This window comes from Talpa occidentalis, unplaced genomic scaffold (assembly GCF_014898055.3).
Source record: "Talpa occidentalis isolate TD23 unplaced genomic scaffold, MPIMG_talOcc4v2.1 talOcc4.4, whole genome shotgun sequence".
In the NCBI taxonomy this organism is placed as follows: domain Eukaryota; kingdom Metazoa; phylum Chordata; class Mammalia; order Eulipotyphla; family Talpidae; genus Talpa; species Talpa occidentalis.
The window spans coordinates 104,152,613-105,306,045 of NW_023604295.1; the positions used below are offsets into that span (position 1 = coordinate 104,152,613).

Here is a 1,153,433-nt window from a genome sequence, read left to right on the forward strand (position 1 = left end):
CCAGATCTTAATGGAATTGCTTTCAGCTTTTCACCATTGAGAATGATACTGGCTGTTGGCTTGTCATAGATGGCCTTTATGATGTTGAGGTATGTTCCTTGTATCCCAAGAATTTCAAGGGCTTTTATCATGAATGGGTGTTGCACTTTGTCGAAAGCTTTCTCAGCATCTATTGACATTATCATATGGTTTTTATATTTATTTTTGTTGATGTGTTGGATAACGTTGATTGATTTTCGGATGTTAAACCATCCTTGTGTCCCTGGAATGAATCCTACTTGGTCGTGGTGAATTATCTTTTGGATACATTGTTGGATTCTGATAGCTAAAATTTTATTGAGGATTTTTGCATCAGTGTTCATTAGGGAGATTGGCCTGTAGTTTTCCTTTTTTGTGTTGTCCTTGTTCGGTTTTGGTATTAGTGTAATGTTGGCTTCATAGAACGTGTTTGGTATTGTCCCTTCCTTCTCAATTTTTTGGAAGAGTTTGTGAAGGATAGGCACTAATTTGTCTCTGAATGTTTGGTAGAATTCATTTGTAAATCCATCAGGTCCTGGGCTTTTGTTTTTGGGGAGGTTTTTGATTACCATTTCAATTTCGCTGCTTGTAATTGGTCTGTTTAGGTGTTCTATTTCTTCTTTATCTAGCTTTGGGTGATTGTAGATTTGTAGGAATTTGTCCATCTCCTCTAGATTGTTGAACTTGTTTCCATATAACTGTTCATAGTAATTACTGATTATTCTTTTGATTTCTGCTGTGTCCGTTGTGATTTCTCCTCTTGTATTCTTTCCTTTTGAAAAGTTCTAGCCCATGTGCTCTATGTTTCAGCTCCCTTATTTTCTCTTAGCAAACTATTTTATGAGTTACTTTCTTCAACTCTTTTCAAAAATACATTTCTTTTCACATTATACTATTTTAATATATATTTCATTTTATATATCTTACCTCTGCTTGCACACATAGGTATACAGTTCTCCCCTCTCTTAAAACAATGTGTCCCTTAACTTATTCTTTACCTCTTTTCTTTCCTGCTACACATCTTGAAAAAGTAGTTTACACTTGCATCAACACCTTTCTGACTCTGGACATTTAAATTCTTAGTTCTCTACCAAAATGTTCCCTTACTTATTCTATTCTAACTCTCCAAGTTTTCCTCCTCCTTCTGTGTATATGGTGACCACCTCCACCTTCCTTTTCAGCTCATTTTTCCACTTATTTTAAACCTTTTCTCTTTTGTGTTTATTCTTCTTACTTTCCCCCATTCACTGTATTTTTCTTGTTTGCTTAATTTTTACTGATATCATCATTATCATCATCATCATCATCATCTCCTTTTTTCCAGTATTCACAATCTGTTCTTCCTCAAGGTCTCCCCTTTCCAGACTTGTTCTCTACAGAGTGCTTATCTTGTATTTCCTGCTGCCAGATCTATTTTGATAGTCTGCTGTATTTTTTTACTAGTACCTTAAACTTAATAGATATAAAAGTGAACTCATTCTATTTTCCCCAAGCCAGCTCTTTCACCAGACTTTGAAATTTTGATTTATGAAAGCATCATTCTTTTAGTCACTTGAGCCAGAAACTGTCAGAGAAATAGCTGTGTGTTTGCTGTTACTCATACTTCCCAAAAGTAGCCACCTTTCTTGATATAGAATCCTTTCCATTTTACCTCTGGATTTCATCTTTCCTGTTTTGACTACTCGTTTAGCTTAAACTGGTACACAACTCTGTAGATATCTTTAATATTCATATTTCTTCCAGTGTCACTTCCATATTCATCATTTAATTCTCCAAAACAGAATTATTTTACATTGTCTTAAAAGATTAACTTTTTAGGGCCTCCCCAGTGGCGCAGCAGTTGAGCACTGGGTTGCGAAGCTGCCCGCAGCCCCTGCAGCACCAGTTCGATCCCCGGCTGCTCCTCGGCCACCGGAGGAGGGTCCCACATGGCGCGCAGACCTCTCCTGCCACCTGCTGCTCCCCTCAGCAGTGTACTTCGGTCCTTCTGCCTGTTCTGCTCCCCGCTCTGTCTCTGGTGAATTCTCTCACCCTCCCACGCTTCTGACTGTACCCAGTGCTTGTATAAATAAATAAATAAACAAATCTTAAAAAAAATTAAAAAAAAGATTAATCTTTTATGTGAACATTTCCTAACTTCTGAAATTTAAAGTGATTGCCTTTGAAAAACTCACATCTTAATTAAAGACAAGATATAAACCAGAGAACTGCCCACTGGTAAACTGGGTGGGTAAACCTGGAAGGGTCATGGCAAAGTTAAATACTGGGTTTCTTAAAGACAGGACACTAAACACTAAGTGGTGTCAGTTAATTCTACTGCTTTAGAATATGAGAAAATAGTAAACTGAATAGTATAGTAGATGTGATGGTCTTATCTTGAATTCTAGTTAACTGTGCCTTTCTTGTTTTCATTCCCCACTCCCTTTACACTAACACATTCAACAATTTTGATATCCCCATCCATTATATTGACTAATTATGGTAGGGATTCTCATTGATTGAGACAGGAGTGGGTCAGTAGTACTGTCACTGTAGGGACTATATTAGAATCTCAGTGGAGGTGTCATGCTTAGATTTAAATAAATGCCTTAGAGATCATGAATCACTATTTCCATATGTAACTTTACTCCCTGACCAAGATAATCACTAATATATACAATTGCCTACATATTCTATCCCCTAGATTATGTAATATAGTGCATGGTACAAAACTGGGACTAAATCAGTCTTTGTTATGATTGAATGAGTAGGCAGTTTAGATTTTAAAAATTCCACATAGTTTTCTAATAACAGAATTAGGGTAATTTTTCCTACTTGAATATAATGTAATATCCTCTTCATTTATAAGCCTTGAGGGCAGATATTATGATTTCATACTTCCTTCTGAGAATTATTTAACAAAATATCTGATTCTACTCTCTTACAAATTAGAATATTGATGCCTGGAAAATCATAATTTTAATCACTGACAATGGAATGTAGTTTTAATCCAGACCCCAGAGTCTTCTAATCCTGAAATTACTTTTTGTGTGTGTGAATATAATTAGACCTTAAAGAGGGAACAAAAAAAATATGAATGAGTAAAACTGATTGCTTAAAATTCTTATTAAAGGGTGAAGGGAAATTTATACCCCATACAGATTATTATGTTAAGAGATAAAATGTAATATTTCACAAAATATCTCAACCAATATTTCATTTTCTTTTCAAAAACAAGTTGACACCCCTCAAATGATAAGTGTAGGGAATATATAAAATGATCTTAGAGTAAATGACATTTTAAGAAAATACTAATTTTTAAAAGTCTATGAATTTATATCAAGTAAAATTTCATATTATTTCTAATTTCATTTTGGATGTATGTTAAAGAGTAATAGTAAAGAGAATTTATAATAACTATTGAGAGTCTACTCTGTAGCAGACATTTTTAGTATATCATATACGCTGTATTTGTTGCTATAAGATTAATGCTACCAAATGTTTTGCATATATTATCTCAATAACCTTGCAAAGAAAGCATTGCTATTTTCAAAAGACATAATGAGAAACTACAAATTGATGCCAGACTAAATATAGATGAAGGTGAGCCTCCTCCAAAGATTTTATGTAGTCACACAAAGAATACTGTCCAATCATACTGCAATATTTGATGTCTAATGCCATGAGAAGTTTTGTATAGTTTATCTCCTCTTGATTTCCTCTGTGATTAGCTATGTGAAGTAAAACTAGGGTAAACTAGAAATGACCCATTATCCACCAATGAGGAGAGTTTCTGTGTGAATAATTCTCTTGCTGTACCATTACATACCACTTTGGATAGACTAATTTTAACAAAATGCTTTATGCAGAAGAATTGGTATGCTCTCTCTCAGACTCCCACCCTCTACACACACACAAATTATTTGTTCTGTATAAGTTAGAATCCTAAGAATAGGGACAATTAAAATGGAAATTAGTTTTTCTTAAAGAGTCATAAGTAAAATACAGACATTATTTTCTTAATATTGGGGGGGTGGAAAGAAGTAGAACTCTTCTATAAAAAAAAAAAACCCTCAAGATCAAAAAAAATCAAAAAGCTTCTAATCCCTCTAACCTCCTCTATGAAAGCACTTGCTATTTATTGTTGCTGCATGCACTGTGTCTGAGTGAGTCCATCTGTTATTAACAGATGCTTAGATGCCAATGAGAGGAATTTTGTTTCATGCTTTATGGTAAAATGATATTAAATAATGTAGTCCTTTATGTCATCATTTCTGAACTGATAGTAGATAACCACAGGATATATTGTGACTCCTCAGGAGATTTCATTATGAATCAATAATGCAGATGTTTATAGGGTCTGTCAAAAGAAAACAAGGTTTTTTTTTTTTTTTTAGGTGTTCAGGTCAAGAGAAGTCATTTAAGTAGAAATAGGTTGTTAATTAAATGTCTGTTAACCAGTGATTTTATGGTGGCCTCATAAAAAATGAAATGAAATATTGGGGTTCTTTTATTAGACCCCTCTCTTTGGTAGAGACCTAAAATTAGAGGACCCACTGCTCATATATTGTAGGATGGTCCTGGGGGGATCAGCTCACAAGAATGGATCTTGCAACCCTATTTTCCTTCATTAGATTTTAGCACTAAATCTGTCACTATGTCCCTATCTTAGACAACTTGGGATGTTGTAAAAAAAAATTACTATAAATTCAGTGGCTTACAAGCAACAAGAAATTTATTTCTCACAGTTCTGGAGAATGAGAAGTTCAAGGCAACAGATTTGGTATGTGGTGAGGACCTCCTTCTCACTATAATTTCACATGGCAGAAGAGGTAAGGGATCTTTCTGGGTATGTTTTAAATGGGCACTAATTCCATTCATTTGGGATCTCCAAATCCAGAAACAACACAAATGTTCTTCAACAGGTAAATGCATAAACATTGTGGTATATTCATACAATAGAATCAACTATAAAAAGAACTAACTATTGAGATGTACAATTTGGATACATTCTAAAGTCTATAAGAGTGAAACAAGTTAGTTCCCAAAGGTTCCATGTAATATGTTTCCCACTATATAGCATTCTTGAAAATATGGAATTGTAAAGACGGTAAACAGTGGTTGCCAGGATTTAGGGTATAGGGATGATTTGTGTTTAACTCTAAAGTTTGGGAGATAAAACTCTGAAATAAGAACACTCAGGTCAAAGTCCATCTTGGTCCCTTCTTAGCTATGTAACCTCAGGAAGTGAACTAACTTCTGCATCTTTTCCCAGTTGTGAAATGAGGATGATAGCAATAAATGTTTCAGAGGATGCCAATGAAACTTTAATGTAAAATGCCATTGAAATTTAAATGGGGTTTCTAAAACCAGTAGAAGAAAAGAAATAATAAAAACCAAAGCAGAAATAAATGAAATTGAAACTAAAAAAATAAAAATCCAAAAGATCAAGGAAACCAAGAGCTGGTTCTTCAAAAAAATCAATAAAATAGACAAACCCCTAGCCAGGCTCACAAAGGAAAAAAGGGAGAAAGCACAAATAAACAGGATCATCAATGAAAGAGGAGAAATCACAATGGACACAGCAGAAATCAAAAGAATAATCAGTAACTACTATGAACAGTTATATGGAAACAAGTTCAACAATCTAGAGGAGATGGACAAATTCCTACAAATCTACAATCACCCAAAGCTAGATAAAGAAGAAGTAGAACACCTAAACAGACCAATTACGAGCAGCAAAATTGAAATGGTCATCAAAAACATCCCCTGATGGATTTACAAATGAATTCTACCAAACATTCAGAGATGAATTAGTGCCTATCCTTCACAAAATCTTCCAAAAAATTGAGGAGGAAGGGACAATACCAAACACGTTCTATGAAGCCAACATTACACTAATACCAAAACTGAACAAGGACAACACAAAAAAGGAAAACTACAGGCCAATCTCTCTAATGAACACTGATGCAAAAATCCTCAATAAAATTTTAGCTATCAGAATCCAACAATGTATCCATAAGATAATTCACCACGACCAAGTAGGATTCATTCCAGGGACCCAAGGATGGTTCAACATCCAAAAATCAATCAACGTTATCCAACACATCAACAAAAATAAATATAAAAACCATATGATAATATCAATAGATGCTGAGAAAGCTTTCAACAAAGTGCAACACCCATTCATGATAAAAGCCCTTGAAATTCTTGGGATACAAGGAACATACCTCAACATCATAAAGGCCATCTATGACAAGCCAACAGCCAGTATCATTCTCAATGGTGAAAAGCTGAAAGCAATTCCATTAAGATCTGGAACAAGACAAGGATGTCCACTCTCACCACTGCTTTTCAATATAATACTGGAAGACCTAGCCAGAGCAATAAGACAAGAGAAAGACATACAAGGAATCCAAATAGGAAAAGAAGAAGTCAAACTATCACTATTTGCAGATGATATGATGATATACATAGAGAACCCCAAAAACTCCACAGAAAAACTAATTCAACTCATCAATCAGTTAAGTGGCAGATACAAAATCAACACGCAAAAGTCAGTAGCCTTCCTATACACAAATAATAAATCTGAAGAAGAATAAAAAAAAACATCACTTTTATTATCAAAACAAAAAAAATCAAATATTTGGGAATAAATCTTACAAAAGAGGTAAAGGACCTATACAAAGAAAACTATAAAACACTGTTAAAAGAAATAGAAGAAGACACAAAGAAAGGGAAAGACATCACCTGCTCATGGATTGGAAGAATAAACATTATTAAAATGGCCATCCTCCCAAAAGCAATATACAGATTCAATGCTATTCCAATCAAAATTTCAATGTCATTCTTCAAAGAAATAGAACAATTATTGATGAAATTCATATGGAATCACAAAAAATCCCGAATAGCCAAAGTTCTCCTGAAAAAAAAGAAGGGAACGGAGGCATCACACTCCCAGACTTCAAACTATACTACAAAGCCATAATCATCAAAACTGCATGGTATTGGAACAAGAAAAGACATACAGACCAATGGAATTGAAAAGAAAATCCAGAAATAAACCCACAGATTTATGGTCAACTAATCTTTGACAAAGGAGCAAAGACTATGCATTGGAGCAAAGAAACTTTGTTCAATAAATGGTGGTGGGAAAACTGGGTCGCTACATACAAAAGAAAGAAGCTTGTCCACTACCTCACACCATACCCAAAAATCAACTCAAAATGGATTAAAGAACTAGACATAAGACCTGAAACCATAAAATACATAGAAGGAAATATAGGTGAAACACTACGTGATATGCACATCAAAGACATCTTTACAGACACATCACCCAAAGCAGTGATAGTGAAGGCAAAGATCAACAGCTGGGACTACATCAAATTAAAGAGCTTCTGCACAGCAAAAGAGACAATAACAAAAACAAAGAGAAACCCCACCAACTGGGAGAACATTTTTGCATACAACACTAATGATAAAGGACTGATCACAAAAATCTGCAAAGAACTGATGAGACTCAACAACAACAAAGAAAATAATCTAGTGAAAAAATGGGCAGAAGAGCTAAAAAGAAACTTCTCTGAAGAGGAAATGCAAATGGCCAACAGGCATATGAAAAAATGTTCAACATCACTTGTCATCAGGGAAATGCAAATCAAAACTACCATGAGATACCATCTTACACCAGTGAGAATGGCACATATTAAAAAAACTAGCAACAACAAATGTTGGTGAGGGTGTGGAGAAAAAGGAACCCTTCTGCGCTGTTGGTGGGAGTGCAAACTGGTCCAACCACTATGGAGAGCTGTGTGGAGATTTCTGGACCTACTAAACATAGAGTTTGCATATGATCCAGCAATTCCACTCCTAGGTATTTACCCAAAGGACACAGAAACATCAATTCCAAAGAACACCTGCACCCTTATATTTATAGAAGCTCTATTTACAATAGCTAAGCTTTGGAAACAGCCCAAATGCCCAAAAATAGATGACTGGATCAAGAAGATGTGGTACATATATAGCATGGAATATTACTCAGCATTCAAAAAAGATAAACACATGCAATTTGCAGCAACATGGATGGCGCTGGAAGGGATCATGCTCAGCAAAATAAGCCAGAAAGAAAAAGAAAAATACCGGATGGTCTCACTCATAGCAGGAATCTAGAAAACTTAAATAAGGGACCAGGAAAATGAATAACTATAAGAAAGTGAAAATCAAAATCAACAAAAAACTATGAACCAGAGACACTTTTTGGGGGTGGGGGGCGGGAGGGGAGGGATTGCTGTCAGAATGGGGGGGTTGCAATTGTATAGGGAATAGAAAAATAAAATCTATTATATTTAAAAAAATTAAATGGGGTTTATTGAACAAAATTTCTTTGCTCCAATAAAAACTACCATGAGATACCATTTTACACCAGTGAGAATGGCACATATTAAAAAACTAGCAACAACAAATGTTGGCGAGGGTCTGGACAAAAAGGAATTCTCCTGCACTGTTGGTGGGAGTGCAAACTGGTCCAACCACTATGGAGAGCTGTGTGGAGATTTCTGGACCTACTAAACATAGAGCTTGCATATGATCCAGCAATTCCACTCCTAGGTATTTACTCAACAGACACAAAAACATCAATTTGAAAGAGCACCTGCACCCCTATGTTTATAGCAGCACTATTTACAATAACTAAGCTTTGGAAACAACCCACATGCCCAAAAATAGATGACTGGATCAAGAAGATGTGGTACATATATACCATGAAATATTACTCAGCATTCAAAAAAGATAAACACATGCAATTTGTAGCAACATGGATGGCGCTGGAAGGGATCATGCTCAGCAAAATAAGCCAGAAAGAAAAAGAAAAATACCGGATGGTCTCACTCATAGCAGGAATCTAGAAAACTTAAATAAGGGACCAGGAAAATGAATAACTATGAGAAAGTGAAAATCAAAATCAACAAAAAACTATGAACCAGAGACACTCTATGGGGGTAGGGAGCAGGGAGGGGAGGGATTGGAGTCAAAATAAGGGGGTTGCAATTGTATGGGCAATATAAAAATAATTTTTTTTTAAAAGAAGATATTCTGAGTATCAAAACACAACACTCACATATAACTTTTTAATTCAAAATAAAAGATTTATCTTTAAAAAAAAAAGAAATTTAAATGGGGTTTAAATAGTACCTGACAGAGGAACTGTTGTGTGTCCTATTTGGAGGTAGTTAAAGGAATGCATACACTAATTAAAATTTATGGTATAGTGCACACAAAAAATTCTCTTTTATTGTATGTTACCTTAGGACAAAAAATAAAGCAAATGCTAATTTGGGTTATCAACCTCTCAGAATGTGGTATACAGAGTTTCACACAGGTATTTGGTCGCTAAATTTATCTTTGTTTTTACTAAGCATATGGAAATACTACAAAATAAGCACTTTTGGAAATACCTCTAGAGAAAATATTGTAAACTTTCATGAATAGTCTGAAAACTCATCAATTAATTTAAATACTTGAAAAGTAAAATGAATCCAAAGAGTTACTTAAAAAATGGCATTACTGCAAGTGTTAAAACATGATTAAAGATAACAAGTTAGGTGTTACAAACTTTAACACTTCATGAAATGGTCAATCTCCTGCAAAATCAGATGAAAGGCAGGAAACTTTTGTAGGATAAAAAATAGAGGACAAGGAAGAGATAGAAATAGCGACCATCTAGGAGGCTGGTGCCACTCAGCAGTGAAAAAGCCCAGGGTGTGCTCAATTCTTTGAAACTTTTATCCTTGAAACTTTTCCTTAGCTAAGACTTGGGTCTTACAAAGTCTTAGTAATCCCCAAGACGAATGTGACTCTGGGCTGGGAGTTTCATGTTACTTTATAATATACCTCATGGCCTGGTAATTTTCCTGCAATTGGTGGGTATCCTAGTCAATTTAACCTGTTCAATGGCCAACTTATCCTACACCAAATCTTATAATTAGGTGGCATGTACTCTAGCAGCTTTTAAACTCTCCACTATGCCCATCAATTTTGTAGTTTTAACTTCAAGATTTCCATTTTCAAGACATCTGTTATTCCCTTAATGAGATTTCTTTATAATGATGGATGCCTGATAGTTTTTAGTAGTTTGAATTGTGCCTAGTTAGATTTTTATTTTGCTGCTCAGAACAGTCTTAGTTCATGTCTTATTTTCTCACGTTCCCCTAGCGATTTATACTCTAAACTTAACTTCCAGGCTTTTGAGTCCCCTAATGGCTGCAAATCATTGTGAACTCCCAGAAACTTTCCAGGACTCCAGAAACTTTCTGGGAATTCTAACAACTCCCTTTACATATATAAAGTTTGTTTGGATTGGAACACTATATGCAAGGGAAGAAAGCTCAAATCTGAGAGTGACCAATGACTTAACTTCAGCCTCCTAACCACAAGAGGCTCTAAATTCACAAGCTTCATGGGATGCCTTGCTTGTCTATCCATCTTGATTGTCCATATTCTCTTAGCAGTGACAAGAAATAAGAAACAGAATAGAATTATTTTAGTCTGAGTAGCTCAAACAGAGTCAGAAGGCTACTGAGAATCAGGTCTAACATACATGTCCACAGGGAAGTACTGGGGCAAAGACAACCAGCCACTTTCTGGATCAAAGAACTGCAACCTGCCCAGAGGCTAATACTGTAACTAATTGCCACTTGAAAAACATCACTCTGATACCCATGCCAATCATAATATTTGACCAACATTTCACCTAATTTACATATCACAAATTTTCATCTAATATGCACCAGCTTTGAATTCTATTTCTCCTTGCAAGAAACCAAATAATGAAAACAAGTTTTATTTAATACTTACTTAAACTGGATATAAACATATTTTCTTATTTTATTTATTTATTTATTTATTTATTTAAAGATTTATTCATGCATACAAGAACCAGAGTACAGGTCAGATGCACTGGAGGGTGAGAGGATTCACCAGAGACAGAGCGGGGAACAGAACAGGCAGACTGAAGAAATACACTGTTGAGAGGAGTGGTGGGCAAGACAGGAGTGGTCTGCTGCACCATTTGGGATTCTCACCAGCCTGCCTGGGATAGAACCGGCTTCACAACATTGAGCTCAACTTCCTGCACCACCAGGGGAAGCTCTACTTTATTATTTAATACTTCCAAAAGTGGATAGTCTCCTGTGAAGAACTGCCCAATGGTTGTGAAGGCAGAAAGGTTTGAGGGGAGAAGACCAGGACTTGGATTGGCATTTGGGGATGGACTGACTACATATACTGCACTTCTAGTCACCTGGAGAATTTACAAGGACACAGTGTTATCTAAGTTTCAGTTTGCTGGGGAGGGACCCTGGGCAGGAATGGCTCCATTGTGGGCCTAGAAGTTTATTTCAAGTGAAGTAAATTGTCATAATCTCATCTGAAATGTGTGCTGAAGCTGTCAGATAACTTGGTCATCTGTTATTCTAGGTGAATAAGGGTTAAAAGTGGAATTCAGCATTTCTTTGGGCATTAGTTTTACTGTCCATAAATAACAGAAAGACAATTTAGAAAAGGGAGGCCATGAGTGAGAAATAAATCTCAAGTTGGCTTTTTGCCTAGGACTAATGAAGGAAAAGAAAGTGGGCCAAAATGAACAATAATTCAAAAGAGGCAACTGTATATCCTTTAATTGATTTTATTTATAGAGTTCATAACCCTGAGATATCAGAACTTGTGACCAAAATTGGGATTTGTCAAGTCCACAGAGAGGTGTCACCTTGGGCGCTCTGCACATCAGAAATTCAGGTAGCAAATAAATTACACAAACTCACAAAGGCAGTAACTTCTTGACAGTAGCACTGGCTTATTGCAGCAGTGCACTTGTCTTTTACTAGCACATTGGCCCAAGAGTGACACTTTAAGGCTAATTGTACTTTGCTTTTTGGTATATGAGTCACAGCAGGGAAAAAAAAAAAGCCATTTGGATAACTATAGAATTTTTCTTGATATTTATACATAGCTACTTCTATTAAATTCTGAAAAATTTCAAAAAGCAGTGGCAACTAATTGTATTTACCAATTTAATTAATTTTCTTCACTTTTAATTCAAGAAATGTCATTCTTAGTAACTTCCATAATCTCCTAAAATGTGAATATGTTAAAGAAATACAAAAAACCTAGAGGTATATTTCTAAGAGCAGAATGCAATTAGGTGCCATAATGGTAGTTTTGTGAAAGACATTATGAGCATATTTTCACTAAGAAAGACATTTAAATATTTTAACATTTTTTTTCTTTTGTTTATGGGAAAATTTTTAAATGTTTTTCCTAAATTCATCACATATGCCACTTTGTGCTTATTTTCTTTCACAGTACTCCACTCCACAGATGCTTCCTTCTATTTAGATAACATTGCATAAAAGCAGGCATCTAGGGGATTCAGGCTTCATCCCTGGTGTGTATGCTAATAAATGCTTTATCCTTTCAGAACATCAGTTTCCTTACCTACATAGTAGGCATAATACTTGTCCATAATACCAACATCAACAATTTATTTTAAATAGTCAATGAAATTATAGCCCTGGGTCGACTGAGGTACTATGAAAGTATTAATTCATATTGTTTGGCAGTTAGGGCAGGGAGGGCAATACCTAAAGAAATTTAATTACTAACTATATCCAGGAAACACTTGCTAAAACAGATAAACCCAGGGGAGAGCCAAGAAATGCTCTGAGAGAGAAGGAGGTCCCCCACCCTGACTTATAGGCAGGCAGGGACCATAAAGTGTAAAAGCAGGAAGTGCCTAGAGGGAGAGAGGCAGACCCCTTGCCCCAACCTGCTACTGGAGCTAATGAAGCTATATCCTGGAAGCACAGAAGAGGGAGCACTTAGAAAGTTCTCTTGGGACTGATGAGCTAACACCCCAGGAACACTTGCACAATAAAACCCAGAAAGGGACAGAGTGAACATCCCCTTGAACCCCATTTAATCCAGGAGGCCCCCGCCATTCCATGTAGTTTTTCTTACTTGGAATCTGCCCACTCAGAAGTCTCCTGAGTGTACTCTTACTAAATAAACTTTGCTTGTTTTGTCTAGATGTAGTTTTGAATTCTTTCATGGCCATAGGCAAGAACTGAGGAACCCAAAAATGGAGAAACAATATCATTTTCTTGATTGTTATCTTTTTCATATTCTCCACCAATCATGCCTGTCAAAATGCCATCTAAATACTATCAACAAATAGGCACTAATTGAATTTTATAGAACACTTTACCCAACATCAACAGAAAACAAATTCTTCTCAAGATTAAATAGAAATGAAAAAAAGTGGAAAGGGAAAAATAATAGAGAAATCAATGAAACAAAGATGGTTCTTTGAAAATATCGATAAAATTGTCAAAACTCTAACAAGACTGATAAAGAAAAAAGAGATAAATTACCAGCATTGGGAATGTGTCATTCTGATAGGGCATCACTGCAGATACCAAAGACATTAAAAGGAGAATAAGAACAATATACAATGCTGGCCACATACATTTGAAAACTTAGAAAAAAATGGAATATCTTGAAAAAATGAAAATTCCCATTACTCACCCAACATATTGATAAAATAAAGAATTGAATACCCATGTAACTATTAAGGAAAATGAATTCATTATTTTAAAAACACACCAGTAAACAAAAAAAAAATCTTCAAGGCTATATGGTTTCACTAGGAAAATTGTATCAAATGTTTAAAGAATAATTAACACCAATTTTATACAATATCATCCAAAGCACAAAGGGAGAACACTTTGCAATTCATTTTATGAGGACAATATTTTCCATCTACCCAAAGAAAACAAAACCGGGGTCTCCCTGGGTGGCACAAGGGGTAAGAACCAGTCTGTAAAGCTGTCTGCAGCATGAGTTCCAACACCCCGGCCAGGGAGTAACCCACATGGCGCAGCAGAGCTCTCCTGACTCACCTGCTGCTCCCCTTAGCATTGTACTTTGGTCAATATGACTGTTCTGTTCCCCACTCTGTCTCTGGTGAATCCTCTCACCCACCACACCTCAGGCCTATACCCCAGCTCTTGTATGCATTAAGTTAAAAAAAAAATAAACAACTTTCATTTGTTTTTGCTGCCTCAGTGTAGTTAGGAGACAGGCCCTAGAGCAAAACTACCTGGTAATACATTGCAATATGGTCATTTCCTAGGTATGTAGCTTTGAACAAGGCACTTGACCTTCTCTGCATCTCTATCTTGTCAGCTATAAAATTAGAATGATATCAGCATCTACTTTATAAGATTATTGTGAAATTTAAAGCATGTGAAATGCTTAAAAGACAATGTAAGGACTTGATAAGCATTTGTTGCTGTTATGTGGATTATGAAAACACATAGCACGATTGTGCATAATTTGGCCACTATTTCCTTAATTGTTATTATTACACAACTTCTACTCCTCCAAACCTTTATACACACATACATACATGCATGAACACACATATTTTGTTAGTTCAACCATATCTGCCATCATTAAATTTTTACAGCATGGAATTTGGCTGATTTTATCCTATCTTAAAGCATTCATTTGTGCTTTCTCCTCTACTTGGAATGGTCTTCCCACTTCTAATTCCTATTTTTCTTTTAGAGCTCAAGTAAAATAGCACTTTCCTAAGAGTGTCTTCTTTAATCTATAAAATTGGGTCAAATCTCCTTGTTAATCATTAGCATAACTCCCTGTGCTTCTTTGTTCAGAGTGCTTATCACAATCATGAAATAATTTTGCTATTCATCACTTACTGTCTGTTGTATTAAAACTCTATCTTCTTTACTTCTCTATTCCTAGAAAGTATCAGTGTCCAAAAATATTTGTGGATTGATTACGTAAATAGAAGACTCATATTACTTCAGTAATCTCAAAGACTCAACATTAAATGATAAAAGAGGCACACATTACAATATATCAGAGAACTGTAGAGTATATTTAAATTGCAAATACATGAAAAAGTACTTTGTACCTAGTTAGTACTACATGAAGTTGAACATTATATGGTTATTAATACCTAGTACCATTCAATTCCTTTAGAAAAAAAATATTTAAATCCACAACTTGTAAAATTTCCTGTAAAATGTGTGACCCCCCTCCCCCGCTCCGGAATTACTGAAGTTAGGGAAAAGACTACCATGACGGTTATCCATGTACAAGCATAGTTTCAAAAAATGAACAGGTTGCTCAGAATATTTCTATAGCAGATTTTGGAACAAGGCATATTGCATAAATATTAAATACCCTGTCTTTAGTCTAAATTAGACTTGAATAAACTGATCAACTTCCCATTCAAGGCAGGACTTTGAACAGGTTTTCATTAACATCTGGTATTTCCCAACTCACTTTTCTCATTATTAAAGCCAATAAATGACTTGAGCTGAAATTATTCTCAAAGGGTCTTTAGAGAAAGTTGACCAGATCTGTTTATTACTTTGCTTTCCAAATGTTGCCCAAAATATCCTTTGGTAATCAATGCATGACTAGCATTCTAGAACCTATTAAGAACAAAGAATTTGGAATCTGCTATGCTCTAGGCTTTACTCCTAGTGGAAACTCTGTTAATTAATTTACTAAGAAACCTTTTATATAAGGGACCTATTTAAAATATTCATCCCTCCTTGAAATTCAGTTCAAATAAAAAGTTTGCCCTTGAAGATAAACTTGTGTATTTTCTCTGATTAATCATGAATTCTATATAATTCAAAAATATTTCCATTTGTTCTTTTTTCTTTTGATATATTCTTGATTGACTGCAGCAAATAATTTGCTCTCATTTTCCATGAGCATCCATATATTTATCATTTACTCATATTTCTGTTTTATGCACAATGTAATTTAATTGCCCTGTATAATATACTGTCAAATCTTGTAAAAGGCTTTAAAATCAAACCAACTTATGAAAATTCTAATTTAAAAACAAGGAAAAAAAGAAGATGATATTTACTCTGTACAATGTCATTTCAACATGGGTGATTACTCCAAGCTCTAGATATTCTGCAGTGTTACTTGATGCTTATAAAGTTTTAAGGAACCAGATTAGTTATTTCCTTTTCCCCTCTTTAATTAACTGTTTAGATAAAATATGTATGTTGTTTTTTGAAGTATGAAGAAAAGGACATCATGGTGATATGTTAGTTCTTAATTCTAGTACGGTACCACTTTGTCCTTTTTTACATTGATTTGTTTTGAAGAACATGACCCATTTCCAAATTGCATTGAATACAACCAACCAACCAGCTAGCAAATGACACAGCAGAGCCAGGTAGATGCTGTCTTAAGGGGGACCAGTGCTGTTTACTCTTTTCATTTCTTAGTTATCAAAAAAGGTTGTATGAGTTCCTGGTAGAACAGTATGATACCAGTCAGCTAGTGGTAGGTTTGCACCCTAATTACTCCATCAACTACCTTGAAGTCTGCCAGGTTATTTAATGTCTCTGTGCCTCAACATTTTCTTCTCATGTTAAGTCTTTGTAATGCTTTAATGTGCATTGCATGAATTCATATATATATATATATATATATGAAAAGTCAGAGAGTGTTTCCAAGCATTGCTGCTAGTGCTATTGCCACTAATAAGAGCATTGATCATTTCTGCATGACCACTCCTTCCTTAGGTGAAATGGATAAATGGGTGATTTTGAGGATCCAAGAAAGAACTAACTAAAATAAAATCCTAATTCAAACTAACCAATAAACCAACCAGTGAGAAACCTAATACTTTTAATTTATATACATGCAATAAATTCATTAGTCATGTTGATAATGTATGGAAGCTCCTTTCAACAGAGTAATCTTCAACAGAGTAATCTCAAGTCTCTCTTCCCTCAGGTCAGTGTCCTCATTGTGCTCCCTGAATCCTTAGAATCTTCCCTGAATTCTTTCCTCTACTGTTTCTGCCTCCTAAGGCTAGTTCCCATAATCTTCCTCTACTACCCATTCTCTCTACACAAGTCTCTGTTAAGTTTACAAACTCACTTTTAATATAGCATTAATGGCTGACAATAACTTTCTGGAGTAACCCTTCTAGGTGACATTTGTATTTAAGTAGGAATTGTGTCAGTTGGCATGGGCAGCATATTGCAATATGGGTTCTTTTTGGTTTCACTTTGGCAGCAGTTATCAAAAAACTTTAAAAGTTGAGTACTAATTATAAAAGATGCTGATACAATCAGGAAAGAAAGTGATTCAAGTATATTGTGGAAATACTAGGTTAAACAAAACTCCGCAGATTCATTTATTATACTACTACTTAGAGCCCTGAATAGGTAGTGTGTATTGTACAGAAGGAGACACTGGGATTATGGAATATCATTCATTCAACAAGCATTTATTAAGCACTTCCTATGTACCAGGAACTGTTTTAAATGTTGATGAAAGAGGGCTCAGTAAGACAGATAAGGTTCTTGTTATGAAACTGATAATTCATTGCCAAACCTTATGAAGATGGGAGAGGTGAGACATAAAGAGAAAAGCAAATACTAAGTTACTTTGATTTGTTAAATTTTAAGAAAAAAATACAATATGTTAACTGGGATTAATGAGATTAACTGGGGAGAAAAAGCTACATTTGCTCTAGCATTTGTGGTATGTCTTTCAGTCTATTTCTAGTTTTTATGGATTTTAATAGGGATAGACTTTTATGATCACCTGTTGGAGTGATTATAGAACTGATACCAGCAAGGGGCAACAGGTAAAAGGGGAACCGGGGCAGGGGGCACCAAAAGGTCATGTCTAGTAAGTGTTGGGGATTCAAGTTTCCAACACAGAGCTGCGTGTTGGGGATCCACAGCGATCCCATCTCTAGGCCAGCAACTTGGCTAAGATCTCATACAGTCTCTTGCCAGCATCCACCTCTAGGCTTATTTGTGAGCACTAGATGAGGTGTTGGGCACCAATGTTGTTGAAAGGAGTTCACAAGTCAGGTGTTGTTTCCTTTCCTTTCTAGCATAAAGCCTTATCCTGGGGTGTTTGCACCTATTGTTAAAAGTTACTTGAAATCTGGTGAAAGAAAGTATGCTTTTGTTATCTTGATATTATTTCTGAGTTGGAGGATGGCAGGTGCTTTGCATATCCCAGTCTCAGGCTGCAAGTAGCAGCCTCCTCTATGAGGAGACACAGGTGATCTGACCTGGTTCTCCTGCCAGGGCTCCAGAGGATCTATATTGGAAGCCTCAGGCTCATACATCATTGTCATACTGCACCCCTGCTCCTATAGTTCTCCAGTAATGTATCCTCTGTCGCTGAATGTCAACTCTGTGTACCTCCTTATTCAGTATAGTGCCAGTTCTCCAGGGTCACCAATGGAGATTTCTGATTCAGCAATTGAGGGGGATTTCCATACAGCAGTGGGCCCTCCCTCTTGCAATTACACTGCTGTAGGGTAAGTGATTATCAGGATTTTCTGCCCTCCCACCATTAGCGTTAATGATGGATCCCTGCAGTCCTGGTCCTAATGCCTTATGGCGGGCACCTGGAGTGGGGTGTGTGCCTATATAGGTGGGTACACCTGGGCTGAGACTGGGCTTATAAGGGCAGTGTCACAGGGACCAGAATGAGCAGGAGAATAAGAAGAATGAAGGAAACAGAAGAGAGAGAATGAGACCACGAGAGAACGCCGGAGAGCCCTGCCAGCCTCCTGGAGCCCCAGCACCACTGCCTGCTGTGTACCTGGTAAAATGGCAATAAAAGCCTGAAAATCCACTGAGGGCTCCAGGACCCTCCTTTACCTATCTGCTGGGATCATAGAGATCCTGCTCTGTGCCCTTCCTGCCCCTACAACCGCCCAGATATCAACGTAAACAGAGTTCAATTAAAGTTTTTCCTACCTCTTTCCGTTGCCCTGAGGCTCCAGGTATGTAATGTAGTTATCTATTTTTCCTTCAGGGTATGTTGTCTTTGCTCCATTGCAATCTGCTTGTGAGTACATGGAGGAGGTGATCCTGGTGTCTTCACTCTGCCACCATCATGCTGGACTCCTAGAGAAAAGGCTAACTTAGAAAAGGTGTTCTGGAAACTTTCCTGAGAAGAAGAGCCCTACAAAGTTCTGACATAAATAGGAAATTGCCAGAAGAGGAAGAGGGGCTTAAGAAGAGTGTTAAGAAGACAGTGATGAGCTTGGCATTGTTCACTATCACACAAGTTATTTTCTTTCCCTGACCTTCTGTAGGGGCAGGATGGGCCAGAGCAGGATCTCTATGATCTGAGCAGATGGGTGAAGGAGGAGTCCTGGAGTCCTCAGTGGCTTTTTCAGGATTTTATTGAGTTTACCAGGTTCATGGCAGGCAGGGGTGTCGGGGGGCCAGGAGGCTGGCCGGCTTCCCAGCCCCAGGCAAGCCTTGACTATTTCTGGGCTCTCCGGCGTTCTCGCATGGCCTCTGCTTCTCTGCTGGTTCTCCTCGGCTCTCTCGCTTGTTCTCCTTCTCTCTTTTGCTCTGCTGGTGTCCCGTGATGCTGCCCTTATATGCTCAGTCTCAGCGCAGTTGTACCCACCTACCTATACACACACCCTACTCCAGGTGCCCGCTGTTAGGCATGGATTCAGGACCACAGGGATCCATCATAAATCCTAATGGCAGGAGGGCAGAAAGTTTGACAATTATTTACCCTATACCTTCCCAAAAGAATAGTGTTCCACAGAGCCTTTCTTGAAAAAAGTGTGCAGGGTTTACATCACTGGCATCTGTGGTTATCACCTGTGGCTATCACCAGCAACCTTGAATGCAGAAGATGTCTGAGAGCATGGGCTGCATGCCTGATGGTGGACACCTAGAATGGTGTGGGCATGCATAAGTGGACACACATGAGTCTGGAGGCTGAGGCTATATGGTCAGCATCACTCAGTGACAGAATGGCTGTGAGAGGACAAGACCACAAGACAATGCCAGAGAGAGCTCAAAGAGAGTAAAGATTCATTCCAGGCTGGGAGACCTGCCAGCCTCCTGACCCCCAGCCTCTCTGCTTTGCCAGCCTGTGGCCTTGCCCTATAACATTTGGCATAGAAAGAACATTAAAGCCTGAAAAGCCACTGAGGGCTCCTTGACTCTCCTTTATCCCTCTTGAATCAATAGAGAACCTGCCCCATGCCTTGCTGGAATTACAAGTGCTTATATTTTCAACACTTTTCTGCTAATGTCAGGCCCTTTCTGCTCTTGCCATCATCTGTGAGATGGGCTAAAACACCTATCTCACAGAATAATTTAAGAAATAACTAAATGGAATTCATCTGATCTATAGAGATGCTTAACAAGTTAACTATCAATTTCTTTTTACTCTCAGACTAAACACCGTCCAAGGATAAAATAATTTATTATTTAATGTATGTTTGCACTGTTTACCAGTTTTTATGTTGTTAACACTTATTTTTTAAAGATTTATTTATGCATACAAGAACTGGGGTATAGGCCAGAGGTGTGGGGGTTTAAGAGGATTCACCAGAGGCAGAGTGGGGAGCAGAACAGGCAGATCCACTGAAATTCACTGCTGAGGGGAGCAGCAGGTGAGACAGGGAAGGTCTGCTGTGCCATGTGGGTATCTCCCTGTCTGGCAGGGAATCAAACTCCTGTTGCAGAGGTTGCAGGCTGCAGACAGCTTCACATTGCTGTGTTTAACTACTTGAGCCACCAGGGAAGTCTGGACACTTACTCTTATTAAGTAAACCTTATTTCTTACTAACAATATCAGAAAAATAAAAATAAATACAAGCCTTATACAATGTATACATAATTTCACTTCCCATGATGGGATAAATTGTTTTATCCCAACCAAATTGTGCCTTCAGAAACCTACCATTGGGTTCAAATAAAATCTAGAATAACTATGCATGTTTTGTTTTGTTTTCCTAAAACATAAGATTTAAGAATAAAGACATGTGCCAGTAAGTTCAGAAGGCATCCTAAATATAATTGTAGATAATTATTTGGCCTATTAATTTCATAGAAAGAAACAAAATTCCAAGTTATCTAAATTAAATTGAGTCTTTTTATAAGGAAAGAGAATTAATCTTCCAATTTGTTCAAGACAAAAATGTTAAGGGAACTTTCTTAGTGACTCATTTCCCACAATTTTAGTGAGGAAAAGTTAGAAATGGAGTCAATTTTTTTAAAATGTGAACAGAAAATTATCTGTCAAAACAAATACTTTCATATGACTTAGAAAGGACCTATTTAAAGGAATTATAAAATTTTCTGTCTAAAAGATTTTAATCTTCAATGTACAGTATTAACACGTTTCACATCTTTTATTTCCATTATTATAGGTAACCTAGAGGTAAGATTACGCTTAAGTAATTTGTTTTCATCTTTGCTGCCACGTGGGGATTTTTGACAGGCAAATTAGTCAAATACAGGATGAATGAGTAAAATGGAAATTGAAGGGCTAGTGCATTAAAGCAAAATTTTAAAATTACTTGGGTTTTAAAAAAATAATATATGTCTATCATTCAAACTCAAAACAATACAGAGTATAACAGTAAAGATCTTCCACTATTCCTAACTCAGTCCCATTTTGCAAGGACAATCATTTTTAAAAGCATACTTTGAATAGTACAATATATTTGACATATAAGCAAGGATGTAAACTTTTTTTATATAAATGGATGTACAGATACCATCTACTTTTTGAAAAGTTGTGGCAACTTACTTTTATGGTCACTATATAGGAAATTAATCAGTAAAATTAAACCTGTTACCCTTTGAGAGCTTGCAGTATAATAATGGGGGTGGGGGAGGATAAGGACTAAAGAAGATGATTAAGCAAATCAAGTACAGAATTTATTGAAATATAGGAAAAGAAAGTGAAAATTTACAAATTTACAAATTTACAAATTTCCAGAAAAATTTGGTAGGGATACACAGGAGAGAACATTTCTTCTTGTTGCTAGAGTTAGAAATTAAAGATTGATGAAGATTGTGGCATTTTTTTTTCTAGGTCTTGAATGATGGCTAACACTACTTTAAGAAAAGTCATTGTCAAAAATGGTTTCAGGGAGGGCCTCCCTGGTAGTGCAAGGGGTTATGAACTGCACTATGAAGCAATCCACAACCTCTGCAAGCATGAGTTCGATCCCCCGTTGGCCAGGGAGATACCCACATGGTGCCTGCTGCTCCCCTCAGCGGTATATTTCAGTCAGTCTGCCTGTTCTGTTCCCCACTCTGTCTCTGGTGAGTCCTCTCACCCCCCACATCTCTGGCCTGTACCCCAGCTCTTGTATGCACAAATAAATAAATCTTTTAAAAAATTGTTTCAGGGAGTTCAATGAGTAGGGAACAATTCCTATGAGAATGCAGGATGCAAAACAGTAGTATAAGATTTTGTAGTGGGAATTTCATGCCCAAGGAAAGATCTAACCATTGTCCTGCCTCCTGAGGATAAACTCTAAACCTTTGAAATGGATCATATTTGTTATTTATTGCAGGCCTGCAGATGACTTCTGTTAGTCTACTCTCAGAGGTGATTCATGGTAGGCCCTTGGAAAGTGGGTGCTAACAAGATGATTTAGAATTTGGGCTGGCCACACCCAAAAGACAAATCATGTGATTAGAGGATTGGGACTTTCAGCCATATGATATTAGTATTAATTATTCACAATAATTCAGTCAAGTGTTCCAGCATAATGACGCTTCAATAAAAAAAAAAACAAATAAACAAAAACTCTGAACATTTTAACTCCAATAAGATTCCTGGGTTGCCAGTTCTCTGCATGTACTGTCATATATCAGTGCCTGAGGATAACCCATCTCGAGGGTGACTGAAGCTTTATATTTGGAATCTTCCCAGATTCTCCCCTTTACATCTCTTGCTTTAGCTGGTTCTAATTTGTAACTTTGGCAGAGAGAAACATAGAGTTGACATCATAGAGCTGCATCAGATGGATGCAGCTGTGAAATAATTCCTAATATAGGCAATAAAAATATTTAAGGTTTTTAGCAGAGTTGTGACATGTTCATAAGATGTGTGTGCATGTGCATTTACTTTTGAACTGATGGGAAGAAAGAACTTGGGGCAAAGGAGAATGAAGCTAAGAATAGTTGGAAAATTGTATTAGTTTACTTTTGCTGCTGTGATGAAACACTGCAAATTTAGCAGCCTAGAAAAATATGTTTACTGTCTCACAAATTGTAAATCAGAACTTCTCGAGCTACAGTTGGCCACTTTGCTTCAGATGTCAGCAGTCAAAATCAAGATGTTGATAGGGTTGCATGCTTTTCTGGAGGCAATAGGTCAAATCTGAACTCTTACTCCATGCCAAAACTATGATCCAAATTTTTTTTTTAAAAAAACATGAATTAAACGATTTCAAATTGTGGCTTAAAATTCACCACTGGTTTCCATGACCCTTGAACAAAAAGCACACTTTTTGCATTGCCTAGGAAGTCCAGTATGATCTGTACATTGCTACCTACAAACTGCATTTATCATTCTTCCTTCCCTGATGATCCATTCCACTGCCTCTAATTGACTCCTTCAGCATACTAAAATCATTCCACTTTGGGACTTTTGTGCTATTTTTCCTTTCTACCTTTATATGACTGACCCTTTTTCTCACAATTCAGGCATCAGCTTAAATATCACTGTATCACAGAGGCTCCAATCTATAATAGCCGGCCATCACCTTTGATCAATCACTTTATATCTATGCCATTATTCACTTTATGTCTAAAAATATATATTTACCTTTAGGTATAAAACTACCCTTAATTAATATACTATATTTTCTTCAATTAGCATCTGCATAGTTGGTCTTTTTTTCTCATTTTATTATACCCTATATTCTAGATTATTTTGTTTAGGGTTTTTTTATTGAAAGCAGAAGGTGACAAGTTGAATTTATTTTTCTCTTTCAATTTGATAATCTCTAGCTTTTTAAAATGGAGAATAAGCAAATTGCACTTGTGATTATGGATATATTTGCATTTATTTCATGCAACTTGCATTCAATTATTTATAATCATTTATCCTTGATTTGCTTTCACCTTTTCCTTATGTTCTATTGAAATGTTAATATTTTGTATATATACATTTTCCCTTTCTGTCAATTTTGATGTTCTGAATTGAATTTCTAGTTCTTTAATAATTTTTCTTGATTTAAAAAACTCTCCAGTTAGTCACACATTGTATTATTCCATTCTGTTATTATTTATTATTTCTATTTTCTTCCTAAATATAAAAAAGTTCTTAGAATGCCTGAAGCCCCCCCATTAAAAATCTTTGCAAAACTATTTCTTAGAGATTTACTTTGATCAAAAAATTTATTAGTTATTCTATCAACTATTACTTAAATTTCATAACAAAATTGTATCAATTTTTTCACTTACTAATGTTGTTTTAGTCTCATTTATGTCTCTGGGCTTAATTATGGGGGACAAAAAACACACACATTAGGATCCATGGACTGTAAACTGTCTTACTTAGCCTTTGTGTACTTGAAATGTATTTTGGCTTTGCTCTGAATGTTATAACTATTTAGATAAATTTAATATTGTGTCCTTTTCCATTAGGACTTTGAAGATATTCTTCTATTATTTTTTAGTTTTTATTATGGCTGCTGAGAAGTAAACTTCAAGCCAATTTGCAACACTTTGTAGGTCACCTGCCTTTTTTCTCTGGTGAATTTTAAGAATAAAAAAGAAAAAAAATATCTTTGATGATATGTAGTTTCCAACATGCACTTAAGTCCATATTTACATGCTACTTTGTTCCTGGGGGAAATATTTGATCTGAATTTTTTTAAAAGATTTATTCATTTATGCATACAAGAGCTGGAGTACAGGGCAGGGGTGTGGGGGTGAGAGGATTCACCAGAGACAGTGGGGAACAGAACAGGCAGACTGACTGAGATACACTGCTGGGGAAGCAGTGGGCGAGCCAGCAGAGGTCTGCTGGCCATGTGGGTTTCTCCCTGGCAGAGGATTGAACTTGTGTTGCAGAGGCTGCTGACAGCTTCATAGGTTGCATTATAACACTGGCGCCACCAGGGAGGCCCTTTTTTATTTTTAATTTTGGTAAACTATTCGGGTTTTGTCAAATACAGTTTCTCTACCATTGTTCTCTTTTCTTCTGAAGCTGTAGTTGAACATACCTTGCAATCTTTTAATCTTTTGCCCACATCTCTTAATTGAACTTTTCCTATATTTTACCTCTTTTTCTATGAATTGATTTTTGAGTACAATATCATAGCTGTGCTTATTCTCTGTCCAGATCAGTCTGATTTAGAGTTTATCTTTTATGTAGTTCTGTAATTCACTGGCAAGATTTGTAAATTTCGATATCCAATTTTTATATTTCCTCACTACATGCTGATTTTAAAGGATTTTATTTTTATATTTTTGAGCTTATGTACATAATTATTTTAAGATCCTTCTCACACTATTCCATAAATTACCTTCAGATGAGCTGATTTCATTTTCTGATTTTCATATTTTGTCATCCATCTTTATTAAATTGCAATTATTTAATGTTCAGAGTTTTTTAGTCTGTGGACTAATTTTGAGGGTTAATGTTCTTTTCTCCTTAGCCAGCTAGCTGTTTTGATTTTTAAGTGTTGTATGTGCTTATTGTCTTCCTTTATCCCATTGATCCTGAGGCCAGAGTCACACTGTACAATGACAGTTTTATGGTTCTGAGGATATCATCAGATTCTCAGCTCACTTGGCTAAATTTCTGGTCAACAGGCCATGCTTTGTCTACAGTTTTCTTTAAAGTCTGAAACAGAACAAACCCAGGAGACCCCAACTGATCAATTGGTCAACTCACAGATGGAATACTACAAGACATCAATCAAAAGACACACAAAGGTTTTATTTACATAGGGAGTAAGAAAAGGGAAAGCTGAGAGAGAGAGAGAGAGAGAGAGAGAGAGAGAGAGAGAGAGAGAGAGAGAGAGAGAGAGAGAATTGAGAGGATGGCATATGACCAGATGCTATCTGTCTTATCCCAGATAATATTCTCTGGGCAGAGACCAAGTTCCAACCAAAGCTTTAAGTTGCAAAGCGACAGCTTCTCCACAAACATCCCTCCTTGTCAGTGGCTTAACTGTTGAAGCCCCAGCCATACAGTTGCCAAAGCAACAACAGTTTTAACTGCTAAAAGCCCCAAAAGCTTAACTGCCAAAAGCCTCAAATTCACCTCTACTTCCTATCAGCACCTCCTCAGGGGATGAAGTTTGTAAAGCTCTACCTTCTACCATGGAGTTGGCAAGGAGCACTACCCACTGGCTGGTGGATTGCTTCTCACTGTCCCTCTTGCAGTTACAATGTGTTATTTTCTGGGGTTGCTGCAATAAAGTACCACAAATTGGGTAGATTAAATAATTAAATTTATTGCTTCAGCGTTCTCAGTTGAAGTCTGAGATCAAGGTTTTGGAAGTGTTGGTTCCTTCTGAGAGCTGTGAGGAACAATCTGGTTCATGCCTTTCTCCTAGCTTCTGGTGTTTTCCTGGCAATCTTTCACATTCCTTGGATTGTATAATTAATACCTCATCACTGCCTTTATCTCCGTGTGGTATACTCCCTCTGTGTGTGTGTGTGTGTGTCTAAATTTCTCCTTTTTTAAAAGTACACCAGTCATACTTGATTAGGGCCCACTTCATCTTTATGACCACATTTTAACTTGATTTTCTGTGTAAATATTCTATCTCCAAATAAGACATTTGTGGATAAGACTTAAACTTAATAGTTTTGAGGAGAAATGATTCAATCCAAAACACAGCTATAGGAAATTTGCTTCAAGGCACTCCATTTTGTATTGGAATTTTATCTATTGTTATTATTTGTTTGGTACAAAGAAGATATGCTGAATTATGAACCAGAAGCCATGTTGATCTACTTTCCTGTTCAATTGCAGTAAGAATACTAATGAATTATATTTTGAAACTAAAATTTGTGTGAAATAACATTGGACAAATAAAAATAATAGGAGAATGAGGATAACATGAACAGCTAAATATTAAAATGTATCACACATCTATTTATTAAAATAACTTGACATTTACAAGAGACAACTCAGTAGAATAAAACACAAAACTCAAAAATTGACCCATATCCATTAAAGCATTTTGGAGATATTTTATACTTGCAATTAAAGTTAGCAGAACAAATATGGGTTACTCAGCAGTGAATATATGTGTTTCACTCTTTGGAAAAGGGAAGTTAGAACTCCATGTCTCTTAATACAATGAAAATTTGAACATTAAAAAAGAATAAGACTACTTGAAGAAAATATAATTGAATATTAATTAGAGCATAGATACAGAGACAACATTTTAAAGGAATGGAAAAGAGAAGGGAGTCATAAAGAGAAAAAAAATAACATTAAAATGACCAATAAGTGAAAGAAAAAATAAATCAGAAATGAGGGAACTCTAGATACATGACAATTTCTTAGAATGAGACCACTGCATTCAATGGAAAAATGGAAGAGTAGTTCATTAAGGAATGCTTAAACAAGGGCCTCCCCTGGTGGCGCAAGTGGTTGAGAGCAGCGCTGTGAAGCTGTCTGCAGCCTCTGCAGTGCAGGTTGTTGGATCCCTGCCAGCCAGTGAGGGTCCCACATGGAGTGGCAGACCTCTCCTGTCGCACCCGCTGCTCCCCTCAGCAGTGTATTTCAGTCAGTCTGCCTGTTCTGTTCCCTGCTCTGTCTCTGGTGAATCCTCTCACCCTCCCGCTCATCTGGCCTGTACCCTGGTTCTTGTATAAATAAATAAATCTTTTTTTTAAAAAAAGGAATGTTTAAACAATAGTGAAAATAATACAAAGGAAATAAAGATGAAAGAAACAACACTCAAACATTTGTTATTTAAGTTAAATTGAAGCAATCATTGTGGAGAGTAAATTTAGAACATAAAACAATACTCATAGCTTCCAATATTATCTATGCTATGAATTTATGCTAAGGCAAAAATCAAACATGTGCACAGAAATTGCTGTATACGGATTATTTATTGTAGTATTAAATATACTAACAAAATTACGAATAGTCCATGTGAAGTATGTGAATTATTATATAACTTAGAGCACATCCATGAGGTCTGATAATTAAAAGTGTGTTAAGGAAGAAAACTGATTTTAAGGTATGTCATTTAAAATATCTAAAAGAAAAATATGTGTGTATGGATGTGTGTGTGTGCATCTGTATAAATACATACCAGCATTTCATGTGGAGGTTATCCTTGGGTAATAGTTATGTGTAGTTTTTCCTTGCTTTTATTTTTCTATGTAAAAACCTTTTTGCATAAACTATATATTTCTGTTGAAATGAGAGAAAAACAACAACAGTTTTACAAAATCACTGTCAAGAAAATTTTCCTTATTTTTAAGCCAAACCTCTCATGTTACTGTCAAGATATTTTTTTTTTTCCTTTTTCTGTCTTCAGTTGTGATCCAGAAGAGCTAATTACTACTTTTGTGCAGGATATCACCTATTCATTAAAAACTTCAGGTAGTTTAGGACTGTCCCTAAAATTGCCTTTTTGAGTAAACTAATCAGTTTTTTTTTTCCCCAGCATTTTATCTTACTTCTTATTTTCAAGTATTTTTGATCACTACAAAATTTTCACTGATTTTTCTGAACTCTTAGAAAACCAAAGGTCTTTATTCCAGAAGCAGAACGCATGAAAAACTGTCAACATGGTTAATTGGAAATCTGCTTCAGAGAAATGCCATAATGGAAAGTCAGTGGTTAATGGTAAGAATCAATGTGTCCCCTAGCACTTTTGTATTTGCAAGCCATCCTGTATTGATATCTCCTGGCAACAAATGGGACTCTTGTGTGCATAAAGAGTTAATGTAGCTTTCCAGTGCACCTAATTTATTTCTAGAGACTGTTTTATACACTTGGAGTATTTGGCTCACCATAGTACAGGTCCCTTTGCAAATAGTAAAAAGAATAAAAAATCCATTTTCCTTTTTTTATAGTTTACTTTCATAGTCATTTACTTTTCTATACTCACGTATTAAGTCAGTTTAGTGCAGAAATTCTCATTTTTTGAGATTTTGAGCACTGTCAATTTGGGCACGTTATAGACTGTTCTATGAACGCAGCTTGGTTAAACTAACAATTCTGGTAGCCCAGATAATTTGAATGATGTTATAGATATAGAGAAAAACAGGCTAGTTTATATAAAAAAATATTGAACTTGATATATGCAACTGATAAATTTATAGAGTTAGGACTAATCTATTTTTGGATTATGGAACTATAGTTAGAATAGGCTAATTATAATGCATGTTGTACTAAACACTGATATATTTTTGAGAAATACAATGGATTTGGAATCTATCCAATTTTTTCATTTTATGCCTTATTTCCTGTTGTATTCATTAGAAAATATAAGAATGTGTGCTTATTGTGACATATTGCAGTGATATGAAGGATTATGAGATTTTGTTTATATAAGAATATCATAACACATATTTAGACAAAATAGCTGTTATTACTCAGGATTCAGGTTCTTCAACTAGTTAACAGCTTACACAAAAATATCTCAATTAACCTTATCTTTCATGCTAATCTATGATGCTTTATATTTTTGAAACAGATTCTTACAAACCAGAAAATAATCCCTGATTATAAATTAAGCCCCTTTCAAAGCTGCATGCAATTTTTGAGAGCAAGATATTTCTATTTAAGAAACTGAAATAGCAGTTTAGATTGTGTGACTAAACCTGCAACCCTCATTTTGATGAGATAGATAAAATACATAAAATACATTTTTCCTATGTATTCATAAGCTCCAAGTATGCTGTTTATTGATTTTTCAAATATTTAAGTCATAAATTCAAAATTTGCTGATTAATATAACATGAAAATTTTGGTGCTGCAATATTGCACAAAAAATTAGTTGATAGTTTTTAGTCCTTTGGTAACTGGATACTAAGCTTCAACATATGTGTTCTGCTGTAACTTTATGTCATTGTGCTAGTTAAAGACAACCTAAGGTTGATGTTTCTTGTCATAGAAATGTTCATAAGATTTTTATATAATCACAAATGCTCTTAATATTATGCCTTATATAATCTTGAGTAAGGACATTGAAGATTATATTCTTGTCCTTCAAGAAATGGGATCATCATATAATAAAATTTTGATAAAAATTTGAAATATTCTGAATAGCTTTAAGTTTCATAGTTTCTTACTGCCTAGAAGTTTTGGATGTAAAGTTGCGTGTTTTGGGGCCTCCCTGGTGGTACAAGGGATTAAGTTGCAGCTCTATGAAGTTATCTGCAACCACTGCAGCACAAGTCAATCCCCAGCCAGGGTGGTGACATACATGGCTCAGCAGACCTCCCCTGTCTCACCCACTGCTCCCCTCAGCAATGTATATCAGTAGATCTGCCTGTTCTGCTCCCCACTCTGTCTCTGGTGAATCCTTTCACCCCCTGAATCTCTGGCCTGTACCCCTAGTCTTGTATGCATAAATAAATACATCTTTAAAAAATAAAATAAATAAACTTGCCTGTTTTAAAAATTTACTACTTTATGAGTCTTACCTTCCCCTGGAGAAGCCAGAAAACGTGCTTCCCATCTTCCGTTGCATCCTAATCCCTACCTTTCAAGCATGTCAGCAGGAGAATTCAACTTAGAGGTAAGAGGTTTGAGGGAGGAAGCACTGTGTAGAATCCATTTATGTGAGGAGGAGGAGAATGGCAGATGCATCTGGTTTGGTTGATGACAGGGGGATGTCTGGGCTGGGTCTTCGCGGAGAAATGGCATTCTGACTAGAGCCAGGAGAAGTTGCAATTAAATCAGATTTCTAGCAACAAATTCTTAAAAAGTGTGTTATCTTCACCTAGTCGGCAGGGATGTTCCATAGCAGTAGTTTTTTTCATGATCCCTTCTGTGGCGTGGTTCAGAGCTTTTTTTTGGAAGATTAGTCTCAAACCTGGTTCTTCAGGATTCCCATCTAATATCTATCCAATAAACTCCTGTTTGCTTGACTAACCAGTCATCTTGGCTTGTGGTTTGCAGCTAAGAATCCTGTCACAGACCTTTTCTAATTGCTTACTTACTATAATTTTTTTCATAAACATTTGATTTTACCTCATCTCTTAGCATACTGATTATACATCTTTTCAAATATTTTTTGATTATCCTAGAGCTTTCTTTATGCCTCTAAAATAATTTTATATTGAGCCTCCCTGGTGACACAAGAGGTTAAGCATCAGCACTATGAAGCTATCCAGCAGCCACTGCAACACAAGTTTGATCCCTAGCCAAGGAGCTCCCTACATGGTGCAGCAGACCTCTCCTGTCTCGCCTGCTGCTCCCCTCAGCAGTGTATTTCAGTCAGTCTGCCTGTTCTGTTCCCCACTTTGTCTCTGGTGAATCCTCTCACCCCACACATTTCTGGTCTGTACCCCAGTTCTTGTATGCATAAATAATCTTCAAAACAAAAATAAAATAAAATAATTCTATCTTAAAAATACCCTGCTTCATAGGTAGTTGAGTACCTGATACTTATAAATGAATATTCCCAACTCCTTCATCCAGTTTCTTATAACATTTCTACCATTTATACATTTTTATATGCTATTATCACATAATTCATTGTTTTTCACTACTTTAAATAAAGTTATATTTTAGATCAATTAAGAATAAGAAAAACAAAAATTTTGTTATTTTAATCCTTTTCTGCACTTTCTCTTTTCTTTGTCTAGACTTAAGTTACTGAACAGTGTTTTGTTTTGTCTTTTCTTTCTGCCTGAAGAATTTCTTTTAACATTTCTTGAAGGAAGTTCTGGTAACAGTGAATTCCTCAGCTTTTGTTTGGCAGAGATAGGTTTATTTTTCTCTCCTTTTTGAGGAGAATTTTGTTGCATCCAGAATTCTAGGTTGGTGTTTTGCTTTCAACAATTTAAATATTTTATGCCACTTTCTACTAGAGCCCTTAGCAATTTATTCATTGTTATTTTAAAGTCTCTGCTTTGTAATCCCAACATCTGTGTCATATCTAAGTCTCAGTATGGTGATTTCTTTGTCTCCTCAAGACATTTTTTTTAACTTTTTGGCATACATTGCAGTTTTTGTTGGTAGCCAGATATGTCTCATGGAATGATGGGAACTAAGATAAATAGGTCTTTGTTGTGAGGATTTACATTAATCTGGCTAAAAGTTTGGCTCTGCTTAATGTTTACTGTTGCTGTAGGTAGAAAAGCCTGAAAATTCCACTAGTGTCTTTACTTTTGTTTCCCCTCTTGACCTTGGACTTCCCCTAAGTATTCTGTCTTGGACAGAATCTGAGTCTTTCGTCTGTAACCCACTGTAATAAAAATTGGAGCTCTATGTATGTTGGTAAGGTGTGGATTATGGGAAGCACTGAAAAGCTTTTGATTAAGTATCAGTCTTTTAGTGTGTCTGTTTCCCTGGGTTTCACCTTCATAAGTGTTGTTCCAATAATACAGTGTTTTTCTGCTTTCTGTGGGAAAGGAAAGATAAAGGGGACTGGATTGGGAGAATTCCAGGTGGAATAAGGCTTTGGCAAACTCTTCTCCTGGATAATAAACTTTTGTTACAGAGAACTTTCTGGACATATTCATTATTATCATTTTCCTCCACCTGCTGTAGTCAAGAAAGATTCTTTACCATATGATCTTTAGAAGTTTCTATTGGTAAAGGTAACAAAAATATGAATGAGTTCTGCCCCCCAAGACTGATATTTTGTGCTTTCAAGCTGGTTTACAATTGCCTTCCAGCAGTTTGTTAAAATTGCTCTCTTCTATGGTTTCCTTGGATTCTCTTCCATATAAACAGATATTGGTTGTGTTTCTCCAGAGTCTCCTGATTTAGGTGTGGCTATTTGCCAGCAACCACAGGTCCCCAATGAGTCCAAAAATAGTAATCTATTTTTAATTCATTACAGTTATCTTGTTTTAAGTGTGGGAGCAACAGCTTCTAAGCGCTTACCTTGTAACTGAAGTCATACATCTTTGGATTTATTTCTCTCTATATAGAGAATAATGTTTTGGAAAAAACATATTGTAGAGTGCTCATTTATCTAATGTTGTTTATAACTTCAGAAAAATAACATCTAGAGATATGTTGGGAGATATCAGATTAAATATTAGTTTAGAAACATAGTAGAAAGCAGAGCTTACTGTTCCCACTTATTTTCTTATCTTGTAATCACCTCATTTGCTGCCTGCCTAGGGCAAAGGAGGTTACCCAAAGACTTTGCAAAGTGATCAGGTACAACTACTACTCAAATATATTGCCTTACAGAGTAGTAGGTCAACTCCCTCCATCCTCAAATTTGAAGATTCCCACCAAAATCAAAGTTTTCCAAGCCAAGGAATTAAAACTAGATCGTTAGGACCTCCTGGCCAAATCAGACTTCAAAGATAGTTTCTAAAATAATGTGCCACTTTTCTCTAGTTAATTGTGAATGGTTGCTTCACTTTCAAGAATCAACCTTTTGCATTCACATTTGACTTATAGTAGCAGTTTTAAAATTCTGTATTCTGCTAGAATTAGTGTTTCTTATGGAGGTTATCAGTGCTTATTGCTGCTTTTATTTCTGGATTATTAGGAACATTTTCATATTCTTAGTTGCTCAAGGAGACTTGAACAATTTTGCTCAGTGCACTCCAGTGTCAGAAACATATCTATAGTCAGCTTTCAAATTGATGCAATTAAATATGTTGTTGGTATTATTTGACTAATCAACTTTAGAAGATGTAGGAAATTAATCCAACATTATTTGTTAAACTAAGTTTATCTCAGGAATGTCTCAGGCAGAGGAATCATGTACACAAACTCTAAGGCATGAAATGTACTGGCACAATGGAGTTGGTTTTATAGAGTAGACTATAAGGCTAAACAATTAAACTTTGTAAGAAATGGGAGACTACTTTTAGATTTAAAGCTAAAAAATGAATTAGATTCGTATTTTACAAAGAGGGCTCTGGGTGTTGATCTGAATGGATCAATTTTTATGGGAAGGGCAGAAGGAGATGAACCTACAAAGATACTGAGCAGGATCATCAGTGTGGAGAAGGCACATGGAATACAGATGTCAATGAAAGAGAGAGATCCAATTAAAAAGTACAGAAATGTTAAGTAGAAAACAAAAAGTTAGCTACTGGATTTTGTGTCTTTGTTCTGTCTTTAGAGAACTTAAACCAATGAATAAGAAATTGAAGAGCAAAAGGGAATTGAGCAAAAGGAGAAGCAAGTTTCCAAATTTATTTCCAAATGCTTGGATGTGGACCCAGAAAAATTATAGGATTTAAAATGTATTTTATATCCGAATGAAGAAAGAGTATCTTTATATAACCAATGGAGAGAAACAGCTTGAAAACACAGTTGAGGAGAATAAACAAATTCTATTTGAAAATGGAAACGAAATAAGAACATAGGTGGAAGAATTAATTAATCCTAGGTAGTGGGAGGAACACCCAACTATCATGGAAGGGAAGTAAGTAATAATGGTTGTAGGGATAAATGAATTTGAAGATGGAGTTAAGAAGTAGACTACTGAAACAGAAAGGTTATTGTTGGCCAAAAATGCAGAAATGCATTAGTAAAACTCATTAAGCAATTTGCAATTACTGAAGCAATGGTCAAGAGCTTACTCTTTAAATTGGACTAAACTGTACCATTGAGGCCCATAACACAAGAGTGGGACTACGAGCAGATTTATAAAATAATGATGCTGCCCTCTCCTTGATTATTGACTCTTATTTGCATTTTACTTATTAAAATTATACCTGCTGGGCAAGAGGATTGTGTAGAGTGCTTATTTTCTTGAAGATGAATCAATAAATAAAAAATTTAAAAACCATATCTATAGCTGCTCTCTAATTTCTCCCTCCTCGAAAATTCTTTTTACTTGTTCATAATATTATCATTTTTAAAAATTGTCTTTGCAATTACCTTACAGCAACAAAATTATTATTGTCTTTAAGAAAGGACAGTGTTGTCACATTTAATGCATTTTAAAAACTATGTAATTTATCACCTTGTAATAGCCAGTCTATAAGTAATTATGAAATACAAAAAATTACCAAAAATATCATGATTTGTTTAAAAATGAAAGTGTAGGAAAATGCCTCACATAGGAGTCACTGAATAAATGTTCAAGTAATTCAAACATTTGTTGGAAGCCAGATCAAATTAAGACCCAGTCTCTGGCAGTCACACTTCTCTCTGACGCTGGACAGTGCCCTTGATGCCTCAGCAGTCTTGACTGAGGACACTGCGGCCTCAGTGCAGATGTTTGCAGGCATTGGCAGAGCAGACTTGACACTGGCTAGGACTGTGAATAGTGGAGCATCTTGGGGAGGCTCAGTGGCGATGCTGTAGGAGGGCCAATCTTCTGATGCTGGTACCACAGATCCCTCCAGGGAGGCTCAAAAGAAGAAAGGGCAGCTACCACACCAATCACAGGGAACTCAACTGTAAAGACTGGTGAGATATCCCATGGCATCCCCAGAGGCATGGGGGAGAAGTAAGGTGAAAGATGTAGGGTATTCAAAAATCAGATGCAGAGAAATATTGTTCCAGAGCTGATGTTAAGATGCTCATTTCAGTCCTCAATGGAATGCCAGGCAGACAGAGGTTTCATATTTCCAGGCCTTGTATTATCCTTTTATTCTCTCCCATTCCTAGTCCATACCACCACCACTACTATTACTAACAATATTACTAATACCACCAGTAAAATGATGGAAACAGTAATGACAGAAATATTTTACAACATGCAATATTTTATAGCAGCAAGATTTTACAACATGTTTACCTACTATGTGCTAGTACTTCATTAGTAGCTTTATCTGAATCATCTCATTTCATTAGCAAAAATATAGACTCTGAAGATATGTTATAGCCTTACTTTACAGGTTGAGGGTTTTGTAAAATGAAAAAAAGGGTTGGCTATCAGTAGACAACGTTCATAGAATGTGGAACTCTATTCAATGAAAAACAGGTTGTTCTCTTATTGTTTTGGAAATATGTCTTATTTTCCTTTATTATTGTGAGGAAACCTGTGTTCATATATAAACTATTCAAAATAGATAGATATATCCCTTCACTTTTTAATATGTTGGCTATTAAAAAAATGTAGGGGTGAAGACTTTGAGTCTTTGGTTTATTTTTTTAAATGCCAAAAGTGAAATTGTCAGATCACTATTTTTAATTTTTAACTTTTTGAGACACTTCCATACTGTTTTTGATGATGGCTGTATCAATATACATTCCCACCAAGAGTACACGATGTTTCCCTTTCTCCACATTCTTGCTTTCTTATTACAGTTATGTGATTTCACGCCGTATGTTAGCGTTTTTATCTGTTTTGGGTTGATTTTTATGTATGTTGTAAGAAAGTGATCAAATTTCATTCTTTTGTATTTTATGTCTGGTTTCCCCAAAATTATTTATTGAAGGCACAATACTTCCTAATTCTATAGTGCTGACTCCTTTGTCATAAATTAATTGACCACCCACATGTGGGTTTATTTCTGGGTTCTCTATTCTATTCCGTTCATCTATGTGTCTGATTTTTGTGCTTATACCATATTATGTTGCCTAATGTAGCTTTGCTTTTCTTATTTTTAAGTTAATATGGTTCAGTTTTCATTTTAGATAACTTTAAAAAATTTTACCCTATAAAAAGTTCTTCTTCTGGTATAAGTAATTTATTACTAGAACTAGAAATAAGAGTGCATTCCCATGGAAAAATAGAGGTAATAATATAATAACAAAGATAATAAAATATAACTTGATTTCACTTTAATTAAAAGTTATTCCTTCTGAATATTAATATTTATTATACATGTAAAGTTTAAGGAAAAAGAATTGCCAAAAATTATAGCCATGTCATGATAAATAGCATCATCTGCATTTCCTATATAATGAATTGTGTGGACATAAAAACATTGCTTTTTTTTTTTGTTAAGATTTATTTATTTATTTATTTATTTATACAAGCACTGGGTACAGTCAGAAGCGCGGGAGGGTGAGAGAACTCACCAGAGCCAGAGCAGGGAGCAGAGCAGGCAGAAGGACCGAAGTACACTGCTGAGGGGAGCAGCGGGCGGCAGGAGAGGTCTGCGGTTCATGTGGGACCCTCCTCTGGTGGCCGGGGAGCAGCCAGGGATCGAACCGGTGCTGCAGAGGCTGCGGGCAGCTTTGCAACCCAGCGCTCAACTGCTGCACCACCGGGGAGGCCCAACATTGCTATTTTTAATTGCCTTCTTAAAGAAAATGCAAAGATTCTAACAATTATTAAAATTTTACAACAAGGAATACTAATTAAATTTCCTTTGGAAGCTATTTATCTTTGATAAATCAAAAAAGCAAAGTAAGATTTTTTTTTTCTCAGTTATTACATAAAAGAAAATTATCCATTGTCTGGAGAGATTGGCTTGACCAAGAAAGATGCATCACCAAAAAATTGAATCAGTTTGTATAATAGAAATCCTTATGACACTATCAGCGAAAGAATGCAAATAAATCTGCATAATAATATAAACTGATGAACCTCTAAGGCATTGCTGCTAGCCCAAAGAGAAAGGGTCAACTCATAAGAACTAAAGAACAGCAACAAATAGAACTTTCCTTACTTGTCCTGATATGCTGTCCAATAAAAAGTGTATCCCTACCACATCTGTATCATGTTTTCTGCCTAATGTCTGATTCAGTTCCATTTATGATAAAGCTATTCAGTCAACCACATGGTCTTCTCCTCTAGGATTTATTTTTAACTTCTGTACCTGCAGTATCCATGATAACAATAATGATGGTAAACAATGGTTCACATTTATCTAGTACTTACCATGTGCCAGCCATTGTTCTAAGCACTTAGAATATATTAACTAATTTAGTTTTTATCACTCCCTCAACCCCCCCCTCCATTTACAGATTAGCAAATTGTGCCACAAAGAAGTTAAATAATTTGTCTGAAGTACACAGTTATGATGAAGAACCTGTGATCTAAAGCCTGCATATCCACTTATTATGCCATACTTCCAGGATTTGGCTTTCACTTTACTGGCTCAGCCTCAGGCTCCATTCTCATGAACCATTATCTGGGTAAGATCTTACTGAAGCTGCTAGTTTTCTGACATTTCTGGAACAACTTACCTCATTCCTTCATGCTGCCTTATAGGAGAATATGTGAAACTAGTAAAGTGTGCAGTCACTCTGCCCTTTCCAAGCCAATTGCCTGATTGACCAAGTTGCCTTAATGTTAGCTTTTTAAATTATTATGTACAATTTGCAAAATGGAGCCCCCAAATCACACTGTGATAGCTAATAATAAACATTTTGAATAGTATAATGAAATTTGCTCTTTTTGTCACCAAAAGATAACTATGACTGTATCTGCACTCCCAAAGACAGACCAAGGAATATAAACTTTAAAGACTTTAAGTCAATAACCAGTTATTAAATAGTATACAGCAATTGTTGTTTTGTATGTATAGCTGTGTGTATGAGACCTGTTTGTGTATGTTATATGTGTGTATGAGAGAAAGAGACAGTGAGAGAGAGAGATTGAGATTGTACATGTTTACAAATTCATTTATCCTAAAAATATAGGACTTTTACCCTGTGAAAGACACTACACTTGAAAAATAAATGAGGAACTGTTAAACAGTTTAAAATCTGGCAGACAAATGAATATACAAAAAGTGCTGCTTAAGGATTTAGAAAGATAGCTCAAAAAGGTGTACTTATTCAATAATCTTGGAACAGTATTCATTCCATAATAGAAGAAAATATTTTACAACTTCCCTAACAATTGAGTTTATAAGTTGAGTAATGATCAACTATTAGTAGTATGAAAATTGAATAACATTCAATTTATAGTTGCAGCAAGGAAATGATGTAAGTTGAAAATAAGTAAGTAAGGACTACTTTAAATAAAAAAACCATAGATCCAAACATTAGAGGGTGGAAAAATGAAAAAATCAACAACACTATTACCTATAGTGGGTATGATTTTATTACCGGTATGTGGAAAATCTCCACGGATAATTATATAAAGCAATCATGCTTAGCAAACTATTATTAATTGTATTTATTATTTTGTTGCCATAACACAAACACATTGTCATCTTTTGAGATGACTCCTCATTTTAGAATTTCTCATTTTATCCCTAGAGAGGTTTTAGTGTAAGCTCTAAAATCATCTACCATATTAAAAAAATATGTTTCCCTCTTTATTTTATTTTACTATGTAGATATGGGGATATTTTTCTGAAAAAGTGTCACCATTTTATGCTTATTATTTTATTTTTATATGTGTATAATTAAATATCTGATAATAACCCAGTTGACAAAAATCTTGTTCAACTTTAGTGGCATATAATAGTTTAGAATAATCAAAAATGATCAGTAATGTTATATAGAACATATCAGGCTTTTAAGTAGGTCTACATAATTTTAGACCATCCACATTCGTATTGGTATATCTACTAGGAAAGCTGAACATTTTTCCTTATGTGACAATGTTTGTCGCGAAATTTTAACATACCAAATACTGTTTAATATTTTAATTTCCTAAAGAACATATTTATGGGGCCTCCCCGGTGGCGCAGCAGTTGAGTGCTGGGTTGCAAAGCTGCCAGCAGCTTCTGCAGCTCAGGTTCAATCTCCGGCTGCTCCCCGGCCACCAGAGGAGGGTCCAACATGGCGAACAGACCTCTCCTGCCGCCCGCTGCTCCCCTCAGCAGTGTGCTTTGGTCCTTCTGCCTGCTCTGCTCCCCACTCTGGCTCTGGTGAATTTTCTCACCCTTCTGACTGTACCCAATGCTTGTATAAATAAATAAATAAATAAATCTTAAAATACATAAATAAATAAACAAGTATAAAACATTTAAAAAAAGAACATATTTATGGGGCTTCTCAGGAGTTTTAAGACTCCCCATATTTTTTATTTTCTTTTAATTAATCAAAGAAAGACTTTCAGAATTTTGGTTTGGAGGAAGTATTATCATATCTATTAAACATCTGCTTAAATTACTATGAGACAATATTTAATTATCCCATTTCACCAAAGTGATAATGATTTTAAAAGCAAATCCTATCTATATATCATCTGTTTAATTTTTTCTATCAAATGAGAGTGTCTCTACATTATCTTTATGGTATCTTTCCAATTTTACAGAATTCTGATTCCATAAGATGATACATATAAACGTCAAAGGAGAAACTGCATTTGTGTTTTACCAGGATCTGCTGGAACACCCAGTGTCTGGAAATGAATGTTTGGAACAATTTGTGTTTTGCCTGTCTCGGCCATTATACTGCTGACCTAATGGGTTTATAACTATTAAGCCGTGCTCCCATTAGAAGCTTTTACTTTGGCAAAGGACTTTTTGGTTTTTTGCTAATAATTGCAGGGCTTTTTTTTTTTTTTTTACTAGAGAAAGACAATGAAGAGCTCAGTGCTTGAGATATAGAAGGTTCTCAATGAATATGTGTGAATGAATAACACCAGTAAGTGGGTGGGTTGATGTAATGTGATAAGCATAGGAGGGAATAAATTATGTCAGCTGTACCAGTCTCCCAAACCTTTGAATTTCTTTATATTTTTTGCAACATATGTCTATATAATTAAATGTTGTTAACCATATTAAGATTTTACTTAGTTTCATTTGTTTCTACCCTTAAGTATATGAAATCCAGCTCTATGTATTCAGAGTGTATCTATTTCAGTGTTAATGTACTTTTAAGTTGCTTTGCATTTTTCTTGCCAAAGCTGACAAAAATACTCTAACATCTTGTGTGAGAGAATGCCAGTGTGTACACATGTCTATGCTCTCTTCTTTCCAGCCACACACCAATACTGCATTTCCCAGACTCCTTTGCAATTGGTGGGGCTATGTGACCAACTTATGGCCAAGTAATGTGAGCAAGGGTGATGTATCCTCCTTACTGGCTTATTCTCAGAAATCTCCATACTCTGCTAGCCAGTAATAAACACCTAAACACTGGCATTGGATTAATGGTCATCCATGGCATGTGGCTGATGTCACAGAGTAAAAGGCTGGTTTTAACAAAATTCTATTAAAACCATTGCCAGTGAAAACTTGGAAGATGTCTTTCACCTTCTAAGCTTTGGGTTCATGGGGATAAAACTGGAAAGAAGGTTTGTACTGTGTATTCTCTACAGTTAGCTTCCTTTGGTAAGGTATCATAAGAAAGAGATGTAAGGGAAAATAGAAGAGAATAAAAACAGCCCAAAAGTCTGGGCCATCAAAAGAATTAAAATGTCAACTGCTTTTAGATCCCATGAAGACAAAAATTTTAAGAAGCTTTGCATGGGGATAAAGTCACTTTTACTGTGGCAAAATTCAAATTAAGGTGTTTTCTGCCCAACTTAACTATCTGTCTCCTTCCGTTCTCACTTATTAGTTTAACAAAGGGGACATTCAAGAGGAAGCAAAGAAATAAAGCAGATTTAAAAATTTTATCTAGGAGACAAATTTGAATGTGATTATAGATACATGAAATTAAAAGAACCAAGTAGATCTTAAGCCTACTAATATTATGAGGGGATTTCAGTATCAAATAAACTACTTTTAGTATTGATTGCTTCACTGCAAAACAATTTTTGAGGTCCTGTTATCAGTTGAATTGTGTCCCCTCTAAGACACATATTTTGAAGTTCTGTTTCCCCAGTACTTCATAGTGTGAGTGCATTTGGAACAGAAATGATTGGGTTAATAATAAGTTCTTTGGTTGACACTATTACAATCTGATGGAGGTCTTATAAGACAAGAACATTTGGATGAACTAAAGACATGAGGGATGTACACATACTAAAGAAAAACCATGCAAACGTACAGTGAGAAGTCAGCCATTTGCAAGTAAATCTGAAACAGAACCTCCCTTTACATCTCAGATGAAACCCAATAGAGTTATAACCACTTTTCTTTTAAAGCTTGTTTTATAACTCTTTGCTCTTAAAAAAGACCTGTACTGGTACTTGTTTTCACTCTCTGAAAGCTATCCCAAAATAATTTTTGCTTTTATGATAAAAGGCAAAATGTGAAAATAATGTTCAGTATTTCTTTTTGCAGCAACTCTTATAGAAGCTGAATGCACCCTGAGCAACACAAGAGGCTCCACCAAGCTCCTTCCTGGGAACTATGTTCAGGATCTTAACATCAAGCTACCAGAGCTACTTTGCTTTAGGCCATTTCAGCTTATGATAGCTTTCCTAGGAAAGCTCTGCTTTCTGATCTGGAGAAAACTTATGCCAATATGCCAACGTGTTAATGCCACTTATGCCAAGGTGTTAATATCTTGTTCTTGGACTTCTAACCCTCAAAAGTATGAGAATATTAATTTCTGTTGTTTATCGAGTGTGTGATAGGTTGTTATGGATACCTTAACAACTAGTACAATTTCCAAACCAAATTTAGCAGGAAGTGACTTGTAAAAGTATACCAGCCCCTAAGGAGAGTTTTTTTCACCAACATTCATGTCAGATGTGGACAAGAAAGGTGATAAGTACAAAATAAACTTATAGAGTATGGGGGTAAGGAAGCGTTGGGCCAGGGAGTTCCTCCTAGTAATATAGGGTCTAATTAAAGAACATTGTCTACTCCCGGGATAAAATGTCTATGTAGTTAGTGTTTGCAAGGTGTCTTCATAATTACTGTGTTCATCCTCCTTCTGAATGATATGATTTCTTAGGGCTATTGTGTCTTTGTTGCACATTTGCTTATGGGAGCTTGGAGATAGTTGATTGTCTTTTTAATTCATAGGTGACTTGATGAGAAACTCCATCTGGAAACTAAACATAAACAGAGATGCTAGTCACTGAGCTGGATAAAATGTTTGGAGGGTGAGTCTTTCTTGGGAAAAGGGCAATGTATTTTATGTGTGATAATAAGGGAACAAGGGATATATGGTGACTAAAAGGAACAATAGTGACAGAAATTGCTCATCAGTCTATGCAATCTTTTCCTTTCTCTCTGTAAGACCAGTATCCCCTATCATTAGATTATTCAATTTCCTCTACAGTAAAATAAGGCTATGTGACTGAGTTTAGATGTGAGAAAATGTTGTCATCCACTTCTCTGTCTATCCCATATAAGATACCACTCCACATTTATTTTCTTGTCTCCTGACTGGTTAAAGTTAATCCAATATAGGAGTTACAACTCTCAAATTAAAAATAGTCACTAGATTAAATAATTATGTGGCTCAGGGCTCTTACACTGATTTACATCAGTATTTGATTTGAGCATGAAATAAGACTTTGATGTAATAAACCACTGAGATTTGAGTGTTATCATACCTAGCATTATGTATGATCACTGGATCAGTCTATGTGCATGTTCAAATTTACTAGAAAATGCCAATTTCCTCAATACTTAAGCATATATCTATTTATCTTTGTTACTAATTCCTTCTCAACTATGTTTTGTGAATATCTTCACCCCTTCCCATTGATGTGTATTTTTTATGGAATCTGGTTTCAATCAGTTATTATTTAATCCACTACTTAATAAGTGTAGATTGTAGGAAATTTGGAAAATAAAAATAGGTTAAAATCCCACTTGTAAAGAAACAACTTTTAGTAGTTATATTTTATTTAACTAATGCCCATAGGAAATGGAAATATAACATAGATTTTTAGAACTACATGTGGCTTTAAAGAAAATGTACTAACATCTTTGAGAATCTATACACCAGGCTTTCAGGAGATGCTTTTTGCATGTGTTGCTTTACTTATCTCCATATCATTTTTTAAAAAGTATTATATAAAAGTTATAGCTTTTCAAATAGTAGCTCATTATTTTATAAAGACTTGAGGCCTGAATAAATAAAAGACGTGTCAAAAGGTCATGATTTAATGAGTCAAGTCAAGACTATTTCTAGTTTAATCTCTATCCATCACATTGCACATTAAATTTTCTGAGGAGGTAAAAAATATAAACACATTTTTCTATACTTGAAATCCTAAGGAAAAGGTCTCTGAGTCAAGTCCTAACGGTAAACTTAAGAGAGGATATGGTACTAGGTAGGCATATGTTTTTTACAATTATCTAAAAGACATCTTTGAATTTGCATCTGCTATTGATTATCTTATAAAATCTATATGTTCAGGGTTTCACTGCTGCTTTTGTGGTTTCAAATAAACTACATTTTAAAAAAATATTTAATCGATTAATATATATGTTTAACTTATTTATATATATATATATATTTATATTATTTTTCTTTTTTTTTTCCCAATGTTTGTGTCTTTTCTCATGTATAGTCCCCATAGAATTTCCACGACCAGTTCACCTGTGTTCCACCAGTCCCTTGTCCTCTTCCCGCTCTTGTTTTGATCCCTCTCCACTCCTTGCAGAATGTCTCTGATATAGTTGTCTGTTTATTTGTGTTTTGTTTTGCTATTTTTTTGTTATTATTTTTCCCTAACACCTTATTTGGTTCCCCTATATTCCTCCAATAGGTGAAACCATCCGATATTTATCTTTTTCCTTCCGACTTATTTCACTGAGCATAATCCCCTCTAGCTCCATCCATGTTGCTACGAATGGCATTAGTCAAATAAACTAACTTTTTTTTAAAGATTTATTTATTTATGCATCCTAGAGCTGGGGTATAGGCCAGAGGTGCAAGGGGTGAGAGGATTCACCAGAGGCAGAGTTGGGAACAGAACAGGCAGACTGACTGAAATACATTGCTGAAGGGAGCAATGTGCGAGTCAGGAGAGGTCTGCTGTGCCATGTGGGTAGCTCCTTGGCCAGAGATTGAACTCATGCTGCAGTGGCTGTGGATAGCTTCATAGGTTGCTTCTTAACCCCTTGAGCCACCAGGGAGGCTCTAAACTAACTTTTATTTTGTAAGATTTATTTATTTTATACAAGAACTGGGGTGCAGGCCTAGGCAGAGGGGGTGAGAGGATTCACCAGAGACAGAGCAGGGAGCAGAGCAGACAGAAGGCAGAAATACACTGCTGAGGGATGCAGCAGGCAAGACAGGCGTGGTCTGCTGCACTATGGGGGATTCTTGCCATCAGGTGGAGATCTAACTGGCACTGCAGAGGCTGCGGACAGTGTCACAACACCAGGCTCAACCAGCTGCACCACCCGGGAGGCCCTAAACTAACTTTATTTTTTAATAATTTATTTTATATAATTCTTACATCATTTTTCATCTTTGCACAAAGTATGCATTTTCATTTTGGTTATATTCCCCATACAATTGCACCCCCCCTTATTTTGACCATAATCCTTCCTCTCCCCACCCCCCACCCCCAGTGTGTCTCTGGTTTATAGTTGCTTGTTGATTTTCACTTTGTATTAATTAGTCTTTTTTCTGGTCCCTTATTTAGGTTTTCTAAATTCCTGCTATGAGTGAGACCATCCGGTATTTTTCTTTATCTTTCTGGCTTATTTCGCTGAGCATGATGCCTTCTAGCTCCATCCATGTTGCTGCAAACTGCATGTGTTTATCTTTTTTTATTGCTGAGTAATATTCCATTGTGTTTATGTACCAAAAAAAACCACACCAACTGGGAGAAAATTTTTGCAAACAACACTAATGATAAGGGACTGATCACAAAAATCTACAAAGAGCTGATGAGACTCAACAAAAACAAAGACAATAATCCAGTCAATAAATGGGCAGAAGAGCTAAAATGAAACTTCTCCAAAAAGGAAATGCAAATGGCCAATAGGCATAAGAAAAACTGTTCAACATCTCTTGTAATCAGGGAAATGCAAATCAAAACTACAATGAAATACCATCTTACACCAGTGAGAAAGGTATATATTAAAAAAACTAGCAACAACATGGGCCTCCCCGGTGGCACAACAGTTGAGCGCTGGGTTGCAAAGCTGCCCGCAGCCTCTGAGGCGCCTGTTCCATCCCCGGCTGCTCCCTGGTCACTGGAGGAGGGTCCCGCATGGCGCACAGACCTCTCCTGTCGCCCGCTGCTCCCTTCAGTAGTGTACTTCGGTCCTTCTGCCTGCTCTGCTCTCCGCTCTGGCTCTGGTGAATTCTCTCACCCTCCCGCGCTTCTGACTGTACCCAGTGCTTGTATAAATAAATAAATAAATCTTAAAAAAAAAAAAAAAAAAACTAGCAACAACAAATGTTGGTGAGGTTGTAGAGAAAAAGGAACTCTCCTGCATTGCTGGTGGGAGTGCAAACTGGTCCAACCACTATGGAGAGTGGTGCGGTGATTTCTTGACCTACTAAAGATAGAGCTTCCATATGATCCAGCAATTCCACTCCTAGGTATTTACCCAAAGGACACAGAAACATTAATTCCAAAGGGCACTTGCACCCTTATGTTTATAGCAGCACTATTTACAATAGCTAAGCTATGGAAACAAACTAAACTAACTTTTAATGAATATTACTGATAGATATAAGTTGCAGAGTTGTTACAAAGATATGCTCTATTACTGTTCCTAACATTCATAATATCACTGAGCCAAAATTTTACCATATTCATTTTTTACAGAACATTAATTTTATAAGCTTAAGAAATCATTTTTTTATCACAAAATAAAAATAAAATTTTTGATTACCACAATTATAGAATTTTTTTGAGTTAATGTTTTATGTTACACAGCAGTGGAGGTTGATTGATATATAATAATTGACAGATATTTGCTTTTTGTAATTCAAGTTTATGTTGAATACAGTCAGAAAATAATTTAGTTCTTCATTTTCATAGGTAATCAATGCATAAGCATTTATAAAGTACAGTTGAAAATTTTATCATCAAATTGTTTTTAATAAAAACACAAAAATTTATTAATTTTGCTTACAAATCAGAAAAGTATGGGTAGAAAATAAAATGTCCAATATTACATGAAGAAAGAGCAATGCAGTAGCAAAGACTTATGAAGGTGGGTATATTTTTTTAAGATTTGTTTATTTATGCATACAAGAGCTGGGGTACAGGCCAAAGGCGCAGGGGGTGAGAGGATTCACCAGAGACCAAGTAAGGAACAGAACAGGCAGATTTTATAATATAAGCTACAATTTGCTGTTTTCTGATATTGCTTCTAAATGGATTATTGAAAGAAAAATCTATTAAGATGTTTCATTGTTTCTAATGTTCAGAACTCCAATAACATGCACTTTACATGTATGTGTGTTGCGGATCAAAACAAAATACTTAATCACATATAAATTATATCTCTATTCTATAGATCAAGGAAATTCACATGTCCAGTTATGTTTTTAAAAAAAAAAAACTTTACCCTTTCAAACATGCATTTTCAAATGCATCATCTGTAGATAAAAAGTTTGTAGCCTTTATTACAGATTCATTCTGAAGAGCACCAGGTAAACAAGTAAAATTCCTAAAGCTCACGATGGAGATGACAGCATTAGAGCAAGAAAATAGTTTAGTAATAAAGGAAAGAAGTTAAGGACCCCACTTTTCAAAAGAAATGGCTTCTTGCCTAAAGCTATTGCCAAACACATGATCTTAATTAGGACAAAGATAGATATTCCTGGTTGTTGTTGGGTTTTTGTTTGTTTGTTTGTTTTTTTTTTTTTTTTTAGGAAACACTTGCCTTGCTGAACTATGGCATTAGAATGCAATTTATGGGGAATGTAGTCTTAGCTCAGTATCAAGAGTAAATCAGTGTATGTAACACTATTTTTATGCATAATTAGGCATTAAAAAACTCATATACATGCTCCCTAACTTGGTCCTCTCAACAGCCACAAACGGGTAAACTATGAAATGAACCCAGGCGATGTCATGCTGCCTGGGCTTTGCTGTTGCTCTGCTTGATAAAGCACTTTGTGACTACTGGTTGTAAAGATAGTTTCTCAGGCAGGATGGATGGTCCGCACTTGCTCACAGCTCCCTAAGCCTCCATTTTGTGTTCTGCTCTTTTTTAAGCTAGTTAATGACAGTTTTTAACACTATAGTATTGTGTTTTCTCTTGAGTTTTCATTCTAGATTCTTGGAAAACGTGAAGACCTTCATATAAAATAAAGAGTATCAATGATCCAAAATTTCATTATTATTACTCAGGCATATTGTATGTATATTAGAATTCAATTTTATATTTAGGTGCAACTTAATATACCTAAGCAACTTAAGGTGCATCATATGATTTTAGTTTATTAAAGGTAATTTTATTCATTTGATACTTATTTTATTTATATAAATAAATACAATAAACATAGACTCATAGAATAGAATAAAAAGAGAAGAAATTTCATAATAACTAATTTTGCAAAAACAAGTTTCAGACAACAATCATTTCCCAATGAACAGGTAAGAAAAAAAGGTAATGTATTTTGTGATATCTTTTCTTATTTTTTTTGTCACTCTCAGAATAGGAAAAGTTCCAACCTAAAAGTTAATTGAAAGTAAGTGACCTGTTTTAGAATTTAATAACTTTAAGTTTTGTCTTCCAGATTCCTTACTTTGTTTTTTGTTTGTTTGTTTTTCCTGCTCAAAAAGTACTCCAAGGCCAATACTTCTTTCAGTTCTTCCTGGCTATTCAAGCCTTTTAGAATCAATTATTCTTTTACCCATCTCCTTTCATTCTGTGGCCTTGTCCCTCACATTTCTCCATTTCTTGGTAAAGTGATGCTAGTAGAACACACTGAAAGATTGGCAGTTCATAAAGTGTTTTATTGTTGTTGGTTTTATATTGGCTTATCACTCTGAGTACAGAGGACTAGCATAGAAAATATTTCCAGAAAAGTTCCTTTCTTCCAAAAGTGTTAGTTTAAAAATTGATATTGAATCTGTTTATAATGATTGATTTTGCTAGAGAATTGAGCTCTTGGATGTAAATGAAACAATTTGTACAGTTAACATGAATAATGAAGCCAAGGGCTTTCCTTTTTTCCTAATTGCTAAGATTGTTCCACTGAGAGTGAAGATTGCAATTTTAAAAGTTCTTCAGAGTTGTATTTTATTTGGTGTATGGCTATAATTTTAGGGTTTACTATTTCTGATCTTTTAATCCATCTAGCTAAGTTGATAATCATTGTTGATGGAAAAGTGTACTAAGAATCACTGTGCTTTTCAACAACAAATGTTGGCGAGGGTGTGGAGAAAAAGGAACTCTTCTGCACTGTTGGTGGGAGTGCAAACTGGTCCAACCACTGTGGAGAGCTGTGTGGAGATTTCTGGACCTACTAAACATAGAGCTTCCATATGATCCAGCCATTCCACTCCTAGGTATTTACCCAAAGGACACAGAAACATCAATTCCAAAGAGCACCTGCACCCCTATGTTTATAGCAGCACTGTTTACAATAGCTAAGCTTTGGAAACAACCCAAATGCCCAAAAATAGATGACTGGATCAAGAAGATGTGGTACATATATACCATGGAATATTACTCAGCATTCAAGAAAGATAAACACATGCAATTTGCAGCAACATGGATGGCGCTGGAAGGGATCATGCTCAGCGAAATAAGCCAAAAAGAAAAAGAAAAATACCGGATGGTCTCACTCATAGCAGGAATCTAGAAAACTTAAATAAGGGACCAGGAAAATGAATAACTATAAGAAAGTGAAAATCAAAATCAACAAAAAACTATGAACCAGAGACACTTTTAGGGGGGCGGGGGCGGGAGGGGAGGGATTGGGGTCAGAATGGGGGGGCTGCAATTGTATGGGAAATATAAAAATAAAATTTATTATTTAAAAAAAAAAGAATCACTGTGCTTTTGATTGAAAATGTTTGACATTTCTTTCCCATTAATTTGTGCTTATATGATTGTAATATGATGCCCTTTGACATATGCTGGCATGCTTCTTTTTTGTTTTAATTGTTGCTGTGCTATAGCTTTAGCTTCTATGCATTAGTTGTGAGCTTTAATTGAAATTTTGATCAGGGTTTTTTTGGTGACTTTGTTGTATTTTTATCTCTGATACTTCACAGGAAGTTTGGCATATTAAAGTGGGTTGTTTTTGAAACTTTATAATTATCAATGTTTGTGACTCAGATGTAATAAATAATGGCTTTTAGGATGCTTTTTGAATCATTGGTATCCTCCACTATCTTTTATACACCCGTAATACTATCATTTGTGATATAAAATGTATATGTATCTTCGTGACTGAGGTACTTTTAAAAACATATGGATAAATAACTGAATGTCATTTTTAAACTAAAGTTATACATTTGCCAATATTTTTCTCCCTTAAATCAAAAAGGAAAGGGAAATATACTCCAAGTTTTGATTTTTTATATAGCTTTAATCCTATATTCTGGCTTCTTTTCAACTCTGAGCAGATAAGACTTTGTCTTCTTATTCTCGTTAACCTTTATTCTTATTCTTCTTATTTAACCTTTATTCTAATTCTTTTTGACCTTTGTTTTCTCTTGTCTTTCCTTTATTTTCTTGAGGAAGTTTTGGAATAGGAACATGATCTGGGTTGAAATTGAGCAGAAATTATTTTAAAATTTTAGCTTAATTTCAACATTGATTTATTTTACAAAAAAGTGTATATCTATGCTATAGCAGGTGACATTTTGAGAAAGAGCTTAAGGATATCCTTTCGATATATCACAATGTTAATAACTCATTAAACGTACTATTCCTCATCTCTTTACATGTAAACAATTACACCTGTCACTCATATAAAATAAAAAGAGCATAGTATTTTATATTTCAGGACTTTCTAGCTCATATTTTTTTAAAAAATCATGGAATGAAAAATAACATTTTTGAAAAATAAAGCTTCTGTGATAAGTGCTTATATGAATATAAATGCTAACCACTAGAAACAAATTGGGGCAACTATGTAAATAAGTTATTTATTACTCTTTTGATGAAGGTAATGCATTGCATATCCTTTAATAGTTTCAGGAAATTGAATAAAATATGCTTTTACTATATGGTAGTAATAAACTAAGAAAATCAAAACAAAAGCATTAATTGTAAGTTTGACAAGAGAGTTGGAAGAGGGTAGTATAAAGACCTAAAGAATTAAAAATTTCATAAGCACTTTTAAACCAAAGAAGATGAACATTATGTTCTCTACTGAAAGAACGGAATATTTCTCCATTTCTGTAAATCAGTTAAAATAGATACACTCATAATGGAGTGTGTACATTTGCTTTAATACCTTATGGCAGAGGTGACATTGATGAATGTATCTATGGACGAATGATCCTGAAATGAAACATCTCATGACCTGCAGGTGTTTCCACACTGCCTTACACTTGCTTGGGGTTGTAATTGCTATTTTCAGTTTGTCTGTGAATTATACACCTTTGCTAAAATTGAATCTTGCTCCTTTCACATCGCTGCTATGTGCCAACATGATCTTCCAGGGCATTCATGGGTAGCTGTCTTTGTCTTGAAATTGTAATTCAGGATATCTAGATAATATTTGTTTCTTCAATTCACTACCCCAAACCTCCATTGCCTTATTTCAAATTTATTTAAAATGCTGAGTTTTCTGATAATGTTTTAGTCACATTTCAGTTGAAGTGGAATTGAGTTTTTGATTGTCATGAAAGCTGTATGAATATAATTTTTGCAAATCATATTTTTGCTATCAAATCTCATTTTTTTTTACTTTAGTAATATTTAGCCCAATGAATTTGCATGGGAATTCACAAGACAGCGAGCAAAAGACTTGCAAGTCTCTTGCTCTGGAGACATTTAATTAGACCCAAATTTGGAAATGATTTGAAAAGCATCTATCATTTCTGTTGATTATGTAATGCCATTCTGGTCAACATCAAATATTGGATAATTTCATACTGAACAAAGAGAAATTGATGTCATTTTATATTTATGACTATATATTAATTTTTAAAAATATTGTTAAGCATCCCCTTTATTATCAAGTACAATATAATTTATTCTTTCAACTCTAATTTTATGGCATACTAAGAGTCTGCCCTTTCTGACTAGTATTTAAGTATTATTATTAATTTTTGCAAATGTCTTTCTTGATTTGTGCTTTCGTAGTTGCAAATTCAAAAGTATCTCAGATTATCACTTTGTTAATATGGTCTAAATAAATTTATTTATTATGTTCAATGTTGTGACATTAGGCAATAGCACTTGATAGGAAATGTTAAATCACTTCACATGGAAAAAGTTAACTTTAAAAAAAATTAATTATGTTTATTTATGTTGGAATATTGATAATTTCTAGTAAAGGAGCTTTCTTTGGTATATATCTTATGCTAGTCCATAGACCCTCAATCTGCAGCTTTATTATTTTCCCTTTATATAATATATAAAATAATTACGCTAAATGAACAAGTAAAATTTACTTTGAAAATCTGATGTTCAGCCCTAATAATAAAGATTACAGGTTTTTCCCACTACATGAAAGTAGACCATTCCCATAAATTCTTTAATATGCCCAAATGGTGTAAAGTGAAGAAACAATTACTGTTGATTTATATGAGAAAAAATCTGAGCATTTGCAGATTCAAAAATTGACCTATCAGATCATACCAAATAACATGTATAAACCTAAAACAGAGCTAGTAATAAAATCGTATAGAGTAAAAGTTGGAATATGCTAAATATACAGCTTATATAATATGGTTTCTGGGGAGAGGGCATAGCGTATACTCTTCCTGCTCTGGGGTCATGTACTCCCTCTAGACAGCTGCAAAACAGATGCTGAATGGTATTTTCAATTTGTGTCTTTCACTGTAAAAGCAAAGATTCTTTTTAGATTTCTTTCAGTTGGTGAAAACAAGTACTAATATAGGTCATTAAAAGTAAAATAGTATCAAATAAATTTGAAAATTGGGGAATAACTACATTGACTAAATAACTGCAAGTTTGCTCATAGAGCTGAGTCCTCTAGCTTAGCTGCATACCCGAAGGGGGAAAAAAATGGCATTTACATGTTGAGGGGAAAGGGAAAGATGGCAGTTATACACATTAGAATGATGTGTACTCTATACAAGGGATACTCCCCACATACATTTTCCATTTCAGGCACATTTGTGTACTTATTATATGCTACACTCTTGGGATATATTGGTGAATAAGAAAGGTATAGAACTGGCTGTCTAGAGTTTAGAGTCCACTGGAAGAATCAGACAAACATATAATAAATAATGTTAAATAATGATAAATAATGACAAATCACAGTGACTGCTGTCAGGAGATGACAGAGGAGAATGTACAAGTGACTAACCTGAAGGAAAATCCTCTCTGAATAGGTGACTTTAGTCTGAAGGGTAATGGTTAAATTTGCAAAGAGGGAGAGAGAGCTGTTTGGATTGAAGACAAAAGCTGGTATTAAAGAGTGGAAGAAATGGGGGATGGGCCAGTAGACCTTATAGCTAGAGCACATTGAGGGAGGAGGACATAAGTGAGGTAAGAGAGGGAGGCCAGGAGATTAGCTGGTGCACATCTAAACATATCTATATCTATATGTATCTGTACACATACGCACATGTGACTTTAGAAACAATGTAATTATTCAACTATTTTTATGATTCTGAAAACACCTTTAAGTGTCATTATTTTACATGTTATATGAATGTATGGTTTAAATCCCTTTAAAAGTCAATATTTACACTAACACGTATGAATGAAACCTTTTCCACAATACTATACCCTCCACCTTACATGCACCAACCTGTCAAGGTCTATTTAAAGAATTATTTTCCAATAAAAGATTGCTTCATTATGAGAAGCAGCAGTGCAAGAAATTTCCTTTAATGTCTCTATTTTTCACTTTCTTTAAAAGCCTTTCTTAAGTTAAAGAAAATTCCCTGACACTGAAAGCAGAACTGTAACATGAGCACATGTGAACACATACGTATAATACACATTCATTTTTCCTCCCAGATCTGCAAGAAGGAAATGAAGCAACCTGTGAAATGAATTAAAATGCTTGTCACCTACTAGATTGTGGGCAGAGGGCAGTCTTTAAGACCCAGCAGCATAGTATTTGTCTAGAGAGGAAATGTTGCTTTTTGACAGATGAGAGAAATCCCCTTAGTGTTGGCTGTGGGAAGACAGAAGTGAAGTCAGTCACCTGGTGGTGAAGGCCAGTAAAACAGCAAAGCCTGAGGAAAATTTTTCTCTCTCTCACTGGTGCTCTCTCTCTCTTTTTTCTCTCCTCTGTAGGATCCACCTCCTATTCTCTCAACTCTTTTTAGCATAACCTTCAAAGGAGAACGTTCCCTTCAGACTTTATTATCTTCTTTTCCCCACTGAGAGAATACCTCTTAGCTGCAAGACATTTTTTAAGTCTATGCAGGACTTTGGGGATTTGGTTATCTTGCCAGGGAAATTGATCATTGCTAATGCTGGGGACTCACAGTGTGCTAAATTAGCTAGCAGAGTAAGCCTGGCGGAGGAAGGCTTTTATCATATACTCTTCTCTTCAGTTTGAACACATTTGCTTGAAATTTGCCGCATGATGCTGTCCAGGGAAGCAGCTTTTTTCCTTGGGATGCAGCAATTCGCTGGTTTCTAAGCTTATTGCAGAAGAAAAAAATAATCTTAAATAGAGTGGATTTCCCCCTCTGCTTCATTCGACCGAGCTGTGTTGCACCGCGGTAAAGATCACCTGTCAAAAATCTTTGAAGAAGTAAAACAAAGTGAATTATAATTATTATTTATTTATTTTTATTATTTTTAACCGGTGGAGGCGGCGTGATCACGAAGAATGAGACTGAGAGAGGCTGCCAGGGCTTGGAGGAGGATAAAGCTGAGTTTAGGTTGGAAACTAAAAGACTAGATTGTTTTTTGGTACAACTTGCCCGGTTCCTCTCCACTTCCTTCAGTTTCGCTCCATGGACAGATCAACAAACCTGGACGTTGAGGAGCTCAAGGTACGTGATCCTTCGCGGCGGGTGTCTTCTTTTCTCGCTCTCGCCTGCTCTCTTCCTCTGCTCTTTATTTCGCTGCCTTTTCCTTGCGCTGTTAGAATAGTTGGTGGCCCCGTGGGACGGCGAGTGGGCATTTGGGGTGAAGTGTACCCGAGCGCAGGCGCCCCTCCTAGGGCCGAGGACAGGCAAGGAAGCTTTCTGGAGCTCGGCTCGTGCTCTCAGGCTGGGCTCCCCTCCCTGCCTGCTCCTCCTGACAACAGTCACCCTCTCCTCCTCCTCCCCAGTTACTGGAGCACTTTGGGTACCACACCAGGCGCCCGGAGCCCGCTAGCCTCAGCCTGGGAAGCGGTGGCGGCAGCCGTCTCTGCTCGCTGTGTCCTGGTTACCCCGCAAAGTTGCCGGGGCTGCGCGGCCACTTTGCCACCGCTCCCGAGCTCGGGGTCCGCTTCTCCCCCCGCCCCCACCCCGCCCCGGGCACAGCCTATTTCCACTAGGTGATTTGCGTTACAGAGGCAACTGGGGCGACTGCTGCTTTTTATTTCTGCACTTAAGGAGACCCGTGTCTCCCACGACCGCTAACACGGTCTCACCCGCAGCTGCATTGTCCCTGGGCGCGAACTCGCGTGGCCCGGGGGCCCGGCTGCAAGTGAAGGGACTGGAGAGGCTGCCCGCCGGCCGGGCCACGGCGGCGCCGCGCACGCCAGGCTTGAGCACCACCGCGCCGAAAGGGTCTGGGGAAGTGCAGAGCCGAGCCGACTGGGAGCGGGTTCGGGCTGCTCACGGCCGGGTGGGGGTGGAGTGGGATGGGGGCGGGGCGGCACCTCCCCCACCTCCCCCAACGTGCCCGCGGGGCGGCGCGTGGTCTGGGACCCGCGCGGCGCCCGGCGTCCCCCTGCAGCTTGTTGGGGAATCCTCGCCTCGCCTTTTTTCCCCCCCAGTCTCTGGCTCAGCCGCAAGGGTAGGAGCGTCCAAGCTGACAGTTTGCCCCAGTGCCTGTGGGCAGTGCCATCTGCAGTCCTTAAAAGAAAAAAAAGAAAAGAAAGAAAACTTAAGAAAAAACCAAACCATAAAATAATTTAAATGTCCCGCTCACTGTACATGAAAAAGCGGTGAAGGGGGCGAGGCTGGGCACATCCTGTCCTTTGATTTTCCACCCCTTTTTACTCCTGGACATATGCTACTTTCATATTTTTCAGAGGTGGTGGTGGTTATTATTATTATTATAGATATTCAATTCAGATGGACTCTGTTCAACCTGGAGGACTTCTAGGCACCTTTTACCCACTGAGAAAACTTGGCTACTAAAGGTTTGTTCTGATATGTCAGGGAAATGGGTTTGCCCAGTAAGTTTACAAGGCTACTGAAGTCCCCTGTAGAGGGCAAAAGCTGACTTGCAGACTGTCCTCTGCCCTGACCACAGTGTACCCAGCTGAGCCCAGTGCTCTTGGAATGTGGTCTCCAGATCTGCTGGTTTTCTAAATTGCATAAAATAAAGGAGAGAGAGTAGAGAACTGTGGCATATGTTGGAATGGCCTTTGCTATGGACTGTAAATGAAAGTGGAGTCCAGGGAAGATGATCTGAAGAACTTAGTCACCACTACATTTGAGACTGGTTTGAAGAAGTGGTGTTTGGAGGAGGCATATTTGGTGCTCCAGTTAGAGTTGGGAATAACAAGTATCTGTGTTATGGCCAATGTCAGAATTAGTAGACCTTGGCCTGGATAGAGGTATCCAATATCTCCTATTGTCTGTCTAAGATGTCAAATTAGGATGCATTATCTGTGTACTTGAAAGTATCCCTGGCTGCCTTTTCCCAAGCAATCCAATCTGTGGGGGGAGAGTAGTAGGTTATTTGAGATGCAAAGAAGAATACTTGAACAATGTTTGTGATATATGTATCATGCAGAGACAGTTTCCAGATTATTATTATTATTATTATTATTATTATTATTATTAAAGCTTAGGGTATGGCACAGTAGAAAGTTCTTTCTTTGGAGAAATGGAGAAGAAAATGATTTGAAGTGATCGTTTCCCCTGATCCCACTAGTTTTCTATTAGCTTATTCCCCTCTGAACCCTGACACTATTAAATTTTTTAAATCAGTAAAAGAGCAAAACCATTGTGGAAACTTCAGTTTTGTTTAGTAGAAGATCTCAGCTTAACCCTCAAACAACTACACATTAATTCAGAGATTCTCACAGCCAGGGTGTGCTAGACTTTGCGTGGAGAAGTAGCACAGGGTGGAAACTGGAAAGGCTTAGCATGAGAGAGTGGATTGGCAATGACTGACTGGAAGAAAAGAAGGAATATTAGAAGCAAAGATCTTTTGAGGTTGCTGAAAAATTTTGTCAGGGGTAGCGACTGTTGACAGTCAAAACTGACAAGACCAGAGAGGTAGTCAAACTTTATTAGAAAATGTTTGAGATCCTCCAATTTGAGAAGTAAATTTGTATTGTCAGGTTTGATTACACTTCTGGAACATAGAGGCTTTGAAATACTTACACTTTGGAATAAATACACTTCATAGACACAGGTGTACTCCAAGTGGAATAACTTGTCAGTATTTCCTCTCATCAGCAGAATCCTTTACCTTAGATTTTCTAGATAATTGAACAGACCCCGATATGGTCAATGGGTAGAGGAGGAAAAATGGGGGATACTTATTTTTGGTATTGTTTGCCTATTGATTTTTCATCCTGTGAGTCAAGGATCCTTAAGCTAAGGCAAATCTAAATAAAAATTTTAGTTGCTATGATGTTTTAAATACATGGAAAGAAAAATAATGCTTACTGCCATTTGATATATAAATGCATATAATAATGTTCAAGAATACTGTGGTAACTTAGTTTTACATCATATCTGTTATTATTAGGTATAGTTGCTTACTCCAGTTTTCAAGGAGGAAAATTCTGCTCATTCTCTTAGTTTGCAGGAAATTATTTTCCTTTTATGGGATTCTAGCAAAGAATTTCTTTTTTGCTATGCTGGATGTGTTGACATTGATTTTTATATGTTGTTCAGTAAATAGTGTTGTCTTTTGTAAGTTTTTAAACTAATGATAAGTTTCAAGAATGACATGTTAATCCATTGTTAACATAATGCGAAACATAATATACATATTAAAAGATTCTGGTGGAAGCTAAGATATAGTTATATATATAGTTATATATATATAGTTATATATATATATATATATAACTTACTAATGAAGGCAAGCATGTTTCATCTTCCTTTCTGCACACAAGCCCCTGATGAAACAGATCAGTCTTGAAAAGGAAGAGAGCTCTCATCCAAAAAATTTTGGTCTGTTTTTTTTCCCTTTGATCTCTATTGGTTTCTTTCTTCAATAAATGTATAAACTTTACTCTGAATTTTTCCCCGGTGTTTGTTTAAAGAAGAAACAACATCAAACAACCCAAAATATGGGTTAGTGCTTTGGCAATGTGGGTGTTAATGAATATTGATGTTAGAGAAAGCACCCTCTATCCTCGAACATCTGAGTTATAGAGCACATTGAGTAGTTGATATTTAAAATAATAACTTTAGCTCTGTAGTTGTCCTTTTAAAACTACGTATCTTATACACTAGAACAGAAAATGCCACTAATTTTTAGAACTGACACTTAATTTTGCTTTTGTAGCTTTTATAAAAGATATCGAATCTGAATAAATGGTAATTTTTAGTAGTATATATGACTTAATGCATATGACTCCATGATTCTTTTTCTCAACTTTTTGAAATATGGCTCTTAATTGCCTGTATTAATTTTGCAATCAAGAAATCATGCTTTCGGTTGTTAACCATATATTTGTGTATAATTGTAGTTTGCTTGGGAATCAAAAACATAAAATTCATTAAGAGTATAGTAAGTACAGCTTTTTCAGTACTATACAATTCCAGCCTTTATTTATTCATTTGTCAGGATTGGTTCTTTAATGACATAAATGGCTAGAAGTAAAAATGGAATTTTTCCATTGGTTGCAGAAATAAATAATATATTATGGAAATATTTTCTGAATTTGCAAAAATGTGATAAACTACATAGTTAACACTGGGATGCATGAAAAGCTTTTTGATAACTATAACTGAACTTGTTTAAGTTAACTACTAGCAGTCCAGTCACGTTGTGTAATTTTATCTCTTTAATTTAAATAAAATTTTATCTGCAAAGAACTTGAAACATGCCCCAGATCAGCCAGGAGAAAGCTTCCTTGAATAATACAATTAGGTCATTAAGTTAGTATTGCATGGGTGATAAATGATATTCAAGCAAAAAAAAATGCATAGGTGTTTAAACAACTGTTGATTAAAAAATGTTGAGGTCTGAAACCAAGTTTACAGTACATTCATCTACAATTTCCAACAAATAAGAGAGTTGGTGCTTAGAATGAGTTCTAAAAATGTTTTTACCTATTTCATCAATAAGGCACAACTCATGAAAGTCAGGCTTACTGAAGTGAGGAGGCTTGTGATGAGTTTAAGTAGGTACTTTTTTTTTTTTATGTTAGTCATTCTGTAGTGAAAAATAGTACTCTCTAACAAATGTCATATTTTTAGCAACCTGCCTTATACACTCATTTCTTGGCTTCGAATAAGAAACATATTTGTGACTACTGAATTATTTGACCTCTTTCACATCTAAGGAAATTATAACTTCTTTCCATCCAGATCAGGTTCCAATTCTCTCGATAACAGGAGCCAGTCATCAAGATGTAGAATTAACCTTGATTTCTTAATATTCAGAATACAGACTTATTTAATTAAACTTGAAATAAACAGTAGCGAGACATTCTTTTTTATATAAAGACAGGAGAGATAAAGAACATGTTTGACCTAAGTGGCAAGAAAATTAAGAAGCACATATTTAAGGGTAGTAGAACAAATGAATATTTTAGAAATCGTCAATGTCCTGCTATCATCACTATGCATATATTCCAGTCTTTGTATTGGATATTACAGCTTCACTGATCTCCAAATATATCAAATTTCTTAGGTCCAGTAAGAAAGAGTATTCCAAGATATATGGGCTCAAATCAGAACTACACAAGATGGCTTAATGCTATAGGACAATAATCAGCATATGTCTTTTGGGACATTCCTTTTGTATAATATTTAGTGAGGTGTTTCTCACGCTGTGTCAGTATTTCAGCTAAACAATGATTTGGCAGAAATTACAACCTTAAGTTTCTCAGGAAAATAATCATGTAATTTTCAAATGTCTATGAAGTTTTTGAGTACATACATTTAAATTGGTAGCTGTATTAATGAGTGTTTTCATGTCAAAATAAAAGTTTACAGTTTTAAACATTGGGGACTGTCCTTGATCTGTGATAAAATCCTTAGCTTCTAAAACTATGTGACTATAAATTATCTTTCTTATTTTATATAAATTTAGATTTTAATATAATAATACTTTTTGGACTAATGTTTAGAAGCATGAAGTGATGCTACATTCTCAGTGAAACTTACTAGAGACTTCAAGGCCAACCACAGAATGAACAAATTTAAGGATCAGCATGCCTCCAAGAGAATTACAGACTCACACCCTAAAAATTAAAAATTGCTCCAAGTGCCTTGAAATTTTCTTGATGCTCCTAAACAATATTTCTGTCGATTCACTCTGAATAAATATTGTCAGCCCTGAATAGATTTTAGAACACTGACACTACTTTGTTAGTATTAAATAGGTTATCTAGAGTGTTCTACACCAACTTGACATCAGAAACCTTTAAAAATAAAGGATTTCATTATCCAGTCAGAGGCTTTAATTGTCATGGCAATGCCCATCAGGAAAACAAGAGCTGAAGGTTCAGCCTTAGATGTTAATCGAAACAATCAACCCACTCCAAAATGGAGTTCAGCAGCAGTTAGAAATCACAGGCACCCCAAATTATTAAAGCTCTCACTCCAGATCTAACCTGTAAGGACATTCACTTGTGTGGTGGAAAGGGCCCTAATTTGGTTGGCAAAGTAGATGGAGACATTATTTAAACCGAGGCTTTGCTGTCAACTGGAGATGACATCTTGGGCTGTCAACTGGAGATGACATCTTGGGCATGGGTCATAATTGTTTGCCCCAGTTTTCTCTGGTGATGGTGGTATTGCAGAGTGGGAATTGGATTTGATTAGCTGGTTTTGCTGTAATCATTTTTAACCACAGCAGAATTATTTGTTCAAACAATGCCTTCTAAACAACCATAATATCCAATGCCAACAAAAGAGGGGCAGCTCTGGTTTGATAGAGACTGGGGACTCTCTAGTCTACTTTCCCGTGGTCTCTGCAGGACTCTCTTTAGAAATGTAACCCTAAGAAAATAAGGTAAAACCTTAGGAAACAGTTGGTCTCCAGGTCTGAGAGTCTACAATTCGAAGTATTTTTTTTTTTTTTTGAGAAGGACATTTTTGTGCCCTCCTGCAAGAAAATCATTTTCAAGCTGATAAAGTTAATATAGCTCGTTTTATTCTCCAAATATTGCCTTGTTTGACATAATAGGTTTGTCTACTGAATATTGTAATACCATTTTAGGGATAGTGAAATGGAGACTACAAAAGATCAGATGAAATGCCTAGAATCACAAAGTTAATAAGCATGGGAATAAGAATTCAAATATATGTCCTTTATTTCCAGATCCTATGCTCTTATCTAGGCCCAAATTCTAGGAAATTTATAGAATTGCTGATGGTAGATATAGATATTTCTCACTAAATTTCTCCAATTACAGAATAGTTGTTCACATCCCTCTTTTTTTGTTTTGCTACTATAATAATTCCTAATTCATTTCTTTGGGCAATGGGTTGATATTTGTGAATAAAACCTAAGAGAAAGTGATGGTAAATCATGTATTTAGGGCACTGGACAATATTTTTACAAATATTAGATGATTCTTTTGACTTAACATGTTTTAATGTTACTATAACATAAATTTTATTTTGAATCTTGCAAGATTATTTTATATAACTTCTATCAAATTTTATTTATATCAGGAACCGCAAAAAAAGGACTACAGATATTTCAATATTATATTTGAAGGGATATTTCTTTTACAGTATAAGGAAGTCCATATTGAATATACCTTTTTTGAGGAATGCTTTTCAAAACCATAGCAAGTCTCAGCATTTCTGGATTTAAATAGACATGTCTTAGTTGATGACATGTGTTTTCTGCCTAAGAACCATCATTTTCTCGGGGCCTCCCTGGAGGTGCAAGGGGTTAAGTCACAGCACTATGAAGCTATCCATCTGCAGCACGAGTTCTATCCTCAGCCAGATAGGTGATGTACATAGCACAGCAGACCTCTTTTGTCTCTCCTACTGCTCCCTTCAGCAGTGTATTTCAGTCAGTCTGCCTGTTCTGTTCCCCACTCTGTCCCTGGTGAATCCTCTCACCCCCCACATCTCTAACTTGTACCCCAGTTCTTGCATGAATAAATTAATAAATCTTTTAAAAAAGAACCATAATTTCCTTATGTTTCCCCCATTTTTCATCAGAATTACATTTTGGCATTCTTTTTTTATAATTGAGATAATATTGATTTACAACACAGATTTGATTCAGAACTATAGATTTACACCCCTTCAGGTGTGTTTTAACACACCATCCTCATCAAGGCACCCACAGTCCTCTACCACAGTCCATTGGGCCCCCAATTCCCTTTGTCTTCTGCCATCCCTCTCTCCCTCTCGCAACCTCAATTCTACAGTCAGATTTCTAGGGTTTGTTTTGTTTTGTTCTTCTCTGTCACTTTCTTTTGTTTCCACATATGAAAATTCATCTGGTATTTGTCTTTCTCATTCTGACTTATTTCATTTAGCATAATGGACTTCAGTTCCATTACACGTTGCCATGAATTGCAAGAGTTCATTCTTTGTGCAGCTGAGCAGTAAAGATTCCATTGTATACATTACATCTTCATAATCCACTCATCTATCCTTGGATACTTGGGCTGTTTCCATAATTTAGCTATTGTAAATAGTGCTGCAATGAACATAGGAGTGCACATAGCCCTTCAAATTAATGTTTTTGCATTCTGCAGGTAGGCACCTAAAAGTAAAATTACTGGATCAAATCACATTTCTATTTTTAATATTTTGATAAACATGATAAACATCCATACTGTTTTCCGTAGGATTGAGGCGATCTACATTCCCACCAACAGTGTATGAAAGTTCCTTTTTCTCCACATCCTCACCAACACTTGTTTCTTATTTTTTTTTTATATGGGTCACTCTTACAAGTGTGAGGTGGTATCTCATTGTCATTTTTATTTGCATTACCCTGGTGAGCATTTTTTTTTTTCATGTGTCTGTCAGCCTTCTGTATCTCTTTGAATTTATTTAGTTCTTTGCCCGTTTTTTGATTAGGTTATTGGTTTTCTTTTTGCTGAGTTGTATGGATTCATTGTAGATCTTGGCTATTAACCCCTTGTCTGATGTATGATTTTGACATTCTTCTGGAGATTATCCTCAAAGAGGCACAGTTTCTATCCTTCACCAGAATGACTACTTCAGTGACATGGGAAAAGAGGGCACACCAAACAGATTGACTCTGGGTGATGGAGCAGACAAACTTTAGCAGTGCCTTGCATGTGTGTGTACACACACGCATGCTCACACACACACACACACACACACACACACTTTGTTGATGTCTCAGCTGAATTATTAAGGCTGTAAACTGTGTACATGCTGAATTACTCCTAAATAGTTAAAAATTCAAACCTCAAATCTATGAAATCCAAGGGCCTTCTATATTCGTTGCTGGAGGCATGTCATGCTTCACTTACTAACCCACATATTATTGTTATCTACTCTTCACATTGGTTTTTAAACTCATATCTTTCTTTAGAATGCCTATGAAAATACATATTATCTAACTAAGATAAAAGGATCTTTGATTCGTTGTTGGGTAGAAACAACCAGATGCCATAAGCAAGAGCATTTTTATGAAACATTATATAATAAATCAATGTCATGAATGGGAAAATACTATTATCATGGTGTATTTATATATAATTAAAATATTTGAACATATTTAAAGTACAAATCAGAAGATGTGAACTACTCAAGGAGGAAAACTGTTTATCTAAAAATTTATTGAATTATAGGTTTCTACCTGCCTCTGAATATGAGACTCATGAAAAATAATTTCTATCTAATCTAGGTACTAGGATTAGGATGTACTTCTAAGTAAATGATTTGAATGTAATCTCATAAATATTTTCTACATAAAATGGATTCTGTTTTCCCTTTTGTCTTAGTGACCCACTTTTAAAAAGTATAATTGTATTTTAAACTAATTCCTGGCCTCATAATATATTTTTCCATCATTATTAAAAGCTTTCACAAAGAACTAGTAGTTATAAATGCACATAATATTCAGAGATTATTAATACCTTTTGCAAAGCATCAATTATTTTCATAATGTTTTAGTCAACATGCTTCAATATTTCAAATCTCTACAAACAGTTTATGTGTCTCTGTGCAGTTTCTTTAATTTTTCTCAGGCTTCAAGGTTGAGAAAGTTTGAATTATCATGCTCTATATATATCCAGTTATGCTCTACACATGACTTTTACTTCATGAACTTGTGAACATTCTTGCCACAAAATGAAATCCACTATACTCTTAAAGTAAAAGACTGCTATTTTGCACCTGTTATCATAATCTTACTTGTTCAAAGATAGTCTTTCTTTAACCACTATTACTTTTTTGTTGTTCTCAAATTTGGCCTTCGTAGCATATGATCACCTGTGTTTCTAAATCTTTACATCCTAATACCTATTACTTTTGTCTGGCATGGAGACACTATTGGAAGAAAAAAAAATAATGAGTTCATCTTCATAAGCATTTGGTTTAATTTTTCGGATTCCTTTGTAAAACCAATGTTTCGATCTGTTTTTCTAGGCAACAGAGGCAGTCAAACATTTAGGTATCATAGCTCATCAAGTTTCTTAAAGTTCATGCTTGAGTCATGGTTCAGAGTAAACGGTTGCATGCACAGTGTTGTGTTATAATGATAAAAGTTCTCATTACTAAAGCATATCAGGGAGAAATTATGTGTAGTTCATAATTATGAATGTGAAATATACAGCTGGCTTAGGTTAAACATTTTTGGCACATGGCAAATCCAAGAGAGGATCTTTCATTTGTTTCTAAGTCCAATTACTATACAAAATTTTTTTGTTATATAAATACTATTATCTTGTTACATGTATATTTGTTTCAGTCTTTTCTAAAACACTAGCAACTCAAAATATAATTTTTTAAAGATTTCTTTTATTTATTTATGCACACAAGAACTGGGGTGTTGGCCAGAGGTGCAGGGGGTGATAAGATTCATCAGAGACAGAGTGTGGAGCTGTTTACTACTGTTTACTTTTCCCAAAGCAAAATTCTTTGGTATACCTCATCCAGCATAGGAAAACAGGTGGATCTACTGAAGTATACTGCTGAAGGAAGCAGGAGAGGAGACAGGAGAGATCTGCTGCACCATGTGGGTTAGCTCCCTGGCCTGTGATCAAACTCATGCCACAGTGGCTGGTGATAGCTTAATAGCACTGAGACTTTAACCCCTGTACCAGCAGAGATGCCTAGAACTCTTAATATATAATTTTTAAAAATCATCTTTAATTTAACATTTGCTACTAGTAACATTTTGTTTTTTCTATATCTGTTTCATATTTACATCCACCTAAAGTGAACCCCAGTTACTTTTGAAAAGATATCATTTAGGCATAATATAAATGTTATATGGTGAATATACTATCTCAAGTTAAATTGTTATTGTTATACTTTAACTTGACTCATAGACTTGCATTAACTCTAAAAATTTTCTGTGTATGTTCTGAGTATGATGTTTTTTGTCTTCTCTGTCCCAATTTATCTTTTGTGAGATGTACTACCATTCTTATTTTAAACTCTGAGCTCATTCAAAGTTGTAGAACTGTACTTTAGTGTTTTCCACTATGCACAATGCAATCAAAATCCCAAACACTGAAATCTTATTTTTCTCACTTCTTGTTTTATGATGAATAGTATTGAAACACAAATGAACAAAGATAACAAAAAAACATCAACTAAAATTTGAAAGTAAGCAGCACTTTAAAGCTTAATGGAAAATAAATGTATGACTCCAAGTAAATACAAATATAAACAGAATAAACATTATGCTCCTACTCCAAAGGAATATTTGACATTGTCCTACTCTTTGAGTTAAATAATCCAGTGTCTAAATTTTACATTATAAAACCTGTTATTAAATATGGTATTAACAGAAGTAATCTTTATAGCTCTCTGGTTTATACACTGTTGCATTCTTAGCAAGAATTTGACTTTTTAATATTTTCAATGTAACACAGTATAGAAACTCTTTAACTATTTGATCTTTCACGCTCAGAATCTTTAAATAGCTCTTCTATGTATGCCCTTTCCAAAGTTTCTCTTTCCTGGAATTTTGTCCATGGTATTTTTCTGTTCCCTTTTTACACATATTTCCTACTTCAGCTTACCTACTCACATAGCTTCTGTTATCACTTATGAGGTGATGATGCACACTAATGTAAATCCAAGTTACACCTCTCACTCGAGCTACATCCGATCTCCCTAGTTTTCGACAATCAACTAGGAATTTTTATTTGTAATGTTTCACAGTCATTTGAATCTATAGAACTTATGTTCTGTTTTATCACACCCACTTTCAGAATAATTTTCAACTTATCCAATCTCATCATACCACTCAGCTAATTGATCAGCAATTATATAATGCCATGTAGTCTGTGTTCTTGCCTCTATACCGATTGTTAAAACCCTGAATCAAGTTCTCATCTTATCTGATCTCAATTTCTGTTGAATGATCTCTGACTTATTCCAATTATATTATAGTTTTCTTGCAATGATTCTGGTCATATTACAGTGAATTCTTATGTGGTGTCCCAGTTCAGGCCCTAGAGTTAGAATGGGGTTGGAATCACAATGAAGATTTATACATTTCTCTTATTCTTAAATCATGTCAGAGTAAATTATGAAAAACTGGGAACTGGGTACCCAAGCTAGGCCTAGTACTTGATGGAGAAGGATATAGAAGTTTATAGAACTGCCTACATATATCCTTAAATATGAAAAAAAAAATGATTTCTGGAAACTAGCTCTGATAGCAGACTCTGTTAAAGCATGCCTCAGCTATTTAAACTGGGCAACAGGGAACCACAGATTGTTTGGGATAATAATGATAAATTTTGGTTTTCTGCTTTGATGAAATCTTAGTTTTACCCTGTCCCAGAACCATGAATTATATTTGACAATTTCCTTAGCTAATTTTCTTTATTTTTGACAGTTTGGTCAGATTTTGTATTTTCAAAAATATTATTTGCTTCTGAGAGATGATAACTCTGTCTCTGTGAGGTGACTGAAAGACAGTATACTAGCAGAATAAACTAACTAGGTAGAGAGTCAGGCCTTAAGGAAATTCAGTAAAGTTAGGTCAAGATGTTTGTAGCATGAAATGCTCATCATAGCTAATGAATTTGGTTTGTTAGTGACTTGTAAATCTCAGATGTTGGTTTTGTAATGATTTTACCCCGGCTAGTCTTAGTTTTTCGGTGAAAGTTAATCATCATAGCTGTGTTTTAGCTGTTTTGTGAGAACTATAATATGGGATAATTGAGAGATAATGTAGATAAGCTTAAATGGAAGCAGAAATGGGGAACTAAAATATAAATATTGTTGATTCCCTATTGCTTATTTTTATAATCTATACTACTCTACATGATACAACAGGATATTGTTTGCTCATTCCCAGATTATGACCACTGTCTTACTTATCTTCCAATACACACGTACTTTATTATACCTTCACTGACTGACTAACTTTTCCTTAATCATACCATTTTTCCCTTATCAAGTAAAATTTTATTTGTGCTTGTCTGGTATACCCACCTAACTCTTTCCTGAGGGAACTCCCTTTTATTGACCAGTAACTAATTCCAGGAAGTGAAGATTTTTTTCTTCACTTGGTGTCCTACATACTTCGTACATTTTACTCCACTATATATTCTTAACAAATTGTATGTAATAGAGAAGATGGTCTGACATCAGTCTTCAAACTTGGTTAAAATTGCTTAAGTGTCAATATAATGTCAATATTTGTAAATATTGTGTTTCCTTGAAAATAATGTATACTTTTCACTACTAGAGACCAAATCCTGGTAGATTAGTGTTTATTTTTATCTTCCATAATCTTTCTATTTTTCTTGTTTAAGCTATAAATTTTGAAAGATATATTAAAATTTCTTATCATGATGGTGTTTTACAGATCTTCAAATTTTTATCTTATATTTTGAGACATAGTAATCAGACACATGTAAGTTTAGAATTATTATATTTTTCCAGTGAATTGAGATCTTTATTATTATTTAATGATGCTTTGTCTCTAGTAATGATTTCTGTCTTAAATTTGAATTTTTCTAATTTTAATATAACTGTACCAACTTTAATGATTATCACTATAATGTTCCCCAACTTTATTTTGATTAGTGTTAATGATATATACTTCTTTCATCCTTTTATTTTCAAGCTCTTTATATAAGTTTTATATTGATCTCTGCAAACAGCTGATCAGTACATTTTAGAAATCTATTTTGATAATATTTTACCTTTTACTTATCCATCTTAGCTGATTTATAGTTACTGTACTTTCTAGTACATTTGGATTTATTTCCATGTATTGCTTCATGATCTCTTTTTATTCCAAAAATCTCTTTCCCAATGTCTGAAGTACACATGGTGGTAGGAAACTTGGTTCTTCTGATAGTTTGAAAAGTGTCTGTTTCATCCTCATGTTTGAAATATTTTTTCTGGTATACAATTCTAGATTAATAGGTTTTTCTCTCTGTTGAAAGTATTATATAACTATCTTCTTACTTCCAGTGTTGTCAAAGAGAAGTATGATCTTAGGACAAATTAACTATAGGAGTGGTGTGTTTTTAACTACATTGTAGACCATTTGATCTCTAGTGTTCTTGAATTTTACTATGATGTGCCTCTATTTGATTTTATTTTTGTTTGTCCAGCTTGGTATTTTACAACTTTCCTGAATTTTTGTGAAAGGAGAAAAATGGAATCTTGTTATTAGAGTTTATTTAAGAACTACATCTCTTTTAAGAAGTCTTCTAGCAACTGCAGCCCATGGTGGTTATGCTCTACCTTTTTAGATCATAAATATGTTTACACACATGCATTCTGCACTGATTCTACACTATACGAACTCTACAAAATATAACAGATAAATATAAAACAGGATTGTTTGTGAATTTTATATTTCCCATACCTAATGTTATCACACCTCTGATACATATTAGGTAGTTATTATGTTCTTGTTGATGTATATTTGGTAATGCTTGTTGATTGATAAGAACTTTATATTGGGGGAAATAGTGTCATCTTTTTCAAATTTCTGTTTTGTTGTCATTTGGTCCAAAATTGAATAAAAATACGAGTTAAATGATGAATTAGTGGCACCCAGTTTCTGTAGCTAATAATTAGCCACATGTTCTTATAGGTTTACCACCACCCTGTGGTACTGGCATAACCCATCATTCAGTCAGATGGGAAAATTTTCCCTTTGTAATTCTGGGGCCAGCTGCTAATATTTATATAGCAGAACACTATAGAACTATAGTTTATAGCTGACTCTTACTGCATGCTTTCCATCATACAATTGATTTTGAGTTTTTTATTGGTTAATGCTAAACCAAGGTGCAAATTTCTTTCTAGTTCCCTGTCCTTACTGTCTGGATACAGAGAGTAATGACTGTAACTTTAGTTCAACTCAATTTCATATTAGCAATAGACTAGGAGATTGTTAAGCATTCTAAGGTATGCTTTTAGTGTTATTGAAATAGAAAGTAATCTATCTGGTATGATTTAAGATTCTCATTTTCCCTGCTTCCTGGAAAAAAAAAATATTTCCTAAATTGTCTATGTTGTCATCAGTTAAATAATTCCTTTGGATTAAAAGAGTGATCCTCAAACTATATCCTTATCAAATCCTAGTCATCTGCAACTAAAATTGAATATTGGCAAATGCCAATTTTATGTTTTATTTCCTTAATTGTCCTGAGTTGTTGGTATACTGCTGTATCTCTGTGCTAGAATTTATTATCAGATTTTTTTGAAATATAGTAAAATGGACTTGGGTTCCAAGTACACAACCCTACACATTGCTAGGTTTTTAGAGCTCTTCTAGTCTCTGGGGAAACAAATGTTTTAATAAATTTCAAATATCATCTTTGGGATCAGAATTGCTCTTGTTGAAATTTATTGGATTAGCTGAAAAATGGACCTATTTTTTTTAGTGTTGCTGGAATTTTAAGTGGTTGGAAAGTAGGATTCTAGTCTGCCAAATGTAGTATATAGCTGTGGACCTCTGCTACTAAAAAAGAAGAATGAAGCTGAACAGAGAGAAGAATGTCATTGTTTCCAGAATCCTATATTTCCCTGAAAATAAATTTTGTTTCTTACTCCTCTTTAATCCCTCTACCTCTAAATACATTAACTTAGGTTGATTTCTTTCATTTGCAATTAAAATGATCATTCTCTCTTCTTAAATGTGGAAGAACTTTAAAATTTTTCATATTGACTTCTACTTCTTGGATCAAATAATGTTATTTCCATGTACTATAGTTTATGTACTTTTCTAAGAGCGTATGTCCCAGTTGAGTCTAAATGGTCCAGAAATTTGATGTTTAGGGCTTGACTTATCTTTGGTTAAGAGTAAAAGTCAGAGTAGTAAAGGGGGCACATGGTGGGCAGGGTTCATCTGCCAAGAGCCTGCAGCTTATGTGAGGCTGCATTCTCTCTTTTCAATACCAAACCAATGCGGCAGATATTTGATTTTAAGAAAACATGTTTGCTACTAAATCTGTGATTCTCACACTTCATGGAATAAGGCTAACAGGAATTAGAGCTATATTTATATACACATTGGTTTATCCACGAAGGTGACTTAAAATACCAATTCCACATATATCGATTAACTCACAAACTTCTGGATTTTATTTTTTTTTTTTTTTTTTTTTTTTTTTTTTTTTTTAATTTTCTAGAGGCATGTCTTATTTATCTATTTGTTTGTTTGTTTGGTTTATACATGCACTGGGTACAGTCAGAAGCGCGGGAGGGTGAAAGAATTCACCAGAGCCAGAGTGGGGAGCAGAGCAGGCAGAAGGACCGAAGTACACTGCTGAGGGGAGCAGCGGGCGGCAGGAGAGGTCTGCGCGCCATGTGGGACCCTCCTCCGGTGGCCGGGGAGCAGCCGGGGATCGAACCGGTGCCGCAGAGGCCGCGGGCTGCTTCGCAACCCAGCGCTCAACCGCTGCGCCACCTGGGAGGCCCACAAACTTCTGGATTTTAGTATGTAGTTTAGACTATATTGAGAAAAGTGATTTTCTTTTTTTTTTTTAATTTCATTTCTAAGTATGTTTGGAGGCTTTGATGTTTTCTGCTTTTGAAAATATTTTAAGATCCATATTTGTCACTTACAAATTTCTATTGTGGATATTTACATTTCAAACATATTGCTTGAAACTGAGTGGTACTTGTAACAGTCGCTTTTAACAAAATGATTTTATATTGTTTCTAAGCTTCTTTTTACAACTTTATCAAGTTACCTTTATATTTTAAAATTGTTTTAAAAATGGGCAGACAAAACCAAAACTGGCTTTCCCATATAATGCAATGGCTTAAACTATAGTTAATTAAATTTTTTTCTCAATTTGCTTCATTGTCTTCTCTATGAAAGTCTTTGCCCTAACCCCTGTTGGTGAATTCTAACCATTGCTAGTTGCCATATTTGAATTTATTCTACCTTGAATAAACTTTTAAAAATTAAAAAAAGAAAACAATCTAGAAATCTGACTGTAAAATGCAGGCTACTATGGAGAGAGAGGCCTACAGTGGATTATGGTCAAGGAACTTGGGTACCATGGTGGTAGGTGTGTTGTGGTAACATAGATCTTCAGAGTGTGAGCCAACCATATATAGTGTTATAAACCAATGCAACCTCAATAAAAGTTTAGTTCCCAACATCTAGAAAAGTGGGTTGCACATATAGTCACTTAATGACTGTTTCTCAAATTAATTAATCTTTGAATGAAACTTGTTTTCCAATTCTTACCTTACTCCTTTCCTCACTGCAAATTCATTATGAGACAAAAGTGAGTACATGATTTGAAATAATCCATATGTATAGGATAGACTGAGTAATAGGAAATACATGACAATATGTGAAGATAGAAGCTATAGTTGAATGTTTGCACCTGATACATCAGAGTTTATAGATTACATTGATTTAGCAATGTATTTTTAACTTACACAGTCTTATACAAAATTACTGAATCACAACTGTTGAACAAAGTTTTGTGTACTTCACTTTCCTAAAAGATCTTTACTTTCCTAATCATAGAAACTTGGAGTAAAATGAGTCGCACTCTGCTCATTGAAGGAGAAAGCTAAAGTAATTTAATAATCTGTAGATGCCCATTAAAGCACATGTTTTCTTTTTGCTCATCTTGAGTTGCATAGACATGGACTCATTCCTAGCTCCTCTTGTGAGTTGTGTGAAGGTGGCCAAGTTGTTTACTTTAATAAATGTCTATCCCTCAAATTGCAAAATGGAATTATATTTGTACATACCTTGTATAGATTGTGAGACTGTAATGAGATAGTTATGTGGGTACAGCTATCAATGCTTGGAACAGAACTATCAATCCACGTATAAATTATTTCATTATGGTTAATATGATATTCATAAAAGCTGGCGACAATGAGTGAAACATAATCAGGATGTAAAAAAAAAAAAAATGTGTGAAGTGGTTTGTTCACCATGAAAGAGAAGTTGATGAGCTGGCTGTTTGGGACAGTCATGATAGATGACCCCATAAAAATATATCCTTGGATAAGACTTAAGTGTTGGTTTTTGCATGACTCTATGGTAGAACTAAATGTAAGTGCTTGAGTTAATAATATCAAAAGCTCTCCAAAGGTTCTTAACTGCCTAAAGGCAGCTTTTAATTTTAAACACTGAGAAAAGTCAATCAGCCTACACCTAAAAATATGCTTTGGAATGTGTTTTGCATGCATTAAAACCTAATTTCACATCTCACCAAGTTTAACTACTTTTTTGCTCAACTAGTCTCAGATTCTGGGTATTTTATTTATTTATAATAGAGCACATAGGTTGCTTAAACTTAACACAGGCCTGCATTAAATAACTGTTCTACATATTTGTAAATATACTTTCAATAATCCTGTTTTTAAGTTATTTTGTACTGTAAAGACTTTCATCAGAAACTTAAGAAAAGTCATGTATACTATAAATAAGTTATCCTCCAACCCCTTGGGAAAAGCAAACTACAATTGAATGTAAAAGCAAAAGACATTTTAAAAGATTTATATTACATAACGAATGGTCTTTATTTTACATAGAATTGATAACCTGTTACTTACCAAAGTAAAATTAAAATCACACTTTCCTTTGTTCTGACATGCAGACCACTTCATATGCAGAGTCCTTGTTTTATGAGCCTTATTGCTATCACTTCATGTTATCCCAATACTTTATACAAGATTATGTTTATGTTGTCCAATATTTTAAAAATTGCTAAGTAGAAATATTAGTCTTGCAAATAAGAAAAAAATAAGAAAGAAGGTTTTGCTGGTGATCTTCCTCTTCACACATTTTAGTGTGTGGTTCAGGTCAACAGGAGGAAGAAAAGTTGGATTGGTGTAATTCATCATCAATGAGAGTCTAGTCTTCTGGTTATAGGACTCAAATCTAAACTGCCATTGAAATTTGCAAGTTAATTCAGTGATTCAATTCTTAACCTTACTTTGTAGGTTAACATTAGTTGTTACAACACTCACTTTTTTGATCCTACCAATTTTGTGAGAGAATACAAGCATATAAGCAGAATATGATGCTTGAAGGGAAATGAGAGTCTCTTTTCAGTCCTCCCAGGAGATTGTCTTCAACATGATGGTAGAAATCTTGACTCTTTTATCTTCCTTCTTGGCCAAAAATCTTTGCACAATTTTCTTTTAGCCTCTATAAAAGGGAGTAGTTCAAGAAAACGTGGGTTTTATTCTCTTCTAATTCTAGTTTTCTATCTTTCTCTAACTCTCCATTATCACTGCAATTACTATAACCATATTTTATCTTTCTGCTTCTTTAAAATACTTGATATTTCAAAGATACAATTCCAGGAAACTAACTAAGTCAGAAGGAAAAAGAAATAATATTGAATGGTTTCACTTATAGTTGGAACATAGGAAAACCAAACAAAGGGTCAGGAAAAAGATAAAATTTACAAGCTGACCATAGATCTGAGGCAAACAGCAAGGAAGGGAGAAAGAGAGGGGTTATAGGAGAGAAAGAGCACAAGGGACTGTGGTGATGGGTCAGGAGTGCTGTGGTGGTGGGAGAACTGTGGGGACTATACCTTAAAGGAGAAAAATGATATAAGAAAATAAAATTTAAAAAAAATAACAATTCCAGAAAACTAAAGTAACAAAAATTTTTCTATAGTTTCTTCAATAGTGAGTTGATAACAATTGTTATGTCTGTGTATTTCGCTTGACAGTTTGCTGGGAATTCTGTATACACACACACAGAACTTGTAGAGAGTCTTTGCTATGTCCATGTCCTTTAGAAAGTTTTTGGAATAAGAGAAAATCGTCCATAAAAACTTTATTTCTTTACACTGGAAATGCCTTTACTTTCAACCTTATCTCCAGAGAATGAAATTACTAGCTCTGGGCAGATGTTACTAGTAAGGATATCAAAGCAGATGGGGCCATACATGAGAAATTCGGGACTCTGCTGTGCTACATTAGTTCCATTTTCTTCCTCCTAAACATAAGGGGATATTAAAGGTGTGTGGTTGACAACAGCAAGTTCAGGTCAAGGGCAAGCATGTGGCATTCTTGAGGACACAAATTGATATTTATATCTTTGGGTTAACATTTGTATTTCTTATCACTATTCCAGTTTGCTCATAACCCAACCCCCCATCACAAGGGTATTTTGGGGGGAGGAATAAAGGTGTTTCATCAATGACTTATTAATAAAAGTGCATACTAGTCAATAAAATTAAACAGATCTTTTAGTGGAGCACTTTTAGTGGTTTGTTACTATTCCAGATCTCACTAATTTTTATCAGAGTTTGGCAGGTCTCACTGCCATAGCAAATGGTTCAGTTCAGCTTATATCTGGGTGAGGACACATGGAAATTTAAACCAAGAAAGCTTACATTTACTGCTCTTGTGCTTTACAAAACACTCTTAGCAGCCTTCAGTATAGTCTCACATGCAGTTGGTCCTGTTCATACTGAATAACCATTAAATAGCTAAGTGCAACTGCATACTCCTATAGGCATCATTAGACCGATAGATGTGGGTGTATGGGTGCATGTGTGCTCCATACAGAAATCTAGAAATGAAGTCTACGCTTCCCCTGAAGCAAGTTAAACAATGTCTCTAAAAATAACAAGTTCAGCAAGATTTCGATTGTTTGTGTTATATTCTGAAGAGTGGAATTTTCCTGAAACTTGAAGCAAGTTTCTTCTTGGGAATACCAAATACCATGAATTTCAGGAAAAATATTTTATAGGTAGTTTACATAAAACTACTTTATGAAGTGGAAAGCCTAATACAAACTCAAAATATATTACTCTCTTGAAGAGTAAAGGATTGTCTTAATTATAATTCTGATATATCTAGTTTAATGCCACAGTATGCTGCAATCTACTTCAGTTAACTAAGAGACTTATAAACTAATTTCTTACAGTGTTTTACATATTCAGCAGTCTACACTGTCATTACTTAAAGATGAAAAGAAGGAGTTGTTTCAAGACTAAATGTTAAAAGATGCAAACTAACATGCTCATTTAATTAAGGAAGCGTGCAGTTGAGTTTGTGGGAAGAATATCAACCTTAACATTGTGTTTTATATATTGTATCCTTCACTAGTTTTCATCATAGTCTCATTATCTGAAACTTCTCCTTTCTTTCTAATTGAAAGAACACCTGCTCTTCATTTCTTATTGAGTTTGCTGTTTTCATTTGCTCTTAGTAACATCTCTAAAGACCAATTGCTAGATTATATCCTTAAAATTGCTCCTTCAGCAGCCTGGGTAGGCAATTATCTTGGAAAGGAGAAGTTAAGTTAAAGTGCTCAAATTTGTGTCTCAAGTTTCTTAAATATGACCTCTATAAGGAATAGACCTCCCTTAGGAAGATAAATTATAACCTGAGTTCCTCACTATTGAGGAAACTGGCATAGATTGCACAGGAAGATGTGCATGTCTAGCATGACAAAACAGTCTGATAAAAACTAAGAAGCAATTAGAACTGTGCGGACGTTTTGGATTTCAAATCTAATTTTGATTATTTGATATACTGGATATTATGTAAAAGATTATATGCACAAACATATCAAGATTGGATGAGGTAAAATTAAAACAATCAAATCAACCTCAATGAGTGTTCATAACTTCCAAACATTAATTTAAAGAATCATGTTGGGTTTTAGAGTTTCATACAAATTAAACCACTGTTTAAAATGATTTAAAACGTAAAAATTTTTACCCAAATTCTGTTTTTTGAACTAAGTATTACTTGGCCTATTTCTTTGTGGTAACAAATGTGAGCATCAAAATATCTGTTTATTTACATTGATAACACTTTATAACTCAAAAAGGAAAAGAAGTGAATAATTTTACTTTGTTACTTTGTAACTCATTCTAATTATAATTGATGTCTTTAATTCCTCTGGTGCATAACTTTTTATTGTACATAAAAATAGACAGCGTTTTCTTTTACTAGCATAAAAATTATGAAAGACTGAAATGAATATGCAAACAATTCTTAGTCAATAGAATTAAATGGGGATAACTTCTGAAACAAAATGTTGGTAATTTATGCACATTTAAACTATGTATATTTTTAAAGATCATAGAATATAAGCTGAACAACAACAACCTGCATAATTTCATTTAGTTAACCATTCAGAGCTTCAGTGCTTAGAATTTTTCTTTATTTCACTTCCAGAAAATTTCTTCCCTTGGGAAAGATGGGGAACAATTTTCTACTTGTAAAGATTATTCCAATTATTGCAAATTTTGAGTTTACCCATTTTCTCAAGACATAATAAATTACTTTTTGATGGGGTTCACGTTAAGTATCTACAGTAATTAAATATGCCATAGGAATCCTATAAAATCACTTATCACCTGTATGGAGATTCCAGTTTCTCTGTAAAATTTATAAATCTATGTAGGGATCTAGCATTTAGGATTTGATACTATTAATGTTAATTTGTAGGCTGATACTGTGTAACAAATGGAAAAGTACTGGAGAGAATTTTAACTGATATTTAGCATAATTGTTATTGATACTAATAAGCCTATGTTAGGAAATCATCATTTATTTCCTACAAACATTAATCTTTTTTCTTTCACACTTCATATGTTTTCATGTAGAAACATTGAATTGTTTTTAATTTAAGTTTTTATGTATTTTTTACATCTTTTTTCATTTTTTTACAATGTATGCATTTTCATCTCGGTTATAGTCCCCATACAATTCCCACCACCCTTGTTTTGATCCTACTCCCTTCTCCCCCTCCACCCCACCATAGTGTGTTTCTGGTTCATAGTTGCTTGTTATGATTTGTACTTTATTATAATTAACCTTTTCCTGGTCGCTTATTTAGGTTTTCTAAATTCCTCCTAGGAGTGAGACCATCCAGTATTTTTCTTTTTCTTTCTGGCTTATTTCACTGAGCATGATCCCTTCCAGCTCCATCCATGTTGCTGCAAATTGCATGAGTTTATCTTTTTCGATTGCTGAGTAATCAATTGTGTATATGTACATTGTGTACATTGTGTATATGTACCACATCTTCTTGATCCAGTCATCTATTTTTGGGCATTTGGGTTGTTTCCACAGCCTAGGTATTGTAAGTAGTGCTGCTATAAACAGAGGGGTGCAGGTGCCCTTTTGAATTAATGTTGCTGTGTCATTGGGGTAAATACCTAGGAGTGGAATTGCTGGATCATATGGAAGCTCCATCTTTAGCAGATTGAGGAATCTCTACACAGCTCTCCATAGTGGTTGGACCATTTTGCACTCCCATCAGCAGTGCAGGAGAGTTCCTTTTTCTCCACATCCTCGCCAACATTGTTGTTGCTAGTTTTTTTAATATGTGCATTCTCACTGGTTTAAGATGGTATCTCATTGTAGTTTTGATTTGCATTTCCCTGGTTACAAGTGATGTTGAACATTTTTTTCATATGCCTCTTTGCATTTCCTCTTTGGAGAAGTTTCTTTTTAGCTCTTCTGCCCATTTTTTGACTGGGTTGTTTAATTTGTTTTTGTTTACCCTAGTCAGCTCTTTGTAGATTTTGGTGATCAGTCCTTTATCATTAGTGTTTTGTACAAAAATTTTCTCCCAAATTGGTGGGATGTCTCTTTGTTTAGGTTGCTGTCTCTTTTGCTGTACAGAAGCTCTTTAATTTGATGTAGTCCCAGCTGTTTATTTTTGCCTTCACTATCATTGCTTTAGATGATGTGTCTTTAAAGATGTTACTGAGGTATATGTCATGCAGTGTTTTGCCTATATTTCCTTCTATATATTTTATGGTTTCAGGTCTTATGTCTAGCTCTTTAATCCATTTTGAGTTGGCTTTTGTGGATGGTATGAGGTAGTAGTCAAGCTTCATTCTTTTGCATGCAGCAACCCAGTTTTCCCAGCACCATTTATTGATTGAACAAATTTTCTTTGCTCCATTGCATATTCTTTGCTCCTTTGACAAAGATTAGTTGATCATAAATCTGTGGGTTTATTTCTGGATTTTCTATTCAGTTCCATAGGTCTGTGTATCTGTTTTTTCCCAATATCATGAAGTTTTGATTATTATGACTGTGTAAAATAGCTTGAAGTCTGGGAGTGTGATACTTCCATTCCCCCCTTTTTTTTTCAGGAGAGCTTTGGCTATTTGGGGTTTTTGATGGCTCATATGAATTTCATCAATATTTATTCTACTTCTTTGAAGAATGTCATTGAAATTTTTATTGGAATAGCATAGAATCTGTAAATTGCTTTTTGTAGAATGACCATTTTGATAATGTTAATTCTTCCAATCCATAAGCAGGGGATGTCTTTACACTTCTTTCTGCTTTCTTCTATATCTTTTAACAGTGTTTCATAGTTTTCCTTGTATAGGTTCTTTACCTCTTTTGTTAGGTTTATTCCCAAGTATTTGCTTTTTTTTTTGTTTCAGTAATAAAAAGATGGTTTTATTGATTTGTTCTTCTTCAGAATTATTGTTTGTGTATAGGAAGGTTACTGATTTTCATGTCTTGATTTTGTATCCTGCTACTTTACTAAACTGATTGATTAGTTTGATTAGTTTTTCTGTGGAGTTTTGGGGGTTCTCTATGTATATTATCATATCCTTTGTGAATAGTGATAGTTTTACTTCTTCCTTCCCAATTTGGATTCCTTGTATGTCTTTCTCTTGTCTTATTGCTCTGGCTAGGGATTCCAGTATTATATTGAAAAGCAGTGGTGAGAGTGATATCCTTGTCTTGTTCCAGATTTTTTTTTAAGATTTATTTATTTATTTATAAAAGCACTGGGTACAGTCAGAAGTGCGGGTGGGTGAGAGAATTCACCAGAGAAAGGAGCAGAACAGGCAAACTGATGAAATACACTGCTGAGGTGAGCAGCGGGCGCAGCAGGAGAGGTCTGAGTACCATGTGGGACCCTTGCTGGTGGCCAGGGATCGAATCTGCATTGCAGAGGCTGTGGGCAGCTTCGCAACCCAGTGCTCAACCGCTGTGCCACCAGGGAGGCCCTTGTTCCAGATCTTAATGGAAATGCTTTCAACTTTTCACGACTGAGAATGATATTGGTTATGGGCTTATCATATATGGCTTTTATGATGTTGAGGTATGTTCCTTGTATCCCCAGATTTTCAAGGGCCTTTATCATAAGTGGATGTTGTACTTTGTCAAAGGCTTTCTCAGTATCTATTGATATTATCATATTTTTTTATATTTCTTTTTGTTGATGTGCTGGATTATATTGATTGATTTTCAGATGTTGAACCATCCTTGTATCCCTGGAATAAATCCTACTTGGTCATGGTGAATTTTCTTATGGATACATTGTTGGATTTTGATAGCTAAAATTTTATTGAGGATTTTGGCATCAGTGTTCATTAGAGAGACTGGCCTGTATTTTTCTTTTTTTGTGTTGTCCTTGTTTGTTTTTGGTATTGGTGTAATGTTGGCTTCATAGAACGTGTTTGGTATCATCCCTTTCTTCTCAATTTTTTGGAAGAGTTTATGAAGGACAGGCACTAGTTCATTTATGAATGTTTGATAGAATTCATTTGTAAATCCATCTGGTCCTGGGCTTTTGTTTTTGGGAGGGTTTTGATTACCATTTCAATTTCACTTCTTGTAATTTTGCTATTTAGGTGTTCTATTTTTTCTTTATCTAGCTTGGGGTGATTGTAAAGTTGTAGGAATTTGTCAATCCCTTCTAGATTGTTGAACTTGTTTGCATATAACTGTTTATAGTAGTTTATGATTATTATTTTGATTTCTGCTGTGTCTGTTGTGATTGCTCCTCTTTCATTGGTGATCCTATTTATTGGTGCTTTCTCCCATTTTTCCTTTGTGAGCCTGGCTAGGGGTTTATCTATTTTATTTATTTTTTCAAGGAACAAACTTTTGGTTTTGTTGATCTTTTGGATTTCTTTTAGTTTAGTTTTCATTTATTTCTGCTTTGATTTTTATTATTTCCTTTCTTCTACTGGTTTTAGGGTTTGTATGTTGTTCTTTTTCTAGTTCTTTGAAATGTGAGATGAGGTTGTTTCCTTGAGTTCTTTCTTGTTTTGTTTTGTTTTTCTTAAATGCAAATAATGTTTGTTTTTTTTTTTAAGATTTATTTATACAAGCACTGGGTACAATCAGAAGCATGGGAGGGTGAGAGAGAATTCACCAGAGCCAGAGCAGGGAGCAGAACAGACAGACCAAAGAAACATGCTGCTGAGGGGAGCAGCGGGCATGGCAGGAGAGGTCTGCATGCCATGTGGGACCCTTGCCGGTGGCCGGGGATCTATCCAGTGCTGTAGAGGCTGCAGGCAGCCTCGCAGCCCAGCGCTCAACTGCTGCACCACCGGGGAGGTCAATCTTTCTTGTTTTTTATATGAGCCTGTATTGCTGTATATTTTCCTCTTATTACTGCTTTTGCTACATCCTATACATTTAGGAAATCGGTGTTCTCATTTTCAGCTCAAAAATTTTTTAATTTCTTCTTTGATCTTGTTAGTCCAGTGGTCTTCCAGTAGTGTGGGTTTCAATCTCCATAGGGTGGGAGGGTTCCTTGCCTTCTTTTTATGGTTTATTTATATTTTGATGCCTTCATGGTCAGAGAAGATGGTTGGTATGATTTTAATGTTAGTGTATCTGTTGATGTTTGTCTTGTGTCCCAGTATGTTATCGATCCTGGAGAATGATCCGTGTGCACTCGAGAAAAATGTGTGGGCTTTCAGCTCACCTCTGACTGTGAGGTCAGCCTTTTCTCAGTTCCACACAGCTTTGGTGAGGTCTGGAGGCAGAGCTCCCTGTCTTAAATATGGCACTTCTGGAGGAACTCAAAACATTGAATTTTTAATAATAAATTTATGTATATTTTCTAACATACATAACATATATGATTTTTCAAAAAAAGTGTATGTTTACTTTTGTGTTTGTTCTACCTCAATATGGTATAATGCTGAAAATATCCAAACCCCTAGAAGATACTTAACAGATATTTTTAAGGGTTTTTTGACTCTTGTTTTAATCCTATGGCTAAAAATTTAAAAATTAATAAACATTAATTTCCCTTAAATTTTACATCAGCTTATTTCTAATTAAAAAGAATTACTTTTAAATTTATATGATGTTTCCCTGATAGTTTCTGTTTTCCAACTTCTCTCTCTTTATGTGATGACTCAACAGTGAAAAAAAGGTATTAAAAGCTTTTGTGCATTTAAATAGTTAATTTTATTCTATTCTATTCATTAGAATTCTTATTTTTTATCATGTTATTTTAAACACAAACAAGAGGCACATGCTTTTATATTCCAACAAATCAATTATGAACTGTTGCCTAAAAGAAGGAAGGTAAATACAGCTTTATTTTTTGGTAACCGTATTGAATTATTTTAGCATATCATAATTCCTCCATCTAGCCATAGGTGGTTCTTTAGTCCAGTGGGGAAATCTAAAGTCAACACTTTTAATATTTCAGTAGATTTACCAGCTAAATCTTCACATCACATTAAGGAAATGTATGTCTATTGCTTGAGATAATGAGGTCGCTTTGTTCTCTTACATCTGGGGCCATGAATTCTTCTTAGGTGAAATCTAAATATATAGTTATATTAAAATATAACATTTTTGAGCTTTAGCTAAGGCTTTCAAACAATATATGTCATGTATTGATATGGTGAGAAGCTGGGAAGTCATACCTAAAAAGAGAGCATTTCCCTTTAAGTTTAATTAAAAATTAAAAAAAAAAAAAACTAAATGATCCTAAGATATTCTATAAAACTCTTTGAAAGAGATAACATATGGATACTGAGTTCATTTCTTAAGATCTTCTTTTCATGTTGCCCTAATTACAAAATAAAAATGATTAAATAGAGTTAATCCATTAAGATGTGGCTTCAAAAGGGTTTTCCTTCTGTCTAGTTCTGTGCAACTGTGCAACATCCTTCTCTTCTTGAAGTAAGTTAGTTAGTGTTGATGTCAGTATAGAGTAGCTAAATTTTTATAAGAGCAACTCTAATTAAGAATGATGGATCTAAGATATTTAAGAAGCCCCTTGAGAACAGGAAACCTAGAACTAATCTTGAACATACTGTTTAGCTTTCCATAGTAATTTATTAAGACTTAATAAACAGCATAGGAGAAACCTTAAAGTTTTTTGGAAACTCTTCTGTGCTTGGAAATGTGGCTATTACGAGCAAGATATAAAAATATGACCACCACACATACTCAAAATCTCATTTAATAACATTTCCATTTGTTTATTTTCCTAACTGTCTGCCTTTTGCTCACTGTTCAAATTAAAGCTTGACTACTCACATCACTAAAAACTTATTCCCAAAGCAGAATTAATCAAAAATACTTCCATTAAAGGTAACAGTATTAGTTATGTACAGAAATGGAATCTGAATGTTTATATATTCCATCATAGCTAATAATTCTGTTCTGTGATAGGTTGGTCCAGCCTTGGGTAGTGGTAGCAGTTAAAAAATTATGGAAAAAACTATAACTCAAATTCCCCAGAATGTCAATATACATTTTTCAATTACTAATTTTTTTAAACTGGAATATGACATATAAAGAATCAAATACAAGTATTAAGGTCTTCTAACCTTTTTTAACATAGCCTGTCAATCACTACTACTACTATTATTTTTACTGTTATTATGTTTACATGAAATCTGGTCTTGATGGAATATCACTTAGCGTTTTGGAAATCAAAAATCAGAAATGATTTTTCAGTGTTAAGATGAAGGTGTCAATAGGAGGAGTTTCTTCTGAAGTCACTAAAAGAGAATCCATTTATAGCATTTCTTGGCTTATGAAATCCAGTCATCTTTTCTTCCCCTGCTTCTCTTCTCACATCACCTCCTTCCTCTTCTGCCATCAAATCTCCCCCACCTAAATCTTTTGAGGGCCTGTTCAGATCATCAAGGATAATTTCTCAATCTCAGGGTCCTTAATTTAATCACACTTGCAAAGTCTTTTCTATCATATAAGGTAATAATCACAGAACCCATGGATGAGGACCAGGTTATCTTTAGAGACCATTAAACAGTCTTCCAGAGACGATTTCACTTTTTGCCAGTTAAAAAGGGAAAATATGGGCATTTCCTTTGTGCTGATGAAAAGGAGTGAGTAGAGGGGCATAGTTAAAAATGTGAGAAAGTCAGGAAATAACTAGCACCAGTCTCTTTAGCAGTCAGAGAAAATGTGATCTATAGTTCATTTGTGACAGCATGGATAGAATCGGAGAACATAATGCCAAATGAGATAAGCCAAAGGGAGAAAGACAGAAACCGGATAGTTTCACTTATATGTGGATTATAGAGAAACAAAGTCACTGACAGAACTAAACCAAAACCATGTCTAGGAATGACTGCAGAATTGAGGCCACAGAGTGGGAGGGGAAGTAGGAAAATATGGGGAGGGGAGGCAATGGTATATAGGTGTTCTGTGGTGGGTGGGGTGTGATAATACATATCTGAGGAGGTGTGAACATGTTTCTTTGCATCCCATATAAAAAGAAAGGAAGGAAGGAAGGAAGGAAGGAAGGAAGGAAGGAAGGAAGGAAGGAAGGAAGGAAGGAAGGAAGGAAGGAAGGAAGGAAGGAAGGAAGGAAGGACTTAAAATCAACCAAAAAATTAACAACTATACATGTGAATTTGTGTCTTTTTTCTATTGATAATTGTATAGTCTCATGCAATTCACTATCTCCTCACCTGTAGAATTGTGATTTAACTTATGCAAAATATCTAGTCCACAAATAATACTAAGCATTAACTGCTTATTCTTTTTATATTCATTATTTTCTTTTTCTTTTTTTTGAAGATCTATTTATTTATGCATACAAGAGCTGGGGCACAGGCCAGAGGTGCAGGGGGTGAGAGGATTCACCAGAGACAGAGCAGGGAAAAGAACAGGCAGACTGACTGAATAACACTGCTGAGGGGAGCAGTGAGGAAGATAGGAAAGGTCTATTGCACCACATGGGCCGCTTCCTGGCCGGGGATCAAACTCCTGCTACAATGGTTGCGGACAGCTTCACTGTGCCGTGCTCAACCCCTTGTGCTACCAGGGAGGCCCTATTTCTTCTTTTGATGCTGTGATAGTTTTTTGAAGAGAAACTAGTGGTCACTACTTTTACTTTTATGCCAATGTCTAACTTTTCAATAATTGTTTCTGAAATAAAAATAAGTGAAAGATGAGAGTATGGGAATAAAAAGTGTAGATTGAATTTGGATCTCTCTAATTCCAGAGGCATTAATTTTTAACATTCCTTTCAACTAATCTCGAAAAAAAATTTCTTCACACTGTATTTTGTATGAAAGTGAGGTAAATTTATAGACTGCATTATATAAGGATTTTTTTTTATCTCTTGTAAATCTAGCTAAGTACATAAAATAATACAACAAAATGATCAGAAAAACATAATTTTGATTATGAAATGTATCTTAGAAATCACTTAATCGAAAAGATTAATTTTCAGATGCAGAAAATTAGGTTATTTGTGATGTACTCAAATTCATGAGTGAGTGTGGAGGTTGGAACTTCAAGTAGTTTCTTAGATCTTAAGTCTCGGTCTCCTTAATACTCCACCATACCACACTGAAGCAATCGGTTTTTTGCCAGTAAAAATATTTTTACGAAAAAAGTTGTGTCACCTTAGGTCTTATTAAGAATTCTTTCCTGGCCTCCCCAGTGGCACAGCAGGTTGAGTGAGTGCAGTGCTGTGAAGCTGTCCACAGCCTCTGCAACATGGGTTCAAATCCCAGCTGGCCAGGGAGATACCCACATGGTGCAGCAGACCTCTCCTGTCTCTCCCAGTGCTCCCCTCAGCAGTGTTTTCAGTCCATCTGCCTATTCTGCTCCCACTCCGTCTTTGGTTAATTCTCTCACCCTCCCGCACCTCTAGCCTGCACCCCAGTTCTTGTATAAATAAAATAAATCTTTTTTTCTTGTAAGATTTAATTATTTATTTATTTACTTATTTATTTATACAAGCAGTTGGTACAGTCAGAAGTGCGGGAGGGTGAGAGAATTCATCAGAGCCAGAGCGGGGAACAGAACAGGCAGATGGACTGAAGTACACTGCTGAGGGGTGCAGTAGGCGGCAGGAGAGGTCTGCGTGCCATGTGGGACCCTCACTGGCGGCTGGGGATCAAACCACCGCTGCAGAGGCTGTGGGCAGCTTCGCAGCCCAGCGCTCAACCGCTGCGCCACCAGGGGAGGCCCAAATAAAATAAATCTTAAAAAAAAAAAAATTGTTCCCACATGCTTTGCATGCCACATTTTATGTTTTATATGATGTATGCATGGAAGGATTATTAATATATGACATTTGCATTGTGTCATTACATTAAGGCATTAGAGATAAGTAACTTATTCAAGATTCCATATAGCTGTAATAAAATACAAGTAAGATACTAATACTCCCTACTTTATACAATTTTTAACCAAGTAACTATAACTAAGAATGCATTTAATTTCTGATACAATATAGAACAAACATTGTAGTGTTGAAAAGCAAAATTTATTCAAATAAATTTAGAGATCTAATTGTCTGTATTAGATGATTCATGACAGGGCAGCACTCCGTGTAGCCTGCAGAAAGATACTGTCAAGTAGTTGTGCAAAATGGAAGGTTTTCATAATCAGAAAGAGGGGAGGACAGGTTTTAAGCAAAAGACAGATTATTTCAGGTAAAGTCACATTCCCTAGGGGGATGCAGGGGGTTCTTATCATGCCGATTACTGCAGTAGTACTGACCAGTAAATTCCACATTGATTGGTTTAAAATTCCACTTTTAAACCAGGCTGAAACTGCTACTAGTTTAGGTATTAAGTTTTGGAGTAGTTTGGTACAAATGACTCCGCTTTGGGCCTGCTACTGCTTCTTTTTAACAATAGATTACTGTGGCCCCCAGGAAGGGGTAGGTTCCAGGTTTCCTGTCCCACCCAAGGAAAGGTGGAGCTAAGCAGGGAGGAGGAAAAGGGGGCATGAAAACTGGGAGAAGGAAGTGTTAGGGGGAAAGGATGCCTCCAGATGTTTTCTTTCGACTTGGACTGATAAACTGTTTTTCCAGGAATGGAGGACTTTTGCTTTCCACGATGAACAATACCTGGAGGGACTGGTTTTCTTTCACACTGGAACCCTGGAAATTTTTCATCTGAGACTATATCCCAGCATCCATATATTTGATCTTCATCACCATGGAAATGGTGGCAAAAAGGGAAAGGGGGGAATTGTTAGGGGGAAAGGATGTCCTGCGCTAATCCCATACAGGCTTTGTGGACTCTACCTCCACTCCAGACCAAAGCCATCAGGACATTGGGAAAGACAAATCCCGTCACCACCAAAGGGAAGGTGGCTGGGATCTGAGGGTGGAGTTAAGCAGCCAGGGTTGGTATAAAAACCAGACACATGGGCCTTGGGCTTTCTTGGTCTGTCGCTCACCTCCTGGCTTCACGGCTCCTGGCTCGCAGCCAGCTCTCAGTGTGCCATTTTGGGATTCCTGATCAGCGGATTGGGTAGGACACATTTAAAACTTTGTCTCCCACTTTTCTCTCTGAGTTGTGCATTTACTCATTTGCCCTTACCTTGTAAATAAACCTTTTATTAACTTTTCGCGTGTGCCTGCAGTAGAGCATTAATAAGTCCTTTTAAGCACGCGGGTGAGGACCCACAGTCAGGCACCCCATTTTGTATTCGGGCTGCCCTATAACAGTTGGAAGAAGGATAGAGAGCAAGACCTAGAGCAGGCACAGGGAGCACAGAGACATGTAAAGAAGCTGTCTGGGCTTTTTAGCCTTGGATTAGTACCAGGGACTTGGGGGAACCTGGAAGGAGACACTTGAACCAGAAGCGGGTCAAATTGCTGAGAGCCATGAAGATGTTAGCAATGGCAGGGTTTATCTTTATTTTGATTTTGCTCTCTTCCTCCCAGACTTTTCTGGCCCTTTCTGCCCCCTTCCTATGGGTTCTCAGCAGAAGGTGAGTTATAGTAAGGTAAAGGGCAAGTGGAGAACCCTTAGGGTCAGAATAGAGCAGGAAAAGTCTTGGAGGAATAAGGAGGGCTCCAGAGATAAGGGCAACAAATTCCAAAGGGACTAATCAAAACACCCTAGGACTAGGGGCAACAGGACATTCCTGGACAAGGACTCTAATTGTATGGGGAATATAAAAATAAAATTTAAATTAAAAAAAAAAAAAAGGACTCTAAGATAAGGGCTGGGATACAGAGACTTAGATCTAGGCACCAAGACATTTAGGCAGTGAGTGACACAATGGAGAACTAACCAATCACAAAGAGACTGGTGGGGCTTCAGAATAATTAGGGAAGAAAGTATATATTCCCTGAGGCAAAACTCTACTTTGGCTTCCTTGCCCCTCCCTTGCCTGGTTTCCCTAGCCTGGGAGTCACACTTTATTTCTGTTCCTTTCTTCCCTAATAAACTTTTTCTTTCTCTAAACAAATCTGCCTCTTTTCCCTCGGGTACCTGAACTTCAACAAGTTTCCTGCTGTGGCTTCAAAAGACACCAACCTGTGGTGGCCTAGTGTCTGGAACTCAGCTTTGCCAGCAGTAGGGATCCATTCCTGGCTGGGAGAGTAGGCCTGAAAACCTGAAATTAGGGTATCATTAGATCGAGCAGATAGCTTTTAAGGTCAAAAAAGAATAGGAAAATGCCTTGGAGGAAAAAGGAAGGCTCTGGAGATTAGGGCAACAAGCTCCAAAGGGGACTAATCGAACACACACCCCCACCCTCTCCCACCTCTGACTAGGGGCAATAGGACCTTCCAGGATAGGGAAGATAAAGAAAAAGGACTCTATGATAAGGACTGAGATGCAACATGTAATCTGGGCACAGAGACTTTTAAGACTGTGAGTGAGACCACTGAGAACTAACCAATCACAGTAAGACTGATGGGCTTTAGAATAATTAGGGAAAGAAGGTATATAGATTCATTGAGGCACAACTCCACAGCAGCTTCCTTGCTCCTTCCTGGCCTTGTCCACCAGCCTGGGAGTCCCACTTTATCTCTATTCCTTTTCTCCTTAATAAACTTTGTCGTACTAAATAAATTTGCCTCTTTTCGCTTGCTTGCCTGAGCATCAGCAAAGTTCCTGTGGTGACTTCCTGATACACCAACCCGTGGTGGTCTCATGGCGAGGACTCAGCACTGCCGCTGCAGCTACGATTGATTTCCAGCTTAGTAACTAGACCTGAAATTATGTTATCAAAGTTACCTTAGATTTGTGGCAAGCTTTGAGGCCTCAGTGGTCTCAATTTGGTCCAACCCTCTTTGGGCATTTACCCATGAGGGGAATGGGTGGCTGGGTATTTTATGTGGAAACTATTTTATCTTTCTATCCCTTTTATTCTCTTTATTACACATTGATTGTATTAACATTCTTTTTCATTTTTTTAAGATTTATTTATTTGTTTGTTTGTTTGTTTGTTTATATAAGCACTGGGTACAATAAGAAAGCGGGAGGGTGAGAGAATTCACCAGACCAGAGCGGGTTGCAGAGCAGGCAGAAGGACCAAAGTACACTGCTGAGGGGAGCAGCGGGCGGCAGGAGAGGTCTGCACACCATGCAGGACCCTCCTCCGGTGGCTGGGGAGCATCCAGGGATTGAACTGGTGCCATAGAGGCTACGGGCAGCTTCGCAACTCAGCGCTCAACCACTGCACCACCGCGGAGGCCCAACATTCTTTTTCATTTAAAGTCTTACTGTTACAGGGCAGGGAGAGGGGCACCCCAGACCCTGGAACCCTGCCTGCTCTAAATAGGTTCTGCCATCCACCCCATCAACGCAAAACATATGAGACTTTAATGAAAAGGAACTTAAATACAATGAGTAAACAATACAGGGAAGGCAAAGAACATAGTTTCTAAATCAAGCACCCAAAGTTACCTGCCCCTCGTGGGTAACAGTGCACCCAAACAGGATTGGCCGAGAGCAAGGCCTGAAAGCCTGCCACAAGCCTAAAGCACCTTTCAGTGGGGACCCACAAAAAAGGGTCAGAAACAACCACACAAGTCTGGGAGGAATAGAGCAAAATCAAAAGCAAGATAAAAGCTGCCATTGTTATCCTCCCCATGGGTCTCTCACCCACATCTGTGTCACCCAGTCCAGGACCAAAAGGCAAGCATAGTTTCTTCATGTGTCTCTTGGCTCCATGTGCCTCCTCCAGGTCTCCTTCTGGATACCCATCCTGCTTCTCTCCTTCAGTCTCCTCTCCAGCTTATTCTTCTCTTTAGCTCCACCCTCCTTTGGGTGGGGCAGGGAACCTGGAACTTACCATTTTCCTGGGGACCACCCTGTTACATTACCACTAAAGTATATTCTGTCTTGATACAGTGGATGGTAGAACAGGCAGAACGGGAAGGTTTGGGGGTGCTGGGATCCCCCTCACTCTGCCCAGTAACCACAACAGAATCACCTTATTCTATATTTCCCTTGGGAAAATATCTGTGAGAAATACATTTGGAGTTTCTGACAACTGATTTATAAACTCAGTTTTGGAAAGCACTATATTTATGACATGGAAATTATTAGTAATTCAAAATGAAAAAAAATGTACACAGAGTAAAAGTAAATTATTTGGATGAATTAGTTAGAAATTATCTCTTGAGTCATACCTGTCACTGGTGATAATTATTTTTTTTTTTACTATAATGTGCTATATTTTGTTTTGGGAATAATCATTAGATAACATTAGTGGCTTTCTCTGGTGAGTATGTCTCCAACCCCTTCCCTTACAAACCAAGAGGAGCACTTTCTTTGATGTCCACACACTCCCAAGGAACTCCTTTGGGTCTTGAAAGTTCTTTTTCACTATATATATATATATATATATACATATATATATATATATATATATATATATATTCCAATATCTTTGGTGTTTTCTGACTCTTTAACAGAGATAAAAATTATTTAGTAGACATAGATATTTAATAGGTTAAGGAATTTAAGCTAAGATTTCCTAAGATTTTGGAGAAACATGAAAGCACAATAGGCAACCAAAGGAAATGCAAGGTTTGCATTAGTCTATGTTTCTTAAAGCCTGTAGAGTTGGGAAAACATTACATTTAAACTTTCAAAATATGAACGAAATTTCCCTTAGGATGAGTGTGTTTTCTACATGACAAAGTGACACATTTTGGGAACATCTATTATGAAAATCTTGGAGACTCCTGTTGTTAACAACTTGGGAAGACCTGTCCTTCATGTTCATCCTGCAAAATGATTCTTGCTAAATTTCTAGCCCTCTCTTTTCTCAAAGGTCCACTTTTCTAATCACTTGTCCAGCATTTCTACTTGATTAGCCTGTCATCAGTTCAAACTTTACTGTGTCTGGAATGAAACAGCCTTTTGCCCTATAAGACTCCTTATCCTCTTGAATTCCCTGTACATTTTAGTGACTCCAAATTCTCACTTTACAGAGGCTGAAACCTAAAAACCATTTTTTCATTCTGTCTGAACTCTCACCTTTATATTCCTTCAGTCTTTATTTTCTGTGAATTATTTTTTTTAATCACTAGCATTTATTTCTTCTTTCCTTTTTCTGCAAGTTACCTCACTAATGGTTCTTATTAGATAACATTTGCCTTTTTGTAACAATCTTTTAGATTATATCCTCCATCCCAGCTTTTACTCCAATTCTTACCCTTTCTACAATCAAAAAGCAAATTTATCTTTCTAAAATATCACTCTGCTTATGGTGTTATAAACAAAATCTTAGATGACGTCTATAATGGAAAAAAAAATCTCATTAGACACTCATTAAAGACTTTTTTACATTTCCAACATAAAAGCAGCACATCTCCCTATCATTAGCTTTCTTCTCGAAAGGACCCTCTGCTCCAGCTAATTGGATCAGTCACTGCTTTTAGGAAAGGCTGATATTCTTGTTGGCCTCTTTCCCAGAAGTCTCTTTATACTACTCACAACCAACTTGGTTTATAACATGGGCCTTAGTATTCACCTTGTTTATAAGTCTTCCTTGATCACTAGCACAAAATAATCTTTGTTTCCATAAATTTGATGGCATTTACTAACCAAACAATTTATCTTGCAGAAAGACATGTTCTGGCAGAACAACCTGTTTCATGGTTTCCTTGAACTGTTTTTGGAAATGTATTTTCAAGAATGAGGGACACTGAGGGACCCCAAACTCTTAAGGTGTGCACATTCTAAAAGGGTCTGACCATGTGTGCACATAAAGGTAAAGAAAGCAAAGAAAGATATTTTTAATGAAAGATAAAGATATTTTTAATATGTGTGCATAATGAGTGAGAGAAAATAAAGAATATTCATAATGAATCTCTGAAAATTATCCATCCCCTCATAGGTAAATGTCCTGCCAAACAGGGAAACTAAAATCCAAAAGCTTGGCACAAGTCTAAGTCACTTTCTGGTGGGGAACACAGGAAAAGGTTACGTAGGTAACAGAACTGGAACAGATGTAGAAACCTGAAATTCAAAATGTATCATATAATCCACGTAAGTTCAAGAAAATGGCTTCCACTGTCTCAGCCAAGTACCAGGAGCAATTTCTCCATCTGTCTCTCATCCAAGATTTTCTTCTCCAAGTGTCTCCTTGAAGTATCTCTACCCCATGTGTCTCTCCTCCATGTGTTTGCTCCAAATGTCCTCCCCTTCATTCCGCCTTTAATATATATTCACCTTGCTCCTAACCAATTGCTCCTCATTCGTTCATTTTCTAAGCCATATATTTCAGCTTAGAGTCCCATGTGTCTGGAACCTACCCAGACAGTCCAGAGCATAAGGTGGGGCATGGACAGGATGTCTTCCCATCATAGAGTAATATCCATCACACTTATACTCACTTGTACTCCGACCTGAACAAATGAGACACTCCAAGGAATCTATTGTGCACATCTTTGGACTTCAGGAGGAAACTGGAGTAACCAGAGAAAATCCACACAGACAGTGGCAACCAGGCTGGCAACTGATTTTTTTCTCACCAACACTACTATGAAATGTTATTTGATGACCTTTTGTACTTTCAATTTGTGCTTTATACAAATGTTAAATTTTTAAATTATTTTCCCTGCCACATTCTGAAAGGAAACTTTCTTTTTTGTGAAGTAATTACAGCTTCTTTCTTTTCTTCAGAACATGTCTATTAAGAAAATTTAAAAAAAATACCATTCAATACAGACACAAACTCGTATGTTTAAGTGGAGGTTTGTCTTTTACCATATGCTCTTGTAGAAGAGCTCTTGTAAAATAGCACTGTTGTGTGGGTAGCCTTGTAAACATATTTTCTAGCTCTCCCATTAAGATGTGGAATATATTTTCTCACCCTTGATTTACAGTTGATCCTGTGACTTGTGTTAATTGGCAGAATGTGGCAGAAACCATGCTGTGTCAATTCTGAATCTTGGCTTTAAGAGAACTTGTAGCTTCTCTCTTGGTCCTCTCAGAACAAAAGAGTTCTGAGCTCACCCTGTGGACAATCTAGTGTGTCCTACTACAAGGAGGAGAGGGCACATGGAGGAAAATCACAGTGCTGCCCACCAGGACACTGCCAAGTGTGGACCTGCTAGAATATCTGAACTTCACAGCTGTTTGCTGTAACACGGGTGAGCCCATGCAACTATACTAGAGCAGCCATTGGGCCAAGTGTCACTTGTTTGTAGTCATTAAATTTGGGAGTGATTTGTTATGCAGTAATAGTTAAGTGAAAAACTTTGTCCTAGAATTAATGTTTAATTGTTGACTGGCACCTATGTCAAACACATCAAGTAACATCATATATATAACATCAGTGAAACACACCAGCTTCACAATCTGAAGTTCTGTGATGTTTTCCAATTCTGGAATTGTACATTTCTTAAAATTATAATTTCCATTCAAGTCTTCTGCTCACTTAATTTAAATTTTTTTAATGATTTATTTATTTATACAAGAACTGGGGTACAGGCCAGATGCTCGGGAAGGTGAGAGGATTCACCAGAGACAGAGCAGGGAACAGAACAGGAAGACTGATGAAATACACTGCTAAGGGGAGCAGCGAGCAAGACAGGAGAGGTCTGCTTTGCCATGTGGGATTTTTGCAGGCCAGCCGGGATCGAACCCACACTGCAGAGGCTGCAGACAGCTTCACAGTGCAGTGTTCAACCGCCGGCACCACCAGGGAGGCCCAAATTTAAAATTTTTATTTAAAAAAGATGGAATAATCATTTCACAAGGTATATGTATATTAAATCATACTGTACATCTTTAAAAATGGTGTTGTACAACTAAATTTGTACAATTTTTATTTGGCCATCATCATAAAGTTGGAATAAAAAGAAAATAAAACAATGCAGAAAATGAATAGCACTAAATTGTCACTTTCATCACTCATTTACAAGATGATGGCATCTCAAATATCAAACCTTCATACAGTGATTCCTAAACTTATTAGATATTTGATACCTGCACAGTTCCACTGGGATATATCGATACATGTCTGCTTTCCTCACTCATAGTGGTATATAATGTATATTTATGTCTTAAATATTTAAATGATTTAATATTTAACAATAATTTAATATTTAAGGTAATTTATAACAAGTTAAAATATTTGGAGGCATATGGAGCTACATGGAACTAATATAATATTCTCAAAACTTATTTTGAACTAAGTAAGATTTTCATTAGGAACATAACTAGAACTTTGTATTTAGAACAAAAACATCTAATTTATATTTTTTATTATAAGTTATATTTTATTTTTTATATGTTTTTTATTTTTTACATCATTGTTCATTTTGAAACAATATTTGCTTCCCCCCACCCCCTCAGGTGTAGTCCCCATAGAGTTTCCTTCACCAATGCACCCATTCACCATCACCTCAGTCCCCTGTGCTCCTCCCTATCTCCCCCTGATCCCTCTCCTGCCTCCTCCCCTGCAGTATGTCTCTGATTTATAATTGTCTGGTTTTGCTTCGTTGTGTTTTATACTGTTATTATTTTTTTCACTGATGTCTTATTTGGTTTCCCTGTATTCCTGTTATAAGTGAAACCATCTGATATTTTTCTTTTTCCTTCTGGCTTATTTCACTGAGCATAATTCCTTCTAGTTCCATCCACATTGCTCTGAATGGCATGAGTTTATCTTTTTGATTGATGAATAACATTCTGTTATGTATACACCACATCTTCTTGATCCAGTCATCTATTTTTGGGTATTTGGGTTGCTTCCAGGTTTTGCCTATTATAAATAGTGCTGCAATAAACATAGGTGTACAGGTGTTCTTTTGAATCAATATTTTTGTGTCCTTTGAGTAGATACCTAGGAGTGGAATTGCTGGGTCATATGGTAGCTCCATTTTTAGCAGGTTGAGGAATCTCCACACAGCTTTCCATAGTGGTTGGACCAGTTTGCACTCCCACCAACAGTGCAGGAGAGTTCCTTTTTCTCCACATCCTCGCCAGCGTTTGTTGTTGCTGTTTTTTTTTTTTTTGATATGTGCCATTCTTACTGGTGTAAGGTGGTATCTCAATGTAGTTTTAATTTGCATTTCCCTGATTATCAGGGAAATTTTTTCATATGCCTGTTGGCCATTTGCATTTCCTCTTTGGAGAAATGTCTTTTAAGTTCTTCTGCCCATTTCTTGACTGGATTGTTTATTTTGTTTTTGTTGAGTCCTATTAGTTCCTTGTATATCTTTGTGATCAGTCTAATTTATAATTGAGAGAGAGCTCCTGATTTAAAAAAAAAAAATCTAAACCTAAGAAAATATAATTGTATAAAATCCATTATAAATATGTAAATGAATATCTGAGTTTGTGTTGATCATTTAATGTAAACCTCAAATCGTTTATCATAAATTTGAATGAAATGTGAGAGGTAAATTTTTGCTATAAAGATGGATTGCAGTCATGGGGTTTACATTGTTATCCTTGAGCATATATTATAGGACTAATTTTGCCTTACAGCAGACTTTTCCTGGATTAACACATTCATGGAATCTGAGCCCCAATGAGGCACAGTGTTGTCACCAAAAGGATAAAAATACAACCTTTCCACTATTTTAGCATTGTCAGAGAGAAGGCTGATCACTGCAAGAAGCAAAGATGCAGGAGACACAAAGATGCTTATGTTAGAGAGAGCCCAGAAATGGTGTGAGAGTGAGTGTGCCATGGGCCAAGACTGCAAACACAAATCAGCCTGTGTCAACACAGCCAGCAGCAAACACTTTGCAAAGAGGTGAGCCTTCTGAGAAATCAATTGTCAGACACTCTGAATGAGTAATCACCTACACAGATCCTGCGCATAATCTTCAAAAGTTAATAGGACTCTGGCAGGGGGACACAGCTCTCCCAGTACAGGATACCCTGGGGCAAGAAAACTGTGGGCACTCAGAAAATGATTAGTAGGACAGCATAAGTGGAATCTAGATCAGAATCAGACTCGTAGAATAACTAAATTCTTTTTTATTTTCCACAGTGCAAACATTCCTATTAGTTCCTTCACTAGGAAAAGCTGAATGTTGGTAAGTGGGCCTCACTATGCAGCATTTATAGTTTATTGAAAGGGCATGGATATGTGAGATCATAGGGGAATTTTATTCTAAAGAAATTGTCAGTTATTTTTGAAATTTCCCTTTCGTATTCTTTCAAAAATCATGTTCCAGGTTATAGATATTTTCCAGGCATATTAGTTTCCTATTGCTGCCATAATAAATTATCACAAACTCACTGCTTAAAACCACTCAACTTCTTTTCTCACAATCTGGGAGGTCAGAAGTTCAAAAATGGATAAAATCAAGTTGTCAGTAGGTTATATGATTCTGAGTTTTAAAGAAGATTCTTTTTACAATTGTTTTCCAGATTCTAAAGATTTAGTGTTTAATTCATGACTGCCTTCTGTCTTCAAGGCAGCACATTCTCTCTCTCTCTCTCTCTCTCTCTCTCTCTCTCTCTCTCTCTCTCTCCCCCCCCCAACCCCCCCATCACTGCATCATTACATCTTCTCTATCTGTTTCTGATCCTCCTGCATCCCTTTTACAAGGAAACTTGTGATTACATTAAACCTATTCTGATGGTCTAGGATAACTCCTTATGTCAATACCACTAAGTAAATGTCAATGTCCCTTTTTGCCAAGTATGGTGACATATTTACAGGGTCCCAAAATTAGGATGTAGACACCTTTTATGGCATGTATATGCATGTTATTATACCTACCCATGCTAAGTTGTATATTAATATCCACTTAATCTTAGAACTTATCAGTGTTTTGATATAGTATACTGATGTTCACCTTGAGAAAACATAGGTAGGCATAGAACACCTCTTAGGCAATGCTTTACTAACAAGGCTAACCTCATTCTTAATGAGTTATATTAAGGAAGGGCAGGACAGGGTGTGTGTGTGTGTGTGTGTATTGGGCATGGGGAATATTTCTAGTTAAAATCTTAAAGGTAAGTACTCAAACTGGAAGGAAATTGTTTGAACAAGGTGAAAAATGATCTTTGTATAAGGATTAGCTCAAGGCCTCCCCAGGGATACAGTGGTTGAGCGCTGGGTTGAGAAGCTGCCCGCAGACTCTGCAGCACCGGTTCAATCCCTGGCCACTGGGCGAGGGTCCCACATGGCGCACAGACCTCTCCTGTCTCACCTGCTGCTCCCTCAGCAGTGTACTTCGGTCCTTCTGCCTGTTCTGCTCCCCGCTCTGGCTCTGGTGAATTCTCTCACCCTCCCGCGCTTCTGACTATACCCAGTGCTTGTATAAATAAATAAATAAATAAATAAACCTAAAAAAAAAAAAAAAAGAAGATTAGCTCAGAAGACATTAACAGGCCTGATTTTATTTCAGGTAATGTGCAAAACAGCTTTATTAAGTCTGTAAGTAGAAGAATGTATAGCTTAAGGAGTTATATTGCCTAGTTATAGAGTTGATAAATACCATTGAGATTTTTAGTTCAATTTTATTTTCAGCTTACTGGATGTTAAAATAGGAACATATTTGAAAACTGAAAATTTAAGGTAACTGCTTATATTTTCTTATAATTAGGTCCATGTCTTTAATGTCTTATAATTGTATATAATGTCTTATAATTGTCTTACAATTGACATTGTAAATGTTGAAGCTAACCAGGTCTTGATTTGCTTTTCTCTATTTAGATGTTGATTATATGTGACCAAATATTGTCACAAAAGAAAATTACATTTTTACATAGAAATTTTCCATTATATTTGTCACAGTTCTGTACTAGTTAGCATTATTTCATTTGAGATAAGATTATAGAGGATCCTAAGAAATAGCACTAAGAAGAGACTAATGCTTGAAAATGCATGTGCTGTCTAAATTAAAAGACATCACTTTGCCATTTCTTGGATATGGGAGTTGGGGAAGTTATTTGACTACTTTGTGGCTGTTTTATTTTGTCTGTTCCTTTTAGTTTTTTTTTTTTATTAAGATTTATTTATTTATGCATAAAAGAACTGGAGTACAGACCAGAGGTGCAGGGGGTAAGAGGATTCACCAGAGACAGAGTAGGGAACACAACAGGGATACTAATGGAAATACAATGCCTAGGGGAGCAGCGAGTGAGACAGGAGAGGTCTCCTGCGCCATGTAGGTAGCTCCCAGTCCTGCTGGGTGGGGATTAAACTCATGCTGCAGAGGCTGTGGATAGCTTCACAGTGTGGTGCTTAACCCTTTGTGCATCCAGGGAGGCTCTGTTCCTTTTAGTTTTATTTTCAAAATACCATTTGATAGTACCTGCTATATAGGATTGTTATAAAAATTAAATAAGTTAATAAATGGCAAGTATTCAAAGCTGTGCTTAATAAGTGGGCATATTCAATAGACATTAAAATAAATAATATTTAGTCCAGATTTATCAGCAATACAAAGTGTGACAGTTATGAAGTTCATCACTAGTGAGTATTTTTTTTAATTGAGGTAATATTGAGACAGCATTGTGTATGTTTTAGGATTACAGGTTCATATCTCCTCATGTGTGTATTACCATACCACTCCCACCAACAAATGACCAGTAACCCTCCACCATTGTCCACAGGACCCCCTCCATCCTTTATTTTCTACCCCCCACTTTCTTTTGACAACCTCAGTTCTGCAGTCAGAGTCCAGTGGTTTCTTTAGATTTTTTTTTTCTGTTCCTATGTTTTCCTTCTATGATATCATTTAATATCTGTCTATTTCCTCCTGACATATCTTACTTAGCATAATCCCCTCCTGTTCCATCAGTGTTGTTGGAAATGACAAGATTTCACTTTTTCTTTAATATTTGAATAATAATACATTTGTATGTGTGTGTATGTGTGTGTGTATATACCCATACCACATTTTCTTTATCCATTCATCTGCCACTGGGCACTTAGGTTGTTCCTATACCTTAGCTTTTATAAATAACATTATTAGTGTTTTGAAATTAAGTGTCTCAGCATGCTGGGCTTAGCATAAAAATACATTAGACAACATATTAAAATAATTTTCCGTATTTCTGATAAAAATCCTACTTTTGAAATCTTCTATGAGTACTGTTATTATTTCTATTTTCAAACGCATTGGAAACTTGAGAGAAAAAAATGCTTTTTATTATTGGCATCAGGGAGACTCACCAAAAGGATATTAGCCTTTCTAGCCAAATGCTTGTATTTGCCTATGTGTCAAATTTCATTTCCAGACAACTATGCCCTTCCTCCCCTCTTTTCATCTCCACTCCAAGTATTTACCATTTTAAGAGGCAGGCATTACATAATCATCACTAAGTGGGAAAACTGCCAATTGTAATGTCACTTTTTGGTATAAATCTATTTCTCTATCTGGGAGTTCTCATTTCAATACATGTTTTGAAAGTTATCTTTCCTCTATATAGCCGGCTTAAAATAAATCCACTTCAGGCTGCTTTTGTTTTGCTTTTCTTTTGGAATGAGAAACTACAAGGACATGGGATCCAGCAGAAATTTCTCAAAGCAGCTCAACATTCTCTCTAATGTCACTGCAAGTGAGTAGAAGACTTGAACGGAAAAGATAATTTTAAGAACTGTACAATTTCAGAACTGGAAGACATCACAAAACTTGAGGTTGTGAAACTGGTGTGTTTTACTGATAGTATATGGTGTTCCTTGATATGTTTGATGTAGGTGCCAGTCAACCATTAAACATTAATTCTAAGACTCTGGATTATATTTAAAAACTCCCCTTCCAAAATAAAGATTTGGAAATCCAGATTTCAAAGTTGTACAGCAGGGCAAGGAAAGAATACTTTCAATTGTTGCTTCATCACAGCAACTAGAAGATATTTAAAGGGAATGATGAGATTCTTCAAAATATTTTCTAGCGTATTTGATTTACTGTAAACTACACTGTTATGTTTCAGCCTTTTTCAGGTTGATTTTGAAATTCAGGTATATTGTAAGAGATATTAATGAACATATTTCAAATCTCTTCACATTTATTAAAACAGTGTTCTGAAAAGTCTGTTTATATCATCTCTTAGGAGTTTAGTCATTGAAAGGAGTAGAAATCATTCCCACTATGTCACGATGTCACTATTGCAATTACCTATATAAACAAAGGGATTCAGGAACACAATTTTTCAAGGATGAATAAATAGTCCCCAAAAAGTGCATTTTGGCTTAGGAATATTGCCATTTTTTGGAAAAGGGGTTTCGTGACAAAATTAAAAACACTGAACTATAATAATAGCTCCAACTACAGAGCTTTTTATAAAGTTCCAAGTGCTTTATTCATATTAATTTTTTTAAGCTTCACAATCCTTTGATACAGGTACTACTTCTTGCCATTTTCTAGATAAGAAAACAGAAAATTTTGCCCCATATTGTATATTTAGAGCTAAAATCCAAAGTCAGCAGTGTGAACCCTTTACCATCCTGCTATAAGGTTGGGGAAGATGGGAACTATATTATTTTTTTTCTAGGTTCTTTTATCTTTAATAATTCGGAAACTTTTTTTTTTTTTTATTACATAAGTAGGCCAACAATAGAGAGAATGTTGAGCTGCTTTGGGGAATTTCTGCTGGGTCCTATCCTTGTAGTTTCTCATTCCGAAAGAAAAACAAAACCAAAGCAGACTTTGCATAATTACAAAGTAGGACAAAGACTTTATTCCTCCTCTGAAATATTTATTCTAATGTTATTTGTGCAAAAGCTTTATCACTACAGATAAAATTTATGTGAAGCATTTATTAAATGTTACCATTTTTTTTTTTGCTTTTCCTAAAGCACAATTCTCTACTTTCATACTTAGTAGAGAATTAAATAAATATTAAGAAAATAACATAAATGAAGAGACATGTTATCTACGAGAGCTTAGTGACCTCATATGTCTGATTTAAAAATATTAAGGAAGGTCTTAAGAAAAAAACCTTAAAAATCTTAAGTTGTTTTCAAGTTTAAATAGAATTCACATTCTCAAATTTATAGTTTAGCTTAAATCCCTTAAACGGTGACATTCAACTTGGTCAAACATATTTCCTACATCATTTGTTATGATAAGTTTACCTGCATAGGCTAGGTATATTTGCAAATATGAAATGAATGCAAAATACTTATTTTCGGAAAATGAATGAATTGAAGACAGACTAGATTACAGGAAAATTTAGAATTTTTGTTCTTAAACAATGAATATATTTATGTTTAGATCCCTTTTAATTGATCAGATAAAGTATATGCCAGTATAATGAAATGAAACTAGAAGCTTTCAGATGTATTGTTTACATATATTGCACAGTTATTAAACTTTTATTTAGATTTAAGTTATAATTATTATTATAATTAATATATAGTAGTGAATTTTCATTTTTGTAATTACTATATTCTTGATTTTCATAATAGAAATTTACAAATAAGTAAAGATATAGACATCAGAGTATGTCATAGGTCACCTAAATCCACTATAGTCTATTATTAGAAAATAAGTCATTTTCTTTTCTTTTTTTAAGATTTATTTATTTATGTATACAGAGCTGGGGTACAGGCCTGATATACCGGGGGTAAGAGGATTCACCAGAGACAGAGTGGGGAACAGAACAGGCAGACTGACTGAAATACGCTGCTGAGGGGAGCAGCAGGCAAGATAGGAGAGGTCTGCTGTGCCATGTGGGTTGCTCCCTGGCCAGCCGGGGATTGAACTCGTGCTGCAGAGGCTGTGGATTGCTTCGCAGTGTGATGCTTAACCCCTTGCTCCAACAGGGAGGCCCCAAGAAAATAAGTCATTTTCCAAGCACTGAAATCTTGAAATGAATCCTTATACACCTTTTCCAAGTAACACTGAATTATAGAGGCAATGGAGTCATCTAGCTGCTACAAAATTACTTTGGAAACACTATTTGTCATGCCAAAAAAGAGGATTTTTTTTTTTAATAAAATTGCCAGGCTTTGTTGATAGTTTTTATTACTGACAGCCCAGAACACACACACACACACACGTGCACATGCACATGCACACACATTATTTTAATAATAAATAAGAGTTATGAGAAACACTTTGAATGCTTTTAAGCAGTCTGAAAAGTATCTGAATTTTATCAACATGTATTTTTGTACCATGCTTCAGGGTAAGAGGACTCAGACAAACTGTGCCCCTCTTTCAGGAAAGTCTTATTTTAATTATTTCCTTGTTTATTTCTCTGATGAGATTCAACTCAAGATAGAGCTGCATGTTTCACTATCTATTCTGAGCCTGGACATGGCTAGCACACACTGGGTGCCTAATAGGAAAGGTATGGATGAGTGAGTGAGTGAGTTATCCTTTCATTTCTCCTTTCCTGATTTTCCTACAAGTACTATGCATTGGTTGCTGTGAACAAAATGCACAGCATAAGAGATACAAAAACAAGTGAGCCAACAATCTGGCTCCTAGTGATGTGATTGGTGGGGAGTGGGAACTGAATTAGAGAAGAGAATTTCAGGTAGAGTAGGCATCCTATTAGGGGTTTCTGAAAGGGCTTGGTGTGTGCAGACTTGAATGAGAAAGTCAGGTGGGCAGTATCACAAACAGTTCTGGAGACAGTGCCAGAAAATGAAGGTAGGTAAGGCTTTAACTAGGTATGTTGTTAAGGGCCTAAAATGCCAAGATAAAGCTTTTAGATTGTAGAAGAGAAGAAGTCAGTAGAGAGGAGAGGAAGAGATGAAATAAAGAATATTTTGAAAGTAGTAGGTGATATTACTTTGGAAAATGCATTGCTATCCTTGTGAAATATTTTGAAATGACAACTGCACATGAAGAGTCCTTTAAGGTTAACAGCCAATTAATGTATCAAGACTGGTTTTGGCATCTATTTTGTATTCTGCTTTTTTTAATTTTTTAATTTTATATATTTTTTGCATATTTTTTTGTTTTTGCACAATGTATGCATTTTCATCTTGGTTATAGAAAGGAATTTATATACTTTAAGACAAAATAGTATTATAATCAATCTGGGCTGCATGGGACAGTGCTAAATGGAAGGGAGGAGGGTTAGAGAAGAAGAGAGAATGTACATGCATGTGCATCACAATATATGTGAACACGTGTATACAACTGTATATAATACCATGGATATATAACTGTCAAAAAAACAAAGACTTTGGCTATAGTGAATTCGGTCATGGATAAGCCTTTGGATGGAATGCATTCATTACAAAACCAAGAATGACCATTTGAAGCAGGCATTTCTAGAAAACATTGCTTCAGCAGATACAAATTCACTGGTGAAACATTTGTTTGCTTTCAAACTTTACAAACATGACAATTCCATGAATGACATGACAATTCAAAGGATACATAAATGTCATTGTGTAGACCTAGGTCAAATTCTTCACTCTTAGTTATGTTCAGTACCTCACAAAGTTATATTCCAAATTCTTATTTACTTTAAAAATGTATCTTACAATATTTTACTTATACAATTTTTACTTCTAAACTGAAGGATATATGTATTAATTTATATAAAAGCAAAAAGAAACTAAAAGAAAGCATGGGCTACTTGAACTTCTTTCAATAAACAAATAAGTGTTATTGTCTACTATGTGCTATGCTCTTAACAATTTTGTTTCATCCCTCTCCAAAACATGCTATTTTATGGATATGTAATAAAGTTTTGAGCTAATGGAGAATGAAAGTCAAAATGATAAGATTGCAAGAGAGAAGGGAAGATTTTACTATATTGTGTTGTTTCTTTCATTCATTGACCTCTCTCTTTCCCTCCCTTGCTGTTTCTTTCTTCCTTCCAACCTTTCCTTTTGAAATTAACACCTCCTGATATAATATGTCAAAGATATCTTTTCTTTTTATGAAATTTTTATTTTATCAAGGTAACATTGGCTAGTGACACTGTATATGATTTAGTGGTTAAGTATCACACACTTCAGGTGTATGTTACCACACCATGCCCACCACTGAGGCAGGCATAGTCTCCTAATATGGTCTATTGTATACTCTTCCCATTTTACTCTCCTCTTTCTGGTAGCTTCAATTCTATAGTCAGATTTCTAGGGTTTGTTTTTGGTTTGGTTTCATTTGACCTTTTGTGTTGTTCCTCTATATCCACTTATAAGTGACACCATCTGACATTTGTCTTTCACCTTCTAACTTACTTTGTTTAGCATAATCCCCATTAGTTCCATCCATCTTGTTGCAAAGGTAAGCATTTATCGGTTTTATACAGCTGAGTAGTATTTCATTGTATATATATTACATCTTTCTAATCTACTCACCTGTCTTTGGGCACTTAAGTTGTTTCCATAGCTTGATTATTGTAAATAGTGCTGAAATGACCATAGGTGTGCACCTATCCCTTTGAATTAAGTGTTTTTGTATTCTTCGGGTAGATAGATACCTTGTGGAATTGCTGCATCATATGGTAGATCTATTTTTCATATTTTGAAAAATATACATACTGTTTTCCATAAGGGTTCAACCAGTCTGCATTCCCACCAAAAGTGTATCTTCAAGGGAACAAACAGTAGTGACAATGCACTTGCAGAATGTATATTTATTATTCCTCCTCTGAATATGGCAGACTGAAAATTTGAACACATTATTTATATACAAATCAATCCTGCTAAGTATAAATGATTCTTATCTGTTTATTAAAACAAGCACAACAGGACTTTTACTTGGGAAGATGTTTTTAGTACTTAGAGCTATTCTTTGTAGGAAATGCTAAATGAGTCATGCCAGTGAATGAAAACAAAACAAAACAATCTCAATACATTTCACTACTACCAAGCAGAAAGACAAAGACAAACGTTTTCCCCAGTGAAAATGATTTTGTACACTGGCATATGCCAAATCTATGTTTACATTTTCAGCTAATTTAGATCTACAGCTACATGAAGGAGGATATTTTAAAATATACTAGAGAATGTGTCTGTACAGTACAATTCCTTGAGTAACAGATGCCCTGAGAGCTAATTCAATTTACAAGCTAATAAGGATAGAAAAGAAGATGTAATCCACTGATCACACTAGTTCTCTCTGGGGTTATTCTTCTTGATTTTATTTGACCTGTAGACATTCCACTTTATTTAATATTCAGATTAGCAAATCATGATTTGGGGGGAGATATGCTACTGTCATGAAGATATTTGAATCAATGGAAAATATTATTATGTGAATATGGTGAAATATATATACATATATATATACGTGTGTGATTTACATGTATTCATAAGTGGAATAATATACAAAACGCTATGTGAAATTTAAATACATAATTATTATATATGCATGCCCCACACAAGTTATCTCCTATTATTTAATCATTTTCATGAATAATGTTTGGTAAATTTACTTTTGTTTCAGATAATGAAGAAATGAAATTACATAGTTTTCTTTCTTAAATGTTTTGCTATTAAGTCAGGAAGTATTGCTTCTTAACATGAACAGGAAGAGCTGGCAGAAGAAATAATGTGCCTAATAATTACTATGAAAAGTTCTTTCAGTGATTTTGGCTCTGTTTTTCCATATGAAACACTGTAATAAATAGTGTTTTAAAGAAATTAATTCATGTAAGGAATGAGTTACCCTAAAATGTGACCCTCCCCCGATCAAAACAAATTTTGTTTCTTGTTATAACTGTTTATCTTAATTTTGTTATCTATTATTTTTATAACTATGCCCTTCTGAAAATATCTTTATCTAAAATGTGTTTTAACTATATGTGTGCTCATTTTCTGGGAAATAGATGAAAAAGTACCAATTCTTAAAACATATAATTTGTGTAATATAATGATTTTATATTAGAACTATTATCTTAGTTGACTTGGAATACTATTTTGAAACAGGAGAAAAAGGCTGAAAGGAAATATTTTAGAGTAAACATGAGTGGAATCATTTGTTAAAACGAGTAATAAAGATTAATTGGATTTAATTCAATTCAAGAATCAGGTAATAGAACTAAATAATGAAAATTACACTTCATTTTTTCACATAAATTTTAAACTTCTTATTGGTTGATGTTTGCCACTTATTGGAAATCAATGTGAACAGTATTTCATATCAGGGTAATTTCAGCAATAAGTAATAGGGAAATCTATATTCAATTGACATTAATCCATGAAAAAAATATTTATTCATATAAAAAAGCAGTTGAGACACTGTCTTTTCAAGCTTGGTTAATTCAGTGTTTTAAATATGTGCTCATCTTCTCAGATGTCCACTTTTCATGGTATCCTCTCTCTTTGTATGGTCACAGAAAGTCTGTGTTTATTCTTTTCTCTGGGTTTTATGTTTATTGAATGAAAAAAGTCTTCCTTTCATCTGTCTTTTCAAAAGTGAGGAAATCTTACCCATATGTCATTCCTGCCCTGAACCTTCTTTTAAGGTTCAGTTTTAGTATTTAGTCATGCCTTTCTTGCTATCTCAGACCTTTTCAGAATGCACTTCTAACTGAAGAAACTTGAACAAAATTGGGATTCTACCAAATGAGAAAAAGGTGAAATGCAAATGGCTACAGAGTAGGCAATAAAGTGTGTCTGCTACATGCTTCGTGAAAAAAATCAAAAGAGAAATAGAAAAGCACATTTTATTATTATTCAATTTCAGACTAAGTTGTCAAAAAGTAAATTTTGGGCATCCACAATATATCAAAAATGTTTATATATCCTTTGAATGTTAATTTTGTGCAAACAGCACAGCAATATGACTATTAACTAAGCAAACAGTTCTTGAATAAGGAAATAAATGAATGAATAAACAAACTCAAAACATGCCAAGTTGAAAGAAAATAATTTTTTGTATAAAAATTATCTTTCAGTTTGAAAATTTTCTCCTTTATTAGTAATTTAAAATACTTCATCAATTAATATTTTCACTGTGAGATATTACATGTGCTTAAAGAATAGATGACTAATGCTTAGAAAATGGAGAAAAACAAGAGGAGAAAACATTAAAAAATAATGATGGTGGGGCCTCCCTGGTGGCACAGCGGTTGAGCGCTGGGTTGCGAAGCTGCCCGCAGCCTCTGCAGCGCCAGTTCGATCCGCGGCTGCTTCCCGGCCACCGGAGGAGGGTCCCACATGGCGCGCAGACCTCTCCTGCTGCCCGCTGCGCCCCTCAGCAGTGTGCTTCGGTCCTTCTGCCTGCTCTGCTCTCCGCTCTGGCTCTGGTGAATTCTCTCACCCTCCCACGCTTCTGACTGTACCCAGTGCTTGTATAAATAAACAAATAATAAATAAATAAATAAATAAATAAATAAATAAATAAATAAATCTTAAAAAAAAAAATAATGATGGTAACTAAAGTGGCCTAATGATGTGCCTCAAAAGTAGAAAACTATACCAGAAGGATAATGAAGTACATTATTTTATAGTACATTATATTTCTACCCAATTATTGAATAGATCGCTGTACTTTTTTTTCCAATCCAAACTATGTATCTATAAACATATTATTTCCTTTTTTTTTTTTGTGTGTGGGAGGAGGTTATTTTTCTTTTCAAGTGACATTGGTTTGCAAAGCTTTTGTGTGTTTTAGAAGTATAAACAAATATTTTAACTGTCATATGAATAAAGTCAGCTTTCTCTTACCCAACTAGTAAGTTCTTACTTACTACTAATTAAATTAAAGAAATGACTATGCTTTTGATTTCTGCAAATATCACTGACAATTGTTTTAAAGAGTATACATTTAGAAAAAAGGTTGTGGGACCTCCCTGGTGGTTAAATCTTAGTATTATCACCTCCACAGCCTGAGTTCCATCTCAGACCAGGGAGTTAACCCACATGGTACAGCAGACCTTTCCTATTTTGCCCGCTGCTCCTCTTAATGTATTTCATTAAATCTGCCAACTGTGCTCACCACTCTATCTCTGGCCAATCTTCTCACAACCCCCCCACACCCTGCACCTCTGACCTACACCCCAATTTTTTTATGCAAAAAATAAAAAAAATTGTGCTTCTGATTCTAATTTTATTTACTGAGTCCTTTCTTAAAAACATAATAAATAATTAATCAATTATTTTTAGCTGCCTTCTCTTACTATGAGTCATTATATTTCCTTAAGCAGCTCTCTAAAGTTTAGTAGTTAATCATTAACACAAAGAGAAGAAATATTGATGAATCCAACAGAGGCCATTGCAGTTATTTTAATTTTATATATGTTTATTGAAAAATCAGAATGAGGTCAATGGTTTATGCAACTAACAGATGGAGAATAGTCATTAGTGGAAAGGATAGTTTAAGTGGGAATTGCATCAATAGGGACAGAACATTGAGGCAACATTCCCAACATTCCCAATTGTCTCCCCAGTATCTCTCTCTTATTAAAAATTATTGGTTAAGTATCTTCCTCCTCTAAATTTTTGTTTTTTTTTTTTAGTATTGTGTTAACACTGGCTTATACAGTTTGTGTTTTAGAAGTATAGGCTATCCTCCTTCAGGTGTTGTTACCACATTACACCCACCACTGTTTTTCTTGTGTTGGTAGAAGAATATAAGTTGGATCTATGTTTAACCAACTAAAGGATAAATTCCTTAGTCTTCCTGGCAGCAGCTAATTTTAGTGATGCAATTGGCTCTATACAATAGACTATTAAGTGAAGTGATAAATACAACTGCCCAAAGTTTGCTTGCTGCTACTTTCTCTTTTTCCTTCTTGTTGTAGCAGCTAGGATTGTTTGACTCTGCTCATAATCCTACTTTTATTGTAAACAACAGCTTGATTTGAGGGTGGAAGAAGAATAAAATAGAAAGATACTCATTTCTGGCTAGAGTCACCATATTAGCCCTTGGAGACAATTTCCATTTGAATTATTTTTTTTGTTAGAGAAATTTATTTCCATGCTGCCTAAATCAAAATTATTTTTGCCATTGTCTTATATTAACTGAAAGAAAAGTTTAGTGGTTTTCAATTAATTTATAGATACATATTTATATATAAAATTATTGTACTCAAAAACTATCATTAATCAAGTTGCATATGTTAATGATTTAAATTATTTCATTTGATCATAAACTTTATGCATAATAGTTCTGAGTATATAATTAAACTTTTATGTGACACACGTATTCAGCAGAATGTCTCAACTGGTGTAGTCCAATAGAAATTTACTTTGATCATTAAAAGTGATCTCTTGTGTACCTGTCCATGATGATAACCAGTGGCCCTTGAAATGTGACTAAGGAAGTGAACTTCTAATTTTATTTAGTGTTATAGTGCACATATGGATAATGGCTATCACATAAAATAAAAAGGTAGAGAAATGGCAAAGTTTCACAAAAACGGTGTCCTGAGAAAGTCTGTGAGCAGCATAGTCTTGATGCCTTCTCTTGCCTTCTTCTGCCCAATTTACTTCTATCTCTCTTGTTCTTTTTCATGTGCCCTTTTTTGAGAAGACAGAGGATTAGATAGAGAGCTATAGTTATAGTTAATAGATAGAATCTTGTATTTCAAATGAGTAAATACATAAAAAGTTTACTTTAAACAAGTGGGAATGTGTAAACATATCAAATTGGAAATGTGGTAATACTCTAATGAATACTTAAAGCTCTTTGATAAATATGATGCATTTTTCTTAATTATTTTGATAGACAAGTATATCATTTCATTCTCGTACATTTATAGTGAGACCCGAGAATTTGGTTTGGCACTTTGCTCTATGTATTTCTATTGCCATTGCTAATTCTTCGTAGAAATATTTAGGAGTGATGCGCAGAAGGCAGACTTCAAGCCTTTACCTTTCTCCCTATTTCTTCCTCTTAACCCTGATTTTTCAAATACATGATTTGTTTCAGTGAGTGCATTGTGAAGATTATCTAGTACCTAATTAAAAATGCTATTATGATTATATTGCTTCTAAATTCTGAGTTCAGTTTTCTGTTTTGTATGTAGCAGAATAACATTTGCATCTAGAATTAAAAGGGACTTTGGGAGAAATGTGCAAGAATAGGGTTATTTTACATCTAATTGCCCTAAATTCTCCAGTTTTAAGTTTCCATTTGTTAGTTAGGGGCCAGTCAGAAAAAAGTAGACACACTTATCTGCCTTTTGTTGAGAATTCAGTATAAAGACTAGAGGGAAATGTTGGGGGTTATTGAGGCATCCAAGCATTAATAACTAGAGACAAAAACAAGGCCAGGGAGGAGAGGAGAACCAACATTATCTAAGTCTGGAGATAACCAGACTGGAGATAACTGCTGCTTCCAGAACACCAAAGCAGAAATCGAGTGGTTGAGGTAATAGCCTTCCCTCTTTCTTCCCACACCAGTCTTTTATGGTGACTCCCTGTTGCCTACATCGAGCAAAGCCAGAGTGCAGGAGTAGGGTAGTAAAATCCTGAGGTTCAGCTTCTTGTGGTATGGAGCAGGACAACAATTTTAGAATACAGAAGATGAATGGAGGTGGCAAATGAATAATCAGGGACTGAGTTCCCAGTGTAACTCCGCAACTTTGATCAGCCACTAAGAACCAAGTGTTTTTTTTTTCCCTGCTTTTTTTGGGGGGCGTGTGTAGATGCACCTGTTTAAGCTTTTCAAATCAGTGAGAGTTAGATTGTATGACACATATATATGTTCTATGACATCTAGTCATGACCTGACTAGAAATAACATGTGTTTTGTTTGGTTTTGTTTTAAAAATGATTGAAACATTTTGAACATCAGATAATCTCTATCACAAAATGTGTTTTGATTTCCTACCAAAAGTCTTTCAAATGAAGCTATATATAACAGTTGAGTGTGTCATTAAATGACAAAGGATTTATTATAATTATGAGCAAGCAAGTTAAGAATTAAATATTTTGAGCAGAATTTTCCCCAGAAAATATTGAAAATGCATAATTGAAATGTTCTGTTAAAATTGAATATGAAAATAAAATAAAATACATATATTATCAACACTAAAAACAATTTACTGGCTATCATCTCTACTGTTAAGCATCTAGAAAACATTTTTGATCATTCTTCCTTATAACAATTGTCCATTCTATTTACCTTACATGAATTTTTCTTGCTCTGTGAAGTATGCATTTGTTAAACTTGAACCCAGGTAATATTTTTAGCTAGCAAAGTTAATTTTTGTGAAGCATAAGTAGATTATTTTAAAAGGAGACTGTATTTTGTAACTAAGTATAATTTTATGATCCATCAGAGTAAGTTCTCATTTACTTAGAATCAAAATAACTAGTTAATCTAACAAGGGAAACCACTTTGGTATATAAGATACTATATTTACACCATAAGTCGAGATGACAAATAGAAAAGCAGATATTAGTGATTTTTTCATCCCAAAATAGTAATTTAAAGAATATGTCATAAACTATTTTGGATTAAGCCCAAATCCCTGAAATTTTCATATTTAGAGTCCTCTAATCACTAACAGACTTAATGACCCATAGTATATTCAAAATCATGTGTCACTTCTGAGTCCTTAAAAGTTCAATATATTGCATTTAGTGTACTGTTCATTTCTCTTATAGTGTATTTTTTTATAGTTTGATGATGTAGGTTTGATGTTTTTTGTCAATTAATCTAAAAATTAAGTTGAGAGTATTATCCAAATCTAGATAAATATTTATATCAGGTACTCATATCTACTTTTATTTGCTGTAGAAAATTTATTTGCTCTTTCGTCATTTTAGAGTGAACAAAATGGTTTTCTCGTTATTTCTAATAATGTATTCAGAATAGAGAATCAATGAGTATATCACACTGTGGTTTACCTACTATCCTTTGAGGACTATTTGCTGCAACATGGGATGCACCAGAGGTTAAAATACTGAAAGTTAAAAAATTGGAAGCTTTAGAAGTTATTGAAGGAGTCAAGAAACAAAGTATAGCTCTTCAATTTGTCTCTTTTATTTTTTCTTCTAGATGTGAATAGAACTTTTTCTCTTACAGATGTTTATCCATCATTTACTCAATGAGGTGCAAATTATATACAGAGATACAAAAATGCATCTATATAGATATTTATCTCATTTAACAGCTCTTTCATTTTTGTCCTAACAATTTTTTTTTTTGTTGTTGTTTGTATCAACACCGCTTTACAGCATTATTCATGTTTTAGAACTATAGGATCTCCTCCTTCAGATATTATTACTAAATGACACCCACCTAACAACTCTTCAAAAGTTATCTGCTTTTTGATTGAAATTTGTCTTCAGTATCAAAATATTTTACTGCAATAAACATTAAATAAGTTTATTTTAAGAGTTATAGGTCAACTTTGTAGTTGTAAGCAAAGATATACTCACCAATTGACTCAAAAGTTTAGTTTCTAATCAAAACATATGGAATGAATTTGAACTTCACACTTGTATGAATCAATGCAATTTGCTTTGTCAACTGAATGTTGAGAAACTTCTCCCAAGGCACACACTATTTTCTTTGGATATCTAGTCACTCTTTGGTTTTTCTCTGTTGTTTCTTTATTCTTGAGAAGAATATGATTACAACAAATTATACCCTCTAAAGTTTTAAAATTGGTGAATAAGTTCAGAACATAAAATGAATAAATACAAATAACTTCCTTCTAGTTTACATGAAAACTATTTAATTTCATATTGATATTCATCACTTATGTAACTTGTTTTCATTAGTCAATAGACTGTTTTTTTTCTGTGAAAATTGTTTGGGTATTTTTCGAGTGAAAGGAAACACATCTTAATTTTCTCCCATAAAGTTAGTGGAAAAAATCTTTTTTCACTTTATAACTTTTTATTAAGTGGCATGACTTTAAGGAATAAATTAATGTTATTATGAGAAGATAGATGCATATGAAAATACAAATATTTCTTTATTTTAATATGCATATTACTTATTCTTTTATTATTTAGTTTACTATATATAAGCCATGTTTTATATATTGTCATGCTCTTTTGTTCTCTTTGTCAGTTGTCCTTTGCAACTATGCTAAATTTGTGACAACTTTACTCCCTGGAACAGAATGAATTTTGCTTGTGATCAAAGGTAACAGTTGCATAGAACAAGGCAAAATTAAAAAGTATATGCTGGGTAATTTTGGGATCAAGTCTTACTTTGGATACATGTTTCTGAGCTTTAAAATGGCAATATTTTTAATATTATTTCACAAAAGGGCTTAACAAGACAATTTGTAAGCATGTAGATTTAACTAAAGCATATGAGATAGCTTTACATCAATCAGTTTTGAAATAGCCAGTGAGGAAACCATGACTTCAAGTCCATGTCTTGTGCTCTTAACTTGTTCATCTCTACACATCTGTTTTGATATTACCAATGTTTGAGAAGGGATTTCTAAAAATATTATAAGTGGTTCAAAAATTTCAGTTAATACTTTTTTATTAGGTTTAGTTTTATATCATATTCAGAAAAATTGACTAAATATAGTCTACTTTCAAGAACTTATCATGGTTTATTTTAAGGTACAATATTTGGTCAATTTATATGTTTATTTCACAGAAATTTGCACATTTTATCAAGTATAAATGACAACACAAATTAAAAGGCAGATGTTGGGGGGCGGAGCAACATGGCCGCGAGGAGACGCTGCGAGTAAGATCTCCCATTAAAAAAAGTTAATAGGGAGGAAAAGCGGCAGGTCCCAGTGAGAACCGGGACACGGAAGATAAACGGGTGAAGCCAGCGAACTGCCCGAAGAAGAAAGTGGCCATAAAAGAGGACCAGAAGGGAGGGAAGCGCAGAACCCTGCTCCCCTCCCCCGCCCACAGAGGCGGCACTCTCCGACCGGCAAGCGGGACTGTGAGTGGAAAGGAACTATTGCAGCCACCACACCCCGTGAACAGGAGCTGTGGAGAACCCCGCAGGATCGCTGCGGAGGTGAGCTAATGGCTCCGGGCGCCATTGAAGAGAGACCCCGCCCCCGCCCCCGGGGAGGAGACCAGCACCAGCACACAGCCCCCAGCTGCCCAGTAAGCTTGCACGGAAAGGCGGTGTGCTGGAAAAACAGGCGCGGATCGCGGTCAGGATTCGCGGAACAGCTGCGCGCTGGAAAACCAAGGGCGGATGGGAATCGGGATCGCGCGCAGAAAAGCAGTGCAGTTGAAAAGCAAACGCGGATCCAGATCGCAGCTGCCCAGGTCCCTGCGCCTGCGACCTAGGCTTGCGGGGAGACGCGCGGAGGCCCTCAATGAGTGAGCAGGAACCAGGCGACCAGGCACTGGAGCGGGATTCAAAAGGCGCCATTCCCGCGCCACTGAACTGGGCTACAGCCTGAGTCCTGGAACTGAGGGCTTTGGAACTGACACCCGGGGCACGAAACTAGGGGTGTGGGTTCCCCACGACGGTGGGGCACAAGGCAGACACAGCACCCCAAAGCCGTTGAGGCTTACCCTACCATTCCCGCTCTATTCCCTGTCCCACGGGGTGGAAAATCAGCTCCCCAAGGGCTCCAGGAGAGATCTCTGGCGCCACCTAGCGACTTGAAGCCAGCAGAGGCGCCTAGAGGAGCCAGTGGCCAGCTGGGGAGTTAGCCCACGCCGGGCCCCTTCCGACCAGTAGTCTGAGCCCACAGGGGGAGCGAGCACCCACAGCCGGGGCAGACCAGGCGCGCAGAAGAGTGTGCCTGAGACCGGACACACAGGGAGTGTGTCCCACATCACCATCTTAGAACAGGGACATTTCTTCAGTAAAGACTACCTGCAGAAGGCTTCCTCAGGAGCCAGAGGTGAGCGGGGGAAGTTCGCCCACGCCAGACCCCCTCTGGCCTGCAGTCCAAGCCCAGAGGGGGAGCAGGAACCCACCGCCGGGGCAGACCAGGCGCACAGGGGAGTGTGTCCCCACATCGGCATTTTAGAACAGGGACCTTTCTCCAGTAAAGACTGCTTGAAACTGACAGATGACTCCTGGAGGAACCAGAGGAGAGCAGAGAAGCTCACCCAAGATGCCGGCCAGTCCCAACTACACAGTGTCCCAACGCATACGGCAAATTAGAAAACAGACAGTAGGGAGGAGAAGAACCACACGCAACCTAGCAACTCCCAGGGAAAAAGCACACCACAAAAAAGAAAAGCAGCCCCCAGATTGCAACGACAGTAACTTGGAAGAACTTCTGAGCCTTCCAGAAAGAGAATTTAAAATTGCCGTGATTGAAAAACTGACAGAAGTCATAAAGGAAAACAATGATAAGGGAAAAATAATCAACGATCAGAAGAATGCAATTGAGTCCCTAGAGAGGGAAAACAATGGTCAGAAGAATGAAATTGAGTCCCTAAAGAGGGAAGTAAAAGAAATGCAGGAGATCAAAGAATTAATGGAAGAACTAAAGAATTCTGGGAAAAGCAATGAAAGCAGAATAGACGAAATGGAAGAACGAATAAGTAATCTTGAAGACACAGAAATAAAAAGAACCAAAACAGAAAAGGAAAGAGAAGTACGAAGGAAAAAGAACGAAGAAAGACTTTGGGAACTATCTGACTCCATGAGGAAAGGAAATATAAGAGTTATAGGAATACCAGAAGGAGAGGAGAGAGATGTAGGAACAGAGAAAATATTCAAAGAGATAATTGAAGAGAACTTCCCAAATGTGAAGAAGGAGCTGAAAATTGATATACAAGAAGCAAGAAGAACACCAAACTTCCACGACGAAAGGAAAAATACAGCAAGACACATAATAGTAAAGCTCCCAAGAATCCAGGACAAGGAAAAAATAATGAAGCTGGCAAGAGGGAAGAAACTGATAACATTCAAAGGAAAGCCAATCAGGCTGACATCAGACTTCTCCGAAGAAACACTACGGGCAAGGAGAGAATGGAGGGACATAGTCAACAGACTCCAAGAAAACAGATGCCAACCAAGAATTCTCTATCCTGCAAAGCTCTCCTTTCTCTTTGAAGAAAGAATATGGACCTTCCCAGACAAACAGAAACTCCGGAATTTCATTGCAACTAAACCCCCACTCCAAAAAATACTACAAGGAGTCCTAAAGCCAGAACCTCAGAGGGACGAATAACAATGAAAGAAGGCCAAAAAAAAAAAAGTTATTAAAAGAATAAATAAATAAAATCAAAGGAAAGACAAACACAATGGCAAATACAGATGCTAACATATCAATATTAACTCTAAATGTAAATGGACTAAACTCTTCAATAAAAAGACACAGAGTTGCAGCCTGGATTAAGAAACAAAACCCAACCGTTTGCTGTCTCCAGGAAACACATTTAGCTACAAAAGATAAAAATAGGCTCAAAGTTAAAGGATGGAAAACAATCCTACAAACAAATGGACCAAAAAAGAAAGCAGGAACAGCTATACTTATATCAGATAAAACAGATTTCAAACTCAAAAAGATAAAAAGAGACCCCAATGGTCACTACATTATGATCAAGGGGACAATACTTCAAGAAGAAATAACACTCATTAACATATACTCACCAAACGAAGGAGCACCAAAATATATCAGACAACTGTTATCCTCTCTGAAAACAGACATCAGAGAAAACACATACGTAGTGGGAGACTTCAACATACCACTATCAACAATGGATAGATCAACAAGACAAAAAATAAGTAAAGAAACCAAAGCTCTAAATAAGGACCTAGAGCAATTGGGCTTAACAGACATCTATAGAACACTAAACCCCAAAAAAACGGAGTACACATTTTTCTCAAGCGCACACGGAACATTCTCCAGGATCGATCACATACTGGGGCACAAGACAAACATCAACAGATACACCAAGATTGAAATCATATCAACCATCTTTTCTGACCATGAAGGCATCAAACTAGAAATAAACCATAAAAAGAAGGCAAGGAACTTTCCTACCTCATGGAGATTAAAAACCACACTACTGGAAGACAACTGGACTAATGAGGAGATCAAAGAAGAAATTAAAAAATTCTTTGAATTGAACGACAAGGAGGACACCAATATCCTAAATGTATGGGATGCAGCAAAAGCAGTAATAAGAGGAAAATATATAGCAATAGAAGCTCACATCAAGAAACAAGAAAGAACTCAAAGAAACAACCTAATCTCGAAACTCAAAGATCTAGAAAAAGAACAACAAAAAAACCCCAAAACCAGTAGAAGAAAAGAAATAATAAAAACAAAAGCAGAAATAAATGAAATTGAAACTAAAAAAACAATCCAAAAGATCAATGAAACCAAGAGCTGGTTCTTTGAAAAAATCAATAAAATAGACAAACCCTAGCCAGGCTCACAAAGGAAAAAAGGGAGAAAGCACAAATAAACAGGATCATCAATGAAAGAGGAGAAATCACAACGGACACAGCAGAAATCAAAAGAATAATCAGTAACTACTATGAACAGTTATATGGAAACAAGTTTAACAATCTAGAGGAGATGGACAAATTCCTACAACTCTACAATCACCCAAAGCTAGATAAAGAAGAAATAGAACACCTAAACAGACCAATTACAAGCAGCGAAATTGAAATGGTAATCAAAAACCTCCCCAAAAACAAAAGCCCGGGACCTGATGGATTTACAAATGAATTCTACCAAACATTCAGAGACGAATTAGTGCCTATCCTTCACAAACTCTTCCAAAAAATTGAGAAGGAAGGGACAATACCAAACACGTTCTATGAAGCCAACATTACACTAATACCAAAACCAAACAAGGACAACACAAAAAAGGAAAACTACAGGCCAATCTCCCTAATGAACACTGATGCAAAAATCCTCAATAAAATTTAGCTATCAGAATCCAACAATGCATCCATAAGATAATTCACCACGACCAAGTAGGATTCATTCCAGGGACACAAGGATGGTTTAACATCCGAAAATCAATCAACGTTATCCAACACATCAACAAAAAGAAATATAAAAACCATATGATAATATCAATAGATGCTGAGAAAGCTTTCGACAAAGTGCAACACCCATTCATGATAAAAGCCCTTGAAATTCTTGGGATACAAGGAACATACCTCAACATCATAAAGGCCATCTATGACAAGCCAACAGCCAGTATCATTCTCAATGGTGAAAAGCTGAAAGCAATTCCATTAAGATCTGGAACAAGACAAGGATGTCCACTCTCACCACTGCTTTTCAATATAATACTGGAAGTCCTAGCCAGAGTAATAAGACAAGAGGAAGACATCCAAGGAATCCAAATAGGAAAAGAAGAAGTCAAACTATCACTATTTGCAGATGATATGATAATATACATAGAGAACCCCAAAATCTCCACAGAAAAACTAATTCAACTCATCAATCAGTTCAGTAAAGTGGCAGGATACAAAATCAACACGCAAAAGTCAGTAGCCTTCCTATACACAAACAATAAATCTGAAGAAGAAGAAATCAAAAAAAAATCCCTTTTTTTATTGAAACAAAAAAAAATCAAATATTTGGGAATAAATCTAACAAAAGAGGTAAAGGACCTATACAAAGAAAACTATAAAACACTGTTAAAAGAAATAGAAGAAGACACAAAGAAATGGAAAGACATCCCCTGCTCATGGATTGGAAGAATAAACATTATTAAAATGGCCATCCTTCCAAAAGCAATATACAGATTCAATGCTATTCCAATCAAAATTTCAATGTCATTCTTCAAAGAAATAGAACAATTATTGATGAAATTCATATGGAATCACAAAAAACCCAAATAGCCAAAGCTCTCCTGAAAAAAAAGAAGGGAATGGAGGCATCACACTCCCAGACTTCAAACTCTACTACAAAGCCATAATCATCAAAACTGCATGGTATTGGAACAAGAACAGACATACAGACCAATGGAATCGAATAGAAAATCCAGAAATAAACCACAGATTTATGGTCAACTAATCTTTGACAAAGGAGCAAAGACTATGCATTGGAGCAAAGAATGTTTGTTCAATAAATGGTGCTGGGAAAACTGGATCGCTACATGCAAAAGAATGAAGCTTGACCACTACCTCACACCATACACAAAAATCAACTCAAAATGGATTAAAGAACTAGACATAAGACCTGAAACCATAAAATACATAGAAGGAAATATAGGGGAAACACTACGTGATTTGCACATCAAAGACATCTTTACAGACACATCACCCAAAGCAGCGATAGTGAAGGCGAAGATAAACAGCTGGGACTACATCAAATTAAAGAGCTTCTGCACAGCAAAAGAGACAATAGCAAAAACAAAGAGAAACCCCACCAACTGGGAGAACATTTTTGCACCCAACACTAATGATAAAGGACTGATCACAAAAATCTGCAAAGAGCTGATGAGACTCAACAACAACAAAGAAAAGAATCCAGTCAAAAAATGGGCAGAAGAGCTAAAAAGAAACTTCTCTGAAGAGGAAATGCAAATGGCCAACAGGCATATGAAAAAATGTTCAACATCGCTTGTCATCAGGGAAATGCAAATCAAAACTACCATGAGATACCATCTTACACCAGTGAGAATGGCACATATTAAAAAAACTAGCAACAACCAATGTTGGCGAGGGTGTGGAGAAAAAGGAACTCTTCTGCACTGTTGGTGGGAGTGCAAACTGGTCCAACCACTGTGGAGAGCTGTGTGGAGATTTCTGGACCTACTAAACATAGAGCTTCCATATGATCCAGCAATTCCACTCCTAGGTATTTACCCAAATGACACAGAAACATCAATTCCAAAGAACACCTGCACCCTATGTTTTATAGCAGCACTGTTTACAATAGCTAAGCTTTGAAACAACCCAAATGCCCAAAAATAGATGACTGGATCAAGAAGATGTGGTACATATATAGCATGGAATATTACTCAGCATTCAAAAAAGATAAACACATGCAATTTGCAGCAACATGGATGGCACTGAAGGGATCATGCTCAGCGAAATAAGCCAAAAAGAAAAAGAAAAATACCGGATGGTCTCACTCATAGCAGGAATCTAGAAAACTTAAATAAGGGACCAGGAAAACGAATAACTATAAGAAAGTGAAAATCAAAATCAACAAAAAACTACGAACCAGAGACACTTTTAGGGGCGGGGTGGGAGGGGAGGGATTGGGGTCAGAATGGGGGGGCTGCAATTGTATGGGGAATATAAAAATAAAATTTATTATTAAAAAAAAATAAAAGGCAGATGTCATCAGACAATAAAAGAAAGACTCAACTACATCCTGTCAACAACAAGCTGTCTATTCTTAGTGTAAAGAAAGAGATAGGCTGAAATTTAAGGGATTGTGTGAAAGTAAAATCTTCTGTAGTGTTTATTATGTGTTAAGAACTGTTCTAAGTACTCTACGTGTATTAGCTTTACCTGTGTAGGATACTTACATCCTATAATGGAGCTATTTTTACTATACCAATTTTCTAGAGGAGAAAACTGATCCAAATAACTTACCTAATATCACACAATGGTCACATGAAATTTGTGTTTTCATATTTTGCACAGTATTCAGTTGCTGGGGATTTAGTGTGAAAAATGGTACAATAAAGCAAAAAGTGTACAAAATTGCTGTTTATCTTTGTGAAAAAATAGCTTTGTATATCTTTAAAATACTAAAATCAATTGGGGAAGTGTAAGTTTGTACTATCTCCCTGTTTTTATTGACTTCATAATTTTCATTCAGCTAGACTAGAGTCAAAGGGTCCCCTTGCAATCATGACCAGGGTCATTTTCCTTGAAATAACTGATGTGTCGATTTGCCTGATCATAGAAATGATAAAATGCATCTGGAAAAGTGATCTTCTGTAATTAATTAATTTTTATCACATAGAAAAAATGTATATAACTACAGCCAACCTATTAAGCAGACGATTTTGATTTAAATTTCAGTGGAAATTGGCATATCCAATGGCCTGTACCATACGATATGAAAACATTTAGTTGTTTTGGAGCCTTGTAGGGCTGTTAGGTAGGACACAGTTTAAATCGTATCTTCTTCCTACCTTTTCTCATTCTGTTTGACAAAGGAATCTTGGCATGCTCCTGCTAATGATCAAAATATGTGCTTTCCAATCCTGTTTTTATTTTGCCACTCATTTTTGATTTCTTGTCATTCTCCTTCAATTAATTTTCAGATTTATGTTGTTGAGGCTGTCATTTTTTATTTTCATTAAAGTTGCATTCAAACAGTGTTTATCTTCTTTTTCGGTTATAACTTACTTCTGAAATGTAAGACTGTATATACACTTGTACCATTTGGAAGGTGGGATAATGTATTTGCCAGCATGTATTGCAAACTGTTCATATTACTGAAACAATGATAATTACTTGTTATTTTTAATTTCCTGGTTTACAGATATCAGAACATTTTGGGATCATGAGAATCCTTTAATACTTGCTTTGGGGTGATTGCTTATCACATATCATACACATTATTATATCAAAACTGTGAGTCATTGTGAAATATTACTAGAAGATATAAAATCTGTCATCTTATTTTTTTCTTTTCCTTCAGAATTTTGTTTTCAGTTGAAGGAAATAGGACAATGAGATTTAATGAGAGATAATTCACTATTCATACACTCTTCTCATTTCTCTACCTTTTAAAAGGAAGTCAACAAGGATTACCTTTCATTATTTTTTATTTGGCATTCTTTAGAAAAATAAATTAAAAAATTATCTTTCCTTAACAGGTTTATTATTATTGTTCAAATTATATCACCTGTATATAGAATATTAGGTGGGAAATAAATATATAACAGTTCATGATTTTAAAAGGAATTAAATCTCTCTCTCTCTCTCTCTCTCTCTCTCTCTCTCTCTCTCTCTCACACACACACACACACACACACACACGCACAATCTCATATTGTAAGCAAACCAGTACAACAGCCTTAATATTTGCCTTCGTCATAAAGGAAGATGATCCAAGGCTCACACAGCAACAAGATTAAGAGGCAAAAAAATATTCAAAATGATATCAGAAGAACATATAACTTGTAGGAAAAAATATTATTGCCAAAGAGAAATCTGAACTTAATTGAACTTTTACATGACCCCTAATTGGATATCCAGCTAAAAAGAGAAATAGCTTTTTGACTTTGAAAGATTATCAGAGCACAGAAGCCCTAAAGGGCTTGTGTCCTTTTCAGCAGGTGTTCTCTCCATTATATGGAGAGGAACATGCCATGTCATGTGTCTGGCAAAATTAAGCAAAATGCAGCAAAACATTTTAAATAGAAAGAATGTCTGTTTCTAGATCTGTTTTCAGCTACTCAAGCATGAGGTGCTTTTTCCCAAAGCTGAGTCACTCCTATGAGAATTGATACTAGTTCTTTTAACCTGCAAAATCTTTACTTTAAGCTTTATTTTATTTTTTTGACTATTATTATGCAGGAAAACTAATTACCTTAAAGACTACTTATCTTTTTTCAATTAAAAAGTAGGTAGCAGATAATATCTATATTACAGAGAGTAAGGAAAGTCATTCTCCTTATCTTTTCTCTAAGCAAAATTAGTTTCTATTTTTTTTTTTTTTTTTTTTTATATTTATTTATTTTATTTTTTTTAAATATTAAATTTTATTTTTAATTCCCCCATACAATTGCAAATGCCCCATTCTGACCCCAATCCTTCCCCTCCCGCCCCCCATCCCCAAAAAGTGTCTCTGGTTCATAGTTTTTTGTTGATTTTGATTTTCACTTCTTATATTCATTTTCCTGGTCCCTTATTTAAGTTTTCTAGATTCCTGCTATGAGTGAGACCATCCGGTATTTTTCTTTTTCTTTTTGGCTTATTTCGCTGAGCATGATCCCTTCCAGTGCCATCCATGTTGCTGCAAATTGCATGTGTTTATCTTTTTTGAATGCTGAGTAATATTCCATGGTATATATGTACCACATCTTCTTGATCCAGTCATCTATTTTTGGGCATTTGGGTTGTTTCCAAAGCTTAGCTATTGTAAACAGTGCTGCTATAAACATAGGAGTGCAGGTGCTCTTTGGAATTGATGTTTCTGTGTCCTTTGGGTAAATACCTAGGAGTGGAATTGCTGGATCATATGGAAGCTCTATGTTTAGTAGGTCCAGAAATCTCCACACAGCTCTCCATAGTGGTTGGACCAGTTTGCACTCCCACCAACAGTGCACAAAGATTCCTTTTTCTCCACATCCTCGCCAACATTTGTTGTTGCTAGTTTTTTTAATATGTGCCATTCTCACTGGTGTGAGATGGTATCTCATGGTAGTTTTGATTTGCATTTCCCTGATTACAAGTGATGTTGAACATTTTTTCATATGTCTGTTGGCCATTTGCATTTCCTCTTCAGAGAAGTTTCTTTTAGCTCTTCTGCCCATTTTTTGACTGGATTATATTCTTTGTTGTTGCTGAGTCTCATCAGCTCTTTGCAGATTTTTGTGATCAGTCCTTTATCATTAGTGTGGGTGCAAAATGTTCTCCCAGTTGGTGGGTTTCTCTGTTTTTTTATTGTCTCTTTTGCTGTGCAGAAGCTCTTTAATTTGATGTAGTCCCAGCTGTTGATCTTTCTCTTCACTATCACTGCTTTGGGTGATGTGTCTGTAAAGATGTGTCTTTGATGTGCAAATCCCGTAGTGTTTCGCCTATTTCCTTCTATGTATTTTATTGGTTTCAGGTCTTATGTCTAGTTCTTTAATCCATTTTGAGTTGATTTTTGTGTATGGTGTGAGGTAGTGGTCAAGCTTCATTCTTTTGCATGTAGCCCAGTTTTCCCAGCACCATTTATCGAACAAACTTTCTTTGCTCCAATGCATAGTCTTTGCTCCTTTGTCAAAGATTAGTTGACCATAAATCTGTGGGTTTATTTCTGGATTTCTATTCGATTCCATTGGTCTGTATGTCTGTTCTTGTTCCAATACCATGCAGTTTTGATGATATGGCTTTGTAGTATAGTTTGAAGTCTGGGAGTGTGATGCCTCCATTTCTTTTTTTTTTCAGTAGAGCTTTGGCTATTCGGGGTTTTTGGTGATTCCATATGAATTTCATCAATAATTGTTCTATTTCTTTGAAGAATGCCATTGAGATTTTGATTGGAATAGCATTGAATCTGTATATTGCTTTTTAGGATGGCCATTTTAATAATGTTTTATTCTTCCAATCCATGAGCAGGATGTCTTTCCATTTCTTTGTGTCTTCTTCTATTTCTTTTACAGTGTTTTTATAGTTCTTTGTATAGGTCCTTTACCTCTTTTGTTAGATTTATTCCCATATATTTGATTTTTTGTTTCGATAATAAAAGGGGTGTTTTTTTGATTTCTTCTTCTTCAGATTTATTGTTTGTGTATAGGAAGGCTACTGACTTTTGCGTGTTGATTTTGTATCCTGCCACTTTACTGAATTGATTGATGAGTTGAATTAGTTTTTCTGTGGAGATTTTGGGGTTCTCTATGTATATTATCATATCATCTGCAAATAGTGTTGACTTTTATTCTTTTCCTATTTGGATTCCTTGGATGTCTTTTCTTGTCTTATTGCTCTGGCTAGGACTTCCAGTATTATATTGAAAAGCAGTGGTGAGAGTGGACATCCTTGTCTTGTTCCAGATCTTAATGGAATTGCTTTCAGCTTTTCACCATTGAGAATGATACTGGCTGTTGGCTTGTCATAGATGGCCTTTATGATGTTGAGGTATGTTCCTTGTATCCCCAGAATTTCAAGGGCTTTTATCATGAATGGGTGTTGCACTTTGTCGAAAGCTTTCTCAGCATCTATTGATATTATCATATGGTTTTATATTTCTTTTTTTGATGTGTTGGATAACGTTGATTGATTTTCGGATGTTAAACCATCCTTGTGCCCCTGGAATGAATCCAACTTGGTCGTGGTGAATTATCTTATGGATACATTCTTGGATTCTGATAGCTAAAATTTTATTGAGGATTTTGCATCAGTGTTCATTAGGAGATTGGCCTATAGTTTTCCTTTTTTTGTGTTGTCCTTATTCGGTTTTGGTATTAGGTAAATATTGGCTTCATAGAACGTGTTTGGTATTGTCCCTTCCTCTCAATTTTTTGGAAGAGTTTGTGAAGGATAGGCACTAATTCGTCTCTGAATGTTTGGTAGATTCATTTGTAAATCCATCAGGTCCTGGGCTTTTGTTTTTGGGAGTTTTTAATTACCATTCAATTTCGCTCCTTGTAATTGGTCTGTTTAGGTGTTCTATTTCTTCTTTATCTAGCTTTGGGTGATTGTAGAGTTGTAGGAATTTGTCCATCTCCTAGATTGTTGAACTTGTTTCCATATAACTGGTCATAGTAGTTACTGATTATTCTTTTGATTTCTGCTGTGTCCGTTGTGATTTCTCCTCTTTCATTTATGATTCTGTGTATTTGTGCTTTCTCCCTTTTTTCCTTTGTGAGCCTGGCTAGGGGTTTGTCTATTTTATTTATTTTTTCAAAGAACCAGCTCTTGGTTTCATTGATCTTTTGGATTTTTTAGTTTCAATTTCATTTATTTCTGCCTTTGTTTTTATTATTTCTTTTCTTCTACTGGTTCTGGGGTTTTTTTGTTGTTCTTTTTCTAGATCTTTGAGCTTCGAGATTAGGTTGTTTCTTTGAGTTCTTTCTTGTTTTTTGATGTGAGCTTCTATTGCTATATATTTTCCTCTTATTACTGCTTTTGCTGCATCCCATACATTTAGGATATTGGTGTCCTCCTTGTCATTCAATTCAAAGAATTTTTTAATTTCTTCTTTGATCTCCTCGTTAGTCCAGTGGTCTTCCAGTAGTGTGGCTTTTAATCTCCATGAGGTAGGATAGTTCCTTGCCTTCTTTTTATGATTATTTCTAGTTTGATGCCTTCGTGGTCAGAAAAGATGGTTGGTATGATTTCAATCTTGGTGTATCTGTTGATGTTTGTCTTGTGCCCCAGTATGTGATCGATCCTGGAGAATGATCCATGTGCGCTTGAGAAAAATGTGTACTCCGTTTTTTTTGGGTTTAGTGTTCTATAGATGTCTGTTAAGCCCAAATGCTCTAGGTCCTTATTTAGAGCTTTAGTTTCTTTACTTATTTTTTGTCTTGTTGATCTATCCATTGTTGATAGTGGTGTGTTGAAGTCTCCCACTACATATGTGTTTTCTCTGATGTCTGTTTTCAGAGAGGACAACAGTTGTCTGATATATTTTGGTGCTCTTTCGTTTGGTGAGTATATGTTAATGAGTGTTATTTCTTCTTGAAGTATTGTCCCCTAATCATAATGTAGTGACCATTGGGGTCTCTTTTTATTTTTTTGAGTTTGAAGTCTGTTTTATCTGATATAAGTATAGCTGTTCCTGCTTTCTTTTTTGGCCCATTTGCTTGCAGGATTGTTTTCCATCCTTTGACTTTGAGCCTATTTTTATCTTTTGTAGCTAAATGTGTTTTCCTGGAGACAGCAAAGGTTGGGTTTTGTTCTTAATCCAGGCTGCAACTCTGTGTCTTTTTATTGAAGAGTTTAGTCCATTTACATTTAGAGTTAATATTGATATGTTAGCATCTGTATTTGCCATTATGTTTGTCTTTCCTTTGATTTTATTTATTTATTTCTTTTAATATTTTTTTTTTGGTCTTCTTTCGTTGTTATTCGTCCCTCTGAGGTTCTGGCTTTAGGATTCCTTGTAGTATTTTTTGGAGTGGGGTTTAGTCGCAATGAAATTCCGGAGTTTCTCTTTGTCTGGGAAGGTCCATATTCTTTCTTCATGGAGGAAGAGAGCTTTGCGGGATAGAGTATTCTTGGTTGGCATCTGTTTTCTTGGAGTCTGTTGACTATGTTTTCTTGGAGTCTGTTGACTATGTCCCTCCACTCTCTCCTTGCCCGTAGTGTTTCTTCAGAGAAGTCTGATGTCAGCCTGATTGGTTTTCCTTTGAATGTTATCTGTTTCTTCCCTCTTGTCAGCTTCATATTTTTCCTTGTCCTGGATTCTTGGGAGCTTTACTATTATGTGTCTTGCTGTGTTTTTCCTTTCGTCGTGGAAGTTTGGTGTTCTTCTTGCTTCTTGTATATCAATTTTCAGCTCCTTCTTCTCATTTGGGAAGTTCTCTTCAATTATATCCATGAATATTTTCTCTGTTCCTACATCTCTCTCCTCTCCTTCTGGAATTCCTATAACTCTTATATTTCCTTTCCTCATGGAGTCAGATAGTTCCCGAAGTCTTTCTTCATTCTTTTCCTTCGTACTTCTCTTTCCTTTTCTGTTTTGGTTCTTTTATTTCTGTGTCTTCAAGATTACTTATTCGTTCTTCCATTTCATCTATTCTGCTTTCATTGCTTTTCCCAGAGTTCTTTAGTTCCTCCATTAATTCTTTGATCTCCTGCATTTCTCTTACTTCCCTCTTTAGGGACTCAATTTCCTTCTTCTGATCTATCACTTTTTTAATCATGGCAATTTTAAATTCTCTTTCTGGAAGGCTCAGAAGTTCTTCCAAGTTGCTGTCGTTGCAATCTGGGGAGTGGTTTTCTTTTTGGTGTGCTTCTTTCCTGAGGAGTTTTTAGGTTGCGTGTGGTTCTTCTACTCCCTACTGTCTGTTTTCTAATTGTCGTATGCGTTGGGACACTGTGTTGCTCGGACTGACTGACATCTTGGGTGAACTTCTCCGCTCCCCTCTGGCTCTTCCAGGAGCCATCTCTGTCTTCTGGGGGAGCTTTCTGCTGGATTTAGGCAGTTTTTACTGAAGAAATGTCCCTGTTCTCAAATGGCGAAGCGGGATGCAGTCCCTGCGCCTCCGGTTTCAGGCACACTCTTCTGCGCACCCTGTCTGCCCCGGACGTGGGTGCCTGCTCCCTCTGTGGGCTCAGACTGGGTCGGAAGGGCCTGGCGTGGAATAACTTCCTGGCTGGCCACTGGGTCCTCCAGAAACCTGCCCTTTTCAAGCAGTCTTAAGATATGTCCTGTTTATAGGGTGTTAGTGACTTTTTTTTTTCCTGGTCGCTAGGTGGCGCCAGAGATCTCTCCTATTGTCCTTGGGGGGCTGTTTTTCGCCTCCCCCCAACACGTGGGACAGAGAACAGAGCAGGAATGGTAGGGTACACCTCAACAGCTTTGGGTGCTGTGTCTGCCTTGTGCCCACACGTCGTGGAGAAACCACGCCCCGAATTTTCGTGCCCCGGGTCTCAGTTCAAAGCCCTCAGTTCCAGGACGCGGGCTGTAGCCCAGTTCAGTGGCGCGGGAATGGCGCCTTTTGCACCGCTCCCGTGCCTGGGCGCCTGGTTCCTGCTCACTCAGGGAGGGACCTTCACCTCAGTGAGGACCTCCGCGCGTCTCCCCGCAAGCCTAGGTCGTCTCCCCGCAAGCCTAGGTCGCAGGCGCGGGGACCTGGGCAGCCGCGATCCGGTCTGCACTTGCTTTTCAAGCGCGCCGAGCGCGCCGCGTTTCCGCGCAGGCTTACCGGCAGCCCGGGCTGTGTGCGCGTCTCCCGGGGTCTTTGTTCTTCTCTAATGGTGCCTGGAGCCGTTCGCTCACCACCGTGGTGGATCCTGCAGGGTTCGCCTCAGCTCCCGTTCACGGGGTGTGGTGGCTGCAATAGTTCCTTTCCACTCACAGTCCCGCTTGCTGCGTCGTTTGTTCTTGTGGGTCGTTTTGGTTTGTTGTTTCCTCCTCTCTGCCGGTCAGAGAGTGCCGCCTCTGTGGCGGGGAGGGGAGCAGGGTTCTGCGCTTCCCTCCCTTCTAGTCTTCTTTTATGGCCAGTTTCTTCTTCGGGCAGTTCGCTGGCGTCACCCGTTTATCTTCCATGTCCCAGTTCTCACTGGGACCTGCCGCTTTTCCTCCCTATTAACTTTTTTTAATGGGAGATCTTACTCGCAGCGTCTCCTCACCGCCATGTTGCCTTAGTTTCTATTGTTTTAAGATATTGTTTTCACTTTTATTTGTATTTTAGAGAATCCTATCATATTTATTTGTTAGTATAAATGACAGTTTTATAATCAATTCAATTTAGAATACAGACAGTGCCAAATAAAATAATCTAGATTTTTTCATTTTCATTTCTCCAAATCATTTCATAGGATAACATAACAGTACAACTCCTTTTGAACTGATTTATTCACCGATGTTTTATAATTTCTTACACTTTCTCCATTTTGGAAGATTTCTATAAAAAACTCTGGTTGATTTTTTATGGCAATCTTAAATATGTTAAGTCAATATAGTAATATATGTGAAAGGTGTATTGTTCACATTAAAGAATATTTATTTTGTATAGAACATTTTCCAGAGACTTTTGGGAAATGGTGGCTAGAATGGGCATCTGGATGTAAGGAAACATGATGTGGTGAACTCTTTATTCAAAATGGATTGTCACATTCTCCTGTCTCTTCATTAAGAAAACAGTTTAGAGGCTGGGGTGCAAAGAAGGAATTTTATCTATAGTAACAGAATAGTTTCCAAGAACTGCCTTGACTAAGCAGGTGTAGACAACTGTCCATTTTTTTGTTTTATTTTGTTTTCCTATTAGACATGACTTCCTCAAGATTAGGACATCTTACTTTTCCCTTTTGTTTCTGTACCTCTGGGGAAAAAGGACATGCTCCATAGTATTTGTTGTATAAGTGACTGACAGTCAGACAGAATAAACAAAATTAAAGTTCAGGATCCAAGGTGTCATTACGCAGGAGTGGACCAACCGTGGTTTTATGATTTTCAAGTAAGTGTAAATATCTAAGTGTCTAGCTGTAGGGGTCAGGAAGACCACAAAGCAGGTTTTCTATGATCCAGCAGGCTGGGTAAAGGAGGAGTCAGAGTCCTGGGTGGCTTTTATAGGTTTTTATTTAGATTACCAGGTACACGGCAGGCAGCGGCGCTGGGGGGCTGGGAGGCCTGCCAGCCCCCAGCAAGTCTTCACTCTGGGCTCTCTGACCTTCTCTCACATTCTCTCTGCTCTTCCCATGGCTCTGAAGACTCTGCTTCTCTCTCGTCTTCTGCTGGCATCCCTGTGATGCCGCCCTTAAAAGCCTAGTCTTAGCCCAGGTGAATCCCATCTACCTATGCCCACACCCTACTCCAGGTGCCCGCCATCAGGCATGCATTCAGGACTGCAAGGATCCATCATCTCTCCTGATGGCGGGAGGGCAGAAAAGCCTGACATTTTTTTCCTTACCCTACTCTAGCAAACTGCAGATGTCAGGCATGTATGGAAAACATAGGTCAGATGGCAGCATAATGTTATTTGTGGCTAAATGACTTTGGTCTACAGCTGAAGAAACTTAATTACTGACCTTCAACTATTTGTATTAGCAGAAGATTCTTCAGTTGCCATCTAAATTGAATGATTGCTTTCTTAGTTACCCAAGTGAATGGTATCATTTAGTTGCTTCTTTTAACCACAGTGGTTTGAATACTGATACATTATGTTTTTTTTATTGGAAATTAATATCTTTGATTGAATTAAATAGCTTATTCCATACTAAGATAATGCCAAATAAGATATTTGAACCATAGAGAACTATGCTGTTAGAAATTAAATTTTTCCCTGGAAGATGAAACTTAGTTTGCCACATTTGGCATTTGTCTTGTTCAATAAATGACAAATTGCTCTAAGTAAGAGAGAGATTTTAAGGGTTAAAAGAGGTCCTCAAGCTCTATATAATAAGAACATGAATCTAAAGCTAACTGTAACCAACCAAGTAAATCAACATTAATTAAATTTAAATTACTTTAGATTCTCTGTTTAAGCAATCATTACTAGACCTTTTTTCCTTAAGAAATAACATAAGGAATATTACCTAGTTTTATTATAACTTCAAGAGTGAATGAATGAAAAAATAGACAATACAGTAAAAGAAAATAGAATGACGTTTATTTGGTGTTATAATTTCTAGCTTAAGAGCATATATAAATGTAGCATATATAAACGCGACTTCTGATAGTCTTGAGACATAACCTTGGATCTGACATTTAGTAGCTGTGCCTCAGTTTCCTCAGTTCTGAAATAAGGTTATTAATGGTGTCATATAGGATATGAGGATTAATGTATTAATGCTTAAAGGTGTTTATAACAGGGCCTCACACATGGTAAACATATAAGTCAATAAATAAGATGGATGCATCTCAAAAGGATGTACCTGAGCAAGATATATTATGTCTAGAAGTATATGTTAACACAACAAATATAATGAAAGACTTCCAGTTCCTTGGTAATCTTCCTGGAGTGCATGAAAACCCCAGTCACAGAATGCTTAGGAGATATAAGTAAGCATGAGGTGATTATAGAATAGTTAATTAAAGAAGTTAATTTATTATGCAAATGTATTGCTACCTACTCTTACCACATTTCTTTTGTTCTCTACTTTCATCTTCATTTTCTCCTTCTGAGTTGTTTGGGCTTTTTCTGTGGTTTTATTATTGCTTTACTACTGTAGCATAATGCTTAGTAATTGTTTATGCAATTTTACTGTTCAAAACTCTCCATATAGTGTTTGAACCAGTTAGAGGTAAGATGCTATAAAAATCTAATAAATAATTAAAAGATTACAGAAAAAATAAGAGAAGAAATGCATATTAGCAGTATGTTTAGAGAATGACAATAAGGAGTCCTGGATATAATCCATTTCACAGAGCCACGATTATCTAACGTTCATAAAAAATATAAAGCAATTCTAGGCTGTGATTTCAAAGGTTGCCTTTTTTAGGACATGGTTGCGAAACTTGGAGAGAGGTGGTTCTTTTCTTGAATTAATATCTGATTATCAAAATATCTATAAAAACAAAACTAATTCAGAAAAAATTAATCCTTTGTTCTTGAAATTGAAGAAAATATGGTTATCCTTTAAAGTAACTTCCATGTAGCTTGCAGTAAAGACACAAAAGATAATTCAATAAAACGTCAATGACATTTCCCCAATGATCTAATTTAAAATGTTCCTTTTGGTGGGGGCTGGGCAGATATTAACTCAAGAGGAAGTAAAAAATTAGCTAGTTTGAAAAATTCCTGGGGGGCCTCCCTGGTGGCACAGGGGTTAAAGACACAGGGCTATCATGCTATCACCAGCCACTAAGGCATGAGTTAGATTCCGGCTGGCCAGGGGGATAGCACACATGGCACAGCAGACCTCTCCTGTCTCACCCTCTGCTCCCCTCAGCAGTGTATTTCAGTAAATTTGCCTGTTCTGCTCTCACTCTGTATCTGGTGAATCCTCTAACCCCCTGCACCTCTGGCCTATACCCCAGTTCTTGTATCCATAAATAAATGAATCTTTTTAAAAAAGAAAAGAAAAATTCCCAGGTATTCATCTCTTTTTACTAATCCACTAATCTCTTTTTTACTAATCTCTTTTTACTTTCTACTAATGTAATGTTATTTGCATGTCTTCCCTTATTTGTCCACCATCTTAACAAGGCTGAGAAAACTTTGGTTTTGTGATTTGATGAAATGTCCTATATATTGTATCTTTATTTGATGCAAGTTTTGCACAGAAGGTAAAATTAAATTAATTAAAAAAAACATTCTATTACAGCAAAACTCTACAGTTATATAGTCGAAGCACTTTACCTCATTTCTTTCATAATTTCTTAATTGTCAAATATTTGGCATGGCATATTTATATATTGTCAATTAAATGCAAGATCCTTAGTTGACACTTCTTGATTTAATTTTGCATTTTTATCTTTCTTCTTTCCTAAAACTTTATTATTTGCTTTCATTCACACATTAATTTTTGCATAGTTAATGCATTTGACAAAAATCTGTTAAGCATCTAATAGGTGCCAGGTGCTGTTTTCTTCTGCTAAGAATACAGTCAGAGGCAAACAGATGAAATGCTGATTCTGGTGATGGAAGATAGACATGTCTAAAAAACTAAGTAAAATCAATAGTATATTGAGTGGTAAATGGAGAAAAATAAAGGAAGGAGGGAAATGTGGAGTGTTTCAGGGAATGAGGAAATCACAATATTAAATATAGTTCATGGGAAGGGTGTTTCGGGAAAGGTGACACTAAGGGAAGTTAAGAATGGAAACAAAACACTTGCACATGTAATTCACATATATAGTTGTCCCATTTTCAAAGCTGACCCTCTGGGAAAATAGGGTTATGTTTTTATGTCAATCTAGGCTAGTGGACTGATGAGCTGACTCTCATTCATCTCACAACTATGTTCATGGTAGTGTTATTTACAATAATCAAAAAGTGGAAGGAAGAAGCAACTCATATGTCCTTCAGTAGGTAAGTTGATAAATGAATTGTGGTATATATAGACCATAGAAATTGTGATTCATGCTATAACATGGATGAAGCATGAGGTATTATGCCAAGTGAAATATGACATCACAAAATGACAAATCCTCTTTGATTCCACTCACTCACATGAGTACTTGCATAGTCAAATTCAGAGACAGGAGATTTAATAGGTTAGAGTTTCAGTTGTGCAAAATGAAAAAAAAAAAGTTCTGGAGATTGGCTTTACAGCAGTGTTAATGTACTAAAAATTATAGAACTGTATGCTTAAAAACGTTGAAGATGGCAAATTTTATGTTATGTGTATTTAACCACAATTAAAAACATAAAAAGATTTCATATCTTGATAATGTTTTTTTCTCTTTCTGGTCCACCTGGACACAGTCTCTCTTACTTCATCACCCTAAATTCCCATCAGCAGAAGATTGTAGCAAATTTATAGGTAATAGACTACAAGATTTGTGGGTCCAGAAAGGCAGGAATCATCGGGCAGGAATTAACTTGAAATTTAATGTCACATATCCCTAGGCTACAAAGTTTTCTGCCAACATAGAAACTGTGTCGCCAAACACAGTCTGTGTTGCCATTCCCCAAACACAGACAAATCATAGCCTCCTTAGGCTCAGACTTCACCTCATATTTCTAAGGTCTTCCTTCCCCCAGATCTTTGTTCATTATTCTTGATCTCCCTATCTCTATGACCCTCACCTTTTATATCAAAACAAAACTGCTTGGGAAATTCTAAACTCATCTATCATTATTTGGGAGACCGGGTCCTTCAGGCCTCACCATTTATATTCAAAGAGCTTATCAAGGCATTTTCCACATGAACTATGAATTCCAAATGAATTATAAGTTCCAAATGAATTTCTAAATGAAAAGAATTATTACCCTTCCTTAGTATTCTGAATATGCTCCAGTAAGTTTTAGCATAAAATAGTCATATTTTTCCTTCATACTACTCATGTAAAATATTAAATCACACTATGAAACATGAAGATTAAATACTGAAGGAGTCTCTTTAAACCAAGTATATATCAAATACTACCACTTCATTTTGGATTTACACACACACACTCACACACACACCCCAGTTATGGGGAGAACAACCTTCTTGGAATCTCAGATGCCATAAAAAATAACCAGAAGGGGAAGATTTATGGTTCGGGTTATGACCTTTAGGACCTGAAAGAAAGGATGACAGGCGATGAACAGGGAGAAATGAGGATCCTGGTATCTGGTGATGTGAGGGAGGAAAAGGATGCCCTCATGAGTGAAGACTCTAAATTGTCATCACTTTTATTTGTGGAAAAGTAGGAAAGTTGTGATAAGAGATGGAGAGGAGAGGAAATAAAAGACACCGAGAGAGGAAGATATAGAAAGTGACAGGGGTTAGAGATGCTAATATCTATGAAGTGGGTGACAAACAGCAAGTCTTATATAAAGACAGGAAAAGAGAACCAGTAACAGCGAAAAAGTTAAGATAGCTGTGTGAGTTGCTGGGCAGGAGCAAGCCTGGAATGAACGTGGGAAGCAAAGGTCCCTGGGAAGAAGCAACGTTGAGAAGTTCTCAATGTTCTTTTTATAGGAAGGTCCAGGAGTTATCTTTCTTGTAATACGGTTTTGTTTGTAGAGAAGGAATGGAATGAATGGCTTATTCCAGAGGGTGGGTCCTTCTTTAGCACAGCTCTCTCAGCGAAAGAATAAAGTGCTTCCTATAAAGTGTTAGAAGACAGTGATCTAGCATTTTAGGATTTCAGTCAGGGCGTGGTGTGTCTGTGTGTGTGTGTGCAGTAAATCTGTGTGTGCTATTTTAAAGTAAAGGGCAACAAATGGTGATGTGTTCCAGGATTAAAAGCCTAGGATACCCAGGACTTCCTTCTGAAATGGCAGCCTCCTTGACCTATGCACCGTAAGCCAAAAAGACAAGAGGCATGAGTTATAAAACCTATATATTTTTTATCAATCACACAAGTCTTCTATGTTTGTTTTTTCATTTTCCTTTCTTGGCAAAAAACAAAGGGAAAAAATGCAGTGCTATTCTTATAAGCAAAAAATCAAATTGTGAGCAGAAGGAAAAATATTCATGAATAAGAATAAAATTAAATCATCTACCTACATGCGGGTTCAGTTGACAGAAATGTTTGTTTTTGTTTTTGCTTTTTTCTGCTTTTGTATTATCTCAAGGGATAAAAAGCAGCAACTCTATGTGCTTCCAACATTTTAGGTTCTCTGCTCATGTTCTTCATGAATGATTCTCAGAGAACAGATAATATTTGAGAGGACATTTCTTTAAATTATTACCTATAGCAAGGTCAAAGGGTCTTGAGAAAAGGCCTTTCGCTATGATATGAATATTTTGAAAACCATGGCATTGTCATTTCTTGCTTGGAAAGTGATATTAGTGAAAAATAGCAAATTAAGACAAGAATTTCGTAGCTTTTTTACATATATTCTCTATATAGCATATACAACATTTAATATGTAGTATATTCTAAATCAAGAACGATTTCACTATGCAGATACAATGAATTTTTACTATGACAACCTTGTTGAATTCTCATGTGGGAATTCATAAATCAAAGGTGACAGCAGATCAAATCCCACAAGGTTAGGGTGATCATTTTCATAGGCTTTAATGTAAAACCACCGAGAACGAAGGCCTCAGTCTTTCAGGAATTATCCAGTCTGAGCTTTGGAAATGAACCATTTTAAAGTAATTATTTTCCCTGAAAAATGGAATAAAACATGGTAAAAAATCATAGCTACCCACAAACATATCATCTAGTCATTGTTAGCATTTTGGCTTTTATCTTCACAGTATTTTTGTGCATAAAAACATACTTAATTTTTTCCCAAACCAGGTTTGTGCTACATATTACAAGCCAATCTTACAACTCAATTATGAAATTATTTCCAGTTGGTTGTTTTTATATGTGTTGCTGGGCTGAACATACTCATGATTGTGTCTTTTATATTACTTTATGAATGTCTAATGAGGGAACATCCCCAAAATTGGAACTTCTAGGTAAAAATAAGAATATGTTTATGCCTCTCCATGCTAGCTATAGAATGGTCCATACAACATGTCCTGGATTCCTGCTGTAACCTAAAGGGAAACTTCAGCAATTTTAGGAGTCCTGATGGCCTGAGAGTGAAACAGCAGGAAAATTCCTTGCAGCAGAAACCCACTTAGGAGGCACCATGACTTTCAAATGGAACAGTACATCTAAAATGGAAAAATGTTGGCATCTATATTATAAATGAAGAAAACCTGGGAAAAATGCTGTAGCAGCTGTGGCATTGTTGATACTGAAAACCTGACAGATGTCAGAGTCATAACCTCCAGGAATACTGGCCAGCAAGCCATGCTGAGGTTTGCTGCTGTCACCAGGTTTGCTGCTTCACTCCAGGAATCTTCACTAACCAGGTCCAAGCCTTCCAGGAGCTGCAGTTCCTATTACTAATGCCGGTACTGACCACCCGCTTCTCCCAGAGGTGTCTTCTGTTAACCTGCCTATCCTTGCTGTGCATGGTGAGGATGCTCCTCTGCTTCACGTGGGCATCCTCACCCCATGCAACCACAGGGAGCTCACTCAGCAGCACAGGTGGAGGCTGGCCGGGCATTCTGCGCATGCGCGGCAGCATCTCCCATGAGCCCCCGCGGGAGGGCCTATCTGGTCCCGGCTTCCACAGAGCCCCTGAGGCGATTAGAGGGCAAGAGCAGGCGCTGGTGAAAAGACAGTGACCAAGGAGGAAATTCAGGGTGAATGGACTGCGACTGCCACACAGCCAGAGGTTGCAGACTGGCAGGACGTCGTGCGTGTGTCTTCCTTGCCCATTCAGCCGTTCCGCTGAGGCCAGAATTGCCCCCGTTCCACAGAAGATACTTAGCATCTCTCACTTCAGGCCACTAAGAGGGTAAGAAACGGCACAGAATGCCCGTAACTTGTTCTGCCACAGACTCTTAAACAGAAAGTAGAAATAAGGTTGCTCGAGAATAAAGTTCCTAAAAAATAATGACAGAAAACATTTTTGGCTTTTGACAACCTTTACCAAAATTTCCTCAAATGATGCACTTAGATGAATGCTGGCAGGGTCTGAACGTTGGACATTAGAGTCTTGACTGAGATTCTCAGTGGATTTATAAGATGTTCCCAACTTTTGTTTATAATTGCTTAAAATTTGGCTTTAAATGGAAAGCTTTCTTCAGTCATTTCTGGAGGATGGCTGTTCCCTCTACTTTTTCTTTCTTATTTTAAAATTGGTTTATTTTCTTCCTTTGGTGTCAATTTTTGGTCAGTACTTCATTTCTCCCCTCTACTTTTTCTGCATGAATTGCTGACTGCCTTTTTGGTTGTAACTCAGACAGGCCATGGTGCCACAGTGTTCCTTTCTCTTACTATGGCAGCTTATACTACTCGTCATTTCTTAATTGTATTATTTCTTATTGAGATAACATTGGCTTACAACACCCATATATGATTCAGAGTCAGGCTTACACCTTTCCGATATATGTCACCACACCACCCCCACCACCAAAGCACCCACAGTCCTCCACCAAAGTCCCTTGGGCCCCCTCCTCACTTTGTTCCCCATACCCACCCTCCCCATCTAGTACTATTTGCTCAGTGTATTTGCTACCCTCTGTACTAGAATCTATCTGCATGTCCTCTCTTGGTAGCCCTTTCCATGGGATTCTTAGACTTCCACACCCCTCATGTGAGCCTGGTGCATGTGACACTCTGGTTGATGGGAGTGATGCATGCTGAGGCAGAGCAAAAGTTGCATAGTCCCATCTTTGCTCCTTCTCTCCAGACAACGACATATTCCTGATGAGGGAACCTTCTTTAGCATGACTCTCCCAATGAAGGGACACATGGAACCAAGAAGCAGCTGACCACAGCCAACAGGTACTGTGAATGAGAAATACACCTCTGTCCTTTTGAGCCATTGGAATTTTAGTAGCAAAACTACTGAAAAATAACTAATACAGACTCTGGGTTCTGTTGTATCTGGCAAACTGCTCTGGCATTTTCCCATTAGTGAGGTGATAGAGTTAGTTTTATAACGCTCTGCTTTTAAATATGAGGTGCAAATTCCACTTTGGCTGCAATATGCTTTCAGTATATTTTTTATGAAGTTATATGTGAGGCATTGATTTTGGTGGCAAAAGCTCAAAAGTTAAATCTTGGTATTTAGTCAGTCTATCCATCCAAGTGGGTTTGTGAGAAAATTAGTCGCTGATGGCCTGCACCATCCACTATGTATATTATAGGTCTACTTGTCTCCTGTAGATCTGGAATAGTTTAAGTTATATACCATTCCTGGGAGTATATAGTGTCTCAAATAATTTTCTATGTTCTTTGATTAAGATAAAAATAAATTGATTAAGTTTTTTGTGACCACCGTACAAGATATCTATACTAGACTACAACTTCATACATTGATTTATTTGAGGCTTACAGAGTACAGGAAGGACTCCAAACTTATGCAGTCCCTTTTCTACCAGGTCATCTAGGGGAAGTAGGGTTTTCTACCAGGTCATCTACTTTTGCTAAGAACTGCCTTTGCCTGGAAATCACTATAGTAATCAGGAGACCAGACAAATATATATTTGTTCAGGTACTTTTGCTCCAGACAATATACTAACATTCCTAATTGAGACATTAAAATAAAATGATTTTTTTTTTGTGTGTGTAACATATATACATACCCTAGCATATCTTTAATAAAATTCTTCAGCTGATAAGTTAAATACCTTTTTAAAAAACTATTTATCCCAAATGACTATGATTTATATCTTCTCAATTCCTCTCAATGTCTTTTCATTTTCTCAAATTGATGATAAGATAACTGTTTTCATTGCTCTTCTGTCATGTTTCCGATCTTCCTAATATCTGTTTTGACATCTGTGGCTTGGAGCTTGCAAAGATCTGCTTTTATAGTGTCTGGATATTCTACCACAAGTCATGGCTGTTCAAACTCTTTTGCCAGGATAGTTGTTTATTTCCTATTGATTGCCTTCCATCCACCGTGCTCCAGGATTGCTGCTGATATTTTTCTAAGTCTGAAATTTCCATTTACTCTTTCTTTTTTTAACATATATGTTGTTTAACTGTTCTTATTTTGTGTTGTTCTTCCAGTCTTAGTAAAGCAACGTGTTTCCTGCGATTTAGCAATTCTAAACTGCATTCTTAACTCTTTAACATTCTTCATTGTTAGAAATCAAATAGCTTTCATTATTTCAGGACACCCTGATTTTTAACTCAAAACAAGCAAACAAACAAATAAACAATATAAATTTAATTCTCTCAGAAGGAAATTCAAATAATAATAAAAAAGTTATGACTTTATGATAATTTCTTGTTTTCACTTTAAATTTCTCCTTTACCACAGGTCTGAAGACCATTGAGTTCAGTTTAATGTTGCTTTGGTATTTTGGATTTTTCAAGCCTTTCCTCTTATAATAGGTCGTCTACTCACAGATTAATATAAGTATTAAGCTACAAATGATATTTTATTCCCAGAGAGCTAAAAATGATAAAAATTGCTATTTAGACCTTTAATGCTCAACATAATTTTCAGTATATTTCTAGTTTTTTCCTGATGTTATTTAATATTGTCCATTTCCCCCATAATAGAGCATAGAGAGGTTTCAATAATATATTACACATTTTTAATCTTTCACAACATATCAAATTATCCCATAATTGAGTGACCTAAATGACAAATATTTATCATCTCACAATTTATGTTGGTCAGGTTCCTGGGAGCAGTTTATTTGAATGGATCTGGTCCAGGATCTCTCCCACAGTCATGCTTTAGCTGGGGCTGCTTATCAGGACTTATTCAATTCCTCAAGACTTGAATAGGGTTAGAATTTCCAATTCCAAGAAGCTCACTCACATAGTTGGCAGGTGTGGTGAAGTGCCTCTATACTCAGCAAGGACTCTTACCCTCCAATTCTCCTCCATCAGGATGGGATGGACTTCTCTACACTGTGGCTGGACTCCCATGACAGAGAAAGAGATAGAGATATAGGACAGACACAGATAGAGAATAAATATAGAAATTGAAATAGATAGAAGGAGAGGTAATCTAATAATCTAAAATTGAAGCCAAATACAGTCCATCATGTAGGGCCCATCGTATTGACCGTATTCTATAAATTAGAAACAAGTCAGTAAGTCCAATGCATACTCCAGGAGAGTAGATTACACAGGGTGTGGATACCAGAAATTACATATTATTGGATAGATGCTGCCCACCAGAGATTAGAGAGTTCCAAATAGTAACAGGCCACACAAATGTAGTTTAAGTGGAAACACTGACATCAAACACCAACAGGAACCAACTTTATTTACTTTGTTCTGATCCAAATCTCTGGCAGAGTCTTGTTCCACTCAACTCTATGAGTGAGTGGGTGAGTGTGAGACAGTGGTGGAGGTGTGGGGGTTGAGGATTAGATCACATGACTTTACCTATGCTTAGCAGGCATTATGGTTCCCAGTTTTTGAGAAGGGAACCTTCTCAAAAGGGAAGTTCCGGGTCAGTTAATATACTTATTAAAACAACTGGCTGATTTAAACCCAGTATAAGTTTGAGATTTTACATTTTATATATTTGGCATGGCAAACATTTTTTCCTTCAATTTTAGCTTTTTCTAAAAATTACCTATCTTATCAACATTATTAGTATGTTATTTTCAGATTCCTCTAAGTTTTAGAAATGACAGAAAACATACAAACAAACACTGCTGTTGAGGCAGGCCATATATTGCTTTATAATTAGTTGTGTCAATAGGATTAGTTGTTCAGTGGGATTTTAAAAATATTTGTTTTTCAGATGATTTATAAAAATTAGATTTTGATGTACAAAAGTAGTTTGGGTGTGTCAATGAAGGTAAGTACAGATTATCTAAAAACTATGTATGAAGTGTGAGTATTATATATATTTTTAATTATAAAAACAATGCATCTTATAAAATATTCAGCCAATACATAATTTTGTAAGAAATATTACTCGTTAATACACAAGCCTGAATAACTACTGCATACATTTTGGTCTCGAGTCTCAGACATTTTCTCAATGAATATTTTCTACAGGCGGCTGTTTGTAGTTTGCTTCTATGACTTGCCAACACATCACAGATTTTTCCCATATAACTAAATATAGACATATACTATTATTTTTAATGACTACACTGTATTCCTTTGTATGGTGTTCCATAATGTTTCCAGATCCCTATTGATGTACTTTTTTTTTGTTTGTTTCTAATTATTCTCTATTATCAATGGAATATCCTTGTACTATATCTTTGAACACTTGTCTGATTATTAGCGTGTATTTTTAGAAGTTGAATTGCTGGGTCAGTGAATATGCGTTTGAATTTTGAAACAGATTGCCAAATTACCCTCCAGGAAAATTTCTTGCAGTTGATAATTCTAGCAGCAGTCTTTAAGAGTGCCAATTTTCCTCAAACTCATTAAAGCTGGTTTTATCAATGATTTTCATCTTAGCATGATGTAAGTGAAAAGTAATATTTCATTATTGTTTTAATTTGCATTCAAAATCTTATGCTTAAAGCAGGAGGGCTGGCTAGAACATAACAAATTTAGTTTGACCATTCAGTGCCTGGGAAAATGTGGAAAAAAAAAAAAAGAAGAACAAAAAACAACAACCCAGAACTATAGGAGATTTTTTGATGCTTTTTATTGAAGAAGTAATTTACAACCACTCAATGAGTCCTTGTTCAAAAATTGTATTGACTGTCCTGTTGGGCACGTTAGTGAGAAGTTAGACTATCTGTCTTGTGTACCTTTCATCTTGTACTCATATACTTGGCTCTTAGGCTTGTTCTAAACTGGTGTCTAGTTGGTAAATTTGGGCTGTCTCTAGAATCCACTGTCCCTTGCAGAACTCATCTCATACCAGAACAGGATTATCCTTCAAACATCACTATAATCATAATTAGTTATTTAGTTAACACTGAGAAACAAAATAATGATTACTCTTCCTCATTTCAGTTGCAAAGTTGAGAGAGTCCCACATCAATAGCGCTCATTTTTTCAAAGTGCGAATATTAACAGCTATTCACAGAATTCCCTCCATTTTGTTTCTGCAGCTCTTAAGCCCACTTTCTCAGGAAGGTAAATTCTGTGCAGTGTCCTTTGATTTTCTTTGCTTTGATTCACACAACAGTGTATATGTGATACATGTTTGGTAGTACTCCTGCTTTCCATGCTGGTGCAGTTTTATTCCCTGTTCTTGCATCTTTTTGGCCTTTTTTCAGTGAGATTTCTGATGACTTTGACATGTGCAGAACAAGTGGCAATTAAGATTATTTCACCTTTGCTGGAAGATAACATGTTGCAATTTAATATTCTTTTGGCCTCCAACATATGATTTCCATATTAGCTTGAATCTGAAATTCAATCCTAAGTCAAGGATCCAGGTTTGTTTGGAAATAGTGCTAGTATCACCTGACACACTCTTGAAATGGTGATGCATCTTCTATCTCCACAAATATTAACCATAGTGTGAGACTCAAAATACTGTAAATTCAAAGGTTATAGTCAAGCAAAAATAATTGATAGTAACTATACAGAGGATAGTGCAAACAACAGAGAACATGCCTCCTTATAATTCTTAGCACTCTGGAGAAGACCGTTTTAACCTTTGATTTGCACGCTTAACTCCCTTTAATGTGATGGAAGCAAATGAACGAAAATGAAGCAGACATCAAGGTAGCTGTTTTTGAAAAATATAAATCATTAACTATCAATAAGCTTTTCAATCAAATGCCCTATATCAACTTAATGCTCATCAAATTCTCAGCATATTCCAAGAGTTCTTGCCTATTTATTGACTTGAGTCTTCAAGAACAGGGTGAATTATTTTTGTTCATTTTATTAAGAAAGCACCAATATGTACATTTTATCTTAGTGAAGTTCTTATTGTAAAATATTAACTAAATAAAAAATATTTTTTTCACTTAGTCTTTTTGGGCCTGTCTCTTTTCTGCAATAGCAGAGATCTTTAGAGTAAATAACTTTATAATTATCATCCAATTCAAGACTTCTGAGCATGAAAAGCAGTCCTGTTCACACTCAAATCAGGAGTAGATGTAATTTTGGACAGCAGGATCAAAATGGTAGTTTTAGTTATCCTACTTAGGAGGCTAGGCTCATATTTTGCCACAATACCACAAAAGGTAGCCCAACTTCATGAATAATGTACATTTTATAAACATGGTTCAGAAAATTCAGAAACAAGTTTTTACATTGCATATCACATACAAAAAATTAACAATCAGCTTTTTTGTCATCATCATATCTGTCCCGCCTTCACTACAGTGCCTCTACAAAGGCATGACCTCTCTCTCCCAAAGAATCTTTAAATACTCCAAGGATCCACTTTGATGGACTCTAGCTCTCAACTTTGTCAAACATGGCAATAAGAAGTTTTCCTCCAGTGGAAATTTCTCCTCAAGCATTTTCCTTGAGGAGACTGTCACAAAATAATCCAATAAAACAGATCTTTCTTTTTTCCTTTTTTATTGTGAAAGGTTGGGGGTAAGGAAAACAATGTATGTGGGGGCTGAATTCTGGTTTTCAAGGGTCTTAGATAATTCAGGTTTTATACTGTTTGTTGTTCAGTTGGCAATATTAATACATTATGCATAGTCTTCCAGTTTTCAATGCTTAAAAAGTAAATTATATTATATTATTATGCATGGTCTTCCAGTTTTCAATGCTTAAAAAGTAAATTATACATTGAAAGATACTTGGCATTTAATTTTCATGAGTTTCTGTGTTTGGACTTCAGTTGAGTGATGACTATATGTATTTCTGTCATATTGCAACACAGTTTTAATTTAATTATATTAACTTAATAGTAACCTAGCCAAATGATATTTATTATGATGACAATAAATAGATATTTAGGAATAACTCATATAAAATATCATGCATCTTTTATGATATGTATATGTCAAAATCATTCAAACATGGTTAATAGAAATCAGTCCTAAAAGGATTTAGTACAAATGAACAATTACTCTCCCCACCCCAGAGATTACTTTCAATTCTATTAAATATTTCTTTTAATATTATCTTCATATCTAAAAAACAAAAAAGCAAACAAAACAAATATATCTCCTATACTATAAGCAAACTATATTACCTAACTACTAGTTTTTTGATTTTTAAAAAAATTGGCTTCCCGAAATAGTTGATTATAATTTACCCCTCTCACATTCCTAACCTCCACACATATATACCATTCATGTAAAACTCTGTAGTAAGCATCTACCTCATTATATCTTTGTAAACATTGAATAAAATTGCATTGGTTTAGTTTATAACTCTTTAAAAAACATTTGTCTTGATTTTTATTGGCCTAATAGTCTAGATTGTTATTGATTAGGTTCAGATTGTTCAAAATTATTAATCTTCTTTCCTTTTCACTCTCTCCTTTTTTCTCCCCCATCATCTGACACCACCTCAACTGATATTCTCCTGTCCCATTTTCTTTGCTCTTGTGGGATTTATATAACTTTGTGCCCTGATTGTCATTCTATTTGGGCTTTGGGAAGGCACCTCACTTAGAAATAAAGTATGTGTTGCATTAGCTATTATTAACAGAAATTTCTGTAACACAATTTTTAAATGTTTTACCTACTCTGTATATCAATCTAAATGTTTGCTGCTACTAACCCTATTCTATATATAAGAAGGTAGAAATTCAGAAATATTAAGTGATTTGATTATTCAAATTTGTCCACATAGATCTGGAATTGCAAAGAGTTATTAATCTCCAAAGCCCAATCATTCCTCACTCCACCATCACAGACATCTTAATATGATGGTACTGACAATCCTTAAGCTTCTAAAAAACATTCTTATAAAAATAATATTTTAGTTTTTTGGTGTTTCACATTTGTTTAATTACTGGTCCACCTAATTTAATTGTTGATCAGTTATTGTCAGAAAATGGATATATAAGGAAAACATCTGAATATCAGAATATTGAGGAGTTAGTTCAAACCTTCATGGAGCGGTCAGCAGAACTGAGTGTTGTAGCAGGACTTAGGGAATAGTTAGCTCTGATCAAATGATAGTAACCCTGTACAGTCATTTGAAAATAAAAGGAAAAAAAAATCTACAAGTGCTCAGAGAACAATTTAAATGTCTAAAATCATAGATGTTTATTATGCTTTACAGACTTGATTGTTTTGTAAAATTGTATTGTGGACATAGTGGATGAAGAGAATGTTAGCAGCAATGGAATATATCAAACTCTAGTACAATACTTGATACAGTATGATGGTTAAGAAGGTAGTTAAGATCAGTTTCCTTCTAAGCATTGTTGCTTTCACTGAAAATTAAATATATTTTTTTAAAGATGACTGTCAGCCTGCTATCATGAAGAACATTTCTAAAAACAAGTTGTAGCACCACTTTTTAAAATGTGAAGTATATAACAAAGAGATATATGATCAGACAAATTTCACAAATGCTGATGTCATGGTTTAAAAAAAGAAGCTTAGACTTAAAATACTCCAAATATCTATTTGGTCATATATATTATCATTCATTATACCAACTTTATATGTTAACAACTAATGTACTGATGTTTCATTTTACTCAGAAAGCAAGGATGAAATATTCTGGTAAGTCATTTGCATATATATGTTTGTATTACGTATATGTGTAAGATATGAGTCACACACACATATGTAATGACAATAGCCAAATTATAAGGAAATGCTACCTTACTTTAAAGATGTAAAACAACCCCAATGAGATGGATTAATCCTTCTTAATATATTAATATATTAACCAACATTTTAATCCTCAAATATATTGGCTGTTATAAAATAAAGCATTAGAGGTTTTTTTTTATGTTCACATTTTAATAAAGGATGATTTTTAGATGGAATCATTTATCAGAAACAAATTTAAAATGCTAACTAATTTCCAAATATTTGGCTGTTGTCAATACACTTTGAACAACTGGAGAATAAATATAGAATTTCCCTTAGTAAATCTCTTAAAGTCATTCTATTTCTTTTCCTAATAGAATTACCTAGCTTGAACCTAATAGAATATCTTCTGCTTTTGAGTACCAGTGAGAAAAACCAACTTATCCTTTCAACAGGCATTTTTGTATTCCTAGTAGAGTTGTGTTAGGCTAGGGAGGTAGAATAGAAACTAACAAACAAGCTTTATCTCATGATGGAATATTCATGTCAGTGGCAGACTAGACTTTACATTATGGTTAAAGAAGGTAATCTAATTAAATTTTCTTCTTATTTTTAATGTCCATGATTTATGACTTTCACAATTGCTCTTATATAATTATTCTGACATTACACACATAATGGTGTTGTTAATAGTCATGACTATGATATGTGGTTCCTTAGCAACTGCAGATGTACCTTGGTAAGGCAAATAAATTGTTCCAAAAAACCTAGGACAACAAATCCTTATCAGGTATCATAGGGTAACATTATATAATAGGATATGCAGTGAAAAATGCATATATATTTAGATATTGGATATGCAGTGAAAATATTTCATGCAAAAAGCAAAATTTAAAATGGCATTTTTCTGATCATTTCTTAATGTTGGAAATCATTGTTTTTGCTTAAACAAGAGAAGATGATTTGCCTTAAATCTCTTTTCCAGGCTTTACTCTTTGCAGTGTGCTATGAGCAGTGTGGGATAAAGGCCATTTTCTAAACTCTCTGACTTCTACTCTAGCCTCCATTCTGAATCAAAGTGATTTCAAAGGAAAATTCTTTGGACTCTAGTTGATCCCAATTTTAAAGGATCCATCCCATAATATACCAAATTATACATATGTACCATATCCCATGATGAACAGAATTGATATATAATTGTTCATACATCAAACATTGAGTATAATTATACAAGAGCAGAACTTCTCAGAGTGCTATCATAAGCAACATCTCTGCTCTACTGCCTATTTAAGAACACGTTTGGATAAATTCTTTCCTTACCCTGGATAAAATCTTAGATACCAGAACCCACCTACTCACTCTTTTTTTTTTTTTTAGATTTACTTTTACTTAGGCATACAAGACATGGGGTGTAGGCTGGAGGTGTGGGGGGTGAGAGGGTTCACCAGAGACAGAGTGGGGAGCAGAACAGGCTGAATTACTGAAATATACTGCTGAGGGAAGCAGCAGGTGAGACAGGAGAGGTCTGCTGTGCCATGTGGCTCCCTGGCCGGGGATCGAACTCATGCTGCAGTGGCTGGTGATAGCTTGGTAGCACTGTCTTTAACCCCTACACCACCAGGGAGGCCCCCTATTCACTCTTTCATGGTCAAAAGTCCTCTAGTTACTTGATCAAAAGAATTATCTCATATAATTGTAATAAATATGTGATGTTCAACCCTAATTTCAGAGATGGAGGATGTCTTATCTTCCAGATTTGACAGAAATTCCAAATTCTCTTGTTCCCATCGGAGAATTTCTGAGTCCCTGAGAAATGTCATTGTCAGGACCTTCTAACTGTGCTTCCTTGATGCAATCAGTGCGTCTCCTGGAGGCTGTTGCTACTCTGTCCCACAGCTCTGTATACGACGTTTTCACAGTAACCAAAACCTTACCTTTTATGAAATGTCCCAGACAGGTATCTAACCACACAAATCACAGTTTCATCTGTCATTCTGGGGACTATGGTTACTTCTTAATATCTGTCCCAGTTCTGCAACTATAGGAAACAAATTAGCCATGGGCATAATAGACTTCTTTTTCAAGTATAATCATTGTAAGTACTCTGTGCTCCTAAAACTTGAGGTGATTTGTGTAATATAGCCCAGACCCTAAGAATTTAAATCATCAGGATTCATATAAATACAAATTTCGTGTGGAAGGCTAAAGGGTGGAATCAAACCCTCACCCCCAATCCCTGGCAGTGTGTGGGTAGTGGGGGAAAGACTGGTTACTCATCTACTTTAGGTCTAAAATTAGTTAATTGACAGTTCCTCAATTTTTGAGATGAAATGTATATAAGAGAAATTTTTTATATGTAAGACTATAAGTGAAAGTTAAGTAAATCAAGTATTAAGGCCAAAAGGGAAATAGGAATAGAAACTTAAGATATAGCCAGAGAAAACTTGAGCATACAAACTATATGTTATCGCAATTTTGTTATTGCATAAGTGGAACTATGAGTTCTGACAAATAACAGTTATCCATTAATCAGACAGTGTTTATTATTGCAGGTTTTACAGTTTGTTACTGAAAATTTGCAAGGACATATTTATTCCATTTTATATCTAGTTTTCAATTTTACTGAGGTTCACCTGAGAAGATAGAAATGAATGGATTTTGAAATAAGGAGGAATTGAGCAGGATGAGTAAGCTGTCTTGATAGATAATAAAGTACATTCTGAGCTGGAAAAAGCTCCCTGAGCTCAGTATACAAACAAACAATATAGATGAAGAAGTAAATTATGTGATTACTTATTTAAAATGTGAATATTCATCAAATCATAGTAGGAGAGGAAGGAGGCATTTAGGGTAAACAATTTTGATAATTTTTTTTTTTTTTTGGTGTTAACTGGCAGATAACTTTTGTTGAAGTGTTACTATAGGATAAAATATTAATGTGTATATCTCACTAATTTTAAGGGTGAAACATATATTTTCTAGGTTAAATTTTCCAAGATAACACAGTATTCAAGTCTGAAACTGATTTTGAAATTCCTCTTAACCATTACACTATTTAAATAAGCTCTAAATAGACTCTGCAACCAGTGCCCACACACCCATGTTTAATGCATAGGCTAGAGGTACAAACACTTTATAATATAACCTACTCTACCATAGATTTAGATATAAAGTAGTAATGACTTGATGTCACATAGAGGTGACATGATATCGGACCTTTAGGACTCACACATCATTTATGGACTAATAGTATAATAACTATGATTAATAACATCTTTAGGAAACTTTATTATGTGTATTTATCCCTTATATACAATCTAGAAAACCCAAGTGTTTGATGGGTAAATATCCCTTCAATAGAACTTCCTTCGACATACCCCTCTCTCTCCCACTTTTTGTAAATGATGTCCATTACCCCTTCTTCAGAGAATTTTGGAAACCTTAAGATATGAACTATGTTCAAGAAATTTTATTACTGAGATTACGAGGAATTTGTTTTTGATGCTTACTCTCTAACAGTAAGTACTGGAGAGCAGCCAATTCCTCAGCAAAGGCCCTGTGTTCCAGGCTGTTTATATTGATGTTAATTTATCCTATTAGGAAGAAAGAGACAATTTAGAAAAATATATATAAAGAAAAATGCTTAATTTATGTCATTTATATTCAACATTAAGTATCTGCCTATTTAAAATAGATTTATCAATAGAACTAATTAAATACAATTTAAAAAATTTGCATTTATTTATTTATGCATACAACATCTAGGGTGCATGCTAGAGATGTGATGAGTGAGAGGATTCACCAGAGACAGAGTGGGGAGCAGAACAGATAGATCCACTGAAATACACTGCTGAGGGGAGGAGCGAGCAAGACAGGAAAGGTCTTCTGCACCATGTGGGTCATCTCCCTGGCTTGGAATCGAACTCTGTCTGCTGTGGCTGTGGATAGCTTTAGAGTGCTTCGTCTTAACCCCCTGCACTACCAGGGAGGCTCCTGAAATACTATTTGATAATCTAATTCTCATTTTCTCTTTATATAATTAAACTTCCATTTTCTCTCTCTCTTTTTTTTTAAGATTTATTTATTTATGCATACAAGAGCTGGGGTACAGGCCATTGATGTGGAGGGGGGTTGAGAGGATCCACCAGAGACAGAGTGGGGAACAGAACAGGCAGACCAACTGAAATACACTGCTGAGGGGAGCAGTGGGTGAGACAGGAGTGGTCTGCTGCACCATGTGGGTTGCTCCCTGGTTGCTTCCGGGGATTGAATTCATGCTGCAGAGGCTGCAGATTGCTTCATAGTGCGGTGCTTAACCCTTTGCGCCACCAGGGAAGCCCCATTTACTCTTTTGAACTCCATCCTCTATGCTTTCAGTTTAACATTTCTAAGTGGGAATCTTCACTAATCAGCACTCCACTCCACCCCACAAATAAATCATCTCTGTGATGGTACTCATTGCCAAATATGCTAGCATGACATTTGATATTCAAAGAGTACCCCAGTCACCATGATATACTCTCAAATGACTGAAAGCATCCAACCATGCAGTCAACTCATTGTTGCTTAGAAGCAGTCAATTGAGGCAAAGAATGTTTAAATAACCATGGACCATGATAATGGTCTTGAACATGACATTGTACACAATCTAAAAGTTATTTGACATGTTAGCACACACTAAAGAAAATAGAAGCAATATTTTGTAAGAACCACCAGAATATGTAGAAGTTCTCCAGTTATACTATAAAGACAAAAATGCATTTCTTGCCCAAAATTTAGTTCCATCATTTAGTTAGTAAATATTTAGAAAGTAGTATTTACAGCTTTCTACACATATTAATAAGATAAGGAATATTTCCTCACTATGTTTTGCTGGTAAAATGTAAATGGAATATTATAAAATGTATTTTTTTAATTTAACCTCATTCTGTAACTCTTTTCAAATGAAAAGCTAGATTAAAACATAAAATCAGCTATACTGATCCCATTTAAGTAACTGCTTTTTTCTCACTTATTTTTATGAATATATTGAGCAACATTTTAATTGAAAAATATTATCAGAAATAGAAAACCTGTCTTTAGGAACATATATTTATCCACTTAATAGCACCGTAAAATGGTAAGTTGAATGCTCAGAATCATAATTCACCTACAATTTGGAAAGGGTCAAAAATCATGAAATAATCTTGGAAAAAATGTTTTTCCCTGCTTGCAACCTGTGGGAAACCAGATGTAGGACAGTGTTTGGGATAACAGGATGCCTAAATGAACTGTTACCCCAATTTGGCAATTGAAGGACAAAACTGCTAGCAAATCAGTAGCAAATTCTTACAATAACATTTTTTTAAGGATTTATTTATTTATGCATGTAAGAACTGGGGTACAGGTCAGAGATGCAGGGGATGAGAGGATTCACCAGAGACAGAGTGGGGCACAGAACAGGCAGATTGACCATAATACACTGCTGAGGGGAGCAGCGGGTGAGACAGGAGAGGTCTGCTGCGCCATGTGGGTTGCTCCCTGGCCTGCCGGGGATCGAGCTTGTGCTGCAGAGACTGTGGATTGCTTTGTAGTGCGGGCTTAACCCCTTGTGCCACCAGTGAAGCCCTGACAATAACATTTCAAAACAACATTCTTGAAAAACTATAGCCTTCCAAAACCAAAAATATTCAGAATTAATATTTTTTTTTTAAAGAGGCACGTATTTTATTCATTTATTTATTTATTTATTTGTTTGTTTGTTTTTGTTTATACATGCACTGGGTACAGTCAGAAGCACGGGAGGGTGAGAGAATTCACCAGAGCCAGAGCGGGGAGCAGAGCAGGCAGAAGGACCAAAGTACACTGCTGAGGGGAGCAGCAGGCGGCAGGAGAGGTCTGCGCGCCATGTGGGACCCTCCTCCGGTGGCCGGGGAGCAGCCGGGGATCGAACTGGCGCCGCAGAGGCCGTGGGCAGCTTCGCAACCCAGCGCTCAACCGCTGCGCCACCGGGGAGGCCCGCAGAATTAATATTTTATATTCAAATGTGTTTGCAGCATTGTATAAACTGTCCCCCAAGTAGAGATTTAAAAAATATAGTTATATTTTCCAAATTTGTTCATTATATCCTTTTTGTAATATCATCTATAAAATGTTGTCAAGCACAAATGTTTAATATAAAATAATTTGAGAAGTTTGAATTGCATTTTTTGGTGATTCTAACTATATAATTTATAATTAGCCACATGAACTTAAATCAAATCTTGCATGTTTATATAGGGAGTTTTTGCTACTTTGAGAATTCTGCTAAGCTTCTTGTAGGCTCTTTCTTAGAGTTGAGAGACTTTCTTAGACTTAAAATTGAGAGAATTTCACTTACACAAATGTTCAAGATCCTGATTTTTAATATAGTTACAGAGACCCTTTCTCTGCTTGGCAATTATAATTATTTATGAACATGCCTTAGGATATATATCTTTTTTTTTTAAAAAAAAAAGATTTATTTATTTATTTATTTATACAAGCACTGGATACAGTCAGAAGCGTGGGAGGGTGAGAGAATTCACCAGAGCCAGAGCAGGGAACAGAACAGGCAGACCAATGAAATACACTGCTGAGGGGAGCAGTGGGTGCAGCAGGAGAGGTCTGCGCACCATGTGGGGACCCTCGCTGGTGGCCCGGGATGGAACCAGCGCTGCAGAGGCTGCAGGCAGCTTCACAGCCCAGCGCTCAACCGCTGTGCCACAAGGGAAAGCCCAGGGTATATATCTTAAGTTAGATTTTCTGGTAGTTTCTTGATCAACACTTAATTTGTGCTTGAAGTTTTAAAGTCAACAAATTATTAGAAGTATTGGAAGTAAAAAAAAAAAATGGAACCCTATAATCCTACCATACAGCTGATTTTAAATGCTATATGCCTGTTTAAAAGTTCACATTACCCATGAAGTGAAGCTTTTGCAATGGATATCAGAAAATTGTTTATTATTATTTTTAATTGTAAAGGGAAAGATACTATAAACCCAGATAATAAAGATTGATAAAAAAGTTTGCTTAAATATTTATGGAACAGTTTTACAAAAAAAATACAGAATTAATTGGTCTCAGTCATCTGCTTTAATCAAGTGTATTATAGTTACAATCAGCATATATTTAACAGATATACTGACAAATCTGATATTATTAATATTACTAATTTTCTAGAATATTTTTATCATTGGTAATTTTAAGTAACAGAAACTGAAATAGTAGGCTTACTAAGAAAAATAAACTCCCCTGGAAAACTAGAAAAGGGGAATTATTAAGTGGTTTCTACACCTTGATGTTAACATATCTGAAATAAGACTGACTAGGTTCTTTTCCTGTTCAGAACAAATATAAACTTCAGTTATCAACCTCTTTGTGTAGGATCTGATCTTATTATCTTTGCTGTTAAAGCTGATATGATGTTTTGCTGTTGTTAAAATGAATAACACTGCTCATAAGTAAGGACAAAGTGAGAAAGATGTTCTGTTGTGGTTATGTTGCATTTTCCCCCCTGCAAGTGAGATCTTCAAATGGTTCTCATTGCTGGGTATGAGATAAGACTGAACTAGAATAAGTCCAGAGAAGAGTGCCTAAAAAGAGTTGAGAGGAAGAACAGCAAAAAAAGGAGAGTCTAAAAATAAGTAGATTTTATTCAACCTTTTGAGATCAAACTTTTGAGAAGGGATTTTACCCATCGCTATAAAATCATCAGGGCATGGTTTGTTTATTAAATTCGTTGAATTTTAAAGAGAATTGTGCATAGATACGAAAAGAGTTTAGAAAGAAAATATAAATATCATATATATATATATCATACACATATAAATATCAGCATATTAATAGAAAGTAAGGGACATGGGGAATATATCTTACTTTTTTTTTTTTTGAGTCAGAGCTTTATGAAGGATTTAGCAATAGTATGCTAGTAAACAGGCTGTCAGAAAAAAATCCTGATATATAGCTATGTTAATTTCCAGGTATAAAATCCACCATAATTGATTTCAGTATACAAATAATTGTTTAACAACTGACTTCTAATATTTGGAATATTTAGCAGTTGGTTCTCACAACTCATTAAATATACCACTTAATCATATTTGCAATGCCACTGTCAGAGAGAAAACTTGTCTGGTTAGACTATTAGTTTAAGCCACCAATGGTGAACATAGACACAACTCTTCCATAAATTAACATAATTGCATTTAAATTATCATTTATATTCTAATTTCTTATTTCTATAAACTATATATTTATATTTATATGAACTAATCATTTAGTTTTTAGTCACTCACTTATTCAGTCCCTATTCACCATATGGCATGTGATAGGGGCTTTAAGAAAAGGAAGACTTAGTGGGAAAAACGTTTGAGGATCAGGACTCCATAGTCTGGTAGGATATGTCTTATTGAGAAATACAAAGCATTGTACCATGGATGGTGGACATTGCAAACACATGTCTATAGACAACTAAAATATGATAGTGTTGTGGGCATGAGGATCTTGGGACACCCCTACCGTGCCATTTCCCAACTAGTTATTCTTGAGTCTCTTCCTTTCTTTTAATTCTGCCCAACTGTGCATGATTCTTGTTAAATAAATGACTGTGTTGAAAGAATCTGTAAGAAAAAAATAATAGCAAGACAATGACTTGTAATTAACTTAGTTAACAGCTTCATGTAAGTAAAATGAACAATTTCTAGCAGCGTTTATGAACTTCCACCAATGAATTGAAAGAATTATGATTATATATTTGTTCTAGGAAGTGCCTGGAAGGTGTTAGGGGTTGCAATTGTATGGGAAATATAAAAATAAAAAAAAAGAGAAAAAAAATAAATTGCTTAGCTTAATTACAAATAAAAAGTTGTTTAGGAATTAACATCAAGGCATTCATTTCATAAAAAGGGTATTTGTTAATGTCTAGAGAAAAGATTAAAAATGAAAAAGATGAAGACCCAGTAGTTTTCATGCTGAGAAATATCATTCTCTCCTACCAAAAAGATATAATCTCCAGATGTTTTTAGCCATTCACTATGTAGGTTTCATAGCTGGCGTGGGATAAGCAGGGATTTTGGCCTTTGGTAATGTACATGATGAATAGAACTGGTTACAATTACAGTGTTTGGTAGATGTCATTTAACTAGCAAGAAACTGTTCATTGATGAAAAATTTTCTTTCAGTTAAATACTTTTTCTGTGTTCATTCAGCTTGGCAATAAAAATTGAAGTGAGTGTAATGCTTATATAAATACTTATGAGTGTGAAGGAGCAAAAACCTGCTACCCCAAAATATGTCTTTTTGGCAAAATGTTTTTTTTAATGGGAGGGACTCTGAAGGCTACATGGATGTTGCCTTTGAAAACGGTATTTACATGTATACTCTCTCCATAAGACTGTCTCCCTCACTGAACTGGGAAAATGTGATCTTCCCTGGGAAGTCTCTTTGGGCAAAGAAGACTAAATTTATATCTATATGCCTTTGTTTACTGTGTTTTCCTAGGTGAACTCCCCAACTGACCTTCTCTTTTCTCCCCTCACAATCTCCCATGTTGTAGCTAAGCATTTTGAGATGGTGTCTGTGCTAAGTTACTCATGCTCAGTGTCTCCTCTGCATATAGGAGGTATATATATCATTATTAGATTTTTTTAATTGACTTTTTCTCTTACCTGGCTGATGCTTATTTGATTATTTGTCAGTCTAGAAGAACCCAGAGGGATGTGAGATGATTTCTTTTGTATGCAGACACTGGTCTCACAGAAAACGGCATTTCCTTTGGTTAAAATGTTGAGAAAAAAACAAGAACAACAGAACACCTGGGCTAGTTCATTTTCTTTAGCTATATAAGTAAAATATCTGGCTGTATGCATAAGACATATTTGGAACTTCCTAAGGAACATTATTTAAGTCATTAGGTAATAACCCTAATGCATCACTATAATTTATCATTAGCAATTTTCAATACTTGGATATAAATTTTGAAGCTTCCGAGGCTTGGTTACAGATCACATTTTAAGAAAGAATTGGTAGCTGTTTTGGTAAAACTGTAAGCTGCTCAATTCATTATCTGGATAAAACCCATTCTTACATAATGCTTCACACATAGCGAGTGCTCAATAAATGATGTAAAATAGAATCAATTAACAAATACTAAGTAATAAAACAGGGTCTTTAGTTTGATGAATTTAATAGTGCTGTATCATTTAGATCTCTTCATAGTCCCAAGTAATGAATATTCAGAAAACATAAGAAATGTAATCCTAGGCAGTATACATAATTTTGGAATATAATGACTGCTTACAGTTATTTACAATATTTGATAGTCATGGAAAATATTTTCATCACATATCCATACATATCATTTATTATAAAGTAACAGGCATTGAAAAGGCCTAAAGCATATTAATCAGTGATATTATTTATGTGGTAAGTTTATTTAAGGTAAATAAACAGGTTCTTTTAGGCTGGCAAATAATCAGAGTGCTAAGAGAAAAAGCCATATAGAAGATTAATAATATATGTTAGGAGAGACCAAGCATGGCTGATGATTCACCCAAGTGTCGTTACATGGCTTCTTAAATGTGTTAGCTTAGCTAACACAAGGGAGGTTGGCTGAAGAAAGGGGAGATATTACTGGGGAAAACAGGTCCTTCAAAAAGAGATAAGGGAAAGCTTTTTCCTTCAAAAAGAGATAAGGAGACAAGGTTTTTTTGGAGCAGATCCGTACAGAGAAAAGTATGTTTATAAACATCAAAAGCAACTTCTATCCAGTCATAGTTCCTCCCTAAAATCAAGCTTTGACAAAAATGACATATTTTGTTGTGGTAGATATTTTGCTCTTCTATATTTCCCAAAACTTCTTAGTTCCGTACAGTTTAGCTTACTTTAGTATTTATTTACTGTTGATACAGAAAATTTCCTTTTAGTGTTTGATACAAAATTAAAACATCTCTTAGTAATTAAGTATTTAGTATTTTTTTCTATTTGCATATTTTTGTTTATTTTGTGATAATATCTTTTGCTCAAAATTGAGCACTCTGTTCATGTGGAGCTTTGTGCAAAGTGTGTAACCTACAGTTCTGGTCACTTGGTTTACCTCAACCTATAGTCCTTATGATGATAACACCACTGTTCACAGTAATTCTGCTGCTGGGCTTAGTGATCTTTACTTTTCAGGGCCTAGAGGATGATAAGAACAAAGGTATAGATCCAGCACATTCCTTCAGGAATTGTCAACACTTCCTGGTAAAGAAAGACCTCAAATTTCATTTCAGATAATACCAAAACAACTAAAATGTGATTTCTCGTAAAGATTAGAAAGAAAGGAAAGAATAACTCATACTTTTGGCCTATTTAATAATACAGGTTACATTAACATTGACATTTTTAAAATACTTATGTTTATATATATATATATATAAACATAAGTATTATATATATATATATATATATATATATATATGCAAGGGTTTATGTATCCAACCTCATAAAACAGGCCCTTGTGTGGCTGCTGAGGACAAAGTGGGTCCTCCTTGTGTGGGGGGCTATTCTCTGTGACCAGGTGCTTTTCCATGCCACTAGAAGAATAACAACTTACTGAAAAGGGAGCGACACTAAATTTATATGTTCTTATAAGGAAACTGAAGAAAGAACTGTGATATTTTTTAAATGCATCTCTGACTTTACCTGAGCTGAATACAATGACCTTTATGGTTTACAGCTTACATTTTAATGAAGCTGTCCCTTTGTATGACTTGTGATCAAATGCCTTTTTCAAGTTATAAGACATTTTTAATATATATAATACTCTTTCTTTTCTGCTTGTGCATTTCTGACAATTTTCCTTACATCTTTCATCTTTACATCCTTCTGAGTATATGGAGAGGAAAGGACACTAGGCAGGAATGATATTTGAGGATCTAGGAAAAGCATTATGTATGAAAAGACATTATGAATTGTATGACTTAATAAAGACAATGTGATATGGGAAGCAAAAACTGTAAATTTGAAAGAAAGGTTACAAGGGCCTAGGGAATACTACTTGGGTGGTAGTGTCCTTAATAGTTGTCCTTAATGGAAAGGGGAAAAAAATTTACTCCAGCTATGAGGAGGAGGTCCAACCATATATATGGGACATGGTTATTAGCAAAATAAAAGAGATATTATTTCAGACAAAACCACATTCCCTAGGGGATGTGTGTGTGGAGGGTAGGGGGTGCAGGGTAGGGGGAGTCTTATCATGTAGATTCCCTCATTAGTACTGACAAGGAAACTCGAGATTGATCAGTTTAAATTTTGCCTTTTGGGAGAAGCTGAAACTGTAATTAAGTTATATGTTAGGTCTTAGTGGGGTTTGATGTGTATGACTCTCTTTGGGGTGTATTTCTTTTTCTTTTTCTTTTAACAATAGGGAGGAATAGATGAGCCTAGAATGAACCAGATTTGGAGAAGTGAATGATAGCAGTGAGGGTTGATGGGGCAGCAGATTAGAGAATTGTTTACTCTGAGATCAGGCCTGCTCTCTAGAGGGACGGTGAGGGAAGGTTTGATGCTTTGGTGATTTAGACTGACGGTGGGCCAAAATTTAGGATTCAGAGAAAGGAGAGAAACTTAGGAAAGTTTTGTTTAGCAAGCATTTTCTTCTGATCGGTTTGCTTGTCATTCATGAGGTAAAGAATGAGCAATTGGAGGGTATGTGCCTGGTCTTGCCACAGGTAATAAGGGCATCCAGGAGTCTTAGCTAAGTTAGCTGGGAAAGGGAGTTTCTCTGCTTTGTGGGAAATACAAGGTCTGGGAGGAATTTTTTAACCTTCAATGTTTTCTAGGTTTATAAGAGTCCAGTAAAATTTAGCATTGTCTCTAGCAATGAGAGAAAGCACTGAAGAGCAGTTGGTGCCAGAGCACCAAGGACTAATGTCTGTAGAGGCAGAGAGTAGTGACGGGGAGTCCCAGGAAAGTTGGTATGCTGAAAAACCTGGTAGAGTTTAGAGGCAAAATTTCATTCCCAAGAGGTAGGGTGTTGAGAGTAAGATGAGGCCTCAAATTTCAAAGTATATGAATCAGCTCCTGGTTTATAGAATAGGAAAGCATTTCGATTTAGAGTAACCAGACATCATCAGCAATGGATTAAGTCAGAGGAAACCAATGGATTTAAATCAGTCTCACCAAAGTCTTGAGATTGGTTCCAAACTCTGAAATTACTAGTTTAGCTCTTGTGGGATAAGAGGAAAGAGAACAGGAACAACTTGTCCTACAATTATCTTTAAAAAAGGGCTTCTTCTTAAAGAAAACCAATTTATTTTCTGCCTGAATAATGGCCTACTGCATCATGAATCTCTACCATTTCCATGCTATATACTTAGGGATCTCTTTTTGTTTTGTAGGTCAACATTCTGAGTCTCATATGGGAAAAACATAGTTAAATTTAGAAAGGAAATAGAATATAAATAGCTATGTTAAAGGATTGTAAGATTTGAAAAATTGCAGTCAAAATTGAAAATGTAAAAGTTAGGTTCTTTTGGATTTCTCTATTTTTAAATTTCTCCTCTGTTGATAGCATTAATGTTGACTATTGAAATATTTTTATTCCAATGTGTATACAGTTTCTATATGCGATTTGTGAAGCTTTTATAAATGAATTGCAGGTATTATAGTTTACCATTAGTTTCCTTAGGTTTTCTTCAATTCATGTTAAGTATATAAAAAGTATTGATGGCATATAAATATGAATGCTATGTTAGAAAATTCTGTAATATTTTATTAATTCATGAGAATATTTGCAACAGCTTTATGTATGGGAAGAAAACATGTCATTTTACTGACCCCCATATAATACCATTCCCAAGAATGAATTCAAATACAGCAGTCACATCAGAAATGCTTTCTGTATCTGGTCTAGTAAGCCCTGGGTTATTCTATTTAAATTCCATGTTTATTTAGGATATACAGTGCTTAACACGATTTCTCTACTGAATGCTCATACAACTTAGTTTTAACTTTGCTGTAAACCCTATCCTGGCATGGCATTTATTTATATTATTTTTTTCTTTTCCTCTTCTTCCTCCTTTTCTTCCTCCTCATTCTTCTTTCCTCCCAGTATAAGGTATGAGAGTATTAAAGGGTGATGTTTGTATTTTTTCTATCTTTGATGATCCTTTATTTCTTAAAGTAGTGTCTCATTATGGTCAGCCTGAAATATACATTTGGTAATTAAAAGCTTACATATTAAAATGGAGTGTTATCTTTTTTAATTCCATGCCTTTCAATAAATCTTTAACACTAATTAATACAATGCATTGAATGTACTAGAGATAAGTATTAGATATTAGAGAAATGCTCTTTTTTCTGTCTGTGGATCAAAACCCACTCTCTAATCTATGCTCCCTGTCTCAGTCCATACTCTTCCCTACGAAATACAGTTCAGTGTTTTCCTAGGATATGGATCACTCCAGAGATCTGTCTTCTGTCTATACTTCTAACTTATGAACTGATTTGCTTCCACATTTGCACTAAGCTTTAAATCATGCTCAACTACTGACAATTTCTTGAATGAGTTACAGTTTTCAAATCTCTATGCCTTCATACACACTTTCCTCTACTGTCGGGTTCTGCTCATTTCATCTTCCTCCTGAACTTCCACACAACACTGAGCATTTCCCAACTTCCCCAGGTAGACTTTGCCATTGTCATCTCTGCACACTTACCATACCTGTAATTACCTCCATATCAGATAGTTACCTAATGTCAGCTCTTCAATGTTGGATGTCTCAGTTCTTGTCCTTTGTCTACCTCACTGCACCAACAACCTGTTTGAGGACTGGGGTTTTGATTCAGGGCAGCAGAGGGACACTAAAGTTGTCCAAGGACACTGCCCACATAGTTTGTTGGTCACTGTCTGAGTTCTTCACCCATGCATGCAATTGCAAGACTGCTCAGATTCAGAGAACAACAATAACGGGATTTATTTAATAAGTCAGGGAAAAACAAAGTGTTACTGAGGCCAAAAATGGCAGTTTACCTCAACCAAAGCAGTGTCCAGTGTTTTAAAGTCCTAAATGCTAACGCTCCCAAGATGGCCTCTTCCTGCCACTGCAGACCTGGAATACAAAGCAGCCAAAATATAGGTTGGGTTTCAACTCATGCAAATAGCAGATGAGACGATAAGAGATGATCACTGGAGGTGCCCTGATGTGCCAGCACAGCACCAGACAAGAGACATTCAAAATAGCAGTTGCAGTGGCCAAACTACCCAACAGATGACCACACTCACATAGCACAGTGAGGCTCCTGGCTCCGGGTCTTTGCCTTCCCTGCTAGGCTGTAACAGCAGAAAAACCAGAATATTTTCAGTTGCTTGGCTAGTTCTGGAGCCTCCGAACTTTTCCTCTCTGAGGTTGGCTGCTGGAAGTCTCTCCATGTCCTTCAGAGGCCTGCAATAGCCTTCTGGAAGATTGGCATGGTGGGGGTAGAAATAGTTGACCCAAGAATCCCTGTAGATCTGAAGATGCTGGAATGCTGAACACTGAGTGGTGGGGGTGCTTCTGCAGTATCTAATATTTCTTATCAGAATCCCCGCACCCACTGATACTTTGTTAGCACTTTCCTTGGGGCTACCTATCCTCACCAGCACCCCCCTCCAGGGGGCGCCATCTATAACAGTATTTGGCTTCACACACCAGTTACAGTTTCAGTCTAATTTCTTTTTGTATTCCTAGTGCTTTGCCTTCATAATACCTTGCTGGTAGATATCAAAAGAGTTTTTATTAAATTAATTGAAGAAAAGTTTGTTTTTCAATATATGTTTTCCTTCTATGGAATAACAGGTGTAGATTTTACTAAATCTATGCTCTTGGAAATTATTACTGCATATCATCAGATCTATGTAGATGGAAAGGTTCTATAAATTTTATCTTTTAGAAATGTAAAACTGTAAGGTATCATTTTGAAACCCTTAGTAGTATATTAATTCATATATTTTAGTAAATCACATATCATTTTTTAGTGTAAGATTATTGTACAAACACTGTGGACATGGCACATCAGGTGATGGGCAATGATTTATCACTATGAATTAAATGAGTTTATGTTTTTTTTTTATCTCTTCATGTATATGTGTGTGTGTATATATATATATATATATATATATATATATATATATGGAGATAAGGAAGTTTGCACAAAAGAAGTAATTTTAATCTAGGTCTTTGATGATAAGTAATATTTTTGCAAATGGAAGACACCATTCCACAGAAAATAGCAAGAACAACAGAAGAATTTTCTAAACATACTGGTTGTATGGACCCTGAAACTTAATTCAGAGAGGTTATGGTCCCATGTAGGTAAGGGAAGATGAGTATGGAAAGGTAGAGAGAAACTAGTTGTTTGAGAATCTTACAACAAAACCCATCGTGATTATGTGCAAATATCTTTCCTACTCAGTCTAATAAAATGTTATTTCTCTTTTGTAATTAGATCTCCATTTTATTGATGGGAAAGTATAAAGTAGTTAATGAGTTACTAAAAAAGTACTGGACAAGTAAGAAAGTGTTACAATAAAATATCAACATCCATAGAATGAATATTAATTCTTGCATATTTTTCTTATTTTAACATTGTAATCATTTTTCATAATTTGCATAAAATACAAGATTGAATGTACATAGCACCTATTGCTATGTATGACAACTAAATATTTTTTTTTCTGATTTTAGAGCTATTTTTTTCTCAGAATTCATGGTCATAATGTATTACTGCGTGAATAAAAAATTGTACTGATTTTTTTGAAGTGAAATTTTGGAATTTTTCACCTAAGTACTTACTTAAAAAAAATAAATAGGGGGCCTCCCTGATGGCACAACATGTTAAGCACAGCACTGTGAAGCTATCCACAGCCTCTGCAGCACGAGTTCAATCCCCAGCCAGGGAGCTACCCATATGGCACAGCAGACCTCTCCTGTCTCACCTGCTGCTCCTCTCAGCAGTGCTTTCGGTCTGTCTGCCTGTTTTGCTCCCCATTCTGTCTTTGGTGAATACTCTCACCCCTAGCACCTCTGACCTGTACCCTACTTCTTGTATGTATAAATAAATAAATCTTAAAAAAGAAATAATAGCATTCTCTTGCTTGGTAATGAACAAATTTGAATTAGCATGCAATTGTATTGTACCATCTTAGTTAACCTCTTTGGCATTCCCAGTGTTCCGACCTCATAATAATTTAAAAAAAAAAAAATAGTTTGGCACAGGAGCAACTGCACAACCACAAAACTTGTCAGTATTGGCTTGAAGAATCAAGAACTTGGCTGGTATTTTGGCACTTATTTATGAATTGAGTGGGGGACTCTTTAAGTAAATAGACTATTCTGGTATTGTGGAATACTGAGCATGCTTATTTTAAAATTCTTTGCCATTTTGAAATAAGCAATGTCTATCCATGGTTGGCAAAGCAGCCCTAACATTGAGGTCATGATCTTGTTTAGTACTGAAGTCTTTTGAGCTGAAACAATGTTGCCCCATCAGTGGACTGCCACCAGTTGTTTCAATAATTAAGGTTTATAGCCTTAATGTCACAATATGAAATTGTTGCTTGCCAAGGTTTATTTATTTTTAACAGTCAAATGCATTTTTCTTTCTCATCCTGGTAATATAAATGCAATAAGGAAGATCTACTTTCTAATACTAGGCAGCCTCACTGCTTTTCAAATTTAAATCAAAACTATCACTGTATGTGGCATAGATTACTATAATAGTTCAACTAGTTTTCTGGTTTTATGACTTTGACTCCTCTGCCCCACTCATTTCCCATTTCATAGTCAGATTTATCATTCTGTAAGACAAATTTAATAAAGCCTTCCTACTTATGCTCTCATAATGGATTTCAGAAGATTATAAATGCACTAGTAAATTTTCAAGGTCATTCATAATTTGTACACACCTACCAGTCTAGTCTCTCTGCCTCTCACTCAATCCACCCTTTTCCTTTTTGGTGGACTGTCTTCTATATCTCAGACTTAAGTTTGTTAACTTGCTCTTCTATTTTCAAACGACACATATCTCCCCCCAACAAAATTTTGTTTGACTCTCTGAGTCTAGGAGAGATGTTGCCCCATTGTACTTAAATAATATTAAGCTTATTTTACCACATTTTATTTTCTATTTCTATACATTAGGCTGACACTCTGAGAGTAGGTGACCTATTCACCTTTTTCCTTGTATCATTCTTATGTCTTAGAAGGTACTTAGTTAAACATTTATTTGATGACATAATAAATATGAAAATCTTGAGATACCAAAATTCTTGCCATCAATGAGGTGAGAAATCTTGATTAGCTTTTCTTAATCTCTCTGAGTCTGTCCCCATATTTTTAGCTATAAAATGAAGGTGCCTTGATCACATAAATGCTATATCCCATCTAAAATTCTGATCCTATTACTCATTAAGCCAAAAACTACTGAATGCTGTCTTTCCAGCAAAGTATTATAGGTAAAAGCAAAGGCAAAAATTATGAAAGTAAAGAAACTGATTATCTAGTTGGAGAAAGAAAACTTGAAAGATGATAAATAACAAGAAAAAAACATAAATCTTTTAAAATTAATGTCATTATAGTTGTCAAGGATAAGAAGCTATAAAGAGTAGTAACATGAATTGGTTTTATTTTAAGAAATGTTCTTGGATAAATCTTAGATGCTACATAAACTTAGAAAATAAGGTAAGAAGGTAGTGTGAAAACTGTAATCAGTGTCATGACCCTGAGCCCTTTATAAGAGCATTAAAGCTTCACAAAATGGGACTTTCTAGTTACAGAGCAGTACCAGAGTGTTAATAGGTAATAGATACTTGCAAGTATTTATTTGATTGATAGATAGTAAACAAAGTTTTTTTGAACTTTGTTTAGTCTATTTATAGTGTAACTATCAGCATTGACAATGCTACTCTCATTGAAAGCTTTAAGTTTCCAAATAATAATAACATTTTCCATGACATAAAATTGTAAGTGAGTGCATTTTGGTTTTTCCTATCTTAGGTGGGTAGACTTAGTTTTTCTTGTCTACCTGGACCCTGCTGATACCTTCACAGATAAAATTTAAGAAATAGGAATTGTTGGTTATGGACTTGTTTTTTTGTTTTTTTTGTTTGTTTGTTTTTTTTGTTTTTACCTTAGCTTACTTGTAGGAGTTTAGGTTTATAGTAGTGTAAAGGATAAAGAGAGGTAATCTGGAAAACATTTACAATTGGCCTTGATTGTTAAATCAAAATGGACAAAAGTGCATGCTAGCTAATCCATGTATTCCCATCACTTCTTGTTCACTGCCCGAACAGTGTGGGAATTTATGAATCAGGAAATAAATGCATAGAGTTAGAGATGATCTCATGCTGGAAAAATCGATCATTAAAATACATGTATCTTCAACTCTCAACTATTTGTGCTTATTCTTTCCTATCCAGAAAAATGTCCTGTAAAAAGTAGATATTTCAGTTTCCAGGATAAGATATTTGAATCCACTTTCTATTACATGTGACTAAAATATGATTTTCTGGTAGGAAGGGAAAATGAAAAGCTTTAGCAAAGTCTCACTATTTCTAAATCTCAAAAGATTCTGTTCATCTGTATATCACAATGCATCTTCTAGAAAGTTTCACTATTTCTAAATCTCAAATGTCCTTATTTTCCATTTCAATTTTCTAAATTTCCCTCACACATTAAGATGTTTTCAAAGTGCCTCAGTTCCCATTAAGAATTTTTTGTCTTCTTCACTTGAAAGAAATGGATTTTTCCCCCCTCCATACCCATTGCATATTATCTTGCATTTTTTTTTTTTGGTTAAGTATGTCCTTAAATTGTTAGAGCTATGAAGAAATTAAGAGATTTTGTCCAATCTCAAAATTTAAAAGTTAAATAATAATGCCAAAAAGGATATTAGTCATTGTCTATTTTATATATAATTTACCTAATTTCTGCCTTATGCTTATGTTATTATATCCCTGCACAATAATATGTCTGCACCTTCCAGTAATTCAATCTGATTTGAAATACTTTCTAAAATCTTTCCATATCTAACCCACTTTTATTTTTTTCAACTGTTTAAAAATCTGGATTTTTTTTCACTTCCACAATATGCTTTTTTCTCTCTACCATTTCCAGAACTTTTCTTATTGTCTTTGTCCTCTTGATTGAAATAATTTCAATTCATTTATCCTACTTACCTACCTATTATTAGGTCCCAAAGCCCTCCTGATATTGGCTTTAGGGAAACTTTCTTAATTATTCCAGCATGAGATTATCTATAACCTTTGTGCATTTATATCCTAGTCCATAAATTCCCACACTGGTATGTGTGTATAGATTAGATGATTGTTTTTTTCATGCACATATCCCATACTTAAACAATTGGATTTATATAATCATTTTATGGGTGGAATTTTTGTCCAGTGCTGTTGCATTGATTGTGTTGAGCGAGTGTTTAGAATTATTTTGGGTATAATTGTTTGCTATGTGCCACACTTGTAACCTTTGAGGATTAGATGAGAATTTTTCCAGAATATATTTAAAGTCCTGTGCCTACAACCTCTACACAACATGGGTCTAAAAGAACTGTCATTTGTTTTAGATTTTTATTTTTTTTTATTTTATTTATTTTTTTTTTTTTAGGAGGGTCAAGCCAATGAGCCATGAAATTGGAAAGACTTGGGAGGGAGAATGATTGGAAAGAATGGGGATCTTATTCTGAACAATACTCGTTTGTAAAGCTACAAAATATAATTTCAAATAAGACTTTGAGAAGATGGTTCATAGTGACCAAATAAGGGCAAGATGAAATTACATCATATATCCCATGTATATACTTGATAACTGGTTTGTTTTCCCATTACAAAATAATTTTGGAAACCCAATGAAAAAGAAGAGAAAATGGTTAGTTGAAACCACTTACCCATTGACTTTCTTATCCAATGTGTTCAGATAAATGAAATCTGACAGGATTCCCAGCAGGGTTGCTGTCACGGCATTGATGCTTTTGATTAGATACTAAAGAAAGCCATCTTCAGAGACTGTTATTTGGATTAATTCCCAGGGATGATAACTACCACAGTATCTTTAAAAAGAAATACTGTTGTAAGGTATTCATATGCAAATAGGACAGTGATTTAATATTGCAAAGTTTGAGAGAATTGGGAAAATCAACAAAACCGTTCTTTGAAAATTTTGTTACTATCTAGTTGAAATGAAAGAGATAACAGTTTTGTGATGTAAACCAAAAACTGGGGTGATGGGACTAGCATGTCAATTTATTTTTTCAGAGTGAATAATGGAGTCTTTATAAAAGTCCCTATCACATCATAAAATGAGATTTCTAAATCTTAATACCAGATTGCTAACATCATCACTCTAGTGACTGTAACATCTGGAAAATTGAAAAGGAAAAAGAAAAGCTTTTTTTTTTTTTCTTTTAAATCTGAAAGTTAGCACTACTTTAAAAGAAAGATCTTTGATAACAGTAGGCATTAAACTACTTAGATTGATCAATACATCTAGTTGAAATAGTGAGGATAATGTAACCACAAGCTGATATATATTAATAGTGTTAGGGTTAAATACTATACATACACAGTTTTGACAGAAAACACCTGAATAAAGTGATGTGGAAGAAAGCTCAATTCCAGTTACATGAAATTTTCTCAAAATTTAAATGTGCTTAAATACATCATTTTTCAAGCGTGATAATACCCTCCAAAACTTTAGGATTTAAAAAAAAAATCTACAAGAGTTTATTTCTTTCTCTGTTATTTGATAACTCTTATAGAATCAGTAAAACATTGTTAGAAAAATATAAAAGCAGAATTGAGAGGTGTTAAAAACAGACTAAAGAATGTGGCAATGATGGGGAAGTGAAGGAACAAAAATTTAGGGTAGGGGACAAATTTCTGCAGCTAAAATACATGTTAGCAACAAAAATGAAAATGAACTATATCAGTAAAGACAGAGCTTACAGGGAGGGAGAGTAAGCTGTTGTTTAACTTGAAAATACTCTGACCCAATTTTATCATGTATAAGCATTTTATAATAAGTGGATATTTAAAGGAATTACTTGCTATTTTAAGCTGTTTGTTACCATATGAATATTGTTAATGTTCATTGCTATTTCTATAGCACATTGTGCTACATTTAAATTGCTAGCAAATGTTTCATTACACCCTTAAAAGAAGGCAAGGACCAGAGCATAAATAAGAAAATATACTTGTAAAAATATCAAATTACAATTTATTGTATAGTATAATTTACCAACAGAATGGCTGTTTCTCAAATATCAGCAAATTCAGAAAAAATGTCTACTTTGTAATTGAGGAAACACATGCTAAGAGTAAAATCTGAGAGATCTTCTCTGTATAATATATATGATTTTACCTGAACATATCTGTGTTCCTTAAAAACCAGTACCACAGCAGTAGACATGGTGTTACTTAAAGGCATGCATTTATAACTATTTGGAACTGATCTGCAGGGTTACCACATTGGAAAAATAATCTGTCATTATATGGAAACCATATGGTGCATTTAATTTTTTTTTTTAAATATGGCTCAGATTGGACAGACTAGGGATTGTAGTGCCATTACAGTTTAAGATATTCTTGATCAAGGATCGTCAACCATATTTTTTATTGACCCATTTAACTACATTAGTAGAAACATAAAGGTCCTTTGAGCCACCCATTCAAATGGCTTATATTTGACGTTTCTCTTACAAACACATGTGCGCAGAGTAGAGAGGTTTGCATAAACTAGTTCTCTGAAGTGATGGGGAAAGAAATAACAGGCCAAGGGAGTGCTTACAGAGAGCTAAAAGGATGCCAAGAGGCCAATCCTGGGGAGCCCCAGTGTGTCTTGACTTTTTCTTCCTTTGCTGCCTGGGAGCCACATTTAGAAACTTCAGGGCATCCTTCTGGTCAGGGCGAGCTTGAAGCCTCAAGATTTTCTGGCCTTTTAAAAAATATAGGGATTCTCTTGAAGACCTTTCCCTATTTTCTTTATTCAAATGTAGGACATCTCTAAGAAGGGTTGACTATATTGAATGAACATAAAGTCTTTAGTGCTTTTTTGGATTTAGTTGTTGAATTCTATAAATAAAATCCGGTATGTGATTTATAAAACTTAATGTATATTGGATTTGAAGACTCCCTTTTCCTATTTACATATGTAAGTAGTATATGAAAGTCTACTGAAGTGAGGAGATAAACTGAGGTGGGCTTCTTATCTTTCATGATAATTAAGCAGAGATTTACTCATTCTATTTTAGCTCTATGCATACTAGGAATAAACAAACATTTCTGTAGGGATAAAATGCACATTTATTATGTTGAACATAGCAATTAATACCTAAGGTGTATCTGAGTAATATATATTGAGTTATTACACTTATTTCTTCTGATATATGGAGATTTTGGCCTTTGAGCACAACTGACTGGTTACAAGTTATTGCTTATGAATGTAATAAAGCAGTCATTATTTTCTGAGTGGTTAAATTGTCAATTTAGCAAATGGCTTTTTTTTTTTTTTGGTCAAAAGGAATATTAGAGAAATAATAGCAACAACTCACATTTGTACAATTTTCAGCATGTAAATTGTTGTCAAGTATTCTATCTTATGAGATCCTCTCAACATAATCAGAATTTGGAACAAAAAATACATTTGCTTTTACAAATGAAATAATGTTAATGAATTATCACTGAGTAATGATTTGAAGAAATAGCATTTTAGTACTGATATAACTGCTTATTGTACTGAATAGTTTGAGTGATGGCATACAAATAAATTATCATGACCATCTTAATACAACCAATTTAGAATAAAAAAATAAAAATTGTGCCCTTAAGATTATACTCAGATAGCATAATATCTATGATTGCAACTGCATTTCTAGAACAATGAGTTCTAACATTAGTTGTAGACAATTACTTTCTCTTTTAAAGCTACCATATAATGAATTGCTGACATTTAAGAAATGAGAAAAATGATAAAGTGTCAAACAAAAATATTTTGAGTAGTAAGCAAGAGGTTCCCACTGACTTTTGTGTGAGGTTTAGTGCTTTTCCTTTACACTTCACTTTTTTGTGCGTGCTTTATTATATATATATATATATATATATATATATATATATATTTCATTTCTTGTGATATACTTTTTCTTACCATCAGTATTGAAAAGCAATAGTTGAACATACTTTAATAAAGTCAGACTTGTCACTGAGTCAAAACACCCTTTACAAAACCTTTTCTATAATTTAAAGTTAAGAATTATTTTTAGCCAATAAACTAATATTTTTATCTATTTTTTGTTGGGCTGTACTGTGAATGTAACGATAATGTTTTAATTTAAAGTTACAATTTAATGATTTTTATCCAAAGATATTACTGGACTGTTTTATGCACTAAGATATAGGGCAAAAAGTAAATAATAACCTATTTGATTTCAACTAATTGTCAGATTTAGTATGGCTAAACATTACTGATAACAAACATATATATTTTGACTCCAATTAATTTGTTTGTATTTTTGCCAGTAGATTACATTTATAAATAATTAGATACAGAGTATCTGGTGCCATTTCAGGATTGTAGATCAGAGGTTGATAAACTATTGCCTGAAGATCAAATCTGGACACACAATTTTTTTTTTTGTTCTTGTTAGTAAACTTTTGTTGAAACATTGCAACTTTTATCACTTGTTATTTATGGCTGCTTTGGTGCTATTAGGGCCAAATTGAGAAGTTGATGCAAAGACCTATATTCTACAAAGCATAAAATATTATCTGGTCTATTATAGAAAAAGTTTTCTGACCACTGTTATAGAGATTCCAATTTGTAGTTTAACTGGTAGACTTTTCTACACAATTTAAAAAATTTAATTTTCTTTACTATTTTTCACCTTTTGAAAATATAACTGCATTTTAGCAGGGAAAAACAGCTGTTCATCTGTGAATAAATCTTACACTTTTTAAATGTGTGGGGAAGCTCTGTGTTTTAAGTAGCTTAATTTTCTTAAAAAAAAAAAAGGAAAGGTTCTGTTGCAGTGACCTAAAAGATTTTTAACAATAGAACTGTTAAATCTAGAACACTTAAAACTGAGTTATTTTATGCAAATTAGTATTTCTGAGTATCCTAGTAATAAGAACTGCAAATATTTCCTTCTGTAAACCCATGTGGCATAGCCAGTATCTGTTTTGAGAGGAAAACTTTGGCATATATTTGTAAATTTAACAGTAATTTGGAACTAATGTATACTTTGCAACATGCAAGTAGCAATTTATGAAGACATTGTTAGTAAATATGCATGTGCTAAAATCCTAGACTCCCTTCAGGGTGAATAGTCTTAACTATTTCTGGTAGAGATTGCTAGTGCTTTCACATAATTAGTTTTCCATTAGCTATGACTTCACAGGAAGACTCCTCTTCCAAGATCCTTTGCAGTTAGGTGGGGCTCCATGACTAGTTCTAGCCAATGAAATGTGCCAGAAATTAATGTGTGTGTCTCTTATTGACAGGGTATTTAAATACCAGTGTGCCTGTTTTCCATGTTCTGATTTGTCTTGCATCTGATATCCCAGAAGCCATGGGTAGAGATGGCAGTACAATATATGGGGAAAGCCTGGGTCCCTAAATCAGTGGAAGTAAATAAATGGGTCCTTCAAAAAAATGGAGGTAAAGCCTTGCTGGTAATTCTGACTTTGTAGAAGCCAAAAATAATCTCTGTATATGTTTTTTTTTAAGCTTGTCAAATAATTCTATTTGGGAGAGATATTTAACATGGCCTTTTTTGTCACAAATAAAGTATTGTTGTGTTATGGTCCTGCTTGCAACTACTTCTTAATGTAAATATATTATCTCTAATGATGGTTGTGGTATAAAAATTTTTCCCTTTTTATTGTTGAGTTAAGAAAACAATTAGTGGGTTTAGAAGTAAAAAATTCAGTGTTCAAATTCACTTCTCACACTTTCAACTAGGTAACAATGATTTGCACCTTGGCAAATTGAGATATTTGAGAAATAGAACACATCCTTCCTGTATCCTTATTCTAGATTGAGAATCAGGGTTGCTACACTGCCTGTGAATAACTAACTCATATCTCAATAACTGTGTAATATTTATTTATTTATTTATTTGCAAAGAAGAACTGGGGTGTAGGCCAGAGGTGTAGGAGCTAGAGGATTCACCAGAGACAGAGTGGGGAGCAGAACAAACAGATTTTTACTGAAATACACTGCTAAGGGGAGCAATGGGAAAGACAGACAAGGTCTGCTGTACAATATATGAGTTAGCTCCCTGGCCGGGAATGGAACTCAGGCCATAGCGGTGATATTGCTGAAACTTAACCCATAGGCCACCAGGGAGGGCGTGTGTAATTTAAATAATGATTCTTCACGTGCCATAAAGATTATTTTGCTTTCCCAGTAACAGGCACAGCTTTCTATAGATAAATTTCTAAAAAGTAATTACATTTTTATTTTTTGTTACTCGAGTAATGATTTAATATGGGAGGACTTGTTATTGAAGGAATTTCCTTTTTTATCATTCTATGAATAAAGATACATTTATAAAGAGAGAATGCCATCTAACTTTTTATGTGACTTTTATTTTGCATTATGATATTACTAATCATAGATTGGGAAAAATCTGAAACTATTTAATGCAATAGAGCAAACAAAAGATCTTGGATGGAAAATTATTTGAGGTTATGCAACCATTGAGTTGCTGTACAGAAGCTTTTTAGTTTGATGTAACCTCAGTTGTTTATCTTTTCCTGCACTTTCCAGAAGATGCATTGTGATATACAGAAGATGCATTGTGATATACAGAGGAACAGAATCAATTGAAATGGAATTTAATGAGTTTTCACATGTAAGAAATCATTTTATTTATGTTTTGCTGTTTATGAAACTACTGCAAAATTTATAGTAGCAAGGACCTCCCTGGTGGTGCAAGGGGTTAAGACGCAGCACTATGAAGCTATCCGCAGCCACTGCAGCATGAGTTCAATCCCTGGCCAGGGAGATGACCCACATGGCACAGCAGACCTCTCCTGACTCACCCACTGCTCCCCTCAGCAGTGTATTTCAGTCAGTCTGCCGGTTCTGTTCCTGACTCTGTCTCTGGTGAATCCTCTCAACCCCACACCTCTGCCCTGTATCCCAGTTCTGGTATACATAAATAAATAAATCTTAAAAAAAAAAACAAAAAAAAAACTTAGTGTCAAATTACAACAATGCTCTATTTTGCTCATTGAACTTGTCATTTTCTGCTGTACACAGCATCAGCTAATGCAGCTGGCCTGGAAAGTGGAGGATCCATCCCTACACGTGGCTGATACTAGGTTCTGGATATCACTTGGGAGTTCAGTTAAGTCTGTGGACCAGGAACCTTATATCTTCCCCAAGGGACTGCTTGGAATTCTTCATAGCGTGGTGGCAGAGTTTCAAGTTTCAAGTTTACATTTTATAATGTAAACCCCCAAATCAGATATAGTATCTTTTCTGCTAATTGTATTTGTTAGCAATCACAGAACCCAGATTCAGGGTGAGAGGATGTTGACTCTATATCTCAATGGGAAGAATGTCAAATATTGGGAAGTGTGTTTTTAAACTATCACAAACTGGAATACAAGTATTAGGTCAAAGCTGATTTGGCCAGGTTATTATTGCAGAGGGAAGATCAGAAGCAAGAAGAATGGGTAAATTCTTTGGAGAGATTTCAGCAAGGAAAGAGCAGAAGGAACCCAACAAAATACCATTGTGTCCACATTTAATATTTAAAGAAATACATGATGGCAATAAAACAATGAGGAAACATTTGCATTTGGGAAGATCTAAGGGCAGTGTTTGTTGTGTATTATTATTATTATTTTTTATCTAGGTGTATGTTTGTTTAGTCTTCAGTCATGCTCCTTGTGTTAAGATAAAAAGCCATTTCAGGGCCTCCCTGGTGGCGCAGCAGTTGATTGCTGGGTTGCAAAGCTGCCTGGAGCCTCTGCAGCACCGGTTTGATCCCCAGCCACTGGGCGAGGGTCCCACGTGGTGTGCAGACCTCTCCTGCCGCCCACTGCTCCCCTCAGCAGTGTACTTCGTCAGTCTGCCTGCTCTGCTGTCCCCTCTGACTCTGGTGAATTCTCTCACCCTCCCGCACTTCTGACCGTGCCCAGTGCTTGTATAAATACATAAAATAAATCTTTTTTTTTTTTAAAAGATAAGCCATTTCATATAATTGATATTGTAAAGTAATTGTGCACTATTTGATTTTTCTCTGAAAAGCTCAAACCTAATCTCACTAACAGCAACAACAAATGGATTTAAAAAAGTGAGAAAAAAGAAAAGCAATCATAGAACTAGTTTTAATAACTTGCAAAATTTTCTCACCGACTTGATGGCTAGTGCAATACTGCTCTGCCTACTATATTCTAGGAACAGAAGAAGCAGACTGGTGTCCTGTGAAGTGTGACATAAATAACTGCTTTGCTTTAATTTCACTTCGGTGAAATCTTTTGCTTACACTGTTTGGAACGGAGGGCCATAATTCTGTGTTGAAAAGTAACTTAAGATTCTGGCTATCTTACTAGAAAACCATGTACTTTAAATAATGAATTTCATGCTGCATTTAGCTGTGTCAGCCCTATCTACGGATCTTATAGGAACAACCAGATGATCATCTTGAATATAAATTTATAAGCCTACAATTTCTACTGAAATCTCTAGAGCCTAATGTATCTTCCTAATAGTCTTCAGATAATACTGACACTTTACAAGTCTTTTTGAAGCAACTCTGGAGTCCCCAGGTAACTCAAGGTTCATCTAATTGGCCTGCTTCTTACCTCCCTCCCCAAAGACCTAAATAACTAGAATACATACTTGCATGTCAAAGCAGTAATTTAATGACATCCAGTATTTTCACAAATGTGCTGTTTGTTTTATGAATTCAATCTCTAGATTTCTTAGCTTTTGCTAGATTTTTCTTAAACCATAAAATGATTCTAAATAATTAATTCAGGAAAATGTCACTGTGGCCTCAAGAGAGATGGAGACAGAAAGAAAAGAGCACTCACAAGACCCTTAATATATTTGTAAAACGCAACATGCACTAATATAATATCTATTTTCTAGATTATTTATTTGATAAGATTATTTAATAGTAAGAGTTTCTTTAATATATATTTGAACTATTTGTTTCTATGATCTCATTTATATTATAACAATAAATCTCTACAAAGAGATTTATTGCTTTTATGGGCTAGTTAAATTATAAAGTTGTTATAAGAACAATCATAACTATTACCAAAATGTCACAATTTTAACAATAATAATAATAATAGCTAACTGTTCACAGCACTTCCTATATGTCCCAGGTGTTTCATATATATATATATATATAAACTTAGCAAATCAACCAACAATGCACCATTGTACTTAGTGTGTGATAAATTGGAATTTTGCCTTCGTGTTACTATTTTACTACACCATGCTCAATTGACTTCTACCTGTTTCATTTATATTTGATATCACAGGACTGCATGTGATACAGACATTCTACAATATTACTCAAATTTGCTGCTAAATCTCTTGTGCTTCATTACAAATAAATAGCCACACTCACCAATGCCTTATTATTCTGTGATCATTTCTCATATGCAGATTTTTCCCCATATCCTCAACTATAGACAAAATGATTCCCTATTGTCTATATGGCAAATATTTATTCTCAAATTTTAAAACTTATCCCCAGCATCATATACAAAATGAACATTTTAATTGGTTTCTAAGTTGATTGTGAATTATATCTCATGGTTATTAGCAGAGAATAAAAAGAAATTCTGAACACAATGGCTTTACATATCCATAAATTTTGGAAGGGAGGAGACATCCTCTTCATGGTGCTTTCTACATGATGATCCACATTGACATAAAAAATAGCTACAATATTTCACTAGCTATGAGTTTAAGGCCTCTATTACCTTTGTGGGGTTTTTATTTGATATTTTTATCCTTTCCAATAATGAGTAATTTTAGCCAGGTTTTGCTCAATTTTCTTGTTAAAAATTGCTATAGAACCATCAAACCTTATAATGGAGAAAATCGAAGTCCAATTTTATCCTTTTGTTACAATAGTTTGCTCAATATAATGACTTATGGTTCTTTCATTCAAACTGAGGACAGGCTGTGAATGTGACTACATAACCAATAACAATAACCAGTTGGCTTACTTTTTCTTCCATCAAGATGGGGAATATATTCCCTTAAGTATTTATTTAATGAGCACACACCAGAGACCATGGAAAGGCATATGGTATTACCAGAGATATTTAAATGTAATTTAATTATGATAATTTGCATTTTTCATTTGAATTTTCAAATACTGACTATACAATGAAAGTTGAAGATACCAAGGCACAGATATGAGTCATGCATACAATATGCTACTAAAAACCAAGCCACCTAATCAATCCTGTGCACTTCCAAAAAACTGGTGAGGTCTCACTCACTTTAAATATAAAATTATTGGAAACCTTTTATCACCTGTTTTGTATTCTGAATTCCTAATGCGTTTAATCATTTGTTGTTTATTACACATTTGAGTACATGCAACATAGCATTGAAGATCCACTTGCTTTTATAATAGATGTATTGATATTTTAATAAGAGTATTTTAGTAATACAGTAATGAGTTATATTAATGCAAAGATCTTTAGTCTCTAGTCATCAGGACTTCCTATTAGTGCTTCTCATAGCAAGTATAGCACTGGACACTGAACAGTTTTTGTGTTTAAACTACGTCCAATAAACATTTTTCACACCATAAAAACTTAAGAAACACATGTTTACTATATAGATTACTAATTAAAAATGAATTGAAATATTGATTAAAATTAAGAGTGACTAAGTGAATGAAACCAAGGAACATAGAAAGAATATGAAGACAATAGGAAAAACTTACTGAATTATCAAATATACAAAGTAGTCGAATTGTTAATTAAAGCAAAAGCCTGTTGCTTACATGGGAGTAGGAAGAATAGAAAAAATACTAGTAAATCTAATTTAAAAGGAAGACTACATAAATTAGAAACAAGAAAGGCAGAATAATCACAGGTATAACAGGAGTAAGATAGTTTGTTAGAGAATAATTTGTTCACATTTATTCCAGTAAATTTATATCCTGAATGAAATGATGGCTTCTTAGAAAATATAAATCTCCAAAATTGATCTCAGAAGAGATTCATGTTCACAAAAGATGTGCAAAAATGATTTCAAATAGTAAGCCTTAGAAAAATACTAGGCCACTATGGTAACTACACCTGATGGGAAGGCGGAATAATATCCTATACTTTCAAAAGCAACGGCAATATAAGTAAATGTTGCCTCAATTAAAAAAAAAAGTTTAAAAAGGTAAGTGTTAGATTAAAAAAATAGAGTGTAGGCCAATAGGTTTGAAGCGAACTCCCTAAATACTTGAAACAGAAAACTTACCCAGGTGGTTTTTGGCAACTAAGAACTTAAAAGTATTAAGACAGTTTTACAAGTCAGCAGACCGTGATAAAAACTTTAAAAACTGCACCTAAAATTAAGTAAACTAATTTCATTGCTGAATATCTATAAAATGAGATTATGAATCAGAATTAGCAGTGCACTAACAAATAATATACCGTGATCATGTGATGAAATAGGGTTCATGTTAGGAATGTACCTGTCTCTCATTGTTGATGTCGCCAAATTGTAGAAAATAACTTCAGTGAAATTTGCATCTGTGTGAGTGCTATTGCTTTCCCATTTGTGAGGATACATTTTGAGGCCATAATTAAAAATTAGTGATTCTTGGCCATAATTAGAAACATCTGCAAAAATGAACAATAAAACAGGAAACATACTTGATTTTCTTAATAAGCAAGGAACACTTACAAATAGCAAAAAGAAAATAATGTATGTGCAAGGTCACAAATGGATGGTGCATTTTAAGAGGAATTCAAGTTACCAATAACTTAAAATGTTTAATTTTATTAAAAAAGTGAAAAAATGTTTTATTTTTCAGGCTAGGGAAGATTTTGACAAATAACAGGATTCTGTTAGCAATAGTTTACTAAAATACATTCTCATATTAATGAGGTATAGAAGAGCAAATTATATAAACTCAGTGACAGTTTTTGACAGTATTTCAAAACAACAGTAAAAATTGCTCTTATTATTCAGAAACTTTACAATGAGTGACCAAAGGATTTAAAATGTTTATCAAGTTTTATTTGTAACAGCAAAAATGAACTAATTGAAGTGGGTGCTAATTGAATAACATAGTATATCAATGAAATGGAGTATCCCATAATGATTTATGAAATGTGGTATGTTTGTGCTCCCCAGGAAAGGTATCTAAGTCCAAATTAAAAGGTTACCAGAAAAAAGAAGTCTTACATATGGTTGTGCAGTTGCTATTTAAGTTAATATATGATATATACATATTATAAAATAGTTTATACATATAAACATGTTTATGACATATAGGAAGCTGTTTACATGGCTCTTTCTGTTGATTGAAAATACAAGTGAGACTAGAATAAAATTTTAATATTTACTTTGAAACTTTTTTGTAAGAGATGCATTATTTAGTTTTTTTTTTAAGATCTATTTATTTTTATACACAAATTGGGGTATAGGCCAGAGGTGTGGGAGTGTGAGAGGATTCATCAGAGACAGAGTGGGGAACAGAACAGGCAGACAGACTGAAACACACTGCTGAGGGGAGCAGCGGGAGAGACAGGAAAGGTTTGCTGCGCCATGTGGGTATCTTCCTGTCTGGTGGGAATTGAACCCGCACTGTAGAGGCTGTGGACAGCTTCAAGCTTTATTTATTTATACAAGCACTGGGTACAGTCAGAAGCGTGGGAGGGTGAGAGAATTAACCAGAGCCAGAGTGGGGAACAGAACAGGCAGACTGACGAAATACACCACTGAGGGGAGCAGTGGGTGCGGCTGAGGGGAACAGCGGGCGTGTGACATGTGGGACCCTGGCGGCCGGGGATCGAACGGGCACTGTGGAGGCTGCGGGCAGCTTCGAAGCTCAGTGCTCAACTGCTGCGCCACTAGAGGAAACCCTTTAATAGTGTTTTTTTAAACTAGGTACACATGAACATATCCCTCTTTAGATATCATAATATGTCCTTGACTTTAGAAGTTCCTTTGCAGTGTTCATCTAATACTTTGTATCCATGACTAGGCACAAATTTTCACCTTACTTGATCTCTGCATGAGGCTTTCTTACATAACTGACCTCTGGTTGGCTTAGATGCAAAGGGTCAGAATATTGGAATTATATCAAGTATGTCTTTAAAAAATAGAGCATTGTAACCAGAAAATTTTAGCAGGTTAGGGCAGACCCAAATTTCATCCCTCACAATTTACAAACTGAGAAATGTGAGTACTGATTCACATTGTACAACCCATTTAATTTTGTAAGAAAGATCAGTTTATTTATTTTTAAAAGATTTATTTATTTATACAAGAACTGGGGTACAGGTCAGAGGTGCGGGAGGGTGAGGGAATTCACCAGACACAGAGCAGGGAGCAGAACAGGCAGACGGACTGAAGACTCTACTGAGGGGAGCAGCAGGCGAGACAGGAGAGGTCTGCCGCGCCATGTGGGTCTCTTCCTGGCCAACCGGGAATCGAACCCACACTGCAGAGGCTGCGGACAGCTTGATAGTGAGCGCTCAACCCGCTGCGCCACTGGGGAGGCCCAAGAAAGATCATTTTAGACTTGAACTAAGTTGTCCTGAGATTGGGGATTGTGTAAAAGGGTATTATTTCTTATCCAGAGTACTGCAGCTTGAAAAGTTATTTTCATTATTTTTATTATTTTATAAAATAGGGTTCCAGGCAGCTAATGCTTTCTTTTCATGGCTTTGGATTTTTTTCCTATTTGCTTCAAATTTGTATGTTTTATTGTCCCAATTAGATTTAATTTTTTTTTTTTAATTTGAGAGCTGTTTTTGTTCATGTTTTTTTCTTTTTTTATTACATTAGGAATTCAGTGAGTGTTTCATTGTACCATACTGTCTTTAGTTCATGTCTTTATTAGCTTCAGAGTACATTTATTTTAACCTTTGATCTGTGATTTCTCTTTCTTAATTTTAACTCTACTATACCGATTGTACCCTTATATTCATACACCAATTAGATTAATCTTCCTATCATTTCTTTTGGCTTAGACTCCTGTACTTAGAAAAATAAAATCCAAAGCAAAATCCTATTTTTTCTAGTGTCTAACTTTATAGGTCTAGCTTATACTTGTATATAAAACAAGTACAGCATTTATAAAATGATAAATCCAGAACTTTAAGAAAAACTCCAATTTGATGCAATTTGATGCAAATAAAGCACTGAATTCAAGAGTTAGGAAACTATGGTTTTGGAACTAGTTTTGCCACTGACCAGCCCTATGATGGATGCTGGGCAGATCACAATTTGTTTGGATCAGAAGTACTTTAGATGATCTGCATGGATTTAAATTCTTTAAAATTCTGATTGCATTTGACATAGACTGACTACCAAAAAGGGAGAAATAGTGTAAAATGTGGGGAATCGTAGGAAACTCTTCAGTTTCAAACTTGTTTAAGTTTTCTTTTTGGAATTCCTCATTTTCTCTCTTTCTTAAAAACAACTACCTCCCCTCCCCTCTATTTCTTCTTCCTCCCTATTGGTTTACTTTCCTCTACAACACGTCTTTTCCTATCACTTTTCTCCATTCTGCTCAGTTTTTAATAGGGTGCAGTTAATTATACATAAGGAATCAGTAGTTAACACTCCAGACTAGACAGATCACCAAACAAGTTAAAATTAGTGTTAACAAGGCCTGTACCAATTTACTTCCCCAGGGTAGTCATATATTTATCTGCTACAATTCCCAGTTTTTGCTCTTCCAATAATGTGAACTTTTTCATACTTGGTGATAAATGAATTAAGTGGGCTTACACTGTGTCTATTGTTGCATTTAGATTAGCTTCTACATGTCACAACTCCAGTGTTTCCATGCTCAAACTACTGCAGCTGAAGAGCTTGTCATTTTTCTCCAGGATGCTCAGTCTCCTTAGCTTGTATGCACTAACAAGTCAGGGAAACTAAAGCTAAACTCTAAGGCTTGAAAGTTTTAGATAATAATGGCCCAACTCGTCTTTTCCATCATCAAAAATGTTTACAATTTATTATGCTTCATGTTTCTTTTTGAGGAGATAAGGTGTAATTTTCTAAAGGCTTCCCAGCCTGTGCTTTGTAGATAGGGAGGCCGACCACATGTCCCAGTTTTCCTGGGATAGTCTTGGTCAATGCCTATGGTCCCCCTGCTATTGTTAATAAAGCCTTTTAATCTTGCAAGTGTCCCAGTTTGGAAGATAAATTATATGCCCCAATATTCACTGGCCATCATAAAGCCAATGGAGCTATTTCTTGTGTGCATTAGATAAGGCACTGTTCATTTTTTTTTTTTTTTTCCTCCCAGCAAAGACCCTGCTGGTGAGTCCACACAGCTGAAAGAGCACTGAGTCTTTTCTGTTTCTGGAGGCATTTTTGATTGGTTCAAAATACTGAATTGCTCACTTTCGTGAAAACCAGTTCATCAGTTTGAGAATTAGTTGACAAAGTAAATTGCTTCTTGAAAAGGCTGATCCTTGTTGAAAATCAGTCTGATTTAAGGAGGGGTGGAATTTTCAGCTGAGTTTTCCTGGGAACATAAAATTGTTGAATTTGCAGAAATAAAGACACATTTTGTTTGATTTGTCAACTCTTCAATTACAATTCATTGAAAATCATTAAATTCTAAAACTATGAACTGTGACTGCATTTACCCTGCTGTAGCCTAGTGCATGCTTCTATCAGATGGGATGGAAAAGAAACTTTGAATTACCACAAGTGGTGCTTTTTGGCTGAATGGATTATGCTTGATAACAGAAAATGTTTGGGAGAACATGCAGAATGTATATTTCTTTTCCAGAAATCTGAACTACTCAATCATTTTTGTGGATTTCTTTTCATTTTAAAGGAAAATTGCTAACTGAACTGCACACAAATGATTAGGGGATCATTTATCAGTATGAGGAAAGTAGAAAAATGAAAACCTGAAAAGAAACAAATAGTAATCAACAATTGACAAGAATAGATCAAATATGATCATATGATTAAACTGCTTTGTCAAAGTTTTCCTGACTCTACAAGATAGAGTCCATTGATTTTGAATAAAATGATGGTGAGATTGTGGCTCATCTCATGCCCCTCTTCATCTTACTCATTATATTCCAGTCACACTGCCATCACCTGTGCTGTGTCTCAATAACTCTGGGGTTTTGTATTGCTTTTCTCTATTTTGGGACTGTATCCCTAGGGATAGGCCCTTTCTGTCATTTAATTCTCAGATCAAATGTCTCCTCTAAACCTGTTGAATCTAAAGGAGTAACCCAGTCATTTTCCACCCCAGTATCCTGCTTTATTTCAGTCATGCAATTCTATTTAGATTCAACAATTTATTTTCTTTCTTTTTCCTTCCACTAGCAGTTAAGAGCCACAAAACAGAGGTCCTCTTATCTTGTGAATTGTTATGTACCAAGTACCCACAAAAGGAGAGGGCATGCTAAATAAAATACTTGTGAGAAAATGACACTTCTGTATTTCTGTAAGTTGACATAGCATTGTATTCAGCTTGCATATAGACTATTTAATGAGCAGATTGTTGGGTGGTTTGTTGCAACTTATGGCCTCAATTTTATATTTAAATTTTGCCTAACATATCAAATTATCACAGATCAATTAACCTTGAAGGCAAAATAAAACAGTAAGACACATATTTTCCCTTTGAGGCATAATAAGCAAGTGCTAATGTTCTATTATTTCTTAATAAAGAGGTATAGCTATCTATTGTTTTACTCAAATACAAAATTGGAAAATTTTGTTCCTCAGTTTAGACAACATATACTTGTTTTTCCTAAATGAATATTATTCATTTGACATAAATGAGAGGGGAAGACAGAAAACACTTTTCTAAGCAGTCATTTTGCTGATTACAGTGCAAAAATATTGGAAATGAAACAACAATTAATCATGGTGGGTATCAGGATGGGGTTAAAAGAAAAATTTTTAATTTGTGTGTCAAGATACTACTGTTTTGAGTTGGGCTAACTCAGCCTCAAATACTGATGAGAAATAAGAATAACTAAGAAGCTGAGAGAATGGCTAATAAGTAACTATATGTACATTTGTTACCTTATGTGGGAGTCAGTAGGAGTCAGACCTTCTGTGGGCATCCAGCTTATCTATTCTTAAAAGGTATGCAAACATTCTTTGTCACTTATGACTGGAAAAACCTAACATTACATTTTTAAAGGCAAAGAGATGTTATTTTGTTGATCTATTATTATTCTGAGCTGATGAACTGCTAAAGAACAGACCAGGATTGAATTTCATGGTTTTACAACAATGGTCAAGTTACCTTCAGAAAAATTCTAACAACAACCCTGAGGAATATGATATTTAGGAAATGTATTTGACATCTGTGGCTTTCTAAATAACACTGTATATATCCTGCTTTACTTGGATAATTTACACATTTACTCTCCTGTTACCAGTATTATGAAATAGCTTTAAGTGGATTTACTCTAAATATTTGAAAACTTTTCCATTAGTAGAAGCCCTGGTAATTCAATTGATGATGATCTCAATTCTTTTCTATCAGGATAAATTTTACAGACTTGACCAGTATGTAATACAGAGATGTTAAATTTTGTTTTTTCTGTTTTTTTGGAAATGCAGAATTTTAAAAATTGTACTAAGAAAATCACCAAGGAAATTTTACAGTTAGCAAATTTCTTTTACATTTTAGGTATCTACCTGTTAATATAAAAACAACAACTTTTTAAGGATTACATTTCCTTTTCTCCTAGTGCAAAGCAATGGCTATTTAATATATGTAAGTAAGAAATTTGCCCCTATCACTCTACTATTCAGGCCAGCTATACTTGTTAAGCTTCCAAATTATTGTAAACACAAAGTGAGCATTTAAAAATAGATGGTGGAGTAGCTATAAATATATATTTATAAGTAACTATTAAAAATTAAATCACATGTCTATATCCAATGTTAATTATAGTATTCTAAGAATTTATAGTACATGTGCATCAATAAAATACCAATTCTAGAAGAATAGCATGTTAGACTGAGAGACAAAAGTCCTTAACCACTTAATGAAGTAGTTAAATTGGAGATTAAAGAGCTTGCAGATTTATCTGCAGTTATAGAGCTACCAAGTCATAGGATTTATATTCTATAATTTTAAGTCAATGTCCTCACTGACCATACATGCCCCTTTTCATGTAGAAAAGGGCCTCCCCTGGTGGCACAGCGGTTGAGCGCTGGGCTGAGAAGCTGCCCGCTGCCTCTGCAGTGCTGGTTCGACCCCCAGGCCGCTGGCGAGGGTCCCACATGGTGCCACAGACCTTTCCTGCCGCACCCGCTGCTCCCCTCAACAGTGTATTTCTTCATCAGTCTGCCTGTTCTGTACCCTGCTCTGGCTCTGGTGAATTCTCTCACCCTCCTGTGCTTCCGACTGTACCCAGTGCTTGTATAAATAAATAAATCGATCTTTAAAAATAAATAAATAAAAGTAGTGTGTAGAACAGCAATGATTTAAAATTAGATACCCTTTTAATAAGGATTTGCTATAATAGCTATAGCAGTGGTTTTCAGACATTAAAGGTAGCAAAAGAATTATATCAGATGGTTATTTTAAATGAAGATGTTTGAGTCCCATTTTCAACATGTTCGTATGACAATCTGTACTAGAGTTTGGATTGCATTTTTAACAAGATTTTGTGAAGATTTATATTTCATTGGTAAGCGTTTTAATTATTATAATCTTTATATTCAAGCATAAGGTATGTATATAGAATATAAGGTAGAACATGGATATCAAAAGTATAGGCCCTCTATAGTGGGTGAATAAGTCTTCCAGATGATAAGAATGTCTAAAGATACTAGTGAGTGTCAAAAGTGTGGAAAAATGTGCATATATTGTATTCTTAAGATTTAGAAGTCTTGTTTAATTGAATTATCTTAGTCAAAAGTTGTTGAAGCGTATGCCCATTCACCATTCTTCCTGGCTAAAAGGGTAAAGAAAAAATGTGCTATTGGAAAAGAGTGATTACCCTATCGTTTCAAACCTTTCTATGAAAATAAATCAAAATATTTATTTTAATATGAAAACAGATTATTAAATGACTTCATTTTCTATTCTAAATATGTATATAACTGTCAGTCAAATAGTTGCCGCAAAATTAATGTGCAGAATCAAAGTAATCAGTTTTTATTATTCAAGGAAAAATTCAGGTCACTTATCAACCTAGATGAAGGACTATGTCCAGATTTTATTGTGCTATTCAGCTAAATGTTATTTATTTAGCATTTCCCATGGTAATTTATTATTTAATTTTTCAGCTTTGTAAATTAACTATTCAGCATTTCACTATGCAGTTTTACACACACCTGTTTGGCAGGAAGATAAAAAATGTAAGAAGAAAGAGTGTTTTTGAGATTAGTCCTAAGCTAGCCTTTTTATCGACCCACAGTCATAAGCCAATGTTAGCTTCCTGGAAGCCCTGACTGGAACTTCCCTCCAGTCCACCTGCTAAAATCCTTTCAGGTAACTCCTGATTAATCAGTTTCTCTGGCTCTTAATTGTTCACTTAATTTCTAAGATAAGTGTACATCTTGCTTCTGGATGTAGACCTTTGATTTAGATTTAAGAGTATATACTGCCCCATAACAGATTCATTGGAAGTAACACAGATCCTTTTTTGTTATCTATCGATGTGATCTTAATTAGAGAAAATGTATAAATTTTGGTCTTGGGAACCATACTAAACAGTATGTAACGTGCCAAACCTCAAGTACTAATTTTGAAGACTAAGCAAAATGTTTCATCCAAATCATAAGGCTTTTTTTTTCAGCTATACTGGATTTCTTTTAATTTCAAGGTTTAAACTTTTAGATCATAGTATGTGAATCAATAGAAAATCCTGATTGATCAAATTTATTTCTTAAGGATATTATGACCTTTATCTTAAAACTATAGAATTCAACCATTTCTAATCTGAAAAATAGATTTCCATTTAATTTTTTAATTAAGGTAACATTGGTTTAAAACACTATATATGATTCATAAATAAATGGCCTTACTTTTTCAGGTATATATTACCACAACACATCCACCACCAAGGTATCCATATATATTTTTAAAGATTTATTTATTCATTTACACTAGAACTGGGGTACAGGCCAGATGCATGGGAGGGTGAGAGTGGGGAACAAAACAGGCAGACTGACGAAATACACTGCTGAGGGGAGCAGCGGGCGAGACAGGAGAGGTCTGCTGCGCCATGTGGCACCCTCGCCAGCTGGCTGGGATCAAACTGGTGCTGCAGAGGTTGTGGACAGCTTCACAGCATGGCGCTCAACCGCCTGCGCCACTGGGGGAGGCCCTATCCATAGTTTTTTAATGTACTTGTCAGTAACTGAAAAGTTGGCAAAAAGCATGTTGATTGATTACATGAAACAATCCTGTACTTTGATTAAGCCACAGACTTTGATTTGAGATGATCTGACAACTATATTGTGTTAAACATAATGTATGATTCACATGTAGAACAATGCCTACTTACTTGCTTATTTTCTTATTTGTCCTTCTATGAACACAATATTTACTCACTCAGCAATAATTTCATCCATAAATTAGACTTGCATTGTTGTATTTTGACAGCTATGTTAATAATAAATGATCCACAACTATAGCTAAGATTTATTGAGTGCTTAGTGTGTGCATGACACTGTTGTAAGCACTTTCTGTTTATGTCCTCAGCCCCACAATACACTTTTAAGATTGTAAAACTGTGACAGAAAGAAGTTAACTAACTCATTTAAGTTCAAGAAAGTGACAGAGCTGAGTTTATGAATGGCCTGGAGATGATGTCTGATTAAATAGATTTTAATTTTCAACTTGAATATAAACTTGAGAAAGTTGGTTTTCCATCTAGATTCTTTATATGAGGACTATTACTGTACTATGAAAATTAAGTTTTCAGTAAGTCTCAAAAAGGGAAAGAAGATAAAAACCTATTGCCTATGTCAGTCTTTCAATATTAAGAGGCAGATGTTTTAAGAAATTTACATTAATATAAACACAAGAAAAATTTTAGTTATCTAAGTCCCATACAAGTTGGAAAAATGTCAAAATTAGTATCATGCTCATTTATACATCTTAAAATCTACTCCTTTTTATTCAACTTAATGCAACTGAAACAAAGAAGATAAAAACATTAAGGAATTGACTAATCAATTGTGATTAGTCAAAATTGGTGATATTTTATATTAAATTTTTATATTAAAATTTAATATATTTTTATTATTTTTTCAATATTAAATTAAAAAGGGTGATTTAATATTAAATCATAAGGGTGATTATCTGTGCATGACGGCATACAATCAAAGAAGCTGATGTGTGGGTAGAGGATTCTTACCTGCAAGGACAATAGCTTTCTCAGGTCAGAGCTCTACTTCTTTAGAGAGGTACTCATATTTTTCCTAGATTTATGTTTAGTTGTGCTGCTATTTAATCCATGAAATTATCATTATTGTAGCTAAAAAATTTTAGACTTTGCAGTTTACTCCAATTATTAACATTTCCATTTAGGTCAATAAATGCATTGTAACTCTGTGAATATGTTTTTCAAAGGTGGGGAAAGGTGGGGTAAAGTCATTTTTATAATAGAGAAAAAGAGTGATTAATTTTTTTGAATTTGTGAGAGAAAAAAGTATTAATCCTATAAGATACAGTAAATTTAAACAGAATTAATTTAACTTTGTAGTGAAAAAGTAACTAATCTTCCTTTAAAAGACAAATTATTGCCAAGTAAAATTCTCAACTTCAACACAGATTATAGATGCAAATTTAGTCACAGTCCTAATTGCAGTTACCTTATGCAAAATATGGATCATCAGTAATATGTTAAAAGACTAACATATAATGTAGTGTTGGTCATATTGCATGAATACTAAGAAAATGGTAGTTTTAACTTTCAGATTATTTTTCTATTCAATGAGAGTGGTGATATGAATTGTACTTTTTTTTCCAAAGATTTTTTTATTATTATTTATTTATGCAAGCACTGGGTACAGTCAGAAATGCAGTAAGGTGAGAGAATTCACCAGAGCCAGAGCGGGGAACAGAACAGGTAGACTGACGAAATGCACTGCTGAGTGGAGCAATGGGTGGCAGGAGAGGTCTGCGTGCCATGTGGGACCCTCACCGGTGGCCAGAGATCAAACCAGCGCTGCAGAGGCTGCAGGCGGCTTCGCAGCCCAGCACTCAACCGCTGTGCCACCAGGGGAGGCCCATGAATTGTACTTTTAGTACTGGACATTTGAATTCTATTGTTGCTGCCTTAACATCAGGAATGATAGAAAAATGACATATGAGACATGCAAACATTTTTAGTTAGATGCTCAAAATAACATTTTTAATTGGACTTCACAAACAACATAAACTCTCATTTTAATTTACATGGGAACCAGTAGGAAACTTGGTTAGTAAATCCATCCAGTGCATTGCATTTTCTTGGCTGAATGTTATTTTAAATACAGTAGCTTCTTTGCAGAAAATACTTAATATTCTGAGTAAACTGAAGATAGAGACCTTTTAAATTGTGTCTCTATACCTCTGAAGCTGTAATATGTTAATACTGACTTAGCTGAAGCTACAGGAAACTATTTACATTAATGAATAATTAAAGTATCTGAAATTATAAACAAACTCATTAAACAAATACTGTCAACTTTTCTGGCAATTTATTTAGTATACCCTTGTGTATTAGATTTATTCCACTTGATAATTCACTGATCATAGTGGTATCAGGAAATACTTTGAAATCAATCCAACAATTGTCAGGTGAAATTTGTAAGGCACTCAAACTTTCAAGTGTGTCATGAACAGTGTGGGGAGTAAAATCAATCTTTGAGTTGTGGAGAATTTTTCTCATTTCTGCCTTTAAGGAGGAATGTTAAGAATGACATCACATATGTAGATATCCTAATATGTTATGTAAGTATATATTGAGAAGCATACAGGAAAACTGGAAAATTACACTCTGTCTTCCCTACTGAATAGAAAAATCTGATTCTCTTGATATATATAATAGATTCTAGTGAAAATTTACTAGATCGAGGAGAAGACCATGAGTTAATAATTTTGGAGCACTGAATATGTCTTAGATACTTTTAATCTCAACAATAATGCTACAACTATATTTCAGATAGAGAAGCAGCTTTACTCAACTTTACAGTCATAGTGGAAAGCTTAATACAATATGAATTAACCCTGTTTGATTTCCAGTATCATGTCTTTCCATGCTGTGTTTTCTTCTGACAGGATTAGCTAATTATTCATTTCCTATTTGATAAAAATAGATTCCTTTTTCTTAGGACAAATACAAGGTAAGAAATTCAGAAATTTACTTACATAGTTAAAATTCTACTCAACTAAAGTTTTCATCTGGCTAGAAAAAATGGGTCAAGATTACTTGTGAAAGAAAATATAGAGGAAAAAAAAAATCTTTCTTATTTTTTTCTGCTTCAGTGAGCTCTAAAGAATCATCTTATTTGAAAATATTCAAGGTCCACAAACTAATTGAGATATAGTACATGTATTTTTTAAAAATCCTAGTATTATTGGATTGTGGAAAAGAAAAAGTAATGATTAATTAAAAGTAATATGATTAAAACACTACGGTACCCTGATGGTGCAGGGGTTAAAGACAGTGCTATCAAGCTGTTGCCAGCCATTGCAGCACAGAGTTCCATCCCCAGCTGGCCAGGGAGCTAACTCACATGGTGCAGTAGACCTCTCTTGTCTCACCTGCTGCTCCCCTCAGCAGTGCATTACAGTAGATCTACCAGTTCTGTCTCTGGTGAATCCTCTCACCCCACCCCCCACATCTTATATGCATTAATAAATAAATCTTTAAAATAAAACACTATGGTACATATGTTCAGAGTAGTTAAATATTCTCCATTAGGTATTGAATTTACTTAAGGACAAACTGTAAAAACATAAATCTAAGATGAGATGATTGAACTAAGGAATATGAATGATCCTTTCCGTACCTAAACTTGTAAGTATCTTAGCAACTACAGAATAGTTTTAGGATTATGGAAAATGTTTTCCTGATGTCTGAGGGCAAAGATTTTTAAGGAGATCTTCTATATCAGTTGAACATTGTTGTAGTAAAGAGACTTTCAATTTCATCTAGGATTTTCATATTTTGTTTATTAAAACATGTCCTTTAAAATAGTGATAAACAATGTTCTTATGTGAAGAATGATAAAGCTTAGATTTTATTATTTAACATCCATGGAAACTTATTAAATTTTGCAAAATCCCCAGGTTTTAACTCAATAAGCAAGTGTGAGTGTGAGTGTGAGTGTGTGTGTGTGTATGTGTGTGTGTTTAACCACAGAAGAGTCAAATCTCATTCCAGAACTTTAAGTAAGTGGAATATCAAACACCCACACTATGGACCATTTGCAGGTGCTAAGTGGAAGAATAGGTAAGCCTGGGTTGGAGAAATACTCACAGGAGCATGCAAACAAGACTAAAAAGTTGATACTGAGTGGAAGCAACACAAGAAACTGTTTTGACTTGTTGGCAAAATGTAGAGATAAATTGCAGGAGAATGGTTAATTTATAACTAGAGGAGATATGTGTGCAGGAGTGAAAAGGGAATAACAAATTGGTGGATAGGATAGTTACAAAACTTGAAGCAAATACAATATACATGATATTTCAGGTTGGTAGAGAACTTATCTTTTTTAATTATTATTTTTTTAATTTTATATATTTTACATCATTTTTCATTTTTGCACAATGTATGTGTTTTCATTTGGTTATAGTCCCCATACAATTTCCACTCCCCCTTGTTTTGATCCTACTCCCTCCTCCCACCCTATAGTGTGTCTCTGGTTTATAGTTGCCTGTTGATTTTGATTTTGATTTTATTGTAATTAGTCTTTTTCCCGACAGATTGTGTCAGGTGTTTTTTGTTGTTTTTTTTTTTTTTTTTTTTTTTTTTTTGCCATGGCCAAGGTCTTAGGTTTCTTAAAAGTACTGCTTAGACTGAACAGATTTTGACAAATCACATTCCACATCTTCCCATTTAGAAAAGTTGAAAGTTTCCACTCCTGAGAAATTGCCTTATCTTGTTTAGAAGTGGAAATGTTTTTCTTTTTGTAATAAATGAAACCTACATGCACTTAGAGTCTTAGGTTTCAGCAGTGTATCTATAGGTTTATATGATCTTTTTTTTTAAAGATTTATTTTTTATTTATTTTTATTTTTATTATTTTTTTTAAAGATTTATCTATCCATGCATACAAGAGCTGGGGTACAAGCCAGGATGTGGGATGGAGGAGAGGATTCACCAGAGACAAAGTGAGGAACAGAACAGGCAGACTGACTGAAATACACTGCTGAGGGGAGCAGTGGGTAAGACAGGAGAGATCTGCTGCGTTATGTGGGTTTCTCCCTGGCCAGCCAGGGATCAAACTCATGCTGCAGAGGCTGTGGATTGCTTCACAGTGTGGTGCTTAACCCCTTGTGCCACCAGGGAGGCCCGATTTATTTTTTATTTACATAATAGCTGGGGTACAGGCCAGAGGTGCGGGAGGGTGAGAGGATTCACCAGAGACAGAGTGGGAAGCAGAATAGGCAGACTGACCAAAAGTACTGCTGAGGGGAGCAGCAGGTACGACAGGAGAGGTCTGCCATGTCATGTGGGAATCTCCCTGGCCGGCAGGGAATCAAACCTGCACTGTGGAGGCTGCACTCAACTGCTGCACTACTGGGGAGGCTCTAGGTTTAGATGATCTTTACTGATCATTACCCCTTTTTGTGAAACAAAAATAATTTGCTCATATAAAGCTCTAGAAATTATGGGTAATAAAAAGAAATATAAAAGAGATTTATAGCTCAAGAAACTCTAAATCACAATACAAAGATGTATGATCATGAAAATTAAATCTGGATGCAGTTTGAACTTTGGAGTATAGATGTGAGTCTAAGACTAGCCCTACTTCATATTAACTTTCTCTGTTTGCCTAAGTTACTTAACCTTTTGAAGCCTCATTTCCTTCATAAAAACCTGATAATTGATTGCCTAGATCTCCTAGGGTTATTTTGAGGATAATATTAGATAATGTGCATCTATCAAATTACTTGGTCACTTGGCAGATAGTAGATTAAGACATAATCTTAATTATCATAACTGAATTATACTGACTATTGCTAATGGAGATTAGGAAAGAGGACATGCATTTGGTGTGGGTTTATAAGATAAAATTTATCTTTACTTTATAAATGTCAGATATCGGTGTGTCCATTAAGTGAAATTTATATATTAAATAGTAATAGAAAAATATATTACAGTAGACATCAGGACATATTAAGATCCTAGTTTCTTTGAAAAATCTAATATTCTCAGATTCATTGTTTTGAACAACTTATTAAATGTTTTCATATATATTTTTGCTCATCTTCATTAGCAGTGGCATGTAATAACTCCTTTGGATGCCTATTTATAATTCATAACAGACGTTAGATGATTAATATAGAGTGGATATCTTTGTTGTCTTTAAAAGCATAATAAACAGTGATCAAAAGAAGGTGTCTGTGGTATCTATGAAGAACATGGGACAGTAGCCATGGGTACTGTTGACCTAAAGAACATTATTGGCCACATGCTAGTCAGAGTCCCACATTCCTTTTGAAAACACACTTCCTCATTTAGAGATTTCTCATAATGTCAGGCAATCACTTCTAAAAAATTTCAAATTATTTGTTAGATAATTTCAAAAGTATCTCACTGCTTTGAGAATGTATCATGATTATTTAATTGAGCTTTTTTGGCAAGATGGTTATTGAATATAAAGGATTGCAGCATAGCAATTTAAAAGTCAAGGGCCATGAAAACATTAGGAAGAATTTAACTCTTTAAATATTCAGCTCCCATAGGGAGAAACTTATTGAGGATTTAATTAAGTAATAAATCCATTTATTAACAAGAAATCCATGTTTTTAAAGGACCATTTTGGGACAGTGGGAAGTAAATGAAAATTTTAATATGTCAGATAATTTACCTAAGATAATTACTTTTTTAATGAGGAAAGTTTAGGTTGTATTAATTATACATGTAAAAATTAGTGGCACTATTTCTGAGGAAAGATGATCAGTTATATGCTGATTCCCAAGTGATTACAAAGCTTATTTGATTTAGCTTTGATGACAACATGGGAAATTAATAGATTTGTAAATGATGAAAGAAATGTGGGAAATCAATATGACTCATTATAATCTGTGGTTTCTTTGCTTAAAGCTTATAGTTCCAGTTTTCTCAAGGCATGTATGCAATCCAGCTTCTATTATTTATACTAAGATATCTACCTACCTACCTACCTACCTACCTACCTACCTACTTTTAAGGGTATGTATGTATTTCATCTGAACATGACTATTGGTTCATAAGCTGCAGTTTTAAGATAACATTCCTATTCTCAAATAGAAATCTGTTGAAGTAGGGCCTCTGTGGTGGTGCAAGGGGTTAAGACGCAACCTATGAAGCTATCCACAGCCACTGAAGCACGAGTTTGATCCCCGGCCAGCCAGGGAGCAACCCACATGGCACAGCAGACCTTTCCTGACTTGCCCACTGTTCCCGTCAGCAGTGTATTTTGGTCAGTCCACCTGTTCTGTTCCCCACTCTGTCTCTGGTAAATCGTTTCACCCCCCATATCTCTGGCCTGTACCCCAGTTCTTTTATGCATAAATACAAATCTTTAAAAAAATCCGTTGAAGTAAATCAAATAAATAAATGAGGTAGAATTTTACTGTAAAATCCAGTGCTTTGACCCCAATCCCTCAAAATAAAGGGGGTGCAATTGTATGGGGAATATAAAAATAAAAATAAAAAAATAACAAAAAAATAAAACGTGTGTGTATAAAATATGTTTCCATGTTCCAATAAAATTATGGAGGCTTTAAAAAATATCCAGTGCTTTGATCTTCAGTTTAGGGGAAAAAAAGGCAGGAATTAAGCACTGTCTGATTAAGCCTTTTGAACATAAATGATCATAAAAGTCAGCCTTTCAGAGTAAGGTCATTTTCAGAAATGACAAAGTCAGCTGAAGAATAATGAAAGAATTGTTGTTTTATTCAATTAGAGACCCATTAGTGGTTCTTTAAGTCATAGTGAGTTGGTTAGAAGGTGGAAAGGGAAATAACCTCAAATAACAAAGGTCTGCTTAGGGATAATAGATGTAAATTATAGATAAATAAGTATTGAAATGTCATTCCTACTTCTACATTACTTGATGATGACTTTGTACTGGACATTTACATATTCTATGCCATATGTCCCAGCTTATAAGAGTGAAGAAAAAAAAATCTTACTCTTTTTGATCTTAGTATAAATTTAGTAATTTTTGTAAATCACAGTATTATCTTTCCCCTCCAATCCCTCCACCTTTTCTCCCTATTTTCTTTCTATCTTTCTTTCTATATCTTCATCTATCTTTGTGTGTGTATGTGTGTGTGTGTGTGTGTGTCTATTGGTCTGTAAATTCTATTATGTATTTATAGACTACTTAATATAAACTAAACTCCATGTTATGGAGGGGGGGGTGAGTGAGAGGGAGAATTAACAAAGAATTTAAACCAAAACACTTTTTCTTCATAAAATAGATATAGGTAGGTAGGTAGATAGATACCAATATAGAAATAGATATAGATGTATAGATATATAACATCATACATGGTTCTTATCCTTAATAAAATCATATTATTGCTAATGAACAAGTAATAAAAGCAACAACTCTAAAGAACTATACGAAATAGTATAGAGACTCAGTCTTCAAGCAACTTTGGTATTTATATTTTTCTCATTCAACTTCAATTTCCTTTTCTTTCATTACAATCAGTTCCTTATGAAAAGTCAAATTCTGGGACACTGGGATTTAGGACTTCAACATATGGATTTTGAGAGGACACAATTCAGTCCACATTTCTTTAAGAAAGAAAGTAGAATGATCAGGCTGAAAAACTTATCCTATTTGACATTAATTAAATACAAAGTCCTACGATGATGTAGGATGGATGGGGGAGCGTGATTAGGTATTTTGGGTAATTATGCATTGTGAACAGAACCCGAGGTTATAAGAAACTGATTATATAAACTAATGGCTAAAAGAACATATCCCTATTCAAAGTGTTATGTCAAAAAGATTTAATTGAAGTCGTGAACATGACCATGGAGCCACCCCCATCACTCCCCCATAAATACCTAGTCCGTGACTCAAAAATGAGACAGTATAGGAAGTGAATAGCATGAAATATTTTTTTAATTAATTAATTAATTATTTTTTTTTTATTTATACAAGCACTGGGTACTGTCAGACGCGCGGGAGGGTGAGAGAGAATTCACCAGAGCCAGAGCAGGGAGCAGAGCAGGCAGAAGGACCGAAGTAGACTGCTGAGGGGAGCAGCGGGTGGCAGGAGAGGTCTGCGAACCATGTGGGATCCTCTGCTGGTGGCCGGGAAGCAGCTGGGGATCGAACTGGCACTGCAGAGGCTGCGGGCAACTTCGCAACCCAGCGCTCAACCGCTGCGCCACCGGGGAGGCCCAATAGCATGAAATCTTTATAGAGATCCCAAAAGAAATATTTTCCTAATATTTTCCCACAAGAAATATTAGAAAAAGAATCAGAAAACAATGGCAGATGAAAAAAAAATACACCATTAGGCTAGAGAAGAAAAGAGACAGAATTACAAAATTGAAGAGGATTAGAGAAAGTGGTGGGAAATCTAAAATGCACTTTGTTGGTATCTCTGAATAAAATAACCCAAATAATTAAACATCTGTACAATACAACTGAAGAATGTTCACAGAAATAAAAAAGGCTCAAATCTATAGAATGAATGGACAAAACCATATCCTAGAAGAAATTAATAGAGAATAATTTCATTTGAGGCGTATCTAGTAAAATTACAAATTCTTAAGACAAAGATATTCGCCTAAGTAGATATGTATAATTCAAGTCATCTGTAAGGCAAAAAAAAAAAAAAAAAACTTATTTAGTATAATTACAATAACTGTCAGGATCTAAAGAAAATTTCATGTTTTGAAATGATTTTTTGATTGTTCTTTGAAGTTTCCAAAAAAATTATAAGCCTTTGAGTTTAGAGGAAGCCTAGCCAAATGTCTATTGAATAAATGGCAGCAGATAAACATGTAAGAAATGAGTGAATACACTTTCCATGGTCTGATTAAATCACAGTGATAAAATCCAGTTAATAATAAATTTAATAAAGACTGGCAGTAAATATTGACTCCAATTAAATGTAGGATAAAAGCCTAAACTAAATGTGAATGAGCCTCCCCGGTGGCACAGCGGGTTGAGTGCAGTGCTATGAAGCTGTCTGCAGCCTCTGCTGCACGGGTTCGATCCCTGCCTGCCAGCCAGCAAGAATCCCACATGGCACGGCAGAACTCTCCTGTGTCTCCCACTGCTCCCCTCAGCAGTATATTTCAGTCTGCCCATTCTGCTCCCCACTCTATCTCTGGTGATTTCTCTCACCCTCCCGCGCCTCTGACTGTACCCCAGTTCTTGTATAAATAAATAAATCTTAAAAAAATAAAACTAATAAAATAAATGTGAAGATTGTGGTTTCAAAGCAGAATTGATGATGTAAATGTTACATATTTTTACAAGGCTAATTTGGAAGAGGAAAATTGGGAGACTGTGGAAGGCTATGCATTTATAAGCTTTGTGTTGAAATATATAGCTTAAAACTCATAAATCAGGTAAATGTAAAGATTAGTAAAATTGAAATAGCATAAAAATAAATAATAAGAATTAGTTTATTCAATAAAACTGAAAGGGAAAGAAATCTATATTCCTTAAATTCTTGCTTAGAGTAGAAGACAAAGAGAAAAGAAAATTAGGATATTATATATAATTATGATTCATAGTGTAACTATAGGAACAAAATGAATACAAAGAAAACAAAGATCTTACCTTAAAATATATGAATATATGCATATAAATGTGTGTATGTATATGCACACATACATCAAATATGTCACATCAAAAGTGTACATTATTGTAAATGACCAACATCCTATTAAGTTAAAGGACTCACCAACTGAATTAACAGGCAAAAATCAAAACATATAGTGTATATAAGAGATAACAGACATTTCTGATGACTTTGTGTGTGGGTGAAATTTATTTATTTATGCATACAAGAGCTGGGGTACAGGCCAGAGGTGTAGGGGGTGAGAGGATTCACCAGAGACAGAGACCAAAGTACACTGCTGAGGGGAGCAGGCGAGTCAGAAGAGGTCTGCTGCGCCATGTGGGTTTCTCCTTGGCCGGCCAGGGATTGATCTCTTGCTGCGGCAGCTGCAGACAGCTTCATAGGTTGAGTCTTAACCCCTTGCACCACCAGGGAGGCTCCAGGTGGGTGAATTTTAAAGAACAAGTTTGGAAATGGGGAGACCTGTCAACAAGCTACCCAGCTTTCACAAGTGATGATTGAGGCTTGATCTGCGACAAAGAGTAATTTAAAGAGTCAGGAGTATCTGGAAGCAGAAACATTTGTTCTTGACAATGTGATATTAAGAGAGATGAAAAACCTCTAGTAGGTTTCTTATGAGAGTTCTCATGAACTGAAAAAGAGAAAATTGGAGGGAGAAGGGTTTTGAAGGGAAAGATAGTCCATTTAACTTATACATCTTGAGTATGGGCTACTGAGTAGATCAGTTGGATGTCTAGTTTCAACATCTAATTTCAGTGGACAGTTTCAGGAGGAAGATACTAATTTACAACTTTTCCCAGCAGCATAAGCACAACAGTTTTATCTAATCTGTGGCATATATGTTAAAGCCAAAAATGGAATTTAGGACTGTTCCAGGTGCTCAGCATAGAAGGACAGTGACATTAAAATTGAGATGGCAAATGGGTAGAGTAAGTGACATTCTTCCTTGTATAGTAGAATTTAGTTTCTATCAGTGGTTATCATATCTGGAATGCTCATTAAGTTTTTGAATATTCTAAAAATTAGGAATATTTTAATGCCTAATTTAATTGTTATAGCAAACTCTTATTCTAATATTTTGTAGTAGAAAATCTGTTAAACATAGCACTCCAATTTACTGCCTTAACTGTTATGAATACATGAAATGCAATTGTGTTCTACTGCATGAATTTATTTAATGTTAATAGCTCAATTTCTTTATTTCTTGTCTGATTTATATTTTGAAATGATTTTGTAATTGATGACACTGAAGTCATCATAACACTGCTTAAGGGTAAGGCATACTCAAAATTCTCTGACTGAACTTCCCAATTTTCCAATTATTAATGCAAAAAATTCCATTTCTTTACAACAGTGTATCTCCATAAGGAACATTCTACACAAGTAATTTAACATTTCAAATTGTTAAGATCATTTTGCTTTTGGCTTCATAATTTAAAACACTACCCAAGGCATGCTGCAATTATGTAGGAATGCATGACTTGTCAAATACCATAGATTTTAAACTCCTAAATAATTGAAATGAAGCATATTCCATGAAAGTCTTTGCCGAAATAATGTTTCTTGAGAAGTGGCACTCTAAGGAAATAGCCGCCCCCCTTCTTTTTTTTCCCTCTGTGAGTCAGAAGAGAATCATGATAGAGGAGATGAAGAGGGGGAGGCAAAGAAAGGGTGGTTGGACCTCTGAAGTAAAAGGCAGCTAAGAAGAATGAAAAGACAAGTTTTTGGTTTCCTTATTGTATTTAAGTATTTCCAAGAATACAGAAGTTTGAAAACAGTTCTGGAGTAAGTTATAACTTCTGGCTTAAATGTGACTGCAGTGAGGATGGAGATGGCTGGGAACAAAGAGAGAAGTGCAAATTCTAAAGAGCAGTTACAAAAAAAAAAATAAATAAAGAGCAGTTACAGTACAGCATATAATAAATGTTAGGAAATACAATTAATAGTCTCATTACTAAAACAATAGGAAATGAAGGCATGTTTACAGTCAAGTGTGATAATGCAAGGAAAGCAGATTCTGAGTGAAATGTAAGAATAATGAAGAGATCCATCTCCTTGTCCTTTTTCTTTTTTGGAGGATAATTTTTTCCATTAACCTTTCTTTTCCTGAAATCACAAACCTCTTGTTCATTTCTTTCCCTCTCTAACTCTCTCTGTTTTGCCTCCTTTCTTCTTCCAATTGTTCTCTGGCTTCCATAGTTACCCAGATTACCACTAGTATATATACTTTCTACTTTCCTTCTTATAATCAGCCTCTTTTTTTCTTTTTTCTTTTTTTTTTTTAATTTAGCTGTTTATTTTTTTTATTTTTTTTTAAATAATGAATTTTTTTTTTATATTCCCCCATACAACTGCACATGCCCCATTCTGACCCCAATCCCTCCCCTCCCGGCCCCTACCCCCCAAAAAGTGTCTCTCTGGTTCATAGTTTTTTGTTGATTTTGATTTTCACTTTCTTATAGTTATTCATTTTCCTGATCCCTTATTTAAGTTTTCTAGATTCCTGCTATGAGTGAGACCATCCGGTATTTTTCTTTTTCTTTTTGGCTTATTTCGCTGAGCATGATCCCTTCCAGCGCCATCCATGTTGCTGCAAATTGCATGTGTTTATCTTTTTTGAATGCTGAGTAATATTCCATGGTATATATGTACCACATCTTCTTGATCCAGTCATCTATTTTTGGGCATTTGGGCTGTTTCCAAAGCTTAGCTATTGTAAATAGTGCTGCTATAAACATAGGGGTGCAGGTGTTCTTTGGAATTGATGTTTCTGTGTCCTTTGGGTAAATACCTAGGAGTGGAATTGCTGGATCATATGGAAGCTCTATGTTTAGTAGGTCCAAAATCTCCACACAGCTCTCCATAGTGGTTGGACCAGTTTGCATTCCCACCAACAGTGCAGGAGAGTTCCTTTTTCTCCACAACCTCGCCAACATTTGTTGTTGCCTCTTTTTTAGAAGACCTGACCATTTTTTGTGAAAACTTGAAAAGAGTAAAAAAATCAAAATACCCAAATAGAATGGACATACTTGAGTTTGCTTCACCTTGCTGGACTTTGGGAAGGAAACGAAAAATACCTACTATTAGATGTTCTGGCTTCATCTTTTAAGTATTGATTAGAAGTCATAATTTTACAGCAAAAAGAACCGTTCCTTTTAATTTTATCTATGTATGATATTAGTTCCATGAAAATCCAATACTTGCAAATTTTATAAAATGCTGATTTTCTTTGAGGGATCTGGTATGCAATAATAAATGATTTAAATTTATACCCAGTACTTAACAGTGATTCATTCATGCTTAAATAGCGTTAGAAAAATATGACTGTCAAGGACACATTTCTTTTGGTGAATTAGATTTTATAGCAGGAAAATATTGTCTTGAACTACCGATATCTGCAAAATGTAAAATTATTTGTCTATTTTGCATGCAATACTAAAGTCATTTTCTGTAATTCCTTCTTTAACTATAAGTAGCTTGTGCTAGTTCCTGGAGAAAATACTGGATAAGTGATCTGACAATCTCCAGGGCAGCAATGTAGTCTGAGATCTGTCAGTAACAGCTTTGTGCCTTTTGTCTCATCACTCAAAATGCTTGAGCTTCAACTTCTACATTTGCTAAAAACTGAGAGTGCTATGCTAGGACTGCAGTGCCCCTTTTAGCTCTACACTACTATGTCTCTTGTAAATGATACTTTTAAAGTTATCATCATGCTCATTTCCTTCTTAAAGTTCAGTGTGCTTTTAAAAGAAAATGACCCTATAAAATGTCAGGGCATTTTAAAAAATGAATGCATTTTGGAATTTAAATACGTTCTATGTCTGAATTATTTAGATATACTCTCAATCTGGAGGTACATTGCCTAGTCTAGATACATCTATCCCTAAAGTAGAAATGCTATTCCATATTTTTCTCTGAATACTATAAATTGTAGCTATTTGTATTTTATAGAATAAATACAAAATCATATCTTTACATAATTTCCATTCTGAAGACAAGCAATAGCTAAATATGTTAATTTAAATGTTGGTTGTCATATATATGTGTGTGTATATATATATATATATACACATACATATACATATACACACACATATATATAGTAAAACTTAAATTCAACACAGTTGGATCATCCAGTCATCCAATGCAGTCTTACTTAGCTTATGCTCTGTGGCAGCTTGCGTGTTAGGTACTGAGAGTATAGAGAAGAGTGTGACAGTTCCGAAGTCTTGCCCAGGAGACAAAAGATGCAGTGATAAGTGATATACAGTTACATATGCATATTCGGAGGTGTTTTAAAAGGTGAAGTTGATGTACTACATAAGGTGATATCTCAATTCAGTTAGGAAAGATATAAAAGTACATTCCAAGTGGAAATAAATAGAGTAAGCAGTAAGTTCATGGTAGGTAATGCAATAGATAACAGAGCATGGACAGATGCTTAGATGTGAAAGCAGTACCATGAGTTAAGAGAAAGAAATGCTTTTACATGCCTGAGGAATAAAAAGCAGAGAAAGTTTCAGTGGAAGGAAGGAGGAAAAGGATGGTGTGATTCATTCTTTCTCTGTCCTCCCTTTCTCTTTTTCTGTCTATAGTATGAGGACAGTACCAAGAAATTGTAAAATGAATTTATTGTCATGCTATAATTTTATCAGCAGTCATGAAATCAGTCCTACCATTTTTCTGAATGAAAAACTAGAAAGATTCCCACAATGATACAATTTTTTTTTTCTTTTTTAAAAAAAGTTTTATTTATTTTATACAAGTACCGGGGTGCAGGCCAGATGCACCGGAGGTTGAGAGGAGTCACCAGAGACAGAGTAGGGAACAGAACAGGCAGACTGACGAAATACACTGCTGAGGGGAGCAGCAGGTGAGACAGGAGAGGTTTGTCCCATCATGTGGAACCCTTGCTGGCCGGCTGGGATCGAACTGGCGCTACAGAGGCTGCGGACAGCTTCACAGCGTGGCGCTCAACCACCTGTGCCACCAGGGGAGGCCCCCCACAATGGTAAAATATACTTGCAGTCACCTTCCTCTTCTGTCCTCTCAGCTCAGCAGCACTGGCCTTTAGAACCCTGTGATATCTGCATGGATTCCATATTGGCATGGGGTATGATCAGTTTACAGGAAACTGAACATGTCTCTACCTTTTTTATGAGGCTTTTGTTGAGCAACTGTTAATATAATGTTTGTAACTCTTGAAATTCTCAGAAAATCATCCCCGACATCAGAAAATCCACAATGTGAACAATCTCTTCAAGCCTGAATATGTGACTTTTTCGGCCCTTCGAAGGAACATCATTCTAAGTATCATATGTTGCTCTTTATAGATTTGTTTTTCACTCATGTTTTTATTTGGATTAAAAGAATGTCATTTAACATATTAAATTATTTCAGAAAAGCTATTAGTAAATTTATTAAATGTTGTAAAGTCTCTTGCTTTTTTTTTTAAGATTTATTTATTTATACAAGTACTGGGTACAGTCAGAAGCGCGGGAGTGTGAAAGAATTCACCAGAGCCAAAGCGGGGAACAGAACAGGCAGACTGATAAAGTACACTGCTGAGGGGAGCAGCAGGTGAGGCAGGAGAGGTCTGCGCGCCACGTGGGGCCCTCGCCGGTGGCCGGGGATTGAACCATTGAACCGGCACTGCAGAGGCTGCAGGCAGCCTCGCAGCCCAGCGCTCAACTGCTGCGCCACCAAGGAGGCCCCTCTTCTTACTTTTTGAGGGTCTGTTTTGCTTTTCTTTAAACCTCCCCACTGTGATCCCTTACTCTTGACCTTCTTTGTTATATCCCTGTACCAAACTTCTGGCCTCCATCCCAAATTTAATGTTTTATATTCAATTTCACAGTTTAGTTAAAAGAGCAACAGAATTAATATGTGACAATAGATTATGAAGTAGGTCAGAACGGGTTGGGGTTCATATATTTCATATATTTAAGGCAGTGCTTCAGCCTTTTTAACCTGGTATCTTTGTAGATAAAATGCTTTAACCATTGAGGTAAAATTAATTGGAGAAGTTTGGAATTTCAAAGAAATCTAATGACAATCGATACATTTTATTGTTGTTATTGTTATTTTGGTACCCTTCAAACCATACTATAGATGTATAACTTGTTGTAATCATACATTTCAGTTTCATTAGGATTTAGTTTCTGTTTGGTGAACTTTGAGTTTCACAAGTTTCATATGTGAAGGCATGCTTATAAATGGACAGGCTCTGGACTCATTCTGAATTCCTTTCATATACCTAGGTATGAAACACCGAAAAAGCTGCCCAGAAAATATAGTACAGGTAGATGAAGAGAGTGTCTCATCTGAAAATACATCAGTTACTGGGAAATGAAAGAGATGAGTGTCTTACCAAAATTGAGAACAAAGTAGATTTTACAAGCTTCAGTCTGTGGCAAGAGACTGGGCATTTGTGGAGATGTACACAAGTCCATCTCTAGTTGTTGAGGGTAACCTGGAGCAATTTCCTAAATACATGTTGTCTGCCTGTGATTATGAGAGTTCATCCTTCTGTGCCTGTGGGAGGTCCAGGTGAGTTACAGTCTTTAGTGAATTCACCTTTATTTCATTCATTCCCCTTTCTTCATAGTTACTTTTGAACTATCTCCTCAGTTTCTGTCTTGTGACTGTCAGAATGAAGAATTAAAATGTTTGTATGTGTTGGGCAATCTACCCATCCAAATTCATACTTGGGAATCACAGTCTTTGTTTTGATTTTGATGTTGAGACCAAAACACAAATTACTGTTTCATTTTAGAAGTAATGTATATATTGTGAATGTTGAATTCTGATTTTCCTGAATTCAAAGACATAAAATGACAATAGTTGCAAAGCTCTTTCAGACTACTATAAAGATATTTACACTATTTTAAATGATACTTATACAGGTGTGAAATATAGATGGCAAGTCTTCTAATCCACTTATACTGAAATTCTTTAAGATTGTTGCTGAAGTTCACAGGATAATAAATAGAAGAGATAAAAGTAGAACTTGGGTTTTCTGATGTCTAATATTGCTTTAAGGAATTCTCAATGAAATGTGTTATCCTTCAAAAGAATTCATGGAATTATATGTTAATTATTGAAATAACAGAAAAAACTCATTGTTAGAAACTAGAAGGAAGAATATGCTCATTTCTTATTTTATGGTAACTCATTTTCACATGCTGCCTCTCTAAATAATCAAAGATTATAAATTATAAACCGTATTACTGAGTACTATAAATTAAAGAAGGAACTTTTTTAAGTAAATGATTATTATTTTAAAAAGTAAGTTTTTCTAAAAAGTTTTCCTTCTTTTGATAAAAAAGTATTTATGGGAAATAGGAAAATTCTTAGGTATTTCCTAGGATGGGAAGCTATGTAGCAATTATTGAGCATCCACTATGTACATGTTATCTCAGCCTTACAAAAGAGATGCATTATTATCCTTTACATCTTACTGAGCAGTGTAGTGACTGAGTGGTCTGAGAAACCTTGTCTAAGTGATAGATTTAAGCTGGAAATGTCATTGGTTTGACAGCAAATTCTATGCTTTTTTCTTCTATACTCTACTTGATTGGTCTCTAAAACCAGAAAAGAATAAATTGGCTAATGCACGTATTCAGCCTGAAGACTATGCCTGTTTGCATTTCCAAGGAGTTAAAAGAATGTAACTATAATACTTGTAAAATATTAAATCTAAATATCACACTGAGCCTTGAATTACTCTTTAAGTAACATCCCTGTGCTGTAAAAATCCATTTGCAATAAATTTTCATATGCAAGCTAAAGGATTTCAGAGTCTTTCTGGAAAGCCCATGGGCCCTATGCAATTTGTACTCCTTACATTCTTTCCTCTGAGTGCTTAGAAATTCATTGTTAGAGGGATTTAGTCTATTACCTAAAGTCAAGTCCCAGTCAATTACAACATGTTCATTTTCATTTTATGCGTATGAATGCCTTACTGTTACAAAAAGAAAAAAAAAGCTGTACAAACTGAAAGTGTCAGCTGATTATTGCCATCAGTAGAAGAACAATTAAATAAAATATGTATATATGTGGAGATTTTCTAAAGCTTTCAGAGATTATGACCCTTAAAACTGAGCTCTTATGATAATATGCAAATGACTAGTAATCGTAATTTCAGAATGCAATTGTTTATATATTACAGTTCTCTCAAAATTGCAATTATGTTGATCAGAGGGATACTCTGAAATTGCTGAGAGTAACTAATATAATCATCAAAATGTAAGGGGTCTTTCTTTGGACAAATAAGTATAGAAATGCCATATAACACAGGAAAAAAATACTACACATTTTACAGTAGAAGGCCTTTTATGCTGATAATTTAACTCATTGATGACAGGAAGATAATCTTGAAATTCATGTATTTCTTTGTCCCAATTATCAATATATCTTCCCATCTCTTGTCATTGTTGTGTGTTTTTATATCTATACCTGACAAAGAAGCACACAAAAAGAAGCACATGGTACATACACATGCCTATGGCTTATAAATATAGGGCATAGATTTATAAGGATATGAATAAAAAGGTAGAGAATTTTAAAATTATGCATATTGTTTAATACTGGGATGAGTAATCTGGAAAAGGGTGTGAGAAATATATTCTCTGGCTTTAATATTAACTTTTTAGGCTAATGATATGCCAAGATAACTAAAAATAAATGACTGATATTTAGAAAAGACCAAGTGTTTGAGGTAGAGTAGTATATGAATTTCATGGTGAACAAAAGTAAGGCATTAATATAGGATGACAGTGAACAGAGCTATACTAATAATATGTCAGGAGAAGAATTAATAGTAGAACTTGGGAAAAGAACTTGTAGGTTACTGTTCCCATTGATTTAGTGTACTGCAAGTGACCTTAACCAGAAAGAACCTTAAAAAGCAAAATTATAATGTGTATGAGGTACATAGACATGAAAAATACTAAAACTTGCATGAATTTCTATGAGATTAATAAACAAAAATATTTTGTTTGTAAATAACAAAATTCTAGATTACAAACATTTTTGAAACTCTGCATTGTCATAAATTGTGGGGTAAAATCAATATGACGGTGTTGTGGTATTCAGAGTATGGACTTTGATCATCAAATAAAGAAAACCTTTTTAGAATACTGTGTAATGATGTTGCCTATGAGACTATTTTGACTTCATCAATAGTTCTTTTTTTTGTCCAGTAAAGTTTAATATTTTGCATTTTGCTTTTATTATTTCATAAAAGTCAATGTAAAACAGAAACATAGAAATGCTGACACTAATACTAGAAACACAGGATCTGTAAATCTCATATAATAGATAAAGATTGGACCTAAAGAAATCCACAGATATTTAAACTCAGTCTGTGCCTTGTTGGGTTTAGCTGAATAAACTAGTAAGAGTACAATGACAAAGAAATGATTTTTCAAAAAAGAATATCAAATTGGGGAAGCATATTATGTACATATTTGAAGAGTTTAGCAAATAGAGACTTTCTGCTTTACAAATGCACCTGTTGTTTTCAAGTTTTACATATTGGATTTCCAGTATTCTTGCAAGTATATTTATATTTGAAAGATATATTGGATAAAAAGCTCATAGATATAAAACTGACATTACAAGTTTACTAGTAATGTGATTTTTGACAAATGACTCAACTTGTCTGAATGTCAATTACCTTATCTGTAATTTGGTGACCAAAATGATTGTATTATAGATTCATCTAGTAATAAGATAACAAATATAAAACACTTTAATACAGTCCCTGACCCTGTTGGGCACTCTGCAAATTATAATTAGTATGTGTTCTAACACTAAATCCTAGCACTTTGCCAGAGTGGACAGACCAGGTGATTATGGTAAAGATAAGTTTCTTTAGAATGAGAATTAGGCTAGAAACCAAGAATGAGCACTACCATGATATTGAATAGTTTACTCACCATACAGTGGGAGATAGAAATGAGATGTTAACTTTGTATACCTTATTGCCTTTAGCGCAAATATCTAGCTTGTTTTGTAAGGTTTTCAAATTTCATGTTGATTTTATCCCTGTTCACATCTCAGTTGAATCTTGCTTTGTAATTACAACATATTATATTTTATGACCTGGACATTATAAACTAATTGTAGTCATAGCTTTTGTGTGTGGTACTTTCTATGCCTAGAACATGATTTTCAGATCAATTAGCAATTCCAAGTCTTTCATTAGATCTTATTGGTCATTTTTCTTCTCCCCATCCCATTGCTGTTAGATGTCTCGCCAATGCAAGCTGATATATCAGCATGAGATAAGAGGCAAGGGAATGTTTTTCAAACTGCATTGCTTATTCATTTGTATCTTTCATTAGAGTATGAGCTTATGATGATGGCTCATGTTTTACTTTTTAGACTTTGCATATGCATGGTATAGAATAGGAAACTAGTAAATATTTGTGCATGAGAAGAAGCATATGAGCCTGAGGTTGGTAATGATAAATATAAGAATAATCTAACACATATGAAATTATTTTATTACGATCAGAAAACTAAGAAGTGGTACAAATTAAGTAGCGAATATTTCCAAAGAAGGTTTGACAAAGTGGATTGACAGTTATTAAAACTACTTACATAAACATTGTCCAAGGTGCAAGTGCTTAGGATTAATAGCCCTTATTCGCCAAACATTAACCCTAATCATTCTCCAAACATTAACCCTAATACTCACTACATGACTTTTATAAAGTCATTTAACTTCTTTTGGCTGCAGTAGATTTATCTAGAAAGTAGGGAGAATCAGAATCTATATATATAAATACAATAAATAGAATAATTTCTTGAGATTGCTATATTTCTGAGACACATGACTTATTACATCAATTGTAAGATTAAAGACTAGATTTTGTTACATAGAGATTTCAGCATTCATACCTTAAAAATAATTATTGCTAGGATATTCTTCTTGTGTGTTATGCTTATAAATAGCATATATTATGCAATAAAATAGAAATTATATGTGGAAATAAATGACTGAAAATTATACGAAGTTAGGAATTTTAAACAGGAATATGTCATTCCAGTTTAGAAAAAATATTGCTATTTGTGCACAATCAACATACATATTTTAAAAGATATAAAATATAAAACCACATATGCAGATTTATGTTTATTTCAGTACTGTGAGAGAGCTTTATATCTCTAGTTATTGATTATTTATGTTTTATAAGAAAATTCAGTGAATAGAGATGATTTATATAAAGATAGTACTTTTGAGTAAGATTGTATTTGATTGTCAATTTAGGCTATTTTTCATATACAGAGAAATCCTCTTGCTTCCCAAGTACAATGATGTATTGGGCTTCATGTCAAAAGCTCTCTGTGAATAAAAATCTTATAGTGAGAGAATGGGTGGCAGAATTTGAGAATTATGAAATGGAAATTAGAAAAAAGATAAAAGTAATATATTAAATAAGCAGGGATTATTAAAAAAATATAAGTGGAATTAATTGAATGCACTGATATAATATTTTGAGTTACAGCAAATGTGTCAGAAGGTACATAGAACAGAAAAAATAATGAAAGCTGATTCTGAATCTACAAAAAAGTAAGTGAAAATTCAGAAGAGAAAAATACAAAGTTTAGACATGGATTATATTATCTAGACAGATCTAAAAATAAAGCATTAGCTGTTTGGGAGATTAAAATATTTACCATATTATACCTCATTACGAAGAACCTAAAAATAACCCCCAAATGACAGAAGGAAAAAAATATTATGATAAGCCCCTACGCACATGCATACAAATACTAGAATAAAAATGCTAAGAGTAATTGATTAAGGTGGGAGTAGGAAAAGAACAGAAAATTGTAAGTCATGTGTCCCAGCACATGCTATAAATAAACATTATAACTTCAAAGAATGCATGGCTTATTTGGAGAATTGAAAGGAACTCAACAGTTATAGTACTATGAGATAAATGGTGCCATAAAATGAATAGCAGTAAGCACAGAGACCTTAAAAGTTCTCCTGGGTCAAGAGAAAGAAGTTTTACCAGCAAGGAATGTTTGACTGTTGCCCAGAACATGAGGAATTAATATGAAAATGATAGGTACAAAGTGTGTAGGGGAAAGAGTAGAGCAAAATGCAACAGAAGGCAGGAAAAATAAGGCACAGAAAAGTGCATAACATTTGGAGCAAGTAGTTCTAGAGGGTGGGAGGATACATGCACATGGGCAAGAGGTTTGGCAGGATTCAGATTGTGAAGGGCTCACATAATTAAATGTGTGCATTAGAAAGTCCTCTTTGTTGGTTTGCATGGAACTAATTCAGGAAAGTTAAGTCTGTAGATAATGGAGTCAGTGATGACCTTTGCAATAGAACATGGAAAAAATGATGATTCAGACTGAAGTTGAGTGAACAAAATGATGAAAATGAGCAAAAGAGCATCCATAAGATGTTGTTATATAATTTATGTGAAGGACAGTAGAAAGGCTAAGTTTTTGTGTTTAGTGATAATGACAGTATCAGGGAATGATAAAGGACTAAATGGTAAGAGATGTAATTTATTCATTTGTGGCTTATAGATAGACAGACGCAGCAAGCATTTGAATACATTCTTTTGGAGCACAGAAGTGTAGTATGGGTGATGCCATGGCAACAAATAAAATTAAACAGGAATAAAATTCAGAAAGAGAAAAGGATTTCTTTCTAGACTTGGAAATTTGGAGAACACTGACATTGAAAAATAGGTAGATATATGACAGAAACTCAAATGGGTGTCCTAAAATGTGGTTTGAGTCCTAGCATAAGGTTTATGTTATTATATGAGGACCAAAATAAAATAGAAAAATGAAAAATAAAATAATTTCAAGGAATCAAATATTTTTTCTTATAAAGAAAAATACAAATAGTGAATCAAGGCAACTCTCAACTCTAAGCCTTAGGTATGAAATGAAATAAGATAGATGAGGTAGTGAAAATCCTTCTTAGAAAGAAACTAGTTAGACAAATTTAAATAATAATAATGGGCCTCCCTGGTGTTCTCTCCCCCTGCATCTCTGGCCTGTACTCCAGTTCTTGTGTGCATAAATAGATAGATCTTTAAAATAAATAAATAAATAAACAAACAAACAAATAAATAAATACTAATTCCTCTATTTCAAGTAGAAATGTCTTAAGTCTTGTTCCAGATATCTTTCTTAAGTCTTGTTCCAGAGATATTTCAAATTATGACAGTATTAACCAGTCAGGCATACTGGGTCACCAAGTTTCTGCAAAGCACTGTGGGTTTAAATTTTTAGAAAAGCAATATACAAAGTCACTTCAGTATAATGAAGTATAGCCATGGCAAAAGTTTATGTGCCTTAAAGAGATCTGCACTTTAAGAGAGATTCTAAAAGATCATTGATGGTCACTAGGAATAAATTGGGCTATTTTTAACACTGTGATACAATTTAAATTATTACCAAATAATTTGTCAGTAGGGTTTCTGAATTATTTTTCAATCTAATGTTTTTTTTCCTCATAAATGCAATGAAATTTTTTTTTCTACATGATGAAAATGTTTATGTAGGCCACCTTTTAAAAGCTATGCAAAATTTATTCCAACAAAAGAAACACTTTATAAGCAATCAAATAACCAATCATATTCCTTAATGGAGATTAATGTTACATATTAAATGTGTCTTTATTAGTTGGCACATCATGATTTTGATTGTTTATGTATTACTAATTTTTGCCAGATTCTTATTTTATAAAGAAAATGAAATTTATTAATTTAGTGGAAAGTCATATACAGGCAATGGAACTATATTAGTATTAGGCCAGAGGAAATTTACTTTTGAATTATTCTTTAAAGAAAGGATTTTCTAGGCAAACCCAAGAGTTATATGAGAAAGAGATTAAATGCCTTCAAATCATCTTCAAGTACATTGAAAATGCCATTCTAAACAATTGATATGCTTTCTGCCATGTTCCTTAAGGACTCCCAGGAGGCAGTGCTATGTTATGATTTTTTCATTGAGTACTCTTAAAAAAATGAAAACTCAATGTCTTTGAATACATTTCCTAGTTCTATATCTTTACTAACTCAAACTGGTCAAATCAATCATAAGTAGTGATATTATACTGCATATGGGATTATAAAGTAAAAAACTCTCTTTAGAAGATTAAATGGGAGCCTCCCTGGTGGCACAAAGGTTAAGACGCAACCTATGAAGCAATCACAGCCACTGCAGCATGAGTTTGATTCCTGGCCAGCCAGGAAGCAACCCTCATGGCAGCAGACCTCTCTTGACTCGCTGCTCCCCTCAGCAGTGTTCTTCGGTCAATCTCCTGTTCTGTTCCCCACTATGTCTCTGGTGAATCCTCTCACCCCCTGCACCTCTGGCCTGTACCCCACCTCTTATATGCATAAATAAATAAATCTTTAAAAAAAGAAGATTAAATGGCATCATCTTCCAGTATTATTTTATGAAATAAATAATTTGTATTTTCAGTTTATTATCAGAATTAACTATTTTACATGATGTTCTCTTTTAAGTCATATGGAAGTTATAGTTCAAAAATGTTGCATTTTGAAATCAAAGTGTTAAGTTTCAAACTAGGATATCATCAAGTGTGCTGTTTTTTCTAAGAAAATATGTGCTTATTTACGTAATAGATATTGATCTATTCAGATCATTACTAAGCCATCCAAAGTCACCATAACTACATAGAAATAGTGAGATAGGAGTATAAAATTGTGAAATTTTTAAATTTTAAAATTGTGAAATCTGAAAACTTGATTTAATCAGAAGTTTGTTACAAGTCATGAATGTGAATTTTAAGAAGTATGTAATATTGTTCTCATAGAAGTTATTTTCTTTTCATGTGTTATTTACAAATTAAGTCTCATAATTTGCATTGTTATTGGATGATCAGCAACTTCTATTTTATAAGGTTACCTTTATATTGAAGGTCATAGAAGTAAAACAATACACTTTCAAAGATATAATTGGTCCTTATAAAGTAGAGCACATATGGAAGGCAAAGATATGGGACAATTAAGTATAGTTTTTCTTTAACAATTTTCTTTAACATTTTTACTTTCTCCGTTAAAGTAGAACAGATTTTTCAATTCTGATAAAACAGTATCTTCTATTGGTCTAATCCATTCACAGATTAAGAAAAAAAAATCTGGACAAAATATGGAAAGCAAATATCTAATACATTGGGGACATACACACACACACACACATACACACAGAGACAATAAACAAACAAACAAATAAACGAAAAATAGATCAATACTGGATAGCAGTTTGGCCCTTGGCAGAAGGGAATAGCATTCAGAGAATTTTTCATTTTAGTGACTTTCAGCTTGAGCACTTTGGGGGTAGAAATAACTCATCTTTGTTAACTCAAATAGCTAGAGGACAGAGTTTGGGTCAATCATAGTGAAGGAAAAGGTAAGTGGAATCCCCAAAAGGAGAGATCTACAGAGAGAGAAAAGACTCTGCATTTTATGTATGAACCTTGTTAAATTTGTCAGGCTAATCCCTGAACCATACACATATTGTGGAGAACCTAAGCAATCCAGCTAAAGCTAAAAGCTAAACTGAAACTTGAGCTCACACCTTTGCTGGGGAGACAGATTTTTCCTTTTGAGTTTAACTGTGTTTGGTATACACTAAAGTAATAGCATTCAAAAACAACATTTCAGAGGAATATAAGAATGCAGTGTCTCTGCAACACATGGATCACAAAGTCAAGGGGATAGCCAATGCTTTGTTCCCTAGGGAGACATTATCTCATTACTCAGGGTTGCTTTGCTACAAACATAGCCCAGAGTAGAGGAGATAAAAAGTAGTCATGGCCTTGAATTCTTGGCATACCCTGTAAGAACTCTTGTGTAGGGTTTCCAAGAACTGAGATAAATGATTTCCCTCAACACTCATTTCTCTATTCTCCTATATTCAACTGGTATGAAGGTAAATATACAAAATTCTGAGACTACAGAATGACAAGACTTTGGTAAGAAATGAGGACACTAAATAGTTTTTGGCCTATAGGAAAGGGAGGTAAATTCTCCTAAACTTAGTATACCTGTTTCACCTACTTTTGCTAGTGACTCTGTATGTTCAGAGAAACAACCCAAACAAATAAATAAAAATTTAAAGGTAGCATTAATTTTAGAAAATAGTATTTCACATAATTGAAACTTATATGGTTTTCTCTTAGGGTAACTTACTTCCATAGCTTGGAAATATTTAATTAGTTTATTGTTTTGTAAATGTAATATACTTTCAAGTTCTGCTATCAATTTGTTAAAAGGTTTTTATATGTGATACATTCTTTCATGGAAGATCTGAAAAAATGTGTATTGGTGTAAATAGTCTGGTAATTGTTTTACTTTGCAGTTATTCAGTAAAAAACAAATTCATTTTAATAGAAACAGTAACTCCTTTAGCAAGTATCAACTTGGAATCATCTGTTCTTTGGCTATATATGAACTTTGACTACTATGCATGATAGTTATATTAGAACTAATAGTAACTATTTTTATTAGTCTTGAATTATTAATAATCACTTAAATAAGGCTGTACATATATTTATGGTATATATTTTAATTAAACATTTTATTTTGAGAGAGCATAATTATATTTTTTCATGGCAAAACACCTTATCTCCATGCTTTACATAGGAAATGCAAAAAATAACTATGCAATATTAATTTAATTAACAATGCTTCCAAATTTAGCAAGAAATATATAGTTTAATAAAATAATTAAATATAAAAAACATTAAAATATGTAACTCAAAAAGACATCCTAAATAAGTCATTAGTTAAGAAACCACTTTTGACTTAATGATTTTTTTACCAAACTTCTGTTTTCAATTATTTGAAATTCCCTGCTCTACTCCCACATACAGTTTTCTGTGTTCTGTGTACCATGAGCATAGACACCTTATTGTGGATATACTAAAGATTTTTCAATTATTCTTGAGTTGGAGTAGTGAATATGAAATGTAACATATCTTATAATCTATATAGTGAATTTTTGAAACATATTTTCTTCAAGAGAAGACATAGAATCCAGGAAACATAATCCAACATAGATATCTTTAGAAAGTCCTATGATTACCCCTGTGCCACAGGTTCAGTAAACAATCTGGACTGAAGCAGACATATGGAAATATTTGGAGGATGATCTCCAGGAGAAAACCAAATGTATTTAATAAACTATTTGATAAATTTTACCATTTAGTATTATATTTAACAGTATTTGACAAATCACCTGAAATGGTAGCAAAATTTCATTAGGTACACACATGTATGATATTTTTTAAAAATTGAAAGTTGTGGTAGAATTTATTATTTTATACAAATATTTGCTTCACATCCCCCCTCCAAAGGGAGATAAATAATGATTGGTTTGGTTTGACCAACAGAACAGAATATTTAAATGAAAGAGCAAAAAATTTAAATGAAAGAATGTGTCAGCTAAATGTCCCATTTTTACCTCACAAATAGAGTGACTGAGAGTGGACCTTCTCTTTCAGTATAAACCATGGTATGGAAAAGATATGTGGGACATGCTTGAAACCAAGCTACAAATTACATATGAGTGAAAAACAAAAATTTGTTATTGAGGTTAGTAGGGTTATAGGGTTGTTATGGGGCCTGTTATGGGCTTAATTATATTTACCTAAATTTCATGTTGAAACCCCAAACCTCAATATCTCAAGATATAATAGTATTTGGAGATAAGGTTTTTTTTTTAATATTTATTTGTTTATTCATACAAGAACTGAGGTATAAGCCATAGGTGTGAGCAGTGGGGTGAGAGGATTCACCAGAGACAGAATGGGGAACAGAACAGGCAGATTGACTGAAATACAGTGCAGAAGGGAACAGTGGGGAAGGCAGGAGAGTCTCTGTGACATGTAGGTGCTCTCTGGCTGGCTTCATGCTGAGAGGCTTGTGATAACTTGATAGCACTGTCTTTAACCCCTGCACCACCAGCGGAGCCCCCTGGAGATAAGGTTTTAAAAGGTGGTTAGGACAAAATGAGGCCTCAAGGATGGGAGCCCAGACCAGTGTGACTGGTGTGTGTGTTTATGTGTGTGTGTGTGTGTGTGTGTGTATAATATGTTTTTTTTTTTTCAGCAAACTGAAAAATACAAATACATAGGGAAAATTACGGAAAAGAAATGAGAGCTAAACTTTTGATCATCATAAAAGGAAGTCCAAAGCAATTTAAGAGGTAATTCTGGGCCTCCCCAGTGGTGCAGCGGTTGAGCTCTGGGTTGCAAAGCTGCCCACAGCCTTTGCAGCACCAGTTCCATCCCCGGCCACCAGTGAGGTTCCCACATGGCTCAACAGACCCCTCCTGTCTGGCCCGCTGCTTCCCTCAGCAGTGTATTTCATCAGTCTGCCTGTTCTGTTCCCCACTCTGGCTCTGGTGAATTCTCTCACCCTCCCACGTCTCTGACTATACCCAGTGCTTGTATAAATAAATAAATAAATAAATAAATCTTTTTTTTTTTTTAAAAAAAAGAGGTGATTCCTACAGTTGATAAATCAAAAAAAAAAAAAATAGACATGTAGTCATATATACCTGTTAGTCTACATGTTTTTGTGTGTATACCCTGCTAACTCTGTAGCAACTAGATGTTTCAGCTTGTTAGCTAATTAACTATTCAAAATCAGGGCCTCCCTGATGGTACAAGGGATTACATCTCAGCACTGTGAAGCTAATCACAGCCACTGCAGTAACAGTTTGATCCCTGGCCAGGGAGCTAACCCACATGGCACAATGCAGCAGGCCTCTCCTGTCTCACCTAATGCTTCCCGCAGCAGCGTATTTTAGTAGATCTGCCTGTTCTGCTCCCTACTCTATCTCTGGTGAATCCTCTCACCCCCTGCATCTCTGGCCTACAGCTCAGTTCTTGTATGCATAAATAAATACATCTTTAAAAAATACTCAAAATCATATATATAAATATAAACTTATAATTAGAACAATTCATGCATGTGTTTAATCATATGTATGTATTTGTCCTTGTTTGCATGTTTGTGCCCTGCTAACTCACTAGTGGTTTGATTCTTCTAACTCTCAGCTAGCTCTTCAGTATTATAATTAAGATAATTTAGTGAACACTTATGAACCAAACACTATGCATGGTGCTTTACATGCATAACTCTAACCTTGATGCAATCTGACAAACTGGCTATTATTGTCTTAATTGTGTTTATAATCAGATATTAAGTTAGCATACAGTCATTGATTAAAACAAAAAAGTTATTTCCAGTGTTAATGTTTTGTTCACTAGAATATGCTCATTATTGTCAGAGAAAATGAATAAATTTATTATAAACCATAAAGCAAATTATTAACTCAAAACCTCAGTAAAAATTAAGTATCTGTATATTTTCTTTTTCATATAGGAAACTGAGGCTTGCCTAATGTCACATAGAAAGTCAGAAAGAACCAGAGATATTAAAACTTACATCTTTTCTATTATGTCACCTTCTCTACTTCAATATGAAATAAAATTACACAGAAAAGAATAAAATAGTTCTAGATGTTCTTGCAGATTTTATTACTATTGGAAGAGAAAATAAGAGTTCAGTGATATTCATTGAAATGGTGAGGCATGGTAGCTTGAATAAGCAAGATTAACTTTTCACACTTAAGAAAAATAGAAAGAATGCTTCTTAAATAATATAAGTAGAAAATTATAAAGCTTATAACCTACATGATTATTATCCAGCCATGACTTTTTGTATGCCTACTATGAGTGAACGCTGGTTAAAACCCCTGGGCTAGAAAGGGCTTGATATCAGACAATTCACTTTCTTCTTTTTTTTAAAGATTTATTTATTTATGCACACAAGAACTGGGGTACAGGCCAGATGTGTGGGGAGGGGGGCGGTGAGAGGATTTTCCAGAGACAGAGTGAGGAGCAGAACAGGCAGACGGACCAAAGACACTGCTGAGGGGAGCAGTGGGCGAGACAGGAGAGGCCTGCTGCACCATGTCGGAATCTCCCTGGCCTGCCGAGAGAATCGAACCCGCACTGCAGAGGTTTCGACAGCTTCAGAGTATGGCGTTCAACCTGCTGCGCCACTGGGGAGGCCAATATCTCAGTTCTTTTTGTTGCTCAAGTGAAAAATAGGATTTATCGGTAAATTCTCTCTATTTCTCACTCTCACATTCCATCCATCATGAACTTATCTTCTTCACCATATTTCCACTGCTTTTATCCTAGTGCTGGCTCTTACCTGGTCTTCTGCAGTATTGCTTATGGTCTTCATGCTTCTACATGTATCCCTCTTTTAAGATACTATTTAAAGACAACAGCTAGAATACATTTTTTATAGTGTAAAATTAATGCTTGTCAATTCCTTATGTGAAAACATACCCATGGAATTTGAAATTATAAATGATAATTTTAACATCCCAAAATGGCCTTTAATTACAGCAGACTTCTCCTGTCTTACCTGCTGCTCCCCTTCACAGTATTTATTTAAGTAAATCCACCTGATCTATTCCCCACTTTGTCTCTGGTGAATCCTCCCACACCCCTCACCTCTGGCCTACACCCCAGTTCTCCTAAGCAAAAAAAAAAAAATTAAAGTACAACATGCTCTATAATCCCACTGTTTTCACTCACTATCATTTTACTCTTTTAAAAGAACATCATTATCTAAATGTATCTTGTTGATTGGTGTATATACGTGCTGTTGGTATCTTATCTCTACAATGTAATAGACACTTCTACTTTGTCTGTTCTAACTAAATCACCTGCTGCTCCCTATTTTATTTCTTGTTTTATTTATTTTTCCTTCATATTCCTAATGATCCCATAACATTGTTTATATACTTACATGCTGTCGGGGCAGGAAGCAATGGAGCAAGATATCTATGATCCGAGCAAAGGGCTGAGGGAAGAGTCCTGGAGCTCTTGGTGGCTCTTCAGGTTTTTATTCAATTTACCAGGTACATGGCAGGCAGGGGTACTGGAGGCCAGGAGGCTGGCAAATCTCTCTTTTCTTGGCTCTCCGACGTTTTCTACTGTCAGCTCTCTTTCACTCTGCTGTTCGACTGGCGTCCCCATGACGCTGCCCTTATAAGCCTAGTCTCTCAGCCCAGAGTGCCCACTTACCTATGCCCACACCCTACTCCAGGTCTCCGCCATCAGGCATACATTCAGGACCGCAGATCCATCATCAATCCTAATGACGGGAGGGCAGGAAAGCCTGATACTTTTTAACCTTATCCTACACATGCTAATTTGTTGATCCACAACAAAATGTAAACTTAGGTATCTTATAGCCAGAGTATTTTCACCACCTGCAACTATGTCTGGAACAAAGTAGACTCTTGAGATTATTGAATGGATTAATAAATTATCAACATGAGAAGGATAATAAATAAAAGATAAAAATTCATAACATTTTAGCTCTGAAAGGGACATTTGTAATCATTTAGTTGAACATGACTAGCTCTGAGTGAGAAAACTGAGGCCTCAGGGTTCACAGTTAATTATTGAAAGACTGGGGAATAATTACTTAGCTGTCATCTAATTTGCATTTCACCATGACACACTGTGTCCTTTATAAGTAAATGAATTCCTTATTTTGGCCTTCATTTTTCTGCATGCCTAGGTCTGTTATCCCTTCAACATTTCTAGTCTATTGTAGGTGTTCCTTAATCTTGCTCAATTAATAAATGAATAAATAATGAATATTGTAATATGTATGGTGCTAAATTATTTGAACTGCTAACATTTGGATTACTTCAATTCTACTTGCCATGTGAAAATCTGTTTTTTTCGGATATACCATATTATTGATATCTCACAGTCAGTCATAGAAAAGAGGGAGGTCGTGACTTTATGCTTCAAAGACACATATTTTAAAGTCATGGTGACTGGTAGGACGACTAAGTGGGGAGTCTTTGAATAGGAAATTATCAGACTCTCTCAGAGAGCACTTTGTTGTGGATCCTTCCTGCATTTACTTGCTCAAGTTATTATAATTCTTCAAAGAGTGTTGCTGGTTGCACATGAGGTAAAATCACCCCTTGAACATCTGCACTTCCCATATGCTCTTCCCCTGAAAGTGCTGTGCTCCCACCTAGTATCATCGGCCCACACAGTGCTAATCAGGGCACAGTGATGCCAAAGCATGTGCACCCAATTAAGGGCACCACAGCCCACATTTCTATCATGGCTGTTAGCAGTGTGACCACACATACTTAGAGCCTCTCACAAGCAATCTGGCAAAAGTGAGTGCTCGGCTATGCCCCACTGTTTATACACCCATCCCATTCACCTTCAGCTTGCCTGTCATAAACCTTGCTTGTCAGAATGCTGAGCAATAGCTTTGAGAGGTGAACTGGGTCCGTGATGACTAACAGGTGCTGCATTGCTGACATGGGCACAATTTGGGAACTTAAAAAAAAAATAAATTTTACACTGTCCAAGTCACTAGGAAGGTGGAATTAATGAAGTGGAGCTGTATGAATATTGACATTTTAGCTTACATAAACCTGCATCTACAGAGTTCTGCAATCTTTTTTAGCCAGCTTTGAATATGACAGAAAATTTTTATTTAGGAAAGAAAGAATTTTGTTCAAGATACGATTACAAAGAAAGAAGTGTAGATATTTCATATTTACCTTTAGATGCTATCAGTTTTAATATTTGGCTTTTTTCCCCCACAGACATTAAAGCAAAAAAAGCTTAGAAAACCAACTTTCATTTATTCATTTGTTTACCCATTTATTTATTAAATGATAATTTTATGGTCCGTCTTACAATGGACCTGGTTTTGTGTTTGGATGTCACAGAAAATATGAGAGTTACAATATGAATTATATATTTTATTTCTAATTAATGTTCATAAAAATAGGGGAATGCTAGCATATTCTTTTCAGATCTGTTCATATTGTCCTATTTATGCAATGAAAAGAATAAGGAGAGTTCTATGCCTATAACTCCAAAGAATACTTAGACTTGAAATTCTGTAAAGAAAGCATTTTTGTGATTAGTTTATAAAGAAGAATATTTCATCTGGAGCTGGGGACCTGGAGCAGGCGCAGGAAAGTCTGTTTCACAGGACACTCTGCATTAAGCCCCTCAGAGAGGAAATGGATAATCCAGGGACAAAAAAAGGTTAAGTGCATTTGTAAAATGAATAGGAGGGTATTTTATTCTGCATATCTTTATCCAGTTTTATGACTGGTGTATTTTACTGAAGTTAAACATTTAGTTTAGTTATTGGAAAATAATGAATGACTGGAATTTAGCTCCAAAGGACAGGTCAAGGGAGATAAGACTTTCAGACAAGTGGAGCAACAAGGCATGAAGAGTATATCCAAGGCCTAAGACTGTGTGTGTGTATGGAAATTCAACTCAAGGACAGTGATCTCTTCTGCTCACAAGCTTCACAGAGCATCACAAGAATGTGATTGAGTTTGGATAGCTGAGCAAGCACTGTTTCAAGGTCTCTATCAAGGCCTTCTTAGGTTAGTGTGGTATCCAGCAGTCCAAAACCAGTAAGAAAAAAATCTACAGGGTGCAAGAAGCCTTGGACAATGGGGCTTTTAGATGCTGACCCTCTCAGTCCCACAAGGGGCATATATCTACCTGGAAATGGATTACACTTTCATGTAAACCAATAATGCTGCTTCTCATGGGGCCATGTTTCCAAACCTAGTTTTCATGTTTTTTCTGGAATTCTTGTACAGTCATCTATTATCTGTTTCTACAGTGTAGGAACTATAAATTTCCCATTATGTATTTCTAGAGGCATGTTTCACCATGGGTTACCTCAAATATGAATGGGTAACAAACATCGTAAAACTTTTACAATACTAATTAATAGTTAATAGTTCTTAAAAATGTGTATGAGTCAAACTACTTTGAGTATAATGCCCATATGAAGTATATATTATTAGAATATTTGTTTTCTGTATGTGGAACCTGGAGCCCAGAGACACCAGAAATTTCCTCAAAAGTTACACAGAAAATCATTAGCTGTGATTAGGTCTAGTAGGAGCATAAGCATAGGATGGAAGGGTGGGAGTCATGTTGTAATGAGCCCTGAATGTTCTGTCACAGGCACTGAATTTTACCTGCAGGGGTAAGCAGAGAAGTGACATGATCATATACAAACTAAGTTTGTAATTATTGCAAAATTTAGTATTGAATAGCCTTGCTATTCTGGTGGGAACATAGGGTCCACCCATTAAACCATTTTATTTTACTTCTTTTTACTCAGGACTTGGTGCAAAGGATCGCAGTGGCAGATTGATCTTCAAATGGAGTGTAAAGTTAGTGTCGTTTGTATAACACTCCAGGGGTTAGTCATTTCCAGGTACTTTAACTGTGTGATAAGATGATGAGACTAATATGGACCCTGGAATGTAAGCTATTGATAGCCTCCAAGCTATATTTGCCTGAGAAGTGGGGGTCAGCACATACTTATGTGAAAATTGAGAACCACATGGGTAAGGTTGAGATTTAGTTGAACTGACCCAGATGAATAAATATTAGAAAGGAACTTGGGAGAAATAAAAATTTAATGGCTATTTAAAAATTTTAATTAATGTTGAATGATTTTCAGCAGAAATGATTACCAAGGATAATTGGTATTTGCATATGATTTTATTATAAAATTAAAATTCACTTATAAACAGATCGTTAACAATATTTGGAGAATATATGGTCAATCTCATTTTGTTTAGTTATTGTTAAGCCACCAGATATGCTGCTAAATCTTAGTCTGTTCGCATTACATATACTTTGCAAAGGTTAAAATATGTCATGTTGATTTATTACCTTATATGCAAAATTTGTTTCTTGCTTTCAGTTTTATCAAGGCATATAGCAGTCATGATATAAGAATGGAAACTTTTAGGTCTGGGTGTCAGAATTCTGACATTTACAGTTCAGTGTGACATGCCAGTTTACGTAAAACTCGTAATAAATATATATATACAAATGGTAAGAAATGCCTTCTTTAGAATCTCTGTTCAGAAATATCCACATTGGATGAAGGTAAACCAAGTAGATATCATTGAGAAAATAAACGTTTGTGAAAGTAACACATCTCTTATGAAATGAGTTCTCTGACATATTCACTAACAAAGAAAGAGACAGAGAGAAGAGAGACAGAAAGAGAAAGAAAAGAAAAAAAACAAATTTACCACACTACCCAACTTTTCTATGGTTATTAAATTTTGTTAAATACAAAACCATTTTCCATTTAATTGCTGTTATTGACCTTTGCTTAATTATTTGTGACTCTAATAATGGAGTAGCAGCACTAAGCTGCCTTTGCAATTGGATGCACAGGACCTGCAGTGCAGGTCAGTACAGGAAATAATATAGACCAGACATACATACTGTAGAAGCATATGGAATCAAGTACAGAGGATGAGATTAGACACAGCGATGCAGAGAAGGCTACATGAAGAGAGTAGACATTCTCCATGCAACAAAAGATAAATCAATTACTATTGTTTAAGAAAACAAAAGCTAGGAAAATTCACAATTATGAGAGCAGTAGGAAAGAGAATTCCCATTAAACTTGTAAAGTTTGTGTGTTCATTTTCTGGAAAGACTGGCAAGAACATGATAGGGTCTTAGACTTAGGCGGGACATGAGATCTTCTGTTAAAGACTCAAAGAGGGAATAAAGAATACATAATTCTGCAAATGAGACACAAGCACAAAGAAGGAGCTTAGCTAATAAACCTGGGTAAGAATATAGATTTAAAATTACTACTGAAGCAGGTTTGATTCAGAAGTAATGTTCCTTAGTTCTTTGGTTTGAGCTGTGTGGTCAGAGACTTTAGCTATGCAAATGCAAATTAGAATAATGTGGATAAATTCACTATTTATTAAGATATGATTTTTTAATGCCCAGAATAAATATGTTAGGGCAATGTTCTCCATGCACATTCAATGGAAGAATTATGCTTCAGCATAATTTTGATTACATGTTTTGTAATCAAATATTTTGGAAAACGTTGGTGTAAGCATAGTAAAAACTGATTACTTTTTAACCACGTGACTTCTCAAAGAATATTTAGGAGGGAAATTTAGGTACATATCATTTACAAAATTTATTTCAAATCTCTGTCATATCTCCTACATATTTCAGGGCACAACACACACAATTAGGAAAGACCCAGGCACCGAATCACTGGAATAGGATAGCAGTCAGAAGGAGAAAAATAAATACCATATGATATCACTCACATGTGGAACATAAAGAATTAAAGCAAAATTTAAAAAAGCATAAACAGACTCTTAGATATAAAGAACAGGTTGGAGGTTACCAAAGGGGAAGGGAGAGGGGGAAATGGATAAAAGGCGATCAGGTGTATAGTGATGGATGGAAAAAAGATTTTGGCAGATGTTGAATTAAAATCCTGTACACCTGAAACTTATAAACCAATTTTACCTCAATACAAATTTATTAATAAAACTCATACATAAACTCTGTAGTTCAAAAAAAGACAAATCAAACTCATAATAGGATATTTCTCACACTCATCATGATAGCAAAAATGAAAAGGAATGACAATACCAAGTTTGGTAAAACTGTGCAGAATCAAGACTCACATATCCCTAGAATTGGAACTATTACTTTGGAGAACTGTCAGTATGTTCTAAATTTTCACATATACCTACCCTAACACCCAACAGTTCCAACCCTAGACAGGTACAAAAGAGAAATAAATTTGTATGCCCATCAAAAATGCATGTGAATATGTCAATAGCATCATTATTCTTTTATTTATTTATTTATCTATCTATCTATCTATTTTGTTTATTTATTTTTGAAGATTTATTTATTTATTTATTTATTTATACAAGCACTGGGTACAGTCAGAAGCGCGGGAGGGTGAGAGGATTCACCAGAGCCAGAGTGGGGAACAGAACAGGCAGACTGACAAAATACACTGCTGAGGGGAGCAGCGGGCGTGGCAGGAGAGGTCTGCGCGCCATGTGGGACCCTTGCCGGCCATTGGGGTTTGAACCTGTGCTGCAGAGGCTGTGGGCAGCTTTGTAGCCCAGTGCTAAACCACTGAGCCACTGGGGAGGCCCCTTATTCTTTTTTAAAATATTTATGTATTGATGCATACTAGAGCTGAGCTGTCGGACAGTGGTATGGGGCTGAGGGGAAGGTGAGAGGATTTACCAGAGACAGAGTGGGGGGCGGAACAGGTGGATCTACTGAAATACACTGCTGAGATGAGCAACAGGTGAGACAGGAGAGGTCTACTGCACCATGTGGTTCAGCTCCTTGGCCGGTATTGAATTCATGCTGCAGTGGCTGTGGATTACTTCATAGTGCTGAGACTTAACCCCTTGTGCTGCCAGAGGGACCCCAGCATCATTATTCTTAGTGGAGCCCTAATTGAAACAACTATCAACAGAATGGCTAAAAAAATTTGTTGCATACTACTCAGTTGAAGAGAAAAAAAAAGTACAGATGAATAGTAATGATAATAAATATGAAGTCTTCATGTTGAGTGAGTAAACCAAATGTTTCTTTTCCTCTTCAGTTTCCTCCCCAAGTTATTTCCCCCATTTTGCTCTTGTCCTTTTTATACACTTTTCACCTAGATGGTGACATCATTTACTTTTGGCTTGGATGCATCTGAAGAGTCTTTGAACCATTATGGGTGAAGGAGAGTTGGAAAGAAAAGAGCAACTGTTAGCATTATGGTCTCAGAATAAATCAGCTATATGTCTATCAAATATGTTATACCTCCAAGACTGAAATCTCTTAACTGAATTTCAGTGAGTTATTGTACTAAAAATGTATCATTTTCCTTAACTTTGTAACACATTGCAAATGGTACTCTATCCATTCAAGGAAGGCTTGTAACAAACTTGAAGAGGATTCACTGGATAAATATGCGGCAATTTTACTATCAAAAAAAATAATACTAATAATGGATAATAGCTCTTTGAATAAAGTAAGAATATATAAGTAAATATATAAATTGTTTTAAAAATTATTGAATTAACTTGACTGCCCATTGGTTTGCTTTTTAATTTTAGCTAATACACTTATTTTACTAGTAACTTTAGTATTTGTTTATCCAGACTTACACATTCTTCAGTGATGCATGGTATATGTGGCAAGTATTAAGCATGAATGATGTTAAAGATCCTTATGCTGTAGATTTTTTTTTAAGTATGTAGTATATTGTATTAAAAGTTTTCTTCACTGGGTAATATGGTAACTCCATTTTTAGTAATCTGAGGAATGTCCACACAGCTTTTCATATCAAAAAAGATAAACTCATGCCATTTGCAACAACATGGATGGAGCTAGAAGGGATTATGCTCAGTGAAATAAGCCAGAAGGAAAAAGAAAAATATTGGAAGGGTTCACGTATGGGGGGAATATAAGGGAACCAAATAAGGGACAGGAAAAAAAAATAAATAAAAAGACAAAACTAGCAGACAACTATAAATCAGAGACATTCTGCAAGGGAGGAGGGAGACAGATTAAAACACGGGGCAGGAAGAACACAAAGGACTATGGTCATAGTTCACAGATGACTTGGTGGGAATTTTTATGGGGACTACAGCTGAGAGGAGAAATCAAACATTTTACAAAAATTAACAATGATGTAGTGTGTGTGTACATGTATATATAATAAATGTAAATAATATGTATGCACATACACACATATAATTAAATGCATGCTCTTCCCTATAGAATGAAAATCAGTATGAAAGGAAGTAGCCAAAATAGATATTGGTCAATGTAAATAAATGCACTAAAAACATGATAGAACGTAGTCTGTATAATATTAGTTTATAAATGGAATTTAAAGACTATGACTATCTGCTTTCATGTTAGGACATTCATATATGTGGAAGAAATCTATTGACCAGTATCTGAATGTTAGTTCAAGTCATTAAAAAGTGTGCTGTAGCGTATTCCTGGTCCTTTTCTTCTAATTTGGTCTCCCTTGGCCAGTGAGGGTCAGCCTGATTGGATAGTGTCTGCACCAAAGGGAGCTGACAACTGCTCTGATTAGCCACTTTGTCAAATGTCACTTGCAACCAATTTGTCTGATGGAAGGAGCCTTCAACTCTGATCAGAACATCTGTTTTGTCAGGGTAGCAGAGCACTGGGGTGCAGATCAATGTAGTCATATGTGTTCCATATCTATAAGGGAAGCTTGTAAACATAAATAAACATAAATTTACTTTGCAAGTTTAGTAAATTGTTAGTGATAAGTACATATCCACTAAAATAATCTTAATTTTAAAACCCAAATGACTATCTCTTAGTCCCAGGGAAAAACAACTGAATGTTAATGTTTTAAACTACACATATACCAAGCATGTTTTAATTGAGGTCTAAAAATATGAAGATTGTTGAAGCCAAATACATTTGCCCTTGTATCTGTCTTTCAAATATTATTATTTACTTCTCACAGGAAATGTGCAATGTGCACAAGACAAAGTCATTTTTGTTCATTCCAATCCACCTGTCATTTAAGGTCCAGATCGGCTGCCAACAGCTCTACAAAGGATCTCTGATGCCCCAGACAATCTGTGTTATATCTTCTATTCTCCGTTTGCCTCTCTATAATACTATTTATTACATGCTCTTCCTTGGATGATAATTTCTTTCTGTGTGTATTTCTTCCATTAGTTAATATTTAATAGTGCTTATGAAGCCAAGTACAATGTTTATTAATCATGTCAATAAAAGAATATAAAAAAACTCATAATATTTCTGTGCATATGGGCTTTATAGCTCATTTCCAAGATGTATAAATCCAAAAACCATGAGTAAGGGAGGTTTTGTTGAGTTTTACTTTCTGTAGTTTAACCATATGCAAGCAAACAAAAATCATCATAATTTGAAATTATATCATTCTATAGTCACACTGTTATAGCTATTATTTTTACTATAATGAAATAATGTAATTTCCTTTGCAAAACTACCCGTAGTATTTCTTGACTTCACTCTAGTGTGTTCTTGGTAGGAAGTAATTCTCCCTAATCTTATCCAATCCTCTGCAGGCCATATGGAGATTAATTAACTCCTAATTAATCTTAATTTTTATCTATGTTTGCAGTTCTCACATCACCTAGCTGAATAATCTTTACAGAGCAAACTTTGAAAAGAAAACTTTTCAAATTGAACACAATTATGAATATTAATGTGTCTTAAACACAATCCAAGTAAAAATCTTTCGTCAACAGTAGATGTTGAATGGCTTAGAAATTGTACTTTTGTTTTTATAATCATTCCTGATTTTATATCTGTATATATAAATATATTACATATATGTTCTATATATATTTTTTGGGGGGGAATTAATTTCATCTACTTCACTGTGTAATATTTTCACTGAAAGTCATAGGCATACCCTGTCAAGAGTATTGCCGAAAACTACATCAGCTTGTCTGTCAGATGTCTGCCAAAGAGTTTCAACATTCCCAGTGAGCAATTAATAAACTGATGAGCCCAAATGTAAGGTGCTTTTTCTAATTGATTTCATAAAAGTGTGGGCAGAATTAGAAGGGTTTACTTAATGGAAAACCAAGTTTTGCAGTATAACCCTGCCAAATAGACATGTGGCAAGAAGAAATAATGTTAAGTGTCTAGTTTTGTAGCTCATAATATTTAGAATCATTCAATATAGTATCAGAACTGTTCACATTATAAACGCTGTATATATAGTAATGCATTTATAAGAAATATAAATATATATTTATATACATAAAATATGGATGAGGGAATAATGCAGTTAGAATCAATGTTTTATCCACAAATAAATCAGCATCCAAATAATAAGTTCAGCAATGGCAATAAAAGTTTTATTTTGCAGTAAAGCATGAGTATGTGAGCAGAGTTTGTCTGGAGTGCTCTGCAGTAAAGGGGGTGGAGGGCTGCCAGTGGTGTTCAAATTGATTTCCACAGGGAACCTTGTGGGGCTAGTTGGGGAAGGGTGTCATAAACCAGTCAAGGCTGCCAATTCTCCCATTTTATTTAAGCCAAAGCAATATTCTGTTTACTCTTTCATATGTGTGTTTTTGATTTGAAGAAAATGTCTTATCATGGATGGATCAAAAACACGGAGTCACAATGTATTGAAACAGGTATTTTCTAAACTTTTTTGATGCATACTTTTGTAATAAAATATAATCTTACAATTCTAAGAAATTATAAAGCAGTGTCTTTATATTTATGTTATATATGCTTGATAAATTATTTTAAGGTGCTATTTTTAAATATCAGAAGCATCATTATGTTTTAATTTATACTTTAATTTCCTTTTATACTATTTTAATATTTTTAAATATTTAGAAAAATGTCCCCTACTTTTACTTTTTTAGCTATCAAGAGTGTAATTTCATTTACATATAATGTTTCATATGATTTATTTATATGGTGGGCCATCTAAAATGAACTCGTGTAAGTTTATACCATTATAAGCATAAAAAAGAATAAAGAATAAAACAAAGAATATTCTTTTATTCTTAACAAACAATAAAAATAAAATTATGTAAGTGTCAGGAACACCAAAAAATTTAGTCAATGTCAAGCCAACTTTGTGCTAACTTTTCTAACATCCTTGAAATGCATTTGGAAGATTTCACACTGTTCTGCTGAAAGAGAAATAAAATATAGTTCCTTTGTTTACTGATTTTTTAAAAAACGGAATCAAAACAGTATCCTTGTCTTCTTTAATGTGATGAATTCTTATCTATGGCCAAACATTCCATTTACTCATTCTAGAAAAAAGTATGTTACCATGACAGCAGTGCTCAATGAGTGATTAAAGAAATAGACAAAAAAGAACAAAGTCTAGTCAGGTATTTTGAATATGTCTATTGAGAAATTCTTAATAATTTCCTTTATTGAAGTAGCTTGCAGTTGAAGAACTAATGAAATGGGCAATATATGTCCCAATACAAAGAAATCATAGTTCTTCCTTTTCCTCAGGTGGGAGAACTGGATTTGACTGAGTAAAAATTTTACTCTTATTTGATGGATGGAGGAGGGAAATGCTGTAATAACAAAAACATCCACTCAATTATGTTTTATGTAATTTCTTAAAAGCTTATTAAATATGTTTATATCTAGACATGTACCTAGATGGTTTTATACCAATAGTTTATTAGATGGAAATAGTATATAGACTTTCAGTAAAGAAGAAAACTGTATAAATGTGTCAATATGTTAACTCATGGCAGGTGATAATCTGGTTGTGAATTGGATACTGTTTCTAAAGGACATACTTGCTAGTTTGTTTTAGGTCACCTTTAAATCTTGCTAATTTAGAGGAAATGTAATGAGCTATTCAGAAATAAATTTATTTTGTGACTCAGTGGGGTATATTACCAGCTAGTTTTGCAGCTGACTTGGCAACTCCCCTCACTGTGGTCTGAATTAAAACCTTGTTTACTCTATAAGAAAAGTGCAACGAGATGGCAAAAGACTGGATAGCTGAAACAGGAGGTCATGGATCCCCAGCAGAGAGACATCCATGTCAGAAAAAACTGAGCATTAATGGATTAGCCTTCTGATCCATGGTGAGATTGATTAGAGAAGCAAAGGTTTATTGAAGACATATGGCTCTTCTGTAGGTAAATGTAGGTTTTATTAAAAGAAGTTTTTCATCATTTTAACTCAGTGCCAGATTGTGGTGTTAACTTCTGTATTATCTTATTATGGACATAAATAATTTTTCCACAAAAAAAAAGACCAATTTCCACAATAAAAACAGTAAGAAAAGAATGTAGCCAGAAATAAACAAAACATCCATACTAATTATTCTTATTTTCTTTCTTTAGCCTTTCTCATGTTTTCACTTTCAGCATTACATTTTATATCAATTAATTCATGAATGAAAATGAAATGGAAATAATGAGAGCCTTCTGAATTTTTTTTTTTAAGATTCATTTATTTATACAAGAACAGGGGTACAGGCTAGATGCGCAGGAGGGTGAGAGGATTCACCAGAGACGGAGCTGGGAACAGAATAGGCAGACTGATGAAATACACTGTTGAGGGGAGCTGTGGGTGCAATAGGAGAGGCCTGCCGAGCCATGTGGACCCTCACCGGCCAGCCTGGATCAAACCGGTCCTGCAGAGGCTGCGGACAGCTTCACAGCGCTGCGCTCAACCCGTTGCAACACCAGGGGAGGCCTGAGCCTTCTAAAAATTAACAGAATATTTTGAAAATAGATTAATACTTTGATATGTTCTCAATAGTAAATCAGTAAGTTCTATTTCCTTGAATTTCAGATACTTGGTTTATATATTTCGTTGATGTATAATTGTTGACATCAATTTGTTCTTCATATCAGGATTCAAGTCTACCCATACAAAGTTATTTGTGTGCATCTTTATATATCATGGTAGAATTGGTTTATTTTTTGAAAACATTATTTAGTGTATTAAAATCAATATATGAATTTCTATGCAAACACTCTAAATTTGAGTAGGAATTACTTTGGGGGATTGTTTGATTGATGACTTATCTATACCATTTCATGTATACCAATTAAAGAAAACTATTATATTCCTCATTATTTGAAGATTCATTCCTTGGTATTTGATGAAACAAAAGAATTATTATTTATATTTAAAATGTATTTATCTTATGACTTATAATTACTAAAATTTATTTTGAGTTATATTTTAAATACTAAACCAAAATGAATATATTGGTTTAAATATTACTTTTAAAACATTATTTTTAAAACAAAATGATACCTCAAACATTCATAAATATACTTATTTTACTTAAAACGTTTAAACCAATCCTGCATAGATACTTTTTTGCCCCTGTGGTAGTAGAGCATGATGAAATATCTATTTAGTATAAACCCATTTGACTGAATTCTTCAGAAGAAAATGATATCATTTGTAAGATTTAAATTATGTAATCTGCCTCATTACTTTGAACAACAGTCAGAGGTTTTTTAATGTATATTATATTGCTAAATAATATTTACCAATCAAATTAATTCAATTTTGTTTATTTTTTTAAATATGGAATTTACTTCATGAGGTATTTATTACTATGTTTTCCCACAAAAATATATATAAACATCACAAAGGTAAACATTTTTTTTTTCACTGAAGTATTTCAAATATCTGAAGTATTACCTGACACTGAATAATAGTTATTGAACATATGAACAATTGATTTATAGAGACTTGTTTATTAAAAAAAAAAAAAAAACTACAGGGGTCTCCCCAGTGGCGCAGCGGATGAGCACTGGGTTGCTAAGCTGCCCGCAGCCTCTGCAGCACTAGTTCCATCTCCAGCCGCTGGGCAAAGGTCCCCACATGGTGCACAGACCTCTCCTGCCGCCCGCTGCTCCCCTCAGCAGTGTACTTCGTCACTCTGCCTGTTCTGCTCTCCACTCTGGCTCTGGTGAATTCTCTCACCCTCCCGCGCTTCTGACTGTGCCCAGTGCTTGTATAAATAAATAAATAAATCCTAAAAAAAAAAAAAAAGATGCAAAAAATATATTTAAAAAAAAGGACAAAATTAGTATTACTTGATATTAAAATTTATAAACATTATTAAAGACTAATTCCAATTAAGAAATTAAATTATAATATAAATATATTAAGCTAAAACAATGTGATCCTGTTTCACATTTTATTCATTATTTTGAGCCCTTAATCTTTATTGCAACTACAAGTTCTGGTTTTGGTTGAATCATGCTCTTGCCTTCATTTGGTCATTTTGCAGTATGTTTTCTGCACATGGGTTTTAACACAGTTTTGAAGAACTTGGGTATACATTTGACTCTTTTTTCCAAAACAATTTGCTATAGCTTTTTTGCTCAGAGAACAAATTTGGTATAGTGCATTCTTGAGGAACTGTAAATACACCTGATAGCTGGTCACTAGTTACGTAACAGTGTTATCTGGTTCTCAAAGAGATATAAACTTAAGCAATGTTATTGTCTCTATAGTTTGTAATTTTTTTTTTTAGAGATTCATTTATTTTTATACAAGAGCTAGGGCACAGGCCAGAGGCGCCGGAGGGTGAGAGGATTCACGAGAGACAGAGCGGTGAGCAGAACAGGCAGACTGAAGAAATACACTGCTGAGGGGAGCAGCGGGCATAATCTCCCTGGTCGGCCAGGTATTGAAGCAGTGTTGCAAAGGCTGCAGACAGCTTCACAGCACTGAGCTCAACCCGCTGCACCACCAGGATCATTATTTTAAATTAGGTTACAAATTACCAGTTTGAACTGATATTTTTTGTCATAATTCCTCCAATCTATCATTCCCTATAAAATATAATGTCCTACTTATAAATTGAAATAGCAGCTCTACTTTAATTCATTGGAAAATAATTATCACAGATGAAATCATTTTTTATATATGCAAATAGTTAAAAATAGAAATTCTGTATTATATACTCATACATTCAGTTAATTAAAACAAATTTGGTATTTAAAATAGTAGCCTAATTTATTTAGTCATGTATGCAATGATATGTAAGAATTGATAGAAATTTACATTTGGAAGATATACTTACTGTATGTCAGACATTACGCTAGGTGTTTGAGAGTATCACCTCATTTACTTTACTTAGGGAAATAGATATTATTTTATATATTCCCATTTTAGGCTTGAGAAATTAGAAGCCTAGCCAAACTAGGCAGTTTTCCCTCTTTCACATGTGGTGTACAATAAAACGAGATTAAAGGACTGCAGAAGTGAAGGCACCTTTGGCTGGACCCAAAGTAGAGCTGCCAACAGAGGTTACATCTATCTTATTGACTGTTTATTTGCATACTATTTGGGTATGCATTACTGCTCTTTAGTAATATTCATTACTGATAAAAGTAGTATTGAATATGAATTATTTAGCATGAATGATTGACAGTGAGGTTCTTCTGTATTACTAGAACTCGTAAAAGTGTGTCCCTTAGAGTTTACTGCCAGGGTTGGAAGGCTCACCAGCTGCCAACCGTGTACACATTCTTTGACCTTCTTGTGACTTAGTTTCCACTTCACAAGGTTGTTCTAAGGGTTAAATGAATTAATACATGTAAAGTCCTTTAGTAGTGGAAAGCACATTTTAAGTGCTTAATAAATGTTAACCGTCATTGATATTATGGATTTTGTTTCCTTGGATCTTAGCCTAATACAAAATAAATAGCTTCTTAAGGGATTAGATTAAGATTCAACACTCCTTATTCCCTGATGAGTGGCAGACCCCACTAATCAAACATTGCACTCTTTACTCTCTAGATTAGACAAAGCCTTAGGATGTTTACACCCAGTGCTTGAACTGAATGCCTGGGAAGTGATTGGATTTGGCATGTAGTGTAGACCTATTTTGCCATACTGGACAATATGACTTTTTTTAATGAATAACTTTTCGAAGTAAGAATATGACCTACCACATCCTAGCTAGAATAAAGCTACTTCAATACAATTAGCTTTATGTCTCATTTATTTATTTTTAAAGATTTATTTATTTATGCTTACAAGAACTGGGGTAGAGGCCAGAAGTGCAGGTGTTGAGAGGATTCACCAGAGACAGAGTGGGTAACAGAACAGACAGTTTGACTGAAATGCACTACTGAGGGGAGGAGCCATGGGCAAGACAGGAGAGGTCTGCTGCTGCGCGGTGTGGGTCAGCTCCCTGGCCAGGGATTGAACTCAGACTGCTATGATGTGGGAGGGCCATTGCAGTGGTAGTGCTGAGACTTATCCCCTAGGCCACCAGGGGGACCTAAAATTAAAACTATTTTTGCTCTCATCATAAAACAGAAATATTTTCACTGTGCTATTTATCTGAAGATGGAAATTAAGTCACAGTTTAAGGAAGAATAAGATCTTTGGTATTATGAAAATTCTTACTCATCCCTCAGAGTCCATCTTAGATGTCATCTTATGCACCATTTCTTGTCTGCTCCTTCCACAGGGATTCTTTCCAATTTATATGATGTTTCCAAGTCTTGTACACATAATTACTGCACATTCCACTCTATTATCATTATAGTATTATCATAGTATTATAGTAGATTTTATTTATCTTTGAAAGATTTATTATTTATTTATTTATGCATACAAGAACTGGGGTACAGGCCAGAGGTGTAGGGGTTAGAGGATTTACCAGAGACAGAGTGGGGAGCAGAATAGGCAGATCTACTGAAATACACTGCTGAGGGGAGCAGTGGGTGAGACAGGAGAGGTCTGCTGTGCTATGTGGTTTGCTCCCTGGCTGTCTGGGGATGGAACTCCTGCTGCCATGGTTGGTGATAGCTTGATAGCACTGTCTTTAACCCCTGCGCCACCAGGGATGCCCCCTAGTGGATTTTATTTTTTTAGGCAGTTTTCAGGTCACAAAAAATTTGAGAAGATACACAGATTTCCTATATATTTATTGCCTTCACCCATGTTTAGCCTTCCCCGGCATGAATATCCCCTTCCAGAAAAACATATCTTTCAATGGATTTATCTACATGAGCACATCATGATCACCAATGTCTATAGTTAATATTAGCTCCCACTATTACTATTGTACATTCTGTGTGTTTGGACAGATATAAAATGCCATATAGTCACCTTATAGTATCAGACAGAGTAGTTTAACCTAAAAATTCTCTATGCTCTACCTATCCATTCTTCCTTTCATTTAACCTCTAGTAACTGCTGACCTTTTTATTATTCATAATTTTATCTTTTTCCCAAGCACCAGCACCAGATAGCTGGAAACATATAGCATGTAGCTTTTTCATATTGGCTTCTTTCACTTCATGATATGCATTGAAAGTTGATGTGTTGATGTTTCTTTTTGGCCTTATAGCTTATTTTTTTTTTATTATAGCACTGAATAATATTCCATTATTTGGATGTGCCACAGTTTGTTTACCCAATTATCTACCAAAGCATATCTTGGTTTCTTACAGGTTTTGGCAATCAGAAATAAAGCTGCTACAAGCATCCAAGTGCTGGTTTCTGTGTGGATATAATTATTTTTCATATTCATCTTCTTAACAAAAGTGTGAGATCTGTGAAGGCAGCTTTCATCTTTTCGTCCCTTGTACTAAGAACAGTGCTTGGCACAGAGTAGGTACTCTGGAAATTTTTGTTGACTTGAAAATGTGTGGCACAGTGAATGAAACAAAAAAGATACACATTACATTTTGGATCACTTTCTTGCTTTGAAAGAGACTACATAAAGGATTTCTAATTCAGGAGGATCTATTATAACCATCTCATGGAAGCCATTATTTTCAGAAGGCTTGATGATAGCTTTGCTGTGTTGAAATAGATTATAAAGGCTTTGGCTAGAAACCCTGCTACTCAAAACAGTGAAAGCATCATCAAAAATTGATAAACTTACAGGGAAACAAAAATGGAATTCAGTATTTTTTCTCATTCTGCAATGGACAAGGGATTTCTGTATCAGTCTTTAAATCATCAACTAACATTTTCTCTCACGACTAAAAGAAAAAAATATGTATATTTTTATCTACTGGGGAATTGTTTCAAAATTGTTGTCATCCTATGATTCTTTGATGCAATTTGAGAGCCAAAGATAATTTATCTTTATGCATTTTATGTAGATATGAACACACACATAGACATACATACACAGAATATCCAGTAAAAACTACACAGAAAAAGAGGAACTATACACACACACACATACATATTTGGAATATGGCCTAAATGCAGTATTACATAAAGCTGTCCTAAATACATATGCATATGTGCATACGTTTTATTTATAGAAATAAAATCTTACTGTTCAATTCTAATTCTGAGTTGCTTGAACTCTAATTTTCTAAGGCAAGTTTATTAAAATCTTGAAAATTATTAAGTAAGATACAAAAGCAGAATGAATTTTCCTTTCTGTTATATTGTTAGCTTGTTGGTTTTGTTAGTATGTATGTTAAATATAATCTACAATCAAAATTTATTCCATAAAAATAGTTAATTTAAGACGATACTCTTTGTATCATTCAGTCATCTCTTCTTAGGCACTGGTGTTAAAAGATTATAATAATGCATCGTATGCATCATATGGATAGTGACTTTTAGTTCATCAAAATGCAGGAAAATGTTTTTCTCTGTTTACACATACATATAAAATCTGACCTGGTCTTTAAATTTTCTTGAAAATGTTCCAAATGAATAGAATTTGGAGTATTCAAATACCATAAAATACCCTTGAACTACACCATTTTATTTTAATAATATGGTGCAGTCTTTGAATTAGATTTGCAGACCTATTCTTATAAATAAAAGTATCTGTTCCTTGCATTCAGAAAAGGAATAATTGAAGCTACTTGTAAAAAGAAGCTTCATTTCTGAGTTAGACATACTTAGCATTTATACCATGAGCATTTCAAGGTTTATATCTCATGCACTGGAATCAACATGACTGAATAAACCAGGAAGCCACAAGCAAGTGTATTTGACAAATGTGTTATGAAACTGACTCCTACTACTAGATACTTCAAGAGAACCGTAGAGTACACATGGCTTTTAACCTTTATTAAAGTTATAGAACTGTTATTGTCCAAAAATTGGAAATCAAACTCTAATTTAGTGATACCTAATTTTAAATGCTGATGGAATTCAATGTTCATATAATTATAATTTAAAGTATTATTATTTAACAACAAAAGAGGTATATTTAGTAAAATCATATGATCACGAAGGAATCATTTTACATTGAGTAGTGGTTGAAATAATGAGTCCCTTTCACCTTCATTTACTAGTTGTGTTTCCTTGTCAAGATCTTTAACCTATGAGAGTCTTTATTTCTTCACTTTACCATGAAAGTGTTAAGAATTCATACCTTGTAAGTTTCTTGTGAGGAATAAATATGTTAGCGGAGAATATACACTTCAATCAGTGCCAGACGCAGAATAAGCTAAATAAATGTATACTATAAATAGATCTTCACTTTAAATAATAATTTTAAGACTTGTTTTTTACTTAAGTGGTATTTTTTCATTTTTTAACAATTATAAAAGTGTTGTTGTTCTATACTCTTTTACTTCTTTACCAAATATGGTCACAAATTGAAACTAGTATGCAAACAAAATCAGGTATGCTGATTTACTAGAATAAGGGACTTACTATATTTTTGAATTTTTGAATATATCTGAAGTCCCAACTTAATCTCTTGCAATATTGTCAGATTAATTGATTAATTTCTTCTCCCTATATTTTTATGTATAAATATTTTATATAATATTTATATATATATATACTATATACAGAAGATGGTAAATTTACCTATAAATATTCTTGAAAGGTAGAAATTTACTCAGAATGTGTCAAGTTCAGTATATCTTGTGCTATAAAAAGTTCAGGGCCTCCCCGGTGGCACAGCGGGCTCTGGTGAATTCTCTCACCCTCCCGCGCTTCTGACTGTACCCAGGGCTTGTATAAATAAATAAACAAACAAATAAATAAATAAATCTTAAAAAAAAAAAAAGTTCAAAAACTCCCAGTAGTATAATGCCATGTATGTGGTAGTTTCTTAAAAGTTATTACATTTTAAATTTGATCAAAGGAAAATTTGGATTACAACATAGTATTCTATTTTAAATTAACAAATCCTAAAATAACATTCTTATTTGTGATTATTACATAAAACACAGGGCTATTATTAGTATTAATAGGAAGAAAGATTTTATGAACTAACTACCTTACATTGAACAGACAGGAATATACTTCTTTGTTCTGGGACATCTTAGAATCTTTAAAAAAATCAGCACATATTGTTTTTTTTTGTAAAGGGAGAAAAAAACATACTTGACCAAAGATGTTTTTAGGAAGGGTAACATTTCATGAGCCTAGGGTTCCATACAGATATTTTTTGGAAGGGTAACATTTCTTGAACCTAGAGTTCCATACAGATATAATAGATGGGGAAAGTTGTCAAATTTGTGCCATATACATATTACGTAGTAGGCAAGTGAGATTTTATTTCAGGCCCAAAACAATAATAATAGAATTTTTCTCTTCTGTGATTTTGTCAATGATGTAAACTTCGTCCTTTAAGACCATTTTCAAAAAGGGTTAAAAAGGCCTCCCCAGTGGCTCAGGAGGTTAAGCACCACACTGTGAGGCAATCTGCAGCCTCTGCAGTGAGTTCCATCCCCAGCCCGCCAGGGAGCAACCCACATGGAGCAGCAGACCTCTTCTGTCTCGCCCACTACTCCCTCAGCAGTGTATTTCAATCAGTCTGCCTATTCTGTTCCCCACTCTAACTCTGGTGAATCCTCTCACCGCCCCCCACCCCACTAGCCCCTCATCTCTGGCCTGTGCCCCAGCTCTTGTATGCATAAATAAATAAATCTTTAAAAAAAAGGGTTTAAAAATTATTAACTAAAAATAAACCTGACGATAAGCATAAATAACTTAAGTTGTGACTCTGATACTTTACATCTGTGTCTCCTCAAAAAAGAGAACTGTAGAGTGCTAAGAGAAATTCACTATTAAACTTTATTTCAAACCTCAAGTTCCTTTTAATAAATAACTACGTATAATAGAGAAATTCTGTAAAGTCTTTAGTTGCACTATACAGAGTTGTTCATGGAGATAACTACCTAAGCAGACACAGAGTTCCAGAAGCTTTATTAGGGAATGGCTTGGACAATGAATCTCTCCAGCCAAGCCCTGATTGGCAATCTAATCCCTTTTATAATGTCACAGCTGTGCACCAAGTGCTAGTGGTATCTGAACACAGCTGGGATCTGGTGTTGACAATATGTATAAATGGGAATTACTGCACTTTTGTTTGAACTTCTTCATGTCTTACTTTGAGGCACAACAGCAAAACTTTTTGTCTACAATTTTTATCTTAATCTGTGATTTGTGTTCCTTTTCTTTCTGGAAAAATTCACCATGCAGTCATGACAAAATCCCTTGGTGATTTTAAAAATATTAGGGCTCTTACTTCATCTAGGAAATGCCAGTGATTGAAATAAACAGAAAAATGTTTCATATTCAAACAGCAAGTTTTTAGGTATTTTCTTGCAGAAAAGAGTTCAATCTTTTTTTTTTTTTTTTTTTTTTTAAGATGTGGAAAGGAAAAATCAGATCGTCTAAGAGTTTTCCTTTCTTTAGATGAAGAATATTTTGGTCATTTAAATTAGACTTGGATATTAGCATTGATAGTACAAACTTTAGGATATGAACCCCAGGAGTACTGTGGAAGCTAAAATTTTGTTTTACAGGGTAATCTAAAAAGTGCTAGAATATGACCCTTGACATTTAAATTTTATTTAATTTTTTAGTATTTCATTTAAAGAGACAAATTTTTAATCTGTGATAGTATGTAACATACATGGTGAAGTTTACACATCTTAAACAAAAGACTAGCAGATAAAAGCACATATTAAATAATTTTATGTAAGCATTTCTAAACATTATAGCTTAGAATTCCTTCACATGCATAGATGATATACAGGGATCAAGACTTAAAGAAATAAATGCTATAAATTGCTCCAAGACTAGTTTTTCTCTGCTTACCAAACAAATTTTTAAAATTTGAATCTAAATCCTTGCTTGGATGTAAGATCACACATCCTGTGTAAGATAACACAGCCTACTAGAGGCTCTGAAAATTTCAGGTTTGGGTTTTCATCAAAAACACCTTGGCTTCTCACAGATGGGATTTCAAACTAGGAAGTCTTTGACCACTCTCTGCTTTCTTTCTCAACCTGCGTTTTCTTGGCATTGGGTTTTATCATTTTTTTAGTCTCTGTATCTCACAACTAACATAAGAAAGGACTGCCTGAGGGGAAATAGTTTTATTTTCTGCCCTTTACATCTACAGTAGAAAGACAAAAAGAAGCAAAGATCCAATTATATGTCTTGAAAATGGCACCCTGAAACTCATGTGTCTTCCTTGTCTCAATTAGGAAAAATAGAGTATTTTTCCCTTAAAGTTTGGAGAGAAATGTGTAGCATAAAATTGAGTTTCTCATCTGTGTGCACATATGAAGCTCACATTGTTTTCTTCAACTTGCTCATACTCTTATTGGCTTCGAAACTCAAACCTGTTAGAAAATAATACTAAAAATAATATTTGGAAATTTCCATTTCATTCTAGTAATTTAGTCAAGTTTAATAAGGTTAAAATAAATGTAGTAATTAAAGGACCTCCCCAGTGGCGCAGCGGTTGAGCACTGGGTTGTGAAGCTGCCCGCAGCCTCTGCAGCACCGGTTCGATCCCTGGCCGCCAGGCGAGGGTCCCACATGGCGTGCAGAACTCTCCTGCCGCCTGCTGCTCCCCTCAACAGTGTACCTCGTCAGTCTGCCTGTTCTGTACCCCGCTCTGGCTCTGGTGAATTCTCTCACCCTCCCGTGCTTCTGACTGTACCCAGTGCTTGTATAAATAATAAGTAAATCTTTAAAAATATATGTAGAGAGAGTAATTAAAATGTGAGTGTTAGGAAAGTATTCCATTAAATCTAGAAATTATTATTATTGTTATTATTGGTCACTTTTTAAATTCAATTTATTTTCTTACACCTTTGTTAACTTTTGCATAGCATTTGATGTCTCCTCTCAGGTTTAGTCCCCATAGTTCTTCCACCACCAGAGCACCCATGATCCATGACCGCATTTCCTTGTACTCTTCCCCATTTTGACCCCTCTTGTTGCTCCTCTCTTGCTGTATACCTCAAATCTATGGTTAGTTTGCAAGTTTTGTTTTTTCCTTGTTGGTTACCATTTTTTTCCCAGTGTTCAAATTTTGTTGAAGATTTGGCTTGGTGATCACATTTCATAGGTTTGTCTCAACCACTCTGTTGTTTTTGCTTCTGGTCCTTAGAAAAAGGTTTTGGTTACCTTGTTTTTGATCTGCGGTATTTATCTCCTCTTAACATGCTATATAAATAGCTTATTTAATATGTCTCTTGTTTATTTTCTCTCCCTTTGCTAGTGAGTTAACTCCACAGAGCCAGAGAATTTTCTCAATGTTATGATTCATCCCAGGCATCTAAAAAATCTAGTCACAGTCTATGCAAAATATTTATACAATGAAAATCTTTGTCTCAGAAATGTCTCTTCAAATATATACTTCTCTAAACAATTGATATAGTTATTTTTCCTATTTAAGCTTATAGAGACAAAAGAAAACCTTCATTTTATTATTTTACTTAAAGTCATTTTTCTTACCATCCTATTTGTTCATATTTTATATGTGTGTATGCATATATACATATATATTACATATATATTTAGAGAGTATATATATATTTAGAGTATATGTATTTAGAGAGGGTATATATATATATATATATAGTACATATATTGGGGTGGGGGAGAGAGAGAGAGAGAAAGAGAATGTGATTCAGAAATATAGGAGCCAACCTCTTCAAGTGTATGGTATCATACCACACCCACCACCAAGGAACCCACGGGCTTCAACAATAGTCCATTATATTTAGCACCATCAAAAGAATAATTTATTGAATATTTACTGAATAATTATTTGTTTATTGCTCATAGTTACCTGCAAATTTCATAGTAGTTGAAACAATAGTCACACATACACAAACAAATATATAACATGACCTAGTACACAAACTAAAATCCTCTGAGAATTAATGAATTTAGTGCTGTGGATATGTAAAAGCCCCTGAAATTAAGGTGTGATATTCAAGGTACTATCTTAATTGCTCTTTCTGATATTCTTTTTTTTTTTTAAGATCTGTTTATTTATTTATACAAGTATTGGGTACAGTCAGAAGTGCGGGAGGGTGAGAGAACTCACCAGAGCCAGAGTGGGGAACAGAACAGGCAGACTGATGAAATACACTGCTGAGGGGAGCAGCGGGCCAGACAGGAGAGGTCTGTTGAGCCATGTGGGACCCTCACTGGTGGCCAGGGATCGAACCAGCACTGCAGAGGCTGCGGGCAGCTTCGCGGCCCAGTGCTCAACCACTGCGCCACCAGGGGAGGCCCTCTTTCTGATATTCTTAATAGCTTAAATATGATTTATCTCTTTTCCTATATTGCAGAAGTCTACATTTAACTTGGGTCTCAATGACCCAATCAAAGCAGTGTGGAGAAAGTTTCCCAATGCCAGTATTTGTGAAAAAAAGTATAGAGAAATTAGTGCCTTGTATTCTGGCAGCGTCACAGGACAGATGAGATTCTCATGTAACTTTTTTTGGTATACTGTTTAGTACTATTTAGTCTAGTTGTGGACATACCAAAGTTTTTCCTGTTCTATGGGATATGACCATCTTTTTAAATTCTAATCTGTTGTATCAGTGCTTTTTGAAAATATAATAAAAATGTTTCATTAGTATCAAATTGCTATAAATGTTTCTAAATGTTTACTCTTAATTTCTGCACTTATTTTGTTGAATGACAAGAGTTCAGATACTGGCATTTGGTTGAGTCCCATTATTTGAGTGATATGAGCAACCACCCGTTTAGAAGTAATCCATGTGTCTATTAATGGCCCATATTAGAATCCTGGAACAAATATGAATGTCAAGCAGAAGAGGCTGGTGTGGTAGCATCTTATCATCTCCCAGCTGTCAAAATGAGAATCCAGTCACGGTTCTCCCGCCCAGGGAGCAGGTATGGCAGAAACCCCTTCTATCTAAAATCTAGTAACAAACCAATAGCTCCTGGAGAAAGGTCATGAGCTACCTTGACAGTAGTTCTGTGTCTTATGCACCAAAGCCATGATCTCGATTGACTATAAAAGAAGCGCAGAAGAAGCCTTATTTTATCTGTTTCATGTTCAATTTTCAGCAAGCTTGATTATCTGATTTTCTAGTTCATAAACTAGAAACAGATAATGACAGTTGGCAGCAGGAAGAAATAACTGTTACATTTTCTGGCAATAGCAAGAGTCGATAGCTGACTGAATAATCAGACAAAAGGATGAAAAAATGCCCATTGTTTTCCAGGACCATTTAGTGTAGAGCTGTCAAATACTACCCACCTGTCCATGGCTTATTTTTCAAACATTTGGCCTTGCTATGTGTGTACTGTGAACCTTAACTTAAACATAATTTAATTGACCTCTCTAAGACTCACCTTATCTATGAAATTTGGAAAATATCTCTTTAAAAAAACTATTTAAATGTCAATTAATATAAAATATATTAAGAAATTTCACAATAGCTAAAATAGTATGTTTATGAAAGCTGTTATAATAATGATGACTTCCATGTTTCAGTTTAGAATTGTTATATAACTACTGATCCTATTATGTCAAGATAAACTACATTTTGTTCTGTTTAAGAAATTACTTAATTCGTATTCAAAATTACTTGATCTGAATTACTTAGCATATCATTCTTAAAAGCATATTTTACAAATTGATACATTCATTTATTTCATCACTTAAAAAATTTGATATTTTATTATGTATTTTTTGAATAATATAGAAGTATAACAGAAGAATGTAGAATTTCCAATGTTACCTTGATTGGGTCACCTTACATTTTTGAATATGTCTTAGTATGAATGCATGTACCATGCCACAGTGCCAGTACATGGGATTATTTTTTTAAGATTTATTTATTTATAATTTTATTTATTTATTTATAAATTCATTCATTCATTCATTCATTCATTCATTCATTCATTTATTTGTATGGGGGTACAGGCCAGAGGTGTGGGGAGTAAGAGGATTCACCAGAGACAGTGGGGCACAGAACAGGCAGACTGACTGAAATACACCACTGAGGGGAGCAGCGGGAAAGTCAGGAGAGGTCTGCTGTGCCATGTATGTAGCTCCCTGGCCAGGGATCGAACTCGTACGGCAGTGGCTGCAGATACCTTCATAGATTGCGTCTTAACCCCTTGAGCCACCAGGGAGGCCTCTTGGAATTATTATAAAGATCAAAATATTAAAGACATGTTTTAATTGGTACATTGCTACTATGAAATGGGATCATTCACATATTTCCTAGAAAAGTGTTAATGTGAATTGGATCCGAAAGAGATCCAATTAATGCTTCAGTAATTCCAGAGAGTCACGGAGGGCATTCCAGGCAGTGGTCAAGACATGGGTAATGGGTCAAAGGCTCTGGTAATTCTCATTTGCAAGTTTCAACAGCAACAACTTCAAAAATTATAGATCATTTGGACAGAAGGAATAAGGCTTTATCAGTAAAAGAAGGGTATGGAGACAAATCCTAATTAATGGAAGTCAGTGGAAAAGTGTGAGTCTTGTGGTAGGAAACCAGACACAGATGAACAGTTCACATCACACAGAGAATGGAAGGTGTTCTCTATAATCCACTGTTTCTTTCTTCTTTTAAATCACCATGTAAAGTTTTTCATTATGTTGGTTGAGAGTTCTCAATTTCCAGCCAGCTGCTCTGAATTTAATAAACCTTATTTGTTCACATTTTGACTTATAAATTGGAAGTCAGAAGGGTATGCAACCTCCGATAAGCCAGGAGATTCTGATCTGTGTGCAATGATTGAGGTTCTTAAACACAAGTCTGAACAGGCCTTTTCCCACATATCTACAAGCTTGTGTAACATCCAAGAGATTCAAGGCAATATTTTATCCAATTGTAGATAGTGCCAAGAGACCTGAATTCATCATCCTCTTCAGATATAATCAAGTTAATTTGCAGCAAAACATGAATTGCAATTCTGTTGCTTTATTTCACAACTTAGAGTTGGTATCAGTTCTAAATCTATCAGACTTAAAAGCACAGCAGTATTTTAACTTAACACCACTTCTGTTTAATATGGCTAATTTTTGGTACTATTTTATTAATCTTACTAACATTTCAATGCAGCATTTTAAAGCTAGATGAACTTTCTGGATTGAAATACTGTCAAAGTTTCATGCATCCTCTATGCAAATCCTGAAATATATTTGTTTTAATTTTTTTCTTTAAATGAAAAAATCAACAACTCTGAATTTTTAGACTATGATTTTATTTTAAGAAACCAAACTTTTAAAAATATACTCTGCCCAAATCCTCTAAATTCATCAATTTCATTGAATTTTAAAAATCTACCTTAAAATGATACAAATAATAATCTCATCTTTGTCCGTAGTAAGACTGAGGGAAAAAAAGAAAGCAAGTGTGAATATTTTCTTTTTTTTTCTTTTCTTTTATATAATTCTTACATCATTTTTCATTTTTGCACAATGTATGCATTTTCATTTTGGTTATATTCCCCATACAAATCCCACCCCTCTTATTTTGACCCTAATCTCTCCTCTCCTTCCCCCAATCTCTATAGTGTGTCTCTGGTTTATAGTTGCTTGTTGATTTTGATTTGTACTTTATTATAATTAGTCTTTTTCCTGGTCCCTTATTTAGGTTTTCTACATTCCTGCTATGAGTGAGATCATCCGTTATTTTTCTTTTTCTTTCTGGCTTATTCCGCTGAGCATGATCCCTTCCAGCTCCATCCATGTTGCTGCAAATTGCATGAGTTTATCTTTTTTGATTGCTGAGTAATATTCCATTGTGTATATATACCACATCTTCTTGATCCAGTCATCTATTTTTGGGCATTTGGGTTGTTTCCATAGCTTAGCTATTGTAAGTAATGCTGCTATAAACAGAGGGGTGCAGGTGCCTTTTTTAATTAATGTTGCTGTGTCATTGGGGTAAATACCTAGGAGTGGAATTGTTGGATCATATGGAAGCTCTATCTTTAGTAGGTTGAGGAATCTGTAAACAGCTCTCCATAGTGGTTGGACCAGTTTGCACTCCCACCAGCAGTGCAGGAGAGTTCCATTTTCTCCACATCCTTGCCAATATTTGTTGTTGCTAGTTTTTTTAATATGTGCCATTCTCACTGGTGTAAGATGGTATCTCATTGTAGTTTTGATTTGCATTCCCCTGATTACAAGTGATGTTGAACATTTTTTCATATGCCTATTGGCTATTTGCATTTCCTCTTTGGAGAAGTTTCTTTTTAGTTCTTCTGCCTATTTTTTGACTGGATTATTTACTTTGATTTTGTTGAGTCTCATCATCTCTTTGTAGATTTTTGTGATCAGTCCTTTATCATTCGTGTTGTGTGCAAAAATTTTCTCCCATTTGGTAAGGTTTCCCTTTGTTTTGGTTATTGTCTCTTTTGCTGTGCATACGCTCTTTAATTTGATGTAGTGCCAGATGTTTATCTTTGCTTTCACTGTCACTGCTTTGGGTGATGTATATGTAAAGATGTTTTTGAGGTCCATGTCATGTAGTGTTTCACCTATATTTCCTTCTATGTATTTTATGGTTTCAGGCCTTATGTCTAGTTCTTTTGCATGTAGTGACCCAGTTTTCCCAGCACCATTTATTGAACAAACGTTCTTTGCTCCATTGCATATTCTTTGCTCCCTTGTCAAAGATTAGTTGACTGTAAATCTGTGGGTTTATTTCTGGATTTTCTATTCAGTTCCATTGGTCCGTATGTCTGTCCTTGTTCAAATACCATGCAGTTTTGATTATTATGGCTTTGTAGTATAGTTTGAAATCTGAGTGTGTGATGCCTCCATTCCCTTCTATTATTTTTCAGGAGAGCTTTGGCTATTTGGGGTTTTTGGTGGCTCCATATGAATTTCATCAGTATTTGTTGTATTTCTTTGAAGAATGTCAATGAAATTTTTATTGCAATAACATTGAATCTCTAAATTGTTTTTGGTAGGATGGCCATTTTGATAATGTTAATTCTTCCAATTTGTGAGTAGGGGATGTCTTTCCATTTCTTTGTGTCTTCTTCTATTTCTTTTAACAGTGTTTTATAGTTTTCTTTGTGTAGGTCCTGTACGTCTTTTGTTAGGTTATTCCCAAGTATTTGATTTTTTTTTGTTGTTTCAATAATAAAATAGATTTTTTTTTTTATTTCTTCTTCTTCAGATTTATTGTTTGTGTATAGGAAGTCTACTGATTTTTATGTGTTGATTTTCTATCCTGCCACTTTACTAACCTGATTGATTAGTTTAATTAGTTTTTCCATGGAGTTTTTGGGGTTCTCCATGTATATTATCATATCAGCTAATAGTGATAATTTGACTTCTTCCTTCCCTTTTTGGATTCCTTGTATGTCTTTCTCTTGTCTTATTGCTCTGGCTAGGACTTCCAGTATTATATTGAAAGCTGTGGTGAGAGTGGAAATCCTTGTCTTCTTCCAGATCTTAATGGAATTGCTTTCAGCTTTTCACCATTGAGAATGATATTGGCTATGGGCTTGTCATATATGGCCTTTATGATGTTGAGTTATGTTCCTTGTATCCCCAGATTTTAAAGGGCCTTTATCATAAATGAGTGTTGTACTTTGTTGAAAGCTTTCTCAACATCTATTGATATTATCATATTGCTTTTATATTTCTTTTTGTTGATGTATTGGATTACACTGATTGATTTTCAGATGTTGAACCAACCTTGTGTCCCTGGAATAAATCCTACTTGGTCATGGTGAATTATCTTATGGATACATTGTTGGATTCTGATAGCTAAAATTTTATTGAGGATTTTTGCATCCATGTTCATTAGAGAGATTGGCCTGTAGTTTTCTTTTTTTGTGTTGTCCTTGTTCAGTTTTGGTATTTGTAATGTTGGCTTCATCGAATGTGTTTGGTTTTATCCCTTATCAATTTTTTGAAAGATTTTGTGAAGGATAGGCACTAATTTGTTTCTGAATGTTTGGTAGAATTCATTTGTAAATCCATCTGGTCCTGGGCTTTTGTTTTTGGGGAGAGTTTTGATTACCAATTCAATCTCACTGCTTGTAAATTGGTCTGTTTTGGTGTTCCATTTCTTCCTTATCTAGCTTTGGGTGATTGTAGAGTTGTTGGAATTTGTTCATCTCTTCTAGATTGTTGAGCTTGTTTGCATATAACTGTTCATAGTAGTTTCTGATTATTCTTTTGACTTCTGCTGTTTCTGTTGTGATTTCTCTTCTTTCATTTGTGATCCTATTTATTTGTGTTGTCTCCCATTTGTGAGCCTGGCTAGAGTTTTGTCTTGTATTTATTTTTTTGTGGAACCATCTTTTGGTTTCATTGATCTTTTGGATTGTGTTTTTAGTTTCAATTTCATTTATTTCTGCTTTGATTTTAATTATTTCCTTTCTTCTACTTTTTTTTGGGGGGTTTTTGTTGTTATTTTTCTAGTTCTTTGAGTTGTGAGATTACGTTATTTCTTTGAGTTCTTATTTCTTAATGTGAGCCTGTATTGTTATATGTTTTCCTCTTATTACTGCTTTTGCTGCATCCCATACATTTAGCAAATTGGTGTCCTCCTTGTCATTCAACTCAAAGTATTTTTTTAATTACTTCTTTGATCTCACATTAGTCCAGTGGTCTTCCAGTAGTTGGGTTTCAATCACTATGAGGTAGGAGAGTTGATTGCCTTCTTTTTATGGTTTATTTCTGGTTTGATGCCTTCATGGTCAGAGAAGATGGTTGTTATGATTTCAATCTTGGTGTATCTGTTGATGTTTGTCTTGTGTCCCAGTATGTGATCAATCCTGGAGAATGAACCATGTGAGCTTGAGAAAAATATGTACTCAGATTTTTTTGGGTTTAGTGTTTCTATAGTTGTCTGTGAAGCTCATGAGCTCTAGATCCTTATTTAGAGTTTCAGTGTCCTTACTTATTTTTTGTCTCATTGATCTACCCATTGTTGATAGTGGTGTGTTGAAGTCTCCTACTATATGTGTATTTTCTCTGATGTCTTTTTTCAGAGACATAGACAACAATAGTTGTCTCATATATTTTGGTTCTCCTTCATTTAGTGATTATATGTTAATGAGTGTTATTTATTCTTGAAGTATTTTCCCCTTGATCATAATGTAGTGACCATCTGGGTCTCTTTTTACCTTTTTGAGTTTGAAATCTGTTTTATCTGATATAGGTATAGGTGTTCCTGCCTTCTTTTTTGGTCCATTTGCTTATAGGATTATTTTCCATCCTTTTACTTTCAGTCTATTTTTATCTTTTGTAGTTAAATGTGTTTCCTGGATACAGCATAAGGTTGGATTTTGTTTCTTAATCCAGCCTATGACTCTGTGTCTTTTTATTGAAGAATTTAGTCTGTTTACATTTAGAGTTAATATTGATATGTTAATGTCTGTATTTGCCATTTTGTTTGTCTTTTATCTTTTTTTTTTTTTGTCTTGTTTAGTTCTTGTTCATCCCTCTGTTGGTTCTAGCTTTAGGACTCCTTGTAGTATTTTTTGGAGTGGGGGTTTTGTCGTGATGAAATTCTGGAATTTCTGTTTGTTTGGGAATGTCTTTATTCTTTCTTCATAGAGGAAGGAAAGCTTTGCAAAATAGAGTGTTCTTGGTTGGCATTTGTTGTCTTGGAGTTTGTTGACTGTGTCCCTCCACTCTTTCCTTGCCTGTGGTGTTTCTTTGGAGAAGTCTGATGTCAGCCTGATTGGTTTTCCTTTGTACGTTATCTGTTTTTTCTCTCTTGTCAGCTTCATTATTTTTTCCTTGTCTTGGATTCTTGGGAGCCTTACTATTATGTATCTTGCTGTATTTTTCCTTTCATCATGGAAGCTTGGTGTTCTTGCTTCTTGTATGTCTATTTTCACCTCCATCTTCATGCTTGGGAAGTTCTCTTCATTTATTTCCTTAAATATTTTCTCTGTGCCTATGTCTCTCTCTTCTTCTGGAATTCCTATAACACTTATATTTCCTTTCCTCATGGAGTCCAATAGTTCCTGAAGTCTTTCTTCATTCTTTTTCCTTTGTACTTCACTTTCCTTTTCTGTTTTGGTTCTTTTTATTTCTGTGTCTTTGAGAGTGCTTATTCGTTCTTCCATTTTGTCTATTCTGCTTTCACTGCTTTTCGTGGAATTCTTTACCTCCTCCATTAATCCTTTGATCTCCTGCATTTCTTTCACTTTCCTCTTTAGGGACTCAATTTCATTCTTCTGATTGTTGATTATCTTTCCCTTATCATTGATTTCCTTTATGGCTTCTTTCAGTTTTTTAATCATGGCAATTTTTAATTCTTTATCTGGAAGGCTTAGAAGTTCTTCCAAGTCACTGTTGTTGCATTCTGGTGGGTGTTTTTCTTTTTGTGGTGTGTCTTTTCCTTGAGGACTTTTTCTGTTGCTTGTAGTTTTTCTTCTCCCTGCTGCTTGTTTTCTAATTTGTCCTATGTGTTGGGACACTGTGTCACTGGTACTTGCCGGCATCTTTTTAGTGTGCTCTTTCTGGGATGTTGGAAACTGGTGGTCCAATCGAGTCAAAAACTCTTATGCCAGAAGTCCAGTAGGGCAGTGGTACTATGAATATGTTAGTGGTCACTGTCATAGAGAATCTCCTCCTTCTGTATTTGTTTAATTCTAAGGCAGGTCTTGCTGTCCCACAGACTGCCCTGCCATGGCAGGATTGCCCGCTGGGCTCCAAATCACTGGATCCCTCTCTGGGCTCCGACTGGTGGCCAGATGGGTCCTGGCTTGTGAGGGCTTTTCAGCTCACCTCTGGCTGTGGGGGCGGCCCTTTCCCAGCTCCAGGCAGTCTTGGTGTGTTCAGGAGGGACACAAAAGGTCCCTTATATAAAATGCAATTTGGGAGGGCATTTCCTTGCACCTGCAGTCTGCCCCAGCGGTGACTGGGTCCCCCTCTGGGCTCCAACTGGTGGCCAGATGGGACCTGGCTTGGGGCGGGGGGCGGTTTCAGCTCACCTCTGGTTATGAGGGCAGCCTTTTCCCAGCTTCACACAGTCTAGGTGTGTTCCGGATGGACACAAAGGGTCCCTGGTCTAAAATCAAGTGTGAGTATTTTCAATAAGCACTCTTGTATTACTACTTTTGACATGCGGAATACTGACCATAATGAAAAGAAGTATTTTGAATTTAAGATAAAGTGTATTTCATTTTGTTGATTATCAGTGATGTTAATCATATTGATTACTATTATTCATTCATATACAATAATAGAATTGTGTCTTTGAAGGAAGTGACTATCAGTTAGCACTAATGTTTTCTGGTTTTGTACTAAAAATGGATACATTTTAATTAAGAATAATAATAAGAGCCAGTAACTTTGATAGTTCGCATGCAGATATACACCTTTGCTCTAGTCTTTATTCTCAGCTCAGATATAGATGAGGTAATCATTTAATCAGTGTGGGAGATTCAGCTGCAGTAACCTCATCCTGTATTGTTCAGCAGGATAGATGTCTCCGATTACTATGGCAATGTGCACCTTGGATGAGTCAGAGGTGAAGTGTGTGGGATTTTTAATTGAATTTTATTTGCATCAAATCATTTACACTGAGCCTACCTACCAAGACTAAATTGCTGATGGTTGATCTATAAGAAGTACACAGGGAAGGCCTTCTGGGGTAGCATGACTCAGCAGATAAGATCCTCTCAGGCAGTTGGCATGGTGAGACCCTATCTGATTTACAGAGTCTGATCTCTTCTAAAATAGCACAGTATTGATGACTGGTCCTACTCCATTTTGGCTCCTGGTATGTGCCCATAATCACTTGCCAAGAAAATCACATGTATTTTTATAATATATAAACCAATGACTCTTAAGGTCTGTACCTCTGCTTCTGAAATTGAAAGCAAATCTGCACAAATCTACTTGAAATATTCAACTGTTTCCAAACCCTAATATGTCTCAAGGAGAATTGTTGCTTCCTGATTCCCCAAATATGCTACTCTCCTAGTATTTCCTTAAAGCCTTGTCATCTAATATTATTAATCAAAATCAGGATGGAGAACATGCTTAGTAGAGTCACAATGAGATTTCTATGACTCTATCCACTCCCAGACTGAGTAGGGACCCATAACCCTCACCAACTGTCTATCTCCATAAAATACATATGCTAAAGGAGCAGAACGTGTAAGCCTTTTGAAGCCAAACAGACACCAAGAACAGAAAGAAAGGGCCTGGCTCTTCCCAATTTACCATCTTCTTCCAAATTTACCAATCAGGTAAGTTAAACCATCTCCTGTAAATAAAAGTCATGAAAAAAGGCAGAGTGCTGCTTCCATGAAAGGTCCTTGATTTGGAAATATGATTCTGTGAGAAATTAGGCCCCTCACTGTATCCTAGCAAAGGACTATAATTCTGTTTTTTTAAACATCTATTTATTTATGCATACAAAATCTAGGGTACTGGCCAGAGGCGCAGGAAGGTGAGAGGATTCACCAGAGACAGAGTGGGGAACAGGCAAACTGACTGAAATACACTGCTGAGGGGAGCAGCGGGTGAGACAGGAGAGGTCTGCTTCATCATGTGTTTTCTCCCTGGCCACCCGGGAATCGAAGTCGTGCTGCAGAGGCTGCGGATTGCTTCATAGTGTGAAGCTTAAACCCTTGAGCCACCAGGGAGGCCAGGGCAATAATAATTCTAAACTGTTCTTAATCCTTTCTTTTTTTTTTTTTCCTGATCTGCTCACATCAAGTACTGTTCACTTTGCCTTTAAAACATATGTGAATTCCTATACTTCTCTGCACATGGAAAACTGTCTCATACTGACTTCCAACTTCTACTCTTCCAACTTCTACTCTTTCATCACTGCCATCCAGTCTCAGTATTGTTTATCCTATCACTCATGTTTAAGTCCACCAATAGGTTCAAAGATCATAACTCAGTAACCTCTGTAGATCTTCACTTTTGTTGTCTTCTCTTTCCTTCATCCCAGCTTTCATTGAATTCAAACATTCCAGTCCTCTCTTAATTTCTCAAGTTCAGCAAAATGTTCTTGCACAAGGGTCTTTACACTAGCTTTCCCCTGTGCCTACATTGCTTTACTATGGCATCATCCTGTAGCTGGTTCCCTTGCATTATTCAGATACCAGTGTAAATTACACATTAGAAAGGCATTCATTGACTATTAAACATAAAGTATCTGGCTGGTCATTTCTTATTAAGATGTATCCATTCCATCTTAATAGTGATTTCTCCCTGGTATTTTCTTATTCCTTTATTTTCAGTCATTGTTTAAACCCATTCATTCATCACTTTTTTATTTCTTCCCATCAAAAAACAATCTGTCTTATTTACTTACGTAACTGAAGATATCTCTGAGAGTAGGACAGCATCTGTGATATAATGAAAGTTTAATAACATGCATAGAATGAGTAAATATGTGTGTATAAGATAAAAATACTCCTGAAAGCTATAGATTTTGTGATGGGAGGCTTAAGATAGAAAAGTAAAATTAAAGATTAACTTGTGCTTAGGTTTTGATAGCATTTCAGTAACAGTATCTTAAACAGAATTCTTTACCATGAAGTTTTGAGTTTTATAGAGGTGAGAGTACATATGACAAATAATTTTAATTTCTGGATATATTAGTGAATAAATTTGCTCGCTGCCTCTGGATAGGAATTAAATTGAACAGTTTGGTGGGGATGTCAATTTGAACTTGGATTTGAGAGGAATGTTGACAAAAGACCTCAACCTGTGTCCACATAGACCAGGCAGAGTTGTACACATGGGGTGTACTGGTTCATAGTGACTACCAGCTACCACTCTTAACTGTGCACCTGGCAACATGTTATACTCCTCTCATATATTATCTTATTGAATCTTATACAAAAGTTCTCTGATTTAGGAATAATTATTACTCCCACTTGCTGATGAGGCAATTAAGTTTTAGGAAGGTTAAAAAAAAACTTGTTAGGTGACTAATGTTTCTATGAAAGAACTCAGATCTAAGTTTAAATCCAGAAATTGATTTTTAAAATATTTTTTCCGGATAATTTTACAGAGTGCTGGAGAAGGCTCATGAGGAAACTTTTGGGGTACTATAATTTGACCTAGTGCTAAGCCTGGGGTATGTGGATATAGAAAAGATAATCTATTATAACAGAGCTTCCTAGATCTAACCATGTGTAGAAGGTTGCCTTATTCTTTCCCTCCTTTCCTCTCTCCTCTATTGCTTCTGTCCTTTACACAAGACACATTACTTTGTGATCTTGCCATCAAAGTGTGAGACAAAAGTCGAGAAAACTGTTTACCAGCACATCACAACTCATCCACTCATCACCACTATCATGTAATTCCCTTGGTGAAGCAATCCAACTTGTGGCTTATCATCGACTTACTGGTTGGATCAGCAGCTGTCAGAGGCAGTTGCTGCTCTGACTGGTGTAATCATGAAGAATGAATCTGGTGGAATGGAGAGTTTGTGAGTCCATATAAGACACTAAAAGAGGAATACCAGCAATATTTGGGGGGTGAATTTTCAGATGGATGGAATCCCTGTATAAATTTCTAGGAAAAATGAAACCTATATATTTTAGTTTTTATGGTTATTTTGCATAATAAAATGGAGGAAAGTTATTTTTTATTTTTTAATTTTGTTTAGTAATAAATCTATGACATGAATGAAACTTCTATAACTGGATATATTAAAATAAGAATTTATTATTATTCCCCACATACCAAAAAGATAAAAATAAGAAGAAATAAGAAGAAAAGGGAGATGCAGAAGTGAAAGGAAGCAGCAGAAAAGCAGGATGAGGCTCTCAAAAAAATAGATGAATGTTACAAACAGTAATGTTAATAATAACTAGAATAGAGGGTTTTGTTCTGAACGTTTGTGTTCTACCAGAATTCACATCTTAGCATTCCAGTGCTTAATGTGACTATTTGAGAAGGTAGGACCTTTGAGAGATGATTAGGTCATGAAGGTAGAGCCTTCCCAAATGGGATTAATACTCCTCTGGAAGAAAACCCACAGAGTTCTGTCTGTGAGGATACAACAAAAAAAAATGTGACCTGGAAGAGGGCCTTTAGCTAGCCATTCTGGGAATCTGATCTTGAGTTTAATCTGAAGATTCAGAATTCCAGGCTCTAGAATGTGAGAAATAAATCTCAGTTGTTTATAAACCATTTAGCTTGTGGTATTTTGTTATAGTAGACCCAAAGGACTAAGACAGAAGAGACTGAAAACTAATATCCGAGCCACACTATTTATTATTTATTGCTCGTTCAATGAATTTATGTTTTAGGTAGCAATAAAATAAATTGTATTTGGCTATATTTTATAGTGTAATTCAGATATTCAGATATTCCTATCATCTATGTTTGTCAATTTACTTTAAGGAAATCTATGTTTTACCATAAACACTCATTCCAGTAGACTTTTTCAGATTTTTCACAGTTTCAAAGTTCATAATGAGCACACATACCATTTCTTACAGAAGGCTGCTTGACTGACTCATTTTCTCCTAGAGCTATCAGCTCTGTAGCAGTAATTGAGAAATCATGAACCACTCACTTGTATAAAGCTGTAATTGTGCTGACAGAATCGTGACTTATCACAATGCTTATAACTACTCTGAGGTAATCAATCCTATTACTAGCCTGTTTGGACTTCTGGTTATGGAACCATCTCTGGTTTGGGTAATTAGTGTCCACTGAAGGATTAACCATATGAAGTTGATATAAAATGGGGTATTTTAGGGAAGAGAACCACATGCTGAGTGGCCAAATGTTGAGGACACCTAACCGTTGGTACAGGTGTATGATGAGCAGAGCCTCTTGTTTCTGTTTTTCACTATTTCTACTTTCTTATTAATAATCTTTGTATAAACAGAAAATCCAGGACTTTTGATAAACACACATATTCTTATTAATATAACTGCCTGTCCTTGTCAACAATAAGAATGCAAATTATTATAAACCAAGTTCAACCAGATACTTTTGAAGAGAAAGAAATGAAAACACAAATGAACAAACATAGATAACAAATAAAATTAACTGCGATAATATATAACATAATTTAAGTGCACAAAGTGTACATGGGAATAACAATCTATAACATACGGCATCACAGAAAAAACATTAATGTCCATATGTGCTGAGGCAGTCAATGCTGTACTGAGATCAAGCAGGACATTCATTTTTCTACATTAGATTATTTTATTAAAGTTTCATTGGTTTACAACACTGTGTTTTAAGAGTATAGGTTCACAGCTCTTCAAATGTATCTATATAATTGTGGAATTTATGACTTCTAATGACTTATTTATTGTAGTGTAATTGACATGTCACACACTAGTTTCAGATATACAACATTATATTATATTTGCATATATTGAGAATTTGCCACATTATGTTTAGTTACAATCTATCACTAAATAGTTACTAGAATTTCTTTGCTTGTGATGATAACTTTTAAGATTAGTCTTAGCAACTTTCAAATATACAATATGGTATTAAATATAGTGCAGTACCTTATATCCCTATGGCTTACAAATTTTAGAGCTGAAATTTTGTACCTTTTGACCCCCTTAACTAATTTCTCCCACCTTTTAACCCTGGGTTTCTGGCATCTACCAATCTTCTCTTTGTATCTATGAGTTTGTTTTTGTTTTCTTTTGCTCTAGATTCTAAATATCAGTGTGATCATATAGTATTTGTCTGGCTTATATCATTAAGCATGATGCCCTCAAGACCCATATATTCCATATCTTAATATTGTAAATAACGATGCAGTGAACATGGGCGTTCATTGTCTTTTCAAATTAGCATTTTAGCTTTCTTTAGATAATTCCAGAAGTGGAAATATGTAATTGCTGTATCATATAGATCTATTTTTATTCTGAGGATTAGCCTTTGTACTGATTTCCATACTGGGTACACAAATTTATAGTCCTCCCATCAGTGTGCAAGTGTTCTCTTTTTTCCATATCATCACCAACAATTACTTTTCCTGTTTTTTTTTTTTTTTGTTTGTTTGTTTGTTTTTTTTTTGCCACAGGTGTGAGGTGACATTTTCATTGTGGTTTTGATTTGCATTTCTCTCATGATTACTGCTGTTAATGTACTTGTTGGCCATCTGTATGTTTTCTTTGGAAAAATGTGTACTCAGATATTGTGCTCATTTTTAAATCAGTGGGTTTTTTTTTGATATTGCATTATTTGAGTTCTTCATATATTTTGGATACATCTGTGAAAATATATATATATATATATATATATATATATGAGATATACCAAATATTTTCTCCCATTCAAGTGGAATGTTTTATTGTTAGTGATTTTCTTTACTGTGCAGAAACAATTCAGTTTCCTCTAGTCTATGGTTAATTTGATTTTGCTATATTGGGTGATTTTGGTGTCAGATTCAAAAAAAAAAAACATTGCTGAGACCAATGTCAAATAATTTATTACCAATTTTTTTTTTCCTAGAAGTTTGATGGTTTCAGGACTTACATTAATGTATTTTGTTCATTCTTTGGTTAATTTTGTCTATGGTGTAAGATAGGTGTACATTCATTCTTTTTTTGTTGTCCAGTTTTTCCAACACTATTTGTTCAAGTTACAGTCCATTCTCCATTTTATATTCTTCATTCCCTAGTCATAAATGTACTGACTATATTTTCAATAGCTCCATATAGAAGGTGTGCCAAAACCTGTCCCAAAGGGGAGGAACTCAGTCACCAACTAGATTCATTATGATTGGATGCCAGACCTTCAGAGAGCAGCTTATTTTTTTTTTTAAGATTTATTTATTTATTTATTTATTTATTTGTTTGTTTGTTTGTTTGTTTGTTTGTTTGTTTGTTTATATAAGCACTGGGTACAGTCAGAAGCTTGGGAGGGTGAGAGGATTTACCAGAGACAGAGCGGGGAACAGAACAGACAGACGAAATACACTGCTGAGGGGAGCAGCGGGCACGGCAGGAGAGGTCTGCGTGCCACGTGGGACCCTCGCCAGCAGCTGGGGATCGAACTGGCACTGCAGAGGCTGCGGGCAGCTTCGCAGCCCAGTGCTCAATCTCTTTTAAAGTATGTGAATATATACAGTTCTGTGGGAACACAATTATAAGCCCCACTGGTCCCCAGATCCAGATAATCATAGAGCATCCCCTGAGCTTTAACCACAAAATCCTGGGCACCAGGCATAATAATCAGGGTAGCAGATGCATATAAAATCATTTCTCTGGAGATACTAATATAATAATGCATAGTAAAGGGGAAACACAAAGGTGACACTTACTAAATAAATGGCACAAAAGAAAAAAATGTGCTCATAGGTTTTAGCATGACATTAGAGGAGCAGGAAGATGGCTTTTGTCAATATCTCAATAGGCTGCTGCCCCTCTGTACTATTCTTAGCAAAAATAACCATGTAGTACCTCAAACTGAAATGCTTCTGCACAGAAAGCAAATAACCAACCAATATGTATATCAGATATACCTTGTTAGCTGTATCATTTTATTTAATATATATTATATATAATAGGCAATATATGATATATACGTGATATATATCTATGTATAATATCTATGTGTAATATATATGATATGCCATATGCGGGCATATATATCCAAAATATATGAAGAATTCAAATGACTGAATACAAAAAAAATATGATTTAAAAATGAGCAGAGTGTCTGAATATACACCTTTCCAAATAAAGTTTGAGTGATTTTCAAATGGATGCTTTTATCCTGGGTCCTGAGGTTGAGTAAGTCTCTGTTCACCAAACCCCATAGGTTTTATGTTGTGGCCCCATTGATTTTCAAAGCTAGGTTTTTGTAGGACTCAGCTCTTAGGTGCAGATCTTTAATGATGAGATGCTTGGTGTGGTGTACAAACCTTTTACTCCTTGGAGGTATTCAGTTCTGAGTTTCCTCCTGATAAAGGGATTATTCCAAAAGGCATTGGCATTTAAGGCCAGATGTATCTCATTCTTTCCTACTTTGTTATTTATTTTTCCCATGTCTGATAGGAAAGAGTCACTTTACTATTTTTAGATTTTTGGGGGGTGGCGGGGGATTGTTCCTCATAGCTATAAATTTGGTGGGTCTGTTGGAAGAAGAGGTGAGTTCATGATGTCCTTGCTTTGCCTTCATGGACCTAACTCCCCTCAAATCTAAGTTTCTTGAGTAGAAAGATACTGGAACTTAAAACCTGAATCCCATTCCAAATACAACCTTTGGTCTCCATGGAATTGGTTTGTTTATGGGATGGTTGAAGAATTTCTTTTGATCCTGTCAGCTGTGGTGTTTCCCAACTCTCTTCCTAATTGTTACAGTGCCTCAAGTTTGTTTTCTTTTCTTTCTTTTCTTTTTTTTTCTTTTTAAAGATTTATTTATTTATTTATACAAGCACTGGGTACAGTCAGAAGCGTGGGAAGGTGAGAGGATTCACCAGAGCCAGAGCGGGGAACAGAATAGGCAGACTGACTAAGTATACTGCTGAGGGGAGCAGCAGGCGGCAGGAGAGGTCTGCGCGCCATGTGGGACCCTTGCCTGCTGTCAGGGCTCCAGCCGGCACTGCAGAGGCTGTGGGCTGCTTCGCAACCCAGCGCTCAACCGCTGCGCTACTGGGGAGGCCCTGAGGTTTGTTTTCTTTGATTTTTTTTTAGTGCTTCTTGAGACCACTAACCCTTTGCCTATTTACCCTCTATCATTTTGCCTATTTACCCTCTATCTAGGGGGGATAGTTTTTATTATTCTTACTAGCCCTGAGAAACTGAGTAGATTTTACCTGTCTTGGATCTAGTTTCCATAGCAATTCATTTTAGGTTTTGATGTGACTAAAAAGCATTAGTAAAAGAGTATCATTTAACTGGGAAAATGAGCTCCGTGACTATACCAAATAGAAGTAACTGTTTCCTCTCTACATATTATGCAATTTTTTTTTGTCTTTTGTTATAGTCTGCCAATTTAGCTTTGAAAAAGTGCATAGGTATCTCTTCAATCAAAATAACTATTATTGAACATATAATATATGACAGATGCTGTTTACATATTACCTATTCTGAAAATGTCTCAGCAGTGAGGAAAGTTGGAATCATAAATGTAAAGTAATTGGTCCAAGTACATAGTGTTTGCAAGTGCTAGAATGAAAATTTGAAACCATCGTTGTCTATTCTGATTCTGGGTTATTTCTACAGTCTCATGCTGCCCTGTGTATATAGTGTTTTCTTCTTCCCAGTCACTAATTATCTCAACAGTTTCTTGTAAATTTGTAGACTCAGAAAGGGATAAAGGAAGTAATGGAGAAAGGAGTTTATTAAGAAAAGGAAGTACGAATTACTTAAGTGATTTCAAGTATTTTTGGAGTATCTATTTGAAGTTTTAGATTCCTTCCTATTACATATGGTAAGAGAAAGATGAATACTTCCTACATCAATCTGTGGAATAAAATACATGTTCAAAGAAACTCTTTCCATCCATAACAACTTCATCATTCCATTATTCAGGTCATTTTATTTTCAATTGGCTAGCTTATTCATGAGGGTTTATAGATATGAATTTTATTTCAATACAACCACAGAGAAATGTATGGACACAACCCAGTCCATCCAGATTTTCATTTAAGTAAAGGGATCTATATATATCCCTTATATATATATGTATATGTATATATATATATGTGTATATATATATTTCTGCATCAAATAGTCATATATGGGATATATCTACTATATTTTTACTTAATGAGTCACCATATGAAACATGTATTTTTCTCTAATGCACACTAGATACTATTTTTGAAATTACCATATTTTCATTCCTTTAGTATTCACTTATTTACCGTTAAGATGTTGGCATTAAGATGTTGGCATTAAGATGCCATTCTATGGAATAGTTTTTCAAAATATAAACATAAGAACAAGATAACTTCTAAAATTTAAATGTGCTTTATTTACTTTGCAGTACATGAGAAAACAAAACCAAGTATCATCTTTTTACCTTGTAAGTGAATAGAAAAAAAATCACTAAAATACTGAGCAATGATAAAAAATAAATATTTCATTTATACCATCCTTTTTGGATTAATAAGTAGATAGAGAATATAATGTATATAGAGGATATAATTGAAATAATCTCTATATACCTAATTAATATATTAATATAGAGGATGGATTTCAATAGCTTCTTTGATAATCCAATATTATAGATACATAGTTTTATATGTAGGTTCAAATAAGATGCAGACAGAACCTAGTAATTGTTATTTCTCTATTTTGATAGAACTGTTTAGTTAATTATGCCAAGACTAGATGATATATGTCTGCTGTTAAATAAGAAAGATTGACTTTATATATGTACTCAAAATTTTGTGATATTTTTCACCAACACCCATATAATTAATGGTATTTAGTAATATTGCATTTTATTGCATTTTATGTACAATAGATATTCAAAATGATTATTTCCTGAAGCAATACATATTTTGGGGAAATACCATTAAATGATATTTTAGACAGGGACAAATTTTGTTTCTGTAAAAGTAAATTAATCGTGTTTGACAACTGTACACTTCGGGAAAAACATTTATTACCAATTGGAAGGTACTACGATATAAAAGAATTCATTTAAAACAGAAAGTTTAGGATTAAAGTATTAAAATCTGGTATGTAGAATTTAAGTTACTATAATCAAAATGATATTTTTAATTGGTGGTACTTAATGTGCTCTTACAAATTAGATCATGTTAAATATTTATGTAAGCAATTTTAGATCGTATCTTAATTTTTAGTAAAATATCCATAGGTTTCTATGATTAGGGCCTCCTCTCTTGGCGCAGCGTTTAAGCGCTGGGCTGCGAAGCTGCCCGCAGCCTCTGCAGCGCCAATTCAATCCCAGGCCTCTGGCGAGGGTCCCACATGGCATGCAGACCTCTCCTGCTGCTCCCACTGCTCCCCTTAGCAGTGTGTTTTGACAGTCTGCCTGTTCTGTTCCCTGCTTTGGCTCTGGTGGATTCTCTCACCCTCCCACGCTTCTGACTGTACCCAGTGCTTGTATAAATAAATAAATAAATCTTTGTTAAAAAAAAAAATCTATGATTAAAATGTTTTTTGAACCTACATATAAAACTCTGTGTATCTACAATATTGGGTTATTGAAGAAGCTATTGAAATCCATCCTATCCATATTAATAGATTAATTGGGTATGTAGAGATTATTTCAATTATACCCTCTATATACATTATATTCTCTACCTACTTATTAATCCAAAAAGGGACAGTGTAAACGAAATATTTATTTTTTTAATCAGTGCTCCGTATTTAGTGATTTTTTCTAATCATAGGTTAAAATATCATAGGTTAAAGCCAAATTTAACAGCTTTATTTAGATTTTTTATTTGATTAGTTAGAAAAGCACTGCTTAATTGAATTAATGAACAAACAAAACCATGAGTTTACTTCTAAGTGGATTCTGTAATTGCCAGTCATTTCCATTGAAGTTAAAAAAGATAAAGATTATGGTTAATAGGCTTATAACTCATGGGAGATTCTAGATAAACTTCAAAAATCATATTAAATATTCAGTTACAAAAATTATGTAATCAGAGTTCAATTTCATTGCATATAAAAGAGTAAATGAAATTTTTTTCTAGATATTTAAGTGAAATTTTTACCTTTACATTCTTTTTTTTCAAAGAATTATTTATTTATACAAGAGCTGGGGTATGGGCCAGAGGCACGGGCGGACGAGAGAATTCACCAGAGACAGAGCAGGGAACAGAACAGGCAGACAGTCTGAAAACACTGCTGAGGGGAGCAGCAGGTGTGACAGGAGAGATCTGCCTTGCTATGTGTGTATCTCCTTGGCCGGCTGGGAATCGAACCCACGCTGCAGAGGCTGTGGACAGCTTCACAGCGCTGCACTCAACCCGCTGTGCCTCCAGGGAGGCCCTACCTTTGCATTCTTACTGACTTCAATGCATGAAATGATACGCAAATTAAAAGAAAGTAAATAGATAAGATTGGTTTTTTTTTTTTTTTTTTTTTTGGGACCCTCGCCAGCAGCCTCGCAGCCCAGCGCTCAACCTCTCAACCGCTGCACCACCAGGGGAGGACCGGTAAGATTGGTTTTGAGAAATTTTGCAATTCAAATTAAAAATTGCAGATGCAAATTCTGGTTTATTTTCTGATTTATCAATCGATAAAATAGCTGTATAACAGAAAAAACAATATATAGTGACTACATTTTAGAAGTCAGGGCAGAAATTTAAGTTCGTCTGGTTTGTTTAATTGCTAAATTTTGAATAAATAAATGTGCAGGGAGTGGCATCTATGCAAATTATTGTTTGGTACAGAGCATTTCTAGCTTGAGTGTTAACATTATGGCCATGAGTGACATGTTCCTTGGGAGATCTGGAGGATTACTACAGTCCCTGTTATGTACTACTCCAACCACATATATAACATTCTGTAATGACAACTAGTGTGTCATTATCAGACTCTCAGGAAAACTTTCATTCCTGTCATGCCTCACACAATTGTGGCAGTTATCAAAGTGCTAATTTAAGGAGACTTGCTTTCTGATCAGTATTTATTTATTTATAAAGATTTATTGATCGTCTTTAAATGATTTTATCTTTACTAGAAAGGAATTTGAATTTTATTTTTATTAATTCTCAGAAATTAATAGAAATAAAATTTATATAAAAATAAAACAAATGCTGTTGGTTTCTCACTACACCTGAAGGTGTGGCGGGGAAGAAAATATTGTTTAAAAATGAACAATGATGTAAAAAATAAAATAAATAAAAATAGATAATCCATTAAATATGGATTTAAAATGGATGCAATAAAAGTAACACAATGTAGCTGAATGTCTTGAAATATTTTCTATTGGTATACCGATGCATATAAGATATGTTAGCATTCTATATTTTAGTGAACTTGCAAAAACTAATAATCCTGATTAAATTATTTCCTGATTTAATAGATAAAACATAAAAATCAAAATTAAGAAATTTCTTATTTAAAAAATTTTCCATCAATTATTTGCATTGAAAGAACTCTTTGTTCTTTATAGAACCAATATTTGGGTATTTTCTTTCATGTAAATTTTTGAATTTCAAGGCTAATTTTTTTTTACATTTTACTAAAATAGACTAATATTATTCCTGTACTCAGAGATAATTATTCATTTCTCACTAAAAGCATATGTCTTTTTATTAAAGATAGTAGAAATATATATATATATGTTCTGTTAAAGCTTATAGCAAATTTTCCTTTATTAAAAACTTATTATTGACAGTATTGATCATAGTAGGGTTTATCAATAAAGGACAATTTATGTAGTTAATATTATTAATAATAATTATAGCATTACCACATAGTCATATTTAAGTTTGAGTGAGAAAAACAGAAGGGAAGGCTTTTTAAAATTTGTTATGGATTAGATCCGTTAATCAACTCATATAGAGGAAATTATTTTAGAATACCATATTAAAATTATTTTAAGAATTACTAAAGAAAACAGATGGACAAAGGTCCATCCATATTAGAGATGTCAACTTATTTAAATTTCGAATTTACCAAATATGCATGTGTATCATAAATAATTATGAAGTTTGATGGACATTCACTAGGAAAAAACTTACAGGAGCCTCAGAGTTAGCCACTGACCCAGAACCATTTTAAGGCTTATTATCTATGTCATCGGCAATTAGCTTCTAGAAAAATAGTTAACTGTGCCTCCCCTGGTGGCGCAATGGTTAAGCGCTGGGCTGCAAAGCTGCCTGCAGCCTCTGCACCCATGGTTCAATCCCCTGCCGCCAGAGAGGGTCCCACATGGTGTGCAGACCTCTCCTGCCACCCGCTGCTCCCCTCAGCAGTGTATTTCATAGATCTGCCTGTTCTGTTCCCCGCTCTGGCTCTGGTGAATTATCTCACCCTCCCGTGCTTCTGACTGTACCCAATACTTGTATAAATAAATAAATAAATAAATATTTTATATATATATATATATATATATATATATAGTTAACTGGTTTTTTTAAATCTTCACAAAATGGTTTTGTGATATTGAATAGAAGTTTGTTACATCTTAGTGGACATATTTTCCTAATTCTGTTTTAATAATGTTTCCTTGAATCTTCCTCTAAAATTTCTTATTGAAATAGACTCCTAAAACTATAATATAGATGTCAAAGGAAATTTGTATTAGTTTCATATATAGGAGGGACAATTGGGATAAATTGGCCAAGATACATGAAATACAGGAAATAAGTATTGTTTTATTACTTTAATATTATATGTGGATGTATTTGTTGTTGCCAAAGAATTTACTATGAGGACAGTTTTTCATGTAAGAAAAATTTTGATTATTGAGATACTGTAATTTTTCATTTTTATCTTCAATCCCCTTTTAAACCAACTGGTTACTGTTTTTCAGTTTCTTGATTTTACAGTGGAAGATACTGAATCAGCACAGTAAAGTTTGGTGGTCTTTGAATTATTTCAAAATTCAAAATTATTTCAAAATTAGCTGTGGTTTTATCTACTATACTTCCATTATAATTCCATAGATACTTAAATATGAAATAAAAAGGAAATATCTGTATCACTGGCAATGCCACACAAATTAATGAGACTTGCCAGAAATTTAATGAAATAAGTTGACAAAGAAAACCACCCATGCCCCCCACTGCATGAGTGAATACCCATGCAGATAAGAGAAGGTGAAAAGCAATTTCAAGAGGACATGCCACTTTGAATGAGTTGGATGATACACAAGGAGGTAGAAAATGAGATAATATACTATCTTAGGGTCATTCTGATAAGGAAAGTTAGAATTCAGCACCTTGTAATTTCATTTTTTCTGCTTAGATATCTTTATGAAAATTTGGAAAATTTATAAAGTTAGAATTGATTTATTTAGACTCAAGAGTATGAACTTAATAGTTGTGGGGAAATACTAAATAGATCAAATGGTTAATGTGAACTATAATAAATGCATATCTGAACTGATTTTGAAATTTCATTTTTAACATGTTATGATTATGTCTGACATATTTCTCATATGTAAATTTTGAATGAGTTTATATCATCTAAGTAATTCAATAAAAAAAGTGCTATCTAGTCTAAACAGGAGTTATACTTAAATTAGTGTTTTAATATGATACTTAAGCCTGATTTTTTTAGTTATTTCGATATTAGCATACATGTATATTAAGGATATTCTTTTACTTAAAGGTATTATTTTTTCTATTTCATAGAATTAAAGCTGATACTTGAAATCTTAAATAAGTGAGATATATTAACCTGCATTTTATAGATGTGGAAATTGTGGAACAGAGGTGTACCCAAAATCCCATAGCGAGCAAATGAGATTACTGAAACATGTCTCCAACCATAGGGCTTGCGAGATCATGACTTTGTCATTACCATCTGTTATAACTCACACTATACTGTTAGTGGGTAGAAAGAGGGACACCCCAGGATCCCAAAACCTGCACACTCTAAATAAGTTCTGCTATCTGCTGCATAAAAACAAACATACTCTTAGTGCTTAAGACCTTCTATAGAAAAGAATTTTAATATAATTAGTGTGCAATAGAGAGAAGAGAAAATATATAGTTAAAATAGTTTCCCCATGAAACACCCAATGTAACCCATCCTCTCATTGTTTGCCCAGCCAAACAATGTTGACCCAAAGCCGCACCATTGAGGCCTGGAAGACAGCAGCAAGTCTTTTCCTAAGGTGGGTAACCATAGGAAAGGGGCAGAAATGCCAGGCAAATCTGGAAGGAAAAGGCAAAGTCAAGATAAAGGCTGTCATTGTCAACCTTCCCATATTTCTCTCACTCTCATCCCTTTCAAGTGTCTCCTATCAGCATGTCCCCCAAGTATCTAATATCAGTCAAAGGCCAAGAAGCAAGCGTGGCTGCTTCTTCACATTTCTCTGGTCCATATGCCTCCTCTAGGTCTTCTTCTCTTCTTCCTTATTCTCTCAGTCTTTTTCTCCCTTCTCCTTGCTGCTCAGCTACATCCTTCTTTGGGACAGAGAAACTAGAACCTTCCCTTTCTATGGATTTCACACTGTTACAATACCACTATTTGTAAAAATTAAGGATCATAATTTTGCAAAACTATATTGCCAAATTTAAGAGATTAAGATACATTTTGTAAGATCTTCTCTAATTGAAAGCCAGAATTTTTCAAAAGATATAGGTAAATGTGGGGTTTAGTTGGATTTTATTCTATACATTCTTTTTACAACATAATACCACATATGGCATAGGATACAGTTGATATCTAAATATATTTTGTATTCAAAGTTGAAAATACACATTAGAGCACTTTGGTATTATGGTTAACTATCAAATGGAACATTTCCATTTTTCCAAGTTGTCCTTTGACCAGATATATTTTCCCCCTTTGGAAAACAAATTGCCTGTCTTCTGAGGGCAGAATGTCTTTAACTTAGTCCTTGAATTTTGATACTAATGTTGTTGTAACAATTAAATGTACCAACCAAAATGCTAACTTAGCATACTACATTTTCCTCAAGTTATTTACAAGAGTTATTATTTCCTTTCTTTGAAAAATAACTAATAATTTGTTCCTTCAAATGTTTGACACAGCACTTTGCTCCTTGATATTTTAATATGCAAAAGTCAACATTTTTGCTAGCTTTCTTTGCATTGCAGAAGTGTCTAAAGAGGCACATTTAGAATTACCTGATAGGACCTCCCTGGTGGCGCAGCGGTTGAGAACTGGGTTGCGAAGCTGCCCGCAGCCTCTGCAGCAAAGGCTCGATCCCAGGCTGCTCCCGGAGGAGGGTCCCACATGGTGCGCAGACCTCTCCTGCCGCCCGCTGCTCCCCTCAGCAGTGTACTTCGCTCCTTCTGCCTGCTCTGCTCCCCGCTCTGGCTCTGGTGAATTCTCTCACCCTCCCATGCTTCTGACTGTACCCAGTGCTTGTATAAATAAATAAATAAATCTTTAAAAAAATAAAATAAAATAAAATAAAATTACCTGATGGTATAATTTCCAATATTAACAGTCTTGTGAAAACCCTATGAATATTTCAGTATAGGTTTTTAAAATCTATCTATGAAAAAATAAGTGGGTTAAATTATTATCCTATCACATAAATTTTAAATTTCTAATTAATCTTTTAACACATTCTGCAATAGGTAGATCATTGCTAGCAGTAGAAATGTTTTAAAGTATGATATTTATTTATTTATTTTTTTCACATCTCCTCATCTGTTCCTTCTCCCTCTTCTCTCCTGGATGCCTCGTCTGTGTGCTCAGCTTTCAAGGTTTCTCTTTGTCTGACCTTTCATTTGATTTTTCTGCATTCCACATATAAGTGAAACCATCTGATACTTATCTTTATCCTTTTGACTTATTTTGCTTAGTATTAACTCTTCTAGCTCCATCCATGTTGCCACAAAAATGTAGAAATTTTAATGTGGGTCTCCTAGTGTCCCAAATTCTTGAATGCAAAACAATTTTTGTCATTTCAGGGGACTTTTACACAACATAAAATGTTTCATTACTGGTTATCTTTTTCTTACTGGACAAGAATGGGCTAATGATTGGACTTTCTTTTAACATCAATGGATTCAATATTTAAAACAAAATTGATCTGAGTCTCTTGACTTAATGTTCTTCAATGTTGGAGGTCAAATCAGTATTTACTTTTCTGTAAGTCATACCATTGGATAGCAGAGTTCTCACAATTTCTTATTCCACTTCAGCACCATTAGTTTTTTTTTTCAATATTGCCAAATGCTGGCAAATATTAATACTAATTATAATGACAGCAATGATATTATCGAACTCTTAATACATGACAGACATTGTTCTCAATTATTTATACAATTTTATTTAATTCTAAGCCCATATGTAGTTGAAGTTATGTCACTTTCCCAAGGTCACAACTAGTAAATAAAGAATTCAGTCTTAAAACCCAGTCTGTCCTCAGAACCCATAGACTTTACCATAGACTGTCTAAATGATTCAGCCCCAGAATGTGACTTCATTTCCTGCATTATTAATTAAAAAACTTCATAAGAAGCAAATTGAACCTTAGCTGATGTTTAACCTTATTATAAAAAGACTTTTAGTCCTTATTATGCTGACACCAGTCTCCTGAAATAAAATAGTTCTGACCTTATAAGGTTTGAATGTTTCATTGTAATATGACATTTCAGATTTCTGGGAATAATTTCTGTGCTATTTTATTTTAATTGCCATGCATAACATACAATGGAATGGGAAATTCTTCAATCAAACTTGAACTATCAGATACTCCATTAATAATGAACTTAGAATTTTAAATATTTGGTTCTGTTTTATTTTTTTTTAATTTTTAATACTTTTTTCTTTCCAATGAAATTCTTTTCCAACATTCTTTTCTGTAAGAACTTTGATACAGAGATTTGGGGACAGGGAAAAAATGGAAAAAATAAGGGAAAATGTGCTAATACTGTGTATGTTAGCACAGTTTAGTTGACTCCAGAGTTATCATCTTAAACATTATTGTTTTCATATATTTAATTCATGTATAGTGGGGGAAACATGTAAGCTAGTTTTATTTTATTTTTAGGAATTCTACAATATGACAGAGCATTCTAAATATAACATTAAACATTTTCATGACTATAGTTCAGTCCCCAGAATGGTATAATCTAACAAACCCTCCAGCTACTCATTTGTATTTCTTTAGAACTATGTACCTATTTAAGTAGACCTTCAACTCCCTGATATTTGTCATACTGTAAACTTATGGAATGTTCCAGGAACGTTGTATCTTTCTTTAGTGCTCTCTTGTTCTTATCCAAGCTTCTTGCATTTTGTTAGCTGTAACTTGTGATTCTGTACTATGGGGTCAGTACCTCAGCAGTAAAACCATAAAACACACGTGCTAGTCAAAATGTAGTGATGATACTGTAACTCAGAATGTGATAACTCAGCCTTTAGGATGTATCATATATTCAGAGATTCTTTGGGTGTATTCAGAGATTCTTATAGTATGATGATTCTTATAGTGATGCCATGGATTTAAAGTGAATTAAGAGGTTATGAAATCAAAATGGCTCTTTTACTTAGAAAAATGAGTGACTGGTATAAGATTTCACAATTATCTATAAATACCAGAAGTTACTTGCAATTTGGAATCTTCATTTGAATGATTGTATCAGTATTTGGAGGGTTATGCAGAGTAAGAGTCAGGGACTCAATTACTTTATATGAAAAGAATGTAAATGATCTCTACCTGGGTAATTTACCAAGGAGTATGGTGCTTCTTTTCCCTTAGCAATCTATATCACTCAGAACACCATCTAAAGCTAACTAGAGAGAAGAACACAACATAGAACAGCAGTTCTTAGTCTGACTAGGATCAACATGAGAACTTATTTATAAACACGTATATTGTCTCACATATACAGGATCAAAACTTGGGGGTGCAGGTGGGATAATGGTGAACATATACATTTCAACTGTACACCAAAATACATTCAAGAATTCTCCTGTTAATTCAGGTGGCCACTTGGGAATCCTGCTGTAAACTAGCGTTCAGAGTCTCACATCCTGTTTTCAGCTCCAGCCTCACTATTATACACACTTCAATACTTCAGTCCTTCCTCTAAAATATTACATTGAAGAATCCTTGGGGATAATGAGACATATTGCACTTTAGCTGCCTGGCATAGTACCCACACCCTATAAGGATTTCTAAATAGCAAGTAATTACTGTAATTGTCATCATTGATGACACGTCTGGGGTAGATATTACAAGTAGTACCTCTTGGGCCAGGATATGAAGAGGTTATATTCTTACAGAAAAATAGTCCTCTGTAAACACTCTGGAAATTTAAATTGTTGTCATAAATCTTGATTTCTTGATTTCAATATATATCTTCCATAGCCTAGTCTTCCAAAAGCTAAAGGTTGATTTTTTTTTTCAGAGTTCTATTTGATAGTCTACTTTTGCAGTGTGCTTCTATTTGTTCAAGATGAACTATTCCATTTTCTGCATTTTCATCATTTGGTTTTACAAACTTGTCCTGCAGTGTTGTAAGCCAGTAACTTATTATAGCAACAACATTTCAGTTTTGTATCAATATAACTTATAGTGCACTCCTAAAATTCCCTGCCTAGTCATTGGTTATTTTTTGTGAACTCTCCAAAAGTGGTTTACTCTGGGGCCAAATTATCTGGTTTGGAATCCCTGCCTGACCAAACCAGGAACAAGGTCTGACCTTTACGGTACTTTATTTTCTACATAGATAAAATGAAGGTAATAAAGGTATGTATCCTATCAAAGGTATGTATCCTATCAAATATAATTATCATTATTACACTCAATGTCTTAATTCATACTAACATGTACATGACCAATCCAGATACCTTGTGATATTGTAGTGAATTTGTATAACATTTATGCAAAGCACAATTCCCTTCCTGTCTGCCTAAAGACAGTATTTGGTGCAGGAATAAGAGTTGGGTGATAAGATGTGTTATTCCCCAAATCTCTGACCTCGAATCTTAGAAATGTGGTCATAATATTTCATCTTTATATTAGCAACCATCTCTATCTTGTCAGATTATGTTGAATTATTACTGATGTGACTACATCTTGAAACTCAGAGAACCATTTCCTTCCCATAATATTTAGTAGTGATGTCGATTACGAAGACTTGAATTGGTCTTATGTTATTGAACTGCTCCTGCAGCATCACTCAGGTCTTTATTTCTTCCCTCTGCAATACTGAGCCAGTCTTCAAACTGGTTCATACCTGAACGACTGTATCCCCTCTGTATTTGTTTGTTCAAACTGCCTGACAAGAGACTACAGACTAGAAGACTTATACAATAGAGATTTATTTTTTCACAGTTCTGGAACCTGGAAGTACAAGATCAGTGTGCCAGTGTGGCTGGTTTCCTCTGAGACTTCTGTAGGGTAAGGAAAAACATCAGGCTTTTCTGCCCTCCCGCCATCAGGATAGATGATGGATCCTTGCGGTCCTGAATGCATGCCTGATGGTGGGTACCTGGAATAGGGTATGGGCATAGGTAGATGGGATTCACCTAGGCTAAGACTGTGCTTTTAAGGGCGGCATCACGGGGATGCCAGCAGCAGAAGCCGAGAGAGAAGCAAGATCAGCAGAAGCCAGCCTCCCGGCCCCCCAACATCCCTGCCTGCTGTATATCAGGTAAATCCCAATAAAAGCCTGCAAAAAAGCCACTGGAGACTCTGACTCCTCCTTTACCCGACCTGCTAGATTATAGAAAACCTGCACTGTGTCCATTCCTGCCTTTAAAATTGGCGTAAGTCGGCATGATGGTCCATGCAGGCGGGTATTGGAGCCCTCTGAAGACCTGGAGGGACTGAGGAGTAACAGACTGTGTGTGCCTGTGACGACACTGGAGGCATCATGGTGGCACAGGAGATGGACGAGGTCCGGGAGCTACAGGATGAGACCTTGCATGAAAGAGACTCCTGAGAGGACCAGCCAATGACCCCTGAGGCAACAAGAATCATCGGCGAAGAGAGGACCACAATTTGGAGCTCGCCAGGGAGAGGCCTAATAGACTTGGAGCGAGAGGCCTAATAGACTTGGACTAATGGACTTGGACTGACAATTCTGCCAGAAGGCGGAGGACCTTGACAAGTTATGTTTTTTTGAGAATCTGGGGGTGGCCAGTGGGCCTTGATGGCCAAAAGCAGCCTGTGTATGCCCAGCAGCTAGAGAAGGCAAAAGCTGGTGCTGATGCTGAGTTTGGGAAGACCTGAGTGGCTGCTAAGCATTAAGTAAGCTGAGGAAGGCCAGTGAGTCTTGTAAAATCACCTGTGGGCGATGCCCTGCTCATTGTCGAGTGAGGGTGAGGAGCTGAGGAACCCGTCCTTGGGGGACAGGTGGGGACTGTGGCTTGGGGTGGAGCCCAAGCTGAATGTAGAGTTTGTATCCAAGGATCCCCAACCCATGTGCTTGTGCAGTGGGTTGGCCTGAGTGCAGGAGTATGAGAGTCGCATTGGTGGCTACAAAAGCCGAGTGTTGGAGCGACTGCAGACAGAAACCCTGAGGGTTGGCGATTACCCCCAACAAAGTAGAATCGCCAATCCCAGAGCTAGTGCATCCTGGGGGTGGATGCTGTGTGTGGCTTGTAGCCGAAACTACAGCCAGAGAAGGCCAGGAAGCCCGACAGCTCCTGGTGTGTTACAGTAGATGCCGTGAGTGGTTCCCCTCCCTCGTATGAGCAGTGCCTTTGGCAGCAGAAGTGGTGGATCATCTGTTGGTACCAATAATTGTCTTTTGCACTAGGTTGGGGCCCTGCCTGGACTTATTTGTGTTCTGTTGTATTTTGTTATATTGTGGTGTATTTGCTTTTGTGGGCCATGACTGCATTGTTTATGTTTGCTAAGAAACTTGTATATATATGTAGATTATATGGCAGAAAACCCTGAGGCGGTGGACTGTAGGGTAAGGAAAAATGTCAGTCTTTTCTGCCCTCCCACCATCAGGATAGATGATGGATCCTTGCGGTCCTGAATGCATGCCTGATGGCGGGAATAGGGTGTGAGCATAGGTAGATGGGATTCACCTGGGCTGAGGCTGTGCTTTTAAGGGTGGCGTCATGGGGATGCCAGCAGCAGCAGCCGAAAGAGAAGCCAAGAAGCCGAAGAGAAGCCAAGAGAGAAGCAAAGAAGCAGAAACAGGGAGCCCAGAGAGAGTGCGGATTTGCTGGGGGCTGGGAGGACTGCCAGCCTCCTGGCCCCCCAGCACCCCTGCCTGCTGTGTACCTGGTAACTCCAATAAAATACCTGCTAAAACCACTGAGGACTCTGACTCCTCCTTTACCTGGTCTGCTGGATCAGAAAACCTGCACTGTGCCCTTTCCTGCCCCTTTACACATGCTCTCTATCATAGTTTTCCCCCTTTACTGTCGAGAAGTGATGGGTGAGCTCCCTTTTACCAGCTTTGTTGAAGAAACTGCCAGGAGGGGCCCCCAGACCTCTGATAGGAGTGTCACTCTTGACGGTGACATACATCTGGCTCTTCCTTCCCACCTCAAAAAAAAATCAATAATCCCATGGATGCCATCTGTCCTTGACAGCTCTTTTAGCTGTCCTTTCAGTATTTTCTTCTTTTTTCATATTGTGGCATCTTTTTCAGACTGTTTTTTTTTTTTTTTTTTTATAGAGGCATGTTTTTATTTATTTATTTATTTGTTTTGTTTATACATGCACTGGGTACAGTCAGAAGCGCGGGAGGGTGAGAGAATTCACCAGAGCCAGAGCGGGAAGCAGAGCAGGCAGAGGGACTGAGGTACACTGCTGAGGGGAGCAGCGGGCGGCAGGAGAGGTCTGCGCGCCATGTGGGACCCTCGCTGGTGGCCGGGGAGCAGCCGGGGATCGAACCGGCACCGCCGAGGCCGCCGGCAGCTTCGCAACCCAGCGCTCAACCGCTGCGCCACCGGGGAGGCCCCTTTTTCAGACTGTTATCTGAAGTCTTTGTATTTGCTCCAGCTCATGAGCTTTCCTCATTTTCCCATCTGCTCAGTAGCTTCAATTGCCCTCTGTACCCAGGAAGGTCTGTTCTTCCCAGAGAGGTATGCGCTTGATAGGGCATCATCATTTTTGCTGTTAGAAATATGCCATAAGGCACTGAATGTGCATGTAAACTAGATCAGATTGTTTTCCTACTGCAAAGTTGTAACCCAGCAATTTATTTAAAGATTACTTTCTACCAAGAAGTATTTGTATTTTTCACAAGAAAGATGTCTTAATCTGAGTTAAACAGCTCCTTTCTTTTCTTAAAGATATATTTATTTATACATATATGAGCTGGGGTGCAGGCCAGAGGTATGGGAGGGTGGGAGGATTTACCAGAGGCAGAGTGGGGAGCAGAACAGGTGGATCCACTGAAATACACTGCTGAGGGGAGCAGCAGGTGAGATAGAAGAGGTCTGCTGCACCAGTGGATTACCTCCCTGGCCAGGGATTGAACTGGAGCTGCAGTGGCTGCAGATTGCTTCGCAGTGCTGAGACTTAACCCCTTGTGACACCAGGGAGGCCCCAAATGTCTCCTTTTTTTTCTGAGTAGATTTTCATTGTCATCACTATGGAACTGGGGGAAAAAATGTTTATGTACAGAAGTTGATTTCTCTTTCCCATTATAGGTTAGTGCTTCTGGGCCTTTGAGTATTGATGATTTTACACTAGTTACACTCTTTTTTCTGTTATAGGTTTGAAAAAGGCACAGCACTTCAAAACTTGTTTTACTCTTTAGCTGAAAATACTTAATTTTTCTGTCAAAAGAGAAGAATGCAATTGAGAAGTCAAATTTCTTTGCTTCATATGGTGAAAGCAGATACATGAACAGTACTATTTTCAGTAGCACACATTTTAAGTATAATGATGCCTTATGTTTTAAGTGATGCAGAAAATAATGGAAAGTGGATGTTCTTGATTAATATCATCACATATTAATAACAGCTACTTAAATTTCAGTTGAAGCATTATAAGATCTTTGAATAAGTTTTGCAGTAATAGGAAGGACCTGCGTGCTAACATATTTTGGCTTTAATCTTTATTAATAATTAAGTCACTTACAGAAATAATGCTGCTGATTAACAGAAACTCTGTCAATAGGATTTTCCTGATTGCATTGATAGAATTTTTCTCCAGATGGGATAATGTGTGCACTGTCATAAAAGCATATAATAGACAATATTCAGACTTTTACTAGAATAATCCATAAGGACATGTATGTTTTATAGTGAAAAATAATTATTTTTCCATATATTAAAATCCTAGTAATTTTAAAGGAACCTGGTAGAATTGATTATTATCCTATTAATTATGCAGGTATAATACTAATAAAAAGAAACGAGGTGACTATGAATGTGAGAAAGGAAAAGAGAACAATAAATATATGACTAAGAAATAAATCCTTAAGTTCAAATATCAGAAATTTAAAGAGATATATTTTTCTAACAAGAAAGCTAAACTTAAGTATCCTTAAGAAAGGAGACATTTCTAACTTTTCATCCATTTTTTAAAATTTAATACAAATCCTTCCCACTGGCTGGTTGATGGCAAAATTATGAGATTATGAGTGTTTTTATTTAAGTCAGCTGGGCATGACAATAGTAACAATGCATCTCACAGTGGTCCCAATGCCTCCTATGATCCTCTCTTTATTAACTTCTGCATCCATTACTTCCTGGAATCCTTACTTCAAACAGCATATTCTAGTGATATTAACCTTCTTATGATCCCATGTCACCCAGAAAATGCCCTTTTTTTCTTGCTATTTTTCTCCATTAGAAAAATATAAGATTAAGGGTATCTTACTGGACAAAATATTTTCTAAGCACATGGATATGCATATGCATGATACTTGGGAATATTCCAGTTATATTGGTAGGGACCATTTCAGAGAGGGAAAATACTACTTGCCTAATGTCTTATGGTAAATGTGTACTGTATTTAAGAAATGAAACTGGAGATGTAGGGCCTCCCCTGGTGGCGCAGCGGTTGAGCGCTGGGTTGCAAAGCTGCCCGCAGCCTCTGCGGCGCCGGTTCGATCCCCGGCTGCTCCCCGGCCACTGGAGGAGGGTCCCACATGGCGCACAGACCTCTCTTGCAGCCCGATGCTCCCCTCAGCAGTGTACTTCAGTCCTACTGCCTGCTCTGCTCCCTGCTCTGTCTCTGGTGAATTCTCTCACCCTCCCGCGCTTCTGACTAATCCCAATGCTTGTATAAATGAATGAATAACTTAAAAAAAATAATAAAAAAGCTAAGTGGGTCATGCCATGCACTACCTATAAAAAGTTCTCTGTTGGCTTTTCATGTAATATGCAGAAGCCAAAACCCTACCAATCCTCTAATGCCCACTTTACCTTGCCCCTGTTACCATGGGCATATCCCTGTACTTGCACCAACACTTCCTATTCATTGCTCCAGGTATATAGATCTGCTTGATTTATCTCAGACTTGCCCTGCACCTCTTCACCACAGAGTCACTCTTACTGTTCTATCTAGTATAAGTATGCCCTCCTTTACCTTTACCTACTTCAGGACTTTGCTCAAATTATTTTTTCTCAGTGAGCACTATTTTCTATGAAATTGTGAGCATATACTTCTATTTGGTTCAGGCTTTTCGTATCTGTTCCTTCTCCTTTTTTCCTTCTGAAAATACTTTCCTTCTCAAAATGTGAATATGTGTAGAAAATACATGTATCTTTTGTTTATATGTGGCCTGTCTCCATATTACCAATACATAAACTTCATGATTTTCATTTATTATTTTAACTAGAGATTTTCAACTATTATTTTGCTGTTCAACCTTCATTCCTAGAGCCTAAGAACAGTGGAAATACCTTATATTTTGGGACATGTGACATGATCAACTTTGAGTTGATGCAAGAGTTTTTCAGGACCCTCTTTTTTGAAGGTTGTAATAGTACCTTGAATAAGATAAGAGATAAAAGTTAAGTGACTCATGTAAGATTTAAGGGTATATTGGGTGTGGAAGGTGAGGAAATTGTAGATTTCAAGGTAGTTTTCTTGAACTAAAGTAAGAAACCCTAGATGAAGGTCTCATCTGGGGAATAGGAGCTCATGAGTTAGCTGTAGACATATGTGGTCTAAGTGCTTTTAGTGGCATCAAAGGGGGGGAGCGGTTCAAAAGGCCAGGTGATGCAGAGATCTGGAACCAGGTTGAAGGTGTATACTTATGAGTTACTTGAAACCATAGAATTTAGTTATGCACAGTCTCTGAGTCCAGGGCCTCTCAAACTTAATGTTCACATAAATCACAGGTTTTGTTACAATGCAGACTGTGCTAGAATAGGTCAGGAGTCTCATAGTTTGCATTTCTACCAGCTCTCCAGCTGTGTTGATCCTGTTGGTCCTTCCATCAATTTTCTTTTTTTTTTTTTTTTGATATTTATTTATTTATTTATACAAGCATTGGGTACAGTCAGAAGCGCGGGAGGGTGAGAGAATTCACCAGAGCCAGAGCGGAGCAGAGCAGGCAGAAGAATCGAAGTACACTGCTGAGGGGAGCAGCGGGCGGCAGGAGAGGTCTGCGCGCCATGTGGGACCCTCCTCCAGTGGCCGGGGAGCAGCCGGGGATCGAACTGGCGCCGCAGAGGCTGCGGGCAGCTTCGCAACCCAGCACTCAACCGCTGCGCCACCGGGGAGGCCCATCAAAATTTCACTAGTGAAGTACCTACTACTATTTAGCTCATTTAGTTTTTTTTTTTTTTAAGATTTATTTTTTATTTATACAATAGCTAGGGTACAGGCCAGAGGCGCGGGAGGGTGAGAGGATTCACCAGAGACAGAGTGGGGAGCAGAACAGGCAGGCAGACTGAAACAGGCACTGCTGAGGGGAGCAGCTGGCAAGACAGGAGAGGTCTGCCGCACCATGTGGGAATTGCCCTGGCCGGCCAGGAATCGAACCCGCAGTGCAGAGGCTGCGAACAGCTTCACAGCTCTGTGCTTAAGCCGCTGTGACACTGGGGAGGCCCCTCATTTAGTTTTTGAATGAAATTAGTATAATGACTTCCAGCAGAATGATTAAGCAGTTATTAACTTTACTGTTTGAAAAACATACACATACAGGATTTAAAGCAATAAAAACAGGTAATTGCTTGCCAAGGTGTTAATGTTTTGGTATCATTGTGAGTGGCATAAATTCATTAGAATTGTTGTCTTTGTATTTTCCAATTCAAAATATGATCCTATGTAACCATGGTTTAGCAAAGAATTGTTTTTTAATATAACCCACTTTTACTTAGATGTGACTAAATCATAATCTAGGTTGGGTTAGGAGTTACAGTATTTAAGATTTAAATAAATTTGAATAACAATTTAATTTGAGGGCCTCCCTGGTGGCGCAGATGGTTGAGCACAGCACTGTGAAGCTGTCTGCAGCCTCTGTAGCACCGGGGTTTAATCCTGGCCAGCCAGGCAATGGTCCCACATGGTGAAGCAGACCTCTCCTGTCTCACCCGCTGTTCCCCTCAGCAGTGTATTTCATGAGTCTGCCTATTCTGTTCCCTATTCTGTCTCTGGTTAATCCTCTCACCCTCCCACGTATTTAGCCTGTACCCCAGTTCTTGTATAAATAAATCTTAAAAAAAATCAACTGGGGAAAAAAAAAACAATTTAACTTGAGTTGGGAGGTGCAGGTTATTTACCTCAAGCTTTAAAATCCCACTGTTTTCCATTTATACTCTGGTTTTACACACTAAGCATAATGCTGTTTTTGCAGTATGCTGCACCAATTGCCATTTTTTTGATTCCTTCACTTTGTAAAGTACCAAAAACATGACTGTGTGTAGAGCAACATTTAACAGAAGGTTTTGGAATTGTGAGAGGAGGACATTGGTTTAAACAACAAATGGAAATTAAAGTAGAGATGAGACTTCCTTTTCACTATGGTATATCACTTATTCCTGCACTATTCAGTCTCTAGCTCTGTTAAGTTGTCCATCCAGAATGGTAAATTACTACTTATTTGTATGATAGTTATGTATGTCTTTTTTTTTTTTTTTTTAAAGCCACTCTTTTCTCTTTTTTTTTTTTTTTTTTTTTTTTTTATATAGAGGCATGCTTTATTTATTTGTTTGCTGGTTTCTTTGTTTGTTTTGTTTATACATGCACTGGGTACAGTCAGAAGCGCGGGAGGGCGAGAGAATTCACGAGAGCCAGAGCGGGGAGCAGAGCAGGCAGAAGGACCGAAGTACACTGCTGAGGGGAGCAGCGGGCGGCAGGAGAGGTCTGCGCGTCATGTGGGACCCTCCTCCGGTGGCCGGGGAGCAGCCGGGGATCGAACCGGCGCCGCAGAGGCCAAGCGCAGCTTCGCAACCCAGCGCTCAACTGCTGCGCCACCGGGGAGGCCCAGTTATGTATGTCTTGACAAGAGATACACATTATAGAAAAGAATCTTTCTCTTCATTTTTCCTTTAATTCTGCTTTTTTAAGGGGAACTCATTTCTGCTTATTATGAAAAACATGACCCTAATGTTACAGGGTAATTAGATCATTCTGGATGGACAAATACTCAGTATAGATTTTTCTTCCTTTTATCCAAGGTTTTCAAATGATCTATTCCTTCTAATGGTTACCCAAAGGCCCTTCTTTTGTCTGGGCCCTGTTTACCCACCTCCACACTCCTCATGGTGTACAGAAAGCTATCTTCTTTCTTTTACCCTGTTGGAGAGCCCAGGACATGATACAGGTGCCCTTGGGGCTGTCCTCACATGGACAACATCAACTATTACTAAAGTTCTAGTCAAACACAATTTTTAGGCTTGTGTCCCATAATAGTTTTGGATCTTTCAAGTTATCATTCTAAAAAGAAGCTATAGACTCCTTTGCTCTGGGAGTCCCCTAACTAATACGCAATTTCCATTGCCTGGTTACTACCCTGGGAATAAACCCTAGACAGTTTCACTCTCTAATCTAATGTACAGAGCACAAACTCTGTGTCATGAGTTTTCAATGAAAATTCATACTGAGAATGTCACAAAAGAACATTTAATTCTTAAGAGGCTCTGAAATAAAAAATAATTTTTGAAACTGTGTTGAGCAATTATTATTTTTTCTAGCCTTCATAATCTCCAAACCCCCAAATGTCATTGATTCAATTAGTGAAAGATGATAGAAAGTTTAAATATCAGGGAATAAATAAAGATTAAAAATTATTTTTCAACATTCTAAAAATATTTTCTTTTACATTTATAAAGAAAAAAAGGTACATACCTCCCTTCCTTATCACAGTGTGTTATATTCACTGTGATTTATTTCTCTTAAGTTGGGTTTTAACACACAGAAAATATTTCTCTGCAATTCTGTAACCACTATTAGCATGAAATCCTTGTGATTTGTTTTGTCATGATGCATTAAAACTGTTAAAAAAAAAGATTTGTCGACTTCATAGAATGTACAAAATGATCTGAAATGAAATCAGTTATACCCCTATAGTGAAGAGAGAGACACTATTCCTGATCCATAATTAGGCTAATAATGAACCCTATAGGGGAAATCAAGTTTATCAAAATGTTAATGTAAGTACAAATATTCACAGGAACTGTAAAAGATGTAGATGTTCTTAATTTTATCAATGTACTATTGACTCTCAAAAGTATATCTTATGTCATGGGAAAGTAAGTGATTTTGTTAGCAAGTCTGTTATGTAGTCTTTAAACATTTTAAGAAAATGAAATGTTGGTTTACTTTATAGTTCACACGTACTTAATTTGTATCAATATTACTAGATAAGCTAGTTATTTTCTTCAGATACTAAAGAGTGTATTTTTCAAAAGAAAGATTTTTTTACATATTTCCCAAGAAAACACATTTAAATCCATTTACGCATGCCTAGAAAAATCAGTGGCATACAGAAGGTTTATCAGGTTATGCTATAACAATGAGAATAGTAGGCTCAAGTAAGAAAGTTAAAATAGAATCATAATTACACACTTAGTGATTATTGAAATTAAAATCACCCTGTGGTGTTTTTTTTTTTTTTTTTTTTTTTTTTTTTGTGAATTGCTTGACATTGAGACTACATTGACAAAATTTCTACTGCTCTGGAAGTTTACTAGCAAATTAATTTTTCAAAACACTACTGGCAATTTAATACAATGCTAATTGATATTTAACATTATGCAGTGAAAGTTTCTTGAAAAAATAATTATCATTTGGGTTAATTTTAAAGCAATACAACGTCAAATTAAAAGTGTAAATTGTTTTGATTTAGTTACATTGTGATCATTAATGATGTAGGTGAATTTCTTTCACTTAAAATACCTATGATCTAAGGAACTTTTCCTAAAAGATTCTTAAAATATGTTTTGCTGTATTTTGAAGAGGTCTCCTGGATACGTAACAGAAGATGAAGTTCTATTAAGAGTTACCAGTGGAGAGTCAGAATAAAACTATTAGAGTATTTGCTTAATACAATGAGTACAAGATAATCAAATTACCCCGTGCATGTCAATTATTGGCTGAGATAATGACACAGTGATTCCATAAAATGTTTCACACACAGCAAGTGGAATTTGTAAAAGGGAGATATTTTTTTCTTGTCTGTAAGATTGGTATTTTGAAATTTAAAATGCTTTCATTTTGGGGCTTCCCTGGTGGGGCAAGGTGTTAGAGTCTCAGCACTATCAAGTTATTGCCAGCCACTGCGGCATGAGTTTGAACCCCAGCCAGGGAGCTAACCCTTATGGTACAGCAGATCTCTCCTTCCTCACCTACTGCTCCCCTCAGCAGTGTATTTCGGTAGGTCTGCCTATTCTGCTCCCCACTCTGTCTCTGGTGAATCCTCTCACCCTCTGCATTTCTGGCCTACAACCCAGTTCTTGTATGCATAAATAAATAAAAATAATCTTTAAAAAAGAACAAATAAAATGCTTTCATTTCTCTTTTGGATATTTTCTCTTATGAGGTAGCTCAGTTTAGAAATTTTCAGTGTTTTGAAATGTAGCATGTACAGTTTCCATTTTAAAAGAGTATATTTCAATTTAATCTAAAGAAAAATTTCTTGCTTGCTATTTAGTCAAAAATCTTTACCTAGAAAGTGAATTGAACAAATCAAACACTGTGACTCACCACTTTCTGATCATGGTCATTTTCAGTAATCATTCTTTAGTTTATTGTCTGTGTGTGAAACAAGAGACTTACATATGGCTGACAGGTATCAAAACATGCAAAATTTAATTTAAAATGTTTTAAAACTCATTTAAGATGAATCAGTTAAAGATTATAAAGTCTAAATTCTATTTTGATTTTTCCACAATTATATAATCTAAAACAATCAGACTTAAATTTTCACAAAATAGTGATGACCGAATTATTATCCATGATCCCACATACAAAAATAAAGCAGCAATTTATTAACAACTCAAATAGATGACTTAAACATTTGTTATTAAATTGACAGGCATGAAAGTTTTCCTTGGGTTTCTGCAACTTAATCTTAAAAGGAGAAGAATCAGTTCAGACAGAGTACCCTGTATTTAAAACATTTCCTCACCTAGATTTCTTTTCCTTAAAAAAAAAAAAATATATATATATATATATTTATGCACACAAGAACTGGGGTATAGGCCAGAGGTGCTGGAGTGTGAAAGGATTCACCAGAGACAGAGTAGGGAGCAGAACAGGCATATTGACTGAAAACACTGCTGAGGGGAGCAGCGGGCGAGACAAGAGAGGTCTGCTGCCATGTGGATATCTCCCTGGCCTGCCGGGAATAGAACTTGTGCTGCAGAGGCTTCCGGTAGCTTCATAGTGCTGTGCTTAACCCCTTGCACCACCAGGGAGATCCCACACCTAGATTTCATGATAGCAATCGCATAAAAAGTTTGCAGTGAAGTTGAAAAACATTGAATGATCTGGCACTTTGGCTAAATGTATAATTGGCAAATATATAAAATTAATCAGCAAAATACGATTACAAATTTCTATGTATTCAGCAAGAAAATATAATTTACCTGAGGCTGAGTGCTGCACCAAGAGCTAAGCACTTCAGATTTATGCAATTACTGCTAAGAATTTAAAGTAATAACCAAAAGTCTCAAAGTAATTTATTCTATCACAATCTGTGTTGACAGTACTGCACGTATCACAACATAATTGTGTTTTTAGAGATATTTTTTATATGAGAGAAAAATATCTTTTCTGCAATTACTATAAGAACATCAGCAATACTTATGCTTATCAACTTACTGTGTCAATAATACCCATTTACTATAATTTACAATATATAATATTTATACTTTATAATTCTGTATATTTTTTATGTTTTTTATAAGTAGTTTCTAATTCAACAACCTTACATGTGATTATTGCAGATTTTGCTATTAATTGGGACCCCACCAAAGACTAAAATATCTGAATGTTGTTATTTATTTTCTGTTACGTTTATTTCCTTTTAAATAAGACATTTGCTATTAGACTTAATGTTTTATTGTTCCATAAAATCCTAGTCCTAACATAATTTTCACTACTCAATGAGTAAGTTTATGCTTTCCTTGAAGTTTCATGAGATTCTTCAATTACCTGTCCTTTCAGATGTAGCCTGTGTTTCTGATGCTCTAAATGAACCACTGTGATGCCCTCTGCTTGTGCCCATTCTTGCTTCACTCCTGGATGCTTTGACTTGCGCACAATGCAACAATTCATTTCTGGCAGTGAACTGAATAGAATACATTAAGCACACATCCTGCATTCTGAACTGCTTTCTGTTTACTTTGAATTGTAATTCAAGGCATTGAGGTCAGGCACTAAATCTCTGGACATTTAGCCCTTAGTTTTCTCATAATATTTTAACCCCATTTGCTCTATCCTACATTATAAAGTGGCCTGAGATAAGGCAACCTCCTGAGTGTTATTTGGGCGTTAAAAAAAAGGAGTGATGCTCTCCTTTTTCCCTTCCTCAGAGAACCACAACAGTGTGCCTTCTCACACACAACAGGGCATAAGATCATGCCAAAACTTAGACAGCTTCAGTGCAATTATGTGATTTCTGAAGCTTTTTTCTCTTCATTTGAAGGGAAAATATAAAAAGACACCTTGATGTAATTTTCTTCAATTGTAGTATACTGGCTTGTTTAGTTTGAGAGGGGTGAGGCAAAATAAAAATCCAAATGTATTCAGTTCTAACTCAAAATCCTTTAAGAATGCCTATCTCATTTATTTCATACTTGAATGTTGCATATTTATTAGCCTTAAAGTAAAAGCGCTTGGAACTAAAGAAAGGAGTTGTCATTTTCTTTTATTTTTTAAAGATTTATTTTGTTTATTTATGCATACAAGAGCTGAAGTGCAGGCCAGAGGTGTGGAGGGGGTGTGAGAGAATTCACCAGAGAGGGTGGGGAGCAAAACAGGCAGATCTATTGAATTACACTGCTGAGGGGAGAAGAGGGCAAGACAGGAGAGGTCTGCTGTGCCATGTGGGTTACCTCCCTGGCCAGGGACGGAATTTGCCTTGCAGTGCCCACAAATAGCTTCATAGTGCTGAGACTTAACTCCTTGAGCCACAAGGGAGGCCCTTAATTGCCATTTTAATAAAGGATTCTGCATTTTGAAAAGAAAAGGATATTGTGTTCTTACTGTAAACCAATATACCATATGTAAGACAATCCACAAATGGATCATGAATATGACACAGGTATCCATAATATCAAAATTTCTGTGTTAAGTTAGTAAAAAGTAATAATGCTATTGATAATAACCCTAACTCAGAATGCTAAACTACTCCAAACAGAATGCTACATATATATGTGTATACACACACACACACACACACACACACACGCACTCTGCCAAAAGTAATTTAATTTTAGTTCAAGCATTTAAAACTATTCCAGAAGCATATTACATAAATATGTACACTCTGTTTTATAATGTTATTATTGAAAATATATTTAATGCCAAAATTTAATCTGAATTTGATCATGCATCTAGAACAAACATTCTGCTTATAGGATACATAATGATCAATAAAAAAATTACAAAATTTGACAGGATTATGTCAACAAAATCTACACTAAAGAATACTCCATAGAACAAAGAAAAACTTGATTTTTAACCAAAAAAGTCAGAAAAATAAAAATGTAGGGTGAAAATCTATAGACTAAAGGGAACTTAAGAGACATGAGAAAAAAATGTTGTAATGAAATGGTACTTCACTAAAAAATAAATATATAATAAATAAAACAAAAAAAGGAAATGAAACAAACAAGTATCAAAAGAATACTTAAATGTGTACTTTATTTGCATTTAGCTTAAAAGACATAAATACTTTTTAAGAACCAGAAGACAATCAGACAAATGGAGATGTTGTCTTGCAATTTCTTATATAATACAGGGTCTGTTGCCTTATGCTTAATAATGGAATTGCAGTTATATGTTGTAAAAACACCATTATTTCATACTGAAATAGGTATAGATTAAATGCTATGCTTCTTGGAAATTGTTTCAAAATAATTCAAAGGATTGGAAGTATGGATGAAACAGTATTGGCCATTAGTTGATAATTGTATATTGAGGTCTCCTTTACTATCCCCTACATTTGTGTATATGATTAAATTTTTTCTAATGAAAAGAAAAAAAAAGATTCTTACAACTAATTTTTATAAGAGTAACATTGCCATTAGGTTAAATATTCATTTATGACTTTACTCTGGTACATCATTATGAGGTTAGCCGCTAATCTAGTTTAAGTATTAATCGAAAAAGAATATTGGTTGAAAGAAACTGAGATAAAGAGCTTCTGGTATATGTATAGTAAAATATAATTTCATATAATTATGTATAATTATATATATATTAAGTAGAGAATATAAAGGTATAATAGATATGAGGTATAGTTGGGGCATTATTATAACACAGTAAAATATAGATGAGTTTAGAAGATAGAAACCCCAGGGTCCAATCCCTTGTTTGCTATTTAGCTTGTTAAGAAAGCTATTAAAGATTCTGAGCCTCAACTTCCTCATCTATAGAAATGGTAATACATGTACTTACCTCAAAGAAATATTGTGGATATTTTAGAAATTATGATGACATTATTAAATAAAACCTGGCATATACAAAGCAGGCACTATATTCTAAATATAACATATTATCTCATTTAATCCACACAATACTGTGTGATAATAGTTTATTATCAGGAGACAAAAACACTTGGATTAAATAAGTCATTCATCAATACTTAGTAGGTATCCAAGCTAGATCCAGACTATGTCTCTGTCTCTGAATCTGTGTTTTTATCCAGATATGTGACAAATAGCAAAATGACATGTAGATACTTAATAAATGTATTAAGGATAAGTGTAAATTGTTGCTTTTATCAATAGAATATGCATCAAGTAAATGAATTTTTATGTTTTATTTATTAGTATCTCCCCTCCCAACATTATCTCTTGAATTTTGAAAGGTCAAGATTAAATAAATGTTCAGTAATTTAGTTTCTCTATAGAAAACTAATAAATTGGGCACTTACAATCACTATTTAACACTGCAAATGTCAACTTAATTTACAACAACCACAATAGTCAAATAAGATAGAAAATATTATTCCTATTGAACAATGAGGAAAATGAAGTTAAACAATGAAGATGAATTACTTATCAGGCATCACACAGCTTGTCAATGCTGGAAACTTATACATGAAATGTGTATAAAATCCATTTGGATAATTATATTATCCAAGTATCCTAAGAAAGGATGAAAATTTAGCAATTAATTTTCACAAACTAAAATGTTTAATAAATAATATATTCTGATTAATATCCTGCTCTCTCAGGGAGTCATAGGAGTTCACCTAAAAAAAATTGAAATTGTGCTTCCTTCATTTTGGCAGCATCTAAATACAGGAGGAAAGATAAGAATAAAGTTATAATATTCTGATTATAATAAGATGTATGAAAGATTAAGAAATCAATTAATTTGGGCCTGAGTTAGTTGGGCAAAATTTGATAAGAGGTGAGGTTTGAACTCTTTAGCTAAGGGAGAATCTCAGTAAAAAAAGGATTGTGGTAAAATGAGATTAGAGTGTTTTTAATGTAAGACAAAGAATGTCCTTGATCCCAAAGCAAATAATAAATGTTAGTAGACTTCTGGGTAAAGGAAACAGTTTTATACAAGCCATGCTCAAGTGTGATTTAAATAGGTAAGATTTACCGTAGTGATCTTAGTTTTAGCTAATTATATAAGGAAAACAATGAGCAACTAGAATGCTATAGTAGCCACCCAGATGTCAAATAATGAGGTATGATGTGGAGTAACTGGTGAAATTGAGAAAGAAAATGGAGTAAAAATGAGAATGGATGGAGAATACATTTATGGTGGTAGATGATAGCTAAATAGCTAGATGGATAGACAGATAACAAATAGAGGCCTATTTCTGTACTCATTAAGGCAAACATAAAAATAATTTATAATAAATCATTTATAGTAAATTATTTAAGCCCTAAAAATACATAAAATAGGACATTTCTGGTTTTATGTCACTAGTCTGGGTTTTCCAGGCTCTCTGATTAATTAGTAGGTTTTTTTTTTTTTTTTTCCTTCTTAATCTGCCTTTGTTTTTGAGGTTGTTTTCCATGACTGCATGATCAAATCGAGATAACTCCCATTACTTAGAATGGGGGAAAGAGACACTAGGCCAAAAAGTTTTCTTTTAAGTCAGTGGCACAGTTTCCTTCAAAATGTCTATCAAAGTCTATAAATGGGGATACTGTCACATGCCCATGCTAGGGGACAGAAAGCCCAGATCTTTCACTTTGGCACATATGTAACCTTCACCATTTATTTCTCTAATTCTTGATATCTCTATTTGAAAATCAGTGTTTGCCTATTTCCTAAGTTTGTTTTAAGAAATATTTGCAGTATTTTAGAGAGAATTATTGTTTAAGGTATACAGATCTTTATATTACTAGTATTTAACACACAAGAGAAAATAAAATATAAAGCAATAAATTAGTGGGCCATTAATTATGAAACTTGTAATTCCCAAAAGGAAAAAAAAAATGTAACTCCCTTTTTGGTTATATTTAAAAAAAAATATTTATTATCACCACAAAAAACTATCACTTCTAATTGGTATCCTAATAATTAGTCCAACATGGTAAAGAAAAAGTAAATCAAGAACTTCTTTGACACAGAATATTGGTTGATTTAAAAGGCAAGACTTTGAATTTTAGGGACTGGTATTAATAACATTGCCTTCAATTCAAGTGCACTTAGTAAAGATCTTCTAAAATGCAGTTTATGCCCAGTTTGCCTCAATCACTTTTTTTTTTTTTTAGATTTATTTATTTATACAAGCATTTGGGTACAGGCCAGAGGCACGGGAGGATGAGAGAATTCACCAGATACAGAGCAGGGAGCAGAACAGGCAAAATGACTGAAATACATTGCTGAGGGAAGCAGTGGGTGAGACAGGAGAGGTCCTCCGCTGTGTCATGTGGGAATCTCCCTGGATGGCCAGGAATTGAACTGGCGCTGCAGAGGCTGCAGACAGCTTCACAGCGCTGCACTCAACCCACTGCATCACTGGGGAGGCCCTCATTCTCTTCTTTAAGGAAGTTTTCTCAGGGGAGATAATCAGGTAGCAGCTAACATTAAAAAGCACTGAGCAAAACTCTAACAAAAAAACATAAAAAAGGCATATCTATTTGAAATTCTAAAAGGGATTATGTAAGCATCTTGTGTTCCTTTCCCCATCTTTGTAGATCATTTAATTTTTAATGGCTACAAATTTTCTAGATACTGGTTTTTGAATTATAGATGCAGATATCTGAATATAAATTTGTTGAAAAGGAAATTTAGCAATTCTGAAGTATTATCTATTGGAATTAAATGTGTATGTGGAATTAAATTAAATGTGTATGTGTTATAATCATACAAAGTTACTGTTTCTATGACAAGAATAAGTCCTAATTAAATTTTAATTTTGAGATTACTTGGGATAACACACTTGATTATATATTCAAGACAGTGTATTTTTAGTATATTCATCATTTTGAGTATTTTTCCATTGTCTTGTATGTATGTCTTAACTCCATAAGAAACTAGTAAATTCTTTGATAGTAGGAAATGGGTAATCCATGTTTTGGTTTCTTCTTAGGAAATAGTAGGTGCTCTATAAAGTTTATGTTATTGAAGAATAATATATAATGGCATGGAATGTAAAGGATATTGAGATTTGAAGACAAATTTAAGTTTTAAATTTTAATCAAATTTTAAGTTTTACCATGTTTCAGGTCTACTGGACCAGTTGTAGGCAGCAAAACCCAATAAAATGTAGATACTGGTCAAAGCAAATATTAAAAATTAAGCAAAAGCCACTGTTAAAGGATATAAAAAGTAAGCAGACATAATTTATGTAAAATAAGTTTCAGAAACTAAAGCATAATTTTAAATATATAGAGAAGGAGCTGAGATGACATTTGAGGAGCTAGTACAACTCATCTAATAACTAAGAATCAGGAAGTCAGCTATAAATGTACAGCAATGTATCTATCTATCTATCTATATATACACACACACATTTATGTAGCTATAAGTGTTGTGTCAACACAAATGAAGAAGCTGGTAGTCTGAGATAATCTCCAAGTTTTGTAAAGAAAAGATAAGTAAGAAAATTGATGATTTTGAAATTGTTATTAATATATAACTATATATTTCCCTAATTTTAAATGTTGAGAATTAGTTTAAGATATAATTAATATTCTTCAAACAAATGCATCTCTTCATCATTAGAGAGGCTTTTCACTTTCCCAATGTGAGGAGAAAATTTCAGCCATAGGGCTGACCTTGGTTCAAATTTAAGTTTTATCATTATATGCTATTTGTATATTTTAGACAAATTTTTTCATCTCTCTCTGTCTTTACTTTTCTGTACTATAAATGAAAATGATAATGTTGTTATGTTCACATGAGATGACATGTAAAGTACTTTACAATGTGCCTGGTATATAATAAACTCTGTTAAAATTTTAGAAAATACTAATATGATGATATGGATGAATATACTTTAACTTGTTTAAATTGCATCTTTTACAGAGAAAAGAAAACTGCAAATAATGTTAGGTAAGCCTGAACTTAAATTCTGCAATATATTTCAGCCAAATTTTAAAGGAAATTATGTTCCAAAATTAAAAACGCTACATATAGTAGATCAGGTGCCGATATTGGCTTATCTACACTTATTTGATTGCTAGTATTAGAGAATCATAGAAATGGAAGGATTACTAGTGTTCCATAATTCATGATTTTAGTGTAGGATTAACATTTATCTTGAAACTAACACTGGTATGTGATAGTGTAAGTTCATCTTTGTCATATTTTTGCACTATATATCTATTCTATACCCAGTATTGAGTGCTCCAAGTATTTTTAGTGGGGAGAAATATTGGGATAAAGCTAGAGTTGCAGAGGTGAAAAAATTCACCAGAGACAGAGTGGAGAATGGGAAAAGTGGATTTATTGAAATACACTGCTAAGAGAAGCAGCAGGCGAAATGGGAGACGTATACACGAAGGAGTATTTGAGGCTCTGTCTTTGTTTTTGCGAGCTTTCTCATATGGGGATGCCAGTTTGCACCAGTTGTCTGCTGGGATATCTGGTCTCCAGCACTGGACTTTGAAACAGAAACATGTCCAGGCCTTTGCTTCCGCATTCCTAGAGCTGGGCCAGTTTTTCTTATCATAGTGGCTAGTCTTTTGGTCTTGTCCACAAGGCAACTTTACCAGTTCCCTTATCTATCCCAAGCCTGCCTGCTGGGCAAGGAGTTGGAGCTTAGTTTTTAACCTTATTAAATTATACCCTAACAGTATTCTCCCTCTAACTTGAGAGTAACACTGTAAATGTGTTCTAATCTTATGTGATGTTATCAGAAACTTCACTGTTAGAGGTAGATATGTTACAAGGGATAAAAGAATAAATATCTATAAATATGTTTAGAAGATACAAGGTAGCTTATAGCACACATATATGTGATAAATACATACTTATAAATACTATAAATTCAATATTATAAATTAAAATTAAGAAATCAGGGATAGTAAAAGCAATTAAAGGAAGCATTATATCAGAGGTAATATTAATATGTGGAATTTTATATATCTGGATATTTTTGAGTATGAAATAGGACATAATTTCAATCCAGATTTCCTGGTAAAAACACAGCAAAAAAGCAGTTACAAAAATTATATTACAGGTAAGGTTTTTGTGGGTTTTTTTTAAAGATTTATTTATTTATTTATGCAAGCACTGGGTACAGTCAGAAGCACAGGAGGGTGAGAGAATTCACCAGAGCCAGAATGGGGAACAGAATAGGCAGACTGATGAAATATACTGCTGAGGGGAGCAGCGGGTGCGACAGGAGAGGTCTGCATGCCATATGGGACACTCGCCGGTGGCTGGTGGTTGAACCGTTGCTGCAGAGGCTGCGGGCAGCTTCACAGCCCAGCACTCAACTGCTGTGCCACCGGGGAGGCCCTAGGTAAGGTTTAAACATCATTTCCTGTGAGAATGTACTGTATTTCCTGATCCCTGAACGGGGGAGAAATAGCTTCTGTAGATTTTCCCTGAAGGTTCCATTTTAAAATACAGTCCAGTAAAAAACAGTTTATTTTACATGATATGTAAAATACCATGTAAAATACCAGTGTGTAAGGGGGATAGCTCTCTTCACTGAGGGAAATATATAGACTCACTGGATGCATCCTACATAGTGTTCAGACCATTGACTATGAATTTTATTTTGTGTATCCAGGAGGAGATGAGACTCAGGCCTAGATTTTCTCTTCAGTATGTTTTGATACTATATAATTCCCCTTTAGATGAGACTGCCATCTTTTGGTATTGTTTCTCTTTGGACATTGCTTATATTTAAATCTTAGAAACCTGACAGGAAGGTAACCTCAAGTCTTTTCCCCACTTCAGATGACAGAGAATTAGAGAGGAAGTGATACCATTCAATTCTGTCTAACTTATTTTTACACCCAATTGAATTTGATAAAAGTAATTGTTGCCAAATATTTTCTTAATTGTGATATGATGAACTCCATATTATAATAGGATATGCACCTCATAGGTAATTTTGAGAATTACTATGAACTCGAGCATGCAAAATACTCAACAGAGAGCTCAGCACAGAGGTTCCCATGTTTGTCTACATTTAGAATACCTGGAGAGCTTTGAAAAAGAGTGAGATTGCCTTTCACCTCCAGAAAATGTAGTTTAATTGAGCTGTGGTGTGGTCTAGAGTTTGCAAGTTTCAAAAGATCTCTAAGTAATTCCAACATGTACAAGGATATGAAGTCACTGATTTAGTCCATTGTCCCCGGCTAGTCCTATTTTCAAGTATGCTTTGATGTAAACTGTGGTGCTGTATGTATCACATACTAATTTCATTTTCCCTGGTGTATATTCAATATTGCAATAATTGCCATATTGTATAGTATTTTTGTGTTTTTGTTTCAGATAAGACATTACATCTTATACTTTTTAAAAGTACCATAAAATGTATTGTGCAACTTAAACTACTAATCACATCTTTTTTTTTTTTTTTACATTAAGATTAAAAAAAAAAAAGTACATTGTGAGTCCAACGATTATGGGCAGTTCAAGAGCTGACTTTGCACAATGTCAACAAGTAAAAAGATGTGCTGAAGCATTCAGTAATGATTTGCAAGTCAGCAAATAGTGATAGCAGCTGCTTTATAAGTTGAGTGAAATTGTACCTTGTTTCACCCTCAGGGAATCTGTGTTTAATACACTTCCTCTGTAAATGTGAAAATGTTCCTTGGACTTAAAAAAGCATAATCTCTATGCCATCTACATAAAGTTGGTGTGATTAGCTGATTAAAAACATGGATGTGCTGGGCTAGTCTAAGACTCCAGCATGAATAGAATCTAAGAAGTCAGAAATCAAAGGCAAATTAAGAGATCTCCTTACATAAACCTCTCATCTTGAAGAGGAGGAAACCTTTTGTCAATGTATCGGTAACTTTTCCAAGGTCATAAGATCTAGTAGAAGTATGAAGTGTGGAAATAATTCCATCTTGCAAACCATTGAGTTTAACTTATGTGATGCTGACTTCTGGAAAATGAGCCACAGTAGATTCTAAATCTGTAAGGCTAGATTTCTTTAGATCAGAGAAGAAAGCAGATTCATTAAGGTGATGTCAAAGCAAAAACTGCACTTACAAAATTAAACAGGCAAGAAAAATTTTACTCAAAGCAACTGCTGCAGGAGAGAGACCAGAACTCAGTCTAAGACTGATTCTGCAGAAACAGAGGGTTGGTAGGGGAGGGTCGGGTGGTTAAGTACTGGGAGAGGGGGTGAACACAGACTGCCTTTGCTGATTGTTTTTACTGAAAGGAAGAGTAAACCTTCTCTGGTAGCTTTACAACTCCATTTATGCTTCTGCTCTCCCGCAGAGACTAAGATGGGAATAATAACTTCCTTGAGGGTTACATTTAAAGGAAGGATTTCTACTTCCTTGACAAAGATATTCCTGAATTGAGTAATGGGCAAGAGTTTAAAAATATATATATATTTACATCTCAAAGGGGGAAAGGAAGAATGGACACTTACTGGTTTTCTAGAGAAGATCCTTGAAGAAAAAGGCGGATATATAGCCTGAATTATGAATAAGACTATTTAAAGTTTAATTAAGCCTAGGGTAAAGTTAATGTGAATGATGGTATCAAGTTTATATGGGTATAAAGTTAAAGCTTTCTTGATAAGTGGCTATTCACCCATGAAATTTTGTATTTTATAGCTAGATGTTTTCTTACAATTTTTAATTCTCTTTATTCACATACATTTTATTTTCACAACAAAAAAAATGCTTATTATTGTGTTAGGGTATTGAGCTACAATGACATCAATAATTTTAGCAAGTCTCAAAATTAAAAAGTGGTAGATTCTGGATCACAGTTTTTTGAAGTTTTTAAGACAACCAAATACACTGTTGGTAATTTCAGTCTTTTACTATCATTATTATATGAAGAAATATGGCTTATTAACATGCCAAACATATCAAATCCTAACATTGATTTACTGCAGTGGCTAAAAATGACCTTAAAAAGTATTATCCATACCTGCCTTATCTAATATGGTGACCACTAGCCATATGTAACTACTGAGTACTTGCAAAGGTGTTAGTCTGATTGAGATGTGCTATACGTATTAAATTTTTTTAAGATTTATTTTTATTTATTATGCATACAAGAAGTGGGGTGTAGGCTAGAGGTGCGGGGTGAGGGTGAGAGGATTCATCAAAGACAGAGGGGGGGAGCAGAACAGGAGGATCTACTGAAATACACTAATAAGGGGAGCAGCAGGCAAGACAGAAGTCTGCAGCACCATGTGGGTCAACTTCCTGGCCAGGGATCAAACTCATGCTGCAGTGGCTGGCAATAGCTTAATGGTGCTGAGACTTTAATCCCCGTGCCACTAGGGAGGCCCTAAATATAAAAATGTTTGCATTTTAAATTTTCTACTAGAAAATGTTCATGTGTAGCCCAAACAATATTTCTGTTGAACAACATTGATTTAGTTAAATAAGTAAATATTAAAAAATAGGGTTTGTCATATATAATTACTTATAATTTGGATAAGAAAGTAAGTGATCTTGTGAAAGTTTTAGAGGCAATGAAAGTGCTTTTGTAGTTAAAGAAGATCCATGAAGAAAGTAAAACTAACTTGAAGTGATTAGGTATTTTGAAACCATATTGTTAATCATAGCATTTGGATGACATTATTAAAAAAAATATATTTCACATGTGAAAAAACACGTCAGGCCAAGTAGCTGGGAAGGTAAGGTGCATTATCACACAAAACTATGTAGATCAAGAAGTCATTATAAAAAGAATATAGCTGCTGTAAGTGTCCCTGGGATTTTAAGGCTGAGTGTGAGTAAGCTGCTTTGCAAAATCATAGGAGCGAGGCCAAGATGGAAAATACATATACCCTATAACTCTAAAGTTTTAGATTATTGTTTCAGACAGGCAGTTTTAAATGGTACCTTCACAGGAAGGCCAAAGCTTGTGCATATTAAATAATTTGGTACCTAATATATCACTTCAACAGCTATTATACATGATACTTTCATTCCTTTATGAGAAATAAAAGATGTCTATAAAATTGACAGTTTTTTACTAACTCTGATTGACTTGACTCCATCTTCAGCTTATGGGCAGAAGAGTGAGATTCACCAGATTGGTTTTGTCTTGACACAAGAATAATGAAAAATACAAAACAATACTTTTCAAGTTACTGTACAGCAGCTATGGAATATCAATGATCAATGGAAAATGAGAAACCAGAGATAAGCCTTATAATTGACTCAGCTAAGTGGTTGAGTGTTTTCTCAGGTCATAGACTGGGCAGACATTAGAAGTTAAGGGACCTGGTGGACTTTCTGAATTGAGGAGGTAGAAGCTAGAGGGCAGGAAAAACAATGTGACTGATATTGCAAAATTAGTTCTAGAAGGGAAAGAATTACACTCAGATGAACTCGAGAACTATGTTGAGAATCCTTCTTAGATTTCTGCTAATCACTACACACCTCTGAAAAAAAAAAAATAGAAATGATGAGAACTAACAGTGCCAGCACTCATCTGAGCTAGGGATTATGTTTGTTCTCAGAAACTGGAATGAGCAGCTTCATGGGACATGTCTTTGGATAGAATGCACAGTGTTCTTGCCTCAGTGGCAAGAAATAAATTATTCCTAGTCTGAGCATTGTCTTAGACTCAACTAATAAAGCTTTAAAGTGACTCAAAGGGATTAAAGTATTTTCAAGTTTACTTGTATCTCAAAGAAAGGTCAAGATTGCTTATGGGTATATTCAAATATCTAGCACACAAGAAAGATAACATTCATAATATTTGGTATCCAATAAAAATTAGTAGACGTGCAAAGAAGCAGGAAGAAGGATAAGTCCAGATGGAAATATATATATATGTATAAATATGTATATATTTACATCTACTCCACCTCTTGTTTTTTTTTAACATTCATCATTATTTTTTTTACATTTTTTAGACAATGTTTGCTTCCCCCCACCCCCTCAGATTGAGCCCCCATAGAATTTCCTTCCCCAAGGCACACATGTACCATCTCCACAGTCTCCTGTACCCCTCCCTCCCTCCCCTCACCCCTCTCCCTCCTCCTCCCCTGCAGTATGTCTCTGGTTTATAATTGTCTGTTTTTGCTTTATTGTGTTTTGTACTGTTATTATTATTTTTTTACACTGATGTCTTATTTGGTTTCCCTATATTCCTGTTATAAGTGAAACCATCCGATATTTTTCTTTTTCCTTTTGACTTTTTTCACTGAGCATAATTCCTTCTAGCTCCATCCACATTGCTGCGAATGGCACAAGTTTATCTTTTTTGATTGCTGAAGAAATATATATTTTAATGTAATGGGATGGCCATTAGAAACAATAACCATGAGAGTAAATGCATAAGGATTTTTTTCTTTTTATTATATGTCTCTAAAAGATAATTGATTATTAAGAGACGTTTTAGTGATATACCATAAAGTTCAAAACATGTAAAACTAAAAAAAAAAAAAATGACTATAGTAAAAAGTCAGGGGCAGAGATATGAATATATAGTTGTGTAAGATTCAAACTGTATTTGAAGTGGTATAGTAGCTCTCAAAAGGAACTATGTTAAGGTAAAGATGAATAATTGAAGCAGCCTCTAATATAAAAAGTTATAGCAAATAAAGCAATTGGAAATATAAAAAAATTCACTTAGTCCAAAATAAACCAGAAAAGTAGGAATAGTAGCAAAATAGAAAAGAAATGTAAAGATAGATTTAATTCTGATTGTATCAGTAATCACATTGTACACATGTTTTCTAAATACCTAAATGAAACAGAATTCCCAAATTTAAAAGTCAAGACTGTTATCTCTCTTTATTTTAAATAACTTTATTTTGTAGAGCACTTATAAGTTCACAGCAATATTGAGCAGAAGGTAGAGAGATTTCTCTCACACCTTCTCTTCATACATTCATTACTTCCACCATTATCAACATCCTCTAGAGTGATATATTAAAACTGATGAGCCTGCATTTGCACATAATCACTCATTGTCTATAGTATATTTTAGGGTTCACTCTATGGTTTGAAAAAGAAACATTCTAAAGGTTTAAATAAATTTCTAACATATATTTGTTGTTAATGCATTATTTAGAATAGTTTTGTTGCCCTAAACATGCCCTGTGCTCTGCCTGTTCATACCTTCTCACTAATCCTGGGAAATACTGATTTTTTTTTTTTATATTCTTTTCCTGAATGTCATACAGTATCTAGCCTTTTCAGATTGATTTTTTTCACTTAGTAATATGCACTTAAGTTTTCTCCATGTCCTTCATGATAACTCTAAAAAGAAATTTCATTTCTTTTTAAACTGAATAATATTCAATTGTCTGGATGTATCACAATCTATGTATCTATCCACCTACTATTATTAGCATCACAGTTTCCCCACCAAATGATCTTTACTTTCAGTGCAATGCTAAATTAAATGTTAGCAAACCTTTTGTGTGTGAAAACTGATAAAAATTCAGTGGAAAGGTAAATAAACTGATGTGCACAGAAGTTACTTTGAAAAAGAACCACAAAATTGGAGGGTTAATACTATATGATTTTGAAACTTATAAAGCTGCAATAATGAAGCTAGTGTTGTATTGGCATAAAGATAGAAGATTTGTCAATGGAACAAAGTAGAAGTACAGAAATAGGAGTTGCACATTTGAACAGCTGATTCAACATAAATACCAAGGTAATTTTATGAAGAAATCTTTTCAAGAAAAGATGCTAGAACTATTAGATCTTAATAGGCAAATAAATTATTTTCAAACCATATTTCACATCATATAAAATTAATTCACACTTTATCATAGACCTAACTGTGAAGTCTAGAAATACAAAACTTCTTAAAGAAAAGATAGGTAATAAATATAAACATTTTTTGTCTCAAGAAGCTTTTTTTTTTCCAAAATTTTTTTAAATATTTATTTTTATTTATACAAGAGCTGGGGTACAGGCCAGAGTCATGGGAGGGTAAGAGGATTCCCCAGAGACAGAACAGGGAGCAGAGCAGGCAGACGGACTGAAAGCACTGCTGAGGGGAGCTGCGGGAGAGACAGGAGAGGTCTGCCTTGCCATGTGGGATTCTCCCTGGCCCGCCAGGAATTGAACCAGCGCTGCAGAGGCTGTGCACAGCTTCACAGCGCTGCACTCAACCCGCTGCGCCACCAGGGAGGCCCTCAAGAAGTTTTTTTGTTTTTTGTTTTTTGTTTTTTAAATACCAGTGCACAGTCCATCAAAGAAAAACTTGATAATTTGGAACTTCATCATATTTGAAAGAATTCTCTCTTTTCAAGGACTATGTGAAGAAATTAAAAACCAAGCCAGAGTAAGTGACATTTACAAATAATAAAGAACTTGCAACAGAATTTAGAAAGTTTTCTTAGAACTTAATCAAAACAAGCAACCCAATTAAAAATGTTTGTATACAAAGAATGTATAAAGATGAGAAGCAAGCTCATGAATAGATACTTAACATACTTAATCATTAGGAAATATGAATTTAAACTGCAATGAGATGTGACAGTATATGTATTGGTTTGGCTAATACTAAAATTACTGCTTTTACCAAGTGTTGGAGAAGATATAGAGAAATAGGAGTGTTCATTCAACAGGAAAAATAAAAAGTTTCAACCACTTTGAATTGTAATTTGACAGTTTCTTTATAAAATCGAAACATAAATCTATCATATCAGTCCTGAGTGTTTAACCAATATATATGAGAAGCATGTGTTCATACAAAATCCTGTAAACAAATGCATACCAGCTTTATTTATAATAGCAAAAAACTGGAAATAACCTAAATATCCATCAACAGATTATTGGGAAAAGAAAACAAAATAGCGTATCATCTAAAGAAGTACTACTCAGCAATAAAAATTGAACAATTGGTGGATGTCACAACATGAATAAATATCAAATTAATTATGCTGAATGAAAGAAGACACATTCAAAAGAAGAGAACCTGGGGAAAAGAAAGCTAATTTAAAGTATCATAAAATAGATGAGTAGTTGCATGGAGATAAGGGTTGTGACAAAAAGAGAGAGACAAGAGAAAATATTTTGGGATTATTGATATGTTTATTATCTAGATTGTGGTAGCATTATTGTTCTACAAATATTTCTAAATTATAAAATTATATGCTTTGAATATATGCTTTTATTTATCATAACTCAATAAAAATTTCCAAAATGGGAGCGAATTTTTGATATGCAGTTGTGGGCACCAGGTAGGGCAGGGTATCTCAAGACAATTAGTGTGGTGACCTAGGCATTTAATATTTTATAGACAACTAAATTGTTTCTCAGTAGTTTTACATCTTTCTCAATTCAGTCACACAACTGCCAAAAATTGTAGTATTAGCACAAAGACTTTAATGTACTACCAAGGCTGATAAAGATTGGGTAGTTAAGAGACCTGTTATTTGCTCTTAAAAATTCCACCTTTTATTTGCAGAGGAAATTATTTGTTAGAAAAAGAAAGCCCATGTGAAAAGACATCTAGGTGATAAAAATGGTTTACTCACAACTTCATAGAATTTGAAAATCTTAGCCTCCAAGTATTACCAGTAGTCTATATACAAGAAAAATCAGGGTCTCCCTGATAGCCTATGGGTTTAGTCTTACTGCTATATTGCTACTATCATCTGAGTTCAATCTATGGCCAGGGAGCTGACCTCTCCTGTTTTGCAATGCTGCTTCTGCCCTCTACTCTGCTGCTGGTGAATCACCTGACCCCTCTACCCCTCTACACCTCTGGCCTATACCCCAGTTCTTCTACCCAAAAATGAAAAAAAAAAAAAAACAAAAAAAAAAGAGGAAATCACACAAAAATATGCATTCTTCCCAAATTGCCTTCTTATATTCCACAACTAGGGAGATATTTTCTTCTAACTTTTGAATACTAATACTAGGAGTTACTTTTATAAGTCAATCATATTAAACCTTCTCACATCAATGTCATGCATCTGTACAAGCATCCTCTATAGCAATGAGATCCTTAATTTTAATATACATTGACTGGTATATCTTTCTTATTAGTCATTTAACATCTTAAAAGAATGTAATATATTTTATATCATTCTAATCTTAAATATGCTATATTATAAAAAAATAATAAAACAACTAGATTGATCAGTCTGGGAAGATATTCTCACTTATAGCCAAGTTTGACGAATCCTTTTTCCCAATATGTTACCTTTATAAATTTAAGTTAGTAAGCTTACATAAAATGCTGATGTTACAAATGTTCTCAGCAGATATAGTGAAGTGATTTTAATCAATCTGTCGCACAAATCATAATAGAAACTGCAATTATGCTGTGTACTAAATGTTTGATATCAAGAAAAGATACCACAAATTGCTTGAAAAAATAAAATGTGAGAGCCATATGGAGTGTGGAGTCTGATAGTAATTCAGTCACTAAACTGGAGTCACACATTCATTTTATCCAAGCTGATGAGACACCAAAATTGTTATGCTTTATTCTTATGCTTATTATACAGACCTACCCAGATTGAACTCAATAAATTCTCGTTGAATTAAATTCTGTACAAGATAACTATATTGCATTTATTCCTTTAATTCAAACAAATGCTTACTGTACACTTTTTATTTGAAAATAAATTTCCTCTTGGAAAGTTGTATAATAGGATTGACTATTTCTGGGGTGGGGTGCAGAACTCAGTTGTGTTGCTCAGTTATCTGACTGTGAACACTCAGCTTTAGACATGTATCAAGTTTTAATCAACTCTTTTTGTAAGTGTTTCTTTAATATTTACTTTGTTCTATTTAGAGCAGGTGCACTTTCATTAATACCACATTTCATTTTTTCTTATTTTGCATTTTTTTACACAAACAAATCAGTGATAATAGTATGCACAGCATTCCTCATTAGAAACTGATAAATATTGTGTTATTAAAATCAGACTTCAGAGAGCCTCCCTGGTGGCACAAGAAGTTAAGTCTCAGCAGTATGAAGCTGTCCACAGTCACTGCAGCACGAGTTTGATCCCTGGCCAGGGAGCGAACCCACATGGAGGCAGCAAACCTCTTGTCTCTCCCACTGTAACCCTCAGCAGTGTATTTCAGTAAATCCACCTGTTCTGCTTCCCACTCTCTTTCTGTGAATCCTCTCATGCCCCACACACTCTGGCCTACACCCCAGCTTTTGTATGCATAAATAAATCTTTAAATTTTTTTAAAAAGACTTTAGAATATTTTCTTATTTTCCTCTAATATTGAATATATTTTAATGCAATTAATACTTGCACTATGTAAACATTTGTGATGATAAACAGAATCCATTATAATCTTGTATTCCTCTGGAATTAATCATTTTTAACAATTTGTATGTATCCTAAGTATTTAATAAACAGAATATTATGATGGGATGATAAAGATAGACCATCATTATAGAACAGCATAACAGTATATAGTTAAATACAGATTTTTATAATTTTTTTAACTTAATAGTATATTTCTCCTCTTCACAATGATTTAAGCCAATAGGAGATCATCTTCTCTTCATAATTATTTCCCTTTTCTCATCTCTGATGATACAAACCCATTTCCAACTCTTCATTTGCTTTTTAAAAGACATTCTTGCTCTAGATTTGTCTATATTTTTGGTTATCTGTGTTTCAGTATATTTTTGTTTTCTAACTTATTTATTTTGCATTCAAGCCTTCCTTTTGGTTTTCAGGTGTTTCTTCATTTTCCAATCTCGTTGAGAGAAATAAATTAGTTATTTTGATCACTAAATATAAAAAAAAGATGATATTTAAGTGCTTTTGGGGCAGTGTTTTAAAGTTTTTTTAAATCTAAACAGTTTCCATCATAAATTTTGTTTCTTTTTTATTCCACAAATTAGGTAGCATGTCTTCTTTTCATTCCAATTTTCAATACTATCATACTTGATTTTCTGTTTTATAGTTGTTGTTTTTTTTTTTGCTATTTTTTCTATTAATTTTATTTTTTCTTGAGGTAACACTGGTTTACAACATTGTATGTGATTTAGAGATATAGGATTACACCTTTCAGATGTATGTTATCACATCACACCCACCATTAAGACACCCACACTTTTCTACCATAATCCATTCTACTCCCTTCACACTCACTCTGCTCTTCTCCTCATACTTCTCCTCTGATAGCCTCGATTCTACAGTCAGATTTCTAGGTTTTGTTACTGGTTTGTTTTTAATGTGACTGTTTTGTTTCTCAATGTTCCACATATAAGTCACTTTCTGGTAATTGTCTTTCTCCTGATTTATTTCATTTAGCATTAAGGCCCTCCACCTCTTTTCCATATGTTGCCACAAATGGAAAGAATTTAACTTTTTTGATAGATGAGGAGTATTCAGTTAGGTGTAGATACCATATCTTCCCTAGTCGCTCATCTGTCTTTGGGTACTTAAGTTGTCTTCATAGCTTGGTTATTTTGCATAGTGCTGCAGTGACCATAGGAGTGCATGTAACCCTTCAAATTAGTGTTTTTGAATTATTTGTGTGGATAGCTATGAATAAAATTGCTGATGAAATGGTAGATTAAATTATGATATGACATATGGTGAATTTTGACATACCTATTCTATGAACATTAAACACTTTCACTGATTTAAAAGTAAAACATAAATAGTATGTTTATTAGTACAGAATATCTAAATAGTTTGTTACATAATTCAAACATTCTATATAATTTCTTCTCTACTTAATCTATTGCTTTATCTCTGATTAAGACTGTGGTACTTTAACTCCTCCTTGTATTACTGCAACTTTTCATTCCTATTATATTGCATTACCTTTGCTAGGTATGTAAAGGCTCTTGATATCTCTCTCATTTCTATTCTTAGTCTGGCCTAAAATTTTACATTTTCAAATAATTATACATCACCACCCATCCTTTTTGTTGTTGTTGTTGTTGAGTCATTTTTGTTTCCTCCTTAATTTTTTTACCTTTGGTGTCATTTTTCTCTGGTGTGTGCCTCTCAAGCCCTAGTCAAAAATGGTATGTGGCTCTGGGAATTTTACCCCAAATATGGTGAGTAACTAGAGTTAAACATCTTACCTACCATTTTATTGGAGGAGGAGGTATCAAAGTAGTTAGATTCATAATCAAGTCAGCTTTTGATATCAATAGACTCTACCTTGAACTGTGGCATGGATAGTTGTCCTCAAAGAATCTATTCCTGAATTTACAGATCATCAAGACAAGTTGTTATCTCCCCCTCCCAATAAGCAAACTTTGTGACTTTCTGCATATAAAAGAATTACTCCATTATAGATAGAGGGTAGTTCCTCCTGAATTGATTAAATGTAAGTGGGTAAAAGGTACATCCCTGAGCAAAAATACCCCAGTTCAGCCGCCTTAAAGTTCACAAACTTCCTTCAGTTTGAGAAACACTGAATAGTGGTGACAGTAGAAGTGTTCACACAGCTTTTATTTTTTTTTATATGTTCATCAGTAGTGGGTACTGTGGAACACCCCCAAAGAGCCCTCTCCATGACTGGAACAATCATTCCTCTAGGTCTGGGAATATTACAGGCTTACAGCATCTGAATATTTCTCTGACAATTCCCCTGGACTGAAAGAAGCCACTTTTTCTGGGGTCAGATCACATTCAATAACTACTCAAAACAAAATTAAAAAGAACTGTCCTCCTTGCTTTAATTTAGGACAGTGCTTCAGAGCCATCTCATCAATCTTACTATCATGACAATGGCTGAATTTGGATTTTTCTTCTGCCAAATCCTATTTTCTATACTCCCCATTCCCTGAAAATGACCAAACCCCTTTCAAATATCATATATATATATATATATAAATATATATATATATATATATATGATTTACTCTGTTCAGGTCTTGAATTATAAGATAAATGTATTTATTTCTCTAACTTTTATATAGAAATATAGGTAGAACATTCCATTTACTCATAATTTTTATTTGTTTCATACTGTATCATTTTAGGGACTCTATTGAAGAACTTAGAAAAAATTTTTTTTTCCTGGGGTAAAAAGGATGCTAGGTAGGAATTTTAACTTAAGCACCAAAAATAACTTTGAAGAAAAGTTTGAAAATTAAGAAGCAACGAGTGATTTCTCCTATAGTGGAATGAACAGTGTATTAAATACTGTGCTTTGAGAAAGGTGGCAAAGGAGAACTGCCTGAAGTATTTCCATCTACATTTCTTTTAATGTTAATTAATAATTTCATTAAGTTTACTTGTATCCCAAAACAATACATTTAAAAAAAAAAATAGAAAATAGGGCCTCCCCTGGTGGCACAGCTGTTGAGCACTGGGCTGTGAAGCTGCCCACAGCCTCTACAGCGCCGGTTCAATCCCTGCCTACTAGGAGAGGGTCCCACATGGCGAGCAGACCACTCCTGCTGTGCCCACTGCTCCCCTTAGCAGTGTAGTCCATCAGTTTGCCTGTTCCGCTCCCCACTCTGGTGAATTCTCTCACCCTCCCACACTTCTGACTGTACCCAATGCTTGTATGCATAAATAAATAAATAAATAATAAATAGATAGATAAATAAATAAATAAATCTTAAAAAATTAGAAAATAAATTGATTTCTCACAGGGTAGCTACCATTTTTTGGATATTTTTTTTATTTTATTATTTTTTAAAAAGATTTATTTATTTATTTACTTACTTATTCAAGCACTGGGTACAGTCAGAAGCACAGGAGGGTGAGAGAATGCACCAGAGCCAGAGCGGGGAGCAGAGCAGGCAGGCTGACCAAGTACTCTGCTGAGGGGAGCAGCGGGCGGCAGGAGAGGTCTGCGCACCATGCCGGACCCTCCTCCAGTGGCCAGGGAGCAGCCGGGGATCGAACCAGCACTGCAGAGGCTGTGGGCAGCTTCGCAACTCAGTGCTCAACCGCTGTACCACTGGGGAGACCCATTTTTTGGAGAATTATTAATTTGCCAATCTAGTTCCATTTTGTCACATGTATATTTTTGTTCATTCAAACCATGTATGCTGAATACCTTATATAAGCTCTATACTGATCACAATTTTAAAAATTAGAAAATAAATTGATATCTCACAGTGTAGCTACCATTTTTGGGAAAATATTAATTTGCCAATCTATTCCATTTTGTCACATGTATATTTTTGTTCATTCAAACCATATATACTGAATACCTTATCTAAGCTCCATACTGATAAGCTTACCTACTTTTCAACTTCCCTAGAAATATTAATTGTGATGGCAACAAAACAAATTTGTGAGCTTTGGCTTTAGTGAAGGATTTTAAGAAATAAGATGCTTTCATGTCAATGACAGATTATGCAACATACTTGGAATTATGGATTGGAAAATTGTAGTGAGTAGTTCTGAGCAGTCACTGTACAGCAAAAGACCTTGGAGACTGGTACCTGGATATTACAAAAAGGGGTCAGCTTGTTAGCATGTAGGAGGAGGGGCTATGTGGGTGAGATGGAATCCAAACATGATATACTAATAGACTATTTTTTTGTTGTTTTTGTTAGAAGAGGATTCAGAGATATTTACCTTTATAGATAATCAAACAACAGATAAGTTAAGAAACTTGGACAAACTTATGTTGCCATTTAGATCATAAATTGAGTAAGGTGTCGGAATCAAACTTGAATCCATGAATTTTCCCCCTGTGTTAACATGTTACTCCTCCCATTTCACAATTTTGCCTGGAGCAAGCCCTGAGGAGACCTACTTTTTATTAGAACAGAGCTAATCCTCTATTGCCAGTGACATTTTATATGTATTTTCTTTTCTGCAATGGAAAAGAACAAACTGTTCCCACAATATGTGGCAAAAATTATTCTGTATATCTTTTCTCTGATGAATTTTTTGATGAGGGGCACTAACCCAAGTTCAAACATCATTTGTGACATAGTTCTTCAATTAGGTTTAAAAATACTCTTTAAAAAATTATTTTGTGTCAACTATTGATATAAAATTCAATCTAACTAGCATTTATTTAAATGACTAGTGATCTTGTTTCTCATATTTATATTCAGTTACTATGGTAAATTTACCAAAATAAGTTTTCCATATTCCCAAATTGGAAAATACTTTCATATTTTACTAATAATGTACAGAGAGCACCAAACCAATAACTATTCAAGTTGGATAATGGTGTGTATTTTAAAATTAGTATTGAGAAACTAGTCTGTGACATTAATTGTATCTGTAAATAAATATAGAGAACTAATTAATTTTTCTTACGTGTGTGATAGATTATAAACTGAACAGACATATTTTTGAGGACCTTGATATGATTTTTTTCCTTCTTAGTATTTCTTATTAGTAATGACTAATAACATTGAGGCAGTATGTCTTTTTTTTTAAAGATTTATATAATAAATCTTTAATAACAGTTGAGGCAGTATGTCTTTTTTTTAAAGATTTATTTATTTATGCATACAAGAGCTGGGCTACAGGCCAGAGGTGCAGGGGTGAGAGGATTTACCAGAGACAGTGGGAAATAGAACAGGCAGACTGACTGAAATACACTGCTGAAGGGAGCACCTGGCAAGACAGGAGAGGTCTGCTGTGCCATGTACCCACATGTACCCACTCCCTGGCTGGCTAGGGATTGAACTCATGCTGCAGAGACTGAGATAGCTTTAAAGTGCTATGTTTAACCCCTTGCACCACCAGGGAGGCCCAGTGTATCTTTTGTAATACTCATGCTGTAATATCTTTAAAAAAATAAACTGTTGTTTATATAGGACTCCTTATCCTTTGAGGGGAGGAGCACCTGAGTAAAATAAATCAGAAACTCATAGACAGGAATTCAACGACACTTTTAATATTGAAGGAAGTGAAGAAATAAACTTTTCTTCCCTGTCCTTTCTGTGTATTTACAAATACATTGTAAATAGATTAAATGTATTTACAAATACATTGTAAATAGATTATTTTACTCCCTGTAACTATGATGTGGGTGTTATTTGGGACATTATTGTCAACACATTGAGGGCCAGGTCCCACGTTCTCCATTGGGCAATATTATGCTATTCTTCTACTTCTAGTACTTGTTAGATTCTGATGAATCCCTGCATTAGCTATTTTCTTTCTTTTTTTTTTTTAAGATTTATTTATTTATTTATACAAGCACTGGGTACAGTCAGAAGCATGTGAGGGTGAGAGAATTCACCAGAGCCAGAGCGGGGAGCAGAGCAGGCAGAAGGACCGAAGTATACTGCTGAGGGGAGCAGCGGGCGGCAGGAAAGGTCTGCAAGCCATGTGGGCCTCCTCCGGTGGTTGGGGAGCAGCTGGGGCTCGAACCAGCACTGCAGACGCTGCAGAGGCTGCGGGCAGCTTCGTAACCCAGCACTCAACCGCTGCGCCACTGGGGAGGCCCAACATTAGCTATTTTCTTTGTGCTGTTGCTTCTGGTACATATTTTGTTCCTCTGAAGTCACTTTTCAGGTTCCATCATTTGAATTTAGAAGCCAACATGTTTTCCAAAATGATTCAGAGTTCATTTGTCCTATTGTCAACAACTGGTTAGTGGGTAGTCCATTTGAATCTAGATTGGCACTTGGGTTGGAAGGGATACACTAACTGATAATAATATTGATGGAACGGAAATAGTGGAGCATTCAACATCAGCAGATTGTTTAAGCTCATTAGTAACAAAAAGTACCCATAGATTAAAAGGCATAATTTAGTGCACTTTAGGCACCAGCGAAACATTGATTCAGGCCCCGCTGCCAAGGAGCAAACAGTTAAAATGGTAAGCATATAAAAGAACTTCTACAGATAGACAATAATTCACTCTCTTGCAAAATCTAAAATTGGCTTTATAATTTCTGCTTCAAATTTGTGTGTATGTGGGTGTGCACCATTTCTTTGGAATAGGAAGATAATATTGCTTGTTCTTTTCTAACTGTAAATGATTCTTCTTTCAGTGGTAATGTAGCTCTGAATTCATGGCACTAAATCACCTGCCATAGGTATAAAACATTACTATTATTATTAATTTATTTAATTGACATGGTGGACAACAACTATGGGTTGATGCTATATAAATAGGATTCTTTAGTTATTTCTTTTGAAATTGGAAATTGTTTAGGATTTAGGGCCACTGATGTATTATGTAATATATTAGGAATTGACTATTACATTGGTATTTCAGTAATATTCAAGTACATAAGACAGAGGTGGGTTATTCCTTGTCATATTTCTGGTGCTGCACAATCTGTAACCCAGAAATGTGACTACTGCAGCTGCTGAAGAAAAAATGAAGCTGCTCAAGATATAAAATGAAGATTATGTTCTTCAATACTTGTGATGGAATTAAAGAGAGAGTCATACTTTGTGGAACTTCTAGGGTACAAAAATCTGACAGCCAACCTTTTCTTAAAATCATTACAAATTATGTATTAGTTCTTGCTCTCAGAAATGTCCCTTTGGGACAATTTCCAATGACATAGAAGAAAAATGGGAGAAGTGACTTATGTTCCATGGTATCTTAAGTCAGGACTAAAAATAAAATATATCAGGTCAACAATCCATAGAATTGTATTATAACAGCAACTGGTCATAGTGCTGCTTACAGAAATAATAGTCATATTTTCTGTCCCCAGAATCTCTAGTAAAATGGTTACTTATGGAGATATAAGTTAATATTGTAAAAAAAGTGTATGAAAAAATATTCACATATTAGCATATGTATTTTACTCTTTACCTTTATAACATTAACAATCTCTGTTTCTTGGTTGTTCTGTGACTGAATTGGCAGCAGAGTAAAACTAAAGGATATCGAAGTGGCAGAACAAGCTATGTAATAAGAAAATTTTGGAAAACTTGCTTGCTTGCTAAGCTCTATAGTAATTACTTAAAACTGGCATTCCCTTTAAGACATGATGTAAGATCATGAAAAGCTAATTACATGCTCCTTGTATTACTTCTCTACTTTCTTCTTTTGGTTAACAGGGTTGTGACTCTTCTTTTTTTATTTGTAATAAAGAGTATTTGTAAAAATCACTAGATAGATGATGATAATATATATCAACCAGTAGAATAAAAAGAAGAATGATCACGGAATTTTAAAAGTGTAAAGTTAAGAACAGGTTGCTGTGAATGAGCCCATGTTCTGTTCTAGAACATCTGCGTATATTATATACATATATACATTGAACATTAAACCTATATGTTGATACAATTTTTAAGGAAATAGACATTCAGCTTTAGGTAATATTAAGTAATTTATTTTACTCTTTTGTGTTTTGTAATGCAAACTCTTCCTATGCTATTAAGAAAAGATAATGGCACAAACATTGCATGCAACAGTGGATATACCCACTAATTTGGAAGATAACATGTATAATATCCTTTGGTGATTTATCATAACCTGTTAATTTTGAGTCTATCTTGGTCCGGCCAAACCAACACTGGTCAACAAAACAAAGGAAACAATATTATCACCAGTTATATAGGAATCACAAATATTTAATCTAAATTCAGTTGCACTTTCATAGATATGATGATTTCCCAATGAAATATTATCCCCATAGACCTCTAGTTATATAACCTCTGATACCGATCTGAAACATTTAGTACACTGTACTGTTATTTCTTCATTCTGTTGTTGAGAAAATAAAAATCTTTGCAATCGACTATTTAATATATATATATATATATATATATATATATATAGTGACAATAGTGTTGGCACATTAGGTTGATGTTGATGTTTGTATATTCTAATGAAAAAGAAAATATGTGTGCCTCCCTGGTGGTGCAGCGGTTCAGCTCTGGGTTGTGAAGTTGCCCGCAGCCTTTGCAGCACCAGTTCCATCTCCGGCTGCGGGGGAGAGTCCCACATGGTGCGCAGACCTCTCCTGCCACCCGGTGCTCCCCTCAGCAGTGTACTTCGTAGGTCTGCCTGTTCTGTTCCATGCTCTGGCTCTGGTGAATTCTCTCACCCTCCCGCGCTTCTGACTGTACCCAGTGCTTGTATAAATAAATGAAAATAAATCTTTAAATAAACAAATAAATAAATAAAATACGCGTTCTACATAAATAGTAGATTTTTATGGATAGCATTTTCTCTGTTTTCAAACATATTTGAAAGCTTTTCAAACATAAGGATAGACTAAAGGAATTTTATAGTGAACCTGCATAGATGTAAACACCTGATTCTAAGATTAATATTTTGCTATCATTGTCTTAGCACTTACGTGACTATTTATTCCCATCTATTTCTCTATCAAAAAACCTTGGATTTTGGCTTATTAAGCCAAAAAGAAAAAGAAAAATACCGATGGTCTCACTCATAGCAGGAATCTAGAAAACTTAAATAAGGGACCAGGAAAATGAATAACTATAAGAAAGTGAAAATCAAAATCAACAAAAACTATGAACCAGAGACACTTTTTGGGGGGTGGGGGGCGGGAGGGGAGGGATCGGGGTCAGAATGGGGGGGTTGCAATTGTATGGGGAATATAAAAATAAAATTTATTATAAAAAAATCCTTGGATTTTTATGCATTTCAAAATAAGTTGCAGATGTCAGTTTGTTTTCTTCCAAATATTTTAGCATGTACATCATAGAGTTCACTATTTTCTTTTCATATTTTCATATTAAAATGTACAAATCTCAAATATAAATTTTCTGATTTTGTGCATACACTCAAGTGCAGACAGCTTTGTCTATCTCTAATCCATATCGAGACAGAGATATAGTCATCCAGGATGCTCTTACATGCTCCATCCCAGTCAGTTTCCACCTCCATAAACTTTTCTTTTTTTCTACAATAGATAAGTTTTGCCTGTTATATACATGACATCATACTAAATGTACTTTCATGCAAATATTTATTTGATACTGTTTTTGAGTTTTTTCAATTTACTTCCTTTTTATTGCTGACTGTACCATTCTATGAAAATACCACCAACTTTATACTCAGTCATCAAGACCATTATATTTGTTTCCAGTTTGGGGATTTTTTTTTTTTTTTATGGTTATATATTTTTATTTACCTTGGGCAGAAACAAATGAGTGAAGTTTCTGAGTTTTTTTTTTTTTTTCAATTTCTACTCAACAGAATAAATAAAATAATATTATTCCTTTTATTGAAAACCTATAAAAAGGAAAGAAAAAAAATTCAAATAAAGTAGTCCAAATGGGAGGCCTCCCTGGTGGCTCAAGAGGTTAAGTCTCAGCACTATGAAGCTATCTGCAGCCACTGCAGCACGAGTTTGATTCCTGTCGAGAGAGCTAACCCACATGGCACAGCAGACCTCTCCTGTTTTGCCAGCTGCTCCTCTCAGCAGTGTATTTCAGTCAATCTGCCTGTTCTGCTCCCCACTCTGTCTCTGGTGAATACTCTCACCCTCCCAGCATCTCTGGCCTACACCCAGCTCTTGTATGCATAAATAAATAATCTTTTAAAAATAAAAAAAAAATAAAATAATTCAAACGAACCCTATGGACTCCATCCATCTTTATACAAGTTGATATGAGTCATATATGACTTTTTAATGTATTATTGTTTATTTTCTTAAAACACTGTAAGATTTGGACCTCCCTGGTGGTGCAGAGGTTAAACACCACACTATCAAGCTATCACCATTCCTCTGAGTTCAATCCTGGCCAACCAGGGAGCAATCCACATGGCACAGCAGACCTCTCCTGCCATGCCCACTACTCCCCTCAGCAGTGTATTTCAGTGGATCTGCCTGTTCTGCTCCCCACTCTCTTTGGTGAATCCTCTCACCCCCCACGCATCTGGCTTATACCCAGTTCTTATATGCATAAATAAATAAATATTTTTTAAAAAGAAAACACTGTAAGATTCAGTGGGTTAAAGTATTTTTTAGTTATAATTTTTAATTCATGCTTTGAAATGGTATATTTTATAGTGTATCATATAATAAGCATTTCCTTATCACATAAAAATCCTTTGTAAGTTCATTTTTAATAAATGCCTAACATCCCATTAAGGGACATACCATTTTTACTCAATCAATCCCCTAGTATTGGACAGGTCCATTTTTCTTTATTTTTTAAACTTATTTATTTATATTTTTTAAAGATTTGATTTTTGATTTATTTTTTTAAGATTTATTTTTTATTTATACAATAGCTGGGGTACAGGTCAGAGACGCAGGAGGGTGAGAGGATTCACCAGAGACAGACCGGGGAGTGGAACAGGCAGACAGGCCAGAAGCACTGCTGAGGGGAGTAGTGGGCAGGACAGGAGAGGTCTACCGCTTCATGTGGGAATCTCCCCAGCCCAGCTGGCCAGGAATTGCACCGCACTGCAGAGGCTGCGGACAGCTTCACAGTGCTGCGCCCAATCCATTGCGCCACCCGGGAGGCCCAAACTTATTTATTTTTTAATAAATAAGTTTTTTTTTAATAAGTAAGTTTTTTTAATAAGTTTTTTTTTTAATAAATAAGTTTGGACCTCCCCGGTGGCGCAGTGGGTTGGGTGCAGCTCTGTGAGGCTGTCCGCAGCCTCTGCAGTGCGTGCAATTCCTGGCCAGCTGGGCTGGGAAAATTCCCACATGAAGCGGCAGACCTCTCCTGTCCTGCCCACTACTCCCCTCAGCAGTGCTAGTTTTTACACCGTTGTTCATTTTTAAACATTTGCTTCCCCCCCCCCCTCAGGTGTAGTCCCCATAGAATTTCCTTCACCAGTGCACCTATGCACCCTCACCTCAGTCCCCTGTGCTCCTCGCTCCCTCCCTTGGATCCCTCTCCCTCCTCCTCCCCCACAGGATGTCTCTGATTTATAATTGTCCGCTTTTGTTTTGTATTTTTTTTTTTTGTAAGTTTGTTTCAGACTTTAGGTTCCCACAAAAGTGTTTTTGGTTAAGTCTTGTTATTATCTATTATTAAATGAATAAACATGTATTACATAAGACATCTTAGACTCTCAAGGCAGGAGAAGCTAGCGTTCTTTTGACTTGTTTATGTGTTTTCCATTATAGCTTCTAACACAAGAAGAGAACATGAATTCACAATACAGAAGTATACACACACACATTTTGTAAAATTGAATTTGCAGTGTATAACATTACTTACTATTACAATTAAGACATTAATACAATATATAATACCCTGAACTTTATGGGTTCCCTAAAGGGAACCCATTTAAAAAATGTATCTGAACATGATGTATATAAGAGAGCTTAACAGTTACTTCAACTAAAACATCTCAAGTAAGATAGTTTTATTTCACTGCAAATTATGTGAATGGTTTGTAAAATTCAGGTTTATGAACTAAATGTGTACATAAAAATAAAATATTTTAGTGACAAAATAAATCTATTTTTGAAAGTCAACAATAATGTCAAGTGATTAGAATTGGACCACTTAATATATTTCACCATAGCTTCCATGAAAAATGCATCTAAATAATGTAAATAGATATAAATTTTTCAGAAACATACTCAAGCTATTCCAAATATATCTAGTTTACCACTAAAATTTTATGCTAACCACTAAATATAAAAAGATGAAAATTTATATTTACCAAATAAATTTGGATGCATATGTTAATACATATTCATAATCTTATTGCCATCTGTTTCCATATTTATATGGTTATTTGCATAAGAAAGATAAAAGGGAAATTATACATTTTTAAATAATTTATTTAATGACAATAATTGTAATTAAGTTCAATTTTTATGTGGAAGTAGCTTTTCTTGGAGACTAAGAAATAATTTTTCCATGTCTTTCAAGTTAAACATAAAAGATGATGAAAATGATAATAGTCTGCCTTTACATTATATCCACAAAGTTTCAAGGTTTTTTTTTCCTTCACACTAGGTAACATATACATGTGTATGTCTATGTCCATGTATGTGTCAACAGAATCAATTTTTTTCTCCTCAATTAGAAAGGTTTGGCAATTTACCAAAACTGACAGATGGTAAAACACATTACCCTTCCAAAAGAAAAGTACTAGAAATATATTCTTATTTTCTTAACAATTTAGCAACATGGAGAAAAATTCTACTCTAAGCATAAGTTCTAGAAATACTTTATAACAAATATCTGAGGATTAATGACATGCAAACTTATTTAATGATAACTTTTACATTCGCCAATGTAGTTTCATGATCAAAGGGGGAAAAAAAAAAGTTATACTTGAGTGTTGCATTATTTTTCTTACTATCTTAAAATATATTTATGTATGAAATATGAAAATTTGAGTTTTCTAGTTTTGCAGTGTTCACTTCTGTTGTTGTCATCATATTTAGGTGACTATCCTTTCCTCAGCATTGTTTTTAATCTAAAGTAATATGGGCTAAACAGCTTGCATGAGATATTTCCTCTAAAAAGTATTGTTAAGAAGAATTCCAATGTGCTAAAATCTCTGTCTTTAATGTCCTGATAATGTTAATTACTTTGAAAATTTTGCATTCAAGGTAAATCAGTATTCTTGTCCTTTTTTTGGTACTTGTTCAGAACCTCATTTTAATGAAGTCAAACTCATGAAGACTATCATCTGTATACCCACAAAATACCCTAATCCTAGTCATAGTTCCCTTAACCAAGCAAGATTGCAAATCAATATCTAAGTTGTGGAGGGCAAGGATGAAAACTATGGAAAAATTAAAGCAAATGCCAACCTAATTATATTAATCTGTCTGATGATGAATCCAGAGTTAACTTTGCCGTAAAAATTCAGTGTTACATTAAATCAGCATTAGCTGGATACAATTAAAAATGCTGAAATTCAAATTAAATATAACTTCAAGTACCATTTTAAAATAAATAATTCAGAGTGATATTACTTGACCTATGGTTGTGTCTATAATTCCTTGATGAAATGATAGAAAATAATAATAATAATTCAGATTATGCTTAAAGATAGCTTGTATGTTGACAATTATTAAGTATTACTGTTTATATAAATTTAAGAATATAATTTGTCTTAGACTTTCTCCTTGTATGTTAGATAAAATGCTAATAGTAAGAAAATATTTTCTTGAAATATAGGGTGAATATGAGTTGAAAATAAATAATACAAACATGTTAGTTGGTAAACATCATATCAAATGAATGCTTGAATATAGAACAGCAGGTTCATCAGCTTTTTACAAATATCTGCTAGGCAAGTAAGAATTGCTTGTATGAAATAAGAGATAGGTATGTCTTTATTTTATTTTAAAGATTTATTTATTTATTTATACAAACACTGGATACAGTCAGAAGCGCGGGAGGGTGAGAGAATGCACCAGAGCCAGAGCAAAGAGCAGAGCAGGCAGAAGGACCCAAGTACACTGCTGTGGGGAGCAGCAGGCAGCAGGAGAGGTCTGTGTGCCATGTGGGACCCTCCTCCGGTAGCCGGGGAGCAGCCAGGAATTGAACCAGCGCTGCAGAGGTTGTGGGCAGTTTCCCAACCCAGCACACAACCACTGCGCCACCAGGGAGGCCTGATAGGTATGTCTTTAGAAAAAAATACTGATAATGTTATTTTAGAAAGGAAGATTGGCTTGACAACATGCAAATAACCAAATTGAGAAGTTTTGTTATGTACATGTATACAGAACTTGAGATACTGCGTTCTTGAAATAACCATATGAGTTTGGAGATATTTTTAAAGCATATGACTGACTTTTTGCCATTCCACAAGGCCACTTATCACTTAATTTTGCCATTTTTACATTGGTGATTAGTTCCAATTTTTAAATGTTGAACCAGGTATAATGTCAGCTTAACTTCTATAAATTACTATTTTTAGATAAAATGATATGGTATAGGCATATGTAAGATTTATTTTGTGGCAAATATACCTGAAGTCTTACCATATAATCTTATAGAAGTGCTTAGTTGTAATTTATAATAGTCAAAAATAAAGTCTCCTTTTTTTCTTTAAAGACAATGGGTTTTATAAGTATAGAATTTTAAACTCTCTAGAAATTTTGAGTTTTGTGATATGAATAAAATAAAGATTTGTTTTAAATATTATTAATATAATACTAATTTTAAAGCTTATATCTTGAATAATTTTGCTGAGTTTAATATAAAATTAATAATTATATGTTTTAATTCAGTACAACAAATAGGACTGAGGTATAAGTATGAAATGAAAACTGTTTAGTCCAACTTTTGTCAATAGGATTACTCTTTAAAAGCATTAGGGGGCCTCCCTGGTGGCACAAGGAGTTAATAATCACAGCACTGTGAAGCTATCTGAAGCCTCTGCTCCATTCCAGGCCAAGCCAGGGAGCTCTTCACATGGCACAGTAGACCTCTCCTGTCTCCCTTGCTGCTCCCTTCAGTAGTGTATTTCAGTCGGTCTGCCTGTGCTGTTCCCTACTCTGTCTCTGGTGAATCCTCTCACCACCCCCCTACATCTGTGGCCTGTAACCCAGTACTTGTATGCATAAATAAATAAATCTTAAAAAAAAACAAAAACTAAAATAAAAACATTAGGGCCATATGTTTAAATAATGCCCTCACTATATGAAAACACCCAGAAGAAAATAATGTCAGCTCTTCAGTTCATGTTATCTACAAATTTGATGCTAGGAGTCTCAATGTTCATTTACACATGGGCATTCATTTTTTAATCCCTAATTTTGACTTATTTAATCTATACTTGAAGCTTTTAATTTTAACCCAGAGTCTTCATTAATTTTTGTTATTTACATTTAAATTTCGGAATTTTAATTATTAAATTATCAACAGTATGATTTTTTTTTATATTTTACTAGAAAACATCTAATCCAATTGAATTATGGTTAATATCAATAATACAGATTTAATTTAAAATTGGTTCAGAATATATACTATCATATTTTCACTCTTATTTATTGTAAATAGTTTAGTTTTGCTCCACACATCCATAGATCTCAAGTAATATTCTTTCTCCATGGAGGCTTGTGTCTCTAGAAATTTTCTCTGAGATATAACTTCTTTGCCATCAAAATAACTTTTATTTCTTTTAAATCTGTAGGCAAGTATTTCATATCATCATTTTTCTCCTTCTTTCCCACTTATTCTCCATCCCTCCCTCCCTTTCTTTCTCCCTTCTTCCCTTCTTACTTTCCCCCTTCCTTCCTTTCTTTTAATTGTATTATTTTTTATTGCGTTAGCACTGGCCTAGGGGTATAGGTTTATGATTTAGGGGTATAATGCTCCTCTTCAGATGTTGTTACTCCACCACACCCACCACCAACCATCCTTAATCTTCCGCATAGATCACTGCATCCTCTCCTCTTTGACTCCACCACTGCCCTCTCCCTCTGGCAGCCTCAGTTCTATAGTCAGACATCTGGGGTTTATTTCAGTTTAGTTTTCTCTGTTCCTTTGTTTTGTTTCTTTATGTGTCACTATGTCAGTGAAATCATAGCATTTCTCTTTCTCCTGCTGACTTAATTTGCTGAGCATAATCCTTTCCAGGCCCATCCATGCTGTACAAATAATATTTCATGTTATATATACATGTAATATTCCACTGTTTATATAAATCACAACTTCTCACCTTTTTTTTTAATCTATTTACCTGTCTTTGGGCACTTGGGTTGCTACTGTAAATAGCACTACAATGAACATAAAACATAGACTCCTTAAAATGAGTGTTTTTGTATTATTTGAATAGATACCTTAGAGTACAATTGCAGGATCATATGACAGGTCTATTTTTAATATTTTGCAAAACCTCCTCACTGTTTCCTATAAGTCTGGTTCAGCTTACATTCCTACCAAAAGTGTATGAGGGCTACTGTTTTCATCAACTGCTTGCCAACTCTTGTTGCCTTTGGTGTTCTTGCTTTGTGTGAAGTATGAGGTTGTATTTCCTTATAGTTTTGATTTACATTTTCCTGATGATAAGTGATAGTGAACATTTTTCATGTGTCTGTTTACTATCTTTATATCTTCTGTAAAAAAGTGTCTATTTAGCTCTTCTGCCAGTTTTTTGATTGAGTTATTTGTTTTATACTTGTTGAGTTGTATGAATTATTTTTAAATTTTGGATATTAGCCTCTGACTAGATATGTGATGTACAAATATTTTCCCACTCTGTACAGTGTTTTTTTTTTTTTGAATGAATGGTAGTTTATTTCCCTCTGCAAAAGTTTATTGGTCTAATGTAGTTCCATTTATTTATTTTTGCTTTTGTTTGCATTGCTGTTGTAGTTCAAGTCCCCAGAGACATCACTGAAGCCAAAGTCATGGAGTAGTTTCCCTATTTTCTTCTATGTGTTTTATGGCTTCAGGTCTTACATCTAATTTTCAATCCATTTTTACATATTTTTGTATGCATATTAACTTTAAATTTCTGATTCTATTAAGATGAAAACAGAAATCCACTTGGATATATTCAGTATTGTTTCCATCAATGTTCATTGTTAAAAGTATTATGTTAAAATTGATTGTTAACAAATTAAGTTATTTTATTCTTGACTTTCTTGGTAATTACAAAAAAGGAGAGAGATAATAGAGGAGAGAGTGTGGGGAAAGGAGAATAAAGGAGTGAGGAAAAGAGTATAGAGGGAGGGAGGAGGAGAGGAAAGGAAAAATTTTGGCCTTTGGTTTGTCTCCAGTTATCATTTCCCATAAAGATATTCTAGCCCATTTATCATTTTCTCTATAAAATTCTAAGCGTGACCATTCATTAATTGAATATTCCACAATACGGGATTCATCTTACAAAAGATTTTTGACTACTCTGAGAGGGAGGATAGATTCAGTAGCTTTGCAATGGTTCAGAATCACTTGGATACCAATTTTTTTAAAATCTGCCTTTAATAGGGAGCCACATACATTATTTGGGAAGGATGAAATCTAGGAAAGAATTAGCCTACTGTTGTCATTTACTCTGAAAGTTAGTCTAGTTCGCTGTTATTTACATTTAAAACATAGTTTTAAATATGGATCAGCTTTACTTTTCATCTTTGGTCAATACCTTTATACTTCTTTGGATGAAATGCTTTTATTCTAAAATTATTCCATTGGCTATAAACCTTAATTCATTTCTCATCTGCCATGGCTTTATTAATTGATTTATTTTTTATTTATTTATGCATACAAGAGCTGGGGTGTAGGCCAGAGGTGCAGGATGGTGAGAGGATTCACCAGAGACAGATTGGGGAGCAGTACAGGTGGATCTAGAGAAATACACTGCTGAGGGGAGCAGTGGGCAAGACAGAAGTCTGCTGTGCCATACATGGGTTAGCTCCCTGGCCATGGATCGAACTCATGCCACAGTGGCTGGTGGTAGTTCGATAGTACTGAGACTTTAACCCCTGAGCCACCACGGAGGCCCTGCCATGGCTTTATTGATTATAGTTATAGAGCAAAACAAAAATATAATCAGATGTAGATTAGCATGTGTTGTTAAAACATTCAGCTGAGATAATCCAGAAAGATAATTTATTTTCCTTGGTTTAGGCTCAAATGAAATGAGGAATGTCAGTAAAATAACCTCCATAGTTCCCAAAATATAAATGCCCCAATGCCCCAATATAATATCCTGCTGTCAGTGCTCAATTCATGCCAAGATTTAATGATCTCCAAAGTATCGATTTTATCTTCAGTTTCCCAAAATAATAACTTCTTATGATAATAAATCTTCATACTCTAGACAAATCAGTCATGTGTAGTGAAATCAATCTCCTTTTCACACAGTAACTTTTTGGTCTATGTATTGAAGGCTTTTCTTTTTAAAGGAATAGGTGCCCATTTTATCCTCAATATCTTCCCTTTTATTCAATTTGCATAAAAGTCGAAAGTCAAGAGTAAAGCAGTATTTCTAGTCATCATTTTCTCAATAGAATATAATTAGTCTCTTCTTTATAAGGTGAAAATATCTCATCAGTATTATTATTTTCATCTTAAGTTATTATTACATAAACTACCATCCTTTCAGAGTTTAAAAAGAAATATGGAAACACAGTCTCCACCTTAAAATTCTTAACACATACACTAATTTTTTAGTTATCTTTCCAAGTTGATGTTTGGGTTTCTTGTTGGGAGTTAAAGAGGCCATATTATGAGGCCCATTCAAGTTTCAGAAGCACTAAAATGTATTTTGAACTTGTGTGTGTGTGAAATGGGGATGAGGGGCATTAGAGGTAGGTATTAGGAATCTTTGTAGTTATATATGTTCATAAGATTTACCAAGGCAAATAAGGAGGAAAAGTGAGACACAAATGAGGTCAAAAGCTGAAAAAATTCTAGCTTACTGATGATGAGGCAGAGAATAAATGAATGTGCAGGAAGATAGATATGAAAAATAAAAAGTGTGTGTGTTCCTCGTTGTGCAAGTGAGAAGAGTAAGGAGTTCACACAGGAAAGATGGGTTAACTGTGTGAAATATTGCAGATGATGGATGTAAAATTAAAATTGAACTCATCCATTAATTTTGCAAAACAGGAAGTTGTTTTATGAAATGGTGGGGCCAGTTCATTAAGAAGTAGAAATGAAAACTACTTTGAGTAGTGTAGTAAGTTCTGCTATTAAAAAGTTTAACTATGTAGGGAAGGTATGTAGCGATAGCTAGAACTAGAGGATAGTTTTTTTTTTGTTTTTACGTGTTTTATTATGTGTTCCAAAATATCTTTCCATTTAAACAGAGTCCATTCTTTCTCCATTTCTTTCTTAGTGCTATGAGTGAAATTTAGGGCTATTTTAAAATATCCAATAACCAGTATAAAAGGAGGGAAGAATAATCATTTTTATTTCTTTTTTTTTTAAGATTTATCCATCCATGCATACAAGAACTGGGGCACAGGCCAGAGGTGCGGGGGGGGGTGAGAGGATTCACCAGAGACAGAGTGGGAAGCAGAACAGGCGGATCTACAGAAATACACTGCTGAGGGGAGCAGCGGGCGAGACAGGAGAGGTCTGCTACGCCATGTGGGTCAGCTCCCCGGCCAGGGATCAAACTCATGATGCAGTGGCTACAGATAGCTTCATAGGTTGCGTCTTAAACCCTTGCACCACCAGGGAGGCCCAATTTTATTTCTTTTATCATAATTCAAAGACCTGTTACAGTTTCTCAACCAACTACAAAATACTAACTATGGTATTTTCCCATATATCTCCTTTCTCAGTAATTTAAATCTTTTTAAAAAAATATTTATTTATGCATACAAGAACTGAAATACAGGCCAGAGGTGTGGTGGGTGAGAGGATTCACCAGAGGCAGAGTGGGGAACAGAACAGGCAGATCTGCTGAAATACATTGCTAAAGGGAGCAGCAGGCGAGTCAGGAGAGGTCTGCTGCACCATGCGGGTAGCTCCGTGTCTGGGGATAGAATTCGTGCTTCGGTGGCTGTGGATAGCTTCATAGGTTTCGTCTTAACCCCTTGTGCCACCAGGGAGGCCCAGTAATTTAAATCTTGATACATCCTAGGATTATTCCTAGTGAAAAAATAAATGGGAACATACAATTTAGAGAAAAAGAGAAAAATGTTGCTGTTCCTCTACAAACCTTTAGCCTTGGGTGGCCCGTGGCAACTCTTTTACCTTCACAGTGGAACAGTCTCAGAAGACTCACCCTCCTCAGTTAATTCAAAAATTCATTTTAAAAATCTTTGTTATCATTAGCTACAGACTTGGTGGAGAGAGGTAGGAAACATAATTAGATTAACTCACATCATCAGATTTTAAAATTCACTCTAGGGCCTCTCCTGGTGGAGCAGGTGGTTGAGCGCTGCACTGTGAAGCTCTCTGCAGCCTGTGCAGCGCGGGTTCCATCCCTGCCGGCCGGCAAGAATCCCACATGGCACAGCAGACCTCTCCTGACTCACCCGCTGCTCCCCTCAGCAGTGCATTTCAGTCAGTCTGCCTGTTCTGTTCCCCACGCTGTCTCTGGTGAATCCTCTCAACCTCCCACACATTTGGCTTGTACCTCAGTTCTTGTATGCATGAATAAATAAATCTTTAAAAAATTGACTCTAATAAATTTTATAAAGAGGTTCTTGTTCCTCAGTAGCTGCCTACAAGGCAAATCCAATGGTTTATTAAAACATTAATGCCGTCAGCGGTTGAGCGCTGGGCTGCGAAGCTGCCCACAGCCTCTGCAGCACCGGTTCGGTTCGATCCCCAGCCACCGGCGAGGGTCCCGCATGGCGTGCAGACCTCTCATGCCGCCCGCTGCTCCCCTCAGCAGTGTACTTCGTCACTCTGCCTGTTCTACTCTCCGCTCTGGCTCTGGTGAATTCTCTCACCCTCCTGCACTTCTGACTGTACCCAGAATAAAATAAAATAAAATAATAATAAATAAATAATTAAAAAAAAAACATTAATGCCGTGCTTGCAGTCAAAGTTTTGCAGAATAAGATGGCTTGATGGCCAATACATTAAAATTACAGGATCCTTGTGAGGTGGCATCAAATTTAATGCTTTTCTTCCAAATGGCATCTATAATGGATTAAACCAGTATAAAATAGTTAATGATATTTACTTTCACTTACCTCATAAAATGGATTATTTATATTGAAGAGGCATGTTCTTTTGTTAACAAAAACATGAACACTTTATATTCTGGGCAGTTATAGAGTTATTGTGGTATCATGCTGCCCTCCCATCCCAATAACATGACACTTTTCCAGTAGAAAAAGCATCTTTTTAAAAGGAGCAGACACCTGGGAATTATTAAATATTACAGAAGTTTTCCCCATCAGCACAAGGACACAGTTGTATGTGAAAAAATAAAATAAAAAAAGATCCAATCAATTTGCTCAGGGCACTGTAATGCCTGGATCGATCTCACTGTTTGATTTCAGCCACTGATCAAAACAGTACCATCCACCCAAATCTGGAGTTCTGCTTTACTGAGTGTTTGCTAATGGTCCATTAAATAACTTGAATTGCTTCCAGAATAGTTTGTTTTTTTCCCTTGCTCTCATTCTCTTTTCTTCTGGTAGAATCAACTTATTTTTTCCTCTAACTTTCATACCCATCCTCACTTGCATGATAGATGGGAGTGCTACTACTCAAAATTGAATAAACTGTATTGTAGCTGGGCTTACTTCTTATTGAGGGGAAGGGATAAGTAGATACAGAGGTCTTTATTTTGTTTCAAAGTTCATTTTATATTTTAAACTCAATGTAGAAAAGAGGCAAAATATTCTATAGAAATAATCATATTTTTTATAAATCTAATTTATGTGTGAAGTGAGTTTGAGCCTGCTCTTCAGTAATATATTATACACAAGGTATATATACAGACATTATGTCATATATGCAGCTAAGTAAAAAAGAAAAAGAAATTCAATCTGTGAGTGGTATTTTATAACTTAGGTGGAGAACCCAGTTACACTAGTGGAAATACCTGAAGCACATTCATGGAAGAACACAATAATGTAAACAGAAACTACCCCAGGAATGACCAAGGTACCACAAGAAATGGAACGCAATGTATAAATGTGCCTGGATGTGCCTGGTGATGAGTGGATGTTGCCATCCCCAGGCTTGTAGCATATGAGACAATGAATCTTGCCTTAGATTCTTGACTTTTCTATTCTGAGTCTACACGTTCTTTGGGCTCTTCACCTCTGTGAGGAACTAGGGAACCTTCCAAGATCACATATAATTATTGTGAGCAAGATATCAATAACTTTTGCTTTGTTTGCTCTTGATTTAGTAGTAAAGCAACATAAAAGTAGTCTTGAACCAAAATTAAATTGGCATTATTGCCTGTCTTTGGTATTCAACCAACTCTCAGTGACGTTATCTAGAATGACTGCCAAACATGAAGCTTTATAGTTATCATTGACTGTCAGACTCAAAATCCTTACAGCTATCACTGAATGCCTACTATAAATGTTGCATGAGGTGTAAGAGAATTAATTAGGGAAGAGTACTTTGTGGCAGAGATTTTGAAAGAAATGCAGAAAATATAAAATACATTTAATCTGTGTAGATTTTTCTTGTATCATAGTTTGTCCTGTTTATATTTGTGCTTCTCCATAAATTCAGTTGGTAAATGTACTAAAATGATTTCTCTGTTTGCTCTCTCTGCAATGTGACCTTTCAGTGTCAGATCTTATTGTAACTGACTTATTTTCCTGGGGTTTCCTTGTTCATATCTTACTTGGTTACGTGCTTCTTTCTACCAGTAGCTTTCACAGAGTGAAAGTGGGAAAGATAAGGCTCATGTAATTCAAAAGATGATGGTTGTGCCTCATAATGATGATAACATGTTATGCAGTCTGCTATCATGTAATGCAGCACAAATCAAAAACCTTGACTTTTATGTGTCAAAATATTATAGTATGCATATATATTATATATTCCTATAATTAGGTGATTATCCTTACTAACTTATTTTAAGGTTAGTAATTGTTACCTATGTAATCAATTAATGTATTATTTTTCTAGTAAATATGTCCCATGGTATTTTATCTGCATATTCCACCTCTATTCTTATTAACTTAATTTGACATAACTAGCTAAAGTTCATTTTCAGTATCTATAACATAGTTTTAAATTTTCTGATACACTCATAACTTAAGTATTATGTCTATTGTTATCAATACCATACCCCTACCAGCAGGCCATGCTATATGATTACTGCCAAGAAAATCTGATTAATTCATCCATGTTGAACATCTTGAAATGAAAGATGCTGATAAAATACCATGGAACAAGGTTTACTGGAAAAATAATATAAGAGTAGTTTCCTTTCCCCCCACCCATGGCCACCTAGTGGTATGCCATCACTGGTTTGCACGGAAATATACTTTTTCACTGCGAGGAATTATAAGACTTGACTTAGTTATATGAAAATGTTTCTTGTTTTATTAACCCCCAATTGGCACTGTGTGAGAAAATTGAAGACTAAAACATAACTAAGAGAGCTGCCAAAAACTGCAACAACATTCCCTAAAATTTACCAAGTGGTGGAATATTCAGTGAGTACCTCCCACCTATTTGTCTGCATATATGAATAGAATAAAGAAGAAAGGGGAAGACTGAATCAGAGTCACAAATTCTCAGTTCAACAGGAAATGCAATGTTTTTTTCTCTCCCATTCTCAAAGTGGAGAGTAGGAGAGTGTTAATTTGTTTCCACTGGAGCTCAGTAAGTCTTACAGTGGGGGCCAACAGGCATCCAAAGACTCAAAATCCTCCTTATTTTTAATGTAAATGGTTTTACTTGTGAGGTGCTTAGTAACTTTTTGATCCATTTGACAGTTTTGAAGGAACAAAATGTTTCAGTCAACATCCTATTATATGTTTAAAGTGGGAGAGTAAAATAATTACTTTTTTAATTGTTCAAAGTATATAGCTACATTTTTTTAAAATGCTGCTTGTATCACCACTCAGACTCTGTATTATATCTTTGAAAATGGATCCTTTGCTGACACTTAAATAGTCTAGATTTAGTGAGTCAAGGGAGCAGTACAAGTATTTTGAATGCAATATTGTGAATCACTTTTTGTGTATTCTATGAATGCTAGTGAAATATTACTGCACTATTATGATTTTTCATTGTAAATAATGTTTTATTTCTCACAGTTAGAAGATATAAGAGCTGTAAGTGTCTGAATAAGACTGGCATGATTCAGCAATCAATCTGAAAATATGGGTGCATATGTTAAGCAACACTCTCTGAAGAGTGGTAATATAGCCTATTGTCAGAACTTAGGGAACTGAAACGTGAGAGATATAAAATTACTTTAAAAAGTAGTTGCATTGTAAGATAAATACCTAATGAATCATTGTGTGGATATGAAATTGCTTAGAAGGAACAAAATTATTCTTACCATAGCAACAGTAAGGCTATAATGTGATTGAATGTATTAGCATATCCAATAGGGAAAATGTGGCTGTGAATTTTGTCAGCCATGGAAACACAGGAAAATGGGTATTACAGAGGGAAAATTCAAATGCTGCAAACAGAAGGGACTTATATATGGACAATCTTGCCTTGATACAATTTAATATTTAGTATCTTAACTGGTCTTAAATATCTGGTCATTTGATATTAAGTAATCTTTCGATTATGATTTGACTTCCCATTGATGTATATCTATAGCAAATCTATGAATAGTAGTTTCTCTACTCCACGTTACTCTTATTTCTCATAGTAAATAAATATATTAATATTTTGATATTATTCTGATTAAAATTATGCTTTAGGGCCTCCCCTGTGGTGCAGCAGGTTAAGCACAGCACTGTGAAGCAGTCTGCAGCCTCTGCAGCGCAGGTTCAATTTCCGGCCGGCCAGGGAGATACCCACATGGCACGGCAGACCTCTTCTGTCTTGCCCACTGCTCCCCTCAGCAGTATTTTTGGTCTGTCTGCCTGTTCTGCTCCCCACTCTGTCTCTGGTGAATTCTCTAACCCTCCCATGTCTCTGGGCTGTACCCCAGTTCTGAAAGAAAGAAAGGAAAGAGAGAGAGAGTGAGAGAGAAAGGAAGGGGCAGAGGGAAGGGAGGAGGGAAGGGAAAGAATTTTTAAAAATTATGCTTTAAATAAATATACTAGCAATCTGATTTTATAGCTCTCTGTTGGTTGAAGCAGGAGTCCATCCATGTGAGAGGGTGCTTATGTATAGCAACAGAGTGGGGTTTAGGTAAACTTAAGAGGAGGACAGAAACTGAACATAGACTGCTCATCAGCCTAAAATGCTTATATGGAAACAGCCTGACTCCAAGGCATGACTCTGCTGGCGTTTTTAATGATGCCCTGACTCTCTTGTGAGGATTTAAGTCAGTTCTTCAATGAATATTGCAGTTTCAATATAGTATAATATAGTACATATATTAAAATCATTTAATTATCACATTGGACTTATGCATTTTATATTTTAACTTAAAAATGGACTATTTGATGTGGTTATTATATTTAACATATATTAAAATTATAGATCACAGATAGATCTTCCATACCTCAAAATTTCATACATATGATGTTGGGGTTTTAGCAGTTGTTATTAAAATACAAACATACATGCTTCCTGGTAACTTGTACTAATTGTCTTATTAATTATACAAAATGTTTTGTAAAAACTTTTCAAATAGCTGTGTGCTATTTAATTGTATGCTTGTATCATTAGTATGTTCATTTGATACCCTATTGATAAACTTTCAGAAAATTGGAGAGGTTACATTCTATGTTTATTAGAAATTTGTATTCTTTTCTATAAATTGTTCATTTCTTCTATTAGAATTTTTTTTCTTCTAAATTGCTAGAAGCCCCTTTTTTATTATTAATGTAGCTCCCTTTTGGTTCATATGTATTGCAAAACTCCCCACTTCCCTTTGTATGGTTTCTCTTTTGGCTACATTTACAGTGTCTTATTTCGTCTGTAAATATATACATTTTGTTCAGATGTGTTTGTCAGTACATTTTTGGTCTCAGGCTTTACTCTTTACTAAAAATATCTCCTGACTACTTACACTTTTGTGTATTTACCAATATTTTTACAAAATCTTGTAACAGTATATTATTTTACTTATATTTTTAAGCCCTTAGGTCTTCTATAATATCTTATATATATGTTTCAATATAGGATTCCAACTTTGTTTTCTTCTAGCACATATATTGGAAAACATTACTAGTAGGATCGCTATGTACAATTTTTGCTTTATGTTGGCAGGGTTTTAAGATATTATCTTAAAACTGTGGGATATTATCAAGAAATGAACTTAGTATGTTCATTAATCCATTGACAGTATTGACCATTAAATTTGAGGTCATTTTTAAGTTGTTTCAATGACGCACAATGCATCAGGCAAGATGACACTGTTTGAAAGTTGCCTATATTATCAGCCCTATACTGATGGTAATGTTGCTGTTTCCCAGTTTAAAAAATCTTAGAAAGTCCAGATATATTTTTATATATATCAGATATATTTATATATAATATAAATATATATATTTATACATGTAAATATATTTTATATTTATACATATGCATATATATTTACATTGTGTAGTAATGGACATACACACATATGTATATTGTGTATTTATATATATTTATATATTACATTATTGTTCATTTTTACAATGTTTGATTTCTCCTCTCAGGTATAATCCCCATAAAATTCTCACCACCAAGTCACCTGTGAACTATCACTATAGTCTCTTGTGCTCATCCCTCCCCCAGTTTGAGCCCTCTCCCTCCCCTGCTGTATGTCTCTGATTCATAGTTTGCCTGCTAGTCTTCTCTTCTTTTTCTGAACTCCTATGTGGTTTACCTATATTCCTCCTATAAGTGAAACTACCTTATATTTCTCTTTTTCCTTCTTCTTTTTCCTTCTTTTTTTACTGCACGTAATCCAGTCCAGCTCTATCCATGTTGCAGCAAATGGCATGAGTTTATCATTTTTGATTGCTCAATAGTATTCCATTTTGTACATATACTGCATTTTCTTGATCCATTCGTATGTTTTTGGACATTTAGATTGTTCCCATGTTACCTACTATAAATAGTGCTGCAGTAAACAAGTAAACATAGAATAGCATATTTCCTTTCAACTTAGTCTTTGTTTTGTCCTTTGGGTTGATTCCTAGGAGTGGAATTGCTGAGTCATTTGTTAGCTCCATTTTCAATAGTTTGAGGGTCCTCCACATCCATAGTGGTTAGACCAGTTTGCATTACCACCAGCAGTGTAAGAGAGTTAAGCCTTTTACTTTGCTTTAGTTTTAATAATTCAGGTTTTTTGTTTGTTTGTTTGTTTGTTTTTATTCCTTCTGCATACATAACTGCAAAGACAACACTGAAGTCAATGCTATGGAATGTTTTGCCTATATTTTCCTCTATATATTTTATGGTTTCAGATCTTATATTCAAGTCATTCATGTATTTTGAGTTAATTTCTGTGTGTGATGTGGTATCATGATCTATTTTCATTCTTGCATGTTGTTGTCCAGACTTTCCTTTATCCAGAGTATACTCTTGGCTTCTTTGTCATAGATTAAGTGTCCATGTAATTGTGGATTTATTTCTGGACTCTCAATCTATCGCCTTAGTCTGTGTTTCTGTTTTTGCCCCAGTATCATGCTGTTTTAATTTTTATAGTTTTCTAGTATAGTGTGAAGTCCAGTATTCTAATACTACTATTCTTCCTCTATTTTTGTAAGAATTCCTTTGACTATTTGGCATCTTTTGTGGTTTCATATGCATTTCAGCATTGTTTGATCTGTTATTTGAAGAATACCATTGAAAATTTGTTAAGGATTACAGTGAATCTGTATATGATTTCAATTAAGGTGGCTGTTTTTAACATTTATTTTTCCAAACCATGAGCAGGGATGTTTATTTGTGTCTTTTATTACTTTCATCATATCTTACAGCTTTTACTTTATAGATTTATTTTTTCAATTAATTTTTAGTGAACTTTTCTATGTCTGCAAATAATTAGATTAATATCCTCTTCCCAGTTTGTATTCCTTTAATATCTCTTTCCTAATCACACTTGCCTAGGACTTTCAATACTATGTTAAATAGTAGTGGTGGAATGAACATACTTGTCTTGGACCAGATATTATTGGAAATGTTTTCCATTTTTCTACATTGAGAACAATCAACTCTATACAACAAAAGATGGATAAAGAGAGGCAGTTAGAAACTGACCAGGGAATAAGCAGGTGGCACAAACCTATGCTTCCATCTTTGGCTGATGACCTGGGGAAGAGGCAGCCTTTGTAAACAGGAGGCACAAACTAACTGATGGGAGATAGAAGCAGAGGATTTCCCAGATGGGCCTTGTCTCTGGTGGCCCACAGCATGCAGAACTGCACTCTCCCTTCCCTGCACCCTTGCAATAAAAGTTTATGCTGTGAAGCATGACAGTGTGATCCACTGAATGCAGAAATATGGATCTGGAAACAGAGAGGAGTGCTATTAGAAATACCACATGCATGATCCATTCTCACACTCAAACATGAATTTCACCAGTGACTCTATGCTTACCCACACTGACTCAGCTGCTCCAAATCTGTTCTCCCTGACATATAGTGTACTGAAACCCCTAGCCAGGATAAACTTTTATAAAACCCCATGGTGCCATCTGCTGGAAAACTGGAAATATGTACCCTTAGGCCACTTAACAAACAAAACGAACTGGAAATCTTCAAAATGGACAGATTGGAAATTAAAAGAAATGGCACCTTGAGTCTTCAAGGAATTATTTCACCACAGAGTAAGACTGAGTCTCCAAACTCAAATCACAAAGACACGGAAGATTTTCTCTGCCTATTAGATCAAGTTAAAAATTTCCATGATAGAGAAATTCAAAGAAATGGAAGAAGCAGTGCTAATCAAAACTATTCCAGAAATATCAGAAAACTATGACTTTTAGAAATACAATTAATGGATATAAGATATAAAATAAAGATTTAAATAAGAAAATAAAGGAGATGGAGCACCTAAGAAATTCAATAGAGAAGATAAACAATTCTGGAGAAAGCTATGGAAGTAGAACAGACCAAGTAAAAGACTGAATTAATCACTTCAAAAATAATAATGCAGAAAGAATCCAGATGAGAGAAGAAAGAAATACAAAAAAAAAAAAAGAAGAAGAAGAAGAAGAATCACTTTGAGACTAATCCAACTCCTTGAAGAAAAGTAACATATAGAGTAATAAGTATTCCAGAAGAGAAAAGAGAAAGGAACAGACAACGTTACCAAAGAAATAACAGAGGAAAACTTGCCAAACCTGGAGGAGTCAAATATACATGTCCATGAAGCTAAAATCACACCCATTTAACTAAACATAAGGATGCCTATACCAAGACACATAGTTATGAAACTTCAAGAATTCAAGACAAAGGAAAAAACTTGAAGGTGACCAGTGGGAGAAGTAGTTAACCTATAAAGTTGCCTCTATCAAACTTACATCTGAATTCTCTGAAGAAACACTATTGGCAAGGAGATAATCTATAACTGACATAAAATACTTGAAGGTAAAAACTTCCATCAATAAATACTGGATCCTGCAAGAATCTCTTTCAGAGATGAGGAAGAAATAAAAGGTTTCTAAGACAAGCAGAAATGGAAGGAAATTGAAAACACTAGACTTCTCAACAAGAATTGTGAAATAAGCTCTTGCACCTAAATTGAAGAGAAGAACATCCACAAATATCTGAACAATGAAATAGGTATAAACAGAAAACTAAGGACAAAATGGCAGTAGCAGATTCTCATATTTTGATAACCATTCTTAATGTAAATGTACTGAAGTTACCAATCAAAAGGTGCAAAAAATCAATACCCAAGTTTCTGTTGTCTCTAGGAATGCATCTGAACTCCAAAGATATGTATACACTCTAAAGACTTGAAAAACAAGCCTACAATCAAATGGGGTAAAAACAAAGGCATAAACAGCCATACTTATTCATATAAAGTATATTTCCAGATAAATATGGTAATAGAAGACAGGGATCAATTCTATAAAGATTAAGGCGTAAACTTCAACTGTTAATTTAACACTTTTAATTACTTTTGTTTTTAATTACAGAAGTTCTCTGTTTTTTTTTTTTAATTTATTTATTTATTTGTACAAGCACTGGGTACAGTCAGAAGTGCAGGAGGGTGAGAGAATTCACTAGAGCCAGAGCGGGGAGCAGAACAGGCAGACTGGCAAAGTACACTGCTGAGGGGAGCAGCGGGCATGGTAGGAGAGTTCTGCACAGCATGTGGGACCCTCGCCAGTGGCCGGGGATTGAACTGGCACTGCAGAGGCTGCGGGCAGCTTCACAGCCCAGCGCTCAACTGCTGCGCCACCAGGGAGGCCCAGTTCTCTGTTTTTTGTTAAATAATTTAGTTTATTTTATAGTCTCTTCTTATTAACCTGTTTATTCTTGACATATATATATATATATATATATATGACATATATATGTCTAATTTATATATACACATACACTGACATATAGTATTATCAGTAGCTGATATTTATGCAGAATTTCTTCTTACATTTTTCATGGCTTTTATGCAGTGGTGCCTGTTCCATTTTGTATTTTGTGTTTGGTGACTTTTGATTGTGAATTTATGACCATTACAACAGTATAGGAATTCTTTCATTTAAAGTACTGTTCTGAGCAAAGGATGTGTTTTGGAAGTGCTAAGCATTTGGGAAGACTTAATATGATTTATTGACTATTAGGTTTTATAAAACTAATGACAGTGGTGAAATCCTATTGCATCCCATTTTTTCCACAGAGGTCTTTTCTCAGACTTTTCATATAGAATGATTCCTATGTTCTGAATCTTTTTTCTATGCATGGGACATCTTCAAAAGGGGGACTCAAAGATCCCAGATTTTTACTGGTTTTCTTGAAGTGAGTGCTATCCTGAGTACTTTCTCATCTCTTGATGAGAAATTTCAGTTTACTTTTTATATGTAACATATACCCTTTTTATATGTAACATGTACTTTTATATGTAACATTTATTTTAAGCTCTGTAATGCATTCAGAAATAACTGGTTTAAAGTGCCTGTTCTATCCAAAGTGATCTATAGATTCACTGTAATCCAAATCAAAATCCTGGCATGTTTTTGAGAGTGTGTGTGTGTGTGTGTGTGTGTGTATGTTTGTGTGTGTGTGTATCAACGAACTGACTCTACAGTTTACATGCACAGGCTAAAGATCCAGAATGACTAATAACATTGAAGGAGAAGCACAAAATTGGAGGACTGACTAATTAACTTCAAGTCTTACAGTAAGACTATAGTAATCAAGATAGTGTGGGGTTGGCAAAACAACAGATAAATGGATCAATGAAACTGAGTAAAGAACTCAAATAAATCCACATGAATGTAGTCAACTGATATTTGACAAGGAGGAAAGAAAGAACAGTGAGCAAAGACTGTCTCTTCAACAAGTAATTCTGAAATAATATGATATTCACATGCAAAAAATTAATCTAGAAAATTAATCAAAGACCTAACTATATAATACAAAGCTATGAAATGTCTAAAAAAATAGATGAAAATCTTCATAATGTTGGGTATTGTGAAGCTTTTTCAGATATAACACTCCCAATGAGAAAAATATTGATAATCTGGGCTTCATTAAAATTATAAACTCTGCTTTGCAAAAGACAATGTCATGAGAAGTAAAAGACATGTCACAGGATGGGAAAAACATATTTTCAAAAGTTTTATTTGATAAAAAAACTGCTTACTAATATATGTGTAGAAGTGGGTGAGAGACCTTAACAAATATCTTACCAAAGAAGATACACAGGTGGCAAAAATGAATATGAAAAGATGTCCCTTATCTTTTGATTTTCAGGAAAATGCAAATCAAAACAATAAGATACCTTTAAACACCAAAATTTTGAATACTGATAACACCAATGTGATGAAGGTTGTGACACAATAGAAACTCACATTTATTAATGCTGGGAATGCAAAATGGTCCAAACACTTTGAATTTTTAAAGGGTATTTGGTAAATACCCTTACAAAACTAAACACACTCTTTCTGTGAGATTTAGCAGTTTCATTCCTTGTTATTACCCAAAAGACTTAAAAACTATGTCAGCACAAAAACATATTGACAATAGTCAATATGTGTTTATAGCTTTGTTCATAATTGCCCAAATTTTCAATATTATGCCCTTTAGTGGATGAATGGATAAATAAACTGTGGTACATACAGACAATGGAATACTATTCAACACTGAAAAGAAATAAGCTATCAAGCCATGTAAATACAGGAAGAAAACAAAGGTATATTAAACTACAAGAAAAATGCTAATCTGGAAAGACTACAGATTTATGATTACAACTCTGTGACATTTTGGAAAAAACAAAATTAACAAAATTATCTAGACAATAAATTTAGTGGTTTCTAAGGGTAGAAGGCAAGAGAGATGACTAAGTAGAGCACAGAGGATTTTTTTAGTGCAAGTAAAATGGTCTGTATGGTATACACTGGTCTAAATCCTTAAAAAATATAGTACCGAGGGCCTCCCTAGTGGCGCAGTGGGTTGAGCACAGCACTGTGAAGCTGTCCACAGCCTCTGCGGTGCTGTACCACCCAGGGAGATTCCCACATGGCGTGGCAGACCTCTCCTGTCGTGCCCGCTGCTCCCCTCAGCAGTGCTTTTGGTCTATCTGCCTGTTCTGCTCCCCACTCTGTCTTTGGTGAATACTCTCACCCTCCCGTGCCTCTGGCGTGTACCCCATCTATTGTATAAATAAAGAAATAATAAATCTTAAAAAAAAATACAGCACCAAGATATAACCCCTAGGTATATTATGGACTTTGGGTCATATGCTGTGTTACTTAAGTTCATATTTGTTAGAAACTACCATTCTGACTAGTGACATTGACAACGAGGGAGGCTATGCAAATGTAGAGATAAAATAATCCATCAAAGAAGTCAATGTGAAACTATGGTAAATATTTAAAGAAATAATGCAGCCAGCATTGTGTCTGAGACACCTACCTAAAACCTGAGGCTAGATTTTGTATTTGAAAGAACGTAAAATATTTGAGAAAAGTAAGCAAATGTTTCATCCAAGCAAATCACATCTAATTCACCATCTTCTTAAATTCATAAAACATTTTTAGTTTAATAACATCTTTAAACTTTCTAAATAAATACTAGGATTCCAAAACAACCTTCTCTCAAAGTACCAAGATTTACCCATAATACTGAGTATTTGTATTGAAATTCTGAATTTAAAAAAAAGTAAAAGCTACAATAGCATTAAAAAGTCAGTAATTAGGTTCCTGGCTAAAATTATTTCATGAATGATAGACAGCAACTTTAAGTCCTAGCCATGCCATCATTCTGTCGAAATATTCACACACAGTTGCTTCTGCCAAATTCCATAACCTCATAATATTTAAAGCAATCTATCATTTAGCATGAAGACATTAAAGATGAAAACCTGGGCCTCCCTGGTGGCGCAGCGGATGAGCGCTGGGTTGCAAAGCTGCCCGCAGCCTCTGCAGCACCGGTTCGATCCCCGGCCACTGGGCGAGGGGCCCACATGGCCCGCAGACCTGTATGGTCAGTCTGCCTGCTCTGCTCCCCGCTCTGGCTCTGGTGAATTCTCTCACCCTCCCGTGCTTCTGACTGTACCCAGTGCTTGTATAAGTAAATAAATAAATCTTAAAAAAATAATAAAATAAAGATGAAAACCTAAATTCAAACCCTCAGTTTCAAGTTTGGATTCCATCCATGTATTATTTCAGAGGTATCAAAGAACCTTATAAAAGATGATCCCAAAATGTTGTTTCAAAGATTATGGTGTGTGTGTTGGGATGCGGGAGGGGGATTGGTATGCAGGCCACTTTCATCTTTTGTAATACTAAAAATAGTTGAAAAAAATTAATTTCCTTATGATTTTGCTGACTCAGACCCCATGAAACCATAGGTCAGTGATCAGTATGTTGGATTTCTTTAGTCTCAGATTCAACTAACACTTATAGAGCATTTATTTTACATGCTTCATGTTCAGCACTTCCATAGCAATGTTTTGGGTGAGAATATAAGCTTGGCACTTAAAACTTGCACAGCATAATAGCAATTTGGGATCCTCCTCACATCTAAAGCATATGCCTCTCGGGGCCTCCCCGGTGGCGCAGCGGTTGAGCCCTGGATTGCAGAGCTGCCGGCGACCTCTGCGGCGCCGGTTCGATCCCCGGCTGCTCCCCGGCCACCAGAGGAGGGTCCCACATGGCGCGCAGACCTCTCCTGCCGCCCGCTGCTCCCCTCAGCAGTGTACTTCGGTCCTTCTGCCTGCTCTGCTCCCCGCTCTGGTTCTGGTGAATTCTCTCACCCTCCCGCGCTTCTGACTGTACCCAGTGCATGTATAAACAAAACGAACGAACAAACAAACAAATAAAAACATGCCTCTAAAAAAAAAAATAAATAAAAAATAAAGCATATGCCTCTCATCCAATACAGCAGCACAGTGTCTATATTAGGGGTACTTTGCAGAAAGGAATCATGAATTTAATCACGCTCCTGTCAAAGAAAGGCATTTATTTGAAGAAATTTAATATTTGAGAGATGGTATATAAGCTTTTTAACCAGTATTTTCCCATATTAAAATAGCACATTTTGTTAATATATGGAATTAGATTTTTAGGAATAAAAATACATAGACAAAGTTGTCATAAGTTCTAGAAGTAGAAGTATCTTCAACGTTCTTATACCTTTTTCATTTATAATAATTTGATATTTTAAAATGTTGATTTGAATAACAATTCTGTCTTAAAAAGGTTATAGTAAAATACTTTTCTGTCAGAGAGGACAAAAACAATGGGATTTCCAACAAACTAAATTTAGTAGAAAGAAAATGTAAACCATTTAAAAAAATTATGCAGTTCAAAATTTAAAATAACCTTAATTAGTAAACTCAAATCCATAGATAAAATTACAGTAATCAATGCAATCTTATTTCTGGTTTTATATATATATATATATATATGTATTTTTTATTTTTTATTTTCTCTTTTAGTTTTATTTTGTCTCATTTTATATTTTCAACTTCATGCCATCATTTATTTTTTAGCTCTATTCAATATGAGAAAAGTTATCACATTTTCTCTTTGAGTATAAGCATATTTATGGGAGCATAAGGTCTGAATACTTATCTCAGCGAATTGGTTAATTCAGACATTTGCTCATTATCACTGAAAGTCATGTGTCAATATTCAGTTTTAAATATTTGATGTGGTCATCCTTCAATTTTGAATGATGTCATTTATATTAATTTCCTTATATCTTGAAAACTTCCTGCCAAGAAATAAATTTACCTTAAATATCTTGGCTTTGATAAAATGTTCTCACATAGCATGGATGGCAGTGTGACAAGGTAGTCAGGAGGGACAAGGCCTGAAACTGCATAACGGCATCTGTCAAAAGTTGGACACAATCAAGTCTTGGACCACAATTCACTATAATCATTGGTTAATAAAGTACAAATTCTTGTTAAGCGCAAGCAAGGAGTTCACTATAATAGCGACTGTATGCATGGTTAATAAAGTACAAATAAAGTACAAATTCTTGAAATGATCCCAAGCCATTAAATGTATACTAATGAAAGTTCTGAAACTCCATGGCAATGTTCCTCTCCATTCTGTTATAGGGAAATGTTGGTATTGTTTTGTTTTAATTGTTGACAGAAGAAACATAGAGTCGGGGTAGATATTAACCTCTTAATGAAACTCTACCATGCTAAGTTAACATATTTGTTTTTTAAGTCTTAGATTTCTTTTCCCTTTTCTTAGTATGCTGATGTATTGAAAAGACAAACACCCTAACAAAATTATTTAAAGACTTAATGCTGATGAAAACTGTAAGGCACATGGCAATATTCAGTTTTAATTACTTGATGTAATAAGTCTTTAATTTTGGATGATATCATTGATACTAATTCCTTAATTCTTAAAATATTCCTCATATAAATATTGGGATTTTTTTTCCTTCCAGAGATTTGCCTTCTTCCTTCTTATAATGCTCTTTCTTCTGCCTTTCTCAATGTTTTTGTGTTCTTTCGGAAGATCCCTTGGAGTGGAATTGCTTGGGTTATATTACAGTTTTTTAACTTAATTATCTGTATTGCTGAAATATGAAATATTTTCACTGGAATCAGTTTGAATGCAATGACTAGTGTTCTTTTTAGTGATAGTTCTTTTCACTAACTTTGCTATATATTTTCCTTTTGGTGAATTCGTCTACATTTTTTAAAAGCCACTGAAATAAATTGCACTTTAGTTATCTACTCGCAAATCATATTCTTACCATTCAACAGTGTAAAAATAAAATCCTCTCTAATCTGTTTACAAATATCCTATCTGTTAAATATATTCTAAATTGATGTGCTTCCTTTTATGTACTTTTTGCTAACTTCCTGATACTGAGATTGGTAATGCCAGAGTTCCTTAAGAGTTGCCTGCTTTTTCAAAAAAATCCCATCTATTCACAGATGTGCTTTTTTCTTCAGAAGAAAAAGAGAAATCCTGAGAAGCATCATTTGTAAATTGCCCTATCTGCTACCTCAATTTTTTTTTAAAGATGAAGCATTTTATATATTTATTTATTTATTCATTCATCTATTTATTTATTTTAATTATTTATTTATACAAGCACTGGGTACAGTCAGAAGTGCGGGAGGGTGAGAGAATTCACCAGTGCCAGAGCAGGAAGCAGAGCAGGCAGAAGGACCGAAGTACACTGCTGAGGGGAGCAGCGGGCTGCAGGAGAGGTCTGTGCACCATGTGGGACCCTCCTCCAGTGGCCGGGAGCAGCCAGGGATCAAACCGGCGCCGCAGAGGCTGCTGGCAGCTTTGCAACCCAGCACTCAACCGCTGTGCCACTGGGGAGGCCCCAGCTACATTAGTTCTTAAAACATTTTGATTCTTGGTACATGAATGTAAAGGACAAGACTAGAAATAAACCCACAGATTTATGGTCACCTAATCTTTGACAAAGGAGCAAAGAATATGCATTGGAACAAAGAAATTTTATTCAATAAATGGTGCTGGGAAAACTGGGTCGCTACATGCAAAAGAATGAAGCTTGACCACTACGTCACACCATATACAAAAATCAACTGAAAATGGATTAAAGAACTAGACATAAGACCTGAAACCATAAAATACATAGAAGGAAATATAGGCGAAACACTTCGTGATATGCACATCAAAGATATCTTAGCAGACACATCACCCAAAGCAGTGATAGTGAAGGCAAAGATAAACAGCTGGGACTACATCAAATTAAAGAGCTTCTGCACAGCAAAAGAGACAATAACAAAAACAAAGAGAAACCCCACCGACTGGGAGAACATTTTTGCACACAACACTAATGATAAAGGACTGATCACAAAAATCTGCAAAGAGCTGATGAGACTCAACAGCAACAAAGAAAATAATCCTGTCAAAAAATGGGCAGAAGAACTAAAAGAAACTTCTCTGAAGAGGAAATGCAAATGGCCAACAGGCACATGAAAAAATGTTCAACATCACTTGTCATCAGGGAAATGCAAATCAAAACTACCATGAGATACCATCTTACACCAGTGAGAATGGCACATATTAAAAAAAAAACTAGCAACAACAAATGTTGGTGAGGTTGTGGAGAAAAAGGAACTCTCCTGCACCGCACCGTTGGTGGGAGTGCAAACTGGTCCAACCACTATGGAGAGCTGTGTGGAGATTTCTGGACCTACTAAACATAGAGCTCCCATATGATCCAGCAATTCAACTCCTAGGTATTTACCCAAAGGACACAGAAACATCAATTCCAAAGAGCACCTGCACCCCTATGTTTATAGCAGCACTGTTTACAATAGCTAAGCTTTGGAAACAACCCACATGCCCAAAAATAGATGACTGGATCAAGAAGATGTGGTACATATACACCATGGAATATTACTCAGCATTCAAAAGATAAACACATGCAATTTACAGCAACATGGATGGCACTGGAAGGGATCATGCTCAGCAAAATAAGCCAGAAAGAAAAAGAAAAATACCGGATGATCTCACTCATAGCAGGAATCTAGAAAACTTAAATAAGGGACCAGGAAAATGAATAACTATAAGAAAGTGGAAATCAAAATCAACAAACAACTATGAACCAGAGACACTCTATGGGGGATGGGGAGCGGGGAGGGGAGGGATTGGGGCCAAAATAAGGGGATTGCAATTGTATGGGGAATATAAAATAAAATTTATTTTTAAAAAAAAGGACAAGACTCAACATACAATTTTCTTTCGTAGTTGAGATTCTCATGCCATAAAATGAGTGATATTAAGAAACTGGAAAAACAGAACATGAAATGTAATTATAGTAATGTTTTGTTGGAAAGAGATTTGGAATTTTTCAATGATAGTCAGATACCATATTATTATTTTGTATGCATGAATACACACCACGTAAGAGAATCAACATCTAAATTTTAGTGCTGTAGTTCAGAAAATATCGTAACTTCTTAGATAAATATGTAATAATATTCTTGAAATAAACATATATGATAATTAATAAAATGAATTAACAAATTAGGTTTTAACATTCAAGATCTAAGCTTCAAATTCTATTAGCAATGTTGAAAAAGACATGATGGACTTATTACCTTTGATTATTATGTTTCTGAAGATTATATAGAAAACAGATAGAAAATAAATAGTGTCACTAACAAACATGTCCCTAACATGCACACTAAATTTTTCTTCTTTAGAACATCTAGAAATACATGGATAAACCTTTGTTTCATGTAAATTGGAAACATATTCTGATTTTTGAACCTCACTTGATTATTCCAATTATTTTCCCTGAAAAATACCACACTATTTGAAACCCATTAATGCCTTTTAATTTAAAAAAGGTGTTATTTTTAATAATGTCCTTTAGATCAGATACTTGAGATGTTACTTAAGTGCCTAGACTGCTATTAAAAAGGACAGAAGCTTTTCCTTCATCCCAAAAGCTAGTGAATATGGGGGTATGAATTAAACTGACAAACTATATTGGAGGCCTTCCTGATGGCGCAAGGGGTTAAGCACTGCAGTCTGAAGCAATCCTCAGCCTCTGCAGCACGAGTTCGATTCCCGGCCAGCCAGAGCGCTACCCACATGGTGAGGCAAACCTCTCCTGTCTCACTCACTTCTCCCCTCAGCAGTGTATTTCAGTAGATCTGCCTTTTCTGCTCCCCACTCTTTCTCTGGTGAATCCTCTCACCTCTTGCACCTTTGGCCTGTACCTCAGCTCTTGTATACATAAATGAATAAATCTTGAAAAAAAAATAAACAGTCAAACTATAGATTGACATGGAAAGGAAAGATTTTTCTTATGCATAAATAATAAAAGATGTAGTTAGCTCTCTAAAAGATTGTAATTAAAGGTTTATATTATCTAACTTAGGGGACAGGAAAGAAAAGAATTCTTTGAGAAGAGCAAATAGATTTCTTCAGGAAAGTAACGGAGATTTTAGGAAAACAAAGGGGAATTTAAAATGTTTGTGTGAGATTTGTTTCTGTAGGAACTTACTGTTGGTTTCTGTTTCTGAAGATCTTTCCCTCTAGAGGATATTTATGTTAAGTTTACTCCTTGGTCTGTCTCCTGGCAGTAATTTAAGATGTCTCATTTTCTACAAGTTGTTGTTTTTAGTCAGATTAGGGGAGCTCCAAAATCTTTCTTTCTGTATCAGTTGAATCTCAAGTATCTTCAGTTTAAAATAATCCTCATGCCTTTCTGGGGTTCCAAGTAGATCTCCACACCCTTGTAGCAAAATCATTGGCTGTACACAGGATTATACAAAAAATTTGAAAACCTGAATTTTAAAACATCTATAATAGTCTGTAGGCCTCTGGCAGTCACTGAACTTTTGCTTAAGTAGAAATTGTTCTCTTGTGGCATAATTTACCATGCAACTCTTTCTGTCTAATGAATTTGAAATTGTTAATAACCTTTGACACCCAATCCATATATAGTGAAATGGAGACATGTCTTGAAGTTGATTTTTAGTACATTGAATAGATACGAGTATAATATTGCCTAGTAGGAGTTTTATACTGTATCATAAAAGAAATAACTTCTTTCACTCAATTTAAAACTTACCATTTTGTAGTTATAAAAAAAAATTCCATATGAAGAGTGAACACGGTAGAAACAATTTTAGCTTGTTTACCTGCTATCATTTCTATATTCTGTCTCTGCACGTCAAATTTCTGTTATCTCAGTAATTCTGGACACACATCCAGAGAAGTTCAGTTCCTCTAAAATTTAAGAACATAAATGTACAAATTTTTGATAAAAATATTCTGAACAGAGAAAATTTCAACCAAGTCAAGACAGACTCAGGCTCCATCTAGTTTAGTCAGTCTTCTAGGAACAAACCTATTTTACTCGCGGAAATACATTTTACCCAAACCACTGCTCAGAAGTTACAGAGCAATTTTACCTGAGTCATAGTTTTCTGTCAGTAAATGACTTTTTGATGGTTCATTTCCATTTTAGAAAAAGGAGTGGCATTTCCTTTTTTAAAGACTTCAAATCCATTTGAAAGTAAAAGGTATAGCCTCATGTGTAGTAGTTCAAATTGTTATTGTAAAAATTTGATTTTTAAAGTTGATGATGGAAATTCAGATCAAAATTGAGTTCAAAATATATATCTGTGTACAAAGAAAACCTCCTGTAGAAATCTTTCCTTGATCTCCCTAGATATTACAAATAAGACTTTTTTCCTCTTCTGACATATTTTATCTTTCATTGTATATACTGACTTAAATTGTTTTTTATAATAAATATATGAAAAAATAAATTGTGCTTTAAAAGATATGAATCATATCTTAAATTGTTTTGTTTCTAGTGCTAATGGACTATTCCAAATTCTTCCATGTATATAATATTTTCTATTCATTATTCTAAATAGGAGGTTGTCAACATCTATTTTAGGGAGTCTAGAAGTATCATTTAGTATTAGATAACCTATATCTTTTTGTATCACTGCACCCCCAAATAATATTAATTTGGTGAAAATAATTTTTGTTTTGTAAACACATTTGATGGAATAAATGATATTTTAAAAAATTAAGGCATCAGTGTTTAAAAGACTACCTTCATTGAATCCTTCAATTAAATAAATCAAATTATATATATTTTATTCATTCATTCATTCATTTATTTATACAAGCACTGGGTACAGTCAGAAGCGTGGGTGAGTGAGAGAATTCACCAGAGCCAGAGTGGGAAACAGAACAGGCAGACTGACGAAGAAATGCACTACTGAGCGGAACAGCGGGCGTGGCAGGAGAGGTCTGCACGCCATGTGGGACCCTCGCCAGTGGCTGGGGATCGAACTGGCGCTGCAGAGGCTGCAGGCGGCTTCTCAGCCCAACGCTCAAACACTGCGCCACCAGGGGAGGCCCTGTGGTCATGTCTTTTTGATGACCTCCTCCAACTAATGGAGATTTGAAAGCAGGGACACTTTGGAGAGTGCTCTCAGAAACTTTTTTAAAGGAATGAAGAAAGTTGCAAATTGGGCAGAAGAAGAGTTTGAACTTTGATGCACTTACTACAGGTTTCTCAGTCAACATCTAGAAGCTCTGAAACTGGATAAGCCCAAAGTTTACATTTTTTTTGGAACTCTCTGCCTGTCTGTCTTTGTTCTCTGTTCAGAGATGTTAATAGCCTCCTCCACACTACCTGTTATTTGTTATCATCTTCTTCTTCCTTGAGTTTCTTTGATCCATCCTTCAGACTAAAATGGTGCTTTTCTGCTTTTTTCTTTGATTTTTTTCAAATTGGAGGTATATTTAGTTCATTCCTATGTATTTATAGTCCTGCCTCCACTGAATGTTTCTTCTTTTAATACAGTCTTCATGACTGCCATCAAAACAGTGAACTAGAAGGCAAATGTAATTGACATAGTTACCAAGTCGGCCCAGAAAACTCAGAAGGCTTAATGAATGTTATCCCCAATATCTGCTACCTAAGTATTAATAAGTGGTGGGAAAAGGGTCTCAGAACAGTTTGTCTCAATTGGCCATTTAAATTTAATATTATAAGACTGGTTAATTATAACAATACATCATAAAATCCTTCAGATGGAAAGGAAGATGCTTTGTGAACCATTTTTTATGGTGTGTGTGAGAGACAATTTTAAGTACTTTTTTTTTTAAAGATTCATTTATTTATACAAGAACCAGGGCACAGGCCAGATGTGCAGGAGGACGAGAGGATTCACCAGAGACAGAACAGGGAACATAACAGGCAGACTGATGAAATACACTGCTGAGGGGAGCAGCAGGCAAAACCGGAGGGGTCTGCTGCTCCATGTGGGTATCTCCCCAGCCAGCCTGGATGGAACCTGTGCTGCAGAGGCTGCAGACAGCTTCACAGTGCTGCTCTCACCCGCCTGAGCCACCAGGGAGTCCCTTAAGAACTTTTTTTAATGGAAACAACTTGACTGAAAATCTATCATAGAATTTTGAGACACATTAAAAAAAGATTTAATGATAAAAATAAAATGAAATAAATATAGCTTTCATAAGTCGTTCGGAAATTCTTTATAGAAAGAATTCTTGAACAAGGTTGTCTGCTTTATAATGAAGACAGTAATATCTGAAGTGAGATTTTCTGGCATGTGATCCAAGAGTCATTACCATATTTTTTATAGCACTAGTTCAGTTTGGGTTATTAATTAACTTCCAAGTCTACACCTGAATGTCTGATAGCTCAGTCCGGCAGAATGTCATCCCAACCCTACAAATGGCATAAAACATACTCCTAGTTGTTACTTAGTTCATTCAGCTTTCAAACAATAATGATTTGTCCAAAGCAGTCCAAATAAATGGCTTATCGCTGTCATATGCTGGCATTAGTTTCTTCATCTTTAAAATGGGAAAATAAGTTCTGCTAAAAATGATTATTGTAATACTAAGAAAAAATATGTAGGGAAATATAGTAAATGTTATTAGTAGATGGTTGATAAATTGTAGATATTACTGTTAAAAATTACCATGGAAATAATATTTATACTAATTGGTGATAATTGCCCCCTCTTCTGTGTTTTCATTTTATCATTTTTTTTCTTGGTTTACTCTTAAACAATGTTTTATTGAAGTGACACTAGTTTACAACTATGTAATGGTTTGAAGCCAATGACATAATAGTTCAATAACTATATATGCTACATTATGATCTCCATCTTTCTAATTTTATTTACTTGCTCTCCAAGATAACTATAAAGAAGAATATGATCAAATTGACATCTGAAATCTCCACTTTAATTTTATTTGACAAACTCAACTATTATGATTATTTAGATCACACATTAATCTAAATATTTTTTAAATATTTGCACATTGGACCTTCCTAACAATTTTAAAGTTTGTTGTTATTACTGTCTTACTGATATATGGAAGGGTAAAAATCTTATCCAAGGTCAAAGAGCTAGACACTTAGAAGTTTTGAAATCATTTACTCTGCCTTCAGAGTCTATGCCTCTAACCATATGCTGCCTTCAGGTCAATTAATCCTATTTCTTACCAATTTTCAGTTTTCAAAATATTTTCATGAAATTCATTAACTAGTTCTTGGTAGAAATTCTGTAATGTGTGTTGGTGAGTGGTATTGTTAATACAATAATACAGTGAGGAAAATTGATACTCTGAAGATAACTGGACATTCTTAAGTCTCCACACAGAGTCGTAGGGTAGGGATAGAACCCCATCTATGGCCTTTTGACAACAATGTTTTCTCCAGGAAGGTAACGAAGCCTTTTCCAAATGTGTTGAGAAGCCGAATTACTGATTGTCTGTCATAGGAAATAATGTTACAGAAAATTTCAGTGAGACTATAAAATGCAGAGTTGCTTCCATTATAACTAATTACTTCATTTAGGTAATCACTTTATTATCATTTGTTTATATGTGAATATCTCTAGAATTCAAATGAGTATTGTACATTTCTAAGAAGCAGGAATATTCTTATTTTTTATTTTTATTTTTTAATTTCTTGATACATCTGCCTACTAGAGGATTGTTGGGTTTATGAAAGTTACATAAAATTTGCTTGAAAGAGAAATGATAACTTTTATCTAAAATTATATTGTAACAAAAATATTACCCACAGAAGTATGTTAACTCCATGCAGTTATTAATGAATTAAAAAGGCTTCTTTTCTTCTACCACCCAGATATTGTAGCCTTAGTTCAGAGAACTAGTGGGATGAAGTCTACAGGTGTAACCATAGATACACTGCTGCTACACTTACTTCAAATGTAGCAATCTAGTCACATACCTTCTCCCTTATAAGGAAGGATGAGTATAGAAATTGGGGGAAATGAAATATGAACTCACGTCAAGAAGGTGAAGGTGTCCCTTAAGAAGACTATGTTTTATCTTGAATTTCAGGTACAAAATTAGACAATTACATTAATAGAAAAGCAGACTTTCCTACTATGTGATTTACCAAGAGGGAAAAACTTTTTAGATTTCTTTTTATGGATATGTTTTTCATATGTATGTGAAATAATAATGGGTGTAATAATAACTGTCTGATTTCCCTCACGAATGTAGTAAAGGTAACATGAGGTAAAAGCAGTGAAAGTACACTACATTGTTAAAAGTCAAAGAAATATGATGAATTATCATCATACATTGTTTACTCACATTTTCATTACTCTAATGATGTGAGAACTGTATAGATGGTACAAAATGGAAAAGAAAACAACAATCATTTAGTTTGCTCTCTTCAAATGCAGCCAGAATTCATGCACATAGAGAAAAAATGCACACTTATAAATACATAATCTCACCTTGACTTCTTTTTCAGTTCAGCCCCATTGTGAGTTTTATGGAGTCTTATGTGTGGAAAATAGGATGAAAAGTTAGTGATCTATTAACACAGAGTTCAGAACTGACAGACTCTGCATTTGGTTGGTCAATTTATAATAAAAGATGTTTACCGTGGATCAATAGATCACCATGAAATGTCTAAACCAATGCAAGAATAGAAAATTCAAATAAAGAATCTAATCTTAGTGTTATATTACTGGAAATGATCTGGACAGTCTTTCTTGCCAGGTAGTTTTATTGATTGAATTTTGTAAGAAACTTTGAGTTAGGAATAAAATTGGCATTCAGGATCTTCTCAATAAATTTTCCATCTACTTTAGTTGAAAGTTACAGATGGGGTGGGGAACGCATAATCATAGGTCAGGAAAAATATACATAAAGAAGAAATCTCATGTTAGTCTGATATTGGAATTTTCAACATTTGATTTATTTTAAATTACTTTTATCAATAAAGCATTGAAAAAAAAAGAAAACTAAGAATAAGATTGAAATGTACCCTTCTGTCCTGATAAAGCAGATAAATTTTGGCTGATTTATTTGGCAGTATACATCTTGATAAATTTATAGCTGTTCCTATGGAGAATACCAGGGCATATTTTATTGAATGAAACAGATGTATATGAAGTCATATGCATTTGAAATTATGTAACTACTTCAATAATTGTATTGTTTAATGGAAGGTGATAAATATATTATGATATGAGTATAACTACTTTCTCTAATACTGAGTAAAGATATCATGTAAAAACCTAGTAGTGTTAATACAAAGTAAAAATCAAAATCAACAAACGACTATAAACCAGAGACACACTATGGGGTGGGGGGAGGGAAGGGGAGAGGAACGATTAGGGTCAAAATAAGGGGGGTGCAATTGTATGGGGAATATAACCAAAATGATAAAGCATACATTGTGCAAAAATGAAAAGTGATGTAAAAATTATATAAAATAAAATAATAATTAAAAAAAGAAAACCTGAGGGGAAACAAAAACGAAAAAAAAACCTAGTAGTCGAAAAATTTAGAAAAATAAAACTCATAAGTAATTCACACACTAGGTATTGTTCTTTTGAAAATAACCATGCCTCAGTTGTTATATGCACCTACCCAAATTTTCTACTATGTACATTTGTGAGTGTAGATTGACATCACTTATATGTGTAGGAACTAGTCCTGATAAAGGAGCTTTACTCATGCCTGGATGGACAAAGTAAAACCATTATAAAGAATCCTCTCACAGAATAGTATCTTTGTTACAAAACTACAAAAAAAAATGATTTCAAGTTGCTTTTTTGCTTAAAACAGTGTGTTAACTTTTATGTGAAGTCTGCGGATATTGTCTTCTACAAATACTAGCTTATATACAATATACGACTTATACAAGATATGGCTCACAGAATGGGAGGTCACTGGTAAATGTTGAACATACTTTAAAAATTACGCTGGCACAATAATTGCACAGTTTTTTCTAACATTTGGTTGAGGGAAACCTCATATAACTTCTTGAGCTTACTCTTGACTCTTTCCCTTCTTTCCTCCATTGGGTGGGGCTTCTATCAAATATTCAGTACAAGTTAGTGCTTGTTATGTTCATTCCTAAACATTTTGGCTTTCTAAAACATGCAATGTTGTTTAGATTCTCTGTGCTATTCTTATATTACGTAAACAGCAGGACTCTGTCATATTTTTAGTTAAAATTATTTTATAAATCTGAAAGTAGCAGACTAGAAATCAAACTGCTTTAGTAGAAATATACTACATTACTTTGTTGTTTATTAATAGCTTATTGAATACATTTTTAAAATCATTCAAGAAACTTAACTATCATGCAAAATAGATTTTAATACTTGTAGATATATGCACAGTAATACGAGTAACTTATTCCCTACATTTATATGTATAATATATTAATATATTGTGTATTTAGTTTCTACTTTACAAAAATTAGTAGTGATTTTCTTTTTCTTTTTTTAAGATTTATTTATTTATTTATACAAGCACTGGGTATACAGTCAGAAGCGCGAGAGGGTGAGAGAATTCACCAGAGCCAGAGGGGGGAACAGAACAGGCAGACCTACGAAGTACACTGCTGAGGGGAGCAGCGGGCACAGCAGGAGAGGTCTGTGCACCATGTGGGACCCTTGCCAGTGGCCGGGGATCAAACCGGCGCTGCAGAAGCTGTGGGCAGCTTCACAGCCCTGCGCTCAACCGCTGCACCCCCAGGGGAGGCCCTAGTTTTGATTTTCTTAATCCCAAAAATTTATTTACCTATGTAATGGAAAATATGCTATATAATGTCTAACATTTATTAGAACATACAACTAGATGTATTTTATTTACAGAGTACTATTTCTAGTTTTCAAGCAAAAATTGACATAATAACTGATACATTCAAATAGATTTTTTTTTCCCAAATGAAGGCTTGATTTGAATTTGCAAATACTTTTGTATAGTGTTATTTATTTATATGCTGAAAATTTTGTAAGCTTTGTACACATTTAAACTTTAGGACGAATCATTGGTTTCCTTTCTTCGTCATTTTTTTTTTTAATCCTCAAAGTATCCTCAAAAGTATGATTGTGGATGTAGTAAAATAATATACAATTGTAAAGGTACAAACGTATACTTCTAACACATATACTGTGATGTAAATCAACATTAACTGAATAAATATAACTTAAAGAAAAACAGTAGGAAAAGAAGTAGGAGAGATTTGAAAGAGTTTTTATTCATGGAAAATTATTTTTCCTCCAATAACAAACACAAAGGAGATACAGCCTATGTGTCACAATCAATTCCAAATGAAGCCACCTTCCAATTCTTTTTTTTTTTTAATTTTTTAAAGATTTGTTTTTATTTATACAATATAATAGCTGAGGTACAGGCCAGAGACATGGGAGGGTGAGAGGATTCACCAGAGACAGAGTGGGGAGCAGAACAGGCAGACGGATTGAAAGCACTGCTGAGGGGACCAGCGGGCGATACAGGAGAGGTCTGCTTCACCATGTGGGAATCTCCCTGGTCAGCCGGGAATCGAACCCATGCTGCAGAGGCTGCAGACAGCTTCACAGTGCTATGCTCAACCCGCTGCACCACTGGGGAGGCCCTTCCTGCCAATTCTTGTGCTTGCAAAGTCTTTTCAATGTTAGCAACCTAATAGAAATGATCTGGGGGGCTGTTGGACTGATTCCCAGAAATTCTCCTAAAATGTGAGACCTTCTGAATTTTCTGTATTTTCCAAAAATAGCTCCGTGGTCTGCCAAAAGGAATAATGTGTTTTCCAAAAGTATACAAAGAAATTACTAATATTTGAGGAGAGGCTGGCTACCCATGCCTTTGTCTACTTGTTTGATACGATTTTTGAAAAAAAAAAAAATGAAAGAGAATTGTACTAAGTATTTTAAATATCTGTTATTTTATGGGATTCCTAATTTAGACTTTTTTAAAGATTTATTTTATTTATTTATGCATAGAAAAACTGGGTATAGGTCAAAGGTGCGGGGGTCGAGAGAATTAACCAGAGATAGTGGGGAGCAGAACAGGCAGATCTATTGAAATAGAATGCTAATGGTAGCGGTGGGCAAGACAGGAGAGGCAGAGGTCTGTTGTGCCATATGTGGGTTAGCTCCCTGGCAGGGGAACAAACTCAGGCCACAGCAGTGCTGGTGTGATAGTGCTGAGACTTAACCCATATGCCACCAGAGAGGCCCCTCATTTCGATTTTAAAAATTATTCCGGTAGCTATTATTTTTAGAATTTATGTACTATGGCTAGAGGAACACTCTTGATACAGCTCTGTAGACATTTTTCACTGGATCTCACATGATTCCAAACAACCTTTTGCCAAATAGCACTTACTGTTGGCCAGTAATGCCAGCGTACAGAGGAAATTTTCCTGACAAAAGAGGCTTCAAATATAATCAGGGACATGGATGCAGAATGATCAGAGGAAGCTACAGTTGCCATTATGACTGGGAATTAGAAATAACTGAGGGATATATAGAAATAGGAACTGAGATATTCATGTCCCTGATAACTTCTTATTTTGCTTTGCTTTTGACATCAGTGCCTTCGTGATACATGCATATGTTCTCACAGTGTGTGTATGTAAACATACATACACACTTGCATGCATACACACCTTACATACAAAAGTTTGCTTATATGTAGGTAAATAGGTTACATAATTTTTCTGAGCTTGTTTCCTTTAGAACTATTTCTGAATAATGTCTCATACTCTTTAAAAAGAATGCATGCTTATCTCACTGAGCGTGATGCCTTCCAGCTCCATCCATGTTGCTGCAAATTACATGAGTTTATCTTTTTTTAATTGCTGAGTAATATTCCATTGTGTATATGTACCATAGCTCCTTGATCCAGTCATCTATTTTGGGGCATTTGGGTTGTTTCCATAACAAAATAAGCCAGAAAGAAAAAGAAAAATATCAGATGGTCTCACTCATAGCAGGAATTTAGAAAACCTAAATAGGGGCCAGAAAAAAGACTAATTATAATAAAGTAAAAATCAAAATCAACAAGAAACTATAAACCAGAGACACACTACTGGGGGGGTGGGGGGAGGAGGGAGTAGGATCAAAGCGAGGGGGTGAGAATCATATGGGGACTATAACCAAGATGAAAATGCATATATTGTGCAAAAATGAAAAATGATGTAAAAATATATAAAATAACAAAAAAGAATGCATGCTTATAAATTTAACAGTGATTATTCATCTGTTTTTCTACTTTATATACTCATGATTAAAAATGTAGGAAAAAAAGATGGAACTATGTGATATGTTGGATAATTTTTTTTTTTTTAATTTATTTATTGGGCCGTCCTGGTGGCACAGCAGTTTCAGCACAGCACTATGAAGCTGTTCGCATCTCTGATTCCCCATCGGCCAGGGAGCTACCCATATAGCATGGCAGACCTCTTCTGTCTCGCCAGCTGCTCCCCTCAGCAGTGTTTTCAGGCTGTCTGCCTGTTCTGCTCCCCGCTCTGTCTCTGGTGAATACTCTCACCCTCCCATGCCTCTGGCCTGTACCCAAGTTCTTGTATAAATGAATAAATAAATCTTTAAAAAATATTTATTTATTTATGCATATATGAAACTGGGGTAGAGGCCAGAGGTGCAGGGTGGTGAGAGACTGTTGGGGAACAGAACAGGTGGATCTACTGAAGCACACTGCTGAGGGGAGCAGCAGGCAAGACAGGAGAGGTCTACTGGGCCATGTGGGATATAAACCTGGCTGGGGATCAAATTTATGCTGCAATGGCTGTAGATAGCTTCATAGTGCTGAGACTTAACCCCTTGTGCCATCAGGGAGGCCCCAATGGTTAAATTAATGAGCTTGATTGTGACGATTGTTTTACAATGTAATATATATATAAATTTATAGAGTTGTATAACTTAAATATATACAGTTTTTTTATTATCTAGAAAATAAAATGTGATTCATAAATGATTTTTAAGATAGAACATTTTTGTTTATTTTTCCAGAGATGGGTTCCTTTTCTCTCTAATATTTTGGAACATCAGCTGTGGTTGGGATTGCTCTTGAAATGAAATGGCTGTAATTTGGTCATATTAATGGCCAGAGAGCCATATTGATTTTCCTTTTAAACAACTTCATTTGGAAACCTATTACCAAAGAAATCTGTGTTGTTCTTCCTGCCTGGTGCCATTTTCAGACATTGGTTCCTGACTATATTTTTCTGAAACCTACTATTTACATATACATATTTTTATTAGCATAGTACTGCCACTTATTAAGTATGTCACACAAAACTTGCTATGATTGGCATATAAGTAGAATTTATTTATGTTTTATGACAATAAATAAATAAATCTGAAGCACTATTGTGGTGCAAAGTCTATCTGAAGGACAGATTTGATGCAAAATTCTGTTATGGTGATATCTTAGTATATTTTTCTAGGGAAACAATCTAACTTTTCAGTCTTCTATGATGAAAGTTTGTCATGCCAATGTTGTTATGAGATAAACAAAACTAAACTAGTATTGTTACATTTTGCTCAAAATTTTAAAACTTTATCAAGCACAAATCTAGTTTACCCAAATTTATTTAACTCAAGACTCTCTTTTCAAAGACTATTGTTATCAACACAGAGTTTAGGAAATATTGGTCTGGATATTGTGTTTTCTACACATTTTCTGTAATTATTAAATACTAACATTTTGCTTTTAAATTCATGCAAATATATATTTTAACATTGCAAATTGATATCAAAGTCCAGTTTTTCAAGGATACAGTGAATTAGGATGAAATTTTTCTCTACTTTTAATTAAATGAAAATGAGTCATAGATATTTGCTGACATATATTTTCATATTATTTATCTTTCTATTTCTCTACTATTTCAGACATATTTATGATAGCATGTATTATTAAAATTTATTTCAATATTTTTATTTAATAGACCAAAAATAAATCATCAACCTAAAGCAAACAAGAATAATCAAGTGCATAGCTGCAGAATTTATTATACTGTGGGGTGTTAGTCTTTTTCCTTTTGGAAACCCAATTAAGAATTGGAAGCAGATCTGATGCAAGGGGACATTGTTGGTAGTCCTCCAAGGAGATTGAAAGATATATTTAATTTCCTGTTGAGATCACATTCAACTCAAAACTTCATTTTTAATTAATTCTGGAAGCTTCTGGGTTCTGGCAAAAGAGTGACGTTTGAAATTGCAGCCAAGATCTGTATATATGCCATGGTTTTTGACATTTTTATCTTGGTCTCCTCAGGTGAATGGTGACTTTCAGAGTTTTGCTATGCTATTCTATCGCTGACAGTCTTGGTGATAGTTTAGAAACATTATTTGACAAGCAAGTAGCCATGACAACTTGGAAACATCATTGCTATATTCTGTTCTATTCTGTCCTTATTTGAGTTATACAATTATTTATAGTGTTTTATTGAAATGACACATTAGATGGAATCTATATTTTAAATAAATGCAGTTTAAACATATAGTTTAAAGTTACATTTAATCATTCCAATGCTAAAGTTCAATGAAATTAATTTTCCTACGAGATGGACATTTTATGAATTATAATCATCTGAAGACTTAATTTTTGTTATGTTTCATGCATATAAAAAGATCTGTAAACCTATGTTGGTTTAAGGTAATTAAGTAGAGCAAGAAGATGGGACAGGCTGTTGTGTGTAATCTTCAGAGAAAGACTTCGCAAGGGAAAGTTTCATTGTTATATCTCATTTATTACTTTACTGATTTATTATTTTAAAACATCATTTTATCATTTTAATTGTTTCTTGTACTGAAATGTCTATTAGTTAGAAAAAAAGATGCAGCTAAAATATATATATATAAATTACATAATATTAAAACATTCACTATTCACTTAGACATGAAGGTAAAGAAACAGGAATAGCTTAAGTGATAGTTTGATGGCATGATATCAATTTAAGTTTTTTGACCTATGAAGAATCCTTTTTATCATTTTGATATAGAAATAAATTTTTACTTCACATTAACTTTTATTATTTATCCTTATGCAATTTTATTTAAATTTCCATGTCAGATATAAAAAATATTCAGTTTCTGAATCTAATTAGTTCTTTAGGAAATAGATGAAAAATAAAGATTGAGAGATACAAATAAAAATGAATACATATATATATATATAAATGCTTCAAAAATCAATACTGTATTATCCTAAATTATACATTTCCCTCATTGTAAAAAAATAAAGAATTAAAGCATTTCTGCAACCAAGTTTTGTTATGAGAACTGAAGCTAAATTTTTCCATAAAAGTATTCATCATTTCTGAAATTGTATTTTTATCAATATTGTTATATATGATTCTTAAATTAATAAATAATTGGTAGTTCAGGTTTAGGGTCAGGGATTATATTACTGAAAACATATCTGTGGAGTTGTTCTTTATTTAATAGATATCTAGTGTCCAGGATTTGATTCGATGCTATTTTTTCATAGTAAGTGGTCAGTGTGTCATTGCCCGTATCCCAAGGAGAAGTGGGGAGCAGTAAATCAGTCAGAAGCTACTATTTTTTTAAAGATTTATTTTACTTATACAAGAACTGGGGTACAGGCCAGAGGCGCGGGAGGGTGAGAGGATTCACCAGAGACAGAGCAGAGGGGAGCAGAATAGGCAGATGGACCGAAAGCACTGCTGAGGGGAGCAGCGGGCAAGACAGGCGAGGTCTGCTGCGCGCCGTATGGGAATCTCCCTGGCCGGGGATAGAACCCGAGTTGCAGAGGCTGCAGACAGCTTCACAGCGCTATGCTCAACCTGCTGCGCCACCGGGGAGGCCCAGGAGCTACTGATGTTGTTAGTACTTAGTAGTTTGTGGTATATTAGAAATGTGAGATATTAGGATCTAACTAATCCAGATCTGAAAACTGTAGTGATCATTCTGACTGACAGGTCGAATTAGACCCACTGCCACAACCATTTTATGTTCACTGTGTTGCCTCTCAGAACAGAATAATAGACTGCAAATGTGACAAAGGATTCAGAATGCTTCTAGTCTGATGAATACAGAAAAAATCTTTATCTGTGGCATCACTCCAAAATAAAAAAAAAACATATTAAGCAAAACATATGCAAAAGCATCATATAGAATATGGCATTATAATGAAATTAAGAATATCATTTATGAACAAATTAGATATCTGATTGTTAGAACTTCTGAGATGATTGTTCTAGTATAGATTGCTGAATGTATTTGTTATAGCTACATTAAATCTTTTGTCCAAAGTAATATATCTTCTAATATATTCTTCCATTTTAATTTCTGAAAAACACCCATTTGTTTTTTAATAAGAACATAAAGTTCAATATACTAACTTAATTTTAAAATAACCTATCAGACACTATGTAGTTATTATCCTCTTTCCATGGTATATGTTGTAATAGAAATAATATAAATTTGAAGAAATTGTGGGCCAGGCGGTCTAAAGGAATCAGTAACTCAGTGTATTTTCACTTTAGAAGTGCTTTTGTCTTAATGCCTATCTTAAATTATATGTCAAAAGACTCCTAAAAAGATAGTCCAAACCCTGTATTAAGCTATTAAGAAAAAAATATAATGTCAGCAATATTTTGAGAATATTATTAAACAAAAAATTCACATGCCCTCACAAAAGAGAGCAATAAGACAGTGAATTTACTGAAAATAAGTTTTGAGCATATGACACAAATACAGTCAACTAAATCATTTTGCAATTTGTTTCTGAAATATAAATTGTGGTGTGATGAATGTATAATGGTTTTAATTAACTATATGGATATGTCCCAGTATGTGTTGATAAAAATTATTATAAAATGAAGAAATTCTGTCTAACCAATTAAGAGTTGTGCTTCACTTTTCATTATTGATTAAGTGAGTATATGGGAGACATAGCATTGTTTTTGATGATGATAAAAACTTAGAATGACTAAAAAGGGTGTTAAGTTTAATAGGCTACCCTAACAAATAAGATGGCATGTAATTAAAATAAGTATAGCATTTTATATTCAGATAATATTGTCCATTATTAAATCACAGTAAGATAGCTATCTTGATAAAAGTTCATTTATTATAAATAGAGGAATTAACTGAGCACAAGCTGTAGTATGGCAAATAAAGCCAAATGGCTATTAAAAGTATTGTTCATTTTTTGTCTATTTATAGAAATATACTATCCAAAATATGAAGTTTTACTTTATATATCTACACTGATCAAAGAACACATGGGAATTATTAATTTCTAGGAGACAGAACTGAGGAATCATTTTAGCACTTAGGAGGACAAACTTGCTAATTTTGTGTTTCTTATTAATTGTGTCTTCTAATAGAGTGAACACATGGAACTTTGCCATGCCCTTAGTCAGTACCAACTAAACAATGGCTACTAGGTAAATATTTGCTGAATAAATGAATGTTTTCCCCCTTCATTTTCAAAATAAATACCATTTTTATCTTTTTAAACTCATTAAACATTCGAGTATCCATTGAGGCAACTTAGATAATATTTATATAAACAAAGTTACCATGATGTGTAACTATATTACATAATTACTACAAAATATTCCTGTAAGCTCATCAAAAAGTTAAAACATTCTGGCCTCCCTGGTGGCGGTGGCGCAGGTGGTTGAGCGCTGCACTGTGAAGCTGTCCACAGCCTCTGCAGAGCAGGTTTGATCCCGGCCAGCTGGGGAGAAACCTACATGGCGTGGCACACCTCTCCTGTCTTGCCCGCTGCTCCCCTCAGCAGTGTATTTCGTCTCTCTGCCTGTTCTGTTCCCAGCTCTGTCTCTGGTGGATCCTTTCACCCCATGCACATCTGGCCTGTACCCCGGTTCTTGTATAAATAAATCAATCTTAAAAAAAAAAAAAAAAAAAAAACTTGGGTTCAAAAAAAAAAGTTAAAGATTCGATTAACAAACTCTTTTGCTTTCATGTAGTGTATACCGCAACAAGATTCTAATATTTCCTATTTGACTATCTTTGACAAAATAATAAAACTGTGTCAGTTTTATATGCTTTAAACTGATACATATTGTTCTAATTCAAATTGTTCTTTCCATAAAGCATTAATTTATTATATGCTATCATTAATAAAAAAGTTCTTATCCCCTAAATTATTAGTATTTACCTCTGGCTTTACACAAAATGAATCTTATTTTAACAATTATTTAGTGTTTCTGATAATAAGGGTTGGAGTTAGTAGAATTAGCCCTCTTATTCTAGAAATGTTTATAAATTGTGGTCCTTTTATCTTTGCATTGTTTTTGTGTCACCCAGCACACAGGGAGAGACGGAAGAATTATAACTAATGGGCTCAAGCACTTTTCATTCTTCACTAAGAACAAAATTACTTGTAGAAACAAGTTAATTACTGAAGACATCTAGTTTTGGATGATGCAATACTTTTAAATAGTTAACTGGAAGCCAAAAAAGGAACTCTGGGAAACAGCAGATCCCATATCTTAAAGATCTGGAGAAAGTAAATTGCCATAATTTTATAGACAAATGATTTACATTTCAGTGATCTAACATAGCATATTTTCAGGAAGGATAAAAATAAAGTGTTATGATGCCAGTTTGCATTGTTTATGAGACACAATTTAAGGCTATTGAGTTGCTATAAATTCTCTGGGGATTTCAGAAATACCCCTTATTTTCTTTAAAGCACATATATTTGAACATACTTTAACTGTATAATGATAGCGTAGACTAGTAATTGCTTTATTAACTGTATTTGTGACTACTGCTTATGAGAAAATGATTTCTCTCATAAAACCCAGGTTAAGTAAAAGACAGTTTCCTAATTCAGTGAAACTAAATACACACCAGGGATAGTTTTTCCTTGATATCACAGGGTTGTGTGTGTGTATGTGTGTGCATCACAGAATTCTGTGACTTTACCTTCATTTTTATAACTTGTACTTAGTTGATTTCCTTACTGATGAGGGATGTAAGGTGATGCTAGATTTAGAACATGTACGCCAATAAGTAGATTTCTAGAATAGTTAATTTACATTTTAGAAGACACGGTCTTTCTTTAAATTAAATTTTATATTTTTACAAATGTGATTTTTATTGTTTAGTGAAAATTTTCAAGAGTATGGTTAAGAGCCAAAAGTTTCATAGACATATATTGTCATTCTGAATACTTTTTTATAAATGTTGTAGGCATTTTATAAAGTATTCTGTATTTAAGAGTTTCAAAAAGTCTCAAAAATGTTATAAAATATTCAACTATTTTCAGATGTTATTTGAACACCTATGTATTTGTGATTCTATTAGTTTTTATTTTGCTGATCTAATTTAATAGTGCAATATCAGTCTTTGAAAAGTTTTTCTTTGTGTTTTCAAAATTCTATTTTTATATTTCAACCAAACTCTAGTACTATCTTTTCCTCAGATATATTCCTTATTATATTTATAAATATTATTCCAAAGTACTTTCTTACATTTAGTAATATATGTACATTTATAATCTATGTGTACATAGAAATATACATTATTTTATTTGTGTGTTTAGCTATACAAGCTGTTTTGAACTTTAAATTTCATATTTTTTTTTTTCCACTCAGTGTTTCACTTAGTAGAACCTGTCCATTCTGCTCTCCATCTGACCTATACCTTCTGATGACTTCTCTCCCTATAGATCTTCGGTATTTCCCTAGATGGATTCCTAGGTTTGTTCTGAAAATTTGATACCATGTTTAACACTGTGATTAATTTAATCGTATCACTTTTCTTAATAATTGTTATTGTGTGTGCATGAGTATCTCTGGTATAGTTTGAGAAGTTTCTAGGTAATCAATTATGTACATACATATTTTCACCAAATAGTCACCAGTTTTTTAACTCCTAACCACCTGGGTATCCTTAGTTCCTTTTCTCAACAGGATTTAATATTATATGACTTTATTATTTTTCTAAAATGTGCCATGTCCTATTACAATATTTTTCATATGCTTTCAATGAACTAATCTTATTGAGGAGAAAATATCTTTCATTAACGCCCTCGACAAATTATACTATTGACTGGTTTAAGAACTCATCAGGGGTTTTAATTTGCTATGAATATATCATTTCACAGAGAACTTTTAAATCTTTTCTGCTGAAATTATTTTGTGATGATTTTTGGATATCAATAAAAGATGAAGTGTTCTTCTAATTCACAGAAAGTATGTGTGTGATCTAACATAGCATATTTTCAGGAAGGATAAAAATAAAGTGTTATGATGCTAGTTTGCATTGTTTATGAGACACAATTTAAGGATTTTGAGTTGTTATAAATTCTGAGATATTTTGCATGACATTTTGTTTTGTTTTGTTTTTTTTTTGTAGAGGCATGTTTTTTATTTATTTGTTTATTTGTTTGTTTGTTTGTTTGTTTGTTTTGTTTATACATGCACTGGGTAGTCAGAAGCACGGGAGGATGAGAGAATTCACCAGAGCCAGAGCGGGGAGCAGAGCAGGCAGAAGGACCGAAGTACACTGCAGAGGGGAGCAGTGGGCAGCAGGAGAGGTCTGCACGCCATGCCATGCAGGACCCTCCTCCAGTGGCCAGGGAGCATCTGGGGATCGAACCGGCGCCGCAGAGGCTGCCCAGCGCTCAACCACTGCGCCACCAGGGAGGCCCTTTGCATGACATTTTGAACTGTATTTTTTATAAAGGATTAAGACATTTAGGAATAGCATTTACAATTATATCAAAACATTATATTAAATTTTCTGTACTTGGAAGAATTGTTGTCTTCAGGGAATACCACAAGGGATAGACATATCAAGTATGTTTTCCCAGAGAAACAAAGCCAGTGGAAAGAATTTGCAAAAGGACTGAGGGCAGCAATTCCCTCAGTCAAAAAGACTGACCCTCACCCGGTGGCCGGGGATCGAAACAGCGCTGCAGAGTCTGCGGGCAACCTCGCAACCCAGCGCTCAACTGCTGGGCCACCAGGGAAGCCCTGTGTGCTAACTCTTAATATAAATACTTCCTGTAGTTTCCTTACATTTCTATTGCTTCTATCTGAACCTAGTCATTATGCACCCATTCGGAAATGCATTCTTTTCCTTTCTAATGTATCTTAATAATTGCATGGGTTATTGGCATAATCATTCATACTTGGTCTAATAAACAATAAACTTCACTGGTCCTATACATGACTATTAGAGTCTATACATAGATAATATAACAGCTGTCCTTCCAAATCCTGAGTTCCTAACAATTTTCCTATTTTGGAAAATTGATTGAAACTTTTCTAATTTGTATCACCCTAATAGCTATACTCATCTATCTACCTTCTTATCTGTCTATCCTCTCTCTCTCTCTCTCCCCTCTCTGTCTCTTTTATCTCTCTATTGTGTCTATCCATCCTTCACAAATAGATTCATTACATTGGGACATCTTAATTGTTGTCCTAATCACCATCCCACTGGCATATACTTATTTATGTTTTGTTAGAATTTCAATGTTTATCTTCTATATAGACTAGCCTAAATCAATATATCATTTACAATTATGTGGTTCTTTTGTTAATTATTGGTAACCATCAGTGGTGAAAGTTGCGGGTCATAAGTTTTCTCTGCTCCTATGTCACTCTTAGATATGGTAATAAGCTTTAGAAAGCTTTTTTGTCATTTATTTGACAGTAGTCATGAGACGGTTTTGAAATCTATTTCTTAATGAAATCTCAGCCCTTGTGATTTTAGATTTTCTGAACATATATACATGAAAGCACTATGAAACAAATGCTATATTATTCTAGAAACAGGATTTTTAATTAACTTTCTGTGTACATAAGGGAACCGGAAACATTTGCCTCCATGGAAAATATAGGACATTTTTGAAATCAAGATTTAGAACTATCTGAGGATCATGTATGATGGACTTGAGCTATTTATCTGTTTATCTAAGAATGGTAATTCTTTGTGTATATTTCTAGTCAATTCACATCTTGAATATCCCTGGATTTGCCAAAAAAAAAAAAAAATCAGCATCCATTATGTCAATTAAGGAATGAAGTTTTTGGACTTTTAAGTAAATGCTGGTTTGATGACTGTGGAGTATGCATAATTGATCTTCTGAGTAAATTAGAATATCTGCCTATTTTTAACAATTGTAGGCTAGAACAGAAGAAGACTTTTAGTTGTAAATTTAATGTGTATGAATACATTGATTCTTAATGATGCAATTTTCCAACTAATATATTTCTAAATAACATAATGCATTGTTACTTTAATTTTTAAAAATACTTGAAAAATATAGTGTTTATTATATATGGAGCAGCAGGTGAGATATATATATATATATATATATATATATATATATATATATATATATATAGCTCCAATCAGTTTAAATGTCAGGAATAGTCAGAAACCAAATTGCAACAGGAAACTTTCTGAAGAGACATGAATGTGTGAAACACAAAGAGATTCACTAAAACTGAAGAAGTGTTTGTGACATTTTTGGTGAGCTTGGTGAGAGGGTAGTATATCAATGTCTGTATCAGAAAAGAAAGTAAGAGGAAAAAGAGGATTTATAGTTATGTTTAGCTCAAAGTCCTAAAAACAAATGTCTGACATTTGACATCCTAAGCCAGGAAAATTCAGGCCCCGGGAATTCTTGGATATGACCTTTAGAGTTTACAGAGAGGACAAAAATGCCTGAAAATCATCCAAGCAATGTCAGATTACCAGAGAAGAGTTCAACCATGGAAACATAATTAAGAGAAACAAGAGATTAGATCTTCTAACAGAACTGTGAACTGAGTGAGTCATATATACCACCAAGTGCTGCCCAAGGTATTTTCTAAATAAAATAGTTATAAATACATAAGATTCCTATGTCAATATGTTGATTTAGATTTTAAATCAATTAATTATTGATAGTTTTTTTTTTAATTAGGGAGTGATTTCTGACCCATCCAAAAAAAAGATTTTCAACTTTTGTTTCTGCTACTAGATGTAAACAAAGATAATTCCCCCATGATTTATTTCATGTATTATTTTCACTTGGTTTAGATAACACACCTTCTTTTTTTGCTTAGTTGGCATATACTAATATGATAATTTCTGCACAGGAAAAAGAAAAATATCTGTTATTTTCAATATGCACAATTTTTTAAGACCCATTTATTTATATATTTACTGCAGTGCTTGGCAGAATTATATGTACTTTTCCCAAATACCTGCTGTCCCTTCTGCATTGAATATGTACATTCTCCTTTAAATACAATTATGACTTAGTAAAGTTTTCAGTGTGAAATGAGGTGCACTTTTAGTAATAACTAAAAAATCTCTACTGTCATAGGGAAAATTTGTATGTATCTAAATTTTATTCTCTTAATATCCTTGTCCTTCTATCACCACAGGACAATATTCAGGTCCAAATTGACCAATAACCTTGTGTATAGTGACTAATTTGACATGGTTATGAAGTACAGACATGGATAATGGACAGGTTGAATTTTGTTCCTTCAGCACATCATAAAACTGCTGCTACAGGTGAGACATCACAGGTGAATTTTATTGGCCAATTATTTCTTAAGTGTGCTTATCTAATTTAGGATTCATTAAGGATTACAGAAGAGTCTCCCAGCTAGAATTTTTAACTTGGTCCAAGATTTTATAGCCCATATGTATAGTAGGACTAATATTTATGCTGGGAATATACCAAATCTAGGAGTAACAGAAATTGAAACTCTTCCTTTGAATAAGCCTTCTGTCATACATAATTTACATATTATTTAAAATTTTTGATTTTAATAACTTTGAGTTATCAAGTATTTGAGGTTGAGCTACTTAAAGTAAAACAATCTATAGGGGAAAGTTCATACTTTATAGATAAAGTTTCAAATCAGGGTTAAATTGATAAATCTGAGCACAAATTATCACAACATTTTAATTTTCAGCATTTCTGCATGTTTTTTGAATGGATCCTGAATTTTTGCTTATAGAACTTGGAAATGTAGATAGTAGCCAATGATATTTGCATATATTAAGTGAATTCAATCGTATAATATCTTTATCTGACTTCTGTGATTAAAAAAAATCCAGATTTCCTATTGTAATCTAAAAATGAGATTCAATATGAGTTTCACTGAAATCTGTATTAAAATCAGACTTGTGAAACAGGTCATCAGTGATTTCAACATTGATGATTAAACTGATTTTTTAAAATTTATTTCTGTTTATGCATACAAGAACTGGGGTATAGGCCATAGGTGCAAGTGTTAAGAGGATTCACCAGAGACATAGTGGGGAGCAGAATAGTCAGACCTTCTAAATTACACTGCTGACGGGAGCAGCAGGTGAGATAGAAGAGGTCTGTTGCGCCATGTGTGTTAGCTCCCTGGCCTGGGATCAAACTCGTGCTGCAATGGCTGCTAGCACTGATTATAACCCCTGCACCACCAGGGAGGCCCTAAACTGATTTTTTTCTGTGGGTTGATAGGTACAATTAGGGCTACCATTCAGCCAGCACACAGCAATAGTTGAGTTGGTTGTTTAGGAACCAGAGTAACTGTGCTGTGTTGATGTGTTGATTTTGGCTGTTTGGTTTCTGTGTGATACAGGTTACTGAATATCACTATTAGCTGTAAGTTTTGGACCTCTTGTTATTAACTGTAGCATCCAGGTAAATGAAGAAATGGTAGAAACTAGAATGTCTGGAGGTTTACCAAGTCATCAGTAAGGAAGCTTAAATCATAAGATGTTTAAATTTTACTTTCTATTTATGACCTTTCCTATCTAGGATATACTTAGTGTTTATCATTGTTATTTATTTGGTTTTTTAAAAAGACTCTAATGTAATATCAAGTAGGTATTATTTATGCTGATAAAACTTTTATGGCATGATTTCAAAAATCACTATAATGGTTTGAATGAGTTTATGGTATGCATAAAATATCGAACTTCTAGGGAGTAACTAAAGAAAAATCTATTTCATCAAGCGATCTTCTCTCCAAGAACAAAATATTCCATGTTATAAATTTTCACCCATAGGAACCCTGTGCTATAACTACTTACAAGCAACAAATAAACATTTTCCTCTTCTCCACAATCATTTTCTCTTCCTTTTCTTTTCTGTTCTTCCTTACTTCCTTTTTCTATCACAAACACCTTTCTCTGGTTTTCCTTTCCTCTCTCCCTTTCTTCCTTACTTTCTTCACTCTCCCTTCTTTCTTTTCTGAATTGAGGTATAGGCTTGTTTAGATTTACTCTTAACCTTCCATCTTCCTCTCTGCTATTTCCCCAGACTGTAAAAAAACCTCCTTGTGTCACTAACCCAATATATTCTATGTCAAATACTGACCCTTGGAGTGACTTAAAGCAAGGAGTCTCAGAATACATAACTCCTTTCCTCTTCAGGTAAGTGTGAGTGACAGGTTTTCTCTAGCCTGTCCAGTAAATTTCTCTTGTCTGTTGAAGAAAGGACTACTTTTTTCCCAAAGGTTTGCATTTTGTAGAGTCTTTTTCAAGTTGTACTCTGGGCTTCTTTATTATAGCAAATAAATAAATCTCCTAGTTAGACTAAAAAATCTTTAAGGGTAAGTAACCATTTATTTATTTTGTATGCCTTCAAATTATAGTAGTTGTAGAAATAATTGATGGATGGACAGAGAAAGGAATGGAAGGGAGGAAGGACTATAGGCAGAAAGTATGCAAGTTGTATGGTGGTATGAGAACTGTATCACATTTTTATCTGTAATTTTTAATATATGTTCATTGCACTGGATAGCATTTAAATAAACTATGATCAAGGAAGCTATTATGTCATTAACCTTCACACCAGTAATAAAATTACATTTCCTTCTTAATATGGTAAATGTCCACTTATTAAAACAGACCCATTCATCTTGTCAACCTTCTCTTATTATTCTACGTTATCTTAATTCTTATTGATCTGTTTATTGATAAACCACAATATCTAAATTTTATTTTCCCAGAATGAATTTTTTAACCTCTTGGCTCAATTATATACATAACCAAAACATCCTCACTTTGAAGACAGACATCTTCAACAGTAAGTGTCACACACTGGATTATTCCTTTATATAGCCACATCTAGTCCTCAACAGTTGTTTTTTATCTTACAGACGGCATCCATCCTTGTTCATTCTTTCAAACTAGACATCAGGCAATTATTCTTAAACTTCACTCCTTCATCTTTCATATATAATCCATTATCAAATCCTATTGTTTCTACCCATACATATTCCTAGTTCTATTCATGTCTGCTCCTATTATCTAAGTCCAATAATCTTTCATATTATTCTTGCTTTATCCAAAGTACTGTTTACACTGAAACAAATATTTTAAGAACATGGAACTAAGTATACCTATTCTCCTGCTCAATATCTCCTCATTATTCCAGAATAAAATGTCAAATCCTAACTGAGCATACATGGATATGTAAAGTCTAAAGCCCCAAACCTTCATAGCCCTTCCTTGTGCCACATTTTTTTATTGCTTTCTGGCTCAAGTACAATCTCAGCTTCTGTTTCCCCTTCAGTACCTTGGCACAAGCTGTCCCATTGCAAAGATGTTTCTGTCCTTTATTTGCCTTAATCATTTCTCCACTACGTTGTAGTCTTCTGAAAACATACTCACGGTGCTTTATTAGAAAACCTACTCTATACACCCTGTGCGCATCTTTTTTTTTTTCTTTTAATTGTCATTCTGATTTAATAATGCTATATTTGCATTATTAACAAAACTCAGTTTCCTTTACCTTATTTGAGAAACTTATTTCATTTTATCTGGAAATTTAAGTGAGATCAATAATCACTCTCTTAGGGAATGTAAAAAATGTTTCACCAATATGAAAGTCCCAGCAAACATCAGAAACAAAAACACAGTCATGTTCATTGGGTCCTGAGGAAATACCCTTAGGGAGCAAATTTAAGAATCCCTGCCTATGTTTGTCTGGGGTCATCAGCAAGGGGACACTGAAAAGCTTTTTTTTTAAAGCAATACAAAAGCAAAGTCAATCGTTCCTTTTACGTCTGCACATTGACATTCAATTATCTTTGCCAGATGGAAATGGATTTTCTAATGATGAATGCATGTACTTCTGAAGTATGCTTTTCAAAAGACAACTGCAGAAGGTTATTTGAAACATTCATTTATTTAATTGTTGCTTAATTTAATATCTCAAAGCAGTTCTTTATTTGAAGATTAATACTGAATTCAACATAATAAGGTCTAATGTGGGACAGTTATGCATATTTTATATTTACTGAACGTTTTATATTTTAATTATTTCTAGTATCTAAACCATAGATATATGTCATAAATTTACTCTATATCACCATGTTTATTAAGCATTACTTAATCTTCTGTGGAGGGTACTTGAGTCTTATTCAAAGGAAACTCAATCTAATCTCCAATCCTGTTAATATAGTTATCACTTCTGCTCTGTGTTTAAGAGTGTTGCAAAAAGCATTGAAGAAAAAGTCAGGGGAACTGTCATGATAGACTTAAAAAGCTGAATAAGAAAAGCATGAATAAAATCAAAGTTATTAACTAAAATTGGCATGTTAGACTTTTGACATCTTATAAAAATGCCAGTCTTATGAAGAGATGATTATTAATGATTTTTTCAAATTAGCAAAAATGGGAATATCAAATTACTTAATACATTGTTTAAAACAATGTGACATTGTCATGTATGTTATCTATCATAGTTAAATAATTTCATGGACATTTATCAGCATAGTTTTTAATATCTCTTGCTGGGACTTAATAAATATTGGATCCTTGGTAAATGACACAAGTCCCAAACAAGAGATCTTTTAAACTATGCCATATATTAACTTATAATATATATTATTATAAACTAAACTATATATATAAGGTAGTTACTGGCCTAATCTTCTACCCCTTAACTGCTTTCTCATTTCACTATTACTTACTGAAATAAAGCAATGTAATAAATTAATATAAGAGAAATAACTTGAGCTCCTCATTCTGTCTTGGAATTTCCTTTTTAGGATTTTTTTTTCTCCATACAAAATTAAGATTAAGGGAATATTGTTTGAAAATACTCAGCAACAGTGAGAAGTGCCTCCAGACGCACCATATTTAAGACAGGGAGCTCTGCCTCCGGACCTCACCAAAGCACCAAAGCTGTGTCGAACTGAGAAAGGGCCGACCCCACAATCAGAGGTGAGCTGAAATCCCACACAGGCCAGGCCCTGTGACTGGCTGCCTGTAGGAGCTCAGTGCGGGACCCAGCTGCCTTGGCAACCAATAGCACAGGGAAGTGCCTCCCACAGTGAGAGGTGTCCCCACAGTCAGAGGTGAGCTGAAATAATCCCTGCACAAGCCAAGCCCCACAACTAGCTGCCTGTTGGAGCCCAGTGTGGGACCCAGCTGCCAGGGCAGACCAAAAGCGCAGGGAAGTACCTCCCAGTAGCGCTATATCTAAGAAAGAGAGGTTTGCTTCTGGACCTCACCAAAACTGTGTGGAACTCAGAAAGGGCTATCCCCACAGTCAGAGGTGAGCCGAAAAGCATATACAAGCCAGGCCCCACTTCTGGCTTTGAGTCAAAACCCAAAAGGCAATTAGGTGCCCAGGGGTGATCCAGCCACTGCCAGGGCAGTCTGAGGGACCTCAAGACCCACCTCTGGTATTAAATAAATACAGAGGGAATGGATTTTCAGGGATGCGCCCATCAACTTATCCTTAGTACCACTGCCCTACTGGAATTCTGGCATAACATTATTGGACTTGATTGGGCCACCAGTTTGTGACATTCCAAAAGGAGTGCACCAAAGAGATGCCAGCCAATACTAATGACAGTGTCCCACTGAATAGGACAAATTAGAAAACAAGCAGCAGGGAGAAAAACTACAAGCAACCAAGCAAGTCCTCAGGAAAAAGACACACCACAAAAAAAAATCAACCACCAGATTGCAACAACAGTGACCGGGAAGAACTTCTGAGCCTTCCAGATCGAGCATATAAAATTGCCGTGATTAAAAAACTAAAAGAAGCCATAAAGGAAAAAAATGATAAGGGAAAAATAATCAATAATCAGAAGAATGAAGTTGAGTCACTAAAGAGGGAAATGAAAGAAATGCAAGGGACCAAAGGATTCATGGAGGAGCTAAAGAACTCCAGGAAAAGCAGTGAAAGCAGAATAGATGAAATGGAAGAACAAATAAGTACTCTCGAAGACACAGAAATAAAAGAACCACAACAGAAACGGAAAGAGAAATACTAAGGAAAAAGAATGAAGAAAGAATTTGGGAACATTCAGACTCCACGAGGAAAGGAAATATAAGAGTTATAGGAATCCCAGAAGGAGAGGAGAGAGACATACGAACAGAGAAAATATTCAAGGAGATAATCGAAGAGAACTTCCCAAGCATGAAGAAGAAGCTGAAAATAGACACACAAGAAGCCAGAATAACACCAAACTTCCATGATGAAAGGAAAAATACAGCAAGACATATAATAGTAAGGCTCCCAAGAATACAAGACAAGGGAAAAATAATGAAGCTGACAAGAGGGAAGAAACAAGTAACATGCAAAGGAAACCAATCAGGCTGACATCAGACTTCTCCAAAGAAACACTACAGGCAAGGAGAGAGTGGAGGGACATAGTCAACAAACTCCAAGACAACAAATGCCAACCAAGAATACTTTATGCCACAAAGCTTTCCTTCCTCTATGAAGAAAGAATAAGGACCTTCCAGACGAATAGAAACTACAGAATTTCATTATGACTAAACCCCCACTCCAAAAAGTACTGCAAGGAGTCCTAAAGCCAGGACCAACAGGAGAATGAATAAGAACAAAACAAAACAAAAAAAATAAAACCACAGAAAAGACAAACAAAATGGCAAACACAGACATGAACATATCTCTATTAACTCTAAATGTAAACAGACTAAATTATTCAATAAAAAGACACAGAGTTGCAGGCTGGATTAAGAAACAAAACCCAATCATTCACTGACTTCACACATTTAACTACAAAAGATAAAAATAGATTGAAAGTAAAAGGATGTAAAACAATACTACTAGCAAATGGACCAAAAAAGAAGGCAGGAACAGCTATACTTATATCAGATAAAACAGATTTCAAACTCAAAAAGGTAAAAAGAGACCCAGATGGTCACTGCATTATGATAAAGGGGACAATACATCAAGAAGAAATAACACTCATTACATATACTCACCAAATGAAGGAGAACCAAAATATATCAGATAACTATTATCATCTCTTAAAACAGACATCAGAGAAAGCGCATATGTAGTAGGAGACTTCAACACACTGCTATCAACAATGGATAGATCAATGAGACAAAAAATAAGTAAGGATGCTAACGCTCTAAATAAGAATCTAGAGCTCATGGGCTTAACAGACATCTATAGAACACTACACCCAAAAAAATCTGAGTACACATTTTAATCAAGCACACATAGATCATTCTCCAGGATCGATCATGTACTGGGACACAAGACAAACATCAGCAGATACACTGAGATTGAAATCATACCAACCATCTTCTCTGACAATGAAGGCATCAAACTAGAAATAAACCATAAAAAGAAGGCAAGGAACACTCCTGCCTCATGAAGATTGAAACCCACACTATTGGAAGACCACTAGATTTATGAGGAGATCAAAAAAAAAATGCAAAAAAATACTTTGAGTTAAATGAAAAGGAGGACACCAATTTCCTAAATGTATGGGATACAGCAGAAGCAGTAATAAGAGGAAAATATATAGCAATACAGGCTCATATCAAGAAACAAAGAACTCAAAGAAACAACCTAATCTCACATCACAAAGAACTAGAAAAATAACAGAACAAAAACCCATAGAAGAAAAGAAATAATAAAAACCAAAGCAGAAATAAATGAAATCGAAACTGAAAAAAAAAAAATCCAAAAGATCAACAAAACCAAAAGTTGAGAAACCCCAAGCCAGGCTCACAAAGGAAAAATGGGAGAAAGCACCAATAAATAGGATCACCAATGAAAGAAGAGAAATCACAACAGACACAGCAGAATCAAAAGAATAATCAGAAACTACTATGAACAGTTGTATGCAAAAAAATAGTTAACAATCTAGAAGAGATGGACAAATTCCTATAACTTTACAATCACCCCAAACTAGATAAAGAAGAAACAGAACACCTAAACAGCCCAGTTACAAGCAATGAAATTGAAATAGTAATCAAAACCCTCCCCAAAAACAAAAGCACTGGACCAGATGGATTTACAAATGAATTCTACCAAACATTCAGAAATGAACTAGTACCTATCCTTCACAAACTCTTTCAAAAAAATTGATAAGGAAGGGATAATACCAAACACATTCTATGAAGCCAACATTACACTAATACCGAAACTGAACAAGGACAACACTAAAAAAGAAAACTACAGGCCAATCTTTCTAATGAAAACAGATGCAAAAATCCTCAATAAAATTTTAGCTAACAAAATCCAACAATGTATCCATAAGATAATTCACCATGACCAAGTAAGATTTATTCCAGGGACACAAGGATGGTTCAACATCTGAAAATCAATCAGTGTAATCCAATACATCAACAAAAATATATAAAAACCATATGATAATATCAATAGATGCTGAGAAACCTTTTGACAAAGTACAATACCCATTTATGATAAAGGCCGTTGAAAATCTGGGGATACAAGGAACATACCTCAACATCATAAAGGCCATATATGACAAGCACATAGCCAATATCATTCTCAATGGTGAAAAGCTGAAAGCATTTCCATTAAAATCTGGAACAAGACAAGGATGTCCACTCTCATCACTGCTTTTCAATATAATACTGGAAGTCCTAGCCAGAGCAATAAGACAAGGGAAAGAAATACAAGAAATCTAAATAGGGAAGGAAGAAGTAAAACCATCCATATTCACAAATGATATGATAATATACATAGAGAACCCCGAAAACACTACAGAAAAACTAACTAAACTAATCAATCAGTTCAGTAAAGTAGCAGGATACAAAATCAACACACAAAAATCAGTGGCCTTCCTATACACAAACAATAAATCTGAAGAAGAAGAAATTAAGAAAACCATCCCTTTTATTAGTGAAACAAAAAAAAAATCAAATACTTGGGAATAAACCTAACAAAAGAGGTAAAGGACCTATACAAAGAAAACTATAAAACATTGTTAAAAGAAGAAGACACAAAGAAATGGAAAGACATCCCTATTTATGGATTGGAAGAATTAACATTATCAAAATGGCCATCCTACCAAAAGCAATTTAAAGATTCAGTGCTATTCCAATAAAAAATTTCAATGACATTCTTCAAACAAATAGAACAAATATTGATGAAATTCATATGGAGCCACCAAAAACCCCAAATAGCCAAAGCTCTCCTGGAAAAAAAAAAAAAAGGGAATGGAGGTATCACACTCCCAGACTTCAAGCTATACTACAAAGCCACAATAATCAAAACTGTACGGTACTGGAACAAGAACAGACACACGGACCTATGGAACTGAATAGAAAATCCAGAAATAAACCCACAGATTTATGGTCAACTAATCTTTGACAAATGAGCAAAGAATATGCAATGGAGCAAAAAAAGTTTGTTCAATAAATGGTGCTGGGAAAACTGGACCGCTACATGCAAAAGAATGAAGCTTGACTATTACCTCACACCATGCACAAAAGCCAACTCAAAATGGATTAAAGAACTAGACATAAGGCCTGAAACTCTAAAATATATAGAAGGAAATGTAGGCAAAAGTAGGCAAAACACTACATGACATACACCTCAGTAACGTCTTTAAAGACACATCACCCAAAGCAGTGATAGTGAAGGCAAAGATAAACCACTGGGACTACATCAAATTAAAGAGCTTCTGAACAGCAAAAGAGACAGTAACCAAAACAAAGAGACAACCCACAGATTGGGAGAAAATTTTGCACACAACACTAATGAAAAAGGACTGATCACAAAAATCTACAGAGAGCTGACGACTCAACAAAAACAAAGTTAACAACCCAGTCAAAAAATGGGCAGAAGAGCTAAAAAGAAACTTCTCCAAAGAGAAAATGCAAATGGCCAACAGGCATATGAAAAAATATTCAACATCACTTGTAATCAGGGAAGTGCATATCAATACTACGAGATACCATCTTACACCAGTGAAAATGGCACACATTAAAAAAGTTTTTTTTTTTTTTTTTAATAAATCTTGGCGAGGATGTGGAGAAAAAGGATCTCTCCTTCATTGCTTGGTGGAGTGCAAACTGCTCCAACAACTAGGAAGTGCTGTGTGGAGATTGCTCAATCTGCTAAAGATGGAGCTTCCATATGATCTAACAATTCCACTCCTAGGTATTTATGCAAAAGACACAGAAACATTAATTCAAAAGGGCACCTGCACCCCTATGTTTATAGCACCACTATTTATACTAGCTAAGCTATGGAAACAGCCCAAATGCTGAAAAATAGATGACTGGATCAAGAAGATGTGGTACATATATACAATGGGATATTACTCAGCAATCAAAAAAGATAAACTCATGCAATTTGTAACAACATGGATGGAGCTGGAAGGGATCATGCTCAGTGAAATAAGCCAAAAAGAAAAAGAAAAATACCGGATGGTCTCACTCATAGAAGGAATTTAGAAAACCTAAATAAGGGACCAGGAAAAAGACTATAATAAAGTGAAAATCAAATTCAACAAGCAACTATAAACCAGAGACACACTTTGGGGGTGGGGGGTGTGTGGAGGGGAGAAGGGAGTAGGATCAAAACAAGGGTGGCGGGAATTGTATGGGGACTATAACCAAGATGAAAATGCATACATAGTGCAAAAATGAAAAATGATGTAAAATATATGTAAAATAAAAAAATATATTTTTCTAGAAAAAAAAAAAGAAAACTAAAACCACTGTCAATAAAATGATGAATAACCATACACACAAAAATGTCACCCAAGGACTCTCAGAGGCATGTCCTAGTTCCTTGTTGTGGGGTCCCCAGGTCCAGGAGGTGTTCTTTCCAGAAGCACTGATGAGCTTCCAAAGTGGGCCTTTGATTTGATCTAATGGATGCGAAAAATTTCATTTGGACTTTTGAGTGAGGGCAAGGTGCATGATGGAATCTAAACTAGACAAGGTTGGGCCTCCCCTGGTGGCTCAGGCGGTTGAGCGCCACGCTGTGAAGCTGTCCTCAGTCTGCAGTGCTGGTTCAATCCTGGCCTGCCAGGCGAGGGTCCCACATGGCGCGGCAGACCTCTCCTGTCTCGCCCACTGCTCCCCTCAGCAGTGTGTTTCGTCAGTCTGCCTGTTCTGTTCCCTGCTCTGTCTCTGGTGAATCCTCTCACCGTCCAGTGCATCTGGTCTGTACCCTTGTTCTTGTATAAATAAATAAATAAATCTTTAAAAATAAAAAATAAGCTAGACAAGGTCATGGCCGCATTCGTGGCCACTTCCTGATAACAAGGTGGAGAAAAGCTCTTTCTCATTTGGATTTTACCCATTCTTCCTATACTATGCCCACATTCTTAAGTTTTTCTGCTCCCTTTTCCTATGGTGCCCCCTAAATATTTCCACAGAAGACTTTTATAATTTGTAATAAGGAAATTGTATTGCCAGCTGACAATAAAATATTTGAAGAAAGAAAGAAAATACTCAGCAACAAAGTAATTTTTACAGAATTTTCATCTATTCACATTTTTTAAAAAGATTTATTTATTTATTTATACAAGCACTGGGTATAGTCAGAATCATGGGAGGGTGAGAGAATTCCCCAGAGCCAGAGCGGGGAGCAGAACAGGCAGACTGACAAATACACTGCTGAGGGGAGCAGTGGGCTCGGCAGGAGAGGTCTGAATGCCATGTGGGACCCTCTCTGGTGGCTGGGTATCGAACCGGTGCTGCAGAGGCTGTGGGCAGCTTCGCAGCCCAGCGCTCAACCACTGCGCCACCAGGGGAGGCCCTATTCACATTTTTTGTTAATTCTTTCTAAATAGAGAGGAGTTGCTCTTGAAGAAAGAAAACTGAAGGAGTGGAATCAAATACAGTTTCTTGCCACAGATATCACACATCCATATTATGATGATCTATTGTACTGCTAGCATTTTTCTTTTAGTCAGAGAGGGTATGAAATTAATAGGTTTTAAATTGAAGCAAAAGAATCTACAATAGATTCTAGGAGTATAATGCTTATTATAAACAATATAAGAAAAATTGTTGGAGGAGGGGAATGGGACTGAGGAAATCAAGAGTAATGTGAATTTGAGTACACCTTGAACATAAACTAAAATATTAAATACTATTAGATGATCATTTAATAGTACCCTTAAATTTATTTTAAAAAGGTCATGTGCCTGTGTACCACAACATTGAGAGTAGTATTTTGAGTCATTACCCATCACAACATGTTAAAATGCAACTATAAGGTAAACTGATTCTTAATACATTGTTACATGAGCATTGCATTAGACATATAATTTGACATAAACAAATAAGAATATTGACAATGGGTTAAGTAGCAGATGAAAAGTATTATGCTCTATAAAGTGGGATGATATTGATATTTTAATAATCTTTTGCTTCATACAATCAGGCAGTTTAATATGTACTCAATGATTAAATTTGAAAGAAATACTTTTCTTTGGCTCTTTAATGATTTAAATTAATTTTTCTCAAAACCCTAAGTCTTTTAAAAACACATTAAGCAATTTTATTGCTGTTTTCCTTATGCTTTTTTAATTTTTTTTAAGATTTATTTATTTTTTTATAGAGGCATTTTTTTTAATTTGTTTGTTTGTTTGTTTGTTTATACATGCACTGGGTACAGTCAGAAGCGTGGGAGGGTGAGAGAATTCACCAGAGCCAGAGCGGGAGGCAGAGCAGGCAGAAGGACCGAAGTACACTGCTGAGGGGAGCAGCGGGCGGGAGGAGAGGTCTGCGCGCCATGCGGGACCCTCCTCCAGTGGCCGGGGAGAGGCAGGGGAGAAGCAGGGGATCGAACCGGGGCCGCAAAGGCCCGGGCAGCTTTGCAACCCAGCGCTCAACCACTGCGCCACCGGGAAGGCCCCCAAGATTTATTTTTTTATACAAGCCCTGGGGTACAGGCCAGTGGCACAGGAGGGTGAGAGGAATCACCAGAGGCAGAGTGGGGAACAGAACAGGCAGAAGGACTGAAATGCACTACTGAGGGGAGCAAGGAGCGACAGAAGAGGTCTGCCACATCAAGTGGGAATCTCCCTGGAGGGCCAGGAATTTCATCCCCTCTGCAGAGGCTGCAGACAGCTTCACAGCACTTTGGTCAAACCACTGTGCCACCGGGGAGGCCCTGTTTTCCTTATGCTTTTAACTATTAAGTGATCATGCTAAGTGATCATGTATACTTTTTATATTCATTCTTTTACTTATGTCCCTTCATCCTTTAAAATTGATCAGACAACTATTTATAGAGTCATAGAGTCACTGAATAAGTACAAGAATGGTTAATTAAAAAATGATGAAATTATCCAGATATGAGCATATTTTCTATGGCGAATAGAGCTAGAAATTGTGATGAAATCATATTTGAGAAAAAATACCTTCTATTAATTATCTCAGCCATTTGCCCCACCCACAAGACAGTGCCCTGCAAACTTACCAATTAGCCCCTTTCTCACAGAAATCCCTATTATATATATTGATCATTTACTTTTTAAAAACATTGTAATTACCAGTTTGTTATTTTTTATTTGCTGGTCTTTGCTGTTGTTGAGGAAACATTGTACAATACTGTATATAATTAAGTGGAATAAGTTCACCACCTTTCAGATGTATGCCACCACACCATCCCCACCACCAAGCCCTCATATCCCTTTACTATATACCATTGGGTCCCTCCCCTCTGCTCCCATTCTCTTCCTCCCCCTCTGATAGCTTCAGTTCTACTGAGGCTAGTCAGTATTCATATTTCTAGGTTTTATTTTGGTTTAATCTTGTCAGTTCCTTTGCTTTGTTCCTCTGTATTCCATGTATGAGTGAAATCATCCAGTATTTGTCTCTCTCTTTCTGGCTTACTTTCCAGTTCTTTTTTTAATGAGGAAGATAACAGTCATATTTATATTTTATATTATTTCTTGAATTATATATATATTTTTTTTCTTTTTATTTTTTTTTTTTTATAGAGGCATGCTTTATTTATTTGTTTGCTGGTTTGTTTGTTTGTTTTGTTTATACATGCACTGGGTACAGTCAGAAGCGCGGGAGGGCGAGAGAATTCACCAGAGCCAGAGCGGGGAGCAGAGCAGGCAGAAGGACCGAAGTACACTGCTGAGGGGAGCAGCGGGCGGCAGGAGAGGTCTGCGCGCCATGTGGGACCCTCCTCTGGTGGCCGGGGAGCAGCCGGGGATCGAACCGGCGCCGCAGAGGCCGCGCGCAGCTTCGCAACCCAGCGCTCAACCGCTGCGCCACCGGGGAGGCCCGAATTATATTTTTATTGCAGTTATAGTGGTTTATAACACTGTATATGAGTTAGGGGTATGGGTTCATAGCTATTAAGATGTATATCACACCATATTCACCACAGAAGTACCCATAATCATCCACAAGATAGATTGGGGCCCTCCCCACTTTGCTTCCCACCCTCCCACTTTTAGCCTCATTTCTGCTGTCAGATTTCTAAGGATTAGTTTTATTTAGTTTTGTCTGTTCCTTTGTTTTGATTTCCTGTTTTCTACACATGAGTGAATCATCTCATATTCGTTTTCCTTCTTCTGACTGATTTAGCTTTGCAGAATCCCCTCCAGTTCTAGCCATATTGTCACAAATGGCAAGATTTCATCTTTTTTTAATATCTGAGTAGTATTGCTCTGTGTTCTTTTAAGAGCTTTAATGCTTTCCTAATGAATTTATATGAAATATAGGTATTAAAATTATTAACTTTTTCATATTTATTATAGTTATTGGTTAATTATTTAATATTATTTACATACATGCAGGGCTAATTTTAATCTTTTGATAATTTTTTCATTTAAGTCTAGAAACTAATTTTCCTGTATAGAAATAAGAAAATAGCCCCCAAATTTATTAGTTTGTTTAAAAAGTGTGGCTAGATGTTCATATAAATAAAGTATGTATGTGTTTTTTGTTTTATTCAGCAGGAGACAAAAAGTTAAATTATTTTTTCCAAAGTGAATAGTACTGTATATTATATTATTATATCTTAATGGTCTCCTGTTTTACCCCAGTTTGTGACACCTTTGTCATGTACTAATTTAAATAAATATGGTGGTCTGTCTACAAATTTGGTGGTCTATCTACAAATTTGTTTTGATAACCTATATTATACTAATTTAACTATGTTAGCTTCTAAATGTGATTACTTCTCTTCAATGATTTTTAATCACTTGTTCTTTCATACAAATTCTAAATAAATGTTTTAAATATTGCAGATAATATTGTGTGATGGTGTACATGTATAATACATTTGTAGATTTTTTTCTGTTCTATATTAAATCTTGCTCCCAACTTAGTTTTTGGCTGAAGATTATCATTAGCAATAATCAAAATGATGCAAACTAACTAAAGGTACAAAGATTCATATATGAATGTAGATTTTGTTATTTAAATTAGCATGTCCAAAGACAAAATGACAATGTAGGCAGAAAACTTAGATTGTCATAGTGTTTGGGGAAAATAATTTATTTGAATTTGTCAAGAAATTCCATCTCCAATATCCCAGGCATACTTTTCTATGGAATATAGAAGGTGAATAAAGATTTTTGCTTGAGAATATTTTATTATAAATGTATATTATTTGCTGGAATATCTCCATTCATGAATTCTTTGAAGTCCATATTTGTATATTCAACTTCTTACTTGACGTCTCCACTTAGATATCAAACTTAAGGATGTGGAAAATGGACATGGTCTTCACTTTTTGCCTTTCCGCTAGCAGTCCATTTCATCTCTCTGATGTCGGTTTTCTTACAGCTGCTCAAGCCAAAAAACTGACCTCAACCTTGAGTTCTTTTATTTTCTTATATCCACATCTTATCAGATGATATATTGGGAATTTGAATCTGCCTTCATTCCTTCATTACACATTCTGGCCCAAGACAGTGTGCCCTTCCTCCCTCTTTCATTGCAGCAGCTTCTCAGCCTGCATCCCTGCCTCTGATCTGTCCCCTTAGGTCTATTACCACTTAGAAGACAGAGTAATCTTGTTAAAATGCCAGTTGCATCATGCTGCTCTTCTGCTCAAAACCTTCTGGTGACTTCCCAATTCATATAGAATAGAAGCTGAAAGTAGAACATGTGCGCATCTGGAAGAATGAAAATGTAACCCCCAAATTATAATAGTAGACTATTCTTTTCAAAAAGCCAAGTCATTTCAATGCCCTGAAGGACCGACAAAACTGATCCTCTGTGTTGTCTCTTACTTTATTTCTTATTTTCCTTCTCATTTGTCCATGTGCCCTCCTGTTGCGTTTAAACAAGCCAACCATCTTCTTTCTCAGTGTTTTGCTTGTGCTTTCCTCTAGAATAATCTTCATCCCTCCCCCAGCTACATCCCATTTCAGGATAATTTTGGTCCCTCATTTCTTTGAGGTCTTTACTCTAATTTCTTTTCAGTGATGCCTTCCATGTTTACCTCAACCTGACCATGTGAAGACCCACTGACACTTTATTTCTACTTCCCTTCTTTACTTTTCCTCAGCATTCATTTGTATCTAACAAACCATGTTATTTTGCCATGTTTATTTTTGACTCCTCTGCTAGTATATACTTTCTACACAGGTAGAGATTGCTACTAGTTTCTTTTCTGCAATACTCCAACTTGTAAAATAATACTTACATAGCTAGCCCTCAATAACAATTTATTGATACAATAAAAATTATTGATAATTATTAGAAATTATAAAGATCCTTCAGCACTGTTCAATATGGAGGAAATGCCTTAAACAGCTTTGAACCTGCATGCAGTAGAATGTTAGGTGGTCAAAAAATTGTAATGACAGAAAGCAAGGTCCTATTACAATAAGTACAAAGGCTAACTAAAAAAAAATGACTATGCCTGAAGAACCTAAACTGGGTAGAAGTGTGCTAAAATTCTAGTACAGATTGATGTTGGGTGCAAGGGCAGATTTTGTTTTTCTTGTTCAATTTTTTTTTTCTGTTATTTTCAAATTTTCTACAATGGTAACACACTTTTTAAAATTAGAAAAAAATTCAAAATGATAACAGCAATACCCCCCACCCAAAGAGTCTACAATCATTTTTAAAAGATTAATTAAAATAAAAACCTGACATTGTTGTGACTTTTGTTTAATTGTGTACCAAGTCAGCCCTGCAAGTATTGTGTCTGTTCCTTGTGCTAGTACTGTGGGGAAGAAAAGAATGAAAAAGTCCCTTCTTGCCTTCAAAGCCTAAGGTAGGAGAGCAAGGACATGTTTCGTCAACTACAAGGGGCCATAATGCAGGCTGTGGTACAGGTTTAAGCAAGTGTCAAAGAGAGCAGGGAGATACTGAAAATGAAATCATTCTTATTTTGAAAATTTTTCAAAGAGAGGGCCAACCCAAGTAATTAAACATGTCATTTGAGATCATGCTTATTATACCATAGTCAATAATCACACTAAGCAATCCTGAAATTACAAGTTAAAATTTGTGATAGCATGTATGTATAAAAAATAGTAGTATGCTCTATCTACAGTATTATATATATATATATATATATATATATATACACACACACACACACACATACACACACGCACACACAGTATAGGCAGGATTTACACATGGTGTATACAGATAATATTTCTGTATCCACAGCCATAGGGACATTCATTAATCCTACAACACCAAGCATTCACTATAAATCACAAATTCTCCCAGCTATGCTGTATGTCAAGGATATGGTGCTGGGCAAAGGTTAGATCCTGTTTTCAAGGGGCTTAATGAATTGATTTGTAAACAAATAAGCAAATGAGGACCTCCCTGGTGGCGCAAGGATTCAAGTCTCAGCACTATCAAGCTGTCACTTGCCACTGCAGCACAAGTTCAATCCCTGGCCAGGAGCTAAGCCACATCGCCAACGACCTCCCCTGTCTCACCCGCTGCTCCATCAGCAATGTATTTCAGTAGATCTGATTGTTCTGCTCCCCACTCTGTCTCTGGTGAATCCTCTCACCCCCCATACCTCTGTCCTACACTCCAGTTCTTTTTTTTTTTTTTTTGTATTTACACAATAGCTGGGGTATAGGCCAGAGGTGCGGGAGGGTGAGAGGATTCACCAGAGACAGAGTGGGGAGCAGAACAGGCAGACAGACCGAAAGCACTGCTGAGGGGAGCAGTGGGAGCAACAGGAGAGGTCTGCTGGGCCATGTGGGATTCTCCCAGGCGGCCGAGAATCCAACCGGTGTTGCAAAGGCTGCGGACAGCTTCACATCGCTGTGCTCAACCCGCTGCACCACCAGGGAGGCCCCATCCCACTTCTTGTATGCATAAATAAGTAAAAATAAATCTTAAAAAAAGACACATGATCATATTAAATAGAGTGAGAAAAGTGATACAAATGGATATATTTAGGGAGATCTTGGTTATGAAAGTCCACTGGAACATTTAACTTTCTGGAAGAAAGATCATGCCAAAGTCATAGCAGATAGAGAGTAAAATTGGGATTGTGAGACCTTACAACATGTTCCTGGGTACATATGGAACCACAGTGACTTCAGTGTGACTGAAACCAAGAGGACTAGGATAATGAGAGAAGGAGAGAGGAGGGACAAGTAGGAAGAGATAGTGGGAGCTTTCCTTAGTACTAGATGTGTTTTTTATTTTGACAATTCACTGCATAAAATAAAATGTGAAAATATAATCTAAAAATGGATGAATTCTTATGCAACATAGTAAATATCAAGTGATCTTTTTTTTAAATAAGTGTAATCCAAATATTTATCCCTTTGGTATTACACTTAGGAGATCCCTATCACTTTTTTTCATTTAAGCAGAGAGACTTAAAAAATTATGAACATAATATTGTTTCTAATTTTGATTTAGATTTACTTTGTAGGAAACTTAAATATATGCAAAATTTGTAGTCCAAAATAGACAAGTACATGTTACTTTTTTGTCATTCACCCACTAAGAAGGAATGTGCATTAGATTCTATTTTTTTCTAGTTTACTATGTAAAATAATAGCCGGTGCCTTCAATTTATACTGATGTTGAAATAATTTGTGAATTTATTACTACAGATTATATGACATTGGTCATTAGCTCTATGTCTTCATAAATCTTACAATAGACTCAATCCAATAAGGTGCTTCAAAAACATGACAGGTTTCAAAGCTCTTTCACATCAGAGGAAGGATGTGCATTGAATATATCCAGTGCAATGCATTCTAAACAAGACATTTATATTTAGAATTAATCAGACTCTTAGAGAAACATAGTGATTGTTTATTCAACCTGATGCTTCAAATTACGTCTTTTCATAGACTTTGAAATCAATCTGTCAAATAACCATCAAGAGTAATTAGTTTATGCTAAACTCCCCATATGAAATTTAAGGATGACAAAACAAATGGTTGGCTCCATTGCAATCCAATTTATTATTACTTGATTGCTATTCTAAATATACAGTAAGAAGATAACGTTTCCATCACCATACCTATTTCATGTTGCTTTCAAATAATTACCTTCCTAAATATAAAAGAGAACCTGTAATGCTATTATTGTAAAATTATGTGGCATTCAAAGGAGGTCAGAAGCAGAAGAGGAAAAGACTACTATTAGGAAAAATGGAAAGCTAAACCAGACACAAGAAATAGTAGTAATAAGGAAAATGCCTGTGCTTCAGGTAGGTGCAAAGCCATAATTTTCCTTAGAAGGAGCTGGAGTCTAGAAATTGGGCCTGGGTATGACTTAAGAGACACCTGACTACTAAAACCATTAACTAGACAGCTATTTGTGAGTGGTTTTCTTTTTTTTTTTTTTTTTAAAGATTGATTTATTTATACAAGAATCAGGGTATAGGCCAGATGCACAGGAGGGTGAGAGGATTCACCAGAGCAGAGTGGGGAACAGAGCAGGCATACTGACGAAATACACTGCTGAGTGGAGCAGTGGGTGAGACAGGAGAGGTCTGCTTCTCCATTTTTTCACACTTGCTTTTCATCATATATTTCGTTGCATTCAAGAGTAAGATAATTTATAAAATTATACCTGACTCCAAATGATGTTGATAATGTAGTGATTAAGGCAGGAAGGAAAGGAGGAAAAGCCAAATAGAGTTGAGCTGGAAATATGAAACATGGAAATAGATTGAAGAAGGCTTTGAAAGGAGTTGTGCTACTGTCAAGAATCAAGTTAATCAGAGAGTGGTCTTAGAGAAAGAAACTTAGATACTGGAAAATACTGACAATAAACTGGAGTGATGGATTGAATGATTGGTTAATTGGTTCAAGAACTTAACCAGTGTGTACGCAGTAGAAGAATCTATTTTATTTCAGTAGTATCTTTTCTACACGGCAATGATAAATGAATGATAAATGTGGTGAAATTGTGTCTATGCAACAATATTCATTTTATTAAATAGAAGAAAATATGAAAGGTAATTTTATATTAACCAGATCTACAATGATCAGCATGGATAAATATAAAAAATATAACTTTAAGGCAAAATTGAAAAAGAACAAAATATACAAGACCATTTACATATTTAAGAGTATTACATATTTTATACTTAAAATGTGGGGCTTTTGGTAACACTGTAATATGCTGTACAATTATCTCCTTAGGGAAGTATATTGCTGTAGCTTCTGGAGATATTGTGAGCAGAAGGATTACAGCTATCAATCCATTGAGGGATTGCCCCAGTTATAGAGAGCCATCTTGCCCAAGGTTTCACATTCATTGATTACACATAGAGTCCAGGCCATTTGTCAGTTAAAGACAACTGAGAGGGACCACTAACTGGTGAGCTTCTTTTGAGCTTGGCTAACATAGGTATGTATCACAGCTGGATTTCCCCTTCTGCTCAAATCTCCTTCCTTTTGCTCTTTTCCGTGGGACACCCCCTAATAAATATTTCATCTATTAAATTCTTAAGTGTCTAATTCCTGGAAAATTGAACCAGTGACAGAATTTGTGGAGGAGGGAGAAAATGGTGTTCGGAACAGAACAAAGGGTGGCATCTTTTAAGGAAAATACAAAGAAAAGGCCTTATGCACTATTGGTAAGGATTCTATTCCTCTAACTAATGACTAGCCTTTTTAAAGACTCCTAAAACAGAATAAATACTATGTGTGGGATAATATCTGAACATGTATTTTCATTTCAGTTTTGTTATATAAAGTTGAAGTCATTATTACTTCTATTCAATACAATGAGGAAACAAACTTAACAAGGTTAAGCAATATACCAAGGTCACACAGTAAATAACAACTTGAATTAAGCATCTGATTCCATAATTTGTGCTCTTACATAAGTCATCTGTGAGATATTCTCATATTAATAAGTAGGGCAGGGCTACTATACAAGTGCAATGTAATAGCTTAGCTCAGTGCAGTTTTGATCTGAATGAATGTGTCTATAGCTTAAATAAGAATCTAACTGGTTGTCCTGAGGGATTGTTATTCCCTGTGCTCAGTACACTGGACCTTTTGGAACAGCTAAGAAAATGGAATGTGTTTTCAACTAGGAGCTATTTAAACAGTATGTATATATCACCTACTGATATGTGATCATTTGATATTTAGGACACTCTTAGACCAAAGCAATGGGTTATAATTAGGCAAGACCTCCAAGGGTGTGCCTAACCTTTTGAAATAAGAAAGAACTCTTAGTAAGTTATATATATATATATATATATATATATATATATATATATATATACAATGATCTCCATTATTCATTGTTTTTTAATTCTATGATTTGTTTTCAAATAATGCATTCACTTTTAACCTTGTAATACTTTAACTTAATGCAGGTGTAAGTACTTTAAAACCCAACCTATTGCCTTTTGAAAATACACAAAACTGTGAAAATAGGGTCAATTTTCCATAATACTGGTTTGCTAATGTATTCATATTAGCTGTCCAAATTTTTCTTGAAACTATTTTCCTTTTCACTGAAGTAGAATCACACTCGTTTTCTTGTTACTGCTATTTTCTCCTTAAGCTGGGGTGATTTGTGTTTCATTGCCTTTGCCATTCTTTATTTAGTGCTTGCCTCTTAGACGCCACGGGAATCATTCTCATTATAGACTTCGTTTGCTCTGTTCCCCTTATAGATCTTGACATAAGCTCTTCTGAAAGTCATTCCATATGCATAAGTTTCTTAAGTCAACAGTATCCTTAACACTACTGCATCATTTTGGAAGATATTAACATTCAACTTCAGTACTGTATATAGGCCACCTACTCTCATTTCCCACCAAATCAGACATCAGAGAATAAAGGCCAAGGGCAAACTGTATCAGAACCACCATACTAATTTTTAACCACCATGCTTAATTTTTCCCTTTTAGGTAAAAAACTTATGTACTTTCTGTGTTTTGTTTTGTTTTTTAAAACAGCTTCATCTTTCTTTACAGTTGTTAATCTTATTTTAACCTGAATAAAATTTCTGCAAAAATGTGGAAAAAGTATTGAAGGCATTTGTCTAAAACATGACAGATTCTTAAAATAAGAAATATAAAAAAAGTGATTCTGAATAGTCAGCATCAACTTATGTCTTTTAATGTTAGCATTGGAAAAAGGAAAGTGGAAAAAAAAATAGTGAAGACAGTCATGCTTTAGCATTCAAGTAGACACCTATGTCTGCTTTTAATGTTTCATCTTCTCAGTTGCTCTCAGGTGAAGAGGGTACTAAAAGCACCTGCAGCACTTTACTTAGAATATGGACAATCCAAGTTATTCACATGGGAAAAAGGGGGATCCATGCTCTGTTCCCTTAGATTTTGATAAAATAATATTCAATTCCAGTATAGCATAATTCTGAACAGCACCAAATCACCAAAAGTCAATGATTCTATATTCACTTTGGAAAAAAAAAAAAGTGCATAACTGCAAAGATAACAGAAAAAGATGTAGAGATGCCTGGAACTATTGAAAGTTACCAGAATTATCAAATGTTCCATATCACTTATTCCATAAAAATAATTATCTTTATATACAAGAAAATGAATACTTTGGAAGCTTTCAACTAATTTGATCTTATCTTAAAAACCATGGTGACCACACCTGAGGAAGGTGTGAAAAAATAAACAAGGTTATATAAAACAAACAAAAAAACCTCATAGATTAGTTAAAAAGGAGCCAGTACATTTGTTTGCAACAGAAAAAAGGCATAAAAAAAACATAATAGAGAAATATTATAATCTTTAAAATATGAATCTGTTATTTCAGAGAAATGGCTTTGTGTAGGTAATAAATGTCAGAAATTTATCCAAAACACGTAATGTATGATGAAATGCAAATCAACTAACCTTTTACCTTTAATCTACCTGGAAATAAAGTCTAAGTAATAATTAGGTCTTAAAAGCAATTTTATTTTTAATAAATGCTTGGTTCATGTTCACATATTAAATAAGACATTATAGATTCTAAAATACAAATCATAAAACTAATTTCTTTCTAATGATATCAGACATAGGGTAACCAAGTCTTTAACCTACTCAAATGGGTACACTGCAAATGAGGGCTCTCAGACATGACAGGTGCACCTCTACTCTGAGAAGCATCAGCAGAACCTCTCTGCTGGTTTGGAGTAGAAGAAATAACTATTATCTGCTAGCTTTTCTTACTTTCCTTTGGCTCTTTATAGTTTCTCTTTCCTATTTTTTTAATATTTCCCTCTAACTCTTCTTATACCATATACCTTTTCATATACCACAAAATTCACCCATGTAAAGTATATAGTTAAATGGTTTTTAGTATGTTCAAAAAGTTGTGCCTAAAATCTAATTTGTTTTTTGTCTCAATGGATTTGACTATTTTGGACACTTCATGTAAGTGGACTACTACAATATGTGGTCTATTGTGACTGCCTTCTCTCATTCAGCAAAACATATTCAAAGTTCTTCTCTTGTAGCATGTATCAACGGTACCTTGAGTCTACAGTCCAATAAAATTCTATTGTATCAATATACATTTTTTATCTGTTTAGGTGATATTTGAATTGTTTCTGATTTTATTATGAATAACACTATTATTATTTATAATTATGAAATTATTTTAATTATTTTAAATTATTTTTTAAAAAAACTTAAAAAAATATTTTTTACTTATTTATGCATACAAGAACTGGGGTACAGGCCACAGGTGCAGAGGGTGAGAGGATTCACCAGAGACAGAGTGGGGAACAGAACAGGCAGACTGACGAAATATACTGCTGAGGGGAGCAGTGGGTAAGTCAGGAGAGGTCTGCTGCGCCATGTGGGTAGCTCTCTGGCTGCCCAGGGATAGAACTCGCACTGCAGTGGCTGTGGATAGCTTCATAGCTTGTATCTTAACCCCTTAATTATTTAATTCTTGCTTCAGTTTCTTTGATGGCCCTAAGTTTTCAATTTCTTTGGATATATAGCTAGGAGTGGAAATTGTGGGTCATGTGGTAACTCTATATTTAACATTTTGAGGAACTGACAAATTTTTTTTCAAGTGGTTGCATCATTTTACATTCCCACAATCAATGTAGGAGGGTTTTGGTTTCTACTGGTTGTCATCAATATTTATGCCTCTCTATGATATTTTAACCATCCTAGCAGGCATGAAATTGTACATCATTGTGTTTTGATTTGTATTTCACTAACGTCTCATACTGTTGAATTTATTTTCATTTGTTCATTTTCTTTGTATTTATTCTGCTTAGAAATATCTATTCATAACCTTTGTCAATTTTTTTTCATGGGATTACTTGTCTTTATTGTTTCATTGTGAGAGTTTTATATGTTCTAGATACAAGTCCTTTCTAACATGTATGATTTACAAATAGTTTATCTTATTAGGTGACTTGTCTTTTCATCTCATCAGTGATGTTCTTTGAAACAAGTTTATCTTTTTATTTTGCAGCTTCTCTTGTGTCATAACTAAGAAATTATTGCATAATTTACAGCCATAAAATTTACTTCTTTTCTTTTTTTCCCCATGGGTTATATATGGTTATAGTTCTTATAATAATTTAGGATCCATTTAAATTTGTTTGTGTATGATGTGAGGTGGGGTTCAAGTTTATTCTTGTACATGTGGATATCCAATAATGCCCGCAACATTTTCATTTTGAATTCTCCTGGCACCCTTCTCCAAATCAATTGACTGTAAATATAAGTGTTTATTTTTGAGTTTTATTCAGGACAGATAGATGGACAGACAGACAGATAGATTTCATACACACACTCACGTATATATATGTATATCTTCTTTTGCTACTGCCACATTGACTTGATTACAAGATTTTTTATTTTGGGAAGTGTTAGTCCTCCAAATTTATTCCTATTTTTCAAGTCAGTTTTGGCTATTTTGAAACCCTGCAATATCATATGAATTTTTGATTGTATTACAAATGTCCATTGAAAAATTAGGTGGGATAGTGAAAGTGATGATGTTGATGTTGTAGATCAATTTGCAGTTTTTCCATCTTTTTTTAGTGTGAGTATGAAATTAATGTATTTATTTTATTTATTTATTTATTGTTGTTTAAATTTTATATATTTTTTACATCATTTTTCATTTTTGCACAATGTATGCATTTTCATCTTGGTTGTAGTCCCCATATGATTCCCACCCTCTCCCCCTTTGTTTTGATCCTACTCCTTCCTCTCGGCCCTGTAGTGTGTTTCTGGTTTATATTTGCTTGTTGATTTTGATTTTTGCTTTATTATATAATCTTTTTCTTGGTCCCTTATTTAGGTTTTGTAAATCCCTGCTATGAGTGAGGCCATCTGGTATTTTTCTTTTTCTTTCTGGGTTATTTCGCTGAGCATGATCCCTTCCAGCTCCATCCATGTTGCTGCAAATTGCATGAGCTTATCTTTTGATTGCTGAATAATATTCCATTGTGTATATGTATCATATCTTAACAATGGTCTCTTCTGTTCAAGAACATCATGTGTATTTCCATGCATTTAGGCTGTCTTTAATTTCTTTCAATACTGTTTTATAGTTTTTAGTGTGCTGAAAGATTTGCACTTTCAGAAATCTTGCATTTCTTTTGTAAATTTATTATTAGATATTTTTTCTTCTACTTGTCATTATTTTGGTGTGTTTCATAAATTTAATTTTTATTGTTTGCTGCTATTATTTAGAAATTCTTAGTTTTTTTAAAGAAACAACATCTTGTTGATATTCTCTATTGTTTTCCTTTTCATGATTTTATTTATATTAATCTACCCTTTATTCCTCCTTTATGCTTATTTGATTTTGCTGTTTTGTGTTTTCTTTTTTTAAAGATTTATTTATTTATGCATACAAGAACTGGGGTACAGGCCAGAGATGCAGGGGGTGAGAGGATTAACCAGAGACAAAGTAGGGAGCAGAACAGGCAGATTGACTGAAGTACACGGCTGAGGGGGGTAGTGGATGATCCAGGAGAGGTCTGCTGCACCATGTGGGTAGCTCTCTAGCCTGCCAGGATTGAACTGGTGCTGCAGTGGCTGAAGATAGCTTCACAGTGCTTAACCCCTTGCACCACCAGGGAGGCCCTGTTTTGTTTTTTCTTAAGGGGCAGATAAGGTGCAATATTATGTTATTGATTTGAAATTTTTCCTTTTTCCTTATAACTATAACTATTGATTTGAAATGTTTCCTTTTTCCTTATAACTATAACTATCCATTTAAATACAGAAACTACATAATAAGAATGACACATGCATTCCATAAGTTTTGGAATTCCAAACTTGTTTATATTTATCTCAATATATATTATTTTTTCCTGTGATTTTTTTCACTGACATTGGTTATTTAGAAATGTGTTGCTTAATTTCTACATATTTGTGTATTTCATAGGCACCTAAATGTTTGAATAAGTATGTAATGTGTTCTGGGGAAAATGCTTTTAACAGTTCCATAGGTAGTAAGATATCTCCATTGTCTGCAGTGCTTCCAGACTTTGACAACCAAGTCACTGAATGGGGAAGAGATGAGCAGAATAGTCCCTATTTGAAATGTCACAGATCATTTCTGCTATAGAGGCTCTCTAGTATCTAGATAGTTGGCTTTTCATTTTTTCTGTAGTTTTGTTATTTAACACAGTTCTGAAATGGTTCATGTTAGTTGTTTTGCATATATCTCCATTCTTTTTGAGAGTGACTGATTTCACCATATTCCTCACTACCATTTTAGATATTAGCTCTTTAGAATAATTCTTTAAGTATTCACAAGTGTTTTGAGTCATGGTTGTGTTGTCCCTATTTTCACCCAAGTGAATCATGATCCAGAAATCAAAGGGTATATTCAGTTCATACTGCTTGTTTACAGAATATATTTTAACCCAAGTATTATCCTGTTCCATTATGTGATGTTTTCTCCACATATAATTCCTCATTCATTTTATTATAAGTTACTGAAATTTAGATGCCTTAACTGAAACGAATCACAGAGATGGACAGGTTCTAGTCATTCATTTTCCAACTGAAGAAATTGTGCTTCAAATTGTTAAAGTGCTTTGCTAAAGATTTTATTGGTATACACTCTTAACATGTCTTCTTTGTATCTTATGTCTATGTACCCCAAGTAAATTAATATATTTGCTTGGGCCTATTGACATAAAAAGAGTTTTTATTTGACTTGAGTCTTAGTACAACTCCACAAATATCCTTAATCCAAAATTGTGATGGTGTATATTAAGCTACATCATAAATGTATTACTTTCTATTGCTGTGTAAGAAATAGTTAAGCAACTTAAAGCAACGCTCATTTATTAATTCATAGTTCTGTAGTGAGAAATAGAGTGTGATGATGGAGTTATCTTTTTCAGAATCCTACATGACCCAAATTAAAGTGTTGAAGGGATGCATTTTCCTCTGTATCTTGGTGTACTCTTCTAAGTTCATTCAGGTGCTGGAGGGACTTAGTTTCGTGTGATTAGGAATGACGTCACTGTGCTCTTGCTGGCTTTTCAGTTGTGTGCTCTTTTCAGCTACCTGAGGCTGCTCTCACAAGAAGACTTAAATCCAGGAGCTGAAAAAAAAAAAATCCTTTCATTGACTCCCTCTTATATTTTAAATCTCTCCAGAGGTAGCTGGATCTCTTTTAAGGATTGGTTAACCTGATTAAGTCAAGCTCACCCAGGATTAGATACTTTTTTGAAAAAAAACAACATTTGATTTGGTATATTAATTATATCTGCAAAGTCTTTTCACATTTTAATGTAGATTGAATGGATTATATCCAAGGAAGTGAATATTGGGAGTCAGCTCAGAATTCTAACACAATGTATTCCTTCTTTTCTTTTAGAAAAATATGATTCTGTTTTCAGAGTGCAATATGTAAACTCAAATAACTCAAATGCAATCACTGAAGATAGTACATCACTTGAGTTGAAGGAGAGTTTAAGATTAAATGATTTGATGTCAGTAGGGACAGAAACTACGTAACAAGAATGACATGTGTAAATGATAAAGAATATTATAGTATTATAACATAAATATTTATTGTATTTTTCCTAGCTCAATAAAATCTAGTCAAATTTAAATCAGTAACTTATGTTGACTTGTTAATGAGTAAATAAAGTTGATGAGTTGATGAGTAAGTAAAGATTTCAACACCCATACTCAAGGATCCATATTTAATACATTTTGTTCATAAATTATAATTAAACTTGTCTACAAATATATGATTTTAGAAGAACTAAGATAATTAATTATGATCCACATTACATTTAGCAAAGAAGTTTATAGCAATAGGCTTTCAAACAATCCAAGGTAAATTATTATGTGTAATTAAACAATATAGCATCATAGTCAGGTTTCTTATAATAATACCGCTTTCTCTTGAAAGATGTTAAAATACATGAATTATTTCCAGGAAACATTGAAAGTCACATAAGAAAGGACGTTTTTCTTTGTCACTGGAAAACAATTAAGTAAAGAGTTCTCAAATTACTGAATAGTAGTTTAGTGTTACACTCAGTACACTTTAAACTTTTTTCTTAAGTTCCAAAATTTAATCATAAATTTCCTCTACTTTTAGCATTTGCTGTATTTATTTTTTCCCTGTAATGTTTCTAAATTTCATGACAATGGCACAAAGACAAATGTCTGTAATTCATACCAATCTTTCCAAACATTGTAAATTTTTACCACTTCTAAGAAGGAACCTAAGAAAATTGCCAGAGTATTAGAGAGTACCCTCTGAAATTTAATTTCCATCTTTATTTTTATTTTTTTAAACTTATTTTTAAAAAAATATTTGTTTTATCTATTTATGCATACAAGAGCTGGGGAGTAGGCCAGAGGTGCAGGGGGGTGGGGTTAGAGGATTCAGTTCACTAGAGACAGAGTGGGGAGCAAGCAGATCTACTGAAATGCATTGCTGAGGGGAGCAGTGAGCAAGACAGGGGAGGTCTGCTGTGCCATGTGTGTCACCTCCCTGGTTGGGGATCAAACTCATGCTGCAGTTGCTGCTGATAGCTTCATAGTGCTGAGACTTAACCCCTTGTGCCACCAGGGAGACCCCTAATTTCCATTTTTAAAGGTTGATTTTCCTAATTAGTTATGCACCTGGTCAGGGGTTGAAAAAATAAAATGGTTTTATTCAAATAGTATCTAAATATTGGTTGACAAATATTGAGTGAAGGAGCCAATTTTCTTTATGGGATTCCAGTGAAAAGTTATCTCAACTTTATCCTTGTTAGGGACTGCATTCAAACCTTGGTTGTTTTCAAAAAAATTCTTCTATTGATGAATTATGCCCATGAATTTATCTAAGTATTTTACTTCCAAAAAATGCATGATCCTTTGGAGTTTATGTAATGATAATATTTGTATTCCAGCCAGAGAAATTTTTCATTACTCCAGTAAGCCCACTTTCCGAGGAAAGGGATCACTTTTAGTGTAGATTATGACCAGTCACAGGGTCTACAGGACTGTAGAGTCTCAAAAGTTGTTTAGAGGTAATCTACAACTAAACAGCATGGAGAGAATATACCTATAAAAACATATGGTACCATTCTATTAAGATAATTGGATAAAAAACAATTCATACATTTAATAGTCTCATCTCTGCACTTTTTACTTTTAGCATTTGACAGTGGTTAACCTCATAGGATTTCAGTTCTTCTATATCAACCTACCCAACCCAACCTAGTCTTCTACTACCCTCCAGACATAAATTGGCACAAAGTCCACCAGTGAGAAGCACTTTATATGAAATCCATTTATTATAGAAAACTGCTGTAGTTAAAAGTTTCAATTAAATTCAACAAAAATATTTTTCCTTCTTACTTATGGCATAAATATATTTGGTTATCTGGAAACATACATAGTTTCAAACATTTGCAAACAGGTCTCATATTAAACATTTGCCCTCTATTCTATTTCTAACCTCCCAAATAAATGAAGCTTATACTGGTTTCTTTTGGTAATAGTAGTAAACCCCCACAATTAACTCATTAATAATCTATTATGATCAAGTCTCTGTGCTGCGAAATAAAGTAGATAAAACAATCAATAAAATAATATAGCCATATTTGAAGAGCTCACAATTAAATCAATAAAGTATCCTAAAATTATTGCTACTCTTTTCTGTTATTTTAAAAAGGCATTTCCAAGAAGGACAATAAAATTTAGTTGATGACATGTTATAGAATCTACCTTGCTTATGGGTTACACTGTAATTTAATATATTTGCATAGATGTTGTGTGTTTTAAAGAGCAATCTACAAATTTCTAAACTACATTTTGTTCATAAAAAATTAGGAGGCTTCCTTTTTCCAGGCCAACATTTTAACTTTCATAAAAGATGATAATTATATCCATTGTGAATATTAATTAAATAGCATATTTTTTTCTGAAGAGTTCAATCCCTCTAAATATTAATAGTAACCACCTTTGTAATAAAAATACTCACATATACAGAAAGAACTGCATAATAATTATCATTATTTTGGCAAACAATAGAAGCTGCATATCATAATCCTTGTATTTCAAGTAACAAAATTAAGAAATCCTGAGCTGTATCACAAAAAGTATCATATTCATGTAACAGATTACATTAATTGCAGTTTCTATAACTTTGCATTTTAAAATCCTGTGCTAATTATCTTGTTCATATCAATATGTTATTTGCAAAGACTTGAATTAGTACATGTAAAATAATATTCAGATTGAAATTCAACTTACTCTCTCCAGAAAATTCAGTTGCTCAATTTAGTCATTCTATTAATAAATCCATTCATGTACTAAACACTATTTTAATACAAAATGAAAGTAATATAGCAAGTTCATTGTTTCATAAAGGGTACAGGTAGGTAAATAACTAAATGAAAAGGCATTTTGGTTAAGACTGTGACAAAATTATATAAAAACTGCACCAGTGACTCAAAGGAAGAATTGCAAGTCTGCCTGGCATGGTCAAGGAACATATTCCAGAGAAAGAAAGGATGTGAACAAAAGTTTCTAGGGAGGAAGGACACCAACTTATATATTAACAGTAACTTCTAATCTTCCTATATTCCCATGTCTAGCACCATTATTCACACTGAGTAGATTTCATTAAAATATTCAATGAACGTATGATTTCCAGGCAATGAAAATGGCAAATGTAATGTCATGGAAGTGTGAGACAGTTTGACAGGTCCTGACTGAAATTAGCCAAATAAGTAAATAATAGAGATAATGTTAAGCAAGGGTGCAGGTGCTCAAAGATGAGTAGTTTCACATGTTACATGGGATTTTCTCAAAAAGATTTTCACTGCATGCAAGATATTTCAAAATAATATTTTAAATATGGTTCATTCACAATTTTTAGAAAAATATCTCTTTGCTTTACCAAGGGAGAAAGAAAGGAAAGAAGGGAGGAAGGTGGTGAGAAAATAAAATAAATTGCTTGTGTCATAGGCATTACCTGAACATTGGAAAGCAGAGTTGAAACCAAGAAATGGTTTGTAGAAATATTAGCTTGTCCAGAACTTCAGTCATTTCCACCACAAAATTTATGCTTCTGTCTTAAGGTGAAACAAAAAATAAAATAAAGTGCTTACCTAGAAACTCCAACTTTGGGGCAATATTCTGGTGTTGCTTTTGCTTAATCCCACACTGGGCAGATTCCCACCACCACCATCTCAAATACAGAAATTTTGTGGCCGGCATATTATGAAATAAAGGGCCCGATAAAGAAGTATAGATGTGTCTGTGATGCTTTTCTTTCCAAGATTCATTATACCAAAATAATAGCCATATTTGTTTTCAAAGCTTTTGAAAGTTGATAATAAAATACTTGAAATGAAACTAGAGCTTTTGGGCCTCCCTGGTGGTGCAGGCAGTTGAACACAGGGCTGTGAAGCTGTCCACAGCTTCTGAAGTGCCAGTTTGATCCCTGCCGGCCGAGGAGATACCTCGCCAATGTATTTCAGTCAGTCAGGCTGTTCTGTTCCCCATTCTGTCTCTGGTGAATCCTCTCACCCTCCCACACATCTGACCTGTACCCTGATTCTTTTACAAATAAATTAAAAAAACAAACAAAACAAAACAAAAACCCTGGATCTTTTACTTTTCATCCATTTTAATGACTCAATTCATCTATACATCGGAAGATAAGTATTTAATAAACAACAAAAAAGTAGAATTTTTAAGAATTATCATTACTTAGACTCAGAGATGTACTAAAATTTTACTTCATATCAAAAATATACAAAAAAGTCAGGACACTTTTAATCATATTAAAATCTTTTTATTACTTTTTGCCTGTAACAAAAGAATTTAATGTTAGAATGTTACCTGTGGAGACTCTTTTATCTAGTCTGTGCTTTAAAGCTTAAGTGGGAAAGCAAATATAGCCTTATTAACATTTTCTGTGGAACATCAAAATTAACAGTTTAAATCATCTACAACCCAGTTTTCTCCAAAATCATTCGGATTCCTTCAGTTAGATGCTTGCAGAGGCAAATTAATGATGAGGGGTCCCTAAAGTGCCATTTGGTGAGACTGTAAGCACCTAACACCTTAAGTACTTTATAAATTAAATGTTGATTATTTGCTTTTCCAAAGAATTCTCCCCATTACAAGAAGTTCACCAGAGGAATTCTTAATTAGCTTGCTCCCCAAGTGCATGCAAAATAAGGAGAGACTGACTCCAGGCCTCTTAGCTCCTTTTAGAAGATTATCTTGTTTCTGTTTTTAACTTTTTGAATTAAGTATTGTCATTATGAAGATCTTTTACTCTGATCTGATGCATAATTCACATGCACAGAGTACCCCTGAACATCATGCTAGAGTCTGAGGTAGATCATAAAATATGCAAAGTTCATTGATGCTTGTACCTCCAGTCAAAGAAGAAACAGATACACCATCCCCCCCTCCTTTTATCAGGTGATCTCAGAGAACTCCTTGTCACCAGAATAATGCAGAGACTGAGCTATTGAAGGGGGTTTATTGTGTTCTACTTCTGTTGGCAGAGGCAGAAGCAGTTAGTTCACAGAGGTGCAATCTTTGGTTATTATGGTAGACTTCATACAGAAGGGAAATAGAAAGTTTTCTATATGTTAAATATGCTAAAATATGTTAAAAAGTATAAATGTGTTTTAAAAAGTATAATATCAATTGTGGGGTATCGTTCTATGGGGTTTCTGAATTGTGGGGGGTTTTGACTGAGAATAGTTTATTGGGAGTAAGGATAGAAGAGACTGAGAAGTGGGACAAAGAGTTGTGATGAGGATCACAAAGGAATGACAGCATAGCTTAGGGTCCAATAATAAAAGTCCTTGAAGTTAATGCTAGGGAGATTTTATTTTGTACATAGCAGGGACCCTTAAACATTTTCTTTTTTTTTTTCTTAAACATTTTCAATAATTAAATGGCATAGTTATTTTGTATTTTTTCTCACTAAAACTTGCAACACTGTCCAAGAGGGGTTTGAGGACAGAGAGAACATAACTACAAAGGATAGACAGAAAGTTTCATAAAAGTTCATCTGAAAGAGAATAAAGACTTGATCTGTGGTTCTAGTGTTATAGGACAGGGAGAGGGGCAGCCCAAACCCCACAAACCTGCCCATTCTAAATGGGTTCTGCCATCCGCCGCATCAACACAAAACATATGAGACTTTAATGGGAAGGAATTTTAATGAAACTAGGAAACAATACAGGTAAGTTAAAGAGTCTAGTTTCTAAATGAAGCACCCAAAGTTACCCATCCCCTCGTGGGTAAAAGTCCATCCAAATGGGATTGGCCCAGAGCAAAGCCCCAAAGCCTGCCACAAGTCTAAAGCATCTTCCAGTGTGGACCCACAGAAAAGGGTCAGAAACAACCAGAAAAGCCCAGAAGGAAAAGAGCAAAATCAACATCAAAATAAAAGCTGCCATTGTCACCTCCCCATGGGTCTCACCCACATTTGTGTCACCTAGTCCACGACCAAAAGACAGCGCAGTTTCTTCACGTGTCTCTAGGCTCCATGCGCCTCCTCCAGGTCTCCTGGCTCCATCCTGCTTCCTTCCTCAGTCTCTTCTGCAGCTTCTCCTCTTCCTGCTCAGCTCCACCCTCCCTTGGGTGGGGCAGGGAACCTCCCCCTTTCCTGGGGACAACCCTGTTACACTAGCATTGAAAGAAAAGAGAGGAAGCAGATTGTATTTTAAGGATATTTGTAGATAAACTAGTTGAGGATGATTTTCAGAGGGAAGAGACACCTTTGTCCCATAATCCTGATCAGAAGATGACTGAAAATGCCATAAACCAGAAAACAAATTAGAGCAGAAGAATTTAATTTTTCTGCATTTATCAAAACAATTTTTCTTTTGACCTTTTGTTAAAATGCCCTTTGTAGTTTATATTATAATGGTATAAAGAATGGTAGCGATATTTTGTTAAGAATTGTGATTTTGAAATAAAGTATAAAATATTCTTTTGACTGTTTCAAAATCTAGAGCACTAAGTTAAGTACTGGAACTTTCATTACTTGTTTTCCATTGTCTTGACTGTATAAATTAGATTTCTCTTCCCCTAGTAAATAAATAACATCTTACAAAAGACAAATCACCTCCTATTAATTTAATTGGGTTTTAAATTTGGAAAACTCTTCATATTAATTCACTTGTTGATCAATAAAGTCATCTAAACACTGGATTCTGTGGGCTCTGCCAATAATATGTTCTAAGAAGTTATTTTTAAGGTAGAATGTTTTAAATTATAGACTAGTAGATATATGAGTGAATCTTCAATCATATTTTACTAAATTATGACAGTTTTAAAGACATACAAATCTAGGTCTTTATAAGAAGGTTGATTCTCCTATTTAGTGATTTTGTCTTGCAATTTCAAATTTTTAGAGAAGTCACAAATAAGAGATTGAGTGACATAGTCTTTATGAAAAAGGGCATGGGAAAACAAACAAACAAACAAACAAACAAAAAAACAAAAAAACCCAGAAACATTGAAATTTAGGTAGTAATAATGGAAATTGAGGCTATCCTTTATTTCATTAGAGCATGTGATAAATATTGTCAAAGATCTAAAATGTTTTGTCCTTACCTTCTAGATGATCTTCTGGTTGAAGAATGTTTCAAAATAATAAATTAGGTCCTTAATGTGGGAATTAGTGAGGTCAAAGAGAAGGTTGAGTTCTCTCTCACACCTGTTAAAGCCATTCTATAGGTAGTTCATAAGTTCTTGAACATTTTTGGAAGTATTTTGTATTGAACTGAGTGCCACCTATTTCTTTCACCCAACAAGTAGTATATTTTCACAAAGAAACAGAGGAATACTATCTTCATTCTAAAATAAAACACTACTTGCCTCTTGTGTATAATAGTGTATTTTTAGAATTTGTAACCATCTACTTAATCATGTCAGTGAGGTGAATGGACAGAATTTTTACTTTTCAATAACCACCCATGCTTTTTTTCATCAGCAGCACTTTATTATAAAACAAGAAAAAAATGCAATCTGTGGTTTAGAAAAAAAATTTCCTCATAGATTTACTGAATTCCCAGGAATGACTCTTTCAGTTTCATTTTTAAATTTTTTTTAAGATTTATTTATGCCTATAAGAACTGGTGTGTAAGCCAGAGGTGAGGGGGGTTGGGAGGATTCACCAGAGAGAGTGGGGAGCAGAACAGGCAGATCTACTGAAATATACTGCTGAGGGGAGCAGCAGGGCAAGGCCAGAGAGGTCTGTTGTGCCATGTGGATTAGCTCCCAAATGGGGATTGAACTCATGCTGCAGTAGCTGGTGATAGCTTGATAGTGCTGACTTTAACCCCTGTGCCACTAGGGAAGCCCTGGACTGACTCTTTTATAATTGACATAATAAAGTTGTGTAAATTTAAGATACACAACTTGTTGTTTTGCTATATTAATATATATTGTAACATGATTACCACCACAGTATTCACATTGCATAATTACCATTTCTTTTTTATGTTGAGAATTGTTATAAGCTAGACTTTGAAGTATATAATACCATATTGCTGACTAAAGCAGCAAAAGTGTTAGCAATTGATAGGACTGCAGGGCAAATTATTTTCTTTCTAGTTAACTCAGTCAATTATTTAAAATGAAAGCAATAGAAACCTTATTATTTAGATTGTAGGGGTAGATATAAATCCTTACTGAGGAAAATCATACCACCATTGTAGGCAGCAAGAATATTTATATGAGTGACTGCATAGAGTAATGCAAAATATAAAGAATTTGGACTAGGGCCTCCCCGGTGGCGCAGCGGTTGAGCACTGGGTTGCGAAGCTGCCCACAGCCTCTGCAGTGCCAGTTTGATCCCCGGCTGCTCCCCGGCCACCGGAGGAGGGTCCCACATGGTGCGCAGACCTCTCCTGCCGCCGGCTGCTCCCCTCAGCAGTGTACCTCGGTCCTTCTGCCTGCTCTGCTTCTGGCTCTGATGGATTCTCTCACCCTCCCGTGCTTCTGACTGTACCCAGTGCTTGTATAAATAAACAAACAAATAAATAAATAAATAAATAAATAAATCTTAAAAAAAAAAAAAAAAAGAAAAGAATTTGGAATAAGGCCAAACTGGATTTCCTCCCTCTACCCATTCCTAGCCATGTAAATAAAGGGAAGTCAATATTTCTTTCCTCTTAATGTGTGAGAAAAATGACTGTGATTTATCTCATAATTTTTCAGTAATCTTAATAATCAATGTGATTTTCAAACATCAATTGATTCTCGTTTTTTCTCTTTAACTTGGAGTGACAAGCTAACTCTGAAGCATAAAAGCTCTGTGGCAGACTGAATGATCTTCTTTTTGAAAGTAGAAGCTGTATTCACTTTGAAGGTTAAAGCATAATTTCCTCAGGTCTGATTTCTTGGGTTGATGGACTGTTGTCTTCAGTGGCTATACTAATTCTGGGAGAGAAAATAAATCCTTGAGGGGAAAATAGAGTTACTCTCTGTTAATATATTACCTGTTCCCTTAACAAAGGGAAAGAAAGGTCATTTTGTTCTTGCTTATAATTACTAAGCTATTTTGGCCATGGCCATTTCACATTGAGATCAAACAGACCAGTATGTATCAGAAATGTTTTAAAATTTGTATATATACTACTTTAATAAAAATGCAATATGATGTCATTATAGCAAATATTTTGGCTTTTTAAAAGAACTGATCTGATCCTTGGCATCAGTTCTTGATGTATTTTTAAATTATAATCCATAAAATTTAGAGCCCAGAAATAAACTCACACTTTTATAAATAGTTAAATTATGATAAGGAGCCAAGTGTATACTTTGGAGAAAGGAAAAGTCTCTTCAATAAATAGTGTTGGGAAAATGGGTCAGCCACATATGAAAGAATGAAATTAGAACACTATTTTATACCATACACAAAAATTAACTCAAAATGAATAAAATACTTGGATACAAGAATAGAACCATAAAATACATAACGAAAACAGGCAAACATAGGCAAAACACTTCAGGGATATCTTTGGGTTCATTTCCAAAGGCAGCTGAAACAAAAGCAAAAATAAGCAAATAGGACACATCAAATTGTAAGGCTTCTGCTGAGTAAAAGAAACTATCATTAAAATAAACACACCCCACTGAACAAGAGATAATGCTTGCACATGGTGCATCTGGCAATGGACTGGTTTTCATGATCTACAAAGCCTTTATGCAAATCAACAAAAAGGAAACAACCCAATCAAAAAATAGGTGGGAGACTAAATAGACACTTCTCTAAAGAAGACAAACATATGATCAATAGGCACATCAAAAAATTCATCATCAGGGAAATGGGAATTGATACCAATATGAGATACCGTTTCACATCTGTGAGAATAACCCATATCAAAGGGACCAGTAATAAGTGTTGGCGAGGATTTGGAGAGAAAGGGATCCTTGTACATTGTTGGCAGAAATGTAGACTGATTTAACCCCTATGGTGAAGAGTATGGAGGACTCAAAATATTTAAAATGCATTGATCATATGATCCAGCAATTCTACTCCTATATATCTACCTGAACAATTCAAAAACACTAATTCAAAAGGATATTTGCACTCCAATGTTCATCACAGCACTATTTTCAATAGCCAAGTTATGGAAACAGCCTACCTGCCCAATGCCAGAAAAATGGATTAAGATATAGTATATATACACAATGGAATATTATTCAGCTATAAAAAGGACTAACTCTTGTCATTTGCTTATCTTATGTTTTTTTATGGATGGAACTGGAAGGGATAATGGTAAGTGAAATAAGCCAGAAGGAAAAACACATTTTGGATTCACACATAGATGAAATATAGAGAAACAAAACAAAGGATCAGACAAAACCAAACCAAAAACATACTCTAGGAATCTTATTACAAAACTGAGACTACAGGACTTCCCTGCTGGCTCAAGGGGTTAAGAAATAGCCCTTGAAGCTGTCCGCAGCCTCTGCGGCACAAGTTCAATTCCCAATCAGCCAGGGAGCAACCCACATGGCGCAGCAGACCTCTCCTGACTCACCCGTTGCTCCCCTCAGCTGTGTACTTCGGTTGATCTGCCTGTTCTGTTCCCCACTTTGTCTCTGGTGAATCCTCTTACCCCCATGCTTCTGGCCTGTACCCCGGTTCCTTTATTCATGAATAAATAAATCTTAAAAAAAATTGAGTCTACAAAAGGGGGAAGGAGAGAGTGCAGAGCACTTGGTGGTTGGAGGGTGTGGTGTGGTAATATACATCTGAAGAGGTGTGATCTTATACCTTTAGATCATAAACAGCATTGTAAACCAACATTACCTTAATAAAAAAGTAAAAAACAAACAAACAAAAAACTGTGTTTCGTTTTGCAATATTCACAAAAATTTTATGATTAAAAAAACTCTGCCTGTGATGACTAAGTCTATAGATAGCATTCTGCATTTTCTGCATTGTTATAACAACAACCTAAAGATGCACTGTTGTGTTACTATGAAGAGGGCATCTGTATTGTGCTGCAGACCAATGTAGAAATCCCTCAAGAAGAGGAAATGGAGGCAAGGTGTGTACCCAGAGGGAGGTGATTGTCAGCGAAGTCTCAGATACTCAGAAAACTGTTTTCCAATTTCAATAATAGGGAACAACTTAAATGCTCTCCTAATTACCTAAACGTATCAGTGTCTCTTTAAAACTTTACCAAATGTAACAAGGCAGTCCGGGCACTGAAAATTATTTAACAGCAATTATGAATAGGGGATATCTGTCCTGTTAAAAGAAAATTGTGTCTTCATTGTTCTATTCCAGTTAAAGACCAAATTCTCATTTTGAAAGGTGAAACAAATGCAGTTTCCTTTTTTTCTAAATATGTCTTTACAGAGGAGACAATGATTCTCTGAATATAAATAAAAAGTAAATGTTTTACTTGATATTTGATATATCTCTTATCACACTTTGATAGGAAGAGACGGCTCTAAGTGAGGGCACAAGGGATTATTGCCATCACTGAGGAAAAGATCACATTTTTATAGCCTGACTCTCCCCAAGCAATATTTCAAGTGGTCAGAGAGGGCTAACATCATTGCCAATAAGTGTGAAAAGCATAATTTGTGGAGTCCAGTACAAAATTTGAGGCTTCTTTTTCAAAAAGCAGGAAAAATGTACCATCAAAGTGTCTAATATATAAGCTGTTTTTCTTTCTTCCAGGAATTTTTGACTTGTCAAGATGTTTTTATTTTCTACTTAAAATTATTCCATGTAAAGACAGAATATCTTAGATTATTAATGTACATTTTATTATTTATGTTGTGTAATGCCAGTTTTAAATGCAACTATGAGAGCATTTAACGAGTATGCATTCATTGATACCAGAACTGAAAATTCTGCACAAAACAACTTCTATTCTTTGTATTTCACTAAGTTAATGTAACTAATATATGTATTTCTGCCAACACTTTATTTTTAACTTACTGATAAACAAGGAAAGACTGAAAGAAAATGGGGCTATAGTTTGTCTTTTTTCCATGTCCTTCCATGTCATTTTCAGCATAAGTAGTTGACTAATCAAAGGAAATGTATAAGAATAGATGTACTAGAGTTCCTTGTCATGTTTCTTAGAAACATGTTTTCTCCATTTGAAATAAGTTCCATATCTAAATGGAAAATTGGTCTTTTACTCCAACAGAGATGGAATATGTCTAACTTGTATTCACTTTCAGTATATCTAAACTCCCAGATGTCATTGGCCCACTGGAAGTCTGTGCTCACAGGACGCTGAGTAGACTGTATTTGAATTGGAAGGCAGAAACCAGAAACCATGAACCTTGCATGTAGTTAAAGTGCATGTGTATTTTATAAGTGTTATGAGTACAGTTTCACCCCTCTTCAAATGTAAGATGCCAAACATGACCACAAGCAAAATTCTAATAGTCTCCACCTACTTCCAATTGAACTCCTCTACCAGTTTTTCCTACTCCCCACCCCCTTCCCTTTTGTTAACCACCATTTTGTTGTCAGTCTAAAGACTAGTTTTATTTGTTTGACTGTTTGCTTTGATATATCTTTTTGAATTAGTGTTTTTATATTCTTCATACAGATACCTAGAAGTGGAAAGAATGAATCCAATAATTCAAAATAGTGACTGAGTCTAAATTCAAATACTGCTTAATAAACAGTATAAAACATCCTACATTTGGAGAACTAACTTATTTAGCAAAAGAGTGATTTTCTTTCTTTTTTTTTTTTAATGGCTTATTTATTTATGCATTCAAGAGCTGTCCAGAGATGGGAGTGGGTGAGAGGATCCACCAGAGACAGAGTGGGGAACAGAATAGGCAGACTGAGTGAAATACACTGCTAAGGGGAACAGTGGGTGAGACAGGAGAGGTCCGCCTCGCCATGTGGGTTTCTCCCTGGCTGGCCAAGGATCAAACTCGTGCAGCAGAGGCTGTGGATTGCCTCAGAGTGGTGGATGAGACAGGAAAGGTCCGCCTCGCCATGTGGGTTTCTCCCTGGCCGGCTGTGGATCAATCTTGTGCTGCAGAGGCTGTGGATTGCCTCACAGTGCAGTGTTTAACCCCTTGCGCTACCAGGGATGCCCAAAAGGGTGATTTTCAAAGGGACTTAATAACGTTATAATATGGAAAATGCTTGAGAAGACCCAGAAAGAATTTCTTAAGAGAGTTCTTAGAAAACACATCCTCCTACTTCTTCACCCCTAGCCCCATTCTTCCTCTGCCCTGCCTCCCATCTGTCTGTTGCCTTATCTGCCCAGACTGCCTCCACCCTAATGACCTGTTTCTAGCACAGCCTGAATGAGCCTGTTTTGGACTGAATCTTAACTTACTAACTATAGAAGGAAATTGTTAAGAACTGGAAATAGCTAAGGAGCTTCTTCCTTGGGAATATATATCCTGACAGTGGTTGACATTGTAAATATAAAATTTCTTCTAATGGTAGAATTTCACAATTCTGAGACAGACTGATGGAGAAGGTTCTTTCAAGAATAAATATATCAGTTGGATTTCTTTAAATTTCATTAGGTTGGCAGGCAAGCAACATTTCCCCTCCTAGAGTCACCAAGACCAGCAGGTGCTTTTTTGAGTCTTTACATTCACTTTGCTACAATAAGACAACTATATATAGCTCTGAGATTTATGCTGCAGTAGTGGAGTTACCTCCCTCTCTATCATCCATACCTTTAGCTAGAATGTGCAAGTTAGGTCAACCTTGCCATGCACCCCCATTCTCCTATTTTTGTGGAGCAAATCTCTATAGAAATATCACAAAACAAGTCAGCACTCTGAAAAGATAAACACTATCAGAAGATAGGGCACAATTTTAAAACATCATATATATCAATATACTTAACATGCCTTTGTGTGTTAAGTCTCAAAATTTTATAAGTTGAAGGTGCTATTTGAAAAGGGAAAATTCTGAATTTATCAAAGGAGATTACAGAACTTTTGTTTTTGACTTCATTACATTTGTTCCTCCCCCCTCCTCCATTGTGCCCTCCCTCCCAACGCTCTCTGTCTGTCTCTGTCTCTGTCTGTCTGTCTGTCTCTCTCTTTCTCCCCTCCCTCACCCCCTAAGAAACGTTTTAATAAGTCAAGGTCAAAGGTCGGTGGAGAAAATTCAGCAGTTACCATTTTTTGACACTAGATGGGGTGATGCACCAGAAAGATGAAAGTTTCTTAGCATCAGTTGGCCCTTGGGTATTACAATAGGTATTTTTTAACTGCTGGTATTGTGGTCACGTCACCAATATCTAATTCAATTTTTAAGTGAAGTATATCATCAAACTATAAATTAGAAAAAAAGTACACTTTCAGTGGAAGTTTTAATTTGTTAGCAATGAGGGTAAATTCTCCTTAATTTTATATATAAATCACACTTTAGAGTATTCTCCAGGGTTTGTTTTTTAAATTGTACTCTAATTATTTTATTAATTTATTTAATATTTAATTGAGGTGATATTAAGATACCCCTATCAGGTATTGCCGCCATAGTTTACCCACACCTAAATCACCCACAGTCCTCCACCATAGTCCATGGTGCTACCTTCCCTCTTTGTTGGGGCTACCCTTGGCCCAGCCCACTGGATGCTTCAGTACACTATGATTTCTAAATTCTGTTTTTTAGAGAGTGAACATAAAGTCATGAAACCACAGAATTCTAGATTTCTATTGGTTCTTTCCATATTTTTTAGTGTATTGCCAGCATGTAATTTGACTTTTAAAAGTTGCGGAGACATTCAAAACATTCACCTTATTTTCATAGGAAAGGAAAAGATCAATTATTAAATAAACATTTATTAAGTTTCTACTATATGCTAGGTAGCGTTTAAGGTGTTGGGGCTATAGATGTAAATTCAAAAATAAAAACCCCTCCTTTTATGAACCTTATATTCCAGTACCAGTTCCCTGTGTTTTGCAGTCATATTTCATTAGCTTATATAATATTTCATTAATTTGTACAATAATGGCAACTGGTATATTACGTGCCAAAATAGATTTGGGGATTTTTCCTGGAGGCACTAGGTAGCATAAAACTGAACTGTTGGGAGCAAAGTGTTGGGCTATATTATTGCTGAAAGTTTGTCACACTGAGGCCATAGGCATTGTTTTCAATCAAGGAAGGAGGGAGTTTCTACCTAGTCTTGTCTGTGAATCAGGACTAGCGTTCTGAAAGTACCTGTAGATACCAGTGAGTTCCAGAGATTCCTTTGAGGGTGTTCAGAGTTAAATTTATTATTATGATAGTAAGCAATATTATTTGCTTTTTAACTCTGCTGACACTTTCACCAATGGTACAATAGTAAAAATAGATAAAACTATAAGCTTCTTAATGTGAGTCAAGGGAACAGCATCAAAATGTACAAGTGATTGTTATATTCTTTACCACTATGTACTCTCACTTAAAATACCCTTGATGAAACATTTGTAGCGATTAATTTTATTAAAGACTCTTAACAATCTGTGTGATGAAGTAGAAAGCATGTATTGAACACTTTTGCTGTCTTTAGCAAAATAATTTACATATTGTTTGGCCAGTGATCTGGAATTGCTGCCTTTTTCATGGAATGCCATTTTACTTAAAATAACATACACAGAGCAATCATTTGGACATGGATATTAGGACATTTTCTCAAAAATGAACAAAGTCTGTCACTTCAAGGAATACTGAGAGTATTTATTTACAGAGATAATTTTTGAGTTTTCTTACACAAATTGCAATGTTGGAAATCCTACTATCATGAGCTTCACAGTTACCTCAAACTTTCTGATAAGATGAGTAAAGATTTAATAAACTGATGTTTCAATATTATGAGTAAAATGTATAGGGATTTAGAAAATTAGCTTAATTCAATGAACCAGTGTTTTCCAGATGACCAATATATGATATTTCAAAATCAGATGTGGGTGAAAATTTCACTCAAATTGTAAAACAAACCAAGGGTTTTCCTGTAACATTATAGGAAATGTTTATTGATAAGTTTCGGATTTCACATTACAAATGATCTTTAAGAAATGACCACTTGGGCCTCCCCGGTGGCGCAGCGGTTGAGCGCTGGGTTGCGAAGCTGCCCGCGGCCTCTGCGGTGCCGGTTCGATCCCCGGCTGCTCCCCGGCCACCGGAGGAGGGTCCCACATGGCGTGCAGACTTCTCCTGCCGCCCGCTGCTCCCCTCAGCAGTGTACTTCGGTCCTTCTGCCTGCTCTGCTCCCCGCTCTGGCTCTGGTGAATTCTCTCACCCTCCCGCGCTTCTGACTGTACCCAGTGCATGTATAAACAAAACAAACAAACCAGCAAAACAAATAAATAAAGCATGCCTCTATAAAAAAAAAAAAAAAAAAAAAAAAAAAAAAAAAAAATGACCACTTGTTGAGTTTTGTTGTAGTTCAAAGAATAACCCAAATTAGCTAAAAAGGCCGGTTTTTTCTTCCTTTTTCCTTCTGACTAACACCAGCTCACATCTATAGGAGTCCAGATCATCTTCATATTTCAACAAAAACAACATATTGCAACAGATTGGAAGCAGAGACATATATGATACTACAGCTTTATCCTACTAAGGTAGAACTTACAGCAATTTGCAAAAATGTAAAACTGCCACTTTTCTTACCTACTCAAATTTTATTTTGAAGAATATTTTAATAAAACATTTCATGTAATGAGTTTATTTTCATTTTAAATAACTCAGTAATTTATTTAAACAATTTCTTAGTTTCATTTCTACTTTTAACTCAATAGATATGCATAAATAAAAGCTTGCTGGAATCCTTAATAAGTTTATGAATGTAAAGATTTCTGGGAATTGAAATCTTTGAGACTCACTGGAATATGTTACAGAGAAGATAACTAATAATGTTTGTCTCCTATTAACAGGGATTGGAGTTAATGTAAAGTACTGATTACAGACGATTCACATACTATTTTCTTTATATAAATGACCTAGAATTTTGTTCAGAATAAGTATTTTGGAGTCTCAACTCTCAGACATTCAGGACAAATGAATCTATCATTTAAAAAACATTCTTCAAATAAACTAAGAGTCAAAATTAAGTTCTTATGAATCAGCATTATAAGATTTTAAGTTTTCTTGAAACATTTTTAAAATTTTAATATTAATTTGACAGTTCTTTTCATCTCTTTATACCTTTGGGCATACATTTTCACACCTCATATGTGTACATTTCACCCATTCGCCATTAATGTTCCTATGCCAGTGACCTATTTCTTACCTCCTCCCTCACCCCATTCCTTCTGGTATCTAGCATATTTTTCACAGAGTCTTAGAATTGTTTTTGCTCTGCTTCACCAGTATGTGATCTTTAGTTATTTATATTCCATAAATAAGTGAAACTAGCAGTATCTGTCCTTAATTCTGACTTACTTCACTTAGGATAATCACCTCAAGATCCATCCGATTTGTCCCAAAAGACACAATTTCATTTTTTCTGATAGATAAATAGTCTTCTGTGGACAATACATTCAATTTCTTATCTAGTCCACCATATTATCTCTTAGCCTCTTGGCTAAGATCAAGTGAAATAATGGGTTTTTAGCATTGATCTTGAAAAAGTATTTTTTATTAATTTAAAAGCAATAAATGTATGTCCACTATATAACATTTGGAAAATATGAATAAACTAAAATAATAATAATAAAAATACCATGCCTATAATCTCATTACCTAGAAACAACTACAGTTTAATACATGCCTGTAATCTCAAGAAATGTATATATCTGTATGTTTTCAAAAATAATGATGTGTCATTTGCTGTTAATCACCTGACAACATTCAATGAACATCTTTTCTGACATTAACTAACTGTGTACATCTGTGGTACCCAAACCTGCCTATTTCTTAATTACCTGGGGGGATTTAGAAATATCACTGCCTGGGCCTCATGCCCAGAGGTTCTGATTTAATTTTTCAAATTATTTTCTATCAAAGTAATCAGCAGAAACTGTGGAATCAAAAGTTTTATCCTGGACAGGTCGTTAATATTGTTAAATTGATCTCCAGAAAAAAATCTTCTTCATTATATTCTCTTCAGTAGGACCTAAGGGTGCCAGGCTTCTTCTCAATAGTGTACATTTACCATCTTTAAAAAAAAACAAACAAAAAAAACTCTACCAGTTGATAGTAGAGAAATGTTGCCCATGCTTATTAAAGAACCCCTTCTTCTTAAACCTGAACCTTGAGAGGTTATTGTTAAATAGCACTAGGAAGTTCTCATCAAAATCTCTCCTGGAGTCACTTACTGCCAGATGAAGGGATTGTGGCTATATGTGTGTTCTCTGTACCAGTATGATGAATCTGTGTTTTCATTTAATTATACCTTTGTAGTCTTTATCTCTTAAAAAGAAATATATTAAGAAATGAACTTATATCTTGACCCTAGTCACCATTCTTAATCCTGCATTCAATTTAAATATTTAACAATTTGATTTATTTTTATCAATTCAAAAAGTACTAGCTATAGATTTAAACATGTCAAATAAAAATTTTCAAGAAATTTTATGTGTTACAAACAGGAATTGAATTGTCAGTAACTATATTATAGCATTGTTTGTTATCACTGGAAAATGTCTTACAAAATTCAGGTAGACGCTTAGTGAAAAGTTGAGTCTGTTACTTTATGGCCTAATCTCAAATCACCAACAGTATTAGTTGTAAGAATTGAGAGCCTTAGAATTCTACCAAGTGAATTATGTGCTGGCAAAGCTATCACAGGAATACCTTTAGAATTTGACATTACTATTATGTTACTGGGCATGCTTTGCTTTCAAAGTCATGAAAATGAAAAGAGAAATATTTCTTGGAAAAATTCCTCAGGCCCATGCCTCTATGGGCCTTTACAATAATAGAAACACGATTGAACCATATGTTTCCTTTCACTATGTTTGATAACTGTTTAGAACTGGCCTCAGCTAATCCTGTTGATAAGTGCTACCTTTTAGCTGACAGGAGTCCTTGAGATGAGACGCAAGGAGAGATGAGTCATGGCTGGTTTTAAATGGAAGCCATGACTATAATCTACTGTCCAAACTGGAAACTATTGAAGTAAAATGATTTACAATTTTTACATGGGAATACCATGGGTAAACCAGATGAGGTTAGATATAATGCGAGCACAAGTACAGATATTTGATATTCAAACTGGGGAAAGAAGGAATGGAGATTCTTAGGAAGTTATATCAAAACTGAATTGTAAGGATTATTGGGGTGCCAGAGGTAGGCAAGTTGTGTTAATGTGCATTTGTGGAGTTGTGAACATATGCCCCTAAAATATATACTGTTAAGTAACATTACCTCAATAAACTTTAAAAAAAAACAAACAAACAAACAAAATAAACAAAGCTTAATCCTGAAGAAAGAATGAGTTGGCCAGGTAGAGTGAGAGGAGGGATCTCAGGCAAGCAAAACTGCTCAGATTTCAATAAACTTGCAACATATCTGTGTGAATAAGAGTGGTGGACCTTTGATGGATGGGGTTGGGATGAATGGATAGGACCACACTCTAAAGGTCCAGCTGGCAAGGCTGGTATCAGTTGATCTACTCTTACCTACCTACTTATGGAAAAAAATAATAAAAGCAAACAAAAGTTTCCTGAGAAAATTCACAAAAATATAAACATTCATCTTTCTCCTGGGTAATGTAGAAATCTATATATTTAAAAACTATTTTACATTTATCTTAATCATGATATCTAGAAAGACTGGAAACAACTGGTTTCCTATGATGAATACAAAATGAATGTCTATTGAACTTAATATATGAATTTAAGACGTACATTAGTATTTACTAGCTTATTTACACTTAGTATATATTGCTAAAATAAATGTGTACTTTATGTTTTCTTACTGTTTTAAATTCATTATGGGACAATGTAGAATCTAACAAAGTAGAAGTTATATATATATTTTTTAAATTCCCACATATTAACTTATATAATACAAGTTAACTTTCTGTTTTGTAAACTTTGAATGAAGTGGTATGGGATATCATTTTTTTCTATAATTTTGGAAGCATCAGGTCTTTTTAATAGGCCAACATATTTAAAGGCTTTCATGTTTTTTGAGAATTAGTAGTTAAGAAGATTGTATGAGCACAAAACAGCAAATAAATTATATATTTCAATTACATTTGTGATTGCACTGGAAAAGATATTATAAGTTCAGGTAGTGTGTATACAATTGTCAGAGGACTCATGGAAATTGGTGCAGTTACAAAATGGATAACTATGAAGCAGATAACATTTCCTTTGATGTGTGCCATAAAAGATGCTGGAAAGGTAGATGTACTTGTATTGACAAGGAGGAAGGAAGGCTTAGGATAAGATGTAGTGGTGGAAAGATATTGATTATTGTGAATAAATTAATCTGGTTCACTGACAGAAAAATGGAAAAAGTAAAATTTCACACGTAATTGAAATAACCTTGTATATTTTTCTCCCTTCCTCTCTCCTTTTCCAAACATTTCATTGGGAAAGTAAATCACTTTGCTATGGTACCCATGTAATATGAATTTCTTAGCATTGTCGTGCTAGGAGTTATCAATGATTGATGATGAGCAATTTAGATTCAGCTATTAAAAGAAAAAAGTAAAATCACTTTAGTGACTGAATTTTTTTGACCAGCTATGTGTATTTTTTCTTTGATATGTCTGCATAATTTATCAAGAAACTTCAGAATCTCCAAGTCACCTGCTCCTCAGATCAGAAGGTGATTGTGGCTTTGGGTGGATTTTAATCAGCCACAGCACTGCCTGGTCAGAAAGAGCAAGTGTCCTAGCCTTTTACCTCATGAGACCTTGTGGGTCCATCCAGCGTAGGTCCCAAGGGAACTGCATTTGGTGGACTGGAGTGGCCGGCATGTCTCAGGTGAGCTTTGAAGTACAATGTTTGACATGTGTTTAGAAGCTTCTCTTTCTCATCAAATACCTAATTGTTACTCACATGAGTACTTTTATTGTTACTTCCTCTTTCCCATTCTTTAAATTTTTTGTACTATAAAGAGAAAATTTGAGATTTTATGCAGGAGTTTCTTAGATCCATGAGTGACAATTTTAAACTACAAATAGCACGAATTTGCATATGAATACTTTCATTTTACTTCTTGTAAACACGAATCCTGATTTAATTCATGAATGATCAGGTTATTATTAGAAGATACTTTCTATGCACCCTCAGAAACAGAGATGGCTTTTTGATGATGTATGTGACCAATGTCATGAATAGGGCATATCTGGAATTCTCCACAGTGGTTCCCATTATCAGGAGAGCACAAGCTCTGTGGAAACATTAACATATGTTTTTAGGAGTTAACCTCTCAAATTCAAAGAGAATATGAGAACAATACCCCAGGAATCCAGTTAAGGCACTGATGGAGAAAAATTCTATTACTTCACAAAACACTGGAGGTGGGAGTTGAGCCAAAGAAAAATTTTTGTACTTCACAATTTTTCCTAAATTTGGTCCTGCTCCAACATAATTACACAAGCTACAGTTGCCAAAAGCTAAATATGGACAAAAATGGAAAAGACAAGCTGTTTGAAGGGAAGATTACAGGACTCTAGTAATAAGAGGAAAAGTCAATAAAATGTTCAGTTGGTATGAAGAATAACTGATTCTAGAAATGTTTTCAGGATATTGTTGACAAGGTGATCCTCAGGTTATTATTAGACTATGTGCACCCAATAGTACACCTGTTGAATCAAGTTTTACTTTAATAGTTTTTCATTCAGTTACATAGAAAAATTGAAGCTTCCCTTGTTAATATTTTTCTATATTTGAAAATATAAGAATTTTTCTAGGCCTGTATTGACTAGAGATAATTATGAATATTTTATATTCTATCAACCATTTAAAAATAATCGGGGCCTCCCCGGTGGCGCAGCGGTTGAGCTCTGGGTTGCGAGGCTGCCTGCGGCCTCTGCGGCGCTGGTTCGATCCCTGGCTGCTCCCCGGCCTCCGGAGGAGGGTCCCACATGGTGTGCAGACCTCTCCTGCCGCCCGCTGCTCCCCTCAGCAGTGTATTTCAGTCCTTCTGCCTGCTCTGCTCCCCGCTCTGGCTCTGGTGAATTCTCTCACCCTCCCGCGCTTCTGACCGTACCCAGTGCATGTGTAAACAAAACAAACAAATAAATAAATAAAACATGCTTCTATTAAAAAAAAATTAAAAAAAAAATAATCAAAGTTTTATGAAATACATTTTGTCTTGATGCAAATATTTTATGTTTCAAGTGATTCTCAGACCTGAAGCTTAATGCCATTCTGTACATGCTTCAAATATTTAGAAATATTATTGTGTACCTTTGAAAAATATTGTACTTGAGTTTCTGTGCTTTTATTTCCCAAGATGATTTTACCAGAGAACTTTTAAGGTATGGTTTCTTTCACAAATTTGATCATGGAAGTTTTGAGATCAAAAACATCCTTACCCAAAAACAAAAAAAACAAAAAACTAAGACAAAGGAATCTTTCACCTGAGGGGACAAGTAGAGTGCTGATTGTTATTTCCTTAGGAGAAGAAATGACAAAGATTGGCTTAATAAACTTTTCTGTGTCAAATGCTTTTATTCTATGATTTTAGATTATTACATCTATCATTTTCCTTTATTATAGCTGTTTATTCTGTGCATAATCCTACCGTTATTTTGAGAGGAAAAGTCATGAAATTGAAGAAAAATGCACAGTGGAAAACAATACTCCATACATAGATTACCTCTAAGATGAAAAAATATTTAACTATATTTTCTATGTAAAATTTATGCCTTTTGTAGTTGGTAGTTTGACAGGACTATAACATGAAGAAAGCATTTGGGTTTCAAAGCCATCAAAAATGTATTACTTTAAAATATTTGGATAAGCCATTGATATTCTTTTGGTGCAGGTGCTATTTTGCTGTGAGAAATCAAGTTTTAATATCAATGTATTAATTTCTTTGCCACATAGATGTGATTATACATATTATCTTGCATAAATTCTTTAAAAATTTTTCTCTACTTTCTGGATAAGATTATACTCTGTAGCAATGGCATGTTACTCATCAGCCATTATCATTGAATTTTATCTCTTTTACTTAGTTACTTTCGTTCCAGTTCGCTAATCCATCTTCATCCCTTGTGTGCAATCTTTTTCTCTTCTTATTTATCTGCTTCATCAATTCTTATTTACCCTTCAAAACTCTGTTCATTTGGTTCTTATTTTATGAGAACTTCCATGAAACATACCCTCCACATTGCCAGCACCCCACCAACTCTCTAGTCAAAACTAGCCATTTGTTTTCTCATAATTGAATTTTTACAATCTTTGATTATCATATTTGTAGTAATATTAGTTATTTGTTAATAATCTCTCCTTTAAAATACTCTGAAACCTTGAGAACAAGGACCAATTCATTTTTTATTATTATAAATCTCAGAACCCAGTGCAATGACTGCATATTTTGGTTGCTCAGTAAATGGTTTTAGAATTAATATTTGAATGCAAATCTTTTCTTTTTTTTTAAATAATAAATTTTATTTTTATATTCCCCCATACAATTGCAAACGCCCCATTCTGACCCCAATCCTTCCCCTCCCGCCCCCCACCCCCCAAAAAGTGTCTCTGTTTCATAGTTTTTTGTTGATTTTGATTTTCACTTTCTTATATTCATTTTCCTGGTCCCTTATTTAAGTTTTCTAGATTCCTGCTATGAGTGAGACCATCCGGTATTTTTCTTTTTCTTTTTGGCTTATTTTGCTGAGCATGATCCCTTCCAGCGCCATCCATGTTGCTGCAAATTGCATGTGTTTATCTTTTTTGAATGCTGAGTAATATTCCATGGTATATATGTACCACATCTTCTTGATCCAGTCATCTATTTTTGGGCATTTGGGTTGTTTCCAAAGCTTAGCTATTGTACATGAATATTATACACTGAAATTTAGTAGTGAGACGATATGAAGTCATTTTAAATAAAACAAAATTCAGTATCTAATTTTAAATGTGTTCCTAATATATTGTTTCTCTGAACATGAGAGATAATATTTTAATATTTATGTAGAAGTCAGCAAAATTCATATCTGGACTGGTTAGTAAAATATGCTTTTCTCAATGCCTATATGAAAAGAAGTTAAAAAAAGACCTATAATTTTCTGCTTTAAGGTAAATTGGAAATGGTAAAGAAATAAGATACTTGGCTTTTTAATGTACTGAATTTTATCTTTTATTGTATTTTTTATTAAGGTAATGTTGATTTGCAACACTTTATATAAATTAGGGCATTAGGTTTATGTGTCTTCAGATAGATGTTAGACTATCACACCTACCACTAAATCACCCACAGTACTCCACCATTGTCCATTGGGCCCCCTCCCACTTCTTTCCTCCACCTTTCACTCAGCCCTTCTTGTAGTTTCAATTTTGCAGTAAGATTTTTAGGGCTTTTTGGTTTCATATTGTTTGATACTTTGTTTTGTTCTTTTATAGTTTTCTGTGCTGAACTTTAAAATGTTTTTATCCTAGATAGTGTTGTAAGCTATAAATTTCCAATTTCAACCTCGATTTTCCCCTTTTAACTTTACTGAAGAATACTTGCATGTTTAAAATGTAGCAATTGATAATTTTGTCATAAATGTACACCCATCACACATGATAGCTTTATAAATAGTGAACCTATCATCACCCACAGAGATTCCTTGTGCCCTGACTTTTCCCCCATTAACTGGAGCGACCACTAGTCTATTTCTTGTCATGAATGATTAGTTTGCACTTTCTATCAATAGATTAGTTTGCATTTCACATAAGAAAAATCATATAGTATTTACTTGTTATTGCCCAGCTTCTCTCACTTAACATAGATCTTTTAAGATTAATCCAGGTTGTATTATAATCACTAGTTTTTATTTATAGATGAGTAATATTTCATTGTATACACTACAACTTGGCTCTCCACTTACCTATTGTTTCTAGGATATAACATTACAGACAAATCTATGATAATTTGAACAAAAATATCTTTATTGACTTATATTTTTATTTTCCCTTAGATAAATACCTAAAAGTAGGATGTCTAAATTATGTATTAGGTGTATATTTTACTTCTGAGAAGCTGACAACTTACATTCATAATAGATTTATCATTTTGCATGCCCACCAAGTTCCACTGCAAATTAAACATTGATTATCATGATCAGTCTTTTTAATTAATTATTTTTAAAGCTTTATTTTTATTTATGAGTACAAGAACTGGGGTGTAGGGTAGAGGTGCAGGGGATGAGAGGATTCACCAGAGAAAGTGGGGAGCAGGACAGGTGGATTTACTGAAATACACTGCTGAGAGGAATCAGTGGAAAAGAGAGGAGAGGTCTCTTGCGACATGTGGATTGGCTCCCTAGCCCAGGGATAGAACTTATGCTGCAGTGGCTGGTAATAGCTTGATAGTGCTGAGACTTTAACACCTGTGCCACCTGGGAGGCCCAGTCCTTTTAATTCAGATATTCTGCTATGTGTGTAGTAGTATCTAATTGTGACTAATTATGTTAAACATCTTTGTGTTATTTTCTATTCAAATACCTTCCTTGAAACAAATACCTTCTTTGGTGAACTCTCTATTGAACCAGATTTCTTGTTTTCTTATTATTTATTTTTAAAAGTTCCTAATATGTTCTGACACAATTCCTTTGTGTGATATAATGATTTGCAAACACTCCTTTCTCTCCTTTGCCTCTTTAGATTTTCTTAACAGTGTTCTCCAAAGAGCAGACCTTTCAAATTCTGTGATGTTCATTTTATCAAGTTGATCTTTGAAAGATCATGCTTTTGGAATGGTACCTAAAAAAATATTTGCCCAATCCATTGTGACAAAGTTTTAACCAAGTTTTCTTTTAGAACTTTTACAGATTTAATGTTCATATATAGTTATAAAGATCATGGCACATTTTTTTCTGCATTGTGAGAGTGATGACAGTTCATATTCTGGCATAACAACTTCTTCATAGGTAGATCATAGTATTGCAAATAGAGACAATTTTACTTCTTCTTATACAATATGGATATTTCTGTTTGTGTCAATGAAGTCACTACCTGTCACCTCAAATACAGAAATATAGAAATAATAAAAGCAGACATCTCTGACTTGCTTTAATTTTAGAAAGAAACAGCTGGTTATTTTATATTTGAGTATGATATTTTGTTTAGGTTTAAAAGTTGATAAAATAATATGAGAGGGACAATGCGATAAATATCTGTAAATATCACTGAAATTCCTGTGAGGTATTTCTTGAATAACACACAAATTTGTCTCTTTGTTAGTTTATTTTCAGTGTATTTTTTTCTTCCAGAACTATATTGGATATTGTATGTGTGTTCAAATGTCTTTATCTCTGAGCAAAGACAAATATATAACTTATACATATAACTTTTTGTTGTTTTTACTAAAATAATGTTGATATATTTATTCTATTCTTGAAGAAACAAGAATATTTAAATTAATGTTTACTTACCATAACATATGGATTGACAATTATGAAAGGGCATTTAGTAAGCACTTAACCATGTGCCAAACACTGAGTTACCTTTAAAGTTATTAAATCATCTTCACAGAATAGAGAAGTAGAATTCTCATTAGTCTATCTTCAATTCACCACTTCTAAACAGTAAATCAGAAATAATTAAGCAATAGCTTTGTGAATGCACTTATAGATCTTATTTTAAAGTCTCAGATATTTTTTAATAAACAAACTGCTTTTCTTAATGTTAATATTGATGCACAGAGGAAGTGAATATCCTGATAAACTGAAAGAAAACGGCTATCTTTGATGCTGGCAAAAAAGCATGATCCAGGTGAATCTGAGTTTCCTTGGGAAATTCTTTTTCCAAACCGCCATTGCCACTAATCTGAACTTAGGAAATAGACTTTCCTGACATGTTTCACTTATCCTATTTAGGCATTTTCAAATCAGCTGTACAAATTTCACGCATAAAATTTTTTGCAAAATGTCAATGTGATGATGTTCCTTCTCTGGCTTAAACATTCTTTGCATAAAGATTTTTTTTTTAATGATTCTTAAATCAGTGTATAGGAACTAATAAGAAAACATGCTCTCTCTCCCTCTCTTTCTCTGTGTGTGAGTGTGTGTGTAAAGACATTTAGTATAAGGAATTGCTTCAGGATTATGGAGACTGAGAAGGTCAGACTCAGGAGAGCTGATGGTGTAACTTTAGTATAAATCTGAGTCCAAGAGCCACAAGGGTCCCTGGTAGAGATTTCAGTCTTAGTCAAAATCTTAAGTCAAGAAAATAAATAAATAAATAAATAAACATGTTCCAGCATGGAGAAAAGTCAGGAACAGAGAACAAATTCCCTTCAAAAATATCAGATGAGATCTACTCATCCTGGGAACCTTGGTCTGCTTTACTCTGCCTAACAATTCAAATGTTAATGTCATCTAGAAACATACTCACAGACACATTCAGAATAAAGTTTAGCCAAACATATGGGCACCATATATTCTGAAAACCATGGCCTAGTCAACTTCCAACATAAAATTAACCACTTTAATAGTCTAAAAAAATGGAGAAACATTACTTATAACTGTAGATATTTTATATATGCATCATTGAAAATAAAAGTATGTATATATCGGAATAAATTTACCACTGAAAGTCCAATCATATTTTTCACATTCATTGTCCTCTTCCCTTCCTCTGCCTTCTGGTAACCACTAATTTGACTTATACTTAAAAAGTTTTGTTTTATTTTCTCTAGCCCTTCCTTGACTTTCCACCTCCTTTTAAATGATTTTTCCCTCTGTGTAAGTGTCCCTGCTAAGTAGACTTCTTTTTTGCCTTCCTTCCTTCATTCCTTCTGTTCTATTTTATAAATCTTTTTTTAAGATTTATTTATTTAGGCATACAAGAACTGGGGTACAGGCCACAGGTGTGGGAGGTGAGAGGATTCTCCAGAGACAGAGTGGGGAACAGAACAGGCAGGTAGACCAAAGTACACTGCAGAGGGGAGCAGTGGGTGAGTCAGGAGAGGTCTGCTGCACCATGTGGGTAGCTCCCTGGCCTGGGATCAAACTCATGCTGCAGTGGCTGCGGATAGCTTCATAGGTTGCATCTTAACCTCTTGTATTACCAGGGAGGTCCTATTTTATAAATTGTTTAAGCATGGCATTTGCTCATATTTTCCCTTTAAAAATCATCATCCCCAGGCCTCCCTGGTGATGGTGACACAGCCATTGAGCGCTGGGTTGTGAAGCTGCCTGCAGCCTCTGCAGCGCCTGTTGGATCCCTGGCCACCAGGTGAGGGTCCCACATGGATCACAGACCTCTCCTGCCGCCCGCTGCTCCCCTCACCAGTGTACTTTGTCATTCTGCCTGCTCTGCTCCCTGCTCTGGCTCTGATAAATTCTCTCACCCTCCCGCACTTCCGACTGTACCCAGTGCTTATATAAATAAATAAATAAATAAATAAATAAATAAATAAATAAATAAATAAAAATAATCATCCCCTTGTGGTTCCACCACATTATTGCTGCAGTGTAAACCATAAGAATCTTTAGATATATATATATATATATATATATATATATATATATATATATATTAAAAATAATGCAAGGAATCAGACAGTGCTCTTAACTGTCACAGGACCTCTAGCTGGCCTGTGACATATTGCTTGACAGTGATTCAGTGATATTCATTGGAATGGAGGAAGAGGCTGTTTTCTTTTAGCACTAGCTGAAGCTTTATCCCACTCCTCAGTAAAGTAATCACAAATCCCTGCTTGTTTAGCAGCCTTGAAGCTTGAGAGGGGAAGAAGACAGATAATTACTGAGAATATTCATAATGCCATAGAGTGAACTATAGGTATACCTATATATTGAAAAGGAATTTTCAAAAATGAATGTTTGATGTATTTACATGATTGATTTGAAAAGAAAGCAGATGTTAGGACAGCTGTCAATGGCAAGATGGCAGACAAAGATAATCAGGAAGAGATAGAAAACTTGACTGAGAAGCCTAATTTGTGAGATTGTCAAGCAACATTGCAAGAAATAGAAGAAAATATGGAGTAGGATTTACCCCATTTTAAAGTATAGCATGAATTATTATGTGGTTGGTGATGTTGATGTAGCATGTGAAACTATAATGACTGGAGGACTATCTCTAAGTTGACTGGAGGATGTAATTCATTGGAAACTGAAAATACACGAAATTTTGAATTCTGCATGACCCCATGACACAGGATTAATATTTTTATGATTATATAAGCCATTATAAATCAGCAAGAATATTAACTTTTCAATGTTTATACTTTAAGATGTTTCTGGTTTGTAGTATTATATAATCAACTTGTTTAAATGTGTCTATGTTTATAAATTTAATTTTCATGGTTCGTTAGACATTATGGCAGAGATGGAGTAGTTTCTTGAAGTCTCCTTACGAGTAGTTAATTTTCTACATTATCAGTTTCAAGGAAAGGTGTTAGGATTGATAGCACACTGAAGTATTAAAGAATAAAATAAGACAAACCTGAACTGGCAAAACAAAGCTGGTTCAGACACTAGTAACATGTCATTCATTTCACCAAAAATAAGGCTTTTATTTATTAAGTCAATAAAAAATTCTAGACTTACGGTCCTAGCTAACCCTTGCAGCCTAGAGGAAATTGATAATATTGAAGCACTCAATATATATGATCAGTAGTGATCATTAACATAAATGATCAATGGAAACTGTATTCTACACATCCCTTCCTTTAACTTGTTAAGACATCAATGACTCAAATGCTTTATTCTTCTTTTTTTAAGATTTATTTATTTATTTATACAAGCACTGGGTACAGTCGGAAGCACGGGAGGGTGGGAGAATTCACCAGAGCCAGAGCGGGGAGCAGAGCAGGCAGAAGGACCGAAGTACACTGCTGAGGGGAGCAGCGGGCAGGAGGAGAGGTCTGCGTGCCATGCGGGACCCTCCTCCAGTGGCCGGGGAGAGGCAGGGGAGAAGCAGGGGATCGAACCGGGGCCGCAAAGGCCCGGGCAGCTTTGCAACCCAGCGCTCAACCACTGCGCCACTGGGAAGGCCCCAAATGCTTTATTCTTTTCAACCCTTTTCAGGTTGGTGAGGGCAAGTAAATAGGAAGAATGAATGAATTTATAAGGAATGGATACCAAGTTGAGAGAGCTTAAGTCAAAGGGGACTCTTAGATATTATTAGGATAATTTAAAATATCTCAAGAACAGTTAAAAAAGTAAATGCTTAAGAGGGATGGAAATCAGAGTATATCAGGGAAGATTATCTTCAAGTCACACCTTGTGATACGGAAGAATGGCACAAGAGAAGTGTTTATTAAACTGCAATGAATGAAAGACGGAAATGATGAATGAAATAAATATATTGTATAATAGACATATATTCCATGGTTATAAATAAACAGATACTATAGTGGCTCTCAAATTTGTATCTTTATGTACTCTCTTGAAGTCTCAATTTAGAAATTCACTGGTTTACTTGACAGATGTACCTGGATGTCTAATAGTTATCTCAAAACTTTATTTCCCAAGAAAGGTCCTAATATATGCCACAAATGGGCCTCTACCAAAGTTCAGCCTCACAGTAAGTGGTGCCTCTGGTACCCAATTACTCATTTAAAAATTTGTAGTCATCACTGACATTTCTTTTTCACAACCAAATGTCAATTTTTTTTTCTCTATCGTCAAAATATCACAGGAATATCACTTCTCCAAGCCTTAATCTTTACTGTGTTAATCTAAACTAACATCAGTTCTTAGATCACTACATTGATCTATTGGTTCTTCCTGAAGTCAGTCTTCCCCCATCCTTTGATAGTGAATCCTCTTCAGGATTATTCTTATACAACTAAATCAGATTCTTTAATTATTTTCCTAACTCCACCAAAGTCTTTGTTTCTTTCTAAGCCCTAAAGTTTTGCCTTGTCCTGCATAACCTTTCTTTGTATTCCTACTAGCTGGCTGCCTTTTGGAGTCTTATTCTACCTCTGTCCCTTAGTTTACCTTGTTCCAGCAGTGTTGATGTAATTAACTTAATTAACTGGTGTAATGCTCTGGCACACATCCTAGGTACTATGTTGTGTTCTTTCATGTGATAGTCTGTCAGGTGTTGCCACAATTGGAGACACTAGAGAGCTCAAGAAAAGAAAGTTTGTTATGTTCACAGCTCCTGGGATTGGATTCATTTCATCCCACGTAAAGTCACAGGACAAGTACTATGTTTTGATCAGGTGGTGGAAGACAGGAATGAGTAGAAAGCTAAGGCAAGAAGCTTCTTTGTGGTTTGATGAAGACAAGGCAGAGAAGGGCAAATGGTTTAAGACTGGTTAGTTTGATTAATTTTGAAGTGCTCTAACCTATAGGGAAGGTCCTTAGAAACCTAGTGCCCAGCCCTGGGATGGTTAAGGCAGAGGAGTATTGCCTCCTTGAGTGCAAGGACCAACGTGAAGAGGTACAGATCTGAACTTTCTAGTTTGTGTATGGGGTTCTTTATCCTGCTGAGTTCTTTATCTACATTAAGGATTGAACAGCCCCAGGAGGAACAGTCCTTTCCATCCAGAAAGATTTTTTTTTAGTTGTTAAGACATAATATGTATAAATTAAATATATATATATATATATATATGTACAATATATGAATGGAGAATCTTCTACGTTCTAACCAGGGCAGAAGGGACAGCTTAGAGCCATCTGTTTCTTCACCAGTTTGGCCTGGATGTACCATTTATCAGTTTTGCTCGTATTTTATTTTAAAAACTAACCAGATGTGCACAGCTACATGTTAAAAAAGGTTAGAGAATGTAGTTCATGGATGAGCAATGAATTTCTGGAAAACCTTTATATTCCTGATGGGGGAGCCTAATCTTAGAATCTTGGATATTGCTGTCCATGTTTCATTAGTTTACCTGCTGTTTGAAAATCTGAAGTTGTCCTCTTGTTGGGTAATTTTTTGATATTCCCTTTTCTTATAATATCTATGTCAGACTGCTTTATGGCTCATTTCTTCACTTCATTTTGTTTATTGTTCAAACCTTTACCTATTCACAGTGTTTTTCCTGACCACCCACTGTTAAGATATAGCACTATCTTAATAGTGTTGACTCTTATTGTTGTCATAGGACATATTTTTCTGTTTATTTTCTGTCCCCACTAGAAAGTAAGTTCCATGATGAAAGAAATGACCTGTTTTATTTCTTGCTTAGTGCTGTAAACAATACCTGGTAAATTCTTCCTTTTTTTAAAAGATTTATTTATTTATGCATACAAGAACCAGAGTACATGCGGGAGGGTGAACAGATTCACCAGAGACAGAGCAGGGAACAGAACAGGCAGACTAACTGAAATACACTGCTGAGAGAAGCAGCGGGAGAGACAGGAGAAGTCCACCTCTCCATGTGGGATTCTCACCGGTTGGCCGGGATGGAACCCATGCTGCAGAGGCTGTGGACAGCTTCACAGCGCTGCGCTCAACCACCTGTGCCACCAGGGGAGGCCCTACCTGGTAAATTCTAAGCATGTTTAAGCCATATTTAAACAACCTAAGCATATTTAAACTTAGAACTTTGGAAATTAAGAAAGGAATGATTATTTCCAAATGGGAAAGGGAGTATCAATCCTTTGAACAAATATGCAAGTGTTGATATACTCTTGGGAAGTGGGCAAGTTATATTCTAATATAATATTGTATTAATGGTTTTATACCAGATGCTATTTCAGACTGTGGATACTATTTTTCGTGAAAGAAGTAGCCATGAAATATATTCACGCAGGAAGTTACATACTTTATTTCCTTGTTGATAGAGATAATTGTGATTGTGGTATGAATGAGGAGAAGGAGAAAAGAGAGACTGATAAAGATACCAGATAATGGTATGGAAAAAGGAAGTAAAATGTAATTAATACCTAAATTTTCCAAAGAAAATACTGAGGATTTAATAAGGTCCTGTTCTTAAAATGGTCTCAAAATAATCCTTGACATAGGAAATATTTCTTACTTTATTTCACAGAGTGTTGAATTTAAGACCATAAATAAATTACTCAATATTGTAGCTTTAGTAATTGATTCAAGTGCATTTACATGCCTGCAAATTTAGTTTTTAAGAACTCACAGAAAGCTGTATGATAGACACAATGAGGTTAAGAGGGTCCTATTTTTCAGTTTCACTGATATGAGTATGAGGTAGTATATAGAAAGCAGTGGAAAGGGTGGAGTGGTGAGTGAATAGCTCTTGATGGCTTTCGTCAAAATGGAAGGCTTCTTCGGGGAAAGAACAAATTTACCAAGGGAGAAAATGATGGTTTCAGCTGCTTTGCTTTGGGTCTAAATGCTGGGCAACTTACTTTGTGTTAATGATAGCAAATCATTGAAAATTTTATTTCATTTATTAATTTACAGGAGACAATTTTTCAACAGCTTTTATTCTGAAACTTTCATTTATAGTTGATATATTTTACATTTATTTTTAATAAAATATATTTTAATGTTATTTTAAAGACACTGTGATTGATATTTACTCAGAAAACACTTCCCAGCAATGGGCACATAAAGATATTCCCCATGGAACTGCAAATCAATGGTTTTTGGCCTCAGCAATGTAAATACTTTCACACATTGAGTTTTATGAAAAATCACAGAGATTATGTTATGAGGCCAACCACAGATTGGCTGAAGAACAGAAACACAAGTAATGATAAATGGTGGAATATCAAATTAGAACAGGTGTGTAGCAGGAGGCCTCAAGGATTGGTTCTGGGCCAGCCTTACTTAACACTCTCATTAATGATCTGGAAAAGTAGGTAAGCAATATGTCAAACTTGGAGAGATGCTATAAAAAGGCAGAGGGAAATGCAATAACCTACATAGACTTTGAATTTTAAAACAGTCTAGTTTCAAGTGAATGAAAATAAAACAGTTATGTAGTTTGGAACTATATTTAATTAACTAATATAACTGGAAAGTATGTGACATATCATACAGGTTGTCATTTGGATTTTCCAAATTTTAAATTCTTAAACCACATTAAAATAATCAAATTTATTTGTAACTCTGGTGTAAAATGAACTGTCTACAGAGATAGGAAACGACAGCTCTCAGCTGCCATGGTCTTTGTTTACTGCTGAAGCACAGAGTGATAAATATTTCATACCTATAGCTCATTCAAGAATGAACGTTTTAATAAAACCTATTTTTTGGGGGGGTAAATTCTTAGCAGACTTATTCCATTGATTAGATATGGCAATACAAATATTTAGATAAGGCAATAAAATTATTTGAATTTCTCAACATTACATTAATTTTAGAAAAAGGTTGTTACGGAATCTTCTGTAGAGGTGCCTGAGATGTCTCATAGGTCAACTGGAAAGGACAGTTGGTAGGGGAATTTATTTTTATATGTTGATTACTGTAGTTCTTTTGAAGCTCTTGTTAAAAAAAAACAAGAAAGGGAAGAGGTATTTTTTGTGGTTGGCCCAATTGTGAATACTGGGAGACAAAATAAGTTACTCAAGATTCTGTGTTTTGTGACTGGCAGAGTTGCGATCAGAATCCACATTTCTTGAGCACTCAATTCTGTGGTCTTTCTACTTAGCAAGGAAGGTATGATCTATAAATATTCTATTTGCTCCCTATTTTTCCTGACTCCTTCACAGTTAGTTGGGGCTATGGAACAAAAGTTGAGTCAGTGAGATTTGAACAGAAATGATACATTTTATTTATAGATTGAAGCCTTAAAAATCCATATAATAGTTTCCAGGTATCCTCTGCAACAAGGAATAGCACCTTTACAGTTGGGGAATTCGTTGATAGGCTGAATACCTGAGTCACTATGTGCAGGAAATGTGTAATGAAGATATAGTTTAGGTACTCATTTGTTAGTACTGTATTATTAACTGACACTAAATGTGAGTAACCTAAATAATTTTTTTCAAAGGGAGAAGTAAAATATCTCTTAATAATATGAATAGAATGACTAAACTCAAAAATCCTAAAAATTTCACAAAACTTAAATGCATGGGATCTTTACTGGTAAGTATTATCAAATAGATTAAAGATTTAGATTTAAGACCTGCAAAAATAAATCACATAGAAGAAAACATTGGTATATTCAATGATATCAATAGTATATTTCATGATATCATGAAATCAATAGTATAGTATATCAGGAATATAATATACTCCATGATATCAACAGTAAATATATTTTTGGTGACTCAACCCTCTGGCAAGAAAATTAAAAACAAAAATAAACAATTGGGATTACCTCAAATTAAAAAGCTGCTATATGGTGAATGAAAATATAAGATGATTAAACACACACCCTGATGAATGGAAGATGATATTTACACAATATAAAACTGATTTATAACTTTTTAAACTGATTTATATTTATACACTATATAATTGAACTATATCACCACTTCTAATGAGAGAGATACAAATTAAAACTACAATGATATACCAATTCACACCTGCAAGAATTGAAAAGATATCCAAAAACAAGTGTTGGAGAGGATTCTAATAAAAAAGGAATCATCAGGCCTCCCCCGTGGCGCAGTGGTTGAGCGCTGGGTTGCTTCTGCAGCGCCAGTTCGATCCCCGGCTGCTCCCTGGCCACCGGAGGAGGGTCCCACATGGCGTGCAGACCTCTCCTGCCGCCCGCTGCTCCCCTCAGCAGTGTACTTCGGTTCTTCTGCCTGTTCTGCTCCCCGCTCTGGCTCTGGTGAATTCTCTCACCCTCCCGCGCTTCTGACTGTACCCAGTGCTTGTATAAATAAATAAATAAAATAAATCTTAAAAAAAAAAAAAGGAATCATATTACACTGTTGGGGATGTGAAGTGGTGCAATGATTCTGGAAAGCAGTCTGGATTTACCTTAACAAACCAAAAATGGAAATTTTCTGTGACATAGAAATATAACTTGGGTATAGATCCATCCACAGAATTTGAAGCCATAAACAAAAATACCCATCTGTTCTACAGCATTCATTGTAGTATTATTTACAATAGCTAGGACATAGAAGCAGCCTACATGTCCATTGATGGGGCTTAGATCAAGAAGGTATGGTACTTACCTATTGTGGAGTATTGCATACCATAAAATGGATGAAATGCAGCAATATTCAATAAAATGGAGGGGGTTTTCAGAGAATTATAGGAAGTAAAGTAAGTCAGAATGACAACAGCAAATACCGGACATTTAAATAGCAGATAATTCAATAACATGAAACACTTCATAAACCAATGGAAATTAGTAAGTATCCTGGAGGCTCTGAGATTGAAAATGAGGGGAGTGAGAAGGGACAAGAGGACACAAGGGATGGTGTTGGGGGGACAAAAAAATTTAGCTGTTTAAAAAAAGGTTATTGGGATTCCTTGATGGTGCAGGCAGTTGGGCACAGCACTGTGAAGCTGTCCGCAGTCTCTGCAGTGTGGGTTCAATCCAACCGGCTGAAGAGATACCCAGATGGTGTGGCAGACCTCTCCTGTCTTGCCCGCTGTTCCCCTCAACAGTGTATTTCAGCAGATTTGCCTGTTCTGTTCTCCACTCTGTCTCTGGTGAATCCTCTCACCCTCCCTCACATGTGGCCTGAACCCTGGTTCTTGTATGCATAAATTAACAAATCTTAAAAAATAAAAATAAAAAAAGATTATTTACATCATGATTTTCTTTTTTTTAAAAAAAGATCTATTTATGCAAACAAAAGTTGGGGTACAGGCCAGAAATGTGGGGCAGGAGGTAAGAGGATTCATCAGTGACAGAGTGGGGAACAGAATAGGTAGACTGACTGATATACACTGCTGAGGGGAGCAATAGGAGAGACAGGAGAGGTCTGCTGCACCATGTGTGTTAGCTCTCTGGCCAGGGATGAACTTGTGCTGCAGTGGCTGCAGAATTTCTTTAAAGAAGAATTTCTTTAAGGAAGGACACAGTTATTCTATAACACAATCTTGTAATACTAATAATTATTTACATTACTGTGTTAGAATTATGAGTCATGAAAAAAATCCAAACTCTTTCTCAGTTTATTTATATTTTTAGTCTTACTGCTGGTAGTCTTCTTCCTTTTATTTGTTCTATTACCAAATAGGATGCAATTCTACCGTTTTGCCAAGTGTTGAATAACCCTGTGCTCATTTTCAAAGTAACTTTCTCGGCATTTTTAGGTAAGGCTAAAAATGTATTTTCTTCAGCTCTTTTTTCTCATATGCTGACTTTAAAATTTGTATAGACATTCTTTAAGAATCCACTCATTTTAGATGATTTAATTTAATGCATTTTTTTCCCAATCTACCTACATTCCATCTTTTCTTCCTAGACTTTAAAAATCCTACTTTCATTTCCTTTTGGAGTTTATTCCACTAATTTAGCCGCTTTTGGCATTTCTTCCTATTCTAGAAAAATGGAATGTGGTTGCTGAATTAATGTCTTCTTTTCCTCCATGTAAAAACATACTCACTCCCTGCAGTTAATTTATAATAATTGAAAATCAACTGAAAACTTAAGGCATCAAGGTTATTCTCCCTTTAAATTCACGTACTAAAATGTTAAGTAAGATCAATTTTGGCAAGGATGTAAATTCACAGAAGTGTTTTGAAATTTCTACCTCCTATTTCCTTTACATGCGCCAACTGGTTAGAAACATTCCCTTAAACTAGGTCACAAATAGTTACCAAGAGCAGAGGTGCAACCATAGATTTGTATTGTCTGAAATTTCAGGGTTTTAATAAAATGTGAATCTTTCACCCTTAGACATCTTTTTATTTCTCTCTCTCTAGTTGACTTCAGATTCCATTGCTATATCTCACCTTAGTGACCACTATCTTACTCTGAAGTGATGTCTGTTAGGTACCTGGATTTGTGATCTCTACCTACATTTACACTGTTGCTTTTTATTTAATTATCATTTAAATGAGCTTGTGATGATGTCAAGGTATAGCAGTCAGTCACACTAATAATGCCTTTGTCATAGATTAGTTATTGATGCAAGTATGGGTTTATTTCTGGACTCATGACTTATTCCATTGATCTGTGTGTCTATTTTTAGTTTAGTTTAGAATCATACTTTTAATTACTATAGCTTTTCACTATAGTTTGAAGTCTGGTACTGTGATGTTTTAATTTATTTTAAAGTTGCTTTAATTATAAGTACTCTTCACCAATTTTTTAAATATTTATCATTTTTTAAAATGAAATGATATGCTTGCTGCCTCCTGGGAGCACAGGAGCAAGTAGAAATATATTAAACAGGCATTATAGAACTCGGTTGTCCAGCTCAATATTCATCAGTCATATAAAGATTTTGAGCATTCGAAATGAAATATGGCTAGACTGAGTTGAGATATACTGAAAATATGAAATTTTACCTCTTTTTAAAGTCTTTATATGAAAAAAATGAATGTAAATTATCTTATAAACAACTTTGAAAGTATTGCTTACACATTGAATTATATGAAATTTTACCAGTCTTTAAAGTCTTTATATGAAAAAAAAGGAATGTAAAGTATCTTCTAAATAACTTTGAAAGTATTGCTTACACATTGAATTGTGCTTGGCATATTACATTAAATGAAATATATCATCAAAATTAATTTCACCATCCTCTTTATTTCTTAAATGTGACTACTGAAAAATTAAAAATTATGTATATGACTCACATTATATTTTTATTGGGCAGTGCTAGCAGATAGGGAGGGACAAACCCATATATGCTCTGTAGAATATATTTTGTATACAGCAACTTCAAGTAAAGTCTTGTGACTGTCCTAAATTCTTAAACATGTAATTCCAGTTTTCCTCTATAATATCCATGTATCACCTATTGTCATCCAATATCCTAGATCACCCTCAATTGTAAGAGTTTGTTTACTTTTCAGTCTCCTTCATCGGCCTGGGAGCCTCACGGTGAATGGAATCATTTCTCTGCAATATTACTGATATGATTGGGAAGAGTTATCTCAAATGTTTGTATCTATACTCATGTGGTGCTAACAGTAATTGTTGACTAGGTAGTAATAACTGGGAAATGCTTTATTGGGGTCTAATGTCACTATGATCAATAAACATAAAGTTTTGAGTTGACTCCAACAGTATTTTAAAAATCAACAGCAATTTATTCCTGTCAAGTATGTGCCCAGAGGCAATATTTTCTTCACAAAGATCTTGTTCTTATCCTTGCTCTCCTATCCCTGAAAACAACTAATCCTATCTTTGTGTTTTATTTATTTATTTTTTTAAAGATTTATTTATTTATGCATACAGGAACTGGGGTGTAGGCCAGAGGTACAGGGGATGAGAGGATTCACCAGAGACAAAGTGGGGAGCAGAACAGGTGAATCTACTGAAATACACTGTTGAGGGGAACAGTGGTTGAGGGCAGGAGAGGTCTGCTGTGCCATATGAGTTAGTTACCTGGCCAGGGATAGAATGCTTAATAGTGCTGATACCGAGCCCCTTGTACCACCAGGGAGGTCCCTATCTTTGTGTTTTAAAGTATGGAGTTTTGTGGCCTCCCCAATGGCGCAGCAGGTTGAGCACAGCACTGTGAAGCTGTCCACAGCCTCTGCAGTGTGGGTTTGATTCATGGCCAGCCAGGGTGATTCCCATATGGCATGGCAGACCTCTTCTGTCACTCCATCTGCTCCCCTCAACAGTGCTTTCTGTCCGTCTGCCAGTTTTACTCCCCCTGTCTGTTCTGCTCCCCATTCTGTCTCTGCGAATCCTCTCACCCTCCCACGCCTCTGGCCTGTACTCCAGCTATTCTATAAATAAAAAATAAAAAAATAAAAAAGTACTTAGTTTTGCTAAGTGAAATAAATCAGAAGGAGAAAGATAAATATTGTTGCTATCACTGGTATGTGGAATATAGAGAAACCAAACTAAGAACAAGGAAAAATAACCTGAAAATCAGACCCTTGAAAACTGACTATAGAACTAAAGCATCAAAAGTAGAGAGGAAGAGAGGACTAGGGATAGAGAGGGAAGGAAGCACAATGGACTATGGTGATAGACTAGGGGTGGTTTGATGGTGGGTACCCTATGGTGGCAATAGCTAATGGGGAGAATCCTAATGTAAATTATTATTTAAAAAGTAAATATTATTTAGCAAAGTAAAGTACTCATTTATTAAGCATATGCAAATAATACCATATAAGGTAGCATGAAAAATTGTCAATCTTTTTAGTAACAAACTAACAAAAGTTATATTTACTATTTCTCACTAAAGACAAGTGTTATAATATAGATTGTTATTTTCCATCTTTTTTGTTTCCAAAATTAAAAGATTCTGAAAAAATAAACATATTTAATCCATTCAATAAGTAGATTATTCTGCAGAACAATGGAAGCAATCTACAAATAGATCAGCATTTTTTCCCCAATATACAGTAGGTAATGAAACCATAAACAGAATTAGCTTTTGACAGGATGTCATGTTGGGACGAATTGCTCCAATTAATAAAGTGAATTACCACACCTCAGAGGATCTCACCTTTAAAATCAAACGCATCAGAAGCAAGAAAGAGGAGGAGAAGGAAGTAGCCAAGTTAGAAACAGTAGTTTCTACTGCAGTGACACAAGCAATGAACTTAATTAGGGTAAGATTACAAATATAGCTAATAAAATTGTAACTATTCCTACTGTATTATACTTACAAATTGCTGTCTCTGTAGAATTACAAAGGTTCAGTTAAGACTGCTGTTTTCAAAATGATAATATTTCTCAAATAAAAAGGAAATAAAACCTTAATTCAACTCTCCAAGGACATAGTGCTTTGGGTGAGTTAGAAGGACAGGCTTAGTCAAGGCAAAATGGTGAGGTCAAGTATTTTTAGAGAAGAGCCAGCACACGTCACTTCTTAGGACATCTTTTTTTTTTTTCTGTTGGCAGGTTCATTCTTCATTCTCAGGAAACAGTGTGTTTCTGTTGCCTTCACAATATCCAGAACACTGTCCTATCTATGTCTAATACCTGAATATTAGTGGGCAAAAGGGCAAATAAACGAACAAAAAAAGTAATTCCCACCTGCTTAACTGGGAAAAAAATACAGTCCCAGCTTGTGCTCTCTGTACTCTGGATCCTGGGAAGATTCCTGTACTTAGTCGAGCTGGTCAACAGGATAGATATGAGATAATTAGTTCTTTGGTTACATGATGCTGCACTGCAGATTGTTTCCTGCCTTCAATGATTGGGGCACTTCTGGAGTGGTATTTCATTCACTATAGACTGGAGAGTCACATCTGTTCTTCTCTCTTTCAGCTCTGAGTAAGTGAAAATGTAGTTTTTTTGATTTTCTGTCTTTCCCTCTCATACCTCCTCCTCATGATCAGAAGAAACTCAAATTTGTACTTGTTCTACAATTTTAGCCTCTCCTAACTCCTCTTTATTCAGCTTACCATTGGAGTAGGTGGGATACTAAAACTTTAAAAAGTAAAGCAAATATACCAATAGTTTCTTTGTTCTGAGATATGAGAGGTTAACATCAGTCATTTATTTCTTAACTCTCTCTATTAAATTACTATTTCAGTCTCAAAGTGAAATTTTTTACTGTTCAGTTCTCAATAATGTCTCAAGTTATTTAACATGTATCACATATAAGAACTAGTAAGTACTGGATACTGTGCTATGGGTTACACAGACTTAACCTAATTAGCCTTCTCAATACATGTGGGTATTCAATATGATTATAGAGCCTCATGGTGGAGCTAAAGTTTCAGAGCAGACCTTTCTCAATCCAGAGTTTTTTACTGTGATGCTATATTTCCCCTTTACTTCATCTTACTTGACATCATTATTAAACAAATTAATGTTTTGTTTTGTTTTTTTTCCCAAAGGATAACTGTGCAACTAAAACTTCAGAATTAGTCCCTCTTACTATAAAGGATTAACTGCTCACTCTGCTTGCATATACCTTCTCTTGTATTTGTTTTCTCTTACCAAGGTTGGGCAAATTAAGATTCATAATTCTTTTCCTCATTTTTCAAATATAGATTATATGAGACCAGTGGAATTTCAATGAAATGAATACAAAGTAGTTTAGAGGGGAAAACTTTCATATGACTGTTAAGTCCTCAGTACCTCAGGGTATTTATGTGGATTTAAGACAAATCATCGTATCTTAACTCTTGAGGGGTCACTGATTATGGGGTATCTCCTAATATTTAACAAAGGCACCGATTTTCCATAGCCAGCAAAATACCTCAGGCATCTTATGTTTTGTGACTTAAGAATATATAACATTTCAGTTACTATAATGTCCTTTAGGCTTTCTTCAGACTTACTACGGCATGGTAGGCAGGGCATTGGAAAGACATTTCTTGAGTTATATAATTCTATAGGTCTGACATATTACTTAAGGACACTAGGGAATAACCTCAAAGGAGTTTTCAGAGTGTTAGTGTCAGAGAGTTTGCAAGATGCAATACACTTTTCAGAGTTCAATAAGCATGCCTGATAATTGTGGAAGCTCATACATTAACTAAATGAGACTCTCAGCAATAACTATAAAAATACTGCTAAATTAAATCTCCTGGAAGATAGATAGGAGAGTGAATATGGAATAGTCATTTAAACGATTTAATTATCTCCAGAATCATCTTAGCTCTTCATTAATTGCAATGCATATGAATCATATGATATTTCTGATCACATATAGCTTTGTGTTGTCTATATTATATAGTATTTGGAAGTCATTTAGATTATTATTTTATCAAAACAAAATGTTCACTTTCAAATTATGGAAAGATTTCAAATGAATCAAGCTGTTGAGCAGACAACCATTCAAATGAGATGTGTATTCATGGCTGATCTTTCACATTAATGACAAAAAAATACACAATAATAAATATATTAAAAGATGAATATGTAGCTGTATGATATATGTAGCAATGCACAGACATTTAAATTTCAAATGTCAAATGTTACCCTTGTTATTTTTATTAAGTCAGAGTCTATCTTCTTTCAAAACTAAATTTTTTACACCAGAAGTGTTGTAAGTTATGTTCAAAATTTTCACTCTTTCAGTGGATTTAAGAAAAGTTTTGGGCCTCCCCGGTGGCACAGCGGTTGAGTGTTGGGTTGTGAAGCTGCCCGCAGCTTCTGCAGCGCCGGTTTGATCCCCGACCACCAGGTGAGGGTGAGGATCCCCCACATGGCGCACAGACCTCTCCTGCCACCCACTGCTCTCCTCAGCAGTGTACTTTGTCAGTCTGCCTGCTCTGCTTTCCGCTCTGACTCTGGTGAATTCTCTTACCCCGCGCTTCTGACTGCGCCCAGTGCTTGTATAAATAAATAAATAAATTTAAAAAAGAGAGAGAGAGAGAGAAAGAAAAGTATTATTTGCTGATCCTCATCTATAAACTGGACCCACTTTTTATCCTTATAATGAATTTCTTAACTCCTGAAGTTCACGCCATCATCCTTGTGGTACACCTAAGGACTACAGATCATTAACCCAGCAGTGCACGTGCTAATAAAAAAGGGTATCTACCTTAATTCCCTTTGGGATTATATAAAATAAAACAAATAACAGTGGAAGCCACCCTCGTATCTGAATATAGGTCTGATGCAATTTCATGCCGCTGCTTTCTACTGGAATCAGTTGATGAAGGGAAGGAGAAAAAAGTTAAAATTATTTTAAAATCCAAAGCTTATATACAAGTGCAAGGCAAACACTATTCTCTTTGTAGTTCTACTTAAAACATTCACTCTTCCAATTTTCTCTTTCATGTGAAAGAGAATTAAGATACAGCTTTGAAAATGAGTAGCTTTATACGTACTTTCACACACTTTTTTTTTTTTTTTTTTTTAAATCATGGACTGTGCTTCTAAAAGCGAGGAGCTGTGCTTTAGGGAATTTCACTTGCTTTCCTATAACCTATTCTGTGCAATTTCTGTGAAAAAAGTCTAATTCAAACAAAAGCTTTTCCCTGATCTCCTACTATTAGTATGAAGTTTGAAACTTCAGTGTGGTCCAAGGTAAAAAAAAAAAAAAAATGTCTATTAGTATGTAATGATAGGCAAGTCCCATTAAATGGCTTGTTATGTTTTGTTTATGTTTGTTTTATTTTTAATCCATAATCAAGGTAATTGGATTAGACAGCTATTTTCAAACATATATATATCGTAAGTATATATGGTATATATTTATATACACAATAAATACTTTAGTCAAATGAATTCTTTTTTTTAAGATTTATTTGTGCATACAAGAACTGGGGTACAGGCCAGTGGTGCGGGGGGTGAGAGGATTCACCAGAGACAGAGTGGGGAACAGAACAGGCAGACTGCCTGAAATACACTGCTGAGGGGAGCAGCTGGTGATGCCATGTGGGTTGCTCTCTGGCTGGCTGGGATTGAACTCATGCTGCAGATGCTGTGGATTGCTTCATAGTGCTGTGCTTAACCCCTTGCGCCACAGGTATGTCCATCAAATCAGTTCTTTACTATGATTCGCTATATATAAAATACATGTAAATGACATTTTATTGGAATAGTTTTTCTTATAAATTCCAATTCATTATTTTTTGTAGAGACACTAAATAGAACACTGAACCCATTTAATGAACACACAGAAAAAAGAAATCTAAGTTTATGCTTAACAAATTTTTCTATTAACAGATTCTGGGTTGTGTCTTACTCAATTTCTAGAAAACTGCTTGTTTGTCTATTTCTAGACACTAATCAACCTATTATTGGATTTTGTGGTTCCTCAATATTCTTGGGTTTTGGGGTTTCTCAGCCCTTGGCTATGGCAAGAAATAATTCAAAGCCACATCTAGGTAAAGCAAAGAAAAGTTTATTAGAAATAGGAAGAAAGTTGCCAGGAAGGAGGTCCAGGTGGGCAAGGTTCTGGGAAGAACAACTGCAAGGGAACATAAGGGCTCCTGTCCTGTAAGGGTGCAGGCACTGCTCACTTGTTTCCATTCTGGAGTGTATTGTGTGGATGCTCCCTGGGTGTTGGTTTATCAGTCCAGGCAATAGTTTCTAAGTCACTCCCCCCTCTTTTTTTTTTAAGTTTATTTATTCATCCAAGAGCTGGGTACAGGCCAGAGATGATGGGGTGAGAGGATTCACCAGAGACAGAGTGGGAAACAGAACAGCCAGACGGACTGAAACACACTGCTGAGAGGAGTGGTGGGCAAGAAAGGATTGATCTGCTTCACCATGTGGGTTGCTCCCTGGCCAACTGGGAATGGAACTTGTGCTGCAGAGGCTGTGGATTTCTTCATAGTGTGGTGCTTAATCCCTTGTGCCACCAGGGAGGTAACTCTCCCTTTTGCTGTGTCCCCAGGGTATAGTTTTATCAGCCTCTGCAGCAGATAGGGAGAACATTTGGAGTTGTCACCATGTCTATCAGTTTTGCCCTTCCCTTACGAGAGGGGAGACTTACCAGGAAGGAGACCATTTGGTATTTTGGGGGGAATTGCTTCACCTATTTAGAGGTGCCAGAATTTGGGCCTCTCTGGTGGCTAGTGGTTAAGTCTCAGTGCTTTCACTGCAACAACCCACCTCAACTGCCTGCGTTCCATTCCCTAACACACATGGCATGGCAGACCTCTCCTGTTCTGCAGCCTGTTCCCCTGCAGTGTATTTCAGTAGATCCCCCAGTTTTGCTCCCCACTCTGTCTCTAGAGAATCCTCTTATCCCCCACCACCATCTCTGGTCTACCCCCAGTTCTTCTACCAAAAATAAAATCTTTAAAAAAAAATGTAAACCAATATTAACTCAATAAAAAATACTATTACTAATTTTAAAAATGCCAAAAGATGTCCAGAAACTGGCCAATTTCAAGCAATTCTCCCTCTCTGGGTGCTTCTTGCTCTCATCACTTTATCTGCCTGCCAATAGATTATGGTAGGGAACTGCCTTTCTCCTCTCTGGACATTTATTGGCTATCCCAGTGCTTTATCAGCTCAGGTATGTGTTTCCTGTGGTCTGAGGTATAGCTGGCCTTTAATTTTTCTTTAGACATTAGATTCCCTACACTAAATATCTAACAAAATTAATCTAGATATTTATAAAGAAGCACTAAGAAATTTTTTATGTCAAAATGTGAGTACTAACATTATAAACTGCTCCACTTTCCTCTGGAAATTTTTCTTACAGGAGTTAATATTTGTTTTCAAGATGGTTTAATCCTTCATGTTACGGAGAAAAGAACTTAAAATATTTTATACTATAGTCAGTAGTGTGTTGGTACATGTTTGATGACACTAAACAAGCAGAACCTTGATTTGTGGTATTTGACAATTTCTGTAGTGTAAAAACTCTCAGCAGTGTTGATTTAAGATACCAGTGGAAAGTCATTGAACTGCAAGGTTGGGAAGAGATGTACACAGTTGGTGGCCCCATGCTGATTTTTTCTGGCTAAGCACACTGATGAACTAATATTGTTTAAGTATATAATATTTAAAAACAAATCAAGGATCTATTTCATAATGAACAAAGGTTTCAGAAGTTTTCTTTTTTACCTGTTCCATTTAAGCTTGAACCATCTAAACCAATGTTACTCAATAAAGAGAAAAAAAAAAAAAAAAAACCTTGAAACATCAAAACTTATTCTTTGCATTTTAACATGGTCATAGTGCATTTTAAATTTTGATTTGTTAGACTAATATCAACTATATATACACAATCATGCACTCATGCTTAAGAAGTATTGATATGAAAGATACATGGTCTTTATTATCACTTCAAATATTTGTAGTATTACCTTATTTGAGAACAACACATGCAAAACAGAATTAAGAAAAAGGTAAGGTGTCCAACAAGATGACAACAGAGTGAAGACACTAGGCTCACTTCCTACATATGCTCACGACCACAGTGCAGCAGAACGTCAGTAATCCCTGAAGGATAAATGGATGACTGCAGTAATCCCTGGGAGCAAAGGGCTGCCCAAAAGGTGTAGCAGATACTTTAACAGAAGTAGATTTACAGTGATCCCAAGGTCACTGAAACCATGAGAGGGAAGGACAGTTCTAACCTCCCTTCAGTTGCTGAATTGGAGGCTGAGTTTGGCTCTGAGACTCAGCACTGCACTGAATAAGGGAGTGCTCAGAGTTGTTGCCCCAAGCAGAGGATGCATTTTTCAAGATCACAGGAGCAGTTGTACTAAGCATGAAGCTCCCAATAGTGCATCTGGAGCCTGATCAGCTGGGGAGAAGCACGTCTGATCATCTGTTACTACATGAGGCTGGACTACCCCACATCTCAGTGCTAAAATGAAGACAATAAATGGAAACTTGCAAAAATAGAATTTAAGCACCAGTTAATAGCAGTCAGGATAAGTTAAAACAACCCAGGATAAGGTTCTGTGCTGGAAAAGAAAACAACTCCCAGCAGTGACTCTGCATCAACTATAGTCCTTGCTCAGAAGCTGTATCTACAGCTCTGACATAGCCTAGAGGTGGAAACTGACTATTTTGCAAACATCCCAAGCTTGGTAGGTTCATCTTTAGTTCTCACAGATGAAAAGGAAATGTTTGGAGTCTTCAGTAGATATTTACAGGTATAGGGTAAGGAAAAATATCAGGCTTTTCTGCCCTCCCGCCATCAGGATAGATGAGGGAACCCTGTGATCCTGAATGCATGCCTGATGGCGGGCACCTGAAGTGGGTACACCTGGGCTAAGACTGTGCTTTTAAGGGCGGCGTCACGGGGACGCCAGGAGAAGCTGAAGCAGAGTGAAAGAGAAGCCGAGAAGCAGCAGAACCCAGATAGAGTGAAGACTTGCTACCAGCCTCCCAGCCCCCCAGCCAGCACCCCTGCCTGCCATATGCCTGGTGAACCCCAATAAAAGACCTGCAAAAAACCACTGAGGACTCTGATTCCTCCTGTACCCCGTCTGCATGGGATCAGAAAACCTGCACTGTGACCTGTCCTGCCCCTTACAACAGGCCTTTAATGCTGAATCAGGGGACAGACCAGCTTTCTCTCTATTTGTCTGCCTCCTCTGCTCTGTCCTCTTGTGTAGGTACTCCACTAGTCTTGGTGTCCCCTGGCCCCTCACCACAGGTGTCTCCATTTCCATATGCACATGTCCCATGCCCCCAGGCCCAGGTGACCATAATTACAGGCACTCAAAGACCCCACCCCACCCCACAGGTGCTGGTCATAGATGCTAATATTGGGAGGGGTAAAAAACCTGATAATCTTCATTATCCTACACTCACTGTAAACTAAGTGCTCTAAGACCAGGGAGCTGGCATAGGGGAGGGGACTGTGGATCCTCAGCACATTCAAGGAAACTTGAATTCTGAACTTCCTGTCGGTGATCTTTCGGTGAATCCGTGCCCTGGTCCTTTACACCTTGCAGGCACCAGCTCTCCAGTTACTTCAACAGGTACAAAGACAACAGGCTGAGAAAGTCTGTCACTATTACAACCCATAAAAACTAAAGATGAAGAGACAAAGAATACACTACAAATGTAAGCAGGAATAAAATGACACTGAGAGGCGCCTCAATCAAGCAGAACTGCAGATCGTGACTGACGAGCTCAAGGTAAGAGTGAAAGTTAATTTTGGAGCTTCTTGCCTGTTTGATTATAGACAACTAAAAAATTTCTTTCTAAACACATTTTTTTAAATTTACTAAAATTCCTCATTTGCGTGGCATTTTGAAAGAGACTAGTGTTTCCTGAAACTGGTGCTATTTACCCAGGTATAAGGGACAGGAATAGACACTGAGCATGTTTTCTAGGATCCAGCAGACCCGGTAAAGGAGTCAGAGTCCTCAGTGCTTTTTGCAGGCCTTTTATTGGGATTTACCAGGTACACAGCAGGCAGGGGTGCTGGGGGGCTGGGGGCCGGGAGGCTGGCAGGCCTCCCAGCCCCCAGCAAGTCTTCACTCTATCTGGGTTCTCCGGCCTTCTCTCAGCTTCTGCTCGTTCTTGGCTTCTTGGCTTCTGCTGGCATCCCCGTGACGCCGCCCTTAAAAGCACAATCTTAGCCCAGGTGAATCCCATCTACCTATGCCCACACCCTACTCCAGGTGCCCGCCATCAGGCATGCATTCAGGACCGCAAGGATCCATCATCTGTCCTGATGGCGGGAGGGCAGAAAAGACTGACATTTTTCCTTACTCTACACCAGGCTACATGCCATGATGGCATCAACTAATTTTTAGTCACAATTCATGAAATTTTCTGGCTATTACTTTTAAAGGCCCAGGAATTCAGTTGCTTTTTTTTTTTTTTTTTTCTGAAATTAGATGAGGGTCTGTTAAAACTGACATAAAAGCTATACTTTCTTTTGATTTGTATATCAACTCAAATAAGTAAGCAAACTAACCACAGGGAAACAGCTATTTTGAACCTCTAAATGCTTCACTCAATCAGTTATAAACACCTTCTAACATTTTAGTCGTTTAACAAATCAAAACCATTTATTTCACTTTGTATATTTAATCCACTGAATAAGTCACACATTTGCAGTGTGTTGCTAAAGTTAACCTGTTTGTTGTAGTATCAGTAGCGTAGGAGAAAATTTCTTCGTGATGATGAGTGATGCTTCCTCACGTGTGTTGTAGTCACTGTCACCCATGTTTTATAACCATGTAAATGGCCTCTTTGAGAGCGTATATGTTTAATTCTCTATGATTACAGAAAACAATATATGTCTATATTCTGCAATGTGGCAAAAATCAATTAATGTTTGATTCACCTGCGAGTATAACCCATAAGTCTGAAGTTTTGCGAAATTCTAAGTATTTGTGTTTTTAGAGTCTTATACTCATGCTGATACCCCCCCCCCCGAACTCTTCATTTCTTTTTTAATTTTCTGGTTGTGTTAGGGGGAAAGGATGTCCTGAGCTAATTCCATACAGGCTTTGTGGACTCCACCCCCACTCCAGACCAAAGTCATCAAGACACTGGGAAAGACAAATCCCATCACCACCAAAGGGAAGGTGACTGGGACCTGAGGGTGGAGTTAAGCAGCCAGGTTTGGTATAAAAACCAAACACATGGGCCTTGGGGTTTCTCTCTCACTTGCCTCCTGGCTTCAGGGCTCCGGCGGGTCGGGTTAGGAAACATTTAAGACTTTATCTCCCACTTTTCTCCCTGAGTTGTACATTTCCTCATTTGCCCTTCCCTTGTAAATAAACCTTTTATTAACCTTTGTGTGTGCCTGCAGTAGAGTATTAATATGTCTGTTTAAGCGCGAGGGTGAGGACCCACAGTCAGGCAACCTGTTTTGTATCGGGGCTGCCCTGTGACAGTTGTAATGGGTGGAAGGACACTGAGCATGTTTTCTATGATCCCATGCAGATGGGGTAAAGGAGGAGAGAGTCCTAGAGCTCTCAGTGGCTTTTGCAGGCTTTTATTGGGATTTTCCAGGCACACGGCAGGCAGGGTTGCTGGGGGGCCCGGAGGCTGGTAGGCTCCGAGCCCCCAGCAAGTCTTCACTCTTTCTGGGCTTTCTGGCGTTCTCTCATATTCTCTCTGCTTCTCTAGTGGTTCTGCTTTCTCCATTCCTTCAGCTTCTGCTGGCGTCCCTGTGACACCACCCTTAAAAGCCTAGTCTTAGCCCAGGTGAATCCCATCTACATTGCCCACGCCCTATTGCAGGTGCCCACCATCAGGCATGCATTCAGGACCGCAGGGTTCCATCATCTATCCTAATGGCAGGAGGGCAGAAAAGCCTGATACTTTTTACCTTCCCCTACACTGGTTTATTACATGATTCCAGCACATCATGGGCCAAAAAAGCCTCTCTTGCTTACACAGGATTTTTTTTTGCTGTTTCCATGCCATATGCTGCAGGCAAAATTGTCAGCATTGTCATAATCCATTTCTATGCAATTTTCAGTCAGACAAGTTCAGGTTATTACTCCTTTGTTGTGATAGATGTGACCTCACTTGGTTAAAAAACCCAGGCTCTACTTGGATATACTGTCCAGGTTTGCTTTTGATGTCTTGCATTCTCCCAGAGACTCTTAATTCCCAGACCTACTAGATAGCCAGGTATTTCTTTTTCCCTACCCCCAGTTTTCCCCCTGCCAGTCCCCCAATGTGGGAGGGCTTTTTTTTTTTTTTTTTAAATCAAAGACCTTCTGAATTTGTGCATTCCTTCTTTCACCTCTTCCACTTACCTAAAACTCCTAATCTTCACCTTTCCTCTTGGTAGGAAGTCTTGTTCTAACTTGCTACATATTCATATTCCCTGAGTCCCTGTAGATATTTACATTTCCAGAAACATGTCCTTTTTAAACTCCATACCATTTTGTATGTTTGTTTGTTTGCATTCTTATGTAAATATGTATGTGTTTATTTATTTTTAGTGCTACATTTCTTCCCTGAGGCACTGAATGACTTAAAGAGGCTTAAAATAACTTAAGTGTATGAATTGCAAGGGAAATAGCACCCAAATCATTGGTTAGTATTTTAAAACTACTTCATGGCACTCATAGCATCCTTTTCATGCATCTTATACCATGGTACTTAAAACAGAACCATGCTGAAATATGATCATTTCTGAAGTTTTATAAAAAATTATATACAAAATAAATATGGCATTTTCTGGGAAACTGTCATTCAACTAAAACACCATGGGATATACACAATTGTTTTGCGTAATACAGTTGTGTTCAGAATGATGTATTTTCAGAACTTAAATATAATTTCTTATGGATATGTTTTACTAAAATCTGCTGTTGAACTTTGAATTTGAAGATACTGAATGTTTAGAGGAAAATTTAAGAGCATTATATATTGTCTGCTAATCTTATAAGCATGGTTTAAAAATGCCCCTTATACTGAAAATGTTTAAAAACATAAACTTTTCTAGCTAACGTCCATTGTCAGGTAAAATCTATCAAAAGTAAGTTTGGAAATAATGGATATTTCTATGGACCTGGGGTAGATAAAGAAAATTTGAGAACTTACAATAACAACCTCATTTTATTTTTGTGTAATAATTATTATTTGATAATTTTGGAAATTAGGAAAATCATCTTAAAAGTATAGGAATGTATCTCTAGATAGAAATTTTCTTTCATTTTTATATTAATTATTTTTCAGTTGTAAAGCACTTTTTATGGAGATGATGTTTTGAAAGGAGCTGAGTTCTGGTCCATGGATGTTTTTTGGTGGGTGTGATGTGGTAACAACACCTGAGGGGGAGATCATATACTACTAAAACACAAACAATGTAAACCATGTTACCTCAATTAAAAAAAAAAAAAGAAAAGTAAAAGGACATAAAACAAGTATACAGTGATTTGAATTGAGCAGCAACATTGAAAGTGGTTAGGAATGTTCTACCAAGAGGAGCTGGGGGAAGAATTTTATAGAGAAGATATAGAAACAAAGCAAGAAAATGGTTTGATTAGCTATATCGTAAGTGGTTTGCTTATTTGAAAAGGCTAGTTAGCTGTTTGATTGGTCGCTCTTAATGTTAATTTTCTCAAATTTGAGTGCATTGACTCCAGGTTATATTTTGGTGTGCTAACATAAACCCTGTACCGACTTCCTTGTTTAATTATTTAAATATATCCAATTTTTGATAAAACACAATTGTAGTATGCCTAATTAATGAATGCTTACCATGGTAATAATTTTTCACTTTTACAAACATTGCATTGTACATATATCTTAACTTTCTGTCCAATAATCTTTCTGGGATAAATTTCTGGTAGTAGAAATACTGTGTGAGTGAGTCCTTGTGAACTTTGTAAATACATTTTCAAGTAGAAATCAAGATAAAGTACTTGGATCATCATCTTATTTACTTGCTGCCAAAATGCTATGCAAAAATCACAATCATTTTAACATGGCTTTTTTTTTGCATTTTCATGTATACTGAGTATTATTTCATATATCTATTAACTAAATGCATTTATTTTGTTACCTATTTATGTCTTTACCTACTTTTATTTGATAATAATCTTTTCCTTTCATAAATGGGCATGTTAAAAGTAATGATATTAACCCTTTTTGTGTAAGTATTTTGTCATAAGTACCAGATGCTCCTCAATTTGCCATTTTGTGTCTTTATTGCGTGTGTTTGTGTGTATACATGGACATTGGCATGCAGTTTCTTTCTACATTATAAATTTTAACTTCCTTTTACTTTATGATATCAATTCTTGGTGTCCTGATTAAAAAGCAGCTCTACCTCTAGAGATAAGGAAAAAATAATGTTTTCTATAATGTGGCATACTTTAATATTTTTAAATAAGTTTCATTTATTAATAATCATATTTTAATGTATTATTACAGAAAATTATATAGGTTTTATTTCATATTAACAACCAAGTTTTCTTCATTTGAAAATATTTTTATATTTAATCCAAAATTAGCTAAAACTTCTTTTATCTCAATGGAATTTGGGAAATTTGGGAAATTGAATGAAATAGGAATTAAAGAAAGAACAATGAACAACCTCTTTGCCCTGTGACTGAGAACTTTATTACCTTAAAAATAAAAAAAATCTAAACTCAGAACTGAAATTTAGTAACTGAATTGGAAAAATGAACTAGCATATGTCAGGCACCTTTTAGCCCACAATGGGAACTAGCAGGAATCACAATCGTCAGTATTTGAAGAAAATACCAAGAGCTCTATATTATGGCTATATTTCAATTGACATTTATGTTTTTAGAAATGCTTGAAGTAAGAGTTTGTAGGATTCAAATTTCTTTTTCATCTCTACTCCAAGTTTCTAATAATCACTTATAAATTCATTTATTTTAATTTCAATTATTTATTTATTTATTTATTTTTCAGTTTTCAAGTCTATTCATAATATTCATCTTTTTTTTTCTCTTTTTTTTTAATAAATTTTATTGTTATATTCCCCATACAATTGCAGCCCCCCCATTCTGACCCCAATCCCTCCCCTCCCACCCCCGCCCCCCTAAAAGTGTCTCTGGTTCATAGTTTTTTGTTGATTTTGATTTTCACTTTCTTATAGTTATTCATTTTCCTGGTCCCTTATTTAAGTTTTCTAGATTCCTGCTATGAGTGAGACCATCCGGTATTTTTCTTTTTCTTTTTGGCTTATTTCGCTGAGCATGATCCCTTCCAGCGCCATCCATGTTGCTGCAAATTGCATGTGTTTATCTTTTTTGAATGCTGAGTAATATTCCATGGTATATATGTACCACATCTTCTTGATCCAGTCATCTATTTTTGGGCATTTGGGTTGTTTCCAAAGCTTAGCTATTGTAAACAGTGCTGCTATAAACATAGGGGTGCAGGTGTTCTTTGGAATTGATGTTTCTGTGTCCTTTGGGTAAATACCTAGGAGTGGAATTGCTGGATCATATGGAAGCTCTATGTTTAGTATGTCCAGAAATCTCCATACAGTTTTCCACAGTGGTTGGACCAGTTTGCACTCCCACCAACAGTGCAGAAGAGTTCCTTTTTCTCCACACCCTCGCCAACATTTGTTGTTGCTAGTTTTTTTAATATGTGCCATTCTCACTGGTGTAAGATGGTATCTCATGGTAGTTTTGATTTGCATTTCCCTGATGACAAGTGATGTTGAACATTTTTTCATATGCCTGTTGGCCATTTGCATTTCCTCTTCAGAGAAGTTTCTTTTAGCTCTTCTGCCCATTTTTTGACTGGATTATTTTCTTTGTTGTTGTTGAGTCTCATCAGCTCTTTGCAGATTTTTGTGATCAGTCCTTTATCATTAGTGTTGGGTGCAAAAATGTTCTCCCAGTTGGTGGGGTTTCTCTTTGTTTTTGTTATTGTCTCTTTGCTGTGCAAAAGCTCTTTAATTTGATGTAGTCCCAGCTGTTTATCTTTGCCTTCACTATCACTGCTTTGGGTGATGTGTCTGTAAAGATGTCTTTGATGTGCAAATCACGTAGTGTTTCGCCTATATTTCCTTCTATATATTTTATGGTTTCAGGTCTTATGTCTAGTTCTTTAATCCATTTTGAGTTGATTTTTGTGTATGGTGTGAGGTGGTGGTCAAGCTTCATTCTTTTGCATGTAGCGACCCAGTTTTCCCAGCACCATTTATTGAACAAACTTTCTTTGCTCCAATGCATATTCTTTGCTCCTTTGTCAAAGATTAGTTGACCATAAATCTGTGGGTTTATTTCTGGATTTTCTATTCGATTCCATTGGTCTGTATGTCTGTTCTTGTTCCAATACCATGCAGTTTTGATGATTATGGCTTTGTAGTATAGTTTGAAGTCTGGGAGTCTGATGCCTCCATTCCTTCTTTTTTTTCAGGAGAGCTTTGGCTATTCGGGGTTTTTGGTGATTCCATATGAATTTCATCAATAATTGTTCTATTTCTTTGAAGAATGACATTGAAATTTTGATTGGAATAGCATTGAATCTGTATATTGCTTTTGGTAGGATGGCCATTTTAATAATGTTTATTCTTCCAATCCATGAGCAGGGGATGTCTCTCCATTTCTTTGTGTCTTCTTCTATTTCTTTTAACAGTGTTTTATAGTTTTCTTTGTATAGGTCCTTTACCTCTTTTGTTAGATTTATTCCCAAATATTTGATTTTTTTTGTTTCAATAACAAAAGGGATGGTCTTTTGATTTCTTCTTCTTCAGATTTATTGTTTGTGTATAGGAAGGCTACTGACTTTTGCGTGTTGATTTTGTATCCTGCCACTTTACTGAACTGATTGATGAGTTGAATTAGCTTTTCTGTGGAGTTTTTGGGGTTCTCTATGTATAATATCATATCGTCTGCAAATAGTGATAGTTTGACTTCTTCTTTTCCTATTTGGATTCCTTGGATGTCTTTCTCTTGTCTTATTGCCCTGGCTAGGACTTCCAGTATTATATTGAAAAGCAATGGTGAGAGTGGACATCCTTGTCTTGTTCCAGATCTTAATGGAATTGCTTTCAGCTTTTCACCATTGAGAATGATACTGGCTGTTGGCTTGTCATAGATGGCCTTTATGATGTTGAGGTATGTTCCTTGTATCCCCAGAATTTCAAGGGCTTTTATCATGAATGGGTGTTGCACTTTGTCGAAAGCTTTCTCAGCATCTATTGATATTATCATATGGTTTTTATATTTCTTTTTGTTGATGTGTTGGATAACGTTGATTGATTTTCGGATGTTAAACCATCCTTGTGCCCCTGGAATGAATCCAACTTGGTCGTGGTGAATTATCTTATGGATACATTGTTGGATTCTGATAGCTAAAATTTTATTGAGGATTTTTGCGTCAGTGTTCATTAGGGAGATTGGCCTGTAGTTTTCCTTTTTTGTGTTGTCCTTGTTCGGTTTTGGTATTAGTGTAATGTTGGCTTCATAAAACGTGTTTGGTATTGTCCCTTCCTTCTCAATTTTTTGGAAGAGTTTGTGAAGGATAGGCACTAATTCGTCTCTGAATGTTTGGTAGAATTCATTTGTAAATCCATCAGGTCCTGGGCTTTTGTTTTTGGGAGGTTTTTTATTACCATTTCAATTTCGCTAATTGTAATTGGTCTGTTTAGGTGTTCTATTTCTTCTTTATCTAGCTTTGGGTGATTGTAGAGTTGTAGGAATTTGTCCATCTCCTCTAGATTGTTAAACTTGTTTCCATATAACTGTTCATAGTAGTTACTGATTATTCTTTTGATTTCTGCTGTGTCCGTTGTGATTTCTCCTCTTTCATTGATGATCCTGTTTATTTGTGCTTTCTCCCTTTTTTCCTTTGTGAGCCTGGCTAGGGGTTTGTCTATTTTATTGATTTTTTCAAAAAACCAGCTCTTGGTTTCATTGATCTTTTGGATTGTTTTTTTAGTTTCAATTTCATTTATTTCTGCTTTGGTTTTTATTATTTCTTTTCTTCTACTGGTTTTGGGGTTTTTTTGTTGTTCTTTTTCTAGATCTTTGAGCTTCGAGATGAGGTTGTTTCTTTGCGTTCTTTCTTGTTTCTTGATGTGAGCTTCTATTGCTATATATTTTCCTCTTATTACTGCTTTTGCTGCATCCCATACATTTAGGATATTAGTGTCCTCCTTGTCATTCAATTCAAAAAATTTTTTAATTTCTTCTTTGATCTCCTCATTAGTCCAATGGTCTTCCAGTAGTGTGGTTTTTAATCTCCATGAGGTAGGAAAGTTCCTTGCCTTCTTTTTATGGTTTATTTCTAGTTTGATGCCTTCATGGTCAGAAAAGATGGTTGATATGATTTCAATCTTGGTGTATCTGTTGATGTTTGTCTTGTGCCCCAGTATGTGATCGATCCTGGAGAATGATCCGTGTGCGCTTGAGAAAAATGTGTACTTCCGTTTTTTTGGGGTTTAGTGTTCTATAGATGTCTGTTAAGCCTAATTGCTCTAGGTCCTTATTTAGAGCTTTGGTTTCTTTACTTATTTTTTGTCTTGTTGATCTATCCATTGTTGATAGTGGTGTGTTGAAGTCTCCCACTACGTATGTGTTTTCTCTGATGTCTGTTTTCAGAGAGGACAACAGTTGTCTGATATATTTTGGTGCTCCTTCGTTTGGTGAGCATATGTTAATGAGTGTTATTTCTTCTTGAATTATTGTCCCCTTGATCATAATGTAGTGACCATTGGGGTCTCTTTTTATCTTTTTGAGTTTGAAATCTGTTTATCTGATATAAGTATAGCTGTTCCTGCTTTCTTTTTTGGTCCATTTGCTTGTAGGATTGTTTTCCATCCTTTAACTTTGAGCCTATTTTTATCTTTTGTAGCTAAATGTGTTTCCTGGAGACAGCAAAAGGTTGGGTTTTGTTTCTTAATCCAGGCTGCCACTCTGTGTCTTTTTATTGAAGAGTTTAGTCCATTTACATTTAGAGTTAATATTGATATGTTAACATCTGTATTTGCCATTGTGTTTGTGTTTCCTTTGATTTTATTTATTTATTCTTTTAATAACTTTTTTTTTTTTTGGCCTTCTTTCATTGTTATTCGTCCCTCTGAGGTTCTGGCTTTAGGACTCCTTGTAGTATTTTTGGAGTGGGGGTTTAGTTGCAATGAATTCCGGAGTTTCTGTTTGTCTGGGAAGGTCCATATTCTTTCTTCAAAGAGGAAGGAGAGCTTTGCGGGATAGAGTATTCTTGGTTGGCATCTGTTTTCTTGGAGTCTGTTGACTATGTCCCTCCACTCTCTCCTTGCCCGTAGTGTTTCTTCGGAGAAGTCTGATGTCAGCCTGATTGGTTTTCCTTTGAATGTTATCTGTTTCTTCCCTCTTGCCAGCTTCATTATTTTTTCCTTGTCCTGGATTCTTGGGAGCTTTACTATTATGTGTCTTGCTGTATTTTTCCTTTCGTCGTGGAAGTTTGGTGTTCTTCTTGCTTCTTGTATATCAATTTTCAGCTCCTTCTTCACATTTGGGAAGTTCTCTTCAATTATCTCTTTGAATATTTTCTCTGTTCCTACATCTCTCTCCTCTCCTTCTGGTATTCCTATAACTCTTATATTTCCTTCCTCATGGAGTCAGATAGTTCCCGAAGTCTTTCTTCGTTCTTTGTCCTTCGTACTTCTCTTTCCTTTTCTGTTTTGGTTCTTTTTATTTCTGTGTCTTCAAGATTACTTATTCGTTCTTCCATTTCATCTATTCTGCTTTCATTGCTTTTCCCAGAATTCTTTAGTTCTTCCATTAATTCTTTGATCTCCTGCATTTCTTTTACTTCCCTCTTTAGGGACTCAATTTCTTTCTTCTGACCATTGTTTTCCCTCTCTAGGGACTCAATTGCATTCTTCTGATCGTTGATTATTTTTCCCTTATCATTGTTTTCCTTTATGACTTCTGTCAGTTTTTTAATCACGGCAATTTTAAATTGTCTTTCTGGAAGGCTCAGAAATTCTTCCAAGTTATTGTCTTTGCAATCTGGGGGCTGGCTTTCTTTTTGTGGTGTGCTTTTTCTCTGGAGAGTTGCTAGGTTGCGTGTGGTTCTTCTCCTCCTACTGTCTGTTTTCTAATTTGCCGTATGCGTTGGGACACTGTGTTGTTGGGACTGGCCGGCATCTTGGGTGGGCTTCTCTGTTCCCCTCTGGTTCTTCCAGGAGTCATCTGTCAGTTTCAAGCAGCCTTTAATGGAGAAAGGTCCCTGTTCTAAAATGCCGATGTGGGGACACACTCCCCTGTGCACCTGGTCTGCCCCGGCGGTGGGTTCCTGCTCCCCTCTGGGCTTGGACTGCAGGCCAGAGGGGGTCTGGTGTGGGCGAACTTCCCCCGCTCACCTCTGGCTCCTGAGGAAGCCTTCTGCAGGTAGTCTTTACTGAAGAAATGTCCCTGTTCTAAAATGGTGATGTGGGACACACTCCCTGCGCGTCTGGTCTCAGGCACACTCTTCTGCGCGCCTGGTCTGCCCCGGCTGTGGGTGCTCGCTCTCCCTGTGGGCTCAGACTACTTGTTCGGAAGGAGCCAGGTGTGGGCTAACTCCCCAGCTGGCCACTAGCTCCTTCAGTAGCCTGTGCTGGGGTCAAGTCGCTAGGTGGCGCCAGAGATCTCTCCTAGAGCCCTTGGGGAGCTGATTTTCCACCCCGTGGGACAGGGAGCAGAGCGGGGATGGTAGGGTACACCTCAAAGGCTTTGGGGTGCTGTGTCTGCCTTGTGCCCCACCGTCGTGGGGAACCCACGCCTCTAATTTCGTGCCCCGGGTCTCAGTTCCAAAGCCCTCAGTTCCAGGACGCGGGCTGTAGCCCAGATCAGTGGCGCGGGAATGGCGCCTTTTGAATCCCGCTCCCCTGCCTGGGCGCCTTGTTCCTGCTCACTCAGGGAGGGCCTCCGCCATCTCCCCGCAAGCCTAGGTCGCAGGCGCGGGGACCTGGGCAGCTGCGATCCGGTCTGGATCCGCGCCACTTTCTGCGCAAGCTTACCGGGCGGCCGGGGCTGTGTGCTGGTGCTGGTCTCCTAATTTCAATTATTTATAACTACAAGCCCTGGCTTTGTTATGATTTTATAAGCTATTTAAATTAAAATTTAACCCAAGTAAATAGCCCAGTTATTCTGTGGAAATAAAATGTAGAATATTCTTAGCAGATACTTTTATCTTTTGCCAGTATTATAAGTATCTAAATAACAAACATTAATAAATACAAATCTTGGCCTTCCCTGGTGGCACAAGGGGTTAAGCACTGCACTATGAAGCAATCTACAGCCTCTGCAGCATGAGTTCGATCCCCGGCCGGCCAACCAGGGAGCATCCCACATGGTGAGGCAGACCTCTCCTGTCTCCCTGCTGCTCCCCCCAGCAGTGTATTTCAGTCTGCCTGTCTGTTCTGTTCCCCACTCTGCTGAATCCTCTCACCCCTTGTACCTCTGGCCTGTACCCCAGCTCTTGAATGCATAAATAAATAAATCTTAAAAAAAAAAAAAAAGGCACAAGGACAGCTAATTGTCTTTGGACTCTTGAGTTGGGGCTTATAGCTTCCTTTTTTGGATCAGAACTCCTGGTTTGGGTTTTCAGATTTACCCCAAGAGCCACTCTCCCTAGCACAAGGGCTTTTACAAAACTCTAAATAGGGGTTGTAGTATCAGCTGCCCTGGTTCTCAGGCTAGTTCTGACAAGGACTGAATTATCCCCCCCAGCTTCCCTGGTTCTCCAGCCTGCAGACAACATATGCCAGCATATTTCATTCTCTGTTATTGCTGGGGCCAATTTCCATAATAAATCTCATATCTATATGTATCCTACCGTTTCTGTTCTATGGAAGATTTTGAATAATACAGATGCCATTTGACTATGAAGCATTTTGGTGATTTGTTCAATGGCATGTGATTCTCAGGTCTGCAATAATTTGTGTTCTAGAAATACATCATATTAAGTTGATGATAAACACTGGAAAATATAGGGCATGATTTGTGGGTAGTTTCCTTGGAGTGAAAGGTTCTTTGTTGTTTGTTTCTATTCATTGTTATTGCATCTGCTAATATATATATATATATATATATATATATATATAACTATTTCAGTAATTCATCTCAAAATCATATCTTTTCTCAGTTTGGATCACAATTGGATTCGTTATTCATGTTTATAGCAGATTGTTAATGCTGGAATGGGTATTGTTTAGGTAGTTCCAGATGGTTAATTCCTTTATATGTGCAAAATGTTGTGACAATTGTGTGAGATGTATTTTTTTTGGAAGTTTATGTTCTGAAATGTTGAAGAAAGAGACATTAGTATTTTGAGGGATATTAAATGACAAGCAAACAAACAAAAAAAGAAGATACAAGACACCCTCGTTATAATTTTAGCGTGTGTGTGTGTGTGTGTGTGTGAACATTTTTTATTTACATTTTCTACATGCGTATAAAGGTCAGCTTAATAAAAAAGTAATAATAATTTTCTTAATAATTAATAATTTTTAATAATTTTCTTCATTAAAAATGACAGATATTTTATTCCCCAAATTCCAGAACATTACTTAATAGTAAAAAGTATTCAATAAGGTCTAACCTAAATCATAAATAACAAAATTTTGTTCTAACTGGATTGTCAGTTATCATTTGAACCAACTTCTTTATTTTACCAATTAGGGAATTGGGTCCAGATGGTTGAAGTTGTTTGCAGCGCTATTGCATTATAATGACATTGTTAAAAGCTAAGTCTCTCAGCAACAGTCAAGTATGTGTCAACTAGTCACTGTGTTTATGTGTGTGTGTGCACATATACATATCATTATTAAAAATGATGAATAAAAATAACACCATTAATGCGTATAAAAGAAGTTTCACAGAATTAAAAATAAAATTATATTTTAAAGAAGAGACTCTTTATTTGTGTTTCAGACTTCTTTGGGCATTACATCTTAGATAGAGGGCCAGGGAATTCAATGAATTCTCTTTGTAGTTATGTAGTATGGAAGTAACTTGTCAAAGACTGGTTTCATTTTTTTTTTTTTAAAGATTTATTTATACAAGAACCGAGGTACAGGCCAGATGCACGGGATGGGGAGAGGATTCACCAGAGACAGAGTGGGGAACAGAACAGGAGGACTGACCGAAATAAACTGCTAAGAGGAGCAGTGGGCTAGACAGGAGAGGTCTGCTTCGCCATGTGGGATTCTCTCCAGCTGGCCGGGATCCAATAGGAGCTGCAGAGAGCTTCAAAAAACGCTGTGCTCAACAGCCTGCGCCACCAGGGGAGGCTTTTTTTTTTTTTTTTTTCTTTAAGATTTGTTTAGTTATACAAGAACTGGGGTACAGACCAAAGGTGCAGGAGGGTGAGAGAATTCACCACGGACAGAGCAGGGAGCAGAACAGGCAGATGGACCGAGGGCACTGCTGAGGGGAGCAGAAGGCACAGGAGGGTTTCTCCGTGACCGGCCGGGAATCGGACCCATGCTGCAGAGGCTGCGGACAGCTTCACAGTGCGGAGCTCAATACGCTGCGCCAGCCACTGGGGAGGCCCCAAGACTGATTTCATTTTTAACTCTTATGTACTAATTTAATTTAGTTCCATGTGAAATATCCATATGATGATTAAGAAATTCTGTTGGTTTAAATCAGTTGCTTTATTTATTAGTTTCAACGTAACGTCCTGTTTTCTTATTTTCTGTTTTTGAAAATAGAAAAATTATGGACTCATTTTCTTTAATTTTGAAAAATTTCCCTTTTTAATGAATGCTTTTTCTTTACATTATGTTGCAGAATTCTTCAGTCCAAAAAAAAATTCAACTAATGTAATTTACTGAAAATAAACTACTAATCTCAATATGAAACAGTGATTGGATGAAAATATTAAAGACAGTGAAATCAAAGCTATAAATACTAAAATGTCAAGTCTCCTATTCTATATTCATGTTTTTAATTAAATGCAATTATTAATAATGTAATGACCATCTTTAAAAACACTAACCAACCCAGCATTAGAACATTGAAAATAATTTTTATCTCCTTATGTGTTCCTCTATTATTCATTCCCTTTTCTTATGTCTGCACAAAGTAAACACTATCCTTAATTTTTCATGGTTCATTATATTACTTTTTAAAATTTTATAGAATATTAGACTTGCATTTATCAATATTTTATGTAGTTTCAGTTTATTTTGAATTTTATGAAATTTACTGTAATTTATTTTATATTAATGCAACTTTTTGTTAAAGACCTCTAAAACAATTACTCTTTGTATCCTGATTATATGGCTAAGAACTTGGAAACTGTTCAGTTGGAAAACTAGCCTCAGGGTCTTTATAAGCTTTAGAGTCTGATGCCAGCTGGGCTGTAATCATCGGAAAGCCTGGCTGGAATTGGTTGGTTCACTTCCAACATGACTTAGTTACATGTTTGATAAGTTCGTGCTGGCAAGTTGATTCCTCTCCGTGCAAACCACATGGTAGTTTCTATCTTAGAGCAAGTTGTGTATGAAGCCAAGCCAAAAGTACAGTATCTTTATTTATTTATAAATATTTATTTATACAAACACTGGGTACAGTCAGAGGCGCGGGAAGGTGAAAGAATTCACCAGAGTGGGGAACAGAACAGGCAGAATGACGAAATACACTGCTGAGGGGAGCAGTGGGCTCCAGGAGAGGTCTGCGTGCCATGTGGGACCCTCGCCTGGTGGCCGGGGATTGAACCAGCTCTGTAGAGGCTGCGGGCAGTTTTGCAACCCAGCGTTCAACTGCTGCTCCACTGGGGAGGCCCAAGTACAGTATCTTTAATGTCCTTATATTGGAAATTAAGGGATGTATCATCACTTCAGTTGTTATATAGATGATTTTGATTCAATATGTATGGGGACCCAACAACATGGATACTAGGAAACAAGGATCATAGGGGTCATTTTTAAAGTGGTATATTACAAATCTTTTAAAAATTGGCATGTATAGGAAAAACACACTCTTCCCTGTGCATTTCTTTTACTCCTGTACTACTCACTACACTTTACTTCTGACTCCAAATGTATAGGTTTTCCACACATCAGGCAATTCTGTGCTACCAGCTACATGTCTTACAATGAAAATCAACTTTGACACTATCTACCTGGAGATTTTTTTAGATCCCACATGTTAGTGGCCCAGTCACACAGAACTATCTTCTCACCCCCACATCAGATGGCAGTCTTAATTCCAGGTTGTTATCTGTACTTTTGATCAAGTGGCTTAAATCAGAAGTTTTATGGTTTCTAAGATTTAATTTTAGAATGGCTCACACAACTCAGAAAATCACCTGTCTTACTAGATTTCCAGTTTATAATAAAATAATATAACACAGGGACAGCCATTTGGAAGGTATTTGGGGAGAGGAGAGAACTTTTTTTTTTAAGATTTATTTATTTATGCATACAAGAGCTGGGGTACAGGCCAGAGGTGTGGGGGTGAGAGAATTCACTAGAGACAGAGCAGGGAACGGAACAGGCATATCAACCAAAGTACACTGCTGAAGGGAGCAGTGGGCAAGACAGGAGAGGTCTGCTGTGCCATGTGTGTTGCTCCCTGGCTGGGCAGGGATTGAACTCCTTGTGCTGCAGAGACTACAGACAGTCTTAACCCCTTGCACCATTAGGGAGACCCAAGAGAAGGAAACTTCTAAGCTTTCTGTAAAGTTGCTACTCTCACATCTTCTCCCATGTTCACCAACCTGGAAGTGCTCAGAACCCCATACCTGTGGGATTTTTATGGAGGCATCATCATGTAAGCATCATCAATCATTAATTCATTCTCCAGCCCCTCTCTCATTCTCTGATGACAAACTGTCCAGGGCTCTCGTAAGACTTGCCTCATTAAAATAAGAGACATTTCTTTTCCAAGGGATTCAGGAGATTCGTGTCAGGAACTACGGGCAAAAGCCAATATATAATTATATTTTCTGTTATTGCATATTCAATGATATTCAGAGTTTATGTTTTTTGCTGTTATTGACAGTATTGACGTGGACAGTCTTGTATTCCATTTCTCCTTATATATGCCTAGGTATGTGATTCCTTGATTAAGGGTGTGTGACTATTTAACTTTTTAAGATAATACTAATGTGCTTTCAAAAATGGTTATTCAACTTCATTCTCCCAGCATTCTATAAAATACTGTTTATCGGGGCCTCACCAGTGGCGCAGCGGTTGAGTGCTGGGTTGCGAAGCTGTCCGCAACCTCTGCAGCGCCAGTTCAATCCCGGCCACCGGGTGAGGGTCCCACATGGCACGTAGACCTCTTCTGCCGCCCGCTGCTCCCATCAGCAGTGTATTTCATCAGTCTGCCTACTCTGCTCTCCCCTCTGGCTCTGGTGAATTCTCTCACCCTCCCATGCTTCTGACTGTACCCAGTGCTTGTATAAATGAATAAGTAAATCTTTAAAAAAAAATAAAATACTGTTTATCCATATCCACTTCAACACTTAGTATTATATGTCTGTTTACTTAAATGTGCATTAGTTATAGCCTGTAGTGATCTTGATCTGTACTTCTCTATCAATGAGGTTAAACAGCTCTTTAAATGATATTGGCCATGTGCTTGCTCTTTTTTTGAAATATTAATGCATGTTGCCCATTTTATTAGATATCCACTTACTAACAGAAATGTTTTCTATATCCCTAATATTTCAGCCTTTTGTTATTTACATGTCTTAAATTTCTCCTCCTAATTTGTTTCCTGAATTTTGTGTTTCTTTAAGGTGCCTTTTCATGATAAGAAATTAATGTAGTAATACCAAACCTTTTGGGACCATAAATATGTATGTCTGATGAAAACTGCATAGACTTTTTAAAAATTCTTTTCTTTATGATAATATTAGGAGTCTCCCTACCCAGTATCACCACTGCAGGGTACTTACCCAAAATCACCCATAGACCCCCCCACCTGAAGTCCTTTGTGTGCCCTTCCCTCTTTTTTCCTATTCCACGCCCCTCCCCCCACCACTTTGAATGCTTCAGTTCTATATTCAATTTGTAATAGTTGGTGTTTGATGTTTCTCTCTCGGTTTCTTAGTTTGGTGACTCTCTGTTACAAATATTGTGATGCAGTCCCGTATATATCTTTCTTCTCCTGAATGACTAAAACAGAGACATCCTATGGAATGTGAGAAAATAGTTGCAAACCATACATCTGACAAAGGACTGATATTCACATACCTTTAAGGAGTTCATGGGTTCACTAAAATGTATTCAGACTCTTCAGTGACCTCCAACTTCCCTTGAAAGTCTTGCTGTAGAATCTAGACAACTGTCTCAACTTTTATTCTGTTTCTGAAATACCTAGATAAGAGTACATGCCACCTAATATGATTTATAAATATTTATAAACAATGTTCCCTTTTAAATTTTTATTTTTAAATAATTTCAACTTAAGAAATATTATATGATGAGTACAAAGACCATCTGTATATCTTTCACTCAACTTCAGTCAACATTTTGTCACATTGCATTATTATTCAGTTTCATTACTTCATTCTCTTATTCAGTTTCATTACTTCATTCTCTTGTTCTTGCACTCTCTCTCTGTCTCTCTGTCTCTCTCTTTCACACACACACACACATATTTTTCCCTTAAAACATTTGAGAGTAAGATGCAGACAGCATTCTCTCTAAATACTTCAGTGTTTATTTTCTGTGAATATACATATGCATGTGTCTTAATTACATCATTGTGATGATTAAAAAATGAAGTATTTCAGAATATATAAGATTTAAACATACATGAAGACTAAATGCAGTATACATTGCAAACACTTGACTGTATTTTCAACAGAAGAGTTAAACTTTTCTAAGATATTAAGGAAAGGAATTTTAATATTTTTAAATATAGCTGTAGTAAATTGTTAAATTGTTTGTATTAGTCATTTACAATAAAGCTATTTTCCCCTCTTCTGAACTGTGTAGATAGTACTGACACATTTTTTTTGTTACCTCAGTGTTGCTTAAATAAATATGTCATTAATCTTATCAACTTAGATCTGTAATTATAATATTGGTTAATATCATGGCTTTTATTTTTTTTAAGATTTATTTATTTATGCATACAAGAGCTGGGGTACAGGCCAGAGATGCAGGGGGTGAGAGGACTCACCAGAAACAGAGTGGGGAACAGATCAGGCAGACTGACTGAAATACACTGGTGAGGGGAGCAGCAGGTAAGACAGGAGAGGTCTGCTGCGCCATGTGGGTTTCTCCCTAGCCAGCGGGGGATTAAACTCATATTGCAGAGGCTGTGGATTGCTCCGTAGTGTGGTAGTGTGGTGCTTAACCCCTTGCACCACCAGGGAGGCCCTATATCATGGCTTTTGAATAACATAGGTCATATTTCTTATTTTACTGTTGTGATTCATGTTATAGTGTGGAAAGTTTTAGTGATATGCTCTAGATTCTTGTAGGCAGATTAATTGTAGATAAATTTTTATATTTCAAATGGTACATTCTTTTTTCTTAAGGATTTATTTATTTATGCATACAAGAACTGGGATGTAGACCAGAGGTTCTGGGGGGTGAGAGGATTCACCAGAGAGAGTGGGGAGCAGAAGAGGCAGAATGACTGAAATATACTGCTGTGGGGAGCAGCAGGAGGGACAGGAAAGGTCTGCTGTGTGATATGGACAGCTCACTGGCCAGCCAGGTATCGAACTTGTGCTGCAGTGGCTAGTGATGGCTTGATAACACTGTGTCTTTAACCCCTGTGCCACCAGGGAGGTCCCTCAATTGGTACATTCTTAAGCCTTTCCTAGATTTAAGTCACAATGACTTAATCTGATATATGTATTCACTGATGAGACTCACCCACACTCAGGGCACATAGTTCCTTCCTCACAGATTTATTATGTGTTGGACACTAGCTCCTTCCAAATCTGTCTAAATATTTGAGTACCACTTAGTAACCTGAAAATTGTATTTTATTACATTATCTTTTCTCCAGTGTGCACATAAGGTCATGATTACCTATGGCTAATCTGCTAGTTACTCTCAACATATTTAATTAATTTCAGTGTTTTAGGAAATGAACAGTATAGTATTTTCACTTTTTATATATTTCCTTTGAAAAGTAAACTAAGAGAAATGGGCCTTAATCCACCACATTAAAAGTTCATCAAGTAAGAGTTCACTTTTTTCATGTTCACTATTCTGATCTTTGTTGCATGCACACTCATATACACTCAGACCCACTACCTCTAATGCAGTTCTGTACAGAGAAGGAGCATAGGAAAATAATTACATTAGTGAATGATTCCATGTGAAAAGTAGTAAGTGCTTTTTCTTCTTGACATTACTACTTAGAAGCAGAAGACAGCTTAATGATTTTTGTTCTGGACTCGAGAGTTTTATCCCTTGCTATTCAAAATAATGGGCATAGAACTGTGCAAGGTATCACAAAGGAGCTTGTTATAAACATCAAATATTAGACAACAGAATCTTCATTTTTTTAAAAGATTCATTTATTTAAGCATACAAGATCTGGGGTGTAGACCAGAGAGACGGAGAAGTAAGAGGATTCACCAGGACATAGTGGGAGCAGAACAGGCAGATGGACTGAAATACACTGCTGAGGGGAGCAGTGGGCAAGACAGGAGAGGTCTGCAGTGCCACGAGTGTTAACTCCTTGGGTGGGGATTGAACTCATGCTGCAGTGGCTGCTGACAGCTTCATGGTGCTTAGACTTAACCCCTTGTGCCACCTGGGATGCCCAGTATCTGCATTTTAACAAGATCTTCAGGTGATTTCTGTATAGTCATGTTTGAGAAGCCCTAGATACTACTGAAGTTGTAACAAGCTGAAGTCTATTATACCTATTTGCACATTTGTGCATATATTTGTCTACACTACCACACTATAAATGTTAATATTCATTACATATTAGAATGTTTGCTTATAAGTTTTTTTTTCTCATATGGTGACTGATTCAAAATCACTACAATGATAATTTTCTTAGACTGTCAAATAACATCTTCAAAGATGCTTAGTATAACTAGTACCTATATGTAAGATAATTAAATGAATATTTAATAGATAATCAGTTGATTGATGAAGTAATTAGTGAACAAAATAGCAAGGATAATAAGAAATTAAGGGACCTTTTCAAAGTATAATAATACTTGTTTTTGTTGGATAACTTATATTACCTTAGTGCTGAGGGGGATCCTTGGTTCAATTAATGGCATTTTAAGCTAGTGATTTAGTGTAATACTTTGCACAAAGTCAGAGCCAGAGTTATTGAAAATACCTGGAACTGATGAGGACTTTGAAGACAAAGGGAAATTATCACATATTATCCAGTTAAATACAAGTCCCAAGTTGGGTGTTTAGTAACCATGTGTATTGATTTAGTTATTAAACACTAAGTTCCTGCCATGTACCAGATAATTTTGTGAAGTAAGCGTAAACATAACAAAAATGTAGTTCCATTTCTACTAGGTTTATCATTTACTAGAGGAAGGAAGCAGTGACAACCCTTAACCTTAAATGAAGGAAATTTGAACTAAATTTTGGATGGTGATAACCTGTGTTATGCATTAGTCAGGGTTCTCCAAAGGAGAAAATAAAACAGTAAGGTGTTTCTATATATTCACACATTAATCTCAATTATACAGTGTGTGTGTGTGTGTGTGTATATATACATCAACATATACATACACCATATATATATATATATATCTCATTTTTTTAAAGAAATTGTCTCATACAGTACAGTGGCTGGCAAATTCAAAATCTGCAGACTTGCCTAGTAAGAGACTCAGAAATGGGCCAATGCTGGAGTCAAATTCATAGGACGAGGCTGCAGAATTCTCTCTTGCTGAGGGAAACCATAAATCCTTAAATCTATTCAGGCTTTCAAGTGATAACACCCATAGTAAGAGCAGTCTGCTTATTCAGAGTTGACAGACTGACACGTTTATGTCAACCCAAAACACCCTCATAGAAACATTTAGAATAATTTCTGACCATATATCTGCATACTGTGACCCATCAAATTTGGCACATACTAGGTATCACATGGATTACAGAACAAGATGTTCTATTTACTGACAAGATTGTAAATTGATTTGTAAAGATTGTGGCATTTCAATTCAGAGTTTATTAATAAGAGGAATTAGAAAACAAAGATGTAGGCATTAGTCAAGAGCTGTTATCTAACTAATAAAAGCAGAATCAGAGAAGCTCTCATAGGTTGTTAGTGACCACAACAGGAAGTTTGGAGAGAAATTCATTAGAAAGTAAATCTAGAGAAAAAAATTTATAGGCTGATTACCAGGATCTGTGGAAGTTATGCTAGAGAGAATGGACTACAGTGAAATTTCTAGGAAGAGAAGTGATTCCACCTGAGTTTTAGAAAAAATCAGTCCGTATAATGGGAGGTAGGGGTTGAAGTAGATAAGAAAGGGTGGGGAATATACAAGTTAGAATAGAATGGCGAGAGTGAAGGTAAAATAAATTGAGGGTCTGAACTGGAGCAATAGCAAGGGGGCATGGAGGAGGATAGTAAGGTTATGGAAGGAAATGGCAATAGACAAATGTTAGACTTTGATGAGATATGTTGTCATGGTGAAGTATGAGGAAATTCCATGCCAGGATCATGCAAGCCTGATTAAAAATGAAAAGTGGTTTTCAATGTGTTCTCCCTTTCAATTTGTATTAAATATATAAAAAGCAAAACTAAAACTAAGTAAAAACAAATTCTTTTAAGAAAAACCACTAAATTTAGCAAAAATATTGAACCAGCTATTTGTTAACTTGCGAAATGTATTTTTTTTTCCTGCAAACTAGAAATATTCTTATTTTTGTAGATTGCTATGAAGATTATTTGCTCATGAGGTTCTGCAATTATTAATTTTGACAATAAAAGTGACAGTAATATAGAAAACAGTGAGATCAGCCTTCATTTGCTCATTTTAATTAAGACATTTATTTGAAATTAATATTAAATCCCACTTTTTTCCAAATATAACACCTCATTTCCCTCCATGCCTTTGTTTCAATTTTGCCAAATTGAAGCAGTTGAGTATGGGGTGTATTCTCTTTTCTTTGTTTAAGGGGCTATTGCTGATTTCAACTTTAAGGATAGAAAGAGAATCATCACTCCCATATTAGTCTTATAACAGCTTTATGGTGCATGTTGGTTTTCTCTTTTTGCTCAGGGACCAAATGGATGCATTTTAGGGGTGGCAGTATTGAAGATAATTAGAAGTAATTTGTTTTTTTTTCTTTTTTATTTTTGTGTCTATTCTAAAAAATGCTTGCATTACAATGGAGGGTATGACCTTTTCTAATAAGAAAGTGCACTCCTCTGCATTTCCCCCCAGTGTAAGGAAGTAGGCTACCAGGAGAGTTTGATTGTTGATCATATGGCTTAGCTTCTTCCATCTGGCTACATAATGGTATCATTAATCTTGATAGAAAACCAAAAGGAATAACAAAGGGGTTTTCTTGTTTCCCTTTATTTGCTTTATTTTCATGGCTGGGCATAGAGGGCAAATATGAATCAACATTATGTTTGAAAACTTGTGAGGGGAAATGTGCAAGAATTTAAGCTACAGAAGAAACAAGGCACACTGAAAAGTCTGTATGTTCTTTGAAATATTAGAAGTTAGGTGCTACTTTGTTTCAGAAGAATGGAGGTGATATCTGCACATGTATATATGTTCCATAAAACTTTTTAAACAATGTTTATAGTATATCACATACAGTCAAATTATGACATATCTTAAATGTTAAAATATTGCCAGTTATGACATGTTGATTTAATGGAAACCACTTGCATAAAAATTTCCCTAGAAAAATACTTTTCACTGTGTAGTATTCTACAAATAATCTATCAATAATGTATCTTGGTTTTAAATAATGGGACTTAGGCCTCCCCTGGTGGCGCAGGTGGTTGAGCGCTGCTCTGTGAAGCTGTCCGCAGCCTCTGCAGAGCCGGTTCAATCTCAGCCGGCCGGAAGGGTCCCACATGGCACGGCAGACCTCTCGTGTCTCGCCCGCTGCTCCCCTCAGCAGTGTATTTCATCAGTCTGCCTGTTCTGTTCCCCGCTCTGTCTCTGGTGAATCCTCTCACCCTCCCGCGCATCTGGCCTGTACCCTGGTTCTTGTATACATAAATAAATAAAACTTTAAAAAAAATAAAATAATGGGACTTGGGCCTCCCTAGTGGCACAAGTTGTTAATTCTCAGCAGCCACTGCAGCATTGGCTGGATCCCTGGTCAGGGAGCTATCCCACATGGTGCAGCAGACCTTTCCTGTCTTGCCCAATGTGTATTTCAGTCAATCTGCCTGTACTGCTCCCCACTCTGTCTCTGGTGAATCCTCTCTCAGACCCTGCACCTCTGGCCTACACCTCAGCTCTTGTATGCATAAATAAATAAAATAAATCTTTAAAAAAATAAAAGAATGGGACTCCTTTCCTCCCGATGTAATGAAATATGAAGCATATTTTTATCCTGTTTTTGCAAAAAGAATAGAACATTTCACTTATTCATAAATTCATTTTATTGCAAACATTTAGGCATCTTGATGAATAGAAATGTAAGTAATGATAGATGTTTCCTAATTATACTTTACAATGCATTTTAACTATGTATACAGCGATGAAAAATCAATTTTCTATTATGTGCTACAGGAATAAAAGTTACGTTTAACTCAGGTACTTAGATTGAATTGACATAGTCAAGGTGATGCGAAAAATTGAAACTTTAGTAAGGTAATTATAAAAAAACAAAAGTCAGACTTTTGACATATTTAATTGGATGTGCAGGTAAGACCTGTATTTTGAGACACAAGAAGTTGCTTTACTCCATGATAGAAACTTGCATGGTTTAATTTTCAGATTTCCTAACTTTATGATGTTATGCTCATTATTCTAAGTTTTGAAAGTAGCATCTCAATAACCCAAATGTAAATCGTATTTGTTTATCATATATTTTGATAATTTATATTACATCAGTGCATAATCATATATATGGGATATATAGTATTGTATTATATATCACATATAGTATATATATTAAATTATTATTTTATTAAGTTATCTATCAATATGTTATATAATTGTACATATAAAATAGTGGTAATGCTCTGAGTTGATATTTCCATTTAGATATATTTTCTATTTTCTCAGTGTTGCTGAGAAAAAAATGTTATTAAGCACTAACATACATTTTTGTCTATAGTATTTCATTGAAAATTATATTGACCCCTTTCCATGTCTATTTTTTTAATTTCTCAAGTTCTTTAGTGTGTAATCGTGAATATCTTAAACCAAGAACCCTGCGTTAAACTACATTATGTCTAGATTGTAGTGATTTCCAGTTGAATTGGTTGTCAGTCTGTTCTGAATGTTTATTTTTAACAGAGACCAATGAGATGGTTTTGATTTTTAGAAATACATATTTTTATATATGTTGATCATTTGTTGCTCCCTAAATTGAAGTTCTTTTTTAATTGTTTTAATTAAATTATTTTATTGCAGTAACAGTTCATAACACTGTATATTACTAAATATATGTTTTTACCACTTCAGATATTTTTAATTGTACTACACTTACCACCAGAGTCTAGGAATTGATTTAGTTGTCTTTGGTTAGTTTATTTGATTTATGTATTTGTATGCCACCTATGAGTGAAAACATCCAGTAATTGTCTTTCACTTTCTGATTTATTTGGCTTAACATAATCACCTCAAGTTCATTCCATGTTGTAGAGACAGGAAGGGCACAGAGCAGGTTTTCTATGATCTGGCAGACCGGTAAAGGAGAGTCCTGGAGCCCTCAATGCCTTTCTCAGGCTTTTATTGAGCTTTACATGTAGTATGGCAAACAGGTACATGGCAGGCAGAGGTGCTGGGGGTGGGGCAGGAGGCCAGCAGGCCTCCAAACTTCCAGCAAGTCTTCACTCTGGGCTTCTCTGGCTTCTTTCTCCACTTCTCTCTCCTGCCTCTCTCCTTCTTCTGCTTCTCTTGGTGACTACCTCAATACCCCTCCCATGGCCCACAGAAGTAACTAAGACAGCTTGCAACAATGTAAATATTTTTGGTGCCCCATCAGGCAGGGCAACCTAATGGTGGGAGGGCAGAGAAGCCTGAAAACCATTTACCCTACACATGTTACCAGAAAAGGTGAGTTCATCTTTTGTGATAGTTGATTAATATCCCATGGAGCATATATATCACAACTTCTCTGTCTATTGATGGACATTTACATTGTTTCCATGTCTTGACTATTGGGATAATGCTGCTATGAACATAGATATGCAGATATATTTTTTGACTTAGTGTTTTTATGTTCTTTGTATAAATACCTGGAAGTGATATTGCTGAATCATGTGGTATTTATAATTTTAGTTTTTAAGGAATTTCCATTTTGTCTGCCATGGAGGCTTCACCATTTTACATTCTCACTAACAGTGTATGAGTTGCCTTTCTTTTAATATCCTCACCAATATTTATTTCTACTATTTTGATTGATATAAACCATTCTCACTGTTTTGAGGTAATACCTTATTATGGTTTTGAGTTACATGTTCCTAAATATAAGTGCTTAAAAGCAATTTTTCATATGTCTATTGTATCTTTAAATCTTCTGCCCATTTTTGATTAGACTGTTTTTTGATTATTCAGTTGCATGGGATCTTTATATAGTTGGATGATAGTACATGTTGAACATGTGATGTGCAAATATCTCTTCCCATTCAGTAGGTTGCCCTTTTGTTTTTGTAGTGGTTTCTTTTGCTATACAAAATATTTTTAGTCTAATGTAGTTCCATTTGACTATTTTTGCTTGTATTTCACTTGCTGATGGAATCAAATCCCCAAAGACACTTCTAAAGTTGATTCCTTCCTTCCTGCCTCCCCCCACCCCCCTCCTCCCTCCCTCCCTCTCTCTCTCTCTTTTTCTTTCTTTCTTTCCTCTTCCCTTTATTACACTGCCTTCTTCTTTGAAGGATAATTATCAATTGGTCTATGTGCCTTCTGAAAGTGATGTGGCAAAAAGTATTACTGTGATGATTAAGAAGGATTTAAATACCAAACTTCCAGGTTAGAAATTTGTGTCTCAATGATTTTTTGTAGAATAATTATTGATTTTTTTAGAAGAGGCGTGATTCAGTGATCTTCAGAGGTCACTGTGACATTCATGTTCAAACACTTCATGAATCTCCTAAGATTAAAGACATTCTCCAACAAAACCTTTAAAATTATTGCATCCAATAATTTTAAAATTGATACTGTAAAGTTACCTAATATACATATCTAAATGCTCTGATTTTGTTACCAAACTGTAGTTGCTACTGTCATTTATATATATATTTTTTTACCTCATTTTTCATTTTTGCACAATGTATGCATTTTCATCTTGGTTATAGTCCACATACAATTCCCACCCCGCCTTATTTTCACCCTAATCCCTCCTCCACGTAGTGTGTCTCTAGTTTATAGTTGCTTGTTGATTTTGATGTTTTACTTTATTATAATTAGTCTTTTTCTTGGTCCCTAATTTAGGTTTTCTAAATTCCTGCTATCAGTGATATCATCTGTTTTTTTTTTTTTTTTTTTTTTTTTTCTTTTTCTTTCTGGCTTATTTCACTAAGCATGATCCCTTCCAGCTCCATCCATGTTCCTGCAGATTGCATGAATTTATCTTTTTTGATTGCTGAATAATATTCCATTGTTATATGTACCACATCTTCTTGATCCAGTCATCCAATTTTGGTCATTTGGGTTGTATTTCCTGTGCATTCTTTTATGTATTTTATGATTTCAGGTTATATCTGAATCTTTACTCCATTTTGAGTTCATGTGAGTTGTGCGTGGTGTGTGAGTGTATTTGTGGTGTGTGATGCTTAATATGCTGTAATATTTCTCACCCCAATATGAGTATGAACTCTTTATAGGTGCAAGCTGCACCTTGACTTTATTTTTGTGACACCCATAGCACAAATATGGACAGGATAATAAGAATTGAAAATTATTTCTGTGAGAGGCACTGCACCAGTTATTTTATAGACACCATCTCATTTAATTTATAATAGTTCTATAAAGCAGGTATAATCTTTTTTTCTGGAATATATAATTACAGATAATGCCTACTTCATAATAAACTCAAAATAAATTCAGTCCCAGAGAGGATCACGACAGCCTAAGTCACATAGCAATAAAGTTTGGTGTCCTGCCTCCAGAGTGTTTACTTCTTTTTCATTTATATTAAAATTATTTTGTGATTCAACTTAATTTAGAAGTAATTATTAAATCAATATGAAATAGTCTTGTGTGTAAACTATGTTATGTTTAAGAGATTCACTAGGTATATGTTTTTTATATATCCTAAGGTCATTTAATTTTAACAGTTTTGTTAAATACCTTCACCCTTTCTAATTCATTGTTATTTTTTCCCCCATCTATCCCTTATCTTTTACTAGTTCCAGGAAAGAAATGTTGCTCTTCTTTTTGAGGTTTACTCTCTTTGCTTCCTCTGCTTTTGCATTGAGTCTATTCTCTTAAGTATCACTTAATTACCTTAGGTCCTTCCCCTTATATGCTCCTAAATCTGTTCCTTTTCTAAAATCCCTTATGATTACTTCCTTATCATGTCATATCATACATTCCCTGACCAGAACATCTAAATTTCTGCTGCATCTTAGTATTTTCCTCCCATTCTGTTTGCTGTTTTTATCTGAGAAAGCTAGCCTATTGAATATACTTATGTTCCTGTAAAAGTGTCTCCTGCTCCTGTAAAATTTTCCTGTCTGTCTCAAGACTTAATTATTTGCTTAACAATTAAAACAATCTTTATTTAATGAATGTTCTTGATAGCCTCAGTAAATCAGCCACATAGTCACTTCCTTGTATCTTTACTATGACCCTTTTTGCATTTTTTAAAGATTTATTTTATTTTATTTATACAATCACTGGGTACAGTCAGAAGTGCAGGAGGGTGAGAGGATTCACCAGAGCCAGAGTGGGGAGCAGAACAGGCAGACTGATGAAGTACACTGCTGATGGGAGCAGCGGGCAGCAGGAGAGGTCTGTGTGCCATGTGGGATCCTCGCCCAGTGGCCGGGGATCGAACTGGCGCTGCAGAGGCTGTGGGCAGCTTCGCAACCCAGCGCTCAACTGCTGCGCCACCAGGGAGGCCCACCTTTTTGCATTTTTTGAAACCTTTAGTATATCTAACTCAACTGTAGCACTATGAACTTTTTGGTAACAGATACCGCGTATTTCTTGACATAGGATAGAGTTCAGTGTAAGTTTCCTGAAAAAGCAAATAAATAATGGATATCTGTGCTCACTCAAAAAAAAAATTGTGAGAATATAAAATACTTTATGTATACTAAGAAATATTTATTTTTAATATTTACTTAGTGTTAAATTTAAATTTAATTTTAGTATGTAAATTGTATATTGCTTTACCCTTCCACCCACTCCCATCCCACATATATGACCACTATAGGAAAAATATAAAATAATTGTATTTACATTTAAAAACCATTTATTCAACACAAAGAGTACTTATTGAGCAGAAGTTCTGTATCAGTTCTATATTAGACTAACTGAAAATAAAATTTGCGTAATATTTTTCAAAAGAGTCTCTCTTGCCATAACCAATTTGTTAGAACTCATCAAATCTACAGTAGTGTAGGTTTAAAATTTTATAAGCTAGATAAATTTAAAATTTTATAAGCATCCTTCAAAACAATTCTGGTTAGGCACTATTATTCTCTTTTTTTTTTTTTTTTTAACCTGAGGCCAGGGAGCATAAGTGTTTTAAAAGTTCATAACATTGTCAGAGCATTGGGCTTGTATTCTAATCTATTAAGGCTGGCTCCAGAATCTGTTCTTAAGTTAACTATTACATATTTCCCATAGTTGATGTTTATAAGGAGTTCACACTTTGAAAGAAATGGTAGATTTGAAGATACATATATGTAAATAATCACATGTTCTGAAAGAAGACAATGAAGGGCCTGCTCAGGGTGTATATTAGGGACAATTCCACAAAACAGTGACATTTGTTTTGGATCAGGGATTAGCAAACTACAACTCATAGGGCAAATTCAGCTCTATTCTGCTTTGGTATTACTGTCTTTCTAAGAAAGTTTTTTTTTTTTGACATTTTTCAAGTGGTTATTGGAAAAATGAAAAAAAAAAGATATTTTATGAAATGTGAATTTATATGAAATTTAAATTTAGCTTCCATAAATAAAGTCTTGTTGGAACACAGTGAAACTTAATTTGAGTATACGTTGTATGCAGTCATCTTTAAGCTAAAACAGACTTGAGTAGTTGTAACAGAGATCACTTGATCTGAAAAGCCTAGATTATTAACCAGCTGACACTTTATAAAAAGGTATTATTGATTTTGGTCTAGTGCCATGGTTATTCACCAAGTAACTTGGAGGGGAAGACCATGAACACTTCAAAACCATGAAGACACTCATGAGTATAGAATGTATAGGAAACTATGGGTTGTTGAGTATGACTAATTTGATCTTGTCAATCCAGTTGCACCTTATGGAAGGAAAGTTCATTTTTTACTATAGGAAATGGGAGCTATTAAACTGTTTTAATGGGCTATTCTCCTTTTTCTAAGCACTGATAGATAATCTGCTCCCAAGTGCAACAATCCATGTTGGTTTTCTACCTTCCTAAAAAGAGTTCTCCCTTTTTTTTTTTTTACTTTAAAGATTTATTTATTTTTATAGAAGAGCTGGGGGTACAGGTCAGAGGCTCAGGAGGATGAGAGGATTCACCAGAGACAGAGCAGGGAGCAGAAAAGGCAGATGACAGAAATACACTGCTAAAGGGAGCAGCAGGTGAGACGGGAGGTCTGCCGCACCATGTGGTATTCTCATGGCTAGCAGGGATCGAACCGGCACTACAGAGGCTGCAGACAGCTTCACATTACTGTGCTCAACCGTCTGCGCTTAACCTCCTGTGCCACCAGGGGAGGCTCACAGTTCTCCCTTTCTTCGCACCTTTCTGCCCTGTAAGCTGTGCTGCTTTTCACCGTTATACGCAAAGTTTCTCTCTTTTGGAATTGTTTATTTGCAATGGGTTTTTCAGATAAGCCACATGTCAGTCCCTTGAGTGAGATATAATACACAAAAGAACATTCATTATTATTCTCATTATTTTTTATTCACATCATTGTCATTTTTATTACTATCATCATTTGTCTTTCTCCATCTGTTTTTGTATGTTCACTAAGGTTTTTCTGCTACACTTCATCATTTATTAGGAATTTTTTTTTATTGTATAGATTTGTCTTTATTGCTCTCTTATAGCTTTGTTTTCACCTAGAAGTGATAGAGGTATGTGTTTGTATGTATGCATGAGTATATGTGTGTTTGTATCAGATAGCCCATCCCTATTAAAAATTTAAGCTAGTATCAAATTTAAAAAAAGCAATGGTTATAACTTAAAAAAAAAGCAATGGTTAAAAAAATCAATGGTCATAACTTAAGATCCAATGATGCCAATCAAGTTTCTGAATTTTCATCTGATTTATGAGAAATATTATTTTGCCTTTGTTCTGCTATATGAACATTTTAGTAGTGATTGACTCATTGGTACCATTAACAGTGGCCAAGACTGATGGGCAAAGACTCATTTCCTTAGAACTATGATTTGTCAGCAAATCACAAGGAAAGGTGCTATTCCCTTCCTTCCCAAGAATTCTGTGATGCCATACTACAAATATAGTAAATCATACTCAAGGATCTCCTCAGATGAGAAAGATGTGTGTTTGATGAGAAGTGGTGACTGCCTACAACTTGGTTGTGGATCCTGCTGGTGATAGAGGCCATAGCTAAGACATTGACAGTAATGATTACTATTATTTGAATAAATATTTTAAGTAATCAAAAATAAAATTTTAAGTTATATTGATAAAACATTGATTTTTCTTTCAGTTCTCCACAAGGCTTAAGTCATTTTTTGATGTTAAGAAAGCTGTGGAAAGGAAGAACTATTTCACTTTGTAATTACTGTAGAGCAAAACTTAGAAAAATATTGTACCTTATATATAAAGTCTTTAAGTTAATGATATTGAATATCTTAATTATAAAATAATATAGACTCTTGTTCACTGACTATTTTCCTTTAGAGAAAATTAAAAGATCACACTTTGAAAGGGTTTTATAAGCTGAAATTTTGTACACCATAAATCCTTAAAATGCAGAAAGCATAGTTAAATATCATTCTCTCTACATGTGTTTTTGTATGTGTATAGGTTTTGATACTTAATGAATTACTCTGTCCATTAGACTAAAATAACATTTTATATATATATATATATATATATATATATCTCACAATAAAAAAGCAAATGTGTATTCCTCATATCGTACATAATATTAGGATTCCACTATTTCAATTTTGTTAGTTACTAGCATGTTGTTCTCTATGTCATTCCTGTTTACTCATTCACTTACCAGAGAGTAACCAAGGCACTGTGGCATACAAAGCACTTTCTATTAATGAAGAAGAATCAAAATATGAATTAGATTTTTTGCTCTGAAGTCTTTAGTGTTTTAGAAGTGTCTTGAACAAGATTTGAAAGGACTACAGAATTGTCTCAGAAACAGTTTGTGACTTTGAGATGTGCTTCTGGGTTTTCTCTTTCTTCGATTTTGACTGTAAAAGCTTCATTTATGCATAGCTTCTATATTTAGATACTAATTATTTTTTTAAAGATTCATTTATTTATGCATACAAGAACTGGGTTAAAGGCCAGTGGTGTGGGAGGGTGAGAGGATTTACCAGAGACAGAGTGGGGAGCAGAACAAGCAGATTGACTGAAAACACTGTGAGGGAAGCAGTGGGTGAGACAGGAGAGGTCTGCTGTGCCATGTGGGTATCTTCCTGCCCGGCCAGGGATCAAACTAGTGTAACAGAGGCTGTGGATTGCTTCATAGTGCTGTGCTTAACCCCTTGTGCCACCAAGGGAGGCCATAGATACTAATTATTATTTAAAAGTTTTCTTCTATAAAGAAGAAATATTTGAGATTTGCTTTCATCCTTTTGGAACTAGGGAGCTCATTATAACTTGCATGATGAATCACATTCCTCCATTTTACTAAACTATTCAATTCCCTCAAATAGCTAAAGTACAATTTATGAAGGTTGATTGTGAAATTAAGAAAACATGTTGTTAATCTTCTGGTAATGGTGGTTTTCTGTTTTTCTGTCCACTAAAACTACTTTTGGGATTGATAAACAATAGCTATCTTATTATCTAATTTTCTTTTGGTCTAGAAATAAGTGAACTATGTAGAAACAAAAATACACGCATTCTATGACTCAGTAGCCAAGCCTCGACTTCCTTATGTTGCTCCCTTATGTAGCTTCAGGGGAATTCTAAGAGGGTAAAGGAAAATGATATGGCTAGGCTTTGCAGACCTAGGCTCTAGGACCTATGCAGTGTTACTTCTGCCATTTCCCATCATTGCATCAGGCAGAGAAATTCAAAACCTAGCCTATATTCAAGGGTATGGAAATAGTTTTAACATACTTGTAGGAAGAACTACTAAGTATTTTGAAGAATGATTAAGCGCTATAATAGAATTTATATAATTGTGCACTTTTCTAGTGTCATGCACAAGGGATTTTCAAATATATCCTCTGAAAGAATTTATACTTTTCAAAATACTTGTTTTATATTGTGCTTCTCTATAAAACTTCCCTTGATTTTAAACCAATTTGAGCTTACTGAAATTCTATTACTTAAAATTAATCAATTATTATTTTCTTATTAAATACTTATTGAATTTGGATAAGCCAGGAATTTTCTTATGCCAGCTAAAATTTTGAAGTTATTATCCAAACCCTAAGAAGTTTATCATTCAGAAAATGATCCAATGCTTTGAATAAGAAAGTATATATTTTTGAATTACAACATTCCTCTAGATTATATACAACCCTGTTAAACTATACCACAGCAAGCCTTATAACTATTCTTATTTTTCCATACTAATGGGATTTTAACAAAATATGAATAAGAGTTGATTAATAATTAATTGGTGACTATGATGATGATGATGAGACTACCCAACATCCTATCTGCTCCAAGTTTAAATACCTCCATTAAATGATTTTTTTTTTTATTTGATACTTTGAGTTCACTTTTTGCAGATTAGGTCATGCAGAATTTCCACAATTTCTGAGCTAATGTATTCAGTGACTCATCTATACCAGGATTCACCTTTATCATTTTTGTTTTTGTCATGCCATAAAATGCACTTGTTTACCAAGGCTTTTTTTTTTTTTTTAATAGAGGCATGTTTTATTTATTTATTTATTTGTTTGTTTGTTTGTTTATTTTTTTTATATTCCCCATACAATTGCAACCCCCCCATTCTGACCCCAATCCCTCCCCTCCCGCCCCCCACCCCCCAAAAAGTGTCTCTGGTTCATAGTTTTTTGTTGATTTTGATTTTCACTTTCTTATAATTATCCATTTTCCTGGTCCCTTATTTAAGTTTTCTAGATTCCTGCTATGAGTGAGACCATCCGGTATTTTTCTTTTTCTTTTTGGCTTATTTCGCTGAGCATGATCCCTTCCAGCGCCATCCATGTTGCTGCAAATTGCATGTGTTTATCTTTTTTGAATGTTGAGTAATATTCCATGGTATATATGTACCACATCTTCTTGATCCAGTCATCTATTTTTGGGCATTTGGGCTGTTTCCAAAGCTTAGCTATTGTAAATAGTGCTGCTATAAACATAGGGGTGCAGGTGTTCTTTGGAATTGATGTTTCTGTGTCCTTTGGGTAAATACCTAGGAGTGGAATTGCTGGATCATATGGAAGCTCTATGTTTAGTATGTCCAGAAATCTCCACACAGCTCTCCATAGTGGTTGGACCAGTTTGCACTCCCACCAACAGTGCAGAAGAGTTCCTTTTTCTCCACACCCTCGCCAACATTTGTTGTTGCTAGTTTTTTTAATATGTGCCATTCTCACTGGTGTAAGATGGTATCTCATGGTAGTTTTGATTTGCATTTCCCTGATGACAAGTGATGTTGAACATTTTTTCATATGCCTGTTGGCCATTTGCATTTCCTCTTCAGAGAAGTTTCTTTTTAGCTCTTCTGCCCATTTTTGGACTGGATTATTTTCTTTGTTGTTGCTGAGTCTCATCAGCTCTTTGCAGATTTGTTTATACATGCACTGGGTACAGTCAGAAGCGCGGGAGGGTGAGAGAATTCATCAGAGCCAGAGCGGGGAGCAGAGCAGGCAGAAGGACCGAAGTACACTGCTGAGGGGAGCAGCGGGCGGCAGGAGAGGTGTGCGTGCCATGTGGGACCCTCCTCTGGTGGCCGGGGAGCAGCCGGGGATGGAACCGGCGCCACAGAGGCCGCGGGCAGCTTTGCAACCAGGTGCTCAACCGCTGAGCCACCGGGGAGGCCCTACCAAGGCTTTTTGATCATTGTAATTTTATGTCTCCTACTTAATTGTTTTATGTGTAACTGACACTTTATTATTACCCAACAATCTTCCTGTAGGATATATGAAAGGTTAATATATTCATCTTGCCTACTCATCTCCGTCCCCATTCTATGGGTGTCTCTGCTAGACGATAGTGTGCACTTATGTATAAATGGATAAAGGGTAGAATTTATTTAGTTTCTTAGCAATAGAATTAAATTATATTTGAGGTCTCCAGTTATGAGTCTGTTTTGCCACTCTATAATGTATGAGAATATACATTTTTCATTTATTAATATTTCATATAACAGACTTGCCCTTTCAAAAAATTTCAAAATGTAATCACTTAATGGAAATTTTATTTATATTTCTGTCATGGAAAAAAGTGACAAGTATATATCAGCCTTTTTTGATGACTGGGAGAGAATAGGGAATCAACTTTAGGTCTCTAAAATAAGTGAGGGCATTATTTATTGGGGGCTGATTCTTAGAAACTTATATGAATCTAAGAGGCCTGAGTTATCATACTAGGGATAAAAACTTTGAGTCCCTGAAGTGTGCATACCACTTTGCTAGGTATTTTACATATTCTTTTTACTACAACCTTATCCAGTGTTGTAAACTGATGTTACATTAATAAAAAAATAAATGAAACTAAATAAGTGCATAAATCCGTTAAAGTTCTAGGAAAGTTAAAAGAATAATAAAGTTGTCACCCTTCACTAGTTGTCAATATTCTGACTTTTTTTCTCTTGTTAAATGATATGAAAGTAAACCATATACATCATAACTCTTCATCCCTAAATATCTCCATATGTGTTTCCTAAGAAAAAGATATTTTTCTACACATCAGCCACATAATAATCATTCCCCACCCGATATGTAGTGTTGTCTCAATACTATACAGTTTTCACACACTTACATTTTTCTTATCATTCTCAGCTGTTCTTGATTTGGTCCAGGATCAGTTGAAGGGGAAAACAGCCAATAAGTTAGAAGAGAAAATATTTGTACCAAAAATACTTAAGGCAAAAATGCTTGTTGTGAAGTTCTTATTGGCCAAATTGACCAGACATAAATCCAATGTAAGAACTTTTTTGTGGAAGTTATATAGAAATAAGTTTATATGGAACTAACAAATAATTCTTTCCTTTAGTGGTTCAGTTCTTATTTATTGTGGGGTGGTATTAAGCCATCACTGGGTTTTCTTTTTAACTGTTCTGTGGTATTGGAACACTTCTAGGTATTCACCAATGGTTTTCCTACTGACATATTTGGTGAGCAAATATTAACTGGCATTGTATTGTAGATTATTCTTGAAAATTCTTTGATCTATGACAATGTTTCCTTTTCAGTTATTTAGAGAGCAAAGAACAAAATGTTCTTACCAGCTATTTAGGTACTGAGAGCATATGAAAGAAATCAGTGTAGGGTAATAGAGTTGGAAGTTAAGAAGGTCTGAGTGAGTGACAGTTGCCTCAATTATTCCTATAAGTGAATAGATATGAGGAATTTTGATGTTCTATGGCTGGTTTCAGCATTCCTACTCACTGGTGTTTGCCAACATTATTAGAATGGAAAGACACTGAGCTAGCTGCAAAGATGCATCTAGAAGACCAAAACACTTGAATTTCCTCAGAACTTAGCAAGCAAAACAATCTCAAGTTATTCTAATAAATAGCTCACTACAGTGGGAATCTAGATATAGAAACCATATTTTGAGCAGTTTAGAGAATACCAGTAGTTAAATAATCCTCCTTTATTAATGAGAACGCTGATCATTAAAGAGGTTTAGTAATGTTTACAAGGTCACACAGCTGATAATGGCACACATGGACTCTAAATGCTAATCCCAAAACTTATGACCTCTCCACGATACATAATCAGCAATACTATCAAAGGCAGATATTTCTGTGTAGTGCCCACTAATGTTTTTTGCTCAATAATGATTTATTCATGTAGTTTGTTACTAATGAAAGGACCATCGTAAACTGAATATCCATTTACCCAATAAATAAGCATGATGGACTTGAGAAGACAGACTACACAGAATTAAGCATGTCCCGGGGTAGGACATTCCTGTAGATTTTTTTTTTTTAAATTTTATTTATTTATGCAAGATCTGGGGTACAGGGCAGAGGTGCAGGATGGTGAGAGAATTTACCAGAGACAGAGTGGGGAGCAGAATAGGCAGATGGACCTAAGGCACTGCTGAGGGAGCAGCAGGCTAGACAGGTGAGGTCTGCTGTGCCTTGTGGATATTTCCCTGTGCGGCCGGGAATCGAACCCATGCTGCAGAGGCTGTGGACAGCTTCACAGTGCTGCACTCAACCAGCTGCGCCACCTGGGAGACCCAATTTTTTTTTTTCAATATATTTTTATTTGCCTTGAATTTATCATGATATTAACAACTAGTTGTGGTACCTGGTTTTAGTTGTTTCATGTTAAGAAAGCTCTCATATTTTGTATAGCATTCCTCCTTACTCATTCAGCACATTTAATATTCCAGGCATTTTAAATAAATTAACTCATTTAACACACAACAGACCTCTAAGATTGATTATTATTTCCACTTTACATATGAAGAAACTGAGTTTCAGTAAGTTAAATGACTTTCAAAAACACAGGGCTAAAAGAATTGTGAAAGAGTAAGTAGCTGACCTGACACTTTTTCTCTCATTTTACACTAGCCTCCTCTGTGAGATTTTACTGTTTTCTGGTCAATACAAGTTTAAAAAACTGCTTTTATTTAAAAAATATGATAACTCACAATCACTAATTAGTGGTTAGTTCAAATTACTATTTTCCAAATATGGACCTGAATACAGAATTATTATCATAACTTATTTGGAAAAAAAGAGGCAAAACATTTGTTTCTGAACAATAAATACCTCATTAGCATGTGTTCTGGTATCTTGTATAACATACATACATACACACAAAAAAAAATCTTGGGTGTTAAATAGATATATATGACTTGACCTTGGTGAATTTTGGGGTTAGGACCTTTGATATTACAGAATATTGATCTAAAGAAAAAAACAAGTTCTTGAGAATAACTGACCTCTAAAGAAGACTATTTATTTATACTTATTAGGAAAGTACTATTTTTTGAGTATCTAACACCCCTTGGAGTAGATTGATAAACTCTGACAGTAGTTCCTATGATCATATGTAGGGTGTAATGATTATGAAAATCCAAGATTCTTGCCTTCTTGCAATTTAAAATGTTAGTCTTGCAATCTAAAAGTTACCAGATTCATACCTCCTGGCAGAAGAACAAAAATCCTGGATTAGTGACAAGGTATTTTATTTACTGAAATATAGCAAGTAGGCTGACCTTCATATAACCTTCATATCCACGTCTGTTCCCCTGATACCTAAGTTTCATGGAGTTTACATTAAAACATGCCCTAGGGTTTGCTACTTACACAGTAGATTTGCATTAGATCTTGGGAATTCTGAGCTTAAAAACCTCTAATCTTTTATAAAATATTGCAATTTACCTTCATTCCAGAAAGGAAACACCTTTTTTTTTTTTTTTTTTTTTTGTACTAGACAGCAAAACATCCTGCCTTGAAGGGAGATACTATCTCTGTCTTCCAAAGTTGATCTGTATACAGTTGCTTTCTAATACTTAATACAGAATAGAGGACATCAGTGTCTCTGTTTACAAAACAGAAATGTGAGAGATCCATAGACAATTATCTTCTAATACCCTGTACTCTACACTATCAGTTTTTCTGGTTTGCAAATGAACTATCACTAAAAATTATTAATTGCTATGTGTATTACAAATGGAGGAGTATGGCACATTTAGATCAGATATATGATGGCATTGGTTATAATGTCTCCTGCCTATAGGGGAGGAATGTGAGATTCACAGCGATGTATTTATGACTTTATATTCTGTAGCTAATTTCAGTGCCAGGTTTTACTCCCAGATGTTGTCAATAATCAAAATATTCTAGTATTCAGTATGTAAATATATGTATGCAATCTCTAGCATAAATAGAACTCTTTTATGCAGAAAAACAATGACTTTCAGAATTCACGTCAATATGACATCCACATCTATTTGGCATTCACCCACATCATCAGTTTTCACATGAGAAAAACTTTCCATTATGCAGTTCAGTCTACTGAAAAATGTGCTGGCATGAACTTCCTATCACGGGATAGAGAAATTGGTGGAGTTCTTGCTCTATGTGGTTGGAAAAGTGGTCTCTTCAGGGCAACTTGCTAATGTTCATCCTAGCTCTAGTGAGTTCTAAAGGTCAGTAGTTTAGAATCTTCTACAGTTGATTCATGAGTTACTGTAGAAAAATCAAAGCAGGACATAATAGCATTCTATGTTTTTTTTTTTTTTTAGTTTAGTTTTTTCAAAATAAAGTTTGTTTTTTAGAGGTTATTAGCAAATACTTTAGTGTCTTTAGTAAACAGGTCATCATTATTTTAAATATAAGATTTATCAATGGGGATCCATTTGATAAGAGTATGTAAGATTCTCACATACATACTTTTCAGAAATTTACTTTGTTAGAGAGATTTTTTCTTTGTGAATTCTTAAGCCCCCCCCCCACTTTTCCAGCTGACCAAATTTCATGCAATTATATATTTGAATTAATGAAGACCATGAAAGCACGGTGACAGAATAATTATCTTTAATTATACTAATTATATAAATGGATAAAAATTGATGATTAGGGCATTACCCTGTGAAAATAATAGCTCTATATTAATGATTGGATTGTCTTGCAACTTATCTGCACCACCCCCTCTACTTCTTCTGTCCTCCATTTGACATTAAAAGTTTAAGAAAATTTTTGGACTCAAATTCTCCCATAGATACCTGAATATCTATGCTTTCTTACATTAAATAATATAATTTAGTTTTCCAGATACAGTGAATAAGACTACTGAGTAAAAGACTTTAGTGTAGTATAAGTAAGTTTTAGTGTAAGTCTCAAATGTTATGAAATTAGAGATGATCCCTACAAAGAAATCAGTTAGTTGGATGTATTTTAAAGGATAGATAGCCAGCATCATGTTCATTATTTCCACAAAATGTAGGAAAAGTTAAAAGGATTTTATTAAAATTTAAATTAGCACCAGAAATAAAATTTTAATGTTTAAATCTGCAAAGTAAGTTTCCAATTGTGTATACTACAATACTAAATGAGGTTTATTTACAATCCTTTCTTATAAAAGCTAAACTACATTGAACATTTTGTTAAATTATATTTATCAATATCTGTATATCTGCTATACCATCAGTGTATCTGTTATTAAGACCAGTGAATAAATTTGAAGATCTGTTTTTCCCCAATCTAGTTTTAAGAGCAAAATGTATGTTTTCATTGATAATGACTTATTTCTGAAATTAGTAGTTTTTCTATAATACTGTTCTCTGACATCCATGAATTATTTATGAAATAATGCAATGATTCTCTACTTTGTTTATATGGTATAAATGTGTCAGAGATCACGGTTTTGCTATAGTATTTTCGTTATTTTCTGAAAGTGAAAAAGCCACAAGTATCATTATTTCTGGGCACAAGAATCATTCCTCTGTATACTATTGTAGCAAATGTTGAAACAGAACTACACAACCCTCCTTAAATTTCAGAGTAGTTGTGCTTATAGCAGACAAAGAAGTAAACTTTGATGTATTGTATAATTAGAATATACTTGACTCAGTTGCTAACTTTAAAGGGCTAATCAACTTAGTCATTTTATTAGAAAAATATTTGTATTAGCAAGTTTTTAAATAAAAATGTTTGTCTAGGAGACAAGTATACTAACTGCTTTTCAACTGATCCTAGCACCTGGCCCACCATGGAGCTCTAACCCATCTTTTAAAATAATCCCTGTAGCATTTGTGTTTAGGTGCCTTTGCAGAGACCTACTAATGTGAGTTTAAATACTGTGATGTCCTTTATCAAGGAGAGCTGACATACTTCCAAAGCTGTCACAACTGGCTAACTCTGGTCCAATTCATAAGGGATTAATTGGCCATGGGTGCTTGTGAGCTGAAATACTGTCATAGCTGCTGTAGATCTGTCACTTTGATACACAAGGTAATCAAGTTCAGTAATAGACTCTCCATGAATGTTAATAGCTTACCTCAGCAAGAAATCATTAGAGTCGTTTACTTGATGTCATGTGGAAGCGCATAGGCTGGACTTTTAGTGTTCATTTGATACTCTGTGGAATAAACTTTCTTTCCTTTACATTCCTCTCTCCTGCTCTAGAATATAAACTCTTCAAAGATCAAGGTCATGAGTCTAATCCATCTTTTCTGTTCTTAAACCCAACCTCATTGTACATTCCTCTGGATTTACTGGGAGAATTAACACATTTAAAGCATTGGAAACAGATTCAAAGCAATTAGCTACAGAGTTTAAATTGTAGTCGCTTAATAAATTGTGCTTCCATCCAACACTTCCACCACTCAGTTAATAGACTGTAAAAATATAGGCACATATTGTCATTAAATAATAATAAATACATTATATAAGCATTCCATAGGATTCTAAATGTTTAATAACAATATTATATTTATCCTATCAATTTTCTTTACTGAAGTAATATTGGTTTATAAAGTTATATATGTTTCAGATGTATACTCTTTTATATCAATATCTGTATATTCTACCTTATGCTTGCCACGGAATTCTTGTTTCCATTCATTACCACTTAGTTGACTGCTTAAAATCAATATATACAACCTCCTGACCTCTGATAACCATGATTTTATTCTTATAGTCTAAACATTTGTTTTTGTTGTGTTTAGTTCATTTATATGTTTTGTTCCTCTACATGACACACATGAGTGAATTTATATAATAGTTGTCTCTCTCTGTCTGATTAATTTCAGTAAATATAATACTCTGTAGTCCTATACATGTTGATGAAGATGGCAGAATTTCATCTTTTTCATAGCTAATTATGAGTGTGTGTGTATACTTTTCCACTCATCTATTAATTAGTACATATTCATATCTACTCATCTGTTAATTGGTACTTAGGTTATTTCTAAAGTCTTGGCCAATATGAATAATGCAATGATAAGCATGGATGTGCATATATCTCTGTTTTTGTATTCTTTGGATAAATACCCAGAACAGGTGGTATTTCCATTCCAAATACTTTCAGGACACTCCATATTGTTTTTCAAAATGGCTGCACCAATTTACCTTCCCACAAATAGTGTGCAAGGGTTTCCTTCTTTCCATATTCACACCAACACTTGTTTCCCCTCTTTTTGGCTATACTAATTTTCACATGTATGTTGAAATATCTCATTGTTGTTTTGATTTGCATTTCCCTAAAAATAAAAGATGAAGAACATCTTGTGTGTCTTCTGGCAATTTATATGTTTTCTTTACCAAAGTGTCTATTCAGATATTCTGTCAATATATTATTGTTTTATTTTAATTGTTATTGTTGAATTTTATAAATTCTTTGTATGTTTTGGGTATTAACCCTTGGTCTGCTGTGTGATTTGCAAATATCTATTCCCAATAGTAGGTGGCCTTTTTCTTTCAATGACTGGATATTTTTGTTGTTGTTATGCAGAAGCCATTTAATTTGATAGAGTCCCATTTGTTTACTTTCATTTTTCTTTATTTTGCTGTTGGAAATTCATTTAAGCTGATGTTAAATCTTATATCCTGTTTTTTCTTATGTGTGTTATTGTTTCAGGACTTACATTGAAATCCATATCCATTTTGAATTAATTTTTTTATGTATGGCATTACAATGTGGTCTAGTTTCATTCTTGTGCATGAAGCTATCTACTTTTCCCAACATAGTTTATTAAAGAGAATTTCCTTTCTCTATTTTATGTTCTTAGCTTTTTTGTCATAATTTAGTTGTGCATGTATGCTCAGAATTATTTATGGGCTCTAAATTTAATTCCATTGATGTGTGTCTGTTTTTAGTTCAGTGCCATGCTTTTTTGACTATTGTCTCTTTGTAGTATAATTGAAGTCATTGATTATGATACTTCATTTTTCCCCTCTTTTTTATAAATTATTTTTATCTTATTAAATTTGGAATGGACAATTCTTTATTATGTGGCTGGTTAGTATTGTTATAGAATCAACAGAGTTCTTTTTCTCTTTTATAATACCCTATGTTAAAGCTGGGCTTGGTTTGGCAAATAATTTTTGCCAGACTTTTATGTAACAGGCAATTATTTGATTTCATAGAAAGATTTATATTTCAGTGTTTCACACTGCACTGAGATTCTACTCTGTAGAACTCTCAGGTGTAAGTGAAGAGGAAGATGGAACATCTATACTGGTTCCATTTGTACTTCTATTTCAGAAAGCCAGGGGGCCCTGGGAGTACCATAAAAATGGTTGCACCTAGCTAGAAAGAGCTATGGTTGAAAAGAAACAAAACATAATTGATTGAACAATGAGGTAAATACAACTAAAGAGAAATATTTTGTCGTGCTCGTGACGTGAAATTAGCAGAAGTTACTCCAATGTTGTTTCAAACAAACAAATATTCTACAATTTTATATTTATAATAATGCTATTATACTTAAGTATAAAGAGTATGTAATAATTTTTCTTGACTTTTCACATTTTGCATGATTTTATGATATACTATTTACATCAGAAAATTACAGATACATCTGAGTATTTGACAATGTATTTGTTATGATTTCACCCATTTACATCAGTAGCTATTTTTTTAATAAAGTATATATTTCTTTCCATTGCTATTTACTAATCATCTAGTATATGTAGACAAAGAATTAGTCTCTCAGAATAGAGAAAATGAAAGAGACCCATACCCTTATGTTTGAGGAACTTATATGTTAGAACAGGAGAGAGAACTGTAAACATATAGTAATGATTTAGTTTGAACAATACTAAAGAAGCGGTGCAGATAGAATATTGTGGAAAGAGAAAGGATAAAGTAATTCATGGAGTGCCTGAAAAATTAGTGCTTTTGTTAGAATCCTGCATACTTCTCATAATCTAAAGTCTCATTCTCTCATAGCATTGCTAACCCTCTACTAATAAATACTGAATTCTGACTGTAAGAAACTCCTTCCTAAATTCTTAGGTCAAAGTTATTTTTATAACTCTTCTTAGTAATATATCTTTCAATTTATGCAATAATTTTCTTTGAACTACCCATTTATGCATTTATCTTGAGCCTGGTCTTAATGAGCAAATTGGAGTTATCCTGGATTTGCCCTGAAAGCATTTTTCATTTTCTTTGTTCTTGCTTATTTCTGTCCTATACACTGCAGAGTACCTTCTTTACATGTCTGTAGAGGTCACAGCTGCATCTATAGTTTAATTTTTAGAACAGTCATTCCAGTTATGAGAAGTAAGGGCACTTGGTAGAGCTTTATTGGCGATGAAATTTGCAAATAGAAATTATGGACCAGATGTAGAAGTTTATGTGAATCTTATTCTATACCAAATTACCTCTTTGTATAAATTTTCTTGTATGGTCATATTATTATGAATAAATACTTGTCAGGAATCATTACTCATAGAAATTGAGGGCTTAAAACTATTGAGACTGTGAAAAAGAAGACTATCATAGGCAATTATAAAATAATGTTACTTTTTACTTCCAGTTTGTAAGTAGGTAAGTGAGCCTTCCCTAGAATTTTATGAAAAAAAAAAATAGCTGATACTTAAAAAAGCCATTTGATAGGGCCACTCGATTGTTCATTTGGATTTATGTCCCTTTAAGTTAGTTTGTTTGCTAATGTTTTCAATAGCAACAAATAGAAAGTGCAGTTTAATGTGAAAATCAATATTCAGTAGAGATCAACAAACCCATAACTACAAAAGACAAACTAGCAAACTAGCAGTGCCTAAAAAAAAAAATTAAACAGCAGTTTAAATTATATTTATTGAATCTATCCATAGAAGGAGGATAAAACAAAAAGAGTGAGCAAATAGTTAATACAAATGAGACAAGATTAAAAAAATACAAGTAATAAATTTATTCAGAAACATATTTTTAATATACAATTTGAATAAAGCATTGAAACCATAAATAATATTTGGAGATCCAACAAAATATTAAGGTTTATAAAAGCAGATTTCTTTATTATTTTTCCAGGTAATAATTGATTTTTAATACTGTACATGATTTAGAGTATAGGGTCACATCCTTTACCAATATGTGACCCTACCACATCCACCACCAAAATACACATAAGCCTCCGTCATAGTGCATTGTGACCCTTACTTGCTTTGTTCTCATTTTTTTCAACTGTAGCATCAATTCTGCAGTCAGATTTCCAGAATTTGTTTTTCATTTAGTTTTGTCTGACCTTTTGTTTGGTTTCTCTACATTCCACATGTAAGTGAAACCATCAGTGTTTGTCTTTCACCTTTCAGCTCATTTTTCTTAGTATTATCCCTTCCAGTTCTAACCATGTTGTCACAAATGGCAAGAAATTTTCTTTCTTTCTTTTTTCTTTTTTAACAGCTGATAAGTATACCATTGTAAATATATACCAGGTCTTCCTAATCTATCCTTGGGGACTTAGGTTGTTTCTACAACTTGACTATTGCAAATAAGTTTCCAATGGACATAGTAATGCATACAGTGCATTCAAATTAGTGGTTTTTGTATTTTTTGATACCTAGGAGTAAATTGATGGATTATATGGTATATCTATTTTTAATAATTTGAGAAAATCCATATTGTTTCCCATAGGATCTGGATCATACTACATCCCAACAGGAGTGTACAAGGGCTTCTTTTTTCTCCCACATCCTTGCTAACAAGTTGTTTCTGTTGATATGGGCCATTCTCACTGATATGAACTTTTATCTCTTTGTGGTTTTGATTTTCATTTCCCTGATTATAAGTAATGATGAACCTTTTTCTTGTGCCTGTTGATAGTTTATTTTGCTGTCCAGAAACTTTTTAATTTGATGTGATCAGTTGTTTATATCCTCTTTTGTTTCTGGTGCTGTTGGAGATGAATCTACAAAAACATAACTGAAACCTGTGTCATGGAGTGCTTAACCTAAGCTTTCTTCTATATATTTTATCTCTTCTGAGCTTACATCTCAACCTTTAATTAATTTTCAGTTGATTTATATGTATGATATGAGATAGTGGTCTAATTTAAACCATTATTTTGCATGCGACTGTCCAGTTTTCCCAAAACTATTTATTTTAGAGACTTTCTCCAGTGTATACTCTTGGCTCCTTTGACATAGATTACCTCTCCATGAGGTTAATTTCTGTGTTCTCAATTCCATTCCTTTGTCCCGGTGTCTGTTTTTATTCCAGCACCATGCTTTTTAAATTTCTATAGCCTTATAATATTGTTTTATGTCTGGGATTGTGATTTGTAGTAGATGAAGAACCATTCTTTTTCTTCTTTTTATTTTTGTTTTTTTGGTCAGAAATGTTATGGGTCTAAACAGTCTTTTTTTTTTTTTTTTTTAATGCTTTCCTAAAGATCTCTCTCTTTTTTTTTTTTAAGATTTATTTATTTATTTATACAAACACTGGATACAGTCAGAGCACGGGAGGGTGAGAGAATTCACCAGAGCCAGAGCAGGGAGCAGAACAGGCAGAAGGACTGAAGTACACTGCTGAGGGGAGCAGCGGGTGGCAGGAGAGGTCTGCGCGGCTTGTAGGACCCTTGCTTAGGGCCAGGGATAGAACCGGTGCTGCAGAAGCTGTAGGCAGCTTCAAACCCAACGCTCAACCGCTGCGCCACCATGAGGCCCTTAACAGTCTTTTATGATTCCATATGAATTTCAATAATGTTCACTTTATTTTAAGAATTTCATTGAAACTTTGATAGGGATTGCATTGAATTTGTAAATTGCTTCATGTAAGATGGTCATATTAGCAATGTTAATTCTTCTAATACAAGAGCAGGGACTATTTTTGTTTCTTTGTGTGTCTTCTGTTTCTTTAAATGAGATCCCACTTGTCAATATAGTCAATCAATGTTTGTTACAACAAAGGCTATTATTAATTCCATTTTTTATGATCTATTTCAGGAAGTCAGTGACTCAGTTTTTCTTCCACAAAAATACATGGCATTTGTTAATTCACTAAATTTTCTAGGGAGGAAAAAAAATACCCCTATCTGTCATGAATTTGCTCAAATTTCATGTTCATGATTTAAAGCAGAAAGAAAAATGACATTAAGACTAATAAATTTTGTATTTAGCAAATAAATTTAATATTAATTTAACTCATGATACTGGTTCAGTGCAAATGCTTGTTATTAGCTATGTCAACATAATTGCTTTCAAAGTGTGTTTTTCAATTAGGCATCATCTGTTCATTTCATATAGGATGGGAAAGAAAATAATTCAGTTATCAAAGCACAGACTTGAATAGGCAGGTGTCCACTTGAAAAGCTATTTGAATTTGTATGGAAGTGATTTTTCTAGCTATAAATACATTTAACTTACTCAATTAAAGGTGTGTTCCTGAATATAGCATTTTCCATAGTGCATTCTGTATTTTAGTTTGTCACCAGAGGAAGGAACATTTACTCGTGTTGCATAGTAATGCCACTGAATTCCCTGTCTTCTTGCATGTTTAATGTCCTTCAAATTCTTTTAAAAATAAAGCTCATGAGATACTTGTAGTCCCATGTTTAGTAGAATTCTACAGTACTAAGAAAATGAATATTTGAGATCTTCCATGACAATAGGAGTGAAAAATAAGAGAGCTCTCTTCTGAATTTTGTAGACATAACATATTTCTTACCAGTGAGGTAGTAGTGGGAGGAAAATTGTCTCTATATTCTTAGGCAAGTTAAAACTTACTGAGTTCTCCTACTAGGTAGGAGATTTTAGATTCTAAGTGATATTTTGTTTTCATCTGTCTTCATTATAGAAAATGTTTCTATGGATTTTTAAATATGTAATAACTGTTATGTAACAGTATGATATTAAACATTATTTTCTCACCTGGTCTACGTAGCAGCACTGCTTGGGTCCTGAGTCTCAGGAAAGGAAGAGTAGTAGAGCAACATTCTAGATGATCTTATTTAGTTATTTATTTTTATTTATTTATTTTGTTATTACACCTCTGCCTATTCTTCTTTAATCCAAATATTATTCTTTGATCATACATCAAATGGCATTACATATCAATGTAGTTTAGTTAATTACTCAATTTTCCTTGCTCAATTTAATTAACTTGGATAAATAATTTCAACAATTGAAACAAATAATATTAAAGTTGTCTGTCTTCATATAGTAATTCTTCTGATTTGATATTTTGAACTCTTTTATCATTAGTAATATCATTTTCCATATTTAAATTTTATAAATATATTGATTGAACAGTGCTATACCTATATTTGAATTTTTTTGCATGTGATATATTCCATTCATTTTGCCATTCTAAATTTAATAAATATATATTTATTTAGATAATATTGCTTTACAGCATTGTATGTTATTTAGAGATTAAGAATCAACCCTTTCAGATATTTGTTACAACATTATACCCACCACCAAGGGATCCATAGTCCTCCACCATAGTTCATTTTGCTCCCTCCCCAACTTACTACCTTCCCTTTTTCCCTTTGGCAGCCTTAAATCTACAGTCAGATTTCTAGGGTTTGTTATTGGAATGGAATACACAATGGAATATTATTCATCTATAAAAAGATAAACTCTTGCCATTTGTGACAATATGGATGGGGACTGTGCCATGCAAAATGATACAGAAGGAGAAAGAGAAATATAGGATGATGTACTTTTTAATATGTGTAGAATATAGAGAAACAAAACAATTAACTTAAGTGATATTATGCTAAGGTTCAACTATCAAAATGTATAGGTAATCTTTAAAAAAATATTTCTTTCATTGGAAGCAGAAACATAGACTTTGGACAAAGAAACTAAAAATCTCTGTTTTTCATTTGAGACCTTGGCTTAGATTTTTTAAAATACACTTGTTTGAGTTCTTATTTCTGTTATTTCTTTGTTCTGGTAACAATTTTCTGAGTGTAGGTGAGTTACTTACCCATTAAATTATTTGAAATGGGACAAATGATTTTTTCAAAATCTGTCCTACAGTAGATCAACAAGAGCCACAAAAATCTAAGAAACAAAAAAAACAAAACTATAATAATACAGAATGGATTCACAAATGCAATACTTCTACAAAGACAGTACTCTGCTAGAAGAACACTAAATTTGTTATCTTATGTAATGCACTTTGACTAAAGGCTACTCCCATGCTGTATACACCTGTCAGTGGAATGCTTATCCCACAACTTGTGGTGATTAATTTGGGAGTATTTCCACTTGCAATTTAAAAAGTGACTTTCCTTGCTATTTAACAGTATATTGCAAACTATAGTAGTCAAAATAATATTATAATGTTATGGTATTTAAAAATAACATCAGTAAAATATCTGTTTTCTCTAATTGATGAAGCTTTCTGTTCTTATTGAGAGCCAATTTGTGTGAATTATGTACAGGACCATTGGAAGAACCTCATTATAGTGAACATTCACTGCCAGGGAAACAGGACAGAAAATATCGACATTCTAACCCAATTTCAGGATGATTCATCTTGATTTTAACATCACAACTTGGATGATAATATAAAAGACATCTTTAAAAATCAGGAAAGAATTATCTTGCTTATTTTGTAATTATAGGTTTTATTATTCCAGGTTTATTGGCAAATTGGATATAATTGAATATTATAAATATAAGATACATTCAATGAGCTGAAATATTAGAATAATTTGGATGAAAATAAGTCATTATTGTGTATTAAATCCTACCAAATTTTTATACATTTTAACATATAAAATGTGAATGTATTTGTATATCTATCTATCTATCATCTATCATCTTTAATGAAATTTAGGAAAAGTATTTGACCTTTCCAAATTTCTATTAAATAATTTGAAAATTGGGAAAATAGCATTTCCTACTTCATAACTGCCTTGAAGTTTACATAAAACAAAGCATGTCAGGTTCATAACATAGTTTCTGGCACCTAATGAATGTTCAATAATCAAATAAATAATAGAAAATAAACATTATCATCTATTTTGTTCCTGAGATTAAATGAGTACCACTTTCAAATATAGCCATATTGATAGGTGATTCTTTGTCTGAAACAACTATCCTTTTCCCTGTTTAGCTTTCACTAAAGATCTCTTGAGAGGTCTCTATATATTCCCAGATAGAGTAATATATATATATATATATATATATATATATATATATATATTTGAATATGTTTTTGGAGGATGTATTATAATAGCTGACTCATATTTTCCTAAGGAGTCCTAGGGTATCATAATAACAAAGTCTGGGAGCATATCTAAGTGGGAATTCTTACTGTGATATTTATAGATTTTTAGCCATTTACTACCATCTAAAGAGTAAGATCAGGATGAACTTCCCAATCTGTTCGCCTGCCAATGTAAACCACCATGTTTCTTCCTTCTCATTCACAAAATAAAGAATTTTGAGATTGTTAAAAAAATAAAAAAGTAGAGATTGTATAATATAAAGGTAAAGGCATGGGAATTGACTTCAATTAAACCTGGGTTTAAATTTTGCGTGTTTCTTTTACTTAAAATGCAATCAAATATAAGATGAATATAATTATTACTATCTCAAAAATCTATCGTGGGAACTAAATAATGTAATACATGTAAAGATCCTGTAAGAACAGAAGATCTTACAATTCTTAGAGTTTGGACAAATGGAAAGGTCTTGAAAAGTTCATGTAATTCTTTCATGCCATATATTGTTTGGAGACTAGTGTCAAGGAGTTGATCACATTTTTAAATGTGATTATAATATAATTATAATATTTGTATATCAAAAAGTTTCATACACCCTCTCCCCCATCATGAACAACATGCAAATAATTCAAGTTTTTAGCTTTTTTAATTTAGAAAATCTATAAAATATACAGTATACAATCAAATATACTTTGAAATTGGATTTTTCTTGTTAATCACAAGTTCTATAAACATCAAAATATATAGTTATAGTGTTAAGGAGTTAGAATATATTGTTAGAATTGTGTGTGTGTGTGTGCATGCCTTACTCTGCTCTGTTTTTGTCATGAATATTGTTGCAGCCTGCTGGAGTGGAAAAATATAACCAAAGCTCCAAGGCTTTACTGAGTCTCTGGGTCAGGATTGCCTGTGAAGTCTAGGGGCAGGGTACAGTCATTAACTTAGAACTAAACAATTCTGACAGAGTTGAATGCACAGGTTGTAACATGGTGGCTCTGTGACCATTTGAGTGGAGAGAGTAGTTCCCAGATGGAGTATCTTCAAATAACCAGAAGGTATTCTAAACTAAAATACAAGCCAGCTCTTACCCTTGAAAGAGCACTCATGAAAGACACATCTCAAAATAAAAATTAACATCTGTCAAATTCCGTGCATAACCTGTTTCCAGGAGAAGAGCTTGGGTCTATACAGAAAGAACTGTATCAACTCTGACTCTCTCAAATCTTTGAACTCATTCCATAATCCTGTAAATAAATCACACTGAACATTGGAATCAATAGTGTAGGATATTCAGTTGAAAGATAATTATATTGAGAAAAAATGTCTGGATACATATATATTCATAAAAGGCAGGCTTTCTTTAAAAAATTACCATGTGGTATATATGTATATGAATACATATAAATTCTATGTATCGTATTAAATTTTAATATTTTACGTTTGAGAAGTTAACTTAAATTTCAACAGATAAAGTTGATACATTTTGTAATTATTGAGATTGGAACATTTTTTGGCAATTGTAATATCTTTTCCCTTTATGGCATAATAAATCAAATGTCTGTCCTTTATGTTGGATGTGTTTCTATACTCTCCAGAATTATTTTGAAATGCATGCTATTTACCCTATTTGTATTCACATACAAAGAATATGAATAGAGTTGAGGAATGGGAGGCTAAGGAGGGAAGAGTGAATGAGAAAATATGAATACAGATATTTGTTTTTGTCTCATTTTTTTAACATGAGTATTAAGTAACTTTAGTACTATTTTGTTATGTACTACTAATGCAATCCTATACATGTCTGTTATTGGTTAAACTTATTCAGCTATTTTTATTTTATCCAAATGATAAAAGTTAGATATATATAAAAAATTAAGGAAAAGTGAGAAATATACTTCATGACACTTTAAAATGTATATAAAAATAAACTTGAAATATAGGTCAGGACTATGGATATTTAATGCCTTCTCTTCTACTTATTAGGATTGAGAAAGTGATATTGCCATAAAAATTATGCTTCCAGGGCCTCCCTGGTGGCACAGGTAGTTGAGCACCATGCTGTGAAGCTGTCCACAGCCTCTGCAGCGCGGGTTCGATCCCTGCCGGCCAGGGAGAAACCCACATGGTGAAGCAGACCTCTCCTGTCTCGCCTGCTGCTCCCCTCAGCAGTGTATTCCAGTCAGTCTGCCTGTTCTGTTCCCTGCTCTCTCTCTGGTGAAGCCTCTCATCCTCCAGCACATCTGGTCTGTACCCCGGTTCTTGTATACATGCATAAATCTCTAAAAAAAAAAAAAAGGATGCTTCCATATTCACTCCATAATAATCATTGGCTTTAGCAGACATATATAAATGTTTTTTTAAGACTACAGTATTTTTCTATCTGCATATATTCTATAAAATTTTGATTATAATTACAAGGAAAATTTTGATTATAGTATTTCTGAGAAGCAAACAAAATATGAGAATAGAAAGGAGATGTTAAGTGCCACTGACACAGTATTCTCATTGCTTTTGAAATCTGTAAATTTAATGCCTCATTCATTTTATCCTCATTACACTGATGACATTTTGGAGTTTGATCCTATAGAAACACTATAGAAATGATGCACATGGAAAATTGTTAAAAATGAATTCAAACATAAGTAACTTCTAAATATGCAATCATGTTGTATTATGTAATTTCCGTAATTTCCATTGTTTATATAATAGAAAACAAGAGACTAATTGCTGCTAGGTTTATATATTAATTATTACCAGAGAAGTGAATGAAAATGATGAAATAAAAACTTTCAGTATAAAGTCATTTTTTTTAGGGCCTCCCCGGTGGCGCAGCGATTGAGCGCTGGGCTGAGAAGCTGCACGTGGCCTCTGCAGCGCCGGTTCAATCCCTGGCTGCTCTCTGGCCACCGGAGGAGGGTCCCACATGGCACACAGACCTCTCTTGCCTCCCGCTGCTCCCCTCAGCAGTGTACTTCGGTCCTTCTGCCTGCTCTGCTCCGCTCTGGCTCTGGTGAATTCTCTCACCCTCCCGCGCTTCTGACTGTACCCAGTGCTTAAATAAATAAATAAATAAATAAATCTTTAACCAAAAAAAAAAAAAAAAAAAAGAGCAAACTGTTAAAAAGTCATTTTTTTTTTTTAAATCTGGGGTGTTATTACTTAAAGAATTCAGACTTCTGAATGTTTGAAAATCTAATATTGTTATATAACAATGAGATACTAAATCCCTTATTTGTAGTTATCAAAATCCACAAAGACTCTAATGGGCAGATTGTTCCACTGCTTCAAACCCCTTTATCTGGGCCATTATTTCTTTTTTTTTTCCCCCAGACTTATTGAGGTGTAGTTGTCCTATTATATTATATAAGTTTGAGCTGTAAATGTGTTACTGTCATACATACATATTGTAAATAATTGTCACCATAGGTAGCTAATACCTTCAGCATGTCACATGATTACCGTTACATTTTTGTGGTGAAATAATTTAAGATACACTGTCTGTAACTTTCAATTTTGTAGTATAATATTATAAAATATAATCACTATGTTGTACATTAGATTCTCAAGAACTTATCTTGCTGCTGGAAGCTTATAGTATTTGATCAACATTTCACCATTCCTCCCCCTTCCAACCTTTTGTAGTCCCAATTTTACTCTAGTTCTACAATTTTTTTTAAATTTATTTATTTATTTATACAAGATCTGGGGTATAGGCCAGATGCGCTGGAGGGTGAGAGATTCACCAGAGCCAGAGCAGGGAGCAGAACAGGCAGACTGACAAAATACACTGCTGAGGAGAGCAGCGAGCGAGACAGGAGAGGTCTTCTGCGCCATGTGGGACCCTCGCCGGCTGGCGGGGATCGAACACGCACTGCAGAGGCTTCAGACAGCTTCACAACTCTGCGCTCAACTGCCTGTGCCACCGAGGGAGGTCCTACAAGTTGTTTTTTTTTTTTTTTTTTTAATACTGGCATATGAGATCATAGAAGATTTGTCTTTCTCAGTCTAACTTACCTCACTTATTAATACCTATTAATATAAGATCCATCCATGGAGAACATTTAGGTTATTTCCACTTCTTGATTTTTTTTTGAATAATGCTTCAAAGGACATGGGAGTGTAGATACCTCTTTAAAATCCCATTTTAATTTCCTGTGAATATATACCTAGAAATTGAATTAATGGATCAGATGGTAATTCTATTTTTTCTTTTTTTGAGAAACTTCCATACTGTTTTCTGTAGTGGATACACCAGCTTACATTCCCAAAAATACACACTAACAATTTTTCTTTTCATCCTCTCATGTCTTTCTGATGATAGTGTAACATATATGCAATGGAATCCTGTAGTTTTGATATTACACAGTAAAAAAAAAAAATCAAAATGAAAGGGTAGCCTACAGAAGAGGAAAACAAAATGGCAAAGCATGTATCTGATAAGGGGTTAATATAAAAAATATAAAGAATACTTAATATAACAGAAAGACAAATGATCCTATTAAAGACAAATGGCCCCATGGACACAATACCTGAATAGACATTTTTCTATAGATTTACAAATGACCAATAAGTAAAAAAAGACAATATTCTTAGCATCACTGAGATATTACATCTATTCCTTTGGCCAAAATTTTATGCTCTTTGGGAATAGATACACCTGTGATTTTCTGTTCATTTTTAAGCTTAAGTCACACACACACACAAATTCTGAATTCATAACATCTCTGTGGAACCTCCACCTCCATGCCCTTGGCAAATTGACACTATCTACTCTATAGAGTAGATATTACTAAATCAATCTACTGATTCCTGAGCAATGACTGCTACATATTTTGCCTCTTAGAGCTCACAATGGTAGTGTGAGGGGACTGACATAGGTTTCTACTGATTAAAAACACAGACACACACACACAGAGTATCAAAATCACCAATGTAAAACCAAAGCTAACATTCTGGACAGGGGAACATGAAAGGAGAGGGTAAAAGATTGTTGATGAAATTATTCATTCCCCGGGTTAGTATACAGTACTGAAAACTGTAGTTGTAGAACCAGGTACAAGGTGACAATGATAATAAAGAAAAACAGTGCCTTCCAGATTTCTGTCTGGTGGCTATTAATGATATGAACACAATTTCTTAATACAATATGATCATATATGATTAAAGGGAAAGTCAGGTGGATATTATAGTGTTCAAAGAGGTTTTTTCTATTGTGTCTTTTTCTTGTACCCTGCTGGTGTATATGAGACTGGTATATGTTTTGTTTATGAATGTTGAAATAATTAACAGATGTTATTTCTTTAGTAATATGCTCTCATTGAAAACTCTGCATTGGAGAGGAAAAATCATTTTCCCTTTATTCACTACTTCTTCAAGCATTGTCACTAAGTTTTCTCTTAACCAGTAGCCTCATATTTATGTCATATTTGGTGGAGACAAATAGACAACTCCTCTATACAGATTCTCTAATCAGATATTCTGCTTGCTTTCTCTATTTATAATAGGTTTTCCACAAAGGTACTGATTTTATTCCCAAATAAATCCAATTACTTTCCCAGAACAGAGAGTTGGAGAGGGGATCATTGTAAAAGTTGGTATAAATGAATTCCACTTACTGATAATCATGATTCAGAACAAGCTCTACCAAGTAAAGATACCATCTTGGTGTGGACAGACATCTTCAAGGAAAAGTAAAATAAAAACATTGGAATATGTTTTGTTCTATAGACCTTTCAACCCAAACAGGCATACCAGATATATATACTCTTGGGAGTAATACATTTGATATTTTCAACAAAAATCAGTACAGAAAATATTTTTTTGTGCACATAGGTAGCTTTGCAGGCTTAGTCTGCAGAACACAGTACAGGCTTCTGTGTTCCTTTCCATTTTCTTATCTCCCTATGGAGGTTTTGGAATTGTTTTTACATTCTTTTTTGAGGAGACTTAAAAGGATAAAACTCTTGCCAATATCTAAGCCCTTGGCTGTTCAACAGCCTGTGACTGTGGGCTCAGCCTCATCTCTAGGCATGCAAAACCTGGAGCAAAGAATTCAAGAGGCAAAATTTGCTGGAGGAAATATTATAAAACAACAGGCAAAGGAAAGCTGTCCTTCCTGATCCCCAGTACAAAGTACATAGGGGATTCTCTGCTGGAGTTAATCCATCACTGAATTTCATTGTGTAATTATTTCCTATCCTCAGAGTTCTCACTTTTAAATCAGCACAAACTAACTTTGGCTTTTTATTCCTTTTTTTTTTTTTTTTAAACAACCAGGAAACAAGAATAAGATTTGTCCAAGGTATGGCTGAATAAACTTAGTGGGTGTGTGGAATAGATTTTAAAGTGAAGTTGTGTATCTTATTTTTCTCATATTCTACAAATAAATAAACCAAAAAAGCTTGCTATGTGTTAACAAGTCATAAAATGGGAAAATATACATGAATTTGTAATTTTACAATATATTATTATGGGAGACAATACATGAAAAGGTGTTTCATATCAAAATAACAAATTAAGAACTTAAGATTTTAAATGTGTTTGCTAAACTTATGAAAAGTCTTAAGAAATATGACTATAAATGAACTTTGAAATATGTGTATCTTTCTTGTTTAGTTCAGTAATATATTAATATAAGTCATATTCAATAGGACTACTCCAAATCATCGTATTTTATGCTGTCTATAAAATAGGGCTTTTCTATACAACATGAAAGAATGAGATTTTGGAGATTGCATTAAAATTATCATATTGCTAATCAGTTTTTTAATTTTTTTTGTGTGTGTGGGACCCTCACCGGCGGCCAGGGAATGAACCGGCGCTGCAGAGGCTGTGGGCAACCTTGCAGCCCAGCGCTGAACCGCTGCACCACCAGGGGAGGCCCTAAAAAAATATTCTTAAGGGAAGAAAATAGTGATTTCTAAAGATTTATTTTATTTATACATATAAGAACTGGGGTGCAGGCCAAGGGTGTGGGGTAGGGAGTGAGAAGACTCACTAGAGACAGAATGAAGAGCAGACAGGCGGATTGACTGAAATATACTTCTGAGGGGAGCAGCGTGCAAGATAGAAGAGGTCTGCTACACCATGTGGGTGACCTAACTTGTGATGCTGATAGCTTCAAGTGCTGAGACTTAAGCCCTTGTGCCACCAGGGAGGCCCAAGAAAATAGTGGTATTTTAAGCTTTTTCTATCTCAAAGAAAATCCACAGTCTTCTATAATATTTAAGTTAACTTGGCAGATCAGTGCAGTCATAGTAGATCCATAAGGAAATTGAAGTATCCTGGTACAAACATTCTTGCAATGTATTTTCCTATTTGACATATACATGATCTCAAGTTTTTAAGTAATTGGTCCTTGGAAAATAAGCATAAAGTATTTATTAATAAGCAGATTTAGGCAGAAACTCAACCTTGTGATTCAAAGAAAGATAGGGCAAGTATATATTTACCTTGCATTGTTTGATAACTGAGTTGTAAATGCTTTGTTACCTCCTTCCCTATCTTTCTAAATTAAAGATAATGGGTTAGTTTTACTTTGCATTCTCAGGAGTATTTGTTAAAGTAAATGTCTTCACTTTCATTAATTAACCTGAAATTTATTGTTTTTGCCAAGGATAAATGATATCCAGGTATGTGTATACGTGAAATATTAGTGAAATAGAGATTTAAGTGAATTGAATATTTAACTTTCCTACTCTTCATTCCCCTTTATTTCCTATATTGTAAAGAGGGAGTTTAACTTGATTTTTCTGGATTATTCTTGTTCACTTAGTGGATGGATAGCTGCTTAAATTTTTCCCTTACTCTATTTAGGTGAATATAAGAAAAGGTAACATGCGCAATTAGAGTTAGTGATTGTTCAGTTTTGAAGTTTGATAATTTTGCAAATCCAATGTCAGTTCCTAGTATCTGTGTGTGTGTGTGTGTATGTGTGTCGGTGTGCATGCCCTTGTGTATTTTAAGAGATTTATTGTGACTGTTTACCTGGGCTGTCAGTGTTTAAATAGCCCCATAGATGAATCCCCAGGACTGCTACAGATGGTTTATTTGAATTGCGTGTTTAGATTGTCATTGTAGTGTATAAACTTTGGGCCCATTTTCCTTTTTTGTTTTAATAATATACTCATTTATACAGGAAGTGGGGTACAGGCCAGAGGCGTGGGCAGGTGAGAGAATTCACCAGAGACAGAGCGGGGAGCAGAACAGGCAGACTGAAATACACTGCTCAGGGGAGCAGCTGGCAAGACAGGAGTGGTCTGTCGTGCCATGTGGGTATCTCCCTGGCCAGCCAGAAATCGAACCTGTGCTGCAGAGGCTGTGGATAGCTCTACAGCACGGGGCTCAGCCCACTGCGCCACTGGGGAGGCCCTTTAGGCCCATTTTTCTTCCCTAGAATATATATGAATATTTATATAGTTAAAATCTAGTTCTTCCTCTAAATGCTGTATTCCAGTTACCATTTTAATACTGTTGTGATCAGAGATCAATAAGTAGTCATTCTTTATGTATTTCAAATATATAAGACTAGGCAGATGGAGATATTTAACTTGTTTAAATTTTGAAACAAGTGTATATAGGAGTTGGAACAGCTTCAGAAGAACCTTTTTTTAAAATGAGTTGTCAAAAGAGAAGCTGATATTGATATTATTCAAGTTCTAAGATCATTTAATTAAGCTTTACCAATATAATTAAATTTCCTCTATCTTTTGGAGGCTTTGAATTTATTTAATGATTCATGTTCAAAGACCACATTTAATTTTCTTTTCAGACATGCTTTTTGTAAAAGCAATTTAGGAAAATATATTTTATATCTTCACATGAATGTTTCTAGCATAGTTTATTGCCACCCAATTTTGGCAATACTATAAGTAACATTTATTTAGGTTAATACAATTTAATCTGAGTATACATTTAGCAGTTCTATGAAATTTAAGCATATTAATATTTGAATGTAAATGTTTATTGTTATCCATTAAATGTTATATAATGGGGAAGTAAAATTGCTTAAAATATTTTTAAAAAATTAATGCTTATTCATTATAAAATATAAAAATATATAGTATATGTTAATTTTTTAAAGATTTATTTATTTCTGCATACAAGAACTGGGGCACAGGCCAGAGATGCAGGGAGTGAGAGGATTCACCAGAGACAGAGTAGGGAACAGGACAGACAAACTGACTGAAATACACTGCTGAGGGGAACAGTGGGTGAGACAGGAGAGGTCTGCTGAGCTATATGGGTAGCACCCTGGCTGGCCAGAAAAATGAACTCGTGCTGCAGAGGCTGTGGATAGCTACACAGTGCTGTGCTTAACCCCTTGCACCACAAGGGAGGCCCTATAGTATAGGTTTAAAAGTGAATTTAGAAAGACAATGTTTACAAGGGCCTTACCTTATAGGGATCTACTACAAATGCAAAAACTTGCAATTAAATCAGTTAATTATTTCTCAGCTAAATTTAGTAGATGATTATTTTAGTAGATGTCAGTTAGTAAATGTTAGTAAATTTCACTGGTTACTTCTCCAAATATAGTATGAGTTAAAGGAAGGGTGGCAGTACATAAGATGAAAGTATGTCTTTACTTCTGTCTGGAAAGGAAGAAAACAATTATGGCCCAGCATTGTTTAATAGTGATATACACAAACTTTCAACTTACACAGATGATTTTAACTTTCTCTGAATCATATATAGCATTGTTACCTCAATATAAAAGTATAAAAATTAATTTCTATTTTGCTTGTTACTATTAATTATTAATAAAATTTGTTACCCTATCCATTGCTGATGTCAAAGATTTTAAGGCAAAATAGTAAGTAAATAATTGAAAGTATCACTATGTTTATGATCAATTTATGGAGGGATGACAATCATTGTAATCTTAACAGTCTTAGTACTTTATCCTGAATTATTCATGTCATCTGGAGATTACTAGAGAAGAAATGGTATATAGTAAGAGAATTAATGCTTCTCTGACTTGGAATAAATCCTTACAATGACCTGTTACTCTTGCAAAGATGATTAAAAAATAATTCTACTAAGAAAGACCTCAGATCAACCCAGGGAAAAGAAGGAGATAATAATGCTCAAATGAAAGATAAAATTTTATTCCCCCAGGTGATTCAAAGTATGGTGTAACTGCTCCAATAACCCCGAACGACTGAGAAAGCACAGAGTTGACTAATATTAACTGTGTAGCACCTCAGGAACCCGAATTGTGCCTATGTCAGCTCTCAATTAGTGCAGCTCCACACTGAGAAAGAGATTTAAAAACAATGGGACATCATTAGTGGACATTCATAGTACAATATTTTGCCAACCTACCAAATGTCTGTTTATGAGCGATCCACAGGGTCTCACTGAAAAAGAAAGCAATTTCTTAACTCCTTTAGTAATCTATGAAGTAAAACTTGGGGCACAAGGATAAAGTTATAAAGGAAAAGGAAGGGGAAAACCACAAAACCACCACCTACCCAGTGGTGGATCTGTGCTGTTCGTAAAATTGTGCATGGGCCGTGCAATCAAAGTTGATGTTAAGTCACTTAAGGATCCCTGTCTGGAATTAGCAATTTGAAGAATCCCAACTATATTGGTTTAAAGGTAAGCATTTTGATATACCCAAATCATTATTTTAAAATCAATTTATAATATCTTTTAGGAAATGTTTTAAAGTTAATGACTCTAGAATCAAAGATGAAGAAACTAAAAGTAGCCTCTAGAAGTTGTGTAATGCCTGATAGCTTTAATCACTTATCCTTATTACTCTATGTTCTTCAAGTTACTATTTACTGCCAATTTTAATCATACTGACAACAGATACAAAAAAGGTACCCAAGATTGTAATGGGGCCCAAGAATGTGATTATAAATGGAGCCATAGATGCCATTTCCACAAGCAGATGTTGTTTTTACATGTTTTACATGAAAACTTAGGTGTGTGTCCTCTTTTCTGTGGTACAAAAATGTTATAGTAGAATCAAATGTGAAATTTTGATAGCACTTTTACTGAATAAAATAGAAGTTTTTAATGACCTAGCATAAGTATTCCCTCTAAAATATGCATACTGATCACATCCTAGTGTCCCCTTGTCTTTTCTTTTTAGATAGAAATTCTTTGTTAGTAGGGGATTAAGTTTAAGTGATATCATCAATATTATCTTGGAAGATTTTGTTACTCATTATGTGTATTGTTGTGCAGAAATGGCAGAGTTTTCTAAGAGGAAACTAACACAAGGAAAAGGAGCATTTGTATTAAAAATGAATACTATGGCCAGTTGGAAAGAATAAACAATATAGTATTAGAGCTCTGTGATAAATGGTTTCTAGCAATTGGATAACTTTTAGTTTTACTAACAAAGAGAAATAAAATTATGAAATATCCATTTCCCTAAATGGTAATCTAGTTTATCAGTTTTCCAACCTCCTTTCTGTGTGTGTGTGTGTGTGTGTGTGTGTGTAACCTAAAGGAGGTGCTTTTAAATCATATCAAATATCAGGATTGTTAACTTCAACTTTATTTTCCTATCTAGGTAAACTTTGGGAGTGGGATTAAGTGCAACTAATACTATAAAAATCATCATTGGATAGCATACTCGACATCATTTGTTTTTATGTTTTTATTTTTCTATTTTATTCTGTGACAGTTTTGAAGATGCTGTACTAATTCATTTTTAGCTAACTTCTTATTATCATGGATCTTAAATCCTATTACCTTCCTTGAAATTTAAAACCTCTAAATTACCCTAAAACAGGTACTCACAATTATAGCTCTTAAATATTTTCCAGGGAAAAAAAAAAGATATGATACATTGTATAATCCACACCTAAAACTTTAAAGACACTCACAATACATATATGTCTTCCAGGGCCCCTTCTCAGCACTTTGCATATCAGTGTTTATGTTTACATTTATTGTTTATATTTATATATTTTGATTTTTCTTCCTAGAAATATTTTGTCTACCTTGTGGAATATCTTATATACATTAGTTTAAGCAAATCAGCCCAGTGTGACTTCTGCCTGTGTCCTACCCCCACTTTCTTTTTTTGTTAGTGGGACCATCTCCTTTAGAACAGGCAACTTTTATTATTCTTGTATGTCCTTGGAATACCTTCACTCCTCTGAATTTTGTCTCTGCACTGAAGGAAGGAATATTAATGAATGAAATATTCTCAGTCTATTAAACCCAAATGGGCCTCAGAAAGTTATGTAAACTCATTGAAAACCATCAACTATGGCAGAGGAAAATAAAGAATTGCGTATCAGAGTAGTATGTGAAAAGTACATTTTATGAATTAGGTACACTGCTCTTAAGGAGAACATTGAGAAAGTGCTATTAGTTAAATGATTTGAGTTTCTATGAGTGAAGAAAAAGAAACAGTTATTGTAGTTAGGTATAGTGAGTAGCTAACATCATTTATTGTTTTGAAGGAAATTTGATAGTAAATAGAAGAGGAAAAATAATATTTTTTTAAGATTTATTTATTTATGGAAGAACCGGGGTACAGGCCAGATGCGCAGGAGGGTGAGAGGATTTACCAGAGACAGAGAGGGGAACAGAACAGGCAGACTGATGAAATATACTGCTGAGGGGAGCAGCAGATGAGACAGGAGAGGTCTGCTGCGCCATGTGGGACCCTCACTGGCTGGCTGGGATCGAACCGGCGCTGCAGAGGCTGCAGATAGCTTCACAGCATGGTGTTCAACCGCCTGCGCCACCAGGGGAGGCCCAGAAAAGATAATCTTTGACAGTGGTTTAAATTACACAGTATGGGAGAAAAGGGAGGCCATGAAAATCTGGTAAAAAGGAAAATATTGAATCTGTATAAAGGGGGACATTGTACTCCAAAGTTAAAAATCTATATTAAAGGTAAGATCCTTCTACATTACAAAAAGATGGATAATTCAAATTAATGTTGAAGATGGAGGGAATTTTGAGATATAAAGGAGGAATCATGAAAAATTCTTGCAGAAGATCATAATGGGTGTTTAATAGCATGGATACTGCTATTACCACTAGATGGACTCAGACTAGTTTTACACCATTCTGCTTAATTTCCTCCTCTCTTAAACTCATATACAATATTGCCTTATTTTTTTTTAAGATCAAATAAATCCAGGTATATAAAGGACTGAGAAGACTATTTGAGTTGTGAAGAAGGAACTCACTTTTGTTCCCAAAAAATTCATACTTATAGATTTCTATATTATAGTACTTCAGAAAATGGCTGCATTTTGAGATAGGATCTTTAAAGTTGTAAGGAATTTAAAATGAGGTCATATAATAGAGGATATTTAATTCATTATAAATGATATCCTTAGAGGAAGAGGAAATTTGTACACAGGTTCTGAGAGAAATCTATATGAAGACTCAGGGAGATGATCATAATTTATTAGCCAAGGAAAGAAACCTCCAAAGAAACCAACTTTGTAGACACCTTTATCTTGGCCTTCCAGTCCATAAAATTATGAGAAAATAAATTCTGGATGTTTAATTATCCCAGACTGTGTATGGTGCTTTGTGGCAACTCTAGCAGATGAATACAGTGTCTGAATCATGGAACACAAAATGTATATTAGCTGCTGGGGAAGGACTGATTGGGATAATGAAACGCAGAGTCATAGCTGCAATGGAAAATGTATAAATCAACGGGGCTTCTATCAAGAGGTGTCCATTACATTGCTTCCAGTGAACTGTCTGTAATTCTGAAATTCTGAGTTTTGTTAGAATGTCTAGGGATTACTTTATTCAAACTAACATTATTATTTTCCATTACTGAACAATAATACAGGGCTGAGAAACCATTTATCATTGAATAAAAATATCACAAATTCATTTTGCGCTCATAACCACTTTGCTTTTGGAACATTTTGAGATAAGTTACTTCGTTGAATTTACTGTAGAATGCATCAACTAGAATTGACAAAAATGTAACAAACTATTTAAAGAGAATTTGTATTTTAGTTATAATGATGACTAAGTTACATAAATTTGCACTGTGTTGCATCTGAGAGCTTCAGACCAGAAGAATAAACATTTGTTTACTTGAATTTCAATAAACCATGGCATATACTTACACATTTCTTGCATGAGATGAGTTCAGAGGATCAAGGTTTGGAAACATGTTAGCCAAAGTCACTTCCAATTATAATCCAAGATGTGGAGATATTTAGATAAAGGGTTTAGTGCAGAATAGATATCACCTCTTGGTATGGGATACTCTTCAGCTTCCTGTCAGCTTTCGATATCTGTATTCATCTACATTTGTCAAAAGTTAGAGTATCTGACAGACTTTCACACAAGCTGTGACACCTTAATTTATGGTGCTCACCCAGTCTGAGGTGACTTTACCCATCCTGTGGCTTCTGTCACTGATAAACTCCTACTCAAGCTAATGATTGTGAGCTCATTAGACCCCTTTAACAACACAAAATAAAATTTTCTATCATTTGTGTTTCTATGACATGTTATATTAATAAAATTATATTACTCAATAATTCAGAAAAAAAGTTGCTCATTTTCCTTCGGTCAGGTACTCGTTAAGCATTACTCTGAGAAAGCAACAAATTCAATGTTTTACCTTCATTTCTGCTCATATGTTTTTGTGAGTTCCTTCAGAGTAGAAAATTTATAGCCTTGCCCTCAGTCTTTATAGACCCTTTGCCTAAGTCTTATTTAGATAAACTATAATTATTATCTTTCTATTCTGAAGTTGATACTTTATCATATATATGTAGTAAGATATTATTAAATATTTGATAATTCAGAACTCCATTTTCATACCAATTTGAATAAAATAATTGCAAATTTTTGTATAATTTTACATACTTTAGAGTTTTAATTTATCATGGTAAAACACACAAAATATAAAATTTTTGTTATATTTATGAGTGATTAAAATACCTTAAGTAGTTCTACTTATTGTCACTAAAAAGAATAGTAGGCAGGTTTCTTATAAAATTCTATATATTCCTGAAAGTTTGTGTTGTGTAGGAGGGTGTTCAGAGAACGCGGTGATATCAACACAGCACATTTGAATTGTCTCTTTACTTCAAACATCAATGTAAGCAGATGTGATAATTGTTCTTTCAATATTCCTTCAATGGTCTACCTATACATGAAGCATTTAGAAAAATAATGTTAAGTAAACACATATTGAATGTGACAACAAAACAAAATTCCCTAGGCTGTCAGATTGTTATTACACCTTTTGGCTGATATAAAAAATATTGGTATAAAAGTTTTCAGGCAGATGCCTGTGTATTTTCTTATTCCAACATTTCTTTATATTCTGTTTAAATTTAGAGATTCAAACACTCTGATTTCTTATTGCTAAAATTGCCTAGCCATTTATTATTCAGTGGTTGATTCCTGTTATTTTATTTTTATTTATGCCCTGTCCTTTGTCCCTATCATTTTCTGCTTTAACTCACATTCTTGGGAATTTATTCTTGATAACAAAACAACTTTGTCATACCCTTTTTAAACCAGATACCATAGTCACAGGACATTTCAGCATTTGTTGTTTTATTCCATAAATTTATGTCAGGGCTCTGCAATGCTCTTCTCTGACTTTTTGATCTGTAACAGCTTCCCTGATTGCTGCTTCTGTTACTATGTCAAAGTCTTTTCAAGGTACATAAATGCTAAACACAATGGTTTAGAAAACTAGTTCAGCTTCTCCATTAACTGATTTATAGACTGAAGATAGAGAGGATTTAAAAAAAAAAACTTTTTCAACATGGGTTTATTCTCTGCTTTGATTCACTATCCAGACAAATGTCGAGTGAAAGGAGGAGAAAACAAGAAATTCATGGTTATGTGATTAACAAAAGTGATTACAATGCCTTGAAATTGCTTTTATTCATTCTATTTTATAGCAAGTTTTTACAACTGAGTTAAAATTAACCCTGAATTCTATGGCTTCTTATGGAAATATTTGAAAGGTATAATTAATATTTAAATTCTTAATTTCCCCTTGCGTTAGCACATCTAAATTCATATAAATGCATTTAAAAGGTTTTTGTAAACACATTGTAATTGTAATAGGTGCAATATTGCCTATTTTAAGAATTAAAATCTTACAAAATGAAAAATATATGACAAAATGTTCGTTTGGGACATTTAAACATTAAAAATTATAATTAGCAGATTATTTTTTTTTAATTTTAGGATACCCCACATTTGTTTTAATCAGGCTTGGTAAAACATGTAGACACAGAGGTAACTCTGAAGGAAAAGGTTTTTATAATACAAATTCCTAGAAACCGGAGGCTTGGCATACCTTTCAGGGTCATGCAGGAAAGCACCAGGGTCAGTGGGAAGGCTGGGAGGACATTGGGAGGTGAAGGGAAATCATTGGATAAAGTCTTTATTGAGAGTTCCATGAGATGGAATGGATGAGACAAGGTAAGCAGATGAAAGCAGATTGAGAATTGGACAGTCTGAATAATTTTGGTAGGGTCTGGGCTTAGAAACTGTCTCTACTTGACTAATATCCATCCCTGGAATAATTTTCACAGGTAGATAGTGATGCAGAGTATGAGACTCTGTGAGAATAAGATCAACAGGCTTTTGGGATATGATATCAGGGTTGATTGGTTTATATATCATAGGCAAGCCTACAGGTGATTTTTTTCTTTTTTTTAATATCTCTAGGAATTAGCTGGTCCCAGAAGGGATAGTCTCTCCAGAATCAGCAAGGCCTCAAATATCAAAGTATCAGAAACAAAGAGCTAACACAATTCTTAAATTGTAAACCCATATACAACAAATGGAAATCATAACTGTAGATAAAGTGTTTAGAATGTGTTTTAGATGAAGATATCCTAGGTATCATTGCTAGACCATTAATTACGCTACAAGGGGCGGGGTAAAAATATGGTACTTAGTTTCTGGTGTCTGAACTATGAAAAAGACCACTATGTTTAGAATGAGTTGTAGTGTATAATGACTTTTACACAAAGTTTTCTGGTTGTCTTGTCCATAGTCTTGCATGTGTGGTGTTTTTCCACTAAAGAGAGGAAGAGACAAGTTTAAACAGATTAAATAACTTGTTATAATCATTCTATCAATAAATGGAAATATAAGCCTCATCTTACACTTTTAGTTCTCATTTTCTGCTATGCCCCAGCTGCCCCCACCATGGTGTTTTCTCCTCCTGTGAAGTGTGAGGGGCTCAGTGAGCAGGCTTCTTATTGCTACTATTATGAAAATTTACAAAATCCCTGATCATAGAGAGGGCATGGAGCAGTTGAGACCATCTTAAACCCTTTTCTTACAAATCTTCTGTCTCTTCCATACAGCATCAGTTATCCATTGTTTTTTTCTTAGCTACTATAACAATGTGAAAATGATGGCAACGGGGTGTCTACACTTGGATATTATTGCTCCTCAGCAGAGTTGGTTATATTCTCTCTTCTTGATTAGGGTTAAGGTAGTGGACAAGGTTCTGAGGATGGGGTTACAGACAGAAGACAGTGATAAAAATGATTTCATTAACTTTAAGCAATTGTTCCTTAAACCAAGAGTATAAATAAATGAATAAAACATTCACTGAAGTAAGCTATTAATTTTTCTTAAGTATGAGTTCATTAATACACTTAGAATTTGTCCCTATCAAATTATGATTCAGTGACCTATGTGTTGGTATAAAGGCAATGAAAACTTTCAAATGAGAGAGGCAGTAAGCACTAATAGATTATTAATATGTTTTTTTCCCCAAGTTATTTATTTATTTATATAAGCACTGGGTACAGTCAGAAGTGTGAGAGGGTGAAAGGATTCACCAGAGCCAGAGCGGGGAACAGAACAGGCAGAATGATGAAATACACTGCTGAGGGGAGCAGCAGGCGGCAGGATAGGTCTGCGCGCCATGTGGGACCCTCACCGGCGGCCCGGGAACGAACCTGCGCTACAGAGGCTGTGGGTAGCTTCGCAGCCCAGCGCTCAACCGCTGAACCACCAGGGGAGGCCCAGTTATTAGTATGTTTTGAGGAGCTTTTGTTTACTAAAGGTGTTTTATTTTAAAATGAAATATATATATAATGTACAAGAAGTGCATACATGTAATATACATATATAAAAATGCATACATGCATATGCATACTACCATAGAGGCACTGTTTATAAATACATGTGTTGTAAATATAAAATTTTATGTTTATATGATCTAAATTCATTTCCTATTTTAAATCATTTAACATAAATGAATAAACGTTGGGTTTAAGTTTATAGTTTTGCGCCTTCTTTTTATAGGTATTAAGAATATACAGTTTTGTGACTCAGAAGTTTAAAGGTTTCAGCTATGTGTTTTGACAATTTCAGTAAAGCACTTTTGGAATCAATGTAGTATTTTTAGCAGTTTCTAGTTTTGTTTGACAATAGCAAAATTAGAAATACTTTATTTTTTTATGGGAAAATGTGTTTGTAATATATTAGATGTCATCAGTTTCAGAATTGTTATCCTTTCTGCTAAGTTGACTATTGTAACAGCATTTGTTGAAATCTTTAACTTTACCAAATGTTTGTTCATGCCAACTTGCACTGATAATGACTCATTTCCTGATGTTTTGTGATTAAAAAAAAATGTTAGCTTAGCCGTGATTAGATTTTTCCTATGAGGATACTTTGAGTATAAACTTACTGAATGAATTTATATTTGCTTTTGCCAATACTCATGGCACTACCAAAACACATGATATTAACCTATTTTTTCTGCTTAAGACTTTTCTTATAGATATAGTTGATGTATAATATTGTATAATTTATAATATTGTGTGTGTAAGGTATTGATTTGAGACATTTATATATTGCAATGTGTTCATTAAAGTAGCAGGGTTAGTTAACAACTTTATCATGACACACGATTGTCATTTTCTGTTGGTCTCTTAGTAACTTTGATATTTATAATATAGTAATCTTGCCTACAGTCATTATGTTATCATTAGATCTCCACAATTTTTCTACAAGCAAGTTTGTACCCTTCAATTCCTCCACTTCCCAGTCATTTAGTACTTTGTTAAATTACCTAAGTTGGCTTATTTTCAGCAATTATCAGGAAGGACATTTTACTTTTTCCATCACACCCACTATTGATCATGTTCTCCTACAGAGTACTGTGGTTTTTACAGTGGTAGATTTCTTTCTGTTTTATTTTTTTTTCTTTTTTAAATAAAATGATTTATTTAAGCCCTAGTTTTTGTTAGTATTTTATTCTGGCTTGAAAGCAAAGATATAAAAGCAGGTAACTTAGTGCCTTAGTGCATTTATGTACTTCACTCCTCGCTTAGATAAGGTCTTTCTTATTCTTTCTCAAATTGTGGAGTTTCCTTACTCTTTTTTCAGCAGATCCAGACATTAACAGATATTGAGGGTGTGTGTGTGTGTGTGTGTGTATCTGAGTGAGAGAGAGAGAGAGAGAGAGAGAGAGGGAGAGGGAGAAGGAGAGGGAGAGAGAGAGCGAGAAAGAGTTCTGTAGAATGTTTCCAAATACACTAATGAAAGAAGGCGTCTCCGAACATTTTGAGAAGAATCAAACCACGTGTTGATTGGGTTTCTATTCTTATGAATTTACCCTCAGCCAAATGCTGAAACATTTGTGAGCCTGTAAGCTGTCAAACTTTATTGTCTAGATTGGTTGAATATACAACATGGGAAAGTGCTGTTTGTTTTTTTTTTTTTAATGATTTATTTATGCTTATCAGAGCTGGGTGTAGGCCAAAGGTGTGGGAGTGGCTGGTGTTTGGGGTTGAGAGGGTTTACCAGAGTAAGAGTGGGGAGCAGATCCTGCAGATTGACTAAAAAACACCGCTGAGGGGAGCAGGGGCAGGATGGGAGAGGTCTGCTGTGCCATGTTCATCAGCTCCCTGGCCCGGCATCGATCTTATGCTGCAGTGGTCCCTGAGAGCTTCATACTAATGAGACTAAACCCCTTCCACCATGAGGGAGGCCCGAGAAGTACTTTTTTCTTTGTCTTTTTTATTTAAATAAAACAAGCATATTTTCAAAAAATAAAACATTGTTCTCAAATGTTATCCTTTGGCCACACAGACTATTGAATGCTACCAGCTAGAAACATATTTCAACAGTCCCTTGAAAAATAATAATCTTATATCTCTGGCTTTATAGCAGGAAGCTGCATGGCTCAGCCACATTAAACTACTATGTTTGTTATGGTAATATCATTGAGAATATTTGTCACTTGTATCAGTCTTTCACTTCTTTAATATAACACCTCGCATTGATTTAATTTTAAATTTTAGCACTTAGGAAATACTCTGCATTCCATGGTGAGTTTTGTAATTTCTGACAGTGAGAATTATAAAAGTATTTTGCCTGTTTAATTCTGATTTCAACTGTTCTGAAATATATAAGTTCCATAATTAGTTTAGTATTTTTTTATCTTTATCCTAGTGTTTCACTTTTTTTCCTAGATTCAATTTTCTGATATCAATGCCTTATTTTTAATCATAATTTTATTTTAGGTCATTTAAACTCTTCATTTAAACTCTTTTCTAATGATATGCAAATTGACCCACATTACAAAATAAAAAATGTGTGCTTTGAGAAATTGAATTTATTGGCTAAAACAAATGGAGTAGATAAGAAAATGTTTTAGAAAATTTTTCTGAATGTAGAAATTTATGCACTGGAAGGAGCATACTACTAATTTTTTGGTGATTCACCTAGTTTTTAATATCAGTTTATAATGTATGGGAATAAATCATGCTATTAAATCTATTAAATCTTTGACTAGAAGTGATTATGAGCTTGAAATGAATATTGCATTCCAGTTGTACTATGACAAGCTTTCACAAACTCTTAAAAAGTGTTTTTCATCAAACTTCAGCAAATGGAAACAAAATTTCAGTTGTTTTACCTAAATCATAGGAGTAAGCAATCAAAATAAATTGGATGCACCAGTTAAAAGAATATTTTCCTTGAAAAACCTCAAAAGTATACTTAACAAACTAACACAAATAACATTATTAATGAAAGAGGTGACTATTTTTGAATAGATTTTACTGTCCTTCTATGGAACTCTTTTTTAAAATCTCTATATATTTCAAGTGTTGGTTGGATTTTTATCCTCTTATTTTCTAGTCAAATCTGCAGAGTATTATTGATCATAATGGGTAGAATTCTTTTTAATCACAATTAAAATACTTATGCCAGCAGATTAGTTTAACTCTCATTTGCTTTTAGACAAATGCACTTGTACTTTAAAATGTACCAGTCAGTCTGATTTATAACAGTATTTTCAAATTTTGATTTGCTGTAAGTCAATAATTGCTTTTCTTTCTGATTTCATACATATTTCCCATCTACTTTTGGCTATGACCTCTAATTCCAGTAGTTATGATATTATCTACTACTGTAACATTTTATTTTAAACAAATGACTCAAATGTTTGAAAATCCAAGTCAATTTCAAAGTTACTTTTTAAAAAAATTTAACTTAATCTGACTTTGATACATTTACACATTTATGTAATTTCCTTGCGATTTCATATAGAAATTATTAGGCATATTAACTGAACAACTTTTGCAATTAAATCTGTTACTATTAGAGATTTCATTAGTTCTAATCATAGCTAATTTATTGAATTCCCAGTAAACTTTCCAAATAGAGTTGGGACTTATATTGTACTTAGTTAATTACTTTTTTAGTGAAAATGAACAACTAGGGACTCACAGAATAGTTTAGCAAATGAATACATTTGTCATCCAGATGTCCTAGTCTTGAGAAAAAGTGTTTTATGTCTTGGCAATGCTGGTCTATATCCTAATTGACTTATTTTTAAAGAAGTGGGTCATAATTTGCAACAGTCAATCTTATATATACTTTATTGGCAACACAGTAGAGAACCCAATGACTCATTCTCATGACAAAAGTAAAAATAAGGTCATGTCTAAATATAGTGACACTCTATAGGAAGAAACTGTGAGTCTAAGCTTAAAATATTTGTAAAATATAAAAAAGTATATGCAAAGTAATACATAATATGATAAATGAAAATATCAGTGAACCTCAAAGTTTTACAGTGGGTGTTCTGTTCAGAGATCTAAGGGCATGAGTGGAGGTTAAAATCCAGGGGATGCCTGCTTTGCCTAATCATGAACTTGCTTTTATTCCAGAGGTTCCATTTGTCTCCCTAGAAGGAGCACATTTTTCTAATTTCTGCTCAAATAAGGCACTTTTAAATATTGGTGCATAGATTCTATAAGGTCATGGAAATACTGCATAAAATTATATACTGCATAATTTAAACTTGTACAAACAACTTGGAAATAAAATATATGGCTCAAAAGATGCTGTGAGATTTAAGTGAAAGAACATTAACTGTAATGTCTTTAATAAATGTCTGATTTTCTGTCCATCTTCTTTTTTCTTACTATTCTTTCATTTTTTTGTGTAGAACTGGGATGTAGACCAGTGGTGCAGTGGGTTAGAGGATTCACTAGAGACAGAGTGGGGAACAGAACAGTCGGTTTTACTGACATACACTGCTAAGGAGACTAGTGGGTGAGACAGGAGAGGTCTGCCGCACCATATGTGGGTTAGCTCCCTGGCTGGGAATTAAACCCAGGGTGATAGTGCCGAGATGTAACTCCTAGGCCACCAGGGAGGGCCTATTTTCTGTCCATCTTCTAATAAACCAAATAAGATAGACTAGTGTTAATGTGTATTGTTTACTGACTTAGTTAACTGAAGTCAATATGACAAAGAAATACTAGCATTAATATTTATGGTGACTGTTACTATATGCATTCCCATTGTTTTCCAATGGGAAACATATAACATAAGTGCTTCTTTAATGTTACATATATCATATAACATAACACATATATAAATTTATTTATTTATTTATTTATTTATTCATTCATTTATTTATTTATTTATTTATTTATTTATTTGTACAAGCACTGGGTACAGTCAGAAGTGCAGGAGGGTGAGAGAATTCACCAGAGCCAGAGTGGGGAACAGAACAGGCAGGCTGACGAAATACACTGGTGAGGGGAGCAGCAGGCGTGGCAGGAGATGTCTGCGTGCCATGTGGGACCCTAGCCGGTGGCCGGGGATCGAACTGGCGCTGCAGAGGCTGTGGGCAGCTTCGCAGCCCAGTGTTCAACTGCTGTGCCACCAGGGAAGCCCACATATGTACTAATTTAATGACAATGGAAGATTAAATGTTGGTTAATTAAAGGATAATTCTAAGGTGAAAACAATGAATTTAAGGAAAATTAATTTTCATGATCATATTATTTTATATATAATTTGTGCTGTTTTACTATTTAATCTTTAAATAACTGTAGAAATTATTGTTTATTAGCAAATTCTAAGCATATGGGAACTTTAAAATCATCCCTCATTTAATGAAAGTATGTGTGATTTTTTAAAAGTAAAAAAAAAATGAGAGGCTTTAAAATATCTTGCTGGAATAATTGCTATTATGTATTTTAAATATTGAAATTTAAAATTATTTAAATTTAAAGCTACATTTGAAGGAATTAAATATAAATTGCAATTAATATTGTTTTAGTTGTGAAGAAATAGATGATCATGGTTTTTAAAATATTTAATAATAGCTAATCGTCTTTTTGATGGAAACTCTAATATATTTTACTTATATTTTTTTAATTTTGAGATTTGACCATAAATAATACATACAATATGTCAAACATTTAATTAATTTGCTAACTGAAAATTATTTTATCAACTTATTAAAATACCACAAACTTTGTAAAGATAATGATTTCTAAAATCTTGACTATGGGCCAAGGATTTTTGCATGAAAGTCACTGGGAGATTTTCTTAAAATAAGAACTAAATTTCCTAATGAATTCTAAGTTCTATTCCAAAGTTAGGCCCATTAACTTACCTTTAAAGGAACACTTCAGGTTTACTGGCTGTGACAAATGGAAGCAGAAGTAGAACAGCATTCTAGAGAAAATACTCAGCATATTACCTGGTTTTATCCCTAATTCCTCTGTTATTTGGCTATATAGACTTCAAGTAATTAATATTAAAAAAATATGGGAATTGGCCATTTATAAATAAGAACAGTATCTACTTCATAAAGTCTTGTTTTGATTTCATCAGACACTCATGAGGAAATTCCTTGACATAGTAGGTCATCAATAAATGTTAGTGACATTTGAATATAATCCAATATATTCATTTCTGATCCACCACATAGTTAAGAACAAATTAGTTCCAAATAGTATCTTTCTTCTTTCTGCAAACCTAGTTCACAGTTAATGATTTTTTTTATATCATTGAAAATATTACTTTTAAAATCACCATGGAAGGCTCATTCTAACATAAAGTGCATTCCTGCTTATGTGGGAAGGCCATGAATTAGCAAAATTGTTTATGAACGTTTACACAATTAAAAGGGCATATTCCCACAAAGAGTTGATTTTTGTCAGTAATGTTCCTCCATTACTAACTTCAATTCATACTCTAGGGACAGTTGAACTGTTCCACATTAAATGATTAATTACATGTTTGTTGTGATATTAAACAGAAATGATATGCATTTAATTCATAATTAATCATTTAATCTAAGGCAATAAGTATGGCTTATAGTTTTCACTTATTCAAAGAGACTAGCCATGTATTTTTCAGGACACTCAACATTTCCTGAGGTTCAAATTTCTTATCTGAGAGTTTGATTTATAAGTTAGATTAGTTCAAATTGGTATAAGGATAATCTCTGCAGCTGATTGGTAACAGATAAATATACTCTTGGGTAAAGTGTTTTTTTTTTTTTAAGATTTATTTATTTATGTATATAGAACTGGGGTATAGGCCAGAGGTGTGGAGGGTGAGAGGATTCACCAGAGACAGAGTGGGGAACAGAACAGGCAGATTGACTGAAATACACTGCTGAGGGGAGCAGCGGGTAAGTCAGGAGAGGTCTGCTGTGCCATGTGGCTAGTTCCCTGGCCCGGGAAGGAACTCGTGCTGCAGTGACTGAGGACAGCTTCATAGGTTGCGTCTTAACCACTTGTGTCACCAGGGAGGCCGGATAAAGTGTTTTTAGATTATCAAAAAAATCTTTATATCTTTAGTGTGGTGAAAGCACACTAAAAATATAAAAATAAAATTCAACTTCTTCTGTACAGTTAACCTTGATTTAAATATTTGGCTTGAATCTGTTGGCCTTTGAAATCTGAGAATTTAATCACTTAAGGATTTTTAAATCAGGTCAAGATTTATAATATTTTGGATATAAAATTTCTTTTCTTAGAAACTTTATTTTAGGCCCCAAATGGGAAGCATCTGAGAGTCTTAGATGTGAACAAATATTGTAGGGCTATAAAGGTGATGGGGAAAATAAAACAAACATCATTTCAAGCTTACTCTTAAAGAAGTCAGATTCTTGAAGGATTATGTTCCTTAAAAAAAAAAGTTACTTTAATATTCATCTATTCTAAAAACTAACATATTTTTAAGAGTTAAGGCATTTATAAATATCTGCACTTAAGATGTTTCTGTGATGTTTCTGGTTTCCTAACAGTCTCATTGATAAAATGTCAAATTGCTATATTTTTGAGTGCCCTTTGCAAGAAGTTGTTTAGTCACAAAATCAGGAATGTCTGAAATCTAACATGTATATACAGAACAATCAGCAATGAATATCAAATAACTACAATTTAAATATTTATTTCTGTGCATTGAAACCCAAGGCATAAATCCAAAGGATACAAAGCAGATGAGAAATATCAAGATGGTTGTTTATAAAATATCTTCACCTAGTGTTAAGTGGTTAAATCTACTAATATATGTGCAAACATTTACACTTATCAAACTTATAGTTTTAATTCCCCATGATATTTCTGTTGCCAAATTAATATTCTATGATATCGTCACTATTGTGTAACTTTTAGAGAAGTTAAATCACATAAAATGAAGTTCAATATAATATATAATTTAATTATTTCAATTACATTTAAACTTATTGAAAAACTTAATTTAGGAATATATTTTGGAAAATTTATACACTTAGATTTTTTTAAAGTGCTTATATTCCCACAAAGACACTACATTATTTTGTTGTGCTTCCTTTTCTTTTTCTTACCTCTCTCTTTTTAGCATTATTGGTGGTAATTATAGCATATGTATTTGTGCATCAAAATATCTTCCATTCACATTATTTTAAATGGCTGGTTACTACTGTTTAAATTAGAATATTTTAAATTAGAATTTATAAAATTTGGGGCCTCCCTAGTTGCTCAAAAGGTTAAATCTCAGCACTATGAAGCTATCAGCAGTCACTGCAGCTTGAGTTTGATCCCTGGTCAGGCAGCTGACCCACATGGCACAGCAGACCTCTTCTCTCTTGCCAACTGCTCCCCTCAGCAGTGTATTTCAGTAGATCCTCCTGTTTTGCTTCCCACTCTGTCTCTGGTGAATCCTCTCCTCCCTTTGCACCTCTAGCCTGCACCCCAGTTCCTGTATGTATAAATAAATAAAAATAAATATTTTAAAAAAGAATTAATAAAAGTTTAGGTAATATCCAGTTAAAACAAAAATTTATTGTGATTTTATTTGCCTCAGGCAAATGGCAAGGGGTATAAAACATGGTGGGCATGTTCTTTATGGTCCAATGCTAGCAGATAGATTGGTTGATTACTTTAGCAATCATTCTGTTAATTATTTATCTTAGTTTGCTGTCAAATAAATGCAGTGCTAAAGGTTAGAATTTTATAAATGTAGCTATCATTTGAAATAAGAACAGAGTAACAGAATAAGAGCAATCTTTTTAGGGAATGTTTTGAGGTTCTCTAATTTCTTATTCTGATAGTCTGCTAAACAGTAATTGGAGCTGAAAAGGGATATTTGAAAGCTAGTTTTGTTGAACATCCTCTTTATTCTGGAGTATTTTAATTTTATCTATATAGTTATCTCTCACTGTTCCAGGGTATCGATTCCAAACCCAAAGATGCTTGAGTTCCTTATGTAAAATGGATTAGTATTTTTCAAATTACACATTCACATCCCCCTATATATTTCAAATTATCTCTATAATAATTATAGTAACTCTTACATGTGAATGTTATATCGTCATTTGTAGTGGCAGGATGGCCACTGAGCAGTTATCTGTGATTCGGCAGACAGGGTAAAGGAGAGTCCTGGAGCCCTCAGTGGCTTTCTCAGGCTTTTATTGAGCTTTGCATGTAGTATGACAAACAGGTACATGGCAGACAAAGGTGCAGGGGGGCCAGGAGGCCAGTAGGCCTCCAGACCCCCAGCAAGTCTTCACTCTGGGCTTCTCTGGCTTCTTTCTCCCCTTCTTTCTCCTGCCTCTGCTTCTCTTGGTAACTATCTCAATACTCCTTCCATGGCCCACAGAAGTAAACAACACAACAATGTAACAACTGCCGGTGCCCCGTCAGGCAGGGCAATTCTAATGGTGGCAGGGCAGAAAAGCCTGAAAACCATTTACCAAACCATTTACCCTACATCATTATACTGTGCTGTTCAGGAAATAATGGCAAAGAAAAAGACTGCGTACCTCTTCAGTACATAGGTGACCATGGTAGCTTAGTTACATATGTAATTTTAACTCATTGTTTAATCCATGGATGTATAATCCATGGATATGGAGGGTTAACTGTATGCCCTACAACTGTTTCTAAAATATTTTCCATTGTTAATCTTATTATTAATTCTAATCACCAAAAGCATACATGAATAAATCACAATTCATTACTTAAATCTAAACTGACCAAGTGATAAGATAAACTTTTATGAATAATCTTGAAAAATTTCTTTACATGATAGGGATTTGTTTATATTTTAGATTTATATTAAAACATTTTATAAACTTAGGAAAAGATTTGAATCAAACAGACTCTTCCACATGACATGAAAGTTACTTGATGATATAAAAGTATAATATGACATTAATAATTCCATAACAAATATTTTAAGTAATTTACAGATTCTCAATATTTTTGTATTAGTAATATAAAAGTAATTTATCAGATTTACTTTTTGCATTGTATTCTGAATCTAAGCTATACATTCAATTAAAAAAAAGAGGCTATTAGAGTGATAAGAGAACACATGTCCTTAAAGAACTCATTCTGTTTGTAAAGGGAAACAGTCTATAATAATGGTAACCAAGATTTCAGAAAGCCACAATTTGCTCAAAATTCTGTGAAATAAAGAATGCATAGTAAAAGATTGGTCTCATGCCAAATGAATCATTTAGAAATACTGTTTCCCCAAGCTACTTTTGCTATCTTCTATTTGAGAACCCCTACTTCCCAGAACTTCATGTAGTCTAAAGACAGCAGTGACTCTTCAATATACTCTTCAGCACCTAAGCCATTAAAATAGAGTATTCATTTAGAAAGAAAAGGATAATGCTTTTCTAAGAAATTGGGAACATTTCCATCCATTAGAGTACTTAACTGCTATAATGAAAGAAATGAAGAAAATAATTCAAGACAATATTTGGGAAAATTTGATACTGTTTTTATCATATGGCAGGCATATTTTTTATCACTTTTAATGTTCAAGACATACTGTAAGGTGAAACTGGAGTTCAGAGAGATTAAACTATTTAATTAGTTACGATGATGGTCGATGTGTCAATTCTCATCTGATAGACTGGGATCAGAAATCATGACTCAGACTTTAAAATGAATGTTCTTCATGGTGCAGCTAGAGACAAAATGTAAACAAAAACGAACACAAAACACAAAACCCACTTTATACTTGTAATAAATAATCTTAAAAGTCATATATTCTGTACTCTTAATGAAAGTCACAAATTGACTAGTGGTGTTATGCATCCTGACCATTAGAATTTGCTAGTGTTCTTGTGATAAGGACCATAAAGTTCTAAAAAATTGCTTTTAAATGAGTCAACATTGTCTTTTTTCCTGAAATGCTTATTTTTATTGAACTCTTCTTTCACAACTTTGAACTTTAGAACTAGGAGAAAGATCAGCATTTTAATTAAATATAACAATAAAACCATGTTTTTGGTGGTCATTAAGCCATATCAACACTTTCTACTAAGTGTGTATTTTGGATATGTAAAGGTAACCAGGCTTTTGGGAAACTTTTTTTTTTTTTTTAATACTAGTAGCAATGAATAAAAATTTGACTAGTTAATCAACAAATGCCTCTGTTTTTAAGTTGTCCTTGAATGAAGTTTGCTTGCTCATCATTATATTTGCAATGACTGGCACTTAGTTTATGCCTAAGTAATATTTTTTGGAATGAATCAGTTAATATTTTAAGGTGGTAGAGTAGAAAGGAATACTTATTAGTGACTACTATGAGTCAGTATTTTATAGATATGTATGTGTTTTAAGTCACAGAACAATTCTCTATATGGGATTTAGCCTTATTTTAAAGATGGAGAAATTGAGCCTTTGAGAGATTAAACTAACTGCCCACGGTCACAGCTGCTAAATGACTTATCTGGTATTAAATTTAGTTCTATATGACTTCAAAGCATATTTTGGGAAACATACTTTTCTCTGCCATAATCTTTATGAAGGTGACTTCCTAAATTGTTTATGAAATTTGACTATATTTGAAAAAGTTTTGGGCATATAAAAAGCTTATCAAGATTTAATTTTAGGTGTAAAAGCAGCATGATTTTAAAAGAGCATTGTTACCTGAACACCTATGTGTTAATTAGTTATAATTACCAAAAAATTAAAGGTTAAATGATTTTGGCCTTCACATCTAGATGGTGATAAAAGGAGGTATGTTAAAGAGAATCAATGAAAGTATTTCTAGTGCTCACTACAGGACTTGGCAACTGTTACTGCTATTCTTATTAGCTTACTTTCTTAGACAAACATATTAGAAACACATCTGTGAATATGCATTCCTGTATTACCATGAACCTAGTTACCACAAGGCTAAAAACAGGGAGATGAGTTATGTGCTGTGTGATATATTTTAACACAATAAATTATATGGTTTTTGATTTCTCATACTGGTGAAACTGATATATGTGTGTGTGAGTGGGGATAAGTGGGCTAATTTCTCATGATGAAGAAAGTAAAGAAGAAATCACTTTTATTTAAGCATCAATTCAGTTCACTGCCATTTCACTGCTACAGAGAAATTAGAGGGAAAATTTCTACTCATTAAACTTCAGAGCCACCATGACAAATTCTAATGAGTTGCTTATTAAATTAGCAATTTGCTATAACTGGTATGATTCATCAACTTCTTTTTCATTCTCAGTTTTCAGATTAATAGCTAAAAGCCCAGATTGTTTGACATGGCTCTTCAATCAAAGTTAGTTTATTAAGAGACTGCAGTCACTAAAGCCATTTTATCCAGTCAGGTGAAGAACAGTCGTTCAGGAAATATTTTTTTTCATTTACTGTCTATAAACCTTTTAGAAATATATATGAATTTATGACTATAATGAATGTCATATGATATATTTATTTATTTAACATTGTGTGTCTTCCATATATCAGAACTGAGTTTCCATCTTCTTAGAGCATAGGTAACATAAAATAAAGATTGTCATAAGCCTTATGAGGAAAACAAAGCAGCATTCAGAGACAGGGAATGTTGAGGTGATACATTAGATTTTAAAAATAGGGAGACATCTCAGATGACATATTTCAGCAAAAATCCTAATGAAAAGAGTAAGCCATGCAAACATTTAGAATAAGACCAGCAGGCTAAGAGAGATGCAAATGGAAAGACCTTAAGAAAAGAGTGTGAGGCAGGTATGCTTTTTTTTTTTTTTTTTGACATTGTGCAGATAGGAAAACTGAGGCTTAGGGAGATTTGCTAAAACTGAGGCATAGAGATTTGCTAAGGAATAGTAAATCCAGAAATTGATCATAACATTCTAGCTCCAGACCTCTTTCTCCTTACCATAGGGGCCTGGCATCTCTAAAGACTTAGTACAATAATTCCATATTTATTTTTATCCTTATCATATAATGCTTTGCTCTGCAAGAGATGGGGGCCTATTTTTCTGAATTTTAATCTGTGGTACCGGTTATAAAACTTTAGGCAATTTTCTGAGATCCTGTGGGTCTTTATTTTGTATATCTATTGTGAAATCACACTAAGCTCGTTTACAGCTAACGTAGTATGATTTTTTTTTCTTAGTTTACCAATAATAAACCTCCAAATTATTTTCCACTATAACCACTTGGGAAAATATTTCATATTTATTTTTTGATATGCTCTCTTTTGGCAAACAATCATCTGTGAATTCCATGTAAAGAAAATACATAATATGCAAGCAAAAATGGGACAACATGACAATTCAGCAAAGCAAATTCACAGTACAAAAGAGGAAAGTCAAAATAGCAAGAGAGATTAACAAAGAGAGGGTCATGATGATAAACCTTAAAAATAAAAGACCATGAAAACAGAAACTGTTAGAAATAAGTATTTTTAGAAATAATTTTGAATTTAATATACAGTAATTTTTTTTGCCTCCTATTATAAATGCAAAATGGCATTCTTTTTGCTCTGTGATTATTTTTCCATGGCTGTGTGAGAAAGGAGGCTTTGACATCCTTTAAACTCAGGGAGGCTAATGCTTTAATGAACAGCTTGTTATCAGCGGGCTCTTTCTCTGCCTTGCGTGCAATTCCCAGACTCATTCAGTCAGGGGAGAATCTTTGTGTTATGTGTAAACATCTTTCATCCTGATACAGCCTCCATGTCTTAGTCCCTAAAGTTCTCATACTTAGTATTTAATTATCTGTTAATTAAATCAGAGTTTAGAGAGGTTTTAGATTAAAGGAATATTAAACGTCTGATTCACTTTTACAAATGTGATACAATGTCAACCCATATACAGGGACAGCATTAATGGAAAACACATCTTAGAAAAACACAGTTTTATAGAATCTGAAAAAGGCAAACAAAATACAGCTGTATAAATATAAATATCCTATTTCTGTAATACCTCTTAATTGTCATATACACTTAATTCTCTGGAAAATTGAGGTGAAATAGACATTTCATATTTATTTTATATACATATATATATTCTTTGTATCAAATACTTGAGGTACTCATGATCCTCATTTCATTAGCTGTTTCCTTTATTTGTCTAGCAATTTTTTCATCTTGTTTTATACCATGTTGCCACCCTTTCTAGGTCTCCCCTTCTGATCACCTTTGTAGGGAACTGTGTCAATGATTTTATGTCCTTACATATACATGCAGTATAGAAAACTATACAGCATTTGGTTTGTGCATGTCTCACACATGCACAAATGATACTCTACTATGTAGATTTCATACCATGTCTCTTATCTTTATCCTTTAAATATAATCAAAATATTTACTTGTCACTATATGTAAATTAAGATAATTAAATATGACATTTGCATGGTAACATCCAATTATATACCACATCTACTTATTTATTTTAAAGATTTATCTTTCATTTATGCATGTAAGAACTGGGGTGTAGGCCAAAGGTGAGGGAGGGGGTGGTGAGAGGATTCACCAGAGACAGAGGGGGAACAGAACAGGCAGGCAGATCAGCTGGCGAGACAGGAAAGGTCTGCTGTGCCATGTGGGTTAGCTCCCTGGTTGAATTTATGATGCAGTGGTTGGTGATAACTTGAAAGCACTGAGGCTTCAACCCTGCGCTACCAGGGAGGTCTCCCCCCATCTACTTATTTAATATGAGAGTGAGACATACCACATTATGCTGCCATAACAAATGTCAAGATACATATTATTTTACATGCTGCTCTTAGAAATGAGAGTTTTGGAATATTGTTAGTGATTTTTTCCCATGTGCCTTTACTATCATTCCTTTCACTCTTACACAGTTGTGATAAATGTAACAAAGTGTGTACAGATTTAAGGATTTGTTTATATTCCTTCTGGCTTATTATTGTTCTGGGAAAAGATCTCTTTCCAAAGAATTATACATACTCTCTAATTGCAAAATATCATTACTTCTATCAGACCAAAAATATCAAAACTCTACTCACTTGCAATTACCTCATTTTAGTACCCAAACCAACTCTGATTGAATGTTTCCATTCCTGAAACCATCTGTGGACATCAGTTTTCCTTGGGCATTAGCCACTTTTTTTCCGGCAAAACAAAGCATTTGTATTTCAAAGCACTGCAAATATTTTGCCTTTATTTCTTGTCTTAGTTCATGTTGATGTGTATAATAAGTCCCTTTTGTAGGGAATTTTTTGATATTGCCTTTTTCTCTTCCCTTTGTATTAAATACTGCATTTGAACGTAAGATTTGAAAGATATTTGGAGGAAAAGTTACTAAACAAATTTGTTCCTAATGTAACAATCTTCTTAAATATTTTACATGCAAAAACCTGTAAAACAAGTGTGAGATCTTTTATTTAAGTAACCATGACTTTATAAAAAATTCTTTATTGAAATGCCAATAAGGTTTATTCAACTAAAATGTGTTGAGCCTAGCACTCTGGCAAATACTGGAAGGTTAGTGTGAACAAAAACATCACACCAACTGTACCATAGAAATTAGAATTTGTCAGGGCAGGCAGCAGGTAGGCAAATCTTCAATAAGTTTGTTGGGTTTTAGAATTAGATTTTCCATTTTGAAGAACCAAATAACTATTCTTACTACAATTAAAGGGTGATCAAGCCCTGAGGCACTAATTCATGACAATTATAATAGACAAAGATCAAAGTAAACTCTAGAATGCTAATTAATTTGCAATTAAAATTAATTATAACAAGAATCTGAATATGCAGATATCCCAGATCAATGTATCCTTTTCGTATATTATAGGACTGTCAGCATTTATTAAAGAATAGAATAAAAGAAAGCTTAATTTATTTTTATTTTTTAACTTGTGTTTCACATATTTATTTTTTATTTTAACATTTATCATTTTTTAAATTTTTAAAACAATATTTACTACTCTTCACCCCCTCAGATTGAGTCCCCATAGAATTTCCTTCCCAAAGGCACCCAGTGCACCACAAAGCTTAATTTATAGCACATTTTCAGTTAAAATAGGTTCATTTAGATTGCCTTGCCCATGGGACCAAGATCAAGGATAATGTACAAATTTCTATTTGGCCCTCACAGTGCTTAATATGCACTAAGGAAAACATTTACCTTCTATTTTTAATATTTAACATATTCCATAACTTTGAAACACATTTCTCCAAATATTAGTTTATCTGTGGATTTGATCTACATTTTATAATTGATGGCATGTTATAATTGCTGTTAGTCAGGCAGAAGTCACAATATATTAATAGTTGTAATTGCCTGCTAAATACAAATTTTGTCATAACTGTTCAATTTTATGATATATGTTAAAGGTGCTTTCAAATAATATTAAACATATACACTGTGATTTAACATTAAAACAGAAAATAATAGTACATAAAAAGAAGTTGTGCTGCATAAGATAAAAATTGTCTAGGGCCTCCCCGGTGGCACAGCAGTTGAGCGCTGGGCTGCAAAGCTGCTTGTGGCCTCTGCAGCGCCGGTTTGATCCCCGGCCAACGGCGAGGGTCCCACATGGTATGCAGACCACGCCTGTTGCGCCCGCTGCTCCCCTCAGCAGTGTACTTCATCAGTCTGCCTGTTCTGCTCCCCACTCTGGCTCTGGTGAATTCTCTCACCCTCCCGTGCTTCTGACTGTACCCAGTGCTTGTATAAATACATAAATAAATCTTTAAAAAAATTGTCTAAATTTGTCTGCAAGAGGGATTTCAGCATGAGTAAAAGAAAGAATCAGAGCAATAAGAAAGCATTGTGTCAGAGATGAATTGGCTGCACTTTTACTTTCTTAGTGAGACATCAAATAATGTAGTGTACTATAGTATACTGGCTAAGATTGGTTGAAGATGCTCCTAACTTAATCAGTTGTAGATCCTGGATTTGCCTATACTATGTTTGAACTAAGACTGTAGGGAAGGATTTCTTGATGCATGTGGAAATGGAAGTAAAACTGCATATGTAACAGTGTAATCCCCACAGTGAGCCTGCTAAGATATATTTGCTTATGTACCACAGGATTTAGGTGGTCAGAGGTTTTTTTTTTTTTTTTTTTTAGATTTATTGTTATTTGTTTATGCATACAAGAGGTGTGGGGGTGAGAGGGTTCACCAGAGACAGAATGGGGAGCAAAACAGGCGGACTGACTGAGATACACAGCTGAGTGGAGCAGTGGGCAAGAAAGGAGAGATCTGCTATGCCATATGTGGGTCAGCTCCCTGGCTGGGGATCGAATTCAGGCCAGAGAAGTGATAGTATGATAGCACTGACACATAAACCCTACAGGGAGGCCCCTAGGTGGTCAGCGTTTTCATGAATTTCTCAAAGTTAAGAATTTTTGACCTATAGTTGTATACTGACTGCTATAATGGACAACTTCCTTAAGCCAGTTTTTTACAAGTTGTTATTTAGTATGTTGGTTTAATGCTTACAACTCATCTTCTCACTCTTATAAACCCCTTCCCCCTTTTACAAATATTTAGGGAACATCCCACTTTATACTCGTATATACTGACAGTAAGTATCCTCCAAAATATTAAGATATTCAATTAATGTTGTTTTGTAATGAAAGTGCAATTATTAACAAGTGAGATATATTGTAGTTACTTTAACATATTTGAATATTCTATCAGTGGATAAATATTAGCATTTAATTAACATTCAAGTCAGCATTCAAAGAATATGTGTTTACACATGTAACCTGCAACTAACAAGTTATTCAATCTAAGTAACCATTACTACAATACCTATGGCTGCTTAATTATTTATAATTAACATGAACATCCCTCCTCCAAGACTCCAGATAGAAACTAACATCCTTTGTTTTCTAACCATGAAATGGATTGGAAATCCCAATTGAACGTCACCACTGAAATGGTTAACCAATCTCTTAAGCCTATTATATTTACTCACTATGTCTAAATAATACTGAATAAAAAGCAGATACTCAATAAATAACATTAGAATTACACACACAGAGACATATATACACTAGGTATAGTCAGATATAGATACTGGTATAAAGGTAGATATGGAATCCATTTCACTCTGCCTGACTGTATGAATAGAGCAAATCCATTTTAGAGCTAGGTTAAAACATACCTGTAGGTTTTCCAGGTAATTTTTCATTAAGGAATGAAATATTTGCCATGATTTACCAACTCTAAACTCTAAAAGAACTTTTTTTTTTTTTATCAAGACAGATATAAAAGAATTCCAATAATTTAGGTATTGTTGTTAAACAAGCTATTTTATGCTTGTCCCATGTGGCAGTAAACAAAGTTCCAATTCACTGTATTAGATAGAAAAGTATATTCTTCCCAAAAGTGGTTATCATATTTGTATATAATATAGACACTTGGTAAGAATCAGATGAAAATCATCCTGAAAAATTTACTGAATGTGTGTGTCAAGAATTTAGTAATATTAAAAAAAAAATAAATTAAAATTACTCTTCTATGTAGCTATTATCAGTGTATATATGTGTGTGTAGTATTACCATAATTTTTATTGACAATAGTCTTATTCATATGAGTGGGACATTTATTAACAAATATTTTAATTTAAATCACCTTTTTTTTTTTTCATGGATGTGTCCTGAGCATTCTATAATTATGCTTCCCTCCTGGTTCATTTGAACATTCTATCCATAGTCTTAATTCTAAGACATATCATTAATCTTAATAATTTAAGTTTTTGAAATTCATAAAAATTAGTCATTCTGCTATAACATTGATTTAATTATGTAATTTAGGTATTAAGCCAATGTCAAATGCAACCATTATTATATTGTTCTTAATTACACTTTGTCACAGGAAATTTCTGAGTTAGAATAAGGTGCAGTGTTAATATTTTAAGATATTTTAAAATAATATTGGAGTGAATTTTAAACAATGATAAAATTATGGATGAAATATATTACTAATATTTTATTTCTAAACTATGAATATTGAATAACTATCAATTTAATAAAATAGGCTGTATATGCATACATATATGAACTAAATTTGTTATTTCTTTTCTCCAAAAAAACTTTAAAGGCATATCTAAGATAACATTTTTGTTTTCTTATATTAACTTGGACTTAGAATTTTCCTTCCAATAATATTATATTAAAAATTGTTTGCAGCCATATTTTGACTTGTCCACTATTGTTCTTTTGTTCTTCCATATGCGGTCATGTTTTTTATGAACAGTGCTTAAATTTGATTTAAATAATCATAAGTTATATCTATGTACTTATAAAACTATTTTGCTATATTCCTTCATTTGGTGATACAATATATATATGTTATGTTTAGGATTAGTCCATCCTTTATTTATTTTTAAAGATTTATTTATGCATACAAGAGCTGGGGTGTAATCCAGTGGTGTGGGGTAGTGAGAGGATTCATCATGACAGAGTGGGAAACAGAACAGGTGTATTGACTGATACATTGCTGAGGGGAGCAGTGGTTGCGACAGAGGAGGTCTTAGTCCATCCTTTCCAACAAGTATCTGTGCCTATAAATATTTTGGTTCTATTTGGAATGTTTATCTTACACAATTATTTAAATTGGATTACTTAACAGGAATTAAGCACCCCTTCCAATTCATAATATTTGTCCACACTGGATCTTCCTTTTGTACCTGTTTTTTTTTGTGTGTGTGTTTTTTAATCTTGCAACTCATTTGTTCACGTATTAGTTGACATATTTTCAGACTCTCTTTAATGTAAATGTATTTATGAAGATTTTTAGCTTTTATTAAATATCTAGTATAAATACTACTGTAATTAAGATATGGAGAACCACATGAGCATATTTTCTTTTGTATTTTTATATCACTCATTTATACAACAAATATTGAGTGTCTTAGCCAAATATTATGTATGCATTTTGATAGGGTTCTAACTTCACTGAAGAAAAAGACATCTATCCAATCATGTAGGTGTTTAGGGTTAATGCAGAGACAGACAATAAAAATGATAGTTAAATTTATAGTATATTAGGGCCTCACCAGTGGCGCAGCGGTTGAGCGCTGGCGCGCAGACCTCTCCTGCCGCCCGCTGCTCCCCTCAGCAGTGTACTTCGGTCCTTCTGCCTGCTCTGCTCCCTACTCTGGCTCTGGTGAATTCTCTCACCCTCCCGCGCTTCTGACTGTACCCAGTGCTTGTATAAATAAATAAATAAATAAATGATTAAATAAATAAATAAATAAATAAATCTTAAAAAATATATAGTATATTAGAAAGAAGTGCATATTAAAATTGATTTTTTCATAATTTTACATATTTCATAAAATGTAAGTTGAATGCTAAGCTTATATTTTCCTGGGTGTTTTGTTCATAATGGCTTAATAATCTGAGCTAATTTTAGTGTAATGCTTACACATGTGCAAATGTATTTTTTTTATTTTTTTAATTATTTATTTATGCATACAAGAACTGAATATAGGCCAGAGGCACGGGGGGCCGAGAGGATCCACCAGAGACAGAGTGGGGAGCAGAACAGGCAGACTGACCGAAATACACCACATGCACAACTTCAAACCCTGCAACAATAGCATTGTCTATTGTGCATCTCATGTACTTGATCATGAATGCACAAATCCATATTCCATGAATATAGAAAACATTTTGGTTGACTTTTGAAATTGTGGGGCTACTCAAAGAAGGAGAAATTACTTACTTCAAGATAATTGAATCATTTCAGATCTTAAGGTAATCCCTTTGAGATTATCCATGTGCTTGCTGTTCCATCTAATATACACATTAGGTGCTCCAACATCACTGTTCTAGAGATCCACAGTGTTTTTTAAAAAAGATTATATGACTGACTTAGAAATGTTTGTGTGGACTTTTGTTTCCTTCTCAAAGTGCATTTCTATTCAACATTTTTTTTTTAAAAAAGGATTCATTATAATCTAGTTTATTAAACTTTTTTCTAACTAAATTCTTTATCAGTTTATCACTGAAATTTCATAGATAATGCCTTTGGTTTCCTGTGTAGGAAATAAGTGACATTGTTACAAACACCCAGTCTCCTGCCATCGTTCTTGGTGTCTATTGCACCCATGAAGCTCACTCTTTAACAAAGTCAGGGTAATGCAACAGATGGGGATTTTCTTTAATTATGCTTCTGTTGTATTAATGGTTATATGCTGCCTAAATCTGAAAGAACTGATGGTGATTACACAGCTTCATGCTACAAAATATGAGCAGGTGCAGCTGTAAATACTCCCTGATTAACAGTTTCATTTAAATATTATAACAGATTTTTGTGGGGCAAATTACTCCCACTGGTAAGGAGTTGTGCTTTTGTATATAATATAATTCACTAAACCTAGAATTTAATTATGCTAGCAATAACAAAGTCCTTAGTGTACTAAAAATTTTTCCAGATATATTGGCCCTTCTATCAAAATAATTACTGCAAAACAAATGAATTGTTATTAGAAATGTTCCTTACGGAGTAAAATTGTAAATTCTCTCTCATAGTCCTACTTCAGGGGTCATGTACACTAGTTACTATTAATGGAGTAAAAAATAAAATAATTGTAATTTGTGCCTTTTATACTACCCTTAATTTTATGTACTGAAGCATCTAAATTGGGAATTTTTAAGAAATGTCACATAAGATCTTTCAATATTTACTTGAAGTAGAATTTGTTATAATTTTAAAAAGTTACATTTCAAATTTATAATTTGTTTATGCATTAAAAATAAATTTGTGACTAATAAAATGATTTCACTTTAGAGGATGTGGTTATTAGCTATACAAATTCACAGTTTCTTTTTAGAACTGCAAACTATAGAAAACAAGATTTCATTTTGCTTTTTGCTTTTGCCTCTCAATTGTCTTGTTTGTATCTTGTGATCCTCTTACTATTGGGGCAAATTTGAGTTTTTAAAATGTTTTCGTTATTCCAGAATAAAAGTAAAAGAAATCAAAAGTGTTCCATTTTTGGGCCTCCCCTTGTGCTGCAGCAGTTGAGCGCTGGGCTGCAAGGCTGCCCGCAGCCTCTGCAGCGCCATTTCGTTGTTGGTTCCCAGGCCGCCGGCGAGGGGCCCGCCAAAAAAAAATAAATAAATAAGTGTCCCATTTTTATGGATATTTGTAATAAAATTAAATAGAATTAGTGAGTAAAATACATGCCCAATTAGCTTTCGTTTTGTTTTTTTTTTCACATACATTTCAGAGTTGCTATTCAGAATAGTTTATACCCAATCATCCCCCAGTAGTAGTCAATATTATTTTATAATTTTAACATTAAAATGAAGTTATAACAATTTTAAATAATCAAAACAATAAAAGTAACTCTGATTGCTTTAAAATATAATTTATAAAACATACTTTCTTTAAAGTGGAAAAAAATAGAAAATAATATTCAACTGTTCCAATCCCTAGTCTTATACAATGTTTTGTAGTTTTAAAATTATGTAACCATTTCAAAGTAAAATATACAAATCTTTTAAATCAATTATTTTTTTTATAAAAGATAATTAGTTTGTATGGTATATTTCATTTGTAGATATGACTGTTTAAGTAATCCTATATGTAATGTACATACTTAAGATCTGAGGTGCTTTAAGAAGTATAAAATATAATTCTTGGCCTCAGTTTGAGGATGTTCATAGTGAGGGATTGCTTTCTGTCTCTTGCTGATGTTTCTTTATTTCTGTTTCTTTCTTTCTTTTTCTTTTCTTTCTTCTTTTGTGTGTGTGTGTGTGTGTATCTGTATGTAGAAGAACTGGGGTATAGGCCAGAGGTGTGGCAAGTGAGACATTTCACCAGAGCGTGGAGCGTAACAGACCGTGGATTTACTAGAATGCACTGCTAAGGGAAGCAGCAGTTAAGACAGGAGAGGCCTGTCCCCTGGTGGCGCAGGTGGCTGAGCGCAGCGCTGTGAGGCTGTCTGCAGCCTCTGCAGAGCCCGTTTGATCCTGGCCAGCCAGCGAGGGTCCCACATGGGGAGGCAGACTTCTCCTGTCGCGCCCCACTGCTCCCCTCAGCAGTGTATTTCTTCAGTCTGCCTGTTCTGTTCCCCACTCTGCCTGCTGAATCCGCTAGCCCTCTCGCGCATCTGGGCTGTACCCCAGTTCTTGTATAAATAAATAAATCCTTAAAAAAAAAAAAGACAGGAGAGACCTGCTGCACCATATGTGGGTTAGCTCCCTGGCTGGGGATCAAATTCAAACCATAGTGGTGATAACACTGAGACTTAATCCAGAGGCCACCAGGGAGGCCCCTGCTGATTTTTCTGTCACATGACAGTATCATCTTTTTTGTTCTCTCTTCTTCCTTATAAAACATCAAACCTTGATCATCATTTTGCCTTTATCAATTTATCATATTCAAATCCTTGTATTAAAATAGTGGTTGCTGTTTTAAATTTATTTCTTCATCTAAGCTGTACCATTTTGTAAACAATCTAACATGTCTAAACCTGAACTTTCAATCTTGCACCAGATTTGCTTCTTCTTATAGAGAGATCCCTTCTTCTTAATTAATTGTTCTGCAACTACAGTCCTGAAAATTTGATGTCATCTGTCTCACTTCTCTACACTCCTCCATTAATATGTTTTACCAGTATATCCATTTGTGACCGACTATTATTGTTCCACTTTAATAATGCTTTCCTATTACTCTATTACTCCTTTTTAGTATCTGATTTCATTATAGCTCAACTGAATTATTGAAATTAAATCCTAATTGTTTTATCAGAAGACCCATAATATCTGTACATTCCTGTAGACAATTAGTTTAGTGCTGCAGATTTTACTCTTACAAATTTGTTGATATATTTTACATTGTAGTTACTTCTTGCATAGTTCTTATAATGCTATAATTATTCATTTATATATCTCTTCTGTAGCCTAAAAATGTGATAGATCTAAGATTGCTCAATCAGTTCTAAATGCATAATGTAAAATTATAGTCAATAAAGTGTTCAGAGAGCAAAAATCATTTTCAACATAAATTGTCCAGAGGAGCTTTTATATGGAGTAGCTGGGTAGGAGGGAGGAAAATACTAAAGTTCAGTGTTGATATCAAAGTCTTGGTTGAGAAGAAACATCCAATTAATACGACATAATTAGCATCTTAGTCATTAATATAAATATAGGCTTCTGCAATTTCTCTTTTAGTCCACTGTATTGAAGGTGAATACCCATAAGGTTAATGTGTGTGAAAATTAAACACAAGACTTGCTGTTATGCATTCTAATAAACTGATTTTGAGCAGTGAACTTGGTGGATGCTTTTTATTTTAGTGCATGTTCTTCTAAGTGTTTAATGAATATTCATTAAGAATTGTGTTACTGTGGTTATTTTTAAACTTTTTTCAATAATCTGTATTATTTAAATAGAATATTCTGTAAATTTAATAATTCATGTTAAATTGTGTAGTCTGTTCTATTATGCAGTGTTCATTCATATTGGCATAAATATAGCTAGAATTGGTATCTAAAATATTTAGAACTGAAATAATGTAAGAAGTAATTAAATTAATTCAGCCACAGATCATTAAGTGGTATCCTTTCAAATGGGCATGGTCTTACTGGAACCTTATGAAGAACAGCAAAGCTTTGTGCAGTAACATAATTTCAAAATGTGTTGTAAATTCAGATTTTCATACAATAAGGTTCAGTCAATAGCATAAACTATGGGGCTAAAAAGTTTCAAAATTGTTAATTTAGAAAAATTAACTTTAGATCTAGTTTAAATATACTTAAGTAACTCAAGTTAAACTTTCAATTGTGTCCAGTTCTTAGTTTTAATTAAGAAATGTTATTTTTATCCTTCTCAATGTATAATTAGAACTATCCTTACAAAACATTACGTAACTAACACTTAGAAACTTTAATTATATTCATAAACATTTATTATTATAATTATTATTGGTACATATAATTCCTGTTTCAGAGAATTTAAAATAGCCCCTCATAAATAAATTTGGAAAATTCAATTTTTTTCTAAAACAGTATCAATTTTATTTTTATAAATAAATTAAATAATGTTTATATAATTTCAAAACAAATGAGTCTCAGGATATGGGCAAGGTTTTGAAGACTTACCCCACAGATTTCAAAGTAATGGCTTTTAAAAATTATAAATCATAATTCATTATACATGCCAATACATAGACAAAGTTTGGATGTACAATTAAAAATTTAATTACATTGGAAATGCCACTGCATATTTAAACAGGTGAACAGGCATTTTAGCTTGCAACTATAACAAAACACTTTGCTCCAAACCAGTGATTCACTGAAGGTTGTGATGTCTATTGAAATAATTAGGTGTCTGTTTCTAACAGAGTACTAGCATTATAGAATTTTGTTTTCTTTTTAAGGTAAAGACAGCGTTGTAATACTTCATACATAATGTGGTTTCTGTTAATTTTTTTGAAAGTGTTTGAAAAAATTGTTTACATTCTATCTTAAAACTTTCATTACTTTCACTATCTTACTTAAATGTTTTTTATCCACCAGAAAAAAAAATATATATAAAGTAATTAAAGAAATCAACTACAAAGTCATGAAAATAAAATTTGTAAATGCAAACTTGAAAAGCTTTAACATTATTTAGTCAGTTGTTCAAAATAAGGACACTGTTATGCTGATAATAGAATTTCCTAATTTTTCTATTACTGAAAGTTCATCATGGTTAGGAATTTTCAGTTTAAGTTTCTTAAAATGAAGACATTCAATTCTTAAAATTGAATTGAATTGAAAGTAATTATGTATTGAACATGTTGATGCATGTTCAGTATTTCCTTATTTTCAGGAAAACACATACTTTATAAGTACTTTTTTAAAGAATACAATGTCCATAAACAGTGTCCATATAGTGTAATATTTTATAAAGTGTATTAGTGAGAGAAGGAAGTCACTAATGTATTTTTTGCCCATGTCTGTGATTTTTTATGTAGTATCATTAAGGTTGTTCAATCCCTGAGTGTGATGGAGGAAGGCAACACTTTCAGTCTTACTTCTTTATCCACTCAACCTATGCAGTATGTAACAGTTGAACTGGATAAGCAAATTATACATAATTCCAGATTCTAAGCACAGTGAGTTGAATGGACTAAGTTTCCTTCCTCGTGGAGCTACAATCTATTAGGAAAGACAAACATTATAAAAACGTGTGGCATAATGATTAATGGTATGAAGAGTCCCAAAGCTAGGGTGGGAGAAAAAAGAAAGACAGGAAAGATACTATTTTTAATCCAAGTAGAGAATGCCTCAATTATGTCATGCTTTGTGGAAGGATTTGGGACTGAAGTATAAGGGCAGAGTGATGTGCTTATCTGAGATTTACCACACACAAAGAAACAGCAGGAAAAGTAAAATGAGAAAAAATGGAGAGCATTCAGAGACTGATTATGTGGAGCCTGTATGATGTGGCAAGGACTTCAAATTCTATTGTTTTAAACTTTATTATTTACTTATTCATTTAAAGTAATGTTTATGTCATTGTTTATATTTTGGGAGTAGAGGGTGTCCCTCTAATTTATTAAAATGAATTTATTAATTGACATGATTTTGAGGAGCAGCTGTGATAATTCATTTGACCAGGGACACACTGGGTAACTGATTATACCCATTAAGACAATAGGTTAATTTTGATGTTAAAGACATTTTTTAGCTTATTAAGTTTAGCTGTAAATGCAATGTTTACAATATAAGCATGAAACTTAACTAAGACATAAGATTTTATTAAAGAGAAAATATTGATGATTTTGATTTATTAACAAACCAGAAACCTTAAGACTCATCTACATGGGTTTTTGTATGTTCTTTTTTTAAAAACAATATAAAACAGTGACAAATCACCTCATCTCCATCTTGGAAGACTTTGCCCAGTCACAACACAAATACACCCATCTTTGCAGAATGCATGCTCTGACATTCCTTGTTAGGAAAATGCCAATAGTTCTAAGAAAAAAACAACCATAAGGCCCCAAAGCTCTTTAAGTCTAAGTCAGTGAGGAACAGGCCACAGATACTTACCAAATTGTCTTAAGTGTACGAAATGTGATGTAATAAACCTAAATGCCTGTGTATATAAATGGTTTATTGTGACTCTTATTTTTATAGAACTTTATTAAAACAGTATTACATTTACAGCAAAATTGAGAAGTGCAAAATTATAGATATTTCCCTGATACCCCCTGACTCCCTGATACATTGCATCCATTATTATCAACATCACTCCAGAGAGTGTATAATTTTACCAGGAATGAATTTTTGTCAATACATCATTGTGACTCAAAGTTCATAGTTTACCTTAAGGTTCAATGTTGGTGTTACCAATTCTATAAGTTTGGACAAATGTATGATATATATCCTGAGAGTATCATGAGCGTATTTTCACTTCCCTAAAAATCCAATGTGCTCTGTCAATTCATCTCTCTACCCTCCTACTCCTGGTAGCCACTGATATCTCTATTTTCTCCACAATATTATCTTTTCTAGAATGTCAAACATTTGATATCAAATAATATGTAGCATTTTAAGACTGGCTTCTTTCACATAGTAGTATATTATTAAGTATCCTCCATATCTTTTCATAATTTCATGGCTCATATCTTTCTAGCTTTGAAAAATAGTCCATTATGGGTGTAGCGTTTTATTTATACCTTTACATACAAAAAGACATCTTGTTTGCCTCCACATTTTGGTAAATTTGAATAAAGCTGCTATAAAAAACTGTGTGTAAGTTTTTGAGTAGACATCATTTTTTAACTCCTTTGTGTAAATACCAAGAACTATGAATTATGGATGATATGGAGTTTGTTTAGTCTTGTAAAAGACTTTCAAAACATCTGTACTACATTGCATTTCTATCAGCAATATATGTGAGGTTTTATTACTCACATTATAGCCAGTTTGTGTCACCAGTGTTACAGATTCTGGCCATTCTAATAGAGATGTAGCATTATTACTCCATTATTGTTTCAATTTGCATTTCCCTGATTACATATGATGTGTCTTGTCTCTTCATTGCCATCTGTATATCTTCTTTGGTGATGTGTGTGATACGATCTTTGACCTATTTTTTAATGAGGTTGTTTCTTTTTTTTATTGTTGAGATTTAGTTCTTTGTATGTTTTGGATAATAGAAATTTATCAGATGTGTCTTTTGCAAATAGTACCCCCAGTTGTGGTTTGTCTTTTGTTCTCTTGATATTGTATTCTGCATGGCAGAGTTTTTAATTTTAATGAAGTGCAGTCTATCTTTTTTTTTTCATGGGTTGTATCTTCGATGTTGTATATAAAAAGGCATCAGCATACCCAAGGCTATCTAGTTTTTCTCCTAAATTATCCTTTAGGGGTTATATAGTTTTGCATTTTACATTTATATTTAACTTTACTACCCTTCTTGGGTTATTTTTTGTGAATGGTGTATGCTTTCTATATAGCTTCATTTTTTCTATATTCAGCAATATTTGCTGAGGAGACTACCTTTAGGGATACTTTTTACTCTGATACCTCACTCACTCATTCAGCTTTCTGGGTTTGAGATACCCTTCATCTGTTCTTGTCACATTCCCAAATATATAATCATTTCTCATTACAGATTTACACAACTTATTTTCCAACTTCAAGAATTTTTTGATATTTGTCATTAATTAATTAAAATGTATTATTAATTTATTCTATTATACCACACTCATGATTTATATTCACAAAACAGAGGCATTGACCTTTATCATCTGCCATCTCATGACATTTATGCAGTAATAGATAAAATCTTAAGCAATAAAGAATCTGAACTTTTTCACTTTTGAATCAGTTGATTATGATTTAAACATTAGAATTCAGGACTCATGAGCATTTTGTCTGGATTTAAAAATTAGGTTATAATAACATACTTTGTTATAAGCACTAAAATATATGTTTTTTTTTAGAATTTTTTTTTTATTTTTTTATTTATTTTTTTTAATAGAGGCATTTTTTTTTTTAATTAATTTATTTGTTTGTTTGTACATGCACTGGGTACAGTCAGAAGTGCGGGAGGGTGAGAGAATTCACCAGAGCCAGAGCGGGGAGCAGAGCAGGCAGAAGGACCGAAGTACACTGCTGAGGGGAGCAGCGGGTGGCAGGAGAGGTCTGCGCGCCATGTGGGACCCTCCTCCGGTGGCCGGGGAGCAGCCGGGGATCGAACCGGCACCGCAGAGGCCGCGGGCAGCTTCGCAACCCAGCGCTCAACCGCTGCGCCACCGGGGAGACCCTAAAATATATGTTTTTTAAAGGGGTTGCCATAAATATGTTTTTTAAATTTTGAATTTAAAGTACTAAGTGTGTGAGTGCATATGTGTATTTAGTGATGTTCTATGTACAAAGTATATAAGCCTTAAATTTCCTATTGTTCATGCATTTATTAGTTTAAACATTAACACACATAAATGTTACTTCCTGCCTCTATATATTTATCAAGCACTGACCTCTATTATAAGTAAGGAAGACAGATTATAAGTTAATGCCTGCATTACCGTATATTGAATTATCTGATAAGTAACCACAGTATATAGGGATAAAGAAATGCAGTACAAAGGAAGGGTACATAGAGGAGGTAACCTGGATATTTGGGGTAGGTGATCTAGACTAGATGTTGATGTACTACAGTATAAAAGCCAACTCCTCTCTGATGTCTCTTTTCATAAACTGGGTTTTATTGAAACATAGCCACGCTGATGCCTTTTAGTGTTGTCTGATAGCATTTGAATTTTGGGGTAGGTGATCTGGACTAGATGTTGATGTACTACATTGTACAAGCCAAATCCTTTCTGATGTCTGTTTTGATCCTAATGGTAGAGTTTAATATTTGCAGCAGACAACAAGTAGAAAAGAAATCCTAAATTATTCATTGTTATTTTATAGAAAAAAATTGTCCGCCCTTTATAAAGGGCCTCATAGAAGTTATCAGTAATAGTGAACTACTCATGGTAGGGAAGACAGAAGAATTCAGGGAAGATAATGTTAAAGGAGTTTTGGAGATGAGACAAAAAAGAAACAGTATCCTGTTATATAGGAAAATGATTGAATTTTGTATAATAACTTTTTGTCCTAAAACTTTGCAATGATTGTGTATCAGTTCCAAGTTTGTTTTTTTGAAATCTTTTGAGTTTTCTATGTAGAAAATTCTTCATAGATCCTTTTATTTATTTTTTCTTTTATAAGTGTATTAGAAATAACATCTGATCTTACTGGAAAAACATCAATTATCAAATTTGTGAACAGAGAGTTGTTCACATTATTCTTTGATTATAGTTTTAAAGTCCATGGTATCTATAAAGATTTCCCATTTTTCATCTATGTTAGTGATTGATATGTTAATCTTTTTTTTTTTTTCCAAGATTTTATTCATGCATACAAGAACCTGTGTACAGGTCAGATGTGTGGGAGTGTGAGACAGAGAAGGGAACAGAACAGGCAGATTGACTGAAATACACTGCTGAGGGGAGCAGCAGGCAAGACAGGAGAGGTCTGCTAGGACATGTGGGATTCTCCCCTGCCAACCAGGATCGAACAGGCACTTCAGAGGCTGCAGACAGCGTCATAGGGCCACGTTCAACCACCTGAGCCACTAGAGGAGGCCCTATTTGTTAATCTTAATTAGTCTGGATAGAAGCTTTTTTTTTTTTTTAAAGATTGATTTATTTATACAAGCACTGCAAGCACTGGGTATAGTCAGAAGGGCGGGAGCGTGAGAGAATTCACCAGAGCCAGAGCAGGAAGCAGAACAGGCAGAGGGACCGAAGTACACTGCTGAGGGGAGCAGTGGGCGGCAGGAGAGGTCTGCGCATCATGTGGGACCGTCGGCCGGCAGCCGGGGATCAAACCTGTGGTGCAGGGGCTGCGGGCAGCTTCGCAACCCAACGCTCAACTGCTGCGCCACTGGGGAGGCCCAAGAAGCTTTTGATTTTACTGATCCTTTCAAACAAGCAACCTTCTTTTTTTTTTTTTTTTTTTTTTTTTTTTTTGATTCTCTCTTATGACTTCTTGTTTTCAATTTCTCTGATTTCTGCTCTGATTTTTTAAATTTCCTTCCACTTATTTTGGATTTAATTTGCTATTCTTTTAGTTTATTCAGACGAAAACCTAGTTTATTAAGTTAGATATTTCTTCTTCTATATGTATTCACTGCTATAAATGCCATTCTAAGCACTGCTTTTTACCTTAACTCATAAATTTTGATAAGTTATGATTTTTATTTATTACTAAACATGTTTAATTTTATTTTGAGATTTTTTTCTTTGATGAACATGCTATTTAGAAATATACATTTAATCTGCATGCATTTTGGAATATTCTAATTATTTTTCCATTACTAATTTAGTTTAATTTGATTGCAGTCCACTCTTAGATGTTTTAGAATTTCTCCTTTTCTCCATAGCTTTATTATTATTGACTATAACATGTATAAAGCTGTACAGTGTGACAGTTTGATGATGTATTGTGGAATGATTACCATAATAAGTTTAGTAAACACATCTATCCCTTAGAAAAATCTATCCCTTAGAAAAAATGCAAGTTTTTCTTGTGTGTGGTGATATAAGATTTGCTCTCTGAAAAACTTAAGATTATATAATGCAGTATTGTAAATTGTAGTCACCATACTTTGCTTTAGAAATTCAGACTATATTTGTCCTGTACCTGGGAATGTGTATGCTTTGTCTAACATCTCCTATTGACCCTCCCATTCAACATCTGATACATGCAGACTTATTATTAAAGTACTTTTCTTCTATATCAGTTTTTTTTTTTTATCATGGAAGGATGTTGAATTTTGTTAAATGCTTTCTCTGCACCTATTTGAATGATAATATGGGCTTTATCTGTTATTCCACCTATAGACCACATCACATTGATTTTGATTTGCATTTGTTGAACAGTCCTTGCGTCCAGAGATAAATCCCACTTGATACAAGTGTTCGAATCTTTTAATGCACTGTTGAATTAGGTTTGCTTGGTCAGGTCTGCTATTGAAATTGTCTATTGAGATCTTCTGTTTATTCATTCTATTTTTAACTTTGGGATTAGAAAATGACTTTTATTTATTTTTGAACTTTTTTTTTGCTTATCAATTATTTCCAAATTTCAATTAGCTGTCTCTCTGTGTTTTCGTGTACTTCACTGACCTCTTAAACAAAGATTATTGTCAATTACTTTTAGAAAGTTCATAGATTCCCCACCTTTATAGTGTCAGTAAATTAGTTTTCTTTTTTTGGTGTCATGTTTCCTTGATTATTCATTATGTGTAAACTATTTTTAACTATATATATATATATATATATAAACATTTGAGGAAGTAGGATCCTCTTTCAGTGCTAACAGAATTACAACATGAATTGTTTCTTCACCAGTCAGCCTGTCCAGAAGTTCTAAGTGGAGCATCTGTGGTGTACTAGCTACTGGTATTTGTACTGGTATATCTGATGCTTGGGTAAGAAGAGACTGACCTGGATCCTAGGTTCACAAGGGATAGCATGGCACATGAATCTGTAGGCATGTGTCTCGTATGGCCCCTAGACTGGTGTCATAGGAGTTGACCTAGAGATTTGAACCACTAATGTGAACTTTGGTTACTGGGTCTATGGAGTTGTTCTGTAACCTGCAGTCTTGGGATTAACTTGGAGGCTGAATCTGGACGAGATTGTCAAAGGATAGTCTGTTGCTAGTGCAGCCTGAGAGTCTTGGTCCTTTGGAGTTAGCCTCTAGCTTGGGTCTATGGAAATGAGCTGACACTGGAGCAGGTAGGAACCTGGGTCTATACTAAAGGTCTAGAGGGTAGGTCTTTTGGCTGTAGTTTGATGCTGAAGTATGGGGCCATAGAAGTATCCAGATAACTAGTGTGGATCAAAAATCACTTGTGCAGGTATTTTTGTGCCCAGTTAGATGTTCAAAGTGCTATTTTTCAGAGGCCATGGATACTAAAATTTGTGCAACCATTTTGCTAATTTCACTCCAAATGATTTACATATTTTTTTAAAGTTGTCAAAATATGTTGTGGTCCAGGAATTACTTAAAAGCATGGTAATGTCATATATTAGCTCTTTAGTGATGATGGTTGAATGTATACATGAATAAATTAAAAAATTAACCATCAGCTGGTAATTTTAATGCCTAATGAAGTTCCTTACAAAAACTCTTAAGTTGGGTTAATATCCACTGTATGTTTTAAAAATATAAACAATGCACCAATTAAAAAGAAAACAATAAATGTACAGCAGATCTGAACAGATTATTTACCAAAAAAGATATACAAGAGGGTAATCAATACATGGAAAATGTTCATAATCACTTATAATACTGGAGATTCAGATTATAAACTCCAATGGGATATTATCTCACATCCATGAGAATGGCCCATATTTAAAGGACAAAACTCGACGTGCTGGAGAGAATAAGAGGAATCCTAATTCATCATTTGTGGGAATGTAAATTGGTACAAACATTTTGGAAATCAATCTGGATTTACCTTAAAAAACTAAAAATGTAAATATTGTATCATCCAGCAATCCTACCCCTGGGAATCTATTCAAAGAACTGAAACCATCTATTCAAAACACTATATGCTTTACAGTGTTGACTGCAATGCTATTTAGAATAGCTAGGGCATGGAAATAACCTAAATGCTCATCAATAAAACACTGAATCAAGAAGTCATGGTATATATACACAATTGAAAAGTATTCAGTCATAAGGGAATATGAAATGTTGCCATTTATAGCAAAATGGAAAGGAGTTCAAGTGATTATATATATAAAATATAAGCACAACATGACAAAGACAAGTATTAAGACATTTACATACAGATAATTTGACAAAGTAAAATACTTTAAAAAATTAGCCATCATTATACCAAGTGAGTTTTCTGAATTTAAATTGGATCTGGGAGGAAAAAAGGGTCAAAGGGAGTATAAGAGATGGTGGTGGGAAAGAAAAAGTATGTTCTTAAGATAACATATCTGAAAAATCAACAAAAATTTATGATTGATCTATCAAGTATAAACATAGGTGTTAGACACTTAGGAAGTCACACATTACTAGCAACTTATATACTAAAAAGTTTAATAATAACGCATTTGAAATAGTTCAGTAAAATAGCATTAAAAATGAGCCTATAATTAACTAGTGAATAAAGGGCATTGCTAATACAAAACTTATTCAAGGGATTTGGAAAACTCAGAGACTTCCTGTAGCCTTTTTAATTCCTAGAGCATTTCTGTTCCTATTATTCCCTATTTCCAAAAGGAAAGACTCATAATTACTTCTTGATCCATAAGTAAAATTTATTCAAAAATTGGAATATGCTCTTAATCTATGTTGTTACATCTATAGGTTTTAGCTATGTTGTTTTATGGGATGAAGAGGAAAAACCAGTAAAAGATACAAAGACAATTAATCATTTATTATATGAGTAGATTTTTTTCTGGGAAAAGTCACAGTCTATCGATAGAACTGGGATGTATTGATAAAAAGACCTCCAGTGTGTATGTGCAATCAATAGATAATTGAAGCATTATCTTGGAGAATTTTTTTTCTTTTGTTGTGATTTTTTTAAATTATTCATATTATCCCTCCTGTTACATCCAAATATTTATTAGTAGTAATATTGCTTAGAAGTGAAAATGAAGGGTCTGACTGTTAAGAATATAAACTACTCATGCTTAATTTATGAGTTTCCTTTTTTACTTCCCTAATCATAGTCTTTCTAATCCTTATGCTTATCTCAGCTGGACATTCTGAAGTGAAGTTTGTAATAGAAAGTTACACATTAAGTCCTTTTTGAGGAAATTTAATTGTGTTTATGCTAGTCTATAATTATGCCTTTACAAAGAATTTCTAGGTTGTCAGTTAAAATAAGCAGCGTTGAATACATAAAACTTTCAAACTTGTTTTTTTTTTTTTTATTTCAGTTCTTGGATAAAAATTAATATCAAATGATGTTATCCCATACATTCAAAAAATGAGTTTTACTTTGCCACCTAATGAGTAACTCTTGTTAAATAAATTAGGTCCCCAAAGTTAAAGCCAACTTCTAAAATGCCAGAGCAGAAATAGGCAGAAGATGCCATCCACCTAACTACACCATCTTGAGCCTTTCAGATGCCCTAAACTACTCATTTTCAGCTATTCTGAGAGATCACAAAAGAAATAATTAGTGAAGAAGGATGACTCAGTGCCTCATGTGACTGAAATTGAAGTGCAGGAAACTATCATGCATATAAACCCGGGATTGGAGAAACAAAGGAACACACACTGGAGTATTTCTTTCTCCATCCCCTGTGAAACTTTGAAGAAGCCCAAAGGGTTAAAACCATGGGTTCTTTATGCACATAAAGAGCAGCCAGTTCTTTTTCTTCATCACTTAATTTATTTATTTTTATTTTTGGTCTTTTTTCTTTTTTTTTATTTTTATATTCCCCATACAATTGCACCCCTTTATTTTGACCCAATCCCTCCTTTTCCTGTGTCCCCCATAGTGTGTCTCTGGTTTATAGTTGTTTGTTGATTTTCATTTTTTCTTTCTTATAGTTACTCTTTTTCCTGGTCCCTTGTTTAGGTTTTCTAGATCCCTGCTATGAGTGAGATCATCTGGTATTTTTCTTTTTCTTTCTGGCTTATTTCGCTGAGCATGATCCCTTCCAGCTCCATCCATGTTGCTGCAAATTGCATTAGTTTATCTCTTTTGATTGCTGAGTAATATTCCATTGTGTATATGTACTATATCTTCTTGATCCAGTCATCTATTTTTTGCATTTGGGTTGTTTCCAAAGCTTAGCTATTGTAAATAGTGCTGCAATAAACATAGGGGTGCAGGTGCCCTTTGGAATTAATGTTTCCGTGTCCTTTGGATAGATATCTAGGAGTGGAATTGCTGGATCATATGGACGCTCTTGGTTTCAACCTGTGCATTATCACAAGCACTTAATGCATTAGGTTAACAATGTAAACTGTGTGGTTAGGTTGCCTGGGTTTGAATGCCAGCTTTGCAACTTACTGGCTTTGTAAACTTGCACAGTTTGTTTAGGCTTCCGGGACCTCTTTTCCTTTTCTTTAAAATGAGGGATAAGAATAGTATCTAACTCATGAGTCAAGAAATGCAAAGAACTTAGAATAGGGCTTGGAACATTGAAAGCACCCTCTTTTTTATTTTTATTTTTTTTCTTGTTGCTCTTCTTATAGAATATGAGCTAATTTACATTAGCTCATTTGCAACATTTTCCTCAAGTAAAAGCATTTTACAATCTGTTGATATTTCACTGATCTCAAATTAATCTAATTATATTCTTCTTTTTGGATGTTCTTTACACATTAAGAGACTAAAATATAATAGAAAATATTTTAATTGTGTCATTACAAATAATTATTTACTTTTCCATGTTCATCGAAAAATATCAATTTGAGGGACTAATGCTAAACCAGTGGTAGCTGTTTGCAATATGATGAAGATACCATCAGATATAAACTGAATGTGGATATAATAGTTCAAATTTTATGAGAAAGTATAAATTATTCTACAAATTAATATATTTAAATCACCAAACATATTGGATGTTTTATAATTATAATAGAAAACTTTGCATGTTTAGTCTATCTGGAAACCCAGCCTAATTCTAAATTTTCCTAATTCTAAAATACGGGCTAAAGCCAGCATCAGTTCTACAATACACATGGACACATATGATTAACAATACTTCCAGGGGCAAACAACTTCTTAAATTCCTGGTGCAGTAGATAAAAACTAAAGATGAGTTTGACAGGTTTTGACAAACTGATTTCGCTAATAGACATAAACTTAGTTACTGCTTCCAAAGTATCACCAAAAGCTTGTATGTTTTGTTTAATAAATAAAAAGGGGGGGGATAGCTCATTGTCTATTCTTTGTTGACTTGGTTTCTATGTGGAAGAAGAGATAATACAATAATAATGAGACTGTATGATGTGGGCATTTTCATTCACACCACTCACATAAATTCTTCTAGGTTAGCTTCCTTGCAATTCCATGACAGTATAGTGCCTCCATATTTCCTCACAACTTCAGCCTAGGGTCATATCAGAATTTATTGCTTTTAGAGAAAGGCTATTTTTTAATAAGACATATATAGCAAAGAGTAGTCAAAAATTAGATTTTAAAATAAGTTATGAAGTTGAAAACAGAGCTAAGAGTGAATTTCTGAGTATAAATCTGGGTAGAATTTTAGGTTTTAAATTTTACCTAGAAAGGCGACGGCCCAATTTATCATGCCATATTTTTAAACTAAACCTTAGAGACTGAAACAACTTGAAGTATTTTTTTTTTTTAAGCACTCAAGTAAAGTCTGAAAGTAGGATAGTAGGATGTATCTGTCTAGGCAGAAGAATAATATGTTTAAGGGTTGGGTATGATTATAATCAAAATTTCTGCCCATCGTTATAAATTGAATTTGAATTGAATAGGAATGCAGTCTGTTTAGTTAACAATAATCTGGATCTTCCTTAAAGAAGCATAGTAAATTCCATTTGTAAGTACCCTTAAAACAACTGAGCTCCTCAAATTTAGGAAAATATTTTTAACAATAATCTGTTCATTATTTTCTGTTATTGTGTTGCTATTTTTATTTTATTTTTATTTTATTTTATTTTTGTAACCTACCTTATGTATCATCCCTGGATTCTTAGGGGCCATGTTTTATTTATTCTGAAAGATACCACATGAAAAGAATCTTCAGCAAAATGAAAATAAACACATTTTTATTAATAAAATAATTAAAATATTGTGACTTTACTATTTTATGTTATTTTACTATGTTCTGTGATTCACATTATATATTAATGTGCAGTATTCAATACAGTGTCAGAAAGGAGTGTTTGACACTTCCAAATATATACTTCAAGTAGAATAGGACTATCAGTATTTTTTTAAAAAATAAGTTTAGATAGATTTTTCTGGAAATGTATGTGATATGGAGCAAAGAACAATACTTAACAACTTAAGGCCAGGTACTTTGTTGACTGTGATCTCTCACATTGCTCACACTTGGTTCCTGACATGCCAAGAGATACATCAGGAGAGGCTGTTTCAAAAATTATGTCATCTAGCCTTCTGAATGCCCTTTGTCAATTCATATTTCTAGTGTACAAATTGTTTATTAAATTTTTGGAGTAGACTTAAGAATTATCATAAAAGAGGGATCATGTGAGGTTAGCTTGCAAATGGCTGTCCCCTCAAAATTTTGGGTTATTCTCAACTCCTTCCATTCAGAAACATTGTTTCAAAATGATTCTTGGAAACTCTAAAGTTTCCATTTACATCATACATGCTTTAGGGTAAATTGATTAAAGATAATACTGTAACATTTTCTCTATTTCTGTCATCTGACTACCTATCATATATCTGTTTTCTAGAATTTATTATTACAGATCACCTTAGTACTTAATATTTAGTACTTAGGTGGAAGTTAAAATAGTTTTGCTTTTTTCCCCCTAGTAAGTTCCCTAAAACCTGTGGATAGAAGCAAAGTGATGCCAGAAGTTATTTCTCCTAACAATTTGAACGATTAAATGTACCATAGGTTTGTTGTCATTTTTTTCTTAGAAATTTATACTTTAGGGGCCTCCCTGATGGCACAAGGGGTTAAGCATCAGCACTATCAAGTGATCAGCAGCTACTGCAGCACCAGTTGATCCCCCCAGGGAGGTAACCCACATGGCACAGCTGACTTCTGCCTCATCTACTGCTCCCCTCAGCAGTGTATTTCAATCAATCTGCCTGTGGCCTGTTCTGTTCCCCACTCTGTCTCTGGTGAATCCTCTCACACCCCCTCCCCCACCCCATCCCCAGCTCTTGTATGCATAAATAAATTTTTTTAAAAACGAAATTTATACTTCAATTCTTCTCTCTCTCCCACTCTCTGTCTTTCTCTCTCTGTAAATAGTTGAAACAAGATATGCCCCGATATCTCCATTAGGGTATAGAGAAATAAGTTGTGCTCTCCTCATTTCCAAACTCTGATAAATATGTTTTGATTTATCTATAGAAAAAGCCAGCGAAAGAGTTGTGCATTTATCTGTGTTCTGACAGGGTATAATTGACACACTATTCTTATTTGTTTTATAACCTTCAACCTGCTGTTTGATAAACAGACAAAAGATTGTTAGGTTGAAAGGACACTAACATTTTTCTGATTCATTGCAGCTGGTACCAATTACCACCATAAAATGAAAATATTAATTCATTTGTAGGACAGCTCTTGAAAGACCTTGCTTGTGAGTACTAATATCCCATAAGCCCTGACAGTGAGTAACTGATAAAAACAGCTATGTGGATATTACCAACAACAGAGAAGGCATTTATTAGTTCATGCACTGCCAGCACTTCCTTTAGGCCCTACAAACATTACAGTAATGAGGTGCTCCATGGGATTTGGCAGTGGAAGTATCTGTTAGGACATTTGAAAGGCAGGTGGGTACTTGGCAGAAACATCAGAAGTCACGTGGTCATTGTAGTCATACAGGGATGATATTTAAAAGCTGAAAGTGAACAAATGTTCCTCATTTGCCAGGATTAGTTATTTTGCCTGTACTTATATCCCAGGGTCTAATGTTGCAAGTATCAGATGCTGTCCAGGAGGGGGGGTTATTGGTCATTTATTCTCAAAACCCTTTCTTGGGCCTCCCCGGTGGCGCAGCGGTTGAGCGCTGGGTTGCGAAGCTGCCCGCGGCCTCTGCGGCGCCGGTTCGATCCCTGGCTGCTCCCCGGCCACCGGAGGAGGGTCCCACATGGCGCGCAGACCCCTCCTGCCGCCTGCTGCTCCCCTCAGCAGTGTACTTCGGTCCTTCTGCCTGCTCTGCTCTCCGCTCTGGCTCTGGTGAATTCTCTCACCCTCCCGCGCTTCTGACTGTACCCAGTGCATGTATAAACAAAACAAACAAACCAGCAAACAAATAAATAAAGCATGCCTCTATAAAAAAAAAAAAAAATTGCATTAAAAAAAAAAAAACCCTTTCTTTAGGAATATTTGCATTTAAATTTAGTTTAAAAAAAAAGGAGTGAAACAATGAAACTTTTCTAGATAGTACATTAATTCTTGGGTTTCTTTTATTTAATTTCAAAATTAGCATAGTACTTTTGTCATGTGTTAGTGGCAGCTGGTACAGATTTGTATATAGATATTAAAATAATGGAAGAAGGAAATACATAGGTATCTTCCTGGTTGGTTTTATTAAATTCTATAAAGATGTTTAATGTGATGTGTATGGATATTTTTAAAGATTTATTTATGCATACAAGAACTAGGATACAGGCCAGAGATACAGGGGGTGAGAGGGGGTGGTGGTGGTGGTGGTGGTGGTGGTGGTGGTGGTGAGAGGATTCACCAGAGACAGAGTGGGGAACAGAACAGGGAGACTGACTGAAATACATTGTTGAGGGATGCAGCAGGCGAGCCAGGAGAGGGCTGCTGCGCCATGTGGGTGGCTCCCTGGCTGGGGATGAACTCCTGCTGCAGTGGCTGCAGATAGTTTTGTAGGTTGTATCTCAATCCCTTGTGCCACCAGGGAGGCCAACATGTGTATAGATATTAACAAGTAAACATGGCTTGAGTAAAACTACAGGTAGAACACTGCTTTTTCAAAAGTAATAATAAAAATGAATCTATTTCATATTTATGAAACACATAGTATAGCAGATAAGGTATTAAAAGCTTTATATGTCATATCTGCTTTATTTTCCTCCTGAAAATGTAAGTGATATTTTACAAATAACTTTAAGTAGGATCACATAGTTACTGAGTAGGGATCTAAAACTAGGTGAGCAGTTTTAGATGGCATAATGACTAATGCTAATTGTCAACTATGGCATAATGACTAATGCTAATTGCAAAACCAGCTCCTCTAACCTCAATCTATACCATAGAGCTTTTGTCACTGGATAAATAATCCAGCTATAATACAATTATGACAGTATTTATTGGAGAATAGGAATCGTAGACTTGGCCTATGAAAAAGGGGTAGCCCCAATGTGTATTCCACCAGAGTCAGGGATAGGGCAGGGGAGTGGTCTGACTTTAGGTCATTTATTTTGAAACTTTTGGATTGGTTGTTAAGAATTTTCAGATAGGAGGCTACACTGAGTGGTCTTTGTAGTAATCAAAGAAGATCTCCTGTTTCTCCACTAATCACTGATAAGGAGAGAAGAGGGAATTGCTAGGTAGTTGGTGAGTCAGACTGCTCTCAGTAGCTCACCCACTAGTATCAACATGGCAGTTAGAGACAAGGTAGATTCCATTTAAGTCAAAAGAGATACTACATTTGGAATAACAAAAAATATTTAGCAGCAGGTACCATTTATTTTTCTTGAAACATGTTTCTCAGAGCATATCCTTTATATTAGCTTATGTTCATATAATCCAAATTTATAATGCATGTGATTCAGGAGCTAATATAAAGAATTTTAGAATTATTAAATTTAAATGAGACTGAAAGTAAACCATACATCAGTGAAGCACATGAAAAAATGGAATGTGTTGTTTAAAATTTTAATACCACCATTTGATTTTACCCCTGATTTATAAGAAACATCTGAGTTGATGATTTGTCTTCTTTGAATGGATTAAAATAAAACGAATGCTAGGTTTGTTTTTCTATTCAAATCTTGTTACACTCTTTGAATCCACATATTTTTATTTGTACTCCTAAATGTCCAGCTAAACAGCATTCAGAGCTATGCAATTTCATTAAATAAATATTAGAATTTCTTTCATTTTTCAGGCTTTCTTCTAAGCACCAGGAAAACTGAGAAGTAACATATGACCTCTATCATCAAGCAGTCTAATGATAGGTAGAGATTCTGACCCACCTGCATGGCATAGTGTTTGTGACTGACTCAGTGAGGCAAGTTAAACATTGTGTCATTGCATCCTCATTCACTGAGTCAGCCTTTCTATGTCCTATACTGTGGTTTAAAGCCTAATGTTGGGCTCAAGTAGTTTTTGATAGATTATTGTTTCCATGCTATAAAATACAATGAATTTAGATTTGCAGAATTTATTAAAATAACTTGAAACCATTTGGCCCTTATTCTCCATTTTATATTTAATTATGAAAATATTGGATTTAGCTCTTGGAAGAACATCAGCATAACAGTACTGGACTTTGATTACATTAAGACTTTCTTACTCTGACACAACAGAATAGGAAGAATGTGTTTTGGGACTCAGCACTTAGGCACTTAGTTCCATGAGCTTATTTTCTATTATCCCCCTCTTATCACAAGCTGTTTTTTTGTTAGAGCTATGAATGGGGACAGAAGGAGCCCAGGTTCTGATAGCAGGCCACCACATTAAAGGAAGAAATAAAATTAAATCAATGAATATTTGTTTAGTATACACTTTAGCCAAATCATTTTTACTGGTTGCTAAGTGGAAAAACCATTTCAAGATGCTATTAAGACATCAAGAAGAAGGGCCTCCCCGGTGGCGCAGAGGTTGAGCGCTGGGCTGTGAAGCTGCCCGAGGCCTCTGCAGCACCGGTTGGATCCCCAGCTGCTCCCTGGCCACCGGAGGAGGGTCCCACATGGCACGCAGACCTCTCCTGCCGCCCGCTGCTCCCCTCAGCAGTGTACTTTGGTCCTTCTGCCTGTTCTGCTCCCCGCTCTGGCTCTGATGAATTCTCTCACCCTCCCGTGCTTCTGACTGTACCCAGTGCTTGTATAAATAAATAAAAATAAATCTTAAAAAAATTAAAAAAAAAGACATCAAAAGAAGGATTTAAGGAAATGGTACTTCATTTAAAACAGTAAAAATAAAAGGAATGGAGCTTAAATTATAATACATATTAATATGAAAGATCTTGTATATAGCTGATTGTATATAAAATATCTACACATAATATACCTCTGTCCATGATTAGTTGCATATGATATCTACAAACAATATACAGGTAAGGGAATTCAGAGTGGAAGGAAAATAATAAACATAAAAAGAAAAAGAAACATGTCTTTTGGACAATGAATAGATGACAAGTCTTAGGATCTTAATTCAATCTAATTCCCAAATGATATGGTGAGGTAGGTGTAATTCTTTCTGTTCCATAATTCTTAATAAGGGAATTATATTAGTTTTCTCTTGCTGTAAAAAATTTCTATAAATGTAGGCATTTAAAACAACACAAATTATATTATACTTCCGTAGGTCTTAATCTCAATAGAAAAGTCAAGTTTTTGGCAGGACTGCAGTCATTTCTATATAATTTAGGGGTGAATTTATTTTCTTGCTCATTTAGGTTTTTGGCAGAATTCAATTCATTGAGATTGTAGGTTTCACTTTTCCTGCTGATTGTCAGATTACAGTATTCTCCTTCTTCTAGAGAATGCCACCTTCATTGACTTGTGATCTCTTCTTTAAAGCATGTACAGGTGTATCTTGCGTGTAGACATTTTATATGCAATCATCTATATGCAGGTAACATCTTTTTTTTTTTTAATCTCTCAGACCATTCTTCTGCTGCCTCTTCCATATTTAAGGACCCTTGTGATTATATTGAACCCATCTGGATAATCCCGAATAACCTCCCATCTCAAATTCAAATGATTAGCAACTGTATTTTCATAATCAGTTGTTTTCTTTGATTCTGTAATACAATATACTCACAGACTCAAGGAATTAGAACATGGACCTCTTGGGTGGATGAACATTGTTAATTTGACAAGGACTCTGTCAGATTAAGTAGTCTAGTGAAGGCAACCTTTATCTCATAAATTATAAAGTTCAATAGAGACCCTAATATACTCTAGGACCTATATTCTTGGGATATCTGAATTGATGTATAAACTTTCACAGTGTAACAAAGTGGGAAGGAGATGAAGTTTTATCAAGTGTCTTCTAAGTGCAAGGAATTAAGCCAGTTGTTTTATCTGCCTTTTTTTCTCTACCTGAAAAATGTATTAAAATCTATAACACGGGGAAACAAATTCTAGTAATTTAATTTTCTTGAGATCACTTACAGATAAAGATGCAGAGAAAAAACTTGAAGTAATATTTGTCTGAATCCAAAGTCTGTCTGCTTAAAAATTTAAACTGTCTTGAAGTATAGATGGGATTTAGATAAGCAGAGAGACTGGAATTGATCAATAACATATGAACAAAACAGGACAAGCAAAAATTGGAAGGAGAGAGGTTGATGTTAAAGTGGCAGTATGTTTCTGAATTTTATCAGTACCAATTGAGTCTGATTGGCCTTGTTAATATAGCATATATGAAGGTTTATTTTGCTTCATTTAATAAATTAATTTAGCGTTGTTGCAATAAATAGTTTGGTGTCATGAAATAAAATATTATTTCCCCTAACAAAACAAAAACTGAGTAATAAATAAATCCTTTCAAAATGCTGATATAATTCAAACTTTAACATCTTTATGGTCAAACAATCCAGTTGTCCTTTGAGATATGGGGAAATCAGTCCAATTGCAATCATGCCACTTATTTTTTTTAATAAAGCATCTCTTTTTGTAGTAATACTTTAGGTTCCAGTCAATATAACTTAAATTTAAATCATCGATTCCAAAGATGTCAGCAGAATGTAAAGATTAATATGCAGAATTTCTATTTCAAGGAAGAGAATTTTTTCTGTTCCTTATATGTTGTAGACTTGATTTGGCTGTGGGCCAATAAAAAATAGAGACCCAACAATTGGTCTTGCTCCAGACAAAAGTCTAAGCAAAAGGTAATGTAGGGAAGCAGGAAACATTTAGACAATGCCAATCTGTTCCAGTTAGACACCATAGAAAAAAAAAAAAAAAACTGTTATCATCACCTATGCCAGTGAAAGCCAAGTGAGAGTGTACATTTCTGCACTTGCTAGAATGTAATGAGATAATTCAACCCCAGAATTTAATGATATCAGAGAAAGACTAACAGGGAGCTGGACTTTCATCCCCAGGAGATAAAGAGAAGTCTCATCCTCTTCTTAATGTCAGCAATGATGTTCAGATTTTCCACAAAAAATTCCAAAGCATCCATTAAAAATGTTTAAATACACATCTTTGAATATATAGCATAGAAAGTCCCAGCAAATAAATAAAAAATATGAAGAAGAACCTAATTAATATTTTAGAATTGAAAAGTATAATAAATTAAAAATTCAGTGGATTCTCTCAAGGGAAGAATAGATGAGGCAAACAAAGGAAATATTCAGTGAGCTCAAGGATGCAGCAATAAAAAAAAAAAAACAACCTAACTATGAGCCACAGACAAGAACCAGACTGAACAAAAATTAAACAGAGTTGAGGGACCTGTGGGGCTATATCAGAAGTCTGATGTTTTTGTTATTAGAATCCCAAAATGAGAGCTTAAAGAAGTTGGGACTGAAAACAACTTGAAGACATAATACCTAAGAAATTTGTAAATTTGTCAAAAGACCCCACACTATAGTTCAGAGAATGAAGTACAGCTTATACAGGAGAAACCCAGTGTCTACATCAAAACCCAGTCGAACTTGCACAAACTAGGAATACAGAAAAAAAAAATCTCAAAAGCAGTAAGACAAAATCCATGCTTACCTAAAAGATAAAATCAATTTGAAAGACAATAAATGTCTTATTAGAAACCGTGGCGGTCAGAAAAAAGTAGCACAGACGTTTAGGTGTTGAAAGAAAAAATTTGTTAACCTAGAATCCTATACACAGTAAAAATATCCTCTGGGAATGAAGCAAAAAGTAAAGCATTTTTAGGTAAAGGAAAACTGAGAACTTATCATTAGAAAGACTTGCATTAAAAATCAATGTCTAAACAAAGTTCTCCAAATAGAAAGGAAACAACCACAATTGGAAAATCAGAAAGGGAAACAGGTAACCGAAATATAGATACACAGGAGACTTCTGTCTCTCTCTCTCCCTCTCTCTCTCTCTCTCTCTCTCTCTCTCTCTCTCTCTCCTCCCTCCCCAGATAAAACTATACAAAAAGGTAAAATCAAGACACATTGTAGTTAATCAGACAGAACATAATGTTGGTTATCTTAAAATGCTCACATAGCTTATGGTAGGAGAAAGAAAACAAATAGGAAATAAATAACAAAATGTCAAATTTAAGACCTATACCAATAACTATACTGAATGAAAATGTTCTCAATAATCCATTAAAAACATAGATTGGTAGAGTGAATTAGAACATATGACCCAACTTTATGCTTTCTGCCTGAAACTCAGTTCAGAAAGTTTTGGTTAAAGGATTGATAGCGGTATATCATTCAAACAAATCTAAAGAATGTAGGAATCATTGTATTAATATCAGCTATAGTAAGCTTTAGAGGAAAGGAAATTATGCAAGAAGGTGAGCACTGTATGCTTTTGAAAGTGTCAGTATTGCAGAGGACATAGCAATCTTTAATATGTACATAGCATTTGAGAAATATGTGATGCAAATATGTGTAATAAAAGCTGATAGAACTGAATAAGAAAGAAATATATTCACAATGCCAGTTTGTAGCTTCAACATCTTTTTCTTAATAACTGATCGAACAAATAAAAAGAAAAATAACCAAGGATGTAGAATATTCAGAAATTTTGGCAATAGGATAATAGGATAATGGAAGTCTGTGAAACAATAACATAGTACACATTCTTTCAAGTGTCTGTGATCTATGTATGATCACATAGACCATATCCAAAGACATAAAACAAGCCCTGACAGATGTATAAAATATGAAAATATAAAGAGCATACAGTGAAATCAAATTAGTAATTAATAGCAGAGGCACAACAGAAAATTCTCCAACCACTTGAGAAATAAGCAACACACTGAGTAGTAATCCATGAATCAAATAAAAAAGTTTCTCCTAAATGCAAATAGGAAATGAAAAAACTGGTATTGTGAGGCATGGCTAGAGCAGTGCTTTGAGCAAAATTTATAAACTAAGTATAGCCAACAGAAAAAGTAAAGTCTTAGTTAAATAATGTAAACACCTTGTAAAGAAATTGAAGAGCAAAAATAAAGTTACTCAAGTATTTGGAAGGAAATTACAGCAACAAGGTATAAGTAAAAGAAGTTAAAAATGGAAAGCAATACAAAAACCAAATAAAGAATGAAAAGATCAATAAAATTCACATCTCTAGAAAGACTGACAATGTTAAAAGAGAAAACTCAAATGCCAACATCAGAAAGATGGCAATATATCAATATAGACAGTGAAAATAAAAGAAAATACTATGTAACTCTACAGACATAAGTTTGACAAACTAAATTATGTGCATTCCTAGATAAGAACTAACAGAACTCACTAAACATACTGGGGTAGCAGACCTCTCCTGACTCACCGCTGCTCCCCTCAGCAGTGTACTTCGGTCAAACTGCCTGTTCTGTTCCCCACTCTGTCTCTAGTGAATTCTCTCACCCCCCACACCTCTGGCCTGTACCCCAGCTCTTGTATGCATAAATAAATAAATCTTTAAAAAGAGGCAAATGTTGAAGAGTTATACTCTTACTGTTTCTTTGGTATTAGTTCAAAGATCTGTGTGGATTCATCATTAGTCATACCACTGTGAAAACATAGTCCAAAAATGTTTACACATGATATAAAATAGGCTTTTCCTATCTTTAATTTCTCATTCCAACAACCTACTTAGACTGACTAACAAATATGTTTGGAGGAAGCTTTAATCCCATGGACTTGATTTCTAAAATTTGACCACAGAGGCAACTGAAATATAGCTCTAAAGAAGAATAAATATTCTTTTTCATTCACCAAATACTATTCTCATTCCAAATGAAATAACCCTCAGAAAATGGACTTTATCTTTCTTGCTGGTTTGTAGTTCCCCTGTTCTTGCTATATTTGTTTGAAATGGGTGAATACATGATTGAATAAAGTTTTAATAAGTAATATAATTATCCTATATTTATACTCATCTTTTCTAAGAATTTAAAGATTCTAAACATTTAGGCAATATTTATGACAGTAGTAAACTATGTATGGTATTTAATTTTGATTTCTTCAGGATTCTAAAATTTAAAATTTCTAGTTTAATTTTTGTAGAATAAATTATATGTACCAAGATAACAGTTTGGAGAAAGCAAAATAATTACATGAAGTACTTATGCAACATCTCAATTTAGTTTAATAGATTAAGACAATGTTTCCTTAATGCAGAGAAAATGAAATTTGTTCTCAGCGTCTAATTTTACCTGAAATTTCAATTAGTTTATCAGTTAATCAGCAATTTTATTTGTGAACCTAATATATAGAAGTTCATAGATTGAAATTATAGAAAATTAAATATATGGGTGTGTGCGTGTTTAGAGAATATAAGATATAGTAAGGATACATGGAAAGATCAACTACAAGGGTGCTATAATGATTTTAAGTTGACATTATTTAGCAAAGCTTGGGTGAGCTATCGAGATTTTATTAGTATCTATTTACTCAAAATAGACCACATGTATACCTAATCAGTGATAATTTTGTATGGCTTCATAATCCCCTCTACTTCCATCCATGTTGTTGCACATGAACAATGTTCACCTTCTTTTTATAGCTGAGTAGTCCATTGTATATGTATATCATAGCTCCTTAATCCACCCATATAGCATTGTGCAGGTAGGTTTTTTTCATAACTTGGCTATTGTAAATAGTACTTCAAGAAAATAGGAGTGCATATATCCATTCAAATTAGTGCTTTTGCAATCTTTGGGTAGATACCTAAGAGTGGGATTTCTGGGTCATATGGTAGATGTGTTTTTTTAATTACATTATTTTATTTTATATAATTCTTACATCATTTTTCATTTTTGCACCATGTATGCTTTTTCATTTTGGTTATATTCCCCATACAATTCCCACCCCCCTCATCATGACCCTAATCCCTCTTCTCCTCCCTCCTCCCCCCCGTAGTGTGTCTCTGGTTCACACCTACACATTGTTGCCTGTAGTGAACGGGCCTGTCTCTATTCCCACTAACAGTATATGAGGGTTCCTATTCTCTACATCTTTACAACTCAGTGTGTTTTTGGTCTTCCTGATATGTGCCATTCTCAATGGTTTGAAGTAATATCTCATTGTGCTTTTGATATGCATTTTCCTCAATAAATGGCTGATGAACATTTTTTTCATGTGTCTGTTCTTCTGTATGTCTTCTTTGGAGAAGTGTCTATCTAGCTCTCTGTCCACTTTTTCTTTGTGCTTTTTATTTTCTTGGTGAGTTGAATGTGTTCTCTGTCGATCTTAGGTATTTGCTCTTTGTTGGGTGTATGATATGCAAATATCTCTCCCATTGGGCAGGGTGTCTTTTATTTTATCAATAGTTTCTTTCCATGTGGAAAAGCTCTTCAAATTTTAAAGGTTATGTAAGTACTTGTATTTCATCATTCACAATCATTTCTCTTTCTCTTTTTGCCTTTGTAACCTGCATATCCATTGCTTGCTTAACAATTACTTCTTAATGTATTCCATAGATTTAGCTGTTAGGAGGTTTCTGTGGATCATGGTAGTCAGTCCTCGATGTCAGGATGTGACATGTTCAAAATAGATGCAAATAAAAGTATATTATATTATGCAAGACATTTCTAATATATTCTTCAATATTTCCTTGCTTTAATTTTTCATTATCTTGGAATGATTCTATCACCAACACTTACTTACTAGTAAAGTTCTATTAAATGTAACTTATCTATCAACATTCTTTATAGGGAAAAATGTTGATCACACAATTCTTTTCTTGCCATCGATTAAGCATCTCAGTTTTGATAATATTTTCATCTATCTGCCCTTTTCTTCTTCCCATCTGCTCATTGCCTGTGATTTATGTTTGTAAAGATCCATTCTCTCCAATTTTCTTAGCCACTAAATCTATTTTACTCAAATTTGAATGTATTCACTGTCCTTTGATTGCTTTATATATGTTCCATCTAATATTTGTATTGTAAAATAGAATATTTTTGACTACTGTTTCAATACTGACATTTGTTCTCTAAATTCTGATGTTCACAAAGTAGCACTGTAATTTTCTGAGACAGTTATCAAGCATTTTTTTCTAGAAGCATTGGAAATCATGTGATATAATGGAAAATTATTATAGATAAAGAATTGCAAGTGCAGAGACACTACTGCACTAATCAGTTACATGATTTAGGAAGTTACTGATCTATCATCATGTGTTTGTGTTATGAACTTGCATAAATATATTGCTCGAGTTCTTGTCTTAAAAATATACATTTAAAAAAAAATAGCAATGAGGTTAAGGCACCAGCAACTTCTTCCAGATTTTAGGTGTCTTGGTTCTGAGAAGGCTTTGTGACTCCTGATATTCCGCTGAAAGCAGATTGCCTGTTATCTTCCAGAAAAAAAGCACAATGATAACCGTCCCATTATTTTGGGGTACTGATGGGGATACGGAAGGGTTTTTTTTTGTGTTTTTTTTTTTTTTTTTGTTTTGTTTTTTTGTTTTGTGGCACCCTCCGGCGCTGCAGAGGCTGCGGACAGCCTCTGCAGCCCACCACTTAACCGCTGGGCTACCAGGGGAGGCCCGATAGGGAAGTTTTTACACAAAATGCTGACGATACCATCTCTTACCTTGCTCCGTTTTTTTCATTTACTGTAAAAGACCCAGTTTTCCCAGCACCATTTATTGAACAAACTTTCTTTGCTCCAATGCATAGTCTTTGCTCCTTTGTCAAAGATTAGTTGACCATAAATCTGTGGGTTTATTTCTGGATTTTCTATTCGATTCCATTGGTCTGTATGTCTGTTCTTGTTCCAATACCATGCAGTTTTGATGATTATGACTTTGTAGTATAGTTTGAAGTCTGGGAGTGTGATGCCTCCATTTCCTTCTTTTTTTTTTCAGTAGAGCTTTGGCTATTCAGGGTTTTGGTGATTCCATATGAATTTCATCAATAATTGTTCTATTTCTTTGAAGAATGCCATTGAGATTTTGATTGGAATAGCATTGAATCTGTATATTGCTTTTGGTAGGATGGCCATTTTAATAATGTTTATTCTTCCAATCCATGAGCAGGGGATGTCTTTCCATTTCTTTGTGTCTTCTTCTATTTCTTTTAACAGTGTTTTATAGTTTTCTTTGTATAGGTCCTTTACCTCTTTTGTTAGATTTATTCCCAAATATTTGATTTTTTTGTTTCGATAATAAAAGGGGTGGTTTTTTTGATTTCTTCTTCTTCAGATTTATTGTTTGTGTATAGGAAGGCTACTGACTTTTGCGTGTTGATTTTGTATCCTGCCACTTTACTGAATTGATTGATGAGTTGAATTAGTTTTTCTGTGGAGATTTTGGGGTTCTCTATGTATATTATCATATCATCTGCAAATAGTGATAGTTTGACTTCTTCTTTTACTATTTGGATTCCTTGGATGTCTTTCTCTTGTCTTATTGCTCTGGCTAGGACTTCCAGTATTATATTGAAAAGCAGTGGTGAGAGTGGACATCCTTGTCTTGTTCCAGATCTTAATGGAATTGCTTTCAGCTTTTCACCATTGAGAATGATACTGGCTGTTGGCTTGTCATAGATGGCCTTTATGATGTTGAGGTATGTTCCATGTATCCCAAGAATTTCAAGGGCTTTTATCATGAATGGGTGTTGCACTTTGTCGAAAGCTTTCTCAGCATCTATTGATATTATCATATGGTTTTTATATTTCTTTTTGTTGATGTGTTGGATAACGTTGATTGATTTTCGGATGTTAAACCATCCTTGTGCCCCTGGAATGAATCCAACTTGGTCGTGGTGAATTATCTTATGGATACATTGTTGCATTCTGATAGCTAAAATTTTATTGAGGATTTTTGCATCAGTGTTCATTAGGGAGATTGGCCTATAGTTTTCCTTTTTTGTGTTGTCCTTGTTGGTTTTGGTATTAGTGTAATGTTGGCTTCATAGAACGTGTTTGGTATTGTCCCTTCCTTCTCAATTTTTTGGAAGAGTTTGTGAAGGATAGGCACTAATTCATCTCTGAATGTTTTGGTAGAATTCATTTGTAAATCCATCAGGTCCTGGGCTTTTGTTTTTGGGGAGGTTTTTAATTACCATTTCAATTTCGCTGCTTGTAATTGGTCTGTTTAGGTGTTCTATTTCTTCTTTATCTAGCTTTGGGTGATTGTAGAGTTGTAGGAATTTGTCCAGCTCCTCTAGATTGTTGAACTTGTTTCCATATAACTGTTCATAGTAGTTACTGATTATTCTTTTGATTTCTGCTGTGTCCGTTGTGATTTCTCCTCTTTCATTTATGATCCTATGTATTTGTGCTTTCTCCCTTTTTTCCTTTGTGAGCCTGGCTAGGGGTTTGTCTATTTTATTGATTTTTTCAAAGAACCAGCTCTTGGTTTCATTGATCTTTTGGATTGTTTTTTTAGTTTCAATTTCATTTATTTCTGCTTTGGTTTTTATTATTTCTTTTCTTCTACTGGATTTGGGGTTTTTTTGTTGTTCTTTTTCTAGATCTTTGAGCTTCGAGATTAGGTTGTTTCTTTGAGTTCTTTCTTGTTTTTGATGTGAGCTTCTATTGCTATATATTTTCCTTTTATTACTGCTTTTGCTGCATCCCATACATTTAGGATATTGGTGTCCTCCTTGTCATTCAATTCAAAGAATTTTTTAATTTCTTCTTTGATCTCCTCGTTAGTCCAGTGGTCTTCCAGTAGTGTGGCTTTTAATCTCCATGAGGTAGGTAGGATAGTTCCTTGCCTTCTTTTTATGATTTATTTCTAGTTTGATGCCTTCATGGTCAGAAAAGATGGTTGGTATGATTTCAATCTTGGTGTATCTGTTGATGTTTGTCTTGTGCCCCAGTATGTGATCGATCCTGGAGAATGATCCGTGTGCGCTTGAGAAAAATGTGTACTCCGTTTTTTTTTGGGTTTAGTGTTCTATAGATGTCTGTTAAGCCCAAATGCTCTAGGTCCTTATTTAGAGCTTTAGTTTCTTTACTTATTTTTTGTCTTGTTGATCTATCCATTGTTGATAGTGGTGTGTTGAAGTCTCCCACTACATATGTGTTTTCTCTGATGTCTGTTTTCAGAGAGGACAACAGTTGTCTGATATATTTTGGTGCTCTTTCGTTTGGTGAGTATATGTTAATGAGTGTTATTTCTTCTTGAAGTATTGTCCCCTTAATCATAATGTAGTGACCATTGGGGTCTCTTTTATTTTTTTGAGTTTGAAGTCTGTTTTATCTGATATAAGTATAGCTGTTCCTGCTTTCTTTTTTGGCCCATTTGCTTATAGGATTGTATTCCATCCTTTGACTTTGAGCCTATTTTTATCTTTTGTAGCTAAATGTGTTTCCTGGAGACAGCAAAAGGTTGGGTTTTATTTCTTAATCCAGGCTGCAACTCTGTGTCTTTTTATTGAAGAGTTTAGTCCATTTACATTTATAGTTAATATTGATATGTTAGCATCTGTATTTGCCATTATGTTTGTCTTTCCTTTGATTTTATTTATTTATTCTTTTAATAACTTTTTTTTTTTTTGGTCTTCTTTCATTGTTATTCGTCCCTCTGAGGTTCTGGCTTTAGGATTCCTTGTAGTATTTTTTGGAGTGGGGGTTTAGTCGCAATGAAATTCCGGAGTTTCTCTTTGTCTGGGAAGGTCCATATTCTTTCTTCATGGAGGAAAGAGAGCTTTGCGGGATAGAGTATTCTTGGTTGGCATCTGTTTTCTTGGAGTCTGTTGACTATGTCCCTCCACTCTCTCCTTGCCCGTAGTGTTTCTTCAGAGAAGTCTGATGTCAGCCTGATTGGTTTTCCTTTGAATGTTATCTGTTTCTTCCCTCTTGTCAGCTTCATTATTTTTTCCTTGTCCTGGATTCTTGGGAGCTTTACTATTATGTGTCTTGCTGTGTTTTTCCTTTCGTCGTGGAAGTTTGGTGTTCTTCTTGCTTCTTGTATATCAATTTTCAGCTCCTTCTTCGCATTTGGGAAGTTCTCTTCAATTATATCCATGAATATTTTCTCTGTTCCTACATCTCTCTCCTCTCCTTCTGGAATTCCTATAACTCTTATATTTCCTTTCCTCATGGAGTCAGATAGTTCCCGAAGTCTTTCTTCATTCTTTTTCCTTCGTACTTCTCTTTCCTTTTCTGTTTTGGTTCTTTTTATTTCTGTGTCTTCAAGATTACTTATTCATTCTTCCATTTCATCTATTCTGCTTTCATTGCTTTTCCCAGAGTTCTTTAGTTCCTCCATTAATTCTTTGATCTCCTGCATTTCTCTTACTTCCCTCTTTAGGGACTCAATTTCCTTCTTCTGATCTATCACTTTTTTAATCATGGCAATTTTAAATTCTCTTTCTGGAAGGCTCAGAAGTTCTTCCAAGTTGCTGTCGTTGCAATCTGGGGAGTGGTTTTCTTTTTGTGGTGTGCTTCTTTCCTGAGGAGTTGTTAGGTTGCGTGTGGTTCTTCTACTCCCTACTGTCTGTTTTCTAATTTGTCGTATGCGTTGGGACACTGTGTTGCTCGGACTGACTGACATCTTGGGTGAACTTCTCCGCTCCCCTCTGGCTCTTCCAGGAGCCATCTCTGTCTTCTGGGGGAGCTTTCTGCTGGTTTTAGGCAGTTTTTACTGAAGAAATGTCCCTGTTCTCAAATGGCGAAGCGGGATGCAGTCCCCGCGCCTCCGGTTTCAGGCACACTCTTCTGCGCACCCGGTCTGCCCCGGACGTGGGTGCCTGCTCCCTCTGTGGGCTCAGACTGCTGGTCGGAAGGGGCCTGGCGTGGAATAACTTCCCGGCTGGCCACTGGGTCCTCCAGAAGCCTTCTGCCCTTTTCAAGCAGTCTTAAGAAATTTCCTGTTTTATGGGGTGTTAGTGACTTTTTTTTCCTGGTCGCTAGGTGGTGCCAGAGATCTCTCCTATTGTCCTTGGGGGGCTGTTTTTCGCCTCCCCCCACCCCGTGGGACAGGGAACAGAGCGGGAATGGTAGGGTACACCTCAACAGCTTTGGGGTGCTGTGTCTGCCTTGTGCCCCACCGTCGTGGAGAACCCACGCCCCGAATTTTCGTGCCCAGGGTCTCAGTTCAAAGCCCTCAGTTCCAGGCCGCGGGCTGAAGCCCAGTTCAGTGGCGTGAGAATGGCGCCTTTTGCACTGCTCCCGTGCCTGGGCGCCTGGTTCCTGCTCAGTCAGGGAGGGACCTTCACCTCAGTGAGGACCTCCGCGCGTCTCCCCGCAAGCCTAGGTCGTCTCCCCGCAAGCCTAGGTCGCAGGCGCGGGGACTTGGGCAGCCGCGATCCAGGTCTGCACTTGCTTTTCAAGCTCGCCGAGCGCGCCGCGTTTCCGCGCCAGCTTACCGGCAGCCCGGGCTGTGTGCGCGTCTCCCGGGGTCTTTGTTCTTCTCTAATGGCGCCCGGAGCCGTTCCCTCACCGCCGCGGCGGATCCTGCAGGGTTCGCCTCAGCTCCCGTTCACGGGGTGTGGTGCCTGCAATAGTTCCTTTCCACTCCCAGTCCCGCTTGCTGCGTCGTTTGTTCTTGTTGGCTGTTTTGGTTTATTGTTTTCCTCCTCTCTGCAGGTAGGAGAGTGCCGCCTCTGTGGGCGGGGGAGGGGAGCAGGGTTCTGCGCTTCCCTCCCTTCTAGTCCTCTTTTATGGCCACTTTCTTCTTCGGGTAGTTTGCTGGAGTCACCCGTTTATCTTCCGTGTCCCAGGTCTCTCTGGGACCTGCCGCTTTTCCTCCCTATTAACTTTTTTTAATGGGAGATCTTACTCGCAGCGTCTCCTCGCCGCCATGTTGCTCCGCCCCCAGGTGTCTTCTGGACATTAGTGTTTAAACAATAGTATTCAGGAGTGTTTTTATACTTTCAAATTAAATACTATACTGAGTAATTTTAAAATATATAAAAAACTACACAGGCAATTATATTCATGTTAATTAGCCCTTCAAAATTATCCCAACACAATATTAACTACTAATATTATTGAGTCATTAGTTTTCTGTATTATATTTTGAAATCTGCTTTTGCTGAAATAGAAAAAGTACAATAAGTGGCTTGATTAATCCTCTTGGTAATTCCTAATATCCTTATGAAGTAATGTATTTCCTTGCTAAAGAATATGGCCCTTAAAAGCTTTTGCTCTTTGACCTTATGAGCTCATTACTAATGGAAGGAGCTTGAGGAAAAATCATTTTTAATGGCTTTTCAGATGGCTCTTAGGAAGAATATATTAGTGGTAGGGCATAACACAAGTGGATTGCTATTCTGACTTTCAACAGGAATGTTCTGATTAGTTATTCTCCAGGCTGTGATTAACATTAGTCCCACTTTTTAGAAGCAGTATTCCTACAGATATATACATACATATGTACACACACATATATTCTATTATCAGTCTTACTTTAGGCATATTTTTGATGATACAAATAAATTGTGAAATTTTACATATTATATATTTGTTCTTTCACTATACCAACTTATGTGTACAACATGGCTTTGCAACTGTTCTGAACTTACCATTAAAATATTTTTAAAAAGCGTTCACTTTCACTAGGGTAAATAGAAGTGCTGAAATGTTTTTTAGGGGAGATGACAACTGTGAGGAGAAATAGGAGTTCACTGGACTGCAAAGAAAAGATTCTCATTCTAGGAGGAAGTTAAAAGGATGCACTGGGGTAGCAGTAAATGAATTTGTGCAAGCAGTTAATGCTAAAACATATTTCTCATGCTTAAATTTGTATTGTAAGAGGAGGAAAATATTGATTAACATTAAAAAGTTATTGATCCAATTAAATCTAAACTTACAGAAATTACTTTGGCTTCAATTTAAAAAATAAGCAGAAAGGAAGAGGGTTTATATTGGATGACTTATGACAATGAATTCTAATATGTAAGGAAAAGTGACAAAGGACACAAACTCATTTTGGAACAGAAGAAGAAATAATTCTTCCAGTCAAAATCTTTTATCGAACATTATTATTGAATTTTCACTGTGATAATTAATGAGGTAATATATTAGACTTTAAGAAACATGACATAGAATCAGCAGAATTTCTTAGGATATCTAAGGAGCATATTTTTTATTTAAAAATATGAAATGTCAAACTACATTTAATCTCAACCAACTAAAATTGTGTTCTTTTATTAAAACTCCTGTAAAATATATTAGAATTATTTATGATTATAGTTTTGAATTTTAACCAGCAGTGAAAAGACTGTTAGTATTTACTGCTGTGTTGCCAAAATTGACCCTTGTAATGAAAAATTAAGAACTTAGTTGTTGAATGTTAAAATAAACATGCACAGAGGTAAGCATGTTTGTCTTTGAGGTTAAATAAATGCTAATAAAAATTGGACTAGTGATTCAGCTTTCAGATTTAACATCTGATTTAATATTAAAATTTAATATCAGAGCTTTAAACAATTACAAATTTGTAGATTGCTGGAAGTTCTACTTCCCTTGGAGATAAACTTACTGCTGAATCAAAAAATCATTGTAAGAAAGATTTAACCAAAAAATAGAGGTACATGAATAAGTCTAAAAATTGGTATTATTGTCTTAAATAGATTTCTTAAAACTTAATATCGTGGGCAATGCAATTTCCTACATCCACAGATGTAAAAACAGTTTTCGTAATCATTAGTCAATTTTTTTAAAAAATTAGGAAATAAGGAATGACAATACGAAATTAATGCTTTAAATTAAGATTGTATTTTGTTATAATAAATTGTTTGATGATTGTTATGTGTCAAACAATATATCATTTAATTAAAACATTTTATGAGTTATTATGTCTATTTCAGATAAGAGAAATATGTAACTATGTAACTGCTAGAAGTGTAGCAAGTAACTTGCCAAGTTCATAGAGCAGCACTTGAATTCAAGCGTCAGTATGTCCCATTCCCAAAATTAATTTCTTATTCAATACACAATACTCTTTCTATATGGAGGGGAAAAAGGAGAACAAGAGAAAAAAAATGATGCCAAATGAATAATGCACATAATAAATGTTAAATGATATATTCATTTATGAAATATTAATGTAATTCAATTCAACATATTTTCATTGCATTGCAAACACTTTGAAAGTGTTATTAGGACATATGTTGAGGGAATTCATTGTATTTGACCACTTCTGTCCTCTTTTGGAGCTAAATTCTTAAAATTTATTTTTAAATAACATACATAATTTGTTTACTCTTTAAAACAAATGCTTTTAGTTTCCTATTTAATTTCTATCAGATTACATATTGATCATTTTCTTATGAATTAGAGTATTTTGTTGATACATTTTATTTACTTTTATTCTTTCATCATATTTCCATTTATGTAGAGTGCTGTATAAATACTTTGCCCTTTTCCTGCATAATGACCCATTTGTCTTGACTTTTAAAAAAAAAATAGAGAAATAGACTTTAATTTTGAAAGCAAATCAAGTTTTCACTTCAAATAAAGCAAGAGAAAATCTGCCAAAGTATGTTAAACCATTGTAAGAGAGGACAGAATGAATGGAAAATGTTCAGTCTTGAAACTTAAATATTAAATGATGTTTTTTCTATTATGACTGAGGTACCATTGGCTTAAACAGTCTATGTGATTTAGAGGAATAGGTCACACCCTTCCTGTGCATTATTACCACACCACACCCACCACCACAGCACTCATAACCCCACTGTACGCCCCTCCCACCTTTGAGCTAATCCCAGTCCCTCCCTGTCTGGTAGCCTCAGATTTCTATGGTTTGTTATTGGTTTGGTTTACTTGACCCTTCATGTTATTTATATTATAATTTGTGTTAATGTACTACTTGAACATTTCAAAATAATTTAGAATTTTCAAATGGTAGATATTTTAGTAAATATATAATATTGCTTATTTTAATGTGAATTTCTTATTTTCTATTATTATAAAATCATTTTCCAATTAAGTTCAAGATTAGAAAAGTAGAAGTTGAGAATTTCACTTGGAGAATATTAATTTTATGTTTTGCACCATGGTACATACTTTACAAATATCTCATTTAATCTTTACAAGAACCTTAAGTAGTAAGTTTTGCTACAACTTAGAGATAAGTTTGAGCAAGTTCATCAGTTTGCTAGAGCTGTCATGACAAAATAACACAAAGTGGGTGGATCAAACAATAGAATATTATTGTCTTACAGTTGGAGCAAGCTGCTGAAAAATAAAGTACTGGTAGAGTTGGTCTCTTCTGAGAGTTTGAGGGAGAATCTATCCCTTGCCTCTCTCCTAGTGGTTTAGGAGCAATTTTAGTGTTGTTGGCTTGTGGTAGTATGCACTATAGTCTTTACATGGTGTTCTCCCTGTGATTCTGTTTCTACGTCCAAATAACTGCTTTTTAATAATGACAAAAATCATATTGGATGAGGAGCCAATTTTATTCTAGTATGACATCATCCTACCTTAATAATTTCTTGTTTGGTGAGAATATTTTTATATAATTTCACATTCTAAGATACTGGGGTTTGTACAGATGAACTGGGGTGGAGGGAGGGGCACAATTCAATCTATGATAGAAAGGAACAGACACTAAATTTAAATTCAGTGTTCCTAAAGCTAGGAGGAAGAGAATATGAGGTCTTTGTGCTTTAGGAGAGATAAGTAATGGAAGAATATAGCAAAGAAGTTATACTACTGAATTATATTAATCATTTGATGTTTTGATAACTCACATTTAACTTTTTTAAAAAAAGGATTTATTTTATTTATACAAGAACTGGGGTACAGACAGGCCAGAGCATGGGAGGGTGAGAGGATTCACCAGAGATAGAGCGGGGGCAGAACTGTCAGGTGGACCAAAAACACTGCTGAGAGGAGCAGTGGACGAGACAGGAGAGGTCTGCCATGCCATATCTCCCTGGCCAGCCGGGAATCAAACCCATGCTGCTGAGGCTGTGGACAGCTTCACAGCACTGTGCTCAACCTGCTGCACCACTGGGGAGGCCCCACATTTAACTTTTAAATATGTAAACCATTATTTCTCAAAAATAACTATAACAATAGTATATTTACTTACCCTTTTTCTTTAAAGATGGACTTTGGTTTTACATATAACTTTGTTGTCTAAATTCATTTCGTTAAGACCCACCATGCTAAGTATTGCAGAATGCCTGCAAATTTTAGCTTGAACTCTCAAGGTGGTTGGTATTCTGCCTTTTTGCCATTTTCAAATTAAATGAACCAATTCATAATTCATTGGTTTAATTAATGCAGAGACTATATATTGTGAGTTCCAGAACTAAAACTTGCCTAAATATTCTGACTCTCCACTTTCTAATAACCATCAGTTGTCGGTAAAGGATCCTCTGAGTATGAAGCCTCATCTTGTTTTGCCCCAACATAATATGTCCATATCATACTCACAGAATAATAAAAATATTAGCAATAAGAAGAACATCATTATGCTGTATGTATTCCTCAAGCTTGATCATAAGTTGCTGTAGCACAGAGATTGTTTTCTTTCTGAAAAGCTGTCCTTATACCCAGTGGCCATGCATCAGGAGAAACTGCTGCTATAAAATGTCACTGGATGATCCATGAAAAGAAAACAGTAATCAATTATAAAGTTTTCAAAATATGCATTTTAATCAAGACATATTGTAGGATGTTAAAAAACATTTCATTTCTTCTGAAAGAACAATAACTTATCCTGAAATTATGGAGCATTTAACAAAATGAACAAATTTATATAGTACTGCATTATTTTCAAAAACAACATTATCAGTTTAACTGTCATATAAGATGACAAAGGGCCAATTCATGTGTTTATTAAACCATGCTATGAAACACATAAATTTAAACATTTCAAAAGTTGATTAAGTGGTGGATGACACTTGTACAATGAATGAAAATACCTAATGGAAATTTTTAGAAATAGAGAAATATGTGTACTTTTTGTGGAATGTCATTTTTTAAAGGATTTATTTTTATTTATTCATACAAGAGCAGGGGAGTAGGCCAGATGTGCAGGGGGAGGGGGAGGAAAAAGGGGATTCACCAGAGATGGAGTGAGGACCAGAACAGGTGAACTGACTGAAATACACTGCAGAGGGGAGCAGCAGGTGAGACAGGAGAGGTGTTCTATGGCATGTGGGTAGCTCCCTGGCCGGGAATGGAACTCGTGCTCCAGTGGCTGCAGATAGCTTCACAGAGCTGAGGCTTTACCGCCTGCACCACCTGGGAGACCCTGGAATGTCATTTTTTAAAGAATGGATGTGAAGATTTTGATCATGATAACAGTATTGGTGTTTCCTTACACTTTCTTTTCTGTTATCATAAACCACGTATGAAAAACTACTGTGCTTATTGATGTTTTTTCCATGAATGCTACTATGTGTAGTATTCTCTATTGTCAATTTTATTTGCAAATCCTATACTTTTATTTGCAGTCAAATAATTTTATGTTTGCATTAATTAACTATGCACAAGAGACATTAGAACTCTAAGAAAATCACTTTCTTGACCTTTTAAACATGAAGTTGATGTTTATTCACTCTTTTTGTGAACTCTAATAGTGTAAACTATTTAAGAAATTATAATTTATGTGTCTTCATTGACCATTTGGGAAATTAACTATTAATATATAAATATTGTGAGAAAAAATAGAGGTACATTGTAATATGAACTTAGTATATTTTTATTAAATGTATATTAAAATAAAAAGGAGTATGCTGCATATGCTAAAAAAAATTCTAAACTCATATGAATTAGGATTTATGCAGTAACACACTAATAATGAAGTGACAAAATGTAACTCTTTATTTCTTCCTCATAGAAATGTCCAGAAATCTGTCTTACATGATCTGTTCTTCACTGCCTTCAGGAACTCATGTTCTTAAACCTTGTTCCACACCATCATTGAAGTTATAGACACAGTCTGCATATGAAAGATGGCTGTCAGCAATATGATCATATCCCAACCCCAGCAGTGCAGAATCCTTCCATAAAAATAAAATTTATGATTGGCGCCTCCTGGGGGAAGGGCTATAAAAGTGAGGAGGGTAGAGAATGGACTATGGTAGAAGACTTTCTGTTCCTTTGTGATGGGTATGGTGGGGTTACATGCTTCTGAAGAGGTGTGATTTTATACCATTTAATCACCTACAGAGTTGTAAACCAATATTACCATAGTGAAATGAATAATTAAAATTCTAAAAAATAATTACATCAGAAACTCTTAAATGTTAATATGGCATTTAGAAACTTTCGCACACCATAGTTATTGGCCAAGAGAGGCAGCACTGTAAGGCATGAGGACTGGAAGTATATAAACCAGACCAGGATACCCACTTTCTCTCAATTCTACTCCATTGGTGTGTGCATCTGTTTTAATTCCAATGTCATACTATTTTTATTACCATAGCTTTCTAGTATAGTTTGAAATATAGGAACATGATATCTCCATTTTTTCCTTTTTTGTCAGGATTGCCTTGCCTATTTGAGGCCTTTGTGGTTTCGTATAAATTTCAGTAATGTTTATTCTATTTCTTTGAAGAATGTCATTGAAGCTTTGATAGGAATGTCATTGCATCTGTATATTGCTTTGTATAAGAGAACCATTTTTGTATTATTAATTTTTCTAGTTCATGAGCAGGGAATGCCTTTTCCTTTTTTCTTTTTATTTCAATACTGTCTTATAGTTTTCATTGTGTTGATCTTCTACCTCCTTTGTTAAGGTTATTTCTAAGTATTTCATTCTTTTGATGTAATTATAGATGTGATTATTTTGATTTATTTCTCTTCTAGTTTGTGTAAAGGAATGAAACCAATTTTTGTGTATTGATTTTATAGTCTGTCATTTTACTGTACTGATTTACTGCTTGTGACACACTAGGAGTTTTAATCTTCCTTTTTAGTATTTTTTACTTTCTCAAAGAAGACTTGTACTGAATTTTATTCCCATATTTCTTTTCTTTATCAGACATTATAAAGAATGGAGACACTGTGCCTGATGGGAGCTAAAATACATGCAAAACACCCAAATCTCTACAAAAGCTTGCACATTTTTGATGTATTTAGGAATTGGTTAGATGTGCATCTTCACAGTAACAGCTTCTCGGACAATAGGAGTCTTATACTAGCACCATATGTCTCCCACAATCTTTATGGATGTGCTAGGGATTTGAATTTTTTGTAGATTGACCACCCACTTTCTTACTCATAGATATCTAATAAAGTCTACGGTGTCCTGTAGAAGAGGCAAACATTCACATGTCAGTATTATATCATCAGTGTTTTGGACTCTGCAGTAAATATTGATCAGACTCTGCAGTCTGATCATTGTCTTCAAAGCCAAGTGTGTAAATGACCTGTCTTATTCTCAACTCCCTAGGAATGTGTTTTAACTCCTTTATAGATTTCAGGTTTCCACTGAACATATGATGATCCTTCTCGTAGGATCAAGCCTTCTTGATAGAGTAAATTAATCATAAGGAAAAGAAGGACTTGAACTCTCTAAATGCCATGCTGAATCTGCTGCAGAGATATTGCTCATTTATGTGGAGATAATGCTCATTTTCACTGAGCCATATCAGGAAGGTCTGGGGTGGGACCATGAAGAAGGCAAGGAACTTGTACATGGCATGACAAGGATAAGACATCTACAAATGGTATGGTTGGAACAAAGGTTACTGTGATGAGAAAACAGAAAAAAAAAAATACAATAGATAAAACAGTGCCCACCCCAGTCCTCACCAAATAGGTATAGAAAAAACATTTCTCATATCTACAGAATAGTATCTCTTTTGATATTACTATAGTACCAGGATCTAAAAAAATAGGTTTTGGTCTGTCAGGCTTATAAGGTCCATGATGCTCCAAAAGTCCAGGATTCACCCTGAAAGAAAAAGGTTAAAATGTTTTTATAAATGTCTGAGAGGGACAATGTATAAAGAGGGTCATAGAATGGAAGGATGGATATAAGAATTAATTAAACATCTCTCTTCTTCCTAAAATTTATCCTACCTAGAGAGTTGCTAAAATATATAAAGGTAAAGTTTATGTATTTTTTTAAATAAAGATTTATTTATTTATTTATCTATCTATCTATCTATTTATTTATTTATTTATTTATTTATTTATTTATTTATACATACACGCACTGGGTACAGTCAGAAGCGCAGGAGGGTGAGAGAATTCACCAGATCAGAGCGGGGAGCAGAACAGACAGACTGACAAAATACACTGCTGAGAGGAGCAGTGTGTGCATCAGGAGAGGTCTGCGCACCATGTGGGAACCTCGCCCAGTGGCCAGGGATCGAACCTTTGCTCGAGGCTGTGAGCAGCTTCGCAGCCCAGCGCTCAACCGCTGTGCCACCAGCCGAGGCCCATGTTTATATATTTTTTCAACTACAAACAATACAATTTGAGTTTTACCTTCTTTTTTTTAGTTTTGCAATGTAATTTATTGATTGTTGCCAAGGTTCTCAATTAGAATATGTTTATACTTGGCATAAACTAGAGATAACCTGCTAAACAATTGCTTCACATAGTGGTCAATTCCTCTTTTCTTAGTCATTTAAAAAGGCTGGAGAGCCCTTTGGAAATGATATTTTAGAGAATTTTCATTAGGTGATCTTCTTGGATAACAATTTTATATACTTTTTGCATAAAAAAATAAACATTTGTTTATCACCTAAATCTACTTGATAAAATGTGGAATTTGACCTGTACATGGTAAGATAAATTTCTAGAGAACTTTAGTAGAGCAAATCTCATACCATTATTATTTTTATTTGTATTGTTACAGAGATAAATTTATGGGGATCAGTTCAGATCACTATAATTCTGATCATTAGTGGATCACTTGATGGACTGTGACCAGAAATTATTCCAAATGAAATAGAACAGAATAGGAAATGATAGATGAGGACAAAATGAAATGCATTAGAAAGGATCAGGAGGGAATGGAGCAAAATAGATACATGTACATGTAGTAGTTTTAAATACATACCATGTGTGTCTACATAATTGTACACTGTGTCATGATTTAAATACATTCCTAACTGAAAAAAAAAAATTTTACTCTAGGTTGGGATAATTATTGCTTTATTTAAAAATACTTTCTTTCCTAAGTCTGATACTTAGTAGGCTGAAAAAGATTGAGGTAACACAGGTCTCTTTGTTTTCTTAAGTAATTTTATTTGAATTTTTGTTAGAATTTGTCATTTATGAAAAAAAAATTAGGAGGTTTTCAGTAGTTTTCCTGATATCTTCTTTATATTATTGGGAGGAAGTGCCAAAATGTGAATATGGAAATAATTTTTCTCCTTTACTGTCATCATGACACCTACTTTAAATGATTTTTCATATTACATTTAATATAAATTTCATTATGTTAAATATATTAAAATTTATAATTTATTCATATGAAGTATAAGAAAGCTTAATCGGGCCATTTGATATTTTAATTTTCAATAATAATAGATATAATTGATATGCTTCATATTTATTTCATGTATCTTACTGCTCATTGTTTCCTAATTTATTAGATTCTATAAGTTTCAAATATCACCTTCATTCCCTATTTTTTTAAATCTCTTCTCATAAATAGCCATTTTTTTCCTGTTATCTACATAGTCACTGTACAATAAAGATTTCTTTTATTTTCTTGAAGTATGTTTTGCATACAAATTCAATGTTCCTACCTTTATCATAAACATAAAAATCAGTAAAATTAATAATGTTTGAAGGACATATGGAAGATGAATTTTGTTGAATCAAAACAGTGGTATTTCAACTATTCTCTGGTAATAAGTGGGAAGACAAAAAGTCACAAATGTTTATCTGTATAAGTTGATATATGAATAGAAACTATAACCATTTTTGTTTTATTAACTATTTATAGACTTTTGTCCATGTTAAATTATTGTTTACATTCTTTTGTGTTTTGTGTTGAGTGGAGGAGGATAGAGAGAATTAGAAATATTTACAAGGAGGATGCAGGGAACATACAACACATAGTATTCTACTTATAAAAAAAGTGCTTCTTTTTCTCTTTTGCTGTATTTTATGTATGTATGTATGTATGTATGTATTTTTTTGTGGGATCCTTGCCGGTGGCCGGGGATCGAACTGGCGCTGCAGAGGCTGCGGGCAGCCTTGCAACCCAGCGCTCAACTGCTGTGCCACCAGGGGAGGCCCTTTGCTATATTTTAAAGTGTGTACTATTTTTTCAAAACAGTGTGTTTTTTTTTTTAAGATTTCTTTATTTATTTATACATGCACTGGGTACAATCAGATGCGCGGGAGGGTGAGAGAATTCACCAGAGCCAGAGCGGGGAGCAGATCAGGCAGAAGGAGCGAAGTACACTGCTGAGGGGAGCAGCTGGCACAGCAGGAGAGGTCTGCGCACCATGTGGGACCCTCCTCGGGTGGCCGGGGAGCAGCCGGGAATCCAAACTGGCGCTGCAGAGTCTGCAGGCAGCTTCACAACCCAGCGCTCAACCGCTGCGCCACCTGGGAGGCCCTCAAAACAGTTTTGAGAGATGTTATTCATTTTCAGTTCGAAGGGTAACTATTGATATCATATGCTACTTTCCCTTTTACTTAGACATTTATTTAAATAATTGGCATTTTCCTTAAATTCTTGTGTGTTACATTCACCTGTTTTGGGTAGATACCAAGAATAGGACTACTGTGCCATATAGTAGATCTATTTTTTTATTCTTTTGAGAAATTGCCAGTTTTTCATATGAACTGTACCATACAGGAGAAAAATCTAAGAATTGGAAATGTATATTTTTGATTTTGGTGTGATTTTTGTCTCTCTTCATTACCATAAGTTCCTGAGCAGCAGGAACTGAGCTTCTATGGCCCAGGCCTGATATAATGTGGGACACAGACAGGATTCCAAAAAAACTTTGTTCAATAAATAGAAGTCTTTTTCTAAATTGATCATATTTCTTACCTTAAATCTCTTGAGTTTCTTGAGTCATTTTATCATCTGAAGACATAAGTTATTGCTCTTAAGGGTTTCTTGAGAACACATTTAACTTAGATATAATTGACCTTTTTTCACCTGATTTACCAAATGTTAGGAAAGTTATATTGAGTGACAATTAATATAATTGAAGCTGGAAGATCAAATCTGTTTCTAGTCACCTAACTCTAAATTTTCAAATGGGTTTTAGTGAAGGATCTGTATACTCTGAAGACAGCAGTTGAGCAACTATAGTTTAAACTGTAAATGCTTTTAACTAAAAAAAAAAAAAAGCCAATCTGACAATATTGTTATTTAACAAGTTAGTAATTTAGTTGGTTGGTGTCAAGAGAACATGAATTTGAGTCTCTCTATTTTTTGATTTTATGCTTCTTTTGACAGCATCCATCAGTTGATACTGTATAAGTAATGTGAATTGGTTGCCATTTCAATTTAGATTTTTCTTCCTAACTATGAATGGCCAACTAAATTAGACTACTGTTCAACCCTCACATCTTAGCCAAACCCTTTCCAGAATTGTTGACTGCCAAATCTTCATAAATTTCAAATTGATATAATACCTTGTTTAGTTTTTTATAGTCAATATCTGGTAATTATTCTTTCTTACAGCCAATTTTGCAGTAAATGATATCTTTCATCTCCCTAATGATTACTTTCATCTCCCTAATCTCACTCTATGCTTGGCCATTTTTTTTGTAAAGATTTATTTATTTATGCATACAAGACTGGGGTACAGGCCAGAGGTGAGGGGGTGCTGGTGAGAGGATTCACCAGAGGCAGAATGGGGAACAGACAGGCAGACTGACTTAAATATACTGCTGAAGGGAGCAGCGGGCTAGTCAGGAGAGGTCTGCTGCACCATGTTGGTTGCTCCCTGGCCAGGCATCAAACTCGTGCTGCAGTGGCTGCAAATAGCTTCATAGGTTGCATCTTAACCCCTTGCCACCAGGGAGTTCCCTTGATCACTTTTTAGAATACTGGCTATATATATTTAGTAGCTAACTAGTTTAATACTAGGTCTTTTATTCATCTATATCAGAAATAATGACTAGTTTTGTTTTACCCTAAGTCAAGTTTCATAATTAAAGTTAAGTTTTATATGGGTGATTAAAAGTTTATTAGAGATGTTAATTCATTTGTTAATTACTCTCATGTTCAATCTTTACTTTTGCTTTGGAATATGAATATTTGACGTGCAATTTGGATATTATTAAGGCAACCTAATACAACATGCAAGTTCTGTATTTTCTGTGATTTGGGAGGCTTTTTAATTTTTTTTAAGATTTATTTATGCATACAAGAGCTGGGGTACAGGCCAGAGATGCAGGGGGTGAGAGGATCCACCAGAGATAGTGTGGGGAACGGAACAGAGCAGGCAGCCTGACTGAAATCCACTGTTGAGGGGAGTAGTGGGTGAGACAGGAGAGGTCTGCCTCGCCATGGGGGTTTCTCCCTGGCCAGCTGGGGATGAATTCATGCTGCAAAGGCTGTGGATTGCTTCATAGTGCAGTGCTTAACCCCTTAAGCTGCCAGGGAGGCCCTTGGAAGCTTGTTTTTAATGATAGGGTGTAGTAAGAAATAACTTACCAGCTCCTGTTATATAAATGACAAGCAAAATACTCTGCAAGAATGTATCATTTAAAAATTGTAATTCAATGCATTTCAGTTCAAGCTACCTGAATTTCATCATCCCAAAAACACAGACTTTATTGTAAACATTATCTAAAGAGACTATTTTGACTGTTACAGCATCATCTATTAATGATCCACCAAAGTATGATTCTAATCTCATACTCATAAACTTATTAGTTGAATTCAAGTCAATAAAATAGAAATGACAGTTTATATGTTATTAAAAAAAAAGAAATCAGAGGAGACTAACAATGTGCATTTAATTCTAAATTTAGATTCTAGTTAAAAAGTTTTAAAAACTCCACTGTGACCTCTTAGTGTGGTCCTCCATTCTGTTGAGATCATTCGTTCTGTGTACATCTGAACACAACAGGTAGGGGTGAAGGTAATGGGAACCCCTTTCTATTTGTGCACTCTTGACCTTGTAAATGGACTTCTTTCCCCATATCATACAGACCTTTTTAAAAAAATCTCCTTATCATTATGAACTGTTCTCATAAAAAACAATTCTGAACTCTTCAAATTATATGGCCTTTGAAAAATAACTCTAAGTTTAAATAATGCCAATGCTGCTATAAATCCTAAATATTCTTTTCCTATCACAGGCAGGGGAGTGAATAAATCTTTGTTCTTACATATGAAAACATAAATCTTCATAATTAATGCTTCCTGAAATCCTAATTTGGAGATCAAAAACTGAATGCTATTTTGTTTTTGTTATTGTTGTTTTTGGTGGCTTATTTCTTGCCCTCTTTGAAGTAATGGAAACTTTAGACTACCTAGAGCAGCCAGAATTAATATTTATTTTTAAATCCCACATAATTTTGACTTTCATATTTGCATATGATACTTACATATATTTTGCATGGTATATGTGCTATTGATATTTAATGTATTATTTCATGAGTGACCTATCCTCATTAAAGCCACTTACCTGTGGTTATTTAATGGCTAAATAATTATCTATTGTGCTGGCACATAAGTATTTATTGAACCATTCTCTGAACATTGATTAAGGTTGTTTCTAACATCTTGGTAGCATTAATATTAGAACATTAGTTGCTGTTGAAATATTTTTTTTATGAACACTCCTCTGTCAGTGAATTTCACCTTTACTCGTTCTATTTTGGAGGTTTTACCAAGAAAAAAATGATATTAACTTTTTTTATTTTTAATTTTATTTTTATATTCCTCATATAATTGCAACCCCCATATTTTGACCCTAATCCCTCCTTTCCCCACTTCCCCCAATAGTGTGTCTCTGGTTCATAGTTGTTTGTTGATTTTGTCATTAACTTTTGAGGCAGTTTTATGCTGAAATTATTTTCCAGTGAAAGACAAAAGAAATCACCCTAAATTAATACGACTCTTCATTAATTAATGCTAATTTAATTAATTACTCACTTATATACTATATAAATTTTAGCAGAGAGATCAATAAAAATTAAATTTCAGACAACTCTGAGATATCATTATTCCCAGAAGTGATTTTTTAAAAAGAAGTAACATTATAAGTGGCATTTTTCCAGAAAGAACCCCTTTCTGTATCTCATATTTATACACACATCTTAATACACATATTCCCTTAATCTATCTGCTTTAGATAGCATATATTGATTCACAAAGATAATTATGACAGACCTGTTAATGAGGAAGAACCAGTGTTTACATATTCCACAGAAACTATCACTTTTGAGTAAGACTTTTAAATGAGAAATAAGTTATTAAAATAAACAAAGTAAATAAGTTTTATAGGTGATTCTAAACCTTGGGATTCTGTCAAGGTGATGATTATAACTTGACTATGATGAAACAAAAGATTCCTTCCTTGGTTTTTGCTTAATGTTTTAACAATTACAAATATATTTTAGTTTTTTGTAGCTAAGGGTATCAATTTAGCAAATTTATGTTTAAAAAAAGAATTTGAGTTTTAGGGAGGTGTGATAAACTATTGGGTTTCAATCATTTTTATAGTCTGAATATTCAAAATTGCTGTTGCATTATATTCTTCAACTTCATATTTCAATTTCTGAAGAAATAGTTTGTGAACCTATGAGCACTTACTGTTTTTGTTAATTGAGTTACCAATGGTTTACAATATTTTATATGATTGAGAAGCATAGGATCACCCCTTTCAAGTACTACTACTATTCCAAATCCACCACCAGGCCACCCATAGTCCTCCACCATATTCCATATTGCTTCCTCCCCAGTTTACTGTCCCCCTTACCCTGCCCTCCAGCTGGTAGCCTCAGTGCTACACTCAGATTTCTAGGGTTTGTTGTTGGTTTGCTTATTTGATACTTTGTTTTGTTTCATTATATCCAGTTATAAATGATGCCAGTAGGTATTTGTCTTTCTTCTGATTTATTTCTTTTGTCATGACCCTCTCAAGTTTCATTCATGTTGTTAAAAATGAAAAACATGCATTTTTTTTAAAGATTTATTTATTTATACAAGCTCTGGGTACAGTCAGAAGCACAGGAGGGTGAGAGAATTCACCAGAGCCAGAGCAGGGAACAGAGCAGGCAGACTGACAAAGTACACTGCTGAGGGGAGCAGTGGGTGCTGCAGGAAAGGTCTGCGCACAATGTGGGACCCTTGCTGGCAGCCGGGGATCAAACCCGTGCTGCAGAGGTTGCAGACAGCTTCGCAGCCTCGCGCTCCACCGCTGCGCCACCATGGGAGGCCCATGCATCTTTTTTGATAGCTGTATAATATAACCCTCCTATTAATCTTCTGAATCTTTTCTGCTTAAGCCCCGAGGCAATATCTGTGTTTTATAAGGGTTTGTTACAGTTCTAACTTATCTTCTTCCTTTTATCAAACATATGTTCTGCCTTATAGCATGGTCATTCATGCAATCTCTAGTCCCAAAGACTGGCCATTATGTTGAAATCAAAAGTCTTACTCATTGTGAATTTCCAGCAGAACATGGGTCAGTTCATTTTACTTAATAGATACTCAATAAATATGAATCAAATAAAGTTGTAGCAATTGAAATACCCATTGTGGACATAGCTATAATATACACTGTATTATTTAACTTGAGTTTACTTGCTGATTCATTAAACAGGTAATTCAAAACTCTAATACTCATTACCTATACAAAAATAAAAAGATAACTGATAACAGTTATTCCCTATTCTTGCTGTGCTACTTCTTCCTTATGATTATTGCCCTTATTGTACTCTATTTCCTTATGTATTTCCTTTATTGTGTATGGAAAACATATATGAGCCACTGCTCTCTGAGAAAGCACCCTTTATCACCACTCGAAAAATAGGAGAAGCTCTTGCTTCAGTTCTGTTTACCAGATTTGACAATAATGTATAGAAATGCTAGTTTTTAAAAAACTGAATAGCATGGGACCATTCTTATATCTCTCAACCTCATATCACCTTGATTAATATATGAAATTTACCTCAATTTCTGTTTTTTTTAAAGATTTATTTATTTATGCATGCAAGAGCTGGGGTGTAGGCCAGAGGTGTGTGTGGGAGGAGGTTTCAGGGTGAGAGGATTCACTGGAGACAGAATAGGGGAGCAGAACAGGCAGATCTATTGAAATACACTGCTAAGGGGAGCAGTGGGTGAGACAGGAGAGGTCTGCTGCTCCATGTGGGTCACTTCCCTGGTCTGCCGGGGAATTGAACTAATGCTGCCATGGCTGGCAATAGCTTGATAGCACTGTCTTTAATCCTTGTGCCACCAGGGAGGCCACTTTACCTCAATTTCTTCAACTAAATTTCACTTTTTCATGAAGTACCTTTTATTATGCCAGGAAACAATAATTTTCAAAAAATACATAACATTATTTATCTAATATTTTCCTTCCCAGGATCTCAAAGTGACTTATAAACATCTGGTGGCAGATATTTCCATTTGGAAGCTTCTGTTCACATAATTGGGTACTCTGTTCGAAGGCAATCTTCACCCAAGGAACTATTTCCTTTTTCTATAATCTCGGCGCTGATGTTATATTAAATTAAAATAAGGGAATAAATAGGTAAATAAATAAACTAATATAATCATGGACAAAAATATCATGTTTGTTCTTAAATATTAATGAGCTAATTTCCATATTATTACAATCTAATGGAATTATTGCAATCTAAATGGAATCTATATTTAGCTGAAGGCAACTATTGAGAACTTCAAATTGTCTTTCCTAAAAATAAAAGGATACATAATTAATTAAAATGTTTAAAAATAGCTCATAATAGAAACAAGCATTTGGTCATTTTATTCTATATAAGAAATAATACGAGTAAATAATTCCCCCATCATCCATAATGAAAATTAAAGATGTAGTTACTCTGATGTTTTTGCCTACTCTTCACTCACATGACTCTAATTTCACCTAAATTGCCAAAAACAAGTTTATTTTTTACTTTGGAGTTTTAATGTTCATAGGGGAGGTTGCATCCACTTTTCCTTTTTTCACCATCCATTTGTAATAAAAAAAAATAAAACTCCATAAAATGGAGAAAGAAGGAATAAAGCCCAACATTATAAAATCCATATAAACCTAACCCACAGATAAAATCATATCAATGGTGAGCAACTTAAAGTTTTTCTCTAAGATAATGTACAAGACAAGGATGTTCACTTACACTGACTATCCAAATCCAAACCTTTAAAATGGTATGCTTGTATTCACCACACTTTTTTAAAAAGATTTATTTATTTATACAAGAACCAGATACAGTCCAGATGTGTGGGAGGGTGAGAGGATTCACTGGAGACCCAGTGGGGAACAGACCAGGCAGACTGAAGAAATACACTGCTGAGGGGAGCAGCAGGCGAGCCAGGAGAGGTCTGCTTCACCATGTGGGACCCTCGCTGGCAGGTCGGCCAGGATCAAACCCTTGCTGCAGAGGCTGCTGACAGCTTCACAGTGCAGAACTCAACTACCTGCGCCACCAGGGGAGGCCTTTACCACACATTTTTAAAGATTCCTGGAATAAAGCACTGTAAATCTATGGAAAGCTGTATTTATATGTTATTTTCATTATACCTTGTGAAGAATTTTGGCATTTAACCATTTTAAATAGTTATTTAGAGTCTTTTTACTATAATTTTTATTTTGTTATGCCCATAGTTATCAAGTAGTCAAAGTATAAGTATGTACTTTTCTTGCTGACAATCAGTGACCCTGCAATCTTAGTCCTTGTTCCTAGAATCATGTAACCTTTCTTTTTTTAAATGTTTTTAAAAATTGTTTTAAGAAGTGTGGTACAGGCCAGAGTTGTGGGAGTGAGAAGATTCACAGAGAGAGCGGGGAGCAGAATAGGCAGATGTACCAAAATACACTGCTGAGGGGAGCAGTGGGCGAGGCAGGAGAGGTCTGCAGCACCATATGGGGTGCTCCCAACCTGCTGGGGATCCAGCTTTCACTGCAAAGGCTGAGGACAGCTTTACAGCACTGCGCTCCATGCCCCGCACCACCAGGGAGGCCCCCATGTAACCTTATCACTTATTAGAAACTTCCATAAAGCTGTTTGTCCCTTACAAAGAATTACTTTTTATGTGACCCAATCATTTTTTAAATAAAGTTTAAAAATGTTTTAGAGGGCTTCTCCTTGAGTCCACTCACCTACAGCTGTGTGGGGATGTGGCTAAATGCTATAGGTATTGGATTTAAGATTAGGTAGAAATTTGGATATTTTCAAAGCTAGCCATCTCCCACAAGTGCCTGAGTCATGAGGTAAAGCTATTGACTGGGGAAAACGAAGGGTTCAGGGCAGAGCAGCCACCATCTTTGGCCCCTCCAGGACCTGGAGCAAGATGAGGGTTCAGAGGAGTCACTGCCTAGCTCAGTACTGTGCAACTCACTACTGCTCAGCTCAGTACTGCCCAGTTCAGTGCAGGAGGAGCTGCAGCAGCTAGTGCACTGTATGTGGCAGGAGGTGCAGTCCAGTCCCATTGGCAGGCCTGGGAGTTAGAAGTAGAAGGGCCTATAGGGCAGAAATGTGATACTGGAGAAGTGGCCAGAGCCAATTTGTAAACACAGCTGAGGGTACAGTGGGAAGAGAGAGAGGCAGAGCATGTCCAGTAGGAGCAGAACAAAGCTATGTGGCAGGAGGCCCACACAGAAGAGGCCCAGCTCACAGACCTCCCCTCAAAACAGAGGGCAAAGTTGCTGAGGCTACAGGCTGAGCTGGAGACTAGTGATTAGGCACAGAGGTGCATTTGAATTTGGTCCAAATGCCCAACACTCTGTAGGCGTGTCTGGAATGGATCGCCGGGCAGAGAATCTGGAGTACGTACAGAACTTCAGGATGAGGCACTCAGTGGACCTCATGAACATCTGAGGGGCCAGGGCAAGAATTCACACAGCTAGAACCATGAGGCTGGGCTTTGGGGAGGTAGGGTATATGGTGGTATATGGTGGTAGAGGGTGTGTGTCTCACACCCTTTAAGCCTGTGGTTGAGGTGACAGAGCAACCACTGCTCTCTCTACCACCAGTTCTTTGCAGGGAACTCTCCTCACCTACCTCCAGGAACCAAAGGTGAAGGCTTTGTCCTGTGGCTTTCTGACTGCCGTGCTGTCTCCTGACTCCTAACCCTCCTGCCCCATCTGAAGACAGACTCCTACCCATGCTTTTTGTGGCCATTCCCCTTTCCAGAGACAAAATAAAATGGTTCTCCAGGCCCTGTCAGTGAGTCCCTCCACATGCATTCCCAGTACAAACAGTTTTCTATACAGTTTTCTCTGTGTGGCACAAAGATGCTCTTAGGAGCCCAACAAAGGCACCGAGATGTGCACAGAGGCAAGGCAGACATTTCTGTCATTTGTTTTCAGCAAATAAGCACCGTGGCCCAATAAATAAATAAATCAAGAAATCGATAAATCTAATACTGTAGTGTAATATTCTAAAATCTCTTTGCTAATATTGTGAAAATATATTTATGAGTGTATACATGGCATATATATGCTTCTCTATGTCTGTGTGAGAAAGTGTGCTATAGGTGAGAAATCCTTCCTTTGGACATTTTCATTTTCTGTTTCCCTTTTCTTGATCATGTGGATCCCCTGCATGGTTATCAATAATACTTCTAGCTATTCGGTAATTATCTCTTTATTTCTCTATCCTGTGCTTTTCGCTGAGAGTCATAATTTGGACAGTTAACAGAAATTGTTGTCAATTTGGGCCACATTCAAGATTGCATGTGGTTTATAACTACTGCCAAATTTTGTTGCATAAATGTTATGAAGAATCAATGTACCATATTGGGAGGGAAATGATGTCTGTTTGAAAATGGATTATTTTAAATCAGAGCATAAACTGTTATTGAATTCTCATATTTATCGAATTTGTCATGAAAAGGTAGAAACTCCATCATAGACTTTGAAAAATTTTTTAAAAAGAGCATTGGTTTATGTGTATGCCCATATTTATACTTTTGCTCAGTACCCAAAAGAGATACATATGGTAGAAGTTAATAGACTGAGGTTACAGGTAATACCACTAAGGGTAAGACACAATCAATGAAGAGAGGAATCAGGGTTTAAATTCAGGAATGTTGGAATATATAGATTAATGTTTTTCACATTTCAATCTGCTCCCTGACTATATAATAAGTACAAAGTCTGTATCAAACATATAGCACTATTGGCATCAATCTCATTCTAGCCTCTAGACCTCATTTAAACAGTTTCTGTATGCTAACGTTCAGTTTTAAAGGTGCAGCTTGCAAAGCTTGTTGATAAACAAGATGTGTGCTGATGTAGTGGGAAGTATAAAAAATGAATCTCAGTTTTCTGTGATGCTATCAGGGGTGTTATAGAAACTATAATGGTTTAATTATATAAATTAGGATGTGACTTTTCATCTTACCCTTTCTGTACAAAGATGCAATACATTCATTCATTTTTAATTGCTATTTAAATTCTAATATGTTTTCTAAGTTAAGAGCTTTTAGTCTTGATTACTATTCCTCAAAACATTCAAATTTCATAATTTCTAAAGGAACTTTGTCTATCTCTAGGGATGAGAAAATAAGTCAATTATCTCTGATTCTTCTTTGATGTCAAACATGAATTGAAGTTCTAGAATTTACCAAATATTTTTGCCCCTCCATTAGATAGTATTATTTTGTTGTATATGAGTTGTTACATTTCAGGGAAATATTTTTTGAACTAAGAAGATGAATATTCTGCTGAAACATTTGGCAAGTTAATTGGAGCCAAAAGATAATATAAAATCAAGAGACTGAAGGTATCAAGCAAAGTTAAATACAGGAATTGGACTTAGAGTGCTAAAATTAGGTTCAAATTCAGAGAACAATTGAGAACACTGACCAGTCTTAATAGTACTAATTCATATTCTTTTGGTATGGAAAAATTCTTAGACATTTACTATTAATTAGCTGATCCCTATAGTCACTGATACTGAGTGGTCTGTTTGGATATCAAAGCCAGTTCTTATTCTGAAATTTCCTCTCCAAAAAATTCCTATGGATTTCTATTTTTTTTCTTTGTAAAATGAGGATTTCTCTTTTGATATTTAGAGAGGCATCAGCATACTTTTAAGTAATGGAACTAATAATTCTCTCTAGGAATTAAAAAAAAAATTCTAGAAGATTGTTATAATAGTTTACCTTCAGAATGGATTAAAACTGGATACAATAGTGTGAGCTGTGATATTCTATTGCTTTGACAACAGTATCCTGGAGGCTTGATGTTTCTGTTAGAGGTCTATTATCACTTCATTGGAACATGTAATAAACAAGGTTCTTAAAAGTCAGTGTACTTTCTTAGAGTTTATGTACCTGTCATATCACTCATCTAGCAAGAATGTCTATCTCTTAATAATTAAAATGGCTACATATTTCATGCTCTGGTGCACAGATAAGAAAATGAATGGCTTATGTATTGTCACCCACTCTCCTATATGCCCATGGTATACATCAATAATTGATCTTGGTACACTTATCTGCTGAACCTACAATGGCTTTCACAATTACTTTCCATAAAGAACTCTCCAGGCAGCCTCTAGCAATCTATTGATGTTGTCGATAGAATGAAGGTGATTTGCCATTCCTCTTCCAGAAGAGTAAATTTTACTTGGCTTAATATAGAAAGCAATATCCTAACAACACATTAACATTTTTATATGTGTTTTATCATTTTTTTAAAAAAAGTAACAAATGAGAGTAGTGTATTTATAATAAGCCATAATAATAGACATTTTCTCAGGAATCAAGCAGTATGATTTTTGTTCTTTAGTTGCACTGCAATTATTATGGAAATTGAATGATTTTTAGGGTAGTTTTTATTTCTTGTTTTTGTGTTTTGCCCTAGTAACAATGTGAGCTATGTCTCTATGAAATCTTTGACAACAAGATCAGCAGGTCACATCTAACTAAATCATTTCATCATACAGTTTTTGAATACTTACAATGTAGTCAAAAATTGCATGATGTTCTGAGGTGCATAAAACAAAGATAGGACTGGGGTCTTGACCGCAAAAACTTAACAAATAGAGTGGGATTTCACAGGAAAAAGCAGCAACTTTGTTTTATTTGCAAGTCTGTAACAAATAAAAACCTGCTAACATGAAAAGAAGATAAATTGTATCTTACAGGTAACAAATCATAAGTTCATGTCAGTGGCAAGTAAAATTAATCATTGAAATTCTATTTGTGAATGTTTTAACAAATCCCTGTCTCAGTTTCCCTTAGCCAATAAAATTAAACAGAGTTTGGGATAAAGGAAAGTAGTTTAATTTTTCAAAATTAGGGCAGCAAAGTTATATCTGAAAGACCACTGTCCTGTTGTTTGGTAGAAGGCAGGAATATTTATCCAGAGTTAAAAGGAGTAGAAGTGGAAGTGGATAAGGGTCAGCATGTTATCCTTGCCCTGGGTTAATGCCAGCTTGCTTCCTGTTGCTGGTAGTCAGCAATTCAGAATGAAGCTCTTTTCCCTGGATGTAAGAAAAAAAAAAGTTGTTAAGCCTAGAGGGTAAATGAGGAAATTGGAGGGCTTATCTGGTGGGACAGAAAGAGAGACAAGTCCTTCATTCCTGTTTCATAATCTTTCTCACTCATAAACTTAAAGAAGAGTCTAATTTTACCTTAAAAAGAAAACTAAAATCTTCATGATGACTTTGTTTGAAAACTCATTTCTCCATGCTTAGTATATGATTTTCCAATAGCCCAGACAATGCTCATGTATTGTCATTTGTACAGGTCATGGTTTACTTTCTTCTACACTGTGATTTCTATGTTGACCTCTTAGGCACTAGTTCTGTAGTTGAGAAGTGGTGACTTGGAGATTATCACAGATACAACATTTAAGTAACAACTTTCAAGAAGCTCAAATTCTAGTGAAGGATATTTAATTCACAGTTTTAACAAACAATTATAGTGCCACAGAAAGAGGAAGAAAAATCTCAAGCTTATAAGCCTTGTAACAGGAATTACAATATTTTTGGCTCTGGAAATATAGTTAGGATTTTAATACTAAAATCTACATTGATTATTTAGGCTATATATCATCATAAACATTATTAAACAAGTATAAGCAAATGTCATCTATTCAATTCAACTGTATACCACGTTTAAGTTAGAATCCAGGATTATTTTTTCAACATATTATCTATGTATTCTGGAGATAATAGCTTCCCCAAAGTAGAAAAAATCCTATATAACATTATTGGGTTTTAAAAATTAAGTGGCTATAGAAAAAAAATCTTCATTTATAACACCTGCACCATATATTTTCTTCATATCCCTTTCAATATTACAACATATCCTTATAGATTTTTCTGAAATATTTCATGTTGAGAAAAATGTCTTCTATCAACAACAAAGATGTCCCCAGTGAAGGTCAAGAACAACTTTTCTACATGATCAAATAGCAGACCAAATAGCTCCAAAGAGATTCCAGAAAGAATAAGAACCACAGCCTCTATGCAAAAGCAGCATGTACATTTCTGAAAAGTCAATTGTGCAAGTGTTCCCTTAACTATTTATTTTGATTATACTTTGCAAAAGGAAGAAAATATAATAAACCAAGTGTATAGTAACACTCCTGACAGTGAAGACAAGAAGGTAGAAAGGGGGCCTCCCCTGGGGGCACAGCGATTGAGTGCTGGGTTGTGAAGCTGCCCACAGCCTCTGAAGTGCTGGTTCAGTCCTCGGCTGCAGGCGAGGGTCCCACATGGGACAGACCTCTCCTGCCGTGCCAGCTCCTCTCCTCTGGAGTGTATTTCATCAGTCTGCCTGTTCTGTTCCCTGCTCTGGCTCTGATGAATTAGCTCACCCTCCCGTACTTCTGACTGTACCCAGTGCTTGTATAAATAAATAAATAAATCTTAAAAAAAGAAAAAAGAAGGTAGAAAGGAAACTGTTATGAAAAGTTCATTCAATCACAAAAGTTAAACTGATAAGATTAAATAGGTCATTAAAAGTGATTATGATGCATGCATGACTGAGATTAACATTTCTGAAACTAATCTGGATAACTGTGTGTCTTTCTACCATCATATTTACCTATGAGAATATATATATAATAAGTAGGCAGATAATTGAATTTAAATATTGAGGAGGTTTTGGGCCTCCCCAGTGGCTCAGCAGTTGAACACTGGGTTGCAAAGCTGCCCGCAGCCTCTGCAGTGCAGTTTCGATCCCCGGCCACAGGTGAGGGTCCCACATGGTGCACAGACCTCTCCTGCCACCCACTGCTCCCCTCAACAGTGTGTTTCATCAGTCTTTCTGTTCTGCTCCCTGCTCTGGCTCTGGTGAATTCTCTCACCCTTCCGCTCTTCTGACTGTACCCAGTGCTTGTATAAATAAGTAAATAAATCTTTAAAAAAAAAAAAGGAAGAAAAATATTGAGGAGGTTTTGACAAGTGAGTGCAAAAAAAAACAAGAATGGCAAAAGGGAACTGAGAGCATGTAAAAAAGAGAGATAATAAGTTGAAAATAGGCAAAGGTAGGTATGAGGAAATAGTAGGGTGTTGGTTTAATCTTTGTATAAGAACCACAAAGAGACCAATTGTTGAGCAGTAGTTCATTTAAAGAGAAAGTGGTCATAAGAAGAACATTTGAAATTAAATTATATAGAGAATGAAGATTTTGTTTATGACAAAGTTTTGAGTTGATCATGTTATTGAATGGATGAGTTGGGGTAAAATACAAGGACACTGGATAAGTGAAAGCCTGAGGAGAGTATTATAAAGATAGATGTGAGAGTATTATAAAGATTATCCCTGTGAATTTTGAAATCAACAAGAGTTAATAAAGAGTAATAGTGGAGAGAGATTGTGAAACTAATGTTAAAATTATTAAGTCACAGGGTGTTGTGGTTTGGAGTTCCCTAAGTAACTGCAACAAGGCAGAGTCCACAGTCTTTGACAAAATTTTTTTCAAGAAATGAATATTAGCAGGATACTAACAATTAAGAAAATATTCATAACAAGACAAAATCTTGGTAATATAAACTCACTAGAAAACATTATTGTATAAAATCAACGGATTTAAACAAATAATTCAAAGAAGCAATATAAATTGCTAATAAATATATGATAAATATACCTTACTTGAAATCAGATAAACACTACCTATTAAATCACCTAAATATTTAAAATGGTAACAATATTTTTCCAGGCCCAATGAAATGGGCACTATTTGCTAAAGCTGATCACTGTAGAACATTTTTGAAAATTGCTTATTAATATATGTCAAAACCTAAAGTGACTTTTGTCTTTTATCCAGTAATATCACCCTAAAAGCAGTGCTTCAGGCAAAGATTTATGTTCTTTCATACTTTCCAAAGGGTTATTTGCAATGAGTGCTGATTGGAAATAATGCACATGTTCAGAGGTGGTTGTGCCAGAGGAATTCTTTTTTTTGTACTTTAGACCACGAAGATTACAGAAAACAAAAGTGACTCTATATAGTTACTGGTATGCATTGTAGTCCTCCTAGTTGAGTCAATATTGGATGAGTAGGTCAAATAGAGAAACATGTAAATTACATTTCCCTGGAAACACACTTGTGTCAGTATACTTTATTGGTTTGAACTGTTTATATCTACTATTACTACTGAATACTATGAATACTACTTTAGTAATTTTACTCTCCCATACTAACTTTGAAATCCTTATTTTGTTCTCCACATAGGGCCTAATACAGTGCCATGTACAAAGATGCCTCAAGAAATGCCTTGGTTGAAAAAATAAGCCAGCAGCCCTCTCATAAAGCCAGGTTTTGTTAGAATACAACTGTAGTTTGTTCAATTAAAACTTTTTCACATATTCTAAACATAGTTGAAACTAAGAATATTTATAAGCCATTCACAGCTGCTCATAATTTATCTTTTGAAAATGCTGTTGGAAAATACTGCACTAACTCAGGCCTTTAGAGGTGGTTCTGAGTTGTTTTGAATTCTTTAATCTATTGCTGCACCTTAGATTTCAAGATTTCTAAAAGGTTTATGACAGTTCTTTCAGTCTGCTTATTTTTAACTGAAGAACATCAAGGATTTTCTACATCAATCATATTGTTTTTAAAGCTACTGTAGTTATTATAGTCCAAGGAAACTCTGATTCAATTTTCCAAAAAAAGGTGAAGAATAGGTATTTTATTACAAAATGCCCATAAAATTCTATTGCCATTTTAATTAAGTGGAAGTATCTATTTATGAAAAATAAAATATATATTTGGTATATCAAAATGCTAATCATTCTACCTAAAAATACAATATTTTTTTCTTATTGTAAGATAATTTTTATTTCACCAAATATGTTTATATACAAATGAGTTTACTCCTTCCTTCATATTTGCTGTAGAACATTTTCAATGGTTTTGCTGTCCTCTGTGCAAGCAAAAGGAGGTTAATGCTAAGCCTTCTACCTCTCCCAAGAGTTCATGGTCTAATTGTGAAGCTCTGTAAAATATTTTGCTGTAAGCTAGTCATAAAAGACTGTATCTGGGGCTATTAATCCATTAAAATGAAAGGTTTACAAATACTGCAAGGTATATTTTCACCCATCATTATGACAGGTACTAAATGAGATAAAGACTACAACCTGTCTCACAGATTCAAAGTCCATCTGTCTGAAGGAGGCAGGTTTTATTCCTCTCATTATTTAATGTTCCAGAGGAACTGTGGTGTCTTCTTGAACCTGCATTTTCCATTATTTTGAGTAGGTCTACTGTTTTTCCTACTAGACAACAATATTTTTTTTCTATGTCAAGTTAATAAAAGTTCAAAAATTTTGTCAGTTATACATGGCAGAGTTGAATTTTTGAAAATGTGAGAATAAGAAGAACAATTTTATTTTTTCATCATTGAAGCTCTACTCTTATTTTTTCCACAAGCTTTAATAGAAGAATTTACTATCTTATTAATTTTCTCCTGAGGGCATTTTACCGGACCAAATAATTGAATATTTAAGGGGGGAGATGATCTTTCATTGAATATTTTGGTACCCTCTATCTCATAGCAAATTAGCATTTGCTCAAAGTCAACTGCCTACTCATTCATGGAACTTTGTGAGATTTGAGAGACGTCATGGGACCTTCAAACCATTTCTCTATCTTTCAGACATCCTGTTTTCTTATATTTTGCCTAAGGATAGATTTCTTTTCACCTTCCCACTACCTGCCAGTGCATATTACGCCCTATGTGGGGGTGTGTCTGGGTGTGTTCCCTACATGTTTCACATTTATATATGTGCGGACATGCACACACATATACATATATACATGTACACATCTTGTTTTGCCAGGTATTATATAAGTATAATTTTTCTTTGAGGAAATATTTATTATATTTTCTTTTTAAAATATCTGCTATTTTGAAATGACTTGCATTTAATCTTGCCTGAGGACTTTAAATAAAGTGTAATGAATTACAGTGGATTTTCAGGAGAAAGTAGACTATTGGGACATTTGAAAAAGTGGACTAATCCAGTTTCATTTATCATCATTATTGATGTTAATAAAATTTCCAGGTGATAGTACATTAGAAAGCAATGCAGACAAAAATAAAACTATTTCTTTGATATAAATGCTAAAATTAGATAAAACTTTATACAATAATTTATTATAGAATAAGTCTATAATGTAGAAAAATTGGTGTACTAATTAGGTTGAATATCTCCTTTTCTCCGTGAATTGTCTATTGAGTGTTCAGTAATGAGCTGTGACAAAATAAATATAACAATGCTGCTATACTAGTAGGCACAAAGTTTTTTTTTTTTTAAAGAAAGGCTTAAACATTAAATGTCTTTTTTTTCAGACTTATTTATTTATGCATATAAGAACTGGGGTGCAGGCCAGAGATGCGGAGGTGGGTGAGAAGATTCACCAGAGACAGAGTGGGGAGCAGAACAGGTGGATTGACTGAAATACACTGCTGAGCAGTAGGCGAGACAGGAGAGGTCTGCTACATCATGTAGGTTAGCTCTCTGGCTGGATATCAAACTCGTGCTGCTGTGACTGTAGATAGCTTCATAGTACTGAGACTTAACCTGTTTGTGCCACCAGGGAGGCCCAAATGTCTTCTTGTTTTCAAGTCAGGAAATATTAATTAAAGACCACAAAATTATTTTATTATCTACACACACACATACACACTCACTCATGAATTTTTCTGGAAAGTAACCAATATCACACAAAGAATCTGAAAATGACAAGTAAATGTTTACTGTATTGAGAGAAAATGATCCAGATTATTAAATCCATAACCATAGTTATAAACTTCTTTTTTGTTAATTATAAGCAGCCAATTTTTATATGACTTTCCAGTCTATATCAATTTTTATAAATAGTATTGTTTGATCAGCCCAACAGATGTCCAAGATTGTTTGTACAGGTAAGAGCTGAAAATCACCCGAATTAAAGGATTGTGTAGCTAGAAACTAACCATGAATCCCTATCTTCCGTGTTTCATACTATTATTTCACTACAATAGGGTTTTCCAAAGTTTAGTCTCTGGGCCAGCAAAATCATCATAGAGAAAATTGTTAAAATGCAATTTTTGGACTCATACCCCAAACTCAGAAAGTGAAATCCAGTCATCTGTATTTTTAAAAGCTCTCTAGTTGATTCTGACACTCAAGTCTGAAAACTGCTATCTTATCAAATAATTATCCTCGTATGCACATTCAGCCTATTCCCTCGAAGGCACAACTGTAACTCAGATGAAATTCAATACAGTATAAAATATTCTACTATGTAAAATGCTCCAGTATGTAATGGTTTTCAAAATATGAAATATTCCATATATATTTATTTTTCAGAGACTTTACTTATTTTTCATCAATCTTCTCTAGCTTTTCTTTGATGTAAGAGGCTTCTTAATATTTTAGAAACACTTACACTTTTGCTGCTATAATGATTCTTTCCAGATTAAATGTTAATACATAGTGTGAGGACAAAAGAGACCACTTTAATTTGACAATTTCTTGGAAAACAGAGGTATTAGTATTCTATTGCTGTTGTAATAATTTACCTCAACATTAGTAACTCAAACAACCTGGACATTCTCTTACTTTTTCTTTGGAAGTTTGGAATCTGAAAACAAACTACAGCTTTTCTGTGTTCCTACTGGAATATCAGGTTAGAGAATCCTTTCCCTTAATGTTTTCAGTGCCTAAAGTCTCTGCATTCCTTGGCTAGTGGACTTTTCCAAATATTACTTAAATCACTTCCTCTGTTGTCATATATCACTATATCCTCCCACTAATAACTCTGATCTTCTTACTTTCCTTTTATAAAAAAAGAAATTGATTATCAAAAATATTATCCCCGTCTCATATTTAATTTTATAGTATCTATAAAGTTTTTCTATGTTGTAAGATAACATGTTCATAGATTTAGGGCTTGGAAGGTAGAAGGTGGATATTTTTAGGGAGAGGAGATATTATTCAGCTTTCCACACCAGGATAAATGTAATTGATATTACTCATGTGACAAAGATATTTCAGCACCCATTTGAAAGCAAAAAGTTAGAGACAAGGAAAAATAACAAAAAAATGTAATATATTCATACTTTACATACCTCACACTTAGGTTAAAATGATCATTGAAATATGTAATGATAAATGGACAACATTATTGGACTAGGAAGTATAGAAACTTCTAACACTGTACTGCCATTACTGGTATGTGTTTGACTAAACTCTGAGTATCCTTAAGGAAAAAAAATCCCATCTACATAGGCTTTGCTATTTTTCAGTCAATTTCAGTGCATAATATTTAGTACATTCTCACTAAAATTTAGTTGAAAATCCATGTAAAGTAAAATGAAATTTTTTCCAAGAAAAGAATCTTGAAATTTTGGTAAAAGAAATTCCATGGCTCAATTTTTGTTGAGTTTGTTTGAAATGTTATTTTTCACACATGTTGTTACTTTTTAGAATAAGGAAAGTAGTGAAATACTCCAGTTTTTAAGATTCTATAATATGCATGAGATATACCATGACAGATGGCAGAAAACAGAGCATAAAACTCCGAAGAGATAAAACTCGTATAATTAAGAAAGAAGGAAATCAACTAGTATACCAACTGTAAGGAGAGCCCTGAATATGAATCCTAACATGTACAGTTCAAAGCTTTGCTGATTAGAAAGAATGCTGGACTGTATCAGAATAAGATGTATGCTTCAGTTCTGAATCACAATTGTAAGTAAACAGCAATATAATCAAGAAGAACATTTCATCATTCTTCATTGTTATGCATTTATTTGAAGGCATATCAATACCCATAAATTCTGACTCCCTCAGATTTTACTCAGAATACAGGTGTGGAGATAATATGTAATCTGAATTATGTTTTAATGAATAAATGAGAAGCAACCGATTTGTAATAGCCTTCTCAAATCAGAATAATAGTAAAGCAAAATTTTCATTGCATTAACTTTTTTTTTTTTAATTTTAGCCAACCCTTTTTCAGATGGTTAAGATGGCAACTTTTATTGTCCCTTTGCAGACCAGTGTTCCAATAACTGTTTAGCAGTGCTGACATCATAGGAAGAAAATTGTATACCTCAGCTGCTGTCCTCCCTGTGGCTGTAATGAAGTCCCTGTAGTAATCTAATTGTATCGACTTAGCAAGAAAGTGGAATTATAATTGACAATATAAAACCAAGCAAATTGCACTATCAGAAGACACATGCTGACTTAAGCCCCATTGACATGAATGTCAAAAGTCCTTTTTATTTTAATGGCTAAAGTTTGCTTTCTGTAAATTATTCAACTTTCAATCATTGAAATTATGCAGAAGAGTTAATGTTTTGAGTTAAAAGTTTGCATTTTATTCCTCACTGTCATACCTTATAGTGAAATGATTTAGAAAAAATGTTGATGGATTTTATTAATATCCATTTAGGCTAACATCTTACAAGATTCATAAAATATTAATTCAAGAATAAAAATATTAAAATGCATCAGATTGTGATTCTATTTTATGCATTATATCCCTTTTGGGGATAATAAATCTTGACTATATTATAAATATATATTTTCTATATTTCTATTTATTGTACTTTTCAAATTAAACTTACATACTTCAACTAGTAACTAAATTGAGATCTATAAAAGCACTGGGAATAAGCATTACAATATGAAATATAATCAGAATATATTAAGGAGCTTGCTTCATAAAGTCCTGGATTATTAAAGTTAGGAATTTCAATAAAATCTAATGTTTCTTTTATAAAATAGACCTGGTTTCAACTCTCAAAGGAGTTAAAGAAGTATTGAAGACTTAAAAAAGGACCACAGAGTTACTAGTTAATAGGGAATTATTTAATTTTAAAGTAATTATACTCCTCCTATCAGGACCATATCCAGGGCAAATTGAGGAAAATTTCTTCCTGGTCTCAATTTTCACATATGTAAATGAGGGAGTTGGATAATTTATTTCAATGTGTATCCATATACATCTTCCTACTATGATAGATTGCACTATTTTTTTCTTTCCCTCTATTCTCTTCTTATGAATATTTACAGTTACACTTTTTTACAACTCTACCTATGTTTTTCCTAATTAAAAGATGATAATGATAGCAGGTATAAAATATTTATTAAGGTTTTGAGATTAGGTTTTATAACTTCAATTTTACAAATAGATATTTGAAGTTTAAAGAGGTCAGACGACTGGCTACCTATTTCTCTGTAAAAGACTGGTTGAGGTCATCATAAAGGCCATATATGACAAGCCAACAGCCAGTATCATTCTCAATGGTGAAAAGCTGAAAGCATTTCCATTAAGATCTGGAATAAGACAAGCATGTCCACTCTTACCACTGCTTTTCAATATAATACTGGAAGTCCTAGCCAGAGCAATAAGACAAGAGAAAGACATACAAGGAATCCAAATAGGAAAAGAAGAAGTCAAACTATCACTATTTGCAGATGACATGATAATATACGTAGAGAACCCCAAAAACTCCACAGAAAAATTCAACTCATCATTCAGTTCAGTAAAGTGGCAGGATACAAAATCAACGCGCAAAAGTCAGTAGCCTTCCTATACACAAACAATAAATCTGAAAAAGAGGAAATCAAAAAAAACCATCCTTTTAATTATCGAAACAAAAAAAATCAAATACTTGGGAATAAATCTAACAAAAGAGGTAAAGGACCTATACAAAGAAAACTGTAAAACACTGTTAAAAGAAATAGAAGAAGACACAAAGAAATGGAAAGACATCCCCTACTCATGGATCAGAAGAATAAACATTATTAAAATGGCCATCCTACCAAAAGCAATATACTGTTTCAATGCTATTCCAATCAAAATTTCAATGTCATTCTTCAAAGAAATATAACCATTATTGATGAAATTCATATGGAATCACCCAAAACCCCAAATAGCCAAAGCTCTCCTGAAAAAAAAAAAAAAAAAGGGAATGGAGGAATGGAGGCATCACACTCCCAGACTTCAAACTATACTACAAAGCCATAATCATCAAAACTGCATGGTATTGGAACAAGAACAGACACACAGATCAATGGAATCGAATAGAAAATCAAAAAATAAACCCACAGATTTATGGTCAACTAATCTTTGACAGATGAGCAAAGAATATGCATTGGAGCAAAGAAAGTCTGTTCAATAAATGGTACTGGGAAAACTGGGTCGCTACATGCAAAAGAATGAAGCTTGACCACTACCTCACACCATACACAAAAATCAACTCAAAATGGATTAAAGGACTAAACATAAGACCTGAAACCATAAAATACATAGAAGGAAATATAGGCAAAACACTACGTGATATGCACATCAAAGACATCTTTACAGACACATCACCCAAAGCAGTGATAGTGAAGGCAAAGATAAACAGCTGGGACTACATCAAATTAAAGAACTTCTGCACAGCAAGAGACAATAACCAAAACAAAAAGAAACCCCACCAACTGGGAGAACAGTTTTACACACAACACTAATAATAAAGGACTGATCACAAAAATCTGCAAAGAGCTGATGAGACTCAACAAAAACAAAGAAAATAATCCAGTCAAAAAATGGGCAGAAAAGCTAAAAAGAAACTTCTCTGAAGAGGAAATGTAAATGTCCAACAGGCATATGAAAAAATATTCAACATCACTTGTAATCAGGGAAATGCAAATGAGGTACCATCTTACACCAGTGAGAATGGCACATATTAAAAAAAATAGCAACAACAAATGTTGGCGAAGTTATGCAGAAAAAGGAACTCTCCTGCACTGTTGATGGGAGTGCAAACTGGTCCAACAACTATGGAGAGCTGTGTGGAGATTTCTTGACCTACTAAACATAGAGCTTGCATATGATCCAGCAATTCCACTCCTAGGTATTTACCCAACAGACACAGAAACATCAATTCCAAAGAGCACCTGCACCCCTATGTTTATAGCAGCACTATTTACAATAGCTAAGCTTTGGAAACAATCCAAATGCCCAAAAATAGATGACTGGATCAAAAAAGATAAACACATGCAATTTGCAGCAACATGGATGGCGCTGGAAGGGATCATGCTCAGCGAAATAAGCCAGAAAGAAAAAGAAAAATACTGGATGGTCTCACTCATAGCAGGAATCTAGAAAACTTAAATAAGGGACCAGGAAAAAGAATAACAATAAGAAAGAAAATAACAAAATCAACAAACAACTATGAACCAGAGACACTCTATGGGGGTTTGGGGGGTGGGGAAAGGAGGGGTTGGGTTCAAAATAAGGGGGTTGTAATTGTATGGGGAATATACAAATAAAATTTTAATTAAAAAAAGAATAAAAGAAAAAAAGACTGGTTGAGGTGTTTTTTAAATGAAACTAAGTTTTGTTTTATTCAAATGTTATTGTGTGGTTTTATATTCAATGTATATTAATTTTATATGTACATTACATACAAATATATATGTATATATGTGCACACAAATGTGTGTATATATGTACATATCTCCTGTATTTAAATTGATATTATGATCACTGAGTTTTCTAACTATATTTATTAAAAGTTTTTTCTGATATATACATTAATCTCTGAGGTTAAATTTTACTAATTACCTTTCTTGTTATCATGACCTCATTTAGTCTGTTTATGTGAAAATGGGCATAATAGTAGTATTCTCTTAATTTATGATCATATAACTATTATATTTAAAATTACTTATCCTAAAGCCTACGAGAACATGTATATGATAGCTACTTTAATTATGTTAATGTTTATTTAAGTGCCCTTGTTGTACACCCTTGCTAGTGTTTTGACAGTAGAGGACTCCCCCTCCCTCCCAGGTATGGTCAAAGCAGGACACCCACCACCAAATCACCTATAGTTCTTTATTGTGTCCACCTTTCTCCCTTCCTTCTCTGTGGCTTACTGAGTTTAACTATATTCTAAACACTGTTTTAGATACTATAAAAATTTAAATATAGCATAATCCTAAAGGATGTATTGTTTCATTATTAAAGGACCCATGATTCTTTTATTTTCAGTTTTACTTCTTTACTTGATGTCAACTTATTTGATAACCTAATCATTTGTAATTTTGTTCCCATATATCATAAATCTCACCTGACTTCTTATTTATTTTCCTTATGTCAATGTTCATAATATATTAATTACATCTATCTAGTCATTGGCTCAAATTCTCCAATATTCTTGTTTATACCTGAGGGGAATCTTGTACTGTCAAAATACTTAGAAGGAATAAGATAAATACTGGATGGTATCATTGCAATATGGAATATAAAATAACTAAACTAAGAGTCAGATAAAGACAACTTTAAAAACTACCTTTTGATTGCTGCCTGCAGAACTGAAGTACAAAGGAAAGGAAGAGCTAGGGGAGGGCTAAGAACCAAGAGGAAAAGAAGTACAGTGGACTGTGGTGATGAGTTATGGTGATTTAGTGGTGGGTGCACTACAGTGGTAATACCTGATGGGGTATTACCTCAATTAAAATCAAATTAATTAATAAAAATGTTTTTCTTTTGATAATTACTATAAGTATGAATTTTATGCACTAAGGATATAATCTCTAATTTCTAAATAAATTTTACTGCTATTGTGAGAATTCTTCCATTTAAAGTATTTAATTTTCTTTTTTAAACTTCCAAACGGGGGCCTCCCGGGTGGTGTAGCTGTTGGCGCTGGGCTGAGAAGCTGCCTGCAGCCTCTGCAAAGCCGGTTCTAATCCGGCTGCCGGCGAGGGTCCCACATGGTGCTCAGACCTCTCCTGCTGTGCCCGCTGCTCCCCTCAGCAGTGTACATCAGTCCTTCTGCCTGTTCTGCTCCCCACTCTGGCTCTGGTGAATTCCCTCACCCTCCCATGCTTCTGACTGTACCCAATGCTTGTATAAATTTAAAAAATATATATATATATATTAAAAAAAAAATTCCAAATGGTTTCCTTAAAACTTTTTCATATAATGAAAGATCATAGTGAAATTAACTCCTAACTATGTTGTGTTGATATTCAAAAATTTTTTGTTAGATGGGATAAGATTTCTAATTTTATAAATCATTGCCCCAGGCTTTCTTTTCTTTTTTTTTTTTTTTAAGATTTATTTATTTATTTATTTATACAAGAACCAAGGTACAGGCCAGATGCGAGGGAGGGTGAGAGGATTCACCAGAGACAGAGTGGGAACAGAACAGGCATACTGACGAAATACACTGCTGAAGAGATCAGTGGGTGCGAAAGGAGAGGTCTGCCTTACCATGTGGGACTCTCGTAGGCCTCCAGGATCCAACCAGCACGCTGCAGAGGCTGCAGACAGCTTCACAGCGCTGCACTCAACCACCTGCGCCACCAGAGGAGGCCTGGCTTTATTTTCTTGATGCTTAGTCATTTTACTATTTGTCTGCACTTGTATTTCCCTTCCACAACCATCTTAGCATTAGGTACTTGTGATATTTTTTTAAATTTTCTTCAGAAAGAACCCTTTCTTCATACTGTCTTTGTGTTAGATAGCAACAAAATAGGCTATGAATGAGTAAATCTTCAACCAAATTGACCTGCAGTGCTTCACAACCACTTATGGTTAACTGTACCTTAAATTGCTCCAGTAGACAACTGCAGTACTCAATGGAAGAAAAATACTGACCCTTCACCATATCACTCTCTGGCATATTTAACATATGCTCAGGCTCAGGGAAATTTATAAAGATTTTTAAAATCTATTTTACAAAGTGCACAAACTAAGTATATACACACACAAAAGGGACAAATTGTTATGCCAGTTGTCATAAAAACCCATGTATTCATTACGTTACCATATACCACTTCTTGGTCATACCCTAGGTCTCAACATATTTCTTTTGTCCAGGATCCTCATTAATCAAACTGTCACAGAAACAGAGCATGTCTGGGTATTTAACAAAAGTGGAATATATAAAGATAGTAAGGATTGCTACAATTCCACTCTTCTTAGAAAACTGCACTTTTTTTTAGTGCCATGTTTGATAAGATTTTCCAAAGTTTCACTATCTCTAGTAATATGAATTAGTTCAGTATCTACTCAATACAAGGACTTGAAATATGTCACTTGATTAAAAAAGATGTGGAGGATGGAATGTCTGATAGGAGAGTATTAAGGGCATAGAGTGTGCACAGTTCGTTTAGCATGGCGCTGTGATAAGGGGTCTGTTTAATACATCTGTTAATTTACATGCATGTGTCATTTTACTTTGTCTTTCTAAATACTTAAATATATTTAAACAAATTTATTCCTTTGTGTCTGATGAGTGACTCATTTAGTAAGACACTCCACACTTGAGATGACTTTGGCAATGTTGGGTGTTGACATTTTAACTAATAATACATAAATAAAAAATGACAAGTTAGCTTAAGTTCTAAATACTTTTGCTTATCTTATTGCTAGGGAGCAAACAAAATTAATTATTTAAACATTTTCTGTGAGTGAGTTATATGGAATTAATGATGTTGCTAGAGGTAGGGATAAAGATACAGATCATTTAATTGTGGATATTAGATCTCAATAACTTTTTCAAAATGCAGATAGTGTATACTTCTGAGGTCCTAAAGCAAATTGTAGAGTAAGAAAACATGATCCCTGCAAAAATAAAGATAGCTTTTCAGCACTAAGATTTAATTAAATGGTGATAAATTCACAAATGGGATAGCACTTAATAAGAATTAAGGCTTTGCCTATCCTACTGTTATACATAGAAACAAAGTTTTAATAAATATGTTAAAACCTTACAAACCAAAATCTTTCCATTGTGGGGTAATGACTCCAAATTTTGTTTACCTTTATTCATAAATCTTTTACTTTTACTGAGGTAATATTTGTCTAAAATACAGTATAGGTTTCAGGGAAACATTTTCTCACCTCTGTGACTGTATATATCATATCATGCCTATCACCAAATGTCAAATCACAATCCACCATCAATCTGTTGGCTACCTTTACCCAGAACCTCCCCACTCCTTTCACTCTCGTATCCACCAACATTCAACAACATTCTCATGTTGTTGTCAGATAAGAACTACTTGTTTTTGTTTTATTTGTTCAATTGATTTATTTTTTGCTTTATACACCACAGATTAATGAAGTTATATGGTATTTATCTTATGACTTGTGTTACTTATTATAATCCCCTCAAGTACATTTACATTGTCTCAAATGGCAAGATTACTTGTACTTTTAATAGCCAAGTAGTATCTGTTGTGTATGTATACCATATTTTCTTTATCCATTCATCCATTGTTGGGCACTTGTATTGCTTCCATGTCTTGACTGAGAATAGTGCTGTAATATTATGAATCTTTTTTTTTTAATTTTATTTATACAAGCACTGGGTACAGTCAGAAGGGCGGGAGGGTGAGATAATTCATCAGAGCCAGAGCAGGGAGCAGAATAGGCAGAAGGACTGAAGTACACTGCTGAGGGGAGCAGCGGGCAGCAGGAGAGGTCTGCGTGCCATGTGGGACCATCGCCTGGCAGCCGGGGATCAAACTGGCGCTTCAGAGGCTGCAGACAGCTTGCAACCCAGCGTTCAACCACTGCGCCACCAGGAAGGCCCTATGAATCTTTTTAAAGATTTATTTATTTACGTACATATATATTCACATAGATGTGTGTATGCATTTATGTGTGTGTAAAAAAAAAAAAAGATTTATTTATTTATGCAAACAAGAACTGGGGGGCAGGGCCAGAGGTGCGGGAGGTAAGAGGATTCACCAGAGACAGAATGGTGAGCAGAACAGGTAGGCTGACCAAAATACACTGTGGAGGGGAGCAGCGGGTTGGACTGGAGAGGTCTGCTGTGTCAGGTGGGTTAGCAACCTTGCAGGGGATAGAACTCATGGTGCAGTGGCTGCGGTTAGCTTCGTAGTGCTGAAACTTAACCTCTTGCACCACCAGGGAGGCCCAATATTATAAATCTTTTTGTAGAAATTCACTAAAATTAGTGATCATCTGTTTCCTTGTTCATTGCTGAACTTACTAAAATGGACTTTATTGTGTCTCCAAGAATTCATCAATCTTCTTAATATTTATGCATATTTATGCTAATTATAATTAAATTAGATCTACTTTTTTTTTTAAGATGTATTTATTTATGCATACAAGAACTGGGGTACAGGCCAGAGGCATGGGGTGAGAGGATTCACCAGAGACAGAGTGGGGAGCAGAACAGGCAGATTGATGAAATACACTGCTGAGGGGAGCAGCAGGCGAGACAGGAGAGGTCTGCTGCGCCATGTGGGTCACCTCCCTGGCTGGGATCAAATTCGTGCTGCAGTGGTTGTGGATAGCTTCATGGGTTGAGTCTTAACCCCTTGTGCCACCAGGGAGGCCGCCAGATTTACTTTTTCTAAGTTTCCCAAACTAAATTTGAGTGGATCAATAATATTTAATCTGTGTTGAATTAAAGTTCTAAAATACTAATCCTCCCTCCCTGCCTCTCTTCCTCCTTCCCTCCCTGCTGCCTTTCCTGCCTACCTTCCTTCCATTTTTTGCTATAACGTTGTTTTTCATCCTTGTTTGTATATTAGAATTATAGGCTGTCTCCCCTTAGGTGTTATTACCACATCACACTCACTGATTTCCCTCTAACAAGTGGTCAGAGACAAATGTGATAAATACTTTGCAGTCAGGGTACTAATCTGAATGGTCACTGGAAAAGAATGAAGCAGGGGAAAGCCATGGCCTATTTTCTGCTGATAACTGGTGGGCACAGGATTTTGCCTTTCACTTCCTTGAGTAGAGTGCAGAGGCCTAGGTGTGGACTGGAGAAGAGGTACACAGACGGGGTAGCTAGGTAGAACTGACATCTGGTTGAGTCTCCTGGTGACTCTAAATGAGTTTTACTTAATCCTTGCCATCTCTTTTCTATTATCAAATATGCATATGAATTTCCAAAATATATATAGCCTTCTCCCAACTCCACTCAGGCATGATAAAATAGAAATGTGGGTAAATAAACGTATGCTGAATTATGAGTCTTTCATGATTTCCCACGACCCTTATGCACTATATAGTTTATTATAGTGCCTATGAAGGTCGTTCTGCTGAAAATAGAAATAAAATACTAGAAATTATTTATTCAGTAAATATTTATTATGTATTTATATGAGTCAGGCATAGTTTGTCTGTGGAAATAAATATGTGAATGGAATATAATCAATCATTAAAACATAGCCTATATATACAAAGGAAGTGAAGAATTTTATCCAATTCATGAAACACAGATGAAACCATGTGCATATTATTTTATTGTGAGATTAGAAGGTTGCATATCATTCCAATTTATTATTGAATGTAGTATGTTTTTGTTATTTTAATCTACATAATTGTTGCATTAATGTGATAATATAGAAGATAAATAAAACTTTAAATATATATGACACTTGTATATGAGAACAGAAATAGTGGTAATTTGTTTTTTTTTTTTTAAATTAATAACCATTTCTCAAATGCACTAGCATGATTTTCAGACTTTTACTATCAATTTAGTAATTGAATCCTCACTTAAATATTTCTTCTGGAAATTGGAATTTAATTTTTAAAATATTTTATTAAAATAATATTGATTTATAAAACTGGATATGACTCAGAAATATAGGGACTGAAGTATGTTAATCCTTATTATTTATTTTCATACGGAATTATTTTGGTGATGATGGGCAATCTAATTATTATAAGTGATTCATCATTTTTTATCCTTCACATCACTTTCTTACATTGACAGGATCACATTACTTTCTTATGTGTGTCCTAAACTCAAAATTAGGGAACAAGAAGTTATGTGTCAAGTAGCAACTGCATTCTTGGTGTATGTGTGTACTCTGTTATTTAGACTACAACAGTTCTTACCCTGAAGTTGGACTCCAGTCAAAGAACTTGCACTGATCTGTGTCCTATTGCCCTCTAATCTATCTGTATTGTTATAAGTCTATTGTTATAAGGATTGTAAGGAACAGGTGCATGAAAGCATTCCTAGCAAGTGTGTTCAAGTCACTATTCAAGTGACTGCATGTTTGAATTCATCACAGGGACACAAAATAAGTTTCTAGAAGAATTTCATTTGGTAGTGTTTGATAGGAACAGATACAAACAATGGCAAAATTTAATACTGCATGGATTCCATGTTCTGTAGTTGTTGTTGTCAAGGAGATAGACCTCAGAAATGAAGGTGGAATGACAAATTTGTTTAGTCAGATCTTATCAAATACCTGTGCTATTAGTGATGACAAAATATTCATTTATTCAATAAATGTTTTGATCTCCTACTGGTTCTATATAAGGGTATATAAGGGTTCTATATAAGGGCATTATTGCCATAAATAACCCAAAGTCCCTATCATCTTGCAGCCTCTGTTCTATTGAAAGTGGTGGAAAATAAACTGATAAATAGTTGGTGTTGGGTGGAGATAAGTTCTATGAATGAAAATATGCCCAGGAGAGTGAAAAAAATGGGATGAAGGGGTGCTTTAGTGAAAATAAAATGATATTGAGTAAAGAACATACTTTCCAATGGCCCATGGAACCCTGCCTCTCCTTGTTTCTTTGGCTTATGCAGACCTTCCATCTTTGATCTTGCCTCCCTGCTAGACCCAGAAGAGGACAGTCAAAAGTTTTTTAATGCTAGGATAAGGGAGTGAAAATTTGTTTGTCTAGATTTTATTGATCTTCACAAAGTCATCTTTATTAAATTTATTTAAGGCAGACAGTTCTAAATTAAAACATGTTCTCTATGAATTGCCTCTTGTTCCTATCTCCAAAAGTGAGATAATATAAAACAGATCAAATTTCCTTGGAGTCCATTGTACATTAGAAAATTTTACATCAAAACAAATATGGCTATACAATACATCATTTAAATTAATGCAAAATGTAACTAACATTGTCAAAATGGGGAGAAAAAGAGAGATAACTTTCAATAGACTAAGTATTTTGAAATTGGTTTGTAACATTTTTCATAACCAGTGGTGTTTTCCAATTAATCACCAAGACTATGGAAACCATACTCCATCACCCTTATTCTTATTAAAATGTTTTTCTATTTGCTTGTACAATAAAGTTCAATGATACTTGTTTTCTCTGATTTTCTTTCTTACTATTGTTCTTCAAACATGTTTTGCTATTGATCTGTATTGTTTTAAATAGTGTAGGCTCTCCATTTGCCCAATTAAACTCTCCAGCTGTGTTTCTAGCAAATTTGTTATACCTTAAAGGTTTTTTCTTTTCTCATGCTGTGTATGTATAGCCGTGCTTCCCAACAGGCTTCTGCTTGCAATCTTAGTGAAAAGGGTCCCCATAACTATTTAGGTTGTTTTATTTCTTGATGGTGATATGTCTCTATGTGGGCAGACTTCTCTGTCTCCTTCAAAATTGCTTTAATGGCTAGATTTTTCTATTTGGGTCACACAAGGGATCTGAGAATTGAGTTAGTTGGATGTTAGGAAACTAAAACCACATCTGTATCTAAATACATGCTCAAAACTGTGACTGAGTTTTCATCCAATTAAATACTGAGGAAATATTTCCTATATGAAAGTATTTATTTTAGAGTGGATGACATGTAAAATAATGTAAGTCTGACTGTGAGTTACTGAAAAAAATCTATCCTTAAATATCCATATTTTTTAAAGCTTTTATTCATCTGGGAATGTGTTTCCCTTTTAATGCCTATTCAGATTTTTTCTTTTCTGTCAGACTTGGCTATAATTCTCTTCTATTTCCCATCTCAAGAGGCACCCCATTCAACTCAAATATCTTTCATCATTTTTGAAATTCAGTTGCTAGGCTGCTTCTTTTCCAGGTTGTAAAACCTGACTACAGCATTTTCCATAAACTAACTGGAAAATTTTTTTTCTAGATGGACATTTTTCTTAAATTGCAACTTTTAACTACTATCATGTTGAAATGTGCTTTTGAGGATTAAGTATCATAGACAGGGAAAGGTTTAAATCGCCATGGTTAGTGAACTTTACTGTATTGTTTTCAATCTCTCAACGTTAGTAGGTGTTTAGAGACTCATTTTCTGGGAACAGAAAACAAAATGCCTTTCTACTGTGTAAAGTTTACACCATATAATTTAGACCCTTGAAGCATTTTCTTTTTAAAATTATATTTAGGTCATGATTTTAAAAACTAATTCCAATAAAAAATACTTATACCACCCTGGAGAAGGAGATCACTAGTTAAGGAGTCAATGATAAATTTTTGAAGAGAGTATTTTTACCTTTTAAAATGAAAAGAGCACTTTAACATTCCGCTTTTCAACTCCTGTATTGCTCTTATATAAGTCAATGTAATATTCACTTAAGAGTGGAGGAAACTGGGGCAGAGAAAGTCTAAGTGACTTTCCTTGGGACACAAAGAATGGCCTGGCTTAGACTGCAGCTTGAAACATGAATCTGAGACTGCATATTATCAACTATGTCCCATTCCTTGTCTAAGTAAATAACAGACTGTTGTAGTCTTAAATCTAACATGATCAACATTTAATGAGCAGTGACACCAACATGACTTACCACTTTTCCTAGAAAATCAATCATTCCCAGTGAGGAAGTTAGCGGTTTTCAGAAACAAGATTCAATTTTTATGGGCACAAAGATATTGTATATTGCTACTTGAGTATTCCCAGTGCTAGCTCCATAATCAGAAATTAAAAGCAGTTCCCCAAATTATGCAGTTTACGGTCCAGGAGATATATACTTCTCTTTCATATTCATCTTTTTTGTAACAGGGAACATAGACAACATGTCTGAGTAGAGATTAGGTGCTTGATTTATATTTTAATATTAAGAATTAAATAATGAGTGAGGTAAGCAAATAACTTCTATTTATCTACAGTCTTTGTGCTTACTTGTCTGCATTATATATAGCGTTTATATGAGTAGTATAAAGTTGAGCGTAATATATATTAAAATCAATTATATAACTTCTGATAAAAAATAGTTTCTCTTTTAAAATTGGGACTGATAATAAGTTGTCAGTTGAACTAACTTTCTGATTTTTTTCAAGTTATTAATCAATCTTTTTTTGTTCTTGACAAAAGTCAGATTTAAAGAACAAAAATATTGTTTCACAATTTACCTCCAGACTTCTCATTTTCACTGCTATTTTAAAATTGTTTAAATACCTTTCCTATTAGACTCACAAGGATACAAATATGTGACAGTCCTCCTTAATCATCCTCTCAACAGTGTTTCTTCTTTATAAAACAAAACAAGGCATTCCTTTAATAATTATAATTTTTACTCTTAGTTTAGCCAATAATAATTTACAAGAATTATCTTATGCATTGTGATCGTCCTTCACCTCTTCATTTCTTCATCTATCCTCACAAATATTTGTAGAGGGCAATTTTTTGGTAGATTTTCTGATCTATCCAGAAAAATGCAACATATAATTATATTCACACACACCCTTCTTCCTCATTTCCCAATTTTAGAAAATAAATAATAAAAATTTACCAAATGGGAAAGACTATTGGTATGAAAGGATGTTACTTATATATAATAGCATTCCAGGGCTTAGACATGGAAATCCAAATGGAGCAACAATGGGTAATGCAACCTCTGAATAATTGTGCTAAGGGGGAGTCTTGGTGCCACATGTCCTGGAGCCAAACACCTGCAGCCTAAAACCAGAGTATAGCTATTTTCAGTTCTGTATTTGCTAATGTGAGTCAGAGTGCTACTGAAATAAGAATGAAAACTATTCTCATTAGATTATGATAACTGTAATTTACTTACATTGCCCCCACTCTGTGGAGTCCAACTCCCTGACTGATCTTTGTCATTGTTGATATTTCTTCAACCACTACAATTCCAAGGAAGCATAACTCATTTCTGATAGCAGCTTTGTCACTTCCATTACTGGCCCCATATTAAGTGTTCTCATTCATTTTCCATTCTCTATCTCATATCCTTCACACAGACTTGTACTGACACCTGATTTATTACTGTAACACCAGACTCCATGTTCTCAAACTGAAATCCCATTCACTTTGCTCTTCTTTACCTTTCAAAAATTGGTATACTTACACTCTCCGCTCTAATTAGGTCTTCAAAGATCTCTTTTGCCTCTCTTCTCAGATGACTGTCATTTTAGTCCCATCTTAAGTGATACATTTTGGGGAAGCAGCCCCTTTCAGTCATTTTTAAAGTAGTCCCTGAATTATTTTATGGTGGCTATTACCTTTATACCATCTACCTCTTTTATAAAGTATTTTGTTATACGATGTGACTATTTTACTATCGTAATTATCGTCTTTAGAGTATGTTACTATTTGGTGTGTTATTTTTATTTGCTTATTGTGTTTTCCCCAAATATGTGAAATTCACAGGCAGAATAACCTTGAACCCTGCCTGCATAGTTGACACTAAATATTTTATCAAATGAAAACCCACTTCAGCTGAGACTTTCAGTGGATGCCCTACGAGGAGTATTTTTATAAACATATTCAAATGATGATGTTAACCAGCTTGGAATATTTAGCACATTAGTCCGGGCTTAGTGCTTTATACTGTTGCAGTGAGTAAAAGCAAATGGATTCTGCTACTCAGGTTAAAATATCCTTCCATTCAGCTTGGTAGGCATCACAAGAATTCTCCAAGCCAGAATATTACTAGTCACCCATGTGTGGATCATTAGAGATTGCTTCATTCTCTTCTGGTGTTTATATACTATGTTATTAAAGTTACTTAAAAAAATGATCCTTTCTGAAAACCAGATTTCCATACCTTTGGAGAAAATGTTAAAAAATTCACAAGGTCTAATTCTATTTGGCTATACATCTTTCATTTCATCTCATAACATCTTATAAATTTTATTCACACTGTCAGAAGTTTGAAGGTATGTTTCATTATGAAGAAAGTGTAAAGTCAAAATTTAATACAGCCTTTCCCTGAATTCCGTGGGTGTCCAAGTAAATACATTTTCCTTAAAGTAAATGCTGATAACCCTCTCTATCCAGAAAGCCAAAGACTTCCTTAGTATTAAATAACTGCGTTTTAGAATTTATTTGACTGTAATGAGTGCTTTGTAAACATTTGTACAAATACTTTTTAGTGTGATATAGAATTGCAAAACTAAGATGAAATGGGTCCTAACTACTTTAAGTAGCTAGGAAGAGTATATAGAACCTTAAAAACCAATTAACTGTAAAAAAAAAGGGGGGGGCTTTTGAGGATGTCAAATTTATATTGAGGATGTAGATAGGATTAATGCAGAAAAAACATCTAGTAGAGTGATATTTTCTCTTAGGAAATCATGATCATCTCTCAGGAAATTGACAGTTATTCAGAAGAATCTCTGCAATTATACATTTGTTTGCTAGATCTTTAGGATGACAATAAGCACTTAGTGAAAAAAATGTTTTATGTTATTTATAGGATTCTCATAATTCCAAGGGAACCAAGATATTTCACTATATATTTATTCCCTAAAAATGTATAAAAAATTAACATTTTAGGTAAAGGTTGCAAAAGTTCCAAATTTGGAAAGGTTGCAAAAGTTTCAAATGTAGGGTAATTTGCTTAACCTCTTACAGTTGTAAGTTCTTACTCTTCAGTTTTTGTGATCTTAAAAAACACAGCTCTTTGAAAGTTAAGAAAAAAGGTATTTAAAAAATTAAACCCTGTTATCTTTTTCCATCTTGCATAATACCTTGAAGTATTTTTTAATGGAGAAGGTATATAAGACAATAATTTTTAACTCATTTAAAAATACTATTGAGTTTCTTGAGATATTAAAAAAAAAATCTAAAAAAATAAGGTAAAATTAATCGACTTAAATATTTTTTCTTCACAACCTTTTCTCTTGGTCTTTTATCATTCCATTTACTTTTTTAAATTGTTAAAGGCATTTGATATATTTACCACCCCCCCTCCCCCGGCATGTAAATCTCAGCTTCATGTCAAATTAGGATTTGTGGAAATAGAATATTCTACAAACAGTATAAGTCACATGAAGTTTGCTTTAATATATTAAAAACAATGCATGTTCTGAATAGCCACAGCATTTCATTTGTGACATGTACAAGGAAAGGTCTCCTGCTTGCCAGTCAGGTATATTCAAGCTCCTGCACTCTCCTCTCTTTCCCTATCTCTTTGTTCTTTTCTATTCTCAGGCTCTTCCCTGTTCTTCCTTCTAATGTAATAGTTCCCCTAATGTCTTTTATACTCTTATTATATTATATTCTCTACTTTATAATCAGAATCACTCTCAAAACTATAATATCTCCACTAATATTCTTTTTTTTTTGTAATTACTTTTTATAGAATAAATACAAAGAGGGGAATATGTGAATATTGTGGCATTCTCTAAAATAAAATTAACAACTGATCTAGGGCCTCCCTCATGGAACAGGGTCTCCACTAATATTCTTAAAGTGAATTACCATTATATGTTGTCACCTGTTATAACACTGAAGGTACACATCTTTTATTTATTTGTTTGTTTGTTTATTTATTTGTTGTTTGTTTGTTTATTTATTTATTGTTTGTTTGTTTATTTATACAAGCACTGGGTACAGTCGGAAGCCCGGGAGGGTGAGAGAATTCACCAGAGTCAGAGCAGGGAGCAGAGCAGGCAGAAGACCGAAGTACACTGCTGAGGGGAGCAGCAGGCGGCAGGAGAGGTCTGCGCGCCATGTGGGACCCTCCTCCGGTGGCCGGGGAGCAGCCGGGGATCGAACCGGCGCTGCAGAGGCTGCGGGCAGCTTCGCAACCCAGCGCTCAACTGCTGCGCCTCCGGGGAGGCCCGGTACATATCTTTTAATGGGTGATCTAGCTCGCCTTCAAATTCTAATCTAATTAAAGATTATAGTCCACTGTCAAGGAAATATTAGCTATTAATTTAAATTTATATAATGACCATAAACAGATAATTCTTCATATTATTAAAAAATACTCTTTATCATTACTATTGGTACTTCTAACTCACTTGACATCTTTATTTAACTTGTACAACTTTTACTGTATGAAGTATAAAAACTTGGCAACATATTTATCAATACATGAGTACAATCTGAAAGTATGGCTTTATAATAAAACAAAAATGGGGGCCTCCCTGGTGGCCCAGGCGGTTGAGCGCAGCACTGCAAAGCTGTCCGCAGCCCCTGCAGAGGTGGTTTGATCCCCGCAGGCCTTGGAGCAACCCACATGCGAGCAGACCTCTCCTGTCTCGCTGCTGCTCCCTTCAGCAGTGTATTTCGTCAGTCTGCCTGTTCTGTTCCCCACTCTATCTCCTCTCACCCTCCCGCGCATCTGGCTTATACTCTGGCTCTTGTGCAAATAAAATAAATCTTAAAAAAAAAAAATTAAAACAAAAATGGAAAAAAGCTAACTAAGGACATTTATGCATTTCTCATTAGGTTCATTTATTTGTATTGTATATATTAGGTAATTTTAACTCTTTCTTAATTTTTTTTATTTTATTATATATATATTTTTACATCATTTTCATTTTTGCACAATGTATGCATTTTCATCTTGGTTATATTCCCCATTCAATTCCCACCCTCTTATTTTGACCCTACTCCCTCTTTCTCCCTTTCCCTCCCCGTAGTGTGTCTCTGGTTTATAGTTGCCTGTTGATTTTGATTTTTACTTTATTATAATTAGTCTTTTTCCTGGTTCCTTATGTAGGTTTTCTAAATTCCTGCTATGAGTGAGACCATCCAGTATTTTTCTTTTTCTTTCTGGCTTATTTCACTGAGCATGATCCCTTCCAGTTCCATCCATGTTGCTGCAAATTGTATGAGTTTATTTTTTTTTATTGCTGAGTAATATTCCATTGTTTTTTATTGATATTTTTACTTTAATATAATTTATTTGACATTTCTGTCAGTGAATTGATTCCTTTACTGACATACTTAAGGAAGGCAATCTTAGAAAAACCTTAAGAGAAATAAATGGAATAATATCCCATATATCATATTTTTAAAACATGGCTATTTTCATGCTTGATATAATAAATGCTATTCTGAAAATTATCCACCCAGCAGATAATTCTTTGATTTTTTATACATATTTCTAGATTGTATCAGGACAGTAAACACTCTTTTTTGAAAAAAACAATATGGAGCCTAAATGTTTCTTTACCAAAGACGACTACTCCCTTCCCTTATGAGACTTCCTCTTATTTCATTATACTGTGTTATAAAATGATGCTGTAGTATATACACTGTTGAATTAGATATCAGTTGTTTTCTAACTCATAAAACAAAAATAACCAAGTTTCTAAATTAAAATTTTTATTATTTATATCTATGAAATCCTAAATGAAAATATACTTTCTTTCCATAGTCTCTTGCAAATACATTGGCATTTTTTATTGAAACATACCCTAAACATCTTATATCCATATATCGTAAACACACAGAAAAACCTACTGACATAGTTGGACTCTGTCCAACGAACAGGTGAGACCTATTCCGAGAGAAAACTAGACATGTGTGGAGGCTATGGCCACTAGAAGAAGAGTCTTCTGAGACTCTTGAGACGAAATTCTGTTATTGAGTTCAGAAAAACCTGGCTAAAAATAATATAACTCATATATACCACAATTAGTTAAATGCTCTAAAATAAAAAAAATTGGTGGGGGCCTTGCTAGTGTCATAAGGGTTAAGTCTCAGAACTATGAAGCAATCTGTAGCCACTATAGTATGAGTTCGAGTCCTGGCCAGTGAGCCAACCCACATGGCACAGCCAACCTCTCCTGTCTAAACCTCTGCTCCCCTCTGCAGTGTATTTCAGTTAATCTGTCTGTTCTGTGCCCCACTCTGTTCTTGTGAATACTCTCACCCTCCCTGCACCTCTGGCCTACACCCAAGCTCTTGTATACATAAATAAAGAAATCTTTAAAAAATATAAAAACATAAAAAAAGATGATAATGATTTGAAGCATTTTAATTAAATTAATAATTAGTTTCCATTATACAGAAATAATTGTTTGAGAGTTCAGTACCCACTGTTCTTAGGTATGTTCTATGTATTGATTTAAAAAATAATCATTGGTTTTATTTTTGAATGCTTTTTTTTCTTTTTCTTCTCTTTTCTTTCTTTTTTTTTTTTTTTTTTTTCCAGATGACACGAGAACAATATATACTGGCAACACAACAGAATAACCTGCCAAGGGCTGAGAATGCACAACTTTACCCAGTGGGAATTTATGGATGGCGAAAGAGGTGCTTATACTTCTTTGTCCTTCTGCTGTTGGTTACCATGATTGTTAACTTAGCCATGACAATATGGATATTGAAAGTTATGAATTTCACTGTGGTAAGTACTGCTATGATTTTACATTTATTGCTTTGGTTCAGAGATAATATAGCTATGTTATTTTTATTTTTCTAGTTGAAATTATCCACCTCAAATGTTGCAAGTATGCTTTTAAACTCAGGGCTGTCATCTTTTAAGACTGATTTCAACGTATTTATTCTTAGCATATATATGATATTGCTACCTGTTATCTACATGTGAGAAATTTTGATCAGGGACAGCATAGCCCATTGATTCATTAGAAAATCAGAAAACATTTAAACAATAAGAACAAACTATTGCTTCTTATATATGCCAAGCAGAAATGAGTTTATTTTTACAGATGACATTTAATATTAGAATTCATTTTAGAAATTTAAAATTCCTTTAAAATATTTAGTATAAAGAACATTTAACTCTATAGCCCTCTATATATGTTTAATATATAACATACTGCATAATCAACTCTAAATCCTGAAATTTCTCCTGAGCTGTATGCATGAACCAATATCGGGTAATTGTTAGCAGGAGGTGATCTCATTATTTCAGAGCATAAATGAAGCAAATAGACATAAATCAGAAATTATATTCTTCTTTTTTGAAGATGAATAATAGCAAAATTGTTATGTAATTCATGAAATCATTTTACTGCAGTTGATTGACTATATAAAATGAACCTAGAGCATGGCTTATCTGGGAGAGACTAGCTACTTTTAGCAAAGTCTAATTTAACTCATGTTATGTTTTCTGGCAAAATTCTTAAATTTCTCTACCCTGCCCTAAATCTCTGTGGCCTTTGCGTACAGATCTAAGATGTCATCCTATCCAAGCAGGTATCTTTCCCTTGCTGACAAGATTGTTATTATCCTTTAGAAATCTGCATCCTCACAGACCAGTGTAATGCTATCTAAAAACACTGATCTTCTTACAGTGGATGGCATTTTTTTTTTAACTCTGCTGCATATTGGGTTAGCAAGACAAGTGTCTTTCTGACCTCACTGATACCTAATTCTAAGTTGAAACAGAATCTCAGAAGGGAAAATGAGCCCAGCATCTGTTCACAGAGTAGAACACCACAGATTTGTGCAGGAGTCTGGGACGGCAGGTACCATAACCTTCCAGAGAGGAAAGCTATAACAGTGCAGAGCATGATAAAATAGCATATGCTCATGGAGATAAATGAGCTGAGCAAGGGCTCCATTTTTTTTTAATACAGTACAAAATTTGAAGGATATTCATGATAAAAAGAACTAAAAACAAAGAAAGGACAGGCAGAACTCACTATGGTCCATGATTAGAGGAACTAATAGCATCCTAGAGATGGATAAGTGTGCAGAGCCAGATTAAGTCCTTTGAGACTGTGGGTGATTTGAAGTGGAGTTGAGGGATAGAAAGAAAATTAATGCTTTGTGCTTTGTGCTACTATGGTAATGCCTTTGAACCATTCCTTTGTCCCAAGAGTTGCCTCAGTACTTCTCTCCCCACCTCCCAATCTCATTTGAGAATATTTTGGCGCAAATGTCATTAACTCTACCCACAGACTTTCTGTTCTTCCGAGTTCTGTCCTACCTTCTCTGAGTAGTTTCAGAGCTTCATTAAAGATCAGTTTCTCACATAGTAAGTCAATATGTATGTCCTTTTGAATCTCTTATGCTGTGCTGTTCTATCAGACAAATATATAGATTCTCACTGCAACTTTTCAACCTCATTTTTCTTAACTTGAAAAAAAAATAATTAAGGAAGTAAAGAATGGAATTTTCTCCAGGTTTTACAATCTAAAGCATTCAATTTCCTCTATCAAAAGGTGTCCATCAAAATATTCTGAAAGATGTGACCAATTTGGCCAATTCAGTGACTTTTGATTCTATCCAATGACCAGGCCACAAAAGTTTTCAGATTCAAGCCATGTAAACTTCTCAAGCATATTTAAATTAATTAAGAAAATACACCCTAATGCATAATTACATGGCTGCATGCATCAGGCTCCCAATACCTTGCTGCATGCTGAGGCCAAGGTTGGATAAGCCATTCAAGGGAAATAATTAAAACAATCACCTTTGTCCTCAGGTTCCACACAAGCCCCTGGGTTTCTGTCACCTATGGAGCTATCTAATTTGAACCTCAGCTGGTCAAAATGTAAATGTCAACATATTCTTGGGGATAATGAAAAGAAGGCTATTTCCATAGGAGCCAAGCTGTTTATTTTTTATTTTGAGCATATATTTCTATTTTTTTCTAACACATTTTCAGTTTTTTATAATCAAAAAAGAAGTGTGTTTTTCCTTCAGTCATTTAATTATTTGTGTGGAGGTAAAACTAATGGAAAGATAAAGTTGTAATTATCTTAGGCATATACTCTTTGTAAGAGAACACAATCTCTATCTCAATGCAGTAACTTTAGCTCCTGAATACTACACGTCAGATTAAGTTGTATGTACTTGAAAGAGTATAAAATAATTTGTAATCCTCTTACATTAGAGCAGTAAAAAATCAATTTTATGTTTCACTACTACATTATGATTATATTATATCTAGAGTGAACCAAAACCCATTTTTAGCCAAACTATAGTAAGAAGTAGTAAATGATGTGTAAATTGTTTGGTGAGTATTATTGATCTGTACAAAATGTATTTCACTTTCATTATAACTGTTGCCATCCAATACATAAAAATATGTGGCTGTCAAGATCTTTTATTTGAGCAAACCAGGCATGTTATTATTGTCAAAATATTGTGTTTTCAGCACAGCAAGGTTGATTGCCAACCTGTTTTATGATACTTCTTAGAGTCCATCATTATCTGTATGGTTGATATGACCTTATTCTGTTTCTTATTCTGTGGAAAATAAATTTACCTGCTATTAAGATACCCTGTTGCAGGGAATCAAGAAAAAGGAAATGAGTTTATACTACAGGGTGAATGACTTAGAATAGATACAAACAGTAATTTCCTGGTTCTGAGAGTTGATAAGTATAGGAATGAGTTGAGAAGAGATATTGAAAGTTCATTCTTCCAAGATCAATATAACCCAATTACATATTTTTGTTGGTATATTGCTGTTGCTTGGTTCATTTAATATCTTTGTGGTTCAATATAAATATCTAGTAGATTTATCAAACCCAGGCATTGTGCTGAGGCAATATTCTTTGCTTGTTTGAAGTACTAATTCTATGTAAATTAGTTCTATAATTGAAATTTAATATAATAAAGTAGCCATTTTAACCACAAGAGTTCTAAGTAAAAATTGGTAGCATCCAGCTTAATATTAGTAGATATGTTGACAAGTTTGCAAAAGAAAAAATGGAAACGTAAGTGCCATGTATTAAGCAAAGTATTAAAACAATTATGTTGTGGCTGAGAAATCAAGAATACCCACATGTGTATAATAATTGAAGCAATTGATTAATTGAACAAATTGGAAAATAAAATTCCTAGAGAAGTGTATGATTAGTGGCATGGATGTTTATTGAAAGGCAGTAGCACAAGAAGTAGGATTGAATATTATAGTGTTTTAGCATTGAAAAGGAACTGGAGAATTTTTAATTCAGCCATCCACATATTGCAAGTGGTCAAACCACAATATTTCCTCCATTTTCTCACTGGATATCTCCTTAAACCCTCCTCAGGATGACAGATAAACCATTCCATCCAATCACTGGATAGTTTTATTGTAATATTTTGTAGCAGTTTTCCTTTATTGAACTTTAAACATGAGATTCTAGTTCTGGTCTTTCAATCCAAAATGATTTACTAATTAAGTCCAGATTATGTTATAATATACATATATACACCTATACATGCATGTATGGGTGTATATACACATACATTGCTTACATGAATATACATATGCAAGCAATGGATATATATTTTCAAAGGTGATGATTTTTTTAATATCTAAAAATCAGAATATATTAGAGATTCTTATGCAGTCATTTTGGTTTCTTTAGCTGCCTCTGTCATTCTTCATTTAAGATATTATATAACATGCTTACAAAACTATGAATTATTTTGAGAGAGCTTACTGTTTACAGCTATGGACCATACAGTTATTGATGCATTTCACCATATTTTCTTTTCCTTTAGGATATGATTTTAAAGTTGAGTGTACACATATTACTGTATTCAGTCTTCAGCTTTCTAACTTTCTTAAAATCATATTTTTAAGTTAATTTTTTGTGGGATGTGATTTAACATGTTTTCTAAGTTTTAAAACCTGTGTTCTTTCAATATCTTTGTAAATGTGATATCATATTTCCCATCCCATTCTTATAATTATTTAGTTTTTTTTAATCTTCATCATTAACTCAGTGACATATTATAAAGTCACTATTGATCTACTTAAAATGTATAAAGTGTATTTGCTATCATTTGTTAACAAGTTCATCCTAAAACTTTGTTAGTCTTTAATAGTCCTGTTATTTAGAATGAACTTTTCTTGTATTCAGTCAGTTTTTCTATTGATCAAAACTTTGTCACCCCAAATGCACCTTCATTCTTACCCCAAATCAATAGATATGTATAAACATGTGAGGCTTAACTATGAAATAATCATGTTTAATTCATTCTCCACCTTAGCATGTTCATCACAAAATAGTTTATCTATATATGGCCTTGCTTATAATATGTTTCCCTTCTCACAGAATGAATTTAAGCTCCACAAAGCAGAGAGTTTTTGTCACTTTTTCTACCACTGTAGTCCCAAGGCAGGGAACAGTGCCTGCCATATAATTAGCCCTCGATAAGTACTAGAATATCCTTCTTTGACATTACCTACAATAAAAAACAGTTGTAATTTAGCCTCTTCTAATTATTGAAGTTTACTAGGAAGAATTAATGGAAAGACTGCCAGTTATTCCAGATCCCTCTGTTGTTATTAAGGCCTCATAGACACAGGAGATAGTCCCTGACCTATGAAGTTGTATTTATTAGTATCTACATTGAAAATGAAGGTTTATGTTCTAAAAACCAAGTTTAATAGTCCCCATTAACAGTATTTAATAAGTTACACATTCTAGGGAGATAGAGCCAATCTTAATTTGCTATCACAAGCAAGGACCCTAAGATAATCTTACATACCAATAATTGTAGCTGCACAAGTACTAGAATTTCTCTAAGTCCTCGAATCTAAAGTATATGTCTAGTAATATTGGCCTTTATTGGTTTTTCTCTAAAGTAATTGGATGGGCGTGTCCTACAACCTTTGATTTGTAAAGGTTCCATTTATTCATATTAACTCCTTATCTCTTTTTTTTATTCCCCATCTCCTTTCTTCTTAACAGAGAATTACTAATTAAATTGGTGACTCTTAAGCCACAATTCTGACCTCCTATCTAGCTTATGAAGATCCTCCCTATTTATTGGCTTATTTACTCATTTGTTTGTTTAGGTTTCCTTTTCAGACAGGTGTATTCCTATAACTTTTTTATTCATATCTGATCTCTATGTTTCGGCTTGCTATGTCATATTAGATATGTAATTATGGTTCATCTTAATATATACCTCTTCTTGTCTATCAAAATTTTCCTGGTCCCTTTAAGACCCTCATGCTCTACTGACTGACGTAACCAGACTAGGCTTTCTTCCTGGTCCCTTCAGTGTTCGAATTTCTCAATAATGGAATCCATTCTTATTGTTTTTTTCTATCTTGGTATCTTGTTCAGGCACAATGCAGGGGATATATTATTTTTAGTTGAATATAATTTTAAAGTTTTTAGCATCAATTTCAGTAAAAAAAGCTTAGAATTTAATGTTTTAAGTTTTTCACTTGTTATCTCAGTTAAACTCTTAGATTATAATCAAGGGACACTGGGGGCATCCTACCAAATGGGGCCCATGCTCTAAAGGGCCCTACCATCCCTGCACATAAATGTGTCTACTTCTAATACTGTAATTTCAAGTTTTCAGGCCTAGTCTCCCAGTTAGGAATAGATCCCAGGCTGCAGTGGCAGTGCTGAGTCCCAGCAACTAGACCACCACGGGCTGGTGTCTCATGAAGCCACAGCAGTCTGACCGTCAGGCAAGCAAGTGAGAAGATGCAAATTTGTTTAGAGAAAGAGAATGTTTATTGAGGAGAAAAGACATAGAAATAAAGTGGGACTCCGAGGGCAGTGGAATCAGGCCACGGAGGGCCAAGAAAGCTGAAATGGACTCATGCATTGGGGAACATATACATTTTCCCCCTAATTATTCTAAAGCACCTTCGGTCTTTTTGTGATTGGTTAGTTCTCAGTGGTCTCACTCACTGGCCTACTGTCTCTGTTCCCAGAACTAAGGCTCTGTATCCCAGCCCTTATATAAGAGCCCTTTTTCTTTGTCATCCTTGTCCAGGAATGTCCTGTTGCCCTTAGTCCTGGCATGTTTGATTAGTCCCCTTTGGAATTCGTCGCCCTTGTCTCTGAAGCCCTCCTTAGTCCTCCGAGGCTTTTCCTGTTCTATTCTGACCCTGTGGGTGCTCTGCTTGGCCTGTGACTCATTTCTGTGTCTCCTTCACAGTAGTGCCAGAGTGCAAATCAGGCCATAGGAATAAGAGTTGTGTTTTCTTCCCACCTGGTTTCTGTATTACATAGCTTCATGTGGTCTTTCAATTCTATCCAGTTATTACCAGGAACTAGTCTAAGATCAAAACATGTAAGTCAGCCATGGGAACATGGCACTTTTCTTGAAAAAAAAAAAAAAAAAAAAACAAACAAAGCAAAAAAACTGCTTTAGATTTCAATTGTTTTCCATTTTTTATGTTGTGGACTTTTAAAACTTTTATCTGAAATCTTTCTGTCTCCCATTAAGAGAGGACATTTCTCAAGTTCTATCACATATTTTAGGCAGTGACCAGCTTACTCTGATTGGAACAGAAGCATCGCACATTTTCTCCCAGAATCCCAAAATGCTTAGGTAAGATAGTTTTATTGGGCCTCCCCTGGTGGCACAGTGGTTGAGCGCTGGGCTGCGAAGCTGCCCACAGCCTCTGCAGCACCGGTTCGATCCCCGGCCACCCGCCAGGGTCCCACATGGAGCGCAGACCTCTCCTGCCATGCCCGCTGCTCCCCTCAGCAGTATATTTCATTGGTCTGTCTGTTCTGTTCCCCGCTCTGGCTCTGGTGAATTCTCTCACCCTCCCGCGCTTCTGATTGTACCCCGGTTCTTGTATAATAAATAAATAAATCTTTGGGGAAAAAAAAAGAATCTCATTAAAAAAAAAGATAGTTTTTCTGTGAAAGTATAGCCCTTTGCCCAGCTAGTTACTAGCTCTGAATAGGCCTCAGTAATCAGTACATTACAATTCCAGTCTTTTGCACAAAAAACCTTGGATTTCATGTAAAATAATTCTTTTGTTATTCTATCTTACCTCATCTTCCTTGGTGCAAGATTCATTGGTAATTAAGAGGTGCCACAGTCTGCCAGTTACTTGTAAGTGACCACCAAACCTCAAATCAAATCAGATCTCTAGAAAAAGGAATCTGACCTTCAAGGATGAGAGAGAACAAAAGGACTTTGTATTTCCTGACATCTCTCCTCTCTTTGGAAGGCACTCTCTACCATTGGGCCTGGACCTATCAGTCACAGTGACACATAACTTCCCCAAACACCTCCTCATTTAGCAATCAAAGTCAATACATATTAAGATTTTTTTTTCTTTTTTAATTATTATTTTTTAAATTTTATATATTTTTACCTCATTTTCCATTTTTGCACAATGTATGCATTTTCATCTTGGTTATAGTCCCCATAAAATCCCCACCCCCCACCCCCCGTTTTGATCCTGTTCCCTCCTCCCTACCCTGTACTGTGTCTCTGGTTTATAGTTGTTTGTTTTTTGTTTTTTTTGTTTTTTTTTTAAATAATAAATTTTATTTTTATATTCCCCCATACAATTGCAAACGCCCCATTCTGACCCCAATCCTTCCCCTCCCGCCCCCACCCCCCAAAAAGTGTCTCTGGTTCATAGTTTTTTGTTGATTTTGATTTTCACTTTCTTATATTCATTTACCTGGTCCCTTATTTAAGTTTTCTAGATTCCTGCTATGAGTGAGACCATCCGGTATTTTTCTTTTTCTTTTTGGCTTATTTCGCTGAGCATGATCCCTTCCAGCGCCATCCATGTTGCTGCAAATTGCATGTGTTTATCTTTTTTGAATGCTGAGTAATATTCCATGGTATATATGTACCACATCTTCTTGATCCAGTCATCTATTTTTGGGCATTTGGGTTTAGTTGTTTGTTGATTTTGATTTTGATTTTGATTTTTACTTTATTATAATTAGTCTTTTTCCTGGTCCCTTATTTAGGTTTTCTAAATTCCTGCTATGAGCATGACCATCTGGTATTTTACTTTTTCTCTCTGGCTTATTTCGCTGAGCATGATCCTTTCCATATGATCCAGCAATTCCACTCCTAGGTATTTACCCAGAGGACACAGACACATTAATTCAAAAGGGCATCTGCACCCCTATGTTTATAGCAGCACTATTTACAATAGCTAAGCTATGGAAACAACCCAAATGCCCAAAAATAGATGATTGGATCAAGAAGATGTGCTACATATGCACAATGGAATATTGCTCAGCAATCAAAAAATATAAACTCATGAAATTTGCAGCAACATGGATGGAGCTGGAAAGGATCATATCAAGATTTTCTAGAGATGTTTGTTCACTCAATTTGGTCTCATGTTTAGGATATGAGACTTTTTGAACCTTTTTTTAATTTATTTATTAATGCATACAAAAGCTCGGGTACAGGCCAGAGGTATGGGGGGTGAGAAAATTCACCAGAGACAGAGTGGGGAACAGAACAGGCGGATTGACTGAAGTAACTGCTGAGGGGAGCAGCGGGCGAGTCAGGAGAGGTTGCTGCACTATGTGGGTTGCTCCCTGGCCAGCCAGGGATTGAACTCGTGCTGCAGAGGCTGCGAATTCCTTCATAGTGAGGTGCTTAACCCTTTGTGCCATCAGGGAGTCCCTCTGAACTTTTTTTTCCAAAGATTTATTTATGTATGCATACAAGAACTGGGTTGTAGGCCAGACATGAGGAGGGTAAGAGGTTTCAGCAGAGACAGAATGGGGAGCAGAATAGGCAGATCTATGGAAATACACTGCTGAGGGTAGCAGTGGATGAGGCAGGAGAGGTCTGCTGTGCCCATGTGAGTCACCTCCCTGGCCAGGGATCAAACTCATGCCACAGTGGCTGGCGATAGCTAAATAGTGCTGAGACCTTAACCTCTGCACCACCAGGGAGGCCCGTTACTTTCTAAACTTAATTTGATTAAAAAAAAAAAAGGCACACTAAAGCAAAATAAGCCTTTGTTAATTATAATCTAATCTATAGTTATTGAAAGATGAAAGAAATCAATAACAGCCATAAGTAGGAAAGGAGAGAAATTTTATTCAAGTAGTTAACAAGCACTAGAGCAGGGGTGCAGGTTTTGTTATTAACCATTAAAGAAATCTGAACCACATGCTTTTCCCAGTATCTTTTCCTCTCAAAACTCCACATATGTATCTGGATCTATTTATTGTGTGTAATAATAATTTAAGAAGATGAAATTAATTCATTTTTATATTCATTTATATTATAAAGCCAGGTTAAAAGCTTGAGTTTCCACTACTGCCAAGGAGGTATTTTCCCATACATAACTGGAGTCAATTGGAATTCCCCCTTAGATTGGTGGGGCTACCCAGACCATCCTAATCTTGCATTAAGTAGTGGTTGATAGACTCTGGCACCAGGCCTTTGGGTTCAGCTGTCTAGCATGCAAAGAAGTCAATGCTATGGCACTGGTTTTGAGAAAAGAAAGAGTTTAATATTGAGGTTAAATAGCAAAGAGACAGGAGGCAAGACTACTAGATGGCTCTCTGATGTGGGCACTAATACTGGGTTTTATGGAAATGGAGGGAGAAAAAAACTAGTAGAGAGGAAGTTATAGACTTGGAAAGGTTTGATTGGTTAATTAGTCACAAATCATTCTATATATGGAGAGGCTTTTCTAGATAAATGGATCTTCCTTGATGATCCTTCTGATTACAGTTTGGGTGGTCCTGTATAAGCTGTAAAAGCTTCTTGGTTCCATGTCAGTGGTTTCTTAATTCAGCTTAAGTTAAATCACATCTGTGCATGCTTGGGTTGTATAACAAGTGTTAAGCTCTGCCTCTTTGGCTGCTTCTGCTAAAGAATAATAGAGGAGTCTGGACCATCAAGGAGAGAGGAGGGGGTCTCACATGATGAGAAGGGAATGACTTCACAGGACAAAAGTGTTGCATTTATATTTGCCTTGCCTTAATATAGGATTTGCTGATGAAAATGTTCCTTCTAAGATGACCCTAATTCTGGGTAGTCTTCATTCTCTAAGATTATAGGTAACAGCAGCAAGCTCCTCAGAGCCTTAACTTAGTTCCAGTGTGTAGGGTAAAAAAAATGCCAGGCTTTTCTGCCCTCCCGCCATCAGGATAGATGACGGAACCCTGTGGTCCTGAATGCATGCCTGATGGCGGGCACCTGGAATAGGGTGTGGGCATATGTAGATGGGATTCACCTGGGCTGAGACTGGGCTTATTTATTTATTTGTTTGTTTGTTTATACAAGCACTGGGTACAGTCAGAAGCGCGGGAGGGTGAGAGAATTCACCAGAGCCAGAGCAGGGAACAGAGCAGGCAGAAGGACCAAAGTACACTGCTGAGGGGAGCAGAGGGTGGCAGGAGAGGTCTGCGCGCCATGTGGGACCCTCACTGGTGGCCGGGGATCGAACCGGCGCTGCAGAGGCTGCGGGCAGCTTGGCAACCCAGTGCTCAACCGCTGCGCCACCAGGGAGGCCTGAGACTGGGCTTTTTAAAGGCGGCATCATGGGGACACCAGTAGAAGCCGAAAGAGAAGCCGATGAAGAAGCCGAGAAGCGGCAGAATGAACAAAAGAGCAGAGAAGCAGAGAGAATGGCGGAGAGCCCAGATAGAGTGAGGACTTGCTGGGGGCTGGGAGGACTGCCAGCCTCCCGGCCCCCCAGCACCCCTGGCTGCTGTGTACCTGGTAAATCCCAATAAAAAGCCTGCAAAAAACCACTGAGGACTCTGACTCCTCCTTTACCCGGTCTGCTGGATCATAGGTGTAAGAGGGCAGGACTGGACACAGTGCAGGTTTTCTGATCCCATGCAGACCGGGTAAAGGAGGAGTCAGAGTCCTCAGTAGTTTTGCAGGTTTTTTATTTGGGGTTCACCAGGCATATGGCAGGCAGGGGTGCTGGCTGGGAGGCTGGCAGGCCTCCCAGTCCCCAGCAAGTCTTCACTCTATCTGGACTCTCTAGCGTTCGTTCTGCTGCTTCTCGGCTTCTGCTTCGGCTTCTACTGCTGCTGCTGTTGCTGCTGCTACTGGCGTCCCCGTGACGCCGCCCTTAAAAGCACAGTCTTAGCTCAGCTGAATCCCATCCACCTAGGCCCACACACTATTCCAGGTGCCTGCCATCAGGCATGCATTCAGGACAAGGATCCATCATCTATCCTGATGGCAGAAGGGCAGAAAAGCCTGATATTTTCTTTACCCTACAATAGGAAACCGGCACTGTGTCCATTCCTGCCCTCACACAGTGCTAGGGTGACATTATTGGGCCTCAGCTATAATCTTGCCCTGTACTCGTTGGCAGCAGATGAGAAAGCAGGTCACAAAGCCCACATGTGGGGAGCAGGCGCAAATTTTTATTATGAGGCAGCAGGAGAAACACAGGTAGCAACAGCAGCAGCCCACATGGGATCTGGCCATAGCAGTAGTCCTTGCCCACTGAGGGGCCAGTGAGAGACCCCCCTGGAGGAGCCCTATTACCTTTTATATGGTTTATATCAAAGCCAGTACGCGGCCAAGTTTAGGCCTAGTTTACAGAAGTATGTTTGCTCATGCAGACTATACATCAAGATTACATTATTATTTACTGCTCTGCACACATGTGGATTGTATCTCAAGGCCACATGTTATCTACTAGGCCACCTGTGCTAGAAGGTCATGGTGAAAAATAGTCCGAGAAACTCAGAAAACTATGTTTCCCCATGAGTCCTACAGACATACACAGGAAAAAGATTCACTAAGCATTTTTGCTGAGGCTGATCGTACCTTGTCATATCCTAAGTTATCTGTTTGTTGCTGTCATTACTCTTGCACATTTCTGCAGTTCCAACTTCACAATTATTCCATACTTCATATGCATTTACTCGGTTCCATTAAACTTGGATGTAAAACAGCTGTAGACACAAGGATCTTGCTAATGTGCACTAATTATCCTAATGACATACATAAAAGTTTTGGAGCCCGATAGTCTGATTCATGTTCTCACTCCACAAGTGCTATTTGGCTAATGACCTTGTGTGAGTTACTTAACCTCTTTAACTCTAGCTTCTTCATCTGTAATCAATGATGTTGACCTCATTAGGATATTAAAAGTGTTAAGTGAGTGAACTCCTGTAAAATTGCTTAAAATAGAACTCAAAGTAATTATTCCATTGGTGCCAGCTATGTATAATGACAAATAATATTTCAATCAGTATTAGCTGTTAATAAAGTTGCTTTATGGGATACATTTTATCAGGGGAAATGTCTTATTTCCTTGGGGTGATAAAGTAATCATAAAGATGTTTTGTGAAATTTGAATTGAAAGCTGAGGTTTAAAAACAATTTACCTAAAACTTCTAAGAGTGAGAGAGTTCAGCTGTGAAACATCATCATTATTTTGACCTCAAGCTGTTTATTTTGAAAACCTGCATCACCTGATAATGACTTCACTGGCCTGTCTGGATGAGATAGCTCATTTGCCCAAGAGAGTAATCTCTCTTTTGAATCATTTGAAAAATGTAATACTTAAAATTTACTAGGTGATAGGATGAATTTCTGAATGTTTCAAGTTTCTTTAATGTTCAAAGTTTTAAATAATTATCTGATTATAATATTATAATTTTTATAACCATTAGGCTTTTTTATAACCCTTTTATTTTTTATTTTTATAACCTTTTAGATATGAGAGTGAAATTTAAGATGCCTGGGACCCATATTTATTTAGCTCGTAGTTTATATTCAGCAAGATTATGTGCTTTATAGGCCAGATTTATTGAATTTCACAACACTGCAAAGTAAATATTATATCCTTTCTGGCAGTTGAAGACACAGTGGCTTAGGAAAATTAAACTTCCCAAGGTCATATTGATAAGTGAGGTTAGCAACATGGGTTGCACAACTTTAAAGTTCATGCTCTTTCTGCCACATTTAGTTGCATCAATATTATTAAAATTACATTTAAATTAAATCATATCAATATTCTTCATTAAATGACCTACTTTCCCATGTATCTCACTGCATCTACACAACACCTCTAAATATATAGTTATGAAATCACTAGGTCTTAATTATATTTTTAATTTGTAGGACAAAATTACCTCTATCCTCTCAACAAATATCAGTGTGATGGGGACTGTGCCTAATCTCTCATAGCCAGTTTCAAACATGACTACACTTTTGAGTTAATCAGAGTGAGTATTTAATGACATCTTTATAAAAGGGATGATGATTTTAATAAAGGCTGTGTTATCCCTATGATTCCCAATCTAATCTTTTCCCTGGTTAAATTATATTTTGCTGAAGAGTAATTAGTAGGCCATGATAAGAAATCACTCTGAAGGTGATTTAGGATCACAGCTTTTGTCTACCTTTCTGGGTTTTCATTTCTATATTCCCAGTTAATCCCTCAGTACAGCCACCTCATCCAAGGTGGGGCACCCCTTTCTGTGTCACATTGACTCTCTGCAGGGGAGTGTCAACACCTGCCTGCTGAAGAATCATTCAGCCTGTACCACCCCTCTGTGTGTTGCATGCATTTATTAGAGAATTTATGAGAGTGAATGATATAGTTAATGTTGCAAGACGGCTTCCATTATAACCCTCTGTTTGTACCTCCTCATAATTTTTTGACAAATTGTCCCTCTCAGATGAAATCTTTCATGCTTAGTCTTAGCCTAGCAGTACATTTTCTTTCCTTGACTTTATAAAGAAAAATTTTGTCATTTTTATCCAAGTTCAAGCAATTACCAAGTGGTAGTTCTTTTTACTGAAATAAACTACAAAACTTGTGACATAAATCATATACTAGTGCAAAATGGAGTTCATTAGAATATTAGATATTTGCAGGAAAAATGAAGGATTAAGAAAATTAGTCATTGAATAAAATGTTATAGAAAATACAGACTTGTTTGTATGTTTGATAAGAGAATTGGAGACTGCATTAGTGTCCTTGTTATATGCAAAGGAGATAGAAATCCAGAAACATAAAACCATTTACCCCAGCTGTTGACTCAGAGCCACAACATAACATATGTTAGATTACATTGAATTTAAGAAATAAATTGGTAAGCATTTGTTTACAACATCGTGTATCATTTAAAAGTATGGAATCATCCCCCTTCAGTTGTTGCCATTACACCAAACCCTGCACCAAGGCACTCATAATCCTCCACCATAGTCAGTTATACCCTTTTCTTCTCTATCTTCCTCTTTCCCCTCTGGTAGAGTCAGTTTTACCATAAGATTTTAGGGTTTATTTTTTCTGGTTTGTTTTTGACTGACCCATTGTTTTGTTTTCTTATATGCCCTATATGTGTAAAACCATGTGATGTTTGTCTTTCTCCTTCTAAATTATTGCACTGGGCCTCCCCTGGTGGTGCAGCAGTTGAGCACTGGGCTGTGAAGCTGCCCGCAGCCTCTGCAGTGCTGGTTCGATTCCCGGCCGCCGGCGAGGGTCTCACATGGTGCGCAGACCTCTCCTGCCGTGCCCACTGCTCCCCTCAGCAGTGTATTTTGTCGGTCTGCCTGTTCTTTTCCCTGCTCTGGCTCTGAATTCTCTCACCCTCCTGCACTTCTGACTGTACCCATTGCTTGTATAAACAAACAAATAAATAAATCTCTAAAAAAATTTAAAAAATAAATTATTGCACTTAGCATCATCCCCTCCAGTTCCATTCATGTTGATATAATTGACAAGAATTCATCTTTTTTATTGCTTGATAGTGTTCCAACCTGCAAATATACCACAACTTTATAATCTTTTCATTTTTCCTTGGGCAATTAGAGTTATTTTTAACCCATAAAATATTTAGCTGCAACTCTACTGTTTATTAAAAACATCATAATTTTCCGCAAAATATTTTAAATATATATGGAAATTCACCATTAAAACCTGCTTGCAAATAATTCCATTGTGTTGGAAGCTATTTATATTTATATTAGATGATCTCTATCTGGTTCAAGGTAGCCAACTGCTTCTTTCCTAAAAAGATGGGTGAGAGGTCATAACACATCTCCAAGGGTGTGCAACTATATTTCATCTTGTCTTATAAATGTTGTAGCTAAATAATGTCATTAGATAAGCACATATTTATTTTCTTATACTTTACATATTTTTGCCATACCAAATTTTATGTAGTTTTGGACTAAAGAAATTTGGAAATGTGCTAAGGCTCTGTTAGCTCTGATACCTCCTTTATTCCTTCTTGACCTAGGACTTGGCTTAAACTAAACTTTTGAAGCATTGGTATTTGTTAAAGTTCTTGTTATGGACTGACCAGGTTTATCTTACTATGTTAATTTTAGTCAGCAGAGGTAAGTATAATCATAAAAATAAATGTGCCCTAAATATGGATGTTTGGCATTAGAAATACTTTTAATGTTTATTAACATATAAAACATTTTTAAAATGCATAAAATTTCTTAAACAATATTGAAGACATGTATATCTCCACAAAAATTTACATTTTCATGGTAAATTGCAATTTTGTACATTGAATTCTATTTTTCGATTAACCTAGTTTGCTTATTTTGTATTTATGCTTCATTCCTGATTGATGACTTAAAAACAATATTGACACTTTTTCTAAGAGCTCTTCTGTCAACTAGTTAGTGAGCTGAAAATTCAAATAAAATGCCTAGGATTACACTAGAACTGGTCTTACAAATTGATTAAAGTATATGAATAGCTAGGTACTGAAAATAACATAGAAAATAGTGTTAAGTATAGAAGGGAAAAGCAGAAAGTACTCATGCATCAATATGTTGGGTACCTTATATAATATGGCATTACTATTTTATATACATTATCAATATTTTTTAAAGATTGATTTATTTATGCATACAAGAAGTGGGATACAGGCCAGAGGTGCAGGGGCTGAGAGGATTCACCAGAGACAGACTAGGGAACAGAACAGGTGGATTGACAGAAATACACTGCTGAGGGGAGCAGCGTGAGTCAATTTGATCTACCTACTTTGATCTATCTATCTAATTATTCTGCTGGTTATATTATTCACAAGTCAGTATAGCCAAAATAATTTTTTTCTACATGTATAGTAGTCTACTACTTAACAACTTAACAAATTCACATATTTTTACAAACAAAAAGCAACTTTTTATGTGAGCATGAATTTACTCTTCTAAGAAATTATAAGCCTGCCTAACTAATTGGTATTTTAAATAGATTCAATGTTTCCATGATCTGTTGCCACAATAATGTTATCTAACAAATACAAATCCTGTTAATTTCAAACAAGAAAACTTCACATGACTGTTTTGGGATGCCTCAGTTCACTTGGCTAGGAAATGGGACCACATGTCTTTCAACCTCCAATACACCAGTCCCTTTTAAGGAGGTTAGAAATTCCATGGAACTATGTGGATATATGCAAGATCTCTAGAGATCTAGACTTCAATGGGTTGACCATCATTGTTCAAATACCAGCATTCTTCTAGCTAAAGAAATTCACAATTGCAGTCAAGATCCATAGAATGGATAGACGCTATGAGTATCCTAAGAATTAGGATTAAAGCAACAGTTAAACGTATTTTTATTTCTTTAGAATTTTAAATAAACTTTATTTTTTTTTTTAAATATTTATTTATTTATTTATACAAGCACTGGGTAGAGTCAGAAGCACAGGAGGATGAGAGAATTCACCAGAGCCAGAGCAGGAAACAGAACAGGCAGACTGACGAAATACACTGCTGGGGAGCAGCGGGCGGCAGGAGAGGTCTGCGCGCCATGTGGACCCTCGCCCGGTGGCCGGGATCGAACCAGCGCTGCAGAGTTTGCGGCAGCTCCGCAACCCAGCGTTCAACCGCTGTGCCACCGGGGAGGCCCTAAACTTTATTTTTTATGGCGGTTTTAGTTTCACAGCAAATACAGAGTCCCCACATACCCTTAGACCCTATGTATGCACAGCCTTCCGCTATCAACATCCCCACCAGAGTGAACCCATTGAGACATTATTATCACCTAAGTTCCATCCATCACTTACTTTAGGGTCCACTCTTTCTTTTTCTTCTTTTTTTTTAAAGATTTATTTATTTATTTATTTATACAAGAACCAGGGTACAGGCCAGATGCGCTGGCGGGTGAGAGGAGTCACCAGAGACAGAGCAGGGAACAGAAGAGGCAGACTGACGAAAGCAGCGGGCAAGACAGGAGAGGTCTGCCATGCCATGTGGGACCCTTGCTGGCTGGCCGGGATAGAACTGATGCTGCAGAGGCTGCGGACAGCTTCACAGCACTGCGCTCAACCACCTGTGCCACCAGGGGAGGCCCCAGGTCCACTCTTTCTACTGTGTTTCCTTTGGGCTTTGAGTCATGTATACTGACATATATCCACCATTACAGAACCACACTTCACTGCCCTAAAATCCTCAGTGTGCTATCTATTTATGACCTCCTCACTCTAACAACTGGCAATCCTTTCACAGGCTTCAAAGTTTTGACTTAATGTTCTATGTCACATGGATTGGAAATATAGTATGAGGCCTTGTCAGATTGACTTCTGTCACTTAGAAATATGCACATAATTTTCCTCCATGTCTTTTCATGGCTTAACCATGAAATAATTATCTGAATGTAGCACAATTATTTATCAATTTACCTACTGGAGGTAATCTTGATTGCTTCCAAGTTTTGGCAAGCATGAATAAAGTAGACACCTGCTGGTGTTTGGATAGACATAACTTTTTAACATCATTAGGCAAATAAATACCAAGAGGTAAATAAATGCTTGATCATATGATGAGAGTATGTTAATTTTTGTGAGAAACTATCAAATAGTTTTTTAAGGTGACTGTTCCTTTTTTCATTTCCCCAAGTAATGAATCACAGTTCTTGTTGCTTTCTAAGCATTTGGTGTTGTCAGTGTCATAGGAATAAATTAGCAAATATTTTCTCCTCTTGGTTTTAATTTCAGAAATACATACTTCAATATGTGTATCTTAAACATATGTATGCAAATTTATGTCTATTTTATTTTACAGACATATATATAATGTACTTACTTGTATCAACACTTAAGGATACTCTAAAGTTTTATTAAAAGTAATGACAATATAAAATGATTGTGAAATCATATTTACCAGTACAAATGAATTTTTCCTTTCTTTCTAAAGAGTAACCTAAAATTTGTACATCCTTCAGAATTCCAGGTATTTAGAATAATTTAACATCATCTATATACCCTAAAAATTACCACAAATGTATAGAAAAATTTATGCCCAAAGAGATATTTATTTTATATGAAACAGCTAAAGATTTAAGATAAAATGGGCCAAGCTATAATAATAAATGTATGCATTTAATATTAATGATGGTATATTTTCCAAATTATATAATTTTCCAAATAATATTAATGATTTTGAATAGGTGTTTATGGTAGAACATCAAATAAAAATATTTGTTTAAAACAATATATGCAGTGTTATATTGTCCCTAAAAAGAATTGCATAGAAAAAGATATTAAATGAAAAGGAAAATATTAAATAGTAAGTATCTTTCATTGTTGCTCTTAGGTTTTTTTTTTTTTTTGAGTTTTCTTTTTGTACTTGTTTTCAATAATCATTCACTGAGCCTACATTTTATAATCAGTGGAATTCTACATGAATCTTAGTGAATTCTATGCTCAATATAAAATGATTATGTTTAATTTTCTGAAGTTAAAGCCAAAACTATGGCTTATTCACAAAGACCTAATGGTTTTAAAGACTTAGAAAAAATCTTTAATGAGTACTTATAAATACTACCTTGCTGGTAGTTCTATTTACTTAAGAGAATGCAGATTATTCAATGTACAATGCCAACAAACTATAGTTTATGATGTAAGGAGACTTTCAAATCTTCCAAGAAGAGATAAATCAGTCTATAGTTTACAAATGACACACCTGATACTACATCACCAACAAATTCTTGTTCTGAGGTCTATATGCTGAAAATAATATCAAGTGCATCAGAAAAATCTTACTGACCTAGAAAACCCTATTTGGGAATCTAATCTTTAGTTATGAGCCATTGAATATTAGATCAAGAGATATTTTAATTTTCCTCATCGCTGATTTTTGTATTAAAGTGAATTTAATACATAGGAAATAAGCTTAATTGAATAAGTAGAGACTTACGACCTCCCCCCTCCCCCACTGGATGGGAAGAAGCCAAAAGTCACTGCCCTAGTTTTGCTTTCTTAATAGTAGAAATACTTGACTTTGCTTGTAGCTCACCAGGTCTGATTGCTGCACCTACTGTGAAATATGTGCTTTCTCAAATGGTAGCTTCATTCAGTTAACTTGGTAATTCTGTTGTGGATATATTTTATACTTGCCTAAGTGCAAATTAAACTTATAAATCTCATAAAATAACCAAGTTCGTAGAGTTCTACCACAACCACTCTCTGGGCTCCCTCCTCTACTTAACTTTAAGTTGTGTTGTCGACAATCAGGATTTCGATTTAGAATTATGTTTTCTGCATATTAAGTTGTCTCATGATGCCAATAAACAATCAGTTCTACCTAAAATCACTTTTAAAGTAGCATATGCAATAATGTGATTATACTGAAATAGTTTTCCAATTAGAATCTTATTTTAATAAATATTAGTGACAGATAAGAAATTATTCATTAAGCACACCACCACGTCACCCATATTCCTCCACCATAGTCCATTGGGCCGCCTCTCCACTTCGCTCCCCACCTTCCTCTCTCTTGCCCTCTGGTGGCCTCTATTTTACAGTAAGATTTATTGAGTTTTGGTTTGGTTTTGCCTGACCCTTTGTCTTGTTTTTTTGTATCCCACATATGAGTGAAATCATCTGGTATTTGTTTTTCTCCCTCTAACTCATTTTGCTTAGCATAATCACCGCCATTCATCCATGTTATCGCAAATGGCAAGATTGCATCTAAGTAGCTGAGTAGTATTTCATTGTGTATATATAACATACCTTCTTAATCCACTCATCTGTGACTCTTAGGTTACTTCCACACCTTGGTTATTGTAAATAATGCTGCATTGAACAAAGGAATGCGCATATCTCTTCATATTAGAGCTTTTTTGCATTCTTCAAGTAGATACCTAGGAATAGAATAGCTACATCAGATGGTTAAAACTTTAAAGGTGCTAATTCCCTGTGCCCTCTGGTGCCATACAATTCTAATTATATTTTTTAAAGTCATTTTATGTTTTCATATGCCTACCCATGGATACATTGATTCAATAAATATTTATGGTATGGCAAAAATTAATTCACTAAAGAACAGTGGCAAAATTCACCTAAAATCAATTGAAAAAAGTTATATAAAGAGAACTCTTTGGTAGTTAATATTTAAAATCAATTGCCATAATCTAAAATTTTATGAATTTAAAATAGTTTTTGCATTAATAATTTTAAATTATTTATTTGGAAAACAATATTAATTTTAATAAACATTTTTCCAAGCTAAATCCACATAATTAGTGGTAAAATATATTTATGATAATAACACTAATATAGTTCTTAAAGTTTATCAAATTGTATTTGAAAATATATAGGATATCTTGTAAAATCAAATATAAAATATCTTTTTCTCATTATGTAATGAATTTATTGCTTCGCTTATTAGTTGATACTTCTTTGCAATAATTTCAGTGTAAGGTCAATCACACATTGGGCAGAAATATTCTGGGTAATAATCTGAAGTAAATGACTTGGAATTCATTTCAATCTTAGTGATAAAGTTAAGGCCTTGATTACAATACAACCGTACTTACAGTTTGGTGCCTGAGTGATATTCTTAACTTTGAATACAAGAGTACAAAATATACTACTTATAACGAATCAGATTTTTAAAGTCCTAACTACTGAAGGATATGATTCTCTAGTAACATAATCGAGAATCAGTCTTGTTTGAGATTTTGCATGGGATCACTAATGAATATATAAAGTTTTTATGGTTGTAAAATCTCAAAAATAGTTAAAATATTTACTTAGTTATGATTCATATGTATTTCTCTAATTATGGTTAAAAGAACACTTGACAATTTTACATACGTTGGTATTTATTATTAGAAATCAACCAAACTCCTATTTACCAACTAAGTACTGCCCATCATATTGCCTGCTAATATAAATACATCAACTCAAAATAGCAGTGACTATTAAAAGTTAAATAAATTTAGCTTTCCTAAAGACAAACTCCTATGCTTTTATCTGGTAGCATTAGTTACTGTGTTTATATTTAACCATGTAGTAGCACAGGTGGTCAGTCTTATAATATGGTAAATGTCTGGGAGCATATATTTTTATTAGCTCATTTCATTAGAAATGTTAACTCATTACTTTTAACAATTCAATAAAACTGTTACTATTATGAACCCTATTTAGAGATTAAATTAACTTGCTCCAAATACATGACTACTAGGTGGCAAAGTTGGAATTTGAACTCAGTTCTAAGATGCTATGTTACCATAGTTCATTTTTATTATTTCCTAATATATCAAAGATTAATATTTTATTTTGTAGTTGTGTGATTTTAAAAGCCTGCCTCACCAGCCTTGGGTCTCCAATTTAGTAATGATCCAATGTTTAAAAATGAACAAAATTTAATTAAATTACTCTTATATGAGAATTAAAATTATATAAGGTCTGAAATTCAGAAGTGTTTAGATATTCAAAATTAACATTTGAAAACTATTATAAATGAAGTGGTTAAAAAATTAATATACACAGGGCCTCCCCTAGTGGCACAGGCAGTTGAGCGCAGCTCTGTGAAGCTGTCCCCAGCCTCAGCAGCACCGGTTCGTTCCAGGCCAGCCAGCCAAGGTCCCACATGGCGGGGCAGACCTCTCCTGTCTCACCTACTGCTCCCCTCAGCAGTGTATTTCATCAGTCTGCCTGTTCTGTTCCCCGCTCTGGCTCTGGTGAATCTTCTCACTCTCCCGCGCTTGCGCTTCTGACTGTACCCAGTGCTTGTATAAATACATAAATAAATCTTTAAAAAAATTAATATACACAAATGAACTAGAGCCACTCAACATTTAACAATAAAGCTCTGACCCACAACCTCTATCAATTAGTCCAGCATGGTCACAAGTTAGTCAATGACCTCCCCATTTTTTTTGCCCCAATTTTCTACACATGGCTTACAGAAAAATAAGACCCTCAAAATAATCATATAACATGCCCCACTTCTGGCTAGTCTATCTCCAACTTCCCCTAGTCAACAGCCAGCAATGAGAGCATATTGAAGCCTTTCCTTTTTGTGTTAAGATTTTCCACTTCTCTGACTTTGTAGTTCCCATCAAACTCCAATAATGGTGAATTATTCCTTTGTTATTATAATTTTGAATAAATAGCCTTCTTCTGCTCTCATTTGGATAATCTTCATTTATTTCAATATACTATTCATAATAATTTTGATTTCCTTCTATTTATCTTATATACACTTATCAGTACTTTTTAATTATTTAATTCAATTTTAAATGTGAAATTGTTCCTACTTGATTAAAAAAAAATAAAACAACTATACCCTGTAAGGCCCACCTAGAAAGTTGTATTTATAAATCCCATTTTTCCTGAGATTTAAGTGTATTGGCAGTTTTCTCATCACTTAATGGTTGCAATATATACATAAGCCGTACTTACCTTTAAACTAGAAGAAACCTGAAAGTTTTTGGTTTAACTTGATTACTGTGGTATATTCCTATCTTTTAGGAATGACTTAGAGGTTGCTTTGTTCAATGCTTGGTCCACATCCACCTGATTTTAATGGTGCAACCCTTGCTTTAACAGTTCTGTTCTCTTAAAGTTGCAGGCTTAGAAGAGGCAGTGCAAAAGTGCACAACGGGTTGTTATTTGGGATAGTTATAGCCACCTCTCAGACATGGAGTGTAAAGGAGATAATGAGAAATAATCAGTGACATGATAAAAAATACTTTGTGGCCAGAAGTTTTCAAAATGACTATATAAGAGATAACTCAAAATGATATTGAGAAGAGTTAAATAGGCACTTACCCAAAGAAGAAATGCAGATGGCCAACAGGCACATGAAAAAATGTTCATCATCTCTTATCATCAGGCTAATGCAAATGAAACTACCCCATGCCATCTCATACCTGTGAGAATGGACCATATCAAAAAGACCTGAAATAACAAATACTGGTAAATATTGAATAAAAGGAACCCATGTAGACTGTTGCTGGGAATATAGACTGATCCAGTCCCTATGGAAATATTACAAATGGAACTACTATGAGACCCAGTATTCCATTCCTCAGCATCAATCCAAAGAATACAAAAATACTAATTTGGAAGGATATATACCCTTTATGTTCATTGGAGCACTGTTCTATTTACAATAGCCAAGCTGTGGAGACAAGTGCCCAAACACAGTTGAGTGAATTAGGGACATATGGTGTATGTGTGTGTGTATATATGTATATGTATATGGAATAATATTCATCTGTAAAAAATTGTAAACTTGTCATTTGCAACAACGTGCATGAAAATATAGGGTATTATGTTAAGTGAAGTAAATTAGAGGGAGAAAGACAAAAACCAAATGAATTCACATGTGGAATATAGAGAAATAAAACAAATTGTCAGGTAAAACCAAACCAATAACAAATCCTTGAAATTTGACTGTAGAATTGATGCTACCACAAGGGGCAAATAAGGAGGGAAAGCAATGTGGTGAGGGGTCTAATGGACTATGTATAAGATTTTCAGTGCCTTAGTGGAGGGTGTGGTATAGTAAGATCAGCCTGAAATGTGTCATCCTTTACCCCTACATCATATACAGTAGGATAAGCCAATGTTACCTAAATTAAAAAAAAAAAAGTAAAGTTGAACTATGAATTGACTGAATAAAGTTCTGATCTCATATTAGACTGTTTAAACTGGAAAACTGAAATAACTGTAAGTGAAAAGTATAGTTTATTCACCCTTCCTCTCTTTCAATGCAACATTTTCAGTAGAATTTGGAATTTATTAAAAGTTTAAATCCAGGGCCTCTCCTGGTGGCGCAGCAGTTGAGCGCTGGGCTGCGAAGCTGCCCGCAGCCTCTGCAGTGCCGGTTTGATCCCCGGCTCCCACATGGTGTGACAGACTACTCCCTTCAGCAATGTATTTCGTAACTCTACCTGTTCTGTTCCTCGCTCTGGCTCTGGTGAATTCTCTCACCCTTCCGCGCTTCTGACTGTACCCAGTGCTTGTATAAATAAATAAATAAATCTTTAAAAAAAAAAGTTTAAATCCGTTATCAAAAGTAAAGAATAACTACACAATTTTTCTAGCTGCATTTTAATATTTTTATCCTGTTAGTTTAAAACAATTTTTTTTTTGAATGCGATACAGGCAAGTTGAGTTGGAAATCTGTGCTTGTTGCTGTTACACATATTCAGAATCTGGAATATTTGAAGAACTAGACCCAAGACAGGATTTCTTCTACTTACTTTCATATTCTTACTCATCATTTATGATAGCCTGCTCTTTTAAAAGTCATCTTCTTCCTTTTAAAATCTTTCTCTGTCTCTCACACACATAAAACTTATGTGATTCATTTACTATTTATTCACTGTTTCTATTTTATTCAATCATTCTAAAGCATATTTAAATATATTATAATTTGCATTTTCAGAAATGATTTATGTTTACTATTCTGTGCCATCAGAATCACAAACTTTTTGTTGCAAAGTGATTTTTTTTTAAATGGAACAAAAGGATAGGTTATTATTCAGACCCTGCTGTGTCCCTTTTTATTTTCTCCAATTTACACACTGTGATGTCCACAGCACATCCTTTTTGTAACATGTTAAAGTAAGAAAATGACTCTCTAAAATTTACAAACCAAGTTCCAAAAACAAAATATAAACTCTAAAGCTTTGTGATAATTCATCTATAGCAATGGCATAAATGTTTGTGAAGTAGAAAGTTATCAGTTTATATGATAGTAGTTCTCTGGCATAAGAAGTTCTGATGAGCCCAATGATCAAATGAATTGGAGAAGTTTATTTATTAAATGATATGTAATTACATTGCTGTGAAGAAAAGTTACCAGCACATTTTTCTCATTCATTATTAAAAAAAAAGACTCTGGATAAATAGGAAGAGTATAACTATGTCTACCTTTAATTAATACAGGAAAGTTCAGTAGCTCTGGAACAGTTCTGGTGTCTCCTGTTCATCAGAATTATTCAATGTCTATGTGTTTGGTATCATATTATAGTATGGCTACTTGTATATAGGAGGGAAAGATATTCCTATAAATTGTTAGCACAAAACATGTAAGGTTTACAATTGGGTAACTGTAAAATTCGAGAGTGTTTAACTTAGTGGATTTTTGGATTATTTTTTAGCAGTAATGCCTTTCATAAATTGAAATAGAATATTTCTATCCTTCAAGATAATTTTATTAGATTTATAGATTTTTTACAGAATAGTAAGTCCCAATTTATTCAAGAAAGTAAATCAAGGAAGCTCCCAGCATGTAATTACTTCAAAATGATGCATACTCCATAAAATTAAGAGGTGGCACATATTCATAATCTTCAATATAGAAAATGTGAGCTGAAGAAAAAAGGAAAAAAAAGTAACAGAATAGGGAGGTAATTATTAGTAATTATATTAAACCTGATAGCCAATTTATATGTATAACTTTTCTCATTATCACACACTTTTTTAATACTTCAGAGCTTAAGAGTGAATAGAATTAGAAAGATTTTTTTTAAATATCCTGAAACTATGAAGGCGACATTGCTAAATATTTCTATGATTTAGGGTTCTATAATTTCTATGATTTATGGATCTTATTCAACTTAAATTTCAGAGACTTTTCTTATTTTGGTAAGAAAATCAACTCTCCTGATTGAACATAATGTTCAGTGATTAATAATACCTGTCTGAATGATGAACCTTTATAAAGAGATAAGAAAGAGCTGTATGAGTGCTTACTGATAACAATAAGAAATTATTATAACTGCTTACATATATCCCTGGTTGCCAAATTGCATAGATTTTTATCAAATATGATAACATTCAAAGCATTTTTAACTAACAAATCAGATTTTTCCAACCACAAGTGATGGGTTATTTTATATTTTGATATCAATATTTGTTATTAAGATCATGTGTTTAGACACTTTAAAATATTTAAATCAGTAGCAAAGACGTGTCTTTTTTTATTTGGATATTGACTGCAAACATGTATTTTATTATAAACATTGATTATAAACCTAGGTGTTAAGACACTAGGCTTTGTGAATTACTACAACAGAAATATATATAAGGAAATAAAAAGCTCCCTATATCCTTTGTAAGGCTGATGTTACAGTGTATGTATATGTATGTGTGTGTGTGTGTGTGTATATATATATATATATATATATGTATATATGTGTGTGTGTGTGTGTGTGTGTGTGTCCCTGTATGGTGTACCTGCTTAAGAAGTGATTGGACACCTCTCTTATGATCTCACAGAATAAGTTATTTCTGGAATTTACCATAGTCTAATTTATTGCCCTTTACCTTGTAAGCTCAGAAAATTGATTTTGTTATCATACCTAGGGGGAATCCATTACTTAATACTAAATGCACATTCACTGTCTTATGACTCTAATGTTTAATTCAGAATATTGACATATTAACAAATGAAAATGCATATGTCTTAGGTACCAGAAGGCTCAGTATCTATTACTATTTCTCTCTCTGGAGAAATATACAAAACAAACCTCAAAAGTTATATAATGACCATAAGATCAGAGTTAGGTGAGATAAATGAATTCCCGTTTATAGTTATTAGGATTAAATTACCTGAAGCTTTCACTGATAAGACTAGTTCTCCTTCCCCAAAACTGCTATAGTTTACCTTTGTATTTGCTTTTCTCTGCATATACATAAGCAGTGTACAGTACATTCTGCTTAACCCAATCTTTTTAGATAAGTTAATATTTTTGATCAATGTTTTATAAATATTAAGACATGAATTTCTGTGGTTAATGCTATCAATTAGCTAAAAGCATGAGCTTTGGATTTGTATGCCCTGAGTTCATTAATTAGCCTTGACATTTCTAAGTTATTTAACATAGTCTTAAATCTTTCTGAATATTAGAGTCTTTTCATGTAAATTGGAATGATGATAATAATACAGCCACATTAAGTGAATAGAGCCAAGTGCATAAGGGAGCAGGAAGTAAGATTCATTTATGAAGGGACTTCACTGCAATGATGAATTTGGGATTAGTATATTGCTGTCCATTCCTTCACCTCTAATATTCTGGGATTCAAAAAAATAAATAAACCTAGGAAATTACTCTTATAATCTCTTATCAATTAACCTCTTCAGAAATATTGTTACATTATTTCCAAATACACCTACTATTACTTATTTTTTATCTATAATGCATGCTTTTTTGTTTTAATTAAGGTAATATTGATTTACAACATTGGATAGATTCTATGTCAATGCAACCTTAACTAAGTGATTCAAATTGTCTTTATAATTGTCATCCTGGGATAAACCTGGACCAATCTGAAAAAGCAGTAATACTCACAAAAAGCAGGCCAATTCCTCTCTAAAGCTTCATTCAAATAGGTTTAAAATCATTTCTGAATACATGTATGATTGCCAGGAGCACTAATCATAGAGATATTAAATGATTCCCCTAAATTTTATAAATAAATTAATTCCTCCTAAAATTTATAAATTATCCCTGAATTTCAGTTGAGGAATATGAGAATCTTTGGTTTCCTGATAGAGTAGTTTGGCCAAAATTTGGGGTAGCTGCTTTAACCTTTGGGTGTATAACCTCAGTTGCAATTTTGTTTTGACCACAAATTACAAGTGTAACTGTAAGCAGATTAGTAAACCTCCATGAGTCCCAGGTATCTCTTTGTTTAATGTTAGCTACCTAATAGAATGGTTTTATTAATAGAATGGTTGTATTTTAAATGGATACCAAATGAAATATTCTTTGAAATCTTGCTCCAAAGGATTTTTGCCCAATGCATAGTAACAAGTAGATTTCCAATAAGTTTCATGAAGCTTAGCTATTGATACCTAATGAACAGGCATACGTTCCAATTTTCAACCATTGCCAGGTCAAAATTCCTCCCATCACAGTTCTAAAGGGAAATTTTGAATCTCCTTTTATAAAATATAGGCTTATGAACTACACAATAACTTTCTATGGCTTTGTGAGTCATTTCTATTTAGCAATGAAGACTGGGGAACAGTAAAAAGTATTGATCTTATGTTCTTGTGTCATTCCATTAACCCATGATGAAATTAGATTGAATGGGGAAAATTTTGACAGTCCTTGATTGGCAAAAATGTTCATGATGATGTTCTGTGCATGCATGTGTGCACACCCACACCCACGCACACACAATAGTTTGAACACATACTAGGAGTAAGGGAGTATGGTGATATGCTTATATGTCTCATAACCATATCTTACGGTTTGATTCAAATATGTTTGGGATTTCAATTGACTTGGATTATAGAAATAAATACTCCCAGATTTCATTAATTTTATTGTTTAGTGACTGCTATATGCCAGGATGTATTGTGTTCAGTGGGGACCATGACACAGAATGAGATGTAGATTTTGTCATCAAATATCAACCATAGATTTTAGATCAAATTTAGATTGTATTTGCTCTTTAACAAGTTATATGTTTATGCTATAATACAGAAGATCCATTAATAATATCAATATTTTCAGGTTGCTTTAACAGGCTTTAAGTAATTTTGATTATAATTAATGATTTTATTATATTTAGTTTGCAGATAGGTTTTCTTACTGACATATTATGATTAGTATTTATTTCCATAATTTATTTGATACTGGGTCCTGGATAGAAATAATACCTTTCAATTACAGAATATGTTCAAAAAGGGAAAATATAATCAACTCATATATACCATACTTTTCATAAATATACAATGGTTTAGTTGTAGAACTGATAGGAAATTTTGATACCCACTTTATAAGAAAATTAGACACAACTCTAAAGTTTAAATGTATTTCACCAGTTTTAATTTTAATTGATGTTAATCAAAATTATTCCTAACTTTACTCTTTAATAATTTTTTTATAAATGTTTATTCTGAAATAGTTCTACTCACAAGAAAATTAATACAGAATCCCTGTGTACACTTTATACAACTTCATCTAATGATATTTTACAATATCACCTTCCTATTTAATGTTTCTCTCCCTTAGATTTTTGTAATGCTATCTAATTTAACACAGTAAGTTTCTTGATATCCTTAGAACATCCCTTACAGTGCTCCCCAAAAATATTTTGAAATTTTGTTATCACTTTAGACTCATAGAAAAGAAATTTGGAGTAATCCTGAAAGCATTGGCTGATCTGGTGATAGTTACAAGTGAAAAAATAAGTGAATTATGTGATTCCAATCTATTAGATTGCCCTTTTCAGAAAAACAATTATTAACACTGTAAAACAAACTAAGTGACAGCAGAATTTCTTTCCTTCACTCTTACTTCCTGTTCTTTGGTGGTTGATTAGATTTAATTATAGCTCGTGTGAAGATGGTATACAGTAGAGAATGTCATTGTTAATCAAGCAATAACCATGATCTGCTTTCCACCAGATGTGTTCTTTGTTTTATTATGACCTACTTCCTTAACTTTATTATAACACTTGGACACATGCTAACTTATTTACAGAGTATTTTTGATAGGAGAAAATCTTTTTCTATTCATTGAAATATATTAAACCCACATAGACTGCTTACAATTAAATGCTTGCACTCCCACGTATACAGCAGTGAGATTTACATAAATAAAATTGTTTTTTATTTATTTCCTCATGACTGAAAAGTGTCCTTTAGTAGTAGATGATGAATAAGTGTTTATTGATCAAATGATGGAAAACTATAGAATAAAAAGAAAGCAAACAATACAAGACGATGATTCCAAACACTAAATTATATAGTCATTCTACTTAGGAATTTTTAAGTACAGGGGAAAAGTCACATACTCATCTCAAATGCTGAAAACTCAAGAGAACTCAGGTTGACAGGACTGAAACAGCTTTAGAAAACAGATTCCCTCCCATATATTTTGCAGGTCTCCAGTTTTCCCCACTTCAATTTATGAATGTTTCATTCTCCATCCCCTCATATTTTCTTTTATTCCAATGAAATTACTATTTTGTAATAGAATATTATCACAATGTAAGCGTTAACAAGCATAATAAACCAGGGCATTCTCATTAACCAACTTTTATCATATTCTCTAGAAAAATTATTTCTTTTCTAGAAAATATAAGTTTTTGAAATTCATAAGTATTGGCATTATAAATACTAATATTGATATCTTAATATCAAGATCTAATATTAAGAGTATAAAGATTCTTGGTAATACTAAATATTGATTACTAAATACTTTGTAATACACATACAATGTAGTTTCTACTACCTCCTAGTGTTAAATTTCATACACACTTCCAGACCACTCTGGGTCAGCATTTCAAATACAATTTTCAAAAGTGAAAGACCAGCTCTCAGCATGCATTTGAATTTGTTTAGCCCAGTTCAGATTTGTCTTAGCACATTATTCTTCATGTGGAGTTTAGGGATTGGCTGCATCTGGTGAACACCTACTTCAGGAAGGCTGAGTTGTCTCTCTTCAGCCATGCTTATATGACCCAGGTCTTCTTACTTCTCAGTTGTCTCTTCTGTTTTATACTTGCTCTTATTTTTGTTTTCATGAACATGCTAAAATTTTTTATGTCATTTAGTTACCTTAAATTCATAAAATTCAAGAACTATGCAACCATAGCTTATGTATAATTTATTTTGCAACTTTTTTGAGAGCTATTGAAATTAATTTAATAATTGCTATTTATAGAGAAATATATATTTCATGTGGATAAATCCAGTCATCTGCTATGAATTACAAAAATTCTAATATAAAGGAAGGTCGGTTAATGATACATGTGAAGTAAGCCAGAAGGAGAAAGCTAAATACTGAACATTTCATTTATATGGAGACTATAGAGAAAACAAATGAAAAATCAAAGACAAACTTTAAAACTAAGCCTTAAAAGCTGACCATAGATCTGAGGCATCCAAAAGAGAGGAGGAGGAGGAACAGGAGGAGGAGGAGAGTGGGAGGGGAAAAATAAGAGGGAAGGGGTACAAAATTGACTATGGTGGAGGACTATGGGTGGTTTAGTGGTGGAAAACTATGGTGACCGCACCAGTGGGGACAGATCCTATATTGTGACCAAAAAAGAAAACAAAAGTAAAACAATGATATGTCAATAATAAATAAATAAATAGTACACCTAGATAACTTAAATGAGTCTGGCTTGTTCTTAGTTGGAGTCTTCTCAACAAACTACATACAGTTATTTTTTTTCATTTAGAGATTCAAAATTATCATGAGTTTCTATGAAGCAATAATTAAATTTATTCTGTATTTCTAAATTCTTTGCTTTATAAGTATATTTTAAATCTAGTAATTTTCTTTCACATTGCTTAGAAGTATGGAAATTGAGGGCCTCCCCTGGTGGCACAGATGGTTGAGAGCAACGCTGTGAAGCTGTCCACAGCCTCTGCAGCGCCGGTTCGATCTGGCTGACCGGTGGGGGTCCCACATGGCCCTGCAGACCTCTCCTGTCTTGCCTGCTGCTCCCATCAGCATTGTATTTCGTCAGTCTGCCTGTTATGTTCCCCACTGTATCTCTGGTGAATCCTCTCACCCTTCCGCTCATCTGGCATATACCCCGGTTCTTGCATGTATAAATAAATAAATAAATATTTTTTAAAAGTATAGAAATTGAAAAAACTTGATTAACCTAACTCAATAATACACAGTAATTTTGTACATAATTCAATAAACTTGTTAAAAATTAAAAGCAGATTGCCATTGGACCTTTACGTATTTTGATTAATCCAGTAAGTTATTTATTCTGAAAGTGTTTAATATAAACTATAATATTAATCATTTCAACATCAATTTTTTTTAAAGATTTTTTTTTAATTTATTTATACAAGAACCGGGGTAAGGGCCAGATGTGTGTGAGGGTGAGAGGATTCACCAGAGACAGAGAAGGGAACAGAACAGGCAGACGGACTGAAAGCACTGCTGAGGGGAGCAGCAGGCGAGACAGAAGAGGTCTACTCCGCCATGTGGTTTGCTCCTCAGCTGGCAGGGATCGAACCAGCACTGCAGAGGCTGCAGACAGCTTCACATCGCTGCACTCAACCGCCTGTGCCACCGGGGAGGCCCTCAACATCAAGTTTTTAAGGGTACATTGGAAATACTCTTCAAAATATTATTTTGAAGATAAAGTATTGCGGTTTTTATTGCATTAGAAAAAACTATTTGTATTGCTTGCTGTGAGAAATCGTAACCTTGAAAGTTTTAAGTTAAGCTATTTATGAAATGACATCATCTGACACTTCAAATAAGCTAAGAGCTCAAGAAGGAATTATTTCATATGAATTATTGCTAAAAAATCAGGGCTTGCTCTATGCTTTTATAGTCTGTCTAAATGAAATAGTTTGTTCTTCCTTTTCATTATACTAATATGTAAACACTCCACCCTCCTCCAGCACACATGCTACAAATTTATTCAGTAATTAAGCTCATGGTTGGGTTCCTCTTATTTTTCTACATTACTGTTTTCTATGAAGATATTATTCCCCTTGCTCTCATAGTGTATAACAACTATTAGCTGTCTTTGTTTCATAACAGATTCTTCTTCCAAAATACCATAATTTAGAAATATTTAGTAAATTCAAGTTCTGTCTAATTGCCCAGAAATTCTGTGTAGTTATCACTGAAGAAATAGGTGATTAAATTGTTTGTGTCCATTGTCTACTTAACTATCTAATGAAGTGTGCTAATATTCTGGTTAACTTTACTTTAAGGTTTAATGTGTAAAAACCTACTAGTTAAAGGTAAATACAATCTTTTTTTTTTTTTTAATTCTGGAGCACAAGGACTTTTCTTTTCCATGGTCTGTACACCTTTTCTATCTTAAATGTTATACCGTAAATACATGGGCACATTTGAGTCTCCAAGTATTCAGATATATCTATTCAACTATTCTCAAAATATTTTCAAAATGCTCATTAAATTTTAGCTAAATAATTGCCTGGAAATATTTGTAACATTTATAGTTTGCTAAAGAAGAAGGATTTTATATCATAAAATGATGAAAGTAGTTATTAATATATTTGTTCACTTATGTGTAAAATCAGCTTGGTTTTAAAACAAGTTTATTCATAGAATTTTAATTACAATATTTATTTAATTTAGGTTGGTTTCATAGGACCTAGTAAGTTTTTCCTTAGGAATCCAAATACCATCTAAGATTATTTAATCTTTAGCTTCCTCACTTATGGTAAAGTGGTTATAGCTAGATTGTATGTTGTTTAGATGTTTTGGATATGATTACAGTGTGAGTACGAAAGAAAATAAACTAGTGGGAAAACATAATATTTGGAATTGGTTAGTAGAAGAAAAAGAGGGGAGAATCTACTAATTTATATATGTTAAATTTCTTCTAATTGATTTTATGCCTACTCTCACACATCCTTATTTATATGCATCTGGTAGAACATCCCTTCTCTTTTATGATCAAGAATGTATTTTTCCACCAAAACAGATTTTCTTGATATTATTTTTTTCTACTCAAGTACTAATAAGAGTAATTCTTGATAAAAATTATGTAACCTGTAGAATTTCAAAGTAGTTCAGTGTATTTTGATGACTCATATCATGATTAACTATCCATTGGTGAAGCATACGGTATTGCAGTTGTATGCCAACCTCATGTCCCTACAAAGAAGTCACAAGTGAACTTATGTTTTTGATACACTTATATGATTTCTGCTAACTGCCAGACATTCAACGATGCTCTGTAATGCTCGGAAAGTATTTGGTCAATTGAACTTAAACTGCTGATAAATAAAAATATGGTCAAAGCGGTTCTGTGGATCTTAACAGGAAAAATAAAACTAAATTAGAAATAATAGGGCTACATGTTGAGTGATCTGTGAGTAGGTCATAATTTATAAGCAAATAATACATATTAAAATATTGACATTTGCTCAGAAGAGGAAGAGGTGGTGTTGTATTTCTGGTTAATAAAATACATTTTCTTTTATTTTCAAATTATTTTCCTTAAGAACTGACACACAATTTTTATGAGAGTTCAAATGATTATCTATAATGGTATAGATTAATGCTTTTGTATTCTAGAAATTTGGAGACATTTTATTTAGTACCTTTCAAGTTAAGTATTTGACAGATTAAGGATGTTTAAATACTTAAACGTATTTATGTCTAGAAAGCATAATATCTCACTTTCTTATTATGCAATACTTGTTCATTCCTAATTTACAAAATAAATTTCCTTCATTTATCATTTCTGATAGAAAACCCAAATAGATCCTATTTCAAATTGTATTACATACTTTATTAGAAATTATATTCTACAGAGCACTAATAAATGTTATTATTGTCTTAATGAATATGAGTGAGAGAATTAGAGAATGAAAGAGTAAGCGAATGATTGAGGAAATAAAGTAAAAAGAAATTATCGAAGTTCCCAACAAAGCATTTCATGAAGAAAGAAGAGCACGTAACATTTGCTAAGTTTTTGCTGTTAATGTCAGAGATGTACTTAACAATTAGAAGTCATGAAACACACAGAAATATTAGGGCAAAAGCTAGGCAATTTCTCTTTTGATAACATGGGCGTGTTAACACTGAACTGTCTCCATTGGACAGCTAAGTGCCTCATGCATAGGTCTGATCATGCAAAGTGCAATCCTCGATGAAGGCTATGCCTCTTAGTGGAGTTCACTACCAAGCTGATTGAAGCTGACAGCCCTATGCTGTTTGTAAGGAAAACTTCATGGGGAGTTAAGAACAGATGCTAAACAATATGGCACATTTGATTTCATGCTGCTCACATATACCAGCCCCTGGCAGTCTTTATGAGGTCAGAAGATTAGTAAAATTGTAGTCAGCAGGAATACAGTGTATATAAGTAGAAAGAGCCAAGCAGGTGTGTTGAAATGAGCTTGGTCCAGGCTTTACCCAGGTGTGTCTTACTTGTCCTTCAGCATATGGCTGTTAGATCATAAGGGAAAAAGCAAGCAATGCTTATAATTCAATATAAATAATGCAACTAGTAAGACTTTGTGCATGTTGAATATGAAGTGTGTGTGTGTGTGTGTATGTGTTTTGAACTAATTGTATACTGAATTTAATTTTCAATGTGTATTTAAAATCTTAATTTTGATGCTCTTCGAACAAAGAAGAAGAAGAAACTCATTGATGGAAAAGAATTCAGTTGTGATTATAGGCTATTTTCAGTTTATATGATTCTGGTTTTTTTGATGTGATTCTATCCATCTATACAATTAGAATATTGAGGTGATGATGTCTAAGATATGTAACAAATATGAGAAACCAATACTTGTTTTATATCTCAAATTCTTAATAGAGTTTTTGTTTGCTTCTTTAATTGTGCTTTTAATATTTCTTTTGGTATGCAATACAGAGATGCAATTAATGCAGTGGTTAATGACTTAGAAGAAAGAGGCAGAGTGGAAAATAATTTGAGTTAGAGAAGTGCAGCCTCAGTTTCTTTTCCAGTAGTTTCCACTACTACAATATCATTTTTTCTGGTACAGCTTAATGGAATTTTATTTATTTTGTAGTTTCTGTGAGAGCCAGGTGCAGGAGTGGTAAAACTGATAATCACTGAGTTTGTTTTAAGTAAGAGGAAGCTAAGCCCCCAAATAACTATCATAAACTAGTTGATGATCCATTCAGAGTTTGAATGAAATTGATTTATATGTGTTGCTCTGTACCACACTGCCTCTTTTAATCTATTACAGATCCTGGAGTAAGAGAAGTAACTGATTTGGAGTAAAGGAACACAAACAGAAAAATAAACTATTATCATAGCATAGTATTTTTACTAAAATATGGTCTTATCTTACCATCTGTGTCTGCTTTCTTCTATCCTAAGAAAGCAACCTCTGAGAATATAAGGGGAAAAATTTGTAATTTATTTACAAATCCAAAATGGAGCCTACCTTTTCCCCCAAACTTTACTGTGGCATCTTTGGTTCATAATCAACAATTAGGTATCAGTCTAGTTCCTATGTTTCTATTCCATGTAAAAAAATACAACAGAGACTTCAATTCTGTTCCATTGATCTATATAACTTTTTTGTTGGACTAGCACCATACTGTTTTGATTATAATAGCTTTGTACTATAGTCTGAAGCCTGGCCTTTTGATTCTACCATTCTTTCTCTTTCTGTCAAGATTGCTTTGACTTTTTGGGTTCTTTTGTGATTCTATATACATTTCAGTAATGTTTGTTCTATTTCTTTGAAGAATCCCCTTAAAATTTTGATAGAGATTGAATTGAATCTATAAATTGCTTTGGTTAAGATGAGTATTTTAGCCATGGTAATGCTTCAATCCATGATCAATCTTTCCATTTTTTGTATCTTCCATTTATTTTAACAATTTCTTAGAGTTTTCATTTTATAGGACCTCTACCTCATTTATTAAGTTTACCCCAGGCATTTAATTTTTTCTGATGCTACTATAAATGCAATATGTCAATATCAAATAACTGTTATATACCTGAAACACAACTAATTCTACCTGTCAATTGTGCATCAATTTTAAAACCAACCAGTAATTTTGATGCTAAAAATGTATTTTGTTAAAGTAATATAATAGAAGACTTGATAGCATATACATGCCTTTTTTGATGCAAATATTTCCATATTTATTAACAGTATAAAAACTGTAAAAAGAACTAAAGTTGGTTTTAGTTTTGTTTTGTTTTATTTTTTTTAATTGTATTTACTTACAAGAATTCAGAATGTCAGCAAAACAGCTTGTGATTTTTGTTTATTGTTTGCAATTACAGAGTGGTATTCAGTTAAGATAACAATAGTTATTTTATATAAGCTGCATCAGAGACAAATGAAGATGAAAAATTACTCTCCACATATATTGCTAATTTGTGCTATTCAATAAGAACCTGCTTTAAATTTCTACACCAATTTACAACCCCAAGACTGTACCAGGATAGGCTGGTGGCTGTTGAAACCATCAAGACAGGGCTCTCTAAAGGCATATTTGATAGTGTGTTAACTATACAAAAAAGAAACTGTACAGTTTAAGAACAAATGTTACACAGTGTTAAATTTCAAGTTTTTTTTTTTTTTTTAATTTAAAAGTAATGATTTGTGTACAGAGGGTTAAATGCCTGTGACAGAGAAAAATACTGCACTGGAACCTACTTATTCATCATCATCATCCTCTTATTCATCCTCATTTTCTTTATCATTTTCATCTTCTTCATTCTCTTTGTCTTTCTAGTCTTCCTCCTCTTCCTCCTTATTCTTGCCCCCAGCTGTGATAATCACTTTTTTGACTGTATCAGGCTTTCCATTATCTAAGTATTCAGCTATATCCTTCTCATAGTTTTCCTTCAGCTGAGCCTCCTTTCATAAAGCCACTTGTGTTCTGAACCAGTATTATTCCACTCTTTCTGTTTCTTTGCAACATCATCAATGGATAGACCTGGATGTTCTCCTTTGATTTTTGAATAATACTCAGAATAGAACAAGAAGGGGCTGAAGGAGCCTCTGGGGTACATTGGGAAACTTGAGCTTCATTTTTATTTCCCCTTTAGGGAGATATCAGTTTTCATTTCTCTTTCATAAAGTGCCTTCTCCACCCTTGATATGCCTTCAAACTTTATGGGCACTTGTTAGAAAAACTCGGAGAAGTTGACTGTATTTCTGGTTGCTCCTTCTTGTGCTCCTCCTGGCACGTTTGCACACAAAAATTGCATATGATAACATTTTGCCTCCATTGGCTTCTTAGGCTCTTCTTTGCCCATGTTTAAATACTTCCCAACCAGAAAAGTTCAGTGTCCATTCAGCTCTCACTTGCCCCAGTGATATCTCTATGGAGCTCAAGATAACAACAATGACTTGGTTCCCATTTTTATTCCTGCATGTTCATTTTTTTATGTGAAAAGCTTTAAGTTAGTATTTTCCAATGAAGTACCTGTACTTATTTTAGAAGAATGAAATTTCTGAGAAGTTAATAAAAGCAGAATACTGTTTTCTTTTTTAAGGTATTTTGCTTTTATATGATATACATTCTAGCCTCAGTAAACATGAAGTTAAGAAATTTTGAGGGGAAAAATTAGTGTTTGCATCTGTTTTTTTTTTTTTTTTTAACTAAAGTGCTTGTTTTTAATTCATTAAATTTCAAATGTATAATATACATATATATACATGTACTTCAAAAACAAATAAAGGTGATCTAATTTAATTGTCTTCTAGGACCAAACTCTTTTTTCTAGTAGGGCAAAGCTCCATAAAATTTCATGTAGATAAGAAAAACCTATATAAAACAGTATATATTTTTAAAATCCATTTTATTGGTCCTGTAATTTGAGGAAATTTTTTTCTGTCTGTCATTAAATTGATTGTTAACACACATTTTAGGTTTTATTATGATTTCTACTCCTTTCTTTGCCTTCCTAGGTAATTTAGTGGGATAAGAAAAGAAGTTTCATTATGAGTGGTGCAATTTTAAAATCAATTCAGACCATTTTAAACAATAACACATGAGATGGAGAATTTGACATATTATTCTTGTAAAACAAAGAGCTATGCTTTATTAGATTATTGGATCATTTAAATTGGTTAAAATATAATCACTGGCATAACTGCATATTAAGATATAGTAAAACTTACTCATTTAATGCATATCTTACCAAAGCATTTCTTTAATTGAAGAAGCTGGAAAATTAATCACTCATATACCATTATTGAAAGTGTATATTAAAGTGTCACCTTGGGGCCTCCCCAGTGGCGCGGCGGTTGAGCGCTGGGTTGCAAAGCTGCCCGCGGCCTCTGCGGCGCCAGTTCGATCCCCGGCTGCTCCCCGGCCACCAGAGGATGGTCCCACATGGTGCACAGACCTCTCCTGCCGCCCGCTGTTCCCCTCAGCAGTGTACTTCGGTCCTTCTGCCTGTTCTGCTCCCCGCTCGCTCTGGCTCTGGTGAATTCTCTCACCCTCCCACACTTCTGACTGTACCCATTGCATGTACAAACAAACAAACAAATAATTAAATAAATAAAAATACATGCCTCTTTAAAAAAAAATAAAATAAAATAAAGTGTCACCTTGAAATTTAGTGACCAATACCCATCAGTATTTTTTTCTCCAACATAGAAATAAGCACAAAGTTATTTCTATCACAATGTTTATTGCATATTGACTTATAATACAAATTATTAGAAACAAAATAAATGGTTATTAACATGGCTAGTTATATATTATTTAATGAATATTGATAAAGAAATGTGGTACTTTTATAAGGAAATATTTACACATTTGCTGATTATTTTGAATTATATTGCTACATTAAATATATAAAAAAACTAGCTACATAATGTCTTATTCTGTAAATAGGATGCCCTCGATATATTTTATGTTACTGAAACTCCTAAAATGCTAAGTATATTAAAATATACTTTTAAAAATATATTTTCAGTAAAAATTACAACTTAGAGCAAGTATTTAAAAATAAGAAATCATTTGAAAATCCCTGAAGCAGGATATAACAGGCACAAAAAATTTGAAAGTCACTGGTTGCCAATCCATCATTCACAGGGCTAGAAGTTCAATCTGAATGGAGGATAAAGCACTATCAATGGTGTGATCCCACACATTTCAGATAGATAAATCATAGGCCAAAGATAGAGTTAAATCAGTAATTGGGAGGGGGGTCTACTAACCTTAGAGATTAAATTTTTGTATTTGACATACTATGGTTGCATGATGTATAAAATATGCTTACTGTACTCATATTTTTATCAGAAAACAAGGAAATTGCAATACCTGAGTATTATGCTATTTATTTAAAATAGTCGATTAGCCATTTCCCTAGAATATAATGAAGAAATGACATGGAAAGGAAGTAATCTAGCAATTTCTGCCTGTAAGCATATATATATAGGAAAGGTACTAGCGTCTATTAAATGGCAAATTAACATATACTTTCTATCTACCTATTCATTTAACTATCCATTTATAAATAAATATACTTTACATTTATAGTACTTATAATTAAATTTATAATATTAAGCTTATAATTTCAAATTAATAATATTTGATATAGCTTCACCTATAATTGAATAATCAATTAAATACTACTTTCTGGCATTGCAAATTCACATATTGAAAAATAAAGCAGAATTTGGTTGTATTATCATCAAATTCTTATAGTATTTGAAAGTTTGCATATTCTTCTCATTTGAGCTTTATAACAATCCTCTAAGGTAGATATTTATAGCAAAAGTGAAACACTGGAGGTCAAAAAATAAAGAATTTTGTGTTTAATTAGTAAATGGAAGAACCAGCCTTCCCAAACAGGTGTTTTTGTAGCTAAAATCTCTTTCATTGTACCAGTTTACCCCTTCCTTTGTTGACACCTCTAATACCTTGAGCAACAAGTGATTGCCTAAATTGTATATTTCTAATTATAGTTAATTATAATTCCTAATTATAGCCCATGATCCTCATTGGACATATTTTCTAAGTATACATATATCAATTATTCACCCAGAGGTCTAGATACTGTTATTTTATAGTTGAATTGATTGAAAAAGATATAGACATTCATATTTATATCATTCTTTCATAATAAATATTATAAATTAGTTTAGGGGTGACATTATTTATGAATCAATCAGTGTAAAATAAATTGGTCATATAATCATTGCTAAACCCTAGAGAATATAGCAATTTTACTTTCATTTTTGCCTTTGCATACAATTTCTCTAATACAACTCTGTGATAAATCAAAATAACATAACAAGCTACACTGGACAAGTACCATAAGCAAGAAATAAAGATTTGTAAGAGTGAATAAAAGAAGAAAATAAAATAATGTTCCTGTTTCTCCAGCATTTTGGTTACAAATGCAAATTTGGTTATCAGTGAAACAGTTTAGGGTGTGAGGAAGTGGGAAAAAATCTCTAAATCTTAAATCAGAAATCCTTAAAATGAGACTTACTATTTATCCTGGGTAGGATGCTGTAAAATAGGAATTTGGACTTTATCAGTTTTTCTTATATATCCTTGACCATAACAAGTAGTAGGGATACTTACTAACAATGTAATTCTCAGGCTTCATTTTTCACTTTACAGACTTGTAATTTCTGGGAAGGAAATTGAGAAGATCCATGTTTAAAAGCACTTATCTAAATTTTCTTGAAGTTCATAAATTCTAAGATTCTAAATAGTAAAATTTGAGCATCAGCTCTGTTCTACATATTGTACAAGAAACTATAGGTCAACAGAAAAACGAAAATATATATTAATAAACAACAAGAAATTCATGATTTAGTTGGAGAGCATATATATGCAACTAATGTGATTTTATGTGTAAATGTCTCCTTATGTTCACACAATTAGTCACTTAGCGTCTACCTGTTTATATTGAGGTACTTCAGCATGTGCCCATCAAGGCCTATCTTCCACTTCCCAAAACACTTACCTTATGCAGAAAATTAATGTCATTCCTAGATCCAAACTTTGTGGAAAATACCTAGAAATACTGAAAAATCCACTAAAAGGACTATTTTTCAGTTTCCATGACTTTGGTTATTACTGTGTTGACAGGTGCTTTATAGCCTACAGAATTCCATATGCCAAGAATGTTGCCTTAAAATTAGAATGGATTGTTTTGGACACTACGGGATATGCACATCAAAGACATCTTTATAGACACATCACCCAAAGCAGTGATAGTGAAGGCAAAGATCAGCAGCTGGGACTACATCAAATTAAAGAGCTTCTGCACAGCAAAAGAGACAATAACAAAAACTAAGAGAAACCCCACCAACTGGGAGAACATTTTTGCACACAACACTAATGATAAAGGACTGATCACAAAAATCTGCAAAGAGCTGATGAGACTCAACAACAACAAAGAATATAATCCTGTCAAAATATGGGCAGAAGAGCTAAAAAGAAACTTCTCTGAAGAGGAAATACAAATGGCCAACAGGCATATGAAAAAATGTTCACCATCACTCGTAATCAGGGAAATGCAAATCAAAACTACCATGAGATACCATCTTACACCAGTGAGAATGGCACATATTAAAAAAACTAGCAACAACAAATGTTGGCGAGGGTGTGGAGAAAAAGGAACTCTCCTGCACTGTTGGTGGGAGTGCAAACTGGTCCAACCACTATGGAGAGCTGTGTGGAGATTTCTTAACCTACTAAACATAGAGCTTCCATATGATCCAGCAATTCCACTCATAGGTATTTACCCAAATGACACAGAAACATCAACTCCAAAGAGCACCTGCACCCCTATGTTTATAGCAGCACTGTTTACAATAGCTAAGCTTTGGAATCAACCCAAATGCCCAAAAATAGATGACTGGATCAAGAAGATGTGGTACATATACACCATGGAATATTACTCAGCATTCAAAAAGATAAACACATGCAATTTACAGCAACATGGATGGCGCTGGAAGGGATCATGCTCAGCGAAATAAGCCAGAAAGAAAAAGAAAAAAATATCGGATGGTCTCACTCATAGCAGGAATCTAGAAAACTTAAATAAGGGACCAGGAAAATGAATATCTATATGAAAGTGAAAATCATAATCAACAAACAACTATGAACCAGAGACACTTTATGAGGAGTGGGGGCGGGGGGGATTGGGGTCAAAATAAAGGGGTTGCAATTGTTTGGGGAATATAAAAATAAAATTTAAAATATATATATATATATAATTAAAAAAATAAAATTGGAATGCCAGTTTAACAGCTACTTTTGTTTAATTGCAAGAATTCAGCTATTGTTACAGCTAGTATTACACAAAATTTATAAGCCTTTCAAATTTTTCAAGTTGTGATTAATAATCTGTAGACTGTGCTGATGTCTCTAGATGTAATCAAGGGATACCTTTTCTTTGAAGGTCAAAAGAAATGGACCCATTGTAGGATCCTTCCTGAAATCGCAAGACTGTTGGTGCAAAATTACGTGAACTTCTGCTCCAACTTCTTGCTGAAGAACTCAGATGAAGTTATTAATTATTTTTTCTTACATAATTATAGGCCAGTAGTTCTCCAGTCACCTTATCACTGATGATATAAGTCCCTTATCTGTCATATGTTGTGCAAATATTTTCTCCCATTCAGTAGGATTTTAATGTGCCATTTCTTCCCAAAATCATTTCATATTGCTTTTCTAGTCATTTACTTCATTCTTCAAATCAATATAGGATTGTTTGTGTTCCAAGAATAAAAGATATAGGAAAAAATCTGAAGATTTTGAACAAAATCATAAACAACTTAAAATTTAATTAAACTATCCCTGTTTTGTTTTAGACTATGCATTTTCAGATGTTTCTCAGTGAAAATTTCTAGTCAGGTTTTGGTATCCTACCATGTTTGCTGTCCCTTTGTACTTACACTTTTCTTCAAATGTAATTTCAGTTCTCAGGCTTGTATTCAGAACATAGATCGTATCTCTTTGTTGTGACGTCTCTGTGTGAACTTTGGAACTATGGAAGGAAATGTAATTTTAAAATATTACAATCTGAAAAAACAAAAGGAAAGGAAAAGAAAATCAAACATTTCCAGAAAGAGAAAAGATTAAAAAATAGTTTATTATTGAATGAGCATTACACTAGAATTTATTATGTATCACAGAAAATCAACCCAAGGTATTGCAAAAGCAGACATCTCACCCTCATATACAACAAAGCTAATAGAACTAATTACACACATTTTCTCAAGATAAACAATAAATAATCCTCATGTAAGAAAACTTGACAGCATCATCTGTCACACATAATTCACCTGGCGATATAGGGCAGCCATTTATATTTGCTAATAGCCTTATCTAAAAGAAAAATACCTCCTAAAAAAAAACTGCCTCCTAAGACTGCAACTTGCGACAGAAATCAGCTGAACTTAGACTCCTCTCCACCGAAATTAGGACTCAGTATACTGTCTCCCTTGATGTTTACATTTTAAAGTGATGGCTCTCAACCTTTTTTGTGAGTCAAGAAGATTCTTGAGTTGTAAAACTGGCAGAAGGCTTATTTATTTATTTATTTGCTTATTTATTATTTATTCATTTTTAAAGATTTATTCATTTATTTATTTATTTTTATTTATTTATTTATTTATTTATTTATTTATTTATTTATTTATACAAGCACTGGGTACAGTCAGCAGCACGGGAGGGTGAGAGAATTCACCAGAGCCATAGAGCCAGAGCGGGGAACAGAACAGGCAGACTGACGAAATACAGAGCTGAGGGGAGCAGCAGGCGCAGCAGGGGAGGTCTGCACGCCATGTGGGACCCTCACAGGTGGCCGGGGATCAACCTGTGCTGCAGATGTTGCGGGCAGCTTCACAGCCCAGTGCTCAACTGCTCTGCCACCAGGGGAGGCCCCAAAAGGCTTATTTAAGCTTGTAAAATGATTTACATAGACCTCAAAGGGGCAGAAAAGTCACATATGTATGTTTGGTAAATTAACTGCTTTAAGAAAAAAGGGAGAATTTCTCTCCTGTTTTAACCAGGGAAGATTAAAAATTATTATACTTATTTTTTTTTTTTTGCCTTTATAGACTCCACCTTTCAAAATGGTTCATCAAAGTGTTTTACTAACCCAAAGATGATTTACGGCATAACCATAGGAGAATAAGGTGGCTAGAGACAATTATTGATTATCAAATTACCAACCTATAGCATCTTTTGTTCGTTGCAAGCTAGATTTTGCTGTGTATTGTTCACAGTACAAATGCAGATTTTAAAATAGTTGGTGTTGAAATTTGAACTCTTTACAGATAATCAAAGGAAATAGCCTTTATTTTTCTGGTTTGAAGAAAATTAACACAACTGGTTAGTAAAAGATCTTAAATTAGTACTTGAGTTTTAGTTATCAGTTCATCTCAACTATACCTTTTTACCTCTTATTTGCCATTATAAATGGACATTTATGAAAATAAATCTAAAATTATGTAAATTCTATAAATTATACACAAACACATAAATTATATAATTTATAATTATATATTGTTATAAAGTTACTATTTTCTAAGTGAAACAAAGGTTATTTCTCTGTCTTTGGCCTGTGTTCTTAATTGCATTACAAATAATTTAACAGGATAAATAAATCAAATTAGTAATAATATATTGTTCAAAACTATCATTGGTTTAAAGGCTGATATCTTGGAAAGTTACATTTATCTAATTACAAGAAATAAAAGGATTCATTATGAAAATAATTTTTGATAATTTATTCCTTATAAGTTTGCATTGATATGCCTTTAATTTAGATGGAGGCAAAGAATTCCAAACTATCTGTCAAGCAATTTGATTACTGCTATTCCTTTATTAGAATATTTACTTTCTAATTTCTAGTTTCTATTGAAAAAAAAAAAAAAACTACACCAAAACTAATCAAGTCAAATTATTTTTTATTATACTGTTGTCTTACATTACAGACATATTATTATTTTAATTCAATACTCAATATGATCTCATTTCAATATAAATTTTCCAGTAAAACTTTTTTGATAAAAATAATTTATACTCATATATGTTAAATACATATTGGTCAAAATTTTGGATTTGCATATAGAACATTTAATTTATGGATGAAATCTCTGCCATGTAAACATTAACAAAGCTATACATCACTTAGTAAGGCTAGATATTACTGTCATCTAATATCAGAAAGGCTTTCTTCTAGAAGTGTCTGATACATGCTATTATGTGCTTTGGGAAATATAAAAATGCCACTTAGAAAAAAAAATCTGAATCTTATAATATTAAGAGCAGTCAAGCTTGAAATGGTAAAAATCTCTCCAGTTTATCTATTTTATAAATTACAGAACACAAAATAGATTTGCATGGTGTACCTCATCGTTAAATGTATAAGAAGGGCATTGCATTTCAAAATTACTTTTAAGAGATGTTATTGTAGGCAGAGTAATAGCACCTGAAGATATCCATATTCCCAGAATCTATAAGTATATTACATAGATGCAAAGATAATTACCATTATAAATACAATTAAGGGTGCTAATCAAGTGACCGTGAGGTGGAAAGATCATCCTGAATTATCCAAGAGGGCACTATATAACTACAAGTGTCTTTATAAGTTGTGGCAGGTGGCAAAAGAGTAAGAGTCAAGAGATTCAGAATCATAAATCCCTGGTCTTCAAGTTAGAAGTAGGGGCTATAAGCCAATTAATGCTGACAGCCTCTAGATGTGGGGAAATACTAGGAGATTTTAGAAATAATGCTGTCCTGCCAAGATCTTGATTCAGACCAATGAAATTCACTTTAGGTTTATGAACTCAAAATATATAAGCTAGTATTGTTGTACAGTTTTCAGCTATTAAGTTTGTTATAATTTGTTGTAGTAGTAATAGCAAACTAATACAGGTGTACGATCTATCATGGTTTTTTTGTTAAGTCATTTGTTTCCTGAACTACTGCATTTGTTTTTGAGAAGATTAAATAAGAATCACACATAAAAATCCACTCTCAGGATTTGAATTGATAAATAGAGCAAGTGTGAGGTGATGAGTATGTGATAACCTTATTGCAACAATGCAAGTAGTTTTCAGGGGAAGTAGTCAAAGAAATATTAAAATTCCTCATAATGTCCACCTGACCCACTTCTGTAACTTGCCCGAAGGTAGAAGAAGGAGCCATTGTTTATAATTGTATTAACCTTGAGGCAACAACTGATTCCTTTTTATTTTGAACTAAAACTCATGAAGAACAAAACTGCTCTTAAAAAATTAAAATACAAATTCAGAAAATTCCATTAATTATTTGAATATAGTTACCAAAATTTCTTATACAGTTAATGAAATGACAAAAACTATTAAAATTTAATTGTGTAGCTAATATATGGAAAATCAAATAATATATATTTAAAATCATGAGAATAATAAGAAACTTGGATTTTATACAATTTTAAAAATATGTTGTCCCTACTGCATTAAATAAGATTTATCTAAATCTAAACAAAAATTAAAAAGCTATTCTATTCCCTTTATTAAGTGTTCTTGAAAAACTTGGCATTTCCAGAACAGCTTTGGCAATTCATTTTTCTTCTGCTAATGAAGTATCCTAAAATTAACAGAAAAATATCACTCAAAAGAAGCACCTTTGTATAAATTTGTGAAAAAAGCTTTTTGGTTTTTAGCTTTTATCATTGCTTAGTTGTTTTGTTTTACCATACTCTTAGAGGCTTTCTCAAGAGCAATGCTTCCCCAACAATTGTTAGTGAAAGAACAGAGACTGAAAAAGAAAAAAAAAAACAAGATTCTCCAAATGTCCAAACTTGAAATCATGTCTGATTTTAGAAACTTGCAACAGAGGTCCGAAACTATATCTAAAGTGAGTCTTCATACACGGTAGAATATATATAAAACAAGGAAAGTGAGGTAGTCTTATCCAGTCATGTTTAAATGTAAACAATTAAAAGATATTTCCTCCTAAAATATAGTTAAGAACTCAAAAGTTAGTGACTGAGAGTCTCCATTTTCCAGTTTTGTGTTAATGAAGACCAACATATATCAAAACTTTTAAGTGTCTTTTATTATATTAATTACTTCTTCCATGGAAAGAGTGTGTTTGACGGAGTAGACCAGGGCAAGAAGCAAGTCCTGAGTTACACATTTCCTTCAGACAGGAATGTAAATATCTCCTCTCTGGTTGAGATTAGTTGGAAGTATAGGTCAGTATCACATATGTACTTTCTTCAGCTAGTTAGACATGAACACTTTTTGTTTTTCAAAGTATACAGATATACAGATCAAGATTTACAAAATAATTCATTTACATATATCTTGAAAATGTATTGTCAAAAAAGATAACTATTTCTTTTATTCAAATTTCGTTCTATCCCAATGAAATCACCAAAGTAGCTCTTAAAAACAATTAACAGAAGGCCTCCCCGGTGGCGCAGCAGTTGAGCGCTGGGTTGCAAAGCTGCCTGTCAGCCTCTGCAGTGCCGGTTGGATCCCCAACTGCTCCCCGGCCACCAGAGGAGGGTCCCACATGGCGCGACAGACCTGTCCTGCTGCACCTGCTGCTCCCCTCAGCAGTGTATTTCGTTGGTCTGCCTGTTCTGCTCCCCACTCTGGCTCTGGTGAATTCTCTCACCCTCCCGCACTTCTGACTGTATCCAGTGCTTGTATAAAATAAATAAATAAATCTTAAAAAAAAAAAAGAAAAAAATTCTTAAAAAAAAAAACAACAACCAGCAACAACCTTTTTAATCAACTGATGAGAGTGCTAATGAGTTGTACTACAAATGAATCACAGATTAAAAAGCAAAGCAGGACTTACAAATATTAAAAACATATCTGTGAAGAAAAAATTGTAATTGAATCAATAAAATTGATTAAAGGCCTCCCTGGTGGCATGAGGATTGGGACACAACCTTTAGGGTGGTCTGCAGCCACTGAAGCACAAGTTTGATCCCCAGCCGGCCAAGGAGATAACCACATGGCACAGCAGACCTCTCCTGGCTTGCCCACTGCTCCCCTCAGCAGTGTGTTTTGGTTGATCTGCCTGTTCTTTTCCCCACTCTGTCTCTGGTGAATCCTCTCACCCGCCCACACCTCTGGCCTGTACCCCCGTCCTTGTATGCATGGATAGATAAATCTTTAAAAATAATAAAAAATTAAAGTAAAATTGATTAATTATCAATAAAATTGGAAAGTAAATTATATTTAGGGGCAAATAGTGAAAAGGAGATTTTAAAAGTTTCATTGAATTATTAGTTTTATTATTTAGTGAAGATATTACAAATTCAAAATAAATACAATAAATGCAATTAGGAAATCTATAATAACTTCTAATTATAAAATTAAATGTGAAAAGTAGAACAATAATTAAAATGTGTTCAATTTTCTTTCTCTTCCAAATCCCAGCACATATGCCCTATTTCAAAAAAAATCCATGATCTTCAATATTTAAAACATTTTAAATTAGAATTATATAAAATATTTTATTCATGTAAATATTTAAAAAATTAACTTGAAATAAAAAATGAAACTAGGAAAGTGGTTGCATTTTACAATATAATATGAAATTATGTGACAAGATAAACTTACTTGTTATTTAAGACATCTAAAGGTCATTAGCTCACAATTACACACCATTATCTCCTAAGGCAGTGGAACCCAAGGTTAGTTTGTTTTATGCATTTGATGTAGGGTAGCTAACTAAGAATAGGATTAATGCATAAAAAAATTTACCCATGGAATAATTTGCTTCTAGGGAAAATTTAATGGAATTCATTTTAATCTCTATTTAACTTCTATGAGTACCTTTTGTTGAAAGATAATCAGTTTGGTTTTCTCTATACTCAGCATTATCAGACTAGTCATTGAACAGGCAGCCTGTTTTCTCCAGGTCCCTCCATTTTAACTGCACATCAAATAAAGATAGACCTGTGAACTATATTAGTCTACATTTTAAAAAAGCATTATCGTAAGTGTCACTGGTGTCATGTTTTGTCCTGATTTTTTTACATATATATATATATATCTATATATATGCACACATATTTATAATATATTAATATAATATTAGAATAAAATTTATTAGCTATTAAGAAATAGTCCTGCCTACTCTTTTAGGCAGAGCTGGATCACTTTAAAGTAAGACTTGGTATCATGAAAAAGATTACCAAAATAACTCATTTTGATATCACTATAAATTGCTAATTCAAGTGTTTTTGGGACCTGGGTAGATAGGCCTATACCTAACCTAGTTCTTTATTTTAAATCCGTAACTCGGTATATATAAATGCGTTTTCTTAATATGGTAATAAGGCGTTGATCAATTGATTTTATTCTCACAATTGATAAATAATTGCCAGATTAGAAAGAATTTTTAGAAATTAACTAATCAAAATACTATTCCAAACATAGGGAATGAGACTGAGATGTGAGAAATGGACTTTAGCTGATTATTTCATGTGATGATTGATCATATTGGTAAGACAACTAAGGTCACCTGCCCTGGCCTGCTGCTCTTTTAATTACTTGCAGAATCCTATATCCAAATCACTATATGTTGTTTTAAGGAAGCTGAATTTGGGCCTCCCTGGTGGCACAAGGGATTAAGTCACAGCACTATGAAACTATGCCCCACCACTGCAACATGGCACGAGTTTGATCCCCAGGCTGCCAGGAAGCTAACCCACAATGGCGCAGCAGACCTCTTCTTTTTCACTCCGTGCTCCCCTCAGCAGAGTGTTCTGTTCCCCACTCTGTTTCTGGTGAATTTTCTCACCCCACCACACCTCTGGCTTGTGCCCCAGCTCTTATACACAAAAAATAAATGAATCTTTATAAAAAAAAAAAAAAAAAAAAGGGCCTCCCTGGTGAATCAGGCAGTTGAGCGCCGCACTGTGAAGCTGTCCACAGCCTCTGCAGCACGGGTTCAATCCCGGCCTGCCAGCGAGAATCCCACAATGTGCAGCAGACCTCTCCTGTCTCGCCCACTGCTCCCCTCAGAGTTGTATTTCGTCAGTCTGCCTTTTCTGTTGTCGGCTCTGTCTCTGGTGAATCCTCTCACCCTCCCGCACATCTGGCCTGTACCAGGTTTTTGTATAAATAAATAAATCTTTAAAAAAATAAAATAAACTGAATTTAATTTATCCTTAATTCTCCTTATATAATGAGAGACTTGCCATGTAAAACATAAAATTTTAGACAGCTTGTTATAATTTGGGTCTTCTTTTAAGAGAAGTCTATAGTACTCAAGAAATGTGCTACTAATATAAGAATGAAAGTATAGATCAAGGAAGCAGAATGGAATCTAGAAATAAACCCACAATTCCACTCCTAGTTACCTACCTGAAGAGTGCTAAAACTAATAATTAGGGATATATGCAGTCCTAGGTTCATTATAGCACATTTACAACAGTCAAGTTGTAGAAACAAAATTAGTGCCCAGTGGCATACGAATGGATTAAGAGGGTATGCTATATTAACATAATGGAATACTACTCAGCTATGTTGACTATTTGGGACAACATAGAAGAAAATGGAGGGGGTTATGCTATGTAAAATAAGAAAGAGAAAATACAAAATGATTGTACTCCTATGTGGAATGTAGACAAGGAAAACAATGGAACAGACAAAACTAAACTAAAACAAACGTTAGAAATCTGCAGAATTGAATGGGAAGTATAGGGTAAGGAGCCCAAAGGACTCTGATGGACAATTACTTGTGTGTTGGTGGTAGGTTTGGTGTTACATATATCTGAAAAGGTGTGAACCCTTCCCTTTAAATCAGATACAGTTTTATAAACCAATATCACCGCAATAAAAATAATACCTAAAAAGAATATTAAAAATAATATCATATACATACATAATGGAATACTGTTTAGCTGTAAGGAAAGTTGAGATGTTGCTCTTTGAGCAAAATGGAAGGACATTCTTCCAAAAATTTTATTCAATAAAAATTTATTTAATTTTTCAGTATTAAGTAATATGTATAGTAATCATTTAATAAACGCTTTCCTCTGATATTTGTGTTAGTACTGTGCATGAAGTAAATTTTCTAATATAATAAGTTCAGCTTACACCAATTCTTATTGATTACCCTAATTTATTAAATAGATTGTTTCAGGGATCAAATTGTTCCACTAAATTTTGAAATTAAACAGATATTTAAAAGGCAGTCATGATGTAACCACTGGTGTAATATACAAAGTACACATTTTTTAACCCATGTTATTCAAGGCAATATCATAAGATCTTACACACGTATTTATACATCTATTATTATTCACTTGCATTGTGAAAAATGTATCAATCTGTCAAAGTAAGGTCACGTCTAGAATTTTTAACCCTCAACCATTAATAACTATACTGATTTTTTTTTTCTTTTTTTTTTTTTTTTTGTGGGACCCTCGCCGTTGGCCCGGGAAAGAACCGGCGCTGCAGAGGCTGCAGGCAGCCTCGCAGCCCAGCGCTCAACCGCTTTGCCACCAGAGGAGGCCCTATACTGAGTTTTATAAACATTGATGATGAGTCATACTTATCTATAACTATGACTAATTGGCTTAGAATGATTGATTCCTGAGTAACTAATTGATAGAGTTTTATTACTCTGATGATAAAAGATATACAGTATCTAGCTTCTGACATATTTTTTAAAATTTATCGATGTAGGTCAAAATTTAAGTCAAATCAGTGATAACGATTCATTCAAATGTATTTTCAAAGATGAGCTATTAAAATGAAATACCAAAGAAATTTCCCCAAACACCAATTTTTATTCTGTATGTGAAGCACCAATTACAATGTGTAAGAATGGGTACTTTATTTTTGACTTATTTCCCCTAAGATTTTTCTTACATCAAGTTACCAAAAAACACAACATATATTTCAAGCAAATGAAAATTAGAAGAGGAAAACATTGATAGAAGTTGAAATGTATTCATATTAATAACACTTTTTCTATTAAAATATATGATGACCTTGTATTTTTCAGAATTTTTAACTCCTTTTTCATTGAAAAGAGCATAAATTATTTAAAGACCCAAAAGCACTATTCAATATATTACTAAAATAGTGTGCTGTCACTATTTAGACAGTATTGTTTTCAAATAACTTTAGAGATCTCTGTATATCCACCTTAGTTGAACATACCTAATGATTTATGGGAACACATTGTGCACTAAGAGATCGCTAATGTATGTTGCCTTTCCCCTTAAAATATTTTATCTTTTGATAACATATGGCTTGTGCATGGCTCTCTGTGTGTGTGATCCTGCCCATTTAAACTGTGGTGTGTCTATTGGAGAATGTGTTTTAGGGATTTTGAGGAGAGGGGGTCATGAACTTGTAAACTTTCTTACAACCCTGCTTAATAAATAATTGTACCAGTAATGATCCAAATAGTTAAACCAAGTGAACAAAATGGACATTAATTAATGTTAATGCTTTACAGAAAAGAGGTCTTTACATTTGAGTAAAATGAAGAAATTCAACCAGAGAAATAATATATGTTAAAAATTGATGAGTATAATGAATCCACAATATGTTTCAAGTTAGTGGAAAAAGTATGCATAATATTTTAATTCCATTTTTCTATTTTAGGAGTGGCTTATTAAAAGGAATATTTATTTTTCTTTCAATCCTGAATACAAAAGACCTTAACAGAAGTTATTTGAGAATCTGGGCCAATGAAATAAGAAAACTGATTTTAAAAGTTGTATATATATATTTCTGTACATGAATGTAAAAATACTGCTTTCCTGAGCTGTTTTCTACAATAGAATACAGACTGACTTGCAATAGTCACTCAATAAATGGTTACTGGGTCATCAAAACAACACATTGTTTCCATGAATTTTTATTTTATAAGAAAACTACTCAGTTTTTATACTCATCAGATTGAAATGGGAGAGAAAAGGAAGGGGGAGAAGGAAAGAGCGGTGAAAATTAAGAGTTAGAGGATGGAATCAACAGGCCTCATTTTGCAGTTCATTTCCTCTCTGTCTTTGAATTCCATTTTTTTTTTTTAAGTAAAAACCTATGGTATGATACACTCAGGATCATATTCAAACAATCTTGGTATTTTCGATGCAGAATATGGAAGGTGACTGATATTCAATATTTCTGTATCGCAGTGAATGACATTCTGATGCCCAGGAGATGCATAAATTTACAAACCATTGCATTTATGTAAAATATAGATAATGTCATATAAGCAAGATGGGGGAGAAAAACCTGTGATCAAACTAGTTGTAGCTGTGAGATTCAATCAAATGTAATTGTAACAAATCGAAATCTCATAAAATGCCAATTTCAAGTATTTTTTCTGGTCTATAATACTTCATTTTTACCACACATTGATTCTCAGTACATGTTTTGTATATAATGAAAATACAGTCTAGTTAGTCTTCTTTTTTACTTTCCTACCCACCTCACTGCCATTTGCGTACACACACATACACAAAAACTCTCTCCCATATAAGCTGATTAAAATTAATTCAGATGGACAAACAGGGTCTTTGGTGTAAACAGTTAGTTTAGATTAGTAATAATGTCATGTCAGTTTGAGTCATATTTGCATTTTTTTAAAATAAGATAGGCCTTGCTTATTTTTTTGAGAAAATGTTTGTATCCATTTCAAAATTTTCTGGCCACTGAAATAGATTTGTTTACCCACAGAGCAAAGTGAGCATTGTAAGTAATAGCTTAAAATTTTTACACTTTTTTGTTCTCAGACTAATTTTTAATGCAATCATTGCCTCTTACAAAATGACTTTGGTAATTTAATTTGCTGATAATGCATTTTTAAGTAAAGTGGGAATTATACAAGAATTTATATTGGTCTTTCATATTTAATAAAATTAAGAGCCTGAAAGAAACATGTTTTGCAAAATTAAATTACTTTTCATTCAGTTCTATTGGCTGCTGATATTTTATCTTTACAGAAATGTAAATATATGTAATATTATATTATAAATAAAAAGTATAAATCTCCAGAAAATAATTTAAAATAGCTTTTATTTAAGTGTGAAAGAAAAATTGCATCAGGTACTTAGGTAAGGAAGACTTTATTCAAAACTATTGCCATAGAGATCAAGGTTGTTATAGTTGAGGAAAGGATTTAAACTGAACTCTCTTGAAACAAAAGTCAAGAAAGTTTGTAAGCAGGGCCTCCCTGGTGGCACAAGGGATTAAGCACCACACTATGAAGCAATCCACAGCCTCTGCAGCATGAGTTTGATCCCTGGCTGACCAGGAAGAAACCCATGTGGCGAGGCAGACCTCTCCAGTCTGCCCACTGTTCCCCTCAGCAGTCAGTCTCACTGTTCTATTCCCCACTCTGTCTCTGGTGAATCCTCTCACCCCCTGCATCTCTGGCCTGCACCCAAGCTCTTGAATGAATAAATAAATAGATCTTTTTTAAAAAGGCATTATTTAAAAAAAAGGAAGTTTATAAGCATTTGGATGAGCTGGAAGAATCTAATGATCAGTATATGAAAGGGCAGTTGATCAGCATGATTAGGTGAGATGCATTTGCTAATTGGTGTTTATAGAAATTAGGCATCCCCCTTCCCACAGAGACTGGAGAGATAGGGAAGTCATCTTTCTTGATGATTGCAGTGTCAAAGAGATGGGTATCAGGTCCTTGAGAAACACATTCCTGTCAAGAGGTTTCAAAAAAAATGTGTTTGTAGAATTAAGGCTACTAGAAGGAGAGAGTTAAGGGTGGGAACAAAAGAGAGGTCCAGTGGATTATGGTAAAGGATTATGGGTTCTTTGGTGGTGGGTATGATCTAATAATATGCATCTGAAGAAGAGTGAGCATATGTCCCTAAATCATTCACAGTGTTTTAAGCCAACGATATTTCAATAAAAAATATAAACTATAAGAATAAGAAAGATTTACATCTCAAAGTGGCAGAGAAAAAAATTTACAATTGCAAGCTTTGTAAAGTAAGTGTTCTAAGAAAAGGAAGTCCAGGGACCTAGACTTAGGAGGAAAGCTGTCTAAAATTTATTCAAACTGAGGGAGAAATTTAGTGCTGTTTTTCTTATAAGCAAAAGACAAAAATAGTTTGTTTTAAAAAGTGATAATTGGGTGAGCAGACCTCTCCTGTCTCGCCCGCTGCTCCCCTCAGCAGTGTATTTTGTCAGTCTGCCTGTTCTGTTCCCTGCTCTGTCTCTGGTGAATCCTCTCACACTCCCTCACATCTGGCCTGTACCCCAGCTCTTGTCTAAATTTAAAAAAAAAAGTTTTTTTTTTTTTATTTTAACATTTATCATTTTTTTTCTTTTTTTTAAGATATATTTATTCATTTACACAAGCACTGGGTACAGTCAGAAGCACGGGAGGGTGAGAGAATTCACCAGAGCCAGACCAGGGAGCAGAACAGGCAAACTGAAGAAGTACACTGCTGAGGGGAGCAGCAGGCGCAGCAAGAGAGGCCTGCACGCCATGTGGGAACCTTGCAGGTGGCCGGGGATTGAACCGGCGCTGCGGAGGCTGTGGGCAGCTTCGCAGCCCAGCACTCAACCACTGCGCCACCAGGGGAGGCCCAACATTTATCATTTTTTACATTTTTTGACAATATTTGCTTCCCCCCACCCCTGAGCCAACACACATGGCCCAGTAGACCTCTCCTGTCTCACCTGCTACTCCCCTCAGAAGTGTATTTCAGTCAATACGCTCGTTCTGCTCCCCACTCTGTCTCTGGTGAATCCTCTCACCTCCCGGCACCTCTGGCCTCCACCCCAGCTCTTGTATGCATAAATAAATAAAAAATAAATTGTTAAAAAATGATGATGAGATGAAGGATAGTATTTAAAACTCTTATTCAAAATACAACATAGGACAAATATTAATCCATCAGTCATCCATAGAATCTATTGACAGGATAAAAATGTTTTATCAGTAGTATAAAGAACAAGTGAGATAGTAGGGGATAATGAGGTTATGATGTAAAAACTCACGCAATTTGCAGCTGCATGGAGGGAGCTGGAAGGGATCATGCTCAGCAAAATAAGCCAGAAAGAAAAAGAAAAACGAAAAACACTGGATGGTCTCATTCATAGCAGGAATTTAGAAGACCCAAAAATAACCAGGAAAAAGATGAATTATAATAAAGTAAAAATCAAAATCAACAAGCAACTATAAACCAGAGACATACTACCTATGGGGGCGGGGAGGTCTAGGGTCAAAATAATGGGGATGGGAATTGTATGGGGACTATAACCAAGATGAAAATGCATATATTGTGCAAAAAATGAAAAATGATGTAAAAAATGTATAAAATTAAAATAAAAGGACCAGAAGGAGCCAGAAAGATGAATTAGAATTCTGATATCTTTCTGTTGGAGAATTTGCCTCCCTGAAGGATAAAAATGAAAAGCCAAGCATCATATCCATAAGTCTTATGAACTTGGAGAGAGAAAAATTGTATCCAAAGCCTATTAAAAGTAGGGATCCTCATTAATCACCCAGGTGATCTTGAGAACATTCTATGGGAGAAAGGGAGAAATGATAAACCAGAATTAAACCGGTCATAACATTACTGTTGGAAACTCCAATCCTGAAAATAGTAATGAGGTGCTGACTTGGGAACACGTATACTAAAATTGGGATGATACATACTAGATTATAATGATCCCTGCACAAGGATAACATGAGCATTTATGAGGAATTCCATAGTTTAGAAAATACATATTGCTAAGGTGGAATTGATAATGTTAGTTTCCTATGCCTGGCAAAAGAAAATTCTCTCCCAGATAAGATAACTTTAACTGAGTACTCAGAAACATTCTAATTTTTGTACTGTCTCCAAGTAGTGAGTTTAATCCCTGGATAATATAGTTGAAATAAATTGTCACTTAACAGAAGAGTAATGGTTGAAATAATGAACATTTCAAACTCAGTCCCTTAGAATCTGGAAGACACTGATACAATACAAATTAGTTCAGTTGGTGACAACAAAATAAACAGAAAGAAAAAGGTGAGGTTCTGGCATTCACACAGCATAAAATCATATTCTTTGCTATATTTAACTTGTCCTATAAGACATTGCATTCCTCATTGTGAACATTTTAACAGACTTTGATTCAGAAAAGATTTATATGTTTATTTGTAGTATGAATAAAAAAATTTACAATTACATTAGGAAATTATGAGGTGGAATATAACTAATAATACAGAAATTGAGTCTTAAAGAGTTTTAGATTAGATAATCTAGATAATAAGATAATCAAATTTTATCTAGCATGTCATTGTAATACAGATAACCTAAAAAGGACAAATTATCCAACCATGTAAACAGACAACTTGGGGAATCAAAGAGAAGAAGTGTAAATTTGGTCTTCTCAAATTTGGGTCAGTTTCTCAGATTCACTTCTAGTGTGACTATGACTTTTTTTTAATTGTACTATTTATTTATTTATTTTTAAAGATTTATTTATTTATTTTTATTTATACAAGAGCTGGGGTACAGGCCAGAGGTGCAGGAGGGTGAGAGGATTCACTAGAGTCAGAGCGGGGAGCAGAACGGGCAGACAGACCAAAAGCACTGCTGAGGGGAACAGCAGGTGCCACAGAAGAGGTCTGACATGCCATGTGGGAATCTCACTGGCCGGCCAGGAATCGAACCTGCACTGTAGAGGCTGTGGACAACTTCACAGCACTGTGCTCAACCCGCTAAGCCACGGGGAGGCCTAATCGTGCTATTTAAATGAAGCCTATATTTCATACACTGTGGTACCTTACTGGTACAAGTGTTTCATCATGCGCTCTCTGAAATGATGTTGTATTCCAGAATGAAGGAAGAATCCACCTCTGTTGGGCACAATGAGAGCTATATGTTGACATTTTTGTCTCTACATAATATCACCTTAATAATTAACAATAAAATTTAATCATTCTGTAGGAAATATAGTTGAGTCATACGTTGCCTATTTTGTAGTAAAGTTTTATGTTTATTAATTATGGAACATATTACTTAGGATGTAGACTAAGCTGTTAATCATCAAAATAGGTAAAAAGATAGTACCTTCATAATTTATTTCTCTCTGGGATACCCATACAGAAGTGAGGGATTCAGTTCTAGTAGGAAACTACTCCATGTCTCATCCCAGACACCCAAATTGAGTGATCCTTTGTACCATGCTCAACAAATAGCCTCCATTTCCATTTCCAAGGGGATATGGCAGTGCTGTGATCCTGCCACTTCAAGGGATGTGTAAAACAAGTCCATCCATATGCTAAAACAATAACTGAAAAGTAATGTGGCTGTATAATTTATTATCTGAACCAGGAAAGTTTTGAGAACTATTCACCAAAGTATTTTGTAAATACTTATGTAATTTTTTGAAATATTTATTTATTGACTTAATATGAGAGATAAGATTATATATTTGAGCCCTTTCTTGTATTTTGTTTTTGTTGTGGGTTTGTATTACTATATATTGATATTTCCCTTCTACTAGTCCTTATGCTGTGTCCCATAAATTCTGGCAGGTTGCATTCCCACTTTAATTTATCTTGAGATATTTTTGTTAAAGATGTATTTATTCATGAATAAAAGAACTGGGGTGTAGATCACAGTCATGGGGGTGAGAGGATCCACCAGAGAGTGGGGAGCAGAATAGGCAGATCCACTGAAATACACTGCTGAGGGGAGCAGTGGCCAGACGGAGGAGGTCTGCTGTGCCATATGGGTTGCTCCCTGACCTGATGGGGATCGAACTTGTGCTGCAGTTCCTGAAGATAGCTTGATAGCGCTGTGTCTTTAACCCCTGCGTCACCAGGGAAGCCCTATTTTGCGATATTTTTTAAAATTTCTTCTTGGATTACTTCATTAACCCAGTAGTCATTCAATGCTGTATTGTTCAGTTTCCATATATTGAAGTTTTGTTGTTGTTTTTTTTTTGTGATTTCTTTTTGTTGTTCATTTCTAGTTTCATAAATTCATGATCAATGAAAAAAGTTGGTATGATTTCAATCTTCAAGAATTTGTTGATATTTGTGACCCAGTATGTGGTGAATCCTGGAGAATGACCTGTGTATACTTGAGAAGAATGTGTATTCAGCTTTTGAGGCATGCAGTGTTCTGTAAATGTCTGTTAAATCCATGTGGTCTGATTCAGTTTAAGGCTGTAGTGTCCTTATTTATTTTCTGTCTGGTTGGTTTATCCATTAGTGAAATTGAGGTGTTGACATCCCCTGCCAATAATTTTTTATCCCCATGTCGGTTTTCAAATTTGACAGCAATTGCCTTATACACTCATGCTTCATGTTTCTTTTTCTTGGGTGCATATATATCGGTGTTTATATCTTTCTTATGTACTGTTGCCTTAATTATTATTAGTGCCCATCCCTGACCCTTGTTACCATTTTTAGCTGGAAATCTATTTTATCAGATATAATTATGCCTGTCCCTGCCTTCCTTTGGATTCCATTTGCTTGTAGGATTATATTCCTACTGTTTATTTCAAGTCTGTGCATAGCTTTGGAGCTCAGATGTGCTTCTTCGAGACAGAAGAAAGTTGGATTCTGTTTTTCAATCTAAACCAGACACTATGTTTTTCATTTACATTTAGAGTGATTCTTGATATATGAACTTCCAATCCTGCCATTTTGTCTTTCACTCTGTGGTTCTATTTACTTGTTTAATTCTTTGTGAATGTTCTTCTCTTTGATGTAGATACAAGAGCTTCTTTCAATATTTCTTAAAGGGAGGAGTCTAATGATTGCAATATTGTTCAGCTTCTGTTTGTTTGAAAAGGTATCTATTTCTACCTCGCATTTTGAAGAATTTCAACAGAATAATCTTGGCTGTCAGATTTTATATTTAAGCATTTTGATCAGTCCATTTCTTGCTTGGATTCCAATGCAGTTCATTCCATTTGGTTCTCTCCTTCCTTGTAGTTTTTTTTTTTTTTTTTTTTTTTTTTTTCCTCATAGACAACAGATGTATGCCTGAGCAGGGTTCCTTTATAAGTTATCTGCTGCTTCCTCCCAGCCAGCTTCAATATTCTTTCTTTGTTTCAAATTATTGGGAGGTTTACTACTATGTGTATTTGGTATAGGTTTTACTCTGTTTTTGTAACCTGGCATTCTTGTAGTTTTATGGAATTAGATGTTCAGTTCCTTCTCCAGTTTGGGACATTTTACTGTATTATTTTTTAAGTTCTCTGTGCCTTTCTTTCTCGTTCCCTTTTTACATATTCATTATTCCTATATTGCCTTTACTCATTATATCAGAAGTCTGGAATGTTTCTTAATTTTTTTCTTCATTTCTCTCTCTTTTCATCTGAATTCTTTGGGCATTATCATTTTCAAGATCCCAATTCAGTCTTCCTTTTGTCTATTCTACTTCCACAGCTTTCTCCAAGATTTTTAATCTCTTCTGTTGATCTTTTCAGACCCTCCATCTCTGTTCTTTTCTTATTTAACATTTATATTTAAATCTTCTGTTTGTTAATTTATTTGCCAGGACATTCATTTGTTTTTCTAAATTTTCTTGTGTACCTTTAAACAGCTTTTCTGTGTTGTTGTTTTAAATTTCTTTGAATTTATTTATTATCATAAATAAATTATGTTTTAATCCTGTAGCTAATGAAATCCTGTATCTAATGAAATGGAAAACTCTTCTATGTCATTTTGATTGGGTTCTGGAAATTTGATGGTATTCTGTACTGTAGATTCCCCTGGAGCCCCCCGTTTTTATTTGTCATAATTTTTATCTCCCCTTTATTTACTTCCTCTATATTAGAGCTTCCACTTTTCCAGTAGACGACACAGTATGTGAGAGTTAATCTGTAATTAAGTCTTCAGAGAGTGGAGGGAGTGCCCTACAGAGGTATGTCACTCCTGAGAGTGATATCCATATACTCTGCTCATGCCTGTGTTAACACTGCTAACTCTACTCTTGAATCTCAGACTTGGATCTCTGCTGTCTGTATACCACCGTGGTGCAGAACATTGTCTCACTGTATATGCTCAGTCCCTCTAATCATCTGTTGCCTGGGAGAAATAGGTGGTAGGTGTCATGCCTTTCTGAGTTTTGCCTTCCTCACTGGGAGCTCCACATGCCTGCTTCACCACAGCATTCATGGCAATATCTACAAGGACCTGATCCATAGCAATAATCTTTGCCTTCCTCTCCAGTCACAGATATGAAGTGTGGTTTCCACTCCTACATATGCCTCTTCACCCACTCCCCCTTTTGTGCTGAGAGTTGAACTTCCTTCACATCTCTTGCAGCATTTGGTTCAGCATAATTCCTGGTGATGGTGAGATATTTTCATTTCACTCCAAATAACAGGATCCTCTGAGTTCCAATTTGACCTCTCACTTAATTATCCTCAGAGCAAAGCATGAGACTTTTCCTGATGCCATCCTCCCAGAAAGACTCCATTTTCACACTCTTTTTATTTATTTTATTTTTATAGTCCCCAGACAATTGTACCCCCCTTATTTTGACCCCAACCCCTTCTTTCCCCGCCCCCCCCCATAGTGTGTCTCTCTGGTTTATAGTTGTTTGTTAATTTTGATTTTTTCTTTCTTATAGTTATTCTTTTTCCTGGTCCCTTATTTTTCTAGATTCCTTCTATGACTGAGACCATCCAATATTTTTCTTTTTTACACTCTTAAGTGATGCTATTGTGAATGATGGTTGTTATTTCAGGCACATTTTCAACTAGCTCTGCTTATCATTACTTACTTTTTTCTTTCTCTCTTGTTAGGTTATTGTTTTCTTCCCTTCCTTTTTTGACTGAATTCTGAGATCCATAGATTTCAAATGTGTCTGAGTTTTGTATGCTGTTCCTTTATATACCTAAACATTAGTTTGGAAAGTTGTGCATTGTGTGGAGGATCAGAACCCTTCAAAAAATTGCTTTTGATGTTCAGAAATTTAACAAATGAAGGTCTGATATTTTATGGTATTAAATCAGAATAGATTTATCTAAACAGAACCATTTATTAGCCTGTAATACATATTGTTTCAGATAGGTTTAGTGGAACATAAACTACAGAGGAGAATAAAGTAATATAAAAATACTCTGAAGATGTAGCTAATAAAAATAAGATAATTGTGTCATTTCAGGTACCTAAACTCGATTTAGAATACTAATGGGGTAATAAAAATCACTGGCATGTTAAATAAGTTATAAATAGTAAGAAGCATGAACATATAGGCTGTAAATTTCAATGATGAATATTAACATTCATTAATGGGTTCATAAAATCAAATGTTTAAAACCAAAGTACTTCAATATCTTAAAGTTTCTTTGAAAGGCTTTTGCCAGCAGACTTGGGCATTTTCTTGTTACTGAAATTCAAAAGTTGCTTTTCCAGTGGAAATTCATACAATGAATTTTATGGAGAAATATTTTATATATTGAATATTAATAATTAGTATAATCCTTTAAATTATTTACAGAAGTGGAAAGAAACAATGGGTGGAGTTAAAAGGGAGGGATGCGTAAAGTAGAATATACCATAATCTTAAATTAGATGAAGAACACTTGTGAGTAGCAGTTCTTCAGAAATTTCCCACAGTGAATGAGATAAGTGTTTTCTGTAGGTCCTTGGTAGAATCACAGCCTGTTTTTTGTTTTATTGAGAAATACAGGAGAATACAGTAATTTTTTAAAGAATAGAAAATTTTCTGTGTCTTCTTGTAAAGTCATAGATTAACTGGGAATTCTCCTAGACAGTGAAGCTCAAAATAAAGTCCATGAATGTAGGTGTCAACAGGAATATATATTAGTTCTTGTTTGGCCATTTAACTGTATGAACCACTGGCAAATCTCTTAACTTGATAAAACTGCATCATGCCATCTTATGGGGGGTATTTTATCAATGATTTCAACCAGTCATCATAATAATTCACTATAGTACCTGATTTGGAATATAGAATATACTCAGTGAAAATAATTAAACTGATAATTCATAAATAAATAGAAATTTTCTTTAGAGACATTTGGTATCTTGTGACTTTTGTTTTAATTGATAGTTCATTTAAGAGAATTGGTTCTTTTTATTTTTTTATTTTATTATTTTTTTAAAGATTTATTTTTATTTATTTATTTATACAAGCACTGGGTATAGTCAGAAGCGCGGGAGGGTGAGAGAATTCACCGGAGCCAGAGCAGGGAGCAGAGCAGGCAGAAGGACCAAAGCACACTGCTGAGGGGAGCAGCGGGTGGCATGAGAGGTCTGCGAGCCATGTGAGCCATGTGGGACCCTCCTCTCGTGGCCAGGGAGCAGCTGGGGGTCGAACTGGTGCTGCAGAGGCTGCTGGCAGCTTTGCAACCCAGCGCTTAACCACTGCGCCACCGGGGAGGCTCGTATTGGTTCTTTTCAATTGTTTTGTTTTAATAAATTGTATGAGTGCATACCTATACATGTATACCAAATTTTGCACCATTTAAATGAATATATTGTTCTCTGTGTTTGTGTCATCCACATAGAAATTGTCACAGTCTTCTTTGAATTGGAATTATTTTTAGTTCTTATATCTTCTGGCTGTAAGACCTTGATTACAATATAAAATCCTAGAATGTTGTAATAGGGATGCTCTTTTTATCATATCTTCCATAATGTCTAGCACAATGTTTTCTATTAAATATAAATCAACTAATGAAGATATGAAATAAGTTAAAATATTAACTTCATTGTGAGCCACCTTTGAAAATTTAATCTTAATAAATTTTCAATCAAATATAGTTTCTTCTGTTTTAGTAAGAGTAATACAATAATGAGTCATTCATAGAAATGCCAGATGTTTAAATGCCAAAAGGGAGCTATATTTTAAAAATTCTTAACTTAAAAATTGTTGTTATATTATTTTACTTTAGTTTTTGATTAATCACTTTATAATTACTTATTAGTTGTTTTAATTGCAATCCAGCACTTATTCTACAGTATTTTAATGACTTGAAAGACAATCTAGTCATTTAAGAGAATAATGTTTAAACACTGATATGTCATAAAATGAAAGAGAAAATGAAACTACATTTTTATTAACGGCATGTTAAAAGGTAATTTATTTTTCTTATAACTACAAAGTTCAGTTTGTTATATAAGTTGTAGAGCTATACACTGCAATGTTCTTTCATGATTTAACATATTCTGCTTTTTAAAATAATCTAAGAACTCATCGAATCACATTATGATGTCAGATTGGTGAGAAAAGAATGGACATCTGAATACTTAAGTTATTTGGCATTCAGCATAGATTTTTGGTTACGTCATCTATAAAGAGGTTCAAAGGATGGATGTAATTATAGCAGATTTGACCTTTTCAAATTTATCTCACACATCTTTGAATGATGTGTTTGCAAGATTAAAACTATCTGTTACTTTAAAAAAAAATTCAATCTTTGGTGGCTAAAATAATTTGGATGTAATAAGAGGTTATGTCACAGGCAAGTAATTGATTTTTCAGTGTAAATCAAAATCTAGCAGTAAACTTAAGTATTTTAGCTTCTGAATATAGTTTCAAAGTTCCTTGAAGGAGAATGTGTGCAATATATAATTTAGAAATGCATTCTTCTTTTTAATGGGCAGATATACTTTAATTTAGAATGAAGGGTCTATCTAGTATGATTTATATTATCCATATATGAAAGTAATTTATAGGTCTCTGTAAAATAAAAAAAATATGCATAAACTTTGAAAGAAAGTTATAATGATTATTTCCACAAAATACACTTCTGCAAAACATAGGGGTGCAGCTTCCCTTTGGAATTAATGTTTCTGTGTCATTTGGGTAAATACCTAGGAGTGGAATTGCTGGATCATATGGAAGCTCTATCTTTAGTAGGTTGAGGAATCTCCACACAGCTCTCCATAGTGGTTGGACCAGTATGCACTCCCACCAGCAGTTCAGGAGAGTTTCTTTTTCTCCACAACCTTGCCAACATTTGTTGTTGTTAGTTACACATGCAGTTTGCAGCAACATGGATGGAGCTAGAAGGGATCATGTTCAGCAAAATAAGTCAGAAAGAAAAATACCGGATGATCTTGCTCATAGCAGGAATTTAGAAAACCTAAACAAGGGACCAGGAAAAAGACTAATTAATGCAAAGTAAAAATCAAAATCAGCAAGCAACTATAAACCAGAGACACACTACAGCAGGGGTTGGGGGGCAGGGAGAGGAAGGATTAGGGTCAAAATAAGAGGGGGGTGCAATTGTATGGGGAATATAACCAAAATGAAAATACATACATTGTGCAAAAATGAAAAATTATGTAAGAAGCATATAAAATAAAATATTTAAAAAATATACTTCTGGTACTAGTAAAGTAGGATTAGAATTAATTTGTAGCATGCATTTCTGTGTGAATATATTAGCTGATATGTGTGTGCCTTGATTTCAAAGTAAATATGCCATACAAGTACATCTTATGTGTAAGAATTGAAAAAAACGAGAAACACATAAATCACTGTTCAGTAGCCACCTGCCACATGCAGCTATTGAACACTTGAAATGTAGTTACTGCTGCTAAGAAAGGGATGTTTAAACTTTATTGTTCACTGATTTGTCTAAAAATTAAAATGGAAATAATCATGCATGGCTAATGAAGTTTGTGATGGGTGGTGTTCTTCTAGAAGATTAAAGATCCTAGCTCCTGGTCATTCTTTCTTAAAAAAAAAAGAGAGAGAGAAGCACATAAAGCTAGGTTATGTATTGAGAGATTGATGAAATGTTGTAACAGAAAGCATTCAGGAACTTGACCCTGAATTTCTACTAGGGCCAATGGTTGTATATTTACCAATTTAGTGTTTGCAATGATTTTATAGAACTTAATTATTTTGATTTATGGGAATTGAGTATATTTCAAATTTAGTATATGATTCTGCAGAAGGTTTTACACATTTTATTTCCTCTGGCATCCATGCTTCGCAGATGTAAATTCCTAATATTATAAAAAGGAAAACATATGGATAAGTTTCTCTTAATTGTATCACATATAAGTAAATAAATCACTACATCTGGAAATGTACCTTATATACGGACAGATATATGGGTATTCTAATTATTTCAAAAAAAATGGTATTTTTGCTGATGATTTATTCATAATGTTTATTTTGACATATATGTGATATTCATTTGAGATCCTTGCAAATTTATTTACCTACTGAATAGAATTATTCATTTATTTAGAATCATTATAATAGCAATTAATGACAGATATCTGTTTGATATTTAATTTAATATGTGGACCAATTATTGAATTGAACACTGTTAAATGGGCACTGAAATAGTCATTTTTAGTCATTTAATTGCTCGTTCATGATATTTAGGAAATAGTAAATTGTTTATCAAATTTATATAGCTATTTTGACATCATAAGTTACTTTCCAAGTGAATTGGTAATAATAATAGGATATGTTGAATAATTTATTAGCAAAGGAGAATTTATTGAGAAAATTTTTACAGGGATCTCCCTTGAGATAGTCAATCCAGAAATCAGTTCTTCTTTATATATACCATCAAAATAATTGAAGATTTTGTCTTATGTTTAGTATTAGATTGAACTGATATATGTGGCTGCTCACAGAAAAGTAGCGTACATCTTACTCACGGGTGTTTAATTAGCATCTTTAATGATATAGTACCATTGCTAAGAGTATGATTCATGAAAGTATGCTAATTACTATATTTTCCAACACTGCAAATTAGCCACTAGTCTGTGATACCAAGTACACAAAAACCAGTTGAATATAATGAATGACATTCTACATACATACTGACATTCTACATGTCATTATATTCAAGTTTGCATTTTGATTTATTTAATAATTTTGGGAAATAATATTAATTTGCTATGTTTTGTATTACAACTTTGAAGAAAATAAAAATGCAAGTTATAAAAGGCTTACTGAATTCTTTAAGGTGATAATATTCCATTAAAATAACATTTATATGTTTTGTTTAAAGAATGTTTAGAAAATTAATTAAAATGTAAACACATCTGTCTGCCTTGAAATGATATATTTTTTCAAAGTATTCAAAGTAATGAAAGAGAAATTTTAGAGAACAATAGGAGCTTCCCTGACTAAATGATATTTAAACTCAGATCTGAAGAATGGGTAAAAGCTAAATAAGAAAATACAAGAGAGAACATAAGGCTCTTATGGAAAAACAAGAATTGTGTTTGAGGTAGGAAGAGCAACAGTTGAGGGAGAGGGAGTGAATGGCTAACCCTTAGTATTTGAACTCCAAAACCTTTGCATGTAATTCCTGTACAGTATTATGCAGGTCAGTGATTCTTAGCCAGGGGAAGTTTTGCTGATATGGGACATTTGGTAAACATCTTTAGTGACCACAACTTGCCCCCACAGATTATTCAGTCCAATATGTGAATTGTGATGACTTTGAGAAACCTACTGTAGGTAATGGTATAGTTATGGACTTCATAGTCATCATCAGTAGCTTTGTCTTTCCCTAGGCCTGATAGAAGGTCAATAAAATGTCTTAAAAAAAACAAGTTAGATGAGTAGGGAAAGTGACGGTGCATTAATCAGATTTTCTTTTTCCTTTTTTCTTTTTTATTATTGAGCTTATTTGCATTTTCTGTTTTTTATTTTATTTTATTGATATGATATTGCTTTCCAGTGTTGCTTGTGTTTTAGAGGTATTGGATCATCCACTTCAGGTGTTATGTGGACACCACACCCACCGCCAAAGCACCCATAGTCCTCCAACAGATTTTTATTTGATGTGATCTCTGATTATAGAGTTAACTGAATGGGAGGAGGTGGGTTGTAGGAATGCAAGAAAAGTGTTTAGTTTATTGCAATGGAATCAACAGAGGAAAATGACAGATGTGATAAGGATAACAATGCATTCTATCCAAAGTCAGTGTATACATATAGTCTAAACATGTGATATAAATATGATTGTTATATTCCTCATCATACATACTGAAATTAAGCAATCAAAATTCAGATTGGTGATCTGACCCATGCAACCTTCAATTTTAACACTAGATATGGACCAAATAAAAGCATTGTCTATGATCTTACTGAAGAATTAATAAATAAATGTCAATTCTGTTTCAAAATGTTTATTTTGATTGACTAAGACTTTTGCACTTCCAATTTTATTTTTTTATTTTTAATTATTTTTTAATTTTTTATATCATTGTTCATTTTTACACAATATTTGCTTCCCCCACCCCCTCAGGTGTAGTCCCCATAGTGTTTCCTTCACCAATGCACCCGTGCACCATCACCTCAGTCCCCTGTGCTCCTCCCTCCCTCCCTCTGATCCCTCTCCCGCCTCCTCCCCTGCAGTATGTCTCTGATTTATAATTTTCTGTTTTTCCTTTGTTGTGTTTTGTACTGTTATTACCGTTCTACACTGATGTCTTACTTGGTTCCTCTATATTCCTGTTGTAAGTGAAACCATCCGATATTTTTCTTTTTCCTTCTAGTTTATTTCACTGAGCTTAATTCCTTCTAGTTCCATCCACATTGCTGTGAATGTGATTCCAATTTTAGCATTAGAACACTAGCCTCCAAAGTTAGGCAAGATCTCAGCATTCGTCCAGGCTACTTTTTGAAACATTCACAACTTTATCTTCCCTAATCTAATAAGCAGGCCCAAGTAGTCATAAAATCTACTCCTTGAGACTTAGAAGTTCTTGTTCTATTCTTATCAGTATATCTCAATGGCTGAGTAAACTGTCAGTCTTTGGAATGTTGTTATTGTGAAAAGCTTTCCTACACACTTCAAAGTTATTAGCATCCCTTGTCTCTATCTAGTAAATGTCAATGATCCAATAACTTTTGGCAACCACAGACCCTGAGCTCGGGTCTAAGTAAGCGCTGAAGTCCAACGTAAATCACTCTGTAGATAATACAAAATGTCTAAGTAGTTCAGGGTTTTTGAATTCATGAATAATCTTTATATTAATCACCTACAATATTCAAAACACATATCAGTGTTTTAGAACATACTTTCATAATTCAGAATACTGGATTTTCAGTTGTGCCTGCACAACTATTTAAATTTAAGTAATTTACATTATATTTTCTTGCTCAATTTTCAGGTCCAGTTTTATCCCAACAGGGATAAAGCTACATCTCATTATTTCAACAATTTTTTTAAGATTTTTTTTTTTTTAAGATTTATTTATTTATTTATACAAGCACTGGGTACAGTTAGAAGCGCCGGAGGGTGAGATAATTCACCAGAGCCAGAGCAGGGAGCAGAGCAGGCAGAAGGACCGAAGTACACTGCTGAGGGGAGCAGCGGGCGGCAGGAGAGGTCTGCGCTCCATGTGGGACCCTCCTCTGGTGGCCGCGGAGCAGCCGGGGATCGAACCGGCGGCGCGGAGGCTTAAGGCAGCTTCGCAACCCAGTGCTCAACCGCTGCGCCACCGGGGAGGCCCTATTTTTTTTTTTTTTTAAGATTTATTTATTTATACAAGCACTGGGTACAGTCAGAAGCGCGGGAGGGTGAGAGAATTCACCAGAGCCAGAGCAGGAGCAGAACAGGCAGACCAACGAAATACACTGCTGAGGGGAGCAGCTGGTGCAGCAGGAGAGCTCTGCGCTCCATATGGGACACTCGCTGGTGGCCAGGGATCAAACCAGCGCTGCAGAGGCTGCGGGCTTTGCAGCCCAGCGCTCAACTGCTGCACCACCAGGGGAGGGCCTATTTCAACAAATTTTTGATTTACAAAAAATTTGCAAAAGTACTAGGAAGATTTCCTGTTTACCTTTTTCGCATCTTCTCAGTTTGACAACTGCACAATATGCTTATCAAAATTCAAAAATTCATATTTGTACATTAATATTAACTTAACCTACATACTTTATTTGAGTTCACCAAGCTTTCCACTAAGGTCTTTGTTGTTGTTGTTGCAGGATATAAATCAGCATATCATGTAGCATTTAGCTATATCTCCTCAATTTGGGGATAAGTTAACTCCAGTGCTGTTTTGATATTCCCTCACCTTTTACTGAGTCCTTCAAGATGTTCTGGGCTTGACTTTCTCTACCCAAACCCAGTTCCAGATTTATCTAGATCAATCAAAAATCTTTGGACAATTGCTGGAGGATTGTTTAGGAACTAAGATCGGCATATGAGATGTGTTTATTATCCCGCTTGTGGAATTGCTCCTAGGCCCTCTCAACAAACTGAGCTAAAAGAAATATATGTATCAATAATAATAGTACATGATTACACAGCTATATTTGTATCTGTATATTAAAACCAAGTATTCCTATGATACTTCTGATTCTAATCCACCAGTACTGAATTTCTCTAATGCTTCCCTCTTTCTTTATTTACAACTTCTTTCTCAACTAGTGAAATACCTAGTTGTATTTACATGTATTTAATAGTAACCTACATAAAAAGATGCTTCAAAATTGCCTACACATATCTCTGTGAAAAACAAATTAACTCAAGTACAATACTTATGTAAGCTTTTTTCCTCTTGAGCACACACACATATTCATACATATTCAATGAAAATATTGCTTTCTGGGCCTCCCCTGGTGGCAGAGGTTGAGCGCTGGGCTGCTAAGCTACCCGCAGCCTCTGCAGTGCCGGTTCGATCCCCGACTGCTCCCCGGCCACTGGAGGAGGGTCCCACATGGTGTGACAGACCTCTCCTGCTGCGCCCACTGCTCCCGTCAGCAGTGTATTTCGTCCATCTGCCTGTTCTGTTCCCTGCTCTGACTCTGGTGAATTCTCTCACCCTCCTGTGCTTCTGACTGTACCCAGTGCTTGTATAAATAAATAAATGAATAAATGAATGAATGAATGAATCTTTGAAAAATAAAAAAAAAGAAAATATTGCTTTCTGATGTTGCTTCACTTAGTTCACTTCCCTCCATCCCCAATTTTTCATTGTGTGTTTTTTCTTTTCTAATACTGTTAATTTCATTTGTTACTATTTACATTTAATTTTGCATTGCACACTTATCATGGTTGATTTAATTATTCTTTCACTTTTGGATATATGAGACATCACTACAGTACTAAATCAAAATTATTCAAATATATATATACATATATATATATATATATATATATATATTTAGAGAAGAATGACTCCCTTCTCTTTCCTGTTACTATCCTCCCTTCACAGTCCTGTCTTACGTATTCTTTCCCTGTGGGTAACTGTTTTACTCTATATATTTCTTTTGTATAAATAATGAAACATATTTATGTTTCCTTCAGTACTTTCCTTTCATTTTAAAATTTTAATAGCTCAATTTATACATAATTTTCATGTCATGAAGTTTACATCTGTCAAGTGTACATTCAGTACATGATATGCTGATTTATATACTGCATTGCCACACATTTAAAGTATTCTGTGATTATCACCATGCTTTGCCTTTAGAACATTTTTATCTCCTACCCCCAAAAATCTCTTCTTCCTGTTAAGCAATCATCCTTTCAACCCAGCTGAAGATAATACAAATCTATTTTGTGCCTCTATAAATTGTGTGTCTATAAAATATTCACTACCCACTGTATATAAATGGCATCATATGTATAATTCTCTTCTGTATACATGAAAGGTAGCATACAATGAATACTCTTTTGTACTTTGCTTTTTTCACTTAGAAGGATATCATATAAATCACTATAGATCAATATGTAGAATTCCTCATTCTTGTTTTATAGTTCCTGAACAATTTATTGTGTGATGAGTTATAAATTTTCCAGCCACTTTCCTAAGTATGGGTATTTAGGTTGTTTCCAAAATTTTGCAATTACAAGCAATATGCAAATAATATTGATATATGTGTTCATATTGTTGGAGGTATGCCTTTTGAGTAGAATCTTAGATGTGGGATTCCTAGTCAGAGTGCAAGAAGCATGTAATTATAATAGTCACATAATTATATGTAAATATATAAAATTGCATAATATATATATATATATATGTTATGATTACATGACTGCTGCTCTCTTTTTTTTATCAGTAGGCATTGAGACATTTCTAAAAACATTTAAAGCTTTTGACTATTTTCACTGGCAATATATGACAGCTAGTTTCACCAGACGCACCAACACCATATTTATACTTTTGTCCATTTTATAGATAAATAGTATCTTAGTATTGTTTTTTTTTTTTTTTAAAGATTTATTTATTTATACGAGCACTGGGTACATACAGTCAGAAGCGCGGGAGGGTGAAAGAATTCACCAGAGCCAGAGCAGGGAGCAGAACAGGCAGAAGGACCGAAGTACACTGCTGAGGGGAGCAGTGGGCACGGCAGGAGAGGTCTGCGCGCCATGTGGGACCCTCGCTGGTGGCCGGGGATCGAACCGGCGCTGCAGAGGCTGCAGGCAGCTTCGCAGCCCAGCGCTCAACCGCTGCGCCACCGGGGAGGCCCATCTTAGTATTGTTTTAAATTAGATTTCTCTGATTATAGTTGAGCTAGAATTTTTAACCTGTTTGAGCATCATTTTAAAATAGTTATGAATTGTCAGTTAATATATTTTGTCCATTTAACTATACTTTATTAACTATATGTCCATTTAACTATATCTTATTCTTTAATTTTAGACTCAATATATAATGAAGATTTTAATCCTTCAATGATAGTATATGTTATACATATTTTCATACTGTTTTTAATTGTATTTTGATTTTGTTTATGGTGTTTTGATATACAATTATAACAATTTTATGTAGTCAAATATGTCAATATTTCTTTGAGAATTTTTCTGCACCGATTTGAGAGCATTCACTCATCTTTTATCTTTTCCTTTAGTACTGGTTTGAATTTTTACAAACCCATTTTAAAGGGAAAACCACTTATAAATAAATATATATGTAGGGGATTACAGTTTGGAATAATTGTTATTATTTTTACATAAGATATTTCACAATGTCTTTTTTTTAGAGATGTTTTAGTTTCTCAGCAAAATTGAAGAGAGTTCCCATTCACCTTGATTTCCCACACTTGCAAAAAGTACCTCATTACAGCCCTGCCAAACCACCACTGTACAGTTGTTACTTCAATAGATGAACCTATGTTGACTCTTCACTATCATCCAAAGTCCTGGCTTGCATTCCCATTTACTATTGTACAATCTGTGGGTTGTGACAAATGTATAATGACATACATCGATTATTGTAGTATCATCCAGATAGTTCCACTGCCCTAACAATTCTCTGTGTATTGCCTTTTTGTCTTCCTTGTCCTTGACTCCTAACCACCATTATGTTTTTTCTAACATCTCCTAAGTTTTGTGTTTACCAGAATGTCACATGATTGGAATCATAGCATATATAGCCCTTTTAGTTTGGTTTCTTTTCACTTAGTAAACATTTCTTTACATATTTTAATTACTTGATAGCCTATGTTTTTATAATGCTGAATTACTATTTAATTAATTTTATTGTCTGGATGAACTGAGATTATTCATCCATTCATCTACCGAAGGGTAACTTGGCTATTTCCACGTTTGGGTAATTATGAATGAAACAACTCTGTGCAGGTTTTTGTGGACATACGTTTTTCAATTTTTTTTTTTGACTAAATCCAGTGGAGCTTGATTTTCGGTTAATACGGCAAGAATATGTTTAATTAAAAAAAATGCCAAAGTTGCTCCCAAGTAGTTATCATCTTGCATTCCAACTATCAATGAACGAGTGTTTGAGAGTTCCTGCTGTTCCATATCCTTTCATGTTGTCAGTGTTTTGGGTTTTGGTCATTCTACTAAGTGTGTAGTGGTATCTCATTGTGTTCATGCATTTATTTGATATTATATAACATGGAACAACTTTTCATATGTCTACTTGCCCTCTCTTTATCTTCTGGGGTGAGGTGTCTATATTTATGAATTTTAAAGTTTCTCTATATTTTTTGGATAATAGTTCTTTATTATGTACAAATATTTCCTCCTAGTCCAAGGATTTTCTTTTCACTCTATTGACATTACTTCTTTCTAAAATTTATCTATGGGTCATTATTTTTTAAATCACATATTAAAATTAAATTTGTTGCTTTATCATATGAGGAAAATTACAAGTTATAATGGAACTCCTTTGTTTCTTAATTTAATTAGTATTTCATAGGTCACATTATAATGACACAAGATTGTGTATCACTGTTAACAATACCTTCCTAACAGTGTAACTTTTCTAGTCTAAAATCACTGAACCCACCAACATATAAATATCTATCAGTAACAAACATAAGAGAAAAATGAAGATATGAAAAAATCTAAATTTCCTGCAGAGTCTCTTTCTATTTTCGTCAGTCTTCAAATAGTTTACTTTTAGTAGCAATAGAGACAAGCTGATTTATAGATCCCTGAATGCTTTAAAAGAGACTCTGCTTTTAACATGTATGGCATGATGGATAATTTTCTGACTATGAAATTGCTATCTAGTTTTTTGCCTTGGGGACCACTTAAAACAAGTACCCTCTGCTATCCTAGTGGGCTTGGAGCAAAGCAGCTGTATTTTGCACAGCACAGTGAATCATAATGGGCCATGTGCTGCTATGAATATTCATAAAGCTACCATTTTCTGCCTGGCCCCAAGATGATTCCAGTGGATGCTGCAAGAGGGGATTTGAAATACTTTTGTAGTATCCTTGAAAAGAATACACACATCAGGAAAAACAGAGCTTTAGCCCAGGTAATTCTATCCGTAGTGTGCACTTCAGAACTCTCCTCCAAACAATTTTGCCCTGTAGCAATGACACAGAAATCCATTGTAATGACAGAGATGAGAGGTTTAACTTTCTGAGAATCTTAAAATAGGTTAAATTAAAATCTAAGTGGTCACCATGGTACAGCACTGCTGACTGACACACTTCCTCACATGTGAAAAGAAATAGTCTGATTCAATAAAGTAGCAGTAGTCACTGAAGGATGTGATTTCCTGATGATACATTTAAGTAAAATGGTAGATACTTTCAAATTACTACCAGGGATACCAGGGCTCTCTTGATAAAGCAGATGATTATATTTCAACATAGACATTTTCTTCTACGCTTTCAAGTTAATTCAATACTTCTCATTACCCTCCTGACCCTTTATGCTAGACTATGCTGATTAAAAAGTCTATTTCCTACATTCAATTTTTTAAAGTCCCCTGAAGAGACTGAAATCACATAGGCATACCCCATGTATTTGCATGGTAAGGAGGCCTTAGTGAATCTTTATAGAGAGGATCATGATGATCGCTTATGAACTGAACTGTTCTCATTGACACAGTATCAGTAAAGAATATTGTTGGTGATTCAAAATCAGTGTACTTTGGCTTCATAACGTAAAACATGGCCTTACTGCATATTCACAGTGGCATGCATCTCTGTCCACAGTGATTCTAATTTTCTGTCTCCTTCATTGTCGCATATGTTAATTTCATAGTTTCACTGTAACATTTTCATTTTCTTCCCCTTTTGCTCTTAAGGAATAGTGGATTATATTATTTATTATGTTATCACCATTATATATAAATACATCACATATTATAATATATACTGTACATAGGTCACATAAAATATATTACCATCCATATTACATTGTTCACTTTTTTATATAATATGTAAACTTTTGCTTTATTTACAATGGTGAGGGAGAGGATTTCTAGTTCAGTGTTTGATTCTTATTGTTAAATGTTCATGAAATTTATTTTCTGAGTCTCTTAAGGAGAAACTGAGTCCTGGGGAATTTCTCTTGCTGCTTCTGCCCAAAAGAGTCTGATACACTCAGAATTTAGATGTAATATTGTAACCAGTGGCTGAATTCAAAGACTGTTACAGATTGTGCCCCCTGAAGGGGCGTGCTGGTGAAGATAGATAACCCCAGGGAAAATGTGAACAAAGTATTGGTGGGGGTGGGGACTGATAAGAAATAAAAGGGAATGCAGAAACAGTCCCCAGCATTCGGTGTTCAGGATCGTTGTTTGAGCATTTAGTGCTTGGGATTCAGAGTTTAAGGATTCTGCATCTAGGATTCAGTGTTTTAGACCTTCAGCTATTATGGGGTTCATGATTTCCAGCCCCACTACACTGATCTTCCTGAAGGCTGTTGCAGGCCTCTGAAGAAGATGGAGAGGCTCCCAGTTGCCAGCCTCAGAGAGGAAAAGTTTGGAGACTTTGCAAGTATCTGAGTGACTGAAATTGTTCCAAGTTTTGCTGCTGTTACAGCCTGGCAGAGAAGGTGAAGACCTGGAATGAGCGCCTCACTGAGCTGTTTGAGTGTGGCTATTTGTCCGGTCATTCAGCCTCTGCAGCTGCTGTTTTGAGTGCAGCTTGGCTGGTGCTGTGCAGAGGCATCTCAACAACATTTCCTGTTGTGTCTTCTGTTGTCTTCTTGAGTTGGAACCTGGCCGATAGTCTGGCTGCTGTGTGCTTCAGGTCCTCAGTGGCGGGAAGACATCATCTTGGGAGTGTGCTGTATTGTTAAGGAGCAGAGCTCCGCATTCTCAGTGGCAGGAAGAGGCCATCTCTGGAGTGTTTATGTTTAGGACTTTAAAAACACTGGATATGGCTTCTGGTGAGGATAAGGCCATTATTGGCCTTAGTAACTCTGTTTTTCCCTGGTTTGTTAAATAAAGCCCATTATTGTTGTTCTCTGAACCTGAATAGTCTTGCAATTATGCATGTGGGTGAAGAACTAAGACAGTGACAAACTATTTGGACAGTGCCTTTGGCCAATTTTAGTGCCCCTTGCTGGCCTGTATCAATATCAGAGAATCTCTCTGCACAAATAAGATCACTCCTGGAATCTTTTTCCTACATGGTCTGCAATATTTTTATGAATTTTTTCAACCTATTAATGAGAGATCAACTTATAAAATGCTACTGATGTGCTAAAGTTAGAGCAAAGTGAACCTAAAATGTTGGCTTCTTAATAGTTTATTGTCCATCTTAGGGATAATATCTAACATAGTCAATGTGTATTATCTCAGTTGAAATTCCCATGCTTGGGGAAAGTGCTAGAGAAAATCTGGCATAATTTTCTTTTCTACAAATTTTACAAATACAAGAACATTCTGTCATTGTAATACTAAGTTATGAAAGATATTAAATCTAATTTGATTTTTATATTTTTAAATTATATTTATACTGCCTACTTCCTAAAGTATTTTAATAAAGCTTATTTATCAAAAATTTAGGATGAGTATTTCCTAGAAATGTTCTTATCTGTGGAAGAAGGAGAAAAAAGGACTGTCACCAGAGAGTATTAGTTTGCTGGAGCTACTGTAACAAAATATCACATATAAAGTTGCTTAATCAAGAGAAATTTTCTCAGTTTTAGAGAACTGAATCAAGTCAAGATGGTTACAATATGGCAAGATTGGTTCCTCCTGAGGCCTGTAATTTGGAGTGTGTTTCATACCTTTTCCCTTGCTTCTAAAATTCCTTGCAGGTATTCTCCTGTCTTCACACCATTTTCCTCTGTTGTCATATGTTTCTGTGTCACTATTCCTCCAGTTATAAGGACCCTAGACTTATTAGATTGGGCCAACTCTAATAACTGACTTCATCTTGACTTAATTATCTGTGAAGACTATCTACCTGAAAAGGTTACATTCACAGGTGCTGGAATTAGGATTTCACTATCTTTTTGATGAATATAATTCAATCCATAATAAAAGGTCTGAAATCTCAGTGTGCAAATTCTCCTAGATATTTAAGTCCCAGAATTATTGTTGTGCAATGATACCAGGCTGTGTAGGATTATTGTCTGTTCTTGCAGACAAAAAGAGGAACCTTTGGTAGATTTTGCAGTCCTTTAATGCTGAAACAGGAGACCATACACAGGCAGGCAGGCAGAGCAAGACATACTGCAACACTAAGAGAGGCAGACCAGCAATCCTCCTGCCTAGCCCCCTTTACACTGTTAAGTTCTGATAGCCACACAAGTGATACATCATTGTGAATACAAGGCCTACCCATTCTTTACTAGTTGTCTTAATGATGGAAAATTTAGGATTTCAAGGTATGGACTCTCTGCTGTGTGGAAGACAAAACAATAGCCTGCTTTTATCTAATTTTCTTTACAATTACCATAAGTGACTTTTTTTTTTCTGTCCACGTTTAGAAGTGGATATTTGAATAGAGGGAAATACTACATTATTTTAGCCTTAGATAGAAATGGCATCAAACAAATGATAAAATCTATCTGGCATGAAAATATTTTCTTCAGTTATAAATAGGAATATTAGTAAGATTACCAGAAGTAGAAATGGTAGTGAAGATGAATGTGACAGCAACCAAAACTTATTGAACATACAGTAGAGAACGGCTATTGTATTGGGTATTTTATCTACCTTGTAGATTATCGCCACTTGTGAGATAGCTACAATCTCCATTTCATAGATTTGCAAATTAAAATTCAGAGATGATAAAGTATTTATTTGTTCGAGGTAACACTTAGTAAATGGCAGAACAAGAATGCTATTTAAAATATTTCTACCTTGACATTTCTCAAACCTTATGCTTTATCAGGCAGGCTAATTTGTTTCAAAGCCTGAATGTGTACAGGTGGCCTCAGTTTAATCTTACACTATTTCCAAAGTAGTATAAGGTCAATTCCTGAAACAGGCAAAACAATTTGAATTTTATAACTGATCAGAAACTTCCTGGGTAAAAAAACTCAAGCTGGTTCTATTTGTAGAGCTATTGACTAGCCTTCTTATGTGACTTCTGATGGAAGTATGAAAGAGAGAGAAACATACAAAGAGTTGACCAAGACACAAAGCCCTAGTATATTCAGCTAGAAATAGTGGTTCAGGGCGGTCACATGAATATGCCATTGAGTATGCAGTAGACATTAAAATGGAAAGAATGGCTTTATCAAAAGACAAATATCTATAGAGTGTTGGGGCATTAACAATATGAATTTAGAAAAGGGATATGCTAGAGCCACTATTGCACAACATCACTCAGATCCTATTCTCTGAGCATAATTTGGATAAGTGGAGAATATGAAAGTGGGAAAACCTGCCCAACAAAGTTTTTATTATGGCCTAACAAGAAATTTGCTTAAATGTAGTGAAGAGATGCTTCAATGCTACTTAACGTAATAAAGTCAATAAGATCCTTTGAACCAGCACTCTTTCTGCCTGGCAGTTTCCTTGCTCTGCTTGGGTGTCAAAGACCCAGTGACAAGGCATATTTTGCATATGAAGAGGTAATGAGGCATTTCAGAGAATATAGCACTCAGTTGTACCTGTTAATCTGTAATGTAATGTGAGTTTGCTTGGCTATAGTAGTATCAACCTTGAATAAATACCAAGCACTCATTTAAATCAGATTAAACTTCTTGTTCCAACCTAGAATAAAGGGGAAACAAAATCTCATTAATAATTACACTTCAGTTTTGTGAGTCTAGATCTAAAATGTGTATATAATAGCATAGGTAAGAGATGAAAGCCAGGCAGATAGCTTGATGATAAAAGAGAGGAGACTGTTGTGCCTACCACTGCATCATCCTGGATCATGGAGCCATATCCATGACTGAGGGAGAACAAATTCCTTAACAGCCCAATGCAGAGCCTGATATAGAGCCTGCATTGGCAGTGAATGAACAAGGCAGCATCCAGACATATCATAGAATGTATGATAAGCATATGTGACATTATGTCCCTTATCCTAAAAACACTAAGAAGAAATTCTAAGGACATCTATGAGCTGAAGGAATTTTTGTTGTTGTTGTTGTTGTTAACTCATTCATATGAACAGCTTATATGCCTAGGTATGATCTTGAAGTTCAGTTTTCCCAACTGATCTTCAGTTTGAGTTACTCAGCAATTTTCATAGAAAAAGGTGATATCACCATTCTATTTATAAGTTTCTTCTTTCAGTTCTGCAAAACCAAGATTCATACTTCAGTCTTTTCAGATATATTTTGCAGTAATGTAAAGGTGATTTGAATTCAGTAACTTATGTCTTAGGCCCAGAGTGAAAATTTTACTTGAGAGGAAATTGGCATATTGTAGATAATTGTAGTTAAATTGGCCTCTTGGTATCAGAAAAGTGTCTGTTATGCCATCCTTTTTAATGCTTTCTTAATATGGATCCTCATTTTAGGCAGTAGCTGTAACAATGTACAAGCTGTACTTGGCATTGGAATATTACAGATGGTGATCCCTCAGTCTGCTTTTTAGTATCAAGAGCATCTGGAGTCCTGTGCTTTCTTTATTGACATCTCCTTAGCCTCTATACTACATCCTTGGTTTACTGCCATCACTGCTACCAGTTGCATAGATTTTGACATTTATTTGGAATGTTCATTGTGGTCCTGTGTAAGTTCTTCCTTCTTTTTCACCCCATTTGCAACCATTTTAACATCAGAAAGGAAATTCACATATCTGGGCATTCATGTGCTTAAGAATATGCACTGGTGCACATCTGTGCAAGCAGATTTTCTGAATGTGTCATGTAAAGCAGTTTGTCCTTTATAATATGAGTTTGTATGATGGACCTTGGCTGATACTATGGAATAGGTGACTGTCAATTATTAAGAAAATCCAATATTACAAATTCTCGCAATCACATTGGCTTGAAAACATAACTAAGATAAAGCCTTGGCTTTCTCTTACACCTATTACTTCTTTTGTTGTTGCTATAGTACCAAGGATAGGACTTCTTTAATTAATCCCTCTCATTCTAGCTCATTTTGCAATGTGGGTAATATAAGTGAATAAATAGAATGAATGCATGTGTTCAGGTAATGGGAAGTTTAAAAGAACATCCTAAAAGTTAAAATGCTGATTGATTTTATGTGTTGTAGTTAGAAAAATCATATTTCATTATTTGATGATTTAAACTTCTTTTGATATATTGACTTTATATTTCAATAAATTGCTATTTCAGGGATTCTGTTAAATATTTGAAAACATTCAATTCCATTTTTACCCAGGGGATACATCAAAATAATCACAATTTATAACTTTTATTTTATAAACTCAAACCAAATGTTCATTAAGCATCATGGAAAACCTAACAATTTTAGTAACAGGGAAACTTGGTTTGACTGATAGATTTTTCAAATGTCAGTGATAGAAAATAAGTCACTTAAATATCTTAAACCCAGCTTTTGCTTAATGAACATAGGTTCGGGGTCTTTCATAGTTTTTGGTCTTTTGTGGAAGATGAATGCTCTAATGATCTAAAGAAAGCTCACTTATATTTACTGCAAAATGTGGACTATTTATTGGAAAACTGCTGCAATGAACTTGTATTTTTCCTATCTTAAAATTACTTTCAAAGACCTAAAGTTTTTGAATGGAAATTCTATTATTTTTTAGATAAAACTGCCTTTAAACTAACTAATGAAACCATATTTTACTTGGAGAAATGTATATGAAGACTGATTTGTTCCAAAATTCTTGCTATACTTTAAAATATTGTTCTCTATCTTTTGGGGAAATAATAGCATAGTAGTCTATGTTTTGTATTTGTTTTTGCAATAAATTTGTCTGAGTCTTTAACTTATACCAATACATAGGTTGATTCAACTGTTACCTGAGACTGCACAACACAGATGAAATATAACAAAAATGAACAAAAAAAGAGCTTTCATTTGCCTCGCAAAATTATATAAAATATAAATGTTGTAAAGAGAAAAGTTCTTATAAATTAACAGGCTCATATATTAAGTGGACAGAGAAGGAAAACTAAGTATTGTATAACACAATGAAATGCATTTCTTAATTGAGCAGTGTTGCAGAAAATACTCTTTATGACTATTATATCAGAGTATCTTGTTGCAAATAATTTAGAAGGCTCAGATATTTTATAGAAACCTGTACATAGAAATGATACTATTTGTCATCATGAGTTCAGAAGTTATTTTTAGAGATAATGCACATCTGGATATCAAAAGTTATTTGTGTATGATATATAAAATAAATTAATGCCTATCTTGCAACTTTTTGTTATCAAGTTAAGACTAGACTATTTCAAGACAATATATAGTGTTTGTTTTATGTGATTTACTTGAGCTATGTCTCAAATTAGGTTAAAGTAATATAAGTAGAGTTCATAGTATAACTAAGCAATACCATGATTATTGTAACTGGAGAATGAAGTTAGCTATGTATCACATGGGGAAAATAAATGTTTTATTTAATTTATATAATCACTATTTTATACAATGTGGACTTTACAATTTTATTTATAACCAATAAACAATTATTGTATATTATTATATACAATCAATATAATTATTATATATAACTAATAATTTCTATAAATGCACTATTATTTATGTATTTATGTTATATCAAAGCTCAGAGCCCAGGAAATCAGATTAATGACTACAAAGTTAAAAAGAAAGTAAATATCCACTTTATTAACTGTATAGAAACCACATGAAGGTAAAAAAATAAATAACTTTTTAATGTAAAATTGCATTAGAAAAACAAATCTGAATCCAGAATTCAACAAAATTAATTGATATACTAGAAAATAATAAAAAAAAATTAGTTTTATTATTTTTTTCTAAGATTTATTTATTTTTATACTAGAGCTGGGGTACAGGCCAGAGGTGCAGGAGGGTGAGAGGATTCACCAGAGATAGAGCGGGGAGCAGAATAGGCAGATGACCAAAATACGCTCCTTAGGGGAGCAGCAGGTGTGACAGGAGAGGTCTGCCATGCTGTGTGGGAATCTCCCTGGCAGGCTGGGAATCGAACCTGCGATGTAGAGGCTGCGGACACCTTCACAGTGCTGTGCTCAAACCCGCTGTGCCACCAGGGAGGCCCCTTAGTTATATTTAGAGTTTGGTTCCAGACAGTCTTTCACTTGCCAGATTACTTAGGTTTTCAGGTTTGCATGAACCCGTTACAGGACTCAGTTGACATGTAAGATGAATTGATCAGTGTTATTCATATTTAAATTTAGGAGTTAAGTGAATTACATTTTAGGTATATCAAAAAAGGGGAAACTGATATTTTGTTTTTTATATATTGAATGACGTAGTGATATTGTGGGGGAAAGAGGAATGTCTTTACTTTACTGAGACTTCTAATTTATAAACATGACTTATGTTCCATTTTTTGTGGATCTGTGTTGCTTTTCTTCATCATTAGTTTTATATTTTTTTAGCATGTAAATCTAGTACACACATTATTAGATTTGCACTAAAGTATTTCAATTTTTGGTGGTTGTAAGTTGATATTGTATTTTTTAAATCTTGGTGTCTATATATTATTTGTTCATATATAGAAAAATGATTATGTATGTATGTATGTATGTATAGAAACAGATAAATATCAAGGTATTAACAGGAATCATCAGATTGTAAACTTCTAAATCAATTTTTTTTAAATCTTAAAAGTATTTTAAAATACATTGGCACATTAAGAAAAAATGTTTCTTTTAACAAATACGTAATAGTTAGAGGTAGATTCTACTGGAGAAATTCAAGCAATGGGTTTGAATGAGCTCATTATGCCACTAGGCAGGATTAATCCTTTGCATATATAAACCTCACAGAGGATGCTTTGCAAAAGGTCTTCTGTCTTAATTTATCTCCTGTCTTCTGAGAGTTATAAAAATTCTTTTAGGATTAAAATGGTATAAAAAGGGACGAGAATGACTTTTTTTGTGAGAGGTATCTTATAATACCACCTCTTATAAAAACCACTTCTAACAAATGTCAGACAAAGTGTTTTGTTGTGAAGAATACAATGTTAAGGTGTAATTATAGCTATCATTAACAGATACTTCATCATTACAGTATTGTTTTAGGTTATTTCTGAAGACTTTTAAAAATATGTTGATATCACTGAGAATAAGTGGTTAAGTTGATAACATGTTAATATTAATGTTGCTCAATTATTTGGACCAATCAGTGAACTGCTGGGAGTATAGTCTCTATATTATCTTAATGTACAAATAAAAATTTATAAGGAATCACAAATTTTGAAATATTATTAGAAAATACAATTGCAGCATTGATTAAACAAGTAAAATTTTGAAATAATTCTGATATTTAACAATAAAATGATTGGTTAAATGATATATGAAAATTTTGACATGCAAATATACATTTTATATAAAATGCTAATATATTCTGTTAAGAAAATAAAAATTATACAATAAAATGATAGTTTTATGCAGAGAGTTTAGACTATAGAATGTGTAGGAAGGATGGACCAAAGGGTAAGAAAAGCATTCTATACATATATAGGATGTAGAATGTGGAATGCTTAGTATGATACTATGTGGTAACCTATATCTATAAGTGTATTTTAAAATATAATCATACAGAGAACCACTCAAATTATTTTCATAAAGGGTTAGGAGCATAGAGATTTTTTAGGTAGCACTTTCACTTTTATTTTCATCAACATGGAATCCCCAATGTTTAGTGTTACTGATTTTTATCATCTCCTTAAAAGCTTTAAATATCATCTCTCTTAATCCATAATGCTTGCATATTTTATAAGCATGTTCTTCTTTATATGATTAAAAGCAAGCATTATTACCTAACATTATATAGATACCTGCTCATAACCTGGTTATAGTGTCTTCCACTCTTGATTCTTACCTTTATCTCTTCTTACACTAGGAATCCTGAGTTTTCTGTGGACTTTATAATGAGTTACATTGTTTTACATACCTGTGCCTTTAAATATTCTGTGCTGATAGAATGAAAAGTCTTCCTACTCTATCAACAGATCCATTGACTTCTTACATATCCCTTAAGACCCAGCTAAATAATCTTGTCTTCTTAAAGCCTTTCTGTTACCTCTTTAAAAGAACAGTATCTTGAACTATTTTTCATCTTATTTTTGTATCCAATGAATATTCTATATTTGTTGCACTTTCATGATTAATTAGCACAATATTAATATATCTGGAGTTTACCAGGGAAGCAAGTGGAAAAGAATATAGGAAAGATGGAAGGAAGAATAAGAGAAGCAAAATGAAATACTAATTGTAGCAGAAAAAATTTTATTAAGTGATCAGCATGAGAATATTATATAAGCTTTAGGTATTCATCATAAAAAGCCAACATCTATATATACTATATCAAGTTCGTTGTTTTTATCCTTCATCAAACCATTGTCCCCTTTTTCCTGATTTACCAACAGCACATCCACCTTCACTTCTGGTAACCACTAATTCATCTAATGACCCAAAAGTTTTTTTGTTTGTCTGTTATTTAGTTCATCTTTGTTTTTTCTATACACCACATAAGAGTGATTCGTAAAGTATTTGTCTTTTTGTGTCTGGTTTATTTCACTAAACATAATTCCCTCTAGAGCGAGCCACATTGTTGCAAAGGGCAGGATCATCTTTTTTTAAAAAACTGTGTTTTTATATATATATATATATATATATATAACAGCATTATATAGTATATTATATATTCTATATGTATATACATTATATAAATATATGTATATACCTATATAACATGTATATATGATATGTAATATATAACATATAATGGAGATATATATATCTCACATCTTTATCCATTCATCACTCTGTGGGCACCTCGATTTCCAGCTTTTGGCTATTGTAAATAGTACTCCAATAAACTTGGGGGGTACATATATCTGTATGAATTAGTATATTTTATATCTTTAGGGGTAAATTCCTAGGGATAACGAGTGTATGGAATTTGCATTTTTAATATCTTGAGGAATTTTCATTCTTTTTGTCATAATAAATGTAACCATTTACATTCCCACCAAAAGTGAATAAGGATTTCCTTTCTCCACATCATCTCCAATACTTGCTTCTACACTTGCAAAACAATGAGCTTAATACATCCATCAACAAATAATAGACACAGAAAAAGACATTTAACAAGAGTCCACATCTCTTTATGATAAAAACCCTCAAAAACATATGTATAGAAGGAACATACCTCACCATAATAAAGGATATATGTAACAAATTCATAACCAATATTATACTCAGTGGCAAGAAAGTGAAAACTACTACATGAAAAAAATGATCATTTCCTACTATTAGAGAAATCCAGATTGAAATAATATCACAATATTTCACTTCATATCTTTGAGAATAGCTATTATCAAACAAGAAACAAACAGTACAAATAATATATTTTAGTAAGTCTTTTGAAATTTTAGGGCAATGGGATTTGTATTAAAAATGTATAGGGGAGGTCCTCCCCGGTGGCGCAGCGGTTGAGCTCTGGGTTGCAAAGCTGTCCGTGGCCTCTGCAGTACCGGTTCTATCCCCGGCCGCTGGTGAGGGTCCCACATGGCGCGCAGACCTCTCCTGCCGCCCGCTGCTCCCCTCAGCAGTGTATTTCGTCAGTCTGCCTGCTCAGCTCCCCGCTCTGGCTCTGGTGAATTCTCTCACCCTCCCATGCTTCTGACTGTACCCATTGCTTGTATAAATAAATAAATAAATAAATATTTAAAAAAAAAATTTTTATAGGGGCCTCCCTGGTGGCATAGGGGTTAAATCTCAGCACTGTCACTGCTATGGCCTGAGTTTGATCCCAGCCAGGGAGCTAACCCACATGGCACAGCAGCCTTTCCCTTTCTCACCCACTGCTCCCCTTAGCAGTGCATTTCAATAGATCCGCCCTTTCTTCTCCCCACTCTGTCTCTAGTGAATCCTCTCATCCCCTGCACCTCTGGCCTACAACCCAGTTCTTTTATGCATAAATAAATAAATAAATAAACCTTTAAAAAATACAGAACCCATGGCACCGTTAATAAAGAAAGGTTTTAAATATGGACACTGATGATTTCTTTGTCAAGTGATGAATGTTAGTTGTGTTAACAACTAGAAAAGATCAGGGGTAACAAGGCAATTTTGACTGTACTTCAGAGTTTGACTAGGCTGTTCCTGAAAACTACCCTAGCTCATCTACATATATCCACAAGCCTTCCTCATTTAGTAAATCCTAAATCTATTCCTCTTCTTATATCATTCTTTTTTTTATACCAGCAATCTTTGTCATTATGTAGAAAAAATAACTCAACAAAACCATGCATTTTCTTTATAGTTTCCAATTACAGTATTTCAATTTGCTCTGCACCAATAAGTGCCTGAGGTGTCTGTGACACACGAGGTTGAAATTCAAAATGAGATTTTCAGTGTTTAAATTAAATAGAATGAAATTGCCTGAAAGACGATTTCCATCAAGGGGAGTGACATAAGTCTAGCCAACTCTTACCAATTAAATCAACAAATTCATATAAATATGTCATATACTTTTATTTAGCATACGTAATCAGCATAAAAATAGTCTGAATCCAATGAACAAATAAAAATAAAAACTGTTATCACTGTAGTTTAAGCCCTTATTGTATGAACATTTGTTCTATTCAATATTTCTAGATGAAACACAAATTTCCTGTGACATTCCCCATATCTTGAATGATTTCCTAGTGATAGATTACATTACATTTATATTTTCTTATTTTTAAAATTTTGCATTAATGTATAATTAAAACCCTATGGGTTTTAATCTATTGAAGTTGTGTGTAAGCTTGAATAACTTACATAATTGGTATAATTATGCCATAATATGGCATAATTTGAATATGGCAAATATCAAAATCTTGTTTTATGCTTTTAAAGGATGAGCAAAATTGTCTTGGTTAAAAATTACTATGGTGGAGCACAGTGAGTTCATTGGTGTTGGGTGTGGTATGGTGACATATTTGCAAAGGTACGGTCCTATATGTCTGAATCATATAGTGTGTTGCAAATCAATGTTACCTCATTTAAAAAAATGGATTATCCCATATACTTCCTTCCAAAATTCTTTAAATGTTACATTGGGCATATTTGACTTATATTTTTTTTTAAGATTTGTTTATTTTTATACAAGAGCTGGTATTCAGGCCAGAGGTGCGGGAGGGTGAGAGGATTCACCAGAGACAGAGCGGGGAGCAGAACAGGCAGACGACCAAAATACACTGCTGAGGGGAGCAGCGGGCAAGTCAGGAGAGGTCTGCTGTGCCATGTGGGTTGCTCCTTGGCCAGCTGGGAATCGAACCTGCGCTGCAGAGGCTGAGGACAGCTTTGCAGTACTGTGGTCAACCTGCTGTGCCACTGGGGAGGCCCCCATATCTGACTTCTAAATGAATTTTTCTTGAAGCAAACTATTTTTCTTTTAGATATTTTAATTTAAGGGGTATTTTCTTGATTGTCTACTATGCATCAATCCCACTGATCCAGGTTTATTCTTGCACTGTAATTTCTAGAAGTCTATATATTATTTTTGTAATTCCAACTTTATTGAGATATAATTGACATATTATTATGTAACTTCAGTACTAGCTCTAAAATATTTTTATTCCAGTGCCCAGATTTGACTCTGTTTGTCCTGCTTTATTTCCTTGAAACTCTGTATTGGTTTCCACACTTTAGATAAAATGGCTTCTCCCAATCTTGCTGAAATTATTTAAAGTAGTAGATGAAACACTACTCAGCCCAATGCAAATTCTTGGTTTTTAACCTTTCATATTGTCCAAGCTGCCTTCTATGTAGCTCAAAGTAGTTGATAGTTTGCCAAGACCTGTCAGTCTTCCACAGGGAAGGATTTCAGTCTACGACTATATGCAAGCTGATTGGAAGTTATCAGTTTTTCAAGAGTACAAAGAGACCTCTTTCAGGAAAGGACTGGTAGGTGTGCCTTTCTATCTGCTCTCTGTGCTGAATCTTGGACAAATAGCCAGAGTGATTGCTCTTAAGTCCATTAAAATTATTTTTTTTTGCTATCTTATGGAACTTGTTGGTGCAAACCAAATTGGTTTTCAGAGTTAAGTGTTTTGGGTAAGCTTCAGATGGAAGTCATAAATATTGGAGTACTAGATCTTAAGTCCAAACCCTTCTCCCTTTCAAAGAAACTGGGAAGTTAAGGATGAGTTCTTTTCCAATATTATGTCATTGTGGCAAGGATGGGGCTTATGGTAAGGGTATTTCTCAGCCTTCCGTATTAACTTTTATGTGGATACTATTTTTTTCCAAAAATGTGTTTATTTATGCATAAAAGAACTGGAGTGGGGCCTCCCCGGTGGCACAGCAGGTTGAGCACCATGCTGTGAAGCTGTCCACAGCTTCTGCAGCGCGGTTCGATTCCCACCTGGCCAGAGTCCCACATAGCATGGCAGACCTCTCCTACCTAGCCTGCTGCTCTCCTCTGCAGTGTCTTTGGTGCATCTGCCTCTTCTGCTCCCCACTCTGTCTCTGGTGAATTCTCTCACCCTCCTGCACCTCTGACCTGTACCCCAGTTCTAGTATAAATAAAAAAAAATAAAAAAAGAACTGGGGTGCAGGCCAGAGGTACAGTGGATGAGAGGGTTCACCAAAGACAGAGTGGGGAGCAGAACAGGTAGATCTACTGAAATATACTGCTGAGGTGAGCAGCGGGTGAGACAGAAGAGGTCTGCTGTGCCATGTGGTTTAGCTACCTGGCCGGGGATTGAGCTCATCTTGCAGGGGCTGGTGATAGCTTGATAGCACTGTGTCTTTAACCTCTGTGCTGCCAGGGAGGACCATATGTTGTTATTATCTTGTTTGCCTAATGTGTTGAATTTGCTCAGATAGTTTCCAGATTTCTTTCTTTCAGAGGGAATGGTTCCTTATGCTATTTATTTAGTGTGTCCATGACAGAAGGTGAGTTCAGGCAACTTCTATGTAACCATCTTGAATCAGAACCATTGTAGGATTCTTTATTTTGAAATTTGAAAAAAAAGAGAAAAAAATTTGAAAAAGAAATAACATTTTTCTGGGCATGTATTCTTATCTGATATCATATAAATTGCTTAGATTGATGTGAAATACTCAGGGATTTCAAATCTGGACATCAAAGTAAACATGTCTTAGAGTTATTACTGAGGTTACATGGTTGTATTTGTTCTGGGATCTCAAATCCAGGTTTTAGCATAGTGTGAATCAGTGAATGAATCATACTTTTTAGAAAAAAAGCTGACTTTTCTTGATGTGGAGACTTCCATTAAAATTCTAGAAAGTATTATAAATTGCCTGGCATTGTTCTACAGATGAAAAGCAGGAAGAAACAATGAAATGTAATGCTATTTAAAAAGACAGCATGAAGTAATGCTGATGCTTGGGAAAAGGGAAGGGAGAATGATATCAGTATTTCTCAGACTTTTCTATTTGTGATATAATTCAAATATGCTAATGTTAGACTTCATATTAAAGAGTTCTGACAAATTTCTCTCATATTTTTGAGATCTATTTTTGATTAACTTAATGAAGAAAAATGGAAAAGAAAATCACATTTCAGAACTATGTAAAATAGTCATCTTAGTCATTTTAGTATCTTTATCCAAAAGACTACAAAGTATTATACAAATATCTTCTGAAATACCTAGTTACACTATGGAAAAATGATCATGAACATCTACACACCATTTCATTTAATCTGGAAAGAAGTCCACACAAATATAAAACATCTAGGCCTTTTTTCTAATTAAGTTATAATAAAATACTCAAAATTATTTTTTAAAGATTTATTTATTTATACAAGAACTGGGGTACAGTCAGAGGCACGGGAGGGTGAGAGAATTCACCAGAGACAGAGTGGGGAGAAGAACAGGCAGACAGACCAAAATACACTGCTGAGGGGAGCAGCAGGAGAGGCAGGAAAGGTCTGCGGCACCATGTGGGTTTCTCCCTGGCCAGCTGGGAATAGAACCCATACTGCAGAGGCTGCAGACAGCTTCACAATGCTGCATTCAACTTGCTGTGCCACTGGGGAGGCCCCTCAAGATGTTTTAATGAAAAGAAATAATAGAGCCTCCCCTGGTGGCACAGCGGTTGAGCGCTCGCAGCCTCTGCAGTGCCCATTCTATACCTGGCTGCCGTGAGGGTCCCACATGGCATGCAGACCTCTCTTGCTGCGCCAGCTGCTCCCCTCAGCAGAGTATTTCGTCAGTCAGCCTATTCTGTTCCCTGCTCTGGCTCTGGTGAATTCTCTCACCCTCCCACGCTTCTGACTGTACCCAGTGCTTGTATAAATAAATAAATCTTTTTTTTTTAAAGAAATAATAAAGAAATATATTCTTTGGGGAAAGAATGATACTTTAGTGGCCTTGTACAAACATATTTCAAGTACAGCCTTGGGAGGAAGCTTTTAAATGTTATTGTGTTGTAAGTCAACATGTATTTTTGTGGCTCTTATGCTAAGTGGGAACTGACCTCTTTGTGTTGGGCAAGCACTTTTCTGGGGTCAGAACTTCAAATCCGTCCATCATTTGGTATCTGTCAGGCAACTTAAAGTGGAAAAAAGAAACATTAAAATAAGAAAAAAATGTTGAGGAAATATTTCCTGAAGAAAAGTAAATATAGAATGCAAAACAAATACACTAACAAAAAAATAAAGAAAAAGAAGCAATCAATACACAAAGCTGAGATAATAAGAGTTAACATATAAGCAAAGATGTCTTGAAAATAGTAATGGAGTGAATGTGGATAGCAGTAACTAGTAATGGTTATGATTCCTAAGTGATATTGTTCTAAGTGCTATTATAGCTGACTGTAGTAAAGTTTTATTTATTTTTCTTTAGTATTAATGCAGTCTTTTTTTTAAAGAACTCTAAAAAAAAAAAAACAGAAAAAAAAACTGAGAAACTTGAGGGTCAACTTAGTATTTGATACTGGGTAAAAACTTGTAGAATTATTGCAATTTCAAATAATGATCCCTTCAACATTTTAACAGACTGGATTGTAATAGAAAACTCAGACATGTAGCTGAGATCTGAATGATAAAAAGGGAGACATAATTTTAAGTAATTATTTGACTATTTAAAAAGAAAAAGTCATCAGTTTCTAAAGCTAGAAACATTTTCTTTAAGTGAGCTAAGATAACTTACATTGCTATAATACAGAAAAATATATCCCAGTACAGCTGGCTTAACCTTTAGTAAATTCTGTGTATTTTTAATAATGTAGTTTATTTCCATGTTTTTGAATACCCACAGACCATCATCATATTTGCTTGTGCTCTTCCCCCTCCTGCTTTCACACTTCTCCACCCGCTTCCCTTTTGTATAGACAAAGGCCACACATCTTTGTTACGGTTGTGTGAAGAACATAAACATGAATGATTGTGATAGTGCTGTAATAACTAAACCTAGATATATGACTGCAGAATTACAGAATTGCAGAAGGGAAAGGGGAGGCGGAAGAACAAAGTGTGGGAAGTAGCACAGTAGAAAATGGTGGAGGACTGTGGGTATCTTGGTGATGGGTGTGATATAGTAAAAACACCAGAAGGGGGTGATCCTATACCTCTAAATCATATGCAATATTGTAAACCACTATTACCTGAATAAAAATAGATAATAAAAAATGAACAAAATATAGCTGGCACAATGTATGAAGTAAAATTGAGAGAAGGAAAAAGTACAATGATTACAACTGATAATGTAGATATATATAAATGTATTTCATTTCAGCGTTAAACATATAATAATAATAGATCAACAGAAGTAACTATTGTAGCAGAAATAGAGGGAAAGAAGAATGGTGATGTGTGATACTTAATGAATACAATAATTTATTTATAAGTCTCTTTTAACCACCAACAAATTCATATCTGATTTAGATTTTATATAAAGAAAATAATTACTGAAGGAAGAAATTGGGTGTTCTTTTTGGACTTTATTTTCCAATTGCCTATAAAACTAAGAAAAAGATTCCTTAGGTCAATATCCGAGCATTCACAATAGAATTACTTCCCAGTTATCTTTATTTTACTTCTCAGGAATTTTAGAGACCCTCTTTCACAGTATTAGCTCAAAAACAAGTCCAACCTGGAGTAAGGTTACTCCCCATGTCCCCAACCTATATGTACATGAGGAATTTCCAATTTCCCCATCTGGTTCCTGGGTAGAAATATGAATCGTACCTCAACTCCTAAACATATTTCAAATTATTTACCTATATTTACCTCTCAGGTGAAATGAAAAGAATCTTCCAAACTTCTTTTTTTCTTATAATTACACTTTATGCATAGGATGTAATAAACACAACTGTACTCATTATTCTATTTAATCTTCAGTAAAGTATGAGATGATGTTATTCTCTGCAATTTACAAAAGTAGAAATTGAGACCTAGACAGATTAAATAGCATCATAATGCTTCCAAATGAAAAGTTGGCCAAATACATTGCCATAAAATGCTCTAACATCAGTATGTCTCTTTCAATAATGAAAAAAAAAAAAAAAAAAGTCTGCTAAAGGAATGCAACAGGATGTTATTAGGTATCACTTTGATATATAAAAACATGCAATTTTATTTTTGACTCCAAGCAAAGGGGTCATTAATATCTATTTAAAATTTTGCCATTTTTTTTTTTTTTTTTATAGAGGCATGTTTTATTTATTTGTTTATACAAGCACTGGGTACAGTCAGAAGCACGGGAGGATGAGAGAATTCACCAGAGCCAGAGCGGGGAGCAGAGCAGGCAGAAGGACCGAAGGACACTGCTGAGGGGAGCAGCGGGCGGCAGGAGAGGTCTGCGCGCCATGTGGGACCCTCCTCAGGTGGCCGGGGAGCAGCCGGGGATCGAACCGGCGCCGCAGAGGTCGCCGGCAGCTTCGCAACCCAGCGCTCAACCACTGCGCCACCGGGGAGGCCCTAAAATTTTGCCATTTTTAACCAGTACCCATTGTAAAAATTATAAACAAGTGGAAATTTTACTTCTTGTCTCAGACTTTCTCATTCTCTCATGTGGGGTGTTTTCCTTACTTCCTGGCTACTTACTTAGAATCTCTACAAAGGCAACTCTTCATGAAATGGCACTGTGAGTTCAAGACAATTTCAAGGACTTGTTTACACTGAGTTTACTCTATTATGATATCTCATTATATGGGTTTATTCTATAATGATATTAGTTATTCAGAATATGAAAATGCTATGTTGAAATGAAATATATAGAAGTATACAATAGTTCTATACTTATTCCATACAATAAAAGTTCTTCATTCTTATAAATCATTCATCTGTAAATCAATTTCTAGGTGTGTTACACTTCACAGAAAATATCTATCTTAAAAGAGACCTTTTGGAAACGTTTCCTCATGTAGGTGTGTGTGTGTGTGTGTGTGTGTTAATTATATGATCTGGTCTAAAGCCAGCTCCTCAGCTTATTGTGACAGGCATTATCTCCCAAGTAGTAGTAGGTTATTGACAGAAATTCCTCTTCCTAACTAACAGGCTTTTCTAGTGATAAAATTGAATAATATGTTGAAAAATTTTTGCAAACTAATTAAGCATGTTTCATTTTAGCAAAGAAATTAGGTATGTGTTTTTCCAATCCCCTGATTAAGTGGTATACATTACAGCAGGTCAGGGAGCGATACAGATTGTGGCAACCAGGGCAGTTCTGCTTTGAGTTGCACTGGTCAGTGGTCAGTTTACAGCCATTCTATTCAAGGATTCTGTGTGCAAGGTAGTATGAGCAAATCCATAAACACTGTCATTTCTGTTAGAGATTGGAAGTGATTAACTTGCAGCTTTTTAAAAATTTCAAGTTATGCTCTAGCCATTCCCCCCCTGTAAAAATCTAAAGGAATAAATTTTTTAAGGAGCTGTTCAAAAATGCTAAGCCTAGATCTGAATCAAGAGAACTAAAATCTTATGGGAAATGTAAATTAAATTGTTTACACTAATTTTCTTGTTAAGTAACATTATATGATTTTTATGATGACATGCACATTTTCCTGATTCAATAATACTAGTTTCATGAGCTATGAGAGATTAAATTTTATTCAAGTATGCATTATTCATTCAAAAATATTCCATTTTGAAACAGAGTAACTTGTTGGCCAATTGCTAGTTCTCTGTAATTTTCATGTATATTTTTTACAGTTAGAAAGCTATAATATACTCATGGCATTTCTGAAGACACTCATTTTCTGTTGTAATAAACTGAATATTTTATTAATGTAAAGACATTCATTATAATGTAATACATGTACTTATATGGTTGAAAACTTACAGTTATATTTAAATGAATCACAGACACTTGTGAAGCATTATTTAATGTTCCCTTTCTTATTAACATCAAAGAACCCAATGAATCAATTGTTATTTCTTTAAAATTTATGAAATTGTAGAAAATTACTACTTCAGGGCATTGTAAAAACACAATTTTATTAATAAACATAGATATAAGTAATAGGGTGATTTTGTAAAATCTTCAAGTGCCCCATTAAGCACAATTTTCCCCAAAATATTATTAAATGAGCTCATAAATGAATATAGTGATTTTCCTGAAGTGCATTCCCAATTTAAGTGTCTAATGAGCATTTCTAGAAACACTGATTTCAAAATAGGCTGTCAATTATGTTAAATCTTGCCATCTCAATTTTATAATTACAACTTCCTTCGATGTTATTGTAATAGTTGTTATGAAATGTTTTAAAAGGTAGCATTACTTGTTTACCTCCCTCTTCACATACTTACTTGAAGGCATTGTCTCCACTATGAAAAAGTGCCTTGTTAAAACACATTAGAGCAATATAGGTCAAAGGTCATGTTATGCTATTAGAGCAGATTCATTATAGTTCCTGCTTTGGCTATAAATATTGCTTGATGTGGCATATCACACATTTTTCTGCTGTTTTTAATCCTTTTTTAATTCTGTGCCTCAATAATAATTTTAAGATTATTTTTTAAGTTTATCATTTGATATGCGAATGATGACTTTTCATTTGCCTAAACCTATCAGGTTTCAAAGCATAAGAGTAAAAAACCCTTAGGTTCCACCCAAAGATTATGAAAATGGAATTTCTGAGTATGGAACCCAGAAATTCAACTTAAACACTCCAGGGAGTTCTAAATTATTCTCAAGTGTGAGAAGCACCAATTTAAGGATGTGAGGACGTGAGTGTCACAAATATATAACTTAGCTTATTAAACAACATCAAGGTAAGAAGCTGATAATAGGGTACAAATACAAAGTCAATTTTGATTAAAAGTAGTGTGTGTATATGTGTGTGTGTTTCTGCATGTTATATTGCTTTTAATTTCTTAAAATTATATGTAATTGTAATTTATATGTAATCCCCACTATATCTAAGATTGCAGATGTTTCCTGATATTAAGCATAATCTCATAACCCAATTATTGTGTTATATAAAAATGTTAATTTCATCATATAGGTTGTGAATGGGGATAAGAGTAATTTAAAAATCTAAAGGACATTAAAAGTAGGAGCCAGTATTGCTGGAGAAGAGTTGATGATGTTTACCTTTATTGGCCACCTACGAAGTTCTATTAGGCTAGCTATATAAAAAAAAATGTGTATTAAAAAAATGACTATTCTATAGGGCTTATGTTCTTTCTAAAAGCTATTTTTATTAATGGATTTATGGGGCGGATTCTGTAATTAGTATACATGTGTGTACTTCTCTGGTTACAGAGGAGAATTAAGCAGGTGAATACAGAGGTGATTTCAGTGTGGTAGAAAGAAATAGAAAAGTGTAATGGACATTATATTTAAAACATTGAGCAATTTACAAAAGAAATGAAATCTAAGGGCTCAATTGAGCAGCATATATTAGAAAAATATTTAACTTAGCATCATAATATAACATTCAGAGACATAAGAATTTTACTATTTATTCCTGAAACTTCTATTTAGCTTAAGTAAGATTATTATGTTCAACAGGATCCATTAGGACTACTCACTTATGATAAGAATCTTTAAAAAAATGTACCTTATTTGAACAAAGATAGCAGGAAATGATTTGAGTTTAGTGAATAGAGATCTAAATATATCATGAACCTTAAAAAAGCCAGGGTAACTCTTAAATATGAGAGATGAGCTAATCCAATCTACTCAAAATGTGTTCTGGACTTTCTTTAAATTACCCACACTCTGTGGAGTGGCAATGATACCTAAGATTTTGTCATAGCAATATCAAAAAAGCATGTTTTCATATTACTGTGTTATTGTGGTCAAAGACATTATGTCATATTACCTTATTAATTTACAGAAAAGTATTGATAAGAATGCTAAAGTTGTAATTGACAGCAAAAATTTGCTATTAATAATGAGAATTTACTTGACTTTTAAAAATGTGTTGATTTCAAGCAAAGCATAGCAAGTCTCAAGTTGGTGTCTTAAAATTATGAAGTTTGACTTTTCAGTTTATAATAGGAGTTTAGCACAAAGTTGTATATGCTATTTATGTTGTGGTTTTACTTTTCTCATGCAAAGCACCTAATTGAATGCTAGTCGATTGAATAATAATTCACACCTTCAAAAAGAATATAGTTTATTTGTAGTACATAGTTATCAAATTTTCAAATGTCAAAGATGCTTCAAATTCAACTATCTTAATAAAAATTATGTCATTCTTATAGTTGAGGCTGAGTATTTTGATACCTTGTCATGTGTGCATCCTTAGTGAGCTTTTTAATATGCAGCAAAAGTATATATTGAATATATTAGTCCCTGTGAGAGATTTCCACCAAGACTGGCTGTAATATTTGATTAAAATTAATTGCTCAAGAAAATGAGGCTGAGTTAAAAGTTAGGCTACTCATTAAGATGCTCGCCGTTGTGCACTTGTTAAAGTTAATGCAGAGTGTGTGTTTTTACCTGATGACTAGGTGAATTATTTAAACAGAACAGCTGCAAAAAGCAAGACCTGGCACATTTAAGCTGAGATGATCTATTTAAATTAGAAATGCATTTCATTTGAATATTTCACCACATTTCTGCATCCATATGTATCACACATTCATATGTACACATATCCAGCAATCTAAAGGCAAGCACACATAATTATAATAGTTGCTGTTTACTGGGTACAAACTATGTGTCAGATCCTTTTAGGTGTTTTCCGTATGTTTATTTCAACCCTTAAAAGTACTTGAGGATCTGAAATATTGTTCAAATTTTACAGAAGGAGAAACTGAGGCTCAGTTTTCAATATTAAAATTCAGGATTTGAGTCCAGGTCTATGAGACTTCAGCCCGTGGTATTCTTTCCATTGCTACTCTTCAGCATGAATTGGAATCTGAAAATATACTTCCAAATTCAATTAGAATCTAAAAATCAGATTTTGAATGTTAACTCTGCACTTGATCCCAGCTTGGTAAACACAGTTGTGAGAGCAACATGCCTCTGTCTTGGAGGCTACTGCAGTATATTCTTATGCACTATTTTCTTCTAGTGTGTGCTCCTCTTTTCAGTCAAACTCTGCCAGCATTCCTTCAGAGAAACAGTACATTTGAAGTACTTGCTGACTCTCCTCCCCTTCCATAAAATGAGACTCTTTGAGAGGATTTGTACTGGAAAAATAACACACTTCTAAGATTTTTTGAATGATTGTGTTTCATTGTCGACTAGTTTTGAATGTCTTTGTATAAGGTCATATTATTGTATGTATTCGTGGAACAAATATTTAATGACGGTTAATTATGTGCTGGACATTGTGTTTCATGATAGGTATACATCTAATAGTTCACAATAGTAGGTACAGTACATACCCGCAGAAAGCTTAGAGTTTGAGAGAGGCAATTTAAGAAACATATATTAATAAGTGCTCTTATTTCAGTTTGGGTTTATATACTATAGACAACAAAGTGAAGTATTACATTTCTGTCTTCCCTTGGTTATGTCATTTTATTTTTTTTATTTTTTCAAGATTTATTTATTTATGCATACAAGAAGTGGGGTACAGACCAGAGGTGTGGGTGGTGGGAGGATTCACCAGAGACAGAGTGGGGAGCAGAGAAGGCAGACTGACTGAAATACACTGCTGAGGGTGGCAGCCGACAAGACTGGAAAGGTCTGCTGCGCCATGTGGGTAGTTCCCTGGCCAGGGATCGAAATTGTGCAGTAGTGGCTGCAGATAGCTTCAGTAGTGCTGAGACTTAACCCCTTGTGCCACCAGGGAGGCCCAGTCATGTTATTTTGAATTTGATCTTGGTGTCAGCATAATTAGGCATGTGTAATCAACCAGGTTTTCAAAATTAAAGTAGACATGATCTTAAGAATTTCTCTAAGTAACAGAATGTTCAGGTATTTAAATGCATTATGGCTAAAAACAAGATATGGTGTGACAAGGTTTACACAAAGTATGTTTTTTATTTTTTTTTAAGGGCACAAATAGAGTGTTTTAAGGAAAAGTTTTTGTTGCTGTTTATGAGTTGCATCATTGTTCCTCAAAGAAAACATATTCATGTTTTTATTATAATAATTATAAACTAAAGTATTTCTAAACAAAAGTAAATCTGAAGAACAGCAACAAAAAACACCATGGGTTCTCTTAGTAATCATATTATTTCATTTGCACAATACAGTGATTTACAAGCTAATTGTTCTTTTGTTTTCTAAAACATTTTTGTCTGGAATCACAATTGCTTTTAAAGAAAATAGGAAATTCTTGACTCTTTTTGTTTTCAAAATTGCTATTTAAAAGGGGAAAAAACAGGGAGAACATTGAAGAAAAAAAATCAACACCATCATTTGGATTAAACTGACAAACTAAAGATTTTTATTTGTTTTAACTTTTCCCTTAGAGAATAGCAGTGCTCAATTTAAAGTATAACTGGTGTGAAAGATTAAACTTTTAAAACTTTTATTTATTTTTATATGAACTTAGAATGATACAAAAAACCCTTGTTACAGTCCCCAGACTGATATAGAACAATTCTACTTGGAGATCCATTGGGCTATTACAAATCAATCTTTTCTTATCTTTATATTGATGCAAAAGTAGAAGGTAGTTTTGCCTTTTAGAGTTATCAAACCACTACACTTAAAGCCTGAATATTTAAATTAAAGTATCTTCCAGTTAACTCATTAATTTTACTCTTTTATCTCTACTGAGAACTCTAATCTCACCTTTACATATATTTTTATTTTTATTTATTTTTTTATTTATTTTTTGTGGGCCCCTCGCCAGCGGCCAGGGAACGAACCGGTGCTGCAGAGGCTGCGGGCAGCCTCGCAGCCCAGCCTCGCAGCCCACCAGGGGAGGCCCTAAATATATTTTTATACATTTTCCCTTCCATATTGAGTCTTATTTGTTATGCCTATAAATTATAGGTCATATTTGAAAATGGTATAATAATATTTTCATGCCAATAATCTACTTTGCAAAAAAACCTATGTGTTGCAATGTATGCACACTGATATATTTCTCTTATGTAAAAAATTAAAAAAGAGATTTAGTAAAAGTTCACCTCCATAAGTGACCATTAGTATTTTCAGTGATGTATTGGTTAGATATAATCATTTTTACTTACATATAATAGCAGAAATATCTTACATCAAATATGCTACCCAATGCAAATTTTTGGCTCTCATATATCTTTGCAGAGTAAAAGTTAAACAAAATATCCTTGACTGTGATCCTGATGCATTCAAATAGGTGGCATATTGGACTTTTTTTTTTCAAATTCAATCTATTTTTGATTATCTCAAGAATCAGCCAGAATTACCTAATTATCAAAGGCTGGATATCAAGACTGAGATCAAAATGAGAGCATAGAAACATATACTTATTTGATGATGTGATTAACGTTCATCTTTAAAGTACACATTTTTCAGTGTTTAATTTTAAAAATCTCTTAAAGCCACATATCAAAATCTTTAAGGAGGAATTATAATTTGAGAATCACTGCTTTAAAACTTTATACCATAAACGTTCATATTAATTTCTGGTATAAACACTGAATAAATATATACTGGTTGTTTGAACGAGGACTCATTGATTTTTACCACTATATCTTTGTGATAATCAATTCTAGAAATTAAATCATTGCACACTTACCAAGAACCCATTATGTGACAAGTGATGTACTCTTTGTTGTATAGAGAAGACAGAAATGATATTGGAGCAGAAAACTTAATGAGACAGATTGAGCAAATGAGCACACACATAACTGTATAACTAAAAGTTGGGTTATATTTTATTAAGAAACATAAAAAAAAATAGGTCTATGAAAGAGAATAATAGGAAGAGTAACTTAGGGGTCAGGGAAAGTTTCAATTTAAAGTATCATTTAACCTAAAATCTGAAAAGTGCTAGTCACCTGAAGACTAATAAGAGTATATGTAAATAAAAGAATGTACTGGGAACTCTTGGTGGCACAAGGGGTTAAGCATCAGCACTATGAAGCAATCTGCAGCTACTGTAGAACTAGTTCGTTCCCCGGCTAAGGAAGTGACCCACATGGTGCAGCAGACCTCTCCTGTCTTGCCTGTTACTCCCCTCAGCACTGTATTTCAGTAGATCTGCCCATTCTATTCCTCCCTCTGGTCTGGTGAATTCTCTCACTCCCCACACCTCTGGCCTGTACCACAGTTCTTGTATGCATAAACAAATAAATCTTTTTTATTTATTTATTTTTTATTTAAATAATAAATTTTATTTTTATATTCCCCCATACAATTGCAAACCCCCCATTCTGACCCCAATCCCTCCCCTCCCGCCCCCCACCCTCCAAAAACTGTCTCTGGTTCATAGTTTTTTGTTGATTTTGATTTTCACTTTCTTATATTCATTTTCCTGGTCCCTTATTTAAGTTTTCTAGATTCCTGCTATGAGTGAGACCATCCGGTATTTTTCTTTTTCTTTTTGGCTTATTTCACTGAGCATGATCCCTTCCAACGCCATCCATGTTGCTGCAAATTGCATGTGTTTATCTTTTTTGAATGCTGAGTAATATTCCATGGTATATATGTACCACATCTTCTTGATCCAGTCATCTATTTTTGGGCATTTGGGCTGTTTCCAAAGCTTAGCTATTGTAAACAGTGCTGCTATAAACATAGGGGTGCAGGTGTTCTTTGGAATTGATGTTTCTGTGTCCTTTGGGTAAATACCTAGGAGTGGAATTGCTGGATCATATGGAAGCTCTATGTTTAGTAGGTCCAGAAATCTCCACACAGCTCTCCATAGTGGTTGGACCAGTTTGCACTCCCACCAACAGTGCAGAAGAGTTCCCTTTTCTCCACACCCTCGCCAACATTTGTTGTTGCTAGTTTTTTTAATATGTGCCATTCTCACTGGTGTGAGATGGTATCTCATGGTAGTTTTGATTTGCATTTCCCTGATTGCAAGTGATGTTGAACATTTTTTCATATGTCTGTTGGCCATTTGCATTTCCTCTTCAGAGAAGTTTCTTTTTAGCTCTTCTGCCCATTTTTTGACTGGATTATTTTCTTTGTTGTTGCTGAGTCTCATCAGCTCTTTGCAGATTTTTGTGATGGCAGTCCTTTATCATTAGTGTTGGGTGCAAAAATGTTCTCCCAGTTGGTGGGGTTTCTCTTTGTTTTTGTTATTGTCTCTTTTGCTGTGCAGAAGCTCTTTAATTTGATGTAGTCCCAGCTGTTTATCTTTGCCTTCACTATCACTGCTTTGGGTGATGTGTCTGTAAAGATGTCTTTGATGTGCAAATCCCGTAGTGTTTCGCCTATATTTCCTTCTATGTATTTTATGGTTTCAGGTCTTATGTCTAGTTCTTTAATCCATTTTGAGTTGATTTTTGTGTATGGTGTGAGGTAGTGGTCAAGCTTCATTCTTTTGCATGTAGCGACCCAGTTTTCCCAGCACCATTTATTGAACAAACTTTCTTTGCTCCAATGCATAGTCTTTGCTCCTTTGTCAAAGATTAGTTGACCATAAATCTGTGGGTTTATTTCTGGATTTTCTATTCGATTCCATTGGTCTGTATGTCTGTTCTTGTTCCAGTACCATGCAGTTTTGATGATTATGGCTTTGTAGTATAGTTTGAAGTCTGGGAGTGTGATGCCTCCATTTCCTTCTTTTTTTTTTTCAGTAGAGCTTTGGCTATTCGGGGTTTTTTGTGATTCCATATGAATTTCATCAATAATTGTTCTATTTCTTTGAAGAATGACATTGAAATTTTGATTGGAATAGCATTGAATCTGTAGATTGCTTTCGGTAGGATGGCCATTTTAATAATGTTTATTCTTCCAATCCATGAGCAGGGGATGTCTTTCCATTTCTTTGTGTCTTCTTCTATTTCTTTTAACAGTGTTTTATAGTTTTCTTTGTATAGGTCCTTTACCTCTTTTGTTAGATTTATTCCCAAATATTTGATTTTTTTTGTTTCGATAATAAAAGGGATGGTTTTTTTTGATCTCTTCTTCTTCAGATTTATTGTTTGTGTATAGGAAGGCTACTGACTTTTGCGTGTTGATTTTGTATCCTGCCACTTTACTGAATTGATTGATGAGTTGAATTAGTTTTTCTGTGGAGTTTTTGGGGTTCTCTATGTATATTATCATATCATCTGCAAATAGTAATAGTTTGACTTCTTTTCCTATTTGGATTCCTTGTATTGCTCTGGCTAGGACTTCCAGTATTATATTGAAAAGCAGTGGTGAGAGTGCTTTTTTTTTTTTTTAAAGAATGTACTATATGAAACTGTTTGGAAAGATCCTTCTGAGACAAATGGTAATCTTGCCTTTCTTGATGTGAATTCTTCTCAATTCTTGACCTTGAAGTAATGTTATGTTTCATCACATAATATTTCATAATGGGGGCCTCCCTGGTGGCGCAGGCGGTTGAGCTCAGTGCTATGAAGCTGTCCACAGCTTCTGCAGTGCAGGTTCCATCCCCGCCATCCTCAGAGCAACCCACATGGCGAGCAGACCTCTCCTGTCTCGCCTTCTACTCCCATCAGCAGTGTATTTGTCAGTCTGCCTGTTCTGTTCCCAGCTCTGTCTCTGGTGAATCCTCTCACCCTCCCATGCATCTGGCCTGTACCCCGGTTCTCATATAAATAAAATAAATCTTTAAAAAAACTATGTGTCATAATGTAACAAAATAATTTTCACATGAATATAAATAATTATCACAAAAGGGAGCTAACTAGGCTACTCCAAATGAAAACTTGCTTGTATCCCCATTCGGTTAGCTGCTTTGCTTTCATTGAAAAGAAAAACACTGAAATATTATGCTAATGATGGCAATATTGTCCTAAATATGATACTGAAAATAGTCTGATGCATTAATAAATCATTTGCCCACATTAATACTTAACCATTATAAGTAACAATTTCTTGACAGACATCACAGCTCTTTAGTATAATATGGTTGGAAAGCACAGACTTGAAAATCAGTAATTTTAATTGGTTTCATATGGTTATATATGTATATAGAATGTGAAAGCAGAATTATTTCAGCATTTCCTTCACATTTAATTCTAAACTTCATCTATTTTTTAAATGTAGAAATCAGTCAAATGTAGGCAAGAATAATTCTCTACGTAAGGGCATATTAATAGCAAATTGGATTGCCTGCTGCATTTGATATTATGTGGGAAAGGGTGTATTATTTAAATAATGATGTGCACATTGAAGTTAGTAAAATCTGCTCATAAGTCAAAAACAATTTATCTGATTGTATTGAATTTTATGTGTGCATTTTAGCTTCAATCTTAATGGAATATATGTGAGAAAAGTAATACTTGCATGGAGAGCACATGTAAAGCAATAATAACTCACATGAAACCGTGAAATAACTTTTAAAGCTCACATATTCAGCTGAAATACATGTTATCTGTCAGTCTCCAGTCAGAAAAGCAGAATCCCTGCCATGTATTTCAATGGAGGGGCTTTAACATGGGAAACTAATTATAGAAAAGTAAGGGGAGGAGAAGGCAATTCAGATTTAGCACTTGCAGGTAGCCCTTAACAAATCTAGGCCAGCAAGATGGGAAATAGATGGTAGTGTCAGAGTTCAGGAGCGAACACTAGCAGATACTTGCAACTGAGCCCATCAGGCTGGAACTTCATTCATAAAGAAGAGGTAACTTGGCCCTATATGCATGTCCAAAGATTTAAAGCAACAGCCAGAATTGCCATGTGGCATCCAAAGGGAGCAAATACAGTCCACCTTTTCTTCCTGCTCTTGGGTATTACATCAGTGCCTCCTACTGGCCAATAGTACTTGAAACACATGGGCAAAGCTATGTAGACAAAACTATTTTCAGCTCTCAGCTCTTGCGATATGAAGAGAGTCAGACAGATACAAGGCATAGATCTAAAAGCAAACGAAAATGACTGATGTGAATGTCAATTATAAGAACTTAAATGAAGGATTGTAGAAAGAACTAGTCAGAAAATCTGTACTTCTTTCATAATGAAAGTCAAAATCCTTGTGAATTCTTAGTGGTGCCAAATCAGAAGGATTTTTTCTAATGATTAAATAAAAATAGTACAACATCTAATTTGAAATGACAACCTGATGTCTGAGTTTCTTCAACTAATTTGACAATCCAAATGTCATTTTAATTATCATTATTTCTGAGTATTTCTGAGTATAAAAAGATCTTCCAATATTATTTTCATCACTTTCTAACTTTCCCCACCTCTTCCATAAATGCCCAGATACTCTAAAATATACTTTCCTCTTAAGATACGTTGCTATTATATTAATAATCACAGTTCATAAAAATAAACAACAGTTTCTTAGCTTTTGCTTGGTAATTTATTTAGTATAGTATAATGTTAAATAATTTTTATTGTAATCTTTCACACACTGAGCACTAGGGAAGTTTAATGTGAATAAAAAAGGAAAAATGCACTAGATAAATGTAGGTAAATGGGATGTTTACAGCTATGTCTAAATGAATGATTGCTGTAAGATTAAAGTGAAATTTAAAATTGTGCTAAAGGAAATGCAACTCTGACAATGGCATCATCCCACCTCTAATCTCATATTGGCTATTATCTTTCCTTCATGATACTTAGTTACATCATTTATTAGTCTCCCTTTTCATCTTATTTGTCTCCTCTGTCTTCCACTTTAAGCTTTATGCATGGCACATAACCAATTTCCAGAGTGTGCATTTCTCTTCCTTTAAATAACTATCAAAAATACTTCTCCCAACTGGGACCTAGATTTTCCTGATATGCCCGATTATTTTTAAAACTCTGAGGAATAAAACATGTTTAATTGACAGTATTAACCAGCTAACAAATTCTTTAAACATATAATTTATATGAATAGTGTAAGTACTTTTTTTTCAAATTTGAGTAATAAACATCTCTTTCAGGAAAAAAAAAATACCACTTTGAGAAATATTAACTTATGAAGAGAAGTCTTTCTATGGAAATGTAGATGAATAAATCACAAATATGATTTATCACTGCAAAGTCAGTTTTATTTTATAACTGATTGTATAGAGAGATTTTTAAGATTATCATTGATAGGCAAGCAAATTATTTTTTAAAGATTTATTTTGTTTATTTAAGCATACAAGAATTGGGGTGTAGGCCAGAGGTGTGGGGGCGGGGATGAGAGTATTCACCAGAGACAGAGTGGGAGCAGAACAGGCCCATCTACTGAAATACACTACTGAGGGGAGTATTGGGTAAGATAGGAGAGGCCCGCTGCATTGTGCCATGTGGGTTATCTTCCTGGCCAGGGATAGAACTCATGCTGCAGTGGCTGGCAATACCTTGATAGCACTGAAACTTTAACCGCTACGCCAGGTGGGAGGCCCCCATAGGCAAGAAAAAAAAAAAAATCAGCAAAGTTTTTGTAGAAGTCCGTAGACACCAAAGAACAAGTTTCTGCAGACTCCATACACTACTCTTTCTGTTTTCAATCAGTCTCCCACATCAGTATAAGAATATGCTCTATACCTATGAATAAGAAATATTTTTATGAGATCAACTTCTTTATTAACCTATGTTGCTTCCAACATGTTGAAAAAATAAGACATTATGAGAATAAAAAAAATCAACACACTTTTCATAAAAGTTATTATCTACTGTGAGCTAGATGTTTTATTGATTTGAAGGATAACACAAAGTTCAGAAATAGGATATATCATTGCATTATTTTGAGAAAAATAATGTGGGAAAATTACTTGTTCTAGGTATATGGTTACAAAATCAACCATATCCTGAATAATTTGGATTAGTACAATGGAAGAAAGACCTTTCCAGGGCCATTAACAATAGAAAGAAATCTCTCTAGGAAGGGAATGGCCTGGCTTGTGGTGAATCATTGGCTTTCAAATCATGTTCCAATGACTGCCAGAACTTCAAATATTATGCAAATATTAGTTAGATTATCAGTTATATATTTATAATAGCAAAACATATAATCACCACATATTCAATTACCTACATTTATTTAAACTAGTTGAAGATCAACACACAAATTAACATGTGCTACCAATCTAATTTCACTGTTGAGTATGCCAGGGTGCCATTCTTTTTTTTCTCAGCTCTATGCATATATTTTACTCTTCTGTAGTAAAGTTATTGATGAGGAAGATGTACCTTTGCATTTTAAAAAATATAGATGTGAGAAAGGTAACCCGTAATAAATCGCATGAAAGCACAAGCAAGACATGTTTACTTAAAACATGTAATGTCCATGCATCTAGTGCACAGTTTGATCATATAATACTAATGCAATAAAACAAGTGCATATAGGGCCTCCCCTGTGATGCAGTGGGCTGAGCGCTGCGCTGTGAAGCTGCCTGCAGCCTGTGTAATGCGGGTTCCATTCCTGGCCAGCCAGGGCGATAAACACATGGCACGGCAGACCTCTCGTGTCTTGCCCATTGCTCCCCTCAGCAGTGTATTTCAGTTTGTCTACCTGTTCTGCTCCCTGCTCTGTCTCTGGTGAATCCTCTCACCTCGCCCCCTGCACCTCTGGCCTACACCCCACTTCTTTGATGCATAAATAAATAAAATAAATCTTAATAGAACAAAAAATGTAAAACATATCACCAATTAATTGAAAGGTGTTGGTTAAGCTAAAGTATTGTCATGGGTTCTAAGTAGTTTAGTAACTAATAGGATATACCATAGTACTTAAGTAATTCTTTATATATTTAAAATAAGAATATATAACTTTATATTCACAAAGTATAGAAAAATTTATTGCGAAATGATAATTGAAGATTATTTGACTTTGAGCTAAAAAGATTAAGGGAACTTTTTTTTCATATTAATAAATCATCTAAGAGGAAAAGAACCTATATGCTCACATGTTAAAAGTTGGAGAGGGCTCAGTGAACTATGGTGGAGGATTATCGAAGCCTTAGGGGTGGTTGTAGTGTGGTAATATACCTCTGAAGAGGTGTGATCCTATATCTCTGAGTCATATACAATACTGTAGACCAATGTCACCACAAAAGTAGTATTAGAAAAAAAAATCTGACCTTTCAAGCTTGATCAAGCATTATTGGATAATAACAGGTGGTTGCCCATGTTACAGGGCAACCCCAGTGTGAAATAGGGTGGCCTGACTGTGGGTCCTTACCCATGCACTTTAAAGGGGTTTATAATGAGACTTAACCACAGGCACCCACAAGAAAGTTGATAAATGGTTTATTTACAAAAAGGGTAAAATAAGAAAGAAATGATTCAGGGAAAAAGAGAGAGATAAATTGGTGAATGTATCCTACCAGTTCCACAGAGCTAGAACCCCAATAGCATGCTGAAAGCTGGTGGAAAACCAAGAACCCCCAAGGCCTACATGTTTGGTTGTATATAGACCTTGCTGCTTAACTTCACCCACAGTTCCCAGCAATCCTCCCTTCCATGGTGATGACATTATGGGATTTTGTAGACCTTGGTGCCTTGGCTCTCTTTGGTCTGGGGTAGGGGTGGGGTCCATAAAATCTATTTGTGGCATTTGTTCAGGCCATCCATACTTATGGAATTTGCTGATAAAGTAAAAATCTGATAAGAAGTAAATTCTGATTTTATCAATATCTAAATTATAACAACATATTACTTTTAAATAAACACTAAACATTATATAAAGATCTCAACATAAAAGCATACAAAGGGAGTGGGGAAAGGCATGCAAAGAAGTCTGATATGTAATTAATATATAATATAATGAAGCATTTATACTCAACAAAATCTTAAATTATTAAATACCAATCAACAAAATCAATGAAAGTGTTACATTCTTCTCCTATCTCAAGACAATGGTAATCTAACCCCCTTTCTGAGCCTGAAAAAGAAATGTTCCTTGTGGAAAGAACAGTTAATAATCACTTCAGACTTCAGTTTTATAGAAATCTATGTTCAAATCTATGATTTAAATCTGCTGCCTCTTTTAATAAGAATGTATACTTATTTAATTTCCATAATTGATGCCTACAGTCTAACTTTTACTAAGTTCATAAACTAGTTCCTTGATTGAAAAAGTGTAAAGAGTAGGATGAGTTCATATTTAGAATGGAAAGATACATAGACAACAGAACTATCAATAATCAGGCACTTAAAAGTTGTAACTTTATGCAATTCAAAAAGAAATTTGAAAGGATAGGTTATATTATTCTCATTTTAAAGTTGAAGAAAATTGATTCAAGACATTTAAATACCTTGCACACTTTGACTCTGCTAGAGAAGCTTGTCTATATGACATCTCAGTCCTTTTTCTTTGTTTTTTCCAGTCAGGGAAAACTTAGAGTACTTGATGTCAATTGAGGGTCACAAAAAGCTCTCATTTGAGTTGATGGTCTGAACCATTAACTTAAATGGACATTCTTAGAGGGAGACAATTTCTTAGATCAAGGGAATTTATCAGGTTATCTGCCAGTAGTCAGAGAGCAGGGCTCAGGGGAATGCAATGCAGGGCAAGGGGGTTTTGATGAAGGAAAGGCAAGATCTAAGTGTCTGAGGCTCCACTCAGGGCTGACAACCTTAAATGAAGTGCCCCTGTGAAAAATCTTTGATGTGTCAGAACTGCAGTTGAAGATGCTGACAGATGGCAACAGGGGCTGCTGCTAAGCTTCTGTGATGTTTGATGAATTGTGTTGTATACCAAATAATTTGTGTCCTTCATATTTAATCACTAGGAGAAATTGTGAAAATCATTAGTAGAGAGATTATGCTCACTTCTGACTTCTGCATTGGAGAGATTAATGTTATATTTTATATATTAGAACAAAGTAATTATTGCTACAATATTATGCAAAATAATATTGCAGATTCTTGAATATCATGAAACAGAAAGCTATCTCCATTCCTTACACAAAATTTAATATAGATACTACAAACACTTGATTAGAAGCATTAGGAAATTATTCCTATGAAGCAATTACTTCCACCATTTGCAGTGCTGAATGCCCATTAGAAGCAGTAATAATTATTTTAATTGGGAATAAAAATTCTAAAAAAGGGATAATAATTTATGCAGTTTGACCTAATTGTAAATAGTATAATTCTTGTTCTTATGCTTTCTGTTGCATCAGAAATGCTATATTGTAATATCCTTAGCTTCTATTTTCAACTTAAAAATTGATAAATAGCTTTCCTTGTTTTTAACAGATCTTGATAGTGAAAAATAAATATCCTTCAAGAAGAAATGAGAAGTCATTGAAAATTTTGGTGTTAGTAGAAAACACCAAAGTGCAGAGATTTAATCTGAATCAAAACAGATAACCTTATTCTAAGATTAAAGTTGAGAAAACTGAGTTTTAGAAAGGTCAAATAACTTAATATTTACCAGCAATTTGTGTTGAGCCCTTCCATATATTGTCAGTAACTCACAATGACCTTACAAGGAAGAATGAGTGACCTTGTTACAAATGACAAAACTGCTTCTGAAAGTGATTAAGTAAATTCCCCATGGTTAAAGCATTGAGCTCAGTGCAATACCAGACCATTCTCTGACTTCCTTCAAATAGCACAATATTGCTGTTTAATCCCTCCCAGATGTTCCTTAAGGGTTGTGATTTATTCTGTGCCTAAGGGAAGAGACAAGAGTCAACTTAAAGCTCACCCTCTTATACCTCCACTCACCTGAACTAAAAAAAATAAGCCTCTAAATAGAGTGACCCCAAAAATCACTCTTAGAAAAACCCTGAGGAATTTGAAAGGAGGATTTATCTGTCAGTCATTATATTAGACATCAGCTACTCTCAATGTAATATCTTGTGAAAATAGGGCCTTATCTCATCTACTTAATATCCCCAGTACCCCCAAAAAATACTAGTAAAAAGGAAATTCTCAACAGGTACAATTTGCATATGGAATGAATGAGTAAATGTGACTATATTACAAGGCAGAGTGAATGGTATGGAGAACAATTTCAACCCCATGACTCACAGGTATAATTCTCACTAATATCCATGAAGATTTGCTATTAAATAGAAATTTCATTAAACTAATTGGCCAGTTGTCTCTATTTCCTTGGGGGTTTTCAAAGGTTAGAAGAGCAATGGAAAGTCAGAACTATAAAGTAAAAGAATATAAGAATAGTCTATTTTCTGGTTCAGGAAAAAGTCTATTTGAAACCTCATCTTATACTAAACCTCACCTTATACATTATACTAAAAGAGTTAAGAATTGCTAGGACAAGGAAGCAAATAGGTTCCAGCTAAAATACTAGTCTCATCTTTTAAAAAAAAAAAATCTTTTTTTTTTGTAGTTACCCTGGCCCATATCTTAAGTATATACAAAATGAAGAGACACTGAATGTGAATGATAAAGCCTACTTTGACTGTTTTTTTGATCCATTAGAAATTGGAAATTTCACCCTATATATAGGCATAGGAACTTATTGAAAAGTTAATGGCTGTTTTTGCAACCATCTTATTTCTGCCTGTTGTGAAAGATAGATAGTATGTGCCAGATAGCATCTGTGTGCACCTGCTAATGTACTCCGCAACTTCCTTCCTGATATTCACTTTGCCTCCCTTTCTGCCAATGTCTGGTGGTGTCCACCCAGAAGGTGGCCTCATTCAGATAGCAGAGGAAGTATGAAATGAGCTTAGAATATTTTGGAGTATTTATTCCCTTAGCAACCTCATTGTAGGGTCATCTCTGACTGACTGTCCTGAGCAGAAGATTAATGATGCTCTCAATACTGCCCTTTCCACTCAGTGTCCCCTGCTGGAGTAGGGTAACCACACTTCCCCCTATTCCTGTGGTCATGAGGTCTTCACTGTTATTAGCACTAGTGTAGTACACTATTCCTTGCCATGTGGGAGGTAGTCCTTTTTAAATGTCTCCCCTTTGCGCTAGTCTCTGTTTTAAGTTTTTCTCAAACATCTTAATCTGAATGTGTCATCTGTTTCCTTCTGACTGATAAACACAGCATGCTCTTCTTATTCAGAATCCTGCTCTTCTTTTTGTTTGCTCTTCCCATGACTACTGTCTGACACACTTCTAGCATGACTACTGTCTGACACACTTCTAGTTTAATGCATGCATGCACTGAAAAAGTTGGTGTTTACTGTGAAGATTTTTGAATCATTAAGTGATATTAATAAATATGACATTAGATAAAATGACCTAGAAAGACTATATAGATTGTAAGGGTAGAATACATATAGCCAGTTTTTATTAAGCATATTCTGTGTCACATTTTCTAAGTACTTTTCCTATTTGATTTACTCTTCAGAATTCTCTAAAGCTATTGTTATTATTGTGTCAATGTTACATTGTTGAAAATGAACATCTGAAACTAAACAATTTGTTCAGGTCATCACCTAGCAAATACTGGAAACAGAATAAAATCCAAGTAGACTTGTATTGTTGTTCTTGATAACTGCACAGTGAGGTTATGCAGTGATTACATACCAGGAAACATGAATAGTGTCCATCAGGTACCTTAGACTCCATATAGTCCAATTTAGCTGTCTTGATTATATATTAAAAGTGTTCCCTCCACCCATTCACCACAACTAAAATACTGCTCTCTTGTTAATAACCAAATAACTCACTTTATCTGTACTATCACAGTGTTGGTTGAGACCTTTATCATTTTACCTACAGATTACTAGCTCTGACAGGATCAGATAGCCTTAGGAGATTTCTATTTGAATGAATGGATGGATAAGAACCTTAGACTGGTACTTAAATGAGGCATGACCTTAATTATTTGAGTTTGACACAAGTGCTATATGGTGTCATCTTTTTAAATGTGTTTTTAAATATCGGTATATGAGAATATTGGAGGTAGGAAAGTTCATGAAATAGTTTAGGATGTCACTGGTCAATTACATATCATTTGTTTACACTAAACATAAGTTTATGATAAATAAAACTTACCAGTTAAGGGTCCATTCATATTTGTTTTCAACAGAAGGTGCTTTAAGTTAAAGCCCACACATTAATTAAAACAGGAATGAGTTATTAATGCATGTTATTAATGCATGCTTCTCCCCTCAGCAGTGTATTTTAGTAGATCTGCCTGTTCTGCTCCCCACTCTCTCTGGTGAATCCTCTCAACCCCAACACCTCTGACCTGTACCCTAGTTCTTGTATGTATAAATAAAATAAATCTTAAAAAAATAATTATGAGATTATTAGAATATAGTTTGAGTTTTGTTCTTAAATCTGTATCTCCTAGTAAAACACAAGAATCAAGTACAATAAAAAGTTAATTAAATATAACATAAAATTCTAATTTAAAGGACATTTATAATAAATGTTATTTTTCTCTTATTCTTTTTTTTTAAAATTAAAGCATAAAAACAATTGAAAGTAAGAACCTATGTGTAAGTTTCAAATAATTTTTTGTAATAGAGTTTGATCTTTTTAAAAAATCATAATTAGGGTCTCCCCGGTGGCACAGAGGTTGAGCTCTGGGTTGGGAAGCTGCCCGCAGATTCTGCAACACCGGTTCCATCCCCTGCCACCGGGGGAGGGTCCCACATGGCACGTAGACCTCTCCTGCCGCCAGCTGCTCCCCTCAGCAGTGTATTTTGTCAGTCTACCTGCTCTGCTCTGCTCTCCGTTCTGCCTCTGGTGAATTCTCTCACCCTCCCGTGCTTCTGACTGTACTCAGTGCTTGTATAAATAAAATCTTAAAAAAAATCACAATTAATGTGATAAGTTGCATATAATTTATTATATTTTCTAATTTCAAAATAATTACATTAGCTTATCTGTGCACTTATATATGTATATCTTTGTTCACTGTACTCATTTCTTTATGTAATGTAACATATTCTACATACCTAACCTATTAAACTAATAAAAATAGGGCCTCCCCTGGTGGCAGAGCGGTTGAGCACTGGGCTGCGAAGCTGCCCACAGCCTCTGCATCGTCAGTTCTATCCCTGACTGCCGGCAAGAGTCCCGCATAGCACAACAGACCTCTCCTGACGCTCCCGCTTCTCCCCTCAGCAGTGTACTTCGTCAGTCTGCCTGTTCTGTTCCCCACTCTTGCTCTGGTGAATTCTCTCACCCTCCCGCTCTTCTGACTGTACCCAGTGCTTGCATAAATTAATTAATCGATTAATTAATTAATTGATAGATAAATAAATAAATAAATAAATACATAAATCTTTTAAAAAAAACTAATAAAAATATACCTGATACTGATTATAAACCCGAAATTAATCTATGGTTTGGTGCTCCAGGAACTCAGCTCTGAAATATATTCAGTACAGTTTGCTTTGGGAACTCTTACCATTCCAGTTTTCCAAATCAGCAAGCATGTTATTTCTACTCCTATTGTGGCAACAATAGATCTTAAACTCATTCACAACATATTTATTACCACTTCTTGAATTCAATTATGATGAGAACTTATTCTGCTATCTAGATACTCACACAAAATTTGAGGAGCAATTCTTTTTCACAAATCTGAGAGCTAGAAGCCTAGCTATCTATTTTAGTTTAGCTGGAATGAGAAAATGTGTCTAAAATAAATTTTTGGTGAATGTTGGCTCTAATATGAGAAAAGATAATGAATGATCAGTAAGAGAATAAGTAAGAAATAGTTGTTATTGCATTAAAATTACTGATAATCATCTTTTGTGATTTAGCTGAACTATTAAAATTAGGAGATAAAATAAAGCCAGACCCTAGGAATCATTTAAAATTTCTTTGTTCCTCACTATTACCTAAATATAGTGAATCATAAAACATTGTTCACTGTACACTTACTTCATCAATTCATACCTATCTTTATAGCACTGAAGAGTATGCTAACTGGTCGCCTCCTTTAGGACTGGCCTTCTTTGCTATCCACCCTACCAATGTAGCCCCTAAACACAATAATGTCTACTTGAAACATGTCAGTAACTCCCTACAGAGTATAATAAAAAAAATCTGGTGTAAAATTACTCATTTTAGATACATATAGAATCTCTTGGTATGAATTAATTCGATTCAAAATATGTAATTAGCAGCACTATTTACAATAGCCAAGATATGGAAACAACCTAAAGGCCCCAGAAAAAATGCAAGGATAAGAAGATATGTTACATATATACAATGGAGTACTACTCAGTGATCAAAAAAGATAATCTCAAGCCATTTGCTGCAACATGGATGGAACTGGAAGGGATTATTCTAAGCAAAGTGAGCCAAATGGAAAAGATAAATACCGGATAGTTTGCACTTCTATATGAAATCTAGAGAAATTAAAGAAAGGACCAGACAAAGACAAACTGTAAGACTGACCCTTGAAAACAGACTATAGGTCTGAGACACTCAGGAGGAGAGGGGGACAAGAGAAAAAGTAGAGAAGGGGTGAAGAAAAGTGTGATCGAGGACTCTGGGTACTTTGGCATCAGGAAAACTATGGTGACTGCACCTGAGGAGAGAAATACTTATACTGTGAAAAAATAAAGAAGATTAAAAAAAAAAAAGGTTTAAATGTATTTAAAAAAAAAAAACATGATGGAAAAAATATATATAGATATATATGACTGATCAAGATAATCTAAAACATAATTTTAGAACTTCAGTATTAAATATATTTACCATTTGAACTTTCATAATCTAATTCTCCTTTGCATTTGTAGGCATAGATTTCAATATCCTTCTGTTTTCAAGCTTGATTTTTAATATTTGTAATGAGGTAAAAGCCTTGAGCCATTTAAGCAAAAATAAAACAAAGTTGAAAAAGTTATTTTTTAAAAGCTCCCTGGTCTGTGGTAAAGAGATAGGTGTTTTTGTGGTGGGTATTGTGTGGTGACTTACATCTGAGGATGTGTGAACCTATTCTCCTAAATTATATATAGTATTGTAAATCTGTGTTAGTGCAATAATAATTTTTATAAAATATTTAAACAATAGTAATTGACATTTGAAAATAGACACATAAGTTGACCAGCAAACTACTTTGACAATGAGTTAATTATTTCCAAAAATTGATCACAAGAGACAAAAAACAAGGTGTGGACTGTTATAACAAGATTTAATTTTTGTGTGTTCAGTATTAGATTTTCAATAAATATTGAAACTTTAAACAATTTTATAATAGATTTTTCAGTTATTTCAATGGTTAAACTTAAAATGAAAGTGTTGCTTTGATTCCATATTCACCATTAATTTCCTGTAGAACTTGTCATTAAACATGTATTTTAGGTTTCCTTCCTTTTTCCTTTTTTGTTTATGTGTATTTATTGTAATAGGCCTATTACAAAAGGACAAAAACTTTACCAAACAGTAAAATAGGTGAAAGTGGTGATATGCTCTGTGAGAAAAAAAACTCTATAGCAGAATCCCACATACTCTTCAAATAAGGACTACTAAGCCTTGATTTCCCTCATGTATTTAACTTTTCCAATTTCCCTCCATTGATGGCCTGGCAATTTTGTTCATCTTAAAGACTTAAAGGCATGGACCATGGCACAAAGAGCTAATATGGCAAATGTCCAGGTAGGTTTCATTGTGGTATACTTCCCGCACTAAGACCCAAGAAGGAATGGTTTTAATTAGTTGATGCTAGCAGCATGAGTCTTAGAGTGTTTTATTTTATTTGCCCACATCCTTTATGTTGTTTGAAAGGGACTTTCAAATTAACTGGCCAATAGAAATCACCATACAGAGCATCTGTGACACACTTAAGTGGCTTTCTGCCAGTGTTGCGCTGGAGGTGGTCCATGCTGACTCATAAGCCCCGTTGTGTACATTTCTCCCAATCTCATATTCACTGAGTTCATGCAGTGGTCTTGAAATTGTCTATCGTAGGGGCACATGCAAGCTGACAATAGTACAGCCAGGATTTCCTCACTTCCACTGCAGATAGTTGTTAATCATGTATCAGCACTCCATTAATTTTAACCATATAGTGTCTTCACATGAAATCTAGGAAATCTTTGTTCTTGCTTTCTTCATTCTACTGGCAAGACATGCTACTTTTCTCCTTAATGAAGAAATATTAATTTCATTTTAAATTAAATTATTTTTGGTGAGGTACCATTGGTTGACAGCAGTGTGTATGTACTAGGGATATAGGTTTATACCTCTTCAAAAGTAGGTTATCACACTTTGCCCACCACCAAACCCTCCATAATATCCCATTATAGTCCATTGTGCCTCCATTTACCTCCACCACCCACTGTTCCCCTCTTGCAGCCTCTATTCTGAAGTCAGATGCAAGGATTTGTTTTGATTTGATTCAGTCAGTTCCTTTACTTAGTTTACATATGAGTGAAACTACCCAGTATTTGTCTTTTCTCCCACTGACTTCTTTTATTTAGCATAATCCCCTCCAGTTCCCTCCATGTTGTTGCAAATGACAGGATTTTATAATCTTTTAACATCTGAGTAGCACTTCATTCTGTATATATGCCACACCTTCTTTACTCATTTCTCTTTGGGCACTTAGATTGTTTCAATAACTTGACTATTGTAAATAGTGTTGACACAAAAATAGGATTATATGTTATTTTATTTTATTTCTCTCTTCCTTAGGTCTTATAAGATAATGTAGGTGTAGGGTAAAGAAAATGTCAGGCTTTTCTGCCCTCCCACCATCAGGATAGATGATGGATCCTTGAGGTCCTGAATGCATGCCTGATGGCGGGCACCTGGAATAGGGTGTGGGCATAGGTAGATGGGATTCATCTCGGCTAAGACTGGGCTTTTAGGGCGGCGTCATGGGGACGCCAACAGAAGCTGAGAAAGAAGCAGGAGAAGCCAAAAGAGAAGCCGAGAGAGAAGCTAGAGAAGCAGAAGCTGAGAGAAGGCCCGAGAGCCCAGAAAGAATGAAGACTTGCTGGGGGCCTCCAGGCCCCCCAGCACCCTTACCTGCAAAAAGCCACTGAGGACTCTGACTCCTCCTTTACCCGGTCTGCTGGATTAGAAAACCTGCACTGTGCCCATGTCCTGCCTTGACACTAGGTTATGGTTATTAAATTAATTTTGTTCAACTAGTAGTCACAAATTGGAATTTCAAATTAAAACTGACATAAATAATCTGCTGTGTTTGAAAGGGTACTTTAAAAATCAGATGTTTCTCCATAACATCCAGCTTTCTTTCCACTGATTCTAAAAGCTAGTCCCAAGTTAAGTTTCTCAAAGTATGCAAAACACATCACTTAATGACTCCAAATTTTTAGGTTTTCTGCTCTTCCTCCCAATTGATGCTCAAACTTGTTAGCCTGGTTTTGAAGGTCAGCAGTGTTTACACATAAATTCAGTTATACTAAACCTGTTCCTACTACCACCCTAAATTATTTCTAAAATTAGGGGATTAATTTCCCCCTGAATATGCTTTTCTTACCCCCAACCAAGGATCTGCTCTAAGTGGTATCTCTGCCGCCAGTGCGTGAAACCTGACTTTGCTTCTCAACATTTAGTTTCATTGAATATATCTTACTTTGAAGTGATCTATTCCTCAAAAGTCTCTCTTAACATTTGATCCTTATTTTCTTCTAGGTATTTAACAACCACCTTGATGTGTTGTTAGTAGTGTACACGTTTTTTTATCTGAGAACATAATATAATTTATTATCTAGAGTAGGAGACTTTTGAGAGTAAAAGGGAGTGTTCTTACTAATTAGTTAACAACATCATATGTAACCTGTTATTTAGGGCAAATCATAGCATAAAATCATTCTGCCTTTAGGCCAGTTTCCCATAATCATAAACTATTCTAAGTAGTGATAAAATCAGAGAGTAGAAACCTAAAGCTTATTTATTGAATGATGATTTATCAAAATACCTCATATAATGTGACTATACCTCAAAGTTAGAAGTTTATAATTTTTGACACTGTAATTAATTCTCCATGTAATTTGTTTCATAAAACTAATTTTGAAATGGCTCATATATAACAGGGATTTCATTTTGATTTGTGGACTTCTGATATCTACCAGGATTTATGTTCAGAGGATGGTTGGATGAGGACCAATGGATATCATTCTTTATAAGATTTGAAAATTTCTAGCAATTAAATATGAGCAGGATTCTATCTCTGCTGGACTTTATTTCAGTGTAAAAAATAATGGGAGGAGGGCCTCCCCGGTGGCGCAGCGGTTGAGCGCTGGGTTGCGAAGCTGCCCGCAGCCTCTGCAGCGCCAGTTCGATCCCAGGCTGCTCCCCGGCCACTGGAGGAGGGTCCCACATGGCGCGCAGACCTCTCCTGCCGCCCGCTGCTCCCCTCAGCAGTGTACTTCGGTCCTTCTGCCTGCTCTGCTCCCCGCTCTGGCTCTGGTGAATTCTCTCACCCTCCCACGCTTCTGACTGTACCCAGTGCATGTATAAACAAACAAACAAGTAAATAAATAAATAAATAAATAAATAAATAAAACATGCCTCTATAAAAAAAAAAAAAATAACTTAAAAAAAAATAATGGGAGGCGTTTTCACTTCTCCTATCACTTTCATTCAATACATTTTTGTGATACATTTCCTCCAAAAGATCCTCTCAGGGGATAGAGCAACTTTGTGGGAGAGAAGTGATCCTAGTAGAAGAAGTCTAGGGGCACAAGGGGTTAAGTATCAGCATTATGAAGCAATCTGCAGCTACTGCAGCTCTAGTTCAATCCCTGGCCAGGGTGGTAACCCTCATGGCGCAGCAGACCTCTCCTGTCTTGCCCTGCTCCCCTCAGCTGTGTATTTCAGTCACTCCTGTTCTGCTCCCCACTTTGAATCTGGTGAATCCTCTCATCCTCTGAACCTCTGGCCTATAGCCCATCTCTTGTATGAATAAGTAAATAAATCTTAAAAAAAAATAGGAAGGAGTCTTGCATAATGAGTTTTACCCAGTATAAAACTTTCATCAGTGGAAGACAGTAATGCATCTTAGAAAAGAATTCTAGCTGTTTGATTTGAACTTGGTTTCTGTTATAAAACACTGGATGTTCCTGTGTGTTTCAAGGAATGAGAGGGTCATAAGTAAAGATATTAAACTGTGTAATTAAATTCTTTTAAGTTTTCAGTACTTTGCCTACTGGTGAATAACATGTCATGTTTATCCATCTTGCTGCTCTGAACACTTATCTTTTATTTGGCAATCCATTTGTTTGACTTTTTATGCTTGTAACCTCAAATATTCTTGATCATCCATAATAATGACTGTTTCATTCAAATAATCTCATCACCTTAGGGCCCTATGTTAGTGGATATGCGCATTAGAAGTCCCACACATAGAAGGAAGTAGGTGACTTATATATTCTCTCACATGCATCTTGTACCTGCACTGTGCCAGGCAATCATCTGTGTGCTGGGATATCATGGTATTTATATTTTGTTGGTGACTGCCAGATCTACATATTTCTGAGCTCTAAGGTCTTTTCCACAGGTCTTGAACCTCACGCAAAATAACTGATACTGGTGCAGTCACAAAACTCCCAGATATAAGGAAGTTCTATCAATAATGTTCAGTGAGGATACTCTTGTATTCAACTACATAGGCACTCTCAAGGGGCAGTGATACCTAATTCCACTGCCAGTTTAGCAGAAGCCTGGTCTGGTTTAGCAGGAAAATCTGTTACACAAATAATAACATTCCTGTGTTTCCTTTCATCAGTGTGTAGCAAGAAAGTCTGGAGGGACTTTTCACTCTTCCTGTCATTTTCACTCAATACATTTATTTCTCCAAGATTTAGCACAGTAGGACTTGAGAAATAGTAAAGGCATTCAGTGAGCAGGTATGACCAAGAAGGAAGGATCATCCCCATCAGCTGAAAAGGCTAGTGTGCTTTCAGCAGAATCTGGTTGTTTAGCAGTGAGGAAGAAATACCTTTCAGGAAATGACTGAACTCTGAAACCATAACATTTGGTAGGTAAACTCTGGGATTTAGTAAGTGCTCTTAGAGGGTAAGGAGTCATGTAGGAACAACAGAGGTAAGACAGTGCAAAACATGGATTGTTATTCATACTTTGTGTCACCCCATCAATGCTATCAGTGAGGCTAGACCTGAAAAATTTCTGATTGTAGATTATTAATTGCTATATACTAAGAAGCTACTTCTAACTCTGCTCCTTCTGAACCTTTGCAGCTTTTTCTGAGAATCAAATTATATATGTCTTTGTCTAAGAATCATTGTAGTTGCCCCTGGTCAAAATCATTAGAGTTAAGACTGGACTATTAATAAACACAGCCCTTTAGATCCAATAAATCTCCAGAATGGAGATTTATCTAATATTAATTTATTTAATATTTAATGGTATTAATGATATTAATTATTAATTAATTATTATTCATTAAGTATTAACAATATTAATTTATTTGATATTTAATATTATTGATTTGTTTAATATTTTAATCAAATATTATAAGGTATGCTTTTTATCTTATTGTGGTCATTACCAAGTAAAATGAAATAATTAATGTGAGTCAGAAACTGATCAGTTAAGAGAATAGAAAAGTTGATGTGTGGTAAACAACATGTCAAAAATCACTGAAAATATACAATAAAGTGTTTACAATGGTTACCTCTAAGGATTGGAATTGAAAGCATTTTACATTTCACAGTTCTAGAGTCTGAATTTTGATGACTATTTCTTCAGTTAATGACAAAATCAATTAAAAATTGATAAATTATTTAATGCATTGAATTGGAAAATTGACTACTTGGAAAATATATTTTGATAACAGTTCATTATCTTTTAAAATTTATTTTTAATTGAGGTAATATTTGGATGCCCTCATCAGGTATTACCACAATAGTGCACCTACTAGTTCATCATCTTGTATTCTAAAATAAATTCTAAATGGATTGCAGTTAGAGATAAAATATGACATACAGATGTCATAGACAAATATAGATGGTTATCTAATATTAATTGAAGTAAAACTTTTTTGAAAGATTTACTTATTTATGCATAAAGAGCTGGGGTGCAGACCAGTGGGGTGAGAAGATTCACCAGAGACTGAGTGGGGAGCAGAACAGGTGGATGTACTGAAACATACTGCTGAGGGGAACAGAAGGCGAGATAGGAGAGGTCTGCTGTGTTGTGCCATGTGGGTTAACTTCCTGTCCTATGATAGAATTCATGCTTCAGTGTCTGGCAATAGCTTAGTAGTATTGAGACTTAACCACTTGTGCCACCAAGGAGACCCCCTGATTGAAGAAAATTTTTAACAAAACATCAAAGCAAAGGAAAAAAGGAAAAAGCCTATATATTTGACAATGTCACTGACATAACTGCAAACTGTGGGCCTGGAAATTTATAATAAACTGGAAAATAAAATATTAATGTAATATATAAAGCTTTTTTATTCAAAAACACCCCGATTAAAGAACCTAACAGATGAATGCAAATATCTGATAGTATCAGAAATATTCAACAAGAATTTTGTAGCTTTTCTTATATCGTGTTTACCTAGTGACTATTACATACTTATTTGTAAACATGAACTTACTATCAAATTGACTAGATCCCCAAAAAAAGTTTATTGATGTTTTTTGTTGAGATTTTGTGAACTTTATGAATTATCATAAGACAATTTGTTATTTTATGTTATCGGGTTGTCCTATCTGAGAGTAGTGCCTTTCTTTCTCCTTGGTTAAAATTATGCTTTTTTACTTAAAGTAGTACTTTAAAGTTTTTCCCAAATATATTTTACACCATTTTTGTTAAGTTTATTCCTATGGATTTTATCTTCTGTGTTACTATTGCACATGAAGTTTTCTCTACCATTATATTCTCTAGTTATTGTCTTTTCTAATCTGAGAAAAGTATTGATTTCTGTAAGTTAATTTTAATTTCTGCTACCCTATCAAATCATTTTATTTTACTTAACTTACTTATTTTTTTTCATTATATGCCCAGGTTTTTCTGGGCATATGATCACATATTTGGCAAATAGAAATAGGTTATATCTTTCCAGTTCTTATGTTTCTGATAAATTTTTTCTGCTTGCATTTGTTGATACCCCGGAAAGGATTATAAGTGATAGTGGAAAGAGTGCCTTTTTTCTAATATTAGTGGAAAAATCCTTAGGTGTTCTCCATTAACTAAGATGCAAGGTTAAGGATGTTGTAAATATATCATTTTAGAAAGCATCTATTGATTCTTTTTTTTTAAAGATTTATTTATTTATGCATTCAAGAACGGGAGTATAGGCCAGAGATGCAGGCAGTGAGAGGACTCACCAGAGACAGAGTGGGGAACAGAATAGGCAGATTGACTGAAATACACTGCTGAGGGGAGCAACAGGTGAGTCAGGAGAGGTCTGCTGTGCCATGTGAGTTGCTCCCTGGCCAGGAATCGAACTCATGCTGCAATGGCTGCGGATAGCTTCATAGGTTGCATCTTTTTTTTTTTTAAGATTTTTATTTATTTATTTACACAAGAACTGGGGTACAGGCCCCAGATTCACAGGAGGGTGAGAGGACTACCAGAGACAGAGCCAGGAACAGAACATGCAGACTGACTGAAATACACTGCTGAGGGGAGCAGCGGGCGAGATGGTAGAGGTCTGCCATGCCATGTGGGATGCTCACTGGCTAGCCAGGACCAAACCGGTGCTGCAGAGGCTGCAGACAGCCCCACAGTGCTGAGCTCAACTGGCTGCACCACCAGCAGAGGCCCCAAAGGTTGCATATTAACCTCTTGTGCCGCCAGGGAGGTCCCATCTATCAATTATTATCTCATTTTATGTTTTTATTATAAAATATGGTTTTTGAAAACATTTTTTGTTTTTAATTGAGTTATCATTGCATTATAACTTATATAACTTTTAGGAGTGCATCACTGAAAATTTGTATGTTTATATAAATACTACTTTAAGTTTATCACTAAAAATGATTTAAAAAATAACAATGTTTAATCATGTTTAACTATATGATGTATTATATCAGTGGGCTTTCCAATATTTAATCAAAGTTGCATTTCTTCAGTAAAATATACTTGATTATACATTATAATTTACTTAGTCTTTTGATAGATTATGCATGCTAAAATTTTATTTCGGATTTTTACCTTGATATTCATAGGTACTATTGTTTTGCAACATTGTTTACTGTATGACCTTTATCTGAGTAAGATATTCACGTCACACTTTTTGCTCAAAATAATTTGGAAACTTTTTATTTCCATGCTGTGGGAAAATGTAGGTAGCATTAGCAAGTATTTGTTTTTAAGGCTGGACAAATTTCCTTATAAAGCCTTCCAGGTCTGGAGCATTATGCATTTCTGTTCCATTGATATTGGTGCAAATTTTCCACCTCTGATAATTAATTTTCATAAACTATATTTTCCCAGGAAGTTATGCATTTCATCTAGCCTCGTATTTACTTACATAAAAGTCATTTATAAATTTGTTTTCCTTATTATTTATTATATTCATGATAATTTATACTTTCCCCCCCTACTTGAATATATTAGGTAGTGGTTTGTTTACGTTAACTTTTCTGAGGAACCAACATTTTGACATGACAATTGAAATTCATTTTTTTGCTCTTTACCTCTTTTATTTCTGCTTTTAGCTTATTGTGTCCTTTCTTCTGATTTCCTTGGCTTATTTATTGTTTTATTTTTGGTTGTGTTTTCATTTTCATTCTTGCTTATTAAATACTGAATATCTCAAGTCTAGGCACATTTCTCTGATCATAGCTTTTCATAGTTCCTATGAAGAAGAAGTGCTTTTATTGTTATTTCACACAATTGTGTAATTTTGGAATATATATATATATCTATCTCCTCTTTCAGCCAGAAATGTGCAGGTATTTTTTATCGACATATTTTTTATTTCCACGTTGAAGGCTTTTTTAACCGGCGCTGCAGAGGCTGCGGGCAGCATCGCAGGCCAGCACTCAACCACTGCGCCACCAGGGGAGGCCCTCCATGTTGAAGGCTTTTAAAGATTCTGTTATCAATTTTGACTTTTAGTATATCAGAAGATTTTTTTTTTAAATAATTCTACTTTGTGACACTTATGCTTTGTAAAGATAAAATATATTATAAACATCTCAAATAGATAGGTAGATGATGACAGATAGGTAGATAGATAAGTGACTTAATTGTGTTGATGATGCGGCTTAAGTAATTTTATCTGCACATTTTTAGGCCACTTAAATTTTCTTATACTAAAAATGGTATATTAAATTATAACATGTCCAAAGTAGAATTCATGATCTCCCTTTCATGTTCTAGAAAACCTTCCCATTTCATATATGTTGTTTAGTTTCTCTGGTTCCTTAATCTGAAAAATTGGGAGTCATCCCTCTCTTTCTTCCTTAACCTTATGCAGTTTATCAGCCAATACTAAACCTTAGAATTTCTACTAAATCTACTGTAACTATATTTTATAAACCATAAAAATGATTGCCTTTTAACTGGTCTCTCTGCTCCCACACATTGCCATCCAAAGTTCAACACTTTAGTCAGTGGCATTCTCTTTCAAGAGCCATATAATACCATAATTTTATTTCTTTGCTCAAAAATCTTATCTTAGTTCTCTGTCTCATTAGAAAGAAAGTAACAACCTTTACAACTACTAGGTACCTCATGAACCGCTTTATAGCCTCTCTCATATCTCACAAGCTTCATTTTCCACTAAATTCCTCACATCTTTCACCTCAATCCCCACAGGCCTATTTGTTGTTTCTTCTCTAATACTATCTATCAAGATTTCTGTATCTGGCCCTTTGTACTTCTAGTTCTTCTGCCTTAATGTGTTTCTTCCAATGTCCAAAATTTTACAAGATTTACTCCTTCATTTCCATTCAGTGAGACTATTCCTGCCAACCTCCTTAAAATTGTACCTGACCCACCTATACATCCTATCTCCTTTCCGTCCTTTATGTTACTCCATGGCACATTTGATCAATCAGTGTGATATGTAACTTATTTTATTTGCCTTATAACTTTTCTGTATCATCTCATCACAGCATGAGCTCTGTGAAGTTACAGGTTTTCTGTTTACTCCTCTATTCCTAGAACACAGAAGATTATTTCACCTAGAGTAGATGATAAACAAAAAATAGGTAATTCAACAAAAGAAAGAATAATGGAATTAATTTTCCGGCATTTCCTTAAAATAGATACCCATAGACATGAATACACATTCACCATAAAATCTTCCACCTAAGGCTCAGGTTACTATGGACAGACTTCCTTTTTACATTTTCAATCTTCATGTAATACTAAATACTCATCCATTATTTGTAAGACTCCACAAATTCTGTCTTTTGGGATGTATAACATGGCGTTTATATCTCAATTCCTTTTTTTTTGTTTTGTTTTGTTTTGTATCATAATACCCCTTCAAAGTATTTGAGTTTCTCCTCCACTATGTCCCCCAAATTATTCCAACCCATATTGAATCTGTTCTCTTTGAACTCTCATGACTTGTAGAGATTACCTTATAACATTAGCTTTAGTTTTCTTCTCTATATAATTCTCTAAAGCCTAATTTATACAGGTGCACAACATGCTAAATAAGAGTAAAGATAACATTCCTTATGTTATAGATCACCTTACACCTATCATTACAGTGGGTATGTAGTTGGCAATCAGTAACTTGCAGGTTAGTGATTCTCTGACTGCTGACAGATTGCCTAATTGATAAACCCAAGGGCAGAATATGTGACAAGAGAAATTATTTTTGCACACTTGGGGAAAAAGGACTGAAAGGTCAATTACAAGAAGATCTTATAGTGCTTTAAAATGTAGAAATATATATTTATATTTTCAGAATAAATTGATGTGGGCACTTATAATGTCTGAATTTAGTGAATATATTCATTAAATAGCTGTCATGGCAAATGTATCTTTCTAAAACCCAGAAAATATTATTATTTAGCTGAACAAGTTGACTTAAAAAAAGACATTTTAATGATTCTAATGATGCTTGTTTCCCAACTCTTATTCAGGAGACTTAGTCATTAATTGTCTTATGAATATGTTAGACCAAATTATACTCTTTTGTGAACATCTGGATACTTTGACAGCAAAGTTTACTTTAAATTCCAAACTTGAGATTCCAGAGATTTCCTTAAGTTTCCTACCATCTGGGAGGAACCTTATTAATTCTTTGAATATTTTAAATATTTTCATAGGGAATAACAGGGAAAGAATATCAATGAGAAAGTTATGCATATCCTTATTATTGCTAAGCTATTGATTTGTGTGTTTCATTTATAACCTACTCCATGATTGTGAGTGGCAAAAATGCTTAGGCAGACTCAGAAATTCCTCATTCTGTGAGATTTCAGTATAATATTTGAATCAGACACCTATTTGTATTAGCTAATTTTAATTAAATTATTTAATAAATATGGGTTTTATTAATCAAGATGTAGTTATATATACTTATTCAGTGAATAGTATATGCTAATTTTTGAGCTAGGTATTTGCTTATTAATCAACAGGAAAATATCAAGATATTGACTTGTATCACTAGTATGCCTAAAAGTTTCTAAGATGATTTTAATTAATTAAATAAGTATTGTGCAAATTCTCATTTTTGCACTTTTCAATAAAAATACAGATCATTCAATGATGAAAAGAAAACTTGAGTAAAATACTCAGTTTTATTTAAATCTGATTATTATATTCAGTTAATTGAATTATATAAATTCTGTGAAGTCTATTTTTTACATTTAGAATTTGGTCAAATTTATATAACTTATTTGGTTCAGAAACATTAAACAAAGTTAATGAAATTAAATGAATTACTGTGTGAGGCTTGGCAGAATATCTTATTTTTTATAAATGTTATAGTCATGAAATTGTTTGATGAAAGTTATATTTATGAAATGAACAATTAAAGCAATATACTAAGCTATTTACACTGATAGATATCAGATGTTTTACCAAACTTACAAGTTTTTGTGCCTGATAAAATGTGTTTTTATCTACTCTTTGCTAGAATCCATTTGATTTACACAAAATTGAGTTTATGTTTCTATGCCAACTTATTATTTGACATTTAAAACTCTACTTTTTTCTCCTCCTTGTGCTAACTCCTGTGTCAAGTTTGTCACTTCATTAGAATTAAAGATCTCTAACTCCCCAACAGAGCTCTAAAATGAGTTTTTTTTGGCCACAACTGTTGGAGATGAGCTCCTGTAAAATTACTCTGTTATGTGCATCAATTATGTATGGAGACAGACATATCAGCAATTCAGATTTGTAACCTAACCTATATCTTGGGAAACACTTCTAAAATTTGCTCTCAGTTCTTTTTCCTTTATTTGTTTTTTTTTTCCCCTAAAGATTTCAAATATATTTTGATCAGATAAGAACTCTAAGTCATTATATACTGCAAGTCTTTATATGTCCCAAAGTAAATTTTTTGGCACAGTTATTGTAGTGGTTTAAATGTGTTTAGTTCAATATACTATTATATTAGAAATATTGTCTTTTTAAAAAATCACAAATTTAATTATACAATAAATTTGAAATTTACTTTGCCTTTTTTTCTCTTGTAAATAGAATGGGTCTTTACCATATGACACTATGTGAGGTGCTTTTTATTTTTTTAAAGATTTATTTATTTATGCATGTAAGAACTGGAGTACAGGCCAGAGGCGCGGGGGGTGAGAGGATTCACCAGAGACAGAGTGGGGAGAAGAACAGGCAGATCTACTGAAACACTGCTGAGAGGAGCTCTGGGCAAGACAGGAGAGGTCTGCTGCACCATGTGGGTTGCCTCCCTGGTCAGGGATCCAACTTGTGCTGCAGTGGCTGCGGATAGCTTCACAGTGCTGTGCTTAACCCCTTGTGCCACGGGAGGCGTGAGGTGCTTTTTAATTACTATCAATTTTTTTTTATTTAAATGTTATTACATTGGCTTACATCACTATTGTATTTTGGAAGGTTAGAGACTTCCATATTTGCACACTCTGAAGCAGTTCTGCCAACTGCCATGCAAAGTCAAAACATATTCTTAGTATGAAAGAACTTAATAATATAAGTGTGCATAGAGAGAGAAGAGAAAAAAAGATAATAGTTTTCCAATGAAACATCCAAAGTTACCCATCTCCTGAATTCCTAGCCAAATAGGATTGGCCCAAAGCAGGGCCACTGAACACTTGCCACAGTCTAAAGCACCTTCTAATGAGAAACCATAGCAAAAGTAGAGAAGGTGCCAGGCAAGTCTGGAACAAAAAGGTACAAATCAAGTCAATGGCGTCCATTGTCAGCCACCCCTGGGTCTTTCACTCACATCTCTTCCAAGTTTCTCTACATGTCTCAATTCCATGTGTGTCCTTCTATGTCTCCAAGTCCCTGGTGCAAGTCCAAAGTTGAGAAGAAAGCATTCACCTTTTCTTCATGTCTCTCTATTTCATGTGTCTCTTCCTACATTCTCATCAAGTCTGCCCTCCAAGTCTTCTCTAGTTTCACCCCTCTCCCATCACTTAGATATACCTTTGATTAGGGGGATAGTGAATATAGAATCTCCCCATTTTATGGAGATTCCTGTCTGTAACAATAGTGATAAATTGTTAGCTCAAATAATAAAAAATGAATCAATGAGTTCATGTACATATAAATTAATTAATACCAATTTTTTACCTGCTTAATTATCTCACCAAAGCCATCACTCAATTATATTAGAGCCTTTTTGACCTAAGTGATTATTTAATTACTTAATAATTAATTGTTTTGGTATTAGATAAGCAATAAGAGAAGAGAAAGTGTTCATTTATACTAGAGAACCAGCTAATAATGGAGAAGGAATGATGCTTTTAGAAACATCATTACTTACCAAATATTATGCTAATACTCATTTAGCATTAGGGAAGGGCCATCAAATATGCTAATAATATTTGCATATTATCTATAAAATATTTATAAATTAAAACTGAAATAAAATTAGGTATTAAGTCTTGGTGGGCACTACATAATTGACTCCATTTTAGGACTGTTCTTTTTTTTTTTTTTTAACTACATAATGATTGGCTTTTTCTATAATGCCCTGGGAAGAGGAATGCATGGCATTCATGACAAAACCATATAACCTCTATCTAGTTAGTTATAAGAACATTGACCAGAGAAATTTATATTGAAGAACATTGTACAAAATAACTCGTCTTTATCAAAATGTCAAGGTCGTGAAAACCAAACAAACAGAAGATTTATTTGACAATGATCATAAAAAAGAAGCATAACAATTAAATGCATGGTGGATTGAATTTGATCCTGGACCCAGTTATGTTGTTGCTTTGTTATAGAGGATATTATTGACACAGTTAATGAAATATGAATAAACTTGGCAGAATGCATAATAATGCTATTAATTTACATTTTTCTCTTTCTTTCCAATAGTAATTAGAGATTGTTGGAGCACAGGGGGAAATTCCTCTAACCCCACATAGGTTCTCCTGATTTTGAATGGATGAAGAATTTAATATCACGCAAATTAACAAAAGGATAATACTTAATAACATACATGTTGAGAATTATCATGACTGTAAATTCTAAGGAAAAATGGAGCATAAGCAGGGGTATATATCCTGAGTTTAAGGACCTGAGATTTTAAGGAATGAGAAAGGGGAAAGGCTTGACATGACAAGAAAGTTAAGGCCATCTCATCCTTTTACTGACCCCCATAAAATGTCCTATGAAATAGCTTCCAGAATAGAAAGGAAAAAAAGTAATATCCACTCAGGTTAATAAAGTTCTCACAATTGATATAAAATCTAACACTAATATATCCATTCAGCCCTGAAAAAGCTCAATGGAATGTTATATGTGGCTTATTATTGAAAGAGAAAGTACTCTTCAATCATGAACTCTAAAAGAACTACCTCATGCAAGGAGTCCACTATCAGAAACAGATGTAAAGTTGGATAAAGAAAAAAAAAATAAGTAAAGCATTTTAAGTATGATTTAATAGTATTTCATGTTCTATGAGAGAAGAGGAAAGCAGTTCCTGAATGCTGACAGGCTGCTGACACTCAACAGCTATTCTGCAATCTGCCTTGCAGAACATAAAACATTGCAGAAAATCTCAACCCTAGTCAAATAAAGTCACCCTATGACCAGGATAAACCAAGACAAGATCAGATCCCTATAATCATGACTGAATTTAGACAGAAAGAAAAATCTAATGCATTATCTTTTATTACATTTAACAGTATTAACTTATGGCAGTTCAAGACCCACTTTGTTTCTCTTGACTTTATTTTATTAAATAAAATGTATAAAGGTACCTACTCATTAAACTCCGTTTTCTGACAACATCCAATCGAGAGAAGATGCCTGCTTCCTTAACCCTCTCAAAAATGAACGGACAATCCCAGACACAGGAACAAACCTTTTCTAACAGACACTTACATTAACTCCCCACCGTTTTCTATGCTGTAGAATTTCCCTATTGTAGCAAGTTGATAGACCTGTTTTTGTGTTTGCCTGCTTTTTAGCACAAGAAGATATTTCATGCTCAGTTTATGTTACTGTTCCTGATCCAGCTGTGAAACATTTAATTTTCCTGTACCTTTTAGTTGTAAATGGTATTAAGACAACAAACTCTGCATGCTAGATGTGTTCACTACAACTAACCCTATGTTTAGAAATGAGAAATACACATAAACAGATACTCTGTGTGTGTGTTGTGTGTGTGTGTGTGTGTGTTTCTGAAGAGGGAGCCATAAGTTGGCTCTTTGAAAAGATTGATAACACATTGTCAATATTAGTTAAGATATATCAGAAAAATACAAAACTGCAATAGCAGGTATTATAATGAAGAATCAATATGATTATAAAGAAAAAGATGATAATACGATGGTTTCATTATGCATTTTATGCCAATTCATGTGACAGTGTAGATGAAATAGAAACATTCCTTGAAAAACAGCATTTATTAAAAATTACAAAGTAGAATAGTCTAAAGTAAATCTTACTAAAAGAGAAAGCCTTTGATCTATTTTATTTTTTTAATAAATTTTATTTTTATATTCCCCATAAAATTGCAACCCCCTTATTTTGACCCCAATCCCACCCCTCCCCACCCCAACCCCCTTTTCATCTTTTTTGAAATGTGTTTGTTACTTCTAAATTTACTTAGAATTGTTATCTAAACTTCATGGTAGATATCGTGATTAATTTCTCAACTATTTAAATGAAAAATAACATTAAACTTAAACTTTCCTAGAGAATAGCAATTGTAGAAACACCCCTTAGTTATTTTTGAGACTAATGTGACCTTGAAGACAAAATCTGTGACAACATTTATAAAAAATAAAGTTACAGACAAATTGTTTACAGACATAAAGGCAAGAAATGCTACAGGATATACTAGTAAATCAAATCAATCAGCATAAAAAAGATGATACATTAAAACTGTCCGATTCAGTGAGTTTCAGAGAATGAATGCATTATTCCATGGACAAAACAAAAATGCAGAAAATTTTGTGTATACAATTCAAAGATTATTTGACAAAATATTGTTTGTTATGGGTATGGTAAAATATGGTACAGGAATATCTTAGAGAATGTATGTTTTAAGATACTCAATACAATTCTGAAATTCATAATTCAGTACGCAGTTTATAAGTGGGTAAGACCAGTTTGAATAAAAAAAAATCAGTACTATCATATTACTATCATAGCATATATAATAAAATATGTGCATGTTATGAAAAACATGTACATGTTATGAAGAAGATAGAGAGTAATAAGCCTTGCTACACAAAAAATAGTGTTCTATACCTTTTACTATATAAAATGATAGTCTAATAGATATAATATATTTGAAAGATGAAATTTGAAGGCTAATGGAAGAAATGCAGGAGAATATTTTACGATATTGTACTTTTAAAACAAGATTCCAGAAATATTTATGCATTAGCTTTGACTACATGAATTTTATGTTATTCTACAATAAAGAATGTCATGAATAGTTAACAGATGATTGACATATAGGAAAAATGTCACATCAATGTATACAATGGAAAAGGATGTGAATAGGCAAAGGGCTCTGACAAATAAATAAGGAAATTATATGAAATAATAGAATAATAAATGATACAATAAGGTAAATTTCATAAGTAAATGATACATAAGGTATCAAATGAAAAACTGTTGAGGCATACAACCTCTCAAGTGATTAGAGAATGCTAAATAAAAACAATGAGTCAACAATTTATGTGTCTCAATTTGGCCAGACATACAAAGGAAAAATTATATCAAATGCTATCGAAAGATGATAAAATATAAAAATATTCTCATATACTGATGCTAATAGTGAAAAACAGCAGGGTTTTGTAGAACAATCAGACAGTAATCAGTGAGACAAAGAATATGTATATATTTCCCATTATCCATCAATAAAACTTTTATGTGTACAGGTCAGAAAAAAAATTATAGAGTGATTTACCAAAAAGTTCAGCATTGTTTGTGTTACCAGGCAGTGAGAAAAAAGTCTAAAAGTATCAATAGAGGAGTATGTAAATAAAATGATGTTGGTATTATTCACAACATCTAGGTAAGATTAAAAATGTTTAATTTTTCTGTGCACAAAGTGATTATTGTGGAACTGTCTCAAAAAACACATTGAAAAATAGAATGTATATAAATATAAAATACATTTGTACAAAAGCTTACACTATATTTTGAAAGGGCAGTTGGAAAATTAAAGTGTTTATGGGATAAAGAGGAAAATAATTGGGTATTCTACATACAAGAGGAAATGATTGATGTCGATAATATTGGTTGAATTTAGGAATGGGGTCATCTCAATTCTCCACTTTAATAGAAAAAAAGAATAAAAATGCAAATAAGGAAATAGTCACATATAAACTGTATGAGCATTTTCTCAATAAACAATAATAAAAAGAAAATAAATTCATCAAAAGCAATGCTATTGAAGACATGTGGTTCATGAAATTAGAATGCCACATAATTTAAATGCCTGACAACAGGAAATGCTGCAAAATGGAGAAAAAGCAATGCCGGAATTCTCATTTGCAAACGAGGCTTGTGCAATCTCGGAATCTGATGGAGTGACTGCTACAAAACAGTTGTTCAATGACTGTTAGCAGAATAAAAATGAATGAGTGAATGCTTTCACTTTTGTTAGCCACTTGGTAATATGAAACTTGGTAAAAGTACCAAAATATTAGGTATTCTTTATTGTTAGAAGTAAATTGCTGCTTGGAAAAAAAATGATACCATCTGAACATAAATATCCTTCTGTTCTGCTTGTCTTGTACTTATTACCTATGGGTTTTAAAACAAAATGCCAAAGTGCTTCTTGTGACTGATCCAAAACTAAATAGTCTCTTTTGCCGCTTCTGCATATGAAAGATGTCATCCCTAGATTGTAACTGTAGGAGTTTAGTCTCAGCCTAAAAGTCAATATTTCCCCCCTGATTGCTTGGCTCTGAATATTCACAGTGTATGTGAATACCAGTAAAATAAAGCGTAAGAGAAAGATGGTGTGGTATGAAAGATTTCATATATTTCATATTGCTATATAGTCTGTCTAAACCAAAGATACAATGTGTCAACTGTCAGTCACATTCTGTTTCAGATGTCTTTTGTTCTAGGTGGGGAGGAAAAGTAATAAGGAATGTTGTGCACTTAGCCTCCAGATAAGGAACACTTTATCACATTCTTTCCTTTCACCAGACTGTCACCTTGAAAGTGGTCTTGAAGATAATAATGCAAAACTAGCACCTGTATAATGAGCTAGAAAACAGATTTGTTCAAAGAACCTATAAAGTCGTTCAAACTCTCATATTACTGGGCAGGGAAAGAAGCACCCCAGAACTCCAAACCTGCCTGCTCTAAATACGTTTTACCATCAGCAGCATCAAGACAAAACATAAGATCTTTAATGGAAAGGAACTTTGATACAATTAGTGTGCAATACAGAAAATACAAAGAATATAGTTTTCATATCAAGCACCCAAAGTTACCCATCCCCTCATGGGTAAAAGTCCAGCCAAACAGGATTGGCCAAAAGCCAGGCCGGAAAGCCTGCCACAAGTCTAAAGCACCTTCCGGTAGCTACCCACAGAAAAGGGTCAGAAACTGTCAGACAAATCTGGGAGGAAAAAAGTAAAATCAAAATCAAGATAACAGCTGCCATTGTTAATCTCTCCAGAGGTTTCTCACCCACATCTGTCACATCTGTTTCAAACAGTCCAGAACCAAGAAGCAAGCACAGTTTTTTGTTTTGTTTTGTTTTTTTACATGTCTCTCTGCTCCATGTGCGTCCTGCAGGTCTCCTTCTGGCTCTCCATCCTGCTTGCATCCTACCCCAGTTTCCTCTCCAGCTTCTCCTACTCCCTGCTCAGCTCCACCCTCCTTTGGGTGGGGTAGGGAACCTGGAACCTCATCTTTTCCTGGGGACCACTCTGTTACAATATTTTACCATACGGTATTTCACATAATGAATTATTTTAATGCAAAATATTTTGTTAAATAGAGTTCCTTAATATTACTATATTTATATACCTATATGGAGAAAATGAGTTATTTACACAAAATATCAGGGATGTATTTTCAAACTGATGTTAAAATAGGGTAGAGAGTACCGTCAACTCTTTTTTTTTTCCACTTTACAGTATCAGTACTAATAGAAAAAATATTTCAATTAAAAAATAGTGGACATCTGATAGCAGAACTCTACTGTTAAGTCGGCTGCTTTATTTAGCAATGTATTTCAATAAATCTGCCTTTTCTGTTCTCCAAGAAGAAAAAAAAAATAGTGGACAAATATCAATGATTTTGGTTGGGATTTGAAAGAAACTCTGCTGAAGATAGGGCCTCCCTACTGGCGCAAGGGGTTGAGCACAGCACTGTGAAACTATCCACAGCCTCTGCAGCACGAGTTCCATGCCTAGCCAGGGAGCTAGCTACATGGTGCAGCAGACCTCTCTTGACTTGCCCACTGCTCCTCTCAGCAGTGTATTTCAGCCTGTCTGCCTATTCCTTTTCCCACTCTGTCTCTGGTGAATCCTCTCACCCCCGCACCTCTGATCTGTACCCCAGTACTTACATGCATAAATAAATAAATCTTTAAAAATAATAATTTATTTTCACAAATAAAGTAAAGATTATGTTAATTCCAATGTGCAAAATAAAGATTATCCTTATTCCTTAGAAGAAAAAAATATATTTCCTTATCAGAAACATTCACATTTGTTATATCTGATCTTTTGCCAAATAAAATCTACTTGCTTCTTGAAGACATTGCAGTTAGCCCTCTAATTTTAATATCTCCTTCTATATTTCTAATTCTTTAATATACTGAATATTCACATTTATCAAGATTTTTTCTCTTTAGATAATCGTTTCTGCAAGTGCCTATGAACATTTAGTAGCTCATTGTTATTTTTAAATATACTGTTCTTTTAATAAATACTAGTACCTTGTAAAGATGTGGGGTGACTAACACAAACAATAAGGTACTTCTCAGATCTTCTCAAGGGTCAGAATGAAGATGATTTAACACCGGAGTGAAGTAATTTATTGGTTTTTATTCTTACATATAAAAGATATCTATCACTGGAGACTCACCAACCAGCTATACTAGATATACAAGACAGGACTCCAAAGAGAATGTTTTAATTGATAATTCTTTTTTTGAAAAGATTTATTTTATTTCTTTATGCATAGAAGAACTGGGGTGTAGGCCAGAGGTAAGGTGGGGTGAGAGGATTCACCAGGACAGAGTGGGGAACAAAACAGGTGGATCTACTAAGATACACTGATCAGGGGAGCAGTGGGCAGAGACAGAAAAGGTCTGCTGTACCATGTGGGTTAGTGACCTGGTTGGGGAGCAAACTCACGCTGCAGGGGCTGGTGATTATTTGATAGCGCTGAGACTTTAACCCCTGTGCCACCAGGAAGGCCCTAATTAATAATAATGCTTGTTAATGATTTTATCATTTTTAAAAGTCTTTACAGTTTTCAATACTTTCCAAAGATTTTTGACTTGCTATCTACCTTTATCTTTTTTTTTTTTTAAGATTTTTATTTTATTTACACAAGAACTGAGGTACAGGCCAGATGTGCAGGAGGATGAGGGGATTCACCAGAGACAGAGCGGGGAACAGAACAGGTAGTCTGATGAAATACACTGCTAAGGGGAGCAGCAGACAAGACAGGAGAGGTCTGCTCGACATGTGGGTTTCTCCGAGGCGGGTGGGGGATCCAACCAGCACTGCAGAGGCTGCAGACAGCTTCACAGCGCTGCGCTCAACCACCTGCACCACCAGGGAGACCCCTACCTTTGTCTTTATATCATTTTTTCATATAGAATGGCCATATCTAATTATTGGATTTTTATAAAATAATAAGCTAAATTTTAGATCATTGACTTTACCATAACCTCAAATGAGGCATATAGGAACTCAGATAATCTGCATGCAAATCTAATAAAGATGCCAATTTTTTTTTGAAGAATACATAAAATTCTTTGCTTTTTAAGGTATTTGAAATTAACCTTCACAAATAAATCAGTCTAGCTACTATCCTTGGTATGATTAGCAATTAAATTATGAATTTATTTGGAGTGAAGAAAATTGAGAATATAGACTGAGATTTTTAATACAACTGAAAAAAAATTCTCCCAGTTTACTGCTGATCGAATATATAAATTACCTTACATTTCTGACATGGTTATTGCAAAACATCTGCTTGGAGCTTATAAACCAACAAAATAAACAAATGCTTTGAGAGTGAATAAAATGTGCAATAAAGACTGAAGAAATTGACATCATAAGTTAGATATAAAATAACATGTTTGGATTCAAGGACAGTGTTAGGACAAATGCCTTGTTTGTAGTTAACTGCATGCTAGGTAGCCAAATTGAAATATAGCCATAATATTTTAAAATGTTTAGCTAATATTTTTGTTATCAAAGCTGTACTATAGAAAATTACTTGGGAATAAATTAAGTTGCCCACTATTCTATTATGCTAACTTTTAAGAAAATGAAGTTTAATCACTTGAATATAACTGAATAATATTTATGTTGCTTCACTAAGAAAATACTTGAACATATAAAGTATTGGTTAGTAAATAGAAGTGATATATAATTTTAAAGTAATGGCTTCTATTTTCAGAACCCATGAAAAAGTATTTTTTTAATTTAAAAAATAATCAGTAAAATATTTTACATGCTATAGACACATGCATGCATTGGCATACATAAATAATACATATGCATGCGGGCATGCATACATTTATTTATTTAATAACTATGCTTATATGCTTAGGAATTTGATGCTATACAGACATCATGTAATATCATGTTTTATTCATTTGGTTTGTTTTGTCCTCTGATTGACTTGTGTAGTAGGTTTATGTTTTCTTAGTGTGCTGCAATAATAACATGCACTAAATATTAAAATATTAGTGTTTGAATAGTATCTCTTCTAAAAAAATAAGAATTATTTGTAAGGATTGCTGATTTTTTGATTATATTTTACCATTTCCCCATAGAAAATAACTTGTGATCACAGGTGAATGGTGGCATGATAGGAATTATTTCTTTTGAATGCTTTTTACATTTTCTATATTTTGCGTAATAAAACATTAACCCCATAATAAAAAAATAGTATCTCCATATATATTAGTTCAGGTTATTTCTTAAGAACAAAAAGCATAGTCATTTAACAACATATATTGTGTCTCTTTTCCTAGAAACTGTTAGGTACTAATATTATAAGTTTGACTTGTTGTTTATTAGGGAATCAAATAAATAAAAATCAACTACAGTACAGTGAGAGATTAATACTTATGTAAGCAGATAAAGAATGCTACTTGACCTAAAACCACAGGAAAAGACTTAGTAAAGTTACTGATGTCCAATCTGATGACTGAAAATGAGTAGATAATAACCACTAACATTGTTGAGAGAATGACTTCTGTGATTTAGGATGCATTTATGAGAAATTTACTCAACAATAAGCCTGATGTTTTTAAGTAATGGATAGTAGTCCAGAAAACTAGCCCATAGAATTTAGATTTAAGGATAAAATAAGTAGATAATGTTTATGTATTGGTTTCCATCTGCCTGTAAAACTTAATTCTTTGCTCATAATATCACAATCATCTCACCAATTCCAAAAAGACATTATACTTGGGCCTCCCCCGTGGCTCAGAGGGTTGAGTGCCGTGCTGTGACGCTGTCCGCAGTCTCTGCAGTACGGGTTCGATTCCCGTCCGCCCAGGAAGAAACCCACTTGGCATGGCAGACCTCTCCTGCTCACTGCTCCCCTGAGCAGTGTCTTAGGTCCATCTGCCTATTCTGCTCCCAGCTCTGTCTCTGGAGAATTCTCTCACCCTCCCGTGCCTCTGACCTGTACCCCAGTTCTAAAAAAAAAGACACTATTCTTAATAGCATTTTGCAAATGAGAAAAAAAAAAATTGAATCAAATAGAAGTTAGGTAACTTGGGCCTCCCCTGGTGGCACAGCGGTTGAGCGCTGGGCTGCGAAGCTGCCCGCAGCCTCTGCAATGCCAGTTTGATCCCCGGTCGCCGGCAAAGGTCCCACATGGCATGACAGACCTCTCCTGCCATGCCCGCTGCTCCCCTCAGCAGTGTATTTCATCAATCTACCTGTTCTGTTCCCCGCTCTGGCTCTGGTGAATTCTCTCACCCTCCTGTGCTTCTGACTGTACCCAGTGCTTCTATAAATAAATAAACAAACAAACAAACAAACAAACAAATAAATCTTTAAAAAAATATTAAAAAAAAAAAGAAGTTAAGTAACTTGCCCAAGGTTATAGAAGTAATACATGTAAGAACAAATTTCAAACTCAGGTAACATGGCTTTGGAACCCATAGTCTTAAATAAAGACATAAGAATGTCTGGAAAGTAGTCTAGAAAAATTATGTGAAAACCAAAATATTGTTCTAGCACAAAAGCAAACTATTTCAAAAGGTGGCATGCATCATTGAGAACCATCATGAGTATATATTACATTAAGTGTCAGGAGCACTGGAGAACCACAGTATATCTTGTACCTAGTGTGTGTTCAGTTTGATATTAGTTGGAAAAAAAGAGTAACTTTGAACTCCAGATTCTTCTCTTTGATGTATGATCACTGATTTTTTTTTTTTTTTTATTTTTGGCTTTGATGTCATCATGGAGTCTTGCTTTATAATTTGTTTTTCTGTTTCCTTTCTTTTGTGTTTTCCCTTGCCTCCCCAAACATGATTTTCTCTCAAATTCACTTATCCCTATGTTTAATTTCTTTATTTAGTTTTCCTCTCCTTTTCTACTCCACTCCCTTAGCCTATTAACTGATTTCTAGATTTGATAATTAGCTTCCAGCTGGAAATTTCTAAATTTATGTATTAAACCTCCATATATGAAGTCCCTTACCTATTTTATTTCAGATTTATCTTAAATTTTTATTCTTTTTTTAATAAATTTTATTTTTATATTCCCCATACAATTGCAACTCCCTTATTTTGACCCCAATCCTTCCTCTCCCTGCCCTCCACCCCCCATAGAGTGTCTCTGGTTCATAGTTTTTTGTTGATTTTGATTTTCACTTTCTTATAGTTATTCATTTTCCTGGTCCCTTATTTAAGTTTTCTAGATTCCTGCTATGAGTGAGACCATCTGGTATTTTTCTTTTTCTTTCTTGCTTATTTTGCTGAGCATGATCCCTTCCAGCGCCATCCATGTTGCTGCAAATTGCATGTGTTTATCTTTTTTGAATGCTGAGTAATATTCCATGGTGTATATGTACCACATCTTCTTGATCCAGTCATCCATTTTTGGGCATTTGGGTTGTTTCCAAAGCTTAGCTATTGTAAATAGTGCTGCTATAAACATAGGGGTGCAGGTGCTCTTTGGAATTGATGTTTCTGTACCCTTTGGGTAAATACCTAGGAGTGGAATTGCTGGATCATATGGAAGCTCTATGTTTAGTAGGTCCAGAAATCTCCACACAGCTCTCCATAGTGGTTGGACCAGTTTGCACTCCCACCAACAGTGCAGGAGAGTTCCTTTTTCTCCACATCCTCACCAACATTTGTTGTTGCTAGCTTTTTAAATTTTTATTCTTGTATTAAACTTCATGTGCATAAAATTGTTTTCATTTATATTCCTCCTTTTTATGTCTCATTCCATTCTCCTTCCACTAAATGCAAAGTTTGAGAAGGTAAAACCTTAAATTCCTTGTCATTCCTTCAATATTAACTAGACTTACTTATGTCTGGTAAATGTATAACTTCCTTTCCCTATCTTCTGTAGCTCATAACAGGATTTTCTACGATCAAGTTTATTTCTTATCTAACTCTGCTACATAAGCTCAAATCTAGTTTCTCATCTATTTTTTAAAGATTTATTTTATTTATGCATACAAGAGTTGGGGTACAGGCCAGAGTTGGGGGGGTGAGATGATTCACCAGAGGCAGAGTGGGGAACACAACAGGCTGATTGACCAAAGTACACTGCTGAGAGGAGCAGCAGGCAAGTCAGGAGAGGTTTGCTGCGCCATGTGGGCTGCTCCCTGGCCAGCCAGGGGATCGAACTCATACTGCAGGGCCTACAGACAGCTTCGTAGGTTGCGTCTTAACCTCTTGTGACACCAGGGAGGCCCTCTCATCTATTTATGCATAAATTATTTTAGTTGCCTGTGACCTATTCTTGGTAACCCCAAAATGAGATTTGGCACTCATTTTAAATATATATGAAACACTAATTTTAAATATATATGAATCATTTCTAGATATTTGTGTTTTCATGAATTATATCTTTGATCTACCTTTCTACAACCAGCTTTATTCATTTAATAATATATTAACTACAAAATTACAAATAGATCAATTTTATACATTTTAATCATAGTTTGCTTAAAGTTCCATATTCAAATATATCATATTTTACTTATCTAGTCTCCTACTTTTATCTGTTATGTTATTCCCACTTTTTCCCAGTTATAAATCATCTTTAAAGTACTATCTTGAACATATTTACATGCACAACTGTGATAGTTTCTTTAGAGAGTTTTAGAATTTCTGAAATAGAGTGTGCTCACTTTCATTGTTGATAGATGACAACAATTTGTCTAGAGTTACTGTTCCAAATACACCTCTCATCAGTCTATGAGAGAACAGTTCTGTTAGAGATTCCAAAATGTCTTCTAGTTTTAACCAGTTATTATTCCAAAATTTGAAAGAGTCAATGGGTATCAAACAAGGAGTATTTACTGAGGATAATAGAAGAGGAACAGAAGAGGGACAGCAATACCAGGGCAGGGTAGCAGGGAGCAGCATCATAGCATGTTTTAGGCTTGCCTATGCTGGACATGTGCAGACATGCCACATGCTTCTTCATACATCACTCATCTCATTAGCATCTGAAGTCGCCACCAAGTGGGGTTGTGTTTTAGCATGCTAATGAGCCTAGGTCATTTCTAGGTCAGGTCTTCTCTTGCCTGTGTCTACATGTCCATCTGGTTTCCACCGGGTCTGGAGCTATTGCCTGAAAGTAGGAAACCTCTGCACTGAGATGGAAGGTCTGTTTTACACTGATAATTAGCCAAGTTTCTATTAACCTCAGGCTCAATAACAGTAAGGTTAGGTAAGCAAGTTCTAGTTCCAAGGTCAAGGTGCTAACAATCTCATCACTGTCTCTGACATACTCTGTATTAAGAAACTTGTAAATTTTCATCAATCTGGTAGATAAAAATGTCTTAAATTCATTACTGTAAAATGTTTATTTCCTCAGTAATAAGGAAACAGTTTAAGTTTACTGGCCATTTACATTTTTATTTTGATGAAATGTCCATACATGTTCTTCTTACTTTATTTGTATTACTTTTACCTAATTTCACCTCTGTTCATAACCTGCAGTTTGCTATAGCAGAAAAACTCTTCAAATAATTTACATTTCAGAAAATTTCTGAGTACATTGTTTCAACTGAGTACATTTTTTTGTAGCTCAAGTCAAATGAGACTCATTAAACAGGATATAGATGTATGACAAAACCAGTGAATCCCACAGAGCAAATATTAGTATTATTTTAAACGAATTTATAAAATAATAAAGGAATCAGAGTGGACTTAAAGTTATCATTATTGGTTCACATCATAATATATTCCAAGATAAATTGCAGAGCCCATTTATTTTATAACAATAATTCAAATGTAATTTTAAGTGTCACTTTTCTAACTCATTCTGTGTGTACCACAGTAAGTCATGAGTGTCTTTTTTAGTTGCTTGAAAAGATTTATTAGGAAACATCAGAATTATTTAACTAATTTTAATTTAAAAATGAGAACTTTAGAGGGACAATTTTGTAGAAATTTATTAAGTAAATGTGACTACCAGAAATAAATTTTAAAACCAAGTTCTGAAAATCTCTCTCTCTTTACTTGCCTTTCCCCCCTTCCATCTCTTTGTCCCCCTATTCCACATGTAGTTAAAATTCTAAAGATTTAAGTAATTATGTTTCAAATAAGATTGATTACCTTCAAGTCTGTTAGAGCACAAAAGAAATCATTCTGTATTCCTATGGGTTCTTCTCAGCCTGGACAACTAAAACAATATCAAATGAGTTAGTAAAGGGAAAATCAATTTAATAACATATACATGGAAATTCACATTACTGTAAATTCTAATAGTGGAATGAACCAGAGATATGTATCCTGACTTTTGAGACCAGAGATGTCCAAGATATAAAGGGCTGAACTTCATGTGAGAAATATGAAGGGGTTACTTCATCCTTACTCTGAGAATAAAGATGAGATTTTTAGATAGTAGGGGGGTTTACCGATCATCCTTGAACTGTACATGACCCTCCAAACTATTGAAACTTTCTTCTAGGTGTCTCTTCCTCCATGAGGGAGGATTGGAGGATTTAGGCAAGGACAGAAGCATCCCCTAACTTTCAGGGCCCACCTTGCACTTAATGCAAAACGATATGCATCCTTTAAGTGATGGTAATAGACTTCCAAGGGTCAAAGGGCCTTTTATTTTCCTTACATTGTTTATTTTTGTACAGTAATTGGTTTCTCCCCCAGGTATAGACCCCCTAGTTCTCTCACCACCATATTACCCCTGAACCATCACCACAACTGCTTGTGCTCTTCCCTTCCTTGTTTTGACCCCTCCCCAACCCTCTCCTACTGTACACTTCACATCTAGCATCAGCTAGCAAGTTTTGATTTTTTTTCTGGACCATTTGTTAGATTTCTCTATAGTCCACATATAAGTGAAATCAGCTGACATTTGTCTTTTTCCTTCTGACTTATTTTCCATAGCATAATCCTTTCCAGCTCCATCCATTTTGACACAAATGGCACACACACACACACACACACACATATGTGTGTGTATCTATATAATGGAATATTACTCCAGGATCATAAAAGACAAAGTCATGCTATTTGTTTCAAAATGGGTTGAGCTGGAAAGGATTATGCTTATATATAAATATATATATATATATATATAATACAACATAATATATAATATATAATTATATAATGGAATGAGGTGTGTATGTGTGTGTGTGTGAGAAGATACCACAAATTTTTGATCTGTTCATCTGTTTGGGGGCATTTAAGATGGTTCCATATCTTGGCTATTGTAACTAGTGTTGCTGCGATAAACACAGGAGTGCAGGTTTCCTTTTGAATTAGTGTTCTTTGGGTAGATTCTTAGAAGTAGATCCCTGAGTCATATGGTAGATTCATTTTTAGTGTTTTTGTTAGGGGGAAAGAATGTCCTGAGAAAACTCCATACAGGCTTTGTGGACTCCACCCCCACTCCATCAAGACACTGGGAACTACAGATCCCATGATTACCAAAGGGAAGGTTGCCAGGACCTGAGGGGCGCAGTTAAGCAGCTGTGTTCTGTGTTTCAGTATTTAACTGAACATGTGGCAGGGGTGGGGGGTGGGGGAAGTCTCTGTCTTCCCCAGGCTGCAGGCTAGGGTTTTTTCTTTTGGCTTTTTGTTTTGTTTTGTTTTTGTTTTTTTTGTTTTTGCCAGCTCTGTGGGTGGTTGGGATTCCAGGTCAGCGGAATGGGTAGGATGCATTTACGAACCTATCTCCCTCTTTTTCTCCCTGAGTTATTAATTTCCCCATTCCCCTATTCCCCTTCCCTTGTTAATAAACCTTTTATTATCCTTCCATGTGTGTCTGCAGTTTAGCACTAATAAGTCCCCTTTAAGCACACCGGTGAGGATTCACAGTTGGGCAACACACTTTATATTGGCGTTTGCTCTGTAACATTTTGAAACCGTTTACCCAGTTTTCCATAGTGGCTGGACCAGTTTCCATTCCTACCAGTAGTATAAGAGGACCTTGATTGATTCTTGATCTTACCGAGATGGCAAGAGGCCTGCTCTGGGCATATTGAGAAAAACTTTTTGACATTTGCTAAAAACACAAAATTCACACAATTAGAAATCTAATTGGCTTTATTTAAAGGAATCGTGAATCTAACAACATTCCATCTTGAGGCTGAAAGGTATTATACAAAATAGTTATTTATAAAGAGGAAGAGCATGAAACCCGGTATTTAGCAAAAGGAAAGCTTATTATTAGTAAAGCTACCTTCCTCAGGGGAAAGTTAGGGGGGTTTATCATGCAGATTAGCTCAATGGTGCTAATTAGGAAATCCAGATTGATTGCTTTAGTATAACACTTTTGGGAGAGGTTGAAATTACAGTGAAATAAGTTATTAAGACTGTTTACTTTGTGTTCTGTTTTTTTTTTCCCTCTATTAAACAACTTGACCCCATAAGTCACAATACATTTGCGAGAAAATTAACAAATTCAATTTTAGGTCACTTCTAAATGTATGTTTATAAATCAGTATTTTCCAAATTAATATTTTAATGTAATTTCTGTCATGCTACATGGCAGTTGATTAAAAACAGGAACAAATTAGTATGTAAATTTTACTGTCAATAAAGTGATTAAAAATATTTTATTCCAAGAAACAATAGAATGAGAAGCTGAATGTAGTTAACTGGACACTGAGCTCTAATTAAGCAGAAGAATTTACATTTGCATGTCAAACCACACATACTAGAAAATCACTATTTACCCAAGTCCACAAAGGCACTTTTCAAAATTCCAAACAACCGTAAGCTGCCTATTTATAGAGATAAGCCTGAAGAATTCCAAATTAAGTAAATGTGGATATATGTATAGACAAATAGGTAATGTATATAGGATTTAATGGAAGCATTGTAAAATAGCGTGACTTAGGTAAGTTTCTTCCCAGAAACTTTATTCAAATAATAGGTTCTTTACTAGAATAATCAGCATTCCATTCTTTATTTAGAAAATGTAGAAGATGTAAATTACATCATAACTGATTTTTAGAAATCATAGTTAAATAATTTTAGAAATAAAAACCATTCAGTGCTGATGTTACAGGGCAGTCCTAGGGGAAACAGGGTGATGTGTATGTGCATCCTCACCCACATACTTAGGTCAAGACCTAAAAGCAGGCATGGGCAGAAAAAAAAGTTTTTATTTATTTTTTTATTTACAATGGAAAGGAGAAGAGAGAGACAGAAACAGAGGTGAGGGCCTCCCTGGTGGTGCAGTGGGTTGAGTGCAGCACTGTGAAGCTGTCCGCAGCCTCCACGGCGCCAGTTCGACTCCGGCCCGGCCAGATTCCCACATGGCACAGCAAACCTCTCCTGCCTCACCTGCTGCTCCCCTCAGCAGTATATTGCAGTCATCTGCCTGTTCTTTTCCTTGCTCTGTCTCTGATGAATTTTCTCACCCTCCCATGCATCTGTCCTGTACCCCAGCGCTTGTATAAATAAATAAATCTTTAAAAAAAAAAAAAAAGAAAGAGAGAGAGAGAGAAAGGAAGGAAAGAAGGGAGGGAGGGAGGGAGAGAGAAGAAATTAGTTGGTTGATACATCTTACCAGTAAGCCCATCTGAACTGAGAAACCAGAATGTAAGTCAAAAGCTGGAAAAGCAAGAGAGTTTGAGCCGGCAATGTCAGTTCAGTGACAATCCAAACATGGATTCTTAATTCCTCCCTAGTTCCCAGGGATCCCCCACTGAGGAAGACTGGGTCATGGCATACTAGGAGTTGTAATCCTTGGTGCCCGAGATGCCCTTGACATGGGGATGGGGTGTTGTCCATAAAAATATAAGGGGGGGGAGTTGATGTAGGATGTCAGTCATGAACTCAGAGTTATTTCCTCACTCCAACATTTATATATTTTAAATGCTAGTTAAAAGCAGTATTCTAAAGTTTATGTGTTTGCATGGTCTGGGAATGGTGCTGCTACTGGGCAAAAGTTCTAAAAACCATCACCAGGTCAGAACCTCTTTCACAGACCATGAATGTAAACAAAGGAATTTTGGTGCAGCCAATTAAAGAATAGGAATTTATTTTAACTAAAGGGTAGATGGAGATGGAGAACTCGCAAGACAAAGGAAGAGGGAGAAGGTATTGTTACTGACAACTGGTTGGTGTTGGAGTTGCAGGTACAGAGGCTTCCAGGGTGTGGCAGAAAACTGCTGCTGCTGTGGTTGCCCTTCTCCCTGGGGGTGAAATCCTTCTACCCAGCAGTCCCCTCACTGAGAGCATCCCAAGTGGAGTTCAGAGCATGGCACTGCACAGGCATTATCCCCTCTAGGTTGGGCTGTGTGCAGGTATCAGAAATAGGAGTTTGGCCCCTCATTCTGGAGAGTGAGTTTGCTCCCAGCTGGAGGGACCAGAGAATGCAGGGCTTAGCTGCACTGGGCCAATCCAACAGCATGGGAACCACTGGGTTTTCCCAGAAAGTGTTCTTTATTGTTAACAGAAAAGGAACAATTAAGATTTCTGTTTATTTTCTGGCATAATATATTTTAGACACTTAGAAAAATTGTCACTACTTTAAAAATAGTTAAGAAAATAACCCTGAATAATAGAATTTATTCTTATTATCAGTTGAATGAATTTTTATTAAAAATAATCTTTCATTCAAGAATATGCTATAAAAATACCAGCTATCAGACAATATGCAATGCATTTTACATGTGATAGTCAAAGAGTTGTAACAATTAACCTACACTGAAGGAGTTAGCTGTGTTTTATATATGTGAAAAATGAAGTTGAACTACTTGCTCATGTTCATATCAAATAAGTGAGTTGGTTTGGGTCTAATGCATGTTCCATTGACTTAAAAGGCGAAATGATAAGATAAAAATCAAAAGGAGACTTATTTGAATAAGCCAGTCAATTGAATATAAAACATACTGAAAAAAATCAGCTATATTTTAATGTGGGATTTCTGTCATTTCAATGTTAAAAATAATCTGAAATATTCTTTTAAAGATTTATTTATTCATGCATACAAGAACTGGGGTACAGGCCAGAGGTGGAGAGGGGTGAGATGGTTCACCAGAGACAGAGTAGGGAACAGAACAGGAGATTGTTCTGTTCAGTGAAATACACTGCTGATGGGAGCCACAGATAAGAGAGGAGAGGTCTGCTGTGACATGTGGGTTAGATCCCTGGCTGGGGATTGACCTCCCAGATAGCATCATAGTACTGTGGAGGCCCTGAAAGCTTTTGTGTTATCATTTTTCCATCTTTGTATTTATCTGGTGGTTACTAAAATAAAATATTGTTCTATATGAATTTTGTATTATTTCCTATATAATCTGTTATCCAAGGAAATATCCAAACCATTATATAATGAAGAGAATTTTTTATTAGAAGTCAAAGCTAAAGACTGATGTCTGACAGTTCAGATCCAAGAGAGTCTTAGATAGAGTCCCAAATTACAAGGGGTTTCAAAAAAGGTTATAAGGACAAATCCACAGAGAGTCTTTCCAGCACTGAGGTTGTTTGTCAGGTAGCAAGACTGGTGGGCACTTAGGTGAGTTAGGTGCTAGCCAGGTATCCATGGCTATTTAAGGAGACTGCTGGAACCTGCCTGCAGGGTCTTTTGCACAGGTTGCTGCCAGTCTGTCAACTCTTTTTGTGCGTAAGCATTGACTAGATTTGGGGAACTTTGTAATTTCCACACTCCATGTTGGCAATTTTATTTTCATTCATTCATTCATTTCATTTATTCATTTATTTATTTATTTTATTTGTGACCTCTCCATTACCCTCCTTTGCCTAAAAGACTTGACTCCTATATTTTCCTCCATCAAAATAATTCGGCTTTCCCCAGAAAAGCTTCCAAATGCCATGTAACATGATATAGCAAAATAAAACAAACATTAAAATTGTCAGTGATAGAATTATGAAATAGGGAAAGATGAGGGGATGCAAGAGAAGAGAAGATATGACTGAACTTTATAGCCAAACTGTAAGCAGAAATTTCTTACGCATGCTAGACGACATGAAAACATTGTCTTTAGATTTCTTTCAGTAAATGCAAAGAAAGAAATGTGATCATTTCCATGCACCATGTGTCCATGAAGTGAGATTAACCAATTGCTCAGAATAAGCATAACTATGAAGCAACAGCAAGGCTTGATTTCTAAGACCTATAACAAGAATGCAGAAGGTTTTTTATTTTGATAGACTGACTTGCTAGGGTTCAGAGTAATAGTCATTAATGAAAATTAGGAAGAATAAAATGATACCTACCAAAGTAAAAGGTCAATGCAGAAGTATTGTGACAGCATCAGTAGGCAGAGTCAAGATGCACAGCAAAAAGAAATTGGGAGGACTGTCTCTATAGACATGTATGATATGATCAGTGAAAATAACAAATTTTATCCAACACTTATTCCATAAAATATCTGTGAATATTTTGAGAGCATCTGTAAATAAATGACCACATTTATTCATTAAGTCATTTCAGCAATATTTTTATATTATTTAATGAATAATATAAATTCTGGACCAGGAAAAAAAATCTAACAGTTAAAGAAAATTATGAGAAAACTTGTCACATAATTGCTGGGTAAAGAAAAATATAAACTAGTGACATGAAACCCTGGGAATTGAATATAAAACATACTGAAAACTCATATTCTAGGATTGGATTTTGGATTTCCATCAGAAAGCCCCCTCACCTGCACACACATACACACACACACACACGCACCATGCACTCGCAAGTAAACGCACACCCAGGAAACTCAGGCAAGAACAAATTCCCATGTACCTTTCTTGGGCATTATGTGATTTCATCTGTTTTTCATCCTTTCACAGATAGTGAAGACTTCCAGGATTTCAATTTAATATAGGGTCTTCATTCCCATTTCCCTGCCCCAGGCCAGGCCAATGCCAAGTCTCATATGTTGGAGCTGGAATTTCACTGCTGTCATTAGCTGTATAATTAGGTCTACTATCTATCTCCTCAAGCCCCCAACACCCAATCAACCTAACTACATCCACATCCCTCCATTTCTAACACACACATTTGCCTCTCTTTCTAAGTAAGCAATGCATTATTTTTTTCCCTCATATGGTTACCAGTAAGTGCTTATTGTCTGCAATGGAGGGGGATGGATATATTATCTATTCACTATGTAGCCACTATCAGAACATGTCCACTACTGGTCCTATTTCAAATGTTACAAATAAAAATGTCAAGTGATTTTCTTATGATTTTTCCTTTGTCATATCAGTATTTCTGCTATCTTCCTTTTGTGTAAATGACAATGTTAACCTAAGTGAGAGGCCATAGAATATACAAACTTTTAAAGATACTTCTTCAAGACTGTTATAGGCATCCAGTTAATTTCCTCCCTCAAGGACTTCTGGTTGTTGTCTTTTTTTTTTTTCCCTGTTAACTCTGTCTAATGGTGCTCAATTGAAACTGCTTTATCCCTGGTGGTTTTCTTTCCCATATACATGCAAAAAATTAATTTCTTATTAATTTTATCTTTGTTGTGGTTCTTATTTCTGTGTTTTCTCTTAACATGTCTAGCTTAAACTTATGAAAACCTTTACAGTAATTATCACTTATACATGATAGGTCTTCTCATTTCTTCTAGTGCTTCTGAGGTATTTTTAAACTCTAATGGTAATTGTGTTTACTAACTAGGTTTCAAGTATGTGTTTGTCCTTTTTCTGAAGTTCTAAATTTTAAACAATAGAATGCCAAAACAGATTAGAGTTTTTAAATAAACATCTGTGTGTAGAAAATCACCTTGATTTCATTATTTCCTCAATTTCTTCTATCATAATGTCTTATGTTTTCTAGTTTACTTTTTTCAGTTTCAGTTATGTAAGAATTTTTTTAGAGATTTATTTATTTATTTATTTATTTATTTATTTATTTATTTATTTATTTATTTATACACGAACTGGGGTACAGGCCAGATGCGCGAGAGGGTGAGAGGATTCACCAGAGATAGAGCAGGGAACGAACAGGCAGACTGATGAAATACACTGCTGAAGGGAGCAGCAGGCAAGACAGGAGAGGTCTGCCGCACCATGTGGGATTCTTGCCGGGTGGCTGGGATCAGAACGGTGCTGCAGAGGCTGCAGACAGTTTCGCAGCGCTGCGCTTAACCGCCTGCGCCACCATGGGAGGCCCTATGTAAGAAATTTTACCATAAATAATGCATTTGCCCTATCCATATCTGTTGTCTATATTTCTAGTCATAATTGAGACAAGATTATTTTTAGTTGATATTGTAAGATTTAATGAGCAGAGGTAACATTTATTAAGAAATTCTTAGGATACAAGTAAAAGTAATCATAAATATCACAGGTAAAAAAGATTTCTAAGACAAATCAATTACCTAAAAGGAAATTTATAAAATATACTTTAAGAATTGCAAGACAACTATTTATATGTATATGTATTATGGGGAATAAGATAATTTAGCCTCATCTTTCTCTACTCCAGTGATTCATATATGAATGACTTTTCTAAGTACTTTAAATATATTGTTTTTGTAATTGTCCTTAGATTACTTGTTCTTGCTGGGGTACAAAAGAAATCATCCCATGTCCCTATGGGTCATTTTAGACTGCAGGAGTAATCAAAACACTCAGAAGGGTTAACAAAAGAATAATCAATTTAGTATCATGTATATGAAAAATTTCCAGGATTATAAATTCTAGAGAATAATGGAGCAGACTAGGCATATTTATCTTGCATATGGGGACCTGAGGTGTCAAGGACAGAGAAGGGAGACTTCATATGACAGATAAGAAGGGGTTGACCTCATCCTCACTCTGAGAGATTCTTAGCTAGAGAGGACATGTTCACTCCAACTGGATGAGACCTGCCCCCCAAGCTATGTTCTAAGTCATATAATTAGTCAAGTACATTTGACCCTTTGGTGAAGACTGACCCCACATTCCTTAGATAAAGTGCCAATGCTTTATCAGTGTGTGTGTGTGTGTGTGTGTGTGTGTGTAGCTAGGTAACTCAAGGTGATAAGACAAAAGTGCCCCAGTTAGGGCACTTGGGGACAAGGAATTGATCCTAGTGTAAGAGCCTTATAGTAAGCTTCTGAGGCTTAACTTTAAACACATTATTGAAAATAACCTACTAGTAAATACACAGTTGCCAAATACCATCATGGCTATTTATTTGTAAGATTAATAACTCCCCATGATAATTTAAATAGTTATAAATCCAATGAAAACTTACATTTGAATGTTTTCTTAAGAAGAAATTTCAGGGCCTCCCCAGTGGCTCAGCAGTTGAGCACTGGGTTGCAAAGCTGCCCACAGCCTCTGCAGTGCTGGTTCAATCCCCGGGCCGCCAGGCGAGGGTCTCACATGGTGCGCAGACCTCTCCTGCCGCCAGCTGCTCCCCTCAGTAGTGTATTTCGTCTGTCTGTCTGTTCTGCTCCCTGCTCTGGCTGTGGTGAATTCTCTCACTCTCCCGTGCTTCTGACTGTACCCAGTGCTTGTATAAATAAATAAATAAATAAATCTTTAAAAAAAAAAATTCATTTAGGGCTTTTGTGCTTGGCCACCTGTCACCAAAAAAGCAAACCAAAGGCTTTTGGTGCAGCAAAAAAATAGAAAAAAAAAATGTTTATTTATTTTAACCAACATGGTGGGAGGATGATTGAAAACTAGTAAAGGAGTAGAGTGGGGAGGAAGCCCAGTTACACAGCCCACCTGCATCATTCCCTTTTAAAGGCTCTAAAACTGGCTGGTCTGCTCTGCCCCTTATCAGCAGCCCCCTTGTCAGGACATTATGAGTGGAATTCAATCACTGGAAATCTAGGTGGGGTTTGGCTCCTCATACTGAAGGAAAATCAGGTACAGTCTGTATGCAGCATAGGAGCCCTTCCAAGTACCCACAAAAACCTAGCAGTGCAGGGCTCAGCTATACCAGAGTGCTCAAACAAGACCTTTCTTCTCAGTCAGTTACAAGTTCATTGATTTTTGAAGTAGGGCCTTATTCCAGACCTCTTATTTGCAAGAAACTGAAATCTACCCAGGGGCTACCTGATCTCTTAACGATCTGTTTCTCCTAACTTATTTTCTCATCTTGCACATAGCTCACAAAGACTACCTCTCCCATGCCAGCCCTCAACAGTCCTTTCCCAGCGCTCCCCGTTTTCCTTTCCCCACTAATCAGGTTCTTCCTTTTTATCTTATTTTATACTTCAAGTACCAATGATTAACTTAATAGCATGTCTGAAACTCTGGTCAGATAATGACTTGCTTGCTTTTTGCCCTAGCCTGTATCCCTGATTAATCAGCCATATAAGCATAAAACAGGAGGAGATTTTGTCATGCATTACTTGGAAATTTCCCTTTTAGAGGAATGACAAGAGAATATACTTCAGAAGGGGCTGAGTGGGAGCCAACAAAACAGTACATATATTACACAGGGGATAGTGAGTGTGTAGTTTAGATAAATGGGAAGACATGTCTCTCAGAAATGTCTCATTTAAGTATTTTCAAGTATGTATGTTGGCCACTGCTTGGTTTACCTTCTTCCCTGCTCTGATGTCTTCCCTTTGAGAATATTCAAATTTGTCTATACATATCAGTTTCTCATAAACAGCTATAAGCCCCATTTTTGTTCTTATCATAAATCTTAATTCCTTTGTAAATTGATCCATGCCCTCAATTCTTCATTTTTCTAATCTGGAGGTCTTTTTCCAATAGTTACCTTTCAGTGCTCCATTTAAAATTCTCTTTCCATGCATGGGATACATTATTAATAATTCAGCTAAGGATAGTTGCCAGGATTTTTTGATTGGTATTATTAAATATGACATTGGAATTACTTATGTCATTAAGGGTTAATTTTACTCTAAGTATGGGAATGGTTGGATTAAACACACTAAACTGTTTTTAAAAATACACAGCTGTATAGAGTTTTTGATAATAATCATACGGTTCTTACTACCTCTTATAATAATAATAATCATATGGCTCTTATTACCTCTAAAAGGCATATGTTTTATGTACCTCTAAAAGGGGTAATTTTCAGTATGTTTGGCCATAGAATTTTTTATGGCATATGTAATCGTGTTATTCCAGAAGATACACTTTGAGAAAAACTAGAACTATATTAGTACTCTAAGACTCAAGTGTTATAATTTCAGAGGTTTAACACAGCAAAGCTAATTCTCAGTCATTCAAAGAGCTGTAGATATTTCTTATTTGGTGGGTGGCTTTCTTTCATATGGTAAATCAGGGTCACAGACACTTTCCACTTTGTTATTCTGTCATGCACAAAAATCAAAGAGTCCCTGGCTTGCTGTTATTAGAAGGGGGAGAAAAGTTAAGGAGGCACATCTGTTCCTCAAAAATTCTGATACTAACATATGCCTTTTCTGGTTATATTCCTTGGAGAGAGTAAGTGCCCAAAGCACATTTAGATTCAGAGAAAAGTATGAAGAGAATCTAGTCCCCATTAGAGTAACCATTTCCAAGACACATTATTCACAACGAAAAGGAAACATGTTATTTTGGCAGGAGTGCCTATTTCAGCTATACTGAGTTAATGGAATTTCTTATTCTACCCCCCAAGAAGGGAACTGAAGTAAAGGCATGCCTTCTCTCACTGCTAAATTTGGTAAAGGTTGGTCCATGTAATCCATTTTGGTAATGTGAATGAATTTTCCCATTAGAACATAGCTATGCATATTGATTAGAGTATATTTCCTATTATTTCAACATATTAATAAGTTAAACCTTATAATAGAGATTAGGGAGCTTCCCCAGAATCTTAATTATAATTTACAATGTTGTTTCTATGTAAAATTGAATTTTGCATTCTTTATAAAATTAAAAAAGAAGTTTTGACGATAATTACTTTGAAAGATGACTCTTCTTATTTTGCCTTTTTCCCTAACATGTTAAAAATGAACCCATCCAATAAACTTAGCAAAATGCTGTGAACATGTAAATTTCGATAGCTGCATAAATTCCTGAAAACTCTTAGTTAAAAGTTTTAAAAAATGTTGCAATTAAGATTCTAAAAAGATTTATTTAGAAAATGATGTTAATATTTCATGTACTTAGTTGAGAATAAAGGCTGAAAGATGTAATCTTAGCCACCTCAGCCTAATACAAATATAAAAGCATGTACTCATAACAAACCAGCTTTTTTTTTAATGGTATTGTGACCAGGTTGATTTTTAATTTATTTAATTAATTAATTTATCTATATTATATATTTTACATCATTATTTCTTTTTGTACAATGTATGCTTTCTCCACTCAGGTGTAGTCTCTAAAATTCCCACCACCAATTCACCTGTGCACCATCACCACAGTCCCTTGTGCTCTTCCCTCCCCTGTTTTGATCCCTCCCCGCTCCCCTGCAGAATGACTCTGATTTATAGCTGCCTGTTAATTTTGGTTTTTTTATTTATTATTATTATTATTATTATTTTTCCTGATCCCTTATTTGGTCTACCTACATTCTTCCAATAAATGAAACCATCTGATATATTTTTTTTTCTTTTTCTTTCTGACTTATTTCACTGAGCATAACCCTTTTTATCCGCATCCATGTTTCTTTGAACGGCATGAGTTTCTTTTTCAGTTGCTGAGTAATATTCCATGGTGTATATATACCACATCTTCTTGATCCAGTCATCTATTTTGGGGCATTTGGGTTGTTTCCATAACTTATTGTAATTAGTGCTGCAATAAACATAGGGGTTCAGGTATCCTTTTGAATTAATGTTTTTGTGTCCTTTGGGTAGATTCCTAGGAGTGGAATTGCTGGGTCATATGGAAGCTCATTTTTAGTAGTTTGAGGAACCTTCACACAGTTTTTGAATTTCTGTGTCTCCTTATCTATATTGTGAATACTTTGAGAGAGACTATGCCATGTCTTTTTCTGTTGACCATTCAAGAACATTTTTTTTTTTTTTTTAGTGAAGTAGTTATCCATGTGTATGTCCTTTGTGGAAGCTTATTAATCTTTTTAGATGTTTATTTATTATTTGTTTGTTTATACATGCACTTACAGTCAGAAGTGAGAGTGTATGTGGGACCCTCCTCTGGTGGCCGGGGAGCAGCCGGGGATTTCGCATCAACCGCTGCGCCACCGGGGATCTTGATGTATATATTTTATGCACTTTGGTGACTTAATATTATTATTATTACTAATTACATTTAAAGACAATATGCATAGAATGTAAGGAGGATAATAGAGATAAGTAGGTTGCATGTGACCTTTCAAGGAAAACATCTCACTCATCCAGAGTGATTTAAAGGTAACAGAGATGAAAAGGTGGATCAGAAGGACTGGAGGAAAATGTTCCTAGACTAAAATGCACTGTTAAGATTTTCGTTAAAGATATTGACTTTTATGCCTTGACTTATGAAGAGTCACTGAATGATTTTTGTGCTTAGACTGCCTTGATAAAATTTCCATTTTCATGCTGAAAAATAAGCTCTGGATGCAGTATGGAAGAAGAATAAGAGAATAGCTTGACTAAAATCAGAAAAATATGTTAAAAATTTTCTACAGAACAGCTCATGTTTTTAACTATGACTGTGTCCATGTGATTGCACAAAAAAGGATTGCTTTCAATTATATTTGAGATTAGTGTATAGAATAAAATGGCCAATTGCATATAAAGAATTAAATTATCAAAAATTACCGTAATTGTAGATATGGCTTATCTGTAATCAGGAGTGGAGAGAAGAGGGCTATAGAAAAGTGACCAGCTTATAGTATTTATGTTGCTGGTGGTGCTGTTTTCTGATTTGACTGAGGAGCTGGGTAGAAAGGGGATAGTTGGCTGGCAATTGACTACAAATACTTGTTGATTGATGTAGATTTTAATGTTAGGAACTATCCATTCCTAATGTAATAACTATATGCCTATTGAAGTAGATTTACTTTTGTACCAGTACACATATGCTGAATTACTCATGACATATTATTCTTAATGGCTCTAATCAGGGTGAAGGGAGGGGGGAGAAGCACAAATATCCATCATCAAAATGGATTAATTAATTGTGGGCTTCCTATACAATGGAATACATTTTAACATGATTAAAAAATATGACAAGTATAAGAAAACAAACACAAAATAATTTATACCTTATGAATCCATGTGCATAAACTTCAGAAAAAGAGGAATATTACATTTTGAGAATTTAGCTAACAAAATATTCAAATAAATCATCCCTATAAGAGTCATGTTTGTGGTGAACTTTAGTGCCAATAAAGGGGTTTTGAAGTTGAAGGCAAATCCTAAGTGGTATTTGTATGGCTGGTTATATTAAAAATATCAGTAATAATTTAACACATTATATTCATATGACTTCATTAACATTATTCCAATATGTAATCTTCCCGTTGTCTGCCTTTATCAAATACTGGAGTGTATGTATCTAAGAACAGTGAGTAGTTTTTCCCTTTTCTGTCTTTTAAAATAATGTAATCTCTCTCAACTGGGATTTTGACAATAAACTATAGCCTCTGGCAATATAGGCCAATATGCTCTATGGCTGTTTAAAGACAGACAGCTGCATTAGTTTTCTTGATTAGGCATTAGGATTAAAAATTTTTGGTGAAAAATAAAGCAAATTAAAGACATTTATAAACATGTTATTAATAGCTGCTGTCTTAAATAATACCTATTTATTGAAATGTTTAAAAGATGGGTAAAAAAATGGAAACATCCTAAAATTTATTCTTAATTTTTGAAATATTATACTATGCAGTACAGATATATATATATATATATCCAGAGATGGATAAATATTATTTGTCTACCCATGAAAATTACTAACCTTATTAATTATTTACTCAGTTTCTTACTTTATGAATAGACTCAAATTAATCTTACTTTATAATCTAAAATAGCTTGTTTCATTTTAGTTGTGTAACTTCCAATGTTATATGTTTTATACTGAATGATAGATTTATTTCTGAAATACATTGGATGTATGCCTATTTTAAAAATATTTCATGCACATAAGTGCTATTAACATGTGGCTTAAAGTAGGTAATTATTGACTTGACAAATATCCATGATGTCCTAATTCTCATTTCCTTATTTTTTTTTTGTTTAAATGGACACTTGTTTTTAAGGATAGCTTCAGGTTCACAGCAAACTGAACATATGTCCACTGCCTTGTCTCATATATAGCTTTTCCATTATCAACATCCCACACCAGAGTGCTACATTTGTTATCACTGATAAGCCTACTTTGGCACCCAAATTCTATAGCTTACAATAGGTTTCATTCTTAATGTTTTACATCCTATGGGCTTGAGGAATTTTACAATGATAAATATCTAACATAATTGTATCATACAAGCTAGATTCACTGCCCTAAAATTCCTCTGTGTTCTGCCTATTCATCTGCTCCACTTCCTGGCAACCTCTGATCTTTGATTGCTTCTATAGTTCTGTCATTTCAAGAATGCCATGTAGTTAGAATTGTACATTATGTAGCCTTTTACAATTTAATTTTTTTTCATTTAGTAATAGGCACTTATGTTTTCTCCATGCCTTTGCATTGCTAAATAGTTCTTTATTTAATCATTGAATAATATTTCATTGTTTATATATACTAAAGCTTTTTAACACTTTCACTTATCTTGATTTATTCCAAGTTTTGTAACTATAAATAAAACCTCTATAAACGTTAAGTGTGTAGGTTTTGGTGTAGAAATAAATTTTCAACTCTTTTGGGAAATACCAAGGAAAATAATTGCTGGATATTATAAGAAGAGTAGGATTAGTTTTGTATGAAATGGTCTTCTATAGCAATTGTAGATTTTGCCATCCCACAAGCAATAACTGAATGTTAATTCACACATTCACCAGCATTTGTTGTTGTCAGTGTTCTGGAAGCCATGAACATCTCTTTATTGTTTGGATTTTCATTTCTCTGAGGACACAAGAAGTAGAACATATTTTCATATGCTTATTTGTTATCTTTATGTGATCTTTGTTGAAGAATTGTTAAGGTCTTCTGCTTAGTTTTTAATTGGGTTGTTTGTCTTTTTATCATTGAGTTTTACGAATTCATTTCATATTTTGAATAGAAGTCTTTTATCAGATATATCTTTTTTTCTTCAAATCCTCTTCTTATTCTCTTGACAGTGTTTTTCATAGAGCATAAAATTCTAACTTTAATGTTCATTTCTTTTATTTCAACATACAGTTCTTTTCCACTGTTTTCTTTATTTCTTAGAGTTTTACTAAATTGCCCATTTCAAAGCAAATGAATGCAAATACCATGGATTTTAAAAAATAATTTAAATATAATTCAATTATATTTTACTCACAAAAATGTTATTATACTCACCATCCATCCCATTTCCCCTAATATTAACATCTTGTATTACTGTGGTCCATTTGTAAAACCGATGAGCCAATATCAATTTACTATTAACTAAAGCCCTGTTTTACATTAGAATTCATTCTTTGTGGTATACATTCAGTGATTTAAGACATATTATATATGTATCCAGGGCCTCCTTGGTGATGCAAGAGGTTAAGCACCACACTGTGAAGCAATCCACAGCTTCTGCAGCATGAGTTCCATCCCCTGCCTGCCAGGGAGCTACCCACATGGTACAGCAGACCTCTCCTGTCTCGCCCGCTGCTCCTCTCAGCAGTGTATTTCAGTCAATCTGCCTGTCCTGTTCCCCACACAGTCTCTGGTGAATCCTCTCATTCCCCATACCTCTGGCCTGTACCCCAGCTCTTTTATGCATAAATAAATCTTTAAAAAATATATGTATCCACTATTTATAATGTCATACAGAATAGTTTCATGGCCCTATATATCTCTGTGCTCTACTATTCATCCTTCCTTCCCATCCTTGAATTCCTCAAAACCACTGATCCTTTACTATCTCATAGTCTTTTCTTTTCCAGAATGTGATACATTTGCAATCATGCTGTAGGTAACCTATTCAAGATAACTTTTTCTTATTGTCAAAATTTTATGTCGCCATTCAAGATAATATTTAAGATAAAGCAAGTTTCTCAAGTTCTTTTGTATACTCGAGAAAAATATACCAGAAAGATGCTTATATTTTAAATAGCTAAATAGTTTTTGAAAAGTGTTTAGTAAGCATTTACTAATGTAGGTGAAAATATATTTTTCTGGTTTCTAATCAAATACAAGTCAAAGATAGTCAAGATTAGAGTAGGCAGTGATAGATGCTTAGTAGGAAATAAAAAGCAGGAGGTAGAATGGAATTATAATTTAGGTAATAGCAGCATAGTTCTGCCTGACCCTTGAAAGTAGATCCTGAAGTCATAGGAAGTTAAAGTAGAAGAGCACATAGATAGGAAGATATCTACTTCCTGTTTCCTACTGGGATGCACAGAAATTTGCTCATCACACACTATAAAGGAGTGAAGTTTGGTCTATAATCCAGATTTCTGAGGATGCAATAACTATATTCTTTCCACTGAAGCTGGTGATACCAAATTTTGGAATATCTAGCAGCTCAGGCTAGGTTACTTTTGAATCTTTTTCTCTTTTGTTAAAGACATAAGAACCAAGAAAAAGAATTCAAACTTCTAGGAAAGAAGAATATTTGAATAATAATAGGCTTAAATGCATCATCAAATAGAGCTTATAGAAACAAGAGAGAGCAGTAAGATTTGTCCTCAGAAAAAGCAAGCTCCTGAGAGATTAAACCCATTTTATATTATTATATTTTTCTGCATGGAATCCACATTCTCACTTTTCTGTTATTTATAAGAAATGAAAACACATCTTTCTGAGTATATTCCTGGGATTGAAATTTTGGATCAGAGGATATATGCACACTTACATACATATATGTGTTGATATATGTTCGGAATGAGTAAATTTACCAACAGTTTTCCAAAATGATTATACAAATATTCCCTTCCCAAATAATATACAAATAAGAGTTCTAGGAGCATGCCATCCTTTTAAATTTCTACACTCTGTTGGATGTGTAGTGATAACTCCTGGTTTTGTCATATCCCAAATAACTAATGAGGTTAAGCACCCTTTCATGGTTCAGAACTTCAGAAAAGCCCTTGCTTAATTCATTTACCCATTGTTCTATTGTATTGGCTGTTTCACTGGCTGTGTGGGAATTCTCTAGATTTAGATAGTATTTATGTGTGTGTGCTTGTATTTATAGTCTCATATTGCCAATGTGTTTAACTCCAAGTGAAATTGCTGTCAAAAATCTATCCCAGGGGCCTCCCCGGTGGCACAGCGGTTGAGTGCTGGGTTGCGAAGCTGCCGGCGACCTCTGCGGCGCCGGTTCGATCCCTGGCTGCTCCCCGGCCACCGGAGGAGGGTCCCACATGGCGTGCAGACCTCTCCTGCCGCCCGCTGCTCCCCTCAGCAGTGTACTTTGGTCCTTCTGCCTGCTCTGCTCCCCGCTCTGGCTCTGGTGAATTCTCTCACCCTCCCGCGCTTCTGACTGTACCCAGTGCATGTATAAAACAAAAACAAACAAACAAACAAATAAATAAATAAAAACATGCCTCTATAAATAAAAAAAAAAAAAATCTATCCCAAATTTGTTGAACCAGCAGAGCATAGGAATTCCAAATGCCTCATTTCATCTCCCAAATTTGACACTGGCTTTTGTATGTGTGTAGTTTTAGTCACTTGGATCAGTTTGCACTGGTATTTCATTGTGGTTTAAATTCATATTTCTAGTTTATCATCTATAAAAAGTACAATTGACTATTTCATTTAGCAGTTTAGCTAATGTCAATATTTCCAATAATGTGTCTATACTGGGATTTTCTACATAGACAATTTTATCATCTACAGATTGAAAACGTTTTTCTTTTTTCTATACATTTTGTCTTCCCAATTTTTTTTTTCTTTCCTTCTTACATTGGCTCTCATTCTATTTTCATTTGTTAGAAATTATTGGTTGGAAATGGTTATTTTGGTTGTTGTTTTTCCCAGAACTTTAAGATGTTATTTAAGTGCCTTCCAATTTCCATAATTTATTTTGTAAAGCTAGATTCGGTGCTTGATATCGTTACTTTGAAATTATTATATCTTTTGTTTCTATTACTAAATTGAAGATATTCTCATCATTTTGGAATTTCAGAAGCTTTACTACAGTGTTTAATATGTCTTTCTTTGTGCTTTTCCCCAATTGAGTTTATTGAATTTATTATTGAATACTTGTTGATAAATTTATTGTTGGTATTCTTAAAATTTATTAGATGTTTCCCTCATGATGTACTTGTGTGTTTTGTTCTTTTCTGTAAACTTACATTTTTTTTCTTTTGCTTTAATCTGCATATTTGCTAATGACCTCTTACTCATACCATTGCTTTTCTCTAGCCGTTTCCAAATGTCTAGTCAAGACCACCTATCAGGTTCTTAATATCAGTTATTGAAATGTTCTGTTTGGGAATATCCACTGAATTCTTTTTTTTGTGTGTTATATATCTTGATGACACTGTCTGCCATATATTTTCTTGAACATATTTGAATCATAATTATTTGAATTGATATATAAGTCTCAAAAATTGGATCACCTGTTTTCTGCATTGGTTTGTTTAGTTCCCTTTGGTACTAATTTTTAATGTGAATGGTATTTTTGAGTCAATTATAGACTCATCTGAAAAATTGTAGAGAATCTGAAAAGGATTTATTCTAAAGAACCTACAGTAATATTAAGATAGGGGATGATATGGTACTGAAATTTAGATGTTTTGAATTTCTTCTGTATTAGGTTTATCCCCACTCTAGTAATGCTCACTGGTTTCCAAGTGAACTGTGCAGTGTTAACCAGCATTCCTTTCCTAGTATCAAAATATAATGTTTGTTACTGAGGGTCTTGCAACTACTGAATGTTTCCATGAAATTTGCAGATATTTTAGCAGGTCAGCTTCTTAATTTCTTACTGATCTGCTTCGAGGAAAATTCTGTGCAGAATCCAAGCTTGATTTATTTTTCTGCTTCCTTTTCCCCAGTGTATTAATCCTTCAAGTCTAAACTGTTTTGTCAAGCTTGAAATTCAATTTTGGTTTCCCTGAGAACAAAAGATCATGGAGAGCATTGTTGTCCTCTTTACTACTTATCCATTCTCCAATAGCTTCCTAACCTCAGCCTCTTGTATTGAGTTCTTTAATTTGGCAAGTACTTTGGGAGGAAAGGAAGTGAACTGGAGTCTGAATATAAGCATCTCTTCTCTGCATCTTGGCCTTTAAGTTCTAGCTACTTCCAAGTATGTTGCTCCTCTTCACAACCATTAAGATTGCTCTTATAAAGCCAAAAAATGCCCTAGAAAATAATATCAACTATCAAGGATGTGGAGAAAATACATTACTAGTAGGGAAAGAAATGGCACAACAATTGTGGAAAACAGCATAACTACTCAAAAAATTAAATATGATGTAGTAATTCTATATCTGTGTATAGTCTGGAGATAATTAAAAGCAAAATCTTGAAAACATATTTGTGTGATTATCTTGATTGCACCATTGTTCATATTGCCAAAGCTTGGAAACATGATCAATAGCAAATAAGTACACACACACACACACACACACACAGGAATGTTATTAAGCCTGGAAAGGAAGGAAATCCTTACACATGCTACCACATGAATGACTTTTAAAAATAGTATGCTAGTACTGAAAAAAGAAGGATATATATATATATATATATATAATTACACTTGCATGAGATTCCTAGTATTGTCAAATTTATTTTTTTAAGATTTATTTTTATTTATTTATGCAAAGTAAGTAAAAGTTTACAGGAACTAGGGTATAAGACCAGAGTTGGGGGGTGAGAGAATTCACCAGAGATAGAGTGGGGAGCAGAACAGGCAAATCTACTGAAATACACTGCTGAGGGGAGCAGTGGGTGAGACAGGAGAGGTCTGCTGTGCTATGTAGGTTAGGTCCCTGGCCAGAGATGAAACTCATGCTAGCGAATGCTTGATAGCACTGAGACTTTAAACACTGTGCCATCAGGGAGGCCCTAATGTCAAATTTATAGACACAGAAAGTAGAATAGTGGTTACCAGAGGACTGGGGAGAGAAAGTATTAAGAAGCTATTATTTAATAAGTGCAGAATTTCTGTTGGAGATACTGAAATTTCGTGAGATGTATAGGGGAGCACAGATGGTTGTATAACACTGTGAATACACTTAACACAATTGAACTGTATGCTTAAAAATAGTTAAAATAGTAAATTTTATATTGTTTATTTTACAATAGGAAAGTATGTTACCTTCAACACAACTATATTTGCATTTTATTTTGTCACACATGTTGAATATGTTCTAGTTAACTACATTTGTCTGTTATGAAATACTCTGCTTAAACACTCTACTCTTCAATAATCTAAAAATGCATTTTAAAACCTCAGTGGACATTTTTCAAGTTATTACAGGTACTCATACTGTATAAGTCATTGTGATAAATTCTAATAATAAAAACAAAAGGAAGAGATGAAATAATAGAAAATATATATTGGTCTCATCAATTCCTGGCATAGTATTCCTAGAACGTTTGTATTTTTTTTAAGCAATAACAGCACAAGGAACATCTTATATTCTAGTATTTGATCTTTGACCTTGGTTCCTGACACAGCTCTTACAGTTTTTAGAATTTACTGGGTGACAATGTTGTCTTTTTTTCTTAATGAGGCAACTCTCCCTAGGCTTCTGAATAGCTTCAGGATGGCTACTGGTCATCAGAAGACCAAGTCATGATTGGAAGTTTGGAAATCTCCTTAGGATGGGGAAATTGCTGGAGATTGAATTAAGGGTTGATCATACTTACATGAGGTAGCCTTCTTAAAATCCATAAAAGTACAGGGGTCTCCCTGGTGGCACAAGTGGTTAAGCACCGCACTATGAAGCAATCTGCAGCCTCTGCAGCACAAGTTTGATCCCCAGCCTGGCAGGGAGCAACCCACATGGCGCAGCAGACCTCTCCTGACTTGCCTGCTGATACCCTCAGCAGTGTATTTCGGTCAATCTGCCTGTTCTGTTCCCCACTCTGTCTCTGGTGAATCCTCTTACCACCCGCATCTCTGACTTGTACCCCAGCTCTTGTATGCATAAAAATAATAAAAATCTTTAAAAAATCATAAAAGTACAGAGTTTGGATAGCATGTGGTTGTTAAACATGTAGAGATATTGGAAGAATGATGTGCGGAGGCTCCATACCCCATTCCACACAACTGGCCTTCTTCATCGCTTTCATCTGGCTGTACCTGAGCACTATCCTTTTGTTATAAACCAGTGTTCTCAAAAGTAAAATATTTCTCTGACTTCTATGAGCCGCTCAAGGTTAACTGAACCCAAAATGAGGGCCATTGGAAACGCTGATGTAAAATCAGTTGGTCAGAAAACACAGATAACAACCTGACCTTGCAATGGACAACAGAAGTAAGGAGGGAGAAAAATACTGTGGGATTGAACCCTTAACCAGTGGAGTCCTTATACTCTTAGATAGTGTCAGAATTGAGTTAATCTTTGAGAGCCTGGCTGGTGTCTCAGAAAATCTGGTGTCACAAGTATAATGAGTGTAAGGGTAAAGGGAAAACACAACAATAATTTTTCCCACTGAAAAATCATGACATCTTTCAGTACAGTTAGGCCACAGAGAGTTTCCAGTAAATAATGAATTTTAATACACTGCAATAAATACTTGAATGAATAAAGAATAGTTGTTGTGGAAACAATTAAGAAACAATAGGATACATTAAGGGAATGTTCATCAAACAAAACTGTTATTATTATGAATCATGATTACCCAGACCATGGTTCAGAATATAAAAGGCATTTTACATGAAGTCTATCCTTTGAACAGTTATAAAATAAGATTAGTTTTATAAGAGGATAAGCATATCAACAATATGAACAAATATTTTTGAATGTTAATACATACATTTGGATACATTAATCATAATGAGAACACTTAAGATGGCGATATAGTTTAGGCAGAAAGTGGAAAAACTGAATTTAAAAAATAAGAATAAAGGGAAGAGATGGAACTGATGTTTATTAGGCAGATTGTATTGTGATTTTTTAAATTCAGGTGCAGAAGATTGAGATAACTATACTCCTAAATTTATGGTGCATTGTCATCATAACATTGCTGGTTCCTGCCAACTCTCTCACTTACTATTTACTATTTATTGTTTATACATTTATTTACCTTATCATTCCTTTCATTTATATCTCCATTCCTACTTTAATTATCAGTAATTACACTCTATTTGTAGTGATTCTGTTCTTCCTAGTGATTATTTTATTACCATGTGTTCTGACAAATGAATTTGATTTGTGTTATGCAAATACTTTATATATGTATTCTATTTTTTATTTTATAGTTTCCACATACTGTTGCTAGGTATATATCTACTCATTTGCTATCACACAATTGCATGATTCCCTCTGACATGCATACACTATATTTTAATGAATCACTTCCCAAGGGTTGGGCAATTTGGTATTGTCTAGTACCACGACCTTCCTCCCCAAACACAAACAAAGTCATTGTGAATAATATCTTCCAACATATTTATAGGAATGGCGATTAATTTATTGTATAAAATAAAAAGGAAATAATGACGATGACTCTGAATTTTGTACTGAAAGAAGATAGATAATGAAATCATCATCTATAATAACTTCTCAAACAGTATCTCATCAAGCATCATATTATATCTCTTAAAGTTTTTCTAATTATACATGTGTTAAAATTTTGAAGGCAACAATTCTAAGCAGTTGCTTTCAGAACTTTGATGTAACATTCATGTAGAGAAAAGATATTCCTTCTCTGGCTTTCAGGTAAACAGCAATTAACCTAAATCATCATTGTGATTTACTCTATAGCTGAGTAATTATACATAATTACCAGTGTTTATAATCATATATACTTTAAAAGTTTGTGATAATACCATAGACAAAATATCATAGAGGAAAGTATTTAGTATAGGCATTAACAATGAAAGAGCTTTTCTGGTGATGATGGTGCTTTAGTAGAGCACTCTCTGGGGCAAAAATATATATATATATTTTAAGCTGTCAAAATGAATATCATCCTATCCTGCTTTACTTCCTACCTGACAAAAACATTAATGTATTTCTCTAATATAGATTATAGATCACACTCATTTTAAAAATAGATCTCAGGCCTCCCCTGGTGGCGCAGCGATTGAGTGCTGGGCCGCGAAGTTGCCCGCAGCCTCTGCAGCGCCAGTTTGATCCCTGGCCACCAGTGAGGGTCCCACATGGCGTGACAGACCTCTCCTGCTGCGGCCGCTGCTCCCCTTAGCAATGTATTTTGTTGGTCTGCCTGTTCTGTTCCCCACTGTGGCTCTGGTGAATTCTCTCACCTTCCACATGGCACAGCAGACCTCTCCTGTCTCACTCTCTGGTCCTCTCAGCAGTATACTTCAGTAGATCCACTTGTCCTGCTCCTCACTCTCTCCCCACAACTTTGGCCTAAACCTTAGTTCTTGTTTGCATAAATAAATAAAATAAAGCTTAAAAAATAGATTTTGTCCTTGCCTTAAATTTTGATCTAATTTTAATTTAATTTACAATAGCTTAAATTTAATTTTAATAAGTTTCACAACATTTATTTAAATTTGATTAAAAATTCTTATTAATCTAGATAAATATGTCATCAGGGAAACAGTATGGGACATAGCAAGGAGAGAAGTGTAAGGGTGATCCACAGGACTGGTGACATCAATTCCTCAAGGGAACTCTAGAGCTGGAATCATCCTAAGGATTACCCAAGTTGGGATGATGGCTGGACCTTTATATCATCAGTGGTGCTATAGGTTGGGTAAGCCTTGACATCAGTGGTGCTATAGGTTGGGTAAGCCCTTTATTGAATGAGATCTGACATCTGCTAGACTAGGTGACTTACCTGATGGTAAAAATCCTTTCTGGGGCACCTCAAGCTCAGGTAATAGCACTTGTCTATTTTTTTGTATTTAATGATACAAAAAAGTGGAAAGTGGAAAGTCAATTTTTAAATAGAATTTAGTGTTAATATACATAGGATCTCAGTATTTGTGGATGCATAGTAGCTTTTAACTCTTTTATCACATCGTTTGAGCCTCCATATTAGACATTGCACCCCTTTTCTAATTGGTCCACTCAGAGTTTATAAAATATAAGGGATTCAACCAGTATTTCTGTAATTTATTCAAGAGGACATCATCCCACCTTAATGTGGATGAGTGTGGGGTATCCATTAAACATTGTTCTGCACTGAATAAAGTAAATGTGTTCCTTCACTGCAGACTTCTCAGAGTATTTAGTATGCTAATACCATTGTGAATCTCTGAGTAGGAATAAATCATGTAACATTTTTCTAATTCATTTCACAACAACCCCTTTTTTCACTGGGTTTGTTTTATTTCTGGTATTAAGCACATTTGGGAGAGACAGGCATACTAAAGTGAACCTTTAGTCTTCATATACTTGTTACAAGATTAAAATATGGATGTTCCTCAGTCACCCATTTACAAATGATGTTATTTACGGTACGTTGCATTATTATTAACTCATTATTTGTTATTTTCCTTCAGTCAAATGCCTGAGGTTCTTTTCAGTTGTCTCCATTTATCATCAAATAAAATGATTTGTTTTTAACAGCATGCTTGGTTTTCCTACAGCATTGTTAATTAGCAAGTCTCTGTGTCATGCCACAGTGGCTTATCACATTCTCAGGGTGTAACCTTAATTTCAAGTTAAGGCATCACAATGTTGATGCATCACAGACATTTAAAGTTGATTTATACAATTAATATTAGATTATTTGATTGAGTTACATCAATAATTTTTCTCTCATGGTGATACTTGAGGTGTCCTGTAGAAAAATAATTTTTCCAGAAAACTGAATATCTTATTTATTGTTATATATTATTAATTACATATTACATGTATTTGCATATTAATTATATGTTACTACTGGATTGAATAGCTATGATCTATTCTCTAATATTTTAAGTGAATGTGTATGTATGCATATGTGTGTATGTGTAAAATATCCATTATCAGTCAGCTTGTATAGTCTCATTGCATTTATTCATTTGCATCCATTTTTTTCTTTATTTACTAAATAATTATAATCAGATTTGCCATGCAAGATTCATATACTTTTTTTTTTAAAGATTTATGTATTTATTTATTTATTTATACAAGCACTGAGTACAGTCAGAAGAGCGAGAGGGTCAGAAAATTCACCAGAGCCAGAGTGGGGAGCAGAACAGGCAGACAGAGGACACTGCTGATAGGAGCTGCAGACGTGGCAGGAGAGGTCTGCGCGCCATGTGGGACCCTCGCCCTGTGGCCAGGGATCGAACTAGCGCTGCAGAGGCTGTGGGCAGCTTTGCAACCCGGCGCTCAACCACTGCACCACCGGGGAGGCCCAGATTCATATATTTTTGGATTTGGTTTCATTTTGTTTTAGCATATTTTCATTCTGATGGTTTTGTTATTGAGCAATTATATATGTGCTATGAGATATATGATGTGTGAATTGTTAGAAGAGGAAGGGAATATTTGACAAGGGGTATAAGGAGAGGAAAGTCTGTAAAATAAATTGAATTTTCCTGTATTAGAATCATTCACATAGAGAAAATATACCAGTACAAATAAGAGATGCAAGGTACAATATCCATTACATTAATATATGTATACATTTGGAACTTTTCAGCTTTGATAATCGTTGATATATAAATTAGAAAACTTTGAACAACAAAGTGTGGCCAAGAACAAAGATAATAAATGATACATGAGAGATGTAATGTTATTAACAACAAACTCCAAAGATGTTTTTATGCAAACTGAATTACAAGTCAAATTCCAAGGTCTATCAATTCTTATCACTATAGAGTTTATTTTCTAATAACAGGCAGGGATAAGGAAGGCCAATTAAAATGAAAATAAAATACAGTCTTCTAGCAAACAGCGTAGTAAAAAGCACATATAAAGCAGGTTGTCAACTTATGTTTTGGTTGTACTTTCTTTTCACTTGGGGAAAAACAGCTCATTATAAATTTTAACTGGCATTGGCATGTAACAGTTAAGACAAAGAAAGCGCTTAGATATTTTAAAGAGAACTTCTTTAATTAGTTGTTGGAAATTAAATGGATTTTTTAATTATTTAGTATATAGTAAACAATAAATAACCAAAAAACATGTTTAAAAGTGGCTTGTAATTATATGTAAGTAATTGAATGTTTCCATTTGCACAAGTGTTTGTTTACTTTTTTTTAAAGATTTATTTATTTATTTATACAAGAACCCGGGTACGGGACAGATGTGCGGGAGAGTGAGAGGATTCACCAGAGACAGAGCAGGGAGCAGAACAGGCAGACTGACGAAATGCACTGCTGAAGGGAGCAGCGGGCAAGACAGGAGAGGTCTGCCTCGCCATATGGGACCCTGGCTGGCTGGCTGGGATCCAACCGGTGCTGCAGAGGCTGCGGACAGCCTCACAACGCTGTGCTCAACAGCCTGTGCCACTAGGGGAGGCCCCTGTTTGTTTACTTTGTTAAAAGCATTTACTTACCAACTTCTCACAAATAACCAGCATGCTAGATTCCAATTTGTCTCTAAATCACCCCTTTAAGGTCATTTCCTTACGCATAATAAAGTGTACAACAAATATCATTAGATAAAGTTATAAAAAATATGTATTTACCTTCTTAATAGCTTTTTTTTAGAACATATGATGCAAACAATTTAAAGAAATTTATTTTTGGCATCTATATTTAATCATCTCCTGGTTACTCAATTACCTCAACTTTATTTGATAAGCTTTTAAAAAGTATTAATTATGCACTAGTATTTCTCATAATTCAATGATCATATCCGTTTTTAAAAATTTCTCAATTCCATGTCAATAAGTTCATTCCTCTGACAATTACATTTGATTGTTTAGGAGTAATTCAAATCCTAAGTGTAGCTAGTTGCAGTATTCCCTCAAATATCAGACAGTTAAAGGTGTTAAACACCTTGCCAATACGAGGATGGAGTGAACTAGGGTCATTTTATTGAAAAGTTTTGTGTGAATTATAATTTTAAAATAACATGGCTAACAACATATCTTTGTCCTCAATCATGTCTATGATTTATGTTAAGTCTGTTAATAATTTCCAAAAAGACTATTTCTTAAACTATATCCTCTACCTTGTACAAAAATCAAGTATGTGAAAATTACAGGTCGCACATAGTTCTAAAGGCAAATTCTATGAATTTTGGACATAGTATAGTTTCTACAAGGATATTAATTGATTTCTTCTTTTTTTTTCATGAAAAGATCTAAATTGTAATGAATACATTAATCAAGTTTTTATTTACCTGTTAGTTATTAGAAGTACTGCTGAGAAGGTCTGTGCTAGATGGAGGAGCATATACATAGATAAATAAGGTCATACAACTTTTAATAAAAGATAAAAATATGTGCACAGTTTACTAAAACCAGAATCAGTAGGATACATTTTATAAGAAATGTGCTGGGCCTCCCCGATGGCGCAGTGGTTGAGTGCTGGGTTACGAAGCTGACCGCAGCCTCTGCAGCACGGGTTCGATCCCTGGCTGCTCCCCAGCCACCGGAGGAGGGTCCCACATGGCGCGCAGACCTCTCCTGGCGCTCGCTGCTCCCCTCAGCAGTGTGCTTTGGTCCTTCTGCCTGTTCTGCTCCCCGCTCTGGCTCTGGTGAATTCTCTCACCCTCCCACGCTTCTGACTGTACCCAGTGCTTGTATAAATAAATAAATCTTTAAAAAAATGTAAACATGGTATTTTGAAAATAAACAATAAGGAGACATTTCTGACTAATATATTAACTGTAATTTTATTTAGAATGGGCCTTGAATGATGAGTAAAAGTACTGAGGAGAGATGGTTATGAGGAACGTTTCAACAAATAAAATGGGTGTATCAAGTTAGATTACAAAGAGCTTTCTGAGAAATGACAGCAGTCTAGTTTACTGGAAGTAAAGGGTGACTAATGGCTACCAAAAGACAAAATATCTGAAAAACTGAGGCTTGTATAAGACTTAAAGGTCTTGAAAAAGATTCTAGAGGAAAAGTTAGGGGTGAGATAAAGAGATTGTTTTATGATATTTCAGTTTAACATAAAATTTATATATTCATAATGAATTGTTTCATAAGCAAACTAAGTGAAAGATATAAATCTATAATTAAAGGACTCACGTGATAGTTTGAGGAGTAATTGTATAAAGTTACAGGGTAAACACTGTAAACCTGAGCTCTAAACAGTGTAAGTTTGGAGGTAATTGCCTAATTGGAGATGAATGGGTCCTGAATGTGACCAGTGGTACTGGGAATAGAAAGGAAGGACTGAAAATGGGAAAGGATTATTAACAGAACATTTATTTAAGCTCAATTATATGTGCTATTGAAGCATTAGTATTAAATAAATCCAAGTAAAGGGAATCATCAAATATATATCAGGATCAGTAATGTCACCATTATCATTTTATTAAATTATTACACCACCTCTTTAGGGAATACTATTATTTTCTGATGTTCAAAAAAACTAATGGAATCTAATAGATTTAGTAACATGCCAAAGTCAATGGATAGTAAAGCTTAGTCAAATTTCAAATCTAAGCTATCTAGCTCCTCAATCCCTTCTAAAATAGTACTTTTCTGTCTTTCAAAAGTAGCTCAATGATTTGTAAGATTGCTAGATGACAAATAAAAGCATCATAACTAGAATGATGATAAATCTTGATATAGATTCTGCTGAAATTAAAAAAGAATCCTTCTGGAAATAAACAAACGCAAACTTTTATAATGAGACCAAAATTTAAATTAGTTTAAATATATCAATAATAGCCAAAACTGTTTCGTACATCCACATAAGACTTAAGTTTTTATATCCTCATGTAATACTTGTGATAAACATATAGCACAGATTATGTTATTATTCATTTTACTGGTGACAAAATTAAGACACAAATATATTAGTTAAGTGACTCAAGCTTAAAGAGGAAAAGGTGACAGAGCCAAGTATAGGTGGGTCATAGTTACATTAGATTCTGTAATTTTCTGCTCTTTTGGCAATATTATTTCTAATAGAACATTCAAAAATGGTTTCTACCTTTTAGATGGGGAAGGTACCAAGAATATAGTGAATCAGGAAGAGCAGGAATAAATTCATACTCTATTACTCCTACAGAATGGAAGCCAGATTATTTCGTACTCTCAAAAATTATTAATAAACTTGTTGCAAGAGTGTGAGGATTGGGTTGACTGTATAGTGAATTCATATCATTTAGCTTCATGTATCATATACATGTAAATATATGCATGTAGATAATATAAAGAAACTTGAAAATTCTATTTTATATAAATAGCAGAAATAATAGGAAGGATAAATAGACATGGTATGTGAGACATGGAATGTGAGGTTGTATTTGCAACAGAATTCTATAATAATAATAATCCTACATTTATATTTGGGGATTCTATTTCATCTAATTTAAATGAAATATAATTATTTATGTGCCAACATTTATTTGTTAAGTAGAAGTTATAAGAAGAGAACACGCTGAGTGTCAGATTAAAAACTTCCCATTATATATATATATATATATATATATATATATAGCAAAATTTATAGTGTGTTCAACTTTGAATTCCCTTTATTTTATTTTTCATCAATTTATAAAAACAGTTTTTAAAAATTAATATACATATACCTCACTTTTTGAAAGTTTACCTTCCAACACTTCACTTTTATGAAATAACTGTAGTATTTGCTAAACCAAGAAATCCAAATATTTTTGCTTTTATGAAAAAGTCTAAAAGCAAGCATATTGTTCAGTGTTTATTTTGTAGCAGCAGTTCTAGAGACAGAACATAACTGGGGCAGTGAGAGTAACACTTTGAAGCACCTTCTCTTGAACTACTTTATACTCTTTATTATATCATCCCTGCATTTACTGCATATTAGTGTTATTTTAGATTTTATTGTTCTTTGGTATTATTGTAGGTTCTTTTTTGAAGCTGGGAGTGCTAAAAATGTTTCCATATAAATTAATGATAATTGTTAAATTTCTTTATGACATTTTGCCTTGGAAAGTTTTCATAGGAAAAACTTTTTCATATAGTGGAAACCTGTAGTAAAGTGGGAATTATGTTTTTGATAAAATTTGTTTCTATTGTCCTGAGATAGTCTCTAAAACTTGCACTGTTTCCATAGTAACACTTGGAGAACTTGAGAATATTTCATTCTAGCAGTTGTTTGAGAATATATAGACCGTCACTGTTTGATATTTAATCAAGAAAAACTCTCTGAGACAAAATAATAATTTAATGCCACATGTGATATTCTAATAATCTTGACTTTCTAATAACAGAAGTCTGTCTCCAATCTACTGTCTCCACTGCCCGCAGTGTTCTTCAGGTGTCTTTGTTTGGAGTGTTTCTCACCTACAAGATCTTAAAATCTGAACTTACATATTTTAAAGAGAACCTATCTGAACATTTCTCATATTGCTTACCGCTTATGGAATTGGATCATTAATTTATTGTCATTTGACATGTCTTGACCCTGAACTAGTTTTGCAGCCCAACATTGCTATCCTGGATTTACTTGTTTCTATTAACAAGAAAAATAATGGTTAGTCATTTGAGGGTCACCATTTTTTCCTACTTTAGAACACCACATTCTTAAGATTTTCTGCCATTACTACTAGTAAACACTCAATTTTGAGTCTCTTTTACTATTAATTCTGCCTGTTTCTCTTCCTGAAGTGGTGTAATGATTTAAAATCTTACTAATGAGAGCCAATAAGTAGAGACCCCAATGTCTTAGTTACTTTTGCAATTAAAAAAAAAAGAATTATAAAATAGGTTTAAGTCAGCCCTATCTCAGATCGAACAGGGAGTTTCATTCCTACAAAAGTGGACATATTTTCCCATCAGATTAAGTTTTTAGTAAAGCAAATTCTCATGTTTACTTTTTGGTTTTTGGTCAGTACCCTATTAAACATTCCCTGTATCCATTTTAAGTTTGTTTTTTTTTTTTTTTCCAGTTGCTCCCCCTCAAAATGAATTCCTTTATCCCAGATCAAATCTTCTTAAACCAGAAACCATACTTTCCTTTTTCTTAAGATTAAAAAACTTACTAAAAAAAAAAAAAACCTTACTCAGAATTCTGTTCATTGTTATATTGATTTACTGATTTCATTAGGTTGAGATAAGAGTATTGGGCCATTATAGTCTCTTGATTTTCCTCTCATACTGATTACAGTTTCTCTGAATTTATATTTTTCTTTGCAATCCACAGACCTAGTCATTATTCAAGCTTTTACAAATATTTTCGCATAAGGAAATTTCTCATTCACTATGATAGATTTGGGTAGACCTTAAGTAACTGTCACTCCCAAACTGCTTTCTATAACAGTACTAATTGATGAATAAATAATTGATGAACAATACCTATTTTTTCAATGATGCCTTATAATTAAAACATTCAAATCTGAATTTATTTTTGTCATTGAATCTAAAATTTCAGCAATCTTTTTTTCTAAATTGTTGTAGTTCCTTAATTCTTCATAATTGTGAAATCTGGGATTAATCTTAAATGCCACTCTTTTCAGGATTTACAAATAAATTTAGTGATAAGGTCATATGGGTTGCTTCTCACCATACTCCTCACCCTTATAAATAAGTATGCTTTATTACCTATACCCTGTCAGTTTGCCCCATGTAGTTCTTCCAACAGATTATTCTTGAATCTTAACTCCGAATATTTCAAGCTGTTGTGCTGTACAAGAACTTTTTATGTTTTTTCTCAGTACAGCCTCTTTAGCTTTGCAGACATGGCTTTCTTCACTGTGACTTAAAAACATATTCCCAATTATTTTCTCTCACTATATCTATCTATTACCCAGATTGTGTATCATACTATGTCCTAAATATTACCAGAATGTTCATTTTGCCCCGCCCTTTGTAAGGGCAACTTCAGTTGAACTTTCATATTCTTATGGCCTTTGTATCAGAATCACTTTTTTTGTGACAAATGTTTATTCTCTTTCCAGATTTGAAATCACCTTTCTTTAATTCCCATTATCACTCTGTTTTTGCAATATATTTATTCTGTCTTACAAATGTTATTCATGTACTTGTTTTACCTTCCTATAGGGCTTTGTTTGGTAAATGGGGAGGACATGTGCTTTATTAACAATTTGGATACAATGCTTATTAATACCAGTCAATCATTAATTACTTGTTAAAACTATTGTACAAATGTATTTGAATATTGTGGAAATATGAATGCAGCTGTCATGTATCAATATTCCTAGCTTTCTCTGCCAACTGTTTCAAATAGTTAGGGAATGAGTACTGTTATCCCTAATAGACTGACGGATGCATGAAGAAAGTACAGAAGTAATTCACAGATGAACTCTCAATCTAATAGAACTGGGAAAAGACACCAGGTCCTTTTTATCCTTCCTCCCCTAATTACCTTAAAGAGCCCTTTAAATGTATGCAAAACTGCTGCAATCATTTATTAAGTAGATCAATCTCTCATTTTCCTTCAATCATCACTGATTTGAACTACTGTTTTCTCAATTTAGGCCTAAGAAAATTATGGCCGGATACTCATTCTCTAATTAACCTAAAAGTGAACTATATTTCATTGCTTGTAGGATGGTATGGGAAATCTGAGAGTCACCAAGAAGGGAATCCGACTTGAAGGTATATCTGAGTTTCTACTTCCATTGTATGTGAAAGAAATTCATTCTCGAAAGGTATGTGATACTGGCTTTGGCTTACTGTACACAATATTTAGAGGTTATGTTTTAATTTGAAATAGGACAGTAGAATCCCCTTATCTCTTCAGTATGTATTTAGTTTCTTTAAACTAGAGACTCATTGGAATAAATCAAAACAATGAAACAGTTGAAAAGCCAATGGTGAGGGTTAGTTTCAAACAGACAAATTAGAGAACTATTTTGAATTCAACTGCAGTGTTGCTTATATTAGACTATAAATAACAAAAGGTCAAAGAATATGCCCCCTTTATTTTCAATGTAAGTTAAATACATACAGCTATTGCAATTACAAAAGGGGCATTTTACATAGCAAGTAATCTTTGTAAGAAGCATCTACTTGAATAAATAATTATAATTCAATATACTATATATATTTTTTCAACTTTAATGGACATGCATTTTCTAAAAGAGATGACAAAGAGCCTTATAATGGAAATTAATTTTATTGCTAGATGTACTTTAAAACAAGTCAGAATAGCCTCTCCAATGGGGTGTGTGTGTGTGTGTGTGTGTGTATATGTATATGCTATGTGTGTTTTATCACTTAGCAGCATGTTGAAAAATAAAAGATTGTAGTTTAGACATTCATTTTGGTGTAAGTGTGTTATTGGTAAGAAGGTAGTAAGTTTTCTTGTGTACATCACAATCTAACTACAATCTTTCAAGTCTGTTAGGCAATTTCTTAATCCCAAATCCCTGGAAATTGAGTGTATATGTGTATACACACAAAGTAAATTTTCAAAGACAAACATATAGAAAGCATGTTATTATATGAGATATTAAAAGATTATTAAGCTTCTTTTATAAATATGAAAGTCTATTTTAGATTAGAATAATATTTCAGTATCACAATTATATGAGTAAATAGGTAGCATAGGAAGCCATAATCTGATAATTTGTTTCAAAACTATTTTTCTGTAATATCAACTTCAAAACAGACTAGAGGATTTGCTTTTCAAAAAATTTCTAATTAGGGCCTCCCGGTGGCGCAGTGGGTTGAGCACAGTGCTGTGATGTTGTCCGCAGCCTCTGCAGCACGGGTTTGATTTCTGGCCAGAAAGGGAGATTCCCTCATGGTGAAGCAGACCTCTCCTGTCTTGACTGCTGCTCTGCTCAGCAGTACCTTTGGTCTGCCTGCTGTGCTCCCCACTCTGTCTCTGGTGAATCCTCTCACCCTCCCGAGCCTCTGGCCTGTACCCCAGCTATTGTATAAATAAAAAATAAATCTTTAAAAAAAGAACTTCTAATTAGGATTACTAACTTCAAATCTTATTTTTCACATATGAGCCTGTAAAAACTTAATACTTTATGCATTGCTTCTCTGGGTACTGTAAACTTCATATTGAAATTACTTTTCACGCTGAATTTGAGTCAGACATACTCAACACACACACACACACACACATACACAAACACCTCACCTTACATGAAAAAAACTATTAAAAATGATTAAGGTCGAAATAAAAGTATGTTTGGTGTTTTTGTTTCACCTAATTTTATTAAAACTGAGAAAACACTATGTAACTCAGTTTAATGTATTCCCATTGCACGTCACAGTTATTGTGTTTTCATGAGTATTTGGCACTATTATTAATGAGCTATTTTTGTACTTCACAATATTAGACACTTTATTATTTAAAGAAATGAAACATACATGGAAATCAAGAAAATCTTTAGTATAGGAAGAAGAGTAATAAATAGGAAATTACATGAAAATACATTTATTAGCAAGTTCAGGCATAGCAAAAAAGATTTATCCTCAAGTCAGATAAAACAATTTGAAGTAACCTGCAAATGCAATTTAGAAAGGGGCTGTGACGCTCTCTACCAGAATTTAACTTCCCAGATGGAACATTTTTGAGAATATAATCACAGACATAAAATAGGGTTGTCCCTGGAAACAAGAATATCTGTTTTCCATCTGTGGACCAAATAAGAGTCCACTGATTTCATAGCATTGAAGTATAAAATAATGGCATTTGGGCTTCTAATCTTTATTCCTCAGGAAGTTCAAAACCCCAAGTTCACAAATATTTCCAAAACTCACTGTACTGATTGAAATCTGTGTGCACTTTTTCACATGCCCTGTCCTGTTCCTTCCAATGTGTCCTCTCACTGCCTGTGTGTTACCTAAGTAGGAAACATGGCACAGCATAGACAGGAGAGAGTATGTTCAGCTAGAGTTCAGACAGGATCTACAATAAAAAGAAAAAACTCTTATTTTAAAAGTAGTTTCCCTATTAGGATTCTCTTCTCTATGAAGGCATGCATGGTTTATTCATTGTTTCAAAAACACCTGCCACAACTCTTGCAAGCATTAGTTTTCACATTAATAAAGTGAGTTTGTAGATAATTATAAAAATACTTTAGTCTTGGGCCTCCCCGGTGGCGCGGTGGTTGAGCGCTGGGTTGCGAAGCTGCCCGCAGCCTCTGCAGCGCCGGTTCGATCCCCGGCTGCTCCCCGGCCACCGTGTGAGGGTCCCACATGGCACGCAGACCTCTCCTGCTGCCCGCTCCCTTCAGCAGTGTACCTCGGTCCTTCTGCCTGCTCTGCTCCCCGCTCTGGCTCTGGTGAATTCTCTCACCCTCCTGCGCTTCTGACTGTACCCAGTGCTTGTATAAATAAATAAAAATAAATCTTTAAAAAAAAATACTTTAGTCTTAGGTTAAGAAAAAAAAAATCAGTAATCCTAGTAGAAATGATATTTTTATTTTTTTAAATATTATACATTTCAATCCACATTTTATGTTTTCAAACATTTTTATGATAAAATTTCAGTTCCTGTAGGTCTAACAGAAGGAAGTCTATTAAATTCAAAAGGCACTTTTAAAGATTCAATTAAACTAAGAAAAAGTACTAATGTGTATGATCACTTTGATTTATGTTTGGTTTCCTACATTTTTGATATGGGTGTCCATGTGTTTTCCTGCATTAATGTTAGCGGGTAGTCAGTTTTTCTCTGTGAAATAAATGTTTTTTTATTTAAAGCTACTTTCTGATTAAGTAGATATTTGATCCTACGCATGGAGAGGTAATGGAGAGACATAGTTTCACACACTCATATATGTCTAGTCTCTGAACCTAGTAAATTATGGGCTGTTTCTGCTCTTTAAGTAAGCTAATCCCTATCCTAGCACCAATTAGCTATAGATATTTGAAGTTCTGTCATATTATCCAAGTTCTGTCATATTATCCATATTAGTTTACCTCTTTTACATGCTTTAAAAAATCAATATTTTCTAAGTGGTTCATAAAACAGTAAACACAAAGCATGTTTTACTCCATGCTAAAAATATCTTGGAATTCAATGACTAACATAATTAACACCATTTTCTGCAGGGAATAAGTATTCAATGAACCTCTGTGAAATTAAATATATAGTTGTTGTTTCTTTATTCAGAGAGTAAAATCATGAAGGATAAGTTATCTGACACTAACTTACACTACTCATAACTATGATAAACATTCTGAGTTTATCTTCAAGAGGCATGTCTAACATTAGGTCAAAACCTTTGAAATAACAGGAAATTAGGACTTGTAATCAGCAGGTTTGCTTTTTTTTTATGTAATTGGAATATGTTTTTGAAGGTTTAATGATACCAGAGTTCTTATGTGGTTAAATTATCTGTATTTCACTGATTCATACCAGCAAAATTTACATCATGCAGTTCTCTAGATTAACTACTACCTAACTTCATCTGATACTAGATAAACATTCCTCTAGGTTTTTTTTTTTTTTTTTTTTTTTTTTTTTCTGTTCAAGGATCCATAGTTAAGGTGGTAACTCACCACTGCCACCTGTGCAAGCATCTGATATTTGTGCTAGGGAACTGTTACCAGATAATTCCAATCTTATTAACTCTATGGCAAAGCAAAGAAGTCTGAGTTCTCAGGACTTTTCTATTAGCAGAGCACAAATTTCTGTTCTCCCCTTCCTGTCCAGTCATTTTCATTTCATTTGCCTTCAAAATGGTGATGCTTAGTTCCTATTTGCAACTAATTTTGCACTTTGTGTATTCAGTGCTTCTTCATAGCATGCAGATTAAAGCCATGGGGTCAGAAAAACACAGCAAACCTCTTTCCTGGATGCACAGCATGCTAATCTCCTCACCCCATGTTTTTCAAGTACTTGGCCAATCTCATCAATGCAGCATCTTTCTCCCATATAAACCAATTCATACCAATTCAACAAATAGATACCTGCAGGGGTCTATAATCATTTTATCATCATGATTTTGTATTAATGCATTTAATAAGGTAAGATTTATTGTTTTGCTATAATGTATTCAAGTTAAGAAAAACACAAATCATTCCCAAATCTTTACAGTAAGATAAAAATATATTTTAAAATATGATGAACAAGATCACAATTATATAATTATACATCTACACAAATAAAAGGACAAATAGACAGACATGTGTGTGCTATTTATAATTGACATACTATGCATTATCTAATAGAATAAAAATAATCTGGAATCATTTGGGAAAAATCACCAAACTTACATATTTCTTTACCACAAGAATACTTTTTTTAGAGAAAATGTGTCTTTGTAGTTAAGAATAAAGATTATGAATACCAATAGGAAACTGGATGTATTATATCCACATTTTAATTCAAAACAATGATCATTAACTCCCTGCCAATGGAATTTGGGTTGATTAGTTTTTCTCTAATATGTCCTCACTTCTCTTCATTTTCAACTTTTTGATCATTGTATTATTTTAACCTTATCAGAGTTCATAACATTTACATTTTGTTCAGCAACTTTCTTTGACACTTCATCCTTATTTTGGATATAGATGGATGCATTGCTCACTACCAGTCCTTTGATTTTGGATTCCCCATTTCTGGTGCTCTCAAATCATTCCTTCTTTTTTAATATTTCATTGTTACTTGGCTTGGTTTGCTTAGTTTTTCTTGAAATATCTCAGGATTAAGTTATCTTACTGTTACCTTGATTCTATTCTGATGCTTCATCCTTTCTTTCTATGTGAGCTCATTGTTCTCCTAAATTCGAACTCTGGATACCGCCATAAAAATTGTGAGAGCACCAGGTATTTTTATCCTGTTGGTTACATGAATGCTTTGCAGGGATGACTGACGTATTTGTACTATTTGTATTTCTTTAATTTTAGGTATTTTCTCTATTATTCAATAATTACTTTTTGGTTTCTTCCCCTCCCCTTCCCTCCCCTTCCTTTCTTCCTGTTCTTCAAGTATCCTCTGTATGTGTGTGTATATGTGTGTTTGTGAGTAACCCTCAATAACATAATTTGAATAGCCTATATTTTCCATCACTGATTTAATATGACTTTTCTTATATACTCTATTTCTAAATCTACATAAATCTATTTCTTGTCTATATGCACTTCTATTGATATACTTGGACTAAATTAAACACTAATTTTAAGGATTTTTTTATATAACTCTTACAGCAAATTATTTTTATTACTCTCAGAAACTTTTACCTATTGTGCATTTTCTCCTCCAAATGAACATAATAATCAGCTGTCAAGTTTCATTAAAATTCTTGTTGGAAACTTAATTGTGATTATATTTAATTTGTGGGAAAATGGCAGCTTATAGTTTTGTTTCCTATCCAGGAGCATGACTTGTCTCTCATCTTTTCTTTTTTGAGAACTGACTTAGAACTGTTCAGAAACATTTATGAACATTCTTCTTCATATAAGCACTACAGATTTTTTGTCAATAATTTTCTGGTTCTTGTTGTTTATGAGAATGGATATTCCATTCAAGTTTTCTCATTGACCTTTGTGTTTGTATGTAAGAGTTGTTTATATTTGTGTGTATGTGTGTGTGTGTGTGATATGAATATAACCTGGGAATTTTCTTATTGCTATTGTATTTTAAATAGCTTTTGTGGTTTTTCAGACATATAGTAGTTTTTAATCTAATAGCTAACATTCAGTATACCCTATAGTTTTGGAGTCCAATTCCTGGTTTTAAATCCTGGTTCTGTCCCTTAGCAATTGAGACTAGTTACCTATTTAAAAACTCTGTGTCTTGCTTTTATCATCTGAGAAGTGAAGTGTGTATTTGTTCTTAATATTCTTAGGAATTACAGTACTACAGTTATTGTTGGATGAGATCAAAGAGCTAAAACTCTTACTGCAGTGTTCAACCAAGAAACACCATAGCTTATTATATTTAGTGAAAGCCAAACATTATACTAAATGCTTTTCAAATTTAGCTCATTAAATCCTTCCTGTGTTTTGGGTATTGTTGTCAAAGGCTGTATAGAGTATAAGGATTAGCTAATACATTGTGTAAAGGATGTGAGAAGAAAAGATAATTTAATATATTAAAGGCTCTTGTTAGTGTCAGTTGCTGCCATTAACTAATGTGGGGCAATGTTGGGGCTAGGACCCCAATTTCTGTGCTGTTAATTTTATTTATTCAGGTAGCAAGGATTTTAAGTTAGGCAGGTAGATATTTGAATCCTGATTTCAAGTTGGAGGGACAAGTTAGAGACAGTTGCATGTGTGTGTGTGTGTGTGTGTGTATAGATACATATATACATGCATGCAGTATATGTATATAAATATATACACATACTATGTATGTATGATTTAATGATAGTATATGATAATTATTTGCTTTTATATAATTATGTGACATATTTTTATGGCCATATAGGACATATTTGATATGATCATAATATATTATATATAATTATATGATGTATATCATAAGTATATATACTATTTAAATACATGAGGAATACAAGAATATCAAGGAAGTGATTGTGGTAACATTAGAGATCTACTGAATGAATCCTCAGGCACCACAATATTGAGTAGCTAGAAAGAGAACTAAGAAACAACTGATAAATGGAAAAATGATTCAGGTAGGAGGAAAACCAAGAATATGTTATTCCAAAACTAGGAAAAGAAAGCATTTCTGGGTTGAAAGAGGGAGCAGATGTTTCTCATAGTTCAATTAACATGTACACTCCATTATTTACCCACTCATTATTAGCTTGATTAAGCTTAGTCAAAAATAAATATCCCCCATTGGTAGATATTTGCTAATATGATATATATGCTACATTATAAAAAGTATATATACATATATACTTCTTACAATTTTACATATTGAGTGAATTCCATGAAAAGATATACAAAATTCAAAGTATCCTGTTATTACTGGGACAACATGAATTAAGTTTACTGATATATTAGTTTATGTACTTGCATATATTCAATTTCACTTGTTTCTTTATGTGGTGCAAATCTTTCTTTAAAGTTTTATTTATTTATGCATGCAAAAACTGGGGTACAGGCCAGAGGTGTGAGGATGAGAACATTTACCAGAGACAGTGTGGGAAGCAGAACAGGCAGATCTACTGAAATACACTGCTGAGGGGAGCAGCAGGCCAGACAGGAGAGGTCTGCTGCGCCATGTGGGTCACCTCCCTGACCAGGGATCTAACTCATGCTGTAGTGGCTGTGGATAGCTTCATAGGGCTGCCACTTAACCCTTTGTGCCACCAGGAAGGCCTCTATATTTGTCATTTGACCATAGTAATTGAACTATAGAAATAACCATAAATTTCATGAGCCAGACAAAACACTGATAACTTATAACAGACAAAACACTGATAATCATTCATTTTAATGATTACTTGATTTCTACATGGTATAATATATTAAATTTAAATTTGATGGTATTTCATTTCATTTTCACAATAGTCCTATGAGGTGGGATGTATAGATAATTTTATTCCCATTTTTCAGATGAATTACCTAGAGATGTAGGAAATTTAAGTGCCACACCCAAATTTTCAGGACATGGACATGAGCCGAATTTACATCTCATGTCACTGCTTTTCCTTCTGCCCATCTTGTTTTATAAACGTGTCTCCTACAAATTGTCTCTCTATAGACAGTAGACCAACTATTCTCATTTATTATGAATATTTATATTCTTTCTGACATTAGAAAATACAGAACTTTAATTTTTACCATTTTGATTGGCTTAGGCTTCCTGTGTTATATTTACCAAACATCTACAAAGAATTCATCTAAGTTTTTTTTGGAGGTTATGTGTAGATACTACTTAAGGAACATCAGTAGTAAATACAAAAAAGAGTATATAGATTTGCAAATCAAAGTGCTTTGTTGTTAAATTGTTTATTTTTGCATAGAGAACTGGGGTGTAGGCCAGAGGTGCAGGGGGTGAGAGAATTCACCAGAGACAGAGAGGAGAGCAAAACAGGTGGATTTACTGAAATACACTGCTGAGGAGACCAGTGGGAGAGACAGGTGAGGTCTCCTGCACCATGGGTCTCCTGCACCAACCCAGGTCCCTGTCTGAGTTGGAACTCAGGCCCTAGAAGTGATAGTGCTGTGACTTAACTCCTAGGCCACCAGGGAGGCCCAAATCAAAGTGTTTTTTAATATTTGTTTACTCTGACATCTTTGGGAATATCTTGTAAAACTGAAAACATGTACAAATACAGGGGCCTCTCTGGTGGTGCAGGGATTAAAGTGTCAGTGCTATCAAGCTATTACCAGCCACTGTGGCATGAGTTTGATCCCTGGCCAGGGAACTAACCCACATGGGGCAGCAGACCTCAGCAACATATTTCATTTTATTTATTTTTTTAAAGATTTATTTATTTATACAAGAACTGGGGTACAGACCAGAGGCATGGGAGGGCAAGAGAATTCACCAGAGACAGAGCGGAGAGCAGAACATGCAGAAGGACCAAAAACACGGCTGAGAAGAGCAGCGGGCGAGATAGGAGAGGTCTGCCGCACCATGTGGGTTTCTCCCTGGCCAGCTGGGAATCAAACCCGCACTGCAGAGGCTGCAGACAGCTTCACAGTGCTGCACTCAACCCGTTACACCACCAGGGAGGCCCAGCAGTATATTTTAGTAGATCTGCCTGTTCTGCTTCCCACTCTGTCTCAGGTGAATCCTCTCCCGCACCCGCACTGCTGGCCTACACTCCAGTCCTTGTATTCATAAATAAATAAAAATAAATCTTAAAAAATACATATATACAAATACAGATATAAGTAAATATGTATATATAATTTTAAGTAACTCATAGATGCACCTGAACCAAACTTTGAGTCCACTGATATAATACTAAACCATGCATATAAATACTGATCATAGTATAACTACCCTTGATATTATACTTTCCAATTTAAAAAGTGTTTATATTCACATTACCCTACTTAATCCATATTTCTATACAAAAATATCATCTTTACTTGTATATGACAATTCAGATGTCTCAAATAATTCAATCAAAAGTCTTATTACAATACTGCAATTTGAACTTTGATCTTCCTGTGCTGATTCTTTACTTCTTAACAATTCATAGGAATAATTATTATTCCAGGCATAAAGGAAGAATGCTTTTTATATAATTCTTATACTCATCAGGTTTTAATTAACCATTAAAAATTCATTTAAAAGGAAGAATAAGGCTTTTTAAACTAACGGAATATACTTTAATTTAAAAATAAGTACTATTGCTTGTCCAAGCTAAATAAAAATGTATTTTATATTATTAAGTTAAAAAAATCAATACTCTCTCAAAACTAGGCTTTTTATCTAGTCTCCAGGAGACCCATATATCTATTTATATGTGTAGTATGCTGGGCTGGGCCCACAGAGAAAGTAAATGGATGGGTTGAACACAGATGCACGGCCACCTTATTTAGGAGTGAGAGAAAAAAAAGGCCCATGGTCAGAAATCCTCTTGGAAGACAGTTTGCATTTGCTAACTATGCAAGTGCAGATAGACTTGTTTGTAGAGGTGCAATAATTCTTGACTTTTAAAAAATGTAAGGAGACTCTTGAGGTCGTTTTACTTATTTTTTTTTTTTTTCCCTGGGCATTATACTATTGTTCTCTTCCTGGTGTCTTTCAGACACTGTTGAAGCCTTACACCTATTAGAAGTCATCACCGCACATTTAACTGTCTTTGTAAACATACATGTAAACAAGTTTCCTTCCTCTTTCTATACCAAAACCCTCAGAAAACACACACAGAGACGCAGGTGAAACACATAGCCCTCATAACTCTTCCCTAGATGGTATGTGAGACACTGAGATAAACCTAGAAAGAGGAAATACCATAAGCTCAGACGGCTGTCTGTATGATATCAGATTGTGTGTGTGTGAGGGAACAATATATTGCAAAGAATCTGGAACAGGGATATATAAAACAAAGATGAATTTGAGACTCTAGTAAACATTGCATATCTTAAAATAATTTAAAATAATCCAATATAGCAATATAATTCAATGTTATAAAGTATTGGCCCTAGGGAACACAAACAATTAAGTGTCACGTATTTGTTAATTCATCTTTAATAGCTCCTACTATCAATTATTAACTAAGTGTCCATATGTTAAGTGCTATATGAAGGGCTGATCTGCATGCTGGCCTAATTTTCACAGCAACCCATGTGTAGTACACATTAGTATAATAATTTTACGGGCGAGTAGTTATTAAGTCCAGATCAAAGTCAGGTTTCTCATATTCGTCTAGCCGTGCCCTGAACTGTTGTGAAATCTCCTCAGCAGTGAATGGAATAAACAGCCTTGTTAGGAAAAAGGTGAAACTGATTTCTTCAGAATTCTATTATTATTCATATTCAATGATACATTCTGGACTTTCTCTAAAATATTTTTTTGAAATCCATGCCATGGAGTTCACCTGAAAATAAGTAAGTTTTTAAAAAATTTTTCCTTGCAACAGATAAAAAAATGGACCCTCATGATACTGAATGCCACTTTCCCACTGCCCCATAAATGAGATGTTAATGAGGCATCAATGTCCTTTCTTGTAATGGAGCTAAAAGAAATTGTTACCCCAATAGCAAATTTTTTTGCTACCTGAAACTCACCCATGCAACAGGAGTGTGTGGGCTGTCTGTTGTTATATAGGGTCATCTTAACCATGAAGAGAGAGATTTGCTGTAATGGTCAAAGATCTGGGAGCAGACCACAGAGGTTGTTAGGAACACAAACATTATTAATCAGTGGTTTTCAAATGTTTTTTAAAGGAAGAAACACATTTTACAGTATAACACATGATAAACTGTTTTATTTTTTGACCTCATATTTTCTTTCCAGACCATCCTATTGTAATTCATATATTTACATATGGGCATATTATATATGTTAATTATCAATTTGTTTCACGTTTCTATTTTAATTATCTATATATGTATACACACATACATTTGTATATTTAACCCACTGAACTGACTATATGACCCTATAATGTGTTTGAGCACTATTTTGTCAAACTCTGCCCTCGTATTAGTTACTCAAACAGCAAGTTCGATAAATTTGTAGCAAGACATTTTCTCTTTTCTCTAAGTTATCACAATATAATGGATTCTGCAGTGAGGAATGTGAAATGCTTCATTTGAATTTCAAAGTACAACTTTAAAATGTGTATCCATGACAGCAACAATCTTATATCTTTTATCACTGCCTATGATTGTGCCTGAGATTAAGGACACAGTGAAAAATTTTAAACTCTTCATTACAGTATTTTAGTGCTTGCAAGACAAGGGGCAGGTTCTCTATCAATTTAGGCAGATGGGCAAGGGAGAGTCCTGGACCCCTCAGTGGCTTTTTGGGACTTTAATGCTCTTTCTACACATGTTTAAGATTTATTTGTTTATGCATACAGTAACTGGTATACAGGCCAGAGGTGCGGGGGTGAGAGGATTCACCAGAGACAGAGTGGGAAACAGAACAGACTGATCTGCTGAGGGGAGCAGCAGGTGAGACAGGAGAGGTCTGCTGCGCCATGTGAGTAGCTCCCTGGCGGGCCGGGGATGTGCTGCAGTGGCTGTGGATAGTGTCACAGTGTTGTGCTTAACTCCTTGTGCCACCAGGGATACCCAACAAGATTGTTGGGGGGAAGCCAGCAGGCTGGCAAGGCAAGGAGGCTGGCAGGCCTCCCAGCCCCCAGTGAATCTTTACTCTTTCTCTTTGGGCTCTCTCTGACATTGTCTCCTGGTCCTGCCTCTCTGTAATCTCTCGTCCTCTCATAGCTGTTCCTCCATAGCCACTTTTCCTGTCTGACGCAGCCCTTATATCCCCAGCCTCCAGGTCTTGGTGTGCACACTTACGCATGCCCATGCCACACTCCAGGTATCCGCCAAGCCCTTGCTCCCAAGCTTCTCCTGTATTCTAGGCCGCAGGTGATAGCCACAGAGCCCAGGGGCATAAAAGCATGACTAATCTTTATTTAGCCTACAAGTTATTATAGTGTATATAGAAATGCATACACACCTCAATGAATATTAATGTTATTGAGAGACTGAGCGGTTACTGTACTCATGAACTAAAAATTAAGACCATAGGAAAAAAGATGTTTCTCTGTCATATTAGACAAACAAAATAGGCTACTCTTTTACTCTTGATCTTTTATATTTCTTTCACAAGGTTACAATATAAACAAATTTGATGGTTTAACCCCGTAATTACCTTATGCTATATTGGAAATAGTAGTCTATTCATTTTTTCTACTGAGGTAGCATTAGTTACAATACTGTATATGATTCAGAGGTATAGGATCCCACCTTTTCAAGGATTCATGTTAATTATCATGAATTAACCACCAAGGCACCCATTGTTATATTCATCTCATACGGACTTGTAAGAGACAAAGTAGTTCTCACCTGCATTTTCTGAAAAGATTTTGAAAAATACAATGATCTAACTGAATTCTCAGAGCTTTCTGGATTTGTCTGTATTATATCTCTTTACTAATCACATCTACCAAATGTAAACAAGTGTGGTATAGCAAAGTAGTAATTGAGCTACGAAATGATCTGCCTTGTTTTTTGTTTTGCTTTGTTTTGTTTTTTTGTGACTATAAAATTGCTTCTATTAGTTTATACTTTTTTTGGGGGGTTTTTAGTTATTTGATCTTAGAAAGAAGACCTTAGAACTGAGTAGGGGGTGTAGTATGACTATATTTTGACTTTAAATATGTCCTCCACACCTATCCATGATCAAGAGTGTATGCCTACATATGAAAGCATTTGAGTTGGGCTTTGAAGAATCATTGAGAGTTGAATTCCAAATAAGATAACTTTTATAATCAAGAACAAATTTTGATGCATTGTTTGTGAAAGAGTAAGTCCAATAGTTTGCTTTGCTTTGTTTTGTGGAATTCTATACGGCAATATCTAATACAGGAAGGCATAACCCTAAGGGTCCCCAAGACTAGTTAAGGGACAGATGTAATGGAGATCCACTTTGGGATTCTCAAGGTACAGATATATGCTTTTCCTAAATTAAATCTCCCTGTGAATGAATGTAGTATCCCCCAACTTCTCTAATCTACCAACCTTCCTTTATTTAAATAAAAGTAAGTGATTACTGTCAGTCCTTTTTTTTTTTTAACAGTTTAAAAGATATTGTTCAGTACATAAGAAATTTAAAGTGGAGAACAGGGGTTGACTAAACAAAGTGGGAATTTGAAGATATATCGCACATGCAATAAGAGTTAGGATGGATGAATAGATTAGATAGATAGATAGATAGATAGATAGATAGATAGATAGATAGATAGATAGATAGTAGGGAGGGAGCTAGGAGAAGAAAGAGAGAGAGGAACAGAGTGACAGAAAGAGATTAATGTAAAATAGAAGAGGCACAATAGTGCTGGTACATAGGTAAAGATTATTGCAGCTTGGATAGACCTTGCGGTCTGGATAGACCTTGAATTCATGTCAAGAAAAATTCTCTTTTTCTTAGTATTATAAGTAAAAAAAAATGTTATTTTTATGGGATAATCTTAATACATTTATTTGAATTGAAGCATTCAATCATTTTTCAATTGGAAAATTAAGACTGTTTTACTGATGATTTAAGTTATATGGCAACTTGTTTCCAACATTTACATATTGCAATGTAGAGCTTCACAAAACCAGAGTATTCCACAAAATATTACAATACATGTATGTAGTCTCCAATGTTTTATCCCTTGCAAACATTAAAATTCTGATGACAAAATTATTTCAAATATCAGTTTAAAAACATTTAAGGGAATAAAGTTTAAAAAATAATATAAGGGTGAGGGGGAATGATTTAAGAGAAGATGAACAAAAAATTAATTGATGAATAGAACAGAGCAGGAAAACATTGATTTGGAATGATGTTTAGGGCTTCACACATGCAGGGTTTGAATGCTAAGGAAATTTTCAAATTTCGAATGCATCTTCGAGGCACTGAAACTTTAAAGTGCCTATATTACCTTTCATTTTCTTAGTCTGCTGTATTTCAAATTAATAAACTGCATTTCTTTTTTTTTTTTTTTGGACCCTCGCCGGTGGCCAGGGAATGAACTGGCACTGCAGAGACTGTGGGCAGCCTCGCAGCCCAGCACTCTACCCTACCGCTGTGCCACCAGGGGAGGCCCAATAAACTGCATTTCTTTAAAACTAAAAGACATTTCACTAGCTGAAAAAGCTCTTCATTCTTTTACATTATTTGAGCCACTTTGTTTTAATGTGTGAGGCAATCATTCTTTTTAAGATTTCTATGACATAGAGTGTTAGGAATTTTATTAAATGGTACAGTACTTAATGGCAGATAAAGGTGATTTTTTAAAATGGAGATATTCAGTATCTAAATACTAAGTCCATCATTCTTAATTATTACAATTTAAAATATTATTATGGGGCCTCCCTGATGGCGCAGCAGGTTGAGCACAGCGCTGAGGAGCTGTCCGTAGCCTCTGCAGTGCGGGTTTGATTCCTAGCTGGCCAGGGAGATACCCACATGGTGCATCAGACCTCTCCTGTCTTGTCTGCTGCTCCCCTCAGTGCTTTCAGTCCTTCTGCTCCCTGATCTGTCTCTGGTGAATTTTCTCACCCTCCCACGCCACTGGCCTGTGTCCCCCAGTTCTCGTATAAATGAATCAATCTTTAACAAAATAAAGTATTATTATGAACTAGATTGATGATTTAAAAAATGAGTTTTAGATGAGATCGTTCTTTAAAATAAATTTGTATTTAAAAATACAAAACCAATATAAAACAAGTGCACATGAAGATCTGCTCCCACATGACGAGAATTAGTGGAACCTTTGTTGCTTAAGTTTAATAGTTTTAGAGGAGGAATAGGAGGGGAGGGAGCAGAAGGGAGAGAGCACAATGTGCTAGGGTGGAGGACAGAGTGTGTCTGGGTAGTGTGTTTAGTGGTGTCCTGCATCTGAGGAGGTGTGATCCTGTGCCTCTGAATCAGGAGCACTGTTTAAACCAATAGTGCCACAACAAATAAATAAATAAATAAATAAATAAATAAATAAATAAATAAATAAATAGATAGATAAATATTTATAAAATAAATAACAAGTCTTCAGCACAGAGTTATATGGAACATAGGTTTTGACTAGTGTCTCCAGCTTCATTTCATGCTTTTATAATTGTTCAGTAGAACTTTTAAAATAAAATCCAGTCTCAAATGCTACAATTACTTCTCTATCCATTTTTTAGCAAATGAATTTCCTCACTGTAAAGGCTCATAATTTATTGTAGTCATGGTCATCCTTTTTACATATTGCCACCACACTTCTCTGATTTTTTATTGTATTAATATAACGTCTGATTTTTATTAATTATTATATAATATAATTAACATAATTGAGGATATAATTTCTTCTTAATTTTCCATCTCTATAGCATTTGAAATCTCTTTTGAGGTAATAAGCAGCCTCCTATATAAATTGGAACTTTCTTTATAGGAGCATAACTGGAACAAAACAAGCAATCTGAATCACAAATTTACTAAAACATATCAAGAGCCTGAATTTTCCAGGGATTAAAGAAAGAAAAAAATACATTCAATATGACTTTCATTTTATTAATTTATGCTAAGTAAAATAATTTAATTATTGTATAATGAACCTATTTATTAGCCCTTGTTCTACATACTATGGATGATACAAATATGTCTGTAAGATTTCTGGACATTTCCAACGAACTTTGGTCCTCTGACCCAAGTTTCTGTCACTGTTGAAAACTTTTCTCCCTATATCACGTGAAAGTTCCTCTTCATTATGTAAAATCTCTTTTCTTTTCCATTGTGTTTACCCAAAAATGAATCTCATTTCCTGGATATCACCATTTTCTTACCCCTTAAAATTCACACATATATTCACAAATTATTTTTATTTTGTAAAGGTACCTTTCAAGTTTCAAGGATATGAGAGCTTACATTGTATGAAATAAATTTTAATTAAATTTTAGGCATTCTATCATTTAAAATCATGTACCACATTGCTGCTTAATTCTTGCTTTTCTGTTAATCCTCTTTTTATCTTTCCTTGCCTTTCAAGAAATTGCAAAAGTCTTCCCTCTATATGAATAAACATTTGTGTAGATTTTCACAGAAAAGTAATTCTGATGGAAAAATGACCACTACATTCTAATAGAATTTACATCAGATCATGGACTTAGGCATAAAGACAGAATAAAATTTTAATTTAGACACTTCAATGTTTTTAAATTATTAGAACAATCATATCACAAGATGACTTAGATCAGCCACTAATTTTAACACTCTTTCCCTCAGGATCAGAAAGAAACTTTTAAGTCCCTCCCTTTTTTCCTGGGATACAGACTCAGAGAGAGAAGTTCTTTTGTTTGTTTGTTTTTAGTTTTGTTTTTATTTTGCTAAAATAAAATGTTAAATCAGCCTAACATTTTCAGGGAAAGAAAAAAGAGTAGAGAGAGAAGAAAAAAGCTGGAAAGTGCTAGAGGTATTTGTCAGATTCTCTGAAACTGGATGGGGCAAGAAAAAAATTATGTATTCAGATTATTTTCATGATTTTAATATATGAAAATAAAGGGTGTGAACTATTAATTATTTTCTTTGTTCTGGTAAAGTTGTTTTTGACCCTGGTATCACTTTGAACCTGAGTTACATGATTCCAGTCTTTAATCAGGTTAGAAACGTATTAATGTTGAAATTTGAATGTTTAGGAAATAAGAGAGGCAATAAGTGGAATATTTAATTAAAACCACATTTTTTTTGTCCTCTATTCACTTTTTTTTTAAGATGTATTTATTTATTCATACATCACTGGGTACAATCAGAAGCGCGGAGGGTGAGAGAATTTACCAGAGCCAGAGCAGAGAGCAGAGCAGGCAGACTGACAAGGTACACTGCTCGCCATGTGGGATCTTCGCCCTGTGGCTGGGGATCGAACCAGCGCTGCAGAGGCTGCGGGTAGTTTCGCAACCCTGTGCTCAACCGCTGCACCACCGGGGAGACCCCTCTATTCACTTATTAATTCCTACAGATGATCCAGTTATCAGTTATATAAAGGTTATTTTAACACTATTATCTTTTCTGATAAAATATTTAAATTAATTTCGCTATTTTATCTCTTATTTATTGAAATGCTGAAAATAACTATTCCCCTTCAATAAAACCTAAATATAATTCATAACTAGCTGATATTTCATTTTTCCTGGGAAGTATTTTGTCAAGTGGATTATTAAAACAAGCTGCTCTAAAGTATCTTCTGTCATTTTGTCTTTTATCCTCTAGTAATTTTATTATTTTTTTTTTGCAACAATACCTGCTTTTTCACTTTTCTTTCTCTTCCATTCATTAAATTCCCCTTGGATCTAATGCTGAAAATTATCATTTTTTTTTATTTTATTAAGAATCTGGAAACAAAATGTGTGTGGGGAAAACGCCTGCACTTTTAAAAAATCAGTGCCTATGTAATATGTCTTCCTTGACCTTTTCATCTGTGGATAATTAGCAATCAGCATCTCATGTTGCATTTTTCTCAACTTCTACCATGTTGATTTCTTTGATTATAAAAAATTAAATCAGGAAGATAGAATCAAAATACTCATGATTTGTCAGATAATATATATTATCAAAGAGAATGTTGGAAAATCATGCAGGATAGTAAAGGCTTTCGTAGAGAAATTGTTTCTAAAAATTTCCTACTTCATCTGGAATGTTTAAATAGCAAATTAGTCACTCAACCATCTAATCTTGTATACTATTTGTATACTACTTCACAATTCATGAAATTAATGGACAATTATGTGGTATCTATGGAGTAGAAATCAGTTACTTTTTATTAAAAATTTTATGTCATGCTATATTTTCACATTTAATTTACTGTTTTGCATTAATCACATTGAGTTTTGTAGGCTGTTTTTTGTTTTGTGTGTGTGTGTGTGTGTGTGTGTGTTTTATATAAGAGCTGGGGTGCAGGCCAGAGGCATGGGAGGGTGAGAGAATTCACCAGAGACGGGAGCAGAACAGGCAGACAGACCAAAGACACTGCTGAGGGGAGCAGCAGGCACGAAAGGAGAGGTCTGCCACGCCATGTGGGAATCTCTTTGGCCGGCCAGGAATCAAACCGGCACTGCAGAGGCTACAGACAGCTTCACAGTACAGCGCTCAACTGCCTGCACCACCGGGGAGGCCCTGTAGGCTGTTTTTATGATAGTCAAGAAAAATTGTTAAATTACCTAAAAGCAATATATGAAGACTGATTCAGTTAACAAAATTAAGTTTTTACCCAAAACTTAATATCCTAAAACCATAAACATTTACTGCTCCTTTCAATTTCTTGAATTGGCCCTGCAGTTTGGGGAAGAGGTCTGGACTTGATAATATATAATGTCTTCACAGGCATGTCCCTGTTGGCTATAATGTCTAAAATGGCACTCCTTTGCCCTCTCATCCCTTAGGAGATAAGTTTCAACTTGATTATATGGTGACAAAATAGTTCCAACAGGAAGAAATGGCATGCCCCAATATATACTTTCCAAGCCTCTGTTTGTAGCAAATGTGCTAATTAATGTCCCTTTAGCCAAAACAAGTCACAAAGTTGAACCCATATTCAAAGGATGAAAATATTGACTCCACTGTTTATATCCTGATAATAGAATACTAAAGCTACTTTGCAAAGGGATATACAGCAATGGGATTAATTTATGGCCACTCTGAAAGCTATTACAAAGGCAATATCATTTATTGTCTTAATATATTTATTGCACTCTTTATTTTGCAGTGGCACTTTCAATGAGACATGGAATTGTACACATACACTTGACTTGAACTGAACATTTTTAAATTACATATAATATGATGAACATTAATTTTATATAAAATTAGATTAAATTAATAGCTTTTTCTATTTTATGTTTTTAAGAACTATACATAGCTTGTGAAGATATGAAAAACCTGCTTATTGAATTGCTTTGAAGTTATTGAATTGGGACACTGAATATATCCTGCAATTTTTAAATAGATAATATAAATATTAGAAATTGTGGATGCTATGAAATTAACAAATATAATTTATATGGCATTACTATGATTAATAGGGTATCTATCATATTAATCATTACTCATCTCTTTGAATTTATGTGATTATGTTGTTCATATGATAGTAATATTGGTAGATTAGTTGTTGGTATTGATTGCCCTATGAAGATTTACAGCCTGGCTTTATATTAGATTACAATAAACACCAGAGTAAATAAGATATGTATCCAATCTGTTTTATTGAGAATCTTTACACAATAAAACATCCCTTTTAAAATGCCTTCTTATATATGTTGCTTGTCCAATACTTTATTTTATGAATATTAATATTTTTATTATTTTTTCTGTCTTTAAATTTTTATTAATTAAAATTTTATTATTTTCCCAAAATTGATATTAATTGATAATTGTATTAAAACCTACAAATCTCTAAAACTTGAAATTTATTTTATTTTCTATATCAGGCAACATCTCACTGCTATAATATAACCAAATTATATCCATATTAATAAGAAAATTGGTGTAGTATTAGTGGATTTATAATTGAATGACTATAAACTTTACTCATCATAGTTAACATAATCTTCAATTTTAAAATTTAAGCATAAAGAATATTATCAAATACTTTGACCACATTCTAGGGAAGTGAAATAAATCCCAAGATAATGCATTGCCATGGGTTATAGAATCAGTTATGAGACTTTCACAGTTTGCTTTATCTAGTGTAGAAATACTAATTATTTTCATTTGAAAATGAAATTGAGGTATCATTTATTGGTTAATATAAGATTTTATTACTCATTTTCCACGAATGTAAAACCATGTTAAAACTACAGTAGACTTGAATGTCATTTTCATTATAGTGTTTCAGAGAAATACTAAGAATAAATTGAGAAGATAATAATAATTGGAGTGCAAATGAGAATTTTACTATCTTAGGAATGTCTGCTTAATTTATAAAATAACTATTTGGTTAACTAAAAGAATAATTTTTATCTAACCTATGTAGATATAATGCAATTCCATTATAACTTTAGTGATAATAAATGAAATTTAGTTTCTAAAATGATTATAATTGCTAAAAGAGGAATATTAATAATGAAATGAACATGAAGCCTTATTCCTGTTAGAATAAGACTATTATAATGATTGATATTCTCCTACTTAATGTAATTGGTTATTCATAATTTCCATTGACAATCAAGAAGAATATGATATTTCACAATGTCATTGTTGATGTGTTATGCTTCATTTGAAGACTTTTAGAGTCTTTCAGTTATAGCAAAATTATATATTTGGAGCACATAATTTTAGTTTGGCATATCTATGAAATCACTGATTTGCTCATTGAAGCAATGTCTAGTTTTCTTTTTAAGTATTTAGCTGTTTTGTTTTGTTTTTTTTGTTATTGTTACCAAAGGATTTCTAACCTAAGAACTTCTAGCTCGTGTGAGTGTGTGTGTGTGTGTGTGTGTGTGTGTGTGAAAAAGAGAGAGAGACAAAGAGAGACAGAGTCTTCTAAATAAATCCATTTCTTTTATAATTTTAAGAATTTCTGATCTAGAATATTTGTGGGATGATGAAAATTTTATTTGAATTTCAATACTATCTCTGTGTTTCTGCTATTCCTCATGTATGTTTAGCTGGGGTTTATTTGTTGCTATTATTTAATATTTGTTATGGATTTGTCATTTTCTTTTTAGCTAATTTGATGAAACATTAGTTTATATTTTTCATTGTAGGAACTGTTTTTTGCAATAGGATGGATTAATGACAGATTGATACATAGACAGTAGATCACTAAAAGATATATATGAGGCATGCTAGAGTAGGGAGAATGTGAGCAAGTGGTGAGAGAAAGAGGTACAAACATAACTTAAACCAAAAATTAAGATTCTGATCATATTAGTTGTTCATGTAAGCTAGAATCAAGAATTATTTTTTTTTTACTAGAAAATAGAATCATTAAATACTTTTTGAGTATTTAAGTGACTTAGAGATTTACTTGGAATAGGATTGTGGTAGCTAAACACAGAATGAATTTTTTGTTTGTTTTAAACATCCTTGTTTATTTTTTCACAGTATAGGATTTTCACAGTATAGGGTTACCATAGTTTTCCCACCTCTAAAGTGCCCACAGTCCTCCACCAAATTCCATCATGTTCTACTTCCCTCCTTTCTATATAATTCCACTCTCCCTCCCACTCCTGTGTGTCTCAGGTCTACAATCTGCTTTCAAGGGTCAGTCTTAGAGTTTGTCTTCCTATGATCCTTTCTTTAGTTTCTGTAGATTTCACCTACAATTAAACCATCCAGTATTTATATTTCTCCTTTTGGCTCATTTCACTTAGAATAGTCCCTTCCAGCTACAACCATGTTGCCACAAATGCCATGAGTTTATTGTTTTTGATCTCTGAGTAGTATTTCATTGCATATATCCACACCACTTCTTGATCCACTCATCTGTTCTGAGGCATTTAGGGTGTTTCCATATCTTGGCTATAGTAAATAGAGCTGCTATAAACATGGAGTACATGTTTCCTTTCAAATTAGTATTACTGTGCTTTTTGGATAGATATCTAGGAGTGAAATTGCTGGGTCATATGGTAAATCCATTTTCAGTCTTTTGAGAAATCTCCACACTTGTTTCCATAGGGGCTGGACCAGTTTACATCCCCACCAACAGTTCTCCACACCCTTGCCAGCACTTGTTTGTGTGGGTTTTGGGGTTTTGTTTTGTTTTGTTTTGTTTTGTTTTTGGTTATGGGTAATTCTCTTTCATGTTCACCTCACAGAATGAATTTGAGTCAGGGGAATAAATATTATGAATGTGTTTCAGTGCATGACTTAACAATATACTATGAGTACAGGACAGGTGAAAATTGAATTCACAAAAAGACATGTGATAGAAATTTTCAGCGGATTTTTTGAAAACAGAATAGTTCAGTAAAACAATGCTGAAAACCCAGCAAGACTAAAGGTCAGCATATAGTGAGATTTTCAAAACCCTTTAAGTAAATGATAACTGAGCTAAATTAGATAAAGAAACCCCATATGTACATCACAAATTTAGTGACAATGTTTTTGTGGGAGGAGAGCAACACCACAATGAAATAGTTGTTAGAGAAGTAGGAAAATTAAAGTCTAAAATAAACAAAAATATAAAAATTGTCAGCTTATCTTTATAATAACTTCACCTTCTCCGAAAACAAGTATTGAACAGGTAAAAGCTAATTGATTTGATTAAAATGCCTAAGTCTACAAAGGTAACCTGAATTATTCAAAATCAATAATCGATTTAAAAGAAAATTTCAAATTCTGAATCCAGTATTTTTAAAGGCATGTCTGTGTTTCATGTCAGATATAAGCTGTTGTGTTTTCCTTTTGGGAACAGTATATTAAAATATTTAAAAATTTCTAAGAACAGTTTTAGCATAAAAATCAAAAAGCAGTTATTAACATAATATGATAGATTCTCTCCACTTTCACACTTTGGTCCAATTATGCTGATATATGTGTCTTTAATCTATAATCTAAAAGAAAGAGAAGCTATTTTAGAACTACAACTTAATTTTCTATACATCCTTAAAATTTTGTGTATGAGTTTATATATAATTGTCTGTAAGAAGTCACCCTTTGCATATCATTCAGTTTGTGATTTCATTCAATTTGTGCTTATAAAGAGATTGAAAGATACTTCTTAACAATTGGGGAAAAGCATCAGTGAACTCTAAATGAAAAGCAGCCCTTGAGTAAAGGATTTTTAAAATGTTCACGCAGGTACAAAATTACCATTTTCATATGCAAATTCTCAATTGATGCTTTCAGTTTGAAAAATCTATCTTTTCTAAATTACAGATATACAAAATAATATCTGACTTAAAAACTATGTAAAGGGCAACATGATAAACATACATTGAAATCTGTTTCAAAAATTTTCCCAAAACTTTCAATGTCCTCACCTCAATATATTTTCACTTTTCTAATATATAATCAAGTGGTTTGGGGGGCAAAGGTATTGCATTAACTGGCTAACAGTTTTCAGTAAAATAGACTACTGCCAAATAAAATTATTCTTATTTTAATGGAACTGAAGTTTAAAACCTGAGAAATAGTATTGTTCACTGAGCTTTCATATTAAGTCTACTTAGAACACCTGTATTTTATTTCTTAATGGAAGGTTGCTATGAGACATGTGTGATTTATAAGATATAAAAATTAAAAATAACACAAAGGTAGTATTTCATATTTAATTCCAAAAAAGTAGTTGTTAGGCTTCTCACAAGCTTTGTGTGAGTTGAATCCTTATTTGTAGAAACTGTTTTTTATTTTTTTTTTATAGAGGCATTTTTTTTTTTTTTATTTATTTATTTGTTTGTTTTGTTTACACATCACTGGGTACAGTCAGAAGCCCGGGAGGGTGAGAGAATTCACCAGAGCCAGAGCGGGGAGCAGAGCAGGCAGAAGGACTGAAGTACACTGCTTAGGGGAGCAGTGGGCGGCAGGAGAGGTCTGCGCACCATGTGGGACCCTCCTCCGGTGGCCGGGGAGCAGCCGGGGATCGAACCGGCGCTGCAGAGGCCGCGGGTAGCTTCGCAACCCAGCGCTCAACCACTGCGCCGGGGAGGCCCAGAAACTGTATTTTAAACTCCCACAGACTTGTCCTTTCTTCAGGAAACATGAGTCAGTTCCATGCAAAAGGGGAGAAAGCCAAAGAAAGATACATAATGAGCCTTCTTTTAATTGAAATAATGTGTGCATTGGGCAGTTTTATACATAGGTCTCTCAAATTAGTAAAAATAACTGGTAAAACTAGATAAACTAGATACAGTGCTTGATCATACAATAAGTGTTCAATAAATGTGGATAATGATGATGATTTTTTGTGTATCTGAGTACATGCACACATCACTATGGGCAGCAGAATATTAGCAAGATGACAACTTTCTGACTGTATCTTTCCCAGCCTAGTGTTTTGTGTATCTTCATTGTACCTCCATTCCTGAACATTCCCTTTAGATCATTGTCAGTCTTCTTTAAGATTTATGTGGATAAGTTGTTTCTGTTTGCTGAAAATCTTATTTCTGTGAGGTCCAATACTCTACCTCTCATCTGCTCTATAGTTAAAATTCATAGTAGACTCATTTTCTATGAGTAGGAATTCATATTAGGCTCAATTCAAAGGATGGCTCATTTTTTTCCAGCTTATTCTTTTCCCTTTTGAGGCTTTTTGCCTCAGGAACAGTTCTGGAAACTAAATATTTCACTGACTATTACATATTAATATTATTTTTAAAAGACTCCTTTCCCCTTAGAACTTTCTTTACAGCACTCTGTCTCACCTCCACCTTGAGATGTTTATATTTTCTCAAGTTATTACAATTAGGTATAGCAATTCAATTATATTCCTCTGATAATTCCCACTCTGTACTCTCATTTTCTATCACCATTGTAACTGTCATCCAGCTATTCTATGAGGCATTCCAGTGTCAAAAGTCTTTTCATAATATGCCATGATATTTAATCTTCGAAACACCCTTATAAATATTCTGGAAAGATCTTTTATTCAGGTAAAATATCAAAAATTAGATAGTTTTAGTAATATGGTCAAGGTCATACAGTAAAATCTGAAGGCTAATTATACATTAAAATGTCTATTTTTGTTACATGAGAAAATCCCAGCAAAAATAGAGATGACATCTTTTATTCTTAAGAAAATGCCTATAATAAATAACTCTCATGTAGCCAAGTTATCTTTGAGTCTTATAATAGAGAGAGGGATTTGGGAAAACTTGCACACTAAGAGTTAACCTCATAACTTCATAAAAAGACCTATAGCAAAATTAAAATATATGTTACAGTTACATGTAATATAGAAAACTATTTTTCAGTATATGAACTGGATTTTGTCTAATTTTTGTGCATTCCACAACTTAAGATATATTTTAGTTTAATTTATTTGTAAAGCAAGGAATACTTCAAATAGTAATGGCTATGTTGAAATGAAGACCAATATTAGATGGCCCAAATTTAATGATTTTCAAAATGTACCAAAAACTACTATAATGAACAGTTTAGTTCTGATGTGAAAATGTACATATAAATCAGTGAAACAGACAAACTGGAAAGTACAGAAATAAACGCATAAAGCTACAGTTAATTGCTTTCTGACATGAGCACCAAGATCACTCAATGGGAAAAGAAATGTTTTCAACAAATGATGCTGGTTACCTGGACATCCACAAACAAATGAAGCTGGATTCTTACCTATGCCATATATAAAAACTCATAAGTAATCAAAGACCTAAATATAAGAACTGATATATAAAATTACTTGGAGAGAACATAGGAGTAAATCTTCATGATCAGAGTGTGGCAATGGTTGATTAGATTAGATATGATCTAATCATTAGATTATATATGATGATTAGCAATGATATCAATGAGTAAACAAAGGAAAAATAGGTATGTATTAGATTAAAGCAATTTTTTAAAGTTATACATCAATGGAAACCATCAAGATTTTTTTTTAAAAAAGTCCACACAATAGGACAAATTATTTCTGAATCATACATCTAAGGCTATAGAATCCAGAATATATAAAGAACTCCTACAATTTAACCACAAAAAAACCCTCAAAATATGAGCAAGAAACTTAGACATTTTTCCAGAAAAGATATACAAATTAATGACAAGCCTATGAAAATTTGCTCAAAATCAGTAGCCAACAAATATGAAAAATGAAACCAAAATAAGATAATACAGTTTTTCACACCTCCCAGGGTTACTATAATCAAAAAGGTAAATGCAAGTGTTGGTAAGACTATGGAGAGATTGGAACATTTATATATTACTGGTAAGAATGATACGACCACATGAAAAAGTTTGTCAGTTACTTGAAATGTTAAAAAGAACTAGCACCCTAGCTATATAGCCACAGAATCTAAAATGTGCAATCAAACGAAAGTGTGCACAATAATACAAGTGTGTGCACAATAATACAAGTACTATAAAGTGTGCACAATAATACAAGTACTATTGACCATTTTCAAAGTGTGGAATCCACCCATATGCCTATCAGTGGGTTAGTAAAATATGGTCAGTCCATACAATGAAAAATTACTTTCAAAAGGTGTGAAATAGTTACAAATGCCACAATATGCATAGTCCTTGAGAAACTAGATGCAAAATGTCATATATTATGTGATTCCGATTATAGGACATATCCAAAATAGTAAAATTATTAGAGCTGGAAAGCAAATTAGAGGTTTTCAGAGGCTAGTAATAGGAGAAACAAAACAAAACAAAACAAAAACCTGATTAAAGAGGACAGAAATTTCTTTTGGAGTGAAAAATTTGAGAACTAGATAGTGCTGATGGCTTGCTCCACAACATTATTGATATGCTAAATGTCACTTAATAACTTAAAATGTTTAAAATGATAAATTATATGCTATGTGTATTTTACCACCAAAAATAATAAAACAACAAAAACAGAGCTACTTTAGTTTGATATTTCTAATAAAAAATTAATATTCTCTAGAAATAAGAAAGCATTACACACTCACAAAATGAGAGGAAAAGGATTTTTTCAATCATTGATATATATTCTTCAATTTGACAACCTCATTCACCTGTCAGAAGTAAACAGATAAACAGAACTTACCTCAAGGACTTGTTCTTTCCAAAGGTCAGGTCAATTTCCTTCTCACAAACAAGGAAAAAATAAAAACAAAAACAAAAACCAAGAAACTAGATTTTCTGTTAACTCTCACCAAAGAGAAAATGAATCCCGTTATTTCTTTAAAAGATATTACCAAATACTCAGACCAGAAAACTAAATAAATCCCTAGCCACTATAAATTAGGAGTCAGCAAAAATAAAGCTTTAGTATCCTGGAGATTTCCTCCGAAGCGGACCTATTTGATTTTAAATAACCTGTGAGTTGTAGCTCTCAGTCAATATATTTTAATGGGTTCTGACAACTGAGTCAAATTGGAAATATTGATAAAGCCCATAAAACTTTTCAACATAGTTTTTAATCAATTGAAATAAAGAATCTCATACACATATAAAATAAACATGACAGTGAACTTATATAGATATAGATGTATAGATATGTTTGCAAGTTAGAGACCAAACTTATTGGTATATTTCACAGTAATAAAACTGTAACCTTTCTGCTATTCTATTTTACTGGGCAAAGATCTATTTTATATATATATATATATTCACAGAATTTAAGTCATTCCTTATATTTAATAGCACAATCCAATAAAGGAACATTTCCCTAGATAATTAATGTTGGGTTAGATAAGTCACCTGAAATCCTCATATGATATCAGGTAAATATCTATAATGAAAATTAAGAAAAACAAATATTTTTTCAGACCGATAATTATCTACAGATTTAAAAGTTAAAAATATACGTAAAACTTCAAATTCAAATAGTTAACTATGATAGTCTGCTCACTTTCAGCTTCAAAATTCAACTTGAAAGAATTTCCAGAAACAAGAGGTTTTATGAATCCCTAGAGTGCTAATTTCCACAATGGGAAGATTTCGCTTATGACTGAAGTCAAATAAATGCATATGGCCACTATACGAATTACTGGAAGAAGTTACATTGTAATAATATAAGCATGCAACTCATCTGACAGCAAAAAAGGAGGAAGGTAGCAAAGCTCTTGGCTGGGCTTGGGAGACTGGCAGTGAAGACAGAGTAGGATAGATCTGAAGAACCCCTCCTGGTGGCTCCAAATATCGGTTGGCTATAGAAATACAGACATGGAATCCATAAGTATCTCAAATTGCCTCAAATTTAGTGCCTATTTTTATATCACTTTCAGATTTATATTTTCAGGACCTATTAATTTTAATGTAGGTGGACCTCTCAACACAGCCAGTTCTTATCTATCTTTGCCTTTTGCTTGTGTGTTTGCTTGTATGTTTGCAAACAAGTGGTTGTTTTTAGTTGATAACTTAAGTTGCTCTTTCTCAATTGCCCCCACCTTTCCATCAGTTGGGATCATTAAAATATCTATCTATCTATCTATCTATCTGTGTGTGTATATATATATATATATATATATATATATATATATATATATATATGATATAACCTAACAGAAAAATTATAATATAGTTGTCAAATGACCCTACCTGTGTTCTAACAAAGCTTCATTTGTGGACACTTAAATTTGAGTTTCCTATATTTTCATGTGTCATAAAATATAATATTTCACTTCTTTTTTCTTTACTATTTCATAAATGTAAAATCTATTCTTAACTTGTAGACAGCCAGGTTTCATCAAGTAGACTATGATTTGTTGATCCCTAAACCAAAATGAAAACACCAGAAATTAGAAAGTGTTCCAAAAGTTACTAGGAATTATTACAGAAGAGAGAGTTACATCTAAAAATTTCAGATATAGAGTAAGAAACTATGTGATCTAGTTGTCCATCTATGTGATCCTAGCTATTAAATGTATATCCAAAATTCACATAAGTATGGATTCTAAGCAGGGGATAAAGTGCCTTTTAAGTATTTTTTGTTCTCTGCTGTCTAACATTTTCATAATGAATATATTGCATTTTCATCACTAGGAAAATAAAGCATTTTAACATCAGAGAAAAAAAGCTGAAATCTATATTTTTAAATATTTTTTTTTATTTTTTCCAAGTGTCTATCAAGTATCATTAATTTTATCACAAGATTTAAGAGAAACGTGGGACACAAAATTTTGGGCTAATACATATCAAAATTAACCATGATAAGAAATTGTTTGTATAAGTAAGTGCTTGTTGTGATACATTTTAAAAGGATAAAACACATCCACATCTATTTTATCTTTCTTCTTTAAAGGTATACTCTGTAAACAATGAGGTCCTTGAATTTGCATCTTTAAAAACGCATGGGTAGTTGTGGTTTCATGATAAGAAGCTAAAAGAAGAACATGTTGTGTTATTCTTTAGTTAGTTAGACTAGACAAGCACCTCTTCATGTTACAACCTCAGAGGACCAAATCTCTGTATAAGAGATTCAGTTCCATTAGTGACCCCTAATGTGGTCTCTGCAACATCACCAGGATGCTATATGGTATGATGCGGCACTAGCACCAATTTCTTTCCCAAAGCAAACAATTACTTATCAAAATAACCATGTGTTGATAAAAAGAAACTTTATTATTTGAACTAAGAAGATGACTAGCACATTAGTAAATACGGTCTCCCTTTTCAAGGGGTTCATCAGACTGGCATAGTCTTTGCATCACTCTTCTCTTACCCTACTGCCTCCCAGTTGTTGGAAATCTACAACATCCCTAACTTCAATCAGAAATGAACTCGAGGTCACTGCTCTCATCACACATGTGCACATAATCTCTGGTTCCAGTGACTGTGCCAGTTTGTGTATTTGAAGCAGTTCTAGAGTGTATTTTTTTTGTTACTATTTTTAAAATTGGAGACTGATCACCTGAGAATGATGTACATTTTTTTTTCACTGATGTAACAAACAAGAAAACAAAAAATGTGTAAATAAACCAGCCGAGTAATAATGTAGCTAGATGGGTCTCAGACAACACTAGCTATTTTATGTTAGTGTTCATTAAAAGGTATGAAATATAGAGAGTCGTGGATTCTGTTCATATTTTACCTGGGCTCCATACCTTCGCCTTGTTGCTGGCTGGAGTGACCTTAGCAACTACTTGTATTGGATTTCAGTTATGAAGCCTAAACTCTACTGCGCCACCAGGGGAGGCCCTTATAATGTTCTTAAGGGGTGGTGCTATTGTTAGGAACCCACATATTTGACATTGTATTTAGAAGAAGATTTAGCTTTGCATTGTGAAGATTTTATGAATAAATTCGTAGGTTATTAGCAGAATTGATGCTGCATTGAGAACAACCTAGAACTATAGAAACCTTTGAGAGTTTATTATCACTATTTTACAGTCTTTCATTGTGTTTTAAGACCTTTCAACTTGACATGAGCTTCCCAATAACCATGAATCATTGATCAGGAGAATTTTAGCAAACCCAATCTGTCATTTCACTGTTTCCATGCAGGTCACATTGTTCGCAGTAGTCTTAGTCTGACTAAAATTTGGAGGTCTTAGTAAAGAGAAGCAAACCACTTAAATGTTGTAATAGTCTAGCAACTCTCAAACTGTTTGAAAATAAATGGAGCTAATAAATGTTATATAATTTATATAGTTAATCTTTCAGTCACATTCACCCTGTTTGTTTTCCACATGCTGTGCTCATGATGTAGTTTTTTTATTTATTTTTTTTATTTAGGTAAATGTGCTTTCATTATAATTGATGGTGCTTTGGAATTATAGGAACCCCCCTGCAGATATCACCACTATAGTGCACCTGCCACCAAATCACCAATAGTTCTCAATCATGGTCCATTGTTTTCCCTGCTTCTTTATTCTCATCCTTCTCCCACCACCTACCCCTAGAGTTGGCTTTAGTATTTAAGCTTGTCTTTAACTTACCCTGAGTTTGAGTTCCTTATATCCCAGATGTAAGTAATGCCATCTGGAATTTGTCTCTCTCCAGCTGACTTATTTCACATAACGGTAGGCCTTCTGGCTTAGTCCATGTTGCTGCAAATGGCATAAGTTTATCTTTTTTGATTGTTGAGTCACATTCCATTGTGTATATATACATCTTGATCAACTCATCTATTTTTCGGTGCTTAGGTTGTTTATATAATTTTGGTATTGTAAATAGTGCTACAATAAACAGGAGTGCAAGGTTCCTTTCTTATTAGTATTTTTGAATTTTGGGTGTAGATACTGGGAATGGAATTACTACTGAGTCATTGAACAGATCCATTTTTAATCTTTTGAAACACCTCCATATTGCTTTCCATAGGGGTTGGACCTATTGGCATTCCCACCAACAGCATAGGAGGGTTCCTCTTTCTCCTCATCCTCCCCTTCACTTGTTTCTGGGTCAGTCTCACAGGTCTAAGGTGGTATTTCATTGTGGTCTTGATTTATATTTTCCCAATAATAAGTGATAACGAACATCTTTTCATATGCCTGTTTGCCATTTGTATGGCTTCTTTAGAGAAGTGCTTATTTATATCTTCAGTCCATATTTTGAGTGGGTTATCTATTTTATTGTTGTTGAGTTGCATGGGTTCTTTGTAGATCTTCATTACCAGTCTCTTGTCAGATGTACAATGTGCAAATATTTTCTACCATTCAGTTGAGTGTCTTTTCATTTTAGTTACTTTTTCTTTCACTATGCAGAAACTTTTTATTGAACATAGCCCTATGTGTTCATTGTTGTTGCTGTTGGAGAAAGATCCCTAAAGACATCACTGAAGCTTATGTCATGGAGTGTTTAGCCTGTTTTCTTCTATGTATTTTATCATTTCAATACTTATATCCAGTTATTTTATTGATTTGAATTGTTTTTGTTTATGTTGTGAAATAGTGGTTTAGTTTCATTCTTTTGCATGTGACTGTCCAGTTTTCTCAACACCATTTAGACTTTCCTTGTTCCAGTGTAAGTTCTTGGCCCCTTTTATTATAAGCTAACAATCCATATTGTTGTGGGTTTATTTTAGGGTGCTCACAGTTCTATTCCATTGGTCTGTGTGTCTATTTTTTTTTCCAGCACCATGCTGTTTTAATTTTTAAGACTTTATAGTATACAGATTAAAGCCTGGAAGTGTGATACTCAATTCTTTTTGCTTTTTGTTTTTGTTTTTTCCCGGTCAGGACTGCCTTGGCTATTCAGGGTCTTTTGTGATTCCATATGAATTTTAGTAGTGTTTCTTCCAATCCTTTTAAGTATCGCAGTCTTATTTTTTGTGATTGCATTGGAGTTGTATATTGCTTTGGCCATTTTGACGAAGTTGTAGTGGGGATCAAAGATCTCACTGACAGAGAGTTATTTAAGACTTGGTGAAATTTTTGATGTTAAACTCATGGGAAAGAAATAAATCAAGAATCATGTTTCTGAAAACACACAGTACTGTATCTAAATTAATTATCATGCCAATTATTAAAAAAATTCACAGCTATTGAATACCTGCTATGTTTCAATCACTCTGATGAGCACTGGGAATACAAAAATGAATGCTACATGTTCTCTAAAAATTTACAAGATGATTAAATGAAGTTGTTGTCATCACAGCTCTTGTTGAGAATGTCCCCAAAATGTGCAACATATTACAAAGTAAAGTATGATGCTACAACACAGGGCTCGCATGAGAGTCAACAGAAAAAATATATATACTGTTCATAAAGCCCACCAAATGGAGAATACACAAGTACAGGATTTTGTATAATGGAAGAGAGCTTTTCGTGTATGTGTGCTCTGCTGCCCCCCACCCCATACAAAAGCTTGTTCATCTATAATGTAGTGAGTGACTCCAATTGAAGAATGTGATAATATGTCCCTTAGAGCTTGGTTGGCGTAGTGGGCAGGTATTTGACTCAGGCTTAATAGATATAAAAGGTGAGAGGATAATACATTGGGCTGACTTTCACTCCCAGAGTTGGCAAACAAGTAATGCCATGTGTTTCCCCTTTATAACGTATTGGTCCTCGTGTGAATGAGAACTAGCTTGGGGCTACCTTATATCTAAGTGGACTATCAATATGGATATTGAAACCTATATGGAGGTGGGCCGCAGCATTCTCTGGGATAAGGAGATTCTTTTTAACGATAAGCTGGAAGAAAAACATTCCATTGAATAAAGGATCATTCAGTGGTTGAATAGCCAGGTTTGGACACTGTTTCCAGGAATCAGGAAAGAAGTTTTCCAAAAAAAGATGAGTTTCCTCTAAATACCCTCCATTGACATAAAGTGCTAATTCCAGTCCAGAGCAATATTATTAAAGTAATAACATTCACCTTCACTTTATTTCTACCCCTCTACCCTCATGTTCTGATGCTGAAGAGAAGGGAAAGGGAGAGAAGTGCTGAGTGATCAAAAAAGAGGGAGGAAATATATCTCCCCTTAATGTGTGAAGGTGGCTAATGTTCGGGGGGCTCTAGCTGAGGAATAAAATAGGAGGTTTAAAGTCTTTTGATAGTACAGTGGATTAAATACTTTAAGTATTGCAAAGACTTTTAATTTTCTGAAATAATCCAGAAAATTCACTGGATTTTGACTGTATTATATTCAAAGGTACAGGAAGGAAGTCATACTACTGTGTGGCTTAGACTAGATAAAAGAGGAAAACCAAGTTGAGATTTAATTTTACTCCTGGGGTTATATCTAATCATTTACATCATGATTAGAAAGCATGCAGTTTAAAATGTTGAATATTTGATTTCTGTTTGTTCACTGAAACTTGACTACAATAAGTGAGAAGACCTCAGTGTTAGTGCTGACCTATATAACTGCAGGCATACGGTGAAGCCACCAATATGTGCTCTCTGTTCTCGTAAGTGCATTGAAGTGTTAAACTAGCTGAACTCTGTGATGTCTCATATTCAGTTCTAAAATTCTGACATCAGATGAATAATATTTCTCTGATATATTTCACTTTTGAAAAGAAGATAATGAACGGGCAAACCTGAAATATGGATATCAGTCTGCTAAAAGCCTAGAGAGAAAATTAATTTGGGGACACATTTTTTACTTTACACAATGCTAAGTGTCTTACTCGTAGTAGTCTGAGAGCTGCAAGACAGTTTATATAATAGAGTCTCTTTAGCTGCCTGAGAAACATGAATACAAAAGTGAATTTTGTATGAATCAACAATAAATTTTTGTGGGGGGGAAGCATAGAGAAAGAATGTATTTGAAGTTGTTGAAATAAATGTTGAGAAAGTCTCCAAATAAACATAACTTGAAATAATACTCAATTTGAAATAAGTTTTGAAGGAGATTGCCATATAATAACTTGTTTGGAGACTAAGAGAAGCATATATTAAAGTTGGTGATACTAGTTGGTATTGCTTTGTTCCTTTTTAGTCAATACCAAGTACTAAGGTCATTTAGGCAACACAGATGACAGTAATTTATAATGCAGGTTATCGTATATCTTTGGATTTTCTTGCTTAGAGGTTCAGGATAGAATATTTATAAATCTTAAATCTTTAAACATTGGGAGAAATGTAGTTAGACATTTTGATTAGTATTATTAAAAGCCTGCATTTGGGGCCTCCCCTGGTGGCACAGCGGTTGAGCCATGGGCTGCAAAGCTGCCTGCAGCCTCTGCAGCGCTGGTTTAATCCCCTGCCACATGGTGCGCAGACCACTCCTGTCTCGCTTGCTGCTCCCCTCAGCAGTGTATTTTGTCAGTCTGCCTGTTCTGTTCCCTGCTCTGGCTCCGGTGAGTTCTCTCACCCTCCTGCACTTCTGACTGTACCCAGTGCTTGCATAAATAAATAAATAAACAAACAAACAAATAAATAAATAAAGCCTGCATTTGAATATCATTAAGAGGATGGAAAAACCTCACCAAAAGAGTCAATAAACAATAATTTCTTTTTTTTTTTAAAGATTTATTTATTTATACAAGAACTGGGGTACAGGCCAGATGTGCGGGAAGGTGAGAGACTTCACCAGAGACAGAGTGGGGAGAAGAACAGGCAGATCTACTGAAATACACTGCTGAGGGGAGCAGCGGGCGAGCCAGGAGAGATCTGCTGCGCCATATGGGTATCTCCCTGGCCACTGGGGATCGAACCGGTGCTGCAGAGGCTGCGGACAGCTTCACAGTACTGCACTGAACCCACTGCACCACCAGAGAGACCCAAACAATAATTTCTTGGAATACACTCAGAGCTGTCTGTCCAACTCAGGACCCATTGTATGGGAAGAATGTGTGTCATATAGGCATCATTTTGGGAAGAGTAATGGAGAACACTTAATTCTTTAGTTTGAAGTGAGATATGTTTTACAGAAATGTAAAAAAAGGAAAAATTACATCATTTAAATTGCAGTATAATTTGGTGTACTTCAAATAGAAGCACTAAGCCTAGTACCAAACTACTAAGGAAAATAAAATAGAAACCATTTTACTTTTATTTTACTAATCATTTATTTATAAATATTTTTGTACCCTTTTAAGATAAAATTCTTAGTGAATTATTGTCATTGATGAAAATCTCTTCATTATGAAATTTAGATTTTGAACATATTCTCCAAATACTCCAAATTTTTATAACACTTTAATTTTACTTAAATGTCAACCTCATTTATTTTAATTTGACATCCACAATGATATATTTGAAATTATCTGGAAAGGGAAAAATAGGTTGTTGTCATCTTCTTCAATGTGAGTTCTTCCAAGAGGTTTCTGAAAAAAATTTTCCACCTATGTTCTTAAATTACAATTCAAAGTATAACTATTCACATGTAAGATTTGATTTCTATCACAGTTCCTTCTAACTAATATAATTCAAAGCCAAGTTTATAGCAAGCTGTTCACATTTGCTATGGATGAATAATTAATATTTTCAAGTAAATTTAAAATTTTAGTAATATCTGGTATCTTAAAATTAGAATGAACATACTTTATTCATGAAACTAGGACATGTTAAAGTTTGAGAAGTGTCCCACTACTATAATGGTTTGGAAGAAACATCTCTCAGGGATTTGTAAGAGGATTTTTCATTTTTCACAGAAATAAACAAGCCCTAAATTTCATGTAGTACCATGAAAGACCACAGCAACTACAAAATCTTGACTAATAAAGCAAAGCTGAGATATCACATGTACTTATTTCAAGCTATATTACAAACCTACAATAATCAAAGTGGTAGGCTAAAAACAACCACATATCTCAATTGACCATAAAAGAGAACCCCTAAATAAATCCATGCATACATGGTTAAGTGTTATTTCACAAGAATACTTAATGGAGAAAGAATAATCTCTTCAATAAATGATATTGGAAAAAAATAACCAGTATATCCATGCACAAAAGAATGAAATTAGACTGCTATCTCACACCATACACAAAAATTAATTCAAATGGATTAAAGACTTGAATGTAATACTCAAAACCATAAAACTCTTAGCTGAAAACATAGGGAATAAGTTCCTTAATATTGAATTTGCCGAATAATTTTTGGGTTTGACATTAAAAGAAAAGGCAACAAAAGCAAAGTAAATAAGTGGGACTACCTCAAATGAACACTATCCTACACAGCATAGGAAATAATCAGCAACATGAAAAGGCAATCTATGAAATATGAGAAAGTATTTGAAAATCACATATCTCATAAGGCATCCATATTTATGCTAAACAAATAACTTATACAACTCAATATCAAAACACAAACAAAACAATTTAAAAGTTGGTAAAGAACCTGAATAGACATTTTTCCAAAGAAGACAAATTAATGGCCAACAGATTCATGAAACAGTGCTCAACATTAGTAATCATCAGGGAAATGCAAATCAAGACCACAATAGGAAAACACATTGTACTTGTTAAAATGATACTCATCAAAAGGACAAGAGACAACAAGGCTGTGAAGAAAAGACAGCACTTGTACACTGTTGGTGGATATATAAGCTGATGCAGCTACAATGGAAAACTGTATAAAGGCTTCTCAAAAAAGTTCAAATAAAACTGCCATATGCTCCAGCAGTCCTACTTCTTGACATATATATCCAAAGGAAAAATAATCACTAGTTCAAAGATATTTGCACTTCTGTGTTCATTGCAGCATTATTTACAATAACTAAGATATGAAAATAACCAAAGTATGAATTGCCAAATGAATGCATAAAATGCATACACACACATACACACACACATACCTGCACTCACTGGAATATTATTTAGCCTGAAATGAGAGAAAATTCCTGTCATTTGTGACAATGTATATGAGCCTGGAAGACAGTATGCTAAGTAATATAAGCCAGATAGAGAAAGATGAGAAATGTATCAACAACAAAATTGTTGAATCTCTAGCAACGGAGAGTAATGTGGTGGCTGCCAGAGGCTGGGAGTGGAGAGCTAGGGGTATGATGAGTGATTGATCAAACAGTGCAAACTTTCAGTTATTAGATGAATAATTTCTGAGAATCCTAGTTGATTATACTGTTGTAAAATTTAAATTTGCTAGGAGTTTATCTTAAGTGTTACCAACAACAACAATCAAATTAAGGCAGTTATATGAGGTGATCATTGTGCTCATTAGTAGAAATCATTTCACAATATGTACATATATATGAGATCATTATGTTGTTACACTTTAAATATATTAAATTTTGTCAATTATATCTCAATAAAGCTGGAAGAAAAATAAAATGACTGTACATTTTGCAATTCCAATTTCAATGGTGTCAGTCTGCCTGAAATCAGCTAAGGTAAAATAATTTACACTACAGAAATTTCTAAATGCTACAAACAGGACTTTCTTTTCAGAGAAGGTGTTATTAAACCTTTATCAAACAGGACTTTCTTTTATGGAGAGGGAGTGATTAAACCTTTACCAGAAAACTGCTGGTTATGCATGATAGTAGTGCAAATTGGTACTGTCTCCAGAAAACTATGACATATGGTCACCCTACTTAAAATTATATATTATTCAGATGTCAAAATTTCATTTAAGGCATTGGTAAGTGAATTAAAGCATGCAAAACAATGAAAATTCTCTGTTGATCTATGTGAATTACTTCAGCACCATTTTTTTTTAAGAAAGATTTTTTTTAAAGATTTATTTATTTATTTATACAAACACTGGGTACAGTCAGAATCGCGGTAGGGTGAGAGAATTCACCAGGGCCAGAGTGGGGAGCAGAGCAGGCAGAAGGACCGAAGTACACTGCTGAGGGGAGCAGCGGGCGGCAGGAGAGGTCTGCGCACCATGTGGGACCCTCCTCTGGTGTCCGGGGAGCAGCTGGGGATTGAACCGGCACTGCAGAGGCTGTAGGCAGCTTTGCAGCCCAGTGCTCAACCGCTGCGCCACCAGGGAGGCCCTTCAACACCATTTTTAAGAGAAATGAAAATGGATAAGTTTAACTTTGGCTTCTCAGAGTCAATTTTTGCAAACAAGAGATGCAATGCTTGCATGGAGGCTCATAGCAGTAGCTTTTTATTGTCTCTCAGGAGTAAAATGCTTTGGATCAGATGTGGATCAAGATCTTCATTTGGAGTGCTACGGTTCAAGAACAGTAAAGTAGGTTGAAGCTTGAAAGAGCAATTCAGTATATTTAATCCAAGATAAACAGGTCCATGCGTCTGCTTCATCCTCTGCAGAAAACCGGCATACTCACAATCTACAGAATGGACAAACATATTGGAAGTTAGAGGAAAAGTGTAGTGTAAAAGTGACATGGGTCTTAGGTTTGCTCCAATATTTAAGTCAAAGGTGTGATTCCAGGCCACACTTCCAGAACAATATTTTTAAATATCTTGTGTTGCTTAAATGAAGCACCCTACTCAAACAATCATTTCTTACAATTAAAATATTTGTGAAGCAAAGAAGAGTTTAACACTTAACTCTGTTTCGTTAATTTGAGCTTATCAATAAAGTTGAAATTTTTTTAACTTCTTACTATTTTTCTTTTAAAGATTTTTTTTTATGTATGCATACAAGAAGGGGTGAAGACCAGAGGTGTAGGGGGCGGTGAGAGAGTGGAGAATAAAACAGCCGGATTGACTGAAATACACTGCTTTGGAGAGCAGCAAGCGAGACAGGAGAGGTCTGCTGCGCCATGTGGGTTGCCTCCCTGGCCAGGGATCCAGCTTGTGCTGCAGATAGCTTCATAGTGCTCACACTTAACCCCTTGTGCCACCAGGGAGGCCCCTTTTTACTATATTTTGTAAATTATTAGAGATTTTTATCTAGAAAATTGAAGTTCATTCAATATCAGGCTAATTTAATGGCTTTTAGTGCAGTTTACTATTTGATAGTCATGCTATCATCTAAAGACTAATTCAATCAGATTGGAATTCTCTCAAAAACTATATCCTTGCCTGTCCCTATGAATGCTTCTTTTGCCATGCTTAAATTTATTGGAGGAGTAGGTTACAATTTACTCCTTTATCTTTCAATGTGTTTGACAACATCAAATCATTTAAGAATATTTTTGCTATGATAATTCAATAATTTTAAGCTATTTATTTTTGCATATTTTTAGAGTTTAGATTCTCTGACAATCTTCACCTTCCCAGTTGACTTGTAGTATGTTTTGTGTATCCTAAATAATCTGTACTCAGATGAAAGAAGATAATTTATTTAATATTAATTAAATTATTCTAAAGAGGCTTATAAAATATTATGGTGGTAAAAGTTCTTGAAAAGGAGTAAACTCATTAGTGTACTTCAGTTTAAGAAAACGGCGGTCAATATGACTTCACATCTCCAAAAAACATTCATAGTAAAGTAACTCTTTAATACTAAGATCATTAATTATCAAAATATTGGTTTTCCTTCAAAGATATAGTCCAGTTATTTGTTTAGACAGTGGCCCTCTCCTTTAAATACTTTACTAAGTATCACCCTAGTAGTCCTAGGAGCCAACTTAGTTGTCCATGTATTAGAGAGTTGAGGGAATATAATTTTTCTCAGCAAGATATCTGACAGTTTAAGAATTTAATTGAACTTAATTTAGTTTAAGAATTGAAATTGCATACAACAAAAATATGTATTAGTTTTCTGCGGGTCTCCCCTGTGGCACAAGTGGTTGAGCGCCACACTATGAAGCTGTCCACAGCCTCTGCAGAGCTGGTTCCATCCCTGCTGGCCTGAGAGCAACCCACATGGTGCAGCAGAACTCTCCTGTATCACCCGCTGCTCCCCTCAGCAGTGTATTTCAGTAGATCTGCCTCTTATGTTCCCACTCTTGTCTCTGGTGAATCCTCTCACCCCCACATCTCTGGCCTGTACCCCAGTTCTTGTATGCACAAATAAATAAATAATCTTTAAAAAAATGTTTTTTTTTCCCCTAAAATAAAGTTATTTGCCTCTACTATTCAGATATTAAATATTTTCCATTGGGACACTTCTGTTTGCATGTCCTTTTTATTTATTTATTTTTAAAGATTTTATTTATTTATTTATACAAGTACTGGGAACAGTCAGAAGCACGGGAGAGAATCCACCAGAACCAGAGGGGAGAGTCGAGCAGGCAGACTGACCAAGTACACTGCTGAGAGTAACAGGCAGCAGGAGAGGTCTGCGGGCCATGTGGGACCCTCGCCTGGTGGCCGGGGATCAAACCGGCGCTGCAGAGGCTGCGGGCAGCTTCGCAACCGAACGCTCAACCGCTGCGCCACCAGGGAGGCCCTGCATGTCCATTTTAATAAACCCAGTATGTATGTATGTGTATATGTATATACATGCAGATTAATTGGGATACAACATGACAAATTGAAAATTGCATTTGTTTTGTTGAACACAGTATTTCAAATTCATATCCTGAAGGTTACATAGTGCTATATGTATCTTCATAATAGAAATAGCTGAAGCATAGAAGATTGAGTTTAAGGACACAGTGAATCAAACACAAGCATGCAGCCTAGTACATGTCATGCTGGTGGCTAAATTGCTTGAACATTTTGTAAGGTTAAATACTCACTCTCTGTCTTTATATTATGCTACATTATCTAGACTGCCTAATTATTTTTAGAAGTTAGTTTGCCATCATGGAGAAACCAAGAATATATTCTTGCAATGGCTTCTATAAACTTATTTTTCATTAATTTCCATCATGCTGCACATAATTCTCAAACTTGAGGATCATAATAGTTTGCCTAAAATGCCTTAAGATATATAAGCTATAGCGTAATGCCTCTTTGCCCTGCTTGTAGGTGAGCCTATAAGAATATCAAATTGATTTTGTGATTCAAATTGATTCTTATATCAAATTGATATAAGAATATCATATTGATTTTGTGAATTTTTATATTAATTTGTGATATGTTGAATGCACTCTGTGAGCTCATCATCATAGAGTCACAATATTAAGATGAATTTTGACTATTATACTCTATTAGTTGATATAATTCCAGTACTTATTGTATATGGAGAAGTAGGTCTTCTGGTTAGATTTCTTTCTATCCTGCGCATGAATGTAGTATACTGTAACCTCTGAACCTAATTAACCTATAACCTGTAAGCTTGGTTCATTTAGACCAAGTGGATTTCTAGAGCTATTCAGAAGTTCTGCACTATCTTATTGACTTTGCTGTAATGTGTATAGGTCCAATATGCAGTATAGGTTAGAAGATTTCCAGGAGATCATGGGGGTTTTGGACACATGTAAAATGTACAGAGGATTGCTCCATACTTTTAATGAAATATGCCAGCCTAGTGACTAGTAGTATAACTTTGTTGTCTGAAGAAATTCTGAATTGGAAGCATAAAAAATATTTTCTTCTTCACTAGGACACAGCTATTTATTTTTTAATATTTCAATTATAATGTTCATAAGAAGGAGAAAATATTTTATTTAAATTTTCTTTCAATTTTCTTAAGGTATACCAATGATTCATTAATATACATATACTTCGATAAGACATAAGGTAATCCAGTGATACAAAGTGATTAGTAATTAATGGTTCTTCTTTAAATAACACAGTTATTTCGGTTGTTTTATAATAAAAAGTGTAGCTTCAACCAAAATGTTGAACAAGTTCCCCTGCCATTTCATTGTTTAAATAACATTGAAGTAAAGAATATTTTTGTGTGCAAGTGAATTTGTAGCTAGATATATCTAAATCTTTATACATGGTATGCTTGATGAGAAGTTAATGGAAGAATTGCAGCATTTAGTAGTTATAGTGTCATAGGGTGACCATTGGGAGGCTAACAGAGGTGATTAACACAATCATTGAATGATAGATGAATTCAAAAGTTCAGAGTATCAGAAATCATCTGTGTGGTAATTGAAATCACCAAGAATTTATGACTGTAATGATGTTGAGATAATGATAGTGAGTGAGCCAGAAGACAAAATCTTCTAGTAATGAGGATAAATAAGAGTAGTGGAGTAAGTAGTGTGCTCATATGAGATTCAATGTTTAGGGTGGATTAAAGAGGAAGGAAGAATTATTTGTTTTTTTGTTTATTAGGTTTTTGGGTTTTTTAAGATTTTTATTTTGTTTTTTAATTTTGCATAGGAGAACTGGGGTGTAGGCCAGAGATGCAGGGGTGAGAGGATTTACCGGAAACAGTGGAGAGCAGAACAGGTGTATCTACTGAAATACACTGCTGAGGGGAGCAGCAGGTGAGACACGAGAGGTCTACTGCACCATGTGGATTAGCTCTCTGGCCAGCAGAGGGCCATCATGGTGGTAGCACTGAAACTTAACCCCTAGGCCACCAAGGAGGCCCTTGAATAATTATTTTGAAATGGCTCTGAGGCACATGGACACTACCCCATGTCACACCCCCTGGAATGGAGAGCAAAATCAGTTACAGTTGGAGAGATAATAGGGATTCAATATATGATTACTCTGACTCTAGTTCAATATTTCACTTCATAGATGAGGAAGTTATTTTTATCTCTTTGAAAATTCATAGTTACTTAATTATGAAGAATTTTACATTGTAGAATGTGAATGTATATGAATACAGATTAGTCCCCTACACTCACTATAACTTTATTAAATCTATCACTCATATTTAGTAAAATGAATCTCAGGCATTACAAATACAGATATAATATTAAATTATATCTTTCAATTTCCAAAATAAGTATGCACATTCATTCTACTTCTAAATATGATCAGGAGAAAGAATGAATAGAAAAAGTGTTTCTATTACATGTTACAAACATAAATCATTAATAAAAAACAGATTAATATATTATTTTTACATATAAATAGTGGTAAATGAAACATTTGACTGCTGTATTGAATTTTTTTTAATATGTTTTCTGATACTGTTCATTTATTTACCCATTCATTCATGGTTTTACTTATTTTTGGCATGAATAGAAATTCTGACTTCTCTTGGTATTCATTTGGCTCCCAATCGGATTAGATCAGGGGGACCTCAGTACCTATAGTGCAGTTTGTCATTTGATTTGCCTGAATTTATAAGCAAATGCTTAAACTTCTCAGAGACAGAAGAGTAAATGCTAGTATTAAGGGAAAAATGTTTCTACCTTGCTTGCTTTATCAGGTAATGAAAATTTTATAATACAACATTTTTATTTTGCCTTAACAACTAGAAAAGTCAAGCTAAAATTTGGGGTTCAATTCTCACACCAAATTTGTTGGAACAAGCCGCAGCTTTGTGTCTGCACATATTTCTTTCTCATGGTTTAAAAGCCTTTAGTTAAATTAGGTAATTTAATATTATGCTTAAGTTTATAGTATACTTAACATCATTTTGGAAGAAATACTCTTTTCATAAAAACATACATACTTTGTTTCCTCTGCTCTTTGCTCTTTGGGTGACGTCTTTTTTTATAAAAAAAAAAAAACATACAGTTGATAAAAACTGTAATATGTTTTATAAGTAAAAAAGACTTCAAAAATTCTATTATGAAAGTGTTCTCTGATTTCTCACACATCTCTAATTCTTTGCATTAACAGAAAAATTAACACTTTTCTGTTAAACATTTATTAATATTAAACAAGCTAATTAATTTGGTAATCCCCTCCTGTTCCTACTATTTCAACACAGACAACTCATTTTAAAGCAATATATTCTTTCCCTGCGGTTTAAAAATATTGTTTCAAAATAATGGGTCAGTTTTGAAATACAGATGAAGTTTACATTCTTCATATATAAAGTCTTGACTTTCCAGGAAATATTTTTAAGAATGAAACTACTTACCAAATAGAACAAGTGCTATGTTAGCACATAGCTATGTGTCATAGCTATGAATGACTATACCTGTGATTTAACAGTTTACAAAAAAATGTGAAACTGCAAACACACACACACACACACACACACACACACACACACTTTTTTTAGAAGTATCTGAAAATATCTGTTTCCAGATACTAACTTGTTCATATCATCTACCCAATGCTTAAAATAAATGTCATTTTCTTATATTTATTTCTTCTCAGCCCTCATCTCTATACTGTTTATTTCTTTGTTTTTGCTGAATGAGACATTGTTTATGTAACAATGATATAAAATGAAGGATTTGGTTTTTCAACTGTAAATTACACTTACAAATATCCTTTGAAAATCTGTAAGTTTTGCCCTGCTCTATCTAATTAATATTCATATTCATAAATTCACTTTTATGGTCCTCCTGGACCTAGCAAGAATGATTCAAAATCTTCTTGGGAGGAATATTTCTTTAATCCAGGCTCCTGTAAATTCTCACATATTATCCATGGGCTAAGTAAGTGAACAAACAACAAAATATAACAGGGGGACAAGTCAACACAATGGGTGAAACAGAAACAATGATTCACTAATTTAGATCTTTCAATTACGTCAATGATTTTCATTTTTATTTTTTTAAAGATTTTTTATTTATACAAGAACCAGGGCACAGGCCAGATGTGTGGGAGGGTGAGAGGATTCACCAGAGACAGAGAAGGGAACGGAACAGGCAGGCTGACGAAATACACTGCTGAGGGGAGCAGCGGGCCAGACAGGAGAGGTTTGCCGCACCATGTGGGTCCCTCCCTGGTGGTCAGGATCAAACCGGCACTGCAGAGGCTGAGGACAGCTTCACAGCGCTGCTCTCTACCGCCTGCACCACCAGGGGAGTTCCCACTTCAATGATTTTGAAATACAGCTTTTTAGATACACGGTTAGATATGGATTTTTAGATACAGAATTATAAAATACGATATATATATATATATATATATATATATATATAAATAATGCTTAAGAAATAAACAGAATAATAAGAGAACAAATAAAAACAATAACAATAAAACCAATACTTGATCAGTCCAATGTGAAAAATAACCAAAAATAAAATTTATTAGTAAAAGATATCTCAGTGAAATGTTAACTCAATGAATGTCTAAATGGGTGACTAACACAGGCAGAGGGAGAAATAAGCATATGACCCAAAATCCTAAACCAGCATTCAACAGATACAGGGAGATGAAGACATGAAGTTAAGAAAGCATAAATATAAAATGAAAGAAAATATATCCTATTCCAAATATGAATTCTGTAAGGGGAAAATGTAAAGAATGAAGGAGAGGCACTATTTAAGAGCTTACAAATGAGCATTTTCTAAAATTTTTAAAAGACAGAAGTCATCAGGTTCTGGTATTACAAAATATCCTAAGCAGAATATTACAAAATGAATGTCATACCCGGTTTTATCATAAATAAATAGTCCTTTAATATAAATTTTATTTAAATGCCTATAAAATTATCACAATGTATCATTTATTTGAAACTCATTAAAATTAAAATTATTATGCAATATTAGCAGTAGTTTGAAAAATATTTTGTCTGATATAGTCTAAATTTTCCAAATACTATAATTATCAATTTTATATAGCCAATAATATAATTTTATTTTAACTGGCCCATAAACCTGTCATCATTAGATTTTCCTATAAGAATATCAAATATCTTTGCTTATATTTTCCTATATTAGTGTAGCCATGTCAGAAATTTGAAATTGTTCTACTCATATGAAAAAACAATCTCAGAGATGATTTATCTATCTATTTATTTATTTATTTATTTAAGCATACAAGAACTGGGGTGTAGGGCACAGGTGCGGGGGATGAGAGGATTCACCACAGACATTGAGGAGCAGAACATGTAGATCTACTGATATATACTTCTAAGGGGAACAGTAGGTAAGACAGGCGAGGTCTGCTAAGCCATGTGGGTTAGCTCCCTGGCCAGGGATTAAACTCAGGCCACACTGGTAATAGTGCTGAGACTTAATCTCTAGACAACCAGGGAGGCCCTCATTTTATTTTCATTAGTGGATGTAAATTATAAAGTAAATATGAATACATTGACTGAATTCAGAAACAATGCTTATTATGTCACATAAACTACTATAGAATATTAATTACTTTGTGAATATGATTTTATTTTTTTAAAGATTTATTTGTTTGTTTGTTTGTTTGTTTGTTTATACAAGCACTGGGTACAGTCAGAAGCGCGGGAGGGTGAGAGAATTCACCAGAGCCAGAGCAGGGAGCAGAACAGGCAGAAGGACGGAAGTACACTGATGAGGGGAGCAGTGGGCAGCAGGAGAGGTCTGGGCACCATGTGGGACCCTCGCCCAGCGGCTGGGGATTGAACCAGAGGTTGCTGGCAACTTGGCAAACTAGCGCTCAACCACTGCGCCATCAGGGAGGCCCTTAGAGATGATTTTTATCCCTTTGTTTAGTTAAGGAAAAAAAGGATAAGAATTCCTACAGGTTTTAAATTAATATTTATGCAAGTTACAGTGAATTATTCCTTTTTTGCACAATTGTATTATCAGATATGACAAAGGTATAAAACTATAATTAGCAAAATGTTTCAAAATACAGAAAATTACAGAGTCCATAAAAATATGATAAGTATCACATGTAGGATCTCCGTCTTGTTTAATACTCTTATATATATTTTACTATGTTTCTTTAATAATTAATATGGGTATTGAATCAACCTGAATTCTCAGGGAAATAGAACCAACCTGATGGGTAGATATATAGAAATAGAGATGATAGAGCAGAGATTTTTTATAAGGAAAGGAAATGGACTGCACAGTTGTGAATGCTGAGATGTCATGGGATCTGTGGTGAGAAATCTGGAGATCCAGAAGAGCCAATGATGTAGTTTTAGACTAGTCCAAAGGCCTAAGAGCCAGGTGAGTCCAGCCTGAGTTTGAGTTGGAAGGCAGGAGAAGGTCGATGTCCCAGTTCAAAGACAGGCAAATTCTTTCCTACTCAGCCTTTATGCGACTTAGGTTTTCAGTGCATTGAAGGAGGGCAATCTGCTTTACTCAGTCTACCAGTTAAATTTTAAATTCATCCAGAAAAGCCTACATAGACACAGCCAGAAATTCCCTCACAGACATGCCCAGAATACTTTTTAACCAAATATCTGAGCACCTCATAAACCAGCTAAATGATACATAAAATTAACCATTGATTTTATAAATAAGTGTTTTTCTTATTACCCATTTTGGCATTCCATTAATTTTTATCATTGCGGAAAAGTGTTTGCTATAATTAATATATAATATATAATTTCTGACTGATTATGTTTATGCAGAAATTGTTAAACATACAAAAAAATCAAGTTCAAAATTGAAATCAACTGAAAACTAATATTTTCTTTTGAAGAACTTCATAAGCCAACCAGATTATAAGAGAAAGAAAATGATTTTTTTCAACTTGTAGAAATGTAATTAAAATGAATATGAACATATTTAGTGGAAAATTATAATAGATGATTTTTCTTTTAAGGCCTCAGTTTATTTTCTCTCTAACTTGGGCATTTCTAGGAACAGGCATACATTTGTAGGAATATGCATACATCTTATTTGAGAAAGATTTTTTTTTTGTTGTTGAATGTGTTGTAATATTTCAATTTTAGACTTCTTATTCATTTTCCAGTATCAATATCAAACAAGTTATAAGAAAAATAATTGAGGTTTGGCTCCTTACTAAACTTTCTATTTTTCCTCATCTCTTGTGCGCATTTAAATAAAGTATTTTCCATATAAAAATATACACTTGGTGTGCTCTCTAGCATGCTATTACAAAAGAAGTAGAAAAGACTGTGCAGTGTTGGGTTTAAAATATCTACCATCTCATTATTGGATATTTCCACTTCTAGAAAACTTAATTAGTTCCTTGTAGCATTTTTTTTAATTTAGAAGGCTTTATTTTTGTTTTAATTTATTTGTTTTTAATTGAAGTCATACTTAGATAGCCCCATCAGGTATTACTACCATATTGCACCCACACCAAATCACCCATAGTCCATCCACCACCATAAATTAAAGGATTTAAAAGAATTAATTCCTAGTTAATTTTTTTAGGACATATAAGTTGACTAAACAGAAGATACTTATATATCCTCTAAAGTTTCATTCCACCCACCAAAGTAAGATAGAATTTATGTATTCTACCTAGGGATCACCTGGTCTCCTTTTTTTCCATTATTTTGGGCATACCTGAGGCTCCCATTAGAGCATCATAGTGTTTGGAAGAGTTTCAATATCTGGAGTGAAGAGAGTTAACACCCTGGGACTAGAGTAAGGGCAAGATCAGCCTAAAGAGAACCTGAAGGAACAGTTGACGGGGAAGAGTTTCAGCCCAAGAGGAAGGTGTTAAAAGGAGACAATTTCCCTGGAGCTCCTCATGACACTTGAAAGGAAAGAAAGCGAGGTCTCTGGATTTTATGTCATCTTATTAAATGATTGATCTGAAACTTCATTCTTTAGGTACAATATTTATTTTAGGATAATGATTCAGGAACCATTTATTTCCTGTCTCCTGACATCTAAAGTTAAAACTGTAGCTTATTAAATGATATAGGGAGTGGTGGATCACCAAAGATCCCTCTAAATAAATTCCCATATGCAAAACTGCTCCTTGTCACATTATTCTGGTGGCACATTCTTTAGTAGTCATTGGAATAAGGAGGACTTCACAAGTTTATCTAAACTGTGCTGATTCTATATAGTACTAAAGAGCAGAGAGGAGCCAGAAGAATCATCAGAAGTCAGAACATCCTCACAGGGTCATGCTCTAGTGACCTCTATGCCTAGATAATTGGTAACAGAAAATGAAGGAAAGTGGGAAATTATCATTAAGTGTTGGAGTAGAAGCATAGAAAAGTTGATTGATAAATAAATGCTCTCCCCTACACTACTTCACGTTTATGGGAAAATGTGTATACAGAATTTGAAGGAGTCAGTTAAATAGCTCTAGTTACATTCCTGTTCATGATCAACCCTTCTATCTGTAAGATATAAATTTCAACAATAAATAATTTGCATTCTAAGGATATGTAATTTAAAGTAATGGTTTTATAACCAAAGGGAGAAAAATTACCTTTTTTGCTTACATCAAATTCATAAGGAAAGGAATGAAGTAGCCTTGGGCAGAAATGATGAATATAAATAAAATCATAATGTGATATGACTTGTTCCATATCAATGACTTTTTTAGAAAACATGCTCGGAGCCCACTCCCCCAAAATGTTACAAGAGCTTGGTCCTTTATATACAGCCTAAACACAAATCCAGATACGCACATATGACTTGAGTGCAGTATGCTGTAAATGTGCTCAGTTCAGCTCATTCCCTTAATAGACATTTATGTAGCAAGAATGACGCAAACTGCTTTCCAAAGTCTCTGTGTGTAAAAGAAAATGACAACACACTGTGCTTTCAGGACAGTTCAGTCTAATGGAGGACATAAATAAATGAATGATCAAAGCAAAGAAGGCCAAAGAGCTTGTAACAAGTACAATGTCAGACATCAGCACTGATGCAAGTACTGAAAGAGGGAGGTGAATTTTACCTTCAGAGGAGCAGGAAAGCTTACATGACTTTGAGAAGAAACTTGAAAATATCTATAACTTTGCCAGTTAGGAAGTGGATACGAATTGTAGGTTTGGGGAATAGAAGGTAAGAATGCACAGAAGTGGCATATCATGGAAAAGATGGGACATATGGGTAAATCCTGTATGCTGAAGTGCTATAAAATAGAGCTGCAGGAGTAGAACGGGATCATATTATAACGCACCTTATATTTTATGAATGTGCATATCATTTTCCAATTTGTGAATGAGAAATCAATAAATGCTCTATTTAGTGTTGTTTTAATGTAAGTATGTCAATATTTTTTATAAAATATTTTAGAAAAATAATACTGAATATGAAGAATTAATGTAAGGGGAAGTGGTTATATTGCAGGAGTGGTTACAGGAAAGACAGGGATAGTTACATTTAAGAAACATTTCTGATATAGCTTATTAGATGTTGGGAAGAGGAAGACAGTGGATTTGAGGAAATATAGGATTACTGAAAAATTATGTCATTTCTATCAATGTAGATTTAAAAATTACCTGACAAGGGCCTCCCCGGTGGCGCAGCTGTTGAGCGCTGGGTTGCGAAGCTGCCCGCGGCCTCAGCGGCGCCGGTTCAATCCCCGGCTGCTCCCCGGCCACCAGAGGAGGGTCCCACATGGCGCGCAGACCTCTCCTGCCGCCCGCTGCTCCCCTCAGCAGTGTGCTTCAGTCCTTCTGCCTGCTCTGCTCCCTGCTCTGCCTGTGGTGAATTCTCTCACCCTCCCGCGCTTCTGACTGTACCCAGTGCATGTATAAACAAAAAAACAAACAAACAAATAAATAAATAAAAACATGCCTCTATTAAAAAAAAATAAAAATAAATAAAAATTACCTGACAAAACTCAAATAAAATAGTGTATATCCAAGAACTAGACTATCAAATGCATGTCATCCACACCAAGCAAAATGGGTCATAGATAGATGGCAGCTTCTAAAATATGTTGGCAGAGGAAATTCAGCTCTTACTCTAAAACCTGAGAAAACAAAATAATACAAAATAAAGCAGACTGTGTCACTGAAATTTGGAAGATGGCAAGATGAAAGTGGTATTTTACATGCTTAGTGCATTATTGGATGTTCGTTATAGATACAGGGGTACTAAAGGAATTTTAACTATGTTTCAATTTCATAGTTTTATAATTTATATTTTTTTCAGATTTTCATTTTATACTCTAGAAGGGCTAAAAATAAATCACTTATTAGCTTTGTGATTTACAGCAAGTGATATATACTCTCTCTTCACTTAAGTTTCTTCATCTGTGAAATAAAAATGATGATAACAGTACTATAGTAACAATAAGAAATTAATAACAAAATAAAAATCAGCATTTTCCATAAACAGGTAATCCCTGTTTTCCAGAATTTCTCATTACTTCACACCTCAACGTGAATGCATGCTTCACCCATCCCTCCACTTAAGTTCAATGCTATTGTCCTATCCTCTTTACCCTTCTATACCCTCTTGTCTCTCACTTTGCCTGCTTTGCATTTTGTTTATCAAAAGATAGTTACTTGATTTTGGTTCAGTTCACCTGATCACACTTGAACAAATCATCATGGCATGAGGATATATTGATATTCACAAAATACAGTGTAGACAATGGCTCCTTGACTGTGATTGCTCTATGTTTAATGTTTTAGCCATTGCTCTTTTTATCATAGTAAAGTTTTAATTTAGATATAAAAGTTTAATTTTGAGGAAATTTAGTGAATGATATGAAGAGAATATAAGAGTGCCAGGGTTAGGACCTCAACAGAATTCCTACAGTTAGAATAGGAAAAAAAAAAAAGTGGATTGATAGGTTACAAATAAAACACTTGCAATTCTAGCCCAACCCTGTTCCTCTACTACATTAGATGATACTCCTATTGTATAATTGACTTTCTTTCATCTTAAAATATATAATAAAGCAAAAATTATTTAATAAATGTATATAGTCCTTAAATATAATGAAGGTTATGCTGCTTTTATGCTAGATTTCACAGAAATTTAGGTTTAAAATGTCTATAGATACACATGAGAGCACATATGCATATCAGTTCTTAAAAACGAACAGTAACCATGCTATATCATGAAAATATTGAAAAATTGTGAATGCAAATTTAAAAAAATATATTTTATGATGATTTTGAACTGGAAGATGCTATAGGCTTCAGCCTTTTTTTTTTTTTAAGATTTATTTATTTATTTATTTATGCAAGCACTGGGTACAGTCAGAAATGCAGGAAGGTGAGAGAATTCACCAGAGCCAGAGCAGGGAACAGAACAGGCAAAAGGACCGAAGTACACTGCTGAGGGAGCAGCGGGCAGCAGGAGAGGTCTGCGCGCCATGTGGGACCCTTACTGGTGGCCAGGGATCGAACCAGTGCTGCAGAGGCTGCGGGCATCTTTGCAGCCCAGAGCTCAGCCACCAACAGGGGAGGCCCGTTTCAGCCATTTCTTACATTCAGAGTAATTTCATTTAACTCAAACTCCTTTTTTAAATTACTTAGATTACATATATTTAATTTTACCAACATAAAATAGATTTTTGTTACCTTTTAAGCCATTCACTTTGTGTATTCTACTTATTTACCAATAACTGTAACTGTTTATAAATAGTCCTTAGTCCATAATCTATATTGTAAACAAAATATGAACACTTTGCTCGAAAGAAGAGATGAAATTAATTTTAAATACTTCAGATAATTTTAGAGGTAAATGTCTACAGCACAGACATAACTATAGATAAAAGGGCTAAATTAATTTATTTTTGAGATTAATATTGTTTTACAACACTACATTTAAGTTCATACCTCCTCATATGTAGGTAGATTTGATTTTTTAACAGTGCGTGTAACAATTTTGATTTGTGGCACAAAGAACTGAGTTGTTACAATAGATAAGCAAATAATTAAATTGATAGTTTTTGTACAACTCTCTCTCTCTCCAGAATAAATTTATTCCTCAAATTTTTGAAAATTACTTGTAAATTTATGTTTTAGTTGATCACTGAAATGTCCTAATACTCTCAGACACTACATATACATAGTGAGCACTCAATAGAATGAATGAATGAATGAATGAATGAATGCATGAAAACTTATGGCTAAGTTTTAGATCATAAAAATGAAAATGTAATGAATTGTAAATCACTTTGTTGAGGCAGGAGTGTTGCAGAAGTCTAATATTGAGATTCCTAAGGCTTTGGTATTGAACCAAAATTTTTTACTAGTCAGTACTAAATTGATGAGAAAAGTAAATATCTAGCTAAGACTATATATACTGAAAGAGTATTTCCAGGCACATATGTTCTTATATTCAATATAACTGCTTACATAAGCCATTCTGTGACTTACAAAGCATGCACACAGGAAGTAAATAAGCCAAGAAATACCAATTTTATGATTTTTTTACCCAATCAATAAATACAGTAAATGTTTTCCTGTATCAGTGGTGATATAATTGTGTAGACAAGACTATCATAGCCTCTCTATCACATGGATGTTTCCTCTTATGACAGAAAAAAAAAAAAAAGAAAGAAAATAAATGTAAATGAGCCAAATAAACTTTGTGTTATAATAAGTGCTTTAAGCAAAATAAATGGATTTTAGGAGTTTGGTAATTGAATGCATCTGTGGTTGAATTGGTCAGAGGAAGCACTTTTTCAGGAGATGATGTCTAATAGTTGCAAGTATAATTTCAAAAGGCACTTTGGATAGGATCTAAACAATTTGATTGGGTCTAAAATATCTTCAAAGGCAGGCAATTATGCTACTGGGAAGGGAGAAGGGGGAAGGTCACTGTATTTCTGATGCTCAATGATCACTGGAGTTGTGATGTTTGGATCCAAAAGTTAATGCCCATTTACAAAGCAGCACTCCTATCCTCTCAAGTAGTTATTATGAGGTGCCCATATTCTTTAATATTATTCAATCAGTGTTTGGAATATTAAGAAAACTGCCTAATATAAAGAAGAAAAATAGTATTTTGACTATACCCAGACAAATTCAATATAATTTTATATTTTAAGTTTTGACTGTATTTCTATTTTTTTTATTTGATTTCTTATTCTATACATGTTTCTCAGGATAGTCCACTGGTCTTACAGTCTGACAGAAATGTAACAGTGAATGCAAGAAATCACATGGGGCAGTTAACTGGACAGCTGACAGTAGGTGAGTGCTTTGGAGTAAAGATTACTTGTGCCATCATCATACTCCATTTAAAACTGTGTGGTTGTTTAAACTGGGAAAAGCTAAAGTATATCATTTCCTTAGAATGTAACTGACATCCCATTATCTTGCACATGATTTGATTGTCAATAAGGCTAGTTATGGCTTCCTCTATTTTGGTAGTAATTTCTCTTGTCTGTGTTTTGAGATTGAATTACATATATTTCATTGCTACTGCTCAAATTCAGAAATGTAACATTTTTGTGGCAAATAGCTCCTTAGTATATGTTAAATTGTATTAAACTTAGTAAAACCTATGAGATATATCATGTGGTCTATATATCCATTGTTTTACTTAGATAATATTGTAACAAATACAAGCTTTTATAAATTGGAAATGATATTAAATTAATATGATAAATCTTAACATTTATCAATTACTTAAAGTCTGATGTGGAACCTATCAATATTTTAAGATACGTAGCCCTTTGAAGTTAGACATGTAAGCTGATAAAATATTACTAGTGTTTTTCATTGTCAAAAAATTTGAATTTAGAGATTGATATGATTTGGCAGGCATTATTATTTGACTCAGTTTTCATAAGATAAAAGCAAATAAGTTGAAATTATGCAAATAATACAAGGATTTGATTTGTGTGTAGATGCTAAAATATATTTTTCTATGGGAAAAATTACCTAATACTAATTACCTAATATTGTGTGTGTGTGTGAAAGAGAGATAGAAAGTGTTTTGTATCTAACAAATTGAAATTTTGAGAACTGAGTTATCCCAGAATTAATGAGATATTAGCCATCATTTTAAAGTAGATATATTTCCAGTGTCTAATTTACTATGCAAAAATATGTTTGAAATATGATGTATAAATTTGAATTTGATAACCCACTTTGTATATATAAGACTTATTGATATACTACTTGTGTTAATACAACAAAAAATGAAATATATTAGCATATATGCATTTTATAAAAATATTACATTTTATCTATAACAAAATCTCATTTGTATATTCATTACATCTTAAAGTAGATATCTATTAAATGATATAATTTGGTACTATTTTGTGATGTATGGAAATACATCAGTTATAAATGGGAGCTATGGGCCTCCCCGGTGGTGCAGCAGTTGAGCCCTGGGTTGTGAGACTGCCTGCATCCCCTGCAGCGCCCATTAGATCCCCGCCTGCGCCCTTGCCACCAGAGGTCCCACATGGTGTGCAGACCTCTCCTGCCGCCCGCTGCTCCCCTCAGCAGTGTACTTCGGTCTTTCTGCCTGCTCTGCTCCCCACTCTGGCTCTGGTGAATTCTCTCACCCTCCCGCGCTTCTGACTGTACCCAGTGCTTGTATAAATTAAAAAAAAAAAAAAATCTAAAAAAAAAAATAAATAAATGGGAGCTAATGCAAATACACTGAAAATTAAAGAAATGAAATATGCCTATGGATACAGAACTAATTCAGAACCAATAGGCCCTCAATTTAAATGTTTATGCAAATTATGCAAATTATATTTATATTGGAACTGCAGAAAAGGGCATAAAAATGCACAGAATTTTTGATCTATCTGCCCATTTTGAGAACTCCTTAGTTAGATGAACTTTCTTTTGCATTCTATTCTTGATTTTTAAAAAATCAGAAACTATTAGTGGGAATGCCAATGTCTAAATCAGCACACAAGGACCGTATACCATGTCCACTGTCAAATACATTACATACATTAGTTACAAGCTGCTTGTAGCATAAAGCAGCTGTTTGATTATATGCAGTATAATCAAATAACTTTTGCACTTTTCTGCATTATTTCCTGGTCTTGATTAGTAAATGCACTATTTTTCAATACTTAAAATTATATGAGTACAAAATGGACTGGTATTTATAGAAAATAAATTCAATCATTCTTCATTATTTAAGTAAAGTTATTCGAATTTCTACCCCAAATCTATCAATTACTATTAGAAAAGTAGAGTCAGTTTCATCAAAGTGACAGATTTTGAATATTTTCCCACATTTTAATTCCATTATAAATGGGAAAAGAAAATTTCCCTTATCACTATTTACTTGTACCATTTTTTTAAATCTAAGAATGCTAGGCAAAACAAATATTATTTCCCCTTTATCCTGAATTATTTTTTTTTTCAATTTACAAGTCTACCTTCCTGTTAACTCAATTCACAGGAATATTTGTAATTCAAGGTCTCAGTAGACCTGGTGTGCTAATTCTAATCCAGACTCATTAAAAATATGAAACCAGATTATTTCTAATTTAATACATTCAATTATTTCATATTAATATCAGCTAATATTTTCAACTGGAAGGTCAAAATTAATTTAACAAATACTTTCAGTGCTTTTAAAGTTTCCAGACTTATGTTAAATTTCTGGTAATTTCAGACTCTCCCTGAACAAAGTCTAAGATGCTCATTTTTCATGACTTTTCAGTATAAGAGACTATTAGTGAGCTCAATATTTCATCCTAAAGTTGTTTGTTGTATGGATTTCTTTCTTTCTTACATCATTGTTCATTTTTGTACAGTAATTGGTTTCTCCACTCTGGGGTAGTCCGCATAGTTCTCCCATCACATCATCACCTTGAACCATCAAAATACTCCCTTGTACTCTTCCTGCCCAGTATTGACCCCTCTCCCTCCCCCTCTGCTGGATGCCTCTGATCTATCATCAGCTTGCAGCTTTTGTCTTTTTCTTGACCTATTGTTCAGTTTCTCTATATTGCTATAAATTTTAAGCTAAAGTAGAAAGGGAAGAATAAGGTTATTGAGAAGTAGTTAAATGAAGTACAAGATCTCAAGAGGTTAGACTCCCTGAAGAAAAAGCCAGAATTTCCTTAATCAAATCTCAGAATCTTTGTTCAGGTCAACATTTCCATTTTTCAATCTCCTTATTTTATAAGTAGCCAAAATAGTTTGTGATTTTAGATATAATATGTTCATATGTGTTGGCAGCATGTTTTTTTACATTTTTCATGAATTTTTATCAAGTAATGTGAATAAAAGTTGTGGCTTATGCACTTTTAAAAAAAAACTTACACATTGTCTTAATTAAATAATTTCATTAGGAAAGTGTAAATGAAATGTTGTCATGTGGTTAGCATAGCTGTTCCTAGCACTAATTTTAATGATAATTAATGTATGTAATTGGATTTGCTAAAAATGTGGTAACCTTTCTCACATTAGTATAGGAATAAGTGATAACTTTATTTACCAATGGCAATGTATCAATCTTCAATAGAAAATATTTAAACCGGGCCTCCCTGGTGGCACAGGCAGTTGAGCGCCACACTGTGAAGCTGTCCGCAGCCTCTACAGCGCTTGTTCAATCCCGGCCAGCCAGGGAGAAACCCACATGGTGCAGCAGACTTCTCCTGTCTCTCCCGCTCCTCCCCTCAGCAGTGTTATTTCATTAGTCTGCCTGTTCTGTTCCCCACTCTGTGGCTGGTGAATCCTCTCACCCTCCCACACATCTGGCCTGTACCCCGGTTCTTGTATAAATAAATAAATCTTAAAAAAAAGAAAATATTTAAACCACCTGTACAAGAATATAAACATTGATTTCAGCAAAATTAGTCCTCTTTAATAACTTTAGTCAACTCGATTGAGGCATTAAATTCATCATTCTATAGCTGAAGGATAAAAACAAAATGAGGATAAATTGAAAACTTGAACAAAGATAATAATAGGTAGAGTTAGATTTGTTTTTAACATTTTTCTGTAACTTTCCTCATTTAAATTGTGCTTAGAGAAGTTAGTCACATGGAAAAAGAGAAACACCATGTGATTTTTATTCATATGTAGTCCATAGAGAAACCAAATAAATGGAAGAACTATATAAAACAAAATAATAAATTAGACCATAAGACCAAGTGTTTAAAACAGGGGAAGGGAAACGGATGGGGGGAGAGTGTAAATCATCAAGAAAAGGGGTCAATTTCAGTGAAGGATAGAATTGTACTTTTATATATATTTTTCAAAGTACAATTATTTTACAAACTCGCTGGAGTTGTGACAGTATTGGATTTCCCCTCTCCACTGTAGTCACTGTAGCACTCCCACCACTGAAGTGCCCTTAGTCCCATAGTTTTCCATTGTGGTCTCCCCATATCTCTCTCCCTTGCCTTCCACCCTCCCCTAAAAACTTAGATGGTCAGCTTTTGATGGTTGGTTTAGTTGTTTTTTTTATACTCTGCATTTAAGTGACACCATCCAGTATTTTATCATTCTCATTCTGGCTTATGAATTTAATGTAGTATATATACATGTTGATTTTCAATGATGCCCACCAAATCTTTTTAATGTTATAATCTAATATTGGTTCAATAAAAAATAAAATATAAAGACAGAAAAATATATATCAGTCATAAATGAGGATGTTTGAGAAACTCAGAATAGCTGCTTATGTGGCCCTGTCTTATAAGAAAAGAAATTCCACAATTCCATGTCATTATCCCAGTAAAATATTACGACTAATTGAGCGTTAAAAACTAGAAAGTCATTGTTCTGAAACCTTACTTTTAAAATGTGATGAAAATTAAAATCTCAAGCTTCAAATAGAATCTCATATTTCATCTTAATTCTTGTTTAATGCTCAATAAATTTGGGAGAATGAATTAACTCTAGGAACTACTTGCTATTATTGTCAAGAGTCATTTACTCATCTTTGATATTTTCATTTCCATTTATCAAATATCAGTGACATAACCAAATTATATGAAAACCATAATTATAGTCTTTAATTACTCATTTTTCTGTCTTTCTTCAGTAATTCTTCATGATTAGAGTTATGGCTGCTTTAAAAAAAAAAGCTTAACTACATGGTAATAAGAAAGAATGGCATTTGCAAGAAATGAAGCAAAACTATATTTATAGTTTGTACTATCTTTTCTTTCATATTTCACATTTTAAAGAGTAAACACCAAATATTGTAAACATTTATAGACAGTTTCTGAAGCATAGTTGACTCTATGACTCCTTCTGATGTCGGAGATACTTGCCTTAGTTAACTCAAAGGGATTTACTGATGCAATTTGGGGAGTGGTAAATGGCAGAAATGCCAGAACAGAGACCTCAGTATTGGTTCTTTGTCTTTTCCTGGGACTTTCAATCAGCTACACACTTAAAAATTAAATGTGTTCATTTTATGGCAAGAGATGTGCTGCTTAAGAAAAATTAGGCTTTGACATGCTATAAGAAAAAACATTTTTCTTTCGTGCTTTCTTATAATTTTGAATCACTATACATTAATACAGTTCATATTATTAAACAACCACTTTAACAAAAATTTTCATATAAAGATAAAAATGGAAATGTTCTTAATTTTCCTTTCTAGTAGTAAAAATGGGTGGCAATATCCACATTCAAAGATCTTAGGGAGAATATTAATGGGGCACAAGAAGAAGACAATTTGTTAATTTAATTTACTTTTTTAATTTATATATATATATACATGTATATATCTTAAAACTGCTTCTCACAGTTTATAAAAAATTTTAAGTGCTGTAAATTTAGATACAAGAATCATATTATGATTTTAAGAAAATAAAAAAATAAAAAGATAAAAGTAAAATAATATGTAATATAATTTTCACTATAAACATACAACAAATTGCTCAAGATGTGGAGATGATTGTAATGTATTGAGTGAAAAAGACATGAGCAATATGTACAGTAGACTGACTCTTTTGCTTAACGAGAATGAAAAGTATAAAGGGAAATGTGACTAATGACATATTCCCACCATGTTTCATGAAAAAACATAAGAGTTTCTTCTGGGAAATCATGTTTTTCTTACATACATTGGACAAAATATGTACATAGTTTTATAGAAAAGAAACTCAATGATATAGTATATACTATTTTTAGCAACTCTAAGGAAAGAATCATGGGCTTGCAAACCTCATGGCAAAGAGTTTTTAAAGAATGCTGAAAACTTGTACAATAAAGTGCAGTTAGATCAAATAATTGAGGGACAGGAGATATAATGTTTTCTACTTCAACGATATAAATTCATGAATGAAAATTTGGACTTATCTGCAAAAAACTATGTGTGTATTTCAAATAATTCTTAAGTGGCACCTTTTCACATTGACTTGTCGTTATTCAGATGACGTGAGATCTGACATGTTAGTCTTGTTGCTACAGATTTTCACTTCAGAAATAAAGTGTAATTGATGGTAGAATTGATATTCTTTAGTAAAATCTGAAGATGCTAAAATTTAATTGGTTTGATGCCCCTCTGCCCACCCAATTAATCCTCAAATATCTAAGATACACACACACACACACACACACACACAGTATAGATGTAAGGGAGGTGCGGGAAGTAAAACCAGCATCAGTTAAAGAAACATTCCTGAGTCTACTAATGCACACAGCAGGATTGATTGAGACATCATCATTTTATTTCATGCAATATGCTAAAAATTAATTCGAATCAGGAAGCTTTTCCAAAAATATTTACTAATTACTTATCATGACAAAATAAAGCTTCAGTAATGAAAGCAGTGAGTTATATCACAAATTTAAGGGAAACTACATTACCATTAAAAATTTAAAATGCAGGGCCTCCCCTGGGGGCGCAGGCGGTTGAGCGCCACATTGTGAAGCTGTCACCAGCCTCTGCAGCACCGGTTCTATCCTGGCCAGCTAGCAAGGGTCCCACATGGCGCTGCAGACCTCTCCTGTCTCGCCAGCTGCTCACCTCAGCAGTGCATTTCATCAGTCTGCCTGTTCTGCTCCCCGTTCTGTGTCTGGTGAATCCTCTCACCCTCTAGCCCATTTGGCCTGTGCCCTGGTTCTTGTATAAAATAAATAAATAAATCTTAAAAAAATGCAACAAAAAAAATGCAATAATACGTGTAAAGTTAAGCCACCTAGCATTTTTAATGTTCCAGAAATTGAAGTTAATCCATACATCCAAGATGTCATAATATCAGAAATAATGATATGCTTACTAGAAAGACATTTTGATTATGATAAATTATTAAAATGTATTTTTAAATGGAGTAAGCACAATGAAGCTATTTTTAAGCAAAAATAAGTGGAATTTTACTAATAATGTGACTAGCTATATGACTTATGTAAATTATCAAAATGTTGTAGTATAATATGTTCACTTAGAAGTCAGGATTTCCGGAGGGCCTCCCCGGTGGCGCAGCGGTTGAGCACTGGGTTGCGAAGCTGCCCGCGGCCTCTGTGGTATCGGTTCAATCCCTGGCTGCTCCCCGGCCACCGGAGGAGGGTCCCACATGGCGCGCAGACCTCTCCTGCCACTCGCTGCTCCCCTCAGCAGTGTACTTCGGTCCTTCTGCCTGCTCTGCTCCCCGCTCTGGCTCTGGTGAATTCTCTCACCCTCCCGCGCTTCTGACTGTACCCAGTGTATGTATAAACAAAACAAACAGACAAACAAATAAATAAATAAATAAAACATGCCTCTATTAAAAAAAGAAGTCAGGATTTCCTCGAAACCTAGTTTTAGGAAGGAATGATATTATAATAGTTAATAGAATGAATTCTGGAGCTAGTTATTCTTAGTCATTTCCCAGCTCTGTGACTTTATGCACATTATTCTGGGCATTGTCTTCTGATTTCAATGGGGAAAATTTGACAATCTCATATAGAGGATCTAAGAATTAAATAACTGAGTATATGAGGCATGCTTGGAACACTTGGAACACTTCATGGAACATAGTGTGCACCATGTATATGTTAGAATATTAATTTTTATTGAATTTAGATTTAAATAACTGTACACTTGACTGAATCTTGGTGTTTTATTTTCCTTATCTATGAAATTAGTATTATGCCAACTTATGGCCATGGTTCTTCTCTTTTCCACGTCTAAATGTGAGAAACTACATTTTATCTTTAGAGACAGGTATTAATTGATGAATCCTCTGGTTCATTAAGTTTTCCACGATTCATGAAAAGAATAATATCCTGACAAAGAATTTGTCCTGACAAAATGCTATTTGATTTGATTTTTGTAATCTTAGCCATAAAGTTTAAGCACATATTTTTAATTTAAAATAAAGCACATTTGTGTATAGGACTAGCACATTACAAATAATGTGGAGAAACACAACGAGGTCAGCATCATGTTGTTTTTATTCTTTCAACAAATTTGGACGTATCAAAATACTTTAAAAGCCATTTAATCCAAAAAAATAAATAATTCCAGTCAGCTGTTTTGTCAATGATAAACATCAGCATGTTTTGTTCCTATGTGAATGGAGAAAGATGTAGATGAGGATTTTATAATAAATATTTAAAGACCCCTAAAGTGACATGTAATTTTGTGTTAAAGCAATTACTATGAACACCTGGGAACCACTTAATTGACTGCAGATGGTGTAGGACATATAAAATGTAAAAGGTTACAGATTATTCTCACTTACCAAATTTATGTTTCTTGTCATTGATTCATTTTTTTTAACTTAGAAAATGCTTAATAGTCTAAGAATGAATATTTTATGTAAAATAGTCTGCAAATCTTGGAGAATAGATTGAGAAAATACTTAGGTTTAATATTACACATACATTTTATTTTATTTTTTACTTTTTCAAATTTGAAGTTAGCAATTTTATTGGGGCATAATGTATGTACACAAAAGTAGAGGTTTTGCAATTATTTTTCACAAAGTATGCATTACTGTGTAAAACCACCCAGGTCAAGAAAACAGATTACCATTTTTCTAGCATTCTTCTTCATAATCTCTTTTAATCATTATCTTCCTCAAGTTTTTGTTTCTGTCTTCATAGATTAATTTTAAGTTATTTTGAATTTACATAAGCACAATTAAATTGTAATATTCTCTTGTGACGAGTTGCTTCCACAGGATATGTTTACAAGATGCATCTAAGTTGCTATATGCAACTATAAATCATTTTTATTACAATACATATTCTTTATATGAACAATCCACAATTAGTTTGTCTTAATGTAAAAGAACTTCTGTAATGTCAGTGTAGCATTTCCACAAACAATGCTGCTAATGACATTATGATACATATATTTTGGTGCAAAGCTATGTGTAATTCTTGTGGAATTATCCAGTCATAGCTTTTGTATATATTCAGCATTAAAAAATACTTGCAGTTTTCCAAAATGGTTTTAATAATTTACAGTCCCATCAAAAACTCTGTGAAGGATCCTGTTTTAAGCTTTGTCTACATTTAATATTGCCTTTTTAAAACGTTAGATATTATATTGCATACATAGTTGTTTTAATAGTTATTTCTCTAATGGCTAATATCAATGATCATATTTTCATAAGTCTGTTAGCCCTTAGGTGTCCTTTGTTATGAAATGTGCTGCCCCATTGTGTTTAATTGGACTGAATGTATTTTTCTTTTTGTATTGGGGAATAAGTTATATAACATATAACTAATAATAATACAATATAATGATTCAATATTTATATATTGATATAAGTAAAATGATCACCTCAATAACTCCAGTTAACATTTATCACCATGAATAGTTTCAAAAAATTGTTCTTGTGATGAGATATTTTAAGATCTACTGTAAGCAACTTTCAAATGTGCCATGCATTATTGTTAACCTTAGCACTGTGTTAATTACCTAATAGTTACTATTATTACCTATAAATCATATAACAATGGCTTATTTATTTTATTAATGAAAGTTTATACTTTGACCCCTTTTATCCACTTCCCCTTTTCCTCAGCACCCACTGAATCTATTCTGTATACCTCCATTATTATGTCTTTGTTTTTGTTTTTTTGTGTCTACAGATAATTTAGATCATTTGGTAATTATCTTTCTCTGACTTCTTTCACTTAACATAGTTCTGTTAAAGCCCATTCAAGATGTAGCAAATGTCAAAATTTCAATCTTTTTTTATGAAAGAACAGTATCACATTTTGTATCTATGTGTTTGTGTTTGTGTTGGTATACCACATCTTTATTTCATCCATCAAGGGGCACTTAGGTTGCTTTAATAACTTACCTATTTTGATATAATGAAATTTTGAATGCATATATTTATTTCATTAATGTTTTTGATTTCTTAGAACAAATACCAAGAAGTAAAATTATTACATTATATGGCATTTCTATATTTAATCTTTTGAGAAGCCTCCATATTGTTTTCCATAGACATCACCAACAACTGCGCACAAGAGTTTCCTTTAATCCTCATCCTTGTCCACACTTGTTATCACTTGTTTTTTTTTTTTTTTGATTTACAAGCATTTTAACTGATTTTTAAGAATTCATTGTTAATATTAATTTCTGGATGTATTTGTGTTAATTAAATTAATGTTAATTTACCATTACTTAAGTAATCATTTTGGGAAAGTTATAAATTGATGCATAGTCCCAAGACATTAGCAGAAGGATGGCCTTCCTAGAAATTATTTCACTCAATCTGTGTAACTCAGGTGTAATGAGAATCATTTTTGAAGGAAAGAAACTAATGTGCTTATTTTGAAAAGTTCTATCACAGCAGTATATTATTTTTTAACATCTTGAATCATTGCTGCCCTATTAGCATAAGTTGCTGTCTGTTATTTCTCAATATTTAATAAAAACATTAAAAATAGATCTACCATATGATCCAGAAATTCTGCTCTTAGCTATCTATCTAAAGAATATAAAAACACTATTTTGAAGGGTTTCATGCACACCTATATTCATTGTACTAAGTACAATAGCCAAGGTACGGAAATAGCCTAACTTCCCAACAACAGATAAATAGTTAAAATAAAATACTAATAAATACTAATCAGCTATACAATAAACAATAGAATACTAATCAACTATAAATAAAAAATGTAATTTTGCCATTTGCAACAACGTGGGCAGATCCAGAGAAGATTATATGAAGCAAAATAAATAAGAAGGAGAAGAAGAAATACTGACTGATTTCATTCATATGTGGACTGTAAAAATACAAGACAAAGTAACAGACAAAGCTAAACCAAAACAAACTCTAGAAATCTACAGAAGAGGAGGATGGGGTGGGGTGCATAGGGAGTGAGGGACCCAAAGTTCTATGATGAAGTATTATGGGTGTTTCGAGGTAAGTGTGGTGTGGAAACAACAGATATAAAGGAGGGGCAAGCCTATACCCCTAAATCAAATATAGTATTATAAACCTGTGTTATTGCAGTAAAAAAATTACAATAAAAAATAACAGAAGCATATCATCTCAAATGTGTATTAAATTCTTAAATATGTGTAGAATTAGGAGTGCAGAATCAAAGAATAATAAAATTTCTTCTTCCTGAAGGACCTACACTAAATTCTAAAATAGATATTTTGGCTAGTCATTTCCACCATTGGTGGCCTCTGCCCTACATCTTTTCCCATGCACACCATACCCTAGTCTGGGGTCAATCATTGCAATTTTGAGAAGATAACTCCCCATCTCTGTCTTAGAGTTCTAAAGACCATACCTGTGAGTTGTTGGCCTCTACTTCTCCAGGTAATGGGTAGCTATACTGCTAATATAGCTATGTACATATATCAGTGGATACCAACACTTTGATGGCTAGGAAAATGTCTTTGAATTCTTTCTACTTTAGGCAAAATATCAGTTTCAAAATATGGTATTTGGTAATTATTGCTTTAGATGTCAAAGAAATCAATCTTTTTTGGGTATTTTGAAATTAGAGTAATAATATAAAGGATGAAATGATGGTTCTATGAAAACATATACTTAAAAGTTTACTTCTCCATCATAGCGCTGCTTTGGATAGTCCTTATATGTTGACACAGGAAATATATACTTGTTTTCAATGAACATAATGCAAGAACTTAACTATTTCTAATTTTATAATAGTGAGGAAAGTTCTAAATTGATGAATTACTTGTATTTATGATTATATAACGTTATTCAAAATACACTGACAGTTCAGTGTTGAAATTTTAATATTAAAAAGATTGTAATGACATAAAAATGACATAGGGCTCATTAAGAATAAAAGTAGAATATAATAAACAAAAGAACAAAAGAGTGGTTTTCCACTTCATATTTAAAATATCTAATTAACAGCATAGCTATTTTGATTTAAAATTAATGTTTCTATTGTTCATACACTCTGAGCAAAGCTTTGTTTTTAATGAGGCTCCATTTGCAGGACCTCAGAAGTGCAGATGCATTTGATTTTCAGAAATAATTGACTTTTTGAACATGCAATTACGTGTTGGCCTTAATAAGATACTTGTCTTTGGAAATTTGGTTAATGGGGCATACTGCGCACAAATGTAAGGTTATGGGACTAATTATCCAAAAACATCTGGTGGTAGGAAGCTAAATAATATTAGGGGTGCAGACACAGAAGATTGTTTACTTAAGTATTAGGGATCCTAGTTGAGTTCCAGCAAGATTAGACTCTTAAAGAATAATGCAAATTGTCAGTTGATGGGATAGACTCTCCTAAACTAAGGGGGCCATATCTTATGACAATGCAGATCTATTAAATATTTTAACTTTTTTCTCTTAAGTTTAACTTTGCACTATATGTCTATTCTTATGTGGAACTTTGGAGAAATTCCAAGTCAGACAATGCATACATCAGTAAAATAAAGCACAGTGGGAACAGAAATTTAAGCAAGGTAAAAGGGAAAATGAAGCAGAGAAATTCTGCTTCCAAGCATTTATTAAACTTCTGACAATATACTCCTCACAATGAGGAAACAGTATTAGCCAGATTATTAGAATTGCCTTAAGATTGCCTTCAAGGGCCTCCCCGGTGGTGCAGCGGTTGAGCGCTGGGTTGTGAAGCTGCCTGCAGCCTCTGCAGCACTGATTCAATCCCTGGCCATCAGGTGAGGGTCCCACATGGCACACAGACCTCTCCTGCTGTGCCTGCTGCTCCCCTCAGCAGTGTACTTTGTCGGTCTGCCTGTTCTGCTCCCTGCTCTGGCTCTGGTGAATTCTCTCATCCTCCCACACTTCTGACTGTATCCAGTGCTTGTATAAAGAAAAATAAAAAAATAAATCTTAAAAAAAATAAAAGATTGCCTTCAAGCCCATAATCAGCATTATTTGGTTAAAGTATTAAATCAGCTCTGATTTAGCTTGCACTCTTTATCCACAATATTATCTCTAGGTATTTTGTCACAAATGCAGACAGTATTTGTAGTCAAGATATCTAATTTCTTTATGTATTGACTCCATTTTGGTATGGCTTATCTTGAATCTTCCCATTCTGAGGTCACATATCTGCTGCTTTGTTTTCTAAATGCACACAAATATATTAGTACAATGTAAACTAATATCCCAGTCTCCTATACGCTCTGTCCAAGGAATCAAAGCATGTTAATAACTCACATTTTTTGGAAATCATCTTCTCTCATGTCATAACACTAAGGGAAAACAATATCTTGTTTCTAGTTTTATATTGTTTTTTACATTCTCTTTTTGATTTTATTATTTTATTGAGGTAATAATGGTTTACAACATTATATATGATTTATGAGTATAGCTCTGATGTATATTACCACACTACACCCACCACAGTGCATTGAAAATTTACATGACTGGTCTATGAATGTTTTACCATTCTACAAAGATTAGTGAAACTAATTCACAAGACAATTTTGTAAATATTTTTGGTAGAAAAGGATAGGTGGTTCTTAAAAGATTTCTTTCCCCATATTCAGTCTTCCTTAATCCTCATGATTGAATCTCTATTCTTACCCAGGTCACTCTTTCCTTACCCAGTTTGTGAGCTGCTTTTAACCGAATCAGTAAGTTTATCAGCAACCTATTCCACATTGGAGAACTGCGGGTAAATATGTTTAAGGAGTAAAACCTTCAATATCACATAATAAGATGTTAACCATATATATTTTCACATTGAAATCTCTAAGAAATCATAAACTATAAAAATTGCTAATACTAGAATAAAAAGTATTGGCAATACCAAGTGCTAGAGTGAGAGAGTGCAAAGCTACTGGAACTCTCATCAACTGCTCTTGCTGGGTGCAAAATGTTACAGTCACTTAGAAAAAGTGTCCCTATTTCCTAAAGTTAATAAATTCACACAGATCTTAACTTCCTCCAGGCAAATTTTGATCAAGTACATGTCTAACTTCATTTCTTTTCAAGTATCAGAAAATATATAGTAAATTACCATTTTCTGTTAATATCCTTATTAGTTTTATTGAAATAACTAAGTATTATCTGTTGATTGAAAATGAATTTAGTTTAGTCTAATATCATTTTCAGTCAATATTGATAAAATCATTTGCAAATAAGTTCCAGCTGGCACCTCATCACTAAATCTTTTTTTTTTTTTAAAGATTTATTTATGTATTTATAAAAGCGCTGGGTACAGCCAGAAGCGTGGGAGGGTGAGAGAATTCACCAGAGCCAGAGCAGGGAGCAGAACAGACAGACTGATGAAGTACACTGCTGAGGGGAGCAGCAGGCGGCAGGAGAGGTCTGGGCGCCATGTGGGACCCTCACCCGGTAGCCGGGGATCGAACCGGCGCTGCAGAGACTGCGGGCAGCTTCGCAACCCAGCGCTCAACCACTGCGCCACTGGGGAGGCCCTCATCACTAAATCTTATGCTGTCTGTATGTCCTGTATAGTCTTTATTTGAGTAAGTTGTGTGATATGCTTCTTTAGGGTGGCACATATGAGTAACTCCAAAATCTACCCCTTAAACTTTTACTTCCTTTTTCTTCACAAAAATTTAACAAATCCACTATTTTTGTTATGTCTACCTAACAACTATACTGATTTCAAGCTCAGCTTAAAGTTACCATTTTGTGCTTTCAAGACTATAACAAATAATCTGTATCTGCCTGTTTTTCATTTTAAAAGATAGTAGTAGATAAATTTCTTTTCAACAGTAATATTCCATATTTGTAGATAATTTATTTAATTTAATGAACTTAATCAGCTTCTCATAGAACACCAGCTCATTTCTGATTTCTCACCTTTAATCTTACCTATAATCAATAACCTATAACTTTTTTGAGTGCTATACTAGGTCACCACTGCTTTCAAATAACCTGAAAGCTCAGTGGCATTTGGTTGTTGAAATCACATCAATAATAAAGAAAAATGAATGCAAGTAATATAAAACTACTTAAAATTAAATATACTCTGTTGAATACAGCAATAGTATTTAAGGGTAAGTGGTTTCTAAGAATTTATAATGCATTCAGAATGTATAGGAAGACATGTTGACTTATTGCCAAATATGAATTCAGGCCAAGGATAGAAAATGAAATATCAAATATGTCTACACAATCTACCAATGAATGTTGTTTATGTTCAAATATTTAACAGATTGAGTAAATTGTAGTAGGGCAACCATATTAAGTAACAGGACAAAGCAGTTTGGAAAGATAATCTGGTAAGAGTTTCAAAGAAAGACTAGTTTGCAACATTAGAAATAATTTAATGACACTCATCTTAAATGAAATTCTTGGCCTCCCTCTATCCTCTCATGATGCTTCTTTCCTCTCGGTCATTTCATATTTTTATGATACATAATAAAACCTTTCCACATCAAAATGCCAATAGATAGGAATTTATATTTTTCTTCTGGTATAGCAGAACCAGCAAAGTAATTAAAATAAATATTTTAACGTAAGTGAACTTTCACATATGGATGTATTTCAAGAAGCACAGCACTATATAATATATGTTCAATAGTTTTCCACACTCCCATAGTTTGCAAAAAGCTGTGGAAGTCACACAAGTTCAAATACTTTTTCAACTCACTCTCCCTATATCTCTTAACCTTGAAAGCTAGAGATATTTAGAGATACCCTTTGTAGCTGCTAATAGTTATACACACTTCATGGTCCCTACTCTCCTATCTGCTGACAAGGAAAAGGCAAATATTTACTGAAATATTATCACTGGTTCTGTAGTGTCCTTGAGATATCCATCTCCTAACATACATTTCTTGATGCATTAAAGTAAAAATTAATGATCTACTTTGTGGAAAAATAGTTTGCATGGAGAGAGACATAGGTTTAAACTTGAAAAATTAGTTGAGTCCATATTGTATCATGTTCAGTGTAAGAAAACTTTGGACATTGTATGAAGAGTCCGTTTGAAGTTTCAACTGAGAGTGACACAGTAGTATGATAGATATACTTTTGTGATGTAAATTAGAAATAAACCACTGAATGGTTACAAATGGAGTGTGTCTATTGGATGCAAGTATTTTTAACATGCGTCCTAGTTTGGATATACTGGAAACAGAGATGACCAGCTGGGTGCAGAGATTATATAGGCACGTTCTTTAAAGATGTATTTATTTATGCATACCGTAACTGCGGTGTAGACCAGAGGTCAGAGGGTGAGAGGATTCACCAGAGACAGAGTAGGGAACAGAACAGGCAGATCTACTGAAATACACTTCTGAGGGGAGCAGTGGTTAAGACAGAAGAGGTCTGCTGTTCCATGTGAGTTACCTCACTGGCCGGGGATGGAATTCATGCTGTAGTGGCTGGTGATAGCTTGGTAGTACTGAGACTTTAACCCCTGAGCCACCAGGGATGCCATAGGCAGGTGCTTTAAAAGTTACACATGTTAGAAAATGAGAGGGACAGAAAGAAGACAGAACTAGAAATGGGGGTGGGAAATCGACCTTCAGTGTCCTGAAATTGAACCTCAGCTGATCCTAAACGGAGTGTCCCTGGAAGTCACCTGCTACAGGAGGTTCAGCATTAGAGCAGATTGTCTGGGAAAGCAGATATGCATTCTAATAAAAAGCATGGGCTCTGGAGCCAGACTCCTTGGGTTTAAATCTAATAAGACCATTTACCAGCTGTGCAATTTGGGCATGTTGGTTAATCTCCTTGTACCTGAGTATTCTACCTGTAAAAATGGTGATAATGATAATCCTTGTTTTGTGGAGTTATTTTCATGATTGAGTGCAATACATGAAGTGCTTAGCACATTGTCAACACATAAAAATATTACCTACCATTATATTAGTGGTAGTATTTTTAGTATTTTTGCTTTGTTTTATATTGTTTTGTTTTAACTAGGAGAACAAGCAGAAGATAGTCTTTATTCAGAATTACCCTAATTTATATTGGATGTTGTAAATGATCATTCAAGGTAACTTTTAATTTTAGAATCTTAAGTTTATTTAGTGTTATCACCTGATTTATCGATGTAGGCAGATGCTTCCTCGTGTCATGACATTCACGAAATTGCTGGTAGGCGATAAGCACAACTAAATTACCCACAGCATCTGGACCTTTAACCAGTCACTGACAGACATTAAGGTTTTATATTTGTTCCCTATTAATTTTCTGACATTTTAACAGCTCATTAATTCAGGTAAAAATATACTGTTCTGGATATGAATATTTGAGATAAATATAAAAATGAATAAAAAGTGAATTTAATGCCCTCTATTGATTGTATTACTTTACCTTGAAATTATTGAAACTATACATTAAAATTTTCTGAATTCTATAATTACATTATTTTCTATTAAAATTATCAGCTCTCTCCCAAATTTATAATTCACATAAAAATACTTAATGTATATTTTACAACATGATAAAATGTTTACAAAATAATATCATTTGTATGAAATCAGGAACATTTTGATGTGTGTACATAAAATTTAATCAGTATTTAAAGTATGATCTATACAAATATCAGAATATTTAATATAGCTCAGGATTAAAAAGGTCAAATACAATAGAATGGAATATAAAATCAAGACAAATACCAGGTATTTATAATTCAATATAAGATAAAGATGTTCTTTCAAATTAATAGAAGTGTAAGAGGGGGAATAATGAGGTTGAATAAATTAGTTAACATTTTGGAGGTAAAAGTTAAATCTCTACATCTTTGTACAACAATACAATAAGCCAAAGAAGGAGCAAATGTTTTATTTTAAATTTGAAACAAATAATGAAATTACACTAGAAGATCTATCTTATCTTATACAGGGAATATATTCTAGAGTCTATTCTACATCAGAAGTTGCTGAAGAAAATATTTATTAATTTACATGTATGACAGATTTCTTCTGAAAGACAATACTCCTATAAATAAAAATGACATAAATATCAGTAAAAGTAGCACCTCCTTTGAAATTCTAGAGAAGGATTCCAATAGGTGGCCTCAGTCCTCTCAGATTTTTAGAAATTCTACTGCTGGCACATATTTGCTCTCATCACATGGTTTTGAACCTCACTCCCACATATAATTAGAATCCACACTGTGATAGACTTACACTGTGGAACTACATCTATGTAGTTAACATGAGGCTTTAACCAATGTGTATACAGCATGATGCCTACTTAGAAGAAACCATTCTTTGCTATTTATTGCTGCTATTATTTTATTATGTACTATTGTTTTATAATATTATATAATTCAGAGATATAGCTTCACACTCAGTCTATGCCATTCCATACCACACACTGAAGTTCTGGTATTATTCACTATTGCATTCATCCCGTTTACACATTCCCCGCACCTCTTCCTGCTTGTATCCACCATTTTCTCAGAGTTTAAAATTTGTTTTATTGTGTTTTATTTATTCACTTGTTCTGTTTCTTTATATTCCACACATGAGTGAGACCATCTAGTATTCATATTTACATTCTGACTTATTTTGCTTAGCATAATCAGCTCAAGTTCCATCCATGTTGTTGGGAATGACAATATTTTATCATTTTTGTAGCTCATTAGTATTCCATTGAGTAATATACTATTTTTTTTAATCCAGTCATCAGTCGATGGGCTATTTGGTTCCTTCCATATCTTAGCTGTGGTGAATATAGCTGCAGTCAACATAAAGGTGCTTAAATCTTTTTGTATTCATGCTTTCACATTTGTTGGAAAACAATGCCTATAAATGGAACTGGTAGGTCATGTAGTAGTTCTAATTTTAAGTATTTGAGGAATATCTATAATGTTTTCCATGCAGACTAAACTGGTTTACATTCTCAGTAATATTTTTATTTCAATTAATATACTTTATATATGGTAATAGAGTGCTTTAAAAATGGTAATAGAGTGCTGAGCTAAAGCAACAGTGGTTACCTCTATATGGGAAGTTCGGAAGTGAATCAATCAAAAAATTCACATCTAGGTTTCCTAGTTCAAGGAAAGCATTTAATCATTTCCAGATTGTCTTCCAACATATAATTGTTGGAACAGTTCCAATAGTAGTTCTGCTCATCAGAACTACCATTTTTTATCGAGGCCTCTTCCTGCATTTACACAAACACACACCCAAAATGACACATGCATATTAGATATTGATTATAATTTCTCCATATTTTGGAAGCAATTTTATTAAGGCTGCTTTGAAACCTTTGTCTGTCAATTCCAACATGCAATTCATCTCACTATTGGTTTAAGTTGTCTTTTCTCATTCAAGTTGTGATTTTCCTGCTTTTAGATATGATGGATAACTCCTAAACCATTCTGAAAATAATGGATATTATCTTAAGAGACTTGTGATCCTATTTAAATTATTTCAACAAGCCGTCTGTGTTTAATGTAGCTTCTGACTTATTTTGAGGAATAGAGTTCCAGTGACAATTTAGTTTTCTGTGGCTTTTCAAGACTTTTCTGACCTCTATCTTCCTTCTTTCCCTCTTCCCTTCCTCCCTCCCTTCTTTCCTTTCTTCCTTCCTTCTGTTGCCTCTTGGCTTGCTTAAGCTCTTGTTTGATCCCTACTACTTGTGGCCTCTGGGAACAGAGACACTTTTCTGGGTCACTCGGCATCCATAGGTTAAGGATTGAAGATGCAAGCCTGTCAGGCCAGAGTGGTGTCCGTGTTTCTCAGTTGCCTTGTCTTAGGCTTTTTTTTTTTTTTTTTTTCCTGTCTGAACTCATTTTATTGTTTTCTTTTTCACTTACTCAAACATCATGTCAAAATTTTCACAGTGGTATTGACAGAAAAGAAAAGCCCATGTGGGTCACCTACTGCTTCTGGAGGGAAGATCAAGATAAAACAATTCTGGGTCACATTTTGCGGTTAGATGAAGGGCTGGGAGTCACCAGACAGGGTCATCCTGTACTGTGGGATGGAGGGCTGGGAGACTTGACTATTAATAAGTACAGAGAACTTTAAATAATACAGAAGTAGCAAACATAAAGGGCAACACTATACAATGAGACCCTTTGCTATTAAATGTTTATGGAGGGGTGTCAGGATGGCCAGGGAAGTTGCTGGCACCAGGTGCTACAGGAGCCTGGTGTTGGGGAAGCTGCATGTGCTAGGAATTCCATATCGAAAAACACCATGCCTAGGAGCTAGACATTGGCATGAGTGCATACTGCAAGAGTGTGAAGACTCAGCACACAAGAAAAGGAAGCAATATACACTTTACTCAAGCCATGTCCCTCTATTGCTCTCTACTGAGGAAACATGACATCATACCTGCTGGCAAAAGAAGATTATGAAAGGTGTCCAGATCCATTTTGAGCAGCAAGAAGAGTCAATTTAGAGTTGAAAACCAGTAAATCGAGAATCGGCACATTCCTTTTGGGAAACAAGAATCTAACCATGTTTTGTTGTTGTTGTTGTTGTTGTTAGTGTTGACAGTACAGATTTAGTTGAGTATCTCTCAAATCCAATGAGTCTTGACAAAGGCAGACAGGAATGGTGTTGGACTGAACTGAGAAATCACAAATAAAGGAAAATCAATTAATGATTATGTAATTATCCAGACCTGCAGCTAGAATGCAGTTATCTAACTTGTGGCAATAAAAAAGAACCCTGTTTAGGGCCTCCCCCGGTGGCGCAGCGGTTGAGTGCTGGGCTGCAAAGCTGCCTGCAGCCTCTGCAGTACCGGTTCGATCCCTGGCCACCGGCAAGAGTCCCACATGGCACGCAGACCTCTCTTGCTGCGTCCGCTGCTCCCTCAGCAGTATATTTCGTCAGTCTGCCTGTTCTGTTCCCCTCTCTGGCTCTGGTGAATTCTCTCACCCTCCCGCACTTCTGACTGTAACAAGTGCTTATATAAATAAATAAATAAATCTTAAAAAAAAAAAAGAACAATGTTTAGTGCATTAGAATTAAAAAGTATTTTTTTAAATTAATGACAATTGAGAAAAACAAAAAAAGAAAAAAAATGCATAATGTTTTTTAAGTGGAAAAAAGGGGAAATATTTAGGGTTTTCCAGGAATTTGGACATGACAAAATGATGATGAGAATGACAAAATGGTGAGACGTTTTCAAAACTTGATATTGATGCTAAAAGATTATTTCTGCAGCAGCCCTTCTGCCCACCGCCACCTACACATGTGCTCCTTATCACCAACTTTCTCCTTTCTCAGGGCTGCAGTGCTTCTGCCTGCCTGTGACTGCGCAGGCTCTCTTAGCAAACCTCTTCCTTTCTCGGGGACAGCGAACCTGTTACTTTATGCCTGCTTGCGTCTGCCAAATGTCCTTTATTCTTCTCTCCTTTTTTATAAAAACAAAAATTATTTCAAACTTAAGTAGCATTGTGGTTTTACAATTAGTTTGAGGATATAGTAGTAACTCAATTAGAAGAAAAGATGAGGATCAGATAAAAAAACTAGATACTATTAATCTATTTTAATCATATAATTCCATTTTAATCATATGATTTATAATATTTAAATAAAATATATAATTTAAAAATTACAAATAATGACATAGTTGAATCTAGTTTTCTTTTACTCACTGTAACATCTGAGCTTTTTATCATAACTATATGTCATACAAATATGTTATATTTAACAAAATGAAATTTATTGAGCATATATTTGCTAACATGTCCTGTGTCATTAAATACTTTCAAAAATGCTCCTACAGTGTTAAGGTATTTGATAATTCCATAAATTATTATGTCCCATATCAAAGAAGATAATACTACTCTCCCTTACCCACCATCTTATTTCAATAGGGCCATATTTAACATCTTTGTTCATAGTACTTAAGAATGAACACAGGATTGTTTTTTAGATAAATTCACAGCCAATTATTAAGTCAATTTTTTTAAACCGCCACTTTTATTGAGAACTAATTGACATATATCATAAGTTGATCAATACAGCATGATGGTTTCAATTACATATGTTGTGAAATTTTAAATATTTTTATGAAGGAAACAAGTAGCACAATAATTTTATTTTGTGAAAGTAGTAAGGTAATAACAATTTTCATGTCACTAAAAAATTACTAAAAGTATCTGCTTCCATTATAATTGTTTGTATCAAGTTTAATCCATAAATCAAATAAAAAATGATATGACAACTTGATAGGCATAGAATTTCATTGTTTATTTGAATTTTAAGTTGACAATGTGGTTGAAGCAATTTTTTTTTTAAAGACTGATTTATTTATTTATACAAGCACTGGGTACAGTCAGAAGCGTGTGGGGGTGGGGGTGAGAGAATTCACCAGAGCCAGAGGGGAGAGCAGAACAGGCACACTGACGAAGTACACTGCTGAGGGGAGCAGCGGGTGGCAGGAGAGGTATGCACGTCATGTTGAACAGGCGGTGCAGAGGCTGTGGGCAGCTTTGCAACCCAGCACTCAACCCCTGCGCCACTGGGGAGGCACTGAAGCAAATTTTTTTTTACATCAAATCTTTTTGTTTGTTTTTGTTCCTTTATTCTTCCTTTAGATATATTTCCATTGGAGGTAGTTAAAATAATTTCACTATGATTCAAAGCCCTTTCAATAGAGTTGAGTTGTTAGCTTACTGACATCTATATTAATGGAATTAATAAAGGTTTATATTATGTTAGGCTAAATGTAGTTCATCTGAAGTACTTTAAATATGGGCATTTAAATCTCTGTAGTAAGTAAAAAGTCAATTGCTTCATACACTCTTTATAGGAAGGTAATATTGACAGTGCATCCTAATGTCTATAAAGGGAGTTCAGAATTGTCTAATTTGGGGGAAAGATAATTTTTCTGGAATAAGTAGTGCTCTGCTTATCACTACTAATAGTATTTTATACTCATAGTAGCCATGTAATTGAACCTATCCAAAGAACATCAAATGCTTGTTTTTATTTATTTATTTATTTTTTAAGATTTATTTATTCATGCATACAAGATCCAGGGCACAGGCCAGGTGTGCAGGAGGGTGAGAGATTCGCCAGAGACAGAGCAGAGAACAGAACAGGTAGATTGACTGAAACACACTGCTGAGGGGAGCAGTGGGTGAGACAGGAAAGGTTTGCCTCACCATGTGGGATTCTCGCCGGCCGGCCGGTATTGAAACCACCCTGCAGAGGCTGCAGACAGCTTCACAGTGCTACACTTAACCACCTGCACCACCAGCGGAGGCCCAAATGCTTGTTTTTAAATAAAATTATATGAGATTTAAGAAAAGAGAACTAATATCCATAAGTTTTAATTGAAAACAGGTAGCTATGATAGGTGGAATGAATGAAATGTTCCTTCTTAAAATATTTAAATATAGCATAAGTAATTATGTCATTGGCACACATTATTTGAGAAAGAAACATTTCTTCAAAAATGGTCTTGGGAAAACTGGATAGCCACTCGCAAAATTATGAAACTACACCACTATCTCACACCACGCACAAAAATTAACTCAAACTGGAGAAAAGATTTTGATGTAAGACTTGAAAATATAAAATACATAAAAGAAAACATAGACAAAACACTCTATGTCATCGGTTTTATTGATATATTTTTGGATTCATCTTCCTCAGCAAAAATAACAAAAAGGAATATATAAACAATTGGGATTTCATCAAACTAAAATGCTTTTATACAGCAAAAGAAACTCTCACTTAAAACAAAAAGACACTGTAATGAATGGAAGAATATATTTGTACACCATACATCTGACAAGGGGTCCGATTCCCAAGACCTACCAAGAATTTATATCAAAGAAAAGAAAACAACCCAGTCAAAAAATATAAAGAACTAAATAGATACTTCTCTAAAGAAGACATACAGATGGTCAACAGACTCATGAATAACATGTTCATCCTTATTTATCATCAGGGAAATGCAAGTCAAAACCACAATGACATACCACCTCCTACCTGAAAGAATATCCATATCAAAAAGATAAGAAACAAGTATTTGTGAGGCTGCAGAGAAATAGGAACTCCTTTTTTTTTTTTATATATATTTTGCATAGAAGAACTGGGATATAGGCCAGAGGTTTGGGGTGGTGGTGAGAGGATCCATCAGAGAGTGGGGAGCAGAACAGGGAGATTTACTGAAGTACACTGCTAAGGGGAGCAGTAGATGAGACAGGAGAGGTCTGCTGCCCTATATATGGGTCTGCTCCCTGACTGGGGATTGTACTCAGGCCATAACGGTGATAGTAAAGCGGGAAGTTGCTAAGTCTACTGCTTGGAGTCTGCTGCTGGGATTCTGCTGCTTGCTGGTGTGGGAAGTTCTGGGTGTGCTGCTTAAACACAGTAGGCTACATTGACCCCAGTCCCAACAATAAAGTATATGATGGATGGGGTGACAGACTCCTCATACAAACTGTATAAAACCCTGCCATTTCTGCTCTTTGGGGCTTAGACTTTTGGGGAGCTATCACACTTTTTGGAAGCCTGCTGGTGTGACAAATAAATCTCTCTCCACCTCTCTGAGTGCATCTGATTTCTCTGGGAAAATTGCCATGACAATAGCACTACCTGGTGGTGCGAGGGGTTAAGATGCAACCTATGAAGCTATCTGCAGCCACTGCAGCACAAGTTCGATCACCGGCCTGGGAGCTACCTCCATGGCATGGCATACCTCTCCTGACTCACCCGCTGCTCCCCTCAGCAGTGTATTTCAGTCAATCTGCCTGTTCTATTCCCCACTCTGTCTCTGGTGAATCCTCTACCCCGCAAAACACACACCTCTGGACTATGCCCCAGTTCTTGTATGAATAAATAAATAAATCTTAAAAAAAATAGTGCTGAGACTTAATCCCTAGGAAACCAAGGAGGCCATGAAATAGGAACTCTTATACACTGTTGGTGGAACATAAACTGGTTTAGCTCTTATGGAAAAAAAGTGTGGATGTTTCCCAAAAATTTTAAAAATGGATCTATTTACCATGTGATCCAGCAATCCACTCCTAGGTATCTACCTGAAGCGTACAAAAGCCCTAATTCAAAGGGATATATGCACTCTTATGCTCATCAGAGCACTATTTATAATATCCACACTATGGAAACAATCTGTGAACAACGATGAGTAGTTAGGAAGATATAGATATAGATATAGATATAGATATAGATATAGATATAGATATAGATAGATATAGATAGATAGATATTTATATATATATATATTTGTTCAATATTGATTTGAAAAAACACTAATTCAAAGGAATATATTTAATAGTATGTTTATCACAACATTATTCACAATAGCTAATGTAGGGAAACAACCTAAGTACCCAACAATGCATTAGTGGATAAAGATGTGGTATACATAGGCAGTGGAATCTACTCAGCTATTAAAAAAAAAAAAGAAATCTTGCCATTTGAGTCAACATGGATAGACATTGAGGGGGAGGATTATGATAAGTAAAATAAGTTAGAAGGAGAAAGACAAATACTGGATGATTTCACTCATACATGGATTATAAATGGACAAAACAAAGGAGCAGACAATACTAAGTTAAATAAGCCTGGAAATCTCACTACAGAATTGAGGCTGTCAAAGGGAAAGGGTGGGAGTAGGGAGTAAAATGCGGAGGGAACCCTAATAAAATACTGTGGTGATCATTGGTACTTTGTTCGTGGGCATGTGTGATATCGTCCTCTGAAGATGAGTGAATCTGTTCCCCTAAATCATATACAGTTTTGTAAACCAATGATACCGCATTAATATAAAATTTTAAAAGGTGTAATGTTTGTCAATATTAAAGTCATCTCTTGTTTTTAGGAACATGAAAAGATGGTTTCTAGGTACATTTAAAATACGTTAAGGGTCTCCCCAGTGGCACAGTGGTTGAGCCCTGGGCTGCGAAGCTGCCCTCAGCCTCTGCAGCGCCGATTCGATCCCCAGCGGCCAGCGAGAGTCCCACGTGGCGCGCAGACCTCTCCTGCTGCCCACTGCTCCCCTCAGCAGGGCATTTCCTGAGTCTGGCTATTCTGTTGCCCGCTCTGGCTCTGGTGAATTCTTTCACCCTCCCGCGCTTTTGACTGTACCCAGTGCTTGTATAAATAAATAACTAAATCTTTAAAAAAATAAAATGAAATATGTTAAATGGTAAAGAAATGTTTAATCAGATAATGATATAATGGAGAGATGTTAAACTTGGTGGTAGAAGAACTGAATTTTAATGTAAATTACGTATATGTTTAGTTAATGGAACCTTATCATTTTCTTAACCTTTGCAGCGAGTCAAAATTATTTATCTGTAGGTAACACCATAGTTTTAATATGAGAAAAGTTGGGGAATTTATGTTTAGCAGAGTGTCTTGCTAAATTTTGAATGCTATATCATAATTTATAATATCCCAATGTATAATATCCCTAAACTAGATCATTATTTTCAAAATCCACTTTTAACAGAATATGAAAAAAAATTAAGACATTCAACTATGTTTAGCTGGTAACTACAACTGATCCTTAAAATTGGTTTTGAGCTGTCTGGCAACTTAGATTATAAACACATCCATACTACAAGCAAACAAAAAATGTTTATATTTGATTATATAATTTTCTTGATCAGATTAAAACAAAGCATATTAGCTTCTTTAGAGAGAGAAACTTCTCAGGCTCTGAACTGTAGGCTCTTCCATGTAAAGAGTATTGGACAACACATTGGGCAAAGTTTGGAACCTCAGTTTCAGAAGAGAAAGGCTGAAAGTTTTCTTGAGAATTTCTTATATAACCTCTGCATAAAAGTCAAAGAGTAGCTTGAAAATTTAGCTCTCTAAAAAGCTTTTTTAACAGACTGCGAGGAAAACATTATCCAGGTACATTGCTTTCTGAAGATTTGACAATACACAAAAGGAAAAAAAAAAGCCTCAAGAACATTGTCTAATGACTAGTTAGCGTGTTGAGGGGGAGTTTATTTCAATCGATGCCTTGAGTGAATCTTTGACAAGTGTCATTTTGTAGTCTGATTATACAATGATTCTCTTTAAAAAAAATTCTGGTATGCTACTTTTTTATATGCTTGATTAAGGGCTGATGCATATAATTTTAAAAAATAGTTTTATGTGATTTATAGCCCAGAAAGATAAGTGGGAAAAATCACATTCTTACCCTACCTGCTGCAGAACAGGTCAGCACCAGTTTTTAAAGATTGGGGGGAAACTTGAAATTCATCCAAGGTAGGTTTGGCTTCTAAAATAATGAAGTAGAGAGAATGTATAATTCTATGAATAATATTTGGATTTAGTATAAATTGCAGACATGGGTGTTTAGCCCTGCTCTCCAAAATCTGTTCTGAATGCAATGAGAAGAGCCTGAAAATCAAGCTTCATTTCCAGATAACAGATATGACAGAAAGAAGAGCCAATCACACATGACTCTTTCTATCCAGGCTACCTCTTTTCACAGCATGTCCCTTGCTGAGGCAAAGGTCCAAAAGTTGAGCAAAGGACAGAAACCGATACCAGATCTAGAGATGACATTATTCTCCATCAAAATGGAAATGACTCCAGTTTCTAAAGTGTACCACATTCTCTTCCCCCTCAGTGTCTGTCAGTTTATGTTCTTTCTGTTTAGAAAGCTCTGCTTCTCTTTTCTTAGGAAACTCTTACACTGCCTTTATACTTTATTTCCCCATAGTACCTGATGTTTACCCATTCTGTGTGTACTGTTAGTGCACACCAACTCAGCCTCTCATGTCTTCACTGTATTCAGTTGTAAGTACCCCATTATTATCATAGCTTTCACTATGCCTCAAATATGTTAAGTCCCTTAGAAGTCATGTGTCATTTGGCATTGTCTTCTAATGGATTCCTCACTGGGCTAAACTTGAGGTGTTGGAAGGGCACCATGTCTCTCTGTGGCCTCTGGGGGGTGGGGGAAATCCATTTTCTTGCCTTTTCCACAAGTGGGTACACTTATCCCATTGATCCCCAAGACCTCTCCATTGTTCTTAATCCTATTTTTTTCTGTGGTAACAACTAGACCCTTGTCATCACTGAAAATATCCAGACTTTGATATTTTAAAGTCAGGTATATAATTATCTGATTCAAATACATTATTCTACTATAATTGCAGAAAAAGAATGTGAGAAATAAAATTTAGACAGATAGCAATTTTGTCTGGGAAAATAAGAACTTATATGCATATGAGTCAAGAGATTTGTGCAGTCATGTAAATATTACACATGATGTATAGAAATTAAGAGGAATAAATTTGTATAAAAATAAAAACATTCTACATTTACTAAAGTAAGTGGCCAGAGCATCCTTAGCTCCAAAAAATTGCTCATTTATGAACCTAGATAACCAAAGACCCCCTGTTCTCTAACCACAGTCTTACAATCAGTCTTAAAAAGCCTACTAATTTCTCTTGTATTGTACTATCTATTTAATTCATTTCTTTGTTGACTGGAATTTAATTGAAAGCCAAATAGGCACAAATATTAATATTAAGACTTCAGAGAAATGCATTTTGAAACCTTTATTCTGTTTCAAAATAGTCAGTTGAAAGCATTAGTTAATTTTACTAAACAAATTTAAATTGTAGGAGAGTTTATATACACAAAGAAGGAACTCAACATAACTCCCACAGTATATTAATGTTTCATAATAGTTAATGAGTTTTAAACTTTTCCTAAAATTTATTCTCATATCAATTTGACATTATGATAAAATTTATTGCTTGAATCTACCTTTCTAAATGTACTATATTATAATATTCTCCTATTATGAATTTTTCCACCTTTTATCCTGTATTAAACTCAGTAAGTGGTCAGAGTTGAGAATTAACTATGGGTGCTATAAATGAATTACCACAGACATAGTATCTTAAACCACAGACTTAGTGTCTTAAACCAACACAAAATTTGTATTATGCATTTAGGGGTCAGAAGCACAAATAGGTCTGATTGGGCTAAATTTGAGGTGGTGAAAGGACGCCATGTCTCTCTTTGGCCATTAGGGGGAAATCCATTTTCTTGCCTTTTCCACAAGTGGTCGCACTTATTCCTTGAACTCTTAGCCCCTTTTCATCTTCACAACTAGACATGGATGGTTGAGTCTCACATCATGTCACTGTAGCATTGATGATTTTTCTGCTTCCCTCTGCAAAGCTTAGGGGCCCTTATGATTATATTGGCGTCAACCTAGATAGTCTTATTTTATGGTTATGTGGTTTACAGCCTGAATTTCATCTGCAACCTGAATTTCTCATTGCCATATAGCAGAATATATTTACAGCTGAGGTGAGGACATATTTAGGGAGACATTATTCTGCCTATAATAGTTGAGGTCATTGCAATGTAAGCTGTAAGTGTATTTGGATCTTTAGAAAAGATACAATTTCTTTTTCAAAAGCTAGACATAAAAGTTTCTTTTAACAAGATCTCACTGGTCATACTTCTGATGTTAAAATTTTCATTTCTATAAACATTCCTTGAATACATGAGCTAGTGAGGAAAACCTCTTGAGCACTTTTCAATTTAATTAACAGAAGAAATAAAATAAATTGCAAATTATAAGAAACAAAAAAAATGTGTTTGGATGAAAGCTTAAGAAATCAGCTATGATTAGAAAAGCATTAGTAGCTTAACAACATTGCTGATCTAAATTAAACAGTTTCAAAATACTGTGCTTTGAGAACAAAGTTTAGGTACAATTAGCTTTATTCATTAGAACAATGTTCAAAGAGCAACATTTTAAAAATACCTCATTTAAATAAAATAAATTAGGGAAAGGGAGATTTTACTTACAAAAGGGAATGATACACTCATAAATTATAGGTGCAGCTGTGAAAAATCTTTTTAATCCCACGTTTGCTCATGTGTTTGCAAATAGATGGTTCTTAACCCTGATTTCCACTCTAGAAATTTACTCGTGTTACTATGTCTTAATGTTCTTAATTTAAACTTCAAACTGATGAACTTACACATTTGACTAACCTTAGTTTATGCAAGTTTAGAAGTATGACAGAAAGTATTGAAAGAAAAAAAAAATATGAATAGCAGTCACCACATATTCAGTAAATACTAGGTACAGACAATAATACACGAACATTTACTTTCCTATTTCATAAAAATAAGAAAGTAAGAAGTTGAAGAAACTGAAGGAAAAACACACAAAAAACACCCAACTCTTCTTAGATGTATAAGAGATATGAGGTGATAGGACAAACCACTGACCCCAGAATTGGAGAGACCGATAGGCAATTCCAGACAATCACAGTTTAAAAGTGTTTCTCCTCCAGCTAACCTTTCTGCATGTGCCACTGCCAGGGATAGGAAAGAGTGAGTTTAGTGGATGAAGGACTGAAGGCTTAGTATGAAAAACCCCTTCTTATTACTGAAATATATTCCAATGTATGGATATTCTGCAGGTTTAAGATGAGAAGGTAAATTTGATGCCAGATGTTCTATCTTGGTCAGAAGCACCAAAGTTTATTTTTACCATTTTGATTATTATTCTCTTATTATTCTCAGCTATGTCAACATCCTTCTTAAACCTCAGAGCTCAAAACATGACAACATTCAAGTACAGAGTAACTAAAATATGTGGTATTTGTATGACACTCATATTAATTCTAGCTAAGATTATACTTGACTTCTGATAACAATTTCACAACATCAATTGAGTTATATAAGCTTTCGCTAACAGGGGTAATTTTACACTGGTCATATTTGTAATTCACATCAATAATTCACCATGAGGGCCTCCCTGGTCACATAGGGGTTAAATCTCAGTGCTATCAGCCAGCAAGCTAAACCATATATGGCGAAGCAAACCTCTCCTGTCATGCCCTCTGCTCCCCTTGGTGTATTTCAGTAAATCCACCTGTTCTGCTCCCCACTCTGTCTCTGGTAAATCTTGTCACTCCCAGATCTCTGGCCTACACACCAGGTCTTGTATGCATAAATGAATAAAAAATAAAACTTTAAATAATAATAATAATTAGCCATCAAAGATTGCCTATAAATGATGCAATTATCCAGGAGATATGATTTAATCTGCCAAGTATTTAACATGATCATTTTCTTGTTCATCAGCATCACATTTCTATTTATAAGTCTCAGATAATCTTTGCTTCTTAAAATCATCTGACCTAGTTGTCTAACAAAACACATTTCCCAGGGCCTCCCTGGTGGCTCAAGGGGTTAAGACACAACCTATGAAGCTATCTGCAGCCACTGCAGCACAAGTTCCATCCCCAGCCAGGGTGCTACCCACATAGTGCAGCAGACCTCTTTGACTTGACCACTGCTCCCCTCAGCAGTGTTTTTCAGTCAATCCACCTGTTCTGCTCTTCACTCTGTCTCTGGTGAATCCTCTCACCCCCCACAACTCTGGCCTGTACCCCAGTTCATATATGCACAAATAAATAAATCTTAAAAAAAAAACACTTTTCCCACAAATAATAATATTTCTCCTCTCGTATTACGTTTTTTTAAATAACAATTTATGTATGCATACAAGAACTGGGGTACAGGCCTGAGATGGGGGGGTGAGAGGATTCACCAGAGACCGAGTAGAAAACAGAACAGGCAGGTAGAGTGAAATACACTGCTGAGGGAAGCAGCGGGCAAGACAGGAGAGGTCTGCTTCACCATGTGGGTTAGTCCCCGTCCAGCCCGGGATCCAACTCTTGTTGCAGAGGCTGCAGATTGCTTCATAGTGGGGTGTTTAACCCCTTGCACCACCAGGGAGACCCCTCTTGTATTATGTTTTTGTATAGTTTTTCAAAGGATGGTCTTTGTATTTATGTAAAATATATTTATATTTCTTATCTCAATGTTGTTAAAAGAAATAATATACAATCATGCCACTAATCAAGATCCTTTGGGAGTCTAATTGTGACATGTAACTATCACTCCAATTTCCATGTCAGGTGAAAATTAGATTTACCTGGTGTAAATTTTGTATTCATCAAAATGATTAATAAAATACATTTCCAAGATAAAAGTTTCCTTATTAAACTAGAAGCAGTTGCAACGTAGCAGAATAATGTTATTCAAACACGAAGTTAGCACATGTTGAATGAGGGAAGGTAAACAAGCTTGTGCATCTGCATTATTATATCGTTTTCTTCATTTACATTGCTATAGAAGGACATTCAAAAATGGAATACAATTGTAAATTAAAAGGAATGGACAGTGTAAAAATATGTGCACTTCATTTAGGAAAGAGAGATAGAGTTATATGGGATATTTTTGCTAAAAAAAAAAAAAAAAAAGTAGCTCACAAGGAACAGCCAAACCTGATCCATTTAGGGGAAATAACAGAAAAGGCTTAATAAAGCAAGGGAGGAAGTAAGACTTTAGTGGTCTATCTTATGCTTTTAACTTTGTATCATTTGAAAGTATTACCTTGTCAAAAGAGAAATCTTGATTTATGAACACTTAAGGTAGAAGAAAAAATTTTGACAGCCTGTAAGATATACTTTTCCACAGAGAGACCTTTGAAAAAATATTCCTTTGCTAAAGAAACCACAATTTATATCTTTGAAAAGCTATGTTAGCATGTATGCAGTTGTGATCATTTTAAAATGATATTACCATTTCTTTGAGTATATTCAGACATACACATCCTCTCTCTCTCTCTCTCTCTCTCTCTCTCTCTCTAATATTTTTAAAATGTGTATTTCAGTCTTACAAAATGTATCATTGATTCTTTCACGTTCTATTACATTCTTCCTGGTTCTTTTCTTTGATAATTTAATTTTGAAAATGAAAATTGAATTCTGAATTCAAAAGTATTCCGTGAAGGCTGTCTACTGTCCTTCATTAAAATAGTTTGTATCTTAACAATAGCTAAATATATGCTGGAAAAATAGTACAGTAATTTTAAGAAGCTACTAACATCAATTTCATTCTTATCTTATTAGTAAAGATAAAGGCTTCAGAGAAAAGAAATGTAGAATCACATGAAATAATAGTTTTAAGCATAGGCTTACAAAGAATTCTGTGATGAAAGCTCAAACATCATATGCAATTTATTCAGTTATTTTACTGGTAATGTTTATTAAAGAAAGCTTTTTTTTTACTGCATGAATTTTATTTTATTTTTTGTAAATAATAAATTTTATTTTTATATTCCCCATACAATTGCAACCCCCTCATTCTGACCCCAATCCCTCCCCTCCCGCCACTCACCCCTCCAAAAGTGTCTCTGGTTCATAGTTTTTTGTTGATTTTGATTTTCACTTTCTTATAGTTATTCATTTTCCTGGTCCCTTATTTAAGTTTTCTAGATTCCTGCTATGAGTGAGACCATCTGGTATTTTCTTTTTCTTTCTGGCTTATTTCGCTGAGCATGATCCCTTCCAGCGCCATCCATGTTGCTGCAAAATGCATGTGTTTATCTTTTTTGAATGCTGAGTAATATTCCATGGTATATATGTACCACATCTTCTTGATCCAGTCATCTATTTTTGGGCATTTGGGCTGTTTCCAAAGCTTAGCTATTGTAAATAGTGCTGCTATAAACATAGGGGTGCAGGTGTTCTTTGGAATTGATGTTTCTGTGTCCTTTGGGTAAATACCTAGGAGTGGAATTGCGGGATCATAAGGAAGCTCTATGTTTAGTAGGCCCAGAAATCTCCACACAGCTCTCCATAGTGGTTGGACCAGTTTGCACTCCCACCAGCAGTGCAGGAGAGTTCCTTTTTCTCCACTCCCTCACCAACATTTGTTGTTGCTAGTTTTTTTAATATGTGCCATTCTCACTGGTGTGAGATGGTATCTCATGGTAGTTTTGATTTGCATTTCCCTGATGACAAGTGATGTTGAACATTTTTTCATATGCCTGTTGGCCATTTACATTTCCTCTTCAGAGAAGTTTCTTTTTAGCTCTTCTGCCCATTTTTTGACTGGATTATTTTTTGTTGTTGTTGTTGAGTCTCATCAGCTCTTTGCAGATTTTTGTGATCAGTCCTTTATCATTAGTGTTCTGTGCAAAAATGTTCTCCCAGTTGGTGGGGTTTCTCTTAGTTTGTGTTATTGTCTCTTTTGCTGTGCAGAAGCTCTTTAATTTGATGTAGTCCCAGCTGTTTATCTTTGCCTTCACTATCACTGCTTTGGGTAATGTGTCTGTAAAGATGTCTTTGATGTGCATATCATGTAGTGTTTTGCCTATATTTCCTTCTATGTATTTTATGGTTTCAGGTCTTATGTTTAGTCCTTTAATCCATTTTGAGTTGATTTTTGTGTATTGTGTGAGGTAGTGGTCAAGCTTCATTCTTTTGCATGTAGCGACCCAGTTTTCCCAGCACCATTTATTGAACAAACTTTTTTTGCTCCAATGCATAGTCTTTGCTCCTTTGTCAAAGATTAGTTGACCATAAATCTGTGGATTTATTTCTGGATTTTCTATTCGATTCCATTGGTCTGTATGTCTGTTCTTGTCCCAATACCATGCAGTTTTGATGATTATGGCTTTGTAGTATAGTTTGAAGTCTGGGAGTGTGATGCCTCCATTCCCTTTTTTTTTTTTTTTTTTTTTTCAGGAGTGCTTTGGCTATTCGGGGTTTTTTGTGATTCCATATGAATTTCATCAATAATTGTTCTATTTCTTTGAAGAATGACATTGAAATTTTGATTGGAATAGCATTGAATCTGTATATTGCTTTGGGTAGGATGGCCATTTTAATAATGTTTATTCTCCCAATCCATGAGCAGGGGATGTCTTTCCATTTCTTTGTGTCTTCTTCTATTTCTTTTAACAGTGTTTTATACTTTTCTTTGTATAGGTCCTTTACCTCTTTTGTTAGTTTATTCCCAAATATTTGATTTTTTTTGTTTCAATAATAAAAGGGATGTTTTTTTTGATTTCTTCTTCTTCAGATTTATTGTTTGAGTATAGGAAGGCTACTGACTTTTGTGTGTTGATTTTGTATCCTGCCACTTTACTGAACTGATTGATGAGTTGAATTAGTTTTTCTGTGGAGTTTTTAGGGTTCTCTATGTATATTATCATATCATCTGCAAAGAGTGATAGTTTGACTTCTTCTTTTCCTATTTGGATTCCTTGTATGTCTTTCTCTTGTCTTATTGCTCTGGCTAGGACTTCCAGTATTATATTGAAAAGCACTGGTGAGAGTGGACATCCTTGTCTTATTCCAGATCTTAATGGAATTGCTTTCAGCTTTTCACCATTGAGAATGATACTGGCTGTTGGCTTGTCATATATGGCCTTTATGATGTTGAGGTATGTTCCTTGTATCCCAAGAATTTCAAGGGCTTTTATCATGAATGGGTGTTGCACTTTGTCGAAAGCTTTCTCAGCATCTATTGATATTATCATATGGTTTTTATATTTCTTTTTGTTGATTAAAGAAAGCTTTGAAGTAACAAAGCATTTAAATATCTGAGTGTGACATTACTTTTACCAAATATGCATATTATGGAAAGGAGATATATTTATAAAAATAAAGAATGTTTAACAATATGCAAATTGTTTTATTAAGAAAGAAATTTAGATTGGATAAGAATATTGGTGGTAATTGTCAAGCGGAACACTATTAGCAATCATAAGTGTTCTTTTCCATTTTATCATTTCTCTTTCTTTAAAAATATACTAAATGACAACATAATAATTTACTAAATTAAAACAACAAAATAATCTACTTTATGCTTTTACTGGAATAAATTTCCAAGTTAGATATTTTGAAGGAAATAGTTTTCTAAATCATTGTATTTTGGGGAAGTACCATTTTAGATACATAATTTGTGCTTTTTAATTTTAATTTTGGGGTTACATTTTTATTCTGGCATATGTGTCCATATCCCAGTTACCCTCCACTAAACCACCCCTGACAATACTGTCTCTGCTGCCCTCACCCATCCCTCCTCCCTTTTCCCTCTGGTAACCATTACATTCCTTCACTAAGTCCAAGGTGCATTCCTGCTGTATTTTGCCTATGTATATTTTTTGTTTATTTATTTTCTACAGATGAGTGATCTGTCACATACTTTAAAAATTTCATTGATTGCATCATATTTTTCTATAGAAATTCTGTGTTAACAAAATACTCTTTTCACAAATTTTGTTTCAAGTCTAAGTGGTTTCTGCTATTATTCCTTTAATTTGTTATTATTCCTCTAATTTGTTAATAGATAAAGGGGCCATTATTATTTTAGATAAAAGAGTAGAGTTTTAATTAGCGTAAGAAATTCTATAGGTTATAGAATCCGGCTTTCATCAGCAAAAGAACTTTGTGAATGTTGACTGTAATGTCTTTGGATGCCTGAGAAATGATCAATGACCAAGTGTGCAAGTGGCAGAGAAACAAGATAGAAGGGCCGAGACTCAGCACTACCAAGTGTCCATTCTAACAATGGATCACATACTGAATTTGTATCAGAAAGAGAAACAACATAATGAGTATTTTCTATTTTTAATATTTTTATTAAGTTTGTATTGATTTATATCATTGTTTCCATAATAGAAGTGTAGCATCCACTCATCAAGCATTATTGCCATAATGTGTCACCACCAAGGAATCCATGGTCCATCCCCCAGACCCTTGTGCTTCCTGCCTTCTTTCTTCTCATCCCTCCCTTCTCTCCCGCCTGCCCTCTGTCCCTGCTCCACCATCAGGTTTCAAGGGTTAGGTTTTCAGTTTGGGCTTATCTGACCCTTTGTTTTGCTTTCCTATACTCCACACATAAGTGATGCCATCCAGTGTTTGTCCTCCTGCTGGTAGATTTTGCTATTATCCCTTCCAACTAATGAGTATTTTTATATATATAGGAAAAGCCACAATGAACTTCTGCAATATACTTTAAACCTCTAGATATATTCCTTTAATACTGGCCATGAATAATTTTGCCCTGCAAATTTTTCATGTATCCTAATATATTCTACTTAATTTCATCATTAAATTATTTAAATCATCTGAGCACCAAACAGTTGGTTTTAGGGAAAGACAGGTAGAGTTATCCTGTGAGAAAAAAAAAATTAGAACATTATTTAAAATATGCTGCACATGTAGCTGCAACATATTAAAAAATATTCAGCTTGATATTCTGATAACACTGTTTTTTTAAAGATTTATTTATTTATGCATGCAAGAACTGGGGTACAGGCCAGAGGAGTGGAAGTGAGAGGTGTCACCAGAGACAGAGTGGGGAACAGAACAGGCAGATTGACTGAAATACACTGCTGAAAGGAACAGTGGTCAAGTCAGGAGAGGTCTGCTGTGCCATGTGGGTTGCTCCCTGGCCAGGGATCGAACTCATGCTGCAGTGGCTGTGGATCACTTCATAGGTTGTGTGCCACCAGGGAGGCTCAACACTGTTGTTTTTAATAGTAAAATACACTTGGGATTCAAAATATAACTAATCAGTAAAAAAGGACAATATGTGGGAAAGAACTAGAAGCTTCAATTGTATGATAACACTGCCTACATTATTTTACATGACTGGAAAAATCATGCATTGTGTTATCTCTCTATTCTGTAAAAGAAGAGCTGGGGCATAAGAAAAAAAATAGCAGAGTCACACTTAAATCTAAAGAAATAGATAACTAGGAAATAACAAATATGTAATCCATTTTGCAATTTTTTTAACAAACTACAGTGATCTCTACTAAAACCCAATTAATTGCCTACGAAAATATCAGAAGCTACCCCAACTATTTAGTTAAAACTTCTACATCCTTTTCCCAAATATTACCAAATTATTCAAATATTTGGCTCAGGAGAAGGGGTCTTTTACTTATTTACAATTATTCTCAATTTTTTTTTTTTAATTTATACAAGCACTGGGTACAGTCAGAAGTGCGGGAGGGTGAGAGAATTCACCAGAGCCAGAGTGGGGAGCAGAGCAGGCAGACTGAGGAAATACACTGCTGAGGGGAGCAGCGGGCGGCAGGAGAGGTCTGTCACTCCATGTGGGACCCTTCCCTGGCAGACGCGGATTGAACTGGCGCTGCAGAGGCTGCGGGCAACTTTGCAGCCCAGTGCTCAAACACCGCGCCACCAGGGGAGGCCCTATTCTAAAATATTTTTAAATAACAGGATATCAAGAACATTTTCAAGAGACTAGAAAAAGTCAGAATATTATTAGAAGGATGTATGTAGGGTAAACATAGGTCTCTACAGAAATATTATTTATCTGAAAATTCTGTTATATATCTAAAATCATTAGTTATTTTATAAAGAAGGTAATGGGTTAATCATATCCTATTTTGAGAGAAATATTTATATTAATGTTTATAATATAAATATATAAATTTATATGAATATTTATATAATTATTTTATATTAATTTTAAAGACTTCGTCTTTACTTAAAAATTCCATTTACATTATTCCTGTATGGAAAGAAGTTTTTAATCTATGTTTCTTTTATTTGGGTTTCTCTATCCAGTGAAAGATTGGAATTAAAATGAAACAGTGAAACAGGGCATTTAAGAATATCCTTTCACCCTGTCTACACTTTTGTAAATAGATTCTTTATCAAATTCTTCTTAAATATCCTGCATCACTGCACATTTTGTCATAGACATTACAAGTAATTATACCCATGAATAAAATTTTACATGTTATTACATTTAATATTCTAGCACTGGAAAATGTTAGATAAAAAAATTAGAGCAGGGCCTCCCCAGTGGTGCAGCGGTTGAGCACTGGGTTGCGAAGCTGCCTGCAGCCTCTACAGCGCCGGTTCAATTCCTGGCTGCCAGGCAAGGGTCCCACATGGCACGACAGACCTCTCCTGCCACCCGCTGCTCCCCTCAGCAGTGTATTTCGTCAGTCTGCCTGTTCTGCTCCCCGCTCTGTCTCTGGTGAATTCTCTCACCCTCCCGCGCTTCTGACCTATCCAGTGATAAATAATTCTTTAAAAAAATTTAAAGCATTCTTTCTGGAAAAGAATAATTTAAATAATATTCAGATATGAATAAATTACTCAATGGATTAGTCACATTCCTCTGGCTTTATTTCATAGATAGATTTGAAGATTTATTCTGTCTTTCCAGGACTCTTTGTTGTCCACTGGTTCTCTGCATTAAACTAGTTGGTCGTGTTTAACTCGCAACTCTAATGAAATTTCTGGGGTCCTCTGAATTATTTCACCACATCTTCATTGTCTTAGAAAATATCCTTAGGTTTGAACTTTCTCAAACCATGACAGATAAAATCTTTGAAAAGAGCTTTAGAATTCTCTGTTTTTCAGCCTATCTCTCTGGGAAAATCCCTGAACTACAGTGGGCAAGGGAGATAGTGGTAAGTTTCTCTCTGATTGACATTCCTGATAGGAGTTGGATACTGGGGAATAGTAGGGGTTGGAAGCAGCAGGTGGGGTTGTTAACCAGACCTAGAAACCCCATCCTAAGAAAAGCAAGGACAGAGTGATTGGAGACCCCTACATTCTCACTGCATCATTTTCAAGATAAAGCCTCCACCTTATGAAAATTGGTTAAGTAGAAGAAAGCGCTTTTCTGTTAGCTGCATTCAGTCTAATTCTGCTCAGATAGTCCAGGGAAACTTCTCTGACCTCTAAATTGAAGTCATGGGCAGTCATTAAGGAAAATGCCAAAGTTACTGGAACAGACAGACTCCATTTCTATCTTAATAAGTGATTTTGATTCATGCAAGAACTAGGCATCAACAGAGTCCCCAAATATGGCTGTTCTGGAAGCCTACTCCTGCCCTATATTCTGATTTCCTTATCAGGACTGTTGAGTTGAATTAAGTCTCTCTGGGGTAGCCAGTGTCCTTTCTTGAATGGAGACCATTACCTACCATTTGGAGATCAGGGAACTATCCCTGCCCTAATTTGGCAGGTGGAATAAGCTGAATCTTCTCTGCCTGAAGAATTACCCAGCTGTGTCTCAACTGCACTTACAATGAACTTACTCTCCATGAAAGTTAGCTGGAGGCTGGGAAAGATATGCTGATACCACCACCTCCTAGGTTGGAGTACTCTATGGGGATCTGGATGGAGAGGACTTTTTTTTTTTTTTTGTGGGACCCTCGCCGGCGGCTGGGGAGCGAACCGGCGCTGCCGAGGCTGCAGGCAGCCTTGCAGCCCAGCGCTCAACCGCTGCACCACCAGGGGAGGCCCTGGAGAGGTCTTCTTCACTGCACCTACATGGGATGGAACTTACATCACATTGGGCTGGGAGGGAGTGGAAGTGACTGGCTCATCTGACACAAATAATTGACTCCAATTCTACTGAGTGTTAACAGATTTTCAATTATTACTATTAATAATTGCTTCTTTATTTGTTGTGTTCTGTAAATAACTTCCTGATATTTTAAGTCATGTGCTTTTTATTAAAATATTTTTTGACAATTTTTTTCTGGAGAGTGGGGTATCTTCAAAGTTCCTGACCTTGTCATACCAAAAGTAGAATCTTAGATAAAACTTGAGTGAGAGAACTTAAACATTGGGGTAAATTGTAAATTGTGACTGCTTACTGGGAAAGGGATTATTGAAGAAAAATAAAACTTGGCAAGTGTATGAAAATCAGAGTTCTTGTTGGGGCAACTAATTTCCAATATCTATTAGACATCTATAAAAATCAATTTGATGAATTTGAATTTCAAGGTAAACATTAGTGCAATGGCATAAATTTCAGATTCAACATACAGATATTATTTTAAGCTATGGTCCTAGATGAGATTCCTCAGATAAATGGATGCAAATGAAGTTTCCATAAATTATTTTTTATTTTGCTCTGGAGTGTTTTCACATAAAAATCATATTTAAGAGTTATTAATGTAATCTCTGGGACATATAAATATTTAAATAATTAGGAAGAAGAGAGGAAAGCAGTACTGAAAACTAAATTAGTATGAAAAGTAAAAGAATAAATGCAAGGTATTATTTCTCAAGTCTTGTGGAAAAAATACTTTTAAGGAATGTGTTAAGGAAAAGAATAAGGATGAACTAAGTAAGCTACTGAGAAATCATGTAAGCTGAAGTATAGGACGACTTAATTTTGAAAAATGAAATTCCATATCTTGCTAACATCAATTATACTAATGAGAATGGAAGTCGGATTGGATTGATTGCTTGGAGTGTAAAAATTTTGTTATCCAGATATATAAATAAATTATTGATTAGATATTAGGTTGAAAAGAAATGTAAATGTTATAATCCCTAATTAAAAAAAGGAAATTACCTTTTCTTAATTAAGATTAATTCAGCCAGGCCATGCTGATAAAAATTTTGTTGTCATGCCAACCAATAGGGCTATATTGCTCTATCTTATAAAGTACTAAATCTTACTGTGCACTAATGAATTCTGGAGTAGTTTTAAGTTCTATTAAGTGTATTTTGCTCTAGTGATATTATCAAGTAAAACTATTCAAAATCATGAGAAATGAAACATGAGATATTGTTTTTCAAAGAAGATGCAAACTAGGAAGGGGAAAAAGTATGATGAACCTGTACAAAACTATCCTGATGCATGTAACAAAATGTATCAGAATACCAGGGCAAGCTGATGAATAAGAAAGTGAATAAAATTCTAATCAATTTGACTAGTTTTTCTTCCTTATGTAACATATATTCAAACTAAACAATAACAGGTTACCATGGGGAAAACTACTTGGCTGTTATCAACAATGGGTTTTCAACTTCCATGTTCTACCTTGACACCTTACATAAATAATAGAGCACCATTTTATATGTTTTCAATGTCTGTGGAAAAATTAGAGAATGAAGCACTATCAGAGGATATGAGGATTTTTTTCTTCTTTCGCTCTTACAAAAGCACTTACTAAAAATGCTGTTGTAAGCAATCTTCACCCATTATTTAAGTATTCATTTAGTCTACTCTTACAAAATAAATATATAGGACAGTATCTCCTTCACTGAGTATGGCATGCTGTATTTTGTTTTTATGTTTCTTTTATGAATTAAAGTAGCATGAATAGCCATGGGATGTAAGAAAAAATTTCAAACTACCTAACCCAATGACTTTGTGCTACTCACAATTTTATGTTTCTGTACTATGTAAAAAATAGGATATTTTACATATATGCAATTTGATTGAATCCCTAAAACAAGTAGGTCTGTTTTTACTTCTCTTATATAACATAGTCAATAGAAATTGAATAGAGACAGTTCTTGCCCCTAAAAATCTGTATAGGTCAGGAAATGCGAATGTTTCAAAAGACAAAGGAGTTATCTCTGAAAGGAACTAGAAATTACTTTTTTTTTTTTTTCCCTGCTTCTTTGCTTTTAAAGAATACATGCAGTGCACTAAAAGAACCTGAGAAAGGATCTGGATATATACTGAGCATTGCAATCCTTTTAAAGAACAGTGTTTTTTGTTGTTTTCTTTTTAAAGATTTATTTATTTATGCATACAACAGCTGGGGTACAGGCCAGAGATGTGGCGGGGTGGGAGGGGGAGAGAGGATTCACCAGAGACAGAGCGGGGAACAGAACAGGCAGACTGACTGAAATACACTGCTGAGGGGAGCAGTGGGTGAGGCAGGAGAGGTCTGCTACACCATGTGGGTTGTTCTCTGGCTGGCCCAGGATCATGCTGCAGAGGCTGTGGATTGCTTCATAGTGTGGTGCTTAACCCCTTGCGCCACCAGGGAGGCCCTAAGGAACAATGTTTTGCTTACATATTTTCTCTTTTCTTTCTACCATTTTTTTTTTTTATTTATGCTGGCCTTAAGTACTTTTTGTTTTATTTTGAAGTTGCTGACAAACTTCCTCAAAGATATTCCTAAGGAAGCATTTAATTCTAATACTTTAGTTAGCAAGTTGGTGTTTGAGACAACTGATAAAACACAGTACTGCCTAGATAATTTCATCACTCATGATTGATTTGCAAAGGCCCAGAGCTCCTTGCCTAGAGTCATCCAGGTGTATTGCTTTCCCACAACTCTGGGGGTATCACTGGTTGAGATAAAATTGAGCTGGATATCAATGCCCCTCTCAACAATTGGATACTGCATTGATCTAACCTAGACAATGTGTGATACTAGGAACATGAATAACAAAATAAGGCAACACAGGACCTCCCCAGTGGTGCAGCGGTTGAGCGCTGGGTTGTGAAGCTGCCTGCAGCCTCTGCAGCGCCGGTTTGATCCCCGGCAGCTCCCCGGCCACCGGAGGAGGGTCCCACATGGTGTGCAGACCTCTCCTGCCGCCCTCTGCAATGTACTTCTGTCCTTCTGCCTGCTCTGCTCCCCATTCTGGCTCTGGTGAATTCTCCACCCTCCCGCACTCGCTTCTGACTGTACCCAGTGCTTGTATAAATAAATAAATAAATAAATATTTAAAAAATATATTATTAAAAAAAAATAAGGCAACACAAAACATATTAGGATACAATAAAATCAGTTTCATATAGTCCAATATTATTACAAATATTCACAATAATGTAATTTATATACGACTACATATATTTCCCTTTTTTGCAAAAAATAAAAGCAATTTGTTTCTTTTGTCATAACACATATAGTTTATGGATCTATATCTCACCCTCCTGTGAAGAGTGGAAACCTCCTTTCTCTGATATCTATATCAAAATTCCTTCAGGAATCATCCAGCAAAGATTTACATAGCAGTACAATATATCCAAAATTATTTTCTGATTTAAGATACTTATTATCTATGCACTGCTAATTACTTGCAATTTTACCTTCTATAATTAGACTCATATGTTGACTAAAATATAGTCTGTAATGCTGAATTGTGTATCTGTTTTTCAGTTAGATTGTTCTGCTTGAATGTATTTATGACATATATATTCTACTCTGTGTATATGCATATTTTCATATTTGTTTATTCATTTTTAAGAATTAAGATTTCAATTTTACCAAATCCACTCAACTTACATATCTTGAAGTTTGTGTGACATACACTATATCATTTTTATGTTAGAAATGTTATCATTTTTAATTTTTTATCTTTTATTTTTAATTTAATTTATAATCACATGTGTTATGTAAAATATTACATTTCATATAATATTAAGAGTTATGGCAAGAAAATTCTGATGCGTGTATATGTGAATATATATGTATTTATAGGTATTTACGCACAGAACTTTTTCAATATCAAACTAATCAAACTCAGTGTATATTTTGTATATCAAGTCACCCAATAATTAACTCTATTTTAAAGGCTAAGTGTCATGTGCATGTTAAGATTCCATGTATATAGTAATTTTCTGGCCAGTTCAAATTTAAGTATACCTTATGGCCCTTAGAAATACAATGCAGCATAGAGACCTCAAAACCCAGAATCCACATGTATCAACAACTCATGCTAAAACAATACTCTTTGAAAATCATTTCAGCAGGAATGCTATGTTTCAAATATTAAGAGTGCAAGATAGGAATGTTATGCTAAGTAGACTATGATTACAAGAAAACACACTCAACTGAATAGTCTGTTGAAATAACACTTGACTTAAAAAGGCAATTACTATGACCAAGGACAAGAAGTCTGCTATGATGTCTCCAAAATTTTCATTGAGTTCCATAAGGAAAGTTATTTTCTTAAAAAAGAAAAAAAATCACAGATTTTTAAATACAACTCACACACTGTTTTGAACTTGCCCACCCACAAGGCTAATACAAGTTTTATTTTACTTAGGATAGTCCTAGTTGTAGCTTTTCAAGTTTTCTATGTGGACCTGAAAATATCTAACATAATTTAAGAATATAAGAAAAATAAGAAAAATATGCATCTTGTTCTCAGAGAAATTATCCCAAATGAGGGATGGAAATTAATAATTTCCTCTTGTTAAGTGCTCCTGAAAAACAGCGATGATGGGGAAGGGGAAAGTTAGTAGAGCCCACAGGCTAGGATTTGGAGTAGGAGTGAGGTAGAGATGAGGACAAAGAAAACTTATGGCTGGTATTCATTCATCTATCACACATTCTTCTGCTAAATTCCCACTAGAAACCAGATACAGCTCTAAATGTAAACAATATTTGGAGTACAAATAGGTCTCATAGTTTGAATTCCTAAAAGTTACATCTTTAACAAGTAATGATTGAATTTACAACAAAATATCATGAACAGGGTAACTAAAAAAACAAACAAACAAAAAACAAAAACAAAAATTTATTTCTCACAGTCCTGGGGACTGGGAAGTCCAAGATCAAGGTGCCAGGATATCTGGTGTCTGATGAGGGGGCCACTTCCTAGCTTGAAGAGAACTGACTTCTTGTAGGCACCTAACTTGCATATAGTAGAGAGAGAGAAAAACAAGTTTACTTGTGGTTTTCTAAAGGGCTCTAATCCCATTAATGAGATTCCACCCTCATGATCTAATTACCTCCCAAGTTTCCCCAGCTCCTAATATCATCATAATTGGTCAACATGAACTTGGGGCAGAAACAAAAATGCAGATCATTGGACCTCCCTGGTGGCACAAGGGGTTAAGATGCAACCTATAAACATAGGGGCGCAGGTGCCCTTTTGAATTAATGTTTCTGTGTCATTTGGATAAATACCTAGGAGTGGAATTGCTGGATCATATGGAAGCTCTATCTTCAGTAGGTTGAGGAATCTCTACCCAGATCTCCATAGTGGTTGGACCAGTTTGCACTCCCACCAGCAGTGCAGGAGAGTTCCTTTTTCTCCACATCCTCGCCAACATTTGTTGTTGCTAGTTTTTTTAATATGTGCCATTCTCACTGGTGTAAGATGGTATCTCATTGTAGTTTTGATTTCCATTTCCCTGATTACAAGTGATGTTGAACATTTTTTCATATGCCTGTTGGCCACAATGGAATATTACTCAGCAATCAAAAAAGATAAACTCAAGCAAAATGCAGCAACATGGATGGAGCTAGAAGGGATCATGCTTAGCGAAATAAGCCAGAAATAAAAAGAAAAATACCGGATGGTCTCAATCATAACAGGAGTTTAGAAAACCTAAATAAGGGACCAGGAAAAAGAATAACTATAATAAAGAAAAAATCTAAATGAACAAGCAAAGATAAACCAGAGACATGCTACGGGGGTGCAGGGGGAGGAGGGGTTGGGGTCAAAATAAGGTGGGTGCAATTGTATGGGGAATATAACCAAGATGAAAATGCATACATTGTGTAAAAATGAAAAATGATTTAAGAGATATATAAAAAATTAAAAAATAAAAATATGCAAACTATGAAGCTATTTTCAGCCTCTGCAGCATGAGTTCAATCCCCGCTGGCCAGGGAGAAACCCACATGTCACAGCTGACCTCTCCTAACTCGATCACTGCTCCCCTCAGCAGTGTATTTCAGTCAATCTGTCTGTTCTGCTCTCCACTCTGTCTCTGGTGAATCCTCTCAACCCCCACATCTCTGTCCTGCACCCCAGTTCTTGTATGCATAAATAAATAAATCTTTAAAAAAATCATCATAGTGTACATAAAGAAGGAAGTAGGCACACAATGTGATATGCCTACACCCCTGACTGCAGGATAATACCTGACAAGAATTTCTGATACATAGTAGAGAAAGGATGTTTCCCATCTTAACAGAAGATCCACAAACTATATGTGTTATGACAGAAGAAACATTGTTGTTGTGAAAATAGCAATTTCTTATTCTTTGACCAGTTTCATTTTCTTGCTGAAGACTTTTGAATTCTCAAAATTAATCATGTTTTCCACATATGGGAGATGACTTTGCGGATGTGTAAGAGTGCAAAACAGGCCATAAAGTTGGGAATAGATTTCTAATTGTATACCATAATTATATTTACTTAATACCATTTTTCATAATTCAAGAAAATTATTGATTAAAAGGAGCGCTAAGAAAATAAATATTTTGCACATTTATATATGTGTATACAGAATTGCAAGATTTCCTATAAAATGAATTCACATTTGGTAAAATTAAACAGTGTCAAAATATCGATATTAAACTCTAAAATATAGAATAACTAAGATTCATAAATGAATAATGCTTTAGAAGTAGACTATGATACAGTAAATAGGGACAAATTATCTGCTTTCAGATAGAAAAAGAGTTATTCAGTCCACAAGTATGTACTGACCATCCAGTAGGTCATAGTAACAATGCCAAGTCTACAAGCTTTAACCAAGAATAAAGTGGACATCATCTGTCCCAGTGTACATGTAAAGAGCTTTCAATTGGGTAAATCAACAAACCTCCTGAGAACTATGCCAGGCATTAGAGGTCAGCTATATGTCCAATAACCTACCCATCAATAATCACCAAATCCTGACAAGGATAATAATTTTATAAAATATTAGGTCAGATGTAAAAAACTGAATAATATTGGTGTTTTTCTTATTTTTCTTCTTTTTTCTAAAATTACATGTTAATAATTTCCTGAACACCAATTTCATTTTTAAACCTTTCCTCTGACCTTAGGAGCTGATGCTGTGGAAGCTCAGTGTAAAAGATTTGAAGTGAGAGCGAGTGAAGATGGCAGGGTGCTGTTTTCTGCAGATGAAGATGAGATAACCATTGGGGCCGAAAAGCTGAAAGTTACAGGTACTGTAGATTGAGGTCTTGGAACATGGACCTGAATAAGAAATTACATTTTTAGATATATGATTCCTATGCCTAAAGTTGAGTTCACAGCACTGGATTTTTCAGTAGACTTCAAATAGAATACTCCAGTTGTGGTTGCAGAAGAGAATACAAATATTACTGATATTAAAGTAAAACTGCATGTCTCTGGCTAAAGTAGGTGGAGGAAAGTGGCTGTGGATGAGAGAGAAAATGTGGAGTGCACACATTGAGTTAAGATACGTGAAAGAAATACAAATGTAAATGTGAACTTTTAAATGAAATGGGGGAAAGGTTACATTATAAGTAAACTAAATTAATATTAAGGGCGCATAATTATCTTCAAAAGTACATAAATGAAGAAATAGTGCTAATCACATATTATTTAGAAGCTCTTAAACTCGTTAATCTAATATTACAGTCATTAAAGTCAACCACCAGTTAAAATACAAATATCAAAAACAAAACATCCCAGAAAGTTAAAAGCAGAACTGGGAGAAGGAAATAATTGAATAAAGACTAGTTCAAATATTTACTTCCCTTTGATTAACTGATTTGTGAATGTGAGACATATTTTTGACTATATATTTTTAAATATTTTTAAATTCCCCAAATGTCTGCATTTTTTAAACAATTTAAATGTGTTTGACTTAGTATTTCCCAAATTTGAAACAGTCCCCCGTAATCTCTATTATATTTATTAACTTTATTAACTTTAGTTTGACCTAAATAAATACATCCTGTGGGTAATGTGAGAGCAATCACATGGTAATTAATGAATATAGGCTTTGCTCTCCATTGATTGAAAGGATGATAACTTTTGTGCTTAGTTTATACATGTGTACACCAGTGGGTACTTATGCGTTCATATGAGTGTTTGGCGTTTTCTGAGCACAGTGAAGACATTGTATCTTTGTTTTAATTAAGAGATATTATGAGTGTTCTTTAATGTCTGAGGTTTAAGTGGATTTTAAGTGGTGAACTTTTAAATGTCAATTAAAATAACAAAGATTCTTAAATGGGGAGCCTCACTGGCATCCCTGGACTGTCATACCACTATCCTACTGTTCTTCATGGCCTCCTTTCTCTAAGGAGAGTTTCCTACTGAGTAGTTGTAGTCCTCACCATCAGGTTGGTGCTAGAGATGATCCCTGCGATGCCCATCTTCCTCTTCTCCCTTTCTTCTTAAAACTCCTGGAATGATAAGGAAAGGAGGCATGCACATGGGACGAAAATTGACATTCCTGGGTTCTGAGAGGTGTGAGAACAACAAAAACAAGCAAAATATTCTTAAGAGTTTTGGTTGGAACAGAGCACAAAAAATCAGAAAGGATATTGACTTGTAGGTGCTAACGTTTTAGTTGCTGGTTGGTACACAATTGGGGAACATGGCTAGAAATAGACTCATGGGGACTGGGAAATTTGATTTCAATATTTAAGAATCTTTGAAATTTTGTAGTGTATGCAGTAACCAGCTTTGATGGCAACATAATTCTGAGATTGCTTTTTAGGATATTACATACTCAAATTATTTCATTTATATTCACATATCCCCATGGGTACTTTGCATGTGTAAGTGAAGTGCTAGAGCCCTCTCAGCTTTTATGACTTAATAGAATTGTAACTTTCTCTGATCTTTATATTACTTTGACTTGTCACCTAAGGTTGTAATGAAGCACTACCTTCACAAAATTGGACCCATTGACTGTATTTTAAAAATTTCTTTGAGAGCCTACCCAGTGGCGCAGCTGTTGAGCACTGGGCTGCGAAGCTGCCCACAGCCTCTGCAGTGCTGGTTCTATCCCTGGCCACCAGGTAGGGTCTCACAAAAGAGGGTCCCACATGGCGCGCAGACCTCTACTGCCGCCCACTGCTCCCCTTAGCAGTGTACTTCATCAGTCTGCCTGTTCTGCTCCCCGCTCTGGCTCTGGTGAATTCTCTCACCCTTCTGCACTTCTGGCTGTACCCAGTGCTTGTATAAATAAATAAAATAAAATTTTCTTTGAGATGGGTGGATGATCATCTTTATTTTCCTCTTTTATTCTGGTAGTCTGATTTCCATCTTTGGACTGACTATAAATTGGACTCAACTCAGGGTGAAAAATCTAAGTATTTTTGCTTTTCAGTTAACTACCTTTGGGCAGTCATCTATAGTAACATTATGCTTATCTCTCCTTCCTTCACTTCCTCATTCTTCCTCCTCTCTCTGTGTATCTGTGAATATGTGTGTGTGTGTGTATATATAATTTATGTGTGTGATATAGATATGTGATGTATGTATAGATTCCTACATAGATATGATTCATTCAGCCTTCTTGTCATTTCCTTATGTCAAAAAAAAATGTATGCACAGTTTTGTACTTATTCAAAATTCCATTATTTATTCTATGTTTTCCAGTATGTCAATATATTTTCCAACAGTCTGTACCCTATGCTTTCAGAAGGTCCTAAATAGTAAAATAATATAATCTTGATGTCACAGTTACAGAATCAAGGCATATTTTTATAATTGGTTGAAGAATAACACTTGGAATGAAAGAAATAACAAATCTATGAGAGTTACCTCTAACAAATAACCTGACTTTTAATCTGATTTTTATATACAAGAGACTCCATACTGATGTCAAATAAATGCTAGGTTACAGAGTATTATAGTTTGATTAGAATGTCCCTAGTGTTCATTTACATTTCTGTTTCACACACATGCACAATCTCAAATTCCTGCAAGTTCCTTATTCCTTTACCAGAATATCACGTATTCTCTTTATAGTAGAATTATTCCTTCCTGTCATATTTCTAAAATAAAGAAAATAAAGATATCAAAGGCAAATGCAATTTAGAATTCCACATGCTTAGAGGAGAAAATTGTGCATAGCATAGCATGCAATTTAAGGGCGCTGGGATTGATTAGTAATCTCACATAAATTTTAAAGCAGTGCTTGAATCATTTGACAAATAACACTACAAAGAGACACTGACTTTAAGGTCTCATATAAATTAGGTAGCTGTGCTGACAACACATCAAAGTAACATGTGACAAGAGATCTCTGTGAGGTTTATTCTAGAATTTTAAGTTTGTGGCACAAAAATTTCCACTTAAGCAATAGCCATAGGAATTAAAATTAACCCTGACTGACTATATTTTACAGACAATGATATTTTGTACATGGACTTCCTTTGTAGGGCAACAGAAATGGATGCATTTATTTGGACAATGTGTCTATACATGTAAAGCAAAATCATGTGTAACTGAATGCATTTGTATAGTATAGCTAAGAACATTTAACATTTACCTTTTTAGAAAGTAGCAGAAATTTTCCTGAAGCAATGAACTCTTCTCATGGCTCTGGAAGATTAGAAGTATAATGGCAAATGGCTATCCAGACCCACTCCCATTATATATAAAATATACTTGTATATATTTATATAAATAAATTAAATTACAGACTCTGAAATTTAATACTTTCAGGTAAAGTAAATCAACTGAGATTTTCACTGCCATTTGTATTCTAAGTTGCATATTAACTTACAAAACAAAATGCAAGTATAATCATTCACTTTTCTCAAAAGTTGCATATTAACTTACAAAACAAAATGCAAGTATAATCATTCACTTTTCTCAAATTAAAGGCATTCGCCCTATAGAATAATTTCATGTTAAATTAAAAACTATTACTTGGATTTAGACCTCTCTTTTTGTGACTACAATAGAAAAGCAGAGAATGGTTGAGTGTGAGAAGAGAAAGGACATCTCTCTTTTTTTCCCTAGGCAGTAGACATTAAACCGGCAATCTGAAAGAATACTGAATCCCAGTTCTGTAGCCATCCTGTGCCCTAGTGTTTTTTTGAAAGCCAAGAGCATCCCTCCTTTGTCTCCATTCTAATTGAGTGATTGGAAAGATAGACAAGTTCAAATGCTCGTTTGACAACAAAAGAGAAGATTTTCTGAAAAGCTGTCCTTTAAATTAAACACCAGACTTCTGGGTTGAAATCAATATGTTCTGGTTTGTTTTTATTAGTTAGTCCTCTACATCCTTGTTCTTGTCTATTAAATTAACACACCATGATAGGGTCAGCTTTGAAATCAACCTTTCTGTTAGGAAGGACCATTGTTACTTGAGCTGTCCAAATGCCAAGAACATGGTAACACTCAGCCAACAGGATGGAGCTGCTTGGCCTGAATAGCTCCTGAAGATATGTGATTACATCAGGCACTTTAGAAACGTGATATACAATCACTTTATTTTCTATGGTGTGGCATTTCAATTATATGGACTAGGATAAATCACTCAATTCAGTTTATACTTGTTTTTTTTTTTTTAACTTACTGAGGATAAAGATTTTAGAAACACTAAAGATTAGTACCACTCAAAGTTTCCCCCCATAATCTTCAGGTAAACTAATTACAGCTTTTCAAGTATATAAATAATGAACTTTGAATCTTAAAAACCTAAGCTGTTTCCTCTGAACATCTTACTGGCAATCCTCTCTGAGAATTCCCTAATTTTACCAAGTCATGTTTAAAAGTTTCTACTTTTAATAAAGCAAAACTTTATGAAATGTGAAAAAAGACATTAAAGAGGATAGATTATTTAAAATAAAGGACTGTGGCTTGAATTATCTGTGTATGTTGGTTTTTAAATGTTCTATTGATTATTTTGGTGCTATATTTATGTACCTTAGGTCCATAAAATGTCCTAGTTATATAATTTATTCTGCCATTGTGTAAATAGTATTTTATTCCTATAGCGATGAAGTTTTTAAAAATATACACTACTTATAGAACATGGTCTGCTAATTGCTTATAGTTACTTTGTTTCCTTGCTGATATTTGCTCCTAGATTCTGCCCACATTCCTTTTCAGGCTTTCCACTGTCCTTACTTCAGGAACATTAGGTTGAGCCCCTCTGATGGTTCAAATCTCTCCAATTTCCCTTTTGGTTGCATCATTTTTACTTTGTTTCTGCCAGCTGCTAGAAACAGGTTATCTACCTTCAATATATCCTGTCATTGCATTGCCTCCTTACATGATCCAGATACCTGGATAATCTAGGATCATCTCCCCATTTTAAGGTCAATTGATTAGTAACTCTACTGACATCCTTAAAATTTGTCATGTCAGATAACATACACATAACAATAACATAAATATGAGATAGTATTTGATATTTAAAATATCAAATAAGGAATATTTGATATTTTAAATAGTTATAAGGAAAAATAAAACATTGGATGATGTTTGAATAAAGAAAACAAAATAAGAAAAGTGAAAATTCATGAAGTCAAAGATGTATATTCATTATTTTAAAAATGAAAAATTATATACTTTACTAGGTAGGAATATTTGAAATCTTCTTGGAAAAATGTAGAAAGAAGGTTGAAAGATGCTTATATTGTCCCAAATTACAGTCACTCAAACAATGTAGATTTTATTTTTCTCTCATAAAACACTAGAAAGATATACAGGTTTGTCAGGCATTGAGTGATATAAATTCCTTAGAACTTACAAATCTGCTACCCTCTGGCCAGGTTAGTGAACTTCCCCATACGTTTGAGGCTATCACATGCCATTATCTCTGTGTTATAGAATGGGAGAAATTAATAAAGGTGAAAGTAGAGAGAGATTTTTCTTAGAATATCTCAACCTGGGGGCCTCCCTGGTGGCGCAGGGGTTAAAGACAGTGCTATCAAGCTATTGCCAGCCAGTGCTGTAGGAGTTCAATTACTCAGCCTGCCTGGGAGGTGACCCACATGGTGCAGCAGAACTCTCCTGTCTCGCCCACTGTTCTCCTCAGCAATGTATTTCAGTCACTCTGCCTGTTCTGTTCCTCACTCTTTCTCTGGTGAATCCTCTCACCCCCCGCACCTCTGATCTGCACCCCAGATCTTGTATGTATAAATAAATTAATCTTAAAAAACAAAAGAATATCTCAACCTGGAAATGGCACTCATCACATATTTATTCTATTGCCCAAAATTTAGTCATGTGCTACATCAGACTTTAAGGGTAGCAGAGAAATAAGCTGTAACTGGTGTCTATGTTTGTTAATATTTACTTGGGATGGGAATTTCTATTAATGAAGGAAGACTAGATTAAATTAGAAAATGAACGATTTTTACCACAGAAAGTGATTTAATAATAAAGAATCTCATACTGTAACTTCAAAGGGAAAGAATGAAGAAAAATGCATAGTTTAAATATCATGCATTAGGGCCTCCCCAGTGGCGCAGCACTTGAGCGCCGGGTTGCGAAGCTGCCCACACCCTCTCCAGCTCCAGTTCGATTTCTGGCCATGGGGTGAGGGTCCCACATGGCAAACCTCTCCTGCCACCCGCTGCTCCCCTCAGCAGTGTACTTCGTCAGTGTGCCTGCTCTCCTCTCCGCTCTGGCTCTGGTGAATTCTCTCACCTTCCCACGCTTCTGACTGTACCCAGTGCTTGTATAAATAAATAAATAAATAAATCTTTAAAAAATAATAAATAAAATAAATAAATGCCATGCATTAGATAATATCTGTCTTTAAAATGATATTTAAATTTGTTCTATTCTTCAATCACATCCACATCAATATCCCTTATTCCATTATACCTATTGCAAAAGACTTCTATGCATGTAATTCTGTAGATTTATTTTCTAAAAGTCATTGCATTCAAAAAGTCAAGTCATTCAGGAAATCAGGACCATATCTTCACATTGTCATCTTCATGAACCTGAAAACTTACTTCCACTACTAAGATTCTTTTAATTTGTAATATGGCATTTTTCATATTCCTTCCAACACACATACTTTATTTTGATTTGTCAAGCCTCTCAATCTTCCATCTTTTAACTACTTTAAATGCTTGAAGTCAAGAACTGAGTTTCAATTAAAGTGGACATTCTTACTTTTAGGCAACTCAGAATTCCTAGCATTGAATCAAAGGAGTCAAGCCAAAATCAACAGAGGAATCTAACACTGAAATACCAGGAAAATCATATATAAACATCAAGTCCAGAAAATTAACAACAGAGGTAAATTTGGAGATTGACACAAATTTGATAGAGATCAAATTTGTATGAAGTGAAGTTCAAAACAAATAATTGGGTTTGCTTTGTATGAAGGGTAGAAACCAACCTTGAGTATTGCATATCCATTGATGGGTAAAAGGTCTATAGTTATCTATCACCCATTAGTCTGATGGCAGGTGAACATATATTTCTTTTCTTCCCTCTTATTATTAATTTATGTCAATATGGAATTATAAAGTCTTATTTCATTCAGTAAGTCAAATTTCTTATTTTCATTATACATGTTGGTATTCAAAATGCCATTGGAGGACACTTCAAACTAATTCCTCCTGTCTTTTTTGACTTGTTCCCATCCTTAATTGAGCATTTCTTTCTCCTATAGCAAAAAAAGGGCATATCTTTTTTATTATTTTTTTTTCTCATTCAGCTTTAGTATCAAGTATTTTTTTTCAGGTAGCCTTTATTGTTTTTATTTTTCAGTATAGATTTGTACTTTGAAGGAAAATCTGAGAACTAGCAATGTTCAATTTTGCTGTAGTCACTGATCCCTAGCCATCCGTGTATTCAGAAATAAGACTGTGTTTGGATAGATAGATAGATAGATAGATAGATAGATAGATAGATAGATAGATAGATAGATAACAAATACATATTAAGTCACACTGTATTTTTTATCTATTCATATGTGTTGAAAACCATGAGTTCCCACCAGTTATTCCAAATGAGCATCAGAGTTCATCTAGCTATACCCTTTTCCATAAATGTATCATTCTTTTCCATGGTAAGAAACCTGTCTTCTTTTCAGTATATTTAATTATTTGGACATAAGGCCAAATTTACAAGCCTCAAAGATTTCAGTCCTCTCTAATTCCCTTCCCACTTGGGTCATTGCCCCTCTCATGCTTCCTTTCCAAGTTCCATTGACACCATCTTTGTATCACCCCACATGTCACTAGCTTGTCTTTTTACTTCCTACTTCCTATATTTGGCTTCTGCTTCCACTAGCCTGTCTCTGCCCTTGGTTGTCTGCCTTTCGGATAAGTAGGAAAGAAAGGAGGAATAAGAGGGAGAAATGGAGAAAAGGAAATGACAGGGAAGGAAAAGGAGAAAAGAAGGACGGAAAGAAGTATATTCCATTTGCCATCTTGGGTCATCCTTCTACTTTTGTAGCTATAGGCCTTTGACCCATAAATGTAGATACAAAGACTCAAAATTGGTTTCTACATTTAATATATTGCAACATGATTGTAACTTGTAATGCCAACTAAAAATGTCAAAACAGTTATGGGATTAGAAAAACACCATTTGACAATCATTGCAGTAATAATTATTTAAGACAAAAATAGCAATGAATGGTAAAAATGTTTGTGGGAAATGAGGTGAGACTTGAATTTTAGATAGCCACAAAGCATATTTAAAACCTAAACATTAATTGTAAAAGACGAAAGGAAATTTACATTGGTAAACACTAGTTATCATCATCTTCTTCAAATGGTAAAATTACAATTAATCATATCCTAATAATTTAGTTGTTACAGGTTCTGTCCTCCATTTGACAAATAGTGACGACTTGGAAATTATTTTTGAGATACTGTTTCGCTGAAAACAACTAAGACATCTTTAATTTTAACCTATTAAGAACTATCATAGATTTATTCAATAATAAAATATATTCCAGACAATGATAGCTTGCCGCTGACTACAACTGTGTTCAGTTTCAAGACACTGTAGCTGTCGTGAAAGGTGAAATGAGGATAGGGGAGTAGGGTTTAGAGAGGAAGAGTCTGGCAGTAATTAATGGAAGGATTCAAGGTGTAATGATTAAGAACATTGCCTCTGGCATTACAACTCCACTGTTTTCTAGAAAAGCAATCATGGACAATTTAGCTAGTAGGCCTCAAAGTCACTGGTTCCTCATCTCTATAATAGTAGAATAATAAATAAAAACATCTCACTGAATTTCCATTGAATTAAAATGAGCTGATCTGTGTCAAGCATGATGTTTGACACATAGTAAGTAGTCAAAATGTAAGAAATTGTTATAAAAATATAAAGGCATTTCTTTAGTATTGTATATTATTGAAATGGCATTCTTCCTCTTAATAACACTTACTGTAAAGACCTCCTAAATGTAGTGTTTTTTCAGTTTTCTCCTTCTATATATACATAATTATTATGTACAAAATAATGTTAAACATTTTATGTAATACCGAAAAAAATACTCAATTTTTGACTGAAGTGACTTAGTAGATTTTTCAGAGGTATTTAAGTGAAAAATGATGTGAGATCAGAAAGTAAAGTAAAATAAAAAATGAATGTATACATGTATTGCTCATTAAATTTTAGAATGCAAAAGCACCATCAGTAATCAAAATAATGGGACCGATAACATCGGTGTAACCTTTGTCACTGACAATGCAGTCATTCATATTAATTCATTTGCTCTTCAGTATTTAGGGAAATATACATTACATCTTTATTTTGTAAACTGCCTCAAATTAAGTGATTTGCACCAAATATACACAGATATAATGTCAACCAGTGATAGATCTGAGTGTCCTCACTATTCCATCATATCTATGTCAATGTATGCATTACTATATAACATATTCAGATCCTGAATAAGAATTTCTGGAACAAGGAGAGATTCTAGGATCTGACTTATTTAATAGCTGAATCATTATTTCAAGAATATTTATTTCATAGGTTACAAAAGTTACAGTTAAACAAAAATGAGCACATTTAAATACTGTATATCTGATTTTCTCAACCAATTCATAGAAAACTTCTGGAATAACCTCTCTATGCAAACTGCACCTATGCAAACTGGAATCTTAGGATATGCCAAATAATGTCAAGGAAAGAAACTGAGATAAATGATTGATGTTATAATCACTTTGGAAAAACAGCAAAATAATCTTGGTCTGTAATTTAAAAGGTCTGTTGCAATTTGAGAAAGAACTAATTCTAGTTTAAATCAGCTTTATATTCATTAATCAGGATAACCTTTGTCTTCAAAAGGATCTTGCTAGAGCATGTCAAAATAAATGTTACTGGTCATTTCACCTGTGGAGTTTTGTGTGGATGTGTTCTGTATAGGTGGATACAAGTTCTATGTTTATATGAATAATAACCAGGTGAATCTCTCATGTCACAATGAAAGTGGACAGGCAAGAAGGGGGAGAAGGAAAGAAAAAGGAAACATATTAGAAGCTTGAGAGGCTTGCCTATACTTTACAATTACTAAATAGTTGCATTAATTTCCTTTTGTTGTTCTAATAATTAACCACAAATTTGGCGGCTTAAAACAACACAAATTTATTATCTGCAGTTCTGGAAGTTAAAAGTCTGAAATGGTTTTCATTAGGCTAAGTGCAAGGTGATTGCTGGGCTGTGATCATTCCTGGGAGATTCCAATTTGCCTTTTCCAACTTCTCAAGGTCTGTAACATCCAGTGACTCCTGGCTCCTTCCCTCATCTTCAAAGCACAGTAGCTAATAAAATCCGCCACGCCACCATGTCTCTGATTCTTTGTTGTCTGCCTACCATTTTCGCTTTAATGATCCTTGTGATTATTTTGGACCCATTTGGTTAACTTTGCTCTTTTAAAGTGATCAGATTAACTCTCTTAATTCTATTTACAATCTAAGTTCTTGTTATTTTAGAGTAATATATCCACAGATTTCAGGGACTAGGATTTGTGGTGGAAGGATCAGGATAAGCATTATTCTACTACCATACTATTTGATAAATGATGTAATTCTTCAAACAGGATTTTTACTCACAAAACTGAGAGTTCCAGGAAAAATAGGAAAAAGATTATATTTACTACTTTCTTGTTTACATAATTGGTAATGAAAAATAACTGAAATAGGTGTGAGCATATCTGTGCTTAGGTTAGGCCATAAATTCTCTAAAGTCTTTCTTACCTTGCTCTTCTAAATGGGTGTTTGCCTTTGGACAAGCTATTTCTCCCCTCCATGTCTCTATTTCCTGAACTGTAATTAGTGGGTGTTATATTTTATTTCTCTTAAGTTTTACTGTGTGAATTATATTATTTGACTTATATTATTCAGTGTTTAGCATATGATTGAATTAGTTTAGTTATTCAATAAATGCTAAATGTAATCATCAATATCAACAGTAGTAGTATTGTTAGCAGTTGCAGCAGCAGTAGTAGTAAGTGGTAGAAGTAGTTGTAATAATAGTAATATCATTTTGTTTCTTGACTAGTTTTTGATCTAACAAAGTTAATCTAAAAAGCAGTGATAATTTGTATTAAAAATAGTTTATAAATTACTTGAATCGATACCAAAGTAGTTTCTCCTTCAAAATGTGGCCAAATTCAAAAGGAATTTCCAGAGTGTCTCTTAAAAATCTGAGACTGGTATATTCATTCATTAGTGCTTTCTTCTATGGGATGAAGGGGAATTAACTTCATGGAAGGGCGTTTTGGAGTGACTCTGGTATGTTGCTTTTAGTAAGCAGCATGTTATGTCCTCTTATGCTTATGTTCCTAGACTCTGAAAGCAGACATATGCCAGTACACCCTTAGTATGATGCAATAAACATGAGGATTTTCATTCACATCTCTGGCTGAAATCAGATGTGAGTCAAGGAAATATGTCCATGTAGTTAAGAAAATAAAATATATATTTTTTCATTATGACTCTGGACATGAGCTATTAATTGCAGCTTGCATGATTGGAAAATCAGGAAGATGTTTATTGATAATTTAATCACAATATAAATGTTGCCATTTCCTCTATATCAAGTATAGTACTCATTTATAGGAGGCTTTTGACTCACAAATCATTCAACATCACTCCTTTTCCTACATAAACACAAAACTGGTGTTAACTTATGTTTCATTGTATGGTCTCTTTTAAGTTTGTGACTGAAAAATCAAATTATTATTTGATATCAATTGAATATTTATGCTAGTTACTGTGGTCTTTAAGACAAAAAGATAAGAATAAGCTTACAGTAGTCAGTCTTACTTTTTTGTTTGTCAAGTGAAATAAATATCATGAAATCACAACTTTCAAAATGATGTAAGATTTTAATCATTTCAAACTTCCAGCCAAACTTGAATCTTCTCTATTCAATATATATATATTTTAATGTGGTCATTCTCCCTTTCAATGCTTAATGACAGAAATTCCAAGTTTTAAGACCATCAGATTTATCTTTTGACTGCATTAACTAAAAAAAATTATCTCTAAAGGAGATAATAAAATACTTCTATGTAAAATGGCATCTCTTTGGAATACTATACACTTAAGAAAAATTGTATGCATTCTCTGGAGGTATGTGCCTCATTTTTAGAATAAAACCTGTAAGAGTTCTTTTATGTGTTAAAGTGGAAGTTTTTAAGATGAGATTATGGTTTCTGAATTTCTCTGCGACCTCTGTGCCACCAGGGAGGCCCAGATCACTAACTTTAAAACAAATGTTAAATATACCACCCTAATAAGCAATCATAAAACACACAGCATAGTGTTATATAGCGAGAAATATATAATTTTTATCTTATAGATGAGAAAATTAAGTTTCAAGTTATTATCTCAAAGCCATAGTGCCAGGGAAAATATAAATTTACCTGGAATTCAAGATTTCCATTATATCATGTATCCACTCTGATGTGACTTTCATTGAAAAGCTATATATTTTCTGATATTATGTGTGATGCAATAAATATTGACACAGTAATTTAACTGAATAGAAAGCTTTGAATTATGTCACTTTGAGACAAATTAATATTTTCTTATTTCATGTAGGCATTTAGTTGCTTTAACAACAAAAATGTTATGTTGTAATTTGAAATGACGGTAGAAATTTGGTGACACAACATGTTATTTAAATTAGCTATCTAAAATAATATTTGACTACATCACAGAATGGTATGTTTTCCATGGGAAAAAAAAATGTCCTTCTTATCAGTTCCACAAATAATTTAGTCATTTAACACAAATAATTTAGTCATTTAGTCTTATCAGTTCCACAAATAATTTAGTCATTTAGTCATTTAATTTAGTCTACATTTTGACGTCAAGTTTTATGAACCTAAAGTGGAAAATAATGAATACCACTTTATCTCAGCTCTGAGGAAAGTACAAATATGCCAGACAGGTTGATTTTCTACTATCATGGTCACTTCTGAAAAGAGTCAAATAACATTGTGTTTCTTTTGTGTTTTCCTTTTTTTTTTTAAGTAGGTTTTTTTTAATAAACTTTTTTTTTTAAAGATTTATTTATTTATTTATACAAGCACTGGGTACAGTCAGAAGTGCAGGAAGGTGAGAGAATTCACCAGCCACAGAGCGGGAACAGAACAGGCAGGCAGACGAAATACACTGCTGAGGGGAGTAGCGGGCACTGCAGGAGAGGTCTGCACGCCATGTGGGACCCTCGCAGGTGGCTGGGGATCAAACTGGCGCTGCAGAGGCTGCAGGCAGCTTCGCAGCCCAGCGATCAACCACTGCGCTACCAGGGGAGGCCCTGTTTTCCTTTTTTTCAATTATTATTATTATTATTTTTTTACAATGTTTGCTTTCTTTTCTCAGGTGTCATCCCCATAGAATTTCCTCCACCAATTCACCCATGCGCTATCTCTATAGTCCCTTGTGTTCTTCCTGCCCTTGCCCTGGTCTCTCTCCTTCCCCCTGGCCCCACCTGCAACAGTGTTTTTTGTCAGTCTGCCTGTTCTGCTCCCTGCTCTGTCTCTGGTGAATCCTCTCACCCTCCCGCGACTCTGGCCTGTACCCAAGCTCTTGTATAAATAAAAAATAAATCTTAAAAAGAAAAGAATGTTAGCCAGATCCTATTAAGGAATTTGAGTTTGATTCTATAGATAATTGATTTACAGAAGCATTTTAAGTAAAAATTACACAATCAAGTTGTGTTGAAGGACATTATTTGGCAGTAGGAATGAAAGAATAATTGGGAGAAAATAAAAGTGATATTGAAATTGTGGAAAGAAAGAAACTGATAAAAAAAATGTACATCAAGAAAGGGCATCTCAATACCCATCCCTAGCTTGTGGTTTGAGCATTAAGCGCATCATTAAACTGGGATTAATAACAGGAGAAAAAGTCTTTCAAGGGTCAGGTCCTTAAAATACTTCTCCTTATCAATATGTATTAGTTTATATATGTAAGATACCATGTCATGTGCAAGAACAGTGGCATATAAAGACTATGTCTTTGATTTTTCTTTAACCTAGGAAGGGATAACATGCATACTTTAAAATGTGAAATTTCAGAATAAATGTGATAGGTTCTAGTGAGCATTATAGGTAGTAAACCTTCAATATTAGAGCATGAACAAATGACATTTGCCTTAAGATGTTGTAAAATTAGCAAAGAAATTTCAGAGATGTGTGAAAGATAACAAGTCTGAGCTTATGAATGGGGTCAGATCACAGAAGTCTTGAATACTGGGTGAAAGCAGAATCCAAGAAATAATTACAGTTCTTTGTACAAGAGAAATATCAATAGGTTTAGTAAATTTAGTTATGTGTAATCTGTATTTTGTGGAGTTAGCTGAACACAGGGACACCGTTTAGAATATTAAAAGAACAAAAGTAGGAGAGGTGTTTTATGTTGAAATGAACAGATAATTTCTTTTTGAAGAGTAATGATGCTTTCGGAATTCAGAGCAGCTCTTTTAAATGGAGTAAAAGAAATGACAGTTAATAATTTACCTTTGCCAATACAGTGGCTCCATTCCTTCCCCAAAATAATTTATTTTCTGTGATTTATAGGAACAAATTCATTTTGATTTGTAGCTAAGAAGAAATGAGAAGAGTTGTACACGTTTTGACATGTTTGAAAAAAAAATTATTTAACTGTGAATGTTAGAAATTGAAAGTACCTTAGAGATCATGATAGTCAGAACCTAATTTTACAAATAAGAAACTAAAGGCTTTTAAATACTTGTCAAAGATCAAAGAAAGAATTAGTGACATAGCTAGGAATAAACAAAATTTTTCCTTATCCAGTCTGGATAAGGAGGGAGGTAGAGAGAAATGCAAATAAAAAATAAAGCAAGATGTGAAGCCTTCCAAAGAATTTAAAATATACATTAGTGTAGGTTCAAACTTGAAAATAATGAATAAATAGGATTTTTGTGAACATCTGGTGTCTTTCATTTTTGACATTTGGTCTCATTTTGTGGTTTTTTTGTTTGTTTTTTTTTTTTTTACTGAGATATTATTGGTTTACAATACGGATATGGTTTAGTGGAATAGGTTCCCATCTCTTCAGGTGTATGTCACCATTTTTCTTGACTGGTGGGTGTAGATGACTTTGTCCTGTACCTCATCCCTAGTGTACTGATATTTCTTAAGAGTTGTCATGGGAAGAGGGCTGGAGCTTAATGTTCTTTTTCTCTTGAGTTTGGATTCCTGTCATGCTATCTCTTGAAACCATTCCCTTCTTTTACTCCCCTCCAAGAAAAACCTCAAAAAAATATGAATGATCATGATAGAATTTATTGGAAAACCAAAGGCAGTAGTAGGTTTCATTTGGCAAATACTAATATAAATATATTAAAAATATAATTTGGATGTTTCTCCTCTTCTTTAGCTTCCTTACCTACAATGTGAGGTGTCCAGATTTTTTTTTATTTTGGTTTCTTAGTTCCTTTTACATGTGGTTTTTCAATCTTTCTTCTTATTTCTGACTCTTCAGAACAACAAACACTCCATGGCAGACCTTTGAAGTCTTTTATTTAACATGTACAGAGGCCAGGAGAAGACTACTCTCTTCATCTCACTTTCAAATCAGTGAAAATATTTGCTTATTTTGAACAGCTTACATAGACATATTAATGAATGTCTATATAATACTAAGTGCCAGAAAGTAGAAATAGAGAAGTAAAAAAGACCCCTTATATCATATAGAGTAAAAAAAAGTTTATATTTTAATATGTGCCTTTCATTTTTATTAACTAAATTTGTATGTATTAAATAACAAAGGAACAAACTTGAAGATAATAAGTAAATAAGAATATCTTTGCCCCAGATATCTAAACAAGTTCATCCTAGGCCCTCTCCCAATTCTAATGCAGGAATTTAAAAAGCTGTCTAAGGTTAATTAGACTGTTCATTATTCTATCTCATTAATTGGCTACCAGGGTGGTGTGGCTATCATTACTCAAATTCTTCCCTCAGTTATAAGAGCTAATCGCTGTGTATTTTTTCATGTTGGCCATCTGTATGTCCTCTTTGGAGACGAGCCTATTTAGCCTTTGCCCATCTTTTGATTGGGTTGTTTGCTTGCTTTTTCTTGAATTGTATGAGTTCTTTGTAGAATTGGATATCAGCCCTTTGTCAGATGTATGATGTGCAAAAATCTCCCAATCAGTAGAATATCTTTTTTGTTTTAGATAGTTTATTTCACTCGGCAGAGACTTTTTAGTTTGATATAGTACCAATTGCCTATATTTTCTTTGCTTTCTTGCTGTTAGAGATGTCACAAAAATATAACTGAAGCCTATGTCCTAGAGTTTTGTCTATATTTTTTTCTATGTAATCTATGAATTCAGTTTTTACAGCCAAGTCTTGTAGCAGATCTTAGTGAAAAATCCATTTTTCACAATTGAGAATGGTTTTAACTGTGGTTTATTATATATTACCTTTCTCACGTTGAGGTATGTTCCATCTGTCCTTATTTTTAAGGATTCTTATCATAAGAGAATGTGAAATCGTGTTAAATATTTTCAGTGTCTATTTATATTATCTATGATTACTATCTTTCCTTTTGTTGAATTACATTGATTAATTTTCAGATAATTACCATCATTATGACCCTAAAATAATTTCAACTTGGTCATACTATATGTTTTTCTTTTTTAATGCATTATTGGATTTAGTTTTCTAGATTTTGTTGAATATTTTTGCATCTATGTTGGTCATGGAAAGGTCTACAGTGTATTTTTTGTGGTCTTTGTCTGCCGTTGGTATCAGGAAATGAAATGGCTTCATATATATTTGGGGGTAACCCCTCTTTATTTTTGGAAGAGTTTGAAAAGGGTAGATATTACTTTATATTTAAAGACTTGGTAGAACTCACAAGTGAATACAACTTGTCCTGAACTTTTGTTTTTGGGAGACTTTTGATTATTTCAATTTCCGTGTTTCTATTGGTCTGTTCATGTTTTCTATTTCTTCCTGATTCCCCCTTTTTTTTCTTTATGGGTCTTTTTAGAAGTTTGTCTATTTTGTTTATTTTTTTTTCAGAGAACCAAATTTTGATTACCTTAATTTTTGGACTGTGTTGTGATTTCTATTTCATTTTTTTTTTTCTGCTCTAATTTGTATTATTTTCTTCCTTCTACTGGCTTTTGTTTTTGTTTGTCCTTTTCCTTAAGGTGAGGGATATGTTTATTAATAGGCTATTTTTCTTGTTTCTATATAAAGTAGAACTACAATCCATATATATTATTTCTCCTTTTCAGCAAATCATTCTTATTCTTTTGTTTTTGAACCCAGAAATAATCGTGTGGCTGGGATCTAGTATTTAATTGTACCATGAAGTTTGCTTGACTCTTTTTTCCCGGACCATTACAAAATACAACAGTCTATGTTTTCCCTTATTACACAACTTTGCAGTCACTTTAAATTAACTGAAACAGTCTTTAGTGTACATAATCAAGTAGAATTGAATCTTATACCCTTTTGACAGCTATAGACACTTGTTCAGTAAGTTAAAATAAACATATTCATACATGTACACATTACATCTTTTTTTTATCCTTTTATGGTCTCTTCCTTTTTGAGTTCCATGATTTCTATAGGTTATCATGTGAGAATTTATAATACACTCTATTTTTTTTTCCTTATGTGAAGATAAATCAGATGTATACTAACTGTGCCAAATAAACATTAACTGGTCATCAGAATTACTAAGTAAATACAGATGCCTAGTTAATTTTGAATTTCAGGTAAGCAGCAAGTCATTTTGTAATAACCATTTCCCCGACAAATACTGCATATTTATACTAACAAATGATGTTTTGTTTATATAAAATTCTAAATTACCTTGGGGTCATTTAATTTTAATTGCTACATTTGGCAACCCTCCTATTAGTCTGATATTTGGAAAATATTTGTTTCACTTTTTCACTTTAGAGTTTTGTTTGCTTTTCTTTGAATTTTATCTTTCCTCACTTATTTTTTTTTTATTTTATTTATACAAGCACTGGGTACAGTCAGAAGTGCGGGAGGGTGAGAGAATTCACCAGAGCCAGAGTGGGGAGCAGAACAAGCAGACTGAAAAAGTACACTGCTGAAGGGAGCAGCGGGCACAGCAGGAGAGTTCTGTGCACCATGTGGGACCCTCACCGGCTGCCGGGAATTGAACTTGCACTGCAGAGGCCGCGGGCAGCTTTGCAGCTCAGTGCTCAACCACTGTGCCACAGGGGAGGCCCTCCTCACTTATTTTCATTTGAGTTTGTCTTTATTCTTTATTTATTGCTGCCTCTTTGGCTCATTCTGGGACAAAAGTAGAGGAAAGAGCAATTTTCACACTATCTATAGGCTTGCAGTTACTTATTTATGCTATTAATTTATTCACTTTTCATTTAAGCCCATTTGGTGGTATGATTATCTGTTTATTTCTTTAAGCATCATCTTTTTTATAAATAAATAATTTTCTATATTGACACTTAGAATTGAGACTTCTATGAGTTCTGAATCCTCAGTGGAAAGTTGAACTTTGACAAAATCCTACTTTCACTTTTTTTGATGTGATGTATTGAGGTGCTATGTGTGCCATTCTGTGGTTGAAAATATATATCACTACTGTTTTTAAACTATGTTTCTTTATCATATCTGGGAATTTTCATGATCATAGGATAGTGGAAATTATTTTTGAAATTTACACATGGGTAACTATACTTTCTGCAAATTATATCATATTCTAAAATGCCAAATAAGTTTGTTCATGAGACATGAAAATTTATAACTTGCAATACTATTTCAAAGGCACCACATCACAATTTCAAAGCAAGAGTCTTACCAAAAACTATTACTTTACTTTTAATGACCCATCTCAAAGAATGTTCTGTTCACAGAAATAAAATATCTTACAAAAAAGATAAAGTGAAAACTTTGTAAAGAAGTAATTGCTCTAAATTTATGAAATCAGTTAAATCGCATTTTATGCTTGACAGAACCTCTTTAGAAAAATTAATAATAATAATAACATGCACATCCCAAAAGCTACTAAGATCCAGTGAGGAGTCAACCAGACAATAGTTTTCAGCTTATAAACTGAAATCTGCATCTTTAGGAATTTACTGTAACAAAATCTTATAAATTTACCCTTAGGACCATATTATACAAGAGACTCTCTTAGTCTTTGTAATCGTATAGTTTTTATAGCCTATAATACTGTTTTATGTAGAGTCATCTGGTGGTCCTAACACATTTCCCTGTAAAGACATTTTTAAGGAATATTAGTATTATCTTTAATATCCTGGTGGCGATATTTTCATTGCTTATTGAATTAGCTTATTTTATATTGTTGTTCACAATAAACAGTAACAGTTTCATTTCATAAGTTTAAATTTTATATGTTTGAAGGCCTCTCCGGTGGCCCAGTGGTTGATTGCTGGGCTGCGAAGCTGCCCGCAGCCTCTGTAGTGCCGGTTGGCTCCCCGGCCACCAGTGAGGGTTCCATATGGCGTGCAGACCTCTCCTGCTGAGCCTGCTGCTCCTTGCAGCAGTGTACCTCAATCCTTCTGCCTGTTCTGCTCCCTGCTCTGGCTCTGGTGAATTCTCTCACCCTCCTGTGCTTCTGACTATACCCAGTGCTTGTATAAATAAACAAATAAATAAATAAATAGATAGATAGATAGATAGATAGATAGATAGATAGATAGATAATTATATGTTTGATCCACACTGTGTTATTAAGCAATTTTTTCAGAATAATGATGGAAATGGCAGGTCATTCTTACATCAAAAATGTTTAAAGATTAAGCCAAATGAAAATAAAGTTTATTTTAAATGGAATGATTAAAATATTTGTGTAAAATACAAAAAAAGAGAGTTGTTATTCTTTTCTTCAAAAGTGTTTATTTTTGTTTTATATTTGAATTTTGAAGAGAAATTCATTTTATTTTGCTCAGCTAAATTATGGAAAATGTCTGGGAACCTGGAAAATAAAATGGACTCAATAAATGAAAGTTTAAGTAGAATATCATTCAGTGGCTGAGGAAAATGTTAATGAAGACCTCTTCAGATAACCATGAAGTCAACTTTAATGAAATCGATCCAAGCAGTTCTTGGTATTATTCCTAATTCCAAATAGGTCAAATAAGGTGTGCTGTTCTCTTCCATTGGGTAATCACTCAAATCAAATGTGGGAGCTGTAAGTGGAAAAACTGCTAAATACCTACAAAACATTTATATCTAACTAATAACATAATTTATTGGATTCATATTTATTATTTCCATTCAGCTCTGTTTGTAAAAAGACAGAACTGAATGTTTTCACTTTCCCTCTTTCAAATTCATGGAAAGAAAGGGAAGGAGATGGGCCTTTGTCTTTGAACAGAGGGAAAACATGTTTCTCAATCTGATTTATATAAATAAAACATGCAACATTTAAATTTATGTTCCTTGGCCCTTCAATATCTTGAATTTTTTTTTCAGATCAGCCCTTTGATGTTCTGTACTCCTCTTTCTATTTGCTCCCATTTTCTGGAAGTATATTTGATGCGTAAAAGTAGAAATGAAATCTTATGTGCCTGTCTACTTGTTCACACTTACTACTGAATTCATGTTACCCCAGGCACTGAAGGAGCAGTATTTGGGCACTCTGTCGAGACACCACACATCAGAGCAGAACCTTCTCAAGACCTTAGGTAAGTCCTAATGCTTTTACCTGTGTCATAGCTTCCATCACTACTAATCATCTTTCATATATGAAGAACCTTTCATAAATAGAAAATGTGCTATCTATTTGCATAAAATAATTGACATTCCTTGCCTGCCTGGTGACCAGATAATCAAGTATTTGATTAAGAGTAAGAAAATATGAGTTTTTGTTCAAACTTATTTTCTCCCACTTTTCCCCTAATAAGTACACCATGAGTATAAATATGAACATACCAGAAAAGTAGCATGTGGATAAAAAAAGAAAAGGCAGTTTTAGAGAAAGCTAAAAGGAAAACTGATAAAAATAAGGACTCTGGAAAATCTGACATAGAACAATGCTGTGCAGGCATACACAGATATAAAGAAAGGGGATGCAGCAAATAGGAGACAGCTGTCAGGGGTCAGCAAGTATTATGCAGAGGGAAGTACGGAAGTAAATGTAAATAGCAATCAGAAAAGGCAGAACTTCATAGCCCAAAGGTGGGTTCTTTACTTTCATATTTCCAATGCAATAAGCTACTTCCAAACTTTTGCTGTTTCTAAAAGGCACAGTTAAACATAAATGTCCTCACTACCTATAAGATTGTGAGATGAAAATTTTATAGGAAATTCTCTCAGATTAATCATGACAACTTTTGATGATATTTGAAATATTAAAATCAGTAACTGATCCATGGACATTATTAATGGAAAATATAAGTTAAGATCTAGGAAACTAGTGATGTCTTACATAATTTATGGAATAATCATTTCACAATGTATACATTTATCAAATCATTGAGATGTACACCTTAGCTAATACATCATCATATGTTACTAAAAAAGATTTTTCTTATAATAGATTTTCAATAGGCAAATTATATTCCAAATGCATTTGCTGTGCTATGAAAAACAAAGTAGTGATATTAAAAAAATTAAATCATGTATTGAAGATCACATTTAAAACTGAATCAGAATATCAGCCTGAGAGATAAAATTTTATCTTGGAAACCACAATAAAAACACTAAGCAATAAAACTATTTTATTTCATAAAGAGCGGTAATGTTTCCTCCCATCCAAATGAGTAAGAAAATGTTCAAATGAAAACAGGAAAATAAAGCTGAAAATGTTAATGCAAAACTTATTTATATTTTTAAGATAGTAAATTATTCAGAACTTTATAGTTCTACTACACAACTTGCTAGAGAACTGTTTCTCACTTCTTGAAGAACATAGAGTCAAACAAACCAGTTAACAATAACAAGAGAAGGCAGTGGTCTTCATCTGATCAATGTAACAATTATCACTCTATGCCAACACCCCACGGATTTAGGAGGATTAAAGTGAGTTGTAGGCTTGATATGTGGCCTTTTCCTCAGGAATTCTATATTCTGTATGTAATTAAATTTATGCCTCTCCACCTATCAAGTTTGAATGTCCCATGGGAACACAATCTGCTTCTCCCTTGCTTATCTGTTATGCGATAGCAGCCAACAGTGTATCTCACATTACAGTGTCTGATAAATAGTTGTTAATCGAAATTACTGAAACTGAGCAAAACTGAATAACAAGCACACTAATCAGATGTGTGAAAGGAATGTGACATCAGTTGTTGTTGCATTATTAAGAAATATGTCAATAGCGTTGATTCCAGTTTTTTTTGAAATGTTTTAATGCAAGTGCCATAATTTAGAGATTCATTCAGTAAAAAAATCTAAAGTAACTGAGATCTAAAAGAAACAGTTTTTTCCTCCTAAAATGTTAGTAATTATGCACTCATGTTTGATTTTTCACTATGAAAAGTCTATTGCCAAAAGAGAAATAAGAATTAACTGCTATTTTAATTACCTTGCTGACAGGTCTCAAAATTCATATGTATGAATTTGAATTAAAATATAGTTAGTAGATAGCCTTTCTGGTTTTTACTTTCTAATTGTTCATCAATTATTTAAACATTGAGCTAAATTAAGCTTATGTGCTAGTGCTGAAAGCAGATTAGCAACCCCCAAGATGAGTGTTACTGATCTAAATTCCAAAACTGAGAAAGAAACAAAGCACAATAATGATAGGGATATTCAATTATTCATTTGTGTGCTGAAGATTAAAAGCAGAATGTCTGAGAAGATATTTACAAGTCTTGCTGACAATTTTCCTTTTAGGACAATAAAAAGTTCTCTTAGTCTACACCTAATTCTAATTAACAATGTGAGACTGTTTGGCTAAGAGAATAGAATGGTAATTTGAGAGCAATTAGCTATGTTGTCTGTTTTTGTAAAGAATAAAAATCTTTAGAAAGGAACAATTCAAAAAGTTGATTATGGAAAATAAATAATATTTTTATTTGAAAATACTATTTCCATAATTTGTTTATTCAACAGATGTTTCATGTTGGTTTAATATGTGCCAAGTTCTGTGCTAATTTTCATGTGCATTTTTAACCTAATTGTGTAGATTTTCTGTGACTATTTTTATACAGTGTGGTATTAATTTTCACTTAAATATACGTGTGCTCAATAACCAGTAATGACACAAAGTATTTGCCTGTAATAATCCAAGTAGGAATGTTTTTCACTTTTTTATTTCTTAAATGAATGTTTATAACTCAAAATTTCTGCATTCTGCAGCAGGATGTGTTGAAATCCACATATATAATATCTATTGCCCAAAAATTGTTTGATCTGATTTCCATTAACTGTTCAAGAATGAGATAAGACAAGAATCTGGACTTGGAATCAGTGGAATAAATTAATGTTTAATGATCTAATTGGGATCTTTTCATCATTTTCATTCTTTTATGAATATAATTAAAAAACTGAAATGTTAAGGTTTATAGGCTTCAATTAATCTTTGTAAATTCATATTTTAATTTGCATCGTTCTTCTATTCAAGGAAAAAACACCATTTATTAAGTAGTAAGGATCTTGCTGAGACATTATGTCAATAAAGGGGCAAATTAGTTTGCTGGTCATTTTTTACTTTTCCTATTCCTCTCCCCTTCCTTACATTTCCCTCCCTCCCCTCCCCTCTCCTTTCTCTCTCTTTTTTCCTCTTTCTTCCTTCTTTTTTTTTGTGTGTTCATATATTAATTTAGCATTTATAGCAAATGAAAAGTATAAGCAGCTTGTCTTAGCTTGCACTTTTAGGAATAGGAAGCAACAACTGATCTAGAGATTTCTTTTATTTGAAAGAAGAAACTATAATGGGGTGTGCTAATGGGCAGAAAACCACAAAAATATAGGACAACGATGTGATTTGCATCAGAAGAAATCTCACCATAGCCTGAAGTGATTAGGCAGTAAAATTTCTTATATGTTCAGGTAACAGTTTGCATTGATTATCTTGGTTCTTAAAATACATTTCTATTCAATTGTCCATTAATGCCATTAAACCTCAATAATCAATGAGTCCCTACTATATTTCTGACACTGTGCTAATATTTACCAAGCACAAAGTTAAATGATCCCTAAGTTATGATTAAGTTTCTATTTAGCAATTGCATCTTTGCAATTGCTTTCAGTAGCATTTGCCACTGAAAGAAGTCTGAAATCTATATTCAGAGTGCTGAGATTTCTTCTAGAGACCTAGAAGAAATTCAAGTTTCACTCATTTCAAATTTTAGAATTGCATAATACCTTAAAAACAAACTTTTGTTGTCTCTTTGGTACATAAACACCCTAAAAAACAGAATTATTTTGGAAAACAATCATGGAAGAGACTGATTCAACTTCAACATTCATTCTTTTTTCCTCCATAATCCCTAGGTGACCATTATGATAAGTAGTCTGAAATTCACTGGTGTGATTGTTAGAATGCTTTCCAACTGAACACAGTTGTAGTGACCAATTACACAAAATTTATATATGTCAATAAATTGAATTTCATTTTCAATAATCATTTATAAAGAAAGTTTTATAATAAAATGAATAGTTTAAGTAACAGACTCCTATGATGTTGCAAAACCTCTTTAGTGGAAACTTTCCATGTTGTAAAAGTTTTGTTTTTCATTTATGCAGAAATATGTCATAGTAGATCACAATTTTGCACAAGAAATTAAAGTATCCTTATAAAATTTAATTTACGTGTTTGGCCTTCATTGCACTGAATATCAGAAATTAAGCCCCTATCTATTCATTTTCCCTCACCCCACCCCCCTCCCCAGTAGTTGTATTGTTAGATCAAGGGACTTCTGCTGTGCTAAAGCATTTGGTCATTGGTAGCTTCATAATCCAAAATGACATTTGTAAGGAGTTCTCATTCGTATCTCTACTTAGTCTTCATTCACCACATGTCACTATGATCTTCTTTGAGTTTCTTTTGATATCTGTCATCAGTTATCCTGAGGCATCACTACCATCAACTCTCTCAATTAAATAATAAACATCCCACCAGCTAGAATTTAGCCTTGGGTAGCAGAACACAGAGAACCATTTGAAACAAGTTCTGTTGATTTCTCTCCAAGTCCTTATCCTACAAATCAAGAAAATAGTTCTAAACAACAAACTGTAACTATTTTTGGTATATGTGCTAAATTGTTTTCAACACACTAAATTACTGAATTTTTAACACAAAATGTTTATTTTTTTTTAAGATTTATTTATTATTTATGCAAGCACTGGGTACAGTCAGAAGTGCGGGAGGGTGAGAGAATTCACCAGAGCCAGAGTGGGGAACAGAACAGGCAGATGGATGAAATACACTGCTGAGGGGAGCAGCGGGCGCTGCAGGAGAGGTCTGCGCGCCTTGTGGGACCCTCGCCAGTGGCCAGGGATAGAACCGGCACTGGGGAGGCCGCAGGCAGCTTTGCAGCCCAGCGCTCAACCACAGCGCCACCAGGGGAGGCCCAAACACAAAATGTTTATAAGTTTAAAAAACACAAAAGATTTTTTTATTAGCTTCCCTTTTCTACCACCCACCATTTGTATCAAAGGAGACTGCCTAGGGAATAGGGGCACAAAAAGTATAATGAAATGGGACAGGAGGAAATTACATTAACATCTCAAAATACTTTTCTACCACATACATATTTCCCTTAATTCTTTAACCTTCTTACTTATCCAGGGCCTCCCTGGTGGCAACAAGGGGTTAAGACGCAACCTGTAAAGCTGTCTGCAGCCTCTGCAGCACGAGTTCAATCCCCAGCCAGCCAGGGAGACACCCACATGGCACAGCAGACCTCTCCTGCCTCGCCCACTGCTCCCCTCAGCAGTGTACTCTAGTCAATCTGCCTGTTCTGTTCCCCACTCTGTCTCTGGTGAATCCTCCCACCCCCCACACCTCTGGCCTGTACCCTAGTTCTTGTATGCATAAATAAATAAATCTTTAAAAAAAAAGAAACTTCTTATCCATAAGAAAACTTTATAATTATCTATTTAGAGATGATCAACTGAGACATTGCTAGTCTCTAACTTGCCCAAACCAAGACCTAGTCAGCTGTCAAACTTTGTCCACTTTTTGAATTGGAATCCTCCAAGTCAGTGTTAGCAAAGTACTCTGCTGTCTGGTTACAATGGCAATGGATATCTCAGGTCCAAAATGAATATGAACATAGTAAAATTTTTCTCAGTAAATAGTTAATAAAGATGAGTATGGGGAGGGAGAAGGCCCTATGTCACACATGGTACAAAAATAAAACAAAATTGAACACATTTTAGATGAATATTTTACTATCAAATATGTGAGTAGTAACTCCAAATATATATACTCATACTCATATACTCATACTCATACCCATCACCATCCTCATCACGGTACTCATCACCCAATCCTACGTACTCTACATCCAGTTGACTCCCTCTACCTCTTCCTATCATTTCATTCCTTTCCCATCTAGTAACCAACAACTTTGTTGTCAGAGTCTAAGGGTTTGTTTTTGGTTATTTTTGTTGGTTCAATTTGTTTTGTTATTTTTTTTATATTCTACATGTGAATAAAGTCTTAGGGTATTAAGTGTTTTTCTTTCTGACTTATTCCACTTATCATAATCGACTCAAGATCTATTTATACTGTCACAGATGCCAAGTTTTTATCTTTTTATGATTGAATAGTATTTCATTGTGTATATGTACTACATAATTTTTTAACCATTTTTTTCCCTATAACTGGGCACTTAGGTTGTTTCCATATCTTCGGTATTGTGAATAATGTTCCAATGGGCATAGGAGTGAACACATCTTTACAAATAGTGCTTGCATGTCTTTTGGATAGATAATTAGAAGTGGTAATTCTATTTTAAAATAAATGCACTTTTTCCTCACATTTGTAAATTCATTTAGTTATGTGTCTTTATATGTCAGATTCATAATCTGTTTTAGGACATAAATCTTACTAATTTCTGTGTGAATGGTTTCATCATATCCAAATTTATATAATTACAACTAATGTTATGAATAATTGTTATGACCATATGTTATGACCATACTATTCAAAATGGTATATATTTGGGTATATTTGAAGAAATGAATTATAAAACAAACATTGGTGTGTGTATATTTGAAATTTAGATACCATGTGCAGAGTAAAAGATATATGAGTGGAAAAAACATTGAGCTCATTTTTTTCAAGTTTTCAAATGTTCTATGACAGTGTGATTTTTGTTTAAAAAAACAACAAAATACAGACATTTCTTTTAAAAAACATATATTCAAAACCTGACCCCTTCAAGGATTTTATGAAGATGTGCAAGAGATGAAAATTTCAAAATTGCTTTGGTGAGTGAAAAAAAAATTTAAAGTGTGATATCACTCTTTCTAAATGCTGGTTCAATTCCTTTAATATCACTTTCAAGTCTCTTAAGTTCAACTACTCTACTAAAGGAGCTAATCCTCAAGGATTAAAATATTTGATGTGGTTCTCTCTATGCAAAACTGTTCTGAATCTCTTTCCTTGAAAGAAAACCATTGCTCTGGATGATGGTGAATATCAGCCTGAGGGGACTTTTGCCCTAAAGTCTTGTGGTCAAGGGGAACATGAGCAAGTGTTGCCCCAGAGAACAGTGCTTACTCCAAAAGACCAGTTCTCTCAAGGACTCTCTCTCTACTCCCACAGTGCTTTCTATAACTATATTCTGTTGTCTGTATTCTGCCTTCTTTTTCTCTTTCATCTAGTTTTATACCTAATGGTAATTTGGAAGTCACCTTCCAACTATATATATTTTTTTTTTGTAGGAACAGCTATCTAAAACACTTATTTTTAACCTCAAAATATATGTAGTCAACCTCTAGTCACATTTGTACTTGTGAAACACCCATTTCTCAGACTAATGTCACTTGTTCTGGGCACATTTCCCTGAGCCAGTAGAAGTCACTTGATATAGAAATGTCTTCTCTCTCTATGTTAACTAATTTCTAGATGCATAAAGATTAATTTGAAACTTTTCAAGTTTGTAAAACTTATCACACTTGAAAGGTCCTAATATTAATGATTTTCATTAAAACTCTCATTTTTCCAAAATAGGGAGTCTGTAGAAGGATTCTTACATGATGTTTGTAGAAATTCATTTATTAAAACTCCATCATTAATATTGAAAATATATAAAATATTTAAACAAAGAAATTTATCATGACCTACTTTCCATGTGTAGTACAAAGGGAAATTACAAGAAATTTATTAAATCATTATGCAAATGAGAGTAAATAATTGATGTTAACAAATGAAGTGTTTCCTATAGAACCAAAAAAATAAATAAGGCAATCAAAAATCATTCTAAAATTCATTTTGACTTTTCTTGAAAAGGCAAGGATTTTTATTTAGTCTACCCTATTATTTGTTTTTTTAGTTACCTGATGTTATCTTTTAATCCATGATAATTTTTCCATTTTCTATTAATGATTCTTTTGTTTTTCTCTTAGACTTGAATCACCAACCAGGTCCTTGATAATGGAAGCTCCTCGAGGGGTTCAGGTGAGTGCTGCTGCAGGAGACTTCAAGGCCACCTGTAGGAAGGAGCTCCATTTGCAGTCCACAGAGGGGGAGGTGAGTTCTAAGGGGTAGACACTGATCCTTTACTGCTGATGGGGCTTCTCTTGAAATTACATGCATGTGGTCCCAGGTGAAATTTAAAGAACCACTTCAAAGCAAAGCTTAAATTATGAGAATATTAAAACTTCCTGATTATAAAATTTGATAAAACATTTTTGAAGTCAAAACTCATTTATACTATACTGAAAGACATTTCATGAGTCAGTTATAAATCTAAATTCTTGCAGTTTCTAAATAGACAGATAAACACAATGAAGTTCAAAATAATTTCAAGAATGAAGGCAATCGTTTTTTGTTGTTTTGTTCTATTTTGGTCTTCAGAAAGTACTTTGGATATTTGTTTCTTTTTAGAGAAGTAGCACCTATATTTTTCTAAAGGGAAAAAAAAACACAAAAGTTTATTTTACTCTATAACCTGATTATTATTTCTTTTATCAGGAGATACATGCTAATATTTTTCTTCTATGTCACTTTATTTCCTCCACAAATCTCCTTTGAGTCATTGTTCCCTTAAAATATCATCTGGGGTCTCCCTGGTGACATAGGAGTTAAGTCTCAGCACTATTACCATTATGGCCTAGGTTTGACCCTGGCACAAGTGGCACAAGTGGCTCCCCTTAGCAGTGTATTTTAGTAGATCTGCCCATTCTGCTCCTTACTCTGTCTCTGGTGAATCCTCTCACCCCTGTACCTCTGGCCTACACCCCAGTTCTTCTATGCATAAATAAATAAATAAATAAATAAATAAATAAATAAATAAATAATCTTTAGAAAATAAAATATCATCTGCTTTTTCTCAATAGCTGATGTAAAGGAAATATAAGGGATTGCGGTGAGAATTTTTTTAATGAAAAAATAATGAATGTAATAGTTATAAGGATATAAAATAAGTATTAACTTTGCAATGCAAAGAAATAACTGAAAAAAGTAAACTCATATAAAATTGAATTTAAAAAATAAACCCTTTGTCTTAAGTCTTCTACCTTTTACTACAATGTGAAATTCACTCATGAAATTTATGTACCTTATTTACTACATGTATAGTGATGGTTGTGACTTCAGAATCACATTTTTGCTAATTCTAGAAATTTCTCAAAATTATACTTCATGGGTTAACTCTCCCAGTTTTCTCTGTGGCGTTTTTTTCTGAAATGCTGAAGAAAGGCTTTCATTTTCTGTGTCTCCTAATATTTTAGCCTCTGCTTTCTAGTTTCTATTTTACTGTCTCTCTGTTCTCACTCTGATATGTTATTTAGAACTGTATGCCCAGGTTTCTCTCCAGTGTCTAATATCTCATTTAGCACCTACACAGACCTTTTATTTTAGTAATTGAATTGTTCATTTCTAGGATGTTATTCTCTGTTTTTCAGTTCTACCTTAACTTCTTGGTAATTACTCTTTTGTTTGTTAGTTTGGTTTAGCTCTTCCTTAATTATTTCAAATCCTTATACATAACATGTATGTTCTATTCCATTTATTTTTACTACAACTCCCAAAGTCCTTGAAACTCTAAATCTGTTGTATTGTTGATTCTACCAGTTAATTCCCTTAGGATTTTCTCCTTTAATATGCTTATTTTTTTTAAAGATTTATTTATTTATGCAAGCACTGGGTACAGTCTGAAGCGCAGGAGGATGAGAGAATTCACCAGAGCGGGGAACAGAACAGGCAGACTGACAAAATACACTGCTGAGGGGAGCAGCGGGCTTCACAGGAGAGGTCTGTTGCGCCATGTGGGACCCTCACCAGCGGCCAGGGATCAAACCTGCGCTGCAGAGGCTGTGGGCAGCTTCGCAGCCCAGCAGTCAACCGCTGCGCCACCAGGGGAGGCCCCGCTTATTTATTTTTTATTATGAAGTCACAAAGATCAAGTTGAGAAGAAAAAGAATCAAGAGATAATTTTAAAAGATACACTAGAACAGAGCATGGCCCCCCTGACATTGGAATGAAAGCATAAATGAATAGAATAAAAAGGAAGATGTTACTTTTTACCTTTATGTTATTAGCTCATTTGCTGATTCAAGATAAATTTATCATTTCCTTTTGTATAAGCATACTTACTGGACCAGTTTTATTATATATTACAATTTAAATGATCAAGAAATATGCTTTATAAAATTTATATATGTGTGCATATATATCCATATTACATTTCAGAATCTCTCTCCACTGCATTTGCAGACCAGAATACGTTATCTACCAAGGCATGACAGAAAGATTTCTTTAATGTCTTACATTGTTTTTAAAAGTTGCTTTTATTATGCAAATCATTTCATTCAAATATTCATAATGAATCATCCTATAATAAATATAGTGGTTATTAATCTCTGGTCTGCTCCTATTATGCACTGCTTTACTTATAGTCTTTTATTCAGTATATCAGCAGAACCCTTGAATTCCATTACAGGTTATAATTTAGTTGTAAATTGAGTATTATGCTATAAATAAATCATAGCTAGACGTGTTCAGCCATGGTCATTTTTTATATTAAATAAATAATAATAAAGAAAAGTGCAGCACTTTATATTAGAACAATAGCATGTAATTTCCTAGGAAGAAGTGTGAAATGATAAAAAATCTTTTTCTTTGCTTCATTGACTATGTCATAGACAAGCAGATTGATCACTTACCAAATAATACAGAAAGATATAAAGTTCCACTCCTTAATTTTTAAACTGTTTAATATCAGAACTGGCACAGTACTGAGATAACCAAAGTAAGAAATAGAAAATATAAGAATGAAATTACACAAATCCTGCACTGCAGAAGTTTCAGTCAATTCAGACACAGTATTACTGGAAATTTAATGTTCATCTCTGAAGACAACAGCAATCATAATTAGAGGTGCAACATCATAAGTGTTCATTATAGCATATGAAAGGCAGTAAGGGACTAACATGTAGGTAATGAGATCAAAGAGAAAGAAGAAAGCAATCTTTATTTTTAAATTAATTAAATTTTTCTATGTCAGTGATAGGCCAGATTTCAACAGATCAGAATCAGATTTGTTAATTCTTGGTGGAAGCAAGACAGTGAACTGTAACTTAAAAGCTCGAGGGTGTGATTTTGAGAACTGGGAAGAGTTTCAGAACAAATAGATTATACAGTTTATAGGGCAAAATAGAAAAGAGATATTAATTTTAGAAGTTGGAAAATGAATAGTATAATAACTAACTGAGCAGGACAGAAGAGGACCGGGACAGGGACAAGTCCGTCTATTCTGCAGAAACCTACAGCAAAGTTGGGTTTGGAAGACAGGTGGTTGAGCACCACACTGTGAAGCCATCCACAGTCTCTGCAGCACGGGTTCCATCCCGGCCAGCCGGGGAGAGACCCACATGGCGCTGCAGACCTCTCCTGTCTTGCCTGCTGCTCCCCTCAACAGTGTATTTCATCAGTCTGCCTGTTCTGTTCCCCATTCTGTCTCTGTTGAATCCTCTCACATTCCCACGCATCTGGCCTGTAACCCAGTTCTTGTATAAATAAATAAATCTTAAAAAAATAAAAAGGGGCCTCCCCGCTGCGCAGTGGTTGGGCGCTGGGTTGCCAGGCTGCCTGCAGCCTTTGCAGCGCTGGTTCGAATCCCAGCCACTGGGCGAGGGTCCCACATTGGCACACAGACCTCTCCTGCTGTGCCTGCTGCTCCCCTCAGCAGTGTATTTTGTCAGTCTGCCTGTTCTGTTCCCCTCTCTGGCTCTGGTGAATTCACTCACCCTCCCGCGCTTCTGACTGTACCCAGTGCTTATATAAATAAATAAATCTTTAAAAAAAATAAAAAGAAAAATCAATATATAACACCTCTTTTAACCACACAGGATTTAATTTTCCACATTAAGCCAAGAAAATAGAATTTTCTCTTTTTAAAGGACTTGTTCATTATAATTTATTAACAAAATCGATCTCTTTTATAATGATGAAGCTAGTTTGCATCTCAGAAATTTATGGAGTTAATTGTTGTCACCTAGTTAAATGCTCTCTGGAGTGGCCCCTAAATAAATGTGAGAATTGGAGGACACACAGCAGCTGCACACCTCAAGGCCCTGATCTTCCACAGCTAAGTGTTGATGAGTGCTCTAGAGCTGCACTTGCTTTCCAAGGCTGATGTTCACATGCCCCACCTTTGTAAAACAACTGTTCCCACCTGTAAGAGCAACTATTCTTCACCTGTATGAAACTATTCTTCAGGATTAATCACTCAGGCTACACCAATGGAAAGACAATCAGTTCCATAACTATACAAACAAGTGATGTGGTGGGATGACAACAAGCCACTGGGATGAACCTGTAACATCTATTTATATGCTTACTAATCAATAAATCATTGGCAGTATCTTACCTTCCTATGATCAGTCCTTCATGAACCTCCTTTCCACATGCTCTTTACATTTTTTGCACTATTCTTTATTATCTATGCCTCAAGGTTTCTAGGTCAAAATACAATCTCCTAGCATTTTTTCAGAGTGAACTCTTCTCCAAATATGCAGACTTAAATCCCACAGACTAGAGTTTTTCCCTATAATTTGGTATTTGCAAAGATACAATAATATCTGCTCTCTGAATGTAGTCTCACTCCTTAAAAGAGAAGCAAACAAAGAGAATGAGTTATGTAAGTTCCCTCCGTCTCTCAAACTCAACCAGTGAGAGGAGTCTTCCCCTCCTCCTCTGTGCAAAAGTGAAAGGGATGAGTGTGTAAGAACAAGTGTGCCATTGATGTCTCCCAGCATGGAAACACAAAACCGGAAGTGAGATCCAACATCAACACCCAGAAACCACATAATCACTTTCTTTTGTCTAATTTTGTGCATTTAAAACATTCATGTAGGGGGAAAAAATCTTCTAAAACAATTAGAAGAAAAAACATTTTTATCTTTCTTTGCTTCCCTCTCATTTAAGCCTGTTGTAATTGTGGGGTAATCAATTTCAAAATTTAAGTTACAAACAGATGCTTTAATCATGTTTTATGACTTTGAATGCTATTGGTAAATGCAATCACTCATTTTTTGATTCAATTATTTATTCAACAACTATTTGTATTATGTGGAATCCATATTTGTATTATGTGGAATCCATATTTGTATTATGTGGAATCCATATGAAGTTATAAAAAAATTCAAGTTGATTCTGCCTTTGACTACATGTTTAATGGGGAAAGTAAGATATAAATATAACTATTAAAAACATATCAAGCAATCAGCAAAATAAAATAATAGTGGTAATAAATTGCTATGGAAAAAACTTTCTTTCCAAATTGGAACATCAAGTAAATGTCTGCAGAGGAAAACATAGTTGAACTGGGATATGGTGGAGAAGAGAGACCTGTCCAAGGAGAGGGAAGAACATTATGTCACATATGCACTGGCACAATTCTGTGCACTATTCTTGACCTTGAGCCAAAGGCAGGTCCTGTCCATATGCATCTTACTTGCAAGTAAGTGAATCAGGAATAAATGAATGAATACACACCTAGTATTATGTTAGAAAGAGATTGACACAGAGAAAAGTGAAACTAATAAGGAGAGATTAATGATTAGCATTACTATTTTTTTAATTTTGTGATTTAGTAAAATTAATCATTTTAATTTTAAGTGATTCACAAGAATATTTAATGTGAAATTGACTTTTTATTGTAATTTTGTAATTATTTTTTAATTTTTACAAAATGATTTGTAATGTTTAATGTAAATCATACAGGTGTATAACAACTCTATTCAATGAAGAATTGTAGAAAAGTCCTTTCAATAATGGTGACCCTTTAATACATATCTCAAAAAAACATCCTCACATCTAAATAATTCTAAGATATGCATGCATATAGTATGTAAATCCTTTTCCTGGTTCACTGACAATATGCAATAGATTCCTGCGTTTCAAAAATTGAGAAGTTTTTGAAATGTAACAGTGGAAATCATCTCCCTCCTACCCCTGTTCTCTAACTGTCCAGTCAGTATCTCCTCCACTTGTGTCTTGAGATAAGTACTTCAGGCTAAGGAAATAGGCAGTTGAGAAGGCCAAAAGCCAGAGTTTTTTGGTATGTTTGATAAAAGCAAGAACAAGTGCAAGAAGAATTATGGGAAATGATAGAGTAATGGCCAAATTATATAGGACCTGTGAGTTATGGAAGGGAATTAAGATTTATTTTAAATGTAGTGGGATACCATTAGAGAGTTTTGAGCACTAGGTAATATGACTTGATTTGCACTTCTTCAAATTTGACTCTAGTAGTAATGTAAAACATGCTATAAGAACACTAGAATAGCAGCTGGGAGGTAAAAAGGGGGACTGTTGCAGGATTCCTATTAAGAAATGAACTGGACTTAGATGAGGATAAATATGTAGAAAATGGAATACTCTGATTCTTCTATTTAGAGATATCTTTCGGCAGTAACCAGCTACATAACAACATAATCAATCAATAACAAGTGAAAGTTGTTTCTTTGCTGGTCAAAACTGATACCCAATTTTTATTTCTTTGGAACTTTCTCCATGCATGTCAATATTTGTGATGACTGTCCCTTCAAGTATTGAGTCATTTTGCTGTTAGAAGAATTAGCAAAATAGATGTTGAATCTAGGTAATATGTTTTGTAGATTTTTTAAATCCAATTTTATCAGTTGCTAATTGTGTCAGTTACCATTCAGTATATCCTTTAGACAGTGACTCAACTTGGTTTAATGAGTATTTAAAAATATTAAACTAGGGAGTAAGTTTTTTTTTAATTAATTGCCTAACCCTTTAGTAATGTCCTCTCCATAAACATCCTTGTTTCTTTGTTTATTTTTTGGACTAGGAGTGATTAAGAAGTTAAATTGAGAGAGACTGTCAAAATCATTTATTTTCTATGGTGTTTGAATAACTGAGTTGACCCCTTAAGCAGATTGCACACTCCTGCTCTTCAGATGGAGGGCTCTCTGTCAGAATGCATCATTTCTCAAAGGAGAAGATAGCTGCAGAGCTTTTGGGCTGTGCTGTGGGGATGTAATTTGTTTGTTCAGCAAAGCATGGCAGCTAAACCAATAGGATAGTGTGTTGTGTAGTCTTCTTTATTAGACCATGTTGTAAAGCTCAGAGGAATGCAGAATGCTAAAATGAACTAAAATGCAATTTCTTTTCTCCCTAGATATTTTTGAATGCAGACACAATCCGGCTGGGAAATCTACCGACCGGCTCCTTTTCATCTTCATCTGGTTCCTCAAGTTCTCGACAGACAGTGTATGAACTGTGTGTCTGCCCCAATGGCAAACTTTACCTTTCTCCAGCAGGAGTAGGTTCCACTTGTCAGTCCAGTAGCAACATCTGCTTGTGGAGCTGAAGTGACTGATTTCTCCTCACACCAGAATAGCCTTTTGTTCCTGTCCGTCTGCTTCACAGTTCTGCTCGGTTTCCCTTGTGATCAGTTCAGAGCGTCTTCAAATGGTCCACAGAGCAACTTCTTCCAGTGTAAGCAGGGATTCAGCGCCACTTCTCTGGTGATATACTGTACCGCTCAACATACAGAGTGCGAGTGACAGAGCAGTGGACAAATCATCTTCAGCAGGAAAACTGGATCATAACTTTTGCTCAAAAGGGAGAATAACATAGGTGCCTTTGCTACATGAAGTGAAGCACACAGTTTTAGATTTTTGCAGGACCTGGATATGAACTGCACATAGATACATTACATAGATGAATTTCCCGGTATCCAATGGCAAGATGAAATGGTTAACCCTGTAAGAAAACTAATTCTACAGATTGAAAGCACAATTTTCCATTCATCTTTTTTGGATGTAAACTTTTATCCCCAAAATTTTAAAATTTTGAAGCATTATGTAATGCTTGCTTTACTAAATATTCAATTCAATACCTGGTTTTTAACAAAACAAAACAAGACAGAATCCCGCCCTGAGTTTTATTTGTTTCTTTAAATTCAATGTGTTGTTACTCTTTGTCTACTAAGTCTAGAATTTTGTACGTTAGGTAATTTTGAAAGCACTCAGCAATATAATCTTTACAGAATTAACAAAATGCCATTATAATGTCATTTGTCAGATCTGAATGGCCTTATGTAGTATTAGTTGGCTACTGCATGTGACGTATTTGCTTTTTAAACACATCTAATTTATTGCAATATAAGGTAGGATTAAGAGGGCAATACTGTTGGTGTGGTATCCATAGTATTTTTTTTTTTTTTAGTTCACATGCTATCCTTTCCACCTAGGTTATAATAGTATAATTTTTCTTTGCTCCATTCACTTTATACTTGATTCTGACTGCTAAAATTCAAACATCTTCTAAATAAATAAATACTAATGCAATGCATAATGCTGAGAATGGCTTCACTTTCCATTGGAATATCATCTTCAGATTTGTATCTATGTATTTTTATTGAGGTTAAGATTGAAGATTAGAAATTAAATTCAAAAATCCCTAGTTAAGAGTAAAAAACACAAATGTTAAAAAAATTATTGAAAATGTTTTTACTCCGTTAGATTCATATTTTAAGGAATCTAATCACATTTCTTTAAACTCAACATTTACTTTAATTAGACTGTTAAGATAATCTTACATCAGAAATAATAGTTCTTCCCATTCTCCACTGTTTTATTTTCATAAATTAACTCCGAATAACTCCGTAATACTTTAGATTTGGTTATTACAACGCTCAACTCAAATTCATGAAATCTAGAGAATCCAGGAATATAACACTGTATTAAATATTTGTTATGAGAAAGTAACTCGATTACCTTAAGGTAAGTTCTTAATGTTCATGTGTCAACACCCCCCCACACACACACTGTACACTCTTACATGTGTGAGAGCTTCATTTTGTGGATCCATGACTGCAGAACTTTTGGAGATCAGGCCTCTACAGCACAGCTTAAGTGAGAGATTGAACTTGTTAAAGTAATTTGGTTAGTGAAAACTGGAAAATTGGGTAATATAAGTAACAAAGTGAACTGTTTGGCCAGAATTATCTTGTTTGGATAACCTAACACTGAATAATTGAAAAAGTTCCATTTCACTAAATGCATTCTGTACTCAGCAGAAGAGTCAGAAAGCTAGTCAAGTGTCATCACTTTTCAAATATAACTTGACTTATGTTTGAGGTTATTATATAAATCTTTAAGTCAATACTGGAGTAAGAAATAAGATATGCAACTGCTTAAAAAGTCATATAGCACATGAGTTAATTTATTTAAAATGTTAGAATTTAATGAGAAATTCTCCTATTGGATTTTGCAAAATATACAAAGTAAAATACAAGAAATTTTGAACAATTATGGGTGCTAATCACTATATTATGGATTTTTAGACAAACACTATAATAATTTGAGATATATTCAAGTTCTAACCATCCCCAATTTAAAACGATTAGGAAGTTTCTTAGTCAAATGGGAACAATTCTTTTGATTAGTAATTAGCCTGTTTCCAATCTCAGTTCTGTCTTTTGCTAATCAGTGAGCTGATTTAGCCAGTCTGGGAATCTTTCCAGGATTCAGTTTGCTCAAATTTACAACAACAGTATTGAATCAAATGGTCTCTGGAGATTCCTTACAGCTCTAACATGTCCTATCCCAGAACAAATACTGTAGGAGATGGAAGGGACTGCTGAAAATTTAAATTATGTAAGAGGAGAAAAGATGAAGTGTGCTGAGGGAAAAAAAAATGTAAGAAAACAATTTCAGTCGACTGTCAAATTTTGAATTTAAATATGTTTCAAATCATTATAGACACCATTCAAAATAAATGTTAAGAGATGGAGACTATGTCTAGATGATATAAAAAATATGTTCAATTTAGTAGAAAAAGTAGTGATACAATTGGCTTTTTAGCCATCCCTAAATAGTTTATTTAAATTATTTGTCTGGCTATATTTGATTCCTTAGAATCTAAGTAATTAGGAATCTAATTAGCCTCCATGTTCAAGTTTCTATTGAACGTAACACTGCTCCAGAAAGTCCTAAATTTCCACATAAAAGAAGGCTTGATTATTTTTCTATACAGACTTTTCTTAGTTGCAGACTAACTAGATTCATTATCTGTTTTTCCAGTAACATTTTACATTACAAAATATTTACATGTACTTCACTTTACTTAGATGATAAAAATTTCATCTTTTCTAAACTAAAATTAGAAAAAGATTGTTTTAAAGCATATGGAAATTAAACTTTAAGTGAGGTAGCAAGAGAAAGCAAGAAAGGAAGATGGCAGGCAGAGGATCACGGTGTTCCTAACATTTAAATTCTTAGCTAGGAATGGATAAACTGGAGTTCAGTTTTATTGGGCCAAAAGGAGAGAAACAAAAAGGATAAATTATTATTTTCTCTTTCAGAATAGTTCCAATAAGACACTCAAAAAAAAAATAGACTTCTAAATTTCCTAGTTGTTTTGCTCAAAATCACCAAAATGCTCACATTGAACTTAGTCATATTTTTTCTTACTTAATTACAAACTGTAAGCTTTTAGCCTGGTACATTATTATTTATCTAAGGACTGGAGATAAGTTAATGTTTCAAAATTTTACATTATCCTGGAAATCTTAGATTACAGTGCCCCAAATTTCTGAAAATTGAGCCATGAATTTTAGTTCCAGTTTTCCCCTACCTACTTCTTTGACCTTATGAAACTAATTATCCAAATTATAGTTTACTTTTCTATGAGAGGCATATAACAAAATAGATGTTCTCTTTACTTTCATTTCTATGTTTATTGATTCACTTAAAAGGCAGCAATCTTGGGTTCAGGGACTAGTCTGAGCTAACTTTTTTTTTTTTAATATCCTACACATTAAAATGCTGTCTATAAATGTTGAAATGCAAATGTTTTCAGCATCCTAATCTATATTCCTTTTTTTGTATTCCCTTTCTTGTTCTTGGCATTTGAACATCATGTCCTTTTCAGAAAATCATGCTTAGTTAACAGGATTCTGTAATATGGTTGTCATTAAAAAAGAAATGAATGTGTTTGGTTCTTATAAAAAAAAATCTCTGTTTAGGAAACTAATAGAAATATTTACCAAATATTAATACTTAATATTACTTATTATGTTATTACTTATTACCATAAAACATAAAACAATGGTCTTTTGAAAAGATGATTTGATCACAAATATCATTTGCTGAATTTATTATTAGATGTTATCCATTCAAAATTCCTACATAATCTACAATCCAAATTCCTCAGTTGATCAGTGCCTCATTTTATAAACCTGGCATTTGCTAAAACTTCTAATGAATTACATCATTATAAGCATGGTATCTCTGTATAAGGCAGCAGTAGGTAAGGCACCGGAGAGCATTTAATGAATTTAGTTCTATATTTTATAGCTGATTATGTCATTACCATAATATTAAATTAATAAAATAGTTGAAGATATTTTGTAGCCAAATTCTCTATACAACTATCAAAGCCAAACTCACATTTGAGTTTCATATGAGTGAGGTCTTGTCACCTTATTCTTCCAGTAGCTTTGGTCTAATTAGAATTGCTCATGTGCTCATATTTAAAGAAATCTGAAGACATTGTTTTCTGTATGTACTAGTATATATTACAGTAATTAATATTGCAAAATTATCACAATTTAAAATTGTATTTTATTCTTTTAAAACAATCATTAGCTAAGGAATAACCTCATTGAACACTGTTATTCATATTGTTTTATACTATAGTCCACTAGTTGTTAAATGTTAAAGACCAAAGACTGGAATTTTTATTGTATTTAACTATTGCACTGCTGCTTCTACTAATGTTTCCAATGAATAGGAGGGCTTATCATTGTAACATGAGATAGTATACATCCTCCTTACAGGATTCTGAGCAGTAGGTCATAAATTAATGCTTTCTTTTTTGGAAGGAAAACTTGGTTAGTGTAGTCTGATTATCTTTTCTATGTGCATAATAAACTCCTGGTATTCATAAAAACAGTATATACAGAATATACCCCAAAATGAACCCAAGATGGATTTACTCTGCTGAATTTAACCTTTCATTGCTTGCTAAAGATTCTTTTGAGAATATAATTAATTTTAAATAGTTTTAGAACCAGAGGGCTACTTTTTAAAGGTTGATTGAAATGGCTCCACTCTTTGGGACAGTCAATGAAAAGCCTATAAGGAAATGAGGTATAATGAACTGTAATTATTTTCATTCTTGCAGTCTTAATATCTCATTTGTTTGAATATTTATAAATAAAAGTCTACAGGGTTAAAGATGTGCAAGGATATTCTAAACAATGGAGATATGTAATTTCAAGTTTGAGTGTCTCGTTATTTATATAATTTTTTAAACCAGGTCCACTATTCATTTGTTTTGTTTTGTAATTTTCATGTAAATGTTTTCTTGTATATATAGATATATAAAAAATGGAACTATTTTCTTACACATACTATGCAATGTTTGTAAAATTGCAATATTACCAAAATTACAAAAGCTGTGCTTTTGTACTCTATATTGCTTTATGTAAAATCAACCTTTTTCTATTTAAATGGACTATCTGTCCCATAAACTGTAGATAACATATCTATTCAAAAATCAGTCTATTGTATCTTTTGTTTAGTTTGGGGTAAAATGGGTTATATTTCTTTGGAAGAAAATGCAGCAAAGTTTGGCAGTTGGAAACTTTTTTTTTCTCAGAAAATGAAAACTTTGAAGCATGCAATGAGCTCATATAATTTAAGATCTCTCCTGTAATTCTTGTACTTGTCCTAATTTTGGTGCTACTGTGTAACCATGATTAAATGTGATAGTCAAAACAAAGAAGATCAGAACTCATAATTTATTTTATTGAGAAAAAAAGTTCAAAGAGAAAGCTAATGAGTATTTAGTGAAGAGACCTTTTTCAATTATGTTTTAAATATCAACTCTACTAACATGTATGCTTTTAAAAATTTAATCTATTGACACTTGGTAAAGATGCTTCTCTTTAAAAAACTGAACATATTGTTTCTTAGATATATGGCCAATTAAACACAAGAGTTCCAATTGATTTAAAAGTCATGGTCTCTACATTTTATTAGATAATCAGCCAATAAGATACCCATTCTGGAATCTCTGTAATATTATTTGGGGGATAAGACTTGATGAATTGCTGTTTATTCAAACACACACCCCTACATAGATATTTATTGCCACATACACTTGCTGCAGTCAATATAAACACCTACTATTTGTCATTTACTAATTTGATGTTGTATTTCATGTTACATTCAATATATCAAGAACCAACATCATTCAAGACAATAACATGGACTTCATTATACTAGAGATATAATCCCCAGTCCAATAATTAAATGCTTTGAGACTGACATTGTTCTTCATAGGTTCCAAAAAGACAGTAGTATCCATTAAAAAAATCACTACTGATTAATTTGCTACTTAAATATCTTTATACACTGGAAAAAAACATAACAAAGCCAGAATTATTTTCACTCCTGACAAAAGCTTTCAAATGCTAAGTCTATATTAAATAAATGAGTTACCTTCACTTTGGGGGAATTTTATATATTCTATGACTTCATTTAATCTCCAATAAAGTTTTGGATGGTCTAATAAGCAACCAAATACTTGCATATTTATTTCCAGCAGAACCCCAAGATATTTACACCTATAGTAATGCCATTTTTTTTTGAAATTCTCTTAATGGGTGGGAGTATTGGAGAGAGGAAGTCGAGTATGGGTCATAAGCCAGATATTTCAAACGCAATATAACAATTTCTTCAGATCACAAGCATATTCACATCACTAACAGACTGACTACAGAAAATAGCACTGTGTGATCTTAAAATATTGCTGTAGTTTCTTCTCATTACCAGGCAAAAGTTTACCCTCCTTTGGGGTCATATGAAGAAAGACCTTTCTGGAGGAAAGTCACTTTTTTACATTTTTCATTTTCATCTCAAAAGAAAAATTAATTGCTGTGATAGTAGAATTTATGATGATGGGAAAATCTTGTTATTTTCATAATCACTAGTGATTTAAAGAATTAAAATATATTCAGTTGGTTTGAAGTTATTCTAAATTAAAGAATGGAATCACTAAATTTATTGAAAATATAAATTGCTCCCATGATTTTTTTGATAGTCAAAGAAATACCGCTGATGCTAAAAGAAGAAAGATATGTCGAAAAAGAAATAGTTAATTATAGCTTATAAATACATCAAGCTTTGTCTCAGAAGCAGACCAATTCATTCATTCATTCATTATTTATTTATTTATTTATTTAAGCATGCAAGAACTGGGGTGTAGGGCAGAGGTGCGGGGGATGAGAGGATTCACCACAGACATTGAGGAGCAGAACATGTAGATCTACTGATATATACTGCTAAGGGGAGCAGTAGGTAAGACAGGCGAGGTCTGCTAAGCCATGTGGGTTAGCTCCCTGGCCAGGGATTAAACTCAGGCCACAGTGGTAATAGTGCTGAGACTTAATCTCTAGACAACCAGGGAGGCCCTCATTTTATTTTCATTAGTGGATGTAAATTATAAAGTTAATGTGAATACATTGACTGAATTCAGAAACAATGCTTATTATGTCACATAAACTAGAATATTAATTACTTTGTGAATATGATTTTATTTTTTTAAAGATTTATTTATTTATTTGTTTGTTTGTTTGTTTGTTTGTTTATACAAGCACTGGGTACAGTCAGAAGTTCCGGAGGGTGAGAGAATTCACCAGAGCCAGAGCAGGGAGCAGAGCAGGCAGAAGGATTGAAGTACACTGCTGAGGAGAGCAGCTGGCAGCAGGAAAGGTCTGCGTGCCATGCGGGACCCTCCTCCGGTGCCCGGGGAGCAGCCAGGGATCGAATTGGCACTGCAGAGGCTGTGGGCATATTCGCAAGCCAGCGCTCAACCGCTGCGCCATGGGGGAGGCCCGTGAATATGATTTTAATTGATCTAGTCAGATTTTTTGGTACTAATCACTTTTTTAAAGTTTATTTTTAGATGAAGTACTTTTTCTCTTACATCATCAGTGTTCCTTTTTGCATAGTATTTGATTTCTCCTGTCAGATGTAGTCTCTGTAGTTCTCTCACCACCATAGCCACTTATAACTTATCACCATGGAATATTAGATTCCATGCAATTTGAGGTAAACCCTTAAAAAAAGAAACTAAAAAATTGAAGAAAAATCATAGAGAAGTAAAGAGTTTAATCACTAAAAATAAGCTAGTTAATATATTGAATATTAAATACATATTTACATATTCTGAAAGGCAAAGATATGACAGGAAATGACATAAAATGAAATGTCATTTGAAAAAAAAGAAATGCCACTTCATAGTGTATACACTTTATGTTCAATTTAAGAATGTCATTGTCTACATATTTATGAATCAATAAAGCACAATGCCTTAAAGAAAATTTTATTTTAACAAACTGTGTTTATTAGCAATTATAGAAGCACTTTGGAATTACTGAGTGTATTGCAAAGCATGAGGATCTCAATTGATTCATAATTATAAAAATCTCAGCTGATTCATAATTATAAAATATCAGAATATACATAAATTATCCCAAATGTGTAAAAATGATCCAAAATGTATAAAATGTCAAACAAAAATGGAATAGATCCAAGGCATTTGCCAGATATGTATAGATTTCTTAGTATGTATATATGTGTGGTATGTGGTTTCTCTTATGCAATTTGTATGATTTTTATACAACAATACTTGTGGATTAGTTAGCTTATAATATAGGAGAGTAATAATTTGAGAGGCACTGTAGTTGAAAAGTCTTGGTCAAAGTCCATACCATTTAAATGTTAAGAACATGATGCGTTCAGTACTCTCTTGCTATTTGCACCTTGCTAGAATATTTTTAATTCATTGACCACTACAACGAAGAGCTTTGGGATAGCATGAAAAATTCACCTATTGTACTCAGAATTAATAAAGGAAATGTAAATCCAAAGAAAGACACAGTCAAAATTCTAGAAAGAACCTTGTTCCATTGACTAATTTACCCAGTTAGATTTGATTTTATTAGATTTTTAATTTATGGATGATTTAATGGTATTCCACTATGTTTTAAATGTATAGCACGTTTTATGAGGTCATTGTTTAAAGGTACTCTGAAAGTCCAGGAGAAAATAAATTTAATAAGTTAAAGCCTCAAAGCAGAGTCCGAGTAGGGAAAAAAATATATTAAAGGTAATTGAGGCTTCAGAGAAAAATATTAAAGAATATAAATTTCCTTTTATGGTTTATCTTTTAACATATATAAATTATTTATTTTAACTGTGATCCATTATTCATCCTGAAACAATACAATTCCACAAGTACAAGAGATTTGATTTATTTTTTTAAGGGACATCAATAGTAACAAATCACGTCTAATTCTCTTGTTGCTTTGGATATCATTCAGTTATATGCTTAAACCTACTCTAAGAGTTTGAAACTTCATCTGATTTCATTAAACATACCATTTGTGATCATTTAAAGAAATATTGATATGGAGTCTTAGATTGCGAATGACTCTAGAACTAAATTCAAGCTCTCCAAGAGAGAGTGGCATGATCATTTATAATGTTAAAAGTTCTGACGTGATTGATTAATTTCAGTTCATCTCAGTTTTAGCAGTGAGATGAACTTAGTATTTTTCAGCTTAAAACAGACTCAGTTCCTGAATTGTAAAATAAGGGGGTTAAATACAAAATATTTTAAATGCATTAATTTCTTAATATCCTTTATAATTTTAAAGTATTTAAATCTGTGCTATATAGGATTTACTTTACTTTAATGTGGGAGTATAATATAGACAGCAATGTACTTAGAGGAGAAGAATAAGGAATTAGAAGTGACATATTGCAAACCATTTGAAAATTATGGATTATGTGATCTGAATGAGGCCTGGGTCATATTTTTACTTGATAATCAAATATAGAAATATGCTAACCTGGGTTAAAAATATGTCATTAAGGGCATCCCCTGGTGACGCAGCAGTTGAGCGCTGGGCTGCGAAGATGCACGCAGCCTCAGTAGCCCCGGTTAGATCCCCAGCTGCCAGGCAAGCGTCCCACGTGGCGAGCAGACCTCTCTTGCAGCCCGCTGCTCCCCTCAGCAGTGTACTTTGTCACTCTGCCTGTTCTGCTCCCTGCTCTGGCTCTGGTAAATTCGCTCACCCTCCCACGCTTCTGACTGTACCCAGTGCTTATATGAATAAATAAATCTTAAAAAATAAAAAAATCATTAAGTCACAGTGAATTAAGAAAATTAATTTATATTAATTCTTTAATTATAATCTCAACTCTTTTGGATTGAATTTAATCTGTTTAATAGAACGGAAGCTGTATTTCAGAGAGGTTATGCCAATCTTTTCTTTTTGTTTGTTTTTAAATTTTGATGCATTAATTTGCTGATTTATTCAGTAATGTTAATAAAGTCCTTCTTATGCCATCTATTTTATTATCCTAGGCAGTGGTAAAACAGTAGCTAGTCCAAGGAAGACTGAAGAAGGCCATCACTCGTGAGGAGTTTCTGCTGGCCTGGAAGTGCACACCCTAAGGAATGTTAAAATGAATATTCCCCCCTTATCAACAGTTTTGCGTCCTGCGGTTTTTGCTTTCCAAGGTTCCTGTTATCCAAAGCCAACAGAAGTCGAAATATTAAATAGAACTTCCAGAAACAAGTCGTTCGCTTTAAATTTTGCGCCATTCTAAAGCAGGGCGATGAAATCTCGCCCCTTCCCACTGAGGCAGCGAGAATCCCCGCCTCGCGCTGTGAGATTGTGGCTGTTTGTGGCCATCTTGCTCCTCAGACTGGCTGTAGCCACCTTGCAGTGCTTGCATTTAAGTGGCCAATATTTTGCTCGAGAAGGTTCCTAAGTAAAAAAGTGAACGCTAGTCTCAAGGTTACCTCAGTCTCATCACCGAGGCGTTTTGACACTGCACCTCTCCGAAAGAAGGGTAAGTACAGCCCAATCAGATACTTTTAGGGTGAGCACATTCTCTTTACTTTTATTATCATATTGTTGTAATGGTTCTATATTATGATTATAGTTGTTAATCTTAGTGTGCATTGTTTATAAATTAACTTTATCACAGATTATGTATTAGGAAAAATAATATATGCAAGATCTTGGTACTATACAGTTTCAAGTATCCTCTGGGGTTTTGGACGGTATCCCCCACAGATTTGGAGGGGAACCGGAACCAAAATAATGTCATAATGAGAAAAGTTTTATGGGAATAAAAAAAGCAGGAAATAGTAATAGCGTGAGTCTCACACGTTATAATAAATACTTTAAGAACTTTATAATTTCATGTCCAGGGATTTTGAAGTACTAAAGAATAGTACCTGAAATGTAACAAAAAAAAAAATGCATTTTATTGTTGTCTGTCTTCTGTAAAAGTGTGCCAAGCGATCACTAATTACCAGGGTGTCAGTTAGGAAGGCAGTCATAGGAGCAGTGAGTATGAAAACTATATTGGATTTTAACAACAACAACTAAAAAAGCATTAATTGGACACAACATTCCCTGCAATTTCTAAATCTACAGTTGAATTCTAAGTCTTAAACTGATATCATAGTTTCAGTCACTCTGGCATGTGGAACTTCGTGTTTTGGCCTGTGGCATGTTCTTTTAACACACTATTATTGGTATTGATTTTATCTGGTGGTTACATGTGGAAAGTTATGCTTGAGTGTGAATATGATCTGTTACCCAGCACTGACAAAAAGTTTTTATTGTGGAATATCTCTGCTCAACTAAAAAAAAAAAAAAAAAAAAAAATCCTCAGCATAGTATTCTGATGATGAGAAATAGGAAACTTAGGCAAAACACTACGTGATTTGCACATCAAAGACATCTTTACAGACACATCACCCAAAGCAGTGATAGTGAAGGCAAAGATAAACAGCTGGGACTACATCAAATTAAAGAGCTTCTGCACAGCAAAAGAGACAATAACAAAAACTAAGAGAAACCCCACCAACTGGGAGAACATTTTTGCACACAACACTAATGATAAAGGACTGATCACAAAAATTGCAAAGAGCTGATGAGACTCAACAACAACAAAGAAAATAATCCAGTCAAAAAATGGGCAGAAGAGCTAAAAAGAAACTTCTCTGAAGAGGAAATGCATATGGCCAACAGGCATATGAAAAAATGTTCAACATCACTTGTAATCAGGGAAATGCAAATCAAAACTACCATGAGATACCATCTTACACCAGTGAGAATGGCACATATTAAAAAAACTAGCAACAACAAATGTTGGCGAGGGTGTGGAGAAAAAGGAACTCTCCTGCACTGCTGGTGGGAGTGCAAACTGATCCAACCACTATGGAGAGCTGTGTGGAGATTTCTGGACCTACTAAACATAAAGCTTCCATATGATCCAGCAATTCCACTCGTAGGTATTTACCCAAAGGACACAGAAACATCAATTCCAAAGAGCACCTGCACCCCTATGTTTATAGCAGCACTATTTACAATAGCTAAGCTTTGGAAACAACCCAAATGCCCAAAAATAGATGACTGGATCAAGAAGATGTGGTACATATATACCATGGAATATTACTCAGCATTCAAAAAAGATAAACACATGCAATTTGCAGCAACATGGATGGCACTGGAAGGGATCATGCTCAGCGAAATAAGCCAGAAAGAAAAAGAAAAATACCGGATGGTCTCACTCATAGCAGGAATCTAGAAAACTTAAATAAGGGACCAGGAAAATGAATAACTATAAGAAAGTGAAAATCAAAATCAACAAAAAACTATGAACCAGAGACACTCTATGGGGAGTAGAGGGCGGGAGGGGAGGGATTGGGGGTCAAAAATAAATAAAAAAATAAAAGAGAGAGAGAGAGAGAGAGAAGAGAGAGAGAGAGGCTGCTAATTCATAGTGCAGTGACATTGTATCAGGAGGCCATATTTGCTCTAAATTCTTACCTTTAAAAAATGCTCGATGGGGCCTCCCTGGTGGCATAGGGGTTAAGGTCTCAGCGATATCAAGTTATCTCCAGCCATGGAGGCATGAGTTCCATCCCCTGCCAGGGAGATGACCCACATGGCCCAGCAGACCTCCCCTGTCTTGCCAGCTGCTCCCCTCAGCAGAGTATTTCAGTAGATCTACCTGTTCTGCTCCCCACTCTGTCTCTGGTGAATCCTCTCACCCCTCTGCACCTTTGCACCCCATTTCATGTATGCTTAAATAAATAAATCTTTCAAAAACAATGCTTGAAACCTCAGTGTTCATCTTAAGTTAATCACTTATTTGTTGCTTTTCCTCTTAATGTGTCTGTTAGAATGAATTAACTATAAAATTGACCCCAAAATATACCCCAAGCTGAATTTTTTTTTTCTCTCTGGAACACATCTGTTGAGTCAGTTTCTTCTACTATCATGAAAATGTTATTTGTGCTCTTAACATGAATTTGCTTGATTGTCCTGGTTTGAAATTCTTTATATACCTGCAATACTAAACTTATTAAATAATAAATTGTGAATTTCAATGCCTTCACTGTCTCAAAAGGCATTTTAAAAATACTTATTATTGAACACACTAAATTGTGACTCTGCACCTTTGCCATGTACCTCTAACAGGTAGTAGAGTCATATAAACTGGGTAAGGGTTTGAGTAAATTATTTTTTAAAATTGAAGATATTTAAATTTGTATTATTAGGGGGTACCAGAGTGTAGTGTGGTAAATCTTCATAACTATATTGATTGTTCTAAAAAGTTTCAGCATTTGGAAACTCCAATTCAGCTTGCAATGTTTTCAATGAATTATATAGAGAAGTTTGAGCCAGATTATTTTCTAGTTTAGAAACTTCAGGTTTTAGGATTTTTAAGAGTGCACAGGCCAAGTATTTCCTTAAAAGCTACTTGTTATTATGTTGTATGATTATCTTAACATAGTTACCTTGGAAAAATACATGGCAATTACTACTCACTGATTAGAACAATTAAAACAGAAGAAAACAATTGAATCAGAGAACTACTGTCTAATATTGTCAACTTAGAGATAGCTATAATTTTAATTACAGTAACTCTGGTTTTCGAAGATGAATCAGTTCACTTTGGAACTACACCTATTGCTAATGATGACACTAAAATTAAGATTCCCAGAATAAGACTGATCCATCAATTTTAAAGAAAATTGACTTACCTTATATATATCAATGCCGACCCTCCCCACCCCCATAGGTGCAACCTAAAAAATATAATATCCACTGGATTCATAAAAATATATACATTTCTTCTAAGAAGTAGTTTAATCTTATTTGATAGTTTAATTTTATTTGATAGTTTTAAGCAAGATAATGTTAATCTGTTAATAGTGCCCAAGGATAACCACCTGCTTATATTCAGACCACAATCACAAGGCTGAAAGATCATTTATCCTACTGAAGATTAGGAGGTGGAAAGAAATTAATTGAATTTATTTTGTCTCAACTTTATCTTTCTTTATGATCTCTCTCTCTAATTAGTACTTTACTTTTAATACTCCTAAGAAATTAAAGAAAGATTGATCTATTTGGGTTAATGTGATAATGTAATTAATCCAAAAACTTATATATTCTTTCCTAGAATTAAATATTCATTACAATAAATTCTAAGAGAATATTTGCAAAATAAGTTAGGACAATACTTAAACATAAAAAATATATTTTGCTCATGTTTATTTAGTTTATCCGTGCTTTTTTTCCAAATTTAAGATGAGGCACTGGTATCAAAGAATTTCAGTAATATATCTTCATTGTGTTCAATTGTTCTGTCGTGGTGGGGAAATATATTTAATACATTATTTGTAATATATGCTAAGACTTGATCTAAATTACCAGGAATCTTGTCCTGCTGCGCCTCTAAGTTTTCTAGTGGTGTGTAAATATGGATGGTCCAAATGTCTACTTCCGGTAGAATAATTACTAGTCATTCATAAAACACAATCAGTGTTCAAAATGAGAATAAAGTATATAAACTCTATTTTTAAAATTTAACAATGGATAACAAAAACATAGCCCAAGATTAAAGTCAATATTCAAATTAAAATACATAATTTGCTTTATTTTTTAAAGATTTATTTATTTATGCATACAAGAGCTGGGTTACAGGCCAGAGGTGTAGGGGGTGAGAGGATTTACCAGAGACAGAGCAGGGAACAGAACAGGCAGATTGACTGAAGTACACTGCTGAGGGGAGCAGCCAGCGAATCAGGAGGTCTGCTACGCCATGTGGGTTGGTCCCTGGCTGGCTGTGGATGGAACTTGTGCTGCAGAGGCTGTGGATAGCTTCATAGGTTGCATAGTTATTAACCCCTTGTGCCACCAGGGAGGCCCCCAAAATACGTAATTTGCTTTAAATTCAAAGCCATTATTTGTAAGTATGTTCTACTCCATGATGACTTCAACAAATTAAATAGTGTATGTTGAGAAAAATTAAAGGCAGATGATATCCTTAAACTACTGTGATTTCTACTGGCTTAGCTTCTGCATCTATGGTCCCTGGATTAATCTTTTTCAGGACCTCAGAATAGAAAAGCATCTCAAAAATGAGGAAAGAAAATGAAAATTACATGACCAACAGTACTAGTTACACACAATTTGATTAAGTTTTTATTTTTTTAATCTTATGTTCTGAAGATGCATGTTACATAATAAAAATGGGCTACCTAAAATTTTACACATAAATCTCTACATTTACCCCAAATATATTTTCAAAATGGTTAGCATACAATAGGGCATTTTTCCTACCCAGGGAATTCAACAAAATGGTCTTAACGATTTCCACTTTGTAAACACTTAGCAACTAAATGTATGAGGCTACTTTCTAAAATAAAATATTCAGTTTTTCTAGTATAAAATATTATTAATATTTACTAATTGCTCATTGCTTATGCATTGAAAATTCAACTAGCCCATCTAATTTCCATCTTACACTAATGGAGATACGCTCAATTTTTATATGATAATTGGGCTACGCAAATGAAATAAAATATGTCCATATACGAAGTGACTTTATAATTATTTAAAATGTATGGGAAACTCTTTAGAATATATTTGTGTTTACACAAATTTTGTCTAATCTAATATACCCTTGGTTTCCTTGGAGAAAACATAAGATCTGTATTTTCACTCTTCACAAACATCAAAAAAACTATGTTCTTCTCATAGTTAAAGCCCTGTTTACAGAAAATCTTATTGCCTACCTTATGAGTTTTCAAGAATTATGCCGTACTTTTTCTTGGTTATTGTGTTTTTTTAAATGCTTTTTAAGAGATTGAAATTTTAATTCTAAAAAACAAAATAATTTGCATATAATTTGCATATCAAAATAAATTTTGACCACATAACTCAACTCCATGGGACAATATAATTTATAGTCACTCTAATTAACATCCTACATTAGTTAGCTACATAAACATACCTTTTAAAATTAATATAAATTTAATTTTAAAAAATCACTTTATTATTATAATAAAATACCAATCAAATATCTGAATGGTGTATTATAGTCATTTAGAAATATCTTTTATTGGGCTTATTAGAAAAATATAAAGATGTAATATACTATAAATTTTTAAAATGTGCATTGCATTAATTTCAAATATAAAATATTTAGAAAAAAATTATAGGGCCTCCCTGGTGGTGCAAGCTATTAAGTCTCAGCTATCGGCAGTCCCTGCAGCACAAGTTCAATCCCTGGCCAGGTAGCTGACCCACATGGCACAGCAGACCTCTCCTGTCTCACCTGCTGCTCCCTTCAGCAGTGTATTTCAGTAGATATGCCTGTTCTGCTCCCCACTCCCCCTGCACTTCTTATCCATACCCCAGCTCTATTGTGCAAAAATAAATAAAATAAGTCTTTTAAAAATTTTATGCAAACATGATGACTCTGTCTCTTAGGTTAAATAGAAGACTTTTCCATTGGAATAATATGAAGAAAAAATTTCCTGGGAAAATGTGACAAATAAATTATAATATAGGCATCAAAACATCTCCTAAAGTGAATGTTAAGTTGAAAGAAACTAATCCTTTCTTTCTTTTATAATAATGCCCTTATTTTCATCAGTGAAAGTGGTCTGCAAATATACATTTCTTAAATCATCTTTCTTTTAAAAACCAGTGTGGCATAATGCAATGATCAGTGTTAATCAGACTGAAATATAAATCTCTTCATTTACACTTACATTGAATGAGTACTTCCATATGTATGTATTTTTTAAAGATTTATTTATTGATGCATACAAGAACTGGTGTGTAAGCCAGAGGTATAGGAGTGAGAGGATTCACCAGAGACAGTGGGGAGCAGAACAGGTGGCTCTACTGAAATACACTGCTGAGGGGAGAAGGGGGTGAGGCAGGAGAGGTCTGTTGTGCCATGTGGGTTGCTCCCTGGCTGGCTTGGGATGTATGTCTTGCTACAGTGGCTGGCGATAGCTTGACAATGCTGTCTTTAACCCCTCTGCCACCAGAGAGGCCCCATGTGGTTGTTTTATTGAACACTAGTTTCATAAAATACCAGCAAGAATTGTGAAAAAGATGTCACATGTACAGAAACCAAAAAAAAAAAAAAAAACAATAGTAATAACAAAGTCATAGGAAACACTAGACAAGAAAAGTAAAACAGATTTCTTGCTAAGACATTTAGTATGTATTAAATAACTCCAATATTGCATTTTGCAGTGACTCCCAGTTACTTAACCAGAGAAACCTCTTTTTTTTTTTTTTTTTTAGAGATTATCATATCATGGAACATGCTGCTCTAGGTTTTTCAGTTGTGTATAATACTATTAAGTTTGTGCTTTACATAAATTGCCCTACAGCACTGTACAAAGAAATTCTCTCAAAGTACCTTAGGATGCTCAGATAACTTAATATATTTTTGAAATGCAAACTTTTTAATTTATCTTAAGAATTTCCTGTTTATTATATATTCCCTGCTAGTTTGAATTCAGATTGTCTCACTTTGCTGCCTTTTATATTCAAAGGGTTCTATATCTTCCTATGAATATTCAACAATCATGTTGTTTAAGACAAATATATAAAATTATGTTAGATCTGGATCATTATTTCCCCTTTTACAAGAGTACAAATTACATCTGGGCTTAACCTATAGAATTGTAGAGGCTGGGCCCTCCTTGGTGGTGCAGGTGGTTGAGCGCAGCACTGTGAAGCTGTCCACAGCCTCTGCAGCGCAGGTTCAATCCAGGCCAGCCAGGGAGATACCCACATGGTGTGGCAGACCTCTCCTGTCTTGCCTGCTGCTCCCCTCAGCAGTATATTTCAGTCAGCCTGCCTATTCTGTTCCCCGCTCTGTCTTTGGTGAATCTTCTCACCCTCCCGCACATCTGATCTGTACCCTGGTTCTTGTGTGCATGAATAAATAAATCTTTAAAAAATATTGTAGAATCTGGGAGCTTAATGTTATATTTATATTTACTTATAACATACAAAACTAATGATGATATAATCCCATTATTTGATATTTTCCTAATGTAGCATAGTTTTAAAAATATTTATTCCCAAAGCACCTTTCATTTTACTATTTTTTAATTTAATTTTTAAATTTAATTTAAAATTTTTATTTTTTAATTTTTTTAAATTTAATACCTTGAAAGCTATTAAAATTTATGGAAATAAAAATGAATAGTACTTAATAAAAATATTCTCTTGTTGAAAAGTAAACACAGATAAACCCAACTTTGTAGGAGGAAAGCCAGGATCAAATTTGTTATTTACTGATTCAAATTTGCATCTCCTTTTTTCATTATTTGTTAGCATTAATAACATAATTTATCTATTTCTGGGGTATACCTAATGAATTGGAATGCTTTGTGTCCTTGGGAAGGGATACAATTATGAGTTTGTTTAGGAAAAATTTTTCAATTATTTGAAACAATTAATTTGCATTATTATTATGACATCCAAGAAGAACTACTTAAAGCTAATGATGCAGAAAGAAAAGCCACATTTTCAAAGACTCAAAGTCTACATATTAAATAATTTTTTCATTCAGCACTTTTGTCATTGTAAACTGTTATGTATGCCTTCCAATTACATTTTAAATGGAGAAAAGTTTAGTCCAGTAATCCAAGAAAGAGCTAAGACATATTGTCAACAATTTTGAACTCATTAGCCTATCTGTTAGCAGGACAATAGAGTAATATATATGAGAAAGGGTTGAAATACCTGTATTACCACTTGCACTATTAATAAAAATCAGAAACATTATGAATTTATTAAAGTGAGAGGTATAAAATTCTTTCAACACAGCCAGGAGCATCTTATTATTACTTTAAGAAACAGTTCTGTAAGATAAATACCAAAAATTATGTATCTGATATCAAAAACATGGTTCCAAGAGTCAAAAATATGCAAAAATAACTTATTTTTGTAAATAAATGATCCATATGATATAGGATCTTTCAGTGCAATTAAATTCAGTTTACAAATACAGAACAATGTCTCCCTTGATTGCCTGACCTAAATTCTCCCCTTCAAAAAGGCCTTTTTTTTTTTCAGTACAGCTACTAATATTTTTTCCTTTTCCTTGATTTTTTCCTCCCCTGGTTTTTCCTGCCGAAGGCTTTCCAGTTTTTGTTGTGAGTGCGTTGATAGCTAAATACCATGAAAACATCTACTTATTTCTTTCTTAAATTCTCAGTAATCATTGGTGTGCACACAATCTATACATTGGAAGTCAGTAGATGAATTCCATTTCTGTATTCTGTTATGCCCAGATAACTGCCTGTCACTGCATTGATCACACTATCCCCTGCCAGTTTCTCATCTGCTTTATCGTACTGACCTTGATGTCTGTAACCCTGAGTCCAAATACTGACACCCAGAAAAACAACTCAGCAGTTTGTTTCTCCTTCATTTTAATACCATATAACACTTCATTAATAGCATAAGCTAGCTTGTGTGTAAAGTTGTCAGAGGAACAACACAATCAACATAATTTATTTTTAATAATACTTAAGAGGCCAAGAAATATAAATAATAATTTTACTGGCATTATTACTCTTCTACCTAAGAGTGTAAGAGTGCTGTAAAGGCACCTATCTAAAAATTTAGAATATTTAAAAATGTTAATAATTATAATTAGACTACAGATTATGTAAGTATAAAATAATCAGTTAAAATTCATGATGGCAAGATAATAGATTACAAATAACATAATTCAAATAATGTAATGAATGATAATATAGACAAATTATAAGTTCTAAATCATTCACTTATAAAACAGATATAGTACTTTATGCTCGGTATAAGTGTAAAGTTGGATCCTATGAAATTTATTCCCATCATTTGCAGAATTTTGGAAAAATATATAGGCATTAAATCAGTACTAAGAAATAATCATGGAAAAGTGAGAAAATCAAAGAATATAAACCATTAAGATTTGAAATAAAAGTGATTCTAATTTTTAAGGATATAGAAGATACTAAGAAATTTGAAAACGTATAATTTCCTCAATCCTTCAATCCTGACTGCCTCCAGGAAAGGCAAACAGAAGCTGTATTCACCTTTTAGTCAACTCATCAGCTGTAACTACTTGATACTGTGTAGCGGCAAATCCATATGTTAGCTTGTGCTTTGATTTCCCCCACAAGGTACCATTAAAATTATGCTTTTCCCCCTATTTCTCTAAAAACACTCAAATGTCAGAATTTGGTAGATATATTCAAGAATCATTGAAGTTCCAATATGAAAAATTAATGTAAAAATAAAAGAAACACAGATACTACCAAAGAAGAGTTGAAATACGTAACATTTAAACAGTTTGAATGTTAAATAACTGAACTTTCCCTGCATTTGTCATAGATTATTTTGTGTTCATTCTTCAACTGATAAGAGACACTTTTTTATGCTTTAAGAACTACAGTTCTTTTTTTAATTATCAAACTTTTTTGCATTGTAAACTTGCAGTTTTGTTTTTCTTCCACATTGTTATTCATTAATGTTAAGTATCACAGTTGCTTATAAATCTTCCTAATGTAAGGTTTCAATTTTAGTTTCCCTGCATTTATGTGAAAGAATGTTGCCTTTCCCCTGTTTATGACCAATTGTGATGGAAAGCCTCATTAAAAGAACACATTATGGAGTGTGTCTTGCATTCTATGAATGCACACATGAAATGTTTTTCTGGTCAGCTAGGAAAATAAGTCTAGATTAATGTTTATAATAAAAATGTAATAACATAACACCATACTTACATGTCATGTATGAAACATAGATGTTTCTACAATCAACAACTTATAATATCCAGCCAGAATTATTTTTAATTGAAGTAATATTGGTTTTAACATTATATGGGTTTTAGGTATACAGCTCTATATATCAACATCTGTATATACTATTGTTTGCCACTAGAATTCTGGTTTCCATCTATCATTATATAGTTGACCCAGTTCACCAATGTATCACCTCTTCTTCTTTCCCTTCTGGTAATCCCTATTTTGTTCTTGTAGCCTAAAAGTTTGCTTTTGTTTTATTTCATTTACTACTTTGTTTTGTTATGTCCCACATATGTGTGAACTCATACAATGTTTGCCCTTTGGTGTCTGACTTTTGAATAATCATACATCCTCTAGTTCCATCCATGTTATTGCAAAGGGCAGTATTTCAACTTTCTTTTATGAATGAGTAATAATCCATTGTGTATGTGTACCTTTTCCACTCACCTATCAGTGAATACTTAGGTAGTTTCCAACTCTTGGCCATTGTAAATAATGCTGTGGTAAACATAGGGTGATCTCTTCAAATTAGTGTTTTGGTATTCTTTGGATAGGTACTCAGAATTGGGGATATTTTGAAGAATCTTCATATGGTTTTCCATAATGGATACACTGATTTACATTACTGCCAGCACTGTATGAGGGTTCCCTTTTCTTTATATGTTTGGCAACAATTGTTGTTTCTTATCTGTATAATGATAGCCATTCTCAAGAGAGGCAAAACCTCATTGTTTTGATTCCATTTATATAATAATACAAGATGATGAATATCTTCTCGTGTGTCTGTTGCCTTACCTGTATGTCTTCTTCAGAGATGTGTCTATTTAGATCCTCTACTGATTTTTTAATTGGGCTGTTCATTTTTTTTAATGATTGAATCATATGAGTTCAACCCCTTGACTGATACATGATTTGCAAATATCATCTCTCATTCTTTGACTTTCACTTCACTGACTGTTTATTTCACTGTGTGGAAGCATTTAACTTGATGTAACCCCATTCATTTACTTTTGCTTTTGCCTCTCTTGCTGTTGGTCACATACCCACAAAATTATCACTAAGGCTAGGTCAAGGAATTATCACAATGCTTTCTGATCTATATTTTATGATGTCTGCTCATATACTCAAGTCTTCAGTCCATCTGAGATAATTTTTTGTGTATAATGTAAGGTAGTGGTGTAGAATGTTTCATTGGTATATGGTTGCTTAATTTTCCCAGCAACATTTTTTGAAGAGATTTCCACACTCCATATATTATAGGTTTATTTCTGGACTCTAAATTCTGTTCCACTTATCTGTGCATATGTTTTTATTCTAATAACATGTTCTTTTGTTTCTTTTGTTGCTTAATAGTATACTTCGAAGTCAGGAAGCATGACACAGCCAGTTTTGTTCTTCTTTATATGTACTTTGTTAAAATTTAGATTCATATCACTCAGCAATCAAAAAAGATAAACACATGCAGTTTGCAGCAACATGTATGGAGCTAGAAGGGATCATGCTCAGCAAAATAAGTCAGAAAGAAAAAGAAAAATACCGGATGGTCTCACTCATAGCAGGAATTTAGAAAACCTAAATAAGGGGGAGGGGCAGGGAGAGGAAGGACTAGGGTCAAAATAAGGGTGGGATGCAATTGTATGGGGAATATAACCAAAATGAAAATGCATATATTGTGCAAAAATGAAAAATGATGTAAGAATTATATAAAATAAAATAAAATTTTGATTCATTTCTCTTCTTTAAATTGAGGTAACATTTTTTTTTACAACACTGTATGTGATTCAGAGGGATAGGATCACACAATCCACCATAACGCAGCAACCACTAAGGTACCCACAGTCCTTCACTAAAGTCCATCGTGCCTGTTCCCTACATTGTTTTCTTCCCTCCTTCCTTTCTTGAAGCTTCAATTCGATAGTCAGTTTTCTAGGATTTGTTACTGGTTTCTTTTTCTCTTACCCTGTTTGTTTCTCTGTATTCCACATGTAAGTGAAACCATATGGTATCTGTCTTTCTTCTTCTTACTTATTTCACTTAGCATTATCCCTTCCAGTTCCATCCATTTTGCCACAATGATAAGCGTTCATATTTTTTATAGCTAAACAGTATATCATTATGTATATATCAAAGTTTTCTAAACTACTCATCTGCGTTTAGGCACTCAGTTTGTTCCCATAACTTGGCTATTTCAAATGGTGCTGCAATGAACCAAAAACATATATCCCTTGAGATTACTGATTTTGCATTATTCGGGTAGACACCGAGGAGTGGAGTTGCGGGATCATACAGTAGTTGTGGGATCATACATATTCTTAATATATTGAGAAATCTCCATCCTGATTTCTATAGGGGCTGGACTAATCTACATTCCTACCAACAGTGAAGGGGGATTGTTTTTTCTCTTCAACCAACACCTGTTTTGTTTGTTTGTTTGTTTTTCTGGGCCATTCTCAGAGGTGTAAGATGGCATCTTACTGTTGTTTTGATTTGCATTTTCCTGGAAAAAATGGCGATGTGTATTTTTTCATATGCCTGTTGAACATTCATATATCTTCTTTGGAGAAGAGTCATTTAGCTCATCTGCCCATATTTTCATTAGGTTATTTGTTTATTTGTTGAGTTGTGTGAATTCTTTATAGTTCTTGTATATCAGCCACTTGTCAGAAAATATTTTGTGCAAATGTTTTTTTCTCATGCGGTAAGGTGCCTTTTTGTTATACTGATCATTTCTATTCCTGTGCAGAAGCTTTTTAGTTTTATAAGTCTCATGTGTTTTTATTTATTTTTATTTCTCTTGCCATTGGAAATGAATCCACAACAACATTACTGAGGGCAGTATCATGAATTGGTTTGTCTGTGTTTTCTTCAATGTAATTTTATAGTTTCAGGTCTTACATTCAAGCATTTAATCCATTTTGAATTAGTTTTAGTGTATAGTGTGAGATAGTACTATTTTCATGTTTTTCCATACAGCTATCTAGTTGTCCCAGTACCATTTATTAAAGAGGTTTTCCTTTCTCTAATATATGCTGTTGGCTCCTTTGTTGTAGGTTAACTGTCCATAGATGTATGGTTTTATTTCTGGAGTCTAAATTTTGTTCAGTTGGTCTGAGTAGCTGTACTTCTTCCAGCACTATATTGTCTTGATTACTATAGCTTTGTATATACTTTGAAGTCCAGAAGTGCGATACCACTGTTCTTCCTCTTCTTTGTAACAATTGTTTTGATTAATCAGAATCTTTTGTGTTTCCATGTGAATTTCAGTAGAATTTGTTCTACATTTTATTTTGAAGAATGGCATTGGAGCATTGATAGGAATTGCATTGAATGTGTATATTGTTTTGGGTAAGATGACCATTTTAACAATGTTAATTCTTCTACTGCATTAGCAGGGAATATCATCACATTCTTTCAAGTCTTCTTATAGTTTTCATTTTATAGGTCCTTTACCACCTTTGCTACTGAGGATTTAATTCTTTTTGATTTGATTGTGAATGATATTGATTTCTTGGTTTCCATAACCTCTAGCTCAGTTGCTTATAGAAATACATTGATTTTTATAAATTTATTTTGTAATCTGCCACTTTTATATATGTTTATTATTTTAGCTGTTTTTTTTTTTTTTTTTTAGTGGAGTCTTTTAGGGTTTTCTACATATATTATAATGTCATTTGCAAATAGTAATAGTTTTGCTTCATCTTTTCCAATTTGGATTCCTTTTATATCTGTCTCAGGCCTAATTGTTCTAGCTAACACTTCCCACTCCCATTACTATGTTGAATAGTAGTGGTGAAAGCATACAATCCCTGACGTGTTCCAGACCTTAGAGGAAAATGTTTCAGCCTTTTGGCATTGAGTATGTTATCTGTAGGTTTGCAATATATTGAATATGACCATTACTATGTTCATATATGTTCCATATGTTCCTAGTTTTTTAATCAGTAATGGAAAATAATAAAATGTGCCCCAAATAAATGGGAAGAATTAAGAAGACAGTCGGAAAATAGTTTTTTGCCTGTATTTTCAATCTCCTTTGCCTTCTTTGAAGTATGAGAACAAAAAAGTGTTTGAAAAGGTTTAATATCTAATGATTTCCTATGAACTTGAAAAATAATTATCTTTACATTCCGTGCAACATCTCAAACTTTACTTATTTATTTGTTTGTTTTTTGGAGTCATTAAAACAATGTTCTGTCTCTTACCAATCTACTGATTGTGTGTGTTAATACAGGACATATTTCAATTTTATGCATAGAGGCTATTATATGAGATCATTTTTAAAATATGTCAGCCTTAGCAAATAAGTGCTTTGTTTGCTAAGTGGTTGGACTAACATCAGACATTCTTTAAAGTCAACTCTACGCTCTTAATTGTGTTAGGGGATTGGAATAAAGTTGTACGCATGAATGATGCCTGTCCTTTGATGTTTAGTGTGATGAAAAGAGAGAAATAATTAATCACATGTGTGTTTATATTACAGTGTGTTAGGATGGGAGAAAGGCTAATGTGAAAGCCCCCCCTTTCTTATTTGTTTTAGCTATTGCCAACATATGTTTACATTCATTAAATAAAAAATATTTCAGGTAAAGATACAACTCAGTATGTCATCATTACTATCAATTTAACTGATAAACATGAGTTTCTGATTGAAGCAAGGTGAGGAATCTTTGATGAATGTGATACAAGAATAGCTTGCAGGGCCTCCTTGGTTGTCCAATGGGTTAAGTCTCAGCACTATGAAGCCAAGCCGAGACTGTCAGCAGCCACTGCAGCTGAAGTTTGACCCTGGGCCAGAGAGCTGACCCACATGGCACAGCAGACCTCTCCTGTCTCACCTGATACTCCCCTCTGCAGTCTATTTCATTAGATCTGCCTATTCTGCTCCCTGCTTTGTCTCTGGTGAACCCTCTTACCATCCCTGCACCTCTGGCCTGCACCTGACCTTTTTTTTTTAAATCTTAAAAAAAAAAAAAAAAAAGAATAGCTTGCACTAGAAAGACAACTTGGGATCTTTTCATAGTTTATGAACTTGAGATAATTAATTCTAAGACTAAAACTTATATTTAGTTATTTTACAAATTTTCTCAAGTGCATTATCCTCTTTCTTATTGTAAACTAACTGCTTTATGATTGAGATCTTATTGATAAGGGAAAAGAATGTTAGTAATTATTGTTTTTTTCTTTAAGATTTATTTATTCATACGTACAAGAACTGGGGTACAGGCCAGACACATGGGAGGGTGAGAGGATTCACCAGAGAAAGAGCAGGGAACAGAACAGGTAGACTGACTGAAATATACTGCTGAGGGGAGCAGCGGGCGAGACAGGAGAGGTCTGCCACGCCATGTGGGATTCTCGCCGGCAGGCCAGCATTGAACCCGCGCTGCAGAGGCTGTGGACAGCTCCACAACGCTATGCTCAACCACCTGCACCACCGGGGGAAGCCGAACTAATTATTGTAAGAATAACCAAAAATAAATGTGTCATGAATAAAGAATAGAACAGCCATCGACAGAAAATGTGTATATGTGACATAGTTCTCAGGATGATGGGAAGCAAAGTGCCTATGGAAACAGCGATATATTTTCTGTACACACAGTGTGAGAATGGAAAACCTACTTAGTCATCTATAGGAAAATAGTTAACATTTCTTTGCACTAAGCATGTATGTAGGTAGCAAAATTACCAACAACTCTCAAGAAAGAAAATCAACCTGAAAACTTGTCTTGTCTACTCTATTTATTTTAAAAGATCAATGACAATTATGATACTAGTAATATTAATGATACTCAATTATTTCTTATCCAATGATTACTACAAGTCAATCATTTCATAATCATTTCCTAGAATACAAACAATTCTGCAAAACATTATTGCTCCTGTTTTACACACAAACAAAAGAAAATGAACCTTAGAATAAGAAGCAGAACTGTAAACCTAAGCTGGTTTTACTACCTAATCACATTTATTTTAAAAATCGCTATTGAAATAACAATAATAGCTTTGCAGATATTAAACTACTAGTTTAGATGACTATTAGTATTTTTGTCCTTTTGTTAGGGGAAAAAGGATGTCCTAAAGCTAATTCCATGCAGGCTTTGTGGACTCCACCCCACTCCAGACCAAAACCATCAGGACATTGGGAAAGACCACCAAAGGGAAGGTTGCTGGAACCTGAGGGTGGGGTTAAGCAGCCAGGTTTGGTATAAAACCAGACACATGGTCCTTGGCGTGGGGTCCTTTTTGGCTTTCTGCCAGCTTGCTGCTCTCAGCTAGCTCTCTGAGTGCCATTGGGGTTCCAGGTCGGCGGATCTGGTAGTATTCATTCCCTATTTTCTCCCTGAGTTGTACATTTCCTCATTTCCCCTTCCTTTGTAAATAAACCTTTTATTAACCTTTTGTGTGTGCCTGCAGGGGAGTATTAATAAGTCCCTTTTAAACGCGCGGGTGAGGACCCACAGCCAGGCAACCCGTTTTATATCGGGGCTGCCCTGTAACAGTTTGTAATTAAAAATTACCTATATTTTTCTGGTTATATTGAGACTATATTGGTAATGGTCATTTGTTGTTTTCTGGCTATTAAGTGCCTATTAAGTACTCTTTGTATTTTGGAAACCTCCACTTTATAAGCCATGCTTACTGCAAGTGGAGACACAAAATATAGGATGTGGGCATGTAGCAAACACATCATGGATCAATACACCCATTGCAATAATGCAGTTTTGCAAGTGTGCTTCCATGTGGAGTCCATTTGTGGGTGAGTGTGATGTTGGAGTCATCCAGTTTTTGGCAGAAGTCAATACATATCCTGTCCCCAGTGTACACAATGCAGTTTCTGTTGTCTTTGCCCAGACACATTGGTGGTAAAGTCTTCATTCTGAAGGCCAGGAGATATTAAATAGCTTTAATAGATTATGTATTAGACCAACGTGGATACTGGGTTTTTCTTGGTTTTGTATTTGCCTGCTTCTTTCTATTTTTTTTTTTTGAATGGACTTTATTGTCTGAAATTTTAATCTAGAGAATTCAAGAAATTAAAGAATGTTAAGAAAAAAAGCCATCCTAAAATTCTGTCACCTAGAGCTGACATTTAAATGAATTTCCCCCAAGTATTCTATATACAATGTACTATACACATAGCTCAGTTATGTAAGTATACTATTAATAATTGCATATTGAGAGAGACATTTCCCGTTATACATTTGGTAAATTCTCATTGATACTGAGAACTTAGACTAACTAATGTCTCTATCTGTAATGTGTTAATAAGATTTGAGCATGTGGCCTTATGATTAATTAAATGGTATGGGCCCCTCTCCAGGACCAAATCACTCATTCCCCAGAATTTTGATTTTTGTGGCCTGAGTGACTGTTCACAACTTGAACTGGGATAAAGAGAAGTGCCACTTCCCCTTGCCATAGGCAACACATACACAATTATTGGTTGTTGAAAAATTTAAAAGGATTAGGCTTTTAACATCAAATTGTGAGAATTCTTAATGACCTTCCAACTTCAGAACAATACACAGGATCTCTTGAGCCCTTTGCTGTGACTGTGTCATGTTTCAACCTTTCTCTTTCCAAAATTCTGCTTCTTTCACTCTACTACATGTATTAAAATCAGTCCCAGTAATCTTGTGTGCTATTCTTTATATCAGAGCCTGCCTCCTAAGAAATTGAATCAACAACTGTCAGACCATTTCTGAAAAACCAATCAAAGGGAAGACTCAATAATTAGGACTGGAGATAAATTAGGTGTGATCATAGGAATGTCTAAAGTACAAATAGTACTTCAATGTTATTTTCCCCTACATTAAAAAGGTAGAAACAGCATCCTCCTAATATCCTTATGTCTACCAAGAAGGACCCAAGATAAATAACTGGTATAAAAATACAAAAGTTCTTGGGAAACTGTGTGTGTGCCTTCGTGAAAAGCTTGAGGTTAAAGTTTCCTTCCTGACCCAAATCTGTCTAGAGCTATTCTGAAACTGCAGGATGAGAAGAGAGAGTAAAAGTGATAGCTGGCTATTACTTGGCTTTTGGTGGGTCAAGGGTGTATAAATTCCCATGGGTCACAGAAAGTTGTCAGGTGTGACTAATTTGGAAAGGACCTTACCAAAAAGGACATTCTGTGTAGCAAATATTTGCTAGAGGAAAGAAAAAGATTATGTTATACTCTTAAAGAGAATTAAGGGAAAAAAGAAGTGAAACTCATACAAGATAAATGTATTAAAGATTTCAGCTCATTTACTAATGAGTAGTAACTGGTTTTAAAAAGAATCCAAAGTCCATCAGGAATGTTGAAACTACTTTGATAGATGCAAAGCTGGCAAAAATCCACAAGTTGGTAATCAATTGCATTCTATTGGACACAATTTGCATTTCTATGGACACTAATCATTTGCATTATTATTAGTTTTCTATAACTTCAGAGTTGTGAAACAGGAAAAGAACTCAGATGAATGACCTAAATAAAAAGCCACTAATACCCTGACCTTGACAAAGGACAGCAGCTGAGGGACCTCTGAAAACAGCAGAAGAGTGTTTGGTTCATGATGTGAAGGTCCCCAGCCATCCCAAAAATAGTCCTTAAATGAGTCATCATTTTGAATACTTGGAGCTACCGAGTTTATGACATAAATTGTATCAAGACCTTTATAAAGCCACCTTACTTTTGTATCTTATTCAGTTAATCTTAATCTTATATTTTTTCCAATTTGGTTAGCAAAAATTTAGCTCCTCAGTTTTTTTGTTAAAGTTTTTTTTATGATTTATTTATGCATGCAAGAACTGGGGTACAGGCCAGAGGTGCAGGGAATGAGAGGATTCACCAGAGACAGAGTGGGGAACAGAACAGGCAGACTGACTGAAATACACTGCTGAGGGGAGCAGCGGTTGAGTCAGGAGAGGTCTGCTATACCATGTGAGTAGCCCTCTGGCCAGGGATCGAACTTGTGCTTCAGTGGCTGCAGATAGCTTCATAGGTTGCCTCTTAACACCTGCGCTACCAGGGAGGCCCTCCTCAGTGTTTATTTGCAATTGATATCATAAGTAAACTGCAAGTAAATAATTAAATATTAACAACTTCTAGTTTTTTTCTTTATCAAAATTTAACATGATTTTAAAATGCCCAAGTTACCTCTGAATTTTGATTTGTTGTTTTTCTTTGTTCTAGATTTTTTTTATTCTTTACTTCTTATTTTACCATAAGTAGCTAGCTAGATAGTTCATTGCAATTGATGTAATTGTCTTGAACCTGAAATGCTCACTGTCTATGTTTTCATCACTGTAAAGTCTGTGTGAGTGCAATAACATTTGAATGAAAAACTGGCATGGGATTACAATGTCACAGTGAAAGTCTAACATGGCATTGTGATTCCGAGATTGCTAAACCTCCTAGGTAGGTCCCATAATTGTTATATCCTGCAGGCAGCAAGTGAACTATATAACAAGGATTTGCCATAAATAAAGATCTGATAAGTATGTCTGTGTTAAAATTTAAAACTTCTGTATAGGAGTGAATAAACTCCCATATAAAGAGGAAGTAAATTCCAAATCTGGACATATACATGGACAGAGGTTTATCTTTACAAGTGACTTGGAAGTGATATATTATGACCTCAATAATTATACTAAAAATATCTGTTATGTAGAACAAAAGAAGATATCTGACAGTACAAAAGATTGGAAAGGATGTGGGAAATTGTATGCTATTAAGGAGAGATTGGTTGATAGAAACATGCTACAGAGAAATTTGCTAATATAAGGCATATTATAGCTTTTCCTTTGACCAAGTGATTCTGTTTCTAGGATCCACTGGAGCCATCAAATTGTGTCTGAGTAAGAGAGTTTAGCCAAGGGAAAATGAGTGGGGGAGGTAAAATTGTCTACTGTGCATTCCAAACCAAGCACCCTGATGTGGGGCTCCATGCCCCCAATATGGAGCTCAATAATTTCCATAAAAGTGTCTTGTAAGTTAGCTTAAGCCATGGTGTTGCCCTGAGAAACTGTGCACAAGAAAGTAAATATATGGTAACCATTACCTCACGATGACTGTGCGCAAGCTGCACACCATCCTTTGGTGAGATAAAGGGTAATTGAGTTCACTTGTCCTTAATACTTACATCTGGCTATATAAACAAACAAAATTTATATTAATAATTAAGAAATATTTTCTATGACATTCATGGGTAATATGATGGTGGGAGAATTAATGGGGAGAATTAACATGAGGGAAGAAATCAAGTATTCTACAAAAATGAACAATTTTGTAAGAAAATTTGAAAAAAATCTTTTAGTGAGGTAAAGAGAAAAATCAAAAATATAAGTGGTATCATGCCATTTGTAAATACAGAACATATAACTTGTTTCGATTAAGTGCATGGGTATGTTTTTTTTTTTTTAATTTATTTTTGCGTAGAAGAACTGGGGTGCAGGCCAGAGGTGCGGGGGGGTGGGATGAAAGGATTCACCAGAGACAGAGTGGGGGTCAGAACAGGCAGATCTACTGAAACACACTGCTAAGGGGAACAGCTGGCCAGAAAGGACAGATCTGCTGTGCCATATGTGGGTTAGCTCCCTGGCCAGGGATCGAACTCAGGTCCCTGTGGTGGGCCTTAGAGGTGTAGCATTGAGACTTAACCCCTAGGCCATCAGAGAGGCCCCTGGGTATGTTGTTTTAAATGTGTGCTTGTGTTGTAAGTCACAGAAGTACATGACAAAGATATCAATCAACTTTAGGATAGTGGGCTGGGGAGTGAGAAGGAAGGAAAAGCAATGTGAGGGCTGGAACTTTTGCTCTATCAGTAATACTTCATTTCCATGTGTAAAAGAAATCCAATGAATAAGAGAGGGGAGGGGAGGGGAGGAAAATAACCTTAGGAGGGAAGGAGAGATTTTGAAAGGATGGATACATGAATAAGAGACCCATTCTCTTTCTCTTTGTCACTGAAGTTCTCCAGTTAAGCTTAGCAATATAATTTGTAATGCTTGTATTTATCTCTTTAAAATAACCTCTCAATGGTCCAGTATTAAGATTTATTTTACTGACTCCTCTTCAAAGTGATACAATATATTCTGTCTAAAGCTGGGTCTTGAGCCAAATGTTTTTAGACTCAGAGTAATATTCTACTTCACAAATTATTAATAAATATGGGTCTAAGCATTTTTATGTATTAGAATTAATTGGAATGATAGAGCATCCATTTCTTCAATGATATGTTCCTATCAGAGATAGAAAATGTATGTTGAATTTGTACTGATTAAAAGGTGACAGCTCTCAGCAACCTGAAATTTACAGATCTGTAAAGAAAATTCACAAGTATCTTCTAATAGGACAGTCAAAGGAGACAGCTAGTCCACTGGGCATTTTCATGGTGATTTTCTGCTCTCTAGACAGGAATGGCTGCCACTTGGAACAGATCCATCATCTGATTGATGATCACCTGTAATGAGTTGACAGGCCCTTTCTGAGCAGCTGAACACATAGTATGTTTTCTTGGCATAGACTACATGTTTAACACACTAACACCTAAACTCATTCCAATTTGAGCCTGTGTATTCTGTAGCTACTATAGTTTATTTAAGTGTCATATTAATCAAGTCGCTATTAATTTATTTAGTTTTTTTCCTAGTTCAGGGAAAGATCCCTGGATTCAATTGCCCTGAATACTTATCTAGAATTCTGGCCTGAGTGCTGTTTAACCCCCTAAAAGGGTGATCAGTGAACTAAATTACTTGACTCTGCACACCAAAGTTTCCTAACTTTAAAGGATGGGTGGAAGAACTTGTTTATATTGAATTTTATAAGCATATTGAGAATGAGTAAAAGAATATGAAGCATGACATTAAAACAAATGTTACTGTAGTCATTTCTTTGTTAAGCTTTTCCCTTCTCCTGAATTTCAAGATAAATACAAACTCTCTGTATCGAGCCTACAGAGCCATCTCTTGTTATTCAGTGTGTGATATCTTAAAAATAGTCCTGCTACCTGGATTTTCACACATGCTGTTCAGGAGATGACTCTTTTCTCTTCTCACTAACTCCTACTTACTGTTGGAAGCATCATTCATATGACACTTTTTGGACCTCTTTCCTGATCTTAAAATCAGTGCTCCTCTGTGTGCTCTCATATTCCATTGTGCATAATCTCTGATAATACATTACCCCTTCCTCTTATTGAACTTCTCTCATTTGACTTCATGAGGACTGAGGCTGCCTTATGCATTCTGTATGTTTGATGCCTTATAGAATTCCTCAGACATAGTGACTGTGTCAATGAATATCCTTTGAAGGAATTTAAAGAGCAAAGTGAAGGCAGAGCCACTCCATTCTTGCAATTAATATTAGTTTTATTTTGAAAATAAGGAATTACATCTCATTTATATTTACTAACATTACTGTTTTATCCTTCTAAGTAGAACTATGTAGATTGAAGATATTAGCTTAGATAATAAATTAGTGTATCTTAATTTTGCTCAGTTGTGACTTATGGCATCATAAAAAAGAGAAGTAAACATAAAGCCAAAAACGTAGAGATCTGTGAATATAACTTATGTTAATCTAGAAAATAAGTTAATAACTATTTAAAAGTTAAACATTATTTCTTACATTAAATTTCTCATATATTCACATGAGAAAGGATGAATAACGACAAAGTTAGAAAAAAAATAGTGATCAAATCAATGGAAATATGAGAACCAGGACATGAAAAATAGAATCCAATATGCAGTGAACACACTGCAGGTATTACCACTACTTTAATTCATTCTTATCAAATATTGAAATCTTTAGCATGATTTATGTTTTTCAAACACCACTACCTAAGTATAAATTCTGGTAGAAAATATATTATTTTCATTCAGCTGAGGAAAAGACATGTTTATGGATATATAAAATTAGGAACGTGCTCCTGCTAAAAAAGAATCATTAAATGAGGTATGCAAATAGATCTCTCATTTGCTTTTGGAATATTCATAAAAAGCAAGTTATTCATCTAAGAAAAATACAGCTACCATAAAGCATATCAACCACATCTTCAATCTTTTTTACATTTAATAAGATTCAGTACCTTTTGATATTAAGGAATGCCTATGTGAATTATTTTGGGTAATTTATGCTGTTTAGTTCATTTTGTTTTCATCGAAAAAGAGTTCCTCAGTTGTAAATGGAAACCTTTCTCTACAAATTGTAATTACTGAGAGTTTTTAGGTGCTGATGAATCACAGGTTAAATCATTTTTAATTTAACATACTCTGTGATATCAGTCTTCCATGTTACATTTTCATTCTATGATCAAGCCTGTGTTACTTAGAAATCCTTACTCAGGACTGCAGAATATAAGTATGTCGGGCCTCCCTGGTGGTGCAAGGGTTAAGCACCGCACTGTGAGGCAGTCCACAGCCTCTGCAGCACAAGTTCGATCCCCGACCTGCCAGGGAGAAACCCACATGGCGCAGCAGACCTCTCCTGTCTTGCCCGGGGCTCCCCTCAGCACTGTATTTCAGTCAATCTGTTTGTTCTGTTCCCCACTTTGTCTCTGGTGGATCCTCTCACCCCCTGCATTTCTGGCTTGTACTCTAGCTCTTGTATACATGAATAAATAAATCATTATTTTTTTTAAATAAAAAAAATAAAATTTAAAAAAAAGAATGTAAGTGTGTCACTGCAAAAGAGAGTATGCTACCTACTTACTCTCTTTTTTTTGCCTTGTTGAAGCGAGAGGGAGATACCCATTTCTAAAGGTTACATCCTGCTCAATCGGACATTTCCTACACCAGACCGTAACACTTGATTCCCTCCCACTAATCTTCAAGTGACAATTGCCCTCCTTGGGCATTAAAAAAGAATCCTGACAAGGCAGTTGGTTAACAGTATTGGTGTTAGATCTTAGCACACTCCTTGTACCTGCCCCTGCTGGAAAGTCAGCTGTGTAGCCCCAGTGTAGTGTAGCTTCCCTCCTTTGTGCTAACTCAGAGATCAACAAGAGGTAAGTCCAGGGAGCAAGTGAAGGAATGCTAGTTGATGTGAAAGCTAGTGGTTTCTGGCAAGGACTGTGATCCCTTCTGACTGAGTGACTGGAGTTTGTCTCTTTAAGAGGAGAACTCATCTGGTATTTCCTAAAAGTATGGGGATGCAAGGAACACACTTCCAGGTATGTGCTCTGTATCAGGCCAAAGCTCCATGGGGTCTCTTCCAGTAAGTCTTTTGCTTAGTAGGTTCCTCATTATTCTAACTAGCGTTTTACCACATAATGTAATTACTCATAATGTCCTGTTAGAACTGAACCCTAATTACTTAGTAAGGAATAAACAAACCAAAAGGAATCAGAGAGAAACATCTGAATAGGAAATCTTCACTCTTCACACTCTTCCTTGATGTATTTCTTGATGATTTACCTTCTGTGATTATGTTTTTATGTGTTTGTAAAGGTCATGGGGGTTGCTAAGTGTTGAATTTCCATAAAACATTAGGTTGAAAATTTGAGTGTTTGTTTTGCTACAGTAAATAATTATTTAGTTTTTTCTATCAGGCAGTCTGGCAATTAATCTCTGTAATGACCCTATAAAATAGAAACCATTATTATTAATTCCAATTTGACGTCATGGTGACTCATCTTTATAGATGAATTAACTGAAGTTCATGCATGCAAGTGAATTGCCCAGGTTCATACATTTAATAAATGGCAGTGCCTAGAGTCAATCTAGTCCTATTTGAATATAAAGTTGTTTTATTCTGCCTTTATAAATTTTTGTATTGCCATTTTTTTAAAGAAAGATTTTATTTTATTTAATTATGCATACAAGAGCTGGGGTAAAGGCCAGAGATGTGGGGGATGGGTGAGAGGATTTACCAAAGACAGAGTGGGGAGCAGAACAGGCAGATTGACTGAAATACACTGCTAAGGGAAGCAGCAGGGTAGGCAGGAGAGGTCTGCTGCGACATGTAGCTTTGCTCCCTGACTAGGGATTGAAATCATGCTGCTGTAACTGCCAATAGCTTGATAGTGCTGAGACTTAACCCCTTGAGCCACCAGGGAGGTCTTCTTTATATTGCTTTCAGACAGAAGTAGTCAGACTGTTTCTGTACAGGGCTATATAGTAAATATTTTAAGTCTGGAGATCAACATGAAAACTTGAGACCATTCCATAAGTATCTACAAACAAGATACAAACAATTTTCACAAATCTGGGTTGATGAAATTAAAAATATAATTGAAAATTTTATGCAATGTGGGTCATTTGGGAGAGAGAAAATTCCACTCAGTTGAGTTTCAATTTTAGCGTTTATTTCCGTGAAATACATAACAGATTTTCATCTGTACAAATGATTTTCATCATTACAAATTTTCATTCTGTAGATACTACAGGTAGTACCAGATTTGCCACTTGAGTTGTAGTTTTCTCTAAAAGTACTTGCATTCAGGGAACTAAGGCTTTAGCTTATTTTCTAATTATAATTGCACCAAGAATATTTTCTGAAAAGTTTTACGCAGAGGACAGAATATTGTTTTGGTACAGTAAGAGTATTTCTTTTTTTAAAAATTGTATTATGTTTATTGAAGTAACATTGGAACACTATGTATGTTTTAGGTTCACATCTCCAAATATTTGTTGTCAAATCACACTCACCATGAAAGCTCCTCCCTTTCCCTTTTGGTCCCACCTTCTCCTCTCCCCGTCTGGTAGTTTCAGTTCTGCATCAGATTATCTAAGGGTTTGTTTTGATTAGTTTATTTTTTTTTCTTTTCCTTTGCTTTCTCTATATTCCACATATAAGTGAAATCATTATCTTTCTCTTTTTGACTCACTTCACTTAGCATAATCCCTTCTAGTTCATCCATATTATAGCAAATGATAATATTTCACCTTTTTATTAATAGCTGAGTAGTATTTCATTGTGTGTACACATACACACATGTATATAACATATATTCTTTACCGATTAATCTGTCATTGGACACTTAGGTTGTTCCATAACTTGACTTATAAAGAGTGTTGAAGTGAACATAGGATAGCAGTGCTTTTGTGTTCTTTAAGCATATAGCTAGGAGGCAGGTTGTTCTATATATGGCAGATCTATTTTTAATTCCGTAGAGACTGGTCTAAAAATAAGGTAAAATGACAAGCTATAAGATCAATATACAAGTGCGATGCATGCCTATATGCAAACAATAAGGTAGAAGAGAAAGTAATCAAGAAAACAAACAAAAAACCCCAGCCCTTTTTATACTCATATTAAAAAAAAAAAAAAAAAACAAGTACCCAGGACTTACTTTAAAACAGAAGGTGAAAAACCTGCACAAGGGAAACTACAAGACATTATTAAAAGAAATAGAAGAAGACATAAGGACATGGAAAACATTCTATGTTCATGGACTAGAAGGACATTTCTTATGCTTATACTTTGTCTGAAATCAACCCAGCCCTGTCAAATACTCAGCAAATGGAGAATATTCTTCAGAGGTCAAACCATAATTTTATAGAATTTGCCATGTATGTTTTAAATTTTTTGCATTATTTATAACAACTTTTAAAAGTACAAGTAAAATAGCTCACTATACTCATCTTTTATTAACTTCTAAGAGGCAAAATTAAAAGATAAGTGGTACAAATTTTATTGATAAAAAAATTGCCAGATTGAAAATAACTCAAATATTTGTTGAACTAGGGCTGCAGAAATCACTTAACTCAAAATATTCTTATTTTCAAATAAACCTTAGTAAGTTTTCCATTGTAAAAATCCAGGTTTGATCCACCATAGTAATACATGCTAATAGTATTTGTAATCTGTGATTATGCAGTTTTCATCAATGGATTTAAAACTCAAATATACTTCATGTTACACTTCTAGTTGAAGTTAATTATACTTTATTTGGGATTTATCCCTACCAATGTCTCAAAATATATTTCTTGTTAGGAAAATAAATTGCTTAAGTTTGGGATTCATTATTCTTAATTAACTCCAATTGTTTTAAAAGATCAGTATGATGTCAATGATGCAATTAGAGATTCTTAACAAGCTTTTTAACACTATTTTCTTAACCCCAGGACCTGACTTTGATTTTCTTTTCATGTAGCATGCTGATAAGCATGCTTTTTTTTTTTAAAGAATGCATAATAATTTTAGGTTTATGTCACAATTGAGATAAAAATGAACACGTTGGGATACTGCATAAACATGTCTTGCTGCTGCTGCTTGTTGAATAATGAAGATTTGCCTTTTTTGAGTTTCTAAGATCTCAAGTATATTTCTGACCTCTCAACAAAGTCTTAGAGATGCTAAGCAAATGTTAATAAACAGAGTTTAGTAACTTTCTTCCACTCCTTTCTTAGCAACTGGATTATGCCCCAGGTCTTAAATATTGCTGTCAACTCTGTAAGAGTTTATTGAGACATACAAGGCTCAGGCGCTAAGTCAATGGTACCAGTTTGGCTTCCAAGTTTAAAAAAATAAATAAGCAGATGATGTTTCTAAAATTATTTTCAAGACAACCATAAAATGAGGTGCCTGCCCTGTGACTAGACTCAGAAATTCAGACCTAAGGGAAATCACTCAGTGTCCTAATAAAGCACCAGATGATTACTGACGATGGGTTTACAATAGGTAGTGGGGTAGGTATATATTTTCGGGAACTGACATAGAAATTATTGATGCTCAAGAGCTGCAGAAATGGACTTAAGAAAAGTGTAGACAAGCTATAGCTACTTTGTCACGATGTCTTTCTTGTGAAGTTAAAACTGTCAAAAATAGTTTTTCCCTTTAGTAAAGCATACGTTACCATATATCACTTGAAAACTGTTGGGAGAATTTAGTGGGACAGTTGAAAAGTCCCTTTTGGTTGGTGAAATAGATCTTCTGGAAAGACTGCATCAGGATCAATTACCCAGGTTTCTCTTGAATGGTGGCATGGCAACTGAGTAGGAGAATGATTTATAGAACTATTTAGCAGGTGTCATGCTGGGTGGGTAGTATCTATGGGATTTGTCCATGGAGGGGAAAATAAAATCAATTCTGTAATGAAATATTCGGCTGTAGTTGGCAAAAGATAAATTTCAGAAATGGAGTTCCCTTGAAGAAATTCAGTAAGAAGGAGAATGGATGAGAATGAAAGGAAAGACACAATTGACATTAGATATTAGAATTCACTGTCAATTATTTAAATGTCAAACAAAATAAAAACAGGAAATTAAATCACAGGTTCGGTAGTAAGAATGCCTCTCTGTTATTTCCAGCCCAAGTCCTGAAGTTTCTGTTACCATTCTGGATTGTAATATAAAATTTTATTCTAAATTCTCCCAATCAGTTCACCCTACTAATCAAATCATGTAGAAAATCAATTAGTTTTCATTATGCTCATTTCTGTTTGTGTAGACTGAGCTGTAGGGTTCAAGTTTTTCTTTTCAAACTTTGCTGATAGTCCCTGTTTTGTTGTGTCCTGTTTCTTTTTAAATCAAGCAAAGACCATCAATTAATGCCTCAGCCAGTAATCATCAGATTATTGGATGATTTTAACTTTGCTTCTCATTTATTTTAGACAGAGTAAAGGCTTACTCTGCATCATTTCCAAACTATGTGCCAAAAAGAAATTCACTAGTAGAAAAAGCTGTGGTGAGTTGGGGTAGTGAAGATAGTAGTAAACTAAAAGTCTTGGGGCCAGGTTATGCCTCCAAAACTAATCAGACAGATGTGGTTCAGTAGCCAGATGCCAACAGACCAAACAAGCAACAGACAAAAAGGTAGATATATGACTTGTGTGTATAGGTTTGTTTTCACACATGTGTAATAGGCATGGCAAAATAATCTCATTTACAACCAAAAATACCAAAAATACACTTTTATTCCACATCTGAACCGGTAGTGGTGTTAATTCTTTTCTATATTTTTTGCCATCCTGATAGATGTTGAGTCATAGGTTCTTCTGATTTAGATTTGAATTTCTCTGACTACAAATGAGGTGAAAACCTTTTTTTATTTGTTAGTAGGATTTGCTCTTCTGACAAATGCCTCATCATTTTATTCACTATTTATTCCATTCTTATCCACTTATAAGAATCTTTATATATAAGTATTCACCCTCTATTATCTAGACTGAAAGAATGTTTCCAAATTTGTTTATTGATAGCATTTCTTGAAATCTGTCAGCCATTTATCTTCTCCTTCCTAAATTTCTCCTCCCTAAGTTTCTGAATCTTTAGGACATATCCTGAAGGCCTTTTTTTTTTTTTTTTTCTGGCAAACATTTCACAATCCCCATGTTGATTTTCTTCTGGTTCCTGATATCAGAATGACAGAAAATCATTTCCTTCCTACTGTTTACTATAAACAGTGCATGGGAATTGACCCCATTCTTTAAGCAGAGTTCTGATTGATACTGTTCACAGAAGCAGTTTCATATGCTGGGATTCTAAAATACTTGTGCATTTGCTGGTCTCAGATACGATTTCCAACCCACTATCATTTATATGACTTTGTCTTCTTTTCCTTTGTTTACTGGTTCAGTCCATTATACCCAACTATTGCAGTTAATGGTGCTTTATTTTTGAGGACTATATTTTCAGGATGAGGCTTGTGATAACCAAGCCTCCCAAGACCCCTCCTCTCCCTCTGCTTTTGCTTTTTCCCTTTACTTTAACAAACTGGCTTTGAGGGTAGGGTCAGTAAAACAGCTCTCCAGGGGACAGACAAATCAGCAATCATGTACTTTTCATCTTTGGAAAGATTACTTTGCTGAAACAGAAGTCAAATAGCAAGCGTTAGGTGAGAGACATGCTGCCCTTGTAAATGTATGCCTGCTCAGGTGCCTTAGCTGTTTTTCACAGAAGAGGAGGGATTCATGAATTACTCAATCCTCTATTTATGGAAGGTCCTTCAATCCTGCAAAAAGTAGAATCTCTCCCTCAAGTAGATCTCTCAGCCTAATTCCCAATATTGCTGTGAGTTTTCATTTTAGTTTCTAATGTTCTGAGTCATTTCACTAGGAAACTATGAGAGGTCATATTTGGAACTGCTAAGCACACCTCTTCTCAAAAAATGATTAAAATACATACATTATCAAAACTCTAAAACATGTGATCCCGCCCTGACCATTCAATTTCATTCACAAAATATATAACTCATTTTACTCTAAATGTCACTCCTTTGTGTAAAGCCTAAGGAAGAAAGAGCCACCTCTATCACAATTAAGTGAGGCTACTGGAGCCATTTTTGAATTTATAATTCTAAAAATATATTACATCAGGGGAATATTAAAGAAACAAGGAAGTATAGGGGAGTAATCAGCATATTAATACAATGATCTCTGAAACCCCGCAGTGGTCATGTCCCAAAATTAAGAAAATTATCAGTGAAAGTACATGCTAAGTAAGTATCAATAAACAATCAGTAACCCTCTGGTACACAGAATTCTGAATTGGCCCCTAAGATCCTCACCCCCTGGTGTCCTTGAATAATACAACTTCTTCCCCTGTAGTATGGGCAAGACTTAAAAATATTTCATTCCCATCATTGATTTGCAGTATGGCAAGGGGGGATGCCATTAATGAGCTGATTTTTAAGTAGGCCAGACCTAATCTAATGAGACCTTTAAATCTGAATCTGAGGCAGATAAAGTCAGAGACTTGTCAGATAGAAGAAGATGTTTTCCTGCTGACCTGGAAGAAAGCAGTGTTTTGAGCTGAATGTAGAGGGGATTAGTGAGTGGCACCTCCAGTTGCTGAGAATGACCCTAGGCCCATAGCCCCCATAACAGAATTAAACAACACAGGCATATTGGTTCTATTGCTATAAAGCACTTACTTCTAGCAACAACATGAATGAATTTCAAAGAGGACCCTCATATAAGAAGAACACAATCGACACTCAAATTGCTGCTTTGAGACCCTGGAGAGGGGACCCAGCTAACCCAAGGGAGACTCCTCACTCATGGAAACTGTGAGATAATTATATGCAATGGAATATTACTCAGCAATCAAAAAAATAAACTCATGCAATTTGCAACAACATGGATGGAGCTGGAAGGGATCACGCTCAATGAAATAAGCCAGAAAGAAAAAGAAAAATACTGGGTGGTCTCACTCATAGCAGGAATCTAGAAAACCTAAATAAGGGACCAGGAAAAAGACTAATTATAATAAAGTAAAAATCAAAATCAACAAGCAACTATAAACCAGAGACACACTACAGTGGGGGGCGTGGGGAAGGAGGGATTAGGGTCAAAACAAGGGTGGTGGGAATTGTATGGGGAACATAACCAAGGTTAAAATGTGCAAAAATGAAAAAATGATGTAAAAAATATATAAAAGAAAAAAAAAGAAATGTGTGTTTTAAACCACTAAGTTGGTGGTAATATGTTATACTGCAACAGAAAGCTAATATAAGTACAAATGCTTTTACTTTGCAATTAAATGAGCTAAAGTAATATAAAGTCCTCTTAGCACAGAAACTGGTACAATATGGATATGTAAGCAAGTATTTAATAAATAACTACGTGTTATTTATTAAGTAACAACAATGTGTTGTTTAATAAATAACCATATTTCATATCCATACTGTGCTACCACCATTCTCAGGAAGTGTGAAGAAATATGACAAAAGTTATACTTTAGTTTTAGAGTGAACAAATATGATTATGATAAATTCTTGCCATTAGTTATTCTTAACACACCATCACTGGATTACATAGTCATTCTGTTATGCGTTATAAAAACTACCTCATTTTTTCAGTTCAGGGAAGAAGGGATATGGTTGTCAACTGAGGGGTTATCAACCAGTACCCATAAACTAATGAACTGAATTTTCTATTTACTGCTTTTGAGCGGTATGGACTTTAATATTTCCATCCTCAATGTATAAATTTACTGGTACTGCCATAACACATTGCAACAAACTAGGCAGCTTAAAACAAAGAAATTCATTACCTTACAGTTTAGGAGGGAAAAAGTCCAAATTAAATGTGTTAGCAAGGTTAGTTCCCTCCAGAGACCCTGAGGGAGAAACACTCCCATGCCTGTTGTCTGATATTTGCTGGCATTGTCGTTTCTTGACCTGTAGGCATACCTCTCCAGTCTCCGCCTCCTCTGCCACATGGCCATCTTCTCAGTGTGTGCGTATGTCCTTTCACTTTTGTCTCTTGTAAGGATACTCTTGGTGGATTCAGGACTCATCCTAACCTAATATATTATCTTGATCCTTACCTAATTTTGTCTTTAAAGAAATCATCTGTACATAAATTCATATTTTTTAGGTGGCAGGTGGACATGAATGTTTGGAAGATACTACTTAATTAGCTATATACAGTAACATCCATTGAGTAAAACACTCTACTGGACTCTAGTGGACCACCAGCACTCTACTAACTTATTGGTTGCTTAATAAATATGCAGACACATTCATAATTTAATAATGTGAACATATATAAAATTGAACAATGATTTGCTACAGATTGAAGAGGAAGAACAGAATTAAAAACATAACAAAATAAACTGTGATAAGTGAAAAGTATACCGGGATCATTATAAAATCCATCAGCAGATTTTAGATTATTAGAAAATTTCTAAATTTTCTGGGTCTTAGTTTTGTCATTTATCAATTCAATGGATTATACTCAATGATTCCAAAGGTGCTTTCCAGTTCCAACATTCTTTGATTCTATTAGTCATGTCTGACAATCATTGAACTAATTTGTGAGAGTAAAATGACATATATACTAATTGAGAGATATGTTGGTTTGTATTTTTTTTCTATTCATATTAAAAAAGAAGGGAAAACTTGCTCTCCCCAAGGACCTGCCCTTACAAGTTTATGCAAAGTACCAGAAAGAATATTTCACTCTTAACACAATCCGTAAAGTATCATTTGAAAAGAAACTAGAATTTGGATCTCTGCCTAGAGACTAATCAGAATTCGCTAAAGTTTTATTCATTCATTAATGTTTAGTAACAGTGCAAGTTTGGAAACATAAATTAATAGGATTAAAGAAGTATATGCTGCTTGAGGTATCTTAAAAAAAAAAAAAAAAGATTTATTTATTTATTTATACAAGCACTGGGTACAGTCAGAAGCATGGAAGGTGAGAGAATTCACCAGAGCCAGAGCGGGGAACAGAACAGGTGGACTGATGAAATACACCGCTGAGGGGAGCAGTGGGCGCAGCAAGGGAGGTCTGTCACGCCATGTGGGACCCTCACTGGAGGCTGGGGATCAAACTGGTGCTGCAGAGGCTGCAGGCAGCTTCGCAGCCCAGCGCTCAACCACTGAGCCATCAGGGGAGGCCCTGCTTGAGGTATTTTTAGGACAGTTATGAAAAATATGCATCCTAACTAAAAGCCAAATGTACTTATTTAACTTGAACTTTTAAAATATAACAAAGACTCCATTGGAGAATGATAAAGGAATAGAACAACTTTGTCTAGAAATACTTTCTACCTCTCTCGCATACCCATAGCAAAAATAAAATTAAATATTTAACTTTTGCAATTATCACAGATATTACCTGTCCAGCCATCTGACTTAATTTTGTAGTTCATTCTTCTATTCCTTTAGATCACTGGTTCTTTCCTTTACTTCTCTCTTTAAATCTTTAACAACTACCCATCTTTATCCTCAAATGATCTCTTTCTATTTCACTGAGAAAATCACAGTGATTTGGAGTGACATCAAGGTTACATGAGTGAAAGTGATCCAAAGTTATAAACTTAGGGTTATAAGAAGAAATAAGTTATCGGGATATAATGTATAGAATGGTAACTGCCATTAACACTGTATTGAGCATTTAATAATTGCTAAGAGATTAGACCTGGAAAATCCTCATCATAAGAAAAAAATGTTATCTATATGTGGTGATGAATGTTAAATATACTGATCATGGTGATCAGTTCACTAAATTGTACAATTGGGACTCTGTATCTAGATGTTCCACATCCTTGCATTCAACCAATACGAGATTAAGCATGTAGTTAAGCCTAGGATGCTTACATGTGGACTAAGAATGTGTAGACTTTTGTTTCCTTTCATTATTTCCTAACCAATACAGTGTACAATATAGCATTCACATTGTATTAGGTATTACAAGTAGTCTACAGTTATTTAAAGTATACAGGAGGCTATTCTTAGGTCATATGCAAATACTATACCATTTTATATGAGGGACTTGAACATCTGTGGATTTTTGTATCCACAGGAGTCCTTTAACCTATCACCAGCAAATACCAAGAAATGATTGTACATACATGTCAACCTAGTATATATCTTTAATTACTAAAATTATCTATATCAATTAAAACTGGGATCAAAAGAAAGAGAAGTAACATCCACATAGTCTCAGCAACATCCCATTAGCCTAGACCCTTAGCTCCACCTGGCTTCCTCGTCACTAGGACTAAGCTCTTTAAGCAGTTGCTTAAGTCAAGTCTCCACAGGCACACCGTTAACTCATTGCAAATCTTCATAGATGTGTCCCCAATTCACTTCTCTCTCTTTTGAATTATTATTTTTTCTCTTTAGTATTCAAGTATTTTTCTTTCATCTTAAAAATAAACCTTCTAAATAACTAAATATTAAAAACCTTGTCTAGTTATTATATTGTTTCTTTGCTTCCATTTGCATCATTTTTTGAGTTATCCAGTTCCTCTGCTTTCATCCAGTCTGGAGCTAACTCCAATTACGCTTTCATTCCAAACACATAATAGCAAAGCAAATCTCTTCAAAGTCACTGTAACCCGAATGTCGCTAAATCTAGCAGTTCTCAGTCCTTGCTTGACCTCTCGGTAGCATTTACAGCAATGTTTTAACCCATACTTAAACACCTCCATCTCTTGGGCTTCTTGGACACTGTTCTTTCTTGCTTGTCCTGCTATCACCTCAGCCACTCATTCTTTCCATTCCTGAACCCACCTTATATATCCCTGACTTCTGACATCGCAGGATCTGCCTTCACCTCTCACCATTATCTCGGTGTCTTCCCACATCCCTGTCTCAATTTTCTCTGTGTAAATTCATTCATTAGCCCATATCTTAAATTTCTAAATGACTGTTCTCTGAAGCCAGACTGAAATTTCTAACCACTTTCTTCTTGGATAAACAGTGATAGTACAAATTAAAATATTCCAGAATATACCACTGATCTCCTCCACCTCCAATTCTGCCACCCTAAGCCAAGATCTCCTCTACCTACAATTCTGCCTCCCTAAGCCAAGTCAAAAATATTTCTTGCCTGTGCTATTGCAGTGATCACCAAACTTGCCTGCCTTTGTCTGTCTCCTCTCTGCCCTGGTCTATTACCACATAGTGTCTCCAAAGAATGAATATGATCATTTCAACCCTGGAGAGGAAAAGCAAAGTCTGTTTATTCCCATCAAGCCTTAAATGACTGTTACTATTGCTTCTCCTGCTCATCTCCTGACCTTCCCCCCTGCTCATGGTACTCTAGCCACACTGGCTTCTGTATGTTTCTTGACCAAAACATGTTTTGTTCTAACTTAGACCTTTATAATCTCAGTTCATTCTTCCTGAAATGTTCTTCTCCCACAATCCCTTCATTTTTCTGCTCAAATGTTATCTGATGATAGAGGCTTTTCCCGAAAACACTAAATAAATATCAGAACAAAGATCCCACCTCCACTTCTGTTTTCCTTAACTCTGATACGTTCTCTGCAGCATTGTCTCACGCCCATGGACTGTACATACACATATTTACTTATTACTTGATTGCCCCCCATTAGAATGTAAGCATCATGGGGGCAGCTATCTTGTCTGGTTTCTTCTAGTATCATCGACTTCTGGCTCAGAATCTGGCCCAGTGTAGGCACTCAACAAATGTTTGTTAAATTAATAAATCATACAGATAAAAGTGAATAGTCAGTATAAACACTATAATATGGTTTCAAATGATATTTCAGTTGATAATCCATAATTTTATTTTTTCATGTTTGTACTTCATTACTTTTGTTTTTATTTTATTTTATTTTTTGTTTTGTATATGTTTTACATTATTCTTCCTTTTTTGTACAATATATGCTTTCTCTTTTCAGGTGCAATCCCCATAAGATTCCCACCACCAGTTCACCTGCGCACCATCACCATAGTCCCTTGTGTTCTTCCCTTCCCTGTTTTGATTCCTCTTCCTCTCCCCTGCACAGTGTCTTTGATTTATAGTTACCTGTTAATTTTGTTTTTTAATTTATTATAATTATTTTTCCCTGATCCCCTTACTTGGTTTCCCTACATTCCTCCAGTAAGTGAACCCATCCAATATTTTTCATTTTCTTTCTGTCTTATTTCATTGAGCAAAATCCCTTCCAGCTCCATCCATGTTGCTGCAAATGGTATGACTTTATCTTTTTTAATCGCTGAGTAATATTCCATGCTATATATGTACCACATCTTCTTGATCCAGTCATCTATTTTTGGACATTTGTGTTGTTTCCATATTTACCTATTGTAAATAGTGTTGCAGTCAACATAAGGGTGCAGGTTTCCTTTTGAATTAATGTTTTTGTGTCCTTTGGGTAGATTCCTAGGAGTGGAATTTCTGGGTCATAAGGAAGCTCATTTTTTAGTAGTTTGAGGAACCTCCACACAGCTCTCCATAGTGGTTGGACTAGTTAGCATTCCCAACAGCAGTGTAAGAGAGTTCTTTATTCTTCTCCACATCTTCACCAACATTTGTTGTTCCCTGTTTTTTTTTTTTTTTTAATATGAGTCATTCTCACTGCTGTAAAGTGGTATCTCATTGTGGTTTTGATTTGTTTTTACAGATTATAAGTGATGTTGAACATTTTTCATATACCTGTTGGCATTGGCATTTCCTCTTTGGAAAAGTATATTTTTAGCTCTTCTGTCCATTTTTTGACTGGATTGTTTACTTTGTATTTTGTTGCACTGCATCAGCTCTTTGTGATCAATACTTTATCAGTAGTATTATGTGAAAAGATTTTCCTCCTAATTGGTAGGGTGTCTCTTTGTTTTAGTTAATGTCACTTATGCTGTATAGAAGCTTTCTAATTTGATAGAGTCCCAGCTGTTCATCCTTTCCTTCACTTTCTTTGCTTTGGGGGATATGTCTTTAAAGATATTACTGAGATGTATGTCATGTAGTGTTTTGCCTGTATTTTCTTCTGTGTATTTTATGGTTCAGGTATTAGATCCAATTCTTTCATCCATTTTGAGTTGGTTTTTGTGCATGGTGTGAGAGGTAATAATCTAGCTTCATTCTTTTGCATGTGGTGGTACAATTTTCCTAGCACCACTTGTTGAACAAACTATCCCTGTTCCATTGCATATTCTTTGCTCCTTTGCCAAAGATTAGATGTCCATATCTGTGTGGCATTACTTCTGGGTTTTCTATTTGATTCCATAGGTCTGTGTGTATGTGTTTTTGTCCCAGTTCCACGCAATTTTAATTATTATTGCTTTGTAGTATAGTTTGAAACCTGAACATGTGATACCTCCATTCTCTTTCTTAGTCAGGAGAGCTTAGGTTATTCAAGGTTTTTTGTGCTTCCATATAAATTTTATCAATATTTGTTATATTTCTTTGAAGAATGGTATTGAAATTTTTATTGGAATAGCATTGAATCTGTAAATTGCTTTCAGTAAGATTGCCATTTTGATATTATTAATTCTTCCAATCCATGAGCAGTGGATGTCTTCCTATTTCTTCGTGTCTTCTGTTTCTTTTAATAATTCATATTTTTAAAGTTGTATTATGCGTTTACTTGAGTGGACTCAAATAGGATAGAATAAATGGAAGTGCTTAAAGATTACAACTAAAGAATAAGGGAATTTTTATTGCTGAATGGAAACTATTCCTCTTCTAGTGTTTATAGTAAACAAGATCTAGTTAACTTTTGTTCAATTAATTTTAAAAATATACCTTCCTGACATGTCATTCCTATCTCATGGAGGATGATGACAAAAGTGATAATAAGAATTAACTTTCCTGAATATCAGATCCTGTCACATCTCACTGTGGGTTTCCAGTGGGGAGCTTGGCACCATAAAAGTGACTCAAGAAGATATTCTTTGAAGAGACAGTAGTTGTTCTTTATAGCAGCCCAAGTGCTTTAAAACTTTTCCATGCTACATAGTTGGCACACCCATCTCAGTGGAGAAGGAAAATAAGTGTTTCAAGTCAACCCATTCTGATCTTGGCTGAGAAAAGCAAAAACCCTTCTATAAGGGACAAAATTTGTAGAATGGGTGTATAGGAGAGCAAAAAGTACCTCTCCACAGTCCACAGTCATCTTCCTGATAGTGTTAACTTTGCATTTTCTCAGCATAGCATACATGTAGTGTTTGACAATTACTGGTGTATTATTTAGGGTGGGAGAGATGAATAGAGTGGAAGGGAGATGAGTACAATCACTTTTATTAAAATTTGACAACTGAGTGGGGAAATGGTGAAATAATGGAAAGAACAAACAATTAATGGTGATTTGGTTTTATGTCCATAATATTTTACTAATTCAAAAGTAATGTTACTGGTGATATGCATGAGGACCTTGAGAGACTGTTTAAAAGCTATGAATGCCTGGAGCTTATAAGCTAACTTGTTCTCTGCCTGAGCTTAATGATATTCCTAACAAGGGACTAAGCCAGTTAATAACTTACCAAAGCTGCCATTTTGGGAATGGAGACTGATTGAGGAGGAAAAATACTTCATAGGCAGATCATTCTATCTTAGAGTTGGTAATTCTTGAAATTGGCACAAGGACTTTTTCAATTATGACATTATAAATACTAGCTTGTCCATCCAAGTCACTGGCTGAGGTACTTGGAGAGTGGCAGAGGGTGATATAGGAGGTGGGGGAGTAGGGCAAGACAAGGGTCCATGCTGTTAGGGTGGAAAACTCTTGGAGCTGCTCTGTTTTTTTGAACTTTGAAACCTTGCATGGTGGAGTGCAGTTAGTAACAGCACAAGTTCCGTTGAATCACTGCAAGGGTTGAATGATTTGAGCCTTAGTTTTAGACTAGACTTTCATACTGGGGTAGTGGTTCACTTTAAAATACAGAACAAAACAAAATGAAATTTAATATTAAAAATTAAACTGAAAGTGCTGTTTGGAATCATGAGATCCATCACATCTTGAGATTGTCTAGATGTGCATCTGGAACTCCACTGTAAAATCTTTTTAGGAACATCTTAGATTTCTATGAAAAAATGTTCAAATGTAAATTTCATATCACATTGTCAGTTTTGTGCTAATAAAGCTATAGATTTGTTGGGGCGTGTGTGTGTGTGTATATAAGTGTATATACACTGTATATACAGTGTACTTTGTCAGTCTGCCTGTTCTGCTCCCCGCTCTGGCTCTGGTAAATTCTCTCACCCTCCCGTGCTTCTGACTGTACCCAGTGCTTGTATAAATAAATAAATAAATCTTAAAAAAATTAAAAAAAGAATTAAAGCATATGTTTTCTTTGATTTCTAGTTCAGTATTTTACTTAATTAAAAGAATATGTCCGCCCTATCTGAGTCCTTTAATATCTGATTGGGGGGGAAAGTGTTCTGACATAACATGATCTTTCTCTTTCAAAGAACTTTAAAATATATCAGTCTTGGGACCTCCCTGGTGGTGCAAGCAGTTAAGGTGCAGCCCTATGAAGTTATCTGCAGCCACTGCAGCATGAGTTCCATCCCCAGCAGGGAGCTAACCCACATGGCACAGCAGGCCTCTCCTGTGTTATCCACTGCTCCCTTCAGCACTGAATTTCAGACAATCTGCCTGTTCTGTTCCCCACTCTGTCTCAGGTGATCCTCTAACCCCCTGCATCTCTGGCCTAAACCCAGTTCTTGTATACATAAATAAATATTTTTTTTTTTAAAAATCTGTCTTTGGGCCTCCTGGTGGGTCAAGGGTTAAAATCTCAGTGCTATCAAGCTATCACCAGCAGCTGCAGCAAGAGTTTGATTCCAGGCCAGGGAGCTAACCCCCATGGTGCAGCAGACCTCCCCGTCTATTCTGCTGCTCCCTTGAGCAGTGTATATCAGTAGATCTGCCTGTTCTACTCCCCACTCTGTCTTTGGTGAATCCTCTCACCCCTGCACCTCTGGCCTATAGCTCAGTTCTTCCATTCATAAATAAATAAAAAATAAATCTTAAAAAAAAATTTCTTTTCAATTGTAGATAAGATTGTCCTACTGTCTGTATTTCATGTAATTGTTATAAAAATACTTGAAAATTATATAAAAAACTTATTAACAATAAAGTAACTTAAAAGATACTTAACTAATTTTCATGGCTAATGAATATGCACCAGGTTTTCTGCTACACATGGAAATACTAAGGCATTTATTATAATTGAGTACTTCTTTAGATAAAACACAGCAGGATAATAAATATTATGGATTATTCTTGTAATGAAATCCTATTGAAATTGTTAAATGTCTATAAGTTTTCCCTAAGCCAGACAGTATTCTCTCTGCACAGTACTGTGTTAACAGAGGCACGTGCATCTGAGAATGATGTCTTATTTGCAAGATGCCCATATGCAAGGTGAATTCACCAGCACAATGCAGTACAGGCTGAGAAGGGCCTGCATTACATAGTGGTTAAGAGTAGAGATTCTATGGCCTAACTCTCAATTCCACTGGTGTCTTCTTTGCTTAGCTGTGTGCTCTTCTGGAATTGATTTAACTCTTGTTTTCCTCAGTTCACTCATGAACAAAATGAAGGTAATGATAGTGTCTCCTCATGCTTTGTTGTAATATTTCTTAAAAGTTGAAGTAACATTTGAGTTATTACATAAAAATAATGTTTTAGCTATTCATCATTGAGAATCAACATGTATGTTCGTATGTAGGATATACTTTAAGTTCCCCCGCAAAGTGCAAATCTGTCCTTTATCATATTATTCTTTTTCTGCATTATCCAACCCCCCTTTCCCTTATGTTAATCACTTATTAATCTTGTGGTCTAAAAGTTTATTTTTGTCTTATTTAGTTTGTTTCTTTTCTCTATATACCACATATGAATGAAATCTTATGTATAGTGTTTTTCTTTCTCTGGTTTATTTCACTGGGCATAATTCCCTTTATGTTCACCCACATTGTTGCAAATGATAGGCTTTTATCTATTTTTATAGCTGACTAGTGTTCTACTGTGTATATGTAACACATCATCTTCATCCATTTGCCAATTGAAGGGCACTTAGGTTGTTTATAGTCATCTGCTATTGTAAATAATGCTGCAATAAACATAGGGGTGCATATATTTCTTCAAATTAAAGTTTTTGTATTTGGGCAGTAAAGACTTAGAAGTGGGATAACTGGACCATATGGGATTTTACTTTAATTGTTTGAGAAATCGCCACACTCCTTTCCATCTTGACTGTGTCAGTTTACATTCTTTCCAGCACTGTGAAAGTGTTCCTGTCTCTGCATTCCTTTCCAATAGTTGTTTCTTTTGCATGATAACCATTTCACAGTTGAGAGATGATATCTCATTGGTGTTTTGATTCACATTTCCCTAATAAGGGATGACGAACATCGTTTCATGTACCTGTTGGCCATCTGCATGTTTTCTTTGGAAGACTGTTTATTCAGATCCTCTGAATAAGTTGGGTTATTTGTGTTTTTATTGAGAAGCTTTATAGGTTCTTTGAATATTTTGGATATTTACCCATTGTCAAATGTCTGATGTGCAAATATCTTCCCCCATTAAGGTGGATGTCTTTTCTTTTTGATGTAAGTTTCTTTTACTGTGCAGAAGCTTTTCAATATGATGTAGATCCATTTATTTTGCTTTTGTTTCCCTAGCTGCTTTAGGCAAATATTCAAACTCATCTGTAAGGTTTATGTTGAGGAGCATATGACCTGTGTTTTCTTTCTTCTACATGCAAGTCCATAATCCATTTTGAATTATATTTTTATGATGTTAGTGGGCTATTTTCACTCCTTTGTGTGTTGACTGTTTGATTTTCCCAACAACACTTACTGTAGAGACTTTCATGTTCCATTGTAAGCTCTTTTTTTGTTGTCAATCAGTTGCGTGGCTTTATTTCCGAGCTCTCAGTTCTGTTCCATTGATTTCTGGGTCTGTTTTTATTCCAATACCAAGTGTTTAGTTTGTTATTTCACTGGTTTGAAGTCAGGGAGCATGGTACCTCCATATTTGTTCTTTTTGCTCAAGAACACTTTTGCTAGTCAAGGTTGGGGTCTTTTGTTATTTCAGATTTCATGACTCTTTGGGTTCTATTTCTGTAAAGAATGCATTTGGGATTTTGATAGGGATTTCATTGAACCTGCATACTGCTACAGGTAAGATAGTGATTTTAGTGATGTTAATTCTTCCAGTCCATGAACAGGGAGTACATTTCCATCTCTGTATCTTAATGAATTTCTTTCAGCAGTGTCTTCTAGTTTTTTTTGGTGTACATGTCTTTCACTTCTTTGGCGAAAGTTATTATAATGTATTTCATATTTTTATGTGATTATAAAACTTTCTCCTTCTGCTAGTTCATTGTGTATAATAAAGACATGTCATATTTTATATATTAATGTTGTAACCAGCTACTTTATGCATTTGTTTATTTTTACTAGCAGTGTATTATTGTAGTCTTTGGGATCTTCTGCATATATTATCATGTCATTGGCAAATAGTATTGTTTTACTTTTTTCCCAAGTTTTCCAATGTCTTCTGTCTAATTGCTATTGTTAGGACTTCTAATACTATATTGAATAGTGGTGAGAATAAACATCCTTGTCTTCTTCCTGATATTAGAGGAAAAGTGTTCAGTTTTCACCACTGACTATGTTATTGACTATTGACTTGTGGCATATGGTCTTTATTATGTTGAGGTGAGATTTAATGAATTAATTACAGTTTTAGAACACAGTCTCATGCTTTGTAAAAAAATGCTAGTGATTTATTTTATTTTTATTAGTGGTATCAATTCTTGTCAATATGTCTAGATTGATGTAAAGACTGAAAAGCAATAATATTAATAGTATTCTTTACGTCAAAAAAAAAATAACACCTATTATCTAGCAATAGGGAATCTGACTTAGGTAGAAAGCAAACTCCTTATTTACTTATATTTTTCTGATTACCTCTTTAGTTCTACATAAAAGGCAGAAATGAGCTGGTTTATTAGGTCTATCATTTCCTAGGTTTATATTTTTTAATCTCTCCAACCCTGTATTCTTTCTTCATACAATGCGGATAATATAGCAAATCTTCATGAAGTTACTGTAAGCATTCAAGAATATTAATAAGCATTCAATAAGTTTTATCTAGTGATTACCTACAAAATAACAACTGAAAGATCACTGTAAGAATAATATCTCTTCAAAATACTAATATAAACAGTTGTAGAATTGTAATGATTCAATAATAATAATTGCTCACTGATCTAATATGTTGCTGGAAGTTTTGAATAAAATATTTGTGTTTCACTATGTCTCCTGTGAAGATTTTTGCAGTAGAGATATACTGCTGGTTCTCATCATGAGGAATTTGTCTCTAAAGATGACTGTATTACAAAGAGTGGAATACATTACTGTAGCATTAACATTATCCATGTTGAATGGGTCATCACCTCATTACAAATAAGAACCACTTCAGAATCTCAAAACATATTTTAAAAAATTAATGCAGTTTTGTAATAATGAACATTGGAGCTAATTTTTTTTATTTGTATTAGTGTTCTGTTTTTGTAGACTTTTGGAGCCATATGCTTCCTACTTATACTATTCAATTATCATGTTTATTCATCAAATTTATCATCATTAGTCTTAAAATTATATAGGAAATTCTGCCATAGAATGTATTCTTCCAGAATAGTTTGCTAGCATAATAGTGTTTACAGGGAGTAATTATACAAATATAGTCATTTGGGTGATAATTAATGGAATGATGTAAGAAGAAAATTTAATGATTATAATTTATGTCCTATTTAGTTTAATTCTCCTATGTTTATTTTAAAAATATGAATAAATCATAACAATAAGTACGTAAGACATCCACCATTAATGTGATCAGAAAACATAAATTCTCAAAGAAATATGCAAGGTTTGATGACTGTTTGGAACATTTGAGCTAAATCTTATTGAAAAACTCTTCTACCTTTTTCAATAATGGATATTTGCATTAAAATTACATAAAGACTTAATAAAGATATAAAATTTAAGAAGTATACTTTTTGCATATTTTAAAATACCTTTTTATATTTATAAATCTCCTAGAAGAAAATACTTATTAATGATTGTATCTTCTAATTTAACCAATCTTTAGGGTTACAAATAATTCTGAATTCAGACCCTCCCCTTCCTCCTTCACATCCTCCCCAACTCTCGCCTCTCTCTTTCTCAGTCTCTTTCCCCCCTTTCATGCTAACAGGTTTTGAGACAACACCTATAATAACCATATCAAAATGTCAAGTAATGGACTAATATTCACACCAAGTGAGATAGATAGAGAGTATAAATAAACTAACATACATTATTTTATATTTTGTATAAATTATTTCACATTAAATATTGAAACTATATGAATTTTGAAACAATATTTTTTTCAGAGTTTAGGACTTTGGAATTTCATGTAAAGAATTATACATGTATTGCCTTCTGTGATCAAACTAATCTTATAAAAATAGTTATATGCTGAAAAAAGAGAAATGGTAGCTACTTGATCATTTTCCTTGTCTTCCTATCAATGTGAGAGATATAATTACCCATTCACTATTTAAGGGAATATTTCCATCTTTTCTCACTTGTCTCTCTACACATATTTTCTTCTCATGGGAGATAATTATTGACTTTGGGCTAAATTTTTCATAAACATCTACTATAGGATCAGAATTATAGCAGTGGAAGTGCAAATTTACATTTTATTTTAATGACCCATCTTCTATCATTGTTTACAATGGTAACTTGCAGAGAATGTCCAATAATAGAGAGCTAAATGTTTTCTTATTATTAAATTGTAAAATTCTGAACTATGAAATTATGAAATATTCATAGAAGAGAGAGTTATATGTGATGTGGAATCATTTCACAAGAGTTAGCTGAGAAGGAAAACTTCTGTCTTTAGTTCCTATTCAGGATGATAGCAGGGCGAAAATCAAATTAGAATAAGCAAAGAAAGAGAAATGATATGCATTGAGTAAATACTCTGTCAGACAGCATTCTATTTTATAATGCATTGTCATTTTAGGAACAATTTATGTTTAATATAAAGACAAAAGTTTCTTCAACAAAAGTTGAAGAAAGTGTATAAGAATCTAACTATTGATAGAAGAAGTATACAGAAGTACTGTTTAGTCAGATATAACAAAGGTAAAACAAGTGATAGGCCTTCATATCTATATATAAATAAAAACTACTAACAGATTTCTTCATTTACTTTTGTTTTTCATGAGAGCTGTTTATCAGTAGCTTGAAATAAAATTCCTTGGGGGGAAGCAGAGGGCAGCCTGCTTCTGAGGAGCTCCCCTTAAGCACGTATGTTTTATCAATATACAGACAAGACCTCTCCCCTTCCCAATAAAGATGTCCTAATCCCTGTGACCTGTGAATATGTAATGTTATATGGCAAAAGGAACTTTGCAAATGTAATTAAGATTACAGATTTTTAATTATATTATTCTGGATTATCCCAGTGGGCCCAGTCTAATTATAATAGCCCTTAAAAAAGCTGAGATTGGGCCTCCCTGGTGGCGCAGCGGTTGAGCGCTGGGTTGCGAAGCTGCCTGCAGCCTCTGCAACACCGGTTCGATCCCTGGCTGCTCCCCGGCCACCGGAGGAGGGTCCCACATGGTGCGCAGACCTCTCCTGCCGCCCGCTGCTCCCCTCAGCAGTGTACTTCGGTCCTTCTGCCTGCTCTGCTCCCCGCTCTGGCTCTGGTGAATTCTCTCACCCTCCCGCGCTTCTGACTGTACCCAGTGCTTGTATAAACAAACAAACAAACAAACAAACAAATAAATAAATAAATCTTTTAAAAAAGAAGAAAAAAGCTGAGATCTTTCCCCTGCTGGAGTCACAGAGGATGTCAGAGGAGAAGTTAGAGATAGGGAAGAAGGGCAGATCAGAGAAATTTGAAACAGAACATCTGGGTCTGCTATTGCTGACTTTAAGATTATGGGGGCCGCAGCCAAGGCATACAGGAAACTTCTAGAAACAGAGAACAGGGGACAATCAGCAAGGACATAGGAGCTCAATACTACAGCATCAAGGAACTGAATTTTACCACAACCAGAATAAATAAGATTCTCTCCCCAAGCTACCTGGTTTCAGGATTGTGAGAATGAAAGCATTGAAACCAGGCAATGCTTTGAAAGACTAACTTTGTGTTGTAAAAATCCCAGTGCCAGGTCCTTTGTTATAGTAGCAATAGAAAATGCAATGTAGGATTGAGTGGATAGAAATTTTAGCACATTTATGAATAGATGAGCTATAATAGCTTTTTATGCTCTACGTTGTTTTAACATTTTCCAAATTGCCCACAATGGTACTCTTACCCCTAAAAGATATAGTGATTTTTAGTATAAAACTATTTTTAAAATCTTGACCAAAAAAAATGTTTTAAATTCTGTTTACAAAGTCAATTTTCTATTTCATTGGTTAAAAATGAAGACTTACAAATTATTTGTTTTCAAAATGTTTTCCTACTTTTTTCTCAGGCTAAATAGTCTTTACTTTAATTAGCTAAATCTTTCCCAGATTTTGACATTGGATAATAAATTTATATATCATAAGCCTACCCTCTATGCTTAAGGATCATTTTTCATTTAAGATGTATGATGTTTAGGACCTGCCTGGTGGCACAATGGGTTAAGTCTCAGCACTATGAAGCTATCAGTAGCCACTGCAGCATGAGTTTGATCCCTGGCCAGGGGGCTAACCCACATGGCACAGCAGACCTCTCCTGTCTCTCCCACTGCTCCCCTCCGCAGTGTATTTCAGTTAGTCTGCCTATTCTGCTTCCCACACTGTCTCTGGTGAATCCCCTCACTCCCACAACACCTTTGGCTACACCCCGGCTCTTATATGCATGCATAAATAAGATAAATCTTTAAAATGAAAGATGTATAATGTTCATACCTTTATTAACTGTGTTTTATAGCACCAATTACAGTGTGTGCTAAAATCTCTCATACTTGATTTTTTCTCAGTGTCATTACATCAAACCATTAAGAATCACATCTGAAATAAAATCAATAAATTTTTATATATACACATTTTTGTTTGTGGTATCATAGCCATTATCTATAATCAGTAATCATATATGTAATCAGTAAAAAGTTTACTGATCATTGTCATAAGTGCAGGAGCCATAGCTAATTTATCAGTGTCCCCAGTTCCTGGCAGGAGGTTGTCAACATTAAGTCTCATGTGGTTGAATATTTGCATTCAAAAGTATCCATTCGGATGACAGCTATTTCTTTACCCATTTGTAATATAAAATATTAATTCAATGTCAAAAGTATTCATTTAATATCTTCTTCAGGATTATTAATAAATTCTGTATGGACTTTGTAGAGAAGAAAGTATATAGAAATCGGTCTTTGTCACTTCCCTTAAAAATGACTAAGAAGCGGTGTAATAGCATAAGGGCATTCTAGTAGAAATTAATAGATTAGAGGTCTAATTCTGACTAAACTAACAAATGGTTGTGTGGCAATAAGAAAGTCATTTACTATTTCCAGGTGGCAATTTGTCCATCTCTGACATTAAGAATTTAGACTATGTTTCTCTGGGAGTCGATCCATATTTATGACTCTATCTAAGTAAAGCATCTTGCTAAAGGAGCTTTGGAAACTAGGTTGTTGTCTATTAAATGTCTGGCTCAGATAGATTGCTAACTGACATTAAAAAATGGTTCTGCCAAAAGTAAACCATTATTTGATTATAAATGTTGTCTTTTTTAGTTTCCTCATTATCATTTTAACATGATAACCAGGTTGGGAAGACTCTGAAAGTTATCAACCCTGAAGCAGAAATTCTCATAAAAAACAAAAACCTTTTGGTGCCTGCATTTTTTATCTAGCTTGTATGAATCGTCTAAGTGGATTTTTTCAATTGATCTTTTGGATTTATAAAATTTATTGTAATAGAACAATCTTCTGCTAACATTTTTGGTGTAATAAATGAGAATTTTCGTATTATTCAGTCTGCCTGTTCTGCTTCCCACTCTACCTCTAGTGAATCCTCTCATCCCTAGCCTACACCCCAGTTCTTCTACAAAAATAAGTATTTAAAAAAACTGAAATATTATTGGCCCCAAATATAGTCAAATGCATTTATATGTCATATCACTACAAGGTTAATACTGTATACATTTGTGTTTACCCAACAAATTTAATTTGCAGTCATTGTGTATAAATTATAGCACAGAAGCCTGTCAACTGTCTCTTAAAAGAATTCCAGACACAAAGGACATATAAATATTAGAATAATTAAGATTTAGAATTATGTCAAGAGTTTTAATTGTCTTAAGTTAATATCAATTAAAAACCAAACCTTTATGCTTTGCAGTGCCTTACCCAAAATCTTCAACCTTTAATGTTTAATGTGTGCCTTCCACATTTCCACCTATCATCTCTTGAATCTCTCTGCATTTGGCTTTTCTTTGGTGCCTCCAATTTTTGGCAGGCCATTTGAGTGAGAAAAACTCTCAGGAATCTGTTCTCAATCATTATAAACTGTTATGCCTTGGTGAAATTGCTCTGAAGTGAGAACTATACATATCCCAGAGTTCCCAAATTGGATTAAGTTCAGTTTTTTGTTTTCATTTATTATATGTATTTAATATGTCACTTATAGTTTACTTATAATATGTTTTTCTGTAGTGTTGTCTGTATGTAGCACTGTCATTGTCAAAGAAGGAATCTGCCAACAGAGATTCAACACTGCCACTTTGTGACTTAAATCCAGTTGTTTTACAAAGTGCTAATATGATATCTAGCTTTCTGAACTTCTAAGAACTCTTTTAAGAGTTCTTAAACAAAATATCCACGAAAATAAAATAGAAAATATCTCTATTAAATACTGGAGTGTGGGTCTCCCTGGTGGCATAAGTGATTAAGCACAACACTGTGAAGCTATCCACAGCCTCTGCAGCAGGAGTTTGATCCCCAGCCAGCCAGGGAAGTTTCCCGCATGGTGCAGCAGACCTCTTCTGTCTCACCCGCTGCACCCCACAGCAGTGTATTTCATTCAGTCCGCCTGTTCTGCTCCCCATTCTCTCTGATGAATCCTCTCAGCCCCCCGCACTTCTGACCTGTACCCCAGTTCTTTTTTTAAAAGATTTATTTATTCATGCATACAAGAGCTGGGGCATAGGCCAGAGGTGGGGGGGGGGTGTGAGAGAGGATTCACCAGAGACAGAGTGGGGAACAGAACAGGCAGATTGACCAAAGTGTACTGCTGAGGGGAGCAGCGGGCGAGACAGGAGAGGTCTGCTGCGCCATGTGGGTTGCTCCCTGGCCGGCCGGGGGATCAAACTGGTGCTGCAGAGGCTGCAGACAGCTTCATAGGTTGCATCTTAACCCCTTGCGCCACCAGGGAGGCTCCTGTACCCCAGTTCTTACATGCATAAATAACTAAATCTTTAAAAACAATACTGGAGTGTTTTTCTTCCTCCTCCACACAGAAGTGAGTTATTTAATGGGTTAGATTATTGCCCTGAAGCATTAGTCATTTATAATTATGTCTTGCTTATAGAATTAAGGAATAAAAAAGTTGTTTTTTAATAATCCAGTGATGCAGCAATCTTTTCTTTTTTAATTAAAAATTAACTTGCCTCTAATGAAGACAAATAAAACATCAAATCTAATTAACGTTGTGTGAAAGGTTGTGTTAGCCTCAGTTAAAAGGCCTAACTGACAACAAACTTCATAAATACCAAGCTCTTCTTGTTCCTTTTCCTAGAAGGTCCTAGGGGTAAAAGCAGCTGCAGAAAATTATTCCTCCTTTTGTTTTAATTGCCTTTAATAGATGAGCTACAAAAAGCATTATAAATAATGCATCATAATGCTTTGCATAAAGGTAAACATAACAAATGAGCCAGGTGACAAGCTGATAACAGTATATTTTAATAACCACACTGTTTCTTGAATTATATTTTACCTCTTTTATGTCACTCAGTTAAGAGAAAGGAAAATACAAAACACAGAAGGAAAAACGAACAGAAGAAGAATTAAAAAGTCGCTAATAATAACAAGGGAGTAACAACAGCAAAGAAGTCTAGATAAGCCCAAGAGAAAGTAGTTTAAGTGCCTTAAAAATTACTTGTTAAAAAAAAAAGAGTAACAAGAATGATATAGTTAGAAGACTTTATTTCTACACATTTGCATTGAAACATCCACTAAATTTTAGTTACTAAATGAGGTAGTGAGTGTGTGTTCATGCTTTAATAATTGATCATGCCCTTAAAATGTTTAAAGCTTAGTAGAAAAGATAGGGGTGTGAAACAATTACTTATTTTAGGATCTTTAATATACCAAGCTAGGAATTTGTTCAATGGGATACTGGAGACCAAAGAATATATGACTAATTTTTTTTTTTTTTAAGATTTATTTATTTATTTATACAAGCACTGGGTACAGTCAGAAGTGCGGGAGTGTGAGACAATTTACCAGAGCCAGAGCAGGGAGCAGAACAGGCAGACTGACAAAGAGCAGCGGGGGTGCCGCAGGAGAGGTCTGCGTGCCACATGGGACCCTCCCCTGAGGCCAGGTATGGAACTGGTGCTGCAGAGACTGTGCCTGGAGCTCAACTGCTGCACCACCAGGGAGGCCCTAATTCTGCTTTTGAGAATCAGAAATGTTTAACACGAAAAATAAGTAAGTTCTTAAAGGATAAGTATTCCAAGCGAAACATATCAGAGAACACATATACCAAATAGTTTTCATGGCGCCAGATCAGTTTTTGCAGAGAGAGAATGGTAGGTGGTCCGATTTAAAAGTTGTTCCTTTCATTGGGTTACAAAGAGGCACAAATACCACAAAATAGAAGCTGCAACTATGTAACAATGTTTAGCTCTTAAATTTTTCAAAGCCATAATAGTAGAATGGATGAACTAATTCATTTACTATTATAAAGACAATATGTATCCAAAATAATTGGAAAATATAGAGAGTTTTTATTTATGAAAGTTTTGTGAACTTTTATAATCTCTACTTTTGGTGAAGGCAAACGTTCTTATTTCAAAAGATGACTATTGGCATTGCTCATTATAGGAATAAACAAAAGTGTGGCCATAGCTGATGTCTTGCATAGAAACAAGGTGCAAAAAACCTGAAAGGCATTAGCAAATTTTACTTGATTCATATATTTTTTTAAAGATTTGTTTTATTTATACAAGCACTGGATACAGTCAGAAGCCTAGGAGAGTGAGAGAATTCACCAGAGCCAGTGTGGGGAACAGAACAGGCAAACTGACGAAATACACCGCTGGGGGGAGCAGCAGGCATGGCAGGAGAGGTTTGTCGCACCATGTGGGACCCTCACCGGTGGTTGGGGATCGAACTGGCGCTGCAGAGGCTGCAGGCAGCTTTGCAGCCCAGCACTCAACCGCTGCGCCACCAGGGGAGGCCCTTGAATCATATTTTTAAATAACATGAATTTTTTAAAAAGATTTATTTTATGTATTTATGCATATAAGAGCTGGGGTACAGGCCAGGGGTGTGGTGGGAGATGGTGAGAGGATTCACCAGAGACAGAGTGGGGAGCAGAACAGGAAGACTGACTGAAATACACTGCTGAGGGGAGCAGAGAGTGAGATAGGAGAGGTCTGTTGTGCCATGTGGGTCAGCTCCTTGGCCTGGGATAGAACTAGTGATTACAGTAGCTGCCAAAACTTCACAGTGCTGTGACTTAACCCCTTGCACCACCAGGGAGGCCCAACAACATGAATTTTTAAAACAGTTTATTACACAAGGAAAAAACCATCCTCAAATTTTAAAAATATAAAATACAAGTAAATTATTTTTCTAAACAAGATTTAGTTATTTGTATCCTCGTAATGGCTTCACTGAAATAAAGATTGCATTCTGGTGAAAAGTAGGATTGCCCAGAATCTAAATCCAGTTGGACTTGATCTGTGCACTTTATTGTTAGGTTTATTTGGTCATGACATGAAATAAATCCATATGATTGAATATCTTCAAATTTCAAACAGTTTTGGTATATAAGCTATGACGTTAAAAGTTATGATATACCTCTATTTTACTGGTTTATTCATGCTGATTTTCATTTAGTATATTGATGGCTATATTGGTTGTTAAAACATGCAAACAGTTCTATATAAGCATACCTCAGAGACACTGTGGGTTTGGATTTAAGGGACTGTCGTGGATCGCTTGATCTTCTATCCAGTCCAGTAAAACTTTCTCCATATCAGCAGGGCAATGTTTTACGTTTTTATCATTCAAGTTCTGTGAAGTGACACTTTCTCTTATGCATTCACAAATTGGCAAACTTGTGCTAGAGGACTAGCTTTCTGTCTTGACTTTTGAAATACCTTCCTCACCAATCTTGATCATGTGTGTCTTTTGATTAAGGAAGGGACTTGCAACTCTTCCTTTCACTTGAACACTTAGATGCCATGGTAGAGTAATTAATTGTCCTAATTTCAATATTGTTGAGTTTCATGGAATAGAGATACCTGAGAAGAAAGACTGGGAAATGCTGGTAAGTGTCATACTCAGAATATACACGTTTAATTAAATTTATAGTTTTATATGTATCCGATTACATACATAGCAATCACAATGGTAACATTGAAGATCATTGATCACAGGTCACCACAACAGATGTAATAAGTAGAAAAAGTTTTGAAATATTGCAATAATTATCAATATGTGACACAGAAACAGTACATGCTTTTTGGAAAATTGGCACTGATATACTTCCTCAGTCAGGGTGGCCACAAAAAATCTAAATGCAGTAAAGTTAAGTATAATGAAATGCTTGTACTGATTGATAAATATCCACAAGTTCCCATATCCGATGTATTGGCCAATCTTTTGACCTTGTTAAAGTTAACACATTTCAGCAATCAAAGACTTAATGCCTAACATCTTAGAAGAACTTCATTACCGACTTCATTGGTGGGTGCATGCTCTATGCCAGTGGTTAGATGTTTATACCTGTGTTTATTTCAAGTAAATTATTTAGGCTATACACTACGCTAGGCACTTGGTATACCCTGAACTAGGAAAAACAAACAGAAGTTGTTCCAATCTTTGTGAAACTCTAGTGGGAGATAAAACATTTAATTAAATGAGGTACATAATGAAAAAATAGTGCTCTATACTAAAGAATGAAACAGCACTATGAAAGACTGAAGAGTTGACTGAACTTTGGCATGCATATACACATACACACACACACACACACACACACACACGTGGATAGGGTATATATTTAGGAATAAGGTAAGCCATCACTGACAATTTATCAGTCCTGAAAATGAGAATATATTGACAAAGGAGAAAAAGTGTCTGGAGAGGGCTAGTGGAGTCCAGTGTTTGAGATATATTTTTTGGCTGACAAGTAAAGAGTGGAGAAGTGGAGAAAAGCAAAAAAGAAAGGAGTATTAAAGTAATATGATTTTTACTTTCAAGAATGGGAATTTATTGCCTTTGGTAACTAGAGTTCATTACTTTCTCACTATAGGACATTATTTTTTTTTTTTAATTCTTCTAGACCTCAGTTACTTTCTCTGAAATTTTTATATTACCTTCATGAAGTCAATTAGTATGTATATCTTATACATTGCACAGCATCTGAAACATAGTATATGGGTAATACATGTTTTTAGATAATTAGGTTTGTGAAATGACAGTGAAAATTAAGAGTTGTAGTGAAAATTAAATTTACTAATAGGAGCCTCCCTGCTGGCGCAAGGGGTTAAGCACAGCACTGTGAAGCCCTCTGAGGCCTCTGTAGTGCAAGTTCAATCTCCAGCCAGACAGGGAGCTACCCACAGCAGACCTTTCCTGCCCCGCCCGCTGTTCCCCTAAGCAGTGTATTTCAGTCAGTCTGCCTGTTCTGTTTCCCACTCTGTCTCTGGTGAATCCTCTCACCCCCCACACACACCTGTGGCCTGTACCCCAGCTCTTATATGCATAAATAAATCTTAAAAAAATAAATAAATTTACTAATAATCACAGTAAGCACGGTTTATAATATTAGCATGTGCATGTATCTATTATATGTTTAAACATTTATATTTGTATATTAAATGCTGAAATATAAGTTATATCTATTCATATTTATGCATATTTGCATAGTTTTGTAGAGTGACTGATTCAGGATTAGCTCCCTGGCCAGGGACTGAACTCAGGGCTTCGTGGTGGTAGCACTGAGACTTAACCTCTAGGTCACCAGTGAAGCCCCCAGAACTTGAACTTCTTAATCTAAAGTATAACTTAAGTATGAAAAATCGATATGTTAGTTATCAATTACTGCTCTAATAAATTAACACAAACATGGTGAATTAAACAACATAAATTCATTTTCTTCCATTCTGGGAGATCAAATATTTGAAGCAAAGAAATAACATTAAAGAAGAAATTCTCCAGAACTTGTGACATTTATTTTAATATAATGAAGGAAACCATGGAATAATTGGCCACTGTGCTACTTAATCAGAACACAAAATATCCAATAATGCAATAATCTGCGGCGCTGGTTCGATCCCCGGCTGCTTCACCGTCCCGTGACCTCAGCAGTGTACTTCGGTCCTTCTGCCAATCCTCTCATCCCGCGCTTCTGACTGCAGTGCGTGTAGTAAATAAATAAAAAATCACCTTTCAGTGTAATCATTGGCTTTCCACATCTTTGTGCACTAGTATTAAAAAATCTCTTGAAAAATCCCAAAGTAGATTTTACGAACTATCAGAAAATTTGTCAATTCATCTGGTAAATTAATTGAATTCTCATCATTTTGAGAGATTTTCTCAAGAAATAGGCATTGAGTGCATTGTGCTCCTGTACTATACAAAATATATGACTTTCAGAGAATAACCACATAATTTATTAAATTAAAAATAGTCTCTACTATTAAAAAATACATTTTGAGAAAAATTTTCCATGGACAGGTTTATTAGTGATTCTTTAAACTTGACAGACACATTTGGCTTCATAAGTGAGATAAATCTTTTGATTCAAGGCCACATAAAGTATCAGTTATACTGAGAAAAGCCAAGAGCATCTGTCATTTCAAAAAAAGGAGACCAGGAAAGACAACTTTGCAAAACTTTCTGGAATTTCAGGGATTGAGAGGCACAAAGCAGTATTCACTTGGCTGCCGACAAAAATCTTAGGATATTGGCCACAAGGCAGAGTGCTTTCAAAGGTTACTTTATCTCAGACAACCTTACCACTGACATAGATTCATAATCATTTTCTTGCTGACAAAGCCATCAATGGTAGAGACCTTGCCAAATAAGAGCTCCCTCAACTCAGGAAAAGTAAATGTTAGAGCATAAATTCAACTCAGGATGTATTGGGAAATCCCTGGTTTTCTTTGACGTAAGTCTATCACTATATAGCAGAGTCACCAGTGGAAAGCCAGATTCCATTTTCTGTAATATGCCCTTGTGAGTCAGGGGTTTCAGCACAATATTGCTCTTAAAACTAAGAGTCAAACTGATTTGGTTTCAAAATAATTTTGTCATTGTTGTATTGGAGATCTTGCTACACTTCGAAATCATATTGATGCCAAAGAAAAGTAGCTTGTCATTAAAAATTCGCTGTGTTAGAAATAAAATATATTTTCCTATTTTATTTCTCCAATTAAAATTACTTGTTCTTTTCAGAAGGAACAATTAAATTTTACATGATAAACAGTAAGCATCAGAAAAACATTTTTAACTCACTAATACATATGAGAGACATTTCCACTTCAAGTAAGTTATATAATACAATATTGTGCCTGTCCTGGCATATTATCATTCCCCATAAAGTATTATTGTTACATCAGGTTCTTATAAGAATCTGTGACCCCAATATATTTAAAAATTAAGAAGTGATCTTTTTATCACATGTCAGTGCACCTATGAATATGAGCATACTTGTTGAAAATGAATATATTTTTTAAAAATGTATCCCCAAATTCTGTGTACATAAAGCAGGTAAAGCAAAATAAAGTAAAACCTATATATGTTAGAAACAAGAGCTATTAAATTGCATTTGTTCCTATTCTACCTTATACCTTAATCCTTATACCTCCCTCTAATCTCTACAGTCTATTAGAGAACTCAGTCCTTAATTTATTTGGGTCTTTTGTGGTTAAAGAGAGAAGGGAGAGAATTTATGAAAGACATAATCACAAAGGCTAAGTCAGGCTATAAAGTTAATAATTTGAAGGAGACTTGGAAAAGTATAGTAGAGAGGAAAGAAAGAAACAGAAGGACATAAGCAGACTTTTCTTCAGTTGAAGATTAAATAATTTAACAGATGAGTGGTTCTTAGATCTAAATATGGCACAGAAGAGACACCTAATAAATATTACTTCATTCTTTAAGTTCTCACTCTTTTCCTCACCATCATAATTGAGAGTTGGAGAACTAAAATGTGAGAAGCTCTAGGAAATATACAAGATGTGAGAGGATATTAGATGAGAGTAGAGATAAAGGCTCTAGAAAACTGCTATTTGTAGCACACATTTTTGTTTCCCTTTGCCATCCTTTTAGAAACCTTAAAAATAAAAGGTAAATTTCTTTTAAATCACTGTTGACTATAGGTCTAGGATTATTTGAATATATCTCTGTGCTGCTATCAAACCCTAGAAAAAAATCCTAGACATGCACTGGATTTGGGAACTATACTTCCAAATACAACTGACATCCACCTTAAAACTGACATCCACCTTAAAATTGTCAGTCAATACCGAGGAGAGGAAAAAGAAACAATAATCTAAGGTGACATACACAGAAATCCTTAATTAACTTTTTAAGAAACCACCAGCATATAATAATAGCCTGATTTCCTATTCAAGTTTGAAATCCATTTAGAAACAGAATAAAAGAGTAAGTATACAGGAGCTAAAATATCACTTTATGGTCAAGCAGGTAATGCAGAGAACTTGGCTCCTCAATGCCATATGCCAAGACCAGGCTATCAGCCCTGCACTGAGGTCATCCCTTCCCTCCAATGGCAAAGCCTCCTACTCCTAGTGAATCCCAGCACAATAGGTGCCCTCTACTGACAGCTGTCAGAAAGGGGAAGCAACAAAAGCTGACTATATGTGACAGGGTCTTCCTTTCAAAATCATCCACCCACTCAAATATAAACCTTCCCAAAGGAAGCCAAGAATCAGAAAGGAAAAGAGGCCAGCAGAATTAAACAATGGGGAAAAACACTGTACAATGTTCGGTCACTACCCACACCACCTGCCTCTTCTACAGACTTTACCTACCAGAGACAGATCTTGAAAAGGGAACTGGCTAAAATCCAAAACAGGTATTTCTTGCCCAGAATACAGCCCATTTACAAGATTCAAAGCATTTTCCAGAAAGACGTTTGACAGGCATGGCTGATTAGAGCTTAGTTGCAATGATCTCTTAGCTGTATTTCTTAGAAGTGTGCATAACTTAACCTTGGGGCAAATGTGATGGCATAAGTATTTATTAACATAGGAGCATGTCCTGCCTTCCCCCACAGGATTGGAGTGCTGTCGACCTATTTCTAGCCATCCACATCTCAGTACATGGCAAGGCAAACACTGATGTGAATAAATGTGGCTCTCAATTTGCATATAATTAATTTTTTTCATTAAGACCACAGATTTATCTCTTTGGTTTAATTGTTTTCTCAGCCTGCCAAGTCATTCTGAGATAGCCAATATAGAAGCTCAAGACATCTAAATCCATCATCACATATTACTGATTTGAGGATTGATTTGGATATGGGAAATGAGGAGCAAATTAAAGAGTTTGCAATGACTTTTTGCCTGAGCAAGAAAAGGGAGTTCTTTGTACGGAAATGAGTACTCCTGGGTCCATATTAAATGACGAATAGAAATAAGCCTGTCAGAATTTGGGATATATTGTTCATGCCTCTATTGGAGGATAAGACAGCCTCACGTGGGTGGTGCCAGTTGAACATACCATCTGTCAAACACACACCACTATACCAATTTCTTTTATTAAAAGATAATGATCACTACCTCTACTCATTTAATATTCAGCATTCACATAAGGGAGGACAATTTTTCATATGTTTATTTGGGAAAAGCCTGACAAAGATCATTCCATTCCTTCCTCCTTTATTGCTCTTGAAAGTCTAATTTCCCTTGATGAAAATCAGTTTTTCCTATGACAGAAAAAAGTAATTAAATATGTTCAGTTCATAGCTAACTTAGTTCATTGCCAACCATCTAAATAGCTAAATAATTGTGTGAACAGAACAGCAATAACATAGTGATATGAGTTATAGGAAATAAGGGTCATATGATTTATCCCTCTGGACACAGCCCGGTATTGACTTTCATAGGCCCAGAATGGGTATAATGACTCATATTTATTGCCCTGTGAGCTATGCCCTCTGTGTCACACATCGATGCAAATATAGCTGAAATAATCTAAAGTGAAGTGTGTAGCAGGATTGTCTCCATCTGTTTGAACTAGAAAACCAGAGACCAAAGTGCTTAAGCCAATTAAGGTTCCACAATTGATTTTAATTTTTAACCTTTTAAATGAAGATTTGCCATAACAGGTTTTATTTAAAACAGTACCACTGCTTACATGTAAAATTTAATGAAAAGTTAAAAAGGGGGAATATGGTTTGTGAATATTGAAGGGAATATTCATATAGTTTGTGAATATTGAAGGGAAATCAGCTAGTTATGCTGGAATGTCTGCTAGTCATTTAATTGCATAAATTGATGGAGAACACTCAAAAATTTTAAGTGACAACCCTGTTCTGATAGCTATCCTTTGAAATTGCTTCCATTGTGATGATGGCAGTGCCATTCACTAGCAGCCAGCAATGACCTTGAAGCCATTGGGTACACTCACATATTTTGGTTTCTTCCTTATTTGCTTCATTTGTTGAAGGTCTCTCAAATCTAAGATAATACAATACTACTTACATAAGACTATATGTTGTTTACCATACTCTAAATCCAAAATAAATACATAGACTTTAACTACTAATAGAGAAAGACAGATATGGAATTTTAGTCCACAAGATGACTTTCTGGAATCATTATTCACAAATATTTCATTTTTTGGAACACCATGCATGGCACAGTAGCATTCAACACCTATTGCCTACATAATATAACCATGCTGTTTCTACTGTGGAAATCATGCTAAAGTATAAGTAAGAAGACTGAAATTGTTTTAAGTATAACAATGTATGTGACTTATTTTTAAATAAGTACTTAAGTACTCTGAAAATGTTAACAAGAAATATCAAAAGTAAATACTGCAGCACTTCTCACATCTCGTAAGACATGATAATGTTTCTGTAAGGCTATCAGGAATGTAATTTATCGTCTTGTCTGGGAAGTGGTAGGTATTTCTCTCATCTGTTAATTCTGTTTCAATAAATGTAAAATCTAAAAGAAAGTTTCTACTCAATTTATACAGACTTGATCCTATTCTATACTTGGAAAAGAGTAGCCCTAATGAGAATCCAAATCTTTACACAATGCATCCTTCTTATAGGTTTCCTTGCAATTTTTCACACTGCCTTTTACTTCAATCTTAATCCAAGAAGTGCAGAAAAATATGTTAATAGGCACAGATGCTGAGTGCTGAGTGGGGAGAAATCAATCCACACAAGGTCAGGCTTGAGAGTGAATGGGACACTATTACAATTACATGGCACAAGAGACAAAATCTGGGACTGTCTGCACTGACCCTGTGACCTAGCCATTAGTGTTATCAAAATCCCTGATCTTTACAGTTAATCTTGCACAAAAGGCTTTCTTGTGGCTTTTTCTCTCAGTTCTGCTTTTTCAGGGCTTGATTCCATCCCTGGCTGTGTGCAGGGACTCAGAGCAAGTATTAGGTTCTCTTATCTCATGTGCTTACCTCTGCTTGTTGTTGCTTGGCTTTATTCCTCAGAGAGACAAAATTGCTCCCAACATCTAATCCTGGTTTATAAAGGGAGACAATTTTTCTTTCCTCAAAGCCTATGTAACAATCCCAGAAGTACTGATGTTCCTGTTTTGGTCACATGTACCTCCAGAACCATCATGGAGGCAGGGATTCTGTACTCATTGCCATTATGGTTGGACTATGGGGTACATAACTGATTTCCACTTGGAGGCCACGGAGGTGCCAATTCTGATTGAGTGTGAAGTCACAAACATTCACTTATTTTAGGACCACACTAGTAAATTATGTAGATGGAATTCAAACCTAACTTGTGACAATAAAATGCCCGTTCATTTTAATACCCCAGCTGCTTATTTGACACATAAAGATAATTAATGGTGGCAAGTTTTAGTAACTCATGTTTTTAATACATTTCAGTTTGCTCTGATTCTAGTATCTTTATTGATGTAGTTATACATGTGCTCTTTGACAGGGATGTATTGGTTTATTAAGATACTGGTATTTGCCAGTTTTTGTTTTTTTTTTTTTTCTGTGTTAACAATTGGATTACGGTCAAAACACTGAATATAGTAGCTTTGGCTTGCAATGAATTCTTCAGGATGAGAGTAATATTTTCCAGGTATAGACTATGAGTCAATAGTTCAACTTGATCAATATTGAAGGAAAGAAAAATTTAAAAAACAAAGCTAAATATCAAGTTATTGTTGTATTCCCTATTAACTGATTTTTACAAAACATTGAAATTAAGAACAAACATATAGGGCCTCCCCGGTGGCGCAGCGGTTGAGCGCTGGGTTGCAAAGCTGCCCGCAGCCTCTGCAGCGCCGGTTCGATCCCTGGCTGCTCCCAGGCCACTGGAGGGTCCCACATGGCATGCAGACCTTTCCTGCCACCCGCTGCTCCCCTCAGCAGTGTGCTTCGGTCCTTCTGCCTGCTCTGCTCCCCGCTCTGGCTCTGGTGAATTCTCTCACCCTCCCGTGATTCTGACTGCACCCAGTGCTTAAATAAATAAATAAATAAATCTTTAAAAAAAAAAAAAGAATTAAAAAAAAAAGAACAAACATATAATAACGTAGTAACTAATTATATGCCAAACTATAGTGAAAAAAAATGAGAAATCTAAAGGTTAACAGTGAGATATTGTGATTGACCAAAATATATTTCTCATACACATTTGATTTTCATTCACAGTTCCTAGCTCACAGTTCCTTAAACCCTTGGAATTTCTTAAATGTTGAGATTATTAAAAATATCTCTTTCTATGTAAATGAAGGTAGTTTTTGGAAAACTGCTGAGGATTGAAACTAGTTGCCAGGGAAACCAAAGAGCTTAGAGTGTGGACTCTAGTCTCATCCCCACACCTCTCCTAGGAGTGGAGAAGACCTAGAGGTGGAGTTTGGTTGTCAGTGGTCAACGAGTTAATCAGCCATGCCTAAGTAATGAAGCCTTCATAAAATTCCAAAGATAAAGGGCTTTGGAAAGCTTCCAGGTTGGTGAACATGTGGAAAATTTTGGAGAACAGTGAGCCAGAAGAGGACACGAATGCTGCATGTCCTTTCCCTATACCTTGCCATAAGCCTTTCTTCCATCTGGCTGTTCCCGAATTATATCCTTGGTGTCAAATCAGTGATTTAGTGAGTAAATGCATTTCCTGACTTCTGTGGGTGTCCTGATTTTGTGAGCCTTTCTGGCATATTAATGGAACCTGGGAAGGGGGGTGCTCCTGTAGAGTGGAAGTACTGGTAACAGTAGAGTGGAAGTACTGGTAACAGCCTAGGTTTGCGATTGATTTCTGAAGTGGAGGGTGTCTTGGGAGATAGTCCTTAGCTTGCAGAATCCTTTGCTCTCTCTGCATACATAGTGTGAGAATTAACTGAACTGAGTTTAATTCTCTGACATCTTGCTGGTTGGTGGGGAAGCCTCCACATACCCATTTTTGAATTTGGTCTCTGATAATAATAATTATCCTAATAACCAACTTATTTTGATTTCTTAATCTAATTTATGAATGAGCTAAACCCCTTATGTTTAATACTATGTTTAATTTTCACATCATATATTAATTACCCACATTTCATACATTATGAGACAAGAGAAATTAGAAAATTTGCCCACAGTTACACATCTGAAAGTAACCCAATTCAAATTCAAAGCTTTCTGTCTAAACAGTCAAGGAGTTTTTGTCCTGCTCCATTAACACCATTTGCTCCACAAAAGATTCAGGTTGTGCAGGGTAATCACACAGACCTGTTTTATGGTGTTTACCTCAAGTTATGTTTTTATGTCTCTCCCTAGCACCCTACTGCAGCTGTCTTTTAGTTTTTTAAAAAATGACATTGAACTAACATTGCATTAAAACAATTTGTAAGTTTCAGGGATACATCATTGAGAATCAACATGTGCTTAAATTAAGTTCACCCATAAATCTCCGGTCTTATCCTTCACCATATCATTGTCCCTTTTGGCAACTGTCTTATGGGGAAGGTTGTGTCTTCATTTCTGGATCCCCAGCTTCTGGCCCAGTACCTGTCTACCTTTCAGAATAAATAAATGTTCCACTGGCTATGCTCCTGAACATACATTGAATGAATAATTTTGTAGTGTAAATTTCAAAATTATGCTAAGATTAATTTAGCAATGGCAGGTATCAATTTGAATTTTTGTTCTTAATTTTAATAATAAAATTTAGTTATGATTTATATTAAGTTTAAAATAGAAGCAGCCTAGCTTATAGAATTTTTTCAGTATAATCATTTCTGTTAATAGTGGGAACCATCTGGTAACTGGATCATAACATTTCAAAATGATAATCATTTAAATGCTCAGCAAATCCTTGGGTCCTCTGAGTAAGCTGAGAAGTTAACAATAGAGATTGGGGAAGGGTGTCACCTGTACTGGGAATATAAACTAGGACACGGTTTGGTGGGAGGGATAAATATAGAGACATGCTCCTTTTTATGTATTTAGATCTTCATCATGTTTGAAGTAGAATAACCAGGCTAAGCATGTTTTCTACTGCCAAGTTTGGCAAAATTTTTCTGTAAAGAGGTAAACACTCAATAATGTTTGTCACCCATAAGGTCTCTGTTCCAACTACGTACCTCTCCCACTGGTAGTACAAAAGCAGCTAAAGACAATAATAAATGAATTAGTGTGACTATGTTTCAATAAGGCCTTAATTACAAAAACAAGTAATAGACTGGATTTGGTCTTTAGACTCCCGTTAGCTAAAAAAGCAAAATTGGAGATTGATTTGGGGGCTTTTTAATTCCTCTTCCAGCTTTCAATACAAGCCCTCCCTCAGGTCTAAGAATCATCAGGCTGACACCGAGCAGTTCTGCAATCCTTTCTGTTCCCACCCCCTGACACTTCAACCCAGTTTTCTTATATACTGGCTTTCCCTTCTTCACAGACCCTTCATATATTGTATACCCTCTTCTAAAAGCTATTTGTATCTTTAAACAAGACTCCTGGAGGTAAGTGCCTTAACCTACCATAATTGATCTCTGACAAAAGGAATTTCTAAACCAATGGGCAAGGTATTGTGAATCCTAGAAACCTTGTGTCAGCGTCCTTTATAAAACACAATGCAGACAGTTTTTTTATCTGTTGACTTTTGAAAACATGCCATACATGTTTACATAAATTGAATATCTTTTACACCTCTGCCACTTGTTTTACCCATAAGGCAGATCTGATGGGAGGACCTATTTTGAAAGGCCATTTTACCTATTTGTGAAGTGTCTGATAGGATTGAATGTTGACAAACACACTTACTGTGTAGACTCCTAGAAACTCTCCAAAGAAACTAGCACAGGTTAAATATTTTCTTCTAGTGGCTGAGGTCTGAGCTAACAAGCAACATTGATCATGTCTGTACTCAGATTGCCTAATGAACATTCACACACCTACAATACTCCAAGCATTCTGGTGGGCCAATACTAGAGTTAGGTCCTTCCCTAAAATGAGCATTATTTACAGTATATCACATAAAACAGGAAAAAATACTTTAATATGAAATACTGTATATCAGTTGATATGTTTAAGTGGTTTTCTTTGATTGTCATAAGTTTTGCTAATACAAATGTAAGCGATAAATTCAAATATTTTAAAATTCAATACATATAATGCTTTAGGTTCTTGTGTGATTATTAATTTGTTGACATGACATAATATGCTGGACAAGTGCTACCTGTTCTACATTTAATTTCAATGATTACATCATTTAAATTAACTGTGTAGGCCTCCCTGGTGGCGCAAGGTGTTTAGCGCCACACTATGAAGCAATCTGCAGCCTCTGCAGCACAAGTTCGATCCCCGGCCAGAGAGCAACCCACATGGCACAGCAGACCTCTCCTGTCTTGCCCGCTGCTCCTCTCAGCATTGTATTTCAGTACATCTGCCTGTTCTGCTCCCTGCTCTGTCTCTGATGAATCCTTTTACCCCCAGCACCTCTGGCCTGTACCCTACCTCTTGTATGCATAAATAAATAAATCTTTAAAAAATAAATAAATAAATTTAACTGTGGTTTTCAGGTTCTGAATGCTATAATAAAAACTTCAACTTCCACCATGATTTTAAAATTTTCAGTTGCTTTTTTAATGTAGACTTAAGGAAAAAAATCAGCAATTGTTTTTGTGCTTTTCTTTAGTTTGTTTTGTAAGGATATTTTGGATGATGTCACCTACTTCTTTGAGATAATCACAATATAACTGAATATATGGGAAGTCATTGGCATGAAAGAGGAATTTGGTAGTCAGTTTATATGTTAGAAATGTAGTAATTAGATGCTAGTATGAATTAATGTTTCCTTCTCTAATGTTGTCCAGTACTATTATAGAGTGTTAGTGTCCAAGCTTTTTTCCAGAAGCATCAGAGAATACTGGCTATCCTCTGGAAAATCTGGTTTGTGTTTTAGGTTTGCATATTGCAAATTTGAAGCAGCAAAGTCTCATTTTCAAAATATATTTCACTTCGAATCAAAAGTATCCACAAGTACATAGCAACTCTAGTCTATAAATAAACCCTTCTTTTTTTTTTAACAATTTAGGGTTATTAAAGTATTTTATTACTCTATAGCATTTGGTAAATATTATTACTTATATCTGCTATGTCTCTTCTGGAACTGGAAAACATCTAGTGACTAGATGTGACCTAGATTAAAATTAATTGAACACCAGGATGTATTTCTTTTTTCTAGTTCAAAATGAGATAATGAATAATATTTAGCATGTCAAATGGCAACATAATAAAGATGGGAAACAAGAAAACAATTTAGAAAAAACCTAAAACATCGTATTATAATCAGTCCACTTTAGCAATTCCTTGGAATAGAATTGAAATCATCACATAGTGCTATAGTGATTTTCTAGAATGAAACTCACCGATATGACTTCAAAGTATACAAAAACCAAATATTCACCATCTAAAGACCTAGTATTCCGCCAGGGAAGTGGCCTGTGAGACATACTTTCTGCCATGAAGGAATATTTTTTTTTTTTTTTTTTTTAATGAGAGAAGTTTTTTTAAGATTTATTTATTTACTTATTTATACAGGAACGGGGGTACAGGCCGGATGTGTTAGAGGGTGAGAGGATTCACCAGAGACAGAGCGGAGAACAGAACAGGCAAACTGACGAAACACACTGCTGAGGGGAGCAGCGGGCGTGACAGGAGAGGTCTGCCACGCCATGTGGGACCCTCGCCAGCCAGATGGGATAGCACTGGCGCTGCAGAGGCTGCAGACAGCTTCACAGCGCAGCACTCAACTGCCTGTGCCACCAGGGGAGGCCCGGAATATTTTTTCTTGAGAAGGCAAGAAAAATTAAGAAAAAAAATAGCTTGCAAATGTTACAGGGGGATTTATATCAGATTGTGTTACTTACCTTCAAATTGGTTAAGACATGTTGGAAAAACTTACCAGTTGTAGTATTTTATCAAGAGAAGTGAATCTTTACAGATGAAGGGTATTTTGAACAGAAAAGAGGATACATCAGAAGCTCATCTTGCCTGCCTTGAAAGGCACTGCCTGAGATGATACCCTTTAGAATGAACTTTTCTTAAATCTCCAGAACAAAGTGAACCAAGGAAATCATTTATTAAAGTGTGATTCTAATTGAAAATTATCTTTATTACTAACTTGTGAGATTTTTCTGTGTAATGACCAATGTAGTATGGTCAAGGTGAAAATGATTATAATTAACACTTTGTTGCAAGTTTAGTAATGCATGTCATAGAAAATGGAAATTATGATCAGAAGGTATTCTGACTTTTCACTATCAGCAAATTCCATTTAGTATTTTATTTTTGTTTAAAGAAAGAGTTAGGAATTTCTAGATGGGGCCTCCCTGGTCACTGAAGGATTAAGTCTCCGTGCCATCACTCCTAAGGCCCTGGCCAGGGAGCTAACCCACATATGGCACAATAGGCCTCCCCTGCCTTGCCTGTTGCTCCCCTTAACAGTGTATTTCAGAAAATCTGTCTTCTCTGCTCCCCGTTCTACCTCTGGTGAACCCTCTAACCACCCCACACCTCTGGCTTAATCCCCACATCTTCTATGCAAAAATAAATAAAATCTTTAAAAAAGAATTTCTAGAAATTAGCTGTCACATTCTTGGAGATATTTTTAACGTTATATACTTTAGTTCTGAAGTGAGGACAATTGAATAACGGAGATGAGATTTAAGGTAAAAAATGTACCCTCTCTGACACAATTAAAGAATATATACATAGGTTTGTAGACATGAGGGGCAGGAAAAGGAGAGAAAGAAAAGCAGCAGGGTATAGGAAAGGAGTGAAGAGGGGAGAAAAGAACACAAATAAAAACTCCATTTTACATCAATAATAAAAGAATTTCTATTTTTTATCAAAACACTTTGAAATTTCCTAAAACCTATAGTATTATCTGTAATTCTTCTAGAAAATATCTATTTGGATACAGACATTTCAATTGTATTTATTCCTGATAAAGTGTATGCTTCATAAAGATTGCCCCAGCATTGCTACTTTTTCATATATTTCAGTCAAATTTACTGTTAATTTGAAAGTAAGTGATAACTACAAGCTTAATTGGTCTGCTTTTTTGCTGGTGTTACTCCTTCATATTTATTCAACAATTCAGTAAGTAATAAACTCTTAAATCCCACTCTAATTTTCTAAAGAGATATATTTCAATCAGCTGAAATTTAATAAAATCTACCTTATCACAATCTCTGTAGGGAGAGAAAAGGAATGGGTGTATTTTGTTGCTACTGCATTTCTTGACATTCCTAGCACATAATAAATACTGGGTAAATATTTGTTGATTGGTAATTGCTGCAGGAGGCCTTGATGCCCCAGCCAGATAAGACACTGGCAAGCAGTGAAGGTAAAGGGCCTCACACCGTGGGGCTGAAAATCTAACATTCCTTCATTTTTAGTTCTTGGTCATAAAAAGAGAAAAAATTATCAGAAAAGTACATTAGGCAATAAATTATATGTATCAGTAGACTGCAAGCAATTGGCATGGAAAATTACCTGTTTAGATATTAGTTGCTACACAATTTGGCCCACTTGACAATGGGAGATGACTTATTGTACATATCTGACAAGCAAACCTGCACAACTATTATAGTAAGTCCTTCTTTTGCTTTTTTAGAAGTTCCTTTTTATTTAGAAGTTTCTTAGGAAAGTTTTTAAATGAAGTTAACTGTGTTAAGAAGTTTGTAGGTAGAAAAAGTTCTGATAGCTGAGTAGCAGCTGGTCTCCGACTGAAGACCATATGAATAAAATAGTCTTTTGATGCTTAGGCTTTAGCTGATAGGGATGCACTGGCGGCTATCCACTGTCTTAGGTAATTGTCTAGCTGAACTAATAAGTTTTAGTGTTAGGTTTGGTTTTTTATCTATTAACCTTGAAGGCTACTGTCTAGCTGGGACCCGTAGGAGCCAGTAGTCCATGGGTATAAAATACACTAATTGTTTCTGCTTTACACATGACAATGTATTTTTTTCTGCTTACTAAAAATGAATAAATAAAGACCTGCTGAGTTTCTCGGCAGAAGATACTTGCACCTCATCCAGTGTTAGTGTCTCCTCACTACCTCATCCCCTTCCCCTCAGCCCTTAAGTTTCAGCCCCTTACAAGTCGCTGAGGCCGTCTCAGGAACCCTTGACACGACATTTTGCCGGAGGCTGGTCCCCGGCAGGTAATTTAGTATATTGGATAAGTACTGTAAGCAGTACAACCTCAGTCTATCAGATATCTTAATAATGGGGGTTGAGGGAGACTGTGTAGACATACTTCAGATTATTGTTTTCATTATTGTCTTTTCTTATTGAAAGTATACAGCCAGGATTTTATTCTCACCCCCTATTTGAAGTTATTCTTCTCAGGTCATTCAAAACAAAATGGCAGTCTCAAAATGAATGTATCCTTTTCTTCCCCTACATCATTGTTGCACACCTACAATAAAACTCTCATTGTCCTCTTAAAACTATTCATTTGTCATGACTCTGTTGTCTTTCAGTTCTCGAGCCGGTTTCTATCCATTTAAAAGTTTTGGCAATTCACTTGTAGTTTGTTGTTTTTTTTCTTTTCTTTTCTTTTTTTTTTTAACCTCCCTCTGAGTCCTCAGACATTGGTCTAAGACTTCTGTCCTTAACCCATTATAACTTTCATTCTGTCTACTGTCCTCCTGGGTAGTCTTGTTAACTCTCATAATTTGAAGTATCTCTTTATGTCAATAAAACACAACTTTCTTCACCGATAGTTTCCTTTTACTCATCACAGAAAACAACTAATATGGCTATTGAATGTTTTTTTAGTATTTTATTTTATATATTTGTTACAACATTTTTCATTTTTGCACAATGTATGTATTTTCATTTTGGTTATATTCCCCATACAATTGCACCCTCCCCCTTATTTTGACCCTAGTCCTTCCTCTCCCCCCCCCCATAGTGTGTCTCTGGCTTATAGTTGCTTGTTGATTTTGATTTTTACTTTGTATTAATTAGTCTTTTTCCTGATTCCTTAAATCTTATGTTCACACTCCAGGTATTGAATAGAAGAAAAAGGCAGGTATATAATTTCTGTCAGTATTCCAAGGTTACAATTATATCACTTGGCTTCACCTTTTGTCAAAAGAGACTTGAATGTATAGTCCTTGCTGAGATGCCATTGCTCAGCAACAATGCTACCCAAGTAAAAAAGTAGTTTTGTAAATAATAGTTTATGCCATAATTATAGTGTCCTTCTTTTAAAATTTCAGTGTCATGGCATATGGACCTAAGTTTCTTATTCTCTGAGAAAGACATACCTGAAAATATACCATAGTAAGACTTACTCTTGTTTTAAAACTGGCTAGTCTATGTGCTAACCAAGGTTTTATAAGAGGTCTTTGGTAAATGTCTCCTGTAATGAATTTAGCCTAGATACTATATATTTAAGTATGGCTCATCAAGTATTTTTGCTATTTCTTCTTTCCTTTGCTCTTATAACTACAAAAAATGAAATTGTTCTGTTGTTCCAAAAGTAGTTTGTTCTATGGAATAGCTCTTGTCTTTATTCTAGATTTTCTCCAACTGTCACACTTTAAGATCATCTTAGGCAAGTTTAAAAATACCTTCTGTCCTTTTTTTAGTTGAACACTAAGAATATTGTTGATTTGGCTCTTAGGTCTCAGCCATTCTCATCACAATTGGCCCAGAGAACTTGAAAAATGTTTTCTACAAAAGTTTGACAGAAAAGAAGAAATTCAATATCACTTTAAATGTTCTACTGCAGCCATATGTGTCCTGATGAGACAAATATTTGAGAGTGGTGACATTACTCCTGAAATTAAGCTTGATATCTGGTCTGAAACAATAATTCAATTGTAACTCCCTTCTGGATACAGAGACACAATGTGGGTGACACAAGAGACTTGTAACATGGGAGAAGTCTGTCAGTGCTATCTGGATTCTCCTTCAAATGAAGCTGGGGGACTGATTGTAAAATTGACTTTTTTGGACCTCCCTGGTGGCGCAGCAGTTAAGCGCTGGGTTGCAAAGCTGCCTGCAGCCTCTGTAGCGCCGGTTCGATCCCTGGCTGCTCCCAGGCCACCAGAGGGTCCCACATGGCATGCAGACCTCTCCTGCCGCCCGCTGCTCCCCTCAGCAGTGTGCTTCGGTCCTTATGCCTGCTCTGCTCCCCCTCAGGCTCTGGTGAATTCTCTCACCCTCCCGTGCTTCTGACTGTACCCAGTGCTTGTATAAATAAATGAATCTTTAAATAAATAATAAAAATAAAAATAAAATTGACTTTTTCTTTACACAATACTGCTTATATAATGTATTAACAGTGATTATTTAAAAAATAATCTCTAGTCTTCCCTTTCAGCCCCTAAACTGGGAAAATATTTGGATAACCAACTAGGACAAGCAAGTCAAATCTTTCTCATCTCTTCATATTACCCAGTGGCCATTCTTTCAGTATCAAACTATTCTCTCAGTAACTTTGCCCTGTGAACGTAATCTTGGGGCAACTTTCCTTTTTATGATGCAATTGTTGGAGGTTAGTTTCTTGCTAGACACAGCGGATACAGTATTACAAGATCTTTCTAAGCAATATCTAAATGTTTCTTATGAAGAAGGCAAGTTGTTAGTATAATGATTCTTATCCAAACTTGTTCCTTCGTAGGACTTATTTTTATGCAATGCCCACCTAATTGCATACCTTCAATTCTGTCTCATCTATTCTTCTTCATTGAGTATAAATGTCCACTTTACTGAATATCGTGGCCCCTTTAGTATATATGCTAATGAGTAGTCTCAGATGGGACTAAATCCTAGACCTATCCTCCCTTGATTGAGTTTCTGTTCCAAACACAAATAATCTACTGTTGGAATATTCTAATTTGAACCAAGTTTGTGGTATTTTTAATGACCTTAACGCAGGCACACATCTCAGTGTAAGCATTTTAACTAGACCTTAGTTCCCAGTGGAGGTTGGGTAGAATATGATTCACTCTTAGGTTAACATTCTATTATACTTTGTATTAGGTTTGGACAGGATAATCCATTGTATGTCTATTTCAGAGACAAACTAGATCAGGAAAAACTAAGTTTATTTGTATGCAATATTTATTAATTTTCTTATTTGTGTGCAATTCTTGCTTCTCCAACTAAATAGTTGTATGTTTCATAAAATGTCTTGAAGAGTTCTAAATAGGGGCCTCCCTGGTGGCACAAGAGGTTAAGTGTCAGCACTATGAAGCTGTTGGCAGCTACTACAGCACAGTTCAATCTTGGCCAGGGAGCTAACCCACATGGCACAGCAGACCTCTCCTGTCTCACCTTCTCCTCCCCTTAGCAGTGTATTTCAGGCAATCCACCTCTTCTGTTCCTCACTCTGTGTCTGGTGAATCCTCTCACTCCCTGCATTTCTGGCCTGTACCCCAGTTCTTATGCACATAAATAAATCTTTTAAAAAAGAGTGCTAAATAGACAAAAATTATAATAAATATGTATTGATGGTTTGATAGCTTACAAACTATGATGAAATAGTCACAGGAGACTGATATTAAAAAGAAAGGAATAAATTTGAATCACGAAATCATTAATACCAGAGTGACCAATGGTCACTTTGGTTTATTAAACACTAAAATAGCACTTGAATTTTTGTTATTTAACCCAACTTTATTTTTCTCCAAAACTTTTAACCAGTGCTTATTCTCCCAACTTTGTCTCAATAACATTCGAATGTTCGGTAATTTCTTTCATATGCTGTGATTTTATTTTTTATATTTTATTTTTTATTTATATTTATATAAAAGTCTTGGGAACAGGAAAAAAAATATAGAGTTTATACTAGCATCAAGTTTTAAATTATGTGCAATTTGAAAAAAAAAATGCCATGACTTTTTTTTTAAAGGAAAGAGTAATTTGGTTTTTTTAGGAGAAGAATAATACCATGCTGGTTTTCAGTCAAGTTGACCTCAAGAATTACAGAAACAAAGTAACACATTTAAGACAGTGCTGTTTACTTTAAACATATCTCTAGAGGAAACAATTGTGCAATAACCTTAAATAATGTATTTTTGTAACAGTTTGTACGGTGTGAGAAACTAGACTTGTAGTTTTCTTTCCAATTTTCTACAAAATGCTAGAGGGTATCAGTTTCTCTGGGTGCTTGGCCCAAATATAAGAAGCTCTCTCTCGCATGTGCTTGCACTTCCTCTCTCTCTCTCTCTCTCTCTCTCTGTTGAAACTAAAATCCTACAAATTTGTGTTCTACTTCATCACAATTTTAATACTTTATTTTGTTTATTACATTGAGAATTTTATAAAACATACTCATCATTTTATAAACATTCTTTTAATAAAAATTTGATGTTTGTTTAGTTATTTTTTTGGATTTTTTATACCAGCCATCTGATTTAAAACCCTATGGTTGGGGCCTTCCTGGTGGCGCAGGCGGTTGAGCACCGCACTGTGAAGCTGTGTGTGCTTCCACAGCCTCTGCAGCGCGGGTTTGATTATGGCCGGCCAGTGAGAATCCAACATGGCATGGCAGACCTCTCCTGTCTTGCCTGCTGCACCTCTCAGCAGTGTACTTTGGTCGATCTGCCTGTTCTCTTCCCCGCTCTGTCTCTGGTGAATCCTCTCCCCTCCCATACATCTGGCCTGTACCCCGGTTCTTGTATAAAAATAAAAATCTTTAAAAAATAATAAAATAAAAAAATAAAACCCGATGGTTGGTATAAAACCATGAGAGGAAAGTAAAGCATAACTTGTAATCCTCATTACTAAATGCACTGTGTGTATTCACACATGTAGCTCCAAATTCTAGGCTTACCAAACTTTTCCCCACATTGATTAATGTATTGCCAAAGCTATGCTTTGTTAGCCTATTTAATCTTGGGGGCATCTTTCTTCATTTTTTAGTGAAACGCCTCTCAAAAATATATTTCAATTCCAAAGTAATTTTCAATTTTTAATCACTTTTCCAGCTCTATTTGCTGGAAAAAAATTGGTATAGGTGAGCATTCCTTTCTTTATATTCCCATTTCTGATTGTCTGTGAAATATCTTTCTCTATCACATTAGAAAACTATTTTCATTTAATTTAATGGCTGCTCATTCTCTGCCTCTCCCCGAAATTTTGTTTCTATATATTTTTTTATACCTTGGTCTTCTCTTGTTCTCTTTTATTTTATCATTGTCTGTCTCACTTATCTCAATTATGTTACATGGTGGCGGTATAACAGGATTTAGAGCAAGAAGACAACATACTTGTTTTAATTTCACACATTGAAAACGTACCACATGCTAGACACTATTCAAAGCTGTGGACACAAAATCTTCCCCAAATGTAGCTTGCTTTCTATTGGGAGAAGACAAACAATAAATATAGACAAAAACAGAAGAGGGCTAGAGTGTGTTCCCTTGGGTGTACATATACATATATACATGCACATAATACATAATATGATAGCATATAATGTAAAATATGTAATTATACATGTAACATGCAATTATATATAATATGAAATTACATGTATAATATTTAATTATATACACATGGGCATTTAAGTTTTCCAGGAAAACAGAACTAATAGGATAAATAATAGAGTGTGAGAGAGAATGCATGTGCTAGAGAGAGTTTTTGTTTTAAAAAATTGACACAATTGTATGCTGGCAAGTGAGGAATCTGTAGGGCTTGTAAGTTGGAATTATAAGAGTTAATGTTGTCATCTTTAGGCTGTCTAGAAGCAGAAACCCTTCTTGGGGACACCAGTCGTTTCTCATAAGGCTTTCAGCTGATTGAATAAAGTCCAGCCACATTGCAGAAGATAATTTGTTTTCCTCAGAGTCTACTGATTCTTAAAAAAATATTTTTAGGGCCTCTCCTGGTGACACACACGGTTGAGCGCCGCATTGTGAAGCTGTCCGCAGCCTCTGCAGTACCAGTTCTATTCCGGATGGCCGGTGAGGGTCCCACATGGCGAAGCAGACCTCTCCTGTCTTGCCCGCTGCTCCCCTCAGCAGTGTATTTCATCAATCTGCCTGTTCTGTTCCCCACTCTGTCTCTGGTGAATCCTCTCACCCTCCCACACATCTGGTCTGTACCACGGTTCTTGTATAAAAAATAAACAAATCTTTAAAAAAAAAATGTTTTCACAGCAACATCTAAACTGTTGCTTAGTCAAACAAGTAGGTACTGTAGCCTAACATGGTTGACACATGTAATCAACCATCGATTTTAAGTAAGAAAATGTGAAAATCCCTAATGAGAAAGAAATGTCTGGATCAAGATGTGGCTTTCTGAGGGAAGAGAAATGAACCAAAGGAAAAAGGATTAACTGCCCTATGGTGGGAACAGGGTAGCGTGACAAGTTCAGAGAAGGACTACACACTTCGGCATTGCTAGAAACATGTGGCTTCTTTCTTAAGGAGATGGGAAGACTTAGACACATCACCTGACCTAGTTTCCAAATGATTCCCTGGCAACTTGGGTTATTACGGATTGTAGGGAAACAGTGTAGATCCTGGGGACAACCTTAATCAATTAAGAAATAATCTAGGTAACCATAATCCACGGTGATTTGGAAGAGCATGGGATGGCCTCTCAGTGGTAAGAGAAGGTGGGAACATTGCTGAACTCAGAGACAAGACCATTACTTCCCACTCTGGAATCCATGTTGTCTGAGGGGTTTTTATAAGTTGTTTAAATGCCTCCCACATGACAGAAAACTGAGTGACTTAGCTTGTCCAAGTACTGTCTTTGCAGAGTTGCCCAGCTGATGTGTTACAACATATCAGTGTTTTGTGATGTGCTGCTCCCTCCAGCCTTAGAACATCCAAAAGAGGCTTGGGATAGTTGGAACTAAGTCGGTTGTCCACACTGACAGCAACCTTATCCGGGACTCTGTATCTCTGCTAGTTTACTAGAGGTTATCATGTACATAGCATCGTGTGTGTGTGCACGTGGGCGCATGCACATCAGCACCCTGATGAGAAAATGGTGAAGTCCTGCACTATTGGATAGAGTAAATTGCTGTTCCCCAGATTCTTGAACCATTTTACCTACCATGCCAAACATCTATGTGCTTGTTGGTAAATTGCATGTATAGAATGCATATACCACACACTGTTCTAAGCATCTTACATGTATTATGTATAATTAAAAAGATATCCATATAAAGTGCAGCAGAGAAAAGTTACTCCCCCGAGAAATCCAATAGTGTTGATGTTGCTGCTCAGACACCAGAACTGATCTCGTTTATCGCTACCTCATGGATGTTTTATGATGTGTTGACTCTCCTATCCAGTTTACCAACCTCTTTTTAGAATGTTTGCCTTCCACTCTATATTTCTTTCCTGCTTTTATTGTCTTGTCTTTTGTATCTAATTCTTTCAACTTTCACAGAAAACAAAATATAATAGGCAAGTTGGAGGCATTAGATCCTAGTCAGAGTCCTTTCTAGATGGCAGGCTGGCCAGTCACAGTGTACCCAGTATCACATTCCAGACTTTCCTATTCTTGACCATATTAAGCCCTGCTGAACACTGAGCAGAAATAGCTCAAATTCTTTTTTGGTTAAGAGTCATTTTGAAGTCCTAAGGCCACAGAAGGAAAGACATCATTTGGCAGGGGTTTTTCTTCTGTTTGCTGAAATTACCATAACACTTAAAGGTCTTAAATTTACATTCTTTTTTTCCTGAATTCTAAAAGTTATGTGGGGGGTCTTTTGTTCAAACCATTCATGTGCATCTGCTATTAATCACAAAGCACCATCAGGAATATAGAAAATATACAAGGCATTGGCACTGCCAATCAAGGAGTCCAATAGTAGGATTGTGACATTATTTTTATGAGATAAATAATCAACCACATGTACTGAATTTTGTTACATTTTTTCTACATGAATAATATTTTCTCTTTCAGCTAAGATACATAAGACCATGAAGAAAGGATTCTTATTTTATTCGGGTTTAAACCTATGTGAAACAATCTAGGTATTACAAGCTGGCTTTGCAGTCTAGCAAGGGTATCACAACATGTGCTAGAAGCTTATAGATTTGTGGGAATAATCAATGAAGCATCTCCTAAGAAGTTGGGCTTTAGACTGCATATAAAGGTAGGGGTGCACTTTGATTTTTCTACAAATTGCATAGCTTATCTATTCAAATAACTAGGTTATCTTATATGTATATAATGAACTGCTAAATGTATAAAATAAATAATGAACAAAGCTAGAGAAATAAATAAATTACAGAACTCAATAAAATTAAAAACGAAGGAAGCGACAAGGGTAAAAAATTCATTCCATACCTTTGTCAAGACATAGACAAAAATACAGAAATAAAATATCGGATGAATATGTGTAGGTTCAGGGTAAAGTGACTTGTACAGAAGGAAATACTTGGCCAGAACACTGAAGCTTTTACATGAATATTTAATTTTAGGTGAAAAATTCGTAGAAGCTATTTGCTACATGTTTTGTAGAAGAGTATGCCTGGCTGCTAGCCTGCAACCACAATGTTTTGGTGATCACAGTGTTCAGGTCAAGGGTTTCTTTTTACTTGGGAGCTTCTAGTCAGTGACTGAGCCCAGCAGGATGACCAAGTCTGGTCATTTCTGCCCAGTTTCAGTATCCTCTTAAAGGCAATTTTGTGCTGATTCTTTCCATCAGACTGGGAAAGACATTCTTGGAGCTGACCCCTCCCTTTTCCTATTCAGTCATCCTCTATTTCCCTTCTCCTTTCACAAGTTCAGCCCTGTATCAGTGCCTTAAGTTTCTCCTTGACTGTTCTTGCTCCCTGCCTGCTTAACTCTCACAGGCATTCTCCCCAATAAACACTTCTATTTGACTTCTGTTTGCATCTGCTTCTTGAAGGATCCAATCTGACACTGATTTTGAAGAATCCTTCTCTTCTCTATCAAATATCTCCTGTGACAAACCAGAATGTTCTCCTAAGCCATAAAAATTCCTGAAATGTACAGGTATGTTTTGAGAATTGGTAGCCATTTTCCCTCTTTTTTTTTTTTTAAGATTTATTTATTTATTTATACAAGCACTGGGTACAGTCAGAAGTGTGGGAGAGTGAGAGAGATTTCACCAGAGCCAGAGCAGGGAGCAGAACAGGCAGACTGATGAAGTACACTGCTGAGGGGAGCAGCGGGCACGGCAGGAGAGGTCTGCGCACCATGTGGGACCCTCACCCAGTGGCCGGGGATCAAACTGGCACTGCAGAGGCTGCGAGCAGCTTTGCAACCCAGCACTCAACCGCTGCACCACTGGTAGGCCCGCCATTTTCCCTCTTGAGACAAACTAATATAAATAGTATGAGTCAGTTGAGTGGGACTCAGAAGAAGTTAATTTGGCTAATGATAGTGTGGAACACACAGCATGTGTGACTCATACCAGTGGATTGAACTGAGTGGACTCACAGGTCAGTAGTTTATGTAAGAAGATAATGGGTATACATTTGATAGGAGCAGCCATATCACAGAAGAGAAAGCTACAGTTGAAAGTCCTGAATACTACTCTTCCAAAATCAGCATTTCTTCTGAAACCCTTCTGAAAAATGGCCTAGAGCAAGACATAAGTACTGGTAATAATGTGCTGGTCTTGAAAATCCTTGAAGGTCATGGAAACAAATCCAGTTCTGAGGTTCTGAGGTTAACTTTGAAGGACAGTAACTGGAATGTTGGAATTATTTTATTATCTAAATTTCATTTGTAATGAAAAATAACTTGGAAATTTTGAGGTTGGAACATTTAGTGAGGCAACCAGGCGCAGAGCAGGAAGGGGAACCTGGGGGCTGGGAGGCCCCAGCAGGATCTGTACTCTTTCTCCTTGGGCTCTCTGTGGTGACCCTCGTGTTCACTTCCTCATGTAACTGTTGTGCTGTAGCCATTCTTTTCCCATAACTGTTCTCAGCTGCACCCTGTTCTCTGCATGAGGCTTCCCTTATAGACCCAGTCTCTTGCTCAGGCATGCCCACTTACGCATGCCCAAGTCAGGTGTCCACCATCAAGCATGTGTGTCCCATGCCCATGCTCCCAAGTGCCTCCTGCATTCAAAGCCTCAGGTGACAGCCACAGAGGCCTGTGGCATAAAAGCCTGAGCATCTTCATTTACCCTACAGAACACTAGTATGAATGTTAAGAGTTAATTTTTAAAGATATTTGGTATGCTGATTTTATTTCTCTTATATGCCAAAGGCAACCCACAGTTAACCTATTAATATCTGCATGCTTCAGAAATACATTCAATATTTAATAGTATCAATTAAAAATTTTGGAGTAATCTTGAAAAATATATGACCTCATGCTCTTTCAATAAATTCTAGCTAAATTCTACCCTAAGGAACAACATTAGTTTATTAGTTGAAACTTTTTTGTTTAAAAACATGCTTTTAATTATTAACATAAACTAAAATTTTATTAATTTAACCACTGTTATGTTCTTATAAGAACAAAAAGTGGTTTATTTGTCAAGATGAAAAATTTTGCAAAATTTCAAATTACTATGACAAAGCTATGACAGGAGCACCATTTTTAGATGACACCAAACAACTGGACTTAGAGAATTATTAACTAAATTTACACAGAATAATCACCTTAATAAATTTTCCTTTTTTGTGACAATAACAAATAGAGTTAAACTGACAACCTTTAAAGCTTCAAATTAAATGTCAACCTTTTTATGCTTCATGAGACATTTAGGATAACTTTTCCATGAAACTACAGAATGATGGACACTACAATAATTATAAATGTCAAGATAGTGTTGGATGCAATAATTATTGTCTTTGTTTATAATGAATCTGGACATTTGCTAGTGCTCATATTAATAACCCTTGAGTTTCTCATGGTATAGAGACCACTGAGCATTGTTGTATCTTTTTGTTTGAATGGACAAACAGAAACATGACAGTGTCTATCACACGATTTTACATGTTTATTCATGGTGGGCAGCTGTCTGGGCAGAGAGAAGCAGGTATGAACATGCACTGAAGGCACTTCCAGGGAAAGCCAGATGCAACAGAAATGCTTCCTGCACATGGTCTCCTTTCACCTCTACCCTTGGAGGTAGGTGTCTTGTGTCATCTTACATATGGGGGAAAACCCAGAGAGGTCAGCAACTAAAGAACACATGTATCTGTCAAATCGCAGGACCTGCTCTATGCACTGACCCCCCCCAGCTCCAACTCTGTCCTGCTAACAGAGGTTTATGAGGGTGAAATTCACCAACGCCCTATGCTGAGTGCCAGTGTAGTGGCAGGAAGGCACAGGGCAGGGTTTCTATGATTGAGCAGACGGGGTAAAGGAGGAGTCCTGGAGCCCTCAGTGGCTTTTTCAGGCTTTATTTGACATTTTACCAGGTACACAGCAGGCATGGGGGATTGGGGGCCCAGGAGACTGACAGGCCTCCTAGCCCTGGTGAATCTTCACTCTTTCTGGGTTCTCTGGTGTTCTCTCTTGGCCTCTGCTTCTCTGCTGGTTCTCTTCCAGTCTCTCACTTGTTCTCCTTTTTCTGGTCTATTCCGTTCTGCTAGCATCTCTATGATGCCGCCCTTATAAGCCCAGTCTTAGCCCAGGTGAATCCCACCTATGCATGCCCACACCCCACTCCAGGTGCCTGCCATCAGGCATGCATTCAAGACGGCAGGGATCCATCATCTATCCTAATGTCTGGAGGGCAGAAAAGCCTGATATCATTTACCTTACAACCAGAAACATGTTGAGTACAGATTGGAGACTGGAAATCATTTTAGAGAAAAGGTTTTTGTGGATTCTTTCATACTACAAAAGAAAAAAATCAACTTCTGGAGAATTGGACTGATTTCTTACCTAATTTTTCAGATGGGAATGCTAAAAACAAAACTGAAGGAAATTAAAAATCCTTATTACTAAATTGATCTATGTAATCTTTATTACTGGGCATTGAATGTGATTTGAGTCCTTTCTTCCAGAAAACAAGGTGTAGGGTAGGGAAAAGTGTCAGGCTTTTCTGCCCTCCTGCCATCGGGAAATGTGATGGATCCTTGCGGTCCTGAATGCATGCCTGATGGCGGGCACCTGGAGTAGGGTGTGGACATAGGTAGATGGGATTCACCTGGGCTGAGACTGTTTTTAAGGGCAGCGTCACAGGGACACCAGTAGAAGCCAAAAGAGAAGCCGAGAGAGAAGCAAGAGAAGCAGAAGCCGAGAGAAGGCCGGAGAGCCCATAGAGTGAAGGCCTGCCAGCCTCCCAGCCCCCAGGCCCCCAGTACTCCTGCCTGCCATGTACCTGGTAATCCCAAAAAAATCTGCAAAACCACTGAGGACTCTGACTCCTCCTTTACCCGGTCTGCTGGATCCTAGAAAACCTGTTCAGTGTCCATTCCTGCCCTTACACAAGGTTAGGTTCTGAACCTTAATGCCATGTATTTTACATAATAAATCTCATTTCAGTGAAAAACATTGTAGTAATATGAACTTCTGGTCTAATTTGGGAGTTTTTTTTTTGTTTTTGAATTTCCTCTCCATTAGATAGAATTGAAGATAAAATTTTCCCTTTTCACACGAGTTAAAAGCAAATGTGTTATTATAAACTGATGTTTAGTAATAGAACAAGCTCAAAACAATAGAGCGCATCATAAGCCTAATCTTAGGTAGTCTTATGAAAATGTATGCCTACTATGTTCTGATGCTGTATTCAAGTTGGTTTTCAAGATGTTTTATTATTTTTCCTCTTTTTCAGAGCTGCTTCTTTGGGACTTTTTTTTTTTTTTTTTTTTTGAGGTGTAATTTTCAAGGGGCTGTTTTTGATAAGACTTCCTCTAACTATGGCTGGATATTTTTCTCTAGTCTTCCAAGGACAAACATTTTACTTTTGGAGTCACTTCTAAATTCATGCATTCTTTACCTTTGGGGACTGTTTTGCATATGAGAGCAAATACAGATTTAAGCTTAAGTAGAGCTCATCACATTTCACTCCATGAATACTGACAATGTAAGGAATACCTTATCTGTAGTATAATATCAGTTCTTGACTGAAAAACTGGGAAAACAATTTTCTTTTTCAAACAAATGAGAAAAGCTGTGTATGGAGTTCCCTTGTTGACCTCAACAGCTGAGCTGAGCAGAGCTGAGCTGGACTGATAGTAGTAATTCAGATTCAAGAAATTATCTGAACTGTGGTCTGTGTAGGTTTGCAATTGATGTGCAATATTAATTAAATCAGATCACTTTTATAATTTCACAAGTGTCCATAGGCCCTGCCACCCTTTTCAATATCCATAAATTATTGATTTCGCAAATTGGAATTGAAACATTACAACAGCTTTGCTGTGCCGCCTTTCTAGTGCAATATGTGTTATTTTTCAGAAGCAAACCAAAGATTAATTTCTCAAGGTTATTGGTGCCTCCTTTTGTAACATTGGGTGCAGGATACTTTATTCACATCCTTATTAGATGAAAAATGAACCATATTGCAAAATTTATTTTTTTTTTAAAAAGCTTACACCAATGTGCCAAGTTTTTGGTTTAAAATGTTAAAAAACATAGTTTTAATGAAGTAGTGGCTCATTCATTGCCATTCAATTTTCTATAATGACTCTAAATAATAAAAGCTATGTTTACAGCAAAAAAGAAAATACCTTTCAAAAAAATTGGAACAGCATTTTAAAAAATTTTTCAAACTACAATGTTAAACTCATCTGTAGCTCCGTGAAGGTGTAGAATACGAAATCTTTGAGGAATACCTATAATTGAAAGAAGAAAGACAAGTCAACACTTTAGAAGATACAAGATATTTATTAGTCATAAATTTGTACTATGAATGTTACAATCTAAAAATAAAAGTACATCCATCTTCTACTTTCAAATGAGTAATAACAGTTTTATCATAAAAAATAAAAAGTAAATTGTATTCTGTTAATCAATATAACCATATTTCTATAAGATTAGTTGTATTAAAATAAAGTTTTTAAAAGAAAAAAAATCCTAAAAGCTCTTGTTGAAATATCTCTGGTTTTCCAGGGATTTGAAGCCTCTCACAAGAAATAGTGCCAAGTACCCTACCCATGGATGAGAAACTGCCTCCCATCCAGAGAAGCAGGCCCCAGCCTGGGATAACACTGGGCCCTCTGACTATTGCACACTCAATTCCACAAAGAGAAAGATCCAAATGAAGTTCATTAACTTCCATTCATCACACCTGGTGATGTCTAACCCACTGCTTCAGTCCAACTTCTTAACAGCCACTTGCAAGGTGATTAGCTGCCTCACCTGCGTTCCCGTGGACTCTGTTTCCCGTGGTTCACGTGATCAGGTAGACTATTTAGCTTGTGCTGGGCCAGATTCACCTTCTCACTCGAGTTAGTAGCTGGCCTCCGACAAGTTCTCACTCGCCATGAGCTACTGATACATCATCTCCCTTGTTCTGAGAGAAGGGAGAATGGACCAGGAGTTTTAGAACATGCACTGGTTTTGCTTTTCTCCGTAAATATTGTTTTATTGCTGGAAGTGATCTCACAGAGAACAGGCGAAAAGAAGTTCAGTGACTTTCCAGTTCACAGAAGCCCCATCATCTGACCCTCAGGCTGGGCTCTTTCTCTTCAGTGGTACAGCCGGGCACACCACACAGCCACATGGCTTAAACCCAGCCCTGGCTACCTGGGCCTTGACTCCAGGACACAGGAAGCAAACAGTCCTACCTGCTCCAAGAATCCAATCCGCCAAGGTTAGTACTTTAACCCAGTGCTCTTGGGAGGATCTGCACCAGCACCCAACAGATGGCTCCTAGGCAGGAGTCCTGGCGACCTGCTCCCCCATCATGGCTGCCTCCAGCATCCTGTGCATCCTGGTATGTGAGGTAGGTGCACTTGTTTCTCTGGTCCCAGCGCCAAACATTAGGGTGCCAAGACAGGGAGGTGTGTAGGGCTGGTGGTTCGCCCTCCCATTGGCTCCACCAGGAGGATGCTGTGTGGTTTTCCTTATGGTATGCTAGAGGCCATTTGGTGCCCTAGGTCTGTGAGAACCCTGCTCATCTGAGGCAGGATTAATTTCCTTCTGGTCTTCAGCTGGCATTTGGGGGATAAACACCTGATAGGCATGTCTGAATTAAGTGCTATCAATTTTGTGCCAGTTTTTTATGCTTAACCTTCTAGTAGAGGTCTCCTTTTGAAATGCATTTTCAGTTGGAGGTTTTTCTCTGTGTACTCTCACCAGATGGGGCTGTTGAGAGAGGTCTCAACAGCAACCTTTGCTGCAGAGAGCAGCTCTTGTAGGTTACCTGCTGTGGGGAGAAAGTCATGCACCAGGCTAATTGGAGAGAAAACACTCTAGAATTGGAAGGCCATTGGGGTGTATGTGACCCTTATTTATGTGTGTTATTTGTAGAGTCCTCGTTGCGCCCATCTGCTCTATAATATGGTGTCAATAATCATCCATAGAACTCTAGCAGTCCATGGGCTTGTGGTAAAAGCCCCTTAGGAATCATGAGCAGCTGACCAGAGTTAGTCAGGTGGTGCGATTTTGTTCATAGCATGCCTGTTTTGTGAAGAAGTTATTTCTCCTGAAAGTGCTCTGGCTATTCTCAAGTACCATCCTTCTCAGCTCGTCTGTGGTTTTCTTAGATGTTGGAACATGTTCAGGTTCTAAACTTGGAGCATATTAGAGAGAAAGAGACTTTTGGTCTTTATTCTTGGTGAACTGTTAGTTAGGCTGGAAGGCCGACATGTAAGCTGCCCTGTGCTGCAAAAGGAAGATTTCTTTTTTCCACTTTACCAATAAACCTGTTCTCAGTGACATTCCTAGAAGGCTTCAGGCTCTGAGATTTAATATGGCAGCAGAAAGGATGGACTTTAAGGGAAGTGGAGCCAGGTAAGCGATATGCAGAAATAAAGGTCAAAGATATAAGCAAATTATTTGTATGTGCATGATTTTTTCTGGCAAAATGAAGGCAAACTATAAAGAAAGCTTTTTGATAGCACAGTTTTGCATCCTACCAAATGCTGATACAGGCACAGCATCAAAATTTCAAATTTTATTGCAAAAATTTGAAATAAATTGGTTTATTTATAAAACCTCACTGGTTCTTCCAGTGAGGGGAATGAACTATGATTTTTTTTTCTAGTATATTAATTTTAAGTTCCTAGAAATGTGGTAAACAATGTGGCTTAATTTCTTTGTGTTTTCTATGATTTCATCTGAATAAAAATAAAGCTAAATTGATCCCACAATATATGAATTCCTACAATGAGCTCTTAATTGCAACAATGAACAACTCTTATTAAAAATAACCAAGTAATTTCCTATCACTGATTTTACTGTGAATCACAAACATTTCCTCAGGCTAAATATACAGTGCAAAAATATGTGTTTCTTTGACCATAGTTAACATCTAGAAAGAACCTAATAATTTACTCCCTATTATTTTTTACCATTATTTACATATTTCCCTGTTTTGTGATACAGGAACATAATAAAGCCTGACAAATTGTTACTATAATGTACAACTTGATTAAATGTTTATCATCATTTTCTAAAGGATGGATAGTCTTCCTTTTTTGTTAATTTCTAATTTCAAAAACTTTTATTGAAATAAATTAGGAAGCCTAAGGAAAGAACAAAGAAAAATGATGTAAATTATCTTTTCATGTCAGAGAGAGAGAGAGAGAAATAGAATATGTATGTGTACATATGCACATATATATCACTTTTGGTATAAGCTAGAATATTAAATACAGTTTTAAATTGTTAAATTGCAAGAGTTAAATTGCAAAATTTGTGTCATATACTCTCTCATGAATAAATCTGTCCTCTTACATTTGTATTCATGTTGGAGGGGTATGGACATTTTCACATCAAATAAAGATGCTAAATTTTCAGCAATTTTAGTAAATTACAGTCTTACCAAAACAATATAGTTGTATTCAATGAAAAAATATTTTACAATGCTTAAGTTTTTTGTGCTTTTATCCTTTTGCAAATATGTGTGCAAAGTTCTGTCATCCTGTCCATCCAGTGAGAACATTCATGTAACTATCCACTGCAATTAAGATACAAAATTATTACATTGCCACAGAGAATCTACCTGTGGCACCCTTTATGATCACATTTACCCCAACCCCTATAATTACAGCTAACTGCTGGCTGTCGCTAATTCATTTTTCATCTCCATTGATTTTTGATTTTGAGAATTTAACGTAGGGTTGTATAGTAGGTTGAAATTGACTTTTTTCACTCATTCTAATGTCCCTGTGATCCCCAGTCAAGTTTTGTGCAATTATTCATTCCTTTACACTTTTGCATAATGTTCCATGATGTGGATATACCACAATTTGTACCCATTTACTTTTTAAGGACTTTTTTTTCAGTTTTTGCTGATTAAAAATGAAGAAGCTGTGGAGGATTGTGTAAAGTTTTTTTTGTGTAGACACAGGTATTTTTTTTTATTTTTTCACATGTAAATGCTCAGAAGTACAATTACTGGGTTGTATGGTAAGTGAATAGTTTTCTAGTAAATATTTAGCCAACATACTATGATCCACAGTATTTGTACCATTTTACCTCCAATGTAAATGAAATATGAGATCCAGTTTATTTTTTATGGTTTTTAAGCTTACAACCTAAGCTTAGGGAAGGAGTTTCTCATAGAGAATGTAAGTTTGGGTTATTTTCTTGTCCACTATATAAATCTGTTTGGGTGTGTGTGTGTGTGTGCGCACACACGTGTGTATTGAGATGATCACATTTAATTATTGAAATGTTGTGGTTTAAATATACCATTTTTAATTTGAGATCTCTATTTTTTTAAATCTCCATTTTCTTTTCCCTATTTTCGTATGGGTTACTTTGATAATATCTAGAATTATGTTTAGATTAAACACAACACTTTTGAATATATTTCTGTGTATAATTTTAGTGCTTTATCTATTACATGACATGTAAGTAACTTACCAAAATCTGCAGAGAGGTGTTGACATTTTATCAGCTCAAGGGAAGTATAGAAACTTTACCTCTCTATGCTTTACCATCTCCCCATTTATAATATAAATATCTGTAATACTTTATGCCTCAACATCTAACATTTAGAAATTTCAAGATGAGAAGGAAAATCTATTGTAATTAGCCATAGTTTTGTGCCTATTGTATTTTTTATTCTTATGACCCAAGATTACTTACTTTTTTATTATGTCTTTAGATAATTTATTTAGCATATATTTGGATATCTCTTGGTGACCCAATTCACTTGGTTTTCCTTTACCTAAGTATGCATGATTTTCTCTCAGTTAAAAGTGGTATTCTGGCTAGACATAGAAGTCTCAAGTGAAAGTTCATACTTTAGATAACTTCTTGTGACCTGTTTCTAATGAGAAGCCAGCTTGAAGTTATATAGCCACAAGCCAAGAAACAGCCAGGATTGATAACTATCCCTAGAGACTAGGAAGGGTTAAGGAAAGAGATTCTGCTCAGAGTCTCATTGTGACCATCTCCTGCTGACATCTTGATGTATCATTACTCAGTTCATGGTGGAAATATTTCTCCACTTGGCCTCTGCCAATCAAGGGAATGGCATCTCCACCTAGGAAACTGTAAAGTCTTGTCTGTCACTTTCTGCAATCAGATGGTTTGCCTTTTTACTGCTCCCCACATAGCCTCTACTGACTCTGTGAGATGGGGTGATTTTGTTAACACTGAGCTGTAGTGAAAGTTCTGACTTTCCACCAGATTTCCTACGATACCAACTTGACATGAGGAGAAGGGGATGCCTCATTACCACTGCATATTTGTAGATATAGCAGTCCAGACTCTCAGATGGTCTACACTGACAGCATAGGGTAGGAATGAAGGCTCATCACCACCTGGAGAGAACAGAAGTCCAATTCTATTCCACCTTTTCTGACAACACTTCAATCAAGAGATTGGTACATTTTTACAACTTGGCAAGGGTAAAAGTCAAGTCTTCATATTCAGTCTTTACTGGAAAGGATGGGAGAAAGGCTAGCTTTTGGGGGCGCATGCCTAAACTGGAGTGATTTTAGTTTAAACCAGTTGGATTGATCCTATCCTCATTGTCACTGGAGTTTTTTCTTAGAGTTTTTTGTTTTCTTTGAGTCTGTTGGTGTTTCCATATTGCTGGTTTCTCTATTATATAAGACCAAAAAAAAAAAAAAAAGTTCTTAGCCATCTTGGAACTTCTTTGGTTTATATTATTCTTTTTTATCAAAGGCATTTTCTGATTATTTTCTGTATAATGGCCAGGGTTTTTAGTTGTCCTCTGCAGGAGAAATATGAAAAAATACATTTATCTTCCTAGTGAAAGTTTCTCACTGAGTTCTAAAGTTGAAATTACAGCAGTAATCTTTTTAAAATGTAATTTAAGTCATCTAGTTTCATCTATGTTAGAAATGAGGCATGTCTTTGTAGTAAAGCGTACCATTTTGCTAATTTTTTATCATGTGTGACATATTTTTACCTTAAGTAAAAAATTTTGGGTGTATAGTCTTTACTATTAATCTGTATACTGACCTAAATTCTTTGTCTTTCATAGTTATTTTTACCTTAATTCTATTTATGTATTTGTCTTTTAACATTACCCTCTGGAATAAATTTCTCAAATTTGTTTCCCATTATACTGTTTTGTTTTTTTACAATATCAAATTCATATTTTTTATGTTATTTCTGGCATTACATGTTAAGTTTATTTATAATCGTAATTTAATCTATTTATTTATGATCACAAATTTTATTGTTTTTATTTCCATCCAAACTTGCTCTTTTAACATTCTATTAGGAATTCCATTGATAGTCCTCATTTTTTTTTTCTAGATGTTGCTGGACTTCCTTCTTTGAAGAGACATTTTGTTAAGTTCAAGATTACTTAAGAATCCTTTTATTATGAGTTACTTATAATCAATCTTTTGTTTTTCCCTCTTAACTTAAAGAGTCAAGAAGAGCTAAATGCAGCAGTAGGCAAAGAGTACCATGGTGGATTTCCCTGGGCCCATTTCCTATTGCCAACTTAACTCTTTAAACACCCTTTTTTAATTTACAACTGGGATGGCTGATTCTCTCAAATGTTGTGATTATTCTCTAAAGAAGGTATTTATGTTCCTACCCTCTGTTTCAGTCTGATCATTGAACCATATCAAAATATCACAGACTGGGTATCTTAAACAGTACAATTTTATTGTCTCAAAAGTTCTGACTTTGAAGTCCAAGATCAAGGTGCCAGCAGAGTGCTTATTTGGTGAGGCCTCTCTTTATGTCTTGTGGACACTTTCTGTCGCCTCACATTATCTCTTTGTTCACAGAAAGGAAAAGAGATATCTGGTGTCTCTTTTGTCTTTATAAGGATTCCAATCCTATTAGATTAGGCCCCATGCTTATGACCTCAGAAGCTTTAGTTACCTAAAGACCTATCTCCAAATACAGTCACATGGGGTCCACAACTCCTTCATGGTTTGTTGACACTGGAATTGTATAGTTCACATGAAAATCAGTCTTTCCTGATACATATTGTTCCCAGCGTTCTTATCCTTACTCTAACCCTGGGGCTTCTTTTGAGTATTCTCTCTCCCATGACATAAAAGAAATGCCCCTTCCACCACCCCTGCCTCCAGCCAACTCATACACACAGTTGTTGTTCACTGGTAGTTCCTACAATGATGGCAGTGGGGAACAAAAAGTCATTACTTGAATACCTAAAAAAATGATTACACAGGTTAAGGGAATAGCTTTCCAATTTTCTGTCAAACTGATTTCTGAGGCATGAGACAGACTCGTACCTTTCCACCTTTCCTGTTACTTTGTTTTCTAGTGGTTTTTCTTTCATGAGGAAAATCTGGATAGCCTGAGGGGAAACTACACTCAATACCTTCAATTGAAAATTGTTTCTTAAGTAATTATTTGAGCTTTCTCTCCCAATGCCCCTTCAAATTTCTCTGCCCTAGTTTTGTAGTGTAGTGTAGTGTTGGTTTTCATCTTAGAAAGCTGGGAGAGATTGTGTCAAATGCTCTTGCACATATGCCATTCAAAAGTGGATATTGGAAAAAGAATTTTAACAGCAGTATATTTAAACCAAACAATATTAGAATTTCACCAGACCACCATAACCACTGTCCATATAATATAATATAAATGTATTTTTCATACCTTTTTTTTTTTTGGTTCCAGCATTATAGTAGACAGAAAATAACACTGCATCATCTGCCCTAGGTTTAAAAATTGAGTGTCAGAACTAGATAGATGGGAAATGACCCATTAAAAAGAAGTAAATACAGGGACCTCCTTCATGGCCCAAGGGTTAAGTCTTAGCACTATGAAGCTACCGGCATCTACTATAGCACAAGTTCGATCCCCAGCCAGGGAGCTAACCAACATGGCACAACAGACCTCTCCTGCCTCACCTGCTGCTCCCCTCAGCAGTATATTTCAATGGACCTGCCTGTTCTGCTCCCCACTCTGTTTCTGGTGAATCTTCTCACACCCCCACACCTCTAGCATATACCCTAGTTAGTTCTTGTATGAATAAATCTTTTTTTTTTTTAAAGAATACACAAGCAATAACTGTATGTTGCTATGGGTGGGCTGAGAAAAATATCAGAGCACATTCAAGTTTAATACAATGGCATTCAGAGGAGGTCATTAAAATGTGCCTTAAGCTATTTGGGATTTTTAGGCACAGCTTTTTTTTCTGTCAGGAAGTAATTTAATTCAATTGGTAGAAAATTTGTTTCCCTTCTGCAGACTTGTACAGTAATTCTCTTGGTCTTCCAGAAACCAGAGAAAATGCTGCAAAGCAGGGTAGGTTCCTATGATGCACCATGACAGAAAACTGCACACTTACTTTTAGTTCTAGCATTATTGAGAATTTTGTAATCCCTTAAGTCAAGGGAAGTAGAATTATTGGGCTACATCAAATGATTATGTCCGGTGAACAGTTTTCCCATCCTCACTACCTTAAAAGGAATGATTACACATACAGAGCCCCAAATTCTTCTAAGTGCCCTAAGAAAAAAATCAAAATGAGGAATTAAAGCTGTTTTCTTGGTAGATTTTGAACACATAATTGAATTTAAATCATTTGAGTCAATAAATAAGTCATGAATGTTTAATGTGAATGTGTAAATGTAAAAAGTATCATGGTGTAACTTCTGAGGACTTGCAATTTGACAGTCTTATGTGCTAGTAATTAAGAGATGCAGGCCAATTATGTATTCTTCAAATATGTGACTTATTTGCAAACTTAATGGAATGAAAAATGCAGCTATTTATCTCCTTGCTACATTTGATTTTTAAAATAGACCCTTGTTCTGATATTCTGAAATTAATAATGTAATATATTACCCTTTCAATTAGTTATCTAAAATATTAAAAACATTAAACAAATAATTTTCAAAATTGTTACTGGATTAAACAACATACTATCAAGACAAATCTAAATGGCATAGGTTAAGTGTATTTACAAAACTGAGGTACATGATTACTAATAGCAAAGGCTACTGTATAAGACAGTCATCTATTTAAAGTAGAAAAAATACATTGCTATATTACTCTAAAATTAGGACAACTGCTGTCCTTGGAATTTTAAAATAATGCTCGAAGGGATTTGCCTACTTATATAAAAAGGAATAGTTAAACATCAAGCACCAGTGCCTTCTAATGTTACTGATCTCTGAGCTCTCCTGGCATTCATAAACCATGATAGAAAATTCATTTCATGCTTGTCTATTCTGATAAAACTCATGACTGAATTGTTTAAAAATGCTGAAAACTGGGGCTGATTTTAGGAATGTCCCAAAATATACCGGAACAAAAATAGGTTTGAGCAAGTGTGATGCTGGCTTACCTTCTGTGTCAACTTGGTTAGAAAATTGGTAAACCTGGATATAGCAGGTAGATAGTTTGTCTAAACAAATGAAAATGTAAAATATGAACATCATATTAATATATTTTCAAGCATGCTAATATGATATGTTAAATATGAACATCATATTAATAATATATTTTAAACATGCTAATATAACAGTATATTTAAAATTATTTAATGTTAGATGTCATGGACCCTAATTCTGTCTTTCATGTTCAGCAGTGCAGACTAGGTTTTATATTATGCCCTGTGCATGCATTAAAGATGAGCATGTTCTTGAGTTATTTACTATAGTTTTCTGTACAGTGTCTCACTTTAAGGAATGCTGATTTTCATCCTGGAGTATCTTAGAGGTAAATAAAACTTGTAGTTTTGGGAGTAATAAGCTTTTGGAGAAATTGACTTCCATGAAATTACTCTTTGCTGATTTTTCCTTCATAATAATCTAAACATTTTTTAACATTCCCTAACTGGAACTCTTCATTTACTAACCTTTTAAATATAACACTGCTCCATAGTTCTGTTCCTGAAATTCAGTTCTTCATATTATGTATCTAAAGCAACATATTGAAAACTCCATCTTTTTTACCTCGTACATATTTTTCTCAAATTTCATGATTATTGGGCTTTCTCACCTTTAACCTTAAAATATCCAAAAGTTAAATTCATTGTTTTATACCATGAAGTGTCTCAAACACCAAGTAGTCAAAGAGAAAAGCAACACTGGGGCAGTCAACTCCCAGTCAGATATAAGAAGCAAAAAATCTACTTTTTTGCTTCATTCTAGTATTAAATAACATCTTCACAATAATCCACACCAAAGTAATTAAAAATTTAAAACTCTACCTCAGGGCCTCCCCGGTGGCACAGTGGTTTAGCGCTGGGTTGCAAAGCTGCCCACAGCCTCTGCAGCGCCCATTGGATGCCCGGCTGCCATTGGGGGTCCCACATGGCACGCAGACCTCTCCTGCCACTCCCTGTTCCCCTCAGCAGTGTTCTTCATCCATCTGCCTCTTCTGCTCCCCGCTCTGGCTCTAGTGAATTCTCTCACCCTCCTGCACTTCTGACTGTACCCAGTGCTTGTATAAATAAATAAATAAATCCAACAACAACAAAAAAGTCTTTCTTAAAAATAAATAAATAAAAATAAAACTCTACCTCATAATAACTCTACCTCAAGTTAGACATGAAAATTGGTATGTATCTCCTCCTCAAAATATATGAACTACTCAAAATTTTTTTTCCATCGTCAATGTCAGTGTCTTAGTTGATAATTTCCAGCTCTTTGGATTTGCATTGGGATCTCTCCAATGGAATACCAGTAAGTTCCCACAATACTCAGCACTGCCTCTTCTTTCTTCAATTTGTAACCAAAATATACTCTCTGAATGAAAATTAATGAAATCACTCTCCTTTTAAACTGTACTCCTCAGTTTCTTTTAGAATAAAGTTCAAATGTATTAAGTGAATGTATATCATGGGTGACCAGATCCAAACTTTTTTTCCAAGCATCACCACCCACTGATCTTCCTTTGCACAATTTTACTACTTGATTGATTTACAGAAAAGTGAGTGTTATCTTTTGCATCTTTCTAGGACACTCAGGTATAGATGAAGATATATCAGTTTCTGCTTGTTGCTATCATATGCTAGTACATGACGTTAAAAATGTACATTTTCATATTACTGTGAGAAGGCTTCTCTCTGAATCCCTACTAGCTCTTATAGAAATACCTGGAATAGTATAAATTATCTATGTAAGTGTACATCTATCTATATACATCTAACTATGTAAGTGTACATCTATGTAAGATGTACTATCCGCTGATCTAAGCTCTTTAATTAGAGGGTATGCTGTTGCTATTCTTTTGGAGATCTCCTAATACAAAGATATCTGACTGGGAGTTGACTGCCCCAGTGTTGCTTTTCTCTCTGACTACTTGGTGTTTGAGACACTTTGTTAAAACTAGACTCCTCTAATCACTTTAAGAATAGATTTGTGGGGCATCCCTTGGTGGCGCAGGTGGTTGAGCACCGCTCTGTGAAGCTGTCCACAGCCTCTGCAGCGCCAGCTCAATCCCGGCTGGCTGGCAAGGGTCCCACGTGGCACTGCAGACCTCTCCTGTCGTGCCCGCTGCTCCCTCAACAGTGTATTTCGTCAGTCTGCCTGTTCTGTTCCCTGCTCTGTCTCTGGTGAATCTCTCACCCTCCTGCGCATTTGGCCTGTACCCAGTTCTTGTATAAATAAATAAGTAAATCTTAAAAAAAAAAAATAGGTTTGTGACTGAAAATTACAGTAAAAGCTACTAGAAAGATTCATGGGAAAAGTAAGATTTTAATTTCTTGAGAGCAATTAAATTGAAAAGATACAAATTAACATTATCGACAAAAATTTGCTCAGGTGTAAGTAAATACTAGTGAAGAACTGAATTTGAAGGGTTTTTTTTGTGATTTTTCACTTAATTTTCCCAAAGTAGGTTAAATAATAAAGTAAAAAAGTCTTTTTCCACTCTCATGCAAGTAAATTTGTTCCTATTTTTCTTACACATCCTGCCCCTGGAACTCTGGTTTAATTGCAGCTAATAGCCTTCATTCTTTCAGTTTATTGGTCTAGTCCTGTCATAAGACAACATTTAGCCTGTAATTACAGATATTGAAAGAAAATTTAAATAGTATTAACAGAAATACAGAGGACATTTTGTTTTTTGAGTAGCTTAGGTCAATGACCTTTAAATTTGCTGCTCACAGACAAAATATTTTATCACAAGCCACACACACACACATACATATATATATATATATATATACACATATGCATATATACATAGACATAAAATATTGATATTCACAAAGTATATTCTGAGTGTTTAAGAAAATACTGATGATTAACCATGAAATTGATTTCATGAGTCAACATTACAACACATAAAAACAGCTATTTATATTCTGATTGATAGTAATAGGTACCAAATTTTTATTTTCTAACAATTTTCCATATGGAAAATGAGTAAATTTTTTTATTTTCATAATTAAACTGACTTTTGTTGTTTTTGATGCCAGACAAGTCTCCTTCTTGGTAGTAGGGTTAATCAAAACAAACTTCCATAGGAACTTGCACCCTCTGCCCATTGCTCTTGTCTAATGAAAATTGATCTTTGTTACTGTAGCCACAATCATAAACATTTCTACTGGGTGGCTTGGTGGTGGAGTGTGGGGTGAATGCTTATATGGCATTCCTGACATCCCCTAGTGAATTACTTCATGATTACATTTTTAGGGGTAGTTAGAGGGCCATGGTGACCTGACAAATTAGTAATAAATAATAAGCTTAATTGCAACCTGTAATTGTTAAAGGAGAACATATGCACTGCCATGCATTGTTGTTATCAAGTGATCCATTTTATAACCCTAGTGGCTTTAATTTCCACTCTAATAATATTTTGCTTATATTTACCAGAATCAATTGATCAGAGTCTTAATTCTCTCCTGTTGGTTGCCTTGATAACCTAGTCTTTCTCCTGGAAGCATTTAAGTTTTTTTCCTGTTTTGATTTCTATTCACACTGTGAAATTATCTCCACTCTTGTGTTCCTAGTAGTACTTATTAAAGATGCCTATAGGATTGTGATAGTTAAACCATAGATAACACAAGTGTCCACGTAGGAACAAGAAGACTTTGGCTCATCCTAAGTTCTTTCCCCAAACTATTGAGGTTGTTTTCCTTTTTGTAGAGGACTTCTCCCTTTAAGAAGAGGACAAAAAAAATGGTACATCAACCATGCCATGTCACTCTGTTACTCTTTTTGTATGCCCTGGTTAGGATAAATAGTAGGGGAATTTCAAATGTTAAACTGATAAGTATATATTAAGCATGTACACATGTGGTCAGATCCTTCTAGTATCAGTATTCTGGCTGGATTTTGCTCTTCTTTTTTTTTTTTTTTAAAGATTTCATAGTTTTAGGTTCACAGCAAAACTGAGGTATGTGATTTCCTATATGCCTCCTGCTCACACATGCCTTTCTCTCCCATTATTATCTTCCTCCAAAGTGCTGCATTTTTACAATGAATGAAACTTCATTCTTCTCCATTATATTGAAATCAGTACTATACAATAGTATTCACTCTAAATGCTGTGGGTTTGGACAAATGCACAATGACATGTATCCATCATTATAGTGTTATGCACAGTATTTTCTTTGACCTAAAAATCCTCTTGTGCAGTCTATTCATTCATCTCTCCCTCCCCCCAACTCCTGATAATCACTGGCTCTTTTACTTTCCCCATAGTTTTGTCTTTTCCAGAGTGTCAGAGTTGGAATTATATAGTATATGCTCTATCTTAGATTGGCTTCTTTAATTCATGTATTTTCATGGCTTAATGGCTCATTTATTTTCAGTGTTTTATGATCCACTTCTGGGCATACCACATTTAATTTTCTACCTTCAAAAGAATATCTCAGTGACTTACAAGTACTGACAGTTATGCACAAAGCTGCTATAAACATCTAGGTTTTATGTGCATGTAAGTTTTCAACTCCTTTGGGGTCATTAGCAAGGAGGTGATTGCTAGATTGCATTGTAAGAGTTGGCTTAATTTTGCAAGAAACTGTCAAACTATGATTTTACCATTTTGCATTCCCATCAGCATTAAATGACAGTATCTGTTCCGCCGTATCTTTGCCAGTATCAGGTATTTAGAATTTCAGTGTTCTAGAATTTGTCCATTCTAATAAATGGTGGCATCTCATTGTTTCAATTTACCCTACTCTGATAACATGATTTAGAGCATCTTTTCATATATTGCTTATCCATCTGTATGTTATCTTTGGTAAGGGTCTGTTAAGGTCTTTGGACTATTTTTTTTTTTTTAATTAGGCTGTTGGTTCTCTAAATTGTGGAATTTTAAGAGTTCTTTGCATATCTGATTTTATCAAATGTCTTTTGCAAATATTTTTGTCTCACTCTATGTGTGGTCTCATTCTCTCGATATTGATATTGTTGATTCTAGGTTAAATAACAATACCCCCAGTCTCCAGCATTAACTTCCCTTATAACAATAACACAATAATGGGGAAATATAACTTGATCTTTGTGACCAAAGCATACTTGTTACATCGGACATTTACTGTAACATTTTGTGTGTGTGTGTGTGTGTGCGTGATCCTCTTTGAACTTTAATGGAAATACTATTAATAGCCTTTGGTGAACTTCTATTTTGTTGTTGTTGTTTATTTTTTATGTTTATATATTTTTACATAATTTTTCATTTTTGCACAATATATGCATTTTCATCTTGGTTATAGTTCCCATACAATTCCCACCCCACAGGATACAAAATCAACACACAAAAATAAGCAGCCTTCCTATACATAAACAATAAATCTGAAGAAGAAATCAAGAAAACTATCCCTTTTATTATTGAAACAAAAAAAATCAAATACTTGGCAAAAAAGCTAACAAAAGAGGTAAAGGACCTATACAAAGAAAACTATAAAAATGCTGTTAAACGAAATAAAAGAAGACACAGAGAATGGAAAGACGTCCCCTGCTCATGGATTGGAAGAATTAACAATATCAAAATGACCATCCTACCAAAAGCAATTTACAGATTCAATACTGTAGTATTTTAAAAGAATTTGTCTTGATGATGACATCTCCAGATAAAATTGGGGAGCAGTATAGTCCCTACTATGTTGAAACAGAACAGCCCCCTCTTACTTATAAGTAATTGCACAGGTTTTTTTTGTTTTGTTTTGTTTTTTTTTTTTGTATATTTTTGGTTTTGTTTACAAAGATGTATACTTGAATTTGAGGAATCTTTTCTAGACAGGGAGTTTTTATCAGAAATAAGGCCTTTTTCTATTTCTTTTAACAATGTCTTACAGTTTGGTTAAATGGGTCTTTCACCTCCTCTGTTAGCTTTATCCCTAGGTATTTAATACCCTCTGATGCTACAATAAATAGGATTGTTTTCTTGATATTTTTATCTTCTAGTTCATTATTTGTATATAGGAATGCAAAAGACTTTCATATATTGATTTTGTAACTTGCTCCTCAATTATACTGATTTTTTTCTAGTGGTTTTGGTGAAGTCTGTAGGGTTTTCTATGTGTATGTCAGTTGCAAATAGAGGTATTCTTTTCCAGTTTGGATTCCTTTTATATCCTTCTTTTGCCTAATTGCTCTACAAGAACTGCCAATACTATGTTGAAAAGTAGTGGTGAGAGTGGACATCCTGTTTGTGTACCTGAATTTAGAGGAAAAGATTTCTCACCATGGAGTATGATGCTAGCTGTGGGTTAGGCTTACATATTGAGGCTTACATTTTAGGTTAGGCTTATATTTTACTAAGGTTTATATCATAAATGTATGTTGAATGTTGGCAAGTGTTTTATTTGCATCTATTGATATATGAATTTTCTTTCCTTTGCTGATATGAATTACATGGATTTGACTATTGAGCCATTCTTACATCACTGTCATAAATCCAAATTAGTCATGATGCATGCTCCTTTCAATGTTTTGTTGAATGTAATTTGCTAAGATTTTGTTTACATCTCCATTCATCTAGGATGTTGGTCTGTTGTGTTCTATTTTAATGTCCTTGTCTCTTTTTTGTATCAGAGTAATACTGAGAGAGTTTGAGATGGACAGGTATTAGTTCTCTGAAGGTTTGTTATAACTCACTAGAACAAACATCTCATCCTATATATTTTTTTTTCTTTTGGCAGAGGAAGACTTTTCTTGACTACTATAAAGCTGTCCTTGTTTGTAATTGATCTGTTCAAGTTTTCTATTTCTTCTGGATTCACTCTTAGAATGTTGTGTGCTATAAGAATTTGTTTGTTTCTTCCAGATTTGTAATTTGTAGATCGATATTCATAGTAGTCTTTTATGAGCCTCAAATTGCCAAGGTGACTTTTAACTTCTCTTTCATTTCTGAATCTGTTTTCTCCCTTTTTTATAAGCGAATCTTGCTAGAAAGTTGTCTATTGTGTTTAATTTTTCAAAGAAATAGCTTATTTCATTGATCTTTTGAACTGTCTTTTAGATTCCATTTCATTTATTTCTACGCTTAATTTTTAGTGTTTTTTTTTCCTTCCACTGAATTTTGGTTTCATGTGTTTTTCTAGATACTTCATGTGTAATTTTATTTATTTGTGCTCTTTTTTGCTTCTTGATGTATACTTCCTACTTTGTCCTGTTTTTGCTACATCCCAAAGATTTTGGTAGGCCATGTCTTCATTTTCATTTGTCGCCAGGTAACTTTAAATTTCTACTTTGATTTCCCCTCTAATCCAATAGACATTCAGTAGTGTGTTGTTCAATCTCCAGATAACAGAAGTGTTTCCAGTTTTTTGTAGTAGATTTCTAGGTTTGATACCATTGTGAACAGAGGATATATTTGATATGATTTCAGTCTTCATTAATTTATTGACACTTGTTTTATGACCCAACATGCACTTTATCCTGGAGAATATTCCATGTGTACTTGAGAAGAAAGCGTATTCAAATTTTCTGGGATGTCATGCCCTATAAATATCTAGTAGGCCTATTTTGTTTAATTCTTCAATTATTGCTATTGTTTCCTTATTGATTTTTTGTTTGGTTGATTTATTCATTAAAGTAAGTGGGAAGTTGAAGTCCCCTATCACTACTATGTTTTGGCCAATCTCTGTTTTTTAAGGTTTATTAAGTTATGTCATGTATCTTGGTACTACTTTGTTTGGGGCACATATATTGATAATATCTCCAGATTTATTTACCCCTGAATCATTAAATACTACCCTATGTCTTGACACCTTTTTTAACTGTAACTTTATTCCATCTAAATGTGGCTGTCCCTGCCTTTCTTTGGGTCCCATTTTCTTGGTTTGTTGCTGTCATTTACTTTGAGCCTGTGTTTATCTTTGGAGTTCATGTGGGTCTCCTGGAGACAACAGAACATAGGGTTTATTTTCTAAACCAACCAGCCACTCTCTGCCTTTTGATTTTTGATACATGGGGGTTTGCTACTGCCATTTTGTCTGTAGTTAGTTTTTTTAATTCTATTTCCTTTCTTTTGTGGATTTTGTTCACTTTGATTTGAATAGGAGTACTCCTTTCAACATTTTTTGTAATGGTGGTCTAAGTGTTGGCAAACTCCTTCAGCTTTTGTTTCTCTAAAGGCAATGACATCTCCCTTGTATGTGAAAACCAGTCTTTCAAGATACAGTATTCTTTGCTGGCAAATTTTATATTTGAGTATTTTTTTTTTTTTTTAGTATATGTGCTGCCGAAGCGAGCACTATTTGAGTATTTTTAATATATCATTCCATTCTCTCCTTCCCTGTTTTGTACTGAATAATCTAATGAAAGCCTAATAGGTACTTCTGTAAGTTACCTGTTTTCCTCCCTACCTGCCTTCAATATTCTTTCTTTGTCTTGAATCCTTACTAATTTCACTACTATGTGTATTGTTGTAGATCATGTTGTCTAGGTAACCAGGTATTTTTCATCTTCATGGAATCATATATTTAATTTCTTCCACAAGTGTGGGGAATTTTCCTCTATTATTTCCTTGAATAGGTTTTCTGTTCCCCTTTCTCCTCCTTCAGGGATATCCATTATTCTTATGTTGGCTTTCTTAATGGTATCAAGTAGTTCTCAAATTGCCTCTTCATTTTCTTTTACATCTCATTTCTCTCTCTTCTTCCAACTGGGTCTTTACTACATTACTATTTATATTCAAGGTCACTGATTTGATCCACCATTTGATCTGTTGTCTTATACTAATTCTGAACTCTGATAGAAAGAAATAACCTTTCATCTTTTTGTGTGTAGATTCTGGAGAGTTGTTCTCACATGTGATGTTGTAGTCTCTTCAGGTCCTGTATTTCCATATGTTATTTTTTTTTAGTCTGCCCCTTTACTACTTGAGGTATCTCTATTTTATTATTTTTAATATTTTAGGGTGGGGTTAAACCATTTTAATTTTCCCAAACTGACGTGCTTTTGTTTGATTTTATTTATTCTACCCTTGCTGGCTTTTTATGGTGGGGCTGGTTCATGTTTGTGGCACTCTCGATACCTCTTGTCTCTGGAGCTTGGGGTAAGAATTCCTGTGTTGATAGCGCCTCACAAAGCAAACATCAGTCCCAGGGGGTAGAACTGGAAAGCATACATCAGAATGACTATTCTGTTATTTGTGTCCGGGCCCCAAAATTTATGGAGCATCTCAGCTCCTCCACAATGGTCTCTGATATTTTAAGAGTGTGCCTCCACACATCCTCCACTACCTTCTCCCCAGGGCCGCTGGCTGAGCTGACAGCCCTGCCGCAGGTATCCCCTACTCTAGCCCATAGCTACCAGATTCCTCTCCCTACCCACTTCCTATTTGATGTAGAGTGACTCTCGTTGGTATCATCCCTGTTGAAGCCTGTGCTGGTCTTTGCTGTCCAAGGGATAATCAGTCCCACTGCTCTCTGTGGAACTGTCTTTCCAAATTGCAAGAGCCACAGCCACTGGGGACAAGGCCCTGCCATTGCTTCTGCCGGGTCCTTTCATATCTTATCTATTGGCAGGACCTCACTGATTGCCAGAGTCTCATGATTCTAGGCTGCCTCCAGGTCCCACCCCAAGCCCCAAGCCTCACTGGGGTCTGCAGGGGCCTAACTTCACATGGCTGCTTCCAGGTCCTGCTCTGGAACTCTCTGCTATCTAACAGGTTCTACTGCCAGTGGGCTGCTTCGAGCTTCCATTTCCAGGCTTGCTATAGTCTGCTGGGTACTGACACATTAGGGCTGGGGTCTCTTGGGCTGTTGGGGCTCATCTTGCCACCTGGGATTCCCATTTGACTTGTTCTCTTGATTGCTGGGCCCCCTCTCCCCTGGAAATTGCTCCTAGAGTGTGCTGTAATACTTTGTTTTTCCTTCAGGACTTACTGGGTTTTATTCTTCTGCAATCTAGCTGTGAGTGTATGGAGGAGGTGAGCGCAGAAGTGTCTGTTCATTCCGCCAGCATCTTGACATTCCTTCTCATTCACTGTTCTAGATTTCACCTAGATTATGTCAAGGCTCCAGTCCATTTCAATCAGAATTCAAATGTTTTCCATATTTAAAACTATCAACTTTGCTAGTTATATGCTTCATTAAACTGTAAAAGCTGCATTGGACTGGGATCACAGTGGTGTGATCAGAATCCATTCCCTTAGTAGTAAGTTCAGTTTATGAGGTTTCTAACCTTGGAGCCAGTGAGTGTTGGGAATGGTGTTCAGGGGCGAAGCTTGTCATTTGGTGAAAACATCACCAACTCCTTGGAAATTTCCTCTCTGCTAACCTCTATTGTAGCCTTTTTATCTGTGTTATCTTGAGGACTGCCTATATATGGTATTGAACATTCAACACATCAGCAATAACTTTTTCTACTAATATCACCTTATCCGTAGTGGGAGGTGCAGTCTTTTGGATGGAAATTCTCTTACAATCCCAGTCAGGATATTTTCTTTTTCCATGTGACTCAAAGAAATCCCACATATGAATCAAAGAAATCATGTACATTGTTCCATCTTCAAGGGCTGTGTTCTCCTTCCCAATAGAGTCATGTTGTACACAAAATAGGCAGTGAGACTCAGTCCTCAAAGATATTCCAGATACAGGTTACAAAAGAATCAGACTTCATATTCATCTGTTTGCATTACCTCTTAGAACCTCTCTTGCTTGAATAGAGGTGAGGGGGAATTCCCTGTCCATTCTCTGAAATATGTTGGGAAAATGCCACTGTCATTCTCCAAAGGCATTTCTTCTTAACTTCTGAACTTTTTGGTTGAATTCTTAACCTTTTCTTATAGTGTCTGAAAACATTTGATTAGTGAGGGTTAAAAGCTGGTTTTTAAAAAGTCCTCCATAGCATTTAAATGTTTTAGCTCCTCATTTTGAAACGTAGGAGCATTAATACCTTATTGCCTCGGATATTCTATTGCAAATGAGAAGTGACCCATTTTAACATTTTGTTGGCTAGGTCTATGCCATTTGTTTAAAATCCCCTTCTAGGGCCAAATTTGAACTGGCAATAACAAATGACCATATGGGACTAAAGTTTGAGCATAGTGATCTACTGAATTGGAATGTTTTGAAGTAGAAAATACTAAAAAGTGAGAAGTTCAAAGTTGTGACAGTTGATCAGTGAAATGTTTATGTGGCAATAATTTTACAATATTTTCTTTGGAATGAGCTACAGAATCAGTCTTTATTATGGCAGATCTAAACTTCTTATTATTGACCATTGAAATAACTAATGCTTGTTGTACTATTTTTAATACTTCTCTTAAGTTTGTGCCATGCAAACACAAGGAATCTTTAGGAATTTTTTATGGCATATTTAAAATTGTGGTATTGTAATATTTAGCATATACTGTTGAGAATTAACCTCTTGATTAGGTGTCAATGATAACTACCAGAGTAAAAGCTCCACATACCTGTGTATTTACCTATACATTACCTACATGATGACTGCAGGACTTTTTCACACAGGAGTCTTTCAGTTTCATGTATTCTGACCCTTAGTTCTTCAACACCCACATAATCACATAATACAGGACACATTTAGGTCACAAAATAATGTAATTTCCTGTCCCTTTTAATCATAATGTAGGTGAGTTGGCACAATAGAAGATAATACATTTTCTGGAAGCCATTTCTACACTCAAATAGCTAAAAAGAACCATACACGGAAGTGACAATGAAGCATTTGGATAGAGGTGAGGGACAATTTCCTCTCTTTCCTCTGAATCCAAACTAAATATATTCCAAAAAAACTCCTCCTATAGCCAATCCAACAGTGCCCATAGCCAATCCAACAGTTTCTGAGTGAAAGAGTTACAGGAAAAGTTGCATAGAGCAAATCACTGGCCTTTACTAATTGCAGTAATTTGCAAATTTTCAGAGACATGTGACCTTAGGAACACATGATAGGCCCCTGCCAGCTAGAAAAGGCGTCCAGGCATGTGAGAGCCCCTGAAGTAAAGGCTCATTAACATTCACAGTAAATTGGTCATTAAAATGTAATATAAATACCAAAATAAGATTTTTAAAATTTCTTAGTTTAAGATTTATTGGTCCCAGCTTATAAGCAGAGTAGAAAATGCACAAGCTCACAGATTCATACCTGTGGACAAACGGAATAGATTGCAAAGAACAGGTAAATAGGGATTACAAATTTTTATCATTTCATTATCCATTCTTAATATGTTGTCAAAATGAGTTGTAAGCTCTAACAATTGTGTATGGACATTTAAAAGAATGAAAATTGTATTGATCACACATTATTTTTAGAAAAATACATATTTTGCTAGCAAGTCTCCTATTCAAAATGAACCTTTGTTTTGTAAGGGAACTTACATTCAGAAAAAAAAAAAAAATCTCTCTGTTTTATGTTCTAGCCTTTTGGGAAAACAGAGGATATAGAGGAGGAAAAATAATCAATAATTTCTGGAACAGTACCAAGTCACTCCAGGGCAAAGTAAAGGTATAGCTATGTCATCTACAGAATTCTTTTCTCTATCAAGCAAAAGGCTTAACAGCTTCTAGGAAATCTAAGGTTTTAGGTGACATGAAACATGGTATATTGCAGAATTTATGGGCAATGTCTAGTGCAATTTTGTTCTTTAGGAAACCTCCTGGATCTTGGTGAGCAACATTTTAAATTTTGTAGTCAAACCATGAACTGTAGCTAAAGTCTCAGCAAAGGGCTTTCCTAAATTCTCATGAAATCGATGAAATATATTGCTAGAGGATGAATGTCGAACACAAGAGAAAATTTCTTCTGTTCGATTTTTTCTGTCATAATTCCACGATATTTCTATAGCACACATATTAAGACAGTTCCAAACAGATCACTGTGGCTATGTTTAGAAATTTTAATAAAAGATGTTGTAATTTTAATGTAAAATTTTGATGTGTTCAGCAAATAGTTAAGAATTAACTCCATGGTCAGCAGAGTTTAATATGATTGAGAACATGGCCATTGTGTTCAGAGTTTCAGAGAAATCTTGGTTTCAGTATTTACTGTTGGTGAAACTTTAAGCAATAACACTTCAACTCATGTTTAAAATGGTGATAACCAAACACATAGTAAGGCCGTGTACATTAGTTTTAAGCAACTCCAGAAAAAATACTACGTCCTTCAGGAGATTTGTTTTCATATGGGTAGTTTCAAAAAATTTTAAAGTATGTGAGTTGTTCCAATGGAAGGAAAATGTGCTGTTTAGACTAATTTATGTAATCCATAACTATTCTCACACATGGTCTTTTAGGTGAGATGATAATTTTCAACAATAAAATTAAGGATTATTAGTAAGAAATTAAAAAAATATGAAGGAAATTCCTGTTTCATTAGGAAACAATCATGCATGTTCTTTTTACATAGAAATTTAATAGGCATATAAAACATACAATGATACATTTATCAAAAAATTATACATGCTGCTTCATTCCTATATTCTTCCATCAAAATAGCCATTTTCATCAGTATGCACAGATCTACCTCATTTAGAAAATAACTTGTGATGTTTTAAATTACTTGGCTATTTCCTTATTGATGAATATTTAGTTCTCACTAGCATTAACTGTTAGACAAAATGGTGTGTGGGATATCTTTTTGTACTTGAAATATTGTAAACTTGCTAATAACTTTTTCAGATCGTTGTGAACATATTGACAAGTGAAAGTGATCATAGATTTTTTTTTTGTTTCTAATCATATATGAGCAAGTTGAAAGCCTGATCACTGGAGATCCCACATTCTCCTTTTTTGCCTGCTCTGCTCCCCGCTCTGGCTCTGGTGAGACTGTTGCATTATCCATGCCTCTATATATATAAACCTTGTAAAATCAGTATCGTCCATTTCTATGTTCTTCATTTTTCTTGTTAGTTTTTGCTCAACAGATAAGAGTCACTCTTCTTGATAGACTGGTCTTATTGGATGAACCTTGTCAATCAGCTAGACCTGATTGTCTAACCCATTGTCATTTCTTTATGGTTCCTCTATCTGATGGTATGGTCATATCTGTTGGTATGTAAAAGGGGAGGTTCACAGTCAGCACCTAGATGCAATCTGGTTGGAAGTTGGGCTCTTGTGTGGCAGCAGGGAAAGTGTGCATTAATTTGTCCACAGACAAATTGGGAGATGGGTAATTTTGCTTGTTGCCTTTGTGTAGAGCCTCAGCATATAGCTGTGGGTGTGGGGCAGAGATTGATGCTTCTGTCCCAGTTAAAAAACTGCATGTTTGTTGTACCACTGTGGGACTCATGAATATAAAACCCCATTAACTATCAAAGTGAGATAATTTTGAGTGTATTCCTTAGGCAACATCCATAAAATTTGGGATGTTAGATAAATCAGTAAATTTCTACCAGGTATATACTGATGATTTGTTTGGACAGAAAAGATGGGGCTAATGTACCCAGCTTCTTTCAGGCTTCAGGAAGGGTCTCAGCACCAGATGCATTTTAATTGATGCCCCACCCTTATGGAGTAGCCTATAAGGAATGTAGTCAAATCACTTAAGGGAAAGACTGGGGGATGGGTATATTTTTCTGTTGCTCTTTGCAGTACCTGGGGGGATAGGTATTCTTGCATATCCATTAAGACCTCTTCTTTGTGAGTGATAGCCTGTGAGACACCTGCATCCAATGGTCATTGACTTTCAGAATTACTTGTTTTGGAGGACACATGCCTTAGGGTGTTAGATGTGGTCAAAGCCCTTACCTCCTCAGGAAGAAGCCTGGAATTTAGGACCATGATGTAGCATTGTTGTTGTTTGGGGGTTCCTAGATGTTTTTGGGTTTGGGGCTTCCTCATTCCTTGACTATGGCATGAGAAGAATTCCAAACCAAACCTTTAACAGAAACAAAATTGGAAACTAGTGAAAGTATGTCCACAAAAGTGTCCTAGTGGGCAGAAACCTGGAAAAAACAATTGCAAGGGAATTGTGGGAGATACCTGGCTTTTATGGGGTCCTCAGTTTCATTTTAGACTTTCTTCTCTGCCACTCCCTGGGGCAGGGAAGAGAGAAGAGATTGCCTAAAAGGAGTTGCCATGGTATCTGAAGTGTCAATGAGCGAGCTCCAACTTTCCCTTAGAAGGGTAAGGGCATTTGGTGTTTTTTTCCCCCCAGAAATTGCTTGTTCTGTTTAGGGGAAATGCTTTATTGTCCAGCAACCATCTGCTTTAAAGGAATTCCTTCTACTGTAGGTGCTTCTTGCCCTCCTCAGGTTTTATGGGCCTGCCTGCAGGTTGGGTGGGGAATGATCTTCTCCCCTCTGTGCCTTTCTTGTCTCTTCCCAGACTTGGCTCTGGCACTGTGTTCTGGGATCCTGGGAATGTTAGCCATTATTTTCTCTAAGCATTGCCCTCTCTGCTCTAAACTGTCTAACATTGTGCTAGATTGAAGTCTATAGTGAGAATACACATAAGCCTTTCCAACATCTTCGAATGTATTTTCTCCATTTTTCATTAAAATTGACATAATATTGGATTACAACACTATATGATTTAGAGGTATGGGATCACATCATTCAGATGTGTATTACCATACCACGCCCAATAATAAGGCACACACAGTCCTCCACTATAGTCCACTGTGCCTCCTCTCCACTTTGCTCTCTCCCTTCCCTTCCCCCCTCCCCATTGACCCTATTCTACTGTCAGGTATGTAGGGTTTATAGTTTGTTTTTGTCTGATCCTTTATTTTATCTCTCTCTATTCCACACATGAGTGAAACAATCCAGTCTTTGTCTTTCTCCTTCTGACTTACTTCACTAGAATAATCCCTTTCAGTTCCATCCGTATAATCACAAATGCCAAATGTTTATTTTTATTTTTATAGCTGAGTAGTATACCATTATGTGTGTGTGTGTATAATCTACTTTCTAATATATTCATCTTTCTAATCTACTCATCTGTTTTTAGTCACTTTCCCATAGCTTGGCTATTGTTAATAGTGCTGCAATGAACGTAGGGCTGTATATATCACTTTAAAATTAAGTGTCTTTGTACTCTTTGATTAGATATACAGGATTGAATTTTCTGGATCATATGATGGATCAATATTTAATATTTTGACAACCTCCATACTAATAGGTGCTACACCAGTCTGCATTCTCAACAATGGGGTGATATAAAATGTTTTCTTCTCCTCCAGACCCTCACTAACACATACTATGTTTGGTCTTTTGATATGACCATTCCCATAGTTGTGAGATCATATCTTACTGTGGTTTTGATTTGCATTTCCCTGATGATAAATGATGTGAACATTTTTGCATGTGTCTATTGGCTATCTGTTGGTCTTCTTTGGAGAAGTGTCTGTTTAGCACTTCTGCCATTTTTTAAATTGGGTTATTTGTTTTCTTTCTGTTGAGCTGTGTGAGTTCTTTGCAGATCTTGGCTGTCAGTCTCTTGTCAGTATATGGTACGCAAATACTTTCTCCCATGCAGTAAGTTGTCTTTTTCTTTTAGTGAGATTTATTTTGCTGTGCAGAATCTTTCTAGTTTGATGTAGTACCATTTATGTTCTTTGTTTCTCTTACTGTTGGAGATAAATCCACAAAGACATCACTAGAGCCAGTGTTGTAGTGTTTTGCCTGTTTTATTCCATGTATTTTATGGTTCAGACCCTACATCTAAATTTTTGATTAATTTTAAGTTAATTTTTGTGTATGGTGTGAGATAGTAACTAGATTGTTTCATTCTTTTGCGTGTGGTTAAACAGTTTTCTCAATACCATTTGTTGAAGAGACTTTCTCCATTGTATGCACTTGGATCTTTTGTTGTTGTTTTTTTTTTTTTTTTTGTAGATTTCCCATGCATGTAAGTGTGGCTTTGTTTCTGGGATCTCAATTTTATTTAATTGATCAATATTGCTTTTAGTATAGTTTGAAATCTGCAAGTAGATACCATCATGTTTCTTTTTGTCAGGATTACTTTAGCTCTGCATGATCACTTGTGGCTGCATATGAGTTTCTGAAATGTGTGTCCTATTTCTTTGAAGAATTTAATTGAAATTTTGATAGGGATTTTATTGAATCTGTATATTGCTTTGTGTAAGATGGTCATCTTAAAATGTTTAAACAGCCAATCCATGAGCAGGGAGTATCTTTCCATTTACTTATGACTACTTTTACTTTTAACAGTTTCTTAACCATTTTCATGTTACAGGTCCTTCACCTTGAAGTTTACACCTAGGTATTTTATTATTTTTGATGTGATAGTAAGTTGGATTGATTTCTTTTTATTCTTTTTAAAGGTTTATTTTATTTATGCATACAAGAACTGGGGTGTAGGCCAGAGGTGTGGAGGGTGAGAGGATTCACCAGAGACAGAGTGGGAAACAGAACAGGCGGACTAACTGAAATGCACTGCTGAGGGGAGCAGTAGGCAAGACTGGAGAGGTCTGTTGCACCAAGTGGGTTAGCTCCCTGGCAGAGAATCAGACTTGTGCTGCACTAGCTGCGGATAGTTTCATAGTGCTGAGACTTAACCCCTTGTGCCACCAGGGAGGTCCCTGGATTGATTTCTTAATTTCTTCCTCTGCTAGGTTGTTTGAATATAGGAACAAAACTGATTTTTGTAAATTGATTTTCTACCATACCAATTTATCACACTAGTCTATTGTTTCAGTTAGCTTTTTCCACAGAATATTTAGGATATTCTGTGTATAATATCATGCCACTTGCAAATAGTGATAGTTTTACTTCTTTTCCAATTTGGATCCCTTTTGATCTTTCTCTTGCCTAATTTTTAATGTTTAGTATTTTTTTATTCATCCAGTGTGTAGAAGTCATCTAGCTAGTTTCTTTATTTCTCTTAGAATTTCTCTGTGTAACTATATATTTGATGCATTTATGTGAGGAGGAATTTCAAAACTTTGCTATGTCACCAACCTGGTTTTTGCAAATGTCAAAACAGACTTTAGCTCTATAAGAAGAATGTTCTTTAGTAAAGTCACTAGTACATTCCACTGCCATAATTCATAGAGTGAAGGGTTCTGTTAGATGGTGGCGGGAGGGGTAGTTGAAGACATAATTTACTTGAGATTTTCTAGTAGATATTTTATTAGAAGGCATATCTCATGGCCTGTATGTGAGTGTTTGGTCTTCTTGGGCCTTAGTAATTATGTTGTTGTGTTTTACCTTTTAAGTCATTGATCTGCTGCAAAACCCTCAGCCCAAACACTGTATCCATCTTTCTCAAAAGTGCTTTGTAGCTTGGTAACTGTGTGCTCTGTGACTTTACTGGATACAAGACCAGATTTCATTTTCTTACCAATAGTTACCAAAACCATGGTTAACATGGTTTTGCTTAGCTAAAATATTTTATCTTAACAGGGTACTAATCTCTAGGGTCAAAGTGTGATTGATGAGACACATCTGTGACTTTAAGCAGTGATATAAGTACATAATATGGATAGTATGAATATAGACTCTTTTCACGCCTCCTGAAATCAAATCTTCTGAATTTTGGATGGTTTCTTACGCAGCTCCTTTATACACAAAACTATCAAAATAGTACTCAATTATTTCAGACCAAATTAGTTTGATTTTATTTACTATATCTATTTTGCCCTTAAAAGATATTGTTTTTCTATTAAAAGTCACACAATTTAAAAATACCTCTTGGGCTTCCCTGGCAGCCTAGTGGTTAAGTCTCAGCACTATCATCAAGATGGTCAGAGTTCAATTCCAGGCCTAGGAACTAATCCACATGGTACAGCAGACTGCTTCTGTTTCACCTGCGGCTCCCATTAGCAGTATATTTCAGTACATCTGCCTGTTCTGCCACCCACTTTGTCTCTGGTGAATTGTCTCTCCCCTCTGCACCTCTGGCCCAGTTCTACACAAAAATAGTAAAAATATTAAAAAAAAAAACTCATATTCATTTGCCATTTCAGACTGAAATATGACACATACTTCCAGAACTGTTTTCTCGACCCCTTTAAGTTACATTAGGTATGTAAGAAATAGTGTTGCTAGGTTAATCATGTGATGGAGCATTGTAATATCAGGGAATCTTTTAAAATTCTCTGCCAAGTTAAAGTAGTATTAGTATATTTTACAAAGTTAATTTTATAAAGTTAATGTGTATAATAATTAATGTATTTACACCTCTCTATAAAAATTAGTATCATTTTTAAGTCAGGGATTGACTAAATCAATTTCTAATCCTAAATTACCTAATTCTGTAGAATTAGTGTGAATATTTACATAAATGTCTTTATTTTTCTACCCTGAAACATTTAGATTGAAGTATATGTTCCTTTGGCTCTTCAGTTGTTTGTATTCTATTTTTTACTTTCTCCAGTACTTAATCCATTTGCTCTCAATTAACATCATTATGATTTAATCCTGTTGTTTGACAATTTTAAAAATGAGTTTGAATCACAGTTTTCTATAATCATTACTTTTTTTTCCCCAGTTCTTCTGTCTTTTGAATTGGTATTTTTTTCATTTTTTTTTGCTATTAAATTGGATGGTCTTTATATATTTTGGGTTAAAGTATTAGTTCTTTTCAGACATAATTTGCAAGTATTTCCCCCTATTTCAGGTAATTTGCCATTTCATTATATTAGTTGTTTCTTTTGCTGCAAGAAGCTTTTTAGTTTTTGAAAGGCTCAGCATGGTAAAGAAAAGTAGAGTCAGGCTAAATTTCTCAAAGGGGGGGCGGATTTATTGCGCCCCCGTGTGAAATTCTTGGACCCAAAGTGGGGGTTTGTGAAGTCGTCTGTTGTGAGGGGAGATGTCCTTTTAGAGGGTGAGGAAAGGTTAGGCAGGAAAACTGGGTTGGCAGCGGGGGAAACAGGTTTAGGCAGAACAAAGTTGTTTATCATCATGGAGCTGAGTTGTTTTTCTCCTGTTTATGGCTTCAGTTTTGGTTTGATGATTCAGTGGTACTGGTGTCAGGGCCATCTTGTTTTTTTCTAAGTGGGCTTCCTCATTCCTGGCCCCTGCATCGACCTTTCAGTTTTCTTTAGTCCTACTTATTTTAACTTTTGTTGCTGTGCTTTTGGTATCATAAAATTGTTGCGCACATCAATGCCAGAGAAATATTCTAAGTTTTCTAGGAATTTTACAGTTTTAGGTCTGGTACTCAAGTTGTTATACCATGTTAAACTAATTTTGGGTATGGTATAAGCGTTAATGTGTGAACTTCAGTGCCCTTATGATTATTGAAAGATTGATGCAGGGGTGAGAATGAGGAAGCCCACCTAGGGTCGAAAATGAGGGCCTGCTGACACCATCAGAAAACAACTCTGTTCCTCTTCAAACCAGTTCCCCCACTGCAAGCCCATTTTCCCTCTCCCCACCCTATGAAAACTTGCCTTCCCCGACAATGCACGAGACTTCACCAACCTGCACCTTGGGCCAGAGAATCCCGCCCCGGGGCACAATAAATTTCCCCCTCCCCTTTGAGAAATTTAGCCTGCATCTCCTTTTCTTTACCACGCCCAAACCTTTCAATGATGATACATTCTTATGTGGCATGTTTGTGGAGTTATGTATTTCTATGACTATATTATTTTTAATGAGTCATCTTTCTTAAATGTAATTATATAAATGTATGAAATTGATTATAAGTTTTATACTAATCATTAGTGGTTACCTTGATCAGAATGGATTTTAAAATAAAAATACTCAATAATTTGCTATCATTAAAACATGCATCTTAAGGATTTTAGAAATATGGTGAATTTAGAAACATAAGCAATGTCCTAGATAATTCAGGAGAAAGTGGCAGAGTTACTCAGGATCTTTGATTTCCTTACTGCAATTCTATGCTTTGGTTGATCTTATATGTTTGTGGTTATGTATTTGAAATGATGAAGTCAAACTATAAAATAAGCAATGTGTATGACATTGTAAATCTCCACTGGCTTTTTCCCCCAACAGAGTTAAACTTCATTTTACTTCAAACTCTTGCAATCCAGCTTATCTTAATCCTTCATCTTTTGCACATAAAATGGACTCATAAAATGAAAGAACAGTTTGTTTCACAGTGAGCAGATGTGGGCATACATTAAATGACATCCCATCTGTGACCATCATATATCTTCTTGTCTCATAAAAATCAGTGATTCTCCTAAAGAAATGTTCACCAGTTGACTATTCTGCACAAGAGTCTGGGTGTGAGCTGATATCTCTCTCTATTAGTGCAGTGCTCAAAACTCCTTTTAAGGCCCTGGGGTGTAATTTGAGAGAAAGCTCTGGTTGTTTCTTGCTGAATGAGCTCACTGGGGCCCAAAGATTTCTCACAAGTATCCTTAAATATATTTATTTAAAGTAAAACATGTAAGGTGGAAATTTGAAAGATGTATTCGTAAAACAAAACATAAAATGAAATAAAAACATAAAAAAGTTTCGAAAGGGGTAAATATAATGTCAAATCAAGGCATACACACATATACACACAAACATGCATACATACATATACACACATATATACACACATATATACACACACACATAAGTGCATATAGGTATGTGTTTAATAGAACCTGCAAAAATTTTATGCCGTGAATAGTCTATTTACCTGCTAGGGAAAGGTCTATAGTCTAGCAGGTAAATGGCCTATTTTCCTACTAGGGAAGCTATTGTATTCAAAAAGAATGGTTCTGAAAGGTGATCAGATCAATAGTATAGAAAAAAAATAATAGAAGCATTTAAAAAATCTGATTCCTGCATTCATTTAAATGAGTTGTTGAAAACATCTTAGTACTTAAAAATTTGTCTTTTGCTATTGTGGCAAGCAGCCTCTAAGGTACCCTCACCTGATTGCAAACCACAGCTATCCACTTGGGCTTATAAAAATCCTGTCTCCTGAGTAATGGGTTTCTAGTAGACTACAAAAATGCTTTAGAATTATTTCATCTCTTAGTAGGAATAAATTCCTACCTCTGTATATAAAAGTTACATATCTATCACTGCATTGCAAATCACCTCAGATTTCGGTATCCCACATTTGTTCTCATATTACTCTGGGTCAGAACGCCATTACAGTTTAGGTGAGGTGCTCTTCATATAATTAATGTTCTCTCATGAGACTGAAATCAAGTTGTTGGCTAAAGGCTCCATGAGGCTCATCTGTCTCCAAGCTTACTCACATGATTGGTAGCAGGATTTAGTTCCTAAAACTTACTTGGCCAAGGGCCTTACTTATTTGCCATCTGATTGATGGAGATTTCCTCAATTTCTTGGCACCTGGTCTCCAATGGCAACTTCATCAAAGTCAATAACAGAGACTTAGAGATTGAGAAAGAAGGGAATCATAATCCTTTGTAACCTAATCATAGAAGTGACATCTTCTCAACATTCATATTCTACTGTTTAGAAACAAGTTGGAGTCATGCGAGACCATATTTGAGATTGCCTCCTTCAAGGCAGAAGTCCTGTTTGTAGGTAACCATTGCTTAATTGCTCAATATTTACTTTCTATTTTCTTTGCCTGAAATTTTGTTTCTGCTGCTTCCCATTGCTCAGACCTCAGCTCATTGTTTTTTTTTTTTTTTTTTACCAAATTTTCGAGGACAATTGAAGATGCATTTCAAATTAGTCAATAGTTAGTCCTGGTAGAATGCTGTGAGAGAAAGTTGAATTTACTTACTTCAAAGAACGTGTGTTTTGGCCAAGGAATAAAGCTTCCATATATTGTCTGTCTGACTTAGGAATTTATAGTACTCATAGTTAGTATTATGCAGCTGTTTAATGGCTCAAGGTTGGATACTACTAATAGATTTGATTGTTATTTTTAATTTTTTTTCCAAAAATGTATTTGAAATGATTAGAGTCAAATGTAATGTTACATCATGGTAATATACTTTTACTTTCAGTCTTAGAATTGTAAGACTTTCAAGAAAGCTTTCTTTTTTAGTAAGAAGTTTAATCATAGACTCAGTCTCATTTCATTTTCAAATTTAGAGAATTTTTGTGAACTAGCAAGGACCTGCTGCAGTCTTACCTGCCTTTCCCTGCAAGACAACTGTTCATTTAAAGTCATGGAATTTTACAATGGAACAATTTAAATGTAGTTATCCAAATTCTTTATATGCAAATTAAAACACTTTATTAGTCTCTGAAGAGGAATTAGAGTTCCTAAAACTTATATTACAGCTGGCATAAAACAAGTGAATATCTCAAAAGTAAAATGAATAAAATTTATTCTTTATTTGAGACCATCCAGGAACTCCCAAGAACACTGTTGGACCATGAAGTGATCTCAGGGCTACTGAGTATCCTCATTTAATCTATACTTGCATCCCCTTGCTGTTCAAGTCCTTTAGTGTCATACTAAGGAAAAAAAATAATTTCAAAATACCAAGATCTTATGGAAGACTTAGTCTATTGATTTAAGTTCACACTAACATTAAATATCTTTTTTTTAAAGATGTATTTATTTATACAAGAACCGGGGTACAGGCCAGATGTGCAGGAAGGTGAGAGAATTCACCAGAGAAAGAGCGGGGAGCAGAACAGGTAGACTGACGAATTACACTGCTGAGGGGAGCAGTGGGCGAGACAGGAGAGGTCTGCTTTGCCATATGGGATTCTAGCCTGCCAGCCTGGATTGAATTGGCACTGCAGAGGCTGCGGACATCTTCACAGTTTGGCGCTCAACCACCTGCGCCACCAGGGAGGTCTCACATTAAATATCTTTATTAAACAATTTCTGGAGGAAAAAATAATATACCTGTAGACTATTTGTGTATCAGAAATGTAGGTGACAGATTAGGTAGAACAATTTGCAAGAGGTTTAGATTTTATTTTGTGCATTGGGAAAACACTGAAGATTTCTAAGTAAGAGTTATACATAATTGGATTTACAATTTGAAAGGACACTGGTAACTGGGAGCTGGGACTAGAATCTCTTTAGGAGTTACAAGAGGAAGCAGTGTAATTAGTCATGACAGAAGAGATGATGATGGCAACAACTTGGGTTATTGGTAGGGTAAATATTGAATTTGGGGACTATTTTGGGAGTAGAATGACTCAGGTTACTGATTAATTGGATATTTGTGTGAAAGGTAAATCTCAGATGACTCTTACCAGTTTTAGGCTGAACAAGGGAAACCATTGAGGCACCAATTTATCTGTTACAATGTAAAAATGAAAATCAGTTTCAGTAAATGGAATTTGAGTCTGCAATTCTGTACTACACAGTTATAGATTGAGAATCTTGTGTGCCTTCACTTACAAACTGTTGTTGAGAAATTATATCCTGTGAATTTAGGACTGAAGTCAGCTTGCTAGGTAAAAATCACTATTGTTTTTAAAACATTGATATGATTATTGACATTGACTGCATACATACATTTTGTTTACTGAGTTTACCACATTTTGCCCCAAAATTTTAGAACAGATTATTTGGAAGAGGGGAGCACCTTTTTTTTTTTTTTTTTTTTTTTACTGATGTAATTATTTAATGACATTGAAAAATGATGTTATGAAACAAGCTGGTTACAAATAACGGTGAGGGTGACTTCACTTCTGATAAAAAATTAAAAGCATACAAAACACCAGGTTATATAGCGAAACATCAACATTCACTTTTGTTCAGTGATTATTCTTCCCTTGGCTTTGCTTATTTTTAGAAACATGATTATTTCTGAAGCAAACGACCCCCTCCCCTGCTCCCACTTCCCAAGTTAGTGGACAGGAAACAATTATTACAAAGCCAGGAGCCCAGGAAGCAAGGTGTGAAACCCAGGTCAGGTCCAGCGAGGTGACAGTCAAGCCCAGGCGTGGAATATTGTTCACATTATTTCCTTTTATTGCTCAAGTTTGGAAAGATGCATAGGAACAGAACACCACTGGAAAACAGTTCTTTTATGTCCTCTATGTCATATTTAAAATCCCATCCCCGGGGCCTCCTGCGTGGTGCAGAGGTTGAGCGCTAGGTTGCGAAGCTGCCCGCAGCCTCTGCAGCACTGGTTCGATCCCCGGCTGCTCCCGGCCAACGGAGGAGGGTCCCGCATGGCGCGCAGACCTCTCCTGCCGCCCGCTGCTCCCCTCAGCAGTGTGCTTCGGTCCTTCTGCCTGCTCTGCTCCCCGCTCTGGCTCTGGTGAATTCTCTCACCCTCCCACGCTTCTGACTGTACCCAGTGCTTGTATAAATGAAATAAATAAATAAATAATTCTAAAATAAACAAATAAATAAATAAATAAAATCCCATCCCACCCTCCATATCTTGTTGGATTCATTAAAGTTGAGTTCATTTATGATAGTTGCATTCACTATTTTTTAAGAATATACCAGTAATCTCTTTCTCATTTTGGATCTTATATTCTAATCACTCAGCTTTGTTCTTATCTCACTGATGTATAAAATTAAATTTGGAAAATTTTAGCTACTTGTCAAGGTCACAGCAGTACTAGTGATAGTGCTAGAGTGAGATTTTACATTTATGTCTAAATGACTCCAAGTTAGTGTTCTTAGTCTCCTCAATAGTAGTTCTCTCTTCCCAGAGCTGGCAATTCACTAGAATTTCCTGTAATATTTGCTGTTAGTCTATTTTCGTTATTTTTCCCTTGAGGAGGCAATTTGTTACATTTTATATAGTGTCCATAATTCAGATGCTCAAAAAATCACTTTGTTGTCTGCCTCAGGCTATTGATATTAGCATCACTTACTAGGAATTCCTCATAACTCAAGTCCAGGCACAAATTATTTAAGGCAAATCCCACAGTTATTTCCCTGATCAGAATCAATGTTATGACTGGACCAGCCCTTGTAATTTTTATTATTTTAGGAAACACTTTAGCAAACCATCAGGGAACTCTGAAGAACAAAATTTACTACTCATAAGTACTGGTTGTGGTTAAAGAGAGAGGAAGGTGTTCACCTGGGGCTCTGTATTAGGGCCTGAGGGAGAATGCCTCGAGGATTTCACAGGTTCATTCTTTATTGTGAATTAAAGAATAAAAGTAGGAGTTAGGGTGTTGATTGAGAAAAATGGGGTCCTTTAAAGTGGTCAGTTATCTAGGTTTAAAATCAGTATTTATATTACAATAGAAATGCTTAATGCTTGACACACTGCAACCCCTGATGGGGAGAGATGGTGTATTTTTTTTCCGTGCTATTAATGTTCAGGTAGAATTGAGACCATAATTCTTTTAAGTATTTTACAGTTTCACTGTCAAATTTGTGAATATTATAATGTCTATCAAAATATTATAATGTCTATCAAAATTATATCATAAATCATCTAAAACATGGTTTGTCCAGTTATTGCTAAACTTTTGGGAAGTTAGAAAGAGATGAGATATTCTGACTAATCAATTTGCACTTCTAGATTCTGTAAACAAGAGCTTAATAATGCATAATGGTTTATCTGGAGTATTTTTGTCCCAATTCTTCCATTTTTGGACTTGGGACTCACAGTAGCTGACATTATTCTTGATCTCTTATGTGAACCCAGTCATGCAAAGTGTACTATACAGGTTTAGGAGATCTTGATTTTCTATGTAATTGTTAAAATCACAAAAGTTAGATGGCCTACCTGAGAAACTTTCATATAAGCAGTATGCTATAGTGAGCCCAGCTTACACATTATTCCATTTATGTATCACTATTGAATTTGAAATTCAATACTAGTAGAGTAAATTACAATAATCTATGATTACTCGGCCCAAGATAATTAAGTTAGTATGTATTAGTAAGATCTGGAGACATCAAAATAGTGCTGATGTAGGGAAATGATAGCATAGAGTTTATAAGTATCTGGAAGGGATTCTAAAATAGAATTAAGGAACTGTATGAGAGAGACATTTACTCATTTTTAAAAAGTATTTTTGACTTGCTGTCTTCTGTGAAAAATTGAGATCATGGGATACTTCTAAAATCAATGAAAAGAGGAATAAAATAATTTAAATTTTGCTAAAACAGTTTTTATTTTTGTTTCCAGTTATCAGATTTAAATAGACTTTATAAGATACTTTATGTGAAATCTCATAGAAATCACAAAATACTAACCTCTAATCAGCACATAATCGATGAGGTGAAAGGAATCAATACATACCATGATGAAAATCATAAAATCGTAATGGAGAGAGGAACAAAAGAATTAGAAATAACCAGGGAAAAAAATGTAAGTCCAAGTCTATGAATAATTAAATTGAATGTAAGTGAACTAAATTCTCTAATCAAGACAAAGATTTACTGAGTGGATAAAATAAGACCAAAATATATATTGCCTAAAAGATTCACTTAGTCATTACATGAACATAATGGACTGAAATTAAAAAGAATGGAAAAATATATTCTATAAAAAAGGAAACCAAAAGAAAACAGACATTAAGCAAGCACAAAGCAGACATTAAGCCAAAATAGTAACAAGAAAGTAAAAATCATGACATGATGAGTAAGATGTCAGTTTGTCAAGAGCACATAACAGAAATACATATATGCACCCAATTTAGGAACACCTAAAATACCTAAAGTAACATTTCTTCTTTCTTTCTTTTTATGATTTATTTATTTATGCATACAAGAACTGGGCTGTAGGCCAGAGGTGTGAGGGTTTGAGAGGATTCACCAGAGACAGGGTGGGGAGCAGAACAGGCAGATCTACTAGAATACACTGCCGAGGGGAGCAGCAGGTGAGTCAGGAGAGAGCTGGGGATCTAACTTGTGCTGCAGATTGCTTCATAGTGCTGATGCTTAACCCTTTGTGCCACCAGGGATGTCCCAACATATCTTTTTCTTAAGAGAGAAGTAGAAAGTATACAACGATAGTAGGGGACTTGAACACACCACTGTCAACAAAGCATATAAATAAATATCACTCTCATATTTTCTTTATCAATTCATCTCTCTATCCTGCTTACATTGCTTTTATCTGTTTATATTGTGAATTAGCTGTAATAAATACAGGTATCTCTGAGATTTTTTTTTCCCTTTGGGATTGCTAGATCTGTGGTAGTTCTATTTTCAATATCTGCAGGAATATAGATGTTATTTCCTATAGATATTGAACCAATTTACAATAGTTTACAAGAGTTACAGTATACAAAAGTACCCTTTTCAATACAACTTCAGCAGCATTTGTTTTTTTTTTTTTTTTTTTTTAAATAATAGAACATCTTAACAGATGTAAGTAGATCTCTCACCGTGGTTTTTTTATTTATTTGTTTGACGATTAGTGATCTTGAACAACTTTTCATAAACTTTTGGTCACTGTGTGTCAGCATTGGGAAATGTCTCTTCCGGGCCTCTGTGTTATTGATTGAGTGATTGATATTGAGTTGTATGAACCCCTTGGACATTTTGGATATGAGTCCTTTTGGATATATGGTTTACAAATGCTTTCTCCCATTCCAGAGATTGCCTTCTCATTGTGTTGATGGTTTCCTTTGTTGTGCAGAAGTTTTTTAGTTTGATGTAATCCCACTTGTTCATTTTTATTTTTATTTTCTAATTAAAAAATCATTGACAAGAACAATGTCAGAGGATTTCCATCCATCCAAAGTTTTATTCTAGGAGTTTTATGGTATCAGTTCTGTCAATCTCTTCTTTCATCCATTCGCCACTGAATTTTGTGATGGTGTAAATTAGGGATCCAGTTTCTTTCTTCTTCATGTGGATATTCATTCTCCCCAACATCATCAATAGAAGAAATTGTCATTGTTAATTCATAGTTCCTTTGTGAAAAATTAGCTGCTTGCTTATGCCTGAAATTGTATGTCTATTGATATATGGCAAATCTGAAAAAAAACTCAACTCATAGAAACAATAGAAAAGTAGTGCAGTGGGAAAAATGAGTTTGGTAAAAGTGTACAAACTTTCAGTTATAAGGTGAATAAATTACACAGATGACTAGCATTGATAAAACTGTAATAATATATAATTGAAATTTGTTAAGATAGTAAAAGCTAAATGTTCTCACACCTGCCCCTCCCCAGAGGTGTATTTGTGAATTGATGTGTTAATTAACTCAATTATAAACATACTTTCACAGAGTGTACATATAGCACATCATCACCTTGTGTTATCTGTTATACCTTATTAAAGCTGAAAAATATAGCACAATAAAATTTTTGTTAAATTAAGTAATGTGTAAGGGCTGGTAAAATAAAAGTCGAAGATCTGTTTCAGCAGAGCAATAGCTGTAAAAAAAACTGCAGTGTAAAAATATGATAGTTACTTTTATGAATGACGCCTTGGGTAAAAATCCTCCATGAAGCAAAACTTCTTACACTAAATAAAATCTAGAGCAGTGAATAATTGGAAGTCTGCCAGGATTTTTATTCAGCTAGAGTCAGGATGCATGAAGTAACATATTGTAGGGGACATTTTGACTTGCTTAAGAATGATGAGACTAGACAATCCAAGGAGGATGTGGGCACTCTGGCTAAGGGAAGAAGGCAGCAAAACCCTGGGGGAAACATAAGCCATGGAGAACCTTGGAAGTAATTAGTTAAATATACTATGAAAGGTGCCCCTGAAGCCGACACATTTAGTAATGGAATAGTTACAGGTATTACAAAAGATAAGGCTATGCAGCATGTTTCAGTGAACTCAAAGTCATGAAAAGGGTTATTTTTCAATGTATTTTTGCTTGTGTAAATGCGTATCACTGCCTGAGAGGTTGAACACATTTTTAAAAAATGACTTAAAATTATAAAATTGGAGAAACTTTTCCTTTTGGCATCACCCTTAGACAATGAAAACCTTTTCTAGTCTTACAAAATTCTACCTGAAAATTAATGTATGAATTCAGAATGTCTTGACAATTCAGATGCCCTCCCCTCCAAGAAAAAAATGTAGTTTGGTAACACATTTAGTCCAGAACACTGGACTGTCTGTCACTTCTTCAGAACATGTATCAAAACAAATTAGCTTAACATAACCAGCAAAAAGAGTGAAGCCATGAATTTATAAACACTTGAGCCTTTCTAGGGTTTCTTACCTTGAGCACAAGCTCTTCACCCCCCATTCCATTTGTGAATAATTCTTATTTACATATTCATATATTTTTGTGAATTTCTGTGGCTCATTTCCATATTTTGATTTTTTTAATAATTTTAGTTTCTTAAACTTTATACAAGAATGGGGTTACAGGTCAGAGGTGTGGGAGGGTGAGAGAATTCACTAAAGAAAGCGGGGAGCAGAACAGGTAGATGGACTGAAGACACTGCTGAGGGGAGCAGTGGGTGAGGCAGGGGATATCTGCCATGCCATGTGGGTGTCTCCCTGGCCGGCCGGGAATCGAACCTGCACCGCAAAGGCTGCAAACAGCTTCACAGCGCAGTGCTCAACCCGCTGCGCCCCTGGGGGAGGCCCTAATTTTAGTTTCTTAATAGAGGTAACGATAGTTAACACCACCAGTATCCTATTGTATCCCCCCAATCTGGTATCACCACTATAGTGCACCATCACCAAATCACCCAGAGCCCACTACCATAATCCATCGTGCTCCCTTTCCTCTTTGTTCTTACACCTCTCCAAAGTCATTTGCTTTCTGGATGTTTCAGTTCTATAGTCAGCTTTCAAGGGTTAGTTTTTTTAAGTTTTTCTTCATCTGATCCTTACTTTGGGTTTCTCTATATTTCACATATTAGTGACACCAGTGAGTATGTATCTTTTTCCTTCTGACTTATTTCACTAGGAACATTCCTTCCAACTATACCCATGTTGCCACAAATGTATGAGTTTAACTTTTTTGATCCCTGAGTAATGCACACACCCCACGTCTTCTTTACTCACCTCTTTTGGGGCCCTTAGGTTGTTTTCATAATTTAACTATTGTAAACAACACTGCAATAAACAGGTCATTTCTATTTTCTTGAAAAATAAAATAAAGTTAGGCTATTTTTAAATGCATTAATTATCAATCTTTGTAAACTCATAATTTAAATAATTCAAGAAAGAAGGTTTTCCATTTCCTCCTAAACTAATGTTTTCATCTAAATTCATGTAACAAAGTCAGAGATAAGTGCTGGGTACCAGCCATCATATCCAGTGATACCTTCTTCAAACTGGTTACTGGTGAATCTTGGGGATATATATGAGGATGTACTAGGCAGTCCTCATAGTTTAGCAAAGATGATGCTTGTGAAAGAATTATTTATGTAAATATCTCAGAGAAAATGTAGTAATATTAAATAATTTACTATTAAATAGCATCTAAAATTCCATAAATTAAAAAAAATGAACATTGAAGATTTTTTCCTTCACTTTAAAGATTATGATTTCTGCTACCAGATTTCCAAAAATACTAGTTTAATGTTCTTCACTGTTAGGATAATTACTTTGGAAACATGAGAGATGTTAAGATAGTATATTTCTTACAATCTAAATATCAAAATGAATAACTGCAAAAGAGTAAGAGGATTAAAATCTTAAGCACAGAATGCTGGATCAATTAGTTTAAACTGATGGCTTAATCAAAATGTAAGGGTTAATAAGCTGAAGCATGGGGCATTTCCAGTTTAAATTGGAAACTGAGCTACTGAGTCAGTGTTTTCTAACTGTAATAACATTAGCATATAACATTATATAATTTATGGGTGGAGAGCCTCATGAATGAACATCTGCATGTACAACATTAAGTTTCCACCAAAAATTGATTGCAGGACTTTTTGATTAAGGAGACCTAATCAAATTCTGACTACTATATCCTTAGTTTCCTTAGTCTTATCACGGTTGGTAACCACCAAATATAAATATATGATTATAGTTGTTCATCTGTTTTCTGAAAACCACCTATTCATTGTAAGATATTACAAATGTTTGTATATAAAAAACACAATTGCTGAGGGGTTCCCCAACTCACTGTACTGATGCTTTCACTGGAAAGCTGTGAGGGCCACCTCCAGGGGGATATCAGGGTATTCTTTAAAAATTTTTAAACTTTGTCTTAACAAAAACTTGTTTGTACAAGCTCTATGTGTAATATTCAAATATTACAAACAAACTATATGCCTAACAAGAGGTAAATGAATAAACATGGTACATCTAATGAAACACTTCTCAACAATCAACATAAATGAACCTTGAAAAACAACATGGAGGAATCTCAAAACAAGTAAATAAAGCCAGAAAAAAAAAGGAGTATATATTATGGAAAATCAATTACACAATATTCTAGAAATGTGAACTGAAGTGATAGAATACAACTGGTTTTCTATTGATGTGGAAAAGCAGCACTAATAGAGAGGGGAAGAATTACCAACTATTATGAAGAAAAAAGATCTTGAGTGTGAAAATTCTGTTCATTTTATTTATCTGTATGGTTTTATGAATGACTACATAAGTAAAATCTGACCAACTGTATGCTTTAAGTATGTATGCTTAGTTTCTTGCATGTTCAGTCTCTTGTATGTTCAGTCTCTTTAGTTAGGGAGGTATGCGTTGGTAAAAGTATACGAAAAAAAAGTTTGCAGTTATCACAAAGTTGGGATAACATTTATGAGTTGGGAAGTGCATTTGGGAAATTACAAATGGGAAATTTTGATACTATAGAAGTTTTTATTTTCCCATGGCCTTTAAACAACTGCTCACATTATTATTTAAGCTATACATAGAGTAATAGAATAATCACAGGTGTAACAAAAGTTAAGGCTAGGTAATATGTTTGAATGAACTAGAAAAGTCAGGAAAACTATTTTTCATTGGCTTTTGCTAATGCAAATGCATATCACTACCTGAGCGGTTGAAAGAATTTCTTGAAAGTGTTTATGAAAGTATATAATTGGAGAAAGTTTTTCCCTTTAGTATCGTCTTAGCAGAAAAGCTTTTCCACTCTCATATTAATATTTAACATAAATTTAAATTAAAACTCTAATGCCATGAGTAATATAAAGTAACAAAATTTTCTTAATTCCTGTCCTGTGTTTTACCACCATCTTCTCTTTACTATTAAGGAGACCTAATCAAATTCTGACGACTATATCCTTAGTTTCCTTAGTCTTATCACGATTGGTAATTATTTTTAATTTTTGTAACTTGTGAGTTCAAACATTTTCTATTAATATGCATTGTAACTACCTCTTTCTTAATACTTGATACCACTGAAAAATCACCATTTGTAGATTGTATGTATGTGTTTATACATCCACACATTCTCTGCATTTTTAAGGTTGAACAGAGTCCTTCACTTTTTATAGGTATTTTACATAAGGAAAGGAAACTACAAAATGGAGCTACAGTCTTTTTTTTTTAATAATAAATTTTATTTTTATATTCCCCATACAGTTGCAACCCCCCCTTTCTGATCCCAATCCCTCCCCTCCCGCCCCCCACCCCCCAAAAGTGTCTCTGTTTCATAGTTTTTTGTTGATTCTGATTTTCACTTTCTGATAGTTATTCATTTTCCTGGTCCCTTATTTAAGTTTTCTAGATTCCTGCTATGAGTGAGACCATCCGGTATTTTTCTTTTTCTTTTTGGCTTATTTCGCTGAACATGATCCCTTCCAGCGCCATCCATGTTGCTGCAAATTGCATGTGCTTATCTTTTTTGATTGCTGAGTAATATTCCATGGTGTATATGTACCACATCTTCTTGATCCAGTCATCTATTTTTGGGCATTTGGGTTGTTTCCAAAGCTTAGCTATTGTAAACAGTGCTGCTATAAACCTAGGGGTGCAGGTGTTCTTTGGAATTGATGTTTCTGTGTCCTTTGGGTAGATACCTAGGAGTGGAATTGCTGGATCATATGGAAGCTCTATGTTTAGTAGGTCCAGAAATCTCCAGCTCTCAAAATGTACAACTTCCTAACAGGCCTAAAAGCGAAGGATCCACATAAAGGTCATTTACACTCTAAGCATTTATCTGTTCAAAGGATAGCCCTGTGGGAACACAGGGTATCATACAAGACAGTGATATCTTGATTCCAGGAGTTAGGTTTGAAACACTAACCTAGGGAACTCTCCAATGACATTAAATTTACATGGAAGCTGAGTATAGAAATAGTCTGTATGTTTTAGAACCAAGGTAATTTCCTTAAGTATTATGATTCAAGTGGATTAATGACACTAGAAGCTGATATTTTCCATTATTGGAAAAGTCCTCATAAAGGAAAGTTAACATGGTGAGTCAACTCCCTATACACTGCATCACATTTTCGATCTAATGAAGCAAAGAAGGATTTTTTACAAGACTACAAACTGTACGTGTGTGTATGTGCACCTTTAACCTAGTTAGTTCATTTTTTTTAATCAGTTATCTATTTATCAATCTCAATTGTTGGCTTTCTATAGTTGACTCTATTTTAAGCCAAGTTACGAAACAAACTTAAAATGACATGAAGCTGGCAAGACCCGTGATGGTTATTTTTGATATTTCCCTACACTCTCAATCTCCCAGTGAAATGAATGAAATGTGCTAAGTTTTTTCTAGTTTAGATGGAGAAATCCAAACCAAGATGAAATTATAGGGGGTCATCTCTTGTAATATGTGTGTGGAAGATAATTTTATTCAGATAATGGCCCCCATTCAGAATCTGCCTTTTGTTTCAACTGTATTATCACTTAATTTTGAAGTCAAAACTTCTTTCTGTAGTAAAGATAGCATGGGAGGGAGAAGGGAAAGCACTCTTATCAGTGGGGGGGGGGGCAACACTTTGCAGACAGAAATTCCACCATAGATTATTCATGATTTTCCATTTAATATTTCTCATCTTTTAAACATTTACATATTCCTAAACAGAGTGACTCATGCAGACCATAAAATCTTAGTTAATGAATTTATGGAATCAACCAAAAGGCCAGGAACAAATGCCAAAAATAGAAGAAAAACATCAGAAAATAATAGAAAAGCATTGGATTAGGAATTCAGAATTGAGATTCCTTATTCTAAATTACCAGTTTCATTGCTATCAGCTCATTCAGTGACTCCAAGAAAGTCTATATTCTCTCCACCTTCAAATGAAATGATGGGATTCTACAACCCCATAGGTCATTTTCAGTCTAAAAATGTTATAAAATTGGTTTGCTGCTTTATATTTCTTGTAGCTAATTCTATTCTCAACCGACTCTAGGTAATCACAAGATGAATAGGCAAGTGTTTACTCAGGTATTGCCCTGAAAACAGTTTGGGGTAGCAGAATTTCCTTACCTCTAATTGTGGGTGACCTAAATTCTGTTACTTTACCAAGAAAATAAGGAACTTAACTTTTAGTGTTTACTTATAGGCAGTAAGATACATATCTTCAGTGCATTTACAGGCTTCATTGTGGCCTGAAATAGTTGCTACAGGGTTTTAAGTCAGTTTCATATGAGGAAATAACCTACACATAAAGATCCAGATAGTGCTTTTTGAATGATCAAATTATTTACACAGAATTCATACATGTAAATCAGTTATTTTCAATTTTTTTTTTTAAGTTTTATTGGAACCATTTTTTCCTTGATTTTTTTTTTTTCATATTTTTCCTTGCTATCACCAATGCCCATGAGCTTTCCTTGGTGGGAGAAAATAAGCAGACTGGTCATCTTTCTGAAAGATACAGATTTATATGATTATGGCAAACTAAGCTTGAGCTTAAAAATCATTCATTTTGCTCTTTCGCAGAAATCTTGTATCAAAGCAAAAACTATACTGGACAACATTAAACAATTAAGGAAGACTTTATTCATGACTGTTGCAATAATGGAGAGAAGCCTTAATTTTGAGCTCAATTCCACTAAAAAGACTGGAAAGCTTTTAAGGGATGAGGGTGGGGAGAGAGGAGTGGCGAGAATTACTGGCCTTCTATGTGTCTAGTTAGCTTTACCTAAAAGAAAGATAACTTTCTCATATTTTTTGGTGACAAGTAATAGTTTTGCAAAGTAGATAAAGGTGCCCAGTAGAAGGTGGATTTCTATGTCTCTTACAGAAATTGGCAAAAAGAACCACTACTTACCTTTATGTTTGTTTCAAAGAGATAGTTCCCAGGTTCTTATAAAAAAACAGTGCTAGGTTGCAAAACAACCTAGCTAGAGGCTAAAAGCAAGTGGTTTTTAAAATTATGTCCATCTCTGAAGCAGAGAAAGAATTAACAATTGTTGACTTTCTGAAGTATATGCTCTAAGAAAAGGGAAATCAACATTTAGAATCATAAGGAATGTTGCTAAAAATTAAGCTAAGAGGAACAAGCACATACTTCAAACTCAGTTTTCTTCACAAACTCTTTTTCAAAATATGAGATTTATGATTACTGTCAAAAAAGAACAGTTAAGTAAATGCTGGGCACTAGATTAAGTGTTGGAATACAAACAAGTATAAAATACAGTTCTCTAGGTGTTTCTGACTTGGAACAGGAAGGGAAATTAAGAGTTAATGATCAATACAGTGTAAGTTGGTGTACTTTTTATTGAAATAACATAAATTTTCAGTGTGCAGTATGGTAAATCAATACACAGACACATTAACTTCACCATTAAGTCCAATTCTATCCTTCATTATACAGTTGACTTCTTTTACTTTATTTATACAACTCCCTTTTATGAGCTTCAACTTCATATATTTTGGATATTAAAGCTTTGTTGGATATATGGTATAGAAAATATCTTCTCCCATTTCATAGGATACCTTCTCATTTTGATGACAGTTTGTTGCATTGTGTATGAGTCTTTTAGATTTACGCAGTTCCATTTATTTGTTCTTGCTTATGTTTTCCTGACGATTGGAGTCCAATCCCAGCAAATGTCTTTAAGGCCTATGTCAAGAATAATATTTCCTATGATATTTTTCCTCTGTATTTTATGGTTTCAGATTTTACATACAAGTCTATATGGCCCCTTTGAATTAATTTTTGTGTATGATGTTAGTGGTCTACTTTCATTCTTTTGCATGTGGCTGTCCAGTTTTCCCAAAATTTATTGAAGACACTTTCCTTGCTATCGTATGCTCTGGGCTCCTTTGTTGTAAATTAGTTGTCCATATATGTGGGATTTATTTCTGTTTTTTACCTTTGTGTCTATTTTAATTCAACGCCATGCTGTTTTGGTATAACTTTGTAGAGCAGTTTCAAGTTGGAGAGTGTGATGCCTCCATTTTTTTTTTTTTCCTCTGAATTGTTTTTGCCACTTCAGGTCTTTTATTGCTCAAAATAAATTTTGTGATTTTTATCCATTTTGAATTGTGTTACATAGTATCTTTTGTATGCGGCTATCCAGTTTTCCTGACAATATTTTTTTTTTTAGAGGCATGTATTTTTATTTATTTTTTATTTGTTTGTTTATTTTATACATGCACTGGGTACAGTCAGAAGCGCGGGAGGGTGAGAGAATTCACCAGAGCCAGAGCAAGGAGCAGAGCAGGCAGAAGGACCGAAGTACACTGCTGAGGGGAGCAGCGGGCGGCAGGAGAGGTCTGTGCGCCATGTGGGACCCTCCTCCGGTGGCCGGGGAGCAGCTGGGGATTGAACCAGCGCCGCAGAGGCCGCGGGCAGCTTCGCAACCTAGGGCTCAACCGCTCCACCGGCGAGGCCCTCCTGACAATATTTTTGAAGAGACTTTTCCTTGCTCCATTGTATGACACTGGATCTATTTTGCTTATTTTCTCATTGTGATTCTGACTAAAGATTTGTATCTTTTTAATATATTTTTTTATTTATGAGAAGTTTAGTAAGTTTACAAGTAAACTTACAAGTATACAAGTTACTATAACTTGTAAACTTTCAATTGCTTATTAGTCAGTCACATAACAAATGGAGGCAACTGAGAAACATTTACTAATATATTAAATAATCCTGGGATCTAGGGCCTACCTGGGTGATGCTATATAATCAGGTTAAATTGAACATCAGGGTGATGAACAGAGTAGTACTATCAGAAAAGCTAAGACTGCGGACCTCCCCTGGTGGCACAGCGGTTGAGCACTGTGTTGCGAAGCTGCCCGCAGCCTCTGCAGCGCTGGTTCAATCTCCCACTGGCAGGCGGTTGAGTGCCTTGCTGTGAAGCTGTCAGCAGCCTCTGCAGCGCGGGTTCGATCCCGGCCAGCAGGGTCCCACATGGCGTGACAGACCTCTCCTACCGCGCCCGCTGCTCCCCTCAGCAGTGTATTTACTCGGTCTGCCTGTTCTGCCCCACCCTGGCTCTGGTGAATTCTCTCACCCTCCCTTGCTTCTGACTGTACCCAGTGCTTGTATAAATAAATAAATCTTAAAAAAAGAATAAAAAAAAGAAACTTTTCAGTGGGCAAGGATATGACTGAACTGACTTGAACATTAATCTGAAATCCAACAAAGAAAAGATTATAGTTTTTTTTTTTAAAGATTTATTTACTTATGCATACAAGAACTAGGGTGCAGGCAAGAGGTGTGGGGGGGTGAGAGGATTCACCAGAGACAGAGTGGGGAGCAGATCAGGCAGATCTACTGAAACACACTGCTGAGGGGAGCAGCAGGTGAGTGTGGAGAGGTCTGTTGTGCCATCTGGGTAGCTCCCTGGCCAGGGGTCAAACTCATGCTGCAGTGGCTGCAGATCACTTCCTAGGTTGTCTTAACACCTTGAGCCACCAGAGAGGCCCTTAGGTTTTTAATTCCTACCTTCTTGTTTACATGTTTTCTGAGTACTATTTTTTTTTTCCTTCTCCAAAAAGTGAAGAAAAGTGAAGCATTTATCACTGGATAAAGTTCAAATTAACCCTTTTCTCCATCTATCTCCCCTTCTCCCCAAACTCCTACTCTGTACTTCACTTCCTTTATTTGCAACTCTATCTCCCTCAAGTAAGTTACAGGCTAGAGTTTCTCAGCTGTCCTTATTTCAATGCTGAGGTAGATGAAGGAACCTCACCACAGGAGACTGTGTTTTGCACCCATTGCTACCAACTATAATTCAAAGCAATGACAGATTTCTACAGCTTCAGAAATATGGGACCTTTTCAAAATTACAGGTGGCATATTTTCTTTTGGTTCATTACCAACTTTGAAGTGATGCCAACAAAGCCCAGTTTCCCTGGTTAGAGAACTTGGAATTACAGGGCAGATTTTCTTTGCCAACTCTATTTTGGAAATCCCAGACCTCTTTTCTTTCAAATGAAATTTTCAGGTGCCTTTTTGAAACAACATATTTTGTAAATGATTCCAATAGTATTTGACATTGCTGGTTTGTTTTTTAAATCTTTTTATTTGGTAGTTTTTGGTATTTAGTGCCCTGCTCTAATTTTCTAACGAAGGTTGTCACTTAAGAAATATCCAATAAATAATGAACTGAAATGCATTTGCAAACTCATTATATTATTTTAAGATAGCTAGAACTTTGTTTTTAAGTATAAAAACACTTTCAGAAGCACCTTTAAAGCACCCAAGACTCTGCATTTTGGAGTGATAATAAATGAAGGTCATAGTTTCCCTCCTTCTGATTCTCTGAAGCATGGGGTGGACAGCACTCTATGAGAGGACGTAAGATCCAGTCTTCCCAGAGAGCAGGATCTTCTCAATACAGGGACTGCTATAGGGAGGCCCACTCTTTATGGTAATTTCATTTTGGAGGATGGGTCTTTTGGTGTGAGGTGTCACCTGTAACTGAACTCAGAGGATCTGTTCTTGTAGTGGGTATCCATCTGGCTGAATAAAACTGCTAAAATAAAGTGCACAAAGCACCTTTTTATTTTTTTGTGACAAGAAAGGAAGACCAAGAAACTCGTGTTTTCAAAGAAACTGTCTAGTAGAGAATATGGTGAAGTGAAATTATTTGTTACTAGTTAATGGGAGCAGTCTTTAGGAATGTCTTTGCTCCAGGTACTCACATCTTCAGTCCTTCTCTTCAGTTGGGAAGGTCTGCCTTCCCTGAAAAACATACCTGCAGGGAAATATGAAACTTTGTTATATACAGTATTCTCAACTTCATCTAAGTTTTATTTATGTTGAGGAGCTTGTATATAAGGTGACCTGGACCAGCAGGGTCCAGGTTTATTCCTTAACAGTCCCTGACTCTTGCTTACATATCTACTGTCATGTTGACTAAAACAATTTAAGGAGCTAGTGTTTATACCTAGAGAAATGCTGCGGCCTTGGTGGTATCCCAGAAACACCACTCCTAATCTATACTGTCCCCACTCTGTCAGGGGTGCAATCTGTGGCACCAGCAATTTCATGTTCAGAGTGAATTGTGGCGAGAGTTGAAATAAGGAAAATATGGTTCTAAATCTTCCAGCTGTAGCCAACTACTATATTTAGTTCTTTTACTATTTTTCATATATAGTTAGTATTGGTCAAATTTAAGTTTGTGAGAATGGCCCACATAAAGATAAAACAATGAGGCAGTAGATGTTAATGAGTGGTAGTTTTTGTTTTGTCACCTTTCGTATGCCCCTAACCCAACTAGACCATTGCCAGAAGCTGAACTTTTGGTACTATAAAGATACAAATACACATTAAATTTAAGAAGCTTAATTCTCTGTTGAAGATGGGTAGAATCTTCATACCTGTTCTTTTTCTTAGATATTTACTTTAGAAAACTTACAAGTTTAAGTACAATCTTTCTTTTTTAAAAGTGTAAATCCTTTTGAAAATTAGATAAGTCTTTTGTCAGCATTATGACCTAAGCATGTCTTTCTCTAGGATCTGGACTGTCTGAATTGTAAATGTCAAGGCGGATAAACACCTTGATCTTACCTGGTCTCTGTGGGAGAGTTAGGTTAGATTCTAACTGCTTGGTGCCTCTCTATTGGTTGAAAAACTGCTTCCTGTCCTAAAAAGAGGGGAAATTTTTCTTTTCTGGATAAAGGCAGTTAGCCAACACAGATAGCCACATCAATTACCATGTGAATTGAGGATGAACTATATAAGACAAATGGCTCTTTCATTAGGTTAGTAAAGGTCTAGTTATTGTTCATCGTGAAAATGCGCATGTAATGGATTATATCTGGCTACAGTAAAGATGAATTCTGTCTTGGTAGACTCTTAGCTGATTGCTTATGATGCACAACACATTTTAGTTTAAAAATCATTTAATTAAAATTGTTCTTCTGCTACCATTCTGGATTTTTTTCCTGGTTGGATGAAGATTTTATTTTTAATTTTATTTTCCAAACAATGTCAACCACCATTTGCCAGTACAGAGGCAAACAAAGGACCAGTCATTTGTTTCCCACTCACTGAAGAGTACAGACGTTTTTACCTCTCTTGATGTTTTCTTACATATAAATCTGTCCTAACATAGTAGGTTAAAATGTGTCATTTTCTGCATACACTGAAGTTCATCAAACTATGTAGGCATTTTCATGCTGCTAAAGTGAATAATTTTCTTCCATGACACATTGACGTTTGACTCATTAATCTAAAACAAGTATAACACTAAAGGTAAACACCATTCTTTTAATCACTGATAATTAACTCTACTCTGTCATATTCTAGGAAAGATGAATTACTTAAAGTACAGCCTGAATTCCAATTTTTGTGACTAATTGTTGTGTGCAACTCTGTGTAAATCGTGGCTCTTCAGTAAATAATTATGATTTACCAAATCAAAGGAAACTATTGAAAGTGGAACATAAAAATTTAGAGTAAAGAAATTATGAAATAGGTGAGTGGAAAGGAACTATTGCAGCCACCACACCCCCTGAACGGGAGCTGTGGAGAACCCTGCAGGATCCGCTGCGGAGGTGAGCTCCAGGCACCATTAAAGAGAGACCCCGCCCAGGAGGAGACCAGCACTAGCACACAGCCCCGGGCCGCCCGGTAAGCTTGCACGGAAAGCGGCGCGCTGGAAAAGCAGACGCGGATCGGGATTGCGCGGGAAAGCGGCGCGGATCGCGCTGAAAAGCAGTGCGGTTGAAAAGCAAACGCGGGTCCGGATCGGATCGCAGCTGCCCAGGTCCCCGCGCCTGCGACCTAGGCTTGCGGGGAGACGCACGGAGGCCCTCCCGGAGTGAGCAGGAACCAGGCGCCCAGGCAGGGGAGCAGGATTCAAAAGGTGCCATTCCCGCGCCACTGATCTGGGCTACAGCCCGCGTCCTGGAACTGAGGGCTTTGGAACTGAGACCTGGGGCGCGAAATTAGGGGCGTGGGTTCCCCACGACGGTGGGGCACAAGGCAGACACAGCACCCCAAAGCCATTGAGGTGTACCCTACCATCCCCGCTCTGCTCCCTGTCCCAGGGGTGGAAAATCAGCTCCCCAAGGGCTCTAGGAGAGTTCTCTGGCGCCACCTAGCGACTTGAAGCCAACACAGGCTCCTGAAGGAGCTAGTGGCCAGCTGGGGAGTTAGCCCACACCAGGCCCCTTCCGAACAAGTAGTCTGAGCCCACAGGGAGAGCGAGCACCCACAGCCGGGGCAGACCAGGCGCGCAGAAGAGTGTGCCTGAGACCGGACGCGCAGGGAGTGTGTCCCACATCACCATTATAGAACAGGGACATTTCTTCAGTAAAGACTACCTGCAGAAGGCTTCCTCAGGAGCCAGAGGTGAGCGGGGGAAGTTCGCCCACGCCAGACCCCCTCTGGCTTGCAGTCCAAGCCCAGAGGGGGAGCAGGAACCCACCGCCAGGGCAGACCAGGCGCACAGGGGAGTGTGTCCCCACATCGGCATTTTACAACAGGGACCTTTCTCCAGTAAAGACTGCTTGAAACTGACAGATGACTCCTGGAGGAACCAGAGGGGAGCAGAGAAGCCCACCCAAGATGCCGGCCAGTCCCAACAACACAGTGTCCCAACGCATACGGCAAATTAGAAAACAGACAGTAGGGAAGAGAAGAACCACACGCAACCTAGCAACTCTCCAGAGAAAAAGCACACCACAAAAAGAAAACCAGCCCCCAGATGGCAACGACAGTAACTTGGAAGAACTTCTGAGCCTTCCAGAAAGAGAATTTAAAATTGCCGTGATTAAAAAACTGACAGAAGTCATAAAGGAAAACAATGATAAGGGAAAAATAATCAACGATCAGAAGAATGAAATTGAGTCCCTAAAGAGGGAAGTAAAAGAAATGCAGGAGATCAAAGAATTAATGGAAGAACTAAAGAATTCTGGGAAAAGCAGTGAAAGCAGAATTGATGAAATGGAAGAACGAATAAGTACTCTTGAAGACACAGAAATAAAAAGAACCAAAACAGAAAAGGAAAGAGAAGTACGAAGGAAAAAGAATGAAGAAAGACTTCGGGAACTATCTGACTCTATGAGGAAAGGAAATATAAGAGTTATAGGAATACCAGAAGGAGAGGAGAGAGAAGTAGGAACAGAGAAAATTTTCAGAGATAATTGAAGAGAACTTCCCAAATGTGAAGAAGGAGCTGAAAATTGATATACAAGAAGCAAGAAGAACACCAAACTTCCACGACGAAAGGAAAAATACAGCAAGACACATAATAGTAAAGCTCCCAAGAATCCAGGACAAGGAAAAAATAATGAAGCTGGCAAGAGGGAAGAAACAGATAACATTCAAAGGAAAGCCAATCAGGCTGACATCAGACTTCTCCGAAGAAACACTATGGGCAAGGAGAGAGTGGAGGGACATAGTCAACAGACTCCAAGAAAACAGATGCCAACCAAGAATACTCTATCCTGCAAAGCTCTCCTTCCTCTTTGAAGAAAGAATATGGACCTTCCCAGACAAACAGAAACTCCGGAATTTCATTGCAACTAAACCCCCACTCCAAAAAATACTACAAGGAGTCCTAAAGCCAGAACTTCAGAGGGACGAATAACAATGAAAGAAGGCCAAAAAAAAAAAAAAAGTTATTAAAAGAATAAATAAATAAAATCAAAGGAAAGACAAACACAATGGTAAATACAGATGTTAACATATCAATATTAACTCTAAATGTAAATGGACTAAACTCTTCAATAAAAAGACACAGAGTTGCAGCCTGGATTAAGAAACAAAACACAACCTTTTGCTGTCTCCAGGAAACACATTTAGCTATAAAAGATAAAAAAAGGCTCAAAGTTAAAGGATGGAAAACAATCCTACAAGCAAATGGACCAAAAAAGAAAGCAGGAACAGCTATACTTATATCAGATAAAACAGATTTCAAACTCAAAAAGATAAAAAGAGACCCCAATGGTCACTACATTATGATCAAGGGGACAATACTTCAAGAAGAAATAACACTCATTAACATATACTCACCAAACGAAGGAGCTCCAAAATATATCAGACAACTGTTGTCCTCTCTGAAAACAGACATTAGAGAAAACACATACGTAGTGGGAGACTTCAACACACCACTATCAACAATGGGTAGATCAACAAGACAAAAAATAAGTAAAGAAACCAAAGCTCTAAATAAGGACCTAGAGCAATTGGGCTTAACAGACATCTATAGAACACTAAACCCCAAAAAAACGGAGTACACATTTTTCTCAAGCGCACACAGATCATTCTCCAGGATCGATCACATACTGGGGCACAAGACAAACATCAACAGATACACCAAGATTGAAATCATATCAACCATCTTTTCTGACCATGAAGGCATCAAACTAGAAATAAACCATAAAAAGAAGGCAAGGAACTTTCCTACCTCATGGAGATTAAAAACCACACTACTGGAAGACCACTGGACTAATGAGGAGATCAAAGAAGAAATTAAAAAATTCTTTGAATTGAACGACAAGGAGGACACCAATATCCTAAATGTATGGGATGCAGCAAAAGCAGTAATAAGAGGAAAATATATAGCAATAGAAGCTCACATCAAGAAACAAGAAAGAACTCAAAGAAACAACCTAATCTCGAAGCTCAAAGATCTAGAAAAAGAACAACAAAAAAACCCCAAAACCAGTAGAAGAAAAGAAATAATAAAAACAAAAGCAGAAATAAATGAAATTGAAACTAAAAAAAACAATCCAAAAGATCAATGAAACCAAGAGCTGGTTCTTTGAAAAAATCAATAAAATAGACAAACCCCTAGCCAGGCTCACAAAGGAAAAAAGGGAGAAAGCACAAACAGGATCATCAATGAAAGAGGAGAAATCACAACGGACACAGCAGAAATCAAAAGAATAATCAGTAACTACTATGAACAGTTATATGGAAACAAGTTTAACAATCTAGAGGAGATGGACAAATTCCTACAACTCTACAATCACCCAAAGCTAGATAAAGAAGAAATAGAACACCTAAACAGACCAATTACAATTAGCGAAATTGAAATGGTAATCAAAAACCTCCCCAAAAACAAAAGCCCAGGACCTGATGGATTTACAAATGAATTCTACCAAACATTCAGAGACGAATTAGTGCCTATCCTTCACAAACTCTTCCAAAAAATTGAGAAGGAAGGGACAATACCAAACACGTTCTATGAAGCCAACATTACACTAATACCAAAACCGAACAAGGACAACACAAAAAAGGAAAACTACAGGCCAATCTCCCTAATGAACACTGATGCAAAAATCCTCAATAAAATTTTAGCCATCAGAATCCAACAATGTATCCATAAGATAATTCACCACGACCAAGTAGGATTCATTCCAGGGACACAAGGATGGTTTAACATCCGAAAATCAATCAACGTTATCCAACACATCAACAAAAAGAAATATAAAAACCATATGATAATATCAATAGATGCTGAGAAAGCTTTCGACAAAGTGCAACACCCATTCATGATAAAAGCCCTTGAAATTCTTGGGATACAAGGAACATACCTTAACATCATAAAGGCCATCTATGACAAGCCAACAGCCAGTATCATTCTCAATGGTGAAAAGCTGAAAGCAATTCCATTAAGATCTGGAACAAGACAAGGATGTCCACTCTCACCACTGCTTTTCAATATAATACTGGAAGTCCTAGCCAGGGCAATAAGACAAGAGAAAGACATCCAAGGAATCCAAATAGGAAAAGAAGAAGTCAAACTATCACTATTTGCAGACGATATGATATTATACATAGAGAACCCCAAAAACTCCACAGAAAAGCTAATTCAACTCAGCAATCAGTTCAGTAAAGTGGCAGGATACAAAATCAACACGCAAAAGTCAGTAGCCTTCCTATACACAAACAATAAATCTGAAGAAGAAGAAATAAAAAAAACCATCCCTTTTGTTATTGAAACAAAAAAAATCAAATATTTGGGAATAAATCTAACAAAAGAGGTAAAGGACCTATACAAAGAAAACTATAAAACACTGTTAAAAGAAATAGAAGAAGACACAAAGAAATGGAGAGACATCCCCTGCTCATGGATTGGAAGAATAAACATTGTTAAAATGGCCATCCTTCCAAAAGCAATATACAGATTCAATGCTATTCCAATAAAAATTTCAATGTCATTCTTCAAAGAAGTAGAACAATTATTGATGAAATTTATATGGAATCACAAAAAGCCCCGAATAGCCAAAGCTCTCCTGAAAAAAAAAGAAGGGAATGGAGGCATCACACTCCCAGACTTCAAACTATACTACAAAGCCATAATCATCAAAACTGCATGGTATTGGAACAAGAACAGACATACAGACCAATGGAATCGAATAGAAAATCCAGAAATAAACCCACAGATTTATGGTCAACTAATCTTTGACAAAGGAGCAAAGACTATGCATTGGAGCAAAGAAAGTTTGTTCAATAAATGGTGCTGGGAAAACTGGGTCGCTACATGCAAAAGAATGAAGCTTGACCACTACCTCACACCATACACAAAAATCAACTCAAAATGGATTAAAGAACTAGACATAAGACCTGAAACCATAAAATATATAGAAGGAAATATAGGCGAAACACTACGTGATTTGCACATCAAAGACATCTTTACAGACACATCACCCAAAGCAGTGATAGTGAAGGCAAAGATAAACAGCTGGGACTACATCAAATTAAAGAGCTTCTGCACAGCAAAAGAGACAATAACAAAAACAAAGAGAAACCCCACCAACTGGGAGAACATTTTTGCACCCAACACTAATGATAAAGGACTGATCACAAAAATCTGCAAAGAGCTGATGAGACTCAGCAACAACAAAGAAAAGAATCCAGTCAAAAAATGGGCAGAAGAGCTAAAAAGAAACTTCTCTGAAGAGGAAATGCAAATGGCCAACAGGCATATGAAAAAATGTTCAACATCACTTGTCATCAGGAAATGCAAATCAAAACTACCATGAGATACCATCTTACACCAGTGAGAATGGCACATATTAAAAAAACTAGCAACAACAAATGTTGGCGAGGGTGTGGAGAAAAAGGAACTCTCCTGCACTGTTGGTGGGAGTGCAAACTGGTCCAACCACTGTGGAGAGCTGTGTGGAGATTTCTGGACCTACTAAACATAGAGCTTCCATATGATCCAGCAATTCCACTCTTAGGTATTTACCCAAAGGACACAGAAACATCAATTCCAAAGAGCACCCACACCCCTATGTTTATAGCAGCACTGTTTACAATAGCTAAGCTTTGGAAACAACCCAAATGCCCAAAAATAGATGACTGGATCAAGAAGATGTGGTACATATATACCATGGAATATTACTCAGCATTCAAAAAAGATAAACACATGCAATTTGCAGCAACCTGGATGGCGCTGGAAGGGATCATGCTCAGCGAAATAAGCCAAAAAGAAAAAGAAAAATACCGGATGGTCTCACTCATAGCAGGAATCTAGAAAACTTAAATAAGGGACCAGGAAAATGAATAACTATAAGAAAGTGAAAATCAAAATCAACAAAAAACTATGAACCAGAGACACTTTTAGGGGGCGGGGGCGGGAGGGGAGGGGATTGGGGTCAGAATGGGGGGGCTGCAATTGTATGGGGAATATAACAATAAAAAAAAAATAAAAAAAATAAAAAAAAGAGCCATTTAGGAGATATAAATGGAAAAAAAAAAAAGAAATTATGAAATGTTTCATAACTATTCCAGTACACAACTGCCTTATTTACCTGAATTGTTATACATATGTATATACACATATGTATATGTGTTATATATATTTAAAATATATATACATATGGAAGATGATATAGCAGTTTCTTCAAAAATAAGTACATATTGGACCTTCCTGGTGGTGCAGGCTATTGAGCACAGCGCTGTGATGCTGTGTGCAATCTCTGCAGTGCCGGTTTGATCCCCGCTGGCCACGGAGCAACCCACATGGTGCAGCAGACCTCTCCTGTCATGCCTACCACTCCCCTCAGCAGTGTATTTCAGTCATTCTGCTTGTTCTGTTCCCCGCTCTGTCTCTGGTGAATCCTGTCACCCTCCCACATATCTGGCCTGTAGCCCGGTTCTTGTATAAATAAAATAAATCTTAAAAAAAAAAAAAGTCCCTACCATGTGATACAGTGGTGGTGTTGGATATTTATTCAAATGGTTGAAGACCTGTATACATACACAAATCTGCATGTGAGTTTTTATAACAGCTTTGTTTATGCTTGCCAAGACTTAAAAGCGAGCAAGCAATAGATGAATGGATGGATGGAGTATAATGTATCCAAATGATAGCTGTTCATCACAAGGGAGAGGTGAACTGTCAAGCTCTGAAAAGACAAAGAATAATTGTGGGTGCACATTGCTGGCTGGAAAATGTTATTCTCAGAGGGTTGCATTAGGTAATTCCAATTATGTGAAATTCTAGAGGGGGCAGGAGTGTGAAAAGTAGATGCCACTGGTTGCAGTGAATGGATGGAAGACTGAATAGGGAAGATTTTGCTGGAAGTGAAATTATTCTCTATGATACTGTAATGGTAGATATATGTCATTATGTATTTGTTAAGACCCATAGAATGTACAACATCAGGAATGAACACTGCTATGAACTGTGGGCTTTAGGTGATAAGGACTTTCCATGTCTGTTCATCAGGTTACCACATCACTGGGACATTTTGATGGCTGTGCAGACTCTGTGTGTGTGGGAATAGCAGGTTTATGTAAAAATCTCTGTGCCTTCCACTCTATTTTATTATGAACCTACAACTGCCCTAAAAATATTCTATTTAATGAAAAATACCATACTTGGATATATGTGCCTTTCTAAAATGTTCAGGTATCCTCCAAAATAAAGGTACCCAAGGTAAAGTATTTTTATATATTGCTATATATAAAAACAAATTACACATTTGCTTAATGCTAACCATTAAGACACCATCTGCAAATAATAAACATAAAAGTAAACGCACATCTGTGCATTTTATTAGATTTAGAGAAAATAAAATTCACATTTTTGAGTTTCTAAGAGGATGAATTTTTATTCATACTATCAAAAGTTTAATCTACTAAATTTATTTCTAGTATTCAGAAATTATTATACATAAGAATTTTTTCTGAAATGTTTGGACAAGTTGCTTAAAGGATTGGATTTTCAGTCATTTGCTAGTTAAAATCTCTGACTTCTAAAATGGAGTATTAGAGTCTTTGCTCCTCAGAGAATAGAATTTAATGAGGTTGACAAAGATAGCAGTGACAGTTATTTATTTAAGAGCAATATGACTTTTCAGTTTTGATAAGCAGAGTGCCCTCTTTCAATATTAAAGCTGACAACTGACATGAACTTACTTTTAAGTTCAGAAGGTAAAATAATGCATTTTTATAGAGCCCTAGGAAGGTTTTTATGTTTCATATGGGGGAAAAAATATAGCTAGGCCACCTGGATATCAATAAGACCTTATTGTACAGTTGTTTTCAGGAAATTTTAAAACTACTTCACTGAGCACCCTGAGGCCTGTCAGCCAATCCTGTTCCTCTGTATTTCCCAGTGCCTGGCTCTCAGAAGGCAGTCAACAAATTACTGTTAGCAGAAAACAGACAGACTAACAAAGATACAAAGGAACTTCAGAAGATACCATTTCACAGGGATGTACTTTGTTCACTAGAAGCAATATCTTTTTTTACCTTCTCCCATAAAAAGGTATTTCAGGAATCTTCTAACAAGATTCAGAGAGTGTTCATAAAATTGCTGTGTAGTTTGTATATGGCCTACAGCGTGTTAAATGGCTTTTTATATATAATCTCATGTAATACTCAGGACAACCCTCTAAAACTGCCATCTCTGTTAAGTCTTTAAAAGCACAGAGAAGTTGAATAATTGCCTCAAACCAGTCAATCAGTATGCAGGGCTTTGAGATCAGATATTGTGATTCCATAGATGAGCTTTTACCAACCACATCAAACTACCTAGATGGTCCACAGGTGAATTGGTGGTGGGAATTTTATGGGGAATACACCTAAAAGGAGAAAGCATACAAGCATACCTTGTACAAAAATGAACAATGATGTGTGTGTATGTATAGATATAGATATAGTTTATATGTGTGTACATATATATAAATTAAAAAAATCTGCCTCAGTTTAGTCAAGGCCTTCAATGCAAATAAAGGTGTTTCCATAATTGGCTTCATAAATGAAGCCATAATTAGGATAAAAACTTAGATCTGAAAGCCAATTCAAATATTAGGTGTATCATTTTTTAATTAAATTTCATTGAAGTAACATTGGTTTAAAACATCCCATAGGTTTCTCTGGTGTATAGTTGCTTGTTGATTTTGATTTTTACTGTATTATAATTAGTTGTTTTCCTGGTCCCTTATTTATGTTTTCTAAATTCCTGCTATGAGTGAGACCATTTGGTACTTTACTTTTTCTTTTGGCTATGGGGGTGGGGGGGAGGGAGTAGGATCAAAACAAGGGTGGTAGGAATTGTAAGGGGACTATAACCAAGATTAAAATGCATGCATTGTGCAAAAATGAAAAATGATGTAAAAATATATAAAATTAAAAAAATAAAAATTTAAAAAAACACATAGGTTTTGGCCTACAGTATTATAGTTTGACATTTGCATGTGCCACTTTATGCTCTCCATCAAAAGTTAGTTTTCATCTATACCATACAATTAACCAGCCTTGTAATAAAACTCAAGTGAAAAGAATTTTTTTTTTTGTTTTACAGAAAGAAATAAGGGAACTATAATAGTTTACTTAGTACTACCACTAAAATTTCTTGTTCATACGATTTCTCTCTCAGCTAATAATGTTATGTTAACAGATTCTCTACCAAAGAGAAATTTACGATAATTTCCACTTTCCAAATATAGGTAAAATAGCAAACATAGTAAAATGAAGCAATCATTTACAACATTTCAATGCACCTCCTGCCCCCCAAATAATGGAGTCTGGGAAAGATATTTGTAAACCTTCTGGTGGTCAGGTGCATGCCAGCCTGGTCCCAGGACATGTTTGAAGGACAAGTTGTGGAGCAGGTTTGCAAGGCAAGACTCTGCTGCTCAGTGAGCAGCCCTCTTGTTATTTAGTAATAATGAACAAGCATGTTTGATTATGTAATAATGGCAGGAGAAGCAGGGTGCAGGGGAAACAGGTTATTCATCTTTGAGGAACAGGACTTCAAAGGGATCAAAGGGTAATCAATTGTATGGGGAGCTGGAGGGGACATGTTGGCCACGTTTATAGGGAGAACTTCCTGTGCAGGTGTTTGGTGTAATTTCTGAACTACTCCCAGACCATCTTGGACCCTGACCACACAATCAGTCAACAGTGACCCAGGCGTCCCTGGCTACCTCATGATGTGGGCCATTCTCTCAAGGCAGTCATGCAGGAGTGCCTCATCCAGCACGCGCGCACGTGCACACACACACACCACCCCCCACCACCAACCCCACCCCCCATGCGCACATAGGTGCAGAGGCCCTAGGTGGAAAAGAGGCCACAAGCCTGAGATGAGAAACATGATATCCTAACAAAGAAAAGCCTGGAGTGGTAGCTGGAGTCTGAACATGAAACAGAAAATCTTCGAAGGTTTTTCAATACGGAAAAAATCATATCCACTTTGTAAATCACTGATAAGACTGATTTCTTGAAATTAAACTTTCTAGTTATACTCCTTTCTCTGGAAAGTATAGCAATTAGAATATTAAAATCAAGACTGATAGATTCATAGGCCAAGGTACTTTTTCACCTCAGGTGTGTGAGAGGTGCACAGAACTTGACATCAGAAACCTTCTAATCAAGTTCTGTTATGTGGGGTGTCATTTAAATTCCCTGGACATGGTACCTTTTCACTAGTTAATCACATTTAGTGACTGCATCAGCTCAGAGATATCCCTATATATATTAAACTGTGGTTCTAGAATTTCTTCATAAGATTTTCTAGAAGCTTAATTTCTTAGTTACTTTTTAACACCATTTCCTTTTCAAAATGTGACAATATCAAAAGTAACATTACCCAAGGTCATTAAGGAAAATGTAGGTTAGATTTTTTGTATTTTCATGTTTAACTCCTGCCTTACTCTTCATTATTATCAGTCTTTGTGACTTGTAACTCTAATTCATGTAAATCACAGTATTTTGCATATAATGATAAAAGTTATTTTCCAAGATTTAAAAGTATTCAGAGACTTAGTTTAACATAAAATTATCTGGAACATATGAGTTAAAATTTTTGGTGCTTGAATAATTTTTTTATAAATGTATGAGAGTTAATGACTTATTTTCTGTCAACAAAAACTAAACAGCATTTAGCCTTATTTCAAATGCTTTGTACTTAATTCTTATAAATCACATATTTTTAATTTCACCAGATATTCTTAGCACACTTCATATCATACCTAATGTATATATAAAAGAACATTCTTCACTATCTTGCGTGTTCTTATTTAACAGGGTTTGGGTTCAAATAAGCAGTTGTTTAATGTCACTTCTGAAATCACCACTAACATATATTATCTCGATCATAATGTAGTAGAAAGTTAACAGTGACTTTAGAAATAAAGATTCTAAGTCTGTTTCATGATCATTTTCTTTGCAAACTGAAAAAAAAAAAAAAAAAAAAAAAAAAAAAAAAAAAAAAAAAACCTACCTCTTACAGTCCACCTTATTATCTCTGAACAAAGCTAAGGACACAAGGCTGTTTTTTTCTTGTTTCTCTCTCTTTATTTTTATTTATTTATTTATTTTTTTTAACTAAAAGATGTTCCCAGCAGGAAAAACTGCTGTTAGGAACTTGAGCTCTGTATAGAACTGAAGATGAATTCTATAGATAAATGCATACACTTTCTATAAAAAAGATTAATTTTTAATGTAACATTTAAATACTATGGGATGAGAGGCACTTGTATCATTTACTTATTTTAAATGTATTTTTTTTAATTGAGATGACCTTGGTTTACAACACTGTATATAATTTTAGGGGTAGAGGGTCACACCTCTTCAAATGTGTATTACCAAACCACACCCAATACCAAAGCACCAATGGCCTTCCAACACAGTCCATTATGTCTTCATCCTTTGCCTTCCAGTCACCCCAGGTCACTTCTGGTAATTTCAGTTCTGCAGTCAGAATTTAAGCTTGTTTTATTCTGACTTTGTCTTTTTGATTTGTTTCTTTATATTCCATATTTAAGTGAAATTACCTGGTGTTTGTCTTTCTCCTGAATTATTTCATTTAGCATAATCCCTTCAAGTTCCTTTGATATCACAAATGGCAGGAGTGCCTCTTTTTAATAGCTGTGAGAAGTATTGCATTATTTTTTAGATACAGTATCTTTTTTTTCTTTAAAAATCTTTTCAAAAATTGTTTGAGGTAACACTGATCTATAACACTAAGATTTAGAAGCATAAATTCACATCTCTTCAAATCACTCAATGCAAACCACCAAAAGCTCAGTAATCCTCTACCATGCATTTTTCAAAAACTCAATTTTTTATAGAACTGTTTGATGGTCACAGCAAAATGGAAAGGAAGCTTGAGTTTATACCCCTGTATCCACTCATTATCCACATCTTCCATTTGTTAAAATTGATGAACATACCATTGCATATCATTATCACCAAAGTCAGTGGTTTACATTATGATTCACTCAGGCTATACATTCTGTGGATTTGGACAATTGATCAATGGCATCTACTCATCATTATGGTAAGGTCTTCTATTTATTCCTGCTCTTCTTCTCCAACCCTGGTAACTATTGATCTTTCTATTGTCTCCATAGCCTTGCCTTTTCCAGACTGTCAGAGTGGAATCATACAATATGTAGTCTTTTCAGATTTTATTTCATCTTACACATTAAAATTCCTCTATGTCTTTTCATAGCTTGAACATTTCATTTTGGTGTTGAATGATATTTCATTGTCTTGATGTACCACCGTATATTTCACCTATTGGTTAAAATAGGTAGCTTCCAAGTTTGGAAATTATGAATAAAGCTGCTGTTGACATCTACGTACAGTCTGTAATGTGCACATAAGCTTTCACTTCCTTTGGGTAAATATCAAGAAGTGACAGAATATAAGTATATTATGTAAATCCATCAGAATATTTTCAAAGTGGCTATAACATTTAAATTCCCACCAACAATGAAAGTTCCTGTTGCTCCACATCTCACTTGTATTTGGTGTTGACTATGTCATCGATAGATTTTTTGCTATTCTTATATATGTGTGTGTGTGTGTGTGTGTGTGTGTGTGTGTGTGTTGTGATAGCTCTTTGTTTTTGTTTCCCTGGTCACATGATAAGGAGCATCTTTTGCTATGCCTATTAGCCATCTGTATATATTTTTTGGAGAAGTGTTATTAAGGTCTTTCAGCCGTCTTTTAATCAGATATTTTTAACTGTCGAATTTTAAGTTCTTTATACATTTTGGGTAATGTTCTTTTATTAGATGTGTCTTTTGAAAATATTTTCTCCCAGTCTGTCACTTGTTTTCCAGTTCCTTTAACATTACCTTTCACAGAGCAGGATTCTTTAGATAATCAATACTTTCTTACATGAATTATGTGTTGATGTCTTAAAAAAAGTTATCACATACCCAAGGTCATCGTGTACCCAATACCACACTGACTAGATTATTACAGCTTTATGATGAATCTTGAATTTGGTTAGTGTCAGTCTTCTGATTTTGTTCTCTTTTAAAAATGTATTGGCTCTTCTGGGTCTTTTGCCTCTCCATATAAACTTTTGAATCTGTTTTTCTTGATATCCACAAAATAACTTTTGGGATTTTCATTGTGATTGCATTGAATACAAAGATCAATTTGGAAAGAACACGCATCTTGACATTGAGTCTTCCTATCCATGAACATGGAAAATATCTCTGCATTTATTTAGTTTTTCCTTAAATTAATTTATCAGAACTTATAATTTTCATATACAGCTTGTGTATATTTTGCTAGATTTATACCTCAGTACTTTTTTTAAAGATTATTTATTTATACAAGCACTGGGTACAGTCAGAGGCCCGGGAGGGTGAGAGAATTCACCAGAGTGGAGAGTAGAACAGGCAGAGTGACGAAGTACACTGCTGAAGGGAGCAGCAGAATCAGGAGAGGTCTGTGCGCCATGCGGGACCCTCCCCAGCAGTCGGGGATCAAACCAGCGCTGCAGAGGCTGTGGGCAGCTTCGCAACCCAGCACTCAACTGCTGCGCCACCGGGAGGCCCTATATCTCAGATATTTTTTAATGGGAGTATTAAAATGGTTGTGTTTGTAATGTAAAATTCAACTTGTTCTTTGCTGGTATATAGAAAAGCAATTGGCTTTTATATTAACCTTAGGTACTGCAATATTTTTTTATAATTGCTTATTTTTTCTCAGATTTTTTTTTGGTCAAATCATTCAGCCATTCTATATAAGTTATCATAATGTTTCCTTTCTAATCTGTATATATGCACTTGAAATATAGATTTTGTTTTATAGCATTGAAAAAAAGTAAGCTATCTCACATAACAGTCTTTTAAATAGCTCAGGCTTTCTAAGTGGTTTTTGACTATTATGTAAGACTAAATCAAACCTTGTATGTAAAGAATCTGAATGATCTAATTAAAAGATAGTATACTAGTGGTTGTAACCTTAAAGACAGTGAAGATATGAGGACAGCCTTTCTTAAGTAGGCTTATCCAGAAGTGGGCTTGTGTCAGTTAAAGCAGTTTCCATTTTACAACAAACCAGTGTAGAAAATAAATGTTGATGTAATATCTAAACTGTGTAACATTTTTTATACAAAGGAAAAAACAATGGTCTGTCATTACTGCAAGAAGCATCCAGGTCAGGGAACACCAGGTGTAATTCCCATTAAGGAAATTCAATATAAAAATCACAGGGTGCTGACAACCCTCCAAAGTAAATCTTATTTACTAATAAATTCAAGAACGGACTAATGAGATGATGTTTTCTATATTGTTTAATCAACCTTTTTGTTTCAAGCAAACGCTTGCTTACATTTGTTGCCTTGGAGACATAAATTCATCTTGTTGATTTTGAAAACAATGAACAGTCAGGGGTTACCTGTCAGTGATTTAGAATCATATAATTTTGTGCTTTGAGGATCACTGATACCAAGAAATAACATTTTGTAATAGTTTTATATACTAACTTGAGGGTTTTTTATTGATAAAATCTAGTCAATATATCTTGTCAATATTTTGAAGGGAAATTGAAAGTGAATATTTTTTGAAGGATTTAAATCTGATTCTCTAGTTTTACTTTAACCTTGGTGTGCCTGTATTCTGAGACTAAAAACTTTAATACAGTAAACAGTTTATTTGAATTTTACAAAGACAAAAAAAATTAATGAACTGCTCTTGTAACTAGCAAAGTTTTCATGAAGAATAAATCACTAGATAAAATATAAAACATTTTTGAAGATAAGAAAACACTGTCATAACAATGAGTTGAGGGGCAAAAGTATGGAAAAATAATCCCAGAGAGGAAAGTTCAATAGATGGCTGAGAGTTTGAGCAACTGAGATATTTCAGTATCTCTTGGAACTAGAGAGGTGTCCCATGTGATATATTCAGTATATACAGCATATATAATTTTAGTATCTTAATTTATATAGATTATACACAGTAAAATTATATATAGCAAATTTACATAAAATATACATTATATTTATGAATTTATATATAAGTATGGAAAATCTGCACATGAAAAATATTACTTATCAATACTTTTTTTTCACATATTGAAGAAAAGCTAATATCTTGTCAAAAGAAAGACACAGTTGAAGAAAGGCCAGTATGTTGTCAAAAGAAAATATATGTGTCAAAGAAATACAGAGAAAACTTCCTAGCTTGTATGTAACTAAATTCATAGGAGTTAAAAGGAGAAATAATGAAACAGAAGCCATTTATAAAAAGATAAAGAACAAGAATTTCCAAATTTTATTTAAAAATCATAGAGTCAGGGCCTCCCTTGATGGCACAGGGGTTAAAGTCTCAGTACTATCAAGTTATCACCAGCCACTGGGACATGAGTTCCTCCCCAGCCAGGGAGCTGAACCAGATGGCTCAGCAGACCTCTCCTGTCTCGCCTGTTTCTCCCCACAGCAGTGTATTTCAGTAGATCCACCTGTTCTGCTCCCCACACTATCTCTGGTGAATCCTCTCACCACTCCCCCAACCCCTGTACCTCTGGCTTACATCCCAGTGCTTGTATTCATAAATAAATAACAAATATTTTTGAAAAATCAGTCAAAAATTTTAAAAATATGCTGAAACTATTGAATATCACAATGACAAACTAAAAAAAATAAAAAAGCAGATTATCTTCACAAGGTATTAGTAAGACAAATAGCTGAGTCCTTAAAAGAAATTATGGAATTTCAGAGATAATAGAATGATCTCCTTAAGAGTGCTTCTTACTCATTTTTTCTATACCCCTAAAAAAAATCTTTTTAAAATGTAACCTAAGGGCCTCCCCGGTGGCGCAGCGGTTGAGCGCTGGGCTGTGAAGCTGCCCACAGCCTCTGCAGCGACGGTTCCATCCCTGGACACTGGGCGAGGGTCCCACATGGAGCACAGACCTCTCCTGCTGCCCGCTGCTCCCCTCAGCAGTGTATTTCATCAGTTTGCCTGTTCTGTTCTCCACTCTGGCTCTGGTGAATTCTCTCACCCTCCCGCCCTTCTGACTGTACCCAGTGCATGTATAAATAAATAAATCTTTAAAAAAAAAAATGTAACCGAAAGTTGTGTCCTCATTATCATTTGCCTTGAGGTATATTTTTGATTTTTTTCTTTGATTTCCACATTAACCCACTGGCTGTTCATTGGTGTTACTCAGTCTACATGTATTAAAGTATAGTAAACACTTTTTTTTTTTTTCAAAGAATACTATTCTACCAGCAAAAAAGAAATATTAAAAGTTTTTTTTTTTTTTTGGTGACATTTTGACATACAAATAATGTAAGCAGCAATAATATTTTGATGAATGCTAGCTTTACAAGAATACTGCCACCAGATACTGAGATCCATCAGATATACCAGGAGTACACAGTATCTCCTAACTACTGAGTGTTCTTGCCAACTACAATTTAACTGGATCTCATCAAATCTCTAAAACTAATCTTAAAGGACAAACAGAAAAAAGGGGAATACAAAAAGTAGCATCATTAGGAGGTGAATGTATCCAAACTGTGGAGCATTCTACAGGTCAGTTGGCCTGTTTTTCTCAATAATTAAAAACATGAATTAGAAAAATAATGTGAGCATAAACGCTTTTGAACAAAGGAGGACAAAGAGACTTAATATTCTAAACGGTAGATCTTATTGGGATCTTGACTCACACAGCAAATAATGAAAAATAACCTTTTTGGTTACTAAGGGAATTTTTTTATAGTTAGAAATTTATTTCTAATTGAGGTACCATTGGTTTTCAACACTGCATATGATTCAGAGGTGTAGGAGATCACAACTCTTCAGATGTGTGTTAGCACACCATACCCTCTATAAGACCATCGTACCTCCCCAGAATCCATTGGTCCCTTACCCTCTTTGCTCTCCACCTTTCCCTTCCTCCTCTGGTAGCCTCAATTCTCAGTCAGATTTCTAAGGCTGGTTTTGTCTCACCTTTTGTTTGTTTATTCCACATGAGTGAAACCATCTACTATTTGTCAAATACTATTCGTCATTCTCCTATTTTATTTCACTTAGCATAATCCCTACTGAGGAAATTTGAAAGTTTGTGTGCTAAATGTTACCAGTTCTTATAGATATGGATGGTTTTCTTGGTGTGAGAATAGCATTTGGCTACATGTAAAATGTTCATATTTTGGGGGATGGTATAATAATTAGAATTATTTCAAAGCAATCATAGAAAATATCTTTATAACTTTGGCATATGTTTGGTGGGCATGTAGAGCATTTGTAATAGTGTTGTGTTGTATTTTTGAAATGGTTCATAATGCTATTGCAATTGAGTTAAAAGTTATCTCTAGTGGGGCCTCCCTGGTGGTGTAAGGGGTTAAGCACCGCACTATGAAACAATCCACAGCTTCTGCAGCATGAGTTCGATCCCAGACCGGCCAGGGAGCAACCCACATGGCAAGGCAGACCTCTCCTGTCTTGCTTGCTGCTCCCCTCAGCAGTGTATTTCAGTCAGTCTGCCTGTTCTGTTCCCCACTCTGTCTCTGGTGAATCCTCTCACCCCTGCATCTCTGGCCTGTACCCCAGCTCTTGTATGCATAAATAAATAAATAAATCTTTTAAAAAATCTATCTTTAGTAATACAAGGCTCAAACAAAAGTTTAGGAATAAGTCCGAGGAATTTGTAAGCTTTATTGAGGAATTTGTAAGATTTACATAAAGACAATTGTAGCATATTTAGAAAGAAAAAAAAAAAAAACTTCAGACAACTAGAGAGAAATACTATGTATCCTTATGGGAATAATCAGTGGTAAATGATTCCATGAGACAGGCTGAGAGTATGAAGAAAATAAGACAGGGGAATTAGCGCTAAAAAAGTGTAATACAGAGGCTTTCACTTTGGGAAATATTACTTTGGGGACTGATGAACAGCATCCTGATAACTCCAAAGAAATTCTCATTATTAACTTCTTCAATCTTCTAATTATTTCTATTATATTCCACATACATAGGTATTGAATATGAAGATGGTATAATTGATTTCTCATTTTCCAAGTATGTCCCTCATAGGTGAACTAGCAGTTACTGTAATATTGTCATCCTTTATTTTACAAACCCGACAAAAATGACTCCATTCTACTCAGTTGTATATGTAATAATTCAGATCAAAATGTGGAAAAATATAACAAGCAAGCTCTTAAAAGGAGGGGAAAAAAACAAATAGCTCATTTGGTAAGAACTCCCTATTTATTAAATCTGTTTCTTAAAGAAGGTTTTAAGAGCAATCGGTTTCCTCTATTGGGTTTTAACTTGCTGTTATTATAATGGCTTTTCCCAGTGTTCCTGATTAAAAATTCAGAAACTGGAAAATGTTGCATTTGTCCCAGTGCTGTAATATCTTAAATGAGTGTGCAGTCCTGAAATAATTTGACAACTAGAGTCTTACATTATAAATTGGATTTGATGTCAATCAACTATTTACAACTATATGTAGAATATGCAAAATATGAAACTAAACCAATTATCCATGTCTCTGTTTTGTTTATTCCATTGTAGAGTTGCCTTTCAGTTATTGTCTAACTGAACTCCCTAATGATGTTTGTAACTGTGGTGTTATTTTATTTTTGTTACATGTATGTTATTATAATTCCAATTTGGAAATCATTCTCATGCACTTCTATCCTAAGCCAAGTAATGGAAACAAAATCTAGAATAAACAAACTTTTGATATGTTGTACTTTATAACTATGTCAATTTTGGGCTGCCTGAACAAAGAGCACTTTAATGACTGTGGTTTATCTACTCTTCTAGAGGCCAAGTCAGATTGTACCACTTCTACCTCAAATGATTAAGGTATTACTGACTTTTCAGTTGCTCCCTAACAAAACACATAATCGCTTCAAACTGTTTTGAAGTGTTTTTGTCAACCACCAAACTACTGAGGAGGTTTGAGTACAGGTTTTAATTAACATATTTTATTGAAGTCTTTCAGAGCAATCAACTTTCCTGTGATGATTTGATACAGGTCTCTTGTTTCAAAGATCTTTCTCATCTCTAAATTCTTCAGTTTGCAAACTGGTCTTGCAATTCAAATTCAGTAAAATATAATGCCAAATTATAATGTAATTTTCATTCTGTGGTAGTGAGTTTTTCTGCTAAATTTTTACTTAGAAGATATAAAATGAAGACAAAGTATAAATGCTGGTAAAATATGATGTCTAAAATAATATATATATAAATTTCTACAATGCTTTCTACAGAAATATTTAGTACATTTACTTATTGAAATTTCAACTAAGTATGTTGCTGTAAGATTTAGTTTGAATGATAATGTTCTCTCATGAGGTGAACAAAAAGGAAAATTAGGCTTACTCATATAAGGGAGTCTAATGAGAAAATATTGAAGGAAGTTAATAGGAAGTGTGGCATAACAATAAACTAAGTTTTGTGATTAAAGTCTCCAATGATGTAAAATCCATAATTAGGTACATTTACAGTACTGAATAAATAGAAAAGCACTACTTAAGAGAGTTACTAAAGAGTCATGTTGGAGAAATTACTGCTGTACTTGCCTCCAAAACTCATATAAAGCCTTTATGTGTTTAATGATTAAGTTAGATGGTGAATAAAGTAAATATAGCTGTACCTTTGGCTACAGAATGCAGGTAAATGTGTAATGTAACAGTAAGTTCTATTAAATCACTGCTTACTAAGAGCCAAACACTACCCTGAATGTTTTGCATGTATCATTACAGTTAATATTCACAACAAATTTATATATTAGGATCTATTCCTTTCTTTGTGAATAAGAACATATAGGCACAGCGGACCTGGGGGGGTAACGTAGGCAACCTCAAACTAGCACAGACTGTAACTTAAACAGTCTCATGCATAACTCAATGATAATTATTCAAACATCCCAGTATTACTGTAAAATTTATTATTGTGTAACCTAAAACCAGCATACAAGTCAGAAAATCTAGATATTTTTTTTCCCTTGGATTCTTCAAGAGCTTGCCCAGGAGATTGGGAATGTATAGGAAAATGAATGATTTTTTTCAGACACACACATCAGGACCACTCCCTTCTCTCTTCCATCCATCCTGTCTAGATATTTTATAAGTAAGTCTGTAAGAACAATTAAAATGAACATTGTTGGGGGAAAATATGAAAATTGTTAATCACTCTGTTAACAGCCTTTCACAATATTCAAGTTAGTAATCATATTTTATTTCTTCTCTAATTCTTTATTCCATTCATCTTCTAGTAATTTAGTTGATTGGAATTCTTTGGGCAATCCCAAAATTTACTTCCACAGAATTCCTGTCAACACAAGCCCTGGCTTTCTTCAGCTGTCTTGTCCCCACAGATAGTATCGAACATAGAATATAAAAAAATTCCTTCAAGTCCATGCATAGTCATCCTTCTCTGTATGATATTTTCCCTTGGTAATATTGATAAGTCACCATAGGAAACTTAATATGGCAAAGTAGACTTTAGAATGGCCTGGTGACAGTCTTGTCTTAGAGCTTAATAGAACCATCACTATGATTCTTGGCATAGATATTTCTGTCTCATGGGTTCTAGGAAAGCCAATTCACCTGAGCCCGTTTGTGTGGATGGGAAGTGAAATGTTGTAGATGGATTTTTAGGTATTATAGTAAGAGGGTACTCCTTTCTCCATCCATTGCTATGATGACTATGGGGGAAACAGCACAATATATGTTCTTCTGTTTTAGGGTATATGCCACAAATTATAGGACATGACCTCATATTCTGAGGTTTTGCCATTTTCCCAGATGTGAAATGCTACTAAGCCTTCAGTTGGTTCTACCATCTGTCAGTCTAGTTGATTTTGAGTGATGTGCTCATAACAAGACAAATAAATTCTGTGGGATGATCTCTGGCTTCCTTCATTAGTGTTAATTTTTTTAAAGATTTATTTATATAAGAACCGGGGTACAGTCCAGATGTGCAGGAGGTTGAGAGGATTCACAAAGACAGATCGGGGAACAGAACAGGCAAGACTGACTGAAATACACTGCTGAGGGGAGCAGTGGGTGAGCCAGGAGAGGTCTGCTGCTCCATGTGGGATTCTCGCCGGCTGGCCGGGATCGAACTTGCGCTGCAGAGGCTGTGGACAGCTTCACAGTGCAGCACTCAACCACCTATGTCACCAGGGGGGCCCAGTAGTAAAATTAATCACTTGATTAGAAGCAATATTGTGCTGGCTCAGTGGCAAGGAAGAAGGCATTCTGTGAGTGTATGAATGGCAGTGACACAGTTTATGTGAACCTTAACAAATAAATGGTGAACAAATTTACTCCTGAAATCACTGCAAATTTAAGATTTCCCTTCTTTCTCACAAGACTATTACCTGTGAGTATTTTTTAAAGATTTATTTATGCATACAAGAACTGGGATACAGGCCAGAAGTGTAGAAAGGGTGAGAGGATTCACCAGAGACAGAGTGGGGAACAGAACAGGCAGATTGACTGAAATACACTGTTGAGGGGAGCAGCGGGCGAGTCAGGATAGGTCTGCTGCGCCATGTGGGTTGCTCCCTGGCTGGGGATCTAACTTGTGCTTGCAGTGAGGATGGCATCATAGGTTGCATCTTAACCCCTTGTACCACCAGGAAGCCCCTACCTGTGAGTATATACAATGAAGCCAACTACTTTTAGGATGAGAATGATATACAGCATACAGCTCCATTGGCAAATAAGACCTCTGAGTTTTTCTGTTAATTAGCTAACTGGGATCTATTATTCAAAAACTTATGATTCCCTATCTAGGTTGGAGCCTTAAGGAGTGACAGTACAGCAGCTGAAGGGAGGCCACGTGCTATGCAATTTACTTGTGTCTTCTAAACTTGCTCAGATCTGATCTTGTACAAAGCATTTTAATAATGATGGAATACTGGAATACCAGAAGTTTTATGATTTGATGGATCAAAAATTACAAAATTACTTGGCAAGCTGTGGTTGCCAAGTAACTTGGTACATGACAGTGAGTAGCAAGTCAGAAGCTTCTTTCAAATGAGAATAAATTGTAGACAGAAGAGATTATCATAAGTCTACTTCAAACTTACAGGGGTCTATGCTGTGATTCCCTCCAGTGGCTCCATACTGTTCCCATCTGCCAAGGACAGACACTTCAAAAACCATTGGCTGCTTAGCCCTAGGGCCCAGACCTCACGGCAGTTTGTGCCCAAGCATAGATCTTATGTTAAGTCCTCTTTTGTTCTGTGTCTGACACAAAAGTGGTGTTCTAAATTATCCACCAAATGGGTAAGTGTAGTATATCTGAATTTAGAGTATATTGTCTTCAAAATGAAAATCAGTATACAAAGCATATTACCTCTTAATGGAAGGTGTATAAGCTACAGGTGATTATTCTATCTTTACAGAGTATGTCCTCACACATATGACTGGATGATTGGAAACTTGATCATAGAAAACTTTCTATTTAAAAATGTTTTATCTTCTAACCTTTTGCACATACTAGGTCTTAGTGAAGTATCCGAGGAACTTGGTTCTTTTACATCATCAGATCCAGGGAGCAAATTATCATTAATGGAATGGACCTGTGGTGATATTCCATGGAACATAAAGTATTTAAGGACATTCAGAATTAGAATGTTAGAAAAAAAGTTACAGTCATGAAATAAGATATTGAATATCAGCTCTGCAATGTGAAAATTACTTTTAAAGATATATATTCAGAATAAATGAATGCACTACTTAAATGTAGGTATACATATACTAAATCAATTTATGTGTACTAACTATAGGGAATGTGCCTTATTTTTTTCCAGTAAAGATACCCGATAGGCAAAAGTACCAGTTGAAATGTATCATAATCACAATAATCTCTAGGGACCACCATATTTTTGCAGTAGTGAAATAGGTGAGTTAAACAGGGTATATGAAACACTTCCTCTGTATCTTTCTAATATTTGATGGTGTCTCTAATTACCAAATGGGGTGAAATTCTGCGCTGGAATTACTATTTGGTTGGGGGTGACAGATCTAGCAACTTTCACTTGGTGCTTTCTATTAAAATAATCTTCCAAAGTTCAGGGAACCACTCTGTAGAGTCCACCAGTTACTGAGTATGTCAATTCCAAATATACCATGAGGAATTAGGACAGAAAGCATTTTAATCCAAAAGCTAGAAACCATTTTTAATACAAATGGAGAAATAGAATGTGTTTCTTTACAAGAGCCTGAATTCTCCCTCAGTTAAAGGGGTGACAAATCTCTAAAAGTCCCTATGTTTAAGAACTAGGTAAATAGCCATAAACATCTACTAATTATGGCTATAATCAGTTTTCTTAACTCTGGACAAAGGCGTATTCTCTGTAGGCTATGCACCGTGGATAGAAACCTATGGTCAACTAGCTGTAACATACTGTTTTATACATCATTATTCTAATTATGATAATCATACACCACTATTTATAATCCAGTAAGTATCATTATAATTATGAGACTAATTTCATAGTAGCATCCCCTAGAACTTTTCTGGGACGTTGGTACACCCTCCACCAATGAGTTTATTTTATAGTAAAAAGAATGCCTTCAAAGAATACTCACTTGAAAACTGCTTTTAACATAGGGTGAAAATTGTACATAGTAGATGCACTTGACATTCTCATATTCCACAGACTTTTGTCTCCTTCCCTTACTGTATGCGATGGCAGTCCCAACAGATCAACTTTATTGATTTTATAAGAGAACAATGAGTACAGGTTTTAAGTATTTTCTCAGGTCATTAATAGAATGCTAAGATTGCATCCAGTACTTGAACTAATATATTTGCACCAAATTCTGATTAAATGCATTCAAATGGATCAATTCAAACAGATCACTCTTTATACTTGGTTCTCTTGGGTCTTTATACTTGGTCTCTCTTAGGATCCATTTCAACACATGGTTTATAGCTTCAGGATGAATCTTGGAAAGATCTTTCAAACTCATTGGTTGTATCCTTTATTTATTTATTTATTTATTTTTTTTTTTTTTTTCAGAAAACACATCACAATTCTTTCTCTGATCCATGGAGAATAATCATAAAAACTAAAGAAATAACTGATGGAAGATTGAATCCATTGTGCTGATCACATTGATTCATGCAAAACTAAGCAAATTATAAATTTGACAACCAGTTCAACTAGCAAGTAGCTTTAACTACTTACCTACTATCTTACTCAGAGAGGCTAGCCCCCACTGAACCAATTGACTAAAACACTCCATTCCTTGTGCTTTCTGGATATCATTTCACATAGACTCATACCCTTAAGACTGTTTACCATTGTATTACTTGAGCATAACTCAACTTTTACCATTGCTGTGTAATTTCTGCTCTAATATTTAATACTTCCTTTAAATGTATTCTTTCAACAAATGCAGTTACTTGAGCCTTATTCTATACATCATGTCAGAATCATAACTTTGCATGCTAGCTATGTTTTCTAATTTAAAAAAATGAAAATACCTATTTTTAAATTTTCATGGAAAATTGTGTTATACATACAGCAATATGAGAATAAACAGCACCTAGATGAATCATGTGGAAAATTTTCATAAATACTTAAAAAATAGAAACCACACACAAGAGAGCATTACAGTGAATTGAATGTTTATATCTGCCCCAGAATTGTATGTTAAAAACTTAATGTGATGGTACAAGGGGATGGGCCTTTGGGAGGTGATTAGCTCATGAGGGACAAGGACAATAATCCTACAAGCAGGCCTTCCTCTTCAGACACCAGATCTTTTAGGTCCTTGATCTTAGACCTTGATCTTAGACATCCAACTTTCAGAACTGTTGAAATTTACTGTGAACTTTCTTCAACAGTAGGAAGTAAATGAATTACTCAGTCTATGGTGTTTATATATAATAACCAAACAGTAAAACAAACATGTTCTTCAAGATTCCATATTATATGTTAGCATTTATAAACAGAAAAAATAATGAATCTATTTAGGGAACTTGGATTAATGGCTTCAATGATTGGGAGGGATTTGTATCAGTAAGGGGAACAACGGTTAATCCCTTACTTAATTCATGTCATACTTCCACAATGTTTATGAAAAATCATCAAATTGTCCATATGTAGTATACATAGCATGCGCATGCGTGCACACGCACACACACACACACACACACACACATTCCTACTTTTCCTTTGTCTCTAGAGTTACTGTTTCTTTTATATTTCAAATAGGATAGTCTATCTTATTGCCCTGGATATTGTCCCTTTGTTATCCAATGCATACAAGATGGCCAGTTTAAGTTTTATAGCATCATACCAAGAAAATAAAGCAGGAATGTCTTGTGCTTTTAACAGAATCTTTAAAGTTTTACAATGATTTTAGAGAAAAAAAAAATTATTTGGATCTTAACTTTCTTCTCTAAGAGTCTCTCATGAGTTCCTAGCTAAGACATCACTCTGTATTCAATTCCTTCTTTCAGATTCTAGTGGCTTGGACCACAGAGATGTGTCTTGATATTCTCTCTCAATCCTTTATCAAAACTTTTTTCCTTGCCTCATTGACTTCCATACTTTTTTAATACTAAGGAAAAATGTGTTTTTCTCATATAAGAACTTCCACTGAACATGTAATTTGAACTATTAACTACTTCATCTATATCTCAGCTCTAAAAGTCCATGAAGTGTCATTAATATATTTAATAGAATATTTACTGAGCATTACTTACTTGACTAAAGCTTTGCTGACTCTTAGCTATTTTGTCAAATGCACACAAGCTTCGTGAGAGTGCTCAGTAAATAATTACTTAAGTGACATCACTTGAATCACTTGAATAATTAATTATACAGGTTTTTTGAAAAAGTTGCAATGGTGGGATTTTTATATTTATTGATAACTGTTTATTTTTAAGTACTATTTAAGTAAATTGTGCAAATCAAATTGGTCATATAAGTGTGTGTGTGTGCATTCCCGCATGTGTTTATTAAAGTTCAGGAATTCAGAAAGTAGTTGCAGTTAAATGGCAAAACAAAAATGAATGTTGATAAGTCCAAAGTGATTATTAGAATAAAATGTGGATGCAGATTTGTGTCCTGTGGTCCCAGTGACTTTGTTTTGTTATAAAGAAAATCATGAAAAATAGGTTTCAAAAGTGAAATGTACCTTAGAAAGCTTAGGAAATCTTAGTGTACATTAGAGTATCCTGAGTTGGCACACAACTGTATGATTAAACTTGTATTATGCAAAAGATAACTTTGAAAATTGAAGGAAAAAGAGTTGATGCAATAAGTTGAGGATTGCTGAACTTAGGATGCCAGTGGCTAGAAATTTGATATTCATGGGAATATGCAATATTTTTACTAGAGATCTTCAGACAGTTCTCTAATCGAGATCAATCAAAGGATGATTTTTGACAATTTGTCACTTAAGATTAGTGTTGATCCTCAAATTATATATATATAAATGGCTGTTGTTTTCTAAGCAGAGCTGTGACTTTGTTCATTAATTATGAGATTTTTAATATTTAATTGTTATGTTTCAAAGGACATTTTTGGACACTACTATGTGAATTCCTTGAGGACAGGGTCTGTTCCTCATTTAACCTCACAAAGACCTAGTCAGTTGTGTCCTGTGGTAAATAATTGTAGATGGTGGTGGTCAGTGGCTGGCCTCTATCTAGGATTAGCCTATCTGTGTAAGGTTTACTAAGGTGTGATAATGCTCTTATTGGGTGCATAGACAAAAGTTTTGTGACATTTTCTAGAGCAATTTGCTTGTTTAACTTTTCCGATTTTAAGTTTTCTGCATGACAAGATAACCAGTGTTTAGGTTTGGGCAAAGTGACATAAATCAAAAATTTAAATGGAAAAAGGCTCAACCTATCCCTTTTAAATGAAGGAGCTGACAATTTTGTGATTTATAAGTATTTAAGCTGTCACTGGCCACCCAGTGTCTTGCTAATGATTTTTCCCCTTTAGATGACAAATCCAACTGATTAACTGTCCTAATTGCTACCGCGCACATCCTTCCTTAGCAGGAGTCTGAGTAATTTAGAAGGTATTTCTTAACTAGAAATTTGCCTGAAGCTCTAAAATGCAGACGGAAACTATCTTTATAAATATCCTCATAACACTTAAAATATACCATGTGGCTGAGTTGAAAGGATAAGTGAACTCAAATTTCTTTAGTGACTTACTTGAAATATAAGGGTTTAACAATAGGAAAAAAATGTCAATAATATAACACACTAAAAAACATTTTTGAAGAGTGATTATAGATATAACTAAAAGGTTTATTATTCTAAGGAAAAGTTATGTGACTCATAGTGCGGTAATGTTATACAGCACTGCATATGATTCAAGAATGGAGGTTCACACTTCTTGTGATTTGTGCTATAACACCCTACACCAGAGCAACCGCAATCCTCTACCCTCATCTATCGGTCCCCCTTCTCCTTTCGTTCCTCACCCTCTACCATCCCCCTCTGGTAATGTCAATTCTACCATCAGATGTCTAGTGTTTGTCTTGGTTTAGTTAGGAACCTACCTAGGCTCTTCAATTGTTTTTGAAGAGTATGAGTAGAATAGCAGGTCCTTCTTGATGGTTTCATAGAATTCAATGGAAAAGCCATTTGTCTTGGGCTTTTATTTTATGGAAACTTACTACTCTTTCAATTTCTGCTATTGTGATCGCAGTGCTTAAGCTGCTTAAGTATATTTTGTCCTGGTTCAGCCTCAGAAGATTGTATGAATCTGAAGGTGTCCATTTCTTCTAGGTTGTGCAGTTCCATTGCATGAAGTCATCCATAGTAGGTTATTTCAATCCTTTGTATTGCTGCAGCATCTGTTATAATTTCATTTCTGATTCTATTTGGGTTTTCTTAATAAGCCTAGTTTATAAGCCTAGTTTAGGGCTTATCAGTTATGTTTATTTTGAGCATTTTTATAGCATTCCATAGGATCTAGTAGCTTGTCTCTTTATTTCCATTAGTCTACTGATACTTTTTAATTTCTTCTTTGACTACTTTGTTGACTGAGGATATGCTCAGTAGCATTTTGTTTAGTATTTATGTGTTCTGGTTTATTTTGGGATTATTTTTTTTTGTGGTTAATTACTAGCTTTGAACCTTTCTGATCTGAGAAGATGCTTGCTATAATTGCTATTTTCATATATTCTGAGACATGTTTTGATTCCTAGCATGTGATCTTTTCTTAAGTATATCCTATATGCACTTGATTTATTTGGGGATGAAACGCTCTGTAAATGGCCATTATGTATATCTGGCCCAACACTTTACTTAAGGCCTTTATTTTCTTGCAGTTTTCTGTCTGGATGATCTATCCCTCATGTTAGTGGTTTTCTGAGGTCTGCACAATAATTCTATTTCTGTCAATGTGTTGTTGTAGGTCTGTTAATAGTTGCGCTGTATAACTAGGTGTCCCTGTGTTAGGTGCATGGATATTAATAACAATTATATCTACTACATGAACTGTTTCCTTGATCATTATGTAGTAGCCATCTTTTTCCCTGATCACCATTTTTTTGCTATCTAGTTTTTCAGATATTAGAATAGCAGTTCTGCTTTTCTGTGCTTTTGGCTTGAAGCCTCTTGCGCAAACCTTTCACTTTTTTTGTCTTCCCATTTTAAATGGGTTTCTTGCAACTAAAGCATAGGATGGTTGGATATATTAAACCCAATTTATTATTCTGTAACAGTGTGATAGTCATAGAAAGGGCAGGTTCCACTTCTATGAGTATTGCACTGTTAAAATTCTGTGTTTTTCATTGATGAGTTCAGACTAATACATTTAGGTGAATACTGATAAATGCGTCTTTGTATTAACTCATTCTGGCTTTTTTGTTGTCTTTCTTTTATGATTTTCTTGCTTCATTTTTAATTTTTAGATGGTATTTGAATTCTGTCCTCAGCTGTAGTTCCTGCATTTCTCCCACCACTATAGCACCCGAGATCTCCCCCATTCCTTATGCTCTTCCCTCCCATTTTGACCTCGTACCTCCTGACTCCCCTGTTATCTGCCTCAGATCTATGGTCAGCTTGCACATTTTGTCATTTTCCTAACCCTATGTTTGGTTTCTCTATATTCCATATATAAATGAAACCATTTGATACTCATCTTTTTCCTTTGGACTTATTTTGTTTAGCATAATCCCTTTCAGCTCCATCCATGCTGCAAATGGCATGAGTTTAACTTCTTTCATTGCTGAGTAGTATTCCATCATGTATACCTACTACATCTTCTTGATTCATTTATCTGTTTGGGGGACTTTAGGTTATTCCATATCTTAACTATTGTAAGTTGTGCTGCAGTGAACATGAGAGTGCAGGTTTCCTTTCAAATTAGTATTTTGTGTTATTTATATTTTTATTTTCTTTTCCCATTAGCTTCTCTCTACTTTTTAACTCGATGACTTTCCCTAGTGATTGTTTTTTTCATTTCTTCTGTTTGCACCTATCCTATATTTTTGGATAATGGTTACCATGGAGATAACAAATTTACTGGGTCTAAATTCCTTTATGAACTTATGTCACACATTTAACTATATGTGTTCTATCATTTTCTTCCTCTTTTATTTTGCTGAGTCAAAATATTTTTTATGCTTCTGATTTTGTATTATCTTCACTCAAGATTTTGTTTCACTTTCTTTTTCTGTAGAGAAATTCCTTTCAACACTTCTTTTGGAGCAACTTCTGTTTGTCTGGGAAAGTCTTTTACCTTCATATCTGAAAGATAATTTTGAATTTTGATGATTCTTCCCTGACAGTTATTGTCTTTTAGGATTGTAAATACATCATTCCACTCTCTTCTTGCCTGGAGAGTGTCAGGGGAGAAATCTGAGGAGAGCCTAAGTTGCATGCCTTCGTAAATTAACTTTTCCCAGGCTTTATTAAATTTTTTTCTTTGGGGCCACCCTGGTGGTGCAGCGGTTGAGCACTGGGCTGCGAAGCTGCCTGCAGCCTCTGCAGCGCTGGTTCAATCCCCAGCCACCAGACGAGGGTCCCACATGGCGCGCAGACCTCTCCTGCTGCCTGCTGCTCCCCTCAGCAGTGTACTTTGTCAGTCTGCCTGTTCTGTTCCCCGCTCTGGTGAATTCTCTCACTCTCCTGTGCTTCTGACTGTAACCAGTACTTGTATAAATAAATAAATCTCTAAAAAAAAATTTTTTTTTCGGGCCTCCCCGGTGGCGCAGCGGTTGAGCGCTGGGTTGCAAAGATACCAGCAGCCTCTGCTGCGCTGGTTCGATACCCGGCTGCTCCCTGGCCACCGGAGGAAGGTTCCACATGGCGAGCAGACCTCTCCTGCCGCCTGCTGCTCCCCTCAGCAGTGTACTTAGGTCCTTCTGCCTGCTCTGCTCCCTGCTCTGGCTCAGGTGATTCTCTCACCCTCCCGCACTTCTGACTGTACCCAGTGCTTGTATAAATAAATAAATAAATAAATCTTTAAAAAAAAAGTTTAAAAAAAATTTTTTTTCTTTGATTTTTGATCACTGAACTGTGGTGTGTCTTCATTTAGGCACTTAGAAATGTGCTTCCTGGACACTGGTGCTTACTTTATTACTTTGGCTTGGGAAATTCTCAGCTATTATTTCTTTGAACAAAGCTACTGCTCCCTTTTCTGTCTTTTCACCTTCTGAAATATGCATTCTTAGTTTCCCTCATTTTCCCCCAAGTCGTGTTTCTCTTTTTCCCTAATTGGCTGATTGGTACATTTGCATCTTCTATTTCTGTAATTCTTCTGCCAGTATAATATTGTCTAAACTTTTTGTATATTTGTCTTAATTTCATTCAGAGACTTTTTGTGTTCTTTTAATATTTTCAATCTCTTTGGAGAAGAACTGTTAGTTCCTAGATCTCCATCTTTGATGGAGCATTCCAGTAGTTCATTTAGCATTTCTAATATTTTTGTTTGAAAGTCTTTGTCTGATAGGTGTTTTATTTCTATGTCATTTATATATGTCCCCGAATTTCTGATTTTTTTTTTTTTTTTGCTTTTCCATCTTACATTCCTATTCATGCTTCCTATTCATGTGTATTACCATACGTGATTTTTTTTGTAGTTGGGGCACTGTGGATGTAACTATCTTCTTTGTTTACCTTGGTGTGAGGTGGGTGCAAAAGGGAAGACTGAGGTATTTTTAATACTCAATCTCAGTCTTGTTGAGGGTGAAGGTGGTCAGCTCTGCTTTCTCTCCACAGCTGCATTCAGTGCTTCAGTTGTCCTATCACCCCACCCCAGGTCCATGCTGCTCCAATCTAATGTGGGTTATGATCCACCAAGCTTTCATCTCCCACTGAAGGGGAGTAGGCATTGTCGTTGTTGACAAGACTAACTTCAGGACTCAATTGGCACTGACAGGCAGGGCCTACCTGAATGGGCTGTGTTTCTTCTTGCCTAGCAATGACAATTGGGCAATAGTTGCCACCTCAGCCATCACCACCACTGCTCACTCCTTGCCTACCACTCCATGCTTCTGATTTTGTATTATCTTCACTCAGGATTTTGTTTCACTTTCTTTTTCTGTGAAGGAATTCCTTTCAACTTTTCTTGTGCAGCAGCTTCTGTATGTCTGGGAAAGTCTTTTACCTTCATATTTGATTCTTCCAAGGAAGTGATAATATCTCACTCACCAGTTATTTCCTCTGTTATTGGGCTCACATCTGAGCCCAGCATGGCTCTGCCTAAAGCTCTTTATTCTGTAGGAGTGTGCTTGGGAGAGCTTTCCTTGTCCTTGCTGGCCAAGGACCTCCCATTGACCTAGGCCAAACCTGCATCTACATGTGACTGCACTCCCTTTCTAAAAGTACCTCTAGTGAAACTTACTGTACCGCAGCACATCTCATAGGGCTGTGGATGACTGACCTCCAGCCTGTTCCATCAATTGGGGTATCTATTTGCCTAGCCATACTCCCCACACTTCTAACGTCTCCTTCCCTCAGTAGGTCACCAACTTCAGTGTAAGTCTTTCATGGAAAAGTCCTAGGACTTTCCTGGGAAAGTTCCAAATCTTCCATTGAGTAATAATATTTTTTATAGTTATTTTAGGGGAGATGATGAGCCAAACCTCTCTAATCTGCCAAGATATGAGTTGGCCTATCCTTTTTAAACAATACAACGAAACAGCTTTGGCAGAACTGATATTGCACTAGTTATTTAATGAAATATGATATCTCAGATTTTTGCATATTTAGTGACTGCACATTTGTCCTTGTTTTGAAAAGACATGTTTTATTTGAATGTTTAAACTATTATAATGAACTTCCAAGTTGTATGTAGATATTTTAGACAAATTACTCTTCTGAGACCCAGTGAGCTAGTGAGAACTGTGTGTGTGTGTGTGTGTGTAAAGATATTTAAAGAATTGGTTCATGTGATTGTGGGGGTTGGCAAACCCAAAATACATAGGGATAGTCGATCAGAGGCTTTCACTTCAGGCAAGAATTGATGTTGCAGTCTTGAGTAAGAAATGTGTAGAGCAGGGTGGAAATTTAGGCAGGATATCTACATTGCAGTTTTGAGGCAGAATTCCTTATTCACCAGGAAATCTCAGCTTTTGAGATCTGGTTATGACACAAAAGGTTTTACTTAGAGTCAATTGACTATTGATGTTAATTGCATCTATGAGATACCGTACAATAATATACAGGCTAGTGTTTGACCAAACAACTAGGCACCATAACTTAGTCAAGTTTACATATAACAATCTTCACAGACATATTTTCCAAAGATTAAAAGTATTTAAGATGATATAAATGATATGACTAAAATGTTTTGTGGTTACTGGGCCAATTAAAATCAATGCCAAAATGCTACATCCCCTCCAAAGAGTTCAGAAATCAATTTCCCCCCCTCTTCCCATAATCATAGTACATGTACACACAAAGATGTCCCTCCACTGCAGTTAGCATTCAGCAGTGACCCTGTTTACTACTCTGGTTCCCATGTGCTTCACCAGCACAGCCCTCAAAGTCACTGATAAAACCTGCCACTGCCCATAATGAGATTATCTATGTTTAAGTGGACATGAAAGCTTAACTATAAAGTCAAAGAATATTTTGTGTCCACAGAGTATAAAGGAAAACATTTTGTCATCTTAAATTTGCCACATCAAAGAATTCTATCAAAGTAATGCGTTAAATTGTTAATGTTTCACTTAGTTGACTGGATCTAAATTAGCTATATATACACACACATATACAGAGAGAGACACCACAGTAGCAAAAAAGAAATGTAAATGAAGGAGAGTCATAAAGCACTTTTCAGATTTTGTATGGTTATTCAGAGGACAAGGTGTTTTGTGAATTAACTTTTGTGGTGGTGGGGAGAAAGGTCATCCTGTAGACCATGTAAAATTTAACTTGAGAAATTGGGGGAATTTATAATATAGAATATTGTTTCTGTGAAATGATAAGAAAATTGTGATGAACCTAAACCTATGGTCCATATTTAACAACTGCTCTAATTGTCAAAGATGCAAATTGTATTCTAGCAGTGTGTATGTTTATCCACTAAGAGGCGTGTAAAGGGAAGAGGATAATCAAAATGCTGTTGTTTCAATCTAATTAATTATGGCAAATCTTTGATAACTAAACAATAAGATAGAGCTAGAGTCTTAATTTGCTCATTAATAGCTTTGGAAACACTTGTGATTGGACAGAAATCATCTAAAGTAATGAGAAAAATACAGCTTCTGACAGCAGTAAATGAAAGTAAGGTGAAAACATTTATTTCCAATGGGAAAAATATTCTGCAGTGTGATTTGCATGTTAACTCTTTTAAAGTGCCATTATCTGAAACATCAGTAGCATAATATTTCAAAAGATTCTCAGAAGTTTAAGTTTTACTCTGTTTTTGTTTCTGTGCACTCACTAAGAGTTGCAACTGGGAATTTAACAGTGCATTTTAAATAAATATTTCTGAGCCAGCTCTAACTTTTCAGACACCTATGTTTTAGTGTTGAGAAGAAAGTAGTTCTAAAATTATGGGGAACTCAGGCAAAGGTGTAACACTTGCTACTTATCTTCACCTTCATGCAGTGTGTCCTCTTTGGCTCAAAACACCAGACGCTAAACTAGACTTTTGAAGTTCTTTTCTTAAATTCAGATACTCAGTATGTCAGGGAAACAAATCTTTGTATAATAATCTATAAGTAAAGTTTGGTCAATATGACAGCAGACCAAAATACTCAGATGGAAAGACTTTGTGTTATCTCTGTTGTCAAATGACTGACCTCTAGTGAATAAAAGGTGGTCAGCTGTGGGGAGGCACTTTTTTTTTTAAACAATTGTTCTCTTTTTTTTTATGTTTCTTTTTTTTTTAATTTTTATTTATGCATACAAGAACTGGGGTACAGGCCAGAGGTATGGGGGGTGAGAGGATTCACCAGAGACAGAGTGGGGAACAGAACAGGCAGACTGACCAAATTGCACTGCTGAGGGGAGCAGCAGGTGCGTCAGGAGAGGTCTGCCTCACCATATGGGTTGCTCCCTGGCCAGCTGGGGAGCTAACTCGTGCTGCAGTGGCTGCATATAGCTTCATAGGTTGTGTCTTAACCCCTTGTGCCCCAGGGAGGGCAAGCACTTTTTTTTTTTAAGTCTAGCCCTGAATATATTTATGCAGTGATATAATGTGTGTATTTAATACTAAAAATGTAATTGATATTACTGTGTTTGTTTTTATAAGTGAGTCAAATCTTTTAAAGAAGAAAATTGAATTTATATCTTAATGTCTCACTTCTAATTGAGGCAAATTAGATGAGCTCTGTTCATTTATTCATGTGTCAAACTGTACTTACCTCAAAGTATTGTCAGCAAGAGTTAAGAGAAAGGCCAGACCTTATCTGCAAACTCAATGGATAAAAACAGCACTTGGTTCATTTATTTTAGTGGAAAAGCAATTATTTAACATTTTCATTTACCTTAGTCCAGCAGTTTTGTCTTTTAGATACCAAAATTTGGTAGATCTATAAAAAACTAGGTTCTCTGCTTACTTGCCTTACTCAATTATAAAATTTATTATAACAAGAGAGCATGTTTCACTATGAAAGTAGTAAGCAAAAGAGATCTTTACCCATTTATAGAATAAATGGTTTCAACTTTGAATCCAATATCTAGGTAAATTCTTCATATGAACATTCAGCATTTTGAATTAATCATATCTTCTGTATAATTTCAGATTGAATAAAATTATATTTTCTTTTGATAATGTTAATCTAGAACTTGACATCCATAGGGAAAAATTCCCCATAAATTACTTTTACTTCTTAAAGAAAATAGTAAATTTTTTTTCTTTTTTATTAAAAATTCTAATAGCATGTAAATTATTCTGTGAAATGCTACTATGAACATATTTGTTTTTGTAAGCAAGTATAAATCAATGAATATTTCAGAATTGATTATTCTGTAAGAATTTTTATGTTATGTTTTAAACATCTTTTAATGACATTAATGATGTCAAAAACTGAAGAGATATATGCATAATCCTTTTGTCCTACCCAAATGGAAAGGGATATAATTTTTTAATGCCTATACCTTATTCTCTTTAAAAATATATATGACTAAGTTATTTTACATGAGTATTACATATAAAGCATATATATATATTTATAAAGAGCCAGATAAGTATTCTTTACATTTTTGCTTACTTTATATGCTAATTATGAGTAGAGTAACATATCAGTTAAAGTTCATTTTTAAATTGCAGCTAGAATGTATTCCTATCTAAATCAAAAGATAATTTTATATAAGCTTTGAAGGTAGAAAAAATTATTTTGATTGTACACATAGTCTGTAGGATAATCTGGGATATTTATGATAGCATATTATAACTGGTTAAAAATAATTATCAAACAGAATAAAAGGTATATTATGGTTGATCAATGCTTATAATTTATTTAGAAAAATTTGTTTCAGTTAACAGACCTAAATAAGGAAATGGTGTACATATTTGAGCTTAAAATATAGAAATTTGTGGTACACATCCCTAGACCTGTAATACATCCAGAAGTTGGGAAGACTTCAATATTCAAAGACTACAATTTGTTCCATTTCTCTTCTCTGTCTTCTATTGTGTCTACTTCATGCTAAAGCTGTGAACACTCATGGCCTTGAATAGCTGCAAGCAGCTTCCATAGCTAGAGGTATCCTCATTCAATTCTAGCTAATGAAATCATTCTCTGCAAATAACGTTTGTTGAAAATCAAGAATGCTTGTTCCCAAGAAGTCTGTATAAAAGATATGAGCTCTTTTCTCATTAACTGTAATGGGATTGTGAGTCCATGCCTGAACAACAACAACAACAAAACATGAACAAATTGAAGGGATGTGCTGACTACCTGGCAGGAAAGAGTTGAGTGTAGGTTCAGCTTCCACAGTCACATGAGCTGTTTGGGGGAGGGGCGAATGCTTGAAAAAATCCAGGAACTGTTACCAATAAGAAAGGAGAATGGATAATGGTCATCCCCAACCAGTAAGGCTAGTGCTTTAGATTGATAAATATTAGTGCATTCTATAATTCTTGAGAAGGTGATGCAGATAGTATTGTGTGATTTAGTTAAAGGTAACAAAGAAATGCTATAATTGTATTCCTTTGAAATTGAATAATATTTGTATATATACACCCACACATCATCAGAGCAAAAAGGAAAAAGCTTTAGCCATTAAATAGCATTTTCTCTATCTTAAAATCCTATAATAGTGACAGGAAAATTAAACCAGTAGGGAAAAAATGCACCAGAAAATGATTGGAATAAGGTTGAAGGGGTAAATCCATTATATAAGATTATATTGTAGCTAAAGATTTTCCTAAACTAATCTGAATTGAACAAGGGATCCTCATGAAGCCTGCAATGTATGGTGTTCAGCAGAACTGTTTACTACCAGAAATTAAGCTCATTTTTAGTATAAGTAGCTTTGCCTATAAGCTGATTTTAGGGACTGCTGAAAGTCAAAATGTAAATGTCTTTAATGGTACCTCTGCTTTATAATACATGTGGTCCAGTCTGGTATCTTCCATTCTCATTAATCACCCATGTTTCCAATTCACTGCTAAGTCTCAAAGTAGCCAATATATTGGACCACAAACATTTCTCAAACATTGACTCAGGGGTTTAATTCCTTTATGGCAAGGAAATCTGTCTGCATGTAGTGATAGCTCTAAAATTAAAAAAGGAGAGAAAAGAACTGTCTTAGTACACAAATATGACTAGTGGTTATACATTTCCACTCAGATCTTAGGTAAATAAATAAATCTGTTGTTAGGATTCTAAGAGTCATGCATATATCCTGGAATTAATTTCTAAGTTTCTTCATGATTTTTCATTTATCTTTTAGATATCTGAATAGGATTTCCTTTTCTTTTACTATGTCATTGCTATTAATAATCCCTTTACTTCTATGCCATCGCTATTAATAATCCTTTCCTATTACTTAGTGCCTAGTATGTAAACTATGTAATACGTAAACCAGAAACTGACAACATTATTTACATCATCTCTAGTGAGAGCAACTTTTGATCAATTTAGGTATTATAACTACATTTCAATTATGGAAATACTGAAACCTGGAGTTTTAAAAATTATCCAGTCATGAAAGCTATGAGGTAGTGATGCCTGAATCGATGTCAGGTATATGAAATTATTTTCTGGGCAGAAAATGCCACAGTCATCTTTCTATCTAATATTTTTTCTTCATCATACTTAGGTGAAAAATAAAGTATTGAAACAGGAATGCCTCTTGCATATTAGCATTGTTTTAGTAATGTAGACCTTTCAGTATCTTACATAGAAAAGTAAGAAAGAGAAAAATGTTTATTCATAAGTTTTATAAAACATGACCTTCTGATTTAGAAGACTAATATATTTGGGGATGGAGGATTTTTTTTTTCTTGGAAAATAGTCAACAACTATTGCTTAGAACCATGTGTTTACAGGAACAGGAAAGAACTCATTACAGGCTTAAAAGAAAAAGAGGAACATGTTAGACTGGCTCCAATACTTCTGCTCTTGGGTTGGTACCTGTGTTAGGTATTTCACTTTGTTCTGCTAAATCTACCCTCTAGACTTTTCATCTGGGTCTTTGACCTACATGGGCTGTATCGACTCATTCATATTCTTGGATTTTTTTCTGGATTCAGCTAATGGGAGTTCTTGCAGAAAATGAGAAGATCGGAAAAAATAGAGGTTGTCTATAGTTTACAAACTCACTTCAAGGGACACTGCTAGCTACAAGAGGGTCTTCTCAATACATCTTCCTACCCAAGCTTTACATAACTGCTGTGTCCTTGCTTGCTATTTTTGATTGAATTATTAGAAAACTACTTTCGCTAGCATCAGGTACTGCAAGATCCCTTGGTTTTTTCATACCCTGCCTGCACTTTGGATAAAGCATCTCTTTATTATAGGTCTGAATTGCTGTGAATGTTCATCTTTTTCCAACTGAAGCATTGACTAATATAAAAGGGCTGTTGAAGTATCTTTAGGAAAAGGGCTTTTCCCTTTTCAGGGTTTTAGAATCATATCCAAATAAGATTCCATGACAGAACTGCTCATAAATTTGAAAAGAGTATTTCATCCCACTCTGCTGGGGATGATGGGCCAATGGTGATTTCATGGGATGTGGAATCCTGATCTAAAATTATCCCCAATGGCAGGATGGGGCAAGGGATATTGAGAAAACACAGGTCAAGTGGCCACTTAGCTGGTAGCTTTGGTAACAGCCATGATTAGAAGGATTGTGGAGTTAGTTGGCTTGTGTCAGTAGCCTAGAAAGTATAAATAGTGAAAGGATAAACTGAAGTCCTTGAATGCCCAAGTAAGAACAAAATGAGAAAAAAATCAAATATTGGGAACCATTTTGAAGAGGATTTTATCGCCTTATAATTATAGTAAAATATATGCTAAGAGCTGCTAAATTACAGTTCTATTTAAATCTAAAATATTGAAAGAATTTTATCCCAAGTTGATGTTACTAATAAGAATGAAAAGAAATCCTGAAGCATGAGGTGAGGACATTTAAGCAGAGGCAGAAAATGCTAAAATATTTGGCTAACCCAGATCCCCCTGAACTGACCTCACCAGCATATACACATCCTCTCCATGCCTATCCCACCTAATTCATTCTGTCTCTCCCTCCATCTCCCTCTTTGTGAATCACTGAGTCATTCTTCCCCTACATAAATGATTTTCAGAGCCAGTACTTCCATTAACCATGTCCTTTACTACTTCTATATTCTGACTTTTTGACATCTGGAGTCTTGCTGATCCTGGAGAGATTTCCAGTTTCTAGAGGTAGTAAACAGCACAAAAGTAAATGTGCTTTTCAAATACAGAGCAGCTAATCCAAACCCCACACAACACCATTTCCTTTGTTGGGGTCTCATATCCATGCCACTATCCTTATGCCCTAGAATCTGCTAAAATTATTCAAAATAGTCAATCTTAAGCTTGCTTACTGTGCTTTATCCATTCCTTCCTATGGAAACTACAGTAAAGAATTTGAACCACAGAGCTCCACCTCACCATCTCCCTCGTGGCCAACCCTGGTTCTTCCCAATGTGGCACCCCATGCTCCCTCCTCTTGGGAACTATGAATAATAAATTACTTTCCAGTGACAGTCATTTCCTGATCAGTTGACCTTACTATACTTCAATTTTTCCAAAATATGCTCTATTTAATTTTTTTTTAAATTTGGGTAAAATCGATATAACTTTAGTTTCAAGCATACAATATAGTAATTGGATAATTTGTATACACAATACAAATACCAATGCCACGATAATTCTAGTTACCATACATCACCATATAAAGTTAAAAATTTTTATTTTTAAAAATTATGAGGTAATGTTGATTTATAGCATTGTATACACTGTAGCGATATAAGTTTCCACCTCTACATTTTTCTTCTTACAAGAACTTTTAAGATTTATTCTGGCAACTTTCCAATATGCAATAGTGACTGATACTGCCATGCTTTCCATTATATCCCATGACTTACTCAATTTGAAGTTAGTACCTCTTGACACTGTGAACACCATGAGAAGGCCCAGGGAGAGGAGGAAGGCCCTCAATAAGCCAACCAGAAAGGCCCCTGGAGAAAATACCTCCCACACCTTAATGCCAGGTGGCTAGCCTCTAGAATTATGAAAAAAAAAAAAATTGACATTTAAGCTACTCTGCCTTTGATGCTTTGTGATAGCCCTAGCAAACAAAATAAAGACAACCCACCCGATCCAAGTGGGAGGGGTCACTTCCCTGTACCTACAGAACCAGAGCCCTACTCAAGTGAACCTGAATGACAGAATGATGAGACAGGGAGATCATTCACAAGCTTTAAAATCTACAGTAAGTTGTCTGGCTAAGTTTTGGAGTTGGTCAGAGCCCAAGGCTCCCTTCTTTTCTATGTCTCCCATTTTGAATGGGATATCTATCCTAGGTCTGCCTCAAGTTGTATTTGGATAATATGTCTGGTTTCACAAGCTCATAGCAGAAGAGAATTTTTTCCAACACAGAAGCATGTCTCAAGTATAACCCATATCTATTGATAATTTTGCTGATACTTAGATAAGATTTTGGACTTTGGATTGATGCTGGGGTAGGTTAAGACTTGACAAACATTGGGATGAAGTGAATGTATTTTGCAACTGGTAAGAAAAAGAATTTTGGGGACTTAAAAAAGGGAAAGTTTTGTGGGCTGAACTGTGTCAGCATAAAATCACTGGTTGAAGTGCTGAAACTCAGTATCTAAGAAAGTGACTCTATGGATATTGGGTCTTTAAAGGGGCATCAGTTAAAATGAGGTCATTGAGGTGATCTCTATTATACGATGACAGCCATAATAAGAGAAAATTTAGGCACAGGGAGAAGAACATGTTAAGACACAAGGAGTAGACAACCATTTATAAGCAAAGGAGAGACCTTAGAAGAAACCAATCCTGCCAGCATCTTGATATTGAACTTCTAGGCTCCGAGAAAATTGTTTAAGCCATCTGACCTGTGCTACTTTTACAGCAGTCCTAGCAATTTAATATATGACCCAAAATAGTATACTGCTGCTATTGTAACGAATCACATATATGGGAGCTTAAAGCGTATAATGTCGCATCTTACGGAACTGGATGTCATGGGTTCAAAATCAGGTTCACTAGACTAAAATCAATTTGTCAGCAGGCCTGTGTTCCTTTAGAACTGCTAGAGGAGAATCTGTCCCTTTGCCTTTTCCAGCTGTTTCCTTGCCTTTACCAGCTTCTACAGATTAGCTGTATTCTTTGGTTTCTAACCATTTTCTCCATTGTCACCTATGTCATCTAAACCACTGCCTCCATCATTACAATATTTTCTAACTACTATTTTTCTCTTATAAGGACCCTTGTGATTACTTTAGGTTTACTCAGAATATGCAGGAAAATCACCATTTCAAAATCCTTAGTCATATTGCAAAGTCCCTTTTACACAACAGCTTAGGTTTCAAGGATTAAGACCCGGGATTCTTTGGGGAGTGGCAATAGTCAACCAACCAAGTGTGCCATCCTTTTGACCCTCATTTCATATACAGAATATTCACCCCATCCTCAAATCTGAAATAATCTGAACATGTTACAGCATTAAGTCAAAAATCTCATGTAAGTATCATTAGTTCAAAAACTCCGAATATTAATATATTAACCATTAAATTAGGCAAATGGGCTCTGCATCTATTCCATTCTGGGGAAATTTTTCTCTCCCTCTGTGGAGCCGTGAAAGTAGAAAATAAGTTATTTACTTCTAAAATACAAATGTGAAACAGACATAGAATAATTTCCATCTTACGCAAAGAGGAAAAAAATTGAACAACAGACCCACAAGTTCCCAAGCAATTTCTCAAAGTGGTAAGGGCTAAGTTTTAGGTTTTAAGGATTAGGACTAATCCTTCGTGACCCATAGTTCCACCTTTGAGCTTATAGCTCTTCCCCCTGACTCATCTCATGGGAAAAAAAAAAAAAAGGTAACGTGTTTATTGCTGAGTAGTTTTATCTTAAAAACTTCAAATATAACTGAGTCTTATTTTTTCCAAATACCTTTATATCACTTGAAATATATATGCTGGGGCCTCCCCGGTGGCGCAGCGGTTGAGCGCTCGGTTACGAACCTGCCCGCAACCTCTGCGGTACCGGTTCGATCCCCGGCTGCTCCCCAGCCTCCGGAGAAGGGTCCCACATGGCACGCAGACCTCTCCTGCGGCCCACTGCTCCCCTCAGCAGTGTACTTCGGTCCTTCTGCCTGCTCTGCTCCCCGCTCTGGCTCTGGTGAATTCTCTCACCCTCCCGCGCTTCTGACTGTACCCAGTGCTTGTATAAACAAAACAAACAAACAAAACAAATAAATAAATAAATAAAGCATGCCTCTATTAAAAAAAAAAAAAGAAATATATATGCTGAATGTATATAGAGAAAACATAAGAGAATTGGTTTTAATATATTAAATAATATAGGAAGAGAGTATTTGACCAGTTTGCTTGCCTACATATTCTCTATGATCTATAACATAAAATACCATAGAATGTACCACAAAGATAGGCACATTAGGACGTTCTAAATAAATCAAGATTTACTTATTTATAAACTGTTTCAAAGTAATTCACAGTATCCCTATTTCCAGCTCACTCTTTGTAATAATCATATTTTAGTCCAACGTTTGCCAACATATCACCTGTTTATTCATTTCTATCCCAAGGACAATTTCTAATACCATTCAGAGGTTGTATGTATTGTGGCTCTATCAACTCTCAACAACAGATGAGACTGCAGCATCCTATTCTATCTATTTCTTTAAAAGTGGAGGCCAATAATTTAAATGGAATTGGCACCTAACACAGGAGTGTGAAATCAGTTTTGGCATCAACAGCAGAGTTTTTCACATTGCTTTTTAGTCACACTCTGTTTTTCCTCTTGCTGCCATTGTGTAAATACTCTCCCATTTTTTCCTTTAACAGATGTTACTAAGAGTCAGTTTTCATGCTATGTTCTTTGTTGAATTTTGGAATTTCAGAAAGATACTTAACTTTAACAAACTTTGAAGAAAGGCTTCTCTGGGGGAACTAAATGTTATTTTACATCAGTCACATCAGGATTCTTATAGTTATTTTCCATTTTGTGCAATCTGTAGAGGTCATCAGCATCAAAAAGTGGAAGGGGCATGATTTCTAACAATACTCACTGTTTAAATTGCCATTTCTACTGTATTTACATTTTTAAGCAGTGAGGGGCATACAGATTAAGTTGTCAGAAACAGTGTTAGGTTAAGAGTTTATTCAGATTGACTCAAACAGCTCTGCTATTCATTTGTTCCCTGGTGTGAGAAATATTGATCTTGAAGACAGGAAAAATTTGCTGGAAGAATATAACAAATTTATGAGTACAAGTGGATATATTATTACATTCAAAGGAAACCATACAGCTTGCCACAAACTTATGGAGTGGAAAAAATAACAAAGGATAAACAAGTAGAACTATCGACGATTCTCTTGACCTCTGAAGTAATAGGAATACCAGCAACACTAAAAATTTGGACAAATGGAATAAATTCTCTGATGTGTGTGCTAATACATATAAATGAATTAAATAATACTGGATTGAGGCAGAATCAGGCATAACAAAGGAAGCTTCACCTCCCAGAAAATAGAAAACTCAAGTCTGCATGCTTGAGAGAGCTTTGGGTTTCTTTAGACTTGTTGATTCTCCCGCTTACTGAATTAATATGATCATTGGCTATAAATCATTTACGTGCATATCTATTACTAACTGTTCGGGTCCTCCACAGGGGGTGGGAAATCATGAATGGAGTAACTGTGGATACTGTCCTGATGAACTGTAAAGGGTGATTTGAGAGGAAAATACTACTAAGAGTCTGCTACTTCGGTATTAATTGGGGTACTTGGTTAGTATCCTATTCTAATCATGGTTATCTTTTGCTGTCTCCTGGTAGGAGAGTCCTGAGCAATGTGGATTGTTATGATTACTCACTGAGTACATCACCTTTTCTGATTTACCTCACACAAAGCCCTTTAATTTCTTGATAATTTCAAATGTTTATTCACCTTTGAAAAACCTTGTTTTCCTTTCTCCTATATGTCAATCAGAATCGCAGAATTTTAAAACAGTGTCAGAACATTGTGGACACATAGGGAATATAGTGAGGTCACACTCACAAAAACCAATTTCCTCACCAAAATGTTGGTTTCTTCCAATTGAATTCAGTGATATAACTTAATTTTGGGAGAAAAAGATCCCCTACCATCCACCAGTTACATAAAATGAAGTCTCTTCAGAAATTAATGACTAACAGGTTTTGAGGTCAAATTCACTTAGATTGAATTCAGGTAAACCAAATCAAACTTAGAATCGGTATCAGTTTACTTTGATATTCTGAAGAGCTTCTTTTTTTATTTCAAAACATACTTTCAATTTTTCTTTACACTTGTATCTTATCGATCTTTTAAAAATGATTTATTTGGGATGCTTTAGGGTAATTGGTTTTTCCCACGTGCTGACTTTACATATGATAGTCTACTATATGCTAGATATTGATTTACAAACATGGCTTGCATAACTAGTCAGTGCCCATGATGCAACTCTATGCACTTCCTTTTGTGTAAGTTTGAATTTGTTCTAAGAAGTTAATTCACAAGTGTTTGTCTTGATTTGTTTATTGCTATGATTGACCTGAATGTACCCCTATCCCTTTTTTAAATTACTTGTGAAGCTTATATTGTAATTTTTAGTGGAACTATAATCCTATTCCCTGACATAATTAGTTACACAGCCATAATGACCTGTTCTGCTGATTTAGTATTATTAATGTGGTTATTGGAACAAAAACATGATGTGAATTATAGTGTACTAGTTTTTAATTTCTTATGTTTAAATGTAAACTCACACATCACTGTCATTGTATTCTACTGTCACATGTACATGTATACACAAACACGCACACAAAGACATGCCTTGTCACAAATATTAGGTAGAATTAAAAAAAATATATGGCAAATATCTACTTTAAAAGAGTAGGGTGGGTAACTATCTTGGAATTTTTTTTTAATTATTGCAAAAATATAATTATATACCATTTAAGAAATTGGCTACCAAAATCTAAGCAACTCACGGAGTCTAAAACTTACAATATTTATCAGAAAAATAACAATTACAAGTGCCAAGAGTAATGTTAAATAAGTTCTGTAATAGTGACAATTCCACATATATAATAAACAATCAAGTAAATTTAAAATATATTTTGCAATTAGATATATTTTGAACAAATTCATAACTGCAAGTTTCTGAAAGTAGAAGGAAGAGAAGAAAAATCAGTGTGTGAAAAAAAAAGTCTATAACTGTAATCGCAGTCATAGAAACAGGTCAGTATACATTTTCCCCTCACAGTCTCCACCCAGTGCCCTTAACTAATGCCCTGTCTTATTCTCTATCCTTTCCTAGGTTGATCAGTTTTTGATAGACTATTAGACTAGAAATATAGAAGCTATTGACATAAATATTGCTTTATCTTAAATATTTCTGTTCTATCATCTTAGAGTTCATATGTAGATTTTGTTAAAAATTGAAAGAAAAAATATCAAAGTCTAATCATATGCAACCAAAAAATGTTCTCATATCATGAATTATTCTTAAAAATACATTGGACGGATTGTAGAATTGCTTTTTGTTTTTTGAGATCAAAGTACTTTCTCAAACATAACTGAACTTGATTACATGGAAAAAGTCTTCCTTATCAGGGGAATGAATCAAAATCACAATGAGACACCACCTCACCCTAAGAAGAAAAGTCCACATCAAAAAAATACGTATGTTTCTGGTATCACAATTTGCCCCTTTTTATGTGATGTATTCATTAAAAATTATTTTTTTCTTTTTTTAAGATTATTTATTTATACAAGAACTGGGGTACAGGCCATATTCACAGAAGGTGAGAGGATTCACCAGAGACAGCAGGGAACAGAACAGGCAGACTGATGAAATACACTGCTGACGAGAGCAGTGGGCGCGACAGGAAAGGTCTGCCATGCCATGTGGGACCCTCGCCGGCGGGCCGGGATCGAACCGGAGCTGTAGAGTCTGCAGACAGCTTCATAGCGCGGCACTCAACCGCCTGCACCACCAGGGGAGGCCCTCATTAAAAATTATTATAGGTATAGTTACTTTAAATACTTTTGTCTTCAAACCTTATAATTAGTTAATTGGGTAGCACACTGCTGTATTACATATTTGAATGACCGGAATTTCACTATGTACTTTACTAGTGTGTTTTATATGTTCATATTTTTACATGTTGCTTCCATTCATTTATTTCTGGTTGAAATGAATTCATTTCTACTTTTTTTTGTAAGGCAGAGCTAGTGATGATGCATTCCCTCAGCTGCTGCATATGTGAGATAGTATTTATTTCTTCTTTATTTCTGAAGTACAACTTTCCTAGATAAACTATCCTTGAGTATCTTTTTCTTTGGGCATTTGGATATGTCATCTCACTCTATCTTGGCCTGTAAGACTTATGCTGATATACTCATTTATAGCTTTATGAGGCTTCCTTATAAGTCATCAATCTTTTTTTCTATGACTACTTCTAAGATTGTCTCTGCATTTTGACAATTTTATTATAATGTGTCTTAGAGAAAATCTTTGAGTAAAAATGAGTTAGGAGACCTATGAGTTTCATGATCTTAGATGAACAAATTTCTCCCCAGATTTGTGAACTTTTCAGCAATTCTTTAAATAGACTCTGCCCCTTCTTTCTCTCTTCTGCTGGCATAGCAATAATTTGAAGATGTTTTATTTGATGGTACCCTTTAGTTCACATAGGCTTTCTTTATTCTTCTGCATTGCATTTTTTTCCTGTTTTTCAGAATGAAATAAAGATAGGACCTTAGAAAATTTCCAGATTCCCTTTGATTGATTTGTTCTAATATTGAGAATCATTATTGAATTTTCATCTAATTTATTGTATTTGATACCGAAATTTGTTTTATGATTTTTAGCTTTTGTTAAATATCATTTGTTCTTTTATATTTTCCTAACTTGCCTGTTTTATAGCTCATTAGCTTCATTTAGCAGCTATATTGAACTTGTTATCTGCTAAATTGTACATTTCCATGCATTTGGTACATTTTACTGGAATATTATCATCTCTTGGTAGTGTCATATTGGTTTTATTTTTATGTTCCTTGAAGGCCTGCATTGATGTCTTTGTATCTGACTTAGTAATTATCTTCTTCAGTTTTTACTGACTGACTTTAGGAGAAAAATACCTTCTATTGGCTCTGCTGAGCATTGGGAGATAAGACAATGGATGCCTATTTCTGTGAAAATGTTTGAAATTTTTATTGATATTGTACTGAATCTATAGATTTCTTTGGGTAATAGACATTTTAATAACTGATTTGTATATACTGATTTTATTTCTTACAGCTAATAGATCAATTTATTAGCTGCAAAATAGATGAATTGATCAGTTGCAAACAGTTTTTGGGTGGAGTCGTTAGAATTTTCAGTCTACCATAGAGTTGTGTTGACAATGTGGTTTTATAAGACATTCTGAAACTGGGCTCAGGAGCCATTTGAAATGTGGCTCCAACTCTTTTCTAAACTTTCATTAGGTGAAAACCATAAATGTTTTATCTATCAGATGAAAGAATTATATTATGTGACCTTTATGATTTCTTCAAATCTGCTTTGCAAGACTGATAAAATAGTTTAATATAAACTCTTTAGTATTTACCAAAAGGGAAAAACAGTTCTTAAACTTGCCATCCCTTTGGCCATGGAAGTAGCTGACTTTCTAATTAAGTTGTAAATCAGAAGTATATTGAAGGGCAATGAAAACTTCAAGAGTTGCTTAATGGCTGCAGCATTTATGTGGGTATACATTTCTTGAAATTTCAATGTGATTTCATTATATGAAGTTTAAAATATTTATGTAAGGCTTCTAGTTAGGGCAACCATTATCCCTTTTTCATTTTTATGGTTTCTAAATGCCACATTAACTGCATTTGTTATTGATTCAAGTAATAAAATGGCAATGTCTTCAATGAATTGGATAATTTTTTTATGAATGTGATGGCCTCGTGTCTAGATGCTTTTATATCCATGCTTTAATTCAATTCCCAGGACACCATTTTTTCCCAAACCATTAAGTTTTTCACTAAGTAGAGGATTTTGGATTATTGAGTTTATCAGTATAATCTCTAGATAAGGTGAGCCAAATCTGAAACAATTTTTATTTTTTTTATTATAATGTTTATTGGTTCTACAAGTATATGAACATTTTTAGGATAAATGTTTAGGCATTGTGACTGAATTTTTGTTCTCATTCCTGAGCCAATAAAGACTGTTCTCACTGTCAAAAACAAAAACAAAAAATAAAACCTTCTAAATTGTAATCATTAAAATTTTTAAGCATAGGATTGTTGTGTCCATCAAACCACATCCATGGATACTATGGGCCTGATTTCATGGGTTGGAAATGACACCTCTTGTAGACGCATTCTTGTATATTTTAAGAATCTAGAGTTTGGGGCCATCACATTCAGAACCACTAACTCATTGTACCAGCCCCTCCTCTTGAAAAGTTTCATGGTCATAAAATGCACTGTGCATGAGATTAAAATCATCTTCTCAAATATGTTTTCCATTTGTTCACAAAAGACTTTTTGTGACTTCATGTTTACATGTGGAAGTGTTGAGCAACACTCTGTCTCTCTCTCTCTGCTCTTTATGTAATGGGTACATTTTCAAGCAGAACCTAGTACTCTTGGCTTAGCTCCTAAAGGGCTTCTCTTTTAGTTTTGTCTACCTGTAGAAAGAATGCATTCAAGTATGCTTCCCCATATGTAAATCTGAGGGGGTACTGATAATGCAGCCAGGGGCCCTGGGAAAAGCAGAGTGTGGGGAGACACCTGTGTTTGTCCCAGGTAAAGTGCACACTGGAAGAAATGCAGTGTTTCACACTGTCTGGGACCCCAACAAGAAAGACAACAGAGTAAAACACTCCAGACTTCACTTCCCTTTCTCTATCCTATAGGATCTGTACCAATACTGTGACATTCACTGACAGCTGAGCCAAGTCTTAAATATAGGACTCAGAGAAATAAGTTAATAGTGATGGCCCCAAGACCTTCCTGACAGTAACTGACTACCTCTGTACTCTTCTATCCCACTGATACAACCACTGCATATACATGTGCATCTAAAGAATCCAGTAGGAAGCAAAAATACATATCCCAGTTATAAGTTGCTCAAGTCCCTCTAGATATAGAAAAGTATATTTCCAGGCCACTTGAGACTTCAGGGTAATAGGAAATGCCAAGGAGAGAATGACAGCTTTTCTCAACAATGAAAACCTGAACCATGTTAAAATTAATGCAGTATTATTTCAATAGAAAATTCTGCTTAAAATGTGGGTTTTACAATTCAGTGGGTTTCAGTACATTAAAAAACTGCAACTGCTGCTACTAATTTAAGAACCTTTTCATCAGTGCCTCCCCCCCACCCCCCCAAGAAATAATGCCATGTCATTTAGCAGTCACTGCCTCTCTGCTTCTATACTCCCTGGCAACTGGCAACCTACTGTACGACACTATGATTTTGCCTATTCTGGAAATTATATAAAAAAAAGGAATCCTACGCCATGTGATTTTTTTTTTTTGGTCTGGCTTCTATCACTGAACATAATGTTTTCAAGGTTCACCTATTTTGTAGTATGAATTGTTACTTCATTTTTTGTGTGTTATTTTATTACATGGATATATTTATTTTGTTTATCTGTTCATCAGTTGATGGGTATTTGGTTTGTTTCCACATTTGGCTATTATGAATAATGCTACTTTGCATATTTGTATATTTTTTTTTCAAGTATCTTGTGTATAGAGCTAGGAGTAAGTTTGCTAGATCATATTCAACTTTTTGTACAACTTCCAAACTGTTTTCCAAGTTGGCTGCACTAATTTGCATCCCCCTCAGCTCTATTTTTCCACATGTCCATCAATACTTCTTATTACCTATCTTTATTTTAGCCATCTTGGTAGGTATGAAATGGGATCTCATTTATAGTTCCCTAGTGACTAATGATAGTGTATTTTTTTAGTAATAGTTATTAAAATTCTTTGCCTTTTAAAATTGAATAATTTTAATATATTTTGAATACTATATCCTTATAAAATATAGAATTCCCCATTATATTCTCCCATTCTGTGTGTTTCCCTTTTACCTTCTTGACATTTCCATTGCAAGTGCCAATGATTTTACTTTTAGTGAAGTATAATTTACGCATTTTGTGCTTTTCATGCCACATCTAGAAATTATTAATTCAAGGATACAAAGACCTTATGTTTTCTTGTAAAAGTTTTATAGTTCAATCTCTTAACTTTAGGTCCTTGATTTTTGAATTAATATTTGTCAATAGATGAGGAATCTATCCTATACCTATATTTTATCATTCTCAACAGAGAACCAGTATGTAGTGTCTCCTTTCTCTATCAAGTCAACAATCAGTACAATCCTGATGATTCCTAAGCTTTTGTTTTAATGAATTTTTTTCTGAACTCTCCTCTAAGTTCAAGTTGTTTATTTCCATGCAACTTCCAACATCCTTATTAACTTAAGACATAGCAAAATTGTCAGACATACAGCAAAATTATAAGAATACCTTAAATCATGAGTTAGACAATCTTTATAGCATACACTGATGTTCAGCTTACTACCTTATCACATCTGGAGAACAGATATAGCTCTAAGCTATCTCTGCTTCCAAGCTTACTTTCTTATATACAACAAATCTAGTCATTCCACTCTTTGAAATACTCTAGTGGCATCCATGGGGAGTTATTTTTGTCTCCAAGTGGACATATGGCAATGTTATTTTGAATTTTGACAAAAGGGGGCATCTAGTACATAGAGGCTAAGATTGCTGGCAAACATCCTATAACACACAGAACAGTTCCACAGCAAAAAGTAATGAGGCCCAAAATTTCAGGAAGTCCAAGATAGGAATACCCTGTATTTTATGTAGAATAAAATCCAAAATATATTACCATACACTACAGTGTTCTACCTAACCCTTCCACATCTCTCAAATTTCATGTCCCATTAACTACTACTTAATATACTAACTATATTATATTAACTACTACTTAATATACTAACTATATATACTTAACTACTACTTAAATATGCAATTTTTCTGAATCAAAACCTTTATACTTTCTTTTTGTCAGAGATATTCCACCCCTCAACCCATATTTTAGCCACACAGGACTCGGTTCAGTATTACCTCATCAGAGGTATTCAAGTCCTTAACTCACAACCACAAGGGAAGATAGTATTTTAGAAGAGGGTATCATAAAAAAAAAATTGTTAAAGAATACTATAAGTATTAGTTAATATTTATAAATGAAAGGTGCTAAAAATCTTAAATATGTTGCACAGTCACTGAAGTTATATGTGATTTTCTCTTTGAATGGTAAGTAACCTGCATGAGACATATGTATAAATGTTAACTCATGGATGGGAAAAGGTGGACAGCAGTGAAGACAATGAAAATACTGAGATTTCTACTAAGATTCAAAGCAGTCTGGAGAAATGGTAAGGGGGATGAAGATGCTTACAGAGTATGGTGGAAGTTATTAAAAGGGAGTCCTTAGAGGCATCTGGAAGGTAAAGGGTAGAGTAGAGCTTTTCATAAAAGCCAAGGGTTAGAGGGTATGGCCAAAGAGGCATTTTAGCTACTTGAATCTTGAAAGCAGTAATTCCCACTAAATATAAGACACAAATTGTAGTTCTTTCTGTAAAGACAATAGTTAGATGAAAATTCATACAGATAAAGAGATTTAAAAAGGAAACAATATGCAGGAGGAGTAGAAGAGTCATTACATTATAATAATGTAATGTAATATAAATAATATATATAATGTAATATTGTATATATTATATAATATATATTTTAATATTGTATAATAATGTATAACATAATGTATAATAATATAATGTAATATCTATATATATGATTATATTATATATATTAATTTATATATATATACACACACACACACACATATATATAAATATAGATAATCAATGTTGATGATAGGATATCAGGATAGAAGGTTTCAGACTCTGGGCTGTAGTTAATCAAGAGAGTGCTAAGCAGGAAGGAAAGTTTTTTTTTTAATAGAGTCATGTTTTATTTATTTGTTTGTTTGTTTTGTTTATACAAGCACTGGGTACAGTCAGAAGCGCGGTAGGGTGAGAGAATTCACCAGAGCCAGAGCGGGGAGCAGAGCAGGCAGAAGGACCGAAGTACACTGCTGAGGGGAGCAGCGGGCAGCAGGAGAGGTCTGCGTGCCATGTGGGACCCTCCTCTGGTGGGCGGGGAGCAACCAGGGATTGAACCGGCGCTGCGGAGACTTCGGGCAGCTTTGCAACCTAGCGCTCAACCGCTGCGCCACCGGGGAGGCCCCAGGAAAGTTCTTATAAGTGAATTTATAGCAATTAGTGGCTGTCTGGAATTCACTCTGTAATGACAATGATGGTAAGACTGGGTCAGGATCTATGAGAATGAGGGATGAGAAAGTGGTGGCACCTATTCTGGCAATTCCCCATTGCTATGAAATTGTATATTTTAGCAAATAAAGGATTTTAAAATGCAAAATAAGAGTCCAAAAATCAGACAAGTAGAAGGAAATTAGTATAATCATGCAAAGTTATATGAGAGAATATGTAGTGAAGGCAAAGAGAACATTCTCTTTTCCAAAAAACCTATGATAAAAAAGGGAGAATCTATATATGAGAATTGATGGAATTAGGGATGGGACATTTGGTAAGACTTGGATTCAGTTAAGTAGGGAGGGAAAGCTTTTTTTGTTGTTGTTGTTTTGTTTTTTTAAAGATTTATTTATACAAGAACTGGGGTACAGGCCGGATATGCGGGAGGGTGACAGGATTTACCAGAGACAGAATGGGGGACAGAACAGGCAGACTGAAGAAATACACTGCTGAGGGGAGCAGCAGGCGAGGCAGGAGGGGTCTGCCATGCCATTTGGGACCCTCACCGGCTGGCTGGGATTGAACCAGCACTGCAGAGGATGCAGGCAGCGTCACAGCGCTGTACTCAAACACCTACGCCACCAGGGGAGGCCCAAGGGAGGGAAAGTTTTTCAAGGAAATAGATTTAAATAAAATGAATACTTTGGAGAACATATAAATCAGACACGAGAAAGATGTTCAATGTGAAAAGCTAGACTTCTGATTCAGTGTAATATTGGAGACAGTGCGATTTCCTTAAAGGTGAAAACAGAGACAATTTTTTGTTTAATTGCATAAAACATTTCCCTAAGAAATCCTTACCCTCTGAGTGAAAGTTGGATTTGTCACATATGTTATCATTAAGCCCCATTACTTTTCTTAAGCTGTTTTGAAGTTGTTTTGTGTTGATTTCAATTACATAAATACCATCAGAGGAAAAACATAGGATTTGATTATCAGATAAAATGTCAGTTGAACTGAAAATCAGTGTGTGGAAAAGCTCTAGAGCCTCTTATGATTTTAAAACTGAGTAGCAAAAGCTAGGTGAGTAAATAAATGTTGCTTTTAAATATTGCATTAATTTTGACATCTAGGCTAAAGAAATATTATAGATGATCCTTCCAGTATTGAAATTACAAATGTTCATAATTCTGACAAGACTTTCTAAACACATAACCCACTAAGGGAATCTGGGCTTGATGCCCTCACAATATCTTACATCAACCAAAAAAGGTCCCAAAGAATCTCTGCATTTTTATTCAGATATGTAGCTAGATTTGTGTCATATGAAAGATTAATAGTATGCTATTACCTGGAGGACAGTAATAGTGATGTCTTTGGTGAAATTCACTTGTCATATGTGTGGCATCATTTTCTAGACAGGAAGATCTCATATAATGAGGTCATTCTTGAGAGTAAAGGCATTCCTTTGGTAATACTAGTTGTTTGCAAAGCTTTTTCCTAAAGCTGAGTCATATTCATGTATTTTTCTAACATACAGACAACTATTTCTGAAGCCTTGAGAGTGCTGTCAGTAAGCACTTTCTCCCATCCTCACACTTCAAGGATTCATAAGGAAGACTCATGCTTCTTCAACCATTGAAGTTATATTTTCTCTTTTTAAATAGTATAAGAGACAGTTCTATCATTATTGTCTGTTTTTTCATTGATATACTACCAAATAAGCACTGTCATGACATATGACTGTAATTTTCTTAGAAATAAAGCATTAAAGTTACATATAGAGATAAAAAACACTCTAGAAAACAGCATTATCATAGTACAGATAGAAATTATATGTAAATAAACTTTCACATGACATTGAATATAATTATTATTTAGAATCTTCAGAATGGATCGTGTACTAAGATTTATGTCTTAGTGGAATATTACACATGCACAAACATTCTCACGTTTTCTCTAGGAATTTATATGCAAAATCTAAAGAGGCAATTTTGAAAATGCAAAAGTATGTTGGATTTAACTGACATATATTATAACAATTCAACTTATACGGAAGATCCATTAAAATTAAAGACATTAGCATAAAAGACCAAAATCTCTAAACCAGATATTATGCTTCCATTAAAAATCAAACATTAGGAAAGAATTGTGGACTTATTCGCAGAGGTCACTTTCTTATAAGAAAATGCATACATTTTTTTTTCTCAGTTGTGTAGCTCAAGATAAGTATCAGATTCCTGAATTGTGTATTATTTTAAAAATCTATTCCCAAAGTTAATTAAGTTATAAGTTTGCCTTGTTTATGCACCAATGTAGTATATCCTAATATTGATCCTACCTGTAGCTTACAATAATGGGAGTTCATTTGTTATTCACACTACATGGCCATATAAGTTGCTCTGGCTCAGTTCCTGTCATAGTCATTCTAGGACAATGCAGGTATCATGGAAGAAGGAAGAAGTATGAAACTTGTTGACAAAAACAGGACATTAATGAAGCAGTAAACTAATCCACCCAAGGGAAGAAAATATAAATCTATGAACCATAAATCAGGCCATCCCAATGTATTCCCTTTTACTTGACACACTAACTTGAGTGAGGTGGCAGGGAATTTAGGCAGAGAAGTTAAAATGGACAGAGGTTAACTTTTTTTTTTTTTTTAACCTTCTCTGCCCTTACCTTCTAGGTTTTGAAGTCATCTTATTTACTGTCTCTTTTAATATTTCATCACTGAGTTCAGACTTTTTCCTGATAACCTGCTCTTCTGTCTTCAAGGTAGGATTTTGTGACAATATGTATAGAACTGGAGGGGGTTATGCCAAGCAAAATAAGAAAAAACCCTATACATATTGTCACAAATGGCTGAAATACAACTGCAGAAATAAAGCTGTCACAAGGGGAAGTGACCCAGTGGACGATGGTGGAGATTATTGGGACTTTGGTTATGGGCATAGTGTAATAACAGGCATTTAACACCCCTAAAACAGTATTATAAATCAGCATTACCTCAAAAAGAAAATATAAGTAGAAAGTGTATATGCATTAATGAATCTGGGGAGAAATGTATGTAAATGATACTAGCAAATCTCTTAAAATAGTCTAAATATATGAGAAACTAAAATGGAATAATGACTTGTACTGAACTGAATTGTGTGTGTATATATATGTGTGTGTATATACACACATCTTAATGAGAGTGCATTAAGTAAAAATACTGACTGCCCATTATTTACAGTCTTTTCATTTGTCTGGTGGAATATAACTCTAGTACCCCCTAAGTGACATGAAAGGATTGTGGTAGAGCAAGAATCGTCCTTACTCCTCGCTGTAGCTACTCTGTTCATAGAAATCAGAAAATGTCATTTTTTTCTGCTCTTTATTTCATCTTGTTCACAATATAAAGCGACTATTATCTATTAAAATTATCTGCAGCTGGTTAGAAAAGGTAGCCTCAGCTACAGTTCTAACATGGGGAAATTGGGATAGATATAAGAAATGATGAATCCTTCATTGTATGTGTCATTGTGACTTTCCTCCAAAATTACTTTTAAACATTAAGCACATCCCTTCGTGGGGAGAGAAGTTTAAGGTATTCTCAGTGGTCTATTACATTATACTATTCATTTTTCCTTGTTAGAAAAACTATAAAGTTTTTGGTTAAAATAGCACCTGCCTCCACTACTACACCGAGTTATAAAGTGAAGTCTGCCATTAACATGAAGCTAGAACATGTCCAATTCTTCTTAAATTTTCATTTCCACTTAATTTCGTTCCAAATATAATGGGCTATATTAAAAATCTGAACAGTGAAACAAAATACATTCTACTAAATGGGAGGAAATATTTGCAATTCATACATCTGACAAGAGGCTGATATTCAGCATCTATAAGGAACTCATACAACTTAACAAAAAGAAAACAACCAAAAAGGGCAATAGAGCTAAATAGACACTTTTGAAAGAAGACATATAGAAGGCCAAAAGGCACATTAAAGTGCTCATCATCAATTATTAATCAGGGAAATGTAAGTCAAAACCACAAGAAGATATTGTCTCACTTTAGTGAGAAGGAACAGTATTCAAAAAGATCAGGAACAAAAAGTATTGAGGAGGATGTGGGGGGAGGGGAAAGCCATCTTACACAGTTGGTTGGAATGTAGACTATTCCTGCCCTTATGGAAAACAGTGTGGAAGTTTCTCAAAATACTAAAAATAGGATCTACCTAACCATCCACCATTCATACTCTTAGCTATCTATCCAAAGAATACAAAAACACTAATTTGAAAGGATATATATACCCCTATATTCATTGCAGCACTATTTACAGAGGCCAAATTATGAGAAAACCCAGCTGTCCAAGGACAAATGTGTGGATTAAGATGTGTTTATATAAACAATGGAATACTATTCAGCAATCAAAAAAAAAACTCTTGCCATTTGTGACAAATTGGATGGAACTGGCGGTGATCATGTTAAGTGAAGTGAGAAGAAAAAGACAAATATCACATAGTTTCACTTATATGTGGAATATATAAACAATATATTCAATTTCCAGGAAAAAAAAACAAACAGGGTAAGAATGAGGGGATAGACATGGAGGAGTATTTTTATAAAAGAGAAAAAGACAACTTATTTTGGCGCTTTTGTTTCTGTCACAACTATTTTCTCTATTTCAGGTCCAATGGCATTCTCCTAGGGTTTCACTAGATATTCCACCAAGCCTGATGTACTCACTAGTCCCACAAAATGTTACATTTTCTTGTGCCTTGCCTCAGGTAAGCTCTTACTCCAGTTACAATGGGGTTGCATCCCAATAAATCCATTTCAAGTTGAAAATACCAGTGCAGGCAACCAAGTAAACTGCAGAGTATTATGTGGCTGATTGGGAGCTACAACTCCCTGCTGCTGCCCAGCATCTCTAGAGAGTATCCACTGCATAATGCCAGCCTGGAAAATAACATAAATGCCAAGTATGGTTTCTATTGGATTGCCTATTGCTTCCGCATGCCATTAAGTCAACAAATTGCAAGTCCAACTCTCAACCCTGGGGACCATCTGCACTTCATATTTTCTCTCCTCACTCAGGCTCATATCCACAGGTTCTCCTTCCCCAGAAAACAGTCATATGCTCAATTCCTTCTTTTTTTTTTAATTCCTCCATGGCATGTCTACCACTATTTCTTTTTTTCATTACAGTGTAATCAATACCACCTACTGCAGGTGTCTCATTTACCTACATGTTTTCCATTCATACCACCCGCCCCGCCCCATAACAGAATGGGTTTCACACCTTCTTTTGTTTCTTTATAATGATGCTTCAAGAAGATAAATTTAATAGCACTGTGCAGGTCAAGTCTACTTAGGGAAAAACACCTCCTTGGCAAAGTCACCAATAGAATGTCAACTCTGAAACCTGAGACATAAGACAACTTATTTGTATACAGCATGTGCCTCCCAGTTGACAAGGGTAGTCTAACATGTGACTTCATGATTAAAATGTGATATAAACTGAACAAATCATTTTGAACATATTAATAGGTACACAATATACTTACAAAATCAACAAACACCAAGGGTAATGTCAATCATTTTTAAACAAGCCTCAGTTACAAATTCGACCTGTAGTATTGTCAAGATGACCAAGGTGAATTACTTGTCTACTTTTTAGCCAAGTGCACCTACTGTTTTATTTGTGGTTGTTTAGGAATGATAGTAATGGTTTTAAGTATTATTAGTAGTGGTGATGACAGATTCTAATATGGTGATTACCATTTTCCAGACATTGCTTTATATATATTATCATTTAATCCTCTTAACATTATTTCCATCTTATAGGTGAAATGAATGGGCATAACACGGTTGAATAACTTGCCCATCTAGCCAGCTTTAAGGGAACCCATGCAGCAACAAACCACTGTCCCATTGCTTATATTATTCAGGTCTCTCTCCCAATTATAGAAGTATGTATGTGCTGTCATCAGTGTCATTTCAGGATTCAACAAGGGCTATTCTGAGAAAGAGACACCTGGCCCCTCATTTTCTACAAGTCTTTTCACTCAGTTATACACCCATTGAGGGTTTAATGATCAACCCTAGATAAGGGTGGGAATAAATTCACAGTCATCCAAGTAAATTTAGCCATCTCTAGAAAAGAGGAAGTGTTAGGCTTGCAAATGTAATTTGATTTGCCTTAATATATTTTCATGTAATGTAATGGAAATTAAAGATAAATATCATCACTTAGAGTACACTAGTTAGTAATATTTAGATACTGTCCAGTAATGCAGACAAAATGATATTTGACAGAAAAAGCTGCCAGTCTGGTTATGAGACATTGAAGACTGCTCATAAGATATTCTGGAAAAGTAAAAGTATACTTAAATAGAAGTAAACACAAAGGTTGTGAGCCTCAGAATTACTAAGGAACTAAACAAATGCTGGCTACTGTTTTGTTTTCAAATTAAAATAGCTATGTTTACTAAGAGATGTATTTTATCTTCAATAACTCAATACAAATTATCTATTACAGATTTCATTATAACAAGCAGAAGAATGTTATTGTACTCACAAATCAAAAAAAAGATGTTATTCAGATGTCAAGAGTACAAAAGGCTTTTCTTCAGTAGACTGGGGTTGCTTGCTGGGCATTAACCCAAGAAAAAACTTTGTTTTTCCTTTCATTTTCTTGAAATATAATGTCTTGCAACATTGACTTTCATTCTTAAAATTTCCTGCAGTCTGGGTGATGTGTGAAATAGTTTCTTGTGTTTTTTTTTTTTTTTTTTAAGATTTATTTATTTTTGTACAAGCGCTGGGGTTCAGGCCAGAGGCGCGAGAGGGTGAGAGGAGTCACCAGAGACGGAGTGGGGAGCAGAAGAGGCAGACTGACTGAAATACACTTGCTATGGGGAGCAGTGGGCAAGACAGGAGAGAATCCCCATTAGCTTCACCATGTGGGATTCTCCCCGGCCGGGATCGAACTGGTGCTGCAGAGGCTGCGGACAGCTTCCCAGTACAGTGCTCATCCTGCTGCTCCACCAGAGAGGCCCTGAAATAGTTTTTTGTTTTGTTTCATCTGGGAATGCTCATCAGCCTTTTCTAACATCTCTCCCCCTCCATTTTCCCTTGCTGTCTCTATTTCCCTCTTTATTTCTGATCCCTGTCTTTTACATCTTTATCTCTTAGAATAATGGATCTCAGAATTTGAGTTTGTATTTTTGTTTGCTCTTTTGCTTTATCTTGGAAGGGACCTGAGGATGGGTGAAACAGGTAAAGGAGGTCAATTGTATGGTGGTGGATACAGATGTTTTTGGTGAGGCTCATAATGTAATACAGGCAGACACTGAAGTAGAATGTTACAAATCTGAAACTCACATAATGTTAAGCCATGTTATTTCAATAAATATTCTTTAAAAAACACTTCATCTCAGAAAATCGCTTGATTATCCTTCTTTATCATAAATAGGTAATTGATTAAAGACCATGACTCCTCCATTCACATAATTCACCTCAACTGATCACTTTCCAGCCTGGAACCAGCTACTTTTCATTTATCTGTGTACCACTTCAGAGTTTAAAGGTACTCCTTTCAACTTTTAAAAACATGCATTCCTATATATTTTTTTAAATATAAACAAAATATTATGGAACTTTCTCTTTTCACTCAATAATATAAAGATTTGACTATGTTAATTCCTGTAAAATTTTAAAGAAAAGTCATGGTACAGTGAAAGATTAAAGTTATTTGATTTACAAACTATATGTATACTTATAAGCAAAATTATTACATTTCCATAAGCTCTGACCTAAACGGTATGTTCATGTATACCATCAATAGGTTCCTTTCTTCTTTCCTGTTTCTCCCCAGATAGAATTATTCTCTTAAATGAATGCATCTATCTTTAACTTGTGTGTGTATGTGTGTAGAATAACTGGGGTGTAGGCTAGAGGTACGGGGCATGAGATGATTCACGGGAGACAGAGAGGAGAGCAGAATGGGCAGATTCACTGAAATACACTGATAACAGTAGCAGCAGGTGAGGGAGGAGAGGTCATCTGAACCATATGTGGGTTAGCTCCCTAGCTTGGGATCGAACTCAGACCATACCAGTGACAGTTCTGAGACTTAACCTCTAGGCCATCAGGGAGGTCCCTCTAGCTTTAACTTATACTACATTGGAGAAAGGGTGGCCACATATTTGCACAGGATAGAGAAATAAGTTTTTCTTTTATAAAAACAATTTGTGCTCTTATTTTCAGATAGCAACACCTAACCCTTATTACCAATTACCCCCTAATTACCAATTTCTTCTAATTTCCAAGTTTTCTGAAGGGGGAGCTGCATTGTAAATTTGTTTGCTTCAGGAATTCTGTTGCATTCCAGGGTAGGTTTCCTGTTTCTCCTGATTGCCAATTAATAGTTTTCCTTCTCATTTCCACACTTAAGGTTTGTGGCTGCCATCTTCCCTCCTATACCCTCTTCTATGTAGGTTAATGTAAATTGTGTCTCATTTTTCTGCCACTTTAGTTTTTACACTCAAATGGAATGGTATGTAAATCAATGTATTTCATTCACCTTGCTCCTCCCTCTGAACTTTCTATTTGACTCCCCAAATACCAGGACAAATGAAGTTTCAATCTTTACAAGCAACTTTCTAAGTCTTCAAATTTCCCTCCATTGCATTTATTACAAACATGTTTTCCCACACTTATTAAACCCAGGAACACTTTTGATGAACATAAAAGCATCATGAATTTTTTACATCATAAGTTCATGAACAGAGAGTACACCCCTCATTACAAATCACAATATTATCTTTAAGCCACATGTGAAAAATCATTTCCTTAGTTTTCTATAGTTTGCATTACCAAAACAAAACTTGTTTCAAAAACGAAAATAATATTTAGATCAAACTATATTAAGCCCAGGCAACTGAACAATTTTAAAATATAATTTCAAGTTTTCCAGTTGTGTAGGAACATGGGAGAGCAGCAAATTCTGAGACCTGCTTTGTGTCCTAGCCAACTCTGTCATTAACTCTGACAAGAATACACTAAGCCCCCTGAGAAATCAGCTTCTCTGTTGGTAACATGAGATGGTTTGATCCACCATTTTAGGAACACTAGTATACCATAGTTGGGTTGCTACATAAATGGATTCTTTCAGGACTCACTGTGGCACTGTACATCACTTTTCCCCTTCTTAATTGAGAAGTTACAACTGAACAAGCATTTTCTATAAATTTGGAAAGTAAATAATTTTGTAAGTATTGAAAGAAAAAAATTTGAACATCTAAATATTAAGAGAAGCTTAGGAACAAAATGGAAAGCAGTGAAAGATATAGGTCAATTCGAGAGAAAGTATAATGGGGACATTTCATGATATTTTTGTATTAGGAAGTATTTTTTCTTTAGCCATTTTCATTGAATGAAAACAAAACCTTTTTTAATTCCAAGGTCTTTGAATCATTCATCTGGTCATCTATCATATATGTGCGTGTGTGTGGACACACACACACGGCAATTGATGATCATTAACATGACCTCTCAGTCTTCCCTTAACAGCTTATTCATATTTAATATTTTAATCTACTTCTCTGTCTTCTCTGAATTTATTTCCATTTGTCTTTGTCTTTTAGGGTAAATGACTTCCAGTAAGTGGCTGTATATAGTGTTCTAGATGCTGACACACCTCAAGTATACTTCATACATTAAGCATATGATTAAGCGAGTTTGTTGTTATAATGGATATATGTTTTTCCCAAAGATATAGCAGTGTAATTCTAAGAAGTATTTTCAAAGTATTACAATTTAATATGCCATTAATTATTTACTAGTATGGGGGAATTAGGTTTATTAAGTGCCCAAACACTGAACATATTAATGGATAAGTATTACCAACTCAGCCCAGGAAACTGCAAAAGTAGAATTTTAAAAACCACTTAAATCACATAAAGGGAGATACCTTGGTTGATTTAGATCTGCCTTATGTGAAGGCTACTATTTCCCCAGCTTGAAACATGGTCAATATTTATTTCAGGGCCTCCCCTGGTGGCACAGCGGTTTAGCGCTGGGCTGTGAGGCTGCCCGCAGCCTCTGCAGTGCTGGTTCATTCCCCAGTGGCTGGTGAGGGTCCCACAAAAAAAAAAAAAAAATATTTCAATACAAAAGTCATAGGGGATATTAATGTATTACAAAAATATTTAAAGTTCTGAACATATATTAGCAGTTCAAAAGGAGAGTTTATATAAGTAAAAAAATCTAGAGGTAAAACTGTCAAGATATGATGATGGCTTTGACCTTAAGAAGTAGGATGATGAAAGATTCAAGGATAACTAAAATCAGGAGGATGGTTCGAGATGGAGGCATAGGGAGTGTCTGGGCTCGCATCCTTCCATGGATACACCAAATAAACAGAAACATATGGAAAAATTCCGTAGGAACATTTCTGAGAAGGAATTTAGCAGTTACTCCACAGCATGGACAAAGAGATTACATCAAAATAGGTATGAGATGCAAACATGTTGTTTCTGCAAGATACTATACCTCCTTACATCCCCTAAATGTAGTGACCAACAATTAGAGAGATCTCACAAATAATGGAGTTTTTCCCCTGAGAAGTAATATTCATGCTCCACATTAAGCACCTCAATTCTTGGGAACTGCACCAGAGAAGCAGGTCACCTAAAACATATATAAAGGAGACTCCCAAACTAATTTTAAAGCATCTTTCAGGGGGCAATGGTCTGTTCAAACTTTTTCTGGGAAAAGAGGCAATAATAGACACCATTTTTATGCTTCCATCTGACCTATTGGTGCCAGAGTAGGCAGAAACCATTTTAGCAATGCAGATATCTTGCTAGAGCCAACAAAGTACTTGCCATGCCTCACTGCACTGTACATGCTTCACTCTTCTGGTCTCATCATGCCCCTCCCCAACACATGGGACCACAGCTCAACCAAAGCTGGAAAAGCTCTCAGTAAACAAAGGCTGGTCATTCTACCTTGGCACTCATTCTTGACCAAGCTAATACTCAGCAATAATAAACTATATAAAACCTGTTTCTTGGAACCATCTCAAAGGGACACTATATTATCACCTAGTACAGAACTCAGTAGGGCTTAGGTATACAGGCCTACAGGACTGCACATGTTGAAATGCTTTGAAAACTAATACATGAGGGTCTGTGTCCTATAATCAATATGAAACTATATGCTACATGAGAGTCCCTTCCCCCTTGGAGCTCTGATATTTATTGGTAGGTTAGCAAGCATGGGAAACAATTATGAAAAAACAAGGCTGCTTAGATGACCACAAAGTTTCAAGAAAGAACCAAAAATTACAGCAAAGTTGAATAATAAGGTTCAGCATCTACAAGTGGCTAGTCATGGGGCACCCACTGTTCTGTCTGATAACAAATAGAAAGTCAGCAGAATAAAAAGAGGAGCATGTTCCAAATAAGACAAAATGAAACCCTAGCAAAAGACATTAATGAAAAGGAAATAAGGATCAGAATAGAAAAATAACTAAAAATTTAAAAATTGACAAAATGGCAATGAGTACATACCCATCAAAACTCACTTAACTGTAAATGGACTTTTCTCCAATAAAATTATATAGAGTGGCTGATGGATAACAATTATTTATATGCTACCTATGAGAGACCCCCTTCAGATGTAAGTGCAAAGTGAAGGAATAGAAAAATATATGGAAAAGAAATTGGTATAGCTACAAGTATCAGATACAATAGACTTTAAAACAAATATTTTAAAATAAAAAGACAATCAAGGGCACTATATGATAAGGGTTCAATAACATAATATCTAACAATTGTTAATATATATGCCCCCGACATATGACCATTTAAATATATAAAGCAATTATTAGCAGACCTCAAAAGAGATTGACAGGAATAGAATAATAGCAAGGGACTTTAACACCCCACTCATATCAATGGATAGATCATCCGGTCAGAAAATGATAAAGGAAACACTGATCATAAATGACATATTAGTCTGACGGAGTGACTACATAGACATAAGCATTCAATCCAAAAGCAAAGGATCTGAATAGACATTCTCCCAAAAAAGACATATACAGATGGCATATGAAGAAATACTAAGCATCACTAATCATCAGGGAAATACATTTCAAAACACAGAGAGATAATCACCTCATACCCATTAGAATGGCTACCACCCCCCCAAAAAAAGTTAAAAACTACCATATATTATCCAGAAATATCACTTCAAGGTATTTCTTTGAAGAAAATGAGAGCACTAACTTGAAAAGATTTATGCAGTATTAATTGCAGCATTGTTTATAATACCTTAAGAAATGGTTGCAAACTGTCTACTGGTAGATGAATGGATAAAAATTTAAAGATTTGGTATGTGTGTATGGAGAGAGAGAGATATATCATGATTTCACTTATACATGAAATCTAAAAAAAGAAATCAATAGAAGAATCAAAACTCATAGTTATAGAGAGCGTATTAGTGTAACCACAGGGAAGTGGGGTTTGGGGTGTGTGAAATGGGTGAAGGGCATCACAGGGTACCAATTTCCAGTTATAAAATAAATCAGCCATGGGGATGCAGAAGATAGCATTTATAAACAATATACATTCAAAACATTGCTAAGAATAGATGGGGAATAGCGTTATGTGGTGATGATCATTTTGCCTAGTATACAAATGTCAAATCATTATGTTGTACACCTAAACTATTATAATGTTATATGTCAACTGTGCTTTAATTAAAAAAAGGTATCAAAGATAATGACGACAAATTCTCATTTTTAGCTGCATAGATGACAGATGACTAAAACATATAACTAATACTGGGAACATCAGGTCGCTGTTTGAAATTGGCATAGTCCACATCTAGGCCAAAGTATCACCATAAAGTACATGATTTCTGTGACTGCTCTTCCTCCTATTTCTCTTTATGAAAGAGTGTCTCAGTACTCGAGGTGAGGGGCTGATACCACTCTTAAAGAAAGGCTTTCCTTAGATGTACATAGTCATCTAATAGTGTATATAATAGTTTTAAACTTGCCACCGTTTTATTACAGTGTTTATAGTATGATATCTCAAAAATTGTATGTAATTAGTTTCTAAATTCTATTACCATTTTAGCTGTATAAATTCAAAAGTATTGAATATCTTTGCTAACCATACAATCCTTGAGACTTGTCACTATGCATATGTTTTTCAGGGGAGGATATTGAAGAAATATTTGAGGTGTTTATTCCTAAGCATATTTTTACATTTCCTAAAGATGATTAGACTAGTAGGGCCACAGAGTGAAAAATTAGCCTACAAATCACAATCCTCTCTAAAGTCTATGATTGACATACGTTAATATTTTAACATCTATTAAGTTGCTACATATATCTTTAGAAGCAAAAATCCAAGATCTAAATAGACCTTGAATATCTCACTGTGTGTGTATATATATTTAAAGCTTTATTTATTTATACAAGCACTGGGTACAGTCAGAAGCATGGGAGGGTGAGAGAATTCACTAGAGCCAGAGTGGGGAATAGAACAGGCAGACCAACGAAATACACTGCTGAGGGGAGCAGCAGGTGCAGCAGGACAGGTCTGTCGCGCCATGTGGGACCCTTGCCGGCGGCTGGGTATCAAACTGTTGCTGCAGAGGCTGCAGGCAGCTTCGCAGCCCAGTGCTCAACCTCTGTGCCACCAGGGGAGGCCCTCACTGTGTATATTTTCTTTTAAAAACATTTGACAGCAGTACTATCAAGTTAGTATTTTACATATTGAAAAATATTTTACATATTTTACTTTTTAAAAAGTATATCCATCCTTATTGAAACAAAAATGTTATTCTGACTTTCAAGGTGAGACAGTCTTAGATATTTAAGTCCAGTAAGAATCACTTTTGACTTGTGATGTGTTGTCAGTCATGTAAGATATAAAAGTTGATTTGATACCTTTTCATTCATACTCCACATACCTTTATGTCATATATCAGTTATTCCTCAAAATTTGGCTAGGCCTGAAACCATTATTCTATCAGCCTCGGTAAAGATATCAAAATCATTATAACATATATATTTTTTCTAGAGTATTCAGAAATATTTAAGCAAGGAAAACTTTTTGGTTGTATTAAATATGACTGTGAGTAGCAGTTTGTGAACACACACAAGGTAATAGATATCAATCACTGATAAAGTTGCAGTCAGAATGAAAAAAAAAATAACTTAAATAAATGAAAATCCACACATCTCATTGATAGTTTCCTAATCAGCAAAATCTTTTTACTGACATTTTCATTATGTTTTTTCTAAAAACATTAAATGAGTTCGCGAACGTGGTAAGTGATGCACATTATTTTATTAACACTTCCTCTTTTGCCATCAATCTAAACTTCAGAGTCTGCTTTTTGTTTCTCACTTGTGTGAGACAACCTGGGATTCTTGCCTTTGCAAAATACTTTTGGTGAGTTTAAAAGCTATAAAACTCAGCCTTTTGTTCTGTCCATTTGTAATGTCACAACTACACATAGATCATTCGTTATCAGTATTTTCCATGATATCTTGCTATCCCTTTAGGAGGATGAACTGTGTACTTTAAAAAGATGTGCTCAAGACCTAACTCCCAGGACCTGAGAATGTGATATTAATTGAATAAGAAGTGTAATTAAGATTTCGCCAAGTAATCATCTTGGATTTAGGGAGTGCCCTGCATCCAATGAGAAGTATCCTAATAAGAAAGTCTAAGACACAAAGACAGAGGTCTAATCACACTGCCAAGAATTCCCAGCAGTCACCAGAAGTAGGAAAGTAGAGGTATGGAACAGGGTCTTCCTCAGATCCTTTAAAGGAAACTAAAACTACCATCAAATTCATTTTGGACTTCTGGCCTCCAGAACCGGGAAAAAATAAATTTCTGCTGTATAAAGTCATCAGATTGGTGGTAATGTGTCATGTAGCTCTGGGAAATTGACAAGGCATACTTAGGAAATATTGCAGGTTCAGTTCCAGTTCCACAATAAAGCAAATATTGCAATAAAGTGAGTCACATGATTTTTTTGGTTTCCCAGTGCATACAAAAGTTGGTTACACCATACCATAGTCTACTAAGTGTGCAATAATATGTCTAAAACAACAGTGTGCATAACTTAAATTCTTTATTGCTAAAAAGTAGTAATCATTTGAGCCTTTTATACTCTTTCTGCCACTAAGTTTCAATTTGTAAAAAAGGCAGTTAGCAGGCCTCCCCAGTGGTGCAGCAGGTGGTGCAGCGGGTTGAGCGCAGCGCTGTGAAGCTGTCCGCAGCCTCTGCAGCACCGGTTCAATTCCCGGCTGGCCAGGGAGATTCCCACATGGCGAGGCAGACCTCTCCTGTCTTGCCCACTGCTCCCCTCAGCAGTGTTCTTCTGTTCTGCTCCCTGCTCTGTCTCTGGTGAATTTTCTCACCTTCCGGAGCCTCTGGCCTGTACCCCAGTGCTTGTATAAATAAATAAATCTTTTTTTTTTTTTTTTCAAAAAAAGGCAGTTATCTATGAAGTACAATAAAGTGAAGCACAATGAATTAGACTTGTCTCATTGTCATTACTTCTATAATTTATCCTTTTTTTTTAAACCCACAGTAGTTAATCTACCCAGGACAGTAAAAAATATAAGTTTTAAGATTTTTTTTTTTTTAGGTTCAGTCTTGGCTTAGCCACATAATAGCCTAAAAATATTTAATGTTATAAAAATTCATGCCAGTGTTATTGGACTTGCATCAGGGTTAAAGAGAAAATATATCTAAAGATGCTTACAGCAATGACAGATAAAATACCCAGTAAATATTGACAGCAATAGTTACTCCCTAGAGAATGGTGCTATGCACATAACTACATTAGTCGTCCTTATTCACTTTACTATTAATCATTTATTTTAATGACCCGCCCATCTCAGAGATCTCTCTCTTAGTCTTGGAGATTTGGCCATGCCTCCTGCAAGGTGTTGTTGCAGTTTGCAGCAGAGAATTGGACTTTCCTCTTCCTAACATGTAGATTAATCCTGATCTGCCTCTAGAATTTCAGTAACTAAAGAGGCACCACTGGGCTTTTCCAAGAATTATATTTCCTGATAAAATCAAATTTTCATTTACCACAAAAGGATTTTCAGGACTAGGAGGCAGGGGGTTCTTTCCCTGTGGATTGTGGTAGATTAATTTTTCTTGCTCTCTAGAACCTACAGAAAACTATCCTCAGGTTTCTAGCCCAACCATGTCAGAAAACTCATGTCCTAGAAAACTGTCACTCTTATCTTCATTTCCATTTTAGAACATTTAATATATTTCAGAAAAAAAATCATTGACTATTACTTTAAAAAGAGCAGAATGAGATTAGAGATCAGCTAAAGTCCTATATAAATCAAATACTTAAAAAGATTTTCAAGTGAACTTAGTATATTTTAAGGAATAGTAAAAACCACACTACAGAATAAGAGATTCACTTTAAAGTAATTCTTTTATATAAAGAAGCAGGAAGGGCCTCCCTGATGGCACAAGGGGTTAAGCACTGCACTATGAAACAATTTGCAGCCTCTGCAGCACGAGTCCGATCCCCGGCCAGGCAGGGAGGTGACCCACATGGTGCGGCAGACATCTACTGTCTCGCTAGCTACTCCCCTAAGCAGTATATTTTGGTCAATCTGCCTGTTCTGTTCCCCACGCTGTCTCTGGTGAATTCTTTCACTCCTACACCTCTGGCCTGTACCCCAGCTCTTGTAAGCATAAATAAATAAATCTTTAAAAAAAAAATAAAGGAGCAGGAAGCCTTAGGCACCTTTTTTTCCCCCACATGGACCAAGTTCTTGAGAATTTATCCCAACAGTCTGAGTAATGACTAGGTCTTAGACTGTGCTAAGCACACAATGCTAGATAATAAGGTTTATATTGATCTGAAGTGTATCACTTAAAATTCAGGAAAAAGAATATCAATAGTAAAAACAAAGTATAATATGTAGAACAAGTGTGTGTGTGTCAATGTATAATAGCAGTAAAAATACACATGTTCAAGTTTCCAATTAATATATAAATAAATTCATATATAAATATAACCATGATATTAATATGCTGGAAATTAATGAGATAACCTGTTAATGTATTCTTCTGGGGAAGATAAGTAATTCAAATAAACCTGTATTGGATTATCAATACAGGTTTATTAAATGGGTATGTTATTTGTTCATTTCTTGTGCAATTACTAATGAATAGGCTACTGGTAGACACATAAGGATACACACATAACTATATCACATTTCTATCCTTCAGGCCTTCCTAATCCAACTGGGGAGAAAAAGACATACATACAGAAAAGCCAGGCAATTTAATAGATAATTTACCAGTCGAAGTATGCAGACAGTGACAGTAGAACAGAGAGAAGACACTTAATGCCTAAAATATAAGAGAAATCAGAAAAACTTTCACTAATATGTATCTTGAGAGAGAAGTAGTGGCCAGACTGTTGATAGATTTAAATACAAACTAAAGGAATTTAGGCATTCCTAAATTGAACTGATGTGGAGTCACTGAATTAATTTGAGAAGTGACATGACCTGGTTGTGTTTTAAATAAAGCATTGTGGCTGCAGGGTTTGAGAATGAATTTAAGGGAGACAGGCAGAAAGATCATTTAAGAAGCTGTTGCTGTGATCTACTGAGCAAAGATGAAGACCCAATCAAAGAAGATAGAATGAAAAAAGGGGGAGGGGGAAAAAGTCAATGAGTATTGGAAGAAATTGTTAACTGAGTTGAAACATGATCTTAAATCAGAGAAGAATAACATGACAAGAATATATGGTTAAAACACAACCAAATAAGAGTGTAAATGGTAAAGCATATTTGAGACTAGAGAAAGAGTGAATATATTTTCCATATGTTAATTTCTGTGATACAAATAAAATAACCATATGAAGCAAAAGCTGAAAAATATATTTAAAGTGAAAGAAAGTCTGACCTACTGGTATAAATTTAGGAGCAGACATTTATTTGCTGTTAAACCCATGAGAATGTGTGAGATCATGAGAATGTGAACAGTATAAGAATTACTCTTCAATATTAACATAAAGAGGTATCATGAGAAAGAGAAGCCCATCAGAATGGATAGAGAGGTGTAAAAATGACCCCAAGAGTAAAATGTCACAGTAATAAAAAGAATTAAGACAGACTAAGCAATAGTGGTTTACCATCAAAATCCATTCAGTGGAGGACAGAAAATATAATAGGTATTTTAAGCAGAAAATCGTTAAACTGATAAACATTTTTAAAAAATTCCAAGAAACCTTGAAGAGTCACATTCTTGTTTAGATCTTCTGGCATGATACTTAAAAAAAAAAAAAAAAAAAGAGAGAGAGATACAAAAAGAGATAGTACCTTCAAAGCCATCACTAAAGCTATGAAAGAAACATGGAGCCCCTGCTATTTTTCCAAATATATCATAACAGCCATGCTGAGAACGGGTAGCTGTGATCCCACTGTGATTTATATTAGATGAGGATTTTTTATTGATGTCAATCCTTGACATCATATAATATTGGACAATGGCACTGGAACACGAATGAAAGTAAAATACCCATTTTCAAATCCTTTTACTAACAACAATAGACCATAGGGAACTGTTTGCCAATTCACTTACTCTCTCCTAATCTTGTGGAAGTACATCTAATTGGAGAAATGCATTTCGCATATAAAATCACAGCTATGCAAGAACTAGTGAAGTAGAGATGTTTGCTCTTTTGTTTTACAAAATAACAATATGAAATAGAATTTAAGGAAGTCAATCTGATGAATCCATGCACAGGCATCAAAACTATTATAAACTTACATTAAGAAAAATATTGACAGGGGCCTCCCCGGTGGTGCAGCAGTTGAGTGCTGGGCTGCGAAGCTGCCCGCAGCCTCTGCAGCGCTGGTTCCATCCCCGGCCGCCGGCAAGGGTCCCACATGGCGCGCAGACCTCTCCTGCCTCCCGCTGCTCCCCTCAGCAGTGTACTTCGTCAGTCTGCCTGCTCTGCTCCCTGCTCTGGCTCTGGTGAATTCTCTCACCCTCCCGTGCTTCTAACTATACCCAGTGCTTGTATAAATACATAAATAAATCTTTAAAAAAAAAAAATGAAAAATATTGACAATGTCAGTTAAAGGTTATTGGTGGCCATAATAAAAAGAGTTTCAGTGTCATGAAGAAAGCAAAACCATAATAGGGGGATTTACCTGAAATAGAAAGAAATAAAGTTCTCCTTTAACACTGATAGAGAAAAGAAAAATGGATATGGAGTAGGTATGATTTTAGGTGCGTGAAGGAAGATTGAGAATGTCACTAATGACCCTAGATATTTTTGTTTGTTTGTTTTCTCAGTAGGACAGATCATTGACAAAGCTTGATAGAAATTGAGGTAGAGAAGATAGGAGAGTCAGGAAAGTTTGGAATAATCACCAAGAATCTCTTCACTGATCAGTGAGGGAATACAAAGGCCTGGCCCTCTTATCTCCACCTCAAAACAACTGTGAGGTCACGCCAACCTCAAAATTGTAAATGTGGCCAGCTGATTCCTCTGTTAGGTTTGTATTAAGACCCAGTTTCACACTCTGTCCAACCCTTTCTCCTTCCCTTCCTTACACTGTCATCCAAGAGTCTGCTTAACAGGGGAACCCTACCCAATCCATTGTGTGCAATTCCCCATAATGAGAGAGAGAAATTCCCAGCTGTGAAAATTAAAGGAATACAGTTTTGAATTAACTAAGATCCCTCAAAGTATTTATTACTACCTACTCCATATTCATTTTTCTTTTCTCCATCAGTGTTAAAGGAGAGCTTTATTTCTTTCTATTTTAGGTAAATCCCCCTATTATGGTTTTTCTTTCTTCATGACACTGAAGCTCTATTTATTACTATTTATTACTTTTAGTTGGGTCCCACTCAAGGTTGAGGACTACTATATTTTCATTGTATATTGGTTGAATAAGTGCTCCTGTGACAAACAAGTCTAAGCAGAGAATGTAGACACTAACTCTGATGGAGAGATGGGCTTTGATAGATATGTGGCAAAATGACAGTTTCAGAGGAATCCAGAGTACTGAGGGGTTCAGACACTTGGCATGAGCTTCTGGAAGGCTAGTGAGGAAAGAGAGATCAAGAAGTATCTGGTAAATTTTAGAAGATAAAATCTTAGAAGGCTTAGTGAGATAAAGAGAAGGAAATAAAGATATAAAAATGCTGGAAAAAACAAGTCATAGTGAGAGAATAAGCAGATTATAATCTTAACTTTCTGAGTTTGAATAGTTCAGGTTAAAAGACATGTGGGAAATAGCCTTGCTGAGAGGATGCTTTGTGCGGCTAGAGATGGCAAGTTGTAAAAGCAATGGGAATTAGTAAACACAACCAACCGGTTGGGTTTTTATGGGTAGATGCTAAAAGTCATCCAAATAATTAAATTATTTTATACAAATCTGAAGTGTGTGATCCATGTACAAATGTCTGTGATAAAATTAGAACACTGTCAGAGTAGCTGCTAATAATATAGAAAGAAGAGGGTACTGTAATTCTTAAAGGAATAGTAGTTTTGACAAAAAGTAGAACACTTGTCTGGAAGTGTTGTTAAGACAAATGATGATAACCCCACTGCTTTACCCCAACAATTACATTGTGGAGATATGATCAGTCATAGTTCTTAAAAATTTCAATGAAAATGCCAAAAATAGATGAAATAGAACAATGAAATATTGAGCAAGGCTAGATTTCAAACTAGTGTAGTTCCACAATGATGTGTTTCTGCTTTGTACTAAAATTAAAGTAAAGCTTTAATATATAATATACTGTGATTTGTTTCATGAAGTTAACTTTTATCATCCTCTTAGATGACATACTTCTAATATTTTCTAGTTCAAATTCTCATTTCATAAAGATGGCCATAGTAGAATTGTTCTAAGAAATTATTCCTTTTAAAAAATTCATGTAACCTCAAAATGTTTTATGAAATTTTACTCATTTGTGGTATCTAGAAGCTACTTCCAGAAGAAGACATCCTTCATAGGCTATTAGTGAACCCCCTGTATTCCTTTAATTTTATTAGTGAACCCCCTGTATTCCTTTAATTCCCACAGCTGGGAATTTCTCTCTCTCTCTCTCATATGGGGAATTGCACACAATGGATTGGGCACGGTTCGCCCATGCAAGCAGACTCTCGGATGACAGTGTAGGGAAGGAGAAAGGGTTGGACAGATTGTGAAACTGGGCCTTAATACAAACCTAACAGAGGAATCAGCTGGCCACATTTACAGTTTTGAGGTTGGAGTGACCTCACAGTTGTTTCGAGGAAGAGGTAAGAGGGCCAGGCCTTTATATTTCCTCACTGATCACTGAAGAGATAGGGACAGCTGGCAGGAGTCAGGTCTTGAGGGAAGTCAGTGTTCTTCACCCAAGATCATTCCAAGAAAGAACTGAACCTGAAGACCATCTTATGCAACCTTCCCAACAGCTAGGAGAAGGAAAACCTACATTTTTGAGAAGACATCTGAGTTTTACATCACAACTCCACCAGAGAATTTGAAATGCCTGGCTAAATCACAGGTCCTCTCTAAGAATTTACAATTATGACTGGCTTATCATCCTAGGTTCCTGTATCAAATATTCTTAATTAATATAATTTGTCTCCCTATTATTTATAATTTTCAGCTGATGTGAATTTGGAATATCCTGGCAAAAGTGTGACTAGAGTTACATGAAATACATAAGCAATATGTTTTTTTTTATTTATTTATGCAAGCATTGGGTACAGTCAGAAGCACGGGAGGCTGAGAGAATTCACCAGAGCCAGAGAGGGGAGCAGAACAGGCAGACTGACTACACTGCTGAGGGGAGCAGCGGGCGGCAGGAGAGGTCTGCGTGCCATGTAGGACCCTTACCCGGTGGCCAGGGATCAAACCAGCAAGGCAGAGGCTGCAGGCAGCTTCGCAACCCAGCACTCAATCATTGCGCCACTGGGGAGGCCCTGTAATATGCATTTTTGTACAGCAAGAAATTGAGTATTTTGTACGACAAGAAATTGAAAAAAATGCTTACTGAAGCATGTATACTATATATGATGTATATCAATATATACTTGTAGAGAGAATGTGTAAATAACTGAAAATATTAAGTCCTAAACTGAACTTATGGTCTACTTAGGAATTTTGGAGGTAAGGTAAATTAAATATTAGTTTACATTAGAGCCAATATTAAAATATAGGTATGATATAAAGATTAGTTTATTACTAATATTAACTAAAAAGTCAAAAAGTTGAGTAACTATTAAAGTATGAGAATGCATATTAAATAAATGACGTTTTATGTGCCCCTAAAGTCATTAAAGCAAAGATTCCAAAGTCTAACTAAATAGACCCAAAAAAGCTTTAATTTGTTCTATTTACAAGCAACTTTCATTTTGCCATATAAATTTTGTACTGACTGATAGCTGATACACCTTATGTAGAAGTCTATTATTTGCAAAAGCTTTTATCTAGAGTTTTCAATAGGCAATTCTCTGTAGATTTTTTTATATTCTTATGCAATCAACAAGCAGACCCTGTAAAGAAAATGAAGGCATGCACATTGAATTTGGTGTCTCTATAAAAGGTAGCAATTAAGGGTGAAGAAATCCAACATTCGGGCTTTAAGTAACCAGCAATAGTTATATATTAAACTGTTAAAAGCAAAAGGTTTTGTATTTCTAAGAACCTATGTAGGAAAAGAAATTCATATTTTATTACAATAAACTGTGGGTTCATTCTTTTAAAAGCACCATATAAATTAACCATTCTACATACTGTGAAAATCAGTCTAAAGAATCTTGTAAATACTTTATACCATAAAACTGATTCTTGGGTCTGGTGGCACAAGGGGTTAAGCACAGCACCGTGAAGCTATCTGCAGCCTCTGCAGCACTAGTTCAATCCCTGGCCAGCCAGGGAACTAACCCACATGGCGCAGCAGACCTCTCCTGTCTGGCTGGCTGCTCCCCTCAGCAGTGTATTTTAGTCAGTCTGCCTGTTCTGTTCCTCACTCTGTCTCTAGTGAATCTTCTCACCCCCCGAACTTCTGGCCTGTATGCCAGTTCTTGTATGCAGTGAGCCAGGCATGCTGACTTGAACTGTATTAAAAGTTTAAAAGTTCTTAAAAAAAAAAAAAAAAAAACTGATTCTTGTGTGGCAAAGGAAATGTTCAAAATAGCTGGTGTTTAACGAGATTTACTTTAAATACTTTAAATACAAATCAAAATGTTTATTTTGATGGCTGTTTAATATAAAAATACAAAGTGCTATTTCAGGGAAAATGTGACTATGCCATGTTTCTAATAAAAATAATTTTAAGTAATAGTGCCAAATATTTTATAGTGTATAATTTCATAGGGAGAATATTAATAATTTGAAGCTTCCTAGAATCCTTTTTTAATATATTTAAATGGTAGAGAAAAAATGATTTTAATAAAATGAAAAGAAAAATGTTATAATATTTCAGAGGAATATGACTTTTGGAATGAGAATGTAAGAAGCTCCTTAGGTATCTAACAAATGAAGAAAAATTTACTCAAAATACACTAAACTCCAGTCAGAGTAAGAAAGTTAGAGTCTGTGGCAGACTTACACAAGATCTGCCCTGCGGTGGGTGTGGTCAAAGACTATAGACTATAGCCATCCTTTCTTATCCTCCTCTGTAATGCTTTGAATCATGCCCAGCAATAAGTGCATTTTAGAGGACAGGCAGTTCTTTCCACACCAGTCCCTATTCAAAAGGCATCTACTCTATCCAGGTCATACAGTGTCAAGGATATTGGATTCCTGTTATCCTTTTTGCTTGTAGGGAATGGTTCAAAAATGGAAGAGACAAGGATACCCTTTACCATTACCCAGCCCCCTGCTCATAAAGCAGACATTTCCAGAAAAGCAGACCACAGTTGCTACCCACAGGATAGAACAAAAGTCTGACATTTGCTTACAATAAAGGCAAGCAATAACAGAAAGTTCTGAAGCTTTTCTCCAAAGGAATGACTTTATGTGGAAGAGAATGTGAGGTGCTTTTAGAAATAATGGGGATTTTGATGGTAAACATTTAAGTGGAGGCACTCTCTCCAGTTAGGTTACTGGAGAGAGTCAGGGAGTGAGACAGCACAGAAGAGTACTTTTGGGATCAGAACAAACTTCAATGACTTGTATCCAAAATTACCCCTGCATAGTGATCTGAACTTAATGGATTAGAGCTTTGAGCAATTTATCTCCCTGGTCATTGCCTAAAACAACAAAACAAACATCAGGAAATTACTGAAAACTAACGAATGTGTGTGATCCTAAAAGAGGCAAGCAGTTTAACAGGATATCATAGAAACATTCAGTCAGTGACAGTTCTGTTAATATCACTATCATATGTGTCTGTCCAAAGCAGTACACTCTGAATGACATCACAAGTTTCACGCTACAGGAGGGACTGACTCCACTAAAGTAACCCAGGCAGTCACTGAACAAACAAGGGTAAAATATGGAATATGATTAATATGCAGAGTAAAAGGCTGGCTACAGAAATTTCCTGTGAGGGCAGCCATATGTTGGGTTTAACAAAGATTTGAAAGTATTCACATAAGTATGCTTAAAGAACTAAAGATAACAATGATTAAAGAAGTAAAGCATGATGACTATGCTGTATCAAATTGAGAATATAAATAAATATAAATTAGTTTTTAAAAGCACCAGCTGGAAATTCTAGAGATGAAAGTTAAATAAATGAAATAAAACTTGCATTAAGGGGCTTTGCAGTACACTTAAAATGAAATAAAATTAGTGAACTTAAAGATAAATTATGCATTCCAAAAATAAAGGAATATAGGATAAAAGAAAATGAATACGGCCTTAGAGAAATGGGGGACACACTTAGGCACATTAATAAACACATAATGGAACTGTTAGAATAGAGCAGAAAAATATTCAAAGAAATAATGACTGAAAGCATCCAAAATTTGATGAAAAACATTAAGCAGACACAGAAGCTCAATGATTTCCAAGAAATATAAATCCAAAGAGAACCACACAATGACACATTACAATAAAAATGCTGAAAGCCAAAGACAAGAAGTAAATCTTCAAAACAATAACAAAAAAGTAACATTTATGAAGTACTGCCAACAAAGTTACCCACAGACTTACCAGAAACTACAGAAGCCAGAACAGCGAAATAACATATTCAATGGGCACAAAGAAAAAAAAAAAAGCCAACTGAATGAATGATTACATCTAGTATATTTATTTTTCAACCAATGGTGAACAACAACACAAAAATTCCCCAAGCAAAAACGAAACAATGTGTTACTGAAAGGTTTGTCTTACAAGAAATTCTCTAAAAGCAGTTTTGCAGGTTGAAAGCAAGTAACAACAAAAAAGGAAAGATCACTGAGTTTTGTTAAAAGAAATTGTCATTGTAAAAGACAGTATAAAAGCATATTTTCTTTTTCCTCTTTTTAACTTTAAAAGGCAATTATAAAAATATGTATATAGTTGCTTATACATTATATATAGCAAATATAAATACATATTATAAATGTATGTATAGACTTGTAAATGCCTAAAATATAAATGAATGATTAGGCCTATGGTATTTAGAAATGTATTTTCCACTAACAGCATAAACATCACAAATGCCCATCAACTATCATGTATTCTAATAAATAGTACTTATAATTAAAATATAGTATATCCATTCAATGACCTATCATTCATACATAGAAAATAATCAAGTATTGGGCCTCCCTGGTGGCCCAGGGGTTAAAGTCTCAGCGCTATCAAGGTATCACCAGCCACTGCAGCACAAATTCAATCTCCAGCCAAGGAGCTAACCCACATGGCGCAGCAGACTTCTCCTATATCACCCGCTGCTCCCCTCAGCAGTATATTTCAGTAGACCTGCCTGTTCTCCTTCTCACTCTCTCTGGTGTATCTTCTCACCACCCATGCCTCTGGCTTACATCCCAGTTCTTGTATGCATAAATAAATAAATTGTTTTTTTTTTAAGTAATCAAGCATTGATTTTTGCTACAATTTATGTAACTTTGATAACCTTAGGCTAAGTAAAAAAAAAAAATCAGACACAAAAGATCACATCATATGAGATCATTCACATAATACGTCTATACTGGGAGAATCTCTGGAGATAAAATATAGATGAGTGGTTGCTTAGGGCCAGGGTGAGGGGTGGGAGACAACAGGGAAAGATGTAAAGGATATAAGCATTACCTTGGGTTGTGATGAAAATGTTCTAAAATTAAGTATGGTGGTAGCTATTCAACTAGGTATATAGTTAAAGTTCCATTGAATTGTATGCTTAAATTGATTAATTTTATGGTATGTGAATCATGCAAATAAAGCTGCTATTAGGAAAATGATTTAAGAAAACTACTCATAAGTTAATTTTTGAAAAATTGATTGCTGCATCATCCTCTAATTTTTCATATTTTAATTATATGGTTGCATAGCTTATCTCTTAATCTAGGTCATTTTAAGAAGAATAATGAATTGAGTGAGCCTAGAGATTATTACTCTTTGAAACAATTTTAAAAATCTACCACAAATTTTTATCTTTGTTAGTTTTTACTGTCTATCCTAATGGTATTAGCATGCTGTGGCACTTAACCTTATTTAATAACTTAGTATAGGAATGAAAATAAAATAGAACTGGCTATTTCCTCTTGAGCTCTCCATGACTTCTGAAAGCTGTCACCACATTAAAGATTCTAGTTTTTGATGTGCTTTATAGACCATATAATTAGAATCCTTCCCTTAGATAATTAACAAATGATGTATTGATAGGGATGTTTTAAAACACAAATATTAATAGCATAGTAAATATATTTTTGTCAGTTCTGTGGAAATAGTGATTTATTAAGATAACATCATAGTTTGGTAAGATGTTTACTATAAACTATCTTTAAGGAAATAATTTAAAAATAAAATTTGAAGACAAACACATCATCATTTATATAGAAACTAGAATCATTGTATTACTTTACATTTGGTGGTATATAAATCTGAAGTTTAAAACTTCTTCTGATTATATAGCTCTTAAACCATTTATCTCAGATCAGAGACCTGGGTTTAACCAAAAGTATGTGTTCCTTAATTTATCACCATTCTTCCCTTTCTTATTAAAGACATGCCAAACTAGGGCCACCCTGGTGGTGCAAGGGGTTAAGTCTCAGCACTCTGAAGCTATCAGCAGCCACTGTAGCACGAGTTTGATCCCCAGGCAGGGAGCTAACCCAAATGGGCAGCAGCCCTCTCCTGTCTCACCCACTGTCCCCTCAGCAGTGTATTTCAGTAGATCTGCCTGTTCTGCTTCCTACTCTGTCTCTGATGAATCCTCTCACCTCTCCACCCCTCTGGCCTACACCCCAGCTCTTGTATGCAAAAATAAATAAATCTTTAAAAAAGAAGACATGCCAAACTACTAGCTGATAGTTTTCTCACAATTTCACTAAGAACTAAAAGTTTTTTTTACATGCTTCTTTGTTTCACCTGACTATAAAAATAGTGCAACTGCATACCTGCTACTTCTTCATGTCTCTTTGCCACTTGCTCCTTTAAAAATGAGCTATGAATAAAAAGAGTATTTTTGTAGAGCAAAGCAAAGAGGCTGGTGCAAGGCCTCAGAGAGTTAAAGCACAAAGGCATAGGTGGACCAAGCAGTATATCTTTGCCTATGGAGTCTGCCTTTCTGTGCTGCCCCAGATACCTGTTGTTTCTTTGCCTCTGGATGAATTTCAAGGAAACTATGGAGAGGAAATGGCTTTATTTTTTTGAGGTAGAATTGGTTTATTTCACTATATATGTATGATTCAAGGGAATAGAACTGGGATTTTGAATGGGGTAAAATATCCCCTCTTTCTGTAGTAGTATATCTTAAACTCTATTTTTATCTAAGAGTAATATCATCACTCAAAATTTCCTTTGAGTTATAACACAGGTTATGAGAAAGAGAGAGAACAAAGAATCTTTTTCCTTAAGCCTCCACAATAAACTGACAGCTTGTCATTCGTGAATTAATAATAAACAAGTTCAGAGACTGCTTACCTACTACTCCTTGTTGGATTGACTCAAGATACTGCCAGTAATTGCAGAAAGTATATCAGATCTGTGCTGGACAAAACATGTAATTGTTTCTCAATGCCCATTTCCAGCTTTTTAATAACAATGCCCCCCCAATTTAGCTGTAAATGGTTATCATTCATATTACCCAGCCACCTTTTCCTTTAGTGTATGCACATAACTAATGTAGGACAGAATAGGAGCAGAAATAATGGGCAACTTTCAGTTCACATCTTTAAAACAAACTTCTCTGGACTACTTCAAAAACATACATTTTTAGTAGAAAATTGTCAAGGAAAATTCAAAGATAGCCTTCAGTTACCCCAAACTATTTCAACTAATAGAAATAATAACTTATTTTGTTTGAGCCACGCATGTCACGAATATTTACTAAAAAGCTTAGGCTATTTATCTCCAATTAATACACTAAGAAAAAGAATCCACAGTGAACTAAGATAACTAAGCTATAAAATAAAGGGAAAAGAAACCAAATACTCACAAATTGGTCTAGATAACCATAATAATGGCCAGGGAAGATTTTACTTATAAGCAAGCATGCACACTCACACACACTTCCTAAAGCTAAAATGCAAGAGCTTAAAATTTTTAAGGAGAGTTCATTAACTAAGAAGAAGTTGACGGTTACTATTATGAATGTCAACCTGAAGCAGAGGTCTGAAAATCAAGAGGAAATAATATGTTATAAATAATAACATAGTTTCCAAATTGAGAGAAAAAGGAGGGGAGAATGTTCTTAAGCAGTAAACCTTATAATAAATGTCGATTGTGTGACTGAATTAAAATGCATCATCGTACTGAACTCTTGCAGGTAGTTGGGAGAACGGGAATTAGACGTATTCTAAATGTTGCATTTTATATATTTTGTACAAGTGATTTTCCTGAAGACAACCCCTGGACTTCGTTATATATCAGAAGTGCTTTATATATACTTCCTATTTTCCAACAAAGAAAAACTCAAGGTGTAATAGAATTTCATATTTGTTCAGTTTTATGAAGGATATTCCAAAGTGAAAATT

At 34.8% G+C, this 1,153,433-nt stretch overlaps 1 protein-coding gene, 1 non-coding gene and 1 pseudogene across 6 annotated transcripts; 2 read left to right on the forward strand and 1 right to left on the reverse strand.

Moving 5' to 3' along the window:
• The first annotated feature begins 53,937 nt into the window (after positions 1-53,937).
• On the forward strand, positions 53,938-928,907 carry SGCZ (sarcoglycan zeta). 5 transcript variants are annotated; one of them, XM_054700823.1, is made up of 9 exons: positions 54,707-54,748; positions 137,909-138,003; positions 612,559-612,753; positions 790,612-790,713; positions 844,553-844,640; positions 892,031-892,153; positions 912,983-913,055; positions 920,896-921,019; positions 928,143-928,907. In XM_054700823.1, the coding sequence occupies exons 3-9, from the start codon at positions 612,559-612,561 to the stop codon at positions 928,332-928,334; spliced, it is 897 nt and encodes a 298-aa protein (XP_054556798.1). In that variant the 5' UTR covers positions 54,707-54,748; positions 137,909-138,003; the 3' UTR covers positions 928,335-928,907. The 5 variants fall into 5 exon arrangements, with proteins under 5 accessions (XP_054556796.1, XP_037381876.2, XP_054556798.1 ...); XM_054700822.1 differs by lacking the exon at positions 54,707-54,748 and adding an exon at positions 136,663-137,011; XM_054700821.1 differs by lacking the exon at positions 137,909-138,003 and having other exon boundaries at positions 53,938-54,748.
• On the reverse strand, positions 650,337-650,941 carry LOC119257762 (high mobility group protein B1-like; annotated as a pseudogene).
• Positions 670,234-670,339, forward strand: LOC119258328 (U6 spliceosomal RNA). Its single transcript, XR_005128196.1, has one exon. It is a non-coding gene; the product is annotated as a U6 spliceosomal RNA (small nuclear RNA).
• Positions 928,908-1,153,433: the final 224,526 nt, after the last annotated feature.

What these genes read in the sequence shown, in the direction of transcription:
- SGCZ (XM_054700821.1), top strand. Translation starts at nt 54,710, where the DNA reads ATGGACAGATCAACAAACCTGGACGTTGAGGAGCTCAAG. An exon ending in AACTGGACAGCTGACAGTAG is followed by an intron (nt 844,641 to 892,030) that starts GTGAGTGCTTTG and finishes CTCTGACCTTAG; the next exon opens with GAGCTGATGCTGTGGAAGCT. An exon ending in GAACCTTCTCAAGACCTTAG is followed by an intron (nt 913,056 to 920,895) that starts GTAAGTCCTAAT and finishes TTTTTCTCTTAG; the next exon opens with ACTTGAATCACCAACCAGGT.